Source organism: Triturus cristatus, chromosome 5_2 (genome assembly GCF_964204655.1).
Source record: "Triturus cristatus chromosome 5_2, aTriCri1.1, whole genome shotgun sequence".
In the NCBI taxonomy this organism is placed as follows: Eukaryota; Metazoa; Chordata; class Amphibia; order Caudata; family Salamandridae; genus Triturus; species Triturus cristatus.
Genome location: NC_140588.1, coordinates 778,510,452 through 779,663,884, shown reverse-complemented (window position 1 = coordinate 779,663,884; position 1,153,433 = coordinate 778,510,452). Strand labels below are relative to the sequence as shown.

At 43.7% G+C, this 1,153,433-nt stretch overlaps 1 protein-coding gene across 7 annotated transcripts; it reads left to right on the top strand.

Annotated features, from left to right (window-relative positions):
• The first annotated feature begins 545,662 nt into the window (after positions 1-545,662).
• LOC146829259 (muscleblind-like protein 3) lies at positions 545,663-1,049,697 on the top strand. 7 transcript variants are annotated; one of them, XM_085607894.1, is made up of 9 exons: positions 545,663-545,924; positions 715,314-716,209; positions 905,880-906,044; positions 959,651-959,851; positions 971,712-971,942; positions 1,002,480-1,002,630; positions 1,032,184-1,032,278; positions 1,034,291-1,034,364; positions 1,048,968-1,049,697. In XM_085607894.1, exons 2-8 carry the CDS (start codon positions 716,036-716,038, stop codon positions 1,034,345-1,034,347), a joined length of 1,074 nt encoding a protein of 357 aa, XP_085464020.1. In that variant the 5' UTR covers positions 545,663-545,924; positions 715,314-716,035; the 3' UTR covers positions 1,034,348-1,034,364; positions 1,048,968-1,049,697. The 7 variants fall into 7 exon arrangements, 4 of the variants coding, with proteins under 4 accessions (XP_085464020.1, XP_085464023.1, XP_085464021.1 ...); XM_085607897.1 differs by having other exon boundaries at positions 1,048,971-1,049,328; XM_085607895.1 differs by lacking the exon at positions 545,663-545,924 and adding an exon at positions 620,962-621,099.
• Positions 1,049,698-1,153,433: the final 103,736 nt, after the last annotated feature.

Sequence of the window (1,153,433 nt, the reverse complement as noted above, 5' to 3'; positions counted from 1 at the left end):
GCGGACAGGACACCGACCCCGATGCCGGAGCACCTCTGGTCGGTCGGCAACGCAGGGTGTTTCAACTGGTGGTAGGTTCCTTGTCGGTTTCCACGCGTACGGCGTATACATTGGCATGGAAGGAATTTTTGGCTTCAGGATCTTGTAGGAGGGAAGAGCCGGGGCGCAGTTCAGAGGATGTGGTTCATTTTATCCTTGACCTCATTGAGAAGGGTCTGTCACGAGTCACTATTGCGGGGAAACTGGCAGGGGTTGCCTTCATGGGTAAGCTTTTTTGGGGTTATGCCCCGTCTGCCGGGGAAATAGGACGCAGGATGCTTGAGGGTTGGGCGAGAGAACGGGGTGGTATTGGGGTGTCCCGTTTGCCGATTTCCTGGCAGACGCTGGCTCGTTTGCTGGCTGTGTTGCCGGCAGTTTGCACAGATGATTTTGAAGTTTCATTGTTTTCTACCCTTATGGTTTTCATGTTTTTTGGAGCTTTCCGTGTTTCGGAGCTTCTGGGGACCAAGGTGAAGCGGGGTATTTGTTGGCAGGATGTTTTCCTATCGGACACGGGTGTACACGTTTGGTTGTCCAGTTCCAAAACAGATCAGAAGGGGGTTGGTAAAGGGGTTTGGTTGGAAGCAGGATCCCCTAGTTGCACATGTCCGCTGCGCTTGGCGAGGCAATGGAAGACGCTCTCAGGGGGGGCGAGTTAGTTTTTCAACACATAGATGGGGCGCACGTCTCTGACTATCAGCTGCGTATGGTCCTGCGTAAAGGGTTACAGCAGTTGGGATTGGATGGAGCTCAGTTTGGGACACATTCTTTCAGGATTGGGGCAGCGACTGAGGCGCATAACCGGGGTTGGTCACAAGGCGATATAATGCGCTTGGGGCGTTGGTCATCTTCCTGCTTTCACAAATATGTAAGGGAAAATACTCCTTCGGCGCCTGCGTCCACTGCTTTGGTTTGAGTCTCATATTTGTTTTTCATTTCAGGTTCGGTGGCCGGGCCACACACGAGGGAATTGACGGTGTGGATTGTGGGGCATTCCTTCGTCAAGTGGGCGCACGTTCAGGCGTGCAAAAGTTATTTTGGGGGGAGTTTGGGTTTCAATAGCAGCCTTTTTCGATTGGTATGGAAGGGAAAGGGGGGTATGCTTTGGAGGGAGCTGATCCCCTGTCTGAATAAAGCCATGGTGAAGGGACAATGCCCGGATATTCTTTTAATTCACTTGGGGGAGAATGATCTTTGTAGTGTGAAAGGGGTGGTATTGTTGCGAGCCATGAAAAGAGACTTGGCGTTGTTGAAGGAGCATTGGTCTGGTTGTCATGTCCTCTGGACAGAATTGGTCCCGCGGAGGGTGTGGAGAGGGGCTTTGAAGCCCAGGGCGATTGATAGGTCACGGAGGAAAGTGAATTTGGAGATCTCCAGGTTTTGTCGGGATTTGGGCTTTGGGAGAGTTACCCACAAAGATATCCGCTTTGAGGCGATAGAGTTTTTTCGGGGAGATGGGGTCCATTTGTCGAGGTTGGGCATGGATCTTTATTTGTTGGAGCTCAGGGAGGTTTTGTCTCGGTGCTTGAGTGGGCAGAATCAGGCTCGTTGTGTTTAAAGCCTTTTTTGTTGGGGGGCAGAAAGAGGGGAGGGTAGTTGCACCGCCCCCCTCTTTCTGGGTGGCGGGGGTTATGGTGAATTCTGGTCAGTTTTACCGGAGGTTGGTGGAGTTATTGTGGTTGAGTTGGGTTATCGACAGGGAAAGGTTAGTTTGGTAAGTTTAGTTCGGTTACACAGTTTGGGGGCCGATAGCTGAAAAGGGGCAGGCAGGGGAGTTTTGGTTAACAGAAGGTTTGGATTTAGAGATTGTTGGGGGGTTATACAGGAGTGTAATGTTTTATAATGTTTTATAATGTTTTATATTGTTGTAATGTTGTAATGTGCGGGCGGGGGCGGGCTCGAAGGTATTTAGGGGAGGGGCGGGGGGTGGGGTTAGGCATGTTATATTTAGTGAGGCCTAGTTTTGGAAGGCGTTTTGGCCAAGGATTTTAATTTGTAATGTGCACCTGTTTCCAATAAAGCGGCCTTTTACACACAATAATCTTGTCAGTGGCCTGCTTCCCCCCTCCACCCCTCCCTCCCAAGGGGGGTTTGGGGGGGGGAAGGCGACCACAGGGAGTCCCCACCCCCGGGCAGTTTGGGAGGGGGTGTGTGGAGGGAGGGGTTTGCTGGCCCTGCGCGGCCGTTTTGAATTTGGGCTTGCCAGTAGGAAAAATGTAGCCCAAATGCAGCCCAATTATAGCCCAAAAGTAACTAAATGTTGCGCAGGTATAAATACCTTGGGCGCCCGCTCCCGGCCACCATTTTAGGTTTGGTGACCTGGTGGCCGGGAGCTTGGCTAGTGGCGTGTTTTTTGTTCCCACCCTTACCCCCCCTCAAAAAACACGTTTGGTTTTTGCCCCCCCCCTTTTTTCGTTTTGGGGGCTGGTTTTTAGTGTAAGTTTTTCAGTTTATTCCCTTTTTGCGTATTTTTCAGGCGTTTTTTGGGGACAGGTGTGCAAGGGTTTTTTTGCTATGTTTGTACTTTGTCGCTTGGAGCAGGTGCTGTGCGGGGGTTATGGTGGAGGTTGGTGGAGTTATTGTGGTTGAGTTGGGTTATCGACAGGGAAAGGTTAGTTTGGTAAGTTTAGTTCGGTTACACAGTTTGGGGGCCGATAGCTGAAAAGGGGCAGGCAGGGGAGTTTTGGTTAACAGAAGGTTTGGATTTAGAGATTGTTGGGGGGTTATACAGGAGTGTAATGTTTTATAATGTTTTATAATGTTTTATATTGTTGTAATGTTGTAATGTAAGGGCGGGGGCGGGCTCGAAGGTATTTAGGGGAGGGGGCGGGGGGCGGGGTTAGGCATGTTATATTTAGTGAGGCCTAGTTTTGGAAGGCGTTTCGGCCAAAGATTTTAATTTGTAATGTGCACCTGTTTCCAATAAAGCGGCCTTTTACACACAATAATCTTGTCAGTGGCCTGCTTCCCCCCTCCACCCCTCCCTCCCAAGCTCCAGCATATATAATTAGCAGATGCAAGAAATGCTCCACGAACGCCGACTGCAGTGACAGCGGTCCGTAGTACGGAGCAGTGCCAGTCTTTCGTTTAAGGTAAGAGTAGGTGCTACGGTATTCTTTGCAGACATTAGGAGAAGCTAAATTAGACCCAACAGGCCAACGAACCTCTACCCTTTTTATTCATTTTTTCGTTTTTTTTGTAGATATTGACTCAAGTGGAAATTGTTTGGTCCACGTGGACCGTTGCAGGAGTGTGTGCCATAGCCGTTTAAATCGTTTAGGTAAGAAACCTAAGTCCCATATTCCGATCGGAACTGAGGCTATTAGGCACACTAACTCATTGAGACACTACAGGTCTTGTAGGCACAATGATTATTTACTTTTTTACTCCTTGTATTTATACAACTACTATTATACAATTGATTGTGGGTGTTTCACTGACGTCACAATATTGTGTTTTGACACTACATTAGAGTGATTATAAATCTAGCAATGTTTTGCAACATTGAACAATTAAGACATTTGCCCTTGTCATATCTTCCTGGCATAATTATGTATGTGCAGACATCTTAAAGTACGACACTATCGTGATTGGTCAGATTATTGCACTACATTTATGCAGTGTACACATATTATTTCCATCTATTAGGCACAGATGACGAACGCAACATTTCAGCTACTATAGCAATCTTTGGCAGACAAAATATATAGATCTGCCCCCATCATATAGGGTTTGTTGGAAACGGGTAGCGTGGTGCAGAGCGGGTGGGCCAAACTCCGGAGGAAATGTATGAGGCATCCATGTAGTACACACAGGCGACACACAAGGCACACTCCAAAAAGAGACGCTACACAAGATTGTGTAAGAATAACTCTTGTATTGTGGAAACACAAGGTGATTTCAGTAATCTCTATACTGCGCCAACCGGTGCCAGGTCAATATTTACAGGGGAGAGTATATACATGGCAGGGCCAATCTGGCCCCTGCCAGAACCATTGCGACATACAAAGAAAATGACGATAAGTCCATCAGCCTCAATTCCTGCAATAAAAATACATCAGGGCGTAACATTAGACATTAGGCCGCAACACCTGCAATGGAAACATCATGGCATCACCATAAGCGTAAACGACCTGAATAGCCCCTGAGGCAGGAACGATGTAAGGGGAAAACATTAGGCATCCACCTGTGGGCATAAACGTGGTAGGTATGAAGCATTCTCATTAGGGTAAAACGCTAGGCAACATCACATTAGGCATTAGCAGATGCATAAGGCACCTCCTGCGGTACATGGGGTCTAATCATATGAGAATGGGGAATACACATGAGGTATTTCATCATTGCGCGCATTAGGACAGAACATTGGTGTAATGGTGCATCTCTGCTCACCCTAAACATCCTGTAAGCCTTAGGGGGAAAGAAACCATCAGCGTTATAACCACCTGCCTTAGGCGTAAGCAACATTAACAGTACACCTTTTGTAAATACCCCTGGAACAGCTGCCCCAAAGTTGTAGATTAGCCTCTGGCGCTACTGCGCCTGGGGAGCCCCTACTCTGGGACTCTCGAATTACCAATGGCCAAAACATCGCAACTGCCCCCTGTCTGGTGGGGCAGTTGAGTACAGGAAAATCAGTGTTGTCCCCTGGGAGCCCCCTCTGGGTCTCGGAACTGAAAAGGTGCGGCCACTGGGATGTCCAAAACAACGTCCTGCCCACCTTGCAACTGGCCACTTCTGCGGGGCAGCTATGGTGCAAAAACGAAACCAGGGCAAGCTGGAGCCCCTCACTGGGCTCTAAAATGACCAATGCCCAAATACGTGGCAGGCCACTGGCAATGCAGCTGGGTTCAGCAGATTAGGCCAGGCAAGAGACGGAACTGGCCCAACGTTGGAGCAGCCCGCAACGAGTACTGGCACTGGGGGCGGGCACCAACTAAACCCCGACACCCCCCCAACCACCGGACGGTAGAGCTGCACTCACCGGGCTCCTCTCGCGGAATCAGCTCTTCCACTTTCCGCTGCAGGCTGGGTGACAGGTGCGGGGCTTCCCTTTCCCACACGGGAGCCCCGCCAGCGGCAGCACCTTCCTGGCGGCTCTCCTCGCTGGCAGCCATGACTTAGCTCTTCACCCGGGTCCCGCTCCTGGGGGCCCGGGACTTCACGGACTACACGCGGGGTTCACCCTTCCACCTGGGAGCCCCGCGAGTCACTTGCGGCACTTCCTCGCCGGGGGAGGCAGGGTAGGCTCCCGCTCTCCCAGGACTTCTCCGACCGGCTTCCTCCGGTCTCGGCCCTGTCTTCCGGGCTGCTTCCTGGCTTCAAGGGGCCCAGGCCCAGCGCTTCCTCCACAGCAGCACCCGGGCAGCGGCGGTGATCTCGGCCAGCGATGAGGGGTAGACTCCCTCCAACTTGCAATCCCAAGCGGGGTGGGCAACCGCTTCCTTCAGTGAAATGCGGCAATACGCGGGGTGGGCTCCCGTTGTATTTTTTAAACGTGCGGAGGCAGCTCACAAGTGGGGTTGGAACCCGCCTACTTTTACAGTGCGCAGTGCACCGCCATTACGCGGGGTTGGCTCCCGCGGCGCTTTTAAGTAAAAACAGTTCTTCCTGGCCACACAGCGCTGCTGAGTCATTAAGTATAGCGCTTCACAGGCGCTAGGCAGCCCCACCAGCTTCAGGGGCATAAGACAGTGTTCCTCTTCTCCTGGGCACTCAGCACATAGCGCCGCCCACACCAAGCGCTAGATAGCGGGCAGGATACAGTCACTCCAAGCGCGGCGCCCACCAAATATGGTGCTCACCTTACGCAGGGCACGCTGTCAGGGTCCCACGAGGCGCTAGGGTGCAGGCAGGGAGCACAGGCCAGTCCAGTATAGCGCTCTTCTTCCTCAGGCGCTAGTCTGCAGAGCAGCAGGCACTCGGGACTTGGTCTCCCTGATTCCCCTCACACTGGGCAAGGTCAGACAGGCAGGCAGGATTACTCAGCTATCTTGGGGACAGCAGAGCCTCAGCTCAGTCAGCCACAGTAGTGTAGTCTCCTCCTAGCTCCAACCGCCTATACTCCGGCAGAGGTTCCCCTGGTCAAGTGGTGCCCTAGCTGTGGCTCTCCCTGGCCCTGTGGACAGCAGAGGGGTGCAGATAAGCTCAGGGCCCAGCACACAAGCCCATGTGGCGGTACCCACTGGCAGCAGGTCCCCTCTCTCTCAGGTCCACTCTCTGACTTAGCACATGGCAGCCCAGCTCTGCTTTTTATATTCCCCTCACCCCACCTACCAGACAGTGCCAGAAGCTTCTAGAAGCATCTGGGGAAACTGGTTCTAACTGGCCTAGGGGGAGGTGTCCAGCACCCTGTCTGCTAGGTTTCCCTCCAAAAGCTGGGGCTGCTGGGAAGCAAACAACTAGACTGGCAACCTAGCTTCTGCAGACAGGCACAAGCACTCAGCAATGGCGTCCATTTTAAAAGTGACATGTGTAAATACTGAAAGTCAGTCTGCGCACGCCATGGCACAGCACGTCTTATGGCATCTCACACCACACATGGCCTATGCATTTCTCTACCATGGGGGAGATAAAGCTGCATACACCATTGCACAGCATTTAACATTTGCGTTTAACATGCATTCACATAACATGTTGCTTCCCATGAAAGCGAAAAAATTCAGGGAAACGGGCCAAGTCCAACAGGGATACTATCCCGATGAGTGACTATTTGTATCTCTGCTCTATAAGCTGCATTAGGGCTTGAATCTATGCCATAATGATGGCTCCAGATAGGTCATTGTTTATACTTTTCATCAATAGGACCTCATTGCAACCACGATTGCTATTTAATAGCTTCCTTCTGAAGTCAGATAAATAATTTTAATGAATTTCACTGCATTCTGAAATCACTCATGCAGCACTTTAAGTAAGTGGGAGCCACTGATTTTTGATCTTGGTGTCATTTCACTTTTTTCTTTGGTTAAAAGTTCAGTTGTAAGGGGACATTCATTAGTCGTCTTACTCACTTAAATGATTTTGGAGCGGGTCACGTCATTTTCCTTCCTTTTTTTCTGTTTCTACATGGGTGTCTTTTTTTTCTCTCTTGTATCTTTCATTGAAATGTAATATGTGGAATATTCCATTTGTGTAGGGGTCATTCAACATTGGAATCTACTGTCCTGAAGGTGGTCTAACTGATGTCTTCACCACCTAGACCGAAACGTCGACAACTACACTTATTTTCTTTTTGAATTCGTCACGTTAGGATTTATTTTCTGTTTTGATCAGTTACTTTTTCCTGTTGTATAATTTCTTTCAAATAGGTGTCCACATGGGTAACAATGAGATGTTTGTAACAACAAATCATGTGTAAATCTCAGTCGCCATGTGTTGATAAGTTCAAGCTCAGTTCCGTCGTTTGATGCGCCTTCAGCACTCTGGAACGGGTGCGGCAGACTGTGGTGGCGGGTCCATGAATTAATGACAGCTCGTACTTCATTTATCAAAAAAAGAAGGTGCCGCACTCCCGGGTAATTTAATGTTGATTTATTTCATCAAAAACAATATTTATATGTATTCGTTTTTTGTTCCCATCTAACAAGTTTTTCTTCATAAATTTACATTTTGAAAAAAAATACACCATGTCAAATCAGTTTGTGATAGATTCATTCAAATTGAAATAAGCTAATTCAACTTTAAATAACTCAATGTAAGCTACTGGTTAGAGCTTACCCTCATTGCTTGTTTATTAGTGATTGAATTGTGCGAAAGTAAGAGAATCCCTTAAAGGCATACATACCTGCTAATTCACTGATTGCCCAAGCCTTCAAGGGTTTATTGTGTCTCCCACTCTCTTTTGTATTTCAAAACAGTCAAGCATTACACACTTATAGGCACCCTGGAGTGTCAATTGGGATTCACTTGCAATGTGCTTCACTGGTTCTCATCCTACTTTTTCAACCAACACCACTTTCTCACATCGGCTTCTTCCCAGTCTCAAAAGATTCCTATGACTTTCTGAGTCCCCCAGGGTTTCATACTGTCTCCTGTCATCCTCAACTTCTACATGGAGCAGCTTAGTGCTCTCCTCACAGACAACAGAATCAAGATTCACTAATATGCCAATGATACACAACTTTACTCGAAAGTCTCCTCTGTTTCAGACATCCAGTGATTCAAACAATTCCAGACATGGGTATCCAGCTCTTACATAAATCTCAACCGAACCAAGGCAAAATTCCTGATATTTACCAAGAACACAACTAAGAAATATAACAAACCTGGCTTAATGATCTGAATCTTGATGGATTCGAACCCCAACTTTCTTTGAAAGCCAATTCGCTACGCTTCACCCTGGACACCTACTTCAACCTCATGGAACACATGGCCAAAAAACAAAGGTGGCCTGATATCAGCTCTCTCTTCTGAAGAAAGTAAAAAGTATTTATTCCAGAAAGCATTTCAGAAGTGCTGTTCAAGCCCTCATACTCTTTGGACTGCAGACTAAAAAATAGAAAGAAAAAAAAAACAAGACAACAGGACTTTTCTGCCTATGCAACAATCTCCTTTATCCATCAGGACTTTTTCCAAGGCAGCTCCAATTTAGGATAGGGTTGAAGACTCACCTCTTTGAAGAATACTATATTGCAATTCATTAACAGTCGATAACCAATCTACCTCTCCTATCACTTCTTGCTAGCCTTTGACCCAGTAGAGCACTCTGCTGCCTTCTGAATAGATGTGTGCCATACACATACCTTATTCATATATACATACATATAGACATAAATACATACATACATATATACATGCGTACATGCATACATGCTCTAATTCTTTGTTTATCAACACAGCAGTAAACCAGGAAAAGGTGTGGCGTCACAGCCAGGGCGACTGACTCCAGAATCTGGGGATCACGGTTCGATCGCCAGCTGCAGATTAGCCCAGCACCATGTGACTCTGGGCAATAGCTTGCTTAATCTTCCCGACGGCCCCCAGCGCCTAGAGACCCTTACGGGTAATTTTTTGCGCTTTAAAAATGTGGATTAGTATTATTATTATAAGAGTCCCAAAGTGCCCCATGTTCACCATAATGTATCCCCCTGTGGCTAGCGTTGGACATAGACCAAAATATAGAAAGCGCCTAGTTAGTTGTTCAGCAATAACCGGCGATAATTATCGCTCAGCGCTCTTAGCGTGAGGATAATTATCGTCGGGTAACGTGGATTTTTATCGCTGAGATAGCGTGCTATTAGCAACGCTTATCTCCTCAGCGATAAAAATCCTCACGCTAACTGCCTAACATGAAAAATCCTCACGCTAACTTCCTAACGTGAGATTATCGCTGGAAACCCAGCGATAATCTCACGTTAGCTTGTTGATAGGGATAATAAGCCATGATATCCACCTTCCATAGGATATCATGGCTAAGTCAGTCCTGAAGCAGGCGTAAGGAAAGTAGCGATAACAGAGGTTATCGCTACTTTTCCTGACGCTATGCTTCATAGCGTGGGGCTTGATGATAGGAGAAATGTCGCTTAGCGACATTTCTCCTGTCATGTCAGGTCAGGAACGCCCACTTTGCATCTCATTAGAGATGCAAAGCTGGGCGTTAGGAATCCCCGCGCTAAAGCAAGGTTTCACGCGTTAGCGTGACCTTGCTAATTAGGCGATAAAATTATCGCCGCTTTTCGGCCGAAAACGGCCGCTAAAGCGGCGATAATTTATTATTGCCTCCTTGTAAATATGCCCCTAAGTTCTCTAAATAGTACATTTTTGTGATGTGGATAATTAGTATGTATTTTTACAAAAAAACAAAAGACTATGGATAGTATCAGGATTTGCTGCCAGTAAACAGTGATTTAAAAAGTGAGCGCTAAAAAGTTTTTGTTGATACAGTATAATAGAGTCCGTGCTCCCACTAAAACAGTGATGCTTTAGTGATCAAGGGGCATATATATCAACATCTCCATTTGCGATTCTCAAATAGCGATATTTTGAGAATCGCTATTTGAGAATTGCAAAACGGGATGTATTTAAAAAATCGCACAAATTTAGCGATTTCTTAAAATTCCTTAATTGCGATTAGCAAATTGTGAAATCACAATTAAGGAATACCTTCCCATTCATTCCTATGGGCCAGGAGCCCTATAGCAATGAATGGGAAGTCCTTCTCAATTTGCGAATCGCTATTTGCTAATCGCAAATTGAGAATATTTTCAAAGGTGCAAGGGTGTCATGATGACACCCTGATGCACCCCTGAAATCAGCATGTGTGCACACATGGCGCACATACATGCCCTAAGGGCATGTATGTGCACCACATGGCACTTTGAAATATGCAAAAAAGTGCATATTTCAAAGAAATCGCAATTTACCACCAACTTGAAGTTGGTGGTAATTTGCGATTTCTTAAGGAGAAATCGCACAACTTGGGTGCGTGTTACATTGCATTTAAGAAACCGCAATTTGCGATTTATTAAATGCTTACGCAAACTTAAGAAATTGCAAATTTAGCGATTCCTTAAGATTGCGAGGCAGAAATGCCTCATACATCTCCTTTTGCGATTTTGTATTCGCAAACGCTGTTTTTTCGCGTTAGCGTGACCTTGCTAAGTAGGCGATAAAATTATCGCTGCTTTTCGGCCGAAAACGGCCGCTAAAGCGGCGATAATTTATTATTGCCTCCTTGTAAATATGCCCCCAAGTTCTCTAAATAGTACATTTTTGTGATGTGGATAATTAGTACGTATTTTTACAAAAAAACAAAAGACTATGGATAGTATCAGGATTTGCTGCCAGTAAACAGTAATTTAATAAGTGAGCGCTAAAAAGTTTTTGTTGATACAGTATAATAGAGTCCGTGCTCCCACTAAAACAGTGATGCGTTAGTGATCAAGGGGCATATGTATCAACATCTCCATTTGCGATTCTCAAATAGCGATATTTTGAGAATCGCTATTTGAGAATTGCAAAACGGGATGTATTTAAAAAATCGCACAAATTTTGCGATTTCTTAAAATTCCTTAATTGCGATTAGCAAATTGCGAAATCGCAATTAAGGAATACCTTCCCATTCATTCCTATGGGCCAGGAGGCCCATAGCAATGAATGGGAAGTCCTTCTCAATTTGCGAATCGCTATTTGCTAATCGCAAATTGAGAATATTTTCAAAGGTGCAAGGGTGTCATGATGACACCCTGATGCACCCCTGAAATCAGCATGTGTGCACACATGGCGCACATACATGCCCTAAGGGCATGTATGTGCACCACATGGCACTTTGAAATATGCAAAAAAGTGCATATTTCAAAGAAATCGCAATTTACCACCAACTTGAAGTTGGTGGTAATTTGCGATTTGTTAAGGAGAAATCGCACAACTTGGGTGCGTGTTACATTGCATTTAAGAAACCGCAATTTGCGATTTATTAAATGCTTACGCAAACTTAAGAAATTGCAAATTTAGCGATTCCTTAAGATTGCGAGGCAGAAATGCCTCATACATCTCCTTTTGGGATTTTGTATTCGCAAACGCTGTTTTTTTGCGATTCGCAGCGTTTGCGAATACAAAATCGTTTGATACATATGCCTCTAAGATATAACTTGGAAGTAAGTACCTGTACTAGTAAACATATTTGTATTTCGTATAATCTATGACCTTGATTAACTTCATCTAAATGAGAGATGTTACCAATGAGGGGTACAGCATTTACTTTATCTGACAGCTGAGCAGAATGGGTCTAGACAGGCAGCTACACGGAGCCTGTTTTCCATAAAGCAGATACCGTAGCCAGACAGGTGCTCCTATCAAGGGAGTGTTTTGACAAGTGTATGATTCACTGAATGTATTAGCGATTTTTTTATCACTCCAAAGTAAAGAGATGCAAATGAAAGACATGCCTTTTGAGCATTTTGTATTTGAAACTAGGTGATGCATGAGAAGACACATGCTGCGGCACTTTGCAACTCTTTGAGGGTGGACCTGCCAGCGGCATTCCAATTACCGCAGCCACAAGTCAATGCTTGCTGAAATAAAACACCACCCGCACATAGTTTGGAATGTATTTTAATTATGCTCACAATCAGCTACCTTCGCCAGCTGCCCTTTGGTATGTTTCGTATACTGTAGAAGCTCCCTTCTATACATGTTCCTGTCTTAATTAGCACAATTCAACCATACATGAGCAGCGCCACGCAAATGAAAACGGTTGGTCCGATTTCTCTAAAGCATGCACATACACAAGTTGAATTTAGGGGCCTATTTATGAAGGGATTTGCGTTGTGCTTGCACCACGCAATGTGGTACATGAACGACGCAAACCCAAAATGAGATTTATGAAGCCACACACAACCACTTTGCGGGCCCTGAGCGGCTTCATAAATCAGAAGTGATGCAACGTAGCACAAATTGCTGTGTTGCGTTACTCTGCCTTGGAAAGGAATTCCATGGGTGTTGCGTGGGTGTTCCCAAGCAACGCTCACAGTTGGTGACACATTTCCAGATTTACCAACAGTGGTAGACACGGGAATGCGCCAAAAACATATGCCTTCGCAAGGAAGGAGTACCAAGGGGAAGTATGTTTATTTCTCCTCATTACTTCCTCTTTCTATGTGTGCGGCATCCTGCAACACACATAGAAAGAGGAATATGTATCTCAGGATTGTTTTGTGCAGGAAGGTGCCCCTTCCTGAATAAAAACAATCCTTCATGCAACACAGGGACTCTTGCACCATGTGTAGGCACTAGGCAGCCAAAACGACGCCAGCGCAAAGACAAAGTCAGGAATGTACCATATTTTAAATACAGTGCATTCCTGCCCTGTTACACAGCAGAGCGCAGCAAGGTGATTTACTGCACTGCAGTCCGTTACGTTGTGATAAATATGCCTCTGAATGCACAAATGGTGTGATTAACAAGTGTAAATTAATGTTTGATGTACACAACACATGAATTTCTGTCCACAAAGTGATGCACTCATACGAAACATTATGGGGGTGATTACGATGTCGAGCAGACTTACGTCCACCCGACATTGACGCGGAAACAAGACCGCTTCAGGTCGGCGGTCCTGACTGCCTAATCACGATGTAACCGAACACTGTTTGGTCACATACTCCCATTCCTCTATTGGACCTTGTGTTATTCCAGTAAACTGGTCATAACAAAAGATCCCATCGAAGAATAGGAGTCTGTGTTCATCCCTGCACAGTGTGGCAGGCCTCCCAGGTGCCTGCCACACGGTGCATGGAGGCCACAGAGGCAAGTAGGCCCTGCTAGGGAACGCCATACTCGCTCTCCAACAGGTTTTCCATGTCGGAAAGCTCAAAATGGAAAGCCTGCCAGAGACCAAGTATCATAATCCCAAGGGCTGAAAGGCCCTTTGGGATTACGGGCTGGCCTCCTACTGGCCAATGGGCTCCTTGAGCTCATCAGAAGCCAGCCGTAATGACCGGCTGGTTTAATTTCTGACCGCCAGCATTGTAACGTGGAGGTCAGAAATTAAAACGAGATTTCCGACCGCATCATAATAAGGACCTATGTGTTAATCACATGTGCAGAAATCTCACAGGAGTTGGAGTAGGAGTTTAAGGGACTTTAAGGTTTCGGAAGCCTTGAAAAGTAGGTAAACACCTACAAATGTGGAAGTTTGATTGAAAATCATTCTGCAGTGTTAAACCCAGCAAGGGGCGAGGAGTGGACCAATCAAGGTGTGGTCTATTTATGGAGTTTGTGAATACTCAGAAACCTCTGAGTATGAAGGTATTAACAACCTTCTCTTCAACCCAGTTCCATCCTGGAGTGGGCTACAGTAAATTGCCTTCAAGGGTGGGAAGGCGAAGGGAACACCTCCAAACCTCAACAACATTTAGGAGAAAGAATTTCTTGATTAGGGAAAATGTGCACTTATAGAAAAAAAAAAAAAAACATGCCTAATTGTACAGCAGTTATAGCTTGCAACAAGTGTTCACATGGAATTCATTTAGACAACAATCTCGTTTTGTCACAAATTCTTATTCTGTGTTGGTTTAGTCAGGGAAGGAAAAAGAAATAACAATAAGGCAGGATATACTTCTGTAAATTAATTTTAACAACACAAATGTAAATATTTCTCAAATGAAGTTAAGTAACCAACTGCATGTTTTACATTATACTCAATTCAGCCGAACAGAGCGATATATTTATTCATTAATTCATTCAATTAATATAACACATATTTATTTTAATTATGACGCAAATGAAACCAGTGAGTAGTGTTTCTAGGGAGAATAGTGATATAGGAAATTGTACAACAGAGAAGGCTTTCCCCAATTTCAGAGGCGTAGCTAGAGCTTGTGGCGCCCGGGGCTATCCCTCAGATTGTCGCCCCTGGGTGGGGGGGGGGTTGCTGGGGAAAAAGGACGGCGATCACTTGAAAGAGGACCGAGAGGCACGTAGTATCGCCGCTAATAGTTACCTCGATCATGCAAGTTACATGTACATACATGACACGGTCCAAGGCTGCACAATTGAATACACCGGTGACTGGCAGTACAAAAGAGAGCTGCGTGAATAATTACCTGGTAATCCCCTCAGCACAATGCAAACATGCACATACATGACACTGTTCAGGGATCCATCATCTACAGCTGACATTAAATGACCATTCATCATGGTCCCCCCATTAAAGCAGTGCAGTTTGTGATCTGCATTGGTACATGTTCTTTGCAGCAGGCACATTAACCCTCTGTGCTACTACTCCAGCGCTGAATACCACAAATCCCCTCGCTACGGACCGGACCACATTTCATTCACTCATTCACTGGTGGGGCCCATAACACCAATCATTCATTCTACTTTCAGCATTAATGGTCCTCGAGAGAGGGAGTTTCTTTCTTTACTTCATGCGCTGGAAATGGGAGGAAGAGTGCACCAATCACCTGATGAGTATCGGCAAGTTTACCTATACCTCCCTACCTCACCAGGATCTCAAATACATTAAAACCTAGCAGTTCCTCCCATGCTATTGGCCATGGATCAGCCAGTTGCTGGGAATAGCAACCCTTAATTCTTAATAAACAAAATACATTGAAATACTTCAAATAATAACCTGACACAGTTCTTTAAATGCGGACAATATGTTTATCTAATTAAAGCATAAGGAAATCATATAGCATTCAATATTTTTGGTTCGCATATTTACCTAATCTGGCTAAATGTCGTCCTCTATGTCAATTTCAGATCTTTCGTCTTTATGCCCATAAATCAAAGGATCAGTTCGTAAATTGATTGGGCATCTGATCAGTTCATCAGAGTCTCTGGCAGCAGCTGTCCAGCAGTGTCACCGCCCTCTCCGTCAGCATAACGTCGGGCAATCTAGTAAAATGATGGTGTGCAAAAGAAGTCTACGACCACGACGACATCTCATATCCTACGCTCTCTAGTCTACTTTTATAGTAAATTTTTATCGCCAAATGTTTCAATACATGTTACAAAACAGGTTTAATTGGTTGACCAGGACCATTCTTCCTGCTTCTCATACATCAAATGTTGCATTAGATGCAGCTTCTCAATTTTGAATACATTTGTAACAGTTTCTAGTCCATTCAGGGCATGTTTTATTCCCATGCAGGGTCGTGTCCTTTATGTCATCAAGTATAATTGTTCATAGTTTAAGTAAATCCTTTGTTTGGTGCTTGGAGCTCCTCCCAGGACGACCTTCACGGATACATTCTGCCTGGGGTCAAAACGAGGTTATTGTTGCTCATCTTTTTGCGCAGGCGCACTTCACTCAGTGACTTCTCTGCCTGATGTCGGGGCGTCAGAATAGGGATGGCAGCCATTTTGTGGCCACTCCAGAAAGGTCAACTTAAGCAAAGAAACATAAGACGTAATTAATACATGGAAATGACTATTAAAATGTTATTCCCTCACTAAACCCACTATGTGTGTGTATTTATCTAGCAAAAGCAACACGTATTGCAGGTTTATACTCACAATTTAAAGCACGATTCACAAATCACATCACAAAAGCAACATAAAACATGCAAATTCTAAAATCCGATATAAATATGCGTACGATATTAGTTTACGTATCAATCAAGCCATGCAAATGCGATTCCCACGTGTATTTCTAATTAGTAATGTTGATTAATTAAACCCACAGCAAACAATTAATACTATTAATGTTAATCAGTTATTCATGTTAATTCAAAATGATAATATGGAGGAGGTATACATTTCTTAGGGAAAACCTCGCTCCAGCAATCCCCCCTTTGGTGATTTTATCACCACAAAACACCCAAATTTAGTACCCTTTTTACGAAGATTTGAAATGACTTCTTATTCATAGCTCAAAATTCAGTTTCTTCATATTCATCTCTCTTTACCTTCTTATATATTTTGTCTTTCCACTCATCTAAGGCTATCTCTTCAAAATCCTTTTCTGGATCTTTTCCTTTTCTCTTAAGTTTATCTCTTTTCATTTTATTATTTGTTTTCTTTTTCCTGCAACACATGCACCCTAATCTTATCACTAACACTGCAACTATCACACATGTTAATGGAAACAAATTTTTACCTATAACAGTACTACCTATTTTAACTATGACATTTTTAATAGCAGCTATTTTCTTTCCCATTCTTGTCCATACATCTTCAACCTCCAGTGGTACAAGTTCATCGTGCAATTCAGTAATATTTGTAATGTAAACTTTTAGATCTTTACTTTCATCTGGAATGTAAGTGCAACAATGTTGAACTTTCAGCATTCCACAGACTCCACCCTCTTTGCCAAAAGAATGTCAAGGGCAAGTCGATTTTGCATTACCATAGCACGCATGGCAACCATTTCAGTATTAACCAATAAGAATCCATGAGCAGTGCTTGTTGACAAGCGATCCACTACTGTAGATAATCTTCTAATTGTATTTGCATTCAGAGTTATTCCCACTGCCGGTATCAATGCACAAAAAATGTCACCCACAATTTCTGCCCAAGATTCTCTCTTTCTTCGCGCTAAATGACCATTTAAACTATTTACACCTTCTTCTCTGTCCATGTGAAAGATTTTTGGAAATACCAGGCCTACATAACATGTGCCATACCAATGGTCTGGCACACGATAATATGCCCTGTTCCCACAGATAAAATATATTCCAGGAAATACTGCATCTCTTCCACCTTTGAATCCCCATCCACCCATGATTCGGTATGTATCATGGCACTCACTGTTACCTACAAAAAGATTATCATATGCAGTTTGATTCCTTCTTATACAAAGTTTTCCTTTCTGAGGCCTATCTAAAGCTATTGTTGGTGTTGACTCTCCTTTTGTCAGGTGTTTCTCCATTTCTATGTCCCAAGCTGTTTTCTCAACTTTTCCTTCTGTTGCCTTTTTGTGCATCTTATGCCTTCTTTCCTCAACCATATTCAAAAAGGTCTTTTCTTCTTTCTGCAAACTGCATGTCAAGTTATATTTAAACACAGCTTCTAATGTTAGTTCACTTGTCTCTAGGAAAAATTCACCTAAAACGTTTGCAGGTCTTACCTTATTCAACTTATTATTAACAGACACTAATGCAAAAATGTTATCTACATCTGAAAAATAATACTCTAATTTCCCAATCTCATAAAACAAACTAGCTATTACACTACATGTTATTCCATAAGTAGCTGGAAGGTGATGAGAAGTCACTCCCTCAGCCACCGAAGCAGGTAACTGCATGCAGACGTAGCAGTCCCTTACATCCATAGTCTTTACATATTCATATAATAATTTTGAAAATACATTATTAGAAAAATCATTAATAGACCTATCTTTATGCAAATTAATGTTTGTTGCAACAGTCGGTACTACCTTTGAAATTTTACCTATGTTGGTTTTGTTTTGACCATTTCCTTCTATTGTATCTATTGTGACTTTAAATGATATTACAAGAGCTAGGATGCTCCATATAAGCATTAATAAACCTGTACAACAGCAACATGTTTTACACCATCTTTTCATGAATGTACATCTACTTTTACTACCATCTGTGTTAGCCATTTTCTAAAATAGACTGTGTCTTTTGACTTAGCCTCTTCTACTTTGTGACCAGTTTCTACCCCAAAGCTTCTAAGCTTCTACTTAATTCTACTAGTTTTGTACTTCTTCTCTCCACATCAACAGCTTCTTTCATTAATCAGTTGGGCATCTCATTGTCCTTTGCCTCTTTCACCCAATCAGGATACAGAATTTCCTGAATCTCCGCTTCTTCTTCTCCAATATCGGACAAGAGAACTCTCAGGATTTCTGATTCTTCTTCTTCTTTAACCACTTTCAGTAAAGCCTCCTCTGGATTTCCTTGAATATCTGCCTCTTGGGATTCTTCAGGCAGGGCCACATACGTCCATTCCGGCAACTTATACTTCTGGTTAGGTTTTCTTGTTCTTCCAGATTCTTTTGTTACAACTGTTTCTTTCTCCTTTGATTTTTCCTGACTTGTGACTTCATTCACCTGTTCAGCTCTGGGTGATTTCACTCGAGACAGTCGATATCTTAGTCTTTTTATTTTGTTCGGCCATACTTCTGGTTTTACAGTTTTTCTCACTTTACTTTCTTTGACATTCTTTTCATTCTTTTCTTCTCTCCAAGCTCTCTTTCTCAGAACTCGACCTTCAGGTATTTCGTTACCACTCTCTTCTGATTCTGTCCCAACTTGCTTTTCCTTTTCACCAGTTTCTTTATCCACCACTTGTTCTGGTTTCCCTACTTCTTTCCCTCCTCGGATCTCCGGCACGCGATCTTCCTGCTGACTACTTGTCCCTTCACCTAACTGGATGTTGCAGTTCCCTATACCTCCTCGGGGGTCTTCCGCAATCTGTCCCTCTCTCTCTGTAACTGTCTCTTCTTCATTCAAATCTATTAGTTCAGGTGGAATTTCTCTCAAGATTTCATCTGGGATCTGTTCCCTTTGACCTTCTTTTACTGCTTCTTCTTTGTCTTTTCCTTCTTTCTTTTTAGGTTCTTTTCTAGGACCTTTCTTTCTCTGCTCGTCTTCAGAATCTGAGCTGTCAGAAATCTGCAATCTTCTTCTCAGAGAGACACTTCTGGGGACCAGAATCTGCTTTGGTTCGTTCTCCCCCCTTTCAGGATTTTCACGTGTTTTTGATTCTTTGTGGTCTGATTCAGTACTTGACTCTGATTCGTCATAGTACTCTTTCTCCTTGCAATCCAGCGGATTTGGTATTCTCAAGGTATGGCTGGCATGGATCCAGTTTTTCAGTCCAGCACACTTCACAGCTGTTGTCGTGGTCAGAATGACTTGTCTTGGCTTTCCCCACCTGGGAACCAAACAGTTTCTTCTTCTGTGGACCTTTATCCTCACCCAATCTCCTGGGCTTAAATCATGGGCTTGCTTCTTTTCAAGGGTGGTGGCATCCGCTCCAACCTGATGAAACACAGAATGAACTGCGTCAGCCAGGCCTTTACAGTACTCCAACACCATGTCATCAGAAATTGTCATCAGCTTGTTGAATGGTATGAATGCATGCCTCATCGCACGTCCCATGATTATTTCATGAGGACTTAGCCCTGTAGTTCTATCTGGGTTGCACGTATGGTCATCAAAACTAGAGGCAAGACATCAGGCCATTTCATTTCTGTGGCTAAACACATTTTCCCAATTCTGTTCTTGATTGTACCATTCATTTGCTCAACCACACCAGAAGCCTCTGGTCGGTAGGCACAGTGCAGTTTCTGTTGTACATTCAATGCTTCACTGACCAATTTTACAATCTCATTATAGAAATGCCCTCCTCTGTCTGATTCAAGAGTCACTGGGAACCCGAACCTGGGGATGAATTCCCTCAAAAGCAGCTTTGCTACTGTCAATCCATAATTTCTCCTTGTCGGGTATGCTTCCACCCACCTGGAGAATAGGCAGACTATGACCAGGACGTACCTCAATCTGTTACATGTTGGCATCTCAATGAAGTCTATTTACATTCTGGTAAAAGGCCCTCCTTCACGACCTATAGTTCCCAGACTCACCACTGTCTTTCTCCCAGGATTGTACTGCTGACAAATTAAGCATCTCTGACATAGACTTTCTGATATCATTCTGAATTTTGGGTTGTACCAGGTCTGCTTAAATGACCTGATCATAGCATCTCTCCCTATGTGTCCCTGACCATGATACATCTGTGCCATGGTAGACAACATGCTATCAGACATGACTGTTCTTCCATCTCGATAGACCCACACATGATCCTTTTCCCTTGGTGCACATCCTACTTTTACCCACTGCCTTGTTTCCTCATCTCCTGCTTCTTCCTGCAATTGTCTTACTTCTTCCCATGCCCCTACAACGTTAGTAAACATTAGGGAATAAGAAGTCATCTCTTTCTCCTTTGCCCGATTGACCGAATAATGATTTCTAGCATAATACTGTGCCATGTCATAACGATTGCCGACAGTAACATAATCCTCCCCTTGGTTATGAGCAGCACATTTCACCACAGCCAATTGTTTAGGCAGCTGTATCGTCTCAATCAACTTTCCAACCACTTCAGCATTCTTTGTAGGAGTTCCACTTGAGGTCAGGAAGCCTCTTTGCAGCCACAGCTGGCCAAAATCGTGAACAACTCCAAAGCCATACTGGCTGTCAGTTATCACAGTCACTCACACACCTTTCCCAATTTTGCATGCTCGAGTCAGAGCCACTAACTCTGCTACTTGGGCAGATTTCACTCCTTTCAGATAGGATGATTCCATCACTGTGGAAACCGTACATACTGCATATGCTGCACTCAACACTCCTTCTTCTGTTCTCAAACATGACCCATCAACAAACATTACATACTCATTTTCGGCCAAAGGTACATCTTTTATGTCTGGCCGTGGTTTCGTACAATACTCAAGTACATCCAAACAATCATGATCTGCTTCATCTCTCACTTCCACATTCTCACCATCAGGTAACAACGTTGCTGGATTCACATTCACACATCTTGCAAGGCTCACATTCATTGCACCTAATATGACCTTCTCATACTTAGTCAGCCGACTATGTGTCATATACTGCGTACGACTCCTTGTTAAAAGAATCGCCACATCATGAGGTACAAACACTTTCAAAGGATATCCCATAATGATTCCTTCACTCTGCTCCAAACTTCGACATGTTGCAGCCACTGCTTTCAGACATCCAGGTAAGCCTACAGCTACTGGGTCAAGCATTGATGAGTAATATACAATCGGTCTCCTCAATCTTCCATGCTTCTGGATTAACACAGAAAGTGCACATCCATTTCTTTCACTGCAATATAACTCAAATTATTTTTCATAATCAGGCATACCCAATGCTGGGGCTTCACACAATCCATCTTTCAATCGTTTGAATGCTGCCAATTCTTCCTTGTTTAATTCAAGGGGATCTTTTACATCACTCCTTGTTAGCCGTACCAGAGGTTTTGCAATCAGCGAAAAGTTGCTGATCCACTGGCGGCAGTACCCTACCATTCCCAGAAACATTCTCACTTCTCTTTGAGTCTTGGGGGCTCTCATTCCTTTTATGATTCTGATTCTGTCTATTGTTATTTTCCTCAATCCTTTTTCAATGTTATGTCCCAAATACTGTACTTCCTTCTTACAATACTGCAGTTTGGCTGGGGAAACTTTTAATCCTCCATCTGCCAGGTGATTTAGCAAGGCTATAGTGTCTACCTCACAAGCTTCACGGGTTTTCGACGCCACAAGGAGGTCGTCGATATACTGCATTAGTACTGAACTCTCGGGCATTTGCAGATTTTCTAATGACTTTTTCAACAATTGATTAAATATTGAGGGGCTTTCTGTATACCCCTGTGGGATTCGGCACCATGCCGAAATGCAAAAATTTGCTGACTGTCGTGATGCAATGGAATAGAAAAGAACGTATGGCACAAATCAATTACTGTATACCATTCTGCATCATGGGGAATCTGATACAAAATCACTGATGGATTTGGCACAATGGGACAACATGGTACAACGATTTTGTTTACCTTTCTCAGGTCTTGCACTATTCTGAATTTCCCATTTGGCTTTTTCAGGCCCATTATGGGTGAATTACATGGACTGCTCAATATTTCCCTCAGAATTCCATGCTTGATCATTTTCTCAATTATTGGAGTTACTCCTTCAATTATTTCAGGTGTCAATCTGTACTGAGGAATGTTTGGATAACTAACTCCATCTTTGACAGTAATTTTTACTGGGTCTACGTTTCTCATTAGCCCTCCATCTTCTCCAGTAAAATCCCAAACCTCTGCTTTTACAGACAGTTTCAATTCTCTGGGCAATTCATCTGGATTAAATACTGCATATGTTCCAATAGTCTCACATTCTCTGTTGGCTATGGTCATTTTGTACAATACATCCTCATCTGGTGTTTCAAAGGCTATTCCATCTGGAGTACAAAATATAGTGCAGTTCATCTTGCACAGTAGGTCCCTACCTAGCAAGTTTACAGGACTGGTGTCACACACCACAAATCGGTGTATGTCAGAAAATGTCCCTATACTAACCTTTACAGGTTCTGTAAGATGTGTTTTTAGCTGTTGGTTGGATACACCAACTACTTGGATTGTTTCATCCGAAAGCGGAAGGTTCTTAACATCTGCTGATCTAACAGTAGATCGAGTAGCGCCAGTATCCACTAGAAAAATAATGTTGTCATCATTTATCTTCCCATCTACAAATGGTCCTGTCTGGTCTACTTCTAGAGTTGCGCCAAGTACGCACTCATCTTCCTCCCTTCGGCACCGTCAATAATCCATTTCCGAATCACTCTCATCATGTTGCAGCCAATACTGCGAAACAGTGCGAGCACGTGATGGTTTATTTACCTGTTCTTCATTGTAGAATCCCGATTCTTTACTATACTTCTGTGAGTTTCTGTTCTGTGGTAAAGGTGGTTTTGGCACCTGGTTCTGGGAAGTAACCACCTGCTGCTGTTGCTGCAGTTGACCACCCACCTCTTTCCGCACCTGTGGATTCAACGATCTATTTTCAATATTAGTATTTGGAGGGTTCTTACACTCGGATTTCCAATGCCCTAACTCACCGCAATTGTGACATGGGAATTTCTTTTTGGCTTCTTCTATATTACTTTTTCCTTTCCCTGTACCAAATCGGGGTCTTACTCGTGGATTGTTCGCTTGCTCTACCAAGTGAGCTTCCTGTCGTTCGGCTACCTTTACCTGTGCCCACATTGCCTTTTCTTTCAGCTTTCGTTGTTTTGCCTCAATCTCATCACTGAAATATTTTGCATGTCTCAAAACTTCATCTATTTTCTTATTTTGCTAATCAACTGTATGCTGCTTTATCATATCACCAATTTCTGGGCGTAAACCATATACAAACCTGTATACGAAATGGCTCAAGTCTTTATCACTCAGGTTCTCGTCTCCACTGAACTGTTTAAATGCCTGAATTAGTCTCTCATAATATGCATGTACTGACTCCTTGCTTTCCTGTTGGGTCCTGTCAATCTTAACCCAATCAGTTTCTTTAGGGGGTACCCTATTTTTCAGGAATGCCATGACTTGCTCATATTTCTTTATTACCTCTGGATCGGGAGCGGCTGTCTTAGGGTCCCTAGGATACTCTTGAGTAGGCCAATTTATCATCAGCTTGCATTCTGTCCACAAATCTGCTGGTACTATTAAATCGAATAGACTATTCAAATCTATCCATAATACCTTTGCCAATTTTACAAATCTGTCTACCTGCCGGTACCACTCGACAGGCTTTTCGCGTAGTCGAGGGAAATCATTTGTGAAAGACAAAATGTCCTGCCTTGTCCATGGAACATGGACATACCCTCCCCCTGGAATCTCTCTCATGGGGTACTCTGTTGTCAATTTTTCTTTCTCTCTAACAGGAAATGCTGGAAATGTCTTCTCTGTGATATTATCACGTCTTTTACACCACTTGCTTCTCCATCTGTCAACATCTCCCCATTTTCTCAACAAACCAATTATGTCCTTAATTTGACCTATCCTACCTGCAGTGTTCAGGTTCTCTATATCCTTCTCAGTGAAATCAACTCGATAAGATTTTTGCAGTGCTTTTACTCTTTTAAAATCTATTCCCATTTCATTTGCAATTTCCTCTAATCTCTCATGCAAGTTTTTCGCTCTCCAGGTTGCACTCTTGCAAAGAGACAACAATTCCTCATCCTGGTAATTTTTCAATTTTTCAGTAGGGATAGTTCCTAATATTAATTCTTCCAATACCATTCGTATATTTGCCACATCTATTGACTGGGATTCTTGATCCTTTTTCTGTAACTCTCTGATCCATTCATTTAACTCATCTACAGAAGGTCCTACTGAATTATTTACATTATTTTGTTCTGGGGCCTTTTGTGGCTCTAATAATGTTTCCATTGTCATTCTGCTCTTTTCAGCGTAAATCTGATTTACAAATGGATTAGTTGAAACATTCGGTTCAAACATATTCATTGTCGGTCCCCACGGATTGTCAGTTTGACTCCGTTCAGTATTCTCAATTGTATTTTGGCCTCTGTATGGCACTGTCAAACAATGTTCAGTATCTTTTTGTTTCTCAAATATGGGCATTACCGGACCTATCGTTACTGGAACTGTTACAGCTTCTAGATTCTTGGTCAATCCTCTTATTTTCTCAGTCAACTCTAGGGTAGTTTTGGCCAGTTCCACTGAATTCTCATCATTTACCCTACTTTCTGTATGTTTTTCTGTCTCTCTTGCAGAGTTACTTTTCCCTAGTTTTGGTGACATGGTCTCTGTTTTAATTATTCGTAAGGTTTCTCTCATTGGGGCACTTGGTGTCAATGCCTCTGGTTCTGGTCGATACGGTGGTGGGTTTTTGTAAAACACTTCATCAAGAACATCATCTTCTGATTCATTCACTTCATACCCACTAGAATCCGTATTCCGCCTTTTCTCAGAACATTTTCTTCCTTCATTTTCTCCTATCATTCTCACGGGATACAAACCATCAGTCATACTTGCATTCCGCCACCTTTTCATCCTGTCGTCATGTGTCTCATGTCCGTATGATCTCCCAAACATATATCTGTAACCCCTACCACTTCTCTGTTTCTCTCGTTCATGCATTTCGTCTTCCCATTCCGTCAATGCCTCAAACTGCGTCGGTCTAGGTCTCGGTTCTAAATTCATCATCTTGTCTCGGAGGTTCCTCAAGACAGCCAAATTAAAGGAACCATGTTCTGGAAACGCCAGGACTCCATCGTCCTTGGTGTATTTTACCCAATTATCTAACCAAATACAAGTATGATACCCATATTTCGCAATCATTGCAGATGCGGGGGTTTTCGGTGGAGGAAGTAACTGTCCTTCCCTAGTCTCAACTACTTTATCTTTCTTGAACCATCTTTTAATTTTCCCAAACCAGGATTTCTTCTTTTCTGGTGGCTGATAAAACATTTTCTCGTTTACGTATACCGTTTAGTCCGCTTACAATGGTACCGCTATTCTGTCCACTCACAACGTGACTCTTACTAACGCACCAATCAAGAGTGTCTACGTCACTATCCCAATCCTCCAGTCTCAGCGCGACTCACACTAACGCACCAATCAGGGAGCGTTTACGTCACTCTGTATTCTTCCACTCCTAGCGTGGCTTTACACTAACGCACCAATCCGGAGCGTTCTACGCCTCTAACCTACTGTCGAATCCCAGCGCAGTCGTTCTGACATCAGCAGCCGCTGCGGCAACTCGCTCTGCTCTGCTCTCGTCTACCCCTCCTTTACAAGACCGCTCCGTGAACTTCGCTAACCAAAGAACAGCAAAAGACCTTTCTCACAGAATTCCGTCTGTCCCGAGAGCAGCGCTTACCTCTGCCCTACTACGGAATCGTTACTTCCGTTGATAAAGTAGCATATTCCTCTACTTCACGCTTCTAGCAAGCATTAGCTAATTGTTTCTCTGGTATTTTTGAAATAACCTAGAGTTTCGCAATCAACCCAAATGCCTTTTCATTCACACTCGTTCATACAAGAAAATGTAGTACATACACACAGAATCCTGTCTTTCCCGAGAATAGCGAACAGTCTGTCCTACTACAGAATTATGACACTCGTTAACAAAGCAGCGCTTCCCTCTACTTTGTCCTTCTAACAAGCTCAGAGAACACCTGCTACCTTTTCAGTGATAAGCGTTATCGGTATGCCAATTGGTTTCCTGGTACTTAAAGACCAAAATTTCACAGGTAACCTTCGCTATCATACACACTTCCCTCATACAGGAAATGTCTCTATTGGCAACACTCGACGATGTCACCAAATCGGACCCAGACAATGTGCTGTGCAATTTCACTTGTCACACGTTTCCCCTGTGTGCCTACAGGGCTATAACAATCCCGTCTTTCCCGAGAGCAGCATCTGTCTCTGCTCTACTACGGAACCATTAAACTTCCGACTTCCTACATCCCAGAAGCCATGCAAACAACATATAACTCGACTCAACATAGAGTGTTAGTACATAAATCAATACCAATCAATAATCAATAAGCTATTTACAAGCAATCGTCGCTAAACCCAAAACAATGGCTAACCATCATTCTGCTACCAAGAAAACTGCTCCAGCGCTGAATACCACAAATCCCCTAGCTACAGACCGGACCACATTTCATTCACTCATTCACTGGTGGGGCCCATAACACCAATCATTCATTCTACTTTCAGCATTAATGGTCCTTAAGAGAGGGAGTTTCTTTCTTTACTTCATGCGCTGGAAATGGGAGGAAGAGTGCACCAATCACCTGATGAGTATTATCGGCAAGTTTACCTATACCTACCTACCTCACCAGGATCTCAAATACATTAAAACCTAGCAGTTCCTCCCATGCTATTGGCCATGGATCAGCCAGTTGCTGGGAATAGCAACACTTAATTCTTAATAAACAATATACATTGAAATACTTCAAATAATAACCCGACACAGTTCTTTAAATGCGGACAATATGTTTATCTAATTAAAGCATAAGGAAATCATATAGCATTCAATATTTTTGGTTCGCATATTTACCTAATCTGGCTAAATGTCGTCTTCTATGTCAATTTCAGATCTTTCGTATTTATGCCCATAAATCAAAGGATCAGTTCGTAAATTGATTGGGCATCTGATCAGTCCATCAGAGTCTCTGGCAGCAGCTGTCCAGCAGTGTCACCGCCCTCTCCGTCAGCATAACGTCGGGCAATCTAGTAAAATGATGGTGTGCAAAAGAAGACTACGACCACGACGACGACTAATGTCCTACCCTCTCTAGTCTACTTTTATAGTAAATGTTTATCGGCAAATGTTTCAATACATGTTACAAAACAATTTTAATTGGTTGACCAGGACCATTCTTCCTGCTTCTCATACATCAAATGTTGCATTACTTGCAGCTTCTCAATTTTGAATACATTTGTAACAGTTTCTAGTCCATTCAGGGCATGTTTTATTCCCATGCAGGGTCGTGTCCTTTATGTCATCAAGTATAATAGTTCATAGTTTAAGTAAATCCTTTGTTTGGTGCTTGGCGCTCCTCCCAGGACGACCTTCACGGATACATTCTGCCTGGGGTCAGGACGAGGTTATTGTTGCTCATCTTTTTGTGCAGACGCACTTCACTCAGTGACTTCTCTGTCTTATGTCGGGGCGTCAGAATAGGGATTGCAGCCATTTTGTGGCCACTCCAGAAAGGTCAACTTAAGCAAAGAAACATAAGACGTAATTAATACATGGAAATGACTATTAAAATGTTATTCCCTCACTAAACCCACTATGTGTGTGTATATATCTAGCAAAAACAACACGTATTGCAGGTTTATACTCACAATTTAAAGCACGATTCACAAATCACATCACAAAAGCAACATACAACATGCAAATTCTAAAATCCGATATTAATATGCGTACGATATTAGTTTACGTATAAATCAAGCCATGCAAATGCGATTCCCACGTGTATTTCTAATTAGTAATGTTGATTAATTAAACCCACAGCAACAATTAATACTATTAATGTTAATCAGTTATTCATGTTAATTCAAAATGATAATATGGAGGAGCTATACATTTCTTAGGGAAAACTTCGCTCCAGCACTACCTTTCCAGGAGTCAACCCTTCCACTAGACAAAACTCGGTTCTCTAGGAAGAACATTAATCACTGAACTTATCATGACATTTCTATTGTTTCTGAAAATTGCTGGAGGCCAGGAAGGAGGCAGCTAGTTTTTTTTAAACCATAATATACTTGCAAACACTGCGCATCCACCCATAATAGGTACCCAGTGCGGTCACACCGTTTGCACCGCCCTAACCTGCTCAAGGTTCATGTGACTTCAGTGACAGAGTCACAGTGACTGGATCCCTGTTGCTCTAGGGTGTGCTGCTTCGTAGGCCTGCCCGCAAGACTGGAGATGAACTTCAGTATGGATTGTGGTGGACAGGCCTTCAAGGTTAACCCACAATCACTAGGGTACACCTGCTTGTGCTAAGACATCAAGCCTTCTAAGGTCTAGTGGGGCCTTCTAAGGTCTAGCATGGGAATATGCTCCCTCAGTAGAGTGGTCTGGTGGACTGGTCATGAAGGCTGAACCCAGTTCCCCAGTTCCAAATTCGACAGCTCTGGCCATAGTGCCACATCCTCTCCCCCACTGAACACCATACTGCCCCACTGAGAGAAACTCACACTGCCTTCAGCTACAACCTAATTGTGCCCGCTATAAACACTTGGATGTGGCTCAATTCAAATTATGCACTTGATAAGAGTAATATGCTACCTAAAAAAAAAAAGTAAAAAACAACACTCATAGGGAATGCAAGATTAAGTAAAGCATGTGAAATGTAAGCAGAAACAACATGGTTACCTTAACGATCTCTAACTCACTATTCAGAAATCAGCGAGTTGTTTTACCTGAAAAGTTAAGGACATGACTACAGGGCCCTGAAGGGAACCGTTTCAATGTCCATTGCTTATATCCTTAATAAACGTAAGCAGTATGGTTTAAAAGGACCACATCCCTAAACAGAGCCATGGTTTTCCAATCCACCCATCAACCAGGTATTGCAGTACCTCCAGGAATGGTGCACTTCCCCACCTGGGAACAACAATGCTGTTGAAAGAAATATGAGAAAACAAAAGTGGCGCTTCACTGGCAAACTCTGTAAAGTGAGGCTGATGTGTTTGGATGTGAATAAAACCAATCTGGCCACTTTGCAACCATTCTATCTTGCTTTATTTAGTTATGTATTTATTTTTCATATTTAAGACCTTCTATTTCTCTCCATCCCGCTGCACTTTGGAATAGAAAAATGTCAGAAAAAGGGTATTTCCTGCGTGTTTTTCTTTTTTGGATCCATTTCACAGGGAAGCAACTAAATGAAAGAAGGCAAGAGGTTGTGAACCGTTTCTTCAAGTCACGGTTTTCAGTAAGTGAGGAGAAAGACAGAAAAAGAGGGAATAATAGGAAGAGAGGGGGGGACAGCTGCCAGCACAAAAAAGAAGAGGACATTGCTTGAGGCCTATTCCTTCTCTGCCCGTCCCCGAACATCCACGAAAGCAAGCCGAGCCTTATCTGACTGCCTTTGTCCGCCCCTAAAATAGTGCCGCCTAGGGCGGACCGCCCCCACCGCCCCCCCTAGCTACGCCACTGCCCAATATCTAATTATTTACCATGGGTCTATTCATGAAGGTAAATCTACATGAGTAGATTGGCTCACTTTTAGAGCTACTCCTCCTCTTACACTTAGGTGTAAATCTCCAATTTATTGCCATTCACCACTTCTGAGTGGAGATTCACAAGTAGGTGTACACATTAGAGTATCCATGTCCTCCAATTTCGGAGTTGTACTGCTTAAGGAGTGGAACCTCTTAAATCCCATTTGACAGCTTAAGAGTTATAAGTAGATTTCAAACTGTTTGTGAAGATATTCATCTTTGTGGTGGAGATCTTCATATAGGAATATATAAGGAAATTATTAAAGTTTGTTATTGTAAAAAAATGAAGAAATACACAATATTTAATGTAAAAATAAATGCTAATTAATTACAATGATTAATACTAACCTAGAACATAAAGGTTACAACATATTATATCCTCAAATTCAATTTGTATTAAATTTAAAATAATATAAGTATATTCATTTGATATACAACTATCACTTTTTAAGGAATCACCTTTACCAGCATTTTAAATTTCAAAAAATTCTGGTTGAAAGTTATTTTTTACATACTTTAAAAATATATATCTTTTTGAAGGTAAAATAAAAAGGTCAGTTAGTTTTCTTAAATTAAGGCCTTATTGCACTTAGGCAACTTACACTTTTGAGTAAATGTACTACTTTTCAGCATTTAGTATTTCAAGCAGTACAAATGATCCACCAGAACACCTCTTGTTAGAAAATAATGGGAAATAATGGAAGTAGGCACAGAAAATAGAACTCAGGAAATCATTTTAAATTAAATGGAATCGTTTTAAATACTTAAAAACACAAATAAATATAGATACATTTTATTAGTTCATTTTAAAATATGCTAATACATATTTTTAATGTAATAGTAACACTTACTTTTATTAAAACAATATTTACATCAATTTTAATAATTCTACACATAACTTTCCTAATTTATAATGCACATTAAAATGTTGTTCTTTAGGTGGAATCAGTTTTTTAATTTAAACTTTAGAATAATAATTTTAATGTAGTTTAATATATTTCCATCAATCAAAGTTTTAATTCAACCTTGATTTATTAGTGCCGTAGCATTTTATTTTGTTCTACATTTAAATCAATCATTTGAATCTATTTAAATATTTTACATAAACATATGTTTAATATTTATTTTCAAGATAAATAAACATTTTGATTTTCCCTATTTGTTACCATGCAGAGATCTTGCACCTGACTTCAGAGTCTCCCTATGGTGAAGTATAGGGAACATTTTTTTATGTATTTATCTTGAAAATAAATATTTCAAACATTTCTAGGTTAAAGTTTATTGTAAATTTATTTTACAATGACATGGCAGTATAACTGTACTTAGCGTGCTTTTGCTGGTTTGGTGTAGATCCCTCTAGTTGTTGTTTTAGATACTAATGTTTAAAGCAAAAATCCAGGCAGGTTTGAAATGGTTTATATTGGAAATCTGGCCTTCCTGCAGTGTCATAAGAGATTTTTTTCCTTTTTTTATTGAATCCTATTTTTGTTGGCTGGATAACTCTGTCAACCTGCAAACCAGATGTAAAGTGCTTGTGCTCTCCCTGTTAAGCATGTTAAACCTGATATACACCTGACAGACACCTTTAATTTACTTATAAGTCTCTAGTATATGGTACTGAATATACTCAGGTCCTGTACATTAAATGCTACCCAAGGACTCCAGCACTCATTGTGCCACCCACTACAGTAGCAGTGCAAAATCTGTCTCTAGGGTCAAGACTAATTTACATTTGGCTTGGTCCAAACTGGGGTGGCGTGGTGAGCATAAAAACTATGGATTAAACCCAGATTTGTGGCTCGGGGTGATGTTTGCATTGTTCAGCATTAAGTCCATCATCTGTTCTTCTTGCTTTTGTCACACTAAGGGCCCTATTCCGATCCCTTCTGGAAAGCCCTCCGTACGGCTCTGGTTCGGAGGTCTTTCTGGATGAAACGTGATCCGGGGGTACGAGCGAGCAAGTACGATGTGTCCGTAAACATACGGACTCGATTCGCTCAGACTTCCATTGAACTCTATGGGAGCCTGCGTACAGACCCATACACAGGCTCCCATAGCAAAAAAGGGGTGGGTGGGGAAAATGCATACACCCTGTGGCGGACACCCAATGGTGACAACCACACAGTGCATGTTTGGAATGGGGGGACCCATGGGCATCTCTGTGACAGATTAAGAGGGCCCTGGGTGAAGGAGGGCTTGGTACGGCCCCTGAAGTACGCTTCCGACAGCCGCCTCGTCTCGCTGAGACCGAAGCGAAGCGGCTGTCTGGATCGTGCATCGTACTTGCTTGGTCGGAATCCGGCTTCATTGCACGGCACGTTTCGTCTATGTACGAGTCATACGGACAGCTTCGGGCCCCTGAAACGATTTGGCCGACACGTACGCTAACTTCGCATCGTACTTGGCCGTTCAGACCCGTGTATGAATCAGTCATAAACAAGGGCTACGAATCGCATCTGGTAAAGCCAAATCCCATTTGGAGGCCTTCCGAACGACATCGGAATCGGGCCCTCAGTGGAAAGAGTATGCCCAGACATGGTTCTTTTACTTACTGTTCCATTGGATTCAAGCTAGCCTGGTCGCTAAGGGGTTTTACCCCCGAAATGTGTCCCAGGTTGCTTGTTTCTGGTCCAATGAGGGCCTCTCTTGCCAGTTCTGGTTGGACTTTTCCTATGAAGAGCAGGGTCAAGACTGATTTTCATATGGCTGGGTCCAGCCTGGTGTGGCGTGGATAGCAAAACAATTATGTGTTAAACCCAGATCGGTGACTGCATTGTTCATCAGTCCGTCCATCATTTGTTCTTTTTGTTTTTGCCACCCTAAGTGGGAAGGGTATGCCCAGACGTGGGCCCCATGCTCACTGTGCTACTAGATATAATCTAGACTTGCTGATGAGGCATGCTACCCCAAAACATGTCCTGGGATGCTTGTTTCCAGTCCAGGGAGGTCCTGGCTTGCCAGTTCAGGCTGGACTGTTTCCATGAGAAGCACATCAAGACTGATTGCATATGGCTGGGTCCAAACTGGGGTGGCGTGGTGAGCAAAAAATAATGGATTAAACCCAGATCTGTGACTGGGGGTGAATATTTGCATTGTTTAGCATTTCGTCCATCATCTGTACTTTTTCCTCAAAACACATAAAACCACAGAACTTTGGGCCAGATGTACGACCCCTTTTTGCGCTCGGAAACAGGAGATTGGCCCAATTGAGAACACAAAAAAAGGTAATAGTATGTACAATCGCTATTTTGCGAGGCACTGATTCGCAAAATTGTGTTTGTGACTCCCACAATTAGGAAGGGGCGTCCCTTCCTGATTGCGAGACTCACTGCCATGTACTATTGATTTGCAACCACATTTGCGGCAGCAAAACACTCACAGTTTACCACCTACTTAAAGTAGGTGGTAAATCACTCGCAAACGTGCTACATTTAAAAAACAAAAACTGCTTTATTGAAAAAGCAGTCCCAGACATGATGGTCTGCTGACCCCATCAGGCCACCATTGCTGGGGGTGCTAGCCATTCCCAATTGGGTCATAAATTGCGCTTGCCTCATGAATATTGATGAGGCATTCAATTTGCGTCCCCTTTGGGCATCGCTAGCAGTGTCTGTGACACTGTTGCACATTGCATTTTGTGAGTTGCAAATTGCGAGACACAAAGTGACGCAGTTTGTGAGTCGGAAAATGTAAGGGTTGTACATTTGGCCCTTTGTCAGTTATGGTTTCCAACACCTACACTACAAACTATAACTAGTGTTGCTTACTATGTTACTTTCTTGATGATTTTTTGTTTTTGTGCAGTTGGCAAATTATTTTTTGTGCTTGGTGGGAGCAGAAGGCAGGCCGTATCATTGAGCTTGCTTTTACTACTTCTTAAGAGCACAGTTCTAATCTGAGTGGGAATTACCGTGGGCATATGATTTTTTTAACTTTTTAGTAATAAGGAATACAAAAATAATCAATACTAACCATTACCTCACGGCAGTCATGACAAGGAATTTTAAAGTAATTCAGAATAAGGAATTCAACAACATTTTTCTATAAAGAGGGAGTTAAATGTATATGTTAAATGACACTAGTAGCCTACTGGAGCATTTGAACCATACACTCACAGAATCTTTAGATGCATGACAAGTCTACTAAATGCAAATGCACAAATTTAATTAAATGATCCAGAAAGCCAAAAAAATGCTTTTATTTCAATAATATACTCCCAGCCAATAATAAACTCTGTGCATTGTTTAAGACAATTGATTCTCTTTATAACCCATCTTCTATAAAGGAAGACACAATACTCTCTCAAGATCTGTTTAGACTCTTTAACCACATATTTATTTCGTAGACAAGATAGACAAAGTTAGAGATTCATTTAAACATCAGCATTTCTTAGAAACTGGTATTGTCCACCCTCAGCTTTATCAAATTCTGCAGAATGCTCCAAGTCTCACATGCCTTTCCCCTCTATCAAGGGAAATCTGGTTAACCATCAGGATCTCCTCTTGATATTTGTCTGACAGTAGTACTCCAATCCTTATGTTGTACTGTCTGCCCCATGATCATGGTTAAAAGAAACTCCTCACTTATTGAATGTAATATTCTATATAAAAAGCTCTGTGAATTTCAGGCCTATTTCTCTCCTCCCTGATTTTGCTAAGCTCTTGGACAAACTGTTAAATAAGCAAATTCAGTCCTTCGCAGAAGTAAATCAAATGTTATCCTCATTGGAAGCCGGTTTTAGACTAGGCTTCTCAACAAAGACTGTAATACCCAGAGCAGCCAAGATTTAAGAATGATCACAGATCAGGACAGGTGAGGAATAATTATACCAAAAAATAAACAAACAACCCACCTCCTCAATAGCTCAAAGGAGGCACTGATTAATAATAAAAATGACATTTTAATCTCAAAATGAATTAGCTTTTATTGAAATACATCAGCATCTTTGGACATAGAGTTTACAAAATGATTCAATCAATGTTGCAGTTGGATTACGAAAATAAACTCAATTACTATATAATTATTTGCTATGCTACCAATGCCACTAAAAAACCTGATAGGCATACCACATACACAACACTGACAACTAACTCTGAAATCCTCCTTCAAGTTCACTGTACATTAACATTGTTTAGCAAGTAGGCCTATGATGGTTTTCCACTTAGAGAATCATAATCATGTTATTATTTATATCAAACATTGCATGCCTTCATCATTATTCTCAAAATACATGTAATATAATCTTATTACCACATGCGTTTCGGTGTCAAAAGGCATTTAATGCTGCCTTGTCACCCTTTGTTTGTTAGATTGATTTTTGAGTGCCCTGAAGAAGGTGCACGGCTCAGCCTGTTTGGCATCGAAATGCTTATCAGAATGTTACAATCACTAGTATACCAACATGAAGATACAACAGATATATAGGAAGAATATGGTTGTACGATTTATGTGATTCTTGAATGCTTTAAAACTAAACCCCCACACAATGTGACATTATCCCCATCTTCAACAGAATTAACAACTGGGAAACCTCACTTTGGCTCCCCAACATAAGGGAATGTCACCAACAATCTACATCTGTTTGAGACCTAGGCATTATACTTGACTCCAACCAAAGTATGTATCACCAAAGAAATTTAGGCCTGGTACTTCCAGATCAGGTTCCTTACAAAGGTCATACATTTTTCAACCATCTCACATAAAGTAACTTCGGCCAATACCTTTGTAAGATTAAGATTAGTTTATGGTAATTCAGGATACATAGACCTTCCTAGAAATACCTTTGATCAATTAAAAAAAATAACAATGTCCTATTAAGAGTAATCATAAATCTTACAAAATTTGAGTTGGTGTCCTTTTACCTATGACAACTTTACTTTCCCAAGATGTGAACGTATGTTATTTAAATCCTGCTGTATAATAGTCAAACTTTAGCAAGGCAATGCTCCTAATTTTTCGAAGGATGCATTAAAAAATAATTCCCTACTAGAACATCCCAAGGTAGTGACAAAGCTCAATTTGTGATCCCTTCAACAAAATTGGCCAGGTGGGGCAGATACACCTTTAGAGTACAGGGAGTCCTACTCTTGAATAAACCTCTCTTTGCCATCTGCAACCTTCAACATCTACTATCCTTTAAGAAAGCCATGAAGACCTTTCTTTCAATAAGTATTAACTATTTATTAATTGACTGATGTCCCTACCAACTGTGCTAGGTGCCAGAACGCAGGAGTCTCCTTTGGAGTGATAGTGCGCTGCCAAAAAACTTCCATAAATAAATACATAAATAAATGTAACTGAAGAAACACTGGAGCAAACAAATATTAGAAGAGCCAGGTGTTGATGGTTTTCCTCTATTTGATACGTGACGATTCAGTGTGTATGACAGTGAAAAGGGCATTCCCCAGATTGGCCATTTGAGTGCCATGCACTCATGGTTGGCTCAAATAAAAATAAAAAACAAGGGGTGCATTAATGTACAGTTTTATGTGTTATTGTTAGCACCTGCTTTCCTTAACGGGGAGCCAGTGTAGTAACAAAGTACTGGAGAGATACTATGGTGTTTTGGAATCCCTTTGAGTATTTGGGCTGCAGCATTTTGGACCAGCTGAAGCCAATGGAACAGTTTATCAATGCTGCCAAATAAACTGATTTAGCCTAGTCCAGTCTGGGTAGTGTTCACATTTTCACAACTGGTATCTTCATAATTTTGTCAATAAATAATTTTATTATGACCTCAAGTTGTCGGAAGCATATTCTTGATACTTTTGTGACTGGTCGTTCAAGCATCAGATTGAGTCCAGAGTTATACTGAGGTTGTGTAAAGTTTCAGCCACTGAGTCAATGGGTCGCATACTTTCTGACCAAATTGATGTGAGAAGAGACAGAAAAATGCTTGGAGAGAGCAGGGCCTCTGTTTTTGATATGTGAGGTATTAGGAAATGAGGGGGGATATTCTCAAGAACGTGTGATACCCATCGCAAATTTAGCTTACCGCAACTTTGCATATCGCTGTCCATCGCGAGAAAATAGCACCGTCTTAACGTCCAATTCCCAACCCGTCGTCACCATGAGATAGCAGCATGATAACGCGCCAAATGACCGCGTAAAAACCAATGTGACAAACAAAAAATGCGAAACACGAACGCCCAAAAGGTTGCGATGCCACAAAGCGCGATACCAAAATCAACGAAAACCAGCGACAGGCCTGCAATTCTCACGCGTCATGCCGGAAAATGCTCTATAAAAGCAAAAAAAAAGAAAACACCAAAACGTATTCAAACTGCGTAGCACCATGGATGCACCCAGACCGAGTGCAGAGGACAAGCCGAACCCCACAGGCCCCACGGAGGACCAGCCAGGAACCCCGTGTTCGGGGAAGGGCAAGGAGAAGAGGAAGAGGGAGACTGGGTTCAGTGCTCAGGAAGGCCGGATCATCGTCACAGAGGTGATAGAACACCATCAACAACTGTTCGTCACCTCCACTGCGGCACTGGCAACCCAAACGGAAATATGGCAGTCCATCGTCACCAAAGTCAATACAGTCGGAGTGTCGAGGAGGTCGATGAAGGAGGTCAAGAGGTGCTGGCATGAAGTGCACAGCCAAACCAAGGAGAAGCTCTCCGCCAACAGGAAGGCAGCAAGGGCGACTGAAGGTGGGCCTCCTGCGCCACAGGAGATGCTGGATGAGCTGGAGCAAATGGTGGCCACAGTCATCAGTGTGGAGACGGTGGCAGGAGTTGGGGGCATGGATACAGCTCAAAATACCTGACCCAACAGCAACAGGGTGAGTAACCACCAGGGACTGGGGGACGGGGGGAGATGGGCACAATGGCACACATGCACAATTATGTGTAGCATACTGCACACCCACAATGATTGTGGAACATGTCCCTGATACCCTTGGCACACTGCAGCACACATAGGAACACCAAGTAGGCCCCCGTCCACTATGGGCACACATGGGCCCCCTCCAAATCACAAACGACACAACCCAGCCATGCACATGTGATGAATAAAGAAAAGCAGTGCCTGTGTGAGCCACACTGACTATGCAAGTGACACTGCATGACCGATAGCATGGCAGCAGCCAATATACATGACATGGTGCACTATTCGACATGGAGGGGGCCCAGTGCAGATCACATCCGTAAAGGAGCAGGTCACACTCTGACATATCCACGTGCACCCACAGCCCATGCCGTCCAATACACGCAGCAGACGAACAATGCACAAGGCCAAGAGCATATTTGACCCAAGTCGCAAACATTTCAGCCCCCGTAAAGCACACAATTTAAAGGCACACCACCTCAAAGGGATAAGGGTACACAAAATCAGAGCTGCAGGGGCTCTCCCCCACAATGCAGCACACACACATAGCAATCACAGAACATCAGCAATGACGGCAATGTGGTACAAAGTGCAACACCTACACCACAGGACAGAGGACACAACAGGTTCCACTTGTGCGTAGCAACTGGCCACTCACATCTGGTATTGACTGACATTGTGTGATGATAATGTACGGGTACTACCACACATCCGTCATGTATTCGAAAATCCCACTGTCTGCCATCAAATAGCCAGCTCCACCAAAACAGTCACAATGTGCATTGTCATTCAGTCTGTATGTAAACATCTGCCAAGCGTCAACATACAGGGGAAACTCTGTTAACCTGCATCTCCCCTTAACATTGCAGAGGGACAATCAACACTTACTGCAGAGCAGACCACAAACCCCATCATTGATGATGTACAGGACAACCTGCACATATGTCAAGACACCCTCCAAGAGATAATGGACAGCCTCCGTAGCCCACCCCCAGGAGCAGGGCAGGTCAGCTGCCTCGAGGTGACCCCACCACCTGCACAGACCGCACAGCAGGAAACACACACCACCACGGCTGTCTCCCAGGACCCCCACGAACAATACATGGAATTTCAACGCTGTGTGTTGGGTTGCCAGGTGGAGTTGGTGGATCAGCTGCGGGTGGGTTTCGAGCTCGTGGCAGCCAAACTCGAGGCAATACGTGGGTGTCTGAGTCCCATCAGGGACCATGTACAGTCCTTTACAGACACCCCCTATCCTCACCATGCTCACTGACAATCCTTGGCTGACCTCGCTGGGGCCATTACTCATATACAGGAACTGTCCAGTCAGACAGGCACCCGCGATGACAGCACAGAGTTGGCACAGATGCAGAGGACAATAGAGACCATGGAGCAGATGCAGGCTGGAAGTAGGGCTGCCACGGCTGAACACCAGCGAGATGTAGCTGGGATCTTCCATGCCCTGCAGTTCATCATCTTGCCATTGCTGCCACTGAGCCAGTCCCCGATAACTGCAGCGGGAACCTCAACACACACATCTCCGTCCCCTGATGTGTCAGTGGCACACAGTGATGCAGCCCCATCACCTTCGCACCCTGATGTGTCAGTGGCACCCAGTGATGCAGCCATTACACCGCCACATACACCGGACACACCGGACACCGAAGAAGTATCAGAGGAATAAGATGTGGATGGTAATTACTGTGTGAGGAAGGAGGTAGTAACATCCATCACCGCCAGATGCCCTGGGACAACACCTCCCACTGTCCCCAGGATTACTCTGCGACATCCACCTGGACCCCGACATGGACTGCCACATCTTCACTGCTTGACAATTTCACAGCAATCCTGCTGCGGACTGCACTCCCTCTCTTCCCTATCACTTTTCAATCCCCAAAGGACTCTGGTTGGCCCACCACTGGGCTTCCATGTTATGTGGGCTTGGATGACCATGTACGGCTCCAGCTCCGTCATTCACCAGAATGTGAATAAAATATTCGAAATCACACAGATGTGTCACGACTATGTTCACTCATGTATGACAGTATGGCTGGATGTAGGGACAATGATTGCACAAGAAGGTACACCCTGGTGAATGACATCAATGCGCATGTTTATCCCTGAGACACATGGCCAATTGGATGACTGTGAAGGTGAGTACTAGCTGTGTCCCCATTGCACATTTACAGCAATCTCACAACCCCCCAATGTAGGCACACATCCATGTATTGAATAGGTCTGTGTGCAGGAATGACCAAATCGGTAGCAGGCCAGGAGTGGTGTCCTACATCACATGTGACAATAGAACTTCAAGTCGCATACCTACTCACACACATCTGTGTGGACACATTCTGTTATTATATATGACATTGCTCCTCATGGTCAGAGGTTGGACACCATGCTCACATTGCTGAAGACACATAAGTGCACAGGTCTGCCAGCAGCTATCCCAAAACAATGTCTGGTTCACAGAGGTGGAGCTGTCAAAAGGGACCCACCCCCATTGTACATGCATCAGTCAGACCATCTCTGTGAAGGGACAATGCTCATGGTGGCACACGAGTGGTCAATCTTATCAACACTCTTCACAGTTAGACACCAGTGAAGTTGCGTAGACTTTATTGGCATGTGCGTGTCAGTACAGTCAAGGCAACGGCCAGAATAGGCAGGGACATACTTAAGACACTCACACGCAGCATGGGAACCTTTGGAGGTGCAGGAAATGGGGAGGCAGAGCTGAAAACCAATCATTACGGATGGCAACAGTCTCAGCACACCTTGCCTTGCTGGACGAGTCATGTGTTGTTTGGCGTCTGCCCATTGCCCCATGTGAGGGGGCACGACTTACAGCCCATGGGGTCTGCATAGTGCTCTGCCACAGGACTGCGCCGCCTGTCTGCTCTGCTGACAGTGATGAGGTGAAAGGGTCCGACAAGGTCACATGTCATGCTACATTGCCATGTGTGTGCTCTCCCACCAGCAGTGTGTCGGAATTCTTAACATTGCCAAACGACGCAGTGCTGCTCCGACCATGGAGCTGCACCATCTTGCACAGGTGTGTGTACATACGCGTAGTTCCATGCACATGCATTCAGAGTCCAGACAAAGGCAGACATGTCCTCTGCAGTGGTGGGATATGTGAGCATTCCCCATGATGCAACAAGGTTTTGGGACCTGTGCTGTGGGTGACAACCCGATGTGGCTGCAGGAACGCAGTTACTTGTCCATGAATGCCAGCGCAGCCTCTTGTGCAATGTGTTCCAATAGTACGTCGTTGTCGGGATCAAGGAACACAAGGGTGAGCCTATCCAGTATCTGGTCCGGGCAGATGTGCTCAGTCCATGCTGTTTCCCTGATCCACAACACAGCCCAATAGGGGAGCACCTCGATGTGTTCACTGCACACGAGGAGTTGTGCAATCTCCCATGCGCAACTGCCAGCACATATGCCAGAGATCAGTGCATCCCATGCACGGCTTACCGGTGACACTCCTGTTCTTGGGCCAACAGGGGGCGCACTGTCAGGTCATAATCCAATTCAGCTCCTGTTGCGTTGGATAGGCAGACCTCCATGGGGCACTCGAATGTGCATGATCGACAGTGGAACCAGGGCTGGACGCAGATGACGTAGGCAAGACGGAAACTGATTTGCAACACTGCCATTGGCAGGGATCCCAACGGATGCAGCATTCATGCACGGTACAGTTCCACGTGACAGGGGTTGTGCATGTGCCCGGGAATGCCTGCCATTGTGTTTGTTTGGCGCGTGGCACCGGCACTCCTCAGACCGGCAGAAGTTCGGTGGACGATGTGCCACAGCTCTGGGCAATGAGTCGCATGTTTGTGCGACGTTTGAATGTATGGGTAGTTTTTAACTTATGTGTCAAGGGCATCCCTTGCAGGTGTAGGCCGTGCAGGGACAAGTGTGTGTGGGGTGTGGGCACGTTGGTGTTTCATTGGCGCAGTTCATGGTGTGGGAGTTGTCGGAGGCTGGTATGGTATCTCACGCAGTGTGTGCCAGCTGCATTCAGGACCAAGGTCGGGGCTTCGGTTGGCCTTCAGCCATGTGTGTTGAGACAAAGGGGCTTTCAGTCCTGATATCAGTCTGACTACTGCTTGCATTTCTTGGATGTGACGTGGACTTTGCGCTGACTTTGACGCCTTGCCTGTGATTTGGGATGCACAGATTTCGAGACACATGCAGCTGTTGGCATGTTTGCATAAGCCAAGGGCCCGATTGGCCTTGCGCTCCTTGTTCAGTCTCTCTCTTTCTCTCTCTCTCTGCCCTTTTATGAGTGCCTGACACACCTTCTTATCTTGGATATTGTCTTGCAGGCTGTGAGTCACAGATTTTCCAGGGATGCCCCGCCGTGACTCTTCAAAATAGTTGTTTGGTGACAAATTAGGATGTGACATTTTGTTTGGTCCTTCAATGGTAAATGTATGAATCAGGATTTCGGTGCTCACATGTATGTTGATTGTTGCAATTGTGCGACATCAGGCGGCTGCTTTTGTTGATGTTTTCGTGCCGTTGATGTGCAGTGTCTTGGTCGGGGGGAGGTGTGAGGTGTGAGGTGCCCGGTGTGGGGCCTGGGGGGTGGTCCTGGGGGTGGTGGTGGTGGGTGATGTGGCCCTCTTGGGTTTTCGGCACGCATGTTCAGTGGCTCCATGGCATCTTTGTTCTTTACGTGTGGCTCTGGGCTGGGCTCTCTTTTCTGGTGCAGGTTGTAGTCCGACTTTGCACCAGGTCGGGGCAGGTGTTAGTTTCCTGGTGCTAATGCGCCTTATCGCCTGTTTTGTGATTTTATCGCCGATGTGGCTGGTCGTTGAGAATGAGTGGAGTGGTGTTGTCGCTGCTTTTTGCTTGGGAACGCCTACTCTACATCTCATTAGCAATAGTTGCCGGGGTCATCTCTGGCGATGTTTTTTGAGGATGCTATTGCCGGAAAACTGGTGATATCGGCTGTTTGCACCAGCTTGTGAATGGGGCGGTAAATTTATCGTGACCTTTGGCTGCGATAAAGTGCCGATGACTCGGCAATAGCTCCTTGAGAATATGGCCCGTGTTGTCGCCCACCATAATGCTAAAGTCAGGCCACTTGATTGTTATAATTTGAGAACCTAATTAAATATTTCTATCATAAACTTACGTCTACGAAAGGTTCCTAAATTACTGCAGTAGAGCAGCCAGAGATTGCATGGAGAAATTAAATAGCATTGGAAATAAAACAGAACCCCGAGGGATTAAACAGTTCAAATGTTTAGGGGCTGATTAGAATGGACGTTCTATCCCGGACGTAGCTTTCCTCCAAGGATTCATTTCGCACGGCGACATATGTGAGGCTTCCCTAGTTTGTATTCGATCCAGTCTTGGATTCTCTGCACCTCATCTGTGTTTTGACAAGAGGCTCTGCTCTTCGCGAGAATGCCCATCGTTACATTGGGACCAGGAAGATAACTGTCTGTCCTGAGTGGTTGGGTGTCCCTGTCAAGACAGACTTAAGGGGTCATGTCCCCCATGCCCAATGATACATTGGTGGTTCTCTACCGAGTGAATAGATACCACTCCATACCCCATTTATTATCGGAATATCTTATGTGAGCGCCCTATGAAGGTGTAACCCGGATTGAGGTGGTCACCGAAACAAGCATCGGCGCAGATTACAACAGGAGCATCAGGATGTCCACGATGCCTATGCCATTTGTGACAACAATGGAAGTTAGAGTGATTGATTAAGACACTAGCATCACCATGAGTAGATGTATTTGAATACATATCAATGTACGGAGTCTACACTACAATATAATATTTGGATGCACCTTTTTCATTCTGCTCCTGTTGTGCGCTACTTTTTTCTTTGTACTACATTCGGTACACTTAAAAGAACATAAAGTGTGTGAGTGATGAGAGTTGCTTATGTATGGTCTGAGTGATATGATATACGAGTAGGTATGGATGAGGAGGTATGAATGTTGTCAGAGAGGGGGATGAGAATTGGTTTCTTTTCATATTAGCGACTTAACATTAGTTTTGTACCATGCTGTATTTATTGAAAGGATATAATATGCATTGATAATATTTCGTATTAAATAAGTATAACTTGATATTACAACCTATGCATATTAGCTTATTTATTTGGGTGGTTTGGTGTTTGTGTGGGAACATCTGTCCCAACGAAGAGTGAGACATTCCGCTTTAAGCATTAGCGTCGAGGGGGGGGGGGGTGGGGGGGGGGAGGGTTGGATGGGGGATTTTCTTTTTCTGACTGTTTCGCTGATTAGAATGGAGACAAAGAGGGAATCTGTTGATGATCTGATATATATATATAGAGAGAGAGTCCAGTTTACATCCAAAACCAGCTCTAAACAAGGTTTTTATCATACTACCATCACAGACCGCAGAGTTCCGATGTCCATCTGACAGCGTCGGTCATCAAGAGCTGAGAGCACCCCTTGCTCCCTATGATGCAGCTGAAAGTACTGCTGAACCAGAGCTGTAGGGCGGCGACTCTACCGTAGGAGTGCAAAACGTCCCAAAGATAGATGGGCTTGTAGTCATTTTCAGGACACGCAAGTACAATGTTTGGGGTGGATGCCCAAGACAAGGTTTTGGAAATGTAATCGATGCCAGGTATGAAAAATAGGAGGGAACGCCCAATAAGAACCATCAAAAGGACAAAAATAAGAGAACAAACAGAGAATGACATGAAAAAGCAAGTTTCTTGTTATATGTTCTAACATGTTTGCGTAAAAATATATATAAATTCTGTTTATTCAGCATTTTCATGTATTTAAGTGCACAAGCATCCTTCCAGCGCACAATAACAATGGTCAACTGAGCTTCAGAACTTGGAGCATCAGTCCAGCAAAGTTATCATATGACATATGCTCTTAGTCACACAAATATCGCCATTGAAAAATACAGAGCAGACTTGCAGGGTGCATTGAAACAGAAGAAGATAAACCAACCAATTGCGTGTCAGAACTGAACAGGGGAAGGAAAGGAAAGGAGAAGCAGGGATAGATAAAGGGAATGGGCGACTTGCCACAGTCTCATGTTACAGAAGTGGAAATGGGCCACGTGAGTTAATTCAATGAATGATCCCAGTGCTACTCCCCATTGCTCGAGGTTTGGGACTGAGTGGGCGCCTCAATCTCTGTGCTGGACCGCATGTAGAGCTGCAGCAGGCCCCATATGTCCCTGGGTCGGATTTGAGGGGGTAGGAGGTCCCAGATGCTGCTAGTTGTTCCTGGCAAAACGCCGCATCCCTGAGCCACTCCTCTCTCTGTGGAGCCCGGCCTCTCCGCCAATTCATTGCAATGCGCCGCTGTGCAAGCAATAGGAGCATGGGCTCAAGTTGTTTGCCTTCCGTTGGCAGGTCTTTCACATAACTGAGCAGCGCAGTCAAGGGGGATCTCTCTAAATGCATGTCAAGCATCTGCTCTATTGCATCTAAAATAGTCGTCCAGTAATGCTGAATTTTGGGACATTCCCAGGCTAGGTGGAGGAAGGGTGCCGCGAGGGAACAGCATCGCTGGCAGTGCACCACATCTATCTGTACCGCTTTGTGGAATCAAACTGGTATTCTATATAATATATGGAGAAATTGGAAGTGAATAAGATGGAGCCGATAGTTCGGGGAAAGTGCCAATGCATGCGCACAGCAGAAGGTCCACTGCTCCTGCATGATTGAGATGCCCAACGAGACCTCTCTCTCTTGTCAGGCTCGCGGGGTGCATATAGGAGCAGTGCGTTGAATATCCGTTTATAATTGTGTAATCTGCTTGCGTGGTGAGGGGTTCCCCAAAAAGCTCTAAAGCGTATGAAACGTGGGTGGCGCAGCAGGGAAGGAGGGGAGATAAGTGTGCATTGTAGCTCGCAGCCGATAGTCTGTCATCTGTTCCAGTGTAGTCAATTCCCCCCCTACGGCATCTGGTGCGGGTCAATACAGTTACCCTCCAGGAACACATCTCCCATTTTAGTTAGCTACAGTTTTCTCAATCGAGTGCAGGGGCCCGCCACCGCCAGGAACAGCAGCATGGGATGTCTTACCAGGGGGACTGAGGGGGCATAAAATACGTCCAGTGGTGCTCTGCGGTGCAGCTCATGCCACGCCCACACCGTACATCCCACTGTGTCCACCCTAAGGCAGGGACGGGCCTGAGCCTTGTACATAGCTAGGTGGAGAGGGAGCGCAGCTGCTTGATCGTGTTCGGGCGTAGTGTCCATCATGAATTGTGTGGGGTATACCCAGTGGAAGCTAAACTGTGCCCTATGGAACCACTCGCGGCATGGGCTCAAATTGACGCCCAAATATATGGCTTCAAGTGAACGCGAGGTGTCCGACCGCATAGTGCTCTATGCCGATGACGTGCTGTTCTTTCTTACACGTCTGAATAGATCTGGTCCACGCCTGCTTCATATAATGGAAATCTTTGGCCAAAGCTCTGGTCTCTATAAGAATGCCTCCAAATCCTTTCTGGGGCCTCTATGTGGTGGTGATCAACTCGGAGCCTGGGTGCAGCAGGTCACGGTAGCCCCAGATGGCTTTAAATACCTTTGGGTGTTCCTATCATCATCACAATCTGGTTCCTGGACCAAAAACCTGGCCCCACTGCTACCCCGGATTAAATGAGTGATCACCTGGTCGCAGCTGCCGCTAACGCTGCTTGGCAGGTCGCCTATCTTCAAAATGGTCTCATTGCCCTACTTACTATATCAACTCCAAAATCATCCCTACCCCATACCACATGCCTGGTTTCTGCAATTAAACTCGATCCTCAGCCACTTTTTCTGGGGGGGCCGAGGTGCGGGTCGCTCTACGAACGTGCTACCAATCCACGTACTGCAGGGGCCTTGCGACCCCAGCTATTCAGTGGTATCACGCAGCATCACATCTCCTTATTCTTAACGATTAGTAGTATGGGGATCACGGTGACCCTGCCTATGCGATCGAACGTTGGCTGATGGGCTCTAAATCGCTACACACGATTCTACATGCCAACATGACTCTCAAGATGCTGCCACCTGTGTCCTGGACTGTCTTTGTGACCTGGCGGCAGACCCTGCGCAGGATCGGGTGGTATGGCAGACTCACAAAGGAAACCCCACTTTGGCGCAATGGCCTTCCACCGCAATTGCTTGACCTATCCGAGTTTGCGGGCTGGGATGTCATCGACATCTCTACGATTGGGGCTATTCTCCAAGGCCAGACCCTTAAATCCTTTCAACAACTACAATCTGACTTCCAAAGGCCCCGATCCCAATTTTACAAGTATCTGCAACTTCGCCACACGATATCTCCCTATCTTGTGCGACAAGACAACATCCTCAACTTCAACCCCATTGAGGCCAAAGTGTTTATGAGCGTGATTGGCATGCACAAAATCACAGCGCTATACCGCACCCTGCTCACTAATAGCCACAACACACTACACAAAACTAGGATGGATGCTCTCGAATCCCTGCGGGGTGCAGCCATTGTGGCGCACCTACACTTTATACAATTTAAATACCTCCACAGGGTCCACTTTACACGTTATAGACTTTGGCATGCAGGCATGACTGACTCCCCCCATGTGCCTGAGCTGTGGGCAGGCGGAAGGTACTTTCCTTCACACTATATGGAACTGCACCACCCTATCGCGGTTCTGGCTCGGGGTATTGACTTGTCTCTCTGAGGTGTTGGGATATGATATTTTGCGGTGTCCGCGCTTAATCATCCACATATAAGTATCACCTGGGGGGGTGAATGTTAAATCTCTATGGGCGTGATGTTGCTGTAATCGAGCCACAAGATGTTCCATGGCCACAGGGAAATGTAAAGGTGACAGAGTGCCCCCTTGGCATGTGCCACGATAGACTGTGAATGGAGGGGATACCACACCATTAACCCTGATCCGCGCTGAAGGGAGAGAGTACAAGAGAGCAATAATATTAAGGATCTTAGTGCTGAGTCCTATACGGGCAAGGAGGGCAAACAGATAAGGCCACTCAATTGAATCACATGCCTTGGTGGCATCCAGGAGAATCGCAGCTGTCTGCAACTGCGGGTCCACTTCCTGCATTGTGGCGAAGAGAGTTTGCAGGTTGTGGGCAGTGGCTCTACCCGGCACAAATCCACATTGGTCTGATACAACACCAGGGGCAGCATTGGTAGGAGTTTCACCACAATGAGCTTAGCAAGTATTTTGTTGCGCACGTTGATCATGGACAGCGGCCAATATGAATTGCATCTTAGGGGGTCCATATCAGGTTTCAAAATTGTAATAATAAGTGCCTCCCGAAGCGATGGGGGAAGCACCCCATGCTCCATGGGGTCCTCATACATATCAATAAGATGTGGGGCAAGTAAATTAGCATATTCCTTGTTAAAGGCTGCAGTGAGGTATGCTCTTTGTCGTTCGCCCAACCACAGCAATTGTATAGTGTCAAAGAACTCTGTCAACTTAGGGGGTACCTCCTTTTGTTGAGCTCGATAGAGGGACAAGTAGAAGGAGACCATTTCGGACTGTACAGCTGATTGGCCCACCACCAATTCGTCGTCATCTGTGCGCAACTCAGGGATGTAATCACTGGCCCACGGTTTACTGAGGAGTCCCGCCAGTGTCTTTCCAGCACAGTCGACTTCTCCATATCGACGGGCTCTTATCTCTTAACTGAGGAATTGAGATTTGTGTGTGGCGGCTTCCTGAAAGCCATCCATTTTATCTCTGATTTGACGCAGCAAGGTTTGACTTTTGCTGACATAAAACTCTTGTTCTAGGGCCTGTATTTACTTTTCTAAATGCTTAAGGTCCTCTCTTAGCGATCAGAGCACACCAGCTTGTTTAGCAATGCATCCTCCACAGTTTTAAACGCCTTCCACAAGGTTGAGGGAGAGTCAACAGAACCCTCATTGTGTGCAAAGTATTCAGGTATGGCCTGTCTGATAGTTTCTCAGAACGCTTGATCCAGCAGCGCCCCAGGAAGGATTCTCCAACTAAATGCTCGGTTCGGTTACTCTGGGATATCCAAAATTAGCATCACCGGGGAGTGATCTGAAAGGGTCCGCGGCAGGTGTACTGCATCAGTGACCCAAGCCACTACATTGCAGGGTGCTAGACAATAATCAATCCGTGACCAGGAGGGTCCTGCGGAAGACACACGTGCCTTGCATCCCATTTGGATGCCTGAACCGCCATACAACGTCAATCAAATATCCGTCAGTTATTATGGTCTGCAATTGTGCTGCCACCTTAGGGTGGGGGCGGCGAGAGTCGCACCATCTGTCTTTACAAGCGTCCAGCACAACATTATAGTCCCTACCCCATATTATTGCACCAGGCCCGAGAGAATGAATGAGCCTCCAGACATCTGTAAAAAATTCTGAGTCATCAGTATTAGGACCGTATATCGAGATTAGTCTGGTTGGATGCCCCCCACAATGACCATGCCAACATCGTATATCTTCCCAGTTTATCACACATGGTTATGCGCATGCACCAGTGCAAACCCTTTCAGGTGAGAATGGCCACCCACAAGCATAATTGGAGTAGCACGCAACATGTCTTTTGCCCATCCACCCAGCTCGCAGTTGCCCGTGTGTGTGCTCTGGTAGGTACAACTCCTGCAAGAAGCAAATGTCCGCACCATGGCGATCAAGCGGCCACCATTCTCGCCTTGTGCATGTTATTCAGGCCCTGGACATTCCAGGTAATACACTATACTCTAGACATGATGCCATAAAAAGCAATGTGCCTGAAGGTGACCCTACTGTGTGGCAAGTAGAGCTGAGACTGGCCGGGGAAAGAAAGAGGAGAGAAAGGGGGAGAGACAACACGCAAAACAGTTAACATCAAACAACACCGTCCAAACAACCCGCCCCCATCTGCTCCAGCCCCCCAAAAAGGCTGAGCATTACTCCCCGTACCCCCATCACCCTAATGTAGAGCTTGAGTTTCACATGACTTGGGAATCATCCCTTGGGGAGCAATGTCTAGGAGCCCGGCAAACCAGCTGGGAAAAGCTGGGGGGCAGGGCTAGTTTTCAAAGTGGGGCATCCCCACCTTATCTCAGGCTGGGTGCCCCGGCCAGCAGCAACAACAAATATACTGCAGTAGGATGTTAAGGGAGAAAGTCTCTGTCTTTCAGGGTGGTTCCAGCCACCACATAACAGTCATCTTGCACAGACACTTATGGAGCAGCAGCCTTAAGCAAACTTAATTATAGCCACTGGTGCGGCCTCCCTCCTCCATGTCCTGTCCTGAACGCAATGTCTTCCTGGAGGCTCGGAGATCCTTCACAAACCTGGCTGCGCTCTTTGGGTCAGTACAGCCAAGTTGAAGTCTGGGTAGAAGGACACTGGCGTCCCCTGGTACACTGCATTCTGTTGGTTTCTTGCCAGCCGGAGCACCGTGTCCCTGTCCTGGTAGTTCAACAGGCGCGCAATGATTGGTCTGGCTGGTGCCCAGAGATCTGTGCGCACATTCCACAATGCATACAGGTGACAGCGATTTACCGAAGAGAGCCCGCAGCATTTCCTCTATATAGTACTCCACTCCTGTCATTGCGGTGGACACCAGCACCCCTATGATACACAAGTTGTTGCGGCGTGATCTGGCCTCCAAATCCTTGTTCTTCTCCCTTATCACCTCAAGTACCTTTTCCATGCTGAGGAGTTTTTCCCGGATGGTCCTACTTTCATCCTCCAGCGTTGAGGCGCATTGTTTAACTTGTTCGAGGCGTTCTTCATGGTGTGCGACTTTTTCTTAGAAGTGATAAAATCTGTCCGTAAAGGAGTCGATTTCATTATCAATGGTGGTGAGAGATTGCTTGAGGTCCCGCAACATTTCTCGAATATCCGGTTTGGGGGGTGCGCCTCCCAATTCTAAGTCTTGCTGGTTATCCTCCATAGCGAGGGGACCTAGGGCAGACTTGTGTTGGTCGAAGACCAGTTTTGCCTGCTTGGCATCAGCTTTCCTCATTCTGCTGGTGCGCCCCTGGTCCCATCCGGGCTGCGCTCTTGCCTCTTCAAGGGCTTTCGATCTCAGGGCGAAGTCGTCAGTTAGCCTCCTAGTCACCCCAAGCAGAGGAGCCACCAGTCTGGGCCTAGCCCCCCGCAGGCTCGATTCACACACGCGGGCCAAGGGTGCTGCACCCTCTATTGCTTTATGGAGGGGAAAGCAATGTCAACACCACCTCTAGTGGGACCATGTCTCTCTCCGTTTTCTAATACGGTCTTGTGCCCCACGCACTCTCTCCCTTCCTCCAGTTGGCGGGCGGGGTGATTGTGCCCCAGATGTCCTGGGCTCAGGGCCCGGTGATGATAGCTGGGGATCGCCTGCTACTGGGTTGTTGCTCTCCCAAGGGCCGCAGGCTCAGCCCCCCTCTGTCTTATCCCTACCGGGGCCATGCATCTCACAACGATGTGTAGGTTATGGGTGCCTTTTGTTCATGCCGTGAGTAGCTCATCCGTCTTATATGTGGACTTGACACAATATGTGTAGGCACATATGTGCTGATGCTCTGGTCTTAATGTGGTAGCAACTGCTCCAAATCGCTCTGTGGACAGCCTGTGTATTCTTTTCCCTCTCTTGGCAGCTCCCCATGCCCCAGTCCCAGAGGTGAGCAAAGCACCACTGCAAGCCAATAAGGGGGGTACGCAGTCCTCGTCTAGGCCACCCAGACTGCAGGCTTCCAGGGCCCCCCACATGCAACCGGCATATGGCCCTCGGGCTGGGCCACAGCTCACCTCTCCACTCACCCAGAGCTCTCTCTGCACCGCCTCTCAGCCCATGTTGCCCCAGCCAAGCGTGCCGGGCAGGCCAGCCAGTCAGTCCGGGTTCGTCATGGGAGTCCGGCTGCAGCTGCTCACAGTTCCTTGCTCTCCTGCTGCGGTCATGATGGAGCGGGTAAAATGTTTTCTTTTTATATACCCAATCCATTTATATATGTTTATATTAAAATGATTAATAAATTAATTCTAATAATTAATAGATTGATGTGAAGGTACTAAATAAACCTTATTAACCAAGAGAATACACGTGGGAATGCATTTGCATGGCTAAAATAATAAGTGAACTAAGTTTGTATGCATATTAAAACGATAAATGTTGCTTGAGCAGTGTTAAAGTGATTTGCGCTTAAATAAACCAGCATTAACGGCTTTGAATGTTGCATATGGCGAGATAAATGCATACACATAAGGGTATTAGTAAGGGAATAACACTTTTTTAATCATTTCTATGTATTAATTTCGATTTTGTGTTTCTTTGCTTAAAGTTGACTATTCTGGCCTACCAAAAGATGGCCGCCGACTGAAACTTAACTAAAGTACATCATTTCATCATTTGAACAATGGAGAAAGGCGCCTGCACTGACTTCGTTCATGTCCCTTGTGTGACCTGTCAGACCATGCCCATGAAGACTACCCTGGGCGAGGTGCCAATGAACCTGAACGTGAAGCAATTGTTGCCAATGGGAAAAATGAACTACCGAACTCAACCTATTACCAACGAACTGATACATTTTGACCTGGGATTAGTCTTTCCCATACGTCTACTTTGAGATTTCATCCACATGAGAAAATTTGAAAATATTAGTAGTCTAGAGAGGGAAGGGGCTGCTCTACGCTACTCTATGCTGCTGCTCTTTGCTAGAGACCACTTTGTGCCGAGCTATTGACGGAGAATCGATGATCAGAGACCCTTATGCTGACGGAAGAGGACGGAGACTTTAGAACTCTGATGAATTTTCTGAGGACCAGTTCTGACTTAGAAAACGACAATTAGCCAGAATAGGTAAATATGACAAAAGATAATATTGCATTATTAGGATTTAACCTGCATTTAAATTAGATAAAGAAAAACATTATTTGAAGTACTGTGTCGGATGATTATTTCTTGAAATGTTTGTTGACTAATTTGAGAGTTAAAAGCGTCATTAAACTAAATAACAACTAAATGATCCGATTGACCTCCGGATGGATGTTAGGGTAATTCAGTAGAAGTGGTTTCCTCTATCCAAGCGAACAGCTGTGGTTTGGGATTGGATGTCCCTCTGTAAGCACGGATAGTTTGAGAGAATGAATGTTGGTGTTATGGGCCCCACCAGCGTGTGATGTGTGTATGTACGTGTGACAGAGAAATCATTCCGTCCGTGGAAGCAGGGGGAGATTTAGTGATCCAAACTGCACCAGTCACGCCCCAGCACGGGCCTACCTTCTTTATGGAATCCTCCGTCCGACCTTTGCTACGGCCGTGGGTGCTACCCTGCTGCGCACTCCTCCAGTAGGATGGCTTTCGGCCCGCGGCCGCTCAGGAGTCCTCTCAATGCCGGCTGCCTCCTCAGGGTATCTCTCACGAGACCGCACTCAGGGTTGGTGCAGGGTGGCCGCCTCCTTTCCTGCAGAGAACGCTTCCATGCCGTATCTTTTGGCTAGGCCATGCCGCCAGATTCCAAATCAGCAGCAATCAAGTCGTCAGTCTCTCAAGGACTCTCCCCATACAAATACAGGTGATGATGCTGGCATCAGATGGCGGATAAATTGCGGATTTTATGCCGCACCAGCAGAGCCTCACCGAAAGGTGGCCATCTTGCTGCTGGGCTCTCGAGCGTCCACATATTTGTATAAATTGAAATATATTAGGAGTACAACTTGTAACCTAAAGAAACCCTCATAAGCAGTGCTTAATTATAAAATAATAGGTGCTAAAGCCCAAACTATTGTTCAGCTGCACCAGTGTTGAGTACCAAGGCTGTGTAGTCTTAATTCCCACTCATGCATCTTTTATACATCACCAGGCACTCTCTGCCCCTCAAACTCACTCCTGCACATTCTTTTTTCATCCCTGCTTTTAGACCTGGTGTCCTTGTTGTGGTTTCCCCTAAACTTTTGCCTTCTGACCTTCTGTTTTTGACTGTTTTTGCTGGCTTCGTGTTTGCTGGCTTTAGGAACCTGGGCACTTTACCACTGCTATCCAGTGCTAAAGTGCATGTGCTCTTTATTTAAACATGGTAACATTGGTTTCTCCACAACTGATTTACTTGTAAGTCGCTAGTGAAGTGCATTACATGTGCACAGGCCCTGTAAATCGAATGCTACATGTGGGCCTGCAGCACTGATTGTGCCACCCACTTAAGTAGCCCTTTAAAGTGTAATTTCTAATTGGGAAGAGATACGAACCCCAAATTTGGTGTATCTGCAAACTCAATTTAAAAGCACAACTTATGGTGAAGTCGAATTTTTTATTGCAATTCTAAAAATGCCACTTTTAGTAAGTTGGTATTTTCTTACTGTAACCAGTTGGGGCCTTCTGCTTGTCTCTGGAATACAGGTCTAGTTTGGATGACAGCTGCTTTTCCTCTAGACAGCCACACACAAAGGAAGGGTAGGTGTGACTGAGTGGCCATCTGCATGCTGATGGCTTATCCTGAGTAGGATGGGTGGGAGGGTCTGACACTTACACCTGAAAGGGCTGTGTCCTGTCCCCTAATAAAGGGTTGCATTCCCCCTGTATTGTGAGTCTGAAGGCAAGACCGGAAAGAAAGGGACTTGTGCAGTTCAAAGATATCGCTTTGAAGTCTCTCCCACTTCAAAGGCCCGACTGGGTAAAAGTACTGGACCTTTAACACCATCACTTCAGAACACTTCTGGAACTGAGGACATTCTACCAGGAAGAAAGACTACTGTGCTGCTAGAGGAACAGCCACTAGCTGGAGTGCTTTACTGTGTTGGCCTGCTGCCTCTTGCCTGGGAGTGAGACGAACCGGACCTGCAACTCTACATCCCAGAACCAAAACGTCTTTCTTAATCCTGCAACCAGCACCTGAACTCTGTCTGCTGTTTGTCCTGCTCTGCCAAGTTGTGCCAATCCAGTCTTGGGCCCTTGGAAGTGCAACTAAGAAAATCCACACATCAATGGCATTGGGCTGATTCAAACAGGCACATTTCCCTTGACACTGATGCATCGCCGCTGCTGCACAAACTGCAAACACTGCATCAACAACTGTGTGATGCATCATTCCTTGTTTCGGACGCATCTCCGACTTTGCACAGCTTGGCGCCAGTGCATCGCTTTGTGCTTCACCTACTGCCCAGCAGTTCAAGACGCATCACCCCAATATTCATTGCATCTTGACTCTTGAAGCATCTTCAACTTTGCGCAGCTTGGAACCATCTACTTTGCTCCATGAAACGCCTTTGACATCAATGCATCCAAGGTACGGTTCAGTGGGCCAAGGCTGGTCCCTATATCCAACCCGCGCTTAATCGCGATGGGCCTGAACTTTTGGATTTGCCCCAGTCATGCGCAATCAGATAGACCCGGTTTGCCCAGGGCCGTAAAGTTTGGTCTATGGTGTGACCGAGGCCCACACTGATGCCAGCGGGGGTGTAAAGTGGGTGTAGGGTAAACAAAGCATGTATATCTAGTGGCTGTCTTTAAAAATGAAGGTGTTCCTAAAGGGCCTAGCTCCTTCCTTTGCCTAACTGCGATCAACCTTTAAATAAGTGTTTGCTGTATATTTAACATTTTTTTTTCATGTTAGTGCTGAGTCGAGTAAACGACAGCCCAGTGCTGCTGCTGCCCAGGGGGCCGTATGTAAAGGTCAGGAGGGCCGCATTCTGCCCCCGGGTAGAATTTAAGCATCACTGCTCTAGAACAATCTCCAACACCCGGCAGATTCTCTCCTCCTTACTTCAGTTCAGAACAGAGAAATCTTTTAAAATAGTTTTACTTCAGCTATCTCAGTGATCCACGGGTACTGCATATCTCAAGCTCTCCAAAATTTCAACCCTCTTTGTACCCATTGCCAATCCTTTAACTATTCCTAGTTTTCTACCATGGCCATATACAATTTGTTTCAGCACTCTGGGAAAAGTCTCTTTGGGGCAGATTTACAAGCCCCTATCGCCACCACAACGTCAATTTAAGTGACTACCCATTTTTTGTCCTTTTACTGAGAGTGAACCTCAATACCTGAGTCTTACTCCCTGTAAATGGACTGGGAGAGTAGTTCACTGCCATTTTCCACCTCTTATGTTAAGGTCACTGCTACGCAGCTATGCTAAAAGGTTTAGGGCTGGTTACACATGAAAACATAAGCACACGTGTGTGAACATATGTACGGGCTGCACATGTATGACTACTGTCTTGTGCAACCCAGTATTTGTGCACAGGTAGCCTTTTGAGAAGGCACACTCCAAGGATTAGTCCTAACAATTGCGCGGCATTAGCAATTTTGGAGCTAACCTGCGCTCCGCCACTTTCTTGTACATATGTCCCGCGGGCTTCAAAGGTGCTTGACCCAGTTCCTGCTAAAGTAACGGGTGTGGACAAAAATTGCATCTGTTAGCTTTTCACACTGCACCTGGACTGGGAAAGCCAAGGCCCAGAGAAACAAAGGAGAAGAGCCCGACCTCTGAAGCCAAAATATCATCCGCATATAGTGTTGTTTTAATCTGTTGTTCAATGTAGGAAAAGCCATGCAGATCATGATTCTGTCCCCATTTATATATGTATATATTGCTTTAGATTCATTTCCCTTCCTATATACGTTTGGAATGGTTGTTCGCACCTATGATTTGTAGGCTCTTTTATGTATCCTCCGTCATGGTGTTTTAATGTCTCTAAATGTACCTCTTACATTTCTGTTTCACATTAAAATTGTGTACCCAGAAAAAAAGATATACCTGTGTTTCTCTAATTGTTTTGATTGTTCTAATGAATATTCATGTTATGAACAACTACATTGATGTTTAGATTTGTCAACGTTCAGTCACCATTTGGGGCTCAACATATTAGTAACAAGTTTTTATGAAATTTGACTAAGATTAGTGAATAAAATCCCTTGTAGGCACCTTTATATAACACTTGATTACCTGCCCAAGCCTCCAAGGGTGTATTGGTTCTCCCACTGGTTTGTTACAATATTCTAAAAGTAGCATGTAAATGTTTGCAAAAAATATAAAATATGATTTATTTGCAACAAAAAAAATCATACATGAAATGAAAGCAGAGATTGAGGCACTTTTTAGATGGATGTGCACATGTATACAACCACAAATTTGTCACTCACGATGAAGAAAGCCAAAGGCTGAGATAGGCTAAATCAGTGTGCCAAGCGAAATGTGATTGACACTTAAACTGCCCTTTAGGATTAAGAGGGCTGACCTAGTCTAAAATTGTACTTTTATTATTATTTTTTTTAAACCTGAGAATAACAAGGGAGCTGAAGTTGTCACCCCAGCTATTATTTGCTTCTAATTCTTTCTATTTCTTTTGCTTATTATTGATGACTTTTATTTGGCTGATTGTAGGAAAACATGCTAGGATAATGGCTCACAACTTAGGAAAATGATCCAGGAAGGAAACTTATAACCCACTGATTATTTAACTAAATTACACAAAGACAAGACTTATATACAATTGAATACAATACAAAACCAAACCAAAACATTCTACATTCATTCTAAAAAGCATTCTATTAACAGTAAAAGTTAGATATAATGTGTATTTGCACTATAGGCTTATGATCAATGGGGAAAAATGATCTAGTATCATTTGTCTTAAAATCATCGCAATCATCTTCAGTCCAAAGCTATTATAATAACAATTGCGCCCACATATCAAAATAATCATAGAGTTAGTTTATAATGAACATTATTCCAATCCCCCACTAAAAACAAAATTATAAAAATGAAAAACCCTTTTTCTGTTACAAACAGGACAACAGCAATCCCTTTCTTAATGCCGATGCTCTAAAACATAGTTCACTTGGCAGGACCGAACATGGGGAATATGTATTTACAGAGGCAGAAACCATCTTCCCTTAATCTAATCCTGTTTTTACTTAGGTTAGATTTAAGCCAAAATGTCACCCAACTGTATGGACATATATTTGAATTGGTTGGGCACCACCTAGAGACAAAAGAGTACAATGGAAAGTTACTTATTAGAAACTTGATAGATAGATTTCCCACAGCAGCTAAACTCATCTAGTATGCATAGTTCTCACAGACAAGTAAGGCTTTATGATAAAGATGTTGTGGGCCAAAGTCATTTTATGAATGCTAATTATTTCATCTATTAATATTTTCAGTCAAAATATAACTTTTAATAAAAACTAGAGTTATGTTAGTTATTTCACTAGGGTTCACCCACACATTATCAATTGAAGTGCCCACCAGACTCAAGCTACCTAGGGGGAAATGGAGAGCATTATCACAATTCAGAATTCCCTTTAACCCTTCACAGCGAACAATCAATTCCAGCACTGGCCCAACCCACTAACCTGATTCACTTTAGTCTACCCAAAATGCCCTTTGTCTCTGCATATCCAACATTAAAAGATGTCAGAACTAGTATAGTGAATCTGTACATTCCCTCTGCTCTTTTAAATTAAATTTAGAATTCTTATGAGGTGCTATTTCAATGCTAAATATATTTCATTATGTTGGTGACTTTAAAAAGCTATGGACTGTATTTCGTATATGGCATAATATGACCAGCAAAATATTGTGATATTAATTATCACCTAAATAATATCAACACGAATATCAACTTTTCATGTGTGCTATGTAAAGTACAAAACTATAGACTACAAAAATATAGTGGACCAAACTATCGTTATTAAATAGGCAAACATATTTGACAGTTATTAATTCAAAAAATGTATTAACTTGAAAAATAATATGACATTAAATAAATAAATATGTACCATCACGTTTACCCACAGAGAATGTTTAAAACCCCTTGATATATCTGCCCCCTTTTCTAGTGAGTCAGTTTTGATAGTAGGTGAAATGTCAAACACCCCAGGATTTAATCCTTCAATGCAAGGTGTAGTGACAGGTATATGTGAAACAAGTGCAGTCACCTAGCATCTGGGATAGTGGTGAAAACATGACGCCAGACATTTGGAAAATATGGAATGCAGTGCCACTTGGAATGCAGGTGCAAAACGTTCTTACCAAGTTCAACAAAGATAGGAGTGATATTGTTTGTATTTGCAGTGATTCAGCTGCGCATATGAAAAAGCTGTGTGATGACCTGCCAAAATCGATACCTGAGCTGAAGTGCTTTCCTGTAAGATATCCTTGCCCCTGTTAGGTGGTATGCTGAAAGCATCTTTACAATCTTCAGAGTTAAGGAAGAATGCTATTGACTTTTTAGTCCATCAGGTGCACTGTTTTGTTATGCACTAGAACTAAAATGCCAACTGTGTCACTTAGCTGGTGGTTCTCAGCCCTAGAGGCCATGAATGCTATATTATAACTGTGGCAACCATTTACAGAAGTTTTGTTGAATGATGATGCCAATTGCAAGAAATGAGAGGATCTTCGGTCGCATATTAATAGTGATGTGAAAAAAAAGTATCTACTGCATTCTTAGATTTTGACAATAAAACATGATTGCTGCAGTGTACATAATAAAAAAACTAGAGTCTGAAAACACCTTTGTCTACCAAGTGTTCAGTATAATTGGTGTAGGTCTGAAACATCTCCTTCAGAGCAGGCTGGGCGATACGTTTAGTAACTTTGGCACTGCAACATGTCCAAAGTTAGAGTGCTTGCTACTGGGCAAGCAAAGAAATGTTGAGGAGCAATTCAGGAACTTTCATATTACAATGTACTAGAAATAGCTTGCAGTGATGCATAGAAATGTCCCTTCACCAACCATGGTACTTGAAGTCAATGAAGCCTCACTGTGCTACTCGGCACAAGTTCTAGATCCTTTCCATAAAAGGGAATTTTCTCCGGACTTTCAAAAGCACTGTTTCATTTTATACTGCTTCAATAACTCTGAGGATAAATGTGCCCAGTTCCACACATATGTTGCAGACAGTGGCGGCTGGTGACATTTGAAAGTGGCGAGGCGTAAAACAATTGTCGTACTTCACTGCGGCGTGCGAGCGTAGCGAGCGAGCCTGAACCATCTACGGGGCGTTCGGGGAAATTTTGAAAAAAGAGTGGGCAAATGGTGCATTTTCAAACACACCAGAAGGTGCTAGAGGAGGGAAGGAGGCCACCGACTGAGGCAGAAGCAGGGTTAGCAGGTAAAGTTGGGGCCAGCAGTGGTGAAATGCAGGACAGGGATACTTGTGATAAATGGTTCTGCATCAAACATCAGCTGAAATCCAAAATGGAGAGCCCTGCTAGCCCCGACTGCCATCAGACACTCCGAAGGGAAACTCCTGGGGCTTCCTGGCTTTTCAGCCACTCTGGTCAGTGCTAGCACAGGATCAATCACATTAGAGATGGTGAAAACAAGGAAGGGGAGAGGAAGAGGAAAATAGGAAAGGAAAATTACTCGAAGCATGACTAGTCTGGGCAGTATGACCAATATAGAAGTATAGACTGTGAAAGGAGGAGAGGTGGACTTTAGAATGGAGGGTGGAAGTAAATAAGATTACACTTATAAGAGGAAACAGTAAAAGGGTGCAAGGCGTGGGTAAAGATTGGACAGTGTCAAACCTGACGAAATAGAAGATTTAATGGAGCTATCAAATGTGCTGTGAGTGAGACTGGATATAAATGCCCCTTAATTTGATTGCACTTTTATTTAAAAAAAAAAAAAAAATGTTCAGTGAATCCGAACAGTGTACATTTTAGATTAGAAAAATCATGAAACATAAAAAGGGCCACATTTGAGACTTCCTGTTAGGCTTGCTTAGCATGTTAGTCATAAACATGCACCAATGCAAGACAACCAGTATAATGTATTCCCGCAAATAATTTGGCAGCAATACAGTTTAAAAATTGTAAACGCTGGCACAAGGAACAGTGCATAGTTCGTCGAACTGATATTGTTTTTTATGGTGAATATATTGACTTTGGGTATACAGAAGCTTTAAGAACCTTATGAAAGCATCAACTGTGGAATTGCATATACTGAAATGCTGGAGGTAAAAACCTTAGTAAATTCTACCTGAATCACAGGGCTATATCTGCTGATTTACAAGACAGCCTCATCCACGAATTCAAAACCACTGATGCACTAGTCAAGCGTTCTGCATTGGTTCCACCCGCTGCCCAGCTCTTCAGTATTGGCAGAAAACTACGCAGGTAGACCCTGAGCTCAAAGCCTTTGATAAAAACAACTAAGCAAACCATTCCAAAATATTTCCAAGTGTACAGTTCTCATACCTGTTTGCATCAGTATGAGGCACAAATTGTGCACGAGGTCTCGAGTGCTGAAACGAAGCCTCTTGAGAGGTCGTACTTCCCCGCCTTCATCTTGTGAGTCACAAGATGAAGGCGGCGAAGTACGACCTGTTGTGAGTAGCAGTCTGTAGCTCACAAGACTCAATGTTTGGCATGTCGATCGATCTCCACTTGTCCATTCTACGCACAATTAGAGACATCAAACTACCTAAAATCATATTTCAACCGATTTGTAGCCAATCAAATTTTTAAAGCAGACACAAAACCACTTTACATATAAACAGCTTGATGGCGAAACATACATATTTTAAACTGGGAGTGGGTACTGAACAGGAAATTCAGACAAGAAGATTAAAAAAAAGTGAAACCTGGCACAGAAAAAAAATGGATTGTGCTATCCGCTGCGATTGTGGGTGATATGTACTAAAAGTAAAGTGATAGCCTGGCCTCCTCTTAGAATACCAATAAACGATCACAGCGAGGAAGGTAAGTGCAGTTGCAGAATGCACAGTCTCAGGTGGGGAAACACAAGCACGTCTGAAATCAATACAGACAACATACCTCAAAAACAGGAAAGGTCCACTGACAGTCGTGGCTCGTGTCGTGGGGGGGGAGGGGAGGGCACGGGAGTGGGGTTTTTAAATAAAATCCTACCTGAGCAGGTCCGGGTCCGCGCCGCCTCGGGTCCGTTCTGGCGCCTACACTCACTGGAACAGCCCATCACTGCTGGCAAGACCCCGCTCAGCCAATCCTGGTGCTGGAGCAGCACCAGGATTGGCTTAGAGCAGGCTTACGCTCCGCCCGCCTACCCATTAGGAGACCGAGGTTTGAGCCTTGGCTCAACCCTCGCTCTCCTAATGGGCATGCGCCAGCCTTTGGAAACACTAGTGCGCATGACTGGGCAAGGTGCAAAAATCGCCCACCGTCCCCACTCATGCGCACTTGTGTGCTGCTGGCTGCCTGTTGCCCCAGACAATGCCTGTCAGTCAACATGACGTCAGACCGCCCACCCCCTTCAGACTCTGAAGGGGGTGGGCGGTCCAACGTCATACTGACTGACAGTTCTCCCTCAGCGTCTCTGAACTTAAGTAAACTGAGAGTTTACTTAATTTCAGAGACGCCGAGGAAGCTGCGGGCGCGGGGCGCGGGCGGGGGGGCAACGCCCCAACGCCCCCAATGGACACACCGCCACTGGTTGCAGAACCTGTCCCATAGAATCGCAATCTTCAGGTGCACCAGTATTGGTATGAAAAGCTATGTCAGTGGCCAAAGTTAACAAATTGTGTACTGGCTGTTTTGATGTTGCCCATCTAAAGTGCCAATGTTGAGAGGGCCTTTTCACAGATACAAATTTACATGGGAAAGAAAGAGCAGTGCTCATGATCAAAAACTCACAGAATAAGTATTGTATGGTGTACTGCAATAAATTTGGTTTGTAAAAATGTATTTGGACCTCATATATACTGTACCTACACTGTCTATATACCATGCACTATCAGTGCAGAAATCAAGCAATAATAAAAGTAAGATGTTTTTCATAAATACTGGAAAAACACTGTCTCTGTTGTTTTTTACGGCGCAAAAATGTGTGATCACTGTTTTTTAAGATATTGAAATAACTTTAAAACACTGAAAAAAACCCTCCAGAAGTTGACAAAAATAGAAACTGAAAACTGAAAAGCCATAATATATGGTGGAGGAATACATCAAAGGTTTGTACTATCCCAATATGGCGTAAGGAAGAGAAATATGTTTATTTCCCTTGGTTATTTCCTCTTTCTATGTCTGCTGCATTATGCAGCAGACTTAGAAAGAGGAAAATGCCTCTAATGATTGTTTTTGTGCATGAAGTTTTCCATTCTGCACAAAAATAATCCATCCTGTAATGCAGGCACCCTTGAACCATGGTGCAAGGATGCTTGCATTGGAGCTAGGTAGCACCCTGTGCACCAACGGAGAATAAATATGGCGCATTACTGCTTTCTTCATTGGGCATGGCACAGCACAGTAAGTTGTTTTGCTGTGTTGCATTGAGTCAAATGTTAGATAATCTGGGTCCAGATGTCCACGGTTGCAGCTTCGATCTTTTAAGTGCTATTTTACACTCTAATCTTTAAAAATACACAACTTTGTTCTCCGTGGCATATGCTTAATATCAAAACCTAAGGATTATATGAGAAACTGCGGTTGTAATGTAATGGAGATATAGTTTTATAGCTTTTTAGATTCTACCTGAAGCTGTTCAATGCAATAAGGAATTGTAACCGCTTCTTGTTTGTCAGATGCTTACTTTGTTTATTTATTAGCTAATGTCTTACTATTTTTTGCATCTGTCTTTGTGCAACAGGTATTATGTTGCTTAATATGTATTTTTCTAACATCTTTGTTTAACCTGGTTTCTGGGCTTATTTGCTTTATGGACGTCTCTTGATCATTCTCTTTATTGTCTTTTGGGAAACACCGGATGGATGTGGGATGTGTTCCATTTCCATGATTATCGCCATTCCTCTTTGGTATTTCCTTGTAAGGCAATTTAAGTGGTTTTGGCTTTTTAGCTTATGACTGTAATGCTAAGATCGTTATTAAATATCTGTTTAGATTTCTGTTTTCTAGTTGTCTCTCTCTTTTCGTTTGTGTTGGTTATGTCTTGTGTCTACTGAATTTGGGGCATGCATTTAGTCAGTCAGTCAACATCTTTATTCAACCAAAAACTGGTCATAAAAGCACACAATATAAATACAATCACAATTGATAGCAGATAAGATAATACATTCAGCAATTTACAGATATAGGATATATTAAAATGCTAAAAACAAAACAAAGGTCATTCACATGCCATAAAATGTCCTGAGTTTCATATCAGCAGTAATAAAATTTAGGGTGGTCATACAAATTTCTGCAAAGGCTTAGGTTTGGATATATTCTAAACCCTCTTCATATGAAGTAAAATGCTTCTTCAAAAGAATAGGATATAGAAAATGGACCCTTAATGAGTGATACACAGTGCAAAATAGCATCAAGTGTGCAGTTGATTGAATTGAAGCAGTATCACAAGGACACTTCGAAAAAGAGGCAACTCATGAAACAGCCAAGGGAAAAGCGACCAAATGGTGGATTAAATTTAACCTCAACCTTGTCAAGTAAAATCTATGCTGTGGTTTAGCAAACCAAATTAAGTATGGTTCAATACTGGAAACATTCGAAATTTGCATATAGTTAATAATAGAACTTGATCCAAGGGACTTTCCGATCCGCATCTCTACGCGATATGAAGCAAAGCTCTTTATATCCCTATCCTTAGTCTTTGGTCCTATATTTTCAGGAAAATTATGGAGCACGCTCAGTTCCAGGGAATAAAATACTTTTTTTACTTAGGCCAGCCTCGGGGTGGCATTCCTGTTATCAAGATTTAGGCAGTCTTTCAGAACTTCCCTGGAAAAACCAGTCCTAGGGGTACGCCATGGCTTTTTCCACTATGATAGAGGTGCTACGTTAATACAAATTCAACCCCCACTTTCAAATGTGTGATAAAACTTGAGGTGGAATTGGGAAAAGCTAAAAGTCTGGTTAAAAATGTTTTCTACATCATCTGTAATTACCCAAGCTTGGTGTACCCCCACACTCCTGCTCCATAACTGCCTACAGATAGGCACCCACTCCTATACAACGGGATCATCTCCTTAATCATTTTTTGGCCCAATTTTTTGGTGTCTCTAAAAACCGTGCCACAGGCTGCCCCCATCTTTTGTGTTCTCTGATTAATTAGGGGTTCCCACAACCCTTTTGCATAGATTAAAATACCCAAATACCTACAAGGTGATATTTTCACAAGTGGTATCCCGCCAATAGAGAATTGTTTAGTTTTTGTTCATTTGGGGCCGCATGTCATTATATATGATTTTTGATGGCTAACCTTCAGACTTAGGGCCCGATTCCAATTCTCTAGGATAGCCCTCCGTACGACTCGGATTCGGAGGGCTTTCCAACCCAGACATGCTCCATTAGCCCGCACGAGCGAGCACGAGGCTGCTGTATGCTTACGGACTCGGTTCGCTCGGACTCCCATTAAACTTTATGTACAGACGCATACACAGGTTCCCATAGCAGAAAAAGGGTGGGGGAAAAGCGTACACCCTGTGCCCACCACACTGTGCATGCCTGGATTGGGGGGACCCATGGGCACACCCCGATGACAGATTTGGAGTGCCCCGGGTGAAGGTGGACCTGTTACAGCCCCCCGAAGTACACTTCCAACAGCCGTTTTGTCTCATTGAGACCGAGGCGAAGCGGCTGCCTAAATCATGCATCGTACTTGCTTAGTCAGAATACAGCTTCATTGCGTGGCACAATTCAGCTACGAACAAGTTGTATGGACAGGTTTGGGTCCCGGAAACGATTTGGTCGGCGCGTATGCGATCTTCGCATCGTACTTGGTTATTTGGACCTGTGTACGATTCGGTCATAAACAAGGGCTACGAATCGGATCTGGAAAAGCCAAATCCAATTCGGAGGCCTTCCAAATGACATTGGAATTGGGCCCTTAGATTTCTCATAGAATCACTAAAACCATTTAATAAACTTTGGAGGCTATTTACAGTGAGCTTACAATCACAATGGAATGAATCACGTGTCTTTGACAAGCTAGGGTCTATTAGTGTTGTTCAAAGGCCCTCATACACTCTAACTCGTGGGTAGCGGTATATCTTGGTTCTCTGCTAGAATAGAGGTGGTTGGTTTTATCATTGGGTCCTTTTCCACCTGAGTTTCCCGTTCTCTGGGCAGTCAACCTTCCTCCACCTGTAGGGAGACCATCTGATTCTATGACGGTTGTGATTTTGATTCATCAGGATGGGGTAAGATTAAAAACAGTGTCTGGTGCTCTGGTGGGTGTGTGAGTGGTCCACCAAAACCTAAACAATGATTGTTTAAGTGGTCGACGTGTTTCTATCCATGGGTGTCGCTAAAGATCGGTGGACTTTCCTCAGGACCGTAGTCATAGCGACCAAGAGGTGGATCGCTCTAACAATTGGATAAGTTAGTGTCACTTACCCATCTTTGTCATTGTTTCATTTAATTGAAGATTTTATTGCTTTTAGTTCTACCTATAGCTTTATGGGAGTTTTATTAAAACTCCGTAGGGTGCTACGGGAGCTCACAAAGGTGCTACCTGCGCGTCCTTGCTGTGGCTTCCTACCGTGACCCGGAAGTTGTTGATTTGCAGTTAGCCCCAAAACAACAGGGCATGCATTCATTTTCCTGTCTTCTCCAAGTTCAGTACACACTGTTTCAAATAAGTTATGGTTAGACAAAAACTTTAAAAGGTTTCTTACATTTTATGGTGCTGAGAATGGTTAGAATAATGTCATGGAATGTTAAAGGTCTGGGTAATCCTAATGAGGGGCAGAGAACAGTCTCCTATCATTCTAAGCTTGATGTTCAGATAGCTCTAATTTATGAATCATATCGATCATTAGAGGCGGCTATGAAACTGAGAAGCCAATGGATGGGTCACATTTGTGCATTTGTAGTAACGTGAAAGTATAATGGGCAATTAACTTTGATACACACTTCTCTCAGTATTGAATTGTGATCTAAAAACGGATTTATAAGGTGGATGGATATGACTGAATATTAAGGGGCCAATTACGATGTTGGGCGGATCGCATTCCCCACAATGGAGGTGGTGCCTTCTCAGGCACCACTGTGGGGATTACAAACCACCTTTCAACCATCCATTTCACTCCAGTTCTACGAACGTGAAAAGACTGGCAGAAAGGCTGTTTGGGGACCCTAGTAGGTCCCCTGTTCCCCCAGGCCCTCCACTATGGGCCCTAGGGGGCACCTGTGGTGCCCCCTGATTATCCCTGCATCCTGTGGCAGGCACCCCAGGGTGCTTGCCACAGGGTGCAGGGATGTTTACAACCATGCCTTTTGGCATTGGGGCTTGTGCTGCGGCACTTTTCTGGGCAACAGCATAAGCCTCAATGCCCAGAGGAATGTTTACGACCTCCTCCACGCCTGTCAGATCATAATTTGGTGGGCAGGACCCCCGACTACCTGTCGACAGGTCCCATTCCCCCAACAATGGCGGTCGGACGGTCATCCGAACACCATCATAATCAGCCCATACCTTTGGAAGTGTTTCTTAGTCTATACGGGTCAACTGATTTTGAAATATCTTTTAGGAAACAGATGAACATTATGGTTATCACTAATAATCGAGTTGTGGGAGATGATTGCAATCAGTCAACTCATTATTAGACAGAAGATTTAGGTTTGAATATGATCCAAGTAAAATGCAGAAAATGTTTTATAAAGTGATTTCTGAAAGGGCCTTGATAGATACCTGAAGATAGCGCAATTCGGAGGTTTGTGAATAAATTCTGAGATTGGGGCATTTATGATTTGAGATCATGCTCCTTAATTACAGATTTTGATTTACTATCTCTGGTGTTGAAAGCAGCCGATGGAGATTCAATACTAGCTTATTAGATTACATGGAATTTACATGTAAGTTTTGGTACTTTGCTGAAATATCCCAGCTCAGATACTTCCATACAGAATACATGAGATGCCTGTAAAGCAGCTTTTAGTGCTTTTAAAATAAATGAAATTGTATATAACAAAACAATTAGCAGGAGGAATTTCAAGACAATGTTAAGTAATATCAAAATTCTAAAGCATACATGATTTCCTACAAAAGTGCAATCGGAAGGGGAAAGTGGGAAGTTTTTCAAAACTCAGAGGTGGGTTTCACAAGTAATCTATACGAAACAGACAACAGTCACAAAAGGGGTAGCACTAACTTTCATCTGGAGTGTGACTCAGACCCGGATACGCGGGATCTCATAGAACTGATGCACGGGGTTGAGATAAACCAAAAGGTCAATGGCCCGACCCACAGAGCAGGACACACTCTAGATGGGATTTTTTCCAATCTTCCCAATCTAGAAGTCACCGCAGTTCAACCGGCCTGCTGGACTGACCACGCGACAGTTCAATTTGAAATTAACCTGGCCCCACCTCCCAGACCAAGCAAGGTCAAGAACCTGCCCAGAACGATCAGGAAGTGGAAAAATATAGAAGGAGAGGCTCTAGAGAGCTTGCGAAGAACCTCTATGGGGCCCCTCCCGGTCAATGTGGAAGAGGCAGCCACCTCATATACGAACTGGCTGGAGACAGCCTGCCTCAACCTAGCCCCTCCTAAAACGTATCATTCCACACGATCCAGCCCCTCTGCCCCCTGGTTCTCAGAACAAATCAGGGACCATAAAATGCTCTTCAAAAAGCTGGAAAGAATCTGGCGAAAAAATTACAAAGAGGAGGACAGAAAGATTCTCAACGCAGAGTTGAAAAGGTGTAAACACGCGATCCAAGAGGCCAAACATGAGTTGCTAGTAATTCCTCCAAGGAACAATTTCGCACAGTATCGTCCCTGGCTGCCCCTAAACCAGCAGAGATACCACCAAGTCGCAAATTATGCGAAGATCTGGCGAAATTCTTCCAGGAAAAGGTAGAAAACATCTTCCTCTCGTTAGACACTCAAGTCAAGTTCGCTGCTCCAGAAACTAACCTAGAGGCTGACAGTAACCAACCGCGGCTACTCAATTTCTCCCCTATTAGGGAGGAGGAGGTGGAGAACCGAATACAATGGATAAAATCTGGCTCCCCTAATGACCCCTGTCCGGCCGGCGTGGCCATACTAGCCTCTTCGGCCATGGCCGCAGGCCTCACCCCACTGTTCAATGCTATGTTGGACAGTGGGGAGTTTCCCTCGTGCTGGAAACAAACTTCCATTCTACCCTTGCTAAAGAAACCGAATCTAGATGTGACGGACCTGAACAATTTTCGGCCAATTGCCAGGCTCCCCCTTCCGGCGAAAATCTTGGAGGGCATCTTAAACACTCAGCTGAGCGCCTTCCTGGGGGCAGCCCAGAGTCTGGACCCATCTCAACATGGATTCCGGGCAGGGCACAGTACCGAATCGGCACTGATTAAATCAGCAGAAGATTTGAGAACAGTGATGGATGCAGGGGGCAGAGCCGCCCTGATTTTACTGGATTTGTCCGCGGGCTTTGATTCGGTCCACCACAAGATACTAGTGGACCGGCTAAGGGCTAGCGGGATTCAAGGAATGGCACTTAAAATCCTGCATGCCTTCCTTTCCAGCAGGACTCAGAAGGTGGCACTAGGGGACTTTGAATCAGACCCTTTCATGCTCCCCTGTGGAGTCCCTCAGGGGTCCTCCTTGAGTCCTACTCTTTTTAATGTGTATGTCTCCACCCTGGCACCAATTATTAGATCCTTTGGTTTCAACTTAACATCGTACGCAGATGACACTCAGATAGTGGTGTCACTGCTACCGGGGGAAACAGACAGCACTGCAGAAAGGTTCAGAGGCTGCATGCGGGAGGTCAGTAACTGGATGGCAGAAAACTGTCTCAAGCTAAATTCAGCTAAAACTGAGGTGTTGCTGTTCGGGTCCAGAGACAACTTCTGGTCCCCACGCTGGTGGCCGGAGGAAATGGGCACCCCCCCATCTCCGGTCTCGAAGGTCAAAAACTTGGGTGTACTAATGGACGACTCGCTGTCCTTCAAGTCTCAAATTAATGCACTTACCGCAGCAACCCACTTCATCCTAAGAACCATTCGGAAAGTTCTGCCGTTTCTTGCCGACGAGCACTAGAAGACAGTGGTAACAGGATTGGTGATGTCCCGACTGGACTATTGTAACAGCCTACTGCTGAATGCCCAAGAGGGGCTCCTCAATAAACTTCAAACTCTGCAGAATGCAGCAGCCCGCCTGATCACAGGCACACCTAAATTTGCCTCGGTGTCACGGGATCTGGTGAAGCTACATTGGCTACCAGTTCGTAAAAGAATTATTTTCAAATCACTATGCGTAACTTTTAAGGCTCTGTATGGCCTAGGGCCCCACTGCATGACCCGACTTTTCCAATGGTACAGACCGACAAGATTGCTGAGATCAGCTGAGCAGGGCTTGGTTGTTGTCCCCAGAGTTAGGAAAGCTCGCTGGGGAGGTAGGAGCTTTTCCCTGGGTGCAGCAAAGGCATGGAACGCTCTGCCGCTGAACCTCAGACAATTGCCGGACCTCCTGTCCTTTAGGAGAGCACTGAAGACGTGGCTCTTCACACATTAATCCCTCTGTACACACACTCTGTGACAATCAGCGCCAGGACACCTCCGGGTAACAGTGCGCTTTATAAAAGTGAAAAAATAAAAATAAAATAAATAAATACTAGTTAAACAAGGCACAAATATTTCGGTAGAGGGTAGTGTTCCAAATATTGCAGGAAGGTGGCTTTTAGCAAAGCTAAACAATTTTGGTCATAATTTTACTTTGGTGGGTTATTACAGTCCGAACCGGGATGATACAAGTCCTCTGGATGAACTAGTTAATGAGCTTTTGGGCTTCCTGGATCAGATTATTATGGCAGGAGATTTTAACACAGTTTTGGACCATACATTGGATAGATCCTTCAACAGCAGAGCTGCAGTTAATTCTAAAACGTCGGATAGGGTGCGACTGTTGATGGCCCAGTGGGGTCTCTGTGATATATGGAGATGTATGGCTGGGTCGCAATCAGGTTTTGCTTACTATAACAAAAAATATAAACATAAATCTCGGATTGACTACTTTTTGATTGAGAGGGTTTTAAAGGATTTTGTTGTGGAAATTAAACATATAGGTGTACACCTGTCAGATCATTCAGCTATCCTCCTTCATATGAGGTTAGGAGTAGGAAATGTAAGTTCAAGGTGGACGCTAGATCGTACAATTTTATTGGAATCTGAGATTGTTGAGATTCGAAGAGAAGAAACCAAGGAGTTCTTTGAGAGAAATCAGGGCTCAGCCACGATTGGGACTGTCTGGGATGCATATAAGGCATATTTAAGGGGTAGACTAAGAGCTCTAGCGGCAGGGAAAAGGCGGGCATTTTATGGAAAAATTTTGGAAATAGAAGAGCAGATTCGAAAGTTGGAAGGGGTTTTGAGCAATTTAGGAAGTTCGGATGGAGGTGAAGAGAAGCTGGCCGAAATTACAAAATTGAAAGGAAGTTTGTCGAGAGTTATAAGCAACAGAGTTAGGAAGAAGTGGGAGTCCAGCCAGGTGGCACATTTTGAGTACGGTGAAGGCTGTAGTAGTCAGTCAGTCAGTCAAGTCACTTTATTCGATTAATTTAAAATCATAAAAAGTACGGAACACAACAAACATAGACAATAAATGCAAGCATTCAGACAAAATGTATGAAACAATCCCTCTTATATAATTCATTATAGCCAAAAATCACAGACTTTTTGATTAACATATATAATAACAGTTGGATTTTTGTATTCGACAACAAATTTCTATTTTTCTTAAGCCTCATAGCAGCAACCAGAAAGCACGCAATGTTAAAAATATCCCAGGGAGTGTTCAATGTCTGCAAATAAAGTAGCGCTGGTCTGACCTGCAAAAAAACCCTTCCTCTCAGGCTGGGGATTAAATACTTCACACGAATAGCAGACAAAAAAATGACAAAACATCATAACATGGAGGGTATCCTGGGGAGAATAGTTATCACATTTGCAAGGGTCTGCATTCTCAGGTTTACACCACTCCTGGAAGTCGCCTAATAAAAAAGGAACCAAATTAAAACGAAACCTAATTAAAAGCCAACGAGGGAAGGGCTTATTTACTGTTACCAAATAAGGTTCAAAACGGATATTCGTTTTTGTTAAAAAATGGGCCCTAACTAAGGGTTTACAAAACTTGTGTTCTTCCTGTTCCATAGACAATAGGTTCTTAAAATTTGTTTTCACCCACAACACATCCTCCTTACGGATCTTTTCAGGGGCTTCGAATAGCTCTGGCCGCCCCAATTTAGTTAACATACATTGAACATAAGACAGCCACTTAATCTTCTTAAAATTATCTAAATTAACACAATCTCGTAGGATCTGGTGAGTCAAGGTTAATTCAGGGTTTAACCAAGTTTTGAGCCAGCAAGGCTGTACTCAAATTATCAGAAATGTAACCTATCCCCAGTTCCTGATGTATAGAGAAAGTTGGAGTAGATTGTGGGACAGATAAAAGGCTGCGTAAACATTTATTTTCCGCTATTTGCATACCAGCCTGTTCTTTAAAACCCCATATAGAGGAACAGTTAAACGCGATCGCCAGACACTTTGCTCTATATATTTTTAATATACTCTCAATAGGTCTGGCCCCCAATTGCTTTGCGAACCCCTTTAGACCTAAAGAGGAACGAATAATAGCATTCTTTTTTATTTTCTGTTGAGGTATCCAAGAAGACCTATCATTGAAAACAACCCCTAGATATGTAAAGGAAGAAACCGCAGTTACTTCCAGTCCATTGAAATAAAAAGATTTCGGATTTCTTACTCTATGACCAGATGAAATGATATGAGACTTTCCAATATTTACTACCAAATCCAGCGACTGCATGTGGGCCCCAAAGGCATCTAGGAGCCGCTGGGGGCCCACCGCAGTACGTGCTAGAAGAACGGCGTCATCCGCGTACAGGAGGACCGGGATGGGACAGTCTCCTACACGCGGAATGTCCAAAGACGCCGCCAAGAGTGACTTGTCCAGATCGTTAATATAAAGGGTGAAAAGCAGAGGCGCCAAAATACACCCTTGACGAACGCCTCTGGCAGATTTAAAAGAACTTGAACGTTTGCCATCCTGTGAAATCCTAACCGAGGCAAAAAGATCTTGGTGAAGGTCGGCCAGAAAATACACTAAACGTGGGTCAAGACCTTTTTCCATCAGAATATTCCACAGCTTTGACCTGTTAACCAGGTCAAACGCTGAGGATAGATCCATGAATGCCATCCTTAAACAACCTTCGTTTGCCACAGTATATATGGTGCTGCTGCCTTTTCTGAACCCATATTGTAAAACAGAAATAATATTCTTCTCAGTAGCCCAATCCAAACTTTTGGTTAAAATCACTTTTCCTAATATCTTAACAGAAGAGTCGATCAGGGAAATTGGTCTATAACACCGCGGGTCCCCTCTCTGACCCTTTTTAAAAATCGGGATAATGATCGATTGGGACCATGTTGCAGGAAACCCTAGTACACCGGAGGCATTAAAGACATTTGCCAAAATCTTGGGTTCGCTTTTATAGAGATCTGCCGGAACACAATCAGGGCCTGGAGCCTTATCACTAGTGGTCTCCCTAATTGCTTTCTCAACTTCCTCTTCAAAGAAGACAAGTGGAACTAAAGCATGATCTAATGAAGGACTAGAAAACGAATCCTGAGCCTCAATAGAGGCATAAATTGCCTCAAAATGAGACAACCATTGAACCTCTGTGATATTGCATTCCTGTATATCATTGGCCATACCAGAGAAGAAGGGGGTATTGATGATTGCCCAAAATTTGGAGCTATCCCTTAATACCTCAACTGATAATAACGCATGCCATGCCTCTGCCTTAATCTCTGTTTTTCAGCTATGAATAGCTGTCTTATACTGTTTCCGCAAGCTAGCAATTAGGACCCTATCACGGGGTAAGCTTTTCAATGCTAAAATAAGGGAGCGGTGAGCACGTGACCATTTGTCATCAAACCATTTTGGGCGACGTGGCGCTCTTTGTTTAAAATTAACTGTTAAATCACTAACTATTGGGTTACAGATATTATCGAAAGCCCTAAGAATAGCATCCTGCGGGCTAAAGGGATCAGCACATATTGAGATATTCCCTTTGCTTTTCTCGCACAGGTGTATAAAGAAAATATCAGGCATGACTTTAGACCATCTGAGCCTCCTCCCCTGATCACATGTAATCACACTACTAGGAGCAGAATACTTATTACCATAGACCAATAGGCCACAACTTTTATCTAGTTCCAGAATGACAAGAATATGGTCACTAAAAGGTGATTCCCTGGCGTTGTAGAAAACTACCTTGTCTAATAACATAGGAGACAAAAATATATAATCAATAATGGTATCTCTAGCCATAGATTTAAACGTTAGACGCCGCTCAAGATTATTTACAAAGCCGGGTTCAAAAAAGTAAGCTTCAGACAAGAGAGATTCTAAACCCTCCCCCGTGCTGAATGTTCAAAATGGGGGGTCGTTGCAAAATTATAACCAAAATCATCAGCAATTAGGCAGTGCAAATCACAAAGATGTATATTAAAATCACCCATAAGCACAACATAATACAAAGTGCATTGCTTTCCCCTATAATTTTCTAAAAAACGTTTTAAAATACTCAAATGTTGGTTCCTACACTCATTCTCCCCAGAATTATAAAAATTCACAAGAAGTATCTTCGGGTAGTTCAGGGAACATATTTCTACTACCAGACAATTAAAAGAGTCTAACTCAATCCTTTTTGTAAGTCCCCTTAATTTCAAGGATAAAAGAAACATAAGACCACCTTTTGCTCTTCCCGCCGGAGCAGCTCGTGCTGGTAAAAAATAGGAACTGAAACCATCCAGCCAGAAGTTATCCCCCCTGTCCCAAGTTTCCTGAAAGGCAATTATATCAAATGTTTTTATAAAATCTAGCCAATTAGGATCATCTCTTTTAGACCTTAAGCCCGCAATATTCCAACTAATGATTCTGCAGTTGGTTGGGTTTACGTGACTAATATCGTCTCCAACATGATTGGTGTGAGACAATTCAGATAAACAGGTCTCACTCCCAATGTCGATGCCAGGCACGTTATTAGGGCTTGCTACAAAAGAACTATCCTCTTTCTCCATAAGTCAATCATTCAAGTCCATCTGGCTTAGTGGAGAGAATCTGTTTGACAGAGGTAGGTCCTCCTCCTTGGGCCCTAACCGCACACCTGTAATTTTAGGAGACGAAACTCCAACCTCACACATACTTACAGGGCTAGAGACGGTATTTAAGGATCGGGGCGGACACAACAATGGCTGGGGGGTATTATTGGCCCTTATCCTGTTACGGTAATAGTCTAAAGTTACTGGTGGATAAAAGTAGCCCAACGGGACAGCCCTTATGCCACCCCCATTAAGGTCTGTGCCATCCCAAAATAATCTGTCCACTTTATCCGGTTTGTTAAAATTGACTATAATACAGTTGCCAGAAACTTGTTTGGGACGATTACCCACCCAGGACACCTGTCTAGCCATTATGATATGATTTGAGATCTCAGAAGGGCCTGAACAATAATGATTACAACAATATTTTGTTTTGTGCAACAAACCAGTTGTTGACTCATTATCTGAACAATCTAAGGGGGGTGTGGTTCCGTAAATTCTGAACCCGTGTGTTTATATCATGGTTCCGTTACAATTTTGGTATCTGCATATCGTAAATAGCGAGTTTGGTATGTACGAGTGTTTTCATCACGCTTCCCCGATGAATTTGCTGCATATTAGTAAACCTCGTCAATGAACACACGGGTTCCATCTTGTGCACGGCATCCATTTTGTTTGCATCGCCCTCACTGTAGGCAGCCTGACTCTGTAGGACACGTCCACCCCCCCCAGTTTGGCCTTGCGCTGACTCATGACCTGGCGAAAGCTGACGCTATTGCCTGAGGCGAAAACTTGCCAAACCAGTACCTGCCCTCGAGTTAAGCGAGGTTTTGATCAAAGGCCAGTGTTGTATAAACTTATATGACCCGCACCCACCTGCCCAACCTTACTTTCTATCTCTTTCCTCCGTTTCTGTTCCTTCCTTTATGACCTGTTTATGGTGGGGAGGTGACCATTTGTTTGTTATGAGTGGACGGTCTCTTCAAAGGAGGATGTTAGGCTGGTCCGGTTTCAACCCCAGAAGAACGTACGTTTTAGCCAGAGGCCGGACACATGGGATTGTCATCAATAATAAAGTATTGTTTTGGGTACATGGGGTGCGACCAACTGCACTTTAAAGAATGTTTGCCTGAAGCATGATTTTGGGTATAAAAAGGAGCGACCTGCTTTGTATTATTGAGCAGTCTCCTCGCAACCTACTTGTGTGGTACTTGTTGGACCTCTGCTACTGGCTGCAGCCAATAAACCGATCTTTGATGCCATCTAGAAGAATCCCGTGTTTCTGTTATATTGGTAATCCAGGCAGGAGAACCCGAGAGCTTAGAGCGTTGTTCCCTGGCGCTGCCGGACTATAAAAAAGTTTGGTCTCTCAGTTGGCGCCCGAACGTGCGGCGATATCAGCGGTACCGGTCCAAGCTTGAAGATCGTGTGGGGCTTCGTAAGAAAATTCCGGAGGAAGAGATCTCCCACTTCATCGATCCCTGTATGTCGCAAAAGTGGTCCGAAGGTCTTTTTCTGCGAGGTTCCCTCTTCCAGACGGCTACGAAGGACTGCTGCCCTGACTGTCGCCCTGCCTTGGACCCATTCATAATTCTTTGGACGGCGAAACACTAGACGGGTGATCTTCAGATGACGTCATCGATCATAAATAAATTGAGTTAAGTATAAAGTGGGTCGCACCCAGTCCTTAGTTCTTTGGTCCCTTGGTTTAAATACCTTGGTTTGTATTTGGTCTGGTTCTTTGGTACCTTGGTTTAAACACCTTGGTTTGCCTGGTTTGCATTGGTCCTTTGCATATTGGTTTGGTCTTTGGTAACTTGGTCTTTGGTAACTTAGTTTGGGTCCTTAGTTTTATTTGGCAATTGCAATTTCCAAAAACCGAGGGTCTCGTACATTTACGAGTATATCGGTAAAGATAAGCCTTCGAAGTTTGAAACTGGGTTAGTGAGCACGATGCCTAGCCGCAGTATTTTTGGTAATTTGGTCTTTTGTTGCAACAGGGATTCCCGGTTGGAGGACTCGTGTCCGATACCTCCAGTTCGAACTCCAACGTATGAGCTCTACTCGAAGCATGGCGTGGGTCCAATCACGTATAATGAAATATGGGTCCGCTACACCAAGAAAGATGGTGTTTTGCGATGGCCCCAAAATGGAAGCTTTGAAACAGAAGTCTTAGATAATTTAGAAGTAAAGTTATTTAAGAAAAAGGCTAGACCCGCAATGTTTGACTCTTTCCGCCTATGGCGTAAAGAAGCCCGACAACGCGAGATTAAACAAGCGAAGAAAGATAGAAAAGTAAATGGCATATCTATTATGCAAGCTGCTAGGCAATTTAAAAATGATGTAGAGGATAAGGCTCTTGAGGTGTCTGAACGACAGCATAATATGGCAACCGATAGATGCTATCCAGTATTAACACCTCTGTTGGAAAAAGTAGCGGAAGATTCTGAAAAGGATCCATTAATGTCTTATTTGTTAAAGTCTCCTCCCCCTTACGCACAAGGTGCTACTGCACCAATGTTGCCACAGGTTGCTCCTCCGCAATTGCATGTTCCCGTTCCTGCTCCCCAGTTTGTCCAAGTTCCTCCGGCACCTCCTCAGCCCGGATTACCTATTGCACCTGTACCTACTTTACCTGTGCCTGTCCTGCCTCCCACTACTTTGCCGAACTTTTTCTCTCCTGTCCTTATGACTGACTCTCCTTCTGTTCGTCGGCGAGTAGCTGACACTGTCGCTAATTTTCTGACTCCTTTGTTTAGTTCGTTAACTACGAACGCCGTTTCTGACAGTCGACAGAGACGTAGTCAGCTCCCTAATTTTCAGGAGCGAGAAGTGTTGGATTTGTTAGCTCGTAGGTGGATTTCTAAACCGGCCAAATATAGTCCGCAGGTGGTATTGGATACGTTTCTGCAGTGGGACGAGCCTACGCAAAGATATGTGTTTGAAATTATGTGTGCTTTCCTTAAAGAAGATTGGGATAGTGATGAGTTAGATACAGTCCCCGAGGAGTTGTCTGAGCTACGGAGCAAGTTTTCTAAAGGTGTGATTGTGGGTTCTGAAGTTAAAAATGCGGTAGTAATACTTCTTTCGTATAGGTCTGCTCTGCCGCCGAGAACTTTGTTTAAACCTGATCATTCAGTTGGGATGAAAGCTAGGCAGTATCCTATGAGAGAGGTTCCTCCAGTTTGGCGAGAGGGAGATGCAAATGCTAATCCTCCTGTTTTACCACACTTCCAGCGCGTATGGATACATGTCCCATGGAAACGATCGGAAGTATTGACTCTTAAGCAGACTTTACCTGATCCCCGCAAGAATCCTGCAGGGTATTATAAAGAGCTATCGCAGACAGTAGAAGCCTGCGTACTGAACTTGGCTGATGTTGATATGCTGTTTGGCAATGTAGTACCACAGCCTATTTGGGCAAAAATTCGGCATGAAAATCATGTAGCAGAACTGGGTGATACGTGGGACAACATTGCTTTAGCGGATGGTAGACAAGTGGGCGGTGCGAAGCCAGAACAGTTAGTGACGGATTTGCCAGGTAGGATAATTACTCTCATGAAAACTCTAATGCCCGCGCTGAAGGTTAATTGGGATAAGTTAGCTGCCTGCAAACAGAAGAAGGATGAAAGTGTCTCTGATTTCTTCACGAGGTTTGAAGAAACTTTCATAGACCATAGTGGTCAAGATATGAGCTCTGAGGGTGGTCAACGGTTATTTGTAGACAAATTCGTTTTCAACTTACTTCCTGAATTGAGCCATAAGTTAAAAGATTCCGAGAGTTCTTGGGCAGTTTCATCTACAGCTCAAATATTGGCTACAGCTCAATATTATGAGAATAGAGACAAGGAGGAGAAAGATAAGGTAGAGAAAAAGACGAAAGATCTGAAAACTAAAGTCCTGTTACAACAAGCGTATCCACCCCGTTCAAACCAGCCTGAAGTACAGCAACGCCCTGCGTATCAACAGCAGCCCCAGTATCAGCGAATGCCACCCAGGTTTGATTATTACCATCAAACACAGCCCTTAGGTTTGAATCAGTGTGCGTATTGCAGAGAAGAGGGCCATTATAAAGGTGAGTGCCCTGCTTTACGGCAACGTATGAATGGTGCTTTTGTTCCAAGGGGACGTGGTAATTCTCAGCAGATAGCTAGGGGTAGAGGACGTGGTGCCCCTGTTCAGAATGAGCGCTCTTCTCAACCACAACAGTCACAGAACTATTTTGATCGACAGAATGTGCAAGATGGTAGATCTCAGCAGTACTATGCTGACGATTATCATGTCGATAATGAGAAAGTAGAATATGCAGATTGTTAGGACAGCCATAGACAAAGAGAGGGAGTAGTGTCGGTTCCAGTAGACCAATGGGCCCTATGTCTCTGTAGTTACATTAGGTGTGACAGAGCCCTTTCTTCTGGATACTGGTGCGGCTAAGAGTTCTATCATGCACTCTAAACTTCCTGGCGCACCTTTGTCTGGCTTAACTAATGTCTCGGTGGGATTTTCTGGCGCCCCGGTTCATAATCCAGTGTCTAGTCCTTTGTCTCTTTCCATTGGGCCTTATGAATTGGAAGCTCCTCTGATCTTAACGACAGGTTGCGGCGAAAATTTGTTGGGTCTAGACTTGTTGAAAAGATTATATGCGACCCTGCATTGTTCTCCCTCAGGAGTACATCTTACCTTGGGACGGAGAGTGGTTTCTCCAATGTATGTGTCAAAAGATAAGCTTCCACTGGAATTGCGCTGTCTCCCTGATTCTCTTTGGGCTGATGGTCCTAATGATGTGGGTCTCCTTGAGATCCCACCATATGTTGTGACTTTGAAAACAAATGTTAAACTACCACGCATTCCTCAGTATAAGATTTCGAGTGATGGTGAGCGAGCACTTTTGGCGATCATTTATGATCTGATCGAGAAGGGTGTGATTGAGGAAACTAGGGGTAATGTATGCAACAGTCCAGTTTTACCGATTATGAAACGTACAGATTCTTCTCAGCCACCCGTGTACCGCTTTGTGATAGATCTTCGCGAAGTCAACAAAATTGTCATCCCACAGTTTCCTGTGGTACCGGACATAACTGCCTTACTGACGTTGATTCCTGCCTCAGCATCCTGGTTTTCGGTTATTGACTTAAAGAATGCCTTCTTTAGCATCCCGATCGCTGAAGAAAGCAGAGATATCTTTGGCTTCTCATTAGGTGGGCGTAGTTTCAGATTTCGGCGCGCTCCCCAAGGTTATTGTGAGAGTCCCTCAATCTATAGTCAGGCTCTAAAAATGCAGCTTGATACTCTTGTGTTGCCGGCTGGTGCTGCTCTCATTCAGTACGTAGATGATCTTCTTGTGGCAGCTGATAATGAGGAAATATGTAAAACAGCTACGATTTCTTTGCTCTGCCATTTATCTGGCTACAACCATAAAGTATCACCTTCGAAACTACAGTATTGTTGTCAAGAGGTGACCTACTTAGGTCATCTCTTATCAAAGGAGGGAAGGAAGTTGACACCAGAAAGAATTAGAGCGATTGCACAAATGACTGTACCAAGTACACAGAGAGAAGTGCGTGCGTTTTTAGGTATTACGTCATACTGTCGCCAGTGGATCCCCAATTTTTCTTTGTTAGCAAAACCTTTGTTGGCTCTGACATGCAAAAATACACCCAATACTCTTCCTTGGTCTGACGAGTGTCAGAAAAGTTTTTCGGAGTTACGTACTGCACTCTGTTCGGCTCCTGTGTTGGGTACACCCGACTACAGTAAGCCCTTCACATTGTTCGTTCACGAGAGAGAAGGTTGTGCATTGTCGGTTTTGACACAGTTATTTGGTGACAAACAACGTCCATGTGCGTATTTCTCGTCAACTTTAGATCCGGTAGCTAGAGCATTGCCGAGTTGTTTGAGAGCTACAGCAGCAGCTGCAGTCTCTATTCGACAATCTGCTGGTTTGGTGATGGACAATGACCTGCTGGTATTGGTTCCACATGCAGTGGATACCTTGATGAACAGAACTAAAACACAACACCTCACGAGTGCGAGATTGTCAGGGTATGAGTTGACACTATTAGCTAGTCACATACACATAAAAAGGTGCAATGTGCTGAATCCCGCAACACTGTTGCCGGTTTCCATGAATGCGAATGAGGTAGAGCATGATTGTTTTCTGAGGACGGAAGAAGAAACGAAAGGAAGAGTGGATTTACAGAATACCGCTTTTTCAGATCCGGATGGTACATTATGGGTGGATGGATCTTGCTATAAGTTGCCGAATGGTGATACGACTGCTGCGTATGCGGTGACGACGTTGAGCACGATTGTTGAAACAGCACGAGTGAATCACAACTCCGCACAAGCTGCAGAACTGATTGCATTGACAAGAGCGTGTGTTTTGTCTGAGGGAAAGAGAGTGAATGTGTATACTGATAGTCAGTATGCATTTGGTGTGGCGCACAGTTTTGGACGTCTGTGGAGAGAAAGGGGATTCCTGACGTCCCATGGCACAAAGATTCAGCATGGACAGTTGGTGAATGAGCTTCTGGAAGCACTTACATTGCCGAAGCAAGTTGCGATTGTGAAATGCAGCGCGCACCAAAAGATTACAGATGACGTTGGTCGTGGGAATGCGTTCGCGGATGAAGTTGCGAAAGAAACAGCGAGAAACATGATGAGTCGAATGTATGTTGCGAGTAATGCGAGATGGATGAGTGAAGCCGGAATGTGTGAAGATACGATTGAAAGTGTGAAACAGATTCAAGCTGAAGCTACTGAGAGTGAGAAGAACGTATGGAAAGAAAGCACGGGTAAATTGGATTCGACTGGATGTTGGATTGATTTGTCCGAGCATCAGAGATGGATGTTGCCAAACGCGTATGTACATGCAGTAGTAACGATGGCACACGGTTTGTCGCACATCAGTGTAAAAGGGATTTGCAAGGTGCTAGCTCCAGTGTGGAAGAATTCTGGAATTTCTAAGTGTGCAGAGAATGTGGTGAAGAATTGTATGGTGTGCTTGATGCACAATCCTGGTAAGGGAACTCCGACTCCTGCAGGTCACTTTGCTCCCCCTACATGCCCCTTTGAGGTCCTACAGCTAGACTTCATTCACATGGAAAGACGCAACAACTTGAAATACGTCCTTGTCGTAGTTTGCGCCTTTTCAAAATGGGTAGAAGCTTATCCGTTAAAGGATAACACTGCTTTGTCCACTGCCAAAATCCTGCTCAAAGAATTTTTTCCCAGGTATGGGTTGCCAAAGATTGTGTGGAGTGATAATGGAAGTGAGTTCGTGGGTGAGGTAACGAAGAAAGTGTGTGCTGGTCTGGGGATCAGGCAGAAATTCCATAGTGCAAATCACCCCCAATCAGCGGGGCTTGTTGAGTGCTATAATGGCACTCTGAAGCTAAAACTGGCTAAAATTCAAGCGAGTACTGGATTATCATGGCCAGACGCGCTGCCCTTGGCGCTTTTGTCCATAAGGACGACCGCACATTCAAGAGTTGGGCTTAGCCCATACGAGGTAGTTTTTGGTCGTCCTGCCAATATTTGGGGTGTCCCGAGACCTAAACAATTCAGTAGCATAGAACATCCAATGTTGATTGACTATTTATTTGATTTGACTACTAAATTGCGAATCATTCATCAGCAGGTTGTTGAGAGCTTACCTAAGGCATCCGAAGATCCCGGCCACAAGTTGCAGCCAGGCGACCTAGTCTTGGTCAAAAATTTTCAGAGGACCGAAAATCTACAACCTCGCTGGCTTGGCCCGTATATGGTCCTTTTGTCCACCCGCACTGCAGTCCGGCTCAAGGAGAAAAAAAAACTGGGTACACGCTGCCCATACAAAGCGAGTACCACTCCCTTTACCTTTTGATTCCTGGGTTCGAGAGGGTGTGGGGAATTCCGAATCCGAAACCATCCCTCAGTTTATTCCTTTTTCTGATGCCCAATTTGAAGGACATGAATCTGTGACCATTTCAGACACTACTGAACAATCTGGAACATTGCCGTCACCTACGGACTCTGGAACATTGCCAATACTCACAGACCCGAACACTCCTGCTACTGAACTTTTTCCGGACCATACTCGACCTGGAAGAAGCAGATATAACCTACGTCCCCGAACTCTCATGAACTGATTTTTTTTAATGATTTTTGTGTACATTTCTCCCAACCAAGAAACTTGCTTGTTTTTTGTTTTCCCTTTTTCCGAACCGCCACCCGGGTTCAGCCGGAGGGTCGCGGTGCAAAGACTCAGGAGTACAGGCTCCTTGACACAAGGTCAGGGGTTCTATTGGTCTTAAGGGCGTTCCTTGAGCTAGTAGGCGTAGTCCTGAGCACAGAAGACCCAACCGCCGCGGACGGCTCGTTAGAGGGTGGAGTTTCTTGGTTTGATGGGATTAGCTGATAAAATGTTTTTTAGTAAGAGTTTTCTAGTTAAAAGTACCCTATTGACACTCAGTATTTCGATAATTTTGGTGGGTGGGATTGTCCTCCTTTTTCAGCTCCTATCCACACCTACCACACAACCTACGTCTACTCCTTTGTTTTCCACTGTTTCTATACACTCTTTTCACCCCTTGCCTGAACATGAACAAACTAGAAGACTGGAATTCACAAACAACTCGTTCATCCAATTGCTTCACCAACACCAATTAATAGTCAACACCACTAATTGTTGGGTGTGTGGGTTGATGCCACATACAATGGGAAAGGGTATCCCCTACTTAGTCCTACCTTTTAGTCAGAACGGGTCATCATGGGCTTTTCAGACGATGTTCCTTTTGCTTTGGAAGTCTATCCCCCGCGTCCCCCGCGTTCGGTGAAACATAACTCGAATCTAGCCTTGGTGAAGGGAATTGCGAACATGAGCAGAGATGTGAATGCCTATATGTCTATTCCCAGGGACGAGTTATCAGCTTACACTGGGTGGAACGCAACTGGATACCGCATTAGTCTGGGTGGGAAACAGCGTAAGAGATCGTCTCCGATTTGGGTCGTACCCCACCGAGGTCATTTTTGTCTGCAAGGAAATGGTACGAATCCGAGGGCTCAGCTAGGGAAGAGTGTTTGCACTCAGACGTACATTTTTCCGTCGCAGTCTTCCCCATCATTTTTGGCCGCTAAGGGTACGTACTTTGTATGCCATAATCAGGCTTATACATGGCTGCCCCCAGATTTTTCGGGCATTTGCTTTGTCGCCTATCTGTTGCCCCCTACGTATACCGCTTCCGCTGACTATCACAAGACGAGAGTTGTGAGAGGTGTCTTCAATAAGGAGGACACCGCGGGTCAAGAAGCAGGGGATTTCTTTAAGGGATTCCTGCCGTACTGGGGACCCATGGTAAATAGTAGACATTTGAGACAACTAACCCGAGTGGTTGAGTCCACCGTGAACGAAACTGCTGGTGCCCTTAGTAATTTGACAGCTGAGCTTCAAGCGGATCGCCTCATGACATTACAAAACCGTATGGTTTTAGATGTTCTACTTGCTGACCGAGGGGAATTATGTAAAGTGATCCAATCGAGCTGCTGTGTCTTCATACCCGACAATGCTCCAACAGTGTACAAGGCCATTTCCAGGTTACATAAGATCTCCGAGTCTATACATATGGCCGAAGGAGATTGGTCGTTAACTGATTGGTTCTGGGGACTGTTGTCCACGTGGGGATGGAGAATTCTGACGATCAGTGGTATGGCTCTAGCAATCCTTTTCACTTGTTGCCTCTGTGTGCAGTGTGGTCCTGCCTTGTGTAGCCTTTGCGCTACGGTATGCGTGCGCAGTCCGCCTGTTTCACGGGAGGAACAGAGAGGTAGGATGATGCTTCAGCAACATACTGATGATCTGATGAAGATTGATATTGACTCAGATTCAGAATGGGTTATTGCCTAAGTGAGGGCAAAAGGAGGGTCTGTGGTTCCGTAAATTCTGAACCCGTGTGTTTATATCATGGTTCCGTTACAATTTTGGTATCTGCATATCGTAAATAGCGAGTTTGGTATGTACGAGTGTTTTCATCACGCTTCCCCGATGAATTTGCTGCATATTAGTAAACCTCGTCAATGAACACACGGGTTCCATCTTGTGCACGGCATCCATTTTGTTTGCATCGCCCTCACTGTAGGCAGCCTGACTCTGTAGGACACGTCCACCCCCCCCAGTTTGGCCTTGCGCTGACTCATGACCTGGCGAAAGCTGACGCTATTGCCTGAGGCGAAAACTTGCCAAACCAGTACCTGCCCTCGAGTTAAGCGAGGTTTTGATCAAAGGCCAGTGTTGTATAAACTTATATGACCCGCACCCACCTGCCCAACCTTACTTTCTATCTCTTTCCTCCGTTTCTGTTCCTTCCTTTATGACCTGTTTATGGTGGGGAGGTGACCATTTGTTTGTTATGAGTGGACGGTCTCTTCAAAGGAGGATGTTAGGCTGGTCCGGTTTCAACCCCAGAAGAACGTACGTTTTAGCCAGAGGCCGGACACATGGGATTGTCATCAATAATAAAGTATTGTTTTGGGTACATGGGGTGCGACGAACTGCACTTTAAAGAATATTTGCCTGAAGCATGATTTTGGGTATAAAAAGGAGCGACCTGCTTTGTATTATTGAGCAGTCTCCTCGCAACCTACTTGTGTGGTACTTGTTGGACCTCTGCTACTGGCTGCAGCCAATAAACCGATCTTTGATGCCATCTAGAAGAATCCCGTGTTTCTGTTATATTGGTAATCCAGGCAGGAGAACCCGAGAGCTTAGAGCGTTGTTCCCTGGCGCTGCCGGACTATAAAAAAGTTTGGTCTCTCAGGGGAACCCCAACAAGAACAGCAACCAAAGGAGTGGCTTCTGGGGGGAGGTCGATTCTATTGTTGGTATGAAGTTTAGAATTCTTATGATGTTCATGGTTCCCCCTAAGAGCTGTAGACAACCCTCTTGGTTGCGTTTTGACGGCACAGGGAATTACATTAGAAACCCTTTAGGCTCAAAATATGGGGGACACTCAGCCTGTTCCCAGAATTCAACATAGCACCCCCCGAAGATGACAATGAGTGACTCAGTTGGTTGTTTCCTCTGGTAATTGGCCTAGTTACTACTGGGGAGGCAGGTGACTGAGCCATATCAATATTAACTTCCGTGGAGCGCAATTTCTCCTTCAGACGGGAATCCATAATAGTATCTAAACGCTCACATTTTTTCTTTAGATCAGCCACACAAGAGTTCATGGTGTCAATTATGTTCTTAGCAATAGTAGTCAACATTGCATCAAATCTGGAACAAAAAATATCCTCGATAAGAGACCGCAAAGTCTGTTGGATGGACTCATCAACTCCCTGGGACAACTTGGGGGTACTATTCTTAGGCCCTTAAGGCGCTTTGTTGCTCTTTTGTTAGTACATTTTACTCCTGCAGACCCCTCCGAGGGGACCCTTTCAGGCTTACCATGAGCCAAAGAATGAGCCCTCTGAGGACTAACCACACCATCTATGGCGGCCGTAACGGTGGGTAAAGCATCACTCCTCTGATTTGGGCCACTAATCAGTACCACTGGCTCCAGAGGTACAGGGGCAGATGCCAGGGTAACAGTCGCCACAATCCCCTCCCCAAGGTCTTCACTTGTGTCCAGGCCTAGCTCCTTTTCCGCGTTTGCTATTTCCTTATTCAAGGCGCCCACAGCCGAAGTCAAATAAGAAATTATGGACGGTGACTTTCTGGGTATTTTAGCTTTTAAACCCCCCTTGTCTGAGTTACCCAGATGTTTGCGCTTACCCATCAGGACACGTTGGGAGGGTGGCCCAGCCCGGCCTCCATGGGCTCCGACGGGCGCGGATGGGCCCACCCTTGGCCCAGGCAGTGCCCGGGCAGCGCCTGGTCACACCTGCGCGTGTCCCGCGCTGGTTATGAGGGCCTCCGGCACCCTCTGATGACTCCGGTCGTCAGCGCTGAGCAGGGCCTTCTGGGTATTGTGGTCCGCTGCCTACCCTGGCCGATTCCATCGCGGCGAGGCAGCGGGCCTAAAGAGCAGCAACAGCCGTTCCCCTCACGGCAACGATCAGGAGCAAGCAAGGTGGGAGGAAATCCTGGCCGTTCCGCTCACGGCAGTCCCAGGCAAGAGTAGTGCGTAGTAAATTACCAGCGTGGAAGGCTAAAAGTGATCAAGTCAGAAATCTGATTAAAGAGATTAGGTATGAAGACTCAGGAGCGGTTCTGAGTGACAGTCGGGGGATCGGTCTAGCGTTCTACCGACATTTTGGGAAAGTCTATAAAGAAGATCTGGTTATAACTGAGGATGATGTGTTGACTTGGCTGAATCACATAGAACCCTTATCTGACGAGGCAATGGAGGAATTGATTAAGGAGATCACGCTGGAGGAGCTTGAAGAGGTAATTGGGAGCGGTAAGAGGGGTAAGGCTCCGGGGCCAGATGGCCTTCCACTTGAGGTATACAAAGTTCTGGCTAGCACTATATGTCCTATATTGAGGCAGCTCTTTAATGCGATATTTTTGTCAGATTTTGCTCTGCCTGAATCTTGGAAGGAGGCAACTATAACTCTAATTCCTAAGCCTGGGAAGTCTTCAAAAAGAGTTGATTCTTATAGGCCTATTTCCCTTTTAAACGCCGACTACAAGCTTTTTGCAAAGGTTATGGCGGGGAGGCTAAATGGTTTTATGCCGCACCTGGTAAACGAAGATCAAAAGGGGTTTATGAGAGGAAGAGCCTTGAAAGAGCTGACGTATTCGTTGATTGGCTCCATAGATATGACCACTGCTTATGGTCTTCCCTTGGCAGTCATAGCGTTAGACGCATCCAAAGCTTGCGTTAACTGGGTTTATTCGCAGATTGTGGCCAAGCATTTTAATTTGGGTGCTAATTTCTGTAGATTATTGAGAGGTATGTATTCTGCCCCGGAATCTAGAGTGTTAGTCAATGGGGCATTGACTCAGCCAGTGAATATTATGCGGGGCACTAGACAGGGTTGCCCCCTGTCCCCTCTTTTGTATGACCTTTATATCGAGCCGTTAGCCAGAAAAATAAGGAGTAGCGTTGACATCCTGCCTTTTGAATTTAATGGCTGGATTAAGAAAATTGGGCTTTATACAGACGATATCTTAATTTTTACAACAAACTTACCACAAACTTTATGGAACCAACAACTGAGTTTGGTAAAGTTTCAGGGTATAATATCAACAAGGATAACACGGAAGTTATGAGTTGGAATATGGGGGCAGAAGGGTTCAACTGTAAGAGAGAAATGAGATATCTAGGAGTAAGGATTACTCAGAATATTGCAGACCTCACTAAGGCAAATTTTGATAGGGTCAAAAAGGAGATCAGTGATAGTATGCGGGGTAGGATGCATCATCAATGACTTACAGTGGACAATAATTGAACAGATCAGCAAAGGGGCGAATCAATCACAACGCCTTTTCGAAAAGGAACAAAGATGGGTGTATCGCCTGTCCACCCATACCATCGGCCTCAATGATAACATCCCGTGGGGCACGATTTTGGCACACTAGTTACTCATTGAACCTATGAAACATTTCAGCACTGCTATACTGTTGTTGCAAACACATAATCATTAACTTTAGAACTAACATGTTCTTCTGATTTTTTAAACCTTCTTTAGGAATACATATATGCTGTTGCCTTGTTTAATCATCGACATCACTGTAGGATATTTATCCACTGACCGCTGGCTTTCAGTTGTATGCTTAAATAAGAGTAGTAATCCTGTCCCCAAAAAGACCTGTTATTTCGATCGACTGGCTTTGAAATCTTACTATGAGACATTTTTTATCCATCCTGTGTGCATTTATATTGATGTGCCCTACATTACACTAAGTTTTAGCTTAATCTTGACCTAAAACTGATTTATAATCTTTTTTAAAAAACAACAAATTTGTACTACTGAACATACATAAAATGATGTACAATTTATCACGTCTTTTTGTCGTTTTAAAAACACCTGAATAAAGATTTTTTCATTATGTCAAAAACTTAGTTCTTTTTCTCCCTTTCCCCTTCTTACTAGATCGTCACGTATGCATGTTATGAACCGGACGTCTCTTTTAAGACACCGCGGTTTTAACTCTGTGATGCGGTCTAGTTTTTGGTATACAAACACGCGAGGACGTAGTCACGTAATCTCGCGAGCACACAGAAGAAGCAGGGGGTTTCAGCATTGACTCCTGTTTAAAAAGCCTCCGTACGAACATGCCATTATTGTCGGGGTCCTGCTATTGGGCAGCCACAGGTGTCGGGTGGGCGCTGTACTTTGGAGTAGTAAGTAAAACTAGCACAACCCTTTACCTAACGTTTGACCTTCAGCCTATACGGCAGCCTTTATTTATTTATTCATTTTTTTGCACTGCTCCTCTGTTTTTGTTTCAAAATAGAGTGTGACTACAAGTACGCGCTCCCCTCCTGGACCCATGGGGTTATTCCCCTCCCCCTTTTACAGTAAGTGATGGGCTTTAGATTCACTATGCCTTTCGCTCACAGTTTAAGTTCAGTCAAACCATTTGGTTTTTAACGTGTTTGCGTGTGTGTGCGTGTGAAACTTTGTTGACAATACTGTGTGTGCAAGAGGTAGTCACCTTGCACCACAGGAACTTTCCTTAAAAAACTGAGGCACAATGTTGGCTTTGGATGAGACTTAATAGTCTTTAAACTGCAGACAATAATAAATGTATATAAGCAATACTAACACAACGCTGCAGGATTTGTTGCTACAATGTTTATCGAGTCACTCTTGTATTCATGATATATCACAAAGGTATTTATGTCTACAAAATAGTGTATCTGTTTTCTCTATCCATTTTCAGATACTAAGGCTTCCTGAAAAGCAGCAAGCCAGACTACAATGTGTAAGTCATTTTGTGCTCGTTCACCCACACCCCAGGTTAGGGTGCACCTTAGAGTGTGCATACCGCCGAGGTGTCTTTCGATTTTTTCACCAGTTGGTCCTGATGAAAGCCTTGCTAAATGGCCAAACTTAAAGGCAGAAACATGTTGACCATGATTTTATTTCATATGCACCTTGGACTAAATTACTGAGTCTAGCCCTTTAGTCCAATTCAAATTTTTTATCAACGCTTGGTTAACCACGAATAAAGTCAGTTTGGGTTTAAACCAAGCTCTTTTTAAACCACTACTTATGCTAACTCACTCGAAAACATCCAGCTCCGCTGTAACCAGGCATAGTAGCACACCAGGGAGGCATTCGGCCTCTCTGGTGGGAACCCAATGATGAAGCATGTCACCAACCAGTTTGGTGAGTGAGGGTTCTTTTTACTTACAAGAGTGACTCCCTTCCCCCCTTTTTCCTTTAAAACTCATCATGCACTCTTTTGTTGTTTTTTGTTTAGTTTACTGAGGGGGATCAAGAGTGCCTTTTTCCTCCCTTCCTCTCTTGTTGTTATTTTTTATGTGCAGGAAGGGACATCTTTCTGCACATAAACAATCATTTCCCTCAACACAGGAACCCATGCAAGGGTCCCTGCGTTGGCGTTAGGCAGCTAAATTAGCGTCGGCGCAAGGGGAAACGCAAGGCTGCACCGTATTCTTGTAAATACAGTGCAGCCTAGAAGTGGCAGAGCGCGGCGTTAAGCCAAAGAGGCAAACGCCGCACTCCAGCACTTCCTTGTAAATATGCCCCTTGGTGTCAAGGAGAGGAGAAATTCAACTTTCATAAGGGTTAACACATAGGACTTCTGCCTGTCTTTCTCTCTCAAATCCCGAACCCCATACACCTTCAGCGCCATTCAATAGCACATGCAATTTAGCACCTGCTTTGGCAGGAGTAGTTGGGAGAAGAAAGCTTAGCTTCTAGCATCATACCCTCCGGTCAGCAACTATCAGGTCTGTCAATATGACATTTTCCAAAATAAAAAGAAAGTGTGCAGCTAAATGTGGATAGAAGAACTATTGCTTTTGGAAGAACCAGCTTTAACTTAATTCTGAGACTTATCATTTCAGAATATTGTTTAAGGAAAGCTAAATCTAGAATAGACTAGCGTACCTCTGAAAGGCAAATTGATAGTTATTGATTGGTTTTGTGTTTCAATTAATTGCCACTAATTGAAAGAATATTATGAAATGTTGCTATGAAATGTGGGGAAATGGTATATGTTACCACTATAAAATTGATTTAGTTAATTTCTCCTCTCAAACTCAGACCTTCAAACGGTATCCAATTCGGGTTCTTTTCACTATCATTTTACCCAGAGGATGGGATTAATTAATGATATCTGATTTTCACAGTTTAATAGTTGTAATTTGTCTGTTGATATTAGGTCGTCCGACACTGCTAGCAAAAGCCTCTCAGTAGAACAAATGAAGTAACTAGACCTTTTCCTACAGGTGTTAGCAACTGGATAATCCTTTTGACCAATGGACGTAGCAGGCCAGCCTTCAGTAAAATCCACATTGCAAGGCAAAGCCATGCGGTCTAAGCCTTTCTAATAAAAATAAGTCATGGAAGTGCATCTTTGCTGTAAACTTGATTAGTATTCATCTGCTGGATCAGCATTTTCACTCAGAACACAAACCTTCACTGCACAATCATGATGTGCATAAGAAAAAAACATGAGAATCTTATGACTGAGAATTCTGAAACCCTTCTTTCATTTGAAAATACAATTATGAATGTGCCCGCATGGAACATCCCCCACACTAGAGATTCACCAGAAATACAACCCCTGCACAGGTCCGTCTTCTAAGCAGAAACCTCCAAGGACTCTTCAGCGAAATAAATAAACTCCTAAAGGGGGAACTGATTTTTGTGAGCAATGCCTGGCTCATCTTGGCCCACGCAGCAATTCTTCCTGTAACAACACCAAACCAACAATACAAGTATGTGATAAAATGGCGTTTGGAAAAAAGAAACATCTAGGTGCCGATTCTAATCCTGTAAAACCCGGGTACAAATGGTCGTACGTTTTCTCCGTACGACTCGTACCCGGGAATTCCACCGTACAAATCAGCAAGTACGATTCGTACAGAAATACCATTTCCGTACGAATCGTAAAAAACACCGTACGGCTAAATAATACATACAATTCCGATCCTGGACAGTGCGTACGCGACGTCCCCACGGAGTCAGGCAGCGTTTTACGGACCAGCAAGTACGATTCGTACCCACAGCACTCCGCACGGCTATATTTTTACGGGAGCCAAAAAGTGCCAGAAAAGCTAAGTACGCCGCGATGTACGGCCCGTAACCCCATCCCACCCGCGTATGTACGTGCCGTACCCCCAGCCCCCCCATATGTATGCACCGTACCCCCACCCCACCTGCATATGTACGTGCCGTACCCCCAGCCCACCCGTATGTACGCGCCGTACCCCCAGCCCCACCGTATGTACGCACCGTACCCCCACCCCACCCGCGTATGTACGCACCGTACCCCCAGCCCCGTATGTGCTGGGGGTACGGCGCGTACATACGGGGCTGGGGTGGGGGTACGGCGCGTACATACGTGGGTGGGGTGGGGGTACGGCACGTACATACGGGGCTGGGGGTATGGCGCGTAAATACGCGGGTGTGGTGGGGGTACGGTGCATACATACCGGGCTGGGGGTACAGCACGTACATACGCGGGTGGGGTGGGGGTACAGCCCGTACATACAGGGCTGGGGGGGGTACGGCGCGTACATACGGGGGAGCTGGGGGGTACGGTCTGTACATAGGGGGAGTGGGGGGGCTTTACGACTCGTACCCCGGGCACAAGTGTACCCGGGGTAGGGGTCGTACACAGTTCGCTCCGTACGGGACGTTTTCCATACGCTTTTGCATTCGGAACACCAGTACGGATCGGACATGTGCGCTCAGACTTCAGTTTTACGACTCGTACGTAAAACTGTCCGGGGACGTTTCGTAGACTTTTCCCGAGGCAATTCGTATGTATTTTTCCTGTACGAATCGTACTTCAACGTTTGTACGGTACTTGTATGATTCGTACGTAAAAAAATACGGATACGAGTCGTACGGGAAAAAATAATACAGGATCGGAATCAGCCCCTTTTAGGAGGCGTTCCTGCGCCGGAACTACTCCCCTGCGCCGGAACGCCCACATGTGGCGCAGGGCTTTACAACGTGACGCATCTCCCTAGATGCGTCACATTGTAAATACCCCGCAATATGGCGCTGGCTTTGCGCCGCCGCTGCGTCACAAAAGTGACGCAACTGCGGCGCAAATGTGGCGTACGGGGCTTGTAAATTTGCCCCTCATTTTTTAGTTAGGCAGGGGGAGAATAAGTGATTTGCCCAAAAAACACAGGATGTTCAGCGTTGCTGCCGAGACTCGAACCCAGTTCCCCAGATTCGAGGTCCACCGCCCTAGCCATTAGGCCAGCTCCTCTCCCACAATTGACTGGTGATGAGCCATGCCGGAGTAAACGTTGATGTTTCTTCCAAGTCAGTTATTTTACTTTCAGCCTTTGAAACGTTTCTAGAGATTTGACATAGTCAGCAGGGCAAAGCTGGATGTTGCATCTTAGAAGTGCTATAAGAGGTCATATATGTTTGTTTAGTAGGTTCATTCTATCCTTGATCTATGTATGGGCATATTCATCAAACTTTCACGCAGCACAGCACGCAACCTTGTTGCAATACACTGCATGAAAGAAAAAGGGCAGGAATGTGCTGTATTAAATATTATATGGCACATTCCGGTCCTTTCCCTGCGCGGGCGCTCAATATGCGGCCCTGCTCCAATGCAGGCACTCTTTTTTAGTTCAGAAACAAATTTTATTAAAGGTAAAGGTAAAAAGGTGGCAATATACAATATAGATTATTGATCATAAAACACTATATCACACAAATATTCCAGCATAAAAATACAAGTGAAAAGGGAGCTTAAAGAAACAGAACCAAAAGAAAGTCAGGCATAACGCAAACCATATTTAGAAAAAACTAGAAAAACATCAAAAAGAGTCACGGGGGTTTAAGCACTTCAATGCAGGCACTCTTGTACCATGGTGCAGAGGTTTCTGTGTTGCAGACAGGATTGGGTTTTGCAGGAAGGGCCATCTTCCTGGAAAAAACAATGGTCTGAGGCATTTTCCACTTTCTATGTCAGCTGCATAATGCAGAACACATAGAAAGAGGAAACAAGCATTTGCAATGCAATAGGTCTCGTATTTACACAACTTCAAGCTATTGGCATTGTAAATGACAGTGCCTTTTATTTCTGTTTTAAAAACCAAAACATAAAAGGCGTTATCATTTACAATGCCAATAGCTGAAAGTTGCGTAAATGCAAGACCTATTGCATTGTACAACAAGCATTTCTATTTACCCATTAAAGTGAAATCTGACTCCGTGGCAACCAGCAGCTGTGAGCAGATGCCTTCTTCCGGTACTGACGGCTATGCATTGCTGCATGATGCCGCATAGTTTGCTTTTTGTTGCCACATAATTTATCCAACCTTGCTGTATAATTTGGACTATTCCTCTTCTCCTCCCTCCTAATACCAGGTGCTCTGTATATGGGAGACCTATGGGCCTCTGTTTACATTCTGCGAGTAGAGCATCATTTTAGGTCAATCCGCAGATGGGCTGGGTACGTTACCGTAGAGTTCTGGATTGTATTACCCAGTATTGTACAGTGTTGTGTGATTTTGTACGGAGTTCTGCAGTGCACATCTTGGTCAGACCACACCCAGGAACGTGTGCAGGCGCGCACACAGATTTATTAGAACGTACCTATAATTTGGACTGCATTTGTCAAGATAACATTAAAGTTGGGAGACAGTTCGCATGTTTAGATTGCTGTTGCCATTTTCACCTTTGTGTCGATCCACCAAGAGAAGTCACATTTAAAGGGGTGTCAGAAGAAAGTCAGAAAAGTGCTCATTTACTAATTAATACCGGTAACACAGGTTGGCAAAATCGTGAGAAATTTTTTAAACGTTGTTTTTTTGTAATTGTAACTATCAATCTATCAAGATAACTCTAAAGTTTAACAGTTTGAAGGTGGCCCAACATTTTATTGTAACACCAATCCCACTAACTACATTTACTCCAAAACAAGTGAGAGGAAAGGGTAAGATGACAAAGAGAAGGAGGAGACTAGAGGAAGGGAGAACACATGGATGATGGAAGGGCGCGGAGGAGAGTACAGTCTCTCGGGACCGAAAGTAAACGGAGGGGAATGAAGGTGGGGTAAGAATGGAATGACTGAGTGAAAGTAGGAGGGGAAAGGGCGGAGGGATGGATGGTGAATGAAAGAGTGTAGACGGGGTAGGCATAATGCATTAAGGAGAGGGAGAAAGTGAATGAAGGCGCTATATGGGTGCGTATGACAGTGAAGTGTAAAAGAGACAAATGGAATAGCGGAGAAAGGAGGAGAGAGAAAATAGCAAAGGAAGGAAGAGATGGGGAATAGGAAGAGGTGTGAGAATGGAGTGGCAGAGTTAAGGGCGAGTCAAAAGTGGAAAGCATCGTGAGTCAGATAAGGAGACATTCTACGCTTTGTAAAAATCATCGTTTTGTGAGAAAGAACTGAGTTGGCACAGGTGGCAGCTGTGTACAGTTGTGATAAGAGTATGACACACAAGAGGTCTAAACACTCCTGTGCGTCTGGAGCGGGTGCAGTTCCCGGAAATGTCTCAGGCTTTGCCGGCACTTAAATGCCCCAGTTGTAAGTGCAAAGATAGCCCAAAGGCCAACAAATAAAATATATCGAGGGCTGGAATGTGGTCGCATCCTCCTCCCCTGAGCCACGCCGTTATCTGGAGGCCAGGCTGCAAGCAGTGGCGATCCGCCCGTGAACCTAATAGGCAATGTGTACGGATATGGATAGCGAGGAAGAGGATGACAAAATGCACAGATAAGTAAAGAATGTAACAAGAGAACAAGTGTGATAATAAAATGAAGGGGGTGTGCGATGAAAGGGATACGCATGAGCATAATGTGAAGAATAGATATGAGTGAAAAGATTTAAGAGAGGAAGACAATGAGGAAAACATGATGGGGAGCAGTACAAGTGCGGGTGGGTAACAGGGCAAGGGGGGATAGTTATTAGGACAGCATAGTAAAGAGGGCATGGCAGGACCACAAAGGGAAAGGGGCAGAAGAGGTTGGGAACTGAGACAGTGAACTCGGTTTGATACAGTAACTGTTGCAGCATGGGAAATTTCCAGGAAACGAGCCTAGGGGTGAAGAGGTAAGTCACTCTGTTCCTAAGGGAATCTAAACGACTAGCCCTTCCTCCCTCCAAATATGGGTCATCAAAAATTGCCCGACAGCGCTCACCTCCATCGAGTGCATAAGGTCACCCATTACCCCACTGCCCCGGGATGCATCCCTCGCTCGGAGTTGTGGGGTGGAGTCTTTTTTTTTTTGTTGGTTTTTTTTTTGCATATTTATATAGCGCAAACTCGACCCGAAGGTATTGGAGCGCTTTACAGGAGCACCGTATTTACATTACACATTCAGGCACGGGGATATTAAGTGATTTGCCCAGAATCACAGGATGTGGATTGGGGACGCGACCTCGAAGCTCGAACTGTGGTTTCCAGCACCAAAGTCGGCAGTTTAGCCTACCTGATTCCTTTGGACACAACTTTCTCTCTCCCACTTGAAGTGGGGCAGCAGCACCCACTCTTTCAGCTACGCCCGTGCAGGCTCCCAACTCTGTTATCAGCAGTGTCATGGCAAACGAAGCTGGAACTATTGCCGCTTGAAACAGTAGACCGAGCGTGTACACTCTTATACGCCACGGCCATGTTAGAAGCAGGAGGAACGCGCAGAAGTATGTTAGAAGCAGGAAAGTAGCGCGCGGTCTGACGTTTGAGAGCTTTGAGCTCGTATCTGCCGTCTGCTCCCAAGTGGCTTTACCTCTGCACTGCAGCTTCGCTTACATAGCAACGGAGTTCTTAGACAATTAGATGTCGTGAGCTACGTCATAATTGCCAATATTTCCGTGACGACAAAAGGTAGAAGTTTTCCTGTTTCAATGCCACTAACTAGCACAGTAATACCATCACTTAAAAATACATCTCTGACCTCTGTCTGGATGGTGATGAATGATGATTATTTTACATCAGGGGCAAAACCAGACCCACAACTGAATTTTGGGGAAGGTTAACGGGGGTGGGGGAGGGAGAGGGCTGATGGTGGGACGGTATAGCACGGTCGTTTACACTTCAGACGCCGGCAGGACCAAATTTAGAGTCCGATGCAAAATTACACGTGAGGGTGCCCCTCACTGTTGTGGTACTGCAAGTATCGCACTGTTGGATTTAATAAACGGTTACAAATAATTTAGAATGCTCTCAAATACTTTTTAGGAATCTTCTTCGTGTGTTTACTCATTCCATTTCAGGGTTAAAGCTCAAAGGGAAACAAGCATTGGCCACGCGGCCGCGAAAGTTAAGCAGACGCGGCCGCGATAACAAAAGCATTAACATACACAAGTGAAAGTGATCGAGATTACGATCGCGTGCTACGGAGGAAAGACACACGGCGCTGCGCGCATGCACGTTCACGTGCACTGAAGCTTTAGGCCACGGCAGCACTTTGAAAAGCCTGTATACAAAATGCCTCGGCCAAATCAGCGCAAGCGCTGGATCAGGCGAGACCTAAAAACGAGGAGGAATAAAGATATTTCTGCTCATTACACCTCCCTGAGGAGGCATAGCATTTTGACTCATTCCCAGGTCTACCAGTAATGGTAAATCTGGGAATGCACCAAAACCCATGGGTGAAAGCATGGGAACACCCAGGCTCCATCCATAAAACACTTCCCTGGGGTAGAGTAACCAACGCAGTGATTTACGCTGTGCTGCATTACTCTACATTTATCAAGCCATGCAGGGCCATGCAAAGTGACCTTGCATGGCTTGATCAATCTGATTTAATGGTTGCATCGCCCTTGTGCCTCCTCGCGTGGCTCAAGGCCGACGCTTCTCTTTTTTTAAATGTGCCCCTAAATATCTTAGAGCAGGAAGAAACATTTTGAATGTTAGCCCAGTTACTCAAACCAATGACTAATGGAAATCCGAATCTCCACCCAATCATATGACAAGCTGGCTTGTGATCCTAAAGTCTGAGATTGGTCCCTCAGTTCAAAAGAAACACCTTTTAATGGGACATTTAAGAGCAAGTGGGGCCTGGAAGGCCTGGGGCACATTTACACTGCCCTGGTACGATTGTTAATGTGGTCTACGTTCATTCAAACAAATAGTGGCTCTCACACCCCCAGGAGGTAAGAGGCTCGGCCTATAGGAGGTCAGAGAGGAATAATGATGGCCTCTTCCTGAACACTGCAAGTGAGCTTTAGGCACACTATGTTAAATAATTCACAACTGGATAACATCTTATATGTAATCAAAGGTGGTGATTCTATTGACTTATCACACAGGATTGCCAATATGCTGCACATTTGTTTTTGCTACCATGTTCCTGTCAATAGCTGGTGACAAGCATTTTAATCTAAATGTGCCATTTAAAACAGTTCCTACAGTTTTTTCTGTACACTTCTAACTGCAATATTCTGACAGCTCATACCTGTCACTTGGGAAACTGTGCAAGCCCATCCACACATACAATGTATTGCCCAAAGTGACATGAATTGCAGATTTAATATTTGACTTTCTTTCTTATGCAGAGCACCTATAATTGAGGTCTGGTTATCAGGCTGCCCTACCTCCAAAGGTCAAAGTTGAGCTTTCCGAAGCACAAACACAAGGGAACGTGGAAAAAGATGAATGTCCTAAAGCCATCAATATTTACATAAGGAGGTTTAAGTGCAGAGAACGGTTTTGCTCTAACTTTCTTGCCTTGTTAGACCCCTTAAAACAGTAGTTAGCAGACATGTGTCAGTTTCATGATCTCACCGGATGTCATGAAAAAAGTTCCTTTGTGAGCATGTTAATCAAAATACATGAGTGTATATCTCTTAAGCGCGGATATACTGTGAATTTGCAGGTTTCTAATAGGTTTATGGTGTCTTGAATGTAAATGTAAACTGTGCCACTTTATGAAAATAAAGCGGAAGTGTGCTTTTTTTAAGTTTTATTGAACAATACCATTTATCTTCTATCTACATTGTGCAGGGACATGCCATTAACGCAGGCGGACTCAAATATGTATTTGTGCTTTTCTGGAGTGTATGGAACTGTAAAGTATGCAGGTACTTAATTCAATTGCGATATGCAATGCTGTAAAAGCGTCACAAAAGAGGTAAGCAATTCTTGAACAGCCTCTTGCAGCTTAGCCAGTTTACAGCATACTGTTATGAAGAACCACCAATCCTCAGAAATATAACATAGAAGTGGTTTTATTGTGCAGGTAGGTCGAGCGTGACTTCTCCCTCTGCCAGCTCCTAGTAACTGCCAACGATCGAATGCCCACGCTCCTATGACAACCGCACCGCACTGCCACATCCTAAGGCTCCATAAAGAAACCCGGCAGCGCCATGGAACATTTGAAATACATAAACATTAAACCAAAAAAGAAACATAGGAAACATGTACATTCATTACAACATATGCTCTTTCCTTCATATAGCACTATACCCACATGCAGTATGCAGTATGCAGTATGCAAAAAAAAACAATGCCTCTAAGTACAAAAAAGAAAAAGTGAACTGACATAGAAAACACATACGCTTAACCAAGTGTACAATGATTTCACCCAGGCATTATGTAACATAATCCTGCAAATGCACTGCAGCTCTTCTTTGACTTTGAGTTCTTATATCATCATTCCCCCTTCTACAAAAATTCCTTCTCCCCCGTCGCTACTCTCAGGTGGAGAAAGTATACAATCTGTTGTTTGGGCAGGAATGGACTCAGGAGCCTGACTATGAGAACCCCTTCCATCCACCATCCAATTTCCACATCCTTCTCTCCACAGTACTCATGCACAACTGACTCAGAACCAAACTTCGCCACTCTTCTGCAATTCCACTTCTCGCCATTATTCAAAACAAGGTGCCACCTATGTACTTCTTTGATTTGGTATGGAGCATGAAACTTATGCAAACTTCTGGTCACTTGGTAAGATTTAGGGCCTCATTACAACTTTGGCGGTGCTGCACTGGCTTTGTGGCTGCACAGCGCCGCCAAAGCAGTGCATGGTCCCCCCGCCAGATTACAAGTTCAACTTGTGTGTGGCGGGTTTTCATTTTGCAGTTCCCATGGCGGTGCCCTGAAAACAGGCTCCACAGTGGGAACACAAAAGCATTTCCGGCATGGCATGGACTGTGAAGACCATGTCGTGCTGGAAACTGGGGTGCATGCAAACAGGGGGGCACCTGGTGTGCCCCCCTGAATGCATCCCCAGGGCAGCGGGAGCATGGGCCCCCTTTGTTTCTCCACCGCCAGCCTTTTCATGGTGGGCTCATTGTCATGAAAAGGCTGGGGTAGGGAAACTCATAATATGCTAGGCGGAGCCGATGCAGCAGTGGTGGGCCGAATGGCCATCTCGTAATACGACGACTTCAGAACCATCACCACAGCACTACCGCGAGTCTGGCAGTCAAAGACAGCCAGACTCGAAATTTGGCCCTTAATCTTCACCCAATCACAAGGCAGAATCCTAAACGTGCTTACCATCCCATCACCCCATCCTTGTCACCAAAATTATGTTGTAAAGAACTACCAAAGCCTTTATAACATAAAAGTGGTTTTATTGTGAGGATAGGTCGAGCATACTTCTCACTCTGCCAGCTCCTAGTAACGGCCAAAGATCGAATGCCCTCACTGCTATGACAACCGCACCGCACTGCCACATTCTAAGGTTCCATAAAGAAACTCAGCAGCGCCATGGAACATTTGAAATACATAAACATTAAAGCCAAAAAGAAACAAAAGAAACATGTACATTCATTACAACACATACCTTTCGTGATTGATATCAACTGCAGGGCAACATTAAAACATATATTTAAAGATTATACATCTCCTATTGGTGAGTGAAAGGCAAATATCCCACACTTTAGTGATAAATGGGAGACCTCTCAGAACTTACATTTTCTTATTTCTAGTAGTTAGTGGCAAAGACTGGGGGCCTCATTTATGGGATTTTAGCATAGAACAGCGCTGCAAGGCACCTTACTGTGCTGCCCTACACCAAAGTGAAAGGGCAGGAATGCACCGTATTTATACAATACAGTGCATTCCTGTCCTCTTTCCCTGCACTGGTGTTGTTTCGGCTGCCTAGCACCAATGTAGGCACCCTTGCACCATGATGCAAGGATGCCTCCATTGCATGCAGGCGTTTTTCTCTTTCTATGTGTACTGCAGTATGCAGCACACATAGAAAGAGGGAAAAACAAGAAGAAATAAAGATATTTATCCTTGTTACGCCTCGGCTCAGGAGGCGTAAGGATTTGGCGCTTCCCCAGGTTTACCTGATTTTGTGTATCTGGGGCAGCATCAAATTCCATGGGTGCTGCCTGGGAAAACCTACAGCAACACCCATGGACTGCCTCCTGGGTGCAGAGTATGGTGATGCAGCGATTTGCGCTGCATTGCCTTACTCATGATTTATGAGGCCACTCAATGCCGCTCAAGGTGGCTTTGCGTGGCTTCATAAATCTGACACAGAGCCCTGCGTGATGCATGGACCAATTTACGGGGTGCAAATGTGATGCAGGGCTCTCATAAATAAGACCCTTGGTGTTCTATTTTACGTTGGTGGGCAGAAGGGACTAGGAGGAATGTGTAGAAGAGTGTTGAAGACAGCAGATGATTTCTATTTCTGAGGGACCGTTAGTGGAACCATAAAAAAGAGGATCAGGATTGTGCAGCTGTGCCATGTGTTTCCTGAGTCTTCTGTATCTATAAGAGAGGATGGAGAGAGTGGCAAGAGAATGGAGGCTTCCTTTAATGTTTTCCAGACAGAGGACTCCACCACCCTGTCCACCAACCTGACAGTTGTCCAGCTCTATTTAGAGTTGGCCAGATCATCATGCTTCCGCTGGCAGTGTCCCCGCTGGTTCTGCCTGCAAAAACATCTCACTGAAGGCCTGAAAGGCTTAGGTCTGTCGATGTGAGTACCTCAAACTGTCCACACTTTTTAAGGTGGATGCTATGATGTACTTTCTTTCTGTTTGGGCCCCCGAAGAAAGCAAGGAGGTCCCAAACACAAAAGGAGAAAAATGCACCCTACACTTTGGCAGTTTGTTTTTGAAGGACAAAAAAAAGATTTGCTGAACAATCCCGCCGCTAGATAAATTTTGACTGCTTTAGAGGATCCGCCATGGCAGAGGCTCCTTTGAAGGCATAACATTCGGGGGCAGGCAGTCAGAAATCTCTACATATGGTTGGCTGTTCGTTCATGAGGGCAGCAGAATTCATGCCTTCATTTACCTGGCGGAACGTAGTACAGCCCGCCAAACTATAAATAACACTCTATATCCTAACTGTGCTAAAGGCATTTGCACCTTCCTGCACATAAACAATTATTCGGGGAAGGAACAATGTGCCTAGTTGGACTAGACGTAGAAAGTCTATACACTAGTCTTCCACAAGAAAAGACACTCCAGACGATTGAAGACATCCTGTACACAATGCAGTGGAAACATAAAAAACATAGGCATTTCGTATTAGAACATCTAGCTCTAACTGAGAACTTTTTTGAGTACAATGGAACATTGTTCCTACAGTCCCACGGAACTTCGATTGGAAGCACGTTCGCTCCTAGTGTGGCAGGACTGTATGTGAGTAATTTTGAGACCAACAACATCCTCAATGACACCAACCCATACAGAGCCAAAATACTTTTTTGGAAGCGCTACCTCGACGATGTGATAATGATCTGGAATTACACACCTGAAAGTTTACCAGATTTTCACAGATGGATTCATTCCAGAGACCAATTCCTGAAATTCACATACACAGCAGATACCCGAAAATTGGATTTCCTTGACATAACAATCTACATAGAAAATTATACCATCCATACCAAACCATACTACAAACCCACATCAAAAACAGCTTATTTTCATATAATAGCTTCCATCTACGTCCAATGAGGGAGAATCTTCCGTACAGTCAGTTTTTACGAATTAGGAGAAATTGCATCAATTTAGAAGCCTACAAAACACAAACCAAGGACCTAAATCGGAAACTACAAGCAAGAGACTATCCCAACAGAGTGATACAAAAATGCAAGAAGAGGGCAAGGAAACAACACAGGGACATCCTCTTGGAGACAACAACGAAAGGAGAAACTGCAGAGACACTCACCTGCGTGACAACCTATAACACAGCTTCCAATGCGGAGAAAAAAATTGTGAACAGAAACTGGCACATCCTCACGTCAGGGTCCTTAAAAGGTCAAAACCCAGATTTGCTAACCAAGGGACAAAAAATATCAGAGACAAACTAGTACATACGAGACCACCCCAGGCAAAATCCAGTGCAGAATCAATTACAAACAATTGGAACCTAGTACCCAAAAAGGTTCACTACCCATGTGGGTCCTGCTCTGTGTGCAAATTGACCAAGGCAACCAAAACCTTACAACTGACGCCAGATCTCAAATGGACTTTACGACACCATGCAAACTGCAACACTTCCGACGTAATCTACATGATTACCTGCCCTTGTGGCCTTAAATACATAGGGATGACCTGCCGCAAGATTAAACAAAGAATCGTGGAACACAAGAGCAATATTAAATGTAAAAGAACGACAATGAAAATGAGCACACACTTCATTAATACCAAACACGCTGTCCAAGAACTGAACTGGGTGGTCCTCGAGACCTTGACCACAAACCACAATGCAGAACAAATCCTGTATGAAAAGGAACAAAGATGGGTGAACCGCCTCAGGACGTATGAAACAGGGCTTAACGACAATATCATGTGACACACCATACAGTGCTGATTAGGGTCATAAGCACAAAATAACCAATAACAAGAACAGTCACTAGAAGACCCAGTGCTTGTCAACTGTTATCAACCATCTAGGCCAGTTGTGGGCACATATAAAACAATTACAACTGCAGCAAAAAGGTGAGCGAGCAATAAACTCCTAGCATATTAACATGAATGACATCTCGATATCACCGATGATGAAGAACCCCGAAAATGTATTATTTTCCCTCAACATTAAATAAAACAACAATGACCACAGGTAGAAACGAGAAGTTGAATTGCCACAGAAGTTGAATTTCCACAGTAAAACTCGCAATGATATAAGCAAGATGAGCCACATCTAATTCTACTCGTAGTTATCTAATGTAGAATAGTTTTCAAACATGAGCAAAAGTCACTATTCAGCATGAGCACGCTGAGTCTCTCTACCATGCCCATCGCAGGTGATCAACTATAAATTCTGCTTCACAGCGAGCGCGCTCCACCGGGGCAGAACAGACGGAGCAAGCACAAGTCGTGATCTTAACTCCTCGAGGTATTTTCCATCCTTAGGAGGATGCTCAACACAAACGCGTGGCTACACTGTTTCTTGTAAATGACTTTCCCTTCCTTGTCTAACAGTTAATGAGGAGGCCTCCGCATGACCCCTGAGGAAGCACAAAAGATGAACTTTAAGGTATTTGAACAACCGAGAGCTTTCCGAACCAACCTTTAAGGAAAACGATCTTCCCAGAACTTGACATTACGCGAGTGAGCACTTTAAATAGCATCGCTCATCTCCATGCATGATTACGCGAGCACGCAATAACAATGTTGGGACTTACGCAAGTGATCATAGAATCTGCACCATACAAACATGCGCATGATCTAATAGTACTTACTAATGCCCTTTTCGAGAACTAATCATTACACCTTTAACGCAGTAAGGTAACTGGCTAAATTTCTAGCGCGTAAAACAATGACGCTATAACAATGTTTGGTCTCACGAGAGTGATTATAGATTCTGCACCATACAAACATGCGCATGATCCCATAGTAATTACTAATGTTTATTTTAAGAACTAGTCATAACAGGCCCTCCCAGCATTGGGCCTACACCTTTAACGCAATTTCTGGCGCATAAAACAATGACATTCCCGATCCTTGACTTACACGCAACTAGCAACGATCACAGCTTTGCAAAATATAACACAGTTTTAAGTGTACCTAATATACTAGAGCGGTCCCACCCTAGGAACTGCATCAGATGAACATTCCGCTACTACCAGTAACACAGATAAAAGCGGGCCATCCAATATTTACCACACTCACATAAGATAACATCCTTTGTGACAGCGTGAAGTCTCGAGTTATCAACCAGACAACACCGCGCACTCGAACCACCACGTGTGTATATCTCCAAATTTTCTTTGCTTGGATCTACATATTCTTCCCAATTATACAGCATTTGGAGATAAGCAACTTTAGAATGGCCACCTCCAATTTATTAATGTCTAAAAGACGGCTTGTACATGTTCAGAAGGCCCCTAGAACGTGCACAGTAATCAATGTGTGTTCCCCCATCTCTTCCTGAGTACTTTGTTCATCAGTGGTGAATAACTATTGCTTTTAGCATCCTCTTAGACAATACTTGCTCGCAATAGATCTAGTTTCATGTACAATAACGTGATATCTTATTGTTATGGTCTTTTTTCCTTTTTCTGTTTTCTCTTTTCACTTATAGGTACTATAGACCCATAACACCAGAGATGAAGGGTAAGTGCAATAACTTACCTTCGCACACCATCAACTTGGTAGTGTGCACAACACCGGTACTGACGAAAGCCCCCCGACCCTCTTGGGCACCGAAGGGGCTGAAACATGTCAACCACTCACCTTTTTAAAGTAGGTGCTATAGAACAGTAGCCCTTCTAGACATGCACCGCCTTGAGTTTTTATCCCTGCCCCATCTCTAACAGAATAAAATGCATTGTTTAGAGATGGAGGTAATTTTAAGTTCACTTTAATCACACCATCACTATCACTGGTCCCTACTGTAAACACCAGTAGATCTCCCTCAGGAGCAGGAAAGCATACAGAAAGACCCAATGATGAGGCTTTTCACATAGGTAAATAAACGGAAAATCAAGATATACGGCTATTGTACCAACTGTGAATGAGGGTTTTTTAAGAAGGCTAATAACCCAGATCCTGGTAATAATGCAGGAAAAGTGATCCATTCACCTATGATAACTTTGATAACTTGACTATCTCTTGGAAGCCGAATGGGTCTCAGCTTCTATTTCCCCTGATTGATTAAGAGAAAGAGCAAGCTACTACAACAAATAGCTCGTGAGATACTGGTAGCTTTCCAACTACCTGTAAGTAGTTCTCTTTTGTTCAGCCCAGTCTACTGGATTAGATGTTTTTGCTATGTTGGATTAGTTTATGTATCATAAACTTGAAATTTGTGTATTCAAAACTAAAATGTGTGTATTTTCTCATAAGCTGATGTTTGAAGAAAAATGGTTGAATTTGTGAAATGTATTTAAAGTTGACATATAAGTGCTAAATTATGTGGCGCTGGAGAGTCTTATTACAAATATTTTTACATTGGTGCTTGGGACATTTTAGCTATGACTGTCATATATTACCCATGTAGAGGCATACCACATCGATAGCACCTTTTTCTGCATGACAATTGAAAACTTTGGGGCTTATTTACAAACCCATTACGCCGCTGGTGCATCACTTTTATTGACGCACCGGCGGCGCAATGGGATTTCCCATATTTACAAGGCCACATAAACCAACCTACATGACTTTTCATGGCCTTGTAAATATGGGCCCCATCTGACGCATTACTCTGCGTTCCATGGGTGTTGCTGTGGGTGTTCCCGCGCAACGTCCATGGAACTTGACACATTGCCAGATGTACAACATTTTTGTAAAGCTGGGAATGCGTCAGAATCCTAAGCCTCCCCAGGGGAGGTGTAGGAATGGAGCAACGAGGAGAAATACTTTTATTTCTCCTCATTTTTCCTCTTACTATGCATGCTGCATTCTGCAGAATGCATAGAAAGAGGAAAATGCCATTATTGGTTGTTTTTGTGCAGGAAAGTGTCCCTTCCTGCACAAAAACAATAATCCCTGCAGCGCAGGCACCATTGCAAAATAACGCAAGGGTACCTGTGCTGGCGTATGGCAGCCAATTGTGCACCAGCGCAGGGGACAGCATGGGGGCGCATCGTACTGTTGTTAATATGACGCATCCCTGTGCTTTGAAAATGATGCAGCGCGGCACAGCTAAATGGCTTGTGGTGCCGCGCTGCATCATTTTCCTGTAGATGACGCCCTATGCCTGCTGCATTTAGGTGATCACTGCTGGTAATCCTGCATGTGGTGGCAAAAAAAGTAATCTTGTCTGACAAGGTCACAATTGCTTGGCCAAGAGGTGAGGAAACCCAGGAAGCTGTGATCACTCCTCGACAAGACCACCCAAACATTGCTCAGGCAAATGTGCCCTGGTCGCTCCCTACACCAGCTGCTGTGGCACATTTTAATACAGTCTCAGAAGAGGGGAGGAGGAGGTTAGGGTGAATCTACCTTTTGCAGATTTGAAGGAACCTGGATTCAAGTGCAACACTGCTTACCTGAGAGGTGTCAGGATTTGGGTAAAGGGGATATCACACTGCCCACACTCATTGCTGGCTGGTTCAAAAGGACTGGTAAGTACAATAAACTGACTCAATGGCATGTGACGCTGCCAGCAGAGGGCAAGCGGGTTAAGATGCAGAAGCTCTTCACCATGCAAGTGTACTACTCCCGCGGATGGAAAATATTATCATACCTGTATTTTTTCCGTGTTTCATAGGACATGGGAGTGGGAGGAAAAGTTTCCAGGTCTTTGACTCCCCTTCTACTCACGTCCTCACCCCCCACAGTGCTAATTTGTAGCAATCCCAGTTTGAACGGGAGGGGAAGCGCGCCAAAAATATGTGGATGGCTCAACGTGTAAAGCCGGGGACCGAGAATTACCAAAGACAACTGAGACATTAGCCTTGTTGTCCGTGAGATTCTCCAACCCCACCAGGAGGATGCAACCCCCCACACGGCTGCTGCGGTTGACGAGGTGAACTTTGCTCTGATCAACCAGTTTTTTGCTCTGTTTATGTGGTAAGTTTCTTTTTAAAGTGGAATTTTTATGACACATCAGCCACCAGTCAAAAAGCAGCTGCTGTTATTCTTTTATTATGGAAAGGCTCGAGGCAAGCTTGAAAACAAAGTCATCACTGTAGCTGTACCATACGCATTTAGATACCACGAACAGGAACAAAGACACATGACTCCGTAAACAAACACAGCATATGAGCGCATCATACATTTAAAGGGCAAATCGTGTCTGTGCCTCACTTCATAAATACCAGCACAGTCATCTAGTAAAGATTTGAAAAAAGTGAGAGAGAAAAGGAACGCTGCGCTGAACAGTATTAATTACTGAAATGCATATACTTTATCACTGAACCACCCAGAGTCCAATGTACATGAAGGAAATGAAGGAAACACCTGCAATTAGGGACCATTTATTAAAGAAATATATTGTTCAAAATGCACCCTCAGATGGGCTCACTGGGAGAGTGGTCCTAGACTCGGAAGCTGCTCCATATGCTTTATGCAACGAGCTTAACTGTTTTTCCCTCAATTTCCTATTTTTTTTAAATTATCAAGAATCACGACCCATCTGAAAGCTTCTTGTGAGTTAAGGTCAGAGGTTACACCTGCAAGTGTCACATCACGCCTGTAATTCACAAACGTTCTTCACTGGTGAATGGGTTAACTCCTGTCCAGGGTAAGAGCAAATCCGTATGAGGTGTATGTAAAGTCTCAAAATCGGTAGGCTGGCCGGTAGCCAAAAGTATATTTTTAAGGGGCCTGGCCCTCAGCTAGGATCAAACATTAAAGCTGAGCACCACAGGTGCTTGTAGGAGAAAAGGTTCAATATGCAAGGTTTTAAACCGCACAATGCTTTCTGGTGCTTTCCAAAAAAGTATTGGTCTCATCGGTTGTACTACTACAAATCGATCCCCAGAATATTGTGGAACAAGAATATCAAATAAATAATTTGCTCCCTCCACACCGGGAGAAGCACTCCCCTTTATTTATTTTTTATTATTGCAGTTAGTAAAAAACATAAATAACATCATTCATCAAGATACTTATATCGTTGATATACATAATACATATAAATCAAATATAAATGTAAACATAAACATGCAGGCCCTTGACATATATGGGACCTATTTTTGTTAATGTGACAGTGCTCCCTCTTAAAATTGAAAAGAGCCCCCGGTCTCTATAATATTCGTACCCGTAGTGTAATCTTACTCCCCACCCCAAATCTCAAGAAATTTGACTGTAGCTCCTGCTTTTTGCGAATATAATTTTTCTTTCGCTTCAATTCAAATCATCTTAAGTCGCATTAGGGAAAAAATTGGAGGCTCAGCCACTTTCCATTTTTGCAGGATCAGGATGCAATAAAAATATACTGTAGCTGTCGAATAGATAAGTTGAGTGTATCGACGATTCCAAAAAGGACAGTTTTGGGTTCAGGTACTAGGACTATTAAACCTTTTCGCTAGGCCAGTAAAATAATTTCTTCCAAAATTCAGTTAAAGCCGAACATGAAATGCAAATATGGAGCCAGTCCCCATTGGAACAATTGCATCTAAAGCACGTCCATGCACGGCATGGAAGAATACATTTTATGAAGATGAGATGGAGTATAATAAAGTTGCCACTTACATAAAAATGCCATGAGTTTGAAATTGGCTCCCTCATAGCTTTATGCGCCCAGATATTGTACGCGTTCCATGATAGCATGTCTAACCTGCAACCTGTAGAGTTTTGAATCTTTTGTAATGCTGGTGGTACTACTTTTGCATTCAGTGCTCCTGGAAGATCCGATACCAATTCCCTACCCCTCTGGTCTCCTTCACATAATAAGAATGGCTGATCAGATTCGCCAGAGCATCTTTGGGGAATTGAAGGTTACTTATAAAGTTACGCAGTTGGAAAACGGAAAAAAAGAAATGAAGAGGGGAGTCCTGGATTAGTTGATTTTAATTTATCCCAAGATTTCATTGCCCCTTCTATAAGAAAATCACTGAAACGATGTAACCCCACCTTCTCCCAAGTTGTTGTACTTTTCTCGCTTATATGGAGACCTATCCCACTACTATGTGCAATCAGGATTTCAGGATTAAAGGAGATGAACTGGTACTCTTCTTTCAATTGAAAAAATCTAGCCGTGATAACCTGATGCGTCTTATACCTGCTACACTTGGGAAGCTTAGGGATTTTAATAAATGGAACAAGCTGGGTGCCAATTTCTAGAAGCATTTGTTTAAGGTAGAAGTAGCCTCTCAAATCGCGCCTAGTAACTAATCTTGTACACCAATCGATTAATGCTGCCTGATAATATTTTTCAAAATTGGGGAGTGCAAGACCACCTTCTTGAATAGATAGCTGTACAGTGTCTATTTTTGTGTGAGGTTTTTTGCCTGACCAGACAAAAAGCATTTGATCTATCTCCTGAAAGAATTTGGGCAGGACTTTGATTAATACATTTGAAAAAAGAAAAAGAGGGAGAATCCTCATTTTTATCACAGCAACTCTGCCTATTATAGAGAGCGGTAAGGCCTGCCACTGCTTGAAAAGGTTCCTTGCCATAAAAAGTGTTGGTTCATAGTTGAACAGATATAGCTGCGAGAAATCATGTGACACGTATATCCCCAAGTATCTAATTGAACCGGTCCTGCAAACCTGGTTGCGCATATCAGAAGGAACCATTTGGTCTGAGCAGTTAAAAAGTAAAACCTCAGATTTAGAATTATTGATGTTATACCCCCTAGATTTGATAAGAAATTGATTTTCTTGAAAACTTCAGAGATATTTTGTTTGCCTGCTGCCAAGTACAAAATTAAATCATCTGCGAGGAGCTTGAGTTTGGGAGCTCCTAACAGAGGTGCCTTGATTTGTGGATCTTGCCGTAACAGGGATGCTAGTGGGTTCTATAAATAGTGCAAAAAGCACTTGTGACATCGGGCACCCTTGGCGAGTGCTTCGTCTAATTTGTAGTGACCATGCAGTATGAGAGTAGATTATAATCATTGGGCCTGATTCACAGAACTAACTTAAGACAAAATCCTAAACTTACTACTTTTGGTATTCACAGAAGTTAGGATTTTGTCTTAAGTTTGTCTTAAGACAAACTTAAGACACACTTAAGACAGACTTAAGACAGACTTAAGACAAACTTAAGACAGACTTAAGACAAACTTAAGACAGACTTAAGACAGACTTAAGACAGACTTAAGTTAGGATTTTGTCTTAAGTTTGTCTTAAGTCTGTCTTAAGTCTGTCTTAAGTTTGTCTTAAGTTTGTCTTAAGTTTGTCTTAAGTCTGTCTTAAGTCTGTCTTAAGTCTGTCTTAAGTTTGTCTTAAGACAAACTTAAGACAAAATCCTAACTTCTGTGAATACCAAAAGTAGTAAGTTTAGGATTTTGTCTTAAGTTAGTTCTGTGAATCGGCCCCTTAGCATTCGCTTTACTATATAAGTTCAGCAAAGGGAAATTAAATTTTGAAAGAATGGCGAACAGAATTTTCCATTGAAGTAAATCAAAAGCTTTTTCAATCATGATAATCATTGCTTCTACCTTTTTTATTCGTGTAGTAATCAATTGCCTGTATTAGAAAGTTAGTATTGATTGCCATAGTTCTTCCCAGCAAAAAAACAGACTGATCCCTATGAACCACTTCTTGAGCAGAGGTGGTTTTTCCAGCTGCCATAATCTTTGTACACAATTTATAATCGCAGTTGAGTAGACTAATCAGCCGGTATGATCCCGGGTTATCGGGTGGTTTATCTTTTTTAATGACGCTTACTATGGCTGTCTCAGAAAAGGACTTGGGCACCTGACTGCCTTCTAAAATTGCACTTAATAGCTGTGCTAAAGTGTCTACCAGTTGAGGTATACATATCTTATAAAATTCAGCTGGGAATCCATCGCAGCCTCATGCTTTCCCATTGAGGGATTCTTTAATGGCCCCTCGGATTTCATCAATTGTAATAGGGGCTACTATAAGAGCTTGTTGGTCGCCACTGAGTTTCAGTATGTCTATGAAATTGAGAAATTCTTCTATAGAAGCCGAGGAAGGGGGAGATGGGCACCTATACAATTTCTTATAATGGAAGAGAAAAACTGCATCAATATTTACCCCTTGGTCAACTAATTGCTTTCTATTTTCATCATAGATAGATTTGATAGTAGCATTGTTACTTCTCTTATTCTCTTATTCTGACTTTTTTCATAACACTTTTAAAAGCATGTATTCTGATTGACAATAGTCAGAGTTGAAATAATCTTTTAGATCTTGTCTAGATTTTTGTAATCTAACTTTAGCTGTTTGGGATTAATCGGTTATGTATGTCTGAACTGCTTGATCTAAATCACGCTGCAAAATCATAACAGTAATCTTCTTTAATTTAAATAAGTTGGCTTTATATTGATATTATCTCTCAACTAGTATAGGCTTTACAAGCCTCCCAGATAGAGAAATACGAAGCGGACCCCTTATTTCTTTCTAAAAATTCCTTAATCTTAGCCCGCATATTCGTGACCCATTCTTCTTCAGTTAATAAAGTCCTGTCTAGAGTCCATCGAGGACATTCCTGCCTAGTAAGATTGATTTTGATTTCAATTACCGGGACCGAGTGGTCAGAAAATGGATTTGAGAGAATATAAGCCTTACCCCAGTCCCATTGATGAGAAATTTAAAAAAAGTAATTCCTACAAGCGGAGTTGAATCTTTTAGAGAAGCAAGTATATTCACGCATCTGGGGATGTTGGACATGCCAAGGATCGATTAAAGCAAAGTCTTGAATTAAAGTAGCCAAACCCCTAGATACTCTAGGTTTATTTTGGACTTTATTCTTATGTGAAGAGTCTAAATTAAAATTCTGCAATAAATTGAAGTCCGCTCCTAGGATAATGTAGCCAGGAAGTTTCCAAAGAACATCCTTAAGGCCCTCAAGGGCAGCTGTGTCAACATCTATTGGGCCGTAGAAGCTGACTATTTCTAAAACCTGTTTGCCTACCTTCCAGCTTACTATAATCCACCTAGCACCGGGATCTCTAATGATCTGCAAAGCTTCCCCCTGGCATTGGCGCGTAAACAAAATTGCAACCCCACTAATTGCTGCCCCTGCTGATGCAAAAAAAAGCTTGAGAAATATAGCTAGGTAACCTAGGAGGAGCAGACTCTTTTTTCAAGTGTGCCTCCTGGAGTAGAATAATCGGTATTTGTGCCAATATCAACCACTGGAGTGTGTATTTCAATTTAGTCTGATTATTGGCCCCATTGATATTGCACGAGGCTAACCAAATCATTTGCTGACCTGACATACTGGTGGGTCAAAGTAGAGCCTGGATCTTTGCTGGCTTTTTTCTTTTCCATCTTGTCTCCCCTCAACAGATAAAATTGATAAAACCAGATTAAGATTAATTTTAAGGAATTTCTTAATATCTTGAATAGCAGATTTGGAGCCTTTACTAATTGCAACGTTTCAATTTTTCTTTCCATCACTCCCAAACCCCCATGCCCCCCAACCTCCCAACCCCTCCTTTCGGGCCCTACCCGTCATGGACTCAGTGGTCAACCTTACCCCAACCCTTAGCCACCCTTTTCCCTTGAGTAAGTACCTTGGAATGGTACTCGTAAACTCATTCCCATAAGGAGCAGCAAGATGGCTTGAATTTATTTAAGGGTTGTATGCCTTATTTAGAAAGTAACTTTTTTCCCACCCTACCCCTTCCATTGCCCCTCTTGTGGATCCTCTGGCTGGAATTTCCAATCGAGAGCGCAACTCCTCCTTACCCTCCTCCCTTTTTTTACTGTACACACAAATTATTTAGTCCAGTCTACTGACAAAAATACATGTGATCGCCCTTTAAATAACAAATTGGTTTGGTGCATAATTCCAGCTGGTGCCACACAATGTTTAAAATTGTTGATCAGACCAACAAATTCTCAGTGCCTTCATGCCGCTAGAATCGATATGTCTGAAAACATTTGAAACAAGAAATTTGCTGCTGTGATAAACAATTTTTGGGAGATTTCCTGCGATAGGATCTGTTATTTTATCCACACATCACCAAAATTAGACACAATTGTACGAGGGTATTTTGCATTTGTAGGCCGGATTGATGGTACACGATGTGCCCGAACAATGGTGAGGTCCCCCCCTTCAGCTGCTTTTTCTGGCAATACATGTTTATAGATCAAATCAAAAATCAGTTTTGTAACTGATGAGCCAGCTTTACAATCCTCAGGTATTCCCACAAATCATAGATTGGTACATTCAGCTCTATTTTCAACATCATCGATCTTTAGCTGAGGATCTTCAAGCTTGATCTGCATTTTTTGTAATGTCTTATCCTGATTATTGGAAGAGTCTTCTACAGAAGAGACTTTCAACTCTACCTGAGTCATGTAGAAGGCTAGTTGCTGAATGTGCTCGTGGATTTGCTCAAGCTGGCCACCTCTAAAGAGATTCAGGAAGGAAGTTACGCACTGCCCAATAATACTCAAATGGCCACCGAGCTACCACCAGCTCAAACGATGGAGCCCCCGAGACCTAATCATGTAATTCAACATAGACTAGAGGTGGCAACTACCTCCACCCTTAGCCCTCTGTTGCCTTCTCCAATAGAGACGACCTTGGCTCAGATCCTTAGTCAGCTACGATGGATGAAGATCTCGCAAGAAAATACCCAGAAGGGAAGCGCTCCCTTGATGCACTACTTCTGTCCCCAATTTGGGAAGTCATCAAATTAATTGAAAGTTTCTTCAAGAAATTAAACACTTCATAAGTCAAGCATTGATTCTTCAAATTTCAGGATATTTAAACCGTTAAAATTATCAATTGTCTTGTATTTACAATTGGAAATACATGGAATGTTTCAACAGTATACAGCTTTGAACAAAATTATTTTGGCATTCAAATGAATTAAATTTGAAGAATCAATGCTTGACTTACAAAGTGTTTAATTTCCAACTTTCCAAACACTAAATTTAAATCTTATTAACTAGATGAGATTTAAAGTAGAGAGGATTAGGTCAGTGTAAACGCCTAAAAAGGCTGTTTATGCTGTCTTTGTGCAGTTCATGGCCTATCACAGGTATGTGCCATTTGTGTGACACTCATTTTGGGTTTATACATCCATGCAAGTAGTCTGCCTGACTTATCTCCCTCATAGTCTTTGTGGATTAGGTTTTCAATATGAAGGAAGCAGCACAGATTTGTCACCAGCATTTTATATTCTTCCCTACTGACTTTAAATATTGCTGGCTGAGAGGGTCATGTAGTTGCACTGGTTCTACATCTGTTAGTGTTTTATATAGTGTTGTCAGTACCATCGCCATTGTTTTCCTGGCACCACACTGAACTAATGTTGAGTAGCATAGCCTCCACTAAGAAGGGTTCCCCTTCGATTCGCGTGCTAGTTGCTGACCCCTCGTTTTCCTAGACGTAGTGTTGGGTGATGTCTCTCAGTTTTCTTCAAATATTTTGTCCTCCAAAATGGTGCCTTGCAAATTCCAAGTCAGAAAATACTTCACATCCATCTAGAGGAGATTTTGGTCTGATAGAGTTTTGGCTAAGTATTATGTGTTTGATGCAAGGGTCTGGAGGGAGGTTGAGGACACTACTCTATCTAAGTGGTGATGTATTGGAGAGTAGAATGAGACCTCTCTCAGATTGGGGTGTGGTGTCTCGATGTAACAATAAGATTCTAAATTGTCAGCTAGAAAATTAGGGGCATATTTGTCAACGTTTTGTGTCACCCTTGAACCACGCATGGGGTGGCAAGGGCAAAGCAAAACCTAGGATGAGATTTACCAAGCCATGCTAGGCCACCTTGCATGGCCCTGTGTGGCTTGGTAATCATGGAGTAACACAAGGCAGCACAAGTCAATGCCTTGCATTACTCTGCCCCAGGGAGGATTCCATGATTGGAACATGGGTGTTCCCCATCCCAACTCCTGTAATTTACCTGCTGCGCGCTGAAGCATAGGAGTGAAAAGGCCAGGGTAGGCTGTCCCCAAGAACTTGAGCCATGAAAGCAGTGCTGTACTTTATGAGTATGTGGCCATATGGTGGGGATCCTTCCTTCCTGTTCCTGGGGTTGGGTGACTAAAGTCTCTTTGTCCATTGGCGACTTCAAAGGTCATTTGTCCAGGCTCACAAGTCACTACTCTGGCAGAGTCAGAGGAAGAGAAGGAGATATGTAATACCTCGTTGGCTGCCCCTTGCTTTGCACACGTACACAGGGCTCCCTGGGTGCTACTATTCTGAGGCACACTGACCTTGAGTTTTGGACCAAGACTGTGTGGGGCTTTCTCCAGTTTTGTTGAGCCACGATTATAGAGGGTTACAGAGCGGACTGGTGGTGTATGACTTGCTAAGTTTGCATTGTCTGGCCTTAATGTGTGCCATTTCCATGCTTTCTGACCTGGGCAATAGGTTCTGGAAATAGCAGTGTGGGTGCTTCTGTAGTACCCCTAAAATAATCAGGGTAGAGTTCTAAAGGGGAATGGGCAATAAAATGCCTTTAATTTTTTTCTTTTAACCTCCTCACATTTACTGTGTGTTCAAAGACAGGTCAAATGGCAGGCTATTTTATCTGACAAATTGCTATTTATTCTTTTTAAATGGAGAGTGGTATTTACTTTTATTTCTGTGACTGTGAAGTTAATGGCTTTTGTAAAACAAACTATTTGTAAAGGAACTGCTGCACAAATATTTCAAAGTATATCAGCATTTACAGAAGTAAAGCAAATTATTTTGTAATTCTGAAGTGTGATGAAATCAACGATTTTAATAGGATCAAAATAAACAAAGACACCTTACTTGGTGATGTGCAAATTGTAATCATTTTCTGAAGCCCAATTTGCACGCACTATTGTTTGAATGGTACATAGTTTTATCAGTAAAACTGCATGGCAGTGGGATTTTTGGGAAATTTCAATGCAACATGTGCTGTCAGTAAATGACAGAACACTATCATAGCATGCTTTAGTAGTGTGTTTGCAGTAGTGCCCTTCAAAATTCTCCACTGCATAATGCAGACATACCACGCGTTCACCACCTCCTCTGGAATGGGCAAGGCTCATGTGCTATGCTTGTTCTTAGTGTGATGCTTAGATTTTTCACAATTCTATGACTTCAGTGATGTAACCTTGAGGGTAGCCCTGGCACTATGAAAATTGTTCCAGCACCTCTGGCCTGAGTACCTTTGTGTGATATTTCCGTGCTTCCTGGCCTGAGTGCTTATGTGTGTGTGACAGTTCCATGCTTTCTGGCTTGGGTGCTTATTTGTAACATTTCTATGATTTCTGGCCTGGGTTTTTATGTGTGACAGTCCCATGCTTTCTGACTTAGGTGCTTATGTCAGGTCATCTTTTTCGATTTACTATGCTTTGAAAGTTAATACAGTTAGATATGTAATGAAAAATGTGTTGTGAAATGCACCGCTTTGGTCTTTCTATTTGCAAAGTCTTCTTTTAGGGAACACCCCCCAAATCCGTCTAGCAGTCGTCAGTCTCGCTGCGCTTGCTCGCTATGCACCGTATGGAGGCTGGTCTGACAATATTTGCCAGTGCTTCTTTGGTTTCCCAGTCCAACCCTAAGTGTCGATAATTAATAATTGTTGTGAATTACAGTGTGTATCGAACTCTGCGCATTGCCATCCCTGCTTTTGTGGTAATACTGTAAGCCAAAGCTTAAAGGTGAGCCAAACTTTAAAGACTTTGGGCCTCATTTATGAGAAGTGTCGCATCCCTGCGTGAAAGCAGCGATGCTACACCTCTCAGTGCGCCCTCCTTGCAACACGAATGATGCTTCATATTCACTGTATGACGCATCATGTCGCAAAGAATGACAGATACATCAGCATTACTGACTTATCTGTCAGCGCAAAAGTGGCGCATTGCTGGAGTTGTGTCTGAAGCGCAACACAACTCCAGCAATGTTCCTTTCACATGGGGCAAGCCCCATATGAAAGAGCCTGAATCGGCCTTACGCTTGCCATGAGGCAGGTGTAAGGTTTTGACGCATTGGCATCCTAGAAGTAGCACAGCGAAATCTCATAGATTTCACTGTACCACTCCTACGACCCTTTCTTGCAAGGGAACACCCACCTTGCATACATTATACCTAACACAGGTATAATGTAGAGCAGAGGTTTACAAAGTGACGCATCTGCCTAGATGCGTCACTTCGCAAATATGGTGCAACATGGTGCATTATTTACGCCGCTGCTGCGTCACTAAACATGACGCAACGGCAGTGCAAAAGTACCGCAGGCCTTCATAAATAAGGCCCTCTGTGTTTCTTTTGAGTGAACACTGCAGGGCAGGGGTATGAATTGAAAAAGGTGTGAATTGGTGTAGGCAAAGTACAATCCATTTGGGTTGTACTTGTAATCAGAGTCATGGTAATAGATGTGCAGGTGCAGAAATGTCTTTGGTGCAAATAAATATTATGCTTGTTCAGAACTGTGCCTGTTAGATGAATTGACATCACACTTCACACATCTAGCAAGTTTTGTTTCACTTTGGTTCCCTAGAATGTCATACACTGGACAGAAGAAGATTCCAAGCTACTTCACAAAGTTAAGCCCATAGATGAGCCTGCTAGCAAACTTGCTAGAAAAGACCATGTTCACACAATGGATGAAGGGAACAAGGAAGATGATGAAGGGCGAGAGAATGCACTAGATGAGACCACTACTAGCAGCAGCATCATCACCCCTAGAGAAGGAAAGACACAAGATAGTCCTCTTAGAGACGAGCAGCATCATGCTGTGGAGATTGATACAGAGGAAACACCAAGTACTAGCAAACAGTTTGACACAATATCACTTAAACCACATTCTGTTACAGTTTTTAGGAAAGGCATTCTTCCTAAAGGTTGGAAACATGACTAAAAAAATTATTTCCAATGCAAGCATCTGTGGTCAATTGTCAAAGGCCCTAACCTTGGCTGTTCTGTGTTGTCAAATCCATGATCTGGGTGCTGAAAAATCCAGGGGAATAGAATTGTCCAAAGAATGTACTGAGTCTATTGTGAAGGCATATGGCACCAATATAGACTAACAACAGAAATCATTGTTGAAAAAGATTGCAGAACATGCACGAACCAAGGTGCATGTTTCAAATTCTTAGAAAACGGTAAAAAGGATCCTTTATTGAAAGTAACTGCATGTGATACGAGCAGTACGGAAGGCGACTCTTCCGTGCCCTTCAAGATGGTGGCGTCCGAGTTCCAAGGGGAGGACGGTAGCAATCTAGTCCTCCAGACAGGTGCGGATCTGACGTCCCACGATGGAACAAGAGAGCCGGGGAAGGAGAGAAACGAGGAAGAGCGAGAGGAAGCGAAGGAGAAGACGGTAGAGAGCGAGGAAGTGACGGATCGAGAATCGGCAGCGGGGAGAGGACCGTGCACCGGACAGAATCAAGGGAGCAGCAGGGAGGAAGACCCGAAGGGCGGGGAGGCCCCAACTGACGCCGCTGCAGAGTCCAGTCGTCCCCCGGAGAGTCAGGACGCCGAGACCCCCGACGCTACGGTCCTGGAGGACTGTAGCTCCAGGTCAGTGCCTTTCTTGAATTATTTAAAACGGTTGACTGGGAGGGTGAAAGCAGGGAGTACAACTAAAACCGGGCACTAGTCAGAATCGCCCTGTTCCTCACGTTCCCCGTCCTCACATACCGTGGTGACGAGAAGGTGAAGGGTCAATTACACACACAAGTTCGTTTACTGACGGGTGGTTATCTTTCTGTTTCCTTTGCCTCCCAGGGACGCCAAGCTAATCCGAGAACCTCTACAGGAGCTGACGGGAAGCGATCCATACAAGAGAGACCTACGGAAGCGGCTACCGGACCTGTTATGTTGTTCCCATAAGTTCCTGGACTTCTTCCCCCCCCCCTCTTTTTACAGACTTCTAAGTTAACCCCACCCAGACATTGTCTATAACTTCAATAAACCACAGCCTGACTCCTGTGTCCATTCCACATTACCTCGGTTCCTAAGAGGGTCAGGTGTAGGTCCTGGGAGGTCTACAAACTTACACTGCAAAAGCTCAATCTGTACATATGTCAGCAACAGCCAGAATATTCCATGTAGCTTATAAGGAAGCAAAGCGGAATAGGCTAGCGTATGGTTTTGAAACAGAGAAAAACTGTCACCAGTTGAATGGACTGGATATGGGGCACATTTTGCCCTCCAATGTGGCTTGCTCAAACATACAACACCACATATCCTTTTACTAGATGGAGACTCCGCTTTAAACAGGAAAAGTTATTTAATTGTGTACGTGCGAATGCAGCTACCTGGCATGGACTCCTCAGCTAATATTTTCGTTGACCTCATTGAGCTGAGTGATTTGTCAGCTGATGGCATAGTAAACAGTTTACTATATGAACTAAAAAAGATCCAGTTAACGTAAGGGAGGACCTTCTCTCCAAATGCCTGGTTTCAGTTGCCTGTGATGGGGGGGTTCAGTGATGTTTGGCTGCCAAAGTGGTGTTGTAAAGAGGTTGCAAGAAGCTATTTCTCCCAATATTGGAGCCTGACACTGCTCAGCACATCCCTTGGAACTTGCAGTTCATGATGTCATGAAAGATATTGGCACTACAAATCATTCTGTTAAAAACCATTTGGAGCTAAAAGAATGTGCAGAAGCTCTTACGTTTCAGCTTTGCAGAATACGTAGAGTGTTAGAAACTCGCTGGGTTGCATCAAGCTGTAGAACAGTGGAGGCCATTTGGAATGCTTATCCTGCTCTCTACAAGCACTTTACTAGTGCAGCTGATAATGGTTTCCATGACAGTTCAACCCGAAATATGTACATAGGCCTAGGTAGGCGATTATCATCTATCCAGTTTGTTGCTAATATTAGCCTCATGTATGATGCTCTGAAGGAGTTATCAGAGTTATCACTTGAGTTACAGAAAAGTGACTCTACCATCAGTGATGCTCATCCAGCTATTTGTCGGCAGATAGCAGTGTTTGAGGCATTTGGTAGACAGGCAAGGGAACCATTTCTCACAGTGTAAAAAGGCCATAGAAGGAAATATATTCCAAGGTGTGATGCTGCACAAAGGAAAGACCACTGACAAAATAATTGAACAGAGATATCATTCGTTGTCTACAGAAGGTACCAATTCTACTGATAAAAAGGCTGAGTATTATATACTGATTAGAGAAGTGAACGTTTTATAAAAACAGTACTGGACTGTTGAACTACCTGCTCTTTATGGTGAAAGTGATTTTGAGTCTCTGTGTAAAAGATTCAACATTGCCAGTTGAGAAACATGCTTACAGAGAGTATAAGGAATCTGGAGGGAAAGAAATTAAAAGGCAGTTTAAGGAGCCTTGATAGCTTTATATATTGCATCAGTACTGCAGAATGTGAGTGGGGCTTTTCTCAAATGAATTTTATATGCATATCTATGAGAGCATCATTGCTGACTGAAACAATATCTTCTTCAATGTTTTTGCATCATGTTGCCCCGCCATTTAAGAGATTCAATCCCATCCCATATGTTCAGTCATGGCTAGCAAAAGGACGAAGAGTGGCTGATGACACTAGGAGTAAAACAAGGAAATATGAACACTTCGAAGGAATCAGCAATTTAGACAGTTTTGGGGCTTTTCTGGAAAATACATGCTAGTCCATTAAAACTGACAAAACACAGACCATTGCAATGTTCTGAATAAGCTAAAAAGTAAGGCTTTACCATGTTGGATATTTGTTATTTATTTTGCATTTATAATACTTTATTAACAGTGTCAATGTATTTAATATTTTATTACATTTATGTGACTTTCATGTTTGGATGTATATTTATTGGTCTATTTTATATATTCTATGAATTTGTATTTTTCTATATTTTATTTTTAGTTATTTTATCTTTATATAGTTATATTTTGTATGGCACAGTGGTCATTTGTACTTATAGGTATGGCTTGAGATACGGTCAAATTCAAACTGCCCAGCCACTACCTCTTTTTTTGACCTCGGTTCTTCTAGGACTTTTTTGGGGAGATAACATTGTTCTGTGCTTTATGGTAAGATACAAATCCTTAATTAAAAAATAATATTTTGAACATATGCCTCTTTTGTAATCTCTTTCTTGTATGTGTGATACAGAACAGAATTTGGAAAAAACAGTTAAGTTCCATGTTTTTTACTATTCTGAATTTTTAATAAATGCAAATATAGTGAGTAATAGTAACAAGCCCAATTGGTAATCATCTTTTTTTTAATTGTTTCTCGCTTTAACGGAATACTCAACTATTTATGAACCAAACCCCTTTGGACACTGAAATTTACGTGTATTACATGATCTTATTTCATTTATCTGTTTAGAGTGTTTTCAGAACATTTTGGTTTATTTGTCACATAGGGTATGTAAAGGTTGTATCCTTGAACTCATGCCACACAGTCAGACTCTGCTAAAAATTACAACACAAATTACCTTTCCACATACCCCAGTATTGTCATTTCCCCAAGCTGGCACAGAGAGCACTGGAATATTTCACATATCCCTTTTCAATGCATTAATCATTTTACCTAATGTATTCCAAAATTGTGGTTTAAATGCACTTTTGATTTAATCTTTTTCAAAATGTTCTCGGGCAGCGGAGCCTCCTATCAAAACCTTACTTGATGAAGGCTCCTTTTCTGAAATTCAGATCGGTTATCACATCTGGCTTTAAGACACTTGAGGATGTGGGTGGAGCCAATAGAGGGAGTGAGTGGAGGCAGTGGTGGAAGTGAATGGAGCCAGAGAAAGTGGGTGTGGGCTCTGACAAACATTTGAACACCTTGAGTTCATATTTTTCAAATTAGGCACTGACTGCTGCCCTACTGTGTTGACCTGCTGCCTGCTCCCCTCTTGCTTGGGAGAGAAGGACTCAACCTGCATCTGTTGAATCTTGGACCCCAGGTTGACTTCAAGGGCTAGTTAGGTGGCCTCCTCAATTGAGCTTCAGGAATAGAAGGCTCCAACAACCGTGAACCCAGCACCTGTACTCTGCCATTTGTGATTCTACCCTGCCAAGTGGTGCCATTCTAGCTCTGGACCCTTGGAAGTGGGCCTAAGGTGCTCAGCCAGCTTCTGTGGGCCCAGCAGAAGTGACGCATCTTCCCTCCTGCGTGGTGCAAATCTGAGCAGAACAGATGCATCAACACTGCTGTGTGGATTGGACTCATTTCAAAGACCCGCATCTCCTTCACAGCTCATGGCCTCTTTGGAACTGCAGCTGTGTCACACATCATTAGTGCAGGCCCTTGCATCCCTCTTTGATGATGCCGGACTTCGCATTGCAACCTTGCTGCTCTTCTGAGCTAATGCAGCACCCTGACTGCATGATGCATCCTCAATATCACACTTCACATAACAAGTTCTCGTTGACGGGATCCTTGCAGATGACGCAGTGGAGGAGTGTGGCTCAATGGTTAGAGCGGCAGACCCTGAAGCAGAGTTCTGGCCAGGGACCAGGGTTTGATTCCCGCCTCGGCAGGGCTCGGGCTCAATTTCCTCGGACCTGTCTATTCTCCCCTCGGTGCCTATTCTAATCACGGGCCCCACGCTGCAACTCTGGGCAATAGCTTGGTTAGCCTCCACACCGGCCCCAACAGCGCTAAGGATGCCTGGCTTCACCCTGGGGGTGCCCAGGAGTGGACACTTCACAGGGAAAGCCAGGAGGGGTTCCACAGCGATATGAGTATCAGCGCCAGGAAACCGCAAAGGTGACACCGCAAGGTGGCCGTCTGGTGACAGTGCGCTCTATAAGTACCTTGACATTTACATTTGACGCAGGACCATGCATCGGAGTCTCAACACACCTCAGAACCAACATAACGCCCCGACTCATTTTCGACCAAAATCCTTGCAGCGCTTCACAAACCAGGATTTAAGGTACGTAGTTCAGGGAGTCTGACTGGATCCCTGTAGCCAGCCCGCACTCCAACTTGGTGACCCTTTGTCCCAGCCAAGCGCGACCTGATGTCCACTTTGTGCTTTTTGGCACTATTTTCACTGAAATCTTTAAGCTTGCATATCTATGGTTCTACTCATTAGGTATTTGTCATTTTAGTCTTGTTCTATTTATTAAAAATAACTCTATTATTCTACCTTGGTGTTGGATCCATTTTGCGTGGTGTTTTTCACTTTATTACTGTTTGAAGTGTTGCACAAATACTTTACACATTGCCTCTAAGTTAAGCCTGACTGCTCTGTGCTACGCTACCAGAGGGTTGAACACAGATTAATTTAGGGTTGGCTTGTGCCTCACCCTGACAATGATTGTGGTTGCTGCTTCATCAGGGCTCACCCCACTAGTCAACTAACAACCTCACAGTCCTCATCATAGCAGGCTATGTATGTAGGAGTAATCAAAACACTTGCGGCTATCCTCTGCTAGGGTGCTCACACCTCGGGCATGTGATCATTTGTGAGCTCCTGTAATACCATCAGTCCCACCCTGTAAATGACAGTTTCAATTGATTCCTAATTCAAGTTGCAGTAGCAAAGTTTTGTTTCCAGAGTTAGCACTGATTGATAGTGCATTCATCTTTTCTGGATTCACATTATTAAGCATTGCTTACCTGTTCCCTAAGCTAGAACTGTTTTCTGTGGAACCCAATTTTGGAATATTCAATGGATTCTGTTTTCTCGGTTCCTGCTTGCCTAGCCTATTCACTTAGTTCCCGGTTTCCTAGTTTGTGCCAAGTGTTTTCCTAAGTGTTCCATTTTTCCTGCTGTTCACAATCCCTCTGTTAACCCTTGCCTAACATAAATTGAGTTATTTTCCATATGTTGTTACCGCCTTCTAAATTCCTGTGAAATTTCTGTGTGCACCTACCAGTCTCGGTGTTTTTCTTGTTTATTATCTCGAGTTTACTTATTTGAGATCTTAGATCTTGGAGAAATAACTGCCCAGGATGAATAAGAATAGAAAAGGCAAGGTTATGTGTTCCCACTGTTGTTTTCCTTTGGAGAATCCTTCAATGTCCAAATAAAACACACAGTCAACTGCAGAAAATGACACTGAACAAATAGCTCCAAATACACTGAATCGATCAGAGACATTGATGTATTTGGAAGGAGGACCTGAACCCCGCCCGGACTCTTATTAGATGGGTAGCAACAGAAGACGGTAATGCATCTGACCAAGGATAGGAAGAGCAATGCAGATAACATGCAGATGGAGAAAAGATCAACGTGTATTTATGTATTTCTTTCACCACATGTTAGAGGTTTGTCTGCAGTCTGAAGGCTGAAGGTTCTCAGTCTGTGGAAGCTTCTTCGTAATCAAAGATGAAACCCCTGAGAACTGAACGGAGGTTCATTTGTAGGTAAAGAAGCAGACTATTAGACATAACACTATACAAGCCTGTCATTTCTGAGAGAGAGCCCTAACTCTTGGTAGCCACCACATCCTCTGTTGACCAGGCCAGCAACCATTCCAGATCAGAAAAGGTTATGGGGTAGTGGCAGAGCTGCTTCACTGTACCCCTTTACCCCCTTTCATCACCACCCCTAGATACTGGAGGGAAATAGATAAAGTGGAATTGCAGTGTGAACCCTACCTGGCTAAAGTGCAATGCCAACAGCAACAAGGGTGGGATGACAAAGTTGTAGCTAGATAATGCCAAGTAAATGTTTACAAACCCCAAGTTAAAACTGAAGACCTCTGCAGAACCAAACTTTGGATGGGAAAACAGCAATGTCCAACTCTGAAATTCAGAAAGCAATCACAGAGTGATGAAAAACAAAACTGGGGAGGTTAAAACAGAAATAATGTGCAGCCAACGTGATACACAGAGAATGTCAGAGTCATCTAAAGAGCAAAGGAAAGCTGACTCTTTCATTCAAGGATCAAGAATCTTGTTTCAGCCCCCGCAGGCACTGCTCTTCCTGTATCAGTGCCGATAAACATGATCCAGTTACACTGAGACTTTATCAGACAATCTATTCAATATAAATCCTCTTGAGAAAACCAAGGCTTTATGACCATGCAATTGTGAAGCCAGCCAAATCCGCACAATATGCTGTCCATGTTCCCTCAAGCTATGTCCAAATCTTCAAATATGTTTGGCTTAAATTTCCCATACCAACACTTACACAAATATTTTTCCATAGCCATGTACTTTTATGGGCTCTAACGATAAACATACACAGTAGAAGCATATCCCTATTTTCAGCTGGATAATTTTCTCTCTGATTGATCCCATCTGGACCATTGCTGTTTATTGTTGAAAATGTGCCTTTTCTGCATGGGTTTCCATGGTTTTTCATCTTTTTCTGGACCCTGTTTCGCTAGCATTAAGACCCTGTGCACTGAGACACTAGAATTCAGTGCCATAGTGCGCATGCTTTGACCCTGAAATGATATTGATAACATTGGTTTATCCAAATTGGTCTATGTATCTTTCATGGAAGGCCAAGGTAATGGCACAGAAAATTGACTATTGGCATAGTATTTGAATGCCATATGTGGGCTGGTGTGTGTCTTTACATGTTCGATATATGTGACAAAAGTATAGGGGCACCTCCGAGCTTTGATTGGGCTGCAGTTTTAAGGCACTAAGGTAACAGGACAAGCAAATGTACCTTTGCCATGTAACAATACCTATTTTATTTATTACTAAGGGCCTGAGTGGCCCTTCTGTAAACCCCAGCTGAATGTCATCCAAGCAAAGTATATGTCTTCAATTTCTTATCGTATTGAAGTTCTTCCAAACTCTATGATTAAGAGGCTAGAAATAATTCAATATAATCTTTTGAGGAGGCTTTTCACTTTTTCTATCCTCTACCTCTCAGACTCAGATCTGATTGGAATTAACTGCACCTGCCTTGCAGCATTTTATAAGCATCTCAAAGATACAAATGCACTTTCATTCATTTGAGCAGGATGTGTAACGTAATGTAATGTATGGTGGCATAGTGCTGCTTATCACCAGTGAGGGTATCCAGGAACTGAGTAGGTGAGTGTAGGCATGTGGTAAGTCTGGGCCTGAATACAAGCATTCTTGATGGTCCCGCAAGAAGACTAATTGAATAGCTGGGTCTTCAGCTTCTTGAGAAATGAAAAAGTGAGGGGGAGGCTGTTCTAGGATTAGGCTTGATAGGAGAATGATCGACCTCCTGTTTTGCTTCTGCCGATATAAAGTGTGTGTGCTAGTGAGAGTGATGCTTAGTAAAGTTGTCTGGTGGATTGGTGGAAGTGAAGTCAGTGATTAAGGTATGCATGTCCTGTGTTGTGTAGTGACTTGAATGCATGTGTAAGAAGTTTGAATTGGCAGAGCTTCTGGATGGAGCTCCAGTGGAGCTCTCTGAAGAGTGGTGTGTGGGTTCATTGTAGAAGGTCAAGGGCATTTTGGATGGTTGGAAGTCAGTGAAAGAACTGGGTTGAGATACCGGTGTAGAGTGCATTGCCATAGTCCAATCTGCTCAGGCCTGGGGCCTGCGTGATGGTGTGTCTGGTGTCCAATGAAGCCACTTGAACATTTTATGTTACATGTGGAGGATGTTCAAGAATGAGGAGGCGACGCCACTGACTTGGGACTTCATGATGAGGCTGGTGTCTAGGATGAGGCCTAGGTTCAGAGAGTGGTCGGTTGGGGCGGGTGTGGGTCCAAGATTGGCATGCCACATTGTGAAGTCCCAGAGTGCGCTCCTAGTCCCAAAGATCAGCAAAGACAGTTGTGGTTCACTTGGTATAGAGTTAAACCATGGGGGTCACGCTATAACTTTTGATTAAGAACGGTATGCAGTCATAATATCGAGTTTTAAATATCGATATACCAAAATATCGATGTTTAAATCTCGATATGACAGAATATCGACCTGCAAGAATATCGTCAACAAGAATATTGACATGCAGGTAAGAAATATCGTTTTACTGAATATCGAAGTTAATAATATTGTTAGTAAAAATATCGTTGTTTATAATATCGAATTTTTTTTTAGTGTTCTGTATGTTAGCTTATGTGTTAAAAGTATAGCTTATTTTTTAATGCATGTTAGAATTTTTTAGAAATAATTTATTTTATGTTAATTAATTTTTGTGTATTTTAGTTCCATAGCGGGTTGTGGGTTTATAGGGGAATAGGGTGAGAAGTAATTTAATTATAATATATTTATTAATAATTTTGTAGAAGTTATTAATTTTTAGAAAAATTAAATAGTGCGTTTTAGTTCCGTAGCAGGTTGTGAGTTTATAGGGGAATAGGGTGGGAAGTAATTTAATTGAAATTATTCAAATAATAATTTAATTAATTACTATTTTTGTATTCAATAATTTACTATTAATTATTAATTGGTTATTAATAATTAATAGCTCATTGGTAAGTATGTTATTGTGTAATTGTTTTAGGAGCGGGTTGTGGGTTGATAGGGGAGTAGGGTGGTAAGCAATGTAATTATAATTAATTAATATTTTTTATTAATTAATATTTTATATTGTTAATTGTGTTATAAAATGTTATTAATTAGATATTAATTATTAATAATAAATTGGTAAATATGTTAATTGCGTAATTATTTTAGGGGCAGGTTGTGGGTTGATAGGGGAGTAGGGTGGGAAGTAATTTAATTATAAAGAATTCATTACTATTTTTAATATTTAGGTGCCGATTCCGATCCGGTAAAAATATTTCCCGTACGACTCGTATCCGTATTTTTTTACGTACGAGTCATACAAGTCCCGAACAAACGGCGAAGTGCGATTCGTACTGTCAAATTACATACGAATTGCCCCCGGAAAAGTCTTCAAGACGTCCCCGGACAGATTTACGTATGAGTCCGATCCGTACCGGCGTTCTGAATCCCCAAGCGTATGGAAAACGTCCTGTACGGAGCGAACTTTGTATGACCACTACCCCGGTACACTTGGGCACGGGGTACGAGTCGTACGGACCCCCACCCCACCCGCGCATGTACGTGCCGTACCACAGCACCCGCGTATGTACGCGCCGGACCCCCCACCTCAGCACCCGCGCCAGTACGCGCCGTACCCCAGCACCCGCGTATGTACAGGTCGTACCCCCACCCCAGCACCTGCACATGTACACGCCGTACCCCCCACCCCAGCACCCGCGTATGTACGTGCCGTACACCCCCACCCCAGCACCCGCGCATGTACGTGCCGTACCCCCCACCCCAGCACCCGCGCATGTACACGCCGTACGCCAGCACCTGTGTACGGTCGCGCCATACCCCCCCACCCCACATGTATGTAAGCGCCGTACCCCCCACCCCAGCCCTGTACTCGGACGCACCATACCCCAACAACGTACCCCAGCATCCCCCCATGTACGCGCCGTACCCCAGCACACGTGTATGTAAGCGCCGTACCCCCCACCCCAGCCCCGTACTCGGACGCACCGTACCCCAACACCGTAACCCAGCATCCCCCCATGTACGCGCCGTACCCCAGCACACGCGTATGTAAGCGCCATAACCCCCACCACAGCACCCGCGTATGTACGCCCCATACACCCCACCCCAGACCCGTACTTGGACGCACCGTACCCCAACACCGTACCCCAGCATCGCGTATGTACGAGTCGTACAACACTATTGCACATGTGAACACTGAACAACAACATAGCCATGGACGCACCTTACCTACACGAAAAAGACTCGTACTGAACCAGGACACTGTAAAACAGCACAAGGACCGTCAATTCGACTCGCACAACACCACAAAACACGTCTACAGGACAAAAAACAACTAAAAGACTGACCTGGCACATCAAACAGAGGGCCAAAATCACAACCACCTCTTATAACACACCCACCAAAATTTCAAACACAGCCACACCCACAAATGGACCAATAAAAAAGGCCCACAAACACAAACCATGAGCCTTTGCAACAGACTCACTGCTAACAGACATTACATACAAACAACTGCACCCATACACCTTAACTCACACACCTTCACACAACGTCTACAGTAGAAAAAACATCAAAATGACTGACCTGGCACATCCAAACAGGCAAACAGAGGCCCAAACTCACAACCACCTCTTATAACACACCCACCAAAATTTCAAACTCAGGCACACCCACAAATGGACCAATAAAAAGGGCCCACACACACAAACCATGAGCCTTTGCAACAGACTCACTGCAGCTACAGAGCACACCCCAACAACCGCACCCATACACTTTAACATATACACCTTCACACAAACTCCTTCACACAGACCCCCTCTACACATACACACACACCTACACATTCACACCCACACACTCACAACCATCCACACCCACACCCCTCACCATGCCCACAGACAAGAATACAAAGTTCACAACGGAGGAGCTGGATATCCTTGTCAACGAAATCATCAGAGTCGAGCCACAGCTGGTTGGAACATTGGTTAGACAGGCCAGCATATCCCAAAAAACGAGCCTGTGGCAGAGGATCGTCGATCGGGTGAATGCTGTTGCGCCCATCAGAAGGACCAGGAATGAATGTCAAGCCAGGTGGTACGATCTGCGCAGGGCAGTCAAGCGCAAAATGAACGAGGAATACGCCCAGAGTACCATCACAGGAGGTGGGCTGACCCACAGACCGGTACATTACCATCCCTGGGAGGAGAGGGTGATGGCCCTGCTTCCGCCAATGGGAGTACACAGAGTCGAAGGAGTCCGAGAGCCTGGTGAGTACACAAACAACTCACGTAACATGGGGAAATGGCAACCACACCCCAACTACAACAAATGCACACACCTACCCCCAAGCCCTCACCTGACACAACCACACTCTAAACAACGCTCAGGCCACTAACATGAGTATGCCCCATTTACAAAGCCAGGCCATGCCATGTCCCAGCCTACACAAACCACAAACCCAAGACAGGATGTCCGGGATGCTGGGAGGGTGGGGATCACTAAACATATAGTACAACTCAGAAACAGACACCAATGCCCATATGGCCCAGGTACATACCCATGCACCATGCGCAATGCACAGGGACTGCCAAAGTACTGACAAGGTAGCTGACACTTGGCCCTGCTGTAGGCAGCACAAGGCCCTCCTGTGACAACTGCAAAATCTAACACAAACACAACCAGCTCAGATAACTAGGACAGGAACTCACACTCACTGACATGGCAGCATGCGCCATGGGGGGACAGATACATCACCTGGGAGACCAACAGCAAAATCACACTACACCCACCAGCAGGCACCGTCAATCAATCAACAATCGATCTGGGTACTTGTAAGGCGCGCTACTTACCTGTAAGGGTCTCAAGGCGCTGAGGGGGGGGGTTACAATACTGCTCGAAGACATAGGTCTTGAGGAGACATCAGAAGGCAAGTAGGTCTTGGGTCAGAAGTAGGTGGGTTGGGAGGGTGTTCAAGCTTGCAGGCGGGCGTACGTTGGATGCGGAGGACAGCTGCGAGGATGCCAGAGCGGAGCTTGTGGGTGGGGGTGTAGAAGCTGAGTCTGATGTGCAGGTAGGCATGTCCATGGGTGTGGAGTGCCTTGTGTGCGTGGCTGAGGAGTCTACAGGTGATCCTCTTGTCGATGTGGACCCAGTGCAGGTCTCTCAGGAGGGGGGTGATGTGGCTGTGGCGGGGCAGCGTTGACGATCACTTGTGCCGAGGTGTTGCAGAAGCGTAGTATCCGCCGTTGGTGTGTGGATGGGAGTCCTGCGTAGAGTGCAGTGGCATAGTCCAGTCAGCTGCTGACGAGGGCCTGTGTCACTGTTCTACTTGTTTATGTCGGGATCCACCAGTAGATCCGGCGGAGCGTGCGTAGGGTGTCGTAGCAGGAGGAGGAGATGCTGTTGACCTGCTTGGACATGGAGAGGGAGGATGCGAGGATCAATCCTAGGTTGCGTGAGTGTTTGGTGGGTGTCGGTGATGTCCCCAGAGCGATTGGCCACCAGGAGTCGTCCCAGGCTGAGTGTGTGGTTCCCAGGATGAGGACCTCCGTCTTTTCCGAGTTCAGTGTCAGATGGCCACTCCACATCCAGTCGTCTATGGCCCTCAGACCCTCGTGGATGTGTGTCTTAGCGGTGTGAGGGTCCTTGGTGAGGGAGAGGATGCGCTGGGTGTCGTCGGCGTAGGAGATGTCTTAGAGGTTTTGGTGGCAGGCCACTCATGTGAGGGGGGCCATGTGGATGTTGAACAGCGTCGGGCTGAGTGATGATCACTCACCCCTCACACAAGCACACACCCCCGGGGCAGCCAAGGGAGTCACACACTCTTACAATGGACATGTGACACAACAAGATCAAGCCTCAGCCAAAAAAGCATCCAAGGCCAAATGTGACATGTCAAAGACCCTGGATAACCTTTCAATCGGTCCCCTGCAACATACCAATCCACAAGTGAACATTGATGTGAATGCTAGGCACATACAACTACCTGGAGGAACTGTGGCAACCTGAACATGTATGAAACATGGATGTCGCATGAAAATGCATTAACATTGTGTCCCTCTCACATACAGGGCAACGTCATGGATCTCTCCCCAACACTGGGGGGGGAACAATCACAGGCCCAGGCTCAGCAGGAAGATGATTCCACCGGCAGCGACGACTCTCAGCACTCTGTGGATGACCCCAACCAACCTGGACCCTCTGGTGCCCCAGCCCCTGCAGCACCTGCGTCATGTACATCTGTACCCACCACCACCCCCATTCTTGCCACATCCCAGGAGACAGCCAGGAGCCCTGCCCGCACAGAACAACTGAGCCAGTCTGACCTGGAGGGATAAGGTTCTCCCAGGAGGAGGCAGACAACCCTGCAAATGCCATCCCTCAGGGGTCCGGTAGACCCGATGTGCCCACAACGGCAGGCCAGGCTTGTGTGAGCAGGGGTGGTGGGAGTGGAGGCATGCGGAGGCGCAAACCTGACCAGCCAGCTGAGGGAACCGGTATGTCACACATACGCCACATCTTGGAGACATACCGGCGTGACACCAGGGGCATCAGCCAGGTAGGGGGGTCAACAACAACACCAAGGACTGATGGAGGCAAGACAGGCTGAGCTCCTGGCGGTGCAAACGGACATAACCCGTTAACTCCGTCGGATCTCCTACAACATGGGCAACCCTCCCTGTGCCACCAGGCGAAGACCAGCACCAGCCACAGGGAGGGAGGAGGAGGAGGATTTATCCAATGGAGCGTCCCAAGCATCGTCATGGCCTGCATCTGAGGGTCCCCCGAGGAAGGTGGGTCGTCCATGGAAAAGACCGTGAGAGGCAGCGGACCATCCACATCTCCCAGGTCACCTGGCCTGGCACCTGGCCCTCTGGCGCAACAGCAGCACCTCATCCAATGACATTCTCTGCCACATGGACTTGCTGGTCACAGTCTGACCAATGATGACCAACACTGTGGTCTGGACTCTGATGACTCCAACTGTCAAGGATGCCATCTCCCCCTGTGAACTTTGGATTCCATGCACACTGTATAGCACCTATTTGTCCACACTAAACAGGCCCCCCACCGAGAATAAATCTCTTTTTCTACAATTACATGTTGCATTCATTTTGCATGAGTACACAACCTACGTGTGGGGAAATGTCAAACTATGCATGAGTGTTGAACTAACTCCAGCCATCCATACCCTGGAATCTGAGTCTGCGACAGGACACACATGGGTCACAATGTATCATACTATACAGACATAGTGCACAATACTCACCCGTGATGGCCTCAAGATGCTGAAGGGGGGGGCATGCATTACTGTGCGGACAGACCAATTTGGAAGAGGATCCTGAAGGCGTAGAGGTCATGGATCATGTGGATGTTGCCGGGGAGGGAGTAGCAGGTATGTCTTGCCAGGTGGGAGAACTATGTCCAGCATGCTGGAGTACGGTGGACGTGAAGAATGGTGGCCAGGGCAAGGTTTGATGCACGGAGTTGGCACAACGGGGTCTCGGATGACAGACAGCCAAGGTTGGTGTGGGGTCTGGGGTTGTGTCCTGCCTCCTGAGTGTGGGTGAGGAGTCTGAAGGTCATCCTGCAGCACACAGTGATACATTGCAGCTATCTCTAGTGGACGGTGATGTGGCTGGGGCGCCTGATGTTGATGCTGAGGTGTGCACATGCAGCCTGGATGTGGACTGGTTTCCCGGGTGTTAGGATGTACTTGCTCCGTAGAGGGCGGGGCAGTAGTTGACACGGCTGGTGTTGTGCTCCTGGGGCATGGTCTGTCTTTCCCTGGAGTGGATCTATCTGTGGATCATGTGCATCATGCAGAGGGTGTTGCACCCTGAGGTACAGATGCTGGTGATTAGCATGGTAAATGTGAGTGACAATTCCATGATGCACACCATCTTGTGTGCGTGGCCACTGGGTGCATGTGCAGGGCTCTTGCGGATGGGACACAAGCAGTTGACCCACCTGTAAGGGGACAATCCTCAGATGATTACCTCAGTCCTGTACAAGTTCAGCCTCAGGTGGCTGATGTTCAGCCATCCATCAATGGATCTCATGCCTTCTTTAATGTTGGAACTGCCAATGGCTGCGTCTTTGGTGAGGGTGAGGAGCACCTGGCTGTCAATGGCATACGAGCTGATGAAGAGGTGCTGTGTGCATGTGATGCTGGTGAGGGGGACCTGGACACATTGAGGATTGACACGCTGAGAGATGATACCTGGGCCATGTGCCAGATTATGCCACTATACTACATGCTGAAGGCATGAGTCCCACTCTCATGGCCTTGCTGGTGGATGGAGCCGGTGGGGAGTAGGAGGGACATTACCTGGTTGCTGTGACAGGGCCTGGAAGGTGGGGCAGCGCTGTGTAGGCAGTTGGAGTTGCAAAATCATCATGCAAAGGTGTTGTGTGTGCATCTAGGGTATGGCTGAGAGCAGGCGGTAGCTCCTTGGATGGACAATGCTTGGAGGGTGGCTGCAATATCAGACTGTAGTGTGATGTGGGTCATGTAAGGACATGAGGTTTGTGCAATGTGCACTTTGCATGTGCTGACGGTCCAGCCTTTGGCACCGCGTGGGCGCAACAGGGGCACAGACAAGCTGATGCCAGACAAATGAATGGGTGGAGGGAGGAAGGGAGGAGCATCTTTGAGGTGTGTGTGTTGCCGAATCTGTAAACTCTCTGTGCCCTCGCTGCAGGGGCTGCAGCAGCAGGCGGCATGACATGGAAACTATGCCACTAGTTGCACACAAAGACAAGGATGTCAGAAAGGACTACTGCAACAGGCGTATGTAAAGGAGGAGTGTCCGGTTTCCCATGGCACACCCAGAGACAATGGATGCACAATCACCAAAGATGACTGACACCGGATCATTAAACTGAAGGATGAGCTGCGCACAGGATACACACCCTCAACAGGTGTTGACGGTCTGTTGTGGCAACCAACATGCCCAAATACATACACAACCATGGACATCATGCACAATGGATATTCTAATCCCTGAAGAACTGCATGCATGTTGCTAAACTACACATAGACTCATATGCCCAATCTTTGACAACTATGCCAGAGATGCCGCATGCAAAGTGGCAAGAGACCAGCATTGACAGAGATGAGGCACCTTGGAGGGTGAGGTACACCTTTATTACTCAGGTTCACACCTAGGGAAATGCATCAATAGGAACAGACTCACAGGTCATTTGGCAGAATATGTAGGACCTACACTGGACACCCCTTCACAACACAGATGCTGTAAATCCATTGAACCGGCACACAAGTGAAGTGTGTGAGCCAAACACCCCCTGCTGCACACGGAGGGGCTTCAATTCCCCATTTATCCTCTAATGGGGATGTCCCAAACTATGTCCACCCGTAGCATCCCGTATATTTCAGAGGGAAGTTGTACACACATTGATGGCTTCATCAGAATCCACTGTCCCATCACAGATGACTGCTACGAAGGGTGACTATCAATACATGGGAGTCATGCAACATGTCATGTGCCCCATGGTGAGTCGACATGTATGTATAGTAACACAACATGCGCAGGAGCAGTGCCCACACATTACAAACACCTACCAACACCAAAATGCAGTGCAGCAATCCTTAACCAAATAGACTTTTCACCATGTCCGTGCATGGGACACTGATTCAGCACACGTTGCAATACTCATGAGGAATAGCGGGAGCCCAACGATGACACGAGCAGACAGCATGCCAAACAACCTGGGGATGACAGACACACAAGAAGTCAGGGAAGAGATTGTCATCCGCATGCATGGTAATTTACTCTACAGGAATAAATCTGTCACCATGCTATATTACAATTGAGTGTCTAAGCTAAAATGTGTGGAAGGACATCATCACTCGAGTGACACATCTGAACACACATCTAAGTCACTTAGTATACAGTCAGCTGGACACACACATTGCAACACATGCCACACAAGGCTCCAGCCGTGCACACTCAGACCCGTATGAGCTGACTCCGAATGTCGTCCTCCTCCTCCTCCTCATCGTCACTTGCCTCGTGACCAAGCCCTTCATCCTCCACGGGTGGATGTTCCTGCTCATTCGGATCCAGGATGAGTGGCACAGCCTTCTCCACTGCCATGTTGTGCAGCATGCAGCACACGAGGAAGATCTTGCAGGCCTTCACCGGTGCATATGGGAGGGATCCACCTGTCTTGTGAAGGCACCGGAATCTGCTCTTCAGGTGGCCAAACGTCCTCTCAATCACTCGCCTGGTCTGCCCATGTGCGTTGTTGGAACGGTGATCTGCAGCTGTTCTGGGGTTGTGGAGGGGTGTCATCAGCCATGGCATGTTGGAATAGCCAGAGTCCCAAACAGAGTATACCCACCAACAAGACATGCTCGTTCGTTGTGCAGCCCCAGCATAATTTCTGGCACCCTGCTATGCCTCATGATGTAGGCATCGTGTGCTGACCCTGGAAAACGTGCACAGACATGGGAAATCAGCATGTTAGCAAGACACACCACAAGGGCATTTATAGAGTGGTAATGTTTATGGTTGCGATAGGCCACCTCCTGTGCCTGTGGTGGTACCAAAGCCACATGTGTCCCATCAATAGACCCTATGACATGGGGCATCACTCCCAGGGCATAGAACTCACCCTTGACACCTGTCAACTGCTCACGAGTTGGAAAATGGATGAATTCATCCAGGTGCTCCAACATGGCTTCTACAAAATCATGCAGGACACGGCTGAACATGGCATGCCACCCACATCAGCTGTGGTGAATTGAAAAGTACAGGTGGCAAAAAAATGTAGGGCTGCCATCACCTTCATCTTGGGGGTCAGCGCAGTAGGATACCTGTGTCGCGGTTGGAGGTGTTGTTCAAGCTTTGCGGTCAACTTCTCAATCAACTGTTGCGAGAAGCGGTAACATCTTCTGCAGTCACGTTCCCTCATGGCAGCCAAGTCTGGCATTGGTCGGGGGAGAGGCGGTGCCCTGCAGATAATTGGAAGGAAGAACGAAGAGTGAGTACCAAACAACATCAATGTCAATGAACTGAGCACATGCTCAACTGGTACTACACACCTGCTAAATACAGAGTCAGGTCTGTGCTATACATCAAGGACACGTATGCCAGCCAGGTGATACTCCTACGACAAGCCAGCTACACCCGTTGATAGTCACGTTCTACATGACATGGCCCAAAACTAGCTGTGGGCCAGTGTAAGTGAACAGCCAGAGGCATCACAGGAGTGACATACATCCACATATCTGCATTTGAAGGATGTCATCTCATACAGACTGCTGGCATCAATCTAGACGCACAGGTCACATGTCATTGGAAATGTACAAATCATACACATAGCGATGAAGGGGTACACGTGAAAAACGAAAACATGGACATGGATACGCTGCAGATATGTCCTCATGTCATAAAATCATCTTTGAAGCATCCAGACACACGTAACATTTGAATCCACATGTGGCATGGTGTGCGTATATGTGTGCCATGCCTACACACAGACACATGTTGGATGCAGCAACAGCAGATGCAGTTGACGGAACAACACCAGCAAGCTCATGGGAACACATGTCACACACAGGACATGTTCACATCGGGGCACGCTGTTACTTAGATGTCAGGTGTTAGTGTCCCTGTCCCTGGCATCAGGGGACATTTGCGGGTGTTGGTGACTGTGCCATACCAGTGATGCAGTGCTTGACACGTTTGTACTACATGCACACATGTGCATTGTGGGAAGGGGAAGTGTGCCACATACTGCCCCATCACACATGACATGTGTACACAGGTCATCACACATCTATTGTGCTAAAACATGAGGAGACATGTGCCACATCACTGCCTGACACACCTAGGCCCTGCACATGTAGGACTGCAATGACTATCACTTGATGTACAGCCGTGCACAAGTCTGACACCGCCATTCCATTTGTGTGCGCCTCCTATCACCTGTGTAAGCTGTGAAGCGCACCATACACACGCTCAGAGGGCGTGTGAACGGTCCGTATCATCGCATTGTTGTTCCCGCCGGAGTACGGGTGTGTGTACGGACCGTACACACGTACGTGTATGACCAGTGTGTATACGTATGTGGACTACCAGTGTGTACACGTACGTAAACTACCAGTGTGTACACATTGGTGTACACACTGGTCGTACACATACGTGTACACACTGGTAGTCCACGTACATGTACACACTGGTCGTACACGTATGTGTACACACTGGGCGTACACGTACATGTACGCCCAGTGTGTACACGTGCGTGGACTACCAGTGTGTACACGAACGTGTACGCCCAGTGTGGACACGTACATGTACGACCAGTGTGTACACGTACGTGGACTACCAGTGTGTACACGTTGGTGAACACACTGGGCGTACATGTACGTGTACACACTGGGCGTACACGTACGTGTACACACTGGGCGTACACATACGTGTACACACTGGTAGTCCACGTACGTGTACACACTGGGCGTACACGTACGTGGACTACCAGTGTGTACACATACGTGTACGACCAGTGTGTACATGTAGGTGTACACACTGGTCGTACAGGTACGTGTACACACTGGTAGTCCACGTACATGTACACACTGGTCGTACACATACGTGGCAAACGCAATGTGCAACTGGTGCGGTAGGAGTACGTGTGAAACGCACCGTACCATAGTGTGGATAGCTAAATTACATAGGGACACATGAGGGACAAGTATTAGGGCCTAAATGCATTCTGGTTGTCATGGATACCGATTTTCAAGTTCAAATTTTCAATCATGTGGCCTGGAATAGGCAGTTGGCAACTAAATACAATGTTGCAAAGTGGTTGTTGACTTCACATCATGCTCAAATTTTGAACCATGCAAAGGCCCTCACTGGGGTATGTTTAAAGGGATTGGAGGAAACGTAGGATGCAAATGAGACTGACCAATCACTCTGTACTCCTGTAAATGAAACAGCCCAGCAAGGCAGATATAAGTCAGCCAGAACCCATGAGCGGGCACTTGCCTGCACTACCTTACACTCGACACCACTGCTGCTGCTTGTGATTCCTCTGGCACCATGTCAGGGACTGTGGAGAGGGCCCAGCCTTTCAGCCATGAGGAGAATGAGGCATTGCTTGATGTAATCCTCCCACAGTACCCCAGCCTGTATGGGAGACCAGGGGAGCAGGTGAGTGCTGACTCCACTAGCTTTTACCGAGCCCCTTTTTTGTGACTGTCACTTCTGGCATTGTGTCCAGGTGTGACAGACATGCAATGTTGTTTAGCGTGGTTCCCAGGGGGGGAATGGCTTATGTCTCCCATGCAGAGCATGATGTAGTTCCTGTGTGCACTCCTCACTTGCATTGTGCTTACTGTGACATTCACTGCATAGTGCATGGCACATTCAGCCTGCCCAATCCTTATGCCGATTTTTGTCCTATTGTCCAGAGGTGATTCCCTGGCCCCCCCCCCCCCGGTGTAACAGGTGACTGTACCCACAGATGTGTGTGAGTTGAGTGGAGCTGTGGTGAGAGTGTCCAAATGATGTGTACGCCCCCTGGACATTGATGTGTGTGAATGTTCCTTGTCATGTGGGTGTGTGTCTATGTGGAGTGTTGCACCCCAGCTGCATGGAGGAGGCAACAGCTCCACCCATCTGATGTGAGAAGTAAGCCGGGCAGAGTGTCTGACTTGCTGAGCTAGCACCACACCTGTGACACCCCACAGGCAAGTGGCACATGTGCAGAGTGAGGTTTGTATCCGCTGTTGCCAATGGGAGGTGATTGATCTGTGCCTGTGTGTGTCTGTGTACTCTGCTGAGGTTGCGTCAGTGGCCTGGGGCATGTGACTGCTTGGAGGTGCTGTCCATCAGCCTGGTGTTGCATGTGATGCACAGCGTGTGCCATGATCATGGAGTGTGTTGCACCCCTCATGCCACCTGTGTACTTTCAATGCCATGTAGTGCATTGGGGCTTCCACATAGGCTAGTGTCCCGATGAGAAAGGTGCAATTGGTTGCCAGCATAATATGCCCTGTTCTACATATCAAAGATGTTCAAATGTGTGTCTCTGTGACATGGAGCAGGTGTAGTGATGTTGTCTCACTTTGTCATCCTCACAGGTAACCGCCTACGCCAAGGGGGAGATATGGAAGCAGGCCGTCAGGGCCGTGAGATCTGTGGAGGGTCGCAGTCGGCGCCTCGCCCAGGTGAGGAAACGCTGGCAGGACATCTGGTGCTGGACCCGGAGGATCGCCCGGTGGCAGCTCAAAGACTCACCTCCACACAAGCACGGCGGGGGCCGACGACTGACCCAACAGATGAAGCGTGTCCTGGTGGTGGTCTTCCCTGACTTGGATAGGCGGTTACAGGAGTTGCAGCAGCAGGAAGCGGGTAGGTACATGTGTGTTTGTTGTGTGTCACCAGCTTTTGGAAGTGCTCAGTTGCCTGGATACACAGCGAGGGTTAATTTGTGCAGTGCATATCCTGTTTCCCAAAGTCAAACGGTGCTGTTCCTCCTCCCTTCCCCTAAATGACATGTGTTCCCTGGTCTGTGTGTAATCACTATTGCGCATGGTCATCTAGGCTGCCAGTAAATCCAAGTGCACATTGCTTTCTGCATCATGTGGGGGGGGCTCTGAGACATGTGTTGTTACCTTGCCTGTGCCCTGTCCTGTACAGTCATTTGGGTGTCCATGTTAGTTGGCACTGATGCTGAGTCTCAACATAGGAGTGTGAGTTTTCAAATGAACAGACTTGCAGCCTGCATTAACAATGTTGTGGCCGAGGAGCCTAGCGCGCAACCAAGATGGCCGCGTAGGTGCGAGGCTCCCGAGGACCTTCGCGACCTCCTGAATTAATCCTGGCGATATCCTGTCCTTGTTGAGGGGACTGTGTCGGTGAACCCGAGCTGAGGCGCCGCCCGTTCTTTGGGCTCGAATCGGACCCCGAATACCGGTGGGAGCATCGATTGAAGGTTGCGGCCTTCTCCTCGCCGGCCCCCCGGATTGGAGTAGTGGGGCGATCCGGGGACGAAGTGAATAACAACGGCGAGCGGGGCTGAGCGACTCGCATACCCCGCACTTTCACTTTCGCTTTTGCGCCCTCCTTGCCTCAGGCGGGGTCGGGCTGCGGAGCGGGGTGCGGTGGTGTTGCCTTGTCCAGGTGCCCGGCTGACCCGCCGGCGGTGGGGTGACCCGCTGCCCGGTGGTCGCACCCGTCCCCCCCCCTGACACCCGTGATTTGGTGTGGCGGCCCGTTTTGGAGATCTTGGCACGACGGTGTAAGGGCCAGCATGGCCACCAAACAAGATGGCGACCGGGCGAAGATGAAGACAACCCGCCGTGGCACGGCGCACCAGGCCAATAGTATGGATCGCTATACGCTCCAAAAGGGTTCTCCGGAGACAGCGCGGTCGTCCCTGGTGGGCCCGACGGAGGCACCTGCCCAACCGGTGGATCTGACCCTCCGGGACGTCATGGGCGCCATCGCAGAGATGAAGGCCTCGGTGGACCAGCGTTTCGATACCTTGGCGCAAAAAATTGACTCTGTCCTGGTGGATGTGGGCCTTGTGAGGGCAGACTTGTCAAAAACGAACGACCGAGTTGACTCCCTGGCCCACACCACAACGAGCCTCACGACGGACGTGGTGGCCCTCCAGAAGGAGGTGCGCCGGCTTGGCCAGGCGAGCGCCCTGATGGACCGGCGACTGGAGGACTCCGAGGGTCGGGCCCGGAGGAACAATGTTCGCATTATTGGTGTGCCGGAGGGCCGAGAGGCGGAGGCGGCGGATCTCTTTGTGGAAGAATTGATCCTGACTCATCTCCAGCCCCGGGGGCTGAGTAAGCTGTTTGCGGTGGAGCGTGCCCACCGGGTCCCTGGGGGCCGCCCTAAGACCGGTGCCCCGCCGCGGCCTATTATTGCCCGAATTTTTAATTTCCGGGACAGAGACGCCATCCTTCAGACCTCCAGGCAACAGGGACCGGTCAGGCTGGACAACATGGATGTACACTTCTACCCAGACTTTACTCCGACGGTCCAGAAGCAGCGACAGAGCTTTCTCGGTATCAAGCGTCGCCTAAGGGACTTAAACCTCAAGTACTCAATGCTCTTTCCGGCTAAGCTGAGGGTGGAGGTGGATGGCCATACGCACTTCTTCGACCGGCCCGAGGCGGCTGGGGACTGGTTAGATACTTTGCCTGGAGATCGGGGTGGGGGGGGCGCGGCTGGCGGGGAGGGCCCGCCGGATCAGAACTGAGGGGTGACTGTATAGGCCTTGCTCGGGATATTACTCCTTTACCATATATTGCTTTCGTATGTTCCCCTCCCATGGAGGTCGGGTGGGGTCTGCTGGGGGCTTCCCTCCTCCTCTGGGGGACTAGTTAGTACTTAGCTACGGGGCGACAGGCACACTGCACTTTGGGGGGGCTGTCTGGGCTCATGCAGGGGTGCAGGGAGGGGGGAGTTCTGTTGGGACCGGGGGGTGGGGGGGTGTGTTGTTTGTTAACACCGCGAGGCAAACCCGCAACTGTTTTGTTGTTTTTTACGATGCTCGGTGGGGGGCGACCGATTGTTTTGACGTATCATGGGGGGTAGGGATTTGATTGTGTTGTCATGGAATGTCAACGGCCTGGGGGATAGGATTAAACGTGGTGTGGTCCTGCAGTATTTAAAACGTATTTCACCAGATGTTGTCTTCTTGCAGGAGACACACCTTATTGGTAACACCTTCAATGCAATGAATCGGCGGGGATATCGTTTAGCGGCCCACTCCGGCTTCACTTCGGGCTCGCGGGGGGTGGGTATTATGGTCAAGAACTCGCTCCCGTTGGAGATTGACGAGGTGCGCCATGATGAGAGGGGACGTTACACTGTTCTGGTGGGACGAATGGAGGGTAGAGTGTTCATCTTCATATCAGTGTACGTCCCGCCTGGGTTACAAGCCACTACATTTGCGGACCTGGGGCGCCTCCTTCTGGACCTTCCGGGTGGCCTGTTGGTGGTTGGAGGGGACTTTAACGCGGTTGCCTCTGGGTCTATGGATCGCCATCCCCCTAGGGACCTCCCCCGGGCACAGGCGTGGCTGCCCGGCCTTTTAGACACGCTGGGCCTGGTGGATTGCTGGCGCTTAAAGCATCCCGTATTGCAACAGTACACCTTCCACTCGGGGGCCCATGGTAGCCTCTCGCGGCTTGATTACATCCTTGTCCCGGCGGCCCATGCAGGGAGGGTGGGGGAGGTGCGCCATTTGGCACGGGGTATCTCAGACCACTCCCCATTGTTGTTGCATTTCGATGTCTTCCCGAGGGGGGATGGCAGAGTGGCCCCGATCAATGCATGGTATTTGCGCGACCCCACCATTCGTGCCGACTTGATCAAATCCTTACAGCGCTATTTCGATGAGAATGTGGGGTCGGTCCCGTCTGCCATCTCCCTGTGGGAGGCTTTCAAGGTGGTTCTTAGAGGGGAGGCCCTCTCCTTTATTTCCAATGCCCGGCGGCGCGAGCGGGAGGAGGTGACCCGGGTTGAGGCCGAGATTGCAGAACTGGAGGGTGACCTGGGGAGCGGGGTAACAGACGCCAAGTTGCATGTTTTGCATTTAAAGCAGGCGGCCTATCGGGCCCTCGTCACGGAGGCGGCCAGGGGCCTCAGTAGAGAGCAGCAGGGGCGATTGTATGATGTGGGGGACAAGGCTGGCAAATTGATTGCGTGGTTAGACAAGAGGGAGAGAGCGAGCCGCGTGGTGCCTTTGATTGAGAGCGTGGATGGTGTGTGCGTCACTGAGCCGGACGCCATTGTCTCCTGCTTCGCGGATTATTTCCGCGAGGTCTACTCCCCGGTTTCTCCCTGCTCGGAGGAAGATTCCCAGGCCTTGCTTCGGGACATCGCACTGCCCTCCCTTACGGTGGAGGACAGGGATTCGCTGGACGCCCCTCCCACCTCGGACGAAATTGCCTCGGCTATTCGCTCGGTTGCATCCGGCAAGGCCATGGGCCCCAATGGTATTCCCATTGAGCTATACAAGTTGCGCCCGGATGTGTTGGCGCCCCACCTGCGCGCGATGTTCCTTGCGGCCCACTCGCGGGGCTCCCTCCCGCCGGACCAGCGTCTGGCTACAATTGTGGTGATCCCCAAGGAGGGGAGGCCCCGTGAACGGGTCACATCCTACCGGCCGATTTCGCTTTTGAACGCGGAGCCCAAAATCCTCGCCAAGGTGTTGGCCAACCGGTTGGTTGGCGTGGTGGGCGACTTGGTCCACCAAGACCAATCGGGCTTTATACCACACCGCAACACGGCGCTTAATCTGCGGCGCTTGCACGGGGTGCTCGCGCGTGTCCCATTTGTGCGGGAGCCGGCCATCTTGGCGTCCTTGGACGCCACCATGGCGTTTGATACGCTCGAATGGCCATATATTTGGGCGATGCTGGCGAAGTTTGGGTTCGGCCCGGGTTTCGTCAGCTGGGTCAAATTGCTCTATTCGGGCCCGCTGGCGCAGGTGGTGGTGAATGGGCGAGTATCTGCCCCATTCGCGCTGGGGCGGGGCACGCGACAGGGTTGTCCCCTGTCGCCTCTCCTGTTCGCCCTGGCCATGGAGCCCCTGGCGGAATGGCTGCGGTGGCATCCTTCTATCCGTGGTCTCCGCTGGACCCCCGAGCATGAGGACCGCGTGTCTCTCTATGCTGACGATATCCTCTTGTATCTTGCCTCCCCGCGCAAGTCACTGATCGTCCTGGTTGATGTTTTGCGTTCCTTCGGTCGCAACTCAGGCCTGGTCATCAACTGGGCGAAATCCTGTGTCTATGTGCTCTCCGGGGAGGCCCCGGTCCTGCCACGGGACTGTCCGATCCAGATTGCCTCCCAGGGGTTCCGGTACCTGGGTATATATATCACTCTCGACCCGGAGGCCCGCTATGAGCGGAACTTGCTGCCCCCCCTCCAGCGTCTGAGGGAGGACGTGGTGCGCTGGCGGCGTCTGCCGCTCTCGCCGCTCGGCCGAGCGGCCTTATTTAAAATGATGTCCCTGCCGCGCCTCCTCTACGCCCTCCAGAATACCATGGACTTGGTCCCAGCACGCTACTTTCGCGAGGTGGAGGGCCTCCAGCGGCGCCTGTTCTGGGATGGGAGGCCGCGTATTGCTCTGGCTAAATTGACGCTCCCGTGGTATGACGGAGGAGTCGCCCTCCCGGACATCAAACGGTATTACTGGGCCTCCCAACTAGCTGCAATTAATCATGGCCTTTACGGGCCCGCCTTGAACCCGGCATTCGAGATGGACCGGACGCTTCTGCCCGGTGGCGATTATAATCGAGCGCTCTACTCTGGCACGCCCGACTCCCGTTTGACGGGACCGACGCGTGTCATGGTGCGTGTCTGGCACGCGGCTAATGCAGCTATGGGGTGGAAGGACCGTTTGACCCGAGCGTCTCCGCTGTATGCATCTGAGAGGTTGGGCTCCCTGTGGACGTCGAAGGGCTTCGAGAAGTGGGACACGATCGGAATCAGCACGGTAGGAGATCTCTGGACGAGGGGGGGATTCAAAACTTTTGAGACGCTGCAGGCGGAGTTTCAGCTGCAGGGCGGTGAGTACTTTCGGTACCTACAGGTCCGCCATGCGCTGGGCTCCGTCTTCACGGATGTTGCATCTATCCCGGAGTCTTCCCCCCTGGAGGACAGAGTGCTAGATGGCCATGTCCCGGACAGCACGATCTCCCTCATATATAAAAAACTGATTAACGATAGATCGTGTCTGCTGACTAGTCTCCGCGAGGCCTGGGTTGCCGACGGGCTGGAGCTGGACGACGAGGATTGGATTTCCGCGGTGGCCTCTCCGAAAGAGGTGGCCATCCCGGCTCGCCTTCGTTTCGTCCAGCTCAAGATCCTTCACCGGGTCTACGTGACGGGGCCAAGGCTTTTACGTATGGGTTTTGCCGGTGATGGAATGTGTAAGCGTGGCTGTGGTGCGTTGGCAACTTTCATGCATATATTGTGGGAGTGCCCGAAGGTGGAGCGATTCTGGCGTGGTGTGCATGAGGTTCTACGAATGGTTACGCGGGTCACGCTGCTGCCTGAAGCGAGGAGATGCTTGCTGAATGTCTGGGAACCAAATGACTACTCGGTACCGCAGACGCGGTGGGTGACTCTGGGATACATGATAGCCAAGCGTGATATTGCCCAATTGTGGGGATCCCAGAGGCCCCCTGCGGTGTCGGCCTGGAAGGAGCATATGGATTGGTGTATGTTTCGTGAAAAGGTGGTGTATGTGGCGAGGGGTAAACCTGGGGCGTGGATGAAACTTTGGGGCCCCTGGAACGCCTACCGCGGGGGTATTTGTGAGCCGCCGCTGCTACCGGCGGTCTCGCCGGCTCCGTCTCCCTAGATGGCGCCCCTCCCTTGGCCGCGGGCGCGCGGTCCCCCAGTCCCTGATCTACTCCCGTCCCCCTCCTCGGAATTTTGCTGCTGGTGTGGATCCCCCACTTATGGAGCACGTGTTGTCACTTTGGATCGAGGGTTGCCTTGCGGTTGTGGTTTGTTTATGTTGTTTTGTATTGAGAAAATGGAACCGTACTGTGGGCATGGAGCTTGGAGACCTGCACCATTGATCACTCCTGTTTTCCTACTGTGCACCGCTGAGAAAATTTTTTTTCTTTTTGCTGTATGTATGTAATATGCTTTTGATGCTCTAGCGGCCGGCCGGGTGGTTGTAGGCCCATACCTGTAACTTCTATAAACTGCAATAAACGGTTTCAAAAAAAAAAAAAAAAAACAATGTTGTGGCCTCAGACATGATGTGCATGAGTGGGAGATATGCATAGTGCAGGGACGGTAGCTCAGGTTACAGTCAGATAATTCCAGGACAATGGAAAGTGTTCCCACTACAGTCTCCTAAGACACCCTTGCCTCAGAATCATGTGTGTCATCCAACACTGTGCCCATTCTCTGTGTGTTAAGCATAGTTTGGCCTCTGTGGCATAGTTCCCTGCCCTCATTTGTATTTATCTGAAGTGTGCTACATGTGCCCATTGTACAGGCTGACCCCATTTTGCTTGTGCATCCTCACACTGGGCAGTGCCTGTGTGTCTATGTACAACTATCTGTTGATGTTTATTGGTCACAAATATGTGTTGGCAGCCTCACGAGGTGATGTGGAGTACATTTAGGAATTCTTGATGCACATTGGAGTAAACCCAGATTAAGAGGTGTCACTTCTTGATCTGTCTCAATCACATTGTCTCAGGTATGGGGGGTTTGTGCGGGCAAGGTCTACATGCCCAAACCTTATGTCTCCTTGGCGGGTCTGACCTGTGTGTGATAATTGTCTGGACAGACACTCAACATGCAGTGACCCAGTCATGTTTTGCTGGGTTTAATGTTTGTGCTTTGCAGCATGTGTCAAAAATGGAAATACATGGCTCATGCTCATCTATTTTTGCCACCAGTGTGTGGGCGAGATGCTATGTACTTTGGACTGTGTGTGCTGACATCTGTGTGGACATTCTTTCTTGCCATGAGGGTGTCTCCTCAGTGCACATTGCAGGCCCATTAGCTAATGCATTATCCTGTGTTTGGACATGTGTGCCACTCCACATGACAGGCAGTGGGTCAGATGTGTTGGCAACTGTGTCATCATGGTACGGATGACCATGTGACAGGTGGCATGATTCAAGTTTTCAGTCAATAAGTATTGTACCTTGGCACTCACTACACTTGTCAACATGTCTCCATTTTTCCTATGCTTCTTTTTGCTAGTTGGTTGTGAAGGACAATAATGTGCCTGCATGACAGATGTCTCCCAGGGAAGTGCAAAAGAAAGTACTTTTACACTTTCCGTGGACACGCAGGTGCATTTCACTGGAAGGCACAGTTTGATTACCACTTGTTTTCTGAATATACATATCCATGTTCACACAGTGTGTTTGCATGTGTGTAAGTCCTTGGTTGTTGCTGATACGAACTTACGAGTGTCAAGTCATCCAGACCACCGTGGTGCCATGTATATGTACTTACTGATACCCCATTTCTTATTTACAGTGGCTTTTTAGAATTCAGCTGCCAGCTCATACAATGACTGTGTAAATGTATTTTTGTGTGCACATCATTGTGTGACTTCTGTCATACAGGCAGATGTGTCTTCTGTTCACAAAGTGGCACATTCACACATTCTAAACATGTACATTGTGTAAAGTGTTGTGAGTCCCAAGGGATTGCAATGTTTTTGGCTATGGTTTCCTAAGTACTCACAGGTCTCAGAGTGTGGGGACACCTTCAGTATTGAGGTGTGTTATTTGGTCTGGGGTGCACCAATACTGTTTCGTTCACAGTGAACAAGAGGTGGCATGGATTCATATTTTTGCTGTGCTCAACTGTCCCCAGACACTAGCTTCTCAGTATAATTCGATATCAAGTTATTTGCTGTTGTGTCATGATCTCCATTGTTTCCAAGTGTCATGGTGGGTCAACCAACTGGGGAGTGCAGGGTTACATATGTGCGGACTATTCTAGATGTTACTCATGATTCATTTCCTGATATGCACTGTGACATTTTTATTGGGACTCATGTGTCTGTTGTATACAGGTGACTGATTTTTTTCTGTCTCTTCACCTTGCCCACAGCATCATCGGAGGACACCGAGGGAGACACCTGCATGGACGTGGAGGAGGGATCCAGCACCGCTGCCACCACTGCTGCAGAGTCTGCGGGAGCAAGTGGCACGGAGGGCGAAGGGAGTCAGGCGGAGGACCTGTCTAGTGACAACACTGACTATGACGCAGACGGGTCCGATGCTGAACTCCTCCAGGGGGCAGAGGCTGCTGCGACACCTGGCAGCAGCACTACATCTGTCACCGCTCACTCCATTGCCATCACCGCCCTCCCAATTGCTCCGGTCTCTTCTGTCCGTGCTAGGCAACACCGTGTCTCCTTCGTGCCAGGCACTGCACCCCCTGCCCCTGTCCCCCCTGCTGCCCTCACTGCAGAGTCTGTGGACATTCTGCGGCAGTTGCAGGTTGGACAGACATCGCTGCTGAATGTCCTCCATGGCCACACCCGAATGAGGACACAGATGGTGTCGTACATGGAGGGCATGTCATCAGCGATGTCTGACCAACGGATGTTGCTGAGGTCCATGGACTCTTCACTGACGGCAGCAGTGAGTCTCCTCCAGCGCTTCGTCCCCCCTACCCCTGCACCATCCACACTTCCCACTCCCATACCTGTCCCAAGCACACACAGACATTCACAAGCACGCACCCCACCAGACACAGGCAGCACACCACCATGTAAGGGCAAGCACACTCCTCCAGGCACGCACACTCAGGGGGATGAGGGCACACCCACTGGGTCTGGGGCACACAGGCATACACGCAGCCACAGTCCGAGGCCGCATGGTGCACTAACCAGTCCCTCCAAAGGCACTCCCCTTGGCTCCCCTACCACACATCCAGAGAAAGAGGCCTACTTGACTGTGCTGGGCCTCAGCCCCTCTGTCTCTCCAGCACGCAAACGGGAACGGCACTCCACGGGTAGGGGAGTTGAGTCCCCCCCCCTGTCCCCCCCTCCCCCAGTAGTACTGCACCCCATCACTCCGACCCCCCCTCCTTTGAGGCTGTGTTATCTTTGGGTGAAGGGGAGACGCTTGACGACCTGGCAGCAGTGTGCAGTGCCGAGCTGACCTCCACCTTTGGCGCTGCCCCATCCCCTGTGGTGGAGGCATCCGTCCCTGCACCCACCACACCTACCCTTACACGTCCTGTCCCTACGGTGCTTGGTCCTTCCCCACATGATCCCCCCCCCCAGTTGAGGAACCTGAGGGTTCTAATGTGCAGGCAAGCTAGGGGAGACGCATGGCCATGTGTCCCCCCCAAGGACTTCAGATCTGGACTGGCCATGTGCCTTTGTTAATAGTGTCGTTAACTACTTTTTCATTTAATGCTGAAGAAAGCATTTTCTTTTCAGTTTGAACACATTTGCATTTCAGGTATTGATGTGGGTGCTGATGGTCCCGGAGTTGGGGTGGTGGTAATGTGTTATGTGTCAGGAAAAAGTTGTAGTCTGATGCTAATGGGGTGGACCATGGTATCTGCGTGCCATCACAATGTCTCTGCAAAGTATATTTGGTCGTGTGTGCTATTTGTGTTTGGAGACATTGTCCCAAGGACTGTTCCTTCCTCTGTGGCACCTGATATCTACCCTGCAGGGAGTTGCACTTTTGTTGTGCTGACCTGTGTCTACATTTCCTTTGTTGGTGACGGATCCCTTCAACTATGGCCATGCCTGCTCAGCAATGTCTCCGGCTGCATCGTCTGTGCCATCCTTGCTAGTCACTGTACTTGTGTATTGAGTATGTTGTCATGCCTTAATGGCGACAATCAGCATTTTCCACACTATGCATGTGTGTTATCCCAGCCTAGCACACATTTGGAACTTGTTCTTCAGGGTATTTGAGCACCTGACTGACAATTGTGGGCATTGTATCTGTGGGAAGTCCACCCTATTCCTTCCATGAGAGGCAACATCTTGGTGGCTGTCCCGGCACCTGTCCATTCCTATCAGTCCTGGGATGTGCGTGACAGTGTGTGTTCCCTTTGGCTCTCTTAGTGTAGTGGCCATTGACATCAGTATACAGTCTTGTGGCATGGTCTCTGTGTGTGTATTGTGCTGCATCCGCCAGGGGTGGGTATGCATGTGTCATTTGTCCTCACACCCACATGTGTTGTGTCATGCAGTGGGGTAAGGACATCCATCCTCATGGGAGTGGGACACTGCTGTCAGTGATGTGTTGTTATGGCACTATCAACATAGTCGAAAATGAGGGATGTGTACATACACCCATGGAGTTGTGCTCATCTGATCATGATGTACACACACCCATGACTCTGTCCACTGCTGGGAGTGATAGGCACCCATCCCTCATATGTCTCTGTCCACTGCTGGTATTCCTCTGCACCCACCCCTCACATGTCTCTGTCCACTGCTGTGAGTCCTCTGCACCCACCCCTCACATGTCTCTGTCCACTGCTAGGAGTCCTCTGCACCCACCCCTCACATGTCTCTGTCCACTGCTGGGAGTGATAGGCACCCACCCCTCATATGTCTGTCCACTGCTGGGAGTCCTCTGCACCCACCCCTCACATGTCTCTGTCCACTGATGGTATTCCTCTGCACCCACCCCTCACATGTCTCTGTCCACTGCTGGGAGTCCTCTGCACCCACCCCTCACATGTCTCTGTCCACTGCTGGAAGTCCTTGGCACCCACCCCTCACATGTCTCCGTCCACTGCTGGGAGTCCTCTGCACCCACCCCTCACATGTCTCTGTCCACTGCTGGGAGTCCTCTGCACCCACCCCTCACATGTCTCTGTCCACTGCTGGGAGTCCTCTGCACCCACCTCTCACATGTCTCTGTCCACTGCTGGTATTCCTCTGCACCCACCCCTCACATGTCTCTGTCCACTGCTGGGAGTCCTCTGCACCCACCCCTCACATGTCTCTGTCCACTGCTGGGAGTGATAGGCACCCACCCCTCACATGTCTCTGTCCACTGCTGGGAGTCCTCTGCACCCACCCCTCACATGTCTCTGTCCACTGCTGGGAGTCCTCTGCACCCACCCCTCACATGTCTCTGTCCACTGCTGGGAGTCCTCTGCACCCACCCCTCACATGTCTCTGTCCACTGCTGGGAGTCCTCTGCACCCACCCCATATCTCTGTCCACTGCTGATAGTGATGGGCACCCACCTCTCACATGTCTATGTCTACTGCTGGGACTCCTTGGCAGACACCCACCCACCCACCCGCACCCTTGGTGCTGTACACTTCTGTCCTGGCCATGTACACACCCCAATATACTGGTTATATGCTGCACCAGGCCCTAAGCCAACATTTGTGGCGTGTGTACGCCTTGTATCACTAATGTTCTGATGCCCTAGAGGTACGGGTGATGCGGTCCGTACCCCCGCTCTGAGGGCGTGGGTACGGCCCGTACCACCATTGTAGTGGTGATGTAGGGGTACGCGTGGTGCGGCCCGTACCCACGCACTCAGGGCGTGGGTACGGTGCGTACCCCTACATCACCACTCCAATGGTGGTACGGGCCGTACCCACGCACTCAGAGCATGGGTACAGCGCGTACCCCTACATCACCACTCCAATGGTGGTATGGCCCGTACCCACGCACTCAGGGCGGGGGTACGGCACGTACCCCTACATCACCACTACAATGGTGGTATGGGCCGTACCCACGCACTCAGAGCGTAGGTACGGCCCGTACCACCATTGGAGTGGTGATGTATGTATTTATTTCTTATTAAGCGTAGCTGTCACCCGAAAGGGTATCCTGGCGCTGAGACCTTATCAAGCCATCAGGAAGGATGTAATTACATTGCTCTTGGGAACAGGTAGGTCTTAAGATCCCTTTTAAAGGAGTCATTAACCACCACAAGGGCAGCCCAAACCACCTGAACCAGGGGCATTCAATAGTTATTCCAAACAAAAGGTTCAGAGTGTACAATTCAAAAACAAATATCCTAAAACAATAAAAGCAGGAATTTATGTAAACGAGAGAAAAAGAAAAAGGAAGAAAAAGGAAAGAGACCCTAATAGAAAAACATACAAAGTTTATTTAATAAAACAGCTCAGTGTATTAAGCTGGTACATATAACATTAAAAACATATACATGACCAGACAAGTGGCAGACAAGGAGAAAAGTACATAACATGGGAGTTTATACTATTTTTCATAAAACTCCAGTAGACAAAGAAGTATGTCCTCTAATAGTTGAAGCCACAATAGCGTCGACGGCGTTTCGACCTGTGGTGTTAATCCATGGTCATCTTCAGGACGATAAATGTACTGAGCATCCTAAGAAAGTGATTTCTGTGTTAAACAAATTTAGATAGCAATGTTATTTTGTTCCAGCGGTCTAAACTTCAGAAGCCGCTTGAAATAATATGCAAACATCAGGAAGACTTCAACAACCTCAGTTTGAAGAGCCGATCGTGAACAATTATGAATTCAGGGGGTCATGGAGCGAGCAAATCGTCCTCAACTTCACCCTATTTAATCCAAGCGGGAGTAAAGCACCGCACGATATATCACGAAACCAGTGGCAGCAGTTTAAAGGAGAGCAGATCTTGACTACTCCTTAGTGCTAGAGGTAGGGAATTCCATAATGTGGCGGCCGTGTAACTAAAAGCACGGCCACCTGTCCTTACTCTAGTAATCCTGGGAATCCTCACCAGGAACGCCGACGAAGATCTCAGAGGTCGGGCAGCTTGATACCAAGAGAAGAGATTCTGAAGTGGAATTGGTCCTAGTCCATGCAGCGCTCTGAAAACAAGGCAGGACGCCTTGAAAGCGATCCTCTGCTGCACCGGCAGCCAATGTAGATCAGCTAATGCTGCAGAAGAGGAGGCAGAGCGTGGTCGCGACAGAGCCAATTTCGCGGCCATGTTCTGGATCCTCTGCAACCTTAGGATCAAGATTTTAGGAGCTCCCAGAAGTAGTGCGTTGCAGTAGTCTAACCTACTGAGAATAGAACTACGCACTACCTCTGCTCTAGCACTTTGAGGGAGTATTAGTAGAATTTTATGCAGGGCACGAAGCAGGCCCATGCAGGTCGCTGCAGTCTTATTTACTGAGACATTCAACTGTAGACCGGGTTCAAACAGGACTCCAAAATTGCGAGCCGATTCAGCGGCTTCCACAGAGCTCGGGATAGAAGTTGGCCAGAAGTCATCAGGTAGCGCGCGAGGAAGACGATCAGGCGAACAATGGAGAACCTCCGTTTTCGACCCATTGAATTGGAGTGAGTTAGCTCGTAACCATTCTGCTGAGGCCGACATACAACGGTGAAAGGTGTCCTTCGAGACCGCCTCAGTGCCCTCAAATGAGAATATCAATTGAGTGTCATCGGCATAATTGATGACTGATATGCCGAATGACTTAATTAGGTCTATCAGAGGACGGAGATATAGATTAAACAGGATCGGACTAATCGCCTACCCTTGAGGGACACCATAATTCACCTGTCGTGTGGCTGACCGAAATGGCGGTAATGCCACAGCTTGCTGTCTGTTACAAAGATAAGATGTTAACCAGCTTAGAGCCAGACCGTTTACTCCCACGCTTTGAAGACGATCTAGGAGAACCTCATGGTCCACCGTGTCAAACGCGGCCGACATGTCAAGCAGCACTAAAAAAGCTGACCTATCCCTGTCGACACGCGTTCGTAGATCATCCAACACGGTAACCAATGCGGTCTCAGTACCGTGGGCCGGTCTAAAACCAAATTGGGCTGCATCCAGACAGGAGTTTGTTTCCAGGAAGTTAGACAAGGCTCTCGTGACCCATCTCTCAAGAATTTTTATCACAAAAGGTAAAAGTGAGATGGGTCTATAGTTGGCCGAGCATAAAGGATCTAGAGAAGCCTTTTTTAGTAATGGAGTTACTACTGCCAACTTCCAACTATCAGGAACTATCGCTGTCATCAGTGACTGACAGCAGATGGAGTGGAGTGGAGGAAACAAATCATCTTGAAATGCCTTCCAGATCTTATGAGGCATTGGGTCAAGAGGTGAACCTGAGGATACTCCATTGGCCAAAACACAGAATTCCTCTAACGAGAAAATAGGGAAACGAGGCAACTGAGGGGAGTCTACCTTGTTTTTATCCCATACAGGCGCCAAACTGCAAGGGGATTCCACGGAGAGAGGAAGAGACGACACCGGCTGTCCGGGCACTGAAAGTCCATTCTGAATGGTCCTAATTTTCTCCTCAAACGCAAGGGCCAGAGAATCACACAGATCTTGAGAAGCCGGAATGGCTGGGACTGTATAGGACGGATTAGATAAGTTGTTAACCAACTTGAATAGGGTCTGCGATTTATTGGTAGCCTTCCCCAAGGTATCTTCTAAGAACTTTGCCTTAGCACTTCTTAGCTGGGTCTTATATACCTGCAGGGCCACTTTATATGCTACCCTATCCAACTCCTTATATCCTCTCCTCCAAGTACGCTCAGCCTGTTTACAACGGTTCTTGTGCTGTCTAAGATCATCATTAAACCAAGCATTATCTCCTCTAGGTCTATCCCTCACCCTCCGCAAAGGGGCCAACTCATCTAGAGATGTCAAAATTTGCTGACAGAGGGCAGCATAGCTCTTGTCCACACTATCCTCCACCAAAAAACCCCTAGGCAATAGAGTAGGGCGGATCGGCTCCCTAAGAAGGCGAGCCCATTGACGATTAAGCTTAAAGCCACTTAAATTATTTGATTTTAACGGGGCAGGCAAAGCAATGGTCATATTAATCAATGAATGATCTGTCCAACACTGATCCAAGACTTCTTTTACTACGACCAACTCCCTCTCGGCGAATATCAGGTCTAACGTGTGCCCCTTAATATGGGTGGGTACCAGAACCAGCTGTGTAAGTTGAATGTTATTACACGCTTGGCAGAGTTCCCTATAGGCCAGATCTTGAGGGCCAGAGGGCCAGAGGTTAAAATCTCCCAATACTAAAAATTTAGCATGGGAGTTTGAGAGGTCGTAGATCAAATCGACCAGTGACTGAAGGGCTGTTGTAGCCGAGGAGGGAGGTCTATAGCATAGAAGCCCTGAAATCAAGGTACCGCCCTGGGCCATGATAGAAAAGCCCATGAGCTCAAAACCTGACACCTCTTTTACTTGCAATTCCACAAGAGAGATTGAGTCTTTAAAAATGCAACCTACTCCACCCCCCCTACCAGAGGTTCGAGGAGTGTGTCTTATAAGGTAGCCCGGTGGGCAAGCCCACCCGAGTTTCAACCCACATTCCACCGATGCCCATGTTTCAGTCACAAATAGTATATCCAAATATAAGGATTCTATTAAGAGAGCAATCTCAGCATGGTGCTTAACGAGGGAACAAACATTCAGTAAGCCACAAGAAAGGGTCCTATGAGAAGATGGACACAGCCGATAATGATCATCAGCCGCCGTAAGGCACGATGAGGTATTGCAATCGTCACGATTATCTACCAGGTGAATGGCAGCGGGCACACCGGGAGCCCCCGGGACGCGAACGGGCGCAAACGGGCTTACCTCTGGCGCACCTCCAGCGCGTCTTCGGCGCGTCCGCTGCGCGCATCCGCTGCGCGCCTGCTCACCCATGTCTATTTATGGTATAACGCCGCGCGGGCTTCCGGCTACTAGAGCCTCTAGACCCGACCAAGATGGCGCTTACGAGTGGCCCAAGCGTCAGCACCCACCCAAGATGGCGGAGGGAGCACCACGACCCCACTACCTAAATCCCGCAGAATGCGAGTGAGGACACGATTTATAGTGCAAGTAAGCCTAAACTGTGCCCCTGCTTGTTGTACTAACAACGCCAGATAGTTAGAAAAAATAGCAGCGCGATTACATACAGCGCGATTTAAAAATAGTATGCCCAGAAGTATAGCAATAATGATTAAAAGCTGTCCAGCAATGCGCGCAATGGGAGAAGGTCTGTAGAGCGTGTTGAGAGAGCAGTTTAAATAAGCTCTCCAATGCGCGGGCTTCCGGCTACTAGAGCCTCTAAACCCGACCAAGATGGCGCTTACGAGTGGCCCAAGCATCAGCACCCACCCAAGATGGCGGACGGAGCACCACGACCCCACTACCTAAATCCCGCAGAATGCGAGTGAGGACACGATTTATAGTGCAAGTAAGCCTAAACTGTGCCCCTGCTTGTTGTACTAACAACGCCAGATAGTTAGAAAAAATAGCAGCGCGATTACATACAGCGCGATTTAAAAATAGTATGCCCAGAAGTATACCAATAATAATTAAAAGCTGTCCAGCAATGCGCGCAATGGGAGAAGGTCTGTAGGGGTACGCGTGGTACGGGCCGTACCCACGCTCTGAGGGCGTGGGTACGGCGTGTACACCTACATCACCACTCCAATGGTGGTACAGCCAGTACCCACGCACTCAGGGCGTGGGTACAGCGCGTACCCCTACATCACCACTCCAATGGTGGTACGGGCCGTACCCATGCTCTGAGGGCGTGGGTACGGCCCGTACCCCTACATCACCACTACAATGGTGGTACGGGCCGTACCCACGCACTCAGAACGTGGGTACGGCCCGTACCACCATTGGAGTGGTGATGTAGGGGTACGCGTGGTACGGGCCGTACCCACGCCCTCACAGCGTGGGTACGGCCTGTACCACCATTGGAGTGTTGATGTAGGGGTACGCGTGGTACGGCCCGTACCCACGCACTCAGGGCGTGGGTACGGCGTGTACCCCTACATCACCACTCCAATGGTGGTACGGGCCGTACCCACGCTCTGAGGGCGTGGGTACGGTGCATACCCCTACATCACCACTCCAATGGTGGTACGGGCCGTACCCACGCTCTGAGGGTGTGGGTACGGCGCGTACACCTACATCACCACTCCAATGGGGGTACGGGCCGTAACCACGCCCTCAGAGCATGGGTACGGCCCGTACCACGCATACCCCTACATCACCACTCCAATGGTGGTACGGGCCGTACCCACGCTCTGAGGGCGTGGGTACGGCGCGTACCCCTACATCACCACTCCAATGGTGGTACGGGCCGTACCCACGCTCTGAGGGCGTGGTTACGGCCCGTACCCCCATTGGAGTGGTGATGTAGGTGTACGCGCCATACCCACACCCTCAGAGCGTGTGTACGGTCCGTACCACGCGTACTCCTACGGCACCAATACTATAGTGATACGGGTCATACACACGCTCTCAGAGCGTGTGTACGGGGCGTTTCACACGCTTACACTGGTGATAGGAGGCGCACACAAAAGGAATGGAGGTCTCCGACTCGCACAAGGCTGTACATCAAGTCATTGTCATTGCAGACTTTCATGTGCAGGGCCTAGGTGTGTCAGGCAGTGATATTGCACATGTCTTCTCATGTAGTTGCACAATTGATGTGTGATGACCTGTGTACACATGTCATGTGTGATGGGGCACTATGTGGCACACTTCCCCTTCACACTTTGCACATGTGTGCTTGTAGTACAAACGTGTCAAGCACAGCATCACTGGTATGGCACAGTCACCACCACCCGCAACTGTCCCCTGATGCCAGGGATAGGGACACTAACAACTGACATTTCACGATCAGCGTGCCCCGATGTGACTATGTCATGTGTGTGTCATGTGTTCCCATGAGCTTGCTGTTAGTGTTACATCAACTACATCTGCTGTTGCTGCATCCAACATGTGTCTGTGTGGAGATGGGCATGGCACACATCTACGAACACCATGCCACATGTGGATTCCCACGTAAGCAGGGTCTGTATGCATCACACATCATATTTTCACATGAGGACATATCTGCGTCGTCTCAATGTCTGTGTTTTCTGTTTTCACGTGTACCCCATCATCGCTATGTGTTTGATCTGTACATTTGACATTCCATGTGAACTGTGCATCTTGCTGTTCACTCAGACTGGCCCCCAGCTCGTTTCAGGGCATATCATGTAGACTTGCCAATCAACGGGTGTATCTGGCTTTTCGTAGGAGTATCACCAAGTTGGCATACGTGTCCTGGATTTATTGCACAGACCAGACTCTGTATTTAGCTGATGTGTAGTAGCAGTTTAGCATGTGCTCTGTTCATTGATATTGATGATGTTATTCTCTCAATCTTTGTTATTCAATACAATTTTCTGCAGGGCACCGCCTGTCCCCCGACCAATGCCAGACTTGGGTGCCATGAGGGAACGTGCCTGCATCCGATGTTACATATTCACTCAACAGTTGATTGAGGACTTGACTGACAAACTGGCACCACACCTCCAACCGCAACACAGGTATCCTACTGCGTTGACCCCCAAGATGAAGGTGATTTCAGCCCTACATTATTTTGCCACAGGTAAGTTTCAATTCACCATAGCTGATGTTGGTGGCATGTCACAGACAATGTTCAGCCGTGTCCTGCGTGATGTTTTGGCAGCCATGTTGGAGCACCTTGATGAATTCATCCATTTTCCTACTCCTGAGGAGTTGACAGGTGTCAAGGATGATTTCTATGCCCTGGGAGGGATGCCTCATGTCATTGGGTCCATTGATGGGACACATGTGGCTTTGGTACCACCACAGCCACAGGAGGTAGCCTATAGCAACTGTAAACATTACCACTCTATAAATGCCCTTGTGGTGTGTCTTGCTAACATGCTGATTCCCCATGTCTGTGCACGTTTTCCAGGGTCAGCACACGATGCCTACATCATGAGGCGTAGCAGGGTGCCACAAATGATGCTGCGGCTGCACAACGAACGAGCATGTCTTGTTGGTGGGTATACTCTGTTTGTCCTGTGTGTTGCGGTATCTTTGGCTCTCATGGCATCTCCTGACCCACTTATTTACATGATGTTTCCATGTAGGGGACTCTGGCTATCCCAACATGCCATGGCTGATGACACCTCTCCGCAAACCCAAGATCAGCTGCAGATCACCGGTACAACAATGCACACGGGCAGACCAGGCGAGTGATTGAGAGGACGTTTGGCCTCCTGAAGAGCCGATTCCGGTGCCTTCACAAGACAGGCGGGTCCCTCCCATATGCACCGGAGAAGGTCTGCAAAATCTTCCTCGTGTGCTGCATGCTGCACAACATGGCAGTGGAGAAGGCAGTGCCACTCATCCAAGAGCAAGATGAGCAGGAACATCCACCCGTGGAGGATGAAGGTCTTGGTCACGAGGCAAGTGAGGAGGAGGAGGAGGAGGATATCCAGAGTCGGGTCATACGCAACTTCTTCTCAAAATGGTGAGTCACTGGGTCTGAGTGTGCACGCTTGTAGCCTTGGGTGGCATGTGTTGCAATGTGTGTGTCCAGCTGACTGTATGCAAAGTGACTTAGATGTGTGTTCTGATGTGTCACTCGAGTGATGATGTCATTCCACACATTTTAGCAGAGACACTTTCTTTTAAATTTGCATGGGGACAACATTGTTCATGTTTAGTAAATGACCATGTATGCGGAGAAAAATATTTTAGCTGACTTCTTGTGTGTCTGTCATTCCCAGGTTCTTGCGCATGTTGTCTGCTCGTGTCATCGTTGTCCTCCTGCTATTCCTCATGAGTATTGCAACGTGTGCTGAATCAGCGTTCCATGCACGGACATGGGAAATATGTCATTTTGGGTAAGGATTGCAGCAAGGCATTTTGGGGGTGGTACGTGTTTGGAATGTGTGTGGACTGCTTCTGTGTATGTTGTGTTACCATGCATGCATGTCTACTCACCATGGGGCACATAACATGTAGCATGACCCCCATGAATTGATAGTCACCCTTCGTGACAGTCATCTGTAATGGATTTTGGATTCTGATGAAGGCATCAATGTCTGTAACACTTCCCTCTGAAACATACGGCAGGCTACGGAGGGACATAGTGTGGGACATCCCCATAACAGGCTCAATGGAGAATTGCAGCCTCTCCGTGTGCAGCAGGAGGTGTTTGGCTCATCCCCTTAACTTGTGCGCCAGTTCATTTGGATTTACAACATCCGTGTTGTGAAGGGGGTGTCCAGCCTAGGTCCCACATGTTCAGTCAAATGACCTGTGAGTCTGTTCATATTGATGCATTTCCCTTAGTGTGAGTTTGAGTAATAAAGGTGTTCCTCACCCTCCAAAGAGCCTCATCTCTGTCAATGCAGGTCTCTTGCCACTTTGCATGCGTCATCTCTGACATAGTTGTCAAAGATTGTGCATATGAGTGTATGTGTAGTTCGGCAACATGCATGCAGTTCTTCATGGCTAATTATCTCTATTGTGCATGAAGTCCATGGTTGTGTATGTATTTGGGCAGGTTGCTCCCCCCAACGGGCCGTCAACGCCTGCTGAGGGTGTGTCTCCTGTGCGCAGCTCGGCCTTCTGTTTCCTGATCCTGTGTCAGTCATCTTTGGTGATTGTTCATCCATTTTCTCTGGGTGAGCCATGAGTAACCTGACACTCCTTCCTATACGTACGCCTGTTGCAGTCGTCTTTTCTGACATCCTTGTCTTTGTGTGCTACTTTCGGCCTCGTTTCCAGTACATGCCGCCTGCTACAGCGGCCCCTGCGGCAAGGGCCCACCAAGTTCCTGGATTCTGCAACCCACACGCCTCCAAGATGCTCCTCCCTTCCTCACTCCACCCATTCATTAGGCTGTCATCAGCTTGTCTGTGCCACTGTTGCGGCCATGCCGTGCCAAAGGCAGGACCGTCAGCGCATGCAACGTGCACATTGCACGACCCTCATGTCCTTGCATGACCCACATCACACAACAGTCTCATGTTGCAGCCACCCTCCAAGCAATTTCAACCGAAAATCAACCGCCTGCTCTCAGGCATACCCTAAGTGCACACACGACACCTTCACATGCTGAGTGCGCAACTCAAACTGCCTACACAGCGCTGCCCCACCTTCCAGGCCCTGTCACACCAACCAGGTCATGTCCCTCCTACTCCACACCGGCTCCGTCCAACAGCACGCCATTGGACTCTGTTACCTCCTCAACACAACAGGCCCACACATCACCTTCATGACAGTGACCTGGATAAAAGCATCCTCAGCACACAACTTCTTCATTGCCATCTCAGACGGATACAAGAGCACCCGCAGGGACGGCACTAACAATCCCGAAGGATGAATTGATATCTATTCACAAGTACGCACTCAGGGTCACAAATCCGGTTTGGCACAAACCCCTTGCAAACCATCAGAGTAACACTCATCTACAGATCTCCAGGCCTACATCCACAATTCTGCAAAGCCATCAACACGTCCATCTTCATGCGCGCCCTCACATCCAGAGGATACATGTGGCTGTGGGCCAGGAACTTCTGGCTGGATGAGAACCACACCAGCATCCATCATTGGTCCATCCACATTAGCATCCACGTCTCCGACAAGCAACACACTGCCACAGACCCCGCTACCAATACCCCAAAGATGCTTGATGTAAGTCAACAAAGACATGCTGTGTGGGACACTGGAACCAACACCACCGCCACACCCTGCAAACTCACACACTGGATCAGCAACTGATCCAACAATCTAGCCACATTGACGAACTTTCCTGTGACGCACAACAACAATTAAGCCACCTGGGACAAGGCAGACCTACTGGACTCATACATGTCTAGCCGGACTCTTGTGCACAGCTTGCAACACAAATAACCATCAGTGGCCTTACAACCCTGGAAAACGGCACACACAGCCATCACCATATCATCAGCAAGGACATTTGGAGATCCTTCAGATGGGGCAGAGGCAAAAAAACGCACAACATCAAGGAGCTCATCAGCATTGTGAGTGCACTGACATCAGCTCTCCATCCAAAAGACACCCCACCCTTGCAAGGCTGAGCCAATCCCTTGCAACTTTATACCACTGCAAGCTCATGGACATACACGACAGCCTTGGCACACAGAGGCAGACAGCACTATTATACGCTGGACCAACCCCCCTCAGGTTTTGGACTTCAATCGTCAGGAAATACAACACCCGGCTCATGTGCAACATCCCCTGGGGATCTCCATCAGGCCCCTTCCCACACAACATCTCAACCACATCATTCCCCATCTTTGTAGCCCCTGTCCAGCACGTCATGTATGTATCATTGGAGTTAGCCACATTCCATGGTAGATAGAGGCCCTTCTTAGACAACGGACGGCAGGAACGCAGGCTCTCAAGGAACATCACCGTGCTTCCCTAGCCAGCAAATGTCATCAGGTAGACAGTCAACGAGCAACTGACAAACTTCCTCCACGCAAAGAGCTCCAGGCAAGCTGCACAAGACCATCTTCCACAGTAATCACCCCACTGCAACCGTCATCATTGCCACCAACACCGACAACTTTGCCCTGCTCAACAATGGTGAGGCCACCCCCCTTGACCTCTCCACAGCATTATACATGATGTGCTCACACACTGTCAGCTCAAACATCTCCAACACTGGTATCCAGAGGATGGACCAGGATGAGATCACCAAGTAGCTCACCAGCAAGGCCATGGGAGTGGGACTCAAGCCTTAAGCATGTAGTACAGTGGCGTCATCTGGCACATGGCCAAGGGCTCATCTCTCAGCGTGTCAATCTTCAATGTGTCCCTGACCCCCCTCTCCACCATCACATGCGCACACAACCTCATCATCATCTCGTATGCCATGGACAGCCAGCTGCTCCTCACCCTCACCAAAGACACAGCCATTGCCAGTTCCAACCTTCAAGAAGGCATGAGGTCCATTGATGAATGGCTGAATATCAGCCACCTGAGGCTCGACTCGGCCAGGACTGAGGTAATCATCTGAGGATTGTCCCCTTACAGCTGGGTCAACACCTTGTGTCCCACCAGCCAGGGCACTGCACCAGCACCCAGTGGCCACGTACGCAAGATGGTACGCATCACGGACTCGTCGCTCACAAATGCCATGCAACTCACCAGCATCTGTACCTCATGCTGCAACACCCTCCGCATGATGCACATGATCCCCAGATAGATCCACTCCAAGGCAAGACAGACCGTCCCGCAGGTCCACGACACCAGCCGTGTCAACTACAGCCCTGCCCTCTACGGAGCAAGAACAGCCAAACTCCCGGAGAACTTGTCCACATCCAGGGTGCATCTGCACACCTCATCTTCAACATCCCACGCCCCAGCCACATCACCGTCCACCTGAGATAGCTGCAATGGATCACTGTCTGCTGCAGGATGACCTTCAGACTCCTCACCCACACTCAGGAGCCAGTCCACAACCCCAGACCCCAAACCAACCTTGGACGTCTGTCATCCAAGACCCCGTTGGGCCAACTTCGTGCATCCAACCTTGCCCTGGCCACCATTCTTCACATCCACCAAACTCCAGCATGCAGGAGATAGTTCTCCCACCTGGCCAAACATACCTGGGACTCCCTCCCCGGGAACCTCCACATGAGCCATGATCTCTACGCCTTAATGATACTCTTCCAAATAGGTCTGTCCGCACAGTATTGCAAGCCCCCCCTCAGCAGCTTCAGTCCATCACGGGTGAGTATTGTGCTCCATGTCTGTATTGGATGATACATTGTGACCCATGTGTGTCCTGTACCGGACTCAGATCCCAGGGTATGGATGACTAGAGTTAGTTCAACACTCAGGCATAGTTTGACATTTCCCCACACGTATGTTGTGGACTCATGCAAAATGACTGCAACATCTAATTAAAGAAATTTAGTTGTATTCTCGGTGGGGGGCGTGTTTTGTGGGAACAAATAGGTGCTATAGAGTGTGCCTAGAATACAAAGTTCACAGGGGGAGATGGGATCCTTGGCAATTGAAGTCATCAGAGTCCAGAACACAGTGTTTGTCATCATTGGTCAGACTGTGACCAGCAAGTCCATGTGGCAGGGAATGTCAGTGAATGAGGTGATGCTGTTGTGCATGAAGGCCATGTACCAGGCCAGGTGACCTGGGAGATGTGGATGGTCCGCTGCCTCTCACGGTCTTTTCCATGGACGACCCACCTTCCTCGTGGGACCCTCAGATGCAGGCCTTGACGATGCTTGGGACGCTCCGTCGGACGAATCCTCCTCCTCCTCCCTCCCTGTGGCTGGTGGTGGTCTTCGCCTGGTGGCACAGGGAGGGTTGCCCATGTGGAGAAGTGTGGCTCAATGGTTAGAGCGGCAGACCCTGATGCAGAGTTCTGGCCCGGGACCAGAGTTCAATCCCCCGCCTCGGCGGGTCTTGGATTCAATTTCCTCGGACCTGATCATTCTCGCCTCAGTGCCTATTCTAATCATGGGTCCCACGCTGCAACTCTGGACAATAGCTTGCTTAATCTCCACAACGGCCCCAGCAGCGCTGGGATGCCTGGCTTCACCATGGGGGTGCCCAGGAGTGGACATTTCACAAGGAAAGGCCAGGAAGGGTTCCTCAGCGGTATGAGTAAAAGCGCCAGGAGACCCCCCGTTGGGGGTGGCAGTGCGCTATACAAGTACATACACATTTACATTTACATTTGTCGGCGATCCGACGGAGTGAACGGCTTATGTCCGTTTGCACCGCCAGGAGCTCAGCCAGTCTTGCCTCCATCCGTCCTTGGTGTTCTTGTTGACTGGCGTGTTGCTCGGCCTGCTGGTTCTTAATCTCTCTGAGGGTCTCCACTACCTGGCTGATGGCCCTGGTGTCACGCCGGTATGCGTCCATGATGTTGCATATGTGTGACATACCGGTCCCTTCAGCTGGCTGGTCAGGTTCTCGCCTCCGCCTGCCTCCACTCCCACCACCCCTGCCCACACGAGCCTGGCCTGCCGTTGTGGGCACATCGGGTCTACGGGACCCCTGAGGGATGGCAGTTGCGGGGTTGTCTGCCTCCTCCTGGGTGCCTGCCGAACCTTGTCCCGCCAGGTCAGACTGCCTCAGTTGTTCAGTGCGGGCAGGGCTCCTGGGTGTCTCCTGGGATGTGGCAGGAATGGGGGTGGTGGTTGGCAAAGATGTTCCTGAAGCAGGTGCTGAAGGGGCTTGGACACCAGAGGGTCCAGGTGGGTTGGAGTCATCCACGGAGTGTTGAGAGGCGTCGCTGCCGGTGGGATCAGGTTCCTCCCGAGCCTGGGACTGTGATTCTTCACCCCCATTGTTGGGAGGAGATCCATCAGGTTGCCCTGTGTGTGAGAGAGAGACAATGTTAATGCTGTTTCATGTGACATCCATGTTTCATACATATTCAAGTTGGCACAGTTCCTCCAGGTAGTTGTATGTGCCTAGCATTCTCCTCAATGTTCACTTGTGGATGGGTATGTTGCGGGGGACAAATTGATATGTTCTCCTGAGTGTTTGACATGTAGATTTTTGGCTTGGATACTTCTTTGGCTATGAATTGATCTTGTTGTGTCACATGTCCATTGTGAGAGTGGGTAAATCCATTGCCCGCCCCGGGGTTGTGTGCTTGTGTAAGGGGTGTGTGTGACAGGGCCTGCTGGTGGGTGTAGTGTGATTTGACAGTGGGTCTCCCAAGTGATGTATCTGTTCCCCTATGGAGCATGCTGCCATGACAGTGAGTGTGAGTTCCGGTCCTAGATATCTGAGCTTGTTGTGTTGGTGTTTGAGTTTGCAGTGGTCACAGGAGGGCCTTGTGATGCCTACAGCAAGGCCAAGTGTCAGCTACCTTGTCAGTACTTTGCCAGTACCTGTGCATTGAGCATGGTGAATGGGTATATACCTGGGCCATATGGGCTGAGGGCAATGGTGTCTGATTCAGAGTTGAACAATGTGTTTTGTGAGCCCCACCCTCCCAGCATCCCGGACATCCAGTCTTGGGTTAGTGCTTCGTGTAGCCTGGGACATGGCATGGCCTTGCTTTGTGAATGGGGCATACACATGTTAGTGGCATGAGCGTTGTTTTTGAGTGTGGTTGTGTCCTGTGAGGGCTTGGGGGTAGTTGCGTGCATTTTGTGTAGTTGGGGTGTGGATGCCATTCCCCCCATGTTCCATGAGTTGTTTGTGTACTCACCAGGCTCTGGAAGTCCTTGAAGTCTGTGTACTCCCACCGGCGGAAGCAGGGCCATCACCTTCTCCTCCCAGGGATGGTAATGTACCGGTCTGCGGGGCAGCCCACCTCCAGTGATGTTGCTCTGGGCGTAGTCCTCGTTCATTTTCCGCTTGACTGCCCTCCGCAGATCGTACCACATGGCTTGGAATTCATTCCTGGTCCTTCTGATGGGTGCAACAGCATTCACCCTATCGACGATCCTCTGCCACAGGCGTGATTTTTCTGCTATGCTGGTCTGTCTGACCAATGTTCCAAAGAGCTGTGGCTCGACTCTGATGACTTCGTTGACAAGGATGTCCAGCTCCTCCCTTGTGAACTTTGGATTCTTGTCTGTGGGCATGGTGTGGGGTGAGGGTGTGGATGGTTGTGGGTGTGTGGGTGTGAATGTGAAGGTGTGTGTGGGAATGTGAAGAGGGGGTATGTGTGAAGGAGTTTGTGTGAAGGTGTATATGTTAAGGTGTATGAGTGCAGTTGTTGGGGTGTGCTCTGTAGCTGCAGTGAGTCTGTTGCAAAGGCTCATGGTTTGTGTGTGTGGGCCCTTTTTATTGGTCCATTTGTGGGTGTGCCTGAGTTTGAAATTTTGGTGGGTGTGTTATAATAGGTTGTTGTTAGTTTGGGCCTCTGTTTGCCTGTTTGGATGTGCCAGGTCAGTCATTTTGATGTTTTTTCTACTGTAGACGTGTTTTGTGGTGTTGTGCGAGTCGAATTGTTGTACCGTGCTCGCATACGCAATGTTGTTGTAAGGTCCGTACATACGCGATGCTGGGGGACGGGGCTGGGGTACGGTGCGTCCAAGTACGGGGCTGGGGTACGGTGCGTACAAGTACGGGGCTGGAGTACGGTGCGTACAAGTACGGGGCTGGGGTACGGTGCTGGGGTATGGTGCGTACAAGTACGGTGCTGGGGTAGGGTGCGTACAAGTACGGGGCTGGGGTACGGTGCTGGGGTACGGTGCGTACAAGTACGGTGCTGGGGTAGGGTGCGTACAAGTACGGGGCTGGGGTACGGTGCTGGGGTAGGGTGCGTACAAGTACGGGCTGGGGTACGGTGCTGGGGTATGGTGCGTACAAGTACGGTGCTGGGGTAGGGTGCATACAAGTGCGGGGCTGGGGTACGGGGCTGGGGTACGGTGCATCCAAGTACGGGGCTGGGGTATGGTGCATACAAGTACGGTGCTGGGGTAGGGTGCGTACAAGTATGGGGCTGGGGTACGGTGCGTACAAGTACGGTGCTGGGGTAGGGTGCGTACAAGTACGGGGCTGGGGTACGGTGCTGGGGTAGGGTGCGTACAATTACGCGCTGGGGTACGGTGCTGGGGTACGGTGCTGGGGTACGGTGCGTACAAGTACGGGGCTGGGGTAGGGTGCGTACAAGTACGGGGCTGGGGTACGGTGCTGGGGTACGGTGCGTCCAAGTACAGGGCTGGGGTATGGTGCGTACAAGTACGGGGCTGGGGTACGGTGCTGGGGTACGGTGCTTACAAGTACGGTGCTGGGGTATGGTGCGTACAAGTACGGGGATGGGGTACGGTGCGTACAAGTACGGTGCTGGGGTACGGTGCGTCCAAGTATGGGGCTGGGGTACGGTGCGTATAAGTACAGGGCTGGGGTACGATGCGTACAGGTATGGGGCTGGGGTACGGTCCTGGGGTACGGTGCGTCCAAGTACAGGGCTGGGGTACGGTGCGTCCAAGTACGGGGCTGGGGTACGGTGCGGGCAAGGGGAGGGGGGGTACGGTGCTGACATACGGGGGGGTACAGTGCTGACATACGGGGGTACGTGCGGACATACATGGGGGAGAGGGGGCTGTACGACTCGTATCCCGGGCACAAGTTTACCCGGGATACGAGTGGTACAGAGTTCGCTACGTACGGGACGTTTTACATACGCTTGTGTATTCAGAAGGGCGGTACGGATCGTACTTGTGCGCTCGGACTTCAGTTTTACGATTTGTACGTAAAACTGTCCGGGTACGTCTCGTAGACCTTTTCCCGATACGAATCGTATGTATTTTTCACGTACGAATCATACTTCACCGGTGGGACGGGACTTGTACGATTCGTACGTAAAAATATACGGATACGAGTGGTACGGGAATTTTTTTTACCCGATCGGAATCGGCACCAGAATAGTTAGTTTTAAAGTAGTTTAAATAATGAGAAAAAACAAGCCTGAACTTCTTGAAAGTCATCCTGCTGTATTAGCACAACGTCAATCGAAGCATCAGTCTCAAGAACTATTTGAGAAAGTAATAGGGTGGCTTAAAACTGGGGCCAATACAAAAACCTTTTTTAAAGGTTTAAATGGACTATTCACCGCCTTATCCCACAAACAATTTGACCTTCTTCAAAAGTCATGTGATACGTATAGCTGAGAATAATTCTGTAAAAACTGCCTGTAATAAATTTGAAAACCATGAAAAATTCAGCCTCAGGGACATCACTTATGGGTGGCCAGTCTGTGAATGCTTCACATTCCTTCTACAGAAACAATGCTTCCTAAGCATTCGACTTTAGGAACTTCAGAAATACATTTCTCTAGTTCACATTCTAGTTGATGGGATCTTAAACATTCTAATATCTCCCTAACATGTGAAACATATTCTTCAGGCGCAAAAGAAAATACCCTGATATCATAATAGTCATATAATTAGGTAGACAATCACAGAATGATACTGATGGTAGGAGAAGATAGCATCCATAAACCTTTGAAAGACAGTAGGCGCATTACAAACCTTGAAAGGCATTACTCAGTGTTCATAATGCCTAAAGGAGTATGACATGCTGCTTCAACTCACCAGACTCTTTAACTCATAGCAGATGATAATCCTCACTCAAAGCTAGCTTGGTAAAAATGTTGGCAGCCTGAACAGACACTATAATATTGTTGATTAGGGGCAGGTGATAATAATATCTTGAGACAAAATTATTGTGTCAAAAATATTGTGATGTCAAAAAAATTGTGGAACATAATATACATAAAAGTGTTTTATATGTGGTTTAAAAAAATGTTCATACCATAATTCTTTTCTTATTTAGTAAAGTTGTATTATTTTTAATGTTATTAGTTGTTTTGAATTGATTATAAAAAGCATTTTTATAATTGCTAATTTAGCAATATTTCATTTGATGAATTGGTTAGTTAGATAATTCATTGTGGTGATTTGTTTTAATTTACAAGATATTGAGTAATTATATTATGTACAGGTTTTTTGTACAATAATTACTTTTATAGTGTCTAATTTTATTAAATAATGTGTATCACTTTTTTCTTTTATTAGCGCAATTTGTTTTTGTGGTGAATACAATTTTAAGGTATTAGGATGGGAAGTATATCCAATCTGTGTTTTACTTGTTTTATATCGCTTTAATTGTTTAATATAATCTTAAATGTTAATACCATGGGGCCCATTAGGATGGCGGGTGGACTTTAGTCCGCCAGCCACCCTAGCGGTGCTGGGTCCGGCCGCCAGTGGTGCGGCGGTCCAGCACCTGCAATTAGGATGCCACCACCATGTTGGCGATGGCATCCTCCATTTCCAGCATTGTGACGAGCAGTGCTCACAGAACCGCCTGCCACAATGCTGGGAATGCACTGTCATGCACAAGATGCCTGCCACCATGTCCATGACAATGCCATGTGCACCCCCCACCTCCCCCTACCCTGGGGGCCCGCAACGTGCCCCCGACAGCAAAAGCCCGCATGCCTTTCCGTGGCAGCGTCGCCGCCACGGAAAGGCACGTCTCTGCCTGCATCCAAATATGGATGACGGTGTCATGCAGACACCGCCACCATATTGAGCACCTTTTCCGCCCGGTCGACTAGTCGACCAGCGGAAAACCGGCGGACGGTCTTTTCGTCCGCCGGAGTCCCCCCCGCCATACTAATATGGCAGGGGGAAATGGGTGGCAGGCGGGGAAGGATGTAGGGTGGAACGCCACCACCATGTGGGCGGTGGTGATCCACCCTACATCCAAATGGACCCCCATGTTTTTACTTTGTAATTATTTGCATAAATTATATAAAGTTAGCAAGATATTTTAATATTGTTGTGGAAATAGTTTTTTATTGATATTTTCTTACATATACGGGCAATTTCTTAGGCATTATTCTGAGATAAAGAAAATTACAATTCAGCTTTCTAAAGTTTAACATTTTTTCTACTGTTGCTTATGTTGGTGTGAGAATAGTAAATATGACCCCTCCAAAGTTCAACACTTTCAGTACTGTTACTTATGTAGGAGTGGGAATAGTAAATAATCTGACCCCTTCAAAGTCTAAGAATTTTCATACAGTGCTTTATGTTGGGGTGGTAAGAGTAAATATAATCCCTCTAAAGTTCAATATGTTCCCTAATGTTGATTACATTGGAGTGGCAGTAGTAAATCTGACCCCTTCCATGTCTAGTACTCTTTCTAATTTTGCTTATTTTGAAGTCCAGCATTCACCTTAATGTTGGTCAGGTTGTGGGAGTATTGTATTTAAACCCTCAAAGGGATTGTTTTTAAATCATTTTATAAAATTGTTTTAATGTATAGTTCGTATTTTAATAATGCAATATGGTTGCAGATGCTTTTTTAAAAATATTTTTTGTAGTAATATTTTTTTTCTCTTCAATACTGGTATTCTATAATTTATATATATTCTAATATCTAGTACAGCAGTTCTTAACCTTTTGACTTCTGTGGACCCCTACTAATCATTACTGAAATCTGGGGACCTCTATTTAGTTATTATTGGAAACTGGGGACTTAGGGAATACGCAATTTCTATAATGTAAACTTCAAAACAATGCACAAAAATAAAAAAAAACAAGTATACACCAAACAAATAGTCATGCAGTAAAATATTTTGGTTAATTCAGAATCAAATATAGAAAACGTTTTTACATTTTCAATTTAGCTTCTTTATTTGTATATACTTTATTAATTATAATATGATAATAATATTTATTTTTGTTACACAGTCGCAGACCCCCTGATTAGGCCTTGGGGTCCTCGGACCACAGGATAAGAACAACTGATCCAGTGTTTGCAATAAAAAACATAGGGTATTCTGTTTTCAGTGTTTATATTTTGTGTATTCCTGTGGATATTTTTCTGTGTTTTCTCAGCTTATGAAAATCTTTGGTTATCAGTGCTTATACACTTTAACGCTCCAAAATGTTGCTAAGACAGTGTTTTTCCAAATACTGCCTAAAAAACAAACACCTGAACCAATAACATGTTTATTGTAGCAGTACAATGTATAACAAGAAGAAGCCTTCTTTGTTATTGAATTGGAATGTAATATTATCTTAGGCTTTGAGACACCAACTTTAACGGTGATATACGCCAAAGATACCGCCATCTGCAAGTATTAACAATGCTTAGACATATATTCACCCAAGGTACTGTGTGCTGTTAAAAAAAATGACAGGACCCCCAATGTGGGAGGTCAGTAGCTGGGGTGGGCAGACACCACCACCCTCAATGATGTATATTGTTTATATATATTGTTCAGTGGGGAAATCTTAGACATAAAACCAGGAAACCTGATGTATGATTTTTGCTTTACCACTTTACCAAAATATGGTAATATACTCTCTTCAAAAATGTGAACAGCATCCCCGGGCATGACATATATCTAAAGAATGTTGCAAACTAGCACTCACGAAGAACTACTTCGAATATGAAGGGATGCTATTTGAACAATGCCACGGTACTTCTATGGGCAGTACCTTTGCCCCAAGTGTGGCCGGGCTTTACGTGAGTAACTTTGAGCAAGAGTATATACAAAACCAAAGTAACCCTTTCTTTACACAAATAAGATTTTGGCGATGTTACATAGATGACGTTATCATGATCTGGGAGGACTCCCAGGACACATTGCTTGAATTCCTAACATGGATAAATAGCAGATATGAGTGTCTTAAGTTTACATGTACGTCGGACAAAAAACTATTAGATTTTTTAGATATTACGATCTACACCAAGAACAATGCTCTTCCAACGAAGACTTTTTACAAACCAACGGCACGAAACAGCATACTCTCATATAACCGCTTTCAACCCCGCCCCCTGAGGGAAAATCTCCCTTACAGCCAATTCTTACGTCTGAGACGTAATTGCAGCATGTTGAAGGACTACAAAGAACAAGCAAAAGATTTGAGAAATAAACTAGAGATGAGAGACTACCCGGTGAATGTCAGAAAAGGGCCCGCAATCAAGCGAGAGAGTGCTTACTAGAGACATTACCACAGGAAACAGAAGAAGACCTACTAACATGTGTAACCACATACAGTACATTTACGAATTTCGTCAAGAAAATCATGAACAAAAATTGGAGGATTTTAACATCAAATACCTTACAATGGCCTAAACCCAGATTTGCCAACAGGAGAACGCGGAATATAAAGGATTACATAGTGCACACAAGACCAGCACCGATTGTGCACAAAGAAAGTCTCACTGCAGCATGGAACTTGAGTCCAATAGTGGGTCATTACCCATGCGGATCATGCGTGGTGTGCAAACTAACAACAGTTACGAAAAAACTATAACTTTTGCCCAATTTCACCTGGACCTTACGTCAACATACGAACTGCAATACCACCCATGTGGTTTACATGATCACATGCCCATGTCAATGTAGATACATAGGAATGACATGTCGTAAAATAAAATTACGCATAGGTGAACATAAGAGCAACGTGAATTGTAAAAGAGCCACCACCAAGATGAGCAAGCATTTCATTGAGAATGACCACAGTGCAGATGACCTTAATTGGGTTGTTCTGGAAACAATACACATGAAGACCAATAATGCTGAACGAGTTCTTTTTGAAAAAGAACAACGTTGGATCCATCGTCTGAAAACTGATATCCAAGGATTGAACGATAATATTCCAAGTCATACATTAATGTGAAGATAACCATATTCATGATAAGCCTAACATCATTCTTAATTGGTTACTAAGCCCAAAGCGTAAATCTAGCATCTTGAATAATCAGACAGCACGTAAGATATTATGATTGGACCATCTGTATATTTAGACCATACTATTAATATATTAATGACAATGTTCCTTGACATACACCAATGTGATTTTTCATAATATAATCACACAGAACATAAAATAACACCATTCCTGAATGGATTTTAGTTCATGAAATACAATGTGAAAACCGAACATCTTGAGAAATTGTACAGAGCATCAGAAATTATGATCTGGCCATTTGAACATCGAGATCAGATATATAAAATAAGTGCTTCATGATGCATTTACACAATGCAGTTTTGAAATTATTAACTGAAATGCACTAACATCGCAATAGTTCTCAGAGACTTCCTAAAATATACAAAAAAGTATGGTAAAAAACTTTCGTTAGCGTGACATGATGACAATAGTCTTTCTACCTTACTGCCTTTTCCCAATGCTAACCATTATGCCAACCATCCTGACACTCAGTAGTCCTTTCTCCCTTTCAGTATCAGATCCCGGGTAAATACAGGCTCTACGCGGCCTTGCGTCTACCGGGCCACCGCGCATAGAGCCAGAACAACATTGACTTGTAAGGATCGGTAAGCCACTGTCTTCGACACCACAAGGCAGACAACAGATGCAGTAAGGCACAGTCACTAAATGTATTTTACCCTTACAGACTAATGTTCCTTCATTGCTCACCGGCGCCCCAAGGAAGCCAAAGTACGACATCCTCAAGGTAATTGCCGTAACATGTTATGTTTCGTCTGTAGTACCATTCACCATGGGTTTCTCTTTTCAGATTTTTGTAATCTTTAACACTCATCGCATTAATCCTGAAGACCAAATTACAATTCAGAACGAGTGCCCGCCGAATTAGACGCTCTGTCTGTGACACGGTCAAGCCGGTTTTGATACGAACATACTTTGTAATGCATTTAATTACTGTTGAATCGCTCACAATGGGTTTGTCTCTTTGAACCTCCACCATAATAATGTGAACATTGAATAACAATACAGCACGAACGCTGAGATAATGAGATACGTTGATCTTTAAATTGTGAAGCCGATTTTGAAACACACTTAACTTTGAGTACAGTAATCACAACGGTTCACAAACAAACCTTTCTCTTCAATTACCATCTCATTGTTATGTAGCTCGATCATTTGACTCGCCATCTCAATTTGAATGAGGGAAGCACAACCTTTTAATGTATAACTCTGTACTGAGTGCAGTATAAGCTCAAACAGATTCCAATATATAAAACTGTGACATCAATCACCTTAGATACCATAGTACAGATTAATCACTATGTTGAAACCATAGGGTACTTAAGAATTACTATTTTAGCATTCTTTTTTTTTAATTTCAGTTTCAGATACGACAGATCTGACTCTCAGTAAAGAAAAGTGGTAAGTTAACCACTTAATTTAGGAGCCATAATGAGCTCTTAAGCACACCTGGTCCTGACGAAAGCCTCAAGAAAATACAAGAAGGCTGAAACATGTTGACCTATTGACCTATTAGTGCGGTAGACTAGTAACTGGGTCTACAAGAGCACCATCTTGTTATTTTTAATTTCCCACCTCACCGCTTTTCTAAATAAATTTTTTTGTGGACACTACTGGCAAATCAGTTGGTCTACCTCCAGGCGGAGGACAGCATATATACTATCAAAAAACCCTATGATGATGCTGTAACAGTGCACCCAGGCGGAGAATCAAGATATACAGCCCAATTGCCTGTGTACGTATGTGAGGGTTTTTTAACGGTTCCACAAACGACTGAGACCCTGATTTCACAAGACAAGTGTTCCATCCTCCCCCCCCCCCTTGATTTTTTGTACTAGCCATTGGAAGCCGGATGGATCACAGCTTCTTATTCCCTCCACATTGATTATTACGCATTTAAACAGCGCACAGCTGTGGGAATCACAACCACAGTGATTGCTGAAATTCTGTCAAATCACTGTAGAGGATTAACCAAAATGAAAGGTTTATCCTAAACTAATACAAAGAAGGGAAGTGACTTGAACAGTTTAAAGAAAGATGGCGGAGAATCCTGGTTTGCGCTACACAGAAGAAGAAGTGAATGCTATTCTAGCAGAATCGTCATTATTACAAGACAAAGACCTGACACAAACCCTGACACAAACCAACGAATGGGATGAACTGACTGAAACAAAGAAGGATCAAGTAAGAACTGCCATACATGGCATTATAATGAAAGAATATTTACGTGCTAATGCGTCCCCAAAAGGCTTGTGGGTGCAAAATGCTCCAGGTATTTTTTTCAAAGACATCGCCTTTCGGAAAGATTGGTCCTCAATCTCATGGAAGTGCACCAGGGATTACCTGGTGCTCATTATAAAAACTGCCACGATATTAGTAGAGGCATTGACGATTAAGATACAAGTCAGTGAAGCCAAACTCAAGACGACAGTTCAAATCTCGGTACACAAGAAGTGATTAGAGGAGATAAATCGAGAAATGAATGAAACTAAGGATTACATCACTCAGAACAAGATTAAAAAACTGAGTAAAGATTTGAAACGCTTTTCATTAGAAAAAATGCACCCCTATGCAAAAGAAGATTACGTAGCACCAGATCAGGGGGACGATGACTCCACTGGAGAAACCTCCAGCAATAATTCTGATTGGAGTAGTGATGAAGGAAACTACCAAGACGAGGAAGAGGTCAATACAAACGGAATCAATGCCATCGAGGGTACAAATGGCAGACCCCGAGATACTTTGAACAATCTCAACCTAACTTCCAACCTTACATACCAAATTTCAATGGATGGATGAATCCATACTTTGCAGGGCCACAAATCATGGGACCATTGATGAACATGCCACCACCTCCTGTTTTAGGAAGAGGCCCGAATACCTGAAGAGGAAGAAGAAGGGGAGTAACGTGGAACGACGAAGAGAGACAAGTACACACTCGCAGTATGACGAAGGAATAACCCGGGCCCAGCTCGATAAGTCATTGGTAATCAACCTCACGGACACAATCCTCACAGCTGACCAAGAGAAAGTACTAAACAAGGGACTAGGCTTTGTTGCGACACCCTATCTAGACATCTTCAAATTACGATGCGAAATGGCAGAATTTTGTAGAAAAATTAAATTAAAAGCCTTTTTCATGCACAGAGAGGACCAAATCCCTGTGAGTGACACTACCCCAAGACCCAAATCAACATTCTGCCCACTGTATCACATGGTTCCTGTAGAAATACAGGCATTCGAGCAGGCAATAATGAGAGAAGTGGAGAACATCAAACCCACGGCTAAGAAACACTACGTCAATGTGACAAGACAAGAACAGAGAGCTTTGGAAGATCTGCGTAAAAATGACAATCTAGTGATCAAACAAGCGGACAAAGGGGGAGCCATTGTCCTGCTGAGTAAACATGGATATAATGCACAATGCCTTGACTTACTTTTGGATCAGAGGTTCTATAAAAAGATTACAACTGATCCAACCACAAGATTAAAAAGAACGATCGACCTGATGGTAGAAGAGGCAGAGGAGAACTGGTGGATTTCCAAACATGAAGCAGATTTACTGAGAACAAGTTCACCAAAAGTACCTTATTTTTACTCACTACCTAAAACTCACAAAAATAGAACACCACCACCCGGATGCCCAATCGTCTCAGGGATAGGGTCTGTGCTAGAACTCTTGTCTTCATTTGCAGACCAATTCCTTAGACCGTTCGTACAGAAAGCTCCCACATACCTTAAAGATACGCTGGACCTCCTGAATCAGCTTGAAGATCAAGTATATAATGAAAAAACAATGTACTTATTAGGACTTGATGTAGAGAGTCTCTACACTAGTCTCCCCCAACAGAAAACTCTGGATACCCTGGGAAATATTCTATTTTCTGAAGATTGGAATTACCACACACCAAGGCACATTGTCCTCGAAAGTTGCAAACTAGCACTCACGGAGAACTACTTCGAATATGAAGGGATGCTATTTGAACAATGCCACAGTACTTCTATGGGCAGTACCTTTGCCTCAAGTGTGGCCAGGCTTTACGTGAGTAACTATGAGCAAGAGTATATACAAAACCAAAGTAACCCTTTGTTTACACAAATAAGATTTTGGCGACGTTACATAGATGACGTTATCATGATCTGGGAGGACTCCCAGGACACATTGCTTGAATTCTTAAAATAGATAAATAGCAGAGTTGAGTGTCTTAAGTTTACATGTATGTCGGACAAAAAACTATTAGATTTCTTAGATATTACGATCTACACTGAGAACAATACTCTTCAAACAAAGACTTTTTACAAAGCAACGGCACGAAACAGCATACTCTCGTATAACAGCTTTCATCCCCGCCCCCTGAGGGAAAATCTCCCTTATAGCCAATTCTTACATCTGAGACGTAATTGCAGCACTTTGAAGGTCTACAAAGAACAAGCAAAAGATTTAAGAAACAAACTAGAGATGAGAGACTACCCGGTGAAAACCATCAGAAAATGTCAGAAAAGGGCCCGCAATCAAGCGAGAGAGAGCTTACTAGAGACATTACCACAGGAAACACCAGAAGACCTACTAATATGTGTAACCACATACAGTACATCTATGAATATCGTAAAAGAAATCATAAACAAAAATTGGAGGATTTTAACATCAAATACCTTTTTCTTTGCAAAAACAATTTTTATTGCTTCACACAGTTACAATTACCATCATTAAATAGCATCATGCCAGTGGTCATATCCAACGTTTAAGAGCCAAAACAGAATACAAACTAATCCACTGCCATCTAGTATTTCACTGTCCATCAGCATTCTCATATGCAAAAACACCCTCCCCCTCCCACATGTCAGTGTGCCATAATACCAGGTACCAGGATGATCCTCACTGTTTAAGTAGCCGGGTTAGTGGCTGCGGGCTACTCCCCACCCCCATAGTCAGGCTCAGAGCAGTAAGGAGAGGTGAAGCACTCCCGCCCTCACGTGTGTTCTACCAAGCACCTCTCTACGACTGCGCTTCTGCAGGCTGCTCCAGCGCTCCCTCGCCCTCAGCCACATCCGTTCCCCACCCTTGGAGCTCCACCACTAGCGCTTCCCATGCCTGCGCCATGCCCAGTGCCTTTTCATCGTTGTCCCACAGCGCTAGCTGCAGCCGGAGTGTGCCCTCGCTACCCGCCCATTTGGTGAAGGTCGCTTTCCATCTCTTAAAGCTGGGACCAGCTCTCGATTTCCAGTGCAGGGTGATTTCTCTTTTAGCCACAACCAGCCCTAAATCGCAAAACTTGCTCGTGGTTTTTGTGCGCGGAGTGTGGGGAAACCATAGCAGCAGACAAACTCCCATTTCCACCCCCAGGTCACGCCCTGTCACTTGGGTCAAGCAATCGACAACCTCCTCCCAATAGCAACTTAATGCGCCACAGGACCAGAACATGTGTTTGAAGTCAGCCCCCTCCTTCCCACAGCGAGGGCACTGCGGCGTGGGGCCCCCAAAATACTGAAATAATTTAGCTGGCGTCAAGTATGCCTTATGCAAGATGAAGTACTGCACTAGTTGAAACCGGGCATTACGTGTGCTCTTCCAGGCCCGTCTCTGCAGCTTGGGCCACGTCAGTGGTGGCATAGGTTTCCCGATATCCATTTCCCATTTGTCCTTCAATGCGTTCAAAGGGGCTAGATGTTCCGTCGCCATTCTCTGGTGTAGGCACCTAATGGCCTTAAGTGTGCCCACCGCCATGACCACATATTGACAGGCGGCTGCCGTTTGGGGTTCAGAGAGTCCCGCGTTCCAGTGCTTCTGGAGACCTGCCACCAGGGCTGCGTGGAGTAGATAGTCTCCCCTCGGGATCCCAAAGGAATCCTGCAGCCCCTGGAATGGCTGAAGCACTCCATTTAGGTACAGGTCCCCCGCCATCTGTATCCCCAGGTCTTTCCAGTGTGCCAGTCCCGACCAATCCCCTCCATGGGGGAGGGCCGTGCACATACCTAATGGGATCTCCGGGGCATAGGGGTGAACAATGCCGGCTTTTCGTAGGCTTCGATTCCAACACAGCCGGAGCGTTCGCTCTTCAAGAGTTAATTGGGACAGCTCAAGTCGCTGCTGGAAGGCAATGAAAGAAAGCACATGTCGCGGGATCAGTCTGCCCTGCGGGCCTTCCGGGCCTCTAAACTCCCTAGCCACCGCCTGCGTGAGCCATTGTAGCTGGGCAGCCAAATAATACCACTCAAAGTCGGGCACCGCAAGCCCGCCCTCAGCTCTGGGTTTTAACATCAAATACCTTACAATGGCCTAAACCCAGATTTGCCAACAGGAGAACGCGGAATATAAAGGATTACATAGTGCACACAAGACCAGCACCGATTGTGCACAAAGAAAGTCTCACTGCAGCATGGAACTTGAGTCCATTAGTGGGTCATTACTCATGCAGATCATGCGTGGTGTGCAAACTAACAACAGTTACGAAAAAACTAGAACTTTTGCCCAATTTCACCCGGACCTTACGCCAACATACGAACTGCAATACCTCCCATGTGGTTTACATGATCACATGCACGTCAATGTAGATACATAGGAATGACATGTCATAAAATAAAATTACGCATAGGTGAACATAAGAGCAACGTGAATTGGAAAAGAGCCACCACCAAGATGAGCAAGCATTTCATTGAGATTGACCACAGTGCAGATGACCTTAAATGGGTTGTTCTGGAAACAATACACATGAAGACCAATAATGCTGAACGAGTTCTTTTTGAAAAAGAACAACGATGGATCCATCGTCTGAAAACTGATATACAAGGATTGGACGATAATATTCCTTGGCATACATTAATGTGAAGATAACCATATTCAATATAAGCCTAACGTCATTCTTAATTGGTTACTAAGCCCAGAGCGTAAATCTAGCATCTTGAATAATCAGACAGCACGTAAGATATTATGATTGGGCCATCTGTATATTTAGACCATACTATTAATATATTAATGACAATGTTCCTTGACATACACCAATGTGATTTTTCATAATATAATCACACAGAACATAAACATAACACCATTCCTGAATGGATTCTAGTTCATGAAATACAATGTGAAAACCGATCATCTTGTGAAATTGTACAGAGCATCAGAAATTATAATCTGGCCATTTGAACATCGAGATCAGATATATAAAATAAGTGCTTCATGATGCATTTACACAATGCAGTTTTGAAATAATTAACTGAAATGCACTAACATTGCAATAGTTCTCAGAGACTTCCTAAAATATAAAAAATGCTGGTAAAAAAACTTTCGTTAGCGTGACATGATGACAATAGTCTTTCTACCATACTGCCTTTTCGCAATGCCAACCATTATGCCAACCATCCTAACACTCAGTAGTCCTTTCTCCCTTTCAGTATCAGCTCCCGGGTAAATACAGGCTCCACGCGGCCCAGCGTCTACCGGGCCACCACGCAAAGAGCCAGTACAAGTCATTGACTTGTAAGGACCAGTAAGCCAATGTCTCCGACACCACAAGGCAGATAACAGATGCAGTAAGGCAAAGTCGCAAAATGTATTTTACCCTTACAGACTAAAGTTCCTTCATTGCTCACCAGCACCCAGAGGAAGCCAAAGTACGACATCCTCAAGGTAATTGCCGTAGCATGTTGTGTTTTGTCTGTGGTACCATTCACCATGGAATTATCTTTTCAAATTTTTGTAATCTTTAACGTTCATCGCATTAATCTTGAAGACCAAATTACAATTCAGAACGAGCTCCCGCCTAATTAGACGCTCTGTCTGTGACACGGTGATGCCGGTTTTGCTACGAACATAATTTTTAATGCATTTAATTACTGTTGAATCGCTCACAATGGGTCTGTCTCTTTGAACCTCCACCATACTAATGTGAACATTGAATAACAATACAGCACAAACGCCAAGATAATGAGACACGTTGAACTTAAAATTGTGAAGCCGATTATGAAACACGCTTAACTTTGAGTACAGTAATCACAACGGTTCGCAAACAAACCTTTCTCTTCAATTACCATCTCATTGCTATGTAGCTCGATCATTTGACTCCCCATCTCCATTTGAATGAGGGAAGCACAACCTTTTCATGTATAACTCTGTACTGAGTGCAGTATAAGCTCAAACAGATTCCAATATATAAAACTGTGACAGCAATCACCTTAGATACCATAGTACAGATTAATCACTATGTTGAAACCATAGGGTACTTAAGAATTACTATTCTAGCATTCTTTTTTCTTATTTCAGTTTCAGATACGACATATCTGACTCTCAGAAAAGAAAAGTGGTAAGTTAACCACTTAATTTAGGAGCCATAATGAGCTCTGAAGCACACCTGGTCCTGACGTAAGCCTCGAGAAAATACAAGAAGGCTGAAACATGTTGACCTATTGAGCTATTAGTGTGGTAGACTAGTAACTGGGTCTACACGCGCACCATCTTGTTATTTTTAATTTCCCACATCACCGCTTTTCTAAATAAAAATGTTTGTGTTAAATTTAAAACTTTAATGCACTTGAGCACATGCACACCCTCTTTTTTAATATCTGGACACTACTGGCAAATCAGTTGGTCTACCTCCAGGCGGAGGACAGCATATATACTATCAAAAAACCCTATGATGATGCTGTAACGGTACACCCAGGCGGAGAATCAAGATATACCGCTCAATTGCCTGTGTATGTATGTGAGGGTTTTATAATGGTTCCGCAAACAACTGAGACCCTGATTTCACAGGACGAGTGTTCCAGCCTCCCCCCCTTGATGTTTTGTACTAGCCATTGGAAGCCGGATGGATCACAGCTTTTTATTCCCTCCACATTGATTATTACACATATTTCTGAAGAGGACAGTCTTTAGACCAGCCCCAGTTGTGGACTGGTAGACAAAGTGCAGTTTTAATGCTGCCATCCCATGTGACTAAATTCTGTTGTTTTGGCTTGGGTGACTATACCCTAAACCACAGTTTCTTGGTTAACGAGGTGAGTGATGTGCTAAGTTGGAGTATTAATGTGTCAGGAAGGAACTACATGTTTACATTGTCTTCAGTGTTTGTTTATCTGAACTCCAAACTTTACCACCTGCAACAGACATGAATTAACTTCACACCCAGTGCTGCTTGCACCTCGCAGGCACCCACTATGGTGTTTATGGCAGGGCATCCGTGAGCTACTTCAGCCACACAAGTGACATATGTGGCAACCCTTAACAATGTAACACACTCTAGACTGTCAAGATGGGCGTCATCAATGATAGATGAGGTCAAGGGACTGTAAAAGAGTCTATTCAAAGGTGAACATGCTGGGAGTGCGTGTGCAGGGTAAAGTTGAAGGCTGTGGACTATGAGATACGCTGTGTTCTGCAGCCTGAGTGGCCTAATGAGAAGATGAGGCATTTTCATGCTGCAAAATCACAATGTCCTTCCCATTCTGCGTCAGCAAGTACAAACATTAATAGACTAAAAGCAGACTATTATTTACGAGCTTAATAATACTCTGCTGCAATCTAGTGGTGAAAATTGAGTGATAATGTTTCAAACTGAGAAGCCAGAGTTTCTGTTTGGAGGGTTTTTACCCTCACTAATCAGTTGAAATTGAAAACTGAATGCCCTAAAATGAATTAATTGATATTAGGAATTTGGTATTGTTTATGTTTGAATATTATTTTTTCTAAATGTATTTTATTTTTTGCAATTAGTTTAGAGTATATATTTTTCTACTGTGTTTCTAAGTTATACGTTTTTAAATATATTTTTTATATTCAAGTATTTTTTTAATTGTAAATGTAAAATAAATGTTGCCTTCGAAAGTAAATTCAAAATAAACTTTTTGCACTTTTGTGAATTTAAAACTGCCTCTAAGTCAAAAGGTAAAATGTTTGATCAGAACTACATACATATATGATCTCAGCTCCATCAAGGTCTGCCTGAAATCACACAAAGGTCCCAGTCAACCACAAACTATTTTTATCGACTGCATTTAGGTGCCCGTTGCCCCAAAATTTTGAACATTCATATCTCTTACTGTACTATCAAACATCACTAATCTCACTAAACTTTTCTCTAGTTTTCTTTAATTGGTTTAGAGATTTTGTTATGCTGTTTAATTGGCTTTGACATTGTGGGCCCTGCTTGGGCCTAATACCATTTATCTGGGGAATCACCTGCTTCTTGTGCAATGGCTTTCTAAGAACTGTGTTTTTGCCTAACCAAATGGTGCTTATCAAGTTGGTGAAGGTCTCCCCATCCCCAAATTAAAAACCCACTTTATAACACATATATTTTTTAAATTACCAGTACTTTGATCTGAATTGCTAGTTTATGTCTTGCATTACCCATTAACCTCTGTCCAGCTTACCCCAGAAAAACCAAACCCACATTTACTGTCACAACTGGGATCTGTCCAAAACTACAACTGAAACAATTGAAGGGGTACCCTTGTCTCTCTATTTTTGTTACAAATGGAGCCAGAACTAAGCATATTGCAAGTTCTGACAGCATTACGATAAACAAAGCCTCCCATGGAGAGCCCCACAATTTAACCTAAATAGACCTTGAATAGCTGTTGTGAGAGCCTGGCAAGAGAAGGGATACAGCAAAAATATAATACATTCCAAAGGAGAACCTTCAAAATGGCCGAACTTGTGAAGGACCACTGAAGAGGTTCATGGTGGTTTGTCTGTGGCACAATACATGTGTTCCTTCCCATCTTAATCTATGACCAACTGTGTGGTTAAACAAAACATGAATGGCAATTAAAAAATTATTAAAAGGTATTCTCTAATAATAAATCTACCAGGAAGATGGATAACTGGTCAAACAAATATGGCTGATGAGCAAAATGAAGTAGAACTTGAAAGAGCACTAATGATCGTGGAACTTCTCCTGAGGAGACCAACACTGGGTTTGCATGGTAGCAAGTGAAAGGTTAGCAGACAATACATACTGCCATAATCTAGGCGCTGCTCCCACCATCCCATAGCAAACAGTGTGCTCAACTGTGAACAAGCGAGAGCACATTTTGCTTTTTTTACCCAGGGAGCTGCATCTTAGCAGCAACTGTGAACAAGCGAGATCACATTTTGCTTTTTTTACCCAGGGAGCTGCATCTTAGCAGGCACAGGCACCCCACGCTCCACAAGGAGATGGCCATGCCCTGGGGGTTGGGGTCTCTGGGGTCAAAAATGGCCCGGGAGGAGGGCCACTCAGCCCCTCTCCTTCTTTAAAAATATAAAAGAAATGGCTGTGCCCCAGAGCATGGGGTCCCCGGAGCTAAAATTGGCCTGGGAAGGGAGGCTGCTTGGCCCACCCTCCATTGAAAAGAATAATACAAAATGGCCAAGATTGAGGGGATGGGGTCCCCGGGCCGAAATCGGCCTGGCGAGGAGGGCCTCACGGCCAACGGGTCTTCGTTCCCCAAATAGTAATGTGCCAGGATGCGTATTTGCAGAGTGGAGGAGAAAGAGGGCGTGACCACCGAAAACCTCTCAGCAAACCCACTGTGTGGGACTTGCTGGAGGTAACAGGAGGGGTAGTTGCCCCCCCCCCCAGGGATCCTCAATAGCCAAGGGGAATTCATCCCTCTACCAGTAGTGTGTCAGGAGGTGCATTTACAGAGTGTGGAGAAAGTGGGCTTGGTCTGCTATCAGATCTCATTAAACCTGCTGTATGCGACTTACTGGAGGCATTAGGTGGGGTATTTGGCCCCCATGGATGTCCTTGGGGGCCAACTACCCCTCCTGTTACTTCCAGTAAGTCCCACACAGCAGTATTGCAGAGAAGTTGTCAGAAGCCATGCCACTTTTCTACACCACTCTGCAAACATGCCTTCTTGCACACCACTAGTTGGGGGATAAAGTCCCTTTGGCTCCAGAGGGACATTGGGGTCCAAGAAGACCTTCTGGAACCTCCTGTAAGTCCTACGCAGTGGAATTCCTGAGAGCTGGTCAGAGGCCCAGCCTTCTTTCTCCTTCACTCTGCAAATGTGACTGCTAGTTAAAAAACCTTATAAATTCACACAAAAAAACAAAGGTTACAGAGACTTTATAGTTAGAAATTAGCATTTTAAAGACCTTAGAAATTCAATAAAAACAGAGGTAACCAGGACATTATAGTTAGCAAATAGTATTAAAAAAATCTTAGGAATTCACACAAAAAAAACAAAGGTTACAGGGACGTTATAGTTGGGGTCAGATTTTACTCGTGCCCCCGCAATGCACTGCTTATGACATCACATATTACATCACTCATTACATGGTCAGTGACATTCAATTCAATAATAACTTTATTCGGAGGCAACCAGCCATCCATAAAAGTGATACATAAAGCAATATTAGTATATAAAAAAACATTAAAAGGATACAGTACAATTCAAACGATCAGCTCAAGTTATATACATGATAAAACCTTGTAACAAATAAAAAGAGGTTTTCAGTTAATATCATTTCCACAATATATTATCACATAGATTTGATGAACAGCATTTATTAATTAAAAGTAGCTGGGTAGCTTGTTTACCTGCGTTAGCATGGAATTCCTATTACATGTGTACATTAGGCCCACCTAGCCGCCCAGCGAAACACCATAGAGATAACGGTCTAAAAACTTTGCTGTGTAGATGTTAAAATGGTCTTATTTCCAGCATGCAAGACTGCCCACATAAAGGATGCCACACTATAACAGATCGCCAGAGAAGGCAAAGATTGTAAGTATAAAAACGGTTTTTCAGAATGCTGGATTGACAAATTTCAGAGGTAAGTCTGTTATTTTACAGATGTAACCTAATTTCATTTTTTAAAGTGACTCTACTAATGAGGGCTTGGATTTCTGGCTTCTCGAAATAATCTGGATGGCCTAGGTCATTACAGAGGCGTTGGATGTAAACTAGCCACGCGATACACTGGTAAAATCTAGATTTAAGGCAATCTTTCAATATGGCACGATTTAAATTAGTGTGTGAAGCCGTCAATACTTTATACCAGAGTAACATAGGTTGTAACATAATCAGGTCTGTTATATACAGGGCTCCGAGTTCAGCATGACAAACATATACTGGGGCACTTTTGAGGGTGGTAAGGAAGTTCCTGAAGAACTCGTTCTCAACCAGTTTTATTTCACTGCATTTATTGTGTCCCCACACACACGCCCCATAAAGTGCAACACTTAGACAATTAGCCTTATATACTGTCATCATCAAATCTGGTGGATTGGAACCCAGTCATCTGACAAACCCTCTGAGTGCCATACAGGCTTTACTGAACTGTAGTTTCCTACTGGAGATTGCCTTTTCCATAGGCACTCTTTATCAATTAAGATTCCCAAATAGGAAAAAGTATCAGTAAAGCATATAGATTTACCCTGGATTTTTAAGTCTCGGCACTTAGTGGATTTATTCCCACACTTCATCACAAAAGTTTTTTTATGCTTTACTAGAAGCCCAAAGGCCTCCATCTAATCAGCAAAGTTTGTCAGCAAATGCTGGAGAGCAAGTGGGGTACGTGCCATGAGGACAGCATCATCGGCGTAAAGAAGGGCCGTTACAGGGCTTGTCTCAACTTGCGGTAGATCTTTAGACAATGCAGCCAGCACCGCGCCCATACTATTTATATCTAGATAGAACAGAAAGGGGGCAAGGACACAGCACTGTCTCACCCCACTCTCTACCTTAAATGCTTCAGTACATTCCCCTCTAACCTTGCGTTGCATCCTGAGTATAAGTCCCTCAGAAAGTTGATGATTGAAGTGTCTACCCTCAGCTCTTTCATGATTAACCACAGTTTGGCATGTATGACACAATCAAAGGCTGAGGAGAGATCAGCAAAAGCTAAATACATGTTCCCCTCTTTGATTTTAACATACTTCCCAAGTAGCATGCTTAAATTGAGGCTCTGCTCTATTGTGCCCACCCCAGTATGGACACCATATTATAAATCTGAGAGGATGTTGTGTGCATCTACCTGATCTTGTAATCTGTTTAGGACGATATGTCCTGCGATCTTCAGCAGGGAATCAAGTAGAGAAATTGGCCTATAACAGGCCAGATTTGATCGGTCTCCCTTTTTTATAGATAGGGACAATAATAGATTCGACCCATGTTGGCAAAAATCTGGTTGTACTGCATGCCCTAAAGATCCAGGTCAATAAAGGACCCCATAAAGAAATGTTTGCTTTGAACAAATCAACTGGAATTGCGTCTGGACCTGGGGCTTTGCCACCTTTACTGGCTAGGATTGTCTCATTGACTTCTTCCGGACTAAATGGGGTTAGGGAGGTAGACTGTGGGGTATCTATTGTTGTCATATGATTAAGACCTTGATCTAGTGGCGGTGTCACTTTGGATACAGAGTAAATGGTGGTAAAATGCGCTATCCAATTTTCTTCCGTAATAGCCAGCTCTATCCTGGGTGCCTCCTCTACTTTCAGTGGGTCGGAGTTAATTATTCTCCAGAAGGCTTTACTATCCTTCTTGGCATCTGCCTCTTGTAGAGACTCCCGGACCATCACTATAATCTGTGATTTTCTCAACTTCAAGGCTTTCTTATAATCCCTTCTGCAGAGCTGGACCTCGAGATTTCCTTTGGAAGATTTGTGGAGTTCCTCTTTTAGTCGTTTGTGGGCCCCAGGACATGTAGTGTCAAACCAGCCCTTCTTTTCCTGTCTAGCTTTTTTACTTACAGCAGACAAATTTTCCCTCACTCCCTGTGCAATTGACAAAAAGGCTTTGATGGTATTACTAGGTGCTGCTGAATCATCTAAACAGATCTTAAAAGCCTCACTTTTGCTATCGATAAGTTGCTTAACTCCTTCAATGCCCATGACGAGATGGTCTCGTCATGGAGCGTGGTTGCGCTGTGCCCATGACGAGACTATCTCGTCATGAACCCCGCCCGCTAATGCAACGCCCGGCACAGGGCGGGGAAAGGGCGTGGCACTGAAGGGGTTAAGGAACCACTCTGGGACAGTCCGCGTCTATCGTAGTGTATCCTCGTTAAGGCTAGCCAATTCTATTCCATCTACGTTGGAACAGTTTTATATTTTTGCTGCTTAAAAAATTGATTTGGCGATATATCAAAACTTGGTGGATAATGGTTGCTTAGTGCGCTCATGTGAGTAAGAAAATTATTTGCTGGTCAACACATCTATTAGATAGCAATATGTGGTCAATAATGCTATGTGCATTTCTCCCGTTAAAAGTGCCTTTGCGTGGGGCAAAAAGAAAATTGCATACTTGCTGTTGTTTGTGTAAATATACTCCAAGTCATAATTCAGTTTCTGTAGGATATCTATAATGGCTTGCACAGTGGCATTGTTGTAAAAATTAATGATCACTAGTCTAGCAGAACCGGACGCATCACATAATATTAGCTGATAATAAGGGTTGTCTTTTACCATATAAATCTTGGTAAATTGTAGGCTGTTAGATGCATACATGCACAGTCCACCCTTTGGTCTACCATGTGCAGATGGAAAAGCAGGGGTAAAGTATGTTCTATATCCATACACGTGGATGGGCTCCATTAGCCAGGTTTCTTGTAAACAAATGAGATGAAAGCCAGTTACAAAATCTAACCATTCTGGATTTTGCCCCTTGCTCAGCAGTCCTGCCACATTCCAAAATACTGAATCTAAGAGTTCCGGAGATGCTGATTCGGAGCTATGCTTATTGTTATTATCGGAAGCCACTAGCCTAGTTATACTCAGGGTTTGTCTGTAGTTATCCTAGTAAGCCAGAAATCCCTTTCTATCTGAGATAGGAGTACTCATTTGATCTTCCTCCCTGACTGTGTAGGTCTCACCATTCAGTGAATCCTGCCCGTCCAGGTATCACAGGCTTTGGAAATGATTACAGGTAGGTTCCGTAATGTTGAAATTCTGTGTGTGATTTGGAGTGGGTATGAATCTCAAACTGTCCCTCTCAAACTGTTTTTCTGGCTGGTAAAAAAAAAACCTGAGTGAGAGATGAAATGGAAGTTGGGGAGATATTAGAGGGCCTGGTCCTGGTAAGGATGGTATCCACCAGCCATGGGGTTTTAAAGAACAAAACTATACAGTGCCCATGCAAAGTGTTTTGGCCTGTACCCACTCAATTGACGCGCCTCGCCATTTTGATGTCTTTAAATATCTGGTCGGTTAAGCCTGGTCTTACACCCAGCCAGTTTAGGGGCGTATTTCTTAGTGCAGTCCAGGTTCCAGTCCTATTTATAGGTAGGTGTGGCACGTTAGCCAGGACTATCACATATGGAGTGGCAGCAGGAGGAAGGTCGAAGTGATCGTCAATCTGTTCTAAAGTTTCAGGACAGGAATAATCTGTCATTGTTGTTAGTACAAAAGGACCCTGACATCTGTCTGTAGTCGCCCTAATGTCTGGTACTTCCTGGACTAAAGTCAGATCATCACGTAATCTGTCTTTGTTGCTGTTTAGACCACTGCTTATGTGCCTTAAAGGGTTTGGGATAGAAACACTGGCAATGCTTTTATCAGTTGTGGGCTTATTTGGTGCCTCTTTGCAGGGTTGGTCATTCACAGTTTGTTTAACTTTCAACGTTTCTCCATTTGCTAGGGAGTTCAGCAGGTCCATACAGGAGTTAGTTATGATTTCCATTTTCGCCAACCGTGTATGTATTGCCCCCAACGCCTCCAGCTTACTAATAATTGATTTATTAGTGGAAGTATTATTAGTCACAACCAAGGCATATTTGGTTTGCCATGGGTACCTTGTTTGAATGGGAGGTTGTTTTTTTCGTATGGAGTTTTTTATGGCACCAGTGTTTGCGGGGTGGTTTAGGAGTTTTCTCACTCTTTTTGGTGGAGATGGTGAGTTGGATTCTGATAAGGAAATTGATTCTGAGACAAATTGGATGGCCCCATTTTCACCTACACCCACCCTTACTTCCATAACCCCTTCATCATTGTTAGCTTTAGGTCCCTTAGGGTCATTGGAGAAGGCTTGATTTGAGGTTGCCAAAGATGTTGTGGATTCCCCACTAATCAGCAATGACTCTTCGACCGAAGTATTTAGTCTATCTATCGCTCCCATGGTTCCTGTAATATGTTTTAGTAGCGACTGCTGTGATTTACCGGGGGACTGAGACTTGTTCTCAGTGATGGAGAGCTTCCTCTTTCCCATAACCAATAAGAAATTAGATTGAGTATAAAGGAAAATAATAAGCAATACAATTACATGCCCCCCTCAGACCAGAGCACAATACTTCTTCTCGCCAGTTGCAACCCATTAATGTTATTGAGCAAATACTGATTATTCATGCAATGTCTTGATTGTCTGACTGGATAATCTAATGGTTACCTTCTGGCTTCCAGTTCCATAGAGCTAGTAGTGTCAACCGGGCCAATAAATAAATTGCAATCCAGACATGTTGGAAGAAAATAAAAAATATTTCAGTACCTTTCATGTATGTTTTAATCTGATGGACCCGGTGAGCAAAATCTAAAGGGGGTGGCCCTGCCCTGCCTCTTCCTGGCACTGACGGGCAAGGACGGGCTCGCCCTTGGCCCAGGCGCGGCCCGGGCACAGCCCGCGCTGTGGGAGTCCCTGAAGCGTTATATGCTCCTCCGGGCACCAAACACCAAGCACGTTGGTGCCTCATGTGCCGTGTTGACTGCTGGGATATGGAGTCCTCCCCGGTAAGGCTGCTCTGTTGTCCCATGCTGCGGGAGTCCCTGAAGCATTATATGCGCCTCCGGGTGCCAAACACCAAGCGCGTTGGCGGTTCACGTGCTGCATTGAGTGCCGGTATATGGAGTCCTCCCTGGTAAGGCTGCTCTGTTGTCCCCATCACTGATGACATCACTGATGACATCTCAAATGACATCACTGATGATATCAGTGATGATATCATCCACAGCATCGCTGACGCACCCACTCACACCCCTATAGAATCTTTTATACACCCAATGCAACTCCCACACAACCATTCACAGAACCATTTACAGAGCCATACCAGTACTTACACACCCACTCACTGATTCATAGCTCTACACACACACCCCACTCACTCACCCATACTGCCACTCATAGACCCACTCATCCACTAATACAGCCGTAGACATATCCACTCATATACCCATACAGGCACTCACATGCTGAGTGAGTCACCTATAGAACTACTTACACACCTAGACACTCACCTATACAGTCAATCACACAGCCACTTACTCACCCAGTTACTTACACACCCACTTACTTACTCTTACAAATAGTAACACATACTCACTCACCTATACAGTCATTGACAGAAGCATGCAATCATCCATATAGCCACTCTCACATTCACTCACTCAAACATACAGTCGCTCATATAGCTCACCCATACTGACCCGCACTCAATCACCAACACAGCCATACAGACGCTCAATCACCCATACAACTTCTCACACACGCATACAGTACCCCATATAGCCACTGACTCACACATCTGTACAGGCAGTCACACACTTCCTCACCCACACACACCGACACCCAGACAACCATAGAGGCAGTCATACAACCAATCAATCGCTTATACAGCCATTCATGTACCCACTAACACGCTCATACATATTCTCTGGACTATATCCCAATTAACATGTGGTATGCAGTAAAAATAAGAGAAAGGAATTTGCTACGTTAATTGATAAAAGTTTGCCAGGCAGTCCCAGCCCAAGCATTCTGTCTCGAGCTCAACCTAGTCAGCTTTTGTGTGAACAATTTCGAACCTTGGACCCGCCGTCAATCACTACAGTGGTTCATTCTCCCCGGCCTGGACCGGCCATGATATCATCATCCACAGTTTTGTGGATGATATCAGACTATGAATAAGGACCGGGGAGGTCTGAAATGCATCAGGCAAAATAAATGCCTTTAAATTGTATTACCTGAGTTGTTGGTTGCCATGAATAAAGGAACCTGGAAGTGAGGGCTTCTCCGTTTGTGGGCAAAATGTGGATGATAATATTATGGCTGGTCCAGGCCGAGGAGAATGCACCACCGCAGTGATTGATGGCAGGTCTTAGGTTGGAAATTGTTCAAAGCCTCATGTGGAACAACAGGTTCGGCATGAATTTTTTCGAACAACTCAGGCATGCTATACTGGTACATTATGGAAATGTAATGTTTTGCATTATTAACCCAAGGATGGGTAGACATTGTTTTTAAGAACTTCAATTCCCAGGATGCAAGGCTATCATTTGAAAGCCCATTCAAGGACAGTATTTGTTAATTGGGCGTTATGAACTTCTTTGTGATTGGCCAACTACACACCCTATGAATAAGGACCGGGGAGGTCTGAAACGAGTCAGGCAAAATAAATGCCTTTAAATTGAATTACCTGAGTTGTTGGTCGCCAAGAATAAAGGAACCTGGAAGTGAGTGCTTCTCAGTTTGTGGGCAAACTGTGGATGATATATATATGTTCATTGAACATATAGCAAATGATAAAAGGGAATTATACATGGGGAAGATAGTAAAAATGTATCTAATGTTAAAAAAGCCTTAGAAATTGACTGAAAAAGCACTACCATTTATAAACCAAAAACCAGGTAAGTTCACCAGCTATACATAATTAATAGAAGTATAACTTGTACCACTGTAGAGTTTTGATCTCATGAGCGTTCTAATATGTGAGGCAGTAAGCTGAACATCACATTGGAGCCAGTTATACTTATGCCAGTTGTAACACTGACAAATTTCCCTGCTTTTTGATTCAATCAATCAATCAATCTATAAAAAGTTTAATCAATTACATTTATAATCATAAAAGTACATTAAAAACAAATTAAGTTAAAAAAATCATCAAAATGGTGACAAATCTTTAGAAAGGAACATGCAGCCAAGCAAATATCACCCATGTTCAACAGTTATTAAAAAAGCAATGTTGATCTGCAATATTTAAAATTATTATGTTTCAGCAAGGACAATAAAAACACTTTGAAAAAATGCCATAAAATTCACAAAATAAAACATAGTACAATAGTGTCTGATCCAAATGCTCCTCACATGGACAAATACAGATATTATTGCAATCATATTGCCCAAAGGTAAAAACCTATCTTTGAGAGTGTGGCCCCAGCCCTAAAGTGGGTTAAAAGAGATCTTTGGCCGATTACCTTCAATAGGTAAGGTTCGTTTCCCAGACCCTCCCACGAAGAGCCAAAAAAATGAAATGACCTTGAATAGCTGTTGTGAGAGCTTGGAGAGAGACATGATGCAGCAAAAAGATGACAAATTCAAAAGGAAATCCTTCAAAATGGCAGAACTTGTGAAGGGCCACTGAAGAGGTTCATGGTGGTTTGCCTATGGCACATTACGTGCTCGCCTTCCCATTCCAATCTATAACCAACTGTGTGCTTAAACAAAACAAGACTGGTAATATAAAAAAAAGAGGTAAACTCTAATAATAAATCTGCCAGGTAGATGGATAACTGGTGAAAAGAACAAGGCTAATTAATAAAAATGAAGTGCCAGTTGAAAGAGAACTAATTATCCTGGAACTTCTCCTGAGGAGACCAACACTGGGCTCACATGGAAGCAAGGGAAAGGTGAGCAGACAATACCTGCAGCCAAAAACTAGGTCTTATATTAATTTTGGCCCAATTCACAAAGAAAAACTTACACTTTTGGCACTCGGCAGTTGTAAAGTTACTCCTTGCAACATACCTTTGTGAATAGGAATAAATAGCTAACTTACACAAAAGTGCAAGTTTACCTTTGTGATTGATCGTTCCTGAGTTTTTATGCAGGTTAGAATGTAATTAACTAGTTTGAAGAACAGATTTCTATTTGTAGTTCAAGTTCCATTTTGGTTTCAAACCCTGAAAACATGACAGCTTCCATGAAGGGGGTCCACTGGTTAACTCTTCATGGGGTATGTCCTCAATTAGCTCATATTTGTCTTCAGGGTGGGGGTACTCACTAAGGAAATTGTTACTGTGAAAGAGGAATTAGCAATGCATGCCAATGATATCCGCCCAAATCTCTTCTCGGTCCTTAACCTTCCCCTTGGGTTATGCTGCCCCAGCTGCGGCTGTGGATATCCAAGAGAAGGGTTTGGTTCTTGTTCCTCCCTCAGGCATTGGAGGCACTACTCAGACCCAAGCGTTTGTGCACCAGCACCCACCAATATAACCGTTAGACATGAACAGCTTCCCCTTTGACTCCATCATCTAATTCCACAACATTAGATAAATACAGTTGATTTTTTCTCATCAATGAGATTATTCTCTGTCACAATCATTTGGAAATAGATGTTTTTTAATGAAATGTGGATCTAATTTAACCCGCCTTTCATGCTCTATTGCTTGTAACCAATGGTTCTTTTGTACTCCTTTCTTACCTTGATTTATATAAAAAGATTTGTGTTTCATTCACAAAAAAGAATTTCCGTGTGTGCACATTTTATTGAAAAACTGAGTTTGGATAACATTTACTGTCGGTGTTTAATTAGTTTAAAATACACCCTTGAAACGAATTGCGAAGAAATAGAACTAAGCTAGTACAAACAAAATCCCTTGTTGGCAACCCCACTATATCAATCCCCTTGGAACCAGCATTTCCAGCTGCTAAAAGGAAAAAAAAGGGAAAGGATGGGTCCTAAATTGAAAATTCTAACCCCGCCCCCCTTCTCCCAGGATTCAGTGCATATGAACAACCATGAGGGTAACCAGAGTGGGTGGATTAAGCTGCAAGAGCTTCTGGATAATTTTTACCTGAAAGTTAAGACTGTACTTAAAAACCTTCTGGCAGCTATTTTAACTCATCTTGGGCAGGTCGAGAAATTGTTTTTTGAAGACACGAAGTGTGTTACACATTGCTCCTCCCAGCCAATGCTAGACAATGGAGGGCAAAGCATCGAACTAGTTGGGAAGGAGTGTAAGGCGGATCCAATCCCATTGCGGGGGCTAGGCATCTGTCGTCCTTGGCCCACAAGTTTCCGTACCTAGTTCTGTAGTGTTTGGTTAAACTTCCTCGCAGGACAGGCCAGTTGTTGGCATGTTTTCACAGCCACCCTTACTAGGGCTTTCAGGCAAGGCCACAACCCCCGTGGATAAAGCTGCCCTTAATTCCTCTAAAATAATCATTAATCTCCCACCTGAATCTACTCCTTATGTGGTGGTGTTAGGCAAAGTGACCTCTCCCGAGAACAATGGTGTGAAGAGTTATTTTCAACTTAAAAAGAAGGCCACCCATTGGATGAAGACTCATTCCTTCCTGGCAACATATGTAGGTGACTGAAATTAACATAGTGAGAAGAGTCGACTGGATTGGCAACAACGGTAAAACTTTTGCAGAAGATTGAGTGTTCCTCAATTTTAATCTGCTGCAGGCCACTTGGGGGTTCTTGCATCCAGTAGAGCGAACACCAGCTCTTCCATTGTAGCACTTCCTCTGGGGTTCCATTATTGGTCGGATATAAGGGAAAATGAACAAAGACAACCCACCTTTCAGCATCCATTAAGGGGTACAGGTGGCCTGGATCCCTTTACTCTGAACACTCTGAATATATTTGCCCAACTTAGCTCACTGGACTCCTGTGACTGACTTAGCCAGCCTGATCCATCATGTTGTCCGAAACGGGACTCTTGTGATTCTGTCTTCCCTGACCTAGCCATTTCTGCCACCAACACCTTCAACTTGATCAGTTGGAACATTGCAAGCCGAACGACCAAGATTGATGAGCCTTCTTGGCTCGGTTCTGTGAAGAATTTTAGTGTGATCTGCTTGCAGGAGACATTTGACATCTGGCCCTAACTCAAGCAAAATTAGCCGGATTTTTGAGTGATTTACCCAGTTGAATGTGCATGACACGTCCATAAAGTCCAGGACAATAGGACATTGCTATGCTATTGTATATATTTATTCATTCATGTGTAAATTCAAGCAGTGCCCAAGCCCTCTCTGGACCCATTTTGGTATGGACTTATAACATCATTCTCATCTGCCCATATTTTGATCTTATTGAATATGACTCTCAAGAATTTTGACAGTAAAATCAATAAAAGAAATTGGTCCATAACAATGAGGTTGCTGTCAATCAGCTTTTTTTAAACTAGCAACAATGTTTAACAATGACCAGGACCTGGGTATCTATTTGCAGGAAATGTTATTAAAAACGCTGGTGAGTAAAGGAGCTCAAAGATGTATGTTGTGCTTAAATAAATCCAAAGGCACTTCATCTGGCCCTGGAGCCCCACAAAAAGGGCTCTTTTGCAGTGAATGAATGACATTACATATCTTGAAGTTTAATGTGTTCCAATTCCCATGGCAAGACTCATAGGAAGAAATCAGACTATCATTAAAACAGAAGGATGAACAATTTTTGTGAGAAAAAAGAGCGACCCACTGATCTTCAGTGAAAAGTGTGCTTAAACTGCATAAATTGCTTCCAGTCACTCTAATAGCTCTGACCGTGCTCCAAAAAACTTTGGTGCTCTTAGTTTCACAAGCAGACATCCCATCTTTGTTTTTGGGATGCTTTCCTCCTGTTTTCAATGTCGTCGTGCCAGCTGAAATAACCACTGGGTCCCACAGGCACCTCCTGACAGCAGAACAACTACCATTAAAACACTTTGGGGAGAGTTAGGATATACTACATGCTGGCTTAACCTGGGATTGGTAAATGCCATGGCACACACCATCGAAAGAATCTACTAATAAAGTATCAGGCACATTAGTAGACAAACAAAGATTACAAAATTCAAAATGTTGATGAACAAGTGACTTTAAAAAGCCATCTGGATCAGATGTGGTTGAAGACAAACAATAATTAACTTTTGTAACTCAGTGAAGATCTGGCGTTGAAGAAACAATTACTGCAGAAAGAGGATTATGATCACCAAAAGATTTTTCTATGCTATCACAAGATATAAAGATAACTCCAAAGACCGTGGGGAAAGAGCATTCAGAGCCCTATTAAGACTTTGTCTGTCCTACACACCGTCCGCTGTAGGACTGCCAAAGCCGTGGTGCTGCCGCCCGCCAGATTAGGAGTTAAATCCTGATCTGGCAGGCGGTGCTGCGGCAATCTAAGGTGGCGGTCTGTCAGGCTCATTGAAGAGCCTGACATACAGACCACCATTCTCAGAGCGCCAACTGCACCTTTCTGCACGGTGTGGCATATATGCCACACCATGCAGGAACTGGGGGTGCAAAACCAGGGGGGCACTACATGTGCCCCCCCACATGCACCCCTAGGCCCAGGAGCAGCATTTGTTGCCTGTCTGCCACCCTTTTAATGGCGGGCACATTGCCATGAAAAGGGCGGTGGACAGGCAACTATTAATATGCTTGGCGGTGAAGCAGCGGCTCTGCCAGCAATGTAGTGCTTCTGAACGCTGCACGACCGCTGCGGGATTCTTGATCCCCGGCGGTCACAGCGGTCCTGCGGCGGTCCGACCGCCAAACTCATGAAACTAGTGTGGCAATAGTCGGACCGCCACCACGAGTCTGCCCAACTCGTAATAAGGCCCATAGTCTATTACTGAGTGTCATCCACGACCAAAATAAGTGAAGGCTTGGTAACTGCTTCTACATTCATGAATGTTAATCAAATCACATGTACTGATGTAGTTGACAAGTTCTCTTGAATCACAGGTGGCCAGAGACAAACTGTAAAAATGGTGAAGGCCAGACTAGGTGAAAATGGAAATCCGATCCTGCAGTTTGGCATTAAAATCTTAGCAGATAACTAAAAGCGGCTTGCAAGCATGCGTTCAATCTGTATAATACCGTTCATCAATAAATTGAAACAGAGATTTCAACTTACCAATGTTTGAATTAGTAAAATCATGATTATAAAATGTATGAGATAAAATCAGAAATCAGTTGTGCATTTAACCCGGAAGCCCTGAATATGCTTATTATACAAATTTAGAACTGTGATCATAACATTCAACAAAAGCTCATATCAAGTTGCCAGATGCCCCTTGGCCTGCCCAAAGCGTGAGGAAATTTCTGGAATAGAATGGTAGTCAAAGCAATTACAAAATAGCCCATGTTTCTTGGAATAATATAATATAATGTCATAACTATTAATGAAACTCAGCCATTCTGCAAACATTATTTTTGTTCTCAACCTTGCAATTTTCCAGCTCAAAAAACTCATAATAGGGATCAATACGTGATTTGTCAGCTTGTGTGCACGTGGGAGAGTGATCCTGAGTTAAGAAAGTAACACCACCAGCTAGCAGTACAGCTGGTCAATCCAAATTATCCATGCTCTGCAGGGGAGAAAATCTATTACATGTCTCAATGGCAAGCTTAGCAGAACCAACCAGCTCCCTAAAAATACAGCCATAACTCACTTGAAAAGGGTTGCACGAAGGCTTGTAGAAATAGCAAAGTGGTAGAACTACAATGCAAAGATTATTTTTGGGGGGCAACCTGGAATTGGCTAATAAAGCACGAAAAAAGGTGGGCCTCTAATAGTTAATCACCACACAGTTACCATCTAGAGATTTACTAGAAGGACCTACCCATGAAAGTATCCTGGTGTTTATTATTTGGCTGGAGCCATAGACATTAAAGATTGACTTCCCTGACATGTTGCAGCGGAAACCCCTAAACCAGGTAAATAATGGCCCAGAAGGGGAGCCACCCTTTTGCCAAATTCACACAATATTGACTCGATTTTAGCCAGCTGTGATGCTAAAGAGATAAAAATCTCTTTGAGCAGGGAGCTAATCCGAGAACAAAGCTGCTTCACCAAAGATGATTCTGATGAAATAGGGCCAACAGATCCAGACTAGTATTAACTCCTTTGCCCTGGGATCTGGCCAGATGCGCTGACTTCCGTTTATGTTTAGCTAAAGGTTTCATTCATGGGAAACCCAGAAGTAGAGGTTGAGACATGCAATAACCAGTTCTATCCAACAACTTCAGCAGGGTCTGTAATGTCTGCGATGATAGCGGCAGTATGGGAGGTCGAGGTGGCAGAGATGAATTCTCCCATTCAAAGGAGAGCCTTCTTTCGGCCACCTCTATCTCCTTAGATATCACTCCAACCACACATGCAAGAAAATATTCAATTGTTGACACTTCGGTTTGCACGTGCATCATACATGTTGTCTAACGCTTGCCCATGTCCAGAGCTGAAAACAGTAGAAAAGTGAAAAATGCTGAAGATCCAACAGCACGTTAACAACACTAAGCCTGCTTTCTCTCTTACACCCACCACTTCCCATATTATCTCACAACGGTCATCCTTTAAAGACCTATCTCTAGAAGATATCACCAGCACACTTAGCTCCTTCAAAGCCACTTCTTATGAAGATGCTATCTTACACTCACATTTCATCAAAGCTCTCTTTAGGTATGCTCTCTCTCTCCCCATTCACCAAAGGTGCACAGAAAATTAATATATAGTTCCATGTAAAAACTGTAATTATATTTAGCAACATGAAGTGATTTTTGCTCAGATCTCTGGTTAGCAATCACATTAGACTAATGGTCATAGAATTATAATTACGTCATGATTACATTGTCAAGATATGCTAGCAAATATCATTTCATATTACTAAAAATAATTGTCAATATAATTACATTTTGCTTATAAAACAATATGGTTCATTATGTACGCCCTTCCAAACATAATTGTAAGAAAGTGGATTATTAGTAGGTAGGGGTATTCACCTTCAGCTAGTAATATTACCACAATCACTAATAGGTCCAGTCAAGTCTCAAAAAATTAATCCTTGCTCAACCCTGGGTAGCTTGGCAGATGAGCAGCCAGGATTAATTTAGGAGACAGGAATGTGTAAAGCATTTCATATCACCAAAAAAGTAAATAAGAAAAAGACACAACATAATAAAATCCAAAACCAAATTATAAAAATAGAGACATTTTTTATCATTAAAACGACACCAAAACAACAAAATTCCAAAGTAGGGAACAAAAGGTATACATTTTTAAAGATGAATTCAAGTTGTGCTTAGAGTCGAAAGTGCCACTCGCAGCTATCTGGTCACACTGGACTGGGACAAAGTCAAACTTTTAGGCCGACCGCAATGGGGTGCAGGTCAGATAGGATGGGTGCTAGATCCCGGTCAAAAGATTACTTTCTTTTTCTTGAAGCTTTTCTCTCGTCAAAGGGCTCGTCCGCAGGTCCCCTGGTTTCTCGGATCGGAAGTTTGAGACAACGGCTGTGGCCTTCTGCAGCGCGAGGCCTCAATTAAACTCTGGAAGTCTTTATCTTCAACAGTAAGGAGCTCTAAAGCTTTTAGTGGGGCAACCCAGCTTGGACAGGCCAATTTGCAAGTCAACAACGATGGCTTGCCTCTTGACGTCAAGTCGTTCTCCTCCTGGAGCTTTTCAGCAATACTTTGCAGAAAGATTCCAATCTTTCAGATCTTGTGCCTTGTTAGTCACTTTGGGAAGAGAAGTGTCCAGCTGCACAAGTCAATGGATCATAGACTCTGGATTGCCTCTTGGAGGCTAGGACTCAATCTCCCACAATGCACCTGTATAGGCCAGGAAAAATACAGTTGGAACTGGTTAGCTGGGGTGATCCTCTTGTTGGGCTTGCAGGTGACTTCTTTCAATTCTTTTGTACCTGTTGCTGATCAGGGAGTTCACTCCTTTTCCTTTGAGTCAGGCACATTCCTTTCTTTGTGGAGACTTGAGAGTGTAGCAGGTGGAGTCATTTTGTGTACAAGCCTTCTGTGGTGTAGTCCAAGGATCCAGCAGGGCAGTCCTTCTTCTTTTTTGTTCCAGGCAGTGTTCTGAGGAGCTCCTGCAGATCTTCTATATTTATCCTCCACTCTGGGCTGGCAAGGGGGGGGAACCAATAGGGGTAAAGTTACCTCCCTCTGCTATGGCCACTTCCTGTAAAGTGTGGCATATTTTTGACCCAGAATGCACTGTTTTCCCAAAAAATCAAGATGGAGAAAATGTCTCCTTGGTGTGTGTGTCCGTGTAACCCAACCCAAAGATCTAGCTAACAACTCACTACACTCCCCTTCCAGACCCTCTCCTAATCTAATTAGGGGGACTCCCATCTGGCTGGGGATCACGGAAGTGATGGCGGGCCTGGGTCCTGTGACAACTGTCTCTTACCTTTTTAAGTCCAGATTATCTCCTCAGCCATTTTCCTCTACCTGGCTTCTCCAGGAAGCAAATCTCCTCCCACCAAATGGCTGTATTTTTTCAGCCCCAGGCTTCTTCACATCTACTCAGCGAGCAGCTTGGCTCAAACTGTCAAAGGCTGACAAATCAGAAGAGGCTGCTAGAGGGCTGCTTTAGGTAACCTGAGGATAGTCAGTTCTAAAACTATTTACCTGTAGTAGTTATGATAAATCTGATCTTGGTGAGTTGTTGGATTTATTGTAACCATTATTTTGAAACTTTGAATGAAATTGCAAGCTAGTTCCTAAGCACCGGATAGACTTTATTAAGTATAATAAAGCCTGCCCATGTTAGCCCATGCAGCTAGCAGCACTACAACGGGGAAAACAACTTTGGCTGTTTTCCCTACCAGAGTATGTAAAGCATATTTTATATTTCCATGCTTTTTATAACAATGCAACCTACCCTTGGGGCAACTAGGGCAGACCTTAGAGGTGGCTTAGCTGTAATAAAAAAAAGTTGTTTTGGACTTTGGAAGCTCTTTGAATTACAAAGTCGAATTTCAACACAGATTTATTTTAAAACCAGGCTGCAAGGCTTCCCTGGCTTTAAAATTACAACAGACACCGAAGTAGTGCATACTTCAGTGCATTAAGTCCACTGGGGTCTCTAAACCTACATGCCCTATCATATACTAGGGACTTACAGGTAGGTTCTCTTGGCCAATAAAAAACTATACAAATTACCATATAGAGGATAGTGTACTCGCCCTGGGTCTGATTAGCAGAGTCCAGGGCACATCCCAATCAGTAAACACAACCAGAAAAAGATGACTTTCCTATAATCACGAATTATGTGAGTAGGAGCCAGGTGTACAAACATTAGGAATATCGATTTCACAATTGCGATACTTTCTTTTTTTTTTTTTTTTTTTTTTTTTCAAAATTTTTTATTAAAACAATAAAGCAGTTACAAGCATGGGCCTACAACCACCAGGGCCGGCCGCTAGATTCAGAAAGGATCGTACATTAGTTAAAGCAGTAGGCGACACCTGGGGCCCAGCCCCGTAAATGGCTCAGGATAGCTCGAGAGAAGCAGGAGACATACATTTAACATAAATAACAACAAAAAACAAAAGGCGAGGCATACGGGCAAAAAGCGTGGGTCAGGCTACATCCGGGGGACTTTTACTCCAAACCTTCAATTAGCTATCAACAGGAGGGAGTACTGAAAGATCGGGGGGGGGTAACGGGAAAGGAACATCTATATTCGATTATTACATTCAGTTGCAAGGAACCATCAAGGGTCAGGGGGACAAGGCAATATCGGTGTCCACTAGGGGGGTCGTACAGATACCCCCACGATACACGTTCCATTGCCCCCAAATTCTACCCCATGCCCCGGGTTTACCGCGGGCCACATATACCGTCTTCTCCCTGAACATACACCAGTCCATGTTTTCCTTCCATACTGACACGGTGGGTGGCCGCTGGGAGCCCCAAAGCTGCGCAATATCCCTCTTAGCAATCATGTAGCCCAGGGCCGCCCACCGAGTCTGCGCCGCGTTATAATCATTGGGCTCCCACACATTCAAAACACAGCGACGCACCTCCGGCAGTAGCGCCACCCCGGTGACTTGTCCCATGACCCCATGAACCCGACGCCAGTATTCCGCCACCTCCCGGCACTCCCAAAGGATATGGAGAAAGGTGGCACTGAGCCCACACCCCCGCTTGCAGAGCCCATCTTCCGAGAATCCCATCGAGACCAGACGGGGGCCCGTCACATACACCCGGTGGAGAATCTTTAACTGGACCAGGCGGAGACGGGCTGGAATGGCGACTTCCTTGGGGGACGATAGTGCGGACTGCCAGTCCTCGTCGTCTAATTCCACCCCGTCCCCCGTCCACGTCTCCCGAAGGCGCACCAATAGGTCAGCCCGATTATTAATGAGTTTTTTATAGATTAAGGAGATAGTACTGTCGGGAACATGACCATCAAGTATGCGGTCCTCGAGAGGCGAAGAGGCCGGGATCTTGGTCCCCTCCCCAAAGACAGAGAGCAGGGCATGCCGAACCTGGGCGTATCGGAAGAACTCCTTTTCCGTGAGTTCGTATTCGCTCTGGAGCGCCGCGAAGGTCTTAACCGCGCCCTTCATCCATAAGTCTCCCACTCTACTGATGCCAATCGTGTCCCAACGGTCAAACCCCTTCGTTGTCCAGAGGCTTCCCAGTCGGTCGGAGGCAAATAAAGGAGTAGCGCATGTCAGTCGCTCACTCCAGCCCATGGCTACATTGGCAGCCTTCCAAATCCGTACCGCGATCTTAGTGGGGCCCGTCAGGGTCCGTCCAGCCGAGCGGGAGTAAAGCGCCCTGTTATAGTTACCGCCGGGAAGCAGGAATTTATCCATCTCATACGCCGGGTTCAAGCCAGGCGCATACGTAGCATGGTTAATGGCTGATAGCTGTGAGGCCCAATAATACCTGCGAATGTCGGGAAGCACGATGCCCCCGTCGTACCAGGGGAGAGTGAGTTTGGCCAGGGCGATACGCGCCCGTCCGTCCCACACCAGTCTCCTCTGCAGGCTCTCTACTTCCCGAAAGTAGGCCACTGGAATGATGTCGAAGGAGTTCTGAAGTGCATAGAGGAACCTGGGAAGGGACATCATTTTAAACAATGCGGCCCGACCCAGTGGGGACAGGGGCAGCCTACACCACCGAGCCGTGTCTTCCCTCAAACGCCGAAGTGGAAGCAGGAGATTGTGCTCATAGCGAGCTACCGGGTCCAGCGAGATGTGTATCCCCAGGTATTTAAAGCCGGACAGAGATATTTGGATCGGAAGCCGAGGCGGCAGGAGAGGGGGGCCACCGGAGATAGGATAGACACAGGATTTAGACCAGTTAATCGTGAGACCCGAATTCCTCCCGTAGGAAGTCAGAACATCGAAGAGAACGTTAAGCGACTGCCGCGGCGAGGTAAGATACAGGAGGATATCGTCAGCATATAACGAGACCCGATCCTCAAAGCCCGGGGCCCACCGGATCCCCCTGATCGAGGGCTCCCAGCGGAGCCAAGCGGCGAGTGGCTCCAGGGCGAGGGCAAAGAGCAGAGGGGACAACGGGCACCCCTGCCTCGTACCCCTACCGAGAGCGAAGGGCCGAGAGACCCGCCCATTAACCACCACCTGAGCCATGGGTCCCGTGTAGAGAAGCTTCACCCAGCCAAGAAATCCCTCCCCAAAGCCGAACCTGGTCAAGACAGCCCATAGGAATGGCCACTCGATGGTGTCAAAGGCCATCGTGGCATCTAAAGAAACCAGCACGGCCGGCTCGGAGAGGTACTCTGCCCTGGCGAGGGCGCCATGGAGACGCCGCAAGTTGAGGGCGGTGTTGCGATGTGGGATGAAGCCGCATTGATCAGGATGAATCAGATCGCAGATGACGCTCAACAAACGATTGGCAAGGACTTTAGCCAGGATTTTAGGCTCTGCATTTAGCAGTGAGATAGGCCTGTAAGAGGCACAGCGGTCCCGTGGCTTACCTTCCTTGGGGATCACGACTATCGTGGCCAGTCGCTGGTCGACCGGAAGGGAACCGGCCTCAAGGGACTCCTGAAACATACGACTGAGGAAGGGAGCTAGTTTATCCGGGCGCAACTTATATAATTCGATAGGTAGACCGTTGGGACCCATGGCCTTGCCCGAGCGAAGGGACCGAATCGCAGTCGCGATTTCATCCACCGACAAGGGAGCGTCCAGCTGCTCACGGTCCTCGGCAGAAAGGCCAGGCAAAGCAATGTCCCTCAGGAGAAGGCGAGAATCTTCCTCATCCCTATCAGTCACCGGGGAGTACACAGTCCGGAGGTGGTCGGCAAAACATTCCACAATCTCACCAGGCTCAGTCACACACACTCCATCCGAGACACACAACTCCGGGACCACACGATTCACTCTCTCCTTCTTGTCCAGCCACGCAATCAGCTTTCCCGCCTTGTCCCCGGCATCATACAACCGACCCTGCTGCTCCCTATACATAGTTTTGGCAGCGTCGGTGACAAGAGATCTGTATTCAAACTGTTTCAGGCTGAGGGCATGGAGCCCGTCCGGAGTGACACCCGCCTCCAAGGCCGACTCCAGCCCCGAGATGTCAGTCTCCAGCTTCACCACCGCCTCACTCCTGAGCTTCTTGGCCACCACTATCTGGGAGAGGGCATGTCCGCGGATTACGGTTTTAAAGGCTTCCCACAGGGACATTGCAGACAACACAGACCCCTCGTTTTCAAGAAAGTATTGGTCCATAGCCTTAACCAGACTCTCGCGGGTCATAGGGTCTCGCAGGTACCACGGGTTAATGGGAGCGATCCGCCCTGCAGACCGCGACTCGGTGTCAAAGAGAAGCCACAGCGGGGAATGATCGGAGATACCCCTCGCCAGGTGCCTGACCTCTCGAATTCGACCCGTCTGCGCCGCGGGCATAAGGAAATAGTCTAACCTAGAAAGACTCCCATGTGCCCCAGAGTGAAAAGTGTATTGACATTGGGTCGGATGCATTAATCGCCAACTATCCACCAGGCCGAAGGTCTCCAACAGACCACCTAGCCAAGCCTGGGCAGCGGGGAGGGCCCTGGGTGGGTGACGATCCAGGTCCCCCGAAACCACCGAGTTAAAATCCCCGCCCATAAGCAAAAGGCCATCCGGAAGTTCAAGCAGCATTCGACCCAAGTCCGCGAAGGTGGAGTTCTAGAGGCCCGGTGGGACGTAAATTGAGACCAGGGCAAGGGGATGCCCCTCCCACCTCCCAGTCAGACAAACATAACGCCCTCTGTCATCTGAGACCACCCTCGTGATCTCCAACGGAAGTGAGGATCGCAGGAGAATGCCCACCCCCCTGGAGCCAGTTGTGAAACCAGAGTGAGCCACGAGGCGGTATCCCCCCCTGTTCATTGCATGGCAGACATTGCCAACCAAATGCGTCTCCTGGATAAACACCACATCAGGAGTCAGACGACGCAAATATTGCAGAACTATACCCCGTTTGATACGGTCCCCCAACCCATTGACGTTCCATGACATCAGCTTCAACCCGTCCCCCCCCATCCCCTCCAATAGATCAGAGGTCCCCCCGCAAGTAGCACAAGTCCCAAAGGTGGCAGAAAATCAATACCTCGCCCTGCAAACAAAAACCACACTACAAAACAACCCCTCCTTCCCCCCCACCCCCCCCAACACCCAACTCCCCCCACCCTGCACCCCTGCGGGCCAAAACCCCCCCCCCAAATTGCAGTGTGCCTGTCGCCCAACTAACCCCAGTCTACAAAAAGACCCCGGAGGAGGAAAGGGACCTGTCCCCGCCCGCCCCCCATACAGGTACTAGCAAAACACACTGAACCAAAGAAGTACAACCCAGCTGAGCAGTGCAAATTGGCAAAATCAAGGACCAAGAGTCACTCCAAAGGGGACCCGTCACCGTTGGCACCCGCAGAGGGCCCGGGACGGCCACCTCTGTCCGGCAGCGAGTCCAACCAGTCATTCACGGCCACAGGAGAGTCAAAGAAGGCAGTCCGATCCTCATGTTCCACTCGGAGTTTGGCAGGGTAGAGCATAGAGTACTTTAGGCCCAGCTCACGAAGACGACGTTTCACCCCCTGGAATCCCATCCGCTGTTTCTGGACAAGTTGAGTAAAGTCCGGATAAAAGTTAATGGATGAGTTCTCATACCGAACCGGGCCATGGACCCGCGAGGCCTGCAGAATCGCATCCCGGTCTCTGTAGTAAAACAGTTTGGCCACGATAGGCCTCGGGGGGGCCCCCGGCCGTGGCCGCCCGCCCGGAACTCGATGAGCCCGTTCAACGGCAAAAAATTTACTCAAGCCCGCAGGGGTCAGCTGTTGGAGGATGAGTTCCTCGACCAGGAGGTCAACCGGGCGGTCGTCGGAGGACTCCGGTACGCCGATGACACGGATGTTGTTGCGTCGGGCCCGTCCCTCGAAGTCCTCCAGCCGCCGGGCCATCTGCTCATTGACCACCTTGATGTCGCCGAGCGCGGCCTGCAGGTCCGCCACATCCGCACCCAGGGTGGAGGTCCGCGCATCGAGAGTTTGAACCCTCTCGTTTGTTTTGGAGAGGTCCGCCCGTATTAAGGTGACATCAATCGCCACCGTATCGATCTTGCGGGCCAGGGCCTCGTATTGCGTGGCGATGGTCTCCCTGATGCCATCAATGGCGCCCATGATGTCCTGTAGGGAAAGTTCCGAAGAGACGGATGTGCCACCACCGGCGACGTCTGAGGGGGGACCGGCCGTTCCAGGAGAGCCTCTGCCCTGAGTATAGGGGTCCATGTTGTTGGTCTGGACCGATCCTCCACGGAGGGAGGATTTAGTCTTTCGCCCCTCGGGGCCCCCCTTGCCCCCCATGCGGCCACGGACTCCGAGGGGGATCGCCGAACAAAAGTAGTTGGGATACCGGCCCTGGAAACCAGCGCCTCACCCGAGGCCACAGTATGGCGGTGCGGGGGGACCCAAGGCGATAGGCACTCTAGTGGCAGGAGGTGACAAAGCTTTGTGCAGAGGTCAGGGAAACACCCCGCCACCTCAATCGCTCCACCGGCCAGCCCCCCGAGGTCTGAAAGTGAAACCGAAAGTGGCCGAGCGGCCCCCGGCACCGCGCCGCAGCCGCTGTTGTTCAACTGCAACACGGCCCCACGGCTCACCTTCGCCCCGGGCACCTCCGTCGGGTGGGTCCCAAAAGTTCAAACAACGATAACTCAGGATTCCCGGGTCCGATTAAATTTCTGAAAGGAGATACGTGCTCAGCCGGTCGTCATCTCCCAGATTCCATAAACCAAATCAGGATATTGTCAGGATAAATTCCGAGGAGCAGCGAGGGTCCGGGGAGCCCTGTGCTCACGCGACCATCTTGGATGCGCGCTAGGCTCCTCCTCCTCCTGCGATACTTTCTTAATCGCAATTAGGAAATCGGTATTCCTAATGTAGAAAACTCTATTGAATTTCATTATTGATTCCTAGTGGGTCACAAATAGACCTTCCTCGTGAATATGAATGAGGTAGGTCGCACTTTTCTACCCATTGCTAATCGCAGCCATCACATGGATGGTGGCCTGCTGAAGTCAGCAAACCACCATGTCTGTGGTTGCTTTTTAATGAGGCAATCTTTATTTTTTAATGGAGCGCATTTTGCTTAAAGGAAAACGGGATGCAATTAAAAAGAGATAATAAAACTTTGCAGTTTCACTTTCTTCAGATTAGGCAATGGTTGTTGGACCACTGCCTGTTATTAAAAAATATTTTTTTCACATTCTCAAAGGGAAAGAGGTCTCTAAAGGACCCCTTCCCCTTTGTGAATGAGTTTAACTGGTGGTAAAGTATTACTGTTTTGCGACGGGAATTCGGTCGCAAACTAGTAATACATACAATATTAATTCGATATTTGGAAGGGACTCCCCTTCCAAATACTGAACCACAAATGCAAATTGCGATTTGGTAAAATGTTACCGAATCGCATTTTGCATTTTGTACATATGAAAAAGCATTTTTCAGGTCACAAATAACTTGATTCTGCGATTCGGGTCCTTTGCGATCTGAAAGTTGCTTTGTACATCTGGCCCTATATGATTCAAATAAGAAATTAATGAATGGAAATGAAATAAAATAAAAAGATAAGAGACTCAGAGGTTGATTTTAAGTCTGTTAGTGCTGTTATTCACTTATCTTGCACTTACAATGATAAACCTAAGGTGGCGCCCACCGTCAGCAAAGCTCGGTTTACAAGCCAAGATGCGCTGAATTCGCATTGCCACCACTTTCTTAACAATTACCAGCAACGCCACAGATTGGTGTTGTGTTGTTTGTTGCAGACGAGCAACTTTATACCATGTGGTCAGGTTACCCAAGCCCGTTGACACACTCTGGGGTACATGCTCTCAAGGAAGAAATATATGTGTTCACCTTTCACCCAATCAGGTAGGATAGGGCACTTTGCCATCAGTCCCATCTGTACTGGGCACAAAATATCAATCCAAGTTGAATTAGACACCGTTTGTCAGCAAGGAGGTACACATCGCCAGGATGACATTTTCACATAATGAAATCAGCTGACCTTAACAGAAACCAAAGGCCTGCGTATACCAACCACAAGAAAACAGAAGCATGCTTTCGATACTGATTTGCTTTTTTTAAAGTGAGACAAGGGCCGTAATGACTCGGGGAGCAATGGAGAAGTGGGCGCAAGTGGTAAGAGAGTGAGGAAAGCCATGCACTTCCATGGAATGCTAAGAGACAAATAAAAAAAATAGTTCCTTGAAGTTATTGGCGGAAGGCTACAATTCATTCAATCACAAGGATGGGGCAGAATATATGCTCAGGCACCAGGGGTCAAAAACAAGAAGAAAGTGGAAAGCCATAGAATCAGGAGTCTCGAGCTGAGAGTCTTCCAATCATGAGCAAGGACTGACCAAAAGCCAACCCTAAGCATCATTGTACTGTAGACAATAAGTCTTCTGCAACATACAGCTAGAGCTGTCTTCAGGCAGACCTAATAACTTACCAATGTTTACAAACTAACAATGCACACAATCCAGGACCTGTAATAACAAAATTGCAAACATAAATGTAAGTATTGACTTAAATTCAGAACGAGATTGTCGAATGAGGCACAGTCTTCTGCAAACATGAATCAGGATGCAGCTCACTTCTGTTGGGTTCCTTTGGATTGAAAAATCAAACGAAAAGGGCCTCGTAAGCTGACACCAATGGTGTCCAGCACACCCAGGTAAGGAAGCCAGGACAGTCAACTCATGGCAAAGTGTCAACCAGTTGCAGCTCATTATCCGGCCTGAGTGGAAATGTACAAACACCGTCTGCATCACTGCGAATACAGTGGTTGTAACAGGGACCATTACACCGGGGAAAAATCGTCTGTGCACAGCAGTAGGTAGGTCTGTTTTTGCACCGAGCTGTTGAGTTTACCTTTTGCTCTACATAATGAGGAATAACCCCGAAAAACGTTTATGAGACCTGTTTTCGCTCACAATATTACAGCTACCACACAGTTGTGCAGATTCGATTTCCTCCAGGATTTTTCACGTGCCATATTGGGGAGAAAGCAGCACATCCGCCCATGGTGCAAAGGCCCCACATTGCAAAACTAACGACCAAAAAACGTCTGAGTCCGAGTCGGGGTGCTCCTCTCGGGAGAAAGCCGAAGGTGGACGCTTTAAACCCTGTCATTTTAAAACTACCACTCTCTAACTTGTAATTCACAAACATCTGCAACTTTATAGTCCAAAATTAACAACTCATCCAAACGCAAGCCTCATCCCTGTGCAAAAAGAAGACAAACACTTGAGTGACTTCTGCTCAAGCTCTCCCGTTCAACTCCAAGCTGAGCAGCATCGCAACTATCCCCATGTGGCGCCCATCCCCCTGGACAAGAACAGCAATTAGGTACCGTGATTCACAGTGTAAACAGGTGTTCCCAAAGGACATGACTTGGCTCGTGTAAGGTTTGACCGGGATGGAACTCGCGCCATCTTCCCTTTATGTCGAAAGATTTGCTAGTGCAGTTGAACCGGTACAGCAGGTTCACAGCTGACAAGTGAACACAACTCCATTGCAAAACAAACACTGGCAAAGCCAACAAGCCTGCCTATGCAAGAACTATTGGCTTTGTACATGATTTTTAACCATGTTGTACAGCAGCACAACTGCTGTGCAGCATGGCTGAAAGTGAAAACATAGTTAAAACGCGATAAACACTGGCTGTGTCAGAGTTGTTTTTTTAAACTTTCAATCATATTACACAGTAGCCGAGCTGCAGCACAACATGGCAGAAAAACATTGACATAGCCAATTAGCTGTACCATTTGGCATTGTCAATATATTTAAGCATGTTGTAGAGCAGTGCGGCTGCTGTGTGGTGTAGCTGAAAGTAAAAATCAACAAGCATTGGCATAGCCAATAGGTCTCGTCTTTAGGACCTTATAAGTGTTTAGACATACAACAGTTGGCGCCACACTGGATAGAAAGAGAGGGGGTTGAGGTAGTGGAAGGAGAGAGGACTGAGGCAGAGATAGGAGGGAGGAGAGAGAAGGGCTGAGGCAGGTAAGAGAGAGAGAGAAAGAGAAGGGCTTAGGCAGGAGGGAAGAGAGAGAGAAGGGCCGAAACAGGCAAATAAACCATTACAATGGTAGCAGTGAACATAAAATACCCGCACAATCTCCAAATGGAGTTGGTCAGTCTTGGCATAAGGTCAGGTCCGGACTGATGCTGCAACAGAGGACACTCCTGCAACTACAAAGTGTATGCAAGGGGAATTGAGAAAGCAATCCCCAATATAAAACATCAAACGTATCTGGCGCACTCGGCAATGTTGTACAGACAGTATATCACATCACATGTGGTAACAAGAAGTTATAAAATGTATTCACAAAACTTTAAAATGTACAGTATACCACGGAAATATATGTACGAATCCCATATTTGAAAATACAGCAAAATGTGCAATACATAAAGAGGGATGGGAAGGGGGTAGGTAGAAAGAAGAGGCTCTGTGACTGGAGGACGGTGGAGGGTGACGGGCAGAGGGGACCACTAAGCTGAGGTGAAGAGTGGGGGCTGGTGCGAAGGAGCAGAGATGTACATACAGGAGTGGGAGAGAGCAGAGGGAGGAAGAGGAGGATGGGTGGAAGTTACTGAGGAAGATCGAGAGATGTGCAGAAGCACCAAGAGAAGAGAGCGAGAGTGACAGACTAGAGCAAGGCTGTGAGATGACGGAGAGGGTGGGGCGCAACGGTGAAGGGAGAACAGAGTCCCAGGAGGAGGTGCAAGAAAGCAGGAGGAAAATGGGACTGGGAGAAAGGAGCAGAAAGAAGACCTTTTGACGAAACTGACCCAAGGGAGCGAGTGGGGACAGCAAGGGGCCTTGGAGGAGGATGGGAGAGATAGGGGACTGCCGAAGGGAGCACTGTCAGCAAGAGTGGGGACTGCTGGGAGGTGAGCACTGTCAGCGAGGATAAAAGAGAAACCCATATGTATAAAGGTGGAGAGGGGAGAGTCTGGCTGGGAAAGGGGGCAGAGAGAGAGAGAGAGAGTGGTAGACTTTAAGGGAGGGCACCAATAAAATTAAGAAGGTTGGGCATCAAAGTGTAAACCTAGAAGCACCATACAGAGGTATAGGGCGGAATTAGAAGGTACAATAAAGGTGGGTGTGCTGGGAGCTGGGGTGCAAGAGCATGGCTACAAGGAACGCATACGGCGAGTTTGGGCTTCAAAGAACATAAAAGGGAGAGATGGCGAGTGAGGGGAGAGCTGCTGCGAAAGGGCGGGGAGGGCTAGGGGATGAAGGGGTCAAGGGCAAGAGAGAGATGCGGCCAGCAGAGGAGGAGTGCGGCTGAGAAACAAGTGTTATTGAAACCGAAACGAGAATAAATAATACGTGGTTAGAAAGAGAGGGCTCACAAGTGGAGAAGGAAGAAAGAGATGGGGTGAGAAATAGACACGAGAATGTCGAGCGAGCGAAGGTAATTGGGCGTGGAGTCACAGAGAGAGAAAAAAGATTTATCAGAGTGAGGGACAACTGAATAAAATAAAAAATAGAACCACTTCGCTATCGCCGGAGACAGGAAACGAGATGGAAGACGTGCAGCCTGAGCCGTTGGGCAGTGTGAGCCCCTTCCCCCCTCCCAAGCAGCTTCTCGATAGGATGTCTTGTAAACGCCAAACCCCCAAGAGCTGTACGCCTCTCTCTTGGCGCTGAAAAGTTTCAGTTCAGCCTCAGAGGAGCGGCAGTGTAGAGAGAGGTCTCGGGAAGGGTTCTTTGGCGTGGAAAATATGAGGGGGAGGGGGATTTGCAAGTTCATAGACTATCTCTTAAAAAAACAAACAGCCTCAAGAGTGAATTATTTTTCATATGGACTAGAATACATCGGACCTACACCCCGCCCCCAAGAACCGTGCAAACGTTACCTGGGGGGTGGAGGGGTTAATAACGAAGTCTTACCCGTGTGCTGGGATTCTGCGACTCACCATCATCAACCCTAGATGTGAGTTTTAGACCCTGAGTGTGCATCTGTGGGACTCCATAGACGTGGGCACAGAATCGAAGTGTACTACTGTGGAAGTCTTGAGAAGTGAGGGTGAGACCCTCAGTGTGGAGCAGCGAAAGCCCTGAGATGTGTGGGTTAGACTCCGAGTGTGCCACTTTGGGAGTCCGGAAACTCCACTTTGGGAGTCCGGAAAGCATAACACTGCCATCTGTTTACAATTAACCTCTTCAGTGCCCATGACGAGCTGGACTCGTCATGGGCCGCGGTTGCGCTGTGCCCATGACGAGTCCAGCTCGTCATGAACCCCGCCCGCTAATGTAACGGCCGGCACAGGGCGGGGAAAGGGCGTGGCACTGAAGGGGTTAAAGTGAGCGCGGGGCGGGGGCACGATAATTGAAAACAGATGGCGCTGCTGCTCGCTCTCGCAAGCCTTAGGCCGTGGGCGGATACAAAGGTGGGACATGCACCTGCCTTTGTCCAATTGCGTGCTGTCTTTTTATGAAGACGCACGCATAGCTCAATAGCATGTAAGCACCACACGCACTTCACAAAAAGCTGTAGCGATTCCAAGAGGTCATTTTACCTAGAGCAGCGCATGCGACCTGCGCTAGGCTCAACCTGAAAAAGGATATGACGCAGGCAGCTTTCACCACGTCATAGCGCCATAGTGCCTCCACTTCTCAGTCTGACCACCTCACAACCGTGGCTCATAAGCTTTCAATAAAAACTGAGTTTCACACAGAAAGGCATTTCAGATTAAGCAGCTGCGCTAGTCACTCTTTCCTTGCATTTTACCCCCGGCAGACCTATTTTGAATAAGCTCCACTGGTTAGCTACACAGAGCAGGATATCCTTTGAGACACTCTGCCTAGCCCACGAGTGCGTATATAGAAGTGTTCCAGAATTTCAAAATGACAACATTTGTATATTCCTACCTATTCTCTTTGCTCATTTACTTGTGCAACCTTCCTTCAAAAAAATCGCCCTTCAAAGGTACAGCCTTCTCTACTCTGCTCCCTACCTCTGGAACGACCTTTGATTATTCTAGAGCATTTTTTCATACCGTCCCATTAGAAAACAAACTAAAATACATTATTTTCTCACAATTCTCCCTTTGGTCGATTTATTCCAGTGTTATCTTGTTTTTGCACCAAGAGACCTTAGTGGTGTATTTTGCAAATTATAAATACCCCTAACAGAACATAAAAATAACTCATCCCTTGTCCCCGATCTCATAATCAGGGCCTAAATGTGCACCTCGATCTATATGGTGCTTAATTTTGTGTATACTGGAAGGCAAGGGAGAGCCAGAAAATTTAAAAATCCCCCACTTTGAACTAAAGCTCTGATGTCGCCAATCAAGCAAAGCAAGTGTGCCCAACCCACCAAAGCAGAGCTTCCTTTGCTCTTCCATCCAAGTATCTATCCATTCACACTTTCACCCTTCCTTCCACCCGCTGTTATCCACTGTTACCTTTATATTCTGTCAATCATTCATGCTTTCATCCAACATTCAATCTTTCCGCAGCCCATCTATCCATCCTCTCTGCCTGTCGTCCATCCATCCATCCATCCATTTACAAACTCAGCCTTCCATTCACTCTGCTATCCATCAATCCAGCCATCCATCCATCCTGTCATCAATTCATCATCTACCCAGCCATCCATTTATCCACCCATCCACTATGCTATCCATCCATCTATCATAAAGTCTCCCATCTATCCATCCATCCTGTCATCCATCCACCCTGCCTTCAATCCATCAACTCTGTTATCCATCTACCTATTCATCCACTCTGCCATCCATTCATACATCCATTCACCCTGCGATCCATTTACTGATCGATTCACTCTGTGATCCATTCATTTATCCTTTCACCCACTCATCCTTCCATCCGTTTACTCTGCTATCCGCTCACCTGTTCATACACTTATCCACCCATTTACTCTGCCATCTTCCACCTGTCCATCCATCTAGGCAGATGCGTCACTTCGCAAACCCTGTGCTACATTATACCATTGTCAGGTATAATGTATGCAGGGTGGGCGTTCCCCCACAACAAAGGGTCGTAGGAGTGGTGCATTGAAATGTATAAGATTTCACTGCGCCACTTCTAGGACGTCAATGGGTCAAAACCTTACGCCTGCCTCATGGCCGGCGTAAGGGTGATGCAGGCCCTTTCACATGGGAAACCCTTTTTGGGTAGCTGTTGCGCCTTACAAAATCTAAATTAACATCCTTCCACCTGTCCATCCATCTAGGCAGATGCGTCACTTCGCAAACCCTGTGCTACATTATACCTGTGTCAGGTATAATGTATGCAGGGTGGGCGTTTCCCCGCAACAAAGGGTCGTAGGAGTGGTGCAGTGAAATCTATGAGATTTCACTGCGCCACTTCTAGGACATCAATGGGTCAAAACCTTAAGCCTGCCTCATGGCCGGCGTAAGGGTGATGCAGGCCCTTTCACATGGGAAACCCTTTTTGGGTAGCTGTTGCGTCTTATAAAATCTAAATTAACATAACCTTAACATTAACAAAGGACACACCGCTGGAGTTGCGTCTGTTTTCAGACACACCGCAGCAATGCGCCACTTTTGCACCGACAGATACGTCAGTAATACTGACATATCTCTCATTCCTCGCAACAAGGTGCGTCACACAGTAAATATGACGCATCCATCATGTCGCAAGGAGGGCGCACTGAGAAGTGTTTCATCACTACTTTCACTCCGCGATGCTACGCTTCTCAGAAATGAGGCCCTTAATACATTACTTGAGCTGTTCTAAAACAACATGAGCCCTCTCACCGGCAGCGCAGCACTACAGACCACCTAACGCAGGTAAGAGAGTTAGAGGCCGGAGATGGAACTAATGACTGCACTTATTTTAGGGACCTTCCATAGCTTGCAAATTACTTCATGCTATGCATGGGTAGTTCATCAAGGTTCTGTTTGTACTTTGCATTCTTGTACTCGTAGTCCTGTTTTTACATAACAAAACAAATGTACATGTACAAGGGCAGGATAAACTACTCCTGCCTAACATTGATCAGATTGCAAGTTCCACCTCTCTTGTTTGTACCTCTCTAAAATCTTGCAAGTTTCACATATCTTAGTTGCACATCTCAAAAACGCATCTGCCTATGGTCTTCTCAAGCAGGAGAGATGTATTTCCTTCCTTGGAAACATCAAGATCTACTTACTATAGTTTTACTTGTTCATGGAATATGGACACATGCAAGCATTTAAACTGCAAAGGTAGAAGTTACTAATTACCTATGCTTTCTTAATACTGCTATGTCTATAAAGCTCCCAATACATGTCTATGCCGACCTGACCTGCACTATGGGCTGTTATCCTAGTAAAGATGTATTGTTCAGCCGGGGCTGTGATTCTTGTATAAAACAACAAAACTTCATTAGCTTTTTAGATATATATCTCTTTGTACAGTACACCTGATAAAAGCAAAATAGCTCAAACAAATAAATCAGCAAAAAATCACAAAGGAAATGTAGCTGCAACACATGGTGCTTTTGTTTTAAGCAATATATATTTTTGGAAATCACCAACTTCTTGATGAAATATTGTCCTGTTAATAATTTTATTAACGCAGAAGGTCCTGGTCCTCCCAGTAAAAATACTTATTTCACACTGTGCTGTTCATGATCACTAGAGGATCGTGATCACTGCCAAAATTACACTAAACGCATAAGCCCATATTATGATATGGGTCGGAGTTACAGCAGAACGACACCGTTTCTGTGTGAAAACCGACCGGCAGTTCCGCACACCTTATTACGATGCGACCGCACATGGTGCGGTCGCAAACTTTCATTTATCTATGGGAGTTTGTGCAGCGTGTGGAAAACGCCCGCAGCACAAGCTTCCATTGAGAAATGGGAGTTTGTGTAAATTCCTGCACCGTATGGCATGCACCTCACGGTGCCTGCCACACCGTGCAAGGATTTTCAGGTGGCACCATAGGTGCCCCCCACTGCCACAACCCTAGGCCGTGGAGGGATGGGTGCCTTGCTAGGGGCCCCTAAAGTCGCATTCCGACAGCCTTTCCATGTCGGAAAGGCCGACATGGAAATGCTGTCGAAATCTGACATCATAATCCCAACGGCGGAAACACCGTCTTGAAGGGATTATGGACGGTTTCCGGCTGGCTGATGAGCTTTGCACTCAGACTGCCGAATTTCAATGTTCATTGTTTACAATAAGGATTTAAAGGACAGGGAAAACTGCTGAGACTTTCGGTTTAAATTTAGAGATTGCTGGTAGGTTGCGTCTTAGATATCTTGAGAACCAAAGGTGATAGAGACACATGGTCAGTAGCTATATCAAGCATTGGCCGTGCCAATAGGTCTGGCTTTATGAATGAAAGTGCTTTTTGTGTCATCAATAAGTCATCAAATATCACCCAACCAACCAGAACTGATAACAATTCACAAAATCAGGTTAAACAGAAAGGAAAGCATTGCCCTTTGCTACCGACCACTAACTGCTGAAGATTGAAGGCTCTACGAATCAAGAGAGGGAGGAATATCTAGCTTTGCTTGTGTTGCTGATAACTTGTTGAACGAAATTTATACTTGACATTGGAAACATGTTTTGACAATTCGTATCAGTTCACTTGTCTTAAATCAATGGTGTATTTCTGACAGTCCTGAAAGGGGGATGTCCTTTTTGGACAAGACAAAATGTATTACTATAAGACAAGTTAGAGTGACTGCAGGCATCTTCGCTGTAAACAGCTTTTGCTAATACAGTGTTTACAGCACAACTTTGCATACTTTCATATGTGAGGGAGCACACATCACCTTCCCTGTGACTGCTGACAGAACACACAGTGGCAGAAGATCACAACTGTAATTTAACATGCAACATCTTTAGTGCAATAATTAGCAAATAGATCATTCTCATCTTCTGTTTTGTCAAACTACTGATCAAAAATCATGTTTTTACACCACAACTTAATTCAAGTCAAGTTTCAAAGCTTTATTCGACAGCATGTCATAAAAGCAGGTACATCCTAACAATTTCATAAATACTAAGCTAAAATGTACTAAAAATACATTAAATCATAATGCTGGCGAATAATATCAGATAAAAACAACATCAATCGATAAAAATCTTAAAAAGATCAATACTGAATAAAAAATTAATTAGACATTTCTTGGTGATAAAACATTCATTAATCAATTTCAAGGGATTTCAGGGCATGAAGACGTAATATCCATGCCCATCCCAGAAATTTTGCAACAGCAATAGCCAAGCAGGGGGTGGAATCAGATTCTAGAATTCTTAGGGCCTCCTTGTAGCTACGTGTTCCCAGATTTGAACATACTGGCTTTAACCACCTAAGGCGGGGGGCACTGTATAACGGACATACAAACAACAAGTGACCAATATCCTCGATCAAGTCTAGACAATAATGACATTTGTCATCCTGGGAAGATGACCATTTATGGGTAAAAGCTTTTACAGGGAGAGACCCAATTCTGAACTGGAAATACAGTTTCCTATCCATGGGCCTCTCTATAATATCCCAAAATGCCTCATAAGATGGTAAAAATTTAATATAAAAAAAACGACCAGTCAGATTGGAGTCTTGGCCAGCACGAGAGGCAGATGTCAAGGTCATATCCCAGTACAATTTCTTGAGGATTGGCTTTGCTGGAATGCTTGGGCCGTTTGGATCATTCCATAGATGCCCTAGCTCCAGTTTTATAAGCAAATTCCTAATTTCTTTGAGCCATAAAATGGAATGAAAACGGTCAGCCCTAATAATATCTTTCAGGGCATTAGCATAGTGTGCAAGCTCTGGCGTTGCCATAATCCGCCGCCAATACAAAAGTGGACGTAGTCGCGCCAGATCTTCAACTTTTTTCCTCCCTAGATCATATTTTAACGGAATCATCGGAGTACTTTGGGGAACACCTGTTAAGCTACGTAGGAACTTGTTTTCAGCCAGCCTTAAGCAATTCAAGTTAGCAAAGCCCCATAGTTCCGAGCCATACAGGGACGCACTAATAACTTTCATATTGTAAATTTCCAGGGCGGGCCCAATTGGCTTGGTCAATGAGGATTTATGCTTAGAAATGATTGCACCTGTTAGCTGGTGGAACTTTAAGACAGTCATGTCAATATGGTTTGACCATTTCATATTATTCTGAAGGGATATTCCTAAGTATGTAAAAGCCTCGACCTGTTCCAGCGGAATGCCATTAAATTTAATCACTCCTCTAAAATTTTGTCGCTGGTTTAAACACATAAATTTAGTTTTGGAGGTGTTTATCTCGAGGCCCCGTTCTTGGCAGAAATCAGCAAATACGTTTAACGCTTTCTGTAATCCACTTGGAGTTCGCGAAACCAACAGCGTGTCGTCCGCGAACATGAGAACAGGCGCTCTGGAGCCTGCCAATATAGGGGCATCCGTGGGGGAACATCCAAGGTGGTCAACTATCCCATTAATGTACAAGGAAAACAACGTGGGCGCCAAGACACATCCCTGTCGAACGCCATGTTCGACAGGGAATGGGTCAGTCACCTCTCCCTGGCTTCCCCATCTAATTTGTGCGTAATTGTTCTCATGTAAGCGGACATGTAAAGTTAGTAGTTTCAGGGCAATGCCTGCTTGGGCGAGGACCCTCCAAAGTTTAGAACGGGGCACCAGGTCGAAGGCTGATCTCAGGTCTATAAAGACCGCGTAAAGGGTCCCTTTGGTCAGCTTCACATTCCTCCAGTAAAGAGCTAAGAAATTAAAAACTTGGTCAATAGAGCTGGTACAAGGTCTAAACCCAGCTTGATATGGAGATAAAATATTATTGTCTTCAACCCATGATTGTAACTTATTTTGCACTAGTCGACCTATTAGTTTTTGTGCTGAATCTATGAGACTAATAGGTCTATAGTTGCTTGGGAGTGATTTGTCCCCTTTTTTAAAGACCGGGATTTTTTCCGCCCCTTTCCATGAAGAAGGAATGGGAGCACCCATGGCTACTGAATTGGCTAGCCATTGGAAATATTGGCACCAAGATAATCTGTCTGTTAAAAACACATCCGCGGGAATCCCGTCCATTCCCGGTGCTCGACCCACTATTATGCTATCCAAGGCTAAGTTAACTTCTTCGATTGAAAACACCTGCACTTGGAAATAGATAGTGGGGGGAAGTGGATGTTCTCCTACAGATGTAGCAGAAGCGTACTGTGGTTTGAAAAAGTCTACCCATTGGTTTTTTGCCACATTATTTTGAGGGGAAGGTGAAGACTCACCTCTGCCCCACTTTACTGTAGCCCAGAATCGTTTTTGATCTTTGGCCTGGCATGCGTGTTTCAAATCCTGCCACTGTTTCTCATCCCAATCTTTCTTAGCAACTAGCTGGGCTTGTCTATATAACTTCCTGGCTAATCTCACATCTTCCGCGTCTCTTGATCTCAGAGCAGCACTCAAGTTCTGACGTGCTATTTTACAACTTTTATTAAACCATCCCTCCTCTGGTGGACATCCCTTAATAGCTTTTCCAGTACTAGAGGGCTTCATAAAGAACCCTTGGAGTTTTGAAAAAAAGATGTTATGGGCCTCAAGCATAGTTAGATGGAAATTGATATTAGTTGATTTGGGACCTAAATTAGCCACCTCACATATGGTCGCTTTCTTAAGGTCCTCTAAGTTTCCCATCTTCTCTACAAATCTATCCCATTTGACGTGTCGCATGTTGTTCAATACGACAATATCCAGGGTTATTTTCCCTCCCCCAGTTTTGGATTCTCTGGGGGTGTTTAATAGTTGTAATTCTAGGCACAGGGGATTATGGTCGCTTTCATCCCGTTGGATTATAGACATGTCATTCAGTCTATTCCAGGCTCTGACATCCACCAGGAAATAATCGATACGGCTAGCAAACCTGCCATTGTCAAACGTACTTACGCCCAGACGATCTGACTTGGTACGCCCATTGGTGGCTCTAAGGCCTCTTTCTAGACAAAGAGCTTTAAGTTGGATGGCTGCAGCGGACCATCTCTTGACTGGGGGGAGATCCAGCTGGGGAATACCCCACCTATTATCCTCTTCGACAGCGAGAAATTGGTCCTCGGGGCCGAGAGGCTCAAAGGTCGTGTTAAAGTCTCCCCCTACAATTTTTATCATTTCAGGAGGGAGCACTGCAAGCTGGTGATCCAAAACAGTTGTCACTTCAGACAGAGTTCCTCCAACCATCCCTCGAGCGTAAGTATTAAAAATAGCCATGCCCTGGTCATTGGGCCAAATGAGGTTTAAAGCCAAAAGATCATCGGATGGAAGGTTGGGTTGAGTGATTTTGCATCGTAATGATTGACGTACCCAAATTATTAAACCACCCGATGGTCGGCCTTTTGTTTTTTTAATAGCAGGTATATAGAAATTAAGAAACCCAGAACGGAAGACTGGGACCAGAGACCACGATTCTTGGAATAAAATTATATCAAATTGGTCAACAAAGCTGCACCATACGCCAGAATGTAGCTTGTTGTTTATACCAGCAAGATTCCAGGATAAGATAGTCAATCCTGAATCAATTACGGGAGGGCAAGAAAGGATGTTAGTCAATGGGCCTTGTGTCTCGCCAGTTGTCCTGGCCAGATAGTCAATGGTAGGGTTTAAAGTTCCTAATGTAACATTTACTGATGGATCAAATGCTAGACTCGCCCCTCCATGATTGCTAGGGGATATCGCCCCCAATGATTCAATAGCATCAACCTGGATTGCCCGTTTGTTCCCTTCTGTCTCAACATCTCTAGGGCTAGTAAATGTTGAAGAGGTGGCCACAGTATTGGGCGATGCTATGTTCGTGTTCGCCAAATTAATTCCATCTCCAAGTCAATCGCATGCGTTTAAATCAGATAGCACCCCAAACCTATTTTCTAGGCTAATATTCCAGTTGCTAGTAGGATCACTCCTACCCCCTTTACTTAAAGACGGAGTCCACCCTGGCCTCAATGGTGCTCTATGTGTATCTCTATTTCTCTTGTGGTAAAAGTATTTAAGAGTTAGCGGGATGATAACACCCTGTCTTCGCTGCGGGGGTTTTATGTTAGCCAAAACATTTGGGAGGACTTCAGAATTAGAAAAATTAAGGACTACACAATCTCCTTTGAATTTTTTAGGGTAGTGCCCTAACCATTGGACCCTTCTACCCATAATAATTTCCCCTGCTAGTTTCTGCTCACCCCAGGGGGACATCTTCATATTGTTCACCAACCAGTGTAAAGATTTACTGATCAACGAGGATGTGGTTTCTGTTGTATCAACAGTCAAAGTAGGGACATTGGCAAGAACTAATGTTAGGGGTTCAGCCTCGGTAATACATTGGAATTGGTCACTTGCCAGTGTTAAAGCTTTATGGCTATCTATACTTGCCTTCTTGGGGGTTTTGTTGGTTCCAGATTGCTGGATTGGGGCATTAACTTTCTCAATTACTGCGATACTTTGTCCTCCATTTGGGGGCACCCCATTTATAATACGTACATTTGGGGATAATGGTATTACTCTGGTGACTTCGTCCACTGGTCTATTTATTATAGCGTTCAGCCTGGCTACCTCTGCCATTAGATGATCAATTTTGGCTACCAGTGGAGCTATGATATTTTCTATTTTAGTATCAATCATGTCTACTATCTTCGCAGAGAGCTCAATCTCAGGATTTTTGTTAGAAAGTGACCCTGATACATCTTCTTTATTAGCACTTTTCTTCTCAGTGGTTGCCCTTTTCCTTCCTAGACGAGTCCCATTGCTTTTAAACTGGGATTTTCTACACGCTCTAACTAACTTACTTCTCAAGGGAAGAGCGGGAGACTGTGGGTCAGCCCCTTCCCCAACCTCCACTGTGTCTAAGGCAGGATTTAATGGCGAATTGGGAGTTAGGGGTGCGCAGGAATCAAAAATATCACTGTCTAAAATCACTAAATCAGTGGACTTGCTACTATTAGCCTGAGAAGGAGAGTCCAAGGGTAAACCAGACAAAGGAATCGACGGAGGGGAATTAGGAGAACATATTATCCCCAAAGATGCCCTCCTATCATTGTTGATTTTGCTAACAATCTGTACCAGATAGTTGTCCATCGTATTTGTCGTAGAGGGATTCCTTTGTTTAGACATTATTTCCTTATACAATGGTACTGGCTGGAAATCAATCCGGTGATAGTAACCCAAAAAAAACAAATGATTTCAACAACAGCAATACCTTTGGTATATCAGTTCCACGGAAGGTAGCACGTAGGCACAAACGTCAATAATATGGCCCAGCCCGGCCTCTTCCGGCCCCGGACGGACACAGACGGCCCGCCCTTTGCCCGGGCTTAGCCCGCGTGCGGTCCCGCGACGCGGTGGGCAGGTTCAATTAAATAGCGCCTCCGGGCGCGCAAACAGCTCCGTTTCCGCTTTCGCCACGCTGGGGACCCTGGGTATTGTAGTCCCGTCAGGTGCTCCTCCCCACACAGCGGTCGCGTTGGTGTGCGACGGCGGGAGAGAGATGCGGGACACAGCAGAGGACCAGGACTCTCCACGGAACGCTGGGCAAACAGGTAGGCGGCAATTTAGCAGCAGGGATCGGCGTTCTTAGCAACCAACACTCAGCCCCCAACTTAATTATTTCAGAATGAGCTTAGGCGAATGGGTGCTCAAAAATATTTTGCATTAAGTAACTGTCCTGCAAAAAAATAACACTCAGAAGCGTCCATTATTTTAGTTGAATGTGCTAGCTGTTTGTCATTGACACCTGTACTCACCATCACCCAGTAGCGGCTGGCACAGATTTGGGGTGGGAGGGTGGAGGGGGAGAGAGGGGGTAAATACATTTTTTTAACTTACCTCCTCGCCGCGTCTCTCCACCGTTGTCTCTCCCGGACCAGGAACGGAGCACCCAGGAAGCACCCAGGCTCCCCTAAGCCAATCACATTTTCATTTCTTTTTTATACTATTTTTTATTAGGAAAGTGTTTCTATTTGTGAACTTTTTTAAGTGTAATTTAATTGGTTGCTGGGTTGGTGTTTTTTTTTATTTGTACCTTATAGGGTAAATGCTAATTCTGCATTTATTTGTATTTTTGTATATTTAATTTGTGTGTGTATACATATAGATGGATTGTTTTGAAGAATTATATATAGATGTATACATTTTTAAATATTTGTTAGCAATGTTTTGACTTATAATATTTTTGTTTTTATGGCTTTGGCCATGGTTCTTTTATTTTATTATATTGATGATATCTGGTATTTTTTAGTTTTGCGTTTGAGATTTTGGTTCTTTAGATATTTTTGCAGCAATATTCTTGTATCCAATATCCAATATTATGCCATAAAAGTGGTCCCCATCACTGAATACCTCAGACTACTTTGAAGCATCCATGCAGGCATGGTCACAGCAGCACCAGTGCAACTTTTCAGCAGGGCTTTATACTAGCCTTAAGTGACCAGATATCTCAAAGCTGCACTCTCAGGAATCTCCACAGCAAAGTCAACAAAAGTCTGTTTAGAAATTTGTGTGTATATCATCCTTTTTTGAAAGGGGACTCCAGCCTAAAAGTTAATTCTTTTGCAGAAGGACAGAAAATCCCTGCCAATCAGTTTAAGTACATTCTCACAGTTGAAAACCTGAACCAGCCAGGTTGCGGAAAATGGTCCCTTCTCTGGGAGTATGTTGGGTAGCGAAGGCCTGGGTTTGCTCCCAAAATGTGTTGTGGACGGTTGTGTGACATCAATCAGGTACAATCTCAAGGGTTCTGCACCGGTAAGAAAATGTGTTTATCTCTGCTAGACAGTTTAGGCTCAGTGGCGTCACTAGGGAGGTGCGGGGGGTGCGGACCGCACCGGGCTGACAATGAAGAAGGCGAAGGAAAGAGGAAGTGGAAATGGGTTGCTCCTCTTTCACTATTAGCAACAGCCATGCTCCAACCTACATTTCTGATCCAGTTAAAAAGCATTCTATTCACAGAAACACTGAAGGTGATTTCAGTCAATCTTTCATCCCCACTCATTCCAATGTTTAAGGTCAGTTATTGCAAACGCAAACTAGGTGATGTTTTCAGCATTCACAAAGGAGGAAGCTCTACCTCTCATGATGTCTACCCCAATGTGAATAAGTCCAGTAGACATCACACGTGGGTGCAGATAGTGCACCTCAAAAATATAGAGATGTTGCCAACAAACACAACCTGGGTATAGGTGTTTTCATGGAGGCTTCCCACCTCAAGATTTCTGGGTGGGTAAACCAGTTGAGGGGTTATATGTTTCCAGGGGTACAAGAAGGGTGTCTCAATTGAACACAAAGTACGCCTTTTGGGAAACTCCTTGGGATTAGAGGCTTTCAAGTTCGGCAAAAATAAAAAACATATAACAAACCTAATTGGCTTAAGAAAAAATGCCTGGGATGGGACAGCTGTCAGTGACCTTCACCCTTACAGTGCTCTGTACTTCATTTATCAACACATCCACCAAATTCCCATGATTCAGCTATGTTTTGACTTGCTGTCACAATGCTCCTCTGAACTTGTTTGTGCCATGCATGGATATGGCCTGCATACGTACAGCAATATTTCTGCTGAGGCAGCCTTAGAGCTCTAACAGTACACCTTAATTCAGATATGAAGAGCTATGCCACTACTGGAACAGTCACAGAGCTAGCATAATATATGCCTTTTGTGACTTGCAGAGCCCAGTGTTAAACCATTATTGAGTACTCTACGAAACTCTCACAATGCACCTCCATCTTGACCTTCATGATACACTTTTGTGCCATTACTGAGAAATCTACACCATCCACTAAAGGCTTGAATCCTGATTTACAGTATGCCTATACATCCCAGTACTAAACCTCCCACATATTTCTTAAAGTATATTTATAACCTGATTTTATCTATACCCTATCACCACAGCAGGGAAAAATATATATATCTTTTGCAATGCACATCTATCTGAGACTTGCATCATGAATAAATATGCTAGTGCCAAAATATAATACAGAACTTTCACAATATACCTGTTTCCAGAGGAGTGCTGTGAAAAACTGTCCTAGTATTGGCACAGGCCTCAAGCAACAGAAACAGCATGTTTTTCAAGATTAATGGAGCTACATTGAAGGAAACTTTGGAGGAGAAATATCGATTAAAATATGCGGGATTGAGGGAACATCCCAGATTCCCTTCCATGAAATCACAAACGTACAAGTAGGGAATAATTTACAGTTTGACAGATTTGGACAACCAACATAAATTGGTGGATCCACCAAACTCCGGGTTCCTTGTCAAATTTAGAGCTTGAGGAACCACCGCCTTTCGACATGGGGCCCCAGCTGATTTCAACATGGAGAATCTTCCAAAAAATGATCAAAAACCACCACACACAGAAAACAATTCCTTCATGTCAGGGCCATTTATTTGTTGTTCTTTATTAAGAGCACACCTACTTTCAAGTTGTGTTTTGTTTGCTCCATTGTAATTTGTTTTTTTGTAAGATGAAAGAGAATGTTTTATACTTGTCATAATGGTACAGGGCCTGCATTTGCAGGTCACTTGCTTTTCAATCCCTGCTTGGTTGTATTATCTCTGAAAAATGCAATACAAAAAAATTGTGTTTTGTTTCTGCAGAACAAAAAATGCCAAGTGAGCCCGAAAATGGCGCACGATCATCATCAACGTTTTGACAAAAGTACTCTCTGCATCGGCTAGAGTATTTCATTCAAAAATTCGGAGCAGCGGAGAAGTTTTAGGGCCCAATTACGACTTTGACGCTGCAGCGCGGGGTCTGCCCTGCCGTCGCTCCGCCAAAGCAGTGGTCAGGACGCTCACCAGATTAGGAGTTTTGTCCTGTCTGGCAGGCATTTTTTGACGTTCCCATGGCAGTGCCTCTAAAAATCGGCACCGTAATGGGAACACCAAAAACCGTACAGGAACTGGTGTGCATGCATGCAGGTGGGCACATGTTGTGCCCCCTGTGTGCATCCACAGGGCGCAGAGGCATCAGTGGGCCCTTTCCTCTCCACCAGGGTTTCCATGGAGGAGGAACCCCCATGAAAACCCTGGAAGAGAGGAATCTCCAAATATGCTTGCCGGGACTGTGCCAGTCCCCTGAAGCATATAGATGCCTCTACACCACCACAACAGCACCAGGGACGCTGGTTCCCTGGCAGCTGCGGCGAGGCTGTGGCTGTTCATCTGCCTGTCTCATAATAGGGCAGTTGGGAAACCACCACTGCCATGCCCCCACGAGTCTGGCGGTCCATGGCCTGCCAGACTTATAATCGGGCCCCAAGTATGTTGGGCTAGCTTTTGCTGGGCAGACAGAAGTGGGTCCCCACCAGCCCACTAACTTTGTGACCCACCTGATGTTCTCAAAATAGCCCCCTTTGAATATTTTTTAACTGTCTCTAAATCCACAGAAGAATTTTGGAGGTGTATTTGCATTGCCTTGTTCGACCTAACCATTGCATTGAACAGGTAGTTTGACAATATGGGTGTGCAACCTTCCAACCAGCTGATAATATTAAATGACGAAACAACACAATTGTTTTCTGGGTGATAATGCATAAATGTGTTTCACAATCATGTTGTAACCAGGTATCAATAGGAAGGGAAGCCAAATTGAACACTTCAAAAGTCCATGGTGCAACTCCTCACAAGCCCCCTCTCCAATGGGTGTAGCTGTGTATTTGATATGAAGTATACATATAAGTGATAGATGGAATGCATGAATATACACAGCCACCGGTAATTACTCAGGCAGTATCCCAGTCCATCGTTATTTTGTGCACCATACCACCTCAGTTTGGACCCAACCATTTGCAAATCAGTTTTAACTCTGCTCCAATCAGAATAGTCAACCCAAACTGCCAGGCCAGGTCCTTCTTGAACTAAAACACAAGCAGGAGTGGAGTTTGATTGGAGTTTTCAATTGTGTATAACTTGGTTCCAGTGGACAATGACCATGACAGTCGTGTATGGGCATACCTGTCACACTCACTGCATCACAATGAAGTTTACAAAAAAGTGATGGATGAAATGCTTGAATTCATCTCAGCCACTGGTAATTACTTGGGGACACATCCCAATCCATTGTTATTTTGCACAGCATGCTACCTCAGTTTGAGTCCAGCCTTATGGAAATAAGTCTTTTTCCTGCACCAAGTGGAACAGTCCAGCCCAAGCTGCAAGGCCAGGTCCTCCCTGAACCAGTACAAAGGCAACCTATTAACAGTTTCACCTGATTGGGGCCCTTCAATCGGATGTAGCTTGGTTCCAGTGACACTGAGAACATTTCCATTTCTCATCAAGAGCAAGAAACTCTGTTAGAGAACAATGTCAAATGATAGGACATCATCAAGTGTGAGATCATAATAGAAAAAGAGGAGAAGGGTAGCATCTTCTTACCAAATCTTGCACATGGTATTTTTTACCACTCTGCTGGTATGAAATATCTGTAGGATTACACAGTGCAAATTGAATCCAGTCCTTGCTGTATGAGGGCTTCTGCCATTAAAGTAGCTGAATTCTTAGTCTGCATGCTGTGCTCAGATTGTTCTGGGCTATGATTGAGAAGGGGCATGTAAAATAATTGTGGCAGCAGGCATGCCCCACATTAAGGGTGGAGGGGCCCCACCACACCACCTTTTTTCAAAGCATGAAGAGTGTCTGTCAGGCTGAGCAACAGTCAGTCTGACAGACACTTTTCATGTTCGGGTCAGGCAGCCAGGTGCTGTGCAGGGATCTGGCTGCCTGGCTGCCTGGGATGAACGTTGTTGGGCCAAAAATGTCACTGCCTTGATGACATGACCTCCACAGCATGGCACAGCAATGTGAAGTCCTCCCTTCATCAACAGGGGGCAGGTCATCAAAAGACTTGGATTTGGGCATTTCCCTTTCAGTTTTAAGTCCTGAAGTAACCACGGCCAACTGTCCCTCAGTGACACCTCATCACAAAGTGGGGTGGAGTCAGCAAATCTCACTGACCTCAGCCCACTCAATGATGACGAAGGAAAGGTCTTCCTCTCATCCGTTGACCCATGACAAGCCAGCCAATGAGAGGAGGCAGTGGGATCTTCTGGCATTTTTTTACCTGAATTCTTCAGAAAACAACAAAGCTTCTCTCTGCCACCTGCTGTTACTGCTGCAGCCCGATACGTTTTCTCTTAATGTTGAGTCCCTGTGTGTGTGTATGCATGTGTGTGTATTTGTGCATATGTGCTGTGAATTGATGTGTGTGTGTGTGTCCTTGTGACTGATGGCTGTATGTACTCGTTTGTTAATAGATGGATGTGAGTGAGTGTGCAAGTGGATGTGTGAGTTTGAGTATGTGTGTACACCCTCGAGTGTGGTCCCTGGGGCCTCTACAAGGCTCAGGGAGATCACGTGCCCCCTACCTATTATAAAAATACCAACCCCAGGGGATGAGAGTCTCTTTCAAAGAGTGTCCTGTTAAAAAGAAGTTTCAGGGTACAGCTAGATGATGAAGCAATTGAAAGGAATGCGATTACATATTATCAAGTTAGTTAAATGCATCCACAAATGGAGCGAATTTGAGGAATTTGAAAGCAGATGGGCCAAGAAACAGGAAAAGAAAAGATACAGTTAAATGTGGCTGAAGCAAAAAGTTAACCACCACCAGGTCCCCCTGATGAAGAATAGGCTTTAACTTTCTCGATGAGGTAGATAAAAGGTGGAGGGAATGTACATATATAAATGAAGTAGAGGAGATCTTGCAATGCTGACATACAATTTTTCTAAGTTGAGGTAAAATCCCATGCTGTGGTATACACAAGTTGACAGATTTGTGAAGATTTGGAAAGTACTGTGGGCTGACATATATACCTTCTTTGATATTGTGATACCCAGTGATTTGTGGTCTGAGTGGAAAATAGCTGTACAATGGCTAAGTTCAGAACCTCCAAGAGGTGCGCATACTCTTGCACCATCTCCTACAGTGATGACCAAGTATGGTGAGGTGATAACTTACTTGAGGGGTAAAGTCTCTTCCAAAGATATTGATTGGTTGAAGATTAATCAAACCCTTAGATGAGATCCTGCGATATGCAAAATATTGCAGTTAAGAACAAGAAATGAAGCAGAAAAGACTCAAGGAAAAGCTCATGCTTGCCCAGACGAGGTTGGCTCAGAAAAGTATTTAGAATCAGTCGTCTGCAGGGACCAGATTTGGATGCAAGGTGTTGGTTCACAAGCTGGTGTTCAAGGTGCTCAAGGAGCAGTTGGTGTTTCACAGGGTAGAGGTAAAAGTATTCCAATTGATCCAAATTCTGATGTGGATATTGCAACATTAAAGGGGTTGACTCCTTGTCATTTTTGTAACAAAACCGGGCATTGGAAGAGGGAATATAGGCTAAATCCACACAGAGTGAGCAGAGATAGCCAAATGCATGGAGGATATCAAGTGCAAATGCAAGCACAGGTTCCAATGATGCAGTATCCACAAGCCCGATGGCTCCACAGAATATGGGAATGCCTAGATTTAATGTGATTCAGATGCTAAGAGCAAATCCGGTTGCATTTCAAAATCAGAATCAGAAACCATTTATTCAGTACACCATGCTAGACAATGGCAATTTCGAATCCAATAATTCCCAATGATGGTGCCTGAGGTGGGGAGGAAGATTGCGTACTTGGCACAGCCTTCGTGGCAGACCAGAGTGGACCATTTGTAGAAGGAGAAGTTAATGGCCACCGGAGCAACCCGAGAAAATAAACAAGGGCCCCCTGTACAATAGTTATGTAATTCCTAGGGCAGGGTACTATCAAGTGAGGTATAAATCCCTAGGCAAATAATGTTAAACTGTCTGTAGTCTGTTGGTAAATATATGCCCAATTAGTGCATTTAGTTTCTTTGAGATATTGGAGTGCAATTCGTATAAAGTCAACTAACACTTACTATATTTAAAAACATTCATTTAATGACATATTAAAAACAATTCATCATACAAAATAAAATACAATTGTTAAAATATCTGAAATGTTACACTTTTTATCTCATAACGTAATGATTACAAAATACACATTATTTAGTGGCTGACGAGTAGATTAGAAAGAATCTACTCGTCAGCCACTAAATAATGTGTATTTTGTAATCATTACGTTATGAGATAAAAAGTGTAACATTTCAGATATTTTAACAATTGTATTTTATTTTGTATGATGAATTGTTTTTAATATGTCATTAAATGAATGTTTTTAAATATAGTAAGTGTTAGTTGACTTTATACGAATTGCACTCCAATATCTCAAAGAAACTAAATGCACTAATTGGGCATATATTTACCAACAGACTACAGACAGTTTAACATTATTTGCCTAGGGATTTATACCTCACCGGAGCAACCCGATCCACTGTTAGAACAGGGGAAGTCCCAGGCCTACCACTCTTAGGAAATAAGATCCAAGTTGTAGGAGTTAACAATAAACAGATACCCAACCCAGTTTCAGAAAAGGTCTCAGTAAAAATCGGTTCATTTGAGGAACACTATCATTCATTGTTTGTGATTCCGGTCCTGTAAATCTGTTAGAGAGACCTGTTGTGCAAATTAAAATGCAATATTTACAGTACACTGGAGGGTATTGAATTTCAAATGCCTAATAAAGATGTTGAATCTAACAAGAAGCAGTAGTAGGATTGTATTCAGTGAGGGCAGTAGATGATATCTCTCTTGATTTAAAAGAGACAGTGAACCCAGAAGTATGGACCTTTAGATGGCTAGATATCAGACTAATTAAATATGTAGCACAGGTCCAAATCACAGTCAAACCCAATGCTGTGTAGCTGAGAACACCACAATATAATTTGACACCAGATACAGTGGCAGGAATAATGCCTGAAACTGAAGATATGCTGAGGAAAGAGCACACTAAAATAAATTGTTGGAAGCCCTTGGATCTCTCTGATCAAGGATTTGTAGACACCTAATGGTAAATGCCGGATTGTGAAAGATCTTCGAAAGATTAACAGAAGTGCTATTCCATGTTGTCCTGTGGTACCGAATCCAGCTACTATACTTTTTCAGATTCCGTGCACCGAAGAATTGTTTGCCATTGTGGATCTCTACCAGGGCTTTTTTTTCTATCCCATTGCATGAGGACAGCCAGTTCTTGTTCTAATTTATGTTCAGAGATACAGTTTTGACATGGTGCTGAGTTCCATCAGGGTATACAGAGAGCCCCTCAATTTTCAATCAGATCTTGAAAATTAACCTCTGCAGATGCCATACAGATAAGTTCTTGTGCAATATATCACTGACCTGCTTGTGCCATAGGATACACAAGAAGGTTGTAGACAGGATACAATTAAATTGTTAAATCACCTAACAGAAAATGGACATAAGGTGTCTCTGAGCAAACTGCAATACTGTTAAAAAGAAGTTCAATACTTGGGACATATCATTGAGAAGGGAATAAGAAAGGTGTCACAAGAAAGAGTGGAAACTATCCTTAAGATGAATACACCAAGAACACAGAGAGAAGTCAGGATGTTTTTGGGAATGGTTGGCTACTGTGGATTACTGAGGCTGACACACACGGATGTGTCTGATGTCGCGTCTGGATTACTGCAATGGCCTTTATCTCAACGCTCAAAAGCAGTACATTAATCGGCTCCAACTAGCCCAAAATGCAGCGGCAAGACTGCTGTCAGGAACTCCTAAATTTGTTTCCGTGAGAAAGGAGCTAAGGAAACTTCACTGGCTCCCGGAGAAACAAAGAGTTCGCTTCAAGGCACTCTGCACCCTGTTTAAAGCCATCAATGGAGCAGGACCCGACTTCCTTAGGCATAAATTCCTCTGGTATGTCCCAGGGAGAACGCTACGCTCCTCAGGAGCCAAATACATTCAATTCCCCCAGTTATAAGAGTCAACTGGGGAGGTAGGAGTTTCATTAACTGTGCCTCCAGAGCTTGGAACGAGCTTCCCCTCCATCTCAGGAGTGCCCTGGATCTCCTCTCCTTTAGGAAAGGGTTAAAGACCTGGCTTTTGGGGCAGTAGCATACATTCTTCTCCCCCAGCAACCAGTGCTAGCGCCAGGACACCCCAGGGTAACCGTGCACTCTACAAATGCAACTAACATAACATAACAGCTTCCATAAGCCGTTGATTGCTTGAATGCTTTCCTGAGCTGATAGAAAGTCTCTGTCGAGCTCTGGCACAAAGAATGCCTGATTACAATCAGATGTTCACCTTGTTTTGCAGTGAGAGGGAGGGACACGCTCTCTAGTGCTTACTCAGATGCATGGAGATTCCAAAAACCTGTGGCATATTTTCAATTACCATTGACCCAGTAGCTGCAGGACTTCCCAGTTGGCTTGAAGTGATCGTCACAGTAGGTTTCAGTATCAAGAGACGTGAAAACATAGTGATGTGACATCCTGTTATGGTATCTCACTTTGTTGAGATATTGCCCACCAGAACAAAAACCCAGTATATGACAAACAGCAGACATACAAAGGATGAGCAAATATACTTGCGGATGAGAATATCATTCTCAGATGATGCCAAATTATGAATCCATCCACATTGGTGCCCATAAATAAAAATACCAGTGATGATTAAGTTGAACATGATTGTCTAGATGTCGTGGACTTAAGCACCAAGCCAAGGTAAGATATAAAAGGTGAACATTTGGAAGAGCCTGATTATATTATCTTTGAGGACGGCTCATGTCTGAGAAACAATAACGATACCCTGAGAGCAGACTATGGTGTCTGTACTATTCAAGAAGTTGTGGAAGCTTAATGGATTTGAGGTGTTACCTCAGCAGAAGTAGTAGAAATAATTGCCCTGACAAGATATTGTAACCTCACAACAAACAGTAACTTTATTTACATATCGTCAATATTGCTTTGGTGTGAGCCATGATTTGGGGCAGTTATGGTCATAAGGGAGTTTCATGGAGTTTCATGACCTCATCTAGATCACCTACAAGGAATGGCAAACATAAAAAGACTTTTTGATGACCTACAAATGCCCACAGAGGTTGAGGTAGTCAAATGTGCTCCTCACAGGAGTGGTATTGATTATGTTACATTAGGAAACATATTTTCTGATGAATTTGCACAATATTGTGCTCTTGTAGCTTGTACATTTAACGGAGATTAAACAAATGAATCTAAAGTGGCCCCATCATTTTTCAATGTTGTTGTCAGTGTCTGATAACTGGGAAGAATTACAAGGAAGAATTGCAAAGTTTGCAGTAAGAAGCTTCAGAAACAGAACAGCAAGGTTGGATTAGAGTGATGATAGCTGGAAGCCTACCAGATGGATGAGCTGTCTTACCAGACAGTTTACTGTTCCCCATGACACAACATTTTCATTGTCCTACACACCTTGTGAGAGATGCAAAGGTGAGACTATTCAGCCAGAATTGGTTTAATACTAGGCTTAGGATGCTTCCAGAGGAATTGTGCCATCGACGTGTGACATGTTAAATAAATATAGGTAAAAAACACCAGTAACTTTAAGTCACACACAGAGATCAGGAGGTCCCTTCAACAGAATGCAAATGGACTTTATTGAGATGCCTGTTTGCAACGGGTTGAGATTTGCCCTAGTTAAAGTATGTATTTTCTCTTGATGGTGTAAGCCTACCCAACACAGAGAAATTACAGTCTGACTGCAGCTAAATTGCTGCTGCGAGAGTTAATACCCAGGTTTGGATTACTGGTTTCTCTGGAGTCAGATTGCTGGACTCATTTCAACAATGAGGTCCTTAGAATGCTTTGTGCAGCTCTACAGATGTAACAGAGATTACACTGTAGTTATCGTCTAGGGGCTTCTGGAATTGTTGAACAGTTCAATGAAACCATAAAATCCCAAATGGCAAAAGTATGTGCCTCCACATCACTGAAATTGCCTGATGCCTTGCCTTGGAATTGATGAGCCTCCGAAGTACTCTGGACAGGAAGATAGTGTTATCGCCACATGAAATATTAATGGCCATGCAATAAGTCTGTAAGTTGTATCTGTGAATACACGCTTGAACATGACCGATGGTATGATACTCGATTACTGCAAAGGATTGGCTGATGTGGTACATTCTTTCTCTCACTAGGTTGAAGCTGCTACCTCAAATCCACATAAGGGACAGTGTCACAACCTTAGTCCCGGTGATTGGGTGTTTATAAAAAAGCATGTGTGAAAATGCTGCCTGGAACTGAGATGGAAGGGTCCGTCTCAGTTCATCTTAATCACGAACATTGCTGTTAAATACGGTGGAGTACCAAATTGGGTGCATGCGTAACATACACAGAAAGTAAAGTGTCCTTATCAAGAAATCATGTTCTATGAGGCCGAACAAAGGGCACCTGTGACAGCACCACTGCAAAGAGCACCAGTCCACGTTCCTGACATATCACAAAGCAGAGTAGAAGCTCCTGAAGAAGAAGAAACTAGAGCTCAATACAAAGAATTAGTTGAGGCATCTTAGGAACAAATAGATGATCCAGCAGAAGGAACAAGTATCGAATCAAGAGGGCACACACAAAACTATGCTCAGAAGAATTTGAGATCAAGTGTATCAGATGAACGCATGCCACCGACTGTTGCTGAGGATTCTGAGTCAAGCTGTGTAAGTCACATAGAAGATGATCAACTGACACTAAGAAGGTAAAAAAGAGTGAGAGTGCCTTGTCAGAGGTATTCTGCACCTGAATCGACCTACTACACAAATTAAGTTTTGAATGTATTAGTGCAGGATTAGATTGACCTGAGATCAGCCCCATGACATCATACTAAATACAAATTTGGATAAAGTTGCTCAAAAAAGATTTCTGAAAAGAAACAAGAATTTGAGAGACATTATTAAATGAGAAAGTGAAAAAGACTGAATTTTTTTTTTTAATTAAGAGGATTTCCCTAGGCCCAAGGCAGCACTGGAAGAGTAGTGATCACACACTTAGAAGAAGATGTAGTAGGGTTAGGGAAACCTATAAGAAGATTATTGCAAATAAGGCAAACAAACTAACTGCAAAAGAAAATCCAAGAAGCAGCTTTAAAGGGAAAAAAAAATCAGAAGGTGAACTGTTGACTTATTGCTGCAATATTTTTGCTTATCCATCTGACTACAGACAAACATGTGTTTCCTAACCAAAAATAGATGCAAAATCATTATGGGTGTTACATTTTTAGTAGCAGTGTTAGTAGTCATACAATGTTTATAGGGATTTATTTTACACCAGATCTTAAAGTCTGTGACTATACCTGAAACTACAACATTTGCAAACAAAATTGATGAGACAAAGTTGAAGGCGTCATTTGTGAACTGCATGAAAGAAGATTACATAACCAGTGTTTATTCTAGGCTAGTTCAAGAATACACACAGACCGGGAGGCAAAAGATTGTAATGTCAGCTGCAGAGGAGGTTACATATAATCACATACCTCTGTCATACACAATCACATGGAGTATTTTGCTTAGTTTAGTATACAGGCAAGAACAGTTTGAATATTAATACTCAAATTAAGGCATGATTCCTTCAAACGTCCCCTTGCAGCAGAGCATGAACCTTCATCCACAAGCAAAAGAAATGGACACAGCTTTGTACTATTTTAGACCATATATGCCTAGAGACACTGAAAAAAAAAATGAAAACAATTTAACCTGTTTAATGAGACCTTTGCAGAAGACACTTATCATGGCATCAGAGGAAGGAAGGGCATACATTGTAAGGACTAAAATACAAAGGGAAGACATTTTGACATATGTTTGGAAGAAAGATGAATACAGAAAGAAGATAATATACCCAAAAATAAAATTAGACAAAAGGGTAAAATAATATGTGTTTACAGAAGAAGGAATACATTTAGAAAAATACCAGAAGGGATAGTAGTTGTGAACATACATTAAAAATTATTGGAGGATCATGGTGTAGGAAAGTGGGTTGCCCCCACTTTTTGCCTGGTGTTTTGCTGGTTTATGACTTAGTTGAACTGGGATCCTGCTATTCAGGGCCCCAGTCTATCTGCTTTCTCTGTAAAATGGTTTCAAGGTACATTAGGTACATTTCTAATTGGATTCTCGAGTGCCTTATAAGCCCCTAGTATATGGTATACTATGTACCTAGGGCATAGGTACCTCAGATGCCTACCAGTGGCTGAAGCATGTATTATGCCACCCCTGGGAAGGATGTATGTCGTTACAACGCACACTTTTACAACCCATGCACTTACAACGCATTTTTTACAACGCATAATCCATTACAACGCATGACATTACAACGCATGACACTACAACGCATTTTTAAAAACTACCTTTACAACGTATTTCCATTACAACGCATACTACCTTTACAACGCATACCATTACAACGCATAATATTAAATTGCATTTAAGGTAAGTATTAGATAGTATAGGGGTAAAAATTACTTTTCTAACTCCAGGGGGTGCAACAGTAGGGTAAGTGTTGGATAGTATAGGGGTAAAAATTACTATTCTAACTCCAGGGGGTGCAACAGTAGGGTAAGTGTTGGATAGTATAGGGGTAAAAATTACTATTCTAACTCCAGGGGGTGCAACAGTAGGGTAAGTGTTGGATAGTGTAGGGGTTAAAATTACTATTCTAACTCCAGGGGGTGCAACAGTAGGGTAAGTGTTGGATAGTATAGGGGTAAAAATTACTATTCTAACTCCAGGGGGTACAACAGTAGGGTAAGTGTTGGATAGTATAGGGGTAAAAATTATTATTCTAACTCCAGGGGGTGCAACAGTAGGGTAAGTGTTGGATAGTATAGGGGTAAAAATTACTATTCTAACTCCAAGGGGTGCAACAGTAGGGTAAGTGTTGGATAGTATAGGGGTAAAAATTACTATTCTGACTCCAGGGGGTGCAACAGTAGGGTAAGTGTTGGATAGTATAGGGGTAAAAATTACTATTCTAACTCCAGGTGGTGCAACAGTAGGGTAAGTGTTGGATAGTATAGGGGTAAAAATTACTATTCTAACTCCAGGTGGTGCAACAGTAGGGTAAGTGTTGGATAGTATAGGGGTAAAAATTACTATTCTAACTCCAGGGGGTGCAACAGTAGGGTAAGTGTTGGATAGTATAGGGGTAAAAATTACTATTCTAACTCCAGGGGGTGCAACAGTAGGGTAAGTGTTGGATAGTATAGGGGTAAAAATTACTATTCTAACTCCAGAGGGTGCAACAGTAGGGTAAGTGTTGGATAGTATAGGGGTAAAAATTACTATTCTAACTCCAGGGGGTGCAACAGTAGGGTAAGTGTTGGATAGTATAGGGGTAAAAATTACTATTCTAACTCCAGGGGGTGCAACAGTAGGGTAAGTGTTGGATAGTGTAGTGTAATATTATGCGTTGTAATGGTATGCGTTGTAATGGTAGTATGCGTTGTAATGGAATGCGTTGTAAAGGTAGTTTTTAAAAATGCATTGTAGTGTCATGCGTTGTAATGTCATGCGTTGTAATGGATTATGCGTTGTAAAAAATGCGTTGTAAGTGTAGTGCGTTGTAAAAGTTGCGTTGTAAAGGTTGTTCCACCCTGGGAAGCACTCCAAAATGGCACAACTGGTCTGCTACTGCAGCCTGGGTAAGGTGGTGCTTTCACCCCTTACTGTGTTATAGACTACCTATACCACTACCATTGCACACACATATAAAACCTATAAGTCACTCCTATGGCAGGCCTTAACAATCCTGAAGGCAGACTGCTTGGTTTTTATGTGAGAGGGTGCCCCTGCATGAGCAGAGCCCCTCTGCAGCGTTCAGAGTACCTGCTCTGATGCTGTTTGTGGTGCAGCCGGACCCTATACTCTTAAGTGCATTATAACCTCGTGGTAAATTCTAACTTTGGGATGGCTGCACGGAAACATGTCGTGTTTGGTGTCAAACGCTTTGGAATACTCGCCCTCCCCCCCGCCAGTTCTGGTGGCGCGGGTAGCATTCCACCCTTCTAGAGAGAGAGACATGTTCACACTGGTCTAACCCGGTAGGACTTTCTACAGCCCTGGCATCACAAAATGGATGCCTCTGCCACAGACACGGGTCGGGCCTCCTGTTGCTGACCGAAACTCCAGCAGGGGAGGCCTGGATAATAGGTTTCCTGTCCCAGGGAGGTGTAATCACCTCCCCAGACAGGCAGATGATTATTGGGGCTGGGCTGGAGCACTCTCTGGTGCTTTGAAGTCCTGCACTGGGGGCACACTTGGTGTCCCTGTGCATAGTCCAGTTCAAACCGGTTGCAGGGGCTACCTGCCCCTGCTCTGGTGCGAAACTGGACAAAGGAAATGGGTGTAACCACCCCTCTTTCCAAACCCTCCCATAGGTAGGTCTCTAGAGTGGGGAACAACCTTTACAACGCAACTTTTACAACGCACTACACTTACAACGCATTTTTTACAACGCAACATCCACTACAACGCATTCCATTACAACGCAGGACACTACAACGCATTTTTAAAAACTACCTTTACAACGCATTCCATTACAACGCATACTACCTTTACAACGCATACTATTACAACGCATAATATTACATTAAAACCCCTACACTATCCAACACTTGCCCTACTGTTGCACCCCCTGGAGTTAGAATAGTAATTTTTACCCCTATACTATCCAACACTTACCCTACTGTTGCACCCCCTGGAGTTAGAATAGTAATTTTTACCCCTATACTATCCAACACTTACCCTACTGTTGCACCCCCTGGAGTTAGAATAGTAATTTTTACCCCTATACTATCCAACACTTACCCTACTGTTGCACCCCCTGGAGTTAGAATAGTAATTTTTACCCCTATACTATCCAACACTTACCCTCCTGTTGCACCCCCTGGAGTTAGAATAGTAATTTTTACCCCTATACTATCCAACACTTGCCCTACTGTTGCACCCCCTGGAGTTAGAATAGTTATTTTTACCCCTATACTATCCAACACTTGCCCTACTGTTGCACCCCCTGGAGTTAGAATAGTAATTTTTACCCCTATACTATCCAACACTTGCCCTACTGTTGCACCCCCTGGAGTTAGAATAGTAATTTTTACCCCTTTACTATCCAACACTTGCCCTACTGTTGCACCCCCTGGAGTTAGAATAGTAATTTTTACCCCTATACTATCAAACACTTACCCTACTGTTGCACCCCCTGGAGTTAGAATAGTAATTTTTACCCCTATACTATCCAACACTTACTCTACTGTTGCACCCCCTGGAGTTAGAATAGTAATTTTTACCCCTATACTATCCAACACTTGCCCTACTGTTGCACCCTCTGGAGTTAGAATAGTAATTTTTACCCCTATACTATCCAACACTTGCCCTACTGTTGCACCCCCTGGAGTAAGAATAGTAATTTTTACCCCTATACTATCCAACACTTACCCTACTGATGCACCCCCTGGAGTAAGAATAGTAATTTTTACCCCTATACTATCCAATACTTACCTTAAATCCAATGTAATATTATGCGTTGTAATGGTATGCGTTGTAAAGGTAGTATGCGTTGTAATGGAATGCGTTGTAAAGGTAGTTTTTAAAAATGCGTTGTAGTGTCCTGCGTTGTAATGGAATGCGTTGTAGTGGATGTTGCGTTGTAAAAAATGCGTTGTAAGTGCATGTGTTGTAAAAGTGTGCGTTGTAACAACATACATCCCTCTAGAGTATGTCCAACCCCCAAACTTAGTATAAGTATGGGAACCCAGTCCTTGCGACTTTAGATTACCCTGGACAAAACTCTGCAACATATGTCCTGGACCTTCGACGTTCTACTTTGCTTAGAAGACTGAAGAATTCTCCCTAGGGGTCAAGGAGTGACTCCCCTGCTTGGCAAGCACCAAAGAAGCAACTGACCAGTCTGCATCGCTGAAGCTCCCGCCAGACGCCGAAGTCTTTGCATCACCAGAGGTAGATTTCCAGACTTCCCCGAGGCTACCCTGAGTCTACAGCAAAGCTGAGGCCCATGGCTATCTTGGGTGATGTGGAACCGTGACCCTGGAAACCATAAACATTTGCAGCAACATCATCTTCCTGGTCTTCCTCGAAGTTGTGCTTTGGGCTCCAAGTAGCCTCAGCCTTGAGCATCCCCTGTGCTGAAGATTGCTGGCCTCCACTCCACGAGTGACCCATGGGCCAGTTTCAAGTGTGACCACTCAAGGCTCCTTCGCGATCGCTAGCCCGTTGGCTAGTAAGTCCCCACGAAGACAACTCCTCTTCTGATTGGGCTTTTCTGTTTGCTCCAGACGTGCCTCGACTTACCTTTGCTGGGTGAGTCCCCCAGACCTTGCTGGTCTGCACCGCCGTCCTTTCTCTGATTTCCAGTCACTTGCCGTTGCCAAGGCTTGTTGGGTCCAATCTGGTCGCCGACACTGCAGCACTCTACAAACTTTGTGGGAAAGCTAAAATCCAGCTACTGGTTGTCATCGGCGCCTCCTGGACCTCGTGGCTGAAGAGTCAAGACACCCGTCAACTCACCTGAAGCACCCAACATCTGTGGGCAATGGTCTATCGTGACCTTGGTCACTGGTAAGTGACCCAGACTCTGTCCCCTCTGCTATCAGGTTCCTTCTATCCTAGATCCAGGCTTGGATCGCTTCGGACACTTATCCTTTTTACGGCAGCATCACTTCTTTGCCACCTTTCATTGAACTCGACGACACGACCCGACACCAAAAGACACCTATGCACCCGTTTTCCCTGGGTGAGGTAACACGAGTACTCCAGTGCTCCCGTGGGTGCTAGCCCTAGAACTTCCTAAGTCCAAAAGGGTTTGGTCCTGACTCATTTCTAAGTGTCCCTAATCTTTAAATATCCAACCGCGACATTGCCCATAGAAGCTAACGGAAACCCGCGGCTGTGTTCACACACTGCACACGGCCCCCGTGGATCCCCTGTGTCACTACCTTGGGTGGTTCCTTGGGGTCCCAGCGATTCTACAGGCTCTAGGCCTTATGTCTAGTTCAGTCGTGGTTCTTATACCACTTTATTGGTATATGGTTTGGTACGCCCCTAGGGCCCAAACGTGTATTTGTGCTATTACTGTTGATTGCTAACTTGTAAATTAGGAACTTTGAACTCCAGTCTCATAAAGAGACTAGAGGGGTGTGTTTTATCTTAAATACATATATTTTAAATATATACCTGGTGTGGTTGTCCTTTCATTTGATCATTCAAGAGATTATAGACTGGTAAAGCAAGCTGCTTTACATTCCTTCAAGACTTAGCCTGAAGGCAGCTCTCCATAGCTACCACTAGGATAGCTTTCAATAAAGGTTGTCTTCAACCTATCACCATAAGGGGTTATTTGGACTGATACAAGGTGCCCACTATAACTAGTGGACAGCATATATTAGGCCAACGTCTCACATTGGGGTGCAGCGTGTGGGATTCCAGCTTGCTATTGTTTTACCAGATAATCTCAATTGAATTGATCAACTGAAAACCACTAAAGGTACCTTAGGTACATATAATATCAAATTTAGTATACAGTAAGTTCTACTGAACTTAGAGTTGTGTGTTAAGGGATAGCAACTCAAGAGAGTTTCGTAGGCCACACTAGTGTAGGTAGTGAAATACACCACACCACATTAGTAATGTCTAATCAGCCAGGAACCAGTGGGTCCCTGCCAGAAGCCAGTGAGCTTCTCCCCTATAGATATGAGGATCTCGCCTTTGCACAGCTTAGGGCCTTATGTTCCATTAGGAAGCTGAAGACAGGCAAACACCTAACCACCCAGCATCTCTTAAAGATACTCAAGCTGGATGATCTCCCAGGACCTAGTGGGTCTGGTGGGGTAGGCAGAGTGGGTGGGACAGCAGATGAGGGTGGGCCTAGGGGTGGAAACTCCCCTGACCCCACCTCTAATGCTGACCAGACTGATGACATGAATCAGGATCTGGTGAACCCAGCTCCCCTGGATGAGGATGAGGAGGATGACAACAATGCTCCCCTCTTTGTTCCTCCAGGAAGAGTTAAAAGTAGGGCTAGAAGGGATAGATCTCTCTCAAGGGGATCTGTCCAGTCTAACTCATCTGTAGGGACCTCTTTTTCTTCTCACAGAGGGAGGGAAACCTCCCAGGAGAGGAGAGAGAGACTGCTGAAGTATGAGCAAGATAAGTTCAACCTCAGAAAGCAGCAGATGGCCCTTGATAGGGAAGCCCTAGAGCTCTAGAGAGCTAGTAAAAAGGAGGGACTAGAGTCCCTTGGTGGCAGCAATTTCCCTAGAGATAGGGAGAAGTCTTATGACCATAGAAACCTAAGTAAGATTGTCCCTCCCTACCAGAGTGGGAATGACATCCACAAAGGGATAACTGCCTTGGAGAGGGCCTGTAAAGTACAAAAGGTCCCTCAAGGTCAGTGGGCAGCAATCTTATGGCTCTCCTTTGTAGACAAAGGTAGAGATAAGCTCCTCACTGTAAGAGAAGAGGATGCTGATGATTACAAGGTCTTGAAGAGTGCTCTGATTGATGGGTTTGGCCTTACCACTGAACAGTATAGGTTGAAGTTCAGAGACACCCAAAAAGCTCAGACTCAAGTCTGGGTAGACTTTGTTGATTCAATCAATCAATCAATCAATCAAAGCATTTATATAGCGCACTACTCACCCAGAGGGTCTCAAGGCGCTGGGGGAGGGGGGTCCGCTACTGCTCGAACAGCCAGGTCTTGAGTTGCTTCCTGAAGGCGAGGTGGTCCTGGGTCAGGCGGAGGTGGGTCGGGAGGGAGTTCCATGTCTTGGCGGCGAGGTAGGAGAAGGACCGTCCCCCTGTGGTGGCTCTTCGGATGCGGGGGACGGCGGCGAGGGCGTGGCCGGTCGATCGAAGCTGGCGTTTGGGAGCGTAGAAGTTGAGGCGGGTGTTGAGGTATCCTGGGCCTTGGTTGTGTAGGGCTTTGTGTGCGTGGGTGAGGAGTCGGAAGGTGATTCTCTTGTTGACCGGGAGCCAGTGCAGGTCTCTCAGGTGTCCAGAGATGTGGCTGCGATGGGGGATGTCCAGGATGAGTCGTGCTGAGGCGTTCTGGATCCGCTGGAGTCTCTTCTGGAGTTTGGCGGTGGTTCCGGCGTAGAGGGAGTTGCCGTAGTCCAGACGGCTGGTGACGAGGGCCTGGGTGACCGTCTTCCTGGTCTCGGTGGGGATCCACCGGAAGATCTTACGTAGCATGCGCAGGATGTTGAAGCACGACGAGGAGACGGCGTTGACTTGTCTGGTCATGGAGAGGGAGGAGTCCAGGATGAAGCCCAGGTTGCGTGCGTGGTCTGTTGGTTTGGGTGCGCTGCCTAGGGCGGGGGGCCACCAGGAGTCGTCCCAGGCGGAGGGTGAGGATCCCAGGATGAGGACTTCCGTCTTGTCCGAGTTCAGTTTCAGGCGGCTGTTCTTCATCCATTCGGCTACCTCTTTCATCCCTTCGTGAAGGTTGGCTCTGGCGGTGGCAGGGTTGTTGGTGAGGGAGAGAATCAGCTGGGTGTCGTCGGCGTAGGAGATGATGTTGAGGTTGTGCTGGCGTGCGATGTCTGCGAGGGGGCTCATGTAGACGTTGAAGAGGGTTGGACTGAGCGAGGAGCCTTGAGGAACGCCGCAGATGACTTCGGTGGCTTCAGATCTTAACGGGGGGAGGCGGACTCTCTGTGTCCTTCCGGCGAGGAAGGATATGATCCACTCCAGTGCCTTCTCCTGGATTCCGACGTTGCTGAGTCGCTGCACTAGTGTACGTGGCAGACAGTGTTGAAGGCCGCGGAGAGGTCTAGGAGGATGAGGGCTGCTGTTTCTCCGTTGTCAAGCAGTGCTCGGATGTCATCGGTGGCTGCGATCAGGGCGGTCTCGGTGCTGTGATTGGCCCGGAAGCCAGACTGCGAGAGGTCGAGGGAACCGTTTGTTTCGAGGAAGGCGGCCAGCTGCTTGTTGACGGTCTTCTCGATGACTTTTGCAGGAAACGGGAGCAGCGAGATGGGGCGGTAGTTCTTGAGCACGGTGGGGTCGGCTGATGGCTTCTTTAGTAGAGAGCTGAGTTCGGCGTGCTTCCAGCTCTCCGGGAAGGTAGCGGTGTCGAAGGAGGTGTTGATGATGTCCCGCATGTGGGGTGCGATGACAGCGTCGGCGTTGTTGAAGACGTGGTGAGGGCAGGGGTCGGTAGGAGATCCGGAGTGGATGGAGTTCATCGTGCGGACGGTGTCTTCGGTGCTGATCGGGGTCCAGGCGCGGAGGGTGGTGGTGGGGGGCGGTGGTTCGGTCGTGGCGTGCGTCGGTTGAGTGCTGAAGCTGTTGTGTATGTCCGCGATCTTGTTGTGGAAGTAGGAGGCGAGGGAGTTGCAGAGGTCTTGCGAAGGGGTGATGTCGTTGTTTCCGGCGTTGGGGTTGGAGAGCTCTTTAACGATGTTGAAGAGTTCCTTGCTGTTGTGTGCGTTGTTGTCCAGTCATTCCTTGAATGCGGTTTTCTTGGTGGCGTGGATGAGTTGGTGGTGTTTTCGGTGGCGAGCTTGAGGGCAGTCATGTTGTCCAGTGTTGGGTCTCTGCGCCATGTTCTCTCGAGGGCTCGGCAGTTCTTCTTGGAGCTCTTGAGTTCGTCGGTGAACCATGGGGCTTTCTTGCTACCGGGTCTGCTAGGCGGGGTCTTCAGAGTGGCGAGGTCGTCTGCGCAGTTGCTGATCCACTTCACGAGGTTGGTGGCCGCCTGGCTTGGGTTCGTTGCGCTGGTGGGAGGGTTCATGCTCAGGGAGGTTGCGAGCTGGTCGGCTGTGATCTTGTTCCAGCTTCTGCGCGCAGCTTGTTGCTGGTGGTGGTGGATCGTGGTCCTTCTGAAGCTGAAGTGGACGCAGCTGTGGTCCGTCCAGTGGAGTCCGGTGGCGTGGCTGAAGGCGATGTCCTTGCTGGATGAGAAGACGGGGTCGAGTGTGTGTCCGGCGTAGTGGGTGGGGGTGGTGACCAGCTGCTTGAGTCCCAGGTTTGCGAGGTTGTCCAGCAGGGTGGTGGTGTTGCGGTCGTTGTTGTTCTCCAGGTGGAAGTTGAGGTCCCCGAGGAGGATGTAGTCAGCGGAGAGGAGGGCGTGCGGGCTGATGAAGTCGGCGATGTCTTCGCTGAATTGTGTGCGTGGTCCCGGGGGTCTGTAGCTGAGGGTGCCTCTGAGGGTGGTCTTGGGGTTGATGTGGACCTGGAAGTGCAGGTGCTCGGCGGGTGCGAGGGTGTCGTCGGTGTTGGTCGTGATGCGGATGGTGTTCCTGTGGATGATGGCGATGCCTCCTCCGGTCTGGTTGATGCGGTCCCTTCGGATGATCTTGTAGCCGTCTGGGATGGCGATGGCGATGTCGGGCGCTGAAGAGGCGTTCATCCAGGTTTCCGTGAGGAAGGCGACGTCTGGTGAGGTTGTGTCGAGCAGGTTCCAGAGCTCGATGGCGTGTCTGTGGACGGAGCGGGTGTTGAGCAGGATGCATTTCAGGTGGCTGCTGCTGTTGCTCGTCTTGGTCTTGGTTGGTGCTGGAGTAGTGCTGGTCCGGATGCAGGTGAACTTGCAGGCGTTGCAGCAGAAGGGTCCGTGGGTGCATCTCGGGGTGGCTCGGTAGCATCCTGGGATTCGGCCGGCGTTGAGTGCGTTGAGGGTGGCGGCGTCGTACGTCCGGTGGGTGGGCTGGGGTCTGCGGGGGCCATGGGTCCTGGCGCTGGGCGTTGGCCAGGCGCAGACGGGCACAGACGGGCTTACCTTTGGCGCACCTTCGGCGCTCAGTCGGCACTCCCACTGCGCGCGTCCGCTGCGCGGTCGCTCTGGGGAGGTTATAAGAAGGGGGACGAGAGGGCGGGTCAGCTGGGCGGCGGGAGCGGCTCGGCCAATGGGCCGGTGGTGGGCGGGGCCTGTGGCGAGCTGCGGCGGGAAACTGGCGAGCGGGCGGCTCTGCTGAGGCTGGGCCGCTCGGGGGGCCAGGGGGGCGTCTGCGTCGGAAAAAGGCGGCAAGGCTGGCAGGCAGGAGCAGGAGGCGGCAGGAGGAGCAAGGGGGTGACCCGGCCTGGTGAGAGGCGCAGCTCTGAAAGGTTGGATACATGGCAGCAAAGTGCATGACTTTTCAGGATTGTGATATTTGATTATGAGGGAGCAGAGCCTTAGTAATTGTCAAAACCAGCTTTTACACCAGTACCTGGTGGACTCTGATATGACCTCCCCCCAAAAATTGGGAAAGAAGGCAGACAAATGGGTCAGAACCAGGATAAGGCCTAATAATCAAGGGGGTGACCAGAAGAAAGATTCTACCAAGCCCCAAGAGAAAGGTGGGGATAAATCTAAGGATAAGTCCACTACAGGGCCCCAAAAGTCCTCTTCTGGGAGTGGGACCCAAACTCCTTCCTCTCCTGAAAAGAAACCATATTGCCATGTAAAAAGCCTGGGCACTGGAAAACTGATCCCAGTTGCCCCAGGATTGGCAACAAATACTACCATTCCCCCTGGTACTACTAGTAGTAATCCCCCAGGTGATAGTAATGTACCCAAAAAGGTAAATGCATTCTCATGGGGAACAGAGGTGGGCCCTAGTTTAGACAGGCCCCCCTCACAGGCCTCCTCAGTCTGTGATGGTGGTGTGGGATTTGCCACTTTTACCATAGGTCCCAATACTTTGGGCAGGTACAGACTGGAGCCAATAATCAATGGTCAGAAAGTTGTGGCCTATAGGGACACTGGGGCTGGTGTCACCATGGTGACAGAGAAACTAGTCCCCCCTCAGCAGCTTTTACCTGACTTTAGTTATCAGGTGACCAACATAGATGATGTCAGCACATATCACCCCATGGCCAGAGTCAATCTCAGCTGGGGAGGGGTCACAGGCCCAAAGAGAGTGGCAGTGTCTCCAAACTTGCCTGTAGATTGCCTAATGGGCAATGATCTGGAAATTTCAGCCTGGACTGAAGTTGAACACCAAGCACATCTGAGAATGCTGGGCATACCTGAAAATGCTAGTGGGGCTGTGATGGCCACAGCCCAAACCCAGAAAATGTTTGGAGTGATGGAGCCTGAATGAATGGCCCACTCTCCCCCACAAGAGACCACAGGGGTTGAAGAGCAGTCTTCATCCCCCCAGACTTTAGGTAAGGGTCAGCCTCCTCAGGGAACTGACCCTACCCCTAGTGAAGGAACTTCCCCAGAGGTAGTCAGGCCTGTCCTGGCCACACCTCTGATGGCAGTGTCCCCTTCCAAGGTGGTCCCCAGTCTGGAGCAGGTAACCTGCCCCTCTCTACCCTGCCTCAGTCAGCCCAGGGCTGTGGAGGTCAGGGAGGCCGGTGGACCCCAAAGGAGCCCCTGTCCAGAGGAACCCCCCCATCAGCAGATTTGGGGCCCCCAGGCTAGTAGCCCTAGCCAGGGAAAAATTCCTCACCCCACTGAGGGATCCCCATTACCATTGTGTAGGGACCTCCCCCAGCAGGACTCTGTTGGGCAAGGGCAAACATGGGACCCAAAGGTCCCAAACCTGCCCAGCCCCTCCAATGTTCCACCCAAAGGGACCCAACCCCCAGCTGTAGGCAGCCAGAGGTTGACCCTTAGAGCAAAGTACAACTCAGTCATGGAAAGTAAGGCATCCATGGTGACAAGTGACCTGAGGAAGCTGAGACCAACTTTATTAGGGCCACACTTCTCTACTCAGACACCTCACCAGCCTTCTACTTTTCCGAAGCACACCACAGGTAGTAATTCCCCATGGTGGAGATCCTCTAATGCCCTTAGGGTGAGGAATAGCTTGGTGGACCATCAGACAGGGGGCAACCATGCTAGTGCAGGTGCTTCCTTATATGGCCACTTAGTCAATAAAGGCTCAACTGGCCAAGGTTAGCCTTATCTCCTTTCGTTGGGGGGGGGGGGGTTATGTAGGAAGGTGGAATCTGACTATATGGTTGTCCCCACTTTTTACCTGGTGTTTTGCTGGTTTATGACTTAGTTGGACTGGGATCCTTCTATTCAGGGCCCCAGTCTATCTGCTTTCTCTGTAAAATGGTTTCAATGTACATTAGGTACATTTCTAATTGGATTCTGGAGTGCCTTATAAGCCCCTAGTGTAGGGTATGCTATGTACCTAGCGCATAGGTACCTCAGAGGCCTACCAGGGGCTGAAGCATGTATTATGCCACCCCTGGGAAGCACTCCAAAATGGCACCACAGGTCTTCTACTGCAGCCTGGGTAAGGTAGTGCTTGCACCCCTTACTGTGGTATAGGCTACCTATATCACTACCATTGCACACACATATAAAACCTTTAAGTCACCCCTATGGCAGGCCTTAACAATCCTGAAGTCAGAGTGCTTGGATTTTATGTGAGAGGGTGCCCCTGCATGAGTAGAACCCCTCTGCAGCATTCGGAGTACCTCCTCTGATGCTGTTTGTGGTGCAGCCTGACCCTATACTCTTGAGTGCATTATAACCTCTCCGCAAATGCTAACTTTGGGATTCCTGCATGAAAACATGTCGTGTTTGGTGTCAAACGCTTTGGAATACTATCCCCTGCCAGTTCTGGCGGCGGGGGTAGCATTCCACCCTTCTAGCGGGAGAGACATGTTCACACTAGTCTAACCCGGTAGGACTTTCTACAGCCCTGGCATCACAAAATGGATGCCTCTGCCACAGACACGGGTCAGGCCTCCTGCTGCTGACCGAAACCCCAGCAGGGGAGGCCTGGACAATAGGTTTCCTGTCCCAGGGAGGTGTAGCCACCTCCCCAGACAGGCAGATGTGTATTGGTGCTGGGCGGGAGCACTCTCTGGTGCTTTGAAGTCCTGCACTGGGGGCACACTTGGTGTTCCTGTGCATAGTCCAGTTCAAACCGGTTGCAGGGGCTACCTGCCCCTGCTCTGGCATGACACTGGACAAAGGAAATGGGTGTAACCACCTCTCTTTCCAAACCCTCCCATAGGTGGGTCCCTAGAGTATGTCCAACCCCCAAACTTAGTATAAGTATGGGAACCCAGTCCTTGCGACTTTAGATTACCCTGGATGAAACTCTGCAACATGTATCCTGGACCTTCGACGTTCTACTTTGCTTAGAAGACTGAAGAAATATCCCTTGGGGTCAAGGAGTGACACCCCTGCTTGGCAAGTACCAAAGAAACTGACCAGTCTGCATCACTGAAGATCCCACCGGATGCCGAAGTCTTTGCATCACCAGAGGTAGATTTCCAGACTTCCCCGCGGCTACCCTGAGTGCACAGCAAAGCTGAGGCCCGTGGCTATCGTGGGTGATGTGGAACCGTGACCCTGGAAACCATAAACATTTGCAGCAACATCATCTTCCTGGTCTTCCTCGAAGTTGTGCTTTGGGCTCCAAGTAGCCTCTGCGTTGAGCATCTCCTGCATCAAAGATTGCTGACCTCCACTCCACGAGTGACCCGTGGGCCAGTTTCAAGTGCAACCGCTTGAGGCTCCTTTGCGATCGCTAGCCCATTGGCAAGTAGGACCCCACGAAGGCAACTCCTCTTCTGATTGGGCTCTCCTGGTTGCTCCAGACGTGCCCCAACTTACCCTTGCTGGGTGAGTCCTCCAGAACTTGCTGGTCTGCACTGCCGTCCTTTCTCTGATTTCCAGTGACTTGCCGTTGCCAAGGCTTATTGGGTCCAATCTGGTCGCGGACACCGCAGCACTCGACAGACTTTGTGGGACAGCTAGAATCCAGCTCCTGGTCACATCATCGGCGCCTCCTGGACCTCGTGGCTGAAGAGTCAAGACACCCATCAACTCACCTGAAGCACCCAACATCTGTGGGCATTGGTCTATCGTGCACTTGGTCACTGGTAAGTGACCCAGACCTGGTCCCCTCTGCTTTCAGGTTCCTTCCATCCTAGATCCAGGCTTGGATTGCTTCAGACACTTCTCCTCTTCACGGCAGCAGCACTTTTTCGCCAGCTTCCATTGAAATCGACGACGCGACCTGACACCAAAAGACACCTAAGCACCCAGCTTCTCTGGGTGAGGTAACACGAGTACTCCAGTGCTCCTGTGGGTGCTAGCCCTAGAACTTCCTAAGTCCAAAAGGGTTTGGTCCTGACTCATTTCTAAGTGTCCCTAATCTTTAAATTTCCAACCGCGACATTGCCCATAGAAGCTAACGGGAACCCGCGGCTGTGTTCACACACTGCACACGGCCCCCGTGGGTCCCCTGTGTCACTACCTTGGGTGGTTCCTTGGGGTCCCAGTGATTCTACAGGCTCTAGGCCTTGTGTCTAGTTCAGTCGTGGTTCTTATACCACTTTATTGGTATATGGTTTGGTACGCCCCTAAGGCCAAAACATGTATTTGTGCTATTACTGTTGATTACTAACTTGTAAATTAAGTACTTTGAAATCCAGTCTCATAAAGAGACTAGAGGGGTGTGTGTTATCTTAAATACATATATTTTAAATATATACCTGGTGTGGTTGTCCTTTCATTTGGTCATTCAAGAGATTATAGACTTGTAAAACAAGCTGCTTTACATTCCTTCAAGTCTTAGCCTGAAGGCTGCTCTCCATAGCTACCACTAGGATAGCTTTCAATTAAGGTTGTCTTTAACCTATTCACCATAAGGGGTTGTTTGGACTGATACAAGGTGCCCACTACAACTAGTGGACAGCATATATCAGGCCAACTTCTCACACATGGCAGATTTTACAAGGAGAAGAAACAGACATTCCAGGAGTTTATTTTGTTTGTGGCCAGGATGCTTATTTTCCATTGCCAGCTGGTTTGGAGGCTTTGCTGTTTCCTAAGATGTATAAAGTAAATAGTATAGATGCTTTGTCAGTCACATCATCACACAGACATGCATGTAGTGTAAGTGAGGGGATACAACTAGTTGAAGACATTTTTGGGGCAATCATACTACCAGTGGGAGTTGTTTTAAATGATAAGTGAATCAGAACACTTTCAACAGTAGTGGATAAATGTGCAACCAGTACATCTGGAGCTTTGCCAGTTGTTAATACCAAATGAGTGGCTGTTAAAACACTGGTGTTACAAAATTGCTTAGCATTAGATATTTTGCTTGCAGAAAAAGGCAGAGTCTGCAAAATGCTGAAAGCTCAGCATTGCTGCTCATGCATTCCTGATGCAAGTAAGAAAATTCTAGAATTTCCAAAGAACTTTTCTCACTTAAAACCTGAATTACAATCATTAGAAACATCTAGTGCCTAATTATGAATACGGCCGTCTGACTGTCCTATTACAAGTTGTGCGGTCGGACCGCCATGGAACCGCCACAACCGCCAGGGATCCAAGATCCCTGATGGTGTTGCGGCAGTCTTAAGGCCACAATATGCTTGGTGGTGCTGCTGCGGTACCAACAAGCATATTACGAGTGTCCTCTCCAGCATGATTTTCATGGCGGTGAGCCCACAATTAAAACTTGTAGCAGAGAGGAAACAAAGGTTGCCTCAGGGGCATGGGGTGGTTGCAGGGAGGCACATGTTGTGCCCCCCTGTGTGCATGGACTCCTGCACGGCATAGATGCACCGCTGTGGAAAAACTCATACTCTGGTGGGCTTTGGTGGTGTGGGAGCAGGGCAATTTATATTTAGTCAAATGGCATGTTTTTCAATTTAAAAATAAATTAATTTTAAAATATTTGGTTTTATTTTCATCTATGCTCATAGTTTATTTTAAAATGTGTTAAAGGACTTTATTTATTGTGTTTTCTTTTTTGGATTTTGCTTTGTGGATTTGAAGTGTCAGTTTTCTCAATGCATCCTCACACATGAACAGATTGCGTAGCCTTGCGCAGGAAAAATCACTCTGGACTATGCAAATCACCAGTATGCATCCTAGAAATGACACAAACTGCAGGAAAGGCTTTGAGCATGTTTTTGCATGCTACTTTCACTTTCACTTAAGTATGCTTAGAGCTATTTGTGGGAGATTGGGGTTTGTCTAGTTATCTGATCTTTTTTGTCTCTCCGTTGATTGTGCAGCTGGGGTATGGCTTATAGTGTGTTTTGGGGTATTTTAGGGATGTATTTTGTTATTTAGGGTTGAATGTGTATATAGTAATGTATAGTGTCAGGGAATATTAGGAAAGAGAAATCTGATGAGTGGTAGTTGCTTTAGTGTGGCTCAAAATGCACTACCTCCCTCATTATCTGGCTGGTGGTTGACGTCTGAGCTAGGGATATCCACTGCAGGAGACAAAGTCACAGTGGTAAAAGATATGGCAGCTTCTCCTTTCGGTAGCAAAAGTAGATTTCATCAACTGCTACACAGATGGGCAGACTTGGTATCACGTGAGATGGAGCAGATCTTCTGCACCATCTTGGACTGGAGGTTTCTGTACCATTTGGTAAGTTTAATTTGATATAATGTGAATGTATTTTTTAATTTAATTATTCAATTTAATTCATCTTTATTCGATTCACAAAGTGTATAATAAAAGAGCACATATAACAACAATATATTATAAAATCCAGAAGTATAAAAATACAGTCACAAATTAGCATACAGCAGGATGTGATTTTCTTTTGGTTAAAACAGCCCTGAGAAACCTTGCTAGTACCACACATGTATACAAACTAGAAAGTAATTGCAGATACAAAAAAGCTGGTCCTCATTGCTTAAAATGTAAAGATTTCATTATAGGCTCCAGCAAAAGATCTCCTCAGATCGGAGTAAAATTTGCAAAAAAACAAAATGTGAATCATTGATTGTTTGGATATATTACCACAGACACAAAACATTAGTTCCCTTGACCAATTGTTGACACTTGGAAATAACATGAGGAGATAAAATATATCGAATCTAAAATGCGTTAAACAAATCTATCTTGTGCTTTTAGAACATTAAAAAGGCATGGTTGCATTGAGCATGTAGTCAAGACCGATTGTGTTGAACAGAAGGTTTGACCAGTTCCACAGATTGTCTCAATTCTTCCAAGAGATTTAGACACTCTGGAGCCAATTACGATGGTGGGCAGACTCCAGTCCGCCTGCCATCATTGCGGTGACTGGGACCGCCTGCCTGTAAGGCGGCGGTCCCGATATGACCGCCACCATGGCAGTCGCATCCAGGCAGTTTAACATTGCGGCGGGTGCTGCTGGCTGCAGCACCCGCCGCAATGCAATGCAATGCTAAACAGTCATGTTGTGCATTTCTATGCACTACGTGGCAGGCACAATGCGGTGCCTGCGACGTAGTGCAGGGAAATGCCATGGTACCCCCCAGTGCACCACCACCCTCCCAACACAAGGGAGGCCTGCAACGGGCCTCCGAATCCACACCCCGCCAGTCTTTCCATGGCGGTTTCACCACCATGGAAAGGCTGGCTTCAGCCAGCATTGTAGTTTGGTGGACGCTGCCTGCTGGGCACCGCCACCATTTTACACATGCTGACCGCTCTGCCAGGCAATCGGAACAATTGCCTATGGCGGAACCGTGGCAGGCAGTCTTTACGACCGCCATGGTACCAGAATGATTCCTCCAGCCATCATAATATGGCGGGGGAAAAATTGCTGTCTGATGGCGGAGGGCCCGTAATATTATTGGCGCTTTCCTCGTAATATTATTCAAAGACTCTGGCTGTTCATAGAATTCCACCATAAAGTTCTTAATAAAATGTAGCCATGGAACTTTTAGTGCAGACTCAGAGTCACAGAAGTCCTTTACTAATCCATGGTTAAATTCCATGTGATCTGAAGTCCAGATCTTGTGCCAAAGAAGGACTGGCTGTATCTGTATCAAATCTATTAAATAGGTAGCACCCAGTTCAGAATGGCACACAAAATTTGAACAACTAGATGAAAGCTGCAAAAGATTTTAAAAAAATGCGTTTTCAACCACCTGTAGTTGTTCCACATTTATATACACCCACAGCTCAGAAACGTACATAACAATGGTTCTACATTTTGTATTGTAGATAGTTAACATTTCTTTTGGCTGTTTACAGCCTAGTTTCCTTGTGTAATTACACAAGGCCACAACAGATCTAACAAATTGCAGCTTTCATGGTTTAATGGTTCTGTTCTATCTCCCCTCGCAGTGAAATAGAATACCCAGATACGAAAAGGTGGGAGTTAGTGGAATGATATCTTTCCCTATAAAAATGTTGCGCATCTTAGTAGAACTTCGGCCTACTTTCATAGCGAAAGTTTTGTTAATATTAATCCTCAGCCCCAAGTTCTCCATAAAGTGCACAAAACTATCAAGAAGATGCTGCAGGGCCAGTGGAGTAAGTGCCATGAGTACTGTGCCGTCCGCATGAAGCAGGACGAGTATTGGGCGTTGTTTAATCTGTGGCAGATCCAGGCATGCGTTGCCAAGGGTGTCACCTAAGTTATTAATGTACAAATTGAATAAAAAACACAAATTGAATTTAAAAAAGTTTGCGTGTATGTTTATGATTTATTACTACATGTAGACAACAATATTCAATTAAATGATGTGGAATTACAAATATTAATAAAAAGTGTAGGGTTAAAACATGATTAGATAAATGTGTATTGTAATTTAAAAATCATATGATGAGTCTAATCTCTTAACAATTGTTTTATTATTATTTTCTATGGTGAACACCATCATTTCGAAGAAGCAGAAATTGCCTCATTTAATACTCCTGGTCCTACGGGTGAGTAATATTTTTACAATTAAATATTGTTAGTAATACTCAAATATACAATTTGATTTTATTTAAAAATCAAATCAGTACTTTAAGTAATGTTAGCAAATGTTATCCGTGTTTGAAATGGACAATATCCCATACAAGGGAATTCATGGCTAAGCTGATATGTGAGGATACTGTAGGCAAGGTCGTTACATTTAAAAAAAATTATCTTCTTTAACTTTGTGAACAATTTAAGTATAGATGTGAACTATGTGATATCAAGTGATAAGTACATCCCAGATTCATTACAAATGTGTTAAAAACGATGTTCTAATGGTGTTATGCTGTGTTTGTGTGTAATGTTTACAAGTAGGATTTCTGCATAGCCAAGATGTGTTGGTGTTTGTTTGACAGACTGGCATTTATGTGTTGTCAGCCAGTTGACCCTCTGCAATGTCCTGCTATGTGAGTTTTTTTGTGATAGTTAATTTAGAAATCATGCTGGTCATTTTTTCTAGAACTATATTAGTGAAGTTAGGTGGTACATAAGACTGTGTATGAAAGTCTGTTGTATGATGAATGAAAAGTGTTTTAATTTACAAATTACACATCCTCAGAGTGTATAATATGGATGTCAATATGGTGTAGATTTGTGTGACCTTGTTCAAATAAATGTCACATAAGATTTGAATGTTACTAGTGTGGCTGATGACTGAGAGTGTGGGCACAACTCTGCATGGCCCATAATATTTGATCCATGATGAGGTCCTTTGCATACAATTAAATAATGTAAAATCGTCATCTATAAACCTCTTAATTACATACATATAGAAAATTCAGTCATGCACATGTTGAACTGGTTCCTTATGTTAGGTGTAATGGAGAGTATGAGTTTTGTGTTGTTGGCATCAGAGAGGATGTTGGTGCCTTGTGAGTAGGTGACACTTGGCAGAGTTATAATGTATGTTTAGATCAGGTTTGTGGTTATAATTGTATCCTAAGATACACAATTTATTTAATGTGATATGTCTGAATAATACCTTTTCGAGATGAAAGTTTATGTGCTCTGTGTTAAAAATAGTCAAATGAAATGGAGAGTATAATAATGTATGTTAATCTTGTGCATTATGACAATGGTGTGTAAATTGTGTATACTGTTATTAAAGTTAAAGATGTGTTTAGCAGTAAAACCTGTAGTAATAATATTTATTTTATGAATTATTCATGTCTTCTCAATGTAGTGTAAATGTATGTATATTAGTGTACTGTGAAGTAGCTGAATGTCACATGGACTGAAAAGTTCATACAGCTGTCAGAACACCTTTCCAATGGCTGTCAGCAAAGCAGGAGCTACTGTGTATAATCAAGGTGGATGAGTAGCTTACTCCTGTTGGGGAACAGGCATACTATGTGCTCGAGTGAATAGAACAAGTTAACCTCAAGCACTTGATTTTCAGTAGAAGGTCTAAACTAGCCATATTCAAGCCATCTCTATGAGGTTGTAGGTATACGGCCAAAACAGGCTCACAACTCAACATTCATCCTAAAAACACACAAAAATATTTAGTCTGAATGTCAGGCATTTAGTGCAAATAATCATTATTTGAATACTAAAATAAAACTAAGAAAACACACTACTAAAAATGCACACAGTCCTCTAAGAGCAAGCAGGCTAGCAACACCCAAGTTAACTTGCAATTCACTAATTCTTGTTCAAGCATGGTGGTTATTGAACATTGACATGTGATGATACACAAACTATGCCCTACTACCAGGTTCAAGTATTTTAAGTTAAACAGAGGCTTCTAAAACATTTTTAAAAGTCCCTGCAACAGAGCTCCAAAATCAAGACAAGTTTAATTATTTAACAATGCCCCGCTACTCAGTAAAAGCACAATCCATGGATTTGTGGTCTGAGTTTACAGGCCTGCATCTGCAACCCAGCAGTTAGCACCAGTCACACAATCTGGCCATAAGTTGATTTCTCTGTCTGGGGATGGTTCATACTTGGTCACAGACTCAGCAGGTGAAGTGTTGATCATACTCCAGTGGTTACAACCTGCTTTAAATGTTTGGCTGCAAACTGTTGTAGGAAAACTGCCCTCTTTCTTGGTCGCAGCGCCCTGCTAACATATAGGTGGAAATCACAGACCACACTTAGCCTTAATAAAAATCCCTCCCTGGCATACGTGGATGAACCATCAGCATCGAGCAGGCAATATTAGTGTTTGAATCACAGCATTACAAAGGAAAAGAGCCCTCTCATAGTTCAGCAAAGCACCATGAAAGTGCCCCTCACAGTTGGGCAATAACCCATCATGGTATTGGGGTTCACCTCGATAGACAACACAATTGGCACACAGAAATTGATAGAACAGAATCTCAAACTCCGCTCACTGGGTCCTCTAGGTAGGACATACACTGGACCAGGCAACCTCCAGACTATATAATTCTTTCATTTGGACCACTGGTCTTGTTTCAGCCATAAACTGCTGCTCAATGGTCCCAGGCAAGTTTACAGGATTCTCTATGGTCATTTAGACTATACAACCAGGGTAGACAGACAGTACATTAGTACACAGTCCTGGTCACTACAGGCAGAACCTGTGCTGAGCTTAACACACTGTTGTACATAATATTCCTGACACTTTTTGCAAATAAAGATCCCCTTTTTAAAATTCAATACTAGAAGCAATTGTAATTTAGCATTTATATGTTTAACATTAATGGCTTGTGGGATCCCCAATTGGAAGTACCCACTCAGTTGTGGTTATCATCGTCCTGAGGGCACTAAATCCCAGCAGAACAGTCTCCAATTGTCATAGACCTAAAACACAGGCCATAGGATTGTTGATAGGTTTACACCGGGGTGTCAGTCTCAATGAAATATTTTTTAAAAGCTTAGCAAAAGCCCAGAAACCTATATTTTATGATTTACTTATCAGCGCCATAAAATTCATAAGATAACGACCAGACAACTTTGACTGCTGAGCTTCTACTAAATCTAAATAAGGCATGTTGCAATACACATGATTCTGACTTTCCCTTCATCCAGGGTGTCCCACCTTGATCTCATGACTCAGCAAATATGTACATTGTATGTTTTTTTCTCTCCCGCCACATGCTCCACCAGATGTTTTATTGTTGTAAAAAAAAAATTCATGAATGTTGAACAAATAATTAAAAACCTTTTGCTTTGTGAGGGAAGTTCAGAATTACTGCCAGTAGTAATATTGAATGGCTTTTATAAGTACAAAATTGATTAACAAATTGTATGCTATTGTGATTGTATTATTCAGCCAACATTCTAATTTATTTTCAAATTTCTATAAATATTCAGCATTGTTAACCTGTTCAAATGTTATTCCTGGAATTAGGAATAATAATAATAATAATAATAATAATAATAATAATGATAGGAATTTTAAAGCAGCAGAATTTTTTGGGAAACTTATAAGCCCAGATATGACCACCAAATAATTTCGAAATATGAGGAAAGATTAAAAGGAAAAATAGGGAAAGTTTAGCAGCACAAAGAGACTCAAGCAAGGCCCAAACCTCACAACAACAACCCCAAAAATGGGTTACAACAATACAAGGACAAACAAAAGCAGCAAAAACGGGGATTACATCAATATCAACTAATAAATCACAACCATGTGCTTTTCAACAACATGAACAACTACTTATAAAAATAGCAAACATTTTAATGAAAAACAACAAAATATAACATGCGTGTCAGTAGGCACTATACTAAATTGCGCAATATATTGGATTTATTTTGATTTTGTGTTTTACGAATTTAGGTTTAAAAACTGTTGATAATATGATATTTTGTGTTTTATCATTTATTTATATTTACATTGAAGTTTAATAATTGTAAACAGACATAGGGGCTTATTATGATGTCATTTGGAGTTGCCTCTGACTGACACCATCTCGGTCTCAGGACTGACCAACCTCCAGTCCGCAGTTCCAACCACCGGATTACGATGCGACCGAACACTGTTCGGTCGAATACTCCCTTTTCTCTATGGGAGCTTGTGTGATGGATGTACACCGGCCGTAATGCAGGCTCCTATGGAGAAATGGGTGTGTGTTTAAAACCCAGTGGCAGGCACCCCATGGTGCCTGCCACACAGTGTAGGGTTTTACAGAGGGGTACCCTAGGTACCCCCTCGACCACCAACCACAGGCCGCGGAGGCAAGGGGGCCCTGCTAGGGGACCCAAAAGTCATCATTCCGACAGCCTTTCCATGTTGGAAAGGCCAGCACGCAAAGGCTGTGGGAAACAAACGTCGTAATATCGATGGCGTCAACACCGTCAATAGGGGATTACAGTGCATTTACGACCAGCCGGAAGACTCCGAGAGCCGGTCAGAACTGCATCTGAATGATCGGCCAGTTTACATTCGGACCTCTGACATCGTAATCGGGAGGTCGGACCGCAAACGGACCGTATCGGTCGGAAAGCCTCCGACCTCGGTCAGAAAGCTTCCAACTAGCGTTCAGAGGCTTTCCAACCGGCATCGTAATCGGCCGCATAGTTGTAGGACAAAGTTAGCATAGATTGTTAAGCTAGTTACACAAGTTTTCATTTAGTAGTAGTTAGATGAGCGAATTACAGGGAGATGGATAATGTGTAAGTAAATGTATTAGCATATATGTATAGTTAAATGTGTTGTAAATTTAAATGTTTAGTAAAAGTGATAAGGTTAGTTAAGGGTTGTAGTTATATGGAATTTGGATGGGAAGTTGGTTTGTGACAGGTTTGTTGGGGTAAATAGTGTAGTTATTTAGTATCAAGTGTAGTTAGAATTGTTTAGACAATGTATAATTAAGAATACAGTATTATTCTTATAAGCGTGTTTTGATAAATAAAAAAAAACCTTTGGTGCTTCAAAGTATAATAATCGATATACACAAAATAATTTAAATATTTAGGGAGAAGCTAGACAGCACAATGATGTTGGCTAAGTTATTTTAACATTATCACATACCCGTTGGAATCAGACAAATTGAGAAATGTTTGTATGATGCACTGTAGAATACCGTGTGTGTATTGTATAGAGTGAACAAACTTATTCTATGCATTAAGCATTGAAAAAAGTGTATAAGTATTCATATGCTAGATTCTATCTTCAAATATGAAAAGTTTTATTAAAACATAGTTAAACATATTTGAAATTAAAAACAAATTAAAATGTTTGACACATCTGTCAAATAAGATTTTGAGTACAGGTTTGGTAGACACACATGCAAAATGTGAAATAAAAGTTAAATATTTACAGTACAGTATAGTCGTAGATACACCATATTCACAAAGCTATAATTATGCTTTGTAGTGAATGTACAACTTTTTCATTAATTGAAAATAAGTGTGAATTTTCTATGAGATCACATTCACTATACGTATGTGTGCAAAGCTATGTGTGTGAATACTCCACATTCGATGTGGAACACTTGCCAGTCATAAGTATATGTAGTGGCTGATCATACTAATCCTCAATCAGTTGATGTAGTGCATTTAGTGTGTTTGTCTAGTGCTGTTAAAAGTAAGATTCCATGCAGTTTCAGAATCAGGCACATAGGACTACAAGGTGTCACCAATACAGTTATTTTACTTCTGCACCCCACTAGTGAGATGAGGAATTCTTCCTGAAAAAAACCCAGACATGACAAGGTAATGTTGAATTTGGGTGAGCCAGCATGAAAATATATCCCAGAATTGAAGATGAGTGTATTCATGTAGGTAAAACAGAAGTACATCCAGGTGATAATTGGCTTTACTACAGTTGTCCTGTGTCCTAGGATAGAAGGGCAAGTATTGGACATGACTTGTGACAGAAGACAAGTCCTTAATCAGAAGCATCAACAGATACAACATTGTTCTGTAGAAGGTAATGAGAATATCACACTTGGGATCATTTTCAACCTGTGGTAATGTGAAAAGCAAGAAAAATATATGACCAATCTGTTAAATTTAGTAAAAGTTAATGTTAGACCTATCATCCTTAGGGTGGTCTTTGACCCAACTTTTTGCCTTTTACCTTCATCTTTGCTTCTTCTTTTTGTTGGTCTTAGGACTCCGAGCACTTTACCACTGCCAACTAGTGCTAAGGTGCATGTGCTTTTCCCCTAAACCTGATTGGCATATCTGGTGTACTGGTAAGTACCTTGTAAAGTGGTATACCAGATTACAGGGCCTGTACTTCAAATGCTACTAGTGATCTGCAGTACTGATTGTGCCACACACAGAAGTAGCTTTTCAAGTCTCTCTCAGGTCTGCCACTGCGGTGTCTCTGTGTGCAGTTTACTGCCACTCCGACTTGGCATTTAAAACTACAAAATGACATTGTAGGGCCAATGGATTCCCAGACTGCATCAGGCAACAGGGTTATCCTGGTTCTGGTGAATCATGTCACTAGGCACCCAGAAGCAATCTCTCTGATGACCACTACTGTACCCACAGAGGCAAAGGCCCTGATGGGGATTTATACCCGATGTAAAGTCATCCTTTGACATATTTGTTCGAGGTGGAGGTAAGTATAAGGCACAGTTTTCTTTGGTGCTTCGGGTTGAGAACTCACTGTTCACGAGTGGCTGCACTTCAGGCTTTTGGGAAGGCTTTTTGATATAGAGCAACTATATTGAGTATGAAGCTCAGATATTGAGCTCTGTTGTCAAGGAGTTGGCTTAGAGCATGTGGCATATTTGATGGCGTTTTCTTAGAGCAGGGTGCTTTGGTTAGGAAGGTACATTAGTCTACATAAGGGGGTCACCCGCAGTGTATTTATATATATATATTACCAACTGACGGTCGCCAGTAGATAGTTATAGTTAGGACCTTGTTTCCATTGAAAAAGCGTTTTTTCTTTTGCCAATATCTTTGGCGCAGTTTGACGAATCTTCATGAAATTTTCAAAACTAATGGCCCGCTCCGGTCAGCTCCTGAATTGAAAGTTTCGGGGTGATTCAACAAGCGGGGGCCGAGTAAAAAGGGGGGTCCCAAAACACGTTTTCCCAATGATAATTTCCATGGGAAACTGTAGACACGGCTACAGCCCGAACTGCTGAACAGAATTACACAAATAAAGGTAGCTCTTGGTTCAGAAAGCACTCTTTTTTTAAAATGGTGTAAATCCGTTCAGTAGTTGCTGAGAAATTCAAAAAATAAAACTATTATGATCTGAGCACCGAGGAGGGTTCGCGAACCCTCCCTGGCACGAGCTTCACTCTGATTGGCTGCCAACACATTAAACCAGAATGTGTTGGCAGACATCTTGTGACTCGGTAACCGAGTCACAAGAAAAAGGTAAAGCAAAAGGTAAAAAACAAGAAAAGGGGGCAGGGTAGAAACACCCTGACCCACTAGGCCTGCTCTGGGGGTCCCACAAGAACCCCCAGGCCCAAACGAAGCAGGGTCTCCCGTGCTTCATTTATTTAAAAGCCCCCAATTGGACCAGGTCCCGGGGCAATTCTAAATTATGGTGTGGGGGTCCCACAGCCCCGGGGACCGCCACCTCCCCGGGGCTTTATAATTTATGCACAGGGGCACGCGGTCTCCCCGCAGCCCGGGTACTGCCACCTCCCTGGGGCTTTATTTAAAGTGTGTGGGTGGCCTCACGGGCCCCCCAAATCCCGGAGACTGCCACCTCCCCGGGGCTGTAATAAATAATGAGTTGGGGGAGCTCAAGCCCCCGAAAACTGCCCCGGGGACAACCACCTCCCTGGGGCACTAAGTATTTAAATACGGGACCACAAACATTCAAAGGGGGGTTGTGAAGCCCCCATTCTGGAGCCCTTGATGGCCCTGGGGACCGCCACCCCCCAGGGCCGGCTCCTGCAATGTCCTAGGGTGCCCACCCCTGGGACATTGCTGCTTGCTATGGCAGGGTGGGATCAAGGCTCCCGCCCTGCCATAGCAAACTCTGCTTTACTTTGTTGAAGCTTGAGCAGGAAACCTGCTCTCGCTTCAACAAAGCAAAGCAGGATTGCTTTTGAGCGAGGGAAGCTGCATGTCAGCTCAAAAGCAATGCCGGCTCCTGCAGGAGGCAGGGAGCTGGCTGGGACCATGGGGGCATTGGGGCTCCCCCCACGGTCCCCAATGCTGAGGGCTGGCTCTGGGGGATAGGGTCCCCAGGGCCAATAGTGACCCGAGAGGGGGGCCACTCGCCCCCCCTCTCGTTAAATTGGCACTAATGGCGTGCAAACCACTCTTCCTTCCTTCTGCACCTCTCTTGCCTCTTGCCTTTCTGCATTTCGGTTGCTTCTTTCTGCACGTTTCTTTCTTTTTCTGCACTTCTCTTGTATCTTTCTGCAAATCTCTTGTACTATCTGCACCTCTCTTCTCTCTTTCTGCATGTTTGATGCCTATTTCTGTACCTCATTTGCTTCTTTCTGTATCCCCTAGCCTCTTTCTGCACCCTTCTTCCATCTTTCTGCACCGCTCCTGGATTTTTCTGTACCCCTCTTACATCTTTCTGCACCTGTCTTGCTTCTTTCTGTACCCCTCTTGCCTGTCTCTCCACCCCTCTTCCCTCTTTCTGCACTTCTGTTGCTTCTTTCTGCAGTTCTCTTGCCTCCTTCTGTACTTCACTTGCCTCTTTGTGCAACTCTCTTGCCTCTTTCTACACCTCTCTTCTCCCCTTCTGCACCACGCTTGCCTCTTTCTGTACCTCTGTTCCTTCTTTCTTCAACTGTCTTGTCTCTTTCTGAACCCTTTGTGCCTCTTTCAGCACCTCTGTTGCTTCTTTATGAAGTTCTCTTCCTCTTTCTGCACTCCTCCTGTCTCTTTCTGTCCCCTCTTGCCTCTTTGTGCACCTCTCCTACCCCTTTCTGCACCCCTTCTACCTCTTTTTCCACCTCTGTTGGTTCTTTCTGCACCTCTTTTGCTTCGTTCTGCTCTTAACTTGCCTCTTTCTGTACCCATCGTGCCTCTTTCTTCACCTCTGTTGGTTCTTTGTGCACAGTTCTGGCTTCTTCCTGCACCTCTGTTCCAACTTCCTGCATCCTCTTGCCTTTTTCTGCACCCCTCTTCCCTCTTTCTGCACCTCTCTTGTCTCAGTCTGCCCACCTGTTCCCTTTTTCTGTAACTCTTTTGCCTTTTTCTGTAACTCTCTTGCCTCTTTCTGCAGTTCTCTTGCCTCCTTCTGCACCCCTCTTGCCTCTTTCTGCACCCCTTTTACCTGTTTCTGCACCTCGCTTGCCTCTGTCTGCACCTCTGTTCCCTCTTTGTGTACCTCTTTTGCCTGTTTCTGCAACTCTCTTGCCTCTTTCTGAAGTTCTCTTGCCTCCTTCAGCACCTCTGTTGCTTATATCTGCACTTCTCTTGCCTCTGTCTGCACCCCTGTTGCTTCATTCTGCACTTTCCATGCTTCTTTCTGCACGGGTCTTGCTTCTTTCTGGACCCCTGTTGTCTCTTTCTGCACTTGTCTTCCCTCTTTCTGTACCTTTATTGCCTGTTTTTGCATCTCACTTGCCTCTTTCTGCACTTTTCTTGCTTCTTTCTCCACCTCTGTTGCTTCTTCCAGCAATTCTCTTGCCTCTTTCTGCACTTCTCATGCCTGTTTCTGCATCTCTCTTGCCTCTTTCTGCACCTCTCTTGCCTCTTTCTGCACCTCACTTGCTTCTTTCTATACTTCTCTTGCCTCTTTCTGGACCCCTGTCGCTTCATTCTGCACTTGTCATGCTTCTTTCTGCACGGGTCTTGCTTCTTTCGGGACCCCTGTTGTCTCTTTCTGCACTTGTCTTCCCTCTTTCTGTACCTTTATTGCCTGTTTCTGCATCTCACTTGCTTCTTTCAGCAATTCTCTGGCCTCTTTCTGAAGTTCTCTTGCATGTTTCTGCACTCCTCTTGCCTCTTTCTGCACCTATCTTACCTCTTTGTTGAACTCTCTAGCCTCTTTCTACACCTCTGTTCCCTCTTTCTGCACCACTCTTGCCTCTTTTTGTACCTCTGTTGCTTATTTCTGCAATTCTCTTGCCTCTTTTAGCACACTTCGTGCCTCTTTCAGCAACTCTGTTGCTTCTTTCTGCACTTGTCTTCTTTCTTTCTGCACTCCTTGTTCCTCCTTCTATACCTCTGTTGCATCTTTCTGCACTTTTCTTGCTTCTTTCTACACCTCTGTTGCTTGTTTCAGCTATACTCTTGCCTCTTTCTGTACTTCTCATGCCTGTTTCTGCACTTCTCTCTCCTCTTTCTGTACCCCTCCTGCCTCTTTGTGAACCTCTGATGCTTCTTTCTGCACTTCTATTGCCTCTTTCTGCACCTCTCTTGCTTCTTTCTGTAGCTGACTTGCCTCTTTCAGCACCTCTGTTTCTTTTTTCTGCAGATCTCTTGCCTCTTTTTGCACCTCACTTGCCTGTTTCAGCACCTCTGTTGCTTTTTCCTGCAGATCTCTTGTCTCTTTCTGCACCCCTCTTTTCTCTTTCTGCACCTCTCTTGACTCTTTCAGCACCTCTGTTACTTCTTTCTGCACTTCTCTTCCTTCTTTCTGCACCTCTCCTGCATCTTTCTGCACCTCACTTGCCTCTTTCAGCACCCCTGTTTCTTTTTTCTGTAGTTCTTGTGCCTCTTTCTACACCTCAGTTGCCTTTTTCAGCACCTCTGTTGCTTTTATCTGCAGATCTCTTGCCTCTTTCTCCACCCCTCTTTTCTCTTTCTGCACCTCTCTTGCCTCTTTTTGCACCCCTGTACCCTCTGTCTCCACCTTTCCTGCCTGTTTCTGCACCTCTCTTGCCTCTTTCTGCACCTCAATTGCCTCTTTCAGCACCTCTGTTGCTTTTTTCTGCAGATCTCTTGCCTCTTTCTGCACTCCTCTTTTCTCTTTCTGCACCTCTCTTGTCTCTATCTGCACCCCTGCTCCCTCTTTCTGCACCTTTCCTGCCTGTTTCTGTATCTCTCTTGCCTCTTTCTTTACTTCTGTTGCCTCTTTCTGCACTTCTCTTCCTTCTCTCTGCACCTTTCCTGCCTGTTTCTGCACCCTTCGTGCCTCTTTCAGCACCTCTGTTATTTATTTCTGCACTTCTCTTCCTTCTTTCTGCACCCTTCCTACATCTTTCTGTACCTCTCTTGCATTTTTCTGCACCTCTCCTACCTTTTTCTGCACCCCTCTTGCCTCTTTTTGCACCTCTGTTGGTTCTTTCTGCACTGCACTTGCTTCTTTCTGCATTTCTCTTGCCTGTGTCTGTAACCCTCTTGCCTCTTTCTGTACCATCTTCCCTGTTTGTACAACTCTCTAGCCTCTTTCTACACCTCTCTTCCCTCTTTCTGCACCACTCTTGCCTCTTTTAGTACCTCTGTTGCTTCTTTCTGCACTTCTCTTGCCTCTTTCTGCACCGCTGTTGCTTCTTTGTGCACTGCTCTTCCTTCTTTCTGCACTCCTCGTGCCTCCTTCTGCACCTCTGTTGCTTCTTTCTGTGCTTCTCTTGGTTGTTTCTGCACTGCTCTTGCCTCTTTCTGCATCCCTCTTGCCTCTTTGAGTAACTCCATTGCTTCTTTCTGCACTTCTATCTCCTCTTTCTGCACCCCTCATGCCGCTTTCTGCACCTCTGATGCTTCTTTCTGTACTTCTATTGCCTCTTTCTGCACCTCTCTTGCTTCTTCCTACAGCTGACTTGCTTCATTCAGCACCTCTGTTACTTTTTTCAGCACCTGTTACTTCTTTCTGCACCTCCCTTGCTTCTTTCTGCACCTCAATTGCCTCTATCAGAACCTCTGTTGCTTTTTTCTGCAGATCTCTTGCCTCTTTCTACACCTCACTTGCCTCTTTCAGCATGTCTGTTGCTTTTTTCTGCAGATCTCTTGCTTCTTTCTGCAACCCTCTTTTCTCTTTCTGCACCTCTCTTGCCTCTTTCTGTACCCCTGTTCCCTCTTTCTGTACCTTTCCTGCCTCTTTCTGCACCTCTTTTGCCTCTTTCTGTACCTCTGTTGCCTTTTTCTGCATTTTCTTGCCTCTTTCTGCACCCATTTTGCCTCTTTCTGCACTTCTATTGCTTCGTTCTGCACCTCTGTTGCTTCTTTATGCAACTCACTTGCCTCTTTCAGCACCTCTGTTGCTTTTTTCTGCAGATCTCTTGCCCCTTTCTGTACCTCTCTTGCATTTTTCTGCACCTCTCCTACCTTTTTCTGCACCCCTCTTGCCTCTTTTTGCACCTCTGTTGGTTCTTTCTGCACTGCACTTGCTTCTTTCTGCATTTCTCTTGCCTGTGTCTGTAACCCTCTTGCCTCTTTCTGTACCATCTTCCCTGTTTGTACAACTCTCTAGCCTCTTTCTACACCTCTCTTCCCTCTTTCTGCACCACTCTTGCCTCTTTTAGTACCTCTGTTGCTTCTTTCTGCACTTCTCTTGCCTCTTTCTGCACCACTGTTGCTTCTTTGTGCACTGCTCTTCCTTCTTTCTGCACTCCTCGTGCCTCCTTCTGCACCTCTGTTGCTTCTTTCTGTGCTTCTCTTGGTTGTTTCTGCACCGCTCTTGCCTCTTTCTGCATCCCTCTTGCCTCTTTGAGTAACTCCTTTGCTTCTTTCTGCACTTCTATCTCCTCTTTCTGCACCCCTCATGCCGCTTTCTGCACCTCTGATGCTTCTTTCTGTACTTCTATTGCCTCTTTCTGCACCTCTCTTGCTTCTTCCTACAGCTGACTTGCTTCATTCAGCACCTCTGTTACTTTTTTCAGCACCTGTTACTTCTTTCTGCACCTCCCTTGCTTCTTTCTGCACCTCAATTGCCTCTATCAGAACCTCTGTTGCTTTTTTCTGCAGATCTCTTGCCTCTTTCTACACCTCACTTGCCTCTTTCAGCATGTCTGTTGCTTTTTTCTGCAGATCTCTTGCTTCTTTCTGCAACCCTCTTTTCTCTTTCTGCACCTCTCTTGCCTCTTTCTGTACCCCTGTTCCCTCTTTCTGTACCTTTCCTGCCTCTTTCTGCACCTCTTTTGCCTCTTTCTGTACCTCTGTTGCCTTTTTCTGCATTTTCTTGCCTCTTTCTGCACCCATTTTGCCTCTTTCTGCACTTCTATTGCTTCGTTCTGCACCTCTGTTGCTTCTTTATGCAACTCACTTGCCTCTTTCAGCACCTCTGTTGCTTTTTTCTGCAGATCTCTTGCCCCTTTCTGTACCTCTCTTGCATTTTTCTGCACCTCTCCTACCTTTTTCTGCACCCCTCTTGCCTCTTTTTGCACCTCTGTTGGTTCTTTCTGCACTGCACTTGCTTCTTTCTGCATTTCTCTTGCCTGTGTCTGTAACCCTCTTGCCTCTTTCTGTACCATCTTCCCTGTTTGTACAACTCTCTAGCCTCTTTCTACACCTCTCTTCCCTCTTTCTGCACCACTCTTGCCTCTTTTAGTACCTCTGTTGCTTCTTTCTGCACTTCTCTTGCCTCTTTCTGCACCGCTGTTGCTTCTTTGTGCACTGCTCTTCCTTCTTTCTGCACTCCTCGTGCCTCCTTCTGCACCTCTGTTGCTTCTTTCTGTGCTTCTCTTGGTTGTTTCTGCACTGCTCTTGCCTCTTTCTGCATCCCTCTTGCCTCTTTGAGTAACTCCTTTGCTTCTTTCTGCACTTCTATCTCCTCTTTCTGCACCCCTCATGCCGCTTTCTGCACCTCTGATGCTTCTTTCTGTACTTCTATTGCCTCTTTCTGCACCTCTCTTGCTTCTTCCTACAGCTGACTTGCTTCATTCAGCACCTCTGTTACTTTTTTCAGCACCTGTTACTTCTTTCTGCACCTCCCTTGCTTCTTTCTGCACCTCAATTGCCTCTATCAGAACCTCTGTTGCTTTTTTCTGCAGATCTCTTGCCTCTTTCTACACCTCACTTGCCTCTTTCAGCATGTCTGTTGCTTTTTTCTGCAGATCTCTTGCTTCTTTCTGCAACCCTCTTTTCTCTTTCTGCACCTCTCTTGCCTCTTTCTGTACCCCTGTTCCCTCTTTCTGTACCTTTCCTGCCTCTTTCTGCACCTCTTTTGCCTCTTTCTGTACCTCTGTTGCCTTTTTCTGCATTTTCTTGCCTCTTTCTGCACCCATATTGCCTCTTTCTGCACTTCTATTGCTTCGTTCTGCACCTCTGTTGCTTCTTTATGCAACTCACTTGCCTCTTTCAGCACCTCTGTTGCTTTTTTCTGCAGATCTCTTGCCCCTTTCTGCACCTCTCTTGCCTCTTTCAGCACCTTTGTTGCTTTTTTCTGCAGATCTCTTGCCTCTTTCTGCCCCCCTCTTTTCTCTTTCTGTACCTATCTTGCCTCTATCTGTACCCCTCTTCCCTCTTTCTATACCTTTTCTGCCAGTTCTGCACCTCTCTTGCCTCTTTCCGTACCTCTGTTTTCTCTTTCTGCACATTTTCTTGTTCTTTCTGCACCCTTCGTGTCTCTTTCAGCCCCTCTGTTACTTCTTTCTGCACTTCTCTTCCTTCTTTCTGCACCCCTCCTGCCTCTATCTGTACCTCTGTTGCCTCTTTTAGCACCCCTCCTACCTTTTTATGCACCCCGCCTGCCTCTTTTTGCACTTCTCTTGCTTCTTTCTACATCTCTGTTGCTTCTTTCAGCAATGATCTTGCCTCTGTCTGCACAGCTGTTGCTTCTTTCTGCACTTCTCTCTCCTCTTTCTGCACCCCTCATGCCTCTTTCTGCACCTCTGATGCTTCTTTCTGTACTTCTATTGCCTCTTTCTGCACCTCTCTTGCTTCTTCCTGCAGCTGACTTGCTTCATTCAGCACATCTGTTACTTTTTTCAGCACCTCTGTTACTTCTTTCTGCACCTCCCTTGCTTCTTTCTGCACCTCACTTGCCTCTACCAGAACCTCTGTTGCTTTTTTCTGCAGATCTCTTGCCTCTTTCTACACCTCACTTGTCTCTTTCGGCATGTCTGTTGCTTTTTTCTGCAGATCTCTTGCTTCTTTCTGCAACCCTCTTTTCTCTTTCTGCACCTCTCTTGCCTCTTTCTGCACCCCTGTTCCCTCTTGCTGTACCTTTCCTGCCTCTTTCTGCACCCCTTTTGCCTCTTTCTGCACCTCTGTTGCTTCTTTCTGCACTTCTATTGCTTCTTTCTGCACTTCTGTTGCTTCTTTATGCAACTCACTTGCCTCTTTCAGCACCTCTGTTGCTTTTTTCTGCAGATCTCTTGCCCCTTTCTGCACCTCTCTTGCCTCTTTCAGCACCTTTGTTGCTTTTTTCTGCAGATCTCTTGCCGCTTTCTGTACCTCTGTTTTCTCTTTCTGCACTTCTCTTGCTCTTTCTGCACCCTTCGCGTCTCTTTCAGCCCCTCTGTTACTTCTTTCTGCACTTCTCTTCCTTCTTTCTGCACCCCTCCTGCGTCTTTCTGTACCTCTGTTGCCTCTTTTAGCACCCCTCCTACCTTTTTCTGCACCCTGCCTGCCTCTTTTTGCACTTCTCTTGCTTCTTTCTACATCTCTGTTGCTTCTTTCAGCAATTATCTTGCCCCTGTCTGCACTTCTCTTCCTTCTTTCTGCACCCCTCCTGCCTCTTTCTGTACCTCTCTTGCCTCGTTATGCACCTCTCCTACCTCTTTCTACACCCCTCTTGCCTCTTTTTGCACGGCTGTTAGTTCTTTCTGCACTGCTCTTGCTTCTTTCTGCACTTCACTTGCCTCTTTCTGCACTTCTCTTGGTCGTTTCTGTACTTCTCTAGTGTCTTTATGTACCTCTGTTGCCTCTTTCTGCACTTCACTTGCTTCTTTCTGCACCTCTCTTGCCTCTTTCAGCACCTCTGCTGCTTCTTTCTGCACTTCTCTTGACTTTTTCTGCACCTCTGAGTTAGAGGTAATTTAATCCCCATGCCCTATTATGTTCTGGGGCCTTACAGGGGAGGCCATGCCAATCACAGAGGAACTCCAACCCATAGTGTACCCTAGTGTATGTAGGTGTTTTCACTGTATTCTAAGTGTCTTTTAGCATAGCACTGGCTCGGGCCTGGTTTGTCAGAGTCAGTTACCACCAGTACCAGTCAGCAAAAAGTTGGGGGCACAGGATGACTTTGCAACAAGGCCTCTTTCTGCACCTCTGTTAGTTCTTTCTGCATATCTCTTAGTTCTTTCTGCACTTTTCTTCGTCTTTCTGGACTTCTGTTGCCTCTTTCTTCATTTCTCTTGCTTCTTTCTGTGCCTTTCTTCCTCTTTCTGCACATGTCCTACCTCTGTAGGCATAGTTAGAAATTAGCTTTTTAAAAACCTTTGAAATTTACTGAAAAAACCATAGGTTTCATGGACGTTATAGTTATAAATTATCATTTAAAACGTTGAAATTCCGCGAAAAAACCATAGGTTTCAGGGATGTTATAGTTAGAAATTAGCATTTAAAAAACCATAGAAATTCACTGAAAAAACCATAGGTTTCAGGGACGTTATAGTTAGTTGGACATTTCACTTGTACAAAACCAGAGAAATTCGTCCGCTATAGTTAGTTGAGCTAACTATAACTCACGCCTCCGCAATGCACTGCTGATGACGTCACATATTACATCATTCATGACATGGTCAGTGACATCACTGATGACATCTCAAATGACATCACTGATGACATAATCCAGTGGCTGTGTGTTTCTGTAAAGTTTAAATATGTTTTATATATATATATATATATATATATATATATATATATATATATATATATATATATATATATATATATATATGCCAAGGTGTATTGAAGTATGAGTGGGTGTATTCGTATCTGAATAGATGATTTAGTAGGTGCGTGACTGACTGTATAAGTGAGTGATTCAATGTGTCTTACTGAATGCATAGGTTAGTGAGTAGACTGTGTAAATGTCTGTATCAGTCTGTCAGTTGCTGCGCCTGCATGGGTTGGTGAATAGTTACATGAGTATCTATATGGGTTATTGATTGGTTGTCTGAGTATCTGTATGGGTGCCTGAGTGTCTGTGTGGTTGGGTGGGGGTGTGTGACTCTGTGCATAGATGTGTGAGTGGGTAATTGATTGGGTGTATGGGTTCATGAGTGCATCTGTGAAGGCTGTATGGGTGGGTGAGTGTGTGTATGGGTGTGTTGGTGAGTGAATGGATGTCTCAGTGGCACATGTGTGAGTAACTACATATGTGAAAGGCAGTATATGTGAGTGTTGGAGTATATAAATACATATATGTGAGAGTGAGTGATTGTGAGAGTGGCTGTATGGATGAGTGTGTGCTTGTATCAGTGATTATGTAATAGAGTAAGAATGTTTTAGTATCTATATGAATAAGTGAGGTGGTGTGTGTATAACTGTATAGGTGAGTAAATGGGAGTGTGAATGATTCTTTGCATGATTGACTAGGTGTGTGAGTAACTCTATGGATGAGTGGCGATGTGTAAGTGCCTGTAGAGGTGTATGAGTGCAAATGATAGTGCTGTATTGATAAGTGACTGCATGTATGAGTGACTTTATGGTTGAATGAGTGGACGTGTGTGTAGACCTAGGAATCAGTGAGTGTGTATATAGTAACTGGTATTGGTGTGTCTATGGTTTCAAAAATGGTAGTCTGTATTTTAGAGTGGGTGTATCAAAGGTGATATTAGGGTGTGAGGAGGTGCATCAGATTATCACGTGGATGATGTCATCAGTGATGTCATCAATGATGTCATTTTAGATGTCATCAGTGATGTCATCAGTGATGTCACTGACCGACCATGTCATGAATGATGTAATATGTGACGTCATCAGCAGTGCATTGCGGGGGCGCGAGTGAAATGTCCAACTAACTATTACATCCCTGAAACCTATGGTTTTTTCAGTGAATCTCTATGTTTTTTTAAATGCTAATTTCCAACTTTAACATCCCTGAAACCTATGATTTTTTCAGTGATATATATTCACTGAAAAAACCATAGGTTTCAGGGGCGTTATAGTTAGCTGGACTTTTCACTCGTACAAAACCATTGAAATTCCCCCGTTATAGTTAGTTCAGCTAACTATAACTCGCGCGCCCGCAATGCACTGCTGAGTACATCACATATTACATCACTCATGACATGGTCAGTGACATCACTCATGACATCTCAAATGACATCACTGATGACATCATCCAGTGAATGTGTGTTTTTCTGAAAATTACATATGTTTTATATATGTATATCTCAAGGTCGATGATTTGTTTTTGAAAAATTGATTGTATAACTGACTGATTAAGTGTATCTTAGTGAATACATGGCTTAGTGAGTAATGTTTAAATATGTAAATATCTGTATCAGTCTCTCACTTTGTGTATAAGTGGCTGCATTCGTTGGTGAGTAGCTACATGAGTGCCTATATAGGTTATTAGTTGTTTTTTTGAGTATCAGTATGAGTGCCTGTATGGTTCGGTGGGGGGTATTACGTAGTGTATAGGTGCATGAATGAGTGACTCACTGTTTGTATGTGTTGAAGGCAGCATGTGTGCAGGACTGTATGGGTGGATGAGTGTGTGCATGGGTGTGTTAGTGAGTGAATGACTGTCTCAATAGTGTCTTTATGAGTAACTACATATGTTTTAAACTAGTATATGTGACTATTGGTGTATATAAGTGAGTATATGTGAGAGTGAGAGATTGAAAGAGTTCCTGTATGAATAAGTATGTGTTTCTATAAGTGATTGTTTAAAAGACTAAGTATGTGTAAGTTTCTGTAGAAGTAAGTGTGGTGGTGTGTGTATAACTGTATATGCAAGTAAATGGATGTTTGATTCTTTATTAGCATGAGTGACTATGTGTCTGAGTAACTCTATGGATGAGTGGTGTTGTGTAACAGGATGTATAGGTGTATGAGTACATATGATGAGTGAGTATATGTATGAGTGACTGTATAGGACTGTTGGTGAATGAGTGTATGTGTATGTGGATCTTAGAATTACTGAATAGGTTGTTGTAACTGATATTGGTATGTCCATTGTTTTGAAAATTTTAGTTTCTATTTTTGAATGTGTGTATCAAAGGTTATATTAGGGGGAGAGGTGGTCTGCCACTCTATCACAAGGATGATGTAATCAGTGATGTCATTTGAAATGTCATCAGTGATGTCATGAGTGATGTCACTGACCATGTCATGAGTGATGTAATATGTGACGTCATCAGCAGTGTATTGCGGGCGCGCGAGTTATAGTTAGCTGAACTAACTATAATGGGGGAATTTCAATGGTTTTGTACAAGTGAAAAGTCCAACTAACTATAACGCCCCTGAAACCTATGGTTTTTTCAGTGAATTTCTAAGGTTTTTTAAATGCTAATTCCTAACTATAACGTGCCTGAAACCTATGGTTTTTTCAGTGAATTTCAATGGTTTTTTAAATGCTAATTTCTAACTATGCCTACAGAGTTAGGACATGTGAAGAAAGAAGAAAAATGCACAGAAAGAAAAAAAGAAATGCAGAAAGAAGCAACAGAAGTCCTCAAAGACGAAGAAAAGTGCAGGAAGAAGGATAACATGCAGAAAGAACAAACAGAAGAGCAGAAAGAAGCCTTGTTGCAAAATCATCCTGTACCCTAAACTTTTTCAGACGGATACTGGTGGTAACTGAGTCTGACTAACCAGTCCTAGAGCCAGTGCTATGTTAAAAGACACTCAGAATACAGTGAAAACACCTACATACACTAGGGAACACTATGCGTTGGGGTCCCCCTGTGATCAGCATGACCTCCTCTGTAAGCCCCTAGTATATAATAGGGCAGGGGATTAAAACTACCTCTTAAATCGCGCCACAGGGCGTGTTTGCACACGTCACCTCAGGCCCCGTCCCCTCACTTCCCCACTGTGTAAACACGCCCTGTGGCCGTTTTAAGTTGGGAGATTAAGTCCCCTTGAATCCTGAAGGTCCCTAGGGTCCAACTAGACCACTAGGTACCTCCAGTAAGCGCCACAGAGCTGCGTTGCAGAGAAATGTAAAAAGGGGCATGGCCTAGACCACCTCTCTGCAACGCAGCTCAGTGGCGCTTACTGGAAGCACCTGGTGGGCTAGTTGGCCCCCAAGGTCCCTCAGGATTGAAGGGGAATTATTTCCCCAACTTAAAACGCGCCACAGGGCTTGTTTGCACATGTTAACTCCGGCCCCGTCCCCTCCCTTCACCACTGTGTAAACACGCCCTGTGGCTGTTTTTAGTTGGGAGATTAAGTTCATTTGAATCCTGAGGGTCCCTAGGGTCCAACTAGCCCACTAGGTACCTCCAGTAAGCGCCACGGAGCTGCGTTGCAGAGAGGTGTAAAAAGTGGCACAGCCTGGACCACCTCTCTGCAACGCAGCTCAGTGGCGCTTACTGGAAGCACCTGGTGGGCTAGTTAGCCCCCAGGGGCCCTCAAGATTGAAGGGGAATTATTTCCCCAACTTAAAACGCGCCATAGGGCGTGTTTGCACATGTCACTTCAGGCCCCGTCCCCTCCCTTCCCCACTGTGTAAACACGCCCTGTGGCCGTTTTTTAAGTTGGGAGATTAAGTCCCCTTGAATCCTGAGGATCCCTAGGGGCAAAATAGCCCACTAGGTATGTCCAGTGAGCGCCATTGCAGAGAGGTGTAAAAAGGAGCACGGCCTGCACCACCTCTCTGCAACACAGAGCAGTGGCGCTTACTGGAAGCACCTGGTGGGCTAGTTGGCCCCCAGGGTCCCTCAGGATTGAAAGGGAATTATTTCCCCAACTTAAAACGCGCCACAGGGCGTGTTTGCACACGTCACCTCAGGCCCCGTCCCCTCCCTTCACCACTGTGTAAACGCACCCTGTGGCCGTTCTAAGTTGAGAGATTAAGTCCCCTTGAATCCTAAGGGTCCCTAGGGTCAAACTAGCCCACTAGGTACCTCCAGTAAGCGCCACAAAGCTGCATTGCATAGAGGTGTAAAAAGGGGCGAGGCCTCAGACCACCTGTCTGCAACGCACCTCCCTGGCGCATACTGGAGATACCTGTTGGGCTAGTTGGCCCTCAGGGACCCTCAGTATTGAAGGAGAATTAATTCCCCAACTTACAACTGGCCAGGGGGCGCGTTTGCAGAGTGCTGCAAGGAGGGGGCATGGCCTCCGGCGTGATGCCGGTCTTTTATTTATTTTATTTTTTTAAGAAGGAGGGCTGTGTGGCCCCCCTTCTTTTTCTAATTTACTGGCCCCGGGGACCCCATCCCCCAGGGCCTGCACCCTAATTTTTTTTGGGAACAAAAATATTTTGGCCCTTCCAAGGCCTTAATCGGCCCCGGGGACCCCAACCCCCGGGTCATGGCCTTTTTTTTTTTTTATTCTTTAGGAGGGGGCTGCGTTGCCCCCCTCCTCAGGCCACTTATGGCCCTGGGGACTCCATTCCCCGGGGCCGGCCTTTGTTTTTTATTATTTAAAAAATATATATATTTATAGAAAAACCTAGGACATGCTGGACAAACCGTATGTACCTATCACCATGACGATTTGCGTGATTTTCATTAAAAGGCGACTATGCATAGAATGAATCCACATGGAATGTATTTACACTGCTAGTGAAGCTCGGACGTGTCTGACGCCCTACCGTGCCTAATCCCGGTGCCCCCGCCGGTGGGTACTCTCCAAGTAGACACCCTTGTCGTTTATTTATATAAACATGGGTAGCTATTGACGGGCACATTTAATATACACGCACACCAAGCCATTCAAAGGGGATTCGACCAATTTCGACCAAACTATGCAAGAAACTGGTTAATAAAACACACATCCACCACCGGATGTGTCATACTTTTTATTTTACTCTCTGGAAAGGAGACGAACCTCACTTGAGAGCCACAGCGTGCTCCTGGCTGAGCCCAATGCTGTGTTACACCCACCAGTGCCCGCTGAGTGCCTCACACCTCTGTGTTGTATTCCACCAGCTAGTGCGTATGCTATGACACTCTCTAGCCCATGTGCACTGTAACACCACCCCGTGAATATGTCATGCCACACTTGCCTTTGCACGGGTTATATTGCCCCATCTAACGTGCCTTCCTCGATGCCTATGTTATAATGCACAGCGCTATGCCATACATATTACAATCTGGGATCCATATCTTTGTCACAGTGCATATGCAACGTTACACTCCACAGCACATATTTTATATTACAACTTTAGAGACTAGTTAGGTTACACAACTCTGCCCTGTGCATATTACACTCCAAGGCGCATATCGCATAGCACGCGCTAGTGCCTGTGCTATCTCGCGCTCTCCAATGAATCTGTCATTGCGCACAATGTATTGCATATTATATTTCACGCCCCGGTTCATCTTATATCACACTTTTTGGTGCAAAGTTTATACCATATACTATATCTAGTTTTCATTTTCTATCGTGCTCTCAGGACTATGTTCTATATAACACTGCGTCCACCTACCCTTTTCATGGGCATTACATTTTGCGATGGGTGGGTGGAGGGTCAGGGGGTGTTTCTGCCAAGTGAGCCCAGAGTCACAGTCACAAACGTCCTCTTCTTCCTGAATAAAAGTGAGATTATGCTGCATACTTGTTCATATTTTAAGTAGTCCGCACAGACACACATTTTAAAAACAATAAAGTTCCTAATACCCACCTTCTCTGAACAGTTAGCTTGCTGCCCCATCCACCTCCTCCCTATCCTCTGTTGTCTGAATCCATAGACTAGCCTCCTCCCTCCTGCCATGCATGGTCTGATGTGCTGCCACTGCCCTCCATAGTGCATGATGTACCAGTCCACTCCTCCTGCCCTCCATTGCCCAATTCTATGGCCCATCATTGACCTCCTGCTTAGCCTCTGTGCTTAGCTTGCTGCCCCTATTCTCCTTCCCCCTGCCCTCCGATGTCTTTGTGCATGCCCCTGCTCCATCCTTTTTGCCCACCATGTTCCATGGACCTGCCACTCCTATCTACTCTGAGTGTTCTGATGAGCTGCCCCTCCCCTCCCACCTGCCTAGCATTGTCAGATGACTGTAACCTGTCACTGCCACCTCCACCCTGCCTGTCCACATGCCATGCCCCTATCCCTTTCCTCCTGTCCTCCATGGTCCATTTTACTGCCACACCCTTCTGCCCTCCCTGGTCTGTTGTGCTGCAACTGCTCCTCCTGCCTGCCCCGCGTGGTCTGTTGTGAGGCCCCTTCCCCTGAACTCTCTTGTCTGTGCCCAGGTCCTGACCCTCCCTTCTATCCTCCATGGTCCTTTGTGCATGCCCCTGCACCCTCCTTCTTGCCCATCATAGCCATTGTGCTGCCACTAACCCTCCCGCTTGCCATGCATGGTCTTCTGTGCTGCCATGGCCCCTCCCACCTTCCCTGTGTGGTCAGCTAGCTGCCACTGACCCCCTCCCACCTTCCCTCCATGGTCTGTGTGTATGCCATCATAGTCTCATTGTTGCTCTCCATGGTATGTCATGTTTCTAGTGCCCATCCTGCCTGACCTCCATGGTCATCTTGCTGCTCCTGCCCTGCCCCCTTGACCCCAGCCCTCTGTTTCCATGTGCAGACCCCTATTCCCTCCCTCCTGGCTTGTCTGTTCCATTGTAATGCCCCTGATCCGTCCCTCCTGCCCTTTATGGTCTGTTATGCTACAGCTTTCTCTCCTGTCTGTCCATTATGGTCAGCTAGCAACCATTGCCTCTTTCCCCTCTGTTCTCTGTTGTCCATGTGCATGGTCCTGTCCCCTCCCTATTGCTTTCTATGGATTGTTGTGCTGCACTCCCGTCCCGCATGCGCTGTGGGGTGTACTGTGCTGCTGCAAACCTAGATGCCTGCTCTGTAGGGTCAGTTTAGTGCACCTCTCCATGTCCCTCCTGTCCTCTGTTATCCGAGTCCATGTCCCTACCCCAATTCCTCCTGCCTACCATGATCCAATCTACCATACTTGCGAACATTTTGAACTTGGTAAGAGGGAGATTTTGAAAAAAAACTGGGGTATTGATTTTCCCCTTTGAGTTACATTGAAAAAGAGAAGATTGTAGATAGGAGACAGATCAAATAAAGCCCATTTGAGCTTAAAAACATTGGACGTTTCCTGGCAGAAACGGGTCTGTTGGCATGTATGGTTGTACTACCACTGCCTCTTCCTTCTGCCCACAATGGTCTATTATATTGCCACAGCCTCTCTTGCCAGTCCTGTATTGTTGGTTTGTTGCCCCTGCCCCCCTTTCCACTGCCCTCCAGAGTCTGTTGTGCTGCCACTGCCCTTCCTGCCTGCCCAGTGTGGTCAAATTGTTGCATCTGCCATCTCCTACCTGCCTTCAATTTTCAGAGTCCGTGCCCCTGGCCTCTGCCTCTCAACAGTATCCCAATGAACAACTAGATTGCTAACATTCTATATTTATTACAAAAGTGTGGAACGCCTGATGTCATCTTGATGTAATCAAAACTGAAATACCTAGAGTATTTTCTTTAGAAATTACATATATGAGAGGGTCTTATTTGCATCAAAATTATGGTTAGTGCTCTAAAAAACTAAAATGAGGACATATTTTCTGAGTTTTCAAATAGCGACAAAGAACTTTTAAATTATTTGTAATCTTTATGTTTTTTTTATCCAGGTGACCACTTGATTAAATGTTGCACCTAGGGGAGAGGATGTGGTGTTACTTCCAGAGCTGCAGACTTTGCAACTGGGGAACCAGGTTGGAGTTTCTGCTTCAGCTCAACCTTCTGTGATTCTGGTCAAATCACTTAATCTCCCCATGTCTACAACCAAAATGAATTAGATCTTGTGTGATGTAACCAATGCTCATGTAAAGCACTCCAATACCTGACAAGTCTGCACTATATAAAACTGCAAATACACAAAAAATACGTGTTTTGCACACTTCTGTCATTGGGCTACATGTGCTCTACATCTGGGTGATATTTGGGCTACATTTGGGCTCTTTCGTCTCTGGTGGCCATCTTGGGAGATTTATTTGTTATGAAGTTTCCTCATTTACTGCAGTCTCCTCAGTGGTAATACTTTCAGTTTTTAATTTTGGTTCCATCAAGAAGGCATTCAGATGTGTCACACATTTGCCATACATTCTGAATGTTAGCACTCTAGTTGCTCATTAGATCACTGTAGTAAAACTACTGCTCACCAGGGAAGTCTGCTGCTGGTATTCAAAATGCATGTTTCAGTCTGCATGTCAGAATTTTTTTATGAAATAGAAGAGGATTTGAGAAGTCAAAATGTGCCCTAATTTTTCTTTCTGCAGAACTAATCATAATTTCTATGGCAAAATGAACCCCCTCATTTTGTTCCTTTGTAAATTAAATGTTTTAAGTGTTACCACTTTATTCCAATCCAGATGGCTTCAGGTGTGCCATACTTTTGTCATAAGTAAGACTGTTAGCGCTCTAGTTGTTCGTTAGAACACTGTGGGACATTCTGTCATTGGGCTATACTTGGGCTACATCTGGGTGATATTTGGGCTACATTTGGGCTCTTTTGTCTCTGGTGGCCATCTTGCGAGATTTATTTGTTATGAAGTTTCCTAATTTCCTCATTTACTGCAGTCTCCTCAGTAGGAAATACTTTCAGTTTTTTACTTTGGTTCCATCAAGAAGGCATTCAGATTTGTCACACATTTGCCATAAATTCTGAATGTTAGCACTCTAGTTGCTCATTAGATCACTGTAGTAAAGCTACTGCTCACAAGGGAAGTCTGCTGCTGGTATTCAAAGTGCATGTTTCAGTCTGCATGTAAGAATTTTTTTATGAAATAGAAGTGGATTTGAGAAGTCAAAATGTGCCCTAATTTTTGTTTCTGCAGCACTAATCATAATTTCTATGGCAAAATGAACCCCTCATTTTGTTCCTTTGTAAATTAAATGTTTTAAGTGTTACCACTTTATTCCAATCAAGATGGCTTCAGGTGTGCCATACTTTTGTCATAAGTAAGACTGTTAGCGCTCTAGTTGTTCGTTAGAACACTCTGGGACATTCTGTCATTGGGCTATACATGGGCTACATCTGGGTGATATTTGGGCTACATTTGGGCTCTTTTGTCTCTGGTGGCCATTTTGGGAGACTTATTTGTTATGATGTTTCCTAATTTCCTCATTTACTACAGTCTCCTCAGTAGGAAATGCTTTCAGTTTTTTACTTTGATTCCATCAAGAAGGCATTCAGATGTGTCACACATTTGCCATAAATTCAGAATGTTAGCACTCTAGTTGCTTATTAGATCACTGTAGTAAAGCTACTGCTCACCAGGGAAGTCTGCTGCTGATATTGAAAGTGCATGTTTCAGTCTGCATGTCAGAATGTTTTAATGAAATAGAAGAGGATTTGAGAAGTCACTCAAAATGTGCCCTAATTTTTCTTTCTGCAGCACTAATCATACTTTCTATGGCAAAATGAACCCCCTCATTTTGTTCCTTTTTAAATGAAATGTTTTAAGAGTTACCACCTTATTCCAACCAAGATGGCTTCAGGTGTGCCATACGTTTGTCATAAGTAGGACTGTTAGTGCTCTAGTTGTTCTTTAGAACACTCTGGGAAGCTGCAGTAGAACACAAAGGAATCAACTGACAGTCTCTGCCCTTGTTGGATGTACATGTTTTACTGAGAATGTCAGACTTCATTCTCACATGACTGAGAAAGATAATGTGAATTTACAGAAAATATGCTCTCAGTTTAGCTTATAGATCACCTTCCAAACCTCTGTGGGAAAAGCATGAGAAAATAGTTTTCTCTCAAACATGATTCATGATATCACAGCAGAAGGCTTTTTCACATGGTAAAATCACCTTAGAACACACCACAATTCCTAAAATGAGTATGGCACCATCAACAAATGATTTATGATGTAACTAAAGTCTTAAAACCTTCTATTAACTGCAATGCTTTTTAATGAGGTGCTATCATGTATATTGGTCCCAAGATGGCTGCCAACACTTCTTGGATGAAGTGCTGACAGCCAATCAGATCTCACGATGAGATGTGTGGTTCGGCTCCGCCCTGATATATATGTGATTTTACTTTTGATTTTCTCAGGAACTACTGAACAGATTCACACCATTTAAGCAAAAGGCACGAGTCTGAACTGAGGACTACCTCTTTGCCAAATTTGGTGTAATTCTGTTCAGCACTTTGGGCTGTAGCTGCGTCAACAGGTCCTATGGGAAAATGCATGGGGAAAACGTGTTTTGGGACCCCCCTTTTTTCTCGGCCGCCGCTTGACGAATCACCGTGAAATTTTCAGGATAGGAGCGGACCGGAGCTGGTCAAAAGTTTGGAAAATTTCACGAAGATTCATCAATCGACGCCAACGTTATTCCAAATAGAATGTTGCGGATATCCTATGGAAAATAGGTCCTAACTATAACTACCTACTGGCGACTGCCAGTAGGTAATATATGTATATATATTCACTGAAAAAACCATAGGTTTTGCACATGTTATAGTTAGCTGGACATTTTACTGATAAAAAACCATTGAAATTCCCCCGTTATAGTTAGTGCAGGCAACTATAACTCACGCGACCGCAATCCTCTGCTGATGCTAATACTGTATTTAGACACTTATTTGCCCATGTCTTCTTCCATTAAATTTTAGCTATACATATATTACAAATATTTTTTTTTCATAAAGACACATATGTCATCAGCAGAGGATTGCGGTCGCGTGAGTTATAGTTGCCTGCACTAACTATAACGGGGGAATTTCAATGGTTTTTTATCAGTAAAATGTCCAGCTAACTATAACATGTGTAAAACCTATGGTTTTTTCAGTGAATTTGCAAGGTTTTTTAAATGCTAATTCCTAACTATAAAGTGTGTGAAACCTATGGTTTTTTCAGTGAATTTGTACGGTTTTTTAAATGCTAAGTTACTTTACGCCGTTCGTGGCGTGCGCACCCACTTAACGCAGTTCGTTCCGTGCGCGCACGGTGCGCTTTCCGCACTGTGCTCGCTCAGTGTGCACGCGCGCCCATTTTACGCAGTTAGTGCCGTGCTCGCACGGTGGGCACGCGGTGTGCTACGCGCACCGCTTGCCCATGATACGCTGGATGGGCCATGTACCCACGATGCGCTTCGCACACCGTCCGCACACGGAGGACATATTATGCGCTTCGTTGTGAAAGTTAATCTATTAATTTTTCATAAAATTTTATATGCCATGCTCTAAAAGTGCCCTTCGGGCACCTTTTGCACACGGGTGTGGGAAAGTGTGGATAGTTTTTTTTTTTTATTCAATTTTTACCGTACGCGTACGGTAAGCGTAATCGGCGTTTTTCCGGAAAAAATTAAAAGTGATTTTTTTGCCTTGGGGGTTGCATTATGCCACCTTAATCAAGGCTAGGTGGTTAGGATCTGTCTAACATGCCCCTTTACATGTTTTCAACCTTTGTTTTTCCTACCCCCCTCAGAGTGCGAGAGAGAAAATGGCGGCCGCCGCTTCCTGGTTTCGCCCGATTCGAATGTTTACTAAGCTGTAACAGCCAATCAGAATCGCGCTCGCGCACGGCACCGTACGCGTACGGTAAGCTTACCGTAAGCGCACGGTAAGCGCACCGTAAGCTGCCACAGATATATATATTGATTTAAATGCTATTTTCTCAGGAACTACAGAACAGATTTATACCAGACCTACAAAAGGCACTTCCTTGACCTGTAGACTACCTCTCTGCCAAATTTCAAGTAACTCTGTTCAGCCGTTCGGGCTGTAGCTGTGTCTAAAGGTCCTTTGGAAAAATGCATGGGAAAAACGCGTTTTGGGACCCCCCTTTTTTCTCAGCCCCCGCTTGACGAATCCCCCCGAGACTTTCAGGGTAGGAGCGGAGCGTAGCGCCCCATTAGTTTTGAAAATTTCGCGAGGATTTGTCGACCGGCGCCAAAGTTATTCCAAATAGAATGTTGCGGTTTTCCTATGGAAACAGGGTCCTAACTATAACTACCTACTGGCGACCGCCAGTAGGTAATATATATATATGTAAATATATATATGTATATATTTGGTTTTATTTTAGGAGTATTAGTTGAGCATATTGGTTATACGATTTAGGATTGGTTTGTTTATGTTTTTTATGTATTTTTAGTTTGACATTTAAGTAAAGAGGACAGTTTTGAAGTTTTTGTGTCTATGAGCAAAGCCAACGTTGGTCGTCGTAGAACTTTCTAGAGACTGAATACATGAAAGTTTGCAAAAAGTTTGGATTACTTTTGAAATTCACATGGAATAAAACTGGACAAAATTTGAAAACATCATCTCACTGAATTGGATGTCTGGCGTTTTCTTTGCTGTGCATCCTGGGTTGTGGGACCTGATGAGGCCCCAATCGTTTTCACGTAACTTAAATGCACATGGATGGAGTGCATTCCAGGGAGGCACACCCTACATATTGCATTGAGCATAATGATGTTGAAATAGTTTATGTATTGGTGTGCATTCTACCATTTTCTTGTAACATATGATGTTTTGCCATTAATTTCACATGTGCTCAGATGGCATTGGACCAAGCTGTTGATAGTTGCAGACTTTGAAAAATCTTCTGTAGTAACTGCAAAATGGGTTCCTTGTTCAATCCCTATAACTGGATCACCTCCTCCTCACTTAGATTAATGAGTCTGCACCTTCTGCAAATTAATTACTCATTCCTCCTTTATTGTAGCTGATGTTGACACAGACAACAGCTCACTCTGATGAAACGACCTCCATGGCTGGACAGTAGCTAAAAATTATTGTGTGCTGGTAATTTCTTATATAGTGATGCCATTGTTTGACTTCTTGCACCTGCGAAGACCATGCATAGCATTCTGAAGCATTTTGAGCATTACTATACACTGCGTAAGGCTGCATGATACAGCTTGTATTCGGAAATATAATTGCATAAGGCTTGTGTTACAATTTGTGTGGGTTCATTAAAAACTACATTACGCAAGCCAATGCAACACAGGACTTGCACCACGCAGCCGTAGAAAAACAAGGCAATTGACACAATTGATGGGTTCATAAATATGACTTCAGCCCTTGCTTTGACTTGTGTTAAGTTATGCGGTGCATGGCTGATGCAAGTGGTTAGTAAATCGAGGCCTTAATCAGCAAAGTACCTTGACACGTTTCGGCTCATAGAACTTTGATAATGGGATGGAGTTCAGTGCATGGCACTGCTATATACACCAAAAGTATATATATAGTAAAAGGGCAAAGTGCTACAAAGAAGCATGATCTTGGAAAGGGTTATAAACATACATGTTAGTATTCATACAGAAACAAATTACTTGTGCCATTCACTTGCGGGCATATTAGTATGCATGAACATAAACACATAAAAACACCTGAACAAAAAGAAAATAGATTGAATATACCTGCCTTGAGCTAGTAGCAAGCCCCTCTTAATGTTGCACAAGTGAGCCATTTAGATGGTGACTATCCAATTCCTGGTGAAATATCTGGTTCATCTAATGAAAGTTAGTCATGTCAACCAGGCCATATCATCCAGTACAACGCTGAAATGAAAGATCTAAATACACATTTAATACTGCCCAAGTGGGCCACTGCTTTACATATGTGTTGTGTCCTATCCCATAATAAGTTTTGCCTTATGTATCAAAACAAAAGTTAAGGAATAAAGAAAACAAAGAAAAACATTTAACCTCATACATCAAACTGAGCATTAGGGGCATGCGTTTCCCTTTCCTATAATGCAAATGCACTGGTCTCAAACAACATCACTCCCCTAAAACCCAACAAACCACTACTAAAATATAAATTACTAACAAAAGTATGAAAATAAATATACATTATATTTACAGATTAAACATAACGGGATACAATAATTATTAAATTATTAAACAAATGAAAAAATATTAATTAATTAAATATTTAATTTTGTATAACTTTTCGAACTTATTTAACCTCCCTACATGTTCCCTTACAAACCAACAACCCTCTACAAAAATTACAAATAGAAAATTAAATATATATATATATATATATATATATATATATATATATATATATATATATTGGAAGAAAGAGTTGCCCTTGCTCAAGGAAGCACTCACGATGAGTTTTGCACGACTTTAATTGGAGGTTGTGGCACAAAGTACAGGAAACATTCAGAGCTCTTCTTTCACCTTACGCGTTTCGGGCTAGCGCCCTTGTTCACAGGTGTTCTCTGGGGTGATTGAGAACGGTGCGCGGTCATCTTTTCAAGTCCTCATTTCCCCGCCCCCATGGGCGTGTCGCTAGTGCTCGGGATTCTGGTTCTTGTGGTTCGCAGCACCGCATCCCATGTGGGATTCTTCTCCACCTCACATTAAAAACATCAAAGGACCCATGTGGGTTGATGAATGGCTCACCACACAGTCTGCCACTCGTAAAATTCCACCAATAGTGGCCCCATCGTCCAAAATGCTGACTATCCCTCGACGTCAACACTGGTCCGCACTGCTGCGGCGGTGCTCCCTCACGGCTGGACTGGCCGTAAATATTGGAAGAAAGAGTTGCCCTTGCTCAAGGAAGCACTCACGATGAGTTTTGCACGACTTTAATTGGAGGTTGTGGCACAAAGTACAGGAAACATTCAGAGCTCTTCTTTCACCTTACGCGTTTCGGGCTAGCGCCCTTGTTCACAGGTGTTCTCTGGGGTGATTGAGAACGGTGCGCGGTCATCTTTTCAAGTCCTCATTTCCCCGCCCCCATGGGCGTGTCGCTAGTGCTCGGGATTCTGGTTCTTGTGGTTCGCAGCACCGCATCCCATGTGGGATTCTTCTCCACCTCACATTAAAAACATCAAAGGACCCATGTGGGTTGATGAATGGCTCACCACACAGTCTGCCACTCGTAAAATTCCACCAATAGTGGCCCCATCGTCCAAAATGCTGACTATCCCTCGACATCAACACTGGTCCGCACTGCTGCGGCGGTGCTCCCTCACGGCTGGACTGGCCGTAAATATTGGAAGAAAGAGTTGCCCTTGCTCAAGGAAGCACTCACGATGAGTTTTGCACGACTTTAATTGGAGGTTGTGGCACAAAGTACAGGAAACATTCAGAGCTCTTCTTTCACCTTACGCGTTTCGGGCTAGCGCCCTTGTTCACAGGTGTTCTCTGGGGTGACTGAGAACGGTGCGCGGTCATCTTTTCAAGTCCTCATTTCCCCGCCCCCATGGGCGTGTCGCTAGTGCTCGGGATTCTGGTTCTTGTGGTTCGCAGCACCGCATCCCATGTGGGATTCTTCTCCACCTCACATTAAAAACATCAAAGGACCCATGTGGGTTGATGAATGGCTCACCACACAGTCTGCCACTCGTAAAATTCCACCAATAGTGGCCCCATCGTCCAAAATGCCGACTATCCCTCGACGTCAACACTGGTCCGCGCTGCTGCGGCGGTGCTCCCTCACGGCTGGACTGGCCGTAAATATTGGAAGAAAGAGTTGCCCTTGCTCAAGGAAGCACTCACGATGAGTTTTGCACGACTTTAATTGGAGGTTGTGGCACAAAGTACAGGAAACATTCAGAGCTCTTCTTTCACCTTACGCGTTTCGGGCTAGCGCCCTTGTTCACAGGTGTTCTCTGGGGTGATTGAGAACGGTGCGCGGTCATCTTTTCAAGTCCTCATTTCCCCGCCCCCATGGGCGTGTCGCTAGTGCTCGGGATTCTGGTTCTTGTGGTTCGCAGCACCGCATCCCATGTGGGATTCTTCTCCACCTCACATTAAAAACATCAAAGGACCCATGTGGGTTGATGAATGGCTCACCACACAGTCTGCCACTCGTAAAATTCCACCAATAGTGGCCCCATCGTCCAAAATGCTGACTATCCCTCGACGTCAACACTGGTCCGCACTGCTGCGGCGGTGCTCCCTCACGGCTGGACTGGCCGTAAATATTGGAAGAAAGAGTTGCCCTTGCTCAAGGAAGCACTCACGATGAGTTTTGCACGACTTTAATTGGAGGTTGTGGCACAAAGTACAGGAAACATTCAGAGCTCTTCTTTCACCTTATGCGTTTCGGGCTAGCGCCCTTGTTCACAGGTGTTCTCTGGGGTGATTGAGAATGGTGCGCGGTCATCTTTTCAAGTCCTCATTTCCCCGCCCCCATGGGCGTGTCGCTAGTGCTCGGGATTCTGGTTCTTGTGGTGTGCTGCGAACCGGAGTCACAGTAACAAACGTCCTCTTCTTCCTGAATAAAAGTGAGATTATGCTGCATACTTGTTCATATTTTAAGTAGTTCGCACAGACACATGTTTTAAAAACAATAAAGTTCATAATACCCGCCTTCTCTGAACAGTTAGCTTGCTGCCCCATCCCCCTCCTCGCTATCCTCTGTTGTGTGAATCCATGGACTAGCCTCCTCCCTCCTGCCATGCATGGTCTGATGTGCTGCCACTGCCCTCAATTTAGTATGATGTACCAGTCCACTCCTCCTGCCCTCCATTGCCCAATTCTATGCCCCATCATTGACCTCCTGCTTAAACTCTGTGCTTAGCTTGCTGCCCCTATTCTCCTTCCCCTGCCCTCCGATGTCTTTGTGCATGCCCCTGCTCCATCCTTTTTGCCCACCATGTTCCATGGACCTGCCACTCCTATCTACTCTGAGTGTTCTGTTGAGCTGCCACTCCCCTCCCACCTGCCTAGCATTGTCAGATGACTGTAACCTGTCCCTGCCACCTCCACCCTGCCTGTCCACATGCCATGCCCCTATCCTCTTCTTCCTGTCCTACATGGTCCATTGTACTGCCACACCCTTCTGCCCTCCCTGGTCTGTTGTGCTGCAACTGCTCCTCCTGCCTGCCCCGTGTGGTCTGTTGTGAGGCCCCTTCCCCTGAACTTTCTTGTCTGTGCACAGCTCCTGACCCTCCCTTCTATCCTCCATCGTCATTTGTGCATGCCCCTGCACCCTCCTTCTTGCCCATCATAGCCATTGTGCTGCCACTAACCCTCCCACTTGCCATGCATGGTCTTCTGTGCTGCCATGGCCCCTCCCACCTTCCCTGTGTGGTCAGTTAGCTGCCCCTGACCCCCTCCCACCTTCCCTCCATGGTCTGTGTGTATGCCATCACAGTCTCACTGTTGCTCTTCATGGTGTGTCTTGCTTCTAGTGCCCATCCTGCCTGACCTCCATGGCTATCTTGCTGCTCCTGCCCTGCCCCCTTGCCCCCAGCCCCCTGTTTACATGTGCAGACCCCTACTCCCTCCCTTCCTGGCTTGTCTGTTCCATTGTAATGCCCCTGATCCATCCCTCCTGCCCTTTATGGTCTGTTATGCTGCAGCTTTCTCTCCTGTCTGTCCATTATGGTCAGCTAGCTACCATTGCCTCTTGCCCCTCTGTTCTCTGTTGTCCATGTGCATGGTCCTGTCCCCTCCCTCTTGCTTTCTATGGATTGTTGTGCTGCACTCCCGTCCCGCATGCCCTGTGTGGTGTATTGTGCTGCTGCAAACCCTGATGCCTGCCCTGCAGGGTCAGTTTGGTGCACCTCTCCATGTCCCTCCTGTCCTCTGTTATCCAAGTTCATGTCCCTAACCCATTTCCTTCCATGATCCAATGTACCATACTTGCGAACATTTTGAGCTTGGTAAGAGGGAGATTTTGAAAAAAAACTGGGGTATTGATTTTCCCCTTTGAGTTACATTGAAAAAGAGGAGATTGTAGACAGGAGACAGATCAAATAAAGCCCATTTGAGCTTAAAAACATTGGACGTTTCCTGGCTGAATCGGGTCTGTTGGCATGTATGGTTGTACTACCATTGCCTCTTCCTTCTGCCCACAATGGTCTATTACATTGCCACAGCCTCTCTTGCAAGTCCTGTATTGTTGGTTTGTTGCCCCTGCCCCCCTTTCCACTGCCCTCCATAGTCTGTTGTGCTGCCACGGCCCTTCCTGCCTGCTCAGTGTGGTTAAATTGTTGCCTTTGCACCCTCCTACCTGCCTTCAATTTTCAGAGTCCGTGCCCCTGGCCTCTGCCTCTCAACAGTATCCTAATGAACAACTAGATTGCTAACATTCTATATTTATTACAAAAGTGTGGAACGCCTGACGTCATCTTGATGTAATCAAAACTGTAATACCTAGAGCATTTCCTTTAGAAATTACATATATGAGAGGGTCTTATTGGCATCAAAATTATGGTTAGTGCTCTAAAAGACTAAAATAAGGACATATTTTCTGAGTTTTCAAATAGCGACAAAGCACTTTTAAATTATTTGTTATCTTTATGTTTTTTTATCCAGTTGACCACTTGATTAAATGTTGCACTTAGGGGAGAGGATGTGGTGTTACTTCCAGAACTGCAGACTTTGCAACTGGGGAACCAGGTTGGAGTTTCTGCTTCAGCTCGACATTCTGTGATTCTGGTCAAATCACTTAGTCTCCCCATGTCTACAACCAAAATGAATTTGTTCTTGTGTGATGTAACCAATGCTCATGTAAAGCACTCCAATACCCGACAAGTCTGCACTATATAACACTGCAAAAACACAAAACTTTAAGTGTTTTGCACACTTCTGTCATTGGGCTATATTTGGGCTACATCTGGGTGATTTTGGGCTACATTTGGGCTCTTTTGTCTCCGGTGGCCATCTTGGGAGATTTATTTGTTATGAAGTTTCCTAATTTCCTCATGTACTGCAGTCTCCTCAGTAGGAAATGCTTTCAGTTTTTTACTTTGATTCCATCATGAAGGTATTCAGATATGTCACACATTTGCCATAAATTCTGAAAGTTAGCACTCTAGTTGCTCATTAGATCACTGTAGTAAAACTACTGTTCACCATGGAAGTCTGCTCCTGGTATTAAAAGTGCATGTTTCAGTCTGCATGTCAGAATTTTTTAATGAAATAGAAGAGGATTTGAGAAGTCACTCAAAATGTGCCCTCATTTTCTTTCTTCAGCATTAATCATAATTTCTATGGCAAAATGAACCCCCTCATTGTGTTCCTTTTTAAATTAAATGTTTTAAGTGTTACCAGTTTATTCCAATCAAGATGGCTTCAGGTGTGCAATACTTTTGTCATAATGAAGACAGTAAGCGCTCTAGTTGTTTTTAAGAACACTCTGGGACATTCTGTCATTGAGCTATACTTGGGCTACATCTGGGTGATATTTGGGCTACATTTGGGCTCTTTTGTCTCTGGTGGCCATCTTGGGAGACTTATTTGTTATGAAGTTTCCTAATTTCCTCATTTACTGCAGTCTCCTCAGTAGGAAATACTTTCAGTTTTTTACTTTGATTCCATCAAGAAGGCATTCAGATGTGTCACACATTTGCCCTAAATTCAGAATGTTAGCACTCTTTTTGCTCATTAGATCACTGTAGTAAAGCTACTGCTCACCAGGGAAAACTACTGCTGGTATTGAAAGTGCATGTTTCAGTCAGCATGTCAAAATGTTTTAATGAAATAGAAGAGGATTTGAGAAGTCACTCAAAATGTGCCCTAATTTTTCTTTCTGCAGCACTAATCATACTTTTTATGGAAAAATGACCCCCTCATTTTGTTCCTTTTTAAATTAAATGTTTTAAGAGTTACCACTTTAATCCAAGGAAGATGGCTTCAGGTGTGCCATACGTTTATCATAAGTAGGACTGTTAGCGCTCTAGTTGTTCTTTGGAACACTCTGGGAAGCTGCAGTAGAACACAAAGGAATCAACTGACAGTCTCTGCCCTTGTTGGATGTACATGTTTTACTGAGAATGTCAGACTTCATTCTCACATGACTGAGAAAGATAGTGTGAATTTACAGAAAATAAGCTCTCAGTTTAGCCGATCGCGCGCTGAATGCTAATTGGTTGTCGAGTGTCTCTCTACATTCGAAACCAGGAACTGTTGGCGGCCATTTTCTGCCTCAGTAGAAGCGAGGCTGAAGATGCAAGAAGTGCGTAAAACATATAAAGGGGCAGAGTGGAAATACTCTGACCCTCTAGAGGTGCAGAAGGACCCCCTGGGGCCCCCCTTTTGTTTTTTTTTAAACGGCGAAATGCACGCATGGTGCGCGCATCCTATCGCGTTGGATGCACGGATCCTCTCGCGGTGGGTTCGCGGATCCAAGGGAAAAAAAATGAAATTGTTGGGAGATAAAGATTAAGCTTAAGTGTTTTGTTCTTGAGTGGCTCTAAAAAGAGCCGTTGTGTTCATTGAGAGTTTTTGGTACTTATAAGTAAGTACCAATACAGAGTCTAAAGTTGTTGAGGAAGACTGTTCCCTTCATCAGTAAAGTGTACTCCATCTCTCCTATACATCTCTTGCATATGAAAGCGCAGATTGTTATTGTAAATGGACCCCATTCTGTAGTCTCGGAGAAAAGCAGAAACAGATTTATTCACATGTTTCCTAGCTTTCTCACTCTGTGGACAAAAATGATCGGACCAGTTCCATTTCTGCCTTTGGCATATGTTAGAGTACACAAAGTCAGTTTTAGGGAAAAGTGAAATCAGTTGTGCAAAGGTGTCCTTCATAAGCATTTCCAGACCTACCCCAGTCAAAGTGCCTAGGTCATTGCCACCACCGTGCACTATTATGAGGTCAGGGTGTTGGATTTGCATGAAGGATTTCACCAATGGCATCAATTGGTGCCACTTTAACCCTCTCTGTCCAATCCATTTAATGTCTACATTTGGCAAACCTAATGCCCTTGTTTTCTGCATACCTTTGGCTCCAGAAAATGTAGCTGTGTCCCACAATCCACACTGTAAGCATCTTGTAAGGAGGTCTGGATGCACTCAGATGGTCTCTGTAAATGAAATGGCAGTTTGGAAAGTAAGATGTTTCTAAAATGGTGGCTAAGATGCAATTTTGAAAAAAGACAAGAAATCATTCGTTGTTTAACAACCTTCTACACTGAAAGGTAGGGTGCATGTTTCTGTTTTTTAAATGCATGGTTCTTATTGGTTAACAAAAAGTGCGTGAAAGGAACATTATATATGATAAGCTGATATGTTGAGAAGTCAAGCACACTTGCTGTGTTGATTAGCAACATTGTGTGTGCTGAACTTGTGACCTGTGTGCTCAGTACAGTGTTCCATGACCTGTTTCTATGGTAACGGGCAGAAGGCAGATTGGTGGAAGGGTTGAGGTTTATGTCATTTGGAAAGGGTTGAAATGTTTAACCAATAGAAATGTGTGTTTGCTTTTGAATTTATGTGGGAAGGAATGTGATTTGATGTTTACATGTATATGTGTGGAAAATGAGAGGGAAACTTTGCCATTCTTTGGTTCTGCTGACAGGTGCACAGTGCAGAGATTCTGTATAAGAAAATCTGGTGTGTGACTGATATCTGGTGTGTGACTGATACACTTCTTAATCTACAAAACATCTTGAAAGGTGAGTTATTTAATTGTGAGGGGATGTATGTAGACTATTTTTATTTTAATCAGACTAATGTATTTCTTCTGCTAAAGTGTAGGGAGTACTTTTTTTTCTCTACAATCTTATTGACAGTGTGTGTGCATGTAGAAACCATTTTGTGATAAGGATTTGTTTTTTTCATGTGTTTCTAGACAGATAACTATGCAGTTTTTATATTTTGGTAGAATTAGAAACCAGTCATTGTTTATGAATTTGTGAAATGAGTTATGTTTCTGCAGTAAAATGTAGTACTCCTTGTAGATGAAGAAATGTGTTTTGGTATAGTGCAAGGGATAGTGTTGTTTGTCTAGAATCACACAGAGAGCCTGTGTGCATTTGGGAACCACTGTGAGAGAAGCATTTAGTAATATCTTGTATTTGCTGACAGATAACTCTTTTAAAACCTGTCATGTTGTCAAGTTTTAGTGGCATGAGAAGCCAGTGTTTGCTTATGCGTTGATTAAATGAGTGAGGCAATGATATAAAAGTGCACTTTTGAAATATGCACATTGTGTGCAGTTCTCCTACCACTTCCATAGTAGTAAATAAGGTTTGGTAAACTCGTAGGGATAGTGGCTGTTGTCTAGAATCACACTGTGAGTCTGTGTGAATTTGGGAACCAATGTCAGAGAAGCATGTGGTAACATTGTTTATTTGCTGACAGATAACTGTTTTAAAACATGTCATGTTGTCAAGTTTTAGTAGCATTAGAAGCCAGTCTTTGCTTATGCGTTGTTTAAATTAGTCAGGCATTGACATTAAAGTGCAGTCGTGAAATAGGTAGATTGTGTGCAGTTCCCTTATCACTTCCAGTGTAGTGAATGAGTTTTGGTTAACTCCTAGGGATAGTGGTTGTTGTCTAGAATCACACTGTGAGTCTGTGTGCATTTGGGAACCACTGTGAGAGAAGCGTTTGGTAACATTGTGTATTTGCTGACAGATAACTGTTTTAAAACATGTCATGTTGTCAAGTTTTAGTAGCATTAGAAGCCAGTCTTTGCTTATGCGTTGTTTAAATTAGTCAGGCATTGACATTAAAGTGCAGTCGTGAAATATGTAGATTGTGTGCAGTTCCTTTACCACTTCCACTGTAGTGAATGAGTTTTGGTAAACTCCTAGGGATAGTGGTGCTTGTCTAGAATCACACTGTGAGTCTGTGTGCATTTGAGAATCACTGTGAGAGAAGCATTTCGTAACATTGTGTATTTGCTGACAGATAACTGTTTTAAAACATGTCATGTTGTCAAGTTTTAGTAGCATTAGAAGACAGTTATGGCTTAAGCTTTCATTAAATGAGTCAGGCATTGACAGTAAAGTGCAGTTGCGAAATATGTAGATTATGTGCAGTTCCTTTACCACTTCCACTGTAGTGAAAGAGTTTTGGTAAACTCCTAGGGATAGTGGTGCTTGTCTAGAATCACACTGTGAGTCTGTGTACATTTGGGAACCACTGTGAGAGAAGCGTTTGGTAACATTGTGTATTTGCTGACAGATAACTGTTTTAAAACCTGTCATGTTGTCAAGTTTTAGTAGCATTAGAAGCCAGTCTTTGCTTATGCGTTGTTTAAATTAGTCAGGCATTGACATTAAAGTGCAGTCGTGAAATATGTAGATTGTGTGCAGTTCCATTACCACTTCCACTGTAGTGAATGAGTTTTGGTAAAGTCCTAGGGATAGTGGTGCTTGTCTAGAATCACACTGTGAGTCTGTTTGCATTTGGGAACCACTGTGTGAGAAGCGTTTGGTAACATCGTGTATTTGCTGACAGATAACTGTTTTAAAACCTGTCATGTTGTCAAGTTTTAATAGCATTAGAAGCCAGTCTTTGCTTATGTGTTGATTAAATGAGTCAGGCATTGACACTAAAGTGCAGTCATGAAATATGTAGATTGTGTGCAGTTCCCTTACCTCTTCCACTGTAGTGAATGAGTTTTGGTAAACTCCTAGGGATAGTGGTGCTTGTCTAGAATCACACTGTGAGTCTGTGTACATTTGGGAACCACTGTGAGAGAAGCGTTTGGTAACATTGTGTATTTGCTGACAGATAACTGTTTTAAAAGCTGTCATGTTGTCACGTTTTAGTAGCATTAGAAGTCAGTCTTTGCTTATGCGTTGATTACATTAGTCAGACATTGACATTAAAGTGCAGTCGTAAAATATGTAGATTGTGTGCAGTTCCTTTACCACTTCCACTGTAGTGAATGAGTTTTGGTAAAGTCCTAGGGATAGTGGTGCTTGTCTAGAATCACACTGTGAGTTTGTGTACATTTGGGAACCACTGTGAGAGAAGCGTTTGGTAACATCGTGTATTTGCTGACAGATAACTGTTTTAAAACATGTCATGTTCTCAAGTTTTAGTAGCATTAGAAGCCAGTCTTTGCTTATGTGTTGATTAAATGAGTCAGGCATTGACACTAAAGTGCAGTCATGAAATATGTAGATTGTGTGCAGTTCCCTTATCTCTTCCACTGTAGTGAATGAGTTTTGGTAGACTCCTAGGGATAGTGGTGCTTGTCTAGAATCACACTGTGAATCTGTGTACATTTGGGAACCACTGTGATAGAAGCGTTTGGTAACATTGTGTATTTGCTGACAGATAACTGTTTTAAAAACTGTCATGTTGTCAACTTTTAGTAGCATTAGAAGCCAGTCTTTGCTTATGTGTTGATTAAATGAGTCAGGCATTGACACTAAAGTGCAGTCGTGAAATATGTAGATTGTGTGCAGTTCCCTTACCTCTTCCACTGTAGTGAATGAGTTTTGGTAAACTCCTAGGGATAGTGGTGCTTGTCTAGAATCACACTGTGAGTCTGTGTACATTTGGGAACCACTGTGAGAGAAGCGTTTGGTAACATTGTGTATTTGCTGACAGATAACTGTTTTAAAACATGTCATGTTGTGAAGTTTTAGTAGCATTAGAAGACAGTTATGGCTTATGCTTTCATTAAATGAGTTAGGTAGTGACAGTAAAGTGTAGTCGTGAAATATGTAGATTGTGTGCAGTTCCCTTACCACTTCCAGTGTAGTGAATGAGGTTTGGTAAACTCCTAGGAATAGTGCTGCTTGTCTAGAATCACACTGTGAGTCTGTGTGCATTTGGGAGCCACTGTGAGAGAAGCGTTTGGTAACATCGCTTATTTGCTGACAGATAACTGTTATAAAACCTGTCATGTTGTCAAGTTTTAGTAGCATTAGAAGCCAGTGTTTGCTTATGCATTGATAAAATGAGTCATGATTTGACACTAAAGTGCAGTACCATGTAGTATTGTCTTCACTGCACCAGAGCTGAAAAGTTTAAATTTTTACCCAGGCACTGTCCTAGAAGTAGTCTGATGATTTAGTCAGTTTCTAAGTACTTATGTTGTGAACCATTCATTACCAAATAGACCGCTTCAAATGTCTATGCAGTATGCATGTAGTTCTCTAACCACCTACACAGTTGTTTTCACACCTTCAATTCCCTAGTCAGTATCCATACACTTCTAGGAAACACCCTGTCAGTTCCTTTGCAGTCTTCTAGTGACCCATTCAACACCATGTAGTAATCCATTCACTGTGCCAAAACCCAAACACTTACAAATTCACTAAGACACTCTCTTTACAGTATTCTAATGATTCAGTCACTGTCTAAGTATTCATGCACTGAGCCAGGCCTTAGCACATGGACTGCTTCAAACCCCTATGCACTATGCATGCAGTCTTCTAACCACCTACAGACTTGTCTTTTACACTTTCAATTCCCTAGTCAGTATCCATATAGTCCAGCAAACATCCTGTCACTCCCTTTGCACTCTTCTAGTGACCCATTCAGTACCAACTACTAATCCATTCCCTGTGCGAAAAGCCTACCACTTATACATTCATCCAGGCAGTCTCCTTGCTGTAGTCTAATCATTCAGTCAGTACCCAAGTACTCATGCAGTGAGCCAGGCCTTAGCACATGGACTGCTTTAAATGCCTATCCAGTATGCATTCAGTTCTCTAATCAGCTAAACAGTTGTCTTTCGCACCTTCAATTCCCCAGTTAGTACTCATATACTTCTAGAAAACACCCTGGTACTCACCCAGTGTGTCTCCTTTTAGTAGTGTAATCATTCAGTCACTTAGCATGTAGTCTTTTAGTGAGGTAGGCTTTAGGGCATCAACTGCTTCAAAGTAGTATGCACTATGGATGTAGTGTTTTAATCATCGTCACACTTGTGGTTCAGGGCTATAGTTTCTTAGTCTATTTTTATATAAAATGTGTTTGTACAGTAATGGAATACTGTAAATTTGAAAGTTATTAATATACATTTATTTGTGATTCTTTTTTGCAGATGCTGTTTTTCAACGTTAAAATCGAGAAATTATGCCAGGAAAAAAAAGAAAAAGAAAAGAACAGAGACAGGAGGATTATTTGAAGAAACATGAACCACAAGTATTGAATGAACAAGATAATGTGGCTAAAAGTACAAAATCTTCTGGTAAGATCACGAAGCAATTTATTAAAAATGTTTGTAGGAGCAAACAGAATGTAGAGAATGCTGCAACTTCAGAAAAATTTTTAAGTAAGAAAAAAAATCAAAATAAGAGGAAAAGTAAAAAAGCAAATGTTCAGTCAAAGGAGATAAAGTATGGTAAAAGAAGACAAAATCAGTATAAGGAATTACGCAAAAAATATTTTACAAGAGAGTAGTGCATAATTTGCTGAAAGGTGTGAAGAAATATAAAAAGAGAGCTTTATTTTATAAAAAGAAGAAGCATATTGAAAGCATTGTGGAAAAGGCTTTTGAAGTAAAAAGGAAACTGTTTATTTTACTGTTAAACAGAATTCGATCACTAGATAAACCAATATATGTAATGAAGGCCAAAAGTAGGAGGAAAAGAGTTATTAATAAAAAAAAATTGATTTTTTTTGGGAGAATGGAAACACAGTTCTAGTTCAGAGCCTTTTTTTAATGAAGAGAGTTATTCACTAAGTGAAAAATTATTGTATGCAGTTGACACCAGTGGTGGAGGTTATGAGGTTAGTGATGGTTGTCCAATGGAGAAAGAGAAAATGGTTGAAAGAAATGCAGAAGAAGTGATAGCTGATGAAGTTTTAGGGAGACGTGCTAAAAACCCTGTGTACACTTGGGATTGCAGTAATGTTTGTAGTGTACGACAGAAATCTATTGAAAAATTATGTCGTTTTTTACGAGTCTATACTAAAAAAAGTGTAAAACAAAAGATTAGGCTGTTGCAAGGACTAGACCCTTGCAGAGTGAGAAAACATACTGGTTTGCAAGGTCATTCTCTGGCTTGTCTTTCTAGGAAAGTTTGTGAAAGTGTTTTTCAACATTTCAGAATGCTGGCAGTACATCATACTCAAATGCGGAAGTTAGTGAGAAGGTTGTATTATGCAAAAAGTCCAGCACTAAAATTAAGTGAGTTGAACCGTGCTCTTTTACGTGGGTCAGTTTCAGATGTGAAGCAGGTCTGTGAGGATATTGAGTTTTGTTACTTTGGGCCTCAGCAAGAGAGTGAAGAAACTGACAAATTAGTAGAACAAAATGTTGAAGACAATGTAGAACCTGTAATTACAGAAAAATTTGAGGATGAAATCACAAAGTTTAAGGTAATTTCAGGTGAAAGACCAAATGTTTCTTGTATTTGTTGTCGGCCAAGTTACTATGAAAATCAGACTAGGGGTGTCAATCTGTATTTAAAAAGTGAAATAGAAGATAATGATAAGTGGATGGAATTTGCAACTTATTTGTTGGTTGAGGATTGTTTTGATTTGGGATGTGAGCAGCGTATTTGCAAATATTGTTATAATAAATTAGATGAGAATAAAATGCCTGCTAGAGCTGTTCATAATAATCTAGAGTTGGTTGCTATTCCTCCAGAGCTGATTGATTTAAATACGTATGAGTCTATTCTGATACAATGTGTTCACCCGTTTCAGGCTATTGTTCGTATGGAGCCCCAAACAAGTAAATTACCAAGAGTTAGTGGATGTTAGAAAAGTGCAAAATGCATCATTGTATCTGTTAAAAAATAATGAGTACTATAGAAATGTGTTTGTTGGAGAAGAAGAAATAGATTTAGCAGAAGATAGTGAAACATTAAGTGGACAAATTGAAAAAGTGGACATGTCCAGATGTGAAGAGATCTATGAACATTACAGTGTACATCCACTTCATTCCAAAGAGCTGATGGGGAATACAATTGAGTTGTTTCAAATGAAAAAAGCAACAGGAAGTCCCATGAGTGTATGGGAAGAGAGCTTGGAAGCTCGTTGTTTCCCGCAGTTGTTTCCAACAGGAAAAGGTGGACGATATGATGAATGTCCTGTGCAGATTCCTGCATCTGAATATCGGACAACAAGATTATATGCAGAAGATCCAAGATTTCGACAATGTATCCCTTATATGTTTCATCTTCTGTTTGAAAGTGACTTGTCTGGACTTTCATATGCAGTAAATCACATTTTAAAAACTGGAATGCATCTTCAAAATGGAACTGCAAAGGATTTTATGGATACAGTGCATCAGAGAGATGATCATTTAGAATCTCAGTTGATTAATCTGATGGCATGTCAGCGTGGGACTAATGAATATTGGTACCGTCGACATGGAGAACTGAAATGCATGCTACGGAACTTGGAAACTCCTACATGGTTTGTTACACTAAGCTGTGCTGAGTATGCTTGGGATGATTTACTTGAATTTCTTCGAGAGGCAAGTTCCAATATAAAAAATATTGAATACAAGACACCTGGAGAATTGTGCTCTTTGGAACCTGTCAATGTATGCAGATATTTCAATCATAGATTTGAAGCTATGATGTCTTTCATCTGCAATAAAAAGAATCCTCCTCTTGGAGAAGTTGTTGATTTCTTTTGGAGAAAGGAGTATCAAGCAAGAGGTGCTCCTCACATACATATGTTGTTATGGGTCAAGGACACCCCCAAATTTGGAACAGATTCAGATTAAACTGTTTTGTCTTTCATTGAAGATTATGCTACATGTGCTCTTCCAAATAGCAGAGAAGAGAAAAACTTAAAACAACAAGGTGCCGATCACGATCCGGTAAAAAATGTCCCCGTGCGACTCGTATCGGGTCTTTTTACCGTACGAATCGTACAAGTGCCGTACGAACTGGCAATCACGATTCGCATGGTAAAAAGTCCATACGAACCGCACTGGGAATCATTCCCCACACGTCCTCGGGTCGGAAAATGTGTCCGACACGTCCTCGGACGATTTACCTTACAAAGGTAAAAATCCAAGTCCGACCGAGGAATCACGATCCATCCCGTGCGTCCGAGCGTACAACCGTATGGAAAAAACACCGTCCGCACCGAACACCGATAGCAACCATGGAGACATGTGCCCGCATACGCGCCCAACACTCCCCCCAGCCCCCGTACGTCCGACACGTACCCCCCGTATATGTATACCCCCACCCGTCTAGGTACACCCCAGTACGTTCCAGTCGTACCCCCACCCCAGCACGTGTCGTACCACCGTCCATGTACACCCCAGTACGTTCGAGCCCCACCCCCACCCCAGTACGTGTCATACCCCCGTGTACCTACACCCCAGTACGTTCCAGTCGTACCCCCACCCCAGTACGTGTCGTACCACCGTCAATGTACACCCCCCCTGTACGTGTCGTACCACCGTCAATGTACACCCCCCCCTGTACGTGTCGTACCACCGTCAATGTACACCCCCCCTGTACGTGTCGTACCACCGTCAATGTACACCCCCCCCTGTACGTGTCGTACCACCGTCAATGTACACCCACCCACCCCTGTACGTGTCGTACCACCGTCCATGTACACCCCAGTACGTTCGAGCCCCACCCCCACCCCAGTACGTGTCATACCCCCCGTGTACCTACACCCCAGTACGTTCCAGTCGTACCCCCACCCCTGTACGTGTCGTACCACCGTCAATGTACACCCCCCCCCTGTACGTGTCGTACCACCGTCAATGTACACCCACCCACCCCTGTACGTGTCGTACCACCGTCCATGTACACCCAGTACGTTCGAGCCCCACCCCCACCCCAGTACGTGTCATACCCCCCGTGTACCTACACCCCAGTACGTTCCAGTCGTACCCCCACCCCAGTACGTGTCGTACCACCATCCATGTACACCCCCCCTGTACGTGTCGTACCACCGTCAATGTACACCCCCCCTGTACGTGTCATACCACCGTCAATGTACACCCCCCCACCCCTGTACGTGTCGTACCACCGTCCATGTACACCCCAGTACGTTCGAGCCCCACCCCCACCCCAGTATGTGTCATACCCCCCGTGTACTTACACCCCAGTACGTTCCAGTCGTACCCCCACCCCAGTACGTGTCGTACCACCGTCCATGTACACCCCCCCTGTACGTGTCGTACCACCGTCAATGTACACCCCCCCCTGTACGTGTCGTACCACCGTCAATGTACACCCCCCCACCCCTGTACGTGTCGTACCACCGTCCATGTACACCCCAGTACGTTCGAGCCCCACCCCCACCCCAGTACGTGTCATACCCCCCGTGTACCTACACCACAGTACGTTCCAGTCGTACCCCCACCCCAGTACGTGTCGTACCAACGTCAATGTACACCCCCCCACCCCTGTACGTGTCGTACCACCGTCTATGTACACCCCAGTACGTTCGAGCCCCACCCCCACCCCAGTACGTGTCATACCCCCCGTGTACCTACACCCCAGTACGTTCCAGTCGTACCCCCACCCCAGTACGTGTCGTACCACCGTCCATGTACACCCCAGTACGTTCCAGTCGTACCCCCACCCCAGTACGTGTCATACCCCCGTGTACCTACACCCCAGTACGTTCCAGTCGTACCCCCACCCCAGTACGTGTCGTACCACCGTGAACCTACACCCCAGTAGTTCCTGGCGCACCCCCAACACAACCTCCTAAGTACGGAGCGCACCCCATGCCCCAACATCACGACCGCATGTACGAGTCGTACAAAGCCACACACAAGGACATAATCGTACAACCAAATGGCCCATGTACACACCGTACACACGCTCAAAACGCACGTACACAACCAGGACAAAATAAAACAACACAAGAATACACCATTCAAAAGGCACACAGCCACTAAACATGGCCAACAACCACTAAAATAACACAATCACTGACCTGCAACTGCCAAAAACAAACAGAGGCCCAATACACCACCACTCCTTATAACACACCCACCCAAAATTCAAAAACTGCCACACCCACCCATGGACCAATAAAAAGGGCCCACACACACAAACCATGAGCCTTTGCAACAGACTCACTGCTGCCAGACACCACAGAACCAGACTACAAGCTACACCACACCTTACACTTGCACACCTTCACACGACCACCCTCACAAACACCCTCTCATCACATTCACACACACACACAACCATCCACACCCCCCCCAACATCCACACCCCCCCCACACCCACACCATCCCCACCCCTCACCATGCCCACTACCAAGAATCCAAAGTTCAGTCACCGAGAGTTGGAGGTCCTTGTTGATCAAATCCTCAGAGTCGAGCCACAGATCTTTGGAACATTGGTCAGAAGCACCAGCCAGGCAGCCAAAACAGCCATGTGGCAGACCATCGTCGATGCTGTGAATGCTGTTGCTGTTGCGGACACCAGGAGGACCAAGCAGGATTGCCAGAACAGGTGGTACGATCTGCGGAGGAGGGTCAGAGCCAAGAGGCAGGAGGAACACGACCAGGCCAACGCCACCGGAGGAGGGCCCTCCCGCAGAGCCGTACAGTACCATCCCTGGGAGGAGAGGGTGATGGCCATACTGCCGGTGGAGGCAGTTGAAGGAGTAGAAGGACTCCGAGACCCGGGTGAGTACACAAACAACGCACCTCACATGGGGGGAACTGCAACCACAACCAAAATTACTAACAGGCACGCAACCACCACAAGCCATCGCATGACTCAACCACACTCCATGAGCAGGCACATGCCACTGCTGCCACCATGCCCCATGCACCCAGCTGGACAATGTCAAGTCACAGGCCACAGAAGACAACAACACATGACACGGTAACCCGGATGGCGGGAGGCTGGGCACAAAAAATCACATAGTGCAACTCCAAAGCAGACAACAATGCCCTCTGCCCATATGGCCTAGGTCACAGCCAGACAAACACTGTGTCCCAACACAGGAATGACTTGCCAGCAAATGGCGGACGCCTTGCATCAACACATGGGGGTGAAGGCACTGTTTTGCACATGACAGCAGCTAATGAACAGCCAACATTGTGAAAGAGTGGCAGCACACACCACCACAGCAGCAGCGCACAGACACACAGCAGACAAAATGGGTGCCTGGAGATCAGAAACAAACTCACATCAGCAGGCCAAGGGCCACTCAAAGATCTGCTAACAGTGTGTGCCCAGGAAGCTGGGCCAAGGTGACAGAGGGTGACACACGGAGGGAGGGAGAGGGGGACAGAGAGGGAGGGAGAGGGGGACAGAGAGGGAGGGAGAGGGGGACAGAGAGGGAGGGAGAGGGGGACAGAGAAGGAGGGAGACACAGGAAGACGGACAGAGGGAGGAGGCTGACACACAGAGGGAGGGAGAGGGGGACAGAGAGGGAGGGAGAGGGGGACAGAGAGGGAGGGAGAGGGGGACAGAGAAGGAGGGAGACACAGGAAGACGGACAGAGGGAGGAGGCTGACACACAGAGGGAGGGAGAGGGGGACAGAGAGGGAGGGAGAGGGGGACAGAGAGGGAGGGAGAGGGGGACAGAGAGGGAGGGAGAGGGGGACAGAGAGGGAGGGAGAGGGGGACAGAGAGGGAGGGAGAGGGGGACAGAGAAGGAGGGAGACACAGGAAGACGGACAGAGGGAGGAGGCTGACACACAGAGGGAGGGAGAGGGGAACAGAGAGGGAGGGAGAGGGGGACAGAGAGGGAGGGAGAGGGGGACAGAGAAGGAGGGAGACACAGGGAGAGCAAATCAGTCCTTTGGTGTGTGGGAATGTCTGCTCGTCAGCAGGTGGACTGCGTGCATGTAGACAAGGGTGGCCAGTGCCAGAACCCCCCCTCTTCATCATGGCAAAACGCAGGGCCATGTCACAACCTGTACACGAGCACAAGGACAGCCACCTGCATCATATAAGTGTGTGGATCCACTCCATGTGCACATGTACAGTGCTACAAGGAAGGCGCAAATGCATGGCTCGCCACACCTGCACACTCCACTGCTGACTGCAGTCACACTTGACGCAGCAAGTAAGACTGTGCCACACATAGTTAAAGGGGCCAAATTGGTGCCCAAGGGACACACCCATGCACAAGTGCACTGTGAGTGGAATGCAAGACAGATCCTAATTCCAAGAGGAAATGTGCCAACTTTGAAACGGATGAAACATGGATGTTGCATGGACCAAAATTAACATTTTCTCTCTCACACACAGGTCAACGTCGTGCTGCACCCCCCAACACTGGGGGGGAACACTCACAGGACCCGGATCTGCAGGAGACCGATCCCACCGGCAGCGACCACTCTCACCACTCTGCGGACGACCCCGACCGACCTGGCCCCTCTGGTGTCCAACCACCTGCAGCACCTGCGTCAGGTACAACCGTGCCAACCACCACCCCCACTCCTGCCACATCCCAGGAGACACCCAGGATCCCTGCCCCAACACCACAATGCAGCCAGGCTCGCCAGGAGGGACACGGTGTCCCGGGCACCCAGGAGGAGGCAGGCGAGAACGCCAATGCCACCCCTCAGGGGTCCCGGAGACCCGATGTGCCCACAAGTGCAGGCCAGACGCAAGTGGGCAGGGGTGGTGGGAGTGGAGGACGGCGGAGGCGCGAGCCTGACCAGTTGGCTGGGGATCCGGTATTTTGCCATGTCCGTAACATCCTGGACTCATACCGGCAGGACACCACGGGCATGGCCCAGGTTGTGTCCGTCCTCGAGGGGATCAAGGTCCAGCAGGCCCAGCAACATGCGGAGCTAATAGCCTGTCTACAGGTACACCAACGGAGGATGGAGGACAGACAGGCTGAGCAAGTGACGGCGTTCCAGGGGATTCACGCTACACTCCGTCGGATGGCCGACACCATGGCCGACCCTCCCTGTGCCAGAAGGCGGAGAACATCACCACCCACAGGGAGGGATCAGGAGGAGGAGGAGGAAACATCCGACGGAGCATCCCAGACGTCGTCACGGCCTGCTGCTGAGGTTCCCCGCAGGAAGCCGGGTCGTCCACGGAAAGGACCGTGAGGGTGGCTGCTACATCACCATCTCCCAGGACACCTGGCCTGGCACCTGGCCCACTGGAGCAACAGCATCACAGCATCAAGAGACATTCTCTGCCACATGGCCCTGCTGGTCACTGGCTGACCAATGTTGACAAAGACTGTGGCATGGACTCTGAGGATTTCCAATGGCAAGGACACCAACTCCCCTACTGAACTTTGGATTCCCTAATCCCGGAAAGCCCCTCACTTTGTCCCCCCCCCCCCCCCAATAATAAATCACACTATTAAGAGTAGATGCCTGCTGGTAGCATTATTACCTAACATGTGTCTTGTACAGTCTAAACATGCCTGAGTCATCTGTTCACTTCAACCATCCACACCCTGGGGCCTGAGTCTGGCACAGGACACATGGGTCACAGTTTATTAGGCAAGACAGACATGAAGCACCATACACACCCGTGATGGGCAGAACCAGCTGAGGGGGTGGCCGAACAACCGTGCTGACAGACACATTGAGTACAGCAACAGTCATGCGCAGAGGTCAGGGATCCTGGCCAGTGTCCTGGGGGGCACCCAGGTATGTGTAGACAGGTGGCAGAACCATGTCCTGCAAGCTTGAGTCCGGTGGATGCAGAGAATGGGGTCATGGACAACGTTGGATGCATGGGGATGGCACATGTCACAATACCCACACAGTCATGGACATCATGCCCAATACACAGTCTCAGCACACACACACAGCTTGCATCTTGCCACACGACACATTGACACATAGCCACAATCAGGCAATACCATGCCAGACATGCAGGATGCACCGTGCCAACACACCAGCATTGACTGAGAAGAGGCACCTTGGAGGCATAGGGACACCTTTATTAGTCATGTTTTTGGGATTGCAGAGGCAACTTGAAGTACACATGAACACATCATGTGGAGTAACATGTGGGTCCAACACTGGCACCCCCCTTCTGCACCACAAATGCGTGATAGCCATGGAACTGGCACACAAGTGTCGGCTAACAGCTAAAACCCACAGCTGCACACGGAGAGCCTGACATACACCATAGATCCGCTGATGTGGAAGTCCCACGCCATGCCAAGACAATGTCAACCGTATGTGTCCGAGGGCAGTGTCACACACATTGATGCCATCATCACAATCCACTATCCCATCACTGATGACTGACAACCAGGCAGCCCATCTATTCAGGTGTACCCAGCTGCATGTCGTGTCCCATGGGGATGCCACATGTCTGCAGAGGAACCAAACCCCGATCGGGGAAGTGTGCACACATCGTGAACAACAGCCACACCCAATACACCCCAGATGCATCCCTTACCCCATGGAGACTTCCAAACGTGTCCGTGCCTGTAACGCTGAGTCAGCCCACGATGTCATGTCCATGAGGAATAGCAGTGCCACAACAATGCAACCAGCAAACGGCATGCGCAGGTACCTGGGGAAGAGAGACACACAAGAAGTCAGCCACAAAAAGCACAGCCACTTGCATGTGCATTTACTCGACACATGTATGGATGACAACATGCTAGGTCACAATTATGACTGGGGAAATACTACCATCACTGCCACCATCACTCCAGTGACACACCCACACACACCTCTGACACACGTGCCATACATGCAGGTGGAGACACACATCACAACGCATGCCACACGGGGACCAATGCGTGCACACTCAGACCCTGGTACTCACCACTAAGCAAAGAAGTCGCGTATGAGCCGAGTCCGGATGTCCTCTTGCGGCTCCACATCCTCCACATCACTAGCCCCATTGCCAAGCCCTTCGTCCTCCACGGGTGGATGGTCCTCGTCATGTTGATTCAGGATGAGTGGCACAGCTCTTTCAACTGCCATGTTGTGCAGCATGCAGCAGACCATGAAGATCTTGCAGACCTTCGCCGGGGCATAAGGGAGTGCACCGCCGGTCTTGTGGAGGCACCGGAATCGGCTCTTCAGCATGCCAAACGTCCTCTCTATCACTCGCCTTGTCCGGCCATGGGCGGTGTTATAGCGGAGCTGGGCCGGCGTGATGGGGTTGCGGAGAGGTGTCAGCAGCCAAGGCATGTTGGGATAGCCAGCGTCCCCTACATGGGAAGCACATGGACATCGTTAGAACTGGTGAGGCGGTCGTGCTGGTAGGCTATACAGAATACAGGACAGACAGACTGTACCCACCAACAACACATGCCCGTTCGTTGCGCAGCTGCATCATCATATCAGGCATCCCGCTACGCCTCATGATGTAGGCATCGTGTGCTGACCCTGGGAAACGAGCACAGACATGTGAAATCACCATATTGGACAGACACACCACAAGGGCATTGATGGAGTGGTAGTGCTTCCGATTGCGGTACGCCACCTCCCATGCGTGTGGTGGTACCAAACCTACATGTGTCCCATCTATGGACCCAATGACATGGGGCATCCCTCCCAGGGCATAGAATCCACGCTTGACCTCAGTCATCTGTTCAGGGGTTGGGAACTTGATGAAGTCATCCAGGTGAATCAACATGGCCTCCAAGAAATCATGCAGCACACCGCTGAACATGCTCTGGGACATGCCACCAACATGAGCTATGGTATTTTGGAAGGTACCCGTGGCAAGAAAATGTAGGGCAGCCATTACCTTCAGCTGGGGTGTCAGTGCCGTAGGATACCTGTGCTGCGGTTGCAGGTGTGGTGCCAGTCTCGCCGTCAGCTCCAGAATCAACGGTTGGGTGAAGCGGTAGAGCCGGATCCTGTCATTCTCCTGCATGGTAGCCAAGTCTGGAATTCTTCGGGCAAGAGGCGGCGCTCTGCAGTAATTTGGAAGTGACAAGGAAGAGTGAGTGCACTACGAGAACAACTCATGTCTACTGAGCACATGTAAATCTGGCAATACACACATGCTACATAGGGAGTCAGGTATGTGCTACATGCCCAGGACACGTATGGATGCAAGGTGACACTCCTTCCAAGACCCAGCTACACACGGTGATTGAGAACCTCCCCATGCCACGCCATGGAAATAGCTGTGTCCCAGTGCAAGTGCACAGCCCGACGCAAGACAGGAGTGACATACACCCACACATCAGCAGAAGTGGGATGCCGATTGCAGAGACTGGTAGCGGAACACTGGAACCACAGGTCACATGACATTACACTAGTCCAGCCCACACACCTTGCCATGAAGGTGCACATGTCATGACTCACCACACATTCCTTGTGAGGATGCTGACATGGCCTTGTCACGCTACTCCGTGTCCCATGCATACATGTGCACCTCACATCCGATAACACATGTGGCATGGTGTGCGGAACAGTGTGCAATGACAACCTACACACAGCCACATGTTGGTTGCTGCAACGGCTGCAGCTTTTGAGGGTGCTACAACATCAACCTGATGTAAATCCCGGACACATATATGACATAGTCACATTGTGCACTGTGGGTAGTGACAAGTCATGTGTCATGACCCCTGTACCGGGCATCATGGGACACTTCCGTGTGTTGGTGTCCGTGCCATGCCAGTGACGCTCACCCCAAGTGCGCAGTCCCACATGCACACATGTCAAAGGAGTCAAGGGCATGCCTGGCACACATTGCACCATCACACAGTACACCTGTACACATCTCATCATACATCTGGTGCCTTCTCCACTCAGGAGGCATGTTCCACATCACAGCCTGTGACACCTGTGCCCCACACATGTAGTAATGCACAGACGATGCCTTGATGTCCATTCCTGGACAAGTATGTCCATCCATGGACAAGTATGTCCATCCATGGACAAGTATGTCCGCCCTATTCCTACCTGTGTGTCGCCTATCACCACAGTGATGTGTAAAAACCACCGTACTGCTGCTGAGAGGGCCTGTGCATGTTCCCAAATCACTGTGGGAGTGCTGCCGTATGTGTACCCATCGTGATGGCGAGCGTACAGGCATTTGTACGGTCCGTAGCACTACGAGTACGCATACGCGTGCAGACCCATAGTGATAGGGCCGTACACACGCATCTACGCTCACTATCACTATGGGTCGGCACGCGTATGCGTACTCGTAGTGATGAGCGTAGATGCGAGTGTACGGTCCGTACCACTACGGGTACGCATACGCGTGCAGACCCATAGTGATCGTGAGCGTAGATGCGAGTGTACGGTCCGTACCACTACGGGTACGCATATGCGTGCAGACCCATAGTGATAGTGAGCGTAGATGCGAGTGTACGGTCCGTACCACTACGGGTACGCATACGCGTGCAGACCCATAGTGATAGTGAGCGTAGATGCGAGTGTACGGTCCGTACCACTACGGGTACGCATACGCGTGCAGACCCATAGTGATCGTGAGCGTAGATGCGAGTGTACGGTCCGTACCACTACGGGTACGCATACGCGTGCAGACCCATAGTGATAGTGAGCGTACATGCGTGTGTACGGTCCGTACCACTACGAGTATGCATACGCGTGCAGACCCATAGTGATAGTGAACGTAGGCATGCATGTACGGGCCGTTGCCATGCATTTGGGGTGCCCTAGGGCCCCGAAATGCGCCGTACCTGTGTGTGATGCTCCAAATTACATAGGGGACAAGTATTAAGGCCTACATGCATGCTGGTTGTCATGGAGACCAAGTTCAAATTTCAAAATTGTTCTGGAAGGTGCACAGCAGAAGTCAGTTGGAATTATTCTACTTTGTTCCAATGTGTTTGTGGGGCTGACATCATGCAGGAGAATGAAACCGATAGAGAACCCACAGACTGCTAGGTTTGAAGGGATTGGTGGAAACATAGGATGCAAATGTGAGTGACCAATCACTCTGTACTCCTGTGCATGAGACTGGGCAGAAGGGCACATATAAGGCAGCCAGGTCCCATGAGGGAGCACTTGCCTGCACATCTTTGCATTCGTCGACCCAGCTGCTGCTACTGATTCCCTGGAACCATGTCAAGGGCTGTGGAGAGGACACAGCCATTCACCCTGGAGGAGAACATGGCTCTGCTGGATGTGATCCTCCCACAGTACTCCATGCTGTATGGGCGACCAGGGTATCAGGTGAGTGCATAGGCCACTGCCACAGACTGTCCCTATGTTGTGACTGTGACTTCTGCCATTGCGTCCAGGTGTAACACACATGCCATGTACTGTCGGGAGGGTCCCGGGGGGGGGCCTGATGTCTCCCAGCAGTGCCCTGAGACAGGAGGGGTGGGGGCCTATCACTCACAGCAGTGCCCTGAGACAGGAGGGGTGTGTGCAGAGTCCTCCCAGCAGTGCCCTGAGACAGGAGGGGTGTGTGCAGAGTCCTCCCAGCAGTGCCCTGAGACAGGAGGGGTGTGTGCAGAGTCCTCCCAGCAGTGCCCTGAGACAGGAGGGGTGGGGGCCTATCACTCACAGCAGTGCCCTGAGACAGGAGGGGTGGGTGTGATGCACAGTGTGAGCCTTGATCATTGGTTGTGACATTGCCATCATTCCACCTGTGTACCCACTGTGGCACGTACTGCTTTTGCCCTCACCAGGGGATGATGTCCCTATGACAAAGGTGCAATGCGTTGGCTGCATGACATGCCTTGTTGTAACCAGCTAATTTGTACCCATATGTCTCTCTGTGACATGTGGCTGGTGTATTGATGTGGTGTCACTTGTTCCTCCTCACAGGTAGGCGCCACTGCCAAGGAGCAGATCTGGCTGACCGCCGTCAGTGCCGTGAGGGGTGTGGATGGTCGGAGGCGGAGCCTGCCCCAGGTGAGGAAACGCTGGCAGGATATCCGGTGCTGGACGCGGAGGATTGCACGGCTCCTGCTGGGGGACTCACCTGAGAGCCACAAGAACCGCGGCCGCCGCCGTCTGAGCCACCTCCACAGGCGTGTGCTGCCGGTGGTCTTTCCAGACCTGGAGAGGCGCTTACAGGCGATGCAGCAGCCGGAAGGGGGTAGGTACATTTGTGTTTGTTGTGTGTCACCGGCATTTGTAAGGGCACAGTAGCATGATTTCACTGGCAGGGTTTAAAGGTGCTGTGCAGATCCTGTTTGCCCCAGTATAGCGCTGTGCCCCTGCCACCCTTCCCCTCCTTGCAATGTGTTCCCTGGTCTGTGTGTAGTCACTCCTTCACAAGGTAATGTAGGCTGGCGCTTTGTCCACGAGAACAATGACTGTAGCATCATGTGTGGGGGTGGTGTGTAACAGGTTGTGGGACCTTGCCTGTGCACTGTCAAGTTCACTGCATGTGGGTTCCATGTCAGTTGCCACTGATGCTGACTCCAGACATGGGAGTTGGTCTCTCATGTGTCATGCCTTACAGCGCGCATGTCCTATGTAGTGGCCTGTGACATGATGTGCATGAGTGTGCGATACACATAGTGCAGGGATGGTGACGTGTGTTGCAGTCATTACCATTCAGTAGCATGTAGTTGCGTACCCACTACGGTCCCCTGGGGCACCTTTTCCTCAGTGGTGTATGTGTCATCATAAACGTGGCCAATCTCAGTGTCTACAGCGTAGGTTGTGCTCTGTGCCATTGTCCCCTGTCACCATGTATATAGACGTGCTATTATGTACAGGTGTCCACTGTGCAGCCTGACCTGATTGTCCTTCTTCATACTCACAGTTGCCAGTGCCTGTGTGTCTTTTTCTACTCATCTGAGGATGGGCACTGGTACCTCATTATTTGTACAGGCGCACCTTGGCTGTTTGGCGTCCAATCTTGCTTTTTGCCTGCCCCTGTGTGTATCACCCAGACTATGAGATGTTGGTGCCACCTGTGTCTCAACAATTTGCCTCGTGTAGGGTCTTGTTGGGGCGGGCAATGCCTATGTGTTAACTCCTGATTTCCACTTGCTGGGTCTGGGCAGTGTGTGATGTGTCTGGACACACACGCAAGGTGCAGTGACCGAGTCATGTTGTGCATGTTTTCAGCATTACCTATGCAGCATGTGTCTCAAGTTCATGGATATGCTCCCTGGTCATCGGTATTATTGCCAACGCTGTGTGGTGCAGATGCAGTGCTGGATTGTCCCCAGGGCCTGGGTGCTATGTCAGACTCCGTTTCCTGTGTTAAGCTATTGTCTCATGCTCTCCATGGTATTTCAGTGGCATGGTGGCTCAACCAACTGTGTGTTTCATGCCCTAAATCTGTACCCTGTTCAGTAGATGTTAGGGATCTTCCTTTTCAGGCCATGCAATGTTACCTATGTAAATTGGACTCATGTGACAGATGTGTACAGGTGTCTGATTAATTTCTGTCTCTCCACCCTGCCCACAGCATCGTCGGGGGACACAGAGGGAGACATGGACACAGACCAGGCGGAGGGACCGAGCACCAGTGCCAGCCGTGACATCGGGTCTGGCACATCGAGTGGGACAGAGGCGGAGGAGAGTGTGGCCGAGGACCTGTCGACTGGCACATCAGACTACGAAGCTGACAGGTCCGAGGAGGATGTCTCCGAGTGGGCGGAGGCTGCACCAGCAGCTGACAGCGGAACAACACCTCGCACCGCCCCCTCAGTTTCCACCAGCCGCCTCCCACTTGCTCGTGTCCCTTCCCAGCGTGCCCGGTCACAGCATGTCTCCTTCCTGCCAGGCACCGCACCCCCTGCCCCTGTCTCCACTGCTGCCGCCAATGCAGAGTCTGTGGACATCCAGCGGCAACTGCAGGTTGGTCAGGCTGCGATCCTTAATGTCCTCCATGCCCACGGCAAAACCCTCACCAACATCGAGGCTTTCTTGGAGGGCATTCATTCATCGCAGGCTGACCAACGCAACTTGCTGAGGTCCATAGACTCCACACTGACTGCAGCAGTGGGTCTCCTGCAGCGCGACCTCCCCCCACCTACCCCTGCCCCATCCACACTTCCCACTCCCAAGCCTGTCCCACGTACACCCAGACGTCGGCATGCACCCACATCAACGGACACGGGCACCACACCAGCAGGGAAGGTCCACCGCACTCCTCCTGACACGCACACACAGGGTGAGGTAGGCACACCCACTGGGTCGGGGGGCAAACGTGTGACACGCAGCCATAGTGGGAGTCCGCATTCCACCCAGTCCACTCCCTCCAAATCCCCTCCCCTCAGCTCTCCTGGCCACATCTCCCCCAAGGACTCCTTCATGGCCGCTCTGTCCCTGAGCCCCACAGTTACACCACCACGCAAGCGGTCAAGGAGGTCCCCGGTCAGGGTGGTTGAGTCTCCCCCCCTGTCTCCACCCTCCCCCGGTGGCGCTGCGACCCATCCCTCTGACCCCCCCCCCCCTCCTTGGGGCCTGAGGTCCCTTCGGGTGCAGGGGACTCCCTGGAGGACCTTGCAAAGGTGTGTAGTGCCATCCTGGCCTCCGCCTTTGGCACTGACCCACCCCCTGTGGTGGAGTCCTCCATCCCTGCACCCACAACGCCGCCCCTTTGCCCTGATGTCCCTGCGGTGCCTGTTGCTTCCCCCCCCCCGATGCCCTCACCAGTGTGGAAGACGATGCCATTTGACTGTGCAGGCAAGGTAGGGGACACGCATCCCACTGTGTCCCCCATCCAGCTGAGAATCATTGACTGCCCTATGGGCTTTGTGAAGATTGTACTGCCTGCGATCCACGGACATTGTGCTCATGCTGAATAAAGCTTAATTTTGTTTTCATTGTCACACTACTGCTATGCTGGTATTGGTGTTGGTGGGGCTGCTACATGGTTTTGGGTGGTGTGTATGGGTTTGGGTGTGTGGGATATGTAGTGGTGCACTGCTCATTGGTGGGACCCTGGGATCTGTGTGCCATCACAAGGTGTTGGCTAACTTTCTTTGTTCATGTGAGCAGTTACTGCATGGTGCACTTGTCCCAGGGTGTATTCCTTCCTCTGTGTACCCAGCTTTCTTCCCTGCAGGGTGTTCCCAATGTTTAGCGCAGAGCTGTGTCTACATGAGCTGTGTGTGTGACGGAGCCCTTCTACTTTGGCCATGCATGCAGGGCCATGTGTCCACCTGCAACTATCGTGGCATCCTTGGTGATCACTGTACTTGTGTGTGGAGTCTGTTGACATGAGTTCATGGGGACATGTTCCCTTGTAGCCAGTATGCATGTGGATAATTCTGGCCTCACACACATGTGTTACACCCCTCCTGTCTCAGGGCATTGCTGGGAGGACTCCACACCCACCCCTCCTGTCTCAGGGCACTGCTGTGAGTGATAGGCCCCCACCCCTCCTGTCTCAGGGCACTGCTGGGAGGACTCTGCACCCACCCCTCCTGTCTCAGGGCACTGCTGGGAGGACTCCACACCCACCCCTCCTGTCTCAGGGCACTGCTGGGAGGACTCCACACCCACCCCTCCTGTCTCAGGGCACTGCTGTGAGTGATAGGCCCCCACCCCTCCTGTCTCAGGGCACTGCTGGGAGGACTCTGCACCCACCCCTCCTGTCTCAGGGCACTGCTGGGAGGACTCCACACCCACCCCTCCTGTCTCAGGGCACTGCTGGGAGGACTCTGCACCCACCCCTCCTGTCTCAGGGCACTGCTGGGAGGACTCCACACCCACCCCTCCTGTCTCAGGGCACTGCTGTGAGTGATAGGCCCCCACCCCTCCTGTCTCAGGGCACTGCTGGGAGGACTCCACACCCACCCCTCCTGTCTCAGGGCACTGCTGTGAGTGATAGGCCCCCACCCCTCCTGTCTCAGGGCACTGCTGGGAGGACTCTGCACCCACCCCTCCTGTCTCAGGGCACTGCTGGGAGGACTCCACACCCACCCCTCCTGTCTCAGGGCACTGCTGGGAGGACTCCACACCCACCCCTCCTGTCTCAGGGCACTGCTGTGAGTGATAGGCCCCCACCCCTCCTGTCTCAGGGCACTGCTGGGAGGACTCCACACCCACCCCTCCTGTCTCAGGGCACTGCTGTGAGTGATAGGCCCCACCCCTCCTGTCTCAGGGCACTGCTGGGAGGACTCTGCACCCACCCCTCCTGTCTCAGGGCACTGCTGAGAGTGATAGGCCCCCACCCCTCCTGTCTCAGGGCACTGCTGGGAGGACTCCACACCCACCCCTCCTGTCTCAGGGCACTGCTGTGAGTGATAGGCCCCCACCCCTCCTGTCTCAGGGCACTGCTGGGAGGACTCTGCACCCACCCCTCCTGTCTCAGGGCACTGCTGGGAGGACTCCACACCCACCCCTCCTGTCTCAGGGCACTGCTGGGAGGACTCCACACCCACCCCTCCTGTCTCAGGGCACTGCTGTGAGTGATAGGCCCCCACCCCTCCTGTCTCAGGGCACTGCTGGGAGGACTCCACACCCACCCCTCCTGTCTCAGGGCACTGCTGTGAGTGATAGGCCCCCACCCCTCCTGTCTCAGGGCACTGCTGGGAGGACTCTGCACCCACCCCTCCTGTCTCAGGGCACTGCTGGGAGGACTCCACACCCACCCCTCCTGTTTCAGGGCACTGCTGGGAGGACTCTGCACCCACCCCTCCTGTCTCAGGGCACTGCTGGGAGGACTCCACACCCACCCCTCCTGTCTCAGGGCACTGCTGGGAGTGATAGGCCCCCACCCCTCCTGTCTCAGGGCACTGCTGGGAGGACTCCACACCCATCCCTCCTGTCTCAGGGCACTGCTGGGAGGACTCCACACCCACCCCTCCTGTCTCAGGGCACTGCTGGGAGTGATAGCCCCCCACCCCTCCTGTCTCAGGGCACTGCTGGGAGGACTCCACACCCACCCCTCCTGTCTCAGGGCACTGCTGGGTGGACTCTGCACACACCCCTCCTGTCTCAGGGCAATGCTGGGAGTGATAGGCACCCACCCCTCCTGTCTCAGGGCACTGCTGGGTGGACTCTGCACACACACCTCCGATTTCAGGATATGTACGCTTGGAACATACACAGTGGGGGTACGCACAATGCATTCGAGGTGAGGGTACGAGTCTACTTACACTGGTGTGGTGGGGGGTACGCTCCATGCATACGCGGGTGGGGGTACGGGTCGTACTTACACTGTTGGGGTGGGGGGTACGCTCCATGCATACGCGGGTGGGGGTACGGGTCGTACTTACACTGTTGGGGTGGGGGGTACGCTCCATGCATACGCGGGTGGGGGTTCGGGTCGTACTTACACTGTTGGGCTGGGGGGTATGCTCCTTGCATACGCGGGTGGGGGTACGGGTCATACTTACACTGTTGGGCTGGGGGGTACGCTCCTTGCATACGCGGGTGAGGGTTCGAGTCGTACTTAAACTGTTGGGGTGGGGGGTACGCTCCATGCATACGCGGGTGGGGGTACGGGTCGTACTTTCACTGTTGGGGTGGGGGGTACGCTCCTTGCATACGCGGGTGAGGGTTCGAGTCGTACTTACACTGTTGGCATGGGGGGTGCGCTCCATGCATACGCGGGTGGGGGTACGGGTCGTACTTTCACTGTTGGGGTGGGGGGTACGCTCCTTGCATACGGGGTGGGGGTAGGGTCCGTACATATCCGTCCCCATGCTATGTGATGTTTGTGCGGCCCGTACCCAGGCCTTTGCCACATGGGTGCGATCCGTCCCGCCATTGTTGGGGTGACGTGTGTGGGCGTGGTCCGACTCGTACCCACGCTCTTCAGGCGTGGGTACGGGACGTACCTGTCTGGTTGTGTTGCCGGTTGGCGTGGTGACGGACTTCCGTTGTGGCGGTCGCTGGCTTATCAGGACACGCCCCCACCCCCTCGTGGTGACCAGGGCATGGGAGTCAGGTATGTCCAGGCCATGTGTGGTGTGTGACTTATGTGGTTGTTTTGTGGCCTGCCCTGGTCGTGCCACCCCCACCCCACCCCACTTTCCCCCCTCCCTTAGTTATTCTGACCTTCTGCGGCGTCTGCGTCGTAACCTGTAGAGGAGGTGGACTGCTATGAGGGCAGGGATGACTCGTAGGTTCGGGTCCATGTCTGTCCGTCGCGTACTGGTACTCCTTGCACGCGTCGTCCTGTCGCGTACGGGTCCTCCTTGATCGCGTCGTCCTGTCGCGTACGGGTCCTCCTTGGTGGCGTCGTCCTGTGTGTCCGTCACGTACTGGTCCTCCTTGTTCGCGTCGTCGTCTGTCCGTCGCGTACTGGTGGTCCTTGTTCGCGTCGTCCTGATTTCCCGGCAGTTTTTGGCTGCCGCAAAATATTCACCGTGCGGGGTGACGTCGGTGCGAATCGTGATTCCTGGGTCGTGAATGGCTGGCTGCGAGCGTCCCGACGTCAGGTCGGCGCTTTCCCGGATCGCATTGGTAGGTGTTTTTTTGTTCGGTCGGGCTTTTTTACGATTCGTACGGTAATGGTGTACCCGTGCGAATCGTAATTCCTTGTTTGTAAAAATTGACGACCGGGTACGCGTCGGGCGGAGATTGTGCTCCGTCCGACGGTTCGTACCCGGTTTTTGCCGGATCGTGATCGGCACCCAAGTCTTACGATTTCAAAGCCATAGGTGTGGAAAATTCTGTCGATGAAAGTACAAGTCAAAGGATAAGTTCTATACCAAATGTCGTTTTGGATTTCCACGTCCTGTATTAGCCAAAGGAAGAGTGAACAGTTTTATGTCAGCTGTACGACATACCATCACAAGAAAGTCTCCGAAAAACACCTACAACTTAAGAAGAAGCGAAGAATCAAAATACATAAATGACTACAATCCGGTTATTTAATCCATGTGGAATGCTAACATGGATATTCAGTATGTTGCGGACAATTCCATTGCTGTTGCTCGATATGTAACATCTTACATTACTAAATCAGAAAAGACTGAATTGAAAGAAATGTGGGAAGAGATTTCTCCCGAGAAGACTCTAAGTAAGAAATTATACAGTTTCAGTTTGAAGATGTTATCGCATCGTGAAATTGGAGCATATGAATGTTCAGATTGGTTATCATCTGCAAGTCTATATTCCAAAAGTAGAAGAATCATTTGGGTGAGTCTAGGTCTTGCAGGAATGCGAAATCGGGTCTTGAAATCTGTTCAAGAAATTGAATATTTAGCAGAAAATGACCCTGAAAGTACAGATATTTTGAAAACCAATTTGTTGGACACATACTATCCAAAGAGAAGTCATCATCTTGAGAACATGTGTCTCTATGAAGTGCTGCAAAACTACACTTTTAAACAGAATATTACAGAGAACATCAACGATGGAAAATATGGAGTGATTGGTTCTGAAGGATGTCTGGTGAAACAAAGGAAAGGAAATTTAATTAATCACAGAAAACTGAGTTGTGACACTGCTGACAAAAGGGAATTTTACTATTTAGCCCTTTTGCAAATGTTCAAACCATGGCGTTCTGAACTGGAATTACTTGGATATTTTCCCAGCTATGAAGATTCATTTAATGCTTGTAAAGATAGCATACAATGCAGTGCTTTCGCAATTATGTTAAAATGTTGAATGATGAAATTGATCAAGAAGCTACAATTGCAGCTGAGATTGCTAGAGACAGTTCTCAAAACAGTCAAAGTTCTGCTGTACTGAGTCAAGATCCACTAGGACAACCAATTGTTGAAAATGAAGCAGAGATTGCAATGAATGAGGTGGAAACAGCAATGTATCAAGCACAAGAAGATGCAATACAGTTAGGAAACTTGGAAGAGCAACTAAATGTTGAACAGAAACAAATATATCAGCAAGTGAAAGAGCAGATTGACCATGGATTACTTCATGAAAAGAGAGTGTGCTCATGTACATCAATTCAACCTATCCGAATGTATGTGAGTGGTCAAGCTGGAACAGGAAAGAGTTTCTTAATTAAAGTAATTGCAAGTTATCTGCAAAAAACAACTGAGTCGCATTTGTCTTGTGTTGTCACTGCTCCAACTGGGTTGGCAGCACATAACATTAAAGGAATTACTTTACATCGTTTACTAATGCTGCCAGTAGAGCATGAGAAAAAATTGGAATACCACAAGCTATCTGGAGAAGCTTGTTGTGAAGTTTCAAGAGTGCTGAAGAAAATGAAACTTCTCATTATTGATGAGGTGAGCATGGCTTCAAACTTGATGCTTGCCTTTGTGCATTTAAGAATGCAGCAAATTCTTAAAACAGAGTATGACGTGTTATTTGGAGGAAAACACGTCATAGTTTTTGGAGATCAACTGCAACTGACACCGGTAAAAGGACAACCGGTATTTAAAACACTTGCCCATGAAGATACCAGAAAGTCTCTTGGCAGTGTTGGTAATGTGAACATTTGGAGTAATTTTGAATACAAAGAACTGACAACAAATATGCGACAGGCAAATGATGCTGAATATGGAAGTATTCTTCAAGATATAAGAATTGGAATTCTTTCAAAAAAAGGGAAAGAAGCTTTGGAGAGTCGATTACTTTGCAATGTCTTTCCAAATGAAAATGCAGTTGCTGCAAAAGTGTACATGGAAATTGCTAAAAATAAGTCAGTAATTTGCTTGATGCCGACACTGCGTGAGTGTTCAATATTCAACGAAAAATTATTAAAATTGGAAAATGAAGAAATTGTTAAAATGGAAGCCATCGATAAAATACTACATGAAGGAATCACTATTATTTTGACAGGTAAGTTGAGATCAAAACTAGATTGTTTAGAAGAAAAAATATCTAAAACTGCTGGTTTGGAAAAGACACTGTATGTGTGTGTAAACTGTCGGGTAATTTTAAGGCGTAATTTGGATGTAGAGAAAGGTTTAGTTAATGGTGCAATGGGTAAAGTGGTGGATTTTGTGAATTATCAGAAAAAAGAAGGAATTGAATTTTTAAAAATTAAATTTGATCAGATTGATGAAGTTAAAAAAATTGGTCGTTGTTCAGTTTGTTTTTTGCTTGTTAAAGATTTATATGTCCGTAGGAAACAATTTCCATTTTCTCTGGCATATGCAGTGACTATTCATAAATCTCAAGGATTAAGTGTAGACAGTGCATTGGTGAACATTGGATCTACTGTATTTAAAGAGGGTATGGCATATGTTGCTTTGTCGCGAGTCAGAACATTATCTGGTTTGTTTTTGATTGATTTTGATGAAACAAAGGTTACTGCAGATGCAAACTGTGTAAAAGAGGGTAATAGGTTAAGAAGGGTGTATGCTCCAAATTTAGGTCAATATCCTGTATTTGAAAAGTGTGTGGTTGGTCGAAAAAAAAGGTTAGAGAATATCTGTACTGAAGATGTCAAGAAGGGAAAAGAAAAAGATAATGTTGCGATTGCAGGTAAAAAGAAATTGGACACTGTGGAAGAGATTGTTGGTTATCAGTTTGAAAATAGTTCTGGTGTCAACTGCTATGCTAATGTAGTGGTCAATGTTGTTTTATATCTGGAAGGTTTGCAAGCACAAATTATGCAGAATCGGGAAAAAGATTTTGTTCTCTGTTGCATTCTGTTTATGAAAAATTGACAACAGATAGAAGTAAAATACAATCTGTTTCAGATGTTCATAATCTTTTGGATGTGTGTTCTGGTTCTACACAATTTACACAAAATATCCAACATAATGCTCAGGAATTTTTAATGTATATGCTTACAATTTTTGAAAATGAAGGTGTAGAAATAGAAAATATTTTTGGCCTTTCTTACAAATGGGAACATTATTGTGAAAATTGCATGTGTACATGTAGCACCAATGTAGACACTGAGAGATTTCTGTATGTAACATTACCAGACTGTAAATCAGTGTCTTTCAATAAATTAGTGAAAGGTGCAATTCAAAACATGGAGTGTAGCCAATGTAAATCAGAAATGTTATCCACATTATTCTTAACAAAATTTGGAAAATACATAATTTTAATGATGCAACGTTGTACAGCTGACAGAAGAAAATTGGGTACTTTAATAAAACAATTTGGAGCAGCACAACTATCAATATCAGAAAGGACTTTTGTAGCAATTGCAATAATTTTCCATGATGGTCCTTCCACCACATCTGGACATTACACTGCCTCTCTAAAATGTGACAAAGGCTGGACACTTTGTAATGATGCTCAGTTGGTTTTCAAACAACGTTTGCCTAGGGAATTACAAAATTCCTACCTAATAGTTTTTAAAGCCAAAGTTTTAGGAAGATAATTCACTCTCTGAGGAATTTAATATTATAATTTAATAGGACTACCATTGAACAATTTACATAAAGAAGAAGTGCAAAAATACCATTTGGCCTCAAGGAAAGGTATATTTTTGAATTATGGACTTTTTGGTGGACATTTATTCGGTGATTATTTTAATGCGGCAACATTTACAGTTTTTATAAGTTAAAGTTATAAAATGTTGTAATCTGTAAGCATTTCATATATGTATGAATTGTATTTTCTGGTATTTTACTGAGAATAGTATGTTGTTTTTTTCTTAACAATCTTTCTGATTGTTTTTTTTTGCCCGCTGTTAAGTGATGAGTACCATTGAAATCACTATTTCTAGTGAAATTCAATATATTCTGAGAACAGCAAAAAGGCAAACAACTTACATTGTGGAAATTATGTTGTGTTGTAAAAAATGTATTATTATATGTTATAATTTTTTTTTTCTTTCACAGATCCAAATTTTAAAATAAGCAATTTTTAACAGTTTATATTTGAATGAAAAACAGCACAAAATGAATACCATTTTTTATTCCTATTACTGTGAAGGTAAGTTTAACTAAGTCTCAACAGTCAATATGCAGAATGAAGAGGCCTGCAAGAAGCTACAAAGTTGAAACACGTTTCTAAAAACACTCTGTCTATGTAGTTTTGAAATCTGACCATAATCAGATATCATGTGACCTGCAAAAAAAGAGATTTGAGGGGTTCATAATATGTCACGTTTTTAGCTGTTGAAGGACCGCAATCATTTCAATCATTCTTCTTTGAACATCTTTGCAGACAAAACTCTGTGCTTACTTTTATCATTCGCAAGGAAATTTAAAAACGGATATATGTCACTTTTTGTAACATAGTTATTGTGCAAGATACTTTTTTATATTTACAAAGAGAGGAAAAGGCACTCTGTGCACTTTTTATACTCCATGTAAATACAACCTCATCATTTAGACCACTTTGTGTTGAAAGGGTGTTCTATAAGTGTTGTTGTACATGATTGCACTTAATACTCATGGAACAAGACACATGTCTAGATTTATCAGAAATCATAAATCTCGATATGTGTGTGAATGGTGCACCATTCTACAATTGGTGTAGGAAAGCACAACAAAGAGAATTGTTTTAATTTCTCCACATTTTTATATCTTCAATGCATGCTGAAATGTTCAGCATACATTGAAGGAGAAAAATGCATTTTCTCATTGTTTTTTTGCAGGAAGGTGTGTCTTCCTGTAGAAAAACAAACAGCACATGACACAGATATCATTTCACTATGGTGCATGGGTGCCTGTGTCACCACATGACTGCAGTTTAAGCAGCCGTGCAGACAGAAGCATAGATTTGCAACATATTTATGTACATATGTTGCATCCCTAATACAGCACACTGCAGTTAAAGAGGTTACTGTGTGATGCTGCAGCACTTCCTTATAGTTCTGCACTTATACATTCACCATACGCTACTAATGCATTCATTCAGTCAATTACGTACTACACATACATTCATCTAAACTTTCACACACTAATAAAGAAATGTAGCTCTTTTTTTAAACCAGGAAAGTTAGTTCTTACAAGAACTTTTATTTTCCTTCTTTTATATATTTTTTGGGGGGTTTTCTAACAATTTTGCGATTTTTTTGGTTTTTCTGAAAAAAAACAACAACAAAAAAACAGGAAAAACCAAAAATGAACTTCAGGGAACAATAAAAAAAAACTTTAAAAAAACTAGCAAATATGACTTTCTTGGCTGCGGCAGATCAGATCGATCGACTGCTCGCCATAGCACAAAGTCTTATTGCACTTAGTGCAGAGCACTTTTAAAAATTGAAAATGAGGACGGATGTCCAAGGTTTGGTCTGATGGATGCACTCTTGATGTGCTCGGCTGCGATGAGGTGGATGGCGCAGGAGCGTTTCTCATCCGTCAGCACTCTTCTTTTGCAAGATTGTTTGGATGAAGGGTCCTCATGTGCTTCATCATACTTGCCGTGCCGCAAGAGTATTTCTTGCTAGGATCCCCTCTCAATAGGACTCTTTTGCAAATCTTGCATGTGACCAAGGTGGCATTGGTTTTATTCTGCCCCTCGGGAAAAGTAAAAAATGTCCATACCACTGTAGAGAAACGTTCTTTGCGTGGTAACTCCGGCAAAAATTCATCCTCAGAAGTATGAGGTGATGCAGGTGATGCCTGCTGCCCTGAAGCCATTTTTGGTTGAAAAAAGTTAGAGCTAAGTGTAAACTTAGTCTAAAAAATCTTCTTCTCTCCAAAGAGGTGGTTCTCCAAAGAAGCTCAAAGAAGAATGATTGAAATGGGTGGGGTCTTTCAGTAGTTAGAACAGGAAGTGTAATGAACCAATCAACTCTCTTTTTTTGCAGGTCACATGGGATCCACGCACCGTGCGCTTACGCAGCACGCACCCAGCGCGCATCCGCGAAATTGAATTAAAAAGAAATATAGGATTAGATGTCAAAATATATTAGTTTTAAGACTAGTTTAGAGTTTGTCTTCAATTAATATTCACATGAAATACATAAATATGTTTTTTTAAATGTTAAATACTTCACGGGATCCGCGCACCCACCGCATCATAGACGCAGATGACGCATCGCAGAAGCGCGTAAACGACGCGTTACGTACATCGAACGTGTCGCGTATAGGCTGGGAGTCGTGTTCCGGTCGCAATGTAATCGCGCACTAACCACGTACCCGACGCATACCATGGGCAGATGCTATCGCGTAGGGATCGAGAACGGTGCGCTTAGGTTGCGCGGATCCAAAAACATGGAAAAATATATATATAAAATAAAGTTTTGCACATATAGTTCAAAAAATATTTTGAAAAATATAAAAAAATATTTTTAAAAAACTCATTAAGTTCAAATAATATTTTTTAATTTTTAAAAGAATTAATTGAAAAAATACATTTAAAAATGGTGATAAAAAAGTATTTTTAAAAAAATGTAATTAATGAAATGACACACTGAATTTGAAAAATATAGAAATCCAATCAAAATCATTAAACACGATATCTTCAGAGATAAATTATAGATAGGAATTAGCATTTAAAAAACCTTTGAAATTCACTGAAAAAACCATAGGTTTCAGGCCTGATATGGCTAGGAATTAGCATTTAAAAAACCTTTGAAATTCACTGAAAAAACCATAGGTTTCATGCACATTATAGTTAGGAATTGGCATTTAAAAAACCTTTGAAATTCACTGAAAAAACCATTGGTTTCAGGCACGTTATAGTTAGGAATTGGCATTTAAAAAACCTTAGAAATTCACTGAAAAAACCATAGGTTTCAGGGGTGTTATAGTTAGCTGGACATTTCCCTCGTACAAAACCCTAGAAATTCCCTTGTTATAGTTAGTTCAGCTAACTATAACTCGCGCCCCCGCAATGCACTGCTGATGACGTCACATATTACATCACTCATGACATGGTCAGTGACATCATTGATGACATCACTGATGACATCTCAAATGACATCACTGATGACATCACTGATGATGTCATCCATGTGATAAATTAGTGCATCTTCTCACACCCTAATATAACCTTTGATACACCGACTCAAAATTTCAGACGGCCATTTTGACAACCATAGATACTCCAATACCAATAACTACTCACCCACTCATTGACTTTTAGGTCTACATACATCTCCACTCACTCACCTGTACAGTCACTCATACTTACAGTCACTCTGTGCATTTATACACCTATACAGACACTCACACACCGCCAATCATCCATTGAGGTACTGACACATCTAGTCAGTCATGCAAATAATTAATCACAGTAAAATTTACTCACCTATACAGTTAAAAACACTCAAGTTCACTTACTCATATAGATAGTTATATACTCTTACACACATATACACTGCGTTTCACATATGTAGTTACTGACACATGTACAACTGAGATATACATTCAATCACTAACACACTCATACATACACTCACCCAACCATACAGTCCATCACAGATGCACTCTTAAAAACATGCACCCACTGAATCACCCACTCACACATCTAGTCACAGAGTCACACACACCCTACCCACACAAACACTCAGGCACCCATACAGATACTCAGACAATCAATCAATAACCCATATAGACACTCATATAGCTATTCACAAAACCATGCAGCCACTTATACACCAACACACAGACACATACAGACATTCACACAGTTTAGTCACTAGTCTGCAGTAAGATACATTTAATGACTCACTTATAGACTCAGTTACGCACCTAGAAAATCATCCATTCACACACTTGTACACCCACTTATTTTTCAACAGGCCTTTCCCTATATATATTAAACATAATAAAACTGTTCAGAAACACATACTCAATGGATGATGTCATCAGTGATGTCATCAGTGATGTCATTTGAGATGTCACCAGTGATGTCATCAGTGATGTCACTGACCATGTCATGAGTGATGTAATATGTGACGTCATCAGCAGTGCATTGCGGGGGCGTGAGTTATAGTTAGCTGAACTAACTATAACAGGGGAATTTCTAGGGTTTTGTACGAGGGAAATGTCCAGCTAACTATAACACCCCTGAAACCTATGTTTTTTTCAGTGAATATATATATGTATGTATTTATATCCACAACATAGGTAGCCCTCAAGTAAGGAAGCCACAAGCAGGTGAGTATTTTCAAAACTTTATGGATTCAACTTGCCAGCAGGATACACCGTGGACTGAAACATCAAAGTTCAAAGCCGCCAGACGCGTTTCGGGAACCGCGGTTCCCTTCCTCAATGGCTTGCAATCTGTAAAGTGTCAGACGGCGTTCCCCGCACATAATAGCTTCCAGGATGCAGCCCATGTGGGCGTGGCCATCAAGGCCTTCTGGTTCCTGTAGTCCGGGCGAAAATGTTCTCAAGTGAGTCCATCTAACACAACAGAGAATTTTGAAAGTAAAACCCATGTGGGTGGATGGAAAAAGTCCCTTTTTGCACTCTGCCTTGCTTTGTAGTTGTGTCCATTTGAAACTGCCTCCCTTGTACACCGGCAACAACGTGACACTAGTGCAGGTCCACTATGCTCAGCCGCTCAACATCCACAACAAAGATAGCGCTCAAGTAAGGAAGCCACAAGCAGGTGAGTATTTTCAAAACTTTATGGAGTCGACTTGCCAGAGGATACACCGTGGACTGAAACATCAAAGTTCAAAGCCGCCAGATGCATTTTGGGAACAGCCGTTCCCTTCGTCAGTGGCTTGCAATCTGTAAAATTTCAGACGGCGTTCCCCGCACATAATAGCTTGCAGGACCCGGCGCATGTAGGCGTGGCCATCAAGGCCTTCTGGTTCCTGTAGTCTGGGCGAAAATATTCTCAAGTGAGTCCATCTAACACAACAGAGAATTTTGAAAGTAAACCCATGTGGGTCGATGCAAAAAGTCCCGTTTTGCACTCTGCGTTGCTTTGTAGTTGTGTCCATTTGTACACCGGCACCAACGTGACACCAGTGCAGGTCCGCTACCAGCGCGGCGGGCTAATGAGTTTGATATTGAGATGAACAAATTGAATATGAGATTAGATAAAGTGGAGGAAGAAATTAAAATGGCGAACCAAAGAAAGTTCCACAGAGACCAAATAGATTATGAAAAGGGACAGATTTTAACGTTTGGGAGAAAGTTTGACCATTTAAGAGAAATAAGCCAAGACAAACCAGGAACAACACAAAAAGTGGAAAGTGACAAAGAGAACATAGTTGGATCCAATGCTGATAACGGTAATAATGTGGAACAAAGAAAACATATCGAAAGGGACGTCAGTGAAAGTGGTACATCTGTGCAATCTGAACAAACTGGAGTAAAATCCAAATTTTTAAAGGAATTCAACCTAATGGCAAAAGTAAGACTGGTGGTGCAAGGGAATCAAGGATCCCAGGAACACAAAGGTCGAGGACGAGGCGTCAGAGGAGGCAACAAGAGAGGCGCAAAAAGACAAGGAAATTTAGATGGGTACATTGGAATGGCCACAAGAGGCCAATCGCCGGCAAAATGAAGGACAAACTCACTGTGGTAAATGTATCTGATATTGTACTCTCAGACTGTCAGATTGATGTGTTATCTTCAGGCTTATCGTTTTGTCCAACAGCGAGATTCAACTACACCGACAGTAGGATTGATCTATTTCAATTTACTAGAGAATTAAAATTGAAAAAATGGTATGCAAATAAAATCGAGGGTGTGCAGTCTATAAATAGCAGTGCATCTAATCTTACTATGGGTGATATAGAGATTTTACACACAATGAGAGAGTTAGAGGGTAGTGATGGGTGGACGGATGATCCAATTTTGAATCTAGCAAGAGAGGAACTTGAAATAGATCGGGCTAGTACAAGTGGAGTAAAGCCAAAATCCTTTTTTTTTTTTACCCCAGATACACAATGATGGAATAGAAGTGTTTGAAACAATGAGTTTAAAAAGTTGGATCAGAACAAATGTCTTACCAGTAACAATCTATCTATAGAACAGCAGAAGGCGATTAAAGAATTACGTGACAATAAGTCAATAGTAATCAAAACAATCTGACAAGGAAGGTAATATAGTCATCTGGCCCTTAGATATGTACCTGAAGGAGGGTCAAAGACAATTGAATGATGTGAATAACTATGAAAAAGCAGACAGACCCAGATAGGAAAAAAGTAACGAAAGATATAGAGTAAATCTAATGAGATGGTCAGATGACTGTCTAATAACAAGGGATGAATGTAAATTTCTATGTTGCGACTTTCCTAAATTATCAGTAATGTATATGTTGCTTAAAGTACCTAAAGATAAAAACTATCCTCCTGGGAGACCCATAGTCTCTTAAATGGGTAGCTTATGTGAAAATACTTCAAAGTATATTGACTATTTTCTGAGACCTTTTGTGCAATCTCTTCCATCATATATAAGAGATACCGGTGTTTTATTAAGGCTAATCAACAAAATAATTTGGGAGGATAATCTGATGTTGATGGAATTGGATGTAAATAGCCTTTATACATGTATACCGCATGACCTAGGAATGCTAGCATGTCAACATTTCTTAAGGGAAAGATCAATGTCATATCTATTGCATACTGAGATGCTGTTAGACATGATGCATACATGTCTGACAAATAATTTCTTAATTTTCAATCATGTGATATACAGACAAACCCAGGAGACGGCTATGGGGACCTGCTTCGCCCTCAGTTATCCTGGGTTGTACCTGTGCTGATGGGAGGAGCAGGTGGCCTATAACATCGAGGCCTTTGAGGAACATGTCGTCCTCTGGGTTAGATATATCGATGATATATTCTGCATTTGGAAAGGAACAGAAAAGGATTTATTTATTTTTAAAGTTTTATATAGCGCGAACCAGACCCTTGGGGGTATCAAAGCGCTTTACAGTGTAGGTGACATTGTTACATAAATACAAACAAAATACCATAAGGTTCAATGCTGGTCCTTGATGTTAAAAAAAAAACTACTATCATAGATAGATACATGGGTATTAGGTGCATAACAAAACATTCAATGCATAACAAGCAAAATGTAGTTACAGTATCCAGGAGACCTGACTGGCCAATATACAATAAAAGGATCTGTGAAGAAGAAATGTTATGTAGCAATATAACCATAGTCCATGCTCAAGTGAATTTAGCCATGAGAAGCGATTTCACTTCTATTTTGAAAGATGCCGTGTAAGGATTAAGTCTGGTTTCTGGGGGTAGCGCATTCCATATTCTGGGCACCATCCCCGAAAAGGTTCGGGTATATGTTTTCTTCTTGTTGAATTTTCGCGGTTTCAGTAGCAGGGTTTTAGCACTTCTTGAGGCTCTAACCCCACATGAGGGCGCTAGTTTCTGTACCAAATAGCTAGGTGCATTATGGTGAATGGCTTTATGCGTCATACATGCTATTTTCAGATGCATTCTAGCTTCAAACGGTAGCCAATTAAGGGATTTTAGGTCAGGCGATATGTGTGAGCTTCTTTTGGAGCCTGTGATAAGTCTTGCTGCAGCGTTGAGTGAGGCTCTTAGAGGGGCCATTGCAGCTCTGGGCAGGCCGCAGAGAGAGATACTCCCGTAGTCAATTCTTGGGAGGACTAGAGCTTGTACTGCCAGCTTGAAGTCCTTTTCCGGCAGGAAGGGTTTCAGTTTTCTCAGAGTATGTAGCTGAAAATGTGCTCCTTTTGTCGCGTTGCTGATGTGTTTTTGCATATTGAGGTTTCTGTCCAGTGTAATTCCCAGCGATTTTGCTGAGTCAACGATGAGAGGTTGGCAGTTGAGTGCAGTAAGGTGTTTGATCAATTCTTGCATTCTGGGTACTTGAGCGGAAGGAGCGATTAGGAGGAATTCGGTTTTGAGGGCATTCAGTTTTAGATGGTTTTCGGCCAGCCAGATCTGAGTTTTTCCGAGAGTTGTGTTGAGAGCTTTGATGTCTTCTAGGGTATGGATCTTAAGGTATAGTTGTGTGTCGTCAGCATACATGTGATATTGCACGTTAGACGAGTTGAGAATTTCAGTGAGTGGTTCCATGAATAAACTGAACAGTGTCAGAGATAGTGAAGATCCCTGAGGGACTCCTAACGTGACCGGGACTAGTTTGGACAGTGAGAGGTTGACCTTAAATCGTTGCGATCTATTTTGGAGGAACGAAGAGAACCAATTTAGAACTGATCCAGATAGTCCCATTCTGTGTTTCAGAAGGTCTATCAGGTTTTCGTGTTTGACGGTATCAAAGGCCGAGGAAAGGTCTAGCAAGATGAGTAAGCAGGCTCCGTTCTGATCTAGGATTTGTAGAGCATCATCAATTATATGAGTCATGGCTGATTCAGTGCTGTGACCTGCACGGAAACCTGATTGGTATTTGTTGAGTAGGTTAAAATGTTCAATATGTCTTACCAACTGGAGGTGTACACATTTTTCTAAGAGTTTGGCCAAGGTAGGGCTGTTGGATATAGGGCGGTAATTGCTTAAGTTCACAGGGTCCGCCGTAGGTTTCTTTAGGATGGGGGATACCTGCCCGGCTTTGAGGGTGTCAGGAATGCACCCTTGGCGTAGGGGGTTATTTATAATCTTGGTCCATAGAGTCAACAGCATCGGGGTGAAGTCTTTTACGAGGTTTGGAGGGAGAGGGTCGGTGAAGTGATTAGCCGGATTCAGTGCAGTAAGCATTTTAAGAATAGATTCTTCATTAGAGGTATTAAAAGAAGACCAAGATGCATTATTTTTAAAGTCGAACTTTGATGAGTTTGACTGTGGAGCATATAGAAGGTAAGGTGAGGGGTTCGTATGTGAGACAGTGGGAGTGATTAGATCGCTGTGAAGGTCTTTCTTTATGGTTTCGGTCTTCTGAGTGAAGAAGGTGGCAAATTCTTCACAGTTTGGTCGTGAGCCACATTTATCTAGGGGGAGGTGAGGCGCCTCTTTCGATTGAGTTTTGATTAACTCAAAAAGTTTACTGGGACAATTTTTTGCCTGGTCTAATTGGTGTGTGAAGAAGTCTGCTTTAGCGCGCTTGATCTTTCTATAGTATGCATTTCTCTTCTTTCTTAGTATCTTGAGATGATTGGCGGATGGAGCAGCTCTCCATCTGCGTTCAGTTATTCTTAGACCTCGTCTGTCCTCGTTTAATCTTCCATCGTTCCAAGGTTTCGAATCTTTTGTGGAGATTCTTTTTAATTGAAGGGGAGCCACTTCATTTAGAATCACATTTATGGAATTGAAGTAGTGGTTGGTGAGCTCATGAACATCTGATATCCCTTCAGGAGGAAGAAGTAAGTTGTAGCTCTGAGCAGTGTTTATGTTAGGGTAAATGTTTTTCAGGTCCCTTTTCCATACTTTAGGTCTTGAGAGCTGAACCGAATTATATTTCAATGTTTCATCGATAAAGAAGGTGATGATGTGATGATCTGACCAGTCACATGGGTGGATCGTGTCTAGCTGGATACACTCCGCTTTAGAGATTACTAAATCAAGGGTTGCACCTTTATCATGTGTAGAGCTGTTGCAAATTTGGATTAGGTTGAGGTCAGCGAGGAAGTTTTGAGATTATTGACCACTGCATCATTGGTGTCATTCCAGTGGATATTGAGGTCTCCGAGAAATATTTGGGTAATTTGATGTGCACATGGGATTCCCATGTGATGCCCATGAATTTGTGGAAACTCTAAATAGGAATTAACTGAATCTCAGATTTTCAAGTGAGGTGCACGCAAATGAAATAGAGTTTTTAGATGTGAAAATAAAAGTTGTGGACAATAAGTAGGAAAGTTCACTATTTCGTAAAAAAAACAGCTGGCAATAGTTTGCTTCATGCAGACAATAGTCACCCTAAGAATTTGATCAATAGCCTACCATATGGAGAACTTTTTAGAGCAAGAAGAAATTGTAGTTCGAATTATGCTTTTTGTGATAACATGAAAGAGAGGTTTAGAGAAAGAGGTTATTCAACGAAAGTGATGGAACAAGCCTGTAACAAAATAAGAAATGTGGAAAGGGATGATTTACTGATTGTGAAAATCAAAGATGAGACTGAAGCGGACTAGTCAGATTTATAACATCATTTGTAATCAGGCATGGGAAGTAAAAAGAAGCCTTAAGAAATTTTGGCATGTTTTAGGAACAGACGAAGTCCTTATTAAAAATATAGGTGAAAATCCACAGACCACGTTCAAAAGATGCACATCACTGAAAGATGTTTCAAAAGTATGGTGCAGTCCAACCCCAATTTATATCAAATACAGGGTTTCTTTGTGTGTGGAGAATGTAAGGCATGTAGACATAGTACCAACAGTAAACAAATAGAAGTATCAAGGAATAAGGGACCATATTCGATTATGAAAGATCTAACATGCAACTCTGATTGTTGTGTATATGCATTAACATGTCCATTTTCATTGATTTATATTGGAAGTACTGTCCACAAAGTGAAGAAAATAATTTTGGAGCATTTGAGAGCCATAACAAAAAAGTATAAACAGTATCCCATTGCAAGGCACTTTAAAGAATGTCATGATAAAAATGCAAGGCTTCTTATATATTGCGCGATCAACAGAATCCCAGTCTCAGAGGGATGGGGAATAGGGTTTGTGATATTCGATGTCTGGAATCCACACTGATTATAAAGTATGAGATGATGCATCCTATTGGTTTGAATAAGGACGAGGAACTATCTGTCCACTTGGGTTAGGTGTCTTAACCTATGCACATGTATCTTTAAAGGAGTGATTCTGCAATTATGTATTTTAAACGCATCTCCATGTTTCAAGTTTGTTGGTTTTAATGGTAATAGGTAGATCTTAATTGATCATGCACTCTGTTTTATTGTTGTAGGAAACGTGGCCATCATCATATGAAGAAGAAGAATGCAAAAGAGCTGCAATATTGGAGTTATTTTCAATATTAGTGTTTGAGATGACATGAAGGATAGATGGTCGTGAATATTCCATGACCATTGGGGCAGAATTGTGATTAATAAAAAAAGGACAAGAAGGATAATTAAGGTGTAAGCACACTGGGGCATGATTACGAAATATGAGAATGAATTAAGAAATAAGATAATATTCGAAACGCAATAAAATTATGTCCATAATTGAAGTTAGGCCGAACAGCTTTAAAACTGAATCATGTATATGATATTCTTAAAAACTATCATGAAAACTATTGGATATGTTAACACATTTCTCAACAATGAGCACGAGATGTGCAGTATGATGTTTATGACCTTGTAGTCCTACCTTAATGTTGGTGATAAGTGCACTGCTGTTTACGCACTGTGTCAGCAAACGTTATTGATCCCTTGACCATGAAGCAGCTGCTCCAAAACACATCTGGCGTTTTCGCTGTATGAAATAAATATTTCACGCTGAAAGGAATTGGACTCGACATGTGTTCTTTTTTAAAAAAGGAAACAATGGATTATATATATCTATACCTATCTATCTATCTATCTATCTATCTATCTATCTATCTATCTATCTATCTATCTATCTATCTATCTATCTATCTATCTATCTATCTATCTATATATATATGCTAATTCACTGAAAAAACCATAGGTTTCACACATGTTATAGTTAGCTGGACATTTTACTGATAAAAAACCAATGAAATTCCCCCGTTATAGTTACTGTAGGCAACTATAACTCACGCGACCGCAATCCTCTGCTGATGCTAATACTGTATTTAGACACTTATTTGCCCATATCTTCTTCCATTAAATTTTAGCTATACATATATTACAAATATTTTTTTTTCATAAAGACACATATGTCATCAGCAGAGGATTACGGTCGCGTGAGTTATAGTTGCCTACAGTAACTATAACGGGGGAATTTCATTGGTTTTTTATCAGTAAAATGTCCAGCTAACTATAACATGTGTGAAACCTATGGTTTTTTCAGTGAATTAGCAAGGTTTTTTAAATGCTATTTCCTAACTATAACGTGTGTGAAACCTATGGTTTTTTCAGTGAATTTGTACGGTTTTTTAAATGCTAAGTTACTTTACGCCATTTGTGGCGTGCGCGCCCACTTAACGCAGTTCGTTCCGTGCACGGTTTTTATCAACTTTAATAAGCCCTGTACATTTGGTGGCCTTCGGCCACCAAAAGCACAGAGGGTGAGGTCAATGTGGATAGTGTTTTTTTTATTTCGATTTTATAATTTCATGTTGCCAAAATTACGTTTTTTTTCTCTATTAATAAGCCCTGCACATTTGGTGGCCTGCGGCCACCAAAAGCACAGGGGGTGGGGTAAGTGTGGATAGTGTTTTTTTTATTTTTATTTTTTTACCGTAAGCGTACGGTAAGCTTACGGTAAGCGTACGGTAAGCGTACGGTAAGCGTACCCCGCGAAATTGCCGGAAAAAAAATAAAACCGTTTTTGCTCTTGGGGGATGTTTGGGGACTCCCTCAACATGACTATGTGGGAGGGAGTTGTCAAAACAGCCCCGTAACATGTTTTTGGCCATCATGTTTGATAAACAACACTCAGTGCGAGAGACAAAATGGCGGACGCCGCTTCCTGGTTTCGGCCGATTCGAATGTTTACTAAGATCTAAGAGCCAATCAGAATCGCGCTCGCGCACGCCACCGTAAGCTTACGGTAAGCGTACGGTAAGCGTACCGTAAGCGTACCGTAAGCGGGCTCAGATATATATATTGATTTAAAGGCTATTTTCTCAGAATCTACTGAACAGATTTACACCAAACCTACAAAAGGCACTTCCTTGACCTAGGGACTACCTCTCTGCCAAATTTCTAGTAATTCTGTTCAGCCGTTCGGGCTGTAGCTCGTTCTAAAGGTCCTATGGAAAAATGCATGGGAAAAACGCGTTTTGGGACCCCCCTTTTATCTCAGCCCCCGCTTGACGAATCCCCCCGAGACTTTCAGGGTAGGAGCGGAGCGTAGCGCCCCACCTATTTTGAGAAATTCGCGAGGATTCGTCGACCGGCGCCAAAGTTATTCAAAATAGAATGTTGAGGTTTTCCTATGGAAACGTGGTCCTAACTATAACTACCTACTGGCGACCGCCAGTAGGTAATATGTATATATATATATATACTGTAGTACCAGATTTCAATTGCTTCAGCACCAGATTGCATGCACAGCAGTTGCCACAGCACTAGATTGCAGCCACAGCAACAGATTGCACCCAAAACACTTACCACAGCACCAGTTATAAATCCACAACACTTTCCTTGGCACTGGATGGCATCCACATAACCAGATATAATCCCACATCACCAGGTATAATCCCAAAACACCAGATATAACCCCCATGGCACAAGATATAAACCCACTGCTTTCTCCTGCTTTTGCCTCATTTTTTACTGCTTTAATCTTCTTTTGCCCTGTTTCTCTGAGTACTTTTGAATAACAGTGAAAAGTTTGCGATGCACACCTTATGTTCTCTGAATTCATCTGAATGTTTATCTTGTTTGATACTTTACATATTGTAAAGGCGTGCAAGCACGGTCTGCGCCCTGTCCCATTGCGCATGCAATATAAACTAAACACAGAGGAACCACATTATGGGAACCCTTCCGGCTGCACAGCCTAGTCCTGGACTATGATGAGTCCAATAAATCAAAATATTCAATTTTTCTTCTTTGTACTCTTATTCATTTTATTCTTTAAACCGCTTCTTCCATTGTTATCAATTTATTTTACTCATGCGTCAGTTGTACTCCAAAAGGTAACACAAACGAGGAAGGAGTGTGTTTTTCCACATGTCACAACTTTATTGGCAACACCCAATGCATTTCGGGAATATCTATTCCCTTCGTCAGGGGTATCGTAACATGTGTTTAATTTAAAATCCCAACTGCTGGACTACCTTGCATCTTCTTCACTGAATATCAGCGGTGCGCCGGAGCGCACTGCTCTGTTACAGCACAACGCTCCGGCGCACCGCTGATATTCAGTGAAGAAGATGCAAGGTAGTCCAGCAGTTGGGATTTTAAATTAAACACATGTTACGATACCCCTGACGAAGGGAATAGATATTCCCGAAATGCATTGGGTGTTGCCAATAAAGTTGTGACATGTGGAAAAACACACTCCTTCCTCGTTTGTGTTACCTTTTGGAGTACAACTGACGCATGAGTAAAATAAATTGATAACAATGGAAGAAGCGGTTTAAAGAATAAAATGAATAAGAGTACAAAGAAGAAAAATTGAATATTTTGATTTATTGGACTCATCATAGTCCAGGACTAGGCTGTGCAGCCGGAAGGGTTCCCATAATGTGGTTCCTCTGTGTTTAGTCTCTGAGTACTTTCTCGTGGTTTCTGAGTGCTTTCTCCTGCTTATGACTCATTTTTTATTGCTTTTTCGTTTATTTCCTCCCATTTTTCTGAGTGTTTTCATCTGCTTTTGCTTTGTTTTTTACTTCTTTCTCCTTCCTATCCCCCCATTTCTGTGAGTGCTTTCTCCTGCTTTTGCCTAGTTTTTTACTGCTTTCTCCTTCCTTTCCCCCTTTTTCTGTGTACTTTCTCCTGCTTTTTGCCTCATTATTTACTACTTACTTTTTCCTTTCCACCGTTTTCTGAGTGTAAGTAAGTACAATTTATTAATTGTCTGAGTAATAAAAATACATTAAACATAAGAACACTCTGGGGTTCACTACGATGTTGGGCGGACACTGTTGTAGATTGGAACCGCCCGAGTATAGGTCGGCAGTTCCAACCTCACAGTTTGGATGTGACCGCCAACATCCACTTTGCAATAGCAGCTTGTGCGGCGGGCAGAGAAGGCCGGCAGCCCAAACTGCCATTGAAAAATTGATGTTATTTAAAATCCCTGCACCGTGTGGCAGGCAACATGCAGTGCCTGCCACACGGTGCAGGGGTATTTAAGTCCCCATAGCGGAGGGCCAGGGGGAAGGGGGCCCTGATAGGGGCATCCAAAGTCATTTTCCAACAGCTTTTCCATGTCTGAAAGGCTGGCATGGAAAGGCTGTTGGAAAGTGACATCACAATTAGGATTCCCTATTTTCGGTTTTCACTGATTTTTACAGATAAATACAGACAGAAAACATGTATTTACGTGACTGTATTTATTTTTAAATGAGGCTAAAAACGGAAATTGTGTCGCTTTTTGAGTAATTCTAAAAAATGTCTGCCATTACTGGTGAGCCAATAGCTGTGTGGATTGATAGGTAAGGGGTTAAAAAAGAAAGGGATTTTGGTAAAGAGGCTTTAACAGCGGTAGATAAATATACACAAGGTTGATACTGAAGTTTGCATATTTTCATACAAGTGCATTGATTTATCTTCAGCAGGTGTTTGCAGCATTGAAACCTGGCAGGCATTCAAGCATGAGTGCATATTGATCGATTAGCTACATTTGGAAATATATTTATTCCAGCATAATTTTTTCACAAAACCCAAAATAAATATGGATAAATACAGATAAAATTAGAAAATCTAAATATGGATAAATACAGATGGAAATGTCCCAAAAATAAATGCCTTACAATCATGATGCCTAATCATAATCCGAGCGGTGGAACCGAGGCTGGCTCTGCCACCATTATGGGATTATGTGTATTGCCAATGCTCCGACAGGCTCTTTGAGCCCATCGGAAGCGCAGCGTACAGTCCCTCTTCCTGAAACCTCTGCCCGCGGACCTCAATGGCGTTTGTTGGGCAGACCGCAATCGACGGTCGGTGAGTTGGGGTCCATTCAGCATGGTAATTGGGCCCTCTGTTGTGTCTTAATTACAGTTCAATTGGGGTTTCATATCCCCAAAAAACTAAGGTAATCATTTATGCAGAAAAGTGGGTATTTAAAATTACTAGATTGATCCCAATTGATCAAGAAGCTTATTGGCATTGGGCAAGTAGTGCAAAGTATCGCTAAAATGCAACTGTAATAATATCCTCCTTAAAAAAACACAATCACTATTCCATTGGTACAAGATAACATTGAAGAGCATCAATTATCACTTCACAGCTAAGATCAGTAAAGGCATGGATAGTTCATAAAGTACAAGCAATAAAAAGCTAAAAATCCGTCAATGATACTATACCTATTAAAACAGCCTCTGTTCAGATAGTGCAAAGTATTTCTGAAGTGCTTCAATAATTACATTGTTACTAAACCATTGAACAGTCCAGATCCTCAAAAGCACAGGTATCTGGCATTGTTTGAGCAGTACAAGTTGTCTTTTTTAAAACTATCATTGTTCAGGTAGAGCCGAATTTAATCAAAGTGCGTCAATGATCACAACACAATTAAAACAGAAAACATTGGGTGTGGCCATGCGAATTCTGCTCCAAGGGATTGCGAAGTCGATTTCAACATATTTTCCTCCAGATATAGGTACTTGATGAGGGAACAAGTCTGAGGGATTGATTTCCCAGACAAGCCGAGAGAAAGGGATTGTCGGCATGTTCTCACACCAAGGAAAGTAAACAATGGTTTCCACAAGGCACGTCCTGCTTACAGTAGACGAGGACAGGCACAAGCTATGTGCATAAAAGATTCCTTTGAAGAGCCGCATAGCTTGCAACAGATTGTTTGCCATTGTTGCACCCTACTCGGCGTACCATCCTTGGTTGGGCACCTACCAAGTCTCAGCTTGAGAAATGCATCCCTCGGTCAAAATGGTACATGTGTTCGTATATGAGGCTGAAGCTCAAGTGTGTCAAATGCATCAATAACAGTCCAGGCATGCCTTTTTTGCTGTTAAGGACTCGTTGTCTTTTGTAAAAGATAAAGCATTTACTGCTCGATTTCACATGATCTTAAAGGTGTCTTTAGTCATTGTTCTGAGCCCAAGTGACTGGCAATTAAAGGTGACAAGGCACTCGGATAAATATGATCTCCAGACACTTGTAAAATCCTGATTTGTAAGTTTTTGCTAACACAGATTGGATAAGGACAAGGAGTCAGAATCAGAAAAAAAATGAAAATGTAATACTTTTAAAAAGGCAGACTAGACTGTCTTGCTAATTTTTGGCTTAGTGGGCCAAATTCCATCCGAATTTCAGCGTAATTGATCAGAATCCTGAAAGTGGATTTGTAGGCTTTGGTTTGTAGTTGGTCCAGTAATTTGGTATCAACATCTCAGGAAAATTTGTGATCCGTAAGCTAATGCCAGTACTAACGTAGGGGCATATTATCAAGCACGGCGTAAAAATTATCGCCGCTTTAACGGCAGAAAACTGTCGCTAAAGCGGCGATAATGAGCTTGATAATATGCCGCAGAGAATTCCAATAGAAGCCCATGTTGACACCAGAATATGGGCTTCTATGGGAATTCTCTACGGCATATTATCAAGCCCATTATCGCCGCTTTAGCGGCAGTTTTCTGCCGCTAAAGCGGCGATAATTTTGAACGCCGTTTCTTGATAATATGCCCCTTGGTCTTTATGATTTTTAACAGATGTTTATGGCTAGGGCAGGATAGTTTGTCAAATTAGTGAGGCCGTTTTTGTTCTCACTGAGTTAAAGTGGCCTCTGAACGATATTCTGTAATCAAATGTGATTCCTAAGTATTTGTTGGACTTGGCTGCTCTCAATTACCACTCTCCCAACATTCCATATTCAGGATTTTGGTCTAGAACACCCTATTATCAATTTTTTAAATTTTTTAATTTTCATCTTTTGCTGGTGAGCTGGTATGCTCAATTAACTGTTGAAGGCCTATTGGAGTGTGGCTAAGTAGGATGGTGATGTTGGCATATTGTAAATATTTTATATTATATCCTGCAAGGTTAGGTGAGTGTGAATTTACTTTATGCAAATACAGAGGTACGTCAGCCATGAAGAGATTAAAAAGATATGGTGCGAGAACACAGCCTTGCTTCAGGCCGCTGAAGTTGTCAAATCGCTGAGTTGCCACCTCCCATCTTTACCTTGGCCATGTGTTGGTATATAGGAGAATAATCATATCAAGGAGTTTGCGCAGCACACCCCAGGCCGCCAATTTGGACCATTGCAACTTGCGAGGAACGGTATCAAAGGCAGCTTTCAGGTCAACAAAGCAAACAAATAATTGTTGTCTTTTATAAACTGCTCTCTCTGCCATTAAAGTAAGAGACAGTAGATTTGTAGATGTTGATTGTCCATTTCGAAAACCCTTTTGATAGATTGGTATGCCTCTAGGTCCTTGAGTAAGTATGATGCGAAAACCTTTGCCTCAACATGTTAGGGCAATTAGTCTGTTATTTGCGGGGTATTCTGAGGTTGTATGCTTATAAATGGTTTGCAAGAAACTCCCTTGCCATGATTCAGGGATAAGGCTTGGAAATAAGATTTCATTATATAATGGAGTCAGTATCTTTCCCCAATGTTCAGTATTGAATTTAAAGACGGCGTTTGGGGAGGCCATTGGGACCTGGAGCTCCATTTCATTTAATACTGCGAAAAGAGTTGATAATCGATTCTTCAGATGTTTGATTTAGTGGTGAGGACATGTCTGTGTGCGGACACCCAGACCCCTCGGTGGGTTGTTTTGGCACAGCCAAAGTTAGAGTTTGGGTCCAGGACGCTCCCCATACAGAACAGCAATGATAGTTTCCCAACCGGATTCTCAAATATTAGCACTGTTAGCCCTAAAGCTGCTGTTTTCCAGTTTGTTGATAGTTCCCCAAAACGCCTGTTGGTCTTACTAGTGTAATGTAGTCTGGCCCAAATCAACTCATGGTGTGCCCTTTTTGCCTTCCAAATCTCTTGTTTATATTCCGATCTCAGGGGTTTTTAATGTGATTTTATTTTGTTTGAGGATTTTGGCTTTCCTTAGTTTGGTGATAGGCTACTCATAACTTTATTTACAGACTTCTTTAGTTGATGAAGCTTATGGGTATACCATTTATTGTACATTGATACAAAGGGCAGATCCTTTCATATAGATCTGGCCGGGAAATGTTCTATTAGTGATGAGCATATTTCTTGACAAATCTCCACAATGGTTTTTTTTGGGGGGGATTCGTTCTGAGCAGTTCTCATATGTTCTTCAGGAGGCTAATTATTTCTGTCTATTTGGACGATTGGCAAATCAGTTTTTTCAAATCATATGATGTTGGCATTTGATGGAAGTTATTAGGCTGCGATTGGCGGTGGACATCTAGCGCCAAGGTTATTACTTTTGGGTTGTTGACGGTTTCAACTCATGCTTCTACGTGATACCCAAGGACACTGGTTGCCAAATCCTTAAAATGATGGTGTGGTCAACTACGGAGGGGCAATTTTTGAAGGTTGGGTCATACTGTTCGATGAATTATCAGTTAGTAATATTAGACCTATATTATACAGGTGGTTATCACAAGACTGAATTATTTCATTGTATAAACTACTCTTTCCTTTTTTCTTGTTGATATCAGAATTAAAGTCACCCGAGATAAACAATCTTGCATCGGGGTGTTGATAAGAGAGAGTTTTAATAATTTCTCGTAGTGTGACAAATTGTTTTAATTTTGCTGGTCTCTTTGCATTCAAGTAGTTGTTCAGTAGAATGATAGGCTTGTGGGGGTGTAATGTTACACATTGTAGCCAGGATCATTGCAGATCAATTTCTTGTACCTTAGTGTCTAATTCCAAGGTAATATATGTTGAGAGCCTGCCTTGCGCACGGCCAAAAATTGATGAGCGGCTAGCTACGACTGAAAATTCTTGATAACCTAAGATCGCAGTATTGTTTTCATATCAGGATTCCTGGAACATCAGAATATCAAAGTTCTATAATAAGGCTGTCCTCCAGCAATCTAGAAAGGCCATACACATTCCAGAAGCATACGCTAATAGGTAATTGAGACTTGGCTCAGACCAGCAGCCATCAGTCGTCTTCCTCTAGATTTCTAGTTGTGAGGATTGTTGGACGGATTGTTGGAAGCCAATAATAATAATAATAATCCACATTTGTAAAGCGCGAACAATCACCCACAAGGGTCTCTAGGCGCTGGGGGCCATCGGGAAGATTAAGCAAGCCATTGCCCAGAGTCACATGGTGCTGGGCTAATCTGCCGCCGGTGCAGGGGATCAAACCGTGATCCCCAGATTCTGGAGTCAGTCGCCCTGGCTGCGGTGCCACACCTCTTCCTGCCAAGCCAAGCCAAGCCCAACCCTACTGTCCTTTGGTCTTTTTTATTTCCATTTCTGAAAGTATGATTAGTTGTTGGTTTTGTCTCTTTTGCTGTGTAAAGCTGAAGCACAGTAAATACCGTTTGGTGCCTAAACAACTTATTACCGAAGGGGGATGCAGCCAAATCTTTCTCGACATTCATTGCTGAAATCTCCATTCTGGTGCATGAATAATGATTGATCAGGTCACCCTGAATAACTTTTGATGATATTTCTCCCATTTCATCCACAGTGGATATTATCTGGATAGCGTTGTCTGGGCCCTCAACCATCACCTCCTCTATGGATGTGGTCTGTCTGTCATCCTGTGTGGAAGATTTAAAGATTGGATAGCAATCTGTTTGCTTTTCTGTTTTAGCTGACTTGGCTAACCGATTAGCTTTGTTGTGTGCCTTTCATAGCCTTTTCCTGGCTCTTTTTGTTAGGCCAGTTGTTTAGGTGGAAGTTGAGGAATTAGTGGTGTTTATTATGTGGATGATTTCAACCTCATGTACAGTCTCTGGTGGAGTCATTTCGTTCACTTCTGATTATCCAGTTACCAATATATCCTGTGCTTTGCATGTGATGACTTGCTTACCCATGGCATTTTTATCGTTCGAAACTGGGTGTATTAATTGTGAGCATGGCTCGACATTGGCTTGACAGTTACTTTGTCTGTGGCCTGCTATTATTGCAGTGACACCGGGCTCAGATTTTTGTTAATGTGGACATGATTTTAACTTCCTCCAAAAGAGCTCCGACTATGGGCCCGATTTGGATGTTGGGCAGAAAGCCGTCCGACAGTCTGTCGGAGGCTTCACGTCCGACATCCAGAGTTTTCCCCACGGGGAAATTCCGCTCCTCTTCTGACTGGCTCACAGAGCCCATCGGAAGAGGAGCGGAATTCTATTCCCTTGAATGACGGCGGAGCCAGCCTCAGCTCCGTCGTCGGGATTACGATGTCGATTTCCGACAGCTTTTCCATGTTGGTCTTTCTAACATGGAAAGGCTGTCAGAAAGTGACTTTGGGGGCTCCTAGCAGGCCCCCTGTCCTCCCTGATCCTCCGCTATGGACTATGGGATAAATATCCGTTTTTCAATGGAAGAATGTGCTGCAGTCCTTTTCCACCCGCCGCACAAGCTTCCATTGAAAAATTTATATTTTATCTGCACTCTTGATTTCACCTCTTGATTTCACCTTTTTCCTACTTATTGGTCCCCCCCATTCTTGCTTACTGCTTGTTGCTTGCTGCTTGTTTGCTTTTGTTACTTCTGTTATTTTTTTGTTACTGTTTATCACTGTTTTCATTTTTTGTCTTCAGCATCCTAGCCACGCTTGTGCCACCTTCTTCCCAAAGCTGTCTCAGGGAGTTTGCACAAGAACAAATGGCAGCAGGGAAGGCACAAGCACACCAGCGTACCGGCTATCTCCTTATGTATGCATAGAGGGGGCACCAGGCACTAGCTGTTTTGCTTGTACGCTGCATGTACTATGCTTGTAATTGCGTAAGTCAATGAATATCAGTGAATTATTGTTGCTATTGCAGGGGACAGGGTGCGCTAATGGCTGGCCACCAACAACCTCAGCAAGTTGCACCGACCTAATGCCATCTGCTTCCGTAGGAGCAGGGAGCCGCCAACACCTTTGGGGACAATCAGCATACTACCCCTGCCCCTTCTTTACTTCTGGTCTCTTTCTAGTCTGGTCTGAGCCTCGTGGACCGTGACTCCAGTAGAGCACTGATTAAACACAAAGAGTTTCCCCATACCTCTGAGGGAAAGTTGAGAGCACTTGGGACACTGGGGTGGGACCGTCAGCAACAGTTGGGCCCAGCGACTCAGAATCCCGGGCCGCACGCCACATGACATCCATAGACCCATAGACAGCTGTGTTCCAGAGCCCTTTCCCGTGCCAAAAGCCTGTGTGTGAGGTGCCACATGTCGTGCTGTTACGGCTGCGGGACAGGTACCGGTACCATGGGGCAGTGGCATCTGACGGTTCGTGCAGGTGAGCGGTAATCAAATCTGTTAGTCTTCTGCTTGTGTTTCTCCTGGCGTTCGCTCCAACACTCATCTCCCGTGGGTGGGGCTCAGCACATTTGCACACCTCAGATCGCAGATCTTTGTTCAGTATTCCTATGGCACATGATAGAAATTATTTCAATGTTTTTCTGAGTGCTTTCCCTCCTTTTTCACTGCTTCTTCTTGTTTTTTCCTCAACAGTGCAGGGTATCGTTTCTAGACTGCCCAAACTCCTACAAAAAAGGTGAAAATAAAAAAAATGGCACTATGAAGAGGCAAATGCTGGCCGCATCATACTCATATCACTTTCTTTTTTTAAATTGCTCATGGGAGGTAGGGCGGGATGGGTCACAAACTGGAAGAAAAGGGGAGACAACAGGGAATGCCAAGGCTAAACACGGCAAGGCTGGTCAGGGGCACAAATAGCTCTATGAGCCACAGTGAACCTGATGCCTGTGCAGAGGTCTCCTAACTGCTGTAGCTAGTGACACATGCTGCTACTTCTTCTCCTATCTGTCTATGGCTGACCGAGGCGTAACTCTACGCACTATGTTGGGGCAAAGGAACTTGTGGAAGTCAAACACAGATTGGTCCGACTCAGGACACGTGAAGCTTCTGCACGGTAGCAGGGACTGGTATCTATCTACTCGCACTGTCATTGGTAGCGCTTAGCTACCAATGGCAGTGGTAGCTGCCTGCTGCCTTCTACATTGAGACAGGGACACACCCGGACTGTTTTTGGCACTGTGCTAGTGCAGCATAACATTAAGGTGGCCGTAGTGTTACACTGCACTTTCTAAATCTTCCAGCCAATGACCCCGCAGCGAGTGGTGCTTTTTCCCGCACAAATGGGAGAAGTCTAGCTCATTTGTGTGGGAAATCTCCCAATCTGAATATCCTGTGTGATAAAATCCAGGGAGCAAACTTGCCCTTCACGGATGCACATGCGGCGTGTTATGCTGGAAGCCATATACTTGCCAGGCAGACATACATTCAGCACTTGCAGACAGCCGTATCGAACTTGCAGTCACAGCAGATCAATCGAAAGAACTCAAAAATACAACCAGGGGGTGTGGCTAGCAGCCAACGAAAATGGCCGCAGCCTAAGATAGCTCCGCGATCAAAGAAGTCCTCCTCGCAAATCCTGACATTGATCCAAAGGCATACCAAAACTAAAACGGCGGAGGAGACATCGGAACGGCCAGTGCACCGATTAAGCTGATCCTGAGACCTGGATGAGGAACAGCGGACAGCCGATGCTGTGATAAAGAGAGGTGGCCTTAGAGGCACGCTGAAGCTGGGACCTCGCGTGACCTTCTGTCCGAGTGGTGCAGAAGTGAAAGTGGTCCGGATTTGGCGGAAGGGATTGAGACACCAGGGCAGCGCAGACACAATAGGCTCCCGCAGTGGGACAAGACCCAGAGTGTGACCAGGCTGAGTGTGACCTCCGATTACAGGCTCAATCTGAGCACAGAGTACCGACGGAGAGAGCGGTGCCCCCACCCTGAGCTGTTGCCAGGTTGAGGAGAATCCCTTACCCAGCAGTAGCGGGTAAAGTCACCTTCCGAAGCAGACAAACCTTGAACATATTTGGTTCACATATCCTTTTTTGTTTATTCACTAGAGTCATTAAAGCAGCAGCATCTGTACAGAATAGGGGCTTTTTGGCTGAAACATGTTGACCACTATTTTTCACCATACAAATGCGGTTTAAATCCATATCGCTGGTGCACTGTTTTTAATCCTGACAGAGGGTACACTTTAATAAATCACACTTTTTGTACTCACTAGCCAGTTTTATTCTCACATTCCTCACATATATTTTCTTTGCGCTGCGCTCTTGCTCACACTATTTTGTTCTTCATATGTGGATTTAGAATATCCTGAGAGACTAAAACATCCCTGAGCTCTTCCCTCTCAGAGAGGGGGTTGTAGCCCTCAAAGGAACTAGGTTTTTCCTTTGAGCGGAGAATCCCATATGATGAAGCATGTCACCTTTGGTGAGTGAGGGATTTCGTCCTAATAAGGGATTTTCCCACAGTTAGGTTGATGTGTTAGAATTTTTGGCTTTTCTGTAGTTTATCACCATACAACTTATTTTTTTCAATTTCCTGTTAAACATAGACCCAAGGATTCTCTATTTGTTTCTAAATTAATATAAAGTCTGCCCACGAGGCGGGGAGCACCGCATTAACTGCGAGTGCACCTGGACCCGGCAGCGGTGGAAACGCAAGACCCGACTCTGCCGAGCAAGGGGAAGGTGACGAGCGGCGAGCGGGCGGTGAGTCGCGGCCCAGGCCCGGTCCTGGTCGCGGTGCTACACCACGCAGACATCGCTGACGCAAACGGGGACCGGGAGCTCCATAAACAATCTACAGGAGGCCCCCCTCCCCAGTGCCTCACTCTAATTGGTCTAACATGCTTGCAAGCATTGGATGCCCAACACAAGGAAAAATAGTACGAGAATGCAGCGGAGAGGCGTTTACCCTGCCCAAAACTGAGTAGCTGGCGTCTGAGAGGATCGTGCTGTTGGTGCTGCATGGCCCCATACTCCCTGCGCAAAGACATCCCTACCCCTTCCAGCAATCAACAGGCAACACCACACTGCAGTCAGACGACCGGGCGTGAAGACCTACCCTCGGTCGGTGCTACTATATGGAGTTGATGACCTGGGACTCCGCAGCACCTGGGGGAGCAAACAATGAATAAATAAGTTGCGCGGATCTGGGGAATTAATCCTGCAGCGGACAGGCCCACCAGATCCCAAGTGAACTGCAAATCTAACGGTAAGCCCCAGGTGGTGAACTGGAGGGCAACACTACGGATATGCCATAAACAGGGCGAACCCCCACTGAGACAACGCCCGCTTCTGGTAGTGTGGGGGAGAGAGGCAGGAAAATCAAAAGGCTGTGCGTGGCTGATAGTCCTGCAGGCAGGCAGCAGCGATTACTGCCCTCTGCCAGTACGGCTTGGTTGGACCCCCGGAGGTCTGGACGCGATGGGAGGCCAGGGCCAGCGCACCATCCAAAACATCAAATTGGACAAGTATGCATATAACAAGGACCCACCGGACAAATCAGCGATAAACACTGAACGTGGGGAGGCCCCACTACCCGAAAGGGTCACCTTACAGGACATCATTGCAGGTTCAAACTTCCATTGGTACTTCTGCACATCATGGAGGACATTGGTGGCAACATATATAAGCGGCATCTCCTGTTACTGGGGCTTACGTTGGCCAAGAGGGATATTGCCAGGGCATGGAAAGCACCGAATGCCCCTTCGCTGAATGTGTGGAAGAGGGGCTTAGACTTTAGTATGGGCCTGGAGCTCCCTATCTTTGTTGCTCCAGGGTGTCCTCGCAAACATTATAAGATCTGGAAGAGGTGGGCAAACTATAGGGGTCTCCCCCTGGAGCCAGCCCCGGAGGAGCGGGAGGAGGGAATCGCCTAATTGCCCCCGGGTGGGGGGGGGTACAGGTATGGAGGAGGAACTGACCTGTTGGACCTACGCCTACACGCATCACGGATAGCTGAATATAGTAGGGTGCGGTCCGGGGGGGGAGTTGGGGGGTGGGGGGCATGTTTGGGGGTTTTTGCTTTCATCTGAAATGCATTTCAATTATCCTATTCTGATTAAAATGTCAATGGCAGGATTGTTCATTGCTTGGGCCGATACCTTTGGACTACAGGGGCCGGCATCATATGTGTCTGTTGGCAAATAAATAAAGTTTTCAAAAAAAAACTTCCATTGGTACGATTTCAACAGACATTTCACTAATACGTGCAGACTTTTCAAAAATGTCCATGAGAATGAGACTACAACAGCAACTCTCTCTCCACAGACACGACTGCACTACAGCATCAGGTGCGACAACTAGAAATGGACAATAAGCTAATGGCGACCAAGCTCGATGATCAGGAAGGCCGCTCAAGACGCAACAATGTTCGCATAGTTGGTGTGCCGGAGGGTGTGGGGGTGCCGGCCTTGGACCTGTTTGTAGAAGACCTCATCAAGAATCAGCTGCAGCCGTGCGGGCTGTCCAGCTTCTTCTCATTGGAGAGGGCACACCGCGTGCCTGGGGGCAGACCTCGACCAGGTGCCCCCCAGGCCCATACTGGCATGTATATTCAACTTCCGAGATCGTGATGTGATCCTGCAAGCGGCACGAATAGCCCCCCCATTACGTGTCGAAAACTGCAATATAACCCTTTATCCAGACTACACTGCAGCGGTAACCAAACAACGGTGTAGCTTTCTGGATGTCAAGAAAGAACTGCGAACCCGGGAACTCAAGTACCCAATGTTCTTCCCGGCGAAACTGAGGGTAGAAGCAGAAGGGAAAATCTGGTTCTTCACGACACCTGAAGAAGCCCACGACTGGCTGGAGGGATGGTGTCAAGAATCGGTACCTGAGTCTTAGTGATTCCACGGGAGCTGAATGGCTGAAGTCCAACTTTAGTGTAAGGTTCCCAACGCTCCAACGCCTCTGAACCAGAAAACTCTCTGATTTCAGAAACGGGGGGGAAACGGGAATGGGAAATAAACAAGAGAGACTGCCACTCTGGTGCCTTCACTGCTATTACTCCAGGAGAAATAACCTGCACCTGCAACAACAAGCAAAGGATTACTAAGTTCTGAGATTCTATGGGAACCCAATAGTTAACATTACATTTTACATGTCATTTACCTGACTTTTAGTGGATTTTTGGCTCTCTCTTATACAGTTGGATTACTTTGATTAAGTGTTTTCAATCCAAAGTAGACATTAAGTAAGTTTAATTGTTAACATCCAAAATGTATTTTCATGCTGTCTTTCTTCTTCTTTTCAGGTATTCCTACTGAAGCGGAAATTGCAGTTATCGTTGGTAAGTATGAATATATATATATATTTATATCTACTTGTTGAGGTTGAGAAATATTTTTGGCAAAAATTGTAGAATATTATTCTCTAGCAACCTTTGAAGTAGTCTCAGCAATAATTGCGCGAATTGAAACTGCACAGTTTTGAAGGAATCATTTGGAATCAAAAGAGTCTTTAATATTGACTGCCTTTACTAGACTGAATCTTCAAGTAATGTAGTCTTTAGTTAAATTACATTGAACTCAGGAAGCAGGCTTGCTGACTAAATGCTGAGGCAAGACTTGAACGAATTATGAACCTGACGCCATTAAAATCAAGTGGGTACAAATAGCGCTTCTAGAAACTTGGAAGAAAAAATACCTGACTGTTCCTTCGTCCTAGGAACGAGAATTAGGAAAAAAAACATATTCAGCATCCAAAAATCGATACCTGACGGGCGCCAAACTGGAATCAGTTCACCTTGCTGAATTCACACAGACGTGCGAGCGAACACTCTCCTCGCAGCTGAAAATTCTAAAGGTGGCGGTCGCATCGTAATTTGCCCTGTGGGACAGCCGCCTTGTAGGCGGGCAGTCCCAAATACGACACAATGGCGGACGGACTGAAGTCTGTCCGCCATCGTAATGACCCCCATTGTTAGGACTAAAATAACACCCACGTTTCAATCCTCGTTCATGTTTTCCTACAGTGGCGGCTCCTCCATAGGAGCGTTTGGGCGCCGCCCCCCTGCTTTCTCGCAGTGCGAGAAGGCAGAAACATAAATGGTAATAACTACCATTTATGTTTCTGCCTTCTCGCACTGCGAGAAAGCAGAAGTGCCTGATCGGGGGTGGGCGGTCCTGCTTGAGGGCAGGGGGAGAGTGGCTTGCCCACTGTTGTGCATAGGGACTGTTTGGTCGCCCCTGGGGCCGATCAAACAGTCCGTATGCACACAACAGTGGGCAAGCCATTCCCCCCATGCCCTTGAGCAGGACCGCCCACTCTCCTTAGCCTACATAGAGAAAATGGTCCCGGCTGGGGCGCTCTCCACTGCGCCTCAGCGTTGCGATTGGCAGAGCGGAGGGAGGGAGGCTGCCTTTCATGGATGACGACAAGAGCTTCAGGACGGCGGGAGCGGCCGTTGGGACGCATCCAGAAGCTGCGGTGTTGCAGGACGGAGCGGGAGTTGGGACGCATCCAGAAGATGTTGCAGGACGAGGACGGTAAGTTTTATAATATTCTTTAATTAAACTCCTCCCGCCTCCACCCCCCCGTGACGACCCCCACCATGCCGGCCGTTACTGTGAAGTTATGAATGTACAAAACTATTTTAGGCCCTCCTTAGGCCTAAAATAGTTATGTACAGTCATTACTATTTTAGACCCTCCGGTGCCGTATTAATGCCAGTCAGGGTCGGCTTTAGGGCGCCGTGTTTGAAAGTTTATTATGCCTTTGAAGCACCTGCTGCAGCGTTTCTTTCCCCCCCAATTACCAGGCCTCACATAAATGTCAAGATATCTTGTGTGATTAATTATCTTCCTGGAGAGAGATCAGCATTTTGTATAGTTGTGGTTTTGACTTAGGTGAAGTTAGTGCTGAGGGTTAATATGCCTGCTGCAAAGAACGTGTACCATGTAGATTACAGATGTAAACAGATCAGCAGGTTAAATTTAAAGTCCTAATATAGAATAGTGAGCTATTAACTTTCATCCTAGAACTGCATACACTCTGCAAAGTACAGAACATTGATCAATGTTGCAAAAAGGGTTAATTTGGCTAGAAATCGATTCTTATTATTAAAGAAAACTCCCAACTATGCTGTTTCTTTTTCGACTCTGAGTTTGTGCTTCTCCACACTAAGCACTCTTAAACTATACTGCCTACCAGTATGGATGACAAGTGACTCCTACACTTTTAGTCCTTTGGTTTACGTAACATTTCCTACACACTGATTTACACACGTATGATTGAATGTCTGTGTGTAATGTGCGTGTGATGCAAAGTGCTCAGACACCCGACACTGGTATGAGTGGCGCTATATAACTAATTCAATGCATCTGAGAGAGTGTGGTTATGGAGACTTGGTCACTGTTAAAGGGTGCTAGTGAGAGAATCCGTGGTGGAGGTGGTCATTGAGGGGACGCCATCAAACATTGTCGCACAGGGTGCCACCAGCGCAAAAGCCGGCCCTGATGCCGGTGTGACGGCCCCGCACCTTATATTCTTTAATTAAACCTGTTACGGTGCTCTGTTCTCGGCTTTATTCCCTTTCCCTAATTATTGAAAAGTTTAAAAGTTCAGAAACTTAATATGGCATTCCATTTTCCACTGTCTTACTTCATGCAATATTCATACAATAAATATCATTACTTTCCAAGGAGTTTGTAATAAAGGGAACTAAAGATATTCAGCTGGGCTCCGTTTTTATGTTGAAATAGGCAGTCTCTCTTGGAAGAGCTCTAATGACAATCATGCCTTTGCAAGCAGCTATAAAAGTAGAACAAAGTCCCCCTTTTCCAGTATTAATCCATCAGGAAGCTTTCAGGGATATTTCTTGTCTAAAATATTCATAGACAGCACAATGTCCTGAATGCCCAGTGACTACTAACCTTGACTTTCGCCACAGCCTGTAATCCCTGAGGTGCGGGACTCAGAAGGACCCAGAGGCCTACCCTGGTGAGGAGGGAGAGACTGGGCTGTGAGGTGATTTGGTTTGGTTTTTCGCCTTAGAGGTTTTCGCCACCCAATCTTTGGCCCTAATGGAGACCTGAGGTGACATATAGTTCATCCTTCTTTGGCAATAAGGTCAGGCGGCTAACGGCAATGTTCCCTATTCTTTTAAAATAATGCAGTCAGGCTAAATGGATGGCACAGGTGCAAGCAGGAATGAAGTACGATATGGGACAGTTTTAAATCTGTTTAATTATTTCAAGTCTACATATCCTACCTACTTTTATAAATATTCTTGCTTTCTGAAATGTGGTTTAACCTGCATTCCTTGGCGTGAGGGTCCTGCAGTTCCCCTTTAGTCAATCAGGCTCGCTACGACAAAAAACACATGTAGACCCTTTTTTTACGCCTCAGCACTTTCAAATGTCACCAGCCACCACTGTTTTCCTACCTTTAAATCCATAAACATCCAAAGTTAAGAAACTGATTTTAAACAAACTTTATCTATGGGAGACAGAACAAGTATAAAGAAAACAAATAATACGGTGGACAACCAGAGTTAAGAAACTGATTTTAAACAGCCGGTATCTGTGGGTGACAGAACAAGTAAGAATAAAATAAATAATGTTGCTCTTAAATGGAACACGGATATAAAACATTCTCTAGTATGAGCAATTAGGCCAAACCTAGATGACATTCACTCAGTTACCTGATACTGCGAAATTCACCACTGTCTTGGACACTTTAAATGTGTTGTACAGACCAATAATAATAAAACCGTTAGCCACTTGAACACACAGGTGAAACAAATAACATTTCAAATTGTAACATGCATAATATAATTCAAGAGATCGATCAGATGTCCCTGCCGCATACTATTTTTTTTAAAACAAAATGAGTCACCCTACGAAGAAAAAGACACATATTAGATGCTGCATTAGGTTCAACATAGAAAATGCCCAGCTGATTGAGGTTTTTTTTTTATAACAGTGAACCTGTCTGAAGCTGAACTGTACCAGACGTTATCAACCCTGGGATTATAAGTGAATACGTAGAGAATCCTCTGACATACAAGGAAATATGAAAGATACAAAAAAATCTAATCGCATGCCAAGGTTTGACTAGTATGAAAATGCTATAGGTTGTGATTCATGATGTTGATACATCACTCTGAGTGAGCGTTTGCTTTACAACAGATATATTTAACAGACCTTTGGAGCTTGCATATATTTTGTTTCAGGGAGTGTTTCACATGATTTGTGAATTTTCAAGAATGTAATATCGACGTCGTATTCATGCCAATGTTATGACTAATGGTAGTATTTTGACAAATGAAAATCCATGGATTTATATAATTGTTGCTAGCAAAAACGTTAAGAAATTACATTTTGGGATTCAATCTAACTGCTTTACCAGATTTGCACACGGGTGCTGGGATGTATAGTGCCATTATTCTAAGACTGGTTGTAATTAATTGCATATTTGAAATTAAATAGGGTCATCACTTTTACTAGATTCACAAAAGAGAACCATGAGGTGCAGCACCATTGTTTTAATCAGTACCAAAAGTCAACAAAATGACATCCTTGGGAATGACGGTCTGTACAGGAACACTTGCGTTGAAAAAACACACAGTCTAACTTTTCTGCTGTGCCCCATCAATTTCTTTCCTTCATTTTCAGAAGCTTGTGTAACTCAAATCCATCAGCATATGGCCTTTCCCTGCTTTTCCATATTTTGAATAGTGTTGACCAGCATTTCTGATCACATCTTTCATAATATTTTTAAACAACTGAGATGCTCACAAATTTCCTATTCATTTTTTCAGTAACATTCCAGACTACCCATGCCCCCTGAGCATCAATTTATTGCAGCCATGTACGAGTTTTTTATTTTCTTAGACTGAAATGTTTCAACGCAATGTCCAAGCTCCTAATGTAACTAATTTATTGAATTTATTTAACCTGGTTTGCAACATTACAACAGACTACTGAGGAAGCTGTATGTTAAATGCCCGGATCTTCTAGTGGCAACTAATTTTGTTTTCCAATTTTGAAAATGAGCAGCAAAAATGTGTTTCCTATTATAAATGTAAAGTATTGGGAGCGTAGCCAGGTGGGATGAGGTAGACCTGGCGGTAGACATTTGTTGCCAGATCAACACGGGGACCAAATAAAGTATTAGCAGAGCCACCAATTTCTTTTGGAACTCCTGCAATTCTGTCTTTTTCACAGTTATTTTAAGTGGCAGGATAGGTATTTTTTACAGACAACTGGAACCAGTAAGGGTTTTTCTGGGGCCCCCATTTACGCGAACGTGTTTATGATGAAATTTGAACAAGAGCTTGTGTAGTGTGATCCAGATTGAATGGAACACTTGATTCTATATCGTCAATACATCGACGATATATTCATCATATGGCAAGGATCATTGCATGAATTGACCCGTAAACTTGAACAGCTCAGCGACAAAAATCCCAGGATTCAGTTTACATACACTATGGACAAACAGAACATCTCTTACTTAGATGTTGACATTGAGCTGAGAGGGTCTGAAATCATTACGAATATTTTCACCAAGCCCACAGACCGTAATGACAGACCGTAATAATACATTGCTGCATACAGGTTTCGACCCGGAATCCCTTAAAAAACATCTCCAATTTTTACAGTTCTGACGCATCAAACGCATCACTTCTGACAATTCTCAGTATCTGGATACTTTGCAGAGATTCAAGAAAGATTTTTTAGAAAGAGGTTATCCAGATGAGATTGTGGAAGCAGCAGCTAGGCGGGCAGATGAAATTCCTAGATCTGACTTGTTAATCAAGAAAGATAGATTAAAAGATAGAAATGAGGTGTTTGTTTCTACTTTTTCTAATTAGGCTACAGCTATCAAAAAGGTAATCTTAAACCGATGGGAGCTGTTACAAACAGAGCCAGACTTTGGCAATCTTTTCCAAGATCCCCCGATTTTTGCGTATAAAAGATCCAAGAATATTAGAGAGATATTAAAAAAGAGAAACAATATTGAATCGAGGGATCAGAAAGGCATGCAAAAATGCTATAACTGCTCACATTGTAATAATGTGCTTTTGGGGACATCGATTTTACATCCCTGGTCGGGTAAACCAATCAAGTTGTCATTTACAGCCAACTGCAACTTCAAAATTTTATTTATGCCATACGTTGTCCATGTGGTTTATACTATGTGGGAAAGACAGAGAGATCGCTTCGAACTCAGATAACTGAACACAAGAGTAGAATAAGAACTCGAGTTACCACTTCACCATTAGCAAACCATTGGATAGAATTTCATCATACAATTGTTCAGCTAAGATTTACTGTACAGGAAATCGTCAAGAGTCGCAATGACAGGTACATGATTAAATTCATCACACAGCGCGAAACGTTTTGGATAAGGTACCTAGATACCTTGATACCAAAAGGACTTAATGATAAATTGGAATTTTTGTGTTTTCTTTGATGTTGCATGTTTTAAGACCCTAGAGAGATTAATTGGATCATGACATAACCCTCACTTGTGGTAGGATGGGATATAGTATTTAGTATAGGCTGGAGCACTTTTTTCCCCTCATGTAGTTAATGTTTATTTGGGGGTGGGAGCATTCTTCTACTCCTTTTATATATATGTTTTACACTCAAGTTAGGTCTACAATGTAGAATGTGTTAGCATATCTGTTTTTATCTTTACAAATGTATACACGCTACATGATCACGTTCATAAATTACCAGTTGTTTTTCACTGTATAAATATATGTTACTTACTTGATTACCATCACTGCACTGAGCAACAGAATTTGTGGCTGACGGTTTTTGTAGCATACTTGATCTCACCACTTTATTCTATTAGCTATGACCATGCTTTGTAATGATCGGTTGTGATCTAATTGCATATAATTGTTCCATGATAATGATGAGGAATTAGTAATCGCACTGAGCAATTCAGCTTGATGTTAACGCTTGTTTGTACACACACACATTAACTTCATGAACTTTGATTCCCTCAGTTTTTATGTTCTACTGTACTGTTAATAGTTGGTGTCCACATGTAAATAATGATTGCATAATTAGGTTCTTAGATAAACTGTATACGATCTGTGTGTCCATTGGGAGTTCACTAAATTCCCACATTGTATAACATATACATATCGCCGTATCGTCACATTTTAAGTTTTAGGTTATAGTATTATTCTTGTTACAATTTTTTCTCACATCTTCTTATGTTATTATTTTGTTCACCTGGTATTTAATTCTCATGATTATCATTGTGTAACAGTACTTCAAGCTCGGAATACGATTCTCACAATATGTTAATATTTTTTCTCGCATTGTATTTAACTCTCATAATTATCATTGTGTAACAGTGTCCCTTGCTCGTTATACTTCTCACAAAGATGGCTGCATGTTTATGTTTTTAACACAAGGATGTTCCACTTTAGTCCTACTTCTATCTTTTCTTTTTGCTTCTTGCACGTTCGGTTTACGTGCTATTTAACAGATTCGGGACGTGACGTTCATTTAAATAAACTACACGGAGGTTGCAGGAGTTCACTCAGATTTTCCAATTGTTAGAGACACTGCGCATGCTATGGCTCGGTAAGCTTATTTGCTTTCTTTTTGAGTATAGGGAGTCTTACGCTATGAGGTACAGGTTTCATGGTCATTTCTTGTTGTAGGACGCAATTAGGTTAATCTGAAGCCAAGCCAGTTTAACCTAACAATGTGGCGGACAGGTGGTTCATGGGATTCCGTTCTCAATAGCATTTTGGTAAGGCCATTAGTATTACTGTCCACCGATGAGCCTGTGAACTTCATTTTGACAGACTATGAAGTGGTAATTATTGCATCAAAGTTTGGCATTTTGTAGTAAACCGTGGATGAGCAGGAGGGCTCAATCTTATTTCACCAGCACCTGGGCATAAGTGTTGCTTCTATCATAGCTCGTTCAATTAATTAGGCGACTAGTTTTATGAGATGTCTTTTATTTCATTCCAGTTAGTGGTGGGTGCAGTGCTCGCTATCGTTTTTTTAATGTTCTCTGTGTCCAGCAAGATTCCTCATTATTAGCAGCAACCCAAATACTTGGGGCAGTGAATACTTGTTACCTGGATCGGGTAGTCGACCCGACTTTAGAATTTTTAGTCTTGATAGTGGAGGTACTGCGTCCTGTTATCGATTTCTCTTATTTTTGTTTGTCACTAACCAGGGTGGTTAACATGTCATTTTAGGGGCAGATTAAGGCATGGACAGTTGGGTTTAATAGCTGTGGACTTTCCTTGATCTACCAGTCACATTACGTTTCCTTTTCCATCACGCTATACTAATGTCACATACTTATGATATGGTCTTTCAGCCCACACATCGTGTGCTAAGCATCCATTTCTCTCTTTAGAGCCGTCACCACTCACTATCCCGGATATAGAGGCCAGTTCATGTAATATTGTACTTGTAACAGACAACAAAGTTGCTTTACTGTAATATGTTCATTTGTAGATTTCCCCTGATGAAGGGTGACTGTATACCCGAAATGCATTGGGAACGTTGAAATCCACGTCAGAATTTGTCACTTTATTTCTGAATCAACAGGAGAGTTTGTTGAAGCTTTCATCTGTGAATAACACAAGTTGAAGATGCACATCTACATGAAGTTATTCTACAACAATTTAGTAAATTGGAAGAATTCTTTGTGTATCTGATAACTTTGTTAATTACTGTAACACTGGGGGCCCGATTCACAGAACTAACTTAAGACAAAATCCTAAACTTACTACCATTTTGGTATTCACAGAAGGCACTTACTCATTTTGGTATTCACAGAAGGCACTTACTCATTTCGGTATTCACAGAAGTTAGGAGTCCTAACTTTAGGACTCCTAAATGCCTTCTGTGAATACCGAAAGTCTTAAAATTAGGATTTTTCTCAGTTTAGTAGTAGTATAGTTAGGACTCCTAACTTTAGGACTCCTAAATGCCTTCTGTGAATACCGAAAGTCTTAAAATTAGGATTTTTCTCAATTTAGTAGTCCTAAATTTAGTACTCCTAACTTTAGGACTCCTAAATGCCTTCTGTGAATACCGAAAGCCTTAAAATTAGGATTTTTCTCAGTTTAGGAGTCCTAAGGTTAGGACTCCTAACTTTACAACTATTAAACTGAGAAAAATCCTAATTTTAAGACTTTCGGTATTCACAGAAGGCATTTAGGAGTCCTAAAGTTAGGAGTCCTAAACTTAGGACTACTAAATTGAGAAAAATCCTAATTTTAAGACTTTCGGTATTCACAGAAGGCATTTAGGAGTCCTAAAGTTAGGAGTCCTAACTATACTACTACTAAACTGAGAAAAATCCTAATTTTAAGACTTTTGGTATTCACAGAAGGCATTTAGGAGTCCTAAAGTTAGGACTCCTAACTTCTGTGAATACCGAAATGAGTAAGTGCCTTCTGTGAATACCAAAATGAGTAAGTGCCTTCTGTGAATACCAAAATGGTAGTAAGTTTAGGATTTTGTCTTAAGTTAGTTCTGTGAATCGGGCCCTGGCAGTTTAAAGTCATTCTTTAACATTGTGTTGAAGCACTCATTTGGAGTGCAATAGGTCGTGCGCTCTCTGTCTAAGACTCTTAGTCCTAGATTTGTTTTTTCTACTTTATACTTCGCCATTGAATCCGCATATGAGTACTCAAGGTGGCCACTGTGGTTGATCACAAAAAAGACAGAAAGAAATCTCCTGCTGGCGGTCAAGGATAAATACCGCACCTGGGTGCAGTGAAGTGAAGGAAAACTTCTGAGGTAGGTGAAAATCAATCCGGAACAGCCCGAATGTAAATGAAAAAGTCCTGCGGGAGATGGGGGTGGCTCGGGGCTTGGAGCCTACTTTAGCCATGAGCATAAAGTACTCCGGGCGAAAATTAATATCCAGTGATCCTGACTAGCAGAATAAGACAATGCAGCTTATTTTTTAACATGGGGATTGGTGTTTACAAACTCCTCTCACTTTGCAGTTAGAGAAAGAAACGTCAAGTGAATTATGTGGCAATCATGCCATTTATAAAATCTAAATCCCTGTAAATGAACTGTACATATTTAGCAGTTATGAAAACAAAAATTAAATATATTTTTATTGAAATTCTGGAGTGTGCTAGAAACAAAGACTTTAATAGGATCAAAACAAATCAAGACACTTTACTTGGTGGTGTGCAATGATAAATATTAACTGAAACCAGATTTCCACACATTATCATTTGTGAGCAATATGAATTTATCAGTAAAACTGTATGTCTCTGCAAATTTAGTGGCATTTTTACAACAAAATGTGCTGTTTGTAAATGATAGTGAGCTACTACACAATGCTTTAGTCACATAAAAAAATCACCTGCCTCATGCTCGTTAAAGGTAGGTGTGTCATGAATGTTTGTTGTTCTAAAAATTGGGTTGTGGTTCTGAAAAGTTTGGGTACCATTGCATTAGAGAAGCCATAAACAAATACTTTCAAGAAAACATGACTAGGGAAGTATCCTAGTCAAACATATGGATATGGTGATTAAATAAGGCTAAAAGCAAAACGTATACAATAATGCATCTCACATCTCAAAGCAGAGCATTGAAGAACTTGCTTGTGGCATGTTTACAGAAGACTGTATTTTATTGTAAATATCCCCCAAAGTCCCCACAGTCAAAAAAGGAAATACTCTAGATCAGCCGAAAGAGCTAATCTCCCCAGAGGAAGATACTATGGCAATCAAAGCCTACCCAACAATAAACGACTAGAATCAGATGGCTTTACAGCTTATTTTTATAAAGAATTTAGAAATATCCTTGGAGCATCCCTGATAAAAGTATTCAATCAGTTTTTTCACTTCCCGAGAGCGGCAAAATTAATTATTATATCAGAGATAGTATTGCTCCCCCTGATGGAGCAAGGTTTCGTACTTAAAGAAACTTTCTTGTATGCAATCCTCTCAAATAACATGTAACCACGTAACCAACACGTTTTGCAAATACTAACATTGCATTAAACATGTCATACAGTATCTAGGGGAAGCTTTCCTATGTGTATTACTAACAAGTAACCTGAGTGTCTTAAAATGGCTGCCAAAAAATGCAGGAACTTCCTTGCGCGTGCGTCTACTGCATCTACGTAGTATGACATATTCTGTTGCTTGGTGGGAAAACTTTTCAGCTGCGTAATAGCACTAAATATGGCCGCTTGAAACTCACATATTAACGCATATGCTACTGCTTGAACTAAAACTCATGAGTTCTATTAAAAACTAATGCAAAAGATTTAAATAAGTAAATGGGGATAGAGTAGAGATAAGTGATACACAGTGAAATCATTTATTGTCACATTCTAACGTGTCTTTTTCTAACTTTATTATCAGTTCACGTTTGGGCTTCAGAGTGTGCCTGAAATTCCTACCTCACATAACCTGTGCACGTGGGCATAGAAACTTGTCGGAAACTGGAATGACACACTTGAAACACAGCCAAGGCCACATTGGCCGCAGACGCCTGGGAACATAAACCCCTGAACCGGACGAAAGCATACATTTTGGATAAATTGTATAATTTGTAAGATCATAATGTGAAGTGCGGGTGGGAATAAAGCTATGGGAAAGTAAATTAAGGGGCGGAAACATAGAACAATGGTCCACAGTAAAATTATTACTTTTAATATTGTGCGATGAACTCACCTCCTCGCCCTGACCAATCAGAATTGGGGAAAACACAAAAATTGGAATTCTGGGGGGAGGTACATGAATATAGAATAGTATAATTGAGGTAAGTTAGCTAGAGACTTTGTCAGACTTGTCAGATCTGCCATTTCCGACTCTTCACCGACCAACGCGTATCCTGCTACAGACTCTGTCCGAGATGCTGTCTCAGACCCTGCTGCTGCCAGAAACTCTGCTCGAGAAATTGAAATACTGATCGCTAATCTAAACATCTAGAAGGGGATTTCAGAAGACGGACACTGGAGGAGAGTAGTATCAGACAGGGGTGCGACGCTGGCACTGCACTTAGAAGAGGTCACCTTCCCAGATCCGAATCTGTCCAATTCTCTGTCTGCATCCTGTCCTGGCAGATTCTATCTGGCCTATCAACAAAGAGTTGGGTTCATCTATCACCTTAGGTAAATATAAATTAGTGAAACTGTCATTGTACCTGCTCTCTCTCTTTTCCTTTTTCAGGTACCATCTTCATTGATCATTATTATAACTTTGTTTTATTTGACTTTAATTTTGCCTCTTGTAATAATTTGTTTAAGCTGTGATTGATTCTGACTCACAAAATTATTCATTTAGATAAAGGTTTTCCAAACTTTCTGAAGTTGTGGCTATTTCAAGTATAAGATAAATGTCATTTTCTACCTTAAACTATTTCAGAAACCTGATTCATCGAGAAAGGAATTATTAAGGAGATCAATTTGGTAAGACTTGGTAAAGTGAAACAAGATTGCAGGTAAACTCAAATATGATATTAGCGGGGTTTGGGCCCAGGTGAGTATTTAGAGATATGTGTGTTTAACCTGAGCTGGTGACCCGCGCTCTATCACTCCAGCCAGGCAAAGATCAGAAAAAACGTTGGTCCTATCAACCCATAGATCTCTTTGACCCCGACGATAAAATATATGCAAGAATATTAACATCACACCTGGTGAATATTTGGCAGAAAATAATTCATCCAGCCCAATCAGGTGTCATTAAAAACAGACAGTTTATGGAGAACACATGCCTTGCCCTGGATCTAATAGAAGTAGCAAATCATAGTGAGGCCAAGCTGATCATTTTCTCACATGACACAGAGAAGGTTTTCAATAAGGTAGATTAGAGATTTTTTATGTAAAAGTTTGGAAAAAACAAAACTGGATCCCATCATTAGAACATACAATTTTGGCAAACTTTTCCCAACATGCTATGATAAAAGTATTCAATCAGTTTTTTCACTTCCCGAGAGCGGCAAAATTAATTATTATATCAGAGATAGTATTGCTCCCCCTGATGGAGCAAGGTTTCGTACTTAAAGAAACTTTCTTGTATGCAATCCTCTCAAATAACATGTAACCACGTAACCAACACGTTTTGCAAATACTAACATTGCATTAAACATGACATACAGTATCTAGGGGAAGCTTTCCTATGTGTATTACTAACAAGTAACCTGAGTGTCTTAAAATGGCTGCCAAAAAATGCAGGAACTTCCTTGCGCGTGCGTCTACTGCATCTACGTAGTATGACATATTCTGTTGCTTGGTGGGAAAACTTTTCAGCTGCGTAATAGCACTAAATATGGCCGCTTGAAACTCACATATTAACGCATATGCTACTGCTTGAACTAAAACTCATGAGTTCTATTAAAAACTAATGCAAAAGATTTAAATAAGTAAATGGGGATAGAGTAGAGATAAGTGATACACAGTGAAATCATTTATTGTCACATTCTAACGTGTCTTTTTCTAACTTTATTATCAGTTCACGTTTGGGCTTCAGAGTGTGCCTGAAATTCCTACCTCACATAACCTGTGCACGTGGGCATAGAAACTTGTCGGAAACTGGAATGACACACTTGAAACACAGCCAAGGCCACATTGGCCGCAGACGCCTGGGAACATAAACCCCTGAACCGGACGAAAGCATACATTTTGGATAAATTGTATAATTTGTAAGATCATAATGTGAAGTGCGGGTGGGAATAAAGCTATGGGAAAGTAAATTAAGGGGCGGAAACATAGAACAATGGTCCACAGTAAAATTATTACTTTTAATATTGTGCGATGAACTCACCTCCTCGCCCTGACCAATCAGAATTGGGGAAAACACAAAAATTGGAATTCTGGGGGGAGGTACATGAATATAGAATAGTATAATTGAGGTAAGTTAGCTAGAGACTTTGTCAGACTTGTCAGATCTGCCATTTCCGACTCTTCACCGACCAACGCGTATCCTGCTACAGACTCTGTCCGAGATGCTGTCTCAGACCCTGCTGCTGCCAGAAACTCTGCTCGAGAAATTGAAATACTGATCGCTAATCTAAACATCTAGAAGGGGATTTCAGAAGACGGACACTGGAGGAGAGTAGTATCAGACAGGGGTGCGACGCTGGCACTGCACTTAGAAGAGGTCACCTTCCCAGATCCGAATCTGTCCAATTCTCTGTCTGCATCCTGTCCTGGCAGATTCTATCTGGCCTATCAACAAAGAGTTGGGTTCATCTATCACCTTAGGTAAATATAAATTAGTGAAACTGTCATTGTACCTGCTCTCTCTCTTTTCCTTTTTCAGGTACCATCTTCATTGATCATTATTATAACTTTGTTTTATTTGACTTTAATTTTGCCTCTTGTAATAATTTGTTTAAGCTGTGATTGATTCTGACTCACAAAATTATTCATTTAGATAAAGGTTTTCCAAACTTTCTGAAGTTGTGGCTATTTCAAGTATAAGATAAATGTCATTTTCTACCTTAAACTATTTCAGAAACCTGATTCATCGAGAAAGGAATTATTAAGGAGATCAATTTGGTAAGACTTGGTAAAGTGAAACAAGATTGCAGGTAAACTCAAATATGATATTAGCGGGGTTTGGGCCCAGGTGAGTATTTAGAGATATGTGTGTTTAACCTGAGCTGGTGACCCGCGCTCTATCACTCCAGCCAGGCAAAGATCAGAAAAAACGTTGGTCCTATCAACCCATAGATCTCTTTGACCCCGACGATAAAATATATGCAAGAATATTAACATCACACCTGGTGAATATTTGGCAGAAAATAATTCATCCAGCCCAATCAGGTGTCATTAAAAACAGACAGTTTATGGAGAACACATGCCTTGCCCTGGATCTAATAGAAGTAGCAAATCATAGTGAGGCCAAGCTGATCATTTTCTCACATGACACAGAGAAGGTTTTCAATAAGGTAGATTAGAGATTTTTTATGTAAAAGTTTGGAAAAAACAAAACTGGATCCCATCATTAGAACATACAATTTTGGCAAACTTTTCCCAACATGCTATGAAAAGTGAAGTCAACAACATCAAAGCTCCTGCCATCATTCTGTCTAGTGGCATGAGACAAAAAGTCCCATTTCCCAATCCATATTCACTTCAACAATGGAACAATTCGTCCAAAATATCAATGCCAGCAAAGAGATTAGAATAGAGGTGGACTCAAATGCATATTGAAAGGTATTTGTTATACCTGAATTCCTTGGCTTGGTACTTCCCCAAGGTTTCTGCCTTCATCCACACTGAACTCATTTTCGTTAGCATGAGGACTCTACACCTTCTAACCAGAACTAAAGTGATTGTGCTCCTTTCATAAAACATTGAAAATGTAGCCTACACCTAATTAGCATATTCAACTTACTTATAGATTCTTTGTAAATCGTACTCCAAGTGTCCAGGGCCTATAAATTAAATGCTACTAGTGGGCAGCAGAACTCACGGTGCCACCCACTACAGCTTGTAATACAGTTTGAAACTGCCATTCGACCTGGGAAAATCAACCTTTTGCAAGGCCCAAACCTTCTTTTTTAAGACTTATAAGTCACCCCTAAGGTAGACCCTAACCACCCCTAGAATAGGGTGTATGGTATTTAAAAAGTTGGATATGTGTGCTTAATTTTACATGTACTGGCACTGAAATACTCCTAAAGTTACTTTTCACTGTTGTAAGGCCCATCGCTCCCATAGACTCACATTGGGTCACCTCATTACACTCACTAAGTGCTAACTGCAGTTTAGGATCAGATAGAGATATTCTGCTTCTACTCAAATATATTGTAATTCAAAATCCTCTTTAATGCTAAAGTTGGATTTTGGGTTACAATTCTAAACATGTCAATGTTTAGAAAGGAGACATTTTTCTGCTTAAACCAAATGTGCATTTCTAACAATGTCCTGGGTCACATGACTGTGAATAGCTCTGCTGTTGGGGACCGTGTATTGCTTCCAGTGACACAAAGCAAGTCTAAGTGTGAGGATAGAGGGTCTTCCTGACAGGATGTCTTGGGTGGAGGAGTACCCTGCCATGAATACACTTCAAATGGTCCAGCCAGCCGCACCGATGAATGGCCTGCCCTGACTTTATCAGTCTAGAGTATGGAGGCAGGACCAGGGGAGGGGGTAAAACTGACCAGAACGAGTTTGGGGGTGGGAAGTCAGTGAATTCCTCTCCACACAAAGACTGGCATGTGTACAAATGTGGCATCTTGAAAGCTTCTCATCAGAGCACTGCTATACCTGTGAAAGATTCAAAAGAAGGACTTCCCTACGGTATGAGGAAAAGGGACAGCCCTAATGACTAAAAAAGGATTGTACCTGCTTGCCTGGAACCCAGGCTATTCAAAGTGACTCTAACGGTCATTTGGCTAACCTCCTGTGCGACCTACAGGGACACAACAAACGTCCAGAGGCTTCCCTGCAACTGCTTGAACCCCGCTGCAGGCCTCTGCTGAAGCGAGTCCTGGTCCCCCATATTCTGAACCCTTGGTTGGCATCAGTTATAACTTTTCCTGAAGAAAAGATGACGTTCTAAAAGGTTAGAATTACTCTTGACCGCTAAGTGACCTCCTAACACAGAGAATTGCCACCGTTAATGACCAACAATGGAAACTCCAGCAGGATAACTACCATCTGCGACAACCGGCAACATGAGACCTGCACTTTGTGCTGACAGTGACCGTCCTTAACGATCAACCAACCCAAAGCTCCAGTAATGACCAGTTCTTAGCGCTACCGCAACTACCGTATGCAATGCTCAACCTGCTCCTCACACATGCTGCCTCCTCCTTGCCGCCCCCTCTAACTGAAACTGAAATCTTTGCGCTGACTTTGAGAAAGTAACTCTTGAGCAGGATTAATCTTGTCCCTGCATCTGGCCCACACTCCATCATGGTCGGGCTGAACTTATGAAGGTCCCCTGGCCTAGCCTGACCAGATAATTGCAAGTGACGCTTTGTGCTTCTTGGCGCCATTTTCACCTGTGAGAAACTGGGTTTTTCAGTGACAGGGGGTGTGAGCCCTGGTCAAGCAGCAACCACAGTCCTTGTTAGGGTGAGGCACAAGCCAACCCTAAATTATTTGCATTAACCTGCTGTACCGTCATGCTTACCAGATGGAAACACTAATCCAAGCCTTAAAAAAGTCCAGTTGGACAAAACACATTGACTACGACAAAATAAAAAGAAGTTTTAAAAATGAGAAGAACATGAATAAAGGAATTACATTTTAAAGAAAAAGCTCCATGGAATCGGTGCATTTTTGTGTTCGAGTTGTGATTCAATTCTTTAACCTTGAATGGATATGTAAATCATTAGATACAATAATAACTAGTGAGTGCTGATTCGTCCCTGGTAACTGTTGATGGAGTTTCTCCTGTGTGGAAGACTAAGAGGACTGGTCTCCCAGCCTCATGCACCACTGTGCTTTGATAATTACCATTACCCACTATAGTGATCAGCACGGTACCCTTTTGCTTCCGGTACAGAGTCACAAATTCAGGCTGACCATGATGGAGCATGGGCCAGCTACAAGGACCCAGTTAGGACCAGTGAACAAAGTATATTAGGTCCTGGTTGCAGAGCGCTGCAAGGTTCTACACCAAGGATACGTCGTGCAGCCAAGGCAATACGACAGTTACCGAGGTGTGAAGCAAGGCCCTGCATCAGCATCAAGGATCCCGTTGACAAAGGCTTGCGATGTGAAGTCCATCATCGAGGGTGCGTAGAGCAGTTGAGGCAAAGCATCAGTTCCAAGGAGCAGTGGGTCTGCGATGTGAGAATAAGGCTGCCATCGATGAGAGATGTGAAGGCCTGTGTCAGGAAAGCTTCACACAGGTTGCAGTTCCAATGCAGGCTGTGAGGTCGATGTGGAGTCCTATGCATCGGGAGAACCCTCACAGCAAAGGTGATGTGTCAGTTCTGCTCGGGATTGCACTGCGCAGAAGAGGAGATGACAGAGCACCTTTACTTCCAGATGTCCTGGACCAGATTGACACCACTTGGTTGGGTTGGAATCACAGATGGCAGAGTACAGGTGCTGGTTTCACCATTGTTGGAGCCTTCTGTCCCTGAAGCTCTAGTCATGAGGTCAGCCAACTGACACATGGAGTCACTTTGGAGCCCTAGGTTCAACAGATGCATGTCCAGTCCTTCTCACCCAGGTGAGAGGGCAGCAGCTCAGCAGGCCAGCACAGAAGGACAGCTGTCCTTCAGAGCAGAGTGGCAGTACTATCAGCAGAACAGCAGTCATTCTTCCTGGCAGAGTATCCACAGGTCCAGAAGTGTACTGAAGAGGTGGTGTTTGAGGTCCAATATTTATATCGGCTGTCCTTCCTCTAGATGGTGGGAGAGGTTTTTAGAAATTCTCTTTGAAGTGTCCAGACTTTCTGCCTTGTCTGCGCTGGCTCCAGACCAACTACAAAGGGTATGCAGCCCTTTTTGTGGAGGCAGGACACACCCTATTCAAGTGTAAGTAGGGCTTTGTCCAGCTCCAACCTCCCATCCTGACAGTGATGGTCCAACCATGTCCACCTATGCTCTCTATTGTGTCTGGTTGTCTAAGAGGAATACACAAGCCCAACTGTCAGCTATACCCAGTGTCATGACCCTATCCTCCTTTTGTTCTCACTCTTCCTGTACTTTGTGTGTGGGGGGATAGCGGGATCGAGCACACATCTAAATGCCTCCCTGGCTGTTCATGGAACTCATTGCCCCGTAGGCTTGACAACGTTCTTGGCATGGTAATTATCCCCTAGGGCCGTAGACAAACAAGTCATGAAACACCAAAGTACAAACAGTAATATCCCCAGGACTGTCAAGCTTACTCATCATGACTATGGGGATATTTTGGATGACTCATAGGCACAAGAATATGCGAAACAGTATTTATACCATACACAAACCCTGAGGCACTGCTTGGCTTATCCACTGGTTGAAGAGGACAGATCCTCTCAGTGATCCTGCTCACCTGAACGTCTCCATCACCCGGTTCAACATCTTCTTCATTGCAGCTCGACTGCAAATCTCTGACCCTGTGGACATCTTCTCCTCTGCAAACCAAGCGACGCCTCAAATGCCATCCCTGCAACGCTGCACAGCTCTCCTGCGAATCTCCAACACTGCAGACATCTTCCCCCTCCAAATCCAGCAAAGCAGCAAACAATATCCCTGCAACGCCGCACCTAAAATGAGAAAACATGGTTAAGTACCATCCTTAAATACAGCTCGTAGCGCACTACATTTAAAACATATCATGGCAACGCTCTCTGGGACTGAGAAGAGGCGTACGTATGACTCCAAGAAGACAGTGGCTGAGCTCGAAGGAATGTTTGTTATTTTGTCCCAACCCCCCCTTCCCTGCTGGTGCAGCAGTTGATTCACGGTTACAAATCGGTTCCCTGATCAGACGTCACTCTAGGAGAGAAAGGAGGTCCAGAATCATCTCTGCAGACAAGAGACAGGTGAGTGGCATGAAAGAAAGCCAAGCCTCATATGCTCTTCTCCACTCAGATGAAATGCACTCAAGCAATCAGTACAATGCTCATGACCTAGCTCAGGCGCATGCAGAAGAGGCGCCTAGTGCGTTACAATTGGCTAAAGCATAAGCTGACTTACGCCATGAAGTCCAATCTTTACAAGAAAACCTGCCGCTAAAAATGAATTGGTAAGATACCACCCCGACAACCCCCTTGGCTACCTGAGACAGGGGCTGTGCCTAAAGGTACACATCTGGTTTTGCAACCCACTCAGTTTGGAGAGTCTTGACACCCAACAACAGTCTGTAAATTCCTCAAACCAGGAAGGGGGTCCCCTGATAGATGTCACTGTCACTACACCAACGCTTATACTGATGGCTTCGCCTAGCACTTTTTTGGAAATAGTGCCAAGTTCAACACATTCTGGAGTCAGTGGCAGTTGAAGTTTCTGTGCAAAACCACAGCATTTCCCAGCGAGAATTTCCTTAATCATTTCTTATCTTGTAAGCACTGCTGCCAATTGGGCCATCCCACTTATTGAAAACGAAGACCTTGTTTTGTGCGATTTTGGAAGGTCTAAGGAGGCGATGCATCGTCTCTTTTCTCGACACACCTGCGTTGAAGCGAGCTATAATGAGCTACTGAACCTGCCACAAGGAAGTAAGGACTTACTTTCATACATTATTTCACATTACTTCATTCAGTAGGTTATTCACAGAACCTCAGTGGGCAGAGGAGAAGAGAACCTCAATCTTCTATAGAGGCCAAATGAATAAGCTCAAGGACTTGGCCCACATTGTGGATCCCCCATCGGATTGCTCTGAATTTATTGATTCAGTCATGCTCATAGATCACAGGTTATCTGAGCAAAGAGGGGAAAGACCCCGTGGAGATCCTAAGCTATTAATAGTTCGGTCAGAATAAAAGGAATCCGATCTCAACAGTCATGACATTTCCAAGCCATGCAAAATGGGAGCTCCATGGTCCTTTGACCGCCGAGGAAAAAGATCACAGAAGAAAACGAAATGTATGCCTGTATTATAGGAAGGCTAGACATTTCGCTAAAGAATGCACTGCGAAACCAAAAAGATTTCGTAAACTGACCATCACTGATGCATTGCAGGAAAACTAAGGAACCTGGCTAGCATAGAGGTCAACCTGTTGCATGTGTATTCTAGATAAGAACATACACTATTTGGCAAGTATCTTGAGTTAAAGTCCTGCTGCACCTAACAATACTTGTAAACATGAGTATCTCTCTAAAACAGCGTAAAATCATACCCATGCTCCTCGACTCCAAGGCAACTGGAAATTTTTTAGATCTCACCCTTGCTAGCTCCTTTAAGATTCCTAGGTTTAAAAAGGCCTAGCCTGAACCTGTTTGCTCTGTGGATGGCTCCGAACTCTCTTCAAGCATGATTGAATACCAGACAGCACCAATAAGTCTGGTATGTGAGAGCAGACATCCTGAGACTCTGACCTTTGACCTGATCGACACACCTATGTTCGGGGATATATTAGGAGTACCCTGGCTCCAGCTACACAACCCTGATATTGATTGAGCATTACGCTTGGTAACTCTGGGGGTCACACTATTGCCGAGCACATTGATATGCCACATCACAGGAACTAGTAACACCATTAACTTGTGCTGCAATTGTACAAGGAGCTGTAGCCTGCAAATACCAGGATTTTCAGGATGTATTAGATGAACAAAAGGCAACACAATTTACCCCCTCATCGAGAATATTACTGTTTTATAGACTTACTCCCAGGCAGGGTACTCCAGTGTAGTCTGGATCCTGAGACTAAGCATCTAAAGAGTTACCAGGATGAGTTCCTTCAATTAGGATTCATTAGCCATTCCACCTCTCCTGCATCATCACCACTCTTCTTTGCCCTTGAAAAGAACCACGCGTTGTGGGCCTGCACAGGGCACTGAATAAGGTAGCAATAAAAAAAAACAGTACTCGTTGCTCTTATTCGCTGGCTTGATGGACCAGGTTCACGACTCTACAGTTTACACTAAACTTGATTTACACAGGGCAGATCACCTCATTAGCGTGAAGAAGAGGGAGGAATGGAAGACAGCTTTTCGAAGCAAATTTGGTTTATTCAAATATACTGTAAATCAATTCAGCCTGTGTAACGCCCCTGCCACATTTCAATTCTTTACAAATGAGGTCCTACAAGATATGTTGGACGTATGGGCCATCGTGTACAATGAAGACATCCTCATTTATTCCCAAAACATAACGATCATATCACTCATGTACAGTCTTACAGCACCTCCATGACCATGCACTGTTCACTAAGGCAGAGAAGTGCACATTTCACACTCAAAATGTTGAGTTTCTAGGTTACATCCTGTCACCTGAAGGCATAAGTATGGACACAAAAAGATTCAGGTAATTTTGGATTGGCCAGCCCCAACCTCCATTAAAGAGGTGCAGAGTTTCTTGGGCCTTGACAATTTTTATAGGAGGTTCATCACTCACTTCTGCAACATTCTAAGTTCCGTTATGATATTACGGAGGAAGTAAGCACCCTTTATTTGATCACAGTAGGCAGAACAAGCCTTCTGTTCATTGAAACAGGAATTCAAGTCAGCACCAATACTGAAACATCCTGATCCCACACAACCGTACTTTGTAGAGGCAGAAATGGCTTGCAGGTGAAAGTAGTGGGAATCTTATCACAACACAACATTTCCACAGGACACTTGCACCCCTTTGCCTATTTTTCCAAGAAGTTGCTGCCTGCCGAGCTGAATTACACAAAGGCTGAGTGCAAATTGCTCGCCATTAAACTCTGGCTTCAGGAATGGCAGCAGTCCTAACTCAAAGCACAACACACTGTCACCATACACAGGGATCATAAAAACCTTCAGTTTTTCAGATGTTTGAAGGCCTTGACCCCACAACAAATCAGGTGGCTCCTATTCTTTTGTAAGTTCAATTTTGTGATCACGTACAGACCTGGGACCCAACACACTAAAGCTGATTTACTATCATGATGGGGACATGATGGTCAGGACACGAGTCAGGCACCTCCACAAAACATTGTAGCTCTGCAACACATGATTGGGCTGTGCAACCAAGACCTGTTTCTAGATAAAGTTAGCTAATGCACTAAACAAGCAGACATAGACAATTGGGTGGACAAAGAGAACAATTACTTGTGTGATGGGTCGCTTTATCACAGCACTGCATTTTATATCCTACTAACAATCTGCGACAGGAAGCCTTGACCTGGTGCCACAAAACTCCATTAACAGGGCACCTAGGGATACAAAAGAACCTACAAAATGGAAATGGTGATTTTGGTGGCCCACATTGTCCAAAGACGTGCACAATCATGTCCAAAGATGCCTGATATGTACACAGAATAAAGCGTCCCACTCTGCTCCTGCAGGTTTATTGCATTCATTGCCAGCACCCCCACAACCATGGCATACCATCAGCATAGACTTCATCACTGATCTGGCTGCTTCCAACAGTTACACTACCATGTAGGTAATCATAGATCTATTTTTTTTAAAATGCTGCAGTTTGTTGCCTTAAAACTGATACCAACTTCCAAGACCATCTCGCATTTGTTCATTCAACAAAAAATGCATTTCCATGGAATCCCCTCGAGAATTGTATCAGATCAGACAGAGGCCCACAATTTGATTCCCAATTTTAGCGCAACCTGTGCACTTTGTTGGATATTGATGCTTGACTCTCGTCTACCACCCACAAACTAATGGGCAGAAGGAATGAGTAAATTAGGCCCTGGAACAAACCCTGAGGTGTTTATTTACAATATTCCCACTGTGAAGGAGACCTTACTACTCTTGGCAGAATTCACCCACAATAATTCCAGTCACACCACTCCCGGGGCTATCTTCCTTTTACTGTGTAACTGGGATGAACCCACATATGTTACCTGAGTATGTTGCAAGCCAGACTGGGCCTGTACCCACTGTAAAGGAAATAATAAAGCATTTGCTCCTACAACAACAACAAGTACTCAAACATCTCCAACAAGCAAAAGCAGACATGATGAAGCGCTCCAATAAACATCACATACAAGTCCCTAATTATAAGAAAGGGGATCAGGTTTGGCTCTCCACAAGACATCTACAGGTCCAGGGACCATGTAACCTCGATATGTGGGTCCCTTCCCTGTGGACAATATAATCAATCCTGCAGCCATATGCCTCCTATTATCCGATAACTTACCTGTCCATCTAGTATTCCATGTGTCCCTCCTCAAACACTACTGTGCCCAGACTCGCCCAGCACCTCCACCCCCTCCTATAGCTATTGATGGACACCTGGAATTCGAGGTTCAATGGATCATTGATGCCAAAGGAGTGAAAGGGCATTTATATCACTTCATAGACTAGAAAGAGTATGGTTCGGAAGATCAGTCAAAGGAACCAGCTGCCAATGTGCATGCCCCTGTCTGGTTCACCTCTTTCATGAATGCCAACCAGTGTTTTTGGCCAACACAGAAGAGGCTTTAGATGGAGCGACGGCTCTGCTTTGCGAATTTGGTAGGGTTTTAGGGCTGGGGGGGAATTGGGCGAAAACTTGCTTGTTTCCAGTGGCCCCATCGGAGGATGGCCCTGCTCAGGTTAATGGAATTCAATGGGAGCCCCGTTGTCTGCCCTATCTCGGAACCAACATCTATCATTCACCTGCTGACCTGGTAGAAGGGAACATAGGCAGAGCGATGCGATGGCTTAAGGGTAGCTTAACATTATGGAGTACTTTGCCACTTTCGGTGGCCGGCCGGGTCGCCCTGTTAAAGATGGTGGCGCTCCCCCGGTTGTTGTACTATTTTCGGACATTGCCACTCTGGCTACCGGGATCCACATTTAGGCAGCTCCGTTCCCTGCTTGGGGGGTTTTTATGGGGGACTGGAAGATGGCGGGTGGTGCTAGATACGATGATGCGCCCGAGGGCTGACGGGGGACTGGCGGTGCCGGATTTCGAGCTCTATTATTTGGCAGCCCAACTACAGTGGCTCACCCAAGCAGTGGCTTTGGAGTACAGAAGCCCTGATGGTCCTGTGGGGAAGTGGATCTCGTGCCATGTATTGTCCTTTATAATACTCCAACAGTGGCTACATCCTGCGACACTCTCTAACTAGGAACAGACGCTGAGGCTCTGCTGGAATCGGAGCCAGCGCAGAGCTGGAATTGACTGTCCTTATGCCCCGGAGATACCTCTGGGCATGTCCACGGCTTTACCACATGGGGGGGACTGGAACGCGTTGGCCGAATGGGAGGCATTAGGGGTACAGGTATTGGGGGATTTGTACGAGGACGGAGCTTTATTGCAGGCCTTGCAAGATAGGTATAGTCTCCCACACGGGGATTATTTATTACATTCAGCCCTGGTCTCAGCAGTGCAGCGACATTGGAGGGAGGGATTTTCGGAACCACGGACGTCCATGGCATGTCAGTATATAGTGATGGCAGTGGGGACCTTCAAAGCAGTTACATGCTTATACGGGCGCATGGTGGGGAGAGAACGGAACCTATGAGGGAATTGCAACAGAAATGGGAGGAGGATTTAGGCAAAGAAATTCCAGTGAAAACATGGGCTCAAATAGTCAGGAGAGCCTGGAAAAGCACCAGGAACGCCATATTTCTGCTGGTTCACTTTTTCATCTTACATAGGGCATATCTCACTCCTGCTAAAATGAATAAGTATTTTAAAATAGATACTGCCCAATGTCCCCGTTGTACTTCAGAGGGAGCGGAGTTCTGCCACATGATGTGGGGCTGTCCGCAACTGGGTACATATTGGGAGGGGGTGGTGGACCTGCTCTGCAAAGTTACGGAGCGGAGAATTGACCCTGACATAGGTACCTGTTTATTACATTGGTTCCCGCACAACCCTAAAACAAAGGTGGCGAGTACGTTTCTAGACCTGGGATTGCTGTTGGCCAAAAGGGAAATCACAGCGCACTGGAAGTCAAGGGGTGGGCCCAGCATTAAAAGGTGGAGGGCAGAATTAGGTTAATGGGTGGCGAGTGAAAGTACAGTTCGGCTTCAACATGCTACGAGAACTAACAATGATAAGGCGCTGGAGAATGCGAGGGCATGGGAGGCATTGGTTGTATTATTGCAAACACCAGAGGTGGATTCGGATATGGAGTCAGCCCCGATTGCACAGGCTGGATCACCCTGAAATGTATATGCAGTAGGGATTCCCCTTGTGCAGTCCTGTTGCGTACTAGCGGCTAAGGCTTGGTTAGAAGTTCAGGTTTCCTATACTAATGTTATTATTTGATGCACTGCTGAGGGACCTATCACACTAGACCGCATAGACAATCAGTAGTTGGGACTCACTGGTGGCAGGGGGTGGGGTGGGTAGAGGGAGGGTAGGGAGACACATTATTTTTTGCTATGTTAGACAGTTAACATGGAACAGACACTCCTGATAGCTGACAAGGGATGGGCCCCTAGCTATCTATTGCAATAAGTACTGAGACAGGTCTAGCGAGGGATAGCTCATAGATTGCAAGCATAGTAATCCTGGAATGCCTGGGGTGAAGGTTCCATGATGAGCGCTGTCAATAAGTAACACAGGATGTTTGTATGTTGTTATATGAAAAATTAATAAAAAACATTTTTTTTTTTTTAAATGAATGCCAACCAGACAAACCCACGCCCCATAAGCCCTTCTCTGCAGGGGGAACTGTCATGACCCTGACCACCTTGTGTTCTCACTCCTCTGGAACCTTGCGTGTGGCTGGCTTGTAGGATTGAGCACACTTCTCAATACCTCCCTGGTTGTTCATGGGACATTGCCCCGTAGACTTGACACCGTTCTTGGCATGGTTATTATCCCCCGGGCCCTAGGCCACCAAGTCATGAATCTGGGGGTCATGTTCGATAATGATCTCCAAATGGCTTCGCAAGTTAAAAAAACCGTGGGGGTGTGCTTTGCCCTTATGAAAGCTCTACGGCAGATCCTACCTCTCCTGCCGGTGGAGAAAAGACCTTTGGTAGTTCGCAGTATCATTCTGAGTAGGCTGGACTACTGCAATTCTCTGTATTTAGGAGCACCTCTTTACATCTTTCAGAGATTGCAGAGGGTCCAGTCTATGGCAGCCAAATTGGCGCTGACTAGGAAACGTGGCTCCTCAGCTTCACTGGCTTCCTATGAGGGAAAGGGTCAAATTTAAATCCCTGTGCATTGTCTATAAAGCGGCACACGGCTCTGGCCCAATTTCCCTACAGGAGAAGATTTCCTGGTACAAACCTCAAAGGACTCTCCGTTCCTCGAACGCCTTTTTGTTAAACACTGGCAGGATCAAGAAGGCCAGAATGGGAGGTAGGGCCTTCAGTACTGTGGCCCCACGATACTGGAATGAACTCCCTTTGAATATCAGACAGGCTAACTCTCTAATGGAGTTCAGGCGAGATCTGAAAACCTGGCTCTTTCCTAGGGAGGGGCTTATGGCCTCTTAACTTCCCTAGTTCTTGTTTGGCTTCCGCTCATTTATCTCTCCCCCTCTATCTGTCTCTGCTGATGCACTTTCTTGGTGGTTTAAAAGTTCTGTTCCATCACAGTCCAAGCGCCAAGATACCCGTTGGGTGATAGTTGCGCGTTACAAGAATTAAATACAAATACAAATACAAATCAAAGTACAAACAGTAACATTGCTCCGGGGGCTTCAGGCTGACTCATCATGACTTCGGTGATATTTGGGCTGACTCATAGACACATGACTATGGGGATATTTGGGCGGATTCTTAGGAACATGACTATGGGGATATTTGGGCTGACTCATAAACACATGATTATGGGGATATTTGGGCTGACTCATATGCACATGATTATGGGGATATTTTGTCTGACTCATCAGGATTAGGGAATGGTATTTATAACGCACTCAAACTACGAGGCACTGCTTGGCTTACCCACTGGTTGAAGAGGACGGATCCTCTCCAGCGATCCGGCTCAAAGGAAAGTCTCTGTAGTGCACAAGGCCCTGCCTTTCCCTGACCAGGCTCCAGACACACTACAGGGGGTGGAGACAGCTTTGTGTGAGGACAGGCACAGCCCTATTCTGGTGTCAGTGACAACTCCTAACACCACTCTAAGTCAGGAAAGATCATCAGCCTGGTGATGTACCATCATGATATACAGTGCACACCTCAGCTCCCTTTTAGTTTGACTTGCACAAACAACCCAACTGTCACCCTCCCTCAGATGTTGATTCCACAGGCCGGCAGAGGCACAGAATGGTAAAGCAAGAAAATGCCCACTTTTTAAACCTACTTTCTAACCGCAATTTAAAAAACAACTTCACCAAAAGATGTACTTTTAAATTGTGAGTTGAGAGACCCCAAACTCCAAATCTCTATCAGCTCCCAATGGAAAATAGACATAAAAGATTTTTCAAGGCAATCTTCATTTTCCCCTATGGGAGAGATATTCCTTGCAATAGTAAAAAACGAAATTAGCAGTATTTCACTATTAGAACATGTAAAATACAACAGCACATGTCCTACCTTTTAAATATACTGCACCCTGTCCAGGAGGCTGCCTTGAGCCTACCTTAGTGCTGACTTACACATAGTAAAAAGGAAGGTTTGGGCCTGGCAAGTGGGTGCACTTGCCAGGTCAAAATGGCAGTTTACAACTGCACACACAGTGGCAGGTTTGAGACATGTTTACAGGGCTACTCCTGTTAGTGACACAATCAGTGCTGCAGGCCCACTAGTAGCATTTGATTTACAGGCCCTGGGGACACCTGGTGCACTTTACTAGGGACTTACTAGTAAATCAAATATGCCAATCATGGATAAACCAATCATCAATACATTTTAGACAGAGAGCATATACACTTTAGCACTGGTTTTTAGAGTCCTAAAACCAATAAACACAGGTTAGAAACAAAGAGGAGGAAGAAGGCAAAAGGTTTGTGGACAACCATGCAAAAAGTGCCAGGTCCAACAAAACTAAAACTAGAGCCACTGTCCCTACTGTGTGAGGAAACCAGAGAGGACCTTGGGTTTCAGCTTACCAATGTGACTGTGAAATTAGTAAATTAGTAAATTAGTAAACTTCTTAGCACCCCTCCATTGAATAGATGGTCATTTAAGCTATGGTTGGTGTGTGTCAAGGATAAAAGAGCAGATACAGTAGAGATAGCATGAGGAATCTACATGTACATAAGAACTATATAGGGTGCCACAGAACGGGCACAGACCATACATCTGGGATCTAGCATCTGTAGACTGAGCACATCTTCCGAATCAGAAATTTCTAACAACGTGGACAATATCTAAATGAAAGAGGAGTGCAAAGCCTTGTTGGAGACTGTTGTTATTAATGACGGCAGAGGGAAAGAGAAGAGAGGGAAATATATAAATTAACAGTGAATGTAATCCTTTATATAAATGTATATATTTACAAACTATTCGAAATAATTATGTACACATACTTGTTTGCCTTTCTCTGTGACAATTTAGTTTCTTAGATAAAGCTTGGAAAAAAAAGAATTTGAAAGCATCTTCACAAATTCTCTGATGTATTTATAACGAGTATCATCCAGAAAATACTAGCTGATCAATTTTCAAGTAGTAAGCGACCTTTCAATGTATTGATCATTTTGTCTTTATCCTTTGATATATTTAATTTGCTATTATTATTTTTAATCTTTATAATGATATATTCCTGGAAGGGTACACCTGCTCTGATAAATGCCCCCGTAAATTAGTTTTCAGGGGCCGAAACATGGCAACTCTAATCTCCGCACTGTATAGGTTTGCCTTTTGTACAAAACCTTTTTTTTTTTAAATAATATGTTTATTGAAAGTTTTCATCATAACAAACAGTTAGAACCATACACATTGCAATAGCATGTCAGACTGATTTTTGCTCTGTCCCCAGTCGGGGTTGTATAACAAACTTGAGGTTAAACAGGTGAGACTGTAAATAATCTGTGTCCTTGAGAAATGACAGCCTCGTGAATCTTAGAGACCATAATCATTTTAAGTGAAAACCGTTAAAGTAAAGTTGATATAACCTTTTTGACTGTGCTTAATTTCATTCCTTAGAAATTAATAAATAGGGGGGGCGTGGCTTGAAGCCAGAAGAAGATGGCCGCTTTCCGCTGCCGCTCTGCGGCAACTCAGGAGGGTTTTTGACCTCCATTCCTGTTATTGTCATGTTAGGCCGCTAGCTACATGTCTATCGCTTTGTGAACCTTGCCAGTTCTTACTGAGCCACTTTTCGCCGACCGGTGAGCAGTTTTTCTGACACCTTTTCCCTTTTGAATGTGTGGCGCATTTTCTTCACGGGACTCGCGCCCGCCATTTTGTATTTTTTATCGGAGTCCCGGCTCTGACCACAGCGTAGTGAATTAGTCTACTTACTCCCTCACTGCTGATAAAAGGAGTATTACTCGACGTGCCTTTTAATTCTCAGTCATTGCTGTGGAATAATCATTTTCAACTGGCACCTGTATCATTTAGAATGCTGCACCTTCAAATACATCAGTTTTTCCCTTATGGCGTTTGAGTTTCTGAGACCAGTTACACACCTTACATGCAGTCCTATTTTAAGCAGGTTGAACAACTACTTGGAATTGACATTAGTCATGAATATCAACTGAGCTATTGCAGACATTACCACTGTCGTGATAACATGCCGCACTGCTTTTATAGGGACTGCCACTTGTGATTATATTTTACTCATACAGTGGTACATCAAAGAACTGTTTGGATTATAAGTACCATTCCTCGAAACGTGGCCTGAGTCCTAGCAAAGCAATAAGACGTGTTTCTCTTCACAAGCCTCGCGTCCAACTTATTGTTTGCTTAACATAATCTGTGCTCTGATTGCAACATTGTTCTTTTGTTGTCTCCTCTCAAACAATGTTGTCCCTTTTTCTGCTCAATACATCTTATTGATGGAATATTCATGAAAAAATTCAATGACTTTCACTGTTTTACATTTTTGTATAAGAGGTGTTTCTTCAAGCCTTCGACTTTTTTGTTATATATCTTATTCTATTCAAAGTACTCTTTTTCCCACTAACTCACTAATCTCTTCCAAATATCCTAATAATTTTTGTTGTTATGGGGAGAACAAAACCAGTGAGACGCTCCACTAAATTGCCTGCTTCGTCATCTCCCCTTGAGGATTATTTCAATATTCTTCAATCCACCATGGATCCACCTAGCAATAATGTATTCCTCCCAGTAGGTACTTCTTCACCGTCTTCTAACATTCCACTTCCCACAACGAAGCCTTCACTCAAATCATCGGTTTCTTCCTCTCTTTCATCTGGCAAGCGTGTTAAAAAAGATCCTCCATCTCCTGCCACTTCTCCTCCTCCCACTTCTCTAGACTTACTTTTGGAAGAAATTCGCGCTCTTCGTCCTTATATGGAAGGAAATAATAACCGTTTACAAGCTTTGGAGGACAAATAGTCGCACACAGAAAACAAAGTCATACAGGTGGAACAACGTGTTGTTTCTCTTCAAGCTGGAGTAGCCCGGATTCCCACAATGCAAACGGAAATTTCTTCTCTTAAAAATCAAATCAAAAACCTTGAAAATCGCAATAGATTTAACAATCTGCAATTATATGGTCTGGTGGAGGGGCAAGAAGGTTCAGATCCTATAGCATTTTTCAAATCTTTCGTTCCAAAACTCTTGGGTATTCCTGAATCCCCTATTCTCAACATCCAGAGAGCACATCGCTTGGGTCACCTCCCACGTTCTCCAGCTTCTTCTACAAAACCAACCATTATGTACCTTTTAAAATACACTGACCTTTTGAAAGTATTGCAGCCGCCAAGACTAAAGGCCGACTATTCTAGCAGGGATCTAACCTTTTCTTTTCCCAGGATTATGCGAAGTATTCAGCAGACAGAAGAAATACATTTTTAGATATGAGACCAGCATTGCGAAATCTTAATGGTCAATTTGGCCTTTGTCACCCCTGCCTGTTCAAAGTGACTTACAAAAACAAAAGAACAAACTTTGAGGATCCGGCTTTGCTGCAATGTTTCATCGACAATTGTAGAGAGGAGGACATGGAAGTTTCCAGAGTTTCCAACATCTGATGTTATAATACATAGCTTTTCTCCCTTTGCATGACTACCTGTACTGCTTCTCCTCTGGCAACACTTCTTCGATAACTGTAGAGCAGAGGACCTGGTCATTTCCAGAGTCTCCAACGTTTGATGTTTTGATGCATAGTTTCTTCTTTTTGCAATTGTTGCTTATTTGTTTTTTCTTTGTTTTGGTATTAATTGTTCACGTATCAAATTGTTTCTTCATGACTCCTTGTTCTTTTATCTCTTTTATCCCTATTCGGTGCGATATCCTGTTTATTTGATCTCTGTGATTAAATATTCTCGTTTGGATGGAGTGTCTTCCACCCTGGTCTTGCCCTGAGATGTCTGGTCAGTTGTGTCATCTTCCTTATGTGGTTTCACCATGCTCGTTTTTACTATGTCTTTTTTGAGGTTTTTGTCTTGTCTTATGTATATTCAGTGTTTGTTTCCTCTCTTCTCCCTCTCTCCTTTTTTTTCCTCTCTTTCTCTTTCCCTTTTCTTATCCCTTCACCGACAATCCTCATATTTTCTCTGTCACAGACCTCACCTTTTTCCTCCACGTCTCATTTTAGTGTTCTTCTCCTTTATGATCACATCTTATTCCTTTTGTTTCTTCATATTATATATCTCCTTTATCTTCTCTTCCTATTATTTCATCTTCTTTTTCTTCTTTAGCTCAATTTGTTTAACATATTTCTTCTATTTTAGATGACTTTGCGTATTGTATCATGGAATGTTAAAGTTTTGGGTTCTCCCATAAAACATCAAAGAGTGTTAACTTAACTTTCCAATTTCAAATGTGACATTGCCTTGATTCAAGAAATTCACATTGTAGACAAGGAAATTGCTAAACTCAAACGGCAATGGGTAAGCCATATTTTTGCTTCCCCAGGTAATGGAAAGCGTAATGGTGTTGCTATTTTGTGTCACAAACGTTTAGATGTTCAATTACTCTCACAAGATTCTGATGATCTAGGCAGATGGGTGTCTGTTTCCCTTTTAGTTAACAAAATTCCTATTACTCTTTTCAATCTTTATGCTCCTACTTCCCCCAATAATACCTTCTGGCCGTCAATTTTGTCCAAATTGATGACCTATAACAATGATTATCTATTGGTAGGTGGTGGTTGCAACATGGTGATGGACTCTGTCTTGGACCACAATTCTAAAGCTAAATTTCTTCCCTCCCTTATGCACACCCAATTTACCTCAACCATCACACAACGGTCTTTAGTAGATGCATGGCGACTTTGCAATTCCACTGTTTTAGAATATACTTTCTTCTCACCAGTTCACTGTTCTCAACCTAGATTAGATTATTTATTTCTCTCTCAACCCCCTGCTCAACACATCACTCGATCAGAGATTGGTCCCATCCTTATTTCGGACCATGCTCCGGTATTTATGACTTTGGACCTCCTTCCTCTGCTCCATGGTATCAAACGATGGAGATTTAACAATTCCCTTCTATTAGACCATAATTTCACCCAATCTTTTGAATCTTTTGCTCATACCTTTTTTCTTGAAAATGAACCCTCTCTTACATCACCACATGTTATATAGGATGCTTTTAAAACTGCTTCGAGAGACTTTATCATTTCTTTTGTGTCCCGTAAAAAGAAATCCTCTCTAGCTACTTTGAATTCCCTTACTACGCGTATTAAACAATTAGAACATTCCTATTACCATACAAACTCTAAATCCTCTCTAGAATATCTTATTAAACTTAAATTCACTTTTAATAAGCTGTCCACTGACAATGCAAACTCATTTTTACTTAAAGCTTCTGCAAAATATAATTTTAAAATAAAAAAAGAAAGGTCCAAAATTAATTCGATTCTTACTGCCTCTAATTGCATGCTTTACAAAAATGAGGGCATTTTAATGGAATTTACCTATTTCTATCAGGACCTTTATACACCTGATACCACCACTTCTCAAGATAGCATCCACCAGTACTTATCTTCCATTAATCCTCCTCCGCACCTTCATATTGACTTTTCTTCCTTAGATAATGAATTTGAAACAAAGGATATTCTTAATGCTATTCGTACAATTAAACATGGTACGGCGCTGGGCCCTGATGGGTTTACCATTGAGTTTTACTCACACTTTTCTCAGTTACTTCTTCCTAAATTACACCAGCTTTTTCTTTTCTTCATATCCATTAAATCCTCTGGGGGCTCTTTTCACAATGCTCTCATTTGTCTTCTTCCCAAAGAAAACAAAGATTCCCTATTGTGTCAAACTTATAGACCCATTTCTTTTATTAATTTGGATTATAAAATTTTTGCAAAAATGTTAGCCCTTCACCTGGAATCCTTATTACCTAATTTAATTGGTGGGGAACAATGTGGTTTTATCAAGGGTCATCATATTGCAGACAATATTAGGTTATTTTTTAGTGTCCTTAGTAAATCCAAATCCTATAAACATTCTCTAGCAGCTATCTCCTTAGATGCTGAAAAAGCTTTCAATCATGTGAGTTGGCCCTTTATTTTCTCTACTCTTTCCTGGTTTTGTTTTGTCGAAGCTTTTATTGATTATTTTTCTCTTTTATATTCCTCCCCCACGTCATCTATTTTAGTCAATGGTCTCTCTCCTTCCTCTTCTTTATCTTGTGGTATTCGGCAAACTTCATTCTTACTCTCAAACCGTTTTTGATTAAGATTCGTACAAATTCTCAAATTTCAGGTTTTCAATATGGTGAGAAATATCTCAAGGCCTCTGTTTATGCTGACAACATTTTTCTTTTTCTTTCACAACCTCAGGTTTCTCTGTCAGCCTTCTTATCGGAGGTCCAACTTTTTGCTTCAGTTTCAGGATACAAATTAAATTTTGACAAATGTGAAATCCTCCCCTTAAACAAACTATGTTTCCATGCTGATTATACTTCCTCCAATTTTCATTGGAAACCTGAAAAAAGTAAAAATCTTGGCTTATGGTTCAGGTCTACTATTAAAGAAACTGTATCCTTGAATCTAAAAGAATTACATTTAACCCTGAAAAACCTTACCTCCAGATGGAATCCTTTATTCTTGTCCTGGTGGGGCCGTTTAGAAGTAATAAAAATGATGCTGGTCCCAGTGATTCTTTTTTACATATCCAATCTTCCTATAAATATTCCTCTTTCACAATATCAATTATTTAATTCCATTTTATCAAAAAATGTATGGAACAATAAAACACCGCGTATGTCTCTTCAGAATCTTAAAAGACCCAAATTTATGGGAGGTGTTAACTTTCCGGACTTTCACTCTTATCATACTGCATTTTTCCTCAAACAATCTGCCCTGCTTTTATAGGAAGGTGATAACACAGATTTACCTTTGTGGGTCTCTATTGAAAAATCCTTTTTACATCCGTTTTCTCTCAGAGAATTTTTATCCTTTACATGTAGACCTTTATCCTTCTCCCTTCCTATCTTCAATAGCATTTCAAAAATCTTCCAACCTATTTTCATTTCTCATAATTCCCCCAAAGATCAGTTCCTTCCCTCCTCCATTTGGTACAACCGTTATATTCAAATTCACAAAAGAACTCTTTTTTGGAGGGATGGCTTGCAAAGGGCCTTCATTGGGTTTCTCAACTCTTTCAAGATGCTGCTTGCATTTCGTTTACCATCGCACAAACAACATTTTCGTTACCCTCTTCCTGGGAATCTAAATTCAATTCTTTAATCAGAACGATTCAAAATGCTTATAATTCTCTCCTGCCTTCCCATGTGTCTTCTACTTTCCCTTCTGCTTTACCTGCACTTTTGGAACCTACCTCTCTGCTTCTCAATTGTATAAGCATTTCCTCCCTCAACCATCTATTAGAGAGGAAACAGAAGCTGAATTACTCTGGGAAGCAGATCTTCATTCTACTTTTCCTACTCACATTTGGAACAGGATTTGGTTAAAAATACGATGCTCTTCCTGAGCAGCCAATACCACTCAAACACTATTTTATGTATACAATAGACTACTTTTAACTCCTGTTTCCTTACATAAGATAACTCAATCTCTCCCTCCTTCCTGTTGGTCTTGTTCTTCTGACAATGCCGATTTACGACACATGTTATTTGATTGCCAACATGTTTTTACTTTTTGGACACATGTTTGGCGCCAAATAAATGCTATCTTTCATACACAAGTCCCCCTTACATTTATTAACATTTTCTTAGGCAGTGTTTCTGACGATTTGGACTCCCAGTTAACCAATTTCTCCATAATAGACCTTCTTCTGGCCGTCGCTTTTCAACAAATCACAAGGGAATGGAAGAACTTCGCTAATATATCTTATCGAGCCTGGTGGTATGCGGTTTGTTACAATCATAGATTAGATAGGGCATATCTCTCCCCCATTTCCCTTGCAACTAAAGGTGACACCCTTTGACAGCCTATAACTACCTTTCTAGATGCCTCTGCCATGAATGCCTCCTCTCATAATCCCCGAATCGAGAAGGTCCCCAAACCTCCATGATTGTATTTCATACCATAGATCTACTGTGCTATACTAATTACTGTTTTTTCTTTACATTTTTTTTCTTGACTATGATGTTATTTCTTTGCACTGTGATTATAAAGTTTTTTAGGATTTGATGATTGTCTCTTTTCTCCCCTCCCCCTTTTTTGTGCATAATATTATCTTATTTTACTCACTCACATGTATGATTTTATCCTGTTTTGTATTATATTGTACTTAACCATTTGCAAATAAAATCTCCTAAACTTTAAAAAAAAAAAAAGTTGTGAATATCAAAGGAGTGCAATTGTTCTACTGCCTATTTTCCTTAAAGTAGAGCTCTGCAAGACATATTTATAATATACTGCTCCTTTGAAGGGTATATTCCAGGTGTGCTTCCCATTAATTTGGAGTGGTCACTGGTGTTCCAGACCTTGAATTTTCATTTATCAAATAAATGTTCATGAACACTACCACAACCTGCCACCAAGATCATATTTTGAGGTAGAGGGTCCCTGGTGACATTTGTTAATGGCTTATATCTATCTGCTATCCTAAATTTCAGGTAAATATGTATGAGCATCAATCTGGTGAGAAATCCCACCCTATAGTCCAGAAAACCCAGAGATATAACTGTATTGCCCCAGACAGAGGGCTTTTATAGGAATGATCTCCTACCCCATCTAATCCATGTAACTATCTGAGTTTATTTGTCGCCAGACTACAGACTTACAATTTTCTGTAAGACATTGTTCATGGAAATACAAAAGTGCATTATGTGCATCGTTCTGATCACTCCTTTCCAAAAAGTATTTGTAAATCTTGCTAAAGTTTAATCACTTTCGTAGACGATTCAGGGAATGCAAAATATGAACCGATGCCCTGATTTTGAGTTTCTGATTATCATATACAGGTTGACATTGTTCAACACAAACCAGTGCATTGCTCGCTATAGCTGTGCCGTAACAAAAGTGTGAACGTAACATTAAGGTGCATTTTGTGCCATTTTATGCAACAGTCCATTTAGGACACTGAACATAATTCTTGTTATTTCTTGCCAATATCAATTTTGGACATGGCCCTATATTTTATTTAAAAAATATATATAATCTGGAATGCACAGTACATTACTGATGATCAACGCAGTACTTAATTTGTAAATTAATGCGTACCAGTGCCAAAGCTCCACTTACAAGCCTGCGGCCTGTGCTAATAAATGTGAGTGCACCAAATACCAAGGCTGCGTAGTCTTGAATCCATCTGCTGCCTCTTTAATCCACTACCAGATGCTCACTGTTCCTTTCTCTCACTCTTGCAGATTCCTGCTTTCTGCCTTTGTGGCAGTTTTTTTTAATCTTTTTCTTCCTCCTTCTTTCCCCTTTGTGTGTTTTTCCCTCTCTTGCTCTAGGTAAATGTCTCATTAGGAAAAATTAGTGCATCACTACTTTAGAAGAGTAGACTAATATTTTACCCTATCATAATGTATCTAGCCTGGTTTCCACAATAAATTCATTTGTAAAGGATTTTTAGAAAACATTACTTTGGATGTATTTGTATTTGGCTAGAGATAATTACCTCTATGTCTGGGACTGCTTTTAAATAAAGCAGTTATTTTTTTTTAATGCAGCCCATTTTCCGTAAAGGAAAACGGGATACATTTAGAAAAGAAAAATGAAACTGCCTGCTCTTAAAATAAATTTTCACATGCATTCCCAAAGGGGAAGGGGTCTCCTGGGGACCCTTTCCCGTTTGCATGTGCTATACCACCCTCTTGAAGAGGGTGGTAAACTGTGAGTGTTTTGGACCGCAATTGCGGTCGCAAAACATTCTTACATGGCTTATGGAGTCACTATTAGGAAGGGAATGACCCATCCTGATAGCGAGTCGCAAAACACTATTTTGCAAGACACAAAATAGTGTTAGTACATGGCCCACAGGATGTTTGCATGCACAAAAGGGTTGCAAAACCCGTTTGTGCATGCAATTTTCCATCGTACATCTAGCCCTAGGTGAGTAAGTGATTTATACTGCTGTCTGCTTCTCTAGGAGAGTTTGTGTAGTATGCAATACTGACCCAAAAGCTGCTTACGGTGACAAGAGAAGCTTTCAACTATGTCCTGAAGTCATTAAAATATTACAATAAGTTCTGAAATGACCCTAGAATGCCGGAGACTGGACAATGTTAGGCTGAAAACCTGAAAATCTGAAATTTTTAATAAATAATCCAGGAGCAACAATGAAACACAGCTACTAGTCACAGGCTCAGTTCAAAAGGTCCTGGATACAAGCAAAACAAGTCTAAGCAAGAAGAAAATATAACACAAGATCAGCTTGCAAAATGAAAATCTCACGTCCCTTTAGACTGCTGCTAAAACACTAACACCTTTTCAAAATTTAAAATTGGTGTGGCTGTTATCATGCATTGGCTTTAGCAGGAGTCAAACACATATAGCAGCCATCTTTGAACATATTGTGGAAGTTGTAAATGACTGTTAGGAACTCTGGGGAAGAGTATTGTTCATTAAGAGCTAATAAGGGAGTTGAATCCAGTCTCTCTCAGAAGATCAGTGACCCCACATGGCGTCATAAAAATGAAAAGATGCATGAACCAGAGTCATCGGAGTCTGGGGCCAAGCAAAGGAAGAGGACATTGGTAGCAACCATATGGCAGAGATGTCCACCTTACATATGTGGTGATGAATTGATTTCAGGTGTGATCTTCAAATGCCCAACTGGATCTATGGGTGGCCACAACTTCCAAATATGTCCATCACACCTTGAAGCAGCCTGTGAGGTGCATGGTTACAATTAATACACCTGTACCATTAAATCTTTTCTCACAAACCCCTATCACGTGGTGAGGCTTGGAAGTTTCTCCTGCCAAAAGAGTGAGATGCCTGACCAGTGGGGTTCTCCAAGGTTCAGTCCCTCCACATAGTCTCTTCAATCTATATCTCAATTATCTGCATGTGATCCTAAGCTAGTCAGGCATGCCATTCCATGAATATGTGGATAACACTCAACCCTACCTACAAAGTTCCACCAACATGAACATTTTCCTACTCAAATTACGCTTGAATCTGAAGTTGAATGTCAGCAAAAATTATTGCGCTCAACCCAATCAAAATTGGATTGTTACACAAAGTTAAGCTAAAGTGCACCCTTCTTAAATCCCTAAAACTAGATAGCTTTGTTTCCACACTTAAACCAAGCATAAAATCTGTTGTGTTTACACTGAATTCTTTACAGACTGTTATTCTTCACATCATCGATGTAGCCAACACTACAAGATATTTTGTCTATAGCCTCAAAAAGAGACAAGGGGCCCGAACTACTAACAGGCAGGTTGCACCAACTTTTCATGGCCTGTCTGCAATTTTATTGTGCAAACTAGGTAACAATATGTCACATCACAAAATTCCTAATCGCAGAGTGTCAGAAAATGATTTGCCTACTGAAATAATAATTAGGGAGGTCGCTATTTGTGACTCCTTATGATTGACTAAAAACACAGAGATGGGGGCCTGCATTGAAAAACGGATCTTTTCTTTTAAAGCAGCCTGTGATCCTTTTTTTTTGGGTTATGTTTATTGGCATTTCACAAAACATATACAAAAAAAAATACTAAAAACAATTTAAAAACCAACAGCCAGTTGTACCTTTCGATTACTCACTAAGCATCGCACAGTTATTATATTCCAGAATGCAGTGCTCCAACTAGTTTCTACTTGGCCACACACAAACTATCTGGTGGGAACCATGACTGATTATGTCCACAGTGTGTGTCTAGCGTTGTGCAGTTGCTATCACTCATGATTTTCACACCTCTCTGCAGCAGGGGGGGCACCCCCTTCCCAGGGAATCATCCTCCAACACTCTCTACCTGGCTGTCCCCGTCTCGTTGCCCTCCACCGCCCATCTCTCATTGGCCCAATTCAGGAAAGGTTCCCAAATGTCCCTGGATCTCGAGGTTGGGGGCATTAACACTGCCTGTCCGTAAGTGATGTCATACAACCACCCTTGTATTGAGGGAGTTTTTCGTCTTCCCCAATGTATAGCCACCCGGGGCTTCGCAAACAGCAAGAGCATGGCGTGTAGCTTAAGTGTCTTGACTGGTGTGTCCTTTACATAACCCAAGAGAACCAGCATTGGAGAGAGAGCTGTGAGCGTGCCTATCATCCGATGTATTGTGTTAAAGACTGTGGCCCAGTAATGCACCAGATGCAGTCCCATGCCATGTGTAGAAATGTGGCTGGTCGAAACCCGCAGCACCAGCAACCATCATCCTCCCGAAGGCCCATGCTGTGCAATCCAACCGGTGTCCTATTAAACCCGTGTTAAAATTTAAAATGAATCAGGCGGAGTTTTTAATTTGGGGAGAGGGCTATGATTTGTCCGCAGCTGTACGTTCACTGCGAGTCTGTAAGTGGGTTATCGAGTTCAGTGTTCCATGCTTGGAAGGCCCGAGGTTGCGTAATGGGGGCTGTGGTCTGTGTGTGTCTATAGATCCATGTAATGAGCCTACTAGAAAAGGTAGAGTGTAACAAGTTCTCTACCGCAGCCATTGTCAGCGGAGGTTCTGGGAACGACTCATGTAGGGACCGGCATACAGCCCGTATCCTGTAATATAAAAAAAGTTTAGTGAAGGGCACCAGTTGATCTCCTTCTGCCACCGGGGGCGGTTGGAAAGTATCGTCAGGATAAAGGTCTGCAAACGTGTGCAGGTTCATTTTCTGTGCCAGACTCTTACCTATGCTATCCCCAACATTGAGCAGCATGGGCTTTTGCACAAGGGGAATGGAGGGGGCTTACAAAAGGGGAGCACCCGTTTGTTCTCTTATTTCGTTCCATGCCCACCATAGGGTTTCCACCGTCTCAATACCATCTCTGGGTCTCTTGTATGCATGATATAGAGCCACTTGCAATGGGAGTGGTGTAGCCGGGTCTGTTTCCACCGCCACGTGTGGCTGGAAGGGAGTCGGTTGCACCCAGTAGTACAGGAATTGGGCCTGCGCACACCAGACATATAACTTCGTGTACGGAGCGCCCATACCACTCTGGCATAACGGAGTGTCAACAGCTCCCATGAGACACAAGCTTGTCCCCCTCCCCACACAATAGATACCAGGAGTGACCGGAGAGTTTTAAAAAAGGCTTGTGTCAATGGGACAGGAATGTTACTGAATAAGTAAAGGCATTTCGACAGGACCACCATCTTAAGGAGAGCTATCTTCCCTGCGAGGGATATCAGGAGCCTAGCCCAGGCCACTGCCTTTTCCTCCAGCCAAGTTATGGCGCGGCCATAGTTCATGGTCCAGAGCTCCTGAGTGTCTCGGCTAAGCCAAATACGGAGGTATTTCACTGGCTCAGTCGCCCAGTGCAACGGGAACTCCGATGGGGCAGGAACAGTAGCGTCTGTCAATGAGAAAACAACAGACTTAGCCCAATTAATAGAGACGCCAGAGAGACCACCGAATTTGATAAATTCCCTAAGCAAGGGATCAAGATTGACCTACGGGTCAGTCACATAGAGCGTGACGTCTTCGGCGTAGAGGGAAATCAGGAGACTACACATGCTGAAACCTATGCCCCTGGCCATGTGATGCTGCCGAATGCGGGCAGCAAGTGGCTCCATCGCAATCGCGAAGAGGAGGGGGACAAGGGACATCCCTGTCTCGTCCCCCGCGATATTGAAAAGGGCTCTGAGACAAGGCTGTTGACCATGATCCGAGCCGTGGGTCCGGTGTAAAGGAGGCGTATTAGGTTTACAAACAATGGGCTAAACCCCATAAGTTGTAGAATGGCAAACAGGTATGGCCACTCCAGCGCATCGAACGCTTTAGTAGTGTCTAAGAATACGGCTGCTGCCTGGAGCTCAGGGTGCAGATAGTGGAGTACCGAGAAAAACGTCCTGAGGTTGTGAGACGTTGATCTCCCGGGGATAAACCCCGATTGGTCGGGGTGAGCTATCAGAAGGAGTAGGGGCTGCAGCCTATTTGCGATCAGCTTTGCTAATACTTTAACATCGATATTAATCAATGACAGCGGGCAGTAGGAGTCTAATTTATTCTCAGGTTTTCCCATCTTCAGCAATGTAATTATAATTGCTTCCTGCATAGACTGCGGTAGTGTGCCCGTTTCGCGGATTTCCTCGTATACCGCTAAAAAATGCGGTGCTAGTTCCTCTGCGTATGCCTTATAAAGGTGGTGAGGCTGTCTGACCCGGGGGCTTTGTTTAACGGTAAACTTCTGATCCCCTTTGTGACATCCTCAATTGTAAGTGGGAAATCCAGATAGTCCCGATAGCATTGGCTGAACCACAGCAATTCAATCGAGTCCAGGAAAGGTTCTAAACTTTCAGGACAGCTTTTCTAAGTGGGCGTGTAGACGCTAGAATAGAACCTAGAGAATTCATCCCGTACCGCCACCTGGCCCCTCACGACCCCATTGTGCGCACTCTTCAGTTCAGGTATGAAAGTGGCTGACCGTGGCGGAGGAAGCATTGCCGCCAATGTCCTCCCTGGTCTGTCTCCCTCCCCATATCTTCTTGCTTTGACATGCTTCTCCAAGAATTTGACATTCCGCTGGGCTTCTTCCTCGAACTCTAGTAGTTTGTCCTTTAACAGTGCCATAGTCTCCAGTTGAGGTGAGGAGTAAAAAATGGTTTCCAGTTCTCTGATCTGGACCTCCAGGGATGCCAGGGAGCCTTGGATCGCATTTAGCACGCCGGCCTGCCGGGCTATACATTTTCCCCTAATGACCACCTTGAACGCCTCCCGTGGTAACCGGGCCTGTGTTAATTGTGAAATATTCGGTTATGTCTGTACATATCTCTTCCTTAAAGGCCTTATCTAAGAGAGCATTCTGAGGCAGGCGCCATGTAAACAGTCGAGGGTGAGAGTCCGGGAGTGTAAGTTTCAGCAGGCACGGCGCGTAGTCCAAAAGGGACCAAGGAAGGTGTGACACAGCCACGACCCAGGTGGCCATGTCTCTCGATACCACCTAGAAATCCAACCGCGACCAAGCCCGGTGTTGGTCGGAGATACATGTCCCTTCCGTGATCGTGGGGTGTCTGTCCCTCCAGATGTCCACCAGATTCCCGTCAGAAAGTATAGCGTTAAGCACAACACAAGCCAGTGGATGTAGGGCGCAAAATGTTCCCTTTCTGTCTAACTCATTGTTAAGTATAGCATTAAAGTCCCCCCCATAGAATAGTGTCACAGTCCAGCACTTTCACCTTATCCCAAATGTCCTGAAAGTTTTTGGGAGAATCAGTGTTTGGGCCGTATATAGCTACCATTACCATGGGGTGGCCGCCCAGCACTCCCTGTAGAATCACAGATCTGCCCTCTGGGTCCACATACATGGAGCCCTCCCTCCAGTCCAGGCCCCGACGTATCAGGACTGCAACCCCCCTGGCACAGTTAGAGTAAATGGAGGAATACACTGTGCCCCACTTGGTGTGTCGCAATCTACGGGAGGGTGTAACGTTGAGGTGGGTTTCCTGCAATAGACATAAATCAATAATGTGCCTCTGGAAATATGCATGAACCATCCTGGATTTTCTCCCATCATTCAGCCCCCTGGTGTTTCACGTTAAACAGTTCAGGATAGCCATGTGGAGTATAGTATTAAACAGATCACTATAAACCTTGGAGTATTCTGACACATCAAAACTTCTAGCAATAAGTGGCGATATCCAGGCATGAGCATGGTTTGACTGGCTGTAACTAAACATACGAACTTCTCCCCCCACCACCCACTCCAACCCCCAATCAGGTTGTTGAGAACCACCCCGAAACATCATAGAAAGATAACCACCTATAGGGAAATCTCCCATGGGGGCGCGGAGCTGCTGGCATACTCCCCTGTCTAACCATGGTGGCCAAGAGTACTCCAGTGAGTTATGCCTCATGGTCAGACGGAGTATGATAAGACCCCCTGCAAGCAGAATGCTAAAGCAAGGGCAAGTAGCCAAGTGAGCAGACCCTTACATTTCAGTGTATCCACACAAAACATGATACACCCCAACTCCTTCCGTGCCCCATCTACCTTGTGTAGGGTGGAACTAAAAAATAGCTAAACATCAAACCGGTCCCAACTTAGTGTCTGTAGGTCCCGACTCGAGAAGTGAAGGACCCAACATAGCGACTAAATGACCCTCATATAGCTAACCATTCTGCAGCGCAGAACATAGGTTTCCAAGCAACCTGACAGTTATGTCATCAGTCATTGTCACTTAGCCTGTCTGCAACTGAGTCGGGGTTTGTGTGGTTGCGTTTAGACTGTTTCCCTCCTATATGTTTGGCGAACTTGAGGGCGGCTTTCGCGTCCGTGAAGAATTGCGCAGTGCCATCCTGCGAGACCTTGAGCTTTGCGGGGTATAATAACGAGTATGGGATCTGTGCCTGAAGGAGGATCCATTTCGCAGGCAAGAATTCACACCTCGCTGCCTGCACCGCCGGCCTAAAATCCGGGTAAAAGGAAATCTGGTTCCCTTTGATCAAGTCGCGGTCTTGGTAGTTCAGTATCTTGGCCACTATGGGACGAGGTGGAGCTCCCACTGGCGGTCAAGGGCCCAAAGCAAGGTGTGCCCGCTTCACTGCGAATACTGTAGACAGGTGCGGATCGAACAGTTCATGTAGAAGTTCTGCGACAAAGGTTTCTGTTTTCACAATTGCTGTTGTCTCCGGTATGCCTGTGAGGCTCAAGTTGTTGCGGCGCGAGCGCGCCTCCAATTCCTCATTCTTAGCATGGATTACCCCCAGCACCTTGTCCATGTGAAGTAGCTGCTCCTTGGTCTCCACTTGAAACTCATGGAAGTCCAAGACCCTGTTTTTTAGAACATCAAGCCGGGTTTCATGTGTCCCGACCTGGGATTTCACGGCGTCCAGCTGCATGGTGATCGTGTCCAACTTGGTATCGATATTCTTGAGGCTAGAGCGCATCTACAGCATCAGGGTTCGAAGGTCTTCCCCACGATCCTCCATTGGTGTTTCCGCAGCTTGTCGGACCCAGCCTCAGATTCCAGCTCAGTCAATCTCGTGTTCCGCCGTTGGTCGAAGCTGATCTTTGGCTGCTTCGCGTCCTGTTTCCCCATGACTCGGTAGAACACCAAGAGCCTCCATCCGCAATGTCGCACAGCCCTTTGTGGTAGTTAGTGAGCTGCACGTATTTTCTCTGGATCTGCCACCTCACCTCTGAGCCCGTTAGCTGGAACCCCACCTTCTGTTGCAGCAGCTCTTCTGGGGGAAACCCCCTCCTCCTAATCAGCATCCGGGAGTCAGGTAGCACGTTCAAGGGTCAACTCTACCGCAGGGAGATACACAAATCCTCCAGCTCACATTACCAGCTGGAGCGACCACAGTGGCCCTGCACAGCATCCTCCCGGTCCCTTTAATTCCCCACCAGTATCCAAGTGCCACTCAGCGCCATCTCAGAGAGCCTCCACCCAGATCTGTGGCGCTTGCAAGTACAATGAAAATGGCACCTCCTGTCCGTAGCGCTTTCAGAGTGTACGCGCTGTGGTTTGCAAGCAGTGCCAGTCTTAGCAGGTGTAAATGCGGCTCTCCCCTAGGGCTCCAGAGGTCTCAGCGCCCCTCCGCTGTGCGTAGCTCCCCACCAATAGTTGATCCCGCCGCTCTCTCCGGGCCCGGTGGTGGCACCGGCCCGCTTCTCTCCCTGACGCCGCACCTCAAGGGACTCACCCTCAGTTCCGCTGCACAGCACAGTGGCTACCCTGTCTCACCGCCGACGCAGTGAGCGCCGATAGCACGCGACAGGACCGGCAATGCTCGCGCTCTATCGCGCCGTACTAAGCCTCAGTCTTTGGCAGGCCACAGGCTCGATTTTCAGGACTTCCCGCCATCGCAATCGCGGTAGCAGTGCGCCGCCTCCGCCTCTCCTTGTCGCGGTCAGAATCTCCCCTCAGGCTAGGAATACAGTGACATGGGTCACATCTGGCCATTCACCACTTGCCAGGCATTCCGCTCCGCTAGTCACAGCACGGCTATGTCTCGCTGAGATGCAGGATTTCTACAGGATCACGTCTCGGCCGGCGGAGCTCACTCACAGAGCGGCCATTTTGCTGTTCAGCAGGCCACGCCCCCCAAGCAGCCTATCATCCTTAAAGGAATTGCTGAGAGTCTTAAAAAATGTTTTCCCCATTTTGGAAGACATTTTAGGGAGAATATAATGGTTTTCTGGGCCACTCCCTGCTCCCCTGAGGCCACCTGACATGATTAAAGAACAGAGAAGCCGTCCAAGATAATTAGCTTCCCTTTTGCATATCAGTTGCTGCCTCCTTTGAAGAGATGGTACCTTTTCAATAGGTTGCAACTGCAATGGCGATCACAATTTGTTGATACAATTGGAAATGTACATTTAGAAGAGGCACCGTTTCATGGAAGGAGTCACAAAATGCCTTCTGTATTTTGGAAAATCTTTTGCAAATCATGAAAGGAGTTTAGTACATAGCAAAATGCAATTGGTCACAAGCCCTGAAGTTTATCAATAAACCTTTCCTCTCTAATCCTTGTCTCTGACGTTCAAAAAAATCTCTGCAGCAGGAATGACCTCAGAACTGAAGATTCCAAATTCAAAATGTCTTTTTACCATAACTGATTCTTCTCAGTCTAGTAATCTCAGCCTGGAATTCCCTACCAATAAGTGGCCGAACCCAGTAGCGGCTGCCCTAAGGGTGCCGGGGCATTGACCATCTTCCACTGCTGCTTAGCGTAGTACAACAAAAGCAAAAGGTACCAATAATGCACGGAATGCTGAACAATGCAAATATTCAGCCCCAGTCACTAAGATCTGAGTTTAATCCATCGTTCTTTTGCTCACCACTCCAACCCAGTTTGGACCCAGCCATATGCAAATCAGTCTTGTTCCTGTTCCTCATGGGAACAGTCCATCCCGAACTGCCAAGCCAGGTCCTCCCTGGACCAGAAAAAAGCATCCAGGGACCGGTTTCGGGCATCGGCCAGGCTAGCTTGAATCTAGTGGTACAGTGAGCACGGAACCCACGTCTAGGCATACCCTTCCCACTTAGAGCGACAAAAGCAAAAGGAACAAATGATGGACGGAATGCTAAACAATGCAAACATTCACCCCCAGTCACAATAATCTGGGTTTAATCCATTGTTCTTTTGCTCACCACAAGACCACAGATTGGACCCAGCCATATGCAAATCAGTCTTGACCCTGTTCCTCATGGGAACAGTCCAGCTCAAACTATATATAGACATCGTTTGTAAATGTATGCAATTTTGCTAAAAGAAAAACAGTATTTTGCACATTTGAAAAACTTTGAAGTATTTTGTCGATGTCTATGTACCCATAATCACATGGTTGTTGCACTGGCACTTTAAATTCTATGGTCACTCCTCTTGGCGTCATGTGATCAAGGCTTCTCTGAAGCCGAAACGCTTCATGGCGGCAGTGCCGGTTTAAAGAAAATAAAATAATCAGCACTTATATCTGGGTCCGTACCATCTTTTACGCAGCGCCTGGGAAGTGGGGTACTGCGATGGATTGCTTGTGCATCTGTTAACTGATTTGGTTCATCAGTATTTTACGGACCCCTCCTTGAGTTTTGGGCTAAGCGGCAGGAAGCATTCTTTCGGTTACCGGAAGAGACTGTGTGTTCCCGTGTGGTTCAGCCACGGTTGCCCCCGGACAGCTCTACGTTTCCTACAGAAGTTACAAGGCGATACAACGCATACTGAAAGACGCGAGCAATGCTGGAAGTGACTATCGAGGTAGGAGTGAAAGCTTGAAAGTCCGGTATTGGAGTGTGCGAGCGGCGCAAGCAGGGACATTGTTTCTGATTGTTTGTGCCAAGCTCACTATTATTGAACTCAACCATTATTGCACTATGTCTGCCGCCACTATGAGGGGTCGCGAGGAGGCGGCCAATGAAATGTTTAACGACTCGCGCGTGAGCGAGATAACAACACCAATAAATCCAATTAATCGACCTGCAGAAATCATTAGTCTCCGGGAAATGTTTAAGAAATTAGAAAAGGCTATGCGCAGCGAAACAATCAAAGTGGTGGGAGCACCGCTCTCTGTCTCGATACTTGGAGGTTGGGCGTATTCCGCGGGGGCTGCGCATTATGCTGGCCCCTAGCTTCAAAAATCCAGACCCCAGGATGTTATCCGAGTGGGCGGAATGTAATCTGGAATCCTCCTGCAAACTTGTTAAAATTCTAGTCAAATATGCGGAGAGTGACCGTTTGGTCCTACAAGGTAAAATAAATTACCTCAATGTGGAAATAAACAGTTTAGGACCATCGGACAATGAAAAGAAACTACGTGATGAGATGCTAATCCGTTTAAAGAAGGAGGAAGATATAATCAAAAAACGGAAGGCCTTCAAATTCCAGAGGGACAAGCTTGACTATCAGAATGGGCAGGTCTTTACCTTTGCAAAAAAATTTCAATCTTTTAAGGTGGCAAAGGAGCAAATGGTAGCACCAGCAGAGCTACTGACCTGATTCAATCGTCTACGTCCATATCTGATCTTAGCTCCATTCCTGGGAGTGAATCTGAGGGAGAGCAGGCAACAGCATCAGCTAGTTTGGGGTTTACAAAGCGGTCCTTGGCACAGGAGGTGGATTGCCTGCACCAGTACAGAAGGCAAACCCTGAGACCAAGAATGCAGAAAGTATCCAAAGACGGCAAAGACGCAACCACAAGCGCAAGGAACGACGACAAAGCCACAGAAGTAACAAATGGAGGGAAACCAAACAACAGAAAACCTTACAAGAAATAGAACCGCAAGTAAATGCAACCATGGAGAATAACCGATTGTCAGTCATTAATTTAACTGACATGAAATTGAATGATAATGAATGTAATATTCTAGCATTGGGATTGTCTCATAGCCCTGCCAGCGATTTTAGCTATGTGCATATTCGCATTGACATTTATAAATTCACAAGGAAATTGAAACTGCGCAAATTTCATTTTTTGCAAAAGAAGGGTCAACAGAATAAAGAAACAATGATGGTTCTTGAAGTAACCAGTCCATCCATGCTTACAGTTAAGGATATGGAGCTCTTACGAGATTTACAGGAACTGCGTGAAGAAAGCGCTAGTTCACAGTGTTCCCAAGCTAGTGGCAACCCCATGATATCAAATATTGACATCGCAGGTTCAACACACTTTAAGGCCAAGTCTACATTCAATACAATCATGTTACATGACAATTTGGACGTCTTTAATGAATTGTTGATCAATCAATTGAAAAAACGGTATATTTCTACGTTGAAATCACGGCGCACAATATCAAGGGGCAACAACTGCTATGGTCAACTGGTACGAAAATTACAATCTAAAGATAACATAATTGTCAGACAGGCTGATAAAGGTGGTAATGTGATCTTATGGCCACGTGAGATGTACTTGGAGGAAGCCTAGGGCCACCTAAAAGACAGAGACTGCTACAAAATCAGTGATATGAAAACAGTCAAGCAGGCATGGAGTGAAATCTATATCAAACTTGTAGGATGGAAAAGTGCTAGTCTACTCAGTGGGGATGAATTCAAGTTTTAAAAAAATGATTATCCAGTGATCCCGGTTATTTACTCCATCCCTAAGATACACAAGGATGCCAACAAACCACCTGGGCGGCCGATAATTTCAGCCCGTAACAGCATCCTAGAGAACATGTCCAGATATGTTGATTTTTTCCTGCAAGAACATGTTAAACATCTGGCCTCATATATACAAGACACAAGTGATTTCTTGCGGAAGGTTCATGATATTGTGTGGCAGGACAACTATCTTCTTATTACTCTGGATGTCAGCACGCTGTATACAAGTATCCATCATCGTGACGGCATTAAGGCAGTGGACTATTTCTTAAGCAAGAGACCATTATGTATGCTGAATCATAACAGGATGTTGTTGAATATGATTTTATTCTGTCTAACCAACAACTTCTTTTTATTTAATAATCAGCTTTACCAACAGATGAGAGGAGTTGCGATGGGGGCTTGCTTCTCCCCAAGTTATGCCTGTCTGCATATGGGCCTTTGGGAGGAGCAAGTCCTCAGCAATAAATTTGCGAATGTGATGGCCAACAATGTAATTAGATGGTATTGTTACATTGATGATTTGTTCCTTGTGTGGAATGGCAATGCACAAGAAACCTTGACCTTTATAGACGACATCAATGACAATGAGCTTAATTTGCATTTTGTTGCACATGTGAGCAAGGAAAGAGTCAACTTCCTGGATGTAGAGGTATACATTAATCGTGGCAAATTGGAGACCACTCGACATCGTAAGCCAACAGCAGGCAATACAATACTCCATGCATCCAGCCATCACCCTGAACATCTGATTCGCAGCATTCCATATGGGGAAATGCTGCGAATCAGAAGGATTTTCAGTGTTGAGTCAGAATGTATACTAGCTCAGACTGAGAGTATGAAAAGATTCCTGATCAGGGGATATTCTAAGAAGATTCTTGATAGGGCAATAAATAAAACAAAGGCGATTTCTAGAACAGAAGCCCTCGCGCCTAAAATATCCAATCAACCTAATGACAGTTGTAATTCCCAACAATGATTCACCTAGGTTGATTTTAACCTACAACAGGCAACATTTGGCCTTGCGCAAGTTAATCAACAAGAACTGGGTTGTTGTACGTAATGACCCGGTTATAGGGGAAATTTGTCCTAAAAAACCTGCCATTACATTTAAGCAAGGCACGCTCTATGAGGGACATGTTGGTTAAGAGTAGTAAAATAATAATAGCGTCCAAAACATGGCTGCAGGATATAAAAGGTTTTCGTAAATGTGCTGCATGTAAAGCTTGCAAATATGGTAAAAACAAGACTACTTTTACCAGTCCATTCAGTGAGACACCCACCACTATTTTGAAGAGATTAACCTGTAAAACAGAATATGCCGTATATGTGCTGGAGTGTTCATGTGGCCTGCAATATGTGGGCAGTACCAAATTACAGGTCCACAAACGGATACTCCAGCACATAAGGGCCATTAACAACAGTGATGCGGCGTATCCTGTCGCTCGCCATTTCAAAGAATGCCACAATAACTGTCTTGATCATCTCAGTTATTACGTGATTAATACGGTGCCACCACTCAGACGAGGGGGTAACCGTGAAGCATTACTTAGAAAATTAGAGACCAAATACATCCTGGAGTTGGATTCTAAAGTGCCCAACGGGCTCAATTCCAGTGATGATCTATACACTTGTTTATAAAGTAAATATACATGCTTCCTGTAGAAACTGATTTTTGGATTGAATAATAATTTTTAGCTGAGTTTCAACCACCTCTTCTGCAATTCAAATTTTAACATGATGTTTTTTATGTAAAACATTAGTTATTATATATTTTTCAAAACTTGTATAATAGATTATTGCACATTTGCACTTTTTTTGATTTTTGAGGTTATGGGTTCTTTCGACAACGATCTATCAAGTACAGGGACAGAATTATACATTGCAATCTCTGAAAAATATAAAGACACATATACTATTCAGTATTACTGTATAGAGTATATGGGTAGAATACAAAGGGAGGGACTGAAGAGGCCGTTTTCCACTCACGAGTGAGTGGGAGGTCCAGTAGGAACAAAGGCCCCTAGTACAGTAGTAACAACAAGTGTTCCTATAGTTCCTCAGAAAAGAAGTGTGATGTCAAAGAGAAGGCTGACGTTGGTTAGATTCACCGTGTAGACCTAGTTGGAAATCCATATGTCGGATTTGAATGCCCTCACACACCCTTTCATCATTTGGGCTGCTCCTCGTCGGGCCGGCGGTACAATGCCCGACGGGCTCCCTCGAAGGGGCACTTTAGCGGAGATCTTTAATCCGACTGCCGTATTGGTGAAGTGCGGGTGTGGGTCCTAATTTGATGTAGATATGAGGTAGTGTGGTTAAAAAAAGGTAAGGAGTACCTGGTGAGAATGAATTTTATTCTGATGGCCTCCTACCTAGGGTTAAAAACGTGTGTACATAGCACTTATGCAGGTGTGATGTCCCTGATTAAAGTGGCATGTAGTTGTCAGAAGTTGGTCAACATGTTTCTCGCCTAGAGTAACTATACTCGCGATTCTTCAGGACCTTATCAAAAAAAGATTGTATCTACATTTATGAACCTATTCAGGTTGGGGTTATGAATAGTCTAAGTATTCAGATTCAATACCTGTTTGTGTCAGGAACTACCCTAATCGGTCATTAGCCTGGCATCAACAGTACTCGGTGGACTGTACATGAGTGTGAGTTCCTCAAAGTTATAGGAATCTCTTCATCTCATGTAGCGTGAGTCGACCTACCCTCTCCACCCCGTGAGTCGACCTACCCTCTCCACCTCGGTGGAGAGGGTAGGTCGACTCACGCTACATGAGATGAAGAGATTCCTATAACTTTGAGGAACTCACACTCATGTACAGTCCACCGAGTACTGTTGATGCCAGGCTAATGACCGATTATGGTAGTTCCTGACACCAACAGGTATTGAATCTGAATACGTAGACTATTCATAACCCCAACCTGAATAGGTTCATAAATGTAGATACAATCTTTTTTTGATAAGGTCCTGAAGAATCGTGAGTATAGTTACTCTAGGCGAGAAACATGTTGACCAACTTCTGACAACTACATGCCACTTTAATCAGGGACATCACACCCGCATAAGTGCTATGTACACACGTTTTTAACCCTAGGTAGGAGGCCATCAGAATAAAATTCATTCTCACCAGGCACTCCTTACCTTTTTTTAACCACACTACCTCTTTTCTACATCAAATTAGGCCCCACACCCGCACTTCACCAATACAGCAGCCGGATTAAAGATCTCCGCTAAAGTGCCCCTTCGAGGGAGCCCGTCAGGCATTGCACCGCCGGCCCGACGAGGAGCAGCCCAAATGATGATGCATGACACCTGAAAGGGTGTGTGAGGGCATTCAAATCCAACATATGGAATTCCAACTAGGTCTACACGGTGCATCTAACCAATGTCACCCTTCTCGTTGACATCACACTTCTTTTCTGAGGAACTATAGGAACACTTGTTGTTACTAGAGTATATGGGTACCACATATATGATGCATGAAAATAGGGACGTCTAGGTGAATGGTATTTTTAACACATGGCCATTGGTCATGTGAGAAATAGTATGATAGCCCACATGGGCTGGACTGTAGTAATATTGAATTTAGGCATTTTCATATTTTTGAGGTGTCCATTTCACCGGAATGTCCACAAAGATAACGTTCTTGTCAGTAATGGTGACACAATACAATATAAATTGTTATGATTGTTATTATTGAATGTTATTTTGCATTTAAGTCTTTATGTGCACACTATGGTTGGTTGATTGACCAATGTGGGCTTAATCTTAATTTTCAGCGATGACAAAGGATTGATTTTAATGTGTTTATGAATTTTAATAGACATGTTTTTAAATTCTTGCAACTTTGCACATAACTCGCAGTTATTTGCACATATATAAAGCATATTCAGTATAAGTAACAGCAATATGTATATGTCTAGGCTTCTGAAGTTTCGGTTTAAACGTGTTTATGAAGTCAATAGACATGTATTTTAACCAATGTGAATTTCCACAAAAAAGAGCAGCATTTTGCACATTTATGAAACAGTATTTGCACCAGTCAATTTATATTGTTGATGTCCATAGTCTTATAACATGGTTCTTGAGACATCGTTTGTAAATATATGCAATTTTGCACAAAGAAAAGAAGTATTTTGCACATTTGAAAAACTTTGAAGTATTTTGTCGATGTCTATGTACCCATAATCACATGGTTGTTGCACTGGCACTTTAAATTCTATGGTCACTCCTCTTGGCGTCATGTGATCAAGGCTTCTTTGAAGCCGAAACGCGTCATGGCGGCAGTGCCGGTGTAAAGAAAAGAAAATAATCAGCACTTATATCTGGGTCTGTACCGTCTTTTACGCAGCGCCTGGGAAGTGGAGTACTGCCACGGATTGCCTGTGCATATATAGATATATTCACTGAAAAAACCATAGGTTTCACACACGTTATAGTTAGGAATTAGCATTTAAAAAACCTTGCAAATTCACTGAAAAAACCATAGGTTTCACACATGTTATAGTTAGCGGAAATTTTACTGATAAAAAAACCAATGAAATTCCCCCGTTATAGTTAGTGCAGGCAACTATAACTCACGCGACCGCAATCCTCTGCTGATGCTAATACTGTATTTAGACACTTATTTGCCCATGTCTTCTTCCATAAATTTTTAGCTATACATAGATTACAAATATTTTTTTTTCATAAAGACACATATGTCATCAGCAGAAGATTGCGGTCGCGTGAGTTATAGTTGCCTGCACTAACTATAACGGGGGAATTTCATTGGTTTTTTATCAGTAAAATTTCCGCTAACTATAACATGTGTGAAACCTATGGTTTTTTCAGTGAATTTGCAAGGTTTTTTAAATGCTAATTCCTAACTATAACGTGTGTGAAACCTATGGTTTTTTCAGTGAATTTGTACGGTTTTTTAAATGCTAAGTTACTTTACGCCATTCGTGGCGTGCGCGCCCACTTAACGCAGTTCGTTCCGTGCGCGCACGGTGCGCTTCGCGCACCGCGCGCCCACTTTACGCAGTTAGTGCCGTGCACGCACGGTGGGCACGCGGTGCGATGACACAGCAAGAAAGCACGTCAACAAATCTGTTTCTGCTTTCCTCCGTGACTATGGTATGGGTGCCATTTACCACAACAACTTGCGTTTCAATGATGAAGGGAACAGAGTCTTCCTCTTGAACCTTAGACTCTGCATCGGTACTTACTTGTAGGTACCACTAAAAAATCATTTCATAAACACAACGGCTCTTTTTAGAGGCCCCTAATATCTAAACACTTAAATCTGATTTTCATTTTTTTTTTTTTTTTTTTCTACCGTACGCTTACCGTAAGCTTACCGTACGCGTACCCCGTGATTTTTTTTAAAATCAATAAATGTTTTCTATGTACTTTACAGTCCTTCTTTGACCCCCTCACAAATGTAAGGGGGTCTGTAACTCTCCTCATTGCCCCCTTTCCTTGTTTTCACTCTTTTTTTTCTGAGTGAAATACACAAAATGGCGGCCGCCGCTTCCTGGTTTCGGCCGATTCGAATGTTTACTAAGATCTAAGAGCCAATCAGAATCGCGCTCGCGCACGCCACCGTACGCTTACCGTAAGCGTACGGTAAGCGTACCGTAAGCGGGCTCAGATATATATATTGATTTAAAGGCTATTTTCTCAGAATCTACTGAACAGATTTACACCAAACCTACAAAAGGCACTTCCTTGACCTAGGGACTACCTCTCTGCCAAATTTTGAGTAATTCTGTTCAGCCGTTCGGGCTGTAGCTCGTTCTAAAGGTCCTATGGAAAAATGCATGGGAAAAACGCGTTTTGGGACCCCCCTTTTATCTCAGCCCCCGCTTGACGGATCCCCCCGAGACTTTCAGGGTAGGAGCGGAGCGTAGCGCCCCACCTATTTTGAGAAATTCGCGAGGATTCGTCGACCGGCGCCAAAGTTATTCAAAATAGAATGTTGAGGTTTTCCTATGGAAACGTGGTCCTAACTATAACTACCTACTGGCGACCGCCAGTAGGTAATATATAAATATACACAAATCCTGATTCTCTGCACCTCCAAGCAATGGCGAACAGAGACGCGAACCCAGCGAAGTGAGGTCAAAAGATATTTATTTCAGGACCTCGAACCTGACGCGTTTCGGGCCACAAGAGCCCTTGCTCACAAGTCAATTTGAAACACGTAAATCACCATTTTTAAATGCAAATCAGTAATTGAAGTGTCGACACCACGTGATATAACAACATAGAAAAAATACTTCTATTGACTTCTACTCAGGTTGTCGTAAGTCTGTTTTTCAAACAGTGCAACTAACGGGCTTGTAAATCATTGCCGGTTCGTCAGAAATCAAAAATATTGCTGCTTAAATGCAAGTAATGCGATATTGACTTATTGCAGAATCTGTTTAGAACCAATAATTAAATAATAGTATACATAGATATTGAATATGTTCTAAAAGCATATAAATATTCATATACATAGAATAAAATATGTGCAAATCAATCATGCAAAAATCACATTAAATGCTTGCAATATTCTTTTGAAAAGATGTATTTTCGACGTTATGTCAGCATGCATCATGTTTATATTTATATTTATTTATCTTGAATAACATCCTGGAGTTCCTACATAGACTTACATAATGAGACCATGTGCAAATATTGCAATTAATGTGAGAACATAAGAATTATTATTCTCTTCTAAGTAATCATATAGGACCCTTTGTCATCCGATATCAGCTTAAATGCTGTATACAGCTCAAGATAGTTCCATAGTTGAAATGTGCAAATCTCGCAGTGTATCATACCTGAGTATAAGTACAAATTAATTGATCCTTAATGGATCCCCATAAAGTGCTGGTGCTATAAATAATGTAAAAATGTGTTTGCGGTTAAAAACATCAGAGTAAAAGAAGGTTAAAAACCCTTATTCAACAAAGTTAAAACCAGGGCCATAAACCTAGCAAAACTACAGGTGTTTTTAAAACAGCAGTCACTCTGGACAACTTCCACTAACCTTACATGTGATGGGAAAACTTGTCCTCCAATATAATCTAAAGAAAATGGTACATCTCATCTGTATTATTAAGGCCATTGGGGGTTTTGCTGTCTAATGCTAAAATCATTTTAGATTCCAATTGTCTCAAACTTTTTTCTCTGTTCCCTCCTCAACGGGGTTTGGGAACAGCTGCCATGACAAAGTATTTTAAACAGCTCAGATCATTGTTGTGAATAATTTTGAAATGTCTAGCCACAGGATACGTGAAATCGTTATTCACAATGGCTCGCAAATGCTGCAAAATTCTGACGTGCACCTGCAGCTTGGTACTACCCACATACCTAAGACCACAGGTGCACGTCAGAACATATACAGCAAATTCGGTTTAGCAATTGAAACTGCCTCGAATTTTGACCAAATCAGGACTGAAAGGAGTAGAATACGAGAAAGTATTTACTCCGAACCTGCAAGCTCTACAGGTGGAACATTTGCTGAACCCCTGCTTCGGTTGTAACCATTGTTTAGCTGTGGCAAGTTCGGGAAAAGTCTTAACAATCTGAGTAGTCATGGAAGGTCCCTTCCTATGTGTAATCGTGGGTTGAGACGGTACGATAGGAGCCAGAACTCCATCTGTCATAATAATAGGCAAATTGAGAGAGAGAGAGAGAGAGAGAGAGAGAGATACGTATATCTATATATCTATATATCTATATATCTATATATCTATATATCTATATATATATATATATATATATATATATATATATATATATATATATTATCTACTGGCGGTCGCCAGTACATAGTTATAGTTAGGACCGAGTTCCCATAGGAAATCTGAAAATTCTATTTTGAATAACTTTGGCGCCGGTTGACTTATCCTTGTGAAATTTTCAAAACTAATGGGGCGCTCCGCTCAGCTCCTACACTGAAAGTCTCGGGGTGATTCGTCAAGCGGGGGCTGAGAAAAAAGGGGGGTCCCAAAACACGTTTTCCCCATGCATTTTCCCATAGGACCTTTAGTCGAAGGTACAGCCCGAACGGCTGAACAGAATTACTTGAAATTTGGCAAAGAGGTAGTCCTCAGGTCAGGCATGTGCCTTTTGCATATATGGTGTCAATCTGTTCAGTAGTTCCTGATAAAATTGCAGTTAAAAGTACATAAATATCTATATGCGCGCACCGTGCGTGCACGGTGCTCGCACGGGGCGCGCACCAAATGTCCGCAAGCGTAATTCTGATTGGTGGTTAGATGTCAGTCAACATTCCAATCGGTCGAAATCAGGAAGTGTCGGACGCCATTTTGTGTGTGACAGTGAAAAAGAAAGGTGGAGAACGTGAAAAGGGGGCAGGGTAGAGAGTTCCTGACCCCCTAGCCTTTGTCAGGGGGTCCTTGAAGGACCCCGAAGGGTGAAAAAACCATTTTATTTTTTTTCAAAAAATCACGGGGTGAGCGCACGGTGTGCGCACCCCCCAGCCGCCATTTTGAGTTTTAGAGGCAGAAGAGAGCTAAAAACACAAGTGGAGAACGTGAAAAGGGGGCAGGGTAGAATGTCCCTGACCCCCTAGGCCTTCTCAGGGGGACCATGAAAGACCCCTAAGGTCCCAAAAAAACCCACATTTTTAATAAATATAGCGCGGTGCGCGCACGGTGCGCGCACCGCGGAAAAAAATTCATAAAAAAATAGAATTAAAAATCAAGTTTAAGTGTTTAGATGTTGGTTGGCTCTAAAAAGAGCCGTTGTGTTCATTGAGTGTTTTTTTGTACCTACAAGTAAGTACCGATGCAGAGTCTAAAGTTCAAGAGGAAGACTCTGTTCCCTTCATCTGTGAAATGTACACCGTCTCCTCTATAAATGCCTTGCATGTTGTAACGCAAGTTGTTGTGGTATATAGAACCCATACCATAGTCTCTGAGGAAAGCAGAAACAGACTTATCGATGTGCTTTTTTGCTTTCTCAATCTGCGGACAATATTGGTTGGATCAGTTCCACTTTTGCCTTTGGCATATATTAGAATATACAAAGGTAGCTTGTGGAAAAAGTGACATCAATTGCACAAAGGTGTCCTTAACAAGCATTTCCAGACCTACCCCAGTTAAAGTGCCTAGGTCATTTCCACTACAGTGCACAATTATAAGGTCAGGCTGTGGGAGATGTAGAAAGGATTTCACCAAAGGCATTAATTGGTGCCACTTTAACCCTCTCTGACCAATCCATTTAATGTCTACATTTGGCAAAGCAAGGTCTTTCACAATACCTCTTTTTTCCGCATACTTTTCACTCCAGTAGACATAGCTATGACCTACAATCCACACTGTGAACATCTTTCAAGGAGATCTGGATGCACTCAGAAGGTGTCTTTCAGTAGAATGGCAATATGAAAAGAAAGATAGTTGTAAAATGGAGGCTTACATACTTTTTTTTTAATAAAAATAACTCATTGGCTGTTTCAGACCATTCAACACTAAAAACTGGGCTGTATGTTTACATTTTTAAAAGCATGTTTTGTATTGGTTCAGAAAAATGTGTTCCCACAGAAGATTACTTTGGATATGCTGTTAGGTTTGAAAAGTCAAGCACTCTTGCTCTTTGGATTAGAAACATTGTGTGCTGAACTTCTGACCTCTCTGCTCACACCAGTTTCCATGATCTGTTGCTATGGTAGCAGGCAGAAGTCATGTTGGGGGTAGGTATAATTTGGAAAGGGTTGAAATTTGCAACCAATAGAAATGTGTGTTTCCATTTAAAAAAATGTGGGAAGCAATGTGATTTGAAGTTAACATGTATATGTGTGAAAAAAGAGAAATACATTTTGCCATTTAGTAGTTCTGGTGAGAGGAGTACAGCTCAGAGATTCTGGCTCTGATAATCTGCTGTGTGAGTGGCACATTTCTTTCTCAACTAACTACTTTTAAAGGTGAGTTATGAATTTGAGAGGGGATGTATGTGGTGTATTTTGATATAAATAATAGAAATGTGTTTCTTCTTTTAAAGTTGTGTTTTACATTTTATGTTTTGTAAGATATTTAACTGCCTTGAACTTCTAAGATATTATGGAGTATGTCTTCACCATAAGTTAAGGTGTACTGGTATCACCCAGGAATACTGTTTTGTGCCTAGAATCACATCATGAGTCTGTGTGTACACAGGAATTGTTGTCAGAGATTTAATTTGTGTTGCTCTTGTTCTGTAAGACTTGCACTCGTAGGAAAGGGGTAGCTTGTTTTCTTGAACTGTGATGGTTAGCATTCAGCAGAAATCACTATCTCACAGATGAGAGGCAAATGATAACACATTTGAAAACAACAGGGTAGATTTTCATTCCACTCCTGCAATGGGTGAGGTAGTTCCTTCATGTTCAAAACTCCAATTAACCCTTACCACAGGTGATCTTACATACATCTCTGCAGTCTTCATGCAGTTGTGCAAGCGTCCATGCAGATCTCTCTTGCACCTGACAATGCACAGTCTCCAGAAACACACTCTTAGCACACAGGCAGCTGCTTCTCCTGCACTCCCATGCTTACTATTCAGCACTGTGTGGTATTTCAGATAGCAGTGTGTAACGCTAACACATTCAACATCACCAAGGTTCATTTCCTTTGCTCTAGTCTAATCATTCACCCAGGTTCCACATGCTCATGGTCTCAAGTAGCTGTTAGGACATGTGCTCTTTTCTGCCTCTCTAAGCTATAAGGAAAATGTGTCAGGCTGTTACTGTAATTATCACTTGCTCTACCACAGTAGTAAATGTGCTTTGAAATTGCCAATCAAATATAGTTTTCTGCCTAGAATCACACCATGAGTCTGTGTGCACACAGGAATTGTTGTCAGAGATTTAATTAGTGTTGCACTTGTTCTGTAAGACTTGCACTCGTAGGAAAGGGGCAGCTTGTTTTCTTGAACTGTGATGGTTAGCATACAACACACATCACCATCTCACAGATGAGAGGCAAAAGCTAACATATTTGAAAACAACAGGGTAGATTTTCCTTGCAGTACTGTAATGAGTGAGGTAGTTCCTACATGTTCCTAAGCCCAATTAACCCTTACCACATGTGCTCTTACATACATCTCCGCAGTCTTCATGCAGTTGTGCAAGCGTCCATGCAGATCTCTCTTGCACCTGACAATACACAGTCTCCAGAAACACACTCTTAGCACACAGGCAGCTGTTTGTCCTGCACTCCCATGCTCACTATTCAGCACTGTGTGGTATTTCAGATAGCAGTGTGTAACGCTAACACATTCAACATCACCAAGGCTCATTTCCTTTGCTCTAGTCTAATCACTCACCCAGGTTCCACATGCTCATGGTCTGAAGTAGCTGTTAGGACATGTGCTCTTTTCTGCCTCTCTAAACTATAGGGAAAATGTGTCAGGCTGTTACAGTAATTATCACTTGCTCTACCACAGTAGTAAATGTGCTTTGAAATTGCCAATCAAATATCGTTTTCTGCCTAGAATCACACCATGAGTCTGTCTGCACACAGGAATTGTTGTCAGAGATTTCATTCATGTTGCTCTTGTTCTGTAAGACTTGCACTCGTAGGAAAGGGGCAGCTCATATGATAAGATTTGAAAAGCTCAAAAAAAATATAGTAATATATTTAAATTACATAAAGGTATTTTTTTTTAGTTTCCTTTAGGTATTGCTGAACAACACTGAAATAAATTAAACATGCCTATAAAATCAAGAAAGAGAAAAGAACAGCAAAAACATCTATATTTGAAGACAACTGGACAACAAAAATTAGTTGAAGAACCTCATGTTGAAAGTCTTCTGGTAAGCAGACTAAGGATTTTTCAAAAAATATCCTCAAACATAGAAAACATGTACAAAGTATATCCACTGCAAATAGTGTTTCAAGAACAAAACAACAAGACAATAGAAAGAAAATAATAAATGCTAATGTGCAATCAGAAGCAAGAAAGAATGACTTAAAAAGAAAAACAGAATTTCAAAACGTTCGTAAAAAAATGTTTCACAGAAGAGTGCTGTTCAATTTGCTAAAGGATGTGAAAAAAAATAGGAAGAAAGCAATATTTTATAAGAAAAAGAAACATATTGAATCAACTGTTGCAAAGGCTTTGGAATTAAAAAGAAAACTATTCATTTTAATTTTGAACAGGATCCGTACCTTAGATAAAATAGTCAATGTAATGAAGTCAAAAAGCAAAAGGAAAAGAGTAGTGAAAAAAAATAACTTTTGTAATGTGTTCTTAGGAGAATGGAAGCATCGTTCAAGTACTGAACCATTTTTTAATGAAGAGAGTTATCTTCAAAGTAATAGTTTGCTGCATGCAGTTGACACCAGTGGTCGAACTTATGAAGTTAAAGATGGTTGTGTAATGGAAAAGGTTATGGGGAAACGTCCTAAAGCCCCAGTGTACACTTGGAATTGTAGTAGTATTTGTACTGTACGACAAGAATCTATTGATAAATTACGTGACTTTCTAAGAGAATATAGTAAAAAAAGTGTTAAACAGAAGATTAAGGTGCTTCAAAGACTAGATCCATGCAGAGTGAGAAAGAATACTGGTTTGCAAGGACATTCTCTGGCTTGTCTTTCTAGGAAAGTTTGTCAAAGTGTTTTTCACCATTTTAGGATGCTGGCAGTACATCATACTGAAATGAGAAAGTTTGTGAGAAGATTGTATTTTGCTAAAAGTCCAGCACTAAAGTTAAATGAGTTGAATAGTGCTCTGTTGCGTGGATATGTATCAGATGTAGAGAAGGTTACTGATGATATTCAGTTTTGTTACTTTGGTCCAGAACAAGAAAGTACAGGAAATTACACAGTTATTGAAGAAAATGTGGAAGAGAATATTACTTGTATTTGTTGCCGGAGAAGCCATTATAAAACTCAAACAAGGAATGTTGATCTCTATAAAAAAAGTGAAAAAGAAAATAATTATGAGTGGAAGGATTTTGCTACATATTTGTTTCTGGAAAATTGTTTTGATTTGGGTGAAGATCAGCGTATTTGTAAATACTGTTATAACAAGTTAGAAGAAAATAAAATGCCAGCTAGAGCTGTACATAATAATAATTTAGAATTGGTTGATATTCCTGCAGAACTTAGTGATTTAAATACGTATGAGTCTATACTCATTCAATGTGTCCATCCGTTTCAGACTATAGTTCGTATAGAGCCCAATCTTCAGATTTACAAAGAGGTTTAAAAGGAAGAGTTGTCTATTTGCCATTAGATTTGAAAAAAATATTGAAACAATTGATGCAGATAGTTTGGAAACTGAACCATTAGTTCTTCTGGTTAATGGTGTACCTACAAAGAATAAGAAAATTTGGCAGGAGCTAGTAGATGTACGAAAAGTACAAAGAGCAAATTTATATTTGAAAAGAAATAATAAGTACTATGAATCAATTTATATGGATGAAGATGAAGAAGTTTTACTAGCAGACACAGGAATACCAACTGGGCAAATTGAAAAAGTGGATGAGTCAAAAGAAGAAGAAATTTATGAATATTTCAGCATACATCCTCTTCATTCTAAAGAAGTTATGGGAAAAACTATTGGTCTGTTTCAGATGAAAAAGCAAAAGGAACTCCTGTGAGTGTATGGGAGGAGAGCTTGGAAGCTCGTTGTTTTCCCCAGCTGTTTCCTACAGGAAAAGCTGGACGATATGATGAACGTCCAGCACAGATTCCTGCTTCTGAGTATCGGACTACAAGAGTATATGCAGAAGATCCAAGATTTTGTCAAAGTATTCCTTATTTGTTCCATCTTTTATTTGAAAGTGACTTGTCTGCACTATCTTATGCAGTAAATCCAGTGCTTAATTTGTGCCGGTGCTTTCCGGTGCTTAGCACCGGCACTTACTGATCAGGGCCGGGTCTACCACGCGTCTGCAACTCTGCACGTCATATGACATTGTGGCGTAGGTAGTATATAAAATTACCTCACTGACTCGGCGCAAACAGTGTTCTGTTCGTCTCCCGAGTCCCATGTTGTGGCTGTGAGACAGTGAGCGCCAATAAAATATATTCACATCACATGAGATTCATTACTGGGTCCAGTCTCCAGGCCGTCCGACTCCAACAACCATAATTTATTTATTTCAATATGATCCGCATTCAGTCGTGAGGATGCGCATTGCGAATTTGCCTTGGTTAGACGGCGGCCCTCAATTCAGTGTTGCCGGTGGGCGGGACACTGATTGGGCTATATTTGGTTTTGAGGGGTTAGAAGTGTGCGGCAGGCAGCGTGCGTTAGTTTTTATTTTATAAATGCCATGCCCCGGCACACCCGAACCCCGTCACGAGTCATCCGTGGTTCAGCTGGGTAGCCCAACGACGTCGAGTGCTGGCAGCAGCTCGCCTATCGTCGATATCAGTTGATAAAGGCAGGCAGCAGGCCAGTGCCCAGCCACCCACCACCACCAGTAACCGTAAGTGTAGCAGCCATTGCCAAACGAACGCTGCTTCTTTCTTTTCTTTTGCGTGGTGGGAGGCGTGACGTGATGCGATGGTCACCGTGGTAACTCCGGCTCCTGCTTGAAGTGAAAAATCGACGATGCCATGTGGGCCCAGCAGGCCTCTGATATGTGCAGTAGAGCAGGCAGGCGCTGTGCCACTGACAAGCGTGGCACAAGAAAGCGTGTGTGCCTGCAGCACAGACAAAGCAATTGCTGAATACACTAGTAAGGGCTCATTTACGTTAACTCAGGGTGGTTGGGAGTGGCCTGTGTCAGCACAGGGTTAAATTACCCCAGTGCGGTGAACTACAGCCTAGCCGGGCGAAGGTTCAATGTACTTAAAAATTCGCAAAACTGTATAAAAAAAAGAAAAAGCACTTGTAGATAGTGCCTGTCCGGGGTTAGTTTAAGGGCCCTGTCTAGCCCCTGCCCATTTTCCAGCCTTCTCCTGGTCCAGCATTGTACTTGCACATGGTGCCCGGCGCCGGAGGCATGATTGCGCAGGGCAGGCCTTGTATTCGCCGCTCCGTGGTTCACTTCACAGTTCACTTCGTATGAAGCGAACTGTGATGTGAACCACGGAGTGACGAGTCCAAGGCCTGCCCTGAGCAATCATGCCTCCAGCGCCGGGCACTGTGTACAAGTGCAATGCCCTTAATGGCATTGATTTGTTTTTTGTTTATATTGAAGATTTATAAATGAATCCATTTCAGATTTTTTTTGAAGCATCATTCATTTCAAAGTAATCCCAGCAGAGAGGGGAAATTGTTATCTACTTAAATCCTTACATTGGGTGACAAGGCTTCTTTCACAGGACATCAATATGCCAAGAGCACCCTAGTCTTATTAATGTGTGATAACATTAAATCGTATTTGGACTGCTTTTAATGATGCATATCTTTTAGTAGACCCTTTACCATTTGGAGTAAAACGTTTTATGTTTAGGACTCTGGACCCTCACCCACATTTTTGGCATGCTTCATTCACCTAGCCTAGGACTCCTTTTCCCCGGCAAGCTCCTATATCACGTGTTGGAGCACTTGTAAAGTGTGGGACTGTACCACACTGTAAGGGTTAGTTAAAATTGTGTAGTGGAGGAAGGCATTTTTATTAACCACTATATTCCTATCACAAGATTACAAATAAATGACCTAAGGTGGGCTCTAAGCATTCAGTTCTCCGATAGAAATATGGTATGGGACATTCTTCAGAAGAAAGTAGTAGAACACACATGCCATCCAATCTACAGTCCAAAGGCTTGTCAGTACCTAAAGTAACATACCTATTGGATTGCTAATTCTCTTCTCTTGAGCTGTAATGAAAAACAAAATATTGACATTGCATTGTTAAAAATGCAACCTAAATATGGCATTTATTTTTTGCCCCAAAATATAGATTTAAATATTCATCATGTGTTAGTCCCACTATTTTCCATTTAACCAACTGACAGACACATATAAACTCTATGCTGTTGTGGTCAGTCATTGTCTTTGAAATTAAAGGATTCAAGAGCATCCAAGCTTTGGGAAATATCACGTGCCCAAACCCACTAGGCCAATTGCTTCATGGGTGGAACGGAAGAGAGTTTTTAAAATTCACCTTATGCAACCAAAGTCTTGTGGATTTTACCGGTCAGAATTGCCTCCCAGTAAAATAGAGTCTGGTGTTCAACACTCAGCCCCACCAGCCCTACTCAATAAGAAACTGGCACATGATGGGTGGTAGGTTGAGAATCTGAGGGGAGCTTTTAAACCTACCTTGCAGGGGCCCAGCAACATTGCATTACGCTACTGCCAAGAAAGTATCTTGTTGTGTTGCTGATCTCACAAGACTCCAGGTGAAGTACATGAGATCAGCATCAGCTGTCGCATGTGCAAAAGAGCATATCTTTAGGGGACCCATGTTAAGGTCTGGCTCAGACTAGAGTGCTGACAAAAGACTGTAAAAGTGGCTGCTACAGCGAAGAAAAGATGGTTTTATGTATAAAATGCATATGTAGATAAAGGATTCAGTGTGATGAAAAGTGAAGATTGGATGTATTTTTGAGATGCACAATGAATTGTCCCTCATCCATTGCTGTTCAAGTAGTCCATATTAGGTAGAATGATCCAACAAACGTCCAGAAGCATGAAATGAGAAATACCCACAGGCAATAGCCAAAGCCCTATGCATTTATAAAATGTAAGTAATTGGTAACAATGGGTCTTGCAGATATCCTAGCAATCGAGTCATACTAAAAATAGATAAAATAATCAAATTGGGTTTGTTGTCGTTATTACTCAACCTGGTCTACATGTATGGCCCATGCTTGTTCTAGATGGAGTTATGTAGCTACCGTCTTAAGTATTATTGGACTCATTTTCCCAAAGCATTAAATTATAAACCTACTCGCTACCATTCAGACAGCTCCCAAATTATCAGAATAAAGTGAATAAATAGCATACTAGTTCCAAGCTGGCATGCATAATTTCTGGCAAATTTTAGATGAATGTGCCAGATGGATAAATCAAAATGTGAGATCTATATATGGATGCAGGCAGCTACCTCTACACCCTTTCTGATTTCAACCAAATCATTAATTTTTTGTTTGAATCTTTTTATTGCATTCTTTGGTGTACAAATAGTACATATTAAGTTCATATGTAACAGTGGTGTGACACACAATATATCCAGTGTTAACAGCAGAAGGTATCAGTGCAATAGTCAGAAGATTCAATAAACAATATATGAAATAGAAATAGCAATATTTTAAACCAAACTAGGAGTAAAAGCATGAGGCCCACACCATAGGAGAGGGTAAGTGAGCACCATTACAGAGAAATGCTGTGAATGGAAAAAAAAGCAACAGTTGTTATATAGGGAGGGAACATGTTCAGGGGAGAGCATCAGGCATTCCTAGTAATAGGTTGGTAGGGGGTTGTCTGCAGTTGCTGGAGTCTAGGCTGCCCCGGGTGTTTCGTTAGCAGGCGTTAAAGCAGTTTGGAAATCAGTCAGGGTGGCATCCCAGCTAGCTGCCAGCAGGTTTTTACGCAGGCCCCGTGCGTCTTCTCTTTGTAAGGCCTCTCCCTCAGCTCGGGCCCAAGCCTGCATGGAGAGCTCCCAAGCAGTGATCGCAGGAGGTGTCAAAACTAAATCATGAATGCTCTGCCTTTAAATGCTGTAGGTTTCGTAGGTTGCCTGTATGATTATAGGGAACATGTAGAAGAGTGGCCCTCAATAGAAGAGAGGTAGAAAGAAAGGTAGAGCAAGATTGCTGACGGGCAGAAAGAGGCGATGTTGAGAGACAAGAGGTGAAACAAAAAGACAGAGGTGAGGTAGTGAAAGAGAGCTAAAGGTGAAACAAAGCTAGAGAGTGGTCGAGGTAAAGAGGTAGAGAGTAAGAGGTGATAATCAAAAGTTCATAAGGAGAAAGAGAGAGAAGTAGAGGGATGGCCCTGGGTGACGTGATGGTGAGGAAGGGAGAGTGGGTTGATACTGGGAAAGGGGCACTGAAAGATGGGAGAGGGACAGAAAAAAAGAGGTAGAGAAGGAAATGTGTAGTAAGAAAGAAGCCAGTGGAGGAAGTGGGTGGAGCCGGGGGAAAGTAGGTGTGGCCACCGACAAAAATTTCAGCACCTGGACTTCATATTTTACAAATTAAGCACTGAGTAAATCCCATTTTAAGAACTGGAGTACATCTACATAATGTGTCTGCAAAGGATTTTATGAACGAAGTGCAACAGCGAGATGATCGTTTGGAATCTCAATTGATTAATCTGATGGCTTGTCAGCGTGGAACTAATGAATATTGGTACCGACGCCATGGAGAATTGAAATGTATGTTACGGAATTTAGGAACTCCTACATGGTTCCTTACCCTAAGCTGTGCTGAGTACGCTTAGGATGATTTACTGGATTTTCTTCGAGAGGCAAATTCAAATATTGAAAACATCCAATACAAGACAGCAGGAGAATTGTGCTCATTGGATCCGGTTAATGTTTGCAGATATTTCAATCATAGATTTGAGGCTATGATGTCCTTCATCTGCAATAAAAAAAAATCCACCTGTTGGAGAAGTTGTGGATTTCTTTTGGAGAAAAGAGTACCAAGCAAGAGGTGCTCCTCATATTCATATGCTGTTGTGGATCAAGGATGCCCCAAAATTTGGAACAGATTGTGATGATGCAGTTTTATCTTTCATTGAAGAATCTGCAACATGTGCTACACCTAAAAGCACAGAAGAAAAAAACTTAAAAGAGCAAGTTTTACGTTTCCAAAGTCATCGGTGTGGAAAATACTGTCGACGAAAGTACAAGAGTAAAGATAAATTCTACACAAAATGTCGATTTGGATTTCCACGACCTGTTCTTTCAAAAGGAAGAGTAAACAGTTTTATGTCAGCTGTGCGACATACCATTACAAAAAATCTCTGAAAAATACCTACAACCTAAGAAGAAAAGAAGAGTTAAAATATATAAATGACTACAACCCAGTCATTTTATCCATGTGGAATGCTAACATGGATATTCAGTATGTAGTTGACAATTCTATTGCTGTTGCTCAGTATGTCACATCTTACATCACTAAATCTGAGAAAACGGAATTGAAAGAAATGTCTCACGAAAGAGATTTCTCATGAGAAGACTGTCAGTAAAAAGCTATACAGTTTCAGGTTAAAGATGTTATCGCATCGAGAAATTGGGTCATACGAATGCTTTGGGTAAGTTTAGGCCTTGCAGGAATGCAAAATCGGGTACTGAAATCTATTCGAGAAATTGAATATTTAGCAGAGAACGAACCAGAAAGTACAGACATTTTGAAAACAAATATGTTGGACACATATTACCCAAACAGAAGTCATCATCTTGAGAACATGTGTCTCTATGCAGTGCTGCAGAACTAAATTTTTACGCGGAATGCCACAGCAGACATCAACAATGGAAAATATAAAGTCATTGGTGAGGAAGGATGTTTGGTGAAACAAACAAAAGGAAGTTTGATTAATCACAGGAAGCTGAGTTGCGACACTACTGACAAAAAGGAATTTTACTACTTAGCACTTTTACAGCTGTTTAAGCCATGGTGTTCAGAGGATGAATTACTTGGAGATTTTCAGAGCTATGAAGATTCCTTTAATGCATGTAAAGATAGCATAGAATGCAGTACTTTCACAAATTATGTACAAATGTTAAATGAAGAAATTGAACAAGAAGCTACAATTGCAGCTGAAGTAGCTAGAGACAGTTCTCAAGACAGTCAAAGTTCTTGTACGCTCAGTCAAGATACCCTAGGACAACCAATCGTAGAAAATGGAGCTGCAATAGCCATGACTGAAGTGGAAACAGCTATGAATCAAGCTTAGGAAGATTTAATAGACTTACCAAATATGGAACAACAACTGAATGATGAACAACAAAAAATTTATGAAGAAGTCACAAAACACATTGATCATGGATTACTACATGAAAATAAAGAGTGCTCATGCACATGATTTGAACCAATCAGAATGTATGTGAGTGGACAAGCTGGAACTGGAAAAAGTTTCTTAATTAAAGTAATTAGAAGCTACCTACAGAACAAAACTGATTCAACTTTGTCTTGTGTTGTTACTGCTCCAACTGGGTTAGCAGCATATAACATAAAATGAATTACCTTACATCGTTTGCTAATGTTACCAGTAGAGCATGAGAACAAAATAGAATACCACAAGCTAACAGGAGAATCATGTTTTGAAGTTTCAAGAGTGTTGAAGAAAATGAAAGTTCTCATTATTGATGAGGTAAGCATGGTATCAAACTTAATGCTTGCCTTTGTGCATTTAAGAATGCAGCGAATTCTAAAGACAGACTATGACGTGTTATTTGGAGGAAAACATGTAATAGTTTTTGGGGATCTACTGCAGCTCACTCCAGTGAAAGGACAACCAGTATTTAATACTCTTGCACATGAAGACACGAAAAAGTCATTAGGAAGTATAGGTAATGTGAATATTTGGTCATTCTTTGAGTACAAAGAACTCATTACCAATATGCGGCTAGCAAATGATGATGATTATGCAAGTATTCTCAAAGATATCAGAATTGGACTACTCACAGAACATGGCAGAAAAGCTTTACAGAGTCGATTGCTATGTAATTTGTTTCCAACAGAACAAATAGTTCCAGAGAAAATATACAAGAAAATTGCAGAAAAAAATACTGTAATCTGCTTAATGCCAACACTACATGAAAGCTCTATATTCATTGAAGAACTTTTGAAATTGGAAAATGAAGAGATTATGAAAATGGAAGCCGTGGATAAAATACAGCATGAAGGAATAATTATTATATTGACAGGCAAATTGAAAACTAAATTGGATTCTCTAGAGAAAAACATATCGAAAACAGCTGGTTTAGAAAAGAATCTTTATGTATGTATGAACTGTCGAGTAATTTTAAGACGTAATTTGAATGTAGAAAAAGGTTTAGTGAATGGAGCTATGGGTAAAGTTGTGGGTTTTGTTAATTACCAGAAAAAAGATGGAATTGAATTTAAAAAAATAAAATTTGATCAGATTGAAGAGGTTAAAGACATTAGTCGTTGTTCAGTTTGTTTTTTGCTTGTGAAAGACTTATATGTGCGTAGGAAGCAGTTTCCGTTTTCTCTAGCATATGCTGTAACTATTCACAAATCTCAAGGATTAACTGTAGATAGTGCTTTTGTAATCATTTGATCTAGTGTGTTTAAAGAAGGTATGGCATATGTTGCTTTGTCACGAGTGAAAACATTATCTGGTTTAGTCATGATAGACTTTGATGACTCAAAAGTTAGTGCTGATGCAAATTGTGTAAAGGAGTATAATAGATTAAGAAGAAGCTATGCTCCTCATTTAGGTCAGTATCCTGTGTTTGAAAAACGTGTTGTTTGTCGGAAAAGGAGAATTGAGAATATCTGTAATGAGGATGTACAGAAGAGAAAACAAAAAGAGAGTGATGTGATTGCAAGCAAAAAGAAAAAGGACAATGTTGAAGAGGTTGTTGGTTGTCATTTTGAAAATAGCTCTGGTGTCAACTGCTACGCTAATGTAGTGCTGAATGTTGTATTTTATCTTGAAAGTTTGCAAGAGCAGATAATACTAAATCATGAAAAAAGATTTTGTTCTCTGCTGAGTTTCCTTTATGAGAAGTTGAGTAATGATAAAACTAAAATTGAAAGTGCTTCTGATGTTAGAAATCTTTTAGATGTATGTTCTGGATGTACAGAGTTTACACAAAATGTCCAGCAAGATGCACAGGAATTCTTAATGTATATGCTCATGGTACTGGAAGATGAAGGGGTAGAAATAGAAAATATGTATGGTCTCTCTTATAAATGGGAACATTGTTGTGAAAACTGCATGAACACATGCAGCACTAATGTTGATTCTGAAAGGTTCATACATTTAACATTACCAGAGAGTAAATCAGTGACTTTTAGTAAATTAGTTAAAGATGCAAATCACAACATGGAATGTTCTCAATGTAAATCAGAAATGTTATCAACGTTATTTTTAAAGAAATATGGACAGTATATAATTTTAATGATGCAACGTTGTAGAGCTGATGGAACAAAATTGGACATTTTAATAAATAAGTTTGTAGGAAATCAATTATCAATATCAGGAAAGATTTTTGTTGCAGTTGCAATCATTTTCCATGATGGACCTTCTATAACTTCTGGTCATTACACAGTTTATCTAAAATGTGAAAAAGTCTGGACACTGTGTAATGATTCTCAATTGATTTTCAAGCAACATTTGCCTGCAGAATTACCAAATTCCTACTTAATTTTTCTAAAACCAAAATTTTAGATACAAATTGCAGCATCTGAAGAAACCATTATTTCGATTTTATAGGATTACCATTGGATATTCACCTATAAAGGATTTAAAAATTTCCATTTGGCTTCATTGAAAAGTAAATGTTTCTATTGTGGACTTCTTTGACAGATATTATTTTGGTGTATGTGCTTAAGCAACAAGATTTACAGACGTTATTTATTGCAAATAGTTATTGTTCTTAGAAGATATTTTTAATATATATGTTACATTTCTATCAAGGTATGTTTTACTGAGGATAGATTCAGGGCTTTTTTAAACAATCTTTCAGATTGTTTATTTTTTTGCCCGCTGTTAAGTGATGAATACAATTGATATCACTATTTTCCGTGAAATTCAATATATTCTGAAAACAGCCAAAAAAGGGCAAAAAATTACTTTGTTAAATATGAAAATATGTGTGCTGTATTCTAAAATGTATTGTTAAATATTACTACTTTTTTTCTTTTTTTCAGATCTAGAAAGAAAATTTAGGAAATTGAATCCATTTTTCGTGTAATTAAAAAAAAACATTTATTTCTAATTAAGTTATTTTGTTGGTCAGGTAAGTTTAAAATATCTGTATTTCTCACCCCTTCACTTTCATGCTCCCTTTTCTTCACTTCTCCTCACTCTGCTTTTCTCATTCCCCTTCCCTCTCTCTTCTTCCTTTACTGCTCTTTCGTAACTCCCTCACTCCTTCTCTACTACTCCCCTAGGTTTACTGCCTCCATCACTATTTTTTCAACCATGTTTCTCTCCCTGTCTCCATATGTCTCAGTCATTCTAACTGCCTTACTCCTTCTCAGTTCCTTGCTCTCTGTCTCTGTTTCTGTCTCTCTCCTTATGTCTGTCTTACCCTTAATTTCCTTAACATCTCTGTTTCTACCACTCCTCCTCTCTCCATCACTCATTTTCCATCTATGTTAATTTTTTAACCTTCTCCGTCATTCTCCTTCCCTCACCTTCCCTAACTGTCACTATCCTTTACTCATAGTCACTCCTATTCTCCTACTTCACTTCTTCCTGTCTGTATCTCACACCCCTTCACCTTTTCGCATTCTTTCCTTCACTCTCCCTCACTCTCCTTTGCTCATTGAAATCCTGACTCCCTTTCTCTCACTCCAGTTTCCTAAATCCCTCCATCCCCTCACTCCCCATCTCTCACTTTCCCTTACCCCCTTTTCTAATCCTCATACCCCTTATCTCACCATCACTCCACTTCTCTTACTTTCAATCCCTTTACCCTGCTGTACTTCATCCGCTTCATCTGTTACTCCCTTTTCATATCTCCGTCCCTTACTCCCCTTTTCTCACTCCCCCTCTATCACTCTCCATTACTCACTGCCATTCCCTTACTCATTCACTCTTCTTACCTGTATCCTCTACCCTTACTCCTTTTGTTGCAGTCAGTCTTTCACTTCCCTTTCATGACTGATTATACTTTCCTTTTCTCACTCGTTCTGTCTGTCCTTTCCTCTTCACTCAGTCATTTCAATCATTCATGTATACACTACGCATTCATTCAATAAAATTACAACACAGTATATTAGGAATATAGCTCTTCTTGGAGAAGTGAAGTGAGTTCTGAAAATGACTGTTTTTTTTGTCTTTTTTGTTTTGTATTTTTTTTTAGTTTTTAACAATTTTGTATTTTTTTTGTTTTTTTTAGAGCACCAAAAAAACTGGTAATGAAAAACTGTTCAACAGGAACAAAAACAATAAATGAAAAAAATTATGGGCTGGAGCATGTGTGCTGCTGTATTTTGTTTTCGATCAAGTTAATACTGCTCTCAGCGTAGCAAAGAACAGCATTGCACACATTACAATGTATGTGCACCTTCTGGAAAAGTGGGCGGATGTCCAGTGACCTGGTACACGGAGAATCTGCGGCCGCAGATGATGTGCTCGGCTGAGCAGGTGGAGGGTTGTCCCTTAGGGCTCTAGTTGACTCTCGAGCATAAGGTACAGGATGCACTGTCTTGAAGTGTCTCAACATTGAATAAATACTAAACGAGTATTTCTTGGTGGGATCTCCTCTGGATAACACACTTCCACAAATAGTGCATGTCACCTTCGGGGCATTGACCTTCTTTTGGCCCTCTGGAAAGGTGAAGAATTTCCAGATAAAGGGAGTCTTTTTGATTGGTCTGCCTTGGTGGTACCACAAAGGTCTCCTCCTCACTCCCTGAAGTAGACTGCTGTTCTGCCATTTCCAAGTAAAATTGTACTAGAATAGCTGTTCAGCTCCTTGTCCCAGGAAATAAGAAGAAATAGTGAGGGGAGTGGGTGTGGTGTTTGAAGATTCTGGAACAGAAACTACTATGAACCAATGAAAAGTGTTGTTTCGTAATCACATGACTTGCCGTGCGCGCACGGTGCTCGCACGTATGCGCGCACGGTGCACGCACGCATCAGAAATGAATTACTTTTAACCCGATTTCTAAAACATGAAAAGGAGACAGGGAAGACACTCCCTGACCCCCTAGACCTTCTAAGGGGGTCCCTAAAGGACCTCGTAAACCGAAAAAAAACATTTCGTTTAATAAAAAAAATTGCCGGTGCGCGCACCGTGTGCGCATCTTGACAAACCCTTAAAAAAAAAAAAAACATTTTAAACTGTTTATAAGTTTATAGAAGATATTAACTATGCTGTTCAACTTTATCCAAATTAAAAAAAAAGAGGTGAGCCATTCCATATTACAGGATACAGTCAATCTATAACTATAGTTGTAAAATAAATTTATAAAAAATATAATAATACATACATAAATTAGCATTTAAAAAACCTTACAAATTCACTAAAAAAACTATAGGTTTCACACACGTTATAGTTAGGAATTAGCATTTAAAAAACCTTGCAAATTCACTGAAAAAACCATAGGTTTCACACACGTTATAGTTAGGAATTAGCATTTAAAAAACCTTGCAAATTCACTGAAAAAAAACATAGGTTTCACACACGTTATAGTTAGGAATTAGCATTTAAAAAACCTTGCAAATTCACTGAAAAAACCATAGGTTTCACACATGTTATAGTTATCTGGACATTTCACTCGTACAAAACCATTGAAATTCCCCCGTTATAGTTAGTTCAGCTAACTATAACTCGCGCGACCGCAATCCACTGCTGATGACGTCACATATTACATCACTCATAACATGGTCAGTGACATCACATGACATCACTGATGACATCTCAAATGACTTCACTGATGACATCTTTGATGACATCATCCAGTAAATATGTGTCTTTCTGAAAAATAAATATTTTTTATATATGTATATCTAAAGGTTAACCCCTTCAATACTTATGGCGGAATGGTTCCGTCATGAGCATCGGTGCCCCTGTGCTCATGACGGAACCATTCCGTCATGAGGCCAGGGGCACAAAATCCCTCTGCTGCAGACAGCAGAGGGATTTCTATTTCATGCCTTTGACCTTGGGAGCTGGGGAAGAGCTTCCTCAGCTCCCGAGGCCCCCTCCCTGGTTTCTGTGCAATGAAGATCAGCGCGCACGTCGCGCTGTCTTCGTTACACAGAAACCGAAACTGAAATGAGCCTTTAGGCTCATTTCAGTTTCACTTTGTATGTGCTCAGGGGGCTATCTCATCCCCCGGGCACATAGAAAGACGGGAGAGGTATCATTGGAAAGGGGAGTATCTCCCCTTTCCAATGGTACCCCTCCCCAGTGGATCCCTGCTTGGGGATCCACCCACTTGACACCAGGGAGGGGGGAGCGGCCCCTTAGGCAAGGGCTTTTGCTCCCCCAAAATATTTGGAGTGTAATTTAGTCTTTTTGCGCCCCCTGGGGGGCAGATGGGGGCAGTAGCCCCCAATCTGCCCCACCGGGGGGGCAAAAAGCCCACTAGACACCAGGGATATTTACTTGGCGCACACAATTTATTAGGGTGGGGGCTGCCCATGAAGGGCATGTCCATGCCCCCACCCGGCATAATGTACAGCCTTTCTGCCCCCCTGGGGGGCAGTTGGGGGCAGTAGCCCCTAATCTGCCCCCCGTGGGGGCAAAAAGCCCAGTAGACACCAGGGATATTTTAGGCAAATTTTAATTAGGGTGGGGGCATTGGCCTGCCCATTTTGGGCAGCCCCCACCCTAATTAAAATTTGCCCCAAAAACTCCCTGGCATCTTGTGGACTTTCTGCGCCCCCTGGTGGGCAGATGGGGGCACTAGCCCCCAATCTGCCCCGCCGGGGGGGCAAAAAGCCCACAAGACACCAGGGATTTTTTGGGGGCAAATTTTAATTAGGGTGGGGGCTCCCAAAACGGGCATGCCCATGCCCCCACCCGCAAAAATAACAGCCTTCCTGCGCCCCTTGGAGGGCAGATGGGGCAGTAGCCCACAATCTGCTCTCCTCGGAGGAGCAAAAAGCCCACTAGCCGCCAGGAATTTTTTTGGCAAATTTTAATTAGGGTGGGGGCATTGGCATGCCTGTTTTGAGCAGCCCCCACCCTAATTAAAATTTGCCCCAAAAACTCCCTGGCATCTTGTGGACTTTCTGCGCCCCCTGGTGGGCAGATGGGGGCACTAGCCCCAATCTGCCCCGCCGGGGGGGCAAAAAGCCCACAAGACACCAGGGATTTTTTGGGGGCAAATTTTAATTAGGGTGGGGGCTCCCAAAACGGGCATGCCCATGCCCCCACCCGCAAAAATAACAGCCTTCCTGCGCCCCTTGGAGGGCAGATGGGGCAGTAGCCCACAATCTGCTCTCCTCGGAGGAGCAAAAAGCCCACTAGCCGCCAGGGATTTTTTGGCAAATTTTAATTAGGGTGGGGGCATTGGCATGCCCGTTTTGAGCAGCGCCCACCCTAATTAAAATTTGTCCAAAAAACTCCCTGGCGTCTAGTTGACTTTCTGCCCCTCTGGGGGGCAGATGGGGCCATTAGCTGCCAATCTGCCCTGCCGGGGGGAACAAAAAGCCCACTAGATGCCAGGGTTTTTTTGGGGGGCAAATTTGAATTATGGTGGGGGGCTCCCAAAACGGGCATACCCATGCCCCCACCCCCTCCTCCGCAAAAATAACAGCCTCCCTACCCCCTGGGGGGCAGATGGGGCAGTAACCCTCAAACTGCCCCCCGGGGGGGCAAAAAGTCCGCTAGAGGCCAGGGATTTTTGGGGCAAATTTTAATTAGGGTGGGGGCATTGGCATGCCCGTTTTGGGCAGCCCCCAACCTAATTAAAATATGCCCAAAAACTCCTTGGCATCTAGTGGACTTTTTGTCCCCCCTGCGGGCAGATGGGGGCATTAGCCCCCAATCTGCCATGCCAGGGGGGCAAAAAGCCCAATAGACGCCAGGGAGTTTTTTGGGGCAAATTTGAATTAGGGTGGGGGGCTCCCAAAACGGGCATGCCCATGCCCCCACCCCCAACCCCCGCAAAAATAACAGCCTTCCTGCTCCCCTGGGGGTAGATGGGGCAGTAGCCCGCAATCTGCCCCCCAGGGGGGCAAAAAGCCCACTAGATGCCAGGGATGTTTTTGGCAAATTTTACTTAGGGTGGGGACATTGGCATGCCCGTTTTGGGCAGCCCCCAACCTAAAACAAAATTGCCCAAAAACCTCCCTGGCATCTAATGGACTTTCTACCCTCCCCCCGGGGCAGAAGGCGGCTTTAGCCACCAATCTGCCCCACCGGGGGGGCAAAAAGCCCACTAGACGCCAGGGATTTTTTTGGGGCAAATTTGTATTAGGGTGGAGGGTCCCAAAAAGGGCAGGCCCATGCCCCCAACAAAATTACAGCCTTCCTGCCCCCCTGGGGGGCAGATGGGACAGTTGGACCCAGTCTGCCACCCCGGGGGGCAAAACACCCACTAGACGCCAGGGATTTTTTGGGGCAAATTTCTTTTAGGGTGGGGGCATTGGCATACCCGTTTTGGGCAGCCCCCACCCTAATTAAAATTTGCCCCAGAAACTCCCTGGCGTCTAGTGGACTTTCTGCCTCCCCTGGGGGGCAGATGGGGGCGTTAGCCCCCAATCTGCCCTGCCAGGGGGGCAAAAAGCCCACTAGATGCCAGGGATTATTTTGGGGCAAATTTGAATTAGGGTGGGGGTTGCCTAAAACGGAAATGCTCAGGCCCCCACCCCCTCCCTGCATAAATTACAGCCTTTCTGCCCCCCGTGGGAGACAGATGGGGCAGTAGCCCCCAATCTGCCCCCCCGGGGGGCAAAAAGCCCATTAGATGCCAGGGATTGTTTTGGGCAAAATTTAATTAGGGTGGGGGCATTGGCATGCACGTTTTGGGCAGCCCCAACCCTAATTAAAATTTGCCCCAAAAACTCCCTGGCGTCTAGTGGATTTTTTACCTCCCCTGGGGGGCAGATTGGGGCATCAGCCCCCAATCTTCCCTGTTGGGGGGGGTAAAAAGCCCACTAGACGCCAGGGATTATTTTGTGGCAAATTTTAATTATGTTGGGGGTTGCCCAAAACTGACATGCCCATGCCCCCATCCCCTCCCTGCAAAAGTTACAGCCTTCCTGCCCCCCGTGGGGGACAGATGGGGCAGTAGCCCCCAATCTGCCCCCCTTGGGGGGCAAAAAGCCCACTAGACGCCAGGGATTTTTCGGTGCAAATTTTAATTAGGGTGGGGGTTGCCTAAAACGGGCATACCCATGCCCCCACCCCCTCCCCGAAAAAATCACAGCCTTCCTTCCCCCCCCGGGGGACAGATGGGGCAGTAGTCCCCAATCTGCCCCTCCGGGGGGCAAAAAGCCCACTAGACACCAGGGATTTCTTTAGGCACATTTTAATTAGGGTGGGGGCATTGGCATGCCCGTTTTGAACAGCCCCCACCCTATTTAAAATTTGCCCAAAAAAATCCCTGGCATCTAGTGGACCTTCTGCCCCCCTGGGGGGGGCAGATAGGGGCAGTAGCCCTCAATCTGCCCCCCTTGGGGGGCAAAAAGCCCACTAGACGCCAACGATTACGCTGGCTTTTTTATGTGTGGGGGTGGGGGCTGCCCAGAATGGGCATACCAATGCCCCCACCCCCTAAAAAATAGCTACAGTGTTTCTGCCCCCCTTGGGGGCATATCGGGGCAATCCCCTCCCCCCCCCCATGCCCCCCCGGGTGGCAGAAAGCCAACTAGGCACAGAGTTGTTTTTAGCAATATGCCTACCTGTGGATTTTGGGCCCTAGCGCAGCCGGCACATAGGGAAACCTACCAAACCCACACATTTCTGAAAACTAGACACCCGGGGGCTTCCAGGGAGGTATGGCTTGCGTGGATCCCCCAACGTTTCCTTACCCAGAATCCCCTGCAAACCTCAATTTTAGCTGAAAAATCACTCTTTTCACACATTTTTGTGTGGGAAACTTGTGGCATCACCGGGCTCACACAGATTTCCCACCACCCAGTGTTCCCCCAGGTCTCCCGATAAAAATGGTGCCTCACTCGTGTGGGAGGCCCTAGTAACCGCGACAGGCAAGGGCCCAAAACGTAGTGAGGCGACATCAAAATGGCCTATCGCAAAACCACCTGGTTTTGAAAGGGGGGTCACTTGGGTTTTTGGCCCGGTGCTCGGCGGCCATCTAGGGAAACCTACCAAACCCATACATTTCTGAAAACTAGACACCCGGCGGCTTCCAGGGAGGTATGGCTTGCGTGGATTCCCCAACGTTTCCTTACCCAGAATCCCCTGCAAACCTCAATTTTAGCTGAAAAAATCACTTTTTTCACACATTTTGGTGTGGGAAAGTTGTGGCATCACCGGGCTCACACAAATTTACCACCACCCAGCGTTCCCCGAGGTCTCCCGGTAAAAATGGTGCCTCACTTGTGTGGGAGGCCCAAGTACCCGCGACAGGCAAGGGCCCAAAACGTAGTGAGGCGACATCAAAATGGCCTATCGCAAAACCACCTGGTTTTGCAAGGGGGGTCACTTGGGTTTTTGGCCCGGTGCTCGGCGGCCATCTAGGGAAACCTACCAAACCCATACATTTATGAAAGTGTGGGAAAGTTGTGGCATCACCGGGCTCACACAAATTTACCACCACCCAGCGTTCCCCCAGGTCTCCCAGTAAAAATGGTGCCTCACTTGTGTGGGAGGCCCAAGTACCCGCGGCAGGCAAGGGCCCAAAAATGTTTTTGATAGGCAATGTTGATTTCGGCTCACATTGAGCCCTTGCCTGTCACGGGTACTTGGCCTCCCACAGAAGTGAGGCACCATTTTTACCGGGATACCTGGGGGAACGCTGGGTGGTGGTACGCAAGCCATACCTCCCTGGAAGCAGCCGGGTGTCTAGTTTTCAGAAATGTATGGGTTTGGTAGGTTTCCCTAGATGGCCGCCGAGCACCGGGCCAAAAACCCAAGTGACCCCCTTTGCAAAACCAGGTGGTTTTGCAATAGGCCATTTTGATGTCGCCTCACTACGTTTTGGGCCCTTGCCTGCAGCGGGTACTTGGGCCTCCCACACAAGTGAGGCACCATTTTTACCAGGAGATCTGGGGGAATGCTGGGTGGTGGAAAATTTGTGTGAGCCAGGTGATGCCACAACTTTCCCACACCAAAATGTGTGAAAAAAAGTGATTTTTCCAGCTAAAATTGAAGTTTGCAGGGGATTCTGGGTAAGGAAACTTTGGGGGATCCACGCAAGCCATACCTCCCTGGAAGCCGCCGGGTGTCTAGTTTTCAGAAATGTATGGGTTTGGTAGTTTTCCCTAGATGGCCGCCGAGCACCGGGCCAAAAACCCAAGTGGCCCCCTCTTGCAAAACCAGGTGCTTTTGCAATAGGCCATTTTGATGTCGCCTCACTACGTTTTGGGCCCTTGCCTGCCACGGGTACTTGGGCCTCCCACACAAGTGAGGCACCATTTTTACCGGGAGACCTGGGGAAACGCTGGGTGGTGGTAAATTTGTGTGAGCCCGGTGATGCCACAACTTTCCCACACCAAAATGTGTGAAAAAAGTGATTTTTTCAGCTAAAATTGAGGTTTGCAGGGGATTCTGGGTAAGGAAACTTTGGGGGATCCACGCAAGCCATACCTCCCTGAAAGCCCCCGGGTGTCTATTTTTCAGAAATGTATGGGTTTGGTAGGTTTCCCTATGTGCCGGCAGAACTAGGGTTAAAAAACTACAGCTAGTCAATTTGCCAAAAAAGGGTCATTTTTCACTGTAAAATTGAGGTGTGACCACGTTGCATTTTGCGCTGTTTCCTGTCGCGGGCACTAGGCCGACCCGCACAAGTGAGGTACCATTTTTCTTGTAGGACTTTGGGGAACGTGGGGTGGGTGGAAATTTGTGGATCCACGCAGATTCCAGAACTTTCCATCACAGAAATGTGGGGAAAATGTGTTTTTTTTGTCAATTTTTTACGTTTGCAAGGGATTCTGGGTAACAGACCCTAGTGGGAGGCACTCAAGTCACCCCATCCTGGATTTCCCTGGGTGCCTAGTTTTCAAAAATATATAGGTTTGCTCGGTTTCCGTAGGTGCCGGCAGAGCTAGGGTTCAAAAACTACAGCTATGCACTTAGCCAAAAAAGGGTCATTTTTCACTGCAAAATTGAGGTGTGACCACGTTGCGTTTTGCGCCGTTTCCTGTCGCGGGCACTAGGCCGACCCGCACAAGTGAGGTAGCATTTTTCTCGTAGGACTTTGGGGAACACTGGGTGGGTGGAAATTTGTGGATCCACGCAGATTCCAGAACTTTCCATCACAGAAATGTGGGGAAAATGTGTTTTTTTTGTCAATTTTTTACGTTTGCAAGGGATTCTGAGTAACAGACCCTAGTGGGAGGCACTCAAGTCACCCCATCCTGGATTTCCCTGGGTGCCTAGTTTTCAAAAATATATAGGTTTGCTAGGTTTCCATAGGTGCCGGCAGAGCTAGGGTTCAAAAACTACAGCTAGGCACTTAGCCAAAAAAGGGTCATTTTTCACTGCAAAATTGAGGTGCGACCACGTTGTTTTTTTTGTCAATTTTTTATGTTTGCAAGGGATTCTGGGTAACAGACCCTGGTGGGAGGCACTTAAGTCACCCCATCCTGGATTCCCCTGTGTATCTAGTTTTAAAAAATATATAGGTTTGCTAGGTTTCCCTAGGTGCCGGCAGAGCTAGGGTTCAAAAACTACAGCTAAGCACTTTCCCAAAAAAGGGTCATTTTTCACTGCAAAATTGAGGTTAGACCACGTTGCGTTTTGCGCCGTTTCCTGTCGCGGGCACTAGGCCGACCCGCACAAGTTAGGTACCATTTTTCTCATAGGACTTTGGGGAACACGGGGTGGGGCGAAATTTGTGGATCCACGCAGATTCCAGAACTTTCCATCACAGAAATGTGGGGAAAATGTGTTTTTTTGTCAATTTTTTACGTTTGCAAGGGATTCTGGGTAACAGACCCTGGTGGGAGGCACTCAAGTCACCCCATCCTAGATTCCCCTGGGTGTCTAGTTTTCAAAAATATATAGGTTTGCTAGGTTTCCCTAGGTGCCGGCAGAGCTAGGGATAAAAAACTACAGCTAGGCACTTTGCCAAAAAAGGGTCATTTTTCACTGCAAAATTGAGGTGTGACCACGTTGCGTTTTGCGCCGTTTCCTGTCGCGGGCACTAGGCCGACCCGCACAAGTGAGGTACCATTGTTCTCGTAGGACTTTGAGGAACGTGGGGTGGGTGGAAATTTGTGGATCCCCACAGATTCCAGAACTTTCCATCACAGAAATGTGGGGAAAATATGTTTTTTTTGTCAATTTTTTATGTTTGCAAGGGATTCTGGGTAACAGACCCTGGTGGGAGGCACTCAAGTCACCCCATGCTGGCTTCCCCTGGGTGTCTAGTTTTCAAAAATATATAGGTTTGCTAGGTTTCCCTGGGTGCCGGCAGAGCTAGGGTTCAAAAACTACAGCTAGGCACTTTGCCAAAAAAGGGTCATTTTTCACTGCAAAATTGAGGTGTGACCACGTTGCGTTTTGCGCCGTTTCCTGTCGCGGGCACTAGGCCGACCCGCACAAGTGAGGTAGCATTTTTCTCGTAGGACTTTGGGGAACACTGGGTGGGTGGAAATTTGTGGATCCACGCAGATTCCAGAACTTTCCATCACAGAAATGTGGGGAAAATGTGTTTTTTTTGTCAATTTTTTACGTTTGCAAGGGATTCTGAGTAACAGACCCTAGTGGGAGGCACTCAAGTCACCCCATCCTGGATTTCCCTGGGTGCCTAGTTTTCAAAAATATATAGGTTTGCTAGGTTTCCATAGGTGCCGGCAGAGCTAGGGTTCAAAAACTACAGCTAGGCACTTAGCCAAAAAAGGGTCATTTTTCACTGCAAAATTGAGGTGCGACCACGTTGTTTTTTTTGTCAATTTTTTATGTTTGCAAGGGATTCTGGGTAACAGACCCTGGTGGGAGGCACTTAAGTCACCCCATCCTGGATTCCCCTGTGTATCTAGTTTTAAAAAATATATAGGTTTGCTAGGTTTCCCTAGGTGCCGGCAGAGCTAGGGTTCAAAAACTACAGCTAAGCACTTTCCCAAAAAAGGGTCATTTTTCACTGCAAAATTGAGGTTAGACCACGTTGCGTTTTGCGCCGTTTCCTGTCGCGGGCACTAGGCCGACCCGCACAAGTTAGGTACCATTTTTCTCATAGGACTTTGGGGAACACGGGGTGGGGCGAAATTTGTGGATCCACGCAGATTCCAGAACTTTCCATCACAGAAATGTGGGGAAAATGTGTTTTTTTGTCAATTTTTTACGTTTGCAAGGGATTCTGGGTAACAGACCCTGGTGGGAGGCACTCAAGTCACCCCATCCTAGATTCCCCTGGGTGTCTAGTTTTCAAAAATATATAGGTTTGCTAGGTTTCCCTAGGTGCCGGCAGAGCTAGGGATAAAAAACTACAGCTAGGCACTTTGCCAAAAAAGGGTCATTTTTCACTGCAAAATTGAGGTGTGACCACGTTGCGTTTTGCGCCGTTTCCTGTCGCGGGCACTAGGCCGACCCGCACAAGTGAGGTACCATTGTTCTCGTAGGACTTTGAGGAACGTGGGGTGGGTGGAAATTTGTGGATCCCCACAGATTCCAGAACTTTCCATCACAGAAATGTGGGGAAAATATGTTTTTTTTGTCAATTTTTTATGTTTGCAAGGGATTCTGGGTAACAGACCCTGGTGGGAGGCACTCAAGTCACCCCATGCTGGCTTCCCCTGGGTGTCTAGTTTTCAAAAATATATAGGTTTGCTAGGTTTCCCTGGGTGCCGGCAGAGCTAGGGTTCAAAAACTACAGCTAGGCACTTTGCCAAAAAAGGGTCATTTTTCACTGCAAAATTGAGGTGTGACCACGTTGCGTTTTGCGTCGTTTCCTGTCGCGGGCACTAGGCCGACCCGCACAAGTGAGGTACCATTTTTGTCGTAGGACTTTGGGGAACGCGGGGTGGGTGGAAATTTGTGGCTCCACACAGATTCCAGAACTTTCCATCACAGAAATGTGGGGAAAATTTGTTTTTTGTCAATTTTTTACGTTTGCAAGGGATTCTGGGGAACAGACCCTGGTGGGAGTCACTCAAGTCACCCCATCCTGGATTCCCCTGGGTGTCTAGTTTTCAAAAATATATAGGTTTGCTAGGTTTCCCTAGATGCTGGCAGAGCTAGGGTTAAAAAACTACAGCTAGGCACTTTGCCAAAAAAGGGTCATTTTTCAATGCAAAATTGAGGTGTGACCACGTTGCGTTTTGCGCCGTTTCCTGTCACGGGCACTAGGCCGACCCACACAAGTGAGGTACCATTGTTCTCGTAGGACTTTCAGGAACGTGGGGTGGGTGGAAATTTGTGGATCCCCACAGATTCCAGAACTTTCCATCACAGAAATGTGGGGAAAATATGTTTTTTTTTGTCAATTTTTTATGTTTGCAAGGGATTCTGGGTAACAGACCCTGGTGGGAGGCACTCAAGTCACCCCATGCTGGCTTCCCCTGGGTGTCTAGTTTTAAAAAATATATAGGTTTGCTAGGTTTCCCTAGGTGCCGGCAGAGCTAGGGTTCAAAAACTACAGCTAGGCACTTTGCCAAAAAAGGGTCATTTTTCACTGCAAAATTGAGGTGTGACCACGTTGCGTTTTGCGTCGTTTCCTGTCGCGGGCACTAGGCCGACCCGCACAAGTGAGGTACCATTTTTGTCGTAGGACTTTGGGGAATGCGGGGTGGGTGGAAATTTGTGGCTCCACGCAGATTCCAGAACTTTCCATCACAGAAATGTGGGGAAAATGTGTTTTTTGTCAATTTTTTACGTTTGCAAGGGATTCTGGGTAACAGACCCTGGTGGGAGTCACTCAAGTCACCCCATCCTGGATTCCCCTGGGTGTCTAGTTTTCAAAAATATATAGGTTTGCTAGGTTTCCCTAGATGCTGGCAGAGCTAGGGTTAAAAAACTACAGCTAGGCACTTTGCCAAAAAAGGGTCATTTTTCACTGCAAAATTGAGGTGTGACCACGTTGCGTTTTGCGCCGTTTCCTGTGGCGGGCACTAGGCCGACCCGCACAAGTGAGGTACCATTTTTCTCGCAGGACTTTGGGGAATGTGGGGTGAGTGGAAATTTGTGGATCCACGCAGATTCCAGAACTTTCCACCACAGAAATGTGGGGGAAATGTGTTTTTTTTGTCAATTTTTTAGGTTTGCAAGGGATTCTGGGCAACAGATCATGGTGGGAGGCAGTCAAATCACCCCATCCTGGATTCCCCTGGGTGTCTAGTTTTCAAAAATGTATAGGTTTGCTAGGTTTCCCTAGGTGCCGGCAGAGCTAGGGTTCAAAAACTACAGCTAGACTCTTCGCAAAAAATGTGTACATTTTCATTGTGAAAATGTGGTGTGTTCACGTTAGGGTTTGAGCCACTTCCTGTCGTTGGCACTATGCCTACCCACACAAGTGAGGTACCATTTTTATCGGGAGACTTAGGGTAGTTCAGATTTGTAAAGCAACTGTTATTACCTATTGATTTTTGATGCATATCTCCCTTCCAAATGAAAGACATTGTGTAAAAAAAAGTCATTTTGAAAAATGACCAATAATTCTCATGCTAGTATGAGTATTCCCAATTTCGAAAATGTGCAAATATGCACTGTTTCTAAACTCTGTCATTTGTTCCCATTTCAGAAATACATAGGTGTCTTTCATACTGATTTTTCCATCCATGTATACATTTTCCCACAATAATTGCTATATACCCGGAACATAATAAAAAACCATTACAAAATGCAGCTCAGTTTTTTACTCTGGGTTCGTTGGGCTCTTGGTGAACCTACAAGTCCTAAATATCCCCACAACCAGGAAGGTCCAGCGGATGTAACGGTACATTGCTTTCAAAGAGATGTCATAATTAGAAGCAGTTACAGGTGAAAACGTTGACACAAAAGGCTGCTTTTTTCAACAAATTTTCTATTTTTCCTATATTTAACTGGTATTTTCTATAAAGAAACCTTGATGGATCTACACAAATGATCCCTTGCTGAATTCAGAATTTTGTCTACTTTTCAAAAGTGTATAGCTTTCCAGGATCCATTATTGATTTTGTACCCATTTCTACCATTAACTGGAAGGAGGTTGAAAGCACAAAAAATAGCAAAAATAGCGTATGTCACAGAAAAATGCCAAAACTGTGTAAAAAATGTTGGTTTTCTGACAAAATTCTGCCATTCCCTAAAAGCTGGAGAAATGGTGATTTCAGCCCCACAAACCCTTTTTTGATACCATTTGCAGAGAAAAACCCAGACGCTTTCATTTACAGCCCGTTTATCCAATCTTTCACAAAATATTTTGCTGTATTTTGGCTAATTTCTGGGACCCTTCCAGGGGAATCCACAAACCCTGGGTACCTTTAGAATCCCCATGATGTTGGAAGAAAAGGACGCAAATTTGGCGTGGATACCTTATGTGGTCAAAAAGTTACAGGGGCCTAAGCGCGCACTACCCCAAATAGCCCAAAAAAGGCTTAGCACGGGGGGGGGAGGCCTAGCAGCAAAGGGGTTAATGGAAGAATAAATGGTTAAATGGATGGCTTTTTTTGTAAAATTAATTGTATAACTGACTTATTAACAGTATCTTAGTGAATACAAGTATTAGTGAGTAATGTTTAAATATTTAAATATCTGTATCAGTGTCTAAGTGGCTGCATGGGTTGGTGAGTAGCTACATGAGTGTGTATATGGGTTATTAGTTTGTTTTTAGAGTATCAGTATGAGTGTCTGTATGATTCAGTGGGGGATGTTACTTAGCGTATAGATGCATGAATGAGTGACTCACTGTTTGTATGTGTTTTGAAGACAGTATGTGAGTAGGACAGTATGGGTGGATGAGTGTGTGTATGGATGAGTAAGAGAGGGAATGACTGTCTCAATAGTGTCTTTATGAGTAAGTCCATATGTTTTAAACTAGTATATGTGAGTATTGATGTATATAAGTGAGGATATATGAGAGTGAGAGATTGGAAGAGTTCCCGTATAAATAAGTATGTGTTTCTATAAGTGATTGTTTAAGAGAGTAAGTATGTGTACGTTTCTGTAGAAGTAAGTGTAGTGGTGTGTGTATAGCTGTATATGCAAGTAAATGGATGTTTATTTGCATGTGTGAGTATGTGTGTGAGTAACTCTATGTATGAGTGTAGGTATGTAACAGGATGTATAGGTGTATGAGTACATATGATGACTGAGTACATGTATGAGTGACTACATAGAAGTGTTGATGAATGAGTGGATGCATATGTAGATTTTGGAATTACTGAATAGGTTGTTCTAACTGGTATTGGTATCTCTATAATTTTCAAAACTTTAGTTTGTATTTTTCAATGTGTGTATCAAAGTTTATATTAGGATAAGAGGAGGTCTGCCACTCTTACACAAGGATGATGTCATCAGTGATGTCATTAGTGATGTCATTTGGGATGTCATCAGTGATGTCATGAGTGATGTCACTGACCATGTCATGAGTGATGTAATTTGTGACGTCATCAGCAGTGGATTGCGGTCGCGCGAGTTATAGTTAGCTGAACTAACTATAACGGGGGAATTTCAATGGTTTTGTACGAGTGAAATGTCCAGCTAACTATAACATGTGTGAAATCTATGGTTTTTTCAGTAAATTTGCAAGGTTTTTTAAATGCTAATTCCTAACTATAACGTGTGTGAAACATATGGTTTTTTCAGTGAATATATATATATATATATATTCACAGAAAAAACCATAGGTTTCAGGCACGTTATAGTTAGAAATTAGCATTTAAAAAACCGTCGAAATTCACTGAAAAAACCATAGGTTTCAGGGATGTTATAGTTAGTTGGACATTTCACTCATACAAAACCATAGAAATTCCCCCGTTATAGTTAGTTCACCTAACTATAACTTGCGCCCCCGTTCATGATTGTCTGTATCTTCTCAAAAGTTCATACCCTGTGATACGTCTAACTATGCAATATGACACTGTATGATATACTATGTGTTAACAGGTGTACCTTCAATAAACAATAAACAGATTTCTAAATTATAACTCATGCCCCCGCAATACACTGCTGATGACGTCACATATTACATCATTCATGACATGGTCAGTTACATCATTTATGACATCACTGATGACCCTCAGGATTGTAGGGGAATTAACTCCCCAACTTAAAACGCGCCACAGGGCGCGTTTGCATAGTGTTGCTGGGAGGAGGCAGGGAATCCGAAGCAATGCCGGCTTTTAAAAAAAAGAAAATTTTAGAAGGGGGGGGCTGTGTGGCCCCCAACCTTTCCTAATTTTTGGACCCTGGAGACCCCATCCCCCAGGGCCTGACCCCTAATTTGTTAATTTTCCTTTTTTTTTTTAAATGAAAGGGGGCCATTTTCGGCCCCAGGGATCCCATCTCCCGGGGCATGGCCACTATATATATTTTTTCTTTTATATTTTCAAAGGAGGGGGCTGCGTGGCCCCCCTCCTGAGGCTTCTGTTAGCCCTGGGGACCCCATCCCCCGGGGCTCAGCCTTGTTTTATTTTTAATTTTACTGGGGAAGGGGGCCATGTGGCCCCCCTTCCGGGCCACTTCTGGCCCCGGTGATGAATACAGGCCCCAGCTAGGCCCGCAGGACACAAGGGTTCGCTCTCCTGTAATGGAATCTACAAGGAAGTTGGCACGGAAACTGCAAAGTACAAAGACAGCATTTATTAACCCTTAAGGGTGGTCCTACAATCCACACAACACTCTTCAGTATTGCATAGAGTAGCACAAAGAACCTTCGTACATGGTCCCCTTTTATACACAGTAGAGGGGCTCATAAGTGGGTGGATACAACATGAAGACGAAGAACATTACCATTTATGGTAATTTTCGATACTGAATCAATATGTGGGCGGAGCTAACACACTCCTTGAGCCCGCGAAAACATGGTCAAGCAAGGCTAACTGATAACAGATGTGGTCAAGTCTGGGCATGTGCTAAATGGACAGAGGAGCTATTTATAGACTGTTACTAGGCAGATTACAAGAGCAACTAACACAGAGGTTGGACTCTTCTCGTGGGGAACACGTGGAAGCATGACAATACAAGATGGAGTCCAAACTTCGGTCAACATAACAGGGAAAACATGATCTATAAAAGGGGAATTAATGTCTTTAGTAAATGCTTAATCACATCGTCGTTTCAATTTACAACAGACGACCCTTTCAGCATTTACTGAAGACATCCGGTTTGTTAGGATAATCATCATGTATGTCAATTGTCATCATTTCTTCAACTTCTTTAGCTAAACGTTTTTGGTGAGCAACATCGGCAATAGCTTTCTTATCAGGGATACAGAATGATACACATAATGAGCAGAGCAAGGGACCACATTGAATACAGATACAGCACGAAAACAGAACTACTACAATAATGCAGAGACCAGTTAGAACCTTCCATCCCCAGGCAGTAATTAACGCCCAAAACCATCCAGAAAAGGACCAAGTGCCGTTTTCTGTATGGATCTCAGCTGCAATTTTATGCAGTTTATTGATGGCGTTATAAACTGATGGCGTATGATCAGGGATAAACACACAACAGCTACTTCCAATAATTTTACATGTTCCTCCTCGGTCAGCTAGCATAACGTCTAATACCATACGATTCTGCAATGCAACAATTCTAGTAATTTGCAATTCCTCCGTAAGATTCCCAAGAGCAGCAGCAGTCTGATTTGTCACAGCTTCTACCACTCTTGTTAATCTTCGGATCTTCCTACTGTTCAGGGCAGCTCCAACAAAGAAAAACAGTCCTAAGTTAAAATCAATATACTGTTGCAGACTGGTATCAGTCTGATCTACATCATCAATTGATAAGGTACGTTTATACCTATTTACAGTCACATTATTCAATAATTTCAGATCCTTATGATAAGATGCGGGTGCTAGGAATACAGGAGGTAATAGAAATGATACATAGCATACCCCAGACCACCCAGCCGGCAGACGGTAATAACCTTTATTTCCACACACAAAGTACGTATTATGGGAGGCTAAGAAGGTACTATTGTTCAACCCATCAATATTCAGAATAGTAATGCAATCACTAACACCGACAGGGATAAAACCCACACTCTGGACACACAGGTCCGCTTGAGCTTGTGCTACTTGAATCACAAATTTGTCCTTTCCCACAGTGTCTCTTGTGTTCGTGAAGATGTAGGGAATGGATTCATTGTCTGGTCGGTACTCTTCCCACTCCCAAATTGTCCCATTCGCTTGTGGATACCCATTTTTGTCCTGATGGCATTCTTTATTAAGTCTAAAAAGCAATCGTCCCACTGTCGGTTTCCGAGTGGCAAAAAGCAAAGTATACCATGCTCTACAAGAGCCATTATGAGAGAAAGGAAGTGGTATAAATGGCGTTCCTCCTTTCTTCTGATGAGCTGGCATCATCCCACATATCCAACAGTTCGTAGCATTCGTAGCAACGTGGGTATGATGCAGCATCTGGATGAAAGTGTTATTCAAGTAAGACTGTCGATGCTTCAACTCTTGATACGGTAATGTATAAAAGTAGTGCTCCTCAGGCACCGGAGTTGTCAACACAAGAATCTTCCGAGCGGGAGTTACATCCTCCACGAACCATGTGGTTATCCCAACAATGGCTACTGTCAACATGAACCCTAATGCACAAAGGATTTTCTTTTTCTCCATATCAAAGTAAAAATAAAACCCAATATCTTCCTGAAACTAAAAAGTCTGTCAGAACTCTTCCCCTTGGGTAGCGGTTGATTTCTTCACCAGCGGGCCAAGACGGGTGTCGCTACACTAATGCAGGGCTGATCCCCCCCCCTTGCCTCATCGGCTCTCCGTTTCACTAACCCAAGGGCCGTTCTGACAGTATGTCCCGGTACTGGAAAACTCACTTCCTTGGTCGAAGATGATATCGCCTTCCTCCGGGAGTCGCGTGGTCCGGAAAGAGCTCCTCAGTGGCATTTGGCTCCGCAGCACGGCCTGTCTCTGCAGCCAAGATATCTCGTTGATCGGTCAGCACGGCAGGTTCCACCAATCCGGGCGGCACCTTCCTACAGTGCAGGGAGTGGATCCAATTCTTTCTGTTGGAGACTCGCACAGCCGTCCTCGTTGCGAGGAGGACCTGCTCAGGGCCCACCCATCTCGGCTCCAAACTGTTCGTTCTGTCGAAGACTTTCACCATGACATGGTCACCGGGCCGGAGACCATGTCCTTTGCCGGTAGACCGATCAGGGAGCGCCTCTCGGACCTGTTGATGGATAGAAACCAAGTTATCCGTTAACTGTGCCAGATAATCGCTCATCATTACACAAGGTACATCATACACAGTCTTAGGTCTTGGTGGACCCCAAATATTCATTGGGCGTCCGAAAACAATCTCATATGGCGTAAGGCCAGTTCGAGAGTGCGGTACCGACCTAATTGACAATAACGCCAGTGGCAGAGCGTCTGGCCAAGTCAAAGATGTCGAAGCTTGAATTTTGGCGATCTTAAGCTTCAGTGTACCATTATACTTCTCAACTAGGCCTGCAGACTGAGGGTGAAACACGGCGTGGAACTTCTGAGTGATGCCTAGGCCCTTCAAGACATACTTTATAACATCCGCTACAAAGTGAGGGCCGTTATCACTCCACAGAAGTCTACAAACGCCATATCGGGGGAAAAACTCCTTCAGCAGCAGCTTCGCAGTAGTCATTGCAGTATTGTCTTTCGTAGGGTACGCTTCAACCCATTTGCTGAAAGCGCAGACCACTACTAGAACATACTTCAGATTATTACAGCGCTCCAGCTGGATGTAATCCATCTGCAGAACCTCAAAGGGTGCAGTGGGTGTCACAAACCCTCCTGCTGGAGTTCGAGTACCCTTTCCTGGGTTATACCTCAGGCAGATCATACAAGTCTGCACCACCCTCTTCGCTGTGCTAGCAATCTCTGGATGCTCCCAGACTTGGGTAAGCAATTTCACAATTGCGGAAGCTCCAACATGTGCTAGCCCATGTGCCATCTGAACCATAGGTTGTACAAAAGCCGTGGGTAATTTCCATCTATCCATCTGCTTATTTCTCCAGCAACCCTCATCATCCAATTCTCCCTCACTAGCCCATTGTTCCCGCTCTTTGTCAGAAGCGATCCTTTGCATTTCTCGCACTTCCTCCTTCGCATCATGCCATCTTTCTACCTGTGACTTTACTACATACATGGCAGTAGTACCGGGCTGCATCGCAGTCTCCCGTGCTACCCGGTCTGCTAACGCATTCCCTTCTCCAACTTTATCAACTACTTTCCTATGGGCGCTACACTTAACGATGGCAATTTTCTTTGGGTATGTCAGTGCAGTTAAAAGATTATGAACTAACTCTCCATGCATTATCTGTACTCCATGTGACGTTAAAAACCCTCTCTCCTTCCAGAGTAGGCCGAAGTCATGCGCTACTCCGAAGGCATAGCGGCTATCTGTATAAACATTCACACATAGTCCTGTACTGAGCTCACATGCCCGTGTTAATGCTATCAGTTCCGCTGCTTGAGCTGATTTCTGTGGTATGCGTGCTGTCTCCACTATCGTTTGTAATGTGGTAATTGCATACGCTGCTGAAGTCGTACCATCTGGTAGCTTCAGACATGATCCATCCACCCACAGTTCTCCATCTACATCTGGAAAGGGCGTATCCTGGAGATCAATACGACCCTTTGTTTGTTCCTCAGTCACGAGAATACAATCATGCGCTTTCCGCGCCTCAGGCTGGGTTTCGGGGTATGGCAACAATGTTGCCGGGTTTAACGTTACGCACCTTTTCAACGTAATATGAGGAGCCAAAAGCGTCAACTCATATCCCGTTAAACGGGCGCTGGTCAAATGCTGCGTCTTCGTTTGATTGAGCAGGGCATCGACAGCATGGGGGACTAATACCAACAGCTTATGAGATAACACAATTCCCTTGCTTTGGCGTATTGACACAGCTGTCGCCGCAACCGAGCGAAAACACCCTGGTAATGCTCGGGCGACAGGATCAAGTACAGCCGAAAAATATGCACAAGGGCGCTGCTTATCGCCGTGCATCTGCACTAAAACTGACAATGCACATCCATCTTTCTCATGCACATACAACGAAAAGGGTTTTGCATAATCAGGGGTCCCTAACACTGGTGCTGAACAAAGGGCCTGTCGAAGCTGCTGAAATGCAGTATCACACTCATCTGACCAAGGGATTGGGATAGGCGTGTCCTTTGTCAAGAGGGCTAACAATGGCTTAGCTATGTGCGAAAACCCCAATATCCACTGTCTACAAAAAGAAACAAGGCCCAAAAATGCACGCACATCCTTCTGTGTGGACGGTCTCGGTGTGTCCAAAATTACTTGGATACGATCCGGTGTGAGTGCACGTCCCTCCTTAGACAAAAGGTGACCCAAATAAGTCACCTTTGGTCTACAGAATTGCAATTTCTTCCTAGATACCTTATGATTGTGGGACGCTAAAAAAGAAAGTAAGGATAACGTACTTTTTTCACACAACTCTTGGGTGTCAGCCGCCAGCAAGATGTCATCAACATATTGAATGAGGGCGACCCCCTCGAGCAGAACAAAGGAATCCAATTGTCGTTTCAAAGCCTGACTGTAAATGCTAGGGCTTTCTGTGTAGCCCTGGGGAATCCTACAGAAACGATAAGATCTATTATTTAATGTAAACCCAAAAAGATATCGGCTATCAGGGTGAATGGGAATGGAAAAGAAGGCATTCTTCAAATCAATTACTGAGAACATGGTCGCCGTAGGCGGGACCAAGGTAAGCAACGTCGTGATATCGGAAACCACTGGGTATTGAGGTATCACGATCTTGTTCACTTCTCTCAAATCAATTATAAACCGATAAACTCTGGCATCCGTATCCTTTTTCAGTATGGGAAGAATCGGACTGTTACAAATGTTATAGGGGACTTCCTCCACTACCCCTGCCGCTATCAAATCCTGCACTATCTGTATAAGAGCCTCCTCCCCCTCCTGGGAAATACGGTACTGTGGGAGGCGTGGTAACACCGCCCCCTCCTGGACGCTAATGTGGACCGGTGGAATCACCATTTGTCCCACATCAGTATCCGAAGTTGCCCACAAAGCACGAGGGAGGGTAGCTAACAGCGCATCCTCTGACATCGTACACATCCGTTCTGATCGGGGGTAATTGTCGTTCAATATTACCCGTACACCAGCAGGGGAGCAGCGGATCGTGGCCCTAAAATGTTTTAACATATCAAGACCCATAATGTTGTCCGGTGTGTACGGGGCAAGCAGAAACGGACAGGGTGCAGAAAAAGAATCAACCTTAAACATGAGGGGCTGTGAAAGAGGGCTTCGGGAGAGTGTACCGTCAAACCCTACCGATGTGACCATTAAGCCGGATGGGGGAGCCCCCGGAACCAATTGCTTAGATAGCGCACTACGTGTCGCTCCTGTATCCACTAGGAACTGATCAGTAGAGCCCAAAACCTCAGCCGATACATAAGGGCCCTTCTGATCGACCGGCACCTCAACTGATTCTAACCCCCATCCAACGCATTCCTATGCATGCTGAGAGTCATGGTACCCCGACCGGTCAATCCCTGACGCTTGATACTGATGCTGGCGATCAAAAACATTTGATCTATCTCGGTGCTGCCCAGCAGAGTCAAAACGAGCCTGTTCGTTAGAATTCCCTCGAAAGTTCGAGAAACCCCCTCTACCTCGCGGGCCACCGTGAGTATGCCCCTGACGCGATGCATGCAACACCGGGCAGTCCCTAGCCCAATGACCCGATTGCTTACAATACGCACATTGGTTCCTATTCAAATCAGATCGGCCCGAGGGAGGACCATAAGATCCTCCCCTACCTCTATTACTACCCCGTCGAGGCGGGCCATAGACTTGTGCCAACATCACCTTTGTTTTCAAATCTTTCGATTTCTTTTCCTCCTGGCCCTTTGCTTCTTGCTCCTGACGCTCATAATACTGGGCGATAGTCAGGAGGGCCGTCGGTGTAGCGGAGGACCAAGAACTTTCACTCGCTTTTAGACGGGCCGCAACTGCCGGCAGCAGATTAGCCACATATTTATCCGCAAAAAGGTGACGTCCCGTATCGTCGGTAAGCGACTGTCCACTAAAATCATGAAACGTCTCCTCAAAGCGCGTAAAGAAGTCCGCAACTGACTCGTCAACTTTCTGTTTACATGCAGCTAACATATTCCAGTCAATCTTTTTAGGGGGGATAATTGTCTTTAGCTTAGCCACAATAGCAGCAGGGAGATCTAAAATATTCTGGGGCGGTTTCTGCGCAGGCTTCCTCTCCCTATCCTCATCCTCCAGTTCAGACCATCGAGCCTTAAAAGTGGCAACATCATCTACCTTTCGCACAGATCGCCACATATCTGGTGGTAGAATAAGCCCAAAGAACAAATCTATATCTGCTAAAGTCATAACGCAAGAATTCAAGGCCCCCTCAACTTCTTCATAGAAGGCCGCTGGATTCTTGCGGGGGTCGGGCAGCGCATTCTTCAACGCCATAACATCAGCCCTATGCCACGGAGTGTAAACCCAATTATACACAAAATATCCCTTAGCATCGGCGGAGGTAATGTCCGAGCTAGTCCCCGCTCCTTTAGGAGGAACATACAAAGGCGCCGCCTCGCGCATTGGCTTAGCATGCACTAGATCGCTCTTATCTGATTGAGAGGTGGATGAATGGCCTTCTGCGGTACACAAATCCAACTGCGTCTCCTCCCCTGCTCGTGGGCGCGCTTTTCCTTTATGGGCCAGCACCGCGTCCCGCAAGGCGAATAGCCGCCGAGCTGTATCAGGAGCCTTAGAGGGAGAAAAAACACCATCATGCAATGCTTTAGCATCCGATGTCACTTCTTCAGGCTCAAAGACACTAGAATATTTCCGAAAAGCAGCAATCACTTCCTCAGCGAAATGACTCAAAAAATACAATCTCTCTCTATCCTGCCACGACCCCCAAGTATGGAACAATTCATCCACGGACACCTTACCCTTAAGTGCACGGAAGGAAATTTGCCGAAGCTCAGCCATATGCTCAGCCGATAACATGGACCGCGTATCTACCTTACCCGTACCCGGGACAGAATCTTGCGGCCTCGGAGCAGATGCGCCGACATAAGGGGGCGGAGAGCGATCTAGTAAATAAAAATCATCATCAAGATTATTAAGGACAGGATAAAGTGGCTGCCGAACAGCATATTGACCCGAAACTTGCAGTCTACGCTCTTTCTCTTGTCTCTCTGTCTGTTCTCTGTCTTCCCGACGCTTCGCTTCCTGGGCTCGCACATGATCATTCTTCCGTTGTTCTTTATCAAACAGCGCTTTCTCACGCTTCTCTCGCTCACGCACCTCCTTCACCCACAACCGCACACACTCAAACATATCCTGACGAGCACGTCGCTTACACATACACTGTTCCACATACTCAATCTTACGTATATCAAACGATCCATACAAAGGCCATCGCAACTCAGGATCTTTTTTTGTATATTTCCTCCATACTGTGCTGTACATTATGGAAGAAAGACCATGCTTCACATACATATCCCTATTAGGAGTCCCCTCTGGGGGAGCTGGAGCAGATTCCTCGAGGTTCAACCGGTTTCCGAAACAGCAACACCACTTACGGAGTGCGCTGAAAGCAGGCATGCTCAGAAATAATGCAAAATATGCAATATTATAGAAAAAATGGCACTTAATCGTTGCGCCGTTCAAAGTTACACAGCTCCGGAGAAATCTCTCCACATTACCTGCCTATATGTGTTGCAACGCATATATATTCACAAAGACAAATACAAAATATGACTAGTCATCACAAATCAAACTCAAATAGCCAGATCAGGCTTCAAAAACTCGGAGCAAGTACCGTACACCGCTTCTTACCAATCAAGAGTCCAGATTCCAACTGCCAAGCTCCACAATCGCCCAAACGGCTTTCACGGCAAGACCGACAGAAGAGGTCTCAGTCGAGAACCGGCGCCACCCAGACGGTCAGCTCGGAAGGGAAGGAAGAAAAACCTCGGGATGCCAGGGCTAAGACGCCGCTGGCAGTGATCACATCCCCGGCCAAATTCCTCACCTTCGTCGCGACCAGTCCTTCGAGCATCCGAGTCGCCGATGAGCCCCACGTGACGGGCGCCAATTGATGAATACAGGCCCCAGCTAGGCCCGCAGGACACAAGGGTTCGCTCTCCTGTAATGGAATCTACAAGGAAGTTGGCACGGAAACTGCAAAGTACAAAGACAGCATTTATTAACCTTTAAGGGTGGTCCTACAATCCACACAACACTCTTCAGTATTGCATAGAGTAGCACAAAGAACCTTCGTACATGGTCCCCTTTTATACACAGTAGAGGGGCTCATAAGTGGGTGGATACAACATGAAGACGAAGAACATTACCATTTATGGTCATTTTCGATACTGAATCAATATGTGGGCGGAGCTAACACACTCCTTGAGCCCGCGAAAACATGGTCAAGCAAGGCTAACTGATAACAGATGTGGTCAAGTCTGGGCATGTGCTAAATGGATAGAGGAGCTATTTATAGACTGTTACTAGGCAGATTACAAGAGCAACTAACACAGAGGTTGGACTCTTCTCGTGGGGAACACGTGGAAGCATGACAATACAAGATGGAGTCCAAACTTCGGTCAACATAACAGGGAAAACATGATCTATAAAAGGGGAATTAATGTCTTTAGTAAATGCTTAATCACATCGTCGTATCAATTTACAACACCGGGGACCCCATCCCCCGGGGCCGGCCCTCTCCGTTGGGGACCGTGGGGGAAGCCCCAATGCCCCCATGGTCCCTGCTGGCTCACCGTCTCCTGCGGGAGCCGGCATTGCTTTTCCACATGGGGAGCTGCTGACATGCAGCTCCCCGTGTGGAAAACCAATCTGCTTTGGATTTTGGAAGCGAGAGCAGGTTTCCCTGCTCTCACTTCCAAAATCCAAAGCAGAATTTGCTATGAGAGGGCGGGAGCCGCATGGCTCCTGCCCTGCCATAGCAAACAGCAGTGTCCCGGGGGTGGGCAACCCGGGACACTGCAGGAGCCGGCCCTGGGGGGTGGCGGTCCAAAACAATCCCCGGGATTTGGCGGTCCGTGGGGCAGTGTGGGGGGGATTGGTGTGCCCCCCTGCAAATAATTAATAAAAGCCTCGGGGTGGCGATCGCAGGGCTTGGGGGGCCTTGGAGGCCCCCCACACATTTAAAAATTATACCTGTGTGGTGGCGGTCCCCGGGGCTGCGGGGGGCTGTGTGTTCCCCCACAACTCATAAATGAAGCCCAGGGAAGGTAGCGGTCCCTGGGGCATTGTGGGGGGGATTGGGGCCCCCCACACACATTTTTTAGTGCCCCCAGGACCTGGCCTACCTGGGGGATTCAAAACAATATTTTCTCAGCCGGATTCGCGCACCCAGCGCAAATTTGGCCGATTTCCTATTTTTAAATGCTTTTTTGGACCCTGGGGGTCCTTGTGGGACCCCCTGAGCAGGCCTAGGAGGTGAGGATGTTTCTACCCTGCCCCCTTTTCTTGTTTTTTGTGTTTGTTTTTCTCTTTCCTTGTGACTCGGTTCTACAAAATGGCTGCCGACAGCTCCTGGTTTGGAGTGTTGACAGCCAATTAGAATAGAGCTCGTGGTCGGGAGGGTGCGCGGATCCACCGTGCCGCTAGATATTGATATTTTTATTTTTTTAATTTCTCAGCAACTGCTGAACGGATTTACACCATCTTTGAGAAGGTTACTTTCTGAGCCAAGCAGTAACTTTTTGCCAAATTTGGGGTAATTCCGTTCAGTAGTTTCGGCTGTAGCCTTGCCCAACATTCACTATGGGAAATTGATTTTTTGACTCTTATTTTTTGAATTTCTCAACAACTACTGAACGGATTGACACCATTTAAAAAAAAGGTTGCTTTCTGAACCAAGCTCTACCTTTATGCCAAATTTTTTTCTCAGCCTCTGCTTGACGAATGACCCCCAAACTTTCAGGATAGGAGCTGACCTGGATAGTCTTTTCTTGGGGAGAATTTCGCGAAGATTCGTCAAACAACACCAAAGTTATTAGCAAATCAATAAATGCTTTTCCTATGGAAACTAGCTTCTAACTATAACTACCTACTGGCAACCGCAGGTAGGTAATATATATATATATATATATATATATATATATATATATATATATATATATATATATATACCATGGGTACATGAAACAGAGCAGTACAGGACAGACTAACGTGGAGAACAAATGTTAGCACATATGTAGTTTGTTGCTAAACACTAAATTAAGCATAGGTTTGGAATGATAATAAACGTAGTATATATCTCTGAATGCTTTAGCTGTAAACAAAAATGTAGATATATTAACTGTCACCAAAACATGACTACAGTTCCCAAGAAGCATTGGGTGAATCCTGGTAGAAAGCAGGAAATGATGTCACAGCTTTTCCTGTAAAGTGTTTCTTTTAAAAATGTAATTAATCATGTGACAAACCACCCGTGATCAAGGTATATGGTTATACCGAAACGCGTAGGTTGATCTGTGTTTTTTGAGGCTAACAAATGAAATGATTTAAGAATAAATTAAGACTTTTGGAAAAGAAGACTGCTGGAGTGCAACCAATTACTTCCTCGGAGGTTTTGTGTTTATATATATTCACTGAAAAAAACATAGGTTTCACACATGTTATAGTTAGGAATTAGCATTTAAAAAACCTTGCAAATTCAGTGAAAAAACCATAGGTTTCACACACGTTATAGTTAGCTGGACATTTCACTCATAAAAAACCAATGAAATTTCCCCGTTATAGTTAGTTAAGCTAACTATAACTTGCGCGCCCGCAATGCACTGCTGATGACGTCACATATTACATCACTCATGACATGGTCAGTGACATCACTCATGACATCACTGATGACATCTCAAATGACATCACTGATGACATCACTGCTGACATCATCCAGTGAATGTGTGTTTTTCTGAAAATTACATATGTTTTATATATGTATATCTCAAGGTCGATGGAAGAATAAATGAGTATATAAGTGTCTAAATGGATGATTTGTTTTTGAAAAATGTAATGTATTACTGACTGATTAAGTGTATCTTATTGAATACATGGCTAAGTGAGTAATGTTTAAATGTGTAAATACCTGTATCAGTCTCTCACTTTGTGTATAAGTGGCTGCATTGGTTGGTGACTAGCTACATGAGTGTCTATATAGGTTATTAGTTGGTTTTTTGAGTGTCTGAGTGTCTGTATGGTTCGGTGGGGGGTATTACGTAGTGCATAGGTGCATGAATGAGTGACTCACTGTTTGTTTGTGTTGAAGACAGCATATGTGCAGGACTGTATGCGTGGAAGAGTGTGTGTATGGGTGTGTTAGTGAGTGAATGGCTGTCTCAATAGTGTCTTTATAAAAACTACATATGTTTTAAACTAGTATATGTGACTATTGGTGTATATAAGTGAGTATATGTGAGAGTGAGAGATTGAAAGAGTTCCTGTATGAATAAGTATGTGTTTCTATAAGTGATTGTTTAAAAGACTAAGTATGTGTAAGTTTCTGTAGAAGTAAGTGTGGTGGTGTGTGTATAACTGTATATGCAAGTAAATGTATGTTTCTTTCTTTATTTTCATGAGTGACTATGTGTGTCAGTAACTCTGTGGATGAGTGGCATTGTGTAACAGGATGTATTGGTGTATGAGTACATATGATGTGTGAGTACACGAATGAGTGACTGTACAGGACTGTTGGTAAATGAGTGGATGTTTATGTGGTTCTTAGAATTATTGAAGAGGTTGTTGTAATTGGTATTGGTATGTCCATTTTTTTGAAAATTTTAGTCTCTATTTTTGAATGTGTGTATCAAAGGTTATATTAGGGTGAGAGGAGATCTGCCACTCCATCACATGGATGATGTCAGCAGTGATGTCATCAGTGATGTCATTTGAGATGTCATCAGTGATGTCATGAGTGATGTCACTGACCATGTCATGAGTGATGTAATATGTGACGTCATCAGCAGTGCATTGCGGGCGCGTGAGTTATAGTTAGCTTAACTAACTATAACGGGGAAATTTCATTGGTTTTTTATGAGTGAAATGTCCAGCTAACTATAACGTGTGTGAAACCTATGGTTTTTTCACTGAATTTGCAAGGTTTTTTAAATGCTAATTCCTAACTATAACATCAATCAATCAATCAATGACATTTATAGAGCGCACTACATACCCGTAGGGTCTCAAGGCGCTGGGGGTGGGGGGGGGTGCCGCTACTGCTCGAACAGCCAGATCTTCAGCTTCTTCCTGAAGGAGAGGTGGTCTTGGGTCAGGCGCAGGTCGGTCGGGAGGGAGTTCCAGGTCTTGGCGGCCAGGTAGGAGAAGGATCTTCCTCCTGTAGTCGCTCTTCGGATGCGGGGGACGGCGGCGAGGGCGTGGTTGACTGATCGGAGGTGGCGTTTGGGAGCGTAGAAGTTGATTCGGCTGTTGAGGTAGCTCGGGCCTTGGTCGTGTAGGGCTTTGTGTGCGTGGGTGAGGAGGCGGAAGGTGATTCTTTTGTTGACGGGGAGCCAGTGAAGGTCTCTCAGATGTCCGGAGATGTGGCTGGTTCGTGGGATGTCGAGGATGAGTCTGGCTGAGGCGTTCTGGATCCGCTGGAGTCTCTTCTGGAGCTTGGCAGTGGTACCGGCGTAGAGGGCGTTGCCGTAGTCCAGTCGGCTAGTGACGAGGGCCTGGGTGACGGTCTTCCTGGTCTCGGTGGGGATCCACCAGAAGATCTTCCGTAGCATGCGTAGGATGTTGAAGCACGCCGAGGAGACGTTGTTGACTTGCCTGGTCATGGAGAGGGAGGAGTCCAAGATGAAGCCCAGGTTGCGTGCATGGTCTGTCGGTTTGGGTGCGATGCCCAGGGCGGGAGGCCACCAGGAGTCGTCCCAGGCGGAGGGTGAAGAGCCCAGGATGAGGACCTCCGTCTTGTCTGAGTTCAGTTTCAGGCGGCTGGTCGTCATCCACTCGGCTACCTCTTTCATCCCTTCATGCAGGTTAGCTCTGGCGGCGGCGGGGTCGTTGGTCAGGGAGAGGATCAGCTGGGTGTCGTCGGCGTAGGAGATTATGTTGAGGTTGTGTTGGCGTGCGATGGCCGCAAGGGGGCTCATTTAGATGTTGAAGAGGGTGGGGCTCAGTGAGGATCCTTGAGGGACGCCGCAGATGACTTCGGTGGCCTCTGACTTGTACGGTGGTAGGCGGACTCTCTGTGTTATTCCGTCGAGGAAGGAGATGATCCATTCCAGCGCCTTGTCCAGGATTCCGACGTTGCTGAGGCGCTGTACTAGGGTGCGGTGGCAGACAGTGTCGAATGCCGCGGAGAGGTCTAGGAGGATGAGGGCCGCTGTTTCTCCGTTGTCCATCAGGGCTCGGATGTCATCGGAGGCGGCGATGAGGGCGGTCTCGGTGCTGTGATTGGCTCGGAAGCCGAACTGTGAGGGGTCGAGGGATCCATTCGTCTCGAGGAAGGCGGCCATCTGCTTGTTGACGGTCTTCTCGATGACTTTGGCAGGAAATGGGAGGAGCGAGATGGGGCGGTAATTCTTGAGTTCGGTAGGGTCCGCAGTGGGTTTCTTGAGTAGAGCGCTGAGTTCGGCGTGCTTCCAGCTCTCAGGGAAGGTGGCGGTGTTGAAGGATGTGTTGATGATGTCTCGCAGGTGGGGTGCGATGACAGCGTCGGCCTTGTTGAAGACGTGGTGAGGGCAGGGGTCGGTCGGTGATCCGGAGTGGATGGAGTTCATCGTGCGGATGGTGTCTTCGGTGCTGACCGGGGTCCAGGCGTGGAGGGTGGTGGTGGGGGGTGGTTGTTCGGTCTTGGTGTGCGTTGGTTGGTTGTTGAAGCTGTTGTGTATGTCCGCGATCTTGTTGTGGAAGTATGAAGCGAGGGAGTTGCAGAGGTCTGGCGATGGGGTGATGTCGTTGTTTCCTGCGCTGGGGTTGGATAGCTCTTTCACGATGTTGAAGAGTTCCTTGGAGTTGTGTGCGTTGTTGTCCAGCCGGTCCTTGAATGCAGTTTTCTTGGCGGCGCGGATCAGCTGGTGGTGCTTCCGGGTGGCCAGCTTGAAGGTGGTCCTGTTGTCCGGTGTAGGTTCCCTTCTCCAGACTTTCTCGAGGGCTCGGCAGTTCTTCTTGGAGCTCTTGAGTTTGTCGGTGAACCACGGGGCTTTCTTGCTGCCGGGTCTGCTGGGCGGGGTCCTCAGTGGGGCGAGTTCCTCTGCGCAGATGCTGATCCACTTCATGAGGTTGTCGGCGGCCTGGCTGGGGTTTGCTGAGCTGGCAGGAGGGTGCTGGCTCAGGGAGGTGGCGAGCTGGTCTGCTGTGATCTTGTTCCAGCTTCTGCGGGCGGCCTGTTGCTGGTGGTGGTGAGTCGTCGTTCTCTTGAAGGTGAAGTGGACGCAGCTGTGGTCCGTCCATTGAAGCTCTGTGGCGTGGCTGAAGTCGATGTCTGTGCAGGAAGAGAAGACTGCGTCGAGTGTGTGTCCGGCGAGGTGGGTGGGGGTGGACACCAGCTGCTTGAGTCCAAGATTGGCGAGGTTGTCGAGCAGGGTGCTGGTGTTGCGGTCGTTGTTGTTTTCCAGGTGGAAGTTGAGGTCCCCCAGGAGGATGTAGTCAGCGGAGGGGAGGGCATGCGGGCTGACGAAGTCGGCGATGTCCTCGCTGAATTGGGTGCGTGGTCCCGGAGGTCGGTAGATCAGGGTGCCTCTGAGGGTGGTGTTCGGGTCGGTGTGGATCTGGAAATGCAGGTGTTCGGCGGTGGTCAGGGTGTTGTCGGTGCTGGTCGTGAGACGGATGGTGTTCCTGTGGATGATGGCGATGCCTCCTCCCATCTGGTTGGCGGTGCGGTCCCTCCGGACGATCTTGTAGCCCTCTGGGATAGCGATGGCGATGTCGGGAGCTGAAGAGGCGTTCATCCAGGTCTCTGTGAGGAAGGCAACGTCAGGGGCTGTGGCGTCTAGGAGGTTCCAGAGTTCGATGGCGTGTCTGTGGACGGAGCGGGTGTTGAGCAGGATGCACTTGAGGTGGGTGCTGCTGGTGTGAAACCTATGGTTTTTTCAGTGAATTTGCAAGGTTTTTTAAATGCTAATCCATAACTATAACATGTGTGAAACCTATGGTTTTTTCAGTGAATTTGCAAGGTTTTTTAAATGCTAATTTCTAACTATAACGTGTGTGAAACCCATGGTTTTTTCAGTGAATTTGTATGGTTTTTTAAATGCTAATTCTTACCTATAACATATGTGATTCCCATATTTTTTTTTATTGATTTTGTATGATTTTTTTATTATAAATTCTTATCTTAAATGTGTTTTTTTTTTAAAAAAAACAAGTTTTTTTTAAACTTTTTATTCTCTTAAAACACTATGTTTTTTAAAAAGAAAATATGCAATATATCAAGTTTTCTCTTTTTTTTTTTTACCAAACAGGTAAGATATATTAGTATAACATAGAAAATATTTTTTTTTTTCTTTTTTTTTTTTAAGCCGCGTACGGTAAGCGTACGGTAAGCGTACGGTTTACGCAATGTCCGTAATTTATCTACTCTGTTTGCGTATAGTTACGCAATTTGCGTAGCCGCGCGTACTGTGCGTGGGGCGCGTAGGCGTGTACGCTACATGCGCACGTTACGCGGAAGTGTTGTGGAGTGACTGTTTTACGCATGCGCGCGAGCGCGTGTCTTTTTTACGCGCATGCGCACTTTTACCGTAAGCGCACTGTAAGCGTAACGTACGCGCACGGTGGGTCATGTGATCATGAAACACAACTTTTGATTGGTTGAAACTACTTTCAGTTCTAGAACTCTCCGACACCACACCCATTCCCCTCATTTCTGCTTGTGATCCCTTAGGAGAAGGAGCTGACTTGTCTTTGTGATACGATGGCAGACCAGCACTCTTCTGCTGAGAGTGAGGCTAGCAGCACCACCATCAGGCAGAGAAAGAGGAAACAGAAGAGCTCTTTCATATGGGAGTATTTCAGTTTTCCAGAGGGTGAGAAAAAAGTCAATGCTGCCTTGGTGACTTGCAAGCTGTGCCAGCGTGTACTTTCGCGAGGTAATCCCAACAAGAAGTATTCCTTTGGGAATCACACTATGTTGAGACACCTTGAGGATGTGCATCCTAGGACACATGCACGACATACTAGGGGCAACCCTTCAGTAAGTCGAGCAAGCACATCCACAGCAGCTCAGCCGAGTCCTTCTTCGGAAGCTCAGCTGAGCCCTTCATCTGTGGGGGCACAATCACCTTTTTCTCAACCTCTGGAAATGAACCCTCGGTTTGGTAGGGTTACTATGCGGTGTTCATTTTGCCATGATCTAATTGTTCATAGGGAGACCAGTGTTTCCCTCATTAACAACAAAATAGATCAGCACAAATGTCCAACCAGCTAATGTTCCCATACTTCCTTTCCTCTGTCCCTGCATGAACACAACGGCTCTTTTAAGAGCCAACCTTACCTCTCAACTTTTTTTTATTTTTTCTTTAAAACTTTTTTTTTTTTTTTTTACCGTAAGCGTATTTTTTTTTTTTTTTTAAAAACACTAAAAATCAATTACCACATCTCAAGATCCTTGAGGAATTAATAACTAAATACTAAAAATCTTTTTGAGATAAAGTGGAAGAAAGAGACCTTCTAATTTCACAGTTACCTGTCCCACCCAACAATTTAATTTTTAATTAAAATGTAATTGAAATTACTTGAAAAAATGGTTGTTTTTTTTTGAAAATTTTCTTTCACAATCTGAAAAAAAAGAAAAAAGTATTAATATTTAATAAATCAATATATTACACAGTACACGTATTTACATATTTTTCCCCAAAAATCTTTTGCCTTTTTTTGCTGTTTTCAGAATATATTGCATTTCACTATAAATTGTGAAAGCAATTGCATTCATCATTTAACAGCGGGCAAAAAAAAAGTAACAATCTCAAAGATTGTATAAAAAAAGCCCAGAATCTCTTTTAACTTAAACATAACATTATAGAAATGCATAATATTCTAAAAAAATATTAACTAATATCAATACTTATTTCTTTAAAATACCGTCTGACATTTTTGTTTCAGAAGTATAATCACAAAAATATATCTCAAATAACTCCACAATACATCTGGTTCCATTTCCTTTAGGCCAAATAGTAATTTTAAAATTCTTTTTTGATTAAATTTCCAATGGTAATCCAATAAAATTCTAAAGTTTAAATTGTACAGATCTCACCGATTCTCTGTAACATTTTGGTTTCCGAAAGATTAAATAATAATTAAATAAGTCCACAATACAATTGTTTACTTTTCCTCATGGCCAAATAGTAATTTTAAAAATCTTTTTTGAATAAATTTCCAATGCCAATCCAATAACATTCCAAAATTTAAATTGTGCAGATGTTACCGATTTTGTCAAAATTTTGGGTTTTCCAAAGTTTCATTAAAAATTTAAAAAGTCCACATTGCAATTGGTTACCTTTCCATTAGGCCAAATGATAATTTGAAAAATAATTTTTTAAGAAAATTCCAATGGTAATCCAATAAAATGATAACATTGTTTTGTACACATCTTGCCAAGTCTCTCTAAAATTTAGGTTTCAGGAAGATTAGATAGGAATTTGCTAAATCAAAAGGCAAACGTTGCTTGAAAATCAATTGGGAATCATTACACAGTGTCCAGCCTTTTTCACATTTAAGATAATCTGTGTAATGTCCAGAAGTATCAGTAGGTCCTTCATGGAAAATTATTGCAACTGTTACAAAAGTTTTTCCTGAAATTGATAATTGCTGTCCTGTAAACTTCTTTATTAAAGTATCCAATTTTGAACCATCAGCTTTACATCGTTGCATCATTAAAATTACATATTGTCCGTATTCCTTTAAAATTAACGTTGAAAACATTTCAGATTGACACTCACTGCATTCCATGTTATGATTAGCATCTTTAACTAATTTAGCAAAAGTGACTGTTTTACTTTCTGGCAATGTTAAATAAATAAACCTTTCAGAATCAACATTAGAGCCACATGTATTGTAACAGTTTTCACAACTATGTTCCCATTTATAAGAGAGACCAAACAAATTTTCAATGGGAACCCCTTCTTCTTCCAGTACCTGAAGAAAAAACATCAAGAATTCCTGTGCGACTTGCTGTACATTTTGAGAAAACTGTGTTCGTCCTGAACATACATCTAAAAGTTTTCTAATTTCAGTAGCACTTTCTATTTGAGTTTTATCATTACTCAGCTTTTGAAAAAGGAGACTCAAGTCATAACAGAATCTTTTTCTCTGATTTACTATTATCTGCTCTTGCACACTTTCCAGATAAAATGCAACATTCAGCACTACATTAGCGTAGCAGTTGACACCAGAGCTATTTTCAAAATGACATCCTACAACCTCTTCTTCATTTTCCTTTTTCTTTTTGCTTGCAATTACATCACTCCTCTTTTTTTTCCTCCTCTCTACATCTTCATTACAGATATTCTCATTTCTCCTTTTACGAGAAACTACACGTTTCTCCAACACAGGATACTGACCTAAATGAGGAGCATAGGTTCTTCTTAATCTATTATACTCCTTTACACAATTTGTATCAGCACTAACTTTTGAGTCATCAAAGTCTATCATGAATAAACCAGATAATGTTTTCACTCGTGACAAAGCTACATAAGCCATACCTTCTTTGAACACAGTTGAACCAATGTTCACAAAAGCACAATCTACAGTCAATCCTTGAGACTTGTGAATAGTTACAGCATATGCTAGCGAAAACGGAAACTGCTTCCTACGTACATATAAGTCTTTCACAAGCATGAAACGAACTGAACAACGACAAATGTCTTTAACTTCTTCTATCTGATCAAATTTTATTTTTAAACATTCAATTCCATCTTTTTTCTGATAATTAATAAAACCCACAACTCTTCCCATAGCTCCATTAACTAAACCTTTTTCAACATCCAAATTTCTCCTTAAAAATACTCTACAGTTCATGCAAACATATAGCTTTTTTTCTAATCCAGCTGTTTTGGAAATGTTCTTCTCTAGTGAATCCAATTTATTTTTCAGTGTGCCTGTTAATGTGATAGTAATTCTTCCATCCTCAATTTTGTCCACTGCTTCCAATTTCCTGATATCTTCCTTTTCCAATTTTAAAAGCTCCTCATTGAATATTGAGCATTCATGTAGAGTTGGCATTAAGCAGATGACACTTTTCTTTTCTGCAATGTTCTTGTATATCTTCTCTGCAACTATTTCTTCCTTTGGAAATAAATTATGTAGCAGCCGACTCTGTAATGCTTTTTTGCCAACTTCTGTGAGTAGTCCAATTCTGATATCTTTCAGAATACTTCCATATTCTTCATCGTTTGCTTGCCTCATATTAGTAGTAAGTTCCTTGTACTCAAAGAAGGACCAAATATTTGCATTACCGATGCTTCCCAATGACTTCTTTGTGTCTTCATGTGTCACAGTATTAAACACTGGTTGTCCTTTAACTGGAGTAAGTTGTAGAAGATCCCCAAAAACTATGACATGTTTTCCACCAAATAACACGTCATAGTCTGTCCTTAGAATTTGCTGCATTCTTAAATGCACAAAGGCAAGCATTAAGTTTGATACCATGCTCACCTCATCAATAATGAGAACTTGCATCTGTATTTTGTTCTCATGCTCCACTGGTAACATTAGCAAACGATGTAAGGTGATTCCTTTTATGTTATAGGCTGCTAACCCAGTTGGAGCAGTAACCACACAAGACAAAGTAGAATCCGTTTTTTGCTGTAGGTAGCTTCTGATGACTTTTATTAGGAAACTTTTTCCAGTTCCAGCTTGTCCACTTACATACATCCTGATTGGATGAAATGATGTGCATGAGCACTCTTTTTTTTCATGTAGAAATCCGTGATCAATTTTGCTTCTGATCTCTTCATACATTTGTTGCTGCTCTTCATTCAGTTGTCTTTCCAAATTTTGTAAGTCTATAAATTCTTCTTGAGCTTGATTCATAGCCGTTTCCACTTCATTCATGGCTATTGATGCTTCATTTTCAACGATTGGTTGTCCTAGGGGATCTTGACTGAGTGTTCCTGAACTTTGGCTGTCTTGAGAACTGTCTCTAGCTACTTCAGGTGCAATTGTAGTTTCCTGTTCAATTTCTTCATTTAACATTTGCAGATAAGTTGAGAATGTACTGCATTGTATGCTGTCTTTGCAAGCATTAAAAGAATCTTCATAGCTTTGAAATTCTCCCAGTAGTTCATCCTCTGTACGCCATGGTTTAAACAGCTGTAAAAGAGCCAAGTAGTAAAATTCCTTTTTGTCAGTGGTGTCGCAACTCAGCTTTCTGTGATTTATCAAACTTCCTTTTGTTTGCTTCACCAAACATCCTTCCTCACCAATGACTTTATATTTTCCATTGTTGATGTCTTCTGCGGCTTTCCGTGAATAAATGTAGTTCTGCAGCACTTCATAGAGACACATGTTCTCCAGATGATGACTTCTTTTTTGATAATATGTGTCCAACATGTTTGATTTCAAAATATCTGTACTTTCTGGGTCATTCTCGGCCAAATATTCAATTTCTCCAACAGATTTCAGTACCCGATTTCTCATTGCTGCAAGGCCTAAACTTGCCCAAATTATTCTTCTTGATTTCGAGTAGAGACTTGCAGAAGATAACCTATCTGAACATTCGTAGGATCCAATTTCTCGATGCGATAACATCTTTAAACTGAAACTGTACAGCTTCTTACTGACAGTCTTCTCGTGAGAAATCTCTTCCCACATTTCTTTCAATTCAGTTTTTTCAGATTTAGTAATGTAAGACGTTACATATCGAGCAACAGCAATGGAATTGTCAGCTACATACTGAATATCCATGTTAGCATTCCACATGGATAAAATGACTAGGTTGTAGTCATTTATATTTTTTGATTCTTCTTTTCTTTTTAGGTTGTAGGTATTCTTAGGTGATTTTCTTGTGATAGTATGTCTCACAGATGACATAAAACTGTTTACTCTTCCATTTGAAAGAACAGGTCTAGGAAATCCAAATCGACATTTAGTGTGGTATTTTTCTTTGCTCTTGTATTTCCGTCGACAGTATTTTCCACACCGATGACTTTGGAAACGTAAAACTTGCTCCTTTAACTTTTTCTCTTCTGTGCTTTTTGGTATAGCACATGTTGCATATTCTTCAATGTAAGATAACACTGCTTCATCAGTATCTGTTCCAAACTTTGGGGCATCCTTGATCCACAACAGCATATGAATATGAGGAGCACCTCTTGCCTGGTACTCTTTTCTCCAAAAGAAATCCACTACTTCTCCTAGAGGTGGATTTTTTTTATTGCAGATGAAGGACATCATAGCCTCAAATCTATGATTGAAATATCTGCAAACATTAACCGGATCCAATGAGCACAGTTCTCCTGCTGTCTTGTATTCGATGTTTTTAATGTTTGAATTTGCCTCTCGTAGAAAATCCAGTAAATCATCCCAAGCGTACTCAGCACAGCTTAGGGTAAGGAACCATGTTGGTGTTCCTAAATTCCGTAACATGCATTTTAATTCACCATGGCGTCGGTACCAATATTCATTTGTCCCACGCTGACAAGCCATCAGATTGATCAGTTGTGTTTCCAAATGATCATCTCGGTGCTGCACTTTCTCCATAAAATCCTTAGCAGACACATTTTGTAAATGTACTCCACTTTTTAAAATGTGATTTACTGCATAAGATAGTGCAGACAAGTCGCTTTCAAATAAAAGATGGAACAAATAAGGAATACTTTGTCGAAATCTGGGATCTTCTGCATATAGTCTTGTAGTCCGATACTCAGAAGCTGGAATCTGTTCTGGACGTTCATCATATCGTCCTCCTTTTCCTTTAGGAAACAGCTGGGGAAAACATCGAGCTTCCAAGCTCTCCTCCCATACACTCACGGGAGTTCCTTTTGCTTTCTTCATCTGAAACAGATCAATATTGTCTCCCATAACTTCTTTTGAATGAAGAGGATGTATGCTAAAATGTTCATAAATTTCTTCTTCCTTTGACTTGTCCACTTTTTCAATTTGTCCAGTTGATGTTTCTGTGTCTTCTTGTAAATCTTCTTCTACTTCTTCTATATAAATTGATTCATACCATTTGTTATTCCGTTTCAAATAAAAAATTTGCTCTTTGTACTTTCCGTACATCTACCAGCTCCTGCCAAATCTTCTTATTCTTTGTAGGTACACCATTAACCAGAATAACTAATGGTTCAGTTTCCAAAGTATCCGCATCAATAGTTTCCATATTTTTTTTCAAATCCAAGGGCAAATACACCACTCTACCTTTTAAACCTCTCAGTAAATCTGAAGGAGGTAATTTACCAGTTTTGGGCTCCATACGTACTATGGTCTGGAACGGATGAACACATTGTATAAGTATAGACTCATATGTATTTAATTCAGAAAGTTCAGCAGGAATAGCATCCAATTCTAAATTATTATGTACAGCTCTGGTCGGCATTCTATTTTCCTCTAACTTGTTGTAACAGTATTTACAAATACGCTGATCTTCACCCAATTCAAAACAATTTTATAGAAATATATATGTGGCAAAATCTTTCCACTTATAATTATCTTCATTTTCACTCTTTCTGTAGAGATCAACATTCCTAGTTTGTTTTCTATAATGAGTTCTGCGGCAACAAATACAAGTAATATTTGGTCTTTCATTAGAGATTTTTTCAAATTTTGTTATGTGATCATTAAATGTCTTACTCACAGAGGGTTCTACATTCTCTTCCACTTCTTCCTCATTTACTGTGTCCTTTTCTGCACTGTTTTGTTCAGGACCAAAGTAACAAAACTGAATTTCATCAACAACCTTCTCTACATCTGATACCGATCCACGGAACAGAGCCCTATTCAATTCATCTAACTTTATTGCTGGACTTTTAGCAAAATACAACCGTCTCACAAACTTTCTCATTTCAGTATGATGAACAGCCAGCATCCTAAAATGATGGAAAACACTATTACACACTTTTCTAGATAGACAAGCCAGAGAATGACCCTGCAAACCAGTATTCTCTCTCACTCTGCATGGATCTAGACTTTGAAGCACCTTAATCTTCTGTTTTACACTTTTTTTACTATATTGTCTTAGAAACTCACGAAATTTATCAATAGATTCCTGACGCACAGTGCAAATACTACTACAATTCCAAGTGTACACTGGGGCTTTTGGACGTCTCCCCATAGCCTCATCCGCCATCACTTGTACCTCATCTCTTGGAACCATTATCTCCTTCTCCATTATGCAACCATTTTTCACTTCATAAGCACGACCTCTGGTGTCAACTGCATGCAGCAAACTATTACTTTGAAAATAACTCTCTTCATTAAAAAAAGGTTCACTACTTGAACTATGCATCCATTTTCCTAAAAACACTTTACAAAAGTTTGTTCTGTTCACTACTCTTTTCCTTTTGCTTTGTGATTTCAGTACATTAACCATTTTATCTAATGTACGCATCCTATTCAAAATTAAAATGAATAGTTTCCTTTTTAATTCTAATGCCTTTGCTGCAATGGCTTCAATTTCTTTTTTTCTCTTGTAATATTTTGCCTTTTGCTTATATTTCTTGACATCCTTTATCAAATTGGACATAACTCTTCTCTGAAACATTTTTCTACGTATCTCTTTAAACGCTGTTTTTCTGTTTAAGTTAATCTTTATTGTTGCAGAAGGTATATTTGCATTAACTAAATTCTCAATTTTTTCCTGTTTTTTTCTATTGAAAACATTCTTTCCAGTACAGACATTTTGTACATTTTTCCTTTTTGTGAAGATGTTCTTTAAAAAATCTTTTGTCTGCTTACCAGAAGATTTGTTCTTTTTCCCAACATGAGCATCTCCAACTAACTTAGGTCCTCCAGTTGTCTTCAAATATAGGTTTTTTTTGTGGTCTTTCTTTAGTCTGGATTTTGTAGGCATCTTAAATTTTGTTCACTGCTCTTCAGCAATACCTGAAAAAAACTAAAAAAAAATTCCTTTATTTTATTTAAATATATTACTACATTTTTTATGATCTTTTCAAATCTTAAAATACTATGTACCCCTTTCCTACAAGTGAAAATCACAATAACACCATCACAAATTAAATATCTAAAAACAATTCCTGTGTGCACACAGAGTCATGGTTTGAAATTAGGCAGAAAACGAAATTTCTTTGCCAATTGCAAAGCATACTTTCTACTACTTTTTTGGCAAGTGATAAGTACTTTTACAGTCTGACACATTTTGAATCCACTTTTCAGATTCTGAAAACAGCACATGTCCAAACAGCTTTTTCAGACCAGCAACATGTGTAACCTGGGTGACTGACTACACTCCAGCAAGGGCAACCAGCCTTAGTGATGCTGAATGTATTTGCATTACTGACTGAAACCTCAAACCCCACTCGGTTGTCATTACTATGCATGATTCCACAGGATAACCAGCTGGCTGTGTGCTAAGAGTCTGCTTCTGCACAAAAAAATGGCTCCCCCTTTACATCTAATGCAAATGTAAATTCACCAAAGCAATACGCAATAAATCTCTGCCTGTAATTCCTATTTGCACACAGAGTCATGTTTTCATATTAGTCACAAAACGAAATTTCTTTGCCAATTTGAAAGCACACTTACTACTCTTTTTTTTGGCAAGTGATAAACACTTTTACAGACTGACACATTATGAATCCACTTTTCAGATTCTGATAAAAGCACATGTCCAAACTGCTTTTTCAGACCAGCACCATGTGTAACCTGGGTGACTGACTACACTCCAGCAAGGGCAACCAGCCTTAGTGATGCTGAATGTATTTGCATTACTGACTGAAACCTCAAACCCCACTCGGTTGTGAATACTGTGCATTATTCCACAGGATAAGCAGCTGGGTGTGTGCTAAGAGTCTGCTTCTGCACAAAAAAATGGCTCCCCCTTTCCATCTAATGCAAATGTAAAATCACCAGAGCAATACGCAATAAATCTCTGCCTGTAATTCCTATTTGCACACAGAGTCATGTTTTCACATTAGTCACAAAACAAAATTTCTTTGCCAATTTGAAAGCACACTTACTACTCTTTTTTTTGGCAAGTGATAAACACTTTTACAGACTGACACATTATGAATCCACTTTTCAGATTTTGAAAAAAGCACATGTCCAAACAGCTTTTTGAGACCAGCACCATGTGTAACCTGGGTGACTGAATACACTCCAGCAAGGGCAACCAGCCTTAGTGATGCTGAATGTATTTGCATTACTGACTGAAACCTCAAACCCCACTCGGTTGTGAATACTATCCATGATTCCACAGGATAACCAGCTGGCTGTGTGCTAAGAGTCTGCTTCTGCACAAAAAAATGGCTCCCCCTTTCCATCTAATACAAATGTAAAATCACCAGAGCAATACGCAATAAATCTCTGCCTGTAATTCCTATTTGCACACAGAGTCATGTTTTCACAATAGTCACAAAACGAAATTTCTTTGCCAATTTGAAAGCACACTTACTACTCTTTTTTTTGGCAAGTGATAAGTGCTTTTACAGACTGACACATTATGAATCCACTTTTCAGATTCTGATAAAAGCACATGTCCAAACTGCTTTTTAAGACCAGCACCATGTGTAACCTGGGTGACTGACTACACTCCAGCAAGGGCAACCAGCCTTAGTGATGCTGAATGTATTTGCATTACTGACTGAATCCTCAAACCCCACTCGGTTGTGAATACTATGCATGATTCCACAGGATAAGCAGCTGGCTGTGTGCTAAGAGTCTGCTTCTGCATACAAAAAAATGGCTCCCCCTTTACATCTAATGCAAATGTAAAATCACCAGAGCAATACGCAATAAATCTCTGCCTGTAATTCCTATTTGCACACAGAGTCATGTTTTCATATTAGTCACAAAACGAAATTTCTTTGCCAATTTGAAAGCACACTTACTACTCTTTTTTTTGGCAAGTGATAAACACTTTTACAGGCTGACACATTTTGAATCCACTTTTCAGATTCTGAAAACAGCACATGTCCAAACTGCTTTTTAAGACCAGCACCATGTGTAACCTGGGTGACTGACTACACTCCAGCAAGGGCAACCAGCCTTAGTGATGCTGAATGTATTTGCATTACTGACTGAAACCTCAAACCCCACTCGGTTGTGAATACTATCCATGATTCCACAGGATAAGCAGCTGGCTGTGTGCTAAGAGTCTGCTTCTGCATACAAAAAAATGGCTCCCCCTTTACATCTAATGCAAATGTAAAATCACCAGAGCAATACCAAACAGCTTTCAGAGACCAGCAACATGTGTAACCTGGGTGACTCACTACACTCCAGCAAGGGCAACCAGCCTCACTGATGCTGAATGTATTTGCATTACTGAGTGCAACCTCAAACCCTTAAAGTATTCCTTATTTTTACCAGTACACCTTAAATTTTCGTGAAAACATAGTCCATATTATTTTACATGTTCCTCACATTTAAATTTCTCCCAAAACAGAAAATAATAAACACAACTTCAACAAAAGGAATTCCAATTCTATTATTCATTTCTTAATTTACCATATACATCCCCTCTCAAACTCTAAACTCACCTTTAAAATTAGTTAATTGTAAAAGAAATGTGGCACTCAAACAGCAGATTATCAGAGCCAGGATCTCTGTTCTGTTCACCTCTCTCCTCTCAGCAGAACCAGATAATGGCAAACTTTCCCTCTCTTTTTCCACACATATTCATGTTAATTTCAAATCTCAGTGCTTCCCCCTTTTTTTCAAATGTAATCACACATTTCTATTGGTTGAAAACCAACCCTTTTCCAAAAGTACCCTTCCCCCAACTTGACTTCTGCCTAGTACCCTTCCCCCAACTTGACTTCTGCCTGCTACCATAGCAACAGCTCATGGAACACTGCTGTGTGGAGTTAGGTCAGAAGTTCAGCAGACAATGTTTCATTTTCAAAGTGCAAGAGTGCTTGACTTTTCAAACCTAACAGCAAATCCATAGTACTGTTCTTTGGTAACACATTTTTCTGTACCAATACAAAACATGCTTCTATAAATTTACACATACAGCCTAGTTTTTATTCTAGAATGGTATGAAACAGCCAATCAGTTCTTTTTTTTATAAAAAAAATATGTATGCCTCCATTTCCAAACTGTCTTTCATTTCTTTTTACCATTCTACTGAATTACACCTCCTGAGTGCATCCAGTTCTCCTTTAAAGATGTTCACAGTGTGGATTGTAGGGCACAGCTATGTCTTCTGGAGTGAAAAGTATGCAGAGAAAACAGATATGGTGAGAGACCTTGCTTTGCCAAATGTAGACATTAAATGGATTGGTCAGAGAGGGTTAAAGTGGCACCAATTGATGCCATTGGTGAAATCCTTCATGCAAATCCAACACCCTGACCTCATAATAGTGCACTGTGGTGGCAATGACCTAGGCACTTTGACTGGGGTAGGTCTGGAAATGCTTATGAAGGAGACCTTTGCACAACTGTTTTCACTTTTCCCTAAAACTGCCTTTGTGTTTTCTAACATATGCCAAAGGCAAAAATGGAACTGGTCCAATCATTTTTGTCCACAGATTGACAAAGCAAGAAAGCACGTCAACAAATCTGTTTCTGCTTTCCTCCGTGACTATGGTATGGGTTCCATTTACCACAACAACTTGCGTTACGACATGCAAGACATTTATAGAGGAGATGGTGTACACTTCACTGATGAAGGGAACAGAGTCTTCCTCTTGAACCTTAGACTCTGCATCGGTACTTACTTGTAGGTACCAATAAAAAATCACTTCAGAAACACAACGGCTCTTTTTAGAGCCCCCTAATATCTAAACACTTAAATCTGCATTTCATTTCATTTTTTTTTTTTTTTACCGTACGCTTACGGTGAGCTTACCGTACGCGAACCCCGCGATTTTTTTTAAAATCAATAAATGTTTTCTTTGTACTTTTCTGTCCTTCTTTGACCCCCTTACAAATGTTAGGGGGTCTGTAACTCTCTTCCTTGCCCCCTTTTCAAGTTATTACCCTTTTTTTTCTGAGTGAAATCACAAAATGGCGGCCGCCGCTTCCTGGTTTCGACCGATTTGAATGTTTACTAAGATCTAAGAGCCAATCAGAATCGCGCTCGCGCACGTCATCGTACGCGTACGGTAAGCGCACCGTAAGCGCACCGTAAGCTGGCTCAGATATATATATTGATTTAAAGGCTATTTTCTCAGAATCTACTGAACAGATTTACACCAAACCTACAAAAGGCACTTCCTTGACCTGAGGACTACCTCTCTGCCAAATTTCACGTAATTCTGTTCAGCCGTTCGGGCTGTAGCTGTGTCTAAAGGTCCTATGGAAAAATGCATGGGAAAAACGCGTTTTGGGACCCCCCTTTTATCTCAGCCCCCGCTTGACGAATCCCCCCGAGACTTTCAGGGTAGGAGCGGAGCATAGCGCCCCACCTATTTTGCAACTTTTGCGAGGATTCGTCGACCGGCGCCAAAGTTATTCCAAATAGAATGTTGCAGATTTCCTATGGAAACAGGGTCCTAACTATAACTACCTACTGGCGACCGCCAGTAGGTAATATACATATATATATATGCAATCACACCAGAACCTTCGTCCGCTTGCAGCGTCGTGTACGCTGATTCAGCTAACAAGGAACCACGAACCACAAACTTCAGGCAGATTATACATTTATTGCTGTTTTCCTCTGATGACACGTTTCGGGCACCACTTGCCCTATATATATATATATATATATATTCACTTAAAAAACCATAGGTTTCACACATGTTATAGTTAGCTGGACATTTCCCTCGTAAAAAAACAATGAAATTCCCCCGTTATAGTTAGTAAAGGGAACTATAACTCACGCGACCGCAATCCACTGCTGATGACGTCAGATATTACATCACTGTATTTATTCACTTATTTACCCATTTTTCTTTCCTTTAACCTTTAGCTATACATATTTAATAAATATTTATTTTACAGAAAGACACATATGTCATCAGTGATGTAATATCTGACGTCATCAGCAGTGGATTGCGGTCGCGTGAGTTATAGTTCCCTTTACTAACTATAACGGGGGAATTTCATTGGTTTTTTACGAGGGAAATGTCCAGCTAACTATAACATGTGTGAAACCTATGGTTTTTTAAGTGAATTTGGAAGGTTTTTTAAATGCTAATTCCTAACTATAACATGTGTGAAACCTATGGTTTTTTCAGTGAATTTGTACGGTTTTTTAAATGCTAAGTTATGTATTTATTATTTATTTATTGGGTTTTTTTTTAAGGTTTTTCACCGTGCGCGTACCGTGCGCGCACGGTGCGCTTCGCGCACCGTGCGCCCACATTAGGCCATTCGCGTAATTTTACCGTTTCTACCGTGCGCGCACGGTAAGCGCACTCCGCGATTTTTCGTAAAAATATTAAAAACATTTATGGCCCCTGGGGGTCCTTTGGGGACCCCCTGACAATGGCTAGGGGGTCAGGAACTGTCCACCCTGCCCCCTTTTCATGTTCTTCACCTTTATTTTTCACCTCCCTCGGACTGCGAGAGACAAAATGGCGGCCGACACTTCCTGGTTTCGACCGATTCAAATGTTTACTAAGATCTAACAACCAATCAGAATTGCGCTCGCGCACGGCAGGGTGCGCTTACCGTACGCGCACGGTGCGCGCCTATAGATATATATATGCTTTTAAATGCTATTTTCTCAGAAATTACTGAACAGATTTACACCAGACCTGCAAAAGGCACATCCCTGACCTGAGGACTACCTCTCTGCCAAATTTCAAGGTTTTCTGTTCAGCCGTTCGGGCTGCAGCGCGGACTAAAGGTCCTATGGGAAAATGCATAGGGAAAACGCGTTTTGGGACCCCCCCTTTTTCTCAGCCCCCGCTTGACGAATTCACCCGAGACTTTCAGGGAAGGAGCGGAGCGGAGCGCCCCACCTATTTTGAAAATTTCGCGAGGATTCGTCAATCGACGCAAAAGTTATTCCATATAGAATGTTGCGGATTTCCTATGGAAACACGGTCCTAACTATAACTATCTACTGGCGACCGCCAGTAGATAATATATATACTAAAACTATAGATATGCAGCATGAGAGCAGTGGCTGAATTGGCTGGAGCAGGCTGCCTTGACGCTCCAGCAAGCACAGGGGGTCTAAGATAGCTGGGTGGAGAGGTTTACACTGCACATGTCGGGGTATCAGTCACAAGATAGATGGCCAAAGAGACATATGCAGTGCAAACTGGTGGAGTGAGCACCACTTCCCTGCTGCCAGTCAGCAGCAGCCTCACCCCCAAACACTGCTCAGATTGAGAGCAGGGAAAAGTAAAATGGTAATTCATTTTAATATCATATAATTTTTCACTTTTGCTGCACTAGCAGCAGGGGGTGCTGCTCCTCTGCCCTAATGGAGGGTGCCACTGACAGGCATGTATGTAGGCAAACACATGCTCATATACACACACACACTATTTCTGTGCTTGCCTCTCTCCTTCCACTTTTGTACCCCTGGTAAGTATCATCTTCACAGTCCAGGAGTGGTGCAGGCATTTTCAGGAGCATTAGGCACAGGCGTAAGCTTGTAAATGGTCACTTATAGGAATGAGGGAAACTAGGAAATGCTTGGGAGCATTGAGAAGTTGCACTATTCCCGGGCCTTAGTACCCTAGCCCACACCCGGCGTGTACAAACTCAGAGACTGAAGGGACAGAAATATACTCTAATTATAAACAAGAGACTCAGGTTGAAACAATTTGAAACCCTGAATAATAAACCCACATATCACAGTGGTGTTAGAAGGGAGAAAGACCTGCCAAAATGACAGCACCATCACTTTGGAGACATAATACATCAACTGGATGAGGGTCCGTGACAATTACAGCTTGAAATACTACAGAAAATAATGTAGATCTCTTCAAAAGGAAAGGAAAGTATTCCAGGCCATCCTAACAGATGAAGCCATTTATTATCTTGAATAAGTAGCTGGCACAGGACACAGCATTATTAAGGTTAACTGATTTAATACCCCAACAAAGATACATCCAAACTTGCCCCTGTCATTGCTTCAAAAGTAAAAGCTTGGAGAAGATATGGATTTCTTTTTTACAAACTTCAAGAGGGTGGCTGCCAGTGCAGCTTGATCCTCAAAAGAATTGGAGCCCGTATGCTGCCACGATCTTCTCTGGAGAACTATAGGCTGCAAATTAAGCCGTTTAGCCCTCAGGTACTACAGCTTATCCAGAACTAAGGAAAGCCATATTTGAGAAACTGGTGATTACAGCTGATTCTTAAAGATTATGATTCAGAGTGCAAAAATGGATGCCAGAAGAAGAGTGTTATATTTTCTAGGAGATAAGTGGTTGATTCCAGCCAATTCAATAATGGAAACTATCAGAGACAGTATTTATCTAGAAGAATTTTGGGAAGAATTGCCAAGGATTACCCAGCTATGCATTGAAATGAATCAAGCAGCACTTTAACTTCACACTCCAAGAAGCTATTGATTTAGCTGGTGTTTTTTCACAGAGCCCCAGAGTTCCACATTGAGTTTCAGGAAAATTTCCCTAACTTCCCCACTGTACATAGACTAGGAAATGTTAGTTTAGATCAGCAAAAAGCTAGAAATCCACTGATTAGTAACTCCATGGCTTCCTTTCCTATTTCTTTTTTTTATTTCTTCAAGTGGTCTAACAAATATCAGGATACAGATTGACAGGGTTGTACATTAAAGGGAGCAATATGTCCATCGTACAAATCCTTATACAGCTGTGTCTTGGGTATCATAGCTTCAAGTTGACAGGTTATCTAACAGAAACAATACTCCTCAAAACAACTTGCAACCATGTTTTGCATCATTGGAACCTGGAATAGAAGCCAAGGGGGAAAGCCAACAATTCCATAGCTTTGCACGCAGCATACCCCCCAAGTCAGAAAGGAACGGGAATCTGGATAAGTTTTTACTCTTTACCGGCCAGGTAACTCTGATACAGGCTCCAGATGTTTTTGGGACGACTCTGAGGGTGAAGCAAATCGCTATATAGTTCAGATTGCGTGTTGCAATGTAACGTGTCTTTTGATCATTGTATCATGGTAGGAGGTGGCCCTCTATCCCAGCACATGGCAACTCCACGTTTTGCTATCAGCAGTCCCATATCTACTAGGCGTCGTATCTCTTTCTGTACCTGCTTAGAATAACCTAGCAGGGCTAGCAAGGGGTCCGGCATCAGAGACTCTGCCGTGATGTCACCCAATTTTTGGAATATTGCTATCCGGTATTTGGCTAAGTCAGGACACAGCCAGGCCAAATGTATGAATCCTGCTGCTTCCGCCCCACATCTCTCACTTCTCGCTGTGTCACGGAGACCATATCGGTGCAATCGGTGTGGAGTGTAATATACTCTATTAATAAATTTAAAATGAAGGAGTCGGTGTTGGCCACTTAAGGAAACATGCTGCGTGGCTGCACTACAATAGCGTCATATATCATCATCTAATGTAACCCCCAGATCAGTTTGCCACTGCAGCCTGGCTTTGATGAAATAATCCTTCAGGTAGTCTTGCGCCGTGCTATAAATATAGGAGACCAATTTCAAGGGGGACTCGACACAAAGTATTAGGGAGAAAGGAGCAACTTCCGGCGGTTCCAACATTTCTTCTCCAAGCATGTCGCCGAAGTGCATGCCTAACCCTGTAAAAGTGGAACCTCGTCAGTGGAGTGATATCTTGCCTTTCTGAGATATTCTCTTCCCATCCTCGTCCCCTTTCTTTCCTATTTCTCAAGGTACACAATGTTACAACATTGAGGAGGATGTTTGATGTTAATATTGTGCCAAAAATATAATCTGATACAAATATTGTGAAAAAGAATTATGATGATAAGAATATCATAAGACATAATTAAGGCTCCCGGTTTTCTGTTTTTACGGATTTTTACAGATAATTACAGACAGAAAACAAAGGGCCATATTATCAAGGAACGGCGATAACATTATCTCCGCTTTAGCGGCAGGAAACTGACGCTAAAGCGGCGATAATGGGCTTGATAATATGCCCTTGTGAATTCCCATAGCAGCCCAGGTTCACACCAGAACTTTAATGTTAACGCTGACCTTGATAATATGGCCCAAAGTGTTTCCTGTCTGTATTTATTTTTAAAAACTGAAAAATGCAATGCAAATTGTGGATGACTCTCCATGCTGTTTTTCGTGATTTCTAGGACAATAGCTGAGCAGATAGACAGCAGAGGGAGTAAAAAATAGGTTGAGATTTCCCTAAATGCAGGTGTATGGTAACATATTTATATTATAATGTTCATAATTACCTGAAGGTGTAGTGTTTAGCTATATTTGGCTGCTTAATGTGCTAAAACGCAACAGGTAGGAAAGTATGAGTGCATATTTATCAGTTAAATAAATGTGGAAATATACCATCTTATGACTCCATATATTCGCAAAACACAAAATAAATATGGATAAATACCAATAAGATAGGCCAGTGGTTCCCAAACTTTTGACTCCTGAGGACCCCCATTGAGTCACCACTGGAAGCCAGGGTCCCCCAATCAATTTGTAGTATTTAAATTTCAGACATTTAAACAGTAATTCGAAAAAGATAAACACACGTGTGCAGACAAAACAAATACTCGAATTACTAAGGACTTTATTTTCTATGTATGTATGTGACTTTTATGGCCAAATTGGCCGAAATAAAGTAATAAATAAATAAATAAAATACTAAGGACTTTAGGGGCATATTTACAAGCCCCTATCGCCATTGGAATGTCACTTTTTGCGACATTCCAGTGGCGATAGGGACTTCGCCTTATTTACAAGGCAGCGTTAAGCCACGGGCAGTGGGTGTTGTGGTGGGCGTTCCACCCCAACACCCATTGATTTTGACGACGCCCCCTATTTACAAGGGCAGCGTAAATAGGAGGCAGCGCCAAAATTAAGACGAGCGAAAACCTGGTCTTAACTTGGCAAAACAAGGAGAAATGGTTTCCCTCTCCTCATTTTTGCTTTTTCTATGTGTGCTGCCTTGTCAAGCACACATGAAAAAAACAAAACGCCTTGGATTGTTTATGTGCAGGAAGGTGACCCTTCCTGCACATAAACAATCTTTGAAAAAATTACACTTTGTAATTTCCATGTGTGCTGCATTAAGAAGCACATTTAGAAGTGACAAAAGTGCCTTTCAAGATTTCAAGGAGAACCTTCCTGTACATAAATATTCTTCCCCTGCATGGAGACACCCTTGCACTATGGTGCAAGGGTGCCTGCGTTGGCCCTATACTGCTAAGTGTAGTGCCAGGGCAGTGGGAAACGCAGGGCTGCACCATATTCTTCCCTGCGTTTTTGAAGTGGCAGAGAGTGTCGTTAAGCCAAGGAGGCAAACAACACGCTCTGCCACTTCTGTTGTAAGTATCCCCCTCAATATTTTATTTTGAAAGAATTTGCAAAAAACTAAAAAGTTTGATGGGAAGGTTGGTGCTGCATCCCCGTGACTAACTTTTAAATGGTTGGTTTTATTTCACTCTACGAGGCTCTTGCTCCTGCCAAGGCCAGACTAGAAACCCAAAGCAGCCCTGGCAAATATTTTCAGACCAGTCCCCATAAGGTGCACATCAAGTGCAGTGTGGGAGCCTGACCACTACAAAGGGGACTTTGGAACACCTCCCCCCCAACCCCCCAAAAAAAATATATTTTTGGAAACAATGGTGCAGTCTGCAACACATTTATCATTATATATTGAATTGTATTAGCTTTGAAAGAATAGTAAATGATGACCTTTCTATGCACCAGGATACAACAATCATTGTTGGGGTTCTTCAATGATTCCCTTATTATCACCCTCCAACAGTGTCTGTCATCGCTCCTTAGCCCCTCTGTCACATGCATTTAATTTGTTTTATAGTATCTCTATAGGATGTCAGAACACTTAACATCACACACATATAGAGACAATGAATCATTTGTTCAAATCAGTGAATAGAAAATGTTACATAAGGCAAAGGGGACTAGAAGGTGTAGGATTCACATGTCATTCATACTGGTAGGCATTTTTAAAGAGTGCTTGGTCTGGAGAATCACAAACTCAGGATTCATAACAGAACACAGTGGTTAGAATTGACTTTAACAATAAAAATGTATTTCCACCCAAACAAACCTGTTTTAGCAGCATCAGAATAATGAAAGACTTATACCATGCAGTTTGAAAGCACCACTTTGATGACAATTTATAGGTCACTGTGCTAGATTATGATTGTCACTTAGGAGCTGCACAGAAACAAAAGAATCTCTTTGACAAAAGCAGTAACCCACTGACCTATGCACATAAAACACAGTTTTTTAAATTGTATGGTACACGTTCTTTGCAGTAGGATATTAATCCCAAAGCTGCCACTGGACAAAACTCTCATCTCTCTCCAGCAGGTACATTAATCACTGGTGTTATCGTGACACTTTTATTGTTGCTGGAAAACTGCTAATTATACAAGGAACTTTGCAGTGCTTTATAAACTGCTGCCTGCGGACCCCCAGGGAATGTGTCACGGACCCCTGGGGGTCCGCGGACCACAGTTTGGGAAACACTGAGATAGGCAAAATATAAATATGGATAAATACAGACGGAAATGTTAAAAAAATAAATACCATAAAACCGGGAGCCCTAGACATAATATTGAAGGTTAAGAGCCTTTTTAAGCATTTCCTGTAATTGTTTACATGTAATCGTGTATACTGTTGATTTTTTATGTTGTAAGGTTTTGTGGTTTTGTATTTTTAAGTTATTAATATGTTTCAGCTAATTGTCTGTATTTTGTTTAGCAGTTCCTTCATCTTTTGTTATACTATTAAATTGTTGTTTTTGAGTTTATATCAAATTTTTATTATGCATGGTCTTTGGATTTTTGTCAAAGAAAAGGCTTTCTTCCTTTCTTCTGCTTTCTTAAAAGTCAAAATTGTCACTTTTACATAAATTCTGAGTCTTTTCCAAGAATATAGTAAATTCTCTAACCACATCAAAAAAAGTAGGTTCCTTTCCTTGTGAGATGAACAATGTTCAAAAAACGTTTACAGTACTACCTCCTAATTACTATGGAAAGAGAAGATACCTTCATTAAAATAAGGATCAGGACACAGAAGTGCCACATTATCTGAAGAGGAAAGAAATGGTGGCCTAGATAGAAGAGCTTCCAATTTTCTCACACTTCTAGCTAAATTAATTGACACCAAATGTGTCCCTAGAAGGTGTTCCATTGGCCCAAAAGAGTTAGAACTCATACCCCTCAAACCCCGGTGATTGATGCAGGAGAGTGCAACCATATTGTCTGATCTTATCATTACATGCTGACCTTTGGTGCAGAATCCTGAAAACGGCCATCAATTGTTCCAGTTGGAACAGTGGTGACTTTCTAGAGGCGACCAACGACCCTGCACTAATTTGTCATCTGATATCAAACACAATCCCAGATGAATGGCATCCATAGTTACCATTTTCAGGGGGTTTTAATGAAGAGAAAATCCAGTAGTAAGGTTCTATTGTATAGTTCACCACTTCAGTGAGCCTTTGACTGTCTGGGATACTGGAATCAAAGCATTGTAGTTTTGGGTCATGGTTTCCAATATAAATTCATGTGGTTCATCATAAGAGGCAATAGAACTCAAGACACCTTCAAAATGCAAGAGGTCATGTTCCCCTGAATTTTCAACCAGATCATTGCTGATGATTGAGACATTCAAAACAGCATCTTCAACAAGTGCTGAATCTTGACTGTTGATCCGGTAAAAAGACTAGATTCAAGTCCATTAAGATATTTGCCCCAATAAATGTTTTATCTTGGAATGGAATTATCTGACATTCCTACTTGTTTAGTAGAAACCCATTTATCTTTAGACCGTTGCAACCAACATTCATGCCTTCCCCCCTCTTTGATTCTGTTGGAGCATGGAGGAGCCAGTCATCAAAATATGGAAACAGTCACGAGCCTTGTAGATGCACCTACACCACCAAGGAACCTATTACTTTTGTGAAAACCCTCCCTTCTTTTATCTTTTGATGTTTCTCATCTTCCATCATGTTTCAAGATTGAGTCCTACATCATTGAGATTCTCCCTACTAAACGTCCAACAATAGAATCCAATGACACAGTGTCAGGACATTTAGCTTCCATTTCATTCAGCAGATACCGGCAAATGCATAAATCTGAGGAGAAAAATGGTACAGGAGACCATCGACTCCTGTAGATCACTATTGCATAGGAATGAATAGGAAGCCTCAACTGAGGGGGCACACAAATTGCCTGAATACAGTCTCTGTGGAAGAACCAGTTTCCTCAGGAGTAGGCAACTCCATATTCTCTTTTAACCAAAAACAATAACAAGTGACATATTTCTTCCTTTATTCTTCCGGGGTACTCTCCTCTGCCACGCCTTCAGAAGAATGAGAATCGAAAATTAGAGAAGTCATTTAATATGATTCAATACCAGAATCTTCCTTCATCCCAATTTCAGTCATAGTCTTCATACACAGTCTCTTTATCATGGCCTTCTCTGAATCTTTAGGAGATGACCTACTTTTCTTGGCTAGAGGAGTGGCAGTTCTGGAAACAGAAAAGCCTGCTGAAGAAGGAAACATGTCTCCTCTTCCTGTCATGCTTCCCATCACTGAAACAGCAAGGGACTCCTACCAATAGAAAAATATTTCATCAAATGCTTCCAAATTGAAAATCCTACCTTTCACTCTCTGGTGCTAATAAGGAAGCCGTCCCACATTCCCTTCTTCCTGTGTGCGGAAAATGAAACCTCATGCATGCACATTTGTGTCTCTCCACCTCACGCATGCATCACTTACTCCCAACGTCTTTTGCACAAATATTGCAGAGAGGACAGTGCAAACAAAAATAAGACACAGACCTTCATATATCACATGGGGGTAATCACACTGTCCAGGATTCTGTAATGACTGGTCAACCACAAAAAAACACAAAAAAACGAAAGATCAGAAAAACTCATCAAACCCAGGTTGGCTAGCAAAAGCATGCTTTACACCAGTACTAGAGATCCAAGACCAGCACAGATAGAAAATCAGAAGAAAATATGCCTAATCTATCTGCAAGCCCAGTGAGGAATGAGATATAGGCATAAGTTATCCAAGTTTTTCACTTTTGGTTCACAAGGTCCAAGCCCAGCAGGGACCTATCTACTAGCTTCCTGAAGTGCTCAAGTGTGAGATAGGAAAAAAACAGGTGGATCCCGGAAAGCAAGCCTACTTATAGCACCTAGTTGGGTGGGTTGGCGTACAGTTTTAGCATTTCCTTTTGTTTCCTGTCTCAGAGATTGGATTGCTTCCTTAGAGGGCCTTTGAAGTAATGAAGGAATTACAATTCCACTGTTTAGGAGGCACAGTCCCCACCCTCCAGCGTGAGCTATTCCGGACCATTGGCATCGAAAATGGACCCCACTGGTCTTCATTACTCAGGCTCACACAAATATGCAAGTGATCATCACACATGACTTACACACACAACGTACGTACACACAATAGAACAATGCATGGGATGTCAGTGCAAGGTTATGAGCATGCACAAAATAGCAGAACTTCCCACAAATAGCCTAATAGGCCTCACTCTCAATAACACAGATTAAAACTTCTTGTCACACTACTGATCTCTCTGGTTTTTCTCTGAAAACACAAAGGGGCCAGAGAAACAATGACTGCAATGCTTTATAGGTTAAGTGACTCTGGAATGCATGTAAACATGTGTTTGATTAATTTTTAGTAGTGACTTGGAGATCAGAGGAGTCCAGTGAAAAGCTGCTCAGGATATTCTTGATGCTCCTAGATTACATTACCTGTTTTCTTGTTGATTCTCATCCCCATGTATAAAAACAAGACATGGTGGCAAGACATTGATCTTGTGGGACATGTAATGATCCTATGTGGGTAAAGAAGAACCTGAGAGCCAATAATGTGGCCTCTCAAATGAACTGAACATAGTGATAAAGATTGTTCTGATTTATAAATAATGTCATCATGAATAGTTTGCATTAAAAATTAAAACCAGTGCATTTAGCAAAACTGTATTTTCCTTTGCTTGTCTAGACTAGGCCCAATCCAGTCCTGACTTAATCTTGAATCTCAGTGCAGCCATGTGTGTGTTTTTATTTTCCTCTCGTCAGTACATAGCAAAATAGGCTCTATGAAATCTTCAACTTTGACATCATGTTCTTGATTAACTCTGGAGTGGAAGTTTTCCTTTCTTTCTAACAAATTCAAGGTTCTTCCTGCCTGTGCCACTGTAAGGCTGTTCCTAAATTACGTCTGTCATTGTTTTGAGTGTAACTAGATTTGTACTGCCATATCCGATGACACTAAGCCAAAAGAGGTTGTGTTAATATTATTTTAAAGAACGGTTTTATCAGGGTGTTTGATGATGTTATCTTACAATCTGCATTCTGTTTTGTCAACCTGTGTAAGAGTTTGATCACCTTTTGCTGACACTGCGATTTTCACTGTGAAATATTATTAAAAGGATCCATTTGGGAAGTGAGCTAAGTCTGTTTTGCTCTGACTTTAGAGAGCAGACCCTTAACAGTTTTTCTCTTGCTTTGGCCTCTTGCTTTGGACTTTTTACTATTTTAATTCTGAGACTTGACATCATGCCATTCGCTTTGCTGCATTTGATTGAAACTCATGATAATTTCCTATATTGATTTGCTATGCATTTTAACTAACCATTATTTTTGCCTTCTATATTGCACTTTCATTATTTAATAGACTTTCGTTGTTTCTAACTTTCATTGATCTAGAGCCTAATGGAAATGTGAGCTAATCAATTGACTATGCTGCTTTACTTGCTGCTTATCTAATCTTTGTAGGGACATATTGCTTCATATGTTCATGAGGACCACACTATCCCCAATTCTTCACAGGTTCTTTATTTAAGAATATCTGATAAGATAGAAACAACCATAGTAAAGCTCTCACTTATAGTGGGCTTTCCTGCACATAGTCCTGGGTCCTTGAAAAGAAGTGTGGGCAAAATGATGGGTAAAACGACCTTTTATTTCAGTCTAGTAAGTATACCAAGCCCCGGAGGGAGTCACCATCAACTGCCTTACATCTTTGCTTGAGATTATATTCTAGGATGGAATCACAAGCAGCCTCAAGACACAACACACCTCTTTTCCTTAAACAAAAAAATAAACTTTCTTGACTTACAAGTAAAACTTAAGGTACATGACCATGACAGTGTGTTCGAAAAGGAGGCGCCTGTGTGGCTTGAACAAGTAATGGGTCCACATTTGTACTCCACTGGGAACTAAACACCCCATTGTAGTACTCGACTCTCACAGGGTAGCAAAGCATAGCAGTCCAAGGCCTACTCAGGGGAGGTGGTGTGGGTTAGTAATCACCATTTACAGGTACAGAATAATAACACTCTCAATAAAGCATTGTCAAGTCTGTGCTTTTTCTTTGGAAAAAGGAAAAAAAGTGCATTTATAACATGCACACTACTCAATACTATGCAGTAATTTCCAAATATACATAAGCTGATGGAAATACTTCTTGATGACATTGTGTAATCAGTTTTGCCCCTCCCAAAGGGGGTCTAGTTCTAAAAAATCACATGTCAAAACATTCACTTGGAATTAAATGCAATAACTGAATGTAGCTTTGAATGAAATGCACTTAAAACTGGCAATAAAGCAGATTTACTGGTTGTCAGCGTCATTCTGCCAATAATGCATTTACAAGAAAACTGGACATGCAGGTCTGGATGATCTGTATAGTCATAATAACTTTTAGCATGAAAAACGCAATTGAAACAGAATTCGTATATATTCATAATAACTTTTAGCATGAAAAACGCACTTGAAACATAGCTAGTAAAGGGCCTCACATTTATAACTATACTGCGGTGCAATTATAGCCTTTCACCCCTAGAGGGTGTTACAGTGTGCACTCCTAACAAAGTTTAGAAGAAAGCACACACTTTAAGCATAGCCCCTTAAGGGCATTACCTTTGTAATCACAACCTTGGGTAACTATAGCCTTTCTCCCTTAAAGAGTGCAACTCGAAAGCCCACATTAGACATCTTCAGGCTACAGAGACTGCAACCATAGACATTGCCCCTAGAAGACACTGCTCTCCCAGCTGATGAACACAATTTCCAACCTTGGAAATGCTTAAAATCTGAAGGAAACCCTGGGGGGTGGGGAGGGGGGGGTTGCTTTTGGAGTCCCTCCAAAGTTAGGGTGAGCACTCCTAAACTCCTTTTGGGGGAGGCTGCAGCGCCCCCCCCCCCAGCACTTGTGGATCCTTTCGATGGTGACCCCATCATCCTGGGGGCAACCACAAGCCAAAAAACAGTGGCTTTTCTCCAAGAATGCGGGCAAGCCCCACAGGGCATTATGGGGCATTCCTCAGCAAGCACCTTGCATATTCTACCAGTGGCTCTCCCACTGCAATGGGGAGAGCTGCGACGCCGGTTTCCTTGGTTGCTTTTGTTTTTTCTTGCACCGCACTGTTAGCCTCGGTGGGCCCGGTCCCACCCGGGTACATTGTATGCATGTTCCCTAGCTCGGGACAAGTGACAGCTCGGGGACCTCATCCCAGACTTCCCTCGCCGGTTCACTGAGCGTGCATGCTGCCGCGGGAGCCAGCAGCAGTCTTCTGGCTTGCCTCCTCCTGCAGGCAGGTGCATTGTTGGTGGCTGACCTTTCCATTCCCCAGACATGGGCATGGGGAGTGTTGGGCCGGCCACCGGGATAATGGGGCGGCACTTCCCCTTCCTCTTTTCTGACATAGGGGTCCTGGGCCCCTTCCCGTGATTGTGGAGCAGCGTGATGGAGCTCCCTCACTGACATCTCTTCTTGGGTCCCAGGAACAGGGTCCTGGGCCCCTTCCTCCCTTAATGAGGGATGGACAATGGCACTCCCTCACGCTATTCTTCTCTCCAGGGTCCTGGGTCCCTGCTGCTCCCGCAGGGAAAGTGCAATGGCGTTTCCCTGCCAATTGTTCATTCATGGAGGCAACCCCCAGTCCCCGGCCAACCCCAAGGGTTGAAATCGACTGAGCACCGGAGCCCTACACACTCTGCATTTGCAATGTGGGTCAAAGGTCACAATTCTACTTATGCAGGTATCTCAGGCCCTGTCGGGTAGTTTTTCTTGCTTTTGGCCTCATTTTGCTCCTGGTGGGGAGCCCTGGCCACCTGGCCCTGGCCTCAAATGAGACAAACCTTGCAGGGAGCTTGTTTCACTGGCTCTCTAGCCAGCCTTATCTACAGTCGAGCAGAAAAGCACAACCAAAAGAGATCTCACCCCATTCAGGACCTTTTAAGTGGGGGTGGGAGGTTCCAGCAGGGATGCACCTTTGGCAATATGTGCTCAGGGGTGCTCCACCCCTCGCTGGCATTATTGCCAGGACATTCCCCAGCAAAACGTCAAAGGAGCTCCCTCGCTGGTTTGGCTCCAGAGGTCTGGGCACCCTCCGCTGTTTAGTTGGCTTGGGCAGGCCCTCTTCCTGACACAGAGTGACACCTAGCTGACTGATGCAGAACAGTCCACCCCACCCCTTTCTACTCAGGAACTGACTTAAGCAATGTTAATTGCTCCCTTTGTTGGGGGTGGGCTTTGTAGCTGTGGCTGGAGATAGAAAGTAACTAATCCAGCTCGATAGGGTGACAACAGGCCTGGGCTTTGACCCTGAGCTGAGCCAGAGAAATATGACATTACTGGATGACCCATAAGCTGTACAAATATGTCTTTGGGCTTTGCAGAATTGATCTTGTCATATAGGCTACGCTGTAAATTGGTATGACTCTTGTGTCTGTAGACCAAGGGGAAGTGGAGCTACACTCTAAGGCAGCCTTCCCAATAAGTGTATAATACAGTGTCAGGGCCTATCCCAGGTCATTACCCAGACCTGCAGAGTTCCTTCTGTGCCAGCCTACCTGTGCGCAGTTCCTGGCCTGCGCACAACTTGAGTCTACCATGCTCAGCCCTCATATGTGTGCACAAGTGTGTGCACACGTGTACCCAGTCAAGTGCCCCTTACCCTTGCTGTGTCACAGCAGCCTTCTCTTAAAAAGAGGTAACTAGCGCTAAGCATGCGCAGTCCATTTTACCATGAATTTACCATGGATGAGTCACAGGTTATGAGGCTCCCCCACGGTGAAAGGTCAAAAACCAGGTGATCAAAAAGCGAAAAATCCAGGCGGTTTAGATGGGCAGAACTACCTTCTCACACAATGGTATTGAGGAAATGTTTGTATACATAACAGAAAATAAAGTTCATAAACTTAAAGATAAAGCATATATCTTACATGAGTTTAATATAACTTATAATCATTAAATTTTGCAGGGAATTTAATTTCCACTTCCTTTGTCAACAAAGCTCTGGGTTTGAGACCACTAATCATCTCAAATGAAGATTTACCTGTCACCTCATGAGGGGTGGAGCAATATGCCCACAACATTCTATGCACTGCCTTTCTACACTCTATGCCACTACCAAGGGCCAGCTGTATCCCATCTTTGAGTGTTCAAGTGCCCTCTTGGCACCTAGACAGGTTGGTAAATTAGCTAGTCAGGTAGGCGTACCACCTCCACGCTAGTACCACCCCTAAAGGTGGCTACTGAGGCGGACATTTTTCAGAAGTAGCCATCTTTGCGATGTCATACTTAGGAATTCTGGGACAGGGTTATGCCCACTTCCTAAAGGAAGTTGTCATATAAGGGACATAGTGACCCCAAGGGTCAATAGGCCATTGACTACTTCCCTACACTCCCCTAACGCCCCTAAACTCAGTATTTAGGAGAGCACCCGGCACCAGAGAAGCAGATCTTGATGACCTAAGAAGAGAGTACACCAAAGAGACGCAAAATCAGAGAGGAGAGATGAAGCAACTGACCTGGTACTAACCCTGCCGGCTTGTCGGCATCCCTCGTCGAAAACTGCACCAAAATTGACTTGTCCTGCATCTGTTGACTCCAGAAACCTGGAAGGACTGCCTACCTTTGAAAAGGACTTAAGACCTCCCATTAACAGTGGACCTGTTCAGAAGAAACTCCAAAAGAGAAAACTCTGAGGCCTCCGGAACTACAAAAACCTGACACCAGAAGACACCACTGCACTTGTTGCCTCTGGCCTGTGTTTAAGTGGGCCACCGATGTCAACAAGGTGATCCAATTGCCTTCCAGAGTTTGAATCTATCATTATTTCACCCCTTCTGGACTCCTCAACATTTTCAGTAGCGTCTGCACACCGGCCCCCCTGAACCGTAACTGATCTGGTAAGGAAAAAACGCCCAAGGACACCCCTGCAACCGTCACCGATGGGCATTGGAGAATAGGGTCAAAGGTGTCCCAGAGCATTGCAAGGTCTGAGCCCACTTGCTGGTTCAGCCCGACTGGCCTCCTGCCCAGAGCCTGCAGACTCTTTCCTCAGTGAGCGATCTCCATTGAAATACATTGGGCTCCTGGCACTGTTTTGCACCCGGCTGCCCTCGTGCTGCTAGTGCTGCATTAGACCCTGCCCACAACTCACCTTAACAACTCACCTTAACTCCAGGAGATTGGTCTTGTAAATCACTGTACTATACCTGATTGCAGATCTTTTTCTTCCTTCCATAGAATAACATTGTAGAACTCAGAAATTGCACTTTGTACACTTTTTAAAGAGAAAGGAATTTATATTTGAAAACGTACTTGAACGATTTTTCTCTGATGCCTAAACATATATGAAGATAGTTGCTATTTTTATAAATTTGTGTGTGTCTCTTTCTTGAGTCGTGCATGTCATACAGTAATCATTATGTGTATTTGCAAACGTCTTGCACTCATCTGTGTTAAGCCTAAGGCTGCTCAACCACAGTGCCTCCAAATAGAGCACTTTAGGATTGCATAGCAAGCCCCTGTCCACTCATACGGGAACCCCTGGACTCTTTACACAGTACATCAGATTCTTGGTCTATCACATAAAGAGCCAGATTTCTACATTGGTGGTACAGCGGTGGGATATAAAACTTGACATTTGCTCTACCACTTGGTTGATAAGTGACTCCAAATAGGAATCCAAAATTGTCTCTAGCTAAAAACATTTTTTTCAATTTTTGATTTTCTCTAAATTGTTTTAAAATAGCTGTAAAGCCTTAGTTAAGTCACTTTGCTAAACTGTTTATAATTTAACAAGTAGTAAATCAGGTAGGCCTTTAGTAGTATATAGCATTTTTTAAAGTTCTTAAAAAGTTCCCAACTACTTCAACAATGCATCTAGAAGGGGCCTCCCAGGAACTCGACCTTGGATCCTATCAGCACCTTAGGGTTCCCATCTTAAGGAGCTGTGTAAAACATAGAAACTTGCCATGGGACCTAAACCCCCAAAGATCATCTGCAGTAGTTGCTGGCAGAAAACGACAAGGCCTTGGCAAGTAAAAATTGCGCACTGGGGAAATTGACTCCACTCTTACCACTCCAGAATGCAATCCACAGGGACCTCTCCTAGCAGAGGTAGACACTGAAGATGCAGATTTTCAGAAACTAGCCAGGAGGATAGCATTAGAGGCTAAACTGGTTATAGAAAAGGAAATAATTGAGATAGGTCTAGGCCCTATCTCTTGTGGCAGCAAAATTCTCAATACGGAAGAAGGGTTTGACTCTAAAATCCACACAAAGGGATTGTCTCAAAATATTTAGAGGGTGATGATATCACCAAATGGTTTGCAGCCTTTGAGAGGGCCTGTAAAAAGAGACCGTTGAACAAGAAGAATTGGGGCTCTCTTCTTCTGGAACTGTTCGCAGGAAAATGTAGGGATAGGCTCCTGACACTGAATGAGGTTGATGCTGAATCTTCTGACCTCCTAAAGGACACCCTGATTGAGGGCTTCGGATACCACTGGTGAATACAGGCTCAGGTTCAGGGACACTCGAAAAACCCAGAGTCAGAGCTGGGTAGATTGTGCAGACCTTTCAGTAAAAACATTAGGTGGCTGATTGAAAGGTAAAAATGTGCATGATTAAGATGAACTTTACAGTTTAGTGATGAAACAGCATCTGTTAATTAATTGTTATCAAGAGAAACTACATCAGTACCTGGTAGACCTAGGTCCACTTTCTCCTCAAGTGTTGGGGAAGAAGGCAGACCACTGGGTCAAAACAAGGGTACCCAAAATTACCACTGGTGGGGGGTGACCAAAAGAATGGGATTGCTAAGTCCGCCTCCATCCCCCAAGGGAATGATGGTGATCTAGTAGAAGATAAAAACAAAGAGTCTTCAAAAGGCCCCCAAATCCTACTCAGGAGTGTGGGACCGGAATCTCTACATAGTCTAAAGGTGGGTACCAGGGGAAGAACTGGGATCCCAAGAAGGCTTGGTGTCATGATTGTGAAGCTCTTGGACACAAACTGGAGACCTTTGCAGTCCCAACAAAAAGAATGCCTCTACTGCACCTGCAATAAAAACAGTGGTAAGTCTCTAGATGGGATCACAGGTGAGCCCTTACCATGTCAGAGAGCTCACTGATGCAACTCTAGTCACAGAGGGTGTGGTGAATGTAGTAGCCACCTATCAATGGGGTTAGAGTTGAAGCACTGATAGACACTTGTGCAAGTATCACCATCGTGGCTGAGCAACTGGTGTCCTCAGAACAATGCTCGACTGGCGAAACATATATATTCCTCAACTCTGATAATCAGGCTAAGGTACATCCCATGCTATCCTTAGAATGGCAAGGGGTTACTGGCCAAAAGAGGATGGTGGTATTCCTGTACAACTTCTGCTAGGTAATGATTTGGAGTCCTCAGCATGGGCTGAGGTCGAAAGAAAGACCCATGCACCTGTGCTGGGTATACCTGAATGGGTGTGCATGAAAACCAGAGCACAGTGTAGAGCTCAGGGTGAAAAAGAAGAGTTGGAACTTGGGAAAATGGCTCAACCTCCCAAGAGGAAAGGAAAGAAGACTGGGAAACCAGCTACTGTACAGATACCAGTCAGGTCCCCTCTCCTCAGGAAGAAGACCTGTCAGGCCCAGAGGGAACTGAACCCAGGTGCTTGGGCCTGACACAGCAGAGCTCATTAGCCCAGGGGGAACTCTATGGAAGATAGGTGCCGGGGCAGAGGACCTGTCTCACTCCTGAAAGCCTGAGACCGCACGCAGCTGATCAGGAAAAGGGAGATGTCAATGGCTCCCACAGGAACTATTGGGAGGAGAGACTCATTTACTCTGCTGCCATAGACCCCAAACCTGGTGCCACTAGGACAGGGGTAGTGCCTCAGCAGTTTAAAGAGTTCTCCTCACATTGGCCCATGACATCCCCCTAGCGGCGCATCTTGGCCAGACCAAATCTTGGAGTAGGTTGCTGAACCACTTCCACTGGCCAGTGATGTCCCAGAAGGTGAAGGAGTTGTTTAACTCCTGTGTCACCTGTTAAGCCAGTAGCAGAACAGGTAGCCACCCAAATACCCCCTTAATTCCACTTCCCGTGTTTGGGTGGGGATTGACATTGCCGGTCCCCTTGAACCTCCAATAGCATCAGGTAACAGATTCATACTTGTAGTAGTGGATCATGCTACCAGGTATCCTGGAGCAATTCCCCTAAGGAAAGCTACTGCTCCTGCAGTAGCTAGGGCCCTCATTGGTATCTTTACCAGAGTACGTTTTACAAAAGAGTGGTATCAGACTAAGCCTGGGCGTTGAACTACGCTCCGTTCGCGGAGCTTGCGAAGTTTAGGTAACTTCGCGATTCGCGTAGAGCACGAAGTTGCAGATTGCTACGCAATCTAGCGCGTAGCGTAGTAGTTTTGCTTCCTCGCGCGCTCAATATTCATTCTCGCGCGCGGTAACGTCTTACCTTGATTCTGCGATCGCCAACTTGCTTTTCTGTCTGTTCGCGAGCGCCACGAGATTTGTACTATGGCTGCCCAAGCCCGCGAGAGTGTGCGACCTCGAACACGTCATTGGTGCGCGCGAGCTGACTTCCGGCGGCTGTTTTGGTAAGATCGCGATCCCGAACATGGAAAAACTGCAATCTGGCAAAGAATATCTCGCGAGCTTCATAAAACCTTCTCTAAAATGATCATTCTGCTCAGAAAACTCCTCAGATTGTGATCTTGCTGTAGTCTTTAATTTTTTTAACTCTTTTTTTTCAAGAGGAAGGAAGTGCCCCTGAGTCTACAACTTCCTGTTCCTGTCCAGCAGGCTCCTCCCATGTGCTTTTTGCATGTGTTGTTCACTTTCATTTGGATTTGGAGCTGGAAGGATCACTTTTTGTGTCTGTCTGCTGCATCATACCATTGGATTGGATTTATTTGAGGAATTTTTGATTTGAGATTTAATTTACTACAAATAAGTTGGAGAATTGGTGTGTTTGTTTCATTGGGGCTTGTTTGTACCAACATTTTTCTGGGATTTTTATTGTTTTTAAAAATTATTGTTGTGGTGGGTGGCCTGTACTACTTTCAATAGGGGCCTAGTTGTTTTTCTCTGCAATTTCAGCCAGTAGGGTACCCATGGGTCGATGTTTTGTGGTGTCTGTAGAATTTCTACATCATGTAGGGCATGGATGGCATAGGATTGAAATGCTAAACGTGGCTGTGGTGTATTTCACTGTTGGTGTGTGTGTGTGATTTACCTTTGTTGGATGTGTGTGCTTGTGGCCTAGTAGTCTTCCAGTAGGCCCAGAGGTAGTCAGCCTCCAATGTGTGGTGCGTGATTTAAATGTACAGTTGGTGTTGCCTGGTGATTTTCCTTTACTCCATGGATGGCTTTGGATTTTATTGCAAAAGGTGTGTTTGGGGTGGCATAGCATTTTTTGGGTGTGTGCTAAACAAATTGGGCTTTTTTGGCCAGCATGTAAGGCAAGGGATTCAGCTCGCGAACTTTCAGTAACTCTGCACAGCGCGACAACGCGGACTTACAGTTTTCGTCATTTTTGCGCTCGCAATATGCGTGTTCGCGCACGCGAGAAAGCCTTTTTGTACAGTTCGCGATCCCGAACACGCAGCTTTTGCAATCTGGCAAACAATATCTCGCGAGCAACATAGACCCTTCTCGAAAACGCTTTTTTGTGCATTTCTGCACAAAAAACTCCTCAGGCTGTCATTGAGCTGTAGGTTTGGAGCAGGGAGAAGCTGTTATTTGTCTGGAAAACATTTTTATGAGAGGGATTAAGTTCCACAGACACTACAACTTCCTGTTCCTGTCCTTTGCAATCACTTTTTGTTTATTATTGTGGTGGGTGGGCTGAGCATGTGTGTGGCGGCCATTTTAGGAAGGCATGCATTGTGCCTTTGCCATAGGCGTCCATTGACTGTCTCCAATTTCTTGTGGTTGTTGTAGGTGTGTGGCGTCCATTTTGTGGAGCCATCCAAGCAGTGTGCTTGCTTTTGCCATCCGGTTCCAAGCTTGTGGCCTAGTAGTCTTCCAGTAGGCCCAGAGGTAGTCAGCCTCCAATCTGTGGTGCGTGATTTAAATGTACAGTTGGTGTTGTCTGGTGATTTTCCTTTACTCCATGGATGGCTTTGGATTTTATTGCAAAAGGTGTGTTTGGGGTGGAATAGCATTTTTTGGGTGTGTGCTAAACAAATTGGGCTTTTTTGGCCAGCATGTAAGGCAAGGGATTCAGCTCGTGAACTTTCGGTAACTCTGCACAGCGCGACAACGCGGACTTACAGTTTTCGTCATTTTTGCGCTCGCAATATGCGTGTTCGCGCACGCGAGAAAGCCTTTTTGTACAGTTTGCGATCCCGAACACGCAGCTTTTGCAATCTGGCAAACAATATCTCGCGAGCAACATAGACCCTTCTCGAAAACGCTTTTTTGTGCATTTCTGCACAAAAAACTCCTCAGGCTGTCATTGAGCTGTAGGTTTGGAGCAGGGAGAAGCTGTTATTTGTCTGGAAAACATTTTTATGAGAGGGATTAAGTTCCACAGACACTACAACTTCCTGTTCCTGTCCTTTGCAATCACTTTTTGTTTAATATTGTGGTGGGTGGGCTGAGCATGTGTGTGGCGGCCATTTTAGGAAGGCATGCATTGTGCCTTTGCCATAGGCATCCATTGACTGTCTCCCATTTCTTGTGGTTGTTGTGGGTGTGTGGCGGCCATTTTGTGGAGCCATCCAAGCAGTGTGCTTGCTTTTGCCATCCGGTTCCAAGCTTGTGGCCTAGTAGTCTTCCAGTAGGCCCAGAGGTAGTCAGCCTCCAATCTGTGGTGCGTGATTTAAATGTACAGTTGGTGTTGTCTGGTGATTTTCCTTTACTCCATGGATGGCTTTGGATTTTATTGCAAAAGGTGTGTTTGGGGTGGAATAGCATTTTTTGGGTGTGTGCTAAACAAATTGGGCTTTTTTGGCCAGCATGTAAGGCAAGGGATTCAGCTCGCGAACTTTCGGTAACTGCACAGCGTGACAACGCGGACTTACAGTTTTCGTCATTTTTGCGCTCGCAATAAGCGTGTTCGCGCACGCGAGAAAGCCTTTTTGTACAGTTCACGATCCCGAACACGCAGCTTTTGCAATCTGGCAAACAATATCTCACGAGCAACATAGACCCTTCTCGAAAACGCTTTTTTGTGCATTTCTGCACAAAAAACTCCTCAGGCTATCATTGAGCTGTAGGTTTGGAGCAGGGAGAAGCTGTTATTTGTCTGGAAAACATTTTTATGAGAGGGATTAAGTTCCACAGACACTACAACTTCCTGTTCCTGTCCTTTGCAATCACTTTTTGTTTATTATTGTGGTGGGTGGGCTGAGCATGTGTGTGGCGGCCATTTTAAGAAGGCATGCATTGTGCCTTTGCCATAGGCGTCCATTGACTGTCTCCCATTTCTTGTGGTTGTTGTGGGTGTGTGGCGGCCATTTTGTGGAGCCATCCAAGTAGTGTGCTTGCTTTTGCCATCCGGTTCCAAGCTTGTGGCCTAGTAGTCTTCCAGTAGGCCCAGAGGTAGTCAGCCTCCAATCTGTGGTGCGTGATTTAAATGTACAGTTGGTGTTGTCTGGTGATTTTCCTTTACTCCATGGATGGCTTTGGATTTTATTGCAAAAGGTGTGTTTGGGGTGGAATAGCAATTTTTGGGTGTGTGCTAAACAAATTGGGCTTTTTTGGCCAGCATGTAAGGCAAGGGATTCAGCTCGCGAACTTTCGGTAACTCTGCACAGCGCGACAACGCGGACTTACAGTTTTCGTCATTTTTGCGCTCGCAATATGCGTGTTCGCGCATGCGAGAAAGCCTTTTTGTACAGTTCGCGATCCCGAACACGCAGCTTTTGCAATCTGGCAAACAATATCTCGCGAGCAACATAGACCCTTCTCGAAAACGCTTTTTTGTGCATTTCTGCACAAAAAACTCCTCAGGCTGTCATTGAGCTGTAGGTTTGGAGCAGGGAGAAGCTGTTATTTGTCTGGAAAACATTTTTATGAGAGGGATTAAGTTCCACAGACACTACAACTTCCTGTTCCTGTCCTTTGCAATCACTTTTTGTTTATTATTGTGGTGGGTGGGCTGAGCATGTGTGTGGCGGCCATTTTAGGAAGGCATGCATTGTGCCTTTGCCATAGGCGTCCATTGACTGACTCCCATTTCTTGTGGTTGTTGTGGGTGTGTGGCGGCCATTTTGTGGAGCCATCCAAGAAGTGTGCTTGCTTTTGCCATCCGGTTCCAAGCTTGTGGCCTAGTAGTCTTCCAGTAGGCCCAGAGGTAGTCAGCTTCCAATCTGTGGTGCGTGATTTAAATGTACAGTTGGTGTTGTCTGGTGATTTTCCTTTACTCCCTGGATGGCTTTGGATTTTATTGCAAAAGGTGTGTTTGGGGTGGAATAGCATTTTTTGGGTGTGTGCTAAACAAATTGGGCTTTTTTGGCCAGCATGTAAGGCAAGGGATTCAGCTCGCGAACTTTCAGTAACTCTGCACAGCGCGACAACGCGGACTTACAGTTTTCGTCATTTTTGCGCTCGCAATATGCGTGTTCGCGCACGCGAGAAAGCCTTTTTGTACAGTTCGCGATCCCGAACACGCAGCTTTTGCAATCTGGCAAACAATATCTCGCAAGCAACATAGACCCTTCTCGAAAACGCTTTTTTGTGCATTTCTGCACAAAAAACTCCTCAGGCTGTCATTGAGCTGTAGGTTTGGAGCAGGGACAAGCTGTTATTTGTCTGGAAAACATTTTTATGAGAGGGATTAAGTTCCACAGACACTACAACTTCCTGTTCCTGTCCTTTGCAATCACTTTTTGTTTATTATTGTGGTGGGTGGGCTGAGCATGTGTGTGGCGGCCATTTTAGGAAGGCATGCATTGTGCCTTTGCCATAGGCGTCCATTGACTGTCTCCCATTTCTTGTGGTTGTTGTGGGTGTGTGGCGGCCATTTTGTGGAGCCATCCAAGCAGTGTGCTTGCTTTTGCCATCCGGTTCCAAGCTTGTGGCCTAGTAGTCTTCCAGTAGGCCCAGAGGTAGTCAGCCTCCAATCTGTGGTGCGTGATTTAAATGTACAGTTGGTGTTGTCTGGTGATTTTCCTTTACTCCATGGATGGCTTTGGATTTTATTGCAAAAGGTGTGTTTGGAGTGGAATAGCATTTTTTGGGTGTGTGCTAAACAAATTGGGCTTTTTTGGCCAGCATGTAAGGCAAGGGATTCAGCTCGCGAACTTTCGGTAACTCTGCACAGCGCGACAACACGGACTTACAGTTTTCGTCATTTTTGCGCTCGCAATATGCGTGTTCGCGCACGCGAGAAAGCCTTTTTGTACAGTTCGCGATCCCGAACACGCAGCTTTTGCAATCTGGCAAACAATATCTCGCGAGCAACATAGACCCTTCTCGAAAACGCTTTTTTGTGCATTTCTGCACAAAAAACTCCTCAGGCTGTCATTGAGCTGTAGGTTTGGAGCAGGGAGAAGCTGTTACTTGTCTGGAAAACATTTTTATGAGAGGGATTAAGTTCCACAGACACTACAACTTCCTGTTCCTGTCCTTTGCAATCACTTTTTGTTTATTATTGTGGTGGGTGGGCTGAGCATGTGTGTGGCGGCCATTTTAGGAAGGCATGCATTGTGCCTTTGCCATAGGCGTCCATTGACTGTCTCCCATTTCTTGTGGTTGTTGTGGGTGTGTGGCGGCCATTTTGTGGAGCCATCCAAGCAGTGTGCTTGCTTTTGCCATCCGGTTCCAAGCTTGTGGCCTAGTAGTCTTCCAGTAGGCCCAGAGGTAGTCAGCCTCCAATCTGTGGTCCGTGATTTAAATGTACAGTTGGTGTTGTCTGGTGATTTTCCTTTACTCCCTGGATGGCTTTGGATTTTATTGCAAAAGGTGTGTTTGGGGTGGAATAGCATTTTTTGGGTGTGTGCTAAACAAATTGGGCTTTTTTGGCCAGCATGTAAGGCAAGGGATTCAGCTTGCGAACTTTCGGTAACTCTGCACAGCGCGACAACGCGGACTTACAGTTTTCGTCATTTTTGCGCTCGCAATATGCGTGTTCGCGCACGCGAGAAAGCCTTTTTGTACAGTTCGCGATCCCGAACACGCAGCTTTTGCAATCTGGCAAACAATATCTCGCAAGCAACATAGACCCTTCTCGAAAACGCTTTTTTGTGCATTTCTGCACAAAAAACTCCTCAGGCTGTCATTGAGCTGTAGGTTTGGAGCAGGGAGAAGCTGTTATTTGTCTGGAAAACATTTTTATGAGAGGGATTAAGTTCCACAGACACTACAACTTCCTGTTCCTGTCCTTTGCAATCACTTTTTGTTTATTATTGTGGTGGGTGGGCTGAGCATGTGTGTGGCGGGTATTTTAGGAAGGCATGCATTGTGCCTTTGCCATAGGCGTCCATTGACTGTCTCCCATTTCTTGTGGTTGTTGTGGGTGTGTGGCGGCCATTTTGTGGAGCCATCCAAGCAGTGTGCTTGCTTTTGCCATCCGGTTCCAAGCTTGTGGCCTAGTAGTCTTCCAGTAGGCCCAGAGGTAGTCAGCCTCCAATCGGTGGTGCGTGATTTAAATGTACAGTTGGTGTTGTCTGGTGATTTTCCTTTACTCCATGGATGGCTTTGGATTTTATTGCAAAAGGTGTGTTTGGAGTGGAATAGCATTTTTTGGGTGTGTGCTAAACAAATTGGGCTTTTTTGGCCAGCATGTAAGGCAAGGGATTCAGCTCGCGAACTTTCGGTAACTCTGCACAGCGCGACAACACGGACTTACAGTTTTCGTCATTTTTGCGCTCGCAATATGCGTGTTCGCGCACGCGAGAAAGCCTTTTTGTACAGTTCGTGATCCCGAACACGCAGCTTTTGCAATCTGGCAAACAATATCTCGCGAGCAACATAGACCCTTCTCGAAAACGCTTTTTTGTGCATTTCTGCACAAAAAACTCCTCAGGCTGTCATTGAGCTGTAGGTTTGGAGCAGGGAGAAGCTGTTACTTGTCTGGAAAACATTTTTATGAGAGGGATTAAGTTCCACAGACACTACAACTTCCTGTTCCTGTCCTTTGCAATCACTTTTTGTTTATTATTGTCGTGGGTGGGCTGAGCATGTGTGTGGCAGCCATTTTAGGGAGGCATGCATTGTGCCTTTGCCATAGGCGTCCAAACTTGTGGCCTAGTCGTACAGTAGGCCCAGGGGTACAACTCAGCAATCATCACGGCGGGTGCATGGAATGTAAACAACTGTTTTTGTGTTGTGCATTGAATTTCAACATCATGGCTTTGGATTGAATTGTAAAATGTGGCCTATACTTTTTTACGGGGTTAGATTTCACTTTTTGGGTGTTGTAAATAAATGCCTTTAGTTTTTATGTGTATATGTTCGTTGTGTTGTTGCTCCCTGATGCTGCATCCATCCCATAAGATTCACACTTTTATTTAGGTCAAACAGGCTAGACTACACTTATGTTTTTGTTCCTTGCTATTCTTCTTCCTCAGTGTACACAGTACAAATACAACAGGATCCCTGGCCTTGTCAGTCTCTTAAGAGTCTTAATGGCTGGCTATACTGGTGATGTTGTTCACTGACTTCATAAAATGTAATAATTGTGTTGACCACCCACCAGACAATAATAAGTTATATATTAAATTATGGGTTTTTTGACTGATGTTCTTCTGGCTTTTTTGCTTTTAGGTGCACAAAAGACAGAGGAGGTGTGTCATCATCATCCACTGTTGTGGTGCCAGACCGACGTCCTGCTGTTGTACACAACGTGACGTGTCAGTGACCTGACCAGGCATCTCTGCAACTTGTGCAACTGAGTGCTGTTTTGACATCTGTTGAAGATGCCCCCAAAGAAAGCCGGTAGCAGGTCCTCCGGTACCAAGAAAGTTGCCATGGAGAAGAAGGAACAGAAGAAGGAAGTGTCAATTAAGTCTGGTGTGCCTCCCAAAACCTTTTTTGGTACACCAAAAATGACGCCTGCAGCAGCGGTGTCGGGGGGCCAAGCTGGGGGCAGGACCTCCACATCAGTGGGCCCAACCCGCCAACCCATGCCCAAGCAGATGAGTGTGGAAGAGGTTGCCAGCCTTATGGTGGAAAGCAGCGATGCTGAGCCTGAACTAAACTTATCGCTATCTCAAAGTAGTACACAATCAACGCAGGAGGGAACATCATCAACACAGCAGATAAGTGGTCAACAGCCGCAGCCACCGCCCGCAATAGTAGCTGTTGTTCCTCCCGAAGTAGGGGCAGTTCAGGAAATTGAGCCTCATGCAGAGGAAGAAGAGGAAGCCAGTCCTTTAGAAGTTGCATTGCCTTTTAAATCGCCAGCAAGGAAAAGGAGGGTTAGTACATCAAGTTCTTCACCAAGCCCCCCTTCTGATGATCTAGATGTCACTTGGAAGCCACAAACTGAGTCTGAGAGGGAAACACATCACAAGAGCAGGCATGGGAAAAGGAAGATTCCAGAAAGCCTTACACTTATGGATGTTGATGTAGAAGAGCAGGATGATGAGGATGATGATGAGCCAGTCATCACAAACATCACTCCCGGGCCTGAGGAGATGGAGACCAACATTTTTACACTATCCAAAATGGATGCGAGGGATGTAGCACGCATACCTCCAACACAGGTAACACCAACACGACCTCCAGCTTCCATATTTACATTAGCAAAGGGCCGGCAGCGTCCTACATCCAGCACAACAAGCACCACCTCAGCAGAAGTAGGTAGTGGTCCTGCACAGAGTCAAATTCAACACACAACCTCCAGTTCATCGGCATTGGGAGTGGGAGTGGCACCTCCAGCAGGAGACAAAAGTTAAGCTCCCCAGTGTGGGACTTCTTTACGGTTAGCGGAAAGGAGGAGAACATTGCTGTATGCTCCGTTTGTCATACCTCTGTTAGTCGTGGAAAGCTTGGTACAAACTATGGTACCGGAGGCCAAATGACCCATCTGAAAAAACACCACGCAATCCAGTGGGAGGAGTACCTTAGGCTCATCAAAACTGGAACCATTGGTGTTGGGCTTAAACGAGTAGAAAGTCCACTCACGGTGGCACAGGAAGAAAAGGGAGACATTCTCTGTGCTAGTGGTACACAAAGTAGCCCTGTCCCCAGCACTGCAGTGGTAACGCCCACATCCTCAGCCACATCTCATTGGCACAAGAGTAAGAGTCAGCCTGAGACACCAAGGAGCACTGCTGGCCCAAAAAGTGCGACGTTGACCACAGGAAGGAATACCATGCAGCCTACCATTCTGAGCATGTTTGGTAGGCCGGAGGGGCAGTACGAACGCAACCACCCAATAGCACGTTTGTACAATGCAAAGCTGGCAAAAATGTTAGCACTGGACCTTCTCCCTTTTTCTTTTGTTGAAGGGGTGGGTTTTCTTGAGTTTGTGACCACCATCTGCCCAAAATGGAAAGTTCCCAGCCGCTACTATTTCGCAAGAGTTGCTGTTCCAACACTACATCACGACGTGCTGGAAATGCTTGGAAAAGCATTAAAACAGAGTGCTGTTCAGAGTATACACCTGACAACAGACATGTGGACCAGTTGCCATGCCACTGATTACATGTGCATCACTGCACACTGGGTCTCTTTTTCGGGTGTTAAAGATAAGATATCTGACGGTGTTGTTGACACCGCTGAGATTTTTAAAGACACTCGCAACCATGCAACTGTAGCCATGTTTGCTATGGAGAAATCTCATACTGCTGTTAACATTTTGGATGAATTTAACAGCAAGGTGTTTGAGTGGCTGCGACCAAGAGGTCTTACCATTGGTTTTGTTGCCACGGACAATGGCAGTAATGTAGTTAGGGCCATGAAAGATGGTGGCTATTTCAGGGTGCCATGTTTGGCACACTGCATTAACATTGTTGTTCAAGACTTTCTGAAAAATGAAAGCAAAGTCAGCAGCTTACTGACCACCTGCAGAAGAATATGCACACATTTCAACCATTCTTTTAAAGCCCGGAAGGAGCTGAGGATCATTCAACGTGACCATAAAATGCCAGTCAAAGCACTCATCCAAGAGGTGCCAACACGTTGGAACTCAACGTATTACATGCTTGAGCGTCTGTTTGAGCAGTACATACCACTTAATGCTTATGTCATGAAAAGGTCAGGGGATCCTACCTTGAAAGGCATGAGAGTTGAGATGACCCAATGGGACCTTGTCAAAAGCCTGACAGAGATGCTACTTCCTTTTGAGGTCTTCACACGTGAAGTGAGCAGGGAGGACTGTACTATGGGCCAAGCTATCCCATTGTTGTACATGCTAGAGCAACAGCTGAAGGAGGTGTCAGAAATGTACGCAGGTGTGGATGACAAAGTAGACGCACATTATTTGGCAGACACCTTATCCGCTCGTTTATCTCACAATACAAGGATTCAAAATAACATTCTTTCACATCCACATTACATTACTGCCTCAATTTTGGATCCACGTTACAAATTATTGCTGCGCAGTAATGAAGTCATTCCTTTTTCAGAAGTGAATGTTGCCCAGTACAAAACTTTGATAGCTGAGGAAGCCACTGAGTTTGAAAACGAAAGGATCTCCATTAAAGGCCCGCCCCCCCAGGGCCGAAAAAGTACTGCAGGGCACCCAGAACAAAGTTCTACTTCAGAGGCCAAGAGCAGTGCGTCTGCCTCCCAGCAGTCAACAACACTGCCAGCAATAACATCATCAGCACCAACAGGATCATCAGGCACATTTACAAAAACGGCAGGTGATTGGTTTCTACGGAAAGGGTATTGCACATCCATGACTGAGGCAAAGGCAAAAGAGGCCCAGGAAATAGGAGCACCCCTGAACATTGAGCGGATGGTTCAGGCCTATCTAGATGACACAACAGAGGTCTACATGGAGCAAAGCCCATTGGTGTATTGGTATGGGAAAAGAAGCCAATGGCCAGTGCTCAGCAGGCTGGCAATTAAGTATGTGGCTTGCCCTGTTGCAAGTGTCTCTTCAGAGCGTGTTTTCAGTGCTGCTGGTGCCATTGTTACTGTCAAAAGGACCAGTCTCTCGCCCAAAAGTGTTGAGAGGTTAACCATGATCAAAATGAATCAACACTTTATACCACCAGACTACAAAATACGTGAATCACAGGAGGAAGAGGAGAGTGACTTTGATGACATAAGTAGTGGGTTGTTAGATGTACTTCTGTCCGCACCACCAGAGTTTGAGGACGAGCTCCTCTTCCCTGACAAGTAGGCTTTCAAATTGGTCTCCCTTCCTTTATTTGTGTGTGACTGTGTGTATCTGTTTTTCTGGTTCAAAATCTACATTCACAACAAATCCATCAACAGTCTCCTCTTTTTATTTCCCTATTGGAGTTGCACGTCTGTGCATAACTGTCCACTCCAATCCTCAGGGTCCTGCTCCATGTTCCTTACTCTCCCTAAGTACATTTCAAGCAAGTCAGACATTGGATGGAGATGGAGAATAGTACAATACAGGTTGCCTCTAACAGTCCCTCCACAAGAAGTGAAACGTGACTCCACCTATATTCCATTTTGTTTCCAATCCGAAAGAAACTCATCACTGACTGGCAGAAGGCTAGGCAGGCATCAGATCAGACAGCCAAAGAGAACACCAAGACAGGTAATGAGTGATTATTGTGAATGATGGTGGCATGCATTGCATTGGATGCTGGCTGACTAGGAAGAATTGTGCATGCCATGAAGTAGAACTATACTATACATTGTACTCCTACCACTGCAGGTGCCGGCCAATATCCATTGCAATTTGGTAATATGGAATATATTATAAACTTAATCAGTCACTACAGACTGAGTTGGTGTTGGAGAATACGTACCACACGGTCACCATCATGAGGATGCTGAGCATACTGTCTTTGCACACAGTCAGTTGGATTGGAGAAAATTGATGGAATAACTGCGTTTCTTGGGCTGACTTAAAAGGTAAAAAGTTTGAACAAGAACCACAGCAGACCTAGGCTAGATGTCCGTGTAGTGGTGTGGACTGGAGTAGAGTGTAGTGGTATGACGGACAGTGGCGCATTGATTTAGTCACTTCATTGAGAAAATTCTAGGTTGCTGGAGTGCATATGACATTTCTCTGGCTCGGTCAAAATGTAAGTAAGGGGTAGGGTGCCTGGCCTGTGCCGCGGTTCTCCTTTTCTGTGGCTGTGCTGGCTCCTGAATCCTGTCCCGTTGTTGTTGTACCTTAATGCTGTAGAGTAGACACTATGTAGCCTATCCAAGCTGCCTCAGTCTGAAAGTGTTCTCTCCAGAGTGTTGTCTTGCACTCCACTGTAATTGAGTTTATTGTTGTAAATGCTGTAATTTTTCAAGACCCCGTTTGTTTTTCCATCTACACTTACAGGCCGGCCTTTACCCTGTGCTACAGTGGGAGAAACGACTCACACGTACCTTACCAATCCGCATCAGGCGTTTCATGGGCTGACTTAAAAGGTAAAAAGTTTGAACAAGAACCACAGCAGACCTAGGCTAGATATCCGTGTAGTGGTGTGGACTGGAGTAGAGTGTAGTGGTATGACGGACAGTGGCGCATTGATTTAGTCACTTCATTGAGAAAATTCTAGGTTGCTGGAGTGCATATGACATTTCTCTGGCTCGGTCAAAATGTAAGTAAGGGGTAGGGTGCCTGGCCTGTGCCGCGGTTCTCCTTTTCTGTGGCTGTGCTGGCTCCTATATCCTGTCCCGTTGTTGTTGTACCTTAATGCTGTAGAGTAGACACTATGTAGCCTATCCAAGCAGCCTCAGTCTGAAAGTGTTCTCTCCAGAGTGTTGTCTTGCACTCCACTGTAATTGAGTTTATTGTTGTAAATGCTGTAATTTTTCAAGACCCCGTTTGTTTTTCCATCTACACTTACAGGCCGGCCTTTACCCTGTGCTACAGTGGGAGAAACGACTCACGCGTACCTTACCAATCCGCATCAGGCAGGCAGTGGTACCCAAGATTGATGTGCGGAGTGTCCATGGAAGGGAGGACCAAGTGGAATGACGAGAATGATGCAACCCCACATTTGGACCAGGATAATACAGTAACTTTAGTATCATCATTCGTCTTTACATTTATTTGCTTGCTTTTTTCTCTTCAATCATTACGACTGTGTGTTGTGGTTTGTCCAACTTTTTTTTAATTTCCTTAGCTAGCTTGAAAAATAAAAGTAAGCCCGGTACAGCATGTAATTGGGTTCGGTCTGAGCTCTGAGGGCGGCAGACAGGCAAGGCAAATTTCAATTTCGTCCCTGACTGTACTGTCTCATTGGGTCATAGTAGTTATAGTACAACTCATTATCATTAACCATCAAGTTATCCTCCTCAGCATGCATGCATTTGCTTTCTCTCACTTCATACTTTGATTTCTTTGATAATGGATCATGGTCGTCTTACAAGATTGTGTTTTACTTTTGTTGTGTCCATGCATATTGTCTGTTTTTCTTTCTCAAACCTTTCCCAAAACCCCACTTCCCATCCAATCATCAATCCCTAACCCTCTTCCCCCGGGCTGTGTGATTTATATTGAGGTGTGATGTGATGACTATGTACACCAATTGATCACACGCTTGCTGGGGCAGATGTGGTGAAAGCAACACTAATTGAATTTCAACTAAGGCAGGGAAAGGATCTTCTTCTGCTTGACCACCCATGCTGTAGTTTACTTTGTGTTCTGTTCTACTACTCCTCCCAGAGTCTGTCAAGTGACTTTCTCTTTCTTTTTTCAAACGCTATTGCCAGTGTCTACTACTACCACCACAATAATGGCATCTACTCCGTCAATTTGGGAAACCAACCATGCAGCCATCAGTGTGCCGAACTTCATCATCAATCACAGGTAAGATAAGTTTGGTGGGAGGTATGGACTAGGAGGAGAGACTGACAGTACTATTATGACAATTAAAAATAACTCAGTGAGGGGTACTGCATCTATCGGTTTGTGTGTTACAAAATTGGCAGATCTTTTAAATCAAACACTGGCTGTGGGCATGCAGCAGCACGGAAACAAAGTAAACAACCATGTAACTTACATTGAATTCGGAAAACTGTAACCCACCACAAAACATTAACATTGTATAAATAAATAGTAAGTATATTTTTAATGTCCCCTAACAAAAATAAACTATCCCGCTCTGACCTAACCCACCCCCCTCCCTAACCCCAACGAAACAAAACGAAAGTCCAAAGTCCCAATGTCCGTAGAAATCCCCAACGCCCACAAACCCACCCACCAACAAAAGGAATTAAAAAAGGGGCAAACGACGAGGTCCTCTATTGTCGGCGGGCCTTAAGGTGTTTGTCCACCAGGATCTTTGCCCGCTCCTCCATGTTCTCCTCCAAGCGGGCCATCCGGCGGAGCAGCTGGCGGCGAAATGCCCTACAGTTACATCCAGGGTGGGGGGCAGCAGTGCTGGAAATAGAGGCGCGGCGGCGGGCGGATGCCAGACCACGGCGTCGTGAAAGTGGAGGCCGGGCCTGACTGGGGCCCGGGGCATTGGAGGAGGCTGCAGCTGCAGCCGCCTCCTCCTCCTCCTCCTCCTGAGCCACCAGCCGGCGATAATGCTCGCAGATGGCCTCCAGTTTCCGGCGCCGGGCCCTAGCGGCCAACTCCTTCCTTGATGGTTTAGTGGAAGGAGTATCATCTATATCAAGAAAGAAAAAGAACATGTTGGAGCCAATACTCTTAGCAAAACAGGAACACTAAAATCATTTAACACATAGTGTCACAGTATCACTAGCAAGCACAGTTCATAACATTTGTGATTTGGTGGTGGGGTAAGTATCTCTAATCCTACTTCCTTGGACTCTAACATTTGTGACAGTTTCAGACATTATTTATAAATATAATCGTACTATGTATGTACTCCGGTACACCAGTCGTGCTGTTCTTATCTGTAGTTTAGCCCAATTACATAACCTTGTTGTAGGCGGCATGCCAGGTCCATCAGCTAACCTTGCACCCAAGAGAAACACATATGAGCCACATGATGCAGACTCACGTTAGTTTTATTTACTACTACTGTCTGCAGGTGGGGAAGCTCATCTTTTTGTCTGACGCCTTACGGCCGTTGGCACTGGTCATACTCTGTTACATGAGGGCAAATGGCATGTACAATTTCACTTACACCCTGCCATGGGTACTACAAAAAGGCTGACTATTTATCGGATCCAACGATCATTGCTTATATTCATATTATAGATGCTGCTAGTGCTAATACGATATACGACATCAGGTCGGTAGCGGTCGGTGGTGGGAGTGCTGCCGGTCGGTGACGTGGGAAGGTGCAGGGTGGGGATAGTAAACGATGGATTAAGGACATTCACAGGTAATTAAAGAATACATAAAAAAAAAAAACATTGCTGCACACAGTAGCACACACTGCATCGCATTCGGCGGTGCAGTGCGCACCTTGAAAATAATTGTATTTATTTTTATGTTGATTACCTGTATTTGGCCGTAATACACAGTTTACTCGCCAGTGCCACCCATCCGTCCCCTCCCCATGTCACCGCCCGCCAACAATCCCACCACCAACCGCTACTGCAGAGGGTACTTTGCTTTCATTGATTGTGTAACCAATATCCATAAACAGATAGGCCACCCTTTGCAGGCTGGCTGCCCCAATCGAAAATACATTAATAATAATAGGTAGGGAGTGGTCCCCAGAGTGGGAGGAAGGGGTTTCCGCTTGATAATATATGACGTGCTTGCAAACTACTGCAAGTGTACTGTATGCTCATAATACTACCTTGATTCCCCTAGGCTTTGCTACTGTCGCGCAGTTTCTTTTACATTTTCTTCAAAGTAAGAATCTCCAGTGACACTTTCCACCTATACTGTCTCTTGGTGATAGTACATCCAGGCATACATCCATTAAAGTAAATGTCTATCCTTTTTTATATATCTCTTAACAAACCTTAGTTGGTTTCACCAACAAACACCCATGCTTCTGCTCCTTCCTTCCTTGCCTTGGCTTTGAGTTTGAACCAAAAACACCGCTGATTCTTGCTATCTAGTACTATCCACCCATACTGTGTCGCCCACCCAGGCAGGCATTCTTTCACCTTCCACCCATCCTTCAACAACCCATGCATCTGATCTTATTACTATCAGCCACCTATGCATGCTTCCAAAAACATATCCTTCTCTGCCAGTCAGGCATATTGTTTATCTCGCCCGTCCTTCCACCCTTAGTGCTTTCCCTCTTTGTTCAACACATCCATGAAGGTCATCTGATCTGAGTTTGTCTTCTCCATAAAACATTCACAGCTGATTTTGGAGTCACATAGAAGAGGCCATTGGTTACTCTACTCACGCTGGTAATGCTACGTAAAGGGTGTCTTCTTCAACCGTTGTATAATAAGTCGCACAGTACAGTGAAATAGTGAACACAGTTCCATCTAGCTGTAATGTCAAGAAGTAATGAATATAACTTACCGCCGCCGGCCACTGCTGCTGGATCCCCCCTGGGCCCTGTGTCTCCTGCAGGTGCCGCCAGTTCGCCTGCCCCCTCCGGAATGGCCGCATCGCTGGCCCCGACGGCACTGGTGGATGGTAGTGTGCCTAGAAAAAAGCATCACAAATTTTTTAGATGCCTGTAAACCTCCCCCTATTTTAAGTGTTCACTTGGAACATTGAAAAAAAAGTTAATGCGATGCAACATACATCAGCACTAGACAGTAAGCACAGTCAGTAGACAGACACTAGTAGGATATGGTTCCACTTCCTAGGGTCATGTAGTCCTACTCTACTCTTTTGAAAGTTAGCCTGAGCCATGAGTAACCCTTTTAGATTCATCATGTCGACTACTACTCTTTTGGTGCATATTATACCTGCCAGCTTATTGACATGTGCAGTAGATGCCTTTAAGGCCGCTTGACTGTTGCGTACAAGTGAAGAGGTCGAAAAAAAAACAACTTATTGACTTTGTTTAGTTTATATTGCTTAGCTATCACACATACATGTTACACTTTTTGGCATGCCTGCAAAATGCTAGCATTCACCAGTATACTATCTAACGGCTAACTCGCAGCGTTTTTCTCATATATCATAGGCGGAAGATTCCCTTCTACAAACCAGAGATTTACAGAGCATATTGGATGCAAGATGATGTAACCAGTATTTCTACGTTCTACGGTGAGGGGTCTTCCAGAATTCAAAAGATCTTGGCTCTTGTTCTTGTTGTCAATCATGCACTTGTAAATGTTTACTGTTTTAATGTTAGGATTTTTGCTGGCTTATTGACTATGGCTGTAGTAAATTAAATTTCATATTAACGATGTACAGAGTTTGATACTTGTTTCAAATAAACCTTTTGAACTTACACATAGACTCTGTGGTATTTGGTGTGGTGGAGTGGACTTACACAAGTGTGTGAGCAAAATGGTGTTTGTTATTATGTTCTGGGTTGTCTCTGTCTCAGTCATCATCAACATTGTGTATCGTCTTCATGGGGGGGGTCGGGAGTGGGACCCTAATGTGAGACACTATAGCTAGTCGGTCAGGGGATCCTGGGTTCTTCGGACTGAGGTGTGATCAGTAAGATCCAACCTCCCATCAGCATCAACATCCTATTTTGTTGTGCATAGTTCTGTATGTGGCTCTGCAGAATCCTAGACAATAGTAGTATCATGTACTATCCGATCAAAAATACTAGTCAAATATCTGGTTGGTCATTTTGTTTGTGGTAATTGTCAAAGCCTCAACATTGAGAAGACTTGAAGAGGACAACCCAAAGGACAGGACCCAGTGGCTAGAGCTATTGGTCAATCAGAGTTTTATTGTTGCAAAGAAAACCTTCTATTAAAGAGTGGGCAACTGTGCAAGCTTCGCTACACACAGAGTAATAATAGTAATAGTAGTAGTAGTATTAGTAGTACAGAGTCATAGCAGAGGGAGTTAGAAGCAACTTAGAGGCAGGGATAAACAGAATTAGTAAACAGATAGTCAAGGTCAAAGAAGTAAACTTTTGTAAAAAAGAGATTCAGAAAGTGGAACCATAATTTAGAGTTTGGGAAAAAAAGATGCAGTAACATAACATTTAGGGAAATATAAATGTCAATCTAACCAATGGAGGACTTACTGGGGCCAGCTGCAGGAGCCTCAGTAGAGGAGCGGTCCTGGGGTTCCCCCGCCGACTCCGACCCCATCTTCTTGCCCCTGGGTGGTGCTGATGATCATGTAAAATATAATAAAGAAAGAGACCAACATTAAGGAGTGCTGTGAGAAAAATAATAAATCATTTGGAAAAATAAGTCAAAGAACATTTTAGGAAACAACAAGTGCAATAAAATTGACCTATCTAATCAGATGGATCGTCTACTTATTTATGAACACTCCAGTGTTCCATGATCATTCTGATTCCAAATACTAACAAAGCCTAGTAAGTACCACCTGACCTACACCACCTATTCCAGACGGGCCAATTGTTCACTAAGTCTGCACTTCAATTTTTTTCAGCCATCAAATGCATAGATGAGATGGAGGACACATGCATAGTTGCATACATTAGTGCATACATACAACAAATTGTGGGTTGGTTGCATAATTCTGATCTAGTTCTGCTACTGACTGACCATGCTAAGCCTACCACTCACTAAACAAAGTACAAAAGGTTTGACGGAGGACTGGGGTAAGCAGCACTCAGTGACAGAGGATGTGTCACGCAGACCGCATAAAACAATTAGTAACTACTAATAACAAACTAAACCTAGTATCCAATATCCATCCACCACTATTTCACAGTAGGACAATGGAAGGACTAGAGTCTCTCTAGCAAATCGCATTACCTAACTTCAGTTCTGTAAAGTAAACTCTTACATAATCAGCATCAGCACAAGCTAGCGCAAACTAAGTTGCAAACAAGTAAGAGTACCACCGTGCACCTGGGTCCTTAAATCAAAGAACATTTTGCTTTTTGGAACGTAATTTACCAGCAACGCTTGGCACGCAGCAGTAATCTTGTTGTTCATCTAATTTAATATACACAATCAGTTACTCACCAAGCCCGACGACCTCGACACCTAGCAGGTCCAACAGGTCCTGCTCCCGGTCCAGGATGTCGGACCACCGGTGGGCTAGCTGGTTGTGGGTGCGGCGGATCCCAGTGCACCGGAACACGGCCCGGCGCACCTTCGCCCACCGACGGTGCCGCTCCTGGGTAGCATACCCGGAGCCGGGCCTGCCGCCTGCTGCCAAGGTCAAGGGGAGGAGGCGCTGGATGAAGAAAACAAGAGCCGCCACCTCCTCCTCCCCAAACAGTTGCCGGGCCTGCACCCCAGCAGGACGCATTCTTCCGCAAGGCAGGCGGCGCTTCTCTGCGCCTGCAGGTCCTTTGCCCTTGGGACTTGGTGTGCCCTTGGCCATGGTTCTGGGGTGGGTGGGAGGCGGAAAAGAAAAGTCCGAAGGGGAAAAAAAGTTAGGGGGAAGAAGATAGAAAGAACTTTATAAAAGTAACAAAAACACAGTAAAAGTAGAAATAAAATGCAAAATATAAACTGAGGCAAACAGAGATATAGATAATAACTAAAAAAAGTCAGGAAAAAGGCTTTAAAGACGAAGGATTGCTAAGATAAAGGGAGGATACAAAAGTAGGCCCAGAAACATGGCATAGAGTGAAAAACAAGATGGCCGCGCCCATTCGCGACCGCGTGGGTAAGTTCGCGCGATATTTCTCGCGAACATGTACTATTCATCGCGAACAAGTAACATGCGCTCCCGAACACGTCAATGCACATCGCGAACACGCTATCCGCGACCCGGAACAGGAAATAAGGCATCGCGAGCGGGCGGGACTATAGAAAAACAAGATGGCCGCGCCCATTGGCGACCGCATGGGTAAGGTCGCGAGATATATTGCCCGAGCATGCAAACAGCTCCCCGAACATGCTTACCGCGCTCGCGAACAAGAAAAAGCCATCTCGAACAGGTTGCCACAAGCAACTACGCAAGCTCGCGAAGCTTCGCGAAGGTCGCGTAGTGCAATGACACCTTCGCGAAGCTTCGCGAAGCGCGACTACGCGAACTACGCCCAGGCCTATATCAGACAGAGGTACAAACATTATGTCTGGTTACCTGAAACACATATGGGCAGAATTTGGAGTGACTTACAAATACACTACCCCAAACCACCCACAAACAAATGGTCTTGTTAGTAGATTCAGAAAGACCATGAAAGGTATGATTGGAGGATTTCCTGAAAAGCTCAGAAGGATATGGGATATTCTACTATCATGCCTGATTTTTGCCTCCAGGGGAGTGCTACAGAAGGGAGTAGGGGCCACATAATGGAGTAGGGCTTTCCCCATTTGAACTTCTGCTTGGTCATCCTCTAAGGGGACAATTGTATCTTGAAAAGTAAGGCTGGGAGAGGCCTATCAAAGAGCCTCAACATTGTGGATTATGTGATTGGCCTTCGTTCCAGAATGGCTGAGTACGTGAAAAAAGAAACAAAAACCCTTAAGGACAGCCAAGAGCTCCAAAAGCTCTGGTATGACCAAAAGGCTGAACTGGTGGAGTTCCAACCAGGGCAGAAGGTGTAGGTTTTGGAGCCTGTGGCTCCTAGGGTCCTGCAGAACAAATAGAGTGGGCCCTACCCTATCCTAGAGAGAAAAAGGGAGGTCACCTATCTGGTGGACCTTGGCGATTGCAGGAACCCCCAGATGGTCGTCATGTCAACCACCTTAAAACCCTATCATGACAGGACTGAAATGACCATGCTCATGGTCACAGATGAAGATCAGGAAGCAGAGAGTGAACCACTCCCTGATTTTCTCTCAAACAACCCTAAAGATGGGTCAGTTGATTCAGTGATCTTCTCAGTTACCCTCACTGCCCAACAGCAGATAGATTGCAGGCAAGTCTTACATCAGTATGCTGAGCTCTTCTCTTTGACCCCTGGTCAGACCAACTGGTGTACACATAATGTGGACACTCTGGACAGATTACCTGTCAAAAACAAACTTAGTCTGATCATGTCAAAGAGAGCATCAAAGCTGAAGTAAGCAAGATGCTGGTGAATTGGGAGTCATTGCACCCTCTGACAGCCCCTAGGCCAGTCCAGTTGTCTTTAGTTCCAAAGCGCACTACTTACCCGTGAGGGTCTCAAGGCGCTGGGGGGTGGGGGTGGGGAATGGCGCTACTGCTCAAAAAGCCAGGTCTTGAGGAGTCTTCTGAAGGATAGCAAGTCTTGGGTCTGCGGTAGGTGGATGGGGAGGGTGTTCCAGGTCTTGGCGGCAAGGTGGGAGAACGATCTGCCACCGGAGGTCGCTCTTCAGATGCGGGGGACTGTGGCGAGGGCGAGGTCGGCGGAGCGGAGCTGGCGGGTGGGGGTGTAGAAGCTGAGACGGCTGTTGAGGTACGCTGGTCCAGTGTTGTGGGGTGCCTTGTGTGCATGGGTGAGGAGCTTGAAGGTTATCCTCTTATTGACGGGGAGCCAGTGCAGGTCTCTCAGGTGGGGTGTGATGTGGCTGCAGCGATGGATGTAGAGGATTAGGCGTGGAGAGGTGTTCTGGATGCATTGAACCCGTTTCAGGAGTTTGGCTGAGGCTCCTGCATAGAGGGCGTTTTCGTAGTCCAACCTGCTGCTGACAAGGGCCTGGGTGACCGTTCTTCTTGTTTCTGTGGGGATCCACTTGTAGATCTTGCAGACCATGCGGAGGGTGTTGAAGCAGGAGGAAGAGACGGCGTTGACCTGCTTGGTCAGGGAGAGGGTGGAGTCGAGGATGACCCCTCGGTTGCGTGCGTGGTCGGTGGGTGTTGGAGCTGTTCCCAGTGTGGTCGGCCACCAGGAGTCGTTCCAGGCTGAAGGGGTGGATCCGAGGATGAGGACCTCCATCTTGTCCGAGTTCAGCTTTAGTCGGCTGTTCCTCATCCATTCGGCGACGGCCTTTATTCCTTCGTGGAGGTTGGTTTTGGTGGTGTGGGGGTCCCTGGTGAGGGAGAAGATCAGCTGGGTGTCATCGGCATAGGAGATGATGTTGAGGTTGTGCAGTCGGGCGACGTGGGCGAGCGGTGCCATGTAGATGTTGAACAGCGTTGGCCTGAGGGATGATCCCTGGGGTATGCCGCAGATGATCTCGGTGGCTTCGGAGCAGAAGGGGGGGAGGCGGACGCTCTGTGTTCTGCTGGAGAGAAGGGAGGTGGTCCAGTCCAGGGCCTTCTCTTGGATCCCAGCGTCATGGAGGCGTGTTCGTAGTGTGTGGTGGCAGACCGTGTCGAAGGCGGCTGACAGGTCCAGGAGAATGAGGGCCGCAGTTTCTCCATTGTCTAGCAGGGTCCTGATGTCATCGGTGGCAGCGATGAGCGCGGTTTTGGTGCTGTGGTTGCTGCGGAAACCGGACTGGGACGGGTCCAGGATGCTGTTCTCCTCGAGGTAGTGGGTCAGTTGTTTGTTGACGGTCTTCTCGATGACCTTCGTCGGGAACAGGAGCAGGGGGATGGGCCGGAAGTTCTTGAGGTCCTTGGGGTCCGCCTTGGGTTTCTTGAGTATGGCGTTGATCTCGGCGTGCTTCCAGCTCTCCGGGAAGGTTGCTGTCTCGAAGGAGATGTTGATGGCTTTCCAGAGATGGGATGCGATGGCGGTGCTGGCTTTGTTGAAGATGTGGTGTGGGGAAGGGTTTGCAGGTGGTCTTGAAGATATCGCTGACTTTAGCTCCATCTGACAGGATCACCTGATCCGCCCTGGCAAGGGCCTTGAGGCTCTGAAAAGTGCAGGCCTTACTATCAAGAACAGCAAGTGCCAGATAGGGCAGGGCTCAGTTGTATACTTGGTTTACCTTGTAGGTGGAGGCCAAGTTCAACCTCTACAACCCAAGATCCAGACAATTCTGGACTGGGTAGCTCCAACTACCCAGAACAAAGTCAGGGTATTTCTTGGCTTGACTGGGTATTACAGGAGGTTTTTGAGGGAAAATGGGTCCACTGTGGCCCTCTCACAGAATTGATCTCCAAGAAGATGTCAAAGAAACTGAACTGGACAGCGAGCTGCCAAAAGGCTTTTGACACTCTGAAGGAAGCAATGTGCTCAGCACCCATTCTAAAAGCCTCAGATTATGCAAAGCAGTTCATAGTGCAGACAGATGCCTCTGAACAGGGCATTGGAGTGGTCCTATCCCAAACCATTGATTATGGCCTTGACAAACCTGTTGCTTTCATTAGCAGGAGGTGTCTCCCCAGAGAGCACCGTTGGAGTGCCATTGAAAGGGAAGTCTTTGCTGAAGTTTGGTCCATGAAGAAGCTAAAGCCATACTTGTTTGGCTCTCACTTCCTTGTTCAAGCTGACCACAGGCCTCAACCCCAAACTGTTGAGGTGGTCCATATCACTACAGGGACTAGACTTTACAGTGGAACACAGACCTGGTACTGACCATGCTAATGAAGGTGGCCTTTCACGGTTCTTCCATTTAGAAGAGGAAGACTCTCTTGGGAAAAGTTAGTTTCTTCCTCTTCAGTTTGTGGAGGGGAATAATGTAGGTAAGTGCCCATTTTTGACATGGTCACCCCCATGTTTTGCCTGGTAAATGATGTGATTTGGACTGTAAGTGCATTGGGTTCCTGCCAACCAGGTCCCTAGTGCCAGAGCTCTTTCCCAAAACTGCACAATTGTTTCCCCAATAGGCAAAATCTTTAGCTTCCTCTGTAAGTCCCTAGCAAGTGGAACCCCTGGTACCTAGGGCCTGAGGTACTAAAGAAAGTCCCTAAGGGGAGCAGCACCAATTGTGCCACCCTAAGGGACCCCTATCCAAGTACATGCAGGGCTGGTATCGCAGGTTACGTGTCTTGGTGCAGACAAAAGTGAGAGCACTACATGTCAGATCCATGTGTGCCATGCCCCTTACCACGGCATTTAATATTTGTAAGTTGCCCCTACAGCAGGTCTAACAGCCCTAAGGCAGGGTGCTGAATATTACATGTGAGAGTATACTTGCATGAACAGTTATACCCCTGTTCTAGTCAGCCCTATTACTGCCAGTGCAAGTGGACAGGAAAGCCATTTTAAATCATGTGCTGGACACTGGCGAAAATGAGTTCCCCAGCTTTATGATGGCTTCACTGAAAATAGGGATGTTTGGTATCAAACATCTCATATTGGTAAACCTACAATGATGCCAGTGTTGTATTTACCAATACATGCACCCACAGGTCACCTTAGAGATGCCCCCTGAAAACCTACCAGCCCCTAGTGTCCTTGCTGACTGGTTTCTGCCAGCCTGCCACCGAGACACTGTTCTGACAGTGAGAGCCTTTTGCTATCAGGAGACCTAGAACAAAAGCCTGCCTGGGATATGGGTGTAACACCCTCTCACACAGGATGACCTGCTGATTAGTCTTCCTTGGGTGGCAAACCTCAAACGGCTGCTGCCTTTGAAATGTGAATCTGGCTCCTCCTCTCAGGAGAGGAAGCCGATCCCTTTGTCCTGGGCCCCCGTGACACCTGGACAGGCAGGAAGATTAACTAGTCAGGGAGGCGTGCCACCTCCAGGCTTGTAGCACCCCTAAGGTGGGCTACTGTGAGATGGGCATGATTTTTGAGAAGTAGCCATCTTTGTGATGGCATACTTAAGAATTCTGGGACAGGGTTATGCTCACTACCCACAGGAAGTGGCAATAAAGGGGGCGTAGTGAACCCCAGAGTCAGAAGCCCACTGGCTCCTAGCCTACACTCCCCTACCGCCCCTAAATTCTGTATTTTGGGGAGCCGCTGGTACCAGAGAAGCAGATCATCATGCCCTACGAAGAGAGAGGACAATGAAGAGCCGCAAAAGCAGAGAGGATAGAAGAAGTACCTGACCTGGCACTAACCCTGCCGGCTTGTTTGCATCCCTCATCGAACATTACACCAAAGTGGACTGCAGCTGTTTACTCCAGAAACCTGGGAGGACTGCCTGCCTTAGAAAAAGACTCAAGACCTCCCATGAACAGCGGACCTGTTCTGAAGAAACTCCAAAAGAGAAGAATCTTAGGCCTCCGGAACCGCCAAAACCTGACACCGAAAGTCACCGCGAGTGCTCCGGTAAGGAAAAACCTGATGCCTAAGGACACCCCTGCACCTGTCACCCCAGGGCATTGGAGAAGAGGACCAAAGCTGTTTGCCCGCCCATCCCCGAGCATTGCAATACCTGAGCCCACTTGCAGGTTGAGCTTGAATGGCCTCCTGGCCAGCGCCTACAGCTTCTTTCCATAGTGAATGATCTCCATTGAAATACACTTTCCGTCTGATGCTGTTTTGCACCATGCACCAGGCCGCCCCCATGCAGCTTGTGGTGTACTGCTGGTGCTGCCTTGGACCTTGTCCACCACTCACCTTAACTCCTGGAGATTGGTCTAGTAAATCGCTGCACTATATCTGTTTGCAGAACTTGTTCTTCTGTTGCACTGATTCTGCTCTTGAACAGAACTATGCTTGGAACCATAGAACATCAGTGTGTAGGGACTGAGTTACCATATCACATCAGTATCTATGAGTCTGCGTCTGACTAGCTATATTGTCTCACTTGCCCTCCTATCCTTACAAGAGAAACAAGTGAATTGGCACCACAGAACACAACACTCTTGACCCTCTCAGGGACCGTGGTAAAAGGGCACACTATTTCACTCTCTCAGTCGTACTTGTCCACAATAAGATAACCAAGAGACACGAAGGAAGTTTAGAATGTTTAATTAAACTATCGAGCTCTGAAATGCAGACCAACACTCTCCCTTTGGTCAGCCCAATAGCACTTAGAAAGATACAAGATATGATAAATATAATTTGAAAGTAAACATGTTCAAGCCTTGTTTCAGAAATGAGACTGACTAAAAATTTAACTCAGAAGAAAAAGTCAACTTAGAAAAATCATCAAATTAAGGTGCTTCAGAGGAATCCATAATGTCACTCACCATTTCATAGGCCAAAGACTCCATAAAAAAATCCGACTCCATGCATTATGATTGGTCAACAGCCCATATCACGAGTTCCATAGAACAAACATACTCTCCGGTCTCAGCCGATGCTGGGGCAGTTACCGGACAACCTACATCTGTGTTAGCAGAGCCTGTATCTTGTGAAGCCTCAAACCTCACATGGTGTAAAAGTTGCAAGCCCATAGGACAGTTCTGAAAACGGGTCGCTAAGGTACTCATTAGCAGTCCTAAGTCCAAGGCAGTGTGGATCTGTGAGGCCAGGAATATGTCCAGTGCCCATTCGAAGGGACACCAGATGCAGTGAAACACAGGTTGGATGCAGGTAAACCAGGCAGTCCGAAATGTCAGAGACCAATCAAGAACCTGTTCTTGGAGTAGAAGCATTCCAAAGATATGATTCATACGCCCACTGTAGTGTTGGAGCGATACCAGTTCAAGAGCGCCCACAAAAGGAGCATCCATTGTGGAGAAGCAGGACCAGGATGAGAATGCTACCAATGAGGAATAACAGCATTGGGAATCCTCTGAATACACCAGAGAAAATGGAGTGGATTACTCCAAAGACGGTCTGAAAAGAACTAATGAGGCCAGAGACTACAACCTTAAAAATGTGGGAAAGGCAGGCCGTACTAGAGGCATTTAAGATTTGATGCACTAATGCTACAAAATGCAGGGGAAGTTCTAGCCACCTGCAATTCAAAGGTCTCGCAATCATGTAAGAGCTACTTCTTGCTGAAACAATAATGCTTTGAGTCTGCTTAGTTTGTTGAAGTCTGACTTCAAACTTGGAATGAAAGGCCATAGTGAGCTATCTACAATCCCATGTGGAGGGAAAAACAAGATGTTGTTGCAATAAGTGGCTAACTGGGAAACTGACAAAATTTAAAGGAATCTACCCTGCATTCCGGAACAATCTTGATCATTAAGTATGAGATAACTCCAGTTAGAGAGTACCATAATGAAAGGAAGAATAGTGGGAACCAGGATTCCTTTTAAATAACAAGCCAAATTGGGTGCTGAAGTGTTGCATGTGCCATGAATTTTAACGTGCTTACAAACAAGTGAATGTCCGACAGTAGAATTGCATTCTTCACCAGTGGTAAAAACATCCTTGCCGCTATGTTCACAGTGATAGGCAAAGGGGAGTGATCATACTTCATGCGTGTAACTGATACCTACTGGCTCATATCTACCTATAGGAAAATGTTTTATGCAAGCTGTGAATTGAATTGTCAAAATAGGTAATGAAATAACTCTGTGTATTAACCACACCGCTGACGGCGTTTCAGCTATAGTGAATGGGAGTTGTTCTAATTTTTCTAAATGCAGCATTGTATAGGTTACATCTTTCATGGCCATCAATTGTTATTTACGTGTTAAATTAAAAGGGGAAAACAAATCAGTACAACTCAAATAATGCCATGAAACACGCCCATTTTTAAGTGATTGAAGCGTCCCGCTAAAGTGCATAATAGATCTAGGCTGACTTTGCCCATGATAAAGTGTTGACATGTCACTCTGCACAATATCAACAACAGACAATACAATGTTGTTCAAGTTGTACATACGAGTTGACAGCGTATTAATACTATTATCAAAAACAGCTAGCACTTTGTCCGAATTATCTTTATCTATTTGTCTCAAGGGGGCAGCAGCTTCTATTTGGGATCATTTCCAAATGTCATTATAAGTAGCACATATAAATCTTTTCGAGTGTGGGGATTTTGGACCGAAAAGAAAATCTGATAAATTCATGTCCTCGGACAGGAGAGGAAGATGTTGTTTTACTGCAGGCAGTGTGGAATGTTCCAACCATTGTTAACATAGCTTTCCTACTGAATAGGCATTAATAATACCAGAGTGTGTTGACTGTGAGTATCGGAGATCAGATCCACTTGAGTTAAACCCAGGTGTGGAATTAAGAAAACGAGCACGACAACCATTTATGTCTCCTGGCCACAATAACCACCTGCCAGAACTTTAAAACGAAAAATTAAATGTACTGTTCCGAACCATGATATTTAATTGTTCTTCTGTGTGATTTGTCAAACCTTGCCAATTATCAAAGCGGGAAACTGAGGGAATGGTTGGGGCATTCATTTCTTTAATTGTTGCTAATCCCAAACAAGTAATTGGCTGGATTGTTTCATTTAGGAAAATAATTTGTTTGGAATTAAACTCAAAATAAGGTTTCTATGCCCTGAACCTGCAAGGATTATGTACCCCAAATCGATTTCAAACCTTTAAGGGCCAACTGATTGACAAACGTAGCTTAGTCTGAGTCAGCATATATTTCTTTGGAGGTGTTGGAATTAATTTTAAAAAAGTACGAGATGGGGTCTGAAGTGTCATAGCCAAGGAAATATGTATATTTAACTTTTTGCTTTTTGGAACTTTCTTAAGGGGGAGTTGGACAATGTTCCCTTTGTGTATAATTAAGATGGGGACACTGTCTACCTGTTCTATGTAGAAAATGGTGTCCATAATGATGGTCGCAGAAAATCCCAGCGTAATTGCCAGAGTTAATATATAGATCCTCAGATTCAAAAACAGTATAATATTTTAATTCAGAATGCATAGAGTTTACAATATCAACATCCCAATCATCCAAATGCAATCCCGATACTATTACATCACCCATAGAAACTTTGAACCCATATGGTATCTACAGGATCACAATATGTCGAAAGGAACTTTATCCCAAACAATCACCCCAGTCACTGAATGGCTGTTAATGAGAGACAAGTCTCTGTTGATTTTATGCAATGAAGAAGGGGGGCCAGCACCCCATCGACCAGTTCTATAGCAGAAGGTTCTGATAGATAACGGCCATTGATTAGTAGGAAAAAAACAGTCACAAATCTAAATTCACAAGAAGAAAACCAAGAAGAGTATGATCCAGAAATATATCCAAGGAAGCACTAGATAAGTGTGTTTTAACCATGAAATAAAAACACAAATCTGGTCTGGAGGCATGTACAAAACAGAAGAACTGTCAGCAGAAAAATGATCTTGATCGACATAGTACCAGGAGGTACTCAGCTGAAAAACAGACCCAGCAGTAGGACTTGAGAATGCCAACTCGGATGGACTCGTCAACGGTGGATTATTATAAACGACATCTGTTGTAGAAGACATGATATTAGAAGCAGGTATTGGTTCAGGGAAATTGTCGGCGGAGTACTCAGCCTCCCCCTCCCTCAGCCGGGGAGTATCAGCATCGGCTGCAAAGAAAGGTCTTGCTGGAAAGTACTGCTATTCCATGGCATACTATGAAGAATTGGCCACATGTTGAAGTTTGACATGTTCAATGGAGATCAATCGGTTGTCTTCATATCCAGAAAGAGGCGGAAAAATCACAGTTTGAGTACCTTGAAGGCCAAGGACCAGAACAGGAGCACAGTAAATCGGGTCAAATTTCTTTTGATGGCCACCATTTCTCGAACTAGATCACCTGTTTTTGGAAGCCAGCCGTGAACTGGAATTTGATCTACAGTATTGGAAGAGTGAGACTTGGGCAAGTGTTTTCTAGATTAAGCATCACTGAACTTTTGCAGGTCCTGTAAAACAGCACAATGGTTATCTGTGTCAAAGGTTGTGGCAACCACCACAACGTTTGGACCATCAAGGTCCGGAACATACATCTTGATTCCGAAAAGCACTTCATACAGGGTCCGCACACCTAGAGATCTTTTAGGAAGGTTATTTAAAGCTTGTTGAATCCCATACGAATGATTCAACCGACTACATCCTGCACCTAATAGTCTAGCTGCTAAACGATGCTTTAAGTCACAGTTCATTCTCTCCACAACAGAATTACCCATGGGTCTATAAGGAAGAAGAAAATGCACTTGCACATCGATGGACTTCATCGAATCACAGTACGCTGTAGAAGCGAATGCCGGACGTTGGTCTGAGTACAATGCGCAATAGGCATATGTCCCGACAAAGACTTGCAAGTCTTTAATAACAGTTTGAGCGTCAGCCGAGTGCTGTGGCCAAATCCAAAGGAATCTAGAGCAAGAATCAACTGCACCCAAAATACATTTAAGTGCAGTATCTGAGATCAGTGAACCACAGTGATCCAAGTAAATGCAGCCAAAAGGCTGGTTGAAAATACATTGATGTGTCTGTGGTGGATGAGACGCTGTGGAATTATTAATCTGCTGACATAGGTCACATCACAAAACATATTTTCTAGTTTGTTGGTATAAACCTTGCCACCAATATCTTTGCGGTAAGAGAGAAATGGTGGCAGCCATAACCGTCATGCGCAGAAGCTAAACCTTCATGTGCAGCTACAAGTTAATCATGTCTGCAGTCTGCATTGGGAATCACACGATCACCAACACCAGGAATAGTTACAAAAAGAACATTCTGGTCATTTAACTGATAAGAATATTTAGAAAGAAAACCTTCAGTAAAAGGGTGCCATTTTTAAAAGCACTCACGGCAGCCAAGATATCAATGTCGACACAATTTTAGAGCAGGTTACTGCTGCAACTTTAGCTGTGGCTACGGCAGATTTGGCTGCTTCATCAGCCAGAGAATTCCCTGTGGCATGTACTCCCACACATTGGTGACTCATGAGTTTGTGGCAATCTATCTTTAAGGTCTGCCACCCAAAGCAACTTGTGCTTGATTGTGTTACCTTTAGAACTCTTGAAGTAATTCTGTTTCCAAAAATGTAAATTGTCATTAAAAGATTGTACGCGGTAATATGAATCCCACACTATAAGTATTGGGAATCTATGATCCGTATTTTCAAGGGCAAGAAGTAAAGCCTTCAATTCAGCCAACTGCCCAAAGCAGTCTCCAAGAGACTGCATGCAAGTAGTCTGAGAGTGAAAGATGCCATCGGAGATAGTGCCTAGAACAATGGCGCATGCGGCAAAATACTGCTGCTTAGAACCTATGGCCAGTTGTGCAGATCCATCAGTATAAATTATGAATTTATATTGGTCAAGCAGCAGAATTGAAAAAGGCAAAGGATAAACATATTCATATTGCAAAAGTTCTTCTGTTTGCAAAGAAGGGTCAGAGACAAAGTCTACATCCACAGCCATTAATGACATAGCCCACTGTATCAAATGAGGGTGGAGTGCTTTTCCATTAGAAACGCTGGCTTTCGTGACAGCCTCTAAGGCAGGCACAGGAGAAATGACAATAATGCATTTACCTTGAGCACGTGGCCGTTCCTTCATGATGGCCATTTGTACAGCAGTGAGATTTTTTTCAGTAGAAGCAAAACATAGTTCTGCAGAAGAATACAAATTTGATTTATATGAAATGGGTACTGTTTCACCTTCATTTAAGGTGACATAAGTAAATCCAATTGCACCCAGTAATACCCGGATGACTAAGTTTGTAGTATTGACATGTGTATGTAAATAGCGTGTTTCAGCAAGTCAGACAGTAAAGATCTGAGTGTTTCAGTATATTCTGATGTCCAGCAATAAGCAGAAAAATCAGAGCTTATTAAATCATTTAGGGGCACATGCATCATGCATTTTACCGGTCGCAAACGGGCCAATTCACAGAATCGGCCCGTTTGCGACCGGTAAAATGCTATTTCCGATGCATCAAACCTAAAACCCATTCGCAATATAGGTAATCACAAATTTTGCGATTACCTACATTGCGAATGCTTTTAGGGAATCGCAAATTGCGATTCCCTATTTGGGATGCATCAAGCCTTTCCTGAATGCGACTTTGCATTTAGGAAATGCTAATTACCATCAGTAATTTACAAAAACATTGAAAAATGCACAAAAGTGCATTTTTCAAAGTGCCATGTGGCGCACACATATGCCCTTATGTGTGCGCCATATGAGCACACATGCCAAATTTGGGGGTGTAGCAGGGTGGCCTTTAAGGCCCCCTAGCACCTATTTGGTGCTCGCAAATTGCGAATGGCTTCCCATTAATTCTTATGGGCCTCTAGGCTCATAGGAATGAATGGGAAGGCATTCCTTAATTGTGAATCGCAATTAAGGAATGTGTAGGAATCGTAAATATTTTTGCAAAACTTACATGCATAGGCAATTGCGATTCCTTAATAGCGATTCATTATTAACCGCTATTAACTAATCGCAATTGACTTCCTTGATGTGTGGGCATAATCAGGTATGTATTTCTTGTCAAAATGTAAAAATACCAGCAGAGATTGCAATTTTTTAAGAGCAATTGGAGGTTGCAATTGAGCACACTTTTCTAGAAAATGAGGGGCAAGACTTTTTCCCTCATTAGTTAGTTCATATCCTAAGAAAAGGACACTGAGAAAGGCAATGTAAGATTTTTTAAAGTTAAACTTGTAACCAAGGTCCGTGAACTGAGATATTATGCGGTCAACTCTAGCTAAATGAGGGTTCAATTTTTCCATCCATTAAGTAAATATCATCCACGCAGGACAGAGCGTCAGGGTCGATTTCATGAAGAATTGGCATAATTCATGCCGCAAAGAGTCCTGGGCTGTTCAAGTAACCCATGGGAAGTTGGGCGTAGTGCTTCTCAAAAATAGGGTTTGCATGCTCTCTGGAGCTAAATAGTGGCTGAAAAAAACATTGGAAATGTCCACGGTAGTTCTATATTTTTTGCGAACCACATTATTAATGAGTACCGCACTATGGGCCTCATGTAGGTAGCGAAATACCGGTCGGTAACGGCCGATTTTCGGTAAATATGCCGTTACCGACCGGTATACAGACAAGTGAGATGTAGGAGTCCAAAAACCACTTTTCGGTAAATATGAGGCGGTAAATACCGATTCATAGTTACCGAATTCTAAAATACCGATTCATATTTACCGAATACATAATTAACGAATCGGTAAATATGAAGTGGTAAATATGAAGTGGTAAAAATTTAAAATGACATGTAGGAGCAGTCGGTAATTAAGAAATCCAGGAAAATCGGTAAATAAGAGTCGGTAATTAACACGGATTGAAAGCAGGTGGTAACCATCAACAATGCACATAAGCAATCCCAAAATGCAACAGCGTGGACAACATGGCCGCCATGTACGTCATTGCAAGGCGCCTACGTCTACAGGCAGCAGGACTGAGGGTGTGGCGACGGGAGGAACAAATCTACAGACAGCGCATCACACTATTCCAGCTGACTGATGCAGAGATACATGAGAGGTACAGGCTACACCCCGAAACCATCATGGACCTGATAAGGGACCTGCACCCACTCCTGGACCAGCCAACAAGAAGGGCGCACGCCATACCACCACATGTGCAGGTGCTCTGCAGCCTACATCTACTGGCATCCGGCAGTTATCAGGTGGTGATAGCTGCGGTGGGTGGTGTATCCCAGAGTTGCCTGTCCCGTTTCTTCAGGAAGTTCCTGGATGCCATGATGCAGAGAATGCACCACTACATAAGCTTCCCAAACACACAGGCTGCACTGCAGAAAACAAAAACAGACTTTTATCACATGGCACAGTTCCCCCATGTCATCGGCTGTATTGATGGTACACACATCCCAATCTGTCCACCAGCTGATACAGAGCACATCTACAGGAACAGGAAGTCCACCCACTCCATCAATGTGCAGGTGATCTGTGATGCAGGGAACATCATCACAGATATTGTTGCAAAGTTTCCTGGGAGCACCCACGACTCTTACATCTTCCAGAATAGTGGGATCTACACACGACTGAGTGCCGGAGAATTCGGAGAGGGATACCTGCTGGGTAAGTAACAGTGACGCCCCTTGAAACCTGCAAATCAGAGTGTATAGAGGCATGTAACTGATGGTTCCCTTTTACTCATCCAGGCGACAGTGCATATGCATGCCGTTCATTCATCCTCACTCCCTACCTACACCCAGCAACCCAGAGTGAGAGACGATACAACGTGGCCCACAAAACAACACGCAATGTGGTGGAGCGCACGTTTGGACTACTGAAGAGCAGGTTCCGCTGCCTCCACAAGAGCGGAGGCGCACGCCAGTACAAACCCATCACCTGCTGCAAGATTATTGCCACTTGTGCAATGCTGCACAACCTTGCCACGAAAAAAGGTACAGATGTGGAACTAACATATTTTGAGGACAACGAGGATGAGTCAGGCCAGCCAGAGGGCAGCGCAGCTAGAGTGCCAACTGCAATCGATGGGAGAGAGAGACGGGCAGAGATCACATGCAACTATTTCTGAGTAAGTGAGGGGACACAGCGAGTTGTGAGAAGTCATGACGTAGTTTAATGTGGCACCACGCCATGAACACATGAACAGGCCAATCTGGCAATATACCATCTATACAAGGAGTATGTCCAGGGTTACGTCACCCAATGGGAAGTGGCTAAGCAGGGCCACATCAATGTTTGCGCATACGCGCTGCAGTGGTGGATTGCACGGCCTGTGCATCCTCACTAGAGCCAACCCCAAGCCGCCTGCTGCTCCTGCGTGCTTCTGGGACGGGGGGTGTGATGCTGCTGCTGGTGTCGATGCTCTCCGCAGCATCCCCTGCAGCAGTTGTCGACGCCTGACTAGTCAATAGCACCCCTAGTGCACTTGTCACCTGCACCATCCCCCGAGACAGGTCGCTGCAGCACTGTGTTAGGCCCTCCTGCATCGTCACAGAGCGCCGGCAAAGTAGGGAAGTCGCAGTTGCCAGACGGTTGAGTGCCCTGCTGGTAGTGTCCCTTCTCTGGCGTTCCCGGCGCCGTGCTTCGATGTCAGCATCTAATTTGCTGCACAACTGCTGGATTGACTGGGACATGTCCCGAATGCCCGCAGCCATGCCGCCAATGTTTGTGTCCATGTTGACTAAGCTTGTCTTCATCACCCGCATGTGCCTCTGGACTGACATAACTGCCTTTGATTGCAGGCGCTGTTGCTTCAACATTTGGCCCTCGAGCCCCAAGAAGACACCATGGCCGTCAGTGGGTGCTGGTGGACTCTGGACACGCGACCTGCGGCGCCCTCTTGCTCCCGTCTGTGCTGCCTGTGAGGTGTGGGGCACAGTGGGATGGCTCCCTTCCTGGGGCCCGGTGCGGTCTTCTGGGCCCATGCTGTCGTCTGACGAGGTGTCGAAGGCTCGTAGCCTGGCTGCTGGATGCCTCCTCATTCTCACACCTGCAAGCGGAGATGTGGCCGGTGATTCGAACATGAGTGGCGATGCTGGCTGTGGTTGTGGTGATGCTGGCTCTCGGTGAGGTGATGCTGGCTCTGTGTGCGGCGAGGCTGGCTGTGTTGGTGGTGCGGCTGCAAGTGGGCCTGCTCCCTGGTCTGAACTCGTGCTGGCTAGAGGTGATTTTTGTGGCCGGTGTGCCGTCTCCCCTGCAGCATGCCCTGTACTGCATGATGTCACATCTGTGGACAGAAAAACAACATTGGCTCAGTGTCCCCGAAGGGCTGCATTGCAAGCGTCACAATAAATCATTTCACATTCCAATCTGTCCTCTGTCTCCTTGTGCCTCGAGTGCGTGACATGCCTTGTTGCCCTGTAACATTTACGTCATGGTTAGTGTTGCCCTGACTACATCTCCCGGAATGCATTGCCTGTCTGCACTGACACGTGTGGACTGCAGTGTGATTCTCGTTTCACAATGGGGGATGTGGGATAGGGGTAGGGGAGGCTACATTGCTGTGCTTTCGTCTTACCTTGGTGTGTTGCGGCTCTGGCAGAGCTGTCGGCGTCCCCAAGACCCACGACGCTCTCTTGCTCGATTGTGGCCGCCACCAGCTCCTCCAGTTCGGTGAGGGCAGGTGCCCTGTTGGTTCCACCTCCGGTCTGGCTGGCCTCCTTCTGGATGTCGCCCATCTTCCTCTTGGTCACAATCCTCAGGTCATACCAGCGCTTTTTGAGGACCTCAATGTCCCTGTGGGTCACTCCCACAGCATTGACCTGCGCCTGGATGGCCAGCCATATGTTGCGCTTTTCGGCCTCAGGCACTTGCAGGGATTGCCTCCCAAACAGCTTCTGGTGCTGCTTCACCACCTCCTCCACCAGCACCTGGAGTTCCTTGGGGCTGAATTTCAGCTTCCTCCTCCTTTCCCCTCCGTCTTTCTGTGTTCTCTGGCTGGACATGCTGTTCGTTTCCCGCTCGCACATGCAACTGCTCCCTGCCTCTCCTCTGCACTCCAAGCCTCTCCAGGGTCGGCTAATTATGTACACCTGCCTGGGTGTGGCCACTTCGGCTAATTGTGTACACCTGCCTGGGTGTGGGCAGTTCCTGGTTGGGTGGGCTGTCGTTGCACAGGATTAGCTGTTTCGTCAAGTCATGTGATGTTACTTACCGAATCCGTACATACCGATTCGGTATTTTCCGATTCGGTAGATACCACCTCGGTATTTTCCGATTCGGTAGATACCACCTCGGTATTTTCCGAATCGGTAATTATCACCTCGGTATTTACCGAATCGGTGAATTCCGATTCGTATTTACCGAATGTTACCGAATCGGTAACTGTTACCGAATTTTTACCTACATATAACTTACCGATTCTAATTTACCGATTCGGTACGGCTCGGTATTTAAGAACCGGTAAAATTTATTTACCTACATGAGGCCCTATATGTATTCTATACTGCAAAGGTGCGTGTATGACTATTCAAATGTCTGTAATCTAAGACAATACGATAAGAATGATCTGGTTTCAAAACAGGACAAAGAGGATTATTCATTTGAGATACACAGGGTTCAATTACCCCCTAGTATTCCAGTTGGGAAAGAATTTCCTTAATGGGTGCTTTAGCATCCTGTTTAATAGAATACTATGGTTGCCCCTGAGGTGTAGACCGTATGGGAATAACGTGGTAAGGATAATTCTTATCCCAACCTGTATGATTATGATAAAGTGCAGGGGCAAAAGCAAGGGCTCATTTGCAAGAATAAGCTTGTTTGACTTCGTCAGGGAAAAAGTGCGAAAAACAAGTGAGAATTACATCCTCTCCTTCGGGGCATGCAAGAATAAAAGGTAGGGACCAATCAACCTCTGAAATAGAATGTCATACGATGTAGTTAAATTGTCCCCGAAGATTGCTTTAATGGTGCGTTTAACGTCACCTTCAATATGAATATCAAAAAGATATAGTCTGTCCGGTGGGGCTGCGTGGGTGTTCATGGTTTCAACTGTAATAAATGTTTCAGTTGCTTTTCCTACCAGAAAATGGTGGAGACTCCAGCGTACTATTGCGACCTCTGCCGCGCTGTGGAGGAGAGTCACCTCTCAACACCTGTTCAGGAGTAGGGTTCTCACCGGCTGTAGCATATTTAGCTATCAATGCTGCAAGTTTCTTTTTTTTAAAAAAAAGAGGCTTTTTAAGGAGGAGGTCTATCCTCTTTCTTGATCTTCACGTCAGAAGAGCATTGTGTCTCCCATTTTGGTTGCACGTACTCTCCTTGTCTGAGATCAGATCACCCACCTCTGTCGTACTGGTGCTCAGACGAGTCCTGAAAGGAACAAAGAGAACAAGGATCAGGAATCCGATACCTGCCAGGAGTTTTTATTTTTGTGGGATCGCGAAAATCGTATAACCTCTCAGAGGATTCCGGAGACCCTCTGCGTTGTCTAGGTTTTTGTTGTTGTTTAGATTTATCCCATGGTTTTTCAGGGAACTCACGGGCAGGTTTGGCATCCTTGTCAGAAATAGGCTTGCCAATGTGGTAGTACTGAAGGTCTGGGCCCCAAACTATTAAGTCCTAAAGACGTGAATACATTAGCAATAATCACAGGCAACTCGCATTCACGGTCAGCTAATGTCACCACGGCAAGTCGCTGACGTATAGCCAAAAGATGATGCTTCAACTTTAACATTTGAAAGAATCATTTCGGAAATTACAGGAAAATTTCCTACAAGTGTTATCTCCAAATCGAGGGCAGTAACTGCCTCATGCTCATTCTGCATCAGTTTGAGGACGTTCAGTAGAACAGCCATCAAGGAAATTTCATAACAAATAGTGTAGACTGTGCCAAACAGTGTCCCCCGGGTATTGCAGGTGGCTAGAAGTGGTACCAGGGAATTGGGTAAACACATAGTCAAAATTCTGTGCTTTTTTGTAGTCCTGTAAGAGTAAGCACAGCTTCGAGTTGATCTATTTTTTTGGCAATCCTGAAGGGTATTTCTTCACCATTTGTGGGCTGTTTGCCTATAGCTGAATGAACAATTACAGTGCTGATAACATGACCTGCAAGTACCTGATGTTGTCCTTGCTGGTAACCCTATCTAGTCCAGCCAGCAAAGCACGTGCAATAAATTGAGTCATGCATCTATATAAGACAACAAGAACATTGTATAAAGCTCAAGTCTGTACTAAATTAATATTACCTAAATGGGGATACGGGTATAGCCCGCTAGTGCCGGCCATGTGGTCCCTTCAGGACTTAAGGCACCATCAAACCAAGTCTGGTGTTCCCAGACAGTAAGAGGAGTTTCTGTAAGAGATTATGGGCGATATGCAGCAGGAACTTGTGGTATTGTATATTCATGGAAAGTTATCATTAGCGTCGTAAGCCGGTAAAGTGACCCATGATAAAGACTTCAAAGCAGAACGCTGAGTCTGTTTCTATTACAAAAAATACAGAAGCCCCTGTATTAGGAACTCCATTTTACAGTAAATGTTGAATTACTGCCGAGCGACAATTAACAACAATAGCCACAGGGTGAGCCATAGCTAACCGAAAAAGGATTCAAAGCGTAGTACAATCAGGGTGTATAAACCTTTTAGTATTCAAGCATGAAAAACCAACAGAACTAGGTGTTGCCTAATAACTGCGGAGGAGAATTCCCTAGCACCATGGACGTCTCAGGTGAAAGGTGCTAGGGTATTGTGGACAAGCACAGGCACTATTCAGGTTTCCTGCAAGTAAGTACCAGACCAAACATTGGTAGTGCCATGTTGCAAGGATTGTGTTCTGGAACAGAACTATGCTTGGAACCATATATCATCAGTTTATAGGGACTGAGTCACCATACCAACTCAATATCTATGAGTCAGAGCCTCACAAGCTATAGTGTTTCACTTGCCCTCCCCCAAACCTTACCAGAGAAACAAGTGAATTGACCCCCAGAATGCAACGCTCTCGACCCTCTCAGGGACCGTAGTAACAGGACACATCCTTTTGCTCTCTCACTCGTACTTGACCACAATAAGAAATTTAGAATGTTTATTTAAACTATTGTGCTCAGAAATGCAGTATACGTGCCACAACTGCACAATAAAAATACTGTTAGCATAGTTAATAATTCATATACAATGAAAATCCCTGTCATTTTACAGGACTGAGCGACCTAAGCCCCGTCCTCTGCAACTAAAGCTAAATGATTAAGTATGAACGATCTCTGGGATTACTCACAGATCCCGTACCTTATCTTACACAGATGGATGCCCTACATCTCAGCAGACGCAGTGCTCTTGTCTCAGAATTCTCGCTACATGTGTGTGTGTGTGTTCCTGGCTCATGTGCTCATCTATATCATAGGACGTGTGTGCACATAAACAACAGCTGCATTCTGGTGTTACGTGTAGGTGCTAGTGCCTTGCCAGAAAGAATAACAAGAGACATTGTTATTTAACCTTGTCGGTGGTCTTCAGACTAAATCCTAGGAAAAGAACAGAACGTCAAAACATTTGCAGGTTCCATGTGAAAATACAATGTGGCACAAAAGCATGCATGTTTATCTAGTAACGTGTGCAAAGGAAAAATTAGCCTACAACGTGCACAGTTGGCTAATATAGGGAAAACTACAAGGGGCCATGCAGGAAACACACAACACTTCCATAAGATATAATTGCAGAACTCAGAAATTGCACTTTGTCCACTTTTTAAAGTGAAAAGTATTTATATTTAAAAATGTATATATAAAGATACTTGCTATGTTTATACATTTGTGGGAATCTCCTTCTTGAGTGATGTGTGTCATTTGTTAAACATTGTGTATATTTGCAAATCTTTTGCACTCCTCTGTGTTAAGCCTAATGCTGCTCAACCACACCACCCCTTAATAAAGCACGGTGGAATGGCATAGCAAGCCCCTGTCCACTCATAAGGGAACCCCTGGACTCTTTACACGGTATATAAGATTCTTGATATATGACATAAAGAGCAAGCTTCCTACAACCATGTTACACATTGAGAAGCTAGAGACAATACCATTTTCTTGTTGCAGAAATAGCTTCCGCGGATTGGATAATCCACAGGTTTACTTCTCTGCCAGTATCGACATCCCCCTTTCAATACTGCTTGTAACACCATCAAGTAGGCAGATATGAAGCACTAGGAGAAGGATATGTGCATGAGTCATGGAATTTACCATTTAGATATTGGTGTAGGAATGGCAAAACAGAGGTCTTTCTAGGCAGCTCAGACTGCGAGAATACTTTAGGAAATTCCTTGGTGAGCAGAGAAGTTTTGCTTCATGGCACATGTAACACATCAATGACAAATTTGTCCTGCTATCAGAAGGGTTCCCCAGCTGCAGTGATATGTCCAGATTTTAGATTACTCTTGACTGGAGTTATTTGCTGTTGAACGATCAAGGCTGCTATGGAATGAAACCAGGAATTGCCTATCTGGCAACGGTTTCTGCAGTTGTAGCTTGTTGCACACAAGTATTCTTTCCACCTGCCTGCACAGTTAGGGCGACAACTCTTTGGCCTTCGATAAAGCTTTCAAGTGTGCACTTTGATGTTCTGAGCAGACTGAAAGCCTTACTGTTCCAGAAGGATGTGGCCTTAACATCTGCAAAAGAGACGCTTTCTCTTAAAATTGAAAAGTCTTCCTCTGACATACAGTCGCTACTTCACACTAATTTCCTGTTACATGTTGAGGTGCTGATGCACTGCATTTTTAACATGTCTAGTACCACAGGAGTAGCACACTTTTTAAAGAAAATAGGTTCTAGCTAGGTCAGTACCTTCCAGACAGTCTTCAGAGTTATTCCATCTTTTATACACTCCATGCTGGGAAGCGCTTTTGGAGGTCTTCCTCTGGTCCTGTTCCTAATTGTTGGGACTTTGCTTTTACTTTTTCTTCTCCGCAATGGATGTCCAATTGAGAGGTCAAATGGAACTAGTACTTTCAAATGTGTTCTTGTGTCATGAGCACATGATACAGAGCTTTAGCGCACCCTTGCTTCGAGAACTAAACAAACACTGGTTCTTGTCCTTTCAGCCTACATGGCTACACTGTGTGCAGCCCATATTCAACTGTCTTCTGTGCACTTTTGAGTGTGCACTGGATTTATGCCTTGGAACGCAACTGGTTCATTCTTTAGACATTAATGTTAACGGTCCACTTGCACTGTTGTCCTTTGCGCTTGCCATTGCTTCTAAATGCATTCTACGAGCCTTCCTGGGATGCTTCTGCTCCAAGTGATCTGGATCTATGCTCGGCTTACGCAGATTTTGCACTGACTATTCTTCCTTGGCGGCTTCTGAAGTGGATGGATGGGAACATGTTTGCTCCATGGATCTGATTCTATGGGTGCCTCTGCGATCATCGTCTGTGGATGCTGGGAACAGCAATGTTTCGTCTGCTTCTCGGAACACATAAACAATCTGGCAGTTTTGAGTCCTGGGATAATTTTGAATTTGGCTCCAAATTTTTAAATGCAAAATTGCTTTTTAAATTGTTTTTTGCTTCCTTTTATCATTTTATTAATTTTAATGGCTTTCAGTATACTCTTTGTTTTTATAGAAGCATGAAGTGTTTAAATTTTTAATAGGGTTCCATTAGATTGATTGACCTTTATATTTTAACCTTTGTCTAGGGATAGCTTTCTCAGCTTCCGTCCAAGGAGTTGGTGTCACGTGGTCAGGAAAGGCCTAGCAGACACAGCACTATTTACATTCTCACGTTTCTTAAGTTGCCTTCTCTTTTACACACAATGACTTTTGACATACATTTGCGTTGAGTGTCAATGCAGGAGAACATTCTCTGAATCTGCATTGCATACATTTAAACTTTGGAGGCACTATATCACGATACCTTGAACATTCAGTACAAGGGGAAAAGTTCACTGCACAAATGTCATATTTGTTATATGCCAGTGTCCAGTGTTATATTTGTCTACAACACATTGAAATGGCTCATTATGCTAAATACCATTTTATAGTGTGGGGCCCACGGCTGCAGTTCTTTCTCCGCTGCTGCTTGTTTTTTAACTTGAAAAAAAGATTTATTTTGCCGCAAAAGTTAAAAGCCAGCAGCAGAGGAGGTAGAGCTGATTCTTAAGAGCCCACACACTATAAAATTTTATTTAGCATAATGAGCGATTTCTGTGCTTAAACTGTAGACAAATATAATGCTGGTCAAAGTAATTAGTTATCAGGACTGCGGGACAGTCTTTTTAGTTTTAATTAATCTGCGAGGGAGGCCTGCTGCACGAACGCCGGTTGCTTCTGTCGTCTACTAGTAATGAATAACTCTACAGCTGGGCAGTATGCTTGGCGGCCTGTGGGAGAAAACACTACTCTTTGGAACCGACTTGGGGCACACACAACGATTCGCCAATGAGGGACAGGGCTAAGCTTATAATGTATTTTGCAATTGTTCATTGTTAGCGCACAAGAGTAGTGTGCTACCAATGAACGATTGCAAAATGGGGTGTGACGTGTGACTGTGTCAGAGACCTACGCCGAGGCAGTGACCCAGGCAGTTTCACTTTCTGGCGGCGGTAATGTGTGTCGCACAAAAAGGCAGGCGGCCGGGCTGCTGCATCCAATGTGAAATATTTTACGCGCACACAGTCACGTGCGATATGTGCTCTTCACGGGGTGGAACCTACTCTGAACTTAGTGAGCAGCACACAGTAATTATTACCAATAATGCATGTAGACTTGACTTGAGTGTAGACAGGGGCTTCATATGTAAGTGCCAGTGCTAAGCACTGGAAACCACTGCACAAATTAAGCATTATATGTACCAACACAAGGGATGTCCAGCTCTACACCAAGAAGGACAGCCTCATGACAATTACCCATAGGTAACGGGAGTTACTCCATCCTGCAGAGATTTGGCAGATGGCCCACCCTAAGCAAGACTAGGTTAGGGAGAGCTTGTTAGGAGGATATGACCGCATATATACACTGTTTTAGCACAATGATGGAAATGTTTATTCTTTTCACTGTTCTTGCAATGCTAATTACGCTAATCTGTTTCATTCTACTCATAATCTCAGCACACGTATTTTATACAAGAATCACAATGCTACAATAAACATTGTAAAGCCGTGCAGAGTAATTCTTGTGTACTTCTTTGGGTATTTCAATCATCGGTGGTGGGAGGTAGAAGGAGCGAGGATCCATTCATCTTCCTTGTAATAGTTCATAATCAAATGGGAATGGATCACTTGTACCTGTTACCAGGGTCCGGGAGTTCTACCCGTCATTGGTTAAAATATCCCTCTTTCACATAGACAGGCAGTAGGGCGGTATATCTTGGTTCTCCGCCTCAATCAGATACGAAACAGCATCATCATTGGGTTAATTCCATGCTTCCTCCGCCTGGACGGAACCACTGGTTATTACAGTAGTGATCAGAGATCGAGGATAGGTGAAATGTGCTCAAGTGAGGTGAAATTGTAAAAACCTCCTGCTACCTAAACTGTAGCTTTATTCAGTTTGGAGCGTGAGGTAAGTTAAAAACAGTGTTGTGCAGTGTTGGACAGTTAATGAGTCCTCTACACTTGTGAGTCCATGTGAGTGGTACTTCTTTGGGTATGCACAAGAGTCCAAATGAAAAGGTCCTAGATCTGTTGCCACAATTTGGGGTACAATAGTTGTCATGGTCTGAGGTTGCATACACATTTGTTACCCTGTAAGGTTAGGGGTTTGGATGATGCATTGTGAGCTAGCTGGACTGTAGGCCAACATCTTCTGAGAGGGTGCAGGGAATCAGACTTGCACCATCCTCACAGCCAACCCCTTCAGGCCTTCATCTGTGTTTTCAGTTCTTTTTATAATCTTCACCGCCTTGAGCAAAGATAAATCATCTGCATTTAACAATTTCTCCTGTACTCTCTTGTTGTTGACCTTTGACACAAGTTGATCCCTGAGCATTTCATCCAAGAAGTTATTATAATTGCATGTTGCTGCTAGAGATCTTAACAGGCATGACTGGTGCAGGTAAGCGCAGCGGGGAGGTGGAGCATGCGGGAGTAAGTCGACAGACGATGACTAGGCTTTATTTATTTATTTAATTGTACCTATTCCACTGTCTGTCGACTTAACCCCACCCGCCCCGTCAACGCCCCGCCCCACCGCACTTACCAGCGCAGGTCACTGCTGGATCTTAAACTAGCCACATGGCTCTCCACTGACTCACTGCCTTTTGATCCCGTTTGAAAAAAGTAAACCTCTCCACACTTTGTTTTTCTTCCTTATCAAACTTCACAGTCAATTGTTTCAAAGCAGGTGTCATATTCATTAATTTCCTCATCACCTTCATCGTCCTCTTTAGGGATAGGTGGAAGGTATTTTAATACTCTCCTTCTTTCAGTGCCCAAGCAATGATTCACACAAGCTAACTTCCTTGCAGTAATAATAATGTCACTCCCAATTGCTTGCACTTAAGCTTCGAAACCCTCCGTCCAGTCTTCCTTCGGTGGCACTGGTTCACCAGGTGTATGTAAAAACATGGTAGGAGCTGACAAACTCTCAATTATGTTATTGAAATTGTTATTATTATTTTCAGGTTTTTTTTTGTTTTTTTATAATTTGGGTCGCTAAGCAATAGAAAATTCAATATCCCCTTACCGCGGAGTGGGCAGCCAGCCAAGGACTGTAAAGAGTTGACTCACCCACTGCAGCAGTTGCTGAAATGGTAATTAAGTTTTACCTTTGAGGCAAGGCTCATTCAGCCACAGGAAATATTTCTCTGATCCCTCCCACGTGCTCCTGCTGCACTAAATTCGTTTTAGCAGTAAACTTAAAATATTTTTCAAAAACCAGCAGATTGCAAGGAAATTACCTCAGCCCTTCGCTTGTCACCACCGCAGCCCTTCCGGTTTGGTCCCCGGTCCATCACGGGTCCCAATCCCGATTGAGTGGAGGGAGTCTACTTCCAGTTAAGGGTTGGCATTTAAGTTCCCTCCTCTCCCCACCACATAAAAGCTAATGCAGAGCGGAGCACGCAGCGGACGCGTTAAGGTAGTTGCATTTTGATACTTGGACTAGCGTAACTCTGTCTAGCGCTAGCTGATGACGCTCGCTTCTCCACGCTTGTTTTAACTTCACTGATTGTCACTTTGCTATGTGTGCACTAAATTCGTTTTAGCAGTAAACTTAAAATATTTTTTAAAAAACAGCAGATTGCAAGGAAATTACCTCAGCCCTTCGCTTGTCACTGCCGCAGCCCTTCCGGTTTGGTCCCCGGTCCATCACGGGTCCCAATCCCGATTGAGTGGAGGGAGTCTACTTCCAGTTAAGGGTTGGCATTTAAGTTCCCTCCTCTCCCCACCACATAAAAGCTAATGCAGAGCGGAGCACGCAGCGGACGCGTTAAGGTAGTTGCATTTTGATACTTGGACTAGCGTAAATCTGTCTAGCGCTAGCTGATGACGCTCGCTTCTCCACGCTTGTTTTAACTTCACTGATTGTCACTTTGCTATGTGTGCACTAAATTCGTTTTAGCAGTAAACTTAAAATATTTTTTTTAAAACAGCAGATTGCAAGGAAATTACCTCAGCCCTTCGCTTGTCACCGCCGCAGCCCTTCCGGTTCGCTCCCCGGTCCACCACGGGTCCCAATCCCGATTGAGTGGAGGGAGTCAACTTCCGGTTAAGGGTTGGCGGTCTAGTTCCCTCCTCTCCCCACCACATAAAAGCTAATGCAGAGCGGAACGCACAGCGGACGCGCACAGCGGGCGCGCCGGCGGGGCGCTTAGGCAAGCCCGTCTGTGCCCGTCCGCGCCAGACCGGGCGCAGGGCTCAGAATCTCTGGGTCGCACCCTCCAGCCCCCTTACTTTACTCCAGGAAAAAACTGCTCCACATTAGGGAATCCTCCAACGTAATCTGCACCCACCCCATCTCCCTGGAAATACTCAAAGAGAACTGCCCACACTGTCTATACAAACTTCCCCCTATGCCAAGCACCCCACCATCCACAGGGAACCAATTCAACATGGCTCTGTTGAATTGCAGATCTCTGCCCAAGCATGCTACAGAAATCTCCATACTGTTACATGACACAGGAATAGACGTTCTATTCCTTACAGAGACCTGGCTATCACTTAACTCAGACCCTGATGTGGTTCAAGCGCTTCCCCCGGGCTACCTGATCCAACGACTAGACAGAGCAGACGGCAAGGGTGGTGGGATCACTATTGTCTACAAAGACCATTTAGTCTGCCGCATTCTAGATAGCCCCCTGTCTGATTGCGAAAACGCCTGTTTTTCTATTCAATTCACCCCCTCAATCACTTTTTCTGGCATCCTCCTATATCGCCCACCAGGAGCACATGGACAATTCTGCTCCTCAATACGCGAATCCGTTCTAAACTTAGAAAGCACATCACCCAACTTTAATCTTCTTGGGGATTTTAATCTCCACTTTGACAAGCCTTCAGACAAAGTGTCGGCTGACCTTACTCTGGATCTTGCAGCCTACCAGATGCATCTTAAGAACCACCTCGCCACTCATACGAAGGGCCATCTCCTCGATCCTATCTTCTCAAACATAGCAGAATTAGTGGTAAGGGAGCCCATTTCCCTCCCCTGGTCAGACCACTTCCTAATCCCTTTTTTATGGCATCCGCCCTCCATGCGCACTCATCTACTTTCATCCCGCACCTCAGTTCGCCACTAGCCCAAGCTCAACATTGAGGATTGGACCCATGAACTGGAACGGACCATACCCACCCATGACCCCGATCCCGCAACTGCCAATAGAAAGCTCTGCGCATGGATCGAAAACTCACTAGATGTAGTCCTCCCTCGTAAAAACAGCCTACAGAAAGTCGGACCCAATAAATCCCCCTGGTTCACCCCTGACCGCCGCAAACTGAAACAGCAATGTAAAAAACTGGAACAACCCTGGAGGAAAGACTTCTCTAGTGAGAAAAAATTAGCCTATAGAGCATCCATCATGGCCTACAAAGCAGCACTTAGAGCAACACAGGCCGCTTACTATGAGAAAAAATTCAATCGTCCTCCAACTCCCCCAAAGAAATATTCCGGATCGCAAAAAAACTCTTACGAACTCCCGAGTCCCACCCCCGTTCCCGACCCGACCGGCCATCATTGTGAGGATCTGGCAGACTTCTTCTCCCCCGAAATCAAAAACATCCTTAACCTCCTTCCACCTCTTAAAACCGATCAAATCAGTGAGCCTCCCGATTTGGAATCTCAGATTAATACCATTTACCTAGAAACATATGCCCCTCTCTCTGAAGAACTGCTTCCCCACATCTTAGACTCAATAAAAAGCGGTTCCCCGAGCGACCCTGCCCCTTTCCATATCTTGAAACTAGCAATGCCCACAATTATCAGTCCTATTGCCAATTTAATCAATGCTTCCCTAGCCTCAGGAATTGTCCCTCGGGACTGGAAAAACGCCATTGTGAAGGCACTGCTAAAAAAAAAAAACATTTGGATCCCTCGGAACCTGGCAACTATCGCCCCATTTCCCTACTCCCCGGTATCAGCAAGGTCGCAGAAAAACACGTCAACCACGCACTCTCCACGCACCTTTAAACCTTTAAACTGCTCCACTCCTCCCAGACCGGCTTTCACCCCGGCCAGGGCACTGAAACTGCACTAATAGCGGTGGTGGAGGAGGCACGAAAGATTCTCAATGCAGGAGGATCCGCAGCCATCATCCTCCTAGACCTGAGTGCAGCCTTCGACACGGTGAACCACCGTATTTTGATACACCGTCTCAAAAATTTAGGAGTGACAGGCAAAGCCCTGTCGTGGTTGGAATCATTCCTGGAAGAAAGATTCTTCCAGGTATTTGAAGCTAACACCCGATCCCAACCAGTACCACTCCAATGCGGGGTACCTCAGGGCACCTCTTCAAGCCCCACCCTTTTTAATGTGTACATGTCCCCGCTAGCACAGATAGTTGCCCCTTTTGGAATCCAACTGGTCACCTACGCAGATGATACCCAACTTATTGTGAACTTGAACCAGGAACAACAGTCTCCCACAAACCTCTACTCATGTCTTAAAGAAGTCACCAGCTGGATGAGCTCCTCCCACCTCAAGCTCAACGGTGACAAGACCGAGCTCATGCTACTGGGTAATCAAGCAAGCTTCAACCCTAACAATTCATGGCCATCATGCATGGGACCCACACCATTACCCAAACAGGAAATAAAGAGCCTGGGCATATGGCTTGACCATGACCTCACCTTTAGAACTCAAGTAAGAAAAACGGCCGCCACCTGCTATGGTATGCTCCGAACCATTCGGAAAGTACTCCCTCTCCTACCTGCCCACTCCAGAAAGCTTCTGGTTCAAGCGCTCATCCTCTCCAGGTTAGACTATGGCAATGCCCTCTATCTGGTCGCGCACAGTTCTGTTATTTCTAAACTACAGGTTATACAAAACGCGGCAGCCAGGCTCCTCACAGGCACTAACAACCGCTGCTCAGCTAGGCCTGCCCTGAAGACACTGCACTGGCTCCCGATACAAGAAAGAATACACTTCAAGGCCCTCTGCATCGCACACAAAAACCTTCATAACAAAAGCCCCCCCCATCATCAAAAACCTAATCAAACCCTACAAAACCACCAGAAGTCTACGCTCAGACCAACTTCATCTAGCGGAAGTTCCCAGAGTCAGGAGGGCTCGGTCAGTGGGTCGCCTTCTCTCCTAAAACGCCTCCAGACTCTGGAACGTCCTTCCCCTCTCAATCCGCAAAGAAGCTAATCATCTGTCATTTTGCAAACAACTGAAGACCTGGCTATTTCCATAACTCCGCCTTCGCCTCGACGTTCTTCCGCAGCGCTGGGATGCCCCCGGGTAGCCATGCGCTATATAAGAATATCTTTCATTTCATTTAATTCATTTCATACCAGTCATGCAGTAGTGAGCTCGTTGTGCACGTGTCTGCTGCCTCATGCGTCTTCTCATATTGCCGCATTCTTCCTGTTCTGCTCAGCAGAAAATAATTTCCTCAAGCACGCCCATGTGCTCCTGCTGCACGTGCGCTCCCTCACGCTCCCTTGCTCTGTAGAGTTTGTCTGCTCATTGAGCATGTCTTGTTTGTTGCCTCACACAATCTCTCGCACTCAAAAGGGCCTTTTCATGCTTTCTTGCACTCGCACACCAAAACGGAGAATGAAAAATTAATGTAAGAAATCTGAAAAGACGTCCCCAACACCGTACATACTCTGTCGCACCTCAGACCTCAGTAGCCTCCAGACTCTGTCTCACAGCAACTCACCTCTCATGCGATGGTGGGCTCCTCAAGTCATTGTGAGTGAAAAGAAGTGTGGGCAAAACGATAAATAAACCAACCTTTTATTTCTAAGTCCAGTAAGTAACATAACATACCATCAGTCGCAGCCCGTGCAGGTAAGCGCGGTGGGACAGGAGTTGGGAGGAAGGAAATGAGAAACGATGGAATAGAGAAAGTAAAATAAATAAAAAAATAAAACCACTTGCCTTGCGCTCACCGCATCGCCAAGTAGGCAATGTAGCGAGTGCAAGGCAAGCGGTTTTATTTATTTATTTTATTTTTCTGTATTTCGTTGTCTGTCACTTTCACCCTGCCACCTCCCATCCTCTTCTGCTCTTCTTTATCCCTGCCTGTGCGGTCTATTTTAGTTGACTTCCTGACTCAGCTAAAAGCAATGTGCATGCTCAGAGTTTGTGGCTGCCAGAACACCTGGTCTCAGACTTAACTGTCAATCATTTACTGCTGCCATAAGCACTTCTGCCCCCCCTCCCACTTTGGTGACTAAGTGATCTCCCATCTGCCCATGTTTGTTGGTAACTATTCCTGTGTAGGCCTGTACCTTCTATTTATATCCACATGCTTACCAGTGCAGAAAAAGCTGTATATAAGGCCTGTGTTCTGTGACTTCAGTGTACTACCTCAGGCAGCACTTGGGAGTGCTGTGTGGACGTAGTCCCACTCATGAGTGATTAATAAACTTGTTATTTGAATTCCAGCTTCAGTGCCAATCTTTATTTTGTTGGTCTATGGACCCGTGGACAGAGAAGGGTGACCCCTGCAACGGTGTGCACACTAAAAGGAACATTTCCACAGTTGGCGCCCGACACATGGGTCCTCATCGGAGACACGGCCGTCCGAAGGAGTGGTGTTGACGGAATTGTGGAATATTGCTGAGGAGACGTCCTGCATGAGGAGACCCTTGTCTTTGCAGCCAAAGTGATTTTTCCGGTTTTCTCGATTTGACCCTCCAGGTGTTGGCCGGTCCCGCTGAGGTATCCTTTGGGGTTATTTTTACAGTGACCATTAGGTCAACCAAGAGATTGGCAGTTGGAGGTTGGAGACTCTTGTTTGGTAAGGTCGCTAAACCGGCACTCTTGATTTGCTTGGCCAAGATTCTGGTTTTGTTTGTTTGATTTATTTTTTGAAAAAGATAAAGGCAGGTAATGTGGAGATTTTTCTCTACTTTTGAATATTTTGGAACAGTAATATTTTACAAAAATGTGGTAGCATGCCTGTTTCCAGCACACTCCGTAGGCTGTGTTGCTGTCTTGGTGGTATCAAAACGGATTTAGCAAGAAGTCAGCCGGCTCCCCCATAGGGGACACCTAATAGACATATGTATGTCAAATATGGTATTTCTTCCATAATGTATAGTACACTGTGGAACAAATATACGAAAAAGGATCCTGATCTACAATGGCCAGTGAATGGGTCATTTGACTTTAAAAAGATTCAATATGTAGAGCAGTGTTTATTCAAGAGAACAAGTCGGCAAGATATGCTTGATTGTGTACGAATGTGGGAGAAAGAAGTGCAAGAGAGAGTGAGGAAAGAAGAAGCTATAGCAGAAAAAGAACAGCAAAAAACGATATATATAAAAAAACATTGGAATTAAAAAATAAAGAGATGAAGGTAATAAAAGAAAAAGAGGAACGGGATCGTTGTTTAGAGGTAACTGGCCAGTACCCTATTAGGCACAATTTATCCCATACTTAATAAACCTCAGGATGATTCCATCTTGTGAGCTCGACCTCCGCCCCGTATAAATTTCCCTCTGCCCCTGAGGATGATCTTTCTGAAGAAGAACATTTTTCTTCAGATGATAAAGACTTTGATAAGCAAGATGGGCGGCAGACTTGCTCTTCTTTGACTGTTGATGAAAAAGCCACTATCAGATCCACTGCTCGCAAAGAAGCTTGTGGGACTACTTCTGCTGCAGATCTTGTAGTGATGATTCAGCAGTGGAAGGATTTAGAGCAGTTATATTTTGCAGAGAAGTTGACCTGGGAGGTAATACTTGGTTTTAGAAACGTTTCTAAAAACTTCGAGCCCACTGATATCAATTCTGATTAAAAACAATTACATTATGGAACTTTCCTTTTGTCAAATATACCTGATTTAATTAGGCGAGTAGTTAAATTAAGACATGATACACTACGTTTAAAAGCGGAGTAAACGTCAGCTGGTAAAGTTAAAACTGCACAAACAGTTCAGACCCCAGTGCAAAAAGAAGTTGTTTTGGGGACAGATAATGACCCTACTGATACTGTGGTTACTGTAAACCTGAAGCGTGAAGCTGCGCCTTTGTATGTTCCTTCGAAGGTTGCAGGAACAAGTGTTGATAAAGATTCAGATGATGCAAAGGGATATTTTGTTTATAATTGGGTCTATACTCCTTGAAGTAGAGCAGACGTTATGGCTCTTAAAGATGCTTTGCCCGATCCGCGGAATAATCCGGCTTCTTTCTATGAAGTGGAAGGCACCATTAGCTCCTGCACTATGACCTTGCCAGATAGCGATATGTTTTTTGGACTTATTTTGCCCCCTGATATGTGGAGAACAATTTGGAAAATAGATGATAATGTAGCATATGGTGATACGTGGGTTCATTTAGAAGAAATAGATGCGGCTAGGGAACCAGCGCAGAAACCACAACAGGAGATATTAGATCTTCCCAAAGCTATTGTGACTACGTTGAAAACTCTCATACCCCCTAAGAAAATAGATTGGACAATGTTAGCATCTTGTAAACAGAAAGCGGATAAGTCTGTTTCTGATTTGAAGAGACATTCCATGACTTTAGTGGGCAGTCATTGACAGATGACACGGGTAAGCATCTGTTCGTCGACAAATTTGTTGCTAACATATTGCCAGAAATAGCTAGTCGCCTAAAGGCCAGCGAGAGTTCATGGACTACGTCTTCCCCAGTCTCCCTTTTGACTATGGCCCAGTATTATGAGCGTCAGGAATTGGAAGCAAAAGGCAAAGAAGATAAGAAGGTAAAGGATTTAAAGACGAAAGTTATGTTGGCTCAAGTATATGGTCACCATTCAGAGGTGGTGGTAGAGGCGGACGTGCAGTATATACCCCTGGTGTACTTCCTTTCTCTCGATCAACTTTGTCTTCTGATCAGTGTGCTTATTGTACAGAGATTGGACAATGGCATTCTGAGTGCCCCCTTTTGCAAGGTCACCATTATCAACGGGGTAGAGGAAGTATGAAAGGATGCCCAAGGAATTCAGGAAATAGGTGACGAATAGGAACTCCTCCCAGATTTGAGGCAGTTGAACACGGACCAAATTATTCTAATACCTTGGATAGAAGAAATCAATATCAAATGTCTGATTATTCGGCCACTTGTCTTGCGGATTCTGATTATGCATATGAAGGCCTAGGATGGGGTAAGGAACCAGTTAAGATCCCAGTAGATCAGAAAGGTCCTTATTTTGATGCAAATGTCTTGGGCACTACTGATCAGTTTCTGGTTGATACAGGAGCTACTCGTAGTGCTCTGTCTAAAAAATTGGTTCCTAGGGCTCCCCTGTCTGGCGCAATGATAACATCGATAGGATTTAATGGGACACCTACATCTAGCCCACTGTCACAGCCACTTGCATTTAGTCCTGATAAATTCACTGCAGCATGTCCATTTTTGCTTTCCTCTAACACGCCAGATAACATTGTGGGTATCGATATGCTCAAATATTTTCGTGCTACAAAACTTTGTTCCCCAGAAGGTGTGCGTGTTATCTTAAATGATAACTATCAAATGGTTGAGAGGTCTTGTCTCATTAAAGAATACATTGCACTGGCATTGTTACCTAGTACTTTGTGGGACAAATGGTTATTTCACCAGTGCATATTCAAGTGAAGGAAGGTGCTTCATTGCCTCGATTGCCCCAATATTAAATATCTCGGGAAGGCGAGGAAGCATTGATGCACATTGTTCAGGATTTGATAGCGGTGGGCGTTGTGCAAGGAGTCCCTTATAACATTTGTAATAGTCCTAACCTTCCTATTTTGAAAAAAGTCACTGATACTAAAATTTACAGATTCATTATTGATTTATGAGAGGTTAACAAAATTGTGGTGCCCCAATACCCGGTAGTCTGACATCATGACACTTCTTACTATGGTTCCTCCTACTGCCACTACATTTAGTGTAATTGATTTGAAAAATTCATTTTTTTCAATACCAAGTCATCCTGATAGCCGTTATTTGTTCGGCTTCACTTTGAATAATAGATCATACAGATTCTGTAGAGCTCCACAAGGGTATACAGAGAGTCCTAGCATTTATAGTCAGGCATTGGAAAGGCAGCTTGATTATTTTCCTGTGCCGAAAGGGGTGGCTCTTATTCAATATGTCGATGACATCCTATTGGCTGCCGATACCCAGTGTAAAGAAGGAACACTGTCATTATTATCATTTCTTGCCTCTCATCATCACAAAGTCTCTCTGAAGAAATTGCAATTTTGTAGACAGAAGGTTAGCTATTTAGGTCACCTCCTGTCTAAGGAGGTACGTGCATTCACACCAGACCGCATTCACACCATTTTAGATACTCCTGTGCCCCGTACTCAGAAGGCTGTTCGTGCATTGATTGGCCTAACTTCTTTCTGTAGGCAGTGGATCCCTAGCTTTTCGTACATTATTAAACCCTTGTTGTCCCTTTTGACTCAAGACACTCCGATGCCTCTCCCATGGACTACTACATGACTGTATATCCCTTACTGAAGAACACAAAAAAGGGTTGTGTTGACCTACAGGATATACCTCTTTCTAGTGTTGATGGGGAATTGTGGGTTGATGGGTCCTGCTTGAAGTTGCCTGATGGCACGACATCTGCTGCTTATGCTATTACAACACTTCAGACAGTAGTTGAGACAGCTCGTATCCCACAGAAGTCAGCTCAAGCAGCCGAGTTGATAGCACTGAAAAGAGCATGTGAGCTTAGTACAGATTTTCTTGTTAACATTTACACCGATAGCCAATACGCCTTCGGCGTGGCTCATAACTTCGGGCAGCTTTGGAAAGAAAGAAGCTTTCTCATTTCACATTGGACACAAATAGTGCATGGAGGAATTAGTACATAATCTCCTTACTGCCTTGACCTATCCTAAGAAAGTGGCAATTGTTAAATGTGGCGCACATATGAAAGTGACCGATAAGATCGGAGCAGGCAATGCCTTGCGGATTACACAGCTCGGGATACCGCAATGCACGGACGTACCACATCTATATATGTAGTTAAATCACAGGCTATACGTTGGCATGATGCCAGGCAAGAGTGCTGGATATGCAACAATCTACCTCTGTTGATGAATTAGACCAATGGTCCAAGGAGGGAGCATTGGATGATGAGGGCTGTTGGAGGAATAAAGAAATGACAAAATGGAAGTTAACCACAGCCTATTTACATCCTATGATTCACATGGCACATGGGCCGGCACATGTTGTAGCATCCTCAATAGCAAACCAACTTATGCAAGTTTGGGATCATCCAGAGATCTTCGGTACGGCTAAGAAAATAGTCCAGTCCTGTCTGATCTGTCTCCAGTATAATCCTGGAAAGGGAACATGAACGCCAACAGGAGGGTTTGCAATACCTACTGCACCTTTTGAGGTCCTGATAATGGATTACATCTAGTTTGAACGTTGTAAGAACCTAAAGTATGTCTTGGTAGTGGTTTGTGCCTTTCGTAAATGGGTGGAGGCATACGCTACAAAAGATAATTCAGCTCTTACTACAGCAAAGGTGCTCCTAAAGGAGTTCTTTCCCCGATTTGGCATTTGCCGAGTTTTGTGGAGTGACAACGGACCCCATTTTATTGGGCAAGTTGTTGAGTTTCTCATGAAAGGGTTGGGAATTAAGCAGACGTTTCATGCTGCTTTTCACCCACAATCAGCAGGCCTTGTGGAATGTTACAATTCTACCCTGAAATTGAAATTGGCTAAAATACTGGCTTCCACATCTTTGAAATGGCCTGATGCACTGCCTTTAGCATTGCTATCCATTAGATCAATACCACATACACGATCTGGCCTCACACAGTATGAAGTGTTTTTCAGAAGGCCAATGAATATTTGGGGGATTCCTAAGCCACGCCCTATACATGATGTACCTTATGTATTGATGAATGACTATTTGTCTCAGTTGACTGACAGTTTGTCTTCTATTTATCAACAGTTTTGGGAGACTCTTCCAAACAGGTCGCAAGGTGAGGGCCACTGCTTGTGCCCTGGCGATTACGTGGTAATCAAGTCCTTCCAGAGGACCAGCTCCCTAGCACCGAGGTGGCGAGGCCCCGAACAAGTGCTGCTGGCTACCAGGACTGCAGTTCGAGGGACGAACCGGACAAAACTGGGTCCATGCGACACACTGTCGAAAAGTGTTGCAAGACCTAGTGAGCCCAGCTGCGTTGACGGATCACCGCGATACCCAGGTCACCAAGAAAGGACAAGCTGTGTCACCTGAAGGACCTAAGGAAGTCTTCCTGGACCACACGATTCCTGGTACATCTCGATATCAGCTGTGACCCAGGAAGAAAGACACTTCATTGCTGAAAAAGACTGTTTGAGCCACTGCCCTGGGTGGTTAAAGACTAACTTCAAAGGGGGGTAGCCTTTTAGTGACTATTCGTCTCAATGTTAGTGAAGAAACCAACGCCTGCCCAGGACCTTAGGGCACCATCTGTTTTGTTGTTTGTTGATGAAATGAATATGCCTAAGGAGAAGAAACCGACTGCTGCAAGAGTTTGTAGCAAAAGGACAATGATTGTTTCTGGACTCACTTTGACTGTTGTTATTATTGCTATAATAACATGGATTGTAAAGGAAGTAGCGCCTGTCCGAAATCTACTGACTGCTACTACTCCTGTCCCTATGAAACACTATTATTTTACTCTTCCTTATCATGAACAGAAGCATAGAATGTCCTACCTTTGTTTCCTTTGTGTTTCTACTTGTACCTCGTGTATACCGACTAAACGAAATGTTAAGAATGTAAATGCCCTACTAGCAAGTAATCAAGAAATTAATGAAATGATGCAGATCAATATAAACGATATTTTTCGTATTCCCTCAAAAGCATAAAAAACTGTCTTCAGCATATGCTAAAAGGGTCGTCTGTGAAAATCTGAAATAATTTCCGTTAGCATAAGCTGAAGCCATCTTGGTTGTGGCATCCATTTTGTTGGCTTTGTTATTCTCCCATCCTCTTCTGCACGTCTTTTTCCCTGCCTGTGCTGTCTATTTTAGTTGACTTCCTGACTCAGCTAAAAGCAATGTGCATGCTAAGAGTTTGTAGCTGCCAGAACACATGATCTCAGACTCAACTGTCAATCATTTGCTGCTAACATAAGCACTCCTGCTCCCCCTCCCACTTTGCTGACTAAGTGAACTCCCATCTGCCCATGATTGTCGGTAACTATCCCTGTGTAGGCCTGTACCTTCTATTTGTATCCACATGCTTACCAGTTCAGAAAAAGCTGTATATAAGGCCTGTGTTCTGGGACTTCAATGTACTACCTCAGGCAGCACTTGAGAGTTTTGTGTGGATATAGTACCACTCATGAGTGAATAATAAACTTGTTATTTGAATTCCAGCTTCCGTGCCAATCTCTATTTTGTTGGTCTATGGACCCGTGGACAGGGAAGGGTGACCCCTGCACCGGTGTGCATACTAAAAGGCACATTTCCACACATGTTCACCCAGAAGGTATCTTGGTGCTGAATAACAGGTGTATATTGTCACCCAACTCAGTATCGACCTCAGAAGGAAGTACATCCAGACAGACAGACAGAGTCACCAGCAACTGCCTTAACGCTTTGCTTGAGATTCCATTCCAGAATGGATTCACAAGCGGCCTCAAGACACAACACCCTACCATACTTTTCCATAGTAATTTCTGCAAATAGATTATTTTACTGATTATATGTATTTTTATGGATCTGTCACTCTGGACTTTAGTCTGTCATGTGTGTAAGTGCTATACAGATGCTGTATTACAGTATAGTGCAATACCTTTCCCTATCACCGACTCCACTTTCAAAATTTCAGATCCAAATATCTGGTTGTAGACTTCTTTTTTTAGTTGCAATTTTTTTATGATGTAAGGTTATGTTTATCCTTGTTATATCTGGCTGAAAGCTCTCATTAAATTCTAAGTAATCAACACGGCAAGACTCAAAATCAAGAAATGCAAAACAAAGGAAACAGGAGGCAGACCACCTCAATTTATATGGACAAAATCTGAAACATCATGCCCCCACATACCAAACAATCCACATCAGTACTGCAGTTGATGAAGAAAGAAGAACACAATCACCGATAAAGACCTGCCTTAATACTCGAGCCTTTATACCCAATGACGAAATAGCTCTTCCTCCCACTTTGATATCTTCCCCTATCCTTGACCTCTCCTGCACAACAGGGCTTTAAGTGGCACGAGTCCTGCTGGTGCCCAGCACAGGCAGTTCTAAAAAGCAGGCCTCCAGACAGGTCCCTATCGGGCTCTCTATTTTTGCCCTCATCCTCAGGGTGATTTGTTTTTTTTTAACGCTGCAGCAGTACCACCCTTCACTGCGTTTGATGTAAGGTCAAACAGACTCGTTATAGTTCTTTAATTGTGTCATAATTTCAGAACTGAAGCATTTTCAATATTATATACAAGGAAATCGTAGTTGATGCTTATTTAGCATATGCAACTATCTGTCTTTGATAAAGTTAATAGTCCTGGTTTATTGTAGGTATAGTGTTACTTGATATATCTGGGTGCACTGGCAGAAGCAGCATAATACCAGTCGTGCGGCACACTATTTCAAGCACAAATTTTTAGTTTATGTATTTTTAAGCCACGTCCTTGATTACATTGGCCACGCCCCTTAAAGAGACCCCTCAGTTTTTTCATCCCACTTAAAGCCCTGCTGCACAACACTCAGAATGAGTCTGCTCCCCACTATTGTGTACTGCGTTCCATTGCCTTCTAACTTGATTTGCGCTCAACAGGTTAACAGTATATATGAAAGTCTAAAGTAGTGTTGCAAAGGGTGGCGCCTATAAATCTAAAATATAGATAGATTCTAGAGATGGCACTTTAAAAACTGATCAATTTTACTGGAAACAAAACAGAAATCGGATTTTTCTTCTTGATTATTATTATGTATTTCTTGTTGTGTGTAGCAGCAACATTTATACTTGTGGATGCTTCAAAGAGCTTGTATGAGGCACTGTACAAACACAGGCATGCTAAAAAAAAAGAGTTCAGAGAACAGGAACAGACACATCCGTAAATACATAAATATTTATGCTGCATACATATTCAAAGTCATAAGACCCCTGCCTATTCTGAGAGCATAGTGCTGATGTGAATAAAAAAAGGAAATTCTTTTAATTTACACCCTGCTTTCTTTCAGTAATCTCTTCTTTATTTTTGTTGGCTTTTAAGCTTAAAAGTGATATCATTTTAATAGTCATGTTTATATTTTATAAATTCATCAGCTAGCCCTTGTTTGAAATATGAAAGTGAAATGAAGATTGCATGAGAATGATCTAATAAACTTACGGTTTTGCATATTAAAGCTCATACAAAGAAAGCAAAGGTGTTATAAGCAGGGACTAGTTTTGTCCGAGTCGACTAGCTAGTAGTTTTCCCCATGCACTGGTGCATTTGTTTGTGTTAATTGCTTTGTTGACTCATCTTAGTGTATTGATAGATTCATTTAGCTAGTCTACTAAGGTTTTAGCTATGTTGCTATGGTAGCAGCCAGACTGAGCTGCAGCATACGACATAGATCTTGAAGGCCATTAGGTGTTCTCTGCGTGGAATGTACCACATGAGTCGAGCAGGGGGGAGGCGCCGGAGGAATAATGCTTAATCATGCTAAACTCAAAAGAGCAAACAGAGGGTAAATCGCGAGCACGACGCGCCCACGAGTTCGATCGAATAGAGGAGACCGCTCAAAAACACAAACATTTAAAAAAACAGGCACGTTTGATTTTCGCTGTGGTCTGGGAATCACTTTTCTATGACTGCTTGACATGCCATACCCCAGCGCAGTATAGTTTGAGCCTGGCTGCACGTCCCAGCAATGAAGTTATGTACACGGGGGCGTGCTTTAATTTGGTTATATCTAATCATCGCAGCAGCCTGGGCTTAAGATGGCGGCATTCATTATACACCCATGTTAAAACCGCACTAGCACTTTGTCCAGTTTGCTTAGTGCTGCTTCTGCTTCTGCAGCTAACACATGGCATGCTGCTGCAGCTGAGTTCGGCCCCTTAGCTGCTGCTTTCTGCTACCAGCAAGACTCTCACAAGGTAAGCTTTTTCGGGGTACTTAACATTTTCCAGCGCAGCGTCTGCTTTTATGGCGAGGGATATTTTTTCTCTCGATTTGCTGCAGTTATTTCAGTTACAAGACACCGATCTCACACAGGGCAGTACGCCTGGCTTTCAGCTTTGTCATCTTCGTGCGCTCCGCAATTAAATACATGTTTCGCAGCGCATCCCACGGGTGCCACGTTTCTCCCTATACCTTTGCTCGCCTCTTGCCGAAAGAAGTGAGCCATGTGCATTTTCCTATGAAATGCACAACCGTGGTAAATGCCCGAGTTCCGTTCAGTGTTGTGCATTTTTTTAAGCTTGGTGGGGAAAACTGTAAAGGGACGACCTTGGGGGGGGGGGGGGGGGAACGTTTTTCTTTTGCTGTACCTCAAAATAATAAAAAGTTTCATGTGTGTATGCCAGCGCTTTATAACACACGGGTGTTCGTTTTTGCACAGAAAAGGGAAGACTTGCATAGAATTCAGTAAGGCCGTGGTTACAAAATATAATATCATCTTAGAAGAGTAGGCGGCTCCCTCCCAAGCAGCATGAACTGCCACACAGGGAGTTGTAAAGTTGTGAGTATGCTTGCTTTTGTAATCTATAGTTGAATAGATATACTTTCAGCACTTACGCAGCACAGTAATGTTTTATTTCACTTGTTATTATTTGCAGCTTCTATTAATATAAATGTTTGCTTGAAGTGCATGGCTGTCCTTGTGTGTTAACTCGCAATCAGCCCATTGCTTTGAGAGCATATTGTTGAAATAGTGGGAAGGTAGTTTAACGCATGCAGATACACGCGGTGCTGAATAAAACCATCGATCCCGCGGGTCCTGATATACCTTCAATTCCCCTCAACTATAATATGTTTGTATTTTAATAATCTATGGTATCTCGCCCCTGAACAATTTTGCAGCGTGCATTTCAAAACTACTCTACCCCGGTTTTCAGTTTGCCCCGTTTCTAAAGGTTTAATGCAGAATTAGAGCTTTCTTGTGCTTACTCAGCATTTGATACTTTAACTTTAAAACCCCTGAGAGGAGGGGCAGCGCCTAGACTCCCTGAAAGTCCAAACGTAGGCCTCTTTTGTGAAATCCAGTGGACAATATTTGAATAGTGTTGAACTCGGTAGTTTGCTGCCCAGAGCTTTTTCTAGAAACAAAATGCAGCCAAAACTACATCGGCGGCTCTGCGAATATTACTGTAACTCGAGTGAAGGAGAGGTTTCATTGCCCTCGCGGGTGGAGCATGCGCAGTCGGCGCGCCTCAGCTACTGCACTGTAGTCTGCCTGGAGACAAAGAACCCCAGCCCAGGAAAGGTAATGTTTACTAAGTAGCATTCTTCAAACGTTTGCTCACGCCGCCGTTCACTGAGAGAGTGGTGTGTGTTTAATGTCTACAGCACAGAGCCCAGCTCTCCGAGCCCTGCTACACAGCACAGACACCGCCCTGGCACGAGGCAGCGTGTCTCGCGCCCCCCGCCGCCCCCGTCTAAGGCAGGGTCCCTTACGGTTTGTTCCCAGAAGCCCCTTTCATTGCTGTTATTGCACCCCCTGCTGCTCGGACCAGTTGACATAACTGACATTTATAGAAGTGCATGTCTGAGGATAACTCACGTCAATCAGAAACTAATTAGGAGCAGGACGGGAAAGTGCAGCAAATGACCTAATTATCTCTGCGTCTAATCTCTCCTAGGATTATACATGATATTTGACAGATTACTGTTGGAATCTGAGAAGACGCTATATTTTAGTATACATTATTTACCGTTAACTTTATTCATGGTTACGTATGAGTGCACAAAAGCCTCACGGTTCCACGCCACCCACAGATTTCCTTTATTTGACTTCCCGTTTTTTCTACAGATTTATTCTTTAAAAAAATATGTTTTATAGCGTGAACTAGATCCGAGACGTCCGGTATCAGAGCGCTTTACATGAGCGCCAGTTTCGTTACAGATGAACAGATTCATTTTTGTTAGGCACGGGGGAAAGAGTATAGAAACGATGTGCCCAGAATCACAGGATGTTGAACGTTGTTGCCGAGACTCGAACCCGGTTCCCCAGGTCGACCGCTCTAGCCGCAAGGCTACATCCTCTCCCCATAGATGTTGGCTACAGTGTTGTGGTGTTTGGGCACTTTCCAAGGTCTAGGTTGTGAGTAATAGCATCAGGTGTTTACTCAAAGTGGACAAAAACGTTTGTAAGGTTAACATATGTTTGTTTACTAAAATCACAATATAATATTTGGGATAAAATACCCCTTGCGGTAAATGACAATTACAAGGGGTACTGTGACTATATAGGGGAACCAGACCAAAGGCTGAATTCTTACTCTTAAGATGACTTGAAATATCCTGTAATGTACGGAAGAAGGTATTTTAGTTCCTATAATAAATTGTCACACCACCATTCTTACCACATGCGTTTTCCATCCTTGGGGTTCTTGCTCCTTCATATGAAAGAGATAGTATGATTGCAGACAGGACGAATAACAGTAGTACCTGTAATGCATCATTAAATGCACCAAAAAGCAGGTAGTAATGTGTTGCAAAAACATATTAGAACCTGTTTCATGTAGCTCAGAATGAGGAGTAGCATGCACAGAGTTTATTTCCTACCTGTAATGAGCTATGTGTAAAAAATAAACAACACATCTCACCCAGGGCTTGTAGAAATATGATCACATCACTGGCCTCCGATAGAACTCAATTGGCTCCCCTTTCCAGCCCGCATCTTCTTTAAATCCAGCCGCAATATGTGCACAGCCATCACGGCCCCACTTATCTTGAAGACAAGCTCACCATCTCCGGTGGTTCTCTGCACCATCAGACTGTAGCCAGTAAAAAGACTAACATGTAGCAGGCCTTTCCCATTTAGGCATCCAGGAACTGGAGCAACATCCCTGTCTCCATCAGGGCCACCCAAACATTGCTCCAATTTAGGAAAGAGTTGCAGATGCACCTCTTTAAAGAATACTGCATCACAGTGCATGGCCTTCCACAAACCAGCTACCGCCCCTATCACTTGTTTACTTTATGCTTGTCTTTGACCCCGTATAGCAATACACTGCCTTTGGCTAGACTTACGCAACATACATACATACATGTTACCATTAATCTCTAATTTGTGCTGATCGCTGTTCATTTTAGAAAAACAGGTCATAAAAATGGGAAGCCAGTTCTCATTTACGTTGCTTAAAACTGCAGCTGCAATGGCGCTCCATGACCTGCTATTTACCTTGGCTGCTGGCTCTGGCAGCAGGCATAATGATGCCACAATTCAACTGTATTACATTATTACATTTGAGCAGTTATGATGTTTTCTTATTACAGGTGACTAGAGATGTTAAAACTTGACTGTATTAAGGAAGTTCGAGACAGGTTTTCATACTGGAATTTCAAACTTCCACATATTATATGTGCTATAAATGACATTAATAATGTCATCATCCGATAAAGGAATATTTTTGCTTTGAACTAAAGCCTTTGGACCACTGAAATTTACCATTTGTGGTGGTGCACTATGCTACCACACCAGTCCCCATTATACTGCTCACAAACCCACACAAGTCATCACACATGACATCACAAATGAGATCCTTCATGTTATCACCAGAGATATAGTCACCGGTGGGTTCATATCTGCAAACATCAGTTTTTTTTCAAATCTGTTGCCTAAGAAAGGATACAGAGCATTTTGAACAGTATGTATGCGCTACTACGGTAGATGGTAACAGTGGTCCTTTAATCTGGAGGTCACAGCACTTCCTTATGAGGATTGGCACTTATTTGTCCGTATCAGATTTTCCCTGAGAGGAAAAGAGAGAAAAACACACAAATGGAAAAGAGGACGACAAAAACGAAAAAACATCACTAAGGGAGAAAGCAGGAATGTGCAAAAGTCAGTTACAGGTGCATAGAGTGTCTGGTTGTGGATTAAACATCTGACGTTTAGTTGCACTGTCCACCAACTTCTGAGCAGGAGAATTGGGCACTGACACTCTTTAATTTACAAATTAAGCACTTCTGGTTGCTTGTGAGCGTAAAACCAGCAACAATTATTAACATAATTTCTGTTATGTGTGCTAACAGTGGCACTGCAGCCATAGACCTGTATTTAATGTATATGAGGACACTTATTACCAGTGTGTGTAACTGAAACAGATTTTTTTTCTCCATATCATGTCTATGAGGGGATGGAGATGTTGACAGCTGTCCTACATCTTTCTTAGTTTAATGTCTTTGTGAATATCTATTACTGTAGTCTTGCCTCTCTAATCATCTGAGTGACTGCAGGCTTGCATAATAACATAGCATAAGATGTGTATTTGTAAAGAAGGCGTTCACCCAGAGGGGTATCTTGGCGCTGAATAACAGATGTGTTTTGTTACCCAACTCAATGGTACTCATTTTATCAACCTCAGAAGGATGAAAGGCTGAGTGGACATTTTTCCTGTGGCCATGAGGTCAAACACAGGCCCCTACAATGGACACGTTATTCCTACTATGCCGCCAGATCCGGCATCTGCATTTGTTGCCTGAGAGGCCATCTTTTAGTTTTGAGGGGACTGCAACAGACTATTAATTGGACAACTGAGAGTTTTTCTCTATATATACAATTGTGCAGATATGTATAGTTGCTGACAGTGGTACTGTATCCTTTAATCTCAATGCAGTGTCTTGGGGAGAATTTTTTTTTTTTATTGTGGCCTTTCCTCTCTGTTTAATTTCTTAGATGTCATCTCATTGCTGACTACAGCGGTTGTTATCAGTGATATCCCACAAGGTCATCAATGTCGCATGAGTTGGAATGTGCAAGGTCAGCTGTGACATTATGAGCAGTGCTTTGGGGAACATACTTGGATACCTAATTATAATTTATGACATATCTATCAATGTATCTATTACCTACTGGCGGTTGCCAGTAAGTAGTTATAGTGTTACAGTTAGGAGCCTGTTTCCATAGGAAAAGCACTTTTTGAATTGACTATATCTTTGGCGCCGATTGACGAATGTTAACAAAATTGTTCAAAAAAGTGACTTCAGTGATGTCATTAGTGATGTCACTGAGCATGTCACGAGTGATGTGAGGTCATAAGCACTGCATTGCGGAGGTGTGAGATATAGTTAGCTCAGCTGACTATAACTGCAGAATTTCACTGGTTTTGTACGACTGACATGTGAGCCTAACTATAACGTCCCTGTAATCTATGTTTTTTCAGTATGTACATATGTAAACACACACATATGGGTCTGTGCCATATCCAGTACTTGTCTACCTACAGGTAGGACGTCGGCCAAACCCTATATGTACTACTGCAGTACAAAGTGCAAGCAAGGTACTGGTTATGGGGCGTGGCACTGGACAATGCATTGTGTTCAGTACCTGTGTACCAACTTGATATTGGGCACACAGTGTGGCCTTTGGTCATGCCTTGGGCCCAGTAACCTTATCCCCTGTACATGCTGAGTTTGGTGTGCAACCATGGCCAGAATGGTGCCTTGGACCAGGCCTGTTCCTGCCCCTGTCTTGCGACTCATACTTGATGCGCCTGACTTGTGTTGGTGCCTAGTGGACACAGGGTAGAAACCCCCTCCCAACACTGCCCCAAGAGCACAGCATTTGATCAGGCCTAGTGGGCACATGCACGGCCACCAGCCATGCTTTGTGTGCAGTACGTCTGTTTCTAATACTGCGTGGGAAAGACCCGTGTTGTGCCAAGTGAGCAGTGAACAGAGGCGTAACCCTTTAACCCATACCCCTGCAGCCAGTGACCCCCTGGCACAGCCTCGGGCCATGCCCGTTAGAACAAGCACACCATGGTCCCATTGCCATCCTGTTGTGCTTTTCATGCTTGGCTTGTGCCCTGCAGCTATGCATGCAGTGAGTATTGAGCACAGGGTAACACCTTCAGGCACGCTCTGTTCTCAGTATCTGGCTCCCCATTAACCACTGTGCATGGCTTGCTGGCATGCACAGTGGGCACTTGCCATAGTGTGCACTGGGCATAGGCAACATGCGTTACGGTACCAATCATACCTGAACCCTGCACCCCAGAGCATAGCCTGCCCCAGTGCCCAACAGATATCAGGGAAAGCAAATGGCTTTCAGAGAGGTCCTGTTTCCCGTACCCTGTGGCGCGGCTTGAAATCGTGCCCAGCCTGGGCATGGGCCTCTCTGCTCTGCCCTGTGTATATTACCGTTGGCCCCAGAGTTTGGTGAAATACAATCGTAATGTGGGGCACACATATGTATGCATTCCGTGCTCCTCGCTATAGAATGTTGGCTGTACATGTGCATAGGATTTCGAATACAATTGAGGACCCAGGCACCAAAGTTGGCATTTTTGGGGTGGTGTTAACAGCCTTTTTCACTTTTCAGTGATCGATACTGGCAACCAGGGTTTTTAAGTGGGCCGGGTCCTGCCGGTACTCAGCACCGGCAAATCTAAAAAGCAGGTGCCTAGGCGGGTCACTATCTGGGTCTCCAGTTTAGCCCTCACCTTCAGGGTGAAAAAAAACCTTAACTCTGCAGCATTGTCACCATTCACTACCTTTGAGGTAACTTCGAAGACACTCGTAGTTCTTTCATAGCCTCATCATGTCAGATCTGAAGCATGTTCAGTATACTATCACTCGAAACCATGTCAGTTGCTCATTTATGTTAAAACAACCATTGACAAAGCCAATAGTCTTGTTGTAAGTGTAATGTTACTTGTTGAATTATATATCTGGATGCAAAAACAGAAGCAACAAAATACCAGTCGGGCGGCACACTATGCTGAGTGAGCACAGATTTTAAGCTTACGTGTTTTAAGCCACCCCCTTATTTACATCGACCACGCCCTTTTTAGAGGCCCCCAGTGTTTTCATCCCAGTTAAAGCCCTGCTGCCAACCCTGTTCATGTGGCCGCCCATTTTTCCCTAGGACATTACATTTATGTCTGTGAACTCGATAAATTAAGGGGGTGACACAAAATGGAGGCAAAAGAAAATGATCTCTTCACAGCTTGTCAGATTCCGAGGTCTCCGGACTTCCGGGGCTCCACTGTGTAGCTGCATATACATTGCATTACTTCTGGACATTGTTTACACTAAATGGCAAAACGCGCACAGAAGGCGCGGGCCTCTTTCTTCACCCCAAGTGCAGCGCTGATGTGTCAAGAGGTTTCGGTGCTTAATTTGTTAAAAAATAAGTGCTGGGGCCAAAACTTTTGTCCTGCTGCCACCGCCGCGTCTATAGGACGTCGGGAGTGCCGAATACAAAGAAAGGCTGCGTAGTTCTGACTTAAATTCATGGCACTTTCACACACCACCAGACACTCCCTGCCACTGTATTTCATTTTCGGGTTCTTTTTCATCCGTGCTTTCTCGTATTGCTAGTATTTTTCCGTCTTTCTCTTTTCCTTCCTTACCCCTTGTCATTGTGTGTTTTTCTCCCGCTTGCTGTGGGTCAAAGTCTGATGAGAGAGTGCCGGTTCCCCTAGAAGTGAGTACCGGTGAGCCCCACCTGCAACTCAGATCGGATCGGTTTGTTCTGTCCCGACTATGGTATTCAAAAAACGAAGAAATCATTTGGGCCTGCGCCCTATACATTTTCCTCTCCCTTTGACCAATCTGCGTGAAACGTTTTAGGATTGACCAAAAGTGAATCAAACTATCCAGGGTTAATACATCTGATGCAGAAATACATCTGTAACATACTGTTTTAGAGTTCAGCGGTGCTGTCTCAGGCTTTTATCCTGCAAATGTTGATTAAATAAGTACCAAGCACTTCAATAATAGTAGTAAGTGTTTCACGAAAATAAATTGTTCTCCATATTATGTAAAATATAGCACATAAAACAAAAATCCCACTTTAGCGACGGGGATAAGTCATGAAAGATCCTCCAGCGTGAAGGGCCGGCAGTGTATGTAAACAGAGGCTTTAGGGCCATGAAGCTGTCTTTTTAAGTAGAAGTAGTGATGCAGTGAATGCCGGACGCGGGGAGGTGCGAGAAGGGCTCGCTCACATTGTAGAGTCAACTAGTCAAGCTATCATGTTAGAAGGGTTGGCGATTGAAAAGTGATGAAAAGTGTTAAGAAGTAGAAGAAGCTTGACAGATATGTATTGTCTTGTAGTTATCACGCCCTACGTAAAGCTTATTTAACCTATTTATTTGCAGGTAACTTGCACCCTCTCATGTGAAGCACGTAATTCCTCCCGGCAATGTTCACGCTATATAAAATTGCATTAATTAAATTATAAATTAAAAAGAAGCAGGGAGGATAAATGGAGAAATCGTTCTTGTAGTCTAGGCCGCAGATCAGTTTTTTTTTAACAAGCGACAGGATTTGCACGCGTGGATGCACGAGTGTGGAGAAAACACTTTTCATAATTCAGAAGTAGGGTAGCCATATTAACAATGAAGAGGAGACTTCGTTGGTGGCACTGCAAGCTAACTGCTGTGGCTTCTCCAGAGCCCACCGGGGGACCTGTAACTAGTTATTATAACCCACCCTTGGGTGAATGGCAGTAACATTCTGACTGCCTGCCTGTGAAATGGAACACTCACAGGATTGTCATAGTGGGAGAAACAATGGTGATAACCCACCCAGCTGGATGTTTTACCTTTGAGCCTCAGCTCCAAAAGTCACGCACCGCATGTACAGGGCAAAAGAGATGCTTAACCCATAGTGGTGCTTTATTTATCTGAGAGAATTCTATAGATATATATCAAACAAAAATAACATATACCATTAGCAAAACTATGGTTGCAGTAGTCTCAAGAGCTGGAAATTAAAAAAAAAGCAAATGCCCCAAAAAATGAAAAATACAAGTTCTAGTGAGAGGGTGGCGCACAGTCTAGCGCCTATATATCCAGGAGTGATGTCACCAGCCATTAGCTCACATCAATGTTCAGTAACTTGACACCATGACTTTAAACAGTTGTGTGAGCTCCCCATGCCCCAGTTCTGAGTGCATGCGAACCCAATCGACTGAATATCACCTGCTCAGTGGCAGCGCCTACAGGGACAACACGTGCAGTATGTTTGAGATGAAAGGCAGAGCTCCACGTGTTCCTCAGGGCAGCATTTACTGCCATAGACATGTAGCCATTGCTAGAAGTACAACTCATTACTATTGGAATGAAGGCATCAACCTTGAAGGCAGGACATTTTTCAGGAATGTAACTAGTTTGTGCTGGTACCTCAGAGGGAGGGTTTGATGCTTAGGGTCTCTGTTACCATTCGTTGATCCCAGGCTCGGATGCCTCCGGATGGAGTCAGCTACTTGGGAGTTAGTAACCCACTTTCCTCTGTAAGTGCAAAGAATATCATTTTAAGAGCTTCTAGTCTTATGCCATTCTAAATGTATGTTATGGTATGTTGGAGACTTGTATTGTGCTTCACACCGCTGTGAGGGGACTTTATAGTGCTGATTTATTTATTTTTTTATTGTTAAGTTTATAAAGCGCGACAGCTACCCAAAAAGGGTTTCCCGGCGCTAAAGATATGGACCACTTGAGGGAACTAGAAACTTAGAGGAGAGGTTGGAGCAGATTACTGGCTAAAGAGCCAGGTTTTGATGGCTTTGCGAAAGCGCGTATAGTTGGTTTCCAAACGTAAGTGCTGAGGAAGGGAATTCCAAAGCTTAGGACCCAATAGGGAAAAAGATCTGCCCCCCATCCTTGCTAGGCGAACTTTAGGTACACAGAAAAAACCTTGTTTTGATGATCTCAGACAGCGAGCCGGAATGTAAGTTCGCACAAGGGTTTGCAGATAGCTAGGGGCATTGCCCCATTTGATTCTGTGGATATAGCTGAGTGTTTTAAATTTGACCCTTTTTCCGATCGGTAGCCAGTGGACTTCCTTAAGATGTCCTGACATATGTTCCCTTCTGTTGCATTTGCAGAGCAACCTTGCTGCAGCATTCTGCGCCAATTGTAGGCGGCGCATGGTTGCCTGTGAGGACCCCAGGTAGAGAACGTTTCCGTAGTCTAAACGGGAGGTGATTAATGCATTTACCACAGACTTTTGGGTGTCGTCCGGTAGCATCCAGATGATTTTCCTGAGCCACCTCAGGATGGTAAAACAGGAGGATGTTAGGTTAATAACCTGGGGCTCCATGGTTAGGCCATTGTCAATGATAATGCCTAGATTACGAACTTTTTGTGAAGGAGTGGGTAGGGAACCCATTTCGGATGGCCAGTGTCTTGGGTTCCAAAGGGTTTGATTTGGGCCCACGATTACAACCTCCGTTTTGCTACCATTGAGTTTGAGCATATTTTTGCTCATCCAGGTGGAGATGTTCCTAAGACCAGACTTCAGAAGGGAGGGGGAGTCCTGGTCACCATTGGAGAGTGAGAAAATAATTTGTGAATCATCAGCATAAGTAAACATGTTTAGACCTGCTGCTTCAGCGATCTGAGCAAGCGGAGTGACATATAGGTTGAAGAGCAGAGGGCTTAATACCGAACCTTGGGGGACACCATGAGGGGATAGGTGGACATTCGAGGTCGCATTACTGGAGGTGATTTGAAAAGTCCTAAGAGTTAGGAAGGATGATATCCAGTCCAATGCTGTGCCCCTGATACCTATAGTGGAAAGTGAGTTTAACAAAGTGTCATGGGAGATAGTGTCGAACGCCGCACTGAGGTCGAGTAGAATCAGTGCGGCGGTCTCACCTCTGTCAACTAGGAGGCGAAGATTTTCCGTCACACCCAGCAGTGTGGTCTCTGTTGAAAAACCAGGGCGAAAGCCCGATTGGGAGGGATGGAGTATGTTGTTTTCCTCTGAGAAACTAGCGAGGTGTCCATGAACATGTTTTTCCATAACTTTGGAGAAAGCAGGTAAGAGAGATATTGGGCGGAAATTTGCCAGGATTTTTGGATCTGCCGATGGTTTCTTAAGAAGAGGTGAGACCATGGCATGTTTCCACATTGCTGGAACTTTAGCTGTGGTGAGAGATAAATTTAAGGCTTGGCAGATGATGGAAAGTTGTGGGATGTCGAGAAGTCTAAGTACAGAGATTGGGAGGGGGTCGCTGGGAGAGCCAGATTTAACTTTCCCTAAAATGTCTTGGAGACCCTGAAGATTTATCTCGGGCCATACTGTAAGTGGCTCGTAGGACAGATATGATGTTGGGGAGAGGGTGATCATCTTCGGGACGAGGTCCCGATCTGTCGCTGTTTGTGTCTGGTGTTGCTTTACTATGTCCTGGTGAATTATGTCGATCTTATCTGTGAAGAAGCGCGCCAGTTCTTCGCATTGAACATAATTCAGTGGAAGAGGTTTGGCTGCAGTGTTTGAGCCTGCTAAATCTTTTACAAGATTAAACAAAATTTTGGATTTATTTGAGGCATCTGAAATTGATTTCGCCACATAATTAGCTCTGGCCATGGAACATGCTTTGTGATAGAGCTTAAGTTCTTTTCGGTAAGTTAGGCAGGCTGCAGGGGAGTAGTCCGTCCTCCAAAGACGTTCCAAGCGTTTACACTTGGATTTGGCTGCCTTCAATTCCTCGTTGTACCAGGGCGCAGGAGCATTGTGGGATGCAAATTTATTACGTGCCAACGGGAGACAGATGTTTAGAGCTCCTAATAGCCAATTGTTTATATTAGAGGCAACAATCTCAATATCTTCAGTATTAAATAATTCATCTAGAGGGGCAGAGTTTAATACAGACATAAAGTAAGTTATGTCCAGTCTCTTCCAGTTTCTTTTGCCGGCCTGCCCTGTCAATCCGGAGGATCTAAAAGTCAGATGGTTAGACACACTGAAGTAAATGAGAAAGTGGTCTGACCACTGTAAGGGCGTGGCTGGATGGCTAAGTGACAGGGGAAAACTGGAAAAAATTGCATCCAGTAGATGGCCGCCTTTGTGCGTGGCTCCCGAATTCCACAAAGTAAGATTCATGGCAGCCAGATCATGGATTAGATTTGTGGCAAATTTGTTCTTATGGTCATCTAAGTGTATGTTCAGGTCACCAATAATAGATAGGTTGCTGTAATTTAATCTGACCGAGGCAATCCAGTCCACCAGTTGCGTGACCCAAGAATGCAACGGGCCAGGTGGTCGGTAAATCAAGAGACCCATAAAAGAGAAATTCGGATGGAGTAAAAGTTTAAAGAGGGCTATCTCACAGGCATTTAAGGAGACATGTTCCAAGGTACAATGCAGTGATTTTTTGAAAATGACTGCTATGCCGCCCCCTACTCCGGTGGTACGATCTTGTCTGACAATCGCATAATTTGGCGGAAGAGCTTCAGCTATATCTGGGCCTGAGCTGGCGTGAAGCCACGTCTCAGTAAGGAATAAGGCATCCAGTAGATTGTCGGATAGGAGATCGTATATATTTCTTTTATGTTTACCAAGGGATCTACAGTTTAGGCTTCCAAGGCGCCAAGTATGTGTCGGCTTGTGACCTTGGGAGGTGGGCCTACAAAGCTGGGGGACATCGAGTTGAAAATTGCAGTTAGAACATGAGATGGTATCATACCTGTCATTAGGTAGAGTCTTGCAGTGTTGCTTAACAGGGGGTCGCATGGATATTAGTAGATGAGACGAGTACACCCTTGGTCCACAAACGTGGGCTCCTGGGGAGGAGGGCCCTAGGCCCGACATGGCGCAGACGGGCTTCCCTTTGGCGCGCCCGCTGCGCACGTCCGCTGCGCGTCCGGGGAAGGCACATTGATGTAGGGGGGTGGAGGCGTGGCCTCAGGAAAGTGGGCGTGGCCCCGAGGTTTGGCGCGCGATGGCGTGGATGTTGTTCCCTTCCCGTCACAGCGCTAGGATCCGCTGTGCAGGGGCGATTCAGCAGCTTTCAAGAGGTGAAGTGCTCACAGGTAGGAGTACAGTGCAAATTAAAAGCAGTAACAATTTCAATGCTAAAAACAAGACGAAATGTGCAGCAAACTCTCCCGGCTTCCGCCTCAGGAGTGGTAATACTATCTTTAACGCGCTCGCGGTTCTGCGCGATTAAGAAGGCTTTGAAATTGAAGTGGGCGTGGCCTCAGGAAAGTGGCCGTGGCCCCGAGGTTTGGCGCGCGATGGCGTGGATGTTGTTCCCTTCCCGTCACAGCGCTAGGATCCGCTGTGCAGGGGCGATTCAGCAGCTTTCAAGAGGTGAAGTGCTCACAGGTAGGAGTACAGTGCAAATTAAAAGCAGTAACAATTTCAATGCTAAAAACAAGACGAAATGTGCAGCAAACTCTCCCGGCTTCCGCCTCAGGAGTGGTAATACTATCTTTCGAGAAGATGAGAAGATGAGAAGAAGGGACGAGGTAAGCTGACAAAGCGGGGACACAAAGTAGGCAGCGGGAAGCATCCTTGTGTAACAGGGGCCTTCCCCTAAATGATAATATCTCTGCGTGTAAAGCGATAGTTAATTAGCAGTAGCAGGCCTTAGGCAGGTATGAAAGAAGAGAGCTATATACTCTGAGGCTATGGATTTTTGCTCTGAAAAGATCGGATAACAAGGTGAATTTTTTCACAGAAAACACATGCTCAAGTGTGAACAAGAGTTGTGAGGAAACATTAGCATAGCCAACAAAGAGGCTTTAACCCTCGCTTAATAGGCCCACTCAAAACGTGAACTATTATGTTACAGAAGGAGTGTCAGAAATGGGTCTGGTGTTTTAGATTCCGAGTGTATATCGGAAATATGTGTGTGGGAAAAGATAGAGCACGTGAGGCAGTCAATAGAGCAGCGGACAGGTGGATACAAATCTTGACAAATTTGTGAAGCATGGAATCAAAATCCTATTAAATATGTTTGTGGAGACTGTGCTCAGTTTCTCATAAAAAAATAAATATATGATTGATAGTATCATGAGTACATTGCTTAGTCTCAGTTCATTTTACATTTATTTCAATGTTTTAGGTTGTATAATTGGAAACGAATATGCCCGTTCTTCACGTGATAGATATGTGTTGGAGATTAGAGGTGATAATCCAGTTCCAGTATTGTGAATTAACTACCTTATCATGTTTTTGCATTTCATGTCTTTGGAACTCAGATACATTGGCACATTACAATATGAATAATCCTAGATTTAAAAGAGGGTGATAAAGAAAAAAGGTTTTCAGGGAAAAAAAACCTGTTTCTACCTTCAGCAGTAGAACATTCTTGTTCAGAGTTTCTTTCGTGGTGAAAATCTCTCCGAAAAAGCTCCTCTGATTCTCCTATTGGGTTTGCGAAGAAGCGGAGGTACAGCAATGAAAATGTAGCTGAATCAGTCCCTTCTTGCAGAGTGACTGACCCAGCACTTTGCCTTGCAGAGGTGTCCCATGAAAATCCATGAGGCAGGATAGCACCATTTCACCAAAAGATGAACAGTGCCCCTACCTTCTTGGAGACATCTCTCAGCATGTTGGTATGCATGCACATTGACGGTGTACCTCAATTTGGGGGGTACATTTCCAGCTAGGACATTTGGTGGTGGAAATGTCATCATCCGAGATGTGATTTGGCAAAATGTCAACTGGGATATTACCCATAAAGTGACACCGTGCAGGGCAGTGACTGCCACATCGAGGGAGACACTTCCCCTGCTCTAGCACAGAATTTGTAAAGCTCTGAATTTCCATTGCCAATGTTTTGGACATAAAACATCTGCTGCATGGGCGCATGGGAAATCTGACGGCAGAACTCAAAATCAGGCTTTTAACTTGCATGACAGTGCATTTTTGCAAAGCATACTTTTACTAAAATTAAATTGAACGTTTTAATTACAAAATGGCCTATCCATACCAATTCACTCTAGCCATATCATTAACACTATCATGCATTCAACTAAAAATGTTCAATGTAATGCAATACAAGTGCATCGCAACATAGGTTATGTTTAAAAATATAATGATCTTTAAATCTATTGCAGCCAGTACATTATTTATCCAACTTCAAGTATGCATAAACATCTTCAAACATGTAATCAATGACTCCCTGCAGGAGAGTATGAATCATGTCACCTACATCTATGTATATTCCCCAGAAACCGCAAATTGCACCAATGCTTTAGACTAATGTTCAGTGGGATTCCACTTATTCCAAAGTCTTCATCGGGATGTATACCAGAGGGACCCTCATTTGTCTTGCCTTGCATTCCCCTTGCATAACCATGCAGATTTAACACTCAAATGTTGATGAGATCATTAGACTTTTCATTCCTTTAAGTGATTGCTTTCATGTCCATAATACTGAGTTGAAGCCGACTGACCTGGAGGTGTTAGTCTCAGAACCATATTTGCCTTTCTCAAGTTCTCTTGGACCCTTCCAGCCTCTTAGAAGTGACTGCACAGTGTTTTATCAGTGGATGCAACATTTCCCCCCAAACTCTTTCAGAAGCTTAGAGTGTCTCTCTTCTTGTCATCTTGCCTTATCCTCTGTAAAATTTGCAGGCTCGTAGATGATATCTGTCTTTTCCAAATACATGCGTCTCCTGTCTAACCAGACCTATATTGCTTACGTGTTGCCTCTTGTTGTTCCCTCCTATGGTGAATGCTTTTTAATATAGTGCTGTTTTTATTTTATCGCATGTATTTAGTATTTGTTACTTCAGAGTGCTCTGCCGAGAGTTGCAGATGAGAGGTTAGTGAGTCCTGCTTGGGGCTGAAAGTAGTGCTTACTAGCAAATAAGAGAAATTATGTGGGATTCAGACCATACACCTGCTGCAAAAGGAACGTTTACAGACCTTTTGGACTTAACCTATGGCTAGATTCGACGCAGAGAGGTAATTTAGTAACGAGAGGCCTTGAAATTAAGTATTTTGACCTGAAAACTCTGTCATCCCATCGGGTGGATTGCCAGTCTGTTTTGGGTAGCTGGCTGTAGTTTCAGGATAGCTGGCAAGAAACAGCAATTTGATGACGCAGTGAGCCTATGGACCAAGCAGGGCCTTAAGAGGGGCGTCTTGGCCTGTACCCTTTGCATAAATGAACCCCAGCGTAGGCCATGGACACTGAGCTCAGTAGTTTGGATCCTGATATGAAAATATTGAGGATCAACGACATGAGACAATAAAAGTTACATCTAGTGTTTATTTACTTGTCAGTACTTCCTGGATGTCAGAGTAAGTTAGCTTTGTCCTGGATAATTAAGCAAATAAATCCATCCAATGGATGGATGTAAGCAACATCAGTACAGTAGTTAACCTTGTTCGACATTGAACACTTCTAAACTAACTGAGCAGATTTGGCAACGAGTCGGGGAGGTAGGCAGTGCTAGGAATTGGCTACCTGAGGTCCAGTCCACTGGTACCGAGACGAAGATGATTTGCAACCACGGCCTCGCGGCTCGTCTTGGATCTGGTGCATTCGATGGCACTGGGCCATCTGATCAAGTAGTAAAAGTTAAGACCATTTGCTGAATTCTAACAGATGCGAGAGGCACATAATAAACGGTGTATATGCTCTTATGTAGCTTTGTCGTTCCATTATGGTTGCTCTTATACTTTCAGTGATTCTTCAACACAAATGTGGATTAGTACATAGTGAGTACAGGGTTTTAGAATCATAAGGATTGACTGGAATGACTCGCAGTTCAAAGACCTTGACAGAGTTCTGTGCAAACACAGAACATCTATTTTCTTCCCTAGGCTTCCCTCCATCCACTTGCCTAATGGCGAGGGAAGACAAGCTGCATTGAGTGACACCTCTCTCAATCCAGTCCATCTACACCTCCCCCTCAAATGTGTTAAACAGGCCGTCCACGCCTGCTCTCTGGGAGATCGCCAACCCTTATAATGACTCTCCTAAGATGATCTTATCAATGGGAATAATTGTATAACCACTTTTTTAGTTTCACTCTCTGCACTGGAAACACCCAGTTCAGAGGAGTGGAGGACTTCATTCAGGTTTCTTCAGTCATATTTGCAAGCTGTCTGTAAATATTTATTCAAAGCAGTCGCGGCCGATGCAGGTAAGAGCGGTGGGGCAGTGGGTAAGTCGACAGACCACGGAATAGGGAAAATAAAAAAATTTTAAAAAAGAAAAACACTTACTTTGCGCTCGCTGCATCGCTGACTCAGCGATGCAGCGAGCGCAAGGTAAGTGGTTTTATTTGTTTTTTTACATTTTATTTTCCCTATTCCGTCATTTGACTTCCCCCATGCCCTGCCCTGCCCCCGCCCCACCGCTCCATCACTCTTACCTGCACTGGCCGCGCTTGATTGAAACATCTTTTCCAATGAAGCTGAAAAGTATGGTGAGAAAAGAGTATAATTCTTGGTAATAAAAATACTAATTTTCTTACAATGTTGTCACAAACCTGTGGCTTACTTGACACACCTTGTGATAACTTTGCAAACTTTCTTTAAAATATATTTATAGTAGCTAACACTGGAATATCTGTCCTGTCCTGCCACACAACCACCATTGCTATATTGGATCTCAGGTGACGTGTGTAACTGAGATATAATGCTCTCTTCCCTTTGTTGGACTGGATCTCAGGGGACTGTTTTCCTGGGTCGCACATGACTGTTGTTTGATTGGGTATATACAACAGTCTTCACACACAGCGACGGCCCGTATAGGGCGTGTTACCGGGGCGGTGACGTGGGGCAGAGGAGGGGCAGGGTTACATAATGCGGCATATGGCCGATTGCAGGTAAGTTACGAAAAAAACGAATTTCGTTGCGCGCGCAGCATCGCCAAATGCGATGCAGCGCCCGCAACAAAATTTGTTTTCTTTATTTTTTTCGTAACTTACCTGCAATCGGCCGTATGCCGCATTTTGCAACCCCCCACCCTGCCCCTCCTCTGCGCCACGTCACCGCCCCGGTAACACGCCCTATACGGGCCATTGCTGTTCACACAGATTCTAATTTTATTCTTCATGTTTACAATCCTCCCATATCTTTCATATGAAACCTAGGAATTTGACTGATGCCCGGTGGAGCTACCTAGGTAGCTATAGAGGAGATGGGCTGTGGATTTCCCACTCGGCTGTCACCTACCCAGCCGGACATTGGGCAGACTTTCCTTCGTCTCTCTGCAGTGTCTCCTTCCTCCCCCACCTCCCGACGATTCAGCTGGCTTGTTTGACTTTCTCTTTGTCTTTTGGTTCCCGTGAATTACTTTCCCCCTTGCCGGTCTTTCCCGACCCGATCTTCTTTGCAACCTCTTTTAACTTTTCCCCTCTTTCTCCTATACCCCATAGGATATGTGTATTTGTTTAAGATATGCTCTAGTAACTCATGTTACTGCGTAACACTGTTTTTTCCATGTTATTACTTGGCTCCTGTAACTGATGGAATTCTGTAACTCGATAATCCTCATGTAAAGCGCTCTGATACCTCCGGGTCTAGCCAGCGCTATATAAAACTCTGCAAATAATAAATAAATGAAAGAGCACAAAACCGTGGATTTAAGCATTTTTTCCAAGAATGAAGGTGTGGCCATGTATTATAAGGAATAAAGTACCTCCAGCTGTATATTATAAGGATATTGCTAGTCATCTTGACGTTCCATGACCTTGTTCCTCTCTATGGTCACAGAACTCCTTGGTGGCTTGCAATATCCTTACAATGTACAACAGGGAGGACTTTATCCCATATATAACACAGATCTTCCTTTTCTTGCCAGATTGCAACTTTAAGAGGCGGATTGACCTTTCAGCTTTCGCTTGACCTCTTTTGTCAGTGCACCCCTTTCAGAGGCTATTATTCACAGTGAGCTTAACAAAGCCCGAGTTGTGGTGTGGATTATGTTCACTCAAATTCCTTCAGTAATATACCTTTCAAAAGCAATTATTTCCATTTTGACAGGTCCTAGTCAAGCTACTAGGCACAATTAAGCAACCCAGTACCGCACAGCAGTGGCAAAACCACAAAAGGACCGCAGATGAACAGGAGAAGAGCAGTTTAGTCTCCCCTTCGTTGTCTCTGGTTTATCAAATATCCTGGTCCGGCACAGCAGTCTGAAGCAAGCAATGCTAAAGCGGTATTTGTTTTAAACATATATAAATAATAAAAGAGATTTTGAGGCAGTGAACACATAATGTCCTTAACAGAAAGCAGCTGAAACTCTCAGTTTCCCTTACATGAAAGGCAAAGCAAGCAAAAACAAATAGCTAATCGCCAGATCTAATGTGAGTGCACTTTCCCCAGGACTCACTAACACTCCTCTCAAATTCCATGGAGTACAAGGAGTGATAAACTAGTAGAATTTAGAGCAAACTATAATGCTCTTCTGACATCTGGCTACCTAATGAGATTGAGTTCCCCCTAGCTCTTGCCTCAGTGCCTCTGTCCCCAGAAGATGATGAAGATGAGGTTGAGTGGTCCTGTGGACCAGTTGTGTGGATATAGGGGTAGACACTGTGGAACTGAGTGTCTCATTAGCCCATTCCGCCCTCAACATGTCCTACCAAAGCACATTCTCCAACCACACTAACTTTCAGCATCAGCACCTTGTTCTCATGAATATGGTTGGGCATCCACTCCGTGATCTTAAACATTTCCACATCATCTTCGCGGCTCAGGGATGCCCATCATATTGTTGTTGTTTTTTTACGCTTCCTAAAGGCATGACTGTTGCATTAACAATGTATGACAGTTTCTTTACTACTGTAATACTATGCCCCCATTATACTTTTGAATCCAACTAACAGACTCACATGCCCACCGCTCAAATTAACTCATATGCCACTATACTAATCCACCACTAATCCTTTTTCGGTTTTGGAGTAGCGCGCTACTCGCCCAAAAGTGCTTTGATGCCTCCGCAGGGGTAGTAAGTGCCAAATAAATACAATTACAATACAATACAATAGATTCTCTGTGGTGTTTATCATGCTGACTTTGCCGCAGTTACGTTTGGACAATAAGGAAAGGGCTGCTGATGAAATAAACGCTGCACACGCAACCATATATATAATACAGGGGTAGGGATGTACAGGAGCTCGGATGGGAGGGGAGACGGTGGAGGTCGTGGAAGAAAAATAAAGCAAAAATATAGAAATGTTGAGCGATGGGCCACAGGACAGGACTGGGGAGTGCATGTATCCAGCGCTTCCTGTGCATGTAGAATTGGAACGTGAAGGCGTCAAAAATCAGTGCACCCTTGGAACTGGGTGAGGTGTATCATTGTGCGGGCATTTTACATACTGAAATTATGGATATTTCTTACATTCTCAGTCACAACACACACCTGGAATGTGAGTTAAAAATGCTTTGCTTAATTTCTTTCGCATATGTAAAATATTTATCCTTTTTGGTCAGCTGAAAAAAAGATGCAAACCTTTGCCACAGGCCCATTCAGATCCAGAGAAAATGAGTTTGCAGCAAGGCCAGGTACTCTCGCTCTGTCGTCATTGTAATCCCCGCAGCTCTTCTCAAAGTGCATCACCAGCAGAAAAGCAACACAGTAATCTCTGGTGTGCGCGCCCTCCCGCGCCAACTAACTCACGTGTCCCACGTGTTGTCTTACGGCTGTGATATCACCGGTTCAGGACACATGCGGCTGGGCGGCAGCGCCAGACGACGCCTGAGCTAACACACCGGGTGTGGAATGGAAACCAGGCGTCTGAGGTGCGGTGTCTCACACGATGGATGTGATAGGTTCGAGCCTGCTGTTCGGAACAGTCGAGTACTGCACGTGTAACTAAACATTGCGCCGGACACCCCTTCCAGTGCAGTGATAAACAGAAGGATGTGAAGAAGCGTTTGGGGGCATATCGGCGAGGAGATAGAATTATCGCCGCGTTTTCGGCCCAAAAACGCGGCGATAATTTTATCGCCTAATTAGCAAGCTCACGCGTAGGAATTCCTAATCCTAACACCCAGCTTTGCATCTCTAATGAGATGCAAAGTGGGCGGTCCTGACCTGACATGACAGGAGAAATGTCGCTAGGCGACATTTCTCCTATCATCAAGCCCCACGCTATGAAGCATAGCGGCAGGAAAAGTAGCGATAACCCCTGTTATCGCTACTTTCCTTACGCCTGCTTCAGGACTGACTTAGCCATGATATCCTATGGAAGGTGGATATCATGGCTAAGTTTGTGAGTCCCTATCATCAAGCTAACGCCACATTTTGTGAGATTATCGCTGGGTTTCCAGCGATAATCTCACGTTAGGCAGTTAGCGTGAGGATTTTTATCACTTTTGAGATAAGCATTGCTAATAGCACGCTATCTCAGCGATAAAAATCCACGCTAGCCGGCGATAATTTTCCTAGCGCTATGTGCGCTTAGCGATAATTATCGCTGGTTGTTGCTGATATGCCCCTTAGTTTTTATTAAGGAGTGGCTGTGCCCTAAACGCTTCACTCAGAATTAAAACAATCTATTGGTTTTTTTTCTCGGAAGGAGCCTCTGGGGAATGTTTTCGTCTTCGCCTGTTATCCTTGTAGTCATAGACCCTGCATTCATTGTGTAATAATGTGCATTATTAATACTAACTTAATATTCAGCATTTGGTGTTTCTCAGTGCTTTAAATGACAGATGCTACTATTTTTAAATTTATGGTACCCAATTTACTTACCTCAGAAGGATTTGAGTCGGCCTTGCTGGAATTTAAACTCACCAACTTGAATATCATCTGTTGTTTCAAAGGCAACCATTGAACTCACTGAGCCAATCGACTATTTTATTAATTTACTTTTTTTTAAAAGTGCTACTCACTACCCAAAGGAGTCCTGAGAGGGCATTGGAGTATAAAGACGTGTAAAAAGATTTGTGGGTTGTGGGATAATGCTTTTCGGGGTCTGCAGGTGAGACCTGGTGACATCACTCTGATATCGCGAGAGTAACTCCGCTTAAAAGTCAAACTGAATTAAACACATGAGTTCTATGTAGAGTATACTTGCTGTCTACAGAAGAGCGCATTCTTTGGCGACAAGGATCGCGCACTGTTTTTTTTTTCTCTTTGGCATCAACTGAATGACACGTGAAGGTCACCCTTGAACTGAATGCGCCTGGGCCAGGCCGGGAGACGGTGCACTGCTCTGCATGCGGCACAGGCTGCAGCTAACAATGGCCCCTTCACTGACTCTGCAACAGTAATCTGTTTTGAATGGTCTAATGTAAGAAATATGTTAGCTGCTAGCTGCAATGCACTGGCCCTTCTAGCAGAGCAGATTCGTAAGCTGCATCTGCACTCTAGTGAGAATAGCCATGCATTTGCAGCGATGACACAGAAACTCACAGTGGTCGAAGTGGGGAAAAAAGCAGGGGCACTGTGGGCGGAGAATCAGAGGGCGGGAACAACCTGAGGATTGGGTCAGTGGCAGAGTCAGAGTTGTGGCCAGAAAGAGCAAAACATCCCAATTTGTATTTGTTGGGAATTTCCCTGACCAGTTACAGCTTAACGTTACTGAATTCCGGTGTCTGAAAACAGGCAGCAGATGTTAAAAGTGCTTATGCATGAAGCAGAGAGACGTGAAGTTTGCGAACTTAGTTTGGTGTGTGTGCAAATCCTGCATTGCCGATCCTTAGTGAGCTGCACTACTACTGCTGAAATAAGGCCAATTGAGGTACCAGTGGGTAAGGCGGACTGGCCACAAGTGTCCTGTGATCTCAGCAACAGAGTCACTGTTGTTCTAGGGTGTGCTGCTTCGAAGACCTGCCCTCCAGACTGGGAGTATACTTCACTATGGATTGTGGTGGACAGGCCTTCAAGGTTAACCCAGACTTGCCACGGGTAGGGTTCACCTGCTTATGCTGAGACCTCAGGGCATCTAAGGTCTAGTGGGGCCTTCTAAGGTCTAGCATGGGAATGTGCTCCCTTAGGCGAGTGGTCTGGTGGCCTGGTCATGAAGGCTGAACTTGGTTCCCTAGTTCCAAATCCGGCAGCTCTGTCCATAGTGCTACATCCTCTCCCCCACTGATCACCATACTGCTCCACTGAGAGATTCTCCACTGCCTTCAGCTACAACCCAATTGTGCCCCACTATAAACACGGGCTGCAACTCAATTCAAATTATGCACTAGACAAGAGTAATATGCTGCCTGGAAAAAAAAGTAATAAGATCCTACAAAAAGCAAACACTCATAGGGAATGCAAGATTAAGTAAAGCATGTGAAATGTAAGCAGGAACAACATGGTTACCTTAACGCTTTTACACTCATTATTCAGAAATCAATCAGTGTTTTTGCCTCAAAAGTTAAGGACATGACTACAGGGCCCGGAAGAAACTTGTTTCAATGTCCATTGCTTATATCCTTACAAAACGTAAGCAGTATGGTTTAAAAAGACCACATCCCTGAACACAGTGCTGCGGTACATATTTGATAAACTAAAATAAAGAAAACAGCTGATAAAGATCACATTAAACATTTTCCACTCCAAGCATCAACCAGGTATTGCAGTACCTCTATAAATGGAGGATTTCCACACCCGGGAAAAGAATGTTGTTAAAAGAAAGATGAGAAAACGAAAGTAGCGCTTCACTGGCAAACGTTGTAAAGTGGCTGGAATGTGTTTGGGTGTGAGTAAAACAAATCTGGCCACTTTGTGACCACTCTGTCTTGCTTTATTTAGTTATTTTTCATATTTTGAGCCTTTTTTTACTCTCCGTCCTGAGGCAGAAAAAGACGACATTTCCTGCAAAAGAGTTTTTTATTTTTTGGACCAATCTCACGGGAACAAATGAAGGAAAGGAAAGGAGAGGATAGAGAGGGTAAGAGCCGTTACTTGAAGCCACGGTTTTCATTCAGCAAGTGAGGAGCGTGACAGAGACAGAAGGAGAGGGAATAAGAGGAAGAGGGGGAGCTGCCAGCGGAAGAGCAGGAGAAGTGGACACAGTCCTTGTCGTCTCTGGGCGAGAAGGAAGAGACAGTCATTATCCTTCTCTTCCCACCTTGCCCCGAACGACTGAGCTTTATCTACAGGCCTTGGCTATTACTGCTGTGCTGGGACACATTTTTGAAATAAAAAAGTTGGGGAACGTATTCTAAAAAAGTTTTTAAAGTAGGGGAACGCCGTGCCCTGCCGATCCCGCCCACTTTGACCACTGGAACCTCACAACTCTGGAACTTTGGTGACCCTATGGGTTCATATCCAGACAACGGCTGCGGTGCAGGAGCAGGCATTCCATAGATGGTGTTGTGGCTGTTTCCTCATACATGTTTATGAAAGCTAGTGCCTGGAATGGTAAAACAGTGAAAGCACTTACAGTTTTGAGCTGTCTGAATGCTTCTGGTCCTCGTTCCAGTGCTTTAAAAGTGGGGCAGTTGTTAGATTTCTTCAGTGCGAATGACGTGCAACTGGTTGGAGCCTGACAGTAAGGAAGGATTGCGGGCCCTTGTGACGCAGGATTGCCATTGGCGCCATATTTGGCTATTAATAGGCAGAGTAACTGAAGTGACATTGGTGACATCATTCCTGCCTGGTGGAAAGTTATCCTGCAGTTTGTGGCAATCCAAGAAGCTCTCAGTACACTTTCCAGAGAAGGTCCTGTCTATGTTGTATTACACCATTGCCTAAGAGTAACCAGCCTTTTAAAAGACCCTCAAAGGGCCTGCTGCCCTTGTTAAAAGAGGTTAAATATTACAAACATTTAAATACTTTTACTTCCCTACTGTGCTTTAAGAACACCAGTTACTTTTGAGATGACTAATGATATTTTAAAAGGTGATTCTAACAAGGCCCTAGGTACTTAATGTATTGCTTTTTTCGCGCCCTCACTATAGCAGGTTACACTATCCACCATTAAACTTAGACATTTTGTAGTATTAATAAAGTCCAGACATATGCTATTACCCCAGAGGAACTTCCACTTTGTGCCTAAAGTGTATGAATTTACATCACAAGTAAAATGTCATACCATTCCATTCATCCCACTATTCAAATTCCTCTTTAGTATATTCTAGGTCACCTCTCAGATTTCCTTCGCATTCATTTTCAGATGTTGCAAGAAGTAAGAGTCCTTAGGTGGTTTTGTCTGCTGGGAGTTGCTGATGGATGCAGCTTCTGCTGCTAGACCTCACCTGCCTCTGTATCTTGACCCCAATGCACAGCAGTGTGCCGTTATTCCTGCTAGATTCGCCCACTGTTTCTCACCCCACTTCACTCCTCTGTTCCTAAAAGAGATCACCTCTCCCATGCTCACCTTTTTAAGCAATTCATCATAAGATCTGTTGCATTGTCAGTGCTTGTTGAATGAAAGAACCACATTTGTAGTGCATTGACTCATCATCCATCATAAAACTCTCCAATTAAGTGCTGGTAATCTTCATTACCTATACGTCCCTCGTTCTTGTCTCAGTCATTTATTAATGAGATGATGCACAACTCGAGACAGGAAAGTCAAAACTGTGCTGAAAATGCAAGCTCATCCACCCTCCTGAGCAACACACCAGGGCTAGCATCCCGAACGTCACTCTTGTTTTTTCTTTGCTGAAACAAGGATGAGTAGGTCTAAGAGCGTTGATCATTCTTGCTACATAATGTGGACATTAATGTTTTCCTCTTCCCGGTCACAATTATGAGGGTGACAAGTTAGGGAAAAGGCAACTTCGTTAGTTCATATGTGTAATAATTTATTTTGTCAAATCAAAAAAGGGGCTAAAATTGCTCTAGACCCAACACATGTCAAACATGCAAACTTGGTAACATCATATTCTCCATCCTGGTGACAATGAAGAAGACTCGACCAATGCCGAATCACAGAGCAACTTCCGTCCTTCTCATGGATAAGTCCTGAAATAATGGGACATCTACTAAATACTCAGGCAAAAAGTACATCTCTTTAATCACATCCCTGTCAGAAAAACCAGCACCAATTGGCTAACAGCCAGGGAACATACAAGCAGCCTAACTTCCTAAAACTATGTTTATAAAAGGAGATGTTAGAAATTGGGTTTCTGGTTGGCAAAGGTACGTACCTTGTCCAAGCAGAAGCCACCATCCTAGTCAGGTTAAGCTAAATACACACTAAAAGAAAACCTGTGCTCACCCTCTGGTAACTTGGTACAGAACAATCAGACCTATCTAAAGAGGAAATGTGTAAAGTATTTGTGCAACACGCACACACACAGTAACACAACAAATACACCAGAAAAAGACTCCACACAGGTTTATAAAAATAGATTGTTATATTCTGAACAAAACAAGTCCAAAAAAACAAATGTCCAATGCATAGAAGTTGAGACATTGAATTTTATAAGAATAAATGCAGTAAAGTGCAAGTAGTGCTAAAAAGATTACTTTAGGTTGTGATGTACCAAGGCAAAGTCAAAGTTCGGGCCAACCTTGTGGAAGTGCAGGCCAGCTACCACGCAGGGCCTAGGTAAACTAAGTACCTTTCCTGGTCGCAAACAACAAGACCCGTCAATCTTCTCCACAAAGTGAAGGTGACACATCAGTTCCAAAGATGAGTGCCGGAGTCAAGAGGTGTCGAGTGATGTGTATCGGATTCTGCCATGGACTTGAAGAGATGAGTCGATCTCACCAAGTTGCAGCAGCTGCTATATGCTGTGCAGTGCGTCTATCTCTGGAAGCAAATGGCTGGTATTGATGCGTCGATTCTACTCACGCAGCTGGTTCAATGCACCGGTTCTGTAACACACATAAAGGAGATGCTTTGAAATCCGTGTTGCAAGTGTCTGGGACATGTCCAGTGAGGCAGGCACAGGAGCAGGGTAGAGACTGATTTCCCTGAGTCTAAAGCAACAGTAGGTTAGCCAACAAGCCCTTGGAGATCACTTGGAGTGAAGGCAGAGTCCAGCTATCCTTCAGCAGAGTCAGAGAGCAGCAGGCAGCAGGGCAACACAAGAGAAAATCAGGTCTTTCAAGTCTGCAGTCTAAAGATGATTCCTTCAAGCAGCTTGGCAGTCCTTCTGATAGAGGTTCAGTTCAAGATTCAGAAGTGTCTGATTTTAGCATGCCAGAGACACAGTACTTATACCCAGAAGTGCTTTTGATGTGGGGGGTAGCTTCAAAGCAGCTCTCTGAAGTGCACAAGTATGCCTTGCAACACAGGCCTGTCTGTCATGCTATCTGTGGGGGGGGGGTAATCAGTTCTTTGTGTGGGTACAGGACACCGCCTATTCAAGTGAAGTGTTAATCCCCTCCCTCCATCCTGCCAAGGCAAGGCCATCAGAGTGCAGATGTACGTAGATGGGTACTCAGACACACCTATCCTTCCTGTATTGTGGCTGTCTAGATGGAATACACAAAGTGTAGCTGTCACCCACGCAGACATGTATTGGAGACAGGCTGTCAGGCACACAGAGTAGTAAGTGGAAAAAACTGTCCACTTTCTAAAAGTGGCATTTCTAAACTAGTAATGTTAAATCCAACTTCACCAGTAAGCAGGATTTATCAATACCATTCCAAACATATATAACATGAAAAAGCTACTCCACCTTGATCGGAAATTACAGTTTAAAAATGTATTAAGGAATTCCCAATGCTAAATTATGAGAGAAGTAGGTCTCACAATATTGAAGAATATAATAGGCTGAGTGTCACTACGAGAACATGCAACACATACCAGTATATGTCTTACCTTTCCTTTACACAGCACCGTGCCCTTAGAGCTACCTAGGGCCTTCCTTAGGGGTGACTTATGTGTAATAAAAGCGGAGTGTCAGGCTTGGCAAGTAGTTTTAAATGCCAAGTCGAGGTGGCAGTAAACTGCACATATGGGCCCTCCAGTGGTAGGCCTGAGACAGGTTTTAAATGCTACTGCTGTGTGTGGCATAATCAGCACTGTAGGCCCACTAGTAGCATTTAATTTTCAGGCCATGAGTATATGGTATACCACTTTACAAGGGACTTGCAAGTAAATCACATATTCCAAACAGGTGGCCACCAATTATACCATGTTTAAAGGAGAGAGCACATGTACTTTAGCACTGGTCTGCAGGGATAAAGGGCCCAGAGTTATAAAGCCAACAAAGAGAAGGTCGGTAAAAGAGAAGAAGGAAGGCAAAAGGTTTGGGGTGACCCTTCAGAGTAGGGCCATTTTCCAGTAGAAGAGGTGAGGAAGGAGAGAGGAGAAGGGCAATCAAACTCAGCCGTCTAGGTTTCTACACATGACTGATGCTTCACCTGTAACATCACAGGCCAACACTTTAGATAAACACCAGTGAAAGAAACAGCATGCAGTACTCCGATGCTACACCTGTAACATCACAGGCCAACACTTTAGATAAACACCAGTGAAAGAAACAGCATGCAGTACTCCGAAGCTACACCTGTAACATCACAGGCCAACACTTAAACACCCGTGAAAGAAACAGCATGCAGTGTGCTCCATTTTTTACAGCCCATCAGTATAACCTGACAATGATAAGAGCATAGTTGATATTGCATGTTCTACAGGGAGCAATATGTTGCTCTGCTCCATAAGGCTATGGTCTTCGCAAACTGAACAGCTACTGCAATCTAATTTAGCATCAAGAGCATGTTGTAATATTCGTCTGTAGTCCTGAAATTGAACCAAATATAGGAGAGCACACAAACAGTACCATGTTATCTATCCAGAAAGTAAAGTATGAGTACTTATTTCCTAAACCCAATAACAGCAAAGTGCACAGGATTACCTCTTTCTTTGCAGGCCTAAATGGCTCAGCCATCCAAATAGGACATTATACTTCCAAACGTCTTGTAAAGGCTGACAGACGAAAGGTAAGCTGTAATAATGCTGATACAACCACAACGAGATGCCTCAAATAACTAGGGTCCTAAAAGAGAAGAGAGATAAGAGAGAACTCAATAAATTATGTAGCTTTTAAACATTTTCATTGATTTTCTTTTTATTAAACAGTAAAAAGAAAGAAAACCACACTGTCTTGGATCCAAAGGACCTGAGCATCTACATCACAGGAAGTTACCATATGGTTGTCACAGTGCTAAAAAGAGTTACAACAATAGTGCATATCAACCCTTATTTAGTCTTTGTGGAATGGGTGAAATGTTGAGCAGCAGAAGTCATTTTTGGGAAACATAACTCTTCTATATCTCTTAAAACATTTTTTTAAATTGCTAAACAACCTAGTAATTCCTTCTTTAAATATAACCACACCTGCTTTATTTACATTATAGCAATAAAATATCCTTTTGGCATACGAGCGCTTACGAGTAATCCTGAATAGCGAAGTCATTCAATTGACATCCTGGAGAGGGGCCTATGCACATAACGTGAAACCGAACACCATAATCAGCTCTTTAAATATAATCCTGAGGAGGTAAAATAGCTTCGCTGTAGTTATCTGGAGTAGAAATTCTTGTGCATCCCAATTGACACCGAAGTCTCTTCAGCCACTTCAGGTCTTCTCAAGAACGCTGAGGGGTTTGCGATTCATTGAGGGATCTGCCCTGTTTTGGAAGATAAAATCTAAACACCATCCAAGGAAGACCATGACCTAGAACATACCCTGAAATCTGAAAGGTAATTGTCTCAGCAGGGCTCCAGTATAATTCTCTGAGACTGCTGAGGAGAAACCTGACTGAGGGGCACAGATGACCAGGTCAATAAGAGGTAGCTTATCAGTAGTCAATAAAGCAAACTGCAGGCTTGATATATAGGACGATAAGTGTTCCAGAGAAGGGAATATCAATTCTTCCACTTGTGTCTACATTACGATGTGAGTACTAAGGTGTAACAGGCTTGTCTGGGGTTTGACTATTCACAGCAATAGTCTTCCACTAGTCTATGGATTACCTGTTTTGAGTTTAAGCTGCATACACTAGGCCATGGTGTATTGATGGCTCTGTCTTTTCAAGACTTGGACCATAATGTGAAGACGGATGTCCTAACAATACATGATAGATGTGAGGCAGCTGAGCATGCGCATGCCCGCATAATATTGTGATATCTGTAAACCACTTACTGCCAGCTCTTTGCATCCTAACTCCAAGGTGAATATAAGTGGCATTAATATTGCTCTAGGCAAGCAACATTCATGCAATCGTCCATGCAGCCTGAAGCCAGGACCTGGGCCTATGACTAGCAGGACACACACAAACATCAGAAACACGTGGTCAACCACCTGTTACAGCAAGACAGGATGTCACAGAGATCACAGAAAATAGTGCATTGAGAAAAGCACCTAACTCAGAAGAACTGAACTTATCTGTCTTCCTTGGCCTCCAAGGCCAAGGAGAATTCATCAGAGCCAGTAGAGTCATACACTCTCACAGCTAGGGAGCTCACAGATTTGTATTTGGAATTGTAATATGATACAGACGAAACCCCACTTTTCAGAATTTAGAAAGCACTGTCATACTTAAGGAGAACACAGGAGTAGATGGACAAATAACACCGGACGCGATTACTCCGCGTTCTGATCTCCACACATTTCCAGGTAGCCCTTACCTAGCTAGTGAACCGCACACAGCGCAGAGACTGAATCAGGCATGCCCTCATGGCAAGGAGAAAGGACTCTTTTTAGGCATTGAAAGACTTCTTATAGACCAGCCTGAAAACATACCGTGGGCTTACAGCTTGGGCTTGTCTTTCTAGCCACTTGCATTTGCTTCTTATTTGATGGCTACCTTTTTGCTCCTTGTGCTTGTTCCTCCCCTGGAGACCAGCTTTTTACCCATCATTTTTAATGGAAGACTTGAATCCTTTATTGCTCACCTTAAGGGAATTACTTTTTTTCTTTTGCTTCAAGCATTCCATGAGAGTGCATGAGTTTCTTGTTGTCTCCCTTGTGTGCTGCTTCTCCCCCTCAAATAGCTGACCTTTCGCGTCCATACATCATATCATAGCCCCAGCGCACGCATACAGAATGAATGCCACAATTCCGTATCTAGACTGGCTCCTGTTCACGTCATCTCACCTTTCGTTTCCTTTCGTATCTTTGCTGGTGCTGCAGAGCATCGGCAAAAAGCATTTATATTTGCCGATGCTGCCCAGTGGCAGCAAAAAGCATTGGCAAAACCTATGGGTAAAAAAGGGATACCTATTTTCTTTGCCAGTGCTTTTTTTAGACTCACATTTGAATTGCTCAATGATTTCCGGTTTACAGCACAGTACAAGCCTTCCTAATAACGAGGGAAGATGGACAAGATGGTAATGTCAGCTGGAGACTTTGCCAATAACCTCATTGGTTCTCCGGAGATTGTAATGTGTATCTAGTCACAGTATTATTCATGTGTTCAGACTTTCTAGCGGTTGTCCCCACACTGTCACCTAAGCCCCCCACCTCCTTGATGGGTTTCGCTCTGAAGCAGGACACTCATCGGGCAGAGACACCGGGAGTTGGCAGGGGCCGCGCCAGTAAATTACAGCTCTTGTTGAACATGTGATCGGATCCTGTAATTAGAGTGAGGTAATAGTGCATGCCCTGCTCGCGCACGATCAGATGTCTTGTCGAGTACACACTGTACGGCACAGTGTGTCAAGGCTGCCTCTGCAGCCGTCCCAGGGACCTGGTGCAAGGTGCCCAGTTTCAGCGGCGGGGTTCGAGCAGACCCGGCGGTGCGCACCTCCACGAGGCGGTGATGAAAGCCGCTCTGCTCCAAGACACTGCTGTGATGCAAGCACCACGATGCTGGCAGATCAAACAAAACCTGTTTGATGTTCTCCGGCAGAAAGTGACCTTCAGCGGCAGCCTCATTTCCCAAATCAAACCTTAAAATACAGCAGTAGAAAGAGGGCCCATAAATAGCCGCAGTTGCAGGCAGTCTCCGGCTAGCTCTGTCAAATCACGATGTAAAAGGACTTAGTTTGTGCAAAAAATCCATCTGAACATTTCAATTCTTCAGTTCTCGCTGCTCTTGTGATGTGGTGATGTGTACCTATGTACTAGTGACTAGGTGTCCGCATTCTGAACAGCCTTTCGACTAGGCGTGCCTTCGCAAAGTTTGAGGGTCAAGGAGGTCAGAGCCTACGTCATCATACTTTAGCACTATTGAACATGCGATGGTCCATACAACACAAAACCTGGGCTATCTCAAACGTGCCTGCATCCAGCACCCCACGTTTCAAGTCACCCAGAACCCATTAACACAACAGCAGTGCTTCCAAAGGTTGGAAATCCCCATCAATGGCCAAGAAGGATAGCTTGTTTTTCAAAGCACTTTGACGCCTCTTCAGGGGTAGTAAGTGCTATATAAATGCAATTACAATTACAATATAGCGCTACATCCTACATTTCAGATGATTCTATACACTATAAATAACAGATGTGGCTGTAATCTACTGACCTCGGAAGGATGCGACGGTGTGATTCTGCTTTGCTTGGGTTTGAAATCATGACTTCCAGACAACAGCATTTTGACAGCGGTGAGCTTTGTACCCATTGAGCCTTTCTGCCAGCCATAAGTGTGTACCAAATTATTTAAAAGCTAACTGGATTCATGTACACTTCAGACGTCCACAGAGAGACCAAAGTCATGTTTTAGCAATATCGATTGACTAGAACGTATTGTTTGGCATCACAGAACATTGATGTTCGTAAAGATGTATTGGTAAGTGCAATTCGCACATGGCAAACAGTTTCTCCATTGGCCTATTCCATATCTGTCCTCAATCTATGTACAGTTACCAAAGGCACACCCCTCAAGAATGTTGTCACTTCCATACTGACCATTTACACTACCTGAACACAAGACTCTACACAGTTCACACACTGGAACTGATGACACAACCATCCAACATTTCATTAGTGGTATTACTGAAAAATGAATCCACCAATAATTAAATACGTGACATCAAAACAGACTGTAAAACTACACACCACGTAAAAACCATAGAACAAAATAAAACATACCCACAAAAAGAGTACAAATTCATTGCCACCATAAAATTGCAACACACAAACAAGGGAAAGATTTTCCTCGTCCGTTGATTTCTCTCTTGGAGACCAGTGATAATGCCAGCCTCTTTGGGGGGCCACAATCCATACTCTTCCAGAATCACCTGTGTAAGTATGGTATTTGAAACCGTGGCTCTATCGCACGTACAGTGCAGTTTGGATAAAGAAGCAAGACTCTTCAGATTAAAGCGGTGTCAGGTCAAACACAGGACAAAAGAAACCATCAGGCAGTATACTCATAGATGCATACATTTTAATTTTTGTTTGAAGGATTCTATAGAGCAGACATTGACGCTCTTGGCGGTAGAATGCGTTCGATACATGTAGAACGTACATGCAAGGTCTTACATTTCAACTTGGTACTACCTAGTGAATACGCAAACCATATGGGTGAAGGAATTAAGATCGGTGTAAAAAAGCAACCTCCGACTCTCGAACCAAACAGCGGTTTAATTTCCATTACTCATATCATTTACGTAATCACTTGGTAACACAATCATGCCATGACAAAATATTGATTAAGTTTGAGAGTTACATCTAGCCCCATACTTGTTCCTCACTGTGCATTTAGTGTCAGTTAAAATTAGAACCCTAAAACCTAACCAGATTTGTGTTCTCTTGAGCAACTTGGGTATTGTCATTTCATAGATAATATGAAGAGTGTGCTCCCACTGTGTGGTTTTATTTTCGTTTTATAGCTTTGTGTGGAGGGTGTGGTGAAATCCCTTATGTCATGTGAGTTTGGCAGAGGAAAGATCCTTCTTGGTGTTTGTGTGGCATTTAAAAATAGAATTAAAAAAAAAAAACTTGGTTATGGTAATCACTTTTGTTTCAAACTCCAGACCTGTCCTTCGTGGTATCCCCATGCAATTATATTGACATGTCCATGGCTTGAGCATATTCTGCTCCCCTTTGATAACTTTATTTTTCATATTGCAATATTTCGCTCTTAAGTCCCACCCATTTTATCTCATCTTTCACTCAGTGCTCAACATCCAGATCCCTCGGTGCCTTCCACGTCAGTGAAGCGCGTCTCCTGGCCAGCAACAAAGCCAATTCAACCAATTTGCTGCTATATTTCCATTACTTTGATCTCAGCATTAGGCCCAGCAAACTCACCTCTGGTTTCATTTCACTGCCATTATCTATACCCTTTGATGCCATTTTGGTTACTTTACTCCAGCACCCTACTATGCCATGGCATTCCTGTATGAAATGTTTATCTGGTTCTTGACATCTTGTACATTTGGATGTGGGATACAGTTTCTGTAGTTGTTTCTGGGAGAGGTTTCAGTTATTTAAATAACTAAATTTGCAATAACTTGGACCTCACATTTTGGAATACTTTAGGCGTATAGCTTACTATGCTCTCCCATTCGTCTGCGATAAAATCTTTATATGGGCCAGTACACCAGATACCTTAATATGATCTATCACTTGATTGTTTACAAGGCTTTCTAATATTTTGCCCATGGAGGACAGTGCAGTTAATGGAGGGACATTATTGTGTTGTTTTGTATCTGCAGAGAGTTTCTTTAGCTGAGGTTTCACCTGACCGCTTTTCAGACAGTCTGGGAAAATTCTTGTCTCGGGGGACCTGATAATGATGTGTTGCCATTGTGGTTAGGTGCACGTTGCTACGGATTTAATTATAGAGGAGGGTATAGCGTCTTCATCATGTGAGGAAGGTCTTAGATTTCTCAATGTTTTTCTTTAGGGTGCACTCAGATATGAGGGAAAAGGGATCCTATTTGTTTGAGTATGTCCCTGTTTAGAGTGAATGTTTTCCCTAATTTTATATTTTGACATGAAAGAATGTAGGAAATAGTTCACATTTCTTATTAGAAACCTCTGTACTTGTGGGGTAATAGATTCGACTGTGTTATTGATCTTTGTTAATACTTTATTTGGCCAATTTCTCGCTTTGTTAAGCTCATTTTGAAAGAAAGGAGCTTTCGCCTTTAGGGCATTTCTTGTATAATGTTCTAGCTCTTTTTAGAATGTAAATACTTAAGCGTCATTGGGGTTTTTATCCATTCCCTCTCTAGAACATTGACCAATTTAATTTCATTGTTGAAGTATTTGGAAAACCAGAGTGTTGATTTATTTTCTCCGTTATCTTTACTATCGAAGCTACTTCATTTAAGGCAGAAGCTGCAGCTATATAATAATTAGATGTTAGTTTATTTACATCACTGTTAGAGAGGCTGACAGGGAGTTTAGTTTACCTGTTATGTGTTTCTCTAGAGACTTCTCATCAATATTGTTGTTCTCTAATTATCTTCTACTCATGTTTGCATCTAGAAAGTTAATTAGGCCTAGTGTACATACTACCGTTAGCTTGATCATAACTTTCAAGCACTCAAAAACTACCAAAGCCAACACAGATAAAAGACCACATGAAAATCGCAGAGATACAAAATTATTTTTACTTCAGTGACACAATCGTTTACTGATGCTTTGTTTCTAGGGGATGATTTTATAATAAAGCAGTGGCTAATATAATCTAGCACAAATGTAAGAGTGCCTCAAATCCATGCCCTAGTGGGGTCCAGTCCCAAAGTTGTGTTGTACTGACAGGATTTCTATTATTTGAGAGTATCGACAAACAACCATGTAAGATTTTCAACAGTGCATTTACCAGTAATGGTTTATACCCTTGAGCACATGTTAAACTCTACTTTTGAGGGTATAGATTGTCAAATCATAACAGAGCAGATTGCAAGTACAGGCTCAGTTATTGTTTAAATACAGCAAACGAAGAACAAAGTTTAAGATGTAAAAATACGCAATGCTTTACTGTTGTCTGGGGAAAACAGGACTAAATGTTATATAATGTTAAGAATATGACAGTGAAATAGGTGGTTGCACCCTGACTGGCAGCACGACAAGCTCACACAGAAGCTGCAGTCAGTGGGGCTGATTATAAAAAGATTTAAGAGCATGGGAAGTTATAGTACTAGAATGAATTGGCCACAAAATGTCCAAATGCCTATTATAACAAGCATTGGCATAGCCAATAAGGTCTCGCCTTTGGGACCTTATAAGTGTTTAGCAATGCAACAGTTGCATAACTAAATACTTATAAGGTCCAAAAAGCGAGACCTATTGGGTATGCACAGCGGCCCTGCGGCCGCGAAAGTGATCGCGATCACAATCAAACATCAAAGCGGCCGTGGGGCCGTGAAAGTGAAAGTAATCGCGGTAAAGCGCATGCACTGTAGCTCTAGGCTGGCCTGGTAGCACTTTTTGGAGCCCTCTCAATAAGTCTCGCCAGACCAGCGCATGCGCTGGGTCAGGCGAGACCTAAAAACTGCAGAGGGCATTGTGTTGTCTGTTCGCACTAAAGGTGTTTTGAGGCCAATTCACAAACACATGTAAGAGTACATAAAAGAGAGTTTACGATGTTGTGTCTCATTAGCTAAGGACGCATCACTGTTGACTGGTTGAGCCCCTGGCCACCATTGCAACAGGATTGGAGGAGGGATCTACTGTAGCGGACAGGTGCGGAGGAGGCACACATGAGACAGACACGTAGAGATGAGAGGGTGGCGGATGACTTGCTTTATCAGGGAGTTATGATACATGCCTTCACAGAACCCATGACAAGGGATCCCCATGACGGCAGCTCTAGACCCCGCCAGGCAGACAGCAAAGGTTAGGACGCTGTAAGGTCTATGAGAAGGGAGGGCCGGGAGCCCGAGAGAAATAGGAGACACTTCAGCTATAACTGAGTACGGATAAACTGTAGTTGGGCCCTGACAGTATTCTTAAGTAGGTATGACCCAGATGGTTGATTAGAAGCATGGGAAATGGAGGGGGGGGGGAGTTTACCTACTTGCTTTTTCAATTGTTTACTCATATATTGCTGGTATGTACTGTGTGCTATTATGCCATATAATTTGATGTATTTCCAGTACTACATTTGATATGTTTGGAACCAATAGATGCCTGACGCGCACGTCGGTGTGGCATGCTCCAGTATACTGTACATGCTAAAATGTTTTACGAAATGCCAATAAAAAGGCTTAATAACAAAAAAAGAGTACTACCTCACATACTCCAAAATGCATTTGTGAATAGGTCTCTTAGTGCTGCATTTTAAATGGCGAATCTTAAACATTTGGCTCCCCAAATGACCTCCAGCAATATATTCAGACCGCACACATAAAATAGAAGTGAGATATTTCTAGTCTAATTTAGCAGTCAGAAATAAAATCAAGGACCTTGGTACACATGTGCTGGAAGAAGCCAATTTTGACTAGTTAATGCTAGGAGTTCTGCGTCAATCTGTCTTTCCCTGAATTACTGACAGCAATCCATGGGCATACCACACACACATCTAAGAGTTAACAGAATCCAAAGAATAAAACAGAAATGAAAATAACACTGAGGACAATAATGACAAAATGGAGAGAGGAGAAGTGTTCTCAAAAGTGACAGAGTGCAGCTGCTGGGTAGACCAATTCAGTCTTGTGCTCAAAGTGCACTTTTTAAATCATTACCCATCCGATCAGGCCCTGTCAGTTTAGCAGAGGGAGTGCCCCTGTTTCTTCCTTCTGCTTGTCTTGAGGTCTGACATGAAATGAGTCTGCACAGGGGTTCTATTGGGTGCTGCATTTCTGCTGTGCATCAGAGCCCATTTTATGTGGTAGAGAGAATGAGAAAAGATGGGAGTTCCCCTTACGTTCCCTGTGTCCGCTTTTTATGTGTTTGATTGCCCTTCTTAGGTCTCAGTACAGGCAGCTTTGGCTGTCTGTTTTTCAGACCTATTGCGTCCAATATATATAGAGTGGGCTTTGGGTAAGCCCATTGCTCATGATTGAATAGCTTTGTTGTTTGTCTCAGTTGTGTTCTCATGTTTCAGGAGCTTTCCATCCCATTCATGTGTTTGCCCTTCCTAGGTGCCTTCACCTAGGAAGGGCAAGCACATGAATAGGAAGGATTTTGGTTTAATAGTGTTCTGAATGTTTTACTTATATTCTTCTACTAACGCTGCTTGCATCCAGGGAACTATTTTTTCTTTTAAGCATTTCATGGGACTGTATGTATATTCTTGCTCGCTCTCCTCTGTGTTCCTTCACCCATCACTGCCCCCGCACCCCTCACTTTCCGTTTTGGTTCTCCCTTTCCCCCCAGCTTCTCATTTGCTTCCCCTCCCACTCTGTTTTTTTAATGTTTTTAAAATATTTCCTCCCGACCCTCCATTGCTACCCTGCCTCTCTCCACTTGGCAGCCCCCTCTTCCCACCCCTTTCCCACTTCCTTTTTTGTGTGGCTTTTTGGCATTTGCTGGCTATTGGATACTAAAACTATGAATATTCACAATTCAAAACCTTATCTCTGACATTCGTTTTGCAAAATGAGCATGCTTTTCTCAAAGTGACTTTAACCGGGGCTGTCAACTTTAATACATTTTATTTTTGATTATCTGTTTTCAAAATATGCATAACTATCTATTTTCTTACTCTTAACACTTTTTGGAATATAATTCAGGAGGTAAGCATACCAGTGAGTCATAAGATGTTTAGTTAAGAACTTGTGAATAAACACACATATACATTTACATTTCTTACGATAATATCTGATTGTTTTGTAGCATGTATTTTCATTTGTATTTTCACATGAGGTAGAGTTGCTCTCTGCCACTCAGAATATATTACACACTAGTCATTTGAATGGAAAAAGTTTACGGCTTTAAGGGACACCGTGCAGAACCGGGGACCCTGAATATGTCATGCTCTTCTTTTAGTGTCGATAGAATCTGCTGAAGTGGACTTATGACGGATGAATATTAAATTAGTCAGAACAGGTAAACAAGGACGCTATGGAAATTTACCAGTTCCTCCACATGGATTTGACTTGTTCCTATAGCACAGCACAGGACAAGCTCTGTCATGAGGCATTTCCCAAAATGACCCTGACAAGGACCAGCCTTTTCATAGGGTGTATGTGCTACAAGATGAAATGGGGACCTAGTCTTTGGATTTTGATAGGAAAAAAGTAATTATAAATCTCGTCTCACTATTACTTCTTTCGCTAACTACCTATCTATACTTTCATGCCAAATTTGACTGCATTTTTAACCCGAGTTCTCGTGAGACCACGTCACCCACAGTAAATGCACTGGCCAGGCCCTCTCACTACTCAGATTCAAGGCTCTGGAATTACTTCCACCCATCCCAGTGCAACGTGTGATTTTCACTCACTTGTGTGTCACTTTGTGACATGAAACAAATTTTCCAAAATAACAGTGTACATATTATGTTATCTTATTTTCATATAGCGCTAAATCACCGACAGGTCTCTAGGCGCTTTAGAGAGAGGGGCCAATGGCTAGTTGGTGGTAACATAAATAGCGACGGAGTGGATAGTTAAACAGTGTTCAAGGCCACCTTAAAAAGGACAGTTTTGAGTTGTTTCCTGAAAGGGAGGAGTGCCGGTTCCCTGCGAAGGTAATCCAGCAGCTGATTCCACAGTTGTGGGATTAGGACAGAGAAAGCTCTGCCCCCTTTAGATGTGGTGTTATAACGTGGGGTGGACAAGCGGCAGACCTGTGAAGACCGCAGTGTACGGCCCGGAACACAGTTCTTGAGGCGGTCTTTGATTTAGGTTGGGGCATTTCCATAAATTGCTTTATGGGCAATGCAGAGGCACTTAAACTTCGCTCTCTCTTAAACAGGGAGCCAGTGTAGTTTACACAATAGAGGGGTGGCGTGGGCACTTCTGGGGAGCCTAAATATCAACCTGGCTGCGTCGTTCATCACCACCTGTAGCTTATGGATGAGGCTCTGGGGGAGGCCGATGTAAAGGGCATTCCCGTAGTCCAGTCGGGAGACACTTGTGGCTGACACGATCATTTGTAGTGATGTCGTTGAGAGGATGGGGGCAAGTTTCCGCAGCTGTCTCATGAGTCCTATACAGGTTCCAACCACTGTGGTGACTTGGTTGGCCATGGAGAGGTCGGAGTCTATTTTTATGCCCAGACTTTTCAAATCTGGTGCTAGTGTGGGGGTGTCACCCAGATCTTGGGGCCAGAAAAGGTCGTTCCAAGGGTAGTTTTGTTGTGGGGATCACAAGGATTTCGGTTTTGTCTGTGTTGATTTTTAGTGAGTTGGCTGTCATCCAACTTACTATGAATCTAAGGATGTTTTGCGCCAGCTCCTGAGTGTGGGTGGAATTGTCAATCCGAAGGATGAGTTGGGTGTCATCCACGTAATTGAAGATGCGGCAGTCCATGCGGGCTAGGGCCGCCACCAGGAGCTGTAGGTATATATTGAAGAGGAGCGTGGACAGTGCGGAGCCTTGGGGGACTCCGCGGGTGAGGTTGCCCCTGTCCGATACCTGCTCCCCCAGCTGAATCCTCTGTGACCGACAGATTACATCTTTGTAATATCATTTTTAAAATGGCATGTCTTGATTGGATGTGCCGCAAATAAATACAGCCATTCAGTAGATTTCTTCTAAATGACATGCCATTGGACAAGTGTTTGCATTTTATCCAAGGGTACCTGGGTTGCCCAAAAATTGCTGTTTTGGTCAGGAGTATTTGGAGAGAAGTCTGCTCATGATCAGTCCCACTCCATGAGTACAAATCCCTTAAAAGTTATTTGACTTTCTCTGGCTATTATACGGTGAAAGGTGCCACCTCTGTTATGGGTGGGAAAGGTGTTTCTGCCCTGCAGGAATGCTGCTAGTCTTTTTTTACTGCAGTCTTCCCAGCGGGTGTTGAAGTCTCTAAAAACAAAACTGTATTCCAGATACGATCGATGCCATGAGTTCCTGTAGGAAATGGCAATCCAAACTAGGACTGCGGTAAATCACATTACAGATGAAGAAGGGAATCATGTTGTATGGACTCAGTGGCAACTCCTATGCAATGGCGGAGGTGTGTCGCCCCACTGGCTCAGAGCCAGCAGCTGAAAAATAAATCGATATTATTGCTATTGTTTAATTTTTTGGCTGCTGGCTGAGCCAGCGTGCGCAGGAAGGGGCGGGGCAAGGGAGGAGGAGTGATCGGGGCACTTTAAAGTGCGCATGTCAGTTTGGCCAGCCATCTCAGGCCAGCCAAACTGACATGCGCACTTAGATTTCTCGAATCGAACTGTATTCCACAGTCGGGTTGGAAAAACAGCACAGACTCCCTGTGCTTGAGCAAGCGTTAATCCAGCCTGCTCAGGCCAATTCCCACGCTGCTCTCATCCTTGAGAGCATTGCAGGGATTGGATGTGCAGTACATGATGCTGTCCCAGGTACTGCTGGGACCAGAAACAGAAGAGCGTGAGCCAGCTGGCAGCACCAGGTAAGTATTTTTCTTTAAAAATAAAAAGTAATTTTAAACCCTCCTCCACCCACCCCACCACTGCTTATCTGCGTTGGTCGCCACTGTATGGACTGTTGTCCGTGACCAGGCATTTAGGTGAGTCTCTGTGAATAACGTATCCACCCCATCTGTTCTGTTCTCTCTGTGCCTCTAAGGATGGAATATACTGGTGGAAGCATATATCAATTGAAGTTTGGGGCTGGCTGTTAAGCCAGGTCCGGTAGGTGCATGCAGCAAACAAAGTTTTAGTGGTGGGAGGTGTGGCAGGAGTTTGAGGGGCTGGATTATAAGGAAGAAGAAGGTTGGGTAAGAGTAGGAGAAAACGTCTTAAAACATCTGTTTGTAAACAAAAAAAGTCGAAGGGTTTTTCTATCTTTAATTTTGTGGCAAGTGTTTTAGATTTGAATGACAATTCATCTGCATTGCTTTCACCATCGAATATGTAATTTCTTCATAAATTCTGGGAGCAACTGATCTGGACAAAGTCACATTACTTTGGTGGTGAGACATATTTGTAAGTTCTTTTCTAATAGTTCTCCATGTTTTTACAAATATTTACTACAATACAATTTGAGATTTGAGCTGAAGTGTTTTTGTTGAAGTGAAGGCCTTATTACAGACCTGGATAAGCCCTAGAAAGGGATTGCTGACGCGCCTCCACGCTATATACGGTTAGATCATGTCTCTAAATGTGTGTCTCATTGAGGCAGCCTTCTTCAGGTTTACTTTGTATAATGCTGACTCATACTAAAGATAAATAGCAAGAATTTCATATTTATGCCATTTCATCACACCTACTGACTTCTTCAAACTCTTTGTAAATATTTTGAGGGGCTGTATCAATTGTGGTATAATGATAACATTTTTAGAGCTGATGTTTATACAACCTTAGGATCCTTTCAGGTATCAGGTGCTTACACTAAGCAACTATATATTGAAAAGGTTCCTGCTAGGGCTTCTTGTATTAATTGTATTAGCTTGTGGTTGTTAATAGGTACTACTGATTTGTGTTACTGTTTCTCAAGTTACGTGACGTGCTGTAGGACAGACCATGTATCACTAGAGGGAATGTATCGAAATAATATAGTAATTAAATATCTGAGGAACAATTTCAGTGAAGTTTCTAGGATGCTTCCCAAAACCATGCAAAAACGAGGGATAAAGGTAGGGTTATAGAGGGGGTTTTGCACACTGACAATATTCCACTCATGCACTGGGGGCAGCCGACTCCAGAGAAAACCAGGAACCGCAACTAACATGTCAGGAGTGACAGCCCTTTCCAGGGGATGAAAGAGAGAGAGAGAGAGGGAATTAGGATCTGATTCACCGTCCACCAGATCCGTTGGAATTAGGATCTGATTCACCGTCCACCAGATCTGTTGGAATTAAGATCTGATTCACCGTCCACCAGATCTGTTGGAATTAGGACTTGATTCACCGTCCACCAGATCTATTGGAATTAGGACTTGATTCACTGTCCACCAGATCTGTTGGAATTAGGATCAGATTCACCATCCACCAGATCTGTTGGAATTAACCGTCCACCAGATATGTTGGAATTAGGACTTGATTCACCGTCCACCAGATCTGTTGGAATTAGGATCTGTTTCACCGTCCACCAGATCTGTTGGAATTAGGATCTGATTCACAGTCCACCAGATCTGTTGGAATTAGGATGTGATTCACCGTCCACCAGATCTGTTGGAATTAGGACTTGATTCACCGTCCACGAGATCTGTTGGAATTAGGATGTGATTCACCATGCCTGTTGGAATTAGGATCTGATTCACCGTCCACCAGACCTATTGAAATTAGGACTTGATTCCCCATCCACCAGATCTGTTGGAATTAGGATCTGATTCACCGTCCACCCGATCTGTTGGAATTAACCGTCCACCAGATCTGTTGGAATTAGGACTTGATTCACCGTCCACCAGATCTGTTGGAATCAGGATCTGATTCACTCTCCACCAGATCTGTTGGAATTAGGACGTGATTCACCATCCACCAGATCTATTGGAATTAGGACTTGATTCACCGTCCACCAGATCTGTTAAAATTAGGATGTGATTCACCGTCCACCAGGTCTGTTGGAATTAGGATCTGATTCACCGTCCACCAGATGTATTGAAATTAGGACTTGATTCACCGTCCACCAGATCTGTTGGAATTAGGATCTGATTCACCGTCCACCAGGTCTGTTGGAATGTAGGACACTAAAACATTCAGAAAGTGGAGCCCTTCTACACACCAACCAAGGCATTCAGCTCTGCAAACTCATTCTAGCTCCTTAGGCTAAAACTCAAGGAATGAGGAAAGTGGCGAGCATGTGGATGGATCTTTACCAGTTCATGGTGTGAACCTCAGGAACAGCGTCCTCTGCAGAGTCCAGCAAGACGTTTGGCAATTCCACAAAAATGAAATCACAGAAGCCTTCAGCAACGACTGTATTGTGAAGGAAAGTACATTCCAGGCTTTATTGCACAGATTGAACCCCCCAACACAACTGCATGTGAAACACCAGCTTCTCCAGCAGTCTTCAGAGCCAGGAGGCATAGTTGAAATTAAAGCCACGGAAACATCTATCACTCCCATACCAGTTTTGCTTAGACTATTAACAAACCATAAGTCAGTCACTCAGTATACAGCATCTGACAAAGACCAGTCTGAGACTCCAACTGAGATATGGTTCAGATTCCAAATGCTCGTGAAAATATTGGTGACCAACTGTACATTGCAATCCATGCAGCACTTACCTACTCCTAAACATTTCTGGTGCTTTGTCAGGAATGTAGCACTGGGAATGTGCCGATATCTAGGAAGTTCTGGTACCAAAACTTCGGCTGTCAGAATGAGTAACTCTGATCCACTCACAGTATCACATGTGGAGAATTACAACTCCTAATGAAATGCCAGAAGTCATAGAAAGCTGATATATTAGTGCAGAAAAAGATTCCTCTATAATAAAATAAGAATAAACTAATTTATGTACTCTATCACACTTTGTGTGGTATGAGATACATTATTTCTGGCCCTGTGTGCCTACAAGGAAGCCACCATCTTCTGAAGATACTCAGAGAGTCTCAGACGGTGCATACGTCCTTGCTGCATTTCCTGTCGAAGTACTTCTTGTGTAGTTAAAGTATGTCCGAGGAGACACTATGCCGCTGGACTGGTGAAGGTCCTGCCTCTGCCTGACCTATGTCATCCCACCTGCTGTACTTATAGCTTTCTGCTGCTGAGGTGGGGAATTTTATTACTTGAGTATGCCTGCCAAATTGCCAATAGTACTTTTGTCATAAAGATCATGCGGGGCAGGCTACTATGGAATGGCAGCCTGCTCTGTATCTTTCAATGCAGAAACAAACATCTAAAATGAACGCTTCGCCCTGCATATTGAGATTCAGTTGCCTTGATGTGCATGGAGTTTCCTCCTTGCATATGGGGGCCATTGATGATTTTACCAACTCAAAATGGGTCCACCAAACTCTGAATGACGCCCTTTATCTTTGAGGTCAGTCTTGAGTGTCAACATAGACACACAAATATGCAGATTCACAAGAAATATATTCACCTTGATATTGCAACCTTGCATCCATCCACATTCTCTTTTTTTCAGTAGTTTGAGAGCAATGACGTTGATGGCTAGGATGAACAAACTGAGGTCAGCAAGTTCCTACTTGTTTCTGCTGAGGTTGAGTTGTTGATCCTTACCTGAGTGTATTTTCTTTTCTTGCGATGACATTTTTAGTGCAGAAGTGAAAGTAGTATTTGTACTGAAGCTGATCCTCTAGAGTTTATTTGAGGAACTGAGAGTGAGAAGGCAGCTAGCTCTATGCAAAACAGTAACATAAAAACCTACCTAAATGTTCAAGCTGTTTTGTCCTGCAGAAGTACTTATAAAGGGCTAAATGGCATAACCTCGAGGACAAATATAATTCTACGTGATTTCAAAGTATGTGAAGGATATTAAAAAATTCTGAATTTAAAATTTCCCGTTTGATTGACAGTTCATTCTAGGCACAGTAAGGATACATGGTGCTGCAGTAAATGTCACAAGTAAGCCTAATTTTTCTTCGGGTTGGTAGAACCGGCACACTTTGTGTAGCTACCATTTATGTTCCACCTTCAATTGTCAAATCATGCACAGACTTGCCTAGTTGTGAAATTTTCAACATTCACTTATCACCTATCTGACATATTCATGCGAGCCAGGAGCGTTTAGGCCGAAACTACATCGGGTGTTTTACGTTGTTGGAAATCTCTCCACGGTGTAGTGCACGATGGACACAGGATTTGTAAGTCCCAAACAGCTCTGATTCTGTGCCAGATTCCCTAAGATCTATCTCTGATTTATTCTGCAGTACTTGTGTCTTACTCCTGGAATTCAGGAGTTAGGGAGTAGTACTATACGTGTAAGTCACACCTACTCATAGCAGAATCAATGTGTCGGGTCTGTCGACTTCAATGTTCTGTTCAGAAGATGGATTTCGCAAGATAAAAGAGAACGCAGCATTAGAACAGCAGTCAATACTGACAGCAGTATATTTTTCTTCTAAAAACATGGAGTACTCCAATGTACCGAGAATCTTTAATCAAAAAAGACTGGGGGCTTGATTCACAAAGATTTTTCTGTGACATATTCTTGTAGTCCCACCGATTTAGGTTTAGGCTCACTCCTGGATTACACCTGGATGTCAGAGAGTCCAGAGTGCTACAACGGCAGTCAACCTTCGTATAGCACAGTCTTTGTGACTAGGGTCCACAGGTTAAAGAATTGCATACACTGGTTGCCCTTGCCTAAGACTTCCCCTTTGGAAAGGCTTGTGTTTGTTTGCACTGTGGGCCTGAGTCTCAAAGAGTAACCAAGAGTAGGTCGCACCTACTGATAGAACAATCTTTGTGTATTGAGGTTTGCGTAGACCGTGAGGCGAAATGGCAGTTTCACCGTTTTACTTCCTCCATCTTCCATGTTGAGGTGTGTGGTAAAGTACAGGAAAGAGTTGCCTTCAGGCTAAATAGTTTCTGAAATCTGAATCACAGTGTGAACAACAAGAACTATTTCCCTGGACCCAGGTGCTTTCATTTGCCACCTGGTTTTGCATAAGGGCGCTCTTCTATTTCTTTAGCTTCCGCCACTCAAGCTAAGTGTCTCATTCAGAATCGCACTCGTAGTATTTTTGCGCACTTTGTGGGCCTTCAAGCAAGTCTTTTGTTTTTTTGTATGGTTGTTAAAATTTTAAATCACGTGCTTGGTATCTTTTATGAAACTATTATTAAAAAGTAAGTGATAAAACAAATATTGTTCGTCATCAAATTGTCAAATTTGAGACTACATGTAAGAATAGTAACCAATTACACATTGATTTGGCAGAAAACTCCTCAACATGTGAAATAAACATGTCAGTGTCTGTCTTTCCAGCCTGACTCCCTGGAAAGTGGGCTTTTTCTATTATGGGTAGTGCAGTGCGGTCTTTGCTGGCAATATTTTAAATTTTCTGGGGTCTCTGATCATGGATTTACTAGGTCTGCAAACCTGTGATCCGCTAATTCTGGGCTCTGGGGGCTGTGAGCATCTGCTGCACCCACCCTCGTCCACCTGCCCGCTTACTGTAGCATGGAGGAGCAGCAGACACTCCAGACAGATATAACTTAACCCACCATATTCTGTCTCTCCCCTCGCGCCCCTGCTCCAAGACCCTAAATTTAGCTTCTGCACACATTTTGCACCTTCTTCATTCAGATTTGGGCTTGTATTCTCCCCTGGAAGGTGGAAAAACACATTGATTTGGACCCGATATGCACAGGTTCAGCACCTAGATAACCTTGGGGTGATAAGCGTCAGAGGTGCAACTAGAGCCCAATGGGCGTTGAGCGCCTGATAAGCGTGCTATACAAATCCTCAAAAAATAACAGGTTCACGTGTTACCCGTTCTGGGGAAAATTACTTGTAATCCCCACATTTAGCTGCAGGAGGAGTAATCCCAGAATCTCCAGTATCTTTGCACTTAAATCTGGGGACTTCATAATGAAGCCCTTTGTCAACATCGTGAACGTATTTATTTTTTATTTATTTATTTCTTTGAATAGCAAGGATTTCACTGAGTCAGTTAAAGGGACACGGTACATAGGTGGATGTGAAAACGCCAGGCAGAAGTCAACCATGTGTGAAGTGGAGCCACATATTTTGTACAATCCAGCAAGTGTTAAAGGTACACATAGGAATTTCATTGGGTAATGGGTCACGAGGTTAGTGAAATGCAGTGTGTATGTAATAACGTATGCCTAGCGATAGATTCTGGCTCTGAGCAGGCAGCCATGTCAGGGATGCTGTGGGCATCCATCCATTAGCAGCAGTCTTTACCAGTCACCAATGCTAAACTCTCTGGTTGGGCATAAGTAGCTCGTAGTGTCAGCCGGAAGTTAATGCTAAATCAGTATTTCTTTGCTAGTAGTGTATAAGGGTGACTTCACTAGCCTTTCCTAGGACGGCTGCCAAGGAGTACACACAAATGACCCTCAAAAAGGGGAAACTCTTTGCATCAGCTGTGGTATTCCAGTCTGAGTGTTGGAAATGGCTGGACAGACATGTTTGAGCAGAGAACATTGAATTTATATGGCCTCTCTCTGCCTGTACACTACTAAATCCAAGGGATTAACAAACGATAGGATACCTGGAACCAAGCTGAGTCTTTCAAATTGACTATAAACAAATGTGAGCAAGTATTGTGTCCAATGACAATAAAACCAGCAATTCACTTCCTCCACTCCAACAATGACCAAAGCCAGTCTAAACCAACGGGAAGTTAAAGCTTGAAAAAATAATTTGATCCCTACCTCAAACCTCCTGCTTGGATCTCCTCCAGAACTAAAACAAGAGCCTTACTTAGCAGTCGATCAGTCTTAAATCCCGGCCCCCTTCAAAGAGAACTTGATCAAGTGCATTAAGTGGTTACGTTGGTTCACCACTGAAAATAATAGTGGAGGGATAGGAACACTGGCAGAATCATTATCATTAAAGATGTGTAAATTGTAGTCAGAGGAGGAAGCAAGAGAATGTAAGCTCCATTACCTCTGTGTCTAACCATTACTTGCAAGATCCTGATAACATAGCTGAGCCGATGAGGGTTAAATATCATGTACCTGTGTGGGAACAACCCCTGAATTGGTCACACCTGTTCAAGTGTGGGATGTTCTACTTTATATCCAAAAGGTATTAAATTAGTATGGCCATGATTGGTCCCTAGGGGCAAATACATTTCTTTCTTTCTTTCTTTCTTTCTTTCTTTCTTTCTTTCTTTCTTTCTTTCTTTCTTTCTTTCTTTCTTTCTTTCTCTTTCTTTCTTTCTTTCTTCTTTCCTTTGCTTTTTTGATAAGACTGAATAACAGGAGAGCCCAATGAAACACTTACGTTTTATGGTGGGGGATTACTGGATGCGTAACATTTTCACACAAAAAAAATATGGTCTGGCATCCTGGTGTCTGCAAATGTATGATCTATTTATCTTTTCCACAAGAATCACATTTAGCTGCAAAAGAGCAAAACAAAATGTCCAATGATGGAAGGAACAGTTAGCGCTTGGACCACTTAGTAAATGCTTACTGTTGAAGTATTCTGATACTCCATGAGCACAATTGATGTTTGCTTGTAATTTAAACTTACTGAGAATTTAGCTAGGAGGGTACATTTTATGCTTCTGTTACACGGTGTCCAGCTTTCCACAGGGACCCAAACCCATTGTGAAATACTGTCTGGATATTGGCGCCTGCTCTAAATTCAGATTGGTGATTAGCCAGTAGGTAATCTTCAGAGATGTGTTGGACTGGACAGCTGCAGGATCAATATAGGGCTTCTTGATTCTGTGGGTGATCTGGCTGGTGTTGAGAGATGTCAGTAATATGCCACGAGAAAGTAATGCATTTATCAAAACATGTTATGAATCTTTTAAAATAGAAACATTTGATTTGAATATTTTGACTAGCATGAGATCGCAATAGAAGTTTGTAGGTTTTTGATCTTTGATGAAACATCCTAGCTCTTCTGATGTGATGTGTATGAAAGAATTACAGGTATGGGAGAGTTAAAGAGGCAGTCCTGGGAGCCGGGCAATCACCTTATGGTTGTCCACAGGCAAATCTTAACTGTGAAATGATTGGGGAATTCTCTGCATTTGTCACTTATGGGGATGATAGATGGTCCTCAGGTAGGTCTGAGAGCTTTTTAAAGTGCCAGAATGCTGTTCTGTGGCTATGGTGAGGATTTTTGCCCACGATGTAGACAGATTTTGCCCACGATGTAGACAGATTTTGCCTAGGGCATGATTACTTTATTTTCTGCCCTCAGTTTCCTTAGCTTAAAGACTATTTGAAACACTATTGATTCCTCCTTTCATTCTCACTTATCACGAGGATGCTCTTGCTTGGGTTATTGCTTCCAACCAGGATTGACTTGGCCTTGTGCAAGTTTTTTTGAGTTGTTGATGCTCTCATATTGAGTCATATTCTTGAAGGAATCATGTTGTTTGCTTTTGGCACTACAAGCTCTTGAAGAGGTCAGCCTTTTCAGTGAATGGATTAATATTTTGATTTAAGGGATATTGAAGTACGGGGATTGCAGTGAATAAGAACGTGAAATAGGACAGTAAATGATTAGACCAATTATTGGGGGTGGGAAGGAGACAACGAAAGTGGTCAGAATCATTGAACATGAGTTTAAGCATTTGGACGTCGATGTTAGTGGAAGAGGGACCCTTTACCAGACCTCATGTAGTATGGTCATTTTGTTTGCTGCTATAAAGTGTTAACCATCTCCCTTCTTCGAACCATCTCCCTTCTTCGTCCTACCTTTAGCTTTAATGCTCACAGTCACAATGTGCGTACTCAATTATGTAATGCTTTGTTATCAGACCTTGTAAACCTCCTTCGGCTGTTACCTTGGGGCTGTAATGCTTTCTGGCTCTCTGCCCTCTTTTATTTCAGCTCTGGGATGTTCAGGTTGAATATGGTAAATTGGTGATAGGTTTGATTTGTAGAAATTTGTTAAGTTTTCCTATTTCCTATTTACTATTGGCTGGTGCTGATTAAAGTAAAAGGAATTTGATCTGGATAAACAACGTTATGTAGTGTGTTATGTGTGTGAGTAGGATTAGGGAAGGGCTTTGCTGTTGTTTGTTGAAGGTTGTGCTTTGCCTTGCCTCAGCAGATTGTTTTGTAGACGAATATGTGACGTTACAACGCATGCCATACATTGCATGCCGTTACAGCGCCAACCTTTACCCCGACTTTCTGTTGGGGGAGCGCTGGGAGTTGGAATAGATTAATTTTCAATTCCAACTCCAGTGCGTGCAACAGTAGGGAAGGTGTTGGAGTTCAATCCAACACCTTCTACCCACTGCTGCACACATTTTGCGTTGCAGCGGCATGCGTTGTAACGGTTCCGTAGTAAAGGCTGTTTCCCGTTCTAGACCGCATCGTTAACTAGGTCTAATACACAATGTTCAATAGCATGCAGCCTCAAAGCAGGCTTCAGTGAAGGCTGCCTTATCCTCCCTCAGCCAGTAAGAGCGCACAGCGGAAATGCCTTCGCAATCATAATGTTACTGTTTCTGACTCGTGAATTTTGTCCTGGCAGAACTGCGCGAGTGGACACAGTGTGACCAGAGCTTCGCCTGAACGCACTGCACAGTCCATGACGATATCGCATAATGTCATTTTCTTATATGGCCATGAAACTGACCTGTGCACCCCCGCAGCTTTCACAATAAAATGATGAATGTAAACCTTGTAACTGAACTGTGTGCGTCAAAGCCCTTCAGCTGTGCAGAGTGCCTCGTTCACCCAGGAGGGCTTTGCAGAACAGGAGGCCAAAGGCCACTGGAGGAGGGAAGGGACATTTTTTTTGCATTGCTGCAAGGACCTGTCATATGTCCCTTTACTAACTGCGGTATTTGAAAACCGGCGGGTTCATAATAATAAATAAACTTTTATAAATACAAAAAAACCATGAAAAGACAGTTCTAGCTCTCCCCCGCCACAGCCTTGACTATGGGCTTTGTATACATTCTTGTCCACTAGTCCGTGGTTCCTTGCCTGGGGTGTGTTGTAAAGTGCTTGATGGACGCAGGTCAGCTTGCTTGGGGCAGGGTTAAACCGCAGACAAGCCAAATATAGTATTTTAGATTTAAAAAATGACAAAAATGTCCTCCCATAAATATTGCTGCATTACTATGCTGTAAGTGGAAACCATTTGCTCTGAAAAATCACAAACTGGGAAGGCAGTGGCAAAAGGGAAGTGGAGTCAGGAAGGGTCAAGTCAGGGGGTCACAAGTGTGACATTCTGCTTCTAGTCTGCCAGTAGATATGTATTATTTATAAAGACTATGTTCTCCAGTAAATATTTAAGGACAAATGTGATAATACTGACAATAGTGCTCTGTACCGCTCTTCTGCTGTTTTTAAGTGCTTGAAACAACAAGAATTACTTTTACCCATCTTGATGACACCCGACAGTAGCGCATTGTATTGGATTGTAACATTTATATAGCACCTCATACCTCTAATGTGGGGCACCGAAGTGTATTTTCAGACACGTAGCACACCACACCGTGGGGGAGTGCATTGTTGGCCGATGGTTGTATTCTCTTCGATTCTATGTGGGTCTCATTTTGCTGTCATGCATGAGTGACCAGAAGGGTGGTCTCAGTAGCGGCTGCTACCAGACAGGGTTGTGGGGCCAGGTTGAGATGGGTGTTCATTAAAAAAAAAAACACTTACCTTGGAACAGCTGGCAGGTCGCCACCTCCCCTGCGTCCTCTTCCTTCTTCCGTTCTGCAGTCCGGCCGGCAGCAAGAAGCACCCGGCACACAAGCTCCCCAGAGCAGTGTTGTGATTGGTCCGAGCGCAATGGATCGGAACAGGGAGCCTGTGCATGTCCCTCACCAGGCTGTGTAATGCAGCCTGGTGGGAAACGTGCAAAGTGCCCATGAACTGTTTGGTCGGCCCAAGGGTGCCTGCCAAACAGTTCATGCTCACTTTGGGAGTGCAAACCACTCCTCCCCTGCTCTGGCCAGCCCCACCCCACCCCACACTGCAGACAGGCCACTGACTGCTTGGAATAGGAAAAATATCATGATAATAACAATACGTTATTGTCATTTTATTTTTCCTTTTTGCGCAGTGGAGCAACGCTCCTCTGCCTTAGCAGAGGAGCACCCATATATTTTCTTGGTCAAAGTGGGTTTGATTCTGTTAAGGCTCCCCGTGGAGGGATCAACATACTAAAAACAGAATAGAAAGACACCCCAATTCCCATAAGTCAATCTTTAATTAATATAATACAGAAGGAATCAAAACAATGTGCATTCATATGTTACTTCGTGTTATTTCAGAAAATAGTTATTAAGCACTCCATGAACTGTACACATGAATAAACATAAATGCATAACATACATTTATAAGGCACAAAATGAATTACACAAAAATCAAAGTCAGTGCAAACATGAGATCATGGTGTCCCATTAGTTTGCATAGAGAGCTATTCACTCCCTATCAATGTTTTCTTCTTTTCATCAAATTGAGTTCCAGGCGAGGCGAGTTGGCACACTGATGGTCGCCAAGAAAGTTCATGTAAATTATGCGCCTTCACTTTAAATATTGGGGAAATTGATCATCCTGTCCTCTAATCTCCATATATTCGGCTGATACGTTTTAACCTCCTTTGCATTGGACATCATCATTTTAATGAGGTCGTCCTCAGGGTGTTACTCTTTGTAAATGTGGGCACCAGCATAGTCAAATGAGTTGAGGACACATCAGCTAATTGCTTTAATTAAATCGTGTGACACTGCCTGGTTCTCCGCGTGCCACCATGTCATATTTAAACAGGCTTCTCCTTACCGCAGCAGCAATGAACATGTTGGCATGAGTCTAAGCTTTCCTTCTGTTCTTTAAAGTGCGGCGTGGTGCAGTCTGGGCGTTTCATGAACTCTCTGTGCTAACTAATGGCACACTGTGATCTTATGTTTGTATTGACTTTGATTTTTGTGTGATTCATTTTATATCTTATTTTTGAATGTCATATATTTATTGTAAGAAATTGGGTTATTGATTGAGGGGGTAAAAACCCTTCTGAAGCAACAACCATAGTCTTTTGATAGAGTGAACCACAAAAGTCACTAAATTAACCTCTACTTTAAACTCTGGGAGCTTCGAACTAAAGCTGTCAGGCTTAACTTAGAGACACTGTGTAAATATTTATACAGCACACACACAGTAATAAAGTGAAAACACAACACAAGAAAAATCCCACACAATGTAGATAAACAGAGTCAAATTTAATTAATAACATGAGACCAAAATGACAAATATCGAATCAATAGAACAAGAGATTTTCAATTTCAAACGTTTAAGAAAAAACTATGCCAAGAAGCAGAGAACGCTAACTGTGGGTTTCTGATCATGCCAGACTGGGACAAAGTCAGGAGTTCAGGTCAACTGCGATGACTGCAAGCTGGATTTGTGGACCATGTTAGTCCCGCTGAAAAAGCTCCCTCCAAAAGTCCAGTGCGCAGAGTTCAAAACTTTGGAATTTCACAGGAGGAACTCAACTGACGCCAGCCAAGGCTCCAGAACCTGGGGAGACACCACTTGGGGATCAGGAACTCACTCCAGTAGAGTCCAGCAGGGCTCAGGCAGGTCCAATAACTGGTCCAGGTGCAGGTCCAGGCAGGGCCAGTTGAAGTAGGTCAGATAGGCAGTTGCCTGGAGTCGTCCGGAGCAGGTTGTGTCCCTGTAGCTCAAACAGGATGTCAGCCAACTGACCCTTAGAGTCACTTTGGTAGTCCTGGGTCCAGCAGTAATGAAGGCCTCAAGCAGCAGGGCAGTCCTCTGAGGTTACAAGACAGGCTTCAAGCAGTATGGCAGTTCTCTGGTGGCAGCAAGACAGTCCTCTGAAATAGAAGGCAGTCCTTATAGGGTTTTTCATAATATTGTAACTCCTCAGGCAACAATATTCTTTACTATCAAAACATGATATTTCAAAGCACACAGAGCTCCAGACCACAAAATTATAGAAACATTATATACGCACATATTAATAGATAAAACTTTTAAAATGTGCCATCATCTCACTCAGACCACTCATAACCCATACTCATCCACAATTCACTCATAATTTAGACAGTATAACAGTTGCATTCCAAATCTTGTTCTTGTTCCGTATCTTATTGATACACAGTTTCTACTGGACATAAGAATATAACTTGTGAAGATCCACAATATTTTATAAATAATATTTCATGTTTAATCTAAAGGCACAATATTAAACAGATTAAATGATCCAATTACATGTAAGTATCCTTTAGCTCGAATGCATGCTGCACTCCAATACTCTCTACACGCGTTTCAGCACTAGGCCTTCCTCAGGAGAGTCATATTTCTTTAGGGTGGAAGATGACTATATATATATATATATATAAGAGCCCTGTAATTCAAACATGATAACTGATACAATGCGTATAGCCAAATGTCCACAAACCCAAATTCTACCCCAAGAAAAGAAATGAAAAGCAGAGCCAGGTTGGACTCTCACCTCACTTGGCATTCATCATTCAAGTGTGTCATCTGTTCCCATGAAATAATACAGCCTGCCTTTCCTGATCGGTGCCAGGACAGTACCCAAAGAGAGGAATTTGTGAAAAGAATAGGAAATTACATTACCAATGTATATTCACCCAGCATGCCTTTGCGATAAACCTGTTTTGAGCCAACACCACCAGAGATCTCACTCACATGGTATTTAATACCGAATGATCGCTGCAGCGTGTCCAGCGGTAATGTGGAAACAGTTTATCCTAGAAAATAAATGTATAGATATCTTATGTGAAGTGTAAAGAGCACGAAGCTCTGAACTCAAACTGGCGGTTGGCAACAGAGGAATACTGCACACATACCTCAATATATATTAATTTGATGTATTTTCATCTTGTGTCAACCGTGCTCAGTTTGTAACAGAGGGTTGACGTATCATCCGTATCATTTCCTACCACATTGGAGTGCTTAATAACTATTTTTAAAATAACACAAAGAAACTTATGAATCACATTATTTAGATTCTTTGGGCCTTATTACGATGTCGGGCGGACTTGCGTCTGCCTGACACCGTCACATAAACGGGACCGACCAACCTCCGATTGATGGTCCTGAGCGCCTAATTACAATACAACCGCACATGATGCGGACGCATTCTCTAATTTATCAATGGGAGCTTGTTTTATGGCCGTAAACCGCCCGTAACACAAGCTCCCATTGAGAAATGAGAGTCTATGTTCATCCCTGTGCCCTGTGCCAGGCACATGTAGGTGCCTGCCACAAGGTGCAGGGATCAACAGGGGGGAACCATAGGTGCCACCTCGGCCCCAACTGAAGGCCGAATACAGAAAGGGGCCCAGCTAGGGGCCCCCAGACACGCTTTCCGACAGGGTTTCCATGTCGGAAAGGCTGGCATGGAAAACCTGCCGGAAACCGCGCATCGTAATCCAGAAGGCGGAAACGCCTTCCATTTGGATTACGGGCCGGTCTTTGACTCTTGGAGCCTTCCGGAAGCCAGCCGGGATGACCGACCAGTTTCAATTCCGAACAGCTTTTACATAATCAACAATGTCGTTCATAATGTTTCCGACCTCAGCTTGGACGCCTTACGACCGACATCGTTATAAGCCCCTTTGTGTATTATATTAATTAATGTTTGATTTATGTCAATTGAGGTGTCTTTCTATTCTGTCTTGTCTTTTCTTGGGGCACAGTGCCTAGCAGTGTGATAGAAGTGTGAGAGATAGGTGCACAAATTATAACTATAGGTAGAACCTCCACAGATGGCCATCAATACAGCACCATCATTGCCAGAGGGACAGTGGGGTACTTTTCTCATGTATACCAAAAAAAGGAGGTTAATCAGTGAGCAATCATTATAGCAACATGCGCATGGTAGAGATACTGCCAAATAAGTAAAATGATGCCAAATGACCTGGAATGGAAATTTGTGTAGCCATGTCCCCTTTTAAAGGCAGGGATACTGCCTACTGATCTGCCGAGTGGTACTCAATTTACCACTCTTGGCATGGTGGAAAGCATCCTCTGCCATGATGAGATGCAGAATCATGACCTTTGAGCAAAACATTTGTCAGCAGCAAGCACCCAAACCTTTCTGCATGGGACAACCTTTATGATTTACTAGATGAGGCACAAACAGACCACTACTGTGAGCATAAAAACAGCTTACAGTGTTCGTCTGCTTGCTGAAAAGCACTACATGTGACATGCAGTTTATAGGTTTTTCTGTTAAACTCATGTGTGGTCCACAACTGTAATACCTCACCGAAAGGGCAGCAGGTACACTTCTGGCCTGGCACACTACATAGACTGTGTGACCTGACAACAAGCCGTAGGAGCCAGGAGAAACCCCATGGTGTTGTTTGCCACAGAGTGAAACACCTAATAGCAGCTTATGTAAAAAAGAACACTATTTCTACCCAAAAAATATGTAATTCTGTGAAAAGTTGGAATTGATTAGAAAACATTTAAACATTCTACTGCTCATGTAAACAGGAAGGCTGATTTTACATTTAAGAAATTAGTTTAGTGAAAAGCTGGACTTCTACAATAAAAACAATTGCGAAGCCTAGGGAAAATTATTGTTTTCTACCAGTGCTACTGAATACAGTTTGGGAACTTAAGTCATAAAATAATCTCTGTGCCATCAGCTACATATATATATTCCAGTGATTTACTGGATATGCAGGGTTAAATCCGCAGAAGAAGGACACCAGAAACCATAGCTTAAGAATAATTCTAGAGTATTTCAGGAACACTTCCTCCACTATCTTTGCGCATCAGTTACTCATGAAAAATCTTGAAGGAGATACTTTTCAGATCTCAAGAAGTGGGTATAAATGGAACAAGGCTCATACTAGAATGCCAGAGTACTTCACCCTACCTAAGAGTTTTAGTCAGATGACTGAATCACCACCCATGTAGGCCGGTTAGGCCCAAAGAATGGTAGAAATGCAAGGGAGATTGAGAATTGTACTTCTAAACAGTTGTGGTTGATGCCAGCTCAGATGACACTTGCATGCCGCTCAATTAGATAGCCGCTTCATTTGGAAATCATCTAATGTCCGGGAGATCAGTCCAACTGGCGTATAGAAGCAATATAGAAAGAACCAATTAATCCTTTATAATTAGTTGGCTTAAATTAGACCTGTTTCACAACAACTGCTTATATGGAGGCAGATGGAACTAGAAAAAGAACACAATAATTACGCGTTTTTCTTATTGTGCTAAGGGCCAGGGGTTTGCCACTGCAGTGCACTGTTGATACCACAATTACACAACTCTAATAATACTGCCTTCATCAGCTTTAGATGGATATAAAGCTAAGTCAGCCCTGGTAGGATACTAAAACAAAACTTTCAGGTCAGACCGTGTATATACCATTAGCAAGCGTAGCCAAGTGAGCCATTTTGCAGGCATAATAACACCAGGACACATTGAGCCTTATAATTAAAAATAACTCCTTCTGAAGTAGGCTCCAACTCCAGGCCAGTGAATTGTGTAAAAAATATATTATCTAGATATTCTGTGGTAAATTTCCTGCTAATGAAATGGGAGCCTAAGAATATACAAGTACACAAATATGACATTTCATGTTGTAGTGTGCAACTCAAACAGACGTTTGACTTACTGGGCAAACTGGATCTTTTCCCAAATCCTCTGTGGAACATGTAAGTTAATACAGTGACCCTTTTTTTCATCTTCACTTCTTTTAATTAATAGTGTGCTCTGGGATAACCTAAAATATATGGATCTTTTCTGATAGGTCTACAATAGAATAATGTTCTTTTGAATGTGTCCTATCAAATTATGCTCCTATGAATGTGTGTCCTCTAACTGTGTGTGCAGAGGTTTATACTTCTCTTGATTTTCTCTAGCAACTGTTCAAAATATTCCATTCGTTTTAATACAGTGGTTTCATGGTCTGCTTGAATCGTTGCTGCCACTGTGTTGTTTATTTTGAATTTCTTATTTTAAAATAATCCAAAAAAAATAACCAAACTGTGGAGGTCTGTCAAATGACTCTGTAATCTTGCTTTTTGTGCATACACTAAAGACAAACCTCATCTGTAGTAAACACATCCTGCTGGCTCTATGACCTGGGTTAGAATATAGTCAATTTAAACACTGCTCCTGGTTCTGGGGTACGTTATATTCGCAGAGGATACGCCTCCCAGGCTATACTTGCTCATCTTATGGACTCCACAACCTGGTTTGGAATGAATGCCACAAGGATACAACTCCTGGTTGTTCATCCCGGGTTATACTGCACACATAGATGATACACCTTGTGATCGATGGTTCACCCATCTTGGGGATTCCATGGCCTGGCTTATGTATTGAAGCTGAAACTCCTTATCCATTAAGACACAGCTTGGAGTTCCCTCCTCTGACGATGAACCTCCTGACAGGTCCAATGGTCTGGAAGATGTGGAAGAGCATTTTTAGCACTGGCTGCAAAGCCTGGAACATTCTTCCTCATGTTTACCTGCTGATCATCTCGGATTCAGAAAGACTTTGAAAACACAGCTGCTCTCAACAAGTCAGTCTTGTTAACTTGTCACAACTGCGCCCTAGTCCAATTGTTGCCTGATGCTAAGAAAACTTTAGGGGTGGCTGCGTTCTCTATAAAACATCCGTACGATACCATTACTCCTGATTTACCTTTCATGCATCCTGCAGGCACGTGCCAGGAGTTATGTTGCACAGTGAGATTAAATCTTCTGATTCATTCCCATATGTGGTTAGCTATGTGGTGTACATTATGAAAGGGGTACACTGACCAGAATTCCTTGATCTGTCTTAGCCCACATCCTGCAGGCGCTGTGAGATAATTTATAATGTATAGTTTGAGGATATAACCTGCCTACTTATCATTTGCACCGCTAGCAGAGTTTATGGTCGAAATTATGTGTATAAAATCGTTTTGCGGACCTTTGGACAGGGCCTTATAGCCAAAATAATTTAACTCACTCACCAACTCTGTCCAAATCCTGGGCTTCAAAACTGATGCTGCCAGGTACCTAGGCTTCCAATCCAAGTCAGCAACACTGTTTTGTGCTGTCCAGGTACGATCACATGCAGAATCATCTCTGTCCTGCCAAGAGAAGGTTGTATATCATTTTCGCTTTGTCGTGGTCTTGCTTAAATTATCATTTACATGGGCCACCCAGTGCATTCCATTTGTGGTTTGCAGCTTGTGTAGATTGCAGGGACTAGGACAATTAAGGGATTTCATAGACATGATCTCATATCCCACTGGATACTAGTTTAAGAGTGTGGCTTTTGAGTCCTCCAGCATGACCCATGAGTTTCTAAAGGCCAGTCGGTGAAGGTGCAGTCCCCCATGAACCCTCTCTAATCAATACAGGCTGCACATTCATTGCATCTAATGGCAGTGAAAGGGGATATTATTTTAATCCATGATTTACTTTGTGTGGAACAACTCACTGCCATCATTGTGTCTTGAGGCAAATTATGTTATTTAGGAAGATATACTAAAACTTGAATTTTCTGAAATAGTACTCAGGGTCTACTTTGCCCTGTGACTTTTCATTGGGTCTTTTAAATTCAACTCTAAACAAACCCAATCATGTTTGTGTGCTCATCAGGGGAGCAGATTTACTAATATTTGCGTTGAGGTTGCATCAGTTTTGTGGCGTAGCCATGACGCAAAATAATCTTTGTTATTTTCTTTGTGTTGTTTAGTAAATACAACATAACGTAAGGCAGCACAAACAGCAGCGACTGCTCTATTAGGGCGGAGGAGCGCCACCCACCCTGCAACCACCAGTACATAAAACGAAAAGAAAACAGATTTTAAACCCTTTTTAGTATTGTTTTATTTTAATCCCCTGAACCCGCCCCCAGGACTCTCATGAGTCCTGGGGGCGGGTCCAGGGGATGACACAGCAGGTGGGGAAGTGGTGGGCACTCCCTTCATTACACGTGGGCACTCCCTTCATTACACATGAGGTGTTTGGCCGGCTGCCTCAGGCCGGCCAAACCCCTCATGCACTGTGAAGCTCTCTCCAGTCTCAGCTGTGTTGTTGGGGCTGGAGAGAGCAGGCACAGGCTCCCAGTCTGCCTGGGAGTGCAAGTTGCCAATGCTCAGGCCAATCCTGAAGCTGCTCTCACACAAGAGCAGCTTCAGGATTGGCCGCAGGGCAGGGTGGGAGCCTGTGCCCAGCCCCAGAGCCAGAAGGAGGATGAGACGATGCGCGGGAGACGGCAGCAGCATAAAGGTAAGTTTATTTTTATTTATTTTCTTTGTACCCAAACCCTCCCCACCTCCCTCCTCCAACTCAGCCCCGCCACCCCACTTTGGCAGGGGACGGGCCGCTACTGAGCGCAAATTCCTGCCTTGCAATTCCTTTGCATTGGGAAGGCATTCCATGGGGGAGCATGGGCATTCCCATGCATCCACGCATGGATTTTAGCGCATTACCAGATATACAATGCGTCAAGCTGCTGCGTCTTTCCCAGTGAGGCGTACCAAGGAGAAATATCTTTATTTCTCCTCATTATTTCCTCTGTTGACGTTTGGTGCATTTTGCCTTCCTGCACAAAAACAATCCTGCCTGTAACACAGGCACACTTGCACCCCAGTTCAAGGATGACTGCGTTGGCGTTAGGCAGTACACAGTGCGCCAAAACTATCAGGCAGCAGACATGCGCTATATCTTAGTTATCTTGCTCAGTTGCTTTGCGTGAAATGAAAGTAAATCTGCCCCCATATAACTAGGTAGGTACTTGCAAAGATAGCTGAATATACAAACAGATATAAACATGTAAAGATAGATTTACTGATGGATAGATGTACAGAAAGATAGATGTGTATATGGATAGATAGAAATACTTATAGATTTACAGGAAGATAGATTTACAGATAGACAAAGTACAGACAGGTAATGTACAGAGATGCATGTACGTACAGATACATGCTCAGATAGATAGCTGTTTAGGTGGACAGATACATGTACAGTTAGACTAACAGCTGGATCTATAGATATACTGATGGACAGATATACAATTATGAGTAGAAAAGAGAGGTTGCCCCACCAACCAAGGGGACCAGGGTTCTACTTGACAGTAAAGGAAATATATGTCCCTTGGAAAGGAGAAAGAGCTCAGATTCACACAAACGCAATTCACTCAGGCTCATAAATCCCTGCAAGCGGGGAGTGCACATACACTAGAGTCACTTAACTAAAATACCACCAGGCCCAAAAATGTAGCGTCAGAGGCTATATTCATATTAAAAATAGGCACATATTTTAAACATTACACTTCACATCTAAAAACCTTGGTTGCCTTGCAATTCATAAGAAACACAATATATCCAATGTACATTTATAACCAACACATTATACTGATTGAGACAAGCATATGAACGATAAAGACAATATGTCGATTTTTATTTGGAAAACATGTTACACAAAGATATGCAATAAAGAAACGTGGAAACCTAACAGGGAGACCCTATTGCACAGTCTAGGAGGTACTGTTACAGAACCTGATCCAACTTCTCACGTAGAGTTCATATCATCAATACTGTCCATCATAGTTTGTTACAGTAATTTTTCTCTTGGTTGGATTCAGTCATTTTTTTCAGTGTCTATGCGTTTTGGTGGTCCTGGAATTATAAACCCCACCTTCCTCAGGACAAAGGGTATATCAGGGATTAAAACCTCCCTCTTAGAGGAACTACAGGTAAGTCAGATCTAAAAAAGAGAAATAGGGGGAATATACAAAGATACATTTTTAGTACTATACCCCATTTCATAAACTCACATCCCTAGTACAGCCTACTCCTTAATTTCTTTAAACAAAATCCAAAAACTGATCCCTGCAAGATGGACATTGCCCTTCCCCCCGGAGCATCTGTCAATACTGTAATAAGGTATGGTGGGTCATAGTTAAAAAATCTCCTATTTCTTCTAGTCATACACTAATTTCATACACAATTGTTCAAAACCCATTCAGTCATACCAATTATTCTTTTCAGGTTAAGATAACACTGCACTCACCACTCTCAGTGATGTGCTTCCCAATGACATCAAGAAATTAATGCAGCAAATGCTGTGTCAGAACGAAAGGTTCCTGTCCTCTGTTCTAGAAGAAGAATCAATTCCTTAATTAATATAGGGCTAACCCTAGGCACACTAGCAAAGCTGGTAAATGTCATTCATATTTATTCCTGTTTATGCTCTTACCTGAGAAACAGGTTCTATTTACCATCAGGTATGCAATAATTGTAGGTCCTAAATAGACCGTAATGCATATCCCTTATGAAGAAAGAGCAATTACTCCCGGTAACTTCAATAGCCAGAGATTTAAAAATTCACTGGTTCATGATTGTAGATTTAAGGGGACTTATAATGGCAGCAGTGGGCCCGCCTCCTCTATGCCTAGGTCTACGCACTGGGTGTCGATATACAACCCGTGTCAGCTGGTTCTAGACCAAAAATAAATAAAGCATGCCTAATTTATAATTTTTTTTTTTTTTTACATACATAAAGTCTCTGACGCTACATTTTTGGGCCTGGTGGTATTTTAGTGAAGTGTTTCTAGTGTATGGGCACTCCCTGCTTGCAGGGATTTATGAGCCTGAGTGAATTGTGTTTGTGTGAATCTGAGCTCTTTCTTCTTTCCAAGAAACATATTTTTCCTTTACAGATATACAGTTAAACAGATGTGCAGATGCATACAGCTATGGACAGATGTATAGTTAGATAGACGTCCTTTTAGATAGATGTGCTGGTACATGTATGTACAGCTAGACAGGCCATTGGACAGATGTACAGGTTGTTGAATAGGTGTACAAACAGATGTACAGAGTGATAGGTATACAGGTGGCTGGATAGATGTACTGATGGATACACAGATGGATATATACAAGCCGACAGGTAGACGTACTGAGGGACAGAGATGAAGATAGATAGCTGTACATGTAAATAGATTCTTTCTCTGACCTTGAGTTTATTGATGGCCTTGCAGCTCTTTAGAAGAGGGCTATTTGGTTCCATACTTTGTTGTGATTGTGTTGTCCGGGTTATCGTTAACTGATGCGCTTTTTCATGACACAAACAAGAGAACCCCGTAGTAAGTACCACAGCCACACCTCTGCCTAGCTGAAAAAAAAGGATGGACTGTTGGTCAGATCAACAATTTTGTGGGGCCAGCTGAGTCCATAGAGAAGTGCTGGGTGGCTACTAAAATAAACTTCAAATTACATATGAAGCCAAAAATGTGCAAGGGGAATGGTTTTATCGCGTACAGTATCACATAATACAAAGACAGCTCTGTAACCAATGCCAGAAACAAACATGAAATAAGCAGAACTCAACTCACCAAGCATCGTTGTTCCCTTCTGTTTGCAGAAATCTTTATTTGTGTATGTTCAGGCAAAATTAAATGTACAAAAAAACGTGTGCTCATTTCACAGCTCATGCATGTGCCTCTGAAATGCACAGGCACGAGTGTGTGACTGTTGTACATGTGCTCATGTACTCATGGGGTGTACCTCTAAATTGTACAGCCATGAGTGTGTGACTGTGGCAACATGCACATTGCTTAGAAAGGGGTGGTTCCTTCGGAGGCGGATAGCTTCTCATACTTGATTCACCATGGCAGTCTCTGCCATTGTACACCACCATGGGCATACCAAGGGGTCACCAGAAGGTGTGCAGTGATCACAGTATACTGGATGCTGTTCTCCAGTCACCCTTCTTCTCCAGAGGCTGTAGAGGTAGCACTGAAAACGTCTGTTGCCATCTTACTGTAATGACTAAAGCCTTTACATCCTGCTCTATGGATTTTCCACCTCTATATTCTCTGTACCTTCATGTTACTGTAATGCCTCCTTTCCTAGCTCTCATTTGAAGTGCTGAAAAATGCATATGGCTGCGTCTGGCATGCCCTTGGTAGCTGCAGGTGTGACTGTGTATCTATCTATGTGGGGAAACAGCCTTTTCCAGGCAGCCAAAACCATGCAGTGCCTTTACAACGCGGGCAATACAACGAACTTGTCATTACTATGCATTCCTTTACCATGCAAGTCTTTACAATGACTTGCTCTAGGGAACGCTTTACTGGACTGGTGTTGGATTTTAAGTCCAGCACTTTCCCTACTGTTGCGTAGACTGGAGTTGGTACAGTAAATTATACTGTTCCACAGTCCAGCACTTCCCTAAGCCAAGTCGTTTCAACCATTTTGTGGTAAAGGAATGCATGGTAATGATGCGTTCATTGTATTGCCTGCTTTGTAAAAGCATGCATGGTAACCACTTGCGTGGTTCCGTCATACAACCATCTATGTGATATTTCCCTAGATGAAAGGCAATCTGCTGCGTGGCCCTGCTTTGTCTCGCTGCAAACTGCCCTACTCATCTTTGGGAATAGGTGACACGAAGAGCACGCTGGTGGTCAATGGAGTGACTTGGCACATTTTACACAATGTCTGACCACTGATGTAAAGGTTTCCACTACCAGAACAGAAGATTAGGAAGAGTTGCACAAATGCTACAGTATATGCACCTTGGGATACCATAGAGGACCAGCACTCTCTGAAACATCATCCAGCATAACGAGAAGTAAAAGGCCGCAAAGCAAAGAACAAGCATTGGCATATCCAATAGGTCTCACTTTTGGGACCTTATGTGTTTTGCCAGAACTTTTGGCTATGTTGTAGAGCATTGTGTGCATCATGTTGAAAAGTTATACTAAAAAGTGTTAAGCATTTTTGTTACGAAAGATGGTGTGTGAGGGAGCGGGAGAAAGGTCGCGCAAGTACAGGAAAGAGAGAGAAAGAAGGGTAAAGATAATGAGCTGAAGGGAGAAAGAGAGTTCACAATAAAAGTGTGCGTGTGTTTTGACGAGATGATAGCCATAGTGAGAAAATGCAGAAACGCTGTGACTATGGGTCACAGACAGACCACAGGGCAAAGGACCAGTCGGAGAAATGCGAGTCAGAAGGGGGGGGGCTACTGAAAAGAGGACAATGGGAGAGAAGAGGGACACAGTCAAAGAGTAAACAGAGGGGCGCACACACGGAGGGGGGGCGGGGGAGACAGGGTGAGAGAGACAATGGGTGGTGGACAAGTGGGGTCACAGAGTTCTTGAGAGGGTCTAGGACAGAAAGAGAGAGAGAGGGGGAAAGAGACTGGAGGAACACTGAAGTCTCATGGATAAAGAGACGCATAACCTGAGGGTACAAAGAGAGGCTGCGAGCCGGTGGTATTTGGAGACAAGAGGAGGGTCTGTGGTGAAACGGATAATATATCACAGAGTCTTTGATAATCAACCAAACAATACGTTTCACTTCAGAAAACATGGTCGCAGAAGAGCAAAAATACAAACCACTCAGCACAAAAAGCGACTAAATCTTTCTCTACCTCGTGAAATATTAAAGCACGTTTAATATCGCATTTTACATTAAATACGTTGTACTTTTACTTTAATTACAGTCTCGAAATACCAATGAGGATGGGGTCTAGTGGCTGATCCTGGGTTCTAATCCTGGCGTCAGCTCTTCACCTGGAAATATTGTGTGATTCTGGGCAACTCGCCAAATGTCCATTTGCTTTAAATTATAAATATGAAAAACAAAATTATGGGGAAATTAAACTGTACATTTTGCATCCTAGAACTATCACTGCTGTAATTCTACACACTCTTTCGAATCACTTCCTAGCTTCTTGTAAACAAGTCTTATCCCCAAAAAATAAAGACAGCACTGCGTGCAACACCTCCGGTATCAGTTCGTTGTACGACAATAAAAATATCCGTGTAGCGCTCCGTAGCTGTCTTGATCGAGGCCACGCTGCATTGGTAGCCTAAAACACATCCCCAAACTCCAGGCCCTGCAACATAGTCTGAGTTTCTGAAGCCAACTTCCACTCTGTCTGCCCCTTTTAAAGCCTGCAATGCCCGCCATGCATGGAGTCATGGGGCTATTTTAAGTGAGCACGTGAACACTTGATCAAATGAAGGCGATCGAAATAGGAGCCTCTAACGCAGGCTTATAAAAGCAGATGTCTGCAATGCCCACCGTGCATGGAGTCATGGGGCTATATTAAGTGAGCATGTGAACACTTGATCAAATGAAGGCGATCGAAATAGAAGCCACAGTTGATAATTAAAAATAGATGGCACACGGCCGCGCTGCTGCTCGCTCCCGAGCACCCTAGGCCAGGGGACAGAGAAGGTGGGACATGCACCCGCCTTGGGCCAATTGCTTGCTGTCTTTCTTAGAAAGATGCATGCAAAGGCCAATAGCGGAAGATTTCAAAAAAGCACACGCACAAGCGTATGTTTCGAGTTTAAAGCCCTTACTAAAAGGCTCGCAGAGGAGTGCATGCGCGCTGCCTCAGGCAAGACCTAAAAACACAAAACCAAGAATAAAAGTAATCAGCGGTGAAGAGCAAAGTGTGAAATAGGAGGCACAGTAAGATGAAGAGGCTCAAGGGTATTCCCCCTTTAAAATACCAGTAAAATAGCACATTAACAATAGCAGGCGTTCATCGTAGATGTTTTCCTCACTATGAACTTGCAGGATGCAAATTGTTAAAAAGAGATTGTCATAGCCACATTGGTCGGTCTAGGGTGCTGACCACTTTATTTCTGTGGGACATGGTTGTGAGTGCTGGATCTTGTCCACTGTGGTAGTTTGCTTCTTGAAGCTCCACTGCTAGTTCTGTTCTGATCTGGTGGTCGATGACTCAAAACAACCTCCTGTTCTGATAATTTTTCAGCCATGTGAGAATATAAGAGACATTTAGCTGGAATGTTACTTTAGAAGGCTTGGAATATCTGCTGCAGTTGTATCTAAGTGTAAGAGCGTTGACTCTGCCTGTCTGTCGTGAAGAATAATGATATCGCGCACCTCTTCAGGGAGGGCACCGCTGTATATATATGGTTTGAAGGAATATTTGACGTAGGTATTGAGAACCAGAAAAAGAGGAATAGAATTATTTGTATTACTTGATGGAAAGGGGTGTACAAAATGCTGTGGTAGGTGGAGGCCAAAGATATATTGTTGTCTGATTTGTGCAAGAACAAAATATCTGAATGGAATACTAAAATCCAGAAGTTGGGTGACAAGGAATGGAGTGCTCCTATGTGATTAAGATATGAAATAAGTTTACATTTGAGGGAGACATGATACCCTAAGATATTTCAACTGCATCATTCTCTGAATTATCAAAGAAGCCTGTGATTTGTTGCAATTGGTTTTGGGTTTGGTTACCTGTGGACTCGTTCTGTGTCTCTGAGAGTTAGAGATTCCACCCTGCCCTTTGTCAGATGCCACCCTGTATCTTGTCTTCTCACACATGCACCCAAAAGATCAGGTGTAGTAAATATAACAAAAGAGGATCCAGATGGGGACCTCTAGGGTGCATGTCCTTAAAGTCTGGAGCCCTCATTCTTTACTAATACATGCTGTGCATGTCTGCTTCAAAGCCCTCTTATTTGCCTAGAGTGTGTTGGATTCTGCGAGGGACAGCACCGCTACTAAATGGTCGATCAGCATTAGGTGCCACTTATTATGTATTTGGTAGTCCCAAGAATCAAGCACTCCACCCAAAGTTGTGCCATCCTATTTATTGGCCTGGTGTGGTTGAAATATCACTGAGTTGAGTGCTCTTGTTATGGGAAATGGGACAGTGCTTCTCTTCCCCTCCTCTCTTACCCAGAATAGCTCCTCTGTTTCCGCGTCTGTGTCCCACGCCTCCTGTCCAGCTCACTCTTGGACTGTGCAGTGGACAATGATCTTCCTCTTCTTGCCTCCCAGACATCAGTGGTCCACCCACAAGTATGACGCAGACAATCATCTCTTACACAGGGGCACTTCATGCAAGTTTTGACATGTGTGAGACTCCAGCTATCCTGTGAGTGAACACAACAAACTCAGACAAGACGTATACTTCACTGTTCTAATCCTTCTTCTTGGACACATTTGGAATAGATCAGAGACTGAGGCCACACCCCTGACCCTTCCCCCACTCCCATCTTCACAGGTTGGTGCTGGGTCATTAAAGCACACAGCCTCCCCACCAAGAGGTGGCAAGATGGGAAAGGTTAGTGTCAGAGCAGGTCACGTATCTGCCATGGGCATCTGCACGTTAGTTCAGCAGACTGGATGGAGGTCGGAGGTGCCCGTTCCTAGGACTAGCCCGCCATGCTCTGTATGTGGTAGATCGAAGCTGATGTCCTCCCAGCCTGAATCCCACACATGCAGAATGGTGCATAACTGCTGGTCTGATGGTGTCCCAGGTCTGCCACGAAGGGAATGCTCTCTCAGCCAGGAGCAGGCACCAGTGTCTCAGCATCAGCTCCTTCTTGCTAGCTCGTGGATGTATCTCCATCACCGCGATGGAAAACCAACCATGGCTCGATACCCCTTAAAAGGTTTTAAAAGTAGGCTGATTCGTATACCTTGGGACCAGTGTAGGGTCAGAGGAGAAGTATTATATTAAATTATACCAAATGTGAGCGGGAGAGTTTGGATTAATCCCATTTGTCACGGGAAGAGAAAAAGGAATAATGGAGGTTCACAAGAAGAGATATTGCAAAAATGGCCATTGCATTGCAGACACTGATGTGTAATTAATGCAGAGGCCAGATCTGGAGTAGTGTGTCTAGTTCTGGAGGCCACATTTTCTTAACTTTAGACATGAGTAGGTTAGTAGCATTGCATGTTTGTTTTTAAACGCCCGCTGCTGTTACCAGAAGCTCAAGACTTTCAAAATGGACACTCAAGGAAGAGAGAAATAAAAAGGTATGGCCATGTGGTCTGTAGGTGAACGGATGCAGACATTCATTCGAAGCCTGCCGCGTGAACGGAGGGATAGGTCTCTTACAAAAAGATGTAAGGCAGGAACTGCGAGAATCCTCCAAGTAACAGTGCTGCCGACAAACCCAGAACGTGCGTTCAAAAGACTCTGGGCATTAATGACGACTGAGTGATCAAACCTTATCAGGAAGCAGCTCAGGGGGTCTGTGTGTCCAGATATGCCGGGCAAGTGGGCAGGCGGGAAGGGCTTGGATGTCATTATCTACTTACAAAGGCTGTCTCTATTTTGGAACAATACCCACCCTCCTTCCTCCCTGCCTCCAGTGCTCTGTGAGCTGGGTATAAAACAGCAGAGAACTTACACATGCAAAGAAATAGACAGCCACACACAACGTTTGCATTCAGTTATTCTAATACATTTGAACTAAAATAGTAGTATTTTACAAGAAAGTATTTTTACTATACATTAAACCTGAAATGTTTCTATTGCCCAGCTTTGTAAATTAAAATGTAGATGCACTGCATTTCTACCTTGAAATATTATGGGCATTATTTCATCCTGGGTTGATTGTTAAGTATTTCGGCTTCACAGTGATACACTGTAATATTTACTGCATTTCTGCTTTACAGCGATACAGTGTAATATTTACTGTATTTCTGCTTCACAGCCATACACTGTAATATTTACTGCATTTCGGCTTCACAATGATATACCAATATTTACTGCATTTCTGCTTCACAGCTATACATTGTAATATTTACTGCATTCCTGCTTTACAGTGATACACTGTAATATTCACTGCATTGTGGCTTCACAATGATACACCAATATTTACTGCATTTCTTCTTCACAGCCATACACTGTAATATTTACTGCATTTCGGCTTCTTGGTGATACACTGTAATATTTACTGCATTTCGGCTTCTTATTGATACACTGTAATATTTACTGCATTTCTTCTTCACAGCGATACACTGTAATATTTACTGCATTTCAGCTCCATCATGAAACACTGTAATATTTACTGCATTTCGGCTTCTTAGTGATACACTTAATACTTACTGCCTTTCTGCTTCGCAGTGATACGCCGTAATATGTACTGATTTCTACTTCACATTGATACACAACTTGTTACTGCATTTCTGCTTCATATTATACACAGATATTTTCTGCATGTCTTCTTCACATTGTATCCTGATATTCACCTCCTTGTGATACTTTCAGACTCTCCACTCTCAGGCAAGAGTGCTGAAAGCTCATGGAAGTCTGATTGGATGAGGTTATTTTCCTACAGTCATGAACACGTTAATAGCGCAAACCAGTGCATGCTCTTGGGTACATATTTAACGGGAGTAAGGTGAAATGTGTACTTTAGAACATGTTTCAGGTTTAAAAAGGTTGTTAACTATTTAGAAAGTCATATGTTCGGCACCCCGCTGACACGTCCCTTGATCCTGCTCAAGCGACTTCAAAACTGAACGGTTTCGAATTTAGAAAACTATACCGTTGCGCCTTGTGTATCACAAAGAAATGCTTCCCGTTTGTTGCTTTGGGCTCTTTCAAGTGCTTTTCAATCTAAAAGGGACAAACATAGCAAGCACTATAGAAAGAAATGTATTAAGAACCCCAAGTGCGTTATATTTTTGCTTTGCATATATGATATGCTAACCCTGATACAGTATTACTCTTTGCGTCTCTCTTATGGAATTCAATAAAGTATTTTGAAATGAAAAAAACATATTTCAGGTGGACTGTAAGGAGCTCAAGCCCGCACTCAAAAGAGGGGCTGTGCCTAATGTATTTGGCTGCAACTGCCCACCTCCACAGGTGTTTATTGTGGTCGCACCGGAAGTACTTATCTGTTCAGTGAAAAGTTTCTGTCTGGTCCTGTAGATTTGTTGGTGACTGAATTTTTAGTTTAAGAAGTTGCGGCAGAATAGGAGTTCACAGACTGCTTGAGCCTATCCCCTAAAGTGATCCCGTGTGATCCTTTGACCTCAGAAGCATTGTGGACCAACCATAGAGAGTCTGAAGCCATTGTAAAACAGGCCTACGTGATCCCGCAAGATCAGGGTTACTTTATTCTTTAAATCGCTAACTTTGGAGCGTTGCGTGAACTCAGGATGATTTCTTCTCGATGCGCCAAACTGATGGAATGTTTCTGATTGTTAGCCAATTCTTTGGCGTCAGGCCGAGTGTTAGCCAATCACGAGCCCCGCTTGGATCAGAAATAGTTGTTTGCCCACGCCATGGGCGTCCGCAGGGGGGGGCAAGGAGGGGCGCTTGCCCCCCCCCCCCTGGACGCTCCTCCTTGCCCCCCCTGTGGCCACTTATGCTTTTACGGACGCCTTTTTTCCGGGATTACGGGCCCTGCAGGGAGCAGAGGTGTTCCCTGCCAGAGGCCTCAACTCCCTGACAGGGCGCCTCGCACTCCTCCTCGCTGCCCCTCCCGCCCATTGTCATTCTGTCTGCGGCTGATTGCCACAAACAGAATGACAATGGCCGGTTTGAGCTGCGCGCCACAAGCACGAGTGGTTAGGTCTGGACATAAAGACCTCCTTTTAACACTCTCAGAGCCGACTTTAGGGCGGTGCAACCAGTGCCACCGCACTGGGTGCTGACTCTTCGAGGGGGCGCCTATTTGGAAGTATTTTATGGTTTTAAAAGCACCTGCTGCATTGCCGGCCTCCGCAATTGTCATACAAAAATAAAAATGTCAAGATAACTTGGTGATTAATGTTCTTCCTGGAGAGAAAAGGCGTTTTGTCAAGTGGTATTTTTAACTCATTTTATGTATCACAGAGGGTTAATGTGTGTGCTGCAAAGAATGTGTACCATGCAGATCACAAAATGCATATAGTTTAAATAGGTCAGTGCTTTTGTCAGAGAGATCCTTTCGGTAAAAAAAAATCATCATTATGAAATGTAACCTCCAACCATCGGGTTCTGATTTACTTTCTGAGTCTGTGCTTCTCCAGACCAAGCACTCTTAAACTATACTGCCTACCAGTATGGATGACATGCAACTCTTACACCTTGTAGTCCTCTGTATCATGTAACATTTCCTATACACTGATTTACACACCTATGATTGATTGCATCTGAGTAGTGTTTGCGATGTAAAGTGCTCTGACACCCTAAACTGGTACAGGTGGCACTATTAAATACATCTGAGAGAGAGTGGTTATGGAGACTTGAGGGGGTACTGTACTGTTAAAGGGTAGTAGTGTGGGAGTCTGTGGGGAGCGCCCATGGGGGGCGCCAACAAACTTTGTCGCACAGGACGCCACCAGCGCTAAACCCTGAACACTCTGTAGCCTGAGAGCAAGGGGTCTTCTGAATGAAGTTCGGGGGGGGGGTCGATGCATTATTCTCCCAAGTCAAAAACCGAGGTTGCAGCATAGACCGGATTTCAGATCCCACTAAAACGTACACAGACTTGTGTCAATGACATATCTATCTGCCAGTATGCACCCTATCATGTCTGGCAGGACGTCCCGACCCTGTGTTTCACTACCTCATATCCCCCTGCACCCCACTCCCCACGCTCACTGCCTCATATCCCCCTGTATCCCACTCCCCGTGCTCAGGGCCGGCTCTAGGGCGGTGCGACCGGTGCCACCGCACCGGCTGCTGACTTCGTGTAGGGGGCCCTAATATGATGATTTTAAAAGCACCTGCTTCTTTCCTGGACTCCTAGAAACTTTCAGCCACCTATAAAAATGTCTAAATGACTGCAGTGATTAATGCACTTCCTTAGAGAGAGGGAGAGATCAAAGTTTTGTGTAGTGGAAGTTTCTACTCATCCTAAGGTAGCGCAGAGGGTTACTATGCTTGCTGCAAAGAACGTGCAGCTCACAAAGTGCGTATAATGTAATGTAAATAGGTCAGTGGGTCACACTTTTGTCAGAGAGACCATATTGTTGATAACTCTTTATGAGTTAAAATCCTAATGTGGAACAGTGAGCAAGTAACTGTTAGCAAAGATGCATGCAAACTGGGCTAGAGCGTTATGATTTCCCCCCAGTTTTTCATTATCCTAATGTGGCAAAATGGGTTAATTTGGGTAGAAATCAATTCTTATTAATAAAGAGAACCCCCCCATTCATGGTGCTAGGTTTTAAATTCTAGGTTTCTGATTCTCCTGACCAAGCACTCTTAAACTATCCTGCCTACCTGTATGGATGACATGTGACTCCTACACCTTCTTGTCCTCTCTCTTATGTAACATTTCCTATGCACTGATTTACACACCTATGATTGATTGTCTCTATGTAATCTGTGTGATGTAAAGTGTTGTGACACCTTACACTGATAGGAGCGGCGCTATAAAATGAATTAAATGCACCTGAGACTGAATGGTTACGGAGGCTTGAGGGGCGCTGTGAAAGGATGGTTATGAAGAACCTGTAGTGGAGGTGGTCATTGGGGGTGCCAAAAAGCATTATCGCACTGGGCCCCACGAGCGCTAAAGTCGGCCCTGCCCACGCTCACTGCCTTATATCCCTCTGTACCCAACACCTCGCGCTAACTGCCACGACATATCCCTCTGTACCCCACACCTTGCGCTAACTGCCACAACATATCCCTCTGTACCCCGCACTTCGCGCTCACTGCCACATATGCCTCTGTATCCCACTCCTCACACTCACTGCCTGATCACTCATTTTACCCTGCCATTCATCTTCTACGTGTTCTCTCCCCTTCCACTCGTTCTACCTCTGTTCACCCCTTACTTCTTTTTGTGCCTTACTTCTTTCTCAATAGCTCTACTTCTTTTCCTCTTCAGTAACATCTGTGACACATCTCTGCACTTCCTTTATATCAACGCACCCCTCTACCTCGCCTGTGTACCTCAGTCGTTATTATTCCCTCTTCCTCAGCTGTCTCTACCTGTCTCTGACACACCTCTCCCTCTCTCTACCTGGCCCTCTCTGGTTCTACGACTGCGTTATTCTCCCCTCTCCAGCTTTGATTTACCTGTCTCTGCTCCTGAATCTTTTACTTCTACACCTCACTTCTTTGTCGACCCTTCACCCCTCGCTACCCTTCTGTTTGCCTCACTACGGTCTTTACCCGACCCACCTTCAGTGCCTCTTCCCATTTCGCCTCACTCCCTCACAGCGCTCTCCTAGCATGCATCTGTTTTTCCCCTCACCACCATGCCTGCCTCTACCCCTCCTTACCTTTCTAACCAGCCTAACTTTCTACTTTCCTGTTATTCCTGGTAGTGAACCTTTCATTTCACCCCTCCGGTTGTATTATCTACGCATTCAAATTGAGTAGGTCATTGCTGTGCTCCCAACCTGACATCGAGACCCAGTCCCCTAGCCTCTCAACATGCCCAGATATAACAACAAGCATTGGCATAGCCAATTGGTCTCGCCTTTGGGACCTGCTGCAGAACTAAATACTTATACTGCCGGCATCATACTTACCCAGCGCCAAGACGCCTTGGCAGAAGTGCGCTATATAAGTTCTTCAGTCAGTGAGTCAGTCATAAGGTCCCAAAGGCGAGACCTATTGGCTATGCCAATGCTTGTTTTTCTCAGGTTGGCCTGAACATTACCCGATCCGGATTGTCTGCCATTTTAGCCCCGCCCCCATTAACATTAGCCACGCCCCTTCATTTGCCAGGTTCGCCCCCCCCTGGAAAAATTTCTGCGGACGCCCATGGCCCACGCCACAGTCTCTGGCCTCTCCAGATGGATTGCCAGTCTTAGCAGAGACCACCGTGGGATCCGGTTGCTTTCTTTTTCCCATAATGCCCTGAAAATGCAACACAGGAGCCAGCTACACAACCTCCCTGCTTTATAGCCTTTTGAAATGGATCTGTGGGTGCAGACGTTGATTGGGGAGGGGCATTTCAATTGCCACATAAATGCTGTTTATTTTTGTCTGCAAACGCCCGGCTGCACAATTTCAGTGAGAGTGTCCCCGCGTAATCTGATCTGTGCCTCAGAGTCGTGCAGAGAGAGAGAGCGCTGCACGCTGCAGACATGATCTGAGTCAATAGGGAACTGTATTCAGCCCGAGGAAGCGGCCTCGTGATGCGGGTTTGATTGGCAGGCCCGCAAGGGTGGGACTTTCGCAAGAAACAGCTCAGGTTTGGGCGGCACTCTGCATTGGCAGCAACGGCGGCATGTCTCTTTCGCAATGAACCCAGTTCCTTCGGGAATGTTGTGCACGCTGGATTTGTGCACAGCGCGGCGGAAAAGGAGTGTGCAAGGGGGCTTGCTTTGTGAGTACTTCTACTACAAGAAAGCGCCTCGAAACAGGGCAGAGTGAGGTAGGATTCCTATGTGAACAGCTGGTGTAGTTGGAAACGGCCCTCCTGGGTGGCTGCGGGGCAAGGACACGGGATTACACAGGGACGCTCTTTTTGGGCGCTCCGTCCCGAGCGCGTGTTCATTGCGATGCGCCGGTGTGCAGGGGCGAAGGCTGTGCGTCTTCAGTTAGACAGGACGCCAGGCTGCGCATCATGTGGCCGGAAGCGCCGGCGCTGCTGCTTTCATGTAGACCGCACCAGGGCCGCATCTGGAGCGCCAGCTTCTTCTCTTCCTGTTCCAGGTCTGCTCCGAAGCAGCAGTATTTTTCCGCATGTAAATGTGCGCCTTTGATGCTGGCGGACGGTAAACGTTCACTGCTATTTCGTGCATAAACAGTCATTATATGAAATTGTTTGGGTTTTTGTGACAGATTATTTGTGTTGTTTTTTCTCTTAATAAAAGGCAGACTCGATGCGATTTAGCCATCCTTTGGCTAGAATTTTTTTTTCCCAGAAACTGTGACTGCCATTTGATTGGTCACAAAAGTAAAGTGTGAATACCCCTGTGTCATCTTGGAGCAGGACACCAGGGTGGCGAGAGCAGTTGGGCGTGAATGCTAGTACTGTGCGAGTGGGCACGCTTGTGGTTTAGGGGTGTTAGTGCTGTGTGCTTAGGTGGTGTGAATTGGAAGCAGTGAAGGACATACTGTGCGAGCTGGCAGCCATAGACCATCAGTCAATGAGTGAATGCCAGCATTGTACAAGATCACAGGCTCATAGGTGGTACTGCGAGCACTCTGTGCATGATTTAGTGAGGCGCATATAGGCCACCGGCGAGCGTCTGTGGTGTGAAATGGCGTTACAGTGTGAGCTAGAACACTTAAGGGTTGTAAATTAGTGCTCTATTAGCCGGCTCACACAAACCAGTAGGAAAAAAATGTGAATCCTAGTAGTGAACCTACTTGCACACTTTTGCTGAGAGTTGTGCATGCTTGTACAGTGAAAAATAATTGCTGTGGCGTGCAAAAAAACAATGGATTTAACCTAGATCTGTCACTAGGGGTGAATGTTTGATTTGTTTTAGCATTCTGTCCATCATCTGTTCTTTTTGCATTTGTCGCCCTAAGTGGAAAGGGTATGCCCAGACATGGAACCCGTGCTCGCTACGCCACCAGATTCAAGCTAGCCTGGATGATGAAGGATGATACTCCGGAACCGATCCCATGATTTTTGTTTCTGGACCAGGGAGGACCAGGCCTGGCAGTTCGGACAGGACTGTTCCCATGAGGCAGAGGGTCGAGACTGATTTGCATATGGCTGGGCCTTAACCGGAATGGCATGGCGAGCAAAACATGATAGATTTAACCCAGATCTGTGACTGGGTGTGAATGTTTGGTTTGTTAGGCATTTTGTTCATCGTCTTTTTGCATTTGTACTGTACAAACGGGCACACCTAGACGCAGGTTAAGATGTGAATGTTAGTGTGAATGCTGGCACCATAGAGACGCACAATTGGATCAGCAACTAAGGGTTGTGAATGCTTATACAGTACTAGATGTCACATTTTGATTCAACTAAAGGCTGTGAATGCTGGCACTGAACATGCTGACGCTCTCTCAGAAGCTGCTCAGAGTTGTGAATGCTAGTACTGTACAACCTGCCACACTTTGATGCAGCAACTAAGGAGTGATAATTCTGGGTAAAGTAACCCAATAAATGTTATGCTCGTCTCTGGGCCTGGAATGACAGTGTCTGAAAACTCCGGATCCGATAATTCAGAGCCCAGAGACACTGGACCTGTTGGACATGTTGCAGGGCGGAGGCTACGGGCAGCAGCATTGCCCGGCCCCAACCCAACCAGTAGCAGGGTGAGTATACAATGCTCCCCCGGACAGGCACAAGTGTGACCCTACCCACCTCACCGGGAAGGGCAGTGCCACAGACACCCCTCTTGCTCAGAGCAGACGGAAAAGGTCAGCTTTTTATACCTGAAATGTGGAATACTGGCAGATAAAAGAACCTTTAAATCTGAGTATGAGCAGTTATTCCCCATTTCAGAAGAAAAGATAACTTACAATGGCTGGACTTTGCTGTAGAAATACCTGGTAGCAATTATAAAATCTGGCCCTCTGGTATGTTCACCGCACATTCTGGACGACTCGTATTGAGATCCCGAGGGCGTTTCAGGCAGACCTCTTCATGCATTGATCTGTACAAACATCATTCACATTTAGCTCCCACCCTCCACAGTATACTGCATGGGTCAGTGAGTTAGCCCTCATCAGCCTTTGGCTCTTCTCACTATGACTAACGATATTTTGCCTGTGCACTTGTGACGGTTCACCCAAAAATTAGTCTCGTTTGTGCCAAGGCTAGGTGGTAGAACAATCTGTGCTTTTATTTCAGCTTTAATTTCATGTTTTTTAAAAATGTATTTTTGCAATGGTTCAATTGTTACTATTTTTAAAAAACGTATGCGTGCCGCATAGAGACCCCAACATTTAAAAAATATTTATATTACTTTAACTCAGTGATTAAATTGGGCCGTTTGTTGTTGGCGGGGCCCACCACCACTCATGTTTGGGGACCGGCACATAATTTTTAGGTCTCGCCTAGGCAGCACTTGCGCTGTCTCTTTGAGGCATGCTGTATTTAGGTATGTACTTCAAGCTCCGCCCATTTTCCGGCCATCTTTTCTATTGGCTCCTCTTACTGTCCTTTGTAAATGTTGGCTTTTCATTCGTGAATAGGGTTAGTCCTTTTGGACTTTTGTATCCTCCCATGAGGACTGCCCCTGCTGCATGTGTTCTTACTTTCACTGTTATTTATGGTGCTCTGTGAGCACTCTTTTCTTATTAGATCTCGTTTTGTGGTTTGCTGCTGCACATGCTTCCACTTATTACACAGCATGGCACATGCTTTTACTCATTTCTGCACTGCGCTGCTTTCACTTTACATTTAAGGAGTGGCATAGGATTGCGTCTTCCTTTAATTTTTCTCCACGTCGTTGCTTGCAATTGAAATTAAAGGCGTGGCAGAGGTGAGCACGCGCTTTAACATGGTGTCTTTCTTAAATTTTTCTCCACTGCGCCACTTTCAATTGAAATGTAAGGCATGGCAGAGGTGTGCGCCGCTCTTTAACACATACCATGACTTTGCGCCTTTATTTATAAATGGTGCAGCTTTCACTTTAAGCGCATCTTTAATTGTTTATGAACAGCGCCGTCTTCCTCCACAAGCCACTAAAGCATATTTACAATTCTTTATTTCAGACTGGCAAACCAATTTATTTCTTTTCTGAACGTGCTCAGCCGATAGCTAATCCTTCTCCCGTCCACCATCCCCCCCTCCAGCTGTTTACTGTTGATCCAACTTGCACTCCTGCCCCAGCCTCTCGTCTCCCCACCCTTCCTCCATCCTCAACCACTTTCCTTGCCACTGTCTCCTGAGCACTGCTAACATGTCACAGCAGCCAATCTCTGGGAGACTTGTAACTTTTGAAAAAACTAAAGGCTTTTCAACCACATAAATAAACTTTAATATTTTAACTATACTTTCAGTTCATTTTCATTGTCCCGTTTCACACATCTCTTGCGCCCCATAGTCAATATGGTGAGCTAGGGACTCGTAGGGGCATGTAGAAGTAGCCCCGCCCCTCACAGCACAATGCTGTGTTTTAGTGGCTCAGCATGACGTCCGCTTCATGGACGCCACACTTTCACTTCTACATCTCCACATTAAACGCTTCACAGGCGCCAAGCTTCAAGCGAAGTTCTTAGAAGGTAATTAGCGCAGCATCGACCACCTGCAGCCTGTCGATCACGGCCTCTCCCCAACAGCAGTCGCTCTTCTAGTTTAAGCACGGTGGGTAGCGGACCAAGCTGCAAGTGTGCCTACACTGAGGGAGGCAGTGGACTGTTAATACATACCGCCTCTGCCGTCCCCTCAGCTCTGTACTTATAGGTGCATCAGAACAAAAATGGGACAGGCAGCCGAGCCCAGAGTGGTGGCAGTGCCATACCGCATTACAGCTCAGCTCTGGGGCGTTCAGAGCAGGCGACATGCAAGGCAAGAGGCACCGTGCACAGCACTGCTTCCGAATAGCCATCCCGGCTGACAACATGTCCGAAAGTTCATTTTTATTCTCCCCCTTATGTGTGTACCCAATCGCAACCCCATGCAAAGGTGACAGATGTATTCAGCTTCCTTTGTGCAGCAACACAACGAGGAGCCTGTTTTGTATGTGCTAACATTAAATGCAGGCTTTTAAACTATTGTAGGTCTTGCTTAGTCACATGCACTGTTCTTTCACACTTGTCTTGTGAAACATGCTTCAGTGACACTTCCAGGGGCCTCCGAGGCCAGTGTAAAAGGAACAGCATTGCCATTTACAATGCCAATGGCTCTAACTTTAAGAAATGCAAGACTGATTGCATCACAAATGCTTGTCCTTATCAGTCTTTGCCGAGAGCAAGAGAGGGAAAAACACACAAAAGGGAAAGAAAGAAGGCGGAAGAGACAGACAAAAACCGTCATAAAAGGCAAAAGCAGGGACCAGAAAGAGTGAGATAAAGGGGTAGGGCGTGTCTGATAGGAGGTTAAAGAAGCATGAGGTGGATTCACAACTACCTAACCATGGTGTTAAGGGCACAGACATTTAATGGCACTGGCTTCTGAGAAGAGCTTCAGGCGCGGGCGCTCATTCTTTTAGAAATCAAGTACTGATTTTACTGCCTGTTTAATTCTTTGGCAAAAAATAAAATGTTAGGCTTGCCAAGGTCAGACCTATTGATAGCATCAGTTAGGTTACAGCTGTCATTACATTAGACAAATATATATGTGCGTGCTCACAGTAATAGCCAGAGCTATTGACCCGATTCATAAAGACAGATAAAAAGGTTTCTCACTTGGGGTGGCACAGATTTCTGGTAGTACTTCTGGGAAGCTGTGACTGTTGCGGCTTCCCAAACATATTCGCCTGGTAAGCATTACACATTTGGAATTGTAACAGTTGTCCATTTCAGAAAGGAAAAGTTAACGCATTTGTTGTTTTCCAGGTTTCTTCATATGGAAAGTGTTTTTCCCCTCATTCTGTTCCATCCCCTTTAGCATCCTGCCCACTGCAGGAGTTACTCTAAACATTTTCAAGGTGGATAATTACCTGCAAATGTTTTGTGAATATCCAGAAACTCGAGAGTTGCCTGTTAAAAAGCATTTAAAAGTATTCTCCACCCTAGAAAACCCAAAACTTATGCTAGAAATTATCATTTTGTTGTGTAGCACTTGCTCTTGGTATCTTCAAGTGTTGTAAGTAGCAAAGCTTATAGTGAGAGTCCTGTACTAAATGAGCCCTTGTTTCCACATTAGGCCTTGTATTTGTCCAATATTTCCCAAGCTGTACAAGCATATGTGTTGTAATTCTCATAGCAGCCCAAATCTGTCTGTTGTAACGCAAATACCTTAGTCACAGAAAGTGTGATTTTCCAGAGTAAATGTGCAAACAGCTCTCAAAGTGTATTCAGCAGGAATACCAGCCCTTCGTAGCTCTTTCATTGTAATTCCATTAATGGAGGCTGAACTTTGGGCTTTTAGGACTACTCAAGACCTAAAAAAAACAGTGCTCTTTTGAAAGAGACACTTTTATTTTCACCATTCTGTTGTGCATAAAAAGGAAGTAATTCCTTTAAGGTTCAAACAATTATTTACAAAGCGAATTCAGGTTAATTTCAAGTGAGTTGGAAGCATACACAGCCGTACTGCCCACATCCCGGAGGCCGGGCGGCATCACTTAGTCGTATGGCACATTAATACAATACTGACAAGAACGAACTTCTGGTGGGGAGGCCCACTTTTGAACGTTGTCCCCTTGCTCCCCCAGGTACGCACAGAGCTTACAGTCTACTTCCATGAAACCTTAAACTTGCAATCCCACCCTCAGCCCTCCCCTCCCCTCCCTAGTGCCCCCCCCCCCATTGCGCCTAGTCAGGAATAATTACGCTGTTTGCACGCTTGTCGATAATTTCCTATACATATGGTCAGCTAGGGTATTAGTGACCTCCAGGCCCATCAGAACCCAGGCTGCAGTCACCACCATTAAAGTGACAGCACTGGCTGAGATCACATAAATATTGCTGGCACACCCTCAAAACATGCAGGAGTGATAGAAAATTCTTCCATAAAACTGGTAGTCAAGTGCCTGACCTGATTTACCCATCTACTCGATCTATTGAAGGACGTCGCAGATCCCACCAAAACCTGTATAACAATGCCTGGGACAGCCATGATTAGGTATGTGCACGCCATCTGTTGGAATGCAACAATGTGACATAATGTTTATAACCAATGGTCCTATGTCTATTTCTGCTCAGTGTGAATAACTTAGTGTTGAGTTTCCCGATGCATAAAATCAATCACAGGTCCTGTGACCCGATAAAAGAATTTCCAAGTCACCATTTTTTCTATTTGTCCTGAAGAATTGCTTATCACGTAAGAAGAGTGCTTTGGGACAGATCTCATTGCCACTGATTCTGTTTAGTGCAAAAAGGAGTAAAAACGTACTGAGCTTCACTTATGGCCGAATGTTTCAGTAAGTAAGTGGGAGGGAGACTTTCTGTGGAGGGATGTAGTATTTGAAAACAACAACATGATATGGCTGAATGTTTTTGTGTTCCATAATCTGATAAAATTACTATTGTGGGTTGTGGTAGAAAAAAACAATTCCCATCTATACACCGCTGAACACGCCTTTTCAGCCTAGATGTCACCCCAGAACTCAGGCATAAGTAGAAGCCATGGGTAGCATAGACATTGTATCATGAAGTTTTATATTGTGTATTTTAGCGAAGGTATATTTATTTATTGAACATAGCAGTAAATGATTTTTGCTTTCTTAACTTGTATATTGGTGATATAGGTGGCTAAAATCCATGCTGTGGAAATCAAATAACGCCTTTATGAGTTTTACCACTATTAATTCCACGCCTGCCAATATCCATAGGTTCGAGGCATGTGGGCTGCTGAATTCATATCTGTGCATAGATCGCCGCCTAGTGTTGGGTCCGGATGTTTGCACGTTGTTGTCCTGGAAGAGTCTTGGAAGTATCCTGGGATAGGTGACTCCTCCCCTGGACTACAGTGCGCATGGGCATCCTCTCCATCCTCAGATTGTTTTTTTCCGCCATTGGGTTCGGATGTGTTATCTTGACTCAAGTTAGGAAAACCTGTTTTCAGGCCAAAAGGCCTTTAGCTTGCGTCGGTACTGTTCTCGATCGGTATCGATAGTATCTTTGTTAATTTACTAACTTCTGGAACAAACTTTCGCATCTTACCCGACCGTCGATTCGACATCAGCGATGGAATCGAGGACACCATTCAAGAGGTGTCCGGTATGCAATGCGAAATACCCCCACGTCGACGTCCATCCGGTGTGCAACAAATGCCTTTCACCGGATCACGACGAATCTACATGCATGGCCTGTGCCAGATTTCGATCCAAGAAGACTCTACGGAATCGACGAGCGGCGAGACTCGAGGCGCAGCAAGCGGCACCGGCCCCGGCCGACATCTTCAACGCCGAGACCGAAGATGTCGAAGAAGTGGAGAACCTACCCTCCAGTCCCGTTTCCGAACATGACTCCGGATCGGAAGACGTCGACGAAACACTCTTTCACAGAGATGAAGACGACACCGAGGTAGGAGACTACAATGAGGCCTTAGGGGCCGAAGAGAGTAGCTCCGGTAACGAGCAAGGCCTACCCGTTCAGACTGAAGAAAGCCCAGTGCAACAGTCTATGGCTCCGGTCGAGGGATCGCCTTCGGGCCTTACCCAAGACCTATCCCGCAGTTCTTCGGCCCCGCCCTCGGGCCCGGCCTCGGACATTCAGCGGCAGCCATTAATGCCCAAAATGGCTGGTTTCCCTTCTTTAAAACCGAAACCGAAAGCTGTATTGGTTCACTTGAAACCGAAACCGAAAGTGGCGCTGGTCGGATCGAGGCCCTCCACACCTTCGACGCCAGCAAAACACATCGGCACCGAGCGCACCAAACGAGACTTCGGTGCCGAACTCGAAGCGGCCGACGTCGGAGTCGACATAAGGAAGAAGGCCTTCGGTACCACCAAACCTGCTCGGCTCCCGGCACCGACGCAATCGACTCCGACCCCAAAGGTCAAACAGCCTGCTGCGTCTCACACCGCTTCCACGGCGACATCTAAGCCACAATCATCGAAGAAGTCGACGGCCGCTCCCGCCCCTCGACTCGATGACCCACCGGCGCCGAAAAAATCCACGACCGCCTCCACAGAACCGGTCGGTGTGAAAGACTCGAGGGCGCTCCAGACGCGACCCATTGCTGCGCAAAGCACCAAAAAGAAAATGGTCCTCCAGGACACGTCGGACTCCGAGCCAATTAAAGCTCCAGCAGCCTCTTCGACACCAGCCAACATTACTTTTGGCCTGCCACCATCCACGGCCCCGAAAATGTTCCACATCAGGACACGGGTGACCCATACCACGATCACGCCTGCCGAACACTCTGCGGATACGTCTCCATCGCATATAATCGACGCCGACACCGGCAGGATGATTATCCACAAACGGAAAATAACTTCGGAGCCGGCTTTGGACTCCTTCAGGATTCCACTCAAAAGAAAGCTGCCTGTGGCTTCAGAACCAGTTCTTTACGAACCTTTCCACTCACCCTACCAGGATCCACAATCCTTCTCTCCCACACACTCCGACACGGATGCGTTGGGGGACTACATGGGTGACCAAGTCCCCTACCCCGGAGACATGGACCCTGACGGTCAACAGGACCCTGATCAAACTTGGGATGACCCTGTGGACCCAGGAGCACCTATGGATGCACAAGACCCGCAACTCTATGGAGCAAAAACATCTCCCACAGAGGACACGGCAGCGTTCAACGCTCTAATTGAACGTGCTGCGGCCAATCATGGGGTGCAACTTCACTCGGACACCGTCGAGGACGACTTTCTTATGGATACTTTTGCATCCTCAGAAAGAAATATAAAAACTCTACCCATGTTGAAGGGTGTCCTCAAACCAGCAAAGGACATCTTCAAGGAACCCACCAGGGCAAGAGTGATAAACCCCAGGATCGACAAAAAATACAGATCAGCGCCTGGGGACCCTACTTACATCAGAGGCCAATTACCTCTGGATTCCATTGTCGTTGCGAATGCTCGCAAGAGGGCACACTCACAAACAACAGGTGACGCTCCTCCCCCGGACAAAGAGTCCAAGGTGTTAGAGACCTCTGGCAAACGGGTTGCCGCCCAGGCAGCCAACATATGGCGCATTGCCAATACTCAAGCACTCCTCGCTCGCTACGATAGAGCGCACTACGACACATTAGAGCAGCTAATCCAACATCTCCCTGACCAATTCAGAGAAGGTGCAGAGATCCTCATCAGGGAGGGACAGCTCCTCACAAACGCATCCATCAAGTGCGCGCTGGATGCCGCAGACACAGCTGCCAGGGCCATAAACACTAGCGTCATGCTGCGACGACATGCCTGGTTACGAATCTCCGGATTCAAACCTGAGGTGCAAAACAACATACTCAACCAGCCTGTCAACCCCGACTATTTATTCGGCCCGGAGGTTGACACTACCCTAGAGAAAATAAAGAAGGACACGGACACTGCAAAGTCCATGGGGGCTCTCCAGACTCAGTCCTTTCGGAGCGGCTCCTTTCGTCGCCCCGGAAATAGAGGAGCAGGTAGAGGACAGGGGTCACAGCAAACATACAACAAAAGCAATACACAAACCACCTACGATAAAAACACCCGGGGTGGATATCGTGGCTCCAGTACAAAGGGCAGAGGTCGCGGCTACGGCAACACCAGGTCCTCCCCCAAGAACAAGCAGTGACGCCCTCTCCCTTCCTCCCGACCACATAACACCTGTCGGGGGAAGGCTACAAAGGTTCCTGTCCACGTGGTACTCCATCACCACGGACAGGTGGGTCAAAGATATTGTCAAATACGGTTACTGTCTAGAACTAACCTCCACTCCACCCACAACACCTCCAAAAAACCGTCCTATGTCCTCAGAGCACTTAACGCTCTTACAGCAGGAGGTGCAAAGCATGCTTCTAAAAGGCGCAATAGAGGTCGTACCCGTCCACGAGCAGGGTACGGGGGTGTACTCCCTGTACTTTTTAATACCGAAGAAGGACGGGTCACTCAGACCTATATTAGACCTGAGACCCCTAAACAGATACATTCTTTCCGAGCATTTTCACATGCTCACTCTCCAGAAAGTCCTCCCGCTGCTCAAGCAGGGAGATTTTCTAGCCACACTGGACCTCAAGGATGCGTATTTCCACATACCCATTCACCCATCACACAAAAAATACCTCAGGTTCACTGTTCAAGGACAGCACTACCAATTCAGAGTCCTTCCCTTCGGCGTGACAACGGCACCAAGGGTGTTTACAAAGTGCCTAGCTACTGTGGCGGCACATCTACGGAGGCAGCACATACACGTCTACCCTTACCTGGACGACTGGCTCGTTCAAGCGAAGTCAGCCCAGCAATGTGCCAGCCACATGTCCCGCACCATTCACCTCCTTCACAGTCTGGGGTTCTCACTAAATTACCCAAAATCCCATCTCCAGCCCGCACACGTACAACAGTACCTAGGTGCGACTATAGACACTCTGGCGGCCACAACTCAGCCAAATTTGGTGAGAATCAACAGCATGCAAATGCTGATTTCCAAGTTCAAACCACAACACTCCCTGCCCGCGCGAGTGTTCATGCAGTTGATGGGCATGATGGCCTCCTGCATCTTCATAGTCCCACACGCGAGACTACATATGCGCCCGCTTCAGGAGTGCTTAGCACATCAGTGGAATCAGGCTCAAGGACAGTTGAAAGACCTAGTGTTGGTGAGCGGTCGGGCATACAACTCTCTGCATTGGTGGAATCCACAAAACCTTTGCAAGGGCCGACCGTTCCAAGAGCCTGTCCCACAGATAATACTGACGGCGGACGCGTCTCTCCAGGGATGGGGAGCTCATGTACTCCATTACACAGTGCAGGGACTATGGACACAACAACAAAAGAAGATGCACATCAACCTTCTAGAGCTGATGGCATTCTTCCTCGCTATGAAAGCATTCAAAGTACACTTGTGCAACAAAGTCGTGTTGATCCGGACGGACAACATGACTGCCATGTACTACATACAGAAGCAGGGAGGAACACACTCTCCACAGTTGTCTCATCTGGCTCAGAGCATGTGGAAGTGGGCCATTCAGAGGAACATGTTCCTCATGGCAGAACACCTCCCCGGCAAAGACAACCAGATGGCGGATCTGCTCAGCAGACACAGCCACCAGATGCACGAGTGGGAGTTACACCCATCAGTACTCCAACCGTACTTCCAGCAGTGGGGTCATCCAGAGATAGACCTATTCGCGACAAGCGAAAACGCAAAATGCCAAAGCTTTGCCGCCAGGTTCCCACATCCGCAGTTGCAGGGCAATGCGATATGGATGAACTGGTCCGGCAGATTTGCGTACGCTTTTCCCCCAGCACCACTGATACCGCTGGTGGCACGCAAACTGCGTCAACACTCACTAACACTCGTCCTGGTTGCTCCAACGTGGGCACGCCAGCCGTGGTACACCACCTTTCTCGAACTTTCCGTGGTGCCGCATCAAAGGCTGCGGATCAAACCCGAGCATTTGACGCAGAACCATGGAGAGATTCAGCACCCAGATCCGCAACAGCTGAACCTGGCAATCTGGCTCCTGAAGTCCTAGAGTTTGGCTACCTCAACCTGCCACCTGACTGTATGGACATCATTAAGGAGGCCAGGCGACCCACTATCAGAGCTTGCTATGCAGCCAAATGGAAGAGGTTCGTCATTTATTGCAATAATAATGACATTAACCCGCTAGACGCATCCATCCAAAACATTATTTGTTACCTATTACACCTATACCGATGCAATCTGGCGTACACCTCTATACGTGTCCATTTGACCGCAATATCAGCCTATCTGCAGACCAGGCAGCACCTCTCTCTATTCAGAGTGCCTGCCATCAAAGCATTCTTGGAAGGACTCAAACGAGTCATTCCACCAAGCCACCCACCGGCTCCGATGTGGAACCTCAACTTGGTCCTCACACGCCTGATGGGTCCACCCTTTGAACCTCTACACTCATGCGAGATTCAATTCCTTACCTGGAAAGTAGCTTTCCTAGTAGCGATCACTTCTTTGAGGAGAGTTAGTGAACTCCAGGCACTAACCGTTCAAGAGCCATTTATACAGGTTCACGCCAACAGGGTCGTACTACGTACCAACCCCAAATTCATGCCAAAGGTGGTATCGCAGTTCCACATGAATCAAACCATTGAACTGCCCGTTTTCTTCCAAAACCCACAAACTGTCGCAGAAAGGGCACTCCACACACTAGATGTCAAAAGGGCCCTCATGTATTATATCGACAGGACCAAACCCTTTAGGAAAACACAACAACTTTTCGTTGCCTTTGCCCCACACCACAAAGGTAACGCTATCTCCAAAGCAGGAATAGCCAGATGGATCGTTAAATGTATCCAAATTTGCTATCAAAAGGCTAAACGTACTTTAACGATTCCCCCACGAGCCCACTCAACACGTAAGTTAGGGGCCTCAATGGCTTTCCTAGGAAACATTCCTTTGCATGACATATGTAGAGCAGCCACCTGGTCCACTACACATACATTTACCAAACACTATTGTGTAGATGTGCAATCAAAACAGCAGGCAGCTGTAGGACAGGCTGTTCTCAAAACTCTTTTTCAGACCGCTGCAGCTGGCACTGGTAGCCGCCGCTAATAAGAGGGCACTGCTATATATTCTATGCACAGATATGAATTCAGCAGCCCACATGCCTCGAACTGAATATGCTACTTACCAGTATGCATCTGTTCTTGGCATGTAGGGCTGCTGACATTCATATCGCCCTCCCTCCTCCCCGGCGCCTGTAGCAGCTGCAGCTCTCAGAATTACTGTAAGCATGGTCATCACTTTCTATATCTACTCCATCACTGCCACAATGGCGAAAAACAATCTGAGGATGGAGAGGATGCCCATGCGCACTGTAGTCCAGGGGAGGAGTCACCTATCCCAGGATACTTCCAAGACTCTTCCAGGACAACAACGTGCAAACATCCGGACCCAACACTAGGCGGCGATCTATGCACAGATATGAATGTCAGCAGCCCTACATGCCAAGAACAGATGCATACTGGTAAGTAGCATATTCAATTCACTTTAGGCCACTGGCTTGCCTTTTAAACCCTTCTTTATGTGTTGTGATTTGTACTTTACATCACTGGTACACTATCCAATTTCAGTTTCTTGTACTTTCTTTCAGCACTCATATGCACTTCCTCATGTTTATCGCCCTACCTGTACCTGAGGCCTACAGGTGGAGAGCAGGAATCATTTCCTCTGCTTTACGTGAAACATTGATTATTTATTGATTTTGTATAGAGATAGTATATGACAAATTGCAACCCAGTAGCACTAAAGATAACAGATCATCACTTTTTTGTAGTGCATCCCTTTCTGGCAAGTAGTTGGCTAAAAAACAATCCGGAGATGTGGGCTACCAGACATCTAGACTCCGGCAATGTTATGACTTTAGAGTGGGATCCGGTCCATCATCATAGAAGGGGGCTCCTACTGTCAACCTGGAATGGATTAGAGTATGTCTATGCGGGGACTCGCTTCTAGGGTTTTTGGAGGCAGTTAACCTGGTCAAACTGAATCCCAGATTTGCATGCCCTTGACGTTCGTGACTCTGACTCATTGAGTCTATTATTTAGACCTGGTAGTGCAGTTACATTTTTCTTGCTCAAGTGAACGTTCCAGGTGGAGATGTAATGTGATATTTCTTTTCATAGGTAATTTGGGCTGACACCATTGTGCATTCTGAATACTGAGCACAGGAGCGTGACCTCAAGTCTGGATTGATGTGTGATGATTTGTTCGTCTTCAGTCAAGTCTTATAGTTTAAGTCTACAATCCTAGCAGCTTTTCAATTTCTAATTTGGGTACCCCTGTGTAGGTCATATTTCAGTAATCCAGTTTGACAACACCGAAGCTCCAGTAGTTTTACTAAGTACTTTCACAGAAGCTGTGTAACATCCTTCTCAGCATCATGAATTCAGTGTTGGAGTTTTGAACCAAACACAACATGTTTTGTAGAGGTATTTGGGGATCCAATTTCTTCACACCTTAGTAATGACATGTTGTCAGCTAGGGTGCTCCCAGGTCAAAGTATTACTGTTATCAGATGTTCAGTTTGAGGTATTTTTATTTCAACCACCAGTAGATGTTCTTAGGCATCTTGTGGTGGTGTTTAGTTAGTTTGAGTTTTTGTCAGCTTGGATATGGAGCTGTATGAAATGTTTATGCATTTAGAATTGAGTGTTGTAGGGGGATCTCGTTTATATGATAAATAGTCGAGGGGATAGGGTGAGCTCTGTGTTGAGCCCCACAGTTGATGAGTACACACACACACACCACTATTGATTTTTTGGCTTCGGTGAGAGAGGAACGATGAACACCATTGTAGAGCTGTTCCTTTAACACCAGCCTTATTTTACAGGCATTTCCATTGTATCATAGGCTGCCAATAAAAGAAGTCGAATAAGAATTTCTATATGACAGAATTTCAGAAAGTAAGTGATCCCTCAATAACATCAGGGTAATGGCTTCAGTTCCTCTCACTGGTTTAAACATAGACTTTCTGTTATGGAGAATGTTGTTCTTCTCCACAAAGTCCTGCATTGGCCATGACTTCTCATTCCATGATATTGCTAGTAAAGTGTATCTTTAAAATGGACATAACTGTTTACAATGTTTGCGATGCCTTCGCTGAGTGAATTTTAATGATCTGTGAGACCACAAGGCACATCTCAGGTGGTAGATTTGAAGTTTTTATTTTTCCGACTCTTGATGCTGACATTGGGTGTTAAAAATCTTTTGTTCGGAGCTTTAGTTGACACAAAGGTTATAGTAATTTCTTGGCCTTTTGCACTGCCTTGTGGTAAGTTCTAATTTGGGATCTGCATAGTTTCCATTCCATGGATAGGTATTGACTGAATCTTTTTAGGATGTCTAGGTTCATATCAAACAACGCGTGAGATACTATTTCTGCTGGTTTTCGTTTTTATCTGCCAGAGTAGGGCTACCAAGTGTAGGGTTTTGCTCATCTTGGTGTGTGGAGATTCATGGTGATAGAGATAAGGGGTTGGATTCATGGAGGCCATTTGTGTCTGTGCATGAGACCAAAAGTTTTTTGAGGCTTTTTGGAGCATCGTTTGACAGATCTTTCTTGGGATATGAAATATAAATTGAGGATAGTCTGCTTATGATGGACTTGTTTGTTTAAATATGTTTGCAGATAAGTAGCTTGTATCAAAATCCCCAGCAAGTGATAGTCCATGAGATGGAGTCACAGTGGTGTTTAAGGTATTGCTGCTGCAGCTGAAGACCAAGACCAGTGTATGATGTGTTAGAGTTTTTTGTGTAACAGAGGGCGGGACGGTACATTGAAGAAACAGTGTGTCTTTAATTGAGGATGGAAGGAGAATATTACTGCACCTGTTAGTAAGCAGATGGAATACATTTAGAATTAAATGTATATAATGAGCAAATATGGGTTTCTAGGTATTAGTCGTTTGCCAGTCTACCTGTATATAGGGTGTGGCTTTGAAAGAGTTCAAACACCTTTGAAAACTGATATTCTAAAACTGTCATCTTTATTTAGTGCAAGATTTTCCATAGCAGATATCTGTTAAAAAAAATATATATATAGTGACCTAATTTGGTGTCTGAGATTAAGCAGATTTTAAGTAGGACGGCATACAATTTCAGTGAACACCTGCTTGCATAGGACTGTGACCGCTGTAACCACATCCGTGTGTGGGTCACAGATGGACTTCAGCAAAATAATGGCTTTTCACCTAAGGGTTAAAATATCTTTCTACAACTTTGCAAAAAGCCATTTTTGGAGGGGGCAGGGTTGATAACCATTCTACATTACTTACTGACATGTATTGGACAGAGCTGCAAACAGTAAGAAATAGGTTTGTCCAATCCATGCTGGGCTTTGGCAGTGCTTGTGAGTGGTGTTGTGTCACTGACGTTGGTGGCATGTGCTGGTCGTGTTAGCTGTCCTAAGAAAGGCGTGGTGGGGGGCAGCACATGACCCAGTAACCAACCAGTGTAGGTGTAAATAGGTTACTACAGGACACCCCAGTCAAAACTCATAACTCACAACTCATGAATGAACTAGTTTAATTATAACTCGATCAGAGCTATTATCCTCCACAACAGTTGTGGTGGATGGAACACCAGCGACACCAACAAAGGGATAACGGCCTCTCACAGCGCAGCTGATTATAATGCCGTGTACATTTGGAAGCTAGACTGACGTTTACATTGTCCAACAGTATGGTCGTATTTTCAAAAGGAACAGCGAGTGACTGATCTCCATATGCAAGTAAAAAATACATTCATGCGAGACCAATAAAGCCTGCATCCTACTTCAATGCAGAACAAAACATAAACCAAAATCTTTCTTGGGGCTTAAATAATGGAGGATAGTATGACCAACCCAAGGGCGTTTGTTTCTCAACCTCAAAAGAAGAAGCTGAGTCGGTTCTGCAGAAATTCAATCAGTGACCTGCAGGCTCTGAACACGTCAGCAAAAGACAGCCGGCGGCTCGAGGCATTTTTTTTTTTGTCTTGCCTTTTCCAAAAACTGCCTGGCAGGCATTTAAAAGTGGATGCATCACTGTTGGCTTTCTCTTAAAGTCTTCACGATGAGGTATTAATTCTAGCATTGGGGGACCTTCTTTGCTTCCAAGTGTATCTCTTTCATTTGCCTAACATCTGTTTAAAACATTTGCAAAACCGATGTTAGGCTTGTAAATCATTCCACAGGATAACAATGCTAAAGAGACACATTCTACTATCTGTACTATGACGCTGTATTACAGGATGCATCACCAGTCTTCTTCAGTCAGTGCTCGGGGGCTGGGGGTGGGGAGGAGAAGAACACCTGGAATCGAATAGTGTTGGGTATTTCGGATCTTCATAGAGGTAATGAAACTGTCGTGATCATCTCAGATTGGAGATGTAAGGATTGTTTTAAAAAGAATCTTATTTAATGATTGAAATGGTTTAGCTAATAATAATCTTAAACCTACCTCATTAACAAACTGTACTTTATACATGAAATAAAAATCTTGTGTGTAGAATTCAATCAACCCTATTTTCAGTGGCCTCTTTCCCTCACCGTGCCAGAGATCTTCAATAAATTCGATGCAGTAAATGCGGTAAGGGAAGTGAAATTAAGACTGGGCTGAATTCATTGGCTACTTGCGTCCTTACCTCAGTCATACTTTTTTACAGCAACTATTTGGAATCTGTTAAAAAAAGATCCGATTCAATTATGACGCTTCCTTGGACTCATTATTGCTGCTTTATGTATTGTAATGTGCACTGTGATAATATAAACATTTCAGACCAACCCTGCGAACCAGCTGGAACAGGTCTTTCCAAATTAAGATATGACCAAAAAGATCCTGGAAAATATATTGGTACTTGACTTTTAGCTTAAATGAAACTGAGCTTCTGTTTTAAGAAAGGGCGTGTGTCGCTGTGTAGGACATCAACAGATACATAAATACTTATTCTTATGTTTGGAATGCCATCACCTAGCAAACTGTGGAGACATGGTTAATGTGATGGTCTAACTTGAGAAATTCTGTAAAAAGAACATCCAGAAAACGTTTTCTGGAACCCAAAGACGTAGTTTGTCATATGTACCTTTCAGAGTCCCGTCATACGTTTTACAGTGCGAATCTTGCTCTCCCTGGAATGGAGACATTTCAATTTAATATAAAGCTGTGCATAGAGACATATGAGCTGTTCTTGCGAGTGCAGAACCAAATACACTTCGACTGGATTTTGAGTGGTTAATATTTGACCATTCGTGGCTTGATTCAATTAAATACACTTCCGTGGGGGATCCTTGGCGTGCCTGAATACACCATCATCAGTTGACCACAGCTGCGGTAAGATCCCAGAGCACACCCTCTCCCGTGCTCTTACCGAATATTTTGAAAAGTTGCTCAAGGACAATCAATCATTGGCACATGGTAGTAAAGCAAAATGAGTCAATTGGCGTAGCCATGTACCGTTAAAAAATAACAGAGACAGCCTTCGGGTTGTGTGTGGTGCCCAGAGGACACACACTGGCCCATTTCAATTCTTTGAGTATGTTCGAAGTCAACGCAAGTGACAATTCCTTTATTCAAGAGGGAACACCTTGGTTTTCATAACCCTGCCCAAAGTGTAATTTTTTTTTTTTATCCAGTATTTAAATGCATTTCACGTCTTTCAGTTAATCCTTGCTGCTATACTTTTGTGTATAGTTCACACTTGATTTAAGGTGTCATTTCCTACCCTCTCATGTCCATGCATTTTTTGAGATCCATTTGTATGAATATCTTGACAACAGACTTTTTAGATATTTAAATTTCCTATTTCCATACTTCTCTTTGATTGCCCCTATCTCCCATTTTCTGCTAAATGTCAGTATAACGTTTTAAGATGTATTCAAGCTAATTTGCAATGGATTCCACAGCAGGTTGCGAACATGCTGAGCTATCTTACCAATACCACGCACTCCAAATGTTCATATATCTTCTGATCCACGAGGAAAGAGTCATTTATTTGCTTGACCTCGATGGCAATCCAACTTTTATTTTAATAATAATAACAATAATAATGTGGATAATATTATTAATACAAAATGAAGTATGTCAATCATACCTCCGCTGGTCATAGGTAAGTTGCTGATAGGGGCACCTCGGTGAGGATGGGCATGGAGTCTGCAGCTAGAACCACACTGTATTTCAAGGGGAAAGAGAGAGACAAGTTCATGCAGAGTGTTGATGGGTTCTCCCGTCTGTTCTCTCCAGCGGTGATGGTGGACACTGCAGGTAAATACGGATGTGGATATATGCTGGCATGAAGTCCAGCCGTAAGAGGGGGAGGCAACACAGCACAGGAACACCTCATCTACAAAACTAGACTGCTGACTTGGAGAGCATGCACACCTTATAAGACCTTGCAGGAGCTAATAATGCAAAATGATGCTCGTAAAAACAGTTGTGTTTCAGAATTAAATGGTTGTTGTTTTATAAGTAAAGCAAGAGCCTCGAGGGCACCTGAGACCATGTATAGGTAGCAGAAATGTCTTCATTCAGGTGACAGTTAGCTCAGCATGATAGCACTGCTGACTGTGGAGTCAATATTGCTTTAAAATATCTGTACATCCGCATGGATGTTAAGACCGTACGCTCCTGTGCACGTCTGAGGGTCGTGCTTCACACAGATCCTTGCAGTAGTACGCTCCTGTGCACGTCTGAGGGTCGTGCTTCACACAGATCCTTGCAGTAGTACGCTCCTGTGCACGTCTGAGGGTCGTGCTTCACACAGATCCCTGCAGTAGTACGCTCCTGTGCACGTCTGAGGGTCGTGCTTTACACAGATCCTTGCAGTAGTACGCTCCTGTGCACGTCTGAGGGTCGTGGCTTTACACAGATCCTTGCAGTAGTACGCTCCTGTGCACGTCTGAGGGTCGTGCTTCACACAGATCCCTGCAGTAGTACGCTCCTGTGCACGTCTGAGGGTCGTGCTTCACACAGATCCTTGCAGTAGTATGCTCCTGTGCACGTCTGAGGGTCGTGCTTTACACAGATCCTTGCAGTAGTACGCTCATGTGCACGTCTGTGCACCTCTGAGGGTCGTGCGCTCCTGTGCACATCTGAGGGTCGTGCTTTACACAGATCCTTGCAGTAGTACGCTACTGTGCACATCTGAGGATTGTGGCTTTACACAGATCCTTCCAGTAGTATGCTCCGGTGCACGTCTGAGGGCCGTGCTTTACACAGATCCCTGCAGTAGTACGCTCCTGTGCACGTCTGAGAGTCGTGCTTCACACAGATCTTTGCAGTAGTATACTCCTGTGTACGTCTAAGGGTCGTGGCTTTACACAGATCCTTGCAGTAGTACGCTCCTGTGCACGTCTGAGGGTCGTGCGCTCCTGTGCACGTCTGAGGGTCGTGCTTCACACAGATCCCTGCAGTAGTATGCTCCTGTGCACGTCTGAGGGTCGTGCTTCACACAGATCCCTGCAGTAGTACGCTCCTGTGCACGTCTGAGGGTCGTGCTTCACACAGATCCCTGCAGTAGTACGCTCCTGTGCACGTCTGAGGGTCATGCTTCACACAGATCCTTGCAGTAGTATGCTCCTGTGCACGTCTGAGGGTCGTGCTTTACACAGATCCCTGCAGTAGTATGCTCCTGTGCACGTCTGAGGGTCGTGGCTTTACACAGATCCTTGCAGTAGTACGCTCCTGTGCACGTCTGAGGGTCGTGCTTCACACAGATCCCTGCAGTAGTACGCTCCTGTGCACGTCTGAGGGTCGTGCTTCACACAGATCCTTGCAGTAGTATGCTCCTGTGCACGTCTGAGGGTCGTGCTTTACACAGATCCTTGCAGTAGTACGCTCATGTGCACGTCTGTGCACCTCTGAGGGTCGTGCGCTCCTGTGCACATCTGAGGGTCGTGCTTTACACAGATCCTTGCAGTAGTACGCTACTGTGCACATCTGAGGGTTGTGGCTTTACACAGATCCTTCCAGTAGTATGCTCCTGTGCACGTCTGAGGGCCGTGCTTTACACAGATCCCTGCAGTAGTACGCTCCTGTGCACGTCTGAGAGTCGTGCTTCACACAGATCTTTGCAGTAGTATACTCCTGTGTACGTCTAAGGGACGTGGCTTTACACAGATCCTTGCAGTAGTACGCTCCTGTGCACGTCTGAGGGTCGTGCGCTCCTGTGCACGTCTGAGGGTCGTGCTTCACACAGATCCCTGCAGTAGTATGCTCCTGTGCACGTCTGAGGGTCGTGGCTTTACACAGATCCTTGCAGTATTACGCTCCTGTGCATGTCTGAGGGTCGTGCTTTACACAGATCCTTGCAGTAGTACGCTCCTGTGCACGTCTGAGGGTCATGCTTTACACAGATCCTTGCAGTAGTACGCTCATGTGCACGTCTGTGCACGTCTGAGGGTCGTGCGCTCCTGTGCACATCTGAGGGTCGTGCTTTACACAGATCCTTGCAGTAGTACGCTACTGTGCACATCTGAGGGTTGTGGCTTTACACAGATCCTTCCAGTAGTATGCTCCTGTGCACGTCTGAGGGCCGTGCTTTACACAGATCCCTGCAGTAGTACGCTCCTGTGCACGTCTGAGGGTCGTGCTTTACACAGATCCTTGCAGTAGTACGCTTCTGTGCACGTCTGAGAGTCGTGCTTCATACAGATCCTTGCAGTAGTACGCTCCTGTGCACGTCTGAGGGTCGTGCTTCACACAGATTCCTGCAGTAGTACGCTCCTGTGCACGTCTGAGGGTCGTGCTTCACACAGATCCCTGCAGTAGTACGCTCCTGTGCACGTCTGAGGGTCGTGCTTTACACAGATCCTTGCAGTAGTACGCTCCTGTGCACGTCTGAGGGTCGTGCTTCACACAGATCCCTGCAGTAGTATGCTCCTGTGCACGTCTGAGGGTCGTGCTTTACACAGATCCCTGCAGTAGTACGCTCCTGTGCACGTCTGAGGGTCGTGCTTCACACAGCTGCCTGCAGTTTTACACTCCTGTGCACGTCTGAGAGTCGTGCTTCACACAGATCCCTGCAGTAGTACGCTCCTGTGCACGTCTGAGGGTCGTGCTTCACACAGATCTTTGCAGTAGTATACTCCTGTGTACGTCTTTTAAGGGTCGTGGCTTTACACAGATCCTTGCAGTAGTACGCTCCTGTGCACGTCTGAGGGTCGTGCGCTCCTGTGCACGTCTGAGGGTCGTGCTTCACACAGATCCCTGCAGTAGTATGCTCCTGTGCATGTCTGAGGGTCGTGCTTCACACAGATCCCTGCAGTAGTACGCTCCTGTGCACGTCTGAGGGTCGTGCTTTACACAGATCCCTGCAGTAGTATGCTCCTGTGCACGTCTGAGGGCCGTGGCTTTACACAGATCCTTGCAGTAGTACGCTCCTGTGCATGTCTGAGGGTCGTGCTTTACACAGATCCTTGCAGTAGTACGCTCCTGTGCACGTCTGAGGGTCGTGCTTTACACAGATCCTTGCAGTAGTACGCTCATGTGCACGTCTGTGCACGTCTGAGAGTCGTGCGCTCCTGTGCACATCTGAGGGTCGTGCTTTACACAGATCCTTGCAGTAGTACGCTCCTGTGCACATCTGAGGGTTGTGGCTTTACACAGATCCTTCCAGTAGTATGCTCCTGTGCACGTCTGAGGGCCATGCTTTACACAGATCCCTGCAGTAGTACGCTCCTGTGCACGTCTGAGGGTCGTGCTTTACACAGATCCTTGCAGTAGTACGCTCCTGTGCACGTCTGAGGGTCGTGCTTTACACAGATCCTTGCAGTAGTATGCTCCTGTGCACGTCTGAGGGTCGTGCTTTACACAGATCCTTGCAGTAGTATGCTCCTGTGCACGTCTGAGGGTCGTGCTTTACACAGATCCCTGTAGTAGTATGCTCCTGTGCACGTATGAGGGTCGTGCTTCACACAGATGCCTGCAGTTTTACGCTCATGTGCACATCTGAGGGTCGTGGCTTCACACAGATCCTTGCAGTAGTACGCTCCTATGCACATCTGAGGGTCGTGGCTTTACACAGATCCTTGCAGTAGTATGCTCCTGTGCACGTCTGAGGGTCGTGGCTTTACACAGATCCTTGCAGTAGTATGCTCCTGTGCACGTCTGAGGGTCGTGCTTTACACAGATCCTTGCAGTAGTACGCTCCTGTGCACGCCTGAGGGTCGTGCTTTACACAGATCCTTGCAGTAGTATGCTCCTGTGCACGTCTGGCGGTCGTGCTTTACACAGATCCTTGCAGTAGTACGCTCCTGTGCACATCTGAGGGTCGTGCTTCACACATATCCTTGCAGTAGAACGCTCCTGTGCACATCTGAGGGTCGTGGCTTTACACAGATCCTTTCAGTAGTATGCTCCTGTGCACCTCTGAGGGTCGTGCTTTACACAGATCCTTGCAGTAGTACGCTCCTGTGCACGCCTGAGGGTCGTGCTTTACACAGATCCTTGCAGTAGTATGCTCCTGTGCACGTCTGAGAGTCGTGCTTTACACAGATCCTTTCAGTAGTATGCTCCTGTGCACGTCTGAGGGTCGTGCTTTACACAGATCCTTGCAGTAGAACGCTCCTGTGCACATCTGAGGGTCGTGGCTTTACACAGATCCTTCCAGTACTATGCTCCTGTGCACGTCTGAGGGTCGTGCTTTACACAGATCCTTGCAGTAGTACGCTCCTGTGCACGTCTGAGAGTCGTGCTTTACACAGATCCTTTCAGTAGTATGCTCCTGTGCACGTCTGAGGGTCGTGCTTTACACAGATCCCTGCAGTAGTACGCTCCTGTGCACGTCTGAGGGTCGTGCTTTACACAGATCCTTGCAGTAGTATGCTCCTGTGCACGTCTGAGGGTCGTGTGCTCCTATGCACATCTGAGGGTCGTGGCTTCACACAGATCCTTGCAGTAGTATGCTCATGTGCACGTCTGAGGGTCGTGTGCTCTTGTGCACATCTGAGGGTCGTGGCTTCACACAGATCCCTGCAGTAACTCTTGAGCACCTACCCCCAGCCTTTGACAGACCTGTGGAACAAAACCTGAGGAGCACACATAGCAGGGATCCCTGTGCTAAGGTCTCCTATGGAAACCTACGGGCAGCCTTTGACAGACTTGTGGATAAACATCTGAGGGCTTTGATTCACACGGATTCCTGCAGTAGGTTCCCTCCTTTACACATGCAAGCCGACATTGACAGAATCATGAACAAAGTGCGAGGGGTGCGCTTCACAGCAGTGCCTGCATGCAGGAACAGTGAAATGTGGATACCTGTCTGAGTAGGGTGCCTCACAGGGAACCTTGCTCTAGAACCCTCCCTAAACTGTAATGGCATGGGAAGCAACAAGAACGATGGATTTAGGCCCAGATATCTGTCCATTGTTCAACATTCTGTCCATCAATCGTTTTTTTTGCATTTGTGACCCCAAGTGGGACTGATATGCCCAGTCGTGGGTCTCGTGCCCTCCATACAATTGGAGTCAAGCTAGCCTGGCTGATGAGGGGTGAAACCCGGAAACCAGTCTCTGGGTGCTTGTTTCCAGTCCTGGGAGGACCTGGCTTCGCAGTTCGGGCTGAACTGTTCCCACATGGAACAGGGTCAAGACTGATTTGCATATGGCTTGGTCTAAACTAGAATGGCATGGGGACTTTTTTTTTAAAAAAAAATGATGAATTTAGGCCCAGATCTCTATACTGGGGTGAATGCATGACATTGTTCAGCAGTCAGTCCATGTTCTTTTTGCACTCGAACCTCCTACGTACATGCATTAACAGACCTGCAACCAAAATGCGAGGGGTTCGCTTCATACAAATGTCTGCATGCAGAAACAGTGAAATGTGTAAAACAGTCTGAGGGGTGTGCCTCACAGGGAACCCTGCTCTGGAACCCTCGGCACGTGCAGGCAGAGACTGAGAATCATACACAAAAATCAAAGCGTTGCACTTCAAATGTGTCCCTGCTGTAGGACCCTCCCGCGCCCGCTCGGGCCTGCGAACAAAATGCGAGGAGTGCGCTTCATGCAAATGTCCGCATTGGTACCCTCCTGCGTACACTCAGGCAGAGACTGAAATCAGTGTAAATAAAACCATGACGGTCGCGCTTTACGTGGATTTCTGCTCTAGTACCCTCCTTCGCACATGCAGGCAGTCATTCGCAGACCCATAAGCAAAGTGTGAGGGTGCGCTTCACACGGATCTCTGCACCAAGCGCCCTCTTGCGCACACGCTGGCAGAGCTCGAGACTCACAGATGAAGTGTGAGGGTGTGTGCTTCGTACAAAGGCCTGCGATAGGCACTCATGGGCACACGCAGGCAGAGTTCGAGAAACTTGTAAATAAAGTTTGAGGGGTGCGCTTCACACGGATCCCAGCACTAGGCGCTCTCTTGCGCACACGCAGGCAGAGATCGAGAGATTCACGGATGAAGTGTGAGCGTGTGTGCTTCATACACAGGACTGGTCTAGGCGCTCTCTTGCGCACACGCAGGCAGAGTTCGAGAGACTCGTAGATAAAGTTCACACGGATCCCTACACGGATCCCTGCACTAGGCGCTCTCTTGCGCACACGCAGGCAGAGATCGAGAGATTAACGGATGATGTGTGAGGGTGTGTGCTTCATACACAGGACTGTTCCAGGCGCTCTCTTGCGCACACGCAGGCAGAGTTCGAGAGACTCGTAGATAAAGTGTGAGGGATGCGCCTCACACGGATCCCTGCACTAGGCGCTCTCGCGCACACACATGCAGAGCTTGAGAGATTCACGGATGAAGTGTGAGGGTATGTGCTTCATACAAAGGCCTGCGTTGGGCACTCATGCGCTCACGCAGGTAGATTTCGAGAAACTCGTAAATAAAGTTTGAGGTGTGCGCTTCACACGGATCCCAGCACTAGGCGCTCTCTTGCTCACACGCAGGCAGAGATCGAGAGATTCACGGATGAAGTGTGAGGGTGTGTGCTTCATACACAGGACTGGTCTAGGCGCTCTCCTGCGCACACGAAGGCAGAGTTAGAGAGACTCGTAGATAAAGTGTGAGGGGTGCGCCTCACACAGATCCCTGCACTAGGCGCTCTCGCGCACACACAGGCAGAGCTCGAGAGACTCGTAAATAAAAGCCTGAGGGGCGAGCTTCACGCGGATCCGTGAAATAGGAAACCCTGCTGTCCCTCCGAGGTGCACGTGTTTACATCGCCTCTGTTTGCAAGCTATTGTTAACAGGTCCATGCACGTGGCCCAGACAATGAGTAATGACAGTGATGCTCCCCGTGCGCGAGAGAGGAATGTGCAGAATGCCACGCCTCATTAACCACGCGGCCTGCCCTCGGTTCCTCCTCACGCCCCCGTCTGTGCCCCAGACCGGCAGCTCGTGCCACAGCAGACTTCAAGGGAAAGCATGGTTTGCGTAGGTACAGCATATCACAGTTGCCAATGTAAGGGTATTTTAGTTTTTAAAGGGGCTGTACTTTTATGTTGGTAACGTGCTACCCATTCTAACCAACTTCAATAATCCGCCGTTGTCAAAAGGAAATATCAGTGCTTGTCGCTCAAGGCAAAAGGGCGCAGGCAAGCCTGAGCCGGGAATCCCCGCGTGCCGGTCGTGCCCTTGGGGTACAGGATTAGGTGTGCAGTAAAAGAAGAGGGTCAGGGTCAGGCCCAGACAGTCCAAGAGGCAGATTATTGGGCGCGCGCCAGACTTGTGAGGGAGAGCTTTTGTACCAGCATCCGGGCCCTGACAGTTCTGTCGAGTCAGCTGAAAGTGGGCTGACCTCTCTAGGTCAGGCCTGATTACCCGTTCGCCTCTCTGTGCCTGCCGAGTGTAGGGAAAGCGGCTTTAAAGCTCACAAGTCCGCGGAGAGCGCGACTACTCCTCGGTGCGGTGGGGGGAGGGGGGGCGTTCTCTGAAAGAGAGCTGGGTGTGTCTAGCTCCTTGATGCTGGGCGTTGCCTTCATTTCAAACCTTCAACACGTGTTTTGCTCTGTTTTTTCAATATCATATTTAATAGGCACGCAATTTTTGGCAACAAGGGTATAGTAGTGTACAACGTGATACCCCACGCAGCACACTAGGCACAGTCCTGCTGAGTCATCTTAGTGCTGCGCCGTCATGTTAGCTTCTGCACCACACCTTCTGATGACATTTGATTTTACACAGTTTGGACTAAATGTGAAAAACGCGGGGGCATACTTCACAAGTATAAGCACAGACACATAAATAAAAAAACGTGTGTGTTAAAATGCCATTGAATACTTCTTCCGCGCCACTGCTTTTCAGGGTGACACACACCATGTTCATGTTCAAATATTTCAGACCCATAAGAATCCATTTTTTTGAATGAATGCACTTTGTTGTGGTTTGTCAACCTAACTTTGCTGTAATCCAAGCTCCACACGAGCAGAAGTCACCTTGCTTGGGGCCCCCGTGCCGCAGGTGTCCTGCAGCCATGACGTCATGAAAACAGACTGGCCAGCCTCAGCATGCTTTTCTCCAAGAAAATGATACATATTAACAGTTGTCCATATCCTTTAATTTAGGGTTCGCATATTTTGCAGAATATTTTGATCTAGAGTTCTCGGGGTGTCTGATCCAAGTACATTTACTCACCAAGAGAAGCCAAAATTGAGGTACCATAGCATTATTTTTTGCTGTCTCTTTCTAGCTCATCAACAAAGCAAAACAAGCATTTACAATGCAACGGTCTCGGCATTGTTAAAGTTAGAGCTATTGGCATTGCTCATGACATTATTTTTGTTTTTAAAACATTTAAAGAAACGGCATTGTTATTTACAATGTCAATAGCTTAATCACTCTCAAATGCGAGATTTATTGCATTTGCAGCCACACACAGAGCCACACACACAAAGCCACCCACACACACAGAGCCACCCACAGAGCCACTCACATAGAGCAACCCACACACAAATAGAGCCACCCACAGAGCCACCTACACACACACACGCAGAAGGCCACTGACCTATTTACATTATGTGCACTTTGTGATCTGCATGGTACATGTTCTTTGCTGCAGGCACATTAACCCTCTGTGCTACCTTTCCAGGAGTCAAAACTTCCACTAGACAAAACTCCGATCTCTCTCTAGGAAGAACATTAAACCCCAGAGTCATCATGACATTTTTATTGTTGCCGAAAATTGCTGGAGGCCAGGAAGGAGGCAGCAAGCGCTTTTAAAACCTTAATTTACTTGCGAACATAATGTCTCCACCCAAAGTCAGCGCCCAGTCACACTGGTTGCACTGCCCTAGAGCTGGCCCTTCTCAAGGGTCCTGTGACCTCAGTGACAGAGTCACTGTTGTTCTTGGCTTTGCTGCTTCATAGGCCTGCTAGCAAGACTGGAGGTGAACTTCAGTATGGATTGTGGTGGACAAACCTTGAAGGTTAACCCAGACTTGCCAGTGCTAGGGTCCACCTGCTGGTGCTAAGACACCAGCGCTTCTAAGGTCTTGCGAAGCCTTCTAAGGTCTAGCATGGGATTGTGCTCTCACTGGAGAGTCGTCTGGTGGACTGGTTATTAAGGCTGAACGTGGTTCCCCAGTTCCAAATTCAGCAGCTCTGGTCATAGTGCCACATCGTCTCCCCCACTGAACACCATACTGTCCCACTGAGAAAAACTCACACTGCCTTCAACTACAACCCACACTTTACAGTAAATTATTATCATTTTCCGCAAAAAATAATACGAGGTGAATTATTGCTGCATTTGAGGCTGCTGTGCGCCTGGATGTGGTGCTGATGTTAATACCTTGCTACAGTCTGGAAGATGTGCATAGGTGAACTGCAATGTGATGAACACACAAACAGCCACTTCATCCACTGCAGACACATATACTAAGTGTGCATTTGACCACTAACCTAACTTCCAAGCATTATGACGCCACATTTCAGATATCACTTGTTAAGATTTGGCAGAGGAGACCAGGGGGAGGATGAGTAGAGATCAAACGAGCAGAGAGAGAAGAGGTCAGAGGAGAGCAGGTCACAGCGGAGAAGAGATCAGACATCAGTTGAGAAGAGATCAGAAAGCCAGAGAAGAAGTCAGATCAGAGAGGAGACCAGGCAGCAGAGAAGAGATCAGAGGAGCCCAGATCAGAGCACAGAGGAGCCCAGATCAGAGCACAGAGGCAAAAGAGGAGGAGCGATCCGAGGAGTGCAGAGCAGAGCAGCGAGGAAGAGACGCAGCAGAGGAGAAGAGGTCAGACGAGTGCAGATCAGAGCACAGAGGGGAATAGATGAGAGTAACGCAGATCAGAGCAAAGAGGCAGAAGAGCAGAGTGGAGATCAGAGGAGCCCAGATCAGAGCACAGAGGCAGCAGAGGAGAAGAGATCAGAGGAGCCCAGATCAGAGCACAGAGGAGCCCAGATCAGAGCACAGAGGCAACAGAGGAGGAGAGATCCGAGGAGTGCAGAGCAGCGAGGATGAGACGCAGCAGAGGAGAAGATTTCAGATGAGTGCAGATCAGAGCACAGAGGGGAAGAGATGAGAGTAACGCAGATCAGAGCAAAGAGGCAGAAGAGCAGAGTGGAGATCAGAGGAGCCCAGATCAGAGCACAGAAGCAGCGGAGGAGAAGAGATCAGAGCACAGAGGCAACAGAGGAGAAGAGACGAGAGGAGCACAGATCAGAACACAGAGGCAGCGGAGGAGAAGAGTAGAAATCAGAGGAGCGCAGATCAGAGCCGCAGCCAGCGGAGCAGAGCTGGGAGACCAGATGAGGCGCTCGCAGCCGAGAGGCGACGGGGTAGACGGAGCCCACAGCAGCAGCGTCGACGCACGAGCAGCAGAGGGAAAGTTTTCAGAAGCCGCTGCAGGGGATCTAGAGCGACCAAACCCGGGGCTCAGGCTGGGATCCAGTCAGGGAGGGATCCGGCCGAGGATGCACCCGGGGACTCACCGCCCGCACTGCCTCCAGCCGAGCCCAGCCACCGACCCAGCCAGCAGCTCCCGGCGGAGGGAGAGGGAGGGAGCGTGATATGAGAAGGGGAGGAGGGAGGGCCAGGGGGAGGAGGAAACACCGACATGAAGGTGGAGAGAAGGGGAAGAGAAACGGGAAGTTTAGATGCAGTCTGCACTATATCCACCAACGGACCTCAAACGACAGGCGCATGACTGCAAATCTCTGGGTGACTCTGGATGTAGGGTCCGTTTCCCGAGAACGAGCAATACACGACGCAGTTATGTGTCCGCTGTACATACCCACTGGTGTCTGAGTTTACGCTCTTCGGCGGTACTGAGGAAGAGAGGTTAACTGTTCTGTAAATGAGCGTCCAGCCATGAACACCGCCGCCTTTCTCCGAGGTCAAGCAGAAATGCCTCGGAGAAACGCAGCGGCGTTTTCGGATTCGGGGGCGTGTTTTTCTTTCTCTCCTCTTGCCATTGGCTGGAATGTTTACATTCCAGAGGAGCGAAAGAAAGTTAAAAACACGCCCCCGAATCCGAAAAAAAAAGGCTGGGCTTGTTTGGAGAGACAAAGCTCTTGTCCAATGGCTGACCAGCATTTAAGAGGCCAGCCAATGGAGAAGAGGGGCGGGTTCAAGCCCCACTTCTCAAAGTCATTAAATCTCGCAAGCGAGACTGCACAAGCGCAGCCTTCGCTAGCCGAGACCTAAAAATCAAGGAGCGTATTATTTCATTAATAGTCGCTGTTGTTTTTTATATTTTAAATATCTGCTACGTAAACAGGATTTAATGTAGGGAGAAATCCTCTTTCCGTCATTAGCCAAGAGTACATTTTCAGCCTTCATCAGATTTTGCATACATTATAAGTGGCTTACTCTGCAGCTCTCTCACTTTCAACACAAATATTTTAGACATTTAACACTATAAGGAGGCCAATCTGAACTCAGCGAATATATTTTTAAAAATAAAAATGCATCGTCCACTGTTTGCCAAAACGTGGAATGTAACATAAAAACATATACACATTTTCTCGCAAGGCCATTTGTATTCACTGCCATATATAGCTTGGGCTCTTCTTGACACCATATGCTAAGTTGACAAAAAACATGTATATCTAATTAAGCACGTTTACAACCACATTTACATTAGATTAATATTTTGTAATATTCACAAAGGTTTTCAAGTGTACTCCTGAGGAGCTGTGACTGTGTTACTATTAAAACGGGTCTTTCTGGTCCTTTAGGGTGTACTGTTATCAACCACTCTTTATTTTCGATGTTGGTGGCACATAGAAACATAAATAAAACTAGCAAAGTCCGACATTCCTTAAGGCCTTCAAAGGGCCACTCTGAGTAAATTGCTGATCCGCCAGGTCCATCTACAGTTTAATCAACGTTGTTCATTGCCCACCTGAAGGAAGGGTTCCTCACTTCTAGAATCAGTACACTCACGTAGAATCTCTGGCCTTTATTCTGCGTAATGTCTGGGAACTGCAGACTTCTAATCTTTCCGACTAATTCTCTGTCCCGCAAACTCTAGCATTTCTTGTGTTTTGTCCTGCTTGCAGGAGACCACGCTGACATTTCAGGCAACAAACTACAAACAAGGCGTCACACGGTGCTAAGTTCCTTAGAGGTATTTCCCCAGTACTAGGCAGCCAATCTCATCATGCCCCTTCAATAAAATTGTTACAGTGATGAAAGGTCAAGCGCGGCCGAATCCCTAATTTGAATCTGTTGTAATATACTCTGTTTGTCAGTCTCACCAAAAGGATCTTAGACTTTGTTAAGTACAAGTATACAGTGATCCAAGCACCGAAGACATGTGTCTGATTTTTTCAGTCATGGTAAAGTAAGTAGTATGAAGAACAATTCTGTCAGTGGGGTTTCTAACTCAAATCAAGCAGGGGTTCATTTTTACTACTCCTAGTGCAATCTGGCATGGCACCTTGTCTGAATATTCACAACTTCTCTAGACTCCGACCAAAATAAGTTTGTGGTCAGGCAGTATGCTCTCAGAAGTATAAGAGTGGACTGAAGAGTAAAAAGCAGTGCGTATAGGGTAGAGATGCAATGACAACAAGCCTTGGCATAGTCAATAGGTCTCGCTTTTGGGACCTTATAAGTGTTTAGCCATGCAACAGTTGCATAACTAAATACTTATAAGGTCCCAAAAGCGAGACCTATTGGCTATGCCAATGCTTGTTTCTGTTTATTACTGCTCTGTAGTAATGGCGGCGCACGGGTGCCACCATTACTACATAGAAGTAATAAACAGGAAAAAAAAGCGAAGAGAACATCAAAGCGGCCGTGCAGCCGCTAAAGGGATCGCGATCTAACATCAAAGCGGCCGCGAAAGTGAGGCGCGCGCGCACATGCACTGTAGCTCTAGGCTACAGTGGTAGCACTTTTTTGAGCCCTCACAAAAAGTCTCGCTAGATCAGCGCATGCGCTGGGTCAGGCGAGACCTATAAAGAGATTATATTCATCTCTTGGCTTATATTGGAGCTACTGGGAACATTACCTTTTTCTTACATTATTACTCTTATATCAAGAAAAATAACCACAACATTACTTATTTCTATGGTGCACTCAATGTGATGATGCTAAACTGTAGAAAAACATTAAAAGAAATCAACATATTGTAGCCTGACTTTAATAGAAGGGCACCAACTTGCAATATTTTTCAATAGAGTTAATGAGACTTTAACGGGATGCAGCAATGATGTTCAACAGCATGACTGTATCCCTTGACTAGAGAAATAAGAGGTCTTAAAATTGAAAATGCACTTGAAGAAAGTACTACCTGTAACAACATAATCACTTAACCATTTCACTTCCTGTTTCAATAGCATCCATTCCATAGCATCTGTAACGCCATGTCTCTAAGGCCCTTATTACAAGTTGCATGGCAGTGCTGGCGGGGTGCAAACTCCGTGTGGTAACACCCCGCCAGTACCACACAGTTGTTAGTTTATCCACATGGAATAGGGAACAACTGTGCTCATCTGGTTTTACCAGAGGGGCGGGTAGGGGGGAATTATGCACGTTTTTCCCATTTCTGGGGGAGATTACTGTTATTGATCATATTTACCTCCTCCTAGTGGGTGGGAAATGTGGGTTTGGGGCCAGGTGCTTGGCAGGGATGGGGGAGTTGGGTGGGGAAGGTATCAGAGGACGGGGTAAAAGATGCCTTGGCAGGGAAGAGCAATCTATGTTGGGCAGTGTTGGAGAGGCGGTGGGAAGGTAGGGGGAAATATGCCATGGCAGAGCACTTTATGCTCACCCTTGCCCCAAAAATATGCGTCAACAAGGACGTGGACAGAGCCTTGGCTGCTATTGCCGCCAACGCCTTTTGTAATTTTACTGGCTGCTCCTGTCTGGTATGAGATGCAGTGGTCTATTTCGAAGACAGTAATTTGAAAAGGAAAGCCACTGGTGAAACGTGGCATTCTCCAATTAAAGTTTCTGTAATGTTCAGTTTGTCTGATCAGGCACCCACTGTTATGGCTGATTCTCCCTGAATTGAGCAATGCAGGGGAGGAGAAATTCCTTCTGATCACGCTCACTCCGGTGAATGTCAATTAAAATGCACAATAGAGCTGTTTGTGCTGATACAGTCAGACACCAGGCATTTCTTCGTGCTGGCTTAATGATGGCCCCTGCATTCCTGTCAGCAGCGCGCTTATGCATTGTTCGGCTCTGAGAATATAGTCATTGAGTTTGTGCATTAGGAGGGGCCAATAGGAGGGTGACTTGAATTAGAATTGCTTATGCCTACTTTTGTGTTTGTGCCTGTAACCATGTTCTATTTCTAATTTGACTGACTTCTGAAGAGTGGCACACATACGGCAGGAAATGTTTTTTGTTGGTCATACTCAATATAAAATACAAGAGCTACATTGAAATATGCACACTATGTAGCCCTGCTGAAGCCCTTTATCAAGGGATTTTACTCTATAATCACTGCATTGGCAGATGCAGAGGGCCTCCAGATGCTTATGGGGTACACCCACATTTATGCTTCATGTACCCCAAATGCGTGCTCAAAGTAATTCCATAATCTAAAACCAGCAAAATATTAAACTCGAGTTTGCTATTTTAAGACAAACATCTCTTAAAATTGTTAAGAAGTCATAGGCACATGTGCCCTGTCTGGGTATCCTACGTTTGGTGATGTACTTTTAAATCAACGAAGTGTGGGAAGAGTCATAAAACGCTTGACATTTTCTTGTCTGTATTCTGTGTCTGCTAGTGTCCATCCTAAGGGCGAGCCTGACAAATGTATAAACTGCCCTGTGGGCTCTTGTACCTCTGCTTGGTTGGCTAGTCTTAGGATCCTGTATAACCGTTGCTAGGACAGTGCACCACAGCACCCCTATGTCATGCGCATGTCACTGAGCAGTCTCAAGTCGGCATATGGGACTTAAGTGCTCACAGAACCAGGGATGTCATTTTTGATAGCAATGCTATTCTAACTGTTTAGAAACACCATTAGATACTTGTTAAAAAGTGACCAGTATTGTGACCACTATTTTTTGAGCAGTGTCCTCTGCCTCAAACCTTTGTTTGTTATAGTCCATTTGCATTCTTGCCTGCTTGCGCTATTTATGCATGCCTTACTGTTATGGCGGGATTAAAGGTAGAAGACGAAGGAAGCATGAGAAATTACAGCGATACTTTTTTAGAAGTTCAGGCAACATAGGAAAAGCTGTTATAGTTAGGAGTAGCTAAATGAAGTAATTAAACAAACAAAAGAGGATACAAAACAGTAAGAGAATGAATAGATGGGCCTTATTACGGGTAGGCCAGTTGAGTGATCTAATGAGCAAGCTAGTCCACTTGTGCATTAGATAACACTTGAATAAATAGATATGACCCCGATTTACTCGCACACTCACTTTGGCGAGTCAGATTTCATCAGGGCGAGCTATTTTTAGGGGCTACTCACCCGCTTTGAAATAACAGCTGTTCCGTTCTGTCACAAAGTAAATGAGCAATAAAGATGCCCTTAAATCTTGTTTTCATCTTGTCACATTTGATCTGCATTCAGAGACAGAAGTCAAAAGGCAGTTTGTCTTCCTACATTTACTTTTCTTCCTTTGGCTGTGAGGTTACAGGATTTTGTAAAATGAACTGTGACAATTGCATGTGAAATGAAAGACTTAAACATCAGACTTTTTTTGTAACGCAACATTGAAATAGCTAATAAGTGAACTGTTACAAACATTTCAAAATATATTTCAGTAGTTATGAAGGTACATTTTTGTATTTCTGTGTAGTGAAAAAATGATTTTTATAGGATGAAAACAAATTGGAATACTTTACTTTGCTGATGTGCAAATGATAACTATTTTTGCTGAAACCCAATTTCCAAACGTTCTTTGTACGTTATATAGTTTTATCAGTAAAACTGCAAGGTAGTTGGAACGTTTGTGGCCATTTAAATGGAAAATATGCTCTCTGTAAATGACAGTGCACTGCCACATCATGCGTTAGTAACATATATTTATTAAAAGTGAGTTATTAAACATAAACTGAGAAATATTCCTGCTCCCGCCCTAATGACAATGCTATTAGTGAATTAAGAGACAATTCAGAGGCCATGTGTATCCTACATGTGGGCCAGATTAGTATTATACATGGAGGAAACATTTAGTCCAATAAATAAAAAAGATTTGTTTTGTACAACAGAAATAGTGAACTCCTATATTTTGAAGGTGCTCTTATATCTGATAATGAAGACAAAGGCAGCTCCATAAAATAAAATATTTGCTTAAGATATCACAATTTGAGGCCATTTTACAGGTCAAGTACATTACTGTAAGGTCGGGTAGATTATTCAAGTCACTAGACCTACAGGTCTAGTAATATTTTTATGATTTTGCGAGGCCTGGCGTTAGTATTGTAGACATAATATAACATTTTTCTTCTTTCCCCCATCTGAAAAATACGTTTGCAGTTTGAAAAACACCTTTCCATGTAAATGAAATAAATACGGAATTTATACAATTATTTTCCTGCTTTTAAGAGTATACACTTGTGCTTTTCCACAGGGGGAAAGGCAATGCAAAATATTTCTGAATGCCAGCAAGGTTCTATCTTTGTAGGTTTTAGAAGCATTTGGCATGCCTCACACCAGAACTCTCTGATCTTCCTTTTCATCATCTTTTTTTGCGTCCCTTTTCTCAAAATGTCTTTTTTTATATATCTTTTTATTAACAAAGCTTTTCTCAAAATTTCGAAAATTATAAAATCTGTTATATATATGGATCTTCTACATTTCTAAGTTGAACTTGCAAGTCAAAAGATCTATAACTCCTGAGACCGTGAGTTAGGCTTTGAAATTTTGCCTTTTGAAATTTAAATGTTTACGTGTACAAATGTAACGCAAACCTGGCCATAAGTCATTACTCAAATATGAATACATGATAATATTTATTAGGTGCACACTACCTTTTGTAAATGTGCATTTTAGAGTGCATTAAACCAAAGGCATGAAAGTGCTGCAACCAGTGAGCGAGTACAGGGGAGAGCCAAGAACTGTTGTAATTGGGGAAAAAGCCATGTTTTCACGGTCTTGCGAAATACAGCTTATGAGGCAATACTACCAATATGTACCGGGAGAGTACTCCATAGTCTACCAGCTGCCACAGAGAATGCCCGCTCACCCCATTTCGCTTTCCTGATGTGGTGGATCATAACGTTGCTGATTGTAACTCTCTACTAGGACGATACCAATTGAACATGGTTCTCAAATTGTCAGTGTCCTTATGATTCAGAGCCTTAAAGACCAAACATAGGGCTTTGAACAACAGTCTCTTCCTCACTGGGAGCCAATGAAGAGCCCTCAGCACCGCCCTCACTGATTGATGTTTGGGAACTCCCAAAGCCAGTTGTGCCGCCGCATTCTGAATAAGCTGAAGTTTATTCAGAGAATATTGGTTGGTGTTCAAATACAGACCATTACAGTAGTCAAGGCAAGAAGTTATAAGCGCAATTACCACTGACACTCTTGGCTCCTCGGGAGGAAGGGAAAAATCTTTTTTAGGTACTTAAGGATCTAAAAGCAAGAGCTCACCATCCTCTTGACCCGGTGGTCAAATGTCAAGGTGTTGTCAAACAGCACCCCCAGGTTTTTAGCATGTTTTAGGAGTAGGTAGTGAGCCACAGGTCTCCGGCCACCAACAATTGTGATTTTCAGGGTAGAGAACTCAGTCTGGTCCAATCTCTGTCTTCTCGGCATTTAGCTTGGTCCAATTTACTTGCATCCAGGTGCTGACTTGCCCCATGCACAATCTGAACGTATCGGTTATGCCTTCCCAGTCACTTGATATTGAGACAGTAATCTGTGTACTGTCCGCGTAGGACAATACCTGAAAGCCGAAAGAACGGGCCAATTTAGCCAGAGGGGCAACATAAAGGTTAAACAGTGTGGGGCTGAGGGGCGACCCTGCCTGGAAACTGAAACTCCTTGGCTCTAAAGTCACCGCAGCTCACTGTTTAGGCCCTGTTTGTCGTAAAGGATTCTGGTAGGTTAAGAGCTGAACCCCTTAGTCCACCCTGGTGCAGGCTTTGCACCAGTCGCATAGGAGAGACGGCTGAGGATAAATCCAGCATAACTAGGATCTCAGCGCCTCCCCGATGTACTTGTGGCGTATAGAGTCTGCAGCTGCAATAAGTGCAGATTCCATGCTGTGGTTCCTTCTAAAGCCATTCTGTGAGGAATCTAACAGCCCAGCGTCTATAAAAAACACACTGTGCTAGTTCCTGATTAATATGCCTCGCCAGGACTTTGGCAGGTACTGGTAATAAGGAGATCGGGCGCAAATGATTCAGTTCTCCTGCATCTCAAATTTTTTTTTTTTTTTAGAGGTATTACAATTGCTCCTTTCCAGAACAGGGATACACTCCAGAGTCCAACGCCTTGGCACACACCTTCTCCCGAAAAGTGGCTATTAGAGTTGATGCGAGTTGCATCACCATAGGTGGACCAGGGTCATCAGCGGCGCCTGATGTAATTTTTCCTAAGATGGTTTTAATTTTAGTTGCTGACAGACAGGAGAAGGAAGATAAATTGCCCATGATAGTGGACCGTCCTAAGAGGTCTTTAACTAATAATAATGGCACCTGTCCACTCTCCACCACCTTTAATTCTAACAGAAGTTTCAAGACCTTGTCCTAAAAAAAAAAGGGTTTGTTTTTCGTGATTAACTAGGGAAGTAAGCGAGTTGGTGATTCATTAACTCATAAGCGAGTAAGTAAGTAATAGGTTACTGAGTCAATACGGAAGTGAGTAGAGTGGGAGGAGGTTGGATATTGAAACGTTTTGTGGACAAAATTTAACTTACTTTCATAAAAAGTTGCATCTGCTCCTGCATGTTACAGACCCTGAGTCACAGAATCTAAATCTGTGGACTTTGGTTGAGGCATTTATTTAATCGATAAAGTTGAAATTTTGTTCACTCCTGAGTCTGGGTTGACCTTTACTTAAATAGGAGTAATAACAGTAGCATTTTAACTAACAAGCAGGCAAAGTTTGTTTCATTACAGAGAAGTTGCGTGTGTTGGGTTCGTGACCTTACCCTGCATACTGCATGCCAGGCAAGGAGTGAAAGAAACTACAGGAAATAGAAAGCAGACGGTTCATCTCTGATAAGTCACATATAGTCAGTGCTGGCTTCTACAAGTCTGGCATACAACAACTTCTCAGAATGCATCATTGTTTAAGTCACCAGAAACTTGTCATTCCATTGTTTTCAGTGGGATTGGTCATGTTGTTAGTAATAACATTTGCTAAGATACCACAGCATACTTCTACTGTAAGTTGAATGCGCTCTGAATTAAACATTTTTTTTAATGATTAACAGCGTGCCACATTTCACGATAAGGCCGCTTCCTGAGTTTTGCAGTCATACAGGGACAGAACAAATGTCTAACAGAAATCAAGTTATTTTTGTACAGTTTTTCTATTGTTTTGTAACAAGTGGTGCGTTTTCATAAACCATCGTTACATGGCATCGATTTAGACTCATGTACCTGCCACAAAAACAAGCATTGATAAAGGTATGAGTATTTCTTTGTGCAGTTAACATATATATGTCTTGTGAAGAGCATGGCAATGAGCATTTTACAAGAAGTGCCTTGACGTTAAAGGATAAACAGCTGGAACCCTATTGACACAGACACTGAATAATGCGTCTACTCTGACCATTTAGCTATTAATAACAGAAAGGAGTGAATAGAACTTAGATTGTGCATATGAGTTCCCTGTAGGGAAGACACATCATCATAAGCACACTCCCATTACTATAATACAGATGATCATGCTAATTTGTGTTTGATGGGTTTAACTCTTCCTTGTGCTACAATGGTCAAATTCAAAAGCTACAAAATAATTTTAGTGAGTATATTTTCCATGCAGCTGCACCAAGTTATCTCCAAGAATAAGTTTAACCATTCCAAAAATGAGTCACTTGTACCAAAAACAATGTCAAAATGTGCCAAAGAGGTCAGCGTTTGTAGTAGAGAATATTCACCAACATGTCAATCAATAATCAGATATATCTTTGCACTAAACAAAACATCCATGATTGTACTATACATAATAGTTGTTGTATATGGAAATATAGTAGCTCTTAATATGTAAAGTGGCCATTGTGACAGACACCTTTACCATCATTCTGCTACATATTTTGCACAGTTGCACCACAGGAAAAGGCCTCTTTGTGCACTGCAAATTCTTTCTGTAGGTGGCATGCGTCAGTGGGATGGGTCAGTGGTTGAAGCTGTAAAAAAGAAAGTGGTATCTAACCACATTGTTGTATCACAGACTGCTTAAATAAGGTCAAAGGTATATCAGTCATTTTATTAAACCAGCCTCCATCTTGGCCTTTCAGCACTCTGACGTCCTTCTTATATGTACATAACTCCAATATACTCCCCCTTAGCTCAAATCTGTTGAGTCAATTCAATGCAGCAGACTCAGAATGGAACACGTTTAATAATTCTGTCAAAAGAAAATTTATAAACAAGGTATAACTGTTTACTATAAAGTAGCCCTTTCACCTAACTGTGCCTCCTAATTGACATACATTTCTACCAATTATAACCAATAAATGTCTTTTTCCACGGTCCAGAGTCTTACAGAACATCATGATATGGATTTAGGGTGAATTACCCCTACTCAACCTCTCTGTTGCTTTCTTTCTAAATTGCTGAGAAAGCAGCACACAATGTCAACAACTATTGTGGCCCTGACCGCTCTGATTTCTATTTACCCTTGCTCACCTTCTTTAATATTACATAAACAATGACCTAAATATATTACTCAGATGGGTAGATTTAAAGTATCACATATTAGATTTTTGAAATATAAGGAAAATTCAATCTGCATGCTGTATGAAGTATTGGGGCCTTTTGACTGAGGATTCTTGAAAAAACTATACATCTTCTCTGATTCCGCACAAACTGTTTGATAAGACGCATTCAGTGTAAATAAGTGTGCATAGTGGTATTTGAGTAGAATACTTACATCCTTGATATGTGTTTTGAAAGACCTTGCCTTTTCAGGATGCCACATCAAAGCATGTAGTAAAGACACTCATAACATAGATGGATACTTGAACAAAAGTACCAATAAACTACATAAGGTTTGATGACTCTTTAGGGTTGGATATTTCTGAATAATTTTTCTTAACTTTCCCAGAGTTATGTGTGTGTAAACCTAACTCATCAGAAGTGAAGTCGATGCTTGCTGGTATTCCGACCCCTACGGCTGCCATCAAGAATTCTGTATCTCTGTATTACCCTTATCTTATCCTCAAAAATAGCTTCTTTCATGCTTAAAGAATGCCATCATCTGCCCCTACAGAAATCTTCTACTTGTGACTGAACTGCTCAGCTGCCACCCAGTGGACAACCTCCCTCAATTAGTCATCTAAGTGTTATCCAGTCATAAATCAACAACAGATCACTTCTCAGTCTCAAGTGACATTTTGACAGCAGTTAAGAGAGGTACTGCTACGCTCTTTTCTTTCAACTTGTCCTCCTTTGATAGGTTGCGCGACATCCTTCTTCATAACAACTTGCACTTTACAGGTGATGATCATGAGCCTGGTTCTAAGACTTTAGGAACGTTTCTACATAAAAGAATCAGTTTCTACTGCATTACCTGTGAAATTGCATCTTTTTCTTGTAGAGGATTTCCCTCTCCGTTTTAGGTGTCACCTGCACAGCACTTAGGCTGTGTTTACAAAATATTTTGTAAAGAAAGAAAATCTTAAAAGGAGCTTAGAGACCGCCCATTACTTACCTTTGCTTACCACTGGTTGGCTTCTATGTTACTCTTGCTTCCTTGATTCCTATTGGCCAGTGCCTCCTCGCCTCCAGCTTCATCCTGGGTCTTCATCTGTGTCCCTGCCATGGAGCATGGACCAAGTACAGCTTCCTCTCTGTGGCCAGTGTTCTTCCACTATCCTGCTGATACTATTTTGTTACTTTTCAACATGCACTGTAATTGAGAGCATGTCTCTGCAGTCCCTCTCCTTTGCTCCTCCCTCGGTTGTGTTTCCATCACATCCTCTGCCCTCCATTGTTTTTTACCCTTCCACCACCCTCGTCCTGCTCGCCATTGTTTGTCACCTGCCTTCCGCCCTTCTCCCGCTCACTGTTCTTTCTCAGCCACCCCTGACCTCCTCCCGGTCGCCATTGTTTCGCAGCCATCCTCCCCCTCTCCTCCCACTTGCCGCGGTTTTACATCCACCCTCCTCCTATTCGCTATTGTTTTGGCTGCTGTACAGCAATTAGAAAAACATTGACAAAGGCAATTGATTTTGCATTGGTGAAACCTATTGGCTTTACCAATGCTTGTTATTATCTGCCGTTGGCCTTTATTTTCCTGGATCCCCCATTTTGACGATAATTATCATCCCTAACAGAGCAGCTTGATCCACCTCAGGAGTTTCTTCAAGCCTTCCAGTGGCACCAAAATAAAATTTAGTAGCTTCTGCAGGAGGCGCAGAAGCAGCTGTGATTATTCTTCATTAACCATTGTTTTATACAGTCACAATGCCTCACCAGAACTCAAGTGTAAATGGTGATCCTGAGCTCAGATTAGGGCGGAAGCTGAAACTATTTAGTTCCAGAAGATCTGCTGAGTGCCGTTATAGTTTTTATTTTTACCAGACTATTTTCCTGTTAGTCATAGGTGATGTATTACACTTAAATCTTGTCTATGTGAAATATGGGTACTTATCTCACGAAGACATCCATACATATGTAAAAGAACATGCAGAATGTGTGATTTGACTTGCTTTGAGTTACAGGGAAAATAGGTCAACCTTACTAATGGGCAAATTTTGTTTGCCATAATCACACACCATACCACCATGTAGCTTAAAAGGCCATTTTATCAAGACAGGTAATAAACCTTAACACAACATTTAACATAACATCAAAAACATCTTTAATACATTATTCCATTCTTTACCAAACACATCACTTCTCACCAACCTTTCACCCCATTGCCCCATACCTTGCTTCATTCTTTCCCCTTTCACTCATTGACCTCCTTCCATTCCGACAATCTCTCTTTCAGTTTCCCTGCCAAACATCCGCCGATGAAAGCTCTTTGTCCCACAGTCTTCCTTTGCCTGTGCTCCCTTCTCTCCGCCCAAGGGGTGGATATGCCACATGTGATTCTCCACCCACCAAAATACCGCCTACACCCCTGCAACCTGTCCTATTCTGGCATTCGCTGTGTAAAGTAATACACTCGCCACTCTCAAACTTGTGTAGGGTGGATGGGTGGTCCTGTCTTAAATCCCCCTACCCTGTGGTGGTGCTTAGGAGTCAGAAAGAGGATGGACCCACCTCTCCTGACTCCTCTATACTTAACCTAACACTGCCCCTTCCCATAAAAACAACCAATCCCATGTCTAGCATCGTTGCTGCACAAATGTCCTGGGCGGAAGGCTAGTCTGCGACTGTCATTTCCCCCGGGTCCCTTCATTACAGACATTAGGAGACCACTAGAATAAACTTTTTAAATCAGGGCCTGATTCACAAACGTAAACATAGACTTCGTGTAAGTTTAGTAATTTTGTGACTGCGTTAACTCCACACAAAAAACAGAAAGGCCCCTCCTATCTTTCTTTGCGGAGTTCTCCGCCCGAACTGTGGGGTCTCTGGAGTCATAAAATTACTATTAGCAAAAGGAAACTCTTAGTTTATGAATACCACAAAAATAGTAAACTTCCACAAAACTAGGTTTATGTTTGTGAATCAGGCCTTCAGTGTCTACTTCACAAAACAACTGTTGATGGACAGAATGCAAGAACAATGTCATACATTCACCCCAGTACAGAGATCTGGGCCTAAATCCATCGTTTTTTTGCTCACCATGCCATTCCAGTTTGGATCCAGCCATATGCAAATCAGTCTTGACCCTGCGCCCAATGGAACAGTCCAGCCCGAACTGCCAAGCCAGGTCCTCCCTGGACTGGAAACATGCATCCTAGGACCGGTTTCGGGGTTTCACCCCTCTTCAGCCAGGATAGCTTGATTTCAGTGGCATGGAGAGCACGGGACCCACGTTTGGGCATACCCGTCCCACTCGGGGTGACAAATGCAAAAAGAACAGTTGATTTGTTCTGCATTCCATCAATTGTGTGTCTTTTACTTCATAAAACACTGCACCAAAGAGGGCTCGAGCTCCTATCTAATATTGTCATGCCTCAGTGCTCTCAAAATCGTTTTGGGATAAATTGCTTCTCGTTCCGCCGATCAGAAATAAAACTCTGGTTGAGGTTCTTTTTGTGGATGTCACATTCTGTTCCAAAAATTGACTGTAAGTACCATCTTGAACTAACCTGTACTTTTCATCATTTGCTTGAAGGTCATTCGCTCCCTAGTCACAAACAATGGTTAGATCCATGGTGCGTTCTGTAGACGATATTTAACCCTTTCACTCACTCAGTCTGCGCCAGGAGAACCAGAGCATCTAAAATATTGATTTCTTCAGCTATTGGTAGGATGCACTGCTTGACTGCAACATATGTGTGACATCAAAAGATTACGCAACACTAGAAGTATGATGTCATAACAGAAATTGCGGTTTGAGTTGCATACGCTCAAGTCATAAACATATCCATGAGGGATAGAAGAGAACTACGGGTTCTTCATCACCATTTAAGTATGGAAAATGCACAGCACAAATAGTGGTGAAATGTTAATATATAGCATGCATAATGTATTCCACAGTGTGGGTTTTTGTCAGGCAACCAGAGAGGTTAACCGTTATTGTATAATTTGCGAATTTAGCCCTGAATTCCCTTTTCAGACTGGTTGGTTATTTATTTTCAGATTTCACCTAAAAACAGTGTAGCGAGCTGTCTTAGAAGTGTCTGAATGCTACAGGATTACAGAATGAGCAGAATACATATGACATAAAATGGTAGATATACATGACTAGGACAGAATGCAAAAAAACGAGTTAATTTCCTATAGTGCAAGAGTTGATAGGCTCAAAAAGCAGGGGAAATCTTGCAGAGCAGCACAGCCATGCTGCACAGTAAACATGCATTTTCAATGCAATAGGTCTCGCATTGACGCAAGTTTGAGCTATTGGCATTGCAATTAACAATGGCTTTTATTTTTGTTTTCTTGTTAAAAACATAAATAAAAGGCATTGTTATGTACAATAACAATAGCTTAAACTCTGGTAACTGCGAGACCTATTGCATTGCAAATGCTTGTTATTATAATAGTAAAGACTCTGTTGGTGGAAGGTGCACACACTAAACATGAAAGGGACTGTCCTGCTCGGGGGAGGGGTCTGCTTCTACACGGGGAACGGTGCTTCCAGAGTTTTTATAATCTGATCACAAGGCGCACTCCAAACAGCATAACTTGGAAGCACAGAATAAATAAATGTGGCACATCTTTTATTACAAGAGGTGTGTACATGAAGGGTTCTTTCGTGCTGAAGCGACACTATATGTGTTTGTGCAAACTACCTGGTTGTGGAGAGTACAGAGGAGGTCTGCGTTAATACAAAAATGATGTGCTGGGCAACCCATAGTCCCGCTCGTCCTGCTTACAAGAAAATTCTTAGGGGCAAACGTGCAAGGGCACCAGGCACGGCTGACGGATGGTATGGGCGGGGTCTCCTGGCAGGAGTGTGCAGAAGCCGCGTGGTGTTACACCAGAGCCACACTGTGCAGGAAAGCAAATCCAAGGCTGCAGAGTTCACATTTACACGTGTACTTAATGGGCGGCTATGCGAGAAGATCTCTGGACACTGGAATTTAAAAACGTAATTATGTAGAGCATAAGCAATAAAAGGCAACAGAAGAAATACGATGGGGCAGACATTAAGCTCAGGCACATTAGGGAATAGTGAGACACTTGGCGATGACTAGACGGCCAATCTTTGAGAGAGCCGATCATAAAGGTGCCCTCCTTATTTTCTCAAAGTGCTATTTGTGTTAGTAAGAACAACAAACATGGTCCTACTTAAAAGGCATTGCTCGGGGCTTTCTACACCAATCCCGTTCCTGGTATGGAAAAATCTCCTGGGAATAGGATTCGGGGGTGCTCGGAGGGAGGAGAAAAAGTAGTCAATGGAGGCGAAAGTAGCTGATGTGCTCCCTGCAAAACAGCTCACCATCGGTCAGCACGACCCAGAGTAGAGTTAAACGATACTGTTACAACTAAAGGAAGTAGTAGCTTGCGTCTGCCAGTTTATGTTAGACACCAAAACACGAGCATGCCTGGAAACAGTAACATTGAATGAAAGATGTACACACGCGATGACACCGAAAAGAAAAAGCATCATTTTGGCTCTGAACCAACGCACATGGAGCTGTTTTCACAGGCAAAACGAAAGTCGTTAAGTTTGCATGTAATCGGGTTCCGCCATATGCTCGTTAATAATAACTAATATGCTCAAAAGAGAGGGTTGTCTCGCTTCGCTAGCACCGCCGAGTTGGAGTGGGCGGTATGACCAGCGTGTTTGAAAGTGCTGACGGTGTGGGGCTCCGGCCCCTGGCACTGAAGTCGAGCCTCGTAGCGCTCGCAAGCTCAGAGGAGTAAACAACCTGCTGCTAGGAGCACCGCATCTCCTTTGCGTAGGTGAGCGGTGCCGGGGGCGCCGGTTCCACCCGCCGCGCACTGGAAGTCTGCCATACAGCTCACACTTTCAGCCCAAAGATACGCAAACCACAAGCCTGCTGAAGGAAAGGGCCAGTCTGGGGCAGGTGGTTGTGCAGCGGTGATCAGGGCCACCCCCCGCTCGGGGACATGTTGCACTCTCCTTCCAGGAGGGCAGGAAGCTCCCACATCCGATGTCACTGACCCTGTAATACGCCCTCAACTCCACAGGATTTCAGGCAAGAAGCTCGGTTATGGGGGAACCCCGCAGCGAGCCCGAGGGAGGCTTTACGAGCTCCCGGGCCAAGGCTGCCCTGCCCCCACCGTGCAGAGTGGCAGCTGCTGCCAGAGCTCGTGAGAGGCGGCCAGCATTAGGCCGTGGGAGGGAACTTTTAGCAGCAGGCGCAGTACGTGGCTGCTGCTCGCTCCCGAGCTCCCTAGGCCAGAGGAGAGAGAAGGCGGGACATGAACCCGCCTTTGGCCAATTGCGTGCTGTCTTTCTTAGAAAGACGCACGCAAAGGCCAATAGCATGTAAAAAGCACAAGCATTGCGAGTGGAAAGTCCTTACTAGAAGCCTTGCAGAGCAGCGCTGGCTGGGTGAGACCTAACAATCATTTTCACATCTACTTGTGCCCAACGAGTGAATATATAATAAAAGTAACAAAGGAGCACAATGTATTTTTGCATGCGCCTATGCATCACTGGGCAGGGCCGTTCACTCAGGCATCCCTTGTCAAAGAGAAATAAGCGGAGATGGTTCTTCGTTATTAACACACAGCCAAAGGAATCATGGTAGAAAACACACTTTTAAATTCCACTAAAATGTGAATAAAATAGATGCTTTAATTTCGGAGACAGTCTGACACAAAACTGTAAGCAGAGAACCCTTTCCCGGGGACTGCCACCGACCTCACAAGGATAACACTACTGACGGCAGGATTGCTTCCTTCCTGGGTTTGGTCTGCCTCACTCAATTTGTCCTTATTAGCATCACCAAAGAAACGGCTTGTTGCTGGAGGCCTGCCTATAGTGTGGCATCTCCCTACTGCAGCTCCAGCTTCACTATACAAACGATGGCCATTGAATGGATGTCTGAGCACCACACGTTTAATGGGAAAGGGGCATCCTGCCTCAGCCCTGCTGAACATGCTAAGAAGGCATTACCTGGAGTTCGTTCAAACAGATCAGAACTTTCGTTTCTTAAGATTGTTTAAAATGTATTTACACATCAGAAAATATTATATTAAAACCATGCCTGACTAATACTCTTAAGACTGTACAAAACGATATACCTCGTGTGATAATTCTAAGTAAGTACATATAAACACATAGACTCTAACATGATGTACGGTATACATCAGATTTAGAGAAGACGTTTTTCTATGTTGCTTGCACATTCTTCTGAGCTATTTGTCTATGGGAGGCGATTCTTAACGGGTTTTTTAGGCTAATTTACAAAGATATTGAAACTACTAGTTTGTTTTTAAGAAGTTCATTAAAATGTAAATAGGCAGGTTCCTTTATTTTACAATTGGGGTTGGCATGTGAGGTATAGCCTTAGTATTCTGCATATATGAAGTTGTCAATGATAAAAGATCTATTTAATTACGTTTTAGTTTTTGCATGTGATTAAATAAAGGTATGCATCAAGTTAAGCTGACATTTTCACTTCTATATGTTTACAATCAGTGCAAGAGCTACATGTGTGGTTTGGAAAGTACTATGCAGTAACTGGCAGAACCATATCTCCGGTTTCTTTTTAGGGCTGAACTTAGCCAAGATCTTTTGATTATACTAAAATGACACGTATACTGTACTGATAGGTGCTTTCAGTCAGCCCTTTTCATCCAATGGCCTGTTATTGTGTCATTCACACTGTTCTTCCATCCAATACACCATATACCCTGGGGCAGTGGATCAGCCCACTTCAGACATTGGCTGATGTCATTCTGAGTGACCTCTTCCTTCACTTTTTACAAGGATCAGAAGTATTTACCTCAAGTGTCTTATGAAAAACAATGGCAATGTGTGCTTTCTGAGGCCCACAGCTTCCACAACATTAAACCTTTGCAAAAACCTCAACAAACAGAGCAGGTTTTGACAAAGCCAGAAGGCTAGTGGCCAACATCAGGCCTCCTGGCTTTCACAATGCTTGTTCACAACATTCCTACATAATATAGATTTTTTCGAAATGTAAATGGATGAGTAAGGAGCAAGTGAAGTTGTCACAATAGATGGGTATGCCTTTTAGGAATAAAACAATGGCCCTGGCTGAAAAGCAAGGGCATTTTGAGATTGTGCAAGTTCTTTTATTTCCATTATCACCATGCTCCATATGTAAGGATAGATGCAAGTATGCCACTGGTGTGGAAAACATACAGATGCTATGAAGTAGTTTTCTTCTCCCACATGCCCACACCCACATCGAGTTGCAGTAAAAAAATGAAATTTTCAAGGATCTAATATAATAGACTGCCTCTTTGAGTTCAGAGTCCAACGTGGAGAATGGCTTTTTTACTCTTGAGTCAAGCACTTCTTAATGAATACACCTTTGAAATCTATAGCAACAGGGGTGCTGTGGATTTGTTTCATCGTTTTATGCTAGGGTGGCTTTTAGGTGTTTGCAGGTCTTCTGAGGGGGCAGTCGAGGTACCCTTTTAGTATAATACGTTCAGATGAACAATCTGGAGGTGATGAGACCAAAACCACACTTTACATTGTTGTTCTGCTCTTCTTTCTTACTAAGAGGAGTTGTACGTCAGGCAGGACCAGAAAGTCTCTTCATATTTTGAGAGGTGCCCAGACTCCACCCATGCATCAAAACAAGATTTCTGATCTATGCTTCACTTGCTGATTTTTTTCTTTCCTACTAATTGCAGGTTTTCTGTTTCTAGTTGGAACAGAGAATATGTTGCCACTCTGCCACACATGCCTGTTTTTCAGCAAAGCAAAATAAGGGTGTAAATCGCAGCCCAAGATCAGTGTTGAAAGCATTAGAGGACACACTTGCTTCTCCTTAGCTGTTTTTGATATTCTTCTTCCCTGGGACATCCATTGGCCAAACCCCCCATCCCCAGTGTCAACTCGAGACCTGATGGTTCCTCACAACAAATGTTTACATAGCAGATCATCACTACTTTCCATCCCGCTAACAGGCGAGAAGAGTGTGCCTTTTAACCCACTGTTGCCCGCGCACAGAGTACTATACTAAGAGTGAACTTTGATTGGTGGAGAGATACACTTATGACAGCAAGGTGGTATTGTGAGTTAAAAAGTTATTTGCTAGCTGCCAACCTTTTTGTGAAATCTGCAGGTTGCAAGCTCGAATCATGACGGCATTGTCGCAGCCTTTTAGTGCGCGATCAATTGAGGACAATTAAATTATGGATTTGATACACCTGTCATTTCCATTACTAATTCACAAAATCTATGATAGAAAGTGCCATTAAAATGCATAGTTAGTGTGCCCCCAAAGGACAGGCATAACTAAGTTTTAACAAAGACATACCATTATACGAAAGAGATCAAAATCTGTGTCAGCTCTAAGCTACACGGACCCATTAAAATATATATATTGAGCAGTCTCTCCATGCTCTAAACATAACAAGACATGAGATGCATTTGCAGAGCACAGGCTCACCTGAAGGTGTGTTTGGTTCTGTGGCCAGATAGTAGATGATAATACCATGGACCTTGTGAAGAAGAAAGGACGAGAAGACCCCTCTGACCATGGGGGTCTAACACAGATCGCTTCAGAGACTGCCCACTGAGCCACCAGACCCAGCTAAACATCAAATTCAAGTTGAGGATTTGAAGGATGACATTATTGACAACATTCTTTTTAGTTTCACTTCTCGAGAGGGCAAGTTTTCAAATTTGAGACCAAGAATTTGCTATTTTTCAAATTACTTTTTCTTCTTTGGCCTCTTAAATTCACTCGGGACAGTGAATGTCTTTGTTGGAGATGTGTAGTATCTGCAAACATCAGGAAGCCCAAGTAACCCCACTTGAAAAATGGGCAATCAGCATATACTGTAATAAACAGCTTTCGCAGGTATAGTTATCCCCTAATTGAAAGGAGCGTGTTATTAGTCACTTCCATGCCTTCAAGCGTTCGCTCCAGCCCTTAGATCCAGTTCCCAAAGAATTGCTCGAGAGCACTGCTTCATCTTTGCACCTGCTGAAATACATTCCGGACAAGGAATGTCAGTGCTGGAGATGCGCAGCCTCCATTTCCAGATCAAACTGTACATTACTATACGTAATGAGGGTTTGTTTGAGAAAAGACATGGAAGAAACTTGCCCCAACCCCACTGCCTCATGAACTGCAAGTTGGACACAGGAGAAGGGGTCTCTAGCGATAGATGAGCCCCTGACTTACTGCAACGATCCACATCTGTTGAGCAAAGAGTGAAACTACCTTCCTCAGTTGTGCTAGTAAGAAGACCATCTTTACTTTGTCTCTGTGTGTCATCTCCTTGTTTAGGCCACTGCAGGCAGATTTCTGCTTCATGGAGCCAGTGTAAGCTATGATTCATAACATGGAAAGGAAAGAACTAAGTCTGGTTCCAAGGGCCTAGGTACTGTCCCCGCCTAAGATGTATCCCCTTGCAGACTTTATGCACTGCCTCAGAGCAAAACACGCAAACACCATTGAAACATAACGAGAATAGCTGTCCATCGCAGAAAGGATTTCTAGGCACATGCTGTTGATGTGCCCAGTAACCAGGAGACATATGATGTGTGGCATCCTGCATAATTGTGCTCTTTTCAAAGTATATAGGTTTGAGCAGTATCTGTAAAATGTGCAGTGTTAACAGACACATCTTTTTTATATCTATTTTTTATTTGTTTAACCACACATCATTTTCCTAGCAGTTCAGACACCTCATAGTTCGCAAATACAACAGTTGCATATCAAGTGTGGTGTGTATACATTAAACTTGACCTATTCCTTCATTTCTGGGGCATCTCTGCAGTGGTTGATATCACATCTCTATTACTCATATACATTATATACAGTATCCAAAGGTCATTGAGACATGCCTTTGGAAATATCAGCTCGCAATATTCGCCTTCTTTGTACTGCAATATGCCATATATTGTAACCATGTTTGAACCCTAGGAGCCTTGGGGGGCACCCGCTTTGGCTAACAGTAATACTAAATCTGTGGCTTTGTTCTATATCCTCAGTCAGGTCCAGCAGAGCCTGTTTTGGGGTGGGCTCCATATTAACTTCCAGCATATAGTCAATGTGTCAAATCCCCTTTCCAAACACACTTATCAGGTGTGCTAAGTGAAATGGCATAAGGGAAAGCTCTGCCAATTTGTGCCACTGAAAAGCATGTCTAAAACACAATAAAGGTAGAAAGGTCTAAATGCTCTAGAAACAGGCCCTGTTGACCTGGAATTCCATGTATGGTTTGATGCTGAAGAAGTTAAGCTGCTGGCAAAGACGGAAGCATGGCTTTTCCGACTGTGGACTCCAGGGTGTCCAGGGTGATCCACACATGATCTCTACTATATGCGATTAATCAAGGAGGTCAACATTGTAAGACTGAGAAAGCCAGACCCTCTACTCTTCATGCCCCTAAATCATGCAAAGCCTTATTATTAAATAATGAGCCACAGGGTGCAGCAGATTTGATCTTATTGGTTAATTCACAGGATATGGTAGGAATTATATTGTATGACGGAGTTGTGTGGACTTTGCACAGCTCCACCAACGGGCAGTGTCTGTTCCAAAACATTTTTGCAGGGCAAAGGTCCTTCTGCTGTTTTACTTTGAAGTGTTCTTTCTCTAAAAGGTAAGGTTTCTCTGGTTTTCTTATAAGAAATTTCACTTTTTTGGATCTTACACCAGTGCTTTCAGAGCTTTTTCAACTTTAGAAACTTCATGAGTTTGGCAAAGCTTGCAAAAAAGAAATGCTTAAGTAGACTTAAATGAAGTTGGTTAACTTAGGGCCCTCCTAGTTACTCCTAATCTTCCCAAGTCCAAGACTGCTCTTGAAAATTAATTTACTAAGTTGTTTTCCATACTTAATACAGTCTTAAGACTGTCTTGCTCCAGAGGAGAGGGCTTGATTTATGAAGGGTTTAGAAAGACTGTCTTTTCTGCTTCAAGACAAGTTTGTGGGCTTTCTTTTCTTTTAATATTTCTTTTGATACATTCATGGTGATATATTAATTTCCAGGATATTTAGATACACAATTGTGGTGTATATATTTAGTGTTACAACAGAAGAAAACACTAAGAGAATCTTATACAATCCTGCTCCTGAGGGTAACTTGGAGTAGCTAGGTAGCTAGTTACATACTTATCAACAATAGATTCCTAATATAAATGATCAATATAATAACAAAAGGGTCCTGCAAGGTCTAAATGGTTGCTGAATGTAATCTGATGTGGAAGAGATACAAAACACCATCTCTGCAACATTGGTATAAATCCCTTTTGTGAGAAGGATTGATTATTTGTGGTCTTCAGCGTAGGAATGTCCCCAGATGTTGCTGAATAATTGTACTTGATCATTTAGTCCATAGATGAACTGTTCATGTGCCGCCATTGTGGCCTTGGCATCCATACAGTCTTTGGAAGCCCTCCAAAGTTTGAGAAGAGTTTGGCTACTGCTTGAGCGGCGTCCATCCATCTCTTTTTGTGGCTATTCAGCCCAGACACATTTCGTGTGTCATGTAGGCTGGCTAATGCCACAGAGGGAGTGAACGTTTCTCTAATAATTCGCCAACTTTGAGTCCAATAAGATTGGGCCTTGGTAAAGGACCAAAGGATATCTAAGATATTCCCTCCAGGTTGTTTACATGGCCAGCAGTCAGGAGGATGCCAATTCATCACCTTTTCAAGAGATTCCTAGCACAGAACACCTACTTCATGCTCCATTAGGAGATTTGCTAACAAGCCACTTACACCATACTGGTGTCATTTTACTTGAGAGCAAATCAGTTTCTGAGTGTAAATTCACATTTCGTGACCACCAAATGTGAAGTCGTGCTGGAAGATCAAGCCATTTGTGCTTTCAACCTGCGTGTGCAGAAAGTCTAAATGGGGGATGCGATAAAGGTGTTTTAAACCTAGCACTCCACATCACTCGTTAGCATACATGGTCGACAACAGTCTGTGAAGATTTTTTATCTCTGTGCCTCTTGTGAAGTGACACTGATAATCCTTTTTGGGGTAATATCGACAGTACCTGGAGAAACAACATGTTGCACATACGCAGACACACATTTCAAGGAAGTCTGCTTGTAAAGCTTGTCCCATCCCCATGTTTGCGAACAGACATGGAAACCACGATGGGAGATCACATCGGGCCAGCCTAATAGACTGTCAATACGCTGTGGCCCTTATTGTCAGTATGGCAGTTCACACTTAACATCTAGCATATCTAACTCCCAAATGAATAAATACATCATGACTACCACATTAAAACAGGTTAATGCCATATATGTGTAATAAACTAATAAATGCTAACATTGGCTGCTTGAAAACCAAAGGTGCCATTCGTGCTGACAAAGCATGGAAGCTTTAAACTGTATGTAAGTGAGCCCATGCTGCTACACAAAGGCCAGCCATCTTTATCTTTCGTTCAGAGGACTGGTAATTCTTCCCTGTGACAGGCTTGTTTCTTCCTGAACCCAATCCTAATGGTTTATCAGCTGCCCTTCATGACAAGATCAATATTGGCCTTCCCATGGACTTCTCTCTGTGCTGCAGTTTCTATCCGAGGTACCTTTACAGGCAATGCACACTCTGTATATTCCCCTAGCACATTGTTGGTAATGCTTTAGTGTCCGTGTATTTGTGTGTTCCCTGGTCCAGGAGGTACCCTGCCTACATACACAGATAGCATCTGTCTCTGTTGTGAGCCGCACAGCCTTGCCTGGGGAGTACAGCCCTGCAGGAGAGATGCTCTTCCTATCGAGATGACCTCTCGGCCCTGCCTCGTTTGTCATGCCGGTTATTTGTTATCTGACTGGTGATGCTGTCGTGTGCATGTGTCAGCAAGTGCTGCTACATGCTCCAGCTGCCTGGTGAGGCAGGAGCCGCAGGCCAAGCGCCCTCTGCACCTAAGAAAATGGGTATTTTTTTTGCTCACGGTGGTCGTTTATCAGCAGGCTTACAAAGTAGTTTACAAGGGTGAAGGAAAACGGGGAGAGAGCGACACATAGGGAAAAAGGCACCAAACCCGACTATCTTAAAAAAGTACAACAGCACAAATACCGCACTATTGTTTTGCTCCTTGTTTTTGTGCAAACCTGGAGTTTGGATATTAAAGCTCTTCACAACAGAGCCAGATTACGTTACAAATTTTTTTTTGTAGACACAGAGAGATTAAGTGATTTACTCATAAACATAGGATGCTGAGGGAAGGCTGGGATTCAAACCTGGGGCAAATTTACTAATTGTTTCATACAGCAAAAAGCATTGGCAATGCTTCAAAAGAGTGTTATTTGGCAATGTGAAGCATTATAAGTAAATGGCATAGGAATAAATATATATTTGTGTAGAAGCGCTGAACTGTAGTATAATATTGGTGTAGGTTAAAACGTCAGGTGACAGTTGCACTATCAAGCCAGATTTAAAATCCATGTAGATTAATGACTGCCCTCCTCCCATCTGAGCTGCTGCCCGAGAAAAACAACATACGTTATCCAGTTATCCAAGACACTTTAATAGCATTACAATGTGTGTGTCCCTGAGAGTCGAATCTCATGCAACAGATACATGAACAAAACGATCACAGCTGTGTGGAGGGCAATCACTTTTTTTATGAAAGCACCCAACTTGTGTCGAATCAAAAGATGTACTTCTGGCTCCTAACATTACCTCCTCATCTGTCTTCCTCTCACAGTTGTCACGGCGGAGTTTATTCCATTCATGCAGTACCTAGCCACCAAACTTGACGTCCAGTCCCATTCCAAGGGGGCCCCCATACTCCCGGAGTACAAGTACCTCACATCCTGGGAAGGACTTCCTGTTTTTTTCCCTTCTGTGTCCAGTTGCCATCTTGGCTTCGGTAGATTCATTTTTCTTTTTCCTTTTTTGCTTCTGTTTTTAAGGTCAGCTTGGCGGTTCCTGTATTTTATTGTGATGGCACGCGTGGGCCGGGCCTGCGTAGTCACGTGAGGAGTCCAGCATATTGTGGGCTGCCGGTGGCTTCCTCGCTGTAAAGCGATGAGTGCTCTCATTTTCTTTTCTTTTTGCACTGTTAATGTTTCCCTGCCTTTTGGGACACTGTCCCTGAGTGTGGGGCTCTCAGGCAGCGTCCCGGGGGGTTCTAAGCCTGTATCTGGAGGCACGCGGCCCCCGCCTGATTTTAATATGGCGACCAGTAGTTCAGGCATCCCGGCACTTCCACCTGACCCTCATTACGGCAGAATGTTCTTGGGTCCTGGCCAATTCTATTTTAGGCCGTTTTTTTCACATAATGCTGTAGCCTCATTACTGTGCTTTCATGGCTTAGATGTTATGCTTTCTGGTGCCTGTGTGTCACTTCTGCCCTGTGCCTGAGGCCTGTTACCAGTCCTGTTATGCGTGATCTCGAGGACTCTCCAGTGGTGGCAGGGCCATTGTCTGGTGTTCCGGTGACGCCTAACCTAAAGGCTATCATTGCGGCTGCTGTGGTGGCTGCATTCCTGGCTTGTGAAGGGACGCCACCTGCCAAAGTGCCTAGATTGGACCCTCCCATTGACGGGGCGATGATGATGTTAAGGGCCAGTTTGTGCAAGGCGCCGACCTGGCCGAGGTTCTGCAGCATGTGAGGGCCAATGAGGGCTTTGCTGTGGCCGTTCCGGTTCCAGATGAGGACGACTTAGCAGTCTGAGCTAGGCTCTGCACTTCCATGCGTCCTATCAAAAGGTGCTGGCTAATGAGTGGAATGATGTGGAGGAGCAGGCTTTGCCCCGTTTCTCGCAGAAACGTTACCCCTTGGAAGCCTTTGGGGAGGAATTTTGCGCTTATGTTAAAATTGACAACATTATGCCTGCATTGTCTTCCCAGCGGGTGTTGGTGTCTGAAGATTCTTTGCCTTCGGTTCCGTTGGACCGGAAAGTGGAAGGGGTGGTGAAGCAAGTCTATGTAGCTTCGAACTTTGCCAGTAGGGCCAATGCTTACTCTACTTACACCATTCAGTCCCTCCTTAAGGACTTTCACTCTTTGGCCAAAAAGGTACAGGAAGGTGCGAATTTTCCTGCATTTTTGGCTGTAAGGGAACAGCAAGTGTGCTTTCTTTGCGTTGTCACTTTTGATAACCTCTGCACTTCTGCAGCTGTCTAGCGCCGCTATTGCCTGCCCGGTGCAACATTTAGATGCGGTAATGGAAGGCCAAATGTGCGGAGAATCGGAAGCTGGTCATTCTGGTTCGTCCTGCTTGCCGAGGTATTGGGTTCTGGAGGGCTTGGGGTAAGACCTCGCAATTCCAGCCCTTTCGAGCTCGGGGTCGCGGCCCGGGTATCCCTCATACTGACAAGTCCCATTACTCCACAGCCACCTCCTCTCCCGCCCCTCCTAAGGCATGATGGTTCCAGTTTCCATCTGGGTGGGGGGGGGGGGAGTCTGGCGTCTACAGTATTTTCAGGAGGTTTCTGAGGCCTGGGCCAGCCAAGTGGTCACCAACGGTTGCAAAAGAAATTTCAGCGATGCTCCTCATCCTCATTTTGTCGATACTCCTGCTCCTCATTCCCCAGTGAGGTTGTCTGCTCTCCTTCAGAGGATTCCGTTTCTGCCTTTGTTCCTGTACCTCCTGGGGCGCAGTTCCAGGGGTAGTATTCCCTTCTTTTCCTTGTCCAGAAGGTTTCCGGGGACTTGTGCTGGATCTCAAAGGAGTTATTCACTACATTCCCTATGTCTCTTTCAAGATGGTTTGCCTGCAGCATATTCTGCTCCTGTTGCACCAGGGTGAGCTCCTGACCTCCATCAATCTCCTGGGTGTTTACTTGTATGTCCCAGTGCATCCCTCCCAGCAGCAGTATGTCCGATTTGCGGTCCGGGGCAACCACTTCAAGTACCAGGGCTTGCCATTCGGGCTGGTCTCTGCCCCAAGGGTGTTCACCTGGCTCTTCTGGTGGGTATTTTGCATTGTGAGGGTATCTAGGTGTTTCCATATCTGGATTACTGTGTATGATTGCTTCTTGTTCTTTTTCCTAGGCCCAGTTAGAGGTTCGCAGAATGACCACGTTGCTGCAGGACTTCGGCTTCCTAATCAACTGGAAGAAGTCCCAGGTCGAACCATCCAGGATTGCCTATTCATAGGGTCACACTTTCAGATGGACCTGGGGGAGGTAGTGGTGTCCGAGGAACATTGTGTTCATCTCTGCTCCCATCTTTCCTCTCTCCTTCTTTGTGTCTTGGCCTTGGCCCGGACTTGGCTTTGCAGTCAGGGGGAGATGTCCTCTGCTTTGGCTCGGGTTTCTTGGGGGAGATTGCAACTATATCCCTTTGTTCACCATCTGCTGGTGCAGTGAGATCCACTGTCCCAGTTGTACGAGGCTTTGATTCCTGTGACCCCTCGAATCTGTCTGATCTTCTATGGTGGCTGGACCCTGCTCACCTGGGCAGCGGATTCCTTCCTCTGCATGTCCTGGTTCTCACAACTGATGCCAGTGGGAAGGGTTGGGGTGCCACTCTGGGGGAGACCTTGGTTTTGGGCCTGTGGGATCTGTTGGAGGCGCATCAGTCTTCCAATTCGAGGGAATTGTATGTTGTCCTGCAAGCTTTCTGTTTTTTTTGTCCCTTGCTGGTGGGTACTTCAACCACCGGGGGGGCATGTGTCTTCTCTCCTGGCACAGCACAGTTTCCTTTGGGCGACGTCCCATCTCCTGTCTCTGTCCTCAGTATATCTTCTGGGGTGGAAGAATGGCCCTGCCAATGCTTTGTGTCGAAGGTTTCTCTCCATGGTGACGATGTGTCTGACTCTGGAGGACTTTTGCTCTATTTAGTCCCGGTTTGGTCACCCTTGGCTGGATCTGAGGAGAAGGGGCATTTGCATTTGCTGGATGTCCGCTAAGCTTTTTCGATGTACTTGAATTGCTCTGCAGACTTCCGCAAGTCATATGCCTTGTTTGTCTCCCATAGTCTTCTCAGTGGAGTTGTAAGCCCTCCCTTTCCACCTTGTCCTGTCGGATTAAGTTGGCCATTTTGCATGCTTATTCTCTGGATGGTCAGCCTCTCCCTGAGTCTTTCCCGGGTAGGTCTACAAGGGGTATTTCAGCCTCCTGGGTGTCCTTAAAGGATGCTTCTATTTGGGACGTTTGTTTTGCTGCCACTTGGGAACAGCCCCACACCTTCATGAACCACTAGCATTTGCACGTGGGTGGGGAAGTCTTTCCTGATTATGGTAATGCTGTTTTAAGTTCTGCTGTTTCTTCTAAAGTATTATTCTCTATGATTTGTGTAAATAAATCTTCCTCTCTTTTGCACTTTGTTGTATGTGGTTCTGTTCTGCAATCATTAGTTGGCTTGGGTACATACTCCGATGTAAGGACTGTGAGAGGAAGACGGACGAGGAGGTAATGCCCGGTTACTTATATTCATTACTCTGAGTCCTTGTTTTCCTCGTCGCAGTCCTGAGTTCCCCGTCCGCCTCTTCCCTGTCCACTGATTGCGGTCTTGCTTGCTTATTTCAGGAAGTCCTTCCCAGGATGTGAGTTACTTGTACTCAGGGGATATGGGGGCCATCTTTGAATGGGGAGGAAAGTCAAGTTTGGTTGTTAGGTTCTGCAAGAATGAAGTAAATTCTGACGAGAAGACAGTGTCTAGGAAGACAAGGACTCGGATTAATGAATATTATCGGTATGTAACCGGGCATATGGGCAACCCCTATCCATATAGCTTGTGAAAAAAGGACGTCTAGGGAGCAGGTACGAGAAAAGTCACTATATCTCGGTGTGGTAAGAGAGGTTCAGCGTTATCAAGGAATAACAAAGTGACACAAAATACATACAGTTTTTTTGGCTTTTCAAGGCTAGTAATCATGAAGACACAGTGATAGGGCGTAGATATTCCAGTAGGGCTGAGACTTCAGGTTGAATGACGTTGGAAAAGCAATGCCTTAAGACACCCTCTTAAAAGCGACGAAGGATGAGGGTTGACTGAGTCCTGCCAGAGGGTGTGAGGGAAAACTGCTGCATCCCAAAGAGGACTGTAGACCTATTTTCAACGCTAGGAATAAGTCTGCCAGAGACTTTTTATTTTTATTTCTGACATGCATTTTGAGTCAGATTGAAATCCGCTCTATAAGTTAGAAATGAGAGGGACAGGGGAGGGCCAGCCTAGAAAGGGAGGCAAGTTTAGCTGCAGAAGGAAAAGACAACAAGAGAGATAAATGCAGAAATAAAACGCAGACAACAGTAACTACGAGCCAACCATCACGGGGTGAGGCAATAGGAACAAGGCACAATGTTGTCCTTGCAAAGATCTGCAAACAATTCAGTGCATGATCTGCAACTCGCTAGCCACACATTTGCATCGGACGTAGAAGGAGGACAGCTGAAACCTACACCGTGTATTGGCTGGCAAGACTTATATGGAGCAAATCCAGAGCTGTTTTAGAGGTTGCACATGGAGAGGGTGTACTGTGTGATCTGGAAGGTGAAATGCTGTAATACAAAGTGAAAAAATCAACGAACGTGAATCTGAGTGAACACACTGTAATTTATCCATGTACTGTGCATAGGCATATATTTTCAGAAAACAAAAATACCCTCCCTCCTTGCAATGTCCTGTACACTTCTTACACACAAAGGTTAAATTGACTTTTCAGGGCTTTATGTGGCCTCCTGGTCTCAGACCTGATAGTAATTAAGAACAGACATTGAGATGGGTCCCTATTGGGCCCTGTATTCATGTCCCTTTACTGTAATGGCAAAAAACCCTGATCGATTTTTACAACAATGAATGTAGAAATGTTTAGGTAATCCATGTCAGCGATTTGGTTTCTAATTATATTTCATGTTTTACTTAATATTGCATTCACTGATAGTGTTAACTATTTCTTGGATATTGAGTTCCTGGTTTATAGGTTAAGCCTGGGCAGCATATGCGTTGAGAGGCATGCTGTATTCAGGTATGGACTTGAAGCTCCGCCCACTCTTCGCCCATATTTTTCATTGGCTTGTGTCATTAAACTTTGAAATTGTGGCTTTTCATTGGTCAATAGGCTTAGTAGTCCCTCCTTAGTACTGTCTTGTCTCATTTTGTAACCTACCAAGAGGACACCACCCGTTACATGTGTTGGTCCACTTTAGGCTTTAATTACACCCTCCAAGCACTATTTTGTGAAATGTTTTTCAGGCAGAACACGTTATCCCGCAATGCTTTTTATTATTATTTTTTTCATAGCATGGCACGCCACACTGATACAATGGCAGCTGCGCCTATGTTTTTTTCTTCTATTTTTTCACCTTTATTTTTAGGTTTCTAAGTGCCCCAAGCAGTGCTTTTACGTTAATGGCAGCCACCCCCCTTTCTTAAGATGAGCCGCATCTAAAGAAAGGTGCGTTGCCACTATTAAAGTAAAACCACGGCATGGGAAGCTTGTACAAAAAAAAGCATTTGTTTGTAAACTTGACAACAGATGCTTTTTCTGTAAAAGTGCCCTATGCTGCAATTTCACTTTAATGGCGGACACGCCCCTTTCTTTAGAAGAGCCGCTCCTAAAGAAAGGGGTGTGGCCACCATTAAATAGAAAGCGCGGCCTTTTACAAAAAAAAGCAAACATTTGTAATGCAATCGGTCTTGCATTTGCAAGAGTTTAAGCTATTGGCATTGTAAATTACATTGCCATTTATTTACCAGTTTTAAAAACAACACATAAATAAAAGGCATTGTCATTTACAATGCCAATAGATCAAACACTCGTAAAGGTTAGATCTTTTGCATTGCAAATGCATGTTTTTTTCTGTTTAGCATATTACGCTTGGATAATGCATACTTTCAGCTGAGTCGCCTCCATCTGTTTTATAGCAAGTCGCAACTGAGTGCTCTGGATTGAAACTGAAGGCAGCACAATTTTCTCACAGTGCCTGTCAGTGGGTCAAAAAGGTGTTCAGAATACATGGTCATCCAATCCTTGGCCTGTCTGCAGAGTGCACAGAGCAATGGTCACGTATTTCAGATGCAATTGTGATTCTGTGCAAATATGTGTGAAGGAATTATACAGTTGTCAAAACATTATCAAGGCAAAAGAAAAAGAAAATGCTGGATTTACATTTGAGTAGGTGTGTTGTGTATTTGGGGGTGGTGAAGTGAATGATATGTGTGGAAGTGCATTCAGGAGACAGTCAAAAGAGGGTGCTGAAGAGGAAAGATTGGCTGTATGTTGTGCAGACGGATGAGACGTGGAGAAAAAAAGTACGTACATGTCTAACACAGGGTGAACACAACAGGAGTGGTTGAGACACATTGTAGATCACTACTACGTGCACAGGCCTCATTAATGCTTCATTCATAGTCTCACAATTTCCGAATTGAAACACTTTGAATATTAATTATTTACAACAAAATCATTATTGTCAGTCAATTATCTTCAACAGCTCAATGACAAAGCCAATAGTCCTGTCTGGTTTTAGGTGCATGTCAGTTGTTGCAATATATATTTGGGTGGAATAACTGAAGGCACAGCAAGGAACTAAAATACTGGTTGGATGACAAACTATGGGAATTGCAGAAATTAAGTTAACATGTTTAAGCCATGCCCTTAATTATACAGGCCATGCCCCTTTTCGAGCCCCAACTTTTTTCACCCCACTTTAAGCCCTTATGTTTACGCATTTAATAGTTCTTAAAGCTAATAAATATTACAGTTAATATATTGAATGCAAATCCCCCTCCTGCCTTCTGCCTACAGGCTCCTCTTAGTGTGCCATAGGGCACAGTCAGATATTTGCTCAATTCGGTGGCTTAACACAGGCACCTGCAGCCCCCGCGGTGCGGGGGGCCCACAAACTCCAGGGGCCCCCTACAGCACTATACTCTTGCCAAGAGCTCCCGATTGAGTCCGGAGGGGGCCCCTCCACGTACCTTGGAGGGGGGCCCCTTCAAGTCTCGTTACGCTAGTGTCCCTGCTAACTGGGGGCACACCCATATATCTATACATCTCTAACTGCTTCAGCCTTCCCCATTCTGCTCCCAAACACCTTGCAGATCACAAAAGCATGTTGATCTCATCTGTCGTTCTTCATCATTGAATAGAAAGAAAGCACTCTTAAGCATCACAGCTCCATTACGAAGTTATTAGTTTTTAGGTAGGTGTTGCGGTCCTTTTTGACCAACCTAAAAAAGAGCTTTCAGGAGGACTACAGAGAGGTGCTTTGGCTCTGGCCATATGTTGGTGGACAGGAGTACATGTTTTGATTGGATGAAAGTGTGTGCTTCCAGAGAAACAAGTGCTTCCCCTACATGCCGCTTTGATTATTTCGTTTGTACATTCAGCTGCCTGAGCAAGCAGTATTATGGCTGCCTAGAGAAGTCTCACTAACATAATAAAGTGTCAAGTTTACAGTGGGATAGAACTCAATCTTTCTGGGATACACACATGGCACTGTAATGGGGTGAAAATATCTTAAATAAGTAGATAACTTACAGTGTGTTTCTCTCACCATAGGTGGAAGTGGGCAGTCATGAGGAATGTATTGCTGTGTTCCAGTCCCAGCACACTCCCCTTCTATCATTAACTTTAGACTTCAGAATGTAGTTGTGTGTTTGAGAGCAGTATTGGATTCCCAGAGCTTCATCAATATACATGGAATTTTAGGTTTGACTAGACAAGCGTGGCTCTTGCCTGACCTTATGTGATAAATAAAGAAGAGCTTTCAAAGTGTTACTCAGAGAAGAGCTTAGACTCCATCCACAGGCCAGTTCCCCTGAATACAGGATTTGATTATGCTGAATTTGTAAGCTTCCACTAAAAAACTGCTATATTTGCACTTTTTTGCTTGTGGTAAAGCTTATATTCACGACAGCAGGACTCCGTTGGTTATGGTGGCAAGCCAGTGATCATGGCTATAGGACATTAATGAAATGTTATTATAAAACCTAATGATAAACAAACCATAAACGATTATCTGATTTATAGACCTCCAGGGACAAGTACAGATTTTAGCCTGAGTCTCCTGGAAAATGTAATCCAACCAGCACTGTACCATAGTAACCTGTTGTCTTGGGAGATCTACATTTACATTTTGATAATAAAATGTGCAAAGAAGCACAATCTTTGGGTCAGGAGATGGCGGGGCTTCAATTAGAACTGAAGTCTACACATGCCACACATCAATTAGGACACCTACTAGAACCCATTTTTTTCGAACTGCAAAGAGCTATTGGTTAAACATCCGACGGCGGTGCCATGGTCAGACCACTATCTTGTGATGTTCCTCATCCCGCTACTAAGACCACCAACAAAAAAAGATCCACCGGCAAACAGGCGTAGCAAATGGGCAAAATTCAATAAGAGTAATTTCACCCAGGCCCTTCTAGCAAACCATCCTATCCTAGGCAATAACAGCAATGAAGCAAGCCAAGGAGTAGATAAATGGATTATGGACGCATTAGATGTGGGAGCGCCATGGACCAATAGTACCCCACGGAGGCAGACAAAGAGCTCGCCATGGTTCAATGAGACTTTACGGTCGTCCAGAAAGGTATGCATAAAGCAGGAACGAAAATGGAGGGAAGGCTTCTTCGACTAAGAGAAAATTATATATAAAGTCAAGCTCAGACAGTATCATTCACTTCTTAAGAAAGCGCGTGTGACCTACTACTCAGAAAGAATTGAGACAGCAGAAGGCTCATCAAGGGAACTATTTAGTATATTTAAAGAGATATCCTCATTAGAAAGAACAATAACCCCGACCTCTGGTTCAGTAGAATCAAGCAATGAGATTGCAGAGTTCTTTGCTGAAAAAGTATCTAAGATATATGATACTTTTGCTGATGATGCCCGGAATGGCTGCATACAACATAAAGAACAAATACAAGATTGGGGCGAAAACAGTATCCGACAATTTCTCTCCCCCCTCTAGAAGATCTGAAAAAGATAATACAAAGCATAAGATCAGGCTCCCCAACCGATCCTGCTACTCCCAGGGTGACTGGTATAGAACTTGGGGTGATACTCCCCTATATTCGACAACTGCTGGACACCTCCTTTCGGGAAGGCCAGCTACCTTACAGGTAGAAGCGAGAAGTGGTTTGTTCAATCAAAAACAAAACCACAGCGGGCGGGAACTTATTAGCGAATCTACGACCAGTTTCACTGTTACCATACTTCTCCAAAATTGCGGGAAAAGTAGTTAATATACAGCTTGAGGGACACATAAAGGAAAACAATTTACTACATCCCACACAATCTGGTTTTAGGCCAACCTATTCAACTGAGTCTGCTTTGCTTTTTGCTACCGAGACGATACGGAAGAGAGTAGATGAAGGGCTGAGAACTGCGCTGGTCTTATTAGACCTGAGCGCAGCGTTTGATACACAGTGTCACACAAGCTGCTCATACACCGCCTAAGAAGAGGGGGTGTGGTCGGGCTGCAATGGACTGGATGGTATCTTACCTGCAGGACCGCAGCTTTCAGGTGATACAATCTGCGTACACATCCAGATCCATCATTCTGGTACAGGGGGTGCCGCAGGGCTCAATACTGAGCCCAACTCTTTTCAATCTATACATCGCACCCCTGGCTGACATTGTAGAAAAACATGGAGTTTCAATCGTGTCGTACGCAGATGACACTCCGTTAGTGGTCACTCTGGTGCCAAACTCACCCCAAGCAGCTAATAGCTTTACAGCCTGCCTGAAAGATCTGGCAGGATGGGTGTCAGACAACTGCCTGAGTCTAAATTGCAGTAAGACAGAGGTGCTAATAGTAGGGACGTCTCCATCTATATGGTCGCCGGCTTGGTGGCCAACTATGCTAGGACCAATTCCGAAGATTGAGGTGAAAAATCTGGGAGTATGGATGGACTCTAAACTATCCTTCGATGCCCAGATTAAAAGAACGAGAGGAAAATGCTTCGGAATCCTGAAAATTCTCAGGAAAACCCTGGACATTCTTCCTATAGCTGCTAGAAAAACCCTGATCCATGCACTTGTTACGTCAAGAATGGACTACGGGAATGTGCTGTTCCTGGGCGCAGCAAAAAAGGGTCTTCAGAAGTTGCAATCCATCCAGAATGCAGCTGACGGCCTGGCTCTGAACCTGCCGAGAAAGGCACCTTCTAAGAATGCACTGAAAACACTGCATTGGTTGCCTGTTCAGAAACGGATCACATTCAAGGCACTGTGTTTTGGCCGTCGTATTCTGCAGGGAAAAGGCCCTTCTTACCTGCACAACCTACTCCTACCATTTAAAATGGAACGCCAGTTAAGATCTACGGAGACACACCAGGTAAAAGTCCCGAGGATAAAAAGAGCGCGCATGGGTGCATGCTCTTTCTGATATTTGGCAGCTAAGAGTTGGAATGAGCTTCCCTTGTCCCTTCGAGAGGAACAATCAAATATAGTTTTCCGCAAGAAACTAAAAACATGGCTTTTTACACAGTAAACTGAAACTTACACAAACTGCAAACAAATGATTTTTGAAATTGTCAGTTGGAATTTTAAATAGCGCGGGGACACACCAGCTGGTGTAACCAGGCACTTCATAAACCCAAACGAAACTAACCTAGGTCTGACGTACTTATTGTGAAAAGCGTATGGTAAAGTCTATAGGTATTTAAAGGTGGCATGTTATTAACCTATGTTAAAGCATACATATGGGTATTTGGTTACATGGAATCTCATACATTTCTACAGTAGACAAGAGTTTTTGTGTTGGTCGGCCCCTGTGACAAATCATAAGAGATGGTCTATGAGAATCCTTGTCGGCCTTCTTAGGAGAGATAGTATTTTGTTTAGCCAAGTGTAATTCTGTGTACCTTTCTAATTTTTGATGGTATGCCTGATGGAAGCCTTTTGGAAATGCTTACCAATTTAGGCCCAAATTTGTTATGGTGACAAGCTGTAGGCTTGATTGGTGCACTCGGAAACGTTATGTTCAGTTCTGCAGGTCTGGTCTTTTTATTATGAAATGTTACGACAAAGGCAGTTGATCTAGCAGCATATTTATTGCGAAAAGCATTTGTTAAAGCCGGTCAGCCTTTAACAATGCGTTGTTTTTAAATTGCGCTGCAGGCTAGTGGCATGTATTTATTTACATGCAATCTCACAGATTACCTAGGTATGCAAGGGTTTTGCCATTGGTCACCCACTTTGACAAACCCTGGGCATTTTGGCTGTGATGATTCTTTTTAGGCCTTATTGAGAGGGGTAGTATATTCTTTTGCAAACTGTATTTTTCTGCATATTTGTAGTTTTATAACTGTATGCATGATGGGTGCCAGTCTATGTGCATTTGGTGGCTCAGTGCAGGAAATCATGTTAGCCTTCCACTCTTCGATGCAGAAGAGGCTTGCTTATGAAATGCCACAGGGCCCTACCATATTTAATATTTACATGGCCCCACCAACTACTTTAATTTAATCCTTTGGAGTAGCAACAATATCATATGCTGAGGATACCTGACTGCTTCTCACCTTTGATCATTTGTCTTCCCATAAAATGTCTTCTTTTGCTGCCTGCTTGAATGATGTCCTGCATTGGATGCAGAAGAGCTATCTCCAAGGCAATGTTGACAAAACCAAGGTTTTCTTTCTCAGCAAAGCTAGAGATCTTTGGCCCACAGGACATTTCTTCTCTCCCTTCACTGAAAGTTACGGCTCTGAATCTGGAAGTAAGAACAGATGAAAAGCTATCCATAGACAACCAGAATATGTCAGTGGCTGGGACTTCTTTTGTTTTGCTGTGCTCAATCAAGAAAGTCTTGGACTTCTTATCAGTTGAGGCACGCAGGACAGTAGTGCATGCTTTGATTACATCGAGGCTGAACTACTCAGATTGCCTCTATAATGGCGTGCCCTATTTTCAGATCAGGAAACTGCAGATAGCCCAAAAGGCAGCAGCCCAGCTTAATATGGGTTTATCTGGGAGAGATTCAGTTTCCTCCCATTTGAAGGAACTAATTTGGCTACCCATTAAGAAAGGATTCTGTTTAAAGCTTTAACCACCATTTACCCTGGCATCTACTATTGGGACCCTTGCTTCCTGATCAGGAGATTCCTCCACTAAATTCCATCGGAAACTCTTCGCTCTGCCACTGCTTTGCTTGTTAAAATCCCTAAGTTTCATATGGTCAGCTCTGGAGGTCATTCTTTTCTCGGTGTTGGCAGGCAAGACATGAAACAAGCTTCTGCCCTGTTTGCGTTCATTTCAGGGGGAGGCCCCTTTCAGGAAAGAATTAAAAATTCATCTATTCTTGTTGAACTGACCATAAGTGTCTCTCTCTGATCAAGGTAGGCTAGTGCTGAGACACTCCATTGGAGTAGCGTTACAAAATGGTTTCATTCATTGAATAGGCCTGTGTGGGTTAAGGTTTAAAGCCGAATAAATAGCAAAGGGTATAGAACTTATAGATTCATTGGTAAAAGTCATGCCAGATGCCATGTTTGGTCTGTTTTTTTATGAAACATCATAACAAAGCCAGTAGGCGTGACCAACATATTGGGTAAAGTGTGTTAAAGGCTATAGGTTATTAAGAATTAATTGTTATTTTTTTGAAAATATGTTTATTGGCATGAAAATCACTCAAATACAGTGCAATCAACTTCCCACGCTTGCCCGGAACATACCTACATACAAGTCCCTTTGCACCAACATCCTTACTATGACTCCACAATATACTAAGTAATTCAGTGCCTCCCCAGCAAACCTTGTGGGGTAATCCGTGAAAGTCCACCATGCAGTGTCCATATGTAGGCAGCTCATATACCCGTAGGTCTCGGAGTCTCCACTTAGGAGATTCTGCCGTGCAATAGAATCAACTAAACTAAAGTAAAACAGCAACCCCACGTTACATCCCTCCCCCCACCCACCACCCTCAACCCCCACCCCCCTCCGGCATATTAAGAATTAATTGTTATTACACTGTGCTAAAGCCTGCAGGCAGGTAGTTTGTTACGTGGAATCTCACAGATTAAAGTAGTAGGCAAGGGTTTTGGTGTTGGTGACTCAACCAAACAAACCATGGGGATAGAAAATATGAACTACAATAATCCTTATTAGGCTTTCTTAGGAGAGACAATATTTTTCTTTTACAACTGTAGTTTTATGTACATTTGTAATTTAAGATTGTATGCCTGATGGTTGCCTTGTGTGAAAGCTTGCGCTCAGGACAGAAGGCCTGAGTAAGTTATTGGTAAGTGGATAACAGCTAGAGACCTGACCGGGTCATTAGGAAAAGATATTTCAGATGTCATAGGACTGAGCTGTTTAATATGAAAAGTTACAGTAAAGGCAGTAGGCCTTATACTGATTGTGAGAAGCATATATTAAAGTCAATAGACATTTTTCTGTGAATTATTATTTCTCTATTTGAAAGCCTACTCATAGTTATGTTGTTGCATGATTTGGCACAGATTACCTTTGCAGGGAATAAGTTTGGTGTTGGTTACTGCCTCTGAAAAACTTTGGGGGTAGAAGATTTGCACTGTAATAATTCTTGCTAGAATACTCTTTTGTTGTTTGCCACAATCTTGTAATAAAGAAATCATTAAATAATCCACTCATCCATATACATAAATATATATCCATATTGATACATAGAGGGCCTTTGGGTCAACTCTGTTCAGTCATTGGTCTGTCTGAGTGTCATTTGCAATCTGCTTCCATCCATGGCAGCATTCTGCATGGGGCAATGGTTCTCTAGCATCCATCCATTTGAAAATTACCACTCTTCCATGCTGGTCGGCCTATATTTAGGCCTTAAACTCTAGGGTTTCTAATGTTCTCCTTTTATAGTTTCTCGATTATTTCTTTGCTTCTCCTCTTTTTATTAAAACATTTCTTAAGAGGATACAACCGCTTTCCAGGCAGTAAGAATGGGTCACTTGCTTGCCACTCATTTCATCTGGAGTGTGCTGCATATCATATAGCCATTTCCTCTCTCCATTATACAATGTGATTGTCGATGGTGTATCATTCTTTAACCATTTTCCAGATGGTAAACACATTGATTCTAAATGTAGCAGGCATGTTGGAACTATACAACAATAAAATAAACGATGTACAGTAAAGCTGTAAAACGTATACCCTCTGCAATATTTAGTTTTGTTATTTCAAGCATTTTCCCACTGAGTTTAAATTGTAGCATGTTTTTTTAAAAACTTGTATTCTAATTTATCTAGCATGTGTTGTTGAGATTGTGTGTCTTTTAGTTTAGCTATGCCAGAGGATGACTATAAACAGGCAGACAGTGGATGGATTAATAGATACAGTGAGTGACAGAGTGATGTATGATGAGCTTTTTAGTGCCTAAATCCATCAAGGAAACAAAAGGGGCACTTTCATTCATTGGCTGGACCTAATGGCAATTCCAATGCTTGTTATTTTCTTATTTGCGGGGGTGGCTATTAGGCATTGTATAACGTTTTAATGAAGAATGTAGTTAAAGTAAATCTTACACAACACAACAATAAAAAAGTCAGTGGTGCAAAGCTTTGAGAATGGCTGTATGGGACAACAAACAAATTTAGGAGAGGCACACAAGCATGTTCCCATGCATTTATCTACATAAACATATGCACACATGTCACTTAATCGAATGTAATGCTGGCTTCTTGTGAACAATGGCACATGGTACATTTGGCATAACATGATTCCCTCTCTTACTGCTGACTAATTCTAATTGCATGGTAGTACATCAGTTGCTTATCATTATGTTGAAGGTTGAACTAACATACTTTCTTCTTTCCTGAAGTAGTACTGATTACTTTACCCCTTGGAAAAAAGATAAGAGTACCAGCCGCCTCTTTCTTCTAAACAGTGTGTTTTTGGGAGTAACTACCTTGCATGTGTACACAGCTGATTTTAAGATACTGAAACCTTCATTATGAGAGGGCCAATAATTATTTTGTTGTAAATAGCCAACACCTAGTATTTAGGTATAAAGATTTCCACATATTTTACCAGGGACTAATCTACATGGGCCTACCTAGAGGACTGTGTCCTCTTAAAACTGCTGAGAATTAAGGGTTTGCAAAGGTGGATTGGGTGTGAAAACACCAATTCTTGTATGTTACTCCCCATTCCATGCTGGACAATAGGGAAGCAACTTGTGATCCCGCAGTAATACTGGAACCAGGTGTTACAGAAGCTCTCGCACAACCCTTCTACTTTTTTTAGATGAAAAATCGAATTTGTTTAAACATCATAAAACCACTGAAATTAACTATTTATAGTTAACTCAATAAACTATAACTCACACCCTCGATGTGCACTGTTTATGACCTCAAATTTTACATCACTGATGAAATGTTCTATGACATCATTGAAAACATCACTGGTGACATCTGAAAGACATCATTGATGACAGCTTTGTGTATGTTGGGAGTGCTTGTCATAGTTTCTTCAGTTAATTATCACTGGTGAATTTAAGGTGTTTTTAAAGTTTCAAATGTTACATTTTAACTGACATTTTCACATGACTTTAACGTCACCTTAACCTTTATGTTTTTACATTGAATAACCTTATAAATGCCCATGCTGCTAGTCGTGGTGTTGTTCTGGTGAATGTGCCACAATGAAACCTTTCGTACTGGTCTCGGGTGTCCCTTCAAACGTGTAGAGTTCAATCAAAATCCTCTCCACTCCTTGTCTTGTGCTCATGTTCTGTTACAGTGCGTTCCGTCATGAACATGAAATGTAACTCAAAATTCAAAGTTACTTTTTGTAATTAAAGAGGAGTGAAATGTTGATTAACATGAAACATCTTTATATGATCGTTTAATCCTCAACAATGTGACAAAGGCTTTATGAGCTTTCTTTATCATATATCTTTCAAAATGTTCACTGTATGCATTTCACTCTGTGTCGTTTAACCCCTTGGCTGCGGCAGGAATTCCGCCGCAGCGCTGGGGGGGGGTTTGGGGGCAGCGCGGTGGTGCTGTGCTCATGACGGAGCCACTCCGTCATGAGTCACGGTTGAGCTGTGCTCATGACGGAGTGGTTCCGTCACGACTCCGCCCACTGCGCTAATCGCCCGCACAGGCGGAAATTAGCGCCGCGTGGGCGGAGCGGCGGCCAACGGCCGCAGCATGACGGAACCACTCCGTCATGAGCACACAGCACCCGTGGCTCATGACGGAGTGGTTCCGTCATGAGCGGGGAAGGGGTTAATAGTTTATAAAATATGCATAACTGTAAGTGTTATTTCTCACACCTAAAAATTAATTGTTTACCGTTTTACAAACGGTAATATAGCGTTGATTCTGCAACACAGTGCTTAGAATGCATCTAAAAAGATGCCCAACGAAGATCAGGATGGAAATGGCAGGTAGGTGATTGTGTAAATGTAATCGAGGGAGGGGGTGGCAGCAGTTATGTGCCACAGTGAGTGGGATAGGTGATAGTAGAGTTCACTGTGTGTGCTTTCTATTCAGTCCAATGACAGATAGTGGGCAGCGATGTCCTATAGCTGGGAAATTTGTCGACTCCACCTCTGTAATTATTGTACGGTGATATTGCCATCTGGACTGAGTTTTTTTACCATGTTTTAGCATTGTTTTATGCAGTAAAGGTTTTAATTAACCAAGCAATACTAAATAAACTTAAAACGTGGTGCTATAGAACGTTTGAGCGGTTCTGATAACCCAGGAGACCAACATTTTTGGACAAGGTCACAAATAGCACAAGGTGTACTCTTTAGACAATAATAGACAAATAGACATGCTGACCGCTACTAGTAGTAAAAGGTTCTAAGATTTCGCTGGGCGAAGTTCGTAATTCATGGCAATGTGTGGCCGAAGCCCACATTTTGTAATAATGTCCCAAACATTACAATATAGTATTATATGGTTGTAATTAACATGCATCTAATTTATTTCTTTACGTTATTTAGTTTACTAGCAAAATGGCATTTAAAAACGTGAACATCGATATTTTATTATACAGATTTGTTATTTGTACAAAATAGAATACAGAGGAAATAGTTTAATTATGTTAGTTAGTAGTTGTGGTTTTAATGAAGACTATGTGTCATGTTTAAACTTCTGCTTCAGTTTTATGTTTTGTCGGGAGTTGTGTTTGGATGAATGTTCTTCGCAATGTCCACATAAAAATATTGTGCTTACTTAGCACCTCATTAATCGAATCATGAGTTAACCGAGGATTTATTGAATTCTGATTAGGCAAAAAGAGTTCCATGTTTAGCAAGTAATGACTTAGTCATTGGTGAGACGAAAGTAATGTAGATAACTCAATCTATGTCCTGTCCATGATTGAAATCCGTAATTTACCTGAAAGATGTAACTCTCTCAAAATATTAAAACCATTCACAGGCCCAGTATCATTGCTTTGATGTAGAACATCTTAAACAAAATCTGGTCGAGGAAATATAGTGGCCATGCATGCAATATGTTGCCATACTGCCTGTCGGGCTGAAAGGGATAAAAGGGACACATACCTTTCATTGCTTGTTTGCCATTGGATAACTGTTTGGCTTGAACTGGCATGGGGAAAGAAAAAATACTGTCTCTGGTCCACAGAACGGCAATTAAGATGCTGTACTCCAGTCAAGGTGGTACTCACAATGTGGGTTGACCATTATTAGAAGAAGGGGAGTCCTTGCAGTGGAGAATTTGTTGCCCTCGCTAGGCGTCAAGAACATTTGCTAGTGAGAATTTGTTTTCCTAGCCCTGGTCAAGGAGAGAAGTAACATCTGAAACTTGTATCAGCTATTTATCTTTGGTGCTTTTTGACCAAAGATGTAAACTAGGATGATGCAGCTGAAGTTGTATTTTTTCACTGCAATTAATAGGGCCGTGTCTGGTAAAGGGAGTGCGGGGACAGCCAACAGTAGTTGTTGGACAAGGGATTCACAATTCAGTGGTGCCACAGGCAGAGAATCTGAACCTTAGTTGTGGTGCAATATTGGCTCTAACAGGCAACTTGAAGCTCTATTTAATGAAAGTGTGACTGTCCCAGACAAATATAGTCCCCTTCTTGTTGAGTTCCACAGCTCTCCAGTGAATGTCCTGTGCTTAGTGGCAAATTGCAGGATGCTTTGCTAGTGCCAGTCTTTAATTTGATGTCATCTTTGATAGCCCTTCAAAATTAAGTTCATTCTCTGAAAGAGGCTCTAGGATGCAAAGCATTAAAGAGCTATACCAAATTCCCATGGGTAAAAGTACTTTGTAAGATGGTTAAGGATTATTGAGGGTGTTTCAGTAAAAGAGGGCACCCTTTTAAAAGATGGACAAACATTAGGCATTACCATCTACACCAGTAAAGCACTTTATTTTACAAGTTCCCCCGATTTTGGTGCAGGGATAGCAAAGGCCTGGAATCTCAGATTCAAGATGGTATCCCACACCTAAATCCAGGGATTACAAGTGTTTTCTTCCAGAATTTGGAATAATACAAAGACCCTGGAAATACTGTGTCCACATCAGCATGTTTTAGCCATTCTACTAGGAAAATATCAGCAAAGATTCACTAGTTGCGTGGAGCTGGTGGTAAATGTGAGTGGGAATATTTTTTAGGGCCGTGGTGCAGGGGTTGCAGAAAGTGGGAGGCCGTGGGCGAGATGAGTGTGATAAATTGCAGCTGGTGGAAGCATTTGTTGCTGCCTCCATGCTGCACATAAGGCTTTGGGTCTGGTATTTCTGAGCCTGGGGTATCAAGTTTCTTTTTTTAATATGTCTGGTAATCCTGGCCCAGAAGCAAAGGGCTTCTCAGTATAATCTGAGCACTATCCCCCCTCAATACAATTTAAGGAGAGAATGGAGGGAACAGAGCGAGGGAATGATAAGGCACTACATCAGGAAGACGGCACCTTTATGAATAAACCCACTGGGTCTTTAGTGTGTGAATTATCCTGGAAGCTGCATAGTAAAAACCTGGTGCTGCCGAAATATGGCATCTCTGATTAACAATGTCAAGGACTCGCTAAAGGGCATTCAACACTGTCACTCAGTAATCCAGAAGGACCTGGTTATAATAGGTAGTAAAGGAGTTATCAGGTTTTGCTATCTGGAGAACTAAAGAGTGATTTTTTGGTAAACAGACTACTTACTCCTGATGCAGGTCTCCTCCTACATATGGTACACCTTCTCCGATACAGTAGTTTTGCCTCATGAGTCTTTTCTAGATTGACATGCTGTGCAACATTCTGCCATCTAGTGGTTGGGTCAGGTAATCTCTTTTAGTTTTTTTTTCCTTTTCTTTTTCTGCCGACCATTTGGTCATGTGTCCTTCCCTATGAGACGTCTGCTGTATTCCCCGGAATCCCCTGTGCATGGTCACCATCATCTGGTTCATTTTACCGCCATTGGATGTGGAAACAAGGTGGAGGAGCTCTAATAATCAAGAAAGTGCACCAACGATTGTCAAGAAAACACATGGGAAAAGAAGAAAATGGTATTGGAACATCTAAGAATACTGAAGACACAGGGTGGAACATAAAGTTGGAGATACCATCCACAGTGCTGAAGCAGGTCAACGTTTTCCTGGGCACAACACGAAATTCAAAGCAAGCAAAAGCATTCCCACTACACAGAAGAGCCCAGGCACTGAAAAAAAGTCACCTTTATTAGAGGGAGCTGTCTTTAGCAGTAAGAACTGTAATGAAGCTATGGGGCATGACGGTGTCCTGTAAACCACTCATCCTAAATACTAGGTTACACATGCACCCCGGCCAAGAGTGGATACTGGGCAAATGATCACCAAACTTACAGAGTTGGGAAAACCTAGTGGCTGTCACACAGACAGTTCAGAAGGAGTTATGGGGTGAAACATGAAAAACTTTACTGAAAGAAAGCTATTCAAGCTTACAACTCCCACCGTGACCATTACTACGGATGCATCTCACACAAGGTTGTGGGCACACATGGGAAACCTGAACATCAGAGGGATGTGGCACCCTACAGGATCAGTAAAGCACATAAATGTGTTGGAACTCAAAACAGTGATCCTACTGCTGAAGGCCTTTTCTCGCTCAGAAAAAAAGTGGAAACCAGTCCAAATTCAGACAGACAACCTAACTACCATGTTTTACCTCAACAAGCAGGGAGGGAACAAGATCATTTGTGCTTTTCAAACTGACTCAGGACTTCTAGAAATTAGACATTCAAAGGCACATAGGCCTGGTGGCAGTACACCTGCCAAGAGTACAAAACATGTAGATAAGCAGACTAAGCAGACAAGGAAGATGCCTTACAAAGATGGGTACTGAAAGATCAGGTAATGCAAGAAGTGTTTCAAAGATGGGGCAGAAGGCACATCGACCTATTCGCAAAAACTAAAAATGAAGGAATGCCAAAGGAATGTATCCAGGTACCCACATCACCTGTCAAGGGGGAATGCCTTCTCAGGAGAATGGACTGACAAATTTGCATCTGCTTTTCCCCCAATACCCTTGGTTCCATTGGAAAACACGTACAGTCACCCATGACACTCATCTTGAAGGCACCACGGTGAGTGAGTCAGACTGGGTACTCCGATCTAATGGAGATCTCACAGGGTGGGGGCGTCAGTAATAAAACTAACACACACTCAGGTCCTGCTGACAATGGAGTAAAATGAGTCTGCCATCTGGAGCCAGGTAGCCTCAGACAAGCAGCATGTTTCTTGAGGACTTAGAATTCATGCACTTAGGTCTTCCACAAAGAAGCATGGAAATCCTAAGGGAGGTCAGAAGGCCAGCAACAAGAAAGTGATACTCAGTAAAGTGGAACAGATATGTTGACTGGGGCAGCAGGGAAGAGCAGTACTGCCGTTAGGTGCCTGGCTTACCTTCTAGATGAGAACCTCACATATGTGATACTGAATGTCCACTTGGCAGCCATAGCGGCATACACTAGGGAACATATAGGGAGAAGCCTCTTTACTACACCAGTTATCTTGAGATTTCGAGAGAGAGCAAAGAGAGTAGCCCCACCACAGGCTGCATCTTCGTCCATGTTAAATTTGCACTTAGTGCTCACACAGCCAACAAGCATTTGGAATGCAATAGGTCTCGCATTTGCAAGCGTTTAACCTATTAGCATTGTAAATGACAATGCCTTTTAATTATGTTTTAAAAACAAGAACATAAATAAAATGCATTGTCATTTACAATGCCAATAGCTCAACTCTTGCAGGTCCGAGTCCAACGGTTCAAGTATACATCAAAAAAATACACCAATAATGAAATAGTTTAATCAATTCACAAATATAGAGAACTCAAAAATCTAATTTTAACGAGGCAGTTGGAGCTTATCAAAATCTGTTTTTCAATTCTAAAAGACAAATAGCTGTGCTAGCACAGCACTGTCTTATTACTGCTAATGCATGCTACCTTTTTGTCAATGTTTCAGTTGAGGCCACCCATCTGTTTGCTGTATGTATTTTGAATTGCATATATAAAGCGCTTACTACCCTTACGAGGCATTGAAGCGCTTCACTGAGAGTATCACGCTACCCAGGAGCCCTGATTTAGTGGTCAGTCCATTAGTCACTGGGTTTAGTTTTGCATGCCCATTCCATGCATTCTGTCCAGTTTCTTTGCGGTACGTTATTGACAAAGATGCAATCAGTAGAGTGGGCTATGTGAGAATCAATTGCTTGCTGGAGTTAATAGATATTGTTATGGTTTCCAAATGTGCTTAAGATGGATAGGCATGAGATTTAGAATAGTTTGTATACAGAAGAGGCAGGCAGAAGGTAAAAGGGAATCAGAGGTGCAGTGCACAATTAAGGGATGGAAGTAAGTACAAGTTTCATTGAAGGATTTCAAGTAATAGCATGCATTTTGTGGATGTCAACCTGTTGAAAGAAATTGTTTTAAATTCTGCTCATAAGGAATATAGCTTACTCATTCTTTCTAGAGGCACTTGAGAGGTGACAGAGATACTCCCCACAGTGTAAATAGAAGCCCAGTGCTCGACTGTCAAGCAGTGTGACAAATAAGCACATTCTGGTACCCGCAATTACAATTTGATACCACCCCAGATAGACCCCTTTTTATATACCTACTAAAGCAGTATATTCAATACTATAAAGTAATGTTACAGTGTATGCACATCAAATGCGCCATACAGAAACTATTCATATAATATAAAACATATGTAAACACCTACCAATTTTAAAAATATACCGAAGAAATTGTTATATTGATAAACTCATTGCAGCAATCATTAGTATAGTCAATGTATGTTTGTGACCCATTTAATAACTGCTTCATAAGGTGCAGTCTCCTGCGTCCACCTTAAGAGAGCTTCCACCTAACAGTCCCCGGTCACCTTCACCTTCCAGCATCCACCTTACCTCATAGTGGAGCACCCCAGCTACTTGCGGTGCTCCCAAGACTCAAGCTAAAGCTAGAAACGTAATTTTTAGCTTTCGATTTCAAATTGTCTTCACATTTACAGATAGTTTTAACATTTTCAATTTTCAGTTTTGCTTCTTTATTTATATATACGTTAGTAATCTGCTAATATTAGTTAATTTTCTGCACAGTTATGGACCCCTCAGTAGGTGTAGTGGATCCATGGGGGTCTGAGGACCAAAGGTTAAGAACCACTGATGTAGTCCATTAAAAATGCCCTCAGTGAATGCTCTCTTCCTGCAGATAAGACACAACATTGTGGAATCCTATTTCATACAGATAAATAGATAATAGCTTCAGATATAGGGGTCGATTCAGTAAGGTTCATTTGCACATGTATATGTACTCTCATGTAAATCTGCTACTTAACATAGGTGTATACAATCAACCCTGTTTTGTTATTCACCATTTCCTAGTCTAGATATACATCTAAGCATAGACTTGCATGCCTCCACCCCTTTTTGGAGCCTCTTACAACAGGATTTACGGGTATAAAATTATTAATAGTACCTTTTGGCACTCAAGTAGAGATCTCCCTTTGGGAAGTTATCGGGTAAAATATAAGTGTTGATTATTCCTCAAAAATATATTAAAATATTTAGTACAAAATATAAGTGTTATGTAATTTATTTCTATTAGTATTAACCCAGAGCTAATAAACTAAAACGTTACAGCATGAAAATAAATATGTATTAAATAAGGAATTAATTCAAATATATTTATTTAATTTATAACTATCTCGTTTAAAACATATTGACCCACAGTCCCATGTATTTTTTTTAATTTAATATGTATTAAATTTTGTTTTAACTTGTATGTTGAATTATTTTAAATTATTTTTGATTTTTTTTTAACAGAAGTTCAATTTAATGGTATGTTTAAATTAAGTTTATTATTCAATTATAACATACGGGAAACAGCGTTTACAACGCTGTCAATACTACGCTGGTAGGTTACAACGCGGACGGTACATCCTCTGCGTTGTTACCACGCATGGCATTACATCGCAAGTCGTTTCTACGACTTGCGCTAGATGGCGCGCAGCACCAGGGAATGAGTTGGATTTGAAATCCAACACATTCCCTGCTGTTGCGCTAACTGGAGGAGGAATAGTAATTTATACTATTCCTAAGTCCAGGGCGCCATCTAGTGCAAGTCGTAGAAACGACTTGCGAAGTAAAGCCATGCGTGGCTCCCATTGAAGTCAGTGGGAGACCGACTGAACGGTGTTCGGACACACCGTAATCGGTCGGTTGGACTCCCCAAACCCAAGTCGTTCGGAAAGCATCCCAAACCGATTCGGTTGGACTGCTTTTTGGATGTATCGGAATCGGGCCCTAAGTAGTAAACATAGTAGATCCCTCTATAAAATATAGGACAGGTGAAGATCTCCATCAGTAGGTTTCTGAAGTGTATGTTGCATTACGTAAGCATTACTACCCGATAACTATGTTATTTACCTCAAAATGAAGGGAATCTGGCTCATATAGTTTACAGTAAACTCAAAATGTTTTACATAATATTTTATTCTAAGCTGTTCATATTGTAAGGAACCAGAGAGGAGCAGCTGAAATCAGTCTATTAAATCCTCGAACCATCTGCTCAGCCACTGCAGATTTTTTTATGGGTGACAGCATAACATCTCCTTCAGGTCACTGTCCTTCACTGAAGGCACACAGAGGGTGGATACCACCACATCTAGATGGCCTGTTGGTTGGTAAATAAATATAGCGAACATGCCTGTCACACGCCCATTAAACCCTTGTCTCATTTCGCTTCTCCTAAGCCCTCCTGTTTCACAGTCCCTCTTAACTCAGCCCTCATCTCTCAGCTTGCCTCAGCCCTCTGTGTCACAGGCTTTCTCTCTACACGACGTCCCTCCTTTTCAATCCATGCTGACTCACACCACTTCTTATCTCCATTCTTCTCTGCCTCGGTCTGCTTATAACCTCAGCTCTCTTATGTCTCACCCTTGAACTTTCCATTCTGTTCTCCATACTCTTGACCCTCTTTGTCTCTGTCCTTAGCCATTCCATGTCTCATTCTCAGTCACCAGTCTTCAGTTTCAGCCTCTCACTGCTCCAGTCCTCTTTTCTCCTTACTTACTCCTATCCAATGTCTTCTGACTCGACTCACAATGATGAAGCAGGAAAAATCTTTTCCTGCTAAACATGCATTGGCAGGACCCGCCCCCCCCCCTCCCCCCCCACACACACACACACACACACTCATCCATTTTCAGGTTGTTAGCACCAAAGAAGATAGGAACACAGGTGGAGTTCATAACCATTGAAATTGCAAAATGAAACTGCTGTTGAGCTGACAATTTCTCCATACGGTCACCTGAGCTGATAGTATTGTATAGTGTTAGCGCTGACACATTTTGTTTCAAGGATTGTGGTGTCCTCTAGTTGAGGCCTTGTGAGACAGTGGTGCTGGCAAAAAGATGTATTCTTTACAACACTAACGGAATGCACGTAGCAGAGAGTAATCTGTTTACTTTAGCTGCAGGGCTGTGGGCATGATAAAATAATTTAACCTATATATTGTTGGCCATGTAAGCACTACACTGGCTGGTAAAAATGACATTGCAGCACACAACCATATAGTAAAAGCAAACAGTAAGCAACCGTGAAGGTCTCCCGCCATCATACCCTGTCCAAGTATCTAATTTTGTTCCATTTTCAATTTTGTGGTCAGGTTTTGATGTGAACCAAGACAGTCCTGGAGATGTGTTAGGGGTTCAGGTGGAAAGTGTTGCATAACTGACACAAAAAGGGGGATTTTCTTTTGAGGGAAAGAAATCACCCGGAAGGGAGGGGAAACCTTCTAAGCAGTTGGGGAAGTTTCAGATACATTCTCCCGGAACGTGAAACTTCAAAACAATAAAGTACCGCTCTGCCCATGCACAAGTAAACCCACAGGGCAGAAGTAACATAGTGGAGTGTCTTGAAATACAGGGGAGGAAAAGGTTTTCCTTTTTATATCCGACCCTCACTCTAGTAGTAGCGAGCTGGGAAGTACGGTACCAAGTAGATACATGGCGATTTCAGGACCCTTGGAATCTATCTGACTACAGGGATCTGCGCCCTGTGGGGTATGTGTAATACACCCACATGGGTTTGGTGTTTCTGGTACTTTTGTACCAGTCCCCAGGCAGGCAAGTAGCCTTTCTTGTTGCATGCAATTATATGTGCATGCCATTTATGTGTAATAAACCTTAGAATCACCCCAGACACTGGCATTCCTTTTGTCCTGACGAATGCCCAGGACCGATTTTGGCTGTAAGAATAGGGCAGAAACATGTTAGCAAGCTGAGGATCCCAGGGCCATTGGACTTCTCTGCCCCTCCCCATATACGTATAATTATTTTTATAGTGCCCATCCACCTCGTGAATATAGGGATACCTGTGTGTGGATGAGTCATTTTTACTTGTAATATTAACCCTCGGTCACAAAAAAAGAATATATATATATACAAAGAGCTCCCTAGAATACAGTCCAGCCCATCCTGGATTTTAGCAGCCAGGATGAACCTCAATAATGAAGCATGGCACTACTAGAGTGTGTGAGGATTGTATATAAAAAGTAAAGCCTTTTCCTTCCCTGTATTTCAAGGCACCCCACTACATTACTTCGGCTCTGGGGGATTACTTGCGCATGGTCAGATGGGTACTTCATTGTTTTGAAGGATAGTGTTTCATTACATGTTTGAGGCAGGTGGCAACCGATATTTAACATATTTGGAGAAAGTGAGATGGTTTTAGATTTTACAATTACATATTAGAAAGAGTTCCATTGTTTTGTAGTTCGTATAAAGAATGAAGAACCGGGCAGGTGTGGTCTGTAGAATTGAGAGAACTCAGTCTGGTGCTGGGCTTTTGAGCAAAGGCAATGACAAAGCCCAAAGAAACATAACTTACTGTAGGAGAATTGCTTGTTGTGCAATGCAAAGGGCCTTCCCAGGGCAGATCAACGCAATGCAGCAATTTGTGTTAGATGGACTTTGAGTAACAGCAGAGGAACAAACAAAAACTCTCTTGGGGAGAATACTTACAGGCACTAGATCAACTAGGCATACGATACGCATGAGCCAGTAACATGGAGACAGCAGTATTTTGTTGAGTAGCCAACTCTTCAACCTAATATCTTTCTAATTTAATTGATCAATATCACTTCTCAAAGAGGTGGCATGTTTGGACAGTAATTAAAAGCCTGAGACCCCATGAGAACATGTCTGCCCATTCTTCACCGGCCATAAAACATCAGTTCATGCCTTACCGCTTCGAGCATTTAGACACCAAAGATCTTATTCCAACTTGGAAGGGCCTGCCTTTAAACCCATGTTGTCGCCTATGCTGATACAAACAAGAGAATATATTATACATCCTTTGCTTATGTCCAGCGGTCATGGCTCAAAGGAAAAAAGTTACTGAAGCCAACATTTCCTAAACTTCACACTCTCACCTGCAGACAAGCCGTAACCACTTGGTTGAGTGGAGCCTCCATCCCCTTTGCATGCCAGGAAACACGTTTTTTAAAGATGGCATCGAAGAAACTGTGGCATCGGGACAGAGAATGGGCATGGTTAGCATGTACCTTAAAAAGCTCCCTGCACAAATCACATGAACTTTATGATTAAAAACAAGCCATCGGGAGATGAACAGTGGCATCGGGGTAGATAACGGACATGGTTTGCAGGCACTTTATAACCAAAAACAAGGGGATAAAATTAAATACCAAATAGCTTAATGAGGCACCCCTCGTTCCAAGTCACAGGCATACAGGAGCAGGCAGGTTTCCCATGTAAAAACACAAAAAAATGCATTTATCTCTCTCAGAAACCGTGACAGAAACACTCCTCTGCACAACACGAGGATGGGCCCAAAACATGCACGACAAGAAGCGAGCCACATAAGGCCATAAACGGACTTGCATATAAGTTGTTCAATAGTATAGATTTTTAATACCGATCATCCTATTTATAAATGTAAACAGTATGTTTTGTGTGTTTTATTTGAGTGTTACTTGCTATCTTTGTAAGATTTGCTATCGCTGTTCATTGTCAGCCGCGGCCCGTGCAGGTAACAGTGGTGGGGCTGGGTGGGGGAGAATTCCGACGGATAATGACGAGGGAAAATTAATTATTTATTTAAATTTCCGTCCGCATCGTCCCTCAAAATACCCCTCCCCCCCCCCCCTTTCCCCAACCGACCCCACTGCTGTTACCTGCACGGACCACGGCTGGTAGTTGTATTCAATGGTTTTTATTAACTATACAAAATAAAACTTCCTTACACAGTAGCTTCCCAGGGCCAAATCTATTGTTTTTGTCAATGCTTGTTAGGTTTGCTTTTCTAAAAACTGAGTGCGGCATTCATATGCCTGATCCTTTTGGCTATGCAAGTACAAGGGACTTGGGTGTTCCAGGTGAAGATGTTGACTTTGCTAATGGCTGAGCAGGATGCAGTATGAAAGCGACAGGCCATAGAATGGAGTCGCACTACTATGTTAGTAAAAATGCATGCTTCACGGAATTCATTTGTGTCGGGCAATGCATTCCCCGATGGTTACAAGGCCCACTACATCTCTTCTCCTTTGCACGTCCCATTGGAATGATTTACTGCATTAGGACTGTCAATATTTTCATGTAATTTGAATACTAAATATAATATTCTAGGAAGAGCCGTCACACATTTTGTTCAGACTGTGTTGTAAAATAAAACTGAATTTAAAATACCATCCCCAAAACAAATCACACTTTCAAAATCATAACAATCCTATGTATTTTTTTTATATTTCCCATTGCTCCATACATGTGCAGAGCTATCCAAGTGCCCCATAACGCATGTGACATCATCAGTTTGTTATGGCGTTTTAGCCACCAGAACTCTGACTTTTGAAACGTGCAGTTTTGCACTTTAAAAATCCTAATTAGCAAAATGTGGATGGCCAACAATGCTCGGGTTCTTAAATATATGAGATGGGTCTCTTGCAGCTAAAAAGTGTAGGTGTTTCCCTGTACGTTGTCTACCTCTATGACTTCTGTTTGTCACATATGTGCATAAGTGTCAGAAAGAACCAACCCTTTAAAATATTTAGCTGCCTGCAAATAACTGCCTAACCGTCTAGTGCAAAATACCGCAGTACATTAGAAAGGTTTCAAGTGGCCATTTTTGTCTTACAAAATCTATTATTTTTTGTGGTTGATATGTATATGTGACTTGATCTGTAGGTGTATAGATACTTGCATCTTGTTCTTGTAGTTTAACATATATAATGCAGTAAATACTACAAGACAGACTACAAAGAAAACAACCATTTGCAATGCAATAGGTCTCGCATTTGTGAGAGTTTGAGTTATTGGCATTGTAAATGGCAATGCCTTTTATTTATCTGTTTTGATAATTAACACAACAAGCATTTGCAATGCTATCGGTCTCGCCTTTTCCTTGCAGCATGTTATCCCGGGTGCTTCAACCACAGGCTCAAATTAAGCAGGGGGAGAGGGGAGCAACTAGGGAGGGACCAGAAGCCTGGAGGGAGAGAGGAGCAACGAGGGAGGGACGAGAGGGCATATTTGGCTACTGTTCTAGAGAACTAAATGTCTCTGAGCCCGCCAAAGCAAAATCCCAGGTATTGTGGTGCAAGGGAGAAATACAAAAAAAAAAAAAAAGAGGCCTAGGGGCAGAGCGAAGTCCAGAGAGCTATTGCAAAGATGGGTCCCATATATTGTATTTAGCACAGACCCCGAGGTCCAAAAGCGCTGCCCAGTGGGCAAGGGGGTGCAGAGGGAGGGTGTGACTTAAGGGTGTGGATTAAAGGCACAGGACAGGTGTGCAGTTAGTAAGGGCGAAGAATTGGAAGGAAAGATGTGTGAGGAAGGACGCTAGAAGGGAAGGGGTATTTAAAAGGAGGTGCGCGTGCCAAGGGTGCCAGAGACGGGTGGTTTTGGAAAGGGGTTAATGCAGAAAGACACCTAAGGAGGAAATTTAAAAGAGGTAATTAAAGAGAGGGGGCATCTTTGGTTACTGTTGTAGAGAACTAAATGTCTCCGAGTCCGCCAAAGCAAGAACCCAGGTATTATGGTGCAAGGGAGAAATTTTTAAAAAAAGAGGCTGAGGGGCAGAGCGAAATACAGAGAGCCATGATGGGGGTGAAAAAAGAGTAATGACGGAGCTGGACAGAAGGAGAGAGAGGGAGAGAAAGAAGGAGAGGTGAGAGAGAAAGATGGAGATGGACAGCGAGAGGGGAGAGGGACAGCGAGAGAGAGCGCGGGAGAGAGGGAGCAGGACAGAGGGGTCTTATAAGGCGAGCGAGGGAGGGAGAGATGGAAGAGATGGGGCACAGGTAAAGTAGCACAGCTGTAAATCCGGAGACCCTCTTGTGTATAGTAATAATAAATGCAAAAGCTATGCTAGTTCTTGGTTTAAATGTTTTTATGTTTTATATATTTTAATTATAATAATCCTATGTTGGCAGTGTAACTGTAAAGAGAATCACAAGATACTGTGTAAGTTACTGCTGAAGCCAACCACCAATGATCAAACAAGACACTCAAAAGAAATAAAATGTTCGTGAACATACAACGAATTCCTAATACTTAACACACTCGCTCAGCTGCATGGCAAAGCAAGGCCAACTTTGTATTGAGAAGGAAATGGAGAGAGAGAATTAAAAAGACAGTGCACATATATGCTATATTCCATATTAAGGAAGGCAACTGAAAATTATACAAATTTAGGGGTGAAGGCATTGGAGGGGGGAGGCAAAGAATGGATAGGAGCAAAAAAAACATTAGTCAGATAACGGTCTCAGTCTGTGCTGAGCGGGGCTGGGAGCTGCTCTTACCCACGGTGGACTTGCAAACCTTGCAGAAGGTGTTGTTGGTGAAGCACTCCATCTGGCTGGTCCTGCCCACCCGGCAGGAGCCAATGGTGATCGCCTGCAGCTTGAAGTTAGACGGTCACGGCGACTGCTTTCATGCCCTGCGGGACTAACGGCCTCCCGGAGCCGGAGAGCTCCGATTTATGTAATAAAGTGTTTGTGGGGTGATGCGGAGGGAATTAAGGCAACTCCTTTGTGCCCACTCGCTGCGGCATGGCTCGGGCTCCAGGGAGCCTGCCTTGTTGATGGCAATGGTGGAGCTGGGAGATAAGTGGGGACAGCAGCTATTAAAGCGAAACTGCAACTCCCACAATGCAACGTGAGCTGAGCTTGTATAAAGTAATCGCCCGGGTAGTGGTGAGGTGTGGGTGCCACCAATAAAGGACATGGACTTCCTTCCAGAAGGTAACATCCCGGAAACAACATAGCCCCAAAGCAGCAGTGGTCTCCATGTTTGTTAAACAAGCATTTGCAATGCACGGAAATCAAACACCCTCCTATCCACATTACTTCCTGTTTATGCTCGTGCTAGACTTTTGGCGCATGCATGCGATATAAAGGAGCGCGTGCATGTTAATGCGCACTACTTTAAAAACAAGCATTTGCAATGCAATACGGCTCACATTTACGCAAGAGGTATTGCATTACAAATGAGAGAGTGGCCATTTAAGAAGGCAAGAACAGGAGTAGAGGGTGTGATGGGGGTCGAGAAGTGACAAACTGCAGGGGGGGGCATAGGGCATAAAATAATGTTTCAGTAAAGGGGCCAATAGCCTCGGATGTGCACAAATTACGCCATGGCCGTCGGGAGGAGGGACTAACAAGTGGAAAACCAGTCAGAAGGCAGCATTTAAAATTGAAGCCAATGAAAAACATGAAAAACATAGAAGGAAAGTGGGCGGAGCATCCCCCCACAATACTGAATACAGCATCTCTCGACGAGACAGCGCATGCGCTGCCTAGCCGAGACCTAAAAAGGCATTGAGCCAGTAGCTCAAATTCTTGTAGATGCGAGACCTATTTCACTTCAAAGAAGCGGCGCCGTTGTCCCGGGCTGCTTGGAAAGTGAAAGTGCACAAGGCGCGCTGTATGTTGCAGGAAAGCATGTCATACCTGCAGTAGGAGCAACTCATTAAAGAAAATAGTGCTTTCCAACTAAATAAGACATACCGTGTAACAACTGAAGTAAAAGGACCAGTCCTCATAGGAGGTTACAAATGAAGACAAGGCGGTACCAAGGAGGGACTAACAAGCCTATTCATGAATTAGAAGCCAGCGTTTACGAAAGACAATTACACAAGCCAATGAAAAATATGGGGGGATAGTAGGCGGGGCTTCAAGTCCATACTCTAATACAGCATGTCTCGCAGAGCAGTGCATGCACTGCCTAGGTTCGACCTAAAAAATAGGACACGTTGAATTTGAGCCCTTTTTGATAACACCCTGTGTGACTAACTACAGTACATTGAAGTGCACATTGAAGTGCACATTTGTTCATACAACTTCTGACTTCACAGTGTCCCTCACTGCAAATCACAGAGACGCTAATGCCTACAACCCATGGCCCTGAACAACATCATCCAGTGCCTTGATGTACAGCACCAGGCGCTGCCACGAGGCACGCCACTCAGTGTTCCAAGGAGGCGCATCATCAAGTGCTCCCCAGAGGTACATTCAGTGGTTAATTTGTACCAGTGTGTGGCGGTGGGGCTCGCCAGCATGAGGACTAGGATTCACTTCACAATCCTCCCCCCCCCCCACACACACCGCTGCTTTTCTACAGCCCGTTAGTTTTGTGTAAACAGTGCATGACTGGCGCTGTTTACTCAACACTAATTGTCTGTCTCTTATGGCAGCATGTGACGCGAGAATGAGGAGTAACGAGAGAGAAAGAGAACAAATGTCAGTGTGACTGTGTGTGAGTCAGGGGTTGATATGCGGTGAGTAGTTAGCATCGGTGAGTAGTTAGCATCGGCTGTATTTTAAAACAGACTTTGAAATTGACCCTGTCTTTCAAGTGCTTAACTCTCAGGCAGGGACAATGATTTATTTGTAGACAATGTATGCGAGAATTGTTTAGGTAATGTGATGCGTTCTCTGTTACATTTCACACTTTCTCTTCATGTTGTGTGGGATATGTTGCCTATCTCTTAACAGTGTTTCTTTTCCCAGGCGTTTTGTTTCTGCGGGTGAGTGTTTCATGCGAGCGCATACTGTGAGTGAGTTGCTTTAGGTATGGGGCTGCACTGGTGTTCATGACAGCAGCACTGCGCCCTCTGGAGGTGAGGCTGAAGGCAGCCCGAGATTCTGACAGTGCCACTGTCAGTCATTGTCATGAATTGAATGTGCTCTTACTACGGGCTCATCCTATCCCTGGCCTCTGCAGAACGGTGGCCAGGCATGCGCCAGTTGAAGTTCTAATTCTATGGGAAAATATTTTGAGGAATTACCCTTTAAAATATGAAAAGGGCCAATGGAAACATTTTATAGGCGGTGAAGACCACAGTGGGAAACTGGCTCGCTCGCTCTCATTGGTTGTTCACAACCTGGCTCGGTGTTCTCAGTGCAGGCAGTGGCAGTAGTGAAAGTGGGCTGTGCCACTAAGGGGGCGGGGGGTGGGGGGGCAGACTTCGGACTCCTAAGAAAAAGTTTAGGTACATTACACTGTGCTTCCATATGGCACATCTTCCAATACCCTCCTGGTACACATCTCCCTGTGCTCTCGCTCTCTCTCTCTCTCCCAATTGCCTTGTGCACCACGCTTGTTTATAAACTAATGCCCCCCATACACCCCCCCCCCCCCTGCGCGCTTCCTCTTGGGCTCCAATGTGAGCACATTTTCCTGTGCTCCAGTATATACATCAACCTGGGCCTCCTGCTGGTGTGTGGTGTTTTGTTATGTTTCATTATCTACTCTCCTAGGGTTATGTACCACTGTGGGTCCATGTGCATGAAGGGCTGCATGTTTCTTGTTCTGTGTACATGGGTGCATGCGTGTATGTCTGCTGAAGGTCGATAAAACGGCTGTAGGCACATAGGCGATCTGCTTGTGTGCACATGGGCCCGCCCTTCATTGTGTTTTGTGACTCACTGGGCGTACACTATAGAAAAAGCCGAACTACTGGCCTAGTTAGTGCTTGCTCTTCATTATTTTTCCAAGTTTCACATTTGTAAATCTCAAAATTGTGGTCCTTGTTCAAAAACAGCCCTGATTGTTTCTAGACTCCACTGCATTAGCGATGCCAATGAATTCATAGAGAGCCGTGGTTAAAGCACACACAGAAGCTTTGCTTTCTTCGCAGCGCTTTGCTCACTCCCGTGCCCAATTTCCCAAAAAGCTGCACCGCGCCTACTGCTAACTTGTGCTGTCTTGTTGCGGTCGCACCCAGGGAGAGGGTAGTGTACCACCAGAGGATGGGGTGTGGCACAGCTGCACCCGGTAAATACGAATTAAACACTGACTCATCGTAGATTTGGGACAGGCTTTTCCGCTCGCTGCGTCTTTTGTAACGTGTGGCGTGCTACCATGGCCAGCCCCCTTGTCCCCGTTTTGCATCGGAAGTGGCACGGAGATGACGAGGTTGGTGGATGGGCACATGTGAAACGTGTCCGGCTGGCTCTTGCCTGAAACCAGACTGTCCTTCTGAGACGCACCGAAAGGTTCAGGGCGTGATTAAGAGCAGCTTCCATTTAGATACCCCGTGTCCTTGCTTTCAACTTACGAGGCCCGTGGCGTTTACTGGGAGGTAAAGGAAATCGCAATTTCCGAGATGCGTTTATATTTCGGTAATAGAAAGTGACTACCCGATTTTTTTTATTTATCCGCGCTCACTACACTGACTTCCAAGTCCCTCACATGTGAGGCATACATGCTTAGTGTATGTTGTGGGGAGCATCACTTTCTGAAAGGGCTACATTATCTTGGCATTGAGTTTACGTTACATAAAAGACACTCTGGAAAGATAATCAATGCATAGCCAGGGCTTTAGGTGGGCCGGGTCCAGCCGGTGCTGCGGCATTTCTAAAAAGCAGGTGCCGAGACGGGTCCCTGTTGGGCTCTCCGTTTTTTTACTCTCACCATTAGGGTGAAAAAAATAATCTTAACTCTGCAGCAGCACCACTTTTACTGTCTTTGATGTAACGTCAAAGAGACTCGTTATAGTTCGTCCACAGTCTCATCATTTCAGAACGGAAGCATTTATACAACGAATGCATAGTTAGTACTTATTTATCTTATGCAACTAACAACCATTGCCAACGCCAATAGTCCGGGGTTGTTGTAGGTGCAACGTTACTTGATGAATTATATATCTGGATGCACTGACAGAATCTGCGAAACACCAGTCGGGCGGCACACTATGCTGAGCACAGATTTTTACTTGGGTGTTTTTTTAACCACGCCCTTAATTACATCGGCCACGCCCCTTTGAGAGGCCCCCAGTTTTTGCATCCCACTTGAAGCCCTGGGTTTTAGCTGTCATTCATGGATAATACAGGACTTGATGTCTCTATATGGCACTGGTGTTATTGAAAATGGAGTCCTACCACGGCATGGAACACATTTATGAATATGATATAAATGTGACATTCAGTATTATTACAATAGTAAATCTTGAATAAATGGAGAAATCACAGATTACTGCCTCATCGGTTCCAAGTTATGACCCTGTGCAAATTGAGTGCGACACTGGGGCTTTGTCATATTACTGCATATGAACGCACTGTGCACCCATCTCACAGGTGACCTCTGGTAAACACCCTATTCAAAGACTATGCAAGGACAAAGTGATCTCCATGGAGTAACAGAGAATTGTACCGGGGTGCTGTTGTGTTACAGCATACAGATGCACTGAGCTACTGTCACAGAGCTGGTGCGTGGGATATGTAAAGTTGTGGTCGGTGTTTATAAAGTGTTGCAGTGAATGCATAGGGCGCGCCCGTGTGTCTTCTGAACTTAATACATTGCTCCTTGCAGCTCACTTTATGTAACAGTGTCTAGTTTTTGAATGCTGTCTGATTCATGCTGGCAGCTTATAGAGTGCCTTTGGGGATGCTGATTGTGTCAAGGAAGAAAGCAAATGTCTTGGGGCTCTGGTGCAGATCAGCATATGTGGCCTTATTGCAATACACCAGAGCGTTGTTGATAAACATAACAAATAAATAACAGAAAATTCCCACCATAATCTTAAATTGCAGCCCAGCAGTGGCTACTAATGATGGCTGCCAATAGGATTTCTTCAACCTTAGTTCCAAACAGCAAACTGCAGGATTTCTAAGTGGAAAGCAGACTGCATGGAGGTGTCTACACAAAGGGGCCAACACTGGCTACTTTTCCTGAAGAATTGCATCTCTAATATGCACATGTGCAATTTAGTGCACACTTTGATTTTGGCTGATATCAATGACTTCAAAGCCCAGCACACAGGTGGACACACCCACTTGAAGCATACAACAGGTTGAATCCCGGATGAAGTTGTGCATGCATTGATCTGCTCACCCCAGCCTATGGTTGTTGGACTGGTTTACTTGTGAAGCCCAGTGCTTGTTCAAGTGGACCCACTTCACTCTCAGAAACTTGCCTGCCACCCGTTACCAGATACATCTTTGACAAGCTTAGTGTCTCTGGAGACATCTGTTACTTGCACAGCTGGGCAAGACATCCTCTCAAAAGCCTTGTACTTCCTTAATGAGCAACCCATGTCAACATCTTTATCAGAGATTTCTTTAAGTATCTGGAATACACTGTCACCTGCCCTGTGCCAATCCCTGCCGCCAAAAACTGAAACCTCTCCATTAGCAAAATATAAATCCTGGCAAGGCCTGTCCCAGCCCACTCATCTCTGACTCTCAGAACTCCTGAAGTGATGTACTAAAAACAGTCCACCTCCACACTGCCCGGGAGGCAGTAGACCGGTGACCAGCGCTGCACAATTGTAGCAGTCAGACTGCATGCTTCTATGCTGAGCACCAGGGCCCAAGACAGACTTTCTGATAGTAGATGTATTGGGACCTCAGTGTTTTGGTACCTGGTGATGAAACTACAACTCCTCATATTAGGAGTTCTTGGTTATGGCAGCCTCCCCCATCCTGTTATGTATCTTAAAATACAATACTTTAGAAGTGAAGCTTGTACCCTTATTGCAGTGTAACAGTATAATAGCACACCCACGAGACTTCATGTGAAGTGCTCTACATACACGACACCAGGTGTTAGTACCATTTTACCGTTTCACCTCCAACAAACACCAGTGTCCGAAAAAGGCTATATAAAACTGCAAATAAACAATCACGGTGTGGTCTCTTTCACCTCGAACCAATTCTGGGGTAGTTTCTAAGAGTGAAACTTGAGGCCCAATATGGTAAAACGTTGTTGCAAAAAACGGGTAGCAATTTGCAACCAGTATGTTTGGAACAAGTAAATAATGTTACGAACTGGCCTACATACTACTAGGTCAGTTAAAATTCTGGATAGGTGTGAGTTGCAGTTTGTGACCCATCTCATTTATATTCATGAAGTAGGTCGCAAATTGCAACTCACCCTGATTGGTGGCCACCACTAGAATGGTGGTCTGCTAGGGTCAGTGGATCATCATATCCATGATCACATTGAAAAAAAGGTAAACCGTTTTAAATGCTCCTTTCTCCTTATGTACAACAGTTGCACTTAAAAATAAAGAAAATCACTTTTAAAATATACGTTTTTGGGGGAGTATGCAGTAATCTCCTACTCCCTAACAACCTCTATATTTTACATTTAAAAGGGGAAAGGAATGAAAGGGGCCCCTAAATCTTTGTGAATGCCTTACAATCCTAACTCAGAAGTTGGCAATTTCTCAATGTTTTACGACTGGCTTTGGTTGCCACACATTGGTACAATATCTCATACCAAATTACTATTTGGAAGAGACTCATAAAACATGCCCCTTCCAAATAGCCATTCCATATAGAGTTGCAAAGCTGTGTTAGGAGTTGGTTAGCATTCACAGACTTCTAAAATACCTTTAGTGCATTGTAGAAATCGTTTTTACCAGTGAAAAGTTTGCCATCATAAAAACATTTAGTAGTACAGTAGGCCCATGATTGGAGGAACGCTTTAGAGTTTAAGCTGTCAGGTATCATGAAAGACACAGTAATTGCATTGTGCTTCTTTGCCAAAATATGGTCAGTTCTTCCATGTCAGGTGACGTTCCCAGTCAGTGACCTCACTTTGCATTGAGCTCCTAATGGTGCTGTGCACAGTGGTCTTTGGAAATCATAGAAGTAATGCGCAGTATTGATCCTTCATGCTGTGTGTGTGGTATGTGCAGTTTACTCCAGTATTCAAGCTCTGATTTTATTTTACTTGTTTCTATATAATGTGTATAGTAGCCGACAAACTTGAATCATCATCATTTAAGCTTTATTTTGACTATTCAAGTCATAAAAGCTAAAAAAATACATACGTAATAAAACACAGTTAAAAATGTAAGCAAGAAAGAAGTCGCTCAGGGCATCCAGCAATAGACATGCGAAAACTTGAATCACAAGATTGTTATTTGGCGGCAAGTTGCCTACATGGCTAAATACATGTTGGACCAGTATGGAAAACAATTTACATAGGGTGCTCAATTCAACCACCCACAACAAATAAAATTGAAGACAAGCACATGTATCAGCCGGTAAATTGATACCATATCTGTTCGGCAACAGCCAATTGAGAGTTATACATCATAAAATCTTTCATACACTTAAAAATAGGATTTATTGGTTAAAAGCTAGTGTAAAATATAAAAAAGAATTAAAACAATAATAAAAGCATCTAACAGAAGATGTCACAGGTTTGACCTTAGGATCCTTCCCTAGCAATCGGGTTATGCAATCAATCTACAATGAAGTGCTTTTGCAACATCTAGTGCAAGTGAGGGTAACCTGAGTTTAGTCACTAGGACCCAAAAAGCAACTCAGACTAGGGGTCAACCTGGCCATTACTGAGGTGCTCTCGTAAGTGCCTTCCTTCTAATACCCCACGTGAATAAACATCATAAATATGATAAACATGAATCATACTTTCCCGGATTTCTAAACATTGTTAGGTTATATTGCATGAAGACCATTCTTTTTGCTTTCCACAGCACTTTAGAAATCAGCAGCAGGCGTGGTCTGTGCCTTTTTGTTTGGTTGCCCGTTGCTGAAGTCGTTGCTTGGTAGCAGTGGTTTAAGACATGTACTTTCATGATCGGTTGTGATTAGTATGTGGGCAGGGCGCCTGCAGGTTTCCGATGCCTTGCATCTGTATCAACGTAATTAAAAGAGAGTCTGCTCTTCTCACCGACTGTCTCTTTAAGACTTGTAATGTAGTGATGAAAAAAGAAGGAGGCATATTTTTTCCTTTGTCTGGAAATCAGCCTACAGTCCGTGCACTCCACCCTGAGCCACTCTGTGCCGTTTCTCTGCCTGGTTAGATTTGGGTTGCTGTAGCACAGACCCGTTTAGTAAAATAAATAAGGCATAGACGCGCGTATTTGGTGGGCAATTACAATGTGTTCGCTGCCAGTGGCATACCTTTCAGCCTTTGTTTGATAAATGTACTAGGTATAAATGCACAGTTAGAATGAAATATATCACTGTTAGCAGCCTGCAGCGAGGTGCCCCTGTGGCCTGTCCCATCTATGAAACGCTTAAACGCACATTACACGCCCCGGACAGTCCTGTCAGGCTTATAAGTAGCGTTTTCTGTTCATCGGGCACAGACGGGAGCGTCTGCCAGGTCTCCCTGTGAAACAAACACTTTTATTGGGTGGCCGCCCCGCGCTCTGATGCAACGATTAATTTAACTGGCTTCTGCCCTTAACACGCGCAGCTTCGCGTGGAGAATGCCCTTTCTCTACAATGGCTGACTGCACTTGCTGCACTGTCAGTTCCCCGAGGCTTCCTGTCCGAAATGAATACAGTTTCTTCATAAATTGAGTGTATGGCTGGGGCCATGGCCATCTTCTTGGCTGACGTTCTTTTTCTTTCTCTTGCAGGTTGCTGAAAAGTGCCTTTTCTGAAGCCACATCTGCTTGGATGTCTGTCTAATCCTTCGTTTCATTTTAAATATACATATTTAATTTGGCACTGCTTGCAGTTCATAACCAGACGGCATTTCATCCATCCTTTTTTTTACTCCAGCAGTCAGTGTACCTAGCCACTTTGCTAAAATATTTATTACAAACGCATTTTGTTGGCAGTGATCACATATTTTTTGCTTATGTGAACGATGTGATTAGAATTATTCGGAAATACAAAGAAAGAAAAAGTTTCTTCCTGCTCAAAACGTCCATTGCAAAAACTGAAGCTCTCTCTGCCAACGACTTCTGCTTTTTTTCGCAAGAATAATTGAAACCATTATCTGGAGAGCACAGAATCTCTTTGAAAGCCTGCCAGCTAATTTTCCAGTAACTTCTTCGGCAGTGGCACGCAAACAACTCTTCGATCTGAAGTTCAACAATTGCACTTTTAAGAGCTGGCCTCTAATTTGATTTGCAGCTATAAGATTTATATTTTGTGATTGGCTCAACGTTTAATTATTGTTTTAATTAGTACAATTTTATTACATGAAAACCTAAGTGCTTACCCATTGAAATTTTTACCAAAGCAACACTTTAGTTGTTTTACTTTTAACTCGGATTCACGCTGCCCTTATTAAAAGCGGTAACACTGGCCTTTGAAAGGGTGTGATTGCCTGCTTTATAAATTCGTTTTTAATATGGCTGTTAACGTCTCCCTGGTCCGTGATACAAAATGGCTGACACTGGAGGTCTGTCGAGAATTTCAGAGAGGTACTTGTTCTCGATCCGATGCAGAATGCAAGTTTGCCCATCCGTCACGGAGTTGCCATGTGGACAATGGTCGAGTTATTGCCTGCTTTGATTCTCTGAAGGTAAGAGCAGTATAATTTATGTCTTCCATTATTTGCGTGTTCTCTTCTGCCTTGTGACACAAATCAATCTTATCAACATCGAATAATGAATGATACGTGCAATTATTAATGGTAGGTTCTTCCCCAAGTAGATTGTTTCATGGAACTGAATGTACAGACTTTAGAGTCGGCATTAATGAACTTCCAGATATTGGCGATTTCCTAAGCTTGTCCCATAAGTACTAATGGCATAAGCACCTAAGTGCATTATGTAATGTGGTTTAGTTTTTAGACAGATCTTGGTTAACTGATCACATAGATGTGTGATAATAGCATAGACTGAGCCAGAAATAGTGAATGTATTTATAGAAGTCTCTCACAGTTCTTCACTCTACTCTAGGCAAATCAACACAAAGTTCAGTCAAAATGAAGGCATTGGTTTGATGAGTATCTCATGCTACTTGAGTTTATTTGCATATTTTTACAATAGAAGAAATGCAAATCTTGATGCTCAAATCCATGTTTTAAATGTATAGACAACTACATCTGTGTGAAGTTTAGTATTTCCATTATGTTAAAAATGATGTGAAGATCTCTAAAAGAGGGAAGGCCCACCATGTCTAGCAGTAGAAACGGTCATAACGATATTGAAGAGGCACAAGTAAATACAAGATTGCATGCCTACAGAGTCAAGGAAGCCAATCCCACGCTGTCCAGTAGGCCTGCTTGATGATGTCTTGAACACGACCTCCTACTTCTTTTTCCTAAACACTTCAGGGACTATTACTTGTATTTGAAGCTTAGCACCAAATATTGAACATTTTTGTAAGAGTATTGACTCTTGCGGCTGTACATATTCATGTGAACCTGTACCTGGATATTATATGCTGATCTGGGTATAAAATAATTGTAGATGAGCATTTCAGAGTAAACCTGGGCATGTGTGGTGGTACTTGGTTATATAATATTTGATCTTGGATATATGGCACAAGTCTATGCTGGGGTATAAGAGGCTAAGCTTATGCATATGCAGCTGTCCGTGGTATAAAATTATGATACATATTCATATGAGGCCATATACAAGCAGGTGACACTTAATCTAAACACACAACGCTGTTCCTAGAGTATGATGGTTGTAGGTATGGTACTAGAATATTGTGTTTTATATACCGTCCTACAAAAAATATAGTAGCCAGAATATCAGCTACCATATTTCTGTGAAGGTAAATATATACAGGTAAGCATATATTTATTATTCTTACCTCCGCATATGTGTACGTTGATAAATGTTTCTTCTAGGTATGTTGATATGGAGATAACAATAGTAACTCTATGTTTATCTATATACACTTATCCCCCACAATATTGTGGACTCGATATTCTGGCTATGATATTAAAGTCAGATTATATTTTTGGAATCAATATTCTGATATACAACCATAGTTGTATATAAGCAAATGAAGAAATACCTGATTGTCTATAATGATTGAAATCAGGCATGTTATCTTTCTTTACGCCTTATCGAGCAAAGCCAAAAAGAATAGCCAGGAAATCAAACAACACATTGTGGGCACATTGGGGGCTGTACCCATTCAGCAAGTGCCCGTATGGGAGGCTATGTTCGGTGATGAAAAATTGCTTTACATGACCACCCTCCCCGGTAAAGCAAAGCAAATGAAACCCCCCCAAATTCCTGAATAAAATATTAACAACCACTTGCATTATCATACTTATGCTACCTCAGCTGGAAAATGTAAGTTGCATGAAAAACGTTACTATTAAAAAGCCTCACACGCCATTGTATTTACTATAATCACAGATTTTAAACTAGTGTCAATATATTGTTGATAATCAACACAGACCTACCCTTTGTTCGTGCAATGATTCAGCAATACCTGATGCCAGTAGTCTTGCATGAATGTAGACTCATACAGATACCTTGTTCTGCTAGGTGAGTTGTGCTTATGGACACTCAGAACTCTGCACCGCTAAATGCTATTCCAGCCAGTAATGTTTCTTCACTTCCACAACAGGTGATAGTGACTACTGCGTAAAGAGAAGGGATGTCACCATACAGCAACAGCTACAGAAGACATGCAATAGGGCCCACATCTGGACTTGATGCTGAAACCACGTATCTGCATCGATTAATATGCCAGAGCATGTCCAGCCACTATGGAAAGAGACCTGATCAAGGTCTATTCCATGATCCGCAGCGCAGTCATCATCAGATGTCTGTCGATACTTGATGGCATCATTGGTGGTCTAAGGTGCCCTGATAGTCACACAATGCTGTTTACTGTTGATGCTGGAGGCTTCCTGTCACCTTGCATAGATCATGTAGGACATATCACCGTCACGTAATAGCATTTAGCAACCTCCCTATATACACATCACAGTCCATTGCTCTGTGCTTTTGCACCTGTGCCACACCTCTCTCTGTGCCCTCATGCACACCAGGCTCTGTCTTGACTCTGCTATGGCATCCAACTGCATACCTTGTCCCCCCAAGGAGAAATTTCATAAAGATAATTCAGTGATATCTGTGTCCTGCCCATCTGTAGCTGGTGCCAGGCACTAGGTGAATTGATAATGTCCATAATCTCCATCACCTCGTTGTTAAGGTCCACATTTCGAACATGATATATTGCTCTTGCCTAACTACAGCCAGCACCTTCGTTAAAAGTCCCATCATCGGAACAGTACCTGTGACAATGTCAGACTTAAAGCAGATCAGGTCTATGTATAACCACGCACTGAAGGAAAGGGCTCACTCATGTGTCCAGTTATTTGAGATATGGCAACTTCAAGAGACTGACCTAATTTCTTTTTGAAACATGGTCTGTGATATCTATTACATGTGGGACAGTATGAAAACCATGGACGTAAACACACTTTGTGGTTAGTGAGATGGAAAGCAATGATATTGTATGATATCCGTATCATGATAGGAAGCAGTGGGATGATGTGTTGATGTGTGCACCAAGGACACTCTGTAAGGCTTACATTAAAAGGTATGTATTGAGTTTTATAGTGTAGCGATAAGTTTTACATCAGGGTCTCAAATCATTTGTATAATGAGTTCTGCATATAATCAGTGAAAATAGTCCTGAGCTATTAATGACTTTGATAATTGTTGCAGTGGTGACAACATCAGAGACAATCACAACAGTGACCACACCTTGCAGTATTACTAGTAGTGACCACCCAGATGTTTGTCACAATATTGAGTGATGCCAAAGTATCATATCCAGAATATTGACTAAAACAATAAGATGGTGTACACACACACACACGCACGCACGCACGCACGCACACACACACACACACACACACACACACACACACACACTTTCAAAGAAAAAAATAAAGGTTAAAGTGACATAATTAGGTATGATAATAATACTTTAGTTTACATTAAAAAAAAAACGTAGAAATGCAGTAAAAAACGAAGGTTAATGTGACAGTTATAGTTAAATATGGTAATAATATTTTAGTTTACATTAAAAGAAATCTCTGAAAATTCACTGAAACAAACAAAGGTTAAAGTGACGTTACATTTAGGTGCAAATGTCAGTTAAAACATTATGTTTTTAAATCTAAAAATCAATGAAATTCACCAGTTATAGTTAACTGGTCCAATTAAAATTTGCAACGTCGACATGCCCTGCTTATGACCTCCAGTATTACATAACTCATGACATGTTCAATTACATCACTAATGACATCTCTAATGAAGTTTTTCTCCAACGCCAGGGGGAGATCAATTTGAACAAATGGGTGCTAGCCGTCATGTAACACAGCTACTGTCTTGAACTACATTCCGCCCCCACAGCCCAATATTCCACCGTGGTCACACATGCTCAGCAACAAACACCTCTCCTTCCTCCAGGAAGAGGTACACACCCTTCTACAAAAGGGACCAAAGAAAGAGTATTACTCGCAACACCAGGGGACTGGGATGTACTCGCTGTAGGAATTTGGGTTGCTGGTTGAGGAGGTTGAAACCCTACTCTAAGAACAACCACAATTCTTGTCAGGGTGAAACGCAAGCAAACCCCAAATTAACCTGTGCTTAATCCTCTGGTTGCTTGGCACAAAAGAAGTCAGGTTAAATTTAGAGGCAATGTGTAAAGTATAATGCAGTACACAAACAGTAATAACTTGGAAAGACAGTACTAGTAAAACCCCACACCAATTTAGAAAATATAGTAAACGTTAATAAATTATGTGACACCAAAACGAGTCAGTAGAACCAGAAATGTGCAGCTTTAAAGATTTCGATAATAAACAGTGCTTAAAAGCAGAAAGCACCAAGTAGGGTTATGTGGTTGCGTCAGTCAAGGACAAAATCACAAATTCAGACCAACCACAAAGGTGCATGGGCCGGATACAGGGAGCAGGTTAGGCTTGTTGAACAAAGTACCTTAAACTTCTAGTTGCAGTGTTTTGGAGGTCCCGTGTCGAGGATTCCTGGAAACTTTTGGGACCCAGTCCAATATTTTCAAACAATCCACATCAGTGATCAGTGTATTAATGTCCTTTGCTAATTTTTCCTTAAATGCTGTCAGGGGAGAGATGACGTCACCTCAGAGTGCTCTGTATAAGTTTGTGATTTCCTTATATGTACCCTTGGAGGTGCATGTGGCATGCCATCCTTGGTGCCTGGATGATTAATTCTGCCCAGTTCTCCAGTGTTTTCTTAACTATTGCCACAATTGCCTGCACATTACTACCTAGTACCTCTGAGTCGTCTGAATCAATGGCTGGTAGAGGCAGGGCCTCTAGAAAAGCGCCAATATCCAGCAGCCGGTGATTGGAGTTACCAGTATATTAGGCAGAATAGTAAAGGTGGAACTGGTTGTTAATGTCCCCTTGAGTGTACACCCTACCACCCGTGTCAGTCTCCAGTTTGAGTATCTGGGATACTCAAACAGGGTTGGCCAACCAGGCCAGTAGAGTTCCAGAGTTATCATGCTCATCGAGGGGTCTTCTCATATATTCCCGATAGTAAAACAGCAGAGCCGTCTATCTGTTTCTCAAGTTTCTCTTTTGCTTCTAACATTGAGTGTTGCTGTGTAGGGTTCCCGGGTCTCTCTCTGTCTATGACCCTAAAGAACTGTTTCTGTTTCTCAACTTGTTGCACTAGGTTTCATCTCACTCCCACCTTCCCCACTATGCACTGTCCCCTGATGATGGTATTAAAGGCATCCCATTCCAAAAGTGTTGTAGAGACAGTATTTTCATTTTCCGCAAAGTAGTTCCAGATCCCCCACCCCTATGGTAAGGCAAAGAAAAGACCTAGTCCTCGAGAGTTTCTGATTTTAATTGCCAAGTTGGCATTGCAAGTGCGCATTGGGATCCATGCAAATGATAGCAAAACAGGAATGTGATCTGATATTGTCCTAGCCGAATATTCAACGTCAGTAACTGTCATGTAGATGTCAGGTGTGCAGAGAAATGTATCCAGTCAGACATGTAAATCATGCATTCCTGAATGAGAAGTAATAGTCCTTGTCAGATGGGTGGGTAATGCTCCATGTATCTATGATCCCCCAGTGACTTTGCCATTCCCTAAATTTCCATACTAGTCGTGTTACAGGAGCTTCCTGCAAGGGTGGATGAGATCTGTCCAGCACAGGGACTGCTACGCTATTAAAGTCACCCCCCCTATTATCACTGAGTGTGGCATGTAGGGTGCATAAATGTTTGATAATTCATCCAAGAAACGATCTTGATCCATGTTAGAGGCATACATGTTGACTTTAGCCATGTCTATCCCTCCTAGGTGACCCATATATCTCCCGGCTTTATCCGTTACCACCTCCAATACCTGGAAAGGGAGCCCAGGATGCACCCAGATAAAAACGCCTCTCACAGAAGCGGAGTAGGCCGAGTAAAGCTTGTGTCCTCTCCACCTTTTGTGTGGTGCTAGCCCCTCAGTGGCAGTTTTTTGAAGCAAGGCACTGTGGGCACCCTCTCCTCATAAGATGAGCATGAACTTTGTACTGTTTTGCCATATTATTCAGACACCTGTTATTTCAGGATATGATCTTATATTTCAGTGACTCCCCCTCATCTAGCTAGAAGTAAATAGAACAAAAATCAGGCAGTGTTGCAGTTCCCTTCCGACTGATTCCAACCCAATACCATGACAATAATGGAAAATACCGAATCATTCTCAAGGACTGTAATAAACATTCACAACCCCCTACCCGGTTAAGAAAGGGGATTTTTCCACATCCAAACAGCAAATAGAAACAACAAACCCAAGTGCATTAACAAACACCTAACGTATGTGTTGGGTGACTTTCCTGATTGGAGGGCCCCGAGCATCACAACTCACCATCCGGCTATAGTGTAACACTTATGGTTAAGGCTTACCCCCTTGTGTCCAGTGTCCTTGCCTAGAAAGTGGCACACTCTCTGAGCGCTCTACCCAATGACCACTTGTTACCTTAATGGTGCCCACCAGTTCTCAAATGATGTAGTCAATCGTTTATCGTTTAACCTGAGGTAATTGAAAGCCAGAGTCCAATGTAGAGATCGAGATCTGGTCCGAGTCTGTGTCTTGTGCGTCATCCTCTGCAATGCCTGACTTCTGGCTTGCTCCAAAAACTTCCAACGTTGCTGCTGCAGTCACTGCTCACAGTTGATCTTGGTAGGTCACTGCTTTCGTCGAGATAATTTTCTGCTTAGGTCTAGTCTTCAATTGGGTTCTCCTTATAGCAGTTGCTTTCAGTTTCTGATCTGGGACTTTGTACTGTGTATATTCATAATCCCTTCCCGCACTGCTTGTGGTCCAGTAAAGAATTTAGGACTAGATGTGTAAAGCATTTTTCCGGTCGCAAACATCCGTTTGCGCCCAGAAAAATGCTTTTTCTAATGTACAAATAGGATTTGGTAACTTGTCTCTAAATCACATGAAACTCAATAAGTTTAATAAATTAGTAATAACAATTTCCTAATTGCGATTCGGAGAGAATCGCACTTAGGAAATCGGTATTCCTAATGTTTGTACAACTGGCCCTTAGTCCCTTTATCTGTGTAGAGCCCGAGCCTTGCGGGTAAAAAACATTGCGTACTGGAATCCCAGGAGTTGCTTCCTGGCCTTAATAAACAATGGTTGTTACCTTTGCAGCTCCTGGCTAAAGTCTGGGAAGAGCATAACTTTTCTATTTTCTAGCCGTAGCTCTTCTTTCTTCCTCGCCCATCTCAGTATGTGGTCCCTATCGCTGTAGTGTAGTAGCTTGACCCCCACAGAGAGGGATTGCGCTAGTCACAGGGGCGGTCTTGCAGGGACTCTGTGGACGGAAAAAGGGGAGAGGCACACTGGTGCAATCTCATTTTTATGCTCCAGGAAAGATACCTCATTGGCTCCCTGCATACGCTCTGGCATTCCTATAACACTAATATGTCTCTTGGCCCTGTTTTCGGCATCCTTATCAAGATATTCCAGGTCTTTGATCCTTGTCTCTAGGGCAAACACTTTTCCTTTCAGGTGCTGGGCCCCCCAAGGTTACTCTCATTGGTCGTAGCCCTCTCAGCCAATTTGCACTTGTCGTCCCTAAATAGCCCCATATCTGCTACTATTGTGTCCATTTTAAGATCCAGTCTCTTGTCTCTTATGACCTAGAAGATAGAATCCAATGTGGCCCTAGGTGTCACACCAGTGGCTCTGAATGAGCATTAACCTCTGTCCTCCATATCACTGTTATGGGGTGTAGCCGATTGCTGGGGTTCTTCTGTAGCTTTCCATTTTGACTCATTATTGCACAGCTTATAGCACAGCAGGAAAGCCCCCACGGTCACTCTCAAGATTAGGGTTGCCCCCCGGGGACTCGCCATGGAGGGTGTTACAGTTCACAACCACCTGTCCCGGGAAGGCACCAGGGCCCCGGCAGCACACATCTGTGGTGCCCAGACCCCGTAAAGGTGTGTTCACTAGGAGCCTTCCAATAGGGGGTAAACCAGGCCCAGAACCCTGGCCCTAAGCAGCCTCTACCCCCAATACTGTTCTCCCAGCAAAATTCTGCTCCCTGTGTTCCAAGGTGTGACCGCTCCCCCAGTTGCTTCAACTTCCTCATCGAGGGCCCCAGCACTACCCTCCCCCCAGGAAAGCTGCTGTCCCTCAGCGGACCATGCGCGTTCATCCCAGTGAAGGGGGGAATCCAACTCCAAAGGCCTCGTCAAGGTACGTATTCAGACCCAAGCCTGGGAAACAGACACCTTCAACAGTCTGCTCGGGGTCACTGCGTTGGCTCCTGACCACGGACTCTCACCACGGGTCGTCGTTTTGCCCTCGTACGGGCCGCCACCCACCTCCCTTCGCTCTGTGCAGCAACCGGCTCAGTGGCACTACGCACACCTGCCTGCAACCATTTGCGCTGCAGATCTGCCATTAACCGTGGCCTGATCCCAGGATATGCAGGAGAGACCCATCAGTCTCTCTCGGCCTCCACAACCCTGCACCCGCAGTCGTTGCGAGGCAGAACCATGTGACCGCCATCTTGTAGCGATTCCTCGCACTCACCATTGCAGTGTATTTTAATCCCTTCTCAGCCACGCTGGCATCAGCCCTTCAGCTCCCAGGAGTTTTGACAGTCAGTCGTGTTTTTTAGATGGCATGGGGGTGTAATAAGAAGTCAGGATGTCACGAGATTGTGCCCCCAGGAGCTCCGCAGTCAACGGCTTACTCCAATGATGTCAGTTCGCGCTCGCTGTATGTTGTGTTACATGATGTTGAATTCATACATTGCTCTGTGCCATAAGTACTCGCAAACATTTTCCTAGGGGCCATAAAGTATGGTCTGTGGTGTGCCCATGGGCCGCATTAATGCCAGCAGGGTGGGAGACGGTCTTTGCGGGAACAGGGAAAGGTGGGCATAGAGGAAGCAAACATGTACATGGTGTGGTCAGTGAGCCATGGAGTTATTTTGAGGGTTTCATTCCATACTGCCTTATAAGGTAAGCCCCTAGTCTCTAGAAGAGTCATAGATTTTACCATACTTTCTTATGCAGTATCTGAATCGCTGTCCCTCTACCGCAACTCGGGGAGATCATTCTCTGCTTCCCATCTATCGCTACTATGGGAGAGTCAAGTGTAAAAAGGAAGCAACTTGATTATTGAAATTAAATGACATAGCATTGCACAATTTGAAACCAGAAATCCTGGAATTAATCCCGACTTTCCCACTTGTCCAAATTGTGTGATCCTAGGCAATTGTTTTATTTCACTTTGCCTCCCTTTTCTTCATTATCACATATACGAGCACATTGAAATTCTCAAGTTCTGGTTATATGCTCTAAAAAATCTTCTCCTATAATTTTGTCCATGTATAGTAACAATACAGGCCACCCAGAGGGGTCCACATGACCCAGGTGATTTACTGATTTGCCTCTTCGATCACTACTATCACTGCTGTCAGGCTGGGAGGAAGCATTAATGTTTCTATGCTTTTTTAAAAACTATCACTTTAAAAAAAATGCTTTTCAATGCACTGATATAATCTGATGTACTAAGGTGAAACGTCTCTGCAAGTTAGTAAAATACACTTTTAGGAAATTTGAAGAAGCTTTTATTATATTTCGGACACATTTAATGCTAGATATCTTAAAAGTAAATGTGTTGCTAAAGTCAGAGGTGCCGGACACCTTATTTGCTTCTTTTCTTTTACTTCCTTATGTGTAAATAAACGCTTAACTGTTTATTTAACATCTTTCTGAATGTTAGTGCACTCTCAAGAAATTACAGCAGGGCAGTGCTGCTGTTCAGCAGGCATGTGAAGGTCAGTAGGGCCGCAAGCGACCCCCCGGGCCGTACTTTGAATAGCACTGCTCTATGCAGTGACCCGTGCATCGCCTTTTTATGGCGTATTGATAAAAGCAGTATTCAATTAAAGCCCCCCCTTCAAAATGACAAGACTATCTATGTTTTGCAAGGTGATAATTTGCAGTTGCTCATAGAAGTGGGCATTATCCTTTTAGGGGCATATATGTTTACTAGATTTATATTTGTCCTGTTTAGACTAAAATTGTACCTTCCATGGTTAGTTTCCGATTTAGTTACGTGCAAAGGTGTATCGGGGCTTTCCATATTCCCACCTTCTGAAATAAGTTGAGAAACTAGTGTGATAAAAAAGACCCTCATACATAATTATTCAGTCCTCTGACATTCCACGTTAAGCAATCTGTAGTATCAATGTTGTGTATCATTTCTTATTTGTCCATTCCTAAAATCTTGTACTTCACCTAGCTCCAATCCACAATATTTGAAAATCCCAATTCAGGTCCCACATCTCATCCAGCCTCACTCGTCATTCTCGACTCTTGCCATGTCAAGTATAACTGCTCACTTTTGCTTGCAGTTTTGTTATGAAGGGGTGTGGTTGGAAGCACAGATGTATTTTCTCCCCCACCTTTCAGCTGCATTCAGTATCTCATTTAGTTGCCCAGTGGTTTGCAAAAGATTTGCAGACATATCACCGCAGGGCAAACACCAACACACTCTTACTGCCGGTGTTTAGCCTGCAGTGATTGCCTTTTTTAGGTCTCGCCTGACCCAGCGCATGCGCTGGTCTGGCGAGACTTATTGAGAGGGCTCCAAAAAGTGCTACCAGGCCAGCCTAGAGCTACAGTGCATGTGCGCGGGCGCGCGCGCCGCGCTTTACCGCGATTACTTTCACTTTCGCTGCCGCACGGCCGCTTGGCATAGCCAATAGGTCTCGCTTTTGGGACCTTATAAGTATTTAGTTATGCAACTGTTGCATTGCTAAACACTTATAAGGTCCCAAAGGCGACCTATTGGCTATGCCAATGCTTGTTTTATGAGTGGTACTCACCACAGAACCCCGGCAGCCTTGTCCACCCAGTCGACAGACATTGTACCACCTGCAACTACAGTGCTGTTTAATTAAGCGCTGCAGTGCAGGCAGCAAAATGTCCATCGGCATAATATACACGTCACTAAGTCTGCATACCATTGCAAAATGGTTTGAAGTATTGCAATATATTGTTGAAATTTGATGGGCAAAACTATTTCAGGATTAAAAATGAAGTGCAAGAGTAAACTCTGGCATGTCCTCATGGAACTCCTGCTGCCAACTTACTCCTGGTATGGTTTTTTATATAGAGAAATTTGCACAAGGTATCAGAAGAAGGTCTTCTTACACATAAACTTCACTTGCTGGTTAAAAAGATAGCAGGGACCATAGTACATAAAGTGCCCCGAGGGCACAATGTGGTTGTAAGCCCGCTTTCTTGACCTCAAGGGAATTTTGGTATTACAAGAGGTGCCCCAGTTGGTTGTGTGTCCCCTATTGTAATACAGATAGGACTTGCATACATACAGCCCCTGCACTATCCTAAAAGGGTGTCTCCTTCTTTGTACTGGGGTGTACCCCAAGCAAATGGGGGAAACACTTTGCCTCTGTACCCATTCTGTATTAGGGTCTTGGGCTCAGAGGGAAAGTGGCCGTTGGGAGGTGCACTACCTGTGTGCCACAAGGAGGTGGCGCAGTCAGTGCTCTGCTGGAGGGCGACCTTTTGAAGTGGCAAAATGGAGTCCCATGAAACCCCCAGATGTCCCCCTTTGGATACAGCCAGTGCAGTCTATCACTGTACCCACCTGCAGGGGTGATCTCCGTCCCCCGTGAAAGCACTGGCAGGTGCCTAGTGCGCTGTGAGAAGTGACCAGCTGCTTCAGTCAGGTAACCCGCCTTTCTCTAATGGGCTGCCTTCGGGTCAGTGCGTGTTTGCAACTGCCCTGAGGGCAGTGCATTATCAGTAATAGTGTGCACTATGCCTGTTTGCACCCAGTGCTCCTAATTTAAGGTGTACCCAGTGGACCTTGTCAAAGGTGTGCTGTGGTGTAATAGGGACTGTGCGTTCTTTCTGTTAAACTGTCACAGGTGGTAATTGATTTTAAGCACTTAAATGTTTTTTCTTCCTAAAGTTACACATGCCATTCGTTATTGCTTAAAACCTTCCTCTTCATGTCCTCTTAATCTCCATTTGAGGCTTCTAAACTCTCCCTCTTGTTGCCTGTTCTTATGAATGAATGCATAAATGAATGAGGTCATTTGAAAAGTGAGCTATTACTATGCATTTTCCGAAGGTACTGGTCTTTGAGAGGTTCGTGAACAATGTGGGTGGAATGTAGCGAAAAAACGTATTTGCTCTTAAAATGACAGGGTTGGCGTCGCACCACAAGTATAGTGTTAACCCCTTCAGCGCGGCGTGGATTACCGCGCTGTGCTGAAGGTTCTATTGCGCATGAGGGGCCATGACGGAGCGGTTCCGTCGTATGCACAGCGCAACCGATGCGCATGACGGAACCGCTCCGTCATGCGCATCGAAGGGGTTAAATAATATCATGGTTGTTTTATTATAAAGTTCCCACTTACCCTAGGTGCAAGGTCTATATCATAAAAGAACATACATGAACACATAAAATTGCAATTTAATACATTGTAATGCGATTTATATTTCATGAAAAATGAAGTCTGGATATTTGCAGTTTTCAGCATCTTACAAACATTAAATTACATTGGCAAAGTCTGAGTAATATCGAGATGTTTTGCCTTTAAAACATTACTGACCGAGCATCAATATGTAAATATATTGTTAGTGTTTAATCATCCGCGGCCCGTGCAGGTAAGAGCGGTGGGGCCGGGAGGTGGGGGATTTCGACTGACTGTGACGGAGGAAAATTAATAATTTATTTAAATTTCCCTCGTCATCGTTCATTGAAACCGCCCCACTGCTCTTAACTGCACGGGCCGCTGCTGTGTTTGAAAAATAGATTTATAGTAGCCCCATGTATAATTTTTGTATAATTATTTCAGGAAACTCTAGACAGCTGAGATGCAGGAGCCAGTAACAAACAAACCGGCTTGGTTATATCACAGCTCATTACCTCAGACCAGGATTACAGGGTCATTGTAAATTGGATTACAGTGGGTGCTAGTGTAATGGACACCCGTGTTTTGCTAGAAGTAATTAGACTTTCTGATTGCAGTAGTGTTCATTGATATTATGAGACTGCAGAACTCCTATTTGGACTGCCTAGCCCTGGGAACATGAATGTGTCTTAAGGACATTAGTGGGAAGTGGACAGTGAGAGAATATGAAATGGAATCCTGAAATCCACCCATCACTGAAAGAGCTGATCACCTGTTCCAAGGTAAGACGTTTCTGTGAGCGTCTTCCGAGGTCAAATTAATTTCTGAAGGTTAGTGGAGGTGACATGCTTGATTTATCATGAAAGTTTAGACAAAAGTCGCTGGTTGTGCTGCTCCTAATTTCTTCTCTCACCAGCCACCTCTGCACCACCTTTTGTGCCTTCTTTTCTGAACAGCAGGATTACTTGAAAATGGGAGAACATAGTTAGAAAAAAATAATGAATATTTGCAAGGAAACCTAGAATCTGTAAAAGGAAGCATTATAAAAATGACAGTAAGCACAGCATTGGATATAAATAATCAAAGGCCACTGCAAGCACGGGAAATATTCAAACTTGTGGGTGTTTTAATATTGATATTTAAACTTCTTCAAATAAAAATCAGATGATCTGTTTATTTGAGAAAATGGTCTTTGGAATACTAAACCACAACAAGTTAAATTGTATCCTCGAATACGTTTAGTGAGATAATGTCCGCAAACTACATTGCAGGTAATATTCCTCGCCACCCTGGGATTATATCACATTAAATAATTATTACATTATGTAATTTCAAATGAGATTTGTTTTCATAGATAACGGGATTAGCATAGTAAAATTATTGTAAATTAATCAATTTCCAGTCTGCTGCAAAATATTTTGTAACATGGACACAAATGATAGAAGTGCCACAAAATTATTTTTTTGTCCAATTGCAAAACAGTGTCTTAGGGCTCAATATTCAGGACAAAGACAAAGGAGTATTAGAACTATGTCCCTGTAATGTATAGTTTATCCATGCACTGAGTAGTTGTGACAAGAAAAAAACGTAGTTCCGGATGTGAGATTTATTACCACCAAAAAATCCATAACGACTCATTAGGAACATGGCTGAGAGTGTAAACAATCAGACACTAATGATGTTTTCTCCACTCTGCAATTTGTGGGTACTGCAAGTTGAGTACAAATGATTTTAGCTTACATGGTTGTTTACGCTGGAATTTGGCATACACTGTTAATGGCAGTGAAGCAGTGCAAGAAAACAACTGCAAATAGTACTTTTTGTGCGATGGAATTTGAATTTATTAGAGTCAAATATTAAATTAGATGAGGTTTCATGCGATTGCTTTACCACTTGTTGTAAAATTGATGGATAATAGAAATCATAAAAGCCTGATGCGTGCTTGCTTTCAGGATTTAAATTATATCATCAAGAATAAGATGGTTGTAATTAATGAGAAAGCTAAATGTGAGTTCTGGTAGCGGGGATTAAGCTACTTACTTGCTCAGGAAATGCAAGATATTCCCAAAATAGCTCAGAGAATTGACTACTGACACATCTCAGATCTTCAGGTCCCAAGTTAGGGTATTCTCTTCATCTTTCTAATGCAGACATAAGATAGGATAAAATAAGGTATTTGCACGAGTCATTTGGACTAGTACTAGAAGAAAGGCTAAATGAACAGCTTTTGAGTGGCTCTAGCTAGCACTTAGATGTGCATAGTGAATATAAGAAAACCTTAAGTTCATACAGTTAGTTTTCTGAAAGCGTGGTTTACGGCACAGTTCTGGTGAAGTTGTCCTGATTTGTGATAACCTGTGTTTTAAATAATTAGACTACAGTGAAGCCTTTTCACTACCAGGATTTCCGTGCTTTTCAGTCAAATTGATGACATATTTATATGTCAACAGGGAAGTGAAATGGAAATGGTCCTGCTTTTCAGGGCATGGCCAAAGGAGTAATTCAATCTCCCCTTTCATATCAAACTGATAAAAGTTTGCAACCATTGTAAAATTAAATCGTTTATTTTAGGTGTAATTCCAGTCACATAGTCTTATAAAATATTTCAGAACAATAAAATAATGAAAGGAGAAACACTTTTAAATGTTCTTCTGGCTAATTTGTTTATTCACAACTCGTTCCTTGTGCTCTTCTCTTATATTTCTATGTCTTGAAGGCGGGTTATAAAAACGGTCTCAATAATTTAACTCTAAATGTACTCAATGCCAGTAGTAAGCAAGCTACTCCATAAGTACTAAATTCTACTGTATTGTTGTATCCCAGCCTAATACCATTGTATTTTTCAAATTCAACTTCCCTAAAAGGTAAACATCCTTAATTCCCTGTCACAGAAAAAGCAAACTTGCAAGTTGGCTACTTGTAACGGTGCACAAGATATGTCTCCTAATGGCTTATTGGGTTTTTCGAAGACCTGTTACCAGACACTGGCACCTTTTGGCTCTTGTACAATTAACCGTTTGCCATCTTGAGGCAAGTATGAACATGTGAACTCATTTGAGACCAAAGTGTGTCTGAAAGTTTCTTTCAATTTTACTTGAACTGAGGAAGTGTTCGAATCTGCAAAGATTGTCATCCATCCAGTTAGCTTAATGTGATAATAGACAGATTATTTTGATATTGACATGCAAATGTTGCATAGCAAGAGAAGAATATCTGTGCAGTATGCTTAACCGTTCTACTAAACTGCTGTGAAGTCACACGAGCGGTGTCCTCTAGCCAGGTCTTGTCTACCGCCTACATGTTCACTCCTGTCTTGATGCTCCCCTGGTTCTCACTGATTGATAACCTCCTGCACCAGCATTCTTCTGCTTGAACTCCGTTTTTGATCCTAAACATTGAAAACTAAAAAGTACAGTGGTGTGTTCTTGAAGCGTTTTTGGCCCAGTGCAGTTATGTGACAGTTCTGATGCTAAAGGTGAGAAAGCTGATAGGAGTGGGTGGAAGAAAGGGTTGTTTCATGGCGAGAGATTGGGGCTGGGGAAGACTTACAGCCCATAAGAGAAGGATGGCTCAAGATGATTGGCTAAAATCAGATTCTATTTCCAATGAGCTGTGGAAGCATTTGATTCCTTGTGCTAACTTACCTACTTCCCTGCTACTTCTCTTGTTTCTCCTGAGGGTCCTGCTATGATTGATGGCCTGGGGTGCGTGCCCCACCTCTTGCCGGTCAGGACATGCTTGTTTGCCCAAGTCCTCAGCATAGATACATGTCGGCATGCTATTGAGGAGTTGAAAAGACACATATCAGGTTTCTTAATTGCGAAGTAGATTTCAGTTTGTAAATGGTGCTAAGTTACTGTAGGCTGGAACTACCCTTCACTGCTATTTTGGTTTGAATTATGAAAGCATATGGCGGCGGGCACTCTGCAAGCGTCCACGGTGGCATTGGTTGCCAGATATGTTCTTGGCATAAGAAGGGAAAACATGAACCATTTCTGCATGCATGCATACAAGAAGCAGCAGTCATGCCTGAAAAACTATGATGTTACTGCTAATTAAACACATTTCAGTATGATTCATGCCATGAACGCAGTAGGTCAAATGCTGCCCTTCTAGTTTGAAATATTTAGACACACTCCACCTTCCATCATGTGTTCCTGTCATGCGGTGGTGCAGTTCCATCATATGTAACTTTACAACAGGGGGCATAAGCACTGTTGTGCCCACAATTAGATACATTCAGAGACATTTTTATAATTGTAGCTTCTTAACCTCAAGAAAAAACTGACATTTCAGCTTCGAAATTGTAAATCATGATTCAAGAACTAAGGGGCCTATTATCATGTCGGGCGGATCGGCACGCCAAAACGCCCGCCAAAACTCCCCGCCGTACGGTCATTTACCCCCCGCCACATTAGCATGGCGGGGGGTACCATGGCGGATGGAAAGACCGCCTGCTGCATTTCTGCCAGCAGGCAATCGTCACGATTGCCTACCGGGCGTAAAAGGCCATAATATGGTGGCGATGCCTTGCAGGCACTGCCATCCATATTATTATGTGTGCGGTGTGCATGCATTTCCATGGCGGAGACTCCGCCATGGAAAGGCATGCAGAGTTTACTTTGGGGGCCCATTGCAGGCCCCCGGGGTAGTGGGGGGCTGCACTTGGGGGGTACACATGGTACCCCCCTTCATTGGCATTCACAAGGTGGCAGGCACTGCGCGGTGCCTGTCACGTTGTGCATGCCAATGCTCAACATTTATTTTTAACATTGTGGCGGGTGCTGCTTACAGCACCGGTCCCCACAATGTTAAATATGAGGGATGCGACCGCCAGGGTGGCGGTCGCATCCTAATGGGCACAGCGGGACCGCCGCACCTCTGGCGGTCTGTCCCGTTCACCGTTACGGTGCGCCATCGTAATGGGCCCCTATGCATTTACAGGCGAAATATCCAGGCCGCATTACACGTATTCACGTTGAAATGTCAGTTTACTAAACAGACTGTTCTGTTCTGTTGAGTGTTTGAAAGATGAGGGCAAAGACGAAGAAACAGGCAGGGCACCGAGATGGCCAGGAAAAAGTTCTGTGTATTCTCACAAAATTGTACCTTGCGGGTATTGATCACACCTTTGCCGATAATCTTTCGAGCAAAACGCAAAGGCTTTTGGAACTACAAAAATTTGTTTTAAATTACATTTTGTCTGAGATACATTCAGTCCTTGTTTCATGTGGGTGTAGGTAAAGACATATCTGCACAGGCAAAACTGCGTTCGACAAAAGGCATGAAAGTTTCAGTGTTAGTGTTAGCATTCCGTAGGATGCTCCTGGAAATCCACATTTCAAGTACCAAAACACGGAAACAAAGGTTTTGTGAAAACCAAAAAGGGCTGAAGTATGAAACTTTGTTGAGTATGGTACAAAGTGTCTGAATTGACCTCAAGAATTGCAACAATTTGGATTTTTATTAACTTATTTTACTGTAGCACGTTTAGACATGGTACAATAATTGATTAGATGATGTAACAATATTTTGAAAAAAATAACAAAGTATAGACCATAGAGAAGAAAAAAGTAGTTAAAGTAAAAAAAAACCCATGGCAACAAGGAAGAAAGGAAAAATAATAATGCCAGCCTTAGAGATGATAAATAATAGAAGCAAAATCATGGCTTCGTTACCCCCTATCAATCAAAAAGAGAATTGTAGGCTAGATGAAAGCGATGCCGATTTCATTGTCCACATATTATTATGGTCTCCACAGCTTACGACATACAATGCCAAACAAAGTCCTTTCAAGTCCGCATCCTATGGACGAGAAGCCAATGTATTCATTTTGTGACTAATGCTTGCAGTAACGATCCTGACATGTATATCACATCCTCACCTCCAAAGTATTAGCATTATTTTATGGGAAAGAGATGGGTTTATATTTATTCTTGCTTAACCACGAGATGATCAAGAAGCTATTTGTTCATGTTTTTTGCCTTCCACTGTATTGTTGGTTAAAGGTTCGAGGCTATCCTCTTTCAAGAAGAGTGCACCCGCAGACACTCTACCTGCACAGCTGATGCACAGAAGTACTGGAATTTGTTGAACTCACTCTCAAACTGTGTAAACATTATTTGGATTAGTCTTGATGCTTATAGATTAAGAACTGCCCTATCTTTCTTTTCTACCTTCCTTTTGTCTGCTGGGTGTCATCTGCTTGAGCCTCTTTCATTTTGTTCTTGAGATTTTAACAGCAGTCAGAAGCACAGCTCATATTTCTGTGTGTGGATTGCACTGCAATATATCAACTATCTGACTGGAATATTGACACACCCAGTTTCAGCCACTTCATACCAACACCTTTTTAATTTTGCTCTGAAGGTTTGGGGATAGGTTGCACATTTAATTGCTTAATAAGTAATCACATAATGCTGTTTAAGTTGAAAAGGAAGTTAAGTTGATAGGTTTGAATTACACGACCAGTCACGCCAATTATTCCAGGTGGTTTGCAAAACTTTGTGGGTGCAGTAGAGCATATTGGGCAAATCATGTGCGGAAAACAGTTTTTGTCCACTGTGCAAAAAGTGTCTTATAGTGCGTGTCCACAAAATATGATTATATGGCCATAGGTGTCATCTTTATTACACCTGCCTGTATTAGGTATGTTTCAAAGTGCGCTTCCCTAAAACGGTAAAAGTATTCATTCTCTACCATTAAAAAGGCATCCCTATTAGGCAGGCAGAACAAAGAGCCAGTTCTGGGTCCTGAGAGCTAAACATATGGAGCAATCATGAGACATTTGTTCTAAGTAGCATCCCCTGGAACCACTGTCCTGCTTTTCTGGGACCGGCATGGCCTTACTTCGGTAGTAAATATTTCATTTATATTTTACTGTCCTGTAATGTACTAGTTATAATGTGTGTAGGGGGTTGATCTGCGCGGTTTATGGTGAATTCTTATGATAAAGCAGCATTGCAGTGCGAAGCAGGTCTTATGTCCCTTCCGTTCCTCCCTGCCTGCTGCCAATCAACATTCAAAAGACTTCTGTACTCAGCTGCATCACATTCATAGCAAAGACATCCCTTGGAATTAAATCTTTAGGGCTTCATTGAAAAGGCTGGAAATGTTTGGATTTACTCATGCAACATATTCACTAAAGGAAACCTAGCAGATGTAAATCCATTCTGCTTTACCTTAATTGTAAGCTACAACTGTGCACAGTTATGCATTAGTAACTGCATGCAGGAGGCGTGTACTGGGCGTAGTAAGGCATGATTTGCCTTGTGAGCTGTAAATACCCATAAGCACATCACTTTTTGGCCATTCATAAACTCTTCTTTATCCCTTTCCCACCGTAGAAATGGTCAGATATTTACTCCTGTAAAGGGCTGTTGTAAATCCAATTGCAAGGCGGGAAGTGGAATCGGACATTCAAATTTCTTTTATGGGAAGGGGTAACAAATATTAGAATTTTCCCTGATGCGGATTTGTGCGCTGTGCACAGTTCCAAAACGGGTGAATGGCAACATCTAGGTAGCACACTATAGTCCACATAGCTTGTTCAGATGTACTACTTGGATGCTTTGGGAATATGGGAAAACAGAAATCTGTAGCTGTGTTATAGATTACATTTACAGGTGTTGATGTATAATTCTCTTGATAAATTGGAACTCTAGTGTTTACAGGATCTGGGCACCTTACCTGATGCATGCAAAATGTTTGCAACACAGATCTAGGTACTCAATAGTAAATCATTAAATCTGTATTTGGTATTTCGAATGTGTGAGTGATTGCCAATGAAATAAAAGATAACTTGTTTCTTGGCAAATTAAAAAAACTGTTTTTCAAAGTGCCATGCAAGTTTAGACAGGTGGATTGAGGTTCTTTGATAACGAAGACACTCGGAGGGAAGATAGGTATGAAGCTACAGAAATTCTAGAATCAAAACCCATTGTTTAACCTCTATCTCTCTTTATATGAAACGAACAGAGACTGCCATTTCAGCGCAGGCCTGCCCTTTCTCAGCATGCTTGAGGAACAGTGTGCGTTTTACTTATAAATGTATTTTAGCAGTGTATTTCAACCACCAAGTTGTAACTGTAAAAGACAAATGGTCCTTATATGTTGAGGAGCCCAAGTCTTATCAGCCATACTTAATCATCTCAAAATGAGGATTCCGGTGTTCGTTCGGCATGTGATGTTGCATGTAATGTGGTCGTTAGAATTGCCTCTGTTGTTTGGGTAGAAGATGCGGCAAGTGGGCATAGGAGATGCCGGCGGTGATGACATTACATTTTTGAAAGCTGTGGCATGAAAAGTTGTTGCACTGGGAGATGTTTAAGGTGACGCATGCCTGATGGTAGATGGTGATCTAAGTTTTTGAAGTGGGAGCTTTTGCATCTGGTGGTCAGAGTTCTGATAGGTAATGAGTATCTGGTGGTAGGAGCTGAAACAGGTGAACAGGAGTTTGAAGTGGTAGCTGTAGCTTCTGATGAGTTGTGACAGGTTCTGGAGGTCCAGTTGGAGGAGCTTTAACAAATACTGGAGGTCTGGTAGAGGTGCACGAGGTGATGGGATTTTAGTGAGGTGAGCTGTGGCAGGAGATAACAGTCTGGGAAATGGGAAGATAGCTCATGTGATGAATGTGCATCGGTAAGGTATTGGGGTGAGATGTAGCTGCTGTTCAGCCAGTAGTGGAAGCTGTGAAATGTAATATTGTGGTGTGAGGTGTCTCAGATGATGAAGATCTGATAGTGGGAGATGTCTCATATTATGAGGTTCCACGGCTTTGAGTTTGCCAGTGATTAGTGAATCACTCTAAATATGTCTGAGAAAACAAAGAATCCGACAGGCTGTCTTTCTGATAATACGAGCTGTGAGTTTTGGCTTAGGATGGGGTCCTAAGAGGATTATTCATGAAGTCCTTATACGCAGGATGCCTCCAGTGTAGTCATTTTGATTTTGGTGACGTCGAGCGTTCATTCTCCACAAATTCCAGAGCAGCATTGTTGCTTTGTAAATAGAGATCGTAATGTACTGGTCGATGGACTCAATCTTTGGGTGACTATTTAAAAGATCCTGAGGTAGATTTTCTACTGCATTAGCAGCCATTGGAGTTGCAGAGTTTTTATGCCAAACACATTTACACACAAATACAGTCAGTAAAGGCCTATTAGTTACATATTACACAATCACAACCATATTTCTTCCAGTATTATTTCACTTGCAGATCTCTATCGCCCATTTCGTCCAGTGGCACATGAATGAGCTTTTAATGCTCAAGCGGTACAGATGTACTTCCCTCTATCAGTCACTGTAGTACAGACGAAAGCTGCATGCTAATCATTGATGCGATCCTAAGGAGTAAGCAATACTACATTATTAATAGAATTATGTGTAGCCACTTGGTGCATCAAAGATGGTTTTGGTTCGGTTGATTAGAATTGTGGCAATGGACATCACGTGTCAAGAAAGTTTTGACATTAGACAACCCTAAAAACTCAAAGACACCAATATTTAACACATTTGTTGGACTAATTGAAAATGATGTACTTAAATGTTAAAATTCATGACAAGTCTCATTGACATGTTAATCTGATGTTACTATGGTTTACAGGACCTAAGGCACCCTATAGAAGGAAGCTTGTGTTAAATGTTATTGTGCTCCACTTTGCACAAAATCAAAACTGGAGCCGCTTGGTATAGTCATCCTGTGTGGTTATATGTTATCTGAAACATTTGTGGAGCTTGTTAATTCCACTTTTTGCTAAATTTAAAAATGGGAAATTCAGTTTTTACCTGACCCACAGTTCATATTTGTCCATGACAAATTTGCTGCGTTGAACAACTGTGATGAGCGATCATTATTAAGATTGATTTGAGCATTCACACTACAGTGCAGGCAGAAGCCATGGCCACACAAGAAGCACAGTGCTTTCTAAAAGTCTGCTGCATCATTATGCAATCATATATTAAAAGCCTCCTAGATTGCGAGGTTTCGTGTCTTGGCAAAAACTCTTGGGGTTGAAAATTTGATTTATAACTATTCAATGTCAGTTTATTCCTAAAGTTCATTCCTTAAAAAGCTACAAAACATTAGTCATATGAAGCAGGCAGAAATTGCTGAAATGTCAGACAATGTTGTGGTACATTTCTATCAATCATAGGATTTATTTATTATACTCATAGGAAGTAGATCTGTTCTTGCAGCTAGAACTGCTGATTTCAGAACTGGGTGAACCAGGTTTGAATCTTCACTTTGGCTCAACATCCCCTGATACTGACCAAATCACCTAAGAAATTACCGCAATTCTGCTACCAGACCTCCCTAGTAAACTCCTCACTGACACAAGTTGATTTCCTCAACAGTTTGAAAATCAGGACTTCCCCACCCTGAAAAAATCAGGTGCTTACACCAGTGATTTGAGCAACGTTTTACACTCCCCTTCATAGAGAAGGTATTAGAAAGTTGCATAACATTACAGCTACCACTCCACATCCAGTCCAAAAGCCTCTCCTGTAACCTCCTTGATGTTGTCTAAACTGGCTTCAGGGAGCGATGTAACACAGAAACTGACCTGCAAATTGTGGATGGCTCTCCTCCTCCTTGACTCACGGAACTCTTGTCTATTTGTGCTTCTGGAACATTTGTCTGCCTTTTGATAAGTGAACCACTACGCTCTGATTAGCAACCTGAAGGACTGAATGGGCATAAATGGGACAGTCCTAAACTAGCGTGACTCCCTATTTGTCTATCTGTACACACATAATGAAAATTGTATGCTCTGCCTAGGTCAAACCAAGCTAAACAAGGGACTCTATCCTCTCCCCAACCCTGTTTCATGTATATCATGTATCTCCTCTCGAGATTTTGAGAAAATCTTGACTTCTTTATCGCCAATATGCTGATGATACTCGGACCTACATGAAGATTTCATACCCTAAAGACATCTATCTTTTCTTTTCCTTACTCAACAAAGTTAAAAAATGGATGTCCAACTACCACGTAAAACTTAACCCACCTAAAACTTAATTTCTGCTTACCTCTCCAAAAAATCCAACCTCCCCATAACTTTTATCTCACCTTTGGCGAATATTTGGGCTTTATCCTTGTCAGCAGTCTAGACATCCAGAAGCAAATCTCAGCCGTGGCCAAAAGCGCACACCACCAGCTAAGACTGCTCTGGGGTCTCAGGCAGTTCATTCTTGAGCAGGACCTGAAACCTGTGGTCCAGGGACTGTTTCTTTACAGACTAGATTATGGCAACTCACGCCTTTTTTCTCTCATCTAGCTCCTTTGGGAGCAGTGGTCAACGCTATTGACCTCTATGTGACAGGGCACAGGACATTCAAGCACATCTCTCCTATTCTGTGCCCCCCACGGTTGCTCCCTTTTAAAGCAAGAGCACAAATTGAGACTGCATGCGTTACTCATAAACACCTCTGTAGCTTCACTCCCTTCTACCTAGTTAGAAAACTGAAAGTCTCTGGAGCTCAACTAGGGCCAAGAAATGCTTGAACATCTGACTTTCAGGCAAGAAGGCTGCATGAGACAGGCATTTTGAACACCCTCCCACCTTCATAGAACTTCTTGCCTGTTCAAATTCAAAAGGGGACTCAAACTCCTACAATTTGAGAGACATTTTGGTTAAAGTGGAGATAGTTGCTCCCTTCTCCGGTGCTGACTTGGCCTGTCTTTCTCTTTTGAAATATTTGTTCACTCTACTCTCCTGGTTACTTACTGCTGATTTACAGTGATATTTGGCACACTATTTCTGAGACTGTAACGCCCCTGCTGGTATGATTTGTTTGTTCCATGTTTTCCTGATGCTAATAGGTCATTTTTTTGATGATTGTAACCAGTACTTCTACTTTCTTGTAAAAGCACTCTAATGCCTTTGTTCCGAGTTCACTCTGTATAAAAACCACAATAAATAAAAATCCCAAAATCTCCCTTTCCCTATACTTAAAAAATGCAGAATGTCTGGCGCTTTTACAAAGCTCTTTAATGCCCTTGCACCACGTTCGGGAAATAAAAAGAAAACTGCTAAAAATTCATGACCATTATTACATTTCCTGTGCACTGAATCTCATAATTAATCTGTGTATTTATAATTTATCGCTTGACACAGCTACCACTCATGAATGTTGTGGTTAACGTCGAAGAGTAGATTATCTGGACTACAGCCTGAAAAAATACACAGCCTATTTTGTTGGACTCTAATGTCATACAAAGGGAAAGATTGAGATAGAATTAAATGACATTTCAAACTATCTCAAAATTACAGAATATGGAAACGTATGTCGTGAAATTGTAGACTATTTTTAATTAGGTTTGTCAAAATTCTTACCATACTCCTTTGTCTTGATTATAAATAATGCATCAAGATGTGTAAGGGGTTTTAAACCAAAGTAACAAAAAGAATAAGCATCTGCGCAGCAGGTCTTAATGTGGTTGTGACAACTTGTTATTACCCAAGACTAATTGTGTTCCTTTTGACATGCATCAAAGAAAAGCATTTTGTCTGTATTTAAGGGAATCACTGACCACTGAACTATGGGATTAAGGAAACGAGTGGACATGTGCTGTTGGTACAACCAGTAGCTGCTGACACCAATAAGGGGTGGGGGGCAGTTGCCGGAAGGGGTAAGGGCTAAAGAAAAATAAAACAACTTATCTGCTTGCCACGTCTCTCCTCGTTGTCCCTCGACGTCGTCCCTCCGCTTTGGCCTGCACAGGAAGCACCCAGGCTCCCCTAAGCCAATCACAATGCTGCAATGCAGTGTTGTGATTGGTCTGAGCACCATGGTTCGGCACTCATACAGAAATGGGAGCCTGGGCATGTTCTCCACCCAGCCTGTAATGCAGCCTGGGTGGAGAACCTGCAAAGTGCGCATGACTGTTTGGCCGGCCATACATTCAAGCGCACTTTAAAGAGTTCTCACCACTCTTCCCACTGCTGTGAGAGCAGAGCAGCCCACCCTGCAAAGCTGTCACAGCAGGAACAAATAAAATGATAATGACAACGAGCTATTATCATTTTATTTTTCCTTTATGTACACTGCTGAAAGCAGTGGGGCGATGCTCCTCCTCCGCCTTAGTGAAGGAGCCGCTATTGGGTACAGTATGTTCTCATGCAAGAAAGCTCTCAGCCATGTATGCCCCTTGACTCGCTCGGCACAGCAATTAAGCACGTGGACGTTAAATTAATGGGCTTTTGACTGTGCACTGTTCGTGCGTTTTCTCAAAGGAGCAGCATGTAAGGACACTCGTACTTCGATAAAATACATTTTTCCCAAAGCGAGATGACATGCTTATGTTCTATTTGTATGACTAGCCCGGCGTGAGAGATACCAGCTTTACAAATGTGGAAAGGGCAGTCTAAATGCATCTGTGTACCAGACATACATCGATGGTGTTTGATGACACAGCTAGAGCGTGCTGGCAGGTTTATTCCAAGACAGGCTAAGCGCAGCTGAGCACGTGGGCGTGCCTCTAATTAACTAAATCTAGGCTCACCGATATGATAAGTATCCCAGAACTCAATGGCACCAAATTACAGCAAAACACCCTAAACAAATATACAATTACCTCAAATATCCCAGACACGTTTAAATGACTCTAGACATTTTTTTATTTGCTTTGTTACAATTTTAATAAAACAAACACCTGATCCCAAGGGGAATAGGATGCTGTACAAGCATCTGATGCAAATACTCACCATTTCTGACTGTGGTGTTTTCAAAATGCTCTGCGTCCCATATGAATCTTGGGGTGTTTTTCATACTTTATGACCTGCTGATTTAATTTAACTTAGTTTATTTGCATTTTATTTGATATATAATACCCATTTTGTAAACTACTAAATAACTAAACAAATATGGTACAAAATAAATGTAATTTAATAGTCAAGTGACATCATAAGAGTTATTTATGTTTGAGAGAAAAAGGATAGAAAATATTCCTTTAAAAGTGAACAAAACTAACAAAGAGTGTAAGCAGAGGACATAGGTTACGGCTATCATTTTAAACTGTAACAAGTGAGGATAAATGAGAAGGAATGAGTCTGAATACATTTAAATATTCTCCACACGAGTCATGAAAGAAGGTGCCGTTTGAGAAGAGTAAGAAGCTCAGTTGCTGGGGCAAAGAGGTAGTGCCACGTATTATGAATGATTTAGAGCTAAAATATCCATGTGCAAGTTACAGAGGAGATGTGATTGGATAAAGAGAGAGGAGAGTGAAAGATGACTCTTAAATTCCAGGTGGCAGTTAAAATTGGAAGTGGAGATGTATGATTGGAGTAGACAGGAATGTGGAGGTAAAGCAGGTGAGGGGATGGTTTCAGAAATGAATTGTTTAAGATGGAGAAATTAGACAACATCAATGCCTGAACTGAAGGGAAATAGAAATGGTGTTTGTGAAAATAAAATCATAGGCCGAAAGGAGGCAAAGTTTTGTGAGTCATCTGCATAAAAGTTCCAAGATAGGTTCGTTAAAGAGATAATCGAGGCCGCACTGAGCGTTCTGCAAAAAAGTAGATGATAAAGGAAATAGCAGACTGCTCAGACTAGGAGGTAGAATAGGAACATGAAGAAAGAAAGGGGGTGAGGCAATAAACTGCTGTTCCAAAGATTTCAAACACAGGAGTAGAAAAGACTACACAGAATTCAAGCATGTTGAATTCCGCAGAAATATCCAGATGAGAAGGAGAGTTGGTTATATTAACACTCAGACACTGCAGAATGACTACATAAAGAAGACTGGTTCCATAGAATGGGTAGGATAAAGTCAAGACTGGAAAGAACCAGAAGACAATTTGCATCAAGGTAAGATGATAGTTGGGTATAAATAACAAGCTTGAGTTACCTGGAGGAAGAAGGAAATAGAGAATTAGGGTAGAAGTTAGGTGGAGATGATGAGTTAAGCAAAGTATTCTTACAAATGGGTAAAATAATAGCATGTTTGAACATACGGGGAAAAATGCCACAAGTAAGAAAGATACTATGTATGGTGCAAGTTGGAGAGAAGCTCAAGGACGCAAGAGAGAGCTAAGGTGGCAGAAGAGACAGCAATAGGATTAAGGCAACGAGGTGTTTCTAAGTAGGTGGGAAAGAGGAGAGCAAGATCAGTATGAGAACGAAGGGAGCAAAGTCAGCATATCAGTTTTGTTTAGACAGCCTTAACAATGTGGCTGTTTCCAACAGAAAATCTTGAGATTTCCAAAATCATTGTAGTTGTTAGCATGAAGAAGCTGTTCTTTCATCTTAGGAATGTTTATTTTTCTGATACCCTCTTGTGGTAAGGTTAATACAGCACAAAGATGCACTAATGGTGAATGTTGCGCATAACAAAACATACATACAATAATATACCAAGGAGGGTGGAGAAGATGGTGAAGATGGATTGGAAAAAAACAGGTAGGCCATATGTGTTGAGGCTGGGAGAAAGATGAGTGCAATTTATCAATTTTCAGAGTAAAGGAGGTAGAAAGTCAGAGATAGGTAGCACGTAAAGGATAGAAGGAGCATGAGTAAAGAGTGTGTGGGATTAAGAAGAGAATCAGTGGTGAGCGTGAGGAGAGCGGAGTAATCAAGTGTTTGTAGAATTGTTGTTTGGCAAAATGAAGTACAGAATGATAGTAGTGAATAGTAGAAGGGGTAGCTAATCTAAGTATCTAATAGATTTCATTCCTCTATTTTCAACTACGTGGAGAGTATTTGAATTAGAAAGTAGGCTTATGCTTGTGAATCTATTAGAGGGAACATTTGTTAAGACAATACAGTGTTCCTTATCTCTGGTTTATTACAGTTGTTTAATTGTTAAATTATAGACACTGCAAACTTTTGTTAGTACCCAGAAAGCTATGACTAAGCAAGCGTGCACCTCACTTGCATGGATTACTCCCCTGATACTCCTGCGGGAACACCTTTTGGATGTCCATTGCAAATCCCACACTGTTAATTTTTTCTTGTCCCTTAAACGGGACAGGCCCTGCCTTTGTGCATCAGATTATGATTTTGTTTGTAGCGTTTTATTTTAATTTTATGTATGCATAAATCTTACATATTCACACTTTGTTACACTCAAAATGTGTAAAAACAAGTAAATAAAACAAATTTGTTTCCGGAAGATTTCAATAAACAAGTGATATAAAAACAATTTTCGTTAAAGTAGCAAAGACAACTGGTTTTGTTTATGTAGCATAATTCTTTTTTTTATCTGTTGTAATATGCTTTTGATTCAATGAATGCAAGACTTCAGGGCTTGCATATTCCAGAAATTGTTAAAAACACAGTAAATTTACATCATAGAGTACGCATAGTTCGTATCTTGTTTGATTCTACAGAGAAAAATGTTAATTTCTTGGCTAATGACATCAGATATTCATTTGGGACATCCTTGACCATTTACAAATGCCCCTCAATATACTGCCTTGTTTTGTCACACATTACTCCACTGTAAAATATCCGTCCACTACCCAAGAATCCAAAGACATCTTGTTACTCTTTAAGATGTAATTTCAATCATAGAAACAACAAGGCCTCCACAACCTGCTCTACCAACTCCCACTCAAAACGTGTTATTTTCTTGAGGTCCTTGGAACAAGTTCTTCACTTCTTAATGTAATAGCTTTATTTTGTGACTAGGACTATTGTCCATCCTCAATCACAGTCATGATGGAGGGAGTCCCCTATTGATGTTATGGTTGTACGTGGGTTGTGGGTGGCAAATGCTATAGGGCAACTGAGATGGGGAAAATGTTTACTTTCCCCTTCTTTGCTCCACCTGTTTGCTCCATAAGATCTGCCCAATGCCTTCCATAGAACTGTAATTTCTCAAGATTTGTGCTTCTGTGTTTGACTTGCTTGCCTTTTCTGTTATTCGCAATGGACAAATCAGTTATTCTAAATTGATGTTACTCAATTAGTTCTATAACTTTATTTCTTCAATGTTATTGCTTTTTGGTTAGTTGTAGTACATAAAAACACTTTACATATTGCTCTGGATTTTTGCCTTGCTGCTCAAGACAGGCTACCAAAGGTGTTTTAAGCATACCTTTCTGGAGAACATATTTACCTTGGTGGGGCTTTTAGAAGAGAAATTGTAGGAGCTCAATCATAAATCGTATCAAGACTGTGTGTGACCTTTCTCCCTCATAACCTCAAAGTCAGATTCCATACAACATCTGGAAATGCAATACTAGAACAAGGTATGTAAAATTAATGCAGCTCCTGATCCAGCAGATTACCAGCCTGTTACTCATACATCATTTACTCACCTGGGCCCATAAACATTCATACAATAAGCTAGTAGTACCGCTGGGGTCAATTTTGATTTACCTGCGAGCTTGATTACCTTTACCAAATTCTTACCAACTCGATCTCCTTGATAATACATTTCCTCTGGTCAATGAATCTAGTTGCTGAGTTATATTAAGTAGAACATGACATTAGTTTGATTCTCCAAATAACCACAGACTCAAAGAGTTTTAAGAGTTTTATCTAATCAAATAATTTTGCGAGTCAAAGATCCAATACATGTTACACCGTTTCTTCCAAGAAGAAATCAAGTCAGGTTCAATATAAGTCTCTATTTAAATATCATGATGACAGTACCTGAAGAGGGAGAAAACAGAGAGCAGTACAAGGACATATTACACAGAATTATAGTTACCTAGGATAGTGTGAGGACCAAACCTCTGGCCTGGGAGTCAGGTGAAGTTCTCCAGAACTGGTCGGGAGATGAAGGATCAAGACAGGTTCAGGACCGGGAAGGTGACCTCTTCTAAGTGCAACGCATGCGTCGCACCCCTCTCTGGCACAACTCTCCTCAATATTTCTTCTGCGACTCCCCTTCTAGATGATTGGCTTCTTCGATCATTATCTTGGTCTCTCGAGCAGGGTCTCTGGCATCTGTAGTCGACGTAGGGTCTGTGGCTGCGACTGTGTCTCTGCCTCTCACGACATCTAACTAACTAAACTACCTTAGTTATACTATTTTACGTGTATGTACCACCCCCAAATGTTTCAATATCGTGAAAACCCCTACTTCTGATTGGGCAAGGCAAGGGGAAGAGGTCATCACACCATACTGAATGTAATAATTTACTTTAGGTTCATTGTTCAATGTTCCCGCCCCTTAATTCACTTTCCCAAGCTATATTCCCACCCGCATTTCACATTATGAGCAATAATTTTTTTTAAATTTGTTCAATTTTGCTTCCTTTGTCCGGGTCGATGGGTTAGGTTCCCAAGAGATTCTTGCCAGTGTGACCTTAGCTGAGTTTCAACTTTGTCATCATAGTCCCGGGCAGGTTTGGCTGTGTGTGCGCACAGATCAGGTGGGGTAGGGATTTCAGTCAGCCTCCGAGGCCCAAATATGAACTAATAATAAAGTCAGAAAAAGACATGTTAGAATATGAAATAAAATGAATTCACTGTATACCACTTATCTCTACTCTTTCGCCATTTACGTATATAAATCTTTCGCATTAGTATTTAGTAGAACTTATAAAGGTTAGTTTAAGCAAAGCATGCGCATTAACATGTGAGTTTCAAGCGGCCATTTTAGAAGCTATTGCGCAGCTGTAAAGGTTTCCCTTCAAGCATAGAAAACGTCATACAACGTAGTTGCAGTAGACGCATGCACAGTGAAATTCCCGCATTTTAGCAGCCATTTTAATGACACTCGGGTTACTTATTAGTAATACACATAGGAAAGCTTCCCCTAGATACAGTATAATGTGTGTAATATGATATTAGTATTTACAAAATAGGTTGATTATAGTGTTACACGTTATTTGAGAGGATTGCGTCCGAGCAAGTCTCTTTTATTACGAAACCTTGCTCCATCACTCCTACCAGTAAAGGTTTGGTGCAAGACTTTCCATTACATTTTTAAATGACTGTGTTGAAAATATTCAGTTCGTTTGGCATATTAATGGGCCTAGAAAACATTTTTCTCTAGTGTCTGATGTCTTTTACCTGTCAGGGTACACTACATGAAAAAGAATGATGCTATAGGACTGTAGCCTGACTCCCATATATCGTCTCCCTACTTTACCGAATAGCTGGCAGGCAATGCACCTTAGTTAAAACTTTAAAGAATCTCAAGCTTCTCTGGGATGATTACATTGAAATAAATTCTCAAGCCAGTACAGTAGTACAGAGCACCTTCCCTAAATTGTGCGAAATCAGGAGAGCCCTCCCCACCAGGATTTCCATTAATTCATGGGTGATTATTTGATTAACCCGAAACTGTATTATCAACTTCTGTAAAGGTGGACATTCTCACCGTATAGATCCAATAGTTTGCAAACAGACAATTACAGTGGCTAATCTGTTTACTAGGGAAATTAGATACAACTGTGCAACGCAAACTAGTTTCATTTTTACCTTGTTTATATCAGCACCACTTTACTCCAGTGCAGTCTTGCGACTTTGTTTACATATGGAAAGGCTGTAATGCACTGCCGCTTAGCTAAGCTAGAAATCACCTTGCAGATGTTGTATGGAGCTTTGCCACGCTGTCTGAAATAATTAGCCACCATAACAGTTAGTACACTTTCTAACCACTTCTCATACTGGTTTCCTTTGAGGGCTGGATCACCAGTCTGACTGCATTATAATCCAGCCTCTAAATATGTGCTGCTGCAGGTTAGATTTACAATCTATTTGGATGTAATAAAGTATTGATTGATTTTGCATTAGTACCATTTATTGCACTGAATAAAAATGCTTGCATTGTAAGTGATTTCCATTTAAATAAAATGATTGTCTCGATAATATTTCAGTGTAGTCTGATGATTGAGTCTGCTGATTGGGTTTGATGATTGGGCCCTGACCTGCAAAAAACACGTTTAGTCTAGTTTAATAATCTGTTGTAACTCCCTGTCTTTTATACTCTGAAAAACTCTAATATTCCTTTGGTACCAACCTCGTAGCTCTAGAGTGGCTGTTTTAAGATTGTTCCTTTGGTAGCATTTATAATAAACTTGCGATTGTGATATTATGATGTGGATTTTGCCATTTAAAATGTCGCACTTGCATGGAATGATTGTTTCATATCTTGCATTGGTTCCATTATGTTTGTTCCATAGATTATCTTTTAAATAACTGTTTCCTTTCATAGGGTGGTCCCCACACTGTAGATGATGCAAATTGAAATATATTAGCTACTTCGATTAATTTATGAAAATATGACTCTAAATTCCCTTACATCTCTGTGTGTCTTTGTGTACATACTTATATATTGCATTGACCTGTATTGAAGCAGCATGCCACCTTCTTGTCATCTCCAGAGCTTATGAGCCTGACCCTGGTAGGGTAGAGTGATACGGGTCACTGGTTCGTGGTTCTGACAAATTGGGCCTAGTGGGGAGCCAAGTGGCTCATTGAAAAACAATATATATATATAGATAGATATATTCAAGGCTTTCTTGAAATATGGAAGTTTGTCCAGATTCCACAGGTATGGAGCCAGTACTTTCATTGAGAAGTAGCAGTTTTATTTGCACTTGAGTGGTTCTTTAGCTCACTGGACAACAGTGGTGCTTTTAAAGGCTGGGTGATATGGCCTGACTTCCTTAAGTTCAAGTGCAGTGTGGTTACTTGAGGTTGGAACTTTTGAAGCTTCTGTAGTTTTCTTTCTGACTCCCTTTCAGAGCTTGCATTGCTGCAGTCTAATCGAGATAGGAGCAGATCCCTAGTGAGGTCAATCCGTTCTGCACATTTGTGAGCTTGGAATGTGCGTAATCTGTTTTAAGCTTGTGCATTTACAGTTTTGTGTGGTAGTGTATATAATTCATTATTTTCCATGAGAGCAAAGCTGGAGGTTAATTAACTCATTCTAGTTTTATAATATAACCATTATCTTTTTTTTTTATTTAAATCAAACGTGATAATGTTTTTGTGGGCATTCATGCAGGTATTATTGCATTTTAATGTAGTGGCTGCATTTTTCAGAGAAGGAAATAAGCTGATCTTGTTATTATTTAAAGCATATTCTCAGTTCGGAAGTCTAGCTGTTTGTTGGAAAGGCTTTCAAGAACTCAGCCGATTGCTCCCTCCCTACAGGTCAATGTGTTGGTTAATAGCTTAACTTTGGGATGAACACTCCGGTCCATAAAAGGTGAGAATGCTGGATGGCATGTCTCACAATCTAACATTTGAGTTTTAAAACGTTTAGTTTTTTTAAGTTTTAACCCTAAAGTCACTTTATCTACAGTTTATTCTGTTTGTGTCATTTTATTTTTGTTTAGACATCATACAATTCGGAAAAAGATAGAATGGAAGGCATGCTAGTTCATTGACAGTCCCCATTGCAGTACAGTCGACACACAGTAGCGGCCGGCACTGCTCACGGGGGGTCATGTGGGAAGAGGGTGCTGCACGGTCATAATAAAAAAATTAAAAAACTACCTTTCTGCTGGGTCCTGCGTCTTTACTGCTCCTGCTCTCCTGCTTCCAACAGGAAAAGGAAGCAGGCAGCCAGGCTCCCTCCCCTAAGCCTATCACAATGCTGCAAGCAGGATTGTGATTGGTCGGGACGGCGCCCAGCCAGGGGCTAATGGGTGGCCATGTTCTCCATGAAGGGAAGAGTGCACATTACTGGTCTGGGTGGCCCAAGAGGGCTGGCCAAACAGTCTTTGCGCCCTCAGGAGTTGGCAAACCACTCCTCCCTTGCCCTGATCAAAAAGCAGAGCAGTCCCTCCCACCCGCCCGCCCTCATTGTCTAAAGCATGCATGAAATGGTAATAACTAAAAGTTATTACCATTTTATGTTTTGGCTTTCAGCAGTGGGGCGACGTGCCTCGGCCCTAGTGGAGGAGCTGCCCCCTCTCGACACTCCTTCCCCTAAACCTCAAGGATCAAAACAGAGTATTTTAACTTGCTATTTACATCAAACTACCAGAATTCTCTTTTATAAATTTGTCAAGCTGCAACATCAGAATTATTTTTTTAAATATATTACTTTTAAAGTGAACAAGCTTCCTTGAGGCACAGAATAGCTACGATCAGTTAGATAGCGTCAGTAAGAACAACAAAATACATATTTCTTTAGTTAATATCATACTGTTTAAGTACAAAAGCTATTTCACTCGCATGGAAATTGATATTTGGTAAGATGGAAACAGCAAAAGGGAAATATAGTTAATAAAAATAGGAAATATAAGGTAGGATACAAAGGGAAGGAAGGGCGGGTGATCCTTTGCGTATCTTTTTATCACAAAATAAGAAAGCTTATGAGGTACAAGAACCTCCTTGAATTCATTATTGCTGCTTTATGACTATGTCTGAAAGCACATGCATATATATATATATCTAGACTGCATATTAACAGCAGGATTCTAAATTATATATCCTTGCATCCATTAAGTTTCGCTGCCTGCCTTATGTTTGATTTCAACAGCCCCCTGAAAATGCAGACTTTCGCAGGCATTTGTCTGGGTTTCTTTTTTCAATTCTGCAAAAATGCAAAATGGTATGTAGAAAAATATCACACCATACTTTAATTTTGTGAAAGCATTTAAAATTTGTTACAGAATTGTATTATATTTTTCATCAAAAAGTGAAATTTGCATTAGTGTGGTCGATTAACCTTTAGCGGGTTCTGAATGGATTACTTAAAGTGACTTAAATAATTTAATGTTGTTTTAAAGATGTCTGGATCATGATATAAAGTCACCCCCCCTTCACCGGTTCATTTTCACATTATCACCCGTTCCAATTTCTGAATAACATGTAAGAACAATAACATAGATTGCTATGTAACAGGAAGTTCAAATTTATCCTGGCTGATTTGATTCAGTATTTTTTTTTATATTTAGAGAATGGAAACCAATATAGCCTAGAGTGATAAGGAGAAATGTGGGACCGAGGAGCTAAGAAGAGAAGAGCAAACAAATGCAGAGATTTTGAAAAGATTGAAAAGAGTCAATTAAATATTTTGGTCGCCAGTATATAGTGAAGGACAGTACATCTTGATAGAGCTATGGTTGGCAGACGTAAGTTGTGTGCAGAAAAAGAAAGACATGTTTTGATTTTGAATATGTTGTATAGAAGAAAATATTGAATACAAACAAGGTTATAAAAAAATGAAGTTATAGGGCCAGGAGGTAAACAGATAACCAGAAAAGGGAGTGGAAGTGGTTTGAGAGGCAATAGTACCTTGAGCTCAAAAGATGTAATTGTAGAATTTTCGTTCATCTGTATGTTTTATATTTTGCAAAATGTATTACTGTACTGTAATTGATTGCCATGGCATAGCCTTGTTATCCTTGGGTACATATGTTGACACTGATTCAAAGCGATTGACTCCTGCTGTAAAAAGTGACAAAATGCAATAAAGTTTGTGTAAAAAAGAAATAAAAAGATGTAATAGTAGAAAATTAAATAATATTGACAATGGAATTCAGTCAGGCTGAAAAAGAAGGCTTGCTCTGCCCCCTGACCAGAAGGAGCAAGGAAAGTGTAGGAAAAAAGAGGCTGAATTGTTGAGAACGACTACTGTAGTGGTGTGAAGAGGTATCCATAAAGTATAAAAAGGTAAGTTATGAAATAAAAAGTGTTTGGACCTTATTCACAAAGGGAAATTTACACATGAAACTTTACTCACATGTACATCTAGTACTGCACCTAGAAGGCTTTTTGCACTGTTTTGCTGTTTGCCATTTCCAAGTGTGAAATTACCCTTAGGCGCAGACTTACATACCTCCAACCCATAATGGAGGCTTCTCCTCCAGGATTTATGAGTGAAAAGTTACTACGTGAAACGTTTCACACATAAGCGGAGATATCTGCCACAGTGGCAAGGTCTACTTATGGGAAAGTATATTCAACATTTAAAAAGATTATTACACGTTAAAAAACAAACTAATAAAATAAAATGTTACATCACTTTAACTTAAATATATAATAAATAATTTATTTAAATATATTTGATTCATTTTTAAAACAATTATATCTACCATACAAAAATTGTTTTTATTTACTGCGTTTTAAAATGCACTAAAAGTTATGTGTAGAATTAATGAAGATTATTTTTTCATTTTTAATAATTCTAAAAGTTTAATGTAATTTTACATAAGTTTATTGTTACATTGTATTTTTTTTTTCCACCTTTTGACTTTCAACTATATGTATGTATATATATCTATCTATATGGGCTGGTGGGAGGAGCAGGTGCTCAAAACTACATACAGGAAGGAGTGGAATGAAAACATCAAGGTTTGGGTCAGATTCATTGATGACCTTTTCATTATATGTAACGGGTCATTAGAAAGTGCTAGAATGTTCATATCAGCCCTTAATGTCAATAATCTCAATTTGATGTTTAATTGTGACAGAAGTGATTCCATTGTACATTTTTTGGATTTGGAGTTTTTTATAAGTGATGGTATGTTGCATACTTATAATTTTTGAAAACCAACAACGGGGAACTCAGTAGTACACTGTAAACGTTTCCACCCCCAGAAACTAAAATACAGTATCCCTTATGCAGAGCAGCTTTGCATGAAGAGGAACTGCAGCGAAGCAAGCTACTTAAAGCAGGCACAAATGGATCTGACGAATAGATTCAGGAAAGAGGGTACAATTCGACTATTCTTGATCAGGCAGTAGTAAAGGTAGATGAGCTTTCAAGACAAGAAGTACTCTTTGGAAAGGATAAGGAAAAGAAAAAGAAAGAGGGCTTTAATCATGATATAAGGATGATAACCAGGTACAATGCCTATCATGCAAGGGTGAGAGACTGCATGAATAGGCATTGGCACCTGGTTAGAGAGACCCTATCCGAAACAGCCAGGTCTCACGAAAGCCCCTTGTCTCCGACAGCAACTAGTGAACAGCAGCCCTGAATTAACTGAAAGTGAAAGTTGGTTGAAAGCCAACCCTGGTTTTAACAAATGCCTCAAATGTAACACCTGCAAACTTGGGGTGAATAAGAAAGAGATACAGCTGCCTTTAATGAACAAACCGTGGAGTATTCCTCGTTTTTTAAATTGTAAAAGCGACCATGTGGTGTACATGCTTCAGTGCACATACCCCATGGTATATGTAGGCAGCACAATTCACGTGGCCCATATAAGAATCTTGCAGCATCTCAGGGCAGTTAAGAACAAGGATCAATCTTATCCAGTTGCCCGTCACATCAATGGGTCCACAAAGGCAGAATTGAAGATTTAACATATTATGTAATAGATTTGGTCCCCAAAAAGAGACGAGGGGGGAACCGTGAAGGCAAAATGAGGCAATTGGAGTCGCGCTATATTGTAGTGTATGACTGCAAGACTCCAAACGTCTTAAATTCGGATGAAGACCTGTATGTCCATCTGGCATGAGGGATATTCTCCAGTGCAGCCTCCTCACTCACCCATTCCCCCACATAGAGGCAGGTGCAAGACAAATACTGAAAGGTTTGTGGTGCACTTTTATGACCTTGTTTTAAATCGTGTATAATGTACATAGACATCTGTTCAAATCAATCAGATGATGGAATATGCCCCAGAGTGTTTGTAGAGATGTTTTATTAGAAATTGATGAAATGTAGTTATGAAATGTTTCTAATAATTTGGTATGTTAGGATATAATTTTAATGATCCATTTTATTCCACATTGGGTTTTAATAAGTAGGAGTTTATATTTTTGCACATAGTCAGTGATGCTGCTACTATCTAAGGAGCATATGCATTTGCACTTTATAGTAAATGGTAGCTGTAATTGCAACTTTGCACATAGCACAGTCACTTTATTATAACTACAGCTGCAGATGTAAGCGTGCACATAGAGGGACAGTGCTGTACTATAACTATAGCTGTAATTGCAAATTTGCACATGGAGGGATAGGATAATCCTTATGAAACCCTCGGCTGCTAGAATGATAACTGCACTAAAAGGACTTCAAATAGCAGATGGTTTGCACATAGCACACAGCACACAGCACTTTACAAAATTGAAGAACCATTCTCTAATAGAGAATTGGTAGAATTAAGTGTATATGTGCATAGTATGCCTAAATACTTAAACTCCACTATGATAAAGAACTATTCAGGAATGGCATCTATGAGTTAAAATAAGGTCTACTCACGGGACATGAAATCCACCTGTTCTCCCAAATTACTTAGAAATGAAACTTCTTGAAATTTGCACTTGCACTTTTTATAGACAAACAATGGCAGTCGGTGCAGTGAATGAGTTTGGGTCTTGACTGAATGCAGCACCAATGCAGGTTACTATATCCTGGATGCTCAGCGCGATTCTAGATGGATGGACCTGTATTACACGCCAAACAAAATTTGTAAAATGCCATGTTGAATACTGAATGTTAAATTATTAAAACATAAGTAATGAATAGATTCATGGGTTAAAAAATCATACCGATAGATGCAGTTGAAGATATGTCTCTCTTGATATCAAACACCCATGGGTACAATAAAGTTCATTGAGAAAGACACGAAAAAAGTAAAGCAAGTGGAGGGAGGTAAAGAAATATAAACAGAACAAAAAGATAAAAATGCAAAAAAAAATTAAATTGAAAAAACAATATAAAAGAGTTAAACGAGTCTCGCTTTCTCAGAAAAAACATTTGAAATGTAAAAAATGTGATTTAATTTTCAATATGTAGTATTTTGTCTATGTCCTTGTTTCCACGTGATGGTAACATTGCATTTAAAAATTAGTTGGGAGATTGGCTCTGTATGTGATCATGACAGGGGATCCTGTAGAAACACGTCATAGCCCGGATTGTGAAATAAAACTGAATCTTACTTGAAACTTGGATTGCGGTGTTGTGTTCTGGTTCTAGAAGTTGGTGAGCCGGTTCCGTGTGGATATATATATATATATCTACCGTGCTTAATTTGTAAAATATTAAGTGCAGGTGCTCAATTTTTTTAGGAGGCCACACCCACTTCGCCTGGCTCCACCTACTCCATCCACTGGCTCAACCTACTTCTCAATGTGCTCCGTCCACACCCACATCTGGCACTGCTGAAAGCCAGATGCAATACCTGATCTGAATTTCAGCCAGCGATAATTCCCAAAGTAAGGTTTTGATAGGAGCCCCACTTCCTCCAGAACAGAGAGAGTTTTGAAATAAAATTAAATCAAAAAGTGCATTTGAAGCACAATTTTGGCATACATTTTGTAATAGTAATGCACTGAAAGGGAATACATGAAATATTCCAGTACTCTATGTGCCGATCTGGGGAGAAGAGAATACTGGGTTATTTCCTGGTCCCTGTATCATAGCAGTCAGCCTGAACTTGTGCATTTCCCCCGTTCTTGCACAACTAGATGACCACGGGTGGCGTGTTAGGCCTACCTTAAATCTTTCAAATTGCTCATCGCCCGTTCTAATAATGTGAGTTTTGTCCTTTTGGTGTCAAATAGTTTATTACATGTTATTCTTTTTTTACATTGGTGTGGAATATTTCTTGTGTTGTGTTTTCAAATATTAATATTTGTGTGCTGCATAAATACTTTACACATTACCTGTCATTTAAGCCTGCATGCTTTTGTGCCAAGCTATTAGAGGGTTAAGCACAATTAAATTAGTAAGCTTTTAGGTTAATCCTGACAGGGATTGTGACTGTTGTTTCTAAAGGGCTCACAGCCTCCCCCCTCAATCAACAAACCAATTTCGCACCACAGTCATTTGACTTTCATTTTCTGCATACACTGCACCACGATTTGGGTGTGACTGTGGTCAGTCTCACCAGGGAAAGTGAAACACCCTCTTTTACAAAGCAGAGAAAAACTTCAGAGCGAGGAGACTGGACAGGATAGAAAGAAGGTACTGCTGAGAAGAGAGGGGCAAATGAGAGGGAGGGGATCAAAGAAAGCAGTACTGAGAACAAAGCAGGCAGGGGGAGTGAGAGAGCAGGTGTCGCTGAGGAGAGTGGGGGCAAAAGTAGGAAAAGGGATGAGAGCAAAAGGTTTGTAGGCAAGAGGTTTGGGAGAATGAGGGAGAGCAATGACTGCTGAGCAAAGAGTGTACAGGCAGGAAGGGAATGGAGAGAGTGTGGAAGGCTGAGAAAGCAGGCATTGCTGGGGAGAAACTGGAAATCAGTGAAGGCCTGATTCTCACACTGGGGCATGCATTGAACCTTCCCTGCCCTTCTCATCCTGAGCTATCAAAAGAGGAAGTCACCAAAGTATTGAATATTAAACAGGTTTCTCCTTGTTTCATTGTCTATTCTGTGTCAAAATGTGTAATTGGTCACACCTGAAATATACATCATAACAACTTTTATTTGTGCTCCCAACCATTTGAGAAAATAGTTTCCATTTGACTATAGCATCATCTCTCTAATCAGCTACCCTACCTATCCTCGTCCACATGTTTCCTGCTGCCCTTTGTCTTCCTCGGTTCCTGCTGTCTCTTGCTCTGCATGCAGAGTACACAGAAGTGTTTGAGAAAGTGATTGTTTGTCTGTATTGGCGGACAGATTAGCACACAAATGTGAGTGTTACCCTTAGACACCATTTAACATCATCACACCATTTGCCTTTTTAGCAATCATCAGTGGGCGGGGTGCCTGCAGATCAAATTGTTGCAGGACAGCCAGTGAATGTTAAAGTTCACAAAGGGAAGCCCACTCGCACCTTGTAGCTCTGGCTAAAGTGGGCTTTTTGTGTGCAGAACATGTTACACACGTCCTTTAGGCACAAGGTTGTATTTCCATGCATATACGTAGTGTAGGAACCTAGGTATCAAATAGCAGTAAGATGTGAATGCACTGCTTATCAGCAAACAGTGTTGAAGTCGTGTTTTTTCACCCCTCGTTTTATTTGTTTGCTTTTTGACTTCTTAGCAAAGCCTCTGATGCACAACAGAATGATTTGAATATAAACCAAATCATTCGTTTTCTCATTAAAGAGGCCTCTTGGCAGAAAACGAGCACGTTATTTTCTTGAAAGGATAAAAGAAATGCAAGAAAATAAAATGGAAGTGAAAGGCAACACTGTAGGGAACTTTTTTTAATGATTATTTTGCTTGACACTTCTATTTTCTTCTGCATTTCATCTAATGTTTTGTATGTGCAAACATAAATAAAACATTGCTATTGGAGAAGTGAGCAGCGAGGGCACGCATGGAGAGAGGAGACTGGCAGTAAAACTGATCGCGGCGGTAAAAATGGTCCTAGCCAATTGGAAAGACACAAGCAAGACCTCATACAAAGGCTGGTTCAACTGGGTTACGCACCTCAGAGGTGCGGATAACATTGCACTACAGAACACACCTTGGAGGCCAGCAACCAGGGGGATGTGGAAGTCACTCGACACGTACCTAGACTTTTACGAACCCCCATGAAACCATTTCCTCCCGGCGACACACCCCCTGTCCCCCCCCCTTATGTGCGGTAGGGCGAACGTGGCGGAGCACTACTACCATGGCCCTTCGGTGCGATGGGTGGGCGGACTTGGCCACCATGCTCGCCACAAGCAAACCAGTGGTGTGTAGCTTTGGCACGCGGCTATAAGTCTTATTAGTCTCATTACTACAGAACCTTTCTTGTGTCCTCCTTTCACCCCTTTCTCTCCTGCTTCTTTCTATCACCCTTTTCCTAATTTTCAGCAAGTCAAGTCAGATGGGGTTAGCTAATACAAATATTTCAATAGTGCTTGTAAACACTGTTTCTACAAACTACGTATGGCTAACCTTGTAACAGAATTGCTAATGTCTTTGCTTATAAAATTAATAAAATACTTTGAAATAAAAAAAGAAAAAACTGGAATCTCTCAACCATACTAGAATAATCTTCAGATGACACTAACCTTAAACTCAACACATGCCTGTTTCTCGCTATGACCTTTCAGAACTCCCAACGCCCAGGAGGGAACAAACCGTTTGCATCATTTAAACCATTATCTCTGCACACCGTGGTTTCACAGTGACTGCAGCTGGTGAACGCTACGCACTTTTATTTCTCTCAACGACGTCCTGAACTTTCTCTGCCTGCATCCCCCACGCCAGCTCAGCCATCAGCCCGCCCTCAATCACCTATATCCAATGGAGTTTGGAAATGAGGACATGCCTTGGGGAAAGGCAGACGTGCACTGCTGACATCACTAACGTGATGCAGTCATTGTGCCTGGACCTGGGTGGTTCAGCCCATGCAGCCATACACAGACAGGCATCGGGACCAAAGAACAAAAACAGCACGTACATTTAATTTTAATATTTAGTGGGCACAACGCCCAGAGAGGGAAATTTCAATAGACCCGGCCCTGCAAAATAAGTTCCGGAAAGCACCAGCACAAATTAAGCACTGTATATATATATATATATATATATATATATATAACTCCAACTCCAGTTTCCTTAATACAAAAACGGACACCGACACCGGGGCAAGATTAACGATATGTTCCTGGTTTATTATTTACGCTGTAACACATTTTGGAACTTCCTGCCTTGTTCACACCTCGATCTCGGTCAGCGTGCAGCCATCTATGCCTTGGAAACTGAACATTAACACACTCCAAGATGGCTGCACACTGAACTAGAACGATAAATAAAGAGAGGACATTGTGTCGCCATGGGAACTTAATGGTGACCCAATGGGAATGAAAGCAAGTGTATTTTAAAATCAATCATGTTACCTCACATACAATGCCAGTATTGAAAAAGGCAGGTTGCTGAAACGCGTCTTCTGGAAAATATATATTAAAAGTGCGTTTATAAGAAACCTACAGAGTGCTCCGTTCTCTTTAGAGAAGTTGGTGAAAAAAATAACAAATAAATATATATATATATATATATATATATATATATATATATATAGTTTTTTTATTTACTTCACATTATATCCTATAAGATCTTTTTTTAAGTCCTTCTTCCATTATTTTCTGCAGGAGTGTGTCGCTGTACGTGTGACCGGGCATGTGTGGTTCTGGACTCATACTAAGTCTGAGCTGAAGCACATTTACTACAGTTTTGGGACCTTTTGGGCAGCAGTAACTTTAGAAGTGTGGCTTGTGAATACCAATCGGCTTACTTTTTTGTGGGTGAGAGTTTGTATTTGCAAGTTATACCTTAACCACCTTCTGGAAACCCTCCCATTTAGTGTGAGTATTTCTCATTCCCAGCCACTCCCCCGTCCCTCCCACATACAGCACCAAGAAACCTGCTGGTGTACGTGCGCTTAATCAAATACCCAAGTAACATAACATAACATAACATAACATAACATTACATGTACTACTAAAATGTAGACCTACATTTAAGACGTCTGCACAGAAAAGATAGGAATGGGGGAAGCACAGGTCTCTGCCCATAGGTTAGTGAATAGTATTTTGTAGTAAGTAAGTAGTACAACTTATGTGCTACAATATGCAGTTTCTGAATAGGTCCCATTATGTATAGTAACATACTTCTTAACTAGTGACCTTACATTCCATAATCCAATGGAACAGGGGAGCTTTAGAATTCTGAGCATACTGGATATGTACAGGTGTAGTAATTAGCATACAATGAATTGCAACGCAGAGCATGATTAGTAGTACAAATACGAATGTTCATGGTAAAATAGACTGGGGGCAAAATACACCAAATCAAGAAATTACACATAGCTGTATGGAAACTATGATGAAAATGACACAAACAAATGAATGGCAGAGTACCATGCCTTCAACAAATCGTCTGAGAGCTAACAGGAGCAGACAGGAAGTTGTCCTTGTCTTGTCCACCCTTATCAAGGACATCTGGGGAAGTATGCACTAGAAGGATGATAGAAATAGACCTACAACAGATCCCTGCTGTTCATGCGTAGAGAACCACTAGGCTGCTAAAACCTGGGGGAACACATGTGTAGAGCATGTGCTGGCAGGCCCCTTCGCAATTTCAGGATGGCGACAGAGCTGTCTAGGACTTCAGCTGTTACGAGAGTCAATCAAATGAGTCTTTATCTTTTCGTGTTCCTAAATCCAATTTGGCCCTAATTCAATAATAAATTACCTATTTCTTAAATTATAACAAAGGTCACGGTCTATGATTCTCAAATGGCTCCCTTGTACCCAAATGATTCTTATAATTAATTCTCTGGAGACTAATGAGATTGGTAAGCCAATCCCAAATGACTACTTAAACCCAAAATTAAATTATCAAGTGCTTCCTAATGTAAATTAACACATTCTCAAAAGAGGCCAAGGTGAATTACCAGCTTCTCAGAAGTTATCAAAGTCGAATAATGAAAAACCTATTGCTTTAAATGTCTCTGAAGAGATTGAAATTACTTTTCAAATGACGGCCGCAATCTAAACATAGAATTCATTTTAGTTGAGCAGAAGGTAAATTGATATCAGTTACTTCTGCAGGATGATATTATGTCCTTCCTTGTTTGGAAGTTTACAATTATAATGATGGTATAGAAAAAGTGTTAGGCCCCTGCAGGTATGCAAAAGTGGTAAAACACTCTGTTTTTAAAATACCCATCACACACTGAAAATTAATTCAGTGTCATGCTTCATCATAGGGATCTTCCCGTCCCTCTACGGGGCGGGGCGTGCTACGACCTACGTAGACGCGGGAGCACTTAATTAAAGTGAAAAAAGTTATGTGTAGTGCATAAGTGGTAGGGTAGGAAAAGATAGTGGTGCAAAAGTTAAAAGTCTCCTGGCTAGTGGAAAAAATATAGTTTATGGCCTTCCCTAGCTGGAAACATTTTAAAAAATGGGGAGACGTAGAGGGTATACTATTATGAGTTACCTTCTACTGGGTCAACATGTTTCAAAAGCCATCCCCTTGGCTTTCTTCTTCAGGACTGTGCGTGATCCCTACTCCAATCTCACATTAAATAATGTGTATTTCATGTGCCTAACAAATGTTTAGTACACGCAAAACATTCTAAAAATGAGCATGCAAAAAAACATACCTAATTGGTATTTTTCAATTACCTGTAAAGAAGAAACCGAAAAGAAAAATGAATGAGGAAATGAAACAGTAATGTACTGTCCCCGAGACACATATTACCATCATGTGGACCAGAAAGGTAGTGGTTAATACCACCTTGATATATTTTTCTCATGAATGTTGCTGTGCACCATACTCATTCACTAGAGTGGGTGCTGTGCTGCCCAATGCTGATTATACAAAATACTACTCACATGGTTAAAAAAAACTTCTCACGATTGTTTTAAACGGATGATGAAAACAAACATTTATAACACACATGATACACACACACTTGTACTGCAACAAAAGCCCGTGTTAGTATAGGGCATTGCTGAAATGTATTGTTGCTTTTCTATCACACTTTTAGTCGTAATGATTCCACCTTATACATACATTAATTCAAAGGAGTTATTGCCTCATGAGCTGTCACGGAAGAAGAGGATGCCTGTAGTCAAACACTGAAGGAAGAATAGTGGAGATTAAAGGTTTCAGTTTATTAACCGATTTACTTTTTCGCTATTAATCAGAAGGAGGCTGTTTTTAAAAACCTGCCATCGTCTTACTTACATTGTCAGGGCTGCACACTTTCCCCGGTATTACCTTCTCATGGCTCTGTTGAACGATATCTGCGCGTTCGGAGCCTGTATTTAAAAAATGGCCGCCTTTAGTGTGCTATTCAGGTTATGGGTAAAAAACCACTTCCTACTGCAATCCGGCGTTTCGTCTGTCTTTTATCTAGCATGTAAATACGATCTTTGCCATTTGCTGGTTGTATGTATATTTGCGCTCAAGAAGAAAAAAAAAGGGAAAAAAAAACATTTCAGTAAAAAAACGCGCTGAAGTGCGCTAAAGGAATAAAGTCAAGCCAACACTAGAGTGTGACTTACACAAAATGGCCGCCTTTGGTGTGCCGCTCGGTTTATGAGTAAAAAACCACTTCCTGCCACGGTCCGTCGTTTTGTTCGCCGTTTTTTAGGTCGAGGACCGCCGGTCTGCCGAAGGCAGAACCGGAAGTCGGAGATTTAATGACTTGGAGAAGAGGGGCTTGAACCCGCCCCTCTTCTCCCCTGTTCTCCATTGGCTGGCCTCTTGAATGCTGGCCAGCCATTGGAGAAGAGGTCCCGTCACTCCGATCAGGCCCCGTCCTTTTCGGATCGGGGGGCGTGTTTTTTTCAGAAAGTCTAATTATCTCCTCCATCCAATGGCAAGAGGAGATAACAGAAAAACACGCCCCCGAATCCGAAAACCCCACTGCGTTTCTCCCAGGCATTTCTGCTTCGCCTCGGAGAAAGGCAGTGGTGTCTTCCGGTGCCCTCGGCTTGTTGTGTTTACTCCCGCATGTACAGACTCACCCTCACTAACGCCCCCCCCGCTCCCCTACTGCATTCACTCTAGTCACCAATGTACACACACCACACCCCTCTCAAATGCATAGCGCTTTACACGTGAGTCCTTACAGCCCCCCCCCCCACACACACACACAGACTGGGGGTCGAAGTGTCCTACAAAGAGGGAGACTGTGCTTACCTCAGCCCTCGGAACGGCGGAAAACCAGGCATTAGATAACCACAGACGATGGCTGGAGGGCGCGAGGGGTGGGGGCACGAGGGATGGGAAGAGGGGGTGAAGAGGGTCACGAAGGAGCTGCCTCGGCCCCCTACTCCCAATGCCCCAAGCCTTGAAAACAAATCACGGCCCAATGTAGAAGGCAGGCACCCTAATCCCAACCCCCATTTACTCCAACAGCGCAGAAAGCGAATCACCTCAGAGCAGCCGCGCGCAGGTAAAATACGAGTATGTAAAAGGAAAGAACTTTCAAAACCCAAATTCACTTTTTTTAACACAGTCTGTAATTAGAGAGAAAGATTGGGATCCCAGCAGCTTTGATTTGGAAAGCAAGAGAGCTTGAACGGGGACAGTGTATAATTTGGAGAAAAATAAAAGTCTTACCTTTGAAATACAACGGCTATAACAGCAGCCGGTGCAAACAACCACTGCTCGTCTTCACGTGAACACGGAGGGGCAGAGGGAATTGTTCATCTTGTGGAGGTGAGGGGGAGACTGAGGGACAGAAGAGGCCACGATAATACAAGGGCACCAGTGATTCACACAGCGAGGGCGCACACTCCCAGGGTGCACAACTTCCATCTTTCGGGCAACCACATTGTAAAATAATTAAACTAGGACGAAGCAAGCACAGAATAAAAAAAGTTCAGACTCCAACCACATCCACCATTAATTATAACACAAAAGGTGATGTCACACAAATCGTATTGACATATTAGTGGTAGGATCAGCCATACACAGAGTAAAGTCTTCAGAAAGTCGTGAGCGCATTGTACACGAACCATGTGTGACGAATTTTCCGTTCTGCTTTCACCAGTAATTCCCATTTGATTTTAATTTTCGCTCATTTGCGAATGTTTACATTTTCACAATTTCTGCACATTTTGCAAGATTTTACACAACATTAAAATGCCGCCAAGCAATAAATAAAACGCGTACATAAAGTACCTCTATACAGTGACAACATTCATGTATTCTGTAAAAAAAAGTGCTAATAATCTAACCACTTTTTTTTTTATAAACTTGAGCTTCCAGACACCCAAAACTGTGTATTGAGATTTAGAAATGGTGGACACGTAACGTGACATATTATAAATAGTCCGGCAAAATAGATGCATATTTATTCCAATTGTAAAACTTAAATTAAAACAAATATACTATTAAATGTTATATATATATATATATATATATATATGTATATATCTTTTTTTACATTTTATTTCGGGCGCAACACGAATTCTGTTTTGAAAGTAAACTATGATGTTGCAGAAAGTCTGTAAATGTAGAGACTGATGTTTCCATAGTTTGAGTATTTATTGTCTATTTAATGAAATCTGTAACTTTTGAAATTATTTTGTTTCGATTGATAAAAAAAATATTTGACAAATAATATTCATAATGAAAATAATATTTAAAAAAAAAAGAGAAGCCAAGAAGGATGGAGTTCTGGCCTTCTAAATTTCAGATTATAAAAATTATGTTCATTACATAACTGAGTGCCCATCCATCCAGTTCTCAACGCATACAAGTGTGGCCAATATCCACCGGGCCTACGTCATTAATATGGGTATTTGTTCTGCTTGGGTTGTCGGATCAGATAGAACCTGCTCAACAGAGCCTTTCTAACCCAGCCAGAACGTTACCCCCTCCCTAGGGCCTATTCACAATAAGTAACCACATATATATATACCACCTAAGGACAGGGAATTCCTACTATATATATATATATATATATATATATATATATATATATATATATATATATATATCAAGACCTCTTATAATACAAGTGGCGGCCTCGCGATCCAAGACGGACCCAGGACTTCCTACCCAGACGGCAGCCTTAGCCTCGCGGTCCCAAACGGACCCAGAACTTCCTACCCAGACGGCAGCCTTAGCCTCGCGGTCCCAAACGGACCCAGGACTTCCTACCCAGACGGTAGCCTTAGCCTCGCGGTCCCAAACGGACCCAGGACTTCCTACCCAGGCGGCAGCCTTAGCCTTGCGGTCTCAAACAGACCCAGGACTTTCTACCCAGACGGCAGCCTCAGCCTCGCGGTCTCAAACAGACCCAGGACTTCCTACCCAGACGGCAGCCCCAGCCTCGCGGTCTCAAACAGACCCAGGACTTCCTGCCCAGACGGCAGCCTCAGCCTCGCGGTCTCAAACAGACCCAGGACTTCCTACCCAGACGGCAGCCTCAGCCTCGCGGTCTCAGACAGACCCAGGACTTCCTACCCAGACGGCAGCCTCAGCCTCGCGGTCTCAGACAGACCCAGGACTTCCTACCCAGACGGCAGCCTCAGCCTCGCGGTCTCAGACAGACCCAGGACTTCCTACCCAGACGGCAGCCTCAGCCTCACGGTCTCAGACAGACCCAGGACTTCCTACCCAGACGGCAGCCTCAGCACGAGCTCATCCTATTATTACCATAATACACGACAGGGGAATCAGGGTTACCATGTATCAGATCACACAAAGACCACTAGTTGAGCACAACCTGTTCTTCAGTTCGAGGGGCTCCTTCCTCCCTCATTCAGTTACCACTTACCTGATCAGGATTAACATCTGTTCATGTCAAGTCACATCTGACTAGAAGAATAGGCTACCCTCCTATACAAGAACACACAGCACAGGTTGACTCACTACAAACTAAATACTTTATTTAGTTACTACATACACGCTCACAGAATACATCACATATAACCTGCAAGGAAAGTGAAAGATTAAGTTGTACACTCTAATAAAAAGGGGTCGACATCACCTTGGTCGTATGTAGCCTGCACTCAATGGCCATCCAGGTTCCCTTCCCGTCTGCGCCTCGGCTTCGCCTGGAAGTCACACCTCTGCAGTCACAGATCTACTCCCTTCTCTTTTCTCCGAGTTACTGGGACCTCTTCCTCATTGGCTACTCTCTTCTCTTTGGCTGCTGTGTTAGAAGAATATCTGTCTCTCGGTTTTTCTCCACCTTCAAGTTTATCATCTGTCTTCCCTGGAATAAATAGTAGCTTTACTGCTAACGGCCAGGTGCCGCCCACGGACTAAAAGCAAGTGCCAGTGTCTGCCTCAGACTTTCACTAATATAGATGTGCATTTTCTCATGGAAAATACCAGCACGTAACCTGCCGCCCACCAAATTCCTGTACCTCCCCGTGCCAAGGACACGTTCCCAGCCGGCCGGCCTGATGTAGTGTCTTCGGCATGAAGAAAAATACAATCCTTCGATAAGGGCCGGCCTGAACCGGTTCTCTCCAAGCGAATAACACCTCCTAACTAAAACACTGCCTATGACCTAGAAGCTTCCCAAGCTGCCAGAGCAGGAGGAAAGATGGAGTCTCTCCCGTTTAAGGCCTACCAGGCCTGAATTCAGCACGGCTCCATGAAATACCCTCACTACAGAACAGATTACCCCTAATGCTAACGAATCTATCCCCTAGGATATGTATGCAAACCCTGATCTATGGGGAAGAACACAGGATCATGTCGAAGTGCCTAATAAATAGGCTCTATACACTACTCTAACCCTTAGACTTGAATGGAAAGAGACTGAAGTCACATTAGGCCCCTTTTAACACAGAAAGGCCGGGGAAATCGAGCAATACATTTCACCCTTGACTTCAGTCTATTATACATTCATTAGATAGAACTAACATCGGTGGAAGAATAATATCTCTCCCGTTTAAGGCCTACCAGGCCTGAATTCAGCACGGCTCCATGAAATACCCTCACTACAGAACAGATTACCCCTAATGCTAACGAATCTATCCCCTAGGATATGTATGCAAACCCTGATCTATGGGGAAGAACACAGGATCATGTCGAAGTGCCTAATAACTAGGCTCTATACACTACTCTAACCCCTAGACTTGAATGGAAAGAGACTGAAGTCACATCAATAGCAGTACATTTCACCCTTGACTTCAGTCTATTATACAGAACACAGGATCATGTCGAAGTGCCTAATAACTAGACTCTATACACTACTCTAACCCCTAGACTTGAATGGAAAGAGACTGAAGTCACATCAATCGCTCTACAACACAATAAGGCCGGAAAGATCGAGCAGTACAGTATTTCAGTATTTCTGTCACGAGCAGGATATTTCAGTGAAAGTGGCGTTACTGGTTTAGATTTCAGCTCTTTACATTTTGTACCAAAAAGTTTGTGCAGTGCAACTTCTTTCCTATTTAACTAGCTACTGCCCTTCATAAAAGCCTGTTGTGTGTATTCCCAGGTACCTCACTGCTGGAAAGCACGAGCCGCACTTGATATCCGCTTTCCTGCACCAGACAGGGACCTATTTAATCCACCCTGACGGCCACCGTCTTGTTCCTATCCACCAGACATACAAGCATTTACAATGCAATGGTCTCGGCATTGGTAAAGTTAGAGCTATTGTCATTGCTCATGACATTATTTTTGTTTATGTTTTTTTTTTTAAACATTTAAAGAAACGGCATTGTTATTTACAATGTCAATAGCTTAATCTGTGTGTGGGTGCAAATGCAATAGGTCTCGCATTTGAGAGTGATTAAGCTATTGACATTGTAAATAACAATGCAGTTTCTTTAAATGTTTTAAAAACAAAAACATAAACAAAAATAATGTCATGAGCAATGCCAATAGCTCTAACTTTAAGAATGCCGAGACCATTGCATTGTAAATTCTTGTCTAGCGTGCAACTAGTTATGATTATTGCCATTAGCTGGTTGTATGTATGTTGCGCTCAAGACAAAACCCCAGTGGTGAATCAGTTTTTCTCGGCAGGCGGTCTCATGACTGGTGCCATACTGATCAGGTTGGCCACTGCTGGTATGTCCGTTATTGGTGGTCGAAAAATCCAGTTTTTGTTGCTAAACAGGACTTTTAGATAATTACTGGCCCTCGTGTTTGAGCAAAACTGTAACTCAAAAAAGTACTTGAATTCAAAAAAAGTACTTGTTCATATTGGGTATAAAAAATGTGAAGATGCCAAGGTGGATTTCCTGATTCCGTGATTCCCCTTTTTTTTATATTCCCAAAGTGTGTGGTAACGGATGGAAAAGGTGGCTTCACCTGATTCAATAAAGTTAACTCAGACTGGTGAAGAGGTTAGATTGGCCCCTGGTGGACTCAAAAGGACGAATCGGTGGACACAGCCTTGCCCTTTCACAATATTAGTCTAAAGATTGTTGCACAGGATGGTTACAGTTGGTTCCAGAGAATGTCATCATTCATACCTGTATCATGAGTTTTTAAGCGAAACGCCTACCAAATAGGTATCTCTCATTTTGGACTTGTCCTATCACTGTCCAGGAGATTTCTTCCCATATGTGTCCCTTCTCTAGGAAGTGTGCAGCCGTTTTTGTAGTGTTCTTTTTACATTTGATGTTGCTCTTGTGCTCTCCTATCCTGATTTTGACGGGAGGTGTGGTCATGCCAACGTACTCCATCAGGCATGGACACGTAATCAAATACACTACATTTTTTGTGTTGCATGTTGTTAAATTCCTTTGCTTCCCTCTGGTGCCATTGCAAAAAAATATTTCCTTGCTTTTCTTAGTTAGTCTACATACATTCCACATTCCACAGAGGTGATGGCCTGTGATTTGTAATGTTGTTTGTTTTGTAGATTCTCTCTCACGTGGTCTAGTATGCACCATCTGATGCTTCTTCCTCTCCTGTGTGAGAAGATTGGTTTCGGGAGATTCATCCCTCCACTATTAAGGATTTGCCAATGTTTATTCACAATCTTTGTGATCTGGTTAGAGTTAGTGTTGAATGTTGTGATGCAGATAGGGCGATTTTCTTCTTCTTTCTGTGTCAATGGTTCTAAGAGACTTTCTCTGCAATTATTCCGTGCTCTTTTGTAGGCTTTTTCAATCACCTTTCTCGCGTATTGCCGTTTTTCTAGTTTCTTTTTTAGATCCCCTGATTGTTGTTTGAAATCACCAATCTCTGTGCAATTCCTCCATAGGCGTAAAAATTGAACGTAAAAGAGGTTGTCACAGAGATATCTCGGGTGGAAGCTTTGGTATAATAATAAACAGTTTTTAGAAGTGGATTTAAAATGGGTTGTGTTGACAAGTTTTCCTCCTTTGGGATATGTATTCAAATCAAGGAAGACTAGTTCCTTGTTTGATATGGTACTGGTGAATTTCAAAAATTTGTCTTGACAGTAGAGCCAAGTGATAAAACATCTTGCTGTGATTTCATCTCCATCCCAGATGATCAGTATATTGTCGATATACCGTTTCCATATATTTATATGGTTGTGGAAGGGGTTGTTGAAATGTAGGATCTTCTGTTTCTGCAAGTGATGGACATACAGACCAGCTATGCTGGGAGCAAAAGAGCTCCCCATGCTGGTCCCGTGTTTCTGGAGGTACATGGTCTTATTGTATTCAAAGAAATTTTCTTTTAACGCCAGATTACAATTCTCCATGATGACGTTTAGCGGTGTCTGGTACTACCAGTCTCTATCAAAAAATACCTCCTCTACGATACTCAAAGTTTCGTTTTGGGGAAGACTGGTGTATAAACTTTCCACATCACAACTGATCAATAGTTGTTTTTCAGGGTCAAATGGCATTTCTTCAAGCGCCGCGTTTGCCCATATGTTTCCAATCAACGCGACCGCAAGACGCGGCGCGATAATTGGAAACATATGGCGCTCATGCTCGCTCCCACGGACCCTAGGCCACAGAACAGAGAAGGCGGGACATGCACCCCCCTTGGGCCAATTGCGTGCTGTCTTTCTTAGAAAACACACAAGGTGATGGACGGAATGTTGCACATTGGCAAAACATTCGCCCCCAGTCACAGATCTGGGTTTAATCCATCGTTATTTTGCTCACCACGCCACCCCAGTTCAGACATGGCCATATGCAAATCAGTCTTGACCCTCTGCCTCATGGGAATAGTCCAGCCCGAACTGCCAAGCCATATCTTCCGGTTTCACTTCTCTTCAGCCAGAATAGCTTGACTCCAGTGGCGTAGTGAGCAGTGGGCAAAAGAATGATGGATTTAACCCAGATCTTTTGACTGGGGGAGAATGTTTGCATTGTCAGCATTCCATCCATCATTTGTTTGCTGTAACACTTTTCGCCCTAAGTGGGATCGGTATGCCCAGACGTGGGTCCCTTGCTCACTGTGCCACTGGAATCAAGCTAGCCTGGCTGAAGAAGGGTGACATACCCTGAAACCGATCCCAGGATGCTTGTTTCCGGTCCAGGGAAGACCTGGCTCTGGTCTGGTCCTGGTCTGGACTGTTGCCATGAGGCACAGGGTCAAGACTGATTGCATATGGCTGGGTCCAAACTGGGGTGGCGCAGTGGGCAAAAGAACAATGGATTTAACCCAGATCTTTTGACTGGGAGAGAATGTTTGCATTGTCAGCATTCCATCCATCATTTGTTTGCTGTAACACTTTTCTTAGAAAGACAGCACGCAAAGCCCAAGTGATAAATTCCAAGCACACGCATGAGCGTGTGTTTGGAATTTAAAAGCCCTTACAAAATGCCTTGCAGTGCAGCGCATGCACACTGGCACAGGCGAGACCTAAAAACGGTATTGTCTTTCGTGATCAGATCCCACTGTACTGTTGCCTTGTGTTTGGCGTCCCAAACCCCAGGACTCATTGCTGGAATGAACAAACTTCACAACACAGGACTGCCAAACTCCTCCTCAAAGACACTAGACGGATGATGTGTATCCCTACTTTGGAAGGAACCATTGCCCTGTTCATCCGACCTAGCTGGTAGATTCCGTCTTCAAAGAGCTGACAGTCAGTTGTTGCTTTTCTGGTGAACCTCCTGTTAGTTCCAGGAAGTCATCCCCTCACCACCCCACCCCCCCACCCCCTCGCAGAGATGCCAGATTTGGAAACAAATTCAAATACTAGTGCTGTTCCATATAAGGGGTGTGTGGAAATCCGCAGCTGTTGATTTTGGTGAAGTTGACAATAAACCAGTCATGAGCCTGGATCTGGCTCAGCAACCTTCTGGTGTCTGCCCAATGCTGTAATCTGAGTAGCAGCATTGCTAAAGCAGGCATACCCAGATTCATCGCCTTCTTTTTAGCCACCACAGGTGCACTTGCATGCAGCTGGAAATTAAAATCATCACCTGTTAATGTGTTGGATTCCAATTGACATCGAGAACAGGGTGAGGGATTGTAAATGAAAGATAGAAAAGAATGTAGGAAAGTGAGACTTAATTAACATAGGTGGCAAATCACAAAAGCATTTATGAGCATGGGAAATAACACTGCAGGAGTACTCTTTTGTTTCCTCTTGTCTTATTTTGTGAATCAGCCCAGAAACGTCCAACTCTATCAGTAAAAGTGTAAAGAGGGAATAGTAATTTCTATTTGTACAAATGTATTCCCTGAATATCTTCATTTTCCATACCAGACGTTTTTGGGCCAGTTCTCAAAGGCCTGGAATAGCACTATGGAATTACTACTTTATATTCTCCAAAATGACTTTATGCCTGCAATGTAGGAGTCTCAACTTATTTTTCATGGCTGATGAAGCTTTGGAGATCTTCATTTTCTGGTGCTGGAATTTATGACCTGGCTTCATTTTTGATTCAATTATTTAGGTAAGAAACTTTCAACCTCCGTGTTGTCCTTGTGTAAGTGAGGTGCAATCTTACCTAAGCAATGGTTGTGTGAAGCTGCTGAAAGTCACCTTGTTAAGGGCGTCACAAATACCCTGATTATGGATATGAATTAATAAATGCGTGCTCAATTCACAAATGCACGCCCCTCACGTTTCAAGACCTACCTGTCCTACCACAGAGAGCCATATTCCAAAACGTTTCCATGTGTATTTTGGGATTTTTCTTAGAAACAGTTATAATGGCAGCAAGCAAAACTCCTCTGTTTAGAGTGGAATTGAGGGCCAAAAACGATGGACTGGAATGCGGGTCAAGTGATCACCAGAGGCGGAGATTGATTCACGTTTCCCATCTCTGCCCTTGTTTGTTACAATCAAAACTCACCAGGGGTACACGGAGCCAATTCTGCATGTCGTTGTGTCATCCATGAATGATGAAGTTATACAAAGTTTGTAAACATCTTCTGTCATAAGCTGTTGCAGGGATGTATTATTGTCAGAGTCAAACAGAAGGTGTGCACTCGCACAGTCACAACTTTATGGATTTTCCCAAGCATTTGTTGTATATTTCTCACACTAATTTACACTTCCAAATAGGTTACTGACTTTTCTAATCTCCTCACAGTCATGTTTGGCCATTTCTGGTGCAAGTGTAGGCACGTAAATGTGCAAAGTCCACAAATAATCTCCATTTTCACTGGCATCATAGGCGAAGGAAAGACTGTTGGCAGAAAATAACTTACCATGACAAAGGGAATCAAAATAATCTTGCAAGCTGCCACTGTTTTATTGAGTTGAATATCTACATTGCTGAAATTCCTTATAGATACAGCTACTGCAACAGGCTTACACCATAAATGTGCCTTGATACCTTGCATTTCTGTACATAATCTCAGGAACTCAGAATTTACACATAAATCTAAAGGTTCTGTGATGGAAATAAGCAGTTATAAATCTCTGTATTGACTGGGCACATTGCATGCATGAGGATATTTAAGGCTGATTTTGTGGATTGCTCCCCGAATAACTGCAATTATAAGCAAACTATTTTCATTATAATGTAATCTTAAAAGTGGCCTTTTTGATTAATCACCTTTGCTACGTCGACAGTTTGCCCCAAAACATGCACCTATAAATTGTGAGGCCAATTCACTATTCTTTTGCAAAGACCAAATGAAAAACTTGCAAAATTAAACAAATCAGTGAAAAAAGGACTTAAGGTCGACTCAAATGAAGGTATAAAAGTCGCAAGCATGTATTTACTGGTTATCACTAAATGGTGATGCATGAAAACAGGAAGAATAGGTGTAAAAATGATGCTGGCTGTCCTTTATGGTCTAGGGTCATGAGACATGAAATGAACTCATTAGCATCTATGTTCAGAACTATGGTAAGTGGCTTCATGGGCCCAAGTTTAAGGGGCTGACTGGTTAAAAAAAGACCAGGCCAGGGTGCGGCAGAGCTTGATCTTCCTGAAAACAAATTGCCTTCACACTTAAAAGTGTCTTTGCAGCAGATTTCTTCTGTAGGTGAAGGGAATGTCTGATGCAGCGTCCACAGGCTGTGCTGTTCTATCAGCAGCTCTAGGTAAGCAAAGCTTGAAGTGATTAACCAGATGCAGGCTGGAGAATGCTCTGCATTGTTTGAAGCAGGGTGTGATGTCTGAGCACTGCTATGGTTACTTATCTCATCACTGTACTGATGATGGTCAGTTTGAGTCACTGCACTTTCAGATGGTGGCTTGATGCTGGAGATGTCACAGAGATGGCTAGAGAGTGTCAGCTGTATGTAGGCTTTTACATTGATGTGTATTTAGAAGAGAGGTTTGGAACAATCCTTCATATGAAATGCCCTTCCCGTGCTTGTAACACCTTTGTAGGTGTTTTCAATTTGGTCCTTCCACAATGTTTGGGTGCAGTGTCTTGAGTACATGTCTTCTTGGAGTTATTCAGCTTGCCCCCTCTGAGCATATGAATTGTATCTCATTTACATCCAGAAGGTCTGGGAATGCCACAACTACTAAGTGCTGATTCTTAGTGCATCCAAACACTTGATCTCTAGCATGGAAGAGAGTCCTGTGGCTCAGCAAGGTAAGAGGAGGATTAGACTGCTCCTAGTGATCAATCATTGAGTAGGCAGGTACAATGTCAGAAACACCTTGGATGTTTTTCAGAGCCCTTAAAATTTATTTTTGCACAGGGCAGGAATCTACCCCAAAGAGGGCTCAATATTACCCTTAAGAGAGTCAAATAGGCAACTGTCTGTGGTTGGTGTGGCCTTCTTTTGATCCAAAGGCCCAAGTTGGACTCTTCCGTGCTTTGATAAGCCTCTTTTGCTAGCAGCTAAATGAAATTCCCTTCATACAACACATTAGAGAATTATAACAACTGAAAAAGGAGTGCCAACAATCACAATTAGTACAACTAAATTTAGAGCAATGAAATTTCAAAGTGTGCAATTCTCTCATCAAAAGCAATCGCATATTAGATCAATTTTATCAAATTAAATCCATCTGGAGTCGCGTTTTTTGATGTTCAGATCCAACTTTAAATAGCCCAGCCAACGTGGTTCGTCCATATGGACTTCATCAGGGCTGGTATAACCATGTTTTGAGTGTCTCACATGGTGCAGATTTTCTCTAGAATCCAGAGTCAAAAGATCAATTGTCCTAATTTCAGGTGGTATAATACCCCCAAAGGAATCATCTTCTGGTCCTTTGTTCACTGGGATGTTGGGCACAGACAGCTTCCCTGTGTCCAACATCCCAGTGAACAAAGGACCAGATCCCCGTTACTCTGTTACATCCCAACAATCCCAAAGCCTGTGGTCCTTTTTTTAATTGACGCTTTTGCACAAAAATATTAAATTTTGTATTTACCAATCCAAGGGATGTTTGCCTTCTTGGATTTGTAAATTAAAAAATAAAAGCATATGGTTTCCGTGTCAATCCTTTGGTGCCCACAAATGTTTTTACATTTGCGCATGTCACTGGAATGACTTGACTACATCACACCTGATGCTGACAGTGTTTTGGCACTGCACGGCAGCGTCAAAAGCAATTGGCAAAGCTACAAGGTCGCAAAGGCGAGAACTGTTTGCTTTGCCAATGCTTCTTTGTTTTTTAGCATTTATATTCTCGTAGTGGCGCCTTATCTGAGACGCCAGTAGTGGACTTAATGTGGCACCGTCCCTGGGTGAGTAGTTGTTTAAATAGACCTGTAGGTCTCTGTTTATAAAACAGCTCAGAATAGCTGGGTCACCTGTCTTATACTTTGGAAAATACAATAGACATTTCTTATCTTGTAACAAGACATTTGCATACTGGTCTTACATGGACACAGTAAGGGTGATTGATGTATGGAACTAAAATGGCTACTACTACTGCTGGAAGAAGGTTCCTTTACCACTCATCCTATGAGGAAGAACTCTCTCATGTTACTGCTTAGACTTTACATGATAAATCCTATAACATCACCAGGTGTTGTAAAGATACATCCTTTTTTTTCCTTTTTTTGTTAACGGAGTTTTATATAGCGTGAACTTGACCCGTTATCGGGTATCAGAGTGCTTTATATAGCACCAGTTGCGTTACATGAGGGCACATTCATTTTTATTAGGCACGGGGAGATTAAGTAATTTGCCCAGAATCACAGGATGTTCAGTGTCATTGCTGAGACTCGATCCCGGTTCCCCAGATTGAAGATCGACCGCCCTAGCCGTTAGGCCAACTCCTCTCCCCAAAGAATCCTTTTTGGAATATAAATTTTACGTTCTGTTATTTTGTATCCCTGAGGCATGTAGGTGCATTAAGCATATCTCCCCACTCTATTCCCCTTCAGGACCTCACAGAGTTTAATCCTTGCATCTCCGCTGTGGGATTTTTGTCACAGAGCACCCACTATCTTGTAACAATTCCTCAGGGGTGTCTAAGATCCATATGCATACTTTTGGAGATCTGTATTGCAGAGCTCAGTTATTTGTTTCTATAGGCACCTAACTTCCCCTGGCTGTTTACTCTCCTATGTCAATATAAGTTTAGGAATTAGTGGGCTATATTTCAAGCATCACCAATGATTTGTGCAATCATGGGTTCAAAACACTGGCACCAGTTACGTTTGTGCCATGTACTTTCAATGTATATGCTCCCAATTTTCATTTAAAAAATAGTCTTGAAAGCTGAGAGACCTAGACAACTAGAATATGTTCCTTGTACTTTATATTCTAGCGCCGGGTCACCTCCGTTGGAAGTAGCCGTGCACTCTACAAATATCCAAATAAATAAATAAAATAAATGTTATGTTATACAAAACTTACAGCACACACGTTCACCATAAAGTCTCTCTTACAGTGCGCTCGTTCACCATAAAGTCTGCTGGCGCTAACGTAGCAAAAGACAGCAATAAGAGCCAGTTTAGACATAAGCGTGTTGGAACAACCAGGTTTTTTTTTAAAGTTTTCTAAAACTTGCTTAGTTATAAGATGATCACATTGACCAGGTAGAGAGTTCCAGGAGTGGGGAGCCACTATGGAAAAACGGGCACCTCCAAGCCTTTTCCTCTTTCTTCTTGACACCGTTAGTAAATTGTGGTGAGCCGATCTAACATGGCGATTGGGAAGGTAACGCTGGATTCTGGAGGACACAAAAACAGAACTTTTGCCATAAAGAGCTTTAATAATAACTCAGGCTGTTTTAAAGAAGGTCCTCTAAGCTACTGGAAGCCAGTGTAGCTTTTTCATTAAAGGCTTAGTGTGGCAATGTCGTGGTTGACAAAAAAACAGTCGGGCTGCCTGATATTGAACCAATTGCAGCCTATTGTTTAGGCCAGCAGGGAGTCCCGAACAAAGTGTGTTGGCATAGTCAATCCGTGAAATCACAAAAGCAGTAAGAATTTGGATGACAGCTTCCTCCATGAAGTATCTCCTGATTTTCCTTATTCTCCACATATGTAAGATGCAAGAGGACGACACAGCTCTTGTCTGAGGGTTGGAGGATAAATCCTCTTCAATGAGAATACAAAGGGTTATCACAGCTTTCTTGGGCGCAGGTGGAGGACACAATTCAGGGGCCAGAACGAGGGATTCCATTGGATTAATTTGTTTTTAGTAACCGCATCTTTGGTTTTATCGGAGTTTAGCTCCAGCTGCTGAAAACTCATTCAGTCCCAAATGTAAAGCATGGTATTTTGGACAAATGCCTTTGATTGCATAGTGTTGTTGATGGTGAAAAGCAGCTGCATATCGTCAGCATAGTTATATATTTTCACCTTTTGTTCCTGAAGGGTATGAATTAGAGGGCGACTGTAGAGATTGAACAAATGGGGGGATAAGGAGGAACCCTGTGTTTCCCTCAAATTAATGGAACCTTAGCAGAGCGATATGGGGGAAAATATACCGATTTAGCCTTGTCTTTGAGAAAGGAGGCCAGCCATTCAAGGGCAGTGTCACACAAACACCTGCAGTGCTGACCCGGTTGATCAATAGATCATGGTTGACCGTGTCAAAGGCCCCTGAAAGATCAAGAAGGACCAGTGCCTGAGTGATCCCATTATCCGCCTCCTTCTTCATGCAATCCATTACAGCGAAGATGACTGTCTCAGTGGAATGGGCAGGACGAAAACCAACCTAATGGTAATCAAGAAAACCTGAGTCCTCCAAAAAAAAGAACAAAGATGTTGAGCTACATGTGTCTCCAGTAGTTTAGCTAATAAAGGAAGCCAGGAGATTGGTCTGTAGTTTTTCAACAGAGTGGAGTCATCCCGAGGTTTGTTTTAAAAAGAGAGAACACTACAGCCTCCTTGAAGGAATGAGAAACCTTGCCCTGAGTAAGGGATAGATTAAGGAAAGAGATGGCCTTGTCCAGGAAGCATGAGAAAATAGTTTTTGGGATGTAAGGAGGGCATATATAGTTTGGAGAACCTGTTTTGACTCTGACCATCAGCTCGTAGAGACGCTCTTTACTGATGAACGGAAAGGCAGAGAGTGTCAAAGGATTCCTATCTTCTGTGAGAATATCAAAAATGTGCGTGCTAGATGGGATACTCTTTTTTTATTACTTATTTTCTCAACAAAAAAAATAATTCAATTTGTCAAATAGCATTTGAGTGGGAACAACAGGGAGAGATAATCTTTCGGGATTAGCAAATTCTCTGGCCGTCTCAAAGATTACCTTGACTTTATTTTCGGAGTTCAGGATTTTATTTGAAACAAAAGTAGATGTTGCCTGTAAAAAAAGTTTTTTGCATGTTTTTAGACGTTGGGTGTACACTTTCCTACCTTCTGGCAGATACTTAAGATGCCATTTCCTTTCTGCCTGCCAGAGTTCAAGCTTTGCAGCTTTCCGCTCAACTGAAAAAACCTTTGGAGGCTTTGTGACAGCGTATAGGCTTTGTTTTATGAACATCTTACTGAGGCCTCAGCACACGTGACAAATATAAGTGTTAAGTAAATTTACACATGAAATATGAGTACATAAAGCATATCTTCTTTTTTGAAAAAACAGAATACAATCTCTTTCTTGTCTTCTTTAATGAGACGATTCCAGGTGAAGTGTCGAGATTACAGCCAACACGTGTTTCGTCGCATCGGGAATTTGAACCCGCGACTTCCTCAAGGCTGTACAAATAAACAGAAAAAATGCCACCTCATACCGTGAAACTACAAACATTAAATGCAATCCACAGTAATCGACATATAGTTTGGTATCGTGGTTCCAAACGGTGAGTAGTTGCGTTGTGGAAAGTTGTTTTTCCAAAAGATAGGAACCCATAAGGGGAATGATGAGCAAAAAGTCTTGGAAGCAACCAAATATATGGAGAGAGAGAAGGCCCGATCGTGAGACTACGTGGTTACTAAGTGAACTACTGTTTGTGCTCATTATCAGTAACCATATCGCCGTCGTGGGATGAAAGTGCCATGTCACAGTACGAAATACCGAGACTAAATGGATAACACCCAAAATACCGAGGTGGGTTGATTACCTTTCTTGGTATTCGTGAAATCTCTGTTTGGACACGGGGATTAAAAGATAATAAGAAAAAAACATCAGATAAAAATCAAACCGTCGTACCGTTGTGCAAATTCACGTGCTAGATCTAGGTTGAACCTACTTTGATTGTGGTTGTAATTCCGGCCCACAAGGGGTTCTGTATTCAGTGCGTGGCAGTGAGGAATAACACGGCAACAACAAGGAGGTGTTCGAGTACAAACGCTTCTCTATGGAAAATATAATAAAATAGAGTATCAAGGTCTACGTTTATAATAGTCTGTCTGTGGCGATCTAAAGTTGCCACATATTACAACAATACAAATCTAAGTCCATGTCAGACATCTCATGTCGACTATTCCTAACGTCTTTTGGTGCATTTAGTATAACATATGCAAGGCTAAAACATAAGCCATGGTCTGTTGGTTACTGGCACCATATTGCCCCTGATATATTCAGGTGCCGTTATACATATTATCTATATACCTTATATGTACTTGATTAGGGCTAAAAAACAGACAATCACAATGTCCCAAAACCGGTAATCTCCGCGTCTCGGTAAGCGTAATTATCCTACCTGTCGTTGTATCAAATAACGTGCCCCCGTTTCAACACGAATCTTTTTGGTGCGCGAAGAAGGTCCGCCGAGTGTGGCACCCGTCCTCCGTATATCAATGTCATGTGACAGGAAGCTAAACCAAGGATATATCCGGGTTTACGTGTCTACGCGTTCAGCACGTTCGTCAGAACGACTGTCAAGGTAAACAGACTACAAGTGGTACAAGAAGTACAATTATTTGTTTAAATTAAAGTTCCGATCAAAGAATGTCTTAGAGATCATGCTCCATCCATCAGAGCTATGATATGTCTGTAATTAATACGTTGCCTTAGAATTAACGTGAATCCGAACCGTAGTTATTTCTTTAAGTCAATAACGATCGCGATGTGTACGCAAGTGGGCCGATTTCGTGCCTGTTCGTGAGTTACCTATAATTAAGTGCCTTCCGATCTCTCCATAGATACGGCTAACAAATGGTTCAGTATAGAGCAATCAAGGTTCTAAATAATGCTACCAGATTTCAAATATACATACATATATAGTGTACGCTGTAGATATTCACTGATACCTGTGTTGGGAATTGCACACACACAGTGAACATAAACATTAGGAGTCCTAGTTTAGTAACGATTGGTTTAACCTACGCGTAAGTAGGTCAATATCAACTTGTCCATTGTTAGAAACAGTACATCACTCAGTTCTACATAATACACATATGACTGTTCAACATTGGGGTAAAGAAAAGCGGTAACTTCGTGTGCCACATACATTTTGCTCTTTCAAAACTCCAGTATATGCAACAACATCGGTAATATATTCATACATCTCATTTAAGCTAGTTTGTCTAAATCGGCAACCTTCTGTGCCACATCAATTGTTCTCCCTCACACTTTGGTATACAAAGAAAACTGATAGTATGTTCATGTATCATGTTGAGCTATCCTGTTTTTGTTTTCAGTCAAGTCTATCTGCCCAGGAAGTAATGGAGTTCATGGTCAATGTTCATCCCATGCTCAGTACTTCTCAATTTCAGAATCCAGAGTGCCTCTTTACGTCTTAGTGTTAGTTCCCGATTGCCCCCACGGGGGTGTCTCGGTATATGGTCAATGCCATAGTACTCAAAGCGTTTCATTGTCGTTTGCTTGGGGCAGATAGACATGTGGGCAGCTATGGGGTATCTCATGTCCCCACTCTTAACTGCTCTCATGTGTTCTCCAATTCTTTCGCGTAGTGGCCTGATGGTACTACCAATGTATTTCCGTTCACATTTACATACAATAACATACACAGTGAATTTGGTGAGGCAAGTAATGTTGGTCATGATTTTATAAGTTCTGCCACCTTGATCACCTTGTACCCAGGGACACACAAAAAACTGGAACCGAGGGTGGCTCACTGGGATCTAGCTCCACCTCCCTCAACACGACACACACTAATGGCAGTGAGGCAGAGGATCTGGGTAATATCACTAATACTGGGAGCAATTTTTTAGTAGAGATAGCAAGAGTGAAGAGGGGGAACAAGGAATACAGACGGGCACCCCAAGGAGAAAAACCAGGAGGGGGAAGAGAGGAGGAAAGAAAGGAGGACACACCGGGAGTCAGGACCAGGTCCTGGAATCAGAGGAGGTAGACAATGTGAACATTATCAACCTTAGTGACACACAACTCTCACGAGATGCTATATCAGTTCTGACCAGAGGGATGAATTTTTGTCCAAAAGTTACGGGTGATATTTGTGATGTGAAGATAGATCTGTTTAAATTTGTCAGACGCATTAAACTCAAGAAACATTTTGAATCTATGAGTACTGTCAATAAACGTGTGGATAAACATTTGGGCATGTCTACACTTAGTGAAAACTCTATACAAGACATCATAGACACAAGGCTTCTCCTGACATTAACGGAATGCGAGGATGAAGCTACAACAACAGATGCCATTTTGAGAGATCTAAACATCGCCACAGATAGTAATATCTCTAGTAATCTTAGAGAGAAGTCCAAGTGGACTCCCACATTGACCGCTGGCAATAATGTTGACATATTCCACAGACTGGTATTAGCAGACCTAGATAAACATGAGGATAGAAAAACGGCAAACCGCCTAAAACAAGACAATCTAACGAGAGAGGAACGCAAGGCGTTAAAAGACTTAAGTAACAACTGTGATTTAACTATTCGTGAGGCAGACAAAGGGGGTAACATGGTGGTTATGCGTAGCCTAGATTACAACAATGAAATCAGATCTCAACTTGCTGACCCCCTATGCTATGAACCACTCAGTACGAATCCTATTTGGGGTCTTACAGACTACATAAACACGCAACTTAGACGTTGGCATGGGCTAGGTCTAATTGATGACGATGAACTAACATTCTTGAAAGTGGATAGACCGAGGTTCCCATGCCTATACACTTTACCCAAAGTTCACAAGACTTGTTCTTTTCCCCCAGGCAGACCGATTATATCGGGTATTGGAGGCCCCACAGAGAGAATCTCGGAATACGTTGACACATTTCTCAAACCCATGGTGGTCAACCTCCCCTCTTACATTAGGGATACTAAACATATTCTAAGCACTCTAGCTGATTTCACCTGGGAAGATGGGATGATCATGGTAACTTTAGATGTCACTGCGCTATACACCAGCATTAGGAGAGAGGCAGGGATGATGGCGGTAAGAAGAATGCTATACAACAGATCAGCTACAACTTGGGAACACACTGAAATGCTCATGGAAATGGTGACATTACTGTTAGACAACAACGTTTTCCTATTTCAGGGTGACTGGTACAGACAGAAACAGGGTGTTGCTATGGGCTCCAGATTTTCACCTTCATATGCCAATCTCTTCATGGGATGGTTTGAAGCGATGATGATCTGGGGCCCACGGGGCACTAGCTGGAATGACTCAATATTATACTGGGGTAGGTATATTGACGATTGCTTCATGATTTGGACGGGGTCTCAGACACGGCTCACCGAATTCATAGAACATCTTAATGCCAACGACCAAAATATTCACTTCACTTCTGAACAGAGCATGAACAGAATTTCATTCCTAGATGTAGAATTTTATGTGGAGGGTGGATGCTTGCAGAGCAGATTATTTAGGAAAGCAACATCATGCAATTCGGTACTCCATGCATCAAGTTCACATCCACCACACCAGATTAGGTCAATACCGTATGGAGAACTTGTCAGGGTAAGACGCAACTGCAGCACCGACACAGACTTTGAGACACACAAAAGAAGTACCATTAAAAGATTTAAAAATCGGGGGTACACTCAGGAGGTTCTAAGAAGGGCCGAACGGAGAATTGACTCAATCACTAGAGTAGACACTCTGAAAGACAAAACAGTACCTAACAAAAAAAGTGACAAGATAAGACTAATTACCAACTACAACAACTGGTCTGGGATTCTGAGACGGAGCCTGTCAAAACATTGGCACTTACTTAAGGCGGACAGAGTACTCAATGAATATATCAGCGACAAACCTGACATAACTTTTAAAAGGGGGTTCTCACTTAGGAACATCTTGAGCCCGAGCTACCCCATACCCAGGAACAGAGACAATTGGCTGACCACATACTCACGTGGTTTTTCCGGTTGTGGCAAATGCGTGGCTTGTAAATGGGCACATGATAGAATCACTGAATTTAGAGGCCCTGGTGGCAGAACTTATAAAATCATGACCAACATTACTTGCCTCACCAAATTCACTGTGTATGTTATTGTATGTAAATGTGAACGGAAATACATTGGTAGTACCATCAGGCCACTACGCGAAAGAATTGGAGAACACATGAGAGCAGTTAAGAGTGGGGACATGAGATACCCCATAGCTGCCCACATGTCTATCTGCCCCAAGCAAACGACAATGAAACGCTTTGAGTACTATGGCATTGACCATATACCGAGACACCCCCGTGGGGGCTATCGGGAACTAACACTAAGACGTAAAGAGGCACTCTGGATTCTGAAATTGAGAAGTACTGAGCATGGGATGAACATTGACCATGAACTCCATTACTTCCTGGGCAGATAGACTTGACTGAAAACAAAAACAGGATAGCTCAACATGATACATGAACATACTATCAGTTTTCTTTGTATACCAAAGTGTGAGGGAGAACAATTGATGTGGCACAGAAGGTTGCCGATTTAGACAAACTAGCTTAAATGAGATGTATGAATATATTACCAATGTTGTTGCATATACTGGAGTTTTGAAAGAGCAAAATGTATGTGGCACACGAAGTTACCGCTTTTCTTTACCCCAATGTTGAACAGTTATATGTTTATTACGTAGAACTGAGTGATGTACTGTTTCTAACAATGGACAAGTTGATATTGACCTACTTACGCGTAGGTTAAACCAATCGTTACTAAACTAGGACTCCTAATGTTTATGTTCACTGTGTGTGTGCAATTCCCAACACAGGTATCAGTGAATATCTACAGCGTACACTATATATGTATGTATATTTGAAATCTGGTAGCATTATTTAGAACCTTGATTGCTCTATACTGAACCATTTGTTAGCCGTATCTATGGAGAGATCGGAAGGCACTTAATTATAGGTAACTCACGAACAGGCACGAAATCGGCCCACTTGCGTACACATCGCGATCGTTATTGACTTAAAGAAATAACTACGGTTCGGATTCACGTTAATTCTAAGGCAACGTATTAATTACAGACATATCATAGCTCTGATGGATGGAGCATGATCTCTAAGACATTCTTTGATCGGAACTTTAATTTAAACAAATAATTGTACTTCTTGTACCACTTGTAGTCTGTTTACCTTGACAGTCGTTCTGACGAACGTGCTGAACGCGTAGACACGTAAACCCGGATATATCCTTGGTTTAGCTTCCTGTCACATGACATTGATATACGGAGGACGGGTGCCACACTCGGCGGACCTTCTTCGCGCACCAAAAAGATTCGTGTTGAAACGGGGGCACGTTATTTGATACACCGACAGGTAGGATAATTACGCTTACCGAGACGCGGAGATTACCGGTTTTGGGACATTGTGATTGTCTGTTTTTTAGCCCTAATCAAGTACATATAAGGTATATAGATAATATGTATAACGGCACCTGAATATATCAGGGGCAATATGGTGCCAGTAACCAACAGACCATGGCTTATGTTTTAGCCTTGCATATGTTATACTAAATGCACCAAAAGACGTTAGGAATAGTCGACATGAGATGTCTGACATGGACTTAGATTTGTATTGTTGTAATATGTGGCAACTTTAGATCGCCACAGACAGACTATTATAAACGTAGACCTTGATACTCTATTTTATTATATTTTCCATAGAGAAGCGTTTGTACTCGAACACCTCCTTGTTGTTGCCGTGTTATTCCTCGCTTCCACGCACTGAATACAGAACCCCTTGTGGGCCGGAATTACAACCACAATCAAAGTAGGTTCAACCTAGATCTAGCACGTGAATTTGCACAACGGTACGACGGTTTGATTTTTATCTGATGTTTTTTTCTTATTATCTTTTAATCCCCGTGTCCAAACAGAGATTTCACGAATACCAAGAAAGGTAATCAACCCACCTCGGTATTTTGGGTGTTATCCATTTAGTCTCGGTATTTCGTACTGTGACATGGCACTTTCATCCCACGACGGCGATATGGTTACTGATAATGAGCACAAACAGTAGTTCACTTAGTAACCACGTAGTCTCACGATCGGGCCTTCTCTCTCTCCATATATTTGGTTGCTTCCAAGACTTTTTGCTCATCATTCCCCTTATGGGTTCCTATCTTTTGGAAAAACAACTTTCCACAACGCAACTACTCACCGTTTGGAACCACGATACCAAACTATATGTCGATTACTGTGGATTGCATTTAATGTTTGTAGTTTCACGGTATGAGGTGGCATTTTTTCTGTTTATTTGTACAGCCTTGAGGAAGTCGCGGGTTCAAATTCCCGATGCGACGAAACACGTGTTGGCTGTAATCTCGACACTTCACCTGGAATCGTCTCATTAAAGAAGACAAGAAAGAGATTGTATTCTGTTTTTTCAAAAAAGAAGATATGCTTTATGTACTCATATTTCATGTGTAAATTTACTTAACACTTATATTTGTCACGTGTGCTGAGGCCTCAGTAAGAAGTTTTGTTAAGCTCCGGCTTACATTGGTAGAGTGTGTGGTGTCTCTACGCCTTTCAGCACCGTCATATCAGAGAACGGATGAATTTTGTGCACTTTCTCTGTAGCGCCGGATACCTATGACACATACCACGCACCTTCAATCTCATTTTGTTTTATGAACATGAGCAAGATTATTCCTAGCACCTGTGAGCCAGTCCAATATTGCTTCCTCGGTGCCCTCTAGGTTCTCAGTAAGAGTCGGAGGAGAAAGATGTAGTGTGTTGCAAAGTGAGTTCAAGTCAGTGCCTTTCCAATTTCTGGTAAAAGTACCTGGGCAGGTAGTTTTTTTTTCAAAAGATAAGTCTTGGAAAGTGAATTTAATGAGATAATGATCTGACCAGATGCAAGGGTAGATAGTAAAGTCAGCAATAGTTAGAGTGGAAGACCAGCCCTGATCTAGAATGTGACCTTTATTGTGAGTGGGTACACATAAATGTTGGTCAAGATTGAGAGTGGTTAGAAGATCAGTCAAGTCTGAAGACAGTTGGCCAACACTGACTTCATTTGCCCAAAAGTTAAAATCGCCAGGAAGGAGAATTTTTGCATAATCGACGGCCAACTCGGATAGTGATGCAGCCACAAGTTGGGGGAAATTCTGCATATATCCCGGATGGCCTATATATAAGGACAAATAGCAATGGGGAGGAAGTGGAGTCACGTTTAATCACAATATTGTAAATCCCAGGAAGCGATAATGGGGGAAGTTTTTAATTGAAACGTGTTTTTTTGACAATTGCTGCCTCTCCTCCACCTTTTTTTCCCCTGTGGACGGTTGATATTAAGTAGATAAACATTTTAGGGAAGGGCTACCAGAATGTGTGGCACTAAGTCATCTGTCAGCCAAGTCTCTGTCAAGAACGGGATAGCTGGAGAGTCAAAGTTAAGCAAATGGAAAATCTCCAGTTGATGCTTTACCAGAGAGCATGTTTTGAGATAGATAACAGCAAGTTGGTCATTATTCCATTTAACAGATACCGGCAAAGAGCTAACACTAGACTCTGTAGTGAATTTATCATCGCTGGTCAAATTGGTCATTGCCCTCTGATTTAGCAGTAGAGCCATAGAAAGATTCTGGTTAAGAATGCCTAGCTTGTTAAGTTTTAAAAGAATGGGTGACCCAAGTATGAGGCTTCCCGAAAAGAGGATTCTGAGATCATCGGAGGAATAGGTCAGCTTACGGGCAAAGTGACTGGCCCCTGGCCGCAGAGGGCCACAGAGGGGTGCAAACGAACTTGCCTTTGGTGCGCCCACTGTGCGTGTCTGTGCTGCCAGCATAGATTTAAAGGGTAGGAGCTCTGACAGACTCCACCCGCCTAACATTCTATTGGTTCCCCCAACCAATCACAAAAACAGACAGCACGTCCTCAAAAGGTGCAGTACAAGCGACCACAGCAGAATATGGCACAAGAAATACAAACAGTTTTAAAAAACAAGTGAGCGATTAAAATACAAAGTACAATTTTAGCAATTCTGCAAGCACAGCTGCCATTTATCTACCCACGCGTCCGCGCTACTGGCATAGAACATCTGCAGATTTTAAAATGTGTGCTCACTCAGTTCATTACAGCCAAATATGAATAGTATGGACAATTAACATTGTCCGGAAAATGAATAGCTATCTTCAGGTATTCAGAGAATTGAATAAAAAGCACACTCTTGTAGAAGGAAGTGTTACACCAGCCTCAGCAAGGTCCTCTTGGCGAGCTATTAAATACCGAATCCAGAACAAAAGCTTGCAAATCCTACATGTAGTTCACAACTATGGCAAGTTTTTTTCCCCGATTTAGCTAAATGACAGTACACATCGTAATGTGCCGGTCGGATTCCTTTCCGACCTCCTCATTTTGAAAGGAAAGGAATCCTACTGGTCATTCCGGCTGGCTTCCGATGAGCTCGGAGAGCCCGTCCGCCAATCGGAATGTGTCCCGCCCTTGAGATTACGATGAAGGTTTCTGACATGGTTTCCACGCCGGTCTTCCCAACATGGAAACATGTTAGAAAGCGTTTACGGGGGCCCCCAGCAGGGCTCCCTTGGGTGCACGTTTTTCAGTTGGAGGCCACAGAAGCACCTATGTTGCCCTCCTGTTGATTCCTGCACCTTGTGGCAGGCACCTGAAGGTGCCTACCACGGGGTGCAGGGATGAATCACACCTTCCATTTTACTATGGGAGCATGCATTCCGACATGCTCCCATAGTAAGATGTAGGAATGCGACCGAACAGTGTTCGGCCGCATCCTAATGAGGCGGTCGGGTCCTCTGACTGGGTGTCAGTCGGTCCCATGATCAATGCAGTGTTGGGCGGAAGTAATTCCGCCCGACATCGTAATGAGTCCCTAGGTATGTTATATTCAGAGTGCTTGGTATTTACGATAATAAGTGTATTTTACACTTAACACAGTCATAATTGGCACAAATAAGTGATGATGTTGATACGTGAATGGGCAATGTTAAGAAAGTTTTGAAATCTCATATTTTTATTTTTATTGATATGTTTTAAAATATGTGTATATGGTTTCAGTTTATCTCCTTTCTAAACTCACCAAGCTGATTTTATTGATGCAGTTATACCCTCTGTTACTGATTAAATTAAATGTTTGTTAGATTTGCAAAAAAGTGTTGGACTTGGATTGCAAAATGTTTGTGAACACTCTTTGATATAGGACTATGTGAATGTTTATCATATTTGCATATGTTTATGCGTATGCGTATGTTATGCAGATATCTGGAATGCAGTATCACCCAGGGGAGTATCCTGATACTGAGCGGTGTGAGTCTAGCCATACCCAGGGCTTGATGGAACTACTCGGAAAGCCGGTTTTCAGCTTCTTGCGAATTCATGAAGTGAGGAAGGGCCCCCCCTTGTGTAGCAGCAAATTATTTCATGCTTTTGGAGTGATGTAGGGAAGGCTCGATCGCTAGATCTGGTTTTCCATATGCATAAGATGTGTGCAAGTAGGAGTTCGGACGAGCGGAGGTGTCTGCAATGTTTGTGAAAACAGATGAGATTGTTGAGGTATGCTGGGTCAGTGTTATGTGGTGTCTTAAAAGTGTAGGTGAGGAGTTTGAATTGTGCTAATTTCTGTATGGGGAGCCAGTGGAGCTCCTTCAGGTGTGATGTGAGTGCCGCATGGAAGGTTGAGAGTTATACTGACCACAGAATTCTGAATGGTTCTGAATAATTCCCTACATGCATTTCTACCTGCTCACAATTTGTGGCAAAAATCGTAATAGACTCATGGACTAATTTGCCCTAATCTAGTATATCACAAGTATTTAAAGTGTTTCATGCTTAAAGTGAGTTGTAAATTACAGTTTCTAAAGTTCTAACGTACATCTTGAAAGATTATTATGAAGTGACCATTGGGGTTTTCTCTCAGTGATTGAGCTGTTTTTCCCTTGGCCCTTCCTGCTCCTTTTACCCTGTTTTGTGAATAGAACTTTTTTTCACACACACCTCACCGTTCAATCCTGTATGTCAGTTTATACAGCTTTTCTCTGCTCATTGGCTTAAGGGATAGCCTTTTAGAGCAAAGGTCATCTTATTGTCAGAGATCTTCATTCCTTGGTGACTGTAATTCAGATGTATCTCTAGTGTAAATCACAAGAATTTTTATCAGTGTTTTGTCTAGTGTAAATCTCAAGGATTTCTGATTTCTGTCAGTGATGAGTGTTTGCAGACTTGTGCTTTTATGGTTAATCCAACCGCAATAAAGCTTCAAACTGTTTGCAGACTAGCATGTTCAGTAATTTGAGTCAATTTTGTACTGGAATGCCACAATGAGGAGGGGGGATAGGAATGAAGTTCGTTTTAGTTAGTTTCAGTTCTCAGATCTGGCTGGACATTACAGGATGGATGTTAGTGAGTATCTGGATCAGGCAGGTGATGTCCTGAGGGAACAGGCTATTTTGTATAGCTGGGTATCATTAGTTTAGACACATTAGGTGATATTGGGGAGCTTCAGGAATGCACCTAGTTATTTTACCTAAAGGTTAAAGAGAATGGGAATAAGAATAGGGCATTGAAGGACCCCGGTGGAAGAAGGTGAGATGCAAGATAGAGGTGGGCCTTTTTATTTGTTGCAGGTGGTTGTTTCAATAGAAGGTGAATCACTTAAAAACAGACTGTCCAATTCCCATTATTTGTTCAAAGATTTTTTACGAGAGAAGAACAATTAGCTATGCCAACATGAGTTATCATTGGCTAGAAAGGGTTGAGCTTCCCCTGTTATTAGGAGGGTAGTGGTCTCTTTGCCACAGCCAGATCTAAAGTTTGTTTGGAAATAATCAAGGATGTTGTTTTAAAAAATGAATTGCCTTAGACTTCTACCCAGCTTTCTATAGCCCGGGCATGGAAGTGTAGGTTGGGTATTGGTCAGAAAATCTGTTTTATTAATACATTGTTACCTGACCTATTTTAAGGTTGCCAAAGATTTCCCATATGGTAAGGGATGAGTTGATCAGTTTCATCCGGTTATGGGCAAGAGCAAAGATGGTAGTTTTCAGATTTGTGAGGGTTTTGTGGTCTAGGGATTGGGAAGAAGGTTTAAACTTCACAGGAGTGTCAATAAGTTTTGATTGTGTGATTTTGCTGAAGGATGAACATTAAACTAACCATTTCAAGTGTATAGTAAGTGTGTGGTATTCTGAAATGGAATAGTTTTAGGCTGGGTGATGGAGAGTTAATCAGCTTTTGGTAGTGTATGAATTCTGTTTCACAATCTCAAAAAACTTTCTTCCGTGCTTTTTATTTACCATCAGTTTCAAGAGTGAGAAATGTATTCTAAAGCATATGTTTCCTAAAGATTTAAAGTTTTTTTGGGGAGGGCCTTTGTCGCAAGACCCTTTCAGTGGACTTGAGAGATTTTCTATTTTTATTCAAAATTTTCAAGTGCCATTTATTTTATTTGATTATTTGATACTTTTTTCTCCAGTCAGTGATCTCTGTCATAGGATCATTAAATTGGCCAAAAGGCAGGTTTAACAGGTGTTGAGCCTTAAAAGATAAATAACCTACACATAACAAGCCAGCATATGTTAAAGGTTGGAGAATGTTTGGGATGCAGCAGAAAGCACATTGATATCCCTATAGACTCAGACCAAAAGTCGAAATGGTAGATCAATGGGTACCATTTTGGACAAAATGTGAGAGAAAGGGATAAGGATATTGTCCAACCACTTTATGATTTGGATTTTTTAATATTCAGCTTGGAAGTAGGTAGATCAGTGAAAGCACTATTGACATGAGTGGGTGTGATGAAGTGCCCACACACAATAGTATAAAAAGGGAAGAGGAAGCCGCTACCTTACCCCCCTTCTTCTCCCCTTCCTTACAGCCTGTTGCCTCAGCCGATCCTGACTAGTACAATAGTGAGGCAGCTCCAGCAGAGCTCACTCACGTGACCGGCGGAATTTAGGCATCGAGTGGAGAGGAAGACACGCACAAGCCAAGAGAAGCGGAACTAGAAGAAACGGCAGTGCTACTCTGTGGGACGTGCAAGGCAGCAACAGAGAGTGACCAGAGATGGAAAGAAGAAGACCCGGTGCCCCGCCACGTTCCTGGAGGAGCATGGTTCTCTCGGGCAAACGGCGGGGAGCCGGAACATTCCAGAAGGAGACTGGAGAGCCTGAAAAAGAAAAGAAGACAATAAAAGTTGGGACAAACACATTATTTAAAAGAAAGAAAGAAGACTGCAAAACTAGGACGAATAGACTGTTCAGAGAAAGAGAGAGAAAAGACAAATTATAATTCGTGCATATAAAAGAAAGATACAACCAGAAAAAAAATGGTTTATCCTTTCCTTTACAACTTTAACCAGGAATGTTGACTTGCTTGTCACATTTTGGTGCCGAAACCCGGGACTTCGTGCTGTCCATTTGACTAACAAAATGGAGAACCTTATACAGCACGTCATAAGGGGTCAAGAAAAATTGGAGAGGGCAGTGGAGCGACAAATGACCTCTGCCCAGGCTGACCGGGACCAATTTAAGGCTTCACTGACACAACAACTGGACTATTTTCAGAGAGAAGCAGAGAAACAAGGCAAGAAGGGACCAAGATTACATACCACACCTAGTAACCAGAAAGGATTTCCAGGGGTCGGTCTCCAAAAATATATACCAGGGGAAGACCCTGATGCTTTTCTACTAAACTTTGAACAAGCAGCCAGGGTATGCGGCTGGCCTGAGGTTAAATGGCCATTCTTCCTTGCCCCCCTCTTGACTGGTGAAGCACAGGCGGCATATCAGGTCGTTAACGCTACTCGTACAGCCACTTATAGGGATCTTAAGGCAATAATTTTGGACCGTTCAGGTATGGATCAAGAAGCGTATAGGGTACGGGTTAGGAAAGAAAAATGTGTTCCAGGAGATAACCCGAACACCCTATTCTTTAAATTAAAAGCGGCTACCGACAAATGGCTCAGTCCACAAGAGAACAGCAAGGAGGACATAATGAACTTGATGAACTAGGGTGAGGAGGGTGCGAGCCGGTGGGCGTTCCTTCCATACATTGGCAGCCAAACTTTGGAATTCTCTCCCTTTGCGCATTCGCAGTCTGAATAATTATTCAGCTTTCAGTAAAGCACTCAAAACTCATCTGTTCCCCACCCCACTCTAGGCCCTGCTGTTCTTTTCTTAGTGTCTCCCTAGTTGCTGCTGCTAGCGCTGGGACACCCCTTTGCTGGGGCAGCTGTGCGCTCTATAAAACCTCTCAACTTAACCTAACCAAATCTAACCTTGATGAGAGTGTTTTTCAAATCTTTTTTACACATGAAGTATTTTGAGTGGCATCTTAACAAGAGTTCAGGTTCACTCCAAAGTGGAAAACCAACGTTGTTTGTGTTAGTCCGCTGTGACTTATTCTAGTACAATACTAAGTCAGTTCAATTCTTGTGTTCAAGTAAGATTCCATACAAAATGTACTTGCAGATTGGATCTAAAAAGTAAAAATTGTCTTGCTGGTTTATGTTAACCAAGTAATCATGTTTACTGTACACTCAGCCGCACCTCTCCTGTGGAATCTAGTATTGCTACAAAGCTAACCCGAACAGATACATCGTGCTTTTTTGTTGTAAACATAACACTGCAGTGGGCTCTTTTCGGTCCTATGTTTGTTTCATATGTAAGATGTAAAACATTCTGCTTGGTGCATGGTTTGGCCAAAGTTTTCAGTGCTTCAACAGGCAGTGGCTGCACCGGCATCTTGTAATGCGCAGCCCAGCCGCTGCCATTGTATACTCGGTATCTTTTAAGTTTAAGTTGACAGGGAATTCTTCAAAGATTTATTTTTAAATCTGTGTTGTTATTTCTGCTTATATGTTCAGTCAGGCACATCACAAAGCTGCTGCCAAACAGTGTAAAATCCACCTTCCTAATGGGTGGTAACATCCTGCTCAAGAAATAAGACTGGGCTCGCTGTTGTGGAGATTTAATACTCACTGCACAATCTAAAAAAAGAAATTTCACTTTATTATAGATGCATAGATCATGGTCACACTGTGTCAAAACGAGTTTTACATCATAAATAAAAGCAGTTTTACAATCAGCAATACTCAGTCGAAGGCATATTGACATTCTCATGAAGTTAATTAGCTGGAGGCATCTTTTAAAACACCCAGGGTACCATATTGAGCAGATGTCACGTAAAACGTTATATTGTACAACACTGAAGCATTCTACATTAATAGCTTTTGTGGGGCCTCTAGGACTGCAGCAAGGAGAAGCATGTACTTGAATATATAATGATGCATTCTCAGTCTTTTTTCAGGGGGTGAGTGTCAACATTCTTCCTCGCGTCAGACCTGCCACAGTTCTTTTGTAAATCAAACAACCTTTTCAATGAGCAATTCCATCCCCGCTATAAAGTGGCACTCTTACCAGACCCTGACTTCCCATGTAATCCACTGATAATCTTTCTGACATGAGGCCCATACCTCACATACCAGATTTGGAAACAATTTGCAAATTATTGACTAAAACCTTACCACCATGTAACCCACCTCGCAGCCCATCCCCTTGGAACATCACTCTGTTGGCCCGTCCAATAATGCAATATGGAGGGTCGGATTTACTGATGTTACATTCCAGCCAATCCCACATTGTGATGTATTGGCTTTCAACCAATCACATTGTGGAATTTTCATGAATATCGGCACACTTTAGTCAGTGGGTGTTAAAGAAAGTTATTTAAAAAGTGGAATTATTTGAAAACATTAATTGAAATAACTCATGCATGCTCACTAGCTACTGGGAGGCCACTTCACAAAGACATTTATGAGTAGGTGAAGAATTATTACACAAGTACTACTTTATTTACTCAAAAATTTAATTATTCCTTTTATTTTAGAGTTTTATAGACCACGTACATAACCTGAGAGTATTTAGAGGGCTGTACTATGTACACAAGTTGTTCACCCATTAATTGGGTTACCTATTGGTTATATTCATGTTACATATTTCATTATATACACGATGGCACCAGTAGGTTGGTGGTTACATGGTAACTGATGATTAGCTGACGATTACCTGATGAATACAGATGGTTCACTATTGCAGACGGTGTCTTGCAAAGTTCTGCAGCCAATCTTTAACTCTTTATTAATAATTGTGCTAAGAGGACACAATCTTTTCTATTTCTACTAATTATGTATGCACCTTTAACCTTCAGAATGAGAGTCTTAAGACCTTAACCACTATGCCACAAGTGACCGTTCAAGTAATTATGTATGAATATTTCCTGTGATACCATTTTAAATGTTTTGGGGACAATTGACAAAGTTAAGATTAGGTGAATTAATGCTACCGGAATACTACATCTTGTACCTATGGATGCCTTGTTACATTGGCCTTTTCATTTTTATTTTTTTGCTGAAAGAGCTGGACAAAAATACAGCAAAAAATTAAACGCAGCAAATTGAATAATTTATTTCAACTTTTCACTCCACTGACCAGTTTGTACCAAATTAAGCTTTTCAAAGCCTGAATTAGAGTATATTTGTTTTCAAGTTAGTTGCAAATTGGTCAAAGGATGGCATAGTTATAAAGGTTGCCAAAGTGGGTTTTCCTATAGTGTTCTTTTTTGACACTCTCTACAGATGCTCAAATGCTGCATCTGTAAAGATGGAATATGCCTTGAAAGGCTGCTGGGTAACCAAGAAAAGATAAGCTCGATAAACGGTATTCTGAAAGATGCTAATAGTTGTAAATAGTTAGCAAGGTGAATGATGTTTGTGCTACTGTTACTGTTGCATGGCATACTGTGAAAGAAGCACATGTGTGATTACGTTTTTAATTCTTTTAATTAAGTCTCCAGAACTTTGGGGTAATCCTCTCTCTTTCATCAAGTTTTTTTACGCGAGACAGCCACCTTGTACAGGAGTTTCAGACAATATGAAAGTATCTTGGCAATATATACATAACATTTGATGAATGTAATGCACAGGAATCATATGCTACTTTTTTGGATGAATACAAATGTAATAGTCAGATTTGTAATACAGTATCAGATGGTACAAAAAAACAAAATGTCGCCTGTATTTGGCAATCTCTTCTAAAATATTGTTTCTGTTTGGAATACTCTTGCCTCTGACTGAGCTTTCAGTCCTAGTCTAAATCCTGACCCCCCTCCCCCCCACTCCTTGCCCCCTCCAGGGATCTAAGATTGCAATGGATGGTTGTTTCCAGACTAGAATGACACGCTTCTTCTTCAAGCACTTTTTGTTTTTCTTCACTTTCTCTGTTGTTTTTGGGACTTTTTTTTCTAAATACGCTGCACTGGTATTCCCCCGATTTCCCTTTACTTCCTGGTTGTCTTTCTACTATAAGTGAAGTGTGCAGCTCACTGTCCAGGGTCGGCTTTTGTTAGCCAAATGTACTGGAATACTGCTGCCTTACTGCGTTCAAGGTACTATGGCTTTATTTCAAAATCATCAATAAAGAGATATTTAGTAAAAAACACAAAATGTCACCACAGATGGAAATATGTGGTTGAGGAGGACAGGCTAACGCTGAAATAGCAAAACGTACAGAACAAGCTCATATTTCGTTTCTATCAATTCTGAATTTCGGAAAGTGAATTCAGTTCTATGCAAAAGGCAACCCCGATACCATTATTAGTGGAAAGTGAGGTTCGGTCTTGAAAGAGGAGAAGGCTAAAGGCAGGATTAACATATGTAAGCTACAGTATTGTCAACAGAATCTGCCCTCCAGCTGTGGTGTTGAAGACAAAAGACTCCAGTGCCCTGACTGGATAAAATATGAATCCTCACTGAAAACAGAAAATATACATTGCTCTGGTTAGTAGTGGCGTGAGTAATTTGAGACTTTGCGCTAACTGTAGTTACACATGGATAAAGCATCTTATAAGTTCAGTGTTTTACAGCTGCATGCACTGGGCAGGGAGAGGATCCAGGGCAGGCTGATGCTGTGTGTGGCGAGGGAGCCACGTTGCAAGTTATTGCATCAGTGAAGAGTGATGAAGTACTGGGCCTCAAGTGCCAGTGAGCAGAGCTCTGCAGTGAACGGGAAAGCATCCCTTCAAGAGCAAATGTAGGCTCTTTGAAAAACAAAGATTTGATTTCCTTAACCCTTCAATAACAAGTACATTATTCTTCACCTAGATATTTAATTGTTTGTATTTAATCCTTTTAACTCATATCAAGAACACATCTAAAACATTCCAGTGTGCGAGTTGTTGCAGTGACACCTTTCACGTACTGATGCATTTACTTTCATAGTATTTGCAGTGATTGCATTCAAGTTCATGTCAATCAAAGTCACTTCATGTCCTATGGAATGCAATTCCAAATGCACACACACACACTAACCCTGAATTGAGCAATACAGTGTCACTTTATCTAATTAGCAGATATACTATAAAAGTCATATACTGACTGATCGAAGACAGAATTGTATCAATCACAGTGACAAGCATGAAACTTTAAGCTTAAACTGCACCGAGGAGCCTTACTAAGAAATTACAAGTCACCAAATATTTTTTTTAACTTGAACAATAATGCATACATGGTTGTTGGCAATAGTGACACATACCTGCATAGATGTAGATGAACCTCAAAGCTAACAGTGCACATGTTGCTGGCCAAGCACAGACATACAAGACAGTTCAAGCAGAGTCAGACACAGGCACATACACTTTTTAGGTTCACACAATATTGCAGGTTTGTGAAGAAAGGTTGGAGATGACAGAAAGTAAGAGGGGCTTGCAATTTGTGAATTGGGATCTACAAGCAGCCCGGGACATTGTGTTTGTACCAGCCCCTTAGTGTACCAAGTGTGTGTTGTGTGTGTGTGTATGTGTGTGTTGTGAGTGAGTCTGACTTTATCCAAGAGGATTGTGGGATTAGAGATTGATTTATGTCTACAAGGAAGTTGAGTGTATTCCCTCAGGGATGTTTGCCAAGCTGGTTAGCTGATATCCCGCTCACCATCGACATCTAAGATCAGCCCCCTGGCCGTCAGCCTGCTAGGGGTTTCCCTCTGTTCGATATAGCCAATCGATCCCTGGCTGTGCTTCTAAAGTTAACGAATGAGGGTGAGGTGGGAGCTATTTGAGAGGAGGTGAGATGATTGGTTTACAATACGTGAAGAATGAGTGGGTGAAATAGTTGTTCTGATAATAGTACCTTACACATGAGAGTGACTCATGGAGTGGTGGGGAAGCAGAAGGAGTGGACTACAGTTACTGCATGTTCTCATACAGTGGTGGGAAACACGATAAATGAATAGGTCAATGTATTTCAGTGGCTAGTCTGAGTGTCTGAAAGTTACCACTGAAGCAGAGCTAGAAATATAGTGGAGTGACCTGCATCCGAGTAATACTGTACATTAAAATGCGTGTTTGAAAGCCATGGCTCACGTACCTGTAAAGCCTCAAATATTTTAAAAGATGGCGCAGTATAAGTGGTTAGTCACAATTATTACCCAGCGGTCCCTCTTGTCTTTGTCCCCTTTATCACAAGTAAGATATAACCATCTCGCCATACAGAAAAAAAGAACAGAGGAATGGTTGTACCTACTGCCCCTCCCCTTAATACTGGAGCCTACATAAGCAGTATTTACCCAGCATTCCTCCTGCTTTTTCTGTCTGGCTGATGGGGTGAAGAGGACAAGTATAATGGTTGCTCCTGCTGGGTTTGAGCAACCCAGTGCTGTTGATTGCAGATCCTGGCTAGCATTCCAGTGGGGTGGGGAAGTCGACCTGAACAAGTTTGCGTTTCCCTGCCTGCTGGGCTAGTAGGGAGATGCAAGCAGAGCTGATTGTATGTGAAGGCTAAGTCTCCCCCGAAACCTTGCTCCTGACTCTATGATGAATGGTCACTGTGACACATTTGCTTTGAGATCTGGTCTTGGCCTGCTCTCAGGTTCAGGCCCAAGGGTTTCCGCTCAACCAGGGGAAGTACCAGTTGACTCCTACAATGGATCTGACTTTCATACGGGCCAGGTTTCATACGCAATTCAACAATGATTTTCCTTCCAGCACGCAGGGCAGCCGTCTTGAGGTCTTAGTCCTTGCAAGTGATGGGTTGCCACCCGCTCCCAATGTGTCAGTGATTGATATTGCTGGGGCACATGGCGACAGCTGTCTTCACAGTATCTTTTTTTTTTTTTTTAAATGTACGTAATTTAATAATCAACACAGAATTAACCTAACACCCAAGAAACAGTATACATAATGGGTCTATCTCTGTATGCCACAGGTGTTCTAAAGCAGAAGCAGGGGTCTTCCATATGGTCTGGAACTGCCTAGTACAAAATAGCTTTCAGGTCTCTGTCACCACTCTTTTAAAGGTCAAAACAGATTTAGGGGCTTATTTGCAAGCCCCTAGCACCGCCACTTTTTCCATATTAAAAGTGACGCACCGGCGGCTCATGGGGCTAGCAAATAAGTCCCCTGGTGCTTCTCTTAGCTAAGAGGGTACTGACTGTGGCCTGGAAATCATCCAGACCCCCTTCAATCAGTGGAGGAGATGAGTTAAAAAATGTGTGAAAGTTGTAAGGTTCACCTTTCATAGAGAATAATCTAAAATCCACAGGAAACAGGCAATGGCTGGGTAGTGGGATGAAATTCTGCTTTCATTTATTGTGGAGGGAAAACATGTCACCACATATGGCTTCCATATGACATGCCGTCTTCCAAGAAACACTGAACAGCTTCCCTTAGAAGTGTCCTTTCCTCAGTTATAGACTGCACATGCTTTGGTCAGTGAAAAGCACCTACACTCTTAGGACCTACATCAGCATCTTGCCAACTCACTAAGATTTAGTAGTCGATGACTCCAATTGAGTTCTATAGTTTCACAATCTTTTTTCCATTTCAGTTATGTTAAGAGACGAAATACAAAACACACAGCATATCTATATTAGAAACAAAGGCTACATAATAACTCAGATCAATAATCACAAATATGTGTATATGAAATTGAGAAACCAAAATGTGTATTGTTAGGCTGGGAAGAAACTAACACATGATGTAACAGCTACTGGCTGAAGAAATAATCTATTGATAATGTTAACCAAACCTGTTGTATATGAGGTGTCTGAACATGCAAATCAATAAAATATATTTTAAAACAAAAATATGTAACATGGATACATGCTTTTGCATACTATGTGAATGATTTTGTTTAAAGGCAAGTGAAACCCTATCAATAAATAGAGCATTGCATATTTGATTATATTATGGTACTTGAAATGGTTTTGTCTCAAAATGGTATATGACAACAGTGTAATAGTCCACCATTAATCCTTTCCCAGACACTGCCAACTACATACATACAGCAAGCTCAACTGAGAAATGAATTGATTAATTGATCTTGTAGTTGCTCACCCTTACCTCAGTTATTTGCACCACCCTGGGAACCGGGATAATGCCACAGACCAGGGGTAAGGTCTATAGCGTTGTCAGTAAGGACTATTGCTATGCGAGACAGCTCACATAGAATGTTGTGCAAGATGCAACAGGCTACTACTTCCTTGCATACATTTAAGGGAGTTTACAGCAGCACCCTGCACGGTCTAAACTTCTGAAGCAAGGAATAAGGGTATCACAAGTCACAAGTGAGATAAATGATGGCTCATGTATTTGTATGTGGCCTTTTGTACCACTACTGAGGTAATGTAGCTGCACGACAGGATGGTGTGAGGAGAAGGGGAAAGAATATATCTGGCATAACCAGCAGCAAGATGTGATATTGCCTAAAATGTGCTTCTGTTCCAAAGGCCAGCTGTACGACCATTCAAAATTGTGAGTCGCAAATTGCGCTGTTTTGCAAATCGCAATGTGCGACTCATAAACTGAAACCTACGTAGCAAACAGGTACCATGTTTGCAAGTTGCTAATGACTCACATCGCGATTTAGTGTAGCAGCTATTTGCGAGTCGGTAAGCGCTCGCAAATAGCATCCGCGGGTGAAAAGGACATTTAGCATGCTCAAATTGTGAGCTTGACCGAAACAACCCCATTTAGTGCACGCAAATTGTGACCGGAATTAAAAATAAGGCAAAAACACTTCCTGGGAGAGCAGAAGGACCCCAAAACAGGAAGGGGTGTCCCTGGAGATTCCTGATGAGAATTGCAAGCACATGGTTAGGTGCAGCAGCCTAGCTCAACACTGCAGGCAGGCTTTCTGAAAAATAAAACATGAGCAGCAAGGCCAATGACAAAGCAGGAAAGGAGTGTCTGCAGAAGCTCAAATTTTCATAAAAGGAAATTGACATCATCATTGAGGAATGATGAGACAACCATGAGCAGCTGTTAGGGAGGGCGTCACACAGTGTCCCGGGAGTGGACAAATGCAAGATATGGCGAGAAATGCAGCAGCACATTAATGCCCTGGGTGTGGCACACAGGTCACTGGACAACATAAAAAAGGTGGTACGATCTGTGCTCCAGGGCCAAGGAGAGGGTGACAGCACGTCTGCAAGAAGTCAAAGGGACAGAAGGAGGGCCATCCACTGTATCGGCACCATCCACAGCAGAGGCCATGGTGGAGTGTACCCTAGAGAGGGGGGCAGTGGTTGGATTTGGTGCACTCGATGCATCGCAGCCCCCACCAAACCCTGGTAAGTGTGAAATGTGTAAAATATCTTCAGTTCACCCCAAAGCCTGCTCTCAGCATGCATGCAAATTATCCACACCCAAATAGTCCATCAACATGTAACAAAAATCCCAAGTCTTGCATTATGGGAAACGTAGTCAGTGACAAAAACAGTGTAGTTATGGACTGACACGAGCAGAACAACATTGCAACACCACTGAGATAGTGACTCACATAATGTATTTTCTCCCTACATCTTTTGCCAGATAGATACACCTCTGGGAGGAGAGCGAAGTGCAGATGACACTAAGGAAATTGAGGATCGGGTCCAGATGGAGGAAGGGCAGAATGGGGGACCATCAAGTGGACTTAGTTGTCCTGAAGTCCCGTACACTGCTGCATTGACCTCAACACAGGCTCCTGCCAGTGTAATAACAGCATCACAGCAGTCAGCACCATCACGACACACTCCTGTCACCAGTGTCCGGCAGTCAGGATGGTGGATGCAAGCAAGTCTGCACACACCCCCTGCGGGAGCAGCCAGTCAAGTGATTGAGCCAGGGATTAGCTGTCTTCACACGACCTTGTGCTCGTTTTCATCTTTGCCTTCTGTGATACCATCTACATTTGTATTAGGATCCAAATTGGGGGACTTCGAATGTGTGGTTCCAGTGAATACAGAGGTGATCAAGGAGCTGAGGGGGTGGACTTTGCCAGACTGTCTTTCCAAGTGCAAAGCACTTCATCAAGATCCTCTGATGTTTCTCACAACGGATGCCAGCTCCTTTTGCTGGGAAGCCACTCCGGCGCCCCAGGTCACTGCAAGCAAGATGGTCTCTGCAGGAGAGCAGCCGCGGTCGGTAGTAGGAGTTCCTGCAGGGCGGTGACGTCGGGAGGGGGAGGGGCAGGGTGGGGGGTAGTAAACTATGGATTACGGAGGTTTACAGGTAAGTAAACATATAAATTAATAAAACGAATTTTGTTGCGTGCACTGCATCCCCAAATGCGATGCAGTGCACGCAACGAAATTCGTTTTATTAATGTATATGTTTACTTACCTGTAAACCTCCGTAATCCATAGTTTACTACCCCTCACCCTGCCCCTCCCCCTCCCGACGTCACCGCCCTGCAGGAACTCCTACTACTGACCGCGGCTGCAGGAGAGCAGACGCTCCTCCAATTGGAAGGAACTCATGGCTGTATTCTAAGCGGTAATGGGATTCCAGAAGCTTTTTAGGTCGAGCCTAGCGTTGCAGCGAATGCGCTGCTCGCTTTGCCAGGCATTCTGTATTAGTGTATTTTTTAGAAGTGGTGTGGAAGCCCTGCCCATATTTTTCATTGGCTGGCATCATCATCCATGGTAAATGCTGGCTTCATGATTGATAATGAGGCTTCTTAGTCCCTCCTTGTTACCGCCCTGTCTCCTTTTGGGACCGCCCATCAGAACTGGATCTTTTACTTGCGCCGTTGTACTGTCTCTCATTGTCTCCTTCAATTAGTCAGAAAGCACTATATTTTTTTGTTACTTGCAGCGCGGTCCTCTTTCACTTTGGGGACCACGCTTGTTTATTTAATTAATTTGCAGCGCGATTTGCTTTCACTTTTGCGGTCGTTTTTGTTATAAGTGTTTTAATAAAGTATACTTTGAACTAAGACCGCGCTTGTTTATTTAATAAATATGCTGCGCGATTTGCTTTCACTTTTGCGGCAGTTCTTGTTATAAGTGTTTTAATAAAGTATACTTTGAACTAAGTTTTACGTGGCACTTACGGTAACAAATACACGGGGAAGCATGAAATTTAGTATTTCTGAAAATATTTTTAGTTTTTATCAAGTACTTTTACCGAGCTGTGCCACATCCATGGAAAGAGGTATACGTGCCAAATTGAACGGTTCAAGTAGTGTTCACTTTGAACTGAATCGCTTCTCTTGCCTAATGGCAACACCTGCTGCTTTTAGCTCTTAGAAATAACAGGCTATAAGGACAAAATGATTATTGTTCTTTATGTATTAGATGCTTGTGTATTAGTTCATCGAAGTGCTTCTTGCCTTTATTCAATAAATATGGCATCAAATGACATTTATTTTTATTTTTTTTTAAAAACAAAGCAGTATAGCAGCACAGCAGTGCAATTCTCTATTTCTTGAAATCCCAGGGGAGCAGCCATTCACACCGAGAAATAATATTTATACAAGCAGAGCACCTTGATAATTAGCTCACGTTTGTTTTGAAAATCATTCATGGACTCATCTCTGTTCAGAAAAACAGCAGTGACCATATTCCAGGCTGACTGAATGGGCTAAAAGTGTTATCTTACAGTTGCCACATTTTGACTACCAGTAAGCTCGTGCTTTGCAAATATGCGGACTGCAATGTTTGCTTGGTTGTCCTTGGACGAGTTTAACGCAGGAATGTAAACAAGCATTTGCAATGCAATAAGTCTCGCATTTGCGAGTTTAAGCTATTTGCATTATAAATGACAATGCCTTTTAATTATGTTTTAAAGACCAAAACTAAATAAAAGACATTGTCATTTACAATGCCAATTGCTCAAACTCGTGCAAATGCGAGACCTATTGCATTGCAAGTGCTTGTTGTATGTTGCAATCTGGTGGTCAGGTCGGACAGTCTGCTTATGGTGGCCTGCCTAAACAATCAACTTGGGATCCGGTCCAGTTCCCTGAATGCCGTTGCTGACCTGCTTTTTTAGTGGGGGCAAGTTCACTTACAGTCTATGGTGGCAGTGCATATCAGAGGGGCGGACAATGGGGTGGTGGATTCCCTCAGCCTGGTCTTTCCTCCTTCCCAGGGCAGTCTTTCCTTGACTGTTCGAGAAGTTTGGTGTACCCTTTCTAGATCATTGTGCTTCCCTACTCAACGCTCTAGTTCCCAGGTTTTGTTCCTCAATTTGTAGAAGGATGCTTGGGGGGTGGATTTTTTGACTCTTCCCTGGCCAGATCAGCTGTTGTATGCATTTTCACCTGTTACTCTGAGTCCCTGGTTGCTGACCAGGCTCTTGGGGGAAGCCAGATTGATGGTGGTTGTGGTCCCATTTTGGCAAAAGACTTCTGGTTTCCCAGGATCAAACTCTTGGTGATCCAGGGTCTGTGGCTGATTCCCCTCTCAGGTCCTCCCCCTTCCAGTCTCTAGAGAGCTTACACTTTTCGGTTTGGAAACTAAGAGGAGGGGGCTGTTTTCGTCCTGGGTATCCTTGTTTAAATAGTAGTTGCTGGGTTTTAGGCATGCACAAAAAGCTACAAGTGGTTCCGTTGGGCAAGCACCACGGGGTGATTTTTCAGAACCAAAACATTTCTTCAAAATCACTATTATATTGTATTAATCATTCATGAATGTACCACACCTAAAACTATTTATCAAAAATAGATTAATTTATCAATGTGTTTTCATCTTCACATCAATTTTGTATACAATTCATACAGAAAATCATGAGGGCTGTGTTAAAAAAGGGGGGGAAGCGAAACACAATAACAAATACGCAGACAATTCAGTTGGTGACTGTAGTGACATAAAGTGAAATGAGTGACCTTTCAAATTCAAACAACAAACAAAACAATAACATAAATTCTCTGTCCTCTTAGGTCTTTCACTTTAGCTTCAAGTATTTTATAAATTCATTGCTATAGTGAGCCTGGGCATGAGATGGTTGTACGTCGACGTTTCTACCCTGTAGGTACATGTGTTTTTGGATACATCAAATAGGGTCTTCTTCAAGACAAGAAAGGACTAGCGACAGCCTATTCAGAAAGAGATAGATTCCTATTAGTGTGGTGTGGGAAAACTAATTACAGGTGTGTGAGTAGCCATGCCCGTTAGGGGTACCCACCCTAGGTGGTTCGGTTTTCAAAAGAATAAATCTACTCCTCCGAGCTTGTCAAAACAACACTTCTTTTACGAGGGGTAATCATCTGGAAAGTGGTGAAATTGCTCATTACTATCCACATACCCGACATGTGCATAGGGTTACTATAACCTTACAGGTAACACAAATGCACTTACCAATGTGTCTTCCTTCGTAAATCATTCAATATATTCAACGTGTGCGCACTTCCAGCTGTATACCTGTCTTAAACCTCCTGTGCACCTATGCTGAACATGGTTGTAACGAAATGCATCTGCGTTTTTTATCTACACATGTATACGGAACTATTGCAGTTTACGTTCATAGAACAGAACTAGAAATGAAAGTGATCAAAGTGAAATTAAATCTTAAATATTTGATTTCTTTCTACATATTTTTATTTTCCTTGTGTCCATGGCTTCTCTTTAGGGGCTAATAAGGCTGGCTTTCAAACAATAGTTTCCCTTTATACTAATAAAATAACTCAATTTCTCTTAGATGGCATTATGATCATGTAATATTTAAGAGATTTTCACACCAACACATAAATATTTTATCTGACACATAATTCCATCCTCAGAACTATGTTATTAACACTACAGGCAGGATTATGTAGCCTGCATTAGCTTACGTTTGTGCACAACGTTTCCTTTTTGCATTAATTACAATGGTGCAACTTTTTTCACTATGTTCACCACCTGGTAAGCGCTAAAACAAACCTTTTACTGATTTGACAATTTTATACTGATTGATTTGTGCAACTGCACCTGCATCAGTGCATTATATGAAATCCAGAATCATCAATGCTAAATTTTACCAGTACTAATGCAGGCTGCCAGTGGTTCTTAACCTGTGATCCGGCCAGCCATAAGCCATAAGTGCATCAGAGAGACTGTAATGGAATTAACAAAAAGTGCCAACATTCCCATTAAAATTAACATTGAGTTTTTTTAAATGTGTTAGTGAATCAAAATATTTCACCATTTGTGTATTTGTTTGTTGAATATATGTTTCTGTAATTTTGTGTTTTGTTTTGTAGTTCAAATCATCAAAATTGCTCAGTGGGGTGGTGGGGGGGGGTCCTGGATTCTAATAATGATTCAGTGGTGATCCCCAGGTTCTAGTAACATTTAAGTGAGGGTCCACAGATATCTAAAGGTTAAGAAAAGGGCCACTAGAATACTGCGATTGTGCGGCCGCAGCGTTTTTATCATAGGTAACGATTTGCCGCATTTGTCAAGCAATGCATGCCTAGATGCAGATTTTAACAACAAAAAATGTTGTTTCTAGCTCAAACGGTTCAAAAGTGTACTAAAAATACAGTGACACGTGTTGGTGCGCGGTAGAGGGCCTTTTGGAAAGGTTGTCTGGTCACCTTTCTGTTACTTGCTATATTTAGATGTTAAACTGGTACCAGTGAGGTGCAACCTAAGCCCAGAAACTGTTAAGGAGTTTAAAAAATGAAAAGATGCTGAAATAATACAATCACACAGTGTGCTGCATTGTGCCGCATAATTTTGTCTTGTTTTGCCACATACTTTAGTCAACTCTGCCGCATAATTTGGCTCATAATTCCAGTGGCCCTGGTAAGAACCACAGATCTATTGTGCGTGGTCTCAATTGAGCGCGACCACTGCCACCATCCAATTAGTTTGTTTTAATTATCGTTTCTGAACAAAAAAAAGACAGCTTCCGGCCATGTATGTTCCTACCAATTGATTAATCTTCTTCCTGGCCGTAAAGTCATTTGTCATCAGTGAAGTGAAAACCAGTCACTTCCAACCTGGACACACCAGTCAGTTTCTCTGGAGATGTAGACATTCACAGACTCCCAAACCCGTGCTTGTGCATGCAGCGCGTGCCAGGCCTGCTGTGGCTAATAGAGATGTGAGGGTCGTGATTGCAGTGCGTTAGTTCATCAGAGGACCCGGTCCTGTAATTAGCTGATGAACAGCGCTCGTGGCAGCCACTGAATCCCTTGCACAGAGCAGCGGCTCGGATCAGTGTTTACCATAAAGATAATGATCCAGCGATCAATTATGCTAAATCCAGACAAGTACGTGTGCTCGGCTTTCAAGAAGGCCAGACTGCATTCAAAGATATGCAAATGCATAAGCAGAGAGCCCAGCATAAATTCATTGATTTTGGAAAATGATAAATCGTCTTCTGAGATTCAGCAACCGACTTTGCTTCCACACTCTATAATATTTATTTTGAAAATATGAACGCCAGGACTTATTGATAGAATACTTTTTATATGTGAACAACATTTAAAAACAGGACCCCCCAAGAAGTAGCCAGCAATGAAAAATGAAAACGTCCTAGCAAATTAAACAAAAGACGTGTAATAAACAACTTGTTAGTCTCACACTGAAGAGAGCAATCGCCTTTTTTGCTAATAACTTGCATTTGTAAATGAATGTGTTCGAAACTTTCTAAAAAGTTTTAATTTGCTTTAGTTTTAAAGTTTCATGTAGAATGGTAAATTGGCTGGGTGGCATTAAAGTGGTGATCCCAAAATTGTAATATTATTTATATAGCGCTTACTTCCTCTGAAGAGGCATTGAAACGCTTTTTGGTAAGTGGAGGTAAAGGGTACATTGAGAGAGGTATTGGATGAGACAGTAGTGAAGTAATAAATGTACAGCTATATAACTACATAGAAAGGTATACATGTATAAGGAAAATAATGAGATATAAAGTTGTATTATATAAAGTCCCATATGTGGGTGTATAGATAAAAAATAAGAAAATCAAACTTTCAAGTGCTGCTGTACACAAAGCTAATTTATTTGTGTATTTTTATCACAGTGTTTTGGACATTTTATGTATTTTTGATTTGTTTATTTTTGTACATGTATGTATTTTTATTTGATATGTTCTGCAATATTTTAACAGTGAAGCACTCATAAATACAATTGTTATGATTATATGTACACATTGTGATAGATAAAATAAAATGAAACAGAGACCCATAAGCATATAATCGAGTAATGTACGTAAACTATGCAGTGACCTATATTCATGTTAAATGCAAAAAGAACAATTGAGGGACAGAATGCAGAACAATGTCATACATTCACCCCAGTACAGAGATCTGGACCTAAATCCATTGTTTTTTGACTCACCATGCCATTCCAGTTTGGGCCCAGCCATATGCCCAGGGTATGCCCAGATGTAGGTCCCGTGCTCTCCATGCCACTTGAGTCAAGCTATCTGGCTGAAGAGGGGTGAAACCCTGAAACCGGTGCCCAGGATGCTTGGTTCCGGTCCAGGGAGGACCTGGCTTGGCAGCTCGGCCTGAATTGTTCCCATGAGGCACAGGGTCAAGACTGATTTGCACATAGCTGGGTCTAAACTGGGGTGGCATGGTGAGCAAAAGAACGATGGATTTAACCCAGACCTCTTGCCTGGGGGTGAATGTATGATTTATTCAGCATTCCATCCATCATTTGTTTGCATAGCACTTTCATCCTAAGTGGGATAGGTATGGCCAGATGTGGGTCTCTTGCTCACTGTGCCACTGGATTCAAGCTAGCCTGGCTGATGAAGGGTAATACCCAGAAACTGGTCCCAGGATGCTTGTTTCCGGTCTAAGGAGGACCTGGCTTGGCAGTTCGGTCTGGACTGTTCCCATGAGGCACCGGTTCAAGACTGGTTTGCATATAGCTGGGTCTAAACTGGGGTGGCATGGTGAGCAAAGGAACAATGGATTTAAACCCAGATCTCTTGACTGGGGGTGAAGTATGATTTATTCAGCATTCCGTCCATCATTTGTTTGCTTAGCACTTTTCACCCTAAGTGGGATGGGTATGCCCAGACGTGGGTCCCTTGCTCACTGGGCCACTGGATTCAAGCTACCCTGGCTGATGAAGGGTAATACCCAGAACCCGGTCGCAGGATGCTTGTTTCCGGGCTAGGGAGGACCTAGCTTGTCAGTTCGGTCTGGACTGTTCCCATGAGGCACAGGGTCAAGACTGATTTGCATATAGCTGGGTCTAAACTGGGGTGGCATGGTGAGCAAAAGAACGATGGCTTTAACCCAGATCTCTTGACTGGGGGTGAATGTATGATTTATTCAGCATTCCGTCCATCATTTGTTTGCGTAGCACTATATTCATGTTAAGCATAAAATAATAGATATATGTTTTCACCATAAGTAATATATGTATTTGTTAAGCAGACCTATAAGAAGATCTATATATTTAAACCATGAATAGTATTGTGGATGTGGTCTAGGGATTATAACAGCGACTTTGTAGCTGGGGAACCGGGTTTGAGTCTTGGCGTCGGCTCAACATCCTGTGATTCTGGGCAAATGTCTTAATCTCTCCGTGCCTAAAAATGAATGTGTCCGCCTGTAATACAACTGATGCTCATGTATAGTTCTCTGATACCTTCGGGTCGAGTTTGCACTATATAAAACTGCCATTTTTAAAATTTGTACAAGGTAATGCACATATCTAAATACATCCATAAAATCAAATTATGCTTGTGTACATACACTGGCATATGCTGTGTTTTTTAGTATGATGGCCATGTAGCAGAAGGCCAACTCTTGAGTAGTCTTCTGAATTTAAGCCAGTTATCCATGGATCTTATGTTTGGCAGTAATGAATTCCATAGTTTGGCTGCTTGAACAGAGAAAGACAATACCACCCATGGTTTTTTCTTGTATGTTGGGGATTTTAGGCGAGGTGCAAATGTGGAACTGAGTTTCCTTTGTTGTATGTACTATATTTGATTCCTTATACAAAGTAGCCCTGTTCCATGTATTGCTTTGTGGATGATATAAAGCAGTTTGAAGTTGGATCTTCTGGCAACCGATAACCAATGTAGCACACTCAAAGCAATGCCTACAGAAGTATGACATGTGAAGATAGAAGAAAAATCGCACAGAAAGAAGCAAAAGAAATGTAGAAAGAAACAACAGAAGTCCACAAAGACGAAGAAAAATGCAGGAAGAAGCAAGACATGTGCAGAAAGAACCAACATATGAATGTGAGCATATATATTTATATATATTACCAAATATATATATATATATATATATATATATATATATATATATATATATATATATATATGTCCAACTCGTATTCACTCCTTCCGGACAACTTGGGACCCATGAAGAGTGGCGCACACGCCGGCAGAGTATACCGGCATGTCAATCCTCTTAACAAAAATTCCTCGTAAGCGCGCTCTCAGAAACAGAAGACTCTGTGTAAATAATTATCCACCGCTGTTTATTCACAACGCGTTTCGCTTTCAAAAAAGCTTGATCACGTGATACGTGTGTGTGTGTGTAGAAAAACAGAGTGTGTTTGTACCTACCTGTACATTTCTTTAACAACAATTTGCTTTTAGCATGCATTCCTTTACCAGAGAAATGCAATTATCATTCAGGAGAATATAAACTATTTATATATACATAAAAAGGGTTTATACTTACATGTAAAATACCTACATTTGCTTGTAAAGATTGTACTACACATATGTCTTTACCAATCATGCTTTTACAACGAAATTTGTTGAAAAGGTATGCATGGTAAAGGCATATGCATGGTAAAATGCTGCGTGGTAAAGGCAATGCATGGTAACCGTGCCTGCGTTGTAACGGCCGTGTTGTAAAAAGCATGCGTGGTAACGGCATGCGTTGTTCTGTCATACATCCCAGCATGGTCCTCTGCCTGTCCACGGCAGCTCCAGCCCTCACTGCACTCATCTGCGGCTATTCCGTTGGGGCCTCAGCCTGAGGCCCTTTTGTCCATGCGTGTCCTGGTAGTAAGAGGCTGGGGAGCGGTGAACAGAGACTGTTTGCTCCGCTCCCCAGCTTTTTATTGGTTTGGGGCCAGGCAAGCTGGCCCGACGTTGTTGCCACGCGTGAACCGGAAGCACTTGAAGTGCATCCGGTTCACGGCCAGCCAACCGATCACGGGATGTTTAGCAGGGGAGGCAGGGAGCTGCGTCACAACTGTGCGCGGCGCTCCCTGCCTTCCCATGTGTGCGGGGGCCTGGTGCGACCGCCATAATGGCGGCGTGCCTGAGTTGGGCCCGCCTTCCAAGGGTCTCCTGTGGGAACAAGCAATCCAGTGTAGCGCGGGCTGGCAAAGGGCAGGGGAATCAGGGAAACTTCGCCATTTTGTGCTCTGACTGGCCCCTTTAATTGCAGTTGTAGTTAAGATACTGATGTTACTTCTGTTGGCAATTGCGATAGCAGACAAGGATGGTAACAGTTCCTATGGGCAAAGAGATGCGAATAAACAGCCAGGTAGGCTGAAGAGAAGTGTAAGATGTCTCCAAAAGAGTTCGAGTGTGCCGAGAGAGAGTAAGGTACTCCTGTGTGGATCTAGAGGTGCCCTCACACACCTTTTCAGGTGTATAGCATCATCATCGGGCTGGTGCTCCTCGTGGGGATGGCGCTGCAGTCCCTCACGGGCCCGTTTGACGGGGCTCTTTGATGGAGATCTTTTAGGAGTTTGCCGCAGTTGTGCATGGGGGTGTGTGGGACAAAGTGATGGTGGTGAGTGAAATATAAAAAGAGCCCAAGGACACTGACACTTTATTGAAGATGTCCCTGGAGTCTGGTTAAGATATGTCACGGGGGATGGAGAAGCAAGGTCAGTTGCCTTTGTGAGAGGGGAATTTAAACAAATACATTCCCTCTTCTCTCACCCGTGTAGTGAAGAAGGTGGATATAAAGGGTCGACATGTTTCGCGCTTTAATGAGTCCCTAATGGATCTAAGAGCGCTTCATCAGGACCTTAAGAAAGAATGTGCAACATGGGAATCGGGAAAAGACGCCCTTTAATCCCAATAGTCCTATATTTTAGGAAATCAAGTAGATAAAGTAGGAGGGGAACACGTCGATTATGCGTGTCCCTAGATGCGGCCTATGTAGGAGACATAAACACAAGAGGGGAGGGGGAGAAAAAGAACACAATGACACGATCATTATCATGGTCACAAGTGGTCCTGTTAAATAGTCTGTGCAAGACAACAGAAATGCGTCTATAAGTGCCTCGTGGGGAGATTAGCTGAGTATCTGCGTTCGTGTGAATAGGCTATGATGATACGGGTGGGTTAGGGGATCTCTGGCATGCGCCGTACATTCATCCGTGGTCTTGGTCAAATGCCTGTGCATGGGGGTGGAAGCAGCCCCTCGAAAAGAAATCACCGCGGGGGGGAACCGTGGTGCTGAGTTTGTGCATGGGCCATCTTACAGTACAAGATCCAGAATATAAACTGTGAGGGGAAGTGTTCATATAGTGCGGAATGACACACTTGTACAGCGTCTTGTTTAATAACTGTACCTAGTGTAGGGAAAAGGCTTAAAAAGGGCAGATCACACCAGGTGGACCGTAGTACCGGGTAAGTACACCGGCTGCCTAGCGGTAAAACATAACTCTATTTAGCTGAAGGCGGAGGTGTTGACATAGTGCAGAATGACGTACTATTGCAACATACAGTCGACACCGTGACTACAACTATTTGCATCTGTCATACATAGAGGTGCACATAAACATTGTGGTTGTCAAGAAATTCGCATTGCCTACCCTCCTTAGCTAAAGGATGGACCTCGTCAGCGTAGCCGTGCGGAAGTAGAGGAGGCTGAGGAAAAAAAAGGGGGTAAACAAGGCAATGGATACCATAACAGTAAACTAGAGTAAAGTTAAAAACGGACAGGAAAAATTACCGTTGGGGAGGTAATGGTTAAAATCTATACCGGGATGGGGGCACTTACTTCACGATCTTCCTCTGTGCTCCGGAACACCTACCCGGTTGCCGTGGCTGCTGGACGGGAAACATAACGGCTGTGTCCGTTAAATACAGACATAAAGCCATGGGGATAGGTGCAGGTGAGCGGGTGGGCGTCAGGACGTTGTTGTGACGTCAGGGCGGGATCCGCGTAAGATGTAGAATGGTGGCCATCTTGGAGCGGGACAGCAACCGGCATTACTAACGCTGCTCGTATCTAATTATAAGTGGTAGGCAAGCCGGGGGAAGTCATTGCCACGGGATTACTGGCACAATATGATACCATAATCCAGGTTGAAAGGGTTTTTACGCCCCAAAAAAATGTTTGTAATGCAGAATTATAAAAATATATAATAGTGATGCGGGGGGAAAAAAACTGGGGAATTTTTTTTTTTTATTATTGTAGAAGTGACAGTGTCGCCACTTACTCTTTATCAAAGCAGAAGAAGGAGGGGGAGGTGCGAACCGTCCTATTAAAAGGTCACATGGATCATAGTGACACGCACTATCTGTGAGATGTTGTCGTAGTACGATGGTGGGAAAGGTTAGGAACAGATTGGCCCGTGTGAGAGGAGAGCCTCTGTGAAGTATGTTTAACAGACATGACTGCCCCTAAGAGATATGGGGAAAGAAATTGTTTTGGTATATATGTATATATACCAACAGGTAAAGGAACATGTGGTGGTCTTCTAACTTGAAAACCAGGTTGATACGGGGATATAGGTATAAGGGCCTCAACTAATATTGGTAATGTAAGTAATGGAGTAATGACTCAGTAGTCCTCTAACTAGAAAACCAGGTTGTAACAGAGATATAGGTAGAAGGGCCTCTACTAACATTGGTCATGTAAGTAATGGAGTATTGACTCAGTGATCGGGTTGTAAGTTAGTCATCAAGTCTCGTCTGAGACTATCATAGCGCCATGGAAATGAGTGTGGTATCAGAAACCGTGGAGCTATGTATATCATGTGTGCAATGGATGTTACGGGAATAATAACTGGGTCAAATCAACCCAGGGTATCTCATCGTTGAGACCGCCATTATCACTCTTAAGTCTGAAGACCCACCGTTGTTCACGCTCAAACAGAGTTGTTGCGGACCATTGGGGATTGGATTCTATAATGGTCCACCGCAAACTGTCTGGGGGGTTATTTTGCTCCAGGAAATGGGTCTGTAATCTCGTTGCGGAGCGTTTGCAACGGATTGTGCTTTTATGTTCTCCGATGCGTATCTTTATTGGTCGAGCTGTCATTCCTATGTAGTGGGAACCACATGGGCACGTGATCAAGTATACGCAGTTCTTGGTGTTACAGTTGGTGTGGCGTCTCTGCTGCCATGGTTTCGAAAGTCCAAGGTCAAGTTCTTTAGTTGCGGTAGTCTGGGGACAGACTGTGCATGTCCCGCATGGGTAGTGGCCCATCACAGGGGGTAGCATCCAGAGGGTTGGTTGTGGGTTGGCTTTGTTTTTTGGACGTGTATGTACCAAAACGTCCCTTAGATTCTCAGTTCTTTTGAATGCGAATAAGGGTATCGGTCCCGGTGACACATTGCCTGTTTCCAAAATCCTCCAATGCTTCTTGATTATTTTTTGAATTTTGTTGGAGTTGGGAGTGAATGACGTGACGCAGGTTAGTTTGTCAGTTTCCTGCTTCTCTCTGACTTCAAGTAAAGCTCCTCTGTGGTTGTTACTCGCTCTCTTACGTGCCTTTCTTATGATGTTGGGTGGGTAATTTCTTCTGATTAAACTCATCGACAAGGTCTCTGCTTCTTTCTCAAATTCATTTTTGGTGTTACAATTTCTCCGAAGGCGAAGGAACTGGCCTACAGGTAAGTTATCCCTGAGTGCTTTAGGGTGGTGGCTTTGGAATAGGAGCAAACTGTTCCTATCTGTAGGTTTTTTGTAGTTGGTTGTTTTGAGAGTGCCCTCTTCTAGTGATATCAGAAGGTCTAGAAAGGGAATGGAAACTGATGATAATGAACCAGCAAATCTGAGAAAGGGATTGATGGTATTAATCCAAGTGAAGAATGAGCGGCAGGTCTCTTCATCCCCTTTCCAAAAGATGATTATATCATCTATATAGCGGCGCCATAGTAGAATGTTGCCGATAAATGGGTTGGTATCCGTGAGGATATGGTCTTCTTCAAACCTGGCCATGTAAAGACATGCCAGGCTCGGCACAAATGTACTGCCCATGCTGGTGCCCTGTACTTGGTGGTAGATCTTGTTTTTGAATGTGAAAGTTTTCTTTTAACGCAAGAGAAGCGCAATCACAGATAAAGCTGATAGGTGTCGGAAACGGCCAGGGGTTCAGATGGCGTAATGCACGTTCCAAAACCTGGAGGGAATCATCTTGCGGAATGTTAGTATAAAGCGCCTCCACATCTAGGGTGGCGAGCAGTGTGATGGATTCAGGTTCCTCAAAATGTTCTATTAAGTTGAGTACTTCTGTGGTGTCCCTCAGATAAGTTGGAGTCTTGGTGACCAAGGGTCGTAAGAAAACATCACAAAATTTGCTCAGCGGTTCAAGTAAAGAATCGATGCCAGATACTATCGGCCGTCCAGGAGGGGGGTCAATGCCTTTGTGAATTTTGGGCAGACAATAAAAATATGGCATGCGAGGGTGGTCATTGATGAGGAACATGGCTTCGTCTTTAGTTATCCAACCTTGAGCTTCGGCTTCAAAGGTTAAACAGCCTATGGCTGTGGAGAGTCGTGACGTATGGTCCTCATCAGTAGGTTTGTAGTATCTTTCATTGGATAACTGTCGTAAACATTCCTGATCATATACTCCTATGTCCTGAATGACAATAGCTCCGCCTTTGTCGGCTGGTTTTATGATGATGGAGTCGTCTTCTGCCAGATTTTTTAACATAGATCTATCCTCTTTTGAGAGATTGTCAAAAGGGCGGTTGGTTGTGATTTTATCCACATCTTTGAGGATGGCCTGCTCGAATGTCAGGATCTCGTTGGGAGTCATAGCTGCAGTAGGGGTAAATCGAGACTTATTCTTGAGGCCACTACCTTCCGGTGAATTATTAGGTTTATCATGAAAGAAAGCCCTCAAGCGTATCTTCCGGAAGAATTGGTGCAATTCTTGATGTAATTTGAAGTAGTCTACCTTAGGTGTCGGACGAATCCAAGACCTTTCTCCAAGAGGTTGATCTCGCCAGTGGTGAGATGTCTGGACGACAGGTTAACCACTAGGGTCTTGTCGTCTTGCTCCGTAGTACCATCTGCTCTGGTTCCTGCCAATGGACGTTCTTGGCCCCTCCTCTTCTTCTGCCTCTTCCTCTGCCCCTCCCTCTGTTGAGAAAAGGGGGGTTTGGGAATGATTGATAATTAGGCTGGGGATGCTGTACTGGTGGTCCATTCCACATGGGTTGAGGGCCCATCCATGGTCCTTGATAGACCGGTGCTTAAAAAGGGTGGGTAGGAAAACCTTGAAATATGGGTGGTGGCATAGGTTGGTATCTGTAGCCTCCTCTGGATCTATGTTGTCTATTGCCATAGTTAGACTCGCTCCCGGTGGAATCTGATTTCACCGAGTTGTTACTGCCGGTGGCATCCGATGTGGTGTCCTGGTTAGGGAATACATAATCATCTTTGGTGTATGGATAAACTTTCTCTTTATCGAACCTCCTCACATCTTTCTGGAGTTGATTAATTTTTTGTTGGGTGAGATATTCTTTATGGTCTTGCATTTCTTGATTGATTTCTGTCAATCTCGACTTGAAGGATGTGACGGAGATGCCAGTTTTCAGTCTGTTCTCAGAGAGTGTGATCTGAATCAGAAGGTCATCTGATAACCGTTTAGCCGTATTTATGATGAGTATCAGCCAATCGCGGGTACATTTCCATGAAATCCTTGACCATTCCCGACGGAATGTCAGATCCTCTAAGAAGATCCTGGGTGCTAGAGTGATTAATAGCCCATTTGGAGCGATATTGGCTCTCCAATACTCAGTCATGATTGTTCCATGTAAGGCAGTCTTGATCTGTAGCTTTCTGAGTGTTTGAAGTGATCTCCAATCGTCGTTTCCGCTGCCAGTTGGTATGTTACCATCTTCGGCCAGTAGGGCAGGAGCCCTCAGGATCTCGGCTACCATATCATCGTCAAAGCTCAGACCAGTGTGGTCCATCTTGCCTGGTGGACCAAGGAGGCAGAGGGGTGGGAACAGGGATAATCCGCAGTCCTTGAATTTGGACCACTATGTAAAGTGTCTTAATGGTAAAGAAAGAAGAATAGAGGGACGTCCCACGGCTGTGCAGCCGTACAAATACTCATCAAACAAAAGAGGGGGGGACGGGGAGCTATTAGGAAGAAAGGTCCTGTACCAGAGCTCCCAAGTTAAATGCGGTAGCAAAAAAGGATGGTAACAGTTCCTATGGGCAAAGAGATGCGAATAAACAGCCAGGTAGGCTGAAGAGAAGTGTAAGATGTCTCCAAAAGAGTTCAAGTGTGCCGAGAGAGAGTAAGGTACTCCTGTGTGGATCTAGAGGTGCCCTCACACACCTTTTCAGGTGTATAGCATCATCATCGGGCTGGTGCTCCTCGTGGGGGTGGCGCTGCAGTCCCTCACGGGCCCGTTTGACGGGGCTCTTTGATGGAGATCTTTTAGGAGTTTGCCGCAGTTGTGCATGGGGGTGTGTGGGACAAAGTGATGGTGGTGAGTGAAATATAAAAAGAGCCCAAGGACACTGACACTTTATTGAAGATGTCCCTGGAGTCTGGTTAAGATATGTCACGGGGGATGGAGAAGCAAGGTCAGTTGCCTTTGTGAGAGGGGAATTTAAACAAACACATTCCCTCTTCTCTCACCCGTGTAGTGAAGAAGGTGGATATAAAGGGTCGACATGTTTCGCGCTTTAATGAGTCCCTAATGGATCTAAGAGCGCTTCATCAGGACCTTAAGAAAGAATGTGCAACATGGGAATCGGGAAGAGACGCCCTATAATCCCAATAGTCCTATATTTTAGGAAATCAAGTAGATAAAGTAGGAGAGGAACACGTCGATTATGCGTGTCCCTAGATGCGGCCTATGTAGGAGACATAAACACAAGAGGGGAGGGGGAGAAAAAGAACACAATGACACGATCATTATCATGGTCACAAGTGGTCTTTTTAAATAGTCTGTGCAAGACAACAGAAATGCGTCTATAAGTGCCTCGTGGGGAGATTAGCTGAGTATCTGCGTTCGTGTGAATAGGCTATGATGATACGGGTGGGTTAGGGGATCTCTGGCATGCGCCGTACATTCATCCGTGGTCTTGGTCAAATGCCTGTGCATGGGGGTGGAAGCAGCCCCTCGCAAAGAAATCACCCCGGGGGGGAACCGTGATGCTGAGTTTGTGCATGGGCCATCTTACAGTACAAGATCCAGAATATAAACTGTGAGGGGAAGTGTTCATATAGTGCGGAATGACACACGTGTACAGCGTCTTGTTTAATAACTGTACCTAGTGTAGGGAAAAGGCTTAAAAAGGGCAGATCACACCAGGTGGACCGTAGTACCGGGTAAGTACACCGGCTGCCTAGCGATAAAACATAACTCTATTTAGCTGAAGGCGGAGGTGCTGACATAGTGCAGAATGACGTACTATTGCAACATACAGTCGACACCGTGACTACAACTACTTGCATCTGTCATACATAGAGGTGCACATAAACATTGTGGTTGTCAAGAAATTCACATTGCCTACCCTCCTTAGCTAAAGGATGGACCTCGTCAGCGTAGCCGTGCGGAAGTAGAGGAGGCTGAGGAAAAAAAAGGGGGTAAATTGCGATGTCATATATGATGTCATCACTGATGTCAAACAAACCATATAAATAAAAATACATACACTAGATTAAAATATTAATTCCAGAATGAGGTATGTTTGTATGTATAAGGTATTTTTAGAGCACCAGTCTAGGCAGGAGGCAGTAAAGTGTTGGGTTAAAGTCAATCATACAATCAGTGAGTGATAGGAGAGGTATCTGGATTTTGTCAGGAGAAGTGCACTATTACTGTGTGATGTTGTATTCTTTAGAGTCTTCAACTCTCTCCTAATATTGGATACCGTTGGCTTGATCCTTACGGATAGCAGGATGTTGACGATGAGGGGAACAGGTCATAAGCAGCACACCCACAAGTATAGTTGTCTAGCTAACTTAAACTAACATATCATCTGTACTCTTAAGTGCAATAAGTCTAGCATTGGCTGCCAAGCTGTGGGGTTTGTGAGTGCTCGTTTTTGTTGAATGGCTTCGCATTAAAGTAAAATAAAAGCCATTCAGTTATAGATGTCAATACACGTACAGGCATGCAGATGCACAGACAGCCAATTTTGATTTTTGAGTTATACTTTGCTAGAAATATTGAAAAAATGGCTGTCCGTGAGTGTAAAAAATAAAACCGGGCTAGAGGAAGTAATCTCGACTTGCATGGGAGAACCGGGAATCACTACAGATTCCTTGCAGCGCTACCAGGGCCTGCTTTAGCGCTGGTGGCGCCCTGAGCGACAATGTTTGTTGGCGCCCTCCCTAATGTCCACCTCCACCACGGATTCTCTCACTAGCACCCTTTAACAGTCTCCATAACCACACTCTCTCAGATACATTGAATTAGTTATATAGCGCCACTCATACCAGTGTAGGGTGTCAGAGCACTTTGCATCACACACACATTACACAGAGACAATCAATCATACGTGTTTTAAATCAGAATATAGGAAATGTTTACATAAGCCAAAGGACTAAAAGTGTAGGAGTCACATGTCATCCATACTGGTAGGCAGTATAGTTTAAGAGTGCTTGGTGTGGAGAAGCACACACTCGAAAAAGAAACAGCATCGTTTGGAGTTTTCTTTAATAATAAGAATCGATTTCTAGTCAAATTAACCCTTTATGCAACATTAATCAGTGTTCTAATGTATGCTTTGCAGTGTGTATGCAGTTCTGTGATGAAAGTTAATAGCTCACGGTTGAATATTAGGACTTTAAGTTATAAATTGCAAGTAACAAAAGGATGTCTCTTTTAAAAGCAGTAACCTGCTGATGTGTTCACATTATATGCACTCTGAATTCGACTTGGTACACGTTCTTTGCAGCAGGCATATTAGCCCTCTACACTAACTTCACAGAGGTCAAAACCTCAACTATACAAAACACTGAGCTCTCTCCAGGAAGATAATTAATCACACGAGTTATTTTGACATTTTTGTGAGGCCTGGCAATTGCCTGGAGGAAAGAAACGCTGCAGCAGGTGCTTCAAAAACATAATAAACTTGCAAACACGGCGCCCCCAGGAAGCCAGCACCCGGTGCGGTGGCACCGGTGGCACCGCCCCAAAGCCGGCCCTGAGCGCTACAAACAACGCAGGCACACCATTTTACAAAGAGCCTGGTCTGCTTGCAGAGTTGAAACATTTGCACCCCAGAAAACTCGATGCAGAACATGTGCACAAATACTGTTCAGTCAACTGTGCCCTGCACCTCAGTAACATTTGTGCAGCAGCGCGCAGCCATGTTAGATAGAAAAAACCTCACAAAAGTGACTCCACAAATGTACCCGAATGAGCGCAGCCCCGGTGATCAGTCATTCAGAATGTATCCTTTTCTGACATTCAGCTCTTGGCTCACAAGGTTTAAGGAACCCGCTGCAGCTCCAGGCCAGCACAGAAGATGAAAGAACGCCACAGCGCTGAAAGCAATGGCCGCATATGGAATCTCCAGCCTCCAAGAAGTTTGCCTGATTCTCAAAAATGAACGCACACTTTTGTGCAAGTTTACAATTGTTAAGGTGTTTTGCTAGGAGTATCTTTACGACACATAAAGAGATAAAGTAGTTGTATCTTTTATTTGCGGAGGGAGACGCCTCAGTTATAAATATACCATTGTGAACAGCAAGCAATCGCAAACAAAAGTGTGAGTTCACTTTTGCGAATGAGGCCCTCACTGGTGATTGGAGTGTGGTTCGATTCACTTCCCTCATTCCTCATAGATGACGTCCTCATTGCTCCCTCTTTCCTTTGGGGCTGGCAGAAGGCGGCTTGGTTCCCCGTTACACTGCTGTTCTAAGCACGGTGCGACGCTGGATGGGCACGGGCAGCAGTGACATGGGTGGAAGGTGAAACGCACCCCTCAGCTGGGTGGGATTCTCTTGACCTCTGTAGTGCTCAGTGGGAAGCTGTGCCTCCAGATGGGTGGCACATCTGAAGTAATACAGGCCTCCGTTATTTAGGAACGTGAGAAGAGAGACGTATTTAGGGCAAAAAAGGGTACATATTCAATCAAACCTGCTGCGTGAATTCTATAAGAGAAGGCAGAGCGGATCATTCCTTGTGTGCATGGGGGGTCGTGGTATTACCCCTCTGGAGCCCGTACAATTATTCCATTCTTCAATAACTTTGATAGTAGTAATGCACTTTCGAATATTGTGGTAGACTTACTGTGTAAGCAGTATTGTTTTATGAAAATGGGGAAATAGAACTTATGGCAGGTTGTGCACGTAAAATAATGTAAACAGAATTGAAATCAGCATTTCTCGTGTATGATTTCATCCCAAAATGTTTGTGTTGCTTGTCTTGTACCTTCCGAGTGCTCCACCAGTATCGCAACCAGGAGGCTTCAGCCCTGAGCTGGCGAGCAGCATGCTGCGCTAGTTTATTTTAAGACGGCTTGTTAGTCTTGTTAGTCCGAGGGTAATGCACAAACGGTGATTTTGTGCTTAACACTAGGCTTAATTAAAACTGCAGAATGTTCAGAACGAATCTCAGACAGTGTTTACTGTGATGTTTCCCAAACTGACGATAACAACGTTTTTGAAAAAATAAGTGGAATAAATGCAGGCTGTCTGCTGCTTAATGCACAACATGTATATGTAACGCAATGAAGCATCTTTTGATAGAATATGTAACTTTGCCAAAGTGAAAGCCTCCTAATTTGGAGGTCAGGCTGAGCCTTGATGAAGAATTTCATATGTCCTTCTTATCTAATCCGTTTACAGATGTAAAGTGTCTGGCAACGTCTGAAAACCGACGTATGTCTCGTTTAGTGATGTGTAATCGGGTACTGCCAGGCGGCGTTTGTTAGGACATTTGCTGACCATCACTCACTCCAAGAGGCTGAGACATTCGGCAGATTAGAGATGCATCATAAAGGACTTGACGCTTTGTTGGTAGATTGTGGTTTAGCAGTCTTTTTTACTCCTGTGTGCTGCTATTTCTCAAAGGTTGTGCACTGCAGAAGACCAGGTTAAACAGAGGTGGGGATTAGAATCCCTGACAGGAAGCATGTGACCATTTTAGCCTCCATTACAGCGGCTACCACTGCCAGATCAAGGTGGTGGCAACCTGAAATAATGACCACGATTGATGTAATTGTATAATTGACGCAATGACAGATACTGTAAAGAGGCACAGTGTAATGAGGGTGCCTCACCTGTGGTCTCACACGTCTCCTTAAACAGGGCACTCAAGTTATGATCAGGGTACTAGGCTTGTGTTGTCCACCAGTTATTACAAATTGGTATTATGTATAGTCTAGGATTGGGAATTTATGTTTGCCATACAATAATCATCTTTTAGTTCATAATTTATATTCTTGACATCCACTTATCCCTTTACCAAAATAAACAGTGGAAGAAATTCTCATTCATGTTGTTGTCACATAACATTTATGGCGTGTTTTAGAGTTTGGGGGACAAGTTACTCTCTCACAAACATGGCGGAGTTCCCTGTCCGCCAAACTGAGGGTCTGCCCATCCTATTTAGAGTTGGGTGGACCATCATCTTTCTTACAGTGGCACTCGCACTAGCTCCACTGTCAGAAATCGTACTCTGGTGGGCTGACTGAGTAGGGCCCGTTGAAGTAGGGGCATCCGACGGCCTGCCCTATTTAGAACAGATTTCTTGATGTGTTTTTTCCTGTCTGTCACCACAAGGAAAAATCCAGTGGTACTGGACAGAAAAAAAAGAAAAATGAACTCCCTCACCCTGAGAGGAAGCTCCTTGGATGTGTGGGTCATTATTTTACTTTGTTTTTCAGGATCAAACTCCTGATTTGGGAGCTGGTTTTGAAAACAAAAATGTTTGGTATGTGGCCTCCTGAATGATGACGGCCGTACACCTAACATGCAGTGGCACCTGTTCCTCTGCAGACACAGAGACCACCACTGCATATTCCGCCAAGTGCTCTGCTTTGGGGCAGGACGATATGTGTATAAGTCCACCAGGAATCATCTTGTGTTGGTATTTTCAAACATTTGCAGTGTTAATAATCACATATTTTAACAGTAACTATTGTCTCCTTCCTGGTCAGCAGTATGTCTTTGGAAGCATAGTTCCACGGACCATTCCCTATTCTTTCTTTGCTTGCTTCTGCATTACACATGCTATGGGGTTTTCCTTAATTAAGTCAAATCCCTGTATTGTTTCCTTCACTAATATACTTGCTATTTAACTTGCTCTCTTGTGAATTCAGTTTGCAGCACATTTATTTTCTGGTGCAGCTTATGTTGGCGTCTCAATCTGTTTCGAATGGGCAGGGACTTGCAACTAAAAAACAGACAAGCTTCTCACTAGTGCCCAAACAGCCTTATAGATGCCAGAGAAGCCAAGTTAGTGCTGGTTTTTCTATTCTCGGTGGCCTTGGGTGTAGTGGCTGCCATCAGTGCCAGTGCTCTGATTTTATTAGATCTTTCATCAGCGTTACAAGGTGAATCACCAGATTCTTTTTGACATCCCCTCGCATGCTTAGTCAGGCATACGGATGGATGCAGTCATTCTTGGGAAATCATAATCAACTGATTACCGCCCACTCCACGCTTCTTCATGGCATGTGGTGTTCCGCAAATCCCCTCTTTGTCATCCTGCTTGTAATGTGTAAATAAGAACTTTAGCCCCCCGTATTCAGTCTTTCAGTTACACATGTGGGGACGGCATGCAGATCGTGTTGTGGCTTTACAGAAAATCACTCTTGTGAACCTCCATCTCATTTTTGCCTGCAGGCGGTAGACCCATGGATGGGCCTAAAATGGCTCCAGTTAAGTGGTAATAAAATTCGAGGGAACACGTTTGATAAACTCCTTGGTTCCAGGTCTACATTACTCTGGCCTACTCATATGAGTGATTTCCTTAACACTGTTAGTAAGCACTGTGAAACCCTGGTGATGGAAATTGTTTCCTCCGTTGCCTTAAAGCCACAGCAAACTATATTTTTCTAATTTGTGAAGCTTAGCATCTTTATATGTGTGACACCCATTGATGGAATACTGGCTGTCACTGTCCTTATGCCCCCCCCGTTAGATTATGTCAAGAGTTTGTACTTGGATCTGCTAGCATGTCTTTTCAGGAGACTGCATAGAGTGGAGAACTTCCCAACGCTGAAACTACTCAAGCGTCATGACTCTCTAGATTCTGTTTACTTTGGTTACATTCAGTTAACTTTTAGTGGCTAAATGGGTGAGCTTCTAGTCTGTCTGTAGTGTTATTTAAGCCTACCATAAATGCAACAACTGGTCCATCTAAGCAAGTTAATATACTGTGATCCTACACTCTGTTATTTGCTTGTTGTACATCAATGGCAAGACATAAAAGGAATATTGAATTTTTTAAAGACCAAAAGAGTACTGAGAGTCCTTCCCTTCCATGTATTGTATTGTATTGTAATTGCATTTATAAAGCGCTTACAACCCCTGACGAGGCGTCAAAGCACTTTTTCAGCGAGTAGCATGCTACTCCGGAACCAATAAAGAATTAGTGGCGAATTAGTATAGTGAAAATAGGAAAGTAATTTGAGTGGTGGGAATGTTAGTTAGGTATTTGGATTAAGAAGGATAGTGGAGGGATAGAGAAGGGGAAAGGGTTTGCATTTATATAGCACTTGCTCCCCCTGATGAGGGGTTGAAGTGTTTTTGTTTTGGCGAGTAGCACGCTACTCTGGAACCCATATAGGATTAGTGGCGAATTAGTATAGTGAAATATGAAATTAATTTGAGTGGTGGACATGTTAGTCTGTTATTTGGATTGAAAAGGATAGCAGAGGGACACAGGGGAAGTATTTCGATTTTTTTGTTTTTGTTTTGGAGCTCATAGCAGTAGGAGGAGGCTTGGGATGAGTAAAAGTGTTTCTAAAGAATATAAAGAATCCACTGGAAAGGTTTGAATATACCTTTTACAGCATTCAAAACAAGCAGAAGTGAAGTTGTACACATGACAAACCAACTATAACACAAATGAACCCAGTCCATAAATGATCCACTAAACCTTTCTTGGCAGCAGTAACACTCTTTATCAGATGGGATCTTAACTGGGTGTTTAATTTTCAGACACCGGCACACATTCAGCAATGCCATCTGCACATTGTCTATCCCATTATTTACACAAATCGCTATTTAAGTGACACTATGATGTTTTATTTCTTGTAGAGAACTACTGACCCCAATGCAGGAGTGCTTTACAAAACACGTTCACTTTATACATTGATAGTAAGTTATATAAGTGTGTAAATCAATGTATACGATGTGTTAGTGAGTGCGGGTTACAAGATGCAGGAGTGACATGTCCTTCATAGCTCACTGTGCTATATTAGGAGGATTACAATTTATGAATTACAAATAACACAAGCATTTGCAATGCAATAGGTCTCACATTTGCGAGAGTTTGAGCTATTGGCATAGTAAATGATAATGCCTTTTATTTATGTGTTTTCAAAACCTGAAAGCGGTGCATAAACACTGCTTGCAGGTTTTGTAAACACATAAATAAAAGGCATTGCCATTTACAATGCCAGTAGCTCAAACTCTCGTGAATGCAAGACCTTTATGGCACCGCTTTAGCTTTCAACATCGTAAGCTAGAGCACGGGTGCCGCGATAGCTTTGAAAGTAAACAAACAGAAAAAAATACCTTTTTTTCTATTTGTTTACTTTTAAAGCAATCGAGGTCACTCGCGCTTTAGCTTAAGATGTTTAAAGCTAAAGCGCAAGGGCCAGCATTGTAAAAAAACAAAACATAAATAAACATAAAAAGAAAGGCATGCGGCGCTTTCGGCCATCAAATAACAAAAGAAAAGCCCAGCCGCCATTATTCTTGCCGAGGCGTGCTGCGCTGAATAAATGGGAAAAAACTAGGATTTCAGGGAGACCTATCTAAGAAAATACTGCCTACTGAGTAACAACACATGTAACAGGGGGTGACCTCTTGGTAGGTTACAAGAAGAGAAAAGGTGGTACTAAGGAGGGACTTCTAAGCCTATTGTCTAATGGTAACCCACCATTTACAAAGGACAGGGACAGGAGCCAAATAAAAAGATGGGTGAAAAGTCAGCGGAGCTTTATGCCCTATCCTGAATACAGCATTTCTCGAAGGTCAGCGCAAGCACTGCCTAGGTGAAACCGAAAAAGGATCTCTGTGTTATAAGCAGTAACCCACTTACCTATCTACATAACATAAAAATCTGTCATATGCATGTTAAATGGTGTGCTTTGCAGGGGACACATTACTATTCCAACTCCAGTCTGTGCAACAGTATGGAAGGTGTTAGATTTAAAATCCAACAATACGTTCCCTAATGCAAGTCGTTGTTACGACCTGCATGGTAATGGAATGCGTGGTAACGGAACGCGTGGCAACAACATGTTCATTGTATTACCCACGCTATAATGGTAGTGCGAAGTTCTGGCTGCATAGTAAAGGATGTTTCTCAGAAAATGTGCATGTTGCCACAGAGGTAACGAGTGAAACACTGCCAACCTACTGTAAGCCAAAGTATTTTCCATTGGTCATTATGCTTTGGACGTAAGTGCTCTATAACCTTGTGTGTCCTATGCAGGCCCCCAAGACTCCAGGGCACAAAATAAAACGATAATAAACCACGGTTTATTGTTGTTTTATTTTTATTTTCTTTATGCTGCAGGAAGCAGGGCCGACGATCCTCCACCATAGCGGAGGAACCGCCGCTGAAGATATCTGGAACTTATTTTAAGTGTTTGGTTATTTATAATTCAAGAAGTGAGTGACTCTTAATCTAAAATCTAGCACAGCCTTTACCTTTGTGTACTGCAAACAACATAAAAGTAGTTCCTTTTATCTTTTGCACATTCAGTGAAGTTTATAGGTCTCTGATCATTGTGAATTAGGAATAGGCTACTATTGCAAGGCCACCAATCACGTTTAAAACAGACTAACAGTAAAGCAGTTTGATGCCCTGTTATTTCAATATCATGCACACATTTCACCATACACCAAAAGCAAGAAAAACAGCTTTCCCTGTATCCTTTCTATGTTGAGTGACTTCTGAAGTTCTACGACTATGATGACTTTGCACTTTTATGTGTCTACTGTTGACAAACCATCAATCATGCAAGCTGGGTTAGAGCACAAAAACACAAAGTGCAGTACTAATAACCATACTGATTAAATTACTTCGACAAGGAATTAATCATATACCTCTCCTAGAGGTAAAATCAAAAAAGATGATCTTGTACGTGACATTTGTTCACATTCTGAAAAAATATGCTTCTGCATTTCCATCTGTCACCGAAAAGCTATGCTTATTTGGCACGTAGAATTTGCCCTTCGGCCTTCAGACAACTATGCGTAGGTAAAGCAACCTGCCACAGTAGGTAATGTGGATGTATAACACAATGCTTTTACAATGCATGCCATTACAACGCGGGCAATGAACATGTTGTTACCACGCGTTCCATTACCACACAAGTCGGTATAACGACTAGCCTTAAGGAAGCGCTGGACTTTGCAATAGTATACATTACCCTCTATGCTACTTTGAGTTGAAACTGTGAGTAGACCAACACAGATCTCCGCAGCAAATGTATTAACGTCCAGTCATCTCACCCTTATTATTATTCCCTGAGATTTACAGGGCACATAAAGATCTCTACAGCAGAGGCCATAACCCCATAAGATATTTTAAAATGTAGTCTTTGCAACCAATTAAGCAGAAAAGATTTACTGCCACATTTCTCCTTGTTGCCAAATTCTTTGTGGCAGAGTGTAAAGAAAATAAATGTATAAGTTGAGGCCCAGATTTTGTGTTCTGGCTGTGTCACTTTTTTGACACAACCCTGATGCAAAATCTCATTTGTTAAATCTCATAATGTGCTTAAATCTACTCATGATAGACCTGCTAAACATGTGTGAGGTCTTAAGATATGATGTCACTTCTTGTGATGTTACTTCCAGTGAGGTCATTGGTTGTGATATCACTTCCTGTGATGCTACGTGCAATGTCACATGCTGTGATGGCACACGCTCTGATGTCACACTCCGTGATGTCACTGGCATGCTGCCTAGCTTGGTTAGTCCCCCACTTCTTTTTTTTCTGGGACTTGTGCTCTGGCTGTGAAAAGGAAGGGAACTATATTTCTGTGCACGTGATCAGGAAAGGCGTTAGTCAAAGCATAATGTTTAGGCACAGCTATGATTCGGTCCCAAAAACGGTTGGAAAACTCTGTTTATAATTAACATGGTTTACAATAGAAGCAAATACTGAGCCGCTGCCCTCCTTTGTATTACAGCCGATAATATCCAGTCCTTATCTTGACATACCAATTCAAAATAGACTGCCTGCAGCAATACTTGATTATTTGTGTATTTAACAGAGTGATACAGGGTGAAGTTCACGAGCAAACAAAGGTGTAAATGAATGAAAGAATGCCTTTGCTGCAACTGGTACCACAAATGTTTACAGGACCACACAGGTTCGCATACAGACTCTTATGTGATCCTGGGAAAGAGAGAACTTGAGGGGGGGTCACAATTGTTCTAAACAGCTCTAGTGAAGCTGCATCTTGTTTGCCTCTATATTACAGTGAGGGCTTCCTTCTTTTGACGCTGTTGCCCTAATGCAAAGTACGAGCACCCTGCCAGCTGGAAGAATTTCAATTTTCTGCTTCAAAATAAACAAATCATTGCTATTAGTTTTATTTTAAATCCTATGTTGTTTGATAATAATTAATGCATAAGAAAAATTGAAGTACATCAGTCTAATATTCTGAAAATAAGATGCAATTATACTAATCATATTGCCTAACAATTACATTACCATTTTCATCTTGCAGAATCTATGATGAATATGCAGACTACCTTTGATTGTTTTATATTATATTGTTTTGTATAAGATAACTTTGTCTTGAAGAATGTCTGAGTAGGAAAAGATAAGAAAAGAATGGTGAACTTGAATACAATTATTCTTTTAGTATGAATAATTAACACGTCTCATGAGTATATGCTTTTATACTGTAGCCACAGACTCCATTTTAGAGCCTCTTGAAGCGTGCATAGGACACACATGGTTATAGAGCAATTATGTCCACAGCAGAATGACCAGTGGAAAATACTTTGGCTTACAGTAGGTTGGTGGTGTTTCACTCGTTACCTCTGTGGTAGTATGCACATTATCTGGGAAACATTCTTTACTACACAGCCAGAACTACGCACTACCATTACAGCGTGGGTAATACAACGAACACATTGTTGCCACGCATTCCATTACCATGCAGGTCGTAACAACGACGTGCATTAGGGAACGTGTTGTTGGAAGTTGCACAGACTGGAGTTGGAATAGTAATGTGTACTATTGCAAAGTTCAGCGCTTCCTTAAGGCAAGTCGTTATAACGACTTGCGTGGTAATGGAACACGTGGTAACAACATGTTCATTGCATTGCCCGCGTTGTAATGGCATGCACTGTAAAAGCATTGTGTCATACATCCACATTATCTACTGTGGCAGTTTGCTTTACCTACGCATAGTTGTATGAAGGCCGAAGAGCAAATTGTACGTGCCAAATAAGCATAGTTTTTCGGTGTCAGATGGAAATGCGGAAGCATATGTTTTTCTGAATGTGAACAAATGTCACGTACAAGATCATCTTTTTTGATTTTACCTCTAGGAGAGGTATATGATTAAATCCTTGTCGAAGTAATTTAATCAGTATGGTTATTAGTACTGCACTTTGTGTTTTTGTGCTCTAACCCAGGTTGCATGATTGATGATTTTGCAACAGTAGTCACATAAAAGTGCAAAGTCATCATAGTCGTAGAACTTCAGAAGTTACTCAACATAGAAAGGATACAGGGAAAGCTGTTTTTCTTGCTTTTGATGTATGGTAAAATGTGTGCATGATATTGGAATAACAGGGCAAAATTTTTTTTTCTGTTAGCCTGTTTTAAACGTGATTGGTGGCCTTGCAATACTAGCCTCTTAGAAACTTCCAAATCCACCATGATCAGAGACCTATAAACTTCAATGAATGAATAAAAGATAAATGGAACTAGTTTTATGTTGTTTGCAGTACACAAAGGTAAAAGCTGTGCTAGATTTTAGATTAAGAGGCGCTCACTTCTTGAATTATAAATAATCAAACACTTAAAATAAGTTCCATATATCGTCAGCGGCGGTTCTTCCGCTATGGCGGAGGATCGTTGCCCCTCCTTCCAGCAGCATAAAGAAAATAAAACAGTAATAAAACATGGTTTATTATCGTTTTATTTTGTGTCTTGGGGGCGGGTCACAGTATTATAGGCACCTACGGGGAGTGGTATGCACTGCTATCAGTGTGAAGGACAGTTTGACCGGCCATCTGAGGCCGGCCAAACCGCCATGCGCACTTTGCATGTTCCCCTCCCAGGGTGCATTACAGCCTGGGTGGAATACATGCCCAGACTCCCAGTCTGTGGCTGAGTGCCGAACCACGGCGCTCAGACCAATCACAACTCTGCACTGCAGCTTTGTGATTGCCTCAGGGGAGCCTGGGTGCTTCCTACCTCCGGCGGAGCAGAGCAACAACGAGAAGGGACGATGAAAAGAAGCACGGCAGAAAGGAGGTAAGTTACATTTTTTTTTTACTACCCCCATGTCTAACCGATCCGTGCCAGCCGCCACTGGATATCTTACTTGATCTTTTCATCTGTTGCGTTGAAATGTGCCTTTACCTCCCAGGGATTACAAACCTTTCACCGTCTTTTCTTAAGTTTAGTCAGAATTGAAAGCATTATTATTTACCATATGGCTTCTAATCTGTGGTGTCCGTCCAGTTTCAGTTAACATTTTGGTACAGTAGTTCTTTAGTGTCAACAGCAAAATAAATATTGTTTTGTTATATTATTATAAAAGTACTATACAGCTGGATGCATAACATATATTGGCTTTGCCAAACGAGTGCTTCCATTGCTCTTCATGGGCAGAGAAATGTTTATTTGGGTTATTCATGGTGTATTAATTCTCTGTATATAAATGCTGCTCTACCACTGAGCCAATGCCAGAGGTACTACTTCTGTTGTCTTTTTAGTCCTTCTTTTGTGTTGAGTACTGTGGCTGGAATTAGATGCCGCGAGTGACACCACTGATGGAAAACTGATAAAATGCAGGCATGGATGAAGCTTTTTTGTGCTTTGTCCACTCTCTTCCACCTCCACATGCACTGGTCACTCACCCCTTCTCCCTCTCGCGTGTGCTCTTCTGCCAAATTGGCACACTCTAATCCTTTGTTGCTTAAAACCCCTGTTGGTTCATCTTGATGGCATAACTGTTGCTGTCACAGAGTCTCCCAGTCACTTCTGCTGATCCAGGTTAACGGTGCCACTGTAGGCTTGGTCAGGTCTGCTGCTGAGTGGATGAGCACAGTTTCCCATGTGCCACCACCAAAGTATAGGCCTGAGGAAACAGGACAATTGCAGGGATTCAAAGTGGCTTTTGAACCAGTGGCAATATGGAATACAGTCAGGCAATGGATGCAGAGACATGAGCTGTATATTACCCAAGGACTAAAGAGCTAGCGGGGGTAGCAAATGCAGCCAGTTTTTGACAGTTTAGTGATTTTCCTTCTGGACCCACTTTGGTTCTCTCTTAGTTTTGCGTTTTAGGCTGCCTCTGCTCTCTCTGCGTTGCCACCTGTAACACATTTGTTTGGTAAGAGAATTTTTGAGCATGCGCTGTACACGCTGTACATGTTGTTTGTTTTTCAGGGGCTCTTCTTGGGATTCAGTCTACACATTTGTACAAGGTTGCTGGGAATACATAACAACATAGTACACTGCTTCTTCAGCAACATTTCCAAAAACCTAGACATAACTCCGTCACACAGCTGCATCTCTAGCATAGCACAATAGTATTATCATATAAACAGTGGTCCTGTCCACTTGGGGGCCATAGATGAGAATTCTGGCAGAGAGGACTGTTCTGGAGCGAGGGCAGTGCTTGACATACAGCCGTGACTAAACTTGGTTTAAACTTATGACCACCTAACGCCAGACACCTGGTATGTTGTCCTAGGCCAATCCCAGAGATGACAAATCTATCCCTACATAGTAATGTTAAACCTAGACAGATACATAATTTGCCATGGTTGGGATGTTTATCCTGTACATTCTGTTAGTAATGCTAATCAGTTTGTTTGGTTGCATCTGCGTAAGATCACAGCAAATTTGCTTCATAATAGACTACAGTTGTTTCAATAAATGTGCTGTAAACCTTCCTCATGTCTTTCTTCTGTTTACTACGGGCATGCATGAGTGAGTAAATAAGTGAGTTACGAAAGAGAAGAATCTGTTTTCACGGTTCCACTTGGGGACTAGATGGTCATGTTTTAAGTTGCCAAAATCACCTGTTACTCTGGGAAGGTTAGGAGTTCAGGTGAGGTACTGTGAGCTAGCCAGGTTTGGGCCGAATGGCACCAACGGAGTACTGAGACTCAGTCCCTACATTCTGACGTTCTGTCATCCTAACACAAAGTTCTGTGTAACCAGCAGAATCTGTGCAGCATGGTGCTACCAACTTTGGTCAGGTACTTATTTAACAGACCTCCTGAGTAGTACTTGTGTCTGCCCTTAGTACCCTACACACCTCTGTCAGAGACCTTCGAAGTGTTAGGGATTTATCCATCACAGTACATTTAGGAAGTACCTACATTTTGTTTGTTTGTTGTTCAATCTTGAACCTCTAAAACAGGGGCGTCCAACCTTTTCTTTTATGAGAGCTGCTTATGAGCAATAAGAATCTTCCCGCGCTACTAATATCATTAGTGTTGTATGCCTTTACATGGGCGATACATAACAACTAGCTACTCGTTGGAGGAGCCTGCCCTAAAAAGGATAACCATTTAAGTGTTTCTGCTCTGTTTCCTTTACCTTCTTAGTAATGGCTGCGCCACAGCCGATACATATAGCTGGCATGGACTTGGCAATGTCAGGGGTGATGTAACCTTCGTGGTTGAAGCCCATGATGCCTAGCGATTAGAAGTCTTTTATTCTGGGGTCAATTTTCTACCTGTGGATACTAACAGACAAACATTTCATACGTACACTAATGTTGCACCCCCCACTCAATACATTGCTTATCAGAAGTTAGAAATACTACTCTCTGTTTGGGAACATCAAAATTGATTCCAAGGCACCCTACTACATGTGCTGGTTCATGTCCGCACGGGACCCCTCAGTAAAGAGGGGGCCACGTGGCCCACATTACCTGGCTATACACCATACCCTATTGTTCAAAATCTCAGTGCTAATGAGCTACTGCCACTGTACAATGCTGTAGTAAGACTATATAGACACTTAACTTAATATGTTTTATGCACCGCAAGCAGCTCTTGCAGGATAACCACCATTGCCGGGTGAGCCATAAATTAGCCCAGTCATTATTAATGCAATTATGGGACAATTTCTGCTAGACGTGTTGAAATTCCATTTTGGATATCTCCGCAAATAAATCAGATTGAAGCCTTGTTTTCCCTTATGGGACCACAAGATATCCATAGGATATTAACTATGTGCTTACCCATTTAGATGGTTCCCGGAATAGGTGACTGCGCCACTTTGGGCACCTGTTAAAGTGCTGACAGAGTCGCTCCTTGCAAAACCACAAAACTCAAAAGATCCTTCAATCATCTTCATCCTCGGGAAGAAAACGAGCAGCAGTGAACTCACCACCATCCTCAACGCATGGATCCTCACAGCCACTTTCCCCAATGAATGGAAGCACACAGAGGTCAAGCCCCTACTCAAGAAACCATCCGCCAACCCCAGCGATCTCAAGAACTACCAACCCATCTCTTTGCTCCCCTTCTCAGCCAAAGTACTCGAAAAGGCCATCAACTGCCAATTTACAGAACACCTGGAGAACCACAATCTTCTGGCCTCCTCCTACTCCATATTCCGCACCAAACACAGCACCAAAACCGACCTGATTGCAGCCATGGATGACAACAGAGCCATCCTTGACCAAAGGAACCAGTAGCCCTGATCCTCCTTTACCTCTCATCAGTGGTCGAAACAGTATCTCATAACAATCCGAATCCCGCCCTTCACCTTGGAACCTAAGAGCAACATCTGCAGTGTCCCTCAAGGTTTGTCCATCAGCCCACCCTGTTCAACGCCTACATGACTCTCTTGGCCAACGTCGTAAGGTTGCTAGGAGTCAACATTTTGTCATATGCCGAAGATACCCATCTCATCAACTCCTTTTCAAAAGACTTCTCCGCAGTGCTGACAAACGTCCTCAGCTGCATGAGGAACATCGCCAAATGGATGAGGAGCAACTGCCTACAACTCAACACAGACAAGACAGAAGTGCTGATGTTTTCAAAGAACTCCCAATGGTATGACACCTGGTGTGCTCCAGAACTATGACCAGCACCAACCTCAGCACCTTTCTGGACAGCAAACTCACGATGAAAAAAGCAAATCAACTGAGTCTCATCCACCTGCTTCCTCGCCCCCGCATGCTTCACAAGATATTTAGGTGGCTCCCCATCAACACCAGATGCACTGTCACACAGGCATCTGGACTATGGCAACACACTTTATGTAGCAATCACTTCTCATGTCCTTAAGAGACTGCAGAGGATATAGAATGCAGCAGTCAGACTTGTCCTAGACCTTACCAAGCTGTTCCACATCACCCTGTAGCTCAGGAAGGTCTACTGGCTCCCCATTCAGAATACATGTTAGTTCAAGATGCTGACCCTTGCCTTCAGGTATGTCACTGTTTTTACTGCTGTTTCATTGGTTTTGGCAAATTGCTTTTGCCATCTATCTTCTGTTTAATTTTAGCTGCTCCAATTGTATTTTTTTCGTAGTGTATATATCTTTATGTCTTGTTGGCCCACGTACCATCATATTAGTCTAAATGTGGTCCGTGCAAAGTCACGAGACATCTTGTATCTTATATGTGTTCTACGTAATATCTAGATCTTCTTCACCTTTGTTACAGTGACTTTCATCTTCAAGCCTTGAGTCCAATATGGCCGCCCCCTTCTCCACCCACTCTAGATTCTATGCGCACATCAACACCATGTGACCCTATCACATGATGCCCTGCATCATGTTCTTATGTGGTGCCACACTGCCCGTATGTTCTACTATACCGGCACTCATTTCGAGCAACTCACATCGAGACAAGGGCATGTACCTCTCACGCCCCACAAGATCCTACGGTAAGTGCTGCTAACGCTATCTGGTTTGGTTAGCATTCCGGTGACCTTCTTCTCTAACACGCACATCCGTCTTTCCTTAGACTACTGGTGTGAGTGACTGCACTCGCCCGTTGCTAGTGGATCCCCAATCCTGTGGATTTTTCAGGATTATCGGCAAGCCTGCGCTTCTGCACACTCCCAATTCGATCCCAGGTTAACGCGCTCATCAAGCCCGTTTGGGAATACGTTCCCCTTTTTCTTCTGGCACTCGCCCCTTGCTCGTGGATCCCCTTTTCTCGGATCCTTCTGCATTATCGGTAAGCCTGTTTTTTCACACACTTTCAAGTGCATGAATACTGCACTTCGCTGTTTACAAGCCATCCCCAGTGATGGACTTTTCTCCCAATTCCATCTCAGGCTAACGCGGTTGCCCAGCCCGGTTGGGAACACTCTCCCAACACACCACCGCAGACCATTCTTCTCTTGCAGTTGGTAAGTCGACCCACCCCCCTCCTTTCCCCGACTCCAGTCACAGTATAGCCTTGTCACTGAACCCTACACCGTTACTTGCAGGCAATCACTGCCCTTCACCCCTAGATGATGGTCACTCTAGCATCTCATATTCTATTACTCACGCTAGTGTTTGCATGGTTGTCACATAATTATCAGCAATTTTAACGATTACTTGCTGCTTACTTATCCTTCTTTTCTCTTTTTGTCCCCCCTCTACTTTATCTCAATTTCCCACAGGCAATCACTCAGGGATGTAACCTAATGTCCTTATTAGGGGTGGGCGGAATTTGCGTAGTTGCGCTACGCAAAGCTCCGCGAAACGTTAAAAAATCTCCACGAGCAAGCAGAGTTCCGCGAACACACGGAATTGCTTGTTCCGCCCGTTTGCGATGCTTTTTTCCTGTTCGCGAACGCTGTTTACGTGGACGGGCGAAATATCTTGCGAACACGCATTTTAAAAGCGCGAACAAGCAAAAAATTCAGCGAAGCTGCGGATTGCGGTATTTTGGCCAATTCCGCATTCTCCGCGGAATACAAAATTACCCAAATTCCGCAAGCAGAACGGAATTTACCGCCCAGGATCGAAACGTTGTCGACTCTCCGACACCCTAACACAACTATGATTATTATTTCATTGTGTAATGGTGTCTATGTTTCTTTGTGCTTTTCGCATTGTTGAAATTTTAAGCACTAAGTTTTGCCTGAGCCGTTCTGTTTGTTTCTGGCTTGACACAAGACTTTGTTCCTACTTAATTGTTTTTCCTATTTTATGTTACATTAAAGAGATTCCTGTCCGACTGGACAGCATAATATAGATCTAATTGTATTTCTATATTCATTCCTTTTCTCATTATACCTGTGAGGGACCCCTGTGTTTAAAGCATACTGATACCCAATGTCCCTGACCATTCCTATTGGGTTCCCTTATCTTCAAATATTACGACCCATGCCTTAAAAGCCCTTCACAACCAGGGACCAGCGTACATCAACCACCTGCTGAACTTCCACCGCCCTTCCAGACACCTCTCTCTGCCTCACCCACACCCTGGCATCCACCGCAGCAACAGCAGAGGACGCTCCTTCTTCTACCTCGCAGCTGGAACGAACTCTGTCTTCAACTTCGACCCTCACCCTCTCTACTGGAATTCAGGAAAGTACTCAAGACCTGGATGTTCAACTAAGTGTCGGGAGGGTTAGGATTTCAGTTGAGGCACTGCAAACTTGCCAGGATTGGGCCGACAGGCACCAACATAGTAGAGAGACTCAGTCCCTACATTCTGACGTCCTGTCATCCTAACACACAGTTCTCCGTTACCAGCAGAATCTGTGCAACAACAGCAGAGACATGGGTGTATATGTGACAGGACTCATAAGTCAAAACGAGCTGGGAATTAAGCAAGGGTGCAGGAGAGGGACCATGAACATGTTAGTTGTTTGTTTTGCTTTTCAGCACTATAGTGTGTGTTTCACAGAATGAGTTTCCATTTTGTATGTTTCAGCAGTTGTTTTTTTTTTAATTATCTTTTTATTGATTTTATAACATAAACAAACAATCAGCATTTCACATGAGTAGAAAACAAGGTATTAATTAATATGGCATATCATTTAGGATTCTAGGCAATTACATTGAGACAGCACTTGGTCGAGAAAATCATTAAGGGGATAAAGGCTCGTCGTCAGTGGAAGCCGTTGGTGCAACACAGATATCTCCCCTGTAGGTATTCCATTTGGCCCATACATAGGACCATTTTTGGGGACAGCCTCTTGCCACGTAGACAGTTTTTTCCCTGAACATGCACCAATCAAGATTTTTTTCCACTAGGCAAGAGTAGTTTCAGCAGTTGTTGATGAAACAGTGTTCCCAAGGCTGGAAATGTAAACAATACATAATTTAAGCAAATTGTTGAAATCTTCACCTGCTAACTCAATTTTGAGTGGTATGTCCTCTAATGGGGCAGTTGATTGTTTTCTTCTTTATAACTGCGGGAAACTTGCATTGTTGTTGGACATGCTGTAGAAGAGTGTCAGGAAGCGGGCGCTTCTGCTGAGTATGCCATTGCTATTCTGTGTATGTGAGGGATTATGCAGTGCTAGTGCACATGCTCTCTCCTGTCCAATACATTTTCTCTGTGTATCAAGGAAGGCTGCCTTGTTGTTGCTGCCACTTAAAAAAATGTGTTCTTTCTGTTAAGGGATGTTTTATTTTGTCTGTTTGGGACTTACCTTATATTATGCAAAAGATGTTCATGTTTTTGCTTAATTAAATGCATAAAGAAATAAAAAACAAAAAAACTAAGGCAGTGTTTCCCAAATTGCGGGTGGATCCTGAGCCGATTTTTTGTGGGTCGTGAAAGTCCAAGCAATAGATAAAGATGCCTTTAAACTCTGTATTTGACGTGCCACATTTGCTGCCCTTCGAGATAGAAGGTTAATGTCCGTCTATGTATTCTGACAAATTGATGCCTATTTTTTTAATATGGAGATTAATGTTTACAAACCCCTCTCACCTTGTAGTCGAGAGAAAGATAAATAAAGTGAATTATGTGATAATCCTGCTGGGGTACAGAGTGGGATTGGAAAGGGTGCAGGGTGTAATCTTTTCTAACACACACCAAACTGTAAATACAGATAAATTAACTGTGCACATTCAACAGTTAGGAAAGCAAAAATGAAGGAAATGTTTTGTAATTCTGAGTTGTGATGGAAGCAATGATCTCAATACGATCTAAACAAATCAAGACTCTTTACTTGGTGATGGACCAATGATAAATATTCACTGAAATCTGATTTCCACATATTATTATTTGAGTTCACTATAATTTTATCAGTAAAACAGTATGTCTGTGCACATTTAGTGGCCATTTCAATAAAAAATGTGCTGCCTGTAAATGAGAGTGCCCTGCAACCAGGGCACAAGTCCTAAAAAAAGAAGTGGGGGGACTCTCCAAGTTAGGTGGTGTCACAGGAAGTGACATCATGACCGGAAGTGACATCATGGCCGGAAGTGACATCGCAACATGAAGTTACATCACCACAGGAAGTGACATCACATGTGCAGCAGATCTATCATTTGCATGTATTGCAAGATTTAACAATTGAAGCTGCCCAGTACTTAAGCCTGTGACTTAAGGTCCCTTTATGGAGGAATTAACAGCCCAAATGTGGATGAAGTTTGACATACAACTACATTAGTCAAGCCATTAAGTGCTGTAAACGAGGCATCCTAAAACATGGCATGCCAAGTTTTCAAGATGCTTATGTGTAAGGCTCCCCGTTATCACTGATTTTTTACAGATAAATACAGACAGAAAACAATGTGTTTTCTGTCTGCATTTATTTTTTAAAGTGGATAAATACAGAAAATGGTCCTACTTTTAAGTGACTCTGCATGATGTGTTTCATGAATTATAGGCCAGCAGCGGGACAGCATGGAAATTAAAAAACAGGATGACATTTCTTTAAATAATGGCATATGTCAACATACATTTATGGTATAATGATAGTTTTTAAAGTGGATGTATTGCTATGTAATATTTGCCAGCTTAAATAGCTAAAACTCGCAGACAGCAAAGTATGAGTTCATGTCTATCAGTTAAATAAATATGGAAATGTACAGTTTGACAACTTCATTTATTTGCAAAGCACAAAATAAATACAGATAAAATGGCCAAAAGATAAATATGGATAAATACAGACGAAAATGTTAAAAAAATAAATACCATAAAACCAGGAGCCCTACTTATGTGTGACATTTCCATGGTTTCAGTGTGTATGTGTGACACTTAGAGTGACACTTTCCACTCAGTGAAAACCAAGCTACAAGGTAATAGCTATCAGTCATTGCACCTTGTTCAGCAATGAGAAGCTCCACAATATTTTGAAACTGCTGCAAAACATCTGAAATAAAAAGTTGCGTTTCATACCATGTTCACACATTCAAATGCAATCTATAGTTGTGAGAAATTGGAGAGCAGATACTGATTAGCCTACAAATGCTTCAAGCAACGAAAATGTAACTTTCTAAAAGCTAGCCAATTAAAAACGATGGTAAAGTACCTATGCTTCATTGCAGGGTTGAACAAGATTGGCAAGTCAAGACACAAGTACTGACCACACATCTTACTCTTCAGATTTGTGTTGCTTTCCATCATGTGCTTTCTTCACCTTCTGCACATTCCTGCACAATGTGCTGCTCTCTCTCCTGTGTGCTTTCCCTGGCAAATCCCTGTCTTGCTCATTTCTCCCCTGCCCTTTTACTGTATTTCTCTCCCTCTCGTGTGCTTCTTTCCCCTTCAAACCTCCCTTGCCCCATGATCTCTGTTCATCCCTATCCGTTCTGTGCTTCTCCCCCAGGAAGATGCTCTGTCTGCTCTGTGTTGCTCTCTTCCTCGTGTACTTCCCCTTGCAAACTTCATCCATGCTTTGTGTTACTCTCTCCCCCCTCTGTGTGCTTCTCTACCCTGAAAACAACCCCTTCCCTGCACTCCTTGTCACCCTCTTCCATTTGTGGTCCCCCAAAACCTGGAAAACACCTCTCCTGCTCAGTGTTGGTCTCTCCCTCATGTGCCTCTAACCACCTAAACCCCCGAAACAGCATTGGCAAAACCAGTAGCCCATCTTGTTGGGGGTTTCTTAGTTTTGCGCAAGGAAGCATCAGGCGACTTACAAATACTGGAACTAACACATGACGAAGACGCGAGAAAGTTTAGAGAAGCTTGGCATGTGTATAACATTAATCCGCAGTACAGCAACTACACACAATGGGCAAACACAGGAGAAGATTCCAGGAGAGTGACAAAGATAACACAAACAAGCAAATCAATGCAACCTAAGACAACATTAACAGAGGATCAAGCTGGCCAAAAGAGGTACAACCGATGCTTCCCAAATGTAAACAAAATGATAACGATAGAGACATGTCACAAGGTACCCAAAACAAGGACTGAATACATGGTTATTGCACACACACATTGGCGCCACAGGAAGCAGCTGCTCAGAGTGCAGTGTGCTTTTGAACAACTGGAGTGGCACAGGGATAACAGTGTGAGGGAAAACTGAGGAACACACAATCTGCGGGAAAAGAGGACCTTTCACAAGAACTGCTGCAGCTGGACACCACTGCGGACCATGTCTTAAAATTCTGTTTCCTTTTCTGTGCCCTCTGATGTGTGCTGAATTTTTTCGTGGTTTTCTTTCCTGACACATCTGTATTTCCCCTATATCTCACTTTTATTGTCACAAATAATTTTAAGACAACTATAGAGGATCATGGGGTTTAGGGGTAACTACATGGTATGCATAAACCAAGCTTGGCCTCTTTATGAATGCCATGCCACTTACTCAGTGTGCTATGCTTTCATAACCTCACCTTCATGCATGCATGTGCTCCTAATTTAATGCGCCAGGAGTGCACACAATGAATATCATCATAACATTCCAGTTCCGTTTTTCCTGTCATAAATGGCTTTATTCAGAAATTTATATTTCGCACACTAGCACTCCCGGGACTCCTTCAGATATTTTCACACGCATGTGGCTTGCCACTTTCAGTCACCAACCTTCACGTCCTCCACCCGAGTTCAGTTTGCTTCTCTTTACTTTGCATGTTGTGCCATGTGTTGTGTTATGCTAGCTGTTGTTACACTGTGTTTTGCTAAGGGGTGTAACATTTGCCTCCAGGGAGAGATCTCTGTTGACATTCCAGTGGCCTCCGTGCATGTGTCTATGCGCTGTCATCGCCAGTAGGCCTGCCACAGAAGCGCAACTAGAGCCAAATTTCGGGGGGCGGGGGGGGGGGGGGGGTCTGCTAAAAGTGGAGATGCAGGGTCTCTAAGAAGGGGTGAAAAACAACAAAACCTCATTCACAAGCAAATCGTCTTTTAACCCCTTCAGCGCTGCGCGGATTCAGGGTTCGAGCGCGGGCGGGGCCATGACGGAACGGTTCCGTCATGAGCACAGCTCAACCGATGCTCATGACGGAACCGTTCCGTCATGAGCATGGAAGGGGTTAAAGACCTGTGAAGTACTTAGGTGCGGCTGTGTGTGCCCAGGAAGCTGTCTCAGCCCGGGCTGAACACACATGATGGGGGGAGGGGGCTGAAGCCCTTTCAGCTCAATGGGCGTTGCGTGCCTGGCCTGCCAATAGCTAATTATCCCCGCTCCATCCCGGCCTCCCAGTTATGGACACTGCAGAGGGCAAAGTAGAACTTTGATAGGTAGCACATTTGTGCGCTACACAAGATTGACAGCCAGCCCTGTAGTTGGGAGATGGACGGGTAAGTATCTTAGAAAGTTAGGAACGGCCGTGCGGGCAAGTAACTCGCCATCTTAGATGGTCCAACTGTGGAAATATGGATTTTTCTGGTCAGTTATGTCCCCTATCTTGGACCCCAACGGTTCCATGTGCATGTCACAAGTACATGTATGTTCCCTCCAGTTCCAGTTATGAAGACGCAAATACATGTGCGTCCACCGTCAACATGTCCTTTGACAGATCCGCCATGTATAGGCCGGATATCCCCTTCCTAAATATGAAAGGCCATCGGCTTTATATGGTTCACTTATGCCACTTTTCAGTCCAGGCAAGTAGGCCCTGATTCTGTCATCAAAACTCCTCTTGCCTTCTGCCTCTGAAAGCTCCAGCCCGAGCCTGCATCTGTGACCATGAACTTTGTCTCATTCTCTGCGCGGCTCACGAAGCCTGACATCAGCTTACTCTCTGCCAAGAACTGTATTTCACCTTCGAATTATCTGCCTCCCCCTCAGCCGATGCATTCCTGCCTAGTAGTTTAAGTAAACATTCTTCCAGTTACCAAGCAAAAAGGCCCATCTTCTCTGTCCTCATGCAAGTAATTCATAGCCCTGTTACCATGGAATATTCCTACCCCCTCGCATTCAGTGTAGACACTTAGACGCTTGTACACGCACGCACAGTCAGTATAGAATAGATTCTGTCCGAGAGTCCCTCTTTTATGGATAACATTGTTCTTTAAACATAGGATGTTAGATATGATTTGGGATTAGGTCGACTTGACCCCCCAGACTTCTCGTCTCCACATATAGAGCTAAATGTCAAGTCCCCGTCACCCCCTAGTTACACGTCAATTACACGTCATACTGCTGCGCGCGCATCAATGCCAAGTATTATCTTATAGATCCACCTATGTATTACATCATAACCAATCATGTTCCTTTTTACTCATTATTACACCCATTTTCGGTTACGCAGACCAAACGTCAATGTCCTTATCAATTGTTACGCCTACTGTATTCACTTCATTATAATGTATGTACTATAAAAGTTACTTCTTGTCAATAAAATATGTACTTCACTTCCTGAACCCCCGTGGTGATGGAACTTGAAGCATCCGATTATAATCAATTATTGGAATAAAGCCCATTCCGAAACTCTAATATCACGGATTCTGCCTCTCATTTTACTGAGCTATTTTATAATGTTTCTGTATCAAATTCAGTCCCGGTAAAGGAATTTTTATTTACCACATGATGGCGCCCGAACAGGGACACTTTCTCATCTCACGCGCCGGCGGTGCGTTGCAGGCCCGGTCTCCTGCCACAGCTGGACGGACAATAACGCGTACCAGCAGGATTTCCTGTATCTCCCTCCGGTCAAGCGGGGGCGACTGAGACTGCGATCAACACCCAGACGAGGCGGTGAGAAGTGCGAAGTATCCCGACCAGAGCCTAGCTGAGAGAGCAAGATCCGAGGTATACAGAGACCCACCAGTCCGAAGTCAAGCCCAGTGTCCGACGAGTCGAGTCGAGTCGAGTCCAGCCCGGTTCAAGTTCAAGTTACTGAGGCCTTCCGTTTCCGAAGCTACCCGGTGAGTACCATTGCTGGGGAGGCATTTCTGACGTGCACATAGGTTGTGCCGGTCAAGACGGGTTTGGGTACACAAATCCGGTCTGCACTGTTTTAGCAGTGTATCTGTACTGTTTAGCAGTATATCAAGTATTCCGAAGTATTCCGAAGTATCTAGTTATTGTCTAGTTATTGTCGAGAATTAAGCTTGGTGATTAGTTATGCAGACGATCATCATTGTTGTTTCAGTTAAAGGTTTAATGTTAAATGTTTAAAGTGTTTAAGTATGTTCTGTATATCGTGGTATGAATGACTGTTCATTATCGTGTTTATTGTATTAAGTCTGTTCAAATTCAAGTATCAGGTCAAAATCAAGTATAAGGTCAGTTCTCAATATGCCGCTCTTTTCGAAATTAAGACAGATCACCACCAGAAAAGGGGTTCTCGAAGAAGCCGTCCCTATTCCTCCTAGGGACACTCCAGGGCACTTTATGTATCACAAACATGGCTTAGACGCTATATTATTTCTTGATTTATGGGTAGACTATACCAAGGGATTACCAGAAAGTCAGAGGTGGCCCACAGCGGGGACCTGGGATGCAGAGTGCATCATGAAAATCGAGGAAGAGTTATGGAAAAGAAAAGTCAGACAGTCACAGAAAGACGCCGTTGAATTATGGCGTAAAGAATCACATAGACGAACAGAAAAAGCACGTAGACAGGAAGAGAAGAGTAAAGAGAATTCCAATAAAGTTCGAGAGAATCTATTAATTGAGGAAGGTATCCGAGTGAAATCAGAACAAGTAGACAGACAAAGAAATGCCCTTATGAATGGTATGTATCCCCTTCTGGCCGAAGGATTACCTAAGGCTACTCCAGAGATACCGAAAGACTTGCCACCCCCATTATTCCCAATCAAGGTACATCCTAAGGGGCATCCTAGAACCGCAGAAGATGTTTTTCTTTCCTCATATTTAGATGACGCAGCTCCCGAGTATGCTAATTCCGCCCCACGTAGACCGCATACCAGGGAGGTCCAACGCCAAGATCCAGCACCCGGATCCCTGCAGCAACAAATCGAGTCACAAGTTCCGGCAAGCACATCTGTTTCTGCATCTGTTCCTACAAATACTTCTATAGCTGAGTCCACACCTATAGTTGCTGTGTCACGTTCGACGAATCCTTTCACACCCGACGCCCCAGACGGGGCCACGGGAGGTGCTACCAATATTTTTTCTACGCCACCTAGAATAAATAAACTTATTTTCCAAGAGTCAGCGCATTCACGTACACCCAAATTCGTAAGTGATCGTACGCTTAAGGAACTTCTTATAGATTGTAGATATGACCCGGTGCTCGGTAAAGAGGACGAAATGATCCTGGCATCATTACGTATCAGACGAGCCGCAGGGTATTTAGCGAAGCTACCAGGAATGACTGCGCATCTAGATAAAATATATCATTTTGTTCAAACAGGGCGAGATCCAGAATGTATTAACAGAGCTATGGAATACCAGAAAGTAGAGATACAGGGGGAACTGTTGCGTTTCCTCATAAACTGTGTGATCAGAAATCAAGACCGACCGGGGGTAGATCCGGAAGAAATGAAAATTCTTACAAAATGGAGCCAGAATATATCAGAAGGGAGACACGATAAGCAAAATTGTATAATAGCCATGTGCCGAAAGATCCGTAAAGAAATAGAACGCCTACACGAAGAGAGATTAGAGACAGACGAGTTCGAGCAAAGCGAGGAAGAAGGGTCAGGACTGCCCGCCGGACAGTCAGACACCATAGCCTATGTAGGTAGAGGAAGATCTTGTAATAGGAATCAGACTAGATGTCATACTGACCCAATACGTCCAATATGTCCAGATAATGACAGGAATTTCCAAATACCTATAATTAACATAAGGCCTAACGAGCATTCGTTCCAAACCGCCGACAAACTACTCCGAGAACGAAGGGGTTATCATTTTCTCGATTCTATGGATGAACAAGACTTAGCGAGGGCAGCTGTTCATTGGGTGGACAGTCCCGGAAAATATAGTGATGAGACAGTAGTACGCACATTTTTGAATCTCACCCCAGATGAGCAGAGGTTAGCTGGGATTTATATGATTCAACAACTCATTATACTATATCAGAGTCAGCATTCGGACCCTGGTCCCTTACCTGACATATTGACTGAATTGCTTATGAATAAATGGAGAGGTCCAGGTACCAAATTAATTAAAGAAATTCTAGTATCTAGAAAGCAGTATATTCTTTTTGTATGCTCAGAGCATGTCTCATTGCCTGTCAAGGAAAGAACGACGTATCACCTGGATAGACAGAATCCCTTACGAGAAGTACACCCAATAAAAGGCGAGGACAATCAGTTTAAACGTGTATTTGTATATACGCCTATATCGAAAATAGAATTGTTAGAAATGAAGAAAGTAGTACCCAGTCATGACAAGGACCCAGCGGGTTTTCACCGAGAAATTAAAGACATGTTACTCATGGGAGAGTATACCTACCCCGACATTATGACAATATTAAAGGTGTTGATGCCTGCTGGCATTTATGAGAAACTCAAGGAAAAAGAGTGGGAGGTAGGTGATCAAAAGATAGAATGGTCAGCATTAGAAGCAGAAGAAAGGGCCCGAGGTCCAGGTTCGGGGCTTGGGGACAAAACTAAAGCACTACCAGGTCTACTAGTACAGGTACTGCCACGTTTATTAACTACGAAAAAGGAAGATTGGGGTACAATTTCAGCCTGTAAACAGAAGCAAGATGAAGACACTAGCGATTACTATGCCCGATTCGAGAAATGTTTTGGTATAAATAGTGGCATAAAAGCAAGTAGCGAATCATACCCGCATCTGTTTGTAACAAAATTAGTGGAAAATGCCCTGCCCCCAGTAAAGAATAGAGTATTAAAATTCGAGAGTACCTGGCAAGGTAACACTCCAACACAAATGTTACAAATGTTACAGTACCACCACAATAGAATTAAAGAGGAACAAGAACATGAACACAGACGCATGAAAGACACGAAAATGAAAATGCTAGTTTCCCAGACAGTTCCAGCTGAAGGACATAAAAAGGGTATGACACATTCCGATTCAGCAGGACCTGTAAAAGGGACATGCAATTATTGTAAAAAGCCAGGTCATTACGTACACGATTGTCCAGTGCTAAAACATAATATCGCCATAGGTAAAACACAAGAAAGATCACGGCCACTAAGACAAGATCAGAATGAACAAGGAGCTATGCAGCATGCCCAGGCCATGCCAGCCGCACAACAGCCAATACAGTTTGTGCCAGCTGCACCACCGTTGCCTGTTGCTGCCACACAGACAACAACACGACAAATGTATCAGACTGCACAGTATGAATATCCGGAGTATCAACGTTACGCATGAACTAGCCTAGAGAGGGAAGTTGACTTACCCCTTATCGAGATTCCTGTAGATCAAGAAGGACCTTATGTACATAGTGAATTATTAGGTCAAGATAGAAAATTTTTACTCGATACAGGGGCAAGTCGAACAACTATAAAACGAAGTGAAGTCCCAGGGGCACCCCTCTCAGGCTCACAGAATATTTCCCTTGGTTTTTCAGGAAAACCTATTGTTAATGAAGTGTCACAGCCTCTTCCACTTACGATAGGACCTCTGACCCGAACTACAGATTTATTGCTTACTAAATCATGTCCAGAAAACTTGTTAGGAATAAAAACGTTGAAAGCCCTAGGAGCCATAATATGTTGTTCTCCGGAAGGAGTAAGGTTGTTTTTACGTGATTTTAAAGGTCACTATGTATCTAGAGACATGGATCCCCGACTGCAGACTTTACCTACACATCTATGGGCACAAGGCCCTACTGATGTTGGTTGCATGAATATTACACCATATCGAGTCACACTAAAGGCAGGAGTGGTGCTACCACGAATGCGACAATACAAGTTACCACCAGATGCTGTAACGGCTTTACTACAAATCATTGACGAGCTTATTGCCCAAGGAGTAGTTGTAGAAACAGACTCCAATGTATGTAATTCACCGATAATTCCGATTCTTAAACGAACAGATCCTACAGCTCCGCCAGTATATCGATTGGTTATTGATCTGCGCGAGTTAAACAAATGTATTGTGCCACAATTTCCTGTGGTCCCAGATATCTCGTCATTATTGACAGCTATTGATTCCGAAGCAACATTGTTTACTGTAATTGATCTCAAAAATGCCTTTTTCAGCGTCCCAATAGATCCGGAAAGCCAATATTTGTTCGGATTTAGTTTAAATGGGCGTAGCTTTAAATTCACCCGCGCACCTCAAGGATTTACAGAAAGCCCCAGCATCTATAGCCAAGCACTGAAACGAGAACTTGACAGTATCCACATGCCGGTTAACACTGCCCTGCTTCAATATGTCGATGATCTGTTGATCACCGCTAGAAGCGAACCCGAATGTGAGAAAGCATCACTGACAGTTTTACAATTTCTAGCCGAAAAGGGGCACAAGGTGTCCCCTTCTAAGCTGCAATTCTGTGTCCAGCGAGTTATTTATCTTGGTCACTCGCTGTCCAAGGAGGGAAGGCAGCTTACACCCAACCGCATTCAGTTAATTGCTAACATGTCAATACCCAAGACACAGAAGGAGGTGCGGGCTTTCATAGGCCTCACTTCATATTGTAGACAGTGGATCCCTCAGTATGCATTTCTAGCAAAACCACTCATTCAATTGACAACACAGGAGGCAGCCACACCGACTGTTCTCCCTTGGACTCAGGAACACACACAAGCTTTTGAAAGCTTAAAGAAAGCTTTATGTCAAGCACCCGTTTTAGCAACGCCATGTTACAGAAAACAGTTTACACTCTTTGTTACAGAACGCAAAGGTACGGCCTTGTCAGTACTCACACAGGAACAAGCAGGAGCACACAAACCATGTGCTTATTTTTCTAGTACATTAGATCCCGTAGCTCAGGCTTTGCCTGCATGCCTAAAATCAGTAGCAGCAACAGCTTTAGCAATCAGACAAAGCGATGCCATAGTGTTAGGACATCCATTGACAGTTCAAGTACCACATGCAGTAGAGGTTCTTGTAAATAGAACGCAAACACAACACTTGACTGTAGCGCGACTTACAGGATACGAGCTTACATTGTTTCAGCCACATATAGAAATCAGACGCTGTAACACATTGAATCCTGCCACACTTTTACCAGTAGTCGGAACAGACCCACTAGCCCATGACTGTATTGAAGTTATTACAATAACAACAAAACCCAGACAAGACTTAACCGATGTCCCATTGTCAGATCCAGACCTGACCTTGTATGTAGATGGTTCATGCATGAGAACAAGTACAGGAGAGTTAGTAGCCGCCTACGCAGTCACAACAGATACTGAGGTCATTGAAACTAATCGTATAACTACTTTGTCAGCTCAAGCCGCAGAACTTATCGCTCTGACACAAGCCTGTATTCAAGCCATGAATAAAAAAGTCAACATATACACTGACTCACGTTATGCATTCGGAGTTGTACATGACTTCGGCGTGCTGTGGCGAGAGAGAGGTTATTTAACTTCCCACGGTGCCCACATTCAGCACGGACCCCTCATTCATGCATTATTAGATGCAATACATCTACCCACTGAAATATCAATTATGAAATGTAAGGCTCATACGAAGGTTACTGATATCATTTCCCAAGGCAATGATCTAGCCGACAGAACAGCTAAACTGATTGCTCAAACTCAAACCCCCGATATGACAAAGACAATAGTCCCGACACCGACACATTGTATGACAGTTAAAGATCCTACTCTTGACGTAATTGACATACAGACACATGCTACACCAGACGAAATAAAGAAATGGACTGAATTAGGAGGGATCCAAACGGACCAAGGATGGATGATGAAGGAAAGGTCTGTATGGTTCCTTCCTGATTCAATGGTCCAAGTCATAATTAACACTATACATAGTCCAGCACATTTAGGAGAAAAAGCTATGCTAGACAGCATTCAACACATTTGGTTCAATAAACATTTACGAGCAGCAGCAAAACAAAAGGTCCGTACCTGTATGATCTGTTGTCAGTTCAACCCAGGAAAAAGCGTTCCCGTAGAACAGGGTGGATTTCATACCCCTAATCATCCTTTTGAAGTACTCCAGATGGATTATATCCAGATGGAACGATGCAGAGGATTCAAATATGTTCTCGTAGTTGTCTGCGCTCTGTCCCGTTGGACGGAGGCATACCCGGTTTCAGATTACACTGCCCCGACTACTGCCAAACAGTTGGTTCGAGAATTCTTCCCACGATACGGTTTACCACGTACTGTTTACTCAGATAACGGCCAGCCGTTCTCATCCGAATTAGTGAAACACGTTTCACTTCTGTTAGGATATCAGTGGAAATTCCACTGTGTCCGACATCCCGAGGCAGCAGGTCTCGTAGAAAGACATAACCAGATACTGAAAATTAGAATGTCCAAAATATGCAGAGAGAAAGGTGTCGACTGGGTAGTAGCGTTACCAGTTGCACTCTTTTACATGAGAATGGTAGCACACTCTCGAACAGGGCTATCCCCGTATGAGGTGATCTTCGGTAGACCACCGAATATGTGGGGGACGCCTATACCACGCAAAATAACTGATATTGACTGTAATATGCTGACAGATTACTTGGCTTCCTTGATGTCTGCACTACAATCTTCTCGTTCACAGGTAGCTGCAGCCTTTCCCGACAACACTGAGGTGAAACCCCATGACGTTGTTCCGGGTAATCTTGTCTTTGTGAGGAATTTCGACCGAAAGACTCAGCTGGAGCCCAGGTGGAAAGCACCCAAGTTGGTCCTGTTGACCACAAGAACAGCCGTGAAGATCGAGGGCCGCAAGGGCTGGATTCATTCAAGCCACATCAAGAAATTTCATGGACTATCTTCGGATATAGACACTGTGCCCTGCACTCCCTCACAGACTGATACAAAACTCCCTTTTGTTGAACCTAACAAATCTGAAAATTACAAACTAAAGCTTAGGCCCAACCAGTCGAGCAATTTGATTGTTTAAGTCCTCTCCAAGGTGAAGCGGTTGAATTGTCTCTGACATGTATCCCTTGGACCTGAGTAGAGAAAATACCCGAAAAATGTTGAAACGACAGGCGTATTGTAAATCACTGCGTAGCCACTGCATAGTGACATTATTAATTTTGTTTTTATTGAGTCTTTTAATAATTATTACAAGTATGTTGTTGCACATATATTACCCTATTTCTAGACATGTTTATAATGTTGCTGCTGAACATTCTTTTAGTGACTTACCTCCGCATGAATTGTCTTATAGACTTGCGCTGCGCAATAACACTTTCATTAGTATGTTACATCATTCCCATCAGACTAGTAATGCCACCAATTGTTGGGTGTGTGGCCGACTCCCTCCCTATCAGAATTATGAAGGAGTCCTGCCTTTCTTTCCACATCCATTTACACATAATGGCTCCTGTGGAGCATGGTTTAGCTTAATTAATTCCATAGACTCAGACACAGCAGTTTACCAAGATCATTGGGTATGGGGAAATCTGAACCTAGCTTTACTCAAGGTCTGTTACCCTGACAAGGAGGGTCGCCCCAAAAGAACAGGAACTGATCTAGAAAATGAAGTATATGGATTAGGTAATTTTACACCTAATCTCATGATTCTAAATGTCGTATCTGAAATTGAACTAGTCTTACCCACCATGTCAGTATTCCCAGCGAGGGGTGAATTATGTGTAAGAAAGGTTGGTTCCATACATATGGGCCATAGTAAATGCACTACTATGGTAGAATTCAGTGATCAAGGAAAATCTTCATTTAGAGCTTCTCGCCACTCCTACTTTATATGTGGTCAGACTGCATATATGCGTCTACCTCTAGATTGGGATGGTACCTGCTACATTGCATTCCTTTTGCCACCTGTTTTCCTAGCTCCTCCTGATTATTACAGAAATATTCATTTAGTACACAACAGAGAACGGAGAGATCTCCCCATTGTCGATTACACTGAGACGGCATGGGACAAGTATGTAGATTTTAATAAAGGCATCTTTCCCTATATAGGTACTGTTACTAATAGTAAGCTGATACGTAGATTAACTAGAACCCTTGAAGCAGTAGTGAATGAGACTATTTCCGCCTTAGGCAATTTAACGGAAGAGCAGTCTGCTATGCGGATTGTTGTGCTTCAAAATCGTCTTGTCCTTGACGTCATCCTGGCTGATAGGGGCGGAGCTTGTAGGGTCATCGGATCAAGCTGCTGCGTATTCATACCAGAAAATTCGCCATCTGTATATAAAGCCATCACTCGCCTTCATAAGATTGTAAGCCAGATACACCAGAACCCAGGCACTTGGACTTCGTCCAGTTGGTTTTGGAATGCGGTATCAGCCTGGGGATGGAGAGTTTTATCCTTCCTAGGTATTGGCCTTCTCATACTATTCAGTTGCTGTCTATGTCTACAATGTGGACCAGCAATTTGTGGTCTGTGTGCCACATCGTGCATTCCACATCAAGATTTTCATTCAAGATCCCGGAAGAAGAAAGAAGAACAAATGATGCTATATGAACAGATCAATGGATTGATGAAGATTGATATCTCTTGAAGGGCAAGTAGGGGACAAGGAGGGAATGTGGAAATATGGATTTTTCTGGTCAGTTATGTCCCCTATCTTGGACCCCAACGGTTCCATGTGCATGTCACAAGTACATGTATGTTCCCTCCAGTTCCAGTTATGAAGACGCAAATACATGTGCGTCCACCGTCAACATGTCCTTTGACAGATCCGCCATGTATAGGCCGGATATCCCCTTCCTAAATATGAAAGGCCATCGGCTTTATATGGTTCACTGATGCCACTTTTCAGTCCAGGCAAGTAGGCCCTGATTCTGTCATCAAAACTCCTCTTGCCTTCTGCCTCTGAAAGCTCCAGCCCGAGCCTGCATCTGTGACCATGAACTTTGTCTCATTCTCTGCGCGGCTCACGAAGCCTGACATCAGCTTACTCTCTGCCAAGAACTGTATTTCACCTTCGAATTATCTGCCTCCCCCTCAGCCGATGCATTCCTGCCTAGTAGTTTAAGTAAACATTCTTCCAGTTACCAAGCAAAAAGGCCCATCTTCTCTGTCCTCATGCAAGTAATTCATAGCCCTGTTACCATGGAATATTCCTACCCCCTCGCATTCAGTGTAGACACTTAGACGCTTGTACACGCACGCACAGTCAGTATAGAATAGATTCTGTCCGAGAGTCCCTCTTTTATGGATAACATAGTTCTTTAAACATAGGATGTTAGATATGATTTGGGATTAGGTCGACTTGACCCCCCAGACTTCTCGTCTCCACATATAGAGCTAAATGTCAAGTCCCCGTCACCCCCTAGTTACACGTCAATTACACGTCATACTGCTGCGCGCGCATCAATGCCAAGTATTATCTTATAGATCCACCTATGTATTACATCATAACCAATCATGTTCCTTTTTACTCATTATTACACCCATTTTCGGTTACGCAGACCAAACGTCAATGTCCTTATCAATTGTTACGCCTACTGTATTCACTTCATTATAATGTATGTACTATAAAAGTTACTTCTTGTCAATAAAATATGTACTTCACTTCCTGAACCCCCGTGGTGATGGAACTTGAAGCATCCGATTATAATCAATTATTGGAATAAAGCCCATTCCGAAACTCTAATATCACGGATTCTGCCTCTCATTTTACTGAGCTATTTTATAATGTTTCTGTATCAAATTCAGTCCCGGTAAAGGAATTTTTATTTACCACACAACTTTTGAGTAGGGGGGATCCACCCTGTAAAATAAGTGGGGGGATGCCGTCCACCCATGTGGCCCCCCCGTGTGGTCCCCCGACTCGTGCCCTGGCTGCAACACAATGCTTTAGTTATGTTAAAAAATTGCCCACCTCATGCCCATTAAAGCTGGGTGGGTCGTGAACGTTTGTCGGTATAAAAAGTGGGTCTGACCCTGAAAAGTCTGGGAAGTACTGAAATTGGGTATCCTAGAATGCCGGACTCGGGGCATCTCAAGTCAGCATGGACCTTGTGGTAAACACCCCTCTTCAACTTCCTTCCATTCTGCCTGTCCAGGACGCCATGTTTCTTTACTTTTGAACCGCCTGCTTACTCTTACTATTGCCGGGACCGTGCTGTGGGGACATTGCCTCCCTCAAGGTCCCACCACCACCCCTCTAATTGGCCACGAGAGCGTTGCCTAAGTCAGCCACAAGGTTTACTTCTAACGTTGCTTGTATGCAAACCCTACTCGGAAGCACTTACCCTGAGAGGAAGCGCTATCCTATAACTTGAAAAAGACAAAATGCAGACATTACAGGCCCTTAACATTGAACCTAGATGGACGCAAAATACTGCAAACGTTCAGTTTTAAACACGTAGTTCCTGAAACAATTAAAAATACTGCTTTTGCAGTTTTACACAAAAGCCAATATACCCTTCATTCTATAAATCGCGACACTGTTGCCCATTTACAGTCGTATGTCTTCAAAGCACATTGCTGTGACATTCGACATGTGCTCGATGTATTCGGCGCGTTTCTGAAAGAGTTAAAGGCTGTTTCCAAAGTTCCAAAAAAACAGAGCTGGCATTGTGGGCCCGAGTGCTGCCGTCGCAGTTGCAGCCCGCGTTTCGTGCCAGCCAATGAAGGGCCGCCACATTCAATTGCAAAACAGGGAGCCTGGAAGCTGGCAGCGCGAGAGGGAGTGGCAGCGGGGAGGGGGGAGGGGGGAAGAGTGGGCTGATTCCTAAGCAGAGGTTGCTCGCGCAGCCCTCCCTCCACCCCTCTTTCCGGCACAAACACGATCATTGAGCGAGGCAACCCCCACGTGCTGCTCACTTATTGCTGCCGAGAGCTTCAGTGGCTTGTTGAAAACATTTACAATACGGGGTTTAAAATCCTGTCTCTTTCAGGAAAAGAAGTCCTAAAAAAAGAACTAACCTAGTCTGTATGGAAGTGAAATCACGGCGCGCGACATCATAGCCCACAACATCACAGCGCACGACATCACAGCGCATGACATCACACGTGGCATCACAGGAATTGACATCATAGAAAGTGTCATCACGAGCCACAACTTTACAGGAAGTGCCATCACAAGAAGTGACATCAGATCTAAAGCCCTCATATATATGTTTAGTAGGTCTATCATGTGTACGTTTGAGCGCATTGCAAGGATAATAGCACAGTGAGCTATGGAAGATGATATGTGTCTTCTACACTTTGCAATTCCCCAGTTTTATGTAACACATCCTGTACATTCATTTACAAACATATAATTTATTGTACATGTGATATGCATGTGTTGATGTAAAGCGCTCTGACACTCCGCATTGTGATGAGTTGGGCTATACAAGAAGAAATAGTGGTACTTAAATTAGTTCAACACCTCCTCAGGGGAAGTATGCTCTATATAAATGCAATTTGCTTTGTGTAAATACTGGGAAAGACCAGCACATCTGACATTCTTACAGTGCATGCATATTTCCTAAACAGGGACTGAACAAAGTGAAAGGCTGCCTCTCTTAAGTATGTGTGAAGTGCTAACAAGGTGTGAGCCTTTGTGTCCCCTCCGCTTCATTTGCATCAGGTGTGAGGCTCCTGAGTGCTCCTAGCCAAGAGACTAACAAAAAGAAGCCTGATGACCCCTCAAATTTGGCCTTTGTTATTGGCCCAGCAGGAGTCTTAAATATGAAAGCCCCAGCCCTGCCTGCACGTTGTTGCTTGTTGCAGATGGAAAGCAGACAACATGCAGGCGCTGCTGAAAGTGTCCCAGTGTTAAGAAATTACACCGGGACAAGTTCAGCACATTTTGCAGTGGGGCCCACATTCTTGGCAGGGTGGACGGCTTTCACCCTGTGACTCATGCCCTGGTCTCTTTTAGCAGATAAGGTATGACTGATGTTAACAAACTACTTGTATCGGTAATGCGATTGATTTGTTCTGGCTTTTGCATCTTGAAAATAGGTTTGCAACCCTGAGTAAGACGTTGCTCATGGAAGCAGAAGCGGATACTTGCTTTAGACATGTAGTGGCACATGCATCAAGCATTTTTGCCTTCGCAAACGGGCCGTTTACGAACGCAAAAAATGCTTTTCAGATGCAACAAACCCAAATTTGCAATTCAGCAACCTGTTACCGAATCGCAAAATGGGTTTGCGATTCGGTATTTGGAAGGGGGGTGTTTTGGGTGTCACTTCCAAATACCAAATCCTAACGGTATGCATGAATTTTTATGTGACCTTGAATGTGGCCGCAAAACATTTGTGTATTACCACCTACTTCAAGTAGGTGGTAACCCATCCACAAATGGGAAGGGGTCCCCGAGGGACCCCTTCCCCATTGTGAATGGTTTTTAAAGCATTTTTAAGAGCAGGCAGTGGTCCCACGGACCCCAGCCTGGTCTGGAAAAATGAAAAGAAAACTTTTCATTTTACTTTTTGAAAGGCATCTCGTTTTCCTTTAAGAAAAATGGGATGATTTACAAAAAAAGCAGATTGCTTTATTGAAAAGCAATCAGGGACATGGTGGTCTGCTGACCTCAGCAGGCCACCATCCCCGTGATTGATTTTTGCGATTCCTAGGAGGTCGCAAATCGTGATCTACCTTATTATTATTAATGAGGTAGAGCGATTTTCGACCCCCTAGGAATCGCAATATGAAACTCTTTGAGTTTCATGCATTGTAAATTGTGATGACCTGATTGCGATTCTCGGGAATTCGCAGTAAGGTATTCGTAATTTTCATATTTAATGCATGTAGCCCGTAGTGCCGCTTGAGCTGCTCTGGTCCATTCTGTACCCATCCTGTTTCTTAGCGAAGCCTGTTGAAAATGTTTGAAAAAGTTTGCCACTGCTGGGTGGGGGTTAGTAGAGGAGAGAATGCAGAATGCAGAGTCCCACAGCAACACAAGGCCAGGTCCCATGCTGAAGGACTGTGCAGGATCTGGGGCTGCTCATGCTCTAAAGAGGGAGCAGTACTGGGTGCAGGGGTAAGGGAGCCGCTTGAGGGGCGGGGCAATGATGCAGAAAGCAGCACAGGTTTAAATGAACATGGAGGATCAAAGGGTTGGACGGGAGCACACGTTATCGAGCAGGAAGCACTGCAAAATCCAGGGAATGGTGAGACATCGAGGGTCTGTGGGAACAATACATCAGATGGTGCAGCCAGTGTGTAGAATTGAAAGTAGTTGCAAGTTCATTGTGTAGGGTGCAGTGCAGGGTCAAGAGAAAGAGACATGCAGGGGCCATGACTGCAAATGAGCTTGCCTTACTGAGGTATAGCAGGGCAGCAGCAGTAACAATCTCCCCCTTTTATGAAAGGGTACATGTGGGCCAGCAGCAGTGAAAGCTTTGTTCACTCGCACAACAGTCCACCAGAGTAGTGTTGTAATGTAGTCCACGCTGTATGATGAGGTTCAAATAGGTTTATTGAAATAAGTAACAAGTAGCATAAGACCTATGTATAACAGTCTATAAGTCCTCATCAGCAGCCCCACCAGGAGCAGCCTGCTAGCCGCTCATCCTCATCCACCAACTGTCATCACTCACCAGTCACACAAACATTCCACTCATGGCCCACACACCAACATTCCCTACAGAACACTCATACAGGCTGAGCAGCTAGGAATTAGCTAGAAATGAGCTGAGGAGCTAGTATTTTAGTACATTAAAATACAACATGAGAATACTACATTATCTCTTTCCTATAGAACAGAACTATAATGAAACCCAACTAAGAAAACTATAAACAGCAAAGTACAAGATAAGACAATAGTCCGTTACCCATGGATAACGGCAACACCACATCACGAGAGGGATAGGGACTGCACAAGGAGGACAGATAGATTACCCATCCCCCTCCTCTAATAAAAGAAAGGAAATTAAATTCAATGAGTATGCTCCCCATGTGAGGAGACAAGTTGTGTGGAAAAAGGGACTGAAACCCAATTTCCTCCCCCTAGATCAAGGGACACTGTGTAGACTCCCCAGTAGGGAGAAAGACCGAGTAAAAATGTGAAATTGTGGAAAAAGGGACTAAAACCCAAATTCCTGCCCCCACCCCCCAAACAAGGGACAACGTGTATACTCCCCATGTAATAAGACAAGTCATGTGGAAAAAGGGACTAAACCCCAATTTCCTGCCCCAAAATAAGGGACTCAAGGGACGAAAACCCAGAGAAATGTAGTGAAAAACACTCACTACTACAAAACGAACGTGCGGCACATGGTGGCTTATGCACACAAGGTATAAAACCCTTGCAACAAAAATTAAACGTGTGGCACATGGCGGCTTACGCACACAACGTGTAGAACCCTTGCAACCAAAATGAACGTTCAGCACATGGTGGCTTACGCACACAAGGTGTAGAAACCTTGCAACCAAAATGAACGTGCGGCACATGGTGGCTTACGCACACAAGGTGTTGAACCCTTGCAACCAAAATGAACGGGTGGCACATGGTGGCTTACGCACACTAGGTGTAGAACCCTTGCAACTAAATAATAGAACGTAAACTGCATACTTGGTGAAAAAAAAGAGAACAAAACCCTTAAGTCAACCCTCTTGTAAGGGCACAATGTCAAAAAAATGTAGGAATGGGACTAAGACACACATTCTCTAAATATTGCAAACTCTTACACATTAGCAAACCACTCAAACAATTATACTGTACAAATACTGTAGTAGAATGTAAACGGTTTAAAACTTGTTCAACCATGCCGGTGAGCGATTTCTCACCGGAGTAGCAGAACGCTGGGCACACTCTCAGCATGTGCACCCTCATCAGAAACATGTTAAATCCAGTCTAAGGTGAGCGTACCACCTTATTGGAAACAGAATAGACATCACGTAAGCTCCAGACACAGATACTTCGGCAATGGGAGCTTGCGACAAGCTTTGACACAATTTGCACAGGCAGTGAAAAGAACGTGGTGTGCCTGTCACCGGGATCGTAGTTCAGCTATAAGCAAACACCGAGGTCAAGTATGTACAACTTCTTGTAGAACGGTAACCAGACGAGCTGCTGCTGTCACCAGATGGCTGCCAAAAGAAAGAAGAAAAAAAACTGCCACTCACCACCGGAACTCAAAGTAGTGTTCACTGTCCACTGTACATTAAGCCATCTGTTCACATATGACCTCGTGGAAACAAACGCTGTACTTGCGATGAAAAAAGTGATTGGCAAATGAGGTCAGAGCACCATCACTTAATATGAACCACCATCAACCCTAAAATGGCGGCATGCTGTTCATGTCGCACTGGGTGGCTCCCGGCGCGTAGATGCTCCCAAGCGTTGCACAGCAGCTACCTATCCTATGAAGAAGATGAAGCGTCACAGAAGAACCGTGGAAGGCAGCAGGACTTAGGTAGGTGCACGTGCTGAATAAGACTCGCGCCTCCATTTTCAAAAACACCAAGGGTGGTTAAACCGGCAAAGTTGCTAAAGAGACTCCAACAATAAAAGACAAAAAACGTCTCACCAGTTCCGTTTGCCTCAATTAGTGGAAACGCACCTCAGAGGTTGTGTAAGCGTTCAAAAAGATGTGTCCTTTTACAAATAATGTCTCACCTCTCGTTGCCCCCAGGGGCTCGAAAGATACCGCTGCTGTGTGGCCTCGAAACACACCTTCACACTTGTTACCATTCTGCCAGCCACAGCTAGTGAAAAGACACCCTGCACCTCGTAATTGGGTTCCAAAAGTCCATGTGAATCTGTTTGCACACCTTCATGTGTTTTTCTGTGCAAGTCCCAGTGTGTAGGGTCCTCTGCTCCAGTGCAGGCAGAAATCAGGTTGTAGACACCAAGGGTCTCCAGGTGCAGGTTGCCAGGGGCACGCAAACATGTTGAACAGGCACTTCCTATGTTGCGAACACTTGAAAAGTTTGTAAGGATTGTTGCAGATAAAATGTACATGTGAAATACACTGTGCGTAGTGTCCATGAAATAAGTGTAAAGGCTTACTTTACTTGAAAGGACAGTTCTTGTTGATGTGGCCACAAACACAGAGTACAGCACGCTTGGGTTGGGGCTGTCCGATGTAATGGACTCTGGTGGGGCTGCAAGGCGTGCTGTTCCATTTACTCTTCGTTTTCTTTGTGGCTTCTTTTGTTTCTGTGTTACCTCCTGTGACCCAGACTTGTTGCATCTTTTCCCTGTTGTCTGCGCTTGTGAGACTTGTAGCTTCTTCCCAACATGTCTGTTTGTAGAAGTCATCTTCAGTGTCCTTCAGATCAACAGTAGAGCTTGGGGACGTCTCCAACTCGTCGCCAAAATTAATGTAGTAATGTAGTCCACGCTGTATGATGAGGTTTAAGTAGGTTTATTGAAATAAGTAACAAGTAGCATAAGACCTATGTATAACAGTCTATAAGTCCTCATCAGCAGCCCCACCAGGAGCAGCCAGCTAGCTGCTCAGCCCCATCCACCAACTGTCATCACTCAGCAGTCACTCAAACATTCCACTCATGGCCCACACACCAACATTCCACACAGAACAATCACACAGGCTGAGCAGCTAGGAACAAGACACATAGTACATTAAAATACAACATGAGAATACTACAAGTAGTTCAAGAATACTGTCCTTCACACAAGTTCATCATTGCAACAGTAGCTTTTTCTCCCACCAACATTGATTTTGCTCACACGGGTCATGGGACTCGATCGCGGAGAGGGATGGCGAGGAGAGCCTAGGTTATGGTCAAGAGAGCGTGGCAATGAGGTCGGAAGGCAGCCGCACACCAGGAATACAGTGCAGTGGCCAAAGGGCGCTACACAGAAGAGATGTCTTCCCAACTGTGGACCTGTATCGCTTGTAACATCTTTTTTACCAACAGGGGACTTGGAGCTTGTCTATTTCCTATCATTAGCTCACTTCAGCATAACTCTCATTTCCTTGCTTCTCTTTGATCAGGGAGTGGTCATCTTTACTTACATGACCCAAGCACTGCTTCCTTGCCCAGTTTCCTTCCACTACTCGAGCTTTCAAAGCTACTTTTTTGTATTTGCAGTACTCCATAAGTGCATGTGTTTGCAGGCTGTTCCCTTCACTCCCTGTTGCAGTTTTTTGTTGTTATATAGCACGAAATGGGTCTGAGGGCATTAGAGCGCTTCACATGAGAATCAGATTACGCTACATAAGGTGAGATTAGTTTTTTTACTTATACTGCAAAATGAACCCAAGGGCATTGGAGCACTTAACATGAGCACCTGATCATATTACATAAGGTAAGATTAACTCTTTTTTCTTGATTCGTTGCATTAATCCTCCTACGCCACCCCCCATTGTTGCTTCCACCCCACCCACCCTGACGTCCTCCCGAAAGCACTGGCTGGGTCTAGAGTTTTTTTTATGCTGACTAGATGGCGGGCTGAAAGGCATTTACAACCTTGTGTTGCACTCCCTCCCTCTCTCCGAAAAGCCTCCCACCAGCAATAAAAAAGAAAAATCACTATGACCCTGTCTGCTCTGTTCGTGTTGTAGCCATGGTGTACAGCAGTCACTCTGCTGTGCAAAATGGCTAAAACATTGACAAGGCAACCGCTCGCATATGCAAGATCTATTGGCTTTGCCAATGATTGTTTCATTTATATTTTTACGAGGGGCAAAGTATTTATTGTATTGCTGATGCAGGAAGATTAACCCATGAGCATCAAAGTGACATTCTGCATCACATATCCTTGTCTTGCCAGTGCTGTACAACATGCAATTGTGGACATTCATGCGGCCATGGCACCATCATCTAGTGGGGGACTTGTTTTGTGTGCCCTGCTGTCTTAGCGAATATTGATATCCAATTTGTATGTAGTGTCTATGGTTAATCCACGTGATTAACTGAGTTTTTCTTCTGATTTTAAGGCATTTGTGTTTGTTCTGCTGCTGCATATCTAACCAGCAATGCCTTTTCTGGTTGGTGGGGTGCCTGATGTTTACTCTGGCCTCTTCGTTGCTTGCCTGGAGAGGGAACAAGCATTTACAATGCAATGGTCTCGGCATTGTTAAAGTTAGAGCTATTGGCATTGCTCATGACATTATTTTTGTTTATGTTTTTGTTTTTAAAACATTTAAAGAAACGGCATTGTTATTTACAATGTCAATAGCTTAATCTCTCTCAAATGCAAGACCTATTGCATTTGCACCCACACACAGAGCCACACACACAAAGCCACGCACACACACACAGCCACCCACACAATCTTAAAGACTGAGTTACAGTCCTTTGAACCACTTGAGGAATTAGCCAGATGATCTTTTTCAGCCAGACCCGAGGGCAGATTTACAAGACACTTGCGCCACTTTTGCGTCACTTTTCCCATGTTAAAAGTGACGCAAAAGTGGCACAAGGTGCTTGTAAATCTGCCCCTCCGGTGTTTTGAGAGCACTTGTTTTTCTTTTATGTAATTCTGCTTGTTCTGCTGCTGATCAGCTTGTTCTGCATTCTGTCCATCAACTGTTGTTTTTGCAATTAGCACAGAAACCAAGCAATGTTTCCTTTACGCACACGCAGTGTGAGTCATTACAATCAGTTTGAATTATTGTAGTCCCACAAAGGATGTTATATCTTACATTTTGGCCCAGGAGTGGGCGGATAAATGAATGGATGGATAAATGAATGGATGGCCGTCGCAAGGACAGATGGGTGGATGGATGAATGGTCCCGGGACAGATGGGTGGATGCATGGATGGATGGATAGCAGGGGTGGAAGGGTGAATAAAGGACCAGCTGGTGAACAGGTGGATGGATGAATAGAAGCACTGAGACATGCAAGAGGCATTTCAGTAAGTTTACAGAGACGTTCCGTAAATGGAAGGAGAGACGTTGAGCTTGATACGTATGAGTTATTTCGAGTGACTGAAGGTTTAAAACACTGCAGACATACTGTATCCGCTCTGAATAAATAATACATTGGTCGGGTGGCGTGCGGTGCAGTGCTGTGGTTTGTGCAGCGAAGTAATTTCACCTCCAACACCGTGGGGTGGGGGTCCTACGGGGCAGTTATCCAGTGTCGAAAGTTATCTGTGTCCGCGCGCTGTGTGTAACAGTGTACCGGGTTTCAAAAGAGAAAAATATAAACGGCTTGTAACATACAAACAATTCTCTGACTTCTGGAAAGGACCACCACTCTCATGTAACGAGCAAAACCCCTCCCATCTCCCCAGCCCCCCACCCGTCCGACCTTCGCAAACTGCGATGTTCCTTTACTTTTTCATGCATGCAAGAAAAGCGTGCGTGGGGTGCCCCCCAATTAGCTGGGAGCACTAGCCAATATTTAACTCAAATGCTTGGCCATCAGATCTTCTTTTGTTTGCCTGCAAATGAATCACGGTGCGCGCAGCCTGCGCCAGTGTAGATTTATCGCACTCTGGAGAGGGAATGAGGCGACTGGGGCAGGCAAAGCCAGTTCGCACCTTCCTGCGTTCGATCCCAGATTAGAGCAGCAGCCGTCAGCCACGCCAGGCTCCAGGGGCCGGCAGGGCACTGGCGGTAGCCAGGGAAGGCTTCCGCGTGACTTCACTCCACCCAGGCCCAGTGAGTATGAGGGGCCCGGGCCGCCTGGCACTCACAGCCCAGCACGGGGCATGAGTCCGAGGGCGCGCTCGCGCTCCGTTCACTGATTATTTCATCGGTATCTGTATGCATCCTTCGCCATACTCCGAAGGTGTAACTGAAAACACAATTACATCGACAAAACAAAATAAAATGGCATCTTTTAAAAATTTAACCTGAATCTGCTTGGTTTTTAATTTTCAAGACGTGGGGGATATATATACACATATAAACCCAAACAACAAAGCGACATGCTCACACATTTTCACACGCACACATACACACACAAATTCACACACAAGGGCGCGAAAACACACGCACTTGCGGGTAACACGCACAACCACAGCATTCCCCTGCATCTCCTTAATGCAATCACTGGCGGTGCCTGTCTCCATCTACACACACTGACTGCTCCCCCCAGGATGGCATGGAATTATAGTCTGTCACCCCTACCTACCCTAACACACTACCCTGGAAAGCCACTGAAGGCCTAAACAACTACGCAAGCATACGAACAAACGTGGAAGTCACACGCGGAAGTCACACGCCTGCATCTTGCTGCCTACTGCATCTATAGCCCTATTAGAGGAGCATTGATTCCCATAGCACCCCTCGTTTTGATTGACAGCAGACATGCCTAGCACGAGCATTGAACGGGAAAGTCTCGATTGCATTACAAACAGAGTTAGAATCGCCCGTGCTCCTGCGAGGCCTGCACAGATGCAGAATGGTTGCTCCCTGTGCTGTATGTAGGGTCTGATCCATCTCGCTCCTCCTACGGACCGCAGAGCACGGAAGAAGGGGCGAGGCCTGTCTCAAGTACTCTTGGAAGCAGAGTTCCACTGTGTGTGTCTTTAACCTCCCGGGCCATCACCGCCCCTGTCTGTTGGTTCCCGCTGGGAAGACCAGGCAGACAGCCCCCCTCCCACAGAAAGGGGCAGTTAGGAGGGCGGATGGACGGGAGCTGGGCCCATTGTGGTCTGAAGGAGATGCCGCCGCTGGGAACCGCTCAGGGACACCCAAATGACTGGGGCTGTTGGCATTGCAAATCAGTCCTTAAAATCCAGACAGTCGGGGCGAGAGTGGGCGAGGAGACGATGCCCCCTCCCTGTTTCCTTTCAACTCCCTCACAGGACCTTTTCCCTTTCTCTTTGAAGAGGGTGTCGCCACCCCATCCCCGAGAGAGAGAGAAAACAAGCGCAGCCTTCGCTAGCCGAGACGTAAATAAACAGAGAGCGTCCCTGTAAAAAATAAAAATAAAAACACGCCCACCAGTATAAAAGGGGCGGGGCTTAAAAAAGAGAAAGAAGCGAAAAAACACACCCCTGAATCCGAAAAAGACGGGGCTTATTTTGGCAGACAAAGCTCTTCTCCAATGGCTGACTAGCATTTAAGAGGCCATCCAATGGAGAAGAGGGGCGGGTTCAAGCCCCACTACTGAAAAACATTAAATCTCGCAAGCGAGACTGCGCAAGCGCAGCCTTCGCTAGCCGAGACCTAAAAAGGAGGGAGTTGGAGAATAAGCTACTATTTCTTACGGGCCCCAGTAGAACAGGAGAGGAGTCATACTATGTCGATAATGCTCAGCCCTGAAAGCTGTTCAAAGACATCAGCCTGACTTAGTTAATTACCTAGCCCTTTTTGAGGCTCCCCTGAAAAATAGTGTTTCCTTTGCAGAGCATCATCCTCCCCACTCGTTCTTTCTCCTCTTTCCTTGATAAAGTAGATGCTGAAGTCAGTTTCACAATCACCTTCCTCTGTAGGCAATGCTGCTGGGGGTGATTTCTGCCTTCAGAAGAGGAAATAAAATATGGACTTTGGGTGGATGCTGGTGTGGGCTGCTTGCAAGTCCCATCTCATGGAGCCAGAGCACTTGGAAGATTTTTTGGGATGTTGTTGAAATGCTGAACACGTGGAGCAGGCTCTCACATCCAGTCACGAGGTCACTCCAGTATGCTAACCTACACTCTTCGTATGTGTGTGGTGTGTATGGTGAGGCCATTTGTTGCTGCTCCCTATACCGTCCCTGCCCTGTGGTGAAGCATGTGTGTTGTATATTTGTTGTGTGGCCTCTGTCACACCAGGTTTGTGTGTATGAGAAAAATGTGCATTACTGCTATACATGTTGTATCTGGTCTATGTTTGAGGGATGCTTATATTGCTGATGTGCGTGCCGCTCTTGCTCAGTTTGTAAGTGAAACCCTAATGTTGCTGGCTACCAGTGCAGTAGCAACTGTTGTATACACTGTGTATAAAGAAGCTCGCACTGGAGCTACCTGTAGTTTGCCAACTCTATGTGTATGTGAGGAAAACATCTACTGTTGCTGCTCATCCCATGCCCCTTATGTAAGGTCAGCCATCACAGTTCGGGTTACTAATGCCTGTGTTGCTCCTGTTCTCTTCAGCCATTGAAGAGTCCACTATTGCTTTCTAGGCTGACCTAGTTCTGGTTTGAAGAAAGCTTGTACTGCACTCCTGTGCAAAATGTGTATGTATGTGGGAGGATGAGCAAGAGGGTATCATGCTGTTGCCTGTGCTGTACCTTTTCTTTGTCAATGAAGCTTGCTTTGCTTCTGCCCAGGCTGTACCAGTTCTCTATGTGAGAGAAACATTTGGACTGCTCGTTCAGTTTATATGAAGTATTCACTTAAATGCAGTGCCTATGATTTCTGTATGAAGAGAGTTTTCATGATTGCTTCCTGTGCATTTTACACTGTTTGTGAAAGGTAGTCTTGTACTGCTACTGTTGGTGCTCTATCTGCTCTTAGGTCTCACCTACAAGACTGCACATACACTGTCTGTTGTGCGACATAATGTTAGCTTACATTGGGCTTAGAGCCTGCAAGTTGCTTACTATTGGTTGGCTACACTGTCACTTTCATGTGCTTGCTTCTCATTGTTTGTGAGTGTGGGCTTTTGTTCATCCTCTTCTGTTTTCCCATTTCCTGTATCCTTACATTTCTAATCTTTTCAGGCCAGTTACTGTTTCAGGCACTACTTTTTTCTTTTTGTTTAAGCATTCCCAGAGAGTGCATGTGTTTCTCTCTAGTGTGCTTCACTTCCCCGTCTCCACGCTGCTCTCTTCCCTGTCTCCATGCTGCTCTCTCTTGCCTGTGTGGTTCTTCCCAAGGCCTTTCCTTGCTGTGCTCAGCCACGTTTACTCCCCTTATGCGTGTTGCTTTCTAACCTGAACTCCACATTGTTCTCTCACTCTCCTGTTTACTTTTCTCCGCCACCCTCTGTGGTGCGCTCCATCTTGCCCATTTTTCCCTCCTATGCCCTGTGTGTTGCTTCCTCACCACCTGTACACTCCTGGGTGCCTTCAGGCCAACCCATGTTGTTTCTGCCCCCACTACCCACTGTGTTACTTCTGCATTCTCCCATGTTGCTTTTCCTTCCTACAATGCCAGGTGTTGCTTTCGCACCCTGCGCATGTGTTGCTTTCCCCCACCCGCGTTCCAAAAAAACAAGGAAAAAAACACTTTTGCACATTTTTCTCCATTTTATTTATTGATCATTGTTAGATCGGCAAATAAAAAGAAAAAAATTACAACATGAATTTCTAGGTGTACGCATGCGTGGTGTGCACACCTGCAAAATGGCTCACTAGGCTTTTTTATTTACCAATGCTGCATAGTATCAAAGAGTGTGCTGCATGGTTAAAAGGTATTGGCAAAGCCTCTAGGCCCCAAAGGCTCGACCTATTGGGATGCTAATGCTTGTTTATGCGAGGGATTCTCCTACTCTGCTCACCATGCTACTTATACTCTTCTTTGTCTTATCAGGGGGATTATCCATTGTTTTCATTGCTGCAGTTTCAACTGCACCTGTCCTTTTTCTGAGGCAAGCTTTCAGTATGACTGCTGCACATGCCACTATTGTTCTGCATGTGCGAGAGGCACACATGTCCACTCAGACTACTGTACCGTTTCTCTGTGTTTGAGCCATGCATGCACAGCTGCTGCCGGTGATATACCAGTTGTGTGTGATAGTGAACCCTGCACTACTGTTGTCATGTGTGACTCATGTGTGAGTGAAGCACGCACTGCTATTGTGTGTTCTGTACCCATGTTTAAATGAAACGCATGAGGCTGTTTGCACTGAATGAGTTCTGTTTGTGAAAAATGCTTGTATTGCTGTTGCTTTGCTGTTACTTTCTTTTGCAAGGAGTCGTGCAGTGTTAAGCTGTGCCTGTTCTTTGCTTGTGAAGAAAGCTTACATTGCTGCTGTTCCTGCTGTAAAATGTGAGGAAAAGGGACTTTGTCTGATCCTGCCTGTACTGTGCCTCTTATGTTGAAGTGAGTGCAGACCATTTGCTTGTCAATGCTTATTTTACAATTGAGACAGCAAACTAATCACAGCCCCCTTGATAACTATGGTCAGGTGAACTTGACCGTTGATCCTGAGACAGACTGAGAAATCATTAGAAAAATGTAATCCTACTCATGTAACTGTTTCTACGCATACTATCAACGTCACGTCCAAGTTTGGTGTGTATTTGTATGTGTTGGTCAAATCAATGTTATCTCGGCTTGGAAGATCAGCTTAAAACTAGGATTGCCCAACATTACGCCTCAGCAATCACTAGGTGTACACGATGTAGTTCAACCTCATTAATTTGTTAGTATCTTTAGTAGTACCTGCTGTATTTTCCATTGTTTATAAACCATACTGCTACTGCAAGACTTCCTGATGGTCGTGGGTCAAAATAGTGTAAAAGAAAGGTGCAAAAACAGACAAATGCTAATATCATAGACCAACAAATAACTGCCAGAAATATTGATGGAAAACTCACAGAACTCATACCCACTCAGCGAAAGAAATATCTTTTCAGCCTCCTGTGGAGATACCCAGGAACCAGGAAGCCGAATGACCTACCTCCTTCATGGGCAACACAGTTACCAGCGGGCAGGTGTATATTTATAGAGTGGAAAGGATGGGGTGAGACACAGGATTGAGCAACTTACACATTTCAGACCTCTCTTGGTTGTGGAAGGGCTCAGCAAAGGCCATCCATAGCAAAGTGTCTGGGCATTTGACACATGGTCACATTTCCATAGATTCCTTACCACTCTCAACACAAAATTCTAGATCCTTTATGAAGTTATCATGCAGTTCTATCCCTCACACTTCCCTGGTCACTGCTTCATGCATTTCATGATGCTACATGCAGATGCATCACGTCCAGACCTTATCAAACCAGCTACACCCAACTTCTCCCAACCATAGACAGCAAACAGTACTTATTTACTTTCCCTACTGTAAAGCTCGTTGAGGCCCTGTCAAGGTTAGGAAAGTGCTATAGAAATGCCACAGTACAATATAATACTGTGGTGTTGAGGCAGGCAGTCGACCCAAAGAGAGACTGTTACAGTAGTCTAGCCTGGATAAGATGCATGCTGTGTCCACCAAGGATTGCATCTTTCCTGGGAGAAAAGGGAGACTATTTGTCAGGAATAGCATGTGGAAGCAGGAGGCCACTGATTTAACCTTTCAAGTGAGTGAGACCTCGTGGTCTACAGTTACCCACACAGATATAATCTTTTCAGCCGGTGAGGGAGGATGGGAGGTCTCATACAGTAAGGCCAAAGACTTCTGTTGCAGTGTGTCAAATGATTCCCCAGGAGCAGAAGCTCATTATAGTTTGCTAGTTACTTAAGCACAGCAGATTTTGTTTGTAGTTTGCCTGTCCTTTTACCACGGTAGGGAAAAGTTTCCCTTCTGATTTTGTTTGTTAGTAATCATGCAATTTTGTAGCAAATAGTGCCCTAGTGTGTGTATGTATATATATTTATATATATAGAGGGAGAGAGATACACATGTGTGTATACAGATATATTTATATATATACAAATAAAATATAAACATGGCTTTTCAAGTAATAGTTTTTTTCCCCATTCTAAGCCATACCTTATGCAGCACATAGCACCGAGACACCTATGGGTATTTGCGCACTTTACAAGTTGTTTAAATAAATATAAAAATATAATACATATATGTATATGTAAGTAAATAAATACAAGGGCATATAGAGAAGATTAGTTTACTGAAGATGTATACATCATCAAGGTACATATAAGTGGAGTTAGGCATAGAAAATCTGTACAAACTTACTTGTCAATATTTTTGTCCTCAATATTATGGCTATGAAATTCAGGTATAATGATGTTCCACACTTGATAGTCATGACTCACACCTCTATTTTCCCTTGTAAAACAGGTGAGTGTCAACATCTGCAGAATGAAATGTAAAACCATACCGTAAAAGAAACATCTTCTCATAAGTCTAACAATCAAATCTGGAAGACAACATTCACTATATGAATATTATAATATACATGGGATAAAGTACCTCCTGCCATTTCTTATAAGGATATTGCAAGTCACTGAGGAGTTCCATAGCCATGTAGAGGAAAGAGGCTGAAGGCCGAATTCCTTTATAAGATTTTGGATCTCCGAGGTTCTTTACAATATCCTTATCATGTATGACAGGGAGTACTTTATTCCATATAATATATGTTCACACCATTACCTTTCCCACGAACCACTTAAATTCTTGGGGTGTAGCTCTTTCATATGATCGAGAGAATGTTTGTAAACAGCAAGAGTACAAATAGAATCTCTAGTCTAAAATTAAACACATCAAAAAAGCTTTTAAATATTTGTTTGAAAAAGATATAAAAATCAGTTTAAAACAAGTCTGTGTTTTTTTTTAAAGACGCAGTAGCTGGAATGTGTAGCTATATGCTGAAAGATTATAACTTTTCTAAAATTACCTAAGGAGTACAAAAAATGTGCATGTTGCTATAAATATCTCCTTTTCTGCTTGCCTCTTTACAGCTAGAAAATAGAGTGGAAGCAAGAAAAATAATGCTTGTTCTTTAAACAGCTGCTTTAATTATGCCCCATGACCTGGCCTGCTTTCCCCCTCTGGCAGCAGGCCTTGTGATATCGGAAGCTTGTCTGAAGTTGACTCGCTCGGATGCTCTGAATATATAATCCCGCTCTGGATTTCTCTCTCATGTGGCTTTAAAAATATATTGGTACTGTTAATTATGAAGTACGGAGAAGCGCAATATACGCTCCTGATCACAAATCTGCGACTATTTTTTGGGAGGATGCTTCTGTGCGAATTATAACAATACGGTGGTGCCATTTGCAAGATACCATTTCTTGGCAACAGTGCCCATAGCAGGCACAGTGAAGTTAATTTCTCCAGTTTGGATGATTACACCGGAATTGAGGACTGACTGCAGAGGGTTTCTGAATCTGATAGCCTTGATGAAGTCGTAGGGACACTTCCCCCAAACGACGAAACACGTGTTGGCTAGAGTGCTAAGTAGGTCACACAAGAAAAAGCCGTATGCACCAAGAAATACAACCACAAGTCAAGAAAAGAAGTCTTCTCTGTTTCTTACATTGTACACTGTACTGAATGTGTTTGATACTTATTGCGTGTGCCTCTTGAGGTTAATTATTGTTGCTCAATCCTTGGATTGAAATTGGGGAGTTGTGTGTTTCTTCACATCATTAGAGAGAACCACGGGTGATAACACTCTTGATAAAAATTAAATGTGATGGTTTTATGAGCACCTCAGACCTAGCAAACACCCATCCGTACAAATCTATTTGTTTGTAATAGGTGAAAGGTTGCGTCATAAATTGTGTATTATAGAGGGATTACAGGATCCCATTATTATAGCATAATATTATGAAACTACAGGTATCCAAGGCTGCGCAAAGCAGTCATCGCTGTGACTGCTTAGGACACAGATTTATTGGGCCTGTTAAAATAGTGAGGAAATTATACCAAAGCTATCTAAAATGATGCCTTTAAATAACAGTTCCATGAAATTCACATTCATTTGAAATAAGTAAAATTAGACAAAGCTACAGGGAAAACAGCTGAGACTGCTTTGACCAGCACACACAAACATAAAACTAAAGAATGAGGAAAGAGGCCATAAAAAACAATAATAAAAGAGCAGCGCTAGCCACTTATTTATTATTCACTACCCTAGTAAAGAGACCCGTAAGTGTGAGTAGTTTGTGCACAAATATGGATTTAAATTTACGGGGGGGGCTCAAGGCGCTGAGGGCAGTCGTGGAAATTAAGTGAGCTATTGCCTAGAGTCACATGGTGCTGAGCTGCCCCCGGAGCCGAGGATCGAACTGTGAGCGCTGTGTTCTGAAGTCAGCTGCCCTGGCCCTGCACCACACCTCTCCACATATGTCCTCTGTGGGCTAATTTGCATATTATTTTGTGGGCTTGGTGCCCCAGTCAGGACAGGGGCACCACCTGCACGTTTTTAGGTCTCGGCTAGCGAAGGCTGCGCTTGCGCAGTCTTGCTCGCGAGATTTAATGACTTGGAGAAGAGGGGCTGGAACCCGCCCCTCTTCTCCCCTGTTCTCCATTGGCTGGCCTCGTAAATGCTGGCCAGCCACTGGAGAAGAGGTCAGTCACTCCGATTAGGCCCCGTCCTTTTCGGATCGGGGGGCGTGGTTTTTGCGAAAAGTCTCAGGGAGGAGACAACAGCAAAACACGCACCCGAATCCGAAAAGGACGCTGCCTTTCTCCGAGGCATTTCTGCTCTGCCTTGGAGAAAGGCAGTCGTGTGCTCGTCCGCTCCCCCTTCGTCCGGTTGCTGCTCTGGTCTCCTCACCTCTCCAAGGGTCCAGTTTGAACATGAAAAACACGTGTTGGCCTCTGACGGGAAACCCGGCGGGTTAAGAGTTAAAGCTCCGCTCCCTGGGGAGTAAGAGGAGCGCTTCCTGCCTGAAAGTCATGCATGACGCAGCGAGTCACGGCTTGGGCCCTCCCCCGAGCTCTCTGCTTAGTGACAGAGCTGCAGCCGCCTGGGAGTCCTGAAGGGAAGCTCAAGGCTACTGAGCGCGGCTCGAGCTCGCAGTTGCGATCCCCGAGAATGTGACGTCTGAGCAGCAGCATGCGTCCGAGACCTGCACACAACGTCAGCATGAGAGCGGCGGTCGTGCTGGGGCTCCTGGCACTGAGCTTCCCACCCCCCGGCGCCTGCGAAGAAGGTGAGCGCGTGTCTTTGCACTGTATTTGTGCACAGGTTGAGCGCCGCCCCCCTCACTCCCATAGGAGTGGAGGGTCTCTCTCGAGTTTTGACTACTTACGTTTCAGCTTCCATTGTATGTACCAACTTAACTCAGTTTCTTCTTCAGGTGAGCTAATATTTGAAACTAGACCAAATTCTGGCCAAACAGCAATGGGAGCGCGAGGGCAGGATGCAAGAGGGCAAACACCAATCAAGCAACAAGCCAGCGCCACCCCTAGCTCTGTTGTGGCCCTCGGCACCAGACCCCTATAAGTAAGGATACTTTTTAGAGTTACCGGGTGACTCTGTGTCACCAGGGGCGTCGTGGTCTATCCCTGGTCGTGCATTTGACACCCCTGGGAGTGGGTAACTGTTCACCTTAAATGAACCCACTGAACAGAGTGGTTTGTCGAACGGAAGTCTGGACTAGAATTGGGAGTAATTTGGAATCGTTAATTCTGCTGATATCTGTCGCGAGTAATAATACACTTAAACGTTTCTGGGCAAGACGTTCGTTTCTCGTGTTATTTTATTCCGAGGTTGTATTCTTTGGCATTGATTAACTAATCGGTAAAGATTGCACTTCTGCATTTCTAGTCCTTAAAAAACAAACAAATATAATTGTTGGCGAGCGTTGAGTCACCCGAACAATTTATTCCGAAAGCTTTTACGGGATTCGCCCTTCAAACGGTTGTGCACATTCCATTAAATACTTTAGTAACTATCCTGGTTGATAAAGACAAACGAAACTGCTTTAAAACAGCCCTTGCATTTGAAAGGGATGACTGTTTGCCACAGTGTGATTCTAAGCATGGAGAAGTTAGAGGAGCCTTCCTCAAACCTAGTGCACGGATGTCAGGTCTCAGCAGCGTGCAGATTTCTCGGCAGTGCACAAATCCTGGTCTGAGCCAGTGTTTGGATATCATGTCTCAGCAGCATGCAGATCTCTCGCCGGTGCCCAGCAGTGCTCAGAGTGCGTGGCGCTGTGCAGTCCCCTCTGCGGCTCCCGGCATGTGACCACGGCATGCGAGCCACCATCCACGACCAGTCCATTTAAATCAAAGTATGACTCCGAGATCGCTTACTGGAACGGCATCTGCTTGCCACTTGCCGTCCCCGTAGAACCTGTTTTCCCATTTTCCCCACAGAGAACACTTCTCCCTGGATGGAGAGAAAGGAGGGGGTGAGGGAGAAGAATTTAGGGAGAAGTGAGCATGACAAGTTGGTGCACTCCTGCGTGCGCTTTAAGCCTGCTCCCGGTGTACTCCGGGTTCCCCAGCCGTCCTTCCCGTGAACAACCACACAGCATGCACTGTCCACCGATTTATTATTAATACGCAGTTTTGCTTCGGGCAACACGGAACGTGAGGGGCGGAAAGGGGGGGTGGAGAGGGAGTGTGTAAAGAAGACACATGATCAAAGTAAATTAAAAAGACAGCTAGGGGGAGGGCTGCTGTAGATCCGGGTAGAGTTGGGAGCACCTCCTTTGTTCCGCTGACAGGCACTTTGTGCTCAGGGTCTCTGCGGGCCGCGGGGGCTTCTAGGCCTCAGGGGTGCAGGCGGGAAACACTTGTGGAAGGAGGAACCCTGGCGCAGATACACCCTCACTCTAGGGTTGAGCATGGAGCTGGAGGCTGCTGGAGGGGAGCCTGGGGCGATACGATCAGTGAGGTGAGTGTGAAAGCCCCCTCCTGCCAGCCAACAGGCCTGTACCCCCCACCCCCAGCAGTGCCGTGGTGACGGAGGGTAGGGGGATGGGCGCTGCCTCAACTCCACTTGCTTTAGTTTATCTCTCATCTATACTTTCAATCATCACGTGTCTTTCTTTTACTTTTATCGAGACATACTTTTAATAATTTCAATCTGTTCGTTGTTTCTTTACAGAGCTCTTAATCCCATGTTATCCCACTTGATTACTTTCCAATTGTTGTATTTCTTTCTTATTGTTTTCTGTCGCTGTTTTAATTGTTTTTATTGTTCATTACTCTCTTTCTCTATTGTTTCACTTTGATTTGGTTGAGACTTGACTTCTTAATTTTCCTATTTTTTTCACTTGTTTTATTTACTACCGAGCGTGGGGATACCACGCTCGGTTTGGCAGCCTCCCTATGTATATGTTAGCAGACCTGTTCCGCAAGAGGCCCATGAACAGTAGGGATGGCGCTCAGGAGGTCGGCACAACAGCGGCACAATCAGTACAGGCGAGGGGGTGGACCTCGTTAGGGAGAGGGGTGGCCGATGTTACCACCGGGCACTGGGTGCGTGGCTAGTGTCATAGGCGCTCAGGAGTCTCACAGTGAGTACAGGCGAGGGGGGGTCCTCTGGGGGGAGTACTGGGGCACACTTTTATGTGCCTCTCCTTCAGGGTTTGAGTTGAAGTACTTCCCTTATTCTGAGCACTCCTAACCCCTCCTCATCACAGTGGTGAATACAGAACACAATTATCTCCAGTCTTGAAACTTCCGACTACACGCAGCCTGCCAGGCCAGCATTACCCTGCCTTCCTGTCAGGGCTGTGTGTGGGTGTGGCTGTGTGTGTGGGGGTGGCTGTGTGTGTGGGGGTGGCTGTGTGTGTGGGGGTGGCTGTGTGTGTGGGGGTGGCTCTGTGTAGGGGAGGGTCTGTGTGTGTGGGTGGCTCTGTGTGGCTCTGTGTGTGGGTGGCTTTTTTTGTAGGTGGCTCTATGCGTGGTGGGTCTGTCTGTGTGTGGGTAACTGTGTGTGTGTAGTTGGCTCTGTGGGTGGCTCTATTTGTATGTGGGTTGCTCAATGTGAGTGGCTTTGGGTGTGTGGCTCTGTGTGTGGGTGCAAATGCAATAGGTCTCGCGTTTGAGAGTGATTAAGCTATTGACATTGTAAATAACAATGCTGTTTCTTTAAATGTTTTAAAAACAAAAACATAAACAAAAATAATGTCATGAGCAATGCCAATAGCTCTAACTTTACCAATGCCGAGACCATTGCATTGTAAATGCTTGTTCAGTGTTGTGGGGAGCTTCAAGGAATACAGCAGCCCCCTCAGAACTTATTTAAAATAATTATATATTTTTTTTACCATGTGTTATGCATTCCCAGAACTGGAGCTTTGGATTTTCAACTAGGAATTGCAGGACACCTGGTAGTTTATTTTATGGCTGCATTATGTGGCCTGAGGAGTGTAAAAGAAAGAACCAGACACATGCTTAATGTTGTTTTGAAAAAAAAAAATTGTTTACTTACACCAAGTATCGTGAATAATTGTCAGTGTTTTTCTATTTGATTTAAATAAAACTGCTGCCGATATACCTTGTTGTGCAATGATTGTTTCTTTTTTATGACGCAAAATTGTGCGCACAATACTGTCTGATAAAGGAGGAGATGGTTGATTTGAACCAATGAGCATATCAAATGAGCTTAAAAATTTTATTGTTAAAAATATTTTACAGAAAAAGAACTATATGCGTATTTCTTGACCTGATTTTACAGCTGCATTACTTGTGATACTCTTGATATGAATCAATTTGCATAAAGTCAATTTGCAATGACAAATTGTTTTATGATGTATATAGTACAGGACTATGAAACCTGGCTGGATGGCATTTGTGTTGTAAAACACAAATATTAAAATTCATAAATACATCCACTTACTTTATGAGCAACTCTAAAGAATAAAACATGACTATAGATTATGACCTGGCTCTTATGCTGATTTCTCTATGAAAACCAAAATTTCAGCACATACATTTTGGAGTTTCAGAGAAGTCCCCCTAGAATACTTAGAGTACATTTCAAAGAGGAGTAGAAACAGATCAATAATGGTGTGGAAAGTTTTCCATAGTTGCACGGCAGAAGGGAATGGTTTTTATTGCTAGGCATTCAATATTGGTAGTAACAGCAAAGATTATCACAGTTGAAGTGCTTTAGCCCCTTCGCTGCGGGGGTAATTCCCCCACGGTGCGGGGGTTATGGGGGGGTGAGCACGGCGCCGCTGTGCTCGTGACGAGCCTAGCTCGTCATGAGTCACAGTGGAGCTGTGCTCATGACGAGCTGGGCTCGTCACGAATCAATCGCGCGTGGGCGGAGCGCAGCCGTTATGAGAAGCCCAGCTCGTCATGAGCACAGTTCCACTGTGATTCATGACGAGCTGGGCTCGTTATGAGCACCGAAAGAGTTAGAAAAGTAGTATACTAAAACTTCAGTTCTGACCTGCCAAGTGGTGCCAATTCCAGTTCTGGGCCCTTGAGGGTTGTTTTGCTGCAAAAAGACTCAAGAAAATCCACGCATCGACCTCCAAAACCTGTTTTTCCTGACGCATCACCACCATGTAGCTGAAAAAGCCACGCAGCGACAGGGTGTGGCTGAAGAATCAACACATCATCTGCCATGCCGCGGAAAGATCCTGAGCATTGTTACTTATGTTCATGTCACCCGCTCCGACTCTAACGCAGGCCCTGCCGTGAGGCTGAGGAAATCAATGCATCACCTGCTCCAAGGCTGGAAAATTGTCACGACACCTGTTTCGCCGCTGCCGCATTGTCCCAGCGCATCCCGATTTTCAACACATTGCTTCTGTGTGCCAATTTCTGCATCCATGAGACCCAGCAGTAAGGAACCGAGGCCACGTCTGGAAATCGATACATCACCTCCCTTCACAGTAAGGAACTAGCGCATCATCTCCCCTGACAGTAAGTAACCGATGCATCACCTCCCGTAAGCTGCAGTAAGGACTCAATGCATCACCTTCCCTGGGAGTAAGGAACATATGCATCACTTTGCTTTTCTGGCTGCCCACTTCCCTGCACCAGTTTTCGTCTTTGATTTTGACGCATCCCAGGTACTTTGTAATAAAAGTAACGCATTCATAGTTTCCAATGGACTGAACTGTTTCGAACGTTGTAAAAGTGATATCTTTACTTGTGTATGTTGGATTTTCGTAGTTTTTGTCTTGTTTCATTTAGATAAAATATTGGCTATTTTTCGAAACTGTTTTGGTGTCAATTTGTTGTGTTTTCACTGTGCTACTGTGTGTATTTGTAGAAATGCTTTGCACATTGCCTCTGAGATAAGCCTGACTGCTCGTGCCAAGCTACCAAGTGGGTGAGCAGGGGTTATCTTAGCTTTGTGTCTCAATTACCCTGATTAGAATAATGGACCCTACTTGGACTGGGTGCAAACCACTGGCAATTGTAGACTCTTATTTCTAACTCAGTTGTCTCATAGCTGCTTTGTCGGGGCAGGATAGAAATGTGAAAGGCATTTAAATTTAGATGTTAAGGATATGCTGTCAACATAATAGGCCATGGAAAATCGAATTTCCTGAACTGCCTGCTTCACCTCTTACTGTCCATTTTTCATGGAAAGTATTTGTTTCTTCAACAATTTCTCACATTTTTATTGGGATATTTGAATCCCTAAGACTCCTGGGTATGGTGAGACTTGCTTGCCACACCATAAAAATAATAGAATATTTCGTAGGTGCCTCTTCAGATCCTAAGACTTTTTAGAAACTTTACTTCGAAAATTATTTTCTAAAATGCACTGTTTGACCCAATAATTTAAAAATGTACTCGGGCAAATAAACAATGATGTGAAATTGCTTCATTTCTTTTGCATGTGTTGGTGTTGCACAATTTGTGGTTATTCGCAGTAAGCAGCAAAGTGTGCCGTTATGCGTTTAGGAGTCACTGTGGAATTTAATTCTTCAGAAGTTCTATAAAATGGTGTTTGGGAGACACAGTAGCTTCAAGCTGTATGTATGTATATATGTATGTGCCTCTGTGCATGGACTACACATTGTAAAGCCATCCTATTCTTCTGTTCCTATTGTAGAAGAGCAAAGCAAGTGTTGTGAATCCTGACCAATAGTGACGAAGCTAGAAGTAGCTCTGTGGAAATTCACAAAATAATGTGGAGATTCCAAAGTTAGAGTAGAGATTTCGAAGCGTGGAGCAGAGACTCTTGCTTCCTGCTTCTAAATAGATTCTTGTAGGGCTCATATATGTCAGAACTTCTGTCCACACATCAAAGGGCATGGAAATATCATGGCACAAGCACTTCTAAATTGTGCTATTTTGAATATGAACCCACACTCCCTTCTTCCAGCAGCTTTACAAGCAGGTAAACACCTGATGTGGTGTTGCATGGTTTGTGGAATCGCATATCAGTCATCCGTAAGGTTATCTTCACGCACCAAATTCCAGGTTTGAGATGTCATGAGTGATGTCACTGACAATGTCATGAGTGATGTCACTGACAATGTCATGAGTGATGTATGCTATAATGCCCCTGTAACATTTGCTGTTTTCAATGAGTTTCAACGGTTTTGTTTATTCCATTTCCAAACTATAATGTCCCTGTAACCTTTTCAGTGAATTTCAAGGTTTTTTAAATGCTAACTCCTAACTATAACGTCCCTTTAACCTCAGTTTTTTCAGTAAATATATATATATATATATATGTTTTATAGACGATTGTGGAGTTCCAGTTATATAAAAATATGTATATCTAACTATCCTCTATATATATTTATATATATAGCACTCCTCACAGTGAACAGTATATAGGGCCTGATCTTATATACTATTTAAATTAAAGAATGAAGACGAAGGAAGCCTACTCCCACATACAAGCATTGACGAAGCCAAAAGGTCTGGTGCTCTCCGTTAGCCTTTGGCAATCTTGGTTTTGTCATGGTTTTTGCAAAACTTTATAGTTTAAAAAGGTGCAGAGCATTCGTCAATCAAAATTGACCGAATGCAAACATGTTTTTAGATCTCTAAAAAGCACATTTTACCATAGTACCCTTGCCACTGACAGTAACTACTTTGTGTGTGGATTTCCTCCTTGCGAAAGAGCAGTGGCTGAAGTGAGCTATGCATTACCCCTTTATGTGTGTTTGCGTTGGTTGGAGAAAAATGTAAATTACACAACCACAGACAAATGGATGAAGTGTGGCTGAAAACCTATACAAGTAACATATACATCATTTTTGTAAAATCAAAAGGTCTTGGCTTAAACAGACTTAAAAAAACCAAACATTCTGTATTTCCTGCCAGCCACTCGCCCTTCAGAAAGAAAGAATGAATGAAAGAAAGACAAGTTTAAAAAAAGAAAGACAAAAAGTAGAAAGGTAAGTAGAAAGAAAGACAGAATAAAAAAAGAATAGAAAGAAGGAAAGGGAACGAAGGAAAGAAGAAAAGAAAGAGGAAAGGAGAAAAAAGAAGAAATGGAGGCACACATAAAAGGATAGAAAAATGGAAAGAAAGAAGGCAGAAAAGAAAAAAGAACGAATTGAAAGCCAAAAAGAATGAAAGGCTAGTATGCCGGAAAGAAGGAAGAATGTAAAGAAAAAGAGAAATAAGAAAGAAGGAAAGAAAAAGAATGACCTTAAAAAAGAAAGAGACAAAGAAGAAAGTAAGGCAAGAAAGAGAGAAAGAAAGAAGGAATAAAAAGAAAGAAAGCAAAAAAAAGAAAATGCGAAAAAAGGAAAGGCAAGAAAAGAAGCAAACAAAGAAAGGTAGAAACAAGGAAGAGGGAAAGGCAGAAAGAAGGAAATAAATCAAAAAAGTGTTAGAAGTAAACATAATACAGGCAGTCTTTTTTCTTGGGGAAAGTTTATTACAGAATTATTGGAAAAATTGATCCATAATAAACATCTTACTTACGTGGACTTTTCTGCTTATAAATTTAGGTGTAAAATATTGAAGCTTTTGGTTTGTTTACTACAGTTTCAAATGGAAACAATTGGTTGTGCTGTGAAATATCAGCAGTCCGAGAAACAAACAGCATTGACAGGAGACAGAAACTAATAAAGTTTGGAATGTGGCCTGTACTTATTTCTGGTATAAAGCATCCTTCTTTTACCTCAGGCTTTAAACAGAAAGGTAACACTAAATTAATTTTAAAGTAAAAAACGAAAACACTGGCACTGAAGTGCGGATGTGCTCATTGTGAGAGGACAAAATGCTGTCACTCAAAGTGAAGTTAACAAGTGTCTGAAGTAGGCAGAGACCCATTGCACCATGCTGTATGCTTTTGTGGAGAGAAGCAAAATGTGAATGACCGAAGAGCCCAATGGATGAAGAGAGGTGGCTGGTAGCCCCTTTAAGTTAATATATATTACATATATTTTAGTAGTAAAAATCAAACGGTCTTGGCTAACTCCAGACCTAAAAATCAAACGATTTCAAGATTTTTGAACGGTAGTGTGCAACGAATTTCACAATCTGAATTCCAGAAGAGAAAATGAGACCAGTTTTGATGGTTAACTTGGATCTTGAGTAATCTACCTGAAATTTACCTTAGACCTGTGCTAAATTTAATTTTTTCCAGTAAAATCAGTCTAATTTCAAAATCGCTTGTCATGCAAAATTCACAAAATGCCAATTTTCTGCTCAGTCCAGCTTCCTGCTAGCATCTCGTTAACCGTTTTTACACTAACTACTTGCTCACATGAAAAAAGTCACACAAAATTCCTGCATACCACATTTCTCTCTAAATTCGTCATGAAAGTCCTGTGGAACTTTTTGAAATTTCACACAACCCTTCTGGATAGAGAATTATTTCTGGTAAAACAGGACATAATTATAGTTTTCATTAGTTGAATATAAAATGGCTGAACAATAAACTACTACCCAAGCCTATTTCAATTTGGCTTTCCCTGCATTAGCCAAGGACCACGTTCAGAAACATTATGAAGTTTTATGAGACCTCGAGGAAGAAAGTTATATTATGTAAATTGAGGTACTAATGACCACTAAAGAATTAAAGTAGGAGCCTAAGCACATATATCACAAGGAGGTATTTACAACTATAATATTTTAATATGTGAAAATGTAGTGGGTTATTCGCAAGAAAGAGGTGGAGGTCCCATTCAACCCATTTAGAGCTTGTATACAGATATAAAATCTAAGGAGGGTGAAACAGGACACCCACTTTTTGATTGTATGGCCCATATTTGCCAAACCGTAAATGACTCCCATAGACATGAAAGTATTTCCAGTGTTCCCAAGCAGTGCTTTATTTGTAAAAGAATAAATGCTGAGGTCCAAAGTTTTTCTCAGAAGTCCCGCAGCCGGCGCTATTGAATGTTGGTGAAGATGAATACCAAGGCTGAATAGACTTGATTCTTCCTCATGCTTCTTCCATCCACCAATAGAAACTCCCTACACCTTTATCACACACTTTCAGATTCTTTTTCATCCATGCTTTCACCTTTTTTCACAGTGTCTCTATATTTCTTTTCTTCCTTTTTCCCCCTTTTGTCAGCAGCGTTCGGTGCAGGTAAGGGCGGTGGAGCGGTGGGCAGAGGGGGATGTCGACAGATATGGAATAGAACTTATTTAATTATTTAATTCATTTTCCCCATTCTGTCGTCTGTCGACAACCACCCCGTCCCGCCCACCGCGCTTACCTGCACCGACCGCTGCTGCCTTTTGTGTTTTTATCTCTCTTGCTTTGGGTCACAGATTGATGAGGAAAAATAAGTGCTGGTCCCCATGAGTGAGTTCCGGTGGGCCCCAACTGCAACCACCGGCTCAAATTACGGACTGCTCACAAGTGGGTCTGCTGCTTTTTAGTTGTGTTAGCTGGTCATAAAATGATAGGGCCCTATCTGCAGATGTTAATGTTCACATGTAGGTTTACTCACTTGTACATTTACTCTTGTACTACAAGTAACTCTATGCTTTTTTGCTATTTGCGATTTCAGTGTGCATATGTACACCTAAATGTAGATTTACATGTCTTCAACCCCTGAAAGCAGGGGGTGTAGATATCTAAGATTGAATTTACAAATATAAGTTACTACTAGTGGCTTTTCAATCGCATCAGAGATCTCCCTCTGATAGAGTGTAGGGAAAAATAATAAACCAACATAGAATTAATCAAATAACATATTACAGCACACCGTCATCAAATACTATGTTCATGAAATAATTTAATAATTTAGTGTATAAATATTTTATTAAACAGTTTAAAAATAAAAAAAGAACCACCTCATTGACATTGCAATATTAAATTATTTTTTAATAAATTTAAGTAAAAGTTGTTTTTAACTAATTTATAATAATATACGTTTATATTATAAGCAAGTAGTATAGTACTACTAGAGTACTACTTTATGGCCTACAAAATGCAGTTTGTTAATCAGGCCCAAGTGTTATTCATGAATCCCCATTAGATTGCTTTACTTTTCTCTCATGATAACATGATGTTAGATTTATTGAATTTTTGTTCACAAAGTAAAGATGTGCTGAGATACGCTTTCTTAAAGATTCAATAAACGTTCTTGCAAAATGACATGCTTAGCAATATTTTTATGATAATGCCGTTTAAATACAATTCTTAAACTTAAAGTTAATCATTTGAATTTCGTAACACTCTTGTTGAGGATACAGCTAAAATTGGCTAGTGCACCCTTTGCAGCAAAATGGTCCTCTCGGCTTCCATATTATTGTAGTCTAAAATGTTGCTTCGTTATGGGATTTTCGTTCAAAACTGTAATATACATTTTCCCTCACAGTATTGCCTGTTATCTCTGATTTGGTCTTAGTATGTCCACAGCGTAGCCAGTAAATGATTTTGGGATTCTCCCAGCTATAAATTGTTTTGGTTCTCAGGGGGTCCTTGACTCAAAATTGTTACAAAAGTTGCCCCTTATTTGGTGGCCGAAATTAACATAATTTATTCACCTAATATCTCCCACTGCTCAATCATTGGAACATAACCTGTGACTAATTTGGCAATAAACTGACATTTAGCTTCCAAAGCAGATTTGCATATATTTTCCCAAGTTACCATTGGTGACAGTGTAAATCTGCATAGCCTACATTTTATATTGACATCAGTGTTGCATAGACCAGTACATAAAACAAACAGTAATTATGTATTATTATGGGATCATCATAGGACAAAAGTGGTTCAGCTTGATTATGTTATGTCTTTACAGGTGTCCAAGGTAATACTTTAGTGTCTGGCTTCATTTTTGGAAGGGAGAACTTTCCAAGTTATGGAAAGCAACCTCCTCCCCAGTATGATGCCCCTGACCTACGGGGTGCTTCAGGGCTCCTCGCTGAGTCCCACACTGTTTAATGTCTGTATGGAACCACTAGCACGGATAGCGCAATAATTTGATGTTTCCATGACATCCTACGCCGATGACACCCAGCTGGTGATTTCCCTAGATCCCAGATCCAACGGGGACTCCGATAGTTTAGCTCCCTGTATGGAAAGGGTGGTGGGCTGGATTACAAACAGCTGCCTAAAATTGAACGGGGATAAAACAGAACTGATGGTCCTCAGCAACAAGGCAGTCCCTAGGCCTTTAATCAGCTAGCCCAACTGCCTAGGTAGCCTACCAATTCCGAAGGGATCTATAAAAAATCTTGGTTTCTGGCTCGACAAGGATCTAACAATGGTGACCCAAGCCAAGAAACTACTAAGCACATGTTTCGGACTACTTAAATGTGCTGCAAAATTCTGAAGCATATTCCCATACAGCTCAGAAAGACAGTAGTCCACTCCCTGGTCACGTCACGTCTGGACTACGGAAACTCACTTTTCCCAGGGGCACCAAAATACGTGATTAACAGACTTCTTTTGGTCCAGAACACAGCAGCAAGGCTGCTGTGTAAGGTCCCAATCCAGGAATCAGCCAGGAAGCATCTCAAAGCACTCCACTGGCTCCCGTTGGAGGCCAGAATCAAATTCAAGGCACTCTGCATGACTCACAGAGCTCTACACAGCATGGGCCCAAGCAAAGTCAGAAACCTGTTGACCCTCTATGTCCCAAACAGGAGCTTGATATCCGGCACCGAATGACTGATAAAAACTACGAGAATCAGGAGAGCCAGGTGGGGAGGCAGATCCTTCACCCACCTGGCACCCAAGTTGTGGAACTCATTGCCACGCGAATCACGACTCCTGGCAAAGGAAGCAGCATTCCGGAAGTCGATTAAAATGTGGCTGTTCAATCAGTATCACTAACCTACCTCTAGCCTTCTCTCAGTATCAGTCTCTTAGCGCTGGGATGACCTTGGGGAGCTACGCACTCTAAAAATCACTTAAATAAATAAAATAAATGCAGGCTATCTCACTCTAGGCAGATTTGAATACCATTCATTGGGCATTGATTTTCCCAAGGTTTTAATAAAATGTGTTTCATGTTCTCAGCCTGGTTTCTGCAGAGCATGTTACACCTTCTTTGATTGTTAGTGGGTACCTTCCCACTCACTAAATGCACTAAGTGGTTTATTTATGAGAGACCTGTGTCACTTTTGCACCACGTAAAGTAGTACATGTGTGACGCAGGGCTCTCATAAAGATGTATGAAGCTCCCAAAACCACCCTGCGTGGATTTGGCATCATAAATCATGAGTAAGGCAACACAGCGCAAATCACTGCATCACCTTACTCTGCACTTGGGAGGCTTTCCATGGGCGTTGACGTGCGTTTTCCCACGGTGCAAGGGTGCCTTTGTTGGCACTAGGCTGCCAAAATGGTGCCAGTGCAGGCAGAAAGGACCGGAATGCACGGTATTGCTTAAATACAGTGCATTCCTGCCCTTTCACATTGGCGTAGAGCAGTATAGCAAGGTACCTTGCTGAGCTTCCCTATGCCAAAATGCCTAAATTAGGCCCCAAGGTAGAAGATGTAACCTGAATTGAGTGAGAGGCTATGAAATACTGGGGATGGTTGTGCTGATACCTTCCTCTCTCCCGCATACAAAGACAGCGCTCCCAGCTTGTGCTGTGTTCAGAAAGTCTTTCATATGTTTATAGTTTCACTAAGAATGTGTTGGCTTATGTAAGCCTTGGCAGACAGTCCTCTGTTGCGTACCGTCTTATGAGCTTTGAAAGCTGTTGCTTGCCAATTTAACATTTTCCCTGCCTTTTTCTGCCATCCCCACCACCAGAAAATCAGTGATGGTAGTCACATCCGAAAGATAGCAGGATGTCTTGTCACTGTAGGTCAGTGGTACTGGTGCAGATGGACTGCTGGGCTGGGGTTCCCATCCGTTGAGCCAAGGGAGGCGCTGCTGATGGTAAACCAGCAGTTGCCCGGACTACACAGAACAAGGGATCCACAGATTTGGCAGGGCTTGGGGGGTTGCTGATTTTCAGTATTCCCCCCACTCTGCCAAACCCGAAATGAGGACCTTTACTTCGATGACATTATTAGGTTATTTGGACCATAGAAAATCATGGAGTCCAATCTTCAATAACGCATATTCACCTGTAAAAAATCTTCTTCCATGTATGGACAAACATCAACAGCAACATTGATCGTTGCTATTAGAAAATACATTTTAAGAGCATGAAGGCAAGAACAGAGGCTGGGACATATTCACTATTGTTCAAAGTTGGATGCATAGTAAACAAATGCAGCAAAATTAAATAAGAAAATCTTCTTGAAAATAGATGTATTGAAAATAATTAATTGCCTACTACTTAATTTGTATGTTTATGAAGGTAAAAAATCACCTATCTGCATCCTTTGATTTCCATATGGAAAAGACAGATTGATTATTTTACCAATCCATAATGGTCGGTGCTGTGGTCCCACGCTGGTCTTATCTAAGTGCCCCCCTGACATTTCTACTAACATGACTGGCAGACTTATTTTGTAACCCTGAATTCTGAGTTTCAAATAATATCTTTGAAGTGGCTGCTTATTCTGAAAAGATCCTTTTTCATTTTTGATGTGCAGTTATTGATTCTCTCCATTGAAAGGGTAAATGATTTTTTTGTTTTTTTGCTTAAAGGACAAAATATCTACAATGAGCGGGAGAATGACTTGCACCTCAGTTAGATGTTATGTAATGTTACATATTTTGTGTATGGAGCAGCATCCATCCTTAACATTGATTGTTGAAGGTTTAGCTCAAATGGGAAGTACTTTACATTTTGTGCAGTCCTTAGTCTCAACCTGTATCTCTGTGTTTGCCCCTCAAACAAAAACTACCTGATGGTGAGAGTTAAGGTCACTTTTGAACGAGCTTGTATTTCTTTGACCGATAGTTGTCATGTTGTGTAGGCAGAAATGGAAGGACTTGCTTAGTTGATCCAATGGAGAGGTGAAAACACTACTTGAAGCTCTGCTACTTCTTTAAAGAATTTGAGGTATAATCCACAGCAGTTTAAATCTCTAAGCCATGGTGATGAAGTGCAGTGAGAAGAGTGACTGTAAATATGCTAGGATGAAATCTGAAAACTGTAGAAAAAGGCATATCTGAGAATGGCAGGCAGGCAGGGCAACGGTTAGCGAGGTACAGGAAACAAGGAGGCCAGAATAACCAGCATACATACAAAGTAAAACGTAACTAGGAATGTAGAACAAAATTCAGTTGGAAGGTCAGCTTTATAGTACTTAGCAGAAGTACAATTGTGAAGCACTGATTTGTTCAACCCATATCTACTTTTATATTTGTCAGGCAGAAATGGAAAGACAGAGCCTAGAGTAGCGTAGTGTTGATAGCAGGGAATAAGAGCCACTCTTATAATGTCTTAACTCAACTGCTTGGTGACCAGGACCTGACCTCTTGTGCATGTGCGTTTCAGGTAGCGTCCTCTGCCATCTCACATGCTCTTGTCACTATCTTCTTCATTGTGACAGAGGCTGCTCTTACCCCCAAGTTTGCTCCTTTACCCAATGATGTTCATCCCTATTTTCCACTCACCCATCTCTATGGGCAAGGCCTACATGCAGAATTGATGCAATGACTGTCATACCAAAGGACAGGAACACAGGTGACTGCAGTATGTTATCCTGGGGATCAGCATCCAGCGAAGCGATGACTGGACCTAACTGATGTGAAGTTTTGACTGATGACTATGCAGGTGAATGGTCTTGTGCTCTTCAAAGGACCTTTGTGGGATTTCTTACAGTTTGCAGTTTGCGACTACTTCAATTCTTGTGTGGTGGTTTCCTGCGCTCGGCCCTGATCGGGCCAGAAATATCCTATTTCTTCCCTGTCTCTTTGTAATTTCTCTACCTGCTTCTCAGCATCTATCAAAGTCTCAAGAGTAAACTTGCGAATGCAGACCTGGATGACATCACCTCTATCCATTTAATGCAGTATTCACTTGAATTACATCTGAGTTTGTTACGTAAATAAGGATGCATCTTCAAAAGAGGAATAGGTGAGAACTATGTCTCTATGCAGAGGATGTTTATCTCCCTGGCCTAAATGCACTTGACCTCCAATAACTTCCATGTGTGTGATCCAATTTGGTTGGAACACCTGCTTCTGATACACGTAGGGAGTAGCAGTGAGAGACGAAGGCTCACCCTTAATTTCCATTGATGTAATGCCATTGACGTAAATGTTTATGATGTCTCTTCCTACAGCAGCCAACCTTATCAATGAATCAGATTATCTCCAAATTCTATTCACCTTTGTGCCTTATTGTTAATCTCAGTCATATTGCTGCATCTGAGAAACTGACCTACGATGGACTACATTCACACAGATTTCCCATCAACCATACAAGAATTTCTTCCAGAATTTTTGTGACTCATTCATTCATAATTAAGGCACAATTGATACATTCTTTAACGTCTATGTTATGCAGGAGTATATTGTAAGTGCCGAAGATATATGTATATGCTTTTTTTGAGTGGGGTGTATGTTACTTTGAAGTAACATAAGAATTTCAAATGTCATAACCTTGAAATAAGGAGAGATCAATGAATTGGTCCAGCACACAATGCAAATCTTTTTGTGAATACTCCCATAGTAAGAGACTTTTGGAAAATTTGCAAAAGTTTTGAAATGCACCTGTGACTATTTTGGTAACTTATACCTTCAACATTAAAATGGATTGATAGGGTTAGGTGAAATTTACAAGATTAGTATATTGATGGTTAGCATACATGGAAGCATTGTTTTGTTGAAGAAAATAAAAATGAAGAAGTAATAGAAGTGATATGTTATGCTAATTCTGCTCATGAGTAGGTTCTGCAAACGTAAATTAATTATAACATAACAAACAAGTTTGATAATCACGTGTTCAACCAGTAGGAGTCTCCTGACACTGTTGACAGATACTGGATGTCTTTGTTACCTATCTCGTGTTTATGCATTGCTATAGGAGGGTAACAGTGCTAAACATAAGTATGTGTTATGAATACCTGTGGATATTATATTAGTGCCTATGTCAGACATTTTACGATTAGGCTCCATTGTAAGTGTTTTTGAATTGCCAAAATGTCAAGTGTTACCTTAATGAGTAAACAAAACAGAGAAATCGAGTAAACCATAATTATTTGGTAATTGGTGACTGGACCAAAATGTCTTTTCTCTTTTAAGACAGTTAATCAGGCAGTTTTAGGTAGCCAGAAAGCACTAACCTTATACTTGGGATCCATCAAGAGCGATGCACTCCTCCCTTCCTCACCACCTCCATCAGTGATCACATACAACAGGAATATTAGAACCAGAAGTAGAAACGGGGAAATGGAAGTGAAATGAGAGAGAAAATAGAGACACCAGACCCCACCACTCTGACTTGTCACTTTTGCTGGACATTGATGTCAGCAGGTTAAAGTTATCTAAAGGAAATTAAAGATATCTGAGTAGCCTGCCATGTAAGTCTTGCATCTTTCCGTATTAGTGAAAAGATATATCCTAGCAGTATTTCTGTGTAACCAATACTCTGTGTACTTGATATGAAACTGGCTATTCATGAAACTAAAAAATACAAGTGGAATATCTTATATGTTCTTGAAAACTTCTCCCTGGTTAGCAAGCTAACTACTTCAAGTTTCATTACTATGCACACTCTGCTGAAGATAAGTTCAGGTACAACTTGACTCTTTATGCCATTCAAAAAGTATTTAACAGGCATTAATGATCTGTGGTTTGTATGATTAGTGATTTGTATATCACTTACTAAGAACTCATAGTAATAATGTATAATAATTGAAACATAATTAGAACATTGGAACGTTGGAAGCTCCATTGAAAACAATGGAGTGCTTCGGGCTTGTAATGGCTGGTATAAGCCCGGAACTCCAACATTCCAATGTTTCTTTGTTCACAATCCCCTCGCGCTCCCTGAAGCCTTTGTTTAATTTGTTAGAACATTCTGCCCTCAAGTAGCAGAACGTTCTTAAGCCTTCGTAGCAGCTATTAAAGTCCCGCTACCTTGTTAAAGTCCCTCGCCTTCGGCTCAGGCCTTTAACAAGCTACACCGTTGTTAGCCATGCTCAAAGTTAAATATTAAAAAATAGTTCAAAGTGTGTAGTCTCAACATGCCTTGATTTTCAGAATTCATCTCTGTATTCCCAAATAGCTTTGACAAACTTCAAAGGAAGGAAATGTTTTTTGCAAAAGCAAATACTAAATCCATTAAAAAAAAGGTCCTGGCTGCATTAACATTGTATCACAATTGCATAGCAAGGAGGTCTTCAAACACAAGGAAAGATATACTGTATTACCTAAAATTGCTGTTTCTAACTCCAAACAACTTGAGAGTTCAAGAACTGCTGGGAAATCTATTTCACCATCTGGGTGCTGCTGCATAATGCATTTTCCATACTTTGTGAAGCCTTACACCAGACAATGCCAACACCCACAAACCTTTCCTTCTGTAAAATGGACTTGGACCTGAACAGGTTTATATTATTGTTCATCGTGCCTGCTGAGATATAAGGGGCAAGCCATACCTCCTGTCATGCCTCCTTACGGTAAATCCCTAAATCTATTTCAGCTCAGCATGACAAACATCACAGCATAAACCAGTCTTCAACATATTTTTGAAACCTTATTTCATGACTCCTGGAAGTTAGTAAAATCAGGTACATCTTTTCATAATAATACACCTTCTAGTCTGTCACCCTTTTAGATTGTCTGGGGAAATGCATCTTTAAACGTAATAGATCTTTATCTACTTTTGATGCAGATTTCAAACTTTTATGATATTATTGAAAGGTAAAACAGGGACATTTTGGAAAGTTATGGATTTTATTGAGCATAGCAACTACATCAGATGCTCATGCAGACTGACGAGTAAGCAGCCAATCTGCCTGAGTAAGTCCTGATGAAATATCCCGTTGATCATTTAACTTTCTTTTCATTTTTTTCTACTTGAAAAAAATTATTTGTTTCCTGATTAAAATCCTTTCCGCCTACTTTTAAATGAAATACATGGTCTTCTTTATTCACTCCTATTCTGTAATATTTACCTTTTACAGTAGTAGCTTGTCTTGTGCTTCCAGGGTGGTGTATGCGATGGACAATGTTTGCTAATAAGCACGAAGTTCTCACTTTGTGAGTGGTCACACATTTGTGTTTCTTCCCTCTCAGCTGTGACATCAGTTCCTTCCCTTTTTGTGGCCACTCTCTGTGAGACTTACTTATCCATAAACTTTCACTAAGTAGGTGTTCATGAAAGATTGCGGTCACAGTCACAAACACAACAGTGTGTGAATCTTGATCGTGTGTTACTATTTTCATTTTGCAAAAGCAAATCCAACTTTTTTCCCATGTAAGTCAGGAATTTTAGTGAATGTGGCCTAATACGTCCAGCTTAAGCATAGCCGCAAACTGAAATCATTGACAGTTTTTAGTCCCTTGTTTACAAGAACCGATTTGTAGATAGTGAATCATTTTCACTCTGTCTTTATACGTGATCTGGTATGCCATCTTGCAACAATTGTAGTCACAATATGGATTGATAACAGAGATCCCCATCCATCACCGAATTTTGAGACTAGACTACCTGTTTCATCAATTCTCTCTTTTCATACTTAAATGCAAGCCATTAAAATGTAATGTCCAAGGGGCAGCTCCACCCAAAATTGTTCAGTGGCAATGGACAATATCAATATTTTAGTGTGACCTTTGTTTTGTTACAGTACAAACAAACTGCATAGTTACTAACTGTACTGAAGTCAATATGGACGATGTAAGCTAATTTAGTTTCAAAAGCTATAAAAGTTGTTTGAAGAAAGTAAACATAATGTTTTGGTCATCTCTTGAAATGGCCTTGAAACACAAGTACAGTAATTATTAATACCAACCAAATAATAAGAAGTTCGAGGCATGTGGGCTGCTGAATTCATATCTGTGCATAGATCGCCGCCTAGTGTTGGGTCCGGATGTTTGCACGTTGTTGTCCTGGAAGAGTCTTCGAAGTATCCTTGGATAGGTGACTCCTCCCATGGACTACAGTGCGCATGGGCATCCTCTCCATCCTCAGATTGTTTTTTTCCGCCATTGGGTTCGGATGTGCTATCTTAGCTCAAGTTAGGAAAAACTTTTGTCGAGGCCACAAGGCCTTTAGTTCGCGTCGGTACTGTTTATCGATCGGGTTTCGATACTTTTTGTTAGTTTACTAACTTTCAGCACCGACTTTGTTCGCATTTGCCTGTCCATCGACTCTACTTCGACGATGGAATCCAGGACGCCATTCAAAAGGTGTCCGGTATGCAATGCGAAGTACCCACACATCGACGTCCATCCGGTGTGCAACAAATGCCTTTCGCCGGACCACGACGAATCGACATGTATGGCCTGTGCCCGGTTCCGTTCAAAGAAGACTCTGCGGAATCGTCGAGCGGCGAGGCTCGAAGCGCAGCACGCGGCACCGGCCCCAGCTGACATCTTCGACGAGGCTGACGACGTCGAAGAAGTAGAAGTCTTACCCTCCAGTCCCGTTTCCGAACACGAACACGAACCCGGATCGGACGAGGCCGACGAGTCACTCTTCCACAGAGGTGAAGACGACACCGAGGTAGGAGACGACGAGGAGGCCTTAGGAGCCGAAGAGAGTAGCTCCGATGATGAACAAGGCCTACCTGTTCAGACCGAAATTTCACCAGCGCCACAGACTATGGCTCCGGTCGAGGGATCGCCTTCGGGCCTTACCCGAGACCTATCACGCAGTCCTTCGGCCCCGCCCTCGGGCCCGGCCTCGGACGTTCAGCGGCAGCCATTACCGCTTAAGCCAGCTGGTTTCCCTTCCACGAAACCGAAACCGAAAGCTGCTCAGGTTCCTACGAAACCGAAACTGAAAGTGGCGCTAGTCGGATCGAGGCCTTCAACACCTTCGACGCCAGCGCACCGGGTCGGCACCGACCGCACCAAGAGAGACTTCGGTGCCGAACTCGAGACGGGCGACATGGGAGTCGACAAACGGAAGAAGGTCATCGGCGCCGACAAACCTGCCCGGTTACCGGCGTCGACGCCACCGACACCGAGGGCCGTCCCGCCTGCTACGCCTCGCAGCACTCCCTCGACGACACCAAAACCTCACGTGTCGAAGACGTCGACGGTGATCTCCGCACCTCGACTCGATGCGCCACGGGCGCAGAAGATATCTGCAGCCGCCTCGACGACCCTGGCGGGGGCCACGACCTCTAAGGCGCCCCGAGTACGGCCTGGCGCGATGCCAGGCTGCAGATCCAAGGACGCCCTCCAGGACCCGTCGGGTTCCGGTTCGGCTCCGGCGGTTTCGTCGGTGCCGACCAGCATTACCTTCGGCTTGCCTCCACCCACAATCCCGAAGGCGTTTCAACTCAGGACACAGGTCACCAAAACTGCGGTTACACCTGTCGAGCCGTCTCCGTCACACGTCATCGACGCCGACACTGGCAGGATGGTTCTCCACGGCCGAAGGATAACTTCGGAACCGCCATTGGAGCCTTTCAGGATCCCGCTAAAGAGGAAGCTGCCTGTGGACTCAGAACCTCTCCTGTATGAACCCTTCTATTCACCCTACCAGGATCCACACCGGGCCTCCCCCACACGCTCCGACACGGATGCATTGGGGGACTACTTGGATGAACAAGTCCCCTACCATGTGGACACGGACCCTGATGACCAGCAGGACCCTGACCAAACTTGGGGCGACCCTGCAGACCCCAGTGCACCTCTTGATGCACAGGACACACAACTATATGGGCCAAAAACATCACCCACAGAGGATACTGCGGCGTTCAACGCTCTGATTGAACGTGCGGCAAACAACCATGATGTACAGCTTCACTCTGATATCATCGAAGATGACTTTCTAATGGACACCTTTGCATCCTCAGAAAGACATGTAAAGACTCTGCCAATGTTGAAGGGGGTCCTCAAGCCAGCCACTGACATTTTCAAGGAACCCACCAGGGCACGAGTGATAAACCCCAGGATCGATAAAAAATACAGATCAGCACCTGGGGATCCTACTTACATCAGAGGCCAATTACCACTCGACTCCATCGTTGTGGCGAATGCCCGCAAGAGGGCACACTCGCAGACAACGGGTGACGCTCCTCCCCCGGACAAAGAGTCCAAGGTGCTAGAGACCTCCGGCAAGCGAGTTGCCGCACAAGCTGCAAACATATGGCGCATAGCTAACACTCAAGCGCTCCTCGCTCGCTACGATAGAGCGCACTATGACACACTGGAGCAACTTCTTCAGCACCTCCCTGACCCCTACAAAGAAGGTGCAGAAATCCTTATCAGAGAGGGACAGCTACTCACAAATGCTGCCATTAAATGTGCACTAGATGCTGCAGACACGGCTGCCAGGGCCATCAACACTAGCGTCATCCTACGACGTCACGCCTGGCTACGTATCTCAGGATTCAAGCCTGAGGTACAAAACAATATACTTAATCAGCCCGTCAACCCCGACTTTTTGTTCGGACCTGAGGTTGACACCACCCTCGAGAAGATAAAAAAGGACACGGACACTGCAAAGTCCATGGGCGCCCTACAAACTCAGTCCTTTCGGAGCGGCTCCTTTCGTCGCCCCGGAAACAAGGGGGCAGGTAGAGGACAGGGGTCACAACAAACATATAACAAGGGTAATACGCAGACCACCTACGATAAGAACACCCGAGGTGGCTATCGTGGCTCCAGTACCAAGGGCAGAGGACGTGGCTACGGCAACACCAGGTCCTCCCCCAAGAACAAGCAGTGACGCCCTCTCCCTTCCTCCCGACCACATAACACCTGTCGGGGGAAGGCTACAACGGTTCCTGTCCACGTGGAACTCCATCACCACGGACAGGTGGGTCAAAGATATTATAAAACACGGTTACTGTCTGGAGTTAACTTCCACTCCACCCACAATACCACCAAGAAACCGTCCTATGTCCTCAGAGCACTTAACGCTCTTACAGCAAGAGGTAGAAAGTATGCTTCTAAAAGGCGCTATCGAGCTCGTACCCATCCACGAGCAGGGCACGGGGGTTTACTCCCTCTACTTCTTAATTCCAAAAAAGGACGGGTCGCTCAGGCCTATATTAGACCTGAGACCCCTGAACCAGTACATTCTTTCAGAGCACTTTCACATGCTCACTCTACAGCAAGTCCTTCCGCTTCTCAAGCAGGGAGACTTCCTAGCATCACTGGACCTCAAGGATGCGTACTTCCACATACCCATCCACCCCTCACACAAAAAATACCTCAGGTTTACTGTTCAGGGGCAGCACTATCAGTTCAAAGTCCTTCCCTTCGGCGTGACAACAGCGCCCAGGGTTTTCACGAAGTGCCTAGCTACGGTGGCAGCACACTTACGGAGGCAGCATATACACGTCTACCCCTACCTAGACGACTGGCTCGTTCAAGCGAAGTCGGCCCAGCAATGTGCAAGCCATATGTCCCGCACCATTCACCTTCTTCACAGTCTGGGATTCTCACTAAATTACCCAAAGTCCCATCTCCAGCCCGCACACGTACAACAGTACCTGGGCGCGACTATAGACACTCTGGCGGCCTCAGCTCAGCCAAGTTTAGTGAGGATCAACAGCATACAACTGCTGATCTCCAAGTTCAAACACAATCACTCGCTTCCAGCGCGAGTGTTTATGCAGTTGATAGGCATGATGGCCTCCTGCATCTTCATAGTCCCGCACGCGAGATTACATATGCGCCCACTTCAGGAGTGCCTAGCACGTCAGTGGAATCAGGCTCAAGGACAGTTGAAAGACCTAGTGTTGGTGAGCGGTCGGGCATACAACTCTCTGCATTGGTGGAATCCACAAAACCTTTGCAAGGGGCGACCGTTCCAAGAGCCTGTTCCACAAATAGTACTGACAGCGGACGCGTCTCTCCAGGGATGGGGAGCTCATGTACTACACTACACAGTGCAGGGACTATGGACGACACAACAGAAGAAGATGCACATCAACCTTCTGGAACTGATGGCAATCTTCCTGGCCATGAAGGCTTTCAAAGTACATCTGTGCAACAAGGTCGTGTTGATCCGGACGGACAACATGACCGCAATGTACTACATACAGAAACAGGGAGGGACACACTCTCCACAGTTGTCTCATCTGGCTCAGAGCATGTGGAAGTGGGCCATTCAGAGGAACATGTTCCTCATGGCAGAACACCTCCCCGGCAAGGACAACCAGATGGCGGATCTGCTCAGCAGACACAGCCACCAGATGCACGAGTGGGAGTTACACCCATCAGTACTCCAACCGTACTTCCAGCAGTGGGGTCACCCAGAGATAGACCTATTCGCGACAAGCGAAAACGCAAAATGCCAAAGCTTCGCCGCCAGATTCCCACATCCGCAGTCGCAGGGCAATGCGATATGGATGAACTGGTCCGGCAGATTTGCGTACGCTTTTCCCCCAGCACCGTTGATACCGCTGGTGGCTCGCAAACTCCGACAACACTCCCTGACACTCGTCCTAGTTGCTCCCACGTGGGCACGCCAGCCGTGGTACACCACCTTCCTCGAACTTTCCGTGGTACCGCATCAAAGGCTGCGGATCAAACCCGCGCATTTGACGCAGAACCATGGAGAGGTTCAGCACCCAGATCCGCAACAGCTGAACCTGGCGATCTGGCTCCTGAAGTCCTAGAGTTTGGCTATCTCAATCTGCCACCTGACTGCATGGACATCATCAAGGAGGCCAGGAGACCTACTACAAGAGCTTGCTATGCAGCCAAATGGAAAAGGTTCGTCATTTATTGCGGTAATAATGACATTAACCCGCTGGACGCATCCATCCACGACATCATATGTTACCTCTTACACCTATACCGATGCAATCTGGCGTACACCTCTATACGTGTCCATTTGACCGCAATATCAGCCTATCTGCAAACCAGGCAGCACCTCTCTCTATTCAGAGTGCCTGCCATCAAAGCATTCTTGGAAGGACTCAAACGAGTCATTCCACCTAGTCACCCACCGGCTCCAATGTGGAACCTCAACTTGGTCCTCACACGCCTGATGGGTCCACCCTTTGAACCTCTACACTCATGCGAGATTCAATTCCTTACCTGGAAAGTAGCCTTCCTGGTAGCGATCACTTCCCTAAGAAGAGTTAGTGAACTCCAGGCACTAACCGTTCAAGAGCCATTTATTCAGGTTCACGCCAACAGGGTCGTACTACGTACCAACCCCAAATTCATGCCCAAAGTAATATCGCAGTTCCACATGAACCAGACTATTGAACTGCCCGTTTTCTTCCAAAACCCACAAACTGTTGCAGAGCGGGCATTACATACACTAGATGTACGGAGGGCCCTCATGTACTACATCGACAGGACTAAACCCTTCAGGAAGACAAAACAACTATTCGTTGCCTTTGCCCCACACCACAAAGGTAACGCCATCTCCAAAGCAGGGATAGCCAGATGGATAGTTAAGTGTATTCAAATCTGTTATCAAAAGGCAAAACGCACATTAACTATTCCACCACGAGCCCACTCAACACGCAAGTTGGGGGCTTCCATGGCCTTCCTAGGAAATATTCCCCTGCATGATATATGCAGAGCAGCCACATGGTCCACTACACACACATTTACAAAACACTATTGCGTAGATGTGCAGTCAAAACAGCAGGCAGCTGTAGGACAGGCTGTTCTCAAAACACTTTTTCAGACCGCTGCAGCTGGCACGGGTAGCCGCCGCCAATAGAGGGCACTGCTATGTATTCTATGCACAGATATGAATTCAGCAGCCCACATGCCTCGAACTGAATATGCTACTTACCAGTATGCATCTGTTCTTGGCATGTAGGGCTGCTGACATTCATATCGCCCTCCCTCCTCCCCGGCGCCTGTCGCAGCTGCAGCTCTCAGAATTATTGCAAGCATGGTCATCACTTTCTGTATCTACTCCATCACTGCCACAATGGCGAAAAACAATCTGAGGATGGAGAGGATGCCCATGCGCACTGTAGTCCATGGGAGGAGTCACCTATCCAAGGATACTTCGAAGACTCTTCCAGGACAACAACGTGCAAACATCCGGACCCAACACTAGGCGGCGATCTATGCACAGATATGAATGTCAGCAGCCCTACATGCCAAGAACAGATGCATACTGGTAAGTAGCATATTCAATAGCATTACTAGTTCCAAAGAGCTTATGTGAATGGTCTTCGACCTACGACCATGAACAGTGAGGCCTGCATGATAGCTAGGCTCTGTTCTGACTCCAAAGTCAACTGGTTTGGTCGCAGGGTCTGCGCCAATCACCATTTGTACTCAGGCCTCATTCACAAAGACCAGAATAGGTCAGTTTTCCCTTCGTCTGCAGGTTGAAAGGCAGATTTTGCATCCATAGGCCATCCAGTACAACAGTAACTATTTTTAGTTCAAAAGAGTTTTATTAAACAATGAACAGGAAAATGCAATACAAAATATCAATTGGGGAAGAGAGGGAGAGATAAAAGGGGTAGGAAAAGGGGAGGGGAAGGGGATTGCAAATGAAACGTATAAGAGAAATTGCACACAAAAGCAATGAACATGGGCATTGAAAAGAAATAAAAAAATTGTATCAATCCTGACTAAACAATAAATTACAAAGAGCATAAAAATAAAACAGCAGGGTGAAATATGCAGAACGTGAAAAGGGTATCATGGGGGCTTGGGAACTTCTTGTTGAGCAGGCGATGGAAGGGAAGAGCGAGCAGCACAATTATCTAAGTATAACGTAATGGGGAGCCACAAGTCTGCACGTTTAGCTGCCAATTGAACAGGAAAGACAAATGCATTATCAAGTCTATGGTTATAACAGACATTATACCACCACGCTTTGAAAGAAATGTTGGATGCATTTTTCCAATTGACAGTAATCTGCTGAAAAGCAACAGCCAATAGCAAATCAACAATGCGAGCAGACATATCTACGTTATTCCAGCTAGTGGACAAACTGCCCAGGAAAAGGTGAGTGAGAGAAAAGGGAATGCAAGTATGAAAAATAACATTGATTTGGGCCCACACCTGTAACCAAAAATCATGTACATGTTTGCAAAGAAATAGCATGTGTGGTAGGGTAGCATTGGGCGCATCCATGACCAACACTTGTCTGGGGTAGTAGGAAATCGCTTATGTAGTGTAGAAGGAGTATGAAGTAGCCTGTTGTAAATAAAAAATAGGGATTGTGTCAACGAAGCCGCTCTGGAAGTTTTGCGCAATTTTGTCCAAATTTTGTCCCATAATGATATCGGCCAGTCTATCCCGAGGTCACTTTCCCAATGAAGTTCAACCTTGGATTTAGGTCTAAGTGACTCGGGTGCGTGAAGGTATTTATAAAGAAGAGATGCTTTGAGGGCAGTGCGAAGGAGAGAATGAAGTCGAACAATAGGTGTGATAGAAATAGGGGAAGGAGGAGAAGCCGAAAGTCGTAGATAAATCTCCAGAACAGCAGCCTTGAGGAGAAGATACTTGGAGAAAAAGGATTGGGGTAAGCCAAAGGAGGAACAAAGGTCAGGAAAAGAAACAAAGGTGGAACCGGAAAAGAGCTGCGAAATCCAAATCAAACCACGGGTTCTCCATGATTTCCAGTAAAAGGGCTTATTACCAATTAGGAGATATTTATTATGCCAGATAGTGGAAGAAATGAAATCAGCCACGGTCATAGGAGGGCCAGGAGCAGCTGACAGTAAGAGCTTAAGAGTATACTTGTGAATAGGAGTGGGAATCAACGAGGGCTTACGGGAAAAAGCAAGATATTCTGCAAAAGAGAATGGGGAGAGTAAAGTACGCTCAACCTTAAGCCATAAAGGGCAGGGGGAAGTGGAATCTTGTAACCAGAGGGAAGCTTGACGTAATAAAAAGGCCTTCTGGTATGCAGGGAAGTCAGGAAAGTTGACACCACCTTCAGAAGCCGGACGTATGAGCCTAGCCCGAGACATTCTGGATTTTTTGGAGTTCCATAAAAACGAGGATAACGTTGAGTTAATCTTGGTAAAGAATTTCACTGGAATGGGGACTGGAATATTGGAGAGTGTGTATAGAACAATAGGAGATATCATCATTTTAATAGTGTCAAGACGTCCCCACCAGGAGAGGTACAAAGGATGCCACCTTGTCGTGAGATCTGCAATCTTCTGTGAGCATTTGGACATACACAAAGAAATAGTGTCTGGGATTGAGGGGGTAATATATAGACCTAGATATTTAATGTGGGACGGACTCCAAGTAAACCGAGATTCAATAAATTCTTGCTTGAAAGTAAATTTGGTTAGGGGAAGGATCTCACATTTATCACGATTAAGTTTATATCCAGAGATAGAGGAAAAATTGTTTACTTCAGTCATGAAAGCAGGGATGGATTCTGCAGGTTTAGAAAGAAAGAGTAATATATCATCTGCATAAGCAGCGAGTTTAACATGCGAGTCCGCAATCTGGAAACCATGGATGGCAGGGTTTTGACGCAACCTGGAAAGGAAGGGCTCCAAAGCAAGGTTGAAAAGAAAAGGGGATAAGGGGCAGCCCTGGCGAACGCCTCTACCTAGGTCAAAATAGGAGGAAATTTGACCATTAGCAAAAACTGCCGCTCTAGGATGGGAATATAACAGGGAGACTAAAGAGATAAATCTAGGACCAAAACCAAACCAAGTGAGAGTGTGGAAGAGATAGCGCCATTCAACACGATCAAAAGCCTTTTCGGCGTCAAGGGCAATCGCTGCAAGTGAGTGCTGGTAGCGGGAGGACTTTGACAGGATATTAAATAAGAGTCTAGTGTTGTCCGTAATATATCGGCCCTTAACAAACCCAGATTGCTCCTCGCCTAGTAGGTCGGGGAGAAGGTGGTCCAGTCGAATCGCTAATGTTTTAGCGAAGAGCTTGTAATCAATATTGACTAGAGATATGGGCCTGTAATTTTTGCAGTATTGTGCGTCCTTTCCGGGTTTAGGTATGAGGCAGATATGGGCATCGGAGAAAGTCCCTGAGGAGGCACCGCAAGAAATAAAAGTATGAAGTAGAGAGTGAAGTCGTGGGATCAGCAGTTTAGAAAAGTGAAGGTAGAATTCGACAGTAAAGCCATCAGGACCGGGGGCTTTGTTGGGTTTGAGATGTTGCAATGCAGTAAGTAGTTCCTGTTGTGTGACTTCCGATTCTAAGGAGGAAAGATCTGGAGGGAAGTCAGCTGGTGTATGAATGGTGGAGAAGAAACGAGGAAGGGAGCTGGGGGTAGACTGGGTTTCAGAGGTATACAGGGTTTCATAGAAACGTGAAAATTCAGCAAGAATATCAACATCCATATGCTTTAAATTATCATCAGAGTCATAAATAGATTCAATATTTAACTTATTGTGCTTAATCTTCAAATAATTAGCTAGGAGCTTTCCTGCCTTGTTCCTACCCCCATAGAATTTAGCAGTAGATTTCAGCAGGTACAAGGAGGCATCTTCTGTAGACTTCTCATTAAACTTCATTTTTGCTGCAATGAGGGCTGTCAGGCTGTCAGCAGAGTGTGAGGTAAAATACGCATGTTCCAGTGTTTTAATGTCAGAGAGGAGATTTTTAGTAAACCTTCGGGCGTTCTTACGTTTGTTCGCGACGTAACTAATAATAAAGTCACATGCTGCTGCCTTAAAAGCATCCCATATAGTGTGGTCAGGGAGGGTATCGTCATCGTTAAGGAGGAAAAATTCATCAAAAAAGGAAGTAAAGGTGGCTGTAAATTTGGGGTCTGTGAGGAGGGAATTATTGAAACGCCATCTCCTAGGGCCAACGTTTTTAGGGAGTACATCAACACTTGTAAGGACGGGAGCATGGTCAGAGAGCAGTATCGGGCCTATCTCAGAGTGTAGGAGTGACTGAGCGAGGTTGTGGGAAAGAAAGATGTAGTCAAGTCGTGACTGGGAACGGTGACAGGGAGAATAAAAAGTGTACTCCCTCAACTTTGGATTGGAAAGGCGCCAGGAATCTACTAGTTTATGCTGTGAAATAGCATGACTAAACAGCTTGTGGGGTTTGTTGGGGACATAAGGGGCTTTGGACACCCTATCGATAAAGGGATCAAGAGATTGATTACAATCCCCCGCCAGGATAAAGTTGTGGTCCATAAATTTAGTTAAAAGTGGAGAAAAATCAGCCCAAAAAGAAGGTTCGCCTGTGGTAGGACCATATACATTGAGAAGAGAGACTGGAACACCTCTAAGTGACAACTTAGCATAGACCCAACGACCAGAAGTATCCGACTCATGGGTGATAACCTGGAGGGGAAGAGACTTGCGACAAAGAACTGCCACACCATTGCGTTTGCCATCACCTTGTGAGAAAAACAATTCACCCACCCAACCACGCTTAAGCTTAACAGATTCAACCTCAGTTAAATGCGTTTCTTGGAGGAATGCAATATCAACATTCAATTTGGCAAGATGTGACAGAATCCGTTGACGCTTAATCGGGGAATTAATACCCTTCACATTCCATGACAATATATTCAACGACATGATAGCAACTTATTTATAAAAACATGTGAGTAACAGATCCAATGAGAGAAAAGCCCATGAAAAGTAGAGAGGACAGAAGGAAAAAAAGAAGGATTAGTGGAAACATGTTGAAGAAAAAGAAAGAAAACAAGTGGTCATAAGTATGAGCCATATCAAGAAAGGGAGAATAAAATGCAACAACATCGGAAGTGACCCAGAAAGCTAGAAATAAGGAAGAAGTAGAGAGAAACATGGAGTCAGGAGGACAGGAAATGCAATTCTTACAAAAAACAAGTGCAAAAGCAGTAGCAGAAGGCAGAGAGTATAAGAGAATAATAAAGACACTGGAGTAAAGAGCCAGAAGGGGGAAAGAGGTTGAGAAGCGAGTGTAGCAGGAAAAAAGAAGAATGCAATCCTCATAAGAGCAAAGAGTTTCGATCAGTAATAATAAATCAACATGAAAATATGCGGACAAGAGCACAAACATGAGAAGAGGTAAAAGGGAAGGGAAAGGAGAAAAACCAACAGATATGCCAGGAAGGTAAATAAGGAAATAGGGGAAAAACATACCTACAAAGGGAGGATACGAGAAAGGGTGGAGGGAGGAAGGAACCACAAGGGTGAGGCAGCACATCGAGGAGCAGCGAGGCTGGGGTCGGGAGACATCATCAAAACACGAGGACAAACTCCTGTAGGACGAAAAAAGGAGAACAAAGGATTAAAATGTGCCGGAAAGTCAAGATGGAACCATGACTGAACACGGAAAACAAGGAACAGCCATAATGTTCAAACAATAAAAGGAACATTAACAATGCCATTCGAAGGAGCAGAGAAATTCAGGCGAGCTATAACAATGAAAAAATTCTAAAGAAACACAGCATAACATGCATAGCCATAGAAGAATTATAAAAACAGTATTCATCCAAAAGCAGAGGATGACGGTCTGGAGGCATCCATAGCAGAGGATTTGTGCGCATTAATGAAACTTTGTAGGCGCACTGGGTCCTCATAAGTTGTAGTCTTATTATTGTGGGTGACTTTAAATAAACACGGGTGATAGAGGCCGTATCGCGCCCCCATCGCCCGCAAATCCGCTCTTAGATTCAGAAAAGCCTTCCGCCGAGTAGCCGTAGCCTTGGCATAGTCTTGCGCAAAAAACAGGGGAGATCCAGACCAGGTAAGATTCGGAGAGGCTTTGGCCGCCGCCAAAACCATCAAAAGGTCAGTGTACTTCAAAAAGTAGATGATGACCCCTCTGGGTCTCTGAGATGGAGAAGTTGAGGAAGGTGGTCGACCCAACCTGTGAGCTCGTTGAATGTTGAGGGACCTGTCCTGTGCCAGATGCAAGAGCTTAGGAAGGAACGACTTGAAGAAAGTGATTGGGTCAGATCCCTCAAGTCCTTCAACCAGGCCATAAATACGAAGGTTGTTGCGCCTGTTTCTGTTTTCCAACTGCTCCACTTGTTGTTGAAGATCAGAGACTTGAGATTTCAAGTTGGAGACCACAGAAGATGTTTCTTGGAACGACTGAACAGATTTTTCAACTAAAGTTACTCTCGTTTCCATTTGCGACCAGTTATCAGTAAGGACCTGGAGCTTAACATTAGTCTCTTCCATAAAAGGACACAGGGACCTTATCTCTTCTAACAACAATTCCATGGATACAGGCCCCGAATGTTTTGGAGGTGAAAGAATTTGACTTGAGTCTTTTTGTGTTAGATTTAGAGGTATCCTGCGGGTTCTTAGATGGCTCCATTGGCGTATCTGAGCCAGATGAATTAAGAGAGTCTTCTAATTGCGACAGAGCGGAGAAAACCTTAGAATTCTTCACAAATTGGGGCGTGACATTGATTTAAGTCTGCCCATGTGGCGAATCCGTGGAATGGCTAACTCATTGGAGGTCACAGGAAGCAAAAATGAAGACAGCACAAGAAAGAGCACAGCAGGAGTGCGACGATGTCTGGATACCGCAAGAAAGGAGTACAGCTAGCTTCAGAGCACCGCAATGAAAACATTCATCTGAGCGCACACAAAAAGTGAGTGAAGCCGTCCGGAAAAGGATCAAAATATCATCCACGCGTCAATGTAGAGTAGAGAGGTGGCACCAACTCACTACGTAATTCAAAGTGGACTCAGTCAGAGGAACAGAAAGATGAAAAGAAAAGTCCCATCACATACCTCACAAAAGTCCGCAACGCATAAGAGCGTCAACAGCAGAGGGCCTCCAGGCGCGGTGTAGTGAAACAATTTGGTGCTTACAAATGAAAGCAGATGAGAGGGATGATGATGAGTTCATGACTGAGAAAAGGGCATATGAAAACAGGCCACTCCATGAAGGAACGTCGTCCTTAAAAGAAATAGGCAGTCCAGTAATGCTGACGCTTCATAATAGGATGAGGAAACAGGAAAACAGGCATATTGAGAGTCGTTAAGGGCTTGGAATTACAAGCCTTGAGAGCGCTGAGCTGGCATCACAACAGCAGCCTCATAATGCGCGTCGCTCTACGAACTCAAAATGGCGGCCGCAACCTGACAGGACTTACAGATGGAGTTTGCAGCGTCACGGAGCCTCCAAAAGGCAGTCGAAAACAACGAGGAGGGTCAGGGCATGTTCCTACACTTCACCCGTCGATCGTCATCCGGAGACCAGGGCAGGAACCGGCATGTCTTCCAACACCGCCGCGGAGCCTCACCGATGCGCCGCCATCTCCCGCAGGCGCCGAGCCACGCCCCCCCAACAACAGTAACTATTATAGATGTATTGTAGAGCCTACTCCAATTACCATTGTCATGCCTAGAAATGCTGTGTTTTTTTATTAAGGATTTCTATTGTTGCCACAGAGTTATTACCCTGTCTTCTCCATGGATAATAATGGTACCAATGATGGCTTCAGAGAATGCATCATCCGTGACATTTTCAACCATGTCATCTGTGACATTGTATGTCAGGTCATGAGAAAAATGCATTGGGAGCATCGGTGGTTGCGTTGCTACCACAAAGCAGGAACATTTCGGTGTTTTTTTAGTAAAAATCATCATCAGAACATACTGAAGATTTTTAGGGGAATTTCTGCCTTCTTTCCATATTTTTGCCATTAGAGTGTTGAACCAGGGTGTTTAACAATACCTCTTCTTTAGCCAAGATTTTTCAGCGTTTATACTTTTATTTTATATTTAACAGGCCCCTCACCCACCGAAAAGAGATGTGCATTGGATTTGCACAAGTGTACTTGGCTCTGGGTGCTTTTTTTGTAGATCCATCAAATGGCACTAATATTATTAGCAAATCAAAGGTTTTTTTAATCCCCTTTCACTTAGCCCTGATTTATGAATCTACATGAAGCTTGAGATGTTAATGCTACGGGTACCATGATAAATGTCTGGCTACGTTCAAGCAGACACATCAAATGTGACAAAACAATTAATAAATGAGATTTTTTAGGCCTCTCTTTAACTTGGCCCCCACCTACTATGCACAGCGATATATCTGCATGAAACTGGACATGTGGAAAATAATCTAAATAGAAGTATCATATTTTTCCGAATTCTAAGCACTGCTAAAGGTAGAAGTAAATTAAAACAAGAATTAGAAAAGCCACTAGGGCTCACCCATAACGCCTATTGGCTTTGCCAATGATCTTTAGCCATGCTTTAGGAAAAAAAGCAGCCTCCAGTCACCTTTTGCATATTTCATTTTTTGCTTTTTATTTACCAATCCGAGATGAATTGGGAAATAAAAGGTTAAAAAAAGAACTATGATGCAGCCACAGCATCATTTTACAGGTACGCATCAGCACTCGTGCATGCTTACAAATTAGGTGAGCAGGTTTTTTAAAAAAAAATTACCAATTCAAAATGTATTTGTAAAAAAAGGTAGTGTCAAAAGTTTTTTCGTTTTTTTTAAATTGTGCAAAAGCACTTTTTAAAACAAAATGTGGAATTGGGTTCAGGGCAGTGACCATCCAGGGGATGAACCAAACCAGAGGGCACGGGCAAGAGAGGAGAGCATGGAGCTCTTGATGGGATAGAGAAGGGCATGACAGAGATTAATGTGAGCGCTGGGTGGTAGAGAGAACACACCAAGAGAGGACAATGTGGAGCTCTGATAATGGGCGGAGAATCACACCAGGAAGGCAGTTGGAAAACATATGCACTCTTCTGAAGTGTTTCATGAAAAAGAAAAAAAAGAGTTCTAATTATCCAGCAATATAATGTATATAGTCACACACACATATATATACGTGTATGTATATTATTTATTCATATATGTGTATGTATGTGTGTGTGTGTGTGTGTGTATATATATATTATATTGTATATTATATAGTGTGTGGCACTTTAAACACATCAAAATGCATACATTTATGATTGAGTTCCCTTGAAATGCTTGTGCCCAGTTCAAAATATTTTACGTTGACTTATTCGGGTAGTACTTTTTGCATACTCATTGAATTCAGTAGTTAGCCAGGAGTACTTACTCTTGTTGTACATTAGGCCTACTTTTGGAATTTAATAGTTAGCCTGAAGTACTCAAAGAGTACATCATATCTACTCAAGCAAAACTTTATGAATCCATTCCTTTGTGTTAGCTTTGTACTGGATCTGTCAATCTGTTGTTTCAAGTTACCATTGTAGCTTAAAGAAATATATAGAATATGAATTTTGGATAAAAACAGGCAGCATGGTTCTTCAATCTGAACATAACATGAATTGATCAATTTATTCTCTTTGTACTAGAGTAGGATATTGTATTTGATAGTGTTATTGTGGTTTCTTTATAGGGCAGATGCACTAGAGAGAACTGCAAATATCTTCATCCTCCACCACATTTAAAAACACAGCTAGAAATTAATGGACGCAACAATTTAATTCAGCAAAAGACAGCAGCAGCCATGCTTGCACAGCAAATGCAGTTTATGCTACCAGGCGCTCAACTGCAACCAATTGTAAGTAAAAATGTTTCATAGCATGTTTTATATCAAAGATTTTTGCAATTTGAGCTGTTTTTTCTGTAACCAATTACACAACTGAAAAAAACTCACGTTAAAACTATTGCCAGTTGCCTTCATTTTTTAAATGCGTACTGCTATTCTTCTTTTTTTGCAGCATTTGTACTGATATATTTCTTATATTCCAATCCTCGCACCATCTCAACTTCCATTTCATTTTATCATCTTGTCTCAATATATGTAGTGATTGTAAGACATTTCCAATTGTTGATAGATACAGTAATTTTATTGGTTCAAGAAAAAACTAAGAAGAGATTATTTTTTAAATTATTCTTTCAAGAGACATATAAACAAAATATTCAGTAAAACAGCAATATAATTAGTGCATCATTTGTAAGCAATTTCATGGGCAATTCAAGAGTGTATAATTTAAACATACTACATATAAAGAGAACCAAATACCATCTTATTAAACATCATATTACAATAGGTTTTAAACATTATTCCCCCGCAACCTAAGATATTTTTGTGTCGCTCATACTCGAGCCACATACAAATGTGCTCTGTTTTAACTGTTTGGACAGTCATTGGTGAATTTCCATAATTAATTTAGTCTTCCACTTGTGCAACATTAACGATCAGTCTATGAGCATAGAAATATATAGCCACTTATGACTCTTGTCTGATAGTCCCATTGAAGATAAATATCCAAGTAAAAACATTGCAGGGTCACACATTAGTTCAATATTTTATTTGTTGTCACAGTATTCCAAATCTACTAAGCAATAGAGTTCTAGTCTAGAGCAGCACAATATAGCATGGGACCAATTTCCCTTTTCATCTGAATCACATCTAAAGCAATTAGCTGTAAGCTCGTGGTTAATCAAATTAAAAAACAAAGGAGTACGATAAATGAACCGTTTTGCGTAGAACTCAATTTCGCAGTAGGTGGCACCTTTTAGAGCTGAAAACGTCATTGAATTAACTTTATTCCATATATCCAATGTCATTATATTATTTTATTTACTCACCCATTTACCAAAAACTATAGTCAAATGTCTTTGTTTTAGACTGGCCAAGTAGATTTTCCAGAACCCAACAGATCTCAAGTTTGAGTTTTAAAATCCAAGATCAAATCTTTATTGAAACTCATATTGCTTGGGTCAGTACCTAGGAGAAAAGTATATATAGCTTTGTAACATCAGATCATCCATCATTAAAATTGTTTTTTCTATGGCCCTAGACTTGAACAAGATCTCCATAAACCATTTGTTCAAAAGTCTGACAGTTTAAAAAACAAATTTAATTTGCCTTCTAGATATTGTTTATTTTTATAAGAATAGCTCATACTTTGTGTTATATTCCCTAAAACACGTGGCAGTTTTTATATGTGGAACAATAAATTCTTTTAAAACTGCTCTTTTCTTATTCTTATCAAAATATTTACGTGCAAAATGCATTTTTTTTGAGGATGCATGTATAAAAGTTGCAAAATAATAGGTTTTGGTATTCAAAAACTTTAAGCCTCCATGTGCTAGGGATCTATTTAAAGTGCTAAGTTACCATCTAGGAGTTTTAGTTCCTCATATGAATGAGGAAATGAAACTCTCTACTTCTTAAATAAGAAAAACTAAGATTAAAAAACACATAGGACTGCAGTGAAAGCAAAATTTAATAATGGAAAAACTGACATTTTAATTAGGGTCACTCTACCAACAATTGAGAGAGGGAATGAAATCCATATAGATAGCAAAGGTTTCATATGTGACTATATTTCCATCAAGTGAATGGTGTATACTTTAAATCATATACACCCTGTAAGATAAATGCCAAATAGTGCTTTGCTTTGTTATCACATGACCCTCGAATCTCAGTTGCTAAATCAGCTGGAATATAGTCACATAATAAAATATTTGTTTTTCATTTATTAATTTTGTTTCCCACCTAGTTCTTGAAACTAAAAACTCTTGGAAATCCTTTACTCTGTTTTATTATCTGTTTAAAAATATGATATTATATTGTCTTCTTTCAATTAATTTTGGTAATTTTTTTAATTTGTGTTTTTATTGCTATAGCACACCAAATAACTATAGTGAGAAGCTCTATAAAAAAGGCCAATAGAATCTGGGCGAGCGGACAGCCCAGTCTGGTTTCATGGTTCACCTTTAAAGTTCCAATATCTAATGAATTACAATTTAGTCTTGCCTTTGTGCCTCCAAAGAAGTTTCTAAATATGCTAGCGAGCTGGAAAAGAAGACCCAATGTTTGTAGAATAAAAAATTGCTCTCCCAGTGCATAAGTGCGAAAGGCTTTTCAGCGTCTAATAAAAGCACCATTGCAGGAATCTTCATAGTATTAAAGCTTTTAATGCTTCCAGTAAATAGTTTGTATTGGTATATAATTGATGCTCAACAATAAAACCATTTTGATCTTTACGGATCAGCCTACCAGCAATTCTATGCATACTATTAGCTTTGTAATAATGTTATAGTCTGTGTTGAGTATGCTCAATATAAACCCAGGGTTGTTACTTTTTTTTAAAAGCTCACCACTATCTCTGTATCAAAAGAGGAAGGACTATCACTACCTTTTACAACATCATTTTCCAGTGTTAGCAAGTAGGAGTTTAGGATTTTTCCAATTGTGTTAAAAAATTCAGGGTGAAAACCGTCCTCTCCACTGGCTGTCCCATTTTAGTAACATTAAAATTACAGAATCATCCGGGCATTGAGTTTACCCAGCCCTAGTCCTGATCTCTTCCCCTTCTTTTTTTTTTTTTTTTTTTTTTTTTTAAAAACCTTTATTCGGATATTTCAGATACACAGCTATTCAGCCGACAACCCGGAGGTTCGGCAGCTCGTCAATCAACATATGTAGTCTTCTATAGCTGTCATGCAGGAGAGAAAAAAGGTTTCAATTTTAAAGAAAAACATAACAAGCAAGGCAATACACATCATGTGTTCGCGTCAGATCCCACCGATGAGGCGGCCCCATATCCACCATCAGATCAGCCCTCAAGTGTGGAGGGGAGGGAGAGGCAGAGGCACTAACTTTCTATCAGATTTCATCCGCAAAACTCAAGTCGGACGTGGGGCTAGGGGGAAAGGTGCTCCTCTGGTGGGTCAGTGGCAGGAGGCAGGCAGATGTACCCCCTATACTGGTTCCACCCCCCCACACCTTGTGCCATTTCTTGGGCCTCCCCCGTGCACAATACACTGTTTTCTCCCGAAACATGCACCAGTCCATGTTATCCTTCCATGCATCCAGGGTGGGCGGGCTAGGGGATCCCCACAATCGTGCAATATCCCGCTTGGCCACCATATTACCAAGGGTCACCCATTGAGTCTGCGCAGCATCGTAGTCTGTAGGGCCCCACACGTTCAAGAGACAGCGCCGCGCCTCTGAGTGCAACACAATACCCGTGACCTCCTGCATCACAACATGAATCTGCTTCCACAATTCCGCAATCACACCGCACTCCCATATAATGTGCAGAAAGGTGCCCACCATCCCGCAGCCCCTCTTACACAGCCCGTCCTCGGAGAAACCCATGTGGACCAACCGGGGGCCAGTGACATAGACTCTGTGGAGTATCTTAAGCTGGACCAGCCGCAGCCTGGCGGGGATGGCAACCTCTTTCGGGGAGGAGACAGCGCACTGCCAGTCCTCATCGTCCAGCTCAAGACCGTCTCTAGTCCACTGGTCCCGCACCCCCAGGAGGAGATCGGTACGGACGTTCACCAGCTTCTTGTAAATGAGAGAGATTGTGCTCTCCGGCACATGGCCGTCCAAGATCCGGTCCTCCAACGGAGAGGATTCAGGCACCTTCTCCCCCTCAACGAGGACCGACCGCAGCGCATGACGTACCTGCGCGTACCGGAAGTATTCCGTGCCCTCTAGCGCATATTCCGTCTGCAGCTCTGTAAACGACTTAATCCGCCCCTTGGCCAGCATGTCCCCCACCCTGGAGATACCAATCAGGTCCCATTTGTCGAAACCCTTAGAGTTCCAGAGTTTCCCCAGCATGTCCGAGTCAAACAGCGGAGTGGCCAGTGTGAGTCTATCCTTCCACCCCAGGGAGTTCGTGACTGCCTTCCACACGTGCACCGCCACCCCGGTCGGCCCCGTGAGGGACCCAGCCGGGGCCCTTGAATAAAGTGCTCTATAGTAGCCACCACCCCGCAACAACCACCGGTCCATAGCGAAGCCGGGGCTAAGCGCAGGACCGTAGACTCCGTGGTTGACTGCGCTCAGTTGGGAGGCCCAATAGTATCTCCGGATGTCGGGAAGCGCGATACCCCCGTCATACCAAGGGAGAGTTAGTTTTGCTATCGCTATACGCGGGCGGCCGTCCCACAGCAGCGAACGCTGTAGACTCTCAACCTCCCGAAAATAACTGGCCGGGACCAGCTCCTGGGTGTTCTGCAGGGCATAGAGAAAGCGGGGAAGCGACATCATTTTAAAGAGCGCCGCACGACCGAGGAGGGAAAGCGGCAGCCGCCTCCAGCCTGCCACGTCCCGCCGCAGGCGCGCCAACGGAGGGAGCAGGTTTCGCCCATACCGTATCGTGGGGTCGGCTGAAATATAGATCCCAAGATACTGAAAGCCCTCCCGGGCGATCTGGATCGGGCAATTCCGCGGGGGAACCGGAGCGTCTCCACACAGGGCGTACAGATATGACTTACCCCAGTTGATGGTGAGCCCCGAGTTCCTCCCGAAGGAAGTCAAGATGTCGCAGACAACTATAAGGGACTTCCGGGGTGAGGTAAGATAGAGCAGAATGTCGTCGGCATAGAGGGAAATGCGGTCCTCGTGGTCGGGGGACCAGCGAATCCCCCTCACGTCTGGGTGCCACCGTATCCATGCCGCTAGCGGCTCAAGGGCGAGAGCGAACAACAGCGGCGAGAGGGGACAACCCTGCCTGGTACCCCTTCCCAAGTCGAAGGGATTGGAGGCCCTCCCGTTAACCGCAACTTTGGCGAGAGGTCCTTCGTATAAGAGCCTCACCCAGCCCACAAATCCGGGCCCGAAGCCGAACTTCGCGAGCGCGGCCCACAAATATGCCCACTCAACCGTGTCGAATGCCATCGTTGCGTCGAGCGCCGCCACCACGGCCGGTTCCCGCATCGTCCCGACCCTTGCGATCACACCATGAATGCGCCTAAGATTCAACGCAGTATTTCGATGTGGGATGAATCCAGATTGGTCGGGGTGGATCAGGTCACCGACCACCCTGACTAGCCGGTTTGCGAGGATTTTAGCAAGGATCTTCGGCTCAGCGTTAAGGAGCGAGATCGGCCGGTATGAACTGCACCTGTCTCTAGGCTTGCCATCTTTATGGATGACCACGATCGTTGCCAGGCGCTGGTCGAGCGGGAGGGAACCCGTCGCCCGCGCCTCCACAAACATGGCTCGTAGGTGCGGAGCGATCTTGTCCGGCTGGAGTTTGTAGAGCTCAATGGGCAGACCATTCGGACCCGAGGCCTTGCCCGGACGCAAAGAACGGATCGCCCCCGCAATCTCATCGACCGTGATGTCGCCATCAAGGTCGTCCCTGTCCACGTCGGAGAGGCAAGGCAGGGCGAGATCGCGCAGGAGTGCACATGAGTCCTCCACAGGCCTGTCCGACACGGATGTATAGACCGTGCGGAAGTAATCCGCAAAGCACTGGACTATGTCCTCCGGCTCCGTGACCAGGACGCCAGCCTCCGTCACTAGGTCCGGCACCACTCGATTGACCCTCTCCTTCTTGTCCAGCCACGCGATCAATTTCCCGGCCTTGTCCCCGACGTCGTACAGACGGCCCCGCTGTTCCCTACTCAGAGCCTTGGCTGCGTCAGTCACGAGGGCCCTGTACTCCGATTGCTTAAGGCTCAATTCGTGCAGCGCCTCCTCCGTGACCTCACCCTCCAGGGCCAGCCCTAGGTCTGCGATCTCCGCCTCAAGCTGGGCGACCTCCGCGTCCCTCCGACGCTTGGCCGCTGTAATCAAGGAGAGGGCCTCACCCCGAATCACGGTTTTGAATGCTTCCCACAAGGACACCGCCGACGTGACCGAACCGAGGTTTTCTTGAAAATAACGGTCAATCGCCTTAAGTACCTCACTACGAGTCACAGGGTCTCTAAGATGCCACGGGTTAATTGGGGCCACCCTACCACCCACTCCTCTGGCAACATCCATACAGATCCACACCGGAGAATGGTCAGAAATACCTCGTGCCATGTGCCTGGCCTCAGAGACACTGGAAGCGTGTGCAGCCAGAGTAAGGACATAATCAATTCTGGAGAGACTGCCATGCGCACCTGAGTGGAAAGTGTACTGCCGTTGTGTGGGATGCAACATTCTCCAACAATCAACCAGCCCTAGGGTATCTATGAAATCAGGAAGCCACTTCTGAGCCCCCCCCGAAATCCTCTGCGGGTGCCTGTCAAGCAGGCCTGAGCCGACCGCATTAAAGTCACCACCCACCACCAACACGCCCTCTGGGAGATCCAGTAATGTCCTCTCTAAGTCCGCTAGGGTAGTGGGCTGCAATGCAGGGGGGACATAAACCGACACCAGGACCAGCGTCCTGCCCTCCCACCGTCCCGCTACTGCCGCGAAGCGCCCCCTATCGTCTACAGTAGTAGAGTCAACCTCAAATGGGAGAGAGGACCTGACTAGTATTCCCGCCCCTCTGGAACCCGAGGTGAACCCGGAATGCGCAACAAACTTATAGCCTTTACGATTGAGTGCATGGCACGTGTTGCCAATCAAGTGCGTCTCTTGCAAGAGGACAATATCAGGGGCACATCTCTTCAGAAATTGCAGTACAATCCCACGCTTAATACGATCCCCCAGGCCATTCACATTCCAACTGAGTATTTTGAGGCCCCTACCCCCCATCCCAGCATGTAAGGAGACCACCACCACCCACGTGGAACCCGACCCGAACCACAGGAGCTTGCATCATGACGCCTTGCAGAACCAAAAACAACAACAACCCCAACAACAAACCCCACCCACCCCCCACCCTGCACCCCTGCGTAAGCTCTAAAGTGCCCCCCAACTTGCAGTGTGCCTGTCGCCCCTTATAAAACTAGTCTACGGAAAGAACCCCAGAGGAGGAAAAGCTCCCCTACTGCCCCCGCCACCCCCCGGACTGCCAACCTCCCGGAGGGATCGGAGTCGTGGTACTTAAGTCCTGGTTCAATGTTCGTCTCCGGCACCATCTGCGCCACCAGAGCGTTCCACGCCAGGCCGCCCATGGGGCAGAGTGTCCAACCAGTCTCCGACCATGTCGGGTGCCTCAAAAAAGAAAGTTCGCTCTTCGAACACCACCCGCAACCTTGCAGGAAAGAGCATGGCATATTTTAGTCCCATCTCACGCAGCCTTCTCTTGACCGCCATGAAGCCTTGCCGCTGCTTTTGCACCATCTGAGTGAAGTCCGGATAAAAGCTTACAGTAGTGTTCTGGAATGGCAGCGGGCCGGCCATCGCGATGCTTGTAGTATGGCATCTCGATCCCTGAAATTAAAGATCCGGGCGACAATCGGCCTTGGTGGGGCCCCCACCTTGGGCCTCCCGCCAGGAACTCTATGGGCCCGTTCGATGGTAAAGAACTTGCTAAGGCCTTTGGGTGCCAGATGGTTCGCCACCAGGCCCTCCACGAACAGGTCCACCGACTGCTCCTCCGAATTTTCCGGGACCCCAATGATGCGCACGTTGTTGCGTCTAGCACGGCCTTCGAAGTCTTCCAGCCGGCGGGCGAAGTGATCATTTGCTGCCCGGAGAGTACGGACTTCCTGCTGGAGGCCGGAGACATCGCCCAGGAGGCCGGCAGTCTTGAGGTCCAAGGACTGAACCCGCTCATTAGTTTTGCCGAGGTCGGCCCGAACCAGGTTGACATCTATCGATATGGCATCTACTTTTTGTGCCAGGGTCTCAAATTGCTGCCCAATCGAGGACTTCATCCCTTCGATGGCCCCCATGATGTCCTGCAGGGTTAATTCTGTGGAGGGGGACGCCTCGTCCTTCGAGGCTTCCGACGTCGGGCCTGATTCGCCCGGGGACCCCCTCTGATGGGCATAGCGGTCCATGGTATTAATCTGGGTGGAGGTGCCCCGCCTGGTGTTCTTGGGCTTCTGTTTTTCGGCGTCCGACCTGGTCGACATCTCAATCTGCCGTGTAGACAGTCTCCTGGCCCGTACAGGGTATATGGGCATGTAACCAGTGGCTGGCGCCGCGCACGCCCCGTCCCGGGCGCCCTGGAGACTGGAAGGCGAAATCGAAAGTGAAAGTGAAATCCCCTCCACCTCCGACGACTCCTCCCCGACCAGGCCGCTGTTGTTCAATTAGGGCACGGGCACTGTGCCAACGCAAGTCCCGGGCACCGTGCGGGGATTAGGCCCCAAACTTCCAGGCAGTATAACTTCGGTCTCCGGTGGGCGATTTCGACCCGGACAACGGTTCCCGCCTCAGCAGCAGATCCTCTCCAATAGTCCGGGCATCAAGTACAGGATACTAGACAGGATAGATGCCGGAGGGAGCGAGGGTCTCGGGAGCTCTAGGCTCACGCGGCCATCTTGATCACGCGCTAAGCTCCTCCCTCTCTTCCCCTTCTTGATACTCCTATGGACTGGTAGGGTCCCCCTCTCAGGGGAGCACATGCTGCTATTTCTGATTGTGGATTGCCTTGTGGGTTTGTTTTTCTGGTTGTTCTTTAAGTTTAAAATGAAACCGTACAGTGGGGTCCGGATGGTGTGGCTATCAACGCTGCTAACCCCTGTGCATCTTCCTCAGCCGCAACACACGCTCTACAATGTGTATCATATGCTCCTTTTGTCTGCTAGCGGCCGGCCGGAAGGTTGTAGGCCCATCTTTGAATATTTTTTGAGTTTTGTAATAAACGGTTTCAAAAAAACAAAAAAAAAAAAATTACAGAATCAAGCTCTTGGAGTGTAAAGGGTTCTACCGGACTGATTGCAGATTGTCATACAATGAAGGATCCGGCAGTGTTGGTGTAGAAAATTTTACAGATTTATTAGATCAATTTCCTGCCGCTTATCATAAAATTGTTTATACGTACTGGTCAAAAACAATGTTGTTATGGCATGGTATGTTATGTTATCAGTTTTTTATAGCATGCTAAACACCCATGAGGGTATTCAGACGCTCTGTAGCAGGTGTGGGAGGCCAGCCCGGGGGCTTACTTGAAAAGCGAGGTCTTTAGCTTCTTGTGAAAGCCCAGAAGAGAGTAGGAAGCTCTGATGTGTTGTGGGAGGTAGTTCCAGGCTTTAATGGCCAGGTACAAGAAGATGTGAACCCCTGCTCTGCTTTTGTGTATGCGTGGGGGGGTGTGTCAGAGGGAGACCAGCAGTGCGAAAGTGTTGTGAAGGTTAGTGGAATTGAATGCGGCTGTTCAGGTAGGCAGGGCCAGTGTTGTGAAGAGCTGGTAGGTGTGGGTAAGCAGTCTAAAATTTGCATGCTTGGGTATCGGGTGTGGTGTGATGTGAGCTTGGCGTGCGAGGTTGACGACTTGTCTGGCTGCTGCATTTCAGACACTCTGCAGTTTTTTTGTGAGCAGTTGCTAATCCTTGTGGATGGAGTGTTTTCATAGTATGTCTGCTGATGGTGAGGGTTTAAGTGATTGTTTTCTTGGTGTTGTCTGGTAGCTTGGAGATTTTTTCAGCATCCTTAGAGTGTTGAAGCAGGAGAAGACCACTGTGTTGACTTGGGCGGTCATGTCCAGTTATTTGTCTATGATGATTCTCACTTGTAAGCAGGGTGTGCGTCCAATGTGTATTGGCCACCACGTAGAGACCTATGATGAGGATTTTCGCCTCTATCTTGCCCAAGTTCAATTTGAGGCAATTGGATTTCATTCAGGTGTCCACTTCTGTTGTGCATGCAGTGTTCCTGGTGTTGTTTGTTTTGTTGGGGGGGTCAATATCAGTTTCATTTCATCGATGTAAGTGAGGATGTTTATGTTGTGAGCTCAATTGACATAGAACAGTGAGGTCAAGTAGATGTTAAAAAATGTTGGGCTGAGCGAGGAACCCTGCAAGACTCTGCAAAAAAGATCTCCTACTTCAGGCGGTGGGGGGAGTTGACAGTTTGACTTCTTCTGGTGAGGAAGGAGCAGATCCAAGTCCTTGGATGCCTGCTTCGTGGATTCATTGGATTAGGTTAGGGTGGGAGACGGTATTGAAGGGTAGGGTGGGAGTTAGGTCTAAAAGGATGAGGGCGCTAGTCCCCCCTTGTCAATTATCATCCGGATGTCAGCCTTTGCTGCTGTAATGGCAGTTTCCATGCTGTGGTTGGGTCTGAAACCATATTGTGTGGTGTGGAGAAGCTGGTGTTTGGCAAGGTGGTTTGAGAGGCGCCCGTTGATGGCTTTTTCCAAGAATTTGTCTGGGTAGGGAAGGAGGGATATCAGTTGGTAATTGGTGAGTTTGATCTCTTTAGGAGGGTTTTGTTGGCTGCGTGTTTCCATGGTTCCGAGAAGGTGATTGTACTGATAGAGGTGTTGAGGATAGGGATGAGGGCCTCGCTGATATGTATTGCAAATGTGACGAAGGGGGTGCATCGGCCCTGGAGTGAATGGTCTTCATGATTGTTGTGGTTTTCTCTTTGCTAACAGTGACCCTTGTGGTAATTGTATGTACTTCCTTTATTTCTGGAAGACTTCTAGAAAAAGTCAGAGAGTCCTGTTGCTGGTGAAAGTTGCTGTATATGGTTGTGATTTTGCTGCAAAAGATGTTTGAGAGGCCATCACACAGATCTTGTGATGGGCATAGTTTCCAATGATGGCTGCGGTGAACTCTTCGATGATTATGAAGATTACTTTGTTGCTGTCGGAGCTGTCATTTATTCGTTCTATTAGGGCCTTCCTCTTGATTTCTTGGATGAGCTGGTGGTACCTCCTCTGGGCGGATTTGTAAGCATCTTTTTCCACTCTGCCTTTTCCGTTCCAGTCGTTTATAGGGTCTGTTCCTCTTGATTTCTTGGATGAGCTGGCGGCACCTCTTCTGGGCGGATTTGAAAGCATCTTTTTCCACTCCGCCTTTTCCGTTCCAGTTGTTTACACGGTCAGTTGGTCATTTTTATAAAGACTTCTGTGTACCAGCTGGCTTGTATTCTGGGTCTAGCTGTGTTGTTTCACTTCATGGGGGCCAGAGTGTTCGTGCAGTTGTTGATCCACTTGCTGAAGTTCTCAATGTCACGTGCCAGGATGCCTGTGGGTTTCCGTTTTTTCTCATGCATGGTAGTCCACTTCTGTTAGGTTTTTTCAGTGTCGGCATGCTGGGCCTACTGAGGGGGCTCTTCTGGGTTGATGGATGTCGTTGTAAAACTGACTACGGCATGTACTGTCCAGATGATGAGTCTTGGTGTATTGATTGTAATATTTCGAACGATGTTCCTTATTTTATTTCTGTCTGTAAATCTAGTTTTTGGGCAGTTATAGTGTTTTAACAGTTCTTTGTAGGGATTTCTCTTAAATCAGCCAAGCAAGGAATATCCCTGAGAACTAGATTTCTTCATGAGTTTTTTAAAAATATGTCACATTTCTTAAATAGATCTCCATATTGTAGTGGTCACAAATGTCTTGCTTCGGCTTCTCTAAGCCAATTCAATTCAAATCACTTTTGTACTTTAGATATTTATCATATGCTTTTTAACTAGTTTTTACAAATTATTTTGATGACGCTTTTCTTTCTCCCTTCTGCTATGTCCCATGCTTTCAGAGTTTCCTAAAAGGCGTCCCTGACTATAGTACCACTAGCTGTCCTTTTGATCTGGGAAAATAATTCCAGTATAGTTGATCTGACTTCTGAGACCCATAGCTTATGGTCTAGATACAGTTTTATTAAAAGTTAATCTCTTTGCCGAACGGAATACCTGCTATAGTCAATTGTAATGCTGAGTGATCTGAAAAGCCATTTAGAAAACTCAAAATTTGCCTCTATGGTGGCATTTTCATTGATAACAGTCATTCATTTATGGCCAGTTGTGCATTTGATCCTGGCCCATTGTCCTCTTCTATCAGCGTATCAACTATGTATTTCAGCCTGCAGACCCTTAGCCACAAATATGGATACCTCTCTATGGGCGGCACCCGTTGAGGAATAACATTCAAAACCTGACCATTTATTAAACAAAGCAAAATTTGAAAGTTAATAAATCAGTCTATAGTTCTCCTGTTAATAATAGCAAGGCTATGTGTTAGATCCCATGTTTCAAAAGCCTGTAATTTACGTCTGTTAAGGAGTCCATTTACGTTAAATGAAAATGGAAGTGATGTAACTCGTCATGTGTCTCCCATTGTCATGTGTCTCCCATGTTTCCCATAGTTCCAGCCTTATCCACTATGAGCACAATCATGGCACAGCATCCTGTGTCCTGTATGCAGCACTGTTGCCTTGCTCTTGGTTTTCAAAAGTGTGGGATTAATGCTACTTGGATTTTGATATACTGCTGAGATGTTTTGATGCCCGTCCTTTTAGGCCTCGTCATACCCATTTCCCATCTACTCTCGCTTGACATATAGCAACTGCATGCCTCGAGCTGCTAGGTGTGTACTTCCTGCTATGTTCCTATAATGAGACAGTGAGATGTCTTTTGAGTACAGTTTGCTGAGGAAATGCTTTCTAAGGTCATTTCAAAATCCATTTCTCATTAACAGTGGTCCCCGAGGCTGGAGAAGGGGATTTTTCACACAGGCTGAGTGAGACCTGGACTTGCTGGATTGCCCGTAGACCTCTATTGTGCTAAAAAGAGGTTTTTGGTATTTCCTCTTCAATGAAAGGTCCTTAATCACCAATTAGTATTTCTACTTCATATTGAAGAGTATTTCAATTTTTTATTTAAAAAAAAATATTTTTATTTCAATCCATAACATGAATCATGATACCATACAAAGCAAAGCTTTAACTACATAAGGAACAGAAACTATCTAATATGCATGATAACCAGCAGTAAATAAACAGCATTAACCATAAAGGGGGAAAGAGAAAAAAGAAGACAAAAAAAACCCACAAGAAAGGGGGATTCCAGGCAGCTGTCTTTGATATTACAAACACATGTGTTCAATCAAGGGGCCTCAGATCTGTAATCCTAATTGTCACTTTCGTTCACCCTTTAAAGCTAAAAGACTATACTCCAAGTTGTACACTGCGTAAAATTTAGCCCTCCACATCTCAAACGTGGGGGCTTCTTTCTGTACCCAAACAGAAGCAATACATAACCTTGCCACTGCTGTAGCCATGACAATTAAATACCTAGCTTTATGAGCTCCCTGCCCCAATAATGCAGCATCCTCCACTCCTAATAACATTTGTTAAGATGAAAATATTAATACCAATTCCAGTGATCTCGGTCAGAAACCTATTAATATGTCTTAGCAGTTGAGCTAAGTTGATGCACGCATAGAAGAATATCTGCCTCTTCTGCCCCACAACGGAAACATTTCCCATCATTAATACCACCCCATTTTAACATTTTTGCAGGGGTATAATACAAACTGAATATTATCTTAGTGTTTTGCACTTAGCTTGGTGGAAACCAAAATGCTTTCGGCCATCTCTATAGCCGGTTCCATAAATACACCTTGCCGCCCCAGCCGATGGCTCCATTTAAGATCCTGAGTCATTACATCGTATAGTACACCTATCTTAGCGTGACCCCTTAGAGCCTCAACCAAGAGATTGGTTTCTATCCCTATTTCCTATATAGAAAATCCCTAACCTGTAGATATTTGAAAAAATCACTTCTTCTCAATCCATATTTTTCAGTCAAAGAGGAAACAGAAGAAAGGCCCACGTGCTCGTAGAAGTCACCAATTCGCCCTATTTCCTTGGACCTCTATCTAACCATTATCTGATCCCAAAAAATAGCTGGTAATAGGGCTGAAGCATACGTAGGTACATAAAAACATATCCCTTTGATGTGAAAACTGCTCCGGACCGCCTTCCAAACTTTAAATGCGGTTATCAGGACAAGTTTTTTTTATAATAGCGTGGTTCCACAACCCTGAATAGGCAATTCTTAGCTGTCACCCCGAGCAGCATCTGATATATTGATGGTGCTTCAGCCTCATTAGCCACATCTTCCCAATGTAACAGGATACGCATATTTTGTAAAATACATGCAAAATATTAAAATGTAAAATTGGGAACTGCCTTTTCCCCCTCGTGATACATATCGGTTTTGACTCCTTACCCATTATGCATATCTTGGCCGTAGGAGATTTATACATAGTTTGAATAGCCTTAATAAACCCAGGCCCAAATCCAGAACTGCGTAAAACTGCCCATAAAAATCCCCAGGCGACACGGTCAAATGCCTTTTCGGCATCTAACAGTATTAGGCCCAAAGTAGTATGTTGTACCTTTGCAACGTCTAGCAATGTAACAACCCTATTGATATGGTTGACCGTTCCCCTACCGGGGATAGTACCATGTTGGTAGATAGAGACCAAAGGAGTGATAACCCGTGCCAATCTTGTTGCCAAAATTTTAGCATAGATTTTCCCGTCGCAATTTAGTAGGGATATTGGTCTATAGGAGCTCGGTGAGGCCGGGGGCTTATCTTTTTTCCTAAAAACATTGATATTTGCCTCATTCCAAGAGGGTGGAGCATTTCCACTCTGTGCCTGTAGTAAAGTAGCCAACATATAATTTTTTAATTCCTGTGGAAAAAATTTGTAAACTTCAAGCGGCAACTTATCCGGGCCCGTCACCTTTCCACTAGCTAACGCCTGGATCGCCTCTTCTAAATCCTCTACCGTGATAGGGGCTTCCAGTATTTCCTGTTCTGCCGGATCTAACATTGCAGTGTTTGGACTTAATACCCGCCCTTCACCTGGTCGACTATCGATATTACTTCCATTATATGACTCTTCATAAAATACACGGAATACTTCCAAAATCTCATCGTTAGTGTTCACTGTCCTCCCCCTGAGTCGGTCATAGTGTTAATGCGGTGTGACACTTCTTTAGATTGTAGCCTTTGCGCAAGAGACCGCCCTGTACTTTCACCACACTCGTAGATCTTCGTTCTAAAAAGTTTATATTTACTAGCGATCGCATTACTCCACACCAAATTAATTTTAGACTTACAGCGAGCTATCGCGGTTTGTAGTGGATCTACGAGAGCTCCAGCGGATATCCCTTGCATAAGTCTCTCCTCTGCTGTTCGAAGGTCATCCACCAATTCTTGCATTTCAAGTTTAAGTTCCCTCTGTTTGAAAAATCCATAGCTGATAACTTCGCCCCGAAGCCCAGCTTTTAAAGCATCCCAAACTATAGGCCTGGAAGCTGACTCTATTAATATCAAGAAACTGCACTAAGCAAGTTTTAATATGATTCACAAACTGAGTATCCAGCAACAACTTCCTATCAAAAGAGAAGGATCTTACCGAGGTAATTCCACTAATGGCCGAAATATCAAACAACAGCGGACCATGATCAGCTGTAATCCGTGGCCACACCTGTATCCTAGCCCCAGCTGTAAGCGACCATGAGGTAAAAAAATTATCTAACTGGACCAGCTTATTATGTGGATGTGAATAAAATGTATATCCTGCATCTGGATATTTCAAAGTGTGCCACACGTCCACTAGTCCGTGATAAGCCAAAAAACGTTGCAGTGCGCTAAAAACCTTTGGTTTCCTCCCCTTATAATTATTAAAGGTCAGCTCCGAATATTGGCAACCCAAATTAATGTTAAGGTCCCCGTAAAAGATCAGTGGAGTCGGCCATGATGCAAGTTCTAAATTCAATCCATCCAGAACTGCTGCTTCATCTAAATTCGAACCATAAACTGAGCATAGCACAAGCTTGGCTCCACCTACAACACATTCCGCGATAGCCCACCTACTATGCTTGTCAGCTAATGTCCTCCTTGTACTGCGAATCCCGTGTTTCGCCAAGATGGCAACTCCCCTGTTTGTGGTAGGCTGTGATGTTCTTACTATTAAAGAGAACCCAAGCTCAGTCAAAACCCTCCGTTTACATGTTTTTCCTGTATACATAGTATATCAGGTTTCATTAAATGCAAGTCAGCCGCCACCTGCAGCCTTTTTTCCCTACTATTCAGCCCACATACATTAAATGAACAAATGCATAAGCCCCGAGGCGTTGCCCTACCCCCATCTCTAAAGAAAAAAACCTGACCCAACCGGTGGCACTGCTGCTGCTTATACCCAACAAGACTTCCTAATGTTGTGAATTGATCTTTTCTCCCAAATAACCCCCCCACAACCCATCACCCCACCTCTGCCCCACACCCCGGATGTGCCCACCCCTGTACAGCAACCACCACCCACCTCCCAAAACACCCTCCCCCCACCCTTCCCCACCAACGAGGTCTAGGGACTCATAGTCCTGTATGATTGAAAGCTCCCCTGCTACCCAGTATACCCCCCCCCCCACACTTCAGGTACCCTACCCACCCCAGAACAGATAAGAAAAAACAGAAAAAATATTATGGTTTCTAAACATTGAGTAGGGTCCTTGATTCTGAAAAAATACAACTCCTACATATACACACCCACTGCAATGAGCCTAAAATGAACCCAAATATTCCTTCGCTTTCACCTCGGACGTGAAAAAGCGAGTCTGCTCTTTGTACACTATTTTTAACTTTGCGGGGTTCAACGAAAAAGCCTGGGGCCCTTTAGCTTGGAATGGCGCAATTAGTTGACGCAGTTGCCAGCGTTTTTCCACTGTTTGGTGGCAGAAATCTGGCCTAACAAAAAACTGCAAGCCCTTCCCTGAGCGTTTCCTATCTGGACGCGCTAGATCATATAATACCTGACGGGCCAGAAAGTTTTTTAAACAAATCAAATAGCTCTAGGCTTAAGAGTAGTTTGCCCTGCTGGTGCAGACTGCTGTTTAAACAGTAATCGGTTAGCCCTTTGGACTTTCAAATCCCAATTCCACATCGCTAGATTGGGGAAGGCCTCTGTAAAAAGGTCCACCACAAATTTCCGAGTGTCTAACCCCTCACACTCCTCCGGTATACCCAGAATTCTTAAGTTATTCCGCCGCAGGTGGTTCTCCAGATCAGCGAGTTTCCATTGTGTGTCCTCTTTATGTTGACGTATAAACTCAGCTATAGTTTTCTGGGTTGCCAGTTCATCCTCAAGGGTTGATATCCGTGTCTCTGCTATGTTAATCCTCTCCGCAAACTCAGTACGCGATTTAGCAATTCGCCTAACTGAATTTTGCAGCTCCCGACAAGCATCCTATGTCTTCTGACTCTCCATGCGAGTCTCAGCTCTATGGTCCAGAATTCCTTGATAGATCACCGCTAGAGAGATCTCTTCATCGGGTTTTTCCAATAAGGCTTGCCCTATAGCATTAGCCCCGTTCTCCAACATTGAACCTGGCAAAGGAAAATGACCCCATGACAGAGTATCTACATCATCTATTAGTCTCTTTGTTGCTGTGGTTGGCAGTTTTTTCCGTACAGTCATTAGGCCAATATCTAAATTACAACTGACTTTCTCTTCAAACTGCATACTACTGCCCTAGCTACCACCACTGCCAGGCGATTCCGCTCCTGAGCGTGCTCTGAAGGCCACATCGATATTATCATCTGATGAGTCAGAGGGATCGGACATTGAGAAGAACTTTCCCCCAGAGTCACTTTCTTTCCCGGAATCGCGAGAATTACTAGACAATTTTACTCAAAACCCTCCCCCCCTGGCGACTCGGTAGCCTTTGATGTCCCCCCACCTGCGTGTGAGCCCAAAGGGGGAGCCAATTGTATATCAACTGTTAGTTCCAGGAGATCTGTATGACATATGTTGGCTACATTAGTACTCCCAGGGAGCGCGAGGATATACTTTGGTTTTCCACCCTTCCCAGCGTGTTACCAGCACCCATCCCCCCACCTTTTCTGAAATCCACTTAGATGCATTTTGGCCGTTTTTCACCACTAGACTCTGCTCCTCTGGCAAGTTTTCTATCAGGGAGCCAGTGTTGCCTTGAGCATGTAGGACTGCCTCAAGCTGTTTCGCATTAATCTGTACTGGATTCCCCCCAACACCTGCCCCCCCGCCCCCGCTCACCTCCGATTCCTTTATCCGATTTATCCAGTTTGGTGGGTACTCCAACTGGTAAATCCGTATCATTGCGATGTACTTCCAGGTCTCCAAATCACGAGCGGGAACACCCAAAAACAGTCACCAGTACGGTGAAACGTCCGAAGCTACATGGCAATAGGACAGGGAAAGCCAGAGATGCCAGGTGTATATCAACCGCGCTCAGAGCTGTGAGTAAACTTTACAGAGGGGGGGCTGGGGGGGCTAACCGGGAGCTGCTGCTCAGACGTCCGACCCGGCGGACGCCATTGTGACCTCTTGAGTTTTTCAATTTGTGTTGTCTTTTCCATAAGCAATTATTAACCTGAAATAACTCTCACTGGATCTGTTTACAGTTGAGTTATTTATAAGTGTAAATATTTATTATAAGAGTACTGCTGTTCGTCTTTTTTACAACATTCGTAGAGATAGATTTCTTGCATTCCAATCCTATGACCATCTCGACTTGCATGACATAGTATCTTCTTGTCTCAACAGCCGTATAGATTTCAAGTCATTTCCATTTGTCCGTAGAACAATCATTTCATTGTTCCAGGAAAAAAGATCTTCACATTATGCTGACAGTGTGCTTTGCTCAAGGGCATGGTAGCCCAGTGGTGTTTCTCAAAGCAGCGCTCAGTGTTCACTTAAAGACCTCCAACAATATATCATTACACTGCAAAACTGTTAATACTTTATCTTAACATATTCAAAATGCAGTCTGACCTGGATAGGCCAGATAGGCCGTTCTGACTCGGAGCAGTGTATGCCTGTTCCATATGCACTTGAGTAGTAATAATTATCAGGCGACTGCTTGTGCCTGGGTCATACTTGACATCTGTGTGCTGTTCTACCACAATGTCACATTTGTAATATCAACCTTCAGTTATAATCACTCTACAAAATTAACTCCCAGCATATTGTCACGTAAGAAGAAGTGGAGTTATGAATAGTAAATCTATATGCCATCCTTGACCATATGTTTGTAGCTAATATTATGAAGTCTATTTATGTACATGTCAATATTGTTCACCTCAATATTGTGACATAGAACCATCTGTGCCCTGAATGGCACTATCCATCTTCACCAGCATGCAGCACTCTGACCATGGATATTTAGGATTCCTTTCCAAGATTACAAACCTAACCTGTCTGAAATTATAGTTCTGTACCCAAACTTTCATCTGTATGTTCTATCTAAGGACCATCGTCGGCTGTGTCTACATATTTTTGTGGTCACTGTTAATTTAGATCTATGTCTAGGAAGAGGGTCCCAAAATTAGCTCATTATCCTGAGATTCTTGGCAAATGAATGTTTTGGCTTTTGACATAGGTCACTTACTGGCTAGTGTGTAATTTACTTTTACACTTTTGAGTTAATGTACTACTTATAGCTATTCACAAAATACAAGTGTGAAGTTACTCAAACGTATAGTCTTACATCGCTCCACCCTCTGAAAAAGGGCAGTACAATTGTAAGTTACCACTTCCAAAAAAGAAAGTTGTATGTCTGGCAGGACAAATGGCCAAACAGTAATGCTACAACATCCTCCCATAAAAAAGAATGGCAGGAGGGACGTAAAATAATAAAACCCGTAGGAAATAATGTTACATTAAATTACATTATTTAAACTAGGTAAAACTACTACTAAATATAATATAATGTTACAAATGTCTAAAAATAGTACCTAATTATTTAATTATGAAATATTTTAATATCTTTTTTTAATTTAAAAATTAATGTAATGTTAGGATGTGTAAACACATCATTAAATTACTTGTACTTAATTCCATACTTCACTTCCAATAATGATTAATGCATAATATTACAATAAATGGTTTTACCGTTGGTGGGAATTTATTTTTTATTTTAACATCAGAAAAGTAATTTTAACTTAACTTTATATATTTAGATTAATTAAACATTTAATTTAGAATCAACTTAATAGTGATGTATGATTTTTTGTTCTACATAAAAAAATATGAAATTAATATACATTACTATTTAGCATAACATTTATTATGAAGTTTTGTAAACCTTTTGCTCTTCCAAATACTTTACCATGGGAACAGCTCCACCCTGACTGTAGAGTCTTCCTATGATAAAGTATAGGGAAAGTAAAGCAGTTTATTTAATTTAAGACAAAGAAAAGGTCAAATATTGTTTGTATATTAATTTAAATGTAGAACACAATACCAAAACTTCCCACTTCACTATTAACTTAATTTTGAATTACATCTTTAATTCACTTAAATATATTAAATGAAATAAAACAGTTTTTGTGAAGTTTACCTTAAAGAAAAATCCCCAACTAAACTAGAAAGAATATTGTGTTATGCATTAATAATTAATAACAGTGCTGGATATAATTAACTACAAGTAATGTACTTATATTTTAATAAAGGTTATATTAAAAATGGTTATTAAAATATTTTATAATGAAATAATATGTAATGTTTTTAGATTGTTTTATATTCTTTATATTTTTAACAATTAAAAGTAATTTAATTTAACACAATTTTATTTTATGACCCTACTATCATTATTGTATATGGATGAGTGTTGTGGTGCCAGTGGTCGGCAATTTGTGATGTTGGGCTTACTTCATCTCTGACCTGGAGTACTTTACCTCTGTATTTTGTCCCTTTTTGGCTGTAGTAGTTTTAGAAGTGCAGTTTGTAAGTAGCAATGAGCCTACCGTTTTGTTGGTTGGTGCATACCCCTCCCTACACCCATCCCTTACCCTCCCAAATCCCTCCTTGCTCCTCCGTAAACACCTCTGATTTGGAATTAAATATGCCTCTTTCTCCAGCCACTCCCACCGATTTTTCCCACATGTACTACTAAGGGCCTGATTCTGATGCGGTTAGGAAATCTTCCCGATTGAATCTGTTTGGAAATGGTTTCCGACAGACTCGTATCAGGAGAGTCTGACCGACCGAGTATGATGAATCCGGATGCTTCCAGATACGATTTGGTTGGACTCTCAATGACTTCTGTGGGAGCCTATGTTCCTTACCGCATCGTAATCTGGCCCTCGGTCAGAAAGACACATTCCCGATCTGATTTGGAAGGAGCAAATGCTGTTAGAAGGCCTTCCTAACTGCATCGTAATCGGGCCCTAGGTGGGAATGCTTTCCTAACCGCATCGGAATCTGGGCCTAAGTATTAAATTTACATGTGTGAGGATCTCCCCATAGAAAGATAGGTAAGGTGGAAGTGGACATTTGTGAATAGCATTTTGTCGTACTTTAGTTGTAAAATTGTAGTACAAATAAATATACTACACAATGAAGTTTGTGAAAGGGCCTCTTAATCTCACTGTTCCGCCTAAAAGATTTACCTTTTGTAATGTAATGTGGGACTCACGTAAAGCGCTATAAAACCCTTGGGCTATGCAATGTGTATAACAAAAAAAGGAACTCTGGTGTTGCATTTCATTCATAATGACACAACACCATGTGTATGAACCTTAATGACATAGATTTTTAAATTATCCAATCTGGAAAGATGTATATGGTATGGAGAAAAGTTAGTATTACCCTGTAAGGGCATTTTGGAGAAACATTCCTTAAGTGTGTGAATGGATTGGCGAATGGCCTGCCTTGCATTGGGCCTCATGTAGGTAGCCCAATACCGGTCGGTAACGGCCGATTTTCGGTAAATATACCGTTACCGACCGGTATTTAGGCTTTTGCTATGTAGGGGGATAATTTCTGTATTCAGTAATTTACCGAATCGGTAAAATTACCGAATCGGTAATTTTACCGATTCGGTAAATACCGAATACAGAAATGAGATGTAGGGGGAGTGTGTGGTGGGTGTGGGGATTCGTTATTTACCACCAACTAATAGTTGGTGGTAAATGACGAATAGGTGTGAAAATGCATTTTTTTGCACTGTGAAGTGAGCAATGTGGCAGACATACATGCCCCTAGGGCATGTATGTGCGCCACATGTGCACACATGGAAGAATCAGGGGTGCAACAGGGTGTCAATGTGACACCCTGCCACCCTTGAATGTGCTCCCCCCATTACCGAATCGGTATTTACCGATTCGGTAATGAGGCATACCTTCCCATTGATTCAATCAATGGGAAGGTATGCCCCATTACCGAATCGGTAAATACCGATTCGGTAATTACCGACTTACTCCGATTCGGTAACATTTACCGAATTTTTACCTACATACACTTTACCGATTCTTAAATACCGAATTGGTAACATTCGGTATTTAAGAATCGGTAAAGTGTATGCCACCTACATATGGCCCTTAGTGAGGTATTCAGGATCAAGATACTTTATCCTGAATGTTGTTAAATTGTTATAGATTCAGTAATTTTATTGTTTCATGCACAACATTGTCCAGTATTCAAGGGATAGTTATGCTATGCTCTGCTTTTCCTACATTTATACGGTCTTGTTTTCGTTAGCTAACAGATAGCATATCTTATACTGGGATGGCAGCATCAAGGTAAATCTATACTGCCTATTAAAAGAGGGTGAGAGAAGCTAGAGGGCACAGGACATAATCTAGCAGGATGCATGCACTTCCTTTAGGACAGTGGAAAATTATGCCCTGGCATGATGTATTCTGATACAGCTGTCATTACTGTATTTCTATGTTGCAAGACCAGGATCTCCTCAAATCTACCAGAGCTCACATTTCCATCTAGCAATAAATCTGGACTCTCCACCACAGCTTGACTGTTTTAGCTCCACACCCATACACATAGACCTAAAAAAGTTAAATATTTACATAAAAATTGTTTTTCCACGATACCTTTTGTTATAAAAATAATATTCCTTAATTTGTTATACAGATTTTTTTAATTCAATATGACTTTTATAATTGCCTCCGAAGTGCATTTTTTTTATCTTTCATGATGTGACACAAAGACTTTAAATAAGTTCAAATACGTATATTAACCCTTCTCTAAAGAGTCTGTCTGACTTATCGGCCTCTGTCTTTTGCGCATTGATCTAACACAGGATCATGGTGCACTTAATGACAGACAAAAAACATACCACATCCTCCTATTAGTGACAAATATACTCTCACAGTACCATGCTCTGATAATAGAGCACAGTTTTCAAAATTAATTAGTGATAAAACTTACAAACCCAAATTTCTCTAGGGAAAGGGGTCAATCAGCACTGTCAACTTAAGTCTAATTGAATGTTACTTCCTTAAATTTGTCAGCCCCAACAGGGCTTAAATAAGGGTTAGGATCCAAATTGTCATATTATTTTATTGAATGTCCCTGAATTACTTATAAAGTCCTTCTGCAGTCTTCCTTTCCTACCTTTCTCCATTTTTTTCTTCAAATCCTCTACAGTGTTCGAAGCAGCTTCTAACCGGGAAATATCAGTTCCTATAAAGAACTGTGGCATTGCACGCCAAGGGTTATTAGTTATTTCCTCATCCTGAATCCGAATCCTCTTCTCAAGACTCAAGTCTACAGCAGAATTCTTTAGCCCTCATAAATACCTCACATATACCTTTCTCATGAAGCATCTTCAAGATGGTACCTCAAGCTCTGTCCCCATTCTCTGAATCTCTTGTGAGTAAGTTTGGTCCTGTTTTAGGCTTAGGAGCCTTTCTCCTGTCTCTGGGCTAACCTCCTGGTGTAGGAAGTTTTTGATTACGCCTTCGAAGATTGAAACATTATCAGTAACTGGCCCTATAATGATTCTTAGTTTTTCTCATAGTTTACGTTTTCAAGGTGTTTACTTATTCCATCATCTGCACAGTGGAAGACACTCCACAACTCTGAAAGTTTGCACTTCTCATCTTGTCCTGATGTAATATTTTTGTGGCTGTCTTCTGGACATCTGTCACACTAGTCTTAACTTCATGCATTTTAGCTTGCAAAGCTATGATCCTCTTTTCTACCTCGTTGTGCTATCAGGGCCGGACTGGGAACTGAAAGCACCCCTGGCAAGTTTTGCCAGACCAGCCCCCATCCGGCGCGAAGTGAGCGAGCGAGCCCAATCACTACTAGGGGGGTTCTCCCTCCAGAAAATTTTGGAAGAAGACAGACCAAAATGGGGAATTTTACAGCATGTTTTTCATTACATATTCACTTGTATCAACTTTCAAAGCACAGGAAATAGTAGATGACCTTAAAGAGCACCAGGGTACCCACCCAGTCATATGTACCCATAGACATTCTTTCAGAGAGCACCAAAAATAGACACGAGTAGTGAATCAGAGAGAACAAAGTAAAACTGAGACCAGCTCCCACATGGTGTGTAGCGAGCAAGCGCAGTGAGCAAACACTACTAGGGGGAGTTTGGCGGGTTCACCACTCAAGAAAAGTTTGGCGACAGAAGGACCAAAACAAAGCATTTTTCACACATTTGTCATTACATATTAGATTGTATTAAGTTTTAAAGCATAGTAAATGATTGTGTTATGGAGCACCAGGATAGCCAGTCATAAATCACAGACATTCCTACAGAGAATACTAAAAAATGAGCACTGAAGCCACAGATCCCAGCAAGCATGGCACTGTTGGCTGAAAAAGCCACTACTAGGTGAAGTGCACCCTCAAAACACCGTGCAAATTGACACTGCTTAGTTTGACATCATATTACCATACTAGATGGTGCCATGTCACCATTGATGAAATGCTATAGTTTTGGGCTGTTCTTTTACAAGTTAGGGTTGTTAATTCAACTGAATATCCAAACTAAAAGAGGATTACAAGTCTCAGAATGCAATAGGTTCGAGTCTCCAGTAACGATGCTCAACATCCTGTGATTCTCTGCAAATCACTTAATCTCCCCGTGCCTAACAAAAATGAATGTGTCCTCATGTAACGAAACAGGTGCTCATGTAAAGCGCTCTGATATCAGATGTCCTGGGTCTAGTTTGCGCTATAAAAAAATTCTTTAAAAAAAACACACTTATCAGGAAAGCAGCTCTGTACCCTTTGTGACTAGGAGTGAGTGGAGAGTGAAAGATACCTTTTTACATCGTACAAATGTGTCCCAATCAGTGCTGCAGTCATTCCCTTTAGCGATGTTCTTACAGCCATAAAACAGCAAACCTCCAAATACATTAGCTGGAAAGTCAAATATCCTCAATGCATGGGAATGGGTCAGGCACATCACGACATATACAAGACTTTCCAGGTGGAGGATTCTGCCCCCATTCCAGAAGGAATTTCCATGGCCGGGTCTTTAAAAGGTCGCAGAGTCTGACTGGGACAGAAAATAATCCTGGGCACCAAAATAAAATTGTCCCTCATTAGTGAATCAAAGACCTAAAACTGTGGCCCACATTTGCTATTTGAAGCAGTTTTGAACTTGTAAAGACATGCTGATCAGGTGCTCTGCAAGTTACGGGAGAATGCATGCATTTGTGCTTGCTGTTGGTAATGTTTGTGGAGGTAATATGAGGAAAATTGAAAGGAAAAAACGGGCAACCAGACCCTAAAACATAACCACAAAGAGCCAAAAAATGGCTCACACAATGACTTGTCAGGCGGCCTGCCTTCTGCTGCTTCAGATGGCCACACAGGCCACTCCGACCGTGGAGGATCCTGTAGATTCACCTCCTTTTTCCCTGGTCTGACGCTAATGGGAGAGGGGAGTGAGCTCTGTGCATGGCATTTTTTTATTTCCACTTCAGTATGTGGTACACAGCCAACTCAGCGCATTCCTTAGTAGACATACAAAGCCAGGCGCTGCTTGGATGTGGACTAGTTCTGTGCCACTCCTGATTAGCAAACGTATTCCCACTGTGAGAAGTGGGGCTAACTCTTTAGGCCCGAAACTTCAGTTTGGTATTCCACAACAGGACACTGACTCACGGGCCCCATCATTCTGCCTGTAATAGAGCATCTTCAGGGTCTGTTCCTCTGGCCTCATAAGTAGCATTCCTGATCAGGCTCCAAGAAGTACACAAACAGCACTGTGCTGTCGGCAGATCAACACACTGCCACCTTAATTTGCGTGCTGTTAACACTCTACTCAGCTAATGTTGTGATCACAAATATAGTAGAGTAAACACTGCAGGACTGCCATGCAGGCCCCCCCACCCCCACCCCCCCGGCTTTTTCGAGCGGCCATCACACCTTGACTGACTGTTTGGTTGACAAAAGGTACGTCATTCAACATGAGGAGAGTTATTTGGTACTCACAAGAGCCTCAGAAACTGGGGCGGACTACGTTAACTGGGCAAACCTAGCCGGCACCCCTTCCTCCATGGCACCCGTTCCACGGCGGCGGCTGCCTGCCCCATGCCAGTTGCCCTGCGCCTGCGCGCACCAAATAATTTTTTTTAATTATGATGATTGTCACGGTCCCTGACGGTGACAATCATCATGATTACAAATTTTGATTTATTGCCTGCAGGCAGCAGCCAGCCACCGTCCACCACGGGCCGCGATGGTGCGCAGCGCAACTCAAGCCCCCACCTTGCTCCGCCCGGCCCCTGCTCACAAGTCCACTGTGCAGAGCCTACCAGTACCTGTTCCCAGCCCGGCGGTCACGAGTCTCGCAACGCCAGCCCAGTGCCATGTTGATGATTGATTGCAAAGTGACTGACTGGACGGACACTGCAGAAATGGGGGCTAAAAATAAGGTAAATTATGGGCCCTATAGGGTGCCTAGCTGCATCCCCAATCATGTGGGGTATGTCTCCGGGTCCCAGGCACAGGTTAAATAGTCCTTTAATGAGGTTTCAACAGTTTATCATACGTTAAATAAAATGCAATACTTCAGTTGTTGGCTTCAATATTCATTTGTATTGTTTCATCACAACACAAAGTTTACTTAATCCAAATGCTTGGACTACAATTCCCAGAATGCATAACTACTGATTTTTGTATATCATCGTTAGACCCAATGCATTTTGGCCGGCTTGCCTTCATCTGGGGACAATCTATAGATTTAAATTTAGATGGATTCAATTAATAAAGAAGAAATACCACTGATTCTAGATAAGCATATATTTATCAAACTAATAAGAACAAAACTAATCTAAGTGCCTGTGAATAAACCTAAACAAACTCTCTGTTTAGAGTGTATTCCTGATCGAGAGATTTAACATCAAGTTCACCGATACTCCGTGAGTAAACAGGTGGTTGCATGGAATGTGAGCAAGGTGCTGTCAGTTTAGAAACACACGTTGTGAAATGCACGTTCGATCGCCGGTGTTCCGTAGGTATAAAGATCGTTGCATAATAGGGCTCCACTGTTAGAGTTTACCGATTCACAAGTGACGCGAGTTTAAAAACACGTGAAATGAGAGTGCATTCACTGTGTTTTACCACTAATGATGTGGTCTAGTGGGGCTCTATGATGCTGCAGAGTTTAATGTTTTACGCAAGTGGCTGCAGTTTAAAAACGCGTGAAATTAAAGCGCATTCGGTGTATATTAGCGCTTACCGATGGTATCAGATGGCCGGTTTGTCTCAAAACGGTATATTCTCGATGTATCTCGTTCGTGGCATGACTGGTATTCATGCATTATATAGTGTACTAACTTTAAACAGGGTGACGGTGCCTACCATGCCTCTCTCGTCTCTCTGGGATGCGTCCTCGACCTCGTCTCTATCACCAGTCACGCGCAATAAAACCCCAATGCGCATTTTCACCGCCAGACACCAGCCCACCCTAAGGGTGCAGAGTAGACCGCGTAGACGCGGCGGCAGTGACGTTTGCACGCTGCGCGCGCCACCTCGACTCCTGATTATTAAATGATTAAAGCCACCGGGTGTAAAGGTATTCTTTCAATGTTTATTCACGTCATGTTTACTCTAGTATTTCCTTTGTGTTTATTGCTGTGACATGCTGTGTATTCCACATTCTTGCAGACGCTGCTCGTGAGTGTATCTTCAAACATGTTTATGTTTGAGGGTGCATCTCTCGTGCTGCGTCTGCTCGGTAAAGATACTACAGTTAGATTAGGCATTCAGCAGTTGTACATTGTCGAGAGCAGCAATACTCCTGTGTTTTGCTGGGAATTGAAATAAACTTCTTTCAGGATTGAAGTCTATTTTCCGCTTCTATTTTACTGGATGAATTGGATACGATCTATCTTTACATTTGGCGACGGAATTTCCCAGCTTTTCACCATCAGACAACTTTTAGAGGCTACGCACTCGTAGCAAAAGAGTTGATCTACCTTGTATTGCTGTCTTCATCGTTGCGCCTGGATTTGGGGAACTCACGGAGCTTCCTTCGAACGGAACACGACCAGTGGTTCAGCTTATACTGAATTTTGTGCTGTTTGGTCGACTTCTGCAACGAAAGACAACCGGATTGAATGTTCCCAAACAACTTGATGACGTCATCACGCGACACAGGGAAACAGACTTAAACATATCGACGCTGATCGTCAAAGGAGAGGCTTTGCTTCAGTGCACCTCCTACATCATCGCGTTTCACGCAGCGGTGGTGTCTATCTTTACAAATATCAATAAAAAATAAAAAAAAGAGAGGCTTCACAAATGAATGCTCACTCGTTCTAGTTGTCAAACAGAGGGTTGGCACATTCCTCAATCTAAACTTGCTGTCAACACCGAAATCAGCTATTTTTCCTCCTACAAAGCACCTGACATGGTATGTACTTTTTGAAACTTTTAAAGTTTAATCTCAAAAAGGATTAAAAAGGAAAATAACATTCTACCAAACCTAAGGAACTTAAAGGAAGAAAATATTTATTCAACTGCTTCTCAAATATATTTAAAAAAATATATATAAATATATATTTTTAAATTAAGTAAGATATAGAGTTGATAACATTTATTTAACATGGCTAGCAACCAGCAGATTGTACATTTAAATAATTTTCTCGCCGTTAATGGCAAACCTGCTGAACCTTGGAAGACATGGTTTCGCAGCTTTGAAAGCTATTTGATTGCCATTGACGCAGAGGAATATTCGGCCAAACGGAAATTAGCAATACTCTATAGTCACTTGGGAAAAGCTGGTCGTCAGATCTTTGATAACTTACCAACCACGATACCCCCTCCTGGAAATGGTGATGGTTGGAATGTCTATACTGACGCTATTCAGAGACTCAACAAAAAATTCCTAGAACAACCAAATGTCATGCTTGAACGCTTCAACTTCATGAAACGTAAACAAAATTGTGATGAAACTGTGGAAGACTTTATTTCTGTCCTTAGAAACTTATCAGCTGATTGTAATTTTGGTGCTTCATTGGATATGTACATTAGGGATCAGTTTGTATATAGTTGCTATCACAAGAAAATTCAGGAGCGTATTTTAAGCTGTAGAGATCCTACCCTTTCAGAAGTCATTGATATGGCTAAAAGTATTGAAAGAAACATTGTTTCATCAAAATGTATTGCAAATGAAAATGTTTCACCTGTAAATTTAGTTCAAAATGACATGCCTGTGAATGCTATTGCTGTGAAGAACAAATTCTCAAAACCCTTCCATAAGAAACCTACCATTATTTGTTACAGATGTGGCTCTAGTACACATCTTAGCAATAGCCCCATGTGTTTTGCATTAGGTAAGAAATGTACAAATTGCAACAAAATAGGGCACTTTAGCTCAGTTTGTAGAAGCAAACAATCTATTCATGTTGGTTCTATTTCCTCACAAGAATTTCAATATCCCGAACTTAATGCCTCCTCTTTTGATGTTGCTCCCCTTGAGTCCTCATTACAAAATATGAATATTAATACTATAGATTTATCTTCAAATAATATTGTAAAAAGGGAAATTTTAGCCATTGATTCTTGTGAGGATTTAACTGACCACGAACATGCTAAGGATCCAACATGTGTAGTTGTTATTGCTGACAAATCAATTGACATGATGGCTGATTCAGGTGCTCCTGTTACCATCATTTCTAACGTTCTATTTGATAAATTATGGGCTGCATCTATGACTCTTTCAAAACTTGATATTGTTCCTTAAGCATATGGAGGCACAGACATAGACATGCTTGGATTTTTTATATCAAATATCTTGTGTCTTGGTAGGCAAACTATTACCAAAATATACGTTGCTGTAAATGGTAAAAACATAGTAGGCTGGCAGGACCTAGCAAAAATGGGTTTGAAACTTGTTCCTGGATCAGAAAATCCGGTTCAAGTTAACAATACTGATATTTCATCTATTTCAGATGACAATGATCTAATTATTAATGACATTGTTACACAATTTCCTGAAGTTTTTAATTCCAAGATAGGCAAAATCAAAAAATGTGAGCATTTGATTAAACTTAAACCAGGTGCCATACTTGTTACACATAAACTCAGGTCCACCCCCCTTAGTGTAAGAGATGACTTAAAAAATGTATTGGAAAAAATGGTATCAGAAGGTATTATTGAACCAACAGACTCTTCTCAGTGGGTTAGTCCCATTGTGATTGTAAGGAAGAAAGATTCCAGTATCCGTCTCTGTGCTGACCTTCGCTCCCTCAATCAAAATATACTCATTGATTGTCATCCCCTTCCCAAAATTCAAGATCTTCTAACTGGTATTAATGGTTCAACATATTTCACCTTACTTGACCTTCGTAGCGCATACCATCAAATTCCCCTGTCTCCTCAGTCCACCACCTTGACAACTTTCATTACCCCTTTTGGAGCCTATAAATATCTAAGACTACCTTTTGGGCTAGCCTCCGCAGCCAGCGTCTTTCAGAAATTTATGGATTGTTTACTTCAAAATATCAAATGTGTTCAGGCCTACCAAGATGATATTCTAATTTTTTCTAAAAATAAACATGAACATGTTCAAACACTCAAAGTCCTTACACGCTTTAGAGATGCAGGCATCACCTTAGGTCAAGACAAATGCAAATTTTTCAAATCTGAGGTGGATTACTTAGGTCATTCTATTTCCTCAAATGGTATCAAGCCAACATTTTCGCTTACCCAGGCCATTTCTAACGTTCAAGTACCCAAAGATAAAGATGCTCTTAAATCCTTCTTGGGCATGACAGAATATTACTCAAGGTTCATTCAAGCTTATTCACAAATTGTACAACCGTTACGTAATCTTCTAAAGAAAAATGTGAAGTTTATTTGGTCTCATGAATTGGATATTTCCTTCAATCTTATCAAAAAGGTAATCTCTGATTCCCCAGTTTTGTCTTCATTCACCCCTGGGATTAAATGCCACATTTCTGTTGACGCCAGTCAATTGGGTTTGGGAGCTGTATTATGTCAATGGTTTGGTGCAAAAGAGAACACCATAGGTTTCGCCTCTAGGTCTCTCTCTTCTGCTGAAAGAAAGTACAGAACTATAGAGAGAGAGGCACTTGCCTGCTTCTGGGCCGTTGAAAAGTTTAAAAGTTTCATTTGGGGGTGCCATTTCATACTCTTAAGTGATCATAAACCCCTATTGCATCTTCTCAACGGAAATGGCACTGGTAAAGCCTCTGCTAGATTAGTACGCATCCTTTCCAGACTACATGAATATAATTTCACTATTCGACATATTTCTGGTGGCCTCAATATAAGAGCAGATTGTCTTTCTAGACTTCCCTTAAAAGATGATCTTCCTGACCCAAAATTTGATGAAGTAGAATGCGTAGTGGCATCTATCAATGACTCTTTGTCCACTTTTCCCGTCTTGTCACAATCTGATTGGCTTCAGGCATATGATAATGATCAAATTTTGCAAGCAGTCAGGAACATGATTATTTCTGGCTGGCCCAGAGAACGTTCCCTTCCTGCTTCATTAAAGTCATATGCTCAAGTTTCAGATGATCTTTCTATTGTTAATGAAATTTTGATGCGTGGTGACCAATGTATTCCTCCCTCCTCTATACGCATTAAATTAATTGAATCTGCTCATGATGGACATCTAGGAGTTGGAGCGACTTGTAGAAAACTTAAAGAACATTTTTGGTGGCCTGCTTTGGACAGAGATGTCACTCAGTGGATTGATGCATGTGAAACTTGTTTACTTTCTGACAAACATTGGAAGATCAACAAACTTCCTCTTCACCCTGTACCTGTACCTGAGGAGGCATGGCTTAAGATTGCTATGGACTTTGCTGGCCCATTCAATCTTCTTCCTAACAGTGAACGTTACATTGTTTCACTCATTGACTATCACTCCAAATGGGTCGATTTTGATTTTGGTGATTCTCCTAATTCCATTGCTGTTATAAAATTCCTGAACAGAGTTTTTCAATCAGAAGGTTCTCCCAAAGAGGTCGTTACAGATAATGGTTCGCACTTTTGTTCAACAACCATACAAGATTTCTTCAAAGCTCATGATGTCAAACATCTAAAAGTGGCTCTTTACTCCCCATCATCTAATGGACTAATTGAAAGGATGAACAGATTTATAAAAGAGGGTATTCAATCAGCTTTAGCTTGTAACCTTCCTGTTGAATTATTTTTAAGAAAGACAATTTGGTCCTATTTGGTCACCCCTCACTCCACAACGGGTATTTCTCCTTTCAGACTGCTTAAAAAGAGAAATCCAAATGGAAACATTTGTCCTAGCTGGATAACTGGTCTTATCAAGAAGGATGATACTTCATGTTTGGCTTGTCAGGACAAAGTTATGCTAAAGAAAAATGTATTCATCAAACAGAACGTTCAAAAGAAATATTTTAATTCGCCATGTTCTTTATTCACAAAGGATTTTCAGATTGGAGATTGGGTTTTGCTCAAGAACCCAAAAAAGGTTATGAAAGGAGACTCTAAATGTTCCTAACCTATTCAAGTTATCAAAACCTCAAAAGGTTCACTTTTCTTGGGAAGGAAAGGGTGGTGGAGTAAAAGAGCTGTTGTTAAAATTTCACAAGCACAGGCCAATAGAATTATTATTTGCAAGAGCTCTGCCACAGATGACTATGACTGTTCACATTTTCCTTTAGGAGCTTCATCTGACAATGTTGTCACTCCGGATTTATCCTCTTCAATTGTCACATCTACTTCTTCACAAGCGTCTCCTGCGTCTCAACCTAGTGGTCCTTCTTCAACTACGACTTCTGACTCGCATAGATCTTATCGCAATTGTTCCATTCCTGCTAGATTCAAAGATTACTATATGTCGTAAAATACCTTTTTATTTTTAGTCTTTCTTTTTCATTTTTATGGGAATGGAGATGATGTAAAGGTATTCTTTCAATGTTTATTCACGTCATGTTTACTCTAGTATTTCCTTTGTGTTTATTGCTGTGACATGCTGTGTATTCCACATTCTTGCAGACGCTGCTCGTGAGTGTATCTTCAAACATGTTTATGTTTGAGGGTGCATCTCTCGTGCTGCGTCTGCTTGGTAAAGATACTGCAGTTAGATTAGGCATTCAGCAGTTCATTCAGCAGTTGTACGTTGTCGAGAGCAGCAGTACTCCCGTGTTTTGCTGGGAATTTAAATAAACTTCTTTCAGGATTGAAGTCTATTTTCCGCTTCTATTTTACTGGATGAATTGGATACGATCCATCTTTACACCGGGTCACAAACACGGACAGTACAGCACCAGTCTCCCTGAAAGCATTATTATGCAGATAGTTTTCCCCGCACGGAGCAGAGCGGTCAAGTGGAGTAGTAGCAGCGGAGGCCATACAGTAGATAGAGCGGAGGACAGACAAAACCAGCCCGTCAAAAAACCGGCCCCCACCCCAAAAACCGGCCCCCACCCCATCCAGCCTACCGGGGGATTGCCCGGTGCCCGCTAGGGCCAGTCCGGCCCTGTGTGCTATGCCTGTATTTTCTCTGTCAACATATAAGGATTGCTTCCCCTCTTGTCATCCCATCTGTGCCTTTATCTTTATTAACAGGTTTGTTCAACACGTTGCGTAGTCATTTGAAAAACCTGTTCCAGGGTAAATTGTGTGCATTTAGGATGCTTCCAGGCAGAATCCGTGGACCCGAGAGTAACCTTTAGGACTGATGCTTTTGACTACTAGTGTTCTGTACATATATGTTCAAGGTGTGCAGAATAGAGTAAGAGAGTGCACTGTAATATTTTTAGGTGTAGAGGGAGAGTTTACTGTAATGTCTCTTGACTGGTGTTAGCCCATATTGCAGATTCATCACTGCTCTGAGGATTTCTAGCTGTTCAGGTGTCCTTGTGATGCTCAGCAAAGTTAATTTCCTGCTCACCCAGGTACAGTAGGCAAGGCTGCCAAAGTGAGGAAGAAGATGTTGGCTTCCTGGAGCCATCCACTCGCTACGTGCTCAGCCACCACCCTCCACCCCAATAATGCTACACTCACTAATAATGCTGGTTTAGTGATAGGGCTCTCCTGCTGTCCGCTTACTACATGCCTCTTCAGGATCATACACTTCCATGGACTCAGGCTGAAAACTTCATCTCACTTAACGATGTTCACCCTTATCTTGCCTTCATTGCAAAGTTAGCCATGCCCTGCTCCCCCCAACCTGCCAATCCCCTCGTAATACTCTTTTGAGCCCAAAAGTGTGTTTATTTTCTTATTTCTTACCTTTCAGAAACCACTACTGTCAAATTTCAACACAACATTCCAAAATGGTAAGCTGCAACCCCTGGTTATCATTTTATGGTCCAGCACCCTGCCCAGTTCTTTTGTCTTATGTTTTTTCTACCCCATTGTTGTGTCCCCAGATTCCTCTTATTCACTCCTATGGTGTGTGAACTACCTCACATTATGTGATAGTGGATGGCAGCCAATACGACTGCAGCAGATCACAAACTTATTTTTCTTGTTTTCTCCACAAGGAAAATATTTTCCTGTTAGTGGAATTCCTTCCTTTACGCCTTCATAAAATATGGTGATATTGGATGATTTTCACCACTGGCTTTCTTATTTGCCACCACTTTGCACTCACTGAAGAAGTAAGAATTTGGCGTGAAAATCCACTGGGAAGATTTGTGAATATCCACAAAGTTATGACTTCGTTGTTCATTCCCTTGTGCCCCTTCCCCTTGAGAATACTGATGTTGCTGCTCTTGCCCCTAAATTTAGTATTGTGGAAAATGCTCCTGATTGGTGCATTTTTCATGGTGGTATGATTCATCTGTGGATTCCGATATATCTACGTTTCTTATTCTGTGTATCTGCCATTTGTGCTTTCACATGTATGTTCTTTGTTCACCTAAAATGGATTTAGCAGGGCAGTTCGCCTTACACAATGGAAAGGTATACGATTGGTAATGGATATTTTGTATGCAGACAAGAATAGTCTAAACTTTTGCACCTGGATGTAGCTGTTATTCTGCTAAAATGTGTATTAGTTTTCCTCAAAAGGTGACACCTTTATTTGTCTTGAATGCCCATGCATCCCTATTTTTAGATTGCCTCAAATAGTCTCAAATATTTAACCATGGTTTTCTATTCTTTTTCTTCCCTACTCAAGCTGGAACAAGATCACAGCAGACCAGCTCGCCACCTCCCTGAGCCAACACCCTCCGGCCAGCTCAGCGAACCCCAGCCAGGCCGCCGATAACATCACGAAGTGGATCAGCAACTGCGCGGACGAACTCGCCCCGCTGAGGACCCCGCCTAGCAGACCCGGCAGCAAGAAGGCCCCATGGTTCACCGACGAACTCAAGAGCTCCAAGAAGAACTGCCGAGCCCTCGAGAAAGTCTGGAAAAGGAATCCGACACCGGACAACAGGACCTCCTACAAACTTGCCACCCGGAAACACCACCAGCTGATCCGCGCCGCCAAGAGAACAGCATTCAAGGACCGGTTGGACAACAACGCACACAACAGCAAGGAACTCTTCAACATCGTGAAAGAGCTTTCCAACCCCAACGCAGGAAACAACGACATCACCCCATCGCAAGACCTCTGCAACTCCCTCGCCTCCTACTTCCACAACAAGATCACAGACATACACAGCAGCTTCAACAACCAGCCAACGCACACCACGACCGACCAGCCACCCCCCCCCACCACCACCCTCCACGCCTGGACCCCGATCAGCACCGAAGACACCATCCGCACGATGAACTCAATCCACTCCGGATCACCAACCGACCCCTGCCCTCACCACATCTTCAACAAGGCCGACGCTGTCATCGCACCCCACCTGCGAGACATCATCAACACTTCCTTCGACACCGCCATCTTCCCCGAGAGCTGGAAACACGCCGAACTCAGCGCTCTACTCAAGAAACCAACAGCGGACCCCACCGACCTCAAGAATTACCGCCCCATCTCGCTTCTCCCGTTTCCAGCCAAAGTCATCGAGAAGACCGTCAACAAGCAGATGGCCGCCTTCCTCGAGACGAACGGATCCCTCGACCCCTCACAGTCCGGCTTCCGAGCCAAACACAGCACCGAGACCGCCCTCATCGCCGCCACCGATGACATCCGAGCCCTGATGGACAATGGAGAAACAGCGGCCCTCATCCTCCTAGACCTCTCCGCGGCATTCGACACGGTCTGCCACCGCACCCTGGTACGGCGCCTCAGCAACATCGGAATCCAGGACAAGGCGCTGGAATGGATCATCTCCTTCCTCGACGGAAGAACACAGCGAGTCCGCCTACCACCGTACAAGTCAGAGGCCTCCGAAGTCATCTGCGGCGTCCCCCAAGGATCATCCCTGAGCCCCACCCTCTTCAACGTCTACATGAGCCCCCTCGCGGCCATCGTACGCAAACACCACCTCAGCATCATCTCCTACGCCGACGACACCCAGCTGATCCTCTCCCTGACCAACAACCCCGCCGCCGCCAGAGCCAACCTACACGAAGGGATGAAAGAGGTAGCCGAGTGGATGACGACCAGCCGCCTGAAACTGAACTCGGACAAGACGGAGGTCCTCATCCTGGGCTCCTCTCCCTCCGCCTGGGACGACTCCTGGTGGCCTCCCGCCCTGGGCACCGCACCCAAACCGACAGACCATGCACGAAACCTGGGCTTCATCTTGGACTCCTCCCTCTCCATGACCAGGCAAGTCAGCAGCGTCTCCTCGGCGTGCTTCAACATCCTACGCATGCTACGGAAGATCTTCTGGTGGATCCCCACTGAGACCAGGAAGACCGTCACCCAGGCCCTCGTCACCAGCCGACTGGACTACGGCAACGCCCTCTACGCCGGGACCACCGCCAAGCTCCAGAAGAGACTCCAGCGGATCCAAAACGCCTCAGCCAGACTCATCCTCGACATCCCACGATCCAGCCACATCTCCGGACATCTGAGAGACCTTCACTGGCTCCCCATCAACAAGAGAATCACCTTCCGCCTCCTCACCCACGCACACAAAGCCCTACACGACCAAGGCCCGAGCTACCTCAACAGCCGAGTCAACTTCTACGCTCCCAAACGCCACCTCCGATCAGCCAACCACGCCCTCGCCGCCGTCCCCCGCATCCGAAGAGCGACTACAGGAGGAAGGTCCTTCTCCTACCTGGCCGCCAAGACCTGGAACTGCCTCCCGTCCGACCTGCGCCTGACCCAAGACCACCTCTCCTTCAGGAAGAAGCTGAAGACCTGGCTGTTCGAGCAGTAGCGGCACCCCCCCCCCCCCCAGCGCCTTGAGACCCTATGGGTATGTAGCGCGCTTTACAAGTGTCACTGATTGATTGATTGATTGATTGATGTAATATTTCCCTGTCTCCCACCATAATTCAGGCAAACCTGCTGAGATAGATTTGCGTCTTATAAGTGTTGAAACAAACTGAACACCATAAGGTCAACCGACCCCACTATAAAGGCCTTTTGACATGCTCTTAGTACATAGTACATGAATAAAAAAAGTCGTCCGTCACAATAAGAGTAATGTACATCAAGTTCAGCTATGCCATGCAATGGGTCTAAGGGTAACAAGTAGGAAAGACCATAAACAGGGTATCTAAAGCAAGAAGAATTATAGATGGTTAACTGTGAAACACGTGAATTTGTATCTCTGACGGATTTGTATCTCCGACTAACTTCAAACAGTGAAGTAAAATTGAAGAAATTATTCAAGAGCAAATAGACAGTAATTTGGTACCGATGGGGGACTTTGGTTGTTTCTTGGATTCTGTTTGAACAAGCCAAAGCCTACACAAATAAGAATGGTCTCTAAAACATTGATTAACATTTTGAGGGAATATGAATTGAAAGAGGTCTGTAGACTGCATCTTGAAGAGAACTAAGGTTTCTTCTTCCAATTTAGTGGCATTTCTTGCTTTTCAGAATTCAGATCCTGATTACCAGAAAAAGTGCAGTGTCATCTTTTGGTGATGTAGAAATCATGAGTTGATAAGCATGTATTCAGATGGAGACTTTTAACTGTAGATTTCTCACCTTTTGCATACACCCCCCAGGTGTCAGACTGGGTCTGGAAAATCTTCAGCAGTACCCCAGCACGTCAGCAGATGGCACTGGTGGCTCTGCATTGACGTTGTTCCTCAATGGATGTGATGTGCGTGGCCCAATAAAGGTGCCATCCATGTATGCTGATATCATTTCCTTTCTTCCTATGCCAACAGACATGGATCCGGAGCTACCCCTCGTCTCACTGAGACCCATCTACAACAACATTTCTACAGAAAAACTGTGCAAGGGAAATATATCACCTCCCAAATTAAAAGGGTGTAAAGACTGTGGGGAATGTCTCAAACAAATGACTATGACTGACCTACATGTGGTTTTCCTGTGAGCCTTGGGATGGACCCCTTTCCAAGGCCTGCCGCAAATGTACTTTGATGCACCCCAAGGACATTCGAAAACAGAAGTGAAGGTCTTCGTGGCAAAGTACTGCAAATCCACGTGCCCAGATTGGTCGAGGTTTTAAAAGTAGATCCCTGTCATGCGCCGGAGGCCACTCTCACAACAGGTTATCTTCATGAAGTCTTTGGGTAATCCAAGAAGTGCAAGAAGTCTAAGTGGGACTCGACCCCATCCCGCCACACTCAATCTCACATGAAGATGTTTGGGCGTTATCGTGCCTCTAGGAGCAAAATTACTCTAGTTTGTAGTTGATGCCAGCCTTTGTTCTGCAGAAATTTGAATTTTTGATGACTTCTGTAAAGCCATAATTCAGCTTTTTGGCACACTACCACCTCCCTCTTGTGCACTTGCAGCAGGAAATGTAGGGTATTTTAGCCAAAGAAGTCATAGAGAGGGTGCTGTCACCATTAGTAGGCTGTGGTTGCTATTCCCACTACTTTCTGGTGCTTAAAAAGGACATAGTCAATTTAGATTTTCACCCTCTCAATGCCTTTATGCAGAAGGACAAATTCAAGATGCTCACCCTAGCCCAGGTCTTGTCTGACCTCAACCCTGGATAATAATGCTAGACCTGCAAGATGTTTATTTTCACATTCCTGTCTTGCAGGCCCACAGTGCTATATGCAATTCATGGAAGACCACAAGCATTTCCAGTTCGCTGTGCTCCCTTTTGGCCTTACCAGTGTCCCTTAGGTGTTCATGAAAGTGTTGGTGATGGTAGCAGCACATCTTCGGAGGTTGGGGGTTCCAAACCTCCTCTACCTAAACGACTGACTCTTGAAGATAGATTCTACCTGGGCAGTCATCAACCAACACCGAACCTCCTGACATCCGTGCGGTCCTCTATTAATGTGCCGAAGTCACACCTGACTCATTTGAAGATTCTCCCCTTCATTTGAGCCAGATGGTCCAGTTTTGGGCCTATCTTACAGAGAAGAGAGACCAGGACATTCAGACTATGATCCCGATGTTTCAAAGTCTGTCCTGGATTTCAGAGAGGATGACTCTGAGGCTTATAAAACTGATGCTTGCTTCATACTGCTGGTCAAGCATCCCTGATAGTGTATGTGGGCTCTGCAGTGTGACCTGAAGTTGAACTGGGCACAACACCAGTGTATCTGGTGAAGAGTTCAGAGGAGACTGCAAAAGATCTGCCGTTGCGGCTGTGGTATCACAATTGGCACAGCAGCAGACTCTTCTCCTTACCCCACCCAGAGCTCACAGTGGGGACTGATGCATCACTTCTGGGTTAGGAAGGCCATCTAGGAGAGGTGGAGATCAGGGGTGTCTGGTCTCCGGCAGAGGCTCTACTCCATCCACAGTTGTTTTCTTGGTTTCCATTTGCTCAAGACAGTCTTTCTTGTCTCTATAATATCAGCATAACAAGTAAAAAAGTTGCAGAACTTTCTGTTAACCAACCCTACTCCACTTTCTTCCACAACAAGCTGGTTCTGCAGACTCAAGCCTCCTTCCTTCCAAATGTAGTGACTCCCTTTCATGTTGGTGAGAGTATCACACTTTTGTTGTTCTTTGCTCCACCTCATTCCTCTAAGCAGGAGGGAAGACTTCACCGGTTGTATCTGAAAAGGGTTCTCAGTTTCTACATCGATCGTACCAAAGAACACCAGGTGGCCGATCAGCTGTTTATTGGCTTCACAGGAGCGGCATGGCAGTATAGACAAATGCCATCTTGCACTGGATTGTACTCTGCATTATGTTCTGCTATGCACTGGCCAAAAAGCAGCCCCCTGAGCAAGCTTATTTTACCAGGGCCATGGCTTTTACCACTGTATTGACACGCAGGGTGCCAGGTCTCAATATTTGCCAAACGGCTACGTGGGTGACACTACATACGCAACACTATTGCATAGACAATCAGGTCTGCCGTGAAGGACTCTTTGCCCACTTGGTCCGTTAGGACTTTTTAGTTTGAGTCAGATCACTGATCCACCACCTAGGACATATTTGTTGCGTATCTATTCAAAATGTGAGGAATCTGCATTTAGAAGTCTCTAGCAAGTTACTTACCTTCAGTAACACTCTTTTTGGTAGAGACTCTATCGAACCGCAGATTCCTCACGACCCTCCCACCACCCGTTCCTTGAACTAGACTCATCATAAATAGATCCCAATTTAGGAATCTGCACACTGGTCACTACCAATCTGACCAGAAACAAACATTACTTTGCTTGCTCAATAGGATGCATAGTTAAATGTTATTTTTGTTGGATATGAACTAGAGGGTAAAGGTAGAGTCATTCCCAGTACATCAGGCTACCCATACAGAGTTCACAATGAGTGGCAACCAACTACCAGATCACATCTGTACTCTTCTGATGAGAAGAGCTTCACTCCCACTGGAAAATTCTTACTGCAGTGCAGACAGCCAAATTGAAAGAGTGTTCTTTGGTGGAGGGGAAACACATCATTATAGTCTCTTCCATACCTACATTAGAAGCTGCAGCAAAAGCAAGTATTCCTAGTCCGTGGTCCCTCCAGCTCTGCTAGGTGCTAGTGGCCTCTCTGCTTTAAATGCTACTGATGTAAAATTTGAATATGACCCTACACTCAGCACACAAGAATGTTTGCAATACACACAAAATATACCACAAGCTCCGAATGTTTAATCTTACATGAGTATAAGAGTGTGTACTACACAGTTTGTTCTGTACAGCCTGCAGTTGATAATAAACAGATACTGCACAGCGTGTGCTGCAGTGCAGGGGATTTTTGAGGGTGGCAATTTCAAACTGATTCGCACAAACTGAAGTCAGGTGAAACCATTGCACAACTTGCAGAAATACATGTCCTATGTCCTGTTACTTGCCCTACAGGAAGCAGATCTATCAGTTCCTATATTTAATGTGTTGTATTAAGCATTTTATGTCCAAAGATATAATGTGGATTTACCACATTGGCACTTAAACGGGATTCAAAGCTTCAAATGGTAAGTCAAAGAAGTGTTAGCAACTCTAGGGAAAGGAAGCTATCCTATAGGATAAACCTCCTGTGGTCCATAAAAAGTGATGGAAATTATGCTTAAGGAATTATACAGCAGACATTGCTGTGAAAACAGAAGTGCAAACCCTTAAAGTAACTGCTGTAACCCACTGTCAAACCAAGACCAATTTAGACATTTTGGTAGCAATAAAGGTAGTGCTGTAAAGAAGAAAAGTCCCCTAAGGGCTTTCGTTTCAAATACTTATATCCCCTTACCGAAGATAATGTTTTCTATGAGTTGTATACCTGGTGTTGGGGATAGACATATTCCTATTGAGTAAGCTAGTTAAGATTTAAACAGGACAGCTCACAAGGGGATTGTGCGCATGCTGGTACAAGGGTTACTGTATCATTGCTACAGCAACTGTACTGGTGGCCATATTCATCAAAGCTTACAAAAAATATGTGTAGCTATTCGCCATTTGTCAACAGTTAAAAAACAATTGTTACAAGACCAGTGCAGACTCCCCTTGCTATCTCTGACAGCCCTTTGGGTTTCCGAAAACAACATTGAGTCACTCTCAACTGTAAACCAATATAAATACATATTGGTTGATGTTAACTTACGTTCTAGATTTCTTAAGGTTTGACCACAAAAGACTGTGCCGTTCAATCAGCTATTAAAGACTTGAAGTAGCAATGAAGGAGGTAATACCTTTCATTCAGAAAATGGTTCTGCGTTCGATACTAAAGTGTACATCCGTGCTATGTCTGCTCCGGGTGTATAGGTGCTATATTTGCTCCCTCCGCATGAAATCATGGAATGCACCAACGATATGCTTAAACAAGCCTTGACCGCTAGGATATTGGATACTCTGGCTACATAATCTGCATATGGTTCAGAGAGCATAATTAATTTGCCAACCGTCGGTGGTCACCCCTCATACGAAATACTTTTTGGTGTACCAATTTGTTTTCCTGATCTTGAGGTTCTTGGAAAGCTTCTGACCCATGTATGTGCTTAACTCTATTGCAAAAGGTTCAACAAACAGGAACTAAACTGTGTAATGTGAAGAACTCGGATTCTGCCACCGCTGAAGATAAGATTCTTGAAGCTGCATACGGGTTGCTTCCCAAAGTGTTCGAGCTAATTAAAAAAAAAAATCCTTTCAGACAAGTCTTCGGGCCAGCCGACAAACCACCCATTCCAGTTTTTAGGTTGAAGGCACTTGAACAGTAGTCTTGTCGCCATTGTGTAGTTAAAAAAAATACAGTAATGTGACAGTCAATAACATTAAAAAGCATTATGTGGAGAATTTTGCTCAGCAGACCTCCACTAATGCCAAGATGCTTCCAGAATAGATCAACACATCACCTTCCTACTCTGCAGGAGCTATTTCAGGAAGAGTACAGTTAAGAAATCCTACATTCCATTCCGGAGACGAAGAGCCTGCTGTGTCTCCAGATTTAATCCAAATATCGGCATCCATGTATTAACCTGATACTGCGATTTCAACAATCCCAACTATTGAAACTACTACAGTGGTTTACAGTGAGCCACTGAAAGAGGTGACATCACATGAAGTGATCCTGTTACAGTTTTCTTTTACTTAATGCGAAGGATTCTGATACAGATTTTGGAAAAGAAAAATTAATAAATCCTCCTTCAGTGAACCAATTATATAGATGGCTTCTTGCTTGCTGTTGGTTTCTTAACAGATACCTTCTTCCCTCATAGTCATATGTCTACATTGTCGCTTTAGTCTTTTTCCTTATAATGTGGATCATAATGCTGATCGCTTTTTTGTTTTTTTGTTTATACATAGGAACTGTATTCCTGAAAAGGCAGTGCTGTTTTCTGTGGTTCAAGAATTGTAGCCACTTACTTCTCACAGAGCACATCGAGATTATCATGCTGTAAACATCAGTGTATGTCCTGTACTGGGTGGTGTTATTTGGGAAAGGTTCCTTATTAGTTCATGGGTCCCACAGACATGATCCAATTTTCTCATGTTTTAAAAGTTTCCCTGGATGATGTTATAATTCCTGACCCCTTTAGCTTATTGATGATTTGATCTTTTTATGCAAATCCAGACAATAAAGATCCCTATTTAAATGCTCAAAATCACCTCATATTCATCATTATGATCATCATTATAGTCATAGAATGAGTAATTCCTAAGAAATATATAAGTATACACAGTGAGAACATTATGTAGCTCGGCCCATAAATATTTCCAAACATTTGCAGAAAAGATTCCTTTATTTTAACAGTGATGTCAGGTCAGACCCATCTGCTTTTTATTATTTGCAGAAACAGAAAAACTTCAGAAAAATCTGATTACCAATCACTGGTACCTATACTCCACGCAATTTATTGAAACACTTGCAATCTACCATTAAAAAGTATTTTGGGTATCAAATTTTGGCAAATCGTAGGTAAGGTGGCTTTATTTACAGAATGCATGATGCCCAGAGAAATTACATTTTTAAACAAAACTATCCAGTAGGCAACAAACATGGGATTAGGATCCAATAGACATCTAAAAACACCGTCCATGGCAAAAGTTAATTTGACACAATTCCCAGATGGGCACTGGAAAAAAACACATTATCAATGCTGAATCGACTATTGTGATATCAAAAAACGGAAGCATAATAAGTCTGCATTTAATTCAGATGGAATGGGCCCGTTATGAACAGGTTTTTTTCTGAAGCTGTTGGTCCCTTAGAAAATAGACCAAATCCCCTATATAGTATATACTCTCCCATAACCGTTACCACTTATAGCATGGGTAAATTGTGGCAGTTTTGGCCAGCATATTTCAGTTACAATTCTGTGAAAGAACAGCTGACCAAGATTAGTGAGGATATGGAGTTCAGTAACTTTCTTTTTGTTCCACATGCTGTAAAAAATAACGTTTTGTGTCCATTATTAAGGAACAGACGACATAGTCACAAGGAGAAGCTTCAGATTAAGGAAACTGACAAACAGATATACCGCAGACCCCATTTGAAGTCATTGATAATAGCTTTCAGACTCTCGCAGAATGGATATACACAATTTCCACCATAATCTCATCACCCTTCAGTCTTCTGAAAGAAGATGAAAGTATTTTACAGCAAGGGAAGAGCACAATTAAATTGGGTATTGCAAACTTTAAAAGCTGGTAAAGTGTCATGGCACGTTATAAAGCAAAGGGTTGTGTTCAACCCTTACATGTTGAATTTAACACAGACAACGGGGGCTAAGAAAGAATCGTCTTTCGCCCTGTTTAAGTATTGAATAGAAAGCACCTATTTTTCTGTAGCAGCAGAACCACATTTTCTGTGGCTCTTTATTGCCTTTAATTTCACTCATTGCCAAAACACATCATTAGGATGGTATGAAAAAATATACAATGCCGTCCTTTATCATGAATGGAGGTTTCTGTTTAAATTCCATTGTTGGATAAAGGATAAGCCAGCGTTCATAATACATCTGCATACACTAACCCTCTAGGACGTTCACTCTTCTGCGAGTCCATCACTCTGCACAGAACGTCTAACACGTTGATGTCTAGTTTCACCTGCAAATTGCTGGAAATAGTTGCTGCATTGATTCCTTCTTATCACACACCCTTATGGAATAGCTCGTATTGAATAAGAAAATGATAGCTATTGTGGAATGACCTACGGATTCACCTTTTTGGTAAATGTATGAAATGTGTTATTGCACTGTATCCTCTGCCAAAACAATTCTTTGGAATTGTGACAGGACTGGTAGAAATTGTCTTACTGGTTGGCTGGGGTGTGAGCCCTAGTTAAGCAGCAACCAGAATCCTAGTCAGGGTTAGGCACCAGCAAACCCCAAATTAACCTGTGCTGAACCTTGGTAGCTTGGCAATCTGTAAAGTACTTGTGCAACATTTCAAACAGTAAAGCAGTGAAAACATCACACAAAAAGATCCCACACCAGGTTAGAAAAATAGAGAAAACTTTAATAAGTAAAACAAGCTCAAAACGACCTAATTACATTCAGTAGAACTGGAATTAGGAATTTTTAAACAATGAACTGCAATAGCGCGCCTAAATGCAGAAAGCGCCAACCGCGACTACCTGGTAGCACTGGACCGGGTCAAAGTCAAATGTTTCAGCCTAATTGCAATGGAACGCGGGTTAGACACAGTCCAAGATTAGTCCAGCTGAACTTTTACCTTCTCACATTTTGTGCCAAGTGTCCCGTTCACGTTGGAGAGGGTCTCAAGGAGCAAAGAGAGTGGCATGGGCACTAGTGGCTGTGATGCGAAGAGCAGCCGGGTTGTCGTGGACAGGCAGACTGGCGCTTTGTAGTGGCGGTCCCCTGCAGGCTGTCGATGCTGCTGCATGAACAGATGGATTTGCGCACCTCACACTGGATTTCAGTGCAAGCAGCAGGGTCTGTTTGTGGTCATGAAGAGCCCAAAAGCTTGGTTTAAGAGCCCGCTGAGCCACACAAAGGGTCTTGGACTGGAGGGGCACCAGTTGGGAATCATGAACTCGCTGCAACTGGGTACAAGTGCTGGATGGGTAGCCTTTTAGGTCCCTGAACTCAGATCATGAGGACAACAGGTTAGCCTTTTGAGTCACCCTGGGGTCCTGCATTCACTATGAAGTTACAGGTCCAGTTCTTTTTCCCCAGGCAAGAGGGCAGCAGGGCAGCACAGCAGGTCAGCAGTTCCTTTAGGGCATCAGTCCAGCAGGCTGGCAGTCCTTCCTGGCAGAGCATCCCCAGGTCCAGAAGTGTACTGAAGAGTTGGTGTCTAAGGTCCTTCTTTTATACACAGTTTTGCATTTGAAGTGAAGGGAAGCTTCTAGTGAAGTGCCTTTGAAGTGCCTTTCTGGCTGCAGACTAACTATGGGGGTATGTAGCCCTTTGTGTCGAGATAGGACACAGCCTATTCAGGTGTAAATAGAGCTGTGCCTAGCTCCTTCCTGCCATCCTGCCAGTAATGGCCCATCCAGTCACACCTATGCTCCCATTGTGTGTGACACTCTAGGAGGAATACACAAAGCTCAACCGCCACCTATACCCAGTCATGTGACCCACATACAGGCTGCAGGGCCCAAATGGCAATGGTAAGAAAATTCCAGTTTTCTAAAAAGTGTCATTTTCAGAATTGTTATTCAAATTCCGACCACCAAAAGTACATGTCCTGCTTTTTAAATACGTTGCACCCAGCCCTCTGGGCTATCTAGGGCCTACCCTAGGGGCGACTTATATGCATCAAAAAGGATGGTTTGAGCCTTGCAATAGGCCACTTTTGCCAGGTTGAAATTACAGTTTAAACGGCACACACAGGCCCTGCAATGGCGGGCCTGAGACGTGTTAAAAGGGCTACTTAAGTTAGTGGCGCAATCATTGCTGCAGGCCCACAAGTAGCATTTAATTTACAGGCCCTGGGCACTTGTAGTGCCACTTTACTAGGGACTTATAAGCAAATTAAATATGTGAATTGGGTATAAGCCAGTTCTCCCAAATTTTAAGGAGAGACACAAGCACTTTAGCACTGGTAGCAGCGGTAAAGTGCACCAAGTCGTAAAGCCAACCAAAACAAATACAGCAGAAATGGAGGAGTGAAGGCAAAAGGTCTGGGGATGACCCGGCAGAAAGGCCAATTCCAACAATGACTCAAAATAGGCATGATAAAAATGCACTTTGATAAGCTAAATAAACTTGAGACAATATTTATGCAGAAAGTTTTTTTAACCTCTGCAGGAGAAACCTTTGCCTTGCAGATATCCCATTCTGTCTCTGAAATCCAAAGTCTCATGCAGATACAATTTCCAACCCATTTTGCTGACTTACTGCACTCCATCTTCAACTCATCACACACAACAATCATAACTACAGTTTTCAAAAACATTGAATCTGGCTTATTGACTGGCTTTAAAGGATGATATTTTTGGACTGATTCCTTCATTCTTCAGTTCACATTTTTCAATCTGGTGGATTTTCCACACCACCTCTCTTTTTCCTTCTAGTGAATAAATAAGGCCAGCATGAATTCCAGCCTAAGTGGAAATTACATCTATCCAACAGAGAAGCAATACTAAGAGAATATAGCATTCTACTTCGGGGACTTATTATTTAATGTAAAAAGTACAATTTGGACTCTATCCTTCTACAAGTTTCAAGCTCCCTGAGTTAGCTCTTAGTTTTTGTGCACAGACTGTTTTGAAACCATCTGTTATGCATTCCATTTGAATTACTATTAATAGTAGCAATCAATATGGCAAAAGTGGTAGTAGCTACATAAGCCAATCCACAGTGTTTAGTTTGCAAAATTGTCTGAGATTTGTATGTTTCACTGAGTGCCAGCCAACCCTGGGTCCAAGACACACAGCTGGCCATACTATACCCCCAGAAATACTGAAACTCTAAGGTAAAATGTTGTAGTCTCTATATTGCGATCTTTACTGTTCCATTTGATAGGCTGGCACACACAAGTTATGTTAATTTTTAATGAAAGAGGTGTGGAATTATAGAGTAGTAAAATGTGTTCTATTTAGTAATTTTCTCTCAATTTTTAGCTTCACAGTTTGAGTCCGCTTTGAAGACAGAATACATTTTGGAAAACACCCTCTGAATAAGATCATATTATGGATAACCCAATATTCGCATGAATAAACAATTTTCCTAAACTTGGAGGCTTCGGCACATTTAAAGGATGCATAGCTTTCCTTCGTACATATTTTTAATTCATTAGATATCACCTAGTGAATTGCAGCATGATTGGTACACAATGAAAAACCAAACATCAGTTGTTACAACACGTGCATTTTCACATATGCTTTTACAACCTGTTTGACCCTTTCAACAGGTTGTATTACGTCATGGTTACACATTATATATTACCCACTTTCTATCATCTTTCTAAAATTCATAAAGATTCAAACAATCCACCTGGTAGGCCAATTGTAGCCTCTATCGGCAGTCTTTTAGAAAACACAGCAGTATACATTGATTCCTTTCTAGCACCCCTAGTCAGGGACCTTGCTTCGTATGTCCGGGACACCCAGGACTTCTTGAGACAGATTGAAGGCATCACGTGGGACAAAGATATGCTCCTTTTAACTTTGGATATAACAAGTTTGTACACGTGTATTAAACACACAGATGCACTCAAAGCTGTAGAATGGTTCCTCAACAAGAGACAACTCAAATTTCGGAAACACAATAAGATGCTTTTAGACATGATCACCTTCTTGCTTGAATAACAACATTTTTACTTTTGCAGGTCAACGTTATCAACAGCAGCGCGGGACCGCGATGGGCACGTGCTTCGCCCCCAGCTACGCAAATTTATTTGTGGGCTGGTAGGAGAAGCACGTGGCCTGGGGGGAAGTGAATGACTCTTGGATCGAGAAGATAACTTTGTGGGCAAGGTACATAGATGACCTTTTTGTTGTTTGGCGTGGCAGCTGCTCCTCGGCTGAGGAGTATGTTGCCTCGCTTAACAACAATGAATTAAATCTTAAATTCACGAGTAACATTAGTGACATCTCTGTAACCTACTTACACCTAGAAGTATATATTGAAAACAGAACTTTATTGACCCAACTGTATAGAAAATCGACGGCGGGCAATGCGGTCTTACACGCAGGTAGCCATCACCCGATAAGCCTCATAAAAACATACCATTCGGAGAGTTATTGCGTCTAAAACGCGAATGTACCACAATGCAGAGATACAAACAAGCTAAGGAACAGGCCCTGCAACGGTTTAAAGAAAGAGGCTATACCAAGGCAGATCTACAACAGGCAGAAAATAAGGTAGAAAAAGTAAACAGAGTTGAATTACTGGTAGCTAAAGGACCAAGTAAATCCACAGAAGAAGGTCCAGTAAGAATGATAACTAGCTATAACGAAAAATCAAGTAGTATTCTACAGATCTTTAAAAAGAACTGGTACATCCTGCAGACAGACAACATCTTAAAAAAGAATCTTTCAGTACGCCCTCTGATAACATATAAACGATGTCCCTCAGTGGGGGACCATTTGATCCACAGTCACTTTAATGCAACCCACATTAATTGTTTGAACGTTGTTGGTTTCTTTCCGTGCAAACGATGTAAGGCCTGCAAACATAGTAGTAAAGCCACCAAATATCCGGGCAGACCAGGGGACCCTAGGCCTGTCCGTAGGATCAAACAATTCCTGAATTGCAATTCCGAATTTACAGTTTATTGCTTGACTTGTCCATGTCAAAAACGATATATTGGTAGCACGATCCACCCTACAAAGAAACGCATTCTTGAGCACATGCGTGCCAGTTCAAATAAAGATGCGACTTACCCTGTTGCACGCCATTTTGAAAAATTCCATCAAAGCAACAGGTATCTCCTCAAATTCTATTGCTTAGATCAGATGGAAAAACAAGAGATAGGGTGCGAAACCTTCGGACTTTGGAGTCAAAATACATCATAGATCTCCAAACTAAAGCTCCGACATGGCTAAATAATGACGAGGAAATGTGGGTGCACCTAGAGCAAATGATGAAAATGATTGAATTATTTTCCATGTACAATACTGTTTTGGAACATCATTGCTCAGTACACCGCCATCCCAACAGGCTTGACTGTTTTGAATGCCCATTTAGAACACAATTATGAATGCTAATTGATGACGCTGACATTCGGTATTTACAAACAAAGACATAATTTTGTTTTTAGCATAAGATCCCCAAATTATGAGGAATGCTGATTTTTAATGAATTAGGAAATAATTTATTGATGTATATACATGAATTAATCGGTTATAACGTACACATAGATAAAAATTGCACATTAAGGCTTTAAGCAGAATTTTCTACATTTTTTAGAATGCAAAATCTTGTATTTATGTGTACATATGAATTGATTTGTCATCTTATTATATTTGCAACCATGTCGTTTTTAATGATGCACAGCACTAAGCACTTTGGGTGATAGCACTTTTTGTAAATAACATGTTTTAAGATGGCCGCCATGAAATTTTCATCGAAGGTTGCGTAAGTCCAACTTTTATGTTTAGTGACAAAACACGTGATGTATGTCAATTTTAAATACTCCCGTGAAACGCTAATGAAACTGACATTGAGGAAGCCGTAAGGCGAAACGCGTCTGTCAGGGGAGGGTCTGCACAATAAAGCGTTCAGCTAAAAAATCTATCCATGTGTGCTTTCCGACTTTGGTTGCTGAAGTGTCTGCCTGGTTCGTGGAATATATATATATATATATTGTGTATTTGGTACACGCTAGTGCCAGTGGGATTTCTGAGTGACTGCTGTGCTCTTCCAGTTGAGTGCTCCGCTCCCGGTGGGAAAAGGGTGCTACGATGTGGGAGCTGGAGTATTGTGTGTGTGTGTATATATAGAGAGAGAGAAAGAGAGAGAGATGTGTGTGTTTATTTATTACATGGAAAACCACCAAAAACATTTTTTATTGTATATGTATCCATCCCAATTCCTGTAACCTTTAAACTTCCCTTACTCTCCATACCCTTACCTTTCCGCGAACCATAAAAACTTCTTACTACCCTTCTCATTATCAATCCCTTATCCCTAGTAAACCCCTACTAGGAGTTACTTGCACCTATCCTCATACATCCTTCAACTCTAAAATTCTCTTACATCCCTGCACGCATACCAATCCTTGAGCCCTATAACCCCTTGGTAGCCCAACCTTACCCATCCCTGAACCTTAAAAACCCCTACAACCTTCTACTCCTACCTTTACCCAATCCTGAACTCTACAAGCCCTTACATCCCGGCAACCTTGCCCAACCCTGAACCATAAAAAACACTTACTACCCTTTGCTTACCCATACTCAACCCTAAAACCCTTAAGCCCCCTTGCTCCCTGAATTCCCTTATTTAAATATATTTCAACATTTTCACCTGGGTGGTAAAGTCTCATGTTGTAAAGTGCCAGAAAATGGCAAATGTGGCATTTACCTGCATGGTAACTGAGTTGTAATGACTGCATACCTGAAAAATTATTAAGCTCTTCAGCACTTTTTATCACCCTGGGTAACGCGTGCATAGTAACAATCAACAAACACTATATATCTTTGTGACCAGAAAAATCTGACAAACTAACAATTCAGATGAAAGATTGTCATCCATTTTTATTTTTCTCTTTCTTATATGTTTGAGTTCAGAAATTAGTTTATTGCAGAAACCCATGAGTGACCTATACACATGATTCCTTGCTGAATACAGAATTTTGTCTACTTTTAAGAAATATACAGATTTCCAGGTTCACCCATGAGTCTCAGGCTTCCCTGCATATTGCAACTTGGTAGAAGCAACATACAAATAGGAACCGATGCAAAAACTGCCCTGATCTAAAGTTCTTTCTTTTTTACAACTCTGCCTTCTTCTGAACGCTGGAAGAAAGGGCAATCATACCACATCAAATCTTTTCTTTGAGCCATTTTTATGGAAAAGAGCACACACTTTCTTAGGCAGAATTGTTTCCCATTTTCCAATAAAAGAAACAAAACTCCTGCTTCATTATATCTTTTTCCACTGTTTCCGTCAGAATGTGGGGATCAAAGGACACAAATTTGGCCTGAATATCTTTTATGGAACACAATAATGAAGACCTAAAGATGAACTTCACCGATCATCAACAATTAAGGGGATAACTTCAGAAATGTCCTCTTCAGTAAGCATTGTTATTGGGTTTCTGCTTTTATCTACAAATACCAGTGAAATTCAGGCAACTAAACTTATCCTTTCTGCGCTGCGTGGATTTAGGAAAAATAGAGATATTGACTACGGTATACTTTATAGCATCATTGTTATTTTCCATGTCAATCAGCCACGACCATTCTGGCCTTCTTCATTATGCCGCTATACTCTTTTGATTAAATTATGTTTTGTGCAATATTATTACCTATTCCAGTTATATTTGAATTAGCACATAATACTTAAATAATTCAGTCACATAGAATCCATCTTGAAATGGATTGTCAGTTTGATTGTTATTTCTTAAGCTCTTGCTGAGCAACCATTCTGTAAATTGCTTTTGGTTCATTCATGACAACATACACTGGCTTCATTAAAAATACTTCTGTATTAGAAATACAGAGTGGAAAATTTGTGGTAATTAAGTTGAGATGTTCGAATTAAGATGCTGTGATTATACTGGATGAGTTCACATTGCCTTTAAGAGTCGTGTTGAGTATCTCGGTCTAATTTCTCCCCTGCATGCCTATTCTGCACTTTTATAGAATTATAACAATAAATATGAACAATTAACATTGAATTACATGTGTCCTGAAGAAAAAAAACAAGAGACGTTCCTTACATGAAAAAATACTTACTAAAAACCTTCAGACACCATAAGACACAAAGAACCAATAGTAAGATGCAGCCAAAATAATTTGGGTTTTCTTCATCATAGTTTAATATATGTCCAGAAATTCATACAACCAACTGAATCTATTAGAACGCTTTGTAACTGGTTAATTCAATTCCCCCCAGAGGCGGCACTAGCATCTGTGATTAGTTTACATCTCTGATGGTTAAACTGGACACTGCTGATACTTGGGAGGATTTGGCGACCTTGGTGATAGGCCTCAACCATTTTGACTTTCTGAATGATGCCAGGTGAGAAGAAGATGTTGATGGTAATGGCTGAGTGTTTGAAGAACAGTTTGGGGCGGTATACCATCACAAGGAGGTGTTATTTTGTCTTGTGTTTTGTTAAACATTCCCACAACTTTACTGGAGCTGCAGTGCATTTGGTTGTGCTTTATCAGTGTCATAAGACTTGTAAAACATGTGGTTATGCCCAGATAATTTTCTAAATGATTATCATATGTTGGATATGCAAACATTTCAGCTTCACAGTTTAAGCTTAATAAACAGTACTTTAAAACTCTTAAGTGATAATGTTAGTGCTAATTAAATACTTAGTGAAATGACGTGCCCTGGGTGCCTAATAAAGGATGTGTCTCTTTTATTCTGACATACAGACTACGTTTCCCGTGACCCAATCGCTTGCAACGAGTCCGTCCATGGCTTTTAGCCCCTATTTGAGCCATGTTTCTCCTGGAATGGGCTTGGTTCCTGCAGAACTTTTACCAAATACACCAATGCTAGTTTCTGGAAATCCCAATGTTACAGTACCAGGAGGCTCTGCTGGTCAGAAACTAATGCGTACAGATAAACTTGAGGTACAGTATTGTGACATACGATTTCATGTATAAATCAACTTTTGTTCATTAATACACACTGTTCACAACACTACACTCAAAAAAGGGCAAACTGACTACAAAATGCATTGTGTTAAATCTGCTGTATCTCTATTTTTGTAAAACAACTCCATAGTTTTCTTTTCCGGACCTAATTTAACATATTGCTAATTTATTTGCATTGCTGGTAAACTAAATATGTAATACATGTCTGTTTTTTAGGATAATCTCTCATCTGAAAAAACTAAAAAAAGGTTAGCAGATGTATACCAGGTTGCAACTTTATTCTGTGAGTCCACAAACCAACTTGCAAAGTTAACTTGGATGAGGAGGGTGTCAGGCTCTGAGATGACAACACAATAAACTGAACAAGCATTGGTAAAACCAATAGGTCCTTCATTGACTACCAGCATTTTAGCTTTGTCGGTGCTTCTTTTATCATGGTTCTTGCAAAGCTTTATTGTTGGGGAGCTATCGGGCCTTCACCATTTTAAATATGTTCCACTGTAGGAGCTCCAAAATATTATTTTTATTCAGGGTACAAATACAGCCAACAAACCAACACTCTTTGACCTTCCCAGTCCTTATCATGGTTGATGAGTCAGTTATTTGTTTAAACTTAAATACTTCCCAATTGTCATTCTCGTTACAGAGCATTCTGACCATTATAGTTCGAGTTAATAATTCTCACCCTGTTCTCCCATATCACCCCATAATGAGGCCTTATGGAATATGTAGTTTTTATAAAACCCAGTTCATCTTTTGTCATGTTCACTACAAGTTCATGCCCATAGCAAATGAATTTGTATGCAGCATATTCACCTTTGTAGCCTTTGTTCCACTGGTAGATGGATACATTGTTGTGCTAACACATAGGCAGGGTTTGGCAACAGGTTTTGATGTATGATGCACTCTACTAAATTTCAATGAGATGCATGTGTAATACCTTAGTGACCAATTATTGATCTATCTTCAGAATAAGCTTATTCCTACTTCATTTAATTCTTCACTGTGTTGTTGACAGTGTGATTTTTGGTTATCTTTTGTATTCTTCTGGTGTTCCTAAATTGCTAGATAATCTTCCATTTGTTGTGGTTGTCATATTCTTCAAAGCATCTTTCATTGTCTTGTTCTTTAGGATAGAATATGTGGTTGTGTTGAAGTGTCTCTGATTTCCTGGTTGATACATTTTACAGATGTGCATGCATTTCTACATTATTATTCAAGCCAAAATGTATTCTGTTTTTGAGTCTTCTGATGGTTTTTGACTTCAATTAGCAGTGTTTATGTATTCTATCACCACTTCTTTCAGTTTTAATTATCATTGCTACGCCTTAATATGACATTGTCTACCAATCACCTGCATTTTATGCTTGTTACGCAAAATGCCCGAGATTATGCCAGTGCTCCACATAGTGTAATTAATAGTTTGTTTTGTTAAAATCCTATCGCAGAGTACAAGAATATTGCGAATGAACAGAATGCGGGTGGCTGTGGTTCCTGTCACGTGAGATTCTGCCCTATTTTTTAATACAAAATGTATCTGGTGCATTTTGAATAAAAACTAGCGCAAAATGCAGGACCAGCCTAAAATTAGGCTCCATAATTCAGGATTTACAAACATGTTGCAGTAGTTTATTTTGTTTTTCCATAAGGTTAGCTTTTACATGAATGCAGGCTGCATGCCATGGAACAGTGACTAGATTATTAGGAAAGGCTTGTAGTGAAGAAATTGAGCATTAGTAAAATAGCAAAGATATCATATAGAAAGACATAAAAAAAAAAGAATGGAAAATTAGTTATTTAGCATTCGACCCTGCGGTGTTTCAAGTTTATTTTGCAGCAACCAAAGACCCTGTTGATGGTAGTTAAGTTAGCTCAGTTGCTGCACAGCATTGCCTCACCTAACAAAAATAGTCCCTGGATCACCCTTCGAATAAGCGACCGCCTGCTTATCCAGATTCCCACCACCCATGCTGAGCATGGAGTAAAGGGGGATGGGAAGCTGTTGTGCATCAGCATATAATACTAAGCGTTATTATTTGAAAGGAGTCGGGAGTGGGCCCATATACACTGATATGTTTTAATACAGATTTCTGAAGGATAATTTGAAAAAAACATTACAGTATGCTAAGGGCTATGAACTGTACCTGTGTGCAAAACAGGCATTGGCAGAGGCAGTAGTTCTGGGTTGTTGTAGGTAAATGCGTTCCCTTTAATGGCTATATGTAGTGCTGAATGTAGTTTTGTGGCTGTCGTAGTGTGTGTGTTTGTAAGATTTGTTTGTTGTAGTTGTGTGTAATGAAATGGTAGTGTGTCTGGAACAGTGCCATTTCAAAGGTGTCATGGTTTCTGATGTACACAATGAAAATGAACGCCTTCCACCCACTGGTTTGGTAGTAAAAACAGCGATATTTGAGGTGTCGCGGGCCTCTCCCAGCCCTAGGCCAAATGCCATAGCACCACCCGCGCTATTGATACGCAATCCTGGTAAGGCAGTTGTAGCTCGAAACTGATGACGTGTTTGTGACAGTGTTATGATATTTGTAGCAATGGTGGTATGTTTGGCAGTGGTGTGTGTGGAGGTAAGGATTGGGAAAGTGGAATGTTTGGATTTTATCTGAGCTGAAATGATGAATGATCCCTTTCCAGTTTGCACAAGAAAAGGGCAGAGAGAGGTTTGAGAAAATAGTGGAGCAGACCGCCTCCTCAAGAAGTGGGTTTTCTTAAGGCCTTGGTTGTGTTGTTGCAAGAGGGGAGGCCCAAATGTCTGAATGAACGAAGTGAATCATCCAGACAGGCTTGAGCCTTTATGCCTCTTCTCCTTCCCTGGAGCACCCCTTTGTACTCAGAGGCAGCAAATAGCAGCATGGATTGCATCCTCAATTCACTACATATCTAAAAGCTCAGATTCTGTTTGAAATTCTCTGAAAGTGTCCATAATCACTGTGATTGTGCACGCCTGTGCATTACATCCGCTTTCACTGGCAGGAGCGCAGCATGCTGTGCTTTACAGTTACCCAGAGCAAGACTAACTCCTTGCAGAGGAGTCAATGTTTTATAAAACAGAGACAGGCAGCACGAGAGACCCCTCATTAGGGACAACTGCCCCCAACAAAGATCAGCAAGTGATAGGTCCGCACCTGGAATAGTGCACCCCTTGAAACACTGAAGCATAGTGATATTGGCGAGCATGGAATGGATCACTCCATCTAATATCAAGGATGTTCGATGGGGGTCAGAACCTCTGCACCCACCACTCCTGCCTTCCCTCTGCCTCTGCATCTGTCGGATTGCCTTTCTTGCTCGTGAAAGTTAGGAGACAGCAAGGAAACATGCCACGTGTATTCACACTAGTAGTATCCTGCTGCTATATTGGGCTCTAAACTATGACCATCTTACAGTTTTAAAGGTGGTATGGCATACATAATAAAGGTGAAAGTCCATAAACAAGTCAAGGACCCATATTTGGGAATAGCTTTAAGGGTTTATTGTCTCTTAAGATAACTGTTGCTTTGAGAACAGTGTTTGTCATGTAAACAGTAATTTTTAAGAACATGGAAACGAAATTAGTCTTGATTTAAAAGGAATCATTCTTTCCACCCTGTTTGAATTACATTTGAGTAAATTATGGTTTTGCTTATGGTTACAGGCAAAAGCCCTCCTTCCTCGAGTAAGACTGTTCCACTGTCTGAGCAAAATGACCCCTGTTGAAATGTTTGAATGCAGCATTCAGCAGCTCAAATGTGGCCTGTTAACTCTTGCAAAGGAACCCAGTGTGCAGCAGTTTTCACTGTTTATCGAAGAACATTTATTTTAGTAAAAATATGCTAAATATATAGTAGATCATGAGGCAAATAAGGCAAAATCAGCGATCACTTCATCAACCGCTTGAGTTGGGCGTCAGAGAAACATTGACATGTGCACAACGTCCTCCTCTCAACTTTACACAAATTCATCCAGCCCCGCTGACATTGTCTGCCTCCTACAATGCTGCCGTGTCTTCAGTCGACCTGTTCATTCAGGTGACATGTTGGTCTCAGTGATGCACCCCACTATAGTTACCACGGTAAATGGTGCCCACAGATCACATCAGGTTTGTTCGCAGGTCAAGTATAGTCTGGCAGAGATGCCAGTCAAGAAACACGTCCTTACATATGCTGTCCAATGTTAACAACCATCATACATGTATCTTAGACAGGTAGGTCACGTTGTATGTGTGAATTAGCACCTAGTAAGGGGTGCACGAGGAAGTGTTTGCACCATCCATCATCTGATGTATCGTACACTTTAGCAGTAGGGGAGGGGGGGTCGGGGGGGTCGGGGGCTCTCTGGTCTACCCCTGGGTACCTAAACACTGTCAAAAATCCCATTAAGTTATATACATCTATAAATCTGTACTTCTGAGAAAGTCGTTGTTTTTGTCTACTACACATAATGCAAATTCTACATAGAAAAATAAATACCGAATTTTGTAATTTGGTAGTTGAAACAGAAGCTTCTTTTTCAACTTTCTTTCAAAAATGCAAAGTTCCAAATGCTAAAAAAATGCAATATTTTCGTACTCAATTTGCCTAAAATGTCACATCTGTTAGTTTGTATAACAAGTATGATGGTGGCGTTTTGAGTCTTTTTGACATCTCTATGCAATGAACACTTTCTACAGACAAAAAAGTGAGAGGTCGAAGAATATTAACTGAGCAGAGAGCGGGCGCAACATAAATGAAACTGCATGTTACATTTCTGTGGTTTGTATTGTTTTATCTACAATGTACAGGGACTAGGTTGCTTCCAGATCCAGCGACACACGCATGAACAGCCCCCTCCCGAGCACCCTTCCCTCCACACCCCCAGCACCCTTTGCAATATATTGAGAGTGCTGGCTATTGGGACAGAGTCAACCTGCTACACGTGCTCACTCACCCCTCTAGCATTTCACCTCTCCATCTTTCTGATTGGATCAACCAGGCTCAGGCTTCTCCCACAAGCAGCTCATGAGCTGCTACTGGTAGCCACTAGACCAGCCGCGGTCCGTGCAGGTAAGGGCGGTGGGGCCGGGTGGCGGTGGGATTCTGATGGACAATGACGAGGGAAAATTCAATAAATAATAACCAGGTCCCACCGCTCTTATCTTCACGGGCCGGGCTGCTGGTAGCACTCCAGCTACCCATAATTAGCTCTCCTGAATTCAGCCCTGCCTACTAAATTCTTGGTTGAATTAATAAATGGATGCCAAAATTGAAAAGTGCGTATTTGAGACGAAAATGTGTGTATTTTCAGAAGTCATGAGCCGATGTTTGGGAAGACTTGTTACTAATATGAAGTTGGTGCCAGGGGCATTGCTGCTGTGGCTGTTATGTATTACCTGTGTATAAAGGCATTGCACATTGACAAAGCTTTTTAGTGCAGGAAACCTTGCATGATGCACTCACACTGTGCGTTATCTTGCATGTGGATGGCCACTAAATGAAACTTCTCTGATGTGGGCAGTAATACAATTCTAGTAATATTAGTAGTGCTGGCTGGTTTTCATTGAGCATATCTCTTACTACAGAAAAAGTTGGAAACCCCAAGCTATTTCCATTCTGCTCATAAAATAAACAAACACCAAAGACACTCAATTAATGACATCTTGCCAACATATTCTGCTGTAAAAAAAAATGCCTCTTCTCAAATCCTATTACATATATCATAAAGGTGTAACTAGCCTACTTAAAAAATTCAAAGAAACTGAATTATGATCAAAAATTGCAAACAGAATACCAAACACCTTGGTGGACAGCCGACAGGATGGCTCAGCGAACTGAACGCACACCTGTAGAGCCTGCCCCCATGGAAGCTGGAAGCCCGATAAAGACTTACAAACGTCTGAATAATAGTAATACCTTTTATTGCTTTTAAACAGGCTGGGAAGTTAAAACAAGTATAGTTGATTAGAAAATCAATGAGGGAATAAGTAGCACTGAGGAGGCAACAACGCACAAGTGAACAATACCCCGTCATGCTCACGAAGACAGTGTACAGCTTGGGTGGTGCTTGGAATTACAATGCGCCAAAATGCTGCTGGTATTGCGTATGTCGAGAAGGCCTTGGGTTGTACGCCGAGGGTGATGAGATCTGTTGATTGCTGCCTGTATGATAGCAATAATAAAGTCTTTGGTGGCCTCACTCTGCATCTGAATTCACTGCGGGCACAGAGGCTTGTATGTTTGTACAGCCTCTTCACACGGGTGGAAGCAAATGTGAACCAGCAGAATGCTGCCATTCGGCTGATGTTCTGTTCATCCCATGGCTGTCTAGTGGGCTGAGTTAAATTGTGAATGACTGGGGGAATAACGGCAATGGGTGAACAGAGCTGGCCCATAGCCCCACTCTATGAAGGCCGATCCAGAATGTAAATGACACTTGAAGTAACCAATGGCTGAAGGGGGCTGGCCAGCATCCTCTTTCTGTGTAGTTATGTGTGTTTGTATTTATGTACTACTTTAAGTACAACAACTCTGGTGAGACAGCTAAAATTGCCTCCAACCCAGATTTAAAAAGCACCATCAGATAACCTAAATATTTTATCAACATGCCAGTAGTTGGCTCTTCTGCTGAAAACATTGTACTGAGCAGAGCAATGGCAGTAAAATATCACTTTTAAGAAACACATAATTGTATTGATTTGACAGTTAAGGAGCTGCCTTGATCCTGGCATACTGCCAGAGGGAGTTGTAAGCAAGGCAAAAGATGGAGAGGTGCCCTGGCGGAAGAGGCAGATATTGGGGAAATAGAATCTTGGATATCGGTGGCGACCCCTAATGAGAATGACATCCACTGCCTTTCCATTCCTACTGTTAACACTTAACCCAAATGTTAGTCTTTTCATGTTTTGACAAGCATTGGCAAAGCAGGGGCTATGTGTTTATTTTGAGCCCTGACATAACACATGTAAGAAGAACACTGTATGAAATGCATATAGGAGATCATTTCTTGTGTGATGAGCCGGAATACTTTTGAGATGGGCAGTAGTCTCTCAGTCATTGCAATGCAAGCATTTTGTAAAGGAGGAATGATGCGCTAACCAGCCAACTGCATGACGCGACTGAGACATCCTCCTCTGGGTGGAGTCAGGGCTGAAAGGTGAATGCTATGAAAATTGAAATAAGCATGCTGAACCTTAGGCTGGAGCGGAAAAACACACACTGCGTTGCAATACCACCCATTTGCATCAGATGTTTGGACAGAAGACTGGAGGGTCTTCAAGGGAGCTTATTTTCCCTGGAATTTAATACCAAAGTGAGCTCAGTGGTAAGCTTGTATCCCTATAATTTATACTTTTGCTGCCTTATGTTTTTTATCAGATTTACCACAGTTTAGCTTGCTTGGTTAATAGGAATGGCTTGACTATAACAATTTCGTCTACCTGGGTATACATACCTAGTTAGAAATGTACACTCTATAAACAATTTTAGATTGGTCTGCAAGAGTGACTGTAAGCAACATTCTGCAGGAATGTCTCTCCTGATGCTGTGAACACTACTTAGTAACCTGTATCTGTCCATATAACATTCACTGCACTGTGCATTGTCCATAATCATGTGCAAGAAAAAACCTTGTGATGACTCCTATTTAGATTGGCACTGAAAAGCCTAATATTGAGGGAGTTCAGGAGGGTGAAGTGTACCATTTCCCAGGGAATATCCTCCCGGTCTGGAAAGTAAGTATCAGTGATTGTTCCAAGAATCGTGAATAACACCCAGCATAAGCTGAACGGTCCCCTTCGTCACTTTGGACCAGAGGTCTCCAACCTTTTCTGTAATAAGAGCTACTTGTGCTAAATGAAAATCCACTTGAGCTTGATATTATTAGAGAGGTGGTAGTAACCACATCATGCAAGATTACATTAGTGGTCACCATATGCATGATTTCTAGCAGTGTCCACGTCCGTGCCACGGTTGCCAGGAGTAATGTGAAATAGGCTCTCCATGTGGAATGCCTCTTCATGCATAATACGTAACAGCCAGACTGCAGTGCCCTCTCACACCAAGTTAATAATATTAGCAATAGTCTCCCCAAAACTGTTTGATTTTTTTCACTTGAATATCAGTTGCAAATATATTTTGGAAATTCAACTATTTTTTCTCCAAACCTCAACTTATGAATCTTGAAAATACACACATTTTCGTTTCGTTACATGCTTGTTAATTTTGGTGTCCACATATACTAGTTCAAGAAAACAGAAGCTTCTAAGGTAGTACACTGGGCTGCACGCAGGAGAGGTACTTACGCTGGAGAGGAGGAACCTACTTTAGACAGAAATTCAGCCCTGTACTGAAAACACAGCCCATATTCCCAAATGAGTTGGAACGCCGTGTTAAAATAAGCCTAGAAAAATGTTTTGGTCGTGGATAGCCCTAGTCACAAGGCTTAGGAGATAAACTGTATTCATACACTAAATGTAGACTGGTGGAAGTTGAAGGAAACTGCATACAGCTAATAAAGCGATCATTCTGTGAAGGTTGTGGCAATCATCCCTGATGTAAAATTGCTTTGGGGATGGAGGGTATAAATGACAGGATGATTCCAGATGGAAGAAAGGCTCAAGTGTACAGTGGTCGACACAGCTTTTCTGTTGTGTCTCTGACGATGATATTTCCACAGGTAAGGTTTGTTTAAGTTTTTCTTGTGATTTCCTACTCCACAGACAGTCTTGGAGTTCTTCAGAGGTCTAGGTTCTCTTTAGGATAATCTGCTCTCTGTACGTACCTGTTGGTTCACGGCTTTTTAATACCTTGCCAACGTTTCAGGAAGAAATGGTTGTTTACAAAGACATTGATGAGATTGTCTTCTATGTTGGGACTCACAGTTATTGGTAATACAATTAAGTAGTAAACGTAAATGCCCTTTGTCTATGCCTGATGTGCATCAATCACCCAGTTATTTTAGGGGCTGCTGGTCCAAGGATGATTGCTGAAAACTGCAAATACAAACATTACTGGCCCATTTCTTTAATGCATTCAGAACTATTAATCTGCAGATTTCTACACTCACATAAGTGTAGATTTCCATCTGTTTCAAATTTATTAAACTATTGAAGCCTACATTTGGCAATCTATGACAGTCAAAGATTTCTAGGTGTAATCATTTGATAACATTTTTTTTCTTCACAGGATGAATATCCTTCTCTGTTGCAAAATCACTTCTCCTACACCATGTCACTTATAAGGTGTTCCAATCCCCTTCTAATTCTCTAAAAGGATTTACTCTTGCTCTTGGCAAAAGTAAATCTTCAACCACATCCTAGCCGTAAAGGAGGCAGACAGTATTTTTGAATACCCAGAAATGTCCATGTTTGTGGGCATTTCTACCGGGAATGTCCCCCGAAGAGAAGAGTTACTCGCACAGATATGTCTGTGTAAGAAAACCCTTGACAGATGAAAACATTACTCCTGTGAATAATAAATGAGATTTTACACTCTTATAAAGGTTACACGCTGTTATACCTGACATCCTTTTACTAGCCAGGACTGCCATTGCAGACTGTGTGCAGTATTAAACTGCCAATTTGACCTGACAATGAAACCTTTTGCCAAGCCTAAGCTTCCCGTTTTAATACATATAAGTAACCCCTGAGGTAAAACCTACATAGCCGATAGGGCAGGATGCATTAAAGTTAAAAGGTAGGACATGTGTTTTTAAGTTTTACCTTTCCTGATAGTGAAACATTGCCAAATTCGTTTTTCACTACTATGAGGCCTACCTCTCCTATTGGATAACATTGGGAAACATAATTGCATTAAATAAATGCAAATGTTTGATTGAAAACAGGATGAAATGTCATGTTTGATCCCAAAAGACTTGTAAATTAAAAATCCTCTTTAGTGGCAAAGTCAGATTTTGAGTCGTAATTCTGAAAATGCCGCTTTTAGAAAGTGGCATTTTCTTGTCCTACCCATTTGGTGCCTGCAGCTTCTGTCACATGGCTGTGGGAAGGCGAAAGAAGGACATTTCCAGAACCAGATTTGGTAAATAGCCTAGAGCTTTCATCCACTTGAAAAGTTGGCACTGTATAAATATTGGACATTCAGACCACTCCTGGACCTGTGGAGGACACTCAGAAGACTGCCTTGTACTGCAGGGGACTACCTTGCTGCTTGAGTACCTCAGAGGACTGCCCTGCTACTTGAAGCAGCCTTTTACCCTCAGAGGACTGCCCTGCTGCTTGAGACCTGACTTACTGCATGAGCCCAGGACTCCAATGGCTGTTCTAAGCTAAAGGGTCACAACAAGCTCCAATATTGTTGAACCCTGCACCTGGACCTGACCTGTAGTGACTCATGCCCTCCTGCTGGTGCCTCTCTAGTCCTGGGCACTTGGAAGTGGTGCCAATGATGCCCAAACAGGCAAAATCCAAAACATGGGACTTTGAAAATCTTTCAACAAAAAGTGGCCTGAATATTTTCCAACAAAAAGTGGCCTGAGAACCGGCAGAGAACCAGAACTTACCTGCTCATCGATCTATCCAAGTTGCATCTATGGTCAGACTGACTTTGTGGTAGCTCTCGCTAGGTTCTTCCCTGCAGAAATAAATCATGTTTAGCTGCCCTCCGCAGAAGGGGTCTCCGGTCCTCGTGGAGTCCTCATCAGCTACAGCCTGCAGCTTCGTCCCGTTGAAGATTTTAGAGTCTCAAAAAAAATGAAAAAGTCCAAACGTAAAATCTTCACTGCGACTTCATCCTGCGGCTCCCTGCCGACAATGCCCCCTCCTCAGTCACTGCTTGCTGCTTGCCCCTCTTTAAGTTTACCTTCTCAGGAAGCTAAACTGAGACCGGGCCCAATCTACCTCCTGTATCCGAACAGCACTTCATCGCGTTTGGCCATAACTTTTGTCTATCTCTCGCGACTAGATGCCCGTGGTTCGTGCTTTGATCTTTTGGGTGCTATTTATCACTAAAAAATTTAACATTCAAAACTCCTTTTTCATCGATTGGATAAGTTTTGTGTAAAAAAAAATGTTTACGTTATTCTAAATGGGTGTGGGATTTTTCTTGTGTTCTGTTTTCACTTTATTACTGTTTGTGTGCTGCATAAATACCTAACAAAGTTCCTCCAAGGTAAGCCTCACTGCTTATGTGCCAAGATACCACACAGGTTAATTTAGTGACTTTTTGTGGGTCAATCTGGCAAGGATTGTGCTTGTTGCTTGAGAAGGTTTCCACCCCCTCAACCAAAAACCCAATTTCCAACACACAGGTAGATAGCTTTGTGTATGATGCCCAATTTGCCTTGATGTCCCATCTGTGTAACCCCATAAAGAATATACTTTAAACCCTGAATAAAAATAATCTGTGTAGTAACCGTATGCTATAGTCAGTGGATACAAATGATTATGGGTATAATACATGTATTACTGTCTCATATTACGAAATGACAAATGATGTCCAACAACTAGAGTGAATAGCTAATTACGGTCTATTAGTGAATAGCATAGATAGGAATTATTTGGCACTTCAATGAAAATGGTCAAGCAAACATGTATAAGAAATATGAATGCACAAAACTGATCAAAATATATCCCCAAAATACCAGTTTGCCATGAGAGAAGCTTTTTAACTCTATGCCCTTGGCCGCTGGAAGTAGTTGTTATAGATTAGATAAAATGATTCCATTGTTGGTTAATAATTACCAGACGAGCTGTTGCATATAGGGTACTCTTGTTGAAATGAAGAACTTATGGAAGGAGAAGTCATCATTCTGCATTTTTAATTTTGATGTATTTGCTATACAAGATGCCACCATGTCAGCATAGCAGAATGCTCACATTTCAGATGCCATTTTACATTTGTTTTATTTTAAGGTTTGCAGAGAATTTCAACGCGGAAATTGCACACGTGGCGAGAACGACTGCCGTTACGCCCACCCTATAGATATCGCGATGATTGACACGAACGAGAACACTGTTACAGTCTGCATGGATTACATCAAAGGCCGATGCTCAAGGGAGAAGTGCAAGTACTTCCACCCTCCAGCGCACCTGCAAGCCAAAATCAAGGCGGCCCAACACCAGGTGAACCAGACCGCTGCGATGGTAAGTGCATGGCCTTCTTGTGTAGACTTCATAAAAAGTGAACAGTACAGCTGTGGAAGGGAATGCGAGTGGCTATATCATCATAGTTACTATTTTCAGTTAATCCCCAACAAATACTTGCTATCATCAATGGTAGTGTATTTAGGTTAATAGAAGTATGCCAAGATTACAATTCCCAGAATGCATTAGGTTGTCATGGGTAGACCTAGGGCTGGAAACAGTGTTTGTGATTACATAGAATCAGATGGTTACCCTAAAGTCAGGGCTTATGCAGAAATGGAATTCCCAATGTGATGGCCTGTGCTGGCGGGGCTGTGACAACCCCGGCACGTTACTTCACCTCCTGTGGCACTGCCCAAAACTACCAGGTACTGGGACCAGATACTGGATGATATTGATCGAGCCTTCAACACTACCATTCCCAGATTCCCCGCATATACGCTCGTAGGACTACCAAACGCACCTACATTCCCGCTCCTCTCCGCTCCATTAAAGGTAGTGAGATGACCCTGACACTCAATGCCGCACACCGAGTATTGTTGTCCAGCTGGAGCACAGACAGAATCTCTGACCACCCACAATGGCTTCACCAGCTTTGGTCTCTGCTTGGTAAGGAACGGCTATCGATGGCAACCCATACAGATAAGTCAAAATATACTAAAGTCTGGGCTCCTTTCATCTCTATCCTTTCTTCTGAGTTTCAAGAGCTGACGTGCCCTAAATACTTATGCATTTTGAGGCTGATTCCAGACGGCCAAGTAGTGGAGGGAGATCTGGATGGCTCCTAGACTACTCTCGTTCTATGATTTCTCCCCTGATCGCAATCATTTACGGTGATTGGCTCGTTCAGACGGGGTGGGGGGATAGAGATTTGTGGTTTATGCCTTTGATTTTAGGGGGAATTTTCTTTTGTTTTGGGTTTGAAATTCTTAATTTGGCTGTCTCCGCAGTTATGCATGTCAGAGAGCATCTCCAGGGTGTTAACCTGAGACGACTCTTGGTTCTCCCTATTATTTGGCATGTATATGGTCACCAAATCAGATCTTAACATCCCTTTTGAGACGCAGCCCGCCCACCTTGGGTTGTAGGCGACATGCTGTGTAACCCCTTTCTAATTGTATGCTCCAATAGAATGCCTAGTGCGCTTGGCACACCAGATTTGCTTTCGCTGCCGGCCCAACAGGATGTGTACTGCTCTCACTATTTGCTTTGCCAATAAAAGAGATTTAATTCTAAAGTCAGGGCTTTAAGTGGGCCGGGTACCAGTTTTAAAAAGCAGGTGATGAGACGGGTCCCTATTGGGCTCTCCATGTTTTGCCCTCAGGGTAAAAAAATTAATCTTAGCTCTGCAGCAGTGTCACCCTTTACTGCCTTTGATGTAACTTCAAGGAGACTCGTTATAGTTCTTTCATAGCCTCATCATTTCAGAAAGGAAACATTTTCAATATTAAATACAACTAAGCCATAATTGTGGCTTATTTGTCTTATGCAACTAACACCAATTGACAAAGCCAATAGCCCTGGCTTGTTGTAGGTGTAATGTTACTTGTATTCTATACCTAGATGCAATGACAGAAGCAGCAAAATACCAGTCGGGTGGCACACTATTCTAAGCACAGATGTTTAGCTTACATTTTTTAAGCCACGCCCTTAATTAAATCGGCCACCCCCCTTTGAGAGATCTCCAGTTTTATCATCCCACTTAAAGCCCTGCCTAAAGGGAACATATAATTCGAAGCTGGGTGGCAAATCTGCACATGGTGTTATAGGTCACTGCAAAGTAAGTGCCCGCACAGATCCCAAGGAGCTGGGGCCATTCCCTTAATAAACAGATAGTTCTCTGAAATGCACAAAACAATTAAGTGTCAATAATCAGGTTTCTACTTTTTCCCGTGTTTGAATTGCAGCAATGAGTCAGCTTGTTTCCACTCCTCATACATTAAGGTTACCAGAGGGCTCCTTGTTACTGAGAATGTGGTGCTGCTATTGCATTCTGGTAGCTGTAGTCCGGGTTCACTTCAGTTGATGCAACGCACCTGAAAATAAGTATTAGTAACAGAAACACCCAGGGCTGGCTTGCTGAAACCACGGTGACATGGAGTCATCTGAAAACGTTGATACGGTTAGTGTTGTAATAGGCACTCCCATGAAATTAGTTAAGTGTAATTAAAACAAGCATTTGCAATGCAATAGGTCTCACATGTGCGAGAGTTTAAGCTATTGGTTTTATAAATGACAATGCCTTTTATTTATATGTTGTTTATAAATAAAAGGCATTGTCATTTACAATGCCAATAGCTTAAAATCTTGCAAATGCAAGACCTATTGCATTGCAAATGCTTGTTCACTTTAGCCCTGCTCCTCTTCCCCTGTCATGTCCCTTCTAGGCTCCTCTTACATTGTATTCTTACACTCTTTCATTATATTCAGTTGATTGCAAATCTGAGTGTACCTAAAGTAGAAATAAAGGTTTTTATGTGAGTCACGTATGTAAACAGGCTCATGTCAACGATTTATAGCAGATTATTGTGGTACCAGTTGCTATGAACACTGAATAAAAAAATGAAATTACAAAATTGAAACTTTAAAAGATTTTTTTAAATGTGAAAATGCTCGCAATGCTGATGTATTTTAAATAATTAATGTCATATTATTGCCCTTAACATACACATTTCACTTGAATGCTTAATTTTGTGCAAACAGATTAGTTATTTGTTGATGAGCTGGACTCGAGGATTAAGTGACAGTTTTAGGAGTTACACTTGAGGACATCCTAACTTGATGCACCGAGAGTCTATGAATTGGTACGCAAACCGTAACTGGCAAGATGCGGACCAATCCAGTTCAAGATCCAGCCACTCCCATTCAGACATGTTGGAAGTGACGGACAGTTCGGCCGTGGCGAACATTTCTTTCAAAGAAAGGGGCCGTGAGAGGTAAAAGATTCACTTAGACACTGACTGTGTGGAGGCTTGGATTGCACTGGAGAAGTAAACTCCAACAAGCATTTGCAATAGAATAGCTTAAACTCTGGTAAATTCGAGACCTATTGCATTGCAAATACTTGTTTCCTATTTCTTTATATGCTAAAAGCGTCCGCCCACCATTTCCTTTTGTTTTCATTACTTTTGTTATAATCTCGGAAACGGCGCGGGTGCCACGATTGCATCAAAAGTAAAGAAATAGAAAGCACTTGTCGACCCTTGCTGCAAAAGGTAAGAACCCCTACCCGCAGCTGCAGCATCTGCGTGGTCGACGAAACAGCACCCACCAGAGAACGTCATCCTTTGCCGCATTCATTATGAACGCCTCCCCAGTTAGTTGTGCAGACAGCAGAAAGGCGTGGCCCGCACCACTAGAAAGGCTTTTGTGGCCCATATTTGAAGTGGCAGCGCCGAGCGGCCCTGACTGAGCGAACGTCAGATAAAAGACAAGCCGCCCTGCTGCACCAGCATTGAAGAAAGTCAGCAACAGTATTCACAGTCATGCGCGGCTGGTCGTTGCCTCAGGAAAAGAAAGAGAGAGTCAGTGGCCCTGCCACCATGAGCCAAGCTGAGGAACCGTCAGATGAGACACCTGCCCATAGGCAAGCCAACTAGAATTAGCAAGGAGCCACGACATCCCCTGACAGACGGCCAGCACCACATGTCCCTGTCTACTAGTGAGTGGGTTTTCATCTGCTCATGCTGACAGCCCGATGGCCATCTACACTCCCGACAGAGACCATGTTACTCACACCCACTCTCTAGGCCTCACCGACATAACATCAACATTTCCTAAGCTCCTGCATCAGGAAAACTGCAGCGGTGTGAGAAGAGAGGTGGCTGCAGCAGCCAGCGGCAAGCCATTGCACCATACCCCAGCAGAGAAACGAATGAGGGACACCCAACCTTTGCATTATCTACCCTTGTGGTTGCCAAGCGACTCGGGCGTAGCCCTCTTGGCGATCCTGCAGCGGTCCCCGCACGCCCACACGGTCCTGTGTCAACCCAGAGATAAGGGCAGCAAGGGAGTTTCTGTACGATGGAATCCCAGCACGAGAGATATATCGAAGCTGTTTCACCGACAGGTACTAAGACGCACCGGGCATCAAAGGAAGACGTCCAAACACGGTCAGTATCATCCCAGCCTTGGCAGGTTTGCCTTTCACAGAGCCAGAGCACCTCAAAAGAAACTTCTGCAGCTGACTCCACCAACGCTCCTGATGCACCCCCCAATTTGAACTGTTAACGTCAACCCCAACACCATGAGATGAGGCTGGACCGACCAACATCTCACAGGAGAACTGTAACCCCATGGACTGTTGTCGAGAGATCCAGACTCCATCCACACCGCATTCGTGCCCATAGACATCTGGTGAAACAACGGATGTGTGCCCTGATGCCACGAGCTCCCAGCTGCACCTGTCCTCCTAACCTGTACTGTCCTGTGGACAGCCTGAAGAGACTCGGTGTATTTTTGTTGTCTATTCATTCCCACAGGTTGGACTATTTTTTTTTTTTTTTTTTAGTTAAGTTTGCGAGGGATGTAGAGTCCTGCTGGACTAATGTGTTCCAGGTACGGGTGTACCAGCCACACCCTGAGGGCTGGCTGTCACACTCAGCCCACACCCATCCGGCACTGGCATCACACATAACGTGGCGAGTCCCAACAAAAGGGGCCAGGCGCACGTGCACTGGGCCAGTTGTATGTGATCCCAACTATGTGTATGAGTCGTCCCTATCACAGCATGCAGGCCTGGACCCCACAATCCTACAACAGTGACTTCGAAATAAAGACTGGCAGGTGGTGTGGCTGCCACCCTTCCAAGGCCGGATATCTGTGACCACTTTTAGTTAGGCCCATTTGTTCTGGTGAAATATGTTAGAACCAGTTTGTTGGGCCACACAGATCTTTACGCAATGGCATCACGTGGGATTGCTCCAGGGGCGTAACACAGGCCCCTGCATCCCCCGCGGTGGTGGGGGTGGGCCACAGCTGCAGGGGGCGCCCTCAGCACTGTACTCAGGTCTGAGTACTCCGGATAAAATCCGGAGTGGGGCCCCCTCCTTGTACAATGCAGGGGGGCCCCTTAAACTTTCGTTACGCCACTGGATTACTCCGCCCCCTAGTTTGAGAAGCTCTGCACAAAATGCAGTAGGTTTCAGCAAGACATCGCGGCCTATTGGTTTATGTCGGATACTGGTGTCTGAGCGCTGTTGGCTGACCTTCCTGTGGTTTCTAATATGGGATTGTGTATGGACCTTCGTGGCTTTGGGTTTAGATGCTGTTTTCAGAATAAGCCGCTGGCCGTCTTTCTCTGCTTTTTTCACCATCCACCTCTTTCTACTAATTCCTACTCGCACCACTCATCTGGCGACAGCCTCCCACACAAGATAACATGCTGGCACTATAATAATAGTAAGTGTGTACCAAATTAACTCATCGCTGATCGGCAAACTTCCCACTTGACAACACAAGCTACGCAAATCTCTCCGATAGAGCCGACCACTCTAAACACGTATTATTTAACGTTTCTACCTTCCAGTGATAGCCTCCCACACAAGGTACAGAACTGGCACTAGACTATTTCGTTCCTGTTTATTTTCATATTACAGATCAGACAAGCTTCATACTTGAATACACAAGCTATGTATCTGTCCTGTGTTGTTACATAACACATTAAACACAATATTTAACACTGCGCAGATTCTTCATTTCCAAGACAGCCAGGTTTCTGTGACATTGAAGAATTACTAGGGTTTTATACACTGCATTTTAAAAGTATCAATTTAGTGCTTTAAGCGTAACCACCCCCGTGCTGTGCATCTTTAAGCTTAAATATGTGTGTATTGCATGAATTATTTCGTCCACCTGCCTGCTCTTTTGCTGCCTTGCTTGATCCCCCTAACTCCGCCCCTTTCCCGTCGCCTGCTTGCTGCCAGCTAATTGAGATTACTGGGTCAGTGACGCGGCCCCTCGGGTCAGCCTTTGACCCCGGACTTGGACCGTTCCCGCTTCCGTATGCCATCTTAGACGTGCTCGTCCATGCCAGTTTGACACTGTGGAACGTGTCAATTACAACTAAGGCTCCTTTCAGAATAGATCCTTTCTGTCAGGGGTTGTATGTCCATAAGCTAATATTTCTGATCTCGATCAATAGCGCGTCACCAAATTGAATATTGCAGTCGCCTACTTTCAGGAGGGAGGGAAGTCGCGTTATCGAAGACAGACGGGGCAGCGAAAGGGTCCCCAAAACAAACCGGCGAATAAATAGCACCCCTATCGTTTAAAATTAATATGAAATGATGCTGCGTGGTAATAGTAAAGGGCCATGCAAGAAGGGGCTGTAGCGCCTAGAGGCTTATTCAGGGCACTCGCTAGGTTGGAACCTTCTAGAAATTGAGGACTTGCCTAGGGAAGCCCTCATGAATCCCCCTTTTCTAAGGGAACAGTTGAAGTCCGACTTGTGATGAGTTGGTAACTTTGTAACCAAATTTACCAATGCGTGCATTACGAAATGATTGATACCCGTGCAAAAATGATTGATGTGAGGTTACCGAAGCGCTACATTTATTCCCCTGAACTGCGGCTCAACTCTTCCGACACCGTTGCGGTGTGCTTGTGCGGACTGACGTTGAGCAGTGCGCCATCAATGGGTTTAGTCATTGTACCTTTCCGTGGCCTGCCTTTAAAAGAAGTAAGAACACGCAGTAACCTTTACCGATGACTCAGCATCTGCAGCCGCGTGCTCATGATCAGCTGTTATGCTTTTCGAAAAGACTATCGAATCATTAAAAAGTACTGTTGAATTCCAGTGAATATGAATCCGGAGTGGAAGCATACAAGTGCGCCAACTTGTAAATCCTCGAGCGCAGCGCCGTTTTTAAATTGCAGCACGCATGGGCAACTTTAAATGTAGCTCGCCTGTGTTGTTGTTTTAAGTGATTGTCATTCTGCGGTGAGAACATTTGAATAGGGTTCGGTCATTCGTATGGCAAACAGTTTCCGTGGAGATATGCAAAAACCACACAACTCAGTTGAAAGAAAGAGATCTCATCTAACTTGTCTTAGCATTTGTAGAAACCATCAGTTCTCCCTTATTCTCGCACAGTTGTGTGTGTGCCAAGGATGCTTGGGCCTTCATGCAAGGAAGAAAGTGAGGCAGCCTCGTGACAATATGGTAGGAGAATAGGGCAAACATTGTGCCCATGGTCCCTCACATCTCTGGGCCCTGGTGCCGCTCCACCTGCTGCACTATTGATAGCTACGCCCCTTATCCGTGATCGTGTCTCATGTTCAATACCTTCTCACAATGCACTTTTCAGACATTGCCACACATAAATACCATAATGTATCCCACTCTATAGTTCAGTTTCTCTTAATAGAGCAACAAAAGTGCTGACCAGTTTAATTGTCCCTCCACACCTGAGCAGCTGCAGCTGCAGTTTTTCTGTGGCATAGCAATGGCAGGGTCAAGAATTGCAACTGCACGCACCTTGTCTAATCTGTTTCCAATTTCCTGAGTCTTTTCTTTCAGGCTAAATAGAATTTGTAACGAAGCTTAGATTAGATAATTATATTTTATCCTACAAAATCTATTCTTTAGAAGACTTGTCATCATAGTATAAAGCACAAAACCTGGAGCAGCTGTGTGCGTTAAAACGACCAATCGTAACTCGCTACTTGCCAAAGATAATTCTTTCAAAAGAGTAAAAAAAATCTTGCTAAGTGGAGTACAGTACATAGATCTTAGCTTTGCAAGGGTGCAGTGTTTTATTCATAAATTTTTGTGTGCAAATGCTACAAATTTAAAAATAAGAGTCTCCCCAGCACAGGCACACCCGCCATGGCACAAAAGTAACTCATTTTCTGGTTGCTGTCCACATGTGAACTTTAAAATGCTGTCCTTCTCAGTACAAGACAGCCAATTGCTAAAGTGTTCTGACCCATTGCCACCAATTGCGGACCAATAGATGAAGACGGCTGACTGAAGGACCTTGTTTGGCAATGTGCGCACACACACATAATAGCTGTCTTTCTCTCTATATATATTTAGATTGAAGAGGAAGAGAAAGACCAAAAAAGTACACAACTGATTGGAGACATAGCATGAAAGAAAATTAAATAATCTTCCAAGATCCCTGTTCTACAATTGGAATGGTTCCAGAGGCGCTGAAAAGTCTGGATGGTTTAAGCCCGACTGGGTATAAAAAGATTTACTGAAAGAAGATCTCTTTCTAAGGAACCTAACGAAAATATTCTTCGAAGTTTGTGTTTGAATTAAACAAGATTTAAAAAAGTATCTGATATAAAACACATTTTTAGGTTGCCTCTACCGGCCATTAAAGGCCAGCTTGGGGGAGGGGTTTGCCCCAAGTTCAGGAGGCCACCATTCAGGGGACCAAAGATCTTGGGCTTTGCCAAAAAGCAATATTTCTGTCTTATCACTGTTCAGTTGCAGACAGTTTGCCATCATACAGGCCGCAATCTTTCTCATACAGGCCATAAAACGGAGCTTAACTCCATCATGATCTTGTCCAAACAAGATAACCAGCTGGGTGTCATCTGCGTATGACATCAAAGCCACAGGATTTAACAATCTGGGCAAGGGGGTCTACGTAGATGTTGAACAAAGTCGGACTCAGGGATGAGTCCTGATGCGCCGCTTTATTGATGAAAGTAGAGCAGCACTTAAATGAACCCAGCGTGATTGTCTGCGTGCGGCTATCTACAAAGTCTACAACTAACAGAGAGCTTTGCCGCTGACCTCACGCAGTCTATGCAGCAGAGTTACATGTCAGACGATGTCAGAGGCTGCGGACAGATCTAGCAGCACAATCATGGCAGGTGAGCCCACATCTACAGAGAGGCGAATGGTGTCAGTAACTGCCACCAGCGCTGTGTCCGTGCTGTGGCCATCTCTAAATCTCGACTGGGAGGCATCAAGAAGCTCATGGTCCTCAAGGAAAGCCGTGAGCTGTTTGTTAACTAGGCTTTCCAGAATTTTTCCCAGCAATGGGAGCAGAGAGATGGGGTGATAGTTAGGCTTTTGGGTCTGCATTTGTTTTTTTTTTTTTAATTCAGGGAGCCAGTGTAGCTTTCCAGGCTAGTGGGATTTTTGCTGTGTCTAAGGAAAGGCTGACGAGTGAGAGAATGGTGGGCACGATGAAAGGTATGAGATTAGCAGTAACTCTAGGTGGGCACACATCGGCTAGGGATCCAGATTTTGCTTTACCCAAAAGTCCAGTCAATTGGTCTAACATGCTAGGATCAAATTTGACTAGGAGGGGTAACTATTCAGGTGGAGATAGTGCCAAGTCCATTGGGTGAATGTCAGTCACGGCCAGCATGACTCGTGGGTGGGCAGGTGCGCGGGGAGGGGTCACGTGGTGAGGGGGGAGGTTTGATTACAAATAATTAAAATAAAAGTTAACTTACCTTCACTCGCCCGGTCCGGTCCCGCGTCGTCTCTGCTTCTCTGTTCCACACAGGAAGCAGGCAGCCTCCTTCCCCTCCCCAAAGCCAATAACAACGCTGCAATGGCAGCGTTGTGATTGGTTGGGACACCGACCACACAGGCGTCTATGTGGAGGCCATGTTCTCAATGTAGGCTGCATGCAACCTACATAGAGAAAAGGGAGAGTGCGTATGACTGGTTTGGTCAGCCCTGGGGCCGACCAAACGCAAGACACTCCTCCACTGCCCTAGAGCAGAACCGCCCGCCCCCAACCAAACCCTTCTGCTTTCTCGCAGTGCGAGAAGCAGAAACAAAAAATTGTATTTATAATATCATTTTATGTTTCTGCTTCACGCACTGCGAAAAAGCAGTGGGGCAACGCTCTTCCGCCCACATGGAGGAGCCGCCCTGGTAAATTTGAGTCTGGCTGGTGGAAAACTATATAGATTGCTTCTATCTTTTCCTCAAAGAAGTCAGCCAAAGAGTCGCAGAGTTGCTGAGAGGCCAGAATAATCAGGGAGCAGGCGCAAGGGTTGTTAAAATCCTTGAGAACTGTGTAGAGCTCTTTAGATGAATTGCCAACCTTCTCAATATTGTTTGAGATGAAAGCTCATCTGTTATTCCTAATATGAGTGTGGTAGCTTGTAAGAGCTAACTTGTAGGGTGCTCTTTCCTCTGGCGATTTAGATTGTCGACAAAATCTTTCCAGCTTTTTACAAGCTGCTTTCATAATGCGCAGTTCCGTAGAGAACCATGGAGCGTGGGGTCTGGAGGAAACAGGCTTGGCCTGGTTAATCAGTGCCGTTCTATCTAATGCTACTGTGAGAGCCTGATGATAGATAGTCAAGGCAGAATTAATATCTGAGCCCTGGTCTCCAACCATCGGAGCAAATGATTCGGAAAATGACTCTGACGAGATATAGTTCTAGTCTCTGTAGGTATTTTTCGTTACTTTGAGAGGATGGTTTAGTCTGTCCATCTTGTCAATCTGCCATTTGATTAAATAGTGATGTGTCCAGGTCAAAGGGACTGGCCTTTCCGCTTCTAGATGCGAGGAGTTAGTAAAGATTACGTCCAGAGTATGGCCAGCAACGTGTGTGGGTCCAACCTCGCAATGTCGGAGGCCAAGTATCTCCATATCAGTGAAAAGTTGGATAACCTCAGGATTCACAACATCTTCCCCATGGAAGTTGAAATCCGCCAGCAAGAGAAAGCTGTTATAGGACAGAGCGAAAGGAGCAATGCGTTCGGTGAGAAGACTGCTAACGTTTTTCTTGACATCTGGCGGGTGATAAATAAGCGTGCCCGTTCCGTGATTCCCAGCAGACAGCTCAAATTTAAAAATGCAGATTTCCAACCAGTCCACTAGTAGGGTTTCAATGAGTTGTACCATGACATTATCTCGAAATGCAATAGCTATACTGCCTCCAGGTCTGGATTGTCTGTCCAACCTAACTACCTGATAATTGTCAGGTAGAGCAAGGGGAATATGCAGTAGCGCCATTCAATTAAGCCAGGTTTCGGTGAGGAAACAGAAGTCTGGGAAAGGTGATGATAATAGGTCCCAGATGTCAGTGGCATGTTTATGTAAAGATCTGACATTGCAATATATGCTTCGAAGAGTTGAAACAGAACGGGGTGTGGTACGTACAGTATTACCTAAGGAGTTTAAAGGTGGGGACCCTGTCATAGAACTGGTGCTGGCCCTGCTAGTTATTAAAAGAGTCGGGAGAATGCTTATGAGAGTCACGGTCATCAAGGATAAAGAGAGGCAAGAAAACCTACAGGATTTGGATCAGACCGACCCTCCTAACTTCTGGTAAGGAAACTGGTCACAGGAAATCCCAGATCAGCCTGATTATACACAATGAACTCTAAGTTTACTAGGGGCTGCAGAAGAGTAACTCATTTTGTTTGTGGCCTGAGAGGCAGGGGTCCTGGCGACGTTCATGCGCAGACAGGCTTGCCTTTTTCGCACAATTGGAGCGCCCACTGTGATCTTCTGCTGTAGCATGAGCCTCATATAGGCGAGACTAAAACCAGGTGACTAAAACCAGAACCACTAGACCGCCACCTACCAAAAATGGCGGTGCGGTAGTGGCACCAAATGGAAGTGGGGCAGCAAGGACTGCCGAAAGTAAATATAAGGCCCTCTCCTCTGAAGCTGTGGCGAATGGAAGGGCAAAGCAGCAAAAGTGTAGCACAGCAAATTAAGTAAAATCCCCTTCCCCTCAAACACAGTACCTCAATAAAAGCTTAAAATATGGCGCTAAATTTACCGTATGTGGGGAGCCCGGGATTGGATTATTTTCATCAAGTGACTGTGGACTATTTGTACCAAATGTATGGGTATCAGTACAGATAACTTTGGTAAAAAGAGATGCACATAAAAGTGCAACTCTGCAACCAGTGACAGTGAGTAGCAAAACTATATACAGTGAATAGAGGCCGTATTCACTTTTGCCCTAGTAGCATGTGGTGAGACTTTCTTGTTTTAAAATTCCTTTAAAGGAGTTTGTATGAATGCCTGGTTGTAGAGTTCCAATACACATATCCTAACCAGTTAAAGGACTGGAACCTGGAAGTGGCATTGGGTAGAAATCACTCCCACCACCCCTCCTTCCTCCCTCCCCCATAAATACTTCATACCATATGTAAGTCAAAATTAAACATAAATAAAATGTCTACAAGCTTAGAATTCTCGGTCCTTTCATAGAATAGTAAGCGCAGTTAGAGTTCGTAAGCCTTGGAAGGATGACTCCAGTAATCTTGTGCAAAGATCAAAAGTACAATTACTTGATTTCAAGTACCATTTAGAATGCTTCTCTGTATCGAGCACGTCTTACTCCAGGCGTAGTGCTTTCAGTAAATTCTGGCAACAAGTGTGAAGCTGCAGCACACAAGTATCTTGGTTCCTAGCAAAGATGGCCAACACCATTGCAAGTCTCTAGAGTCCTGTAGCACCTTGGGACCTGTCTTTTGTCTTGACACCACTTGTGTGTTTCATATAGTGCACGAGTCCTAGATGCGAGTCCTCACATGATACACATATTGATGACCTCTTTGGCTGTGAAAGACCTGTGCTCCCTCAACGCTTAGAGGAGTGTGTCTCCACACTAGAGCAGTGTATACAAACGTGGTCCATGGATCATGACTTCGCCAAGGCTATGGCTGAGATATTACAAACGGAAATAGTATTCCACTATACCAGCCTACTACCGCATAACCCAACCCAAGTCCTTCACAGAATTCAATACATGCTATGCCAGGCGTCTCAAAGGAGAAATCCCATTAGGAAAGAGTGTCATCTTGGTACATGATCATGCCCTGCCTAACCAAATACCCCATCACACACAATAACGCCCATGTACCAATAAGATCCCTTTCTTCGCCACACACATGCTTGAGAGCACATTCATTGCACATTACTGAATCATTTCTACAGGTAAAACTCAGGGTGGGTTCAGGTGTCTTCGCTATTACTAATAAGTTTCAGTGAATAATTTCTATTCTTTCTCCTTAATTTAAAATGTCAGTGCTAATAACCTCACAGTTGGGCCCACTGTGTTATGTTTTGAAAGTATATGATGAATCCGTTTTCTGTAAGTGCATGTTTCTCCCATGTCTGAAACCTCAAGTAGTTTGCTCAAACCACACTTCATACAAATCCTCACTCTACATATTCTGTTCTTTAGAAGCACAATTTATACCATGACTAATGTGAAATGGTTGCTTGGTGTGAAATCTGCTGTTCTGTGGTGTTCCAATTAGTGTTCTTTGGTTTTCCACACAAAAATGTAATGGAATATATCATGTGTTCACTACGCTGTGACTCCAATGATATTGTGAGCCGGTCTCCCCAGGTTGGTAGCCGTGCTGTTTATTCTTGGGGTCCCTATGCAAGGAACTGCAAACAATTCACTCACTGAATTTAAATACAACAAAGCCACATTTGACATTCTGGCCTGTTCATATTCCTTAAGTTGCAACAGACATAAAGGTGTCACCCAAGAATGCACTGAAAAATTAGAGATTGCTGATGAGATATACACGATTAATTCTGTTTCCTGTGGTTTAGTTTCTGATGGTGATGCGTCCTCCTTATGTGTATTTTGTCATGGCACGTGTAAGCTGAAAACTGTTGTATTCAGAGGATTACCTTAGGTGCAGATCTATGTCGTCAGAAAGTTGGTGGTCTCATGCCTAAATCATACATTAGTTCACAAAGTGGCTCTTTTGGAAATTGACTTTTGTGGAGGCTTTGATGGCGCCATAGGAGACAACATGGGATACAGGCATTAGCAAAGAAATTGAGTCCTTGATCCTTTATTTTTTGACAGTGACTTCCAAGTAAGAGGAGAAGCCAATTGAACATTGGTACATAAGCGTCAAGATGATCCGTGTATTTTTTAAGGATTCTACGGTCTAGCATATTGAACATTGCTGATAAACCAAGGAGTATCAGAAGATAGCATTTTCCTGTATTCTGCTTGGGGAGAGCATAGTCATATCTTTCTAGTATTACAGTCTCTGGCCTCTAGTTGATTACCGTTCTGCATGCAGTTCTGTCCTTTCCATGTCCTGTGATTTTTATGAACCCACACATTGGTACTTACAGTTCTTACTGCAATCAGTGTGGGACTACAGGAAGGTGTCACATACGTATTATATACTTTTTAAAAGATATGAATACATTGTAAGTGAGAATTATCTGGATCGTCAGTGCAGGTGATATCTTCCATGTGTTAACATGTTTGCTGATAAAAACATTCCTCAGCATTTTAGCACCAGGACGCCATTATGTGGGTACCAGTTGTGCATGATACATTTATATTAATTCCTTCGTCTAGTGTTTTTGTATGTGAATATAGTATTTTGAATGGGCACATATTCTCATGGCGTAGGTCTCTGTCATATTAACAACTCAGTTATTTTTTACTTTAAAAGCTTTTTAAGCAGATAGTGTACATTATACATCGTAGTTGATTTCTTGAATCCTCAATTGTTTGACTCATTTGTGACAAACAGTAGGTGATTGGTCAGACCTATGAGACTCACATCAATTATTCTCTTTTCAATACATAAATGATAAAAAGGTATTCTTCTTAACATGTAATCTGTTGTAATATGCGTTCATAAGGGGCTGAATGGTTACTGTATTGACTGCCAGTAAAGCCAACTTCAGTCTCATTAAGGTGGTAAGTTGATCTCTTTGGTGGTATACCGCACATGGAATCTACTTTATCGAGATCCCATTTGCTTTTTAATACGTATACTTGTACTCCATAGACCACTGTGGGACTTAGTTGTGCCAATGTTTCAACACTTCAAGACTTTGATCAGTCACATTCAATATATGTTGGCACTTCTTTGTCCCTTAGTAGATTTAGTCGGATCAACATCTGACAGAAGCGTTTGTGGGGCCTGGGTCAAAACCTTGTTTGGTGCCCACTCTGGTTTGATACAGATGGTGCCATCAGCCTATGGAGACATTTGTTTTCGCTGGGAATAGAGTTTATCTTTGTTAGACAGCACTAACATTTTATACCACCTTATGCTGCAACACTGTGCTGTCTCATCGCATACGATTTTGACAGACCTGATTTTTAAATGTATTTTATAAATACATTTTATAGCAGAAGTGTGGGGTCCCCTAGAAAGTGAGGGCTATGAGCTGAGAGCCTCAGCTTCTCCCCAGCTCTTGTGACGCTCCTGATTGGATTCAAATCTCTAAGTAATTCAGAGGAATGCTATAACGGTGTGTGTGTGTGTGTTCGTTTGTTGTTCCAACACTGTCCGCATTAAAAAAGCAGCTGTTTGCTTTCTTCCTAGCTTTGGAGGTTATATAGTTCTCCTCAAACATTCCCCTCAATCCAGTTGAACACAAGCCAACAAGTGGCCCCGTGTCACATGTAACACCTTTATTCAAAGATTTATACATTTTGTTACCATTATAGCAATTTCAGAACTCTTAAGAGTTTAAGTTATTTCTGTAGCTGTGATGAAAAAAACAAATATCACTAAAAATACGTTTTAGTCAGGCATTTCGTATGATTTATACATATTTTTCATGTTGATATATTGATAGTATAAGCATGACATTTAACATATTGCTGTTTTGAACTTAAATTTAGGACCTTGTATGTGGTTATACACTGAAAGAATTGATTTTAATAAAACAATACATTTTTTAAAGCAACAATTCAAATGATCAGATATGGTGGAAATTAGCGTATTATGCATTTTTGTCCGTGTGATCTTTCTGACAGATAGTTACAAGAACACAATAGCTTATCCAGATGTCTCTTATTTATTTTATATGTAATTTAACATTTATATGACGGTCAACTTGGCATTAAAAGATTATTGCTCAAAGTGCAACTGAAGATTTAGCGTACCACAGGCAGTGATCACCACTGGTAGACTTGCTGCAGCAAGGAAGAAGAGCCTAGTAACTTTGGTGCCAGGTAGAAGCAGAGTGTTGTGTTTCATTGAATCTTATGTACGTGTTTAGTAATTGGATCTTGAGAAAATATTATCCGCAGCAAGATCTACCCTGCTCATAATCACGTAGTGCAGATGGTTCAGCTAGCAGGACCCAGGGGAACCCACAGATGCATGTGAAAGGAGCAGATCAGTACAGCAGGTCCATGCCAGCAAAGGTTGGGCAGGCCTATCTCCTTTATCTCTGTTACTCTGCCAGTATTGCCCACTGTTGCCTTGCCAGAAGCTTAGTGGAGCTCCTATCCTCTTCCCTGCAGTCATCCACAATTGGAATGCACATCTCACTATCAACTGATAGGGGTCTTCACTTACATTTCACCCCTCATTATTTCTTTCCAACATCCTTTTGAAGTAGTGGAGATGCTGGCTTGTGTCACTTCCAATTCTACAGCCCCCATAGCATGCTTTAGACGCACCCTCCCCTGATTTCTCCAGCATACCCGGACTGCTCTTGTTACTCATTCTTGTGCATTTAATATTTAAAAGTACTGGCGCTGGCTCACGGTTCCGGCTATGGACCGAAACATGCTAGTAAACTAACCGAAGTAGCATTGTTAGGCACAAATAAACCCTCAAGAATAATGAGGAGCACAAAAAAGGGTGAAGGTGGAAAGGGAGGTGTTTGGAGCAAGTTATATATCTCAATTGGATGAGACCCAAGTTTGCACTCACAGTAGATATATTTTTCAAGCACAAAGTTCAAATAATACGTGTCTGGAAAAAAAAAACATTATTACCTGTATGTGGTTTATTGTATACCTATTCAAATGTGTGGAGGATCTACAGTGGAGACAATCGGCCAGGTCAATTCTGTAGAACTTAGAGGACCTCGATAATCAGAGGAGTCTTTCAGACAAGAATCTGGAGTACCCAGGGCGTGGAACCACTGCACAAGTCACTGAAATGCCAGGTACCTACTTTCTGGGCTTTGACCCCTAGTGGAGTCGTGGTTGAACAAGTAGGAAGGTGGTGTAAGTTTAGAGAGTTAGACACCGTTATCACGCACACATAATGCTATAATTCTAAAGTTCAGTCTGTGCTATTACTCTATGAAAAGAAATAGTTTTTTTTCATTAATAATATAATAATTAATATTAGTATTATTAAAACTGTGCAGTGTTGAGAGTGCCATTGAAGACAAAGGAGTTTCTCCAACCCAATATGGCAGTTACAGACCTTCTGCTCCCACATCCCAATGTTTGTCTTTCTGGTTTCATTTAGGACATTCTGCACTCAGCTGCAGGCATGTTCTAACAGCAGCATAGCTTTTCTGCCTCGGGCTATAGCAGTTGTTCAAGGCATCAACTATAACTCCTGTTCAGGGCCTTTAGCAACCATTATTGCCCTCAGCAATGCTTAATTATTACTTGTTTTATTATTTTATGAAGTGCAAAATAAAACCTGAGCATTTTGGTGCCAGGAACTGGGACAAAAGAAAAAGTGAAAAGAAAAAGAATAGAGAAACAACATATACTGAAGGTTCAGATGTGCAGTATAAGTGTGGCGTCTCACAGTGAGCTGGTTTCAACCCAGAACGGACAGAAGCTGAATCCTACTGATACAGGTCTGTTCTAAGCGCACGGGCTCACTGAGGTCACAGGGGCACACCACAATCTTCATAATCTCTTCTAAGTTTGGAGGAAGTCAACCCAATGCAAGTGCACTCTTCTTTTATTCATAATCATAACGCAGGGGACATCTCCTAATGCATTCTGTGTCTCCGTAGAACTGGCACACACATGACATATTACCTGCACCGGATCTGGATTGACTACATGCGGCCTCAGCCGGTTGGGTCCTTTTGCAGTGACTATAGGTGCAAAGGCACAAAACGCATCCCTTTGCCTCAGCCCTTGGTTCAATTCATGTCACATACTAACCTGATGTACCTCACTTAAACCATTTGAGTGAACATGAAGAGTACTTCTGCAGAATTATAGCGCTAGGTACACTGAACCTGAGCTACATTTGCATGAAGGGTGAGATGTACAGAAATCTTCTCCATGAGGGAAACAGGAGGGATGAGTAGAGAACCAGTTTCTTCCCAGGCAACAGTTTGTCCTGTGGAGGAGTAGCAATGTAGGAAGTTAAATGTGCAAATGCACATCTGCTTTCAGTTTGTACATGATGCATGAAACACTTGATTACAATTGTGCTTCTGTAAATTGTAAGCATGAGTACTTAGCAGAGTCTATGACGGGCATAGATTTCCTTGACTATTTCTGCAATTTCTTGATAATTTGAGAGACGAAAACTTGGAAAGTTTCCTCAAAGTACACCTAGTCAAGTGGCTTTTGTACATGGAAGCCACAGTATCACAGTTAATGTTCTACCAGACTATCCCCTCCAAAAACATTAGTCGCTCACTTAATCCTATATACAATGATACTTACCTGTCATAGACTTACACCATATTAGTGAGTAAGGCCAACTGGTCTATCACACACTGATACTACAAAACGTAGTGATTTTTATCAAAACCACTGAGTATTCCCTCCCTTGTAGTAAAAAAAAAATAAAAAAATCAATAACTGACCCCTCCAGCTTTTCCCACCAGAAACACACTTGACAAAGTAAATTTCACCAAATGACTACTACAGAATATTAGTTGAAGGTTATATTGCCCTAATTAAGGTGGGTTATGTCACTTAAAGAAACTCACACATTTATACGAGCTAGTAATGGAAGGATCAGAACATGTAGAATTATATATGGGTAACAGTGAGTAACGGGGATGCCTGAGCATTAAATTGCCAAGATGCGATGCCCGTATTGTTGTAGATGCAATGAAGGATTTCGTGCGAATGTGAGGGGTCTGTAAATATGAAATATTGCATCTACAGCACTGTTTTCTCAAAGGGGGAGTGTTAAGCTCTGTGCACTCACTGAAATACTAGCAGAGCTGCCCCTGAGCAAACCCAGAGCATCTCTGCAGCAGCTTTCACTTGCGCTGACTAAGGTATGATTCATGTGTCTTCTCTTCAGACACCCACACAGCTTTGTGTTGCTCATAAGTCAGCAAAATAGTCAGCAGTTTTACTTGAAATTATTCCTTTACTATTGAGTTGCTAGGTTCAAGTGTTTTACAGGTTAGAGGGAAATCAATGTAGCTCTCTTTCAATGATAGAAGACAAAGACATTCTTTGAAAATGTGTCGCATTAAAATGTTTGTTTCTATACACATGAAGTAGTAGGACATCTCAGTTTAGCATAGGTACAAATCCAAAACAGGAGCACACATTTTAGTGGCATTCTGAATGTATTCATGTATCATGGCAGCCGGTAAGCTGGTTAGAATTGACAGTTTCATGGTTAATCTAGTGCATGTTTCAATTGAGCCCATTACATATTTCTGATATCTTCATTTATCTAAATTGCACCCGAAAAACAAGTCAAACAATTGATGTGGTAAGGTAATATGTCTGTAAAAAGAACATGCCTGCATAGAAAGTCACAGATGTGCCATGGTAATACAGGTATGAAGTGCACATGGTCACAGAGCGCTGAGTTATGATATGTCACGGTTGATATAGTCAGAAGGTCTGCACGACACAAATCATGTTATTTATGTGGTATGGTAGAGTTAGAGCCACTGGAACACTGCAGAAGGGGAGGAACAAATTATACTGCAGGATTAACTAAATTATGAGGCAAGAAAAGCCAAATTATGTGGCATAAAGTGCCATATTTTGTTACAGTATTACTTCACCAGTTTTTCCCTTTTACAATGTTAACACCGTCTGTGCAAAGGTTGTACCACATTGGTATCAGTTAGGCACCTAAATACAGTAGTCAGCAAACAAATGTGACCTGCCACTGAACAGCAACACATATGGCGGTGTTTGTAGTAAAGTTTGATCCATTCGAGCTCGAAACCCATTTTGTTTGGTTAAAATCTGCACATCATGCAGAAGATGACGAAGTATGTGGCAAATCGATAACTTTGGAAAACGCTGAGGTTACAGAAGTGCATAATATACAGAAGTGCATAATTCCAGTGGCCCTGAGTAGGGTGCTTTAACTACTGAGTACACATGCCCACAAAGCCCACCGGGGAGATGCTAAGTATTGTGATGGAGTTACAGGGCACACACGACCACACGGCAGGTCAGAGAGGTCATATGGTATGGTAATATAGTTTTGTATTGTACGTGTCCACAGAACACGTTTTGTCATTGTGGGAAAAGGCTTTAGGGTGTTCAGATGACTTACCAGAAGAAGCGTCATTCTGTTTGTCTCCAAAATACTTTAAATCAGTAATTCTGAAAGTCAGGGTTCTGGCCACCACAGCCCAAGAGCACACACACCTCTGTATGTGCTGTAGGAAATGGAGACATGTCTGAGTGGCCCTCTAGGTGACAGGTGAAAGAAGCCTATAAGTAACTATGGTAAAATTAGATACACATTTCACAGTAATCCCTTCAAAACGAACACCTTTGATTCTTTGACCCAATGTGAAGCCACATTTTACATTTCAAGACCTTCTCCCCCGAAATGTATGCCCGTCATGTTGAAACCTCCCATATGAAGCAAATTGAGCCATTCCCAGATGGTACAGTGCATCTGCGATGCCTCAGCTCTCAAACCACACACCCTCAACTTACCTTTTCCCAATGGTGAAGAAGGAACCCTTTTTGTTCAAGAGTTTGGGAAGTTAAGAGTGTTCGGATGTCAAACCCATACATGTTTCACAGGCTGAGCCACTGATGCTCTGATGTTTTTCAAATTTACATAATATCCCCCTTAGGCCATCAAAGCACCGACCTAGAAAGCTGTTAAACAAAATCATTAACAAACTAATTAAAATCAGTTTTACATAAAATGGCCAAAGCTGCACTTACTACTTAAAGGCTCAGGGGAAAGAGATTAAACATGTTTTTATTGTCTTAACAATAAATGCAAATGAACACTGCAAGGACAGAGAGCTCTGTAGCATTGCTGCACAGCCAGAAAATTAGTGGAGAAGAGCTTACTTTTTAATTTAAGTACCTCCGGTCTCAAAGTATCGTCTATCATCAATTAATAAGCGCTTCAAGACAACTTAGGTTGTGCCAGCCATATACTGTGTTTTATAAAGAACAAGGGTACCCCAATATACGAACCTGGGGTGGTAAAGTGTGAAGAGAAACACAGTGGTTCTAAATGGCCTAAAAAGGTCCAAGTTAGAAAAACCTTAAAAATGGGTAAGCGTATGAATAAAGGTTTTTTGAAATTAATTTGAAAGAGCGATAGTTAATATAGAGCAGGGACAAGAAGGTCACGGTATAACAGATATTTTATTACACAGTGAAACAAATTCAGGTGCTCACATACTCAGTGACAATAAGCGTGACATAGAAAGTGAAAGTGAACTTTAAAAGGAGACATCGCATTGACAACAAGAATTGAACCACTTTCTTTTTAACTTAATATGATGGGTTCATGTTGTAAGCGGTCGACGACGTTTCGAACTCAGTTAGTTGAGTTCATCTTCAGGACAAAAAAGTGAGCATCTATAATTGTCAGTGTAGATATAAGAAAGGGGTCGAGTTTATCAACTTGGAATATGGTGAATGGATCACGAGATTTCATGTGCAAATTAATGCATCATAGTGGGGCCCTTTGTCATAGCAGGAGGCTTGGGAAACCATATGAATTCATTATATCGGGACCTCTGAGAGTCAGGTGCCGTGTGGATTTAATTTTTTCTACGCTGGAATTGCATTAAATGCGAGCCTCCCGGTAAAAAAGAACGAGTCCTGTTCAAGTGCTGCTTCGCGCTGGGACAGACATATACTGTGAGCTTTAGAACACTGCAGTATCATAACATTTGTAGGCACTTCATTCCTTGTTTCGGGCTTTGTCAAAGTCACATAAACGCATTGAGCCATGGTGTAGCATGGTCGCATCAGGTGGCTTCAGATCCTATCGTGGCCTACTGGCGCAGTATTTGCGCGCCTATAATAGGCCACCTTACTTTACTGAGCCTTCTGGTGCTGATGGGGCTCCCATTCAAGAATGTTTCACAGAGTAAGTCCTTAACATTAAATTGAGAGTGTTTGGGCGGATACGTCACATACATTGGTTCAGTCAGGGCTTTTTACCATTAAAAGGGCCGATGAGTTAGACTGGGGCCGTGTGAGTCCCTAAGGACAGGGGCCCTAAAGCACTGAATTACCAGAAATCACAGAGAAACCATGTAGCAAAATTCACACAGGAAAATACATACAAGACAAGTACAAGCCATGAAGGTTTATTTAAGAGTTTTAATCTGGATCTAGTAAATTGTTACAGTGAAAAATAAACATAACCACAGAACAGGATGCATTTTGTCTATTCATGCAGAAAGGGAAAACAATGTATAAACGAGAACATAAACATATAGTATCTTTTTTTAAAGCTACATTTCTTTTAACTATCGGTGCAGCCAGGCGAAGGCTCGTGTAATTTTTTTTTGCGTCCTACTTAGGCTAACTTAAAGCTTCATTCTGTTAAATACAGTTCACTTACACTATTATGGTTCACAAATAGTGCCAAAATCTGTTAACTATAGATTCTTCCACAGTACTCCACTCCCAGCTAAATTCAAATAAGTCAGGGGTTTTATTTGGTGACTTACCACAGCGAGGGAATGTGCAGGGGGATTCTGGCTCTGAGGCTTATATATTCATTTGATAATATTATAATCTGCTACATGAAGCCTCTAGGACTAGGTTACTTCAGAGTGCACAAAGTGGCAGGAACACTATCCACACCCAGTGATGTGTGGTACCAGCAGGAAGGCTGGGGACTTAGAACGTTGTCAATTAAATGGGTGGAGCCCATAGCCAGATTTCTGAGATGTTCTAATATTGGGGCCAAAGAGTCCAGAGGGTACATTTATAAGGTGAGTAGGAATTGGTCAGGATTTGCGACTTTCCTTAATCTGATTGAATTAGATTCTGCTCTCAGGATAGGGCTGAGGGTTGTCCGCAGTCTTGGGCCTTGAAATGAACTTACAATGATCTGTCTCTGCTTTTAAACCCACTTGAGGAGTTGTTTCTGATGCTCCTAAAACCCCTTCAAGCTCTTCCAGTTATCATATAAATACCATTTTAAATTCAGTCTCAGTTAAAAATAATACACACTGACATTCATCACCCTATACACAAGGGTCTCCTAGAACACTTCATCTCACCTTCTTGTCGAAGTTACCAGATAATTGGTGTAATTAATATGGGTGTGCTGATGATACTATATGGGTTTAACTCTCAGGTATGTTCCTTTAAAGATACAGCCTCGGTTGTTTTCTCATAAGAAAACTCCTATAGACATTTCATGAACCAGTAGGTGGTAAAACATTAATCTGCAAAGTTTTCTAACTGTTCCCACCTCTTAGACTCCATGGAAAATATGGTAGCCGCCCTGGAAGCTGCGGAGTTCAGGGTCCTCCAGTGTTGAAGGCCAGGGGTCCAGATTTATCAAAATGTCATGCTACGCAATGCAGCATGACAACTTGCTTCACTGCGGGACAGGTAGAGAGTAGGATTGAGCCACATCTACTAACATATGACGCATTCCTGTCCTCTCACTGCACTTGCGCACTGAGTGCTGCCTAGCACCAACGCAGGCACCATTGCACCAAAACAATCCTCTGACGCATTTTCCTCTTTCTCCGTGAGCTGCAGATTAAAAAAACATTTTCAATACACGCATACGTGGAAGTACTACTCAGATAAACATATGAGTATTATACTTCCCTTTACATTTCTTCTCTTCTAACAGCAGTAAATGTTAAGTAAAAAAACGATATTTCTTGCTAATTTTATGGAAGCAAATGTAGGCCTGAACTAGAAACATGGTTCTGTCCCTAGCAAGGTCTACTAACAAACACCTTTTCCTGTCAGGATCCTCCTCTTGTTTGAATCATCTTTGGTTATTATTCCCTCAACTGGAACATAACTCTGACAATCCAAGATTGTCAAGGCAAAAAGCGTTGCATAATTCTCAAGATCTCATACCATTGAGTAGCCTGTTTAAATATATCTTGATTCAGCACATGGGATAAATAACGATTGTAATCCCTAATAAAGACGTGAGAGGGCTCCTTGAAAAAAGAAACAGATCAGCGTAGGTCAACTTGTGAGAGATTTAAAACGTCTTATTCGAATACAGTAAAAGTAAAACCTTGTATAATGTTTTTCATTCTCTAATGGGCAAGATCATTTTTGCCCTTTTAACTTTAAGAGAATTGTGAGTTTCATTTACTGTAGAATAGAAAATCGTGATTCTGTATCAAGTTCAGTGGCTCCTAAAATGCTTGCGTAGAGCTCGGCAAGCACTGCCAAGGCCACTTGCTCTGTTTTAAAGGCAAATTCCTTGGAATCAACAATTAGTGGCTTTCAAAATACCTTCCTGGTGAACTCCTACAGGAAATGATTGATGCCAGAGCATTACTATTTGAGTGGGCCCTAAACTCAAATATTTTTATGCCTGCCTCTTGCATTGCCCAGCTACCTAGCTTGACATAGTATGAGCATGTGGTTTCCTCTTTAACATTAGTAGTTGGGCCAAGTTCTTTAGGCGTAGGTCCTGCATCCTGGCCTCGTACTCCTTAAAACGATTCACTGCACAGCTTGAGTCCAAGAGGAAACCCGCTGCACAAAATAACTCTAATCTCTGATTTACTTCAAGAGTGAATTCCTTCAAGCCACTAGACTCATTAGGTGAGCTTCAACCATAGGATTGAGATTGCACAGTAGCTTTCAGGAGATCCATCTTCATGGAAAGCTCCATCATTAATTCCGGAAGTGCTCCCAAGTGGGATGGACAAGAGCAGTAATCGGAAAATAGTAGAAGACTTCTATCTGGAGCAGATTTAATCTCTCAGGACTTTTTAGTCTCATTTAGATATTTGTGGCATTGCGATCCGATTGGATTTGTACATGTCTTTATTGGTTAAAAATATGAACCCAAACCTGTATCTTGTAATCATTGCAGCCTAGAAAACGTAAGGTGAATCACGTGTCAGCTGTGAGATGTATATGGACTTGTGGATAATCTTGATTGAGAAACCATAATACTTGAAGTGTTAAAATTAAAAGGAGAAGAAGAACGCATGGACGGGTTCTTGGTAACAGTATCAGAAATGGACGATATTTAAAGAAGAGTTTGAGCCCCAGTATCACATGGCGCCAACTTGTTTGATTGTAGCTCTCGTTAGGTTACATTCAGTTATACACCATATTTGTAGCAGGGTGTTAGGACACTGTTGGGAGCACCGTAAAAAAAATTGTACATTGGACTTCTTTAATGACGTTAGTTTACAGAGCCCTTACTATATATTTCCAATGGAATGTGCAATTTTTCTATACTACTGCTACCATATTTTGTAACCTTCCCTGACCCTCTCTAAACCCCTCTTTCTACTTCCTAATCCCATCCTCTGAAGTAGTAAGACTGCACCTTTTCCCATCCAGTCCCTCCCATACTAAAACATATACTTGCATGTGTGGAAACTCCGCAGTTGGGGCGCAGAACTCCGCCCATATACGTGTAGGCAAGTCAGTTGAAACTCCGCACAGTTTGCGAATAGCAATTTGTGGTATGTTTTTTAGTACTAGAAAAGAATCATACGGCGCAGTTTGTGAATCAGGCCCTTTGTGTGCATATTCAACTCTTCTTTGTGCTATTTACCCCGTTTGAAAATATTTAGGTATCGGACTCCTCAGTTGCACCTGCTAGCATCCAACTCTGTCAATTTCAGGCATCTATAAGATTGGGGGGAGAATGTGGCCTAACAGCTAGGGCGGTCGACCTCGGAGCTGGGGAACCGGGTTCGATTCTCGGCATGGACGCTCAACATTCTGTAATTCTGGGCAAATCACTTAATCTCCCTGTGCCTACCAAAAATGAATGTGTCCGTCTGTAACGTAACTGGTGCTCATGTAATGCGCTCTGATACCTCCGGGTCAAATTCGCGCTATATAAAACTCCACCCAAAAAAAATCCAGCTGAGATTGAAGTTTCACCTGAGCCTCCACAGAAAGAGAGATTTATGCTCTATATTACATGCTCCATTATAGGTTGCAAATCGTAAATCTATGTAGTTCTCTGAAAAAACGAGGCCCCAGAACTCGGGAAAATGGCTTGGTGGAATAAAGCCAGAACACTTACTACCCTAAACAATTCTTCAATGGACATTAGGTTGTCTCGGGCCAGACACATCTCTTTCTAGAAGAATGTACTTGTTGTCCTAATCTACGCAGCATCTGTGTCTACTGAGAACAATAGAAAATCGAGAATGTGAGAGATTCTTTACCAATAAATACATCTCCAAATCTGCCACCCCCGTTTCCAGAAGGCTGTCCTTCGGAGTGTGAACATTTCAAAGCGCTGAGTTCTTTTATGTGGCAACGTAGGTCTCTGGGAAGAATCACACATGATTCAGACTGCACACTCCATTCCAAGTTGCCAGCGATATACACTGTGTCAGTGGATCATTCAGATACCTCATTGGCATGTTTGTCCAACTCCATGTTGTCCTTCCCCTAGGGATAGGTGTCTGGTGTCCTCCTTTCAATAAAGATTCTCTTAGATTGTAGAAGATATTCTGTGGAATATGCCTGTGGAAGGATTCACTCGTTTCCAGTCTGTGGAGGTTATAGATGATGACCTTTTATGAATTGGTAGTCTTTCCCCTGATGTTGATCTCTGTGCTTCTGTTAACCTATTAGATAACTTAGGGGCTGCTTGATTAAAGAATGCCCCTGGATAATTGAGTGCATAGACATGTCTCTGTATCAGTAGAGGAAGTGAAATCCTTTGAGGGGGAGATGCTAGTTGAGAGTGTGAGGAATGAGACACATGAAATAAAGATTAAAAAATTGTCAAATAGAATTTTTAAAAAACACTTAAACTCTCTAGCGACCAGAGTCCCCAATTACCATCCCCTTTGAAACATTCTGGGTACACTGTGAAGGAGACGGTCTAAACATAACTTTTTTGTAGAAAGAGCATGTGGGGAGGGGAAACCTGGGCTGGAAGTGGTCACTAAAGATCAATCTATCCAGGGATTAAGCACTGCAGCCAGTTCAGAACTGCACTTTTGCCTCAGCTTTTTTGACATGCAGTTTATCTACAATATGTGACAGCTATGCTCAGAGAAGGAAAAAGAAGCATAATGTGAACCTCCCGTTCCATTGACATAAAGACGCAAGTCCCCAACAGTCTGTGCAACTGGTGTCCCTGCATTTTTCTGCTTTATTTCTCTTAAAGTTCCCTTGGAAGTTTTGCTTATGGCGACATTTTAAGGAGCCCAAAATCCCTAGCATCTCCCAAACAGCTAACTGGTCCCTTACGGTTCATCTGCCAATTGAGCCTTCAATTGAAGTCCCAACCTTTCCCTCCTTAGAAGTTAGCCCATTTGATCCCCCTCAACCCAGCCCTGGCTGATTGTAGCTAATGTGTCGTTGAATGCTGTCCACAGAAGGAAACCAAATCCCCCACTATTTCTCCATGCTCTTTCTGTGTTGTATATAGCCTTGAAGGAATCCAGACAACTTCCTCTCTGAGCTGCCTCTGGGAGATAGACCAGCAAGTATCCCTTGTTGCACATTTATATACGGACTGTGGAGGCACTGTGCTACCCACTTGTTGTTGAAAACAAAAAACACAAGGCCCTGCCCAAAGCTTAGCGTGCATTTTCTGCTGCATTTGCCCACCATGGACATTCCCAGCCAGAGCTAGAATTCTACACTTAGAGAAAGCCTACACATCTACTAAGACCATGGCACGCCTCACCGTGCAGTGCATTCAGCTTCAGTGTGAGCAGGTGGTCACTAACATCCAATGAGACGCTCAAACATCCCATCATGGATGTGAAAGATGCACTTTACAAGTGTAGTGGAGTTCAGATGACTCATCCTGGCAAGCATGCACTTCTTTGCTCCACCTTTTGTTATTTTGTCTTCATTGCTCCCTTGACCTAGCTAGGGTGTTTGCAGTCCACTGATATACATCTGTGCTTTTGGGCAGTTGCTGATGTGTGCCAGTTGGCACACATCTGCAGCAATACCTCAACAATACCCTCAAGTATGTATAGGAAATTCGACACACTGCCCCCTTGTCTTAATGTCGTTGATGTTGTAATTGCTGCCTCAATGCTGCGTTTGCGAACAATGATGATAGTGAAACCTTTAAACGAACTTAGGAGATACAAAGCATCCAATTTTTGCCAGATTGGTTTGCGATCCAACATCTGGGTCAACTGTATCTGTAAGTGTAAGGCTTTGTGATCAGTAGCCATTTTCATACTCCAGATACCATATCCATTCTGCATTTCATTGCTGTTTGGTATTTCCTGCCTGGATGTTATTCTGCGTATGTTCCGACATTTACAACTACTAGAATTTTGTGAATATTAAAACCGATCACAAACATTGTGTAGTATTTAGACAGGGGATGGATGTAGTTTGATTACTTATTATGCATGAGCAACGATTGTGTCATGGGAGCTCATCTGAGACTGCCTCTTTCCTAATGAGGGTCCTAGCTCATTGTAACATTAGTGTGTACATTGTGTTTGGCATTGTATGTTTCCTGTAGTTTACATTTCATTGGACTCTTAAGGCTATGCGTATAAATTGTGTTAGATGTTATTAAAATTATTGTGTGTGCACAGCCTTTGGCAGGAGCTTTATAGCATTTTGTTGCTTGGATTAAGTCTTCCTCATTTGGACAGCTCTGCGGCCCTTGGAGTAACCCACTCCAAAATTGGGTTACCAGGGGAATGCTGAGTGCAGAGAGGAAGTGGGTAAACTTGCTCCTTTCCGTTTTAAGTCCTGGGTGAACACACTGCTAATTGGGGGATTGCTAGCGGTTCTGAGAGAGTTGGTTCAAATGAAGAAGAACTCATTGATATCTTGGTTAAAGTGTGGGTGTCAAAATGGTTTCCAGAACTGTGAGCATTCATGCAAAGTTATGGTGGGTTGCACTTTTTAACACTCCCAAAATAAGGTGTTTATGAGTTTACTTTTGTTGGCTGCATGTATTATTCAGTTGGACACCGTTTGGGGCTTAAAGTATGATAGTATAATAGTAGAGCCTGAACATAAGTAAGAGTATATATCCTTTAGTAGTGTGTAATTTGCATAAATTCATTTTTCGTAATTGTCTGTAATTTTCGAACAAAATTGGACAAAATGCAAATATGGCATTTAGCACTTTATTTTAGAATGAAATAGTGCAATAGAACAGTTGCACGTTCTGTTGATTCCTGTGCGCCCCTGATAGGTTTTTAACCCGAACAGACTTTAAATTACAAGTCGTGGTGTAATTTCTGGAATTTCATGTAACCAGTGTAATGCCAGAAGTTGTGCGAGATGAGTCGATGAACTGGAAATTTGCCCAGGCCTAATATCTTGAAGTAGTGTGTGGAGGTGTGTGTGTGTGATAGAGAGAGATGGGTGGACTTATAATAGGTTATATTCCTCTATCCCTTTAATGCATTTAGTGAACATATTTGCGAATTAAAGGTAGTTTTGTTTTAATGGACTCGTAATACGGTTTATACATACATGTATTCTACTCTCTAAATATGATGTCGGTAATCTTCACTCGGTGTTTTATGCAGTGAGACTTGATGTGAATGTGCACTAGTTGTTGGCTGGAAAGACGAAGGGAGGTTTTATACAATGCACACCCTTGCTTTTTATGTGCGCGTTATTCACAACAAAACGTTTCCCTGCTGCTCCTGCCATTTTATTAAAATTTTCTCCTTTATTTGCAACTAGTTGGTTCTTAGTGGGGTTGTTAAAATTATGGAACACTTTAGGTATTCTTAATAATAAAAAGTACAAAAAAATATACAAAGGCTGCAAATTTCAATGCACGTTGGAGTTTCCTTTGAAAATCAGGACTCGCGCTAGTGTTTTGTACGGGAGAGTTGTTTGTGTTGATTCAACATCTGAAAATCTAAGCAAGGTATGCCCTCACATACAAAATGCTTGTGAGTTACTGGCACAACATGGTTTCAGAGTACTTGTGAGAAAAAGCCAAGGAAGGCGCGCACTTTCACATAAAAAATTCTCAGAAGATACCGGTGTGACATCCTTGCAGACTACGCAAGAGAAAAATCTATGGAAGATATATATGCATTTGCATGCAAAATACACCTGCATGAATTCCCATTTTATATGAAAAGCGTCAAATGTGGTAAACTGCTGATAGATCCAGATCCATAGTTGAAAACTCTGCAACAGTATTCCTGCATATGATGAACTTTGCACACCCTTACGTATTAGGGAGTTTGGGCTTTATTTAGAGTCTGATCTGTGGAATACTCTCACAGACAAACAGCTGTATTATAAGTGCATTACAGCCTGCTGGACTTGTAATACTGAAAACGGGATTCCGCCACATTTTGACAGATTATCTCATCTGTGAGACTCTAAATAATACCGTCAGTTTCTGCATATATGATGTTAGTTTGGCCACACTTCTCTATTCTCTCTTGGTAAACGTATACAGTTGCAGGTGATTTGTGGTCCTGACTTGATGTTATTTTATGCTTGATTGATGAATTTGTGGTTTGGTTGGTGGATACTATATGTCTTTAATGAATCCCTCATCCACAGGCCCTGCCGCCTGGTGCACTTCAACCTTTACCAAAGAGGCCAGCACTTGAAAAAAACAATGGTGCAACCACAGTCTTTAACCCAAGTGTTTTCCACTACCAACAGGCTCTAGCTAACATGCAGCTGCAACATCATACATTTATCCCAACAGGTATGTAGTTACCTACAATTCAGTCTTGTTTTATAATTAAAATTGCAGCTAGTTAAGTCCTACTTTGAACAGCCTTTTAAAATAAGTTTAATATGGTGATCTGCAGTAATAGGTAAACTTGCTTGAAGGAAATAAAACTTGTTTTGTCCACTGTTCTTAAATGTTCTGATATTTTCGAGTTTCCCAGTATTAGTCTTTAAACGTATGAATTTAAAGATGCTGTAATTCCTGTGCATCTCAGTTGGCCAGTACTATGGTTACCAGATGACCCCATTCAACATACACAACTATACATTCTGGACTTTTCATTTACAGATTGTTGCCTTCATGTGTATCAGACCTATTGATTTAATTGCATTGATAACATTTGCAAATTGTTGCCTTCATGTGTGTTAGACCTATTCATTCAATTGAGTTGAACCATGAATACAGCTACGACATTGCAGTGTTTTTACAAGGCACAACTCGCACAACTTTCCTGCCGTGGATGTTCCTTTCACAAAACATTGTTTTCATATTTTAAAGTCTTAGTGTTTTAGTTGAACTAAACCATGATCACAACCACATGAATTCACTAATTTATCGGAGAAGAGTACAAGACTTAAGACATCATGTCCTGACGACACAGTCACCTGGTAACCCTAGTAAAACCCAATCTAATTCTTTGATTCTTGGGTGTAATAATGGATTGTGCAGTATTTTTGCTAAATTGTGAAATATTTATCACACATCATTTCCAGCCAACCTAAACCTTTAGTTCTCTTTCAGACTTATCATTACCAAGGAGGACTGTCAACATACACCCGTCAAAATAGGAGAAAACAAATATTTCCCTGTGGTTTGTTGTCAGTAAATTCCATTGACATCATTCTGGTTCTGTTGTAAAAGTTACTTACCTTGGGTAACGATGTATCTGGTAGAGACAATTCTAGCCGCAGATTCCTTAACGTAGAATTATCCCCAGGCGTGAGACTGGACCCGGAAAACTTTCTTTGCTCCAGCATCTCTTCGCGCCGGGGGGGCAGTACCACGCGACTCCGCCCTGACGTCGTCCGCGGGCGTGACATCAGCGAGGTCACATAAGCCCCACCCTGGCACGCTGACATCAGTTTTTGTCGGAGAACTTTTCCGCGCCACAACGCGGAGCCATCACAAACAAAACTGTGGAGAGTATGGGAACAGTGTGCAAAAAATCAGTAAAACAGAAAAGAGAGAAACGAAAGGTGAGGAACAGCACCAGTTGGAAAAGTGCCAAGCACTAAGGTACAAAAAGCCAAAGCGGTTAAAGCCATAGCAGTGAAAGAGCAGAGCACCGCTCTGAGCAACACCCTTCTAAACTAAGGCGACATCCTCCCTGGAGGCAGAAAGCATGTGAAAAACGCCATAGCAGAAGAGAGAGAGAGAGACTGCAATCACAATCCACAACAGCGAAGGTCAACAAGACCGGAACAGAGGAGTAACAGCAATTCACCCCCAGACGACGCCATCAAGGAGGGCCGTATCCCCTGAAAGGAGCGAAAAGGCTGAGGTACAGGCAAAAAAAAACCACAACGTAGAGGACTGCAAAGGAAGCAGAAACCCCAAGCAAGTAAAAGGGAGAAGAACAAAAGTAGGCCCCCACACTGGAGAAAAAACCAGGGTAGAGGGATGCGGAAAGCCAACATGAACCAACCGACCATATATTACAAAGGAAGGGGTGGAACGATCAAGCAGAACGAAGCATCCTGTCCGGGAGGAAGCGAAGCGGACACCCACAGAAGACAAGCCACCCGGAGGGAGGCGAGTGCAGAAAACCAAACTGAAGGCCCTCGTAGAACGGGGAGGAAGGGCGGGCAGTGAAGGAATCTGCGGCTAGAATCATCTCTACCAGATACATCGTTACTGAAGGTAATTAACTTGTACATCTGATAGAGACTACTAGCCGCAGATTCCTTAACATAGAATAGATACCCTAGCCATAGCCAGAGGGGAGGAGGGCCTGAGAGAGAACCTCGCCAGTAGGAAGAAACACAGGGCCCTAGCAGGGGACGTGTCACGGGGACAAGAAGGGCTGCCCAGCCCCTACCAAGCAGAAGTAAGCAAGAACAAGGCGAAGGGAAGACCCCAAGCCCGTCCAAGGTCCAACTGCCACAAACCCTCGTAGGGACAGACAGCCGCAGAGGAGCATCCAGGAGGAAAAGAACCACCCCAACTCCAGGGAGAAAAGGTAGAACCGGAGGCAGAGCCCGCCGTAGGAAAACACACCGCGATAGAGGACAGCTGAACAGGCATCAGCCGCAAGGCAGCAGACAAGGCAGGAACGGCTCCACAGCCAAGAAGCGCAGGCGTAAGAAGAAAGGCACAGGTGCGCAAAGCCCCAGCAGAACAAGAGGCAGGGGCACAAGGAACACACTAAGGGCCACGGCGACGGACCAGAACGAGCAGGCGTGGGCAGCTGGCAATACCATGGAGCAGCGCGCCCAGAACAAGCCAGGCGCAAGCCGAGGGCAGAGGCCAGGGAAATTGAGAACAATCCCCAAAAGAGGAGCTTTCTATAGACACACACCGACTCACGAAGAGAAGTGGGACCAGCCAGAAGAGAAAGAGGAGAGACACGGAGGACGGACCCAAGCCGTCAACCAGAAAACAGGAAAGCCAGGAGAAACCTAGCCCCCCTGGAACACCAGACAGAGGACCAGGCCGAAACGCCAGACAGAAAGGCGGAAACGCCACAACATGACACCGTAGACAGCATGCCAGACTGGTCGAGCGAGGTAGCGAACACTAAGAATGACAGAACCTGGAACAGCGCAAGCTGCGTCCGGACAAGACAAAAGAGACCGCACCAGCGGTATACAGTGATGCCAGGAAAGGCAGGGAACCCGAAAAAGGGCGACTATACCATCCCAGCGCAGGACAAAGCTATGCAATAGCTACAAGTACCCCACATAGGGTATGATACGTCCCAAGAAAACATGGGAACACCTCTTAGGGAAAAAATCCCGGAGCAGAGGACAAGAACATAAAGGACCTGCAGATAGAACTACACATGGCTTGCCAATCAGCCAAACAAAAAACATACAGAAGGCCCAACCTGAGGACCCATACGGTTGTACCAACAACCAAAGAACCACAAAAGCCTAAGGGACTGTACCAGCAGCCAACAGTACAAAGGGGCCAACCTAAGGACCCCGAAGGCACGCCAACCCACACAGGAGACACAGACGGTCCAACCGAACCACTAGACCCCTGAAAACAGGTGGGATAACGGCTCCCAGAAAGCAGCAGAGGACCGACAAGCCAAGTTTACGGAGGGGGCGGAGGACAGAGCCCCGCAAGGAGCCGCTGAATAGCGGCATCCGCATGGGTGTTAAACAAAAGCACCCCATCAAAGGGCAGGTCAACCAGACGCTCCCTAACATTCTCATTGAAAATGCTATCCCTCACCCAAGCATGGAGACGGAGAGCTACCGAACTTGCCATAGTGCGGCCGAGATCATCAGAAACATCCAGGGTGTAACGAAGAATAAACGCGGCCAACTCCCAGCCATCCATCACATGGCGCCGCAGATCAGCGCAGACACCTTCTTGAGAGGCACAAGACAGAAGGGACTCCACGGAATCCCACATGCTGGAAGAAGCCCTGGCCAACACACAAGGCGTGTTGAGCGCTCGCAAAGCAGCACTAGAGGAAGCAAAGATGTTATGCCCCCATGAATCCAACCACCGGGCCTCCCGTGACGGAGGTAACCACACCAAAGGCAAGGAAGGAAAAGCTGTCCGCAGAAGAGGGCCCTGAGTAGAAGGGTGGAAAGAAAGGCAGACTGTATCGTGCGGAGCAGGACGGTGGCGGTGTAGGAGCGACTGGGGCACCGGATCCCCCGTGGCAGGACGCCCCCAGGCCTTCAGAAGAGAATTATGGAGCGAAACCTCAAATGGAAGAAGCAGCTCCCGTCCACCAGAGCCCTGATGGAGAACCTCAAGCAAATGGTCCATAGGGAATGGGGTGGCGGGGTCGCCCATGTGCAAAATGCCAGTGGCCATGGAAATGGCCCAGGCAAAGGCTGCACTCGCCTCTGTAGGGCGTCGTGTGGGGGAAAGCAATTCCTCCGTGGGTGACGACCATCTCCGAGTCCAGCCAGAGGAAGAAATGGCCAGCCCCGGAATGGTGGAAGATTCACGGACGAGTGGGGGACCTGAGGTGCCTCTGGGGAAGGCTGTGGCTGCGGGGACGGCGAAGAGCCCTCCCTGGAAGACGCAGGGGAAAAGGCCACGAGACGGCATCCCATCTCCGGGGAAGAAGAGACAAAAAGTTGACGAACCTCCGGAGAGGAGGGGGCCTCTGGAGACGATTCGACGACACGATGCCGGCAGGGCGCGGTGGAGTCCGCCACAGGTGCCGGCCTGACGTCGACCGGCACCGGAGGGGACGCCGAGACGACCTCCACCACCACTTGTGCCCTAGGAGAATGGGGCGGGGTCGGCAAAAGAAAGGCGCCGAAATGGCACCGACTCGACCTCCAACGAAGCAGCTGCCTGCGTGGAGAGGCGAGAGGGACCCGGGGACGTGCCCTGGCCCCAAGCCAACACCCGCGGCGCTGCCAGGGCCGACAGCCGTCGGTGCCTGAGCAGCGTCAGCTCGGCCTCTGGCAAGACCACTGCCTGCCCAGAAGACCGAAGAGGACTCGAGGACGAGTCACGAGTCCTGGCGAGCTCCCGCGACACCACAGGGACCCCCTCGGGGGTTTGCGCCGAGGCAGAGACGCCGTGGGTCGAAGAGGGGTACCCTGTAGGGCCGCACCCGACGACACCACACCTCCAAAACCTGAAGCCGAACCCGTCGGCGCTGGGGCCGGACCCGCTGGCGACTCCGCGGAAGTACCCACACGTGGCAAGGGATCTGTGGATGTCCAAGGAAGAGGAGGAGGGGCCAAGGAAGCCTGCAGAGTCACAGCATAGTCATCCATTTGGACCCTGGTCGCCCCAACACCAGGAAACAGCGGGTAGGGTGGAGACGAATGAGGCTGCATGTCCCGCAGAGAGCCCACGCCCTCCGCAGAGCGGGGACCAAGCCTCGGGGACAAGCTATAAGATTTACCGACGGGAGCGAGCGACGCCCTAAGGGCCTCGGTGACGGGCGATCTCGAAGTCTGAATCGGCAATTCTTGGACCCTTCCGCGGGCGACGGACGCGGAGACGGGACCGATCTGGACAAGCGGGCCGAAAGGAGTTTCATCCAGCGCTCCCGCCGGGATTTCGGCTTCAAATGCTGGCAAGCGTCACAGTCCGTGGAATCATGGTGCTTGCCCAAACACCACATGCAAATAGGTTGAAGGTCCGTCGCCGACATCTGATGCGCGCAAGACGAACACGTCTTGAAGCCCGAAGGCATTCACACACTGTTCCAAAAGGCAAAGCGTGAAAAGAAGGCCTGAAAACAGGTCAGGGACACGATCCGGATCCGCGTTGCACGCGGAAAAGAAGAAAACTGATGTCAGCGCGCCGGGTTGGGGCTTATGTGACCTCACTAACGTCACGCCCGCGGACAACGTCAGGGTGGAGTCGCGTGGTACCGCCCCCCGGCGCGCAGAGATGCTGGGGCAAAGAAAGTTTTCCGGGTCCAGTCTCGAGCCTGGGGATAATTCTACGTTAAGGAATCTGCGGCTAGTAGTCTCTATCAGATGCAGTGTTTACCCCTGGCATTTAAAAGGTTAATTAAAACCATTGCCATTTGAAAACTGTATTGCATCTTTGAGGTCCTTCCATAAAAAGTACCAATTGGACATTAGTAGCTGCATGGGTCAGATTCCAGCTTACCTGAGGCCAAGAATCTGGTTCTTGTTTGAGCTAAGGTTATCACCAATATCAAAGAATCAACCTACTTATTTGTATGATGATATATTTTCACTGAGTTAAGTCTCAACCAGATTTTTACAGAAAACATGTATCCTGCTTTTACTCTACCACAGAGACTTGATAAAACTATTGACTGTTTTGTAAAACTGGATTATTTTGCAATATGACAGACCAGTTTACCTATTTTCTTATGTTTTTACAAGTTTCAAAATATACCTAATTGGCATATATTTTCTAGACATTTTGTTTCATGCACTTACTTGAGTGAACACGAAAAGACCTCTGCATTTGTAATAAACCAGCATGAACGGTGAGTGCTGTAGACAGACATGGGTTAATAGCGTGACTAATGCTGCACATCAGCTATGTTTAATCCCCATAGGCGGCGTTAGTATATAGACTTCCAAAACTGAGCCTTACTAATCAGGATATTGGATTTTAAATAGAATATCTTCAGTGACTAACACTGGTTCTTGGATTATCAAACAGAGTATACATTATTTGTTCCAATAATACGTAGATGAACGCTCAGCATAAATGGTACACGTTCCTCCATGCTGTACGGAGATAGAAAATCTATTTATCTGACAAAAATAAATGTGCATTTTTTGAAGGATCCAATATCAGCTGTTTGAAAAAATGTTTGACACGTCAGCCTAGCTCTGAAAAACAAAATAAGTCTGTTTCTGCCTAAGAATCTAAGAATTATTTTGGATACTGGAGGCCTACGGTATATGTACTCTTAGCAAATGCAGTTTATAACCGCCATTGTGCATGTGCTGAAACGCTGAATGCTGCAAAGAAAATGACATGCTTATAGTTACAGATCTTTCTAACCCTAAAGCTTCACTAATGGACTGTCCCTCTGTTCATCTTTCCACGCTTCACTGCATGATGTACAGGGTCAGTACTGTGCATGACTCCCTCTGCAAGCGTTGGTAGGTTTTTCTATACAATCTCCTACACTGAAACGTGGCCTTGCTTCCTTGTTCTTTAGTGTGTTTTCTCTTTAAATTCTAACAATGCTAACTTGTTTTTTTGGGAACCCTAGTTATAACAAAAAGTATGATTTGCGTTATTTTTCCTTCTTTTGTCACTCACAATGTGTAGTGTATTGCATTGTTTGTTGGTGCAGCTTGTGTGATGTGATCCACACTCGAGCTGCACCTTTTCTCCTCTCAACCTTTTGGTTGTTTGAAAACGTTGTTATTGTTTGTAATTGGCCCATGCTGGCAAGCTGAGCGGCGGCGAGGATTCCAGTGAACTAAGTCAGTTCCTCTGGGACCTGAGCCAGCCAGTCACTGCACGTCGTGGGCGAGTGTAGTGTCCTAGCATGGACACGTTCTAGTGTTCACATGTGTAAGTCATACACTTTACACCCACCCACCACCTACGTCACTGGGTCAGGTGACTAGGCTAATAAAAGGGCCGAGCGCACGTGCTCGTGGCCAGTTAACCCACAACCCAACCATGTGTCCTGTGTCTGTGATTCACAGCATGAGGGCCTAGGGCCCCAACCCCACATTGGCGACGAGGCGGGTACTTCCACCCGCGTGTGCAGCCCCCGATCGGCGCACCATCGAAAACAAAGGGGGAGAGAGGACTGCCCGGTGAGCACACCCCCCCCCGTGTGACGGCGCGACGCGCCGAGAAGCCGGCAGGGCGAAGCATAGCCCGCAGCGTGACTGGTGGCGACCGGGAGCCCACCCCGCGCCTCAGGCACCGGCCGCCGTGACCCTGGTGGAGGGGGAAGCGCCCCGAACACAAGCGGACCGATCGGAGCCCACCCGTATCGGCCGCGACGCCGTAAGTCTGCAGGCGGAGGCCGGGTGCCCACCCCGACCCTACCGCTGTGCCCGGAGGTGCCAGGAAGTGAAGGCAAGCCGAGCGGAGCCCACCTGCATCGGCTGCGACCCCCGCAAGTGGTGGCGACCACGCGGAGCCCACCCGCGTGGAGGACGGTGAGGAGCTGCGCGGTAAACGAAGTGTAGCCAAGCGGGTGCCCACCCCGCAGCAGAGGAGTGAAGACGAGTCCCTACTGAGGCGGAGCCCACCCGCGACTGGCCGTGGCCGTGTGGCACCTGCACCCCCTTCCTGCGCGGCCCGTAAGGTGAGGAGACCGGCTGCGGGAAGGGGCGGACTGAAGGCGAAAGCAAAAGCGGAGCCCACCCGCAGCGGTACGCGACCGCAGGCGGCCAGCGCCGCCAGTAACTGACCGCAAATACAGGCACTACTGGCGGGTGCCCACCCCGCATAGTAACGGACATGCTGGGAAACTCTCCCCCTCCCTGCTGCGCGAAGACTGCAGGAAGATGCCGCGAGCAGGGAGGGCGATCGCAGAAGTAAAGAACGGCCGCCACCGGCCGTCCGGAACATGCCCCCACATCGCAGGACCCACGGCGGCATGGAAAAGTTCCGAAGATGCCGGAAAACCCAGCGTGACAACGGAGCATGTCTCCCCAACTCGCGCACAGCAGAGGGCTGTTTTGTCCTCTGTGCAGCTTAGTGGCCATGCCTGAGCCCCCCCCTGCCTCTACACAAATGAATGCAAAAAAAAAGTACACCAAAGCTGTGCGAGTGATGGCACAGACTGCCGTTGTCCCCGAGTGATGCCTCCTCCTTCCCCTGTGAGCAGCCCACTGACACTGCCTGTGCCCCCTCCTGCCTTCAAATAAATAAAAGTAAAAAAAAAGACTTACCTGCTGCCCAGCCCCTGTCCTGCACTGCACTGGTCTGCCTGGCTCCAGCTCCCCTCCAGCTCTCCTACTCACGAGTGAAGCCTGGAGAAAAGGAAAACAAGGCATAGAGTTCTGGCAGCGCAGAAGGTTGCTGCTGAAGCAAAAGAAAAGCAACACTGCCACCCAGTGGCCACTGGTGGTACTGCAGCACAAAGAAACAAACAAGCCTGCAGCAAGCCAAGGGAATCCAGCCACAGGAGACCGACAGATCGCAGCGCAAAGAAGAGGCAGCAAGGCACGTACCGCAAGGTCTGACGGATGCGCGATGGTGAGCGCACGGGAATGCGACGGAGGCGCACAGGAATGTGCCAGAAGCGCAGGAATGCGACAGAAGTGCAAGGGTGAAGAGACAGTGTGCCACAGGGATGCAGCGCCATCCCGCAGCGACAAGGAGGAAGAAAAGGAAATGGTGTCAAGCCACATCCACCCCAGCGAGGACTGCGCTGTCGCCGCATCAAGTGGAGCGAACCCTCGAGAGAACAAACGGACTCAGCGCAGATGTACCCCGGACGCGGACAGTACACTGCAGCGCCTACAGGAGAGGAACCCACTGAAGAGGATGGGCGCAGCAAGTATCCAACACTGGCGGGCAAGGATGTCGAGCCACACCCAGTGGCGCCAAGAAGCCACCACATCAAGTGATCATGGTACAAGGAGCAACGCTACACTGAAGATGTACCACGACGGTACGAAGAGTAGCACGCACCAGCGCCTGACAAGGCAGAGGACACAGGTAGTCACACGACGCGACACACCTCGTGAAGCCGACCAGCCAAATGGTCGCACCACACAGGCCCAGCCGACCTGCCAAACGGTCGCACCACAAAGGTCAAGCCGACCAGCCTAATGGTCGCACCACAAAGGCCCAGCCGACCTGCCAAACGGTCGCACCACAAAGGTCAAGCCGACCAGCCTAATGGTCGCACCACAAAGGCCAAGCCGACCGGCCAAACGGTCGCACCACAAAGGTCAAGCCGACCAGCCAAATGGTCGCACCACAAAGGTCAAGCCGACCAGCCAAATGGTCGCACCACAAAGGTCAAGCCGACCAGCCAAATGGTCGCACCGCAGAAGCCGACTCGCCAGGAGTTGCACAAGGAGGTGACCGACGCACGGGTCAATGAAGCTACAAAGCAAGAGGTCTGATGACAAGACCGAAGATATCCTGCCAGTGATCGGCAGCGCGGACCGTCAAGTGGTCCAAGAAGCTCAAGAAGAACCAAAGTAACTGGTGAAAGGGAGAAGAACGAAGTGGACCATGAGCATGGCCCCACGAACTTCAACCAAAGTAACTGGTGAAAAGGAGAAGATGAAGAGAAGGTCACAACCCTAACTCGGAATGCTGAGGAAGATGAAGAGAGTGTTCTCGGACGAGGACAAGACCAGGGGGAACACGTGCAGAGTGCGCGCGCTGCATGGAGAAGCCTGGCCGGATAAGAGGAGAACAGAAACGGTCCTGAGTAGGTCGTGAAGCGAAGAGATGAAGATACCAGAGTGGCACGTCCGCCACTACGAAGGAAGATGACATCAGAGTGGCACGTCTGCCACTTAAAGGAAAAGGGGAAAGAAAGATCTGAGTGGCACGGTTGCCACTGCAAGAAGAAGGAGAAGAAGTCAGAGTGACATGACACCCTCACGGAGAGAGAAATAGAGGAAAGAGAGAAGAGTGTGGCAAGACTACTCACACCTCAAAGACAAGGAAGGTGACAAGCATCAGAACACGGAGTGCAAGTCCTGAAGAACACCCGTGGCACGGAGAAAAGACAATCTGTTTGATGATGCTTTCAGCACACCTGGGATCTGCAGAGGTGAGCAGGCCGGACCATTCGAAACACCCACCTTTGGGGTTACACGGACACTGGTCAATGCCAGCCGTGGTGACTCAGGGGCAAAGGCCTCAGGGATGCCGGTGAGAGAGAGTATCCCCGCGACGAGAGATGGTCATCAGCCGCCCTTCAGCAAAGGTCTCAGGAGGATGAAGACTTCGCGTGCTAAAGACAGGAGCCAACAGCCACCCTCCAGGTCTGACTGCGGAATCTGAGGTGAGACCTGTCGTCTCCTCCGCACCCGCACTTATCGGCATGGGAGTAACACGATACAGGACACTTAACCCAGGCCAGATCTGATGAAGAGGGCCTCAAGGATATCCCGTGGCAGGGGAACACATGTGAGAGGGGCATCCTGGTGAGAGGGGTGTCTTGCGAATGACCCGTCTTTCTGCAAAACAGAACACACGCCACAGATAAGGAAAAGGACTGGACTAAAAGATGAAAGGCAATATCTAGCGCTGAACCAAAAGAACTCAACAACTGCGTTTGTCGCCAAGAAAGTAAAGCGTAGAAAAGACTGTGAGAACAACTTCAAGGTAGAGCCGTCAAACAGACTAACTCCATCGAGCACCCATGACTGGTGCCACAGTGAACTGGTGATCATCCGCGACAGGAAGAACATCGTCCGCGACAGGAAGAACATCGTCTGTGACTCCAGGCTGCTGAAGCGTGAGCGACTCTGCAGAAGTTTAGTCACTGTATTACATCTGTATATATATTTCTTTCTCCCCTAGGTTGGACATTGACTCTGGGTTTTTTTGTTATTAAAAATTGGGAGGAATGTAGTGTCCTAGCATGGACACGTTCTAGTGTTCACATGTGTAAGTCATACACTTTACACCCACCCACCACCTACGTCACTGGGTCAGGTGACTAGGCTAATAAAAGGGCCGAGCGCACGTGCTCGTGGCCAGTTAACCCACTACCCAACCATGTGTCCTGTGTCTGTGATTCCCAGCATGAGGGCCTAGGGCCCCAACCCCACAGGCGAGTACTTTGGAAATAAACTCTTGAATTTACCTATAGCTTCTGGATGTATTCTCTACTTCAATTTTGCGACTGCTTGTTCTCGCCCACCAATACTGAGCGGCACCTCATTTTCTGCATTTTGCTCATTCACCAATCGGCGCTTCAACGTGTGATTGAGCGGGACGCCATGCAGACGCTTCGGAGCACTTTTCAGGCATTTTAAGGCCTGTTAAACCTCTCTAACACGAGTGTGTCCCAGTGCCATCACACTGCCCCAGTGCTGTGTTGCCTGGCAACAACCCTGCTGCGAGGGTCATCTTATCAGCGCAAGCACCGTCACGCTTCCCTGGTGCTACGTTTCCGGGTAATGGCCCTGCTCTGCTGCAAGGGGCCTACTCTTCACTCTCTGCTGTACGCTGTTGCTTGTGATGTTACAAACAGCGTCTATATGGGATTAGGCTTTCTATGAGTAAATATATACAAACCAGCAGCAATGTGCTTATTGTATTTGGGTTAATGTTCTCCTGAGCTTCCCCTCTTCTGCATCACAGAATTTTACATTAGGCCACTCTTCCATGGTACCTTTTAGCAATTCAAGGTATTTTATTTTTTTAAATATATTTTTTTTAAAACAACAAGAAGGTTTTAAGGAGATTCCACTTTAGCTGTCTGTTTGTGCATTTCAGCTGCTCCAATTACCCTATGCTTTCTCCTGCTTATTTACTTGTTTCAAATTTTTCTCTTGTTCCATTTTGCACTTTAGTCGTTATGGCCACCCTTCAGCAAATAACTCCGCCACCCCCTTCTTGGCTCATCTGGGGAAAACCACCATCATGTGGGCTCAGTAGTTTCACCTTTTGAAAGAATCATCTTATTTCTGTAGATGCTGGTGGTTTCAGCCCGCAGAGGAAATTTGCACTTCTATTTGGCAGTTTGGAGCTTACTGCATAGCAAATATTTGACAATTTACCACCAATCGCTGCTCCTCGAGCTCCGACTGGTGATATTTGTAATGTATATATGGAGGCAATTGAAAGTTTGGAGAAACAATTTGCAGAGGAGCCCATCGTCATGCTACAAAGGGGTGCGAGCATACCAGGGTGATATTCTGGTCTTTGGAGAAACCTTGGGCCAAGTCTTATTCATTCTCACCCACAGAGGTATGACTGTCAGAAAGGACAAATGCAAGTTTGCCACCAAGGAATAGGATTACATTGGTCACATCATCACCGATACTGATTATAAGCCCTAGGCCCATATTTTCACAGGCGGGATTCATAATAATGTACCTGCAAGACTTACACATTTGGTCTCAAAGCAACATGAATACACGTTTAACATAAGCAATGTGGCAGTAGGGAAAGATTTTCGGGTGGATTGCCTTTCTCGTATGCTTTTGCCGGAACCAGATGGCGAAATCGAATGAATGATGATGATGTGAGTTGCTTACATTGATGCAGTTCAAGCCTGTCTGGATGGCGAGTCCACTTTCACGAATGAGGATTGGATGAATGCATTTCAAGAGGATAAGCCTGAAGCAAGGAAGTGTCTACCTAATCCAGGGTTGGCCAGAAAGCAGATGTTTGCAGGGTGATTTGACGACCTATGCTCCGGTGGCAGGGGAACTGTCTTTGGTCAACGATTTGGTTTTAAGAGTGGATTTACACGTACCTCCTTTCAGGTTACATGAGTCCATAATTTCCAAAGTGCATAAAGGGCATTTGGGGACTACCAAGACTTGTATGCGCATCAAAAAACATTACTGGTGGCCTGCTTTAGATAGCCAGGTTAAACAAATGGTTGGCCAATGCCCGAAGTGTCTTCTCTTTGATAAACATTGGAAGATGCAAGATGCCCTTGCACCCCGTTCGTACCCTGAAACAGCTTGGGACAAATTAGGCCTGGATTTTGCGGGGCAATATATTCCCAACAAGGTAGAGTATTGTTAACTGCAGGAAAGGTTCTTGGTCTGTTTTAGATTGGACACATTGGGTTCAGTATGGTAAGGACTCCAGGGAAGCTATACCTGGTCACCAGGTTCAAGCAGAAACAATGTTCTCCAGGGTCCATATGTTCAACACAATGCAAGTTGCACAACTTCCTGTGTTGTTAGGAGACCTACTATATTAAAAGATTACATAATGTAATGTGTTACGTGCCTTGTTCTTTTCTTTTTATTTTTGGAACATTTGTATTGAAAAAGTACACATCGAGTCAAGTCGGTCACTATTATGACAAGTACAGTTGTGTTGACATAACACTCAAGGCAACACCATTATGCATAGTACATGTATCAAATCGATCATTAAATCCATCACACCAACTTATAAGTTTGCAATTCCCCCCCCCCCTACAGAGATGGTGTCTCATGATGAACACATTACCAGATTTTTAGTCACTCAAGTCCGGATCTGAGTCCTCGGGGGGGCGGGGGCACAAATGTTGCCCCTAAATGTGTTCCACTTTCCCCAGACACGCTGCCATTTTCGGGGGCAGGCCCTATTAATAAAGACCGCCCTTTCCGCGACCATGGCACCGTCTAGGTCGCAACACCACTGCTGGTTAGAGGGGATCGACGGCGCCCCCCAATGTCACGCAATATTCCTCTTTGCAAGTATGAAACCAAGGGTTACCCAGGTTTGCTCTGCATGGTTAAGATCTGTGGGTTCCCACACATTAAGCAGGCATCTCCGTGGTTCGGGGGGGATGTCGTACCCAGATACCTGGGAGATCGTGGCCATAACCGCCCTCCAGTATTGAGTAGTGCAGGGACATTCCCATATGGTGTGATAGAAAGTACCCTGGAGACCACAACCCCTCAAGCAGAGCGGTGTATCCGCCATCCTTATTTTATGTAGTGTGGGTCTTGTTTAGTATGTTCTGTGCAGTATTTTAAGTTGCACAAGCTTTAATCTGGATGGGGTCGCCATTTCCCGCAGGGACGCCAATGCCTCCTGCCAGCCCTGTTTGTCCATTTCCCCCATTTCTCCTTTAGGTTAGTTGTGGGATCCTTCTGGTTGTTAACCAGCTTCCGATATGTTAATGAAATAGCCTTTTTGGTTAGTTGGTCCGTCAGCAAATAATCCTCAAGTGGGGAGGACTCAGGTAAGTCAGTTACCTTAGGTATGGCCTTCGTCAGTGCATGCTGTATTTGCATGAACCGATACTGTTCTGTCCTCGCCAGTTGGTATGTCGCCTGCAGCTGCACGAAAGGGACCACCTCGCCCTTTTTCCATAGGTCGCCGACCCTGGAGATGCCTATGAGGTCCCATCTCGCGAATCCTTTACTCATACGAAGCCTGCCAAACCTGGGGGAATCCTACAGTGGCATATGTTGAGTGATCACCCTTTCCATACCAGTGCTCGTTGCGCTGTGTACCATATTTGTACGGTGTGAGCCGTGGGGCCGACCAGTTTGTTTTTTTGGGATTTATCCTATAGGGCGCTAAGAATTCCATCCGTACCCAAAATGTGCCTGTGCATGCGTAAAGCTGGTTCATCCTGTGGGGCGTGTAGCCATTGATTAATTACAATGAGCTGAGAGGTCCAATAGTATAATCGACGTTGGGCAGGGCGATTCCGCCATCATACCAGCTCCGCATAAGCTTGCACAGAGCTATACGGTGCGGCTTACCTTCCCATAGGAGGTGGCCCACCTCCGCCTCAATGGACTTAAAATAGGAGTTCGGGACCGGAATGGGTGTATTTTGCAGTGCATATAAGAACCGAGGGAGAGCCATCATTTTAAATAACGCGGCCCTCCCCAGTAGCGTCAATGGGAGGGAATGCCAGCTTTTGACATCGCTCCGTAGCCTCCTCAGGGGCGGAAGCAGATTTCGCTCAATGAATTGCTCAGGACTAGGCGTAATGCTGATAGCGAGATATTTAAAACCATCCTCGGCGATCTGTAACGTCACTCCTCTGGGCAATCGTGGTGGAGGGCCTTTTAGAATATAGAGCACTGATTTCACTCAGTTGATTGAATAGCCGGAGACCCTACCATAGGATTCGCAAATGTCGAGTAGGCATTAATGGACCGTCCCGGTTGTGTCATGTATAGTAATATATCGTCTGCGTACAGAGAGATACGGTCTTCCCATCCTTCTGTCCACTTCAGTCCTTTTATCACGGGGTCTCTCCATATCCACACTGCTAGGGGCTCTAATACTAGGGCAAACAGTAGTGGGGAGAGAGGGCAGCCCTGTCTAGTCCCCCGTCCCAGCACAAAGTCCCCTGAAAATCTCCCATTAACCGCCACCTGTGCTAATGGCCTTGTATAGAGTAGCTGTATCCAAGCACAGAATTTAGGCCCGAAACCAAGGTGTCTGAGTACCGCAAAAAGAAACTGCCATTCCACTCTGTCAAAGGCCATATTGGCATCTAGGGAGAGGATGGCAGCATCCTCCTGGATAGAGGGCCCACTAGCCAATATGGCGTGCAGTCGTCTAAGATTCATCGCCGTGTTCCTACCGGGCATGAAGCCGAATTGGTCTGAGTGTATGAGTGTTGCTAAGTGGGGCTGCAGTCTTGCCGCTAGACCCTTTGCCAATATTTTCGCTTCCGCATTCAGGAGAGAAATCGGTCGGTAGGAGGTACACTCCTGGGGGGGTTTGCCCGGTTTCAGTATCGTTATCAGTGTTGCCACCATTTGTCACGTGGCAATACCCCCTCTTTTAAACTGGCTTGATACATTCTAAGTAAATGTAGCACCACCGTAGCCTACTCCCGTTTGAACAGCTCTACTGGGACACCATTTTGCCCTACTGCCTTCCTTGACTGGAGGCCCTTAACGGCTGCAGCAACCTCCTCTGTCGTGAGGTCAGCCTCTAGTAGTTGTACGTCTTGTGGTGTCAGTCTTGGAAGTTGTAAGTCTTCTCCATAGTTGTCGTCGCTACAGGCGTGTACACTTTTGCAAAACCCGCGACAATGTCATTAGGGTCCGTCGCCGTCTCCCCAGTGGGCAATCTCAGCTGCGCCACCCATCGGCTGGCTCTCTCTTTTTTATCTAGCCATGCCAGCAATTTTCCTGCTTTATCCCCTACTTCATAAATTGTGTGTTGTGTTTTCGCCATGCGTGCCCTGGCCGCCTCCCATACGTGGTCTCTGTAGGCTTGTTTAGCGAGGTGGAGTGCGTGGGTATTTGTGTCGTTAGAGTCTCTGGCATGTTCGCCCTCTGCCCGGTCAACCGCCTCTTCTAGCTCTAATACCTTTTGTGTCATGTCTTGTTTGAGGGCCGAGATCACTGAGATGGCCTGTCCTCGCATAACCGTCTTGTAGGCTTCCCAGAGAACAATTGGTGAGGTCACTGACTGCGTGTTGTCCTGAAAGTAATGTTCCGAAGTCTTATGTAAGGCTTTTCTTATGCTAGGGACTTTAAGATACCCCGGGTGGATGGGGAAAATACGTCTTCTTCCCATGAGGAGTGATGTGTATGTTAACAGTATTGGCGAATGATCAGATATGCCTCTTGGGAGGTGTTTGACCTCCTGTATTCTATCAATGCCCGTAGGGGAAGTGAGTGATACGTATATTGATGTTCTGTGCGGTTTCGCATGCGCCAAACATCCAACAGTCCCAGTGCGTCTGTAAAGTCTTGTAGAGGCGATGAAACCGGTCTCTGACCTCTTGAAGGATGCCTATCCCATTAGGTGTTCATTGTAGTGTTAAAATCGCCCCCTATTATGAGTTCCCCGGGGGGTAGGCCCAACAGAAACCCACCCAAAGCTGGGAAGGCAAGTGTGTGTAGCGCTGGAGGGATGTATACTGTGACAAAATTAAATACACGCCCCTCCCATTGACAAGAGACCGCTGCAAAACGTCCCTGGTCATCTGTCCATGTCCCGGTCACCTGCAAGGGGCAGCTTTTTCGGATCAAAATCCTGACCCCTCTAGAACCAGATGTAAATTCGGAGTGCGTCACCATTTTGAAACCCCATCTGTCGAGTGCTCTGATGGCCGTACCCACCAGGTGAGTTTCTTGTAGGAGGGTGACTGACGGGGCGTGTCTCTTGAGGTGTTGTAACACTAGCCCTCTCTTTATCTTGTTACCCAGGCCATTCACATTCCAGGATATCAAGGACAAGGGGGCGCCCGAAGCATGTTTGCTATTTAGTTGTGAGCATGTGGCCTCTATGGTGGTGTTTATGGAGTGTGTGGATAATGACATAGTTTATGGTCATATCTTGTGGTGTGCCAAGCATACCCCGCAGCATTCGCGGGAACGACCACGTCCTCTATGTGTGTACTTGCATGTGTAAGGTAAGGTGATTAACCAACAAAGAAAAATAAATAACATGAAAAACCAAAATTAAAAAACAGCCCCCCACTACCACCCCCCTCCCTGCGAGATGGATCCCCAACTACCCCCCACCCCAACATAGCATAGTGCTTCAATCCCATTAAACAGTACTTACGTGTGGGGGGGTAGAGAAGTCCGAATGGTGCCGTAGTCTACCCCTTCCTTAAAGACAATCATGCAACCATGGAGCGTTACGTCTCAAAGTTAGTTCATGCTGCCCCGGTCCTTTGTTGTTCCTCCCTGGGGGGAGACCAGTCTGGCCGAGCCCCCGGCATCGTTCAGATGCGCACCTCGTGTTGGCTCAAGCTGTACATGTATCCCTCGGTTCTGGTCGGGCCCCACCATGCAGTGTCACTATACGTCATTTCTCGGCACCAGTCTGCGGAGAGTTTTCTCCCTCGCACCCTAGTCTGTGATCCCCGGAGTCGTCCTCCTCCCCAAGTTGCCGTTGGCGTCACGTGCCTTGTTCTTGCTTTCAGGATTTTTATTGCTTTCATAGTTTTGCTTTTTTCCTTTTTCTTTTTTGGGAGAAGGTGATGAAGTGTATTTGATTGTTATGTTGGTGTAGCTTGTGCCATATGTTCCACGCTCAAGCTGCACCTCTACTGCTCGCAACCTTGTGGTTGTCTGAAACCATTGTTATTGTAGGTAATGGGCCGTGCTGGCAAGCAGAGCAGCTGGCGATGATTCCAGTGAACCAAGTCAGTTCATTCTGGGATCCAAGCCTTCCGGTCACTGCCTGTCGTGGGCGAGTATTTTAGAAATAAACTCTTGAATTTACCTAAAGCTTCTGGAGTCATTCTCGACCACAGCCTGCGACTGCTAACATCTGTTAATTCACGCTTTTGTTATCAGGAACTGGTAGGCATCTAAGACGATGTCCTTTGTTGATTTTTATGCCTCTGTAATACATTGCTGCCTTAGTGTGCAGCTCTTGAACACTGAACAGAGGATAAACTTTGCGAAATGAGCAGCTCTCATGGAGACGTAATGCTGTCACTGGGCAACAGACTGCATAAAGAAGGCATACACTAGCTTAAAAAGAGAGTTAAACATTCACATTCCAAATCCCAAATCGTCTGTTGGGAAGACCATGCCCTGCGGCAATTATTTGCGACTGGTCAGCATGCATCAAGGTAAAGAAGCCAACAGAACTGGGCAATCAGGTCAGACGTCTATGTTTGTTACATGATGAAGGACACATGTTAAATTGTGGATGCTCAGCTACCCTGTGGAGGATGTGACAAGACTTGTTTTTACTGGGTGTACTGTGATAGGAATATACAGTTAAGAAGATGTGTAAGCAAAGAAAAGAAACGGAGGAAAATTAGAAAGATAATACCAAACGGGTTCAAAAACTATGAGCAAAAAGTCAATGACTATTAGTCTCCCATTTTGGTTCTGATGTTGCAGTGTGGTAAATGGGCTGCTTGTTGTGGCACCAGCAGCTTGCACAGGATACTCCAGCAGTCCAGGTTCTGAACTCATTAAGAGCATCACTGTGTCCAGATCTGTTTTTGTTGAATTTGTATACGTATGATTGCAGTTGAAGTAATGCAGCAGTAGGTGTTGGGCACACCTCCTGTTTAGCAGCACTTTGCTTTTAGTCATGTTAATTAAGCATTAGCTGGTTGTATTGGCTCTGCTGAGGGAGACACTGGTGTGTGTGTTTGAATGGAGGGATAGTGGGTGCAGCCAAAAACCATCTGATAAGCAAACCTAGAGACTTTGAAGCAACAAATCCTTCTGTTCCTGTTCTCAGGTGTTTGCTTGAAGAGGTTAATGAGTATTCCAATATAAGATAATATCAGGAACACTCAGGCTCAGTCAGGCTCTAGACTCTGTGTACACAGTTTCAGTTACAGATCAGTATGAGCCATGGGAATTAAGGGCATAGTGCATAATAGATGATCGGTGATGATGAAACGATTCTTTTTGAGGGATGCTTAAGATGAGGCAGAAGATGAATGTGGGAATCTGTTGAAACAGGATTGATATTACCATAGCCTACACAAGTGATAGAAGGACATGTGAAGGAAAGTCTTTGTATGATGACAGGAAGACTGCTTCCAAAAAATCAGATTTGTGCATGCTGGAATGGCCGCACTAGCTATCATGTTGTCTCAGCTGCTCCTCTGATTGAGGGTTTTCAAGAGACAGTTCAGTGCCTGCGATTTACCAATAGAGACAAATCTGGCGAATGGTGAAAATACTGGTCACTCTGAGAAGATAGGCAGAGTCTACAAGTGTTAATTCAGTCTTGCCTTTAGAGACAGGGATGCTAGACATTTAGCACTAATGATAAACCACACCAGCTTTTCAAACTCACTTTACCCTAGATATTTCCAACATACTTTTTGTTACATCACTAGGCAAAATTTCAGTAGAGTGGGTAGAATTAGTTTGAAGATGAAATATGCAAGATAGTAACCATCCAATGTGAACAAACTTCCATATGAGGTACTTAGAAAATGTGAGGAAATTGTGAAAGGACACTTTAGAATGCCTCTGAATGTAAAGAAATTTAATGGAGGTAAATAACTCATATGCCCACCAGCAACTGAGAAAATTGTTTTTCGAAATAGGAGTGTAGTTACAGAATGACATGTCTTAAGGAGATTTTCCAAACCTTAAGGTTTTGTTGGTTTCCCTGTGTTCTTTATTTCTGCCTGCTTAGCTAGTTCCCTTCTAATTGGCATAATCTTACACCACAGAGGAGGAACAGGGAAAAGAAACATTTCGTCTGCTCTGTCTACTTACAGTTCTAAACCTGTTTTAAAGTTCCTGCAGTGATTTACGTGATATGGATGAATAGATGGAAATGTCCATGTGGGAAGTGCAGAATAGTTCCCAGCACCAGAGGACATCCCTTTCAACAAAAGCCTAGCTCTGTTTAACCTAAAAATATGATGTACTCAAAAGACCAGTGGTGTACATATGCCTATCAATTTTTTTTAAATGTACAGACAATTAATTATGCATATTGGGAGGAGATTTGGGACAAAGGCATACAGTCCACAATGTCCTTTACATAAGTTAGCCTCATTGCAAACATTGTCGAAGGGAGGGTGTCCATAGGTGTTGTCTTTTTTATAGTATGAATTTCATGTGGTTCCAAGATAAATATTTGAGCAGCATTTTCCTCAGTGTGGGTGGAGGCATGATGTGTTTGTGCTAAATGACTTATCAAGGAATTAATTCACTCCTGGAAAGTCCAAAAGGATCATACCTATGGACCATCAATATATGAATAATTGTGCCTACTCAGGGTTCTTCACATCGGGTCCCATCTAACCGACAAATAATTGTTGTGCCAGTGCTGAATAAAATTGTCATCAGAATTATTCTCTATATACAAATGGGGTCATCACTTAAAGGTGAAAGGCCTAAAATCCTAATACACTAGTCTTACCTAACCGTTTGTTATGTTACTAAAAATAAAAGGACATAATATAGTACATGAGTACAATAAAATACAAAGATATGGATAAAGGGTTTTAGGAGAAAATATTTCAAATTCAAAAGGAATGACCCATCAGATGAGATAAAATTACAAAGAAGAAATAGGGAGAAGATCTATACTGGAGTCACCTGAGTTAAACCGTATATATAGCAAACTGGAATCCTGAGTTCATGTACCCCAACTCCTCATCACTGTTTAAACAATTTGGTGTTTTGGTGTCCATTTCAATGATGTAGCGTGATTCCAAAATGTTTAATTGTTTTTCTTGATCACCCCGTCAGATGAGTTTTGTGATCCTATCAACACCAAAGAAACGTAACTGTTCGTTGTTACCATTATGTTTGTAGTAAAAATGTCTTGCCACTGTTTAGTTATGTTTGATATTTTTGATTGCAAGTAAGTGCTCCTGAATTCTCTTTTTGAGTAGTAGCTTAGTGCTGCCAACGTACATCAATCCACACGGACACTCTAGGACATAAACTGCAAAATCAGAGGTATACGTAATGAATTTTGCAATTTGTTTTCACTTTTCTAGTAGGAAGGGTGTACTATTTGCAATTTGTACTATGTTTACATGTCTTGCAGGAGCCACATTTAAAGAAGACCCCTCCTTCATTGAGCCATGTGGATGAATTATTTGGCTCAAGATGGCTGTGTACAAACATATCTTTGATGGCCCTTGGTTTTCAATAGGTCATTAATGGAAACTATCCTATGTCTCTGCCTATCTCTGGGTCGGCTGTCACTAAGACCCAATGCTTTTTCAAAATATTCCTTAATCTGCAAGATTTTTTATTATATGTAGTGTTGAGTCTAGGTGGTTCTTCTTCTTTGGGTTTTTGGAAGTTTCATTAAAGAGAACATCCTGTGGCTTTTTACACTGTATCTTTTGCTTGGGCTCAGCTAGGATTTTGTGAGGGTAGCTCCATTTTGCGAATTTTTGCAACTAGTTACTTTGTTCCTTTTCAAAATTCCTATCAGTACTGCAATTATGGCGCGCCCATAGGGGATACTCCATTTGAGTTTGTTTAGTTGATGACTGCGAGCATGTAGAACACTATTACCATCATCGATGTACCTGAGAAGTGTGGCTCAATGATTAGAGCGGCAGACCCTGATGCAGAGGTCTAGCCCGGGACCAGGGTTCAATTCCCCGCCTCGGCGGGTCTTGGGCTCATAAATTCCACGGACCTGATAATTCTCGGTGCCTATTCCAATCATGGAATCCCACTCTGCAACTCTGGGCAATAGCTTGCTTAATCTCCACAACGGCCCCCACAATGCTAAGGATGCCTGGCCTCCACCTTGGGGGTGCCCAGGAGTGGACGCCTCACAGGGAAAGCCAGGATGGGTTCCACAGCGTGGAACATCCTTAACATCGCGGTTAGTACAACGACTGCATGTTGCCATGTCTTTACATCGACTTGCGCTAGATGGCGTGCTAACATTACAAATAGTGTAGTTTACTATCCCAACACTTTCCCTACCGTTAAGTGGACTGGAGTTGGAATAGTAAATTACGCTTTTCTAATGTTAGCACGCCATCTAGTGCAAGTCGATGTAAAGACTTGCGTTGTAAAGGCATGGCGTGGTAACATCGCAGTCGTTGTAACGACCGCGATGTAACGGTACGCGTTGTAAAAACTCGCGTTGTAACATCGTACATCCTTCCACAGCGGTATTCATACAAGCGCCTTGAGACCCTTGCGGGTGAGTAGTGCGCTATACAAGTATCACATTTTACATTTACATTTACATCCAGATGGGAATATCCTTGGTATACATTTCATGGGCATCTGTCCATACTACCTGCTCCTCCCACCAGCCTAGGAAAAGATTTGCAAAGCAAGCACGTGCCCATAGCTGGTCCGGAGTTCTGGCAATACAGGGTATCCTCAAATAGAAAGATGTTTTTGTTCCAAGCAATGTAACATCATTTTTGGTAACATATTAGTGTGATCTAATGAACAAATTGGTCTACTAGGAAAGTAATACATACATGCAGACACACATTTTTCTTGTTCAAGATATATAGTTGAGCAGTGCGTTTCCCATTTCCCTCGATGTGAGTGGAGGCATGATGTGTTTATGTTAAATGACACATCAAGGATGTTTGTCAGTAAGCTGCACAGTCAATCTCAAAATGTGCCCACTAGACACCCCAGGACAATGGTGCAAGCTTTTGTTGAGACGTGTTACTACAAATATATACCTGTGTGTGTGTGTGTGTGTGGTGTATGTGCATGTATCTCCCTCTCTCTCCATATAAACACATCATGCCTCCACCCACATTGATGGAAATGTGAAAAGTGCTGCTCAGCTATACATCTTGACATGAGAAAAATGTTGCAGGCAGCCATTAGGGAAGTTGGGGACTTATACCCTTGTCCTGAGTTTACTTCAAAAAAATATATGGAGGCAGTCAGGCTCCTGTGGGAGTGAACACTCTGATTGGCTGCCTGCAACATGAGAAAAATGTTGCAGGCAGCCATTACAGGACTGATTCCCCTATTCTGAGTTTAATTTAAAAAAAATATTTACGAGGCAGAGTAGGGATACCCTACTCCACTAGACCTTGTGCTGGTTTTCTCCGGAAATGTAACTTGAAATTCATTTACACTCAAAATTGTATGAAAAATCACCAAAGGCAGCCAAGCAGCATTTTCAGTGTGCACTCAGTTTTGGTTAATGTGAAGCTATGTGTGAATTCAGGTAGAATGTGTTGTGGGATAAGAAGTGGCAATCTGTACCCTTGCTTTAGGTTTAGCCAAGAATCAGTTTAACTGGAAAGATTAGTGGTTTAAGTGACCTCTCCCCAGGTAAGGGTGCACTCTGCAGTGCATCATGCCTGTCTTCTTGAAAATGGAAATAGCTTGAGGAATGTGATGCTGTATCCAGTTTCTTCTATCAGTTGTTATTGACAAACTTCAGCACTACACCATCCTGATGTGTTTTCCATTGCAGAGCGGAGGCTGTCATATCCCATTCTGCTTGACCATGCCAAAGCTGTTGAAGGCAGCGGCTTATACAACACATGGACCCATAACAACCTATTCATTGCCTTTTAATTTTTGAAACCCTAGAATTTCAACTAATAGAGGAGATGATGGAAGCGTTTTTTCCTTAGAGATGATTGCATCTGAGGTTCACAAACTGCATATGCTGCAGAAGACCCAGTAGCCAGTTGAGCAGCATGTGACCTGCTGCCAGTGTACCAAATGGGGAAGGCAAGTGGACATTGTTGTCCACCTCCTGGGCTCCTACACCATGCACAAGTATCTGTACAGAGAAGAAATGACAAAAGTGATTTAGAGCTTACCAAAAAATGTGGCACTACGAACAGAGATGCACCTATCCCTATTTCTTACCAATGTGAATGTTTGCACCCCAGAACACACTGACAAGAGGCATGCAAAGAAAAGCTAATGGTATTTGCCAACATCCCTGATAGCATGCTTAGCACTTGACACTCAACACCATAGGAACCTTAGCACTATTTATATAACAAGGTTGTGCTTCAAGGACCTACTACAGTGAAATAAAAGTCACACTTGTTGCAGATTTATGTGAAATTCTGTGAGTGGACAGAAATTCCTTTAAAATGTTCATATCGTTTAGAAATTCTGCCTTTTAGAATTTAATGACATCATCAAAGCACTTTATGTCTATGTTCAATTATATTAAAATTTTCAAGTGGTTTCGGTCTGAGCAAATGCAATGCGACATGCAGTATTAACTGTACAATCCTCGTTGCGAAGAGAGGGCACCAGCCAGTTTCTGTCTGCCAAAAGAAAATGGGGCTTTGAAATCAATTACATTTGTTTTATTCACCTTGAACAATTTTTTCATGAGCATACCTTCTGTACTTTCCTGTTTAGTAAACCATGCTGTAGCCTCGCTCTTCCTCCAGTTGAGTACTCCTACATCACTGATGGTATTAAATCAGCAGAACAATGCCTACATAAGAAGGACCTGACTGCTGCAACGCAATGAGAAATAATTGTTTGATGAGGAGGAAATCTCTGGGAAAATGGTACCTTCAACCAAAAGGGTGGTAATGGGGTGTGCATATTGCAAAGCACTAAGAGCAGTAGAAACATTCCTTACTTTACTCTATCAAAAATGCCTGTAAAAGGTTGAACAAACACCCACTTGCTGCCGCTAATATTCTGAACAGTGTTGTTACCAAAGAGCGGCATTCAAGAGAGCATAATTCATATCCTAGAAGTAGTAAAATGCATTGTCTACTGTACTGTCATGTTAATGACTGCCTTTGAAGGATGGAAAGATCATTTACTTTCTGTCCAGAATATGCGCTATAATTATATTTCCAAGGGGAAAGAAGGAAAGGCCTCTATCAATTGTGCTGTTTCCTATCAACAGATGTATTAGTGCAAAAACACATTAACAGCAGTAAAATAGTGTCTATGTATTTATAAAGGTTTTGTTACTTTACTAAACAATAATAAGCCTCACTTTGCTAAGGCAGTCAATCCTATCACGTTAAGCTAGATTCACAGGCATTCCTTTAAGTAAATGGGAATATATCTAATATTCTCCCATTTAAATTATTTAAATTAACCTTCAGGACTGTGATAGTTTATTGGTGTAAAAGTAACCCATCCAGGTAGGATCAAGCTTCGTTTTAAGTTTCATTAACAATGTGTGATTGCAGCATTAATGTGCTCTTCTTAATTTCATAACGAGTATTAATAGCTAGGAAGACCTAGAGGAGTAATGTCTGAGCATAGAGGCTAGAGATTCTTTTGTCCTGTTAAGCCCCCTGAATCCTTGATTAAGAAAACAATCTAGGTTTCGCTTGGATTAACTGCATTCTACCAAAACTACACTTTGTGTGCACAGTGTCGCTGGAGAATCCTAGTCTTGTAGGGTGGAAGATGTTTGTTCTGTATTGCCAACTAGAACATGCACAACTGATGCTCTAAAATACTATCCCACTCTCATATCATAGCCCCAACTGAAAAATGTCAATTAGTAATAATTTGATGGATGATTGATTTTTAAGGCTTGAGTTATTAAGTTGGTAAATGTTAACTAGTGAATCTGGACCCCATAAGATTAAGAGAAGTAGCTTTGCATAGCTCCGTGAATTTACACATTGTCACCTAAAAATTGCTACCGACATCCTATGACTATGACAGATCTCATATACCACTGACAAAAAAATAAAAGTATCATTACTTCCCACTTAAAATTTCTCTTACAATAATTCGGGGGGGATGTTAGTGTGGGTTATCATGGTCTACGGGCAACGCTCTATAGCAGGTTTGGTTCATTCACAAAATTCGACCATATGATTATGGTTTTGGCCCAGTTTGTAATGCAGGTTTTAGTACTTCACCATCATTAACGGTTATTTCTTAGTTCTAGAGTGAAACATTTTCTCTCCTCTGAATCTTACCTAGCTCCTTAAAAAAGATCAAATTGTACATTTCTCATGCGATTCCTAACACCTTTTTCAGAAACCTATTTTGCATGGCATTGAGGGAGCTTCCTACCTTGTAGGCCCATATATTCTGGTTCATATAAGCCCTTTGCTAAAACTTTTCCTTGTTAAACTTACCAAGATTTGATGTTCACTTTCTTGGAATTTAAAGTTATTTTAAGAGTGTAAAACAAACTTTACATTCTAGTGTAGACACCTGATGAAAATAGAACAGTATTGCTTGGGTGTAGGCTCTTGGTTTTTTAAGTACTCCTTGTCAATGTCAGGTTCTGCATTTTAAGACACTTGCCAAATGTGCATAATTCTTCTGAAATGGGTAATGCATAAAGTTGTACCTTTGTTGGTTAGAATGCCGTTGCACTCTTAAAGTTTGCTTTGATTTAAATTCATGAGGGTTTACAAGCTATTGTTCCTCACTGTTGGTTACACTGTTGTGGTGAGAAACTAATGCGTCTGCAAGCAAATATGCTTTAAGTTATAGATGACTCTATACAAATATCAGTTATTACAGGAGTGCTGCTGTGTACTTTTCAGGACAATGAGGCTCCTACACAAAATAAATTATTAAGTTATCAAACAATTCTTAAATCGGAATGTGTTCAGTGTGTTTAGTAAACATGTTATTTGAGCAATCTATTTATCTCTAGCCATCTAACACCATGAGAAGTAATACTATTGAAAGATGTAATCTAATATTTTACCATTTTCATGATCATCTCCACCACTTTGCACTGGCATTGGTGGTACTACCCATTCTGGCACTGTTATTCCAACTCTGGTTCTGCCTTCACCATTCTGTACTTGCTTATTCAGCTCATCCTTCTTGTACCTGGGACCTACACATCATTTAAAATGTGTCAAGAAACTGTGGATGTTGGAGGGATGGACAGGAATAAAAGGGTTAGTGGTATATAGCTAAAAGATTGGCAACATCTTTGGGCAATCTACTCTACACCATCTGCTCAAATTCCCTAACCTCTCCCAGACCTTGTCCGTGATTTATAGAGCATTTTAATACCTAAATTCAGCTTTGTTACACAAAAGGCCTCATGAGAGAATACATTTCCAAACACAGCACACAGAATTAGTATCAGGAGACTTTTCTCTCACAAGTTGCATTTACCACTGAGTGGGCAAGCTAATGGGAAGGCCCAATGAATGAGAAGGCTGAGGCATTTTAAATTATCTACTCCAGCAAAGAGGTAACACACTTTGCTAATAGCAAGAAGAAGCAAACCATAATCATGTGCAAGTTCATTTCCCAGTTCTTGTGGAAGAACATGTGGACAAAATGTTTTCCAGTAGGAACAAAGATGTGAATCACATACATTTTTGTTAGGCCTTTACATTATGTGAAATGCAAAGCTCAATAACTCACTGTGATGGATGTTCATTTCCAAGTGTAATTGCATTTTGTGTCTTAGTAACATAATTTATGCATTTAGTGCATTACTCAAATTGCCCTTAAACTTAGTCTATTTCCCCCTCCTTGTTTCTCTCTATGGAGATTTAAGAATGCAATCACACCGTTATGCCCATCACCAAAGGGCACCATGTCAGTGCAACAGGACCATTCCTCACATTCCCTCTATGCTCTTTGTCACTGTAGATGTCACAACATGGAACTCCAAACAATACTTTACCAACTCTCAACATCCCAATCTGTCTGAGCACCAACCGGATCTACTCGAGAGAGTTGAAACCTTAATAGGTATTCTCACCGTAATTCGGTTATAAGAAAGAGCTCGTCCTTTGGTAATACCACTGGTGACTCTAAGTGCAAAGTAGGATCAATTTCAAACTTTAGTCCATTCAATACAAATGCATGGTCTCGTTGTGTTTTTCCCATTAACTGACACCGAAACTATGGTCCTCTTTTCCAGGAAAAGAATTTCATCCTCCATCAACCTATAGATAACAAACTTGTCCCTGGGCTCATTGAGATGAGGCACATGGTTTTAATGCAAGAGTAAACATTTGATTGGATTCACCTCTGTATAAAACCAAAAACAATGAAATACCATCCTCCTATTTGGGAAATCTCTGAAAATGTATCTTTATACAAATTCAACTGCTGAATAGGAAGATATGTTATTTGTCATATTTGGCATGACTCAGAAAGCCTTTTTTATTTATTAGGTTTGACTTATTTCTAGAAAGAAAGGAGTAAGTTAGGAGTAGGCCACACCTATTCATTCATAGAAAACCATGACTCTGGCCTATTGTGTTTGATTTGTAGTGTGTGTAATATAAGCTATATGATTTAACACATCTTTACTTGGAAGTGAGTTTAATTTCCAACATAGTTCTTCATGTTGTGTGGAGGAACAGCAAACTTGATCAGGGCTCCTCCAAGAGCCTTGGTTCACAAATCACAACCTTGTGGAAGAAGAGAACAAGAATATGAACTGCTACGGGACTTGAATCTTATTATGTCTGTACACTCCATCTAAGTAATTTGTGGCCAAACCGGTTATTTGAAGGCAAACTGACTCCTTCTGGTCTTATGCTGTAATGGTTCAAATGTATCTTATGAGATAGAAACTACTGCATGATAGCACACAGGACATTCGTCACTTAACCTAGTTCAGGAAACTAGTAAAATGATTTATCATGCCTTCAGTGAGAACTGTCATCCGAGTGTCTACACCATGGTGCTGAACAATTAGGATCAGAGAGAAAGGCATCATTTTGTGCTTATAAATGTACTAAGTGTTTAAGAATGTTTTTTTAATTTCTTTAATTATAATTGGCTTTTCCCCTTTTCTCTTTTTTTCTTTTAATGCTGTCTTGCTTTGCACTGTGATTGCATGCTGCGCCTGGTGTATCCTTCATGGTGATGTCACATGGCTTGTTGCTGTGATACCTACCACGCCCCAAATCTACCATATGTTGCCATGGTTCCATTATGTTCCACCCTCCTGTATGTCGCTTCCATGGTACCCTTCTGAAAGTGCCCATGATGCATAGTGCTCCGCCCACCACTGTGTCTGCAGCAACAACACCTGCCACCAGCGTCCCCTTCGCTGCAACAGCTACAGCCAATCAGGTTTGGCACTTTCAATAGATTTATTTCACATGTACAAGTCTAGATTATTATATAAATTATAAAAAAGATAAAGCTTTATATATATATATATATATATAAATATATATATTCATTGGATTGTGTTGAGCATAGAAACGTCAACTTTCTTGTCCCTATATAATCTGCTTAGCTGATGCAGCATCCAGTATGAAGGAGTTTGCTTATGTACTTGGCAGAACTCCATTGGGAATGTAGCTAACTACATATTCCTTTACATTTAAAATATATTAACCTTTATTATTCTGATTCATTAGACTATGCTAATACTATACTTCTTCAGAGATAATTCAAGAGTTTTGTTATTTTCTAACGTAATCAGACATCTTTAAAACTGGAAGGAAAAAGATGTGAATGTTGTTGCATGGGCCGCAGGGTACTGCCCGCCGGCTTGATAATAATGCAACACATTCCTTTTGGTGCAGAGTGTAGACGACCATGGTGTCTTATTGCATGAGTAGTAGTGGAGATATTGAAAGGCATCTAACCGAACCCCCTCAAAGAAGCACCATATTTTGCAGAGCAATTTACAGTCATGGTCCTTGATGGTATTTAACCCTATTCAGGAGCACCCAGGGTTTAGAGCCAAAGAAATCAGAATGAAATCAAAATAGCACTGTGTAAGATTTATAGCGTAGGAATATATGAGAGGCCTGTTTGTTCCTCAGCCACTGCGTGGATGCTATTCTTATGTCTCTAACATATCTGAAATATATATATATAAGCCAATCTTTAACAGCAGAAACATTCCAAATAATAATTTGTCTTCACATGAGATACAATTGGTATGTTTGTATTGTCCCATTCATCAAAATCTTCATAAGTCCAACCTATTCCAACACCAGGAGAAAAAGATTGACACTTGGGCCACTATTTCATTGTATTGCTAAGTCAATCTGCATACATTCAACTCCTGTGTGGTATTTTACGAATAAAGCATAGAATCACCACATTTTACTTTTACAAAAAAAAAGCCTATTTAATAAAGTTACTAGAGATTGCTGCTCTGGCACTTTGCATTGCATTTGTATGTACCCGCTCATGCCTTTATTGAGAGTGGTTGTTGCAAAATTGCTTAATGAATGTGCACATTCGCCTTAGCCCTTGAGTAATATGAATGAGATACGTGCTAAGACCTTTGAGGGCAGTTTACCTCCTGCTAGCTGCTTTTTCTAAGCAAATGTTCCTGAAATGTGCCATGCAAATGTACACTTCTGAAATATTCCAATATTAATATTAACACTAATATTAATAGTAATATTTCTTGTTTATATTGTAATCACTATCCCATCCCAGAATTGTACCTTCCTTTTTCAGGCATGGTTACCCATACCCTTTGTGGTTGGTCATCGTGCTGGTTTTATAGCTTACAGGGCAGTTATACCTTTTACCGTCCTCAACAAATTCAGCCATTTACCCCATGTACAACATAAACATTTCTTAGAAATTGTAGGGTTACCAGATGACTCCTTGTTATTATGTTATCAGGACAACCATGCTACAGCCGTGGACATTCATGTAATAGTTGTATTAAGAACCCAGTGCATTCTAGCTGTTATAATACTCAATTTAAACAAAATAGACTTAAAGGTCTAGATGGAAAAAATGTTGGTGTTTAAAGTAGATGTAGGTGGAATATGGTGTCCCTGATGACTGGATTTTTCTTTTTACAGTTAGAAGTACATTTATTTGTAGTTGTTCCTCTGTATGTTATCTGCAAGCAATCTATTTTTACCAATTTTATGACTGTATATGAGGATAGATATGCATATTGATTACCCCTCAAGTACCACTTGCATTACCATTATTGTTGACAATATTGTGAAAGAATGTTTTGTGAACTGTAATCTTAATAACCACACCACATATTTTTGTATTTCTGATGACACTGTTTGTGTAGCAATTCTGATGCAATGAAAAGAAAGCAAACAATAACCTGATGAAAATATTTTAATTTTAAATCTTTTTTACTGTAGATATCCCAATTATCAGTAGATGAACTGAGTAGCAGCATGTTTGTTTCACAGATGTAGATGTTTCCAATAGAACAGTAAGTTTCATTTTTATGATAACCTAAATGAAAGTTATAGTCACATTTAAAATTTCTGTATAGAGTATAACTAAATGTTCAAATTTAAGTTTCCACATAAAAATGGTGTCCCCAACATAGTATCAGATTGTCTTCTACCCATAGGTTTTACACAGTCTAATATTGCTAAATCAAAAATTCCACAAAATCAGTAAAACAATTGTTTATTTTTATAGTCACATTGTAATTATTTTTTTAAACAATATTTTGTTAAATGCTGTATTTACATTGAATCGAAAGAAAATATTGTACATATGTGTACTTTTGTTCATTGTTGAAGTTTCTATAGCCGAAATCCACATTCTTAAACAAGACAAGTATATGCGATGGTGGGCATTTAAAAAAAATTATATTTTAGCTAGTGTTTTGATTATATTTTAAAGGTGTACTTTAATTAGAAATGACAGCTGATAGCATCCAGATTTATAGCTGTAGCAAGCAGGATAATTAATCCCTTAATTCTAGCAGATAAGCACTAGTCAGACACAAAATAAACTTGCCGGAAGTAAAAAACAAAAATGTCCTTTGATGAATAATAAAAGGCAAGGTGAAACATTTGCAGATGGAAGACCCCTATTATCTAAAGTATCTAGGCTCGTAATGAATACATTTAGCTAGACATAGACTTTCTTTTGTACCTCAACAAATCCCGTTTGGTTAAGCCCCTTGGCATATGTGTTAATTCTAGGCAGATGTATAGCTTTTGATCATCTACTGCTTTATTTAGGTGTGGTTATTCATGTAAGATGTGAAGGTATAGGTTTGTCTAAAATATTTACATAGTCAAATGTTCCCTGTCCATAGTAGTAGCTTATTAGGCCAAGAATAGGCAGGGCCAAGTAAGGAGGTACTTTAAGGACTACCGGGTCATAGCTTGGATTCAATGTTTAATACTCAGTCAAACCTTGGGGGTCAATGCTGTTTCCCTTGACTACTGTGCAATATGGAAGCTTATCAAATATGCCCTTATATCCAGTGCTTTACCACACATGTTCATCAGTTGGATGACAGAGGCACGCATGACTGAACCACGCGTGCCTTTACAACGCTGCCTGAACAACAGATTCATCTGAGCAATGCATGCCTTTACCAAGCATGCCATTACCACGCAATTTCATGGTAAAGGCATGACTGGTAAAGGGTTATGTGTGGTAAACATGACACCCAGAACACCCCCCACCCGAGCCCTACGAACTACCCCGCCCTGAGCTCTAAAAAGTACCTCGACCCCCCAAAGCCTTAAAAACTACCCTGATCCCTCCTGAGCCATAAAAACTACCCTAATCCCCCTTGAGCCCTAAAAACTACCGCAATCCCCCACCCGAGCCCTAAACACTACCGTTGTAAATGCCGTTTCCGACTCCTGGTGCTCCTGATTTGGGATAGACACTTCTGTGAATAATTTAGAATCCCAAGATGCGTGGATGTTCCCTGAACATATATATTTTTGGTAATACCTAAAAATCTATGGGCCAGATGTATTAATATTAGGAATAGCGGTAACCTATTTGCGATTCTATGCGAATCGCAACTAAGAAATCGCTATTCCTAATATATGACACTCCTAAAGTTTCATTTAGCGATTCCTAGTGAGTTGCAAATTATCCGCAATTTGCGACCCATTAGGAATCACAGGGGATCGTGACCTGCTGGGGTCAGCAGACCATCATGTCTGTGATTGCTTCTAAGTAAAGCAATAATTTTTGTTTAAATGCAGCCCGTATTCCTTAAAGAAAAACAGGATGCATTTAAAATAGAAAATGTCAAAGTAGGCAGTGGTCTGTGGGACCATTGCTTGCTCTTTAAAAAACATTTTAGCAACCGTTCACAATTGGGAAGAAGTTCCTTAGGGACCCCTTCTCTTTGTGAATGGGTTACCACCTACTTGAACTAGACGGTAAAATATGAATGTTTAGCAACCGCATTTCAGTCGCTAAACATTCTTACATACCACTCTGATTTCAGTATTAGGAAGGGATGCCCTAAACACACCCCTTCCCAATATCGAATCAGTATGTATTCGCAATTCCAAATTGCGAATCAGCAACATGTTACTAAATCGCAGTTTGTGAATGATACATACCAAAATGCATTTTTCCAGTCGCAAATGACTTGATTCTGTGAATCGGGCCGTTTTCAACCCAAAAAAATGCTTGATACTTCTGGCCCTATGTGCTGGGAAGGAATGCAGGGTACTGACCCCTGGAACGTAGTGAGGTGGTAAGAGAGCATACAGAGCAGACCTCGCCATTCGGTAACATATGCGCTTGATGCAGAATTACAGTGCCAAGGAGGGAGCAGACATCACAAGTAGCATAGACCTCATTAAATCATGCAGTTTCTCTGTGTTAATAAAATAAAACACTGGCAGACGTTTATTTTCGAATTCTAAAACTTTTTTTCCCATTTTAGCATACACAGATGGAGAAAAACTGCATTTTGGCAGGAGTTTCAAAAAAAGCTCATAAATATACATTTGTAGTTTACCTGCACATTTGAGAGATTTGTTTAATTTATGGTTTCTAAAACCTTTCATAGGTTACTCTGAGAAAGCATTGACAGTCGTATCCTTACAAGACTATGCATTCAAAACCTTTATGAATTCTCCTTTATGTTCCTGCAAAGCCAGTTCGGTTATTGTACATAATACAATTGTGTTTGTGAAACTGTTTCCTCATAAGTGTAATTGCCCAAAGGGAAAATATGTTTTTCCATCAATGTTGGTGTTTTCTGACTGATTGCAATTTGGGAATTGATTGTGGAAAAGCGTTTCTGAATATCATCCGACATGTTCATTTATTGGTGTCCTCAAAATGTCAGGAACACCCCCACACTTCATCACTCACCCCCGCCCCATAGTAGCAGATTTAGTCAGTTCTTACAATAATATTTTGTGTGGGGAAATTAATTTACAAGTGCAGAACTAATGCTAAAGTGAATTTGGACTCATAAAAAGCCATTCGTATGTATAAGTGACCTTACACATGTAAATGTTTTGTGAATTGAGTTGTTTTTGTTTATGTGTGAGCAAGTTTACAAAACAAATTTGCACTGCTGAAAATGTGTTGAATTAGCATTTGGAGATGTGTGCTTGATGCATGTCTTCTGGCACTACTGAAGTCCTTACCTAAATTTACTTAATGTAGGAATCCCGATGGAGATGGCGCGGTGAAGGCTTATGTACACCAACATCGATGTTCATATATAGAATTTTATTTCTACCCTCTATCTTGAGATAGAAATAAAATCATTACATTTTCCTGTGCAATCTTTTCAAGGTCCAATGCAGAAAATGTAATTTCCTGATTGATATGGGTAAAAATAGAATAATCTTTCTTCAGGATTATTCTTTAATTATTTTCTCTCAGCTCTTGATAAAACTGTTTACGTGGTGTGTAAAATTATTTAGTGCTGAGAGCCCTACACGTTTCGAAGGAAACAAGAGATTTATTCTCACAAGAAATTCGCAATTACTGATGAATAATATAAGTGGTGACATACAGAAATGAGTAAACAAATAAGCACAAAAAATAATGCTTTTAATGTTATGCCCCGGTATGTACAAAGAATGAGAATTGTACTTCAGTAGGCTAGCCCACAATATCTCTGTAGTTAAAAGAACTAGTCAGTCTTATGATGCAGAAAAGTTACTTTTCAGGCAAGCATTATGTCAATGGATCCACTCAGTTTGTTACTGAATCTGCCATCATCAAAAAAGTCATGTCGAGAGACTCTAGGAAGTATGTAGGTGGTTGCTTATGAAAGACCTAGGCAGGCCCCTCACTTAGCGTGAGTCCGTTTAGATATATTTGGTATCCAGCAAATTCAAAATAGAACAGGAACACCATCCTCTCGCAGAAAAGCTGCCATAATTTTAATTCATGCAGTTTCTGATGCCTCCTAAGATCAGATAATAAATAGGAGTGCTGTAGCTGTCCAGTCACTGTAAAAGTTTGAGAAAAGAAGGATTGGTAATAAGCCAATGTAAGCATGACACCACCTCTCCAACCCTGGTGATTATAGGTGCCAGTGATTTCTAAAGTAGTGAGCATTCACAGGGTGGCTGCCTAGAAAAAGCAGTGCAGCATCCGTGGTGGCCACTTAGTTCTCCTTTCCGCATGTAGTTCTGTTCGTAAATCAAGTTCTGTATGCAGAGCAAATACACTTACACATTTGCTTGGAGCAATATGGTCTTGAACAAATGTGCAACTCAAGGTTTATAAATCAAGGTTTAATGTTTATCGTATGATACTCAAATTGTTTAAAGCGCTTGTGAAATTATTTGTCACAGTAATATTGTGTACTCTTAATACATTAACCACACCAACATTGCAGACATAAATGTGTGATTACGTATTAATAGGAAGCACCCATGGAGTGAATAAAGATGATTGCTGAAGATCCAATTTACAAAGAATTTGGGCACGCAGGCGTTTGTTATATGTCCAAATTTGTCATTTGAAATTTCACATCCTGATTCACAGAATAAGTATTAGAGGAAATTTCGTAGCATAAAGTGCAGTTAATGCATTTAAAAATGTGCCAGTTGGTGAATTCTCTGCTATTGTATGTTTAAGGCATGAAGAGAAAGGATTGTTGTGGGAGCCCACAATCGCACACATTGGTGAGATGTCAAAAATATTTTGCAGGTAGTTTACTGCTCGCGAAGAAACTGATAGCGTGGACCAGGCCCAAATCGAAATAATATGGCTCAACCTTTCTATTACCATCACTTACAGGGTTAAGCCCCATTCCCGCACAGGTTTCTTCTCACCTCAGCTGATGGATCTTTGTCACCATATATTGATTCAAAGAGCTGTTTTGACATCACAAGCAATTTCAAATACAATTCCAAGTTCAGGCAATGATGAGAGTTTGGATGCGTTTTTATAGGCTTTATTCTCATTAACAGATTAGTAAGTTTCTTTTTATTCTTTTATTCAAATTTGTCATCAAATCTTCAGTAGGTTTATAGGAATCTCATAACAAGTTATGGTTAGAACAGGTATTCAAATCATGCATTTAGCGCATTCCATAAAGGACCAAAATACCTATTCTCAAGATCAGAATTTCTAATTAGTGGAACTCATGAAGAGTTCAAGTTCAAAGGAAAAGAGTGAGATCAAGAGAGCATAAAGCTCAAAGCCAAATGAAAGCACCAGAACTTCCCATAAAGAGTAGCTCATGAGCAAATGATCACACAGTTGTAGTACCAATCTGTAAAAATAATGCATCAAAATAAAATAAGGATGAACAGAAGCAGCAGTAGCCACAACCGTCAGCAAGGGATATAGGAATGGATCTGGATAAAAGTATTCAGGGAAGCATTGAAACTAACTAGGAGCATGCACTGATATAAAAGACATGAAAACATGTTGCAGACATTGTAGCAGGCTTTTTCCTCTCTGGCCCAATCGACTGGCAGCACTCATCGGTGGGCAGGTTAGCTCTTCCTTTCCCATGAAAACACATGCAGCTTGCAAAGTTTTATCACAAGTTAGCTACATACATTCTTTTGTAGTTAAGCCCTGGAAACATAAGCCTCGAACGCAGGTTGGCCTTCTGAATATTAAATGTTTCACTACATGAACAATTAAATATAATAAAGATGAGAAACATTAACTTGCAAAGTCACTGTTAAGGAATGCATTCCATTTACACAAACATGAATTATAGTTTAAAATGTACAACTATTCTTTTCAAGCATAATGTGAGACATGAGAAAATAGGATGTGTTTGTCATTGCAAATAAAGCGTTGATTATGAAAAGAAATACATTTGTCTAACCATTACATTCTGCAGTCAAGATGAATATTTTCAAGCATGTCACTAAAGGATCAGGCTTCTAAATTACATTGTGCCCATTTCCGCAATATTAGGTTCACTTCTAGTTAAAGGAAACGTGCTACTTAACATTTCTATGGCATGTACAAATAGCTATGACAGCTTATTGCAGTTTGCATGTCATATCAGCTTTGAATTTTGCATTAATCATTGCAGATTGAGCTGCTAATCTGAATAATGTTGTACTTTAATTTGTGGGCCCTATCAAAATCTTAAAGCTACTGCTATAAAAAGTATGAGCGAATGACTTTTCAGAGTAGGAAAGAAAATGGTACACCTCCATGTTTTTTGGAGGTATAATTAAATAGGTTTCTTTCATGACTATTGCAGTTTGCACATTTTAAATAGGTGTCATTTCAGCTTTAAATTTTACATTAACCCTCACACATTTAGTTGCTAATAGGAATAATTTAGCCTTCTAGTTTGTGGATCTTATCAAAAACATAAAACTACTGCTGTGAAAGGTACAAGCATATGGCTTTTCATAGAAGGAAAGAAAATGGTACACCACCATGTTTAATGGAGGTATAATAAAACGGTATTCTTCATTGGGAAAATGCTTACCAGGTGCAAAAATAAAATTCAAAGAAATAGATGTGCCAGCACTATTCTTAGAAGTCTGCAATATTTAGGTTGAGCCTACCAGACAGCAAAAGGTGTCTGGTTGTGAAAGACATATTGTGGACTTATGAAGAACATACAGGGCCTTGCAGCCAGCTCACTATTTACCATTGGTTGAACTATATTGTCTCTCCTATTTGCTTGCTTGCTATTTGATGGCTTTCTTTGTTTCAACTATCTATCTTGTGTTTGTGCCTCTCATGGCTCATATCCCTTTTATCATCTCTTTGACTGGCTGGCTTCTTTGTTTCATCTGATCGCTTTTAGTGAACTACTTTTTTTCTCATAAGAGTGCATGTGTTTTCCAGCTCTCTCCTTCATGTGCTTTTCTCCTTCCCTCCATGCTGCTGTCTCTCGCTCTTGCACTCATGTTGCTCTCTCTTGCCTATGTTGGTTCTCCCTGTGCATTCCATGCTGCTTTCTCTCATCCATGTGCTTCTCTTTCCCAACCACCTTGCTTTCTCTGATCTGTGTGTTTCTCCCTTTATCCTCTGCCCAGTGTGCCCCCAAACTATGTGTTGCTTCTTCCCCATACCCTCCATGTTGCTTCCCTGACTTGCTCCTCCATTGAAAGAGCTAAAATAAAAAAATGCTTTTGCAATACTTTTTTTTACCTTACCAATTCATTTTTTTATAAGTAAATAAAACAAAAAGGTGCCTTTTTATTTTTTCCTCTTTTCTTTAGCCTCTGCTGTGTGATAGTGGTGAGTGTGTTTGTTTACGGTGATATGCTTCTGAGTGAATTAAGTGGAGTCTGCACAGAAGTTTTTAATTGCATCAGGAGAGGGGTGCCCAGTTGCCCTCTGCAGCCAGGAGGTCCCAAAGAGTTGGTTCTTCTACATGTGCAAGAAGGCAGGCTAATGTCACTCTCTCACTTTGGTCCTCCCTCAGCCTCGAGGACTTGGAATTGGGCTGGGTGCATCGCTAACTGTAGTGTGGACAATTTTGTGATATTAATCACCCCTTATGCTCTTAACTTTGTTTAAGAGTTTAAAATCCTCCCCATTATAGTCTCACGCCATCAGTAGTAGTGGCTGTTCTTGCTTGTGTGCCGGTGAATGTCTCTCATTTGAGCACAAATACTGCTTTTGTACTGTGCAGTTACAGAACTGTACTCTTTGTGCTCCTCCTCACTAAAGGCATCATTTATGCTGCATTTAGTGGTGACATTTATAATATCAATAAGGTATGCAGTTCCTTTTGGATACAGAGAGAGAATTTACAGGTTGGTCGGTGTATATTTCCAAAGGGTAGAACTGAGGTCTACTCATTTTGGAACTTAGGGCCCTCACACACCTGAGAGGGTGTCATGCTTCATTATAGGGCTTGTTCCTCGTCGGGCTGGTGCTGCAATGCCTGACGGGAACCCTAAAAGGTGCTCTTTAATGGAGATCTTGTTGTTCCCAAGCCGTAATGTGAAGTGCAAATGTAGGGCTGTGAGGAGTAGATGGGTGTGTTTGGTGTTTAAAGTGCATAGCAATGATTAAAATAGACTAGGTAGTACTCTGAAACAATTTTAATCAGTGAGTCTACTTGTCTACTTAAAAACAGAGCTAGCGAACCACTAACATAATGTTCTGTGGTTGCTTAAACTAAGAGGTAAACATGTTTCTTGCTTGGTGTTTCACAAAAGTGATCAGTTAGCAATTCATCAAGACTATACATCAAGTTTACATCTACACAGTGGTTGGAATCCTAGTTAGTGTAGGGGGTATACCAAGCACTGTAAGAACCTAAATGTGGAGTACCTTATTACCTTACCGACCTGTAAAGAAATAATCATAGAAATTCTCAATAAATTGCAGCTTGCAGTATAGGTATTACCATGCTGTTAGTTAAAAGAGTGTTTAGAGCGCAGTGAAAAGGCAGAAGGAAGTGGCAGGCAAGTGGCACATCTAAGGGCATAGGCAGGCTGAGAGACTGTGAACCACTATGGCTGAGAGTATGCATAGACTCACCCATTTGGGGTGGGTAACAAACATCATCACGTTATAGCAGTGGGAACGCTACATTTTAGCATCCTGGAATGGGGTGAGAAAATATATCCTGTTTGTCAAGCAGCATTAACAGAATATCACATAGTGTATTATCACAAGCGTATTTTGCAGTGGTAACTCACGGTGTGGATGCTGCTCAATAGCCGGACAGCTTAACCTCGCTCTACCAGCTTGGAAGAGTGAGCGAGGGTAGGGGACGCAAGGTTAAATACTCGCAAATGCTATACAGGTGCCGGCATTGACCCAGTACGTGCAGAGCGGCAGAAACTGCAACCCAGGAGAGCCATATTGGAAGTGCTTCAGAGAATGAATAGAAGGCTTGCTAAATCAAATAAGTGCTCCCGGGGGCCAACAGCGAAAATGTCGCTGGTGGAGTATCTAGCAGTGTGAGCACAGAATTAAATTAAAGTAAAAAGGGCCAGGTTATTGTGGGTCCAAGTCAACGCATGGGGTGAGGGCGGTGCTACACTAGACTACAGAATTATCAGGTGTTCATGCGAACTGTAGTCAAAAAGCTCAACGGTTTCAGGGCTATGCTAGACTTCAGAATTCCCAGGTGTTCATGGGAACTTTGGTCAAATGGCTCAATGTTGTCAGGTGGAAAAGGATACTTCGGAATACTTGTTCTCTGGTGGTGTAGAGGAGACTGCAGAATTGGTATGCTAGACTACAGAATTCCCAGGTAATTATGGGAACTGTAGTGAAAGGGCTCAACAATGGAGGTGGAAAAGGATACCTCGGAATACTAGTTCGCTGGTGGTGTAGTGAATGGGGGGACTGGACCCATCAGCGGAAAGAGGGTCAGAGCTATAGATCTATAGAGTATCTGCTAATGAATATACATGGTGTATGCCCAGGAGAACATGGAAGTGTCAAAGCACTGTACAGATTTCCTAAATTGGTAAAAGTGAAGTATTGGAATGGATGTGATCGCCTCCCGTATAGGTGGTATGTGGGGGCTTTATTTAGCCAGCTCACTCCAAGGAATGTCCTCATTCAACCCCAGTTTGTGTGTGGAAAGGCGTAAAATCCAGTTTTGCTGTTCCTGGAGAGGGCATTTTTGCTAATATGTGGATGTGCCTCAATAATGGTCCACCGTAAGTCATCAGGTGAGGGCCCCTTATTTTCTAAGCAAATGCACATCTTGGTTTTGAGTCTGGGGCACCGGATGTCACTATGGTGTTCCATGATCCGTATTTTGATCGCTCTAGTGGTCATGCCAATATACCTTGAATTACAAGGGCATGTTAGGGTATAGATATAGTTGCTTGTGTTGTAGTTATTGTGTTTCTTCTGTATCCAATTGAACGTATTGTTCAATTTGATTTCCTTTGTCATCTCAGTGAAAGCACATACCGTGCAGGACCCACATGGAAAATGACCTGTTACTGTGGGTAGGTCCCAAAGGGATCTCTGGTAGTGCTTAGTAGGAGGTAGAGGTCTAGTGTGTTTGAGAAGGTCTTTCATGTTCCTTGTCTGTGTAAAGGCGAGCCCGGGTGGGGGTTATATCTGTTCGCCAGTTTGTAAAATGCCCCAATGTTTTTGGATGATTTTCCAAATTCTGTTGGAGTCTAGTGTGTAAGTGGTTACACATGTCAAAGCGTCTGTCTCTTGTTTCGGGTTGTGCTCTATAAGTGCCTCCCTGTTGTCATTTTCTTGACGGTATGTGTCGTGTATTCTTGTGTGCTAGCTGCTCTGCCTCAGTGTTGTAGTCCTGTAGAGAACTGCAGTTACGGCATAGCCGTAAACATTGTCCTTAAGGTAGGGCTTAGGGTGGTAGCTGCTGTATAGGAGAAGACTATTGCAGTCTGTGGGCTTTCTATATACTGTGGTGGTAAGTTGTCCCTCTGTCAGGGTGATCATTAGGTCTAGAAAGGGGATTTTGTCGTTGGATATGGTGTTAGAGAAGCATAGATATGGATTGAGGGTGTTGATCCACTCACAAAAGCTCTCGCATATCGCCCTTCCAAAAAATCAAAATGTCGTCAATGTATCTGTGTCACAACGATATGTTTGCATTATAGGGATTGGAATCATGGAAAATCATATCTCTTTCAAAAGCGGCCATATACAGACAAGCCAGACTAGGGGCAAATGTCTCCCTTCATAGATGTCCCCTGGGTCTGGTGATATAGTTGTTTGTTAAATTGAAAGAAGTTCTCTGTGAGGGCTAACGTAGCACACTCTATAATGAAGCTGACTGTTATAGGTGAAGTCCAGTCTTCGGCTAGTAGAGCACTCTCCACTACATCTAATGTGGCTGTCTGGGGTATGTTAGCGTAAAGTGCCTCTGTGTCCAATGTGATCAGTAAATCGATCTCATTTGTGTTGTTAGTGTCCTCAATTAGCCAAAGGACAACCCTAATGGCCTGTAAGAATGAGGGAGTTTTATGTACCACTGGTTGTAGGAATTGGTCAAGAAGCGGGACAGGGGCTCCCACAGGGAGGATCCCTGAAACAATGGGCCCTCCTGATGGTAGATGTAGACCTTATGAATTTTTGTCTGGCTATAGAAATAGGGGATCACTGGCTCTCTGTTGATAAGAAAGTCAGCCTCATTCTTACTAATCCAGTTCTGGTTTCTGCCGTGGATTCCATGGTGGTGTGAGGCGTGGTGAGTCGCCCTGTGGGATCTGTGGGAATTGGGGTATAATAGTGTGGATTGGCCAACTGGCTATTGCATTCATTGTTGTAGTCCTTGGTGGATATAATCACAGTAGTCCCTCCCTTGTCTGCTTGTTTAATGGTGATCTTGTGGTCGTTGGCCAAATATTTCCCTTCTGCAGGTTCTGCGGCTGCGAGTAACTTCTTTTAGGACTGCTTGTTCAAATGTCAGAATTTCATTGGGTATCATACTAGGATTGGGGGTGAACCTGGACGGATTACATAGCCCTGTGTCCATATGTCCTTGAATAGATTTATCCTGAAAGAACGCCTATAGATGTATCTTTATGAATAAGTTTTGTAGTTCACAGTTATCACGAAACATGTCTACTTTGGGTACAAACCCTAGGCCCTTCTTAAGGACTTTGGTTTCAATCTCAGTAAGAGTCCTATGTGATAGAATGACTATCAATTGTTCTTCCCCGTTTGACTCCGGATCTGCATTGTTTGTTGCTTTGGCCTCTTCCATTGTACCCATTTTTGATTTCCTCACCTACGGCCTCTTCCTCTGCCCCATCCTCTATCTAAAAAAGCGGCATTAGGAGTATGAGGATAACATTGTTGTGGACCCTGTGAGAACATTTGTTATTGCCATTTAAGATGAAACAATTTGAGATCCTGTTCCCAGCTCTAGTTTGCCTTCTGCATATTTCTGCCATAACCACGAGCAGCAGTGGGGCCATCGTGCCTTCTTTTCTATTTTTTGGCTAATTATGAGTGCATTGTCAAAAACAGTTGGCAAACTAAGTCGATCTCAAAGGCAAGACCTATTGGCTTTGCCAATGCTTGTTATAACGGTGTGCTTACTCTCTAAGGGCCGCATAAATCAGAAAAATCTAAAGACCTGCAGAAATTATATCTTTAATCTACAGTTGTTGGATGTATGTATGTCTTAGTGAAGCATGGTGAACCAACATGCCCATGCCTATTGATATAAAAAATATAGATCATTTGTTAATACGAATCAGGATGGCATTACTTAGGGACCTGTCCCACAAATATGGCTCCAGTTATGGTGATTCTATAAAAAACAGTAGTAGTAGGTATTATTTCTAAAGTGCAACTATCACTACGCTGGACAGAGATGTGGAATTCCTATAGCCTGACCTCTGGGACATATTGTTTGGGGTCAAGGGCAACAAGTTTTCATGTGTATTTTGTCCTTGGGGCAAGTAGGGCCAACCCCATACAGCACAAACCCTTTGGCTGCCAGTTTACAGTACCACATTATGGATCAGGAAAGGCCAATGTCTGCAGTTAAGGTAATATTTGTGCCCATGTGTTAAATGTTGTTCAAGCTTGTATTTATGGTCCATTAATGCAAAGCCTTTATTATTAGGGTGAGTGCTAAAAGTAAATTCTGTAAGCTCAGCCTGCACCACTGACGGTGGTTCCAGTATAAATGTGTACACACGTTTTCAAAGTTTAGTAATATGAGGCTATGTATAATGCTCCCAGAATGCTCTCTGATTATATGCAAATATTTGCCAAAGCTTGAAAGCAAGAGTGATGATTCTTTGCTTTCAAAATAAAATGTTCACAAAAAAATGCAAGTAGGAAAAAAACATTTTGCTAAACTACTGCAAGGTTTTAGGTACCATATCTTTGCAGCATCATTTAGTTCCATGTTGATGTATGCTTGCATTTCCCAACAATATTCATAATGGAAAATCACTGTAACCAGTTTAAATAAGATTATGGGAAACAAAAATAAACAAGCATGTAGGTCTGAAATTGGTGGTCAGCCTTATGGTTTGGCCAATGTGTGACTTTTTTAGGCATGGTTTTTGTAAAACCTTATCGGCGTGCGAGCTGCTGGGCCCTTACCATTCTAAGAAGCATTGGCAAAATCAAAAAATGTTTTTGCTCTCAAAAAGCACACATTGCCACAGCAGTTCCAGGCACTGAACAAAACTACTTTGTGAGCCAATGTGCTCCTTGTAAAAGAGCAGAATACTGTCACTTACAGTGAAGCCACCTGATAGAATGAGAGAAAAAGAGAGACAGAATGTTATTACACACAAAGGGTCATGCTTAACGCCAGGCCTAATTAGAGGCCCAATTATTAAAGAAAGTCTCAAAAGTGCATCCATTGTATATATCCTTGCATTAAGTGCATATATACAGTTTCCGTGAATTCACAAGAATTTACAGAAGTAGGCCAAGAAATAGTACTCCTAGAAAATATTTGTGAACTGCATTTTAGCATGAGCAAATGTGCATGTGTAGATTTGCTCATGTGAAAATCTGAATGTTTCAAGTTCACTTTTCCTCCAACCACTTTTTTCCCAACCCTGGAAGAAGTTTTACGTCTGCCACTGTCAGGAGTAAATTTTCAACCTTTTTCAGTATGGGAAAAGTTTAGAAAAGAGTTGGTGCAAACCCTTAAAACACGCAAGTTAGTAAGTTAGCACAGACTCAAAAGGGCATTCCAACCCTTGAACTATTGCTTACCACTACCTTCAGCCCCAGCATGTAGAGCTGCAGAAACGTAGGGAATTGCTAGTATTCAACCCTACTATGGTACGAGCCCTGGCATAATTAGAGAGGCTATATCAGAACTCTTAAATAATGAGATTGCTGCTGTAATTTGTCGCTGTATTACATGGCACAAAAGGGACAAGTGGATTTTGTTACAGGACAAGTAGATTTATGAAGCAAACTGCCCCATGGACAAGTAGATATTTTATTAAATTCCACACCCCTGGCTGGAGTATCTTGGCGCTATGCAGAAACAGACAGGAAACTCAGGAGGGTGCTGCTGCCCCAATTGCAGGTGAGTTAGATAAGAGAGAAGAAGAGAGAGTCCATAGCTCCAAAAATCCAGGACGGTGTGTCCTTGTCATTGTTTCATGATATGGTGTACAATTATTGCATGAATTAATGGCAAAGCATTGCAGCTAGCGTTTTGGTAATATAAATAATAATATGCATATACTTGAATTTATAGATAAATAATACCTGCTATATAGCATAGGAGAAACAATATGGCTTTTGGTGTCTAAAGGCAATAGCATTGTTCCACAGGCCTCTCTGTGACATTTGAAGTAACACTATTTTCAAATGGTCACAATAAAGTGGTTTATTGATGCTGATATGAGATACTTAGGATATCCTCACACAGTGGTGCTCATTTACTGAACTACAGAAAAGGAAATTCTTAGTGAGATATCTGGAATTCGAACATAGGGTATTTCAGTGGATTCATTATCCCACTGACCACTAGAAAGGCTTGAGGATGCATATTGTGAGAGAGGCATTAAGTAGTACATAGCATTGAGTAATATGAATGTGGAGGTAAACTAATTTCATAGAAACAATGTTTGACACAGCAGCATATCTGATATGAACTATATAGGATGGACTATATGATTAATAATTAGGAGATTGCTATAAATCAGTTTTAGTCACTATCACACTTCTTTTTTTTCTTTCCAGTAGATCATGTTGAAATTGTGAACAGAAAAATTGTGGAGTATCATGAGGTTCCAGTGGGACGCTGTACACAGCCTTTCTGTAAATATTCGCCTTTGTCCAACACCACCTCTACAGGAAGACCCTCACAGCAAACATGTTAACCAAAATAAAACCATTGGAAGTGTTAGAAAAGCACTAGAAAAACAAATGACCAACAGTGCTCCATCAAGACAAGAAACCACATCAGAAAAATTATATACTTTTATAATGCATTACTTTAACACAGTTAATCATTTTAAGATGGCCATCATCAAATGTGCTCTTGCACACTGAATTGCTGGTTTACTATATACTCTCAATGGATAAATGTTTGTCTGTTTTCAAAGTGTTATCTTAGTCTGTTGTTTACATTGTAGTCATCTGATTCATGTATGTGTAATTGTCAAATATTCCCATGACAGGTTTTTTCAGTTATGATGTCTTAAGCTTTCATACACTTTTTTGTTATTTGTTGTATTATGGAAAACAGAAACAAAGAGTCTAAAATTGATTCAAGACAGTTTTGCTTGGATTAAAGTTTTATTTATCCTGTAAATGTTATAATTTACCTGTTAAAAACAGGTTATTATAGGTCTTAGGATCCACATGAATATCTCATGATTATTCATTTTTCATAACTGAAATGTGTAGCCTATGGTTTAATATAAAAATAGTTTTAAAGTCATGATAAAATATGTTGCTCCTTTGAAAATTGTTTTGAATTTGCCTACATTTTTGTTTTCTGCTGGTAATGATATGCATAACACTAGGTTGTCTGCATATGTTTTGGAGTAAACTCTGCATTCATTCAAAAGCTTCACTAGAAAACATTTCAAGTAATTCACAAAGCACACTGGGTAAAATTCTGTAAGCCTGGGAAAATTTTAGCATGAGTCTATTAATGTACTATACAGGGGATGTAATGATAAAAGATTTTAGATCAGCTTTGGCAGAATTCATAAATGTTATATATTTAAGTTCATTTTATAAGTACACAACATTTATTTTTGCTTGAGCAAACCCAAATTTGGATTTGTAATTTTGGGAATGGCTGGATTTTAATCTCACAAATGGCAGTATGGTGGAACCTTCAGACAATATAGTTGTAGTTCAGGTTTTTGGGTAAACCTGGGCAGATGCACACGTAAGGGCTAATGAACCTATAAAAATGTGTACGTTTGTGGGTGTTTACCAACATTTTACTTATAGCTGCCCATGTTATTGGAAACAGGAAGAGAATACTCCCAACAGTTGATGAGAACTTGCAAGAACTTGACTCCAAAAATAGGAGCTACTCTTCATGAGCAAAGGTCTGAGTTTTTTTCTGAAAGGTTTGGCCGTTGATTTCACGAAGCAAGTGTAAGGTTTATGTTGGATCCCAAATGATTTATCACCACCTGAGAAGCACAGATGACCATAATCCGCCCTAAAGTTTCATATTTCATAATCACCCGACCCAAACCCATGCAGAGGAATTGCTGACTGACTATACAATTGACTACTAATATATATGGCCGTTACTGTGAAGACGTGACACTTGACACCTTTTACATCTTTGTCACAGGGTGGGCCTGGTCAATTTGTTGCTGAAGATTTTAGGGTGTGTACCTTTTTCACATTTGCTTTATTTGGATTGCTGCGCCTGTGAAATAAGCTGAGAGCACACCTAGCAGTCTAATAAACAAGAGGGTGTAAATTTAAAAACCCTTACCCCAATTCACCTATAAACATCTTGATCCATAGAAGGCTTTAGCCGTCTGTTGGTGAAGAACTATTGTCTACAACACAATATACAGAGTGGTCTTTAGGTCAGTTTCTCACTCAAGATTGGGTGCTTTCACCCTATCTTAGCTTTTTCAATTATTTATTAAATGGCTTTCCTCCTTATTCTTGAAAGGAAAGCCTATGCTCCCTCTGGAGCACCAATTATTTTCATCATTTCTAACTGGAAGCTTTCTATACTTCCACTTCTGATGTGAGGAGGCTGTGCCAGCACTCCATGGGAGTGTATCGCTTTCCTTTCTCTTTCCCATTATCTCTCCAAAAACTCCTTATCTGGTCCATTAGTCCTCCAACCACAACTCACTACACTGTTTTTTAAAATATTTTCTTTTGCATTTTTCAAATGGTTCTTGTCTAAAGGACTGGCAACTGCACTCTACTGCCGGGCTGTTTGCTTCCCTGTTAACTGATCCACACCCCTCTTTTTCTATGCCTGCCATTTTAATTTTAATTTTTTTTTATTTCTGAATAGGCCCGGTAGTTGCACACCGCTGCCAGGCCGCTTGCTTTCAGGACCCTGCGCTTTTATCTCCCACACCCCTCCGCTCCCTGCTTTTTAAATGTATCAGTGTATTTTAGTACCTTTGTCACAGGCCCAGCATCTGCACACTGCTAATCGGCTGTTCACCCTTGCCTTAATTCTTGGGACATAATGTTTTAAAATGTAGCAATACGAGATGGCTGTTTGACATCTTGGAATGGTAAATGAAAAATAAAGTAAAAGTTGGCCTTCATGTATTATGTCAAAGCAAAAATAAGAAACATTAAAAGATATTGGCCATGCCTGTGTGCATATACGCAGCAGTCATATTTTAATGATTTTTCTTTCTGTTTAAGAAAATTCATTACAAGCAAGTGCCACGGCCACCTACGGAAAAATATCTGCAGTCACTAGTTTTCACAGGAGAGACATATTGACTTTGTCAATGCTTGTGTTTCTTTGAGGTGTTAGATATAGACTTGCCAAGTTGCTAGTCAAGAGTAGTCATCCCCAATGTTGACCTCCACCATTGGTATAGTCGCAAACACACATTTAGATTCAACATTAATTTTCACTAAACCATACAAAGGTCAAAGTGTGACTAGACACAACCACATAAATAAGTAAACTTCTTCATGTATTTATATTACATAAATCAAAAGATTTCCTCATCTATTTCAGTACCACAGTTTATATTTACAAATTCTGGGTCGGTTTTTATCAGTTACGCAAGAAATTATCCACTGTAAGATGAAGTTAAGATGCAAAATTGTCAAATGCATAGCTTTCTTAGGGACAGATGTCTGTTGCTTTGGAATTTCTCTAATCTTAGTGGAACAGTTGTGACTCATCCTTGCATGCCATAAATACTGCCTGGTGTTGTTCTTCGCATCTAAAGAGGCTGATAAATAATCTCCTGTAGTTACAAATTTAGAACAGCCCATTGTTTGTGAGTCATGGTGTTTATCCTGTTAAATGTTTTATCACTTAGTACTATACCAATGTGATTTAAAATATTATTACTAGCTCAAACTACAAGAAACGTGAGCTGCAAGAAGGTACTCCTTTGAAAAACAAGTGTACAGACCTTTGAAACACCGCCAGCTCGGCTGCCATTTCATAATATGGCATGTGGCGGTGTAGTCAAGGCGACGGAGTAAATTACTCCATTGCCCTGGCTGCCAAATCTCTGTTTGCCAAATTATAGATTGGCCCCTAAGATTAGAATATTGTCAATCAAACAGTCTATTGGTGTAATGTGCACATAAATTCCCTGCAACAAGGAAAATGGCAATTACGGCAGTGAAGTCAATTTTAGCAACACATACTCTAAGGTGTGTCTTTGTTGTAGTTGCAGTATTAACTTGTGGAAATGTTATTTCTGTGCAAGTTAGAAAGAAGCTTAGTTTCCCCAATGGTAATTTATAGATGTCACAAATGTTGGCACTATTCTTGTATTGTATTTAATGATATACTGTGTGAAGTGCTTTCTTGGCGTCCGAGTCTTATCACAATGAACATCAACATGAAGATTTCCTGAAAGATCTCACACTGGCAGCTCTAAGCTCCCATCCTTGCAGCTGCCTATCAATGTAGCCCTTCCTCCTGTGAAATCTATGCCGTTACTGTCCACCCATATATCATTGCAGAGGTTGCATTACGAGGATGGAGGCAAGTAACTGCATAGGGCTAATAAATCCAGAGGAAAGATCTCTCACTCAGTACCTGAGAAATGAAAAAAGGTTGCACATTTCAAGGGAGAGTTTTTTAGGGGAGTTCCACACTGACTCATGCTAACATTTTCTAGTGGCCCATTTCTTCAGGACTGTTTACAGAATACATTCCTGTGGAAATGGATATAAATCTTCATATAGTCTCTGGCTTAGAAATAATTTTAAGGAAATATATTCTTGTTCTGCATTAACTTAAAGACATCTTAAAATAGTTAGAGGTATTTGCATTTTATTTCTCTGCACTTATCTAAACTTGTATATGGTTAAATTAAAAGAACTCTTATCAGAAAGTGTTTCCTATTTTGTTTTACATTGTTTAGGCCCCCACCCTTCAGTACAATTTGGATTAAACCAAAAAAGCAGAAAAAGGACATATTGCAGAGTAGGTAGGCCGGTCATACTAGATGTGAACTTGGTGGGTCTTTTTCCTTTAAGCTCTGACTTTCTGTTTTCCAGAGTACTTGCAACATTAATGGAAAATGCAGATTTGAGTATTTCCTGTTATGTGTCTCCAAATAGGGTTTGCACAACCTGTGCCAGTGCCTCAAGAACAGATATGTTCACATTAGGTAAATGTATTAAAGCTCAATAGAGTATTCCTTGTTGAAGTAGATGAAAACTTTTGAGTGCTGAATGAATCTTTGTGTAACATGACATTTTGATGCAATTTGTTTTATTATCAAACATTTATACATCTCACTTAGATTTGCACATACTGTACCTTTACATTACAACCATTTTACATTGTATTAAGGCACACAAGTAGTTTATCTGATAGGATGGTCCAATTAGGGAAATACAGGGTAGTTGTATTAGGTGCCACCTATTTTTTTTCCATCTTTGTCGGCAAAATAAGTGTTCCTTTGTAACCTATTTTTTGTTGATGTGAAAGCTTGAAGCACTAAAATCGTCATCTATTTTAAAAACAATGAGGGCAAAAGATGCCTTTTGAGGTAGCACTATTTAAACATGGTGTGCGAGAACTTATGTTGCAATGTCTTTCTTCAAGAATGAAAATCAGTCATTAGACTTTAAACATAAAGTAATGTGTTCTCCTAAAGTCACAGATCGAAATGGTGACTCTAAACAAAATACACAAATAATTTAATCTGTCATTTGATCAGTGTATGTAATATGTGTTTAATGGTCATTGTGTTTGGGGACATTGTATAAGCTTCCCCTTTTTCATGAACCTATATTTTTTTATTTGTCCAAAGTTAATTATCTTTCTCCATTTCTCTCAGCCTTATGCAAATAATATGCAAGAATGCTGACACTTGGATAAAACAGGTCATGGAGAAGGAAAATGAAAAATTAGATTTGTATTTTCACAGGGCTGCTATAAGTCATTTTAAATGTATTGATATTGACTGTAAGCTACACATGAAAAGAAGTGAGTGGAAATACATGAACACACAAGAAACAGATAGTTTAACCTTTTGTTTTAGTTATTGAAACGAAAATTGAGCAAGTGGCCTTGGAATTTTTAGTATGTAATCTCAAAATTAACATGTGGCCTTGATTTTAAATTTTAACAAATGGATTGGCTTAAATAAATCTAAAATAATTATTGTGAGAAAAATATATATTTTTAATTTTCCACTTGTATGCGACTTTAAAGAAAGTGAAAAAGAAGCAGGCCTATGAGGGAAATCTAATATTTCATTCCTGTTGAATGGGTATATTTTCAGTTGACCTGATTTAATCATGTGCCTCTTGAAGGCTTTAGACTACATTGTACGTTAAGACTGAAATGAATATATAGTAGATGTAGTTGGTAGCCAAATCCAAATGTAAATATAGTTAAAACACAAAATGTTACAAGGCATAACCAGAACTTCACAAAACATATTGCTTACTGGTAGTTTTAAAGGTTTTTTAAAAAACATATTACATCTGGATATCTTTATTAACTAACAAACTTAATTTTGAAGGAGAGTTAGGGAATGTTTAAGATTGTAAAACATGTATTGAATCCATTTAGTTACATAATAAATCAACACTGTAGCATGATATGGTATAGATACAATGCATATCTAGTCTGTATATTTTACAGTTTAAGAACAAAAATAACTTTGTATGTATCTCTTACAATGATAGATTCATTGTTAACTAGTTTTATTAAGTTGTTGTTGCTATGGCAACAAAACTACAACATGGCTACCTTTGTATACATTATTTGTGAAAGTTTCACATGTACATTAAGTGATGTGTAACAGTATGAGCTTGTTTATGGTATAGTTCAATACTGTCAGAAAAGATATGATTGAATATTTTTTAAAAACCCAAAGTCCCATGTGAAGACTGAATTTGTGTCTTTATCTCACTTCTTCAGTTAAGAAGTTTACAACACATGGATTTAGAGTCAGGTTTTATAGCATGTAGAAATTGTTGTGTGTATAGGGTTGTTCCACAGTGTTTTGGATTTTACAAGACAACACTTTAAATCTTCAAGAACATTTAAATTGCCTTATTTTGATTTTTATGTATATTAGCATTTTGTAAGTTTTGAATCATTTAGTTTCAGGTAGTTTTGCCTTTAAAACAGTTTTTCGCTGGACTATTTTAATACTAATTTATATTTGCAAAATATGTACATAAAAATATTGTGGAATGACCCCCCTTAACAGTGTTGAAGATACAAATATGCTGCAGTTAACTGATCCAGTTGGTGTACGAATGTGTGAGGCACACCTTTTTTGCACTTATGTACATAGTCACGAAAGAAATCCTTGGAACTTATTTTGAATATAAAAAGTCCATAAAATACAGGAAAAGTTTGTTATTGAGATAGGTGTTACTAAGGCTTTGATGCAGAGGCGTTTTTGCTATAAAACTTATCTGCAAGCATGATGTTGCTTTGCTGTTGTAAAAGCTTTGTAGTCTGCCTTAGCTTACTATACAGCAGATTAATAACAGGCCAACTTCGAACTGCAGCACAGGAAGTGGGAACCAGTACATATCCAGATCACTGGCAAAGATTTTAGCAACTTTTAGTTTACTCCTGTGATACTTGTTGAAACATGTCACAGAATGCCAGATGAGATTTTTTTTGATGTGTAACTAATTTACAACTATGCACAAACACTTCCAAAATATTTATGATTGTGTTAGCGGGCACATTTAAAAAAATATATCAGGCACCATCAACATTTGTAGGTAATCACTTTTTTAAATATTTCAAACATAAAGGACAATATTAGCTATAATTTTTTTAATTGAAATTAAACACAGAATATGTTTATGAAACAGGTTTAATATGGTAGATTTCTTTAGGGAAATGACTGTTTCCATAAACGTGGTAAATTTATTGAATTAACATGTCCGTGACACCAGTGGGCAAACCAAATTATTTCAAGAATGCTATAAAAAGTATTGTAAAAAGATATTCTTAAAACTGCTTTTTAATCACCTGCAGCAACTGCCCATAGATGAGGAGGTTTGTTAAGGGGTCACTTCTCCTTCAGCACTTGAAAATAAATGATATATAGTTCAGCTGCTCCCAATAATAGTCAAACACACTTATGACTAAATATACCACAAGTTTCCAGGCACAAAAACAATTGGAATTGTTAAGTATTTATATCCCATTTTTACTTTCTTAACTAGTTTGTATGAATAAAATAAAAGCTTAAATTTTCAAAGCTTAAAGGGACTTTTGTTAAAGATACATATGGAAATACTGAGCAGCAAACAGCCCAGTAAATAAGAAAGCTCACTTCCATTTATAAAATGGGTTTATAGTCAGGTGCACATAATTGAGACTGTAAATGCATCACCTGTATCCGTACCCCCTAATTATTACAGCTCATCCACCATGCACAGTACATTTTACATTCCAATTTTCACCTTTGCTTTATCCTTGAGGACAAGGGGTGTGTACTGACAAATGCTTTAAAGAAATTAGACAAGTCCTTTATTGCAGCCCCTTGATGGCTATATTGGAAGTTTCCAAACTAAGCTGCTAAACTTTTATCTTTGTTTATCTGAGCCTCTTAGTAAGGTTGTATGCCAATGACTTCTAAAGAAGGCTACTATCACCATCTGCTAAAAAACTAATTTACATCCATCTGACCCAAAAAGTTATAGAACAATTGCAGGTTTGCCCATCATTAGCCAATCCTCGAGAAGATTGTTACCGCCCAAAACATTTTTTAAATGCCCATATTCTGGATCACAAACAAATCCGGGTTCCACCCATAGTCCTTCGGGTATAAACAGCCTACCAGGATATAATGGATAACTTGTTGGACACATTATAGAGGTGATGGATGTGTTTCTAGTCTTGCTTGATCTCCTGATGGTCTTGGATTATGGTGGAATAGGATTTGTTGATTCACTTTTCAGAGGAGGTGGTCTTTATTGAGTCAGCAAGACCATTAGTAAAAATACAGTCCGTTCTCTATCAAATCATTATCACTTTGTGCAAATCTAAAGGGGTCATGCTTATCTCCTTATATTTGTAACATTTACATGGGAACTTTAAAAGGCATCTGTTGTCATTAGTTACCGAAACATTCATAAGTGAATGATATTTACATGCCTAGACTGCTCTGAAGACTGTCTAATCCTGCTCAATACCATAGAAATCATGTATTCACACATTTACATGACAAGAACAGGCCCACAGTATTTCGTAGTCCTTAGTAGAATATTTTAACTTGAGTTCAATGCGCTGAACATTCTTGCATTTTTAGTAAAACTAAAATGACATACGAAAAAAGGATTCAAATTTTCACAATGATTTGTGCACTATATCACTTGGACCATAACGTTGCAAAAAAAATTAACATCGGAAAAAATGCTAAGCCATTGAAAAAGTATTTTTATCTTGTATGTGTTCTAAAACTGATGATGACGAAATTGTCAGGAGTTTTTCTATTTGCCAGTGGCAAAATAAGTTAAGCGTCCATCCCATTACGTGGTGGGGTCTAGCTATTCAGGCAGGGCTGTAACTGCTAGGGAATGGCCTCTTATAGACCATTTTAAAGTATACACACTGCCAGAACTACTTCTGAAATATTTGCCAGTGATCTACATTGACATGCTCTCTCTAATCAAAACAATATGTTCACTTCAAATATATGTCAAACTTTAAATATACCACAACAATAAAATAAATGTTTTTTTCAAACACACAACAGAGAGAAAATACCTGACACAGAATTACAAGGTTCTTGTTCTTTATTACTGTACACAGAAGCTATTTGATAGTGGTGGAAGCCAAATGATTTTGTTGCCATGGCTCGTGTATTGTAGCAGGTGAGGGGATGGTGAGACCATCCGTAGGAGAAATTACAATATTTTCTTTGTTGTCTAGTCTAAAAATGGTAGGTATGTAAAAAAGATAGTGTAATCAAAATAGTTAAATGCCACAGTGAATCAACTGAACACAAAATGTTATTTTTGCATTTTGGTTATTACAAATAGTAGCGTTGAAGAAGATTTGTGAAATTCAGTATAAAAAAGACTGTACCAATTTCCCCTCCACTTGGCACTTTGACTGTAATGTAACACAACTTCATTTTATCTGGGAGACGATGTGACAACTTTAAACATGCAAAGTTAGCAGTCCAACCTCAAATTGCAACAAAGTCAATATGTGTTGAAAAACCTACTCTATCCAGTGGTCGACCGGTTGTGCTTTCGAATGTAATTTTGCATTCCCTCACCTGCTACAGACGGGATGTACTCTATGCTTTCAATTTACTTTTCTTTTTTGCCAGATTATATTGCTGTAGTGCTTGTATGTGCTTTAGAGACGTGCATAATGCTATTCATTTTAGTAAGTTCCTTCAATATTGTTACTGTTTATTATTTGAAACTTTTAATAAAGAGTTTAAAATGAATGGTCATGTTTATTTATTAACTCATACCCAGAGAAAATCAGAAATGAGTTTCATAACTTGTTTATTTTTTATTTTTTTGTACCTGAAAATTGTGAAATAAGGCTACAAATTCAGACTTCTAAACTCATTCTTTGTGAAATGCATAAGCAATGCATATGTGGCTACCTAATCATGCTTAGGATAAGCATGTCATTAAAACAACAACCATATTACAGTTATTTCATTTATTGTATCCATTTATTGGATTCATAAGTCATAACACAAAGACACTACAGTAGAATAAAGGAATATATATGGTAGAATGGTAAAGCAAGAAATTCCAGACAATGGTTATTTATCTGAAATTACACAAGGTACTTTCTGCCAATTATTTGATAGTGCATATGTAGTGGACCGGAATTTCAGGTGAGCTCCCTTAAATATTAAGGGACTGATTCATGAAACCATGGATAGATTTACAAGTGCAAGTTTTTCCCAAAATGTGACCTTGCGCTCATAAATATTTTTACTTCTGCAGTTTATTGCCCTAAATATGCTCAAGCTTAAGCCACAACCAAGGACTGAAAAGGGGGCATTTCAAGGTGTTTTTAGGATTGTCATTATGTGGACACCCACTAACGCGTTAGTTCGAGGCCATGCACAGGCATAAATATGAATTCTCAAAAGCTTTCCTAGAGTACACCTGAAAGCCTGTGACTGATACAGCTTCTTACGTATACTCCAAGAAATCTTGTGTATTAGCAAAAGTCATAAATCCCCACCAGGCTGAGGCATAACTGAGTGTGCTTTTCCTTGAACTGGGATGAGTTTCTTTAAATTATTTATTTAAACTTATCTCTCTTTAAATTATTTATTTCTTTAAAATTTGTAACTAACAATAACTCTGAGGCACATTTGATACTTTTTATTTTATGCTCTGAGTAGCAATGGCCCTTCCCAATTCAGCACATTGGGCCAGAGTTGAGTCAATGGTAGTTAAGTATTTAGATGGGTGAAGCCATAGATTATTCATCCTTATCATGCCTATCAGCCCTTAACATCCCTACCTGACTCAAACTGCTGTAGTGTACGGAACTGGTCTATGGAGCGACCTGTTCCAACCATTTCCTTACCCCTCTAATGAAGACATGCAGGGCCCCCATGAACGGCATGATTCCCTTTCTCTTTACTCAAACTTTCAAACATCCCTATGGCTGTTGAACATAGACCACAACATGCCTTCTAAAACTATTAATCTCAATGACCTCGTACTGTTAGATCATATAGCTAAACCCTTCACCAACACTTCAAATTCTTCAATATATACAAAAGGTAGTGGTGATATATAGAGTAGCACATCAATTCCAAGCAATATGTTTTTAAATATATCTTTTACGGGTTATCAGTATTGGGCCATTCAAGGTAACAGTACAAAAACACCCCACTCCCACGTATGTCACCACACGGAAGTTCGGCCGAACTCCCGTGCTAAGTTTAACAAAACAGCTGTACCTTGGCACTCTCAGAAATTACATTTCTATTCATGCATAGTGAAACATATTTATAATTCAAAAAACAGTGTAGCAGCTCACAGGGAACTAGTCCGAGGAATCAATCATACAAAATTCTATTTAATTTCAAGTGACGATGTTTCACTCAAACTATAATAACCCGTTTGGTACAATACAATCTAAAACAGAAAAATATATTGTTACACATAAGATGCTATTGTAGCAAATTATCACATGGAGGTCCCATTCTTGAAACCTCCCTTCTGGCAACAATGAAAACAACCCAAGTGACGATGTTTTACTCAAACTATAATAACCCATTTTGTACAATACAATCCAAAACAGAAACGTATATTGTTACACATAAGATGCTATTTTAGAAGATTATCACATGGAGGTCCAATTCTTTGAAACCTCCCTGCTGGCAACGATGAAAACAGCCGACACGTGTTTCGTTACGATTGTAACTTCTTCAAAGCTGCAAATGATGCGAACATGAATATAAATATTTCCAACAATAAATAATTTATATACATGATGCAATCCATGTGACCACCAAGGCTTTGATCACCTTATGTCCCAAAAAGAGTAATTTCGGAGAATGTATAAGAGACACCGTGAAAAGATGTGAAACACCACCAAATAGGACCACACCCACGTGCTCAAGGAAAGCCACACAAAGATTCTACAGAGCCACCAATGGTGATAGTCTTCCCATTTGAGGGGAGTCGTTCCTTTTGAAAATGCAAAACAATTCCACAAAAATATATCAGAAATATGCAGAGCAGAATTGTTTTGCATTTTCAAAAAGAACAACTCCCCTCACATGGGAAGAAGCATAGAGCACGATAGTTAAAATCAACATTTTGAACTATAACCGTGACTCTGACAATTCTTATTGTGGACAAGTATGAGTGAGTGTCAGACCTCCACAAGGTGCCTTGACAATAATGAGCACATTGCAAGACAAAAGTCATGGCCCAAGAGAAAGAATAATGACAAGGACCAATGGTTGGACTAAGCTGAACCGAAAAAGGCATTCTAAGATGGCCGCCGCCTTCGGATCGGTGGCGGTCTAGTTTATTTCCCCACAGGTGTTCTGAGGCTGTGTGAAGCGCTCACGCTGAGTCAAACGCGCACTTCACTAAAGATTCAACCGAGTATGCACGTTCAGGAAAGGCTCCACAGAACTTTAGTACCAGAGAAATAATTTGTCGGGAATTCGTCCGGATATCGTCCGCTAGTCCCGTCGGGAGTAGTTTAGGTCAGCGCAAAAGATTTTCCAACTTCGTACCTGATGTTTCTTCCTCAAAATTCTCGTCAAAGGAAGAAGGAGACCTGGCGGTTAGAAGTTCACTCGAAGTATCCAGAGGAAAAGAAGGAAGAGAACAAATAAGCTAAGTGAAAATTCAGTTGAATATTTTGTGAGCATAATGTAAATAGAAAGACTTGCACAAGGTTAAGAGGCTTAGACAGATACTTACCCACAAGACGTATTCGACCTTTTCTTCTGCTAATAAGAGGAAGGTTATCGAACCTGAGATAAAATGTTAAACGATGTATAAGGTCAAAGATTTATAACAGATACTTTCCAGTACAGAGTTGCACAGCAATACCCTACAAGAAAGTAAGAGGAAAGTTACGTTTTAAAACACCTGACAGTTAGGACAAGATTACTTAGAAGAATAGAAGCACCACTCGAGAAGTAAGTGAGTAAAAGCCATTCAAACATACTTACCCAAGGTGAGGTAGGAGATAGAAGGGGCTAAAAGTATTATTTGTTTGATAGGTGAATCGGTCTGGTGTTTTAAACAAGAAAACAAGAGCAAGCAACACAACGAAGATAGAGGAGAGGCACAGTACTTGAAAACTTGGGTAGGCATAGACCCTAGGAGAGAAAGGAATGAGCGAATAAAAGTAGAATAAGTGATTAATTAATCTTGTTTGCCATTTAGATTCTCTCAGACAATATTCAGTCTGCAGTTCGGAAGAAGAAGCAGGCGAAAGAGAGAAGACGAGTTTCAGGACCAGTCTCTTCTTGGTTTATTATTTTATCCACTCCCCCTTCCCCCCAGAGGGTGGTCTTGGAGTCTAGATATCTTACTGGATTCCCGGAGTACCTTTGAGGGTGAGTTGGGAATCAGCATCTCTGTTCCTGTGTAAGACTTAAGTAAGAATTTCTCTCCATCTTGACAGAGCGAAGTGCCCATGTTTTAAACAACTTGCACCCGGACAGAGATGGCTGAAGGAATAAACTTGCAGACCTTAGGAACGGTTTTAGAGACTATCCAGAAGGAGTTGGTGGCAGTAAGAGAGGAAAATCAGAGTCTTAGAGAAGAGGTAGTAAACTCAAGGAAAGAAGCGGTGGAATTGGCTCAGTGATTAAGGCAACCATTTAGTACAAGACAAGAAACATTAGATCCCCCTGTTGAAGGCCCAAGCAGAATAGCAACACAAGTAATCCATTCTTTGTCCCCAGTTATACCGTTAGCCCCCCCAGAGCGATTTAGTGGGGACCCACAAAAGGCGCAGATATTCATCACTCAGTGCTCATTACACTTCATGTGTCGCCCTTCAATTTTCCCAAATGCGCAGTCAAGGGTGGCCTTTGTGCTGTCATATTTGAGTGGAGATGCGGCGTCTTGGTCCATGCCTCTGGTTTCCCGTGATGACCCTCTATTGCAAAATTACGAAGCATTCAAGCAAGAATTTCTTCGGATCTTTGACAGGCGAAGAATCTCTCAAGCAGTTGATAATGAATTACTTGATTTAAAGCAGGGAAACCGAGACCTTGTGGCATATTTAGCACAGTTTAACAAATTGGTAGTGGAAACTGACTGGCCCGAGAGTAAAAGAGCTGCTGTTTTTTGCAGAGGGCTGAGAGACGAACTCAAAGACGTGCTGGCGCAGATACCAAATCGACCTACAGAAATCTCAGAGTTGGTAGATCTGGTCTTAGAGATAGACTTCCGTCAAGGTGAAAGAAGAAGAGATTTTAAACCAACGATTCCCAGATTTGATAGGGTTCGGTCAGAAGGCACCAGAATTACAGATGGGCAGATGGGTTCGGAACCCATGCAAATAGGAACGATAAGAGGTCCTTTAACAAGAGAGGAAAAGGAGAAGAGGAGAACAGGCAATTTATGTATGTACTGTGGCTCCAGTGGCCATTTCGTGAGAGGATGTCCAAAGAAACCAAAGACTTCCTTTAAGCCGAAGGAAAACTTGCAGCACCACCTGTAGCAGGAGTTGGAGCGGTGGATGCTAATCAAAAATCAACTCCACGGGAACATCAAGTAGCGAAAACCCTGCAGTCATCGGCCCCGCACTTGGTTCTATCCATGGTAATTAAGTTTCGACAAATAACCTTGACAGAGGTTTCAGTAATGATAGATTCTGGAGCCACCGGAAACTTTTGCGATTTAAAATTTGCAGCCAAGGTGGGTTTGCGAGCAATACTGAAACCTAAGAGTGAACCAGTCCGGGCAGTAGACGGAACGAACCTCTCCTCCGGACCCATAGTGAGCCATACAGAGCAGGTGCAACTCGTGTCTAGCGATGGCCATGAAGAAGTAATTCAATTCAACTTAATTGACGCACCCCAGTTTCAGCTCATCTTAGATCTGCCCTGGCTTACTGAACACAACCCAACCATAAATTGGAGCTCCAGGACAATAGAAATGGATTCGGAGTATTGCAAGAGGAACTGTTTTGAAGCGAAGGAAAAATCTAATGAATGTAATCCTGCTCATTCGTTGTGTACGACTGGAGTATCAGAGCCCGTCGTCAATTCCCAAGAAATTCCACACGAATATCGAGATTTTGAAGATGTTTTCAATGAAACAGAGGCAGAACAATTGCCACCCCATCGAGTGTATGATTGTAAGATAGATCTTGAACCGGGCTCTAGTCTGCCTTGCAGTCGAGTTTATGCCCTAACAGAAAAGGAACATCATCATTTAAAGGAATACTTGGACAAATACCTAGCAAATGGTTTTATCCGGCCATCACAGTCTCCAGTTTCTTCGCCTCTATTTTTTGTGCCGAAGAAGGAAGGCGATTTGAGGACCTGTATTGATTATCATGCGATCAATAAGATCACTAAGAAAAATCGTTACCCGCTTCCACTCATTTCGGTTCTATTGGACCAGGTGAAAGGAGCACAGAAGGAGATGAGTGGAAGACAGCTTTCAGAACGAAATTTGGACTATTCGAATATCAAGTCATGCCGTATGGTCTATGCAATGCCCCGGCGGCCTTCCAACATTTCATAAATGACATACTCCATGAATATATAGATCAATGCGCGATTGTGTACATTGATGATATTCTGATTTATTCTTCCAACAAAGATAAGCATCAAGGGGAAGTCAGAGGAGTCTTACAGAAGCTCAGAGAAAACAAGCTGTTTGTGAAACTAGAAAAATGTGCATTCAATGTCTCACCGGTGTAGTTCTTAGGTTTTGTCCTTTCTCCAACTGGGATAAACATGGATGAACGAAAAATCAAGGCTGTGGTTGAGTGGAAGTCCCCTGAAAATGTTAAGGAGGTCCAGAGTTTTATAGGGTTTGCAAATTTCTACAGAAGGTTTATCAGCGAATTCTCACGGAAAATACTTCCCCTTACACGATTACTCAGGAAAGGAATCCACTTTGAATGGTCTGAAGAAACTGAAGAAGCCTTTAAATCCCTGAAGAAAGACTTCACCACTGCTCCAATACTCTTACATGCAGATCCTTCGGAACCCTTTTACATTGAAACTGATGCCTCTGATCTAGCAGTCGGAGGAGTGTTATCCCAGCGGCACAAAGTAACTGGTCAGTTGCATCCAGTCGCCTACAGGTCAAGAAAACTGACACCTGCTGAAGTGAATTACACTATTACGGAGAAGGAGTTATTGGCCATCAAAGACGCCTTCAAAGAATGGCGACACTATCTCATGGGAGCTCAACATCTAGTAACAGTTTTCACCGATCACCGGAATTAAAAATTTCTGAAATCAGCTAGAACGCTGACTCCCAGACAACTTCGATGGTCATTGTACTTTGCTGATTATGACTTTGTAATCACTTACAGGCCTGGGGCCCAAAATGGGAAGGCTGATGCCCTCTCCAGATTAGGAACTAGCAATCAGAAGAGTCAAACAGAAAATCAAACTATAATTCCAAGTGCGAAAATCATCGGCGCCACCACCTCAGTAGACCTGAAGGAACAAATAACCAAAATCATGAGTCCAGAAGAAATGCAAGATTGGGCCAAAGGAGAAGCTGGGAGGGAAATTCAACATCAGCTACCTTACTATAAGGGGGCCTTGTACCTGCCCACCGAAGAATTACAAAATCAAGCTTTGTACGAGTGTCACGATGCTCCTTTGGCAGGACACAAGGGAGAAGCCAAGACAGAAGAATTGATTAAAAGACATTATTGGTGGCCTCACATGACCAGAGACATTGAAAAGTACGTTAAGACCAGTGAAATCTGCGCTCAGGGAACAGCAGGCTCTTAAGGGATTGTTACAACCTCTGCCTACACCACCCTTCCCATGGCACACGCTCACGCTAGACCTAATCGTAGATTTACCTCTTAGTCAAGGTTTTAACACAATTCTAGTGGTAGTAGACGCATTTTCCAAAATGGCACATTTCATGGCTCTAAAAGGGGTCCCCACTGCTAAGCAGCTAGCTAGACACTTCAGTACACAGATAGTGAAGATTCACGGGATCCCAAAGGTTGTCATTTCAGACAGGGGTACACAATTCGTGTCTCATTTTTGGAAGGCCTTCCTGGAAGGTCTGGGGATCGAAGCCAGATATTCGACCAGCTACCACCCCGAGACGGATGGACAAACGGAGAGGGTGAACCAAGAGTTAGAGCAGTATCTAAGGTTGTTCCTTTTAAAACAAGATGGTGAGTGGTCAGATTATTTATGTGCAGCCGAGTTTGCACACAATAACGCCAAAAATTTCTCCACAGGCTATTCCCCATTTTACCTGAACTATGGCCAAATTCCACAATAAGACAAACTGATCTATCGGTTCCAGCAGCAAAAGATTTAGTATCTTACCTAAAACTAGTCCACCAAACAGCTATTCAAAACTTAGAACAGGCCAAAAACAAATATAAGACTTACGCAGATAAAAGGAGACGAGAGGGCCCTCTCTTAGAGAAAGGGGACAGTGTTTGGTTAAGCACAAAGAACCTTAGGTTAAAAGGTAACAGAAAATTTCAACCCAGATTTATTGGGCCCTATCTGATAGAAGAGAAGATGTCTCAAGTTACTTATCGGTTAAGGCTACCAACCAAGCTGAAAATTCATCCAGTCTTTCATGTGTCCTTGTTGAAAAAAGCACCATCAGAACTGCGAAAAAACCTGGCTCCAAAACCCATCCACTTAGAATCTGGAGTTGAGTTTGAAGTAAAAGAAATTCTCGATTCAAAGGAAACTAATGGAAGATTGTACTACTTGGTGGATTGGAAGGGCTATGGACCAGAGGAGCGATCTTGGCAATTGGAATCAGATGTTCATGCTCCAAGGTTGGTGAAATCTTTGCACCAAAAATTCCCTATGAAGCCAAGATTGAGAGGACCTCCTTTGTTGGAGGGTACTGTCAGACCTCCACAAGGTGCCTTGACAATAATGAGCACATTGCAAGACAAAAGTCATGGCCCAAGAGAAAGAATAATGACAAGGACCAATGGTTGGACTAAGCTGAACCGAAAAAGGCATTCTAAGATGGCCGCCGCCTTCGGATCGGTGGCGGTCTAGTTTATTTACCCACAGGTGTTCTGAGGCTGTGTGAAGCGCGCGCGCTGAGTCAAACGCGCACTTCACTAAAGATTCAATCGAGTATGCACGTTCAGGAAAGGCTCCACAGAACTTTAGTACCAGAGAAATAATTTGTCGGGAATTCGTCCGGATATCGTCCGCTAGTCCCGTCGGGAGTAGTTTAGGTCAGCGCAAAAGATTTTCCAGCTTCGTACCTGATGTTTCTTCCTCAAAATTCTCGTCAAAGGAAGAAGGAGACCTGGCGGTTAGAGGTTCACTCGAAGTATCCAGAGGAAAAGAAGGAAGAGAACAAATAAGCTAAGGGAAAATTCAGTTGAATAAAGATAGAATATTTTGTGAGCATAATGTAAATAGAAAGACTTGCACAAGGTTAAGAGGCTTAGACAGATACTTACCCACAAGACTTATTCGACCTTTTCCTCTGCTAATAAGAGGAAGGTTATCGAACCTGAGATAAAATGTTAAACGATGTATAAGGTCAAAGATTTATAACAGATACTTTCCAGTACAGAGTTGCACAGCAATACCCTACAAGAAAGTAGGAGGAGAGTTACGTTTTAAAACACCTGACAGTTAGGACAAGATTACTTAGAAGAATAGAAGCACCACTCGAGAAGTAAGTGAGTAAAAGCCATTCAAACATACTTACCCAAGGTGAGGAAGGAGATAGAAGGGGCTAAAAGTATTATTTGTTTGATAGGTGAATCGGTTTGGTGTTTTAAACAAGAAAATAAGAGCAAGCAACACAACGAAGATAGAGGAGAGGCACAGTACTTGAAAACTTGGGTAGGCATAGACCCTAGGAGAGAAAGGAAAGAGCGAATAAAAGTAGAATAAGTGATTAATTAATCTTGTTTGCCATTTAGATTCTCTCAGACAATATTCAGTCTGCAGTTCGGAAGGAGAAGCAGGCGAAAGAGAGAAGACGAGTTTCAGGACCAGTCTCTTCTTGGTTTATTATTTTATCCACTCCCCCCAAAGGGTGGTCTTGGAGTCTAGATATCTTACTGGATTCCCGGAGTACCTTTGAGGGGGAGTTGGGAATCAGCATCTCTGTTCCTGTATAAGACTCAAGTAAGAATTTCTCTGCATCTTGACAGTGAGTGAGCAAAAGGGTATGTCTTGCTACCCCGATTCATGAGAGTCGGGAGTGTCGTGTTCTGGGTTGTCTAATCATTTGTAGCTTCGTGATTATGTAGGAGAACGAATGAGACACTATAGCTGGTCGGTTTGGGGATTTTGGGTACTAAGATGGTTGAAAGGTACAACCCCTATACACCGAGGTCCTGTTTTCCTGCGCATAGTTCTGTGCATGTGCAGAATCCCCGCAACATGACTGCCGACGTTTGGTCTGGTTCTTATCTACGAGACACCTGAGTAGTGCTTGTGCTTGTCCACAATTCCCTCACTTCTGTTTCCAGAGACCGTTGTAATGGTGTAGCCTCCTATATTGTGATATTGTACAGGTTTTTCAAGCTTGAATTTTAAAAGAACTTTCTCTTTTTGCCCATTGTTGCGCCGACGCTGATGAGTTATCATCTGCTATTAATTATGGCGATTGTTGTAGCACTTCCTAACCGCGTACCGCTCAGGGCTTACTTAACTTAATATGGAGTCCCTGATGCTGGTGTTGCGCTTGTTTTTGTTGTTGAAGCAAATGCGGCTTACCACTTCGACGTGTTTTATTCTTGGGCCACCTTTCCAGAGGTCGATGGGACGGATAATTTGTTCCATGAATACACTGCCATGGCCCTTCCTCAGAATGATCATCCTTATAGGTCTCGTAAAGTTCCGCTAATGGCTTGGCAACATCAAATATGGCTTAATGGCACCCTTCCTCACCCTAACACACCGGTACGTTTAGGCCCCTTATCGATAGATGGGGCCATGAGGCCCATTTTGGCTGGGTATACCCCACACCTAAATTATCTCACTGCTACAATTGCAGAGCTACGCGCATTGCATACTTTGTTAATATGTGTACATAGAGCTGGTATTCAGTTCATACCATGCAACTTCCAGGTGAGACCACCTGGCGTTGCTGAGCAACCACCAGCACCTGGTGGTGTAATCATCAGTCCATTAATGATTAATTCTGTGATGGGTAAGTGTCCGCAGAATAAGGATCAACTGCCTTATTGGCTTGCTGAAAAGGTTGGACAACTTGAAGCTGTTTTTCCAAATACTACGCCTGTGGAGAAACACAGGATTTTGACCATGAGTTTACGTAAAGGCCTTGTTCCCAAATTAGCTTATTGTAACACTTGGGGTAGAGTGTTTGCAGCAGTATATTCAATGTGTTTCGGCACACCCTCAATGATCACTCTCCCTTCCATGATAAAGCGTGTTCAGGATGAACATGGGGCCGAAGCGTCCCTGGAGTTGGGAATGAGACTGGTGGGTGTGTTCGACATTGTTTGCGATATGATCCTTGCTAATGTTAAGGGTGATGCTGTGGGGTTCCAAGTGGAGCAACGCTGGGAGGCTGTGGCTGACACAGACAAACCGCGTAAATTGCCAAAGATTATTACTAAAGCTTATAAAACCCTAGGGCGCAATAGTCTGGGAATCAAGCCTTTTACTCAAACTCAACAAAAGGCCCAGACTGATAAGGATGGGCGCCCGTTCTTTCCTAAAAAGAACTGGAGAAATAAAAAACAGGGGCAGCAACAGCAGAAGCAGGGTTCGCATGCTGGTTCACCGACATCTCCGAGCGTACTTATGATTTGCGTGACTACACGAAAATTAAGACTCCTGATAGATTTCAGGTCCCTGATCAGCGCTCTCCTCGTTCTTTACAGGACACATCGGACTCTCAAGTCGGTAGTGGGGAACGCCAGGATTGTGGCAAAGGTTCAACCACACAGCAGGGACCGGATCACCCTCAACAGTTTGACGTTAAAGCCAAACAAGAGGATCTGCCTCGTTTTAGACCCCCGTATCAGAAGAAAAAAGTTGCCACTTTAAGTGCAAAGTATGCCTCAGATGGTGAGAACACAACTTCTAGATTGGACATGTGTGGTGACTGCTCGACAGCGCGGCGGAGGTTACCATAGTGCGGGAGGCACTCCATCCTTGTCTGGAGGCAAGAGCAACTGATACATTTATTAAAGTAGGTACTCTAGTTGCTCCCCCAGATAGACTATATGAAGTAGTCTTTCAAATTGAGGGTGATATACAGCGTACGATGACAGCATTTTTTTTTAAATCTGACTTCCTCTTATGACATCTTCTTGGCAGAGGCAGATTGGCCCCCACCATTTGTTTTGGCCGCTTCTAGGGGAGAGGACGTGATACTTCTGAGTTTTTCACCATACGTCCCTGAGGAGCATGCAAAGGCTTTTGCAGCTGAGTGGGCTTTGGCCCTTGCTCCGGCTGTGTACCGTAATCAAGTGGGCTGGGATAGAGATTCGCTGGCTCACGAGATTCCATTATATCCGATGCCACGACCGCAATATCCAATCAGGCGGGAGGCTAATGCTCCTGTTTGTGTCATTCTGACTCAATTGGAATATCAAGGTGTAATTTAATCCTGTATATCACCTCTGAATAATCCTCTTTTTCCGGTATCGAAACCAGACGGTTCATTTTGCATTGTTTTAGATGATCAAAATGTCATTGTCGTACATTTGCGGTACAGAACACCCAAAGCTCTGCGCTAGTAAACAATATAGTTCTTAAAAAATATAAGACGACACTAGATATATCCAATGGTTTCTATAGTCACAACTTGGCTCCTGAGAACAGTGACTTGACAGCATTTACCACCGTCAGGAATCAGAAAAAATGTACACACTTGCTTATGGCGTATAAGAATAGCGTATAAGAATAGCCCCGGGGCTTTTGCTGCACGTGTTGTGTTGTGTCTTTATTGCACAGCATAGATCCGGATGCGTTCTCGTGCGTTGATGATATTCTCTGTTGTCTGTTGCCCACCATTGAATGAAAAAGACTGATCACGCTGCTACTGGACTGCTTGTGAAGGTACTGTTGTTTATAAGCACTTCCTTTGCGGCATATAATGGGCAAAAGGAAACTCATGGAGAGGACCGGGGGTGGGGGTGGATCGAGCGTCGCAAATACAGGTCAGGCGGCTAGAAAACCCAAGAAAGCCAAGAAAAGTAACCAAATGCTTAGCGAACATGTTATGAATAGAATTGAGGTATTAGTTGACGAGTGTGAGGGTATGCTAGCAGTAGACTCTACCCAAAGCCCAGAAGCTAGCAAACGACCACCACTAGTCTGTATACCTAAGATGTTTAGCAGAACTCCGAGTACAAACCCGGCCACTGGCAGCATTAATATAACATCTAGCCAATCTAATGTAGGGTTGACCACCATCTTGCCCGATCAAGCACCCCCTCTTGCCTTGGCACAGCTAGTAGTGAGCCATTCAGATCCTCCTGCTATAGTTTGTACTAATCGCTATAGTGTTCTGGCTGAGGAAATTGTTCCATCTGATGATTTGGGCATCCAGGCTCCTCCAGAAGTACCTTATCCTTCCCAAGTGGATAGCGAAATAGATCATAATGCAAGCAGGAGGATGTTGATTGCAACTATAAACTCACTTGCAGCTCAGGTGAGAGACCTCAAATCCTTAGTTCAAGATCTAACAGCTACCGTTGCGACATTATCTTTACAACATAGGGCTTGCACACTTCCAGATGCTCCCCCTTTACCTGTATCGATACAAGACAAAAACATTATTGTAAACAAACCTGCCCCTGTGTATCCTGCATTCACTTCCACTGTTCCACCTTGCGCACCACTAGGGCAAAACGCGATTTTTATGCCGGCCAAACCCAGAGGGCTAGCTAAAACTAGAGCCATGCAGAATACTAATGATATTCATTCTGCAGCCCCAACACCTAGACCCTTATTGCCAACTGTATCCGGTCCGCACTTCTCCGGACCTGCCACTACATGCAAGAGCCAGTCAGTTTTTATGGTCAACGTTTCTAAATGTTTAGGCCACGAACCCGAAGATTCTCTTAAGAACAAGGTCACTCATGTTAGAGGGTGCCGGTCGTTGATAAGAGAAGACATTGTTTGTGCCAAAAGGCATTCTTCAAATGATCTTCTACTAGACACAATAGAAATCATCTTGACTTCTCCACAGTTGTCTGAGGACTTATTAGCTCTAGAATTTAGGACCTCTGCCCCTGGTCTATCTAACATCCAATTTAGATCTACCCCATTTACCACTAACACAAGCACAAGGGCCACAGCTCCCAAATATAAACCATCTAGAGACACGCAGTTAGACGAAAACGACTGACTAACCTCAGTTGTACAAAGCCTTTTCGGGTCCACCATAATCCAGGAGCGTGCTACTTTGGCTAAACACTCCAATGTTCCTATTGTACGGCCTAGCTTACTCAATCAGGTGTTACCATCTGTTATTGATCCACCTAATTTACCTGCCAGTAAGCACTACACCCCGCACACAGATGGGGTTCCAGAGACTGCATACCAAATCTTAAAATTATCTCTTGGAACATAGCTGGTCTGGCTTAGAACCTAGCTATTCCTGACTGGAACAAATTTATTGATAATTACACTATTTGCATCTTCCAAGAGACTTGGAGTATGATCACCCACCATAAAGTTGGCTTTGCTTCCTATTTTATTCCCGCAGTATTATCAGCATCGGGTAGGGGGTGTCCATCCGGTGGCCTTCTTATCTGGGTTAGTATCACACTGGATTGCACGATACAAAAAATAAAGTGCAATTGCCCTGATCTTCTAAGATTGACTCTCAGGGATACTAAAGGAGGGAGGCCCCTGGAGATTTTTAATATCTATGTACGTGGCACAAGGGGTGGAGCCCGATCCCCAATAATTAGCTGTCTGGAAGCAGGACTCTCTGATTGCCCCCCTGAATCCTGTATCCTGGTGGTGGGAGATTTCAACTGTACATTCGAGCCCCTCGCCGCCGAGGATATGTTGGGTTCAGAGGAGGATGATGTGAAGCAGGGAATTCCCCTGCTGAACCTACCTCCGATTAAAAGGTGGACTCAGCTAGCCATCCAGCTGTATTCTATATCATTGGAGTATGGCCTTAGGGCTACCAATGGAAGATCACCCTCCGACCCCTTGGGAGCCAATACATACAACAGAGTGGGCTTCTCTTCACGTATTGACTATATTTTGTTAAATTTAAATCTTTGGTGATATCTGATAGATATGGAGGTTATACCTACTATCGATAGTGACCATAATTCCTTGTCCCTATCGTTAAAATCTTTATGGTTCCCCAACCCAGAAAATATGAGCAGAGAGGTCCTCGTGATATCAAGGGAGGTTACCCCCTCGAATTGCGGGAGGCGCCTTAAATGGCAAAAGGTAGCAATGGACGAGGGGAAATTATTAGTAATTAGGGAGACTTTGACAGAGGCACTGAGTGAGTTACAAGATATCCCTATAGATGCAGATGGAACCCAGAGGGTATTTTCATCCTATGAGGGATTGGTCACAACCTTGGAGTCCCTCTTTTGCACAACTAAGGGTAACAATCGATGTACCCCGAGCTCGAACACTCCCAACCCCTGGTACACGAGGACCTGTAAACGGAAAAAAACAGCCTTAATTATGGCTGTAAAAAGTAAGTCCCCAGCAAGGATCCAGGCTGCTAGAAAGGATTATAACCTGACAGTACTAAAAGCAAAGAGAGAGTGGGAGGAACAGCACTGGCAAGCATTAAAAGTAGCAAGTTCAGCGAAGGATGCTAGCCTCTTTTGGAACCTGGTCAGGAAAAAGGTTCGTCCCGATAGTGGATTAATAACAAATAACATCACGAGTAAGAGATGGCACGACCACTTCCTGAACCTATATTCCGATTCACAGGATACTACACCTGAAGGCCCATCTACTGATTCTTGGGCCACGGGCCAGGACACAAACACAGAACCTTTTTCAGAACAGGAGGTTGAAGCTGCCATTCAGCGAATAGTCCCGGCCAAGGCAGCAGGACCCGATGACCTGCCAGGGGATCTTTTCCGAGCCAATCCGGCGAAATGGGCAAAATTTATTGCACTGTTAATAAATGCTATTGACCATGGTTGTCCCATTCCAGATTCCTGGAAGGGAGCAGAAGTCGTACCTATTTTAAAAAAAGGGAGTAGGGATGACCCTGCCAACTATCGCCCGATAAGCCTGATTGACTCAACCCAAAAAATAGTTGGCCGGGTACTGTTAGAGAGGATCCTTGTATGGGCTGATGAAAACAGGATCCTTTCTGACTATCAAGCTAGTTTTAGAGCAGGGACAGGAACTATCAAACAGGCGTTCAGGTTACTACTTCTATATTGGAAAGTGGTTAAGCTAGGCAAAGGCAGTCTCTACCTTGCATTTATCGATCTAAAGACTGCCTTTGACCTGGTCCCCCGTGAGCGCCTGTGGCAAGTTCTGTCAGAGCAGGGGGTGCCCAGATATATCCTCAATATGCTAATCCGCTTGAATGAGGCTAATTATGCCCAAATAAGATGGGGCTCACAAGGGCAAACAACAGCACGGATACCGGTGAACAGGGGAGTTTGCCAGGGCTGTGTGTTAGCCCCCACCCTATTCTCCTTGTATGTCAATAGGGTGGTTGAGCATTTACAGCAAATACCATCTCATGCCCCAGCCCTGGCAGGGGGGAAAAACCCTACTCTCCTGTTTGCGGATGACACACTCCTCATCTCAAAAACCCCAAAGGGCCTACAGACTCTTCTTAACAGCTTCAACCAGTTTTGCAACACCAGAGGGCTGATCATAAATACCCAGAAAACTAAGTTCCTAATTTTAAATCCACCTAAAACGTTCAGGAATCCTCCCTTACTTAATAGTGTACCGTTGGAGAGGGTTGCTACATTTGACTATTTGGGAATCCGCATTTCTGATTCTATGCTTTGGAGATCACATGTGCAGAAAATGCTCCTGAACCATAAAAGGGTGGTGGGGGCAATTCTTAAAGAACATCGCTCCTCATCAAGCAAACCAGTTGCCCCCGCACTAACAATATATAAGGCCAGAGCTGTAAGTTCGGCACTTTATGGCGCCGAATAGTGGGGCCTATCTAACACAGACCAAATCTGTAGATCAGAGAACAAATTCCTAAAGGACCTACTGATGCTCCCTTTGAGTACACCTACCAAGCCCCTCTTATATGATGTTGGCTGCCACTCGATCGGAGACATAGCAAGATTACGTCCTCTTTTGCTGTGGGCCCGCTTGTGGCAGACACCTGAATTAGCTAACTATGCTGCAGGCCTTAGGGAGGTAATGGACATGGATGGGTGGCATAAGATTGATTGGCTAAAAGGAGTTAAAAAGCTCCTATATGACCTCAGCCTTAAAGATGCTTGGATCAACAGAACCTCTCCACCAAAGGCTGAAATCAAGAAGGCGTATTGGCGGTGGGTTACTGCGAATGAATTCCTTAACCCCAGAGATGGAAGGCTAACAGAGGAATTTATGCAGCATAAGCATATAAGTCACTTCGAACCATACCTGGACTCAATACAAAAACCATATGATAGAGCTTTGTATTTCAAGTTCAGGGTGGGCATCCTCCCTTTGCAAGAATTCACCGCTCAGTGGAAGCCACCAAATCAGACACTTCCCTCTTGCCCAAGCTGTGAGGCTCCCAAGGAGACAATTCCACACTTTATGTTTGTCTGCCCAGCTTACAAAGTGCCAAGGGGGCGCTGGCTGAAACCACTTTGCAGGGAACTAGGTACCCGTAGTCACCACGAAGCACTTCGCATTCTAAGAACTGATCCTAGGGACTTTTATGCCTGTGCAATAGCTAAATTCCTCAGATGGGCATGGATCATTAGAGCGAGAAATCTGAGTATTAATTCCCAAACAACCTAAGTACTGTTTGTTTTTTAGCCCTGGCACGTCCCTTCCTACAGATACAATGTACAAACAATTTTACAAAAAACATTTTAAAACTTTTTTCTATTAATCCTGTCTTTTAAAATGCTTTTTTAAAATCTTTTGTCTTAATGTATTTTATACCTAAAAATTTACTGAGGAGTATTGTAACTGTTTATCTGAGTTTGTTCAGCTTTTAAGATATCTTTGTATCGAAATAAAGCTTATTGAATGTTAATGTGATATTTATCTGACAGACGACGAGCTGATGCCGCATCTGGTCCGAGTCGACAGAATTATATTATCGTTCGCCGACTATGGATACAAATTTAATTTTTCAAAATCGCACATCGCTTGTTTGGCGGTACTCATTTTGGGCTATGAGCTCAACAATGAAGGTAGGGGGTTAGCCCCCCACTTTCTGGAGAAATGTGCACAATTGCTTCAGTCTTTGCTGGGATTTTTGAATTTCGGGAGAACATACATTCCTGATTATGCCCAGCGTCTCAAACCGCTTTATGCGTTGATACAACCTACATTTACTTCTGCCTGCTGTTTACCGGAACATACCTCTATTCTACTTTCTTTGCAGTCTGATCTGCTAGAGACTAACTTCTTGTTGACACGTGATAATTCTACAAACCTGGTCATACATTTTGTACCAGGGGCGGTAGGTTTCACGTACCTAACGTTCAACAAAGGAGACACTAGTACCTATTGCATACAAATCACATCTATACACAGCAGCGGAAATGCGCTTTTCGAATGTTGAAAAGATTTTAACTGCAGTCCAAATGTCGATTCTGAAGGAACGCTCGCTGGCGCAGGGAAAACGCATTCTGATGGTTTCGCCTATCCCTGCTTTAGAAGTAGCGACTAAGGCAAGTGTACCAAACTCTAAGGCTTTACATCCCTGTTGGATTCAATGGGCTACTTCTTTGACATCGGCTGATGTCACATTTATCTTTGAATAAGCAGGTAGGTGTGCCTACAAGGGATTAATTTAAATATATATTTTTATCAATAGTAAAAATAGAAAGTAAATTGAGGTAAGCTCTGTTAAAGTCGCTTACAATTGGAGTATTCCAAAGACAATTCTACTATTTTATCAATGATTCAAACATTTACATAGAGATACAAAGATCAAAAACAACACGGTGTAGGTATTCTAAAACCTAATTTCATATTAATAAAACATCATTAATTTATAAAGGGATTTATAAAATCAAGAAACCAACACAATGTAGCCAGAAGTAAGAAAATATACAGAAAGTTAGATAGTCTTCATGGTTACAGTGGTTAACATCTTTTCACAGAGTATTTGTGGGCAATCTGAAAAGTTTACCCAATGCCAAAATTGCCAGTAGTACAGTTGAATAGGAAATAGGTGTAGTAGTCAACATTTCAGTCTAATTTTGGTCTTTGTCCGTTAGACCATCCTCAGGACTTTGCTTTTATTGATAAAAAAGACCCCTGTATATACACGAAAAGTGATCAACAGTTAATGTGTGGTATCTGACACTTAATCAATTAAGTGTTAAAAACTAACACCTGTGTGAAGAAATATCTGAAATAGTGTATCTCACCAGTGCAAACGTCAGCTTTAATATGAATGAGGGCATGAGGAAACCTTATAGCCCCAGAAAAAAAAATAAAGACGAGGAGAGTTTATTCAGCACTTACTTCGCACTTAGAAAAGTCAGTGATTGGAAAAGCTAGTCCATAGATCGACTTGCTACTCAATGCAACAAGTGCTAAAGAAATAAAACGTTTTCTATTGGTGACTTTTTATGGCCATTTTTATAAAAAGAAAGGTATATTTATATGTTAAAAACTTATGCTTGAGTTTAGCCAATGTTTTGTCAGCAGCGTGAGCCCGCCACTTAGCTGTATACATTAATGGCACTCTCTTCTAGACGATTTAAATTTAAGTGTTCCACCTTCTATGGACACGAAATATCTCTATTGCACTTTTATGTCACAGAGATGTGGAGCATTAAATGGAACAGATATATGTCGACAAAATATATTATTCAAATAACTATGCAATTTCTTGACCTTAAATGGATTTTTGTTTAAAAACTAGTCTTTGGTTAATCTAGGTTATATTATGGATGCAAATTATTCCATTTATTCTATATAAAGACTGTTTCACTGAGGGGTGAGTTATGACCTCCTATTTTGAAAGGCATTTAAAAAAGAGAAAGAAGCAATCTCACGTTGTCACTGTTCAGCATTAAGACCACAGTGGATGTAGGTACTTTCAGCCGGAAAGAGGTGCAGATTCTGTCAACGCAAAGTCAAAATTCAGACAATGCTACCCGAATTTCCTTAACTAAAGTACAGTGAGCAAAGCGGCACATTTATCTTTGATCCTGCTCTTGAGACACAGGAATTTTTACAATATGAACATGTTCATCCTCCTCCATTGTCTTTGCTTCCTTTGGAGGAGTACAAATGTACCATTTACACCGACAGCTCAGCTCAACCGGCCATTGGGTCCAAACATGCTTATTCCGCGGCTTGCGCTATTGTTGCTGGTTCCATTGTCAATGGTGAGTTTAAGTCATCCATAATGCATACACAGGCGCTTGGGGACTGTACGGCGCAATTGGCCGAGTTGCGTGCTCTTATTCTAGCTCTCGAGTTTTCCGAAACTAATCTTGTTGTTTGCGATTCTTACTACTGTGTCCAGTCTTTTAATGACAACTTATTCTTCTGGTCTCAAAATGATTATCAAGACTCTAAGGGCCACGCAATAAAGCATAAAATGCTATGGGTTCGAGTGGTGGAGCTAAATAAACTTCTGCCACTCAAACAGGTTATTCACACTCTTGGCCATCAGCATGTGGGAACACATGCTGTTGGTAATTCTTTGGCTGATGAGGCAGCCAAATCTGCAGTAGCCACGTGTTTCGTTGCAGCAGTTTCAAGGTCAATGACTAAGATAGATAATGGCATTTTGGCAACTATAGCTGCTATGAAGGATGGAGCTGCTTATCCGCAGGGCTTCCCTTAAAAATATTCTTGTCATTTATCTCCCGAACAAGTTCCTTATGCTTCAATTTCGTCAGTTGGGGATCGGCTGATTCCCAACATGGACCGCAGACTAATTTTGATCATAGCAGCACATGAACCATGGATTCCGCACATGCTGGATTGTCTGCGACAGTGTCTATTCTACAGCGACGTTATTGGTGGTGTGGTTTGTACAAACAAACTCGTAGTTATGTGCTTTCTTGTGACATTTGTCAACAAATCAAACCATCTACAGTTTCACGTCCACCACAGACACAGCTATATATATCAAATCAGCCATTCAGCTGTATATATCTTGATCACTGCGGCCCATTGACTTCAGATACTGCATATAAATATATTTCTGTTGCAGTTGATTCGTGCACTAGATTTCTCTGGGTTTGGCCACGACACAATGCCGACGCTCGAAATGTCATTAGAGATTTGCGTGTCTTTGTCGGGACTTTTGCCTGTGGCACCTACCATTCTGACCAAGGCCCAGCGTTCGACTCTAAGGCGTCCAAGGATGCAATGAAGTCTTTGGGGGTGCTGGTGCAGTTTTCGTCTCCATACAGGCCTGAGGGCAATTGTATTGTGGAGCAAATGAGCAGTGACTTAAAGCAATCTTTGGCAGCTACAGTCTTAGGTACTGGCAGGAACTGTCTGGCCCATTTGTATGGGGTTTAACGTGCACTCAATATTATCCCTAGATCTCGGTGGGCGGACCCCATACGAAATGCTCTTTGGCATTAAAATGTTTGTGCCAGACCTTGATGCTCTAGACGTTGTGGCGACTGCCACAACCTTTGACGTAGATTATCATTCTACTTTCTAACAGGACCTACAAAAGACCCATGACAGCTACGCAACTGAAAATTTGCCCTCTACCAATGATACTGTGTTGCTTATTCCGGTCGACGGCTGGCTTGGTAAGATTGGAGACCTGGTACGAGAAAAGCTGGAGAACAAAAAAGAATTTGGTCCCTCTTATCGTGCATCGGTTCCAGTACTACGATTAAAGGGTACTCGTACAGTAATTCTACCACCTCTGCCTGGTTGCAAAGAGAACAGATACATTTCCGTGGACAATGTCAAGTTACACCGTCTGGCCAATTCTGAATAGTGTGACTCCTGCAGTTTCATGCAAAGCTATTTCTTTGAATCCGGTGAATGCATCCAACTAATACACGTATCGCTGAGGGTGAAATGGACACTGCTATTGACCTTTTGCCAGTCCTGCCACCATCCTCGTCCAACAACGAAGTCGAGTATACATACCCTATGCATGATTCCCAAAGTGAGGTGCCGTCCAGTCCTCGACAACACCACGCTGATACTGCTATACCACCTTTGATGAACATGTGTGCAAGCGGTTATTTTGGGAACCGTGCGAGCTTCTCTTGTGACTCTTCATCCTCTACTTCCACTTTGGCACTTCCACCTACAGAAATAAGCATTTTTATCTCTTGGTTCAAAAAGACTTACCTGGTCCCACCTTGGACCTACATCTGGTTGGTACTTATCCTGATTTTCCTCTTCATGTCAATTGGATTTCTGGCAGTATTTTTCTTGCTGATCAATGGTCATTATTTGCCGGGACGCTCTGCTGTGAACTTGGTCGATGGAATTCTGGCACCTCATACATCATCACATATCATGAAACGTGATCAAACTCTTGTGAACATTTTGGCTTTCCCAGTCTCAGGTGGCATCATTTGGGATAAAGTATCGTTCAAAATCCACGGCCCGACGGATGTCCTCAAGATACGTGTTTCGCGTCTCTTTAGGAGATGTGGTAACACTGGACATACATTCCGATGATTGGGATGTACAAGCAGTGCATTTATTGTTTTCTGATTTAAGGTATTATGCTGCCTTTGATGCTGAGGATTTGTATTTAAATTCTGCTAATTCTGCTGATATATTCTGTTATCAACACTATGTGCATCATTACTTACACAAAACAAATACGTTAAGACCTGTTTTTAATTACACGCAATGGGAACATTGTCCAACTCCCATATAGGGGAGTTTTAAATTGCATTTGTCATCACAGGCTAAATGTATTCTTACCCTCAGTAAATGAATCTATTCCAATTCCTTTAGAATTGAATTGGCCACTGAGGATTACTGGACAAATACCATTGACTTGAAATCGGTTTGGGGCACTAAGGCATGGCAGGTATAGGGGAACTGAAGCATTGCATCGTGCCTGCCTAATACCGACTCTGATTTTGTTTTTAAACGATACAGTGCACCAAACTACTTGTTTTGGTTTGGCAACTGCCAAAAATTTTAACATCCCATCTATTCCGTCTTTAGCGGAATATGAAAATAAATTGGCATACACTGATGAAATATACAGTAAATGTATTGCAAGCTTTATTTCAAAATGACACGTTCAATGTCTCTGATGTTGACCTGTTCGGCTGGTTAGTGTGGCAAGCCAATTCAAATGCATGTCAACTGCGTTTTTATAATGTAACACCTGGTTTCACACAGGATAGACCGGATCCTCTTTTTCCACATACACATTCTGTCACCACACTCAGTGGGTAAATTGTGTCACACATGGTTAAAACACTCCACTTTGTCCTCAGTAAAACACTTGTCACTCTTGTCGAGCGACATCAATTTGGCTGATTTTATCTTAGGTCCTTGGATGCCTAGAACAAAACGATTTATCTATGCAGCTTACAATGAAATGTGGAAAGTTTTGCAGATTGGAGCAGCGCTTCGTCTGTGCCAAATTGACAAAGCAAATTTAGAAAAAGTCCTCACAGTGGTCGACAATAGTATCGATACATTGTCTTCATGCATCTATACCTTGGATAATATTGTTTCCTCTGTTATTGATATTGTTTAGAATGATGTATCTGTGTTATATCATGGTCAAAATCAAGTACGATCAGTGATGCAATTTGCATGGCGTTACAGACTCTCAAAATGGGAAAAGTTCCTTGGGAATATTTGAACGCTTCTGCATTGTTTTAGCCATTGAAGCTAGCTGATAAACAGAGATTTATGTCCATGAAAGATGCTACGTAAACGCTATTACACATTGAACGATTAGAACACTTGCCGTTCTCTGTGGCAGAGACAGACTCAGTGGTATGGTTATTTCAAGAGGTTATCTCGCTCCCATTTTCGCTGCTTCAATTTAAATCTTGCATGAAACATTTCCCAATTTGCTGCTTTGAACCCCTGGGTAGTGCCTATCTCCACGAATTATGGTCCCTACCTTTCTCTTACAGATGTCAACGGGAGGATAAGGAGGTTTTCCTAACAGGGGAGGACTGAGATTCCACAGTAGGACATTCCCTAGTTTGTAAACATGGTAAGTTGCATGACGCTTATAATGTATCCACGCCTAATCTTGCTTGTTTTTTTAAAGGATCTCCAGTCCCAGCAATAATTCGAGCTTTTACATTGCTTACTAACGGGAGTCATCTTATTTTGAATAACCACGACTGCTGTGGTTTATGGGCAGGAACCCTGTATATAGTAAGAGTGTCACAATGAGTTACTTGTTTTAGCAATGTGCTTTTTGCGCCCTGCATGGGACCGTAAATTGTTCCATTTGGCCTTCCATTCCGACTTTGAAAGCAGATTTCAACAAATTAAGCAGACTCAAAGCACTATTGTTTCAACAAGAAGTGCCTCTCACTTCGGCTCGAGAGACCTTCTAATTGCATGTGGCTAGAAGATCTTGCGAGATTCAGTCACTCCTGAATACAAACCTTCCACTTCACTTTGGGGATCTTAGTCATCAAATATTTAATGCGTCTGATACCAAAGGCCTTGCTCATGTTTTTTTAAACTTGTAGGATCCGGCCTTGTGACTTCTTTTCAGACAATATTTGGAGTAATACCAGCTTTTATTCATTCTATCTTTTCTAGCGTCTTCGGAGGGTTCCCTTTATTACTGACGCTTGCTAGTGGAATCCTGATCCATCTGCTCATGCTACGCAATGGCTGCTCAACTTGTGGTAATGCAGAGGCCAGACCAATTGCAACTGTGCCGTGACCGAATGCAGCAACTTTTTGGATGCTTGCCATTAGCAACGCTTAGCGTGAGTTATGGACTAACTTTTCGCTTTGCCTACTTCACTTGTGTGCAACCTGTGTTGTACTGTCAGCAATGCCCTTTTATTGGGCTTTGGATATATGCCTCTCCAATACGTCATGTTCAGACCCGGATTATGTCCAGTTAATGGGTCCCTTTGTGTCCCATGAGCTGGCCTGTTCTGGGAATGACCGTATGGTGTGTGCAGCTGCACTCGGAGTCTTGGCTGAGTGGAATATCTGTGCGGCTACGCAGAACCTCTTGCGACAGAGTTTCATCGAATATCACACAAGTTGCCTGGAAATGCTCTTGGAAGCATCGGATTACGAGGAACATTTCTGTTACTTCGCCTACTTGATTGGATGGCATCCCTTTTTTCTACTAACGATAGAGATGGCCTTTTGGAACAAATTAAATTCTTAAATTCACGTACTTTGATGGATTTTCCACCTCCTTCTTAATCACGTTTTCCTTGTAACGACCAAATTTTAAACGACATACAAATGTTTTTTTTTTTTTTTCCAATTTGTTTTTTTCAAACGCTTTGGAACTTCAATTTGAACTCTGTCTTGGTCTTTTGTCTATATACTATGACCTTACCAAGGGTAGAGTGTCATATGGCCGTTAGGGTCATTGTCAACATTGCTATGTTAGCATGAGCACTACTCCCATGATGCTGCTTTTGCGCACGTTACTACATTACTTAATTTTGCAAGACTCTGTTTGTGCTTTTCACATGAGAACTGTCTGCTTTCTACATTCTCTGCCTGTTCCTGGAGTTTAGGTAAACAATGCCCCTTGTTATTCTGTTCTGGTCAATCCCTAGCACCTAGACAAAACATGCTAACACAGCTGCACTGCTGAAGACTTGTGCTTTGATATTACGGGGATGCATGTTGTTCGAACACACACTTGGATAGAGACCTTTCCTTGGAGAAGAGCTATGCTGTTCCTATGATTTAAAACTTCCATCTAGGCTCTAAGGTATGGGGTCTGCTGACAAAGCCCAGAGATCTTCCTTTATATAATAAACCTCAACTTACCAAGGGGAGGGTGGTTAGGCCTTATAGTCTCTTTTGCACTGTCTGTATATGATGACATCCCCCTTTATATTCTATGGAATTGTAACAATACTAACTGTTTTAGGTTTATGCATTTTGCTGCTGGTAGTGGCTCATATACTGCATTATAGAGCACGATAGTTAAAATAAACATTTTGAACTATAACCGTGATTCTGACAATTCTTATTGTGGACAAGTATGAGTGAGTGAGCAAAAGGGTACGTCTTGCTACCGCGATTCCTGAGAGTCTGGAGTGTTGTGTTCTGGGTTGTAGCTTTGTGATTATGTAAGAGAACGAATGAGACTCTATAGCTAGTTGGTTTTGGGATTTTTGATACTAAGGTCGTAGGAAGGTACAACCCCTATACACCGAGGTCCTGTTTTCCTGCTCATAGTTCTGTGTATGTGCAGAAGCCCCGCAACAGGTTGAGACGTCGTGGTAAAGACTGTTGAAGTGCATAGCTGAATGAAATATTAAAAGTTGTTTGGCCTAGCTGTTGAGTTAGGTGTGTCAGATTTTTAGACATGTTTCAAACATGATAAAAAATATGTTGCTGAGAGTAAGCAGGAGGTGATGCCGAGAATGTGAGTTATTTCAAGCAATGACTACCCTAAAGTACAAAGTCCACAATAATGCAGCTAGAAACCATGTAGTATTACATAATATGGTAGTGAGTGGGGTGAGAATTTATATCAAAAGCATGCAAAACACAAATATAAATCAAGAAGAGTATTGTAAGAATATCAGCAACAAAATAGGCCATGCTAACAATACATCATAGAAATGCTGAGATATTGGTAGAATTGTCGTAATCATAAACTGTGAGAATATCTCCACTAGATGTAAGGAACACACTTAAAAAGTAAAGGGATGAACACAAAATTCTTCCAACACTGAATGGCCTGTGGTTAGTAAAGGGTTAAACACATATTAAACACAACACTAAAAAGTAGTTTTTTCCACACTACAGTTGCCAGTTAGATGCAGTGCAATTACATATTTCTTCAAATGCCCACGTTTATGATCACATTTAATCTAAATATTCATGAGTAAGATGATGTTGTACAAAGGTGGCACATTCTTTTTCATGAAACCACATGTTGCTTTGTAATGCTTACAAGGAAATTCAATGATAAGAAAAAGCATGCAGAAAACAGCAAATGAAAATAAATGGTTTTCATTGCTTCCAAACTAGATTTATTGTCCAGGTAAAGCCACTGAGGTTGGTCGGGTTTCATCTGCACAAGCAGTCGTGGTCGTCGTCCTTATACAAATCTCCCACATTCACAAGTGTGTCGTTGCCGTTGTATCCAAGACGTTATGCTGAATTGCATTGGTAAAGAGAGCGCTTTAGGCCTCACTGTGCATAGTGAGGCCTAAAGCGCTATGCACAGCAGTATGGCTCAAAGCTGTATTTTTGACCAGCAGTTTTTGTTAAGCTCCTGCCTCGCTACAGACATACATTGTTTAAATTCACAAATAAACCAACAGCAGTCTCTTCCATTGCCTTTGGTTAAGGAGAAAAAATAAACACAGAGTGCTCATTTTCAACCTGAGCCTGCTAAAAAATAAATGTAACATTTGAAGCTAAACACTTTCCATTTAGTGTATAGCTTTCAGCATAAGGGCTGACTGAATACAGGACATGAAGTAACCACTTTTCCTTCCTGCCATTCATGACCTCTTTACTGTGGTGCTAGCTGTGCTCAAAAGAGAGTTAGAGTCCAGTTTTCTAATTGGTCCCGGACTTTGAAGGCATGTATCAGTGTGCACGCTGCCACTGACTTTCTGTGCACTGGAAGATAGATGGCTGTGCGCAGGCGCACAGCTTACACAAAACCATATGTGTGAGTGGCTGTATGGGTGAGTAAGTGGCTGTGTGAGAAGCTGTATGGGTGAGTGAGTGGCTGTATGGGTGAATGTGTGGGTGCATGATTGGCTCTATGGATGTTTGGGCGTGTGAGTGGCTGTATGGGTCTGTGAATGGGTATGTCCGTGGTTGTGTGGGTGTGTGAGAGGTTGTATGGGGGTGTGATATGGGTATGTGAGTGGTTCTGTGAATGATGTCATCAGTGATGTCATTTGAGATGTTATTAGTGATGTCATAAGTGATGTCACTGACCATGTCATGAGTGATGAAATATGTTCATAAGCAGTGCATTGTGGGAGTGTAAGTTATAGTTAGCTCGGGTAACTATAACTGCCGATTTTCTATGGTTTTGTGCGTGTGAAATCTGAGTCTAACTATAATGACCCTGCTACCTTTGGGTTTTTTATTCCAGTAAATTTCTATGTCTTTTAAAAATTCTAGTTCCTAACTATAACATACCTGTAACCTTTGGCTTTTTAGTGAATTTTAAAGGTTTTTTAAATTCTGTTTCATAAATATAACGTCCCTGTATTCTCAGTTTTTTTTCTGTGAATTTCAAAGGTTTTTCAAATACTATTTCTTAAGTATTATGTCCCTCTAATGTTTAGTTTTGTGAGTTAATTTCTAGCAATCTGTTTTTATAAATATACTTTATATATGTTTCAAAAGATAAAAATCACATACATACTTAATGTAAACTATATAAAGATTTTGTAAATGTAATTATACAATTTTTTTATATTTCTAAATAATTTGTTTTGTTCTGCGGTACTTCCACAGGTCTGAAAAAATAGACGGTACCACAAGTACTCTATGGTTTTAAATTTCAATCACATGATCAGAATGAATCGGCGAAGTTCGATCCATGGGGTCACCGAAAATATTATTTCACATATGTACCTCCCTCTAGTTTCATTAATTGTAATTGTAATTGTAAAACATTTGTAAAGCGCATGGTTACCAAAGGCATACCAGCGATTAATGACATCAGTGTGAACATATTTACAAGTATATATATGTCCCCCTATATCTGTTTTTGGAGAAAGTTAGTAATGGTTACGTGTTTCGCAAATCTGCAAATCTACGGATCGGATTCACAAACTGGCTTGATGACCCACCCAAACCTTGGCTTTTGAATGGGTACATTAGGACCCCACCCATGTACATGTAAAACCACACCCAAAAACAGCTACTTCTCTAGTGGACTCTGTAAAAAGAGGATTGAGAACCAGTGGTGCTCTGCTTTCATAGAATGGTTGAAACTTAATCTTCTGTCCTGGATGAACATCCACAACCTGTTGAGGATGAGGCAGAAGATACACCACCTCTAGGAAAACAAAGTGATGTCTGGAAGCATTTTGCAATCCCGTCAGGGGAAAAGAAGGTTACAGCTAAATATGTGCAGCAAACAGTTATCCAGGGGCACTGCCAAGAAGTATTCACATGAGACAAGTTCCATGTGGAAGCACTTAAAAACTATTCATGAAAGGGTCTACAACCGAATGATGCGGGAGAAAGCAGGTGCAGCATAACAGTCCACCTCTACAGCACCCTTAGGAGAACCATCATCAGGGAGACGCGCGAGCCAAGATGGCCGCCGCGTGAAAGTCTACGCATGTTTTCGGCCCGTTTTTGCCAATTTTAACGCTGATTCCTGTCAGAAAAATGCCCTGGAGGAGGTTGTTGTGGTTATAAAGCTCTCACCTGCACTGTGGAGCAAATTCAAGCATTTCTGCACGGCGGAAGTGGGTTTTTTCGCTGCCTGGTTCCTGCTCCCTGCACAGCTTTCAGGTACAGCCAGGCTTTCAGTCAAGGGGGCGGAGCAAGCTTCTAGGAAAGGGCCTGGCTTGGGCTTAACCACTCCCCCAGCCCATTTTAGCTGCTGCACCAGTCATTCCTTGGTGTTTTCCACAGCTCTCATTTCCTCCTTCGTTATTTTGTGTCTGCAATTATATTTTTGACTCTTTTTACTTTAAAATGGAGAATAAGAGTTCTGTTAATAAAAGGAGGCAGCAAATTTCACCTCCTCCTGCTAAATCAAAAGTAGTGGAGTCTTCTGATCCTTCGCTGTCTTTAATATTGGAGGAAATTCAGGCACTTCGAGTTAATACAGATACCATTGCCTCTGAAGTAAAAAATGTGCGTAAAGATATGGCCAGCCTTTCAATGAAAATATCAGATAATTCCATCAAAATAAATGATAATAAGGTCAAACTTTACTCATTTACTCCACTGGTGGCAAAAATTTCTCCTATGTGCTCAACATTATTAGATTTGGAGAATCGTAACAGACAATATAATTTACGCATATTTAATCTTCCTGAAAATGTTGAGGGGGATAACTGTAGATTATATTTGGAGAATTTCTTACCTGGTCTTCTACAAATTAAATTCTCAGAAAAGTTTGAAATTGATAAAGCCCACAGGACTCCCTCACACAGGAACCCTCAACATACAAAGCCGCGACAAATGATTTTAAAAGTTCTTCGACACCACCATTTGGTTTTAATCAGAAAAGCAGCTAGAGAAATCCCTTCTTTGATGGTTAATGGGAATAAAATATTTATTCATCAAGACTATGCCAAAGAAACTGTTTCAATTCGCAAAGAATTCACGGCTCATCGCCCGCAACGTCACAGTTTAGGCTATAAATATGGTCTTTTTGATCCATCGACGATGCGCATTTGGAAGGATAATTTTTCGAAATCTTTTCAACATCCAGAAGATTTTAAGCATTTTTTGGATCAGCAGTCTCTGCACTCTATGGATGCCAATGACTCTGCTACTTGATTTCTGCCAGTTATGGTTTTTTTCTTCAGACACAGTTATGAAGTTTCTCTTTATTGGGCTCCAGCCGTTTCGGTCATGCTTGTACAGCGTGTGTGCGTTTCACATTTCACATTTATGTCTTCTGTTTGTCGTTTTTTCTATGTTTTTTCATTTTTTCCTTTCCTTCTTCTGTCTATGGAGCTACCTGCTTCTCATTTTTTTGATCCTCTTTTATCCATCACTTCTTGTATTCTTTTCTCTTTTCTTCTGTTATGGCTAATATCCATGATATTAAAGTAATTTCATTAAATGTTAAAGGATTGTGCCATCCAGTTAAACGTCCAAACATTTTAGATTACTTTGGTTGTTGCAAAGCTGATGTTTGTTTTATACAAGAGACTCATATAGATGATACAATTTTAGATTATATGCAGAAAAAATGGGTAGATGCTATTGTCTCTTCTCCTGCCAATGGTAAAAAAATGGTGTAGCTATTCTCTTTGCAAAAAAATTACACTGTCAAATTTTGAGTAAATCATCTGATAAGGATGGTAGATATATACTCGTTAAAATTAAAGTTCATGACTCAGTTCTATATTTATTAAATGTTTATGGTCCTACCGCAGATGATCATATTTTGTGGTCTAATCTTACAACAGAGATTCTAAAGATTGGTAATGTTCCTTTAATTGTCGGAGGTGATTTTAATGTCATCTTTGACCCCTTGTTAGATAGATCATCTCTTACCAAGTTTCGCCCTTCTAAGGTATATTTTGCTTTCAAATCATTTATTCAAACCACTAAATTAGTTGACATTTGGAGGTTACATTTTCCTACAGAAAAATGTTACACATTCTTTTCAAACCCTCATAATTCCCATTCTAGAATTGATTGTTTATTGGTTTCCAGGCACCTAATTGGTTCAATAATTGCTCCTCATATTGGTAACATTGATATTTCAGACCAATGCGATGATTTCTTTGGTTTTGAACTTGGAGTCAACTTTTACTAAACAATCTAGATGGCCAATGAACACTGGTGCAATTTTGAATGAGTATAACAAGCCCAAACTTTTAGCTGCTATTCAAGAATATTTTATACTTAATCCTGAAGGGTCTACTTCTATGATAAATAGATGGGATGCTTTCAAAGCTTATATTAGGGGTGTCACAATATCTATTATGGCCCATGAAAATAAAACCTTTCATGCTACTGTGAAAAACTTACAAAAACAAATTGCGAAATTTGAATGACTTTTCATTACATCCAACAATCCTCAATATAAATTTAAACTACAAAAATTGCGCTATGAATTTAATTCAATCCTTAGTAAAAGGGCAGGTATTCAAATTTCTAATGCTAAAGCTAGATTTAGTTTTAATGCCAATAGATCCGGTAAACTATTAGCTAATTATTTGCGCATAAAAAAAGATAAAACTCAAATCAACTCAATTCTTGGTCCTCATGGTAATATTGCTCTCTCTCACAATGAAATTGTTAATGAATTTATGAATTTCTACTCGGCATTATATAGTAAACCAGATTTTCTAGAGGTTTCCTTAATGGACTCCTTTTTAAAAACATGTAAATTACCCAAGATTTCACAATCTAATCAAACTAGACTTGATGCACCTATTACCAAAGATGAAATCCTATCAGCTATAAAATCTCTTAAAAAGAACAAATCTCCGGGTCCTGATGGGATCCCTGCGGAATTCTACAAAGAATTTCAGTCACACCTTTTACCATCTTTGCATTAACTTTTAACTGGGACTACTTCTGGTTCTTTTACAGAAGCTTTAATTATAGTACTTCCAAAACCAGATAAAGATCCCACCAGAGTGTCTAATTATCGTCCCATATCTTTAATTAACCAAGACTGTAAATTATATGCTAAAATACTTGCTACTAGATTGGGCCCCATATTAGATTCTATTATACACCCTGACCAATCTGGTTTTATGAAGAATAGATACTCTGCTAATTATACGAGAACTTTGCTACATATTATTGAACAAAGTCCCACGTTATCGATGCCATCTGGAATTTTAGCCTTAGATGCTGAAAAAGCATTCGATAAACTTCATTGGCAATTTTTATTCCATACGTTGTCCTCATTTAATTTTGGAGATACCTTTATTCGTATGATTTCAGCTTTATATTTTGCCCCTACTGCTCGTCTATTTATTAATGGCCAAATTTCAACTCAATTTTCGCTTTTTAGAGGTACAAGACAAGGTTGTCCTCTTTCTTCCCTCTTATTTTTAATTGGCATTGAACCTTTTCTTAACCTAATCAGAAATTGTGACCATATTAAAGGAATCACTATTAAGGATGTTACTGTTAAAACCCTTGCCTATGCGGATGATGTGCTTTTATTTGTTAGTGACCCTATATCTTCTTTTCCCTCATTAATGGATATTATTACAAGGTATTCTGCAGTTTCTGGATACACTTTAAATACTAATAAAACTGAATTTTTTCCCTTAAATGTTTATTGCACTCCTGATATGCTCCCCATGCAGGAAATTATTTGGCAAAAGAATAAGATAAAATATCTTGGAATTTTATTTTCCTCTTCCATAAAATCGACAATCAATCTAAATTGTGATTTCATCCTAAACTATATTAAAGACAAAACGTCTAAATGGTCAGCATTACATCTTTCATGGTGGGGTAGGATGGATCCTCTTAAAATGACTATAGCTCCTAAAATATTCTATACCCTTGCCATGGTTCCTACTCAATTTCCATTAAAGTTTTATAAAGATGTTGCTAAACTTTTGTCAAAGTTTTTATGGCACAACAAACCTCCTCGTATTGCGTATAAAAAATTAAAAGTTCCTAAACGTAATGCTGGATTTGGTATCCCGGACTTTTTTCTTTATCATAAAGCTTTTATTTTAAAACAAAGTTCATTATGGTTTAATTGCTCCTTTTTAAATAATTCTCCTACGTGGCTCCGTATTTAGAAATCAATTACGAATCCATTTCCTTTACCTACTTTGGTGTCCATGCATAATAATGCCCCATTTATTCAAAAGTCAGTTTTTATTAAATCCACTAAAATGTTATTTAATGATCTTGACTTAATTTTTCTTTTTCCCATGAATAGCACTGTTGAATTATCTTTATGGTATAGTAATGTTATTAAATTGAACAGGAATGTTAATTTCTGGTTTTCATGGATTAAGGCTGGCATTTTTTATCTTAAAGATGTCTATTCTAATAATACGTTTATTTCTTTTGAAACATTGCAAACAAGTTTTGGTTTATTTAAATCTGATCTTATTAAGTATCAATATTTGTGCAATTCAATTTTAGACTCCTTTCCTAATGCCATCCCCTCTAATGTTACAGTTGACTTAGCAATTTATATTCAAACAGTTTCAAAATCATCTCATGGGGTTTCTATTTTATATAAAAAATTATCTGATACTCTAGGTAGCAATATAGAGATGATTTCCACTTTTTGGAATAATGAACTTTCACTTTCCTTGTCCACTGACACATGGAAAGATATTTGGCCTAATAGTATATCTGGGTGGTTGCCTGTTTCAATCTACCAAACTAATTCTTATATCCTTTATATTCGTATATGGACTCCATCACGTTTGTTCCAAGCTAAACTTCTCCCCTCTCCTGATTGTTGGCATTGTAAATCACACCCTGGCTCATTACAACACATGCTTTTTGATTGTCCTTTGGTTTTTAAATTTTGGTCTGAAGTTTGGGATATCATTAAGAAGATTTTTAAATTTCAACTTGATCTTTCCTATCAGTTAATAATCTGTAAATCTGCCATTCTTCCACAAAACATACATGATTTAGAGAGTAAACTTTTTAATTTTCTTATTTCGGCTGCTTTAAAATCCATTACTTTTTGTTGGAACGATGTCTCTGTATTATCTGTTAATGCTTGGTGGTCATGGGTTATTCTTTCCAGAAGAAGTGCTCAATTATCTATGAAGGGGATCACTCATAATTTTTTCTCTTATCAATCTTTTTGGTTACTTGTTGATGAATATGTATCCATTTAATGCTGTATGAATAATTTTAATTCAGATTTGTACTTAATATGATTAGTTTTGTAATGGTATATAGTAGCTCTGTTTGCATTTTCTACGTCAATTGGTATATTTGTACCTTCCCTCCCCCTCCTTCTATCCTCCCTTTTGGTATTTTTTGATTATGTATTTTCTCATTACCTAAGATAATTTTTTCTATGATTTTGCTTACGATATACAATGTTATTTAGGTATTATTGCTTAATCATAATATTTTGGTGCCGATCACGATCCGGTAAAAAAATTCCCCGTACGACTCGTATCTGGTCTTTTTACCGTACGAATCGCACAAGTGCCGTACAAACTGCCAATTACGATTCGCATGGTAAAAAGTCCATACGAATCGCATTGGGAAGTATTCCCCACACGTCCTCGGGTCGGAAAATGTGTCCGACACGTCCACGGACGATTTACCGTACAAATGTGAAAAGTGAAGTCCGACCGAGGAATTACGATCCATCCCGTGCGTCCGATGTTACAACCGTATGGAAAAAACACCGTCCGCACCGAACTCCCATAGCAACCATGGAGACATGTGCCCGCATACGCGCCACCCCCCTCAACCCCCGTACGTACGCGCCGACCCCCCCAGCCCCTGTACGTACGCGCCGACCCCCCCCAGCCCCCATACATACGCGCCGACCCCCCCAGCCCCCGTACGTACGCGCCGACCCCCCCCAGCCCCCGTACATACGCGCCGACCCCCCCAGCCCCCGTACGTACGCGCCGACCCCCCCCAGCCCCCGTACGTTCGAGTCGTACCCCCCCCAGCCCCCGTACGTTCGAGTCGTACCCCCCCAGCCCCTGTTCGTTCGAGTCGTACCCCCCAGCCCCCGTACGTTCGAGTCGTACCCCCCCGTGTGTGTACACCCGTGTACGTGTCGTACCCCCCCATGTATGTACACCCGTGTACGTGTCGTACCCCCGTGTATGTACACCCGTGTACGTGTCGTACCCCCATGTATGTACACCCGTGTACGTGTCGTACCCCCCGTGTATGTACACCCTTGTACGTTCGAGTCGTACCCCCACCCGTGTATGTATGGTGCATACCCCCAGCGCTTACGTGGGGGCTGGGGGGGTACGACTCAAACATACGGGGGCTGGGGGGGTACGACTCGAACGTACGGGGGCTGGGGGGGTACGACTCGAACGTACGGGGGTTGGGGGGGTACGACTCGATCGACGGGGCGGGGGGGGTCGGCGCGTATGTACGGGGGCTGGGGGGGTTCGGCATGTACGTACGGGTGCTGGGGGGGGGTCGGCGCATATGTACGGGGGCTGGGGGGGGTACGGCGCGTACCGGGCCACCTACTCTGGTCGTTTCGCGACGTACTTCGCTTTTCCGGCACTTTTTTGGTGGCGTGAAAATATTGCCGTCCGGACTGCTGTCGGTTCGAATCGTGGTTCCTGGGTCGTGAAACGCTGCCTGACGGCGTCCCGACGTCACGTCGCAGCATTCCCGGAGCCCATTCGTATGTATATTTTCGTCGGTCGGTGTTTTTTACGATTCGTACGGAAATGGTGTTTCCGTGCGAATCGTAATTCCATGTTTGTGAAGTTTTACGACCAGGTACGAGTCGGACGGAGAAAACGCTCCGACCGACGGTTCGTACCCGGTTTTTGCCGGATCGTAATCGGCACCCCTATGTGCTGTCTATCTTTTAGTTGTATTTGAACAAAAATTCAATAAAATATTTTAAACACAAAAAAAGGAGAACCATCATCAGCTGCAGTAATTACAATACCAGCTGCCTGCAAAGAATTGAGTGAGATGGTTGCTCACTGTGCGAAATACCACATGTTTGTCGCTGTTAAAATGTCTTCTGTGTGTTCAGTCTTGGATACAGTAAAGAAGAATCACTTATTTTTTTTTGTTGCTTCCAGTTACCACATATTTTTTTTAAACTGAAGCCAGTTGCTTCTTTGCATTTCCCTATCCAAACCCTTTTACTACCGTTTACTTTTTCTTAAACAAAAATCCAAGAAAAAACTTTAAAACCGTTCTACAAAAAAACGGTTTGTTTTAGAACCACCATCTGGTCAAAAAATAGCTAATTCGGGTTTTTAATGTGTCAGTGACTGTATCAGTGCAAGACTGGGTGTGTCAGTGGCTGTATCGGTGTGTCAGTGGTTGTATCAATGTGTGCATCAATGAGTACATGAATATATCAGTCTCTGTATCATAGTGTGGCTGGGTGTGTCAGTGCCTGTATTGATGTTTGCCTGGGTGTGTAAGTGGCTCTATCGATGTGTGAGTGGGTGTGTTATAGGGTGTATGAGTGTTCACCTGGGTGTGTCAGTGGCTGTATGGGTGTGTGCCTGGGTGTGTCAGTGACTACATCAGTGTGTGCCTGGGGGTGTCAGTGTATGTAACAATGTGTGCCTGGGTGTGTTAGCATCTGTATTTGTGTTTATCTGGGTATGTCAGTTGCTGTCTCAGTATGTGTATGGGTGTTTGAGAAGCTGCATCAGTGTTTGGCTGAATGTTTAAGTGGCTTTATCGACATGTGACCTGGTGTGCCACTGGCTGTATGAGTATGTGCCTGGGTGTGTCAGTTTCTATATCGAAGTGTGGCTGGGTATGTCAGAGGCTGTACAGTGTGTCCCTGGGAGTGTCAGTAGTTGTATCAGTGTGAGCCTGGTTCTGTCAGTGGTTTTATCGGTGAGTGCCTGGGTGTGTCAGTGGCTGTATTAGTCTGTGCATGGATGTGCCAGTGCCAATCTCTTTGTGGCTTTAACAATGTATGGGTGGGTGTGTGAGTAGCTGTATTGGTGTGTGGGTATGTGAGTGGGTGTATCAGTGTATGACTGGATATATGAGTGGCTGTATCAGTGTGTGTGTGGTTTGGTGTGTGAGTGGCTGTATGAGTGGGTGTGTGAATGACTGGGTATGTGAGTCTAGCTAGGTAAGTAGGTGTTTGTACGTATAAATGGGTGTGTGACTGACTGGGATTTTGAGTGGGTATGTGAGTGTATGTGTCAGTACCTGTGTGAATGTAAATGTAATGTAAAACTGTATTGTTTAGGTAATTAAAACCGTAATAATTTTCCTTACTGTTTATAGCGGCTATGATAAAAGAATCAAGCAAGTTTTAAAATCATTCAGCTGTCAGATACACCAAGAATTATATCACAGATTTAAAATCAACTTTTAACCATAAATACGCTCTAAGATTCAATGAAATAGTGCCTGTATTCTACTTTTTTCTACATGGATTGCAGACGTGACCCGGAAATTAACAGATGACAAGAGTTAATCAGTTTGGTACAGGCAGCAAGTCATTATGATTGAGAATAGTAGTCTCTACGTCCGGGTGGTCCAGTCTACTTGCTCCTCCTTTTGGTATCATCCTCAGGATGGCTGTTCTAAAAGGATCAATTATTGCTGGCGTTAGTCCTTCTGTAGGTGGACCCTCTAGTTGCTGTGTTGACTTTGTTGCCTGTTCATGTATGCGCAGGAACTTAACCAGTTTACAGTTCATTTGAGGGTCAGGTGAATTAAGCCCCTTGATAATAACCGCCCGGCATGTTCGTATTCCTCTTTCCAAAAAAGCTTTTCTTAGTAAAGTGACTCGTACTGGGTGAAGCTTCTTACAGATGCATATTAGGTGGATAAGATCTTCTTTTGGACTTCCACATAGACTACACCTTTTTACTTCTGTATTTTTCCACTTTGGGGCGTCTGCCAGTGAAGGATACTTTCCAAAACGCAAAGCCATTAGCTCTTTTTATAGGTGGACCGGAGATGTTAGATCTAAGTAAGTTGCTGTTTTAAGAACCTTGTAGTTGTTGAGAACTGTCCAGGTGTGGGATCTCTGGCTCAAAATACTTTTGTCAAGCAAGAGCGAGTGAAGTTTTGCGACTGTATTAAGTGTGGACTTAAATGTTACATAAGACAGATTTTTGTTCCAGAGATCTAAGGTGCAAGTAGATTTAAGTGCATTGTGCAAGTAGCGCATATGTGATACGTTAGGACCTTTCTCTAGGTCTAACCGCAGAGACTCATTTAGTTTAGAGTCCACCGAATTTTGCTTTATACGGTACCACACTTTAATTATTGAGTATAGCCTATCAACTGTCTCATTCGTTAAACCAAATTCCAATCGCAATTGGGCGGGGGACACTATTTGAGAAAGTTGAAAAACCCTTTTAAAGATGCTAGTTGTTAGGTTATTGAGTAGAGTTTCATCTTTTCCTTGGAAGGCAACGCTGGCGGTGGTTAAAGTTGGTAGTGTTTTCGCTGTTATTACCGTGATCAGTTGTTTGAGAGAGGGGCCCCCCAATTTTACTGCCAGTGTCTTGTAGGCAAAAGTTAATGAGCTTGCCCGTTGTGCCATGTAGTTTTTCTGTGGTTGAATTTATTATCAAGGTAGAATCCCAAGTATTTGTTGCTTGACACGTTATCCAAGGCTTTGCCTTCAAGACTGATATTTATGGATGGGCTGGCCGGTTGCTAATAAGCATTGTTTTTGTTTTTGCTATATTAATTTCTAGCTTGTTTACTGTTAAAAATTCTACAAGACCAGTAATTAGCCTTGTGAAACCAGTCTTTGTCAAACTGAATAGGACTATGTCGTTGGCGTAGGCGAGGTGCGAAAGGGGTAATAATCCCAGACTCGGGAAATGGGAGTTGATTGTGCTAAGTTTATCCGATAGATCAGCTAAAAGCAAGTTAAATAAATGGGAAGCTAGCATGCAACCCTGCTTCAGGCCCTTATTTGTGATCCATTTTCTTGAGACTCTTGATCCACCTCCAAGCTTTACTCTAACCCATGTATCCGTGTAAAATAGCAATAAACCTTTTAACATTCTTTCTGGGATGTTCCATGACCCTCCGATCCACGCTATCAAAAGCTGCTTTTAAATCAATAAGGCAGAGATGCAAGCTCTGTTTGTTTATTTTGCATTTCTCTGCTATTAGGGTGATAGATAGGATGTTGGAGATTGTACCAATCCCTTTTCTAAAGCCTTCTGGTTTATGGGGATCAGATTTAGGTCTTTGGACCAGTCAACCAAGGTTTCCAGGATCAAGGAGGCTAGGTATTTGTCTTCGATGTCTAGCAATGCAATCAGTCTATAATTCAATGGATTTGATCTGTCACCCCCTTTATAAATTGGTGTCAGAATTGAGCCTTGCCACCTGTCGGGGATTTGATTTAACAGTTCAACTTCAGCAAAAAGAGTCTCTATCTGGGTGCTCCAAAAAGCTGGGTCGTGTTTAAAAATGGCTTCGGGGACACCGTTGGGTCCAGGAGCACCGTCCCTTTTGCTCTTCTTTATTAAGTTTTTTATAGCATCTGCTGTATAGGGAGAATTGTTTGGACAATCAGCCTTTAGGCTTTCAAGGTTGTCGAACACAACATTAACAATGGTGTCTAGGGCCCTGGCGCCTTGTTATTGAGGAAGGCTTGAAAGGACCTGGATGGTCTGTACCTGTTCATAAGTGAACGTTTGATGATAAGATGTTCTTAGGCCGATTCATCCGATTTATTGTTAGCCAAAATGTATTTGAGTTATGTTGTCTCACATTGTATATTAACTTTGCCCAGAAGGTGTCTGCACTTGCTCTTTTGATCTCCCATAGCTACATGTGAATGCCTTTATAGGTGTGTGAGTTCATTTATAAGTACCTGTATGTGAGTGTTTGTGACCCAGAAGCTATATTAGCAATATATATTTGTATAACTTTACAAATACATTTTATTAACACATTTCAATACAATTTAAACCAAACAATTAACCAATAAACATATCATAACTTATTTAACTATTTAGAAATACAGGAACACACCCAAACCTTAACTTCTGATTTGCTACATTAGGATCCCACCATGTACTTGCAGTACTGTTGTCTGTTTACTTTACATCTCCTAATTTGATAAATATAATGGTATGCTAACATGGCATCAATGTGTACTGGTATCGTCGTCATGGTGAGCTCAAGTCTACATTGCAAAATTTAGGAACTCGGTTTCTAACCCTCAGTTGTGCAGAATATCCATAGGATAACTTGCATTACTTCTTGAGAGAAGCAAACTGTAACACTAAAGGTATCCAATTAAAGATCCAGGAGAACCTAAAGATAGAGTTGTGTAGTTGCTAAGTGTGTGCAATGTAACATTTGCGGCAAGCAGTTATCAAGAGAGATTGGTAAAAAATATTCTTACGGGACAAGCTTCTTATGAAAGCATGTTAAAACCATCCACAAAAGGACATACAATCACTTGATGCAGGAGAAGGCAAGTGGAGGAGAAGCACACTCACCATCTGTAGTAGTCTTGGGGAAACATTTAAATGTTCAACAAATAACAGTACCAGCTTACTGCAATAAGTTATCTGAGATAATAGCATTACACAATTTAAACTAAACAATACATAAATATATCTATTTACAAACACACGTTTGTGCATAAGTACTCCAGAGAGATGCATGTATGTGTTTAGACCAGCACGGACAATCTGACCCTGTAATGGATAGGGAAAAAAGGACTAGTGTTTGGAAATAATTTAGTATTCCTTCATGTGGGAAAAAGGTTAGTGCGAAGTTTATCCAGTGTAGTGTCTGAAGCAAGCAATTATTGAGACACAACGTGAAGAAATATTCCCTTGAGACAAGTTCCATGCGGAAGCAGATCAAAACTATCCATAAATGCATGTACCATGATGTGGGAGAAGGCCGGTGCAATAGGACAACAAACATTATCTGTCCAGATGTCTGCGACAATTTATCTGAGATGGTCACTCACTATGGCAAATTCCAGATGCAAATGGCTGAAAATGTTATGTGTGGATGCAGTGAAGAATCACCGTTGTTACGAAAAAATGTTGGTGCCTCTTGTATTTCCTTGTAGGCACTTATGTGCCTTTTTTCGAAGTTGCCTGGCTCCCTTACTCCTGGCGCCATCTTGGAAAAGCTTGTCCTGTTTTAAAAACTTTTAATCAGTTTATGAGTTTGTTCTCCCCTTTTTTGTTGCCTTATTTTTAATTTCACCAGTAGGCACTGGAGAGCCTGTGTTTGCTCATATAGATTGCTGGGCCTCAGTTAAAAAATGTATTTTCCCCTGACCTGGTTTCTTCTCGATCGCTCGTGCTGCTAGTGTGGTGGTTGCCACACCCGTCTCGTGACGGGCGCATTCTAAGACAAGCCCGTCTGTGCCCAGCACCCGTCTCCCTGGCTGTTTTAACCCAGAACAGTGCTAGTGTCTTAGCTATTCAAGAGAGACATTGCAAGCTCTAAGGCCTATCGGTAAGTCTGATGACTGCCCTCTAAGAACCATCTTTGTACTTCTTGCCTGACCGGTAAGGGCAGAATTATCAATCTTAGCCCTTTAACTAAGAAAAAATTCAGGCAAAGCCATTCTCTAATAAGAGTAGTGAACTAGCATCTGATAACTCAGGTATCAAGTGCGCGCTTATGAATGCCAGGTCCATGGTTAAGCACCATTTTGAATTTACAGAGTTTCTGAGAGGACACCAAACTGATTTGGTATTCGTCACCGAAACTTGTGCTGACGATAACTTGAACCCTGAACTTAATGCGGCAGTCCCTAGTGGATACGCCATCTTTCGTTTAGACATACCTAGTAAAAGGGATGGATGGTTGGCAGTAATCTATCGAAATAGTACCCCAGCTGTTTTCAATTCTGCCTTGGTAGAGAGGCTTGAAGTGCTGTTGTTTAACATTGAATTAACCAAAGGTCAGGCATTTAATGGAATGCTTGTCTATCGTCCCCCAGGACCCAGAGAAGTTTTGGATGAAATGATCAGCTTGCTCATCGAATCCTCCATTCTGAAGTCTGATTTCACAGTAATTGGTGATTTTAACTTCCACTCAGAAAATAACCTAGATCCCTACTCAGAACGGCTATTAGATACTTTTTCTTGCTTTGGTCTTTTCCACTTAGTGAATGGACCCATGCATAGGGTGGGACATTTGGTGGATAGGATATTTACTAATAATCCCAACATTGTAAACCCTCACTCCCTCCCGTTGACCTGGTCGGATCATCATGTGGTGAACTGGCAAATAAAACTTAGAGAAAGACTTCCCCCAGTATTATGTAATAAGAAATATGTGGGTCGAGCTTGGCACAAAATACAATCTACTGCATTAAATTCCCCACTTATAAATTGGCTGCCTGAAATAGGAGACAACTTAGATCAGGTAGCAGAGGACTTTTCTGATTGGATTAGCTCTGCCCCTAACGACATAGCCCAACTCGCAAAGGTCATTCCCTGTATTAAATCTGGATCTCCTCCGGATCCCTGTCCCCCTAAGATAGTGCACTTAGCACCCGAGGCAGGAGCATTATATCTGATAAAAAGTTATACCGCTGTGTTCGACACAGGAGTCTTACCTACCCCTTGGAAGCTAACATCAGTTCTCCCATTACTAAAAATCCAATCTTAATGTAATGGGTTTGAAGAATTGCCATCCTATATCGCGGCTTCCCTATCCAGCCAAACTGGCGGAGAAGGTAGTGAATATGCAACTTGCCTCCTTCATAGATAGAAATAATCTCCTTGATGATACTCAGTTCGATTTTAGACAGGGCTACAGTATGGAATCTGCACTTATAGTGACCACTGAGGAAATTAGCGCGACCCTGGATGGGGGTGGAAGTGCAGTCCACATCCTGCTGGATCTGTCAGCAGCCTTTGATATGGTCAATAATGAGCATTTCTTTGACTGCATGCGAAAACTCGGGAAAGAGGTTCCTGCGTTGGCACTATTACAGTCATTCCATTCTGCGTGGCGACAAGCAGTGTCCCTGGGGGAGTTGACCTCAGAATCTTATTCTCGGCCCTGTGGTGTTCAGCAGGGATCATCGCTGATCCCCACAATGTTCAATCTTTAGGTAACACCTTTGACCATGCTCATAAAATCATTTGGTCTGTCATTAGCATCATATGCTGATGACACCCAAATAGTTGTTTCCCTTGCCAAAAATGATGTTCATTGCAGCGGTGTATTTAGGAACTGAATGAGTGCGGTAAGCAAATGGATGGACTGTAATTGACTAAAGTTAAATTCATCAAAGACAGAGGTTATTCTGTTTGGGAAAAGCCTGTATTTTTGGTCCCCAGCCTGGTGGTTGCCTGTGTTAGGATCACTCCCTACACTTGTCTTGAAAGTTAAAAATCTAGGGGGTGTTACTGGACAGGGAATTAAAATATAAAGATCAAGTAAATAAGGCCACCTCATGCTCCTTTCATGCTCTCAGAGTGATTAAGAAGACTGAAAAATTCTTACCCTTTGATCTGCTAAAAACAGTAGTCATTGTACTTGTGCTAGCAATGCATGACTATTGTGATAGTCTCTACCTAGACCTGCCCATGGGTTCGTTAAAAAAAATTACAAACTCTCTAGAATGCTCCTGTTCAGGTCCTCTTAAAAATTCCAAAATTCCAATCAGTGAAAACAGCCATCAGCACACTTCACTGGCTCCAAGTCAGGGAGCACATTATTTTCAAGGCCTTGTGTACGGCCTATCAGACCCTTGAAGGCTGGGCCCATCCCACTTTAAGAAAAATCTAAGGTGGTACACCGCCAGTAGGACCTTGCGCTCTAGCTTCGTGAAGCACTTGGTGGTGCCAGCTTTCTAGCGTTCCTCCTGGGTGGTAGAAGCTTTTTCAGGTCAATGGCCCTACATTGAAACCATCTTCCCTATGACTTGAAAGCAGAAACCTCACTCTCTGTCTTTAGGAAAACCCTGAAATCATGGATTTTTATCCAGTAATTAAAAAAAATGATAACTGAGTTCCACCGTTTCCTTGTTTTGCATTGCGCCAAGTCACCTCTAGGCAATCATTGTGCTCAATAAGACCACTCACTCATTCATTCATTAATTATCTTTTTTGCTCCCCGTTGGACCTTCATGTTTTTGTCAATCTGAAGCCAAATCCTTCTTCCCAGTTGTCTTCTAAAAAAAAATCAAAAATTTATTTTTCAAGTTTTTACAACCATTTTGTCTGGTCAAAGAAAGAGCTAACTAAGGGGGATATGTACAATGAAGTGGCGGAGCGTGTCGTTAGCCTCCTGGACCGCCACTTCGGAAACAATATTTGCAAGAATGTGGAGCAGCCTTGCGTTTTCCCCTGCGATGGCGCTAAGATTAACAATTTAGCGCCAATGCAGGCACCCTTGCACCAGAGTGCAAGGGTGTCTGTGTGCAGGGGAGGATTGGTTATGTGTAGGAAGGTGTCCCTTCCTGTACATAAACTATCCTAAAATGCCATTTTGTAACTTTCATGTGTGCTGCTTCATGCAGCACACATGAAAGTTACAAAATGACATTTTTTTAAAAATGTTATGTTTATGTAAAGGAAGGGGCACCTTCCTGTACATAAACAAACCATGGCATTTTGCTTTTTCCATGTGTGCTGCACAAGACAGCACACATGGGAAAAGCAAAAAACGAGGAGAAATAATGAATTTCTACTCTTTTTACTGGCTTTTCCTGGTTTGAATTTTGGCGCTGCCTCCTATGTACGCCACCCTTGTACATAGGGAGAAGAGTCAAATACAATTGGTGCTGCGGTGGAACGCCCACCACAACACCCACTGCACGCCCCTTTCATGCTAAACATAGTGTGAAAGGGTGCCTTATGTACAAGGCAGAGTTAAGTGGCTTAACGCTGCCTTGTATATAAGGCAAGGTTCCTATCGCCACTGAAACGCCACAAAAAGTGACGTTCCCGTGGCGATAGGGGCATGTACATATGCCCCTAAGTGTTTTATGTTCATGTTCAATTCTCTGTTTAAGTGTTTATGAGCTTTTGAATGTGTATATGTCACACACCCCACATAAGTCGAATAAAATAGTACACATGTGTACTTTAATATTCTCGAAAGGGAATAAACCTATGAAGTGTTAGAGAACATACTTGTGTTTTCCAATCTCATCTGTGAGTGTGTGGGTATGTAAGTGAATATGTCAGTAGGTGCATCAGTGTATAGGTCAGTGTGTATATTGGCTGCATAGTTTTCTAAATAGGTATGTGAGCAGGTCGGTGACTAGGTATATCACTGGTTATATGAGTCTATATCTGCATCTGTAAGTGAGTTAAACTTAAAATTACATGTGTAACCTTTTAATTAAACAGCACCTTGCCCTTTGGGTTACCTAAGACCTACATTAGGGGTGACGTATGAGTACAGAAAGGATAGCTTAAGGCTTGGCAAGGCGTTTTATATGCCAAATCGACTTGGTAGTAAAACTGCACATACAGTCTCAGCAGTGGTATGCCTCAGGCAGGTTTAAAGGGCTACTTGTATGCATGGCATAATTAGTGCTGCAGGCCCATTACTACTACTATTGCGTGTGTGAATGTATGTGTAAGTGCTCTCAATGGGTGTGTGAGGGGCTGTATGGTTTTTGTAAACAGGTATGTGAGTAGCTGTATGGGTGGGTGTCTGGGTAAATAACTGGGTATATAGGTGTGTAAGTGCATGTGTAATTGATTGATTGCGAGGTATATGAATGGCAGTACAGGTGTGTGAGTAGGTGTGCCAGTGCCTGTATGAGTATGTAAATAATTGGGTAAGTATATATATATATAGGTGAGTAAATGGGAATATGAATGGTTTTATGTGTGTGTGACTGAGTATGGCAGTCACTGTCTTGCTATACGAGTGTTGGGTACAATAGTGCAGTAGTGTAACTGGTTTTGTAAGTACCTGCCTGACTGTGTGAGTGAGTGGAAATTACATACTATTACATTACATACTATAAGCAAACACCCACATCTAATTTCTAGCAAATTAATTCATACTGGCTTAATAAAATTACTATATTTTCAATATACCATTTCCTCTTTCTCCTTTCCTGCTCACTCTATTTTTAGTTAATGTTCTCATCTAAGCTCCCTTATATTTTGCCTTCTAGTATTGTGTTTAGAAGGTACAAATTTTATTTCATCTTATCTACACTCACATTTTTTAAAATATTTTCTAAATATAGTTTCTTTCACTACAATCTAACTAACATACCTGTAAAAGCTATTTGCTGTTCTCCAGGTTTAATTTCTATTTCTTTTATCTGTTTTCATTGGAAATCTCAAATCAGAACTATGGCAATTCTCATCCACTCGCAGTACAAAAGCAACAAAAATTGCTACCCTTCACCATGGGCACTTGCTTATAATCCTGTAGTTAACAAATCACGGGCTCCCTTTCATCTTTTATTTTTTTCATACCACTTTTAAATAGTCAGTCTTTTTTTAACGCTTTCCATGTTTCTTGGGATGAAGCAAAATTTGGTTGTTTTTTTCCGCAAATCCGCAGATCCCCTGTGATGCTCAGTGCAGTCACTGTGTAACTTTGCAGTGGATCCGGGGATCCATACGTAAGCCCGTAGAAGCATTTGACAATCTACTATTAATAGTTTGCATCTATGTTTTACTTTGTAAAAACTGCTCAATTAAAAGCAAAACAATTCCTAATTACCAATGTTTCCACTACATTCTGTTTGAGTTTCACAGTGCAGTCTTTTTTGCTCTCTACCCCCATATTCTTTTAGCTCCATGTCCATGGCAACCATGTTAGCAGCACTTACTGCCTATTACTAGTTCAAAAGAACACATTACTTTCTTTAAGCAGCATACTAACTTCAAACTAAACTATAGCAGGTGTGGTTGACAACATACGTTTTTATTTTATTTTTTCAAAAGCAATCACAGATGTAGTTACTTTTTTCTCCAAGTTATTACCTAATTTTACTTCCATGCACATCTCCACCATTCAATAAAATACATTATTTTATATTATACTTGCTGTCCTCCATTCTAGCTCTCTTTTATCTTCAAAGCTGCCTCCTTCTACTGCAGCCTTCTCCTCTGTGTTACTCCTCCTTCCCTTCAAAATGGTCTTAGTGCAAATTGTGGGTCATAGTTTAGTGTTTTGAGCATTGCGGATCCCAAACCAAAAGCACACATTCAACACATAATAGCAGCGGGTTTTCCTCAACCAAAACCATTGATGTAAAACAACAACACATTTAATACTGTAGGCATATAACTGGCTACATGGGTATCTAAGAGAGTGTGGGAGTGCCTGTTTAGGTCTGTGAGTAGGTGTTTCATTGGTTTTGATGTTGTGTGAGTGGGTGTATAAGAGGGTGTATGTGTCTATAATTGGCTGTGTGAGTGGTGGTATGGGTCACTGAATATGTTTATGAGTGTGATTAGGTGTTTCACAGACTAGATAGGTGTGTGACTGGGTGTCTCAATGGCTGCGTCAGTGGTAATATGGGTTTATGAGTCACTGTGTGAGTGGTTGTATGGGTATGTGAGTGGCTGTGTCAGTGCTTGTATGCGTGTGTGAGTAGCTCTGTGGGTAAATGAGTGGGGTGTGACTGGTTGTATGGGTGTGGTAGTATGTGTGTGAGTAACTGTGGGGGTGTGAGTAGCTCTGTGGGTGTGTGGGTGGGTATGTGAGTATTTCTCTCAGTGTGGCAGTAGTTGTGTGAGTACCTGTGTGGATATGTGAATAGTTGTATGGGTATGTGAGTTGGTGTGCGAGTGTCTGTGGGTCTGTGAGTGGGTGTGTGAGTGGGTCTATGAGTTGGTCTGTGAGTGTCTGCATGCATCTGTGAGTGGGTGGGTGACTGTGGGGCTCTGAGTGGGTTGTGAGTGGGTCTATGAGTGTATGTGTGAATGTCTGTGTGGGTCTGAGAGTGGGTATAAGAGTGCCTGTGTGGGTCTGCGAGTGGGTTTAAAAGTGCCTCTGTGGTACTCTGAGTAGTTATGTGGAGACCTGCATAGCTCCCTCAATGGGTGTGTGAATGCCTACATGGGTCTGTGAGTGGGTGTGTGAGTGTATACATGGGTCTGTGAGTGCCTGTGTGGGTCTCTGAGTGGGTGTGTGAGTGGCTGTGTGGGTCTGTGAGTGGATATAATAGTGCCTGTGTTAGTCAGTGGGTGGGTGTGAAAGTGCCTCTGTGGGAGTGGTTCTGTGAGTACCTGCATAGGTCTGTGAGTGGTTGTGTGAGTGCCTGCATGGGCCTATTAGTGGGTGTGTGAATAGATGCATGGGTCTCTGAGTGGGTCGGTGAGTGCCTATGTGGGTCGGTCAGTGGGTATGTGAGCATCTGCATAGGTCTGTGAGTGGGTGTTTGAGTGCCTGCACAGATATATAAGTAGATTGTCAGTGGCTGTGTGGCTCTTTGAGTTGATCTTTGAATACTTGTGTAGGCCTCTCAGTGGCTGTGTGGGTCTGTAAGTGGGTATGTAACTGCCTGTGTGGGTCTGCAAATGGGTGCAAGAGTGCCTGTGTGGGTGTCTGAGTGGGCCTGTTTTAGACATGACCCTTCTTAGGGAATTTTCCTAAACCTTTTTACTTTTTCTCCTCCTGGGTTTTGCTGATTCTCTCTCCGTGGCCTTAGGACTCTGGGTGCTTTCCAACTGTAATGCAATGTGAAGGCGCACACACCCCTCCTATGCATCCTATGAAGTGGTGCTTTCTTGATTGGTGTAGATGTTGTACCTGTGAGTGCCCTGTAAAAAGGTACATCACATACCCAGGGCAGGTACCGCACTGGCTGATGGTAGGACACAGCACTGATTGTGCCACCCACCAGAATAGCCTTTCAAACATGTATCAAGCCTGCCATTGCTGGCCACTGTGTGCACAGACATGCCTATGCTCAGGTTGGCATTTTTAACTTATTAGCCAACCCTGAGTGGGCCTTTCACCACCCCTAGAGCACCTCTAGGGTAAGCCCTGAGGGGTGGAGCAAGTGGTAGGTGAAAATCAGGGCAGGTACACATTGGTGTTCCCTGCTAGTTAGTGAAGAACCCCAATGTGGGGTTTCCCTACCTAGGAGTTTGGCTCTTCCCATGGGACAATGCATGGGTTTTGCTGATCCTCCATTATTGTCAGATGTAAAACATGTCTGCAGCCTGAAAATGCACGACTGTGTGTGTGTGTGTGTGTGTGCAATTGCACCTATGGTGTGTTTAAACATATGTTAAAGCCTGCCATTGCAGGCCTGTATGTGTGCAGTTGCACTTAGCTCAGGTTGGCCTTTCTAAACCACTGACCAATCCTGAGGGGGCCTTTCACTACCACTAGGGCACCCATGGGGTAAGTCTTAAGGGATGAAGCAAGTGGTAGGTGAAAGGCAGGCCAGGAACACATGTGTTTTCCCTGCCCTGGTAGTGAAGAATACCCATGTATGTTTTCACTACCTAGGAGGTTTGCTCTTCCCATAGGGTAACATGGGTGGATGGTTGAAATTACTTCAAGCTGCAATGGTGGCTTACAGTGGAACAGCCTCTTAATGTTTCCTATAATTGAATTCACAATGACAAACCCTCTCCTGTGGTAAAGAAGGATTTGTCATGAATAGATTAGAAATGCCACTTCTAGAAAGTGGTCATTTCTTTGCTCTAAAACTCTTTGTGTGCCTTTTAGTTTGACTCCAGTTCACACAGGAGGATGGGGAGCACATCTGTGCATTCCCCAGAGACAGCTATAAACATTGGGCATGCAACTGGAACAACAGATCTCTGCCATTTGATGGCCTGGCTGTGCACCCTTCCTGAATAGTAGCTGGCCTGGGCTGACTATCTGCTGCTGTGTGGCACCCTGAAGTGTGCTCTCCAAGTGCTTGTTGGCTTGCCCCCTGTTCTCTGGTGGAGGTCTCAGGGACATCAAAGACCTCCCGCGAGGGACCCACACCATCTACCTGTGACACCTGGAGAACAGTGCCCTCTTTGTCTGCTGGATCCCAACTGGTAGTGTGGTGTGAGTGTGGAACTGCCTGGAGACCGGATTGCCTTGTGTGGAGCCCCAAAAAATACTTCCCGCATAAGCGTCTTGTTGGTGGTGAGCGGATTCACCCGTTGCGGGACCCAGCATGGCCTGCTTCGTCGATCATGCCTCATCTCTCTCACGTGACAGGCCAACTGCCTGCTCATTATGTACAGTGTCTGATTCACAGGTTGGGACACTCTGAGGTGGGGGCGTACCCGTAGTAATGCTTCATCTTACCTCATGTTGTACTATTGAACTTGTGCCTGTGTGTGTGACTGGAATTGTCTGGTGCAACTCAGAACAACAGGTACCAGACATTGTGCCTCATGTCCAGGGAGGTACAGAATATGCAACTCTTCATTGTATGTGACCGCAGTTCTCTGATGCAACTCAGAACAATGCGCACCAGACGATTTGCCTCATTTCCAGGAAGGTATGGAATCTGCAACTCTTAGTGCGTGTTACCAGAATTGTATGGTGCGACTCGTACCAATACGCACCATGTGGTGTGCCTCATTTCCAGGGAGTTGCAGAGGAGCGGATTCATCTTCCGTGGTGCCCAGATTGCCCGAGTGCTACTTTGATCGAAGTGTGCCCAACAGGCTGCCTCTTTCTTCCGAGAGGCTCCCCCACTTCATCCCCCCATTCATTGATTGTTCCTTTCGTGCCATCAGTGCAGTGGAATAACTGCCCTCTCCTCACTCGGCCCTGATAACTTCGTGTTACCAGGTAGTACTGCCCAAACTGGGCCGGGGTGATGAGAGTAATTGATTGGGCTATGGAACTTTTCTGAGAGCAATCGGAAGCGGGTCAGAAAACTGTCTGACTCCCACCTGTGCTTCGTAGAACTGGACTGGTGCTTGAAGGCACAGTGTGGAATTCCTTGAGTGAACAACTATCACCCTTTCATGGGAGACCTTCCCGTGTAGTGGCCAAACCCCCATTTGTCGACTGCCGTCTACTTAGCCCTGCTACCTTCTTCACTGGGATCATGATTAAGTGTGACTCTGGCCGTGATCGGCCTAGGATCTGGGGATAGGTTTTCCTTATCTCAAGCCCGAGCCTGCTAACATGCAGCTCCATGTGTGTAAAAGCAATTCTGCTCCGCTTCTAATAAGTGAGAGTATTTTCTGTGTGTGCGGCAGCATGCGGCCATCCTGCATTTTTAAAATTAAAGCCCCGGGGAGGTGGTGGTCCCCGGGGCAGCAGGGGCTCCCCCAAATTAATATTTTAAGAAGCCCCAGGGAGGTGGTGGTTCCTGGGGCATAACAAGCCCCAGGATGGGGGCCCTGTGCGCCCCCTCCGTTTTACCATGATGTCCCCGGAACCTTGCCCACCTGGGGGCTGATAATTAAAGAAGCACGGTAGCATGTGCTTCATTACTTTTTTTGGGGCCAGATCTGCCGATCTCGCAGAATTTTTTTTTTTTTAAATGCTTTTTTTGTCCAAGAGGTCTTGGGGTCAGGGTGTTTCTACCCTATTCCCTTTTCTTTTTATTTTGCATTTATTGTGGGATTTCAGTAGGATTTTGGGGTCCCAGATATCTATATTTTTTAAACTTAAGTATCTCTGAAACTACTGAACAGATTTACACCAGATCAGAAAAACACTCTTTCTGGACCAACATCTAGCTTTCTGCCAAATTTGATGTAATTCCATTTAGTGGTTCGGGTTGTAGTCATGTTCAAAAAATGAAAAATCCTCATCGACATAACATGAGAAAAACGCGTTTTGGGACCCCCCCTTTTTTCTCGGCCCCCGCATGATGGATCACCCCGAAACCTTCAACACAGTTGCTGAGCCAAAAAGGGGAAATTTTTTGTGAGGATTCGTTAAGCGGCACCAAAGTTGTTGGCATAACAAAAAACGCTTTTCCTATGGAAACTTTGGTCATAACTATAGCTACCTACTGGCGACCACCATATATATATATCACCTACTGGCATTTTTTGACTTGCCTATAACTTTGGCGCAGGTTGACAAATCTTCACAAAATTGTCCCAAACAAGTGTCAATTTAGGTCTTGTTGTGCAAGGAACGTTTTGTGGTGATCCGTCAAGCTGGTGCTGGAAAAAAGGGGTGTCAAAAAAAGTGTGTTTCCCATATTAATTCCCATTGAACCTTTGAACACGACTACAGTCCGAACCGCCAGTTACACCAAATTTGGCAGAAAAGTAGATTTGGTTATGCAGATTGTGCTTTTTGGTATTTGGTGTGTATCCTTCAGCAGTTGCTGAGAAATTTAAGAAAATAAAGTTGGTGATATCTGTGGCCGCGCAGACTTTGTGAAACATAACAAGCTCATGCAGGGAAATGCAGTGCTCTGATTGGATGCAAACACTTCATTCAGGAAGTGTTGGCAGACATCTTGGGACTCAGTTTCAGCCGAGTCCCACAAAAAAGCATAAATAAAACCAAAAGGGGCCAGGCTAGGAATACCCTGACCCCCAAGCCTTGGTCTTGGGGTCCCCCTGGGACCCTGACAGGCCAAAAAAGCATTTGCTATATTCATGAATCAGCGGGGGGACCCAAAAAACAAGCACAGTAGGTTATAAATGATCCCTGTGTGGGCCAGGTCCTGGGGTGTAACATAAAAATAGAAGGGTAGAACAGGGGGCCCCCTCCTCTGGGTCATAAAAGCCCCGGGGACTGCACCCTCTACAGGGTATTGCTTTTAATTTATGCGGGAGGTGCCGTATGGCAACCCCTGTGCCTTTGGGACCTCTGGCGAAAATGTCAAATAAATGCGGGAGGGGGCATGCTTGGTACCCCAGTACCCCTGAGAACTCCCCATGGCAATTCATTCAAATTAAGGGGGGCTGTTTGGCCCCCTCACAACCCCGTGGACCTCCCCCAGGGCTAAGTAGTGTAATGGAGTGATAGATGGCCTTGGGGACTGCCACCCCCAGGGCCGGCTCCTCCACCCCCGGGACATAGCTGTTTGCTGTGACTTGGTGGGAGCTTTGACAGCTCCCGCTAGGTCACAGTCAACACTCCGCTTTTAGTAAGCTAGGGGCATATCATCAACAACCGGCGATAATTATCGCTACGCGCACTTAGCGCTAGGATAATTATCGCCGGCTAACGCCAAATTTTATCGCTGACATAGCGTGCTATCAGCAACGCCTATCTCAACAGCGATAAAATTCCAGGCACAAGCTGCCAAATGTACGATTATTGCTGGAAATCCAGCGATAATCGCACAACATTTGGCAATAGCTTGTTGATAGGGCAGGGTGGACTTAGCCATTATATCCACCTTCCATTGGATATAATGGCTAAGTCAACCTGAAAGCAGGCGTAAGGAAAGTAGCGATAACCGCGGTTAGCGCTACTTTTGTTATCGCTATGCTTGTTAGCGTGCCCATTGATAATTGGAGAAATGTCGGTTAGCGACATTTCTCCAGTTATTTTGGGACAGAACGCCCACTTTGCATCTCATTAGAGATACAACGCTGGGCGTTACGGGAAAGGGCGCTAAGGCAAGGATTCACGCGATAGCGTGACCTTGCTGATAAAGCGATAAAATTATCACCGCTTTTCGGCCGAAAACGGCCGCAAAAGCAGCGATAATTTTAGAGCGCCGCCTTGTTGATATGCCCCCTATAGCTGTGAAAATGCTCTTGCTTGCTGGAAGCAGAGCTATTGTCTGTTTCCCCGCCCACTGTCAAGCGAACAGGGAAATAGACAAATTGTTTTCACACACAGGGGGCTGCATGTTTAGCACTTTCCTGTGTGGGATAGCAACGCTGGCTCCCGCAGCAGCAGGGAGCAGGCTGAGACCGTGGGGGTCTTGAGGCTCCCCAGCGGCCTCGGGGGAAGAGGAGAGGAAGGCAAAATGAAGGTCAGAAACAAGCAGCAAGAGGCAGAATAAAGGTCAGCAGCGAGCAGAAAGAGGCAAGATAAAGGTCAGCAATGAGCAGAAAGAGACAGAATAAAGATCAGAAACTAGCAGAAAGGGGGAAACTAAAGGTCAACCGCGAGCAGAAAGAGGCAAAATAGAGGCCAGCGAGGAGCAGAAAGAGGCAAAATAGAGATCAGCAACAAACGGAAAGAGGCAAAATAAAAGTCAGAAACGTGCAGCAAGAAGCAGAATAAAGGTTAGCAATGAGCAGAAAAGGCAAGATAACGGTCAGAAACAAGTAGCAAGAGGCAGAATAAAGGTCAGCGATGAGCAGAATGAAGAAAGATATGGGTCAGAAGCGAGCAGAAAGAGGCAAAATAGATTTCATCAATGAGCAGAAAGAGACAAAATAAAGGCCAGCAATGAGCAGAAAGAGGGAAAACCGAGATTAGAAACAAGCAGAATGAGGTAAAATAGAGGTCAGAAATGAGCGGAAAAAGGCAGAATAAAGGTCAGAAACGATCAAAAAGAGGCAAAATAAGTCAGCAATGAGCAGAAAGAGGCCAGTAATGAGCAGAAAGAGGCAAAATAGAGATCAGCAACAAGCAGAAAGAGGCAAAGTAAAAGTCAGAAACGTGCAGCAAGAGGCAGAATAAAGATCAGCAATGAGCAGAAAGAGGTAAGATAACAGTCAGAAATGAGTAGCAAGAGGCAGAATGAAGGTAAAGGCCAGCAATGAAAAGAAAGAGGAAAGGAAAGGGTCTGAAATGAGCAGAAAGAGGCAGAATAAAGGTTAGAAATGAGCAGAAAGAGGCAAAATACAGGTCAGAAGCGAGAAGAAAGTGGTAAAATAAAGGCCAGAAAGGAGCAGAAGAGGCTAAATAAAGGCCAGCAACGAGCAGAAAGAGGCAAAATAAAGGTCAGAAACTAACATGAAGAGGCAGAATTAAGGTCAGCAATGAGCAGAAAATGGCAAAATACAGGTCAGAAAGGGGCAGAATAGGCAAAATAGAGATCAGAAGTGAGCAGAAAGATGCAAAATAAAGGTCAGCAAATAGAAGGAGGTAAAATAGAGATCTGAAACAAGCAGAAAGAAGCAAAATTGAGGTAAAAAACAAGCAGAAAGTGGCAGAATGAAGATTGGAAACGAGCAGAAAGAGGCAAACTACGGGTAAGAAACAAGAAGAAAGAAGTAAAATAAAGGTCAGAAAGGAGAAAAAGTTGCAAAATAAAGGCCAGCTATGAGAAGAAAGAGGCAGAATAAAGGTCAGAAATGAGCAGAAAGAGGCAAAATACAGGTCAGAAAGGAGCAGAAGAGTCAAAATAAAGGCAAATAACGAGCAGAAAGTGGCAAAATAAAGGTCAGGAACTAGCAGAAAGAGACAGAATATAGGACAGCAACGTGCAGAAAGAGGCAAAACAAAGGTCCGGAACGAGCAGAAAGAGGAAAGATCCAGGTCCGAAACGAGCAGAAAGAGGCAAAATAAGGTCAGAAATGAGCAGCAATAGGCAAAATAGAGATCAGAAGTGAGCAAAAAGAGGCAAAATAAAGGCCAGCAACACCGAGAAGGTAAAATACAGATCAGAAATGAGCAGAAAGTAGCAAAATAGAGTTCAAAAAGAGGCAAAATAAAGGCTAGCAATAAGCAGAAAGAAGTAAAATAGAGGTCAGAAACAAGAAGAAAGAGGCAAACTAGTTTTTGAGCAACAAGCAGATAGAGTCAAAATAAAGTCCAGCAATGAGCAGAAAGAGGCAAAACAGAGATCAGAAACTAGCAGAATGAGGCAAAATAGAGGTCGGATACGAGCAGAAAGAAGCAAAATAGAGGTCAGAAAAGAGAAGAAAGAGAGAAAATAAAGATCAGGAACGAGGAGAAAGAGACAAAATAAAGGTCAGCAACGAGCTGAAAGAGGCAAGATAATGGTCAGAAACTAGCGGAAGGAGGCAAAATACAAGTCAGAAATGAGAATAAAGAGGTAAAAGAAAGGTCAGAAAGGAGCAGAAGAGACCAAATAAAGGCCAGCAATGAGCAGATTGAGGCTAAATAAAGGTTAGAAACAAGCAGAAAAAGGCAAAATAAAGGTCAAACTGAGCAGAAAAAAAGGCCGGAAACAAGCAGAGAGCAGAACCCACTCAGGCACTCATGCATCCACTTACAGAACAACTCAGATACTCTCACACCCACTCACAGACCCAGACACCCATGCACCCACTCACAGATCTACTCAAACTCACGCCTGACTCACAGACCCACTCAGAGACTAACACACAGACTCATGCAATCACTTGCAGCCCCACTTAGATACTCATGCAGCCACTCACAGATTAACTGACACACTCATGGAGGTACTCGCAAATCCACTCAGATACTCACACACCCACTCACACACCCAGTGAGACACTCATGCACCCACTTACAGACCCATTTAGACCCTCATGCACTGACTCACAGACTGATTTACACACACATGGAGGCACTTTCTAACCCACTCAGACACTCTCAAACCCACTCACAGACCTACTCAGACACTTGCTCAGCCACTCATGCACCCACTCATACTCTCACTCATCCACTCAGACACCCACTCAGGCACTCATGCACCTACTCACACACCCAGTAATACACTTATGCAGCTGCTTCCAGGCCCACTGAGCTACTCACATACCCACTCACACATTGAGAAACACACACACTCACTCACACACCCACTGAGACACTTATGCACGCACTCAGCCAGGCACTCACTCTAAAAGGTTACAGATTGCAGTTAGGAAATAAAATTAAAACACCTTAGAAATTCACTGAAAAATCCAAAGGATCCAGGGACGTTATAGTTAGGAAATAGAATAAAAAAGGCCTTAGAAATTCACTGAGAAAATCAAAGGTGACAAGGGCGTTATGGTTAGACTCACATTTCACTCGTACAAAACCAGAGAATTTCAGCAGTTATTGTTACCTGAGCTAATTATAACTTGCGCCCCCTGCAATGCACTGCTTATAACCTCACATATTACATCACTCGTGACATGGTCAGTAATATCACTGATGACATCATTGATGACATCTCAAATTATTACAGCAATCCTATTTTACCTATTTTAGGATTAATGAATTATATCAAAATGCTGTGAACTCTTGATCCCATAATGCATCATTCAGAAAACTACTATGACGCTCGCAGGAGCGTAATTGAAATTATGCAAATGAGGGTCTTGATAAGCCCGTGAGCTTTGGAGTGTACATTGTTGGCCCTTGATCAAGAACTGTGGGAGTTTAAAATGCGTTGGGCACGAGTACACGTATTGGATCTGGATTACTGTGATAATTCAATAAAAGACGATGTGGAAGGGAGTGCGTCTCCGGTGTCTTTCACAGAGTTCTGAGCCTTAATGTTTCGGTTTGTCAGCTGGGAGACAGCACCACCACAGACTCATATCAAAATGCTGTGAACTCTTGATCCCATAATGCATCATTCAGAAAACTACTACGACGCTCACAGGAGCTTAATTGATATTACGCAAATGAGGGGCTTGAAAAGAACTGTGGAAGTTCAAAATGTGTTGGGCACGAGTACACGTATTGGATCTGGATTGCTGTGATAATTCAATAAAAGACGCTGTGGAGGGGACAGCATCTCCGTTCTCTCTGACAGAGTTGTGTGCCTTTATATGTATGTATATATATATATATATATATATATATATATATATATATATATATATATATATATATATATATATATATATATGCATTCAAACACCCCTCAGCACTTCCTTTTCGGCGAACTGACAGAAACGGACCACCAGGACAAGTTAGTGGCAATATTTCTTCTTTATTGTTCTTTGTTCCTCATTTCATGACGCGTTTTGGGCATCAAGTGCCCTTGATCACATAAAAAGCTTGTAGTACGCCATCTTTTTTATATGTACTCAATGGGAAAGAACACACCCCTATAGTGCTAAACAGTGAAGAAACACTTTCTTTAGTTACGTACTCCAAAACCTATCGCACATCAATGATAGTTGAAGACAGACTTTGGTTTGTTGTATTGCATATCTCATATATCATTGATATATACATTTGTCGCGGTGTACACTCTACATAAATAATTTAAAATGTATTAAATATTAGAAAAACAATGAATTTTCAATAATAAATAAACATGTATAAATAATTTAAAATATACATATTTTTTCCACATTGACAGATGTAAAATTTAGCAATAATCTGTGCAAATGTCTGCCATTGGAAAAACATATGACTGCTTAGTGCTTTTTGTTTTTCCAAATTTCATAATATCAGCATAATACAAATTTTCAGAGTACCTGTTCATATTCCAAAAAAGAAAGTGCCTCGTGCAATTCTGTACAAATACTTCCTAAGTATTGATATACAAATTTATAAAGTGCTTAATACCCAACATTCATAATTTATAAATAAATAACACAAAATGTGATAAAAATTTATATAAAATGTGGTTAAAAAAGCTACTTTTTTGGGTGTTTCTTTAAGCGAGCGAAAAGTGCTGGTGGGTGATATTTATAAAATCAAATATTTAAATGAATGAAGTGAGCACTAATGAGTTTACTTAAGAGACTTCATCTTATTACCAGCACCATTGTTCACATGGGTAAATTAATATAGCAGCAATTGTAACGTGTTGCTGGTATTTGTTGTTTTAAATGAGCTGAAGATTGGTTCATAGCCCATAAAAAGATTTCTATACATCATCATTTGTATGGTAACCCATTTCTAAGGAAGCGATTAGGAGGTATGCAAATTTGATTACAGAAACGTGTGTAGATCCTCCGTATTGTTTAATCCATTCGGGAATTTACTATCGAGTTCTAAGATAGTTTTGGTCTCACGCTGTCTCAATAGTTTTTCCCGATTTCCTCCCCTACGTAGGGCTGGAATTGAATCAATTACAAAATAAGATAAGCATTTGACATCATTATCATGTGCTTCCTTGAAATGGCGGGCAACTGGGTAAGCCGGATCGTTGTTAATGATCGCTTGTAAGTGTTGCAATATCCTCACGTGCACTTGAAGCTTAGTACTTCCCACGTACCTAAGCCCACAAGTGCACGTAAGAACATATACTGCATACTCAGTACGACAATTGTAACTGCCCTTTATAATTATTCCATTTTCTCTAAAGGGTGTTTTGTACTGAGTTGTATTCACTCCAAACTTGCAGGCTCTGCATGATGTGCATTTAAAGAAGCCCTGTCTTGGTTTTAACCAGGATTTATTGATGTTTAGTTCTTTGCTATTTTTAGATAATTTAGATCCCATGGATTGTGTTTTTCTAAAAGTAATCACTGGTTTATCCGGAAGTCTTGAATTTAAAACACTATCAGTGAGGATAATGGGCCAATTTTTATTAATGATCGATCTTATCTTTCTCTCCTGTCGACTATATGTTGTTATAAGTCTAGGTATATCATTGACTGTGTCTACAGGAGTCATGTCATTCTCATTGTCATGTGGAAGTAGTGATGTTCTTGATCGACTCTCAGCTTTATTCACAGCTTCCATCAATATTTTGTTATTATAACCTCTTTTCCTCAACCGAATTAAAGTTTCTTCTTTACATTTATCATAATCGGCTGAGGTACTGCAAATGCGTTTGAGTCTCAAAAGTTCCCCATATGGGATGCTACTGATAAGGTGCTTAGGATGCGAACTGGTTGCGTGCAAAATTGTGTTCCCTGCAGTTGGTTTTCTATAGGCAGTAGTGACAATTTTGCCTTCCTTGATGAACACATTTACATCTTGTGGAAATATGGATTTTTCTGGTCAGTTATGTCCCCTATCTTGGACCCCAACGGTTTCATGTATAAATCACAAGTACATGTATGTTCCCTCCAGTTCCAGTTATAAAGACGCAAACACATGTGCGTCCACCGTCAACATGTCCTCTTTCAGATCCGCCATGAATGGGCCGGATATTCCATTCCTAAGTATGAAAGGCCACCGGCTTTATATGGTTCACTTATGCCATTTTACAGTCCAGGCGAGTAGGCCCTGATTCTGCCATCAAGCTTTTCTTGCCTTCTGCCTCTGAGAGCTCCAGTCTGAGCCTGCATCTGTGACCATGAACTTTGTCTCATTCTCTGCGCAGCTAACGGTGCCTGACATCAGCCTGTTGCCTGCCAAAAACTGTATTTCACCTTCGAAATTATCTGCTCCGCTCCCTATCCAATGCATTCCTGTCTAGTAGTTTAAGTAAACATTCTTCCAGCTACCGAGCAAAAGGCCCGGCTCCTCTGTCTTTATGCAAGTAATTCATAGCCCTGTTACTATGGAAGATTTCTGCCCCCGCATCTAGTGTAGACACTTAGACGCTTGTACACGCACTAATAGTCAGTATAGTCAGTATAGAATAAGATTCTACTCTAAGAGACTTCTCTTTTGGATAACATAGTTCTTTAAACATAGGATGTTAGATATGATTTGGGATTAGGTTGACTTGACCCTCCAGACTTCTGTCGCCACATGTAGAGCTAAATGTCAAGTCCCCTTCACCCCCTAGTTGCACGTCAATCACACGTCATGCTGCTGCGCGCGCATTTCTGCCAAGTATTTCTGCTGACATTGCGAAATTCTTTCATGGAACCACCCTATTATGACATCATACCTGATGACGTTCTTTAGTTACACCCAGTTACACCCACTTTTGCTACGCATGTATGTTTTATCTTTACTATCAATTGTTACGCCTCCTGCATTTGCTTCACTGTAATGCCTATTGTATAAAAATGATTACTTGTCAATAAAGTACCGTCTTCACTTCCTGAACCTTCGTGGTGATGGAATATGGAGCTCATCAATTTAAATTGATTCTGGAATAAAGCCCGTTCCGAACCTCTAATACCACGGATTCTGCCTCTTATTTTACTGAGCTATTGTTATAGATTTTCCGCATCAAATTAAGTTCCGGTAATTAAATTATTTACCACATAAATGGCGCCCGAATAGGGACACTTTCTCATCTCACGCGCCGGCGGTGCGTTGCAGGCCCGGTCTCCTGTCACAGCTGGACGGACAACAACGCGTACCCACAGGATTTCCTGTATCTCCCTCCTGCCGAGCGGGGGTAACTGAGGCTGCGATCAACACCCAGACGAGGCGGTGAGAAGTGCGAAGTATCCCGACCAGAGCCTAGCTGAGAGAGCAAGATCCGAGGTATACAGAGGCCCACCAGTTTCCGAAGTTTCCGAAGTTCCGAGTCGAGTCCAGTCCGGTTCAAGTTCAGTTCAGTTCCGAGGCCTTCCGTTCCGAGCTACCCGGTGAGTACCATTATCGGGGAGGCGTTCTGACGTGCACATAGGTTGTGCCGGTCAAGACGGGTTTGGGTACACAAATCCGGTCTGCACTGTTTCAGCAGTGTATCTGTACTGTTTAGCAGTATATCAAGCATGTCTAGTATATAATTCAGATTTACCTAGTTAGTATCGAGTATTATGTTCAGTGACTAGTTCCCTAAATGACCATCATTGTTTATTCATTAAATGTTAAATGTTAAAATGTTTTAAATACGTTCTGTATATTGTGGTGTGAATGACTGTTCATTATTGTGTTTTATGGTACTAAACGTGTTCAAAATTAGGTATCAGATCAGTTCTCAATATGCCGCTCTTTTCGAAATTAAGACAGATCACAACTAGAAAAGGGGTACTCGAAGAAGCTGTTCCCATTCCTCCTAGGGACACTCCAGGGTACTTCATGTATCATAAACATGGCCTAGACGCCATATTATTTCTTGATCTATGGGTAGACTACACCAAGGAATTACCAGAAAGTCAGAGATGGCCCGCAGCGGGGACCTGGGATGCAGATTGCATTATGAAAGTAGAAGAAGAATTATGGAAAAAGAAAGCTAGACAGTCACAGAAAGATGCCATTGAATTATGGCGTAAAGAATCATATAGACGCACAGAGAAAGCGCTCAGACACGAAAATGAAAATGCTAGTTTCCCAGACAGTGCCAGCTGACGGTCATAAGAAGGGTATAACACAGTCCAGTGTTTCAACAGGTCCTGTAAAAGGGACATGTAACTATTGTAAACAGCCAGGTCATTATGTACACGATTGTCCAGTCTTAAAACATAATATCGCCATAGGTAATACAAAAGAAAGACCACGACCAATTAGACAGGATCAGAACCAACAAGGAGCCCCGCAGCATGCACAGTCCATGCCAGCTCCGCAACAGTCTATGCCAACTCCACCACCGCAGCCTATTGCTGCCACACAAACAACGACCCGACAGATGTATCAGACCGCACAGTATGACTATCCTGATTATCAACGATACTCATGAAACAGCCTAGAGAGGGAAGTTGGCTTACCCCTTATTGAGGTCCCTGTAGATCAAGAAGGACCTTATGTACACAGTGAACTGTTAGGTCAAGATAGAAAATTCTTACTTGATACAGGGGCAAGCCGAACAACAATAAAACGTAGTGAAGTACCAGGGGCACCCCTCTCAGGCACACAGAATATTTCCCTTGGCTTTTCAGGAAAACCTATCATTTTTTTTTTTTTTAAAACCTTTATTTAGCACTGTGTACAAGACAAATACGGGCCTACAACCATCCGGCCGGCCTCGACACTTCTGATGCTTGATAGCAAAGTACACGTCCACTCGGTGGCACGGCAGCACCTAAAAGCATACGACCTATGTTGCAAAATCCACGTGCACTGAGTGGCAGGAGACAGTAAGGTTAATTTTAAAAAGTTTTAAAGTTAAGGAGATACAGAGCTAGAACGGATCAGTGCACAGAACAGACGAACATACAATAAATGGGTAACATCCAACAGGAGAGTCAACTAACAGTGAACATATCTAAAATGGCGGCACGAAACTATAATACCAGGATATAGATACGCAGCGAAATGTGCCTCCCAGCCGCTACCCTCCTAACACCATTCCCCCCCACTGACCCTAGAAAAAGACGTAGGAAAAGGACAGAAGAAAGAAAAAGAAGGCCCATAGTAACAAAAAACGTATCGAAGAAGACCCCCCACCCTACACGCATGCCGAGGCTATGGCCTACCCCCCCCCTAGCTACGTGTCTGTCGCCCCATAGGAACCCGAAATATAGAATTAAGGAAAGAAGAAAGGAAAAAAGACCATAAAGCGGGGAGGAGCCCACCACACTGCCGAACTCCCGGACTCCCGCGCCGCTCATACATCCTGCGCCATGTACAGTACAGTATCAAAAGACCCACGTAAACCCGGTGGTCCCGATTCAATAACACCCAGCACTTCAGCACTTCACAAGACCTCCCCCCGGCAGAAGAAGGAAACAGGAGGCGAAATCGCAGCGACATGTAACAAAAACTGGTCATTAAAGACTACTCATCCAAAATTACAAAACGTGTATCAGTCCAGGGCCCCGTATGCCGATCCAACCAAAGCGACCACCGGCATGCCATCACCCCTGTCCGGACCGGCAGATATGATTCAGGCCCGTCCATTGCTGCGAGTCACCTTCAGCCAGGACAAAGAGACAAGATGGCCGCTCTCGAGGAAAGGGGACAATGAAGACGTATCGTACCACAGGGTCCCAAACGCAGCAGTAACATGCCACAGAGGCTCGAGCGATAGGTGCTTTCAGGGTAACATCTGGCAAGGGAAGCGAAAGGCTAGGTCTCAGCAGGTAGTTCGTAGGCAGAGTCACAACGTTCAAAGTGAAGGGTGTCCCTGCAACTGTATCCGTGTCGATGGGTTGACGCGTTACATTGTAGCCAGGAGGACTCCGCACCACCGGCCCCCCACTCTGCGACATTGTTTCACCTCCAGGAGAAAACAGGGGCGGCGGGGGATCCTCCAGCCGGGAACGTCCCGTTGCAACCAGTGCCTCATCGATTCTCCGGGTCAGCGCCCGGCAAGTACTCTGCATTGCCACTTTTAACGCCACAAGGGCGGCCAATACATCCCCACAGGTCGGGTCCCTCTGTACCAAGCATCGGTCCGCACTATCCCGCTGTTCCTCCGATGCGGCAATCAGCTCCGGGGCACATGGGCGCGCAGACACTGCGAGTCCAGGGTCAGCCAGCGTCTCAGCAAGAAGAGCAGACGCCATTGTCATCTCCACTGCGGGCAATTAGTGACGGGACAAAAATGACTATGATCCGAGGATGGAGACACCGGAAAAGCGTCGCGCTCCACTCGGGAGCTGCACCGGGCGAGAGCGCCCCACGGCCACCGCGAGAACCGGCCGTTCGCCGCAGGAAGACGCTACAAAATGGAGTCCGCTCGCTTGTCTTCAGGGTGGCGGAGGAGAGTTAGCATTAGGGGGCTCCGACGTCGTCCACACCACTGCCGGCGCTCGGGGGAGTCCGACCCGGACGTAAGGGTCTGACTCCAGTCGCACGGCCAGCATTTCCTCCCCCGCGATCACCCGCAGTATTCCAGCTCAGCACCCCGTCCACATCCCTCGGCGTCCAGCGGCGGCCATCTACGCAGGGACCCGTGGGAGCGCCGGAGGTCGTAGTAGACACCGAGTCAGCCACCAAACCCGCCGACAAAGGTGTCAGGAGAACGCCAGTCACTTCAATGCCGGTAATCCGCGGCGGCTGGGCGGCGCAGGTCAGGAGGATTAATCAGGATTAACAAAAGAAGCCGGACGGTCCACGGAGCCGGGAGCTCAGGCGTCCGACCCGTCGGCCATCTTGGCTCCTCCCCCAGGAAAACCTATCATTAACGAAGTAACACAGCCTCTTCCACTTACGATCGGTCCCTTGACACGAACTACAGATTTATTGCTTACTAAATCATGTCCAGAAAACTTGTTAGGCATAAAAACTTTGAAAGCTCTAGGAGCTATAATATGTTGTTCTCCGGAAGGAGTAAGATTGTTTTTACGTGATTTCAAAGGGCACTACGTGTCCCGAGACATGGATCACCGACTGCAGACTTTACCGACACATTTATGGGCACAAGGCCCTACAGATGTTGGTTGCATGAACATTACACCATATCGAGTCACACTAAAGGCAGGAGTGGTACCTCCACGAATGCGACAATACAAGTTACCCCCAGATGCTGTAGTGGCTTTACTACAAATCATTGACGAGCTTATTACCCAAGGAGTGGTTGTGGAAACTGACTCCAATGTATGTAATTCACCGATAATTCCGATTCTTAAACGAACTGATCCAACAGCCGCGCCAGTATATCGATTGGTTATTGATCTGCGCGAATTAAATAAATGCATAGTACCACAATACCCCGTAGTCCCAGACATTTCTTCATTACTGACAGCCATTGATTCCGAAGCAACATTCTTTACTGTAATTGATCTCAAGAATGCCTTCTTCAGCGTCCCAATAGATCCGGAAAGCCAATATTTGTTCGGATTTAGTTTAAATGGACGTAGCTTCAAATTCACACGCGCACCTCAAGGATTTACCGAAAGCCCCAGCATTTATAGCCAAGCACTGAAACGAGAACTCGACAGTATCCACATGCCAGTCAACACTGCCCTGCTTCAATATGTCGATGATCTGCTGATCACCGCTAGAAGCGAACGTGAATGTGAAAAAGCCTCACTGACGGTTTTACAATTTTTGGCCGAAAAGGGGCACAAGGTGTCCCCTTCTAAGCTGCAATTCTGTGTCCAGCGAGTTGTTTACCTTGGTCACTCACTGTCCAAGGAGGGAAGGCAGCTTACACCAGATCGCATCCAGCTAATTGCTAATATGCCAATACCCAAGACACAAAAGGAGGTGCGGGCTTTCATAGGCCTCACTTCATATTGTAGGCAGTGGATCCCTCAGTATGCATTTCTAGCGAAACCACTCATTCAATTGACAACACAGGAGGCAGCCACATCGACTGTTCTCCCTTGGACTCAGGAACATACACAAGCTTTTGAAAGCCTAAAGAAAGCCTTATGCCAAGCACCTGTTTTAGCAACACCATGTTACAATAAACAGTTTACACTCTTTGTTACAGAACGCGAAGGTACGGCCTTGTCAGTACTCACACAGGAACAAGCAGGATCACACAAACCATGTGCTTATTTTTCTAGTACATTAGATCCCGTAGCTCAGGCTTTGCCTGCGTGCCTGAAATCAGTGGCAGCAACAGCTTTAGCAATCAGACAAAGCGATGCCATAGTATTAGGACATCCATTGACAGTACAAGTACCACATGCAGTAGAGGTTCTCTTGAACCGCACACAAACACAACACTTGACGCTAGCACGACTTACTGGTTACGAATTAACATTGTTTCAGCCACATATAGAAATCAGACATTGTAGTACATTGAATCCTGCCACACTGTTACCAATAAACGGAACAGACCCACTAGCACATGATTGTATTGAAGTTATCACTATCACGACGAAACCCAGACAAGATTTGACAGACGTCCCATTGTCAGACCCAGACCTGACGTTGTATGTAGATGGTTCATGTATGAGAACAGGTACAGGAGAGCTAGTGGCCGCTTACGCAGTCACAACAGACACTGAAATCGTTGAAACAAATTGCATAAATACCTTGTCAGCTCAAGCCGCAGAGCTCATCGCTCTGACACAAGCCTGTATTCAAGCCACAAATAAAAAAGTCAACATATACACTGATTCACGTTATGCATTCGGAGTTGTACATGACTTCGGCGTGCTGTGGCGAGAGAGAGGTTATTTAACTTCTCACGGTGCCCACATTCAGCACGGACCCCTCATTCATGCCTTATTAGATGCAATACATCTACCAACTGCAATATCAATTATGAAATGTAAAGCTCATACGAAAGTTACTGATATCATTTCTCAAGGCAATGATCTAGCTGACAGAACAGCTAAACAGACTGCTCAAACTCAAACATCCGACATGACAAAGACAATAGTCCCGACACCAACATGTTGCATGACGGTTAAGGATCCCGCTCTTGACGTAATTGACATACAGACACATGCTACACCAGACGAAATAAAGAAATGGACTGAATTAGGAGGGATCCAAACGGATCAAGGATGGATGACGAAGGAAAAATCTGTGTGGTTCCTTCCTGATTCAATGGTCCAAGTCGTTATTAACACTGTACATAGTCCAGCACATCTAGGAGAAAAAGCTATGCTAGACAGCATTCAACACATTTGGTTCAACAAACATTTACGAGCAGCAGCTAAACAAAAAGTTCGTACCTGTATGATCTGTTGTCAGTTTAACCCAGGAAAAAGCATTCCCGTAGAGCAGGGTGGATTTCAGCCTCCTGATCACCCTTTTGAAGTCCTCCAGATGGATTATATCCAGATGGAACGATGTCGAGGATTCAAATATGTTCTCGTAGTTGTCTGTGCTCTTTCCCGTTGGACAGAGGCATACCCGGTTTCAGATTACACTGCCCCGACTACTGCCAAACAGTTAGTTCGAGAATTCTTCCCACGGTACGGTTTACCACGTGTTGTCTACTCAGATAACGGCCAGCCGTTCTCATCCGAACTAATGAAACACGTTTCACTTTTGTTAGGCTATCAGTGGAAATTTCACTGTGTCCGACACCCCGAGGCAGCAGGTCTCGTGGAACGACATAACCAGACCCTGAAAATTAGATTGTCCAAAATTTGTAGAGAGAAAGGTGTCGACTGGGTAGTAGCCTTACCCGTTGCACTCTTTTACATGAGAATGGTAGCACACTCTCGAACAGGGCTATCCCCGTATGAGGTGATCTTTGGCAGACCACCAAATATGTGGGGGACGCCTATACCACGCAAAATAACTGATATTGACTGTAATATGCTGACAGATTACTTGGCTTCCTTGATGTCTGCACTACAATCTTGTCGTTCACAGGTAGCTGCAGCCTTTCCCGACAACACCGAGGTGAAACCCCATGACGTAATTCCAGGAGATTTAGTTTTAGTGAGGAACTTTGATCGGAAGTCTCAGCTGGATCCTAGGTGGAAGTCGCCTCAACTCGTATTGTTAACGACGAGGACAGCCGTGAAGATCGAAGGTCGAAAAGGCTGGATACATTCAAGTCATATCAAGAAATTTCATGGACTACCGTCAGACGTAAACGACACACCTTGCGTGTCTTCACCGATTGACTCAAAACTTCCTTTGGTTGAACTGACTAACCATGAACAATATAAACTAAAACTTAGGTCTAACAAGTCAGGCAATTTGATTGTTTAAGTCCTCTCCAAGGTGAAGCGGTCGAATTTGTCTCTGACATGTACCCCTTAGACCTGTATAGAGAAAGAAACAGAAGGATAAAGTTGAAACGACATGCGTACTGTAAATCACTGCGTAGTCATTGCACAGTGACGTTATTAATTTTGTTTTTCTTAAGTCTTTTAATAATTACTGCAAGTATATTGTTGCACACATATTATCCTATTTCTAGACATGTTTATAATGTTACTGCCGAACATTCTTTTAGTGAATTACCTCCGCATGAATTGTCTTATAGATTTGCGCTGCGCAATAACACGTTTATTAGTATGTTACATCATTCCCATCAGGTTAGCAATGCTACAAATTGTTGGATATGTGGTCGACTCCCTCCCTATCAGAACTATAACGGAATTCTATCTCTCTTTCCATACCCGTTCACACACAATGGATCCTGTGGAGCATGGTTTAGTTTAATTAATTCCCTAGATTCGAATTCTGCAGTTTACCAGAATAACTGGGTATGGGGAAATCTGAACTTAGTTTTACTCAAAGTCTGTCACCCTAACAAGGAGGGACTTCCCAAAAGAACAGGAACTGATCTAGAAAATGAAGTATATGGATTAGGTAATTTTACGCTTAATCTTATGATCCTAAATGTCGAATCCGAAGCTACTCCAATTTTGCCCGCCATGTCAGTATTTCCAGTTAAAGGTGAATTATGTGTAAGAAAGAATGGTTCCATACATATGGGCCACAGTAGATGCACCACTGTAATAGAATTTAGTGATCAAGGCAAGTCTACATTTAGAGCTTCCCGCCATTCCTACTTCATATGTGGTCAGACGGCATATATACGTTTGCCTCTAGATTGGGATGGTACCTGCTACATCGGATTCCTTTTGCCACCTGTTTTTCTAGCTCCTCCTGATTATCATAGAAATACTCGTTTAGTACACAATAGAGAAAGAAGAGATCTCCCAATAGTCGATTACACTGAGACAGCATGGGAAAAATACACAGATTTCAATAAAGGTCTCTTTCCCTATATAGGTACAGTTACTAATAGTAAGCTGATACGTAGATTAACTAGAACCCTTGAAGCAGTAGTGAACGAAACTATTTCCGCCTTAGGCAATTTAACAGAAGAGCAGTCTGCTATGCGGATTGTTGTGCTTCAAAATCGTCTTGTCCTTGACGTCATCCTGGCCGATAGGGGCGGAGCTTGTAGGGTCATCGGATCAAGTTGTTGCATTTTCATACCAGAAAATTCGCCATCTGTATATAAAGCCATAACTCGCCTTCATAAGATTGTAAGCCAGATACACCAGAATCCAGGCACCTGGACTTGGTCCGGTTGGTTTTGGAGTGTATTATCTACCTTTGGATGGAAGGTCCTATCCTTCCTAGGTATTGGTTTCCTCATACTATTCAATTGCTGTCTATGCCTACAATGTGGACCAGCGATCTGTGGTCTGTGTGCCACATCGTGTATTCCACCACCAAGATTTCATTCATCACGGAAGAAGAAAGAAGAACAAATGATGCTATATGAACAGATCAACGGATTGATGAAGATTGATATCTCTTAACGGGCAAGTAGGGGACAAGGAGGGAATGTGGAAATATGGATTTTTCTGGTCAGTTATGTCCCCTATCTTGGACCCCAACGGTTTCATGTATAAATCACAAGTACATGTATGTTCCCTCCAGTTCCAGTTATAAAGACGCAAACACATGTGCGTCCACCGTCAACATGTCCTCTTTCAGATCCGCCATGAATGGGCCGGATATTCCATTCCTAAGTATGAAAGGCCACCGGCTTTATATGGTTCACTTATGCCATTTTACAGTCCAGGCGAGTAGGCCCTGATTCTGCCATCAAGCTTTTCTTGCCTTCTGCCTCTGAGAGCTCCAGTCTGAGCCTGCATCTGTGACCATGAACTTTGTCTCATTCTCTGCGCAGCTAACGGTGCCTGACATCAGCCTGTTGCCTGCCAAAAACTGTATTTCACCTTCGAAATTATCTGCTCCGCTCCCTATCCAATGCATTCCTGTCTAGTAGTTTAAGTAAACATTCTTCCAGCTACCGAGCAAAAGGCCCGGCTCCTCTGTCTTTATGCAAGTAATTCATAGCCCTGTTACTATGGAAGATTTCTGCCCCCGCATCTAGTGTAGACACTTAGACGCTTGTACACGCACTAATAGTCAGTATAGTCAGTATAGAATAAGATTCTACTCTAAGAGACTTCTCTTTTGGATAACATAGTTCTTTAAACATAGGATGTTAGATATGATTTGGGATTAGGTTGACTTGACCCTCCAGACTTCTGTCGCCACATGTAGAGCTAAATGTCAAGTCCCCTTCACCCCCTAGTTGCACGTCAATCACACGTCATGCTGCTGCGCGCGCATTTCTGCCAAGTATTTCTGCTGACATTGCGAAATTCTTTCATGGAACCACCCTATTATGACATCATACCTGATGACGTTCTTTAGTTACACCCAGTTACACCCACTTTTGCTACGCATGTATGTTTTATCTTTACTATCAATTGTTACGCCTCCTGCATTTGCTTCACTGTAATGCCTATTGTATAAAAATGATTACTTGTCAATAAAGTACCGTCTTCACTTCCTGAACCTTCGTGGTGATGGAATATGGAGCTCATCAATTTAAATTGATTCTGGAATAAAGCCCGTTCCGAACCTCTAATACCACGGATTCTGCCTCTTATTTTACTGAGCTATTGTTATAGATTTTCCGCATCAAATTAAGTTCCGGTAATTAAATTATTTACCACAATCTAAACATTCTACTTTAGAGTGACTTATATGCGATGTGAAGTGTAGGTTCATACAGTTTATATTTATCTCTTCAATAAACTTATTGGCACTTTCCATGTTTCCATTCCACACTATAAATACATCGTCAATATAACGTAACCAGTAATCAATATTGTTAATGTAGACCTCGAGGTGCTGCCTCATGAGGACCTGCTTCTCCCAATAGCCCACATGTAAACATGCGTAGCTAGGAGAGAAGCAGGCCCCCATAGTGACACCCTGTACCTGCTTGTAGACCTAAAAAAATAATTATTGTTCAAGCACCAAGTAATAAAAGCTACTAGCATTTTGTTGTGTTGATAATATTCACAGGGTCTTGACTCCAAAAAGTGATTGACAGCAACTAAACCAGCCGTGTGTTCTATACTGGTATACAGTGATTCGATGTCTAATGTTATTAACACCAAATTATCTGTCCAGACAATGTCATTGAGTTTCTTTAAAAAATCACCGGTGTCCTTTACGTATGAGGGTAACGCTTTCACCAATTCCTGTAAGAAGAAGTCCACATATTCGCCCATATGTTCCGACATGCTGTTTATGGCCGAAATTATGGGACGGCCTGGAATTGGTATTCGATTTTTGTGGACTTTAGGTAACAAGTACAGAAAACTACTATGACGCTCGCAGGAGCGTAATTGAAATTATGCAAATGAGGGTCTTGATAAGCCCGTGAGCTTTGGAGTGTACATTGTTGGCCCTCGATCAAGAACTGTGGGAGTTTAAAATGCGTTGGGCACGAGTACACGTATTGGATCTGGATTACTGTGATAATTCAATAAAAGACGATGTGGAAGGGAGTGCGTCTCCGGTGTCTTTGACAGAGTTCTGAGCCTTAATGTTTCGGTTTGTCAGCTGGGAGACAGCACCACCACAGACTCAAGCGGTCTGTGGGGCATAGAAATTGAGCCCATGATGGAACGTCCAGAGATTTTATTTCACAGAGACAATCTGGGTAATGTGTTTTATTGTTGAATATCATACTTTTCTATTTTAGGATTAATCAATTATATCAAAATGCTGTGAACTCTTGATCCCATAATGCATCATTCAGAAAACTACTACGACGCTCACAGGAGCTTAATTGATATTACGCAAATGAGGGGCTTGAAAAGAACTGTGGAAGTTCAAAATGTGTTGGGCACGAGTACACGTAATGGATCTGGATTGCTGTGATAATTCAATAAAAGACGCTGTGGAGGGGACAGCATCTCCGTTCTCTCTGACAGAGTTGTGTGCCTTTATATGTATGTATGTATGTATAGAGATATATATACATATATATATTTATATATATATATATATATATATATATATATATATATATATCACACACCTTCCTGTACCTCCGAACGGCGAACAAGAAATGCAACGTCCCACACGAGAGCTTGTCAATCACAGGTGATTTATTTTCTTATAACATCGCCTATTGTTCCTCACGACGCGTTTCGGGCATCCTGTGCCCTTGATCACATAATGAAATGGCGGTACAATTCAGATATATATACACCCTTTCTTTTTTTCTTTCTTAGTGTTTTTTTACGTTTGCACCATGTGATAATAGAAAGTGACAACATACTATACATATAGGCTTTTTTTTTTCTTTCTCCTTTCTCTTTTCTCTTTTCTGGTTATTTTTGACTTCTCACGCGTTTTTAAATCACTGGTGTAAATACCAATGCGTTATCTTATTACATGACAATATTTAGCATCACAAATAAACAATGTTTCCCCACGAAACTTATTGAACAACAGAGGTAAATTAATATACAACGAATAATTTAAATAACTTTGAATGTGCAAAGTAAGCATGTGCAATATCGCGCTGTAAACAACTAATAAAGATGTAACTGTATTTTGATAATTGCCATGGTATGTTTCAATACAAATATATATGCAATTTATAAACATATTTTATGATGTATAAAATAATGTCACATTATATATCTGCAAAATACGCAAGTGCAAACTGAGCTATCATTAGTGCAAATTGTTTTTAGGATGTGCAAATCACCACCTGAATGTGGATCTGCTTGTGCAAAATACTGCTGTTGTAAGTGAAGCTAACTGTCAATATTAAAAACATGAGTTAAATATTAAGAAGTGTCCTTAGATGTTTCTAAAAGCCTAGATGTATATAAAAAAAATTGTTGTTCCTAGTGAATTAAAGTGTCGAGTGCAAATGTAGTTAAACCAGAAAAAGGCTCTATAGTCAATAAGAATTATTGATTGGGAACAAAATCAATATTCAACAAATATTGTTCAGAAGCAGACGGCACAGATTCAGAATGAGGAAATACGAGTAATGTCAGCCAGTATAAATATAAAAATAAGTATGAATGTAAAAGAACCTGATAATGTAATAATCATATTTCCAATTGCAGCTACATAAAATATTATGAGGTACAACAGGATTTACTGGGGTCCAATGATATCATGCATAGTTTAAAACTGAGCCCAGTTAAAAACTATAAAAAAGTATGCATATCCTCTGTATTATTAAGACCGTTTGGAAATTTACTATCAAGTTCTAAAATATATTTTGTTTCTCGCTGCCTAAGTATTTTCTCTCGATTTCCTCCTCTGCGTGAAGCTAACACTGAGTCAATCACAAAATAAGAAAGGCAATTAATGTCTTTGTTGTGTACTTCTTTGAAATGACGCGCGACCGGATATGCCGGATCGCTGTTGATGATAGCACGAAGATGTTGTAGGATTCTCACATGCGCCTGGAGCTTGGTACTTCCCACATACCGAAGCCCACAGGTGCATGTAAGTACATAAATCGCGAAATCAGTACGGCAGTTGTAATTGCCGTTGATTTGTGCCTCCTTTTCTCTAAATGGAGAATGGTATTTGGTCGTGTTTACACCAAATTTACATGCACGACAACTTGTGCATCTAAAAAAACCTTTTCTGGGTTTTAGCCATGATGTGGACTGTGCAAGTTCGGGACAGTTTTTAGAGAGTCTGCCTGCTGTTGACTGATTTTTTCTAAAGGTGATGGTCGGTTTATCTGGCAGTGTGTTTTTGAGGACATTATCGGTAAGAACAATGGGCCAATTTTTATTAACAATGGCTCTAATTTTCCTTTCCTGACTACTGAATGTCGTAATGAGTCTTGGTGATTCTTCCGACAAACTGTTCTGTCCTTCATTATCTGGGGCATTCGGTAGAAGAGATGCCCTAGATTTCTTACTGGCTTTTTCAACTGCTTCCGTTAGTATTTTATTGGAATAACCTCTTTTCCCCAATCTAATTAGGGCTTCTCTTTGGCATTTTTCAAAGTCCTCTGAACTGCTGCAAATACGCTTGAGTCTTAAAATTTCCCCATAAGGAATGCTGGTAATTAAATGTTTTGGGTGTGCACTGGTCGCGTGTAATGTGGCGTTTCCTGCTGTAGGCTTTCTGAACGCAGTAGTGACTAGTTCACTGTTCTTAACTTGAATGGAGACATCTAAAAATTCAATTTTGATGGAACTAATGCATGATGTAAAATGTAAATTAAAACAATTCATATTGATGGCACTAATAAAATCCTCTGCACTCTTGCAATCTCCATTCCAAATCATAAAAACATCATCTATATACCGCAGCCAATGCATAATTCTTGTATTAAACAATTCCCTATGTTCGGTTCTGAGGACCTGCTCCTCCCAATAGCCCACGTGCAAACACGCGTAGCTAGGGGAGAAGCAGGCCCCCATCGCGACACCCTGTGTTTGCCTGTAAATATCTTTTCCAAACATAAAGTAGTTGTTGTTCAAACACCAAGTAATCAAAGAAGATAACATTTTGTTGTGCATCACATATTCACACGGCCTGGAGCTTAAAAAATGTTCAATAGCCTTTATCCCACTTGAATGTTGAATACTGGTATAAAGTGATTCTATATCAAGAGTTACTAAAATCCAATCATTGTTCCAAGAAACATCCTTTAACTTGTTTATAAAATCTCCTGTGTCTTTGACAAAGGAAGGCAATGTCTTCACCATATCTTGTAGATAGAAATCGATATATCGTCCCACTTGTTCGGTCATGCTGTTGATTGCTGAAATGATGGGACGACCGGGGACTGGAATCTTGCCCTTATGTATCTTTGGCAATAGATAAAGAAAAGGGAGAACCGGATGTTCATTGAATATAAATTGGTATTCGTCTGGGGAAATGAGTATATATATATATATATATATCGCTACCAAGTTGCACCAAAAGCCAAGGCACTCGTAGGCGGGTGCTGTAACGCGGAGGTGCCCCGCGTTCAAAATCAGCGCTACCAACAAAGTCCACACTTTCGGACAAAGTACAGCACTCCGGGAAGATTCCGTATGATTGTTTATTCAGCAACAAACAATAAGACAGACGCGTTTCAGATTATCCTTCTTCAGTGTCTAGTTGCGCTAGCCGCGCGAGAGCATTTTGAAATCAAATGCCATTGACGTCACTTTCCCCCACCGGCATAGCTAATGCAATATTCATCTATTACATGGCGGCCATCTTAACAGGGTAAAGTCAATGTATCAACTCATGTGGATAAACCCTAATCGTTATTTATCGCACGACTATCAAGGGTAAAATCATAATCATCAAGACAACACATTTGTTACAAATCCAGCTATAAAAAGCATGAATGCAATCACGATGTAATGATCTATACATATTCTGAATATCGCTTCACAATTGTGTGTCATGAGAGGCTACACATGCTCATAAAATTAAGCCGTGGATCTCCTTGGAACTCACTCTCTCAACACGGACACGGACCATCGATCTTAGTGCAGAGTTATTTTATTGCAATGCCACCATAACCTTTCGGCTCATCCGAGTCTTGATCACATGGCATGAAAAAGCAGTTTAGGAACCATTTTTTAAGTGACAAGTGCATATGATTGTTACCACGTGACTAATTCTGCCATAGACATAAAATAAATTGTTGTTACGTGAATAGTGCTGTAGCAGACATGAAGAAAGTTTTTCAGACCTGCATCCATATTTCATAACGTAGTTAAATCCACCTTAGTCCTCCTGGCAAATTTGTAATTACCTATATCACTTCTGTCAAAGATATATATGTCTACCTTATAAACATGTGCAAACCTCAAGTGCTGTGTAATTAAAACATTTTTTTTGTATTTTCTTATTTCATTAAAAACATGAATTTGTTCTGTATATTTCCATATTTTGAATGAGCATTTATGTGGTTATTACCCATTTTATGTCATTGTGTTTGGTCATTTGAATAACTTTTTACAGTTTTTTTGAAAAAACAGTTATTGATTTTGATATGTATTACGGTATCAATACCCAAATGTATCATAGTAATTGTAAACAGATTCACGCTTGATGTTTTCCTTATGTGTGTGCAAACTTTCGCCAATGATTTTGTAAAGAAATACTCATATCAATATAAATAATTAAATGAATAAATAAATACATAAATATATACCTATAAAAATAAATAAATACCTGTTAATCCATTAATTAATAATTTATATCACATACTGTCTAAAATGTATTTAAAAGACATATATTCATATTAAATACGTCGACATTTTGTATTTGTTCGGATATTTTATCTGTATCCTGATCTAGCATCTTATGGATTGTAGCCATCATATTGTAATCTATCTGATCAATAAGTTATATTTGGTATGAAGAACCTTCTTATATATCCTGGTATTTATCCGAGGCAAGTATGTAAATCTTCTGTTGCATTTAATCCACCTGGGCTTTTGGAATCTAATTGTAGAATGTATTTTGTTTCCAATTTTCCCAATTTAGATTCCCTATCACCTCCTTGTGTGCTGGGTGTCACTTCATCTACCACAAAATATTTTAATCCTGTGTTGTTGGAATCATGCATCTCCCTAAAATAACGTGCCACAGGATAAGTGTTGTCCTGGTTTGTAATGGCACGTAGGTGCTGTAGCACCCGTTTGTGGACTTGTAGTTTTGTGCTGCCTATGTATTGGAGGCCACAAGGGCACTCCAGTACATAAACAGCATATTCTGTCTTGCAAATCAGAAGCTTTTGGATTTTGTATTCTTTGTTGCTGGAAGGTGTTTTGTATGTCATCGTATTAACACCATGTTGACAAGCCTTACAGGTTTTACATCTAAAAAAACCTTTGTTCATTTGCAACCAGCCTGTACTTTCTATCGCTTCAGGGCTGGTGTTGACCAATGCGTCCTTCATGGATGGTGCTTTGCTGTATTTGATGGACACCCTCTGCGGTAGCAGGGGTCCAATCACTGGGTCGTTTAAAACGAATGGCCAATTTTTCTGGCCAATTTTACGTAGACTATTCTGTTGTTTACTGTCTCTCATGATCATTCTAAATTGTTTTGCCTCCTGATCCTTTTTCATCTATGAGACTTCCCTGATTTTTAGTCTGTCTTGTTATTTGTCTCTGAGTAGCTCCTCTCTGTTATGCAGCATCGATTTTGATATAGCTTTATTGATAATGCATTTTGAATATCCTCTTTCTTGAAATCTTATCTGCTACTTTCTTGTGCATTTTTTAGATCCTGCTCATTGCTACAAATACGTCTAAGATGTAACATCTCACCGTATGGTGTACTGTTTATGAGATGTTAAGGATGGGAGCTGCCTGATGCCTCTTTTCTATACAGTCATGTTTCTATTTTATTGTCACTGATGTATACCTGAGTGTCTGAAAAATTAACGGACACTTGGCTTATGGTGGCTGTGAAGTGTAGATTTACATTATTCTGATTGATAGCCTTCACAAATTCACCTGCCTGTTCATTTGTACCTTGGCATACAACAAATAAATCGTCAATATAGCGAAGCTATATTTTTACATTGTCTCTGATGTATTGTTCATGCTCCCTCATGAGGACCAGCTCCTCCCAGCAGCCCATGTACAGGCATAGCTGGTAGAGAAGCTGACCCCCATGGCTACTCCTCTAGGTTGCTGATATAACAGGTTATTAAACATGAAATTATTATTATTCATACAAAATTCTAACATTTCAATCAGCATCTTATTATGTTCATTGTACTGGCAAGATCTTTTTGTCGGATAATGTTGTACTGCCTTGATACCATCACAAGGACCGATGCTGGTGTAAAGGGATGTCACATCCAAAGCAATCAACCAATATTCTTCCTGCCATTCCACATCCATGATCTTTCTTAAGAAATCGCTAGTGTCTCGTACGTATGACGGTAGTGTTTTTACATATTCCTGCAGGAAATAATCGACATATTTAGATGTATGTTCAAGTAGACCATCTTGGGCCGATATTATTGGCCTTCCTGGTGGCTTTTTAGGATCTTTATGTATCTTGGGTATAAAATACATCGATGGTGTTCCTGGATTTTATTTTTTCAGATATTTGTATTCATCTGCTGTTATAAGTCCTTTGCTTTTCCATGTCGCCAATTTCTTCTAATATTCTTTATAGACCTATTTCAGGTTGGACGCACTGTTGCATATGTAGCATGATTTGTCATTAAGTTGCGCAAATGCTTCTTTTTTCTAATCTTCTTGGGGCCAGATGACTATGTTGCCTCCCGTGTCACTGTTATGTATGACTATGCTCTTGTCGTCTTTTAATTTTTGGATTAAATTAGCATATTGCTGATTTTATTTATCATATTTTCGTTTTGTCATTTGTGTACTTTTATTCAGTTTCTTAACTTGTGCCGTAACAGTCTCATGAAAAATGCCAATGGAACCACGGGGGTAACCTGATTGAAGGTGGAAGTTGGTTTACACGGTGTAGGTTGAATCACTACTCTTCCACTTGTTTCATTCGCATTGTAATTTGCCTAATTTCTGTAATGTGTCACTTCCTTTTGATGTTCCAGCCACTACCATCCCTTAGTTCCTCCATTTCCCTGAGGAGAGGTAGATCGGATTGCGTTAAGTTGGTACATCCTAGTAGGTCTATGTTTGTTGTTGACCCTTGTTTGTCTCGGTTTTTGGTCAGTATGTTTAATTTCTTAAGCTTTAATTTTCTGACGCTCTTGTATACCTCTAGCCTTGTGACTGCATAATCGAAGTTCGTACTGGGGGAGTATGACAATCCTAGGCAAAGTATATTATCCTTTTTTTCTGATAATTGTATGTTTGACAGATTTACAATGGTGTTGTCTGTTATATTTCCCGTACTTATTTCTTCTGCCACTGGCCCCTTTCTCTTTTTTTGTTGAAGTTTGGTGCGCTGCCTATTTGCTTTGTGCCTCTGCCTCCGCTTATAGTTGCTGTTGGTTTGCCATTGCCCCTCTGTGGTCTTTGTTGGAGAGTCTGTCTCCTTTCGTAACATAAAAAATGTATCTCTTCACCCGGTGATGGTTTTAGTTGTTGTCTACCTAATGCTGAATCCCTCATATCCGACTTGGATTCGCTGCCACCTGCCGAGCTTAACTCTGACAAAGATGTTTCCGTCGTCACCTCCCTCACTTTACTAGTTGTTTTTGAGGTTTCCGTCATCTTGTATTTAGACACTCGCAGTGCATCGTATTTTTGGGCGAAAGTAAATATCTGCCCTAACTCATAGTCATTACGATCTCTTTGAAATTTAAATGTTTTTCTTACCTTAATTTTGTCTTCTTCTTTTTTAAGTCTGGACATCATTTCATTTCTTAATATTGTTTTTTCTCAGTGATGTCATTTGAGATGTCATCAGTGATGTCATCAGTGATGTAACTGACCATGTCATGAATGATGTAATATGTGAAGCCATCAGTAGTGCATTGCGGGGGCGCAAGTTATAGTTAGCTGAACTAACTATAACTGCGGAATTTCTCGTTTTGTACGAGTGAAATGTCCAACTAACTATAACGTCCCTGAAACCTATGTTTTTTTCAGTGAATTTCTAAGGTTTTTTTATGCTAATTTCTAACTATAACGTGCCTGAAACCTATGTTTTTTTCAGTGAATTTCAATGTTTTTTTAAATGCTAATTTCTAACTATAATGTCTCTGAAACCTATGGTTTTTTCAGTGAATTTCAAAGGTTTCTTGAATGCTAATTTATAACATACCAGTCGTGTTTCCATATTGGTGGAGAAAGGTAAGCGCGGCCTCCGAAACACCTCTTAGCAATCCCACTGTGTGGGATTTATTGGAGGTGACAGGAGGAGTAGTTAGCCCCCAACGTCAACCTGGGGGGCCAACTATCCCTTTTATTACCACCAGTAAGTCCCATACAGCAGAATTGCTAACTTCTTATATCAGGCCCGCCCCCTCCCTGCACCACTGTGCAAACATGCCCTCTAGAACGTTGTAAATTGGCAGATTAAGTCCCTTTGAATCCTGATGGTCACTGGGGGCCAACTAGCCCACCAGGTACCTCCAGGATGTGGCACAGAGCTGCTTTGCAGAGAGGTGGTCCAAGGCCACGCCCCTTTTTACAACTCTCTGCAACGCAGCTCTGTGGCGCTTACTGGAGGTACCTGGTAGGCTAGTTGGACGCAAGGGACCCTCAGGATTCAAGGGGACTTAATCCCCCAACTTACAACACGCCAGAGGGCCCGTTTGCACAGTGGTGAAGGGAGGGGGTGGGGCCTGATGTGACAAGTGTTCAAACGCATGCCGTGTTGCATTTTAAATTGGGGATTAAGTCCCCTTGAATCCTGAGGGTCCCTGGGGGCCAACTAGCCCACCCGGTACCTCCAGTAAGCACCACAGAGTTGCGTTGCAGAGAGGTGGTCCGAGGCCACGCCCCTTTTTACACCTCTCTGCAACACAACTCTGTTGCAGTGGGGCAGCATGGGGTGAATTGGAAACCCCCCCACGCATTTTATTTCACAGCCCCAGGGAGGGAGCGGTCCCCAGGGCTGCAGGGGCCCCTGCAGGCCCCCACTAATTAATTGGCAGAGACCCGGGACCTGGCCCACCCTGAAACTTTCAAGACAGGAGCTGACCTGAGCGGGCCACTAGTTTTGAAAATTTTGCAAAGATTCGTCAAACGACGCCAAAGTTATTGGGAAAACAAAAAACGCTTTTCCTATGGAAACTAGGTCAGAACTATAACTACCTACTGGCGACCGCCAGTGGGTAATATATATATATATATATTCTTGGGAAAAAACAAAGGTTACAGGGACGTTCTAGTTAGGCTGACATTTCACTCGAAAAAAACTGAGAAATTCAGCTGTTATAGTTAGCTGAGCTAACTATAACTCACGCCCCTACAATGCACTGCTGATGACATCACATATTACATCACTGATGACATGGTGAGTGACATCACTGATGACATCTCAACTGACATCACTGATTACATCATTCAGTGAGTGTGAGTGTTTCTAAAAAGTTTAAGAATGTTATCTATCTATATATATATATCTATATCTATATATATTATCTAATGGCGGTCGCCAGTAGATAGTTATAGTTAGGACCTATTTTCCATAGGAAATGCGCAACATTCTATTCCCAATAAGTCTGGTGCCGGTTGACGAATCCTCGCAAAAGTATTCAAACTTTTGCCCAGCTCTGCTCCGCTCCTTCCCTGAAAGTTTCGTGGTGATTCGTCAAGCGGGGGCCGAGAAAAAAGGGGGGTCCCAAAACGCGTTTTCCCCATGCAGTTTCCCATAGGATCTGTTGTCGCAGCTACAGCCCGAACTGCTGAACGGAATGACACCAAATTTGGCAAAGAAGTAGTCCTCAGTTCAGACTCGTGCCTTTTGCATAAATGGTGTGAATCCGTTCAGTAGTTCCTGAGAAAATTAGAGTTAAAAGTACATAAATATCTATGGCCGGGAAGGATCCGCGGACCCTACATGCACCGTAAGCGCACCCTCCCCGAACCGAGCGCGCACCCTCCCGATCGCGCGCTGAATGCTAATTGGCTGTCGAGTGTCTGTCTACATTCGAAACCAGGAACTGTTGGCGGCCATTTTCTGCCTCGGTAGAAGCGAGGCTGAAGAAGCAAGGGGAAAAAGTGTGTAAAACATATAAAGGGGGCAGAGTGGAAATACTCTGACCCTCTAGAGGTGCTTAGGGGGTCCCAGAAGGACCCCCTAGGGCCCCCTTTAAAAAAAAAAAAACAGCGAAATGCGTGCACGGTGCGCGTATCCTATCGCGTTGGGTGAGCGGACCACGGAATTTTAATTTTTTTAAAAGACAAGAAATCATTGGTTGTATGACTACTTTGTACACTGAAAGGTAGGGTGTATATTTCAGTTTTTTAAAGGTATGATTCTTATTGGTTAACAAAAACAGATTGTAAGGAACATTATATATGATAAGCTGATATGTTGAAAAGTGAAGCACACTTCTGACCTGTGTGCTCAGTGCAGTGTTCCATGACCTGTTTCTGTGGTAACAGGCAGAAGGCAGATTGGGGGAAGGGTTGAAATGTATTTCAGTTGGAAAGGGTTGAAATATTTAACCAATAGAAATGTGTGTTTGCTTTTGAGTTTATGTGTGAAGGATTGTGATTTGATGTTTACATGTATATGTGTGGAAAATGAAAGGGAAACTTTTCCATTCTTTGTTTTTGCTGAAAGGTGCACAGTGCAGAGATTCTGTAAAAGAAAATATGGTGAGTGACTGATATACTTCTTAATCTACAAAACAACTTGAAAGATGAGTTATTTAATTGTGAGGGGATGTATGTAGACTATTTTGATTTTAATCAGACTAATGTATTTCTCCTGCTAAAGTGTAGGGAGTACTTTTTTTTCTCTACAATCTTATTGACAGTGTGTGTGCATGTAGAAACCATTCTGTGATAAGCATTTGTGTTTTTCATGTGTTTGCAGACAGATAACTGTGCTGTTTTTATATTTTGGTAGAATTAGAAACCAGTCATTGTTTATGAATTTGTGAAATAAGTTATGTTATGTTTCTATAATAAAATGTAGTACTTCTTCTAGATGAAGAAATGTGTTTTGGTATAGTGCAAGGGATAGTGTTGTTTGTCTAGAATCACACAGTGAGTATGTGTGCATTTAGGAACCACTGTGAGAGAAGCATTTGGTAACATTGTGTATTTGCTGACAGATAAATGTTTTAAAACCTGTCTTGTTGTCAAGTTTTAGTAGCATTAGAAGGCAGTTTTTGCTTATGCTTTGATTAAATGAGTCAGGCTTTGACACAAAAGTGCAGTCCTAAAATATGTAGATTGTGTGCAGTTCCCTTACCACTTGCACTGTAGTGAATGAGTGTTGGTAAACTCCTAGGGATAGTGGTGCTTGTCTAGAATCACACTGTGAGTTAGTGTGTATTTGGGATCATTGTGAGAGAAGCATTTGGTAACATCGTGTATTTTCTGACAGATAACTTTTTTTAAACCTGTCATGTTGTCAAGTTTTAGTAGAATTAGAAGCCAGTTTTTGCTTATGCTTTTATTAAATGAGTCAGGCTTTGACAGAAAAGTGCAGTCCTGAAATGTGTAGATTGTGTGCAGTTCCCTTATCAGTTCCACAGTAGTGAATGTTTTTTGGTAAAGTCCTAGGTATAGTGGTTGTTGTCTAGAATCACACTGTGAGTCTGTGTGCATTTGGGAACCACTGTGAGAGAAGCATTTGGTAACATTGTGTATTTTTTAGCAGATAACTCTTTTAAAACCTGTCATGTTGTCAAGTTTTAGTAGCATTAGAAGCCAGTCTTTGGTTATGCATTGATAAAATGATTTTTGCTTTGACACTAAAGTGCAGTACTGAAATATGTAGATTGTGTGCAGTTCCCTTACCACTTGCACTGTAGTGAATGAGTTTTGGTAAACTCCTAGGGATAGTGGTGCTTGTCTAGAATCACACTGTGAGTTAGTGTGTATTTGGGAACCACTGTGAGAGAAGCATTTGGTAACATCGTGTATTTGCTGACAGATAACTGTTTTAACCTGTCATGTTGTGAAGTTTTAGTAGCATTAGAAGGCAGTTATGGCTTATGCTTTGATTAAATGAGTCAGGCTTTGACAGAAAAGTGCAGTCCTGAAATATGTAGATTGTGTGCAGTTCCCTTACCACTTGCACTGTAGTGAATGAGTTTTGGTAAACTCCTAGGGATAGTGGTGCTTGTCTAGAATCACACTGTGAGTTAGTGTGTATTCGGGATCACTGTGAGAGAAGCATTTGGTAACATCATGTATTTGCTGACAGATAACTGTTTTAAAACCTGTCATGTTGTCAAGTTTTAGTAGGATTAGAAGCCAGTCTTTGCTTATGCGTTGATTAAATTAGTCATGCTTTGACACTAATGTGCTGTACTTAAATATGTAGATTGTGTGCAGTACCATTAACTCTTCTAGACTAGTGAATACATTTTGGTAAACTGCTAGGGATAGTGTTGCTTGTCTAAAATCACACTGTGAGTCTGTGGACATTTGGGTAAGGATTGTGAGAGAAGCATTTGGTAACATAGTGTATTTGATGACAGATAACTGTTTTAAAATCAGTCATGTTGTCAAGTTTTAGTAGCTTTAGAAGCTATTCTTTGCTTATGCATTGATAAAATGAGTCAGGGTTTGACACTAAAGTGCAGTACCATGTACTATTCTATTTACTGTGCCAGAACTGAAAACTTTAAAGTTTTACCCAGGCACTAACCTAGTAGTAGTCTGATGATTTAGTCAGTTTCCAAGTCCTCGTGTTGTGAACCATACATTATCACATAGATTGTTTCAAATGTCAATGCAGTATGCATGCAGTCTTCTAACATACTATACACTTGTCTTTCACATTTTCAATTCGCTAGTCAGTATCCATACACTTCCAGGAAACACCCTGTAACTTCCTTTGCAGTCCTCTAGTGACCCATTCAGCATCATGTACTAATCCATTCACTGTGCGAAAACTCAAACACTTATAAATTCACCAAGATACTACCTTTGCAGTACTCTAATCATTCAGTCAGTGCCTAAGTTTTCATGCACTGAGCCAGGCCTTACCACATGGACTGCTTCAAACCCCTATCCACTATGTATGCAGTCTTCTAACCACCTAGACACTTGTCTTTCACACTTTGAATTCCCTAGTCAGTATCCATACAGTCCAGCAAAAATCCTGTCACTGCCTTTGCACTCCTCTAGTGACCCATTCAGTACCAAGTACTAATCCATTCCCTGTGCGAAAAGCCTACCACTTATAAATTCACCTAGGCACTCTCCTTGCTGTACTCTAATCATTCAGTCAGTACCCAAGTAGTCATGCAGTGAGCCAGGCCTTAGCACATGGACTGCTATAAATGCCTATGTAGTATGGATGCAGTCCTCTAATCACCTACACAGTTGTGTTTCACACCTTCAATTCCCTAGTTAGTATTCATACACTTCTAGCAAACACCCTGTCACTCACCCAGTGTGTCTCCTTATAGTACTGTAATGTTTTAGTGAGGTAGGCTTTATGGCATGAACTGCTTCAAAGTAGTATGCACTATGCATGTAGTGTTTTAACCATCGTCACACTTGTGGTTCAGTGCTATAGTTTCTTAGTCAGTATTTATATAAAATGTGTTTGTACAGTAATGGAATAGTATAAATTTGAAAGTTATTAATATACATTTATTTGTGATTCTTTTTTACAGATACAGAACAGGAGTGTTTCTCATCTGTTTGCACTCTTCTTGTGCAAGATTGTTTGTCTGAAGGATCCTTAGGTGTTTCATCATACTTGCTGTACCGCACAAGTATTTTTTGTTAGGATCCCCTCGTAACAGAACTCTTTTGAAAATCTTGCGCGTGATAAAGGTGGCATTGGTCTTTGTTTGCCCCTTGAGAAAAGTAGAACATTTCCACATCACTGAAGGAAAACGTTGTGGGCGTGGTGCATCCTCCAAAAATTCATCTTTAGATTCGGTGAATATTTTAAAGCGACATCATTTACAGTTTTTGTAAGTTAAAGTTAAAAAATTGTGTTAGCTGTGTGCATTTTATATATCTGTGATTTGTATCGTGTCTTTTTTTTTTGAGAATAGCATGTTGTTTTTTTTTAACAATCTTTGAGATTGTGTTTTTTTTCCCCGCTGTTCAGTGATGAGTACGATTGAAATCACTATTTTTTGTGAAATTTAATATATTCTGAGAACAGCAAAAAAGGCAAAAAAATTACTTTGTGGAAATTATGCTGTGTTGTAAAACATTTATTATTACATGTTATTCTTTTTTTTCCTTTTCTATCACAGATCCAAATTTTAAAAAATATTCCTATTACTGTGAAGGTAAGTTTAACTAAGTCTCAATATGCTGAATGAGGAGGTCTGCTAGAAGCTACAAAGTTGAAACATGTTTCTAAAAACACTCTGTTACCTATGTAGTTTTGAAATCTGACCATAATCAGATATCATGTGACCTGCAAAAAAAGAGATTTGAGATTTTAGCTATTGAAGGACCGCAATTATTTTAATCATTCTTCTTTGAACATCTTTGCAGACAAAACTCTGTGCTTACCTTTTATCATTCGTAAGAAATTTTAAAAACGGAAATATGTTGCTTTTTGTAACATAGTTATTGTGTAAGATACTCTTTCATATTTACAAAGAGAGGTAAAGGCACTCTGTGCACTTTTTATACTCCATGTAAATACAACCTCATCATGCAGACCACTTAGTTTTGAAAGGGTGTTCTATAAGTGTTGTTGTGCATGATTGCACTGAATACTCATAGAACAAGACACATGTCTAGATTTATCATAAATCATAAATCTTGATATGTGTGTGAATGGTGCACCATTCTAAAATTGGTGTAGGAAAGCACAACAAGGAGAATTGTTTTCATTTCTCCACATTTTTATATCTTCAATGCATCCTGAAATGTTCAGCATACATTGAAGGAGAAAAATGCATTTTCTCATTGTTTTTGGCAGGAAGGTGTGTCTTCCTGTAGAAAAACAAACAGCACATGACACAGATATCCTTGCACTATGGTGCAAGGGTGCCTGTGTCACCACATGGCTGCAGTTTAAGCAGCTGTGTAGACAGAAGCATAGATTTGCAACATATGTATGTACATATGTTGTATCCCTGTGCTTCGGAAGTACTACAGCACACTGCAGTTAAAGAGGTTACTGTGTGATGCTGCAGCACTTCCTCATAATTCTGCACTTATACATTCACCATACGCTACTAATGCATTCATTCAGTCAATTACGTACTACACATACATTCATCTAAACTAACACTAACAAAGAAATGTAGCTCTTTTTTTAAACCAGGGAAGTTAGTTCTTACAAGAACCTTTTTTTTTCTTCTTTCTTCTTTTATAATTTTTTTTGGGTTTTCTGAACAATTTTTAATTTTTGGGGGTTTTTCTGCAAACCAAACAACCAAAAAACAGAACAAAAGAAACCAAACAATGAACTTCAGGGAACAATAAAAAAAACTAAAAACTAGCAAATGTGACTTTCTTGGCGGCGGCAGATCAGATCGATCGACTGCTCACCATAGCACAAAGTTGCATTGCACTTAGTGCAGAGCACTTTTAAAAATTGAAATTGAGGACGGATTTCCAAGGTTTGGGCTGATGGATGCACTCTTGATGTGCTCAGCTGCGAGGAGGTGGATGGTGCAGGAGCAGGAGTGTTTCTCATCCGTCGGTACTCTTCTCGTGCAAGATTGTTTGGATGAAGGGTCCTCATGTGCTTCATCATACTTGCTGTGCCGCAAGAGTATTTCTTGTTAGGATCCCCTCGTGACAGGACTCTTTTGCAAATCTTGCACGTGACCAAGGTGGCATTGGTCTTATTCTGCCCCTCGGGAAAAGTAAAAAATTTCCACACCACTGAAGAAAAACGTTCTTTGGGTGGTGCCTCCGCCAAAAATTCATCCTCAGAAGTATGAGGTGATGCAGGTGATGCCTGCTGCCCTGAAGCCATTTTTGGTTGAAAAAAGTTAGAGCTAAGTGTAAACTTAGTCTAAAAAACCTTCTTCTCTCCAAAGAGATGGGGCTCTAAAGAAGGTCAAAGAAGAATGATTGAAATCTGGTGGGGTCTTTCAATAGTTAGAAGAGGACGTGTAATGAACCAATCAAATCTCTTTTTTTGCAGGTCACATGGGTTCCACGCACCCTGCGCTTACGCAGCACGCACCCAGCGTGCATCCGCGAAATTGAATTTAAAAAAATTATAGGATTAGATGTAAAAATATATTAGTTTTAAGACTAGTTTAGAGTTTGCCTTCAATTAATATTCACATGAAATACATATATATATATGTTTTTTTAAATGTTAAATATTTAGCGGGATCCGCACACCTACCGCATCATAGACGCAGATGACGCATCGCGGAAGCGCGTAAACATCGCGTTACTTACATCGAACGTGTCGCGTATACGCTGAGAGTCGCGTACCGGTCGCATTGCTATCGCGCACTAAACACGTACCCAACGCATACCATGCGCGGATGCTATCGCGTAGGGATCGGGAACGGTGCGCTTAGGGTGCGTGGATCAAAAAACATTGAAAAAAATATATAAAATAAAGTTTTGCACATATAGTTAAAAAAATATTTTGAAAAATATAAAAAAATATGTTTGAAAAACCCATTAAGTTCAAATAATATTTTTAAATTTTTAAAAGAATTAATTGAAAAAATAAGTTTAAAAATGGAGATAAAAAAGTATTTAAAAAAATGTAATTAATGAAATTGACACACTGAATTTGAAAAATATACAAATCCAATCAAAATCATTAAACATGATATCTTCAGAGATAAGTTATAGATAGGAATTAGCATTTAAAAAACCTTTGAAATTCACTGAAAAAACCATAGGTTTCTTGCACGTTATAGTTAGGAATTGGCATTTAAAAAACCTTTGAAATTCACAGAAAAAACCAAAGGTTTCAGGGGCGTTATAGTTAGGGATTGGCATTTAAAAAACCTTAGAAATTCACTGAAAAAACCATAGTTTTTCTGGGGTGTTATAGTTAGCTGGACATTTCCCTCGTACAAAACCCTAGAAATTCCCCTGTTATAGTTAGTTCAGCTAACTATAACTCGCGCCCCCGCAATGCACTGCTGATGACGTCACATATTACATCACTCATGACATGGTCAGTGACATCACTGATGAAATCACTGATGACATCTCAAATGACATCACTGATGACGTCATCCATGTGATAAATTACTGCATCTTCTCACACCCTAATTTAACCGTTGATACACCAACTCAAAATTTCAGACGTCCATTCTCAAAACCATAGATACTCCAATACCAATAACTGCATACCCACTTATTAACTCTTAGGTCTACATACACCTCCACTCATTCACCTGTACAGTCACTCATACTTACAGTTACTCTGTATAAGACTATCATATGCATTTATACACCTACATAGACACTCACACACCACCAATCATCCATAGAGGTACCCTCACACCTAGTCAGTCATGCAAATAATTAATTACACTCCCATTTACTCACCTATGCAGTTATACACACTCAAGTTCACTTACTCATAAAATAGTACCACATTCTTACGCTCTTATACAATCATTGATACAAGCACACACTCATCCATACAGCCACTCTCACAATCACACACTCTCACATATACCCACTTATATACTCTTACACGCATATATACTGCCTTTCACATATGTAGTTAGTCACAAATGTACCACTGAGATATACATTCAATCCCTAACACACCCATACATACACTCACTCAACCATACAGTTCATCAAAGATGCACTCTTAAAACCATGCACCCATAGAATCACCCACTCACACATCTATGCACAGAGTCACACACAGCCTACGCACACAAACACTCAGGCACCCATACAGATACTCAGACAACCAATCAATAACCCATATAGTCACTCATATAGATATTCACAAAACCATGCAGCCACTTATACACCAACACGCAGACACATACAGACATTCACACAGTTTAGTCACTAGTCTGTAGTAAGATACATTTAATGACTCACTTATAGAGTCAGTTACACACCTACAAAATCATCCATTCACACACTTGTACACCCACTCATTCTTCAACAGGCCTTTCCCTATATATCGTAAACATATTAAAACTTTACAGAAACACATACTCACTGGATGACGTCATCAGTGATGTCATCAGTGATGTCATTTGAGATGTCATCAGTGATGTCATCAGTGATGTCACTGACCATGTCATCAGTGATGTAATATGTGACGGCATCAGCAGTGCATTGCGGGGGCGCAAGTTATAGTTAGCTGAACTAACTATAACAGGGGAATTTCTAGGGTTTTGTACGAGGGAAATGTCCAGCTAACTATAACACCCCTGAAACCTATGTTTTTTTCAGTGAATTTCTAAGGTTTTTTAAATGCCAATTCCTAACTATAACGCCCCTGAAACCTTTGTTTTTTCCAGTGAATATATATATATATATATATACACACCAAGGTGAATTGAAGAATGAGTGGGTGTATGAATGAGTGTCTGTATGGATTATTCAGTGGGTGCGTGACTGACTGTATGAGTGAGTGATTATACATGTCTCAGTGAATGTATGGGTGAGTGACTAATCTGTGAAGGAAGTCGACTAGAACAAGTTGTGGAATTCATGACCCACTTGGGTACAATCAATGTATTAATATTCAAGTATTTTTTAGCTTGAAGTATACTTTATTGATTTGTGAAAATTTGTTTATATTATACAAATGAATTATTGTTCACAACTGGAATATCACACTTGTAACTTTCAAATGCATTTTTATTGAAATGAAATAGTAAACATATACATTACATGCAGTTTCACTTCAAGATGGCGGTAATGCTATCTATACAAACAAGGCAGCAATGTAGTCCTTTCTTTATTGTTTAGATGTTTTCACACTATATCATTTGACAAGAGTAAACATCGTATTGACCCATGACCAAGAAACCCTCGGTTTTCGAAACGCGTCGGGAGTTGTTTGCCATAACCTGATCAAATAAAGCAAGCTTAAAAAGCAAATTGGGGCTCGGCGCAATCTTTTTGAAGAAGGATTGAACGGTGTTTGATAAGAAGAGGTCGCATCCTTGCCGGTAGCCCACCACCATCCAGAGGCAGAGGTCATCGTGATGAATGGTCTGAATGTTGTAAGACATTTCCTCTGCCTGCTTCAAGTAACATCGCAAGTCCATTTGAGGTGGGAGCATTTCCAGTGAGGTAACGAGCACGGCGCAGTGTTTCATGTGGTCGGCTGATTACATTGTTTAACGCGGCTGTCCGGGTGCGTATCTGGGAATAAGAACCCGTTTACCTCGACAGATTCTTGCGGTGATATTTTACTGAAGTTGGTGGAAGCAGTGTGATGGACGCGTCACGTACTGCAAGCGTGCAACTGAGAAGATATCAGACATAGGAACACTGCAGGTGGTTCCTATTTGTTTAAATAAGAGGTTGGCAAACTGGGAGGCAACGCGACGTGAGGCAGCCAACTGCTTTTTATACCAATATCAGAGGGTCAGATCAATGGCAGTCTAACTACCGGCATTATCACAGAGGAGACACAAAGTAAGCGGCAATTATGGGATAAATTGTGGAAAGCGGCTAAAATGGAACAATCTAAATGGTGAGAGGCGACAGCTCTGAAGAAATATATAGACTGTGGAAGAGTGCCTAGGGGCTTACGTATTTTTATAACTCCCACATTTTAAGATCCTGATCCTAATCTAATAGACGAATGGGTGGAAAATAATCATGAATGCTCCACAGTTATGTTAAAACTCTTGGTTAAGTATGCATTGAAAGACACAGAACGACTTGGGGCTGAACTAGAAAAACTATCTGAATTGTTGAAAATTAAAAGCCCTACCAGTGAGTTTGAGCTAGAAATGGCCAATATCGCGGAACAAGCCCAAGTTACTGTTACAGCCAATGAAATTACTGAGGAAGCTAGAAATGAGATGACAATAACCTGGCAACCTTTGGAAAAAGAATCAAGGGAGCAGGTACAAAATAAAACCCCTGAAGGAGTAAAATCCAGCATTTTAAAGGAATACAACATAATTGCAAAGGGAAGGCAGAAATTTGCGAGCCCCCAAGCAGCAAGAGGTCGAGGTTGAGGAGGCAGAGGCGCCAAGCAGGGCGCAAAGCAGCAAGGACATATTCAAAGCATCATGGGAGTGACCACAAGGGGCAAAACGGGGACAAAATGAAAGACACACATACGGTATTGAACCTTTCTGATTTTTCTCTGACTAAAGAACAAATGGATGTATTATCTTTAGGATTGACTTTTGCCCTACTAGAAGTTTTAATTACACAGAAAGTAGAATGGATTTATTCTTCTTTACACGCAAATTAAAATAAAAAATGTGGTATTCTAACAAACTGGACGGTACATACTCCGATGTATAAGGAACCTACATTATCCATTGGAGATATAGAGACATTACACACGCTAAGAGAATTGGAGGGTGATAATTGGGTGGATGATCCTTTGTTTACTATGGAGTAAGAAGAAGTTAAAATTGATAACTCATGTGACAGTGGATTTAAACCAAAATCAAATCAAATAAATCAAATAAAGCACGCTTAAAAAGCAAATTGGTGCTCGGCGCAATCTTTTTGAAGAAGGATTGAACGGGGTTTGATAAGAAGAGGTTGCGTCCTTGCCGGTAGCCCGCCACCATCCAGAGGCAGAGGTCATCGCGAAGAATGGTCTGAATGTCGTAAGACATTTCCTCTGCCCGCTTCAAGTAACATCGCAAGTCCATTTGAGGTGGGAGCATTTCCAGTGAGGTAACGAGCACGGCGCAGCGTTTCATGTGGTCAGCTGATTACATTGTTTAACGCGGCTGTCCGGGTGTCGTATCTGGGAATAAGAACCCGTTTATCTCGACAGATTCTTGCGGTGATATTTTACTGAAGTTGGTGGAAGCAGTGTGATGGGCGCGTCCTCGCGAAGAATGGTCTGAATATATATATAATATATATATATATTTTTATCTATATTTTGAAGAAACAGAGCCCCACTCCGACTTCTGTGTAAGCAGGAAACTTTATTCGTTTCATTTCAGGCAGCATTAAAACTCATCCATCCTGACCAGTTTCGGCGTCACCACGCCTTTTTCACAGGTGAGTTTAATAGTAGTCCATGTGGTCACGAGGCCTCTAGTGAGACTGCAGGCCCCAGCATGCACCAGCATTGTAATTTGTCACCATGGCATTACACATTGTTTATAATTTGCTGTAAATAGCGTTATTTTGTAATGTCACTACAATGTCCCAATCTCAGGTGCACACAACATAATCCATCGCAAGTGCACAATGATGCTGCCCCAATCCATGATAAGTGCTTGCACTGCGGAGTTTACAGGAGGAGAAGCGTCTCCCCATTCCCTTTCTCAATTCGCGCTACCAATACTTTGTGGTAATCCAATGGTTGGTGCGCCTCTCGAGCGTGTCAGGCCCCCTCCGAAAATTGCCAAAACCATCCTCCGTTTTGCTGGGGGCCACCGACTCTGCAGGGCAGGCTCTAATTACAGGAGCGGAGAATCCTGTATGGGTAAGATTTCGAAGAAACAGAGCCCCACTCCGACTTCTGTGTAAGCAGGAAACTTTATTCGTTTAATTTCAGGCAGCATTAAAACTCATCAATCCTGACCGGTTTCGGCGTCACCACGCCTTTTTCACAGGTGAGTTTAATAGTAGTCCATCTGGTCACGAGGCCTCTAGTGAGACTGCAGGCCCCAGCATGCACCAGCATTGTAATTTGTCCCCATGGCATTACACATTGTTTATAAATTGCTGTAAATAGCGTTATTTTGTAGTGTCACTACAATGTCCCAATCTCAGGTGCACACAACATAATCCATCGCAAGTGCACAATGATGCTGCCCCAATCCATGATAAGTGCTAGCACTGCGGAGTTTACAGGTTGAGAAGCGTCTCCCCTATTCCCTTTCTCAATTCGCGCTACCAATACTTTGTGGAAATCCAATGGTTGGTGCGCCTCTCGAGCGTGTCATGCCCCCTCCGAAAATCGCCAAAACCATCCTCCGTTTTGCTGGGGGCCACCGACTCTGCAGGGCAGGCTCTAATTACAGGAGCGGAGAATCCTATATGGGTAAGATTTCGAAGAAACAGAGCCCCACTCCGACTTCTGTGTAAGCAGGAAACTTTATTCATTTCATTTCAGGCAGCATTAAAACTCTTCAATCCTGACCGGTTTCGGCATCACCACGCCTTTTTCACAGGTGAGTTTAATAGTAGTCCATGTGGTCACGAGGCCTCTAGTGAGACTGCAGGCCCCAGCATGCACCAGCATTGTAATTTGTCACCATGGCATTTCACATTGTTTATAATTTGCTGTAAATAGCGTTATTTTGTAATGTCACTACAATGTCCCAATCTCAGGTGCACGCAACATAATCCATCGTAAGTGCACAATGATGCTGCCCCAATCCATGAAAAGTGCTTGCACTGCGGAGTTTACAGGAGGAGAAGCGTCTCCCTCATTCCCTTTCTCAATTTGCGCTACCAATACTTTGTGGAAATCCAATGGTTGGTGTGCCTCTCGAGCGTGTCATGCCCCCTCCGAAAATTGCCAAAACCATCCTCCGTTTTGCTTGGGGCCACCGACTCTGCAGGGCAGGCTCTAATTACAGGAGCGGAGAATCCTGTATGGGTAAGATTTCGAAGAAACAGAGCCCCACTCCGACTTCTGTGTAAGCAGGAAACTTTATTCAACATTGTTTATAATTTGCTGTAAATAGACCACCTGGACTACTATTAAACTCACCTGTGAAAAAGGCGTGGTGACGCCGAAACCGGTCAGGATTGATGTGTTTTAAAGCTGCCTGAAATGAAACGAATAAAGTTTCCTGCTTACACAGAAGTCGGAGTGGGGCTCTGTTTCTTTGAAATCTTACCCATACAGGATTCTCCGCTCCTGTAATTAGAGCGTGCCCTGCAGAGTCGGTGGCCCCCAGGAAAACGGAGGATGGTTTTGGCAATTTTCGGAGGGGGCATGACACGCTCGAGAGGCGCACCAACCATTGGATTTCCACAAAGTATTGGTAGCGCGAATTGAGTAAGGGAATGGGGAGATGCTTCTCCTCCTGTAAACTCCGCAGTGCAAGCACTTATCATGGATTGGGGCAGCATCA

What these genes read in the sequence shown, in the direction of transcription:
- LOC146829259 (XM_085607894.1), top strand. Translation starts at nt 716,036, where the DNA reads ATGGCTGTTAACGTCTCCCTGGTCCGTGATACAAAATGGCTGACACTG. An exon ending in GCGCTCAACTGCAACCAATT is followed by an intron (nt 906,045 to 959,650) that starts GTAAGTAAAAAT and finishes TCTGACATACAG; the next exon opens with ACTACGTTTCCCGTGACCCA. An exon ending in TGAACCAGACCGCTGCGATG is followed by an intron (nt 971,943 to 1,002,479) that starts GTAAGTGCATGG and finishes CCTCATCCACAG; the next exon opens with GCCCTGCCGCCTGGTGCACT.